This window comes from Macaca mulatta, chromosome 20 (genome assembly GCF_049350105.2).
Source record: "Macaca mulatta isolate MMU2019108-1 chromosome 20, T2T-MMU8v2.0, whole genome shotgun sequence".
NCBI lineage: Eukaryota > Metazoa > Chordata > Mammalia > Primates > Cercopithecidae > Macaca > Macaca mulatta.
The window spans coordinates 67,463,036-68,555,175 of NC_133425.1; the positions used below are offsets into that span (position 1 = coordinate 67,463,036).

The 1,092,140-nt window shown below is 43.1% G+C and overlaps 21 protein-coding genes, 9 long non-coding RNA genes, 4 other non-coding genes and 4 pseudogenes across 210 annotated transcripts; 18 read left to right on the forward strand and 20 right to left on the reverse strand.

The window, feature by feature from the left end:
* Positions 1-30,697: 30,697 nt before the first annotated feature.
* Positions 30,698-30,810, reverse strand: LOC114674554 (U6 spliceosomal RNA; annotated as a pseudogene).
* Positions 30,811-38,755: 7,945 nt separating this feature from the next.
* Positions 38,756-301,691, forward strand: PMFBP1 (polyamine modulated factor 1 binding protein 1). Of its 18 annotated transcripts, XM_077984485.1 has the most exons (32): positions 38,756-38,825; positions 62,935-63,001; positions 63,395-63,534; positions 97,332-97,427; positions 124,020-124,094; positions 124,682-124,870; positions 154,910-155,147; positions 161,781-161,854; positions 162,923-163,077; positions 166,164-166,260; positions 172,886-172,928; positions 221,213-221,324; positions 233,717-233,840; positions 251,287-251,439; positions 261,407-261,655; positions 265,348-265,569; positions 275,631-275,801; positions 276,816-276,926; positions 279,253-279,379; positions 279,467-279,624; positions 283,040-283,283; positions 285,314-285,503; positions 285,673-285,826; positions 287,139-287,306; positions 287,578-287,715; positions 292,132-292,296; positions 292,859-293,026; positions 293,333-293,500; positions 294,606-294,709; positions 295,237-295,311; positions 298,075-298,373; positions 301,252-301,586. In XM_077984485.1, exons 9-32 carry the CDS (start codon positions 163,025-163,027, stop codon positions 301,302-301,304), a joined length of 3,546 nt encoding a protein of 1,181 aa, XP_077840611.1. In that variant the 5' UTR covers positions 38,756-38,825; positions 62,935-63,001; positions 63,395-63,534; positions 97,332-97,427; positions 124,020-124,094; positions 124,682-124,870; positions 154,910-155,147; positions 161,781-161,854; positions 162,923-163,024; the 3' UTR covers positions 301,305-301,586. The 18 variants fall into 18 exon arrangements, 17 of the variants coding, with proteins under 17 accessions (XP_077840611.1, XP_077840615.1, XP_077840617.1 ...); XM_077984494.1 differs by lacking the exons at positions 38,756-38,825; positions 62,935-63,001; positions 63,395-63,534; ... (8 more) ...; positions 221,213-221,324; positions 301,252-301,586 and adding exons at positions 185,999-186,376; positions 241,909-242,035; positions 244,706-244,777; positions 298,904-299,160 and having other exon boundaries at positions 298,135-298,373; XM_077984498.1 differs by lacking the exons at positions 38,756-38,825; positions 62,935-63,001; positions 63,395-63,534; ... (9 more) ...; positions 265,348-265,569; positions 301,252-301,586 and adding exons at positions 186,075-186,376; positions 203,680-203,786; positions 241,909-242,035; positions 244,706-244,777; positions 298,904-299,160 and having other exon boundaries at positions 298,135-298,373.
* Positions 129,521-134,479, reverse strand: LOC144338370 (c-Myc-binding protein pseudogene; annotated as a pseudogene). Its single transcript, XR_013412399.1, has one exon. The product of XR_013412399.1 is annotated as a c-Myc-binding protein pseudogene (transcript).
* A 3,673-nt stretch (positions 301,692-305,364) lies between the features above and the next one.
* DHX38 (DEAH-box helicase 38) lies at positions 305,365-324,390 on the reverse strand. 8 transcript variants are annotated; one of them, XM_077983870.1, is made up of 28 exons: positions 324,349-324,390; positions 321,775-322,116; positions 321,245-321,432; positions 320,480-320,584; positions 319,464-319,611; positions 319,212-319,330; positions 318,977-319,053; positions 318,370-318,525; positions 317,662-317,823; positions 317,081-317,188; positions 316,661-316,773; positions 315,063-315,200; positions 314,486-314,672; positions 314,143-314,328; positions 313,648-313,788; positions 313,147-313,257; positions 312,936-313,052; positions 312,660-312,767; positions 312,170-312,282; positions 310,737-310,945; positions 310,486-310,640; positions 309,907-310,062; positions 309,683-309,817; positions 309,364-309,489; positions 308,778-308,873; positions 307,235-307,356; positions 305,740-305,856; positions 305,365-305,644 (listed from the first exon to the last, which is right to left on the reverse strand). In XM_077983870.1, the coding sequence occupies exons 2-27, from the start codon at positions 322,095-322,097 to the stop codon at positions 305,772-305,774; spliced, it is 3,684 nt and encodes a 1,227-aa protein (XP_077839996.1). In that variant the 5' UTR covers positions 322,098-322,116; positions 324,349-324,390; the 3' UTR covers positions 305,365-305,644; positions 305,740-305,771.
* Positions 313,461-315,936, forward strand: LOC144337695 (uncharacterized). The gene is made up of 2 exons (XR_013411126.1): positions 313,461-314,872; positions 315,205-315,936. It is a non-coding gene; the product is annotated as an uncharacterized LOC144337695 (long non-coding RNA).
* TXNL4B (thioredoxin like 4B) lies at positions 323,783-386,145 on the forward strand. Of its 23 annotated transcripts, XR_013410888.1 has the most exons (7): positions 324,578-324,868; positions 325,127-325,280; positions 326,619-326,783; positions 328,174-328,325; positions 358,256-358,392; positions 364,804-364,953; positions 370,922-371,577. XR_013410888.1 is itself a non-coding variant. In XM_077983764.1 (6 exons), the coding sequence occupies exons 3-6, from the start codon at positions 326,652-326,654 to the stop codon at positions 370,990-370,992; spliced, it is 492 nt and encodes a 163-aa protein (XP_077839890.1). In that variant the 5' UTR covers positions 323,783-324,045; positions 325,127-325,280; positions 326,619-326,651; the 3' UTR covers positions 370,993-373,667.
* On the reverse strand, positions 340,850-367,366 carry HP (haptoglobin). 3 transcript variants are annotated; one of them, XM_077983755.1, is made up of 6 exons: positions 366,047-367,366; positions 345,775-347,099; positions 343,919-344,001; positions 343,512-343,613; positions 342,718-342,792; positions 340,850-341,783 (listed from the first exon to the last, which is right to left on the reverse strand). In XM_077983755.1, the coding sequence occupies exons 2-6, from the start codon at positions 345,819-345,821 to the stop codon at positions 341,005-341,007; spliced, it is 1,086 nt and encodes a 361-aa protein (XP_077839881.1). In that variant the 5' UTR covers positions 345,822-347,099; positions 366,047-367,366; the 3' UTR covers positions 340,850-341,004. The 3 variants fall into 3 exon arrangements, with proteins under 3 accessions (XP_077839881.1, XP_077839880.1, NP_001247704.1); XM_077983754.1 differs by lacking the exon at positions 366,047-367,366 and having other exon boundaries at positions 343,919-344,557; positions 345,262-345,807; NM_001260775.1 differs by lacking the exon at positions 366,047-367,366 and having other exon boundaries at positions 340,874-341,783; positions 345,775-345,795.
* Positions 372,088-381,512, forward strand: LOC144337703 (uncharacterized). Its single transcript, XR_013411136.1, has 2 exons — positions 372,088-372,222; positions 380,784-381,512. It is a non-coding gene; the product is annotated as an uncharacterized LOC144337703 (long non-coding RNA).
* On the reverse strand, positions 374,201-389,769 carry DHODH (dihydroorotate dehydrogenase (quinone)). 3 transcript variants are annotated; one of them, XM_001104448.5, is made up of 9 exons: positions 389,728-389,769; positions 386,330-386,542; positions 383,919-384,118; positions 381,516-381,598; positions 377,395-377,582; positions 376,223-376,336; positions 375,380-375,533; positions 375,065-375,224; positions 374,201-374,561 (listed from the first exon to the last, which is right to left on the reverse strand). In XM_001104448.5, the coding sequence occupies exons 1-9, from the start codon at positions 389,746-389,748 to the stop codon at positions 374,507-374,509; spliced, it is 1,188 nt and encodes a 395-aa protein (XP_001104448.2). In that variant the 5' UTR covers positions 389,749-389,769; the 3' UTR covers positions 374,201-374,506. The 3 variants fall into 3 exon arrangements, with proteins under 3 accessions (XP_001104448.2, XP_077840664.1, XP_028696457.1); XM_077984538.1 differs by having other exon boundaries at positions 389,500-389,769; XM_028840624.2 differs by lacking the exon at positions 386,330-386,542.
* Positions 387,186-553,674, forward strand: ZNF821 (zinc finger protein 821). 29 transcript variants are annotated; one of them, XM_015126583.3, is made up of 9 exons: positions 527,112-527,252; positions 529,232-529,294; positions 531,064-531,181; positions 532,475-532,591; positions 545,482-545,607; positions 548,446-548,591; positions 549,253-549,357; positions 551,418-551,584; positions 552,687-553,674. In XM_015126583.3, the coding sequence occupies exons 4-9, from the start codon at positions 532,552-532,554 to the stop codon at positions 553,339-553,341; spliced, it is 1,239 nt and encodes a 412-aa protein (XP_014982069.3). In that variant the 5' UTR covers positions 527,112-527,252; positions 529,232-529,294; positions 531,064-531,181; positions 532,475-532,551; the 3' UTR covers positions 553,342-553,674.
* LOC709452 (coiled-coil domain-containing protein 25-like) lies at positions 391,297-392,459 on the forward strand. Of its 3 annotated transcripts, XM_077984563.1 has the most exons (3): positions 391,406-391,610; positions 391,764-391,937; positions 392,039-392,218. In XM_077984563.1, the coding sequence occupies exons 1-3, from the start codon at positions 391,541-391,543 to the stop codon at positions 392,074-392,076; spliced, it is 282 nt and encodes a 93-aa protein (XP_077840689.1). In that variant the 5' UTR covers positions 391,406-391,540; the 3' UTR covers positions 392,077-392,218. The 3 variants fall into 3 exon arrangements, with proteins under 3 accessions (XP_001097970.3, XP_077840689.1, XP_077840688.1); XM_001097970.5 differs by having other exon boundaries at positions 391,297-391,610; positions 391,764-392,459; XM_077984562.1 differs by having other exon boundaries at positions 391,406-391,568; positions 391,770-392,459.
* PKD1L3 (polycystin 1 like 3, transient receptor potential channel interacting) lies at positions 397,013-485,982 on the forward strand. The gene is given in 32 exon segments (XM_077984471.1): positions 397,013-397,307; positions 398,622-398,744; positions 403,700-403,816; positions 406,644-406,693; positions 410,656-410,901; positions 412,968-413,099; positions 414,856-415,032; positions 416,951-417,078; positions 417,173-417,299; positions 418,640-418,768; positions 419,543-419,774; positions 423,794-423,987; positions 428,766-428,996; positions 430,834-430,935; positions 431,529-431,707; positions 442,223-442,369; positions 451,379-451,575; positions 452,609-452,808; positions 453,963-454,143; positions 455,492-455,684; positions 455,785-456,019; positions 458,139-458,238; positions 458,769-458,909; positions 459,933-460,232; positions 460,235-460,329; positions 460,331-460,397; positions 475,379-475,506; positions 477,903-478,063; positions 479,307-479,517; positions 479,908-480,009; positions 483,322-483,453; positions 483,843-485,982. Coding segments are annotated over 32 exon segments (5,193 nt in total). The 3' UTR covers positions 483,984-485,982.
* Positions 455,247-479,687, reverse strand: LOC144337694 (uncharacterized). Its single transcript, XR_013411125.1, has 3 exons — positions 479,356-479,687; positions 458,060-458,189; positions 455,247-456,410 (listed from the first exon to the last, which is right to left on the reverse strand). It is a non-coding gene; the product is annotated as an uncharacterized LOC144337694 (long non-coding RNA).
* On the reverse strand, positions 484,516-518,153 carry IST1 (IST1 factor associated with ESCRT-III). 14 transcript variants are annotated; one of them, XM_077984559.1, is made up of 11 exons: positions 518,067-518,153; positions 497,733-497,835; positions 496,818-496,998; positions 496,300-496,387; positions 495,168-495,265; positions 492,493-492,576; positions 491,897-492,007; positions 490,690-490,884; positions 489,999-490,091; positions 488,574-488,622; positions 484,516-485,898 (listed from the first exon to the last, which is right to left on the reverse strand). In XM_077984559.1, exons 7-11 carry the CDS (start codon positions 492,002-492,004, stop codon positions 485,699-485,701), a joined length of 645 nt encoding a protein of 214 aa, XP_077840685.1. In that variant the 5' UTR covers positions 492,005-492,007; positions 492,493-492,576; positions 495,168-495,265; positions 496,300-496,387; positions 496,818-496,998; positions 497,733-497,835; positions 518,067-518,153; the 3' UTR covers positions 484,516-485,698. The 14 variants fall into 14 exon arrangements, with proteins under 14 accessions (XP_077840685.1, XP_077840686.1, XP_014982087.1 ...); XM_077984560.1 differs by lacking the exon at positions 518,067-518,153 and adding an exon at positions 517,406-517,912; XM_015126601.3 differs by lacking the exon at positions 495,168-495,265 and having other exon boundaries at positions 488,574-488,618.
* LOC144337697 (uncharacterized) lies at positions 514,931-516,527 on the reverse strand. Of its 2 annotated transcripts, none has more exons than XR_013411128.1 (3): positions 516,304-516,527; positions 515,774-516,167; positions 514,931-515,606 (listed from the first exon to the last, which is right to left on the reverse strand). It is a non-coding gene; the product is annotated as an uncharacterized LOC144337697 (long non-coding RNA). The 2 variants fall into 2 exon arrangements; XR_013411129.1 differs by having other exon boundaries at positions 514,933-515,606; positions 515,774-516,177; positions 516,304-516,515.
* Positions 519,251-522,953, reverse strand: LOC144337700 (uncharacterized). Its single transcript, XR_013411133.1, has 4 exons — positions 522,876-522,953; positions 522,693-522,785; positions 522,201-522,255; positions 519,251-519,381 (listed from the first exon to the last, which is right to left on the reverse strand). It is a non-coding gene; the product is annotated as an uncharacterized LOC144337700 (long non-coding RNA).
* On the reverse strand, positions 539,893-544,778 carry LOC144337709 (uncharacterized). Its single transcript, XR_013411142.1, has 2 exons — positions 542,955-544,778; positions 539,893-540,017 (listed from the first exon to the last, which is right to left on the reverse strand). It is a non-coding gene; the product is annotated as an uncharacterized LOC144337709 (long non-coding RNA).
* A 2,330-nt stretch (positions 553,675-556,004) lies between the features above and the next one.
* ATXN1L (ataxin 1 like) lies at positions 556,005-567,336 on the reverse strand. Of its 3 annotated transcripts, none has more exons than XM_015126591.3 (3): positions 567,206-567,336; positions 565,265-565,326; positions 556,010-563,737 (listed from the first exon to the last, which is right to left on the reverse strand). In XM_015126591.3, exon 3 carries the CDS (start codon positions 563,618-563,620, stop codon positions 561,551-561,553), a length of 2,070 nt encoding a protein of 689 aa, XP_014982077.3. In that variant the 5' UTR covers positions 563,621-563,737; positions 565,265-565,326; positions 567,206-567,336; the 3' UTR covers positions 556,010-561,550.
* On the reverse strand, positions 567,030-580,060 carry LOC100427596 (E3 ubiquitin-protein ligase TRIM13-like; annotated as a pseudogene).
* Positions 580,061-605,862: 25,802 nt separating this feature from the next.
* On the forward strand, positions 605,863-696,793 carry AP1G1 (adaptor related protein complex 1 subunit gamma 1). 5 transcript variants are annotated; one of them, XM_077984501.1, is made up of 24 exons: positions 605,863-606,165; positions 627,367-627,419; positions 632,763-632,966; positions 648,755-648,879; positions 650,431-650,572; positions 652,521-652,617; positions 654,075-654,151; positions 657,938-658,033; positions 658,881-658,961; positions 659,134-659,232; positions 662,467-662,522; positions 665,095-665,208; positions 667,941-668,081; positions 670,354-670,408; positions 674,344-674,466; positions 674,696-674,785; positions 675,995-676,122; positions 678,292-678,396; positions 679,366-679,507; positions 679,705-679,831; positions 686,591-686,698; positions 686,828-686,988; positions 691,019-691,117; positions 692,630-696,793. In XM_077984501.1, the coding sequence occupies exons 3-24, from the start codon at positions 632,766-632,768 to the stop codon at positions 692,729-692,731; spliced, it is 2,469 nt and encodes an 822-aa protein (XP_077840627.1). In that variant the 5' UTR covers positions 605,863-606,165; positions 627,367-627,419; positions 632,763-632,765; the 3' UTR covers positions 692,732-696,793. The 5 variants fall into 5 exon arrangements, with proteins under 5 accessions (XP_077840627.1, XP_077840628.1, XP_028697080.1 ...); XM_077984502.1 differs by having other exon boundaries at positions 627,371-627,419; XM_028841247.2 differs by lacking the exon at positions 627,367-627,419 and adding an exon at positions 655,643-655,651.
* Positions 606,115-645,972, forward strand: LOC144338327 (uncharacterized). Its single transcript, XM_077987055.1, is given in 3 exon segments — positions 606,115-606,165; positions 632,763-633,250; positions 644,520-645,972. A coding segment is annotated over 1 exon segment (402 nt). The 5' UTR covers positions 606,115-606,165; positions 632,763-633,250; positions 644,520-645,570.
* Positions 638,333-646,680, forward strand: LOC144337690 (uncharacterized). Its single transcript, XR_013411118.1, has 2 exons — positions 638,333-638,620; positions 646,506-646,680. It is a non-coding gene; the product is annotated as an uncharacterized LOC144337690 (long non-coding RNA).
* LOC114674514 (small nucleolar RNA SNORD71) lies at positions 665,534-665,619 on the forward strand. The gene has a single exon (XR_003725665.1). It is a non-coding gene; the product is annotated as a small nucleolar RNA SNORD71 (small nucleolar RNA).
* A 5,719-nt stretch (positions 696,794-702,512) lies between the features above and the next one.
* Positions 702,513-776,508, forward strand: PHLPP2 (PH domain and leucine rich repeat protein phosphatase 2). Of its 10 annotated transcripts, none has more exons than XM_077984478.1 (20): positions 702,989-703,105; positions 712,861-713,150; positions 721,727-721,786; positions 724,358-724,491; positions 734,041-734,231; positions 740,167-740,292; positions 742,890-743,044; positions 744,951-745,097; positions 745,495-745,725; positions 747,849-748,051; positions 752,283-752,343; positions 755,302-755,397; positions 757,060-757,215; positions 760,367-760,567; positions 765,622-765,784; positions 766,068-766,198; positions 767,309-767,419; positions 768,906-769,100; positions 771,154-771,385; positions 774,451-776,508. In XM_077984478.1, the coding sequence occupies exons 1-20, from the start codon at positions 703,007-703,009 to the stop codon at positions 775,603-775,605; spliced, it is 4,137 nt and encodes a 1,378-aa protein (XP_077840604.1). In that variant the 5' UTR covers positions 702,989-703,006; the 3' UTR covers positions 775,606-776,508. The 10 variants fall into 10 exon arrangements, with proteins under 10 accessions (XP_077840608.1, XP_077840604.1, XP_001105985.2 ...); XM_077984480.1 differs by lacking the exon at positions 702,989-703,105 and adding an exon at positions 703,791-703,923; XM_077984479.1 differs by lacking the exon at positions 702,989-703,105 and adding an exon at positions 710,208-710,478.
* On the forward strand, positions 727,936-728,070 carry LOC114674498 (small nucleolar RNA SNORA70). Its single transcript, XR_003725653.2, has one exon. It is a non-coding gene; the product is annotated as a small nucleolar RNA SNORA70 (small nucleolar RNA).
* Positions 758,160-758,263, reverse strand: LOC114674566 (U6 spliceosomal RNA). Its single transcript, XR_003725711.2, has one exon. It is a non-coding gene; the product is annotated as a U6 spliceosomal RNA (small nuclear RNA).
* Positions 776,509-782,800: 6,292 nt separating the features above from the next.
* Positions 782,801-798,244, reverse strand: MARVELD3 (MARVEL domain containing 3). Of its 4 annotated transcripts, none has more exons than XM_015126566.3 (3): positions 797,587-798,206; positions 794,819-794,946; positions 782,801-784,388 (listed from the first exon to the last, which is right to left on the reverse strand). In XM_015126566.3, exons 1-3 carry the CDS (start codon positions 798,051-798,053, stop codon positions 783,751-783,753), a joined length of 1,233 nt encoding a protein of 410 aa, XP_014982052.2. In that variant the 5' UTR covers positions 798,054-798,206; the 3' UTR covers positions 782,801-783,750. The 4 variants fall into 4 exon arrangements, with proteins under 4 accessions (XP_014982052.2, XP_077840668.1, XP_014982054.1 ...); XM_077984542.1 differs by having other exon boundaries at positions 797,750-798,122; XM_015126568.3 differs by lacking the exon at positions 782,801-784,388 and adding an exon at positions 788,585-790,554 and having other exon boundaries at positions 797,587-798,244.
* A 6,144-nt stretch (positions 798,245-804,388) lies between these two features.
* Positions 804,389-805,165, reverse strand: LOC144338230 (uncharacterized). Its single transcript, XR_013412194.1, has 2 exons — positions 804,889-805,165; positions 804,389-804,804 (listed from the first exon to the last, which is right to left on the reverse strand). It is a non-coding gene; the product is annotated as an uncharacterized LOC144338230 (long non-coding RNA).
* A 12,845-nt stretch (positions 805,166-818,010) lies between these two features.
* On the reverse strand, positions 818,011-819,061 carry LOC721192 (large ribosomal subunit protein uL18 pseudogene; annotated as a pseudogene). Its single transcript, XR_013411100.1, has one exon. The product of XR_013411100.1 is annotated as a large ribosomal subunit protein uL18 pseudogene (transcript).
* Positions 819,062-837,202: 18,141 nt separating this feature from the next.
* Positions 837,203-847,686, forward strand: TAT (tyrosine aminotransferase). 2 transcript variants are annotated; one of them, XM_015126559.3, is made up of 12 exons: positions 837,203-837,360; positions 837,944-838,190; positions 838,346-838,450; positions 840,721-840,788; positions 841,639-841,797; positions 842,003-842,141; positions 842,653-842,705; positions 843,791-843,943; positions 844,228-844,356; positions 844,683-844,766; positions 845,808-845,906; positions 846,330-847,686. In XM_015126559.3, the coding sequence occupies exons 2-12, from the start codon at positions 837,956-837,958 to the stop codon at positions 846,471-846,473; spliced, it is 1,368 nt and encodes a 455-aa protein (XP_014982045.1). In that variant the 5' UTR covers positions 837,203-837,360; positions 837,944-837,955; the 3' UTR covers positions 846,474-847,686. The 2 variants fall into 2 exon arrangements, with proteins under 2 accessions (XP_014982045.1, XP_001106194.1); XM_001106194.5 differs by having other exon boundaries at positions 837,228-837,360; positions 846,333-847,686.
* Positions 842,002-849,579, reverse strand: LOC144337685 (uncharacterized). 2 transcript variants are annotated; one of them, XR_013411101.1, is made up of 3 exons: positions 848,610-848,739; positions 848,330-848,477; positions 842,002-842,300 (listed from the first exon to the last, which is right to left on the reverse strand). XR_013411101.1 is itself a non-coding variant. In XM_077984564.1 (3 exons), the coding sequence occupies exons 1-3, from the start codon at positions 849,490-849,492 to the stop codon at positions 842,102-842,104; spliced, it is 513 nt and encodes a 170-aa protein (XP_077840690.1). In that variant the 5' UTR covers positions 849,493-849,579; the 3' UTR covers positions 842,002-842,101. The 2 variants fall into 2 exon arrangements, 1 of the variants encoding a protein (XP_077840690.1); XM_077984564.1 differs by lacking the exon at positions 848,610-848,739 and adding an exon at positions 849,327-849,579.
* Positions 849,504-927,169, forward strand: LOC144337693 (uncharacterized). Of its 2 annotated transcripts, XR_013411122.1 has the most exons (4): positions 849,504-849,557; positions 871,105-871,481; positions 883,329-883,387; positions 927,057-927,169. It is a non-coding gene; the product is annotated as an uncharacterized LOC144337693 (long non-coding RNA). The 2 variants fall into 2 exon arrangements; XR_013411121.1 differs by lacking the exons at positions 883,329-883,387; positions 927,057-927,169 and adding an exon at positions 892,126-892,219 and having other exon boundaries at positions 871,105-871,157.
* On the reverse strand, positions 877,662-892,572 carry CHST4 (carbohydrate sulfotransferase 4). Of its 8 annotated transcripts, none has more exons than XM_077984543.1 (2): positions 892,435-892,572; positions 877,662-881,028 (listed from the first exon to the last, which is right to left on the reverse strand). In XM_077984543.1, exon 2 carries the CDS (start codon positions 881,008-881,010, stop codon positions 879,844-879,846), a length of 1,167 nt encoding a protein of 388 aa, XP_077840669.1. In that variant the 5' UTR covers positions 881,011-881,028; positions 892,435-892,572; the 3' UTR covers positions 877,662-879,843. The 8 variants fall into 8 exon arrangements, with proteins under 8 accessions (XP_077840669.1, XP_077840675.1, XP_077840670.1 ...); XM_077984549.1 differs by having other exon boundaries at positions 877,662-880,962; positions 892,435-892,553; XM_077984544.1 differs by lacking the exon at positions 892,435-892,572 and adding an exon at positions 891,494-891,686.
* A 7,551-nt stretch (positions 927,170-934,720) lies between the features above and the next one.
* Positions 934,721-942,644, forward strand: ZNF19 (zinc finger protein 19). Of its 3 annotated transcripts, none has more exons than XM_028841168.2 (5): positions 934,721-934,770; positions 937,187-937,247; positions 938,315-938,536; positions 939,061-939,174; positions 941,125-942,644. In XM_028841168.2, exons 3-5 carry the CDS (start codon positions 938,413-938,415, stop codon positions 942,225-942,227), a joined length of 1,341 nt encoding a protein of 446 aa, XP_028697001.2. In that variant the 5' UTR covers positions 934,721-934,770; positions 937,187-937,247; positions 938,315-938,412; the 3' UTR covers positions 942,228-942,644. The 3 variants fall into 3 exon arrangements, with proteins under 3 accessions (XP_028697001.2, XP_028696999.2, XP_077840665.1); XM_028841166.2 differs by having other exon boundaries at positions 938,410-938,536; XM_077984539.1 differs by lacking the exon at positions 938,315-938,536.
* A 12,903-nt stretch (positions 942,645-955,547) lies between these two features.
* ZNF23 (zinc finger protein 23) lies at positions 955,548-970,255 on the forward strand. Of its 50 annotated transcripts, none has more exons than XM_077984519.1 (7): positions 955,548-956,134; positions 956,623-956,638; positions 960,967-961,031; positions 961,646-961,695; positions 963,635-963,761; positions 964,454-964,561; positions 967,958-970,255. In XM_077984519.1, exons 4-7 carry the CDS (start codon positions 961,675-961,677, stop codon positions 969,748-969,750), a joined length of 2,049 nt encoding a protein of 682 aa, XP_077840645.1. In that variant the 5' UTR covers positions 955,548-956,134; positions 956,623-956,638; positions 960,967-961,031; positions 961,646-961,674; the 3' UTR covers positions 969,751-970,255. The 50 variants fall into 50 exon arrangements, with proteins under 50 accessions (XP_077840645.1, XP_077840652.1, XP_077840640.1 ...); XM_077984526.1 differs by lacking the exon at positions 956,623-956,638 and having other exon boundaries at positions 955,548-955,585; positions 956,013-956,134; positions 960,967-961,157; positions 963,585-963,761; positions 964,454-964,570; XM_077984514.1 differs by lacking the exon at positions 956,623-956,638 and having other exon boundaries at positions 955,548-955,585; positions 956,013-956,134; positions 964,454-964,570.
* Positions 970,256-983,844: 13,589 nt separating this feature from the next.
* TLE7 (TLE family member 7) lies at positions 983,845-990,192 on the forward strand. The gene is made up of 10 exons (XM_028840905.2): positions 983,845-983,978; positions 986,722-987,131; positions 987,246-987,268; positions 987,415-987,473; positions 987,813-988,028; positions 988,135-988,376; positions 988,593-988,734; positions 988,881-989,034; positions 989,413-989,486; positions 989,798-990,192. Exons 2-10 carry the CDS (start codon positions 986,851-986,853, stop codon positions 989,900-989,902), a joined length of 1,296 nt encoding a protein of 431 aa, XP_028696738.1. The 5' UTR covers positions 983,845-983,978; positions 986,722-986,850; the 3' UTR covers positions 989,903-990,192.
* A 3,017-nt stretch (positions 990,193-993,209) lies between these two features.
* TRNAM-CAU (transfer RNA methionine (anticodon CAU)) lies at positions 993,210-993,282 on the reverse strand. Its single transcript has one exon. It is a non-coding gene; the product is annotated as a tRNA-Met (tRNA).
* Positions 993,283-1,010,040: 16,758 nt separating this feature from the next.
* Positions 1,010,041-1,042,484, reverse strand: CALB2 (calbindin 2). 2 transcript variants are annotated; one of them, XM_028840673.2, is made up of 11 exons: positions 1,042,321-1,042,484; positions 1,028,909-1,028,985; positions 1,026,300-1,026,389; positions 1,023,371-1,023,451; positions 1,018,152-1,018,208; positions 1,017,458-1,017,535; positions 1,016,880-1,016,935; positions 1,016,525-1,016,564; positions 1,015,446-1,015,499; positions 1,014,631-1,014,702; positions 1,010,041-1,010,726 (listed from the first exon to the last, which is right to left on the reverse strand). In XM_028840673.2, exons 1-11 carry the CDS (start codon positions 1,042,412-1,042,414, stop codon positions 1,010,610-1,010,612), a joined length of 816 nt encoding a protein of 271 aa, XP_028696506.1. In that variant the 5' UTR covers positions 1,042,415-1,042,484; the 3' UTR covers positions 1,010,041-1,010,609. The 2 variants fall into 2 exon arrangements, with proteins under 2 accessions (XP_028696506.1, XP_077840693.1); XM_077984567.1 differs by lacking the exons at positions 1,015,446-1,015,499; positions 1,016,525-1,016,564.
* Positions 1,042,485-1,092,140: the final 49,656 nt, after the last annotated feature.

Genomic DNA, 1,092,140 nt, shown 5'->3' on the forward strand with positions numbered 1-1,092,140 from the left:
TTGGAGCATGTGTTTACATCATGGCATTGAAAACAATTTTAAATTCAGTATTAGCCATTCCCATTCTTTTTTTTTTTTGAGACAGACTTTCACTCTGTCACCCAGGCTAGAGTGCAGTGGCACAAGCTCGGCTCACTGCAACCTCTGCCTCCTGGGTTCAAGCGATTTGCCTGCCTCAGCCTCTTGAGTAGCTGAGATTACAGGTGGGTGCCACCACACCTGACTATTTTGTATTTTTAGTGGAGACAGGGTTTCACCATGTTGCCCAGGCTGGTCTCAAACTCCTGACCTCAAGTGATCCACCCAACTCGGCCTCCCAAAGTGCTGGGATTACAGGCATGAGCCACTGCAACTGGCCGCCATTTCCATTCTTACCTTACTATGAATATAATTAAAGCCATTACATTGTATACTTTAAGTGGGTAGGTTGTATGGTATGTGAATTGTATTTCAATGAAGCCACTTTTTAAAAATTAGAGCCATGTGGCCAGGTGCGGTGGCTCACGCCTGTAATCCCAGCACTTTGGGAGGCTGAGGCGGGTGGATTACCTGAGGTCAGGAGTTCGAGACCAGCCTGGCCAACATGGTGAAACCCCATCTCTACTAAAATTACAAAAATTAACTGAGTGCAGTGGCACACACCTGTAATCCTAGCTACTTGGGAGACAGGCAGGAGAATGGCTTGAGCCTGGGAGGTGGAAGTTGCAGTAAGCCAAGATCATGCCACTGCACTCCAGCCTGACCGACAGAATGAGACTCTACCTCAAAATAAATAAATAAATAAATAAAAATAAGAGCCATGTAACAGTCTATTTCTATTTCTATTTACCATCTCATCCTTTGTGATATTATTTTATATGTAATGTATACATTAACCCAAAAGGTGACTGTTGTTATATTTCATTAGTCATTTTCTTCTGAAGATAAGAAAAAGTTTATAGTTATCCAAGTATTTACCATTTCATATTTTCTTCATTCTTTCTAAATAAATTTTCATCTAATTTTCCTCAACCTGAAGAATTTGTATTTCTTGTAGAACCATTCTGCTGATAACAGCCTCTTTCAGTTTTTTCTGAAAATATATTTATTTTGCTTTCATTTTTTAAAATGATTTTTTTCCTTGATAGAGATTGTAAGTTTGGCAGCTCCCGCTTCCCTCAGCACTTTAAAGATGTTCCATTATTTCTTCACCTCCATTGTTTCTGATGAGAAATCTGCAGTAATTTCTATAATTGTTCCCCTGTTTATAATGGGGCTATTTTTCCTCTGGATGCATTTCTCTTTTATTTATGTTTTCAACTGTTTGGTGAAAATGTGCCTGGTTCATCAGATCTTGTATCTGTAAATTTATGTCTTTCATAATTTAGGAAAAATTTGGTCATTTTTTCCTCAAATCTTTTATTATACTGCATTTTCACAGCTTTGAGTATACATTTAAATATAATTTAAACCACTTAAATATAGTCCCACAGAATACTGAGTCTTTCTAGTTTTTTTTTTTCAATATTGTTTCTCATCTTCAGATTGAATATTTTCTATTGATGTATCTTCAAGTTCACAGCTTCCTTTCTTTGGCTTTCTCTAACTTACTTTTGTTTCCATCCACTGTTTCTTCATGTGTTTAGCAGTTTTTAATTGTGCTATTGTGGAGGCTATGGCTATCTTTAAATACTGTTGATTTTGTTCTAGCAAGAAATTCAAGGGGCTGAGCTCAAAAATGAAACTCCTCCCTGAGCTAAACTCTTTGCTCATTTTTTTTTTGGCCTTCTAGCTGTTGTTTTTTTGCCAGGTCCTCTGCATATGCATTAATCAAGACCAGCCAAGGATTTGAGAGGGGTTATATGAAGATTTTGTACCTCCAGGCCCTCAGCTTTCTCCTGTCTGAGGTTTTCCCAAGATTTTCTAGCCATTCCATCAGCCCAAAATTTTTGCCTCTGAATCCTCAAATCAGGTAAGACTATAACTTTCTGCTTGAGTTCCAGCTGTTCCATGTGGTGTAGACTGACTGGAAAGAGCCTTCAAGTGAAAAGCCAGATGCAGAATCAATGCAATTCCCCTTCCAGTTTCTACCTGCTTTAAGTTGTCCCAGTGCCTTCAAGTAGTTGTTTTTATATTTTTCCCCAGAATTTATTGCTATCTATTGGAAGGTTAACATAATACAAGTCAATCTACCATCACCAAAAGTGTAATGGCATCATAATTTTAAAATTTGAATAACACTTTTGTACACAGAATGTTCCTTTTTCGTGACCTCTCGTTCTTGTCTCATGGATGCAATCAAAATGCTTTCTTATTTAACAATATTGATTATGGGTCTTACAAGATTATTTTTGGCTTCCTGTTCTCTTTTCCTTAATTTTTTTTTTCTTTATTCAGTTTTTTAGTGTATGAAGAGAGGAACTTTGTTTAGATATCTGGTCCTTGACTTTCCATTTGTATTTGAGGGTGAGGTACTAAAAAGACAATTGAAATCTTCTTGTGCATAAATGTGGATTGTTATCTGTTGAAATCAGTGTTAGACAGAATGACTAGTCATTTTATTAGGGATCTCCAAATGTCACTATTACTAAGTCTCTTATTTTATGTTGGTGTTATTTCAGAGAGGATTTTTCTAAGTTCCTGTCTTAAGATTATGAGTTTGGTTGTCAGCATTCTTGGAGCCACACTGGGGAAAGAAGCTAGCATGGTGATATGGTTTGGCTGTGTCCCCACCCAAATGTCATCTTGAATTGTAGGTCCCATAATTCCCACCTGTCGTGGGAGGGGCCTAGTGGGAGGTAACTGAATCATGGGGGCAGGCTTTTCCTATGCTATTACCATGATAGTTAATATGCCTCACGAGATCTAATGGTTTTATAAAGGGCAGAGACTAAGTCTAGAAAGTACTTCAAATCAGCCTCACGAGATCTGATGGTTTTATAAAGGGCAGAGACTAAGTCTAGAAAGTACTTCAAACTTATTCACCCTGGTACTATGGGCACACTTAGAGAAAATATGTGTATATGTATGCCCAGATTCAAAGATGTGAGCCTCGTCCATTGGTACATGAAGACCTGGCTGTGAGCCAAAGTCACAAGAAATGTGGGTAAGTACAGCTGAGCCTCTCCCATGCATTGACAGGTACTCACAGGCTCAGTGCTAAGCAGGCTTGCACTGGGTAGGTTTTCAGAAAAGAGCCATGCCCAATTTATTGTGGCTTATCCAGCAATGACCAAGAATTATGGCATCAGAGTATTTCAATAGTGACAACAAAGAACATTCTGGGGCTGCTGGGTTCTCTTTGTTTCAATAAGGGTGTCTTGTGCCAGTGACATTAGTAACAGCTATAAAGAATTCAACTCCTTGGTTGACTGGTCAGAGGATGCTTACCAGAACTGACCTTTTAAGTCTGAATAAGCATCCCTAGAGGTCTTGGAGCTGTCAGCAAAGCAAACATCCTGGGGAGAAAATAAAGGCATAGAGACATTTAATTTGAAAATTAAAAGGAATGTGACATTATTGTGTATCTTAGGCTGATGATAACAGATGTGTGTATACACATATAACAAACATTATATATGGACGGGAAAGTACTTGACAGTGATACCATATCAACAACTGTGTACTTAAAAATTGTGACTAAAGAGCACAGATACCAAGAAGAGACAAATTTTATCCATGAACAATCAGTCCCAGTAAAGATTCCTGAAGTTAACTTTGGATTTTGAAGAGGATGAAGCCTATGTATCTTTATAGATGAAAGAGGGAAGTGATATAAATTCTAGGCTACCAAGCCAAAAAAAAAAATCAGGTTGAATTTTATTTATTTAATAACAACTCTGAGACCTCTAGGGATGCTTATTCAGACTTAGAGGTCAGTTCTGGTAAGCATCCTCTGACCAGTCAACCAAGGAGTTGAATTCTTTACAGCTGTTACCAATGTCACAGGCAAATGATCATCAGCAGAAGTCTCCCCGCTGACCACTAGCCACACACACACCCTTTTTTAATGATCTCCCACTCAACACAGTAATGAAGATGTTCTTTAGGCAATGTTATGCCTTATGGCCTAAAAGCTTAGAAGGCAAGAAAAGTCCAACTTGAGAATAGCAAACATAGTGAGCAGCTGAAGTGGAATATCTTTTATGGAAATAAAGTCGTAGTTAATAAAACAGTAGTTCTAATGATGAAGTACCTTGAGTAATGAACTTACTGATTAATAGGCAGCCAGTAGGATACTTGAACTGAAGAATAATATTGTGCAAATATTCTCAAAGTTTAGTTGGTGTAGGAAAAGTCAGATGATGAGAATTTCCCAGCAATTCCTTGTGCAATCATCTACACATGAGATAGTTAAGGCCAAATGATACAGTCGGCTGTGTCCCCACCCAAATATCATCTTGAATTTTAGCTCCCATAATTCCCACATGTTGTGGAATGCACCGGGTGGGAGATAACTGAATCATGGGGAGGGTTTCTCCCGTACTGTTCTCGTGGTAGTGAATAAGTCTCAGGAGATCGGATGATTTTGTAAGCGGTTTCCCCTTTCACTTCGCTCATTCTCTTGCCTGCCACTGTGTAAGATGTGCCTTTTGCCTTTCGCCTTCCACCATGATTGTGAGGCCTCCCCAGCCATGTGGAACTGTGAGTCCATTAAACCTCTTTTTCTTTATAAAATGCCCAGTCTCAGGTATGTCTTTATCAACAGTGTGAAAACAGATTAATACACCAGAGATTTGGGAAGTAGAGGAATTGGAAGCTGGAAGTGGGAGTATGGTGGGACCAAAGTTGTTACAAAGAAGGGATTAGCAGAATTTTCAATTGTAGGTTAAAATAGAATTAGGGAAAAAAATGGTAAGACAGCTTTGAGCCTGGAAACACTCAAGATGTTGTCAATAGTGATGGGGAAATTTGTGAAGATGGCTCTTTGGGGAGATGGACTTGTTTTTAAATATGATGTTTCAAGAGTTGTGTGGCATTCAAACTGAAATGTTCTGTGGACAATGGTGGATAGAAGTATAATCGTAGATGGTCGTATGGTAGCCCAAACTTGATAACATCTGAAGCCATAAAACTTATCTAGATCCTCCAGAAGGGAGTATCAAAGGAGTAAGAAATTTGGAATTTAGCCTTGAAAGTGCGCAGTTATAGGAAATGAACTAGAGATGGACACATCAGAGGGAGTTGGAAGAAATTGTTGAATCTCCAAATTGTCATAAATCCACACAATCCATATAATAGACAATGTTATAAATTCATCTCAAAATCTACCAAAGGGGACCTCCAGTAAGCTATTAAGAACCTGAAGACACAGTGTTTTACTCAAGGCAAAGCAAGAGAAAAGACAAGTAACTGTGCTGGTTTACACTGAATTACATTGCAGGATTGTACAGGGCTTTCCCAGACAGTATCTTGACTTCTACAACAACTTACTGAAATGATTGTTACTATAGTCCTTGTACTGATGAGGAATGGAAAGAAGGTGTAATTGTCTAAATTTCTAAAAAATGAAAACAATGTGGAGAAACCACTGAATTTGGACAAGGAGGACATTTGAGAAAAGATTGAGTCTCTCAAATTTCACATTGTGATTGGAGAAAAATTCTTTCCACATAGGCCTTATTTTTTATTTCCTTTTTTTTTTTTTTTTTTTTTTAATGAGACAGAGTCTTACTCTGTCACCCAAGCTAGAGTGAATCTCGGTTCACTGCAACCTCCACTCACTGGGTTCAAGCAATTCTTGTGCTTCAGCCTTCTGGGTAGCTGGGACTACAGGCACCAGCCACCATACCTGGCTAATTTTCTGTATTTTCAGTAGAGATGGGGTTTCACCGTGTTGGCCAGGTTGGTCTCAAACTCCTGACCTCAAGTGATCCGCCCACCTCAGCCTCCCAAAGTGCTGGGATTACAGGCATAAGCCACCATGCCTGGCCAGCCGTATTTTAAAGATGAGAATTTCTGCACTCTTAAAAATCCTTGCTGATAGTAGAAGACTTTCTGTAGTTTGTCATGGAGCAGTCTCCCATGATTCATAGCAGTAATAAGCAAACCAAAGCATCTGTGCTGTTTCAATTCTGCCAAAGTGTATTATAAAAAATCAGGTTTGGTGGTGAATAAACTATCTTAATATTTTATTCAAAATTCATGTATGGGCTAGACGTGGTGGCTCACACCTGTAATCCCAGCACTTTGGGAGGCCAAGGCAGGCGAATTGCCTGAGCTCAGGAGTTCGCAAACAGCCTGGGCAACACGGTGAAACCCCACCTCTACTAAAATACAAAAATTAGCCAGGCGTGGCGGCGTGCGCCTGTAGTCTCAGCTACTCAGGAGGCTGAGGCAGGAGAATTGCTTGAACACATGAGGCGGAGGTTGCAGTGAGCCACAGTTGCGCCACTGCACTCCAGCCTGGGCGACAGAGCGAGACTCCATCTCAAAAAAAAAAAAAAAAAGTATGTGTTTAGCTAGAGATGTTTTATTTTGATATGACTTTATCCTTCTATATGTACTATTCTTGAGGAACATCTCTGTTTTTCCACAAACTACTAATTTAAATTGTAGATGGGGACTTTTTTGTAGAAAATAACAAGGGGGAAATATATTTATAAACATAATGAGGAAAATACAACTATCTACCTTTCATTGTATATTTAAAGATGCTCACAATAGCCTGTAATCATTCGTCTTCCTCTTTCTAAACCCTTCTTAACATTCTCTTCAATTCGTTGTCCTTCTCTTTCCCACTTAGAGCACTTTTTCTTCTCCCTCTCCCTCTCCTCCGTTTTCTTCTCCCTTTATCTCTCTGCCTCTCTCCCACTCCTCCTCGCTTCCCCCAACCCACACCTTTCTTTGTCTCTCTTCGTTTATGTAAATCTTCCCAAGGTGGATCTACTCTGTTAGCCTGGTCGAAGTGAATCATCAAAGAATAGCACATTAGACAATCTCCTCAGTATGTGGCCATAAGCAACCTCCATAGTGGGAAGATGAGATGTGGGCTAAGAGAGGCTTATTTTCTAAGCTGAACACAGCTTTTTACAGACCTAACAATTAAATCTTTTTCCTGCTGTAGGCACTAATATGTTTAAAGTATATGTGCATATCAATCCATTTCTTTGGTAGGACATTTCATGTAAAATTCATAATTTATTTGTGTACTCCTAGACAGTCGTACCATTCACTACTGGTCTGTCCAAAAATTATTTAAATCTGCCTTTTTACAGGTGTTTTATATATTTTCCGTTAGTTAAATGACTCTGGGAAACTACTTGTAAACATTGGAAATATAAGATACTCCCATGTGTTATTTATCCAGATTTGCCAGTTGTTTCATTTTGTAGGCCCCAAAGGCTCTAGTTCCCTGGATCCCAAACTGTGTACCAAGACACCCCTGAGCATTACAGCCAACTCATTGCAGGGGCTCTGCCGGATATTTTGAATTTTAGAGAGAAACACAGCGACATCTGTTGGGCATGACCTGAACTACCACTACTAAGTTGGGACTTCTTTTCTTTTAGCCCTAGAAAAGCCCTGAAAAAAAACCTATTGCAACACTAAGGGCCTCAAGAACTAAGTTTGGGAATCTCCTCTCTAAGCATTAAAATATCTTTGTATCAAATTATCACTACATATATTTTTTACACAATTGATCAAAATAACTTAATTACCCAAATTTTATAAGTAATTATTAAACAAATATAATTGTTTTATCAAAAGCAATTAAATTTTTAAAAACTTATTTTAATGCATCTCTATTAGTGAGATGCATAAAACTTGTTTCCCCAATTAGCTCATGTGCCTGTATGTCAATTTTACTGATTGACTGAATGAATTTTTTTAATTTATATTTTTGTTTTGCTGATGTAAGCCTTGAGAAGTCTGTTAGCATAAATAAATAGATGGAAATAGGAGGAGACATATTATAGCAGTGTCATCATTCTTTGAACTCAACTTTTGAGTAATATACCAAATATATAAGAAAAGAGTTGGGGAACTACCATACTTGTGGAAGAATGTATACTCTAGACTTGTGTTAACCAGTAGCCATTAGTCACCTGTGGCTATTTAAATTAATTAAAATGTTAAATTAAAATTCAGTTCCTCAGTTGCACCAGCCATATTTTAAGTGTTCAATAGCCATATTTAGCTAGCGTGTTTGACAGCACAGATAATAGAACATTTCTGTCATTGTAGAAAGCTCTATTGGATAGTGTTAGTCTAGACATTCTTCTTTTTTCTTTTTTTAGAGACAGGGTTTCTCCATGTTGGTCAGACTGGTCTCGAACTCCCGACCTCAGGTGATCTGCCCGCTTCAGCCTCGCAAAGTGCTGGGATTACAGGTGTGAGCCACCGCACCCAGCCAAAAAACCAGGGAGATTTTTTAATTTTTTTTTAGTATATATATATTTTTTTTTTTTTTTGAGACAGAGTTTTACTCTTGTAACCCAGGCTGGAGTGCAATGGAGCGATCTCAGCTTGCCATAACCTCTGCCTCCGGGGTTCAAGCGATTCTCCTGCCTCAGCCTCCCACATAGCTGGGATTACAGGCATGTGCCACCACGCCCGACTAATTTTTTGTATTTTTAGTAGAGATGGGCTTTCTCCATGTTGGTCAGGCTGGTCTTGGACTCCTGACCTCAGGTGATCCAGCCACCTTGGCCTCCCAAAGTGCTGAGATTACAGGTGTGAGCCACCGCACCCTGGTCTAGACATTAAAGACATCTTCTTTCTCAATACTTGCACCAATATTTTTAATTACTTTCATTTTTAGTACCCCAGAGATTTTCTACCCCAGAATAAATGCAGCATAGTTTTTTATTTTAGTATGCATGTTATCATACTGACATCTTTTTTAGTAATTTGCCTTTTTTACCCAACTTCATGTGTTCGAAATTCACTCATTGAGTATGTAGCTTTGTTCACTTGTTTTTGCTGTTGAATAGTATACCATTGTATGAATATCCTTTATCAATTTTCACACATGGATAGTATTTTTTCAGTTGTTTTTTGTTATTAAAACAAATGCTGCTGTGAAATTCTTGTTAGAATTCTTGTCTCCCATGGCCCATGTGCAGTTGTCTCTAGGGTATATAACTAGGAGTAGAATTTCTGGCTCATAGAATGTTTGCATCTTCAGCTTTACTGGATAATACCAATTTGTGCTTCAAAGTGGCTGTATTAATCCACACTCCCATCAGCAGTAGGTAAGAGTTCTGACTACTACATGTATTATTTCAAATTAGATTTGGTTGTGCTTGACAAAAACAAAGACATGAACAAATGAGTAACAGTAACTTCAACAAAAGTACAGTTTATTTCTCTTCATGTAGATAAAGTTCAGAGGTAAACAATTCAGTGCAATATGGTAGGTCCAAAATCGTTAAGGTTCAAGTTTCCTGTCTTGCTCTACCATCCTCAGGGCATGCTTTTTCACCTTAAAAGGTGAAATGCTACAAAATTGTCATTTTCTCCCTCCCCACACCCTCTCTTCCTCTCTCTCTCCATCCCCATCCCCACTCCCCTCCAATCCCTACTCCCATCTAAGAGTAATGTGGAAAGTTAGCAACATTATGCCCCTTTACCCCTGATACTTCAATATATATTTTCTAAGAATGGCCCACTCTCTTACATAACCAAAGTACAATTACCCAAATCAGGAAATTTGACATTATATAATACTATTATGCTTTAGCCCATATTCATATTTAGTCAGTTGTCCCAATAATGACCTCATAGCTATCCTCCCACCTACTCAGTCCAGGATCTAATCAATAGTTCAAATTGCTCCAAATTAAATTTAGCTGCCATATCTCTGTAGGCACATTTAATCTATAACATTTCCTCAGATCTTTTTCTTACTTGGCCTTGAAATTTAGGCTTGCATAATGTTTGCTCATAATTACATTTTGATTAGGCATGTGGGGAAGAAATAGCACAGAACTGATGACATGTCCTTCTCAGCCAACTGTATCAGAAGGCTCTTGATACTGGTTTGCTGTAATATTGGTGATGATAAGTTATATCACTTGGTTAAGGTGGTATCTGCTAGGGTCTTTCCACTCGATAAGTTACTGCTTTTCTCTTTCTAATTAATAGATAATGTATGAGTAGCTACTTTTGAGACTATGTGACTATTACATTTCTCATCAAACTTTTACCTATTAGTTTTAGCAACCTTTTTAAAGTATTATATGACACCACTATTCCTTTTCTGTTAGTTCACATTTTACTGTAAGGAAGCTGTTTCCCTTCTCCCTTATGTTTGTTTGTTTTCTTGTTTATATCAGTATGAGTTTACTGACACCAATTTTATTCTATAGGTTTTAATCTACTATTATTATTTTGATATATAAGCTGTTCCAAAATTCTCAAGTGGGAGCCCCTTTAAACTGTCTCTTATACTCTTTTGACATGTCCCCATCATTCTTTGAGCATTTCCTCATTTGCTGGAGCAAGATATTCTAGACTTACCTTATATTTCCCTGTACCGGTCTAAAATTAGCCTTTTCTCCATGGAGCCTAATTGCTTTTAGTAGACAGTGGCATTTTTAAACCAAAATCTGTGTACTAAATGTGCTCACTGATGTTGGTGTATCATTGCATCTATGCTCCCTCAACTGATAGAACTAGGAAATTTGTTTTTATAGTTCTAAAACACACATATTTTATATATACCTATATCTATATTTTTAATCATTATTTTAAAAGTGTTTATCTTGATAACTTTAATTCCACTTCAACATCATGGGTTAAATTCTAGTCTTCCCCCTTTCCATATTTGTAGCTCCTGTCTCTAACACCGAAGAAACCTGGTTTCCATTATTCTCAATGTGTTTATTCATTTGCTCAAGCCTAGACACAGAAGTTAGTTTGACATTATTCACTCAGATTATTACAAAAACCCAAGCCTACTAATTAGAATTTAATATTTCATAGTTCTTTTTTGAGATAAAATTCACATACAGCGAAATGTCCATTTCGATAAGTTTATTTTTTTCAAATATATCTATCCATGTAATGCATGTCCCTATTAAAGTATTGAACATCATTCAAGAAAGGTTTTTTTGAGAACCCTTTTTTACTTAGTCCTCCTAATACAATTTTCTGGTATATTTTTCACAATAGATTAGTTTTACCTGTTGTATAACTTTATGTAAATTGAATTATATAGTGTATGTGCTCTGTTGTGTCCAACTACTTTTGCTCAGCATAATGTCTGTGAGATCCATTTATGTTGTTTTGAGCGTCAGTAGTTTATTCTTCATTGCTGAGTAATATTTCATTGTATGAATATACCATGATTAATTTATTCATTCTCCCATTTGTGAATATTTGAGTTTCCATTTTGGACTGTTTTGAACAAAGCTATTGTGAATATTCTTGTACAAATCTTTTGTATGTAGGTTTTTATTTCTCTGGTAATTGCTGGACAAAGGGCAGGTGAATATCCAACTATATAAAAAACTATCAAAAAGTTTTCCAAAATAATTGTGCCGTCTTACACACCGACCAGCAATGGATAAGAGTTTGAATTGCTCCAAATCCACACCAACATTTAGTATTTTTAATTTTACCAATCTAGTGAGTATGTAGTGGTATCTTACAATTTAATTTTGCATTTCCTTGATCACTAATGACTTTAAGTACTTTTTCATGTGTTTAATGGTCATTTATATCTTTCTTTGTGATGTGTCAGTTCAAATCTTTAGCCCTTTTTAAAAATTGAGTGATTATTTTTAGTCATTGACTTGTGTTTTTTACAAGTCCTTTGTCAGATACATATTTTTCAAGTATTTTTTCTCTGATTCTGTAGCTTGCCTTTCCATCTTATCAATGGTGGGTTTTGTTGTATATTTTAATGATGTCTTTTTCTTCTTTTTGAGACAGGATCTCACTCTATCATCCAGGCTGGTGCAATAGTGGCACAATCATAATGAGTTTTTTTTTTTTTTTTTTAAGGAGATTAATGTTGCTTTTATTTTTTTTTTAATTTTTTTATTTTTTTTATTTTTATTTTTTATTTTATTTTACTTTTTTATTATTATTATACTTTAAGTTCTAGGGCACATGTGTATAACGTGCAGGTTTGTTACATATGTATACTTGTGCCATGTTGGTTTGCTGCACCCATCAACTCATCAGCACCCATCAACTCGTCATTTACATCAGGTATAACTCCCAATGCAATCCCTCCCCCCTCCCCCCATAATGAGGTTTTTGTTTTTTTGTTTTTTCGTTTTTTGACACAGAGTCTTTCTCCATCACCCAGGCTGGAGTGAAGTGCTGTGATCTCGGCTCACTGCAACCTCCGCTGTCCAGGTTCAAGTGATTCTCCTGCCTCAGCCTCCTGAGTAGCTGGGACTACAGGCGTGTACTACCACACCTGGCTAATTATTAATTTATTTTATTCCATTTTTGTTAGTAGAGACAAGATTTTATCATGTTGGCTAGGCTGGTCTCAAACTCCTGACCTCAAGTGATCTGCCCACCTTGGCCTCCCAAAGTGCTGGGATTATAGGTGTAAGCCACCATGCCCAGGCCTGAAGTCTTCTTTTATAACTATTGCTTTTTGTGTCCTAAGAAATATTTACATGCCCTCCCCATGCCCCAGCACACACACCTGTAAAGAGATTCTCCTGTGATTGTTTCTTAGACACTTGATAATTTTAGCTTTGTCTATAAATCAGTCCCTTCGAATAGCTCTTTTTAAAATATTTGTCCAGAATTTATCATTGTTATCTGCAGAATGGTTCGCCTGATAACAAAATCTACTTTACTAAAGCAAAGCCCTATGTCTTATCATTTTACACAGCAATGTTTATTTAGATATATCCATATCTAATATATTCCTTTTCTGATTGTTTGTGGTTTTGGCTGCCATTTCTTATTGCAGCACATACCTTCTTTCTGGGATCATTTACCTTCTTCCTGAGGTACAGCCCTTAAGAATTCTTCAGTGAGGGTCTGTTGCTCGTAAACTTTGTTTTTATCTGAAATGTGTTTATTTTAACCTCAGACTCTAAAGATAATTTTCTGGGAATACAATTATAGATTGTAAATTATTTCCTCTCAGTAATTTAAATATATTATATTCTAGTTTCCAGTTTTCATTGTTGCCATTGAGAAATCAGATATCAATGCTGTTTCTCTCATGGTGAATTGTCATTCTGTCTGACTGCTCTCAAGATTTTCTCATCATGTTTGGTGTTTTGAAGATTCACTCTGATGAGGTATGGTGTAATTGTGGATTTCTTTATATTTATCCTGCTTGAGATTATTATGCTTCCTGATTCTAATGACTCATGCATTCCAAAATTTCTTGAAAATTCACAGTAATTGTCTCCTTGAATACTGTCTCTTATTTTCTGTATTATCACTTCTTCTAAAGCTAAGAATATATTAGATTTTTTCATTGTCCCCTCCATGCATTATCATTTCTTTCACGTATTTTTCATCTCTGTGTTTCTGTATGCTTTATTCTGGCTAATTTCTTTAGTTTTATCTTCTAGTTCACTAATTCTCTCTTTGTCTATGTCAAATCTGATGTTTTAGTTATCTATTGAATTTTAAATTTTAATTATTTTTCATAAGCAATTTAGTTGAATCTTTATTTAAAAATCTGCCTGGTTATATTTTGTAGTCCCTTTTTTCTGGCTCATATTTCTATTCCCTCCTTGAATCTTTATACATGTTAAACATACTTATTTTATATTCTAAATTATGTGATCCAAATATTTGAAATACCGTGTTTCTTCATTAGATTTTTTCCCTGTTATTTCTGTTTGCTTTTGCTCATAGAATCTTGTTTACTCGTGGGCTTTTTATGACTTTTCTTTGTCTTTTCTATCGTAAGATCATGTAAACTTGAAAATCTGAGCAAATTCTATGAGTTCAGGGTTGAGGATGCATTTTCCTAGAATGGATTTGCATTTTTTTTCACTGCTGAGTGCCTAGAAAGAACTACGAACTGAGGATCACTTTAATTTCTAAGCTTGGATATTTTTTAACCTACATAGATGGCCTGATTTCAATCCCCATGCCAACCTGGCAACTAACCTGTGGTTATAAATTAGAGTGTTCATACATCCTGCTTTGCTCAAGACAGTCCTAGTTAATGCCCTTTGTCCTTATTATTAATAATGTCCTCTTCTACTGTCAGGAGAATCCTTGTTTGGATTATCAATTACATGTGCCCCTATTAAGAGTATTAGGAAGAGAGACTTTTTGCCTGTTCCAACCATACCCAAGACTGAACAGAATTTTTACTGTTTCTCCATTTGCAGGGCAGAATTTGTAGGTTACTCTTTCGGGGAAGGTGTATCTCTTCCAGAATCCTGATTTTAAGTTGGGGTTTGCATTCCAGCTACACAAATAAGATGCTTTAGGTTTCTGGGGAATTGGCAGTTGCCCTCAGGGCAGCCTCTGGCTTTAGCTTGTTTACCTCTCTGAATTCATGCTTCTGCTTAGTTCTTTGCCTCTAAGGATTTTCCTTTCTTTATTGTGAACTCAGCTATATATTTAAAAGGATGTTGTAAATCTTTTATCCAGAATGTTTAGTTGTTTGTTTGCAAGAAGATTTTTTTTCCTCCTAGAACAAAATTCCTGGACTCCTCATAAATACTGGCTTAGCGCATTTGGTATTGAAAGAGCCAAGTTTTCTAATGTTAAGTAGCCCAGAAGCTTCAAGGAGAAGGTTTTCTATTTGAAAACTCTCACTTGTCCCACTTTGTTGAAAAGAGATGAACAATTTTCTTGAAGGAAAAAAATATATTTTTATTTTTAAATGTTTTATTTTCTCCAGAAAGGAATGAGAGCATAAAGTATAATCACTTTTGTTTTTCTAATAAAATAAATAGACAAGCTCTAGCATGGGAGATAAAGATACTATGGCTATATGCATTTTATAGATGAGGAAACTGAGGCCAGAAAGGCTAAATAACTTACCCATGACCCACTATTAGTAAGTGATAACACTGGAACCCACACCCAGCTTTTCTCTGATACTCATGCCATTAACAACTACCTCATATGCCCTTTACACAATTATATGCATTCTTCTACCTTGTCAACATAAAATGTATGGTCATGGAGAGAGTACTGCTATATTTGTATCTACTAGAGCCTTCCTACTATTTTGCAGTATTGATACATATCTAAAAGCCTCTCAGTAAAGGGTATAAAGGATACACAAGGATAGGAAAAAAAAAAAAAGAATGTCAGCTCTGTTACAGATTATTAGTACTATGGGAGAAATTCTGTCCTTTTAATCCTAAATCATAAATGCTTCCCATTTCTCCATCCTTTTCCTCATTCTCTTTCATCTCTCTGGAAAACTCTTCCCTATATGTTTACTTGAAATTTTCTTGCTTATACTTTTAATACAGCTCGAATATTATGTCCACTTTTCAAAAATTTTCCAGGAATTCCATCCTGCACATAGACTTGTTCTGATAGATTAAATTCACTTATCTGTGTTCCTATAGCATTTTTAAATATTTTGTGATAACAATTATTAATTATGTTATGCTGAACCATATGAAATCACCATTTTTTTCTAGGTAAAAAAAAAATGGTTGAATGTCAGCAATGTCATATGGTTTGACCTGAATTTATTGTGTATATGTATACCCCACTAGATGTAAGGATGGGGCCATGTGTCATTTACCTTTCTTTGTTTCTTTAATTTAGTGTCTGGACATATACTCAAAATATGCTTGCTTAATTGAATGAATGCCCATAGTCTGCAGGCAATATTAAAAAATATTAAACTCTGACATCTACTGCATGGACATTAACCAGTCAAAAAAAGACATTGGAGTTTTTAGTGAACCCTAAATGGGGTTCTAACCAACATTTATTGCTTGAAACCTCTACAACAGTGACACCAAATATCACTCTGACCTTTAATGACAGGGAATCAGAATTTTCTGGAGTAACCAGTTCTGTCTTTGAGCACATCTCACTCTAAACAATTATTTCTTCCATTAGACATTACAGACTCTTTCTTAATTTACACAGAGCCTAATTACATACTGAAGGACCTTAGCATAGTCTGTTCTTCTAGATATTTGAATAGGGCCATCATATCTGCCCCTAAGTAATTTCTTCTAAAAATTGATATCCTTGTTTTCTTAAACTAATCCTTATTTTTTGTGATTAATATTCCCCCATTATTGTAGTAGTCTCTGTTTTTGCTTAGCTATGATGCTCAGAGCTGAGCTGTGTAGGATATACCAATTTAGGTTATGATTTGAAAGAATGTTGTCCGTGACAGTGGGATTACACTAAGGGATTTCCTGTGGCATAAAATGAGAGTATAAGCCCAATTCCAGGGAGCCATGCTCTAGGAAGAAAAGGCTAGGCAACTAACACTACACGTGTGGTCCTTAACCGTGGCTATGCACTAGAGCTACGTATAGAGCTTTTAAAAACCACAGATTCCTGAGCCTTATGCCAGGCCTACTGAACACAGCAATCTAGATATGGGAAACAGTATAAAGTAGTGGTTAAGAAAGAGTACATGCTCTGAGGCCAGACTACCTGGACTCAAATTCATACTCGTGATTTTATAAGTTGCTTAAATCCTCTGAGCTTTCTCATCTCTAAAAAGGCATAACAACCTTGAAGGGCTATTGTAAAGATTGAATCAGTTACCATAAGTAAAAAACCTAAAAACCACTTAGTACCTGTTAAGTTAATATTAACCATTATTATGACCTATGTGTATTTAAATATTTGCTGCTGATTTTCATGCATAGGCTGAGAAAGCACTGATATAGGACATCGTGTGACAGTATAGTCACCTCTGCCAGGAGGGACAGAGAGCAGGTGATCCTCATACCTTTCGTGAGCAAGAATTCCTCATTCCTAATTCTCTCCTTCCCCATCTGCTTATCGCCACAGGGAACTCACACAGGCTTCGGTTCTCAAGAGGCCATCAAAACATAACTGCTGTAGAGGCAATACCTTTCCTTCCCCTCACTATACTCACTGAATGTTCTGGATCAGTGCGTCTCACATCTTTGGATCTTATAAGCTACTTGGAAAAGTGAGTACACCAACAGATTTGCTGACACATGTTACCAAGCGAGAACGTTCAAAAATTATAATCAAATATAGTCATAAAAGATATTGTAACACGAAAAAAGTGGGAACAGTGTAATATCAGGATAAATAATAAGCCTACCATAATCAAGTTAAACATACAGCCTCTCTTTTTATATATGGCTATAGTTTGTTTAATTGCATATCTTTGTTTATTACAAATGGAAAAAATTTGTTGTAGTTAACATAATCACTTTCTTTGCCTAAACCTTCACTTGCAGTTATAATTATGGCATATGCACAGAAATCCTCCAAATTTGGTAAATGCTACCTGAATAGAAAAAAAAGGCCAGGCGCAGTGGCTCATGCCTGTAATCACAGCAATCTGGAAAGACCTCGAACACCTGAGGTCGGGAGTTCGAGACTGGCCTGACCAACATGGATAAACTCCATCTCTACTAAAAGTATAAAATTAGCTGGGCGTGGTGGCGCATGCCTGTAATCCCAGCTACTTAGGAGGCTGAGGCAGGAGAATTGCTTGAACTCCGGAGGTGGAGGTTGCAGTGAGCCAAGATTGCACCATTGCATTCCAGCCTGGGCAACAAGAGGCCGTCTCAAAAATAAAAATAAAAATAAAAGTGCCACTCTTGATTATAACTAAGTTTTGGCATATTTATGTTTCTGTGGCTTTATTTTTATTTACTAAGTTGAGTTCATTTTGATAGTCTCTTTTAGCAGAAATTTATGTACCCATATTTTAGAATTAAAAAATAAGATCTATTTTCCTATACAACTATTTTTTTGTTTTAGCTAATGAAAATTCTGCCAATTAGACACTAGAAAAATATCTGTCAGTAGTTAATGCTAATAGAGACACCAGAGCATTTGCTCCACTATTAATCTATGGATAATGGAAGGCCCATTTCTTAAGTACACACAGAAGAAAGAATAGAAAAAATACTGGCTATGACACCAAATGAATTGCCTTCCTCCCACACTACTGTGCCCTTGTAACCTAGGGCATGTAGAGCAGGCTGGCAGCCATCGCATTACAGATTTAAAAGTGATGGAATCTCTCGGTCCTGTAGCAGGTTGCCTGATGGATTGGTGGGTAATGTACTTGAAGAGTGCATTACCGAGCTCTGGACTAATGGCTACCTCTTGCCTATGGCCTTTATGGTAGATCATTCATTGTGCTGCCTCATCAGCTTCCTGCCAGTCTGTATCTGGCATGAGTACTGCCTGTTCCAAAGCTGATTAATACCCTGGGAATGAGTCCCACTGCAGGTCTCAGAGTGGATTACACAAGGAATGTTCTGGTGCTTGGGGGCAACATAACTTTTCTTTCATGAATAAAACAGAAAAAAATCTTTATATATTGTCAAAGTAGAGGTCTGCACAAATTATAAATTTTCTAAATTGCTGTTGATTACAGTCAGCATGTTAAAGGAATGATAACAGACATTAAATACCAGACTCTTTGATGCTTTAAGCAGCACAAGGTTTCTTCAGATTCAGTTTCCTGAAATTGTGTGTGTGAAATAAGAGCCAAGAAACAAAAGCAAATAACAGAAGACTACATGTAACTCAGGATTAAGTGCAGACTGTAACTCTAGGAGAAGTTGGAGGAGAAGGAAGTTGACAGTGACCAGAGATACAGGAACCATGGAGGAAATACAGGTTAAGCTGACTCTTAAAGGCTAGAATTGGGCAGGCAATGGAGAGGGTGGGTATGATAACTCAGAAAATAGCATGAGCAAAAGCATAAAAGTATTAAAGAGTATGATGTATTAATGGGCTAGATAGAAGAAAAGTCTGACTAGAGCAGAGAATGTGGGTTTGGAAGTAGACGTAGTTAAAAAATCAAGCACAGGCTGACGGGGCTTCTGATAGTGGGATAGACTAGCTCACCTAAAAGACAACCTGCTATAATGACCTAGAAATGGTACATATAACATAGAATATATTTCCTTTGGAATATATGGCTGACCTTCTAGAAAAATGAAAAAAATATATATACAGGGGTCAGAAATGACCTAGAAACTTATAATCAGAGTGATAAACACGTGTACCAAGTCTGTGGCTCACCCGAGATGTTGGACCTGATAAGAGACAGAGATTATTAGTCTTGGAAATCTGGAAGCTTGATTTAACACCCATGAGTGAACAGAGAATGAGACCTTGAGCTCACATAGGCCAAGAACTGAGCTACCACTTGCTTTTCACTCCCTCCTTATAAAACCAGCACCTTTAATCCTTGACTACACAGGGAAATGACAAGGAAGCTTGTCAGTCTTTCAGTGTTTAAAAAAGATGGTTTTTTCTTTAAATTGAGAGTAATAATGATCAGCTATATATGAGTTTGGGGAACGTATTATTTATAGGACCTGCATGGTTCGGGTAATTCTGTAGGCCAAAAAATAACATAAGAAGTTGTCATGGAACATTAAAACCCCTTGAAAGAACTAATACAAAATTCTTTGGAAGGACATTTTACAGATAAAACCCATTGAGGATTAGCTCTTTAGTCAATATTTTATAACACTAAAAGAAACAATCCATAATAAATGGCAATTACTAAACATAATAGCAGAATTAAGCTCCTCAAACAGCCAATAAAAGTTATCTAGAGATATATTAGAACAAATAGAGAGAGCTAATAGAAAGAGAATGACAATTTTTCAGAACAGATGAAAGCTGTGAGTCTTCAGATTCAGGTTACATAACAAAACCTGAGTGTAATAACCTACTCCAAGATACCTTATAGTGAAACTTCAGAATAGCAAAGACAAAAAGAAAACTTTTTAAGTGACCAGAGAATTTAAAAAGACATTAGTGAAAAAGGAATAATAAGATTTACAGCAGATTTCTCAGTAGCAACAACAGAAGTGAGAGGGCAATGGAGTAGTGGCTCCATTGAGGAAATTTGTTTTCCAATGAGGAAAAGAATTAAAACTGTCAACCTGAGATTCTATACTAAATTATTCAAGTGGGAGGATTGTAAACATTGTATTTCCAGACAAAACTGAGAGTTTTATGTACTTTCACTGGAAAAAAAATAATGTTCTTCAGAAAAAGAACTCAGAAGCAAGGCGGATAAGGGAAGGAGCAATGCTGAGCAAAGAAAATGACAAACATATAGGTAAATCTAAATAATTTTTAACTATATGAGACAATAATAAGAAGATGGAATCTTGCTCTGTTGCCTAGGCTGGTGTGCAGTGGAGTGATCTCAGCTCACTACAACCGCCTCTTCGGTTCAAGCTATTCTCCTACCTCAGCCTTCTGAGTAGCTGGGATTACAGATGCACACCACCATGCCCGGCTAATATTTGCATTTTTAGTAGAGACAGGTTTCGCCATGTTGGCCAGGCTGGTCTCAAACTCCTGACCTCAAGTGATCCACCTACCTTGGCCTCCCAAAGTGCTGGGATTACAGGCATTAGCCACCATGCCTGGCCAACAAAAAAGCATTTTTAAAAACACTTTAGCATAATTATTATAATATAATAGCTATATTATATTATATATTAGTATAATAGCTATATTATACTTTAGGAATGCAGTGGCATATACCATGTTCACAAATGGAAATGCTTAATATTGTAAAGATTTAATTTCTTCCAAAATTAACCAATAAATTCAATGAAATTTACATAAAAACCCATGGAAGTTGACAGATTTGCAGTAGATTATAATATCTGATAGGAATAGTGGCCTCCCATACATTTTCCATTTCATTGTTTCCAGGACTATTCTTGCATGTTTGTTTTTGCATATGAAATTTAGTATCAACTTATCTAATTCCATAAAATTGCTTGCTGATATCTTACTGGGATTACATTTAATTTATAAATCGACCTAGGGAGAAATGGCATTTCTGTAATGCTGAGTTGCCCTATCCAAGAATAAGTGATATATTTCCATTTGTTCTACTTTTTCCCAAAAGTCTCCTTTGGAGTCTTTGGGGGAGTGTTTTAACATTTTTTTCTATGAAGTTTTGCACATTTATTGTTAAACTTACTTATAAGCATTTAGTATTCTTTATTGATACTGTAAATGAGGCTTTCTCTACTATTATGTCTTCTGTTTATTATTTGTATATAAGGGCTATTGATTTTCTCTGCTAACTTTAAATCTTGTTACCTCACTGAACTCTTTTATTGTTTGATTTAGTTTTATTATTTATTTTTTCCGAGATTACCCAGGTATATACTATCATTATTTGCATATAGAAATAGTCTTACTTCTTTATTTATTCCTATGCCTCTAATTGACTTTTCTTGTCTAATTGCATTAGCTAATACCTCTAGTACAATGTTTAATATAATAAAGGTAGTGGTCTTCTTACTTTGTTCTCATCTTAGTGAAAATGTCTCTAGTATTTTCCCATCACAAAATAATGACTTTTAGATTAAGTATATAAGTTTTATCATGGTTACAATATATTCTATATTCAAGAATATATTCTCTATATTCTTGAGTGTTTTTCTAATGAATCGATGTTGAATTTTGTCAAAGCTTCCACAATCTCTGGAGGTAATCATATGATCTTTTACTTGCAAATATGGCATATGGTATTAATCGATTTCTTTTTATTGAATCAGCCTTGCATTTCTGTAATAAATCCCATTTGATCATGGAGTATTCTTTTCTTAATGTGGTTAATGTGGTGTTAGTTTTGGTTTGCTAATGTATAGTTTCAAATTTTTGCATCAGTATTCATTGGATATGGACACTGGACCACTTTTCTCTCTTTTTGTACTACACAGTTTAAGCACCTCTAATTCAAAAGTCCAGAATCTGAAATGCTCCAAAGTCTTGACTTTTTTGAGTACTAACATGATGCCACGAGAAGAAATCTCCACACTTACTTCATGTGACAGATCACAGTCAAAGTGCAGTGAAAACTTTGTTTCATACATAAAGTTATTTAAAGTGTTATATAAAATTACCTTCAGGCTATGTGTATTAGGTATATATAAAACATAAATGAATTTTATGTTTAGACTTGGGTTCCATCCCCAAGATATCTTATTGTGTATATTCAAACATTACAAAACCTGAAAAAAAACAAACCTGAAACACTTCTGGTCCTAAGCATTTTGGATAAGGGATACTCAACCTGTGTTTGTCTGGCTTAGATAAAAGGAATTAGAAAGTTTCCTTCCTTTTCAGTGCCTTGGAATAATTTACAGACCACTGGGATCTTATAAATATTTAAAGGTCTTTAAAGGATTTGTAGAATTCCTACGTGAAAACACGTGAGCTTGGTGATTTTCTGTGGGGTAGTTCCTTAAAAACATACTATTTCTTCTATGAATATTGGTCTGTTTTAGCTAATTCTACTATGTGTATCTAAGTAATTATTCATTTCATCTAAATTTTGAAATTTATTTGTATAGAGGTCTGCAAAATGGTCTCATAAGTTTTTATTTTAATTCCTTCTGTAATTGTTCATAGTACTTTCTTAGATCCTTCATATTTCTGTGGTATCAGTAGTAATGTCTCTTCTTTCATTCATAATTTTGAATCTTCTCTCTTCTTTAGTTACTCTTCTAAAGGCTTATCAGTTTTCATTCAAATCAATGCAATGGGATATAAACCAAAAATAAGAGTTAAAATGTATGAAAGAAGACAAAAGTATTAATTTTGGGAACGTCATTGTTTTCCTGAACTTCCTAAACAATTAGAACTAATAAGAAAGTGTACACTTATTAAAGTTAACAAAGTATACACTTACAGAGTCAACATACACAAAAATTAATAGTAATGATTATATTCATATGCGGTTCAAGAACAGGCAAAATTAATCTCTGGTGATACAACAACAGGTGCTCTGAGGGAGACTATTGCCTGAAAAGGAGTTAAAGAAAGTTTGGGGTAGCAGGGAATGGAGATGTTCTAAATCTTGATTACTGTGTTAAGTAATAGATGTATACTCTACATTTAAGATATGTGAATTTTACTACATGTAAATTGGAGTCATATATATGTAGGCTTTTAAGACTGATTTCTTTCACTTGACAATGTGTTTTTAAAGCTCTTCCATGTATTTTTGTACTTTAATAACTCATTTCTTTTTGTTGCTGAGTAATATTCCATATTGTAAATGTACCGTAGTTTCTGTGTCTATTCACACATTGAAAGACGTCTTGGTTGCTTCCAGCTTTTGACAGTTGTGCATAAAGCTTGCTATAAGCAGAAAAAAAATTATTTCATTATTATTTCAGAAAACAGCTCTTGGTTTTATTGATCTTTTATTCTATTGTTTTTCTGGTCTCTTTCATTTATTTCTTCTGTTATCTTTGTTATTTCCTTGCTTCTGCTGACTTTAGACCTAATTTGTTTTCTTTTCTAGTTTCTTGGGTATAACCATAGGTTGTTTATTGTGATCTTTCATTTTTCTTAATGTAGGCATTTATCATAATAAGCTTACCTCTCAAAACTGTTTTTGCTGCATACCATAAGTTTTGATAGTTAGGTTTCATTTTTGTTTGTCTCAACATACTTTTTGATTTCCCTTTTGATTTTTTCTTTGACCCTTTGATCGTGAGTGTGTGGTTTAATTTCCACATATTTGTAAATATTTCCATGTTACTCCTGTTTTTGATTTCCAATCATACCATTGGGGCTGGAAAAGAAACTTCATATGATTTCAATCTTAAAATTTTTAAGACTTGTAGCCCAACACATGACCTTCTTAGAGAGTGGTCAATGTGCACTTGAGAAGAATGTGTATTCTGTTGATCCTGGATGAAATGTTCTGTAAATGTTTATAAGGTCCTTTTGGTCTATAGTGTTATTCACATCAGCTGTTTCCTTATTGATTTTCTGTTCTATATATTATTGAAAGTGGGCTAAGTCCCCTACTATTGTGGTAACCTTGTCTCTTTCTCTCTTTATATATTTGCTTTATATATAAACAGTCCTTGATCTAAGATGGCTTAACTTACAATTTTTTGACTTTATGATTGGGTAAAAGTGATTCAGTAGAAACCATACTGTGAGTGCCTAAGTAAAAAACCAATCTGTTTTTTACGTTTTGTACAGTATTTAGTAAGTTACATGAGATATTCAATACTTTATTATAAAATAGGCTTTGTGTTAGATGTTTTTGCGTAATACAGCCTAATGTAAGTGTTCTGAGCACATTTAAGATAGGCTAGGCTAAGCTATGATGCTTGGTTAGTTAGATGCATTTTCAACTTGCCTTATTTTCAACTTGCCTTATTTTCAACTTATGTTGAACTTTATCAGCACACAACCCCATCATAAGTTGACAAGCATTTGTATTTACATACTCCAATGCTGGTTGCACCAAACCTTGCATTTCTGCTATAGACCCAGTAGGTAATTTGTGTCATCTTTTTATTTATTATTAGATGCAATTTGATTAAATTTTGTTTTGAATATTTACATCTACATCCATGAGGAATACTGGTTAGTAGTTTTCTTTTCTTCTAATGTCCTTCTCAGGTTTGTAATCCTTGTAATTTCCAAGGTAATCCTCATTTCATAGAGTGAGTTTGGAAGTGGTCTCTCCTCTTCAATTTTCTGAAAAGTTTATGTAGAATTAGTATTGCTTACTTAAATGTTTGATAAAATTCTCCAGTGAAGTAATTTGAACCTAGAGTTTTCTTTGGGGAAGACATTCAAATCAAATATGATCTCTTCAATAGGGCTTTTGAGTTCTGTATTTCTTCTTGAGGGAATTTTGCTAGTTTGTGTTTTTTTCAGGAATTTTTACATTTGACTTCAATTGTTGCATTTATGACTATAAAGTTTTTAAAAATTATATCCCCTTACTAGTCTTTTTATGTGGAATGTGTAGTGATGTTCCCTTTTACATTACTGATTTTGGTAGTTTGTGTTTTTTCTCTTTTCTTCCTGGTTAGCCTAGGTATACATTTATCAAGTTTATTGATCTCTTCAACTAACTGGCGTTTGGACTTTTCATTTTCTCTATTGTTTTTCTTTTCTCCTACTTCATTGAATTCTGCTCTGATTGCTGTCAGCTCTTTTCTTCTGTTCATATTGGGTCATATTTGCTACTTTTTTTCTTTTTTCTTAAGGAGTCTGAGGTCCTTAGTTTAAGACCTTTATTTTTTTCTAATATAAACATTTTATGCTATAAATTTTCTCCTAAGTACCACTTTAGAGATATTCCACAAGTTTAGATAAGTTATTCTTTCCTTTTTATCCAGTTCAAAATAATTCCTAATTTCCCTTTGGATTTTTTCGTTGATCCACATGTTTGTTTTTTTATAAGTGTGTTACTTACTGGATATGTGTGGACTATAATATGCATTATTAACTCATCAAAGTTGATCTTGAGTTATTATACTAATTCACATGTAAATTTAAAAGCTTTAATGTTGGCCGGGCATGGTGGCTCACGTCTGTAATCCCAGCACTTTAGGAGGCCGAGGTGGGCTGATCATGAGGTCAGGAGATTGACACCATCCTGGCCAACATGGTAAAACCCATCTCTACTAAAATACAAAAGAATTAGCCAGGTGTAGTGGTGCACGCCTGTAGTCCCAGCTACTCTGGAGACTGAGGCAGGGGAATCGCTTGAACCCGGGAAGCAGAGATTGCAGTGAGCCGAGATCGTGCCACTGTGCTCCAGCCTGGCAACAGAGCGAGACTCCGTCTAAAAATAAATAAATAAATAAGCTTTAATGTTATAATTTTATTTATCCCCTTCTATACCTGGTGCTATTTTGTTACATATTTTACTGTACTTTAAAACTATATGTGAAAGTATTATTTTTGCTTTCAAAAATCATTTTTCTATTAAAGGAAGTAGAAAAAAGCATTCTTTTCTATTTACCTGCTTTTTATTTTATTTATTTATCTTTACCATTTTCAGTGCTCTTCATTCCTTCCTATAGGTTGGAGTTTCTATTTAGTATCATTTTCTTTCAAGCTGAAAAACTTCTTTTAGCATTTCTTATACTGTAGGTTTGCTCTTAATAGATTGTCTCAGCTTTTGTTGATCTGAAAATATTTTTATTTTGCCTCCATTTTGAAAGCTCTTTTCACTGGCTATCAAATTCTAAATTGACAATTTTCTTCTGTTAGCACTTAAAAAATATAATTCCATCTTTTCCTGGTTTTCATTGTTTCTCAAGGAATCAACCATATTTCTTGTCATTGTTTCCTTTCTGGGACTTCAGTTACATATGTTGCTTTGTTCATTGTGGCTGTTTTTATTTTTTTTATTTTTTATTTGCCTCGGTTTGGATAATTTATCTTGGCCTATCTTCAAATTCCCTCATTCTTTCTCCTGCAGTGTCCAGTCTGCTGTTAAATACATCCAATATGTTTTTTATATCAGATATTTTATTTTTAGTTCTAGAATTTTCATTTGATTCTTTTTGAAATTTCAGTTTCTCTGTTGAAATTACCTTTCTGTTCATAAATTCTGCCCATTTTGTGCTCCAAACTTTTGAACATATTTATATTGACTTCAAAGTGCTGATTCGCTTATTATGCTATCTGAGGCATCAATCTGTTTGTGAATGCTTTTTTCTCTTGATTATGCATCACGTTTTCTTGCTTCTTTACATGAGTCATGATATTTTCTTATATGCCAAACATTGTGTATAGACAAAGCATGGGGAGACTTAAGCATGCTTTGCTTTGTTTTGTTTCAGTTTTCCCCCAAAAGGGTAAACTGTTTCTTACGTCTGGCATCTAAAATGAGAGGCGACAGAACTTAAACTTTTTGAGGGGTCAAGTTAATCTGTGAGTGAGCTACAGCCTTAATAAAAATTAATCTTACCTCTGATAGCTCAGTCCTTCATCTCCCAGGCTGCCTCCACTGAGAAACTAATCCCTCTTATTTTATCAGTATTTGAGCTTAGAGGAGGTTGGCCTGTAATTTCACCTATTTTCCATTCTTTGTATTTAGCTTCACTAGAGCTCTATGGCACTAGGTTCCAGGCACCCTAAGAGTGTAAAAGATTATTCAAATTCTTCAGTCTTTTAAGCCTGCCTTCACTGTTGCTTTCTCAGCAAAATTTGGGGTAGAGAAAGGATTATTATGCCAACTAAATTATTGGTATGTATGGGGCTCCTCCAGACTTTCAATCTGCCCCCGTCAGCCCTCACTATTGCTATTAGCTTGACTGATTACCTTTTGACTCCATATAGGATTTTTCTTTCTGCTTACCTTCGAAGGGTTCCTTTTTCTAGAAATGAGTTCATCAAAACGACTTTGCACCCACCAGTCTTTAAGAGTACCCTACATTACTATGATTTTTATTTTGTTTGTTTTCTCGTTACCACAGGGCAAAGGCCACCCGTGACTTTTTACAACCTAGATGTAAAAACTATGTGCATTCATTCTTATATGCATTTTATGGCTGACCTCAGAATCTCAGAGATCTACAAAAAAAAAGAGAAAGATTAAGAAACATAAGTGTAGGGCAATGAGTTACTGTTGAAGAACTTTAGGCAGAGTAATGACCTAGCTAGGTTTATGATTTAGGAAAATTCTACAGCAGCTGTATGGTTTCTGCATTGAAGCAGTGAGAGAATAGAGATAACTGTGAGATTTGTTATAAGTGATTGTTACAGTCTAGACTAAAGACAATAACCTTAACAAAATCTATTCTGGAAGAAAGTGAAAGAGAGAACCAGTTTGAGAAATTAAGATCTGTATCTATGGCAGAATGGAGATGCAGAAGAATGGAGATTATTAATGGGAAATAAGATTACAAGATTGTCTAAGGTCAGTTTATGAACTTGGCAGAAGGGTTTTAAAATTCTGTAGGTCTTGAGAATTTTTTATCAGAGAATTTTGAATATTAAAGTAGTGTTTTAAAAATACTAGCCTAGAAATGGCGAGGAGAATTGGTTACAGAGGAAAATAAATTTAAGAAAGGGAAACCCATCTGGGGAGTATGTTGGTATAAAACACAGGAGTTACTAAAGGCCTGAGCTAGAGAAGTATAGCAGAAATGGAGATGGAAGAACAATCATGATAAGCAATAATAATCTTAATAAGTTTATTCCTTTCCACATTATAAAGGGGCACATAATTACTAGTCAAAAAATTAACTTGAATCTGTTTCATCATATTCAAAGTTGGTATGCATCTTAGCATTTGGTACCATATTATTAAGTAATTACTCAATGTGCAATAGGAGAATAAAAGAAAAATAGCTGGGCGTGGTGGCTCGGGCCTGTAATCCCAGCACTTTGGGAGGCCGAGGCGGGCGGATCATGAGGTCAGGAGATGGTGACCATCCTGGCTAACACGGTGAAACCCCGTCTCTACTAAAAATACAAAAAATTAGCCCAGCGTGGTGTCAGGTGCCTGTAGTCCCAGCTACTTGGGAGGCTGAGGCAGGAGAATGGCGTGGACCCGGGAGGCAGATCTTGCAATGAGCCGAGATCGCGCCACTGCACTCCAGCTGGGCGACAGAGCGAGACTCCGTCTCAAAAAAAAAAAAAAAGAAAAAAAGAAAGAAAAATAAATCAGTTAAAATGATTGAAAACTTAATAGTATCTGGCTGCAATTAGAATCCAAACTACTAAATGAAGCCTCATAGATTCTGAAGCGTATTCCCTATTAAAAGCATTTTAAAGTGGGAACAGAATTATGCTTTCAATAATATAAAAGAATAGCGCAATTAAATACACAATTATAAAAGGTAAAGATTCTAATTCTGATTTTCAACTACTATGAGAATATTTTTCTAGATATAGTCACACATTTCTGTAAACAAAGGCTTTGTATGCAATCTGAAAGTGAATCCTGAACCATCCTGAATTAGAAAACAATGGGGCCTCTTCATCTTCCCTCTATGGCAAGGTTCAGCAAACTTTCTCTGTAAAAAGCTAGATAATAACAATTTTAGGCTTTGTGAGCATACATTCTGTGTCACAGCTACTCAACTCTGTTGTTATAGCATGAAAGTAGTCATAGACGATGTGAAATAATAAACCTGGCTGTGTTCCAATATAACTTTATTTAAACAAATAGGTAGTGGCCATTGTTTGTGAACCCCTGCTACACAGTATGTCTGTATGGGAGAGTCTTGGAGGCGTGACTCTTCCAGTATGGTCTAGAGAAGTGCTCTCGAATAGAAATGTAATGGAAGCCACATACAAATTTTAAATTTTCTAAAAGCTACCTTTAAAAAAAGGTGAAATTCATTTTAACAATATATTTTGTTTAACTCAATATATTCCAAATATTATATCAACATGTTGTCAACATTATAAATTTATTAATGAGATATTTTACTTTCTCTTATTCATAGTAAGTCTTTAAAACCTGATGTGCATCTTAAACTTACAGCACATCTCAAGTCACACCAGCCACATTTCCAGTGTTAAGTAGCCACATGTGGCCAATGGCTACCATATTAGAGAGTACAGCTCTGAACACTTCATTGCTCTCCCAGATTTGAATGCTTCTCCTATGGGCTGGAAATTACCCACTGGTAAGACCACTTCTCACCCAGCAAGGTGTTTCTGGTACCCTTTCTCTTCCCTGGGCTCATCTTCATCAGCCTTACCACTTGAAAATGCCCCAAGCAATGCTTCTCAATGTTTAATGTGCAGAGTACTCACCTGGGAATCTTGTTAAAATGCAGATTCTGGTTCTGTAGATAAAGGACAGAACCTGAGATTTTGCATACTTAAGAAGCTCCCAATGCTACTAGTCTAAGAACCATACTGAAAAAGCAAGGATTGAAAAGATCACTCCAAAGAAGATGACCATAACTGGAATTGATGGCCTACCCTCCTCTAAAAATCTATCAGGTCTAATCCCAAACTCGCTAAACATCCCTGTTAGGTCACCACCAGAAATAAAAGCTTCTAAGGCAGCACTGTGCAGTAGAAATATAATTTAAAATTTTCTAGTAGCCACATTTAAAATAGTTTTTAAAAAGTGAAATCAATTTTAGTAACATTTCTTTAAGTGAAAATATCAAAAACATTAAACAATTAATGTAAAAATTATTTATTTTTTAACTTCTATTTTAAGTTCAAGGGTACATGTACCGGATATGCAGGTTTGTTACGTAGGTCAACTTGTGTCACGGAGGTTGGTTGTACAGATGATTTCATCACCCAGGTATTAAGCCTAGCACCCATTAGTTATTTTTCCTGCTTCTCTCCCTCCTCCCACCCTCTACCATCCAGTAGGTCCCAGTGTGTGTTGTTCCCCTCTATGTGTCTGTGTGTTGTCATCATTTAGCGCCCACGTATATGTGAGAACATGTGATATTTTGATTTTCTGTGCGTTAGTTTGCTAGGGATAATGGCCTCCAGCTCCATCCACAACCCTGCAAAGGACCTGGTGTCATTCTTTTTTGTGACTGCAGAATATTCCAGGTGTCTATGTACCACATTTTCTTTATCCAGTCTATCATTGATGGGCATTTGGGTTGATTCCTTGTGTTTGCTACTGTGAATAGTGCTGCAATGAACATACACGTTCATGAGTCTTTATAATAGAACAATTTATAATCCTTTGGGTATATACCCAGTAATGGGATTGCTGGATCAAACAGTAGTCTTTAGGTCTTCGAAGAATCACCACACTGTCTTCCCCAATGGTTGAACTAATTTACACTCCTACCAACAGTGTAAAAGCATTCCTTTTTCTCCACAACCTTGCCAGCATCTGTTATTTTTTGACTTTTTAATAATAGCAAAAAATATGGAATTCTTCACAAATTTGTGTGTCATCCTTGCACAGGGGCCATGCTAATCATACGAATCTCTGTGTTCTTCCAATTTTAGCATATGTGCTGCTGAAGCAAGCACTGACAAATTATTAATAAGAAACTTTACATTCTTTTTTGTACTGCCTTCAAAATCCAATATATGTTTTAGAGTACCTCTTAATTTGGGTCAGATACATTTAAAGAGCTCAATAGGCACATATTTGCTAGTGACTATCATATTGGACAGTGCAGCTCTAAGGTCATCATCAGACCTGTGTGCTTATCCCTCTGTGGTTCGGTACATCTCCAAATCTGACCCAGTTTCTCATCTCTTCTTATTCTCCCAAATCCTTTTCCTATATTCTCTGGAACTCATGGTCTGTCATTAGAAAAAAAAAAAAATACTCCTCTATTATTAATCTCATGTCAAAAATGTTCCTTTCAACTTCTTGTTCTAACCCAAACCTGCTTATCCCTTAGCACCCTGCTTCTCGTTCTGCTCTGTTAAAAGTGGTGGCTGCCTCTTCTCACATATCTTCAGGATATTTATGTGGGATAGATGCCTTCCTTCTGCCTCACTGCCCTGTTCAGGCCCTTTCTCCTCCTTCTTCTCTCAAAAACCAAATCCTTTGAATCAGATGCCAATAGATTATGGTACCTGCTGTGTCTCCTTTGTTGTGGTCATTTGTTCAATCTCCTGGTTGAGCAATTTATGTAGTCAGCATTTGATCGATCCTATTCTTCTCCACCATCACACTTCTCAACATTCTTGGTGACTTCAGCATCTGCCTGATTCTTTTACCTCCTTACTTCCACTCATCTTTTCCTCTATCCGTTCTCAGATACCCACCACACCACATCCAAAATCTAGATTTAAGAATCCCATTTAAAAGTGTTTCTAGCTCACTCAAAGTTCAGAATTCATTTGCCAACAATTCTTCAGCCACATTGTACCTACCCATCAACTGATTCAACTTCATATTTCCTTCCTCATATCATCATTTCTTATGTCACCAATAATGAATCCCATGGTCCATCACTATAATTAACCTGATGTATATCCCCTTGTGCCTCTTTCCCTTATATGTGCTGTTAACCCTAAAGCTGATAAATCCAACATCTCACCTACTCTCATCCTTACGTGAACAGCTAAATGTGGTTAAGGAAAATATACAATCACACTGACTGGTCTCATTTAAAATTTTTACTACAAATCTTAAACATCCTTGGTATTACTCAGTCTTAGTTGATAACTTAATGTCTTATTTCATTGAGAAATTAGAAACCATCAAAAGAGAACCTATTCCTCCCACAACCAAATCTACCACCTATCATCTCTGCCTTCCCTGCAATTACAATGAATGGCATGTCCCTGCTCCTAAGGCCTGTGCCTTGACTTGGGAATTGGATTCCATCTCTTCCTCAAAGCCTTGGTCCCTGCAATTATATACTCTCTTACACATCATCCTTTTCCTTTTCTATTATAATTGTTCTTAATGGTACACAAACATGCTATGGTTGCTCCCAACGTAAACAAAGCCTTTATCTAAATAGAATCCTCCAACTAACACCCCATTTCTCTGCTCTCCTTTGTAACTCATCAATAGAGTTGTCTATACTTGCTGACTCCATTTTATTCACCACCATTTCCCACTTTGTCCTCCAATCAAGCTTTTGTTCTTGTTAATCCAATGGAACTCTATGGTCAAGGTGGCCAGTGACTTTCATCCAGCCAAATCAAATAACCAATTCTCAGTTCTTATTTTACTCAAAGTTTGGTGGCATTTTTTACAGCTCATTACTCCCTTCTTTTTCAAATCTCTGTTTTTGTTGTTTATGGTAGTTTCTGGTTATTCTCCTGTAACACAGGTCACTCCTTTTCTGTCTTCTTTGATGCCTCTTTTTCCTCTTCCTGGCCTCTACTTTCTGGAGTACCCCAAAGCAATCCTTAGGCCTTTTATCTGTCTAAACTCACTCTTACAGCGATACCATCCAGTTACATGGCTTGAAATGGTATCTATAAGCTTATGATAACAAAATATATGTTTATCTTCATTCCAGACTTCCTGTGAGCCTCACTCTGTCTACACTTGGATGTTTAATGGTCATCTCAAATTTAACCTGGTCAAACTGAAGCTTTTTATTTCATTTTCAATTTGCTCCCTCTTCTGTCTTCTGCCATTCAGTTAAAGGCTTACTATTCACTCTCTCATCTGATTCCTCTACAGACTGCAAAGCTCTATCTTCAAAATATATCCTGAATCCCTCTACTTCTTACCACCTCCACTGTTGCCATTTTAGTCTAAGGTACCATAATCCATAATCATCTCTTGCCCAGATTTCTGTGATAACTTCTTATGTGGTTTTCTTGCTTTCTTTCTGCTACCCCATCCCACCCTTCAGTTTAGTCTGATTGTAAGGTACACTTTAGGCAAAATTGTAAGGTACGTTTTGATTGCTTTCCTCATGGCTAGAATAAAATTCACACTCCTTGTCATGGCCTTTAAGTATCTACTTCTCTTGGGTACTGGGGTACTGCCTGTTTCCCCCACCACTCTCTCCCATGTTACTTTACTCCAGACACATTGGCTGTATTTAAAATTTTTGAATATGCCAAACTTGTTCTGGTCTCAAAGCCTTTACATTCTATGTGAAACATTCATCCCCCAGATCTTCACAGGGCTTGTTATTTTACATCATTAATGCCCCAGTTTGAATGTCAGTTCCTAAGTAATAGATCACCCTGTTTCAAATAATTCCCTTTAATAATCTCTACTCTTTTACATGGCTTAATTTTCCTTCATAGCACTTATAGCTACCTGAAGTTCTATTTTTAATTAACTGTTTACTTTTTATTTTTTTAATTATTCACTAGAAAGAAAGCTTTGTGAATGAAAGGACGTTGTACTACTCACTGCTGTGTCTCCTTCATCTAGAATACTACCTGGCACACAGTGAGTAGTGAGTAAATGAGTCTGAAACATTTCAGGAAATAGATCATGTAGTTGATGAAATCAGAATTAGTTGTTTGAATTGTCTTCTAAGCCTTCTAAGAACAAAAGGCTCTAGTACAAAGTAAGCCCTGCAATCTAGTCCATATCAGGAGCTTGCCCCAATGCTCATTAGTGGTTGGATGCAGAAATTCCCAATGATTCCTGCTAATCAGCTAATTTGCCTGTTTCCATCAATAGTTACTGGCTATTTGTTTCTGCTGCCCAGTCTTCACCTAACTTGCCTTACAAGAGCTTGCTTTTAAACTGAGAATTTCTTTGCTTGCTTTGCCATATCCTTGCTTGGCTTTTCTTTCTTTAACAAGCACAACAGCATGCTGCTGCATCTTCAAAGAGTGAATTAATTCTGTCCGCAAAAGGGTCAAGTGCTAGAAAGTGCATAGCCATGCAGTTTGCATGGCAGGATACAGAAGATATGATGCTAATAAGATTCTAAGATGAGAACAGCAGACTGTCTCTGGGGATTCAGATGAAGGGGTCTGTAAATTTTAAAAGAAATGGTCTCCGAAAACTAATGATGTCTGCTTTCCAATTCATTAATAATGTGGAGTGGGGAGATGGGAGTGAGATCCAGGCCATGCTTTGAAATATCAAAATGTAACGAGGAAGAAAACAGTAAGAGCCATCTCAATGGGGTCATAAAGCTGGGAGAAGGAGGCAAACCGTAAGAAGATGTGGTGGTGCTGTATGGAGGGGAGGGAATCAATCCACCCCATGTGTGTATATTTATGTGCATATAGTACCTTTATCTGTACACGAGTAGATAAAAAGTTCTGTTAGAAAAAAATACTGCAACATTGATAAGGCTTTTGCAATTTTCATATTTAAGGTGACTCAGAATATTTCAAGTATTGTAAAAACATGTCTAAGCTGTCTGCCTTTCCATATTTACAAACCCTGCCCTTCACCTCTTTGCATTGCATACAAGGAACTGAGTAATAAGAACCTCAGCCTTGTTTGTAGTTAATAGTGGAAGAAAAAACCTTCAGGCAAAGCCTAATGAACCAAGAGCAATTCTGAGCTCTCCTCTGTAATATCTGCCAAGGCAGTGTCTTTCCAAGGGCTGCCTGGACATATTGTGTGACCTTGCTGCTTTAAATCATTAAAATTTCCCATTACTGGAATGGTGTTTGCATGGAGGGGCTGTTGTGCAGATATTATGGCTGAGTTTCTCCCTGCTGCCTTCCGAGTTTGCTCTAATAGAAAATGCCTCTCTGCGTGAACAGTTCCCGCGAGCTGGGAGGTGTGCAGCAGCAGCAGAGTTTAGCTTTGGCTTTTATTTTGACAAAGCTATCACATTTTGCAGATTGAGGTTATGGTCTTTCCTTCTATCTCTGTATTTTATCTGCATGATATTTTCTGATCTCCCTTTTAAACCCCCATTAGTTACGATTGAGGCTCTAGGGTGGCAGCCTGCCTTGGAGCCATGATATCGTCAGCTTTTCTTATGAGCCACTAAATTGACTGACTGATTCAGTGGGGTTCAGTCATGTGGAACCTTTCCAAGGGGCCTAGACTCAGAAAGGAGACCCCTCTGTGCCAGATAGAGGCCTAGGGGGTTAGTGCAATCCCTAAGGGGCCAACAATTTTAAAAGCAAAAAGAAGTGCTGCCTCATTTTCCAGGGCCATTGGTTCTGTCGGCCACATCCTTCAGAGCTTCCTTCTTCCGCAGGTAGCCTGCTGCACCATGAAGCTATGGACGTTGAAGAAATTGGTGGCATTTCCTAATCCAGGCCGCAATCCCCAGCCCCGTTTTACCACCCTCCTAAGAAGCTGTTATACTTTCGTGCAACTCCGATCTTATGATTTTAGCAGAAAGTTTCACAATAACAAATGCTTTTGCCTAGAGGGAGTGGAAATATTTCAAAGTACTGGTTATACAGCTGTAAACTGTTTAGAACCAATTGAAAGGGGGAGAGATTCATTGGCTAGCTCTCCCAAGTCTCTAAACAAACCATGGCAGATTGAGAAGTTTTGAACCCAAAGCTAGTGCTCTAATTTCTAAAGCAAGATAGTGTGACCATTTCTTTTTCCACGGCTTTCCTATTTTCAGTGAGACAGTGAATTCTTCCTGATAAATGCTTCTGAAGCTGAGAGGATAGCACAACCACATGCCTCAAACACTTCACTTTGTTCACCTTCTCTTGAATGTGTGGGACGTGGCAGTCTAGAGTGGGGGCTGTCGGGAGAGGTGATTGTAGAGGTGAGGAATTTATTTCCCCAGGAAATCTCATTAGTGATGCAGTGCCTGTTTTTCATTGAGGTTTCTGCTCCTTAGCTTTGTTTTCAGCTGAGTAACCGAGCCTGAAAGCCGTCTGGTGACTCACAAAAGGTCACACTGAGAGTCGGGGGCACGGACCAGAGCACGCTGCCTACCTGTGATTGATGTGTATTAAAGCTGTCTTAAGCCACTCATAAACACAGCAAGAATCCTGTTCTCTTTTCATCAGTGCTCTTGACCAAGACTTGATTTACTGTTTTGAAATCAGCTGCTGCTTCAGTCCTCTACAATAGCTTCTTTAATAGCTTGTCATAACAGTTGATGACAATTTGGAAAAGCTCACATATTCAATATATTTTTTAAATTGACTTTGCACTATGCCAGGTACCAAGGCTTTATAAACAGTCTAATTGTTCCTTGAGTGTTTGCTGACCTAAAGGAAAGTGTTGATGAATCACACCCTCCTCTTCTATCTATGAGGGTATTGAGATGTGTATTCAATATTGTAGCAAATCACTGTTGAAAATTGATTCCATGTCCCTGAGGCTACTTACCTGAAAAGGTGAAACAGCAGAAGTACCTGCTAGAGAAGACTGACCAGCTCTGCTATTTCTGGATGAGATTGCTTTAAAGTTTGTAGGAGAAGGGATTGAAATTGGATCAGACAGTACAATTCTCATTCTGGTAAAGAATAATCATCATCATCTATAGCCACTGAGTGGGTTTTCTCAGTTTGATACTTATGGCTATGCTATAATGAAGTTTAAGATTCATGTCAATATGACTGAGACAGTAATTGTATAATCTTAGAAGAAATGTGTGCACAGAATATGTGACTTATCTGAAGTGCAACAACAATTAGATGTAAATATTTCTGATCAATTTGATTGTTACTTTTTGATGGCCTGCACAAGTTGAAGGGCTCCCTGACTTCCCAATAGCTGCTCTATACCTGTGTCCAGGAATGCCCCCGGAGTGATTTTCAGAACAGGTACAGCAGCCATTCAGAATGGATGCACCACTTGCACAGAACAGATGCTCCCCACAGCAGCCAGTGCCACTGTACCAAAACATCCAACTGAGTATCAACTCTGCTTCTTACTCCTCTCCATATGCACAAATCTAACCTATCCTTCCTTGGCATAAGTTGTACTTCCTTCATGAAACCTTTCTTATTCCATAGTCTCCTTTTTTTAAATTCTGAATTCCTACAACACAGCCTCTGCCTCCCAATTGTCCCTATATTGCTATTATTCTACTTTTTTATATTCATCATTGCAGGGTGTTGTGCACATGCAGACATTTCAGAAATATTTTTGAACATGGAATATTCTGGTGAAAATGCCCAGAGATGATGTTTGAAAGTGCTATGTTTGGTATAGGGCTCATTTGAATTTTTTTGTGTGTGCTTAAACTTGGTATCCAAGTTCTCCATTTTCTTTTAGAGGAGCCACCTGAACAAAAATTACATTTCAGCAAAGAACTGTAGCATCAGGACACTGTTACCAGTGTCTCTTTTATTGTAAACATTCTTTTCTCATATACTGTACTCTGCACATTTTCCAGATGAGAAACTGCTCCATTCTCTTTAATGTGGAGTGGAATTATGAGTGAGGTCTGCTACAGTAATGGAAGAGTTCAGTTTTCACCAGGTCCTATGGTGAGTTGTATAAATTATAGTTGATTCTGTATACTATAGGCCAGAGTTTCAGATTTGTGCAGCATGTAATTTCTCTTCAGAATAGCAAAAAATACATATTGAGATAAATTCACAGGAAGTTCCCCAGGGTTTGGCTTTTTTTGCTAAAAGGTTAATTTTATTATTTGAAACTGGGAATGTGGTTTTTTCTTCCATAAAAATGATATCAAGAGAGACAAGGTTTTAAGCCAGCCCTACTGTGAGTTATTCTCAAAGCCTCCAGCAAAGAAGGGGACCTGAACTCTGCCAAGAGGGTTTTAAAAAAGAAAGACAGAGATGGATCTTTGAGTAAGACTGTGAGGGGAGAGCCCTCAAAGCATTGGGTATTGTCCCCAGATGATGGCTAATGTATTTCTTTTGTAAAGCTGGAGTAGGGTGTCAGGGGTCTTGTAAAGCTAGTGTGAATAAGTGGGGAATTACCAGTTGCTTCTTGGAAACAGCTAGGATAAGCCATGTGTGACAGTAAAACAGACATCAGAACAGAATTAGAAGAGCTAGTTCTAGTCCTGGCTGTGCTACAAACTCTCTGGTTAACCTTGAGCATGTCACTGCACCTCTCTGGGCCTGTTTCCTCATCTACAAGTTGGAGGGTTTCACTATACAAGGCTCATTTCAGCTAGACATACTATGACAATCATCTTTGTTTGTTTGTTTGTTTGTTTGTTTGTTTGTTTTTTGAGACAGAGTCTCACTCTGTCACCCAGGCTGGAGTGCTATGGTGCAATCTCGGCTCACTGCAACTTCTGCCTCCTGGGTTCAAGCGATTATCCTGCCTCAGCCTCCTGAGTAGCTGGGACTACAGGCACCCGCCACCACGCCCAGCTATTGTCTTTTTTATAATGCCATCTCTACTAAATCTCTATTCTGTCCTCCTTTTCATGATGCCTCTGTATGTTCTTATATTTCTTTCATTCTGCTGAATCCAGCCACTCCTTCCACTCAACCCACTCACAGGCTAACAATAATAAAACAGAGAAGGGAAAGATACTTAAACACATACTGGTTATCACAGTATGTATTTTATTTACTATAAGTATGTCCATGTTACCTCTGTCTTAATCTGAAAGCCCCTGAGAAAAAAGACTATGTCTTCTTTTGTTTATTTCTATAACAGATTTTAAAGCACCTGATGGATTTGGAAAATATTTGATGAAGACAATGATGCTGACATTTCAAGTTAAAAGGTAGTATTCCTTTTTCTATTATTTTAATATTTCTGAATGCATAGCAGAATATTGCTTCTTGTACATACACTTATCGTTAATTTTTTGCTAGTGCTAATGGATACAATTGGTACAATTGTATGACACTGACAAAGCCACCTTGTGACTGTATTAATTTGGTTTGAGTTACATATAGTTTCACAGTGAATTGAAAACCTATTCAGTTATATGCCAGTATGTGCGTGTGATCATCTTCCCTTACAGAAATAAAGGTAGCATTCTTACTTCAAGTTGATTGTTCAGACTTTCTGTCCCTATTTACCCAAGACTAGTTTTTGTAGCTCAAATTTTAGCATTTTGTCAGGTAAGATTGCAGGTGGCAGGTGTCACCTAATATTTGGATGAATATTTTCAAAACTCAGTTTTTTCCTATAAACCCCTAAAGGATTATAGAACAACTTCCAAGCCTGTGCTTTCATGAGTAACTTAAGTTCTTAATTGCAGTATCATTGAATGTGAGAAGAATTGCAAGTAATATGCTAAAAAACTTTCAGATCTTTTCTTTTCTTTCACAGCAAAAGGATTATAGCCAATGACATGGCTAGTTACATTTCCCAGCCTTCTTCCCAGTTAATTACAACCACATGAGTAGGTTTTCTCCAGTATGAGTTGGCAGGATATATACCACTTCTGGGCTGGTCTTTTGAGAAATCAGGTGTGCCTTCTCCATACTTTTTCCTTCCACTGGCTAGAGAAAAATCATGTTCTTGTGTGTTTTTCTGCATTAGTGACAGTAAAAAAAAATATTTTCTCATATGCCTCTAGAACACCTCCTCCTTATATCTGGAACACATGACCATACCTAACTCCAAGAATATCTGGGAAATTGAGTATCTAGCTATTTCCACCTCTATGGTTGGAAGTGGGCAAGGGAGAAGGAGGTCAGAAATGGATAGCTAATAAACCATGTCTGCAATAATGACCTAAACACATAATGCAAGAATTTTGAAGCAAAACAAAATAAACACAATTTGGGTGGAGATAATTTAGAAAGTAGCAGAAAATAGTGAAGTAAACAAAAAGCCTGAAAGAACTAGCTAATAGCCATTAGAATAGCTAATAGAAAGAACTAACTGATAGCTAACAAAAAGCCTAAAAGAACTAGCTAATGACTATTAGCTTTTTCAGTGCCTCTTTTATTGTAAACTATGACTATTAGCTACTTCTTTAAAAGTCCAACCTAATTGACTTAATGACTATTAGCTAGTTCTTTAAAAGTCCAACCTAATTGTGAAAATTCTGGCAATTCTGACAAAGGAAAACAGAGTCACTAATAAACAACTTAAGGCAGCAGACATAAATGCAGACAAAGAGTTTTTTCCAAGTGTAAAAGAAAGCTAAGTATGCATTAATGCCAACAAATTTGGAAATCTAGAGTATAAGGTTGATTTTTCTAGAAAATGTAAATTATAAACATTGACTCAAGAAGAAGCAGAATACTATCATGGAAGAAATTTTTCAAATAGTCAAAGATGTAATCCTTAAAAAGCCTTGAAACTAGATGGTATTGTGGATAAACTATTTTAAAACTTAAAGAGATAATTCCTAGGATATATAAATTTTCCAGAATAGAAAAAGATAGAAACCTTCCCCATTGGCTGTATATGGCTATCATAATCTTGTTTATAAATTCATACAAATAATAAGGAACAACAGAATAAGCCAATTTATGAACATGTTTAAATTCTAAATATTAGCAAATTAAGTGCTGTTTTGAAAGAAAATAATGTGTTTCTAGCTGATACGAGATTTAAGATCTTGATTGATTAAAATTTTGTTTCTGGAATGCAAGGATAGTTTAACATTAGGAAATCTATTAATTTAATATATTACATTGCCAGACTAAAGTAGAAAACCAGACAGTCTTCTTAAAAGATGCCAAAGAACAGTTTGATAACACTTATTTCTAATTGAATGCAGTTTTTAAAATCTTTTAGTAAACTGAGAAAAGGAAAAAACAAACACCTTTATCCAATAAAGGTTTATGCTAGAAATCTACAATAAACATTATAATTAAAAGTATTTGGCAGAGATGGCTAGCTGTACTCCACTATGTGTTTCCCTGTTCTTCCTCAGTTATATGATGAATCCTGTTTTTAAAGCCAGGCTCCTGACACCTGGAATAAAAATTACATTTCTCAGTTTCCCTGGCCACCAGGTATAGCCACGTGATGAGGCTGGCTAAGTTTGACAAGTTAGCTATAAACAAAGTTATCAAGAATAACTTCAAGGGACTGTCCTTGTCAACAGAGATGAATTTCAAAAGCCCACTATATCAAGTTACAAAAGGCTACAGGCATAGTAATACCAACTGTATAGATGTTTAAAACATACAGCTTAATAAATATGACTTAAAGGTACACATAAAAATATAGAAAATGTTCATGAGAATGAAACACCAATATCAGAGGGAATGGGAAGGGAATGAGATGCGGTAGGGGCGTCTTAGCTTTATTTGTAACGTTTTATTTCCTTAAAGCTAACAAAAACAATAGCGAAGTGTTCCAAATCAACTGTGGCAAACAATTAACACCTAGCTGTTAATGTGTTTTTCTATGTGTATAAATGTTGCATAATTTAAAAATCTTTAGTTGTATAAAATAAAGACTTGAAACAAAAGGAAGTCAAAATAAAATATCAGAGGTTTCTTTGTTCTTCTCAAATTCCAGGATGATTGAACATATGTGAGCCTCAGGGCTTGGCCTAATCGCCTCCTCTCCAAGTAAAAAAAATGTCCCAAAGCAAAGGCTAAAGGTAATCACTTTGATATGTCATATCCCAGAGATCGTTCTGATGAAGGAATCAATTCAGATGCTCTGTAACTAGCAATAGATTATTAAATGACTACAATCAGAGTAAAACTACCCTTATATTTACTGCAGGGATTCTTTTGCTGAATTTGTCCACTAAAGGTAATAACAGCAGAAAATGAAATGTAATATAGCCCATTCATAAACAGCAACAAAAAGCATTAAATGCCTAAGAATAAACCTAACAAGAATTACACGAGACTATAAAAATTTACCAAAATGTATAAAAGGTAATCTAAATAAATGGAAAGATACTCTATCTATTCCCTAGATGGAAACACTCAATATTTCACCGGTATTAATTCTCCTCAACTTAATCTACACATTTAAACAAAATCCCATAAAGTGGAACCTGATAATCTAATTTTCAGATTCATCCAAAATAGGATATCCAGGAATACTTTTTAAAAGATAATGAGGAGATCCATATCAGAAATATAAATATATTATAAAGCTTTAATAATTGAAACAGCATGGTATGAACAGCAAAATAGAAAAATAGATGATTCAGAAACATTAATATATATAAAATTTTGATATAATATGTGGTATATTTGAAATCAGCAAAATGGGTAAGAAATGATATATATACAAATATTATGTATATGGTTAGACCCTAACTATAATGTTCACGAATATAAATTCCAAATTGATTACAGAGATAAACCTAAAGACAAAAAATTTACAAAACTATCAGAAGAGAAGAGAGGAATATTTCTCTATTTTATAGTAGGGAGGACCTTCTTAAGTTAAAAACAATACCCAGAAGTCATAAGTGAAGAAATGTATAGGTTGGATTTCACAAATGGTAACATGAGGTGGGAGAAGATATTTGCAACATGTATAACTGAAAAAGTGTTCATAACCACAACATGTGAAGAGGTCCTAAAAATCAGTAGAGAAAAATTCAATCAAAAATGATAAAAAGATAGAGACAAATACAGAATAATATTAAATAAGAAATAAAATGTTCAAGACTCATGTGAAAATATTCTTCATCTCATTAGTAATCAGACAGAAAGCAAATTGAAAAAAAGGAGTGAGATTTGCCAGTTGATTGGCCAGTACTTTAGATTGATAATTCTCAGTATTAGCAAGAACCTGAGGAAACAAGTACACTCTCATACACCCATTACCTATCTATTCCATTTTCACCCTTGTTCACTCCCGTCTTGCCACACTAGCCATCTTGCTAGTACACACTAGCTCTCTCTCCACCCTTATATACTTTGACTTGCTGTTTCCTCTACCTTGAATCCTCTTCCCTCAGATAGTGGGGTGGCTAACTCCAATACTTCCTCCAAGCTTTTTTTGGTATAATTTGTTACAAGTATAATACTTGTACCACCTAATTTAAATATGCAACCCACCCCGTTACTTCCAATACCTCTCAACCTGCTTTATTTTCTTCCACCATGTTAAATAGGTAGTAGGTAGGTAAGTAGCTGCTGAAAAAACATTTTTTGAAAGAATAAAAAAATATGCCACTGGTAAGAGTATAAATTGGTACAAATTTTCAGCACATTTTGCATTGAATTAAATGCTAAAAGAACTAAAATGTGATCCAGCAATGCGGCTACTAGGTATCTTTTCTTAACAAATATATTTGGTCTGGGCACAGTGGCTCCCCTCTGTAATCCCAGCATTTTGGGAGGCCTAGGTGGGAGGATTGCTTGAGGCCAGGAGTTTGAGACCAACCTGGGCAACAGAGTGAGACCTCTAGCTCTACAAAAAAAAATTTTTTAATTAGCTGAGCAAGATAGTGCATACCTGTAGTCCTATCTTCTCAGGAGGCTAGGTGTTAGGATTGCTTGAGCCCAGGAGTTCCACATTACGGTGAGCTATGATTGCACCATTGCACTCTAGCCTGGGTGACAGAGTAAGACCTTGTCTCTAAACAAATTAAGTAAAAATTAAAACATTCGTACACAAGGAGACATGTACAAAGATAAGCAAGTATGTTTTGTGTAATGTTATTTTGATAATAAAAAAGAAACAGCCTAAATATCCACCAATTTGGAAGAGGTTGAATTTAAATATTGTATATTTATGTGATACAATACTATGCAGATGTTATAAAAATAAGATGGGCTGTATGTACTTATATGGAAAGATATCTTATGTTGTAATGTTAAGTGGAAATTAAGTCACCAGAAAACATCTAAACTATAATTTTATTTATGGAAAAAACATACTATGCATGCATATGCATATTTATACACACATTTGTTTTTAGATATATAAACACATGCATACATATAAATAAATGGAAGTGCAAATTTAAGATGCACACCAAATTTTTAATAATTTATTAACTTCTCTGTGGAGAGTAGGAGTTTGGGTGTAGAGGAGCTGGTACAGGAGTGTATTCTATATATTTTCCTATTTCAGTCTTTTACAATGAGAATATACTCATGTATTACATTTTTAATTAAAAAATAGAATGTCTCCAAGGTTATCCTCTTCCAATGTCAGTCTCACTCATTTGTATCCTGAAATGCTCTCTTGGGTGGCAGTGAATGAGATGAAGTAATGGCCAGTATGCTGGAAATTGGGTTTAGAAGAGCATTGTGATAGGGAACATTAGTCAGCCACGTGTGCCCCCATAGAAAAAAAAGATTAAAAACCATGTTCCTGCCCCATTGTTTCATTTCCTCCTGCAGCATCTAGAAACAAAAGAAGCCTCATGTTGCCTTCACTGTGGTCACGATATGTCAAAGTACAGGAGGGGGATTTTTTTTTTCCCCAGCTTAGACACATTTCATGCCTACAGAATAGTTTATACCTACAAAATAGCTCTTTGTGCTGTATTCTGAGTAATTTTAAATAAATAAATGCTTCCCTGCCAGCATCAAATAGAGTGAAATAAATTGCAGGACTCAGGGTGTGTAAATGAGTATTCTGGCAGTCCCTTCTTTTAACTCATATATGTGGATCACAATATGTAAGATTATATATGGTACACTGACCTCACATTTGCAGGCATTTATAAACCTTTCCTAATGTGCATTTATTCTCAGTTCTTGTATTGTTTACTTGCAATTTATACACAAACTTATTTGTGCTAACACATGAGAACACACATGCACACCTTAACAAACACACTCACACAGCTAAATTGACTGTCTCACTCCCAGGCTTTTTCTGGGTAATCATTACATTGCTTGACCTTGCATCTATTTGTCATCAACATCCTTTTAATGACTACCTAGGGTTACAACTCACTGACCCATGGGCTAGTGACAACCTTTTGGGGCATCTCTGTTTAAATCAGATTCCTTTCTTTTCCTTCTCCTTTTCTTCTTGATTTGACAGGACAGAATTGAGTTGATAGGGTATGAGAAGGAGGAGAGTGATTTCCAGTTACATATATTAATAATGATAGAAATAATGAAAATAATGATAGTGATGACTAATGTTATTGAGCACTTACTGTTTGCAAAGCACAATTCTAGGCATTTTGTGCATCTAATTTAATTTATACAGTAACTGTACAAGCCAGGTGTTATCATTCTTATTACTGTGTCCAGTAGAGAAATTAAATAACTTGTTCGAAGTCACACAAGTAGTAACTGGCAGAGATGGGATGTGAGCGCAAGAACAACTATAATATGATAAAAAATCAGAAAGAATTGAAGGCCTGTGTGAATTCATTTTGGTTTTTGGTATTTTTAATTCATTCAATATTTTTAAATTACTAAAATAGTAATTGCTTATAACAAATGGAAACAATAAAATAACAAGTTGTATCCTGGCAAGACTGATCATCTACCTTTTTATTCATAACCCTGGTCATATCCCTCCACTACCATCTCCTCCTAATGAAACCAGGCTTCACAGTTGGGGTGTATCCTTCTGTGCATTTATTTTTATCCATACCAACATAAAGGTATGCATACACTTACATAGGGGTCTCATTTATTTGCATGTGTGTATGTGATAGCTATGTTTCCCAGAATTTCTCTCTCCAGAATTCCCTTCCCTGAATGGTTCTGGGCTAGGATTGGCCACAAAACAAATTTGCCTGAGATTTGAAAGGTAAAATAAAGCACCAGGTATGATTAGATTGGGAAGGTTGAAATAAGTTCAGGTGTTGTAGAAGCTTACACACATTGCGGATGTGCTGGCTCACCTGGTTGGCATCAGGTTGCATCTGGGCCCACAGATTCTCCAGCTGCCACAGGATTTCCTCTTCCAGCTTCTCCTACTCCTATTCAGGTTCTGCTCCATGACCAAGGGCATCAGCTTCTCCTGCAGGACACCCACATCATAAAAGCTGGAGGTTTGAAGGAAATAAAAGAGCTACCTAGGTTCCCACTTGACCTTATGGGTTCTAATATGTCCTTGGAATGGCATGTCATTTCCTGTCCATCTTTCCTTCCCAGCTGCCTGCCCTGGAGACGTTAGGCCTAATACCCAGTGCTAAAGCAACAGCTATACAGAAGCTGTTTAACTACCTTCCACCATTGCATAAGGTCAAGGCTCTATAATAAATTCCTTATTCTATATGACTCCTTGAATTCCTACTTCTCTGATCAAACCCTGACCAATACAGTGCGTTGGTGTCTTTTTATCCACTCAGAATCAAATTGTACATGTACTCTTCAACTTGTTTTCTTCACTGATATATTGTGCATATTCTTAGACATCAACAGATCTCTCTCCTTGCCCGCTTCCATTTCTCTATATATGCTTACACACATCACACTAAAATATAAATTTACTTTCATGGTATACATCATACATTCTAAGTTTGCTTTACAATTTATTATTTTTCTTTTTGTCCTTTCTACCCCAATTCCTGCCTTATGTCCCACACCCACCCTCTAGACAATTTGCATTAACAAACTTATGCATTCTTCTGAATTTTTCTTTATGTTCATGGATCCATATATTAACTATGAATGCAAGCTCTATTGCTTAAGTCAATTATACTTTACTTTCCCCACAAAGCTGAGCTACCAATTTTTTCACATGCTGAATTCTCACATATATTACAATCTATTTCTGAATTTTCTGTCATATAATCTATCTTATCTCATGCTGATACCATATTGATTTGATTACAAAAACTGTATATGTTCATACATACAGTAAATTAAGAATCCTCACACACATACATTGTTCTTTTTCATATCATAGGACATTTATTCTTACGTATAAATTTTAAGATAACAAAAACTTACTTTTTAAAAATTCTGTTAGGATCCTAATTGGAAATGCACTTTCTTTTACATTAATTTGGAGAATTAACATCTTATCATCTTTGATCTCCCTGTCCAAGAACATAAAATGCCTTTTCAATTACTTAGATCTTATTTTATGTCCTTCAGTAAGATTTTATACTTTTCTTCATATAATCCTATTCCCTTCTTTGTAACTTTATTCTTGTTATTTTATGGTTTTTGTCACTGTTGTGGAAAAAAATTCTATTATTTTCATTTTGTTTCTAGTTTCATATTGCTAAAATACAAAAAAAACATATTTTTTAAACATTTATCTTATATCCAGCCCTGTTAACCAATTATTTTACTGATTCTATTATTAAGGGTTTTAGTCAGGGAAGCAGAACAACTAATATCATGAAATAGGGTTTAATTGTAGAAAAAAGACCTTACATAATTGTGAGAGATGTTCGGAAGTAAGGATTCAAAATGGGGAGTTGGAGGATTAGAGAGAAGTCATTAACAAGCCCTCTTCAAGATATGTTCTTAGAAATCTGGTGCCAGAGAGAAAACATAAAGAGGACATGGCAGAAAAGTTTCTGGAAAGCTGGTACCTCTGCATAGTTCCCACTTGTGGAGCCATCAGTCAGGTAACTGGTGGAGGACCTGGGGCTACTTTTGGTCAGCAGATCTAGCAGTCGGGAAGTAGAGCTGGACATGGAGTGGGGAAAACAATGACAAATGAATTTACTGGCCACTTCTGCATCCATCCTTCATTGTATCTGACTAGGAAAATCTTCAAAGATAATGGCTGTTTTTGCTTCCCAAGTCTCATATGACCTCTGATTTTTGTCAATTCTTGCACAAAACCATGAAAGAAAAGATTTCTGAAAAACACAGTTCCCATTGTAACTTCATTAACATTAGAACAATCCAGCACACCTGTCTTTGTAGTTCTTTCCCATGCCTTTCCTGCAGTCACTAATAACACAATTATTAATAAATAATAAATATTTATTATTATTATAAGCTCCAAGACAACATTAAAGTAACAATTAGTATTAGTGACCCTTCCCAAATTGTTTCTGATTTTAATTGAAATGGTCTTAGGATTTTGTTAAGAATGAAATTTTCTTTTGGTTTCTGGAAATTGCCTTCATTATAGCTAAATGGATTCCTTGTACTTATTAAGAATAACTTTGGAATTGTATTAAATGCCTTTTCAACATCTACAGATGTAATAATTTTGGTAATGTAATGAATTATGTTGACAGATTTTCTAATATTGAAATACTCTTTCATTCCCGGAACAAACCCTTCCTGGTCTTACTGCATTATTATTGTGATACATTGCTGGATTCCATTTGTTAGAACATTATAACTTTTGTTTATGTATTCATAAATGAGTTTGCCCTTTTTAGCTTTATCTGTGTGCGTTGTAGAGTATGTTTCTGGGACACTTCACACTGAAGACTCAGTAATTTGAATAGATCATTTGCAGCATTAATAGGTGGCCAGCAGGATGGAGAAAGAAGAGGGGAATGTTCACTCTCACAACAGCTTTCCCATTGGTTGACCCCTGTGTCCTGAGATAAATTACTCACTGAACAACTGATCTGCAATTTCTCATGTCTTTCTCTTCAGCATGTTTATTGTTTCATTACATACTTATTAATGGGAAGGACCATCTGCTATGATGTTTTCATATAACAGATTTAATTAGTCATTCATTTAGTGCTGAGAAGATAGAGGAAAGTATTCAATATAAAATGCTCTTTTAAATGCTTTTTCCAAATTCAGTAAGAAACAAATACTATTTTCTGGTCAACCCTTGAACAAAATTAGTATTTAAACATGTTAAAAACATAACTTTGACTCCATGAAGACCTCACTAGGAATCCAAGTTTTTTTCATGTATGTCAACCACAGTGATTTCAATAAGTTCATATTAGGTTCATTCCATGAGTTTCATGTTATCACTCAATAAAAAATCAAATCTGCTTCACATGTTCTCTGAGCAGATTTGCTATTTGAATTACTAAAAGCAAGCAAGGATGTGTGTACATTTAAAATTTATGCAGTTTGCTGTGAGAGAAGAGAAAAAGGCTGCCTTAGTTCTTACTTGCCTTTGTAGGGGACAAGTAGATATAGGTTTGTGGGGCTAATTCCAGGCTTATGTTGGAAGAGCTCAGAAACAGCAAGGACGTTTAGGGGTCAAAGAATCCATAAAGGCAAATTGGTCTGTGCCTGCCTCAAGCTGGGGTGTTAATATTAGTAGACAGGATGCTGTAGAAATGTGAGGGAGAAAACTATAAAAAGTGATATTTAAATTGCTATGAAGCTCGAATTGAGCCCTTTTCCATTATTCCAGAATCATTACTAATATGAGGAAAGCAGAGAGAGACCCAAACCCAATGAAAAACCATAGGAAGCTACGGAACACATGAAAATCCCAGCTGGTGAATAAACTCTATCACGATGGCAAAACAGCGTGAGTGAAAATCTTTTAAACATGCTTCAGCTGCAGGAGCTAAATGTTGAGAAATTCAAGATTAAGATGATGCTTGAGAGAACTGAGGGGCACTCACGTTCACCCCTCTAGGAAAACCCTGCCTGTGCTCTACTGAGTCATACACCATTAGGGTGATAAGGCAAGCTCAGCTGTTAAAGACATGTCTTTCCTATAATGTATATATCAAACAACATGGCAGAGACGTTATGGCTCAGCTCCCTGAATCGAGTTATCTCTAAAATGAAGATTAGATATTAAATAGTTTTATTACTCTATTATTAGAGTTATAACAAATCTAAGTGCTAAATTCCTTTGAATATATTGTCCTTCATGCCAAGCTGGCAATACCATAAAGATAATAACTGAGGTAGAATATTTAACAAATATTTATTGATCACCTACTATGTGCGAAACTACAAAGATAAATCAGACTTGGTCTTGGACTTGCAGGAGTAAAACTTCATGTTCCATGAGGATAATAGATATACATAAATAACACCCACGCTGACTATAACATGGGTGTGTGTAGGGAGGAAGGTGAGGAAGAATGAATAAAAATGACAGTTGGGAAAAGATAGTTTATATAACATTCCAGTGTGGTCTTGGAGTTTTCATCCTGACTGGATTACTAACGAGCTGCGTGACCTTCAGCCAGTCTCTGTGCTTTCGTTTTCTCATCTGTAAAATGAAGCGGTTATTCTGTAATGATCTCTGAGGTCCCCCTTCAGAACAAAGACTCTTTAATTTTATTATCCTATTCACATAGGATAATAAATAAATACATATAATGTAAGAATATAACTGCTTTCAAAAATAAAATTTAAAAATTTTTTGCCATAAAACAGTTTTAGTAGCAGAGAATCTTACATACACTTTATAATGTATGTTTCTTCTTCCTGTAATAGGAACTGTCTATATCAAAACATTAGGAAGTCAAAAGGGAACATCTCTCAAAGTAGCATATTAGACTTTTGGGAAATAAATGTTAAAATATAGAAAAGTACAAAGAATAATACACCAATCACATTCTACACTAAAAAATAAAATATTACACATAAAGCTAAAGTCCTCATAACCACCATTCTTCTGTCCAGTTCTGCTCTCTTCAGTTCCCCGAGGCAACTACTAGATTTTGTTGTTGGGTTTTTGTTTTTGTTTTTGAGTTTTGCTCTTGTCATCCAGGCTGGAGTGCAATGGCGTGATCTAAGCTCACTGCAACCTCTTCCTTCCAAGTTCAAGCGATTCTCTTGCCTCAGCCTCCCAAGTAGCAGAGATTACAAGCGCCCACCACCATATCTGGCTGATTTTTGTATTCTTTTAGTAGAGACAGGGTTTCGCCATGTTGGCCAGGCTAGTCTCGCACTCCTGACCTCAGGTGATCCACCTGCCTCGGCCTCCCAAACTGCTGGGATTACAGGCATGAAGTACCATGCCCGACCTTAGAATTTGTTTCAATCTATGCCTCAAATTCATTTTTCTTTGTTTGTTTATTTGTTTGTTTTTGAGACGGAGTCTCCTTCTGTCACCCAGGCTGGAGTGCAGTGGCGCGATCTCAGCTCACTGCAAGCTCCGCCTCTCGGGGTCACGCCATTCTCCTGCCTCAGCCTCTCGGAGTCACTGGGACCACAGGCGCCTGCCACCACGCCTGGCTAATTTTTTTGTATTTTTAGTAGAGACGGGGTTTCCCCATGGTCTCAATCTCCTGACCTCGTGATCCGCCCACCTCGGCCTTCCAAAGTGCTGGGATTACAAGCGTGAGCGACCCCGCCCAGCCTCATTTTTCATATCTTAACATATATTTATAGGTACATACATAAGCAATACATAGATTACTTGGTATATATTAAAATATTATGTATCCTCTATTATTTTGCTTCTTGCTTTTAATGTTTAATATAATTTTTTTGGACTTACCCATCTGATAGTTTATTCTTTTTCATTGCAGTATAAAATTCAACATAATTTTCCCTTTTTGTGGATTTTTGGATTATTTTCTTTTTTTTATTATTATACTTTAAATTCTAGGGTACATGTGCACAATGTGCAGGTTTCTTACATATGTATACATTTACCATGTTGGTGTGCTGTACCCGTTAACTCGTCGTTTATATTAGGTATATCTGCTAATGCTATCCTTCCCCCCTTCCCCACCCCAAGACAGGCCCCAGTGTGTGATGTTCCCCACCCCGTGTCCAGGTGTTCTTATTGTTCAATTCCCACCTATGAGTGAGAACATGCAGTGTTTGGTTTTTCTGTCCTTGTGATAGTTTGCTCAGAATGATGGTTTCCCGCTTCATCCATGTCCCTACAAAGGACATGAACTCATCCTTTTTTGTGGCTACATAGTATTCCATGGTGTATATGTGCCACATTTTCTTAATCCAGTCTCTCATTAGTGGACATTTGGGTTGGTTCCAAGTCTTTGCTATTGTGAATGGTGCTGCAATAAACATACGTGTGCATGTGTCTTTATAGCAGCATAATTTATAATCCTTTGGGTATATGCCCACTAATGGGATAGCTGGGTCAAATGGTATTTCTGCCTCTACATCCTTGAGAAATCACTACACTGTCTTCCACAATAGTTGAACTAGTTTACAGTCCCACCAACAGTGTAAAAGCATTCCTATTTCTCCACATCCTCTCCAGCACCTGTTGTTTCCTGACTTTTTAATGATCACCATTCTAACTGGTGTGAGATAGTATCTCATGGTGGTTTTGATTTGAATTTCTCTGATGGCTAGTGATGAGCATTTTTTCATGTGTCTGTTGGCTGTATAAATGTCTTCTTTTGAGAAATGTCTGTTCATGTCCTTTGCCCACTTTTTGACGGGGTTTGATTTTTCCTTGTAAATTTGTTTAAGTTCTTGGTTCTGGATATTGGCCCTTTGTCAGTGGGTAGATTGTAAAATTTTTCTCCCATTCTGTAGGTTGCCTGTTCACTCTGATGAAAGTTTCTTTTGCTGTGCAGAAGCTCTTTAGTTTAATTAGATCCCATTTGTCAATTTTGGCTTTAGTTGCCATTGCTTTTGGTGTTGTAATCATGAAGGCCTTGCCCATGCTTATGTCCTGAACAGTATTGCCTAGGTTTTCTTCTAGGGTTTTTATGGTTTTAGGTCTAACATTTAAGTCTCTAATCCATCTTGAATTAATTTTTGTATAAGATGTAAGGAAGGGATCCAGTTTCAGCTTTCTACATATGGCTAGCCAGTTTTCCCAGTGCCATTTATTAAATAGGGAATCCTTTTCCCATTTCTTGTTTTTGTCAGGTTTGTCAAAGATCAGATGGCTGTAGACGTGTGGTATTATTTCTGAGGGCTCTGTTCTGTTCCATTGGTCTATATCTCTGTTTTGGTACCAGTAGCAAGCTGTTTTGGTTACTGTAGCCTTGTAGTATAGTTTGAAGGCAGGTAGTGTGATGCCTCCAGCTTTGTTCTTTTGGCTCAGGATTGTCTTGGCAATGCAGCCTCTTTTTTTGGTTCCATGTGAACTTTAAAGTAGTTTTTTTCCAATTCTGTGAAGAAAGTCATTGGTAGTTTGATGTGGATGGCATAGAATCTATAAATTACCTTGGGCAATATGGGCATTTTCACAATATTGATTGTTCCTATCCATGAGCATGGAGTGTTTGTTCATTTGTTTGTGTCCTCTTGTATTTTGTTGAGCAGTGGTTTGTAGTTCTCCTTGAAGAGGTCCCTCACATTCCTTGTGAGTTGTATTCCTAGGTATTTTATTCTCTTTGTGGCAATTGTGAATGGAAGTTCACTCATGATTTGGCTCTCTGTTTGTCTGTTGTTGGTGTATAGGGATGCTTATGATTTTTGCACATTGATTTTGTATCCTGAGACTTTGCTGAAGTTGTTTATCAGCTTAAGGAGCTTTTGGGCTGAAACAATGGGGCTTTCTAGATATACAGTCATCTCATCTGCAAACAGGGACAATTTGACTTCCTCTTTTCCTAATTGAATACCCTTTATTTCTTTCTCTTGCCTATTGCCCTGGCCAGAACTTCCAACACTATGTTGAATAGGAGTGGGGAGAGAGGGCATCCTTGTCTTGTGCTGGTTTTCAAAGGGAATGCTTCCAGTTTTTGCCCATTCAGTATGATATTGGCTGTGGGTTTGTCATAAATAGCTCTTATTATTTTGAGATATGTTCCATCAATACCTAGTTTATTGAGAGTTTTTAGCATGAAGGGCTGTTGAATTTTGTAGAAGGCCTTTTCTGCATCTATTGAGATAATCATGTGGTTTTTGTCATTTGTTCTGTTTATGTAATGGATTACGTTTATTGATTTGCGTATGTTGAACCACCCTTGCATCCCAGGGATGAAGCCAACTTGATCATGGTGGATAAGCTTTTTGATGTACTGCTGGATTCAGTTTGCCAGCATTTTATTGAGGATTTTTGCATCGATGTTCATCAGGGATATTGGTCTAAAATTCTCTTTTTTTGTTGTGTCTCTGCCAAGCTTTGGTATCAGGATGATGTTGGCCTCATAAAAGGAGTTAGGGACAATTCCCTCTTTTTCTATTGATTAGAACATTTTCAGAAGGACTGGTACCAGCTCCTCTTTGTACCTCTGGTAGAATTCGGCTGTGAATCCATCTGGTCCTGGACTTTTTTTGGTTAGTAGGCTATTAATTATTGCCTCAATTTCAGAGCCTGTTATTGGTCTATTCATGGATTCCACTTCTTCCTGATTTAGTCTTGGGAGGGTGTATGTGTCCAGGAATTTATCCATTTCTCCTAGATTTCTAGTTTATTTGCATAGAGGTGTTTATGGTATTCTCTGATGGTAGTTTGTATTTCTGTGGGATTGGTGGTGATATCCCTTTAACATTTTTTATTGTGTCTATTTGATTCTTCCCTCTTTTCTTCTTTATTAGTCTTGCTAGTGGTCTGTCAATTTTGTTGATCTTTTCAAAAAACCAGCTCCTGGATTCATTGATTTTTTGAAGGGCTTTTTGTGTCTCTATCTCCTTCAGTTCTGCTCTGATCTTAGTTATTTCTTGCCTTCTGCTAGCTTTTGAATGTGTTTGCTCTTGCTTCTCTAGTTCTTTTAATTGTGATGTTAGGGTGTCTATTTTAGATCTTTCCTGCTTTCTCTTGTGGACATTTAGTGCTATAAATTTCCTTCTACACACTGCTTTAAATGTGTCCCAGAGATTCTGGTATGTTGTGTCTTTATTCTCATTGGTTTCAAAGAACATCTTTATTTCTGCCTTCATTTCGTTATGTACCCAGTAGTCATTCAGGAGCAGTTTTTTCAGTTTCCATGTAGTTGAGTGGTTTTTAGTGGGTTTCTTAATCCTGAGTTCTAGTTTGATTGCACTGTGGTCTGAGAGACAGATTGTTATAATTTCTGTTCTTTTACATTTGCTGAGGAGCGCTTTACTTCCAACAATGTGGTCAATTTTGGAATAAGTATGATGTGGTGCTGAGAAGAATGTATATTTTGTTGATTTGGGGTGGAGAGTTCTGTAGACGTCTATTAGGTCACTTGGTGCAGAGCTGAGTTCAGTTGCTGGATATCCTTGTTAACTTTCTGTCTCATTGATCTGTCTGTTGTTGACAGTGGGGTGTTAAAGTCTCCCATTATTATTGTGTGGGAGTCTAAGTCTCTTTGTAGGTCTCTAAGGAGTTGCTTTATGAATCTGGGTGCTCCTGTATTGGGTGCATATATATTTAGGATAGTTAACTCTTCCTGATGAATTGATCCCTTTACCATTATGTAATGACCTTCTTTGTCTCTTTTGATCTTTGTTGGTTTAAAGTCTTTTTTATCAGAGACTAGGATTGCAACCCCTGCTTTTTTTTGTTTTGCATTTGCTTGGTAGATCTTCCTCCATCCCTTTATTTTGAGCCTATGTGTGTCCCTGCATGTGAGATGGGTCTTCTGAATACACCACACTGATGGGTCTTGACTCTTTATCCAATTTGCCAGTCTGTGTGTTTTAATTGGGGCATTTCACCCATTTACACTTAAGGTTAATATTGTGATGTGTGAATTTGATCCTGTCATGATGCTGTTAACTGGTTATTTTGCTCATTAGTTGATGCAGTTTCTTCCTAGCATTGATGGTCTTTACAATTTGGCATGTTTTTGCAGTGGCTGGTATCAGTTGTTCCTTTCCATGTTAAGTACTTCCTTCAGGAGCTCTTGTAAGGCAGGCCTGGTGGTGACAAAATCTCTCAGCATTTGCTTGTCTATAAAGGATTTTTTTTCTCCTTCACTTATGAAGCTTAGTTTGGCTGGATATGAAATTCTGTACTGAAATTTCTTTTCTTTAAGAAGGTTTGATATTGGCCCCCACTCTCTTCTGGCTTGTAGAGTTTCTGCCGAGAGATCCACTGTTAGTCTGATGGGCTGCCCTTTGTGGGTAACCCGACCTTTCTCTCTGGCTGCCCTTAACATTTTTTCCTTCATTTCAACTTTGGTGAATCTGTCAGTTATGTCTTGGAGTTCTTCTTCTCGAGGAGTATCTTTGTGGTGTTCTCTGTATTTCCTGAATTTTAATGTTGCCCTGCCTTGCTAGGTTGGAGAAGTTCTCCTGGATAATATCCTGCAGAGTATTTTCCAACTTGGTTCCATTCTCCCCATCACTTTCAGGTACCCCAATCAGACGTAGATTTGGTCTTTTCACACAGTCCCATATTTCTTGGAGGCTTTATTCATTTCTTTTTACTCTTTTTTTCTCTGAACCTCTCGCTTCATTTCATTCATTTGATCTTCAATCACTGATACCCTTTCTTCCACTTGATAAAATCGGCTACTGAAGCTTGTGCATGCATCACGTAGTTCTCGTGCCATGGTTTTCAGCTCCATCAGGTCACTTAAGGTCTTCTCTATGCTGTTTATTCTAGTTAGCCATTCATCTAATCTTTTTTCAAGGTTTTTAGCTTCTTTGCAATGGGTTCAAACATCCTCCTTTAGCTGGGAGAAGTTTGTTTTTACTGATCATCTGAAGCCTTCTTCTCTCAACTCATCTAAGTCATTCTCCTTCCAGCTTTGTTCTGTTGCTGGCGAGGAGCTGTTTTCCTTTGGAGGAGTAAAGGCGATCTGATTTTTAGAGTTTTCAGCTTTTCTACCCTGGTTTCTCCCCATCTTTGTGGTTTTATCTACCTTTGGTCTTTGATGATGGTGATGTACAGATGGGGTTTTGGTGTGGATGTCCTTTCTGTTTGTTAGTTTTCCTTGTAACAGTCAGAGCCCTCAGCTGCAGTTCTGTTGGAGTTTGCTGGAGGTCCACTCCAGACCCTGTTGCCCGGATATCACCACCAGAGGCTGCAGAACAGCAAATATTGCAGAACAGCAAATGTTGCTACCTGATCCTTCCTCTGGAAGCTTCATCTCAGAGGGGCACCTAGCTGTATGAGGTGTCAGTTGGCCCCTACTGGGAGGTGCCTCCCAGTTAGGCTACTCCGGGGTCAGCGACCCACTTGAGGAGGCAGTCTGTCCGTTCTCAGATCTCAAACTCCATGCTGGGAGAACCACTACTCTCTTCAAAGCTGTCAGACAGGGACGTTTAGGTCTACAGAAGTTTCTGCTGCCTTTTGTTCAGCTATGCCCTGCCCCCAGAGGTGGAGTCTACAGAGGCAGGCAGGCCTCCTTGAGCTGCAGTGGGCTCCACGCAGTTTGAGCTTCCCAGCACTTTGTTTACCTACTCAAGCCTCAGCAGTGGCGGACTCCCCTCCCTCAGCCTCACTGCCACTTTGCAGTTCAATCTCAGACTGCAGTGCTAGCAGTGAGCAAGGCTCCGTGGGCGTGGGCCCTCCGAGCCAGGTGCGGGATATATTCTCCTGGTATGCCGTTTGCTATGACCGTTGGAAAAGCACAGTATTAGGGTGTGAGTGTCCTAATTTTCCAACGGTCGTCTGTCACAGCTTCCCTTTGCTAGGAAAGGGAATTCCCCGACCTCTTTTGCTTCCTGAGTGAGGCGATGCCCTGCCCTGCTTCGGCTCATACTCCATGGGCTGCACCCACTGTCTGACAAGCCCCAGTGAGTTGAACCTAGTACCTCAGTTGGAAATACAGAAATCAGCCATCTTCTGCATTGCTCAAGCTGGGAGCTGTAGACTGGAGCTGTTCCTATTCAACCATCTTGGAACCTCCTCCCCATTATTATTTTTCCAGTGAAAATATTTTTTTGAATGTGCTTATTGGCCAAGCAGATTTACTTTTCAGTGAGCTGCTGCTTTGTTTCCTTTGCCAACACTTATGTTGTCAAATGTTTTAATTTTCAATTTTATGGTTTAATCTTATTTAAGAAAGCCTTCTTTACCTTGAAGCAACTGTAATAGTTTGAGTTTGTTTTTCCCTTTAGGTCATCAATCCAATATCTGAAAAATATTTTATGTGGGCACTGAGGTAAGGAGTCTATTTATATTTTTTTCTGTATGAACAGGCAGTTGTCTAAAACCACTTATTGAATAATCTGTTCTTTCACTCAAAAATTTGTGAGGTAGCTTCCTTCAAACACCAAGTTCCCACACATGCTTGGGTCTGTCTCTGGGCTCTTTATACTGATCTGTTGATCTAGCTGACTCTTCATTATATGTTTTTGGTTCCTTGAGTGATTGGCTATATTTAATAAAAGGAAACTAGTTCAATGAGTGTGTTCATTTCTAATACCTCAGCCCAAAGATTTTCCTCCACTGCCCTCTGGGTAGCCAAAGCCTCCTGGGAGCTACTGTGGGGAGATGTCCTCATGGAGTAGGCAAATGGTGGCAGAGCAAAGTGCAACACAGGCAGGTCGGCCACTCCCAAGGTGGCAAGGTGACCAGTTGGCAAGTTCAAGTTGAAGACTGGACAATTTGGTGACAAGATTCTGATTTAAGGAAGTTCTGGGCATTTGTCCTTGCCACTTCAGGATTGGATCCTTCTTTGACCTTTCCCTGGCATCTCCCAGCCAGTGACCCACACTCAGACCACTCTGCTATTTCAGGATATTTGGGATGGCCTCTCTTTCTCCCTTCCTTTTTAGTCTTCATTGCCTCCCTACCATGTCCCTTTTTACTCCTTTCTCCAAAAGTTCTCTTCTTTCACAATAGTCTTTGATGAATGGTTAGAAAGACAGACAGAAATAGAGACTTAGATAACCAGATCTTAACAACAGTAAAACTAATTTCTCCAGGGCAAGAAAGAACTTTCCAGGAACATAACTGCCTGAACTGCATTCCTTGAAAGGCAGGGAAAATATTTTAGCTCTTGCCAGCATCATGGTCATAGTAACTTCCAATTCACAAAAGAAAAAAAAAAACCTTAAATCCAACAACCAACTAATTTTCATATAAAAAGTAGGCCGATATCCATTTTCTGCTCCATGCAATTTAGAAAAATTCAGGATGTAGAATATGCTTTTTCCTTTGGACCTTTCTAACCTACAATGCTAATATAGGAAAAAAAATCACTTTTTCTTTTCAAAAGGAATTCCCTCTCCATGTACACCATTTATCCAAGTCCTTTCTAACTCTTAGAACTCACTTTTCTGAAAGAGAAAGTAACTTAATTGTCTCCCTTTGCATGCAACAATGCACTTCCTGGTGTCACTTTCAAGAGATTCCTAATTGTACTACCACATGGAACAAGGAAGTTAAAGTTGGGAAACCTCATAACAATTGTCAGATGATTGTGAAGACTAGCATCCCTGAACAGAGACTACATAGATCCAACCCCATGGCAACATCCAGAGTATAGATGGAAGGGTTCTTGCCTGGTCCCATGATGGTAAAGAGCTGGGCTCCAGGGCTGTAACGTATTTTGGACTTCTTGAAAGACAATCACAATTTAAAATTCAAGTACTATTATTAATTTCTCAGTTTCAATTATTTGATATACTTCATTAAAATATATTCATTTATTTTGTTTCTGTGTATTGTTGATTTTATACTACATGAAGATGTTGATTTACCAGCCTTGGATCTTTTTTCACTAATTACAAGATTATAGAATTATATTTTTACGGCCGGGCGCGGTGGCTCAAGCCTGTAATCCCAGCACTTTGGGAGGCCGAGACCGGCGGATCACGAGGTCAGGAGATCGAGACCATCCTGGCTAACCCAGTGAAACCCCGTCTCTACTAAAAAATACAAAAAACTAGCCGGGCGAGGCGGCGGGCACCTGTAGTCCCAGCTACTCGGGAGGCTGAGGCAGGAGAATGGCCTGAACCCGGGAGGCAGAGCTTGCAGTGAGCTGAGATCCGGCCACTGCACTCCAGCCTGGGCGACAGACTGAGACTCTGTCTCAAAAAAAAAAAAAAAAAAAGAATTATATTTTTACTTTCTTAAATTGAGAATTGGGAAGAGGATACTCTGAATAGTTTTTTAAAACAAACTTTTGATAGCTGGGCACAAAATTTGCCTTTCTCAGATATTTTCTGTTATTTTTAAAAACAGGTATACATAAGTAATTGTAAATATTTGTGCTTACTGATTTGAGTCCATTTACTCTCAACAGGTTTTTTTAAAAAATCACAAATGATGAAATCAAAGATATTTGAGTGAAAATAACATTCCCACTTCTCTCCTTATTTCAGAGGCATTCTCTGACTCAGCCCAGGGGGGCAATATCTGCCCTTCTCTGTTAGTTTTCCGGGGATCTCCTTTAAAAGAACTGTGGCAGAAGACATACAGTAGCCATCTTGTCTGATGGAAATTTTTATGATAAATGTGTTCCCATTGTTCTAGAATTAGAGCAGCATTATAATTTTATTTTACTGACCATTTTTTAGATCATTCTTGAATCTACCCTACTTTCTATCTTCTTTTTCTTATTATTTATCTTAATTGGCTTTCTCTAAAACTTATGAAGAAGTAACTTAGGCCGAGCGCGCTGGCTCACACCTGTAATCCCAGCACTTTGGGAGGCTGAGGCGGGCGGATCACCTGAGGTTGGGAGTTCAAGGCCACTCTAATCAACATGGAGAAACCCCATCTCTACTAAAAATACAAAAGTAGCCAGGCGTGGTGGCACATGCCTGTAATCCCAGCTACTTGGGAGGCTGAGACAGGAGAATCACTTGAACCCAGGAGGTGGAGGTTGCAGTAAGCCAAGATCACACCATTGCACTGCGGCCTGGGCAACAAGAGCAAAACTCCGTCTCAAAAAAAAAAAAAAAAAAAAAAAAAAAAAAAAAAAGAGTATCTTGAACTCAACAGGATGTACATACAACATAAAAAGTCATTTTAAAGGATTAGGGAAAAGACATTTTGAGACCTCTGTATATACTTTTTGTTTGGATTTCATTTAGCCCCAGACCATGTTTGATTTCTAACCTAAACCTAAATTTGTTTGTCCATTCGGTAAACATCTATTGGATTCTTGTTCAAGACACTGCTAAGCACTGTGTGTAACATTAAATGAACAAGTCATTGTCCCTACCTTTGTAGAACTTACCACCCATAGAGGAAGTAAAACATTATATTCTGGCTTTCATTATTTGTGTATCAGTTATCTAAAAGAAGCATTAACTAAGGAAGTTTCAAAAAATGAATAAAAAATTTCTAACTGGGAAAACAAGGAAAAGTGAAATTGGGGTACTTCTAAAAGCAGAAATGACAGAGCAAGAAATGGGATGAAAAAAGATAATGGCAAAATAGAAAGGAGGGTGTTTGGAAAAAAAGAGAATATAATAATTTAGAGGTTGAGTTCTGAGAGCAATAAATGTTTAAACCATTGGATGGACGTTCTTGAGCCCTTGTATTTAATTTGGAGTCAAGTGTAAATCCATAGAAGATTTTAACAGGGATGGCAGGTTGGAACTCTGTTTCAGGAAGATTGATTGGTAGTGTTGCTTAAGGTGGTATGGATGTGGTTTGGAGAACTTTTCGGGAGGCTTTACAATATTCTGTGTTTGAAGTAATGAAAGTTAGGCAAAAGGTAGCAGAACAGGGAAGACAGAGGTGATAAGGCCAAATGGGGACCAGTGCCAAGGTGGAAGAAGTAATAAAGTATAATCCAGTTGGATGGATGTTCAAATCCTGGATTTTAGTCCCAATTTAGTTATAATCTTGGGGTTACAAGTTTTCCTGGGGTCCACTTTTAACAAAGTTTGGTAGAACAAAGTGTCACCATAGAATGGCTGTTTTGTTGTCTGACAAAAATTTTTCTTCTTGATGAGAGTGAGGGGTGTTAAAAAGTATCTTCAGGGAAATGGAGCATGTTAGAGTATCTGATTCAAAGAGAAGCCTGGAGTAAGAACTGCTTTGAATCTTAATCTAGAACGAGATACATAACTTCTCTGAGTCTTTGTGTTTTTTCTGTCAAACAGAGATAATAATACCTACTTCAGGCCAGGCACAGTAGCTCACACCTGTAATACCAGCACTTTGGAAGGCCAAGGCGGGTAGATCACTGAAGCTTAGGAGTTCAAGACCAACCTGGGCAACATGGCAAAATCTCCATGAAAAATACAAAAAACTAGCCAGGCGTGGTGACATGCACCTGTAGTCCCAGCTACTTAGGAAGCTGAGACATGAGAATTGCTTGAACCCGGGAGGCGGAGGTTGCAGTGAGCTGAGATCACACCACTGCACTCTAGCCTGGGCAACAGAGCAAGACCCTGTCTCAAAACAAAACAAAACAAAACAAAAAACCCTACTTCATAAGTTCTTTGCAAGGATTCAAAAGTGTGTGGGCATGCACAAAATGTGGGGGAAGCATAAGATAACTAAATCATAATCCACTCTGAGAAGTCAGGATGTTGTGCCTAAAATAGAAAAAAATCAAGACTTTGTAAGACCAGCGTGTTATTCGGAAATACAGAGACAGATACTAGAAGAAACAGCTAAACTATTTGAAAGTAGTTGACTTTAGATAGTAGAAGTTGGAAGTAAGAAGAAATGGAACAAAGGACTACTATTTTCTGTTATAATTTATAGGATATTTTGACTTTCAAAAACATCTACTTAAAAATATTGATAAAAATGAAAATGAAATAAATAAATCATCAAAATTGCATTGAGACTAGGTGCAGTGGCTCATACCTGTGATCCCAGCACTTTGGGAGACCAAGGCGGGAGGATTGCTTGAGGCCAGGAGTTCAAGGTCATTCTGGGCAGCAGAGCAAGATCCCACCTGTATAAAAAAAGGGGAAAAAAAATTAGGTGTGGTGGCACATGCCTGTAGTGCTGGCTACTCAGGAGGCTAAAGTGGGAGGATCACTTTTACCCGGGAAGTTAAGGCTACCACGAGCTGTGATTGATCCACTGCACTCCAGCACGGGCAACAAATCGAGACCCTGTCTCAAAAAGAAAAGAAAAAAACATGCATTGAAACTGAAAAGGCCATTGACTGCTGCTACCTAATCATCATGGAAAATGATGTGTAATCAAATTACCTGAAGATTAAGTTGTAGAAAGGACTCAACATACAAACATTTAGCAAGGAGATACTGAGTAATGAAATAGCAAGCTTCGTATTTTTTAAACATTTTCTTTCTTCACCGACAATTTATATAATTTGTCAGTGAAATGCTGTGTTGTTTTGGTGAAATGCTATAATGTGTTTCAGTTGTCATTTTAACTCCTCTAAGTCTTAGGTTATTACAAAGTGGGAGTAATGATTTTACCTTTCTTATTAGGTTGTTGTGCGGATTAAATAAGATGATACATATGCAGTCTTTGACTCTGCCACACAAAAAGGGCTTGGTGAGTATTAGCTATTATTAATGTTTAATAATAATATAACATTAATATTATCAGACTGTTTTCAATATAAAATACATTTTTATATTTTCAACAAACAAAAATAATTTTTTGAATTTATAACCCATTGCTTTGGACAATGTCTGCGATTGTTAATTGAATTCATTTGCAGTTATTAATATTGACTGGTAGAATTCAATCATTATGGATGATGGTGACACCAAAGTAATAATTTCATGTGGTTTCAATGTAAAGTATTGATCTAATCATGTGACCAATACTGATAATAACCTATCATTATTAAGTACTGAATGGATATTTTAACCTGTATCTAATTGTGACAAATAATTTCTTCTTCCCTTTTATGTATGCGGGCCTCTTTTCTGTGTTTTCCAGGTTTTATAGAGAAGGCAAAGATTTTGAAGGCAGAGGAGACTATCATAGATATTCACAATGGCATCTCCCTAAAGGATTTGAAAGCTTTGCATCAACCAAAGGAAAAGCACCAGTGAGAGTCAAGATACAGTTCCAAACAGGTGCTACTTGTTATTCAAAAGATATCAAGGTCTTGTTCTTATGATGTGTTTAGATCAGTGCCGGAAATGATGAAGACAGAAAGACTGGAAGGAAGAACACAACAGTTTAGTGAGTAGTAAGTATTCTCAGTTAGATCAGGGGTCCCCAACCCTCAGGCCAAGGACCGGTACTGGTCTGTGGCCTGTTAAGAACAGGGCCACACAGCAGGAGGCGATCAGCAGGTGAGTGAGCATTACCACCTGAGCTCCACATCCTGTCAGATCAGCAGCAACATTAGATTCTCACAGGAGCACGAACCCTATTGCAAACTTTGCATACAAGGGATCTAGGTTGTGTGCTCCTTATGAGAATCTAATGCCTGATGATCTGAGGTAGAAGTTTCATCTCAAAATCACATTCCCCCTGACCCCTGGCATCCGGGGAAAAACTGTCTTCCACAAAACTGGTCCCTGGTGCCAAAAAGGTTGGGTACTGCTGAATTAAATCATAATATTTAATCCTGATAATAACTCTGAGGAAAGGTTTGTTCAGCCCAATAAACAGCAGGAATATGGGTCAAATCTAGGTTCACAGTTGATGCTCATTCTACAATACGTACTGCCTCTTATAACAGGTATCCTAATAAGTACCTTCCTGGAGAGTTTTGTTGCCATATGACTTTTGTGTAGTGTTGTTGTTTTTTTTAAACGGAGTCTTGCTCTGTCGCCCAAGATGGAGTGCAGTGGTGCGATCTCAGTTCACTGCAACCTCTGCCTCCTGGTTCCAGCAATTCTCCTGTCTCAGCCTCCTGAGTAGCTGGGATTACAGGCACATGCCACCATGCCTGGCTAATTTTGGTATTTTTGTTAGAGACTGGGTTTCATCATATTGACCAGACTGTTCTCAAACTTCTGACCTCATGCGATCTGCCCACCTCAGCCTCCCAAAGTGCTGGGATTACAGGCATGAGCCACTGCACCTGGCCTTTGTAGTTATTTTCTTAGGCCTGTCAGACGATCATCTGCATGCTTGTTATTTCCGAGCAAAGAACTAAGCTTAGGTGATTTTGCTCAGTTATTCTGTATCAGGGATAAGCAACTCTTTCTATAAAGGGATAAATAGTTGACGTTTTAAGCTTTGGGGACCATACAGTCTGTTGCAGCCACTCACTTATGACAGCCATAGACAATGTGTAAATGAATAGGTGAGCAAGGCTATGGTCCAATACAACTTTATTTACAGAAACAGACAGTAGCCATATTTGGCCCATGAGCTATAGTTTGGCCAATCCTTGTGATATATCAAAGACATTCATTTTTTACATATTTTAGTCTACATAGTTTCAGAGTACTCTGTCTCCTGTAATTCTTGAAACTCCCTAGTTCTATATCCTGCAGTAATTCCCCAGTGTCCTTCACCATAGAAACCTCCATGCTTTATTATAACAGAGCCTTGGAAACAAGGGTGTGAGGCAAGGACTTGTGCCCATCATGGTGAAATTTGCATCATTAGAAGAATGTTTGTAAAGGACTTTAGAGAAGTCCGAGTCAGTACCCCACTGCCTGCATCAGAGCTAGCCCTGTGGTAGAAATCTCATACAGAGGGTGGGCTCTAATTTCAGAGGATAAGAACCTGGCCTCCCACAGAGGTCTCAGTTGGAGCTATTGATTATATGGTAGAACAAGATGAGATTGACAGCACTTGAGCTACCAGTATCTAAATTGTCTTCAGGGAATTTTATGCCAGTCAGCTGGACCAATATACCCTGCCATGCTAGCAAGTGTCTTAGTTTAAAACCCTCCCCCGCTCCGCAGCTCTACCAAATTATTCATGTTCGCCTGATTTTCTTACTCTTCCATCTTTCCTGGCATTTTTTGTTTTATGTGTGTGTATGTGTGTAGCTGCTTTAGAGACATTCTGCCACCTTTCTGGACTTAGCTAGATCAGGGAGAGTAGGCAGGTTGTGATTGGAATCTTAATAACCTGTCAAAACTGAGCATTTAAATCCTGTTCATGTTATTTTCTGTCCTTCCCATGGAACACAGATAGCCAAGAAGACAAATAAGAGAGGCCCCTTGGTTTTCTTTTTTCCTTGTTTGTATGATCCTGAGGGTTTTGATGAACTGGCTTTTGCAAGTTACATTGTCATTGTTCAAGCCAGCTTCAGCTGATTGATTGGGCAAGGATCCAAGGCATCGAAAATCAAAACAAAACAAAAAAAGAAAATAAAAACTCAGATCAGATCAGCATACATCGTAACAATATAATCATTCAGCATCTCATCTGGTTACTTATAATAGGTTGTGCAGTGATATAAATGGAAATAATTTACTCTGGCCACTCTGTGTTACCGTTAAATCATTTATATGCTGTGAAAAGAATTGCAAACTGTTGAGACTCAAAGATCCCCTAACTGCATTCTCCCAATGAATTCTCCACCACCATCCCCAGTTCTATATCATATTTTAAACATTTTCTTAGGGTGTGAGCTTTATTATCCATGTTCAAATTCAGCAAGACTTACTTGTCCAGATAGATCACCATCAAGAAATACAGTAATGTGAAATTGAGCTACTTCTGACATTTTTATGGTTTGTGATATATGATATAACATGATATATGAAGCTCTTTGTAATAATTTTTAATTTTGAAATAGCTGATTCTTTGGGGATCATATAATACATAATTCCATGGATTTTAGTGATACCATGTATCTTTCAAGTATCATTTTAATTGAGCTCTGGTGCTTTTTGTCCTATCAACAGTGAATCAAACAGGAGCCTATCAAATCCTATTGGGTGACAAATCATAGAACAAGAAAATATTGGTTCATAAATTATGTCTGAAGATAAATAAGATTTAATCCTTGCCTTCAAGGAGCATAGGATTTAATATAGAGAGAAGACACAGAAAACTACAAAATAAAGTAAGAATGGTATAGGCTTTAATAAGAAACATGTCATGGGAGTTGGAGAGAGACAACGGGTAGTTATTATTACAGCAGCTACACTTACTGAGCTACATGTACTTGCTATATGCTGAGCACTATTTTTTATACCTACATGTATTCTTTTTAATTACTTAAAGATGCTATCTGTTGTACAGATGAAGAAAAGAGGTCCAGAGAAATGAAGTAACTTGGGCAAAATCTACATAGATTTAGATGGTAGACCTGGGTTCAATAAGCACTAATCTGATAATATGGGATATAGGAAGAGTGAGTTGAAAATGATTATAGTGTTTTGAGCTCCAATAAGTAGAATGAGGAAGTAGGGAGGAGAGTCTCAGGGGATTAGCCAGTATCTCTGGGCACTGGGCACACTGTATACATTTCTCTGTTCCCAGCCCTTATCACACCGTATCTGTAACTATTTGTTTATGGATCTCTCTTCATCATTAATTCTGAGCTCCATACACCTCATGATTTATATAAGCCCAGCACCCAGGACAGTATTCCAGGCATAGGTAAGGCTTCCATAAACACCCCTTTGGAATAAACTTTAAGCATATTAATATAGAAAGTACCCACTGATTAGCCAAAATATGGCTGTTTATGCAATTGGAAATATGCAGTGGACATTTTTGAATGTTAGTAGGTTGTAGAAGTAGATTTTGATTATCAGAAACAAAATTTGAAATCCTGAGAACAGATTAACATTTTGAAACAGGATTCAAAAATTGATATCTTTATTTAAAGGCTGATCAATAATGTCAGATACTTAAGACTGAGGGAGTTTCTAATGGTCTGCAAGAATACAGAGGATATTTGTGTTTTTTTAATTACTCACTTTCTTTTTTTTCAGATGAGGTCTTGCTATGTTGGCCAGGTTGGTCTTGAACTCCTGGCTTCAAGCAATCCTCCCACCTTGGCCTCCCAAAGTGCTGGGATTATAGGCATGAGGCACTATGCCCAGCCCCTAGTTATCCATTTTCTAACTGCTATTGTAAATTATATTTTAAAAGTATAAATGCTGTATTAATTAGAAGTTTTATTAGGCATTATATTAATTAGAAGGTTTACTAGGCATTAGCTTTTGTTTCCTTTAATAAATGTGTGTTTACTCCCCAGGGGAAAGGAAAACATTTCCATAAGCTAATCAGTTCGGATGACAATAATTAATACATTAAAATGAGCTAATCATAAACTAACTCATTCAAACCACTCTCATTTAATCACCCAATGTGGAATAAAAATTAAATTTACTTAAAATTTACTATTATAACTTTCATACCAACCACTATGTTACAATGCCAAATATTCTCCATTAAAGATCCCTATTTTTAATCTCTTAGCATTTCCTGTACACAATTCTTTTTAGACAAAAGCATTACATGTTTTGGATAGGTTCTGAAATCATTTGGGAGAAATTCAACAGAATGGCTGTTTAGCTTTTTATTTGCATTTGAAATATTTAAAATGTACTCATTATTCAGTCTTCCTTAATGTATTGAATTAAGAAAACTGGGCCGGGCACGGTGGCTCACGCCTGTAATCCCAGCACTTTGGGAGGCTGAAGCGGGCGGATCACAAAGTCAGAAGATCGAGACCACAGTGGTCAACATAGTGAAACCCTGTCTGTACTAAAGTACAAAAAGTTAGCCGGGCGTGGTGGCACACACCTGTAGTCCCAGATACTCTAAGAGGCTGAAGCAGGGGAATCGCTTGAAACAGGAAGGCAGAGGTTGCAGTGAGCCGAGATGGTGCCACTGTACTCCAGCCTGGCGACAGAGCAAGACTCTGTCTTAAAAAAGTAAAAATAAAAATAAGACAGTCGCAGTGGTTCACGCCTGTAATCCCAGCACTTTGGGAGGCCAAGGCGGGTGGATCACGAGGTCAGGAGTTCAAGACCAGCCTGGCCAAGATGGTAAAACCCCATCTCTACTAAAAATACAAAAATTAGCCTGGCGTGGTGGCAGGCGCCTGTACTCCCAGCTACTTGGGAGGCTGAGGTAGGAGAATTGCTTTAACCTGGAAGGCAGAGGTTGCCGTGAGCCAAGATCGTGCCACTGCACTCCAACCTGAGCAACAGGACAAGATTACACCTCAAAAAAAAGAAAAAGAAAACTGACTCCAAACATCCTTGCTGTATTATTTTGAAAATACAATTGTTTTGTTGCTGTTCTTTTTAAACAATCGCAAAAGGTCTCCTCTCCTTAAAGAGCTTTAAACTCAGACCATTGAAGAAAAAGAATAATCAAAGTTACTAACATTATCCAAACATTATTCTTATAATGTATCATAGGAATAAACAAAAGTAGGTTTTGTTAGGCAAGATAAGCCATATCTACTTAGTTATGAAATAACACAATTGACACACTATAAGAAATTGTCTCTTTCCATGGATTCTGGGGTGCACAGTTCTCAAATTCAGAACAGTAACCTTAGGATGATTATCTTTTAAAAATCTATTCTGCATTCAAACTAGAATAGTATCTTAATATCTATAGGTGGAAAATTTAAACTCACTAGATGTAATAAAATGTAGGTTTTGCACAGGCAAATAAATAATTAATGACATATAAGGCAGTAGTAAAAAATTCACACAGAATGACAAAGAAGTAAAATAAAAATGGTTAGGATAAAGAGGATATATTGTGAGGCCCCAAGCCACAGCTAAAAGTTGATCTTCAAGAAACAAATAGAAGGAATGAAATATGAAATAGAAGGAATATTTGAAACATGACATCTTGGAAATTTCCAGAATTCAAAAGTCAGCAGTCTTCATGTTTAAATTGTGTCTTGAATAGTGAGCAGGATAAATAAATATAAAATCACATCATATCACATTATAATGAATACCCATAAATACCATCATATAATGGTGTTTGGGAGAAAAAATAGCCAATTCAAAATTTTATACTCAGCTATACTAACATTCAAGGAGGAAGGCAAAAGTACAGATCCTTACTACACAACTAGAAAGGATTCAAGCATATAAGAAGCAAAGTCAGCCAGGCACAGTGGCTTACACCTGTGATCCTAGCACTTTGGGAAGCCAAGCTGGGAGAATCACTTGAGATCAGACATTCAAGGCCAGCCTGGGCAACATAGTGAGACCCCATCCCTAAAAAAAATAAAATTAACAGGATGTGGTGGTGCACACCTGTGGTTCTAGCTACTCGGGAGGCTGAGATAGTAGGATTGCTTGAGACTCAGAGGTTGGGGTTGCAGTGAGTTATGATTATTCCACTGCACTCCTGCCTGGGTGACAGAGCAAGACCCTGTCTCAAAAGAAAAAGGAAGGAAGACAGGAGGGAAGGGAAAGGGAAGGAAATGAGAAGGGGAGAAAGAAAGATAGAAATGTTAACCCAGAGGGAGGCGTGGGACATAAGAAAGTACAACAAGCATAAAAATTGATACATATCTAGTCACCAATCCTAAGAAATACACAGATATACAAGGAGGCATGAACAAGAAAGGCCACTGCAGCGTGTTTGTAATAGTAAAGCACTGGAAACATAAATCTCTATAATTAGGGAATACATTGCAGTATGTTCAGAGTCTGCAATGGGTGCAGCAGCTACATATGAACTAGATCTCTGTCTAGACTGCCCTTTCATTCTCTGTTCAGCAAAATTCTATTAAATCATTAAAACTCAACTAAAGTAAAAAAAAAAAATTGATACGTATGTTGTTAATTGCCAATTGTAGAAAGGTTTAGTGATTTTTTTGTTTTAAAAAAAGTTAATCCAAAAGTAAGAGAAAAATAAAATGGTAGAGGGTGTTATTTAATGTTTAATGGGCAATTAAAATGCACAAATATCCATGTGATATGTGAGAGGGAGAGATTTGTATCTAATAACTTAATGTTTTAGACTTTAGAAAATTTTATTTATAAATGAATATAGTTTTCAAACTTGAAATGGAAAACAATATGAAAATTTTTATCAATATGCAGATTAAAAAGGAAATAAAAGCAAAGTAAATAGAAAATGCAAAATAACGATTTAGAAATGAGTCAAGATATATCAGTAATTACAATACGTGTTCATTGAACATGTTGGATTCAGTAGGTTTCAATCAAGAAATAGTCTTGTATTCTTCCAACTAATCCCCTTCACACTTCTGTCTGATCTACTTCCTCTGAGACAGACCCCACAGGGTTTTTTGTGTGTGTGTCACTTTCAGGTATTAATAAACAGCCTTCATTTTCAGGTAGTAAAAAATCTAGTCCATTGTAAATCCAGTTTAAAGCTACTACCCTTCTCTACTCTCCTGCAGCTCAGTTCTGACCCAGACCTGGGAACTTCCAGTGGGGAAGGAGTCTCCTGGTTTGTCTTTTTGTGACTCCTCCCTGCTCTTACTCCACTTCCCTATTCTCTGGGCTGCCTTTAAAAGAAAATCTACGAAGCAAATATCAAAAGATTTAGATAGAAATGAAAATTAAAATTCTATATATTAAAATTCATGCACTGTAACCACATGGTACTGAAACATAAATGTATACCTTTAAATATATTTGTAAAGAATAAAAAAGATTGTAAAAAAGTAACATAAGTGTTTGACTCATGAAGCTAGAACAGAATAAATTGAAAAATGTAGGAGGAAAGAAATAATGGAGAAAAAAACAGAAATTGATAAAATTGAAAACAAAGAAATAATACAGAGGATCAACAAGTCAAAAACCAGTCTTTGATAAGACTAAAGAAGAAAAAAAAAGCATGTAGCCAGACGAATTAAGAACAGATATAAAAACAAGGATGAATAAAAAGTAGGATTAAAAATAGAACGGAGGTATAAATCTGTAGGTAATTTTTCAATCACTTATGAATATTATGAATAATTGTATGCCAATATATTCAAAAACATTTAAAATGGACTTTCTTTTTTTTTTTTTTTTTTTTTTTTTGAGACAGCGTCTCACTCTATTGCCTAGGCTGGAGTACAATGATGCAATCTCGGCTCACTGCAGCTTCTGCCTCCCAGGTTCAAGTGATTCTCCTGCCTTAGTCTCCCAAGTAGTTGGGATTACAGGCATGCACCACCACACCCAGCTAATTTTTTTTTTTTTTTTTTAAGTAAATACGGGGTTTCAACATGTTGGTCAGGCTGGTCTCAAACTCCTGACTTCGTGATCCGTCTGCCTCGGCCTCCCAAAGTGCTGGGTGTCTTGCAGGTCCCTGTGAAGAGACCACCAAACAGGCTTTGTGTGAGCCATAAAGCTTTTTAATCACCTGGGTGCAGGCAGGCTGAGTCTGAAAAGAGAGTCAGTGAAGGGAGATGGGGTGGGGCGGTTTTATAGGATTTGGGTAGGTAAAGGAAAATTACAGTCAAAGGGGGTTGTTCTCTGGTGTGCAGGGGTGGGGGGTCACAGGGTGCTCAGTGGGGGAGCTTTTGAGCCAGGATGAGCCAGGAAAAGGAATTTCACAAGGTAATGTCATCAGTTAAGGCAGGAACAGGCCATTTTCACTTCTTTTGTGGTGGAATGTCATCAGTTAAGGCAGGAACCGGCCATCTGGATGTGTACGTGCAGGTCATAGGGGATATGATGGCTTAGCTTTGGCTCAGAGAGGATTACAGGCATGAGCCACCACGCCCGGCCTAAAATGGACTTTGTCTTAAATTATAAAAATGATCCAGAAAGAAATAAAAATCTGAATAAATGAATAATCATTAAGAAAATTGAATTAGTAATCAACGAATCCATGTAAAAAGGACCAGAAATGACGATTTTACCACACATTTAAGGAAAATTAATTACTATTTTATATAAACTTGATTAGAAAATAGTAAAAAGAAAAAGCAAGATATACCAAATTTTTCTTATGGAGCAAGAATAATTTTGGTACTGATGGAAAGAACTGTAGAAGGAAGGACACTGTTAGACCAATTGCATTTTGATATATAGATTCAAATCCCAAGTAAAACACAAATCAGATTCAGATAGGCAAAGTAAGGTTTGTATTAGGAATGCAAGCATTGTTTAATATGTTGGTATTATTTATTATGTAAACAGAATAAACAATAAAAGTTATACAAGCATCAACATGATGCAAAGTATTAAATAAAAATAAAACCCATTCAAAAAAATTTTAATTTAGAAACTAGGAATTGAAGAAAATGTCATTAACCTGACAAACAGTATCTGTCAAAAATGGCAACAATCACCAAATAAAACAGTCTCCTTCCCTTCAAAAATATTCATCTCAGTAGGTGCAGAAGAAGTGTTTAACAAAACCCAACATTTGCTCATGATTTTTTAAAAAAGGCATGCTCAGCAAGTTAGGAATAGGAGGGAATGTCTTGTAATTAATAAAGGATATCAACGAAAACCTACAGCTAACATCATACTTAATAGTGAGAAGATCACTTTTAAGATCACTAACAAAGCAGCCCTTTAACATTGTACTGAGTGCTGGGTGTATTGTCTCCTGCCTGTAATCCTAGCACTTTGGGAAGCCCAGGCAGGCAGATCACCTGGGGTCGGGAGTTTGAGACCAGCCTGACCAACATGGAGAAACCCCATCTCTACTAAAAATACAAAATTAGCTGGGCGTGATGGCACATGCCTGTAATCCCAGCTACTAGGTAGGCTGAGGCAGGAGAATCGCTTGAACCTGGGAGGTGGAGGTTGCAGTGAGCTGCAATTGGCCATTGCACTCCAGCCTGGGCAACAGGAGCAAAACTCCATCTCAAAAAACAAAACAAAACAAACAAAAAAAAAAACACATTATACTGAAGGCACTAACCAGTGCAATAAGGCACAAATAGGAAATAACAGGCATGCAGAATGGAAAGAATGAAGTAAAATTTGTCTTTATTCACAGATGGCATAATAATGTTTATTGGAAATTCCAAATAATCTACAAAAAAAGGCTCCTAGAACGAATATGTGAGTTTAGCAAGTCTTATGTTACCAGGCCAATGTTATAAAAATCAATTGCATTTCTATATAGCAGCAGTAAACAAGTAGAAAATGAAATTTAAAAACAATAGCATCAGAAATCCTGAAATACTCAGAGGCAGTTCTAACAAAATATGTGCAAGATGTGTAGCCTGAAAATGTAAAACATTGCTAAGAAAAATTTAAATATATACAGATAAATTGAAAAATAATACCATATTTATGGACAGGAAGACTCAATATGGAAAAAAATATCAGTTTCCTAATTGGTCTAGAGACTCAGTGCAACTCTGATCTTCCAAATCTGAGTAGCTTTTTTCCCCACTATGAATTGTTAGGTTGTTTCTAAAATTTCTTTAGAAAAGCAAAGGACCAAAGGGGAAATACTTTTGAGAAATAGAACACAATTAGAGAACTCATACCATCTAATTTCTAGACTTAATAGAAAGCTACAGTAGTCAAGACATTCAAACTGGTATAAGAAAAGATCTGTAGATCAATGGAACAGGATAGAGAGTCCAAAAATCGATCCACACATATGGCCAATTTGACTTTTGACAAAGGTGCCAAGGCCATTCAATGGAGAAAGGATAGTTTTGCAACAAATGGAGCTGGAACGATTATACATACGTCTGCAAAGAAAAATAATCTCAGCCCTTAGTGCATTTGTATATAAAATTTCTTGGATTAGAAAAAGATTTTTAGGTAGAACACGGCACAAACCATAAAAGAAGAAATTGATAAATTGACTTTTATAAAAAACCTTGAAATGTTGCTTTTTAAAAGACATTGTAGAAAAATGAAATGATATGACAGAATGGAAAATATTTGCAAAATGTATTTCTGATAAAGGACTTATATCCAGACTATATTTTAAAATGTTCAAAAGTCAACAATTAAAGAAAAACTTAAAATGGGCAAGAATTGGAAAGACACTACCAAAAAAGATATAGTTGGTAAGTAAGTACATGAAAATATGCTCAGCAGCATCAGTTATTAGAGAGGTGTAAGTTAAAACCACAATGAAATACCATTATATGCCTATTAAAATATCTAAAATTAAAAATATTGATCGTAACAAGTGTTGGCAAGAATACAGAACAACCGAAACTCAAAGAAGGGATATTAGAAATCAGTGGGAGAATGACAGACAGTTAAATTAATTTGATGTACCAATTGGTAATCCATATGAAAAGAAAATTAGTTTTCTAACTAATTCACCAAAAAAAAAAAAAAGCTAGAGATTAAACACCCAGATATGAGGGATGGAGTAAGCGAAAGCATTAAGCTTCACAAAGAAAATATAGGAGAGTGTGGTAAGAAGGAACGTATTGACCAAAATGCCAAAAGCACAAACCAGAAAAGAAAATATTAATAAACTTGTCTACATTAAAACTTTTAAAATTTCCTATTCTACAAAAGACACCACAAACAAAATTCAAAGGTAAGAGATAGGTGAGGCAAGATATCTATAATATATACTATTGATGTATAGTTACAATATACATAAAGAATTTGTAGCCACAATATACACAAAGAATTTGTAGCCACAATGTATCCAAGATGCAATCAACTCTTATAAACAAATAAGGGAAAGATAAATATGCAATAAAAAAGTAAACAAAGGATAAGAATAGACATTTCACAGACTAGACTGAACAGAAGACTAGACTACAATGGCTGCATGAAAACATGTTTCGTTTCAACTAGTATCCCTAGAAATGCAAATTAAGAAAATAATGAAACACAATTTAATTTTTATTAAATGTGCAAAAAATTATAAATTTTGATAGTCACAAGTGTTGACAAGGTTGTGGCATTAATAAGAACTGGTGGGGTTATAAATTGGTAAAACTAGATGGAAAAGCCATCTTTCAATATCAAAATAGTTGAGGAGGATTTACATACTCTGATACAGTTTTGTCACATACAGAGATATATTTGGAATAGTGTTCTTAGTGGTGGACTTATTTGCATTTGGAGTGAGATAGTTCTTTATGTGTTACCACCCAATGCATTGAAGAACATTGAGCATCTCTGGTTCCCAGTATTAAAGCTGGTAGTACTACTGCCAGTAATTTGATAACCCATACAGTTTTTATACATTTCCAAGCACTTCCAAGTTTGGGAGGGGTCCAATACCCCACCTTACTTGACAATCACTACTCTATAATACCTTGTTCATATGCAAAAGGAAACATTTACAAGACTGTTTGTATCAACATTGCTTATAATGGTAAAACCTGGGGGAAAAAATAACAACTAAATGGCAGTAGAAGAATGGATTAAAAGCATGATTTATTTATATACTTAAAAACTTTAGCTACCATCATCAACACAAAAATGTTCACAGGTGCTAGCAATACCACCCCCCCTGCACCGCCACCACCACCAATGCGAATATGCTCATAGACACCAGCAGCTTCGTCCTCCACCTGACACCACTCCTCAGGTGAACACACACACAGACACCAGCATGCCTGTGCCTTCCAGCATCCCACATCCACCAACATCCTGTGCCGACCAGAGTCCTGCCCCCTGCTGCCACTACCACTGTGAGTGCAAGCATGGACACCAGCAACCCCACCCCTGCCAGTGCCCTGCTCCTGCCTTCTGCCACCACCACTGGCACAAGTGTGTGCAGGAGTGCTGCATCCCTACTCCCACCAGTACCCCATCCCAGCTGATGCACACACACCCCACTGTGTTGCCATGGCTGCTAGCATCCAAGTGACCATGGATCCTGCTGCCACCATCTTGACAAAGTGCTTTGGCCAGCACCACCCATTAAAGTGTAGTGACCAACAGATTGGGAACACCTCAGCCCCTCCAGCACAGCAGGTTCCTAATCTCAAGGGGCCAGAGAACAAAGCCAGGGGCCTGGTACCAGCCCCCCAAGAGTTACAGCACACAGTCCATGAGTAGTGAGCTGAGCCTTGGTCCCCTGAAATCTTCCACAAATGAAACCAGTTGACTCAACCCCCCCTTACTACAAGTAAACCCCCAAAGACATCAAAGAGGATAAGAGAAAAAAAAATCCAAATACAGTAACTTCAAAGATTGAAGGAATATCAGCCCACAAAGAATAAGTGAACCAGTGCAAGAACTCTGGTAATTCAAAAAGCCAGAGTATCTTCTTACCTCCAAATTACCATACTAATTCCCCAGTAATGGTTCTTAACCAGGATAAAATGATAGAAATGACAGAAACAGAATTCAGAATATGGATAGGAACAAAGAGCATCAAGATTCAGGAGAAAGTCAAAACCCAATCCAAGAAATCTAAGGAATACAATAAAACAATACAGGAGATGAAAGACAAAATGGCTATTTTAGGAAAGAACAAAACTGATCTGATACAACTGAAAAACTCACTTCAAGAATTTCATAAAACAATCACAAGTGTTAACAGCAGATCAACAAACCTGAGGAAAGAATCTCAGAGCTTGAAGACCAGTTCTCTGAAATAACTTAGACAAAAATAAAGAATAAAGAAGAATAAACAAAACCTCCGAGAAATATGGGATTCTCTAAAGAGACCTAATCTGTGACTCACTGGTTTTCCTGAAAGAGAGGGAGAGAAAGCAAGCAAGTTGGAAAAAATATTTGAGGATACCATCCATGAAAGTTTCCCCAGCTTCACTGGAGAGGCCAACATTCAAATTCAGGAAATGCAGAGAACCCCTGCATACTATACAAGACAGCCATCCCCAAGACACATAGTCATCAGATTCTCCAAGGTCAAAGTGAAAGAAAAAATGTGAAAGGCAGCTTGAGAGAAAGGGCAGATCACCTACAAAGGGAACCCCATCAGGCTAACAGCAGATCTTTCAGCAGAAACCTTACGAGCCAGAAGAGATTGGGGCCTATATTCAATGTTCTTAAAGAAATTCCAACCACAGATTTTATATCTAGCCAAATTAAGCTTCATAAGCAAAGGAGAAATAAGATCCTTTTCAGACAAGCAAATGCTAAAGAAATTTGTTGCCACCAAATCTGTCTTACAAGGGGCCCTTAAGGGATTGCTAAATAGGGAGAGGAACGACCATTACCAGTCATCATAAAAACACACTAAGTACATAGACCATTGACACTATAATGTGACCACTCAATCATATCTGCATAATAACCAGCTAACACCATGATAACAGGATTAAATCTGCACATATCAATATTAACCTTGAATGTAAACAGGCTAAAAGCCCCAATTAAAAGGCACAGAAGTGCAAATTGGATAAAGAAACAAGACCCAACTGTATGCTGTCTTCAAGAGACCCATCTAACATACAATGACATCCATCATCCATAGGCTCAAAATAAAGGGATGGAGAAAAATCTAGCTAAAAAACAGAAAAAAAGCAAGGGCTGCTATTCTAATTTTAGATAAAACATAACTTAAGAAAACAATGATCAGAAAAGACAAAGAAGAAAATTACATAACAGTAAAGAGTTCAACAAGAAGAGGTAACTATCCTAACTACATGCACTCAACAAAGGAGTACCCAGATTCTTAATCAAGTTCTTAGAGACCTATGAAGAGACTTAGATAACCATACAATAATAGTGGGTGATTTTAACACCCACCTCACAGGCAGATTATCGAGGTAGAAAACTATCAAAGATTTTTGGGACCTGATCTTGACACTTAACCAAATAGACCTAAAAGATATCTACAGAATTCTCTACCCCAAAACAACAGAGTATATATTCTTCTCATCTTTACGTGGCACATACTCTAAAATTGACCACACAATCATTCTTGGCAAACTCAAAAAAAAAAAAAATCATACCAACCACACTCTCAGACCACAGCACAATAAAAATAGAAATCAATATTTAAAAATCACTCAAAACCATACAATTACATGGAAATTAAATAAACAGCTTCTGAATGACTTTTGGGTAAACAATAAAATTAAGGCACAATCCAAGAAATTCTTTGAAACTAATGAGAACAAAGATACAACATGCCAGAATCTCTCTCTTTTTTTGATTATACTGTAAGCAACGTGCAGGCTTGATACATTGGTATACATGTGCCATGTTGGTTTGCTGCACCCATCAACTCATCATTTACATTAGGTATTTCTTCTAATGCTACCCCTCCCCCAGCCCACCACCCCTCAACAGGCCCTGGTGTGTGATGTTCCCCACCCTATGTCCAAGTGATCTCATTGTTCAATTCCCACCTATGAGTGAGAACATGCAGTGTTTGGTTTTCTGTTCTTGTGATAGTTTACTGAAAATGATGGTTTCCAGCTTCATTTATGTCCCTGCAAAGGATATGAACTCATCCTTTTTTATGGCTCTATATATTCCATGGCGTATATGTGCCACATTTTCTTAATCCAGTCTATCACTGATTGACATTTGGGTGGGTTCCAAGTCTTTGCTATTGTGAATAGTGCTGCAATAAACATACATATGCACGTGTCTTTATAGCAGCATGATTTATAATCCTTTGTGTATATACCCAGTAATGGAATTGCTGGGTAAAATGGTAATTCTAGTTCTAGATCCTTGAGGAATCGCCACACTGTCTTCCACAATGGTTGAATTAATTTACACTCCCATCAACAGTGTAAAAGCATTCCTATTTCTCCACATCCTCTCCAGCATCTGTTGTTTCCTGACTTTTTAATGATTGCTATTCTAATTGGCATGAGATGGTATCTCATTGTGGTTTTGATTTGCATTTCTCTAATGACCAGTGATGATGAGCATTTTTTCATGCATCTGTTGACTACAGAGATGTCTTCTTTTGAGAAGTGTCTGTTCATATCCTTTGCCCACTTTTTGATAGGGTTGTTTTTTCTTGTAAATTTGTTTGAGTTCCTTGTAGATTCTGAATATTAGCCCTTTGTCAGATGGGTAGATTGCAAAAATTTCCCCCCATTCTGTAGGTTGCCTTTTCACTCTGATGGTAGTTTCTTTTGCCATGCAGAAGCTCTTTAATTAGATTGCATTTGTCAATTTTGGCTTTAGTTGCCATCGCTTTTGGTGTTTTTGTCATGAAGTCCTTGCCCATGCCTATGTCCTGAATGATATTGCCTACGTTTTCTTCTAGGGTTTTTATAGTTTTAGGTCTAACATTTAAGTCTTTAATCCATCTTGAATTAATTTTTTATAAGATATAAGGAAGGGATCCAGTTTCAGCTTTCTACATATGGCTAGCCAGTTTTCCCAGCACCATTTATTAAATAGGAAATCCTTTCCCCATTTCTTGTTTTTGTCAGGTTTGTCAAAGACCAGAGGGTTGTAGATGTGTGGTGTTATTTCTGAGGCCTTTGTTCTGTTCCATTGGTCCATATATCTGTTTTGGTACTAGTACCATGCTGTTTTGGTTACTGTAGCCTTGTGGTATAGTTTGAAATCAGATAGTGTGATGCCTCCAGCTTTGTTCTTTTTGCTTGGGATTGTTTTGGCAATGCAGCCTCTTTTTTTGGTTCCATATGAGCTTTAAAGTAGTTTTTTTTCCCAATTCTGTGAAGAAAGTCATTGGTAGCTTGATGGGTATGGCATTGAATCTATAAATTACTTTAGACAGTATGGCCATTTTCATGATATTGATTCTTCCTATCCATGAGCATGGAATATTCTTCCATTTGTCTGTGTCCTCTTTTATTTCACTGAGCAGTAGTTTGTAGTTCTTCCTGAAGAGGTACTTCACATCCTTGTAAGTTGGATTCCTAGGTATTTTATTCTCTTCGAAGCAATCGTGAATGGGAGTTCACTCATGATTTGGCTCTCTGTTTGTCTCTTATTGATGTATAGGAATGCTTATGATTTTTGCACATAGACTTTGTATCCTGAGACTGCTGAAGTTGTTTGTCAGCTTAAGGAGCTTTTGGGCTAAGACTATGGGGTTTTCTAAATATACAATCATGTCATCTGCAACAGAGAAGATTTGACTTCCTCTTTTCCTAATTGAATACCCTTTATTTCTTTCTCTTGCCTATTGCCCTGGCCAGAACTTCCAACACTATGTTGAATAGGAGTGGAGAGAGAGGGCATCCTTGTCTTGTGCTAGTTTTCAAAGGGAATGCTTCCAGTTTTTGCCCATTCAGTATGATATTGGCTGTGGGTTTGTCATAAATAGCTCTTACTATTTTGAGATATGTTCCATCAATACCTAGTTTATTGAAAGTTTTTAGCATGAAAGGCTACAACTGTTGAATTCTGTCAAAGGCCTTTTCTGCATCTATTGAGAAAATCATATGGTTTTTGTTGTTGGTTCTGTTTATGTGATGGATTATGTTTATTGTTTTGCGTATATTGAACCACCCTTGCATCCCAGGGATGAAGCCGACTTGATCATGGTGGATAAGCTTTTTGATGTGCTGCTGGATTTGGTTTGCCAGTATTTTATTGAAGATTTTTACATTGATGTTCATCAGGGATATTGGTCTAAAATGCTCTTTTTTTGTTGTGTCTCTGCCAAGCTTTGGTATCAGGATGATGTTGGCCTCATAAAATGAGTTAGGGATGATTCCCTCTTTTTTTATTGATTGTAATAGTTTCAGAAGGACTGGTACCAGCTCCTCTTTCTAACTCTCATAGAATTTGGCTGTGAATCCATATGGTCCTGGGCTTTTTTTGGTTGGTAGGCTATTAATTATTGCCTCAATTTCAGAGCCTGTTATAGGTCTACCGAGAGATTTGACTTCTTCCTGGTTTAGTCTTGGGAGGGCATATGTGTCCAGGAATTTATCCATTTCTTCTAGATTTTCTAGTTTATTTGCATAGAGGTGTTTATGGTATTCTGTGATGGTAGTTTGTATTTCTGTGGGATTGGTGGTGATATCCCATTTATCATCTTTTATTGCATCTATTTGATTCTTCTTTCTTTTCTTCTTTATTAGTCTTGCTAGTAGTCTTTCAATTTTGTTGATCTTTTCAAAAAACCAGCTCCTGCATTCATTGATTTTTTGAAGGGTTTTTGGGGTCTCTAACTCTGTCAGTTCTGCTCTGATCTTAGTTATTTCTTGCCTTCTGCTAGCTTTTGAATTTGTTTTCCCTTGCTTCTCTAGTTGTTTTAATTGTGATGTTAGGGTGTCAATTTTAGATCTTTCCTGCTTTCTCTTGTGGGCGTTTAGTGCTATAAATTTCCCTCTACACACTGCTTTAAATGTGTCCCAGGGATTCTGGTATGTTGTGTCTTTGTTGTCGTCTGTTTCAAAGAACATCTTTATTTTTGCCTTAATTTCATTATTTACCCAGTAGTCATTCAGGAGCAAGTAGCTCAGCTTCCATGTAGTTATGTTGTTTTGAGTGATTTTCTTAATCCTGAGTTCTAATTTGATTGCACTGTGGTCTGAGAGACAGATTGTTATAATTTCTGTTCTTTTACATTTGCTGAGTAGTGCTTTACTTCCACCTATGTGGTCAATTTTGGAATAAGTGCAATGTAGTGCTGAGGCGAATGTATATTCTGTTGATTTGGGGTGGAGAGTTCTGTAGATGTCTATTAGGTCTGCTTGTTGCAGAGCTGAGTTCAGTTCCTGGGTATCCTTGTTAAATTTCTGTCTCTTTGATCTGTCTGATATTGAAAGTGGGGTGTTAAAGTCTTCCATTATTATTGTGTGGGAGTCTGAGTCTCTTTGTAGGTCTGTAAGGACTTGCTTTATGAATCTGGGTGCCTCCTGTATTGGGTGCATATATATTTAGGTTAGTTAGCTCTTCTTGTTGAATTGATCCCTTTACCATTATGTAATGGCCTTCTTTATCTCTTTTGATCTTTGTTGGTTTAAAGTCTTTTTTATCAGAGACTAGGATTGCAACCCCTGCATTTTTTTGCTTTCCATTTGATTAGTAGATCTTCCTCCATCCCTTTATTTTGAGCCTATGTATGTCTCTGCATGTGAGATGGGTCTCCTGAATACAGCACACTGATGAGTCTTGACTCTTTATCCAATTTGCCAGTCTGTGTGTTTTAATTGGGGCATTTCGCCCATTTACATTTAAGGTTAATATTGTGATGTGTGAATTTGATCCTGTCATTATGATGTTAGCTGGTTATTTTGCCCGTTAACAATGCAGTTTCTTCCTAGCATTGATAGTCTTTACAGTTTGGCATGTTTTTGCAGTGGCTGATACTGGTTGTTTCTTTCCATGTTATTGCTTCCTTCAGGAGCTCTTGTAAGGTAGGCCTGGTGGTGACAAAATCTCTCAGCATTTGCTTGTCTGTGAAGGATTTTATTTCTCCTTCACTTATGAAGCTTAGTTTGGCTGCATATGAAATTCTGGCCTGAAAATTCTTTTCTTTAAGAATGTTTAGTATTGGCCCCCACTCTCTTCTAGCTTGTAGGGTTTCTGCCGAGAGATCTGCTGTTAGTCTGATGGGCTGCCCTTTGTGGGTAACTTGACCTTTCTCTCTGGCTGCCCTCAACACTTTTTCCTTCATTTCAACTTTGGTGAATCTGACAATTATGTGTCTTGGGGTTGCTGTTCTCAAGGAGTATTTTTATGGTGTTCTCTGTATTTCCTGAATTTGAATGTTGGCCTGCCTTGCTAGGTTGGGGAAGTTCTCCTGGATAACATCCTGCAGAGTGTTTTCCAGCTTGGTTCCATTCTCCCCATCACTTTCAGGTACACCAATCAAACGTAGATTTGGTCTTCTCACATAGTCCCATATTTATTGGAGGCTTCATTCTTTTCTTTTTATTCTTTTTTCTGTAACCTTGTCTTCTGGCTTTATTTCATTAATTTTATCTTCAATTACTGATACCCTTTCTTCCACATGATTGAATCTGCTAATGAAGTTTGTGCATGCATCACAAAGTTCTCATGCCATGGTTTTCAGCTCCATCAGGTCATTTAAGATCTTCTGTACACTGTTTATTCAGTTAGTCATTCGTCTAATCTTTTTTCAAGGTTTTTAGCTTCCTTGCGATGGGTTTGAACATCCTCCTTTAACTGTGAGAAGTTTGTTATTACCAACCTTCTGAAGCCTAATTCTGTCAACTCATCAACGTCATTCTCCGTCCAGCTTTGTTCCGTTTCTGGCGAGGAGCTGCGATCCTTCAGAGAAGAGGTGCTCTGATTTTTCAAATTTTCAGCTTTTCTGCTCTGGTTTCTACCCATCTTTGTGGTTTTATCTACCTTTGGTCTTTCATGTTGGTGACCTACAGATGGGGTTTTGGTGTAGATGACCTTTTTGTCGATGTTGCTATTCCTTTCTGTTAGTTTTCATTCTAAGAGTCAGGTCCCTCAGCTGCAGGTCTGTTGGAGTTTGCTGGAGTTCCACTCCAGACCCTCTTTCACTGGGTATCACCAGCGGAGGCTGTAGAACAACAAATATTACAGAACAGCAAATATTTCTGCCTGATCCTTCCTCTGGAAGCTTCATCCCAGAGGGGCAGCCACCTATATGAGGTGTCTGCTGGCCCCTATTGGGAGGTGTCTCCAACTTGAGGAGGCAATCTGTCCGTTTTCAGAGCTCAAACACCATGCTGGGAGAACCACTGCTCTCTTCAGAGCTTTCAGATAGAGATATTTAAGTCTGCAGAAGTTGTCTGCTGCCTTTTGTTCAGCTATGCCCTGCCCAGAGAGGTGGTCTAGAGGCAGTAGGCCTTGTTGGGCTGTGGTGGGCTCTGCCCAGTTTGAGCTTCCTGGCTTCTTTGTTTACCTACTCAAGCCTCAGCAATGGCAGACACCCCTGCCTTAGCCAGGCTGCCACCTCGCAGATCGATCTCAGACTGCTGCACTAGCAGTGAGCGAGGCTCCATGGGTGTGGGACCCGCTGAGCCAGGCACAGGAAAGAATCACCTTGTCTGCCAGCTGATAAAACTTTGGGAAAACCGCAGTATTTGAGTGGGAGTGCCCCAATTTTCCAGATAGTCTGTCACGGCTTCCCTTGGGTAGGAAAGGGAAATCCCCTGACCCCTTGCGCTTCCCAGATGAGGCAACACCCGGCCCTGCTTCAGCTCACCCTCTGTGGGCTGCACCACTGTCCAACCAGTCCCAGTGAGATGAACCAGGTACCTCAGTTGGAAATGCAGAAATCACCTGTCTTCTGCGTTGATCATGCTGGGAGCTGCAGACTGGAGCTGTTCCTATTCGGCCATCTTGCCAGAATCTCTTATAGCACTAAATGCCCACATCAAAAAGTTAGAAAGATCTCCAATTAACAACATAGCATCATGTCTAGAAGAACTAGAAAAACAAGAACAAACCAACATTAAAGCTAACAAAAGACGAGAAATAACAAAAATCAGAGCTGAACTGAGGGAAATTGGGATGTGAAAAACCATACAAAAGATAAACAAACCCAGGAGTTTGTTTTTTGAAAGATCAAATATAATTGATAGACCACTATCTAGACTAGTAAAGAGATGAGATCCAGATAAACACAATCAGAAATGACAAAGGAGACATTAACACCCTACGGAAATTCAGAGAACCCTCAGAGACTATGAGGGTGCTATGAACACCTCTATGTGCACAAACTAGAAAACACAGAAGACATTGACAAATTCCATTTCTTCTCTGGAAGAAATTGATAAATTCCATTTCTACTATGGAAGAAATTCTATAAAACATAAAACCTCCCAAGATTGAGCCAGGAAAAAATTGAATCCCTGAATGGACAATAATGAGTTCTGAAGTTGAATCAGTAAGAAAAATCTTACCAACCAGAAAAAGCCTAGGACCAGACTAATTCACAGCTAAATTCTACCAGATGTTTAAAGAAAAGCTGGTACCAGTTCTACTGAAACTATTCCAAAAAATTGAGGAGGTATTTGATTGGGAGGTACCTCAATAGGGAGGTACTCCCCCCTAACTCATTCTATGAGGTATCATCATTTTGATACCAAAAACTGACAGAGATACACCAAAAAAAGATTAGGCCAATATCCTTGATGAACATAGATGCAAAAATCCTAAACAAAATACTAGCAAACCAAATTCAACAGCACATCAAAAAGCGAATCCACCATGATCCAGTAGGCTTTATCCCTGGGATGCAAAGTTGGTTCAATATACACAAATCAATAAGTGTGATTCATCTCATAGACAGAACCAAAAACAAAAAACCACATGATCATCTCAATAGACACATTACAGGCTTTTTAAAAAATTCAGGCTGGGTGCGGTGGCTCACGCCTGTAATCCCAGCACTTTGGGATGCTGAGGTGGGTGGATCACGAGGTCAGAAGATCGAGACCATCCTGGCTAACACGGTGAAACCCTGTCTATACTAAATATACCAAAAATTAGCCGGGCGAGGTGACGGGTGCCAGCTACTCGGGACGCTGAGGCAGGAGAATGGCGTGGACCCAGAAGGCGGAGCTTGCAGTGAGCCGAGATCACGCCACTGCACTCCAGCCTGGGCAACAGAGCGAGACTCTGTCTCAAAAAAAAAAAAAAAATTCAACATCCCTTCATTTTAAAAACCTTTAACAAACTAGGCATTGAAGCAACATACCTCAAAATAATAAGAGCCATCTATGACAAACCCACAGCCTGCATTATACTGAATGAGCAAAATCTAGAAGCATTTCCTTTGAGAACCAGAACAAGACAAGGATACCCACTCTCACCATTCCTATTTGAGATAGTACCAGAAGTCCTACCTAGAGAAATCAGGCAAGGGAAAGAAAAAAAAGGAATCTAAATAGGGAGAGAAGAAGTCAAACTATCTCTGTTTGCAGACAATATAATTCTATACCTAGAAAACCTCATACTCTTTGCCCAAAAGCTCCTAGATGTAATCAACAACTTCAGCAAAGTTTTAGGATACAAAATCAATGTACAGAAATCAGTAGCATTTCTATACATAAAATCCAAGCTGAAAGCCAAAACCCAAAGAATGCAATCCCATTCATAATAGTCGCAAAAAGAATAAAACACCTAGCAATACAACTAACCAGGGAGATAAAAGATATCTACAATGAAAATTACAAAACACTACTGGAATCAATAGCAAAGACATGGAATCAACCTAGATGCCCATCAACGATAGAATGGATAAAGAAAATGTGGTACATAGACACCATAGAATACTATGCAGCCATAAAATAGAATGAGATCATGGTCTTTGCAGCAACACGTATAAAACTAGAGGCCAGTATCCTAAGTGAACTAATGCAGGAACAGAAAACCAAATACTGCATATTCTCACCTATAAGTGGAAGCTAAACGTTGAGTTCACATGGACACAGAGTAGGAAACAACAGGCACTGGGATGTACTTGAGGGTAGAGAGTGGAAGGAGGATGAGGATTAAAAAACCATCTGTCACATACTATGCTTATTACCTGGGTGACAAAATAATCTGTACACAAAACCCCTGTGACTTGCAGTTTACCTATATGACAAACCTGTATATGTACCCCTGAACCTAAAAGTTAAAATAACAATCCAACAACAGCAACAAAGTGTTGCTACAAGTATCTGTGTAGATAAATCTCAGAAACATGTTGCATGAAAAAGCAAGTTGCAAATTCATATACTTATTGTATCCACTGTTAGTCAACTAATTTAAAATTTATGAAATGCATAATAGCCCTGTATATTATTTTTATATATATATATATGTGTACACATATGTGAGATACATGTAGTGTAAAAGCATAAAAACAGAACCTGAATAGTAGTGGTCACCAATGGAGAGGGAGGGAGAGATGAATAGGATCATGGAATGATGCCAGAGGGCTTCAACAGTACCTATAATGTGTTATTCATGTAAAAGAAAGGAATTAATGAAATAAGCCATAACATTAAGATTTTGTTAAAGCTCAGTGGGCTGCAATTTCCTTCCACTCCTCTGGTTGCCTTGAAGGGGTATTTTTACATACACACGCCTCATTTTTCACCACACCCCTTTGTTCTCCCTCTGACATAGAGAAAGTACCCTGATTAAGGCATTTGGAGAGGAACTGAGCATTCCCATCTTAGCCCCATTCTCCTCCTTTCTGGTGTCTTGCCTTCTGCAGATGGCTTGTGCTCTGGTCTGCTGTTGGCTACAAGGTGAGTGTAGTGTTGGAAACCCAGGAAAACTGTCCGGGTAGGTACAATTGCTTAATTCTGGGGTAAAGGGTTATGAAGCCAATTGTTGATCTGCACCCAAACCATGTTTTCCACACTTAGCAGAAATAAGTGGCTATTTAGATCTGCCTGTCTTTATCTCCCTTATTTGGTTTTTAGAACTTGGAAAGGAAGGTGTGTTATGTGTTGCTATGCATACTTAAGCCATATCCTCCAATACAGACTTTATTGGTTGATGCAATTTTGCTCTGTGTTCCCACCCAAATCTTCTGTTGAATTATAATCCCCATAATTCCCACATGACAAGGGTGGAACCAGGTGGAGTTAATTGAATCATGGAGGTGGTTAACCCATGCTGTTCTCATGATAATGACTGAGTCTCATAAGATTTGATGGTTTTATAAGTGTCTAGCATTTCCTCTGCTTGCAATTCTCCTTCTTCCCACATTGTGAAGAAGGTGCCTGGCTTCCCCTTCACCTTCTGCCATGATTGTAAATTTCCTGAGGCCTACCCTGCCATGCTGAACTGTAAGTCAATTAAACCACTTTAAAAAAAAAAAAATAAATTATCCAGTCTCAGGTATGTCTTTATTAGAAACATGAGAATGGACTAATACAGTGAATTGGTACCAAGGTAGTGAGGCACTGCTGTAAAGATACCTGAAAATGTGGAAGCGATCTTGGAACTGAGTAATAGGCAGAGGTTGGAACAGTTTGGAGGGCTCAGAAGAAGACAGGAAAATGTAGGAAAGTTTGGAGCTTTCTAGAGACTTGGAGGGCTCAGAAGACAGAAAGATTTGGGAAAGTTTGGAACTTTGATACTTATTGAATGGCTTTGACCAAAATGCTGATAGTGATATGGATAATGAAGTCCAGGCTGAGGTGGTCTCAGATGGAGGTGAGGAACTTATTGGGACCTGGAGTAAAGGTCATTCTTGCTATGCTTTAACAAAGAGACTGGCGGCATTTTGCCCCTGCCCTAGAGATCCGTGGAGCTTTAAACTTGAGAGAGATGATTTAGGGTAGCTGGCAGAAAAAATTTCTAAGAGGCAAGGCATTCAAGATGAAGCAGAGCATAAAAGTTTGGAAAATTTGTGGCCAGGCAATGATAGAAAATAAAAACCCATTTTCTGGGGATAAATTCAAGCTGACTACCCCTGCAGAAATTTGCATAAGTAACGAGGAGCTGAATGTTAATCACCAAGACAATGGGGAAAATGTCTCCAGGGCATGTCAGAGATCTTCATGGCAGTCTCTACCATCACAGGCCTGAGATCTAAGAGGGAAAAATGTTTTCATGGGCTGGGCCCACAGCCTCCCTGCTCTGTGCAGCCTCAGGACATGGTATCCTGCATCCCATCTGCTTCTGCTCCAGGCTGTGGCTAAAAGGGGCCAAGGTATAGCTCAGCCTTTGCTTCAGAGGGTGCAGGCCCCAAGCTTCCATGTGGTGTTGAGCCTGCAGGTGCAAAAAAGTCAAGAATGGAGGTTTGGGAACCTCCGCCTAGATTTCAGAGCATATATGGGAATGCCTGGATGTCCAGACAGAAGTTTGCTGCAGGAGTGGAGCCCTCATAGAGAACTTCTGCTGGGGCAGTGTGGAATGGAAATGTGGGTCAGAGCCACCCCCACCCCACAGACTCCCCACTGGGCCACTGCCTAGTGGAGCTGTGAGAAAATGGCCACCATCCTCCAGACCGCAGAATGGTAGATCCACCAACAGCTTGCACCATGCACCTGAAAAAGCCACAGACACTCAACACCAGCACGTGAAAGCAGCCGTGAGGTAGACTGTACCCTGCAAAGCCACAGGGATGGGGTTGCCCAAGGCCATGGAAGCCCACCTCTTGCATCAATGGGACCTGGATATGAGACATGGAGTCAAAAGAGATCATTTTGGAACTTTAAGGTTTAATGACTGCCCTATTGGATTTTGGACTTGCATGGGGCCTGTAGCCCCTTTGTTTTGGCTGATTTATCCTACTTGGAATGGGTATATATACCCCTTGCCTGTACTGATTGTATCTAGAAAGTAACTAACTTGCTTTTGATTTTACAGAGTCATAGGCAGAAGGGACTTGCCTTGTCTCAGCTGAGACTTTGGACTTGGACTTTTGGGTTAATGCTGGAATGAATTAAGATTTGGGGGTACTTTTGGAAAGGCATGATTGTGTTTTTGAATGTGAGAATATGAGATTTGGGAGGGGCCAAGGGCAGAATGATGTGGTTTGGCTCTGTGTCCCCACCTAAATCTCACTTTGAATTATAATCACCATAATCCCCACATGTCAAAGGGTGGTGGTCGACCAGGTGGAGGTAATTGAATCATGGGGGTGGTTTCCCCCATGCTGTTCTCGTGATAATGAATGAGTTCTCATGAGATCTGATGGTTTTATAAGTGTTTGGCATTTCCCCTGCTTGCACTTCTCCTTCTTGCCACCTTGTGAAGGTGTCTCTCTTCCCCTTTACCTTCCTCCGTGATTGCAAATTATTTCCTGAGGCCACCCCAGCCATGCTGAACTGTAAGTCAATTAAAACTCTTTCCCTTATAAATTACTCAGTCTTGAGTATGTCTTTATTAGCAGCATGAGAACAGACTAATACATTGGTTCTACAGTAGATTTTATTTCCATCTTCCTGACTTCTTTGTCTTTCTCAATTGAATCAGAACTTGGCTTAGGAGGATTTATTGGCCTGCTCAAACTTCAACAGTAAATACAAAGATGTTTGTTATGTTATCTTCTATATGTGTTTTGTAATGAAAAATATGTTTTAAAACACATATATAAAGATTATAAATAATTATGAATACATATATGTATGTGTATGTACATATCATATATGTAAAATATATGTATTTATGTATATATACATATTATATAAATGTATACTATTATGTGTAAATCTTTATACATATGCTGTGGATATATGTGTTTGTGTGTGTGCATATACACACCTCTAAATAGTTGACTTTTTGTGAGAAAAGTTTCTCACAATTACTTAAAAACAAGTAGTAATAGTTACTGGAGTAGAAGGACCTGGCTGAACAAGTGCCACTTTTAAAGCAAAGTCAGAAATTCCATGATGAGGAAATAAGCAACTTTGTTTTTTCTACTCACATCAAAAAAATAAAAAAAGCACTCTGGAAGCAAAATACCCATGTGTTGTGCCAACAAGGAATAACTTTGTATCATCTCCATTGGAAAATATAAATAAAATGGAAAATGGGTTTTATAGGTAAAGATTTTAGTTTTTTAATATATATCAGAATCATGAAGCATAAGAGTTAGTAAAACAGGTATGAAAAGAGATGCCTGGTTAAAATAACACTATCCTGGTTAAACCCACTGAACTTGTAATTCCTTCAAGTTTTCTAACTCCTTCCCTTCAATTCTCCTACTTTGTTCTTTTCCTTTTGAACACATTTCTATACTTTCAGGACAAGGGCTTGCCCTGCAGAAAAGAAAAAGCTGAGGTGAAATTAGAAGGTTTAATCAAAGCTTTTCTAGACAGCATGAACAATCAGCAAACATTGAATTGGACAAAATGAAATGCCATTTAAATGGAAACAGCCAGAGCTTGCAGTTTTCCCCAACAAAGAACATGATTCCAAAACTTACTGCCCTTTGTCTCTTGACCACATACATTTTCCAGCATTGAATGTGAGGGAAATTTGGGTTGCTGGCAGAAGGGAGGTTGTGTGAGGGATGGGGGCTGAGTAGGGAAGAGTCACACAACATTGCTTCCTGGTTGCTGCACAGAATGCAAGTCATTATTTTTCAGTGACAGTACCCAGAGACTATTTGAATTTGTAGAGGTTCTGCTCTCTGAGTCTTTTTTTTTTTTTTTTTTTTTTTTTTGGCACTGGTTTTCAGTTCTTAGAAATTGGCTCATACTTCAGCCTGTAGACACATCCCAATGTGTCATTTTTAACCACTATGGGAGAAACAAAATGTGCTTCTGACTTTGGAAAGGAGGTCAGAGAAGAAAGAGCATGTGTCAGAAGGACTTCTACTTCTAGATGAAAAAATAAGCATAAACTGGTTTCTTTCCCAGCAGGCTGGCATGTTATGTTATATTCTCAGCACTGTAGCTTTATTAATTATGACTCATGGATAAGCATTTGTCAATTAAAAAGGCTGAAATGTGATTGGTTAAGCTTGTCCAATTATATTGCTTCTACAATTGACTATTTTCAAATAACTACCCAAATTTTATAGCCACTAATTGGAAATGCAATAAGAATATATGAAATGTCAGATTATTTCAATAATAAGTCCACAAATTCTTTTTACAGAGCTAAATTTAAAAGAAGACATTAATATCTTTCCTTTTAGACTGTAATTCATTAAAATAGATAGTAATCTTTACTCCTGAAAAGATAGGATTTTGTGGTTTTGAGGGTTTTGTTTTGTTTTTGGTTTTGTTTTTGCTTAAATGAACTTAAACTCACATTTGCTCATTTCTCATTTAAATGTATTTTACACTTATCACCTTTATCAGAGTACAGCAGGAAACAGGGATTTATCTAAAAATAACGTAGTAAATGGACTAGATATAGATGTGTGGGCAGGGTTAAAGGAAGCAAGAAGAAATAGTGAGGTACCCAGAAACTAGCTACAGTGAAAGCCATCACCACCCATGCCTTAACCTGAAGGGACAAGGGGTGAAATGGTGTTTACCACAGCCCCTTGAAAGCTGAGCCATAGAAGAAAGGCTGTTAGATGAGAGCTTCAGCCATGGACAACCTGGCCCCTGTCACAGAAGCAGAACAAGGGCAAAACATGGATGAAGTAGGAGGAATAGACACCCACATTTCCTCCTACCCTTCCATCTCTTGCTGGTGCCTCCAGTGCATAAGGAAGTCCAGATGATGCAGTTAGTCAAGGTCAGCCTCCCAGACATGGAGCTACAGAAGAGCAAAAAGTGGTCTGGGAATATACAGAAAAACGAGCACACCATCCTTAGACTGTTACATCCATCCACCCACCCATTCACATTTCAGTTCATAACAGAGATCATTGTTAATATTATGTAAGAATATAATAAACATAAATCCCATTTCTCATTCATTCTAAACATTGCATTTCAGCTACACAGTACATCCCATCATCATACATTCTGGCCTCAACCTACTCTTCCCACATCACTCCTACTAACAATTTTGAACTTTATTCTCTAGGTAATAGACAGTAGAAGTCTTTAAAGAGATTTAGGGTTGCATTGTTGCTTGTTTGGTTAGGAAAATAAATCTGAAAGATGAAGTCAAGTGGGAAGACACTGGTGGCAGGGAGAGTGTTGCTGGCACTCAGCCTGGAGAGATGATGAATGTTTGGACAAAAATGGGGTCAGAGAGGAGAGAGCAGGGCGCCAGATTCAAGAGTTGCTGCTGGGATAGAGTCCTGTAGACTCTATCTTTGGTGACACATTTAAGATGATGAGACAGGGAAAGCAAAGAATCGAGAATGAAGTGGATGCTTCTAATTTTGGAAGCCAGATCCCTTGTGCCATTCATCAATATAAAGTAAATACAGAGGAGCTGCTTCTGGTGAGAGAAGATATTGAATTTAGTCATAGAAATGTTCAATTTGAGATGCCTGAAGGAAATCTGTGGAGGTTAGTTCAATGAGGAGAATTCTGGTCAAGATGAACTCTCTATGAGGTTCATCTTTTGAGTAGCCCCTCCCATACACACACAAACATTAAAAAAGCAACAATTGGATATAAAATGTAAGAGCTACATTTTTGTTTTTAAATGACATAAATACCCAAGAAGCCAAAAAATGAAACAAAAACTCAAATCAGTGAGTGCTGAGAGGGATTGAATCCACAGATCTGGAGAGTTCTAGGTATGGAAAGAGTGATGACTGGGAGGCCAGCCCGTAAGGATGATGGGGACCGGGTACTAAAATTGTTGTTCCTTGTGAGGATGGGAATGGGAAATAAGAGCCAAACTCTATTTCTGAAACCAGGGAGCAAGATGGGGAGTCCTCACAGCCCAAAAGGTGGCTGTACAAAGATCTGCTGCTAATTCTTGTCTGGGGCTTCAGGAGAGAGCAGACAGTCTCAGTACCAGAAAATAAACTAAATTTTCCACTGACTCAGTGATTAATATGGGGATGTCCCCAATGTAGGTAGTTTTGGATTTGGATCCCTGACGGGTTGCCTGAAGTCAACTACAAACCATCAGGAAGGTCTCCTCAAAAGACCCTGAAAACACAAATTCTGAAACACATCTATGCTAAGAAAAACAGACATAAAAATAGAATCAGAACATGAATTGATTCTGAATGCTACTGATTTAATAATCTGGATTGGTAAAGACTTTGAAATACCACCACATGCCCACTAAAATGACTAAGGCAACACTAAGAGTTGACAAAGGTCAAGCAACTGCTGAAAGGGTGTAAACTAGTTGACCACTTTGGAAAACTTTTTGGAAATATATACAAATGCTGAATATATGCATACCCTATAGCCTAGTAATTTCACTCATATACCTACCAGAAATGGAGTACCGTGTATGTGTATATGTATATATATATACACACACGAACGGCATTTACAAGAATGATCATAGCATCACTATTCATAAGAGTTGAAAACTGGAAGCAGTACAAATGTGCAACAACTGTAGAATGGATTTTTAAAATGTGATATATGTACTGTACAAAATGGAATATTGCACAGTAATGAGAAAAAATGAACTACAACTATATGCAACAACATGAATAAATCTCACAAGCATAATATTGAGTAAAAGACACATAATTGGAGTGAACATGAAAAGAAAAACATTATCTATTACATGAGTTACAATCTCCAAAAGATAAGGGCAGGGGCAGCAGAGAGCAATTTTCCAGAAGAAATATAATTGTTCTTGCTAATTCAAGATAATTTTCTTTTCCAAATTTTCTTACAGAGAACCCCGTGCAATATAGTAAATGATGTATAAATAACCATGAGCTATATGAGAGACATATGATAAGGCAATATTATAACATCTCATTTTCCACTGACGACCTGCCAAAAAAGCCCATTTCAGAAAAAGAATGGCTTTTATGGACTCTCAAAACAAGAATGTGAGATCATAGTAATGACAAAAGTCTACAGAATTTTCTTACAAAATCTAAAGTTTTTTAGTATTTCCATCTTACCTCAAACACAACACTACAACTATTAAGCATGATAACGTAATTTTCTGTGTATATCCAAAAAGTATATTCAACAGACAGTTAAGGGTAATGGGGGAATATCAGTAGATGTCCCTCTTCTACAGCTTGTTTCGTTTTACTTTTAAAACATAGAGAAGAGCACTAAATGGCCAAGGGTTAATTATATTTACATTTTATCCATTCCTGTGCCCAGCATGTTTCTTGTGCTCCATGCTGTCTCTCTGGGTTCACCATGCTGGATTGTCACAAATCATTCCTTAGAAGCAGGGTGTAGGCTGTAAAGTCAGTCCTAGGTTCAAATCTCCTCATCCTTTTATTGGCTGTGTGGCGTTGGACAAGTTACTTAATCTTTCTCATTAGATAGTTTTCTTCACTCTACAATGGGAATAGTACTACTTAACAAGGCTTTTGCCCACTGGCACATAGAAGGTTTTCCATTAGAGCCTGCATCACATTTTAAAATCTCATTAGCCTGCATCTCATTTTAGTATCTCATTGATTTTTTTTTCTTTGAGGAAAGATTTGATACTTTTTAAATTGATATAATCAATTCATGGAGAAGTCTTGTAACATGGTGAGTGATTAAACTGAGTAATACTGTCTAGGATTTTTTAAAATGAGGTGTTAAGAGGCTTGTTTTCTCATGTATCTTGTGTACTGATGCTGAGAGCAATTTCGTAAGAGAAATTTCAAAAATGCTTTAGCAGCGATTAGTGCTTGTGGTGTTATTGTATAATATCCTGAGGTGACTTCACCATGTGGTGTGTGAATTCTGATTTCTTTTTGTTTGTTTTGTTTTGAGACGGAGTCTCGCTCTGTCGCCCAGGCTGGAGTGCAGTGGCGCCGTCTCAGCTCACTGCAAGCTCCGCCTCCTGGGTTCACGCCATTCTCCTGCCACAGCCTCTCCGAGTAGCTGGGAATACAGGCGCCCGCCACCTCGCCCGGCTAATTTTTTGTATTTTTAGTAGAGACAGGGTTTCACCGTGTTAGCCTGGATGGTCTCAATCTCCTGACATTGTGATCCGCCCGCCTCAGCCTCCCAAAGTGCTGGGATTGCAGGCGTGAGCACCGCCCCTCGCCATAAATTCTGATTTCTTATTCTACATCGTATCTTTCCCACTATTTGTATATACCTTATAAGCACATAAGCATATTTATATATATCTTATAAGCATCCCACTTCTTTCTTTCTCTTGCCAAATATTTTTCCTAGTGAATTTCTGTTTGAGGTTGTACTTTTTTCCCCTAGCCCAGAAAAGCCACTATACTACTAAACCCAAGAGACAGAGATAGAGCAGCTTTGTGCTCCTAGACTCGGATTCGAAAAGTGTGGGTGGAGGAAAGGGAGGTCAGAAAATAGGTTGTTATTTCCATTGCTGGCAATTTAGATTCAGAGGCATTTCATCTGCAGTTCCCTCAAGTGTTGAATTGAATAAAAGTAGTAGCAGAAACAGTGAAAAGGGTGGTTGGGGGAGGGGCTGTGAACACTTCCAGCTAAATGCAAAGAGACAGGCAGCTTGTAAGCGTGCATCCTCAGCTTGGAATAAAAACCGCAAAAAGCTTGAGAGCCAGCCTTTATTGAAACAAGATGCTGCCATAGTGAAACAAAATACAGACTGAAATCCATCTACACGAGCAGAATAGTGTGATAACTTGTGTGTGCTCCAACGACCAGGGTGGGCTGTGTAGACGACCGTGTGAATGAAAGGAATAGAGCATTTGCATCCTGCCTAACGTGAATGATTTTATAATAGACATGTTTCACGTGCACCTTTACTAAGGATCAATGTGTCCACAAAGATTTACTCCATACATTACATTTGATTTAACCAGCATTCACATTTGCATTGAGCTAAGCACTACAAAATACAGATTGTGTACAGGAAGCTTGTTGTTTACAAAGACATGATATCCCAAATTTCCTGTTTAGCCATTTTAAGTCAGTTTCCCTTAGAAATATTGTTACACATTATGGTAAGCATCATAAACTAGCCCTCAATGTTCTTTTTAACAAGTAATATTCCTAAAGGATAAGACAAATACAGGGAAAATGAATAGAAAATAATGTAAAGGAAAACTAACAATTTAGGGGAAAAAATTGGATACTGATTTATTTATCCTGTTTGCTTGCAATACTGAGAAAATTAATGGTTTAATTAGGAAAATGAAGAAAAAGACAAAGATGTAAATGTATAAAGGACATTTTGATGTGTTTCAAGGGTTGTAGAAGTTTGTAATACTGATCCTTTATTGTACCTAAATTTACCTAAAAAAACAAGACTTTCTTTTTCATTGGTATAGATTTCAGAGTTATATAATAGATATTGATTAAGCTCCTTCTACACAAAAGGCACTGCATGATGTGCTATAAGAGAGATACAAGAACTGTTAAAGACAAGAAACCCTTCCTCAAGATGCTGACAGTTTGGTTGTGGAGATAAAATATACATGGTACGAAAGTGTATATAATCAATACCATGTACAGAAATATGGACTAACATAGAGACGTAATGTGGCTAATTGGGAGAAGCATGACCTCGAAGTCATACAGCCTTTGTTTTTAGTATAGACTCCACTGCCTAACTTGCTAAATAACCATGAATAGATTTCTTAATTTCTTGGAGCTTTGGTTTTCTTACCTGTGAAATGAGGATAGCAATATCTACCTTATGAAATTATTGTGAAGATTAAATAAACTAATATTAAATAGTTGACATGAGAGGTAAAAAGAATTGCTCTATGCTTCTTTTAGTTTGTATTTTTGTTTTTTAATCAGCACCTAAGCACTGTCTCTCTCTCTCTCTCTTTTTAGTAGAGATAAGGTCTTACCACATTGCCCAGGCTGGTCTCGAATTACTGGGCTCAAGAGAGCCTCCTTCCTTGGCCTCCCAAAGTGCTGGGATTACAGGTATGAGCCACCATGCCCAACCCTAATCCTTTCTGATAACTGGGAAATTCCTTTCCTCATAAGTCGTGTAGGAAACACCACTCAATTTCCAAGTCTGTTTCCAGCTCGACATGACCAATCAGCCCTTGTAACTATTAGCAATATTTTTATACTTCTGTCTTGATGTTTCAACTCTGGCTGGTACCAAATAGATTCCATAATAATAAAGGCTGAGGTTCTTTGTACATTTAACATTACTTTCTGTCTTCTTTTGCACATCTCCTTCCCTACCCCCAATATTCGTTAGCTATATATTTTAAATTCGTCTAGCGGTTGCCTTCATGATTTTAAATGACATATTTTTTAAAAACCTCTTCCTTGATTTCTTATCCTTTGAAAACCTTTTTAAAATATTATAGATCCATCCTGGCTAACACGGTGAAACCCCGTCTCTACTAAAAAAAAGTACAAAAACTAGCCGGGCGAGGTGGCAAGCGCCTGTAGTCCCAGCTACTCGGGAGGCTGAGCCAGGAGAATGGCGTAAACCCGGGAGGCGGAGCTTGCAGTGAGCAGAGATCCGGCCACCGCACTCCAGCCTGGGTGACAGAGCGAGACTCCGTCTCAAAAAAAAAAAAAAAAAAAAAAAAAAGTTACAGAAATAGTGCTCCACCTTTCACTTCTCTGCATCTGCCACCAAATTTTTGGTAGTTACATTATTTTTATTTTTTTCAATATTTATAACATTTATAATATTTTCTATATAAATCTTACATGCATTGTCCATAGGGTGATTCTAAAGACTCAGGACAAAATGCAGCTTTTAAAAAAACTTTTAAGTTGAGGGGTACATGTGCAGACTTTGGTATTTGATTTTCTGTTCCTACATTAGTTTGCTAAGGATAATGGCCTCCAGCTTCATCCATGTCCCTACAAAGGACATGATCTCATTCTTTTTTGTGGCTGCATAGTATTCCATGGTGTATATGTACTACATTTTCTTTATCCAATCTGTTACTGATGGGCATTTAGGTTGGTTCCAAGTCTTTGCTATTGTGAACAATGCTACAATGAACATACTCATGCATGTGTCTTTATAATAGAATGATTTGTAACCCTTTGGGTATATACCAGTAATGGAACTGCTGGAGCAAATGGTATTTCTGTCTTTAGGTCTTTGAGGAATTGCCACACTGTCTTCCACAATGGTTGAACTAATTTACACTCCCACCAACAGTGTAAAAGCATTCCTTTTTCTCCACAATCTTGTCAGCATCTGTTATTTTTTGACTTTTTAATAATAGGCATTCTGAGTGGTGTGAAATGGTATCTCATTGTGGTTTTGATTTGCATTTCTCTAATGATCAGTGATGCTGAGCTTTTTTTTCATCTGATTGTTGGCTGCATGTATGTCATCTTTTGAAAAGTGTCTGTTCATGTCCTTTGCCCACTTTTTAATGGGGTTGTTTGTTGTTTTTCTTGTAAATTTGTTTCAGTTCCTTATAGACACTGGATATTAAACCTTTTCAGACACATAGTTTACAAAAGTTTTCTCCCATTCTGTAGGCTGTTTACTCTGTTGGTAGTTTCCTTTGCATTGCAGAGGCTCTTTAGTTTAATCATATTCCATTTGTCAATTTTTGCTTTTGTGGCAATTGCTTTTGGCATCTTCGTCATGAAATCTTTGCCCATGCCAGTGTCCTGAAAGATATTGCCTGTGTTGTCTTCCAGGGTTTTTATCGTTTTGGGTTTTACATTCACGTATTTAATCCATCTTGAGTTTTTTTGTATATGGTATAAGGAAGGAGTCCAGTTTCAATATTCTTAAAATGCAACTTTTACATTATGATTGTGCAGTAACAATAGAACCATATCAGAATGATTGAACCCATAGAGAAACAAATGTAATCCTAGATCATTAAAAGGTTGCCATTTGAAGGAAAGTGCCCCAAGCCCCAAGATCTCTACTCAGTTCTCCTTAAATATCGTTCTAGCTTCCTTTACTTCTTTCACTTGGCCACCACTGTTTTTATATTCTATATAATCTTCTTTGGGTTATTTGTCATTTATTCAAAATAATCTACTTAAGTAATTTTCTATGTAAATAAGTGGATGATAAATTTTCTGAGCACTTATACATCCAAAATTGTGTTAATTCTTCACTCATATTTAATTGATAGTTTAATGTTATGTTACTGTCTAGGTCCAGGTCCATTTTGCCCAAGTGCAGTAAATCAATCAATGTGACATGGGTTTTGCAAAAGAGAAGAGATTTATTCATAAGGCCACCAAGTGAGGAGGCAGGAGAACATCTCTCAAATCTGCCTCTCTGGAGATAAGGCTTAGAGATGTTTATGGGTTAGGGAGGTGAGGTGGTGTAAGGCATGGGTAAAGGTGATTGGTGATGGGGAAAATGAAGTCACAGGTTCATTATATGCAAGTACAACTGGGTTCATAGCATTTTATAGGGCATATATACAGAAAATGGCAGCGTTAGCATGATCTGAGGGTGAAATATCTGATGTCAGAAGGCCACTTCTCAGGCACTTGCACAGGCCCAGTGGAAGAGTTCATGGTCTCAACTGGTTTGAACTAGACAGGAGCTGGGCCAAATTCCTTAAAAACAACTGAAGTAACCATTACCATGGTGACCTGTGAATGTTATCTATAAAGTAGCCAGTGAAGGCTAAGTTTCGGGATTCAGCAGTGAGATCTTCAGCCACTACCACACTCAGGTTCATGGAAATGAAAAAAAGATAACAAAAAGCAAACAACCAAAAGCAAGCAGGGTAGACAGACCTATTCAAATTCACCCCTTGGTTTCAAATATTGTACAGATTTTTCTTTTCTTCCTAAGAGCTTTGAAGGTATTGCTTCAAGGTCTACTAACATCCAGTATTGCCAGTGAAAAATTTGGCATCAGTTTGCTTTCTTCTCTATTATAAGTAACCTTTCCTCCTTCACTGAAAGCCGTTAGGATTTTCTGTTAACTCTGGAAGTTCTGAAATTTCATAAGGATATGTCTAGGTGTGAGCCATTTTTCACTTGTTCTCTTTGATATTCAGTAGTCCCTTCCAATACACAGGTACATGTCTTTTTAATCACTCAGGGAACGTGTTTTATTATAGCCCATTATATTTGTGATTGTCTGCTCTTCTCCATTATATTTATTTTCTCCTTTTGAGACTTCTGTTAAACATATGATAGAATTCCTGATTCTATCCTCCATGTATTTTGACTTTTGTGTTAAATTTTCTTTCTTTTTGTCTTTTTGTTCTACATTCTGGGAGATTTCCTTGACTTTATCTTCCAGTTCACCAATGCAGTATTCAGCTATGTCTATTTCATTAGTCAGCTCAACCACTGAGTTCTTTATTTTTGAAATTGTATTTTTAGTTTTCTGGAATTCCTTTTTGTTCTTTTAGTGTTTTGTTCTTATACTTTCTTGTCTTATTTAATAAGTACAGTAGCTTTTCAGATTCATATGAAGGTATGATTTAGAATTTATATAAATTTAATTCCTGTTTTCTCAAATAGCTCTGTTTCTCCCATGGTAAGGTCTTCTGTTTATAAATTTAGGGATTTCTCTGTTACTTTGTTGATTAACTTCAAATAGCTAATGTTCGTTTAATGTCTATGCATCGTATGAATCAGGATCATGGTTTCCTCTGTGATTAATATATTCATTTCCCTGGTAGGCCTTATCAGTGAAAAGAAGGACTGACTTCCAGTTGCAGGCAAGTGACTGAGTAGATTTTGACAGACAGGTGTGGAGCAGGAAGGCTGGCTGGGAACTTCAGTGATTATAAAAGTTAAGGAGACTTTCTGAAGGTAAAACATTTTTGCATCTACCATTCTTGGGTAGGATTGTCCTTTCTTTTTCTTTCTTCCCTCAAGGTCTTCCATGGAGGAAGGTCAGTCTTGCTCTTCTTCTCTTTTAGGCCCCAGCAGATTCCAAGAAGCCATCCCTAAGCAGACCAACCACTTTCTTCAGAGAGTAGATCTCAGGCTTTGACCAGAAAGCAAAAGAGCCTACTAACAAATGCTTGGTTTACTTAGGGAAAAGAAAAAAATCCCCCCAAGCTCAGATGCTATTTTTTCATAAGTCATTCAACTCCTGCTATTTGTAATTGTTCAAAAGATTCCCCGCTTATCTCTGAGGCCATGGAGCTATTGTTTACATGTTTGTTTGCCAATGTGAGCCTATCCACTGCGTGCCTGTCTGTCTTTCTGTCTGTCTATCTATCTATCTTACCTACTTACCTAGCTATCTTTTATCTATCTAACTCTATATATGTGCATGTATATGTATATACTATAGCTATTAGCTTTGTGTACCTTTTTATTATAAAATATTAATAAAACACATACAGAAAACTACATGGCACAAATGTATAGCTTAGTGAATTATTGTAAGGCAAACAACCTTAAAATCACCACCTTGATAAAGAAGTAGTACTCTACTAGCCACCTAGATGTCCCTCCCTGTTTCCCACCACAATTATAGTCCCCTTCCTCCCTCATGACTTTTGTAGTAGACATTTATATTTCTTTGTGTTTTGTCACCCAACTACATCTTTAGCTTCTACAGTTTAGTCTTCTCCACTTTTTACACTTGATATGTCATTGAAGTCTCTACAGTTTTCCTCTCCATTCCTTTTCTTTTCTTATAATTTATCTGTTAAAGAACCCAGGCTGCCTGACTTGTAGGATTCTCATAGTTTAAGTATTGACAGTTGCAGACTCATGATGAAGTTCAACATGTTCCTCTGTCCTCTGTATTTCTGCAATTTGGCAGCTAAATCCAGAGACTTGACCTCTGAAGGTTCCAACCGTTTGGCAAGACCATAGGTGAATTGTGTTCTTTCATCAGTAGGCATATAATAACTGGTTTTTTTTTCTTTTTAAATGTTGTAACAATTATTAATGCTCAATCCCTAGATCTGTTAATTCAGTCGGTATCACAAAATGGTGATATTATCAATCTATTTCAGTTCATATTTTAACTGAACAATTTTATAAAGAGGTGCTTCTCCTTGTCTATTATTTGGCTACCTAGTAGGACGATTTATATAAAAAGAGCAAAATAAATGCTTGATACTATCTGTGTTTTTACTCTGTTGTCAAGATAGTTAATTAGTTCCCTGTTGTCCTCAGAAAGTGACCAGTTGGTTGTTTTTAACATATATGTAATTATTAATTCATGGATTTAAACAGTTGATAGATTTCAAATCATTGCAATTCTTGAAGCTCAAAATATCTCATCTTTGCCTGTGAGACGAAATCTCTTCGTGTTTGTTCCTTAGTGTATTGAAATGACCCCAGTAGTCTCTGATAAGCTTCCATGCTATCTTGTATGTTAAGAAATGCAGACTTATCTTGTGTGTTTCCTGCCTCAAACCTAGAATCAGCTGCAGAAGAATGAAACTAGAACCCCACCTCTCACACTATACAAAAGTCAACTCAAAATAGAAAAAAGACCTATATGTAAGACCCTAAAAAATAAACTCTTAGAAAATAAATAGGAAAAGTGCTTAAGGACACTGGTCTGGGAAAATATTTTATGAATAATATTTCAAAAGCACAGGTATCAAAAGCAAAAACAAGTAAATGAGATTATGTCAAATTAAAAACCTTCTGCATAGCAAAGGAAACAATTAACAGAGTGAAAAGACAACTACACACTAGGAGGAAATATTTGCAAACTACTCATCTGACAGGAGATTAATATCCAGAATACATAAGAAACCTAAACATCTCAACAGCAAAAAAAAGAAAAAAAAAAAAAAGGGCCAAATGATCTAAACAGACATTTCTCAAGAGACATATAAATAGCCAAAAATATATGAAAAAATGCTTAACATCACTAATCATCAGAGAATTGCAAATCAAAACTACAGTGAGGTATCATCTCACCCATTAGGATTGTTATTATCAAAAAGTCAAAAAATAACAAATGCTGTCACGGATGCAGAGAAAAGGGAGCTCTTACACACTGTTGGTGGGAATGTAAACTAGTACAGCCACTCTGGAGAACAATAAAAAAGTTCCTTCAGAAACTACAAATAGAACTACCATGTGATCCCATGGAATCCCACTATTGCGCATTTATTTAGAGGAAAGGAAGTCATTATTCTGAAGATATATTTGTCCCCCATGTTTATTGCAGCATTATTCACAATAGCCAAGATGTGGAGTCAACCTGGGTATCCAACAAGAAATAAATGGATAAAGAAAATGTAGTATATATGCTATTATATATATATACTATTTTGCCGTAAAAAAAAATGAAATCTCATCATTTGCAACAACATAGATGGAACTGGAGGATATTATGTTAAGTGAAATAAGCCAGGAACAGAAAGTTAAACACCACATGTTCTCACTCATATGTTGAAGATAAAAAAACTTGTTCTTATAAAAAAGTGAAAGGTAGAACAGATGATACTAGAGGCTAGAAAGTGTAGGAAGAATGGAGAGATAGGGAGAGATTTATTAAAAGATACAAAATTACAACTAAATAAAAGGAATAAGTTCTAGTGTTCTATACCACTGTAGGATGACTATAGTTAACAATAGTATGTTATTTAGATAGCTAGAAGAAAGATATTGAACATTCCCAGCACAAAGAAATGATAAATATTTGAAGCAATAGATACACGAATTACCCTGATCTGATCACTATACATTATATACATCAAAACATTACTATGTACCCCATGCATATGTGAAATTAAAAATAACTTTTTAAATGGGAAAAAGAATGAAAAGAAAAAAAAAAAGGATATTTGATACAGTTTGGCTGTATCCCCACCCAAATCTCATCTTGAATTCCCACGTATTGTGGGAGGGACCCTGTGGGAAGTAATTGAATCATGGGGGCAGGTCTTTCTTGTGTTGTTCTCATGATAGTGAATGAGTCTTACAAGATCTGATAGTTTTAAAAAGGGGAGTTTCCCAGCACAAGCTCTCTCTTTGCCTGCTGCCACACATGTAAGATGTGACCTGCTCCTCCTTGCCTTCCACCATGATTGTAAGGCCTCCCCAGTCACGCAGAACTTTAAGTCCATTAAACCTCTTTCTTTTATAAATTGCCCAGTCTCAGATGTGTCTTTATCAGCAGCATGAAAACAGACTAGTACAATATTCCAACTTATTGTGTATGTTTCCTGCATTAGACCTGGAATCAACCATTTCTCTAAGAAGCTTCGATTTCTGTTAATAGAAAATAGTATTTCTAGACCACAATCTGGGCAGTAAAGATTCTTAATGCTAATGGATTGGTCGTTATTTCCAGGAGTTTTAAATGGATTGAACTATGAAATTTTATATATATATATGGATATTTTTAAATATAGCATTTATTTCCTATATTTATGTTTATAAATATCTAATTACATATACTTATGTTATTATATTTATTATATATATGTAGCCTATATTTCCCATGTAGTGAGATAAATACATCATAAGTATCATAAGTTCATATTGATATCTCCAATTCAAATTCAGGACTACGGGATTAATTTAAATGTTCTGTGTTGCACCTACATCTTTTTTCTTCCACACCAAGAGTTCTGGTTCTCAAGGACATATGGGATGATAAAATTAGAATATCCCATAATTACTCATTTACTTTATACCATGTTACATATATGAGTTTGAAATTATCCTTATTCTACCATCAAAAACCTTTTTTGATTACTAAAAACAGTTAAATATTTTTGGCATACGTTATCCTTATTTCTCTCTGCCCCTCCACTATTTTTTTTTTTTTTTTTTTTTTTGAGACGGAGTCTCGCTCTGTCGCCCAGACTGGAGTGCAGTGGCGCGATCTCGGCTCACTGCAAGCTCCGCCTCCCGGGTTCACGCCATTCTCCTGCCTCAGCCTCCGGAGTAGCTGGGACTACAGGCGCCCGCCACCACGCCCGGCTAATTTCTTTTTGTATATTTAGTAGAGACGGGGTTTCACCGTGTTAGCCAGGATGGTCTCGATCTCCTGACCTCGTGATCCGCCCGCCTCGGCCTCCCAAAGTGCTGGGATTACAGGCTTGAGCCACCGCGCCCGGCCGCCTCCACTATTTTTAATGGTTATACCATCTTTAGATTTTCAGATCACATAGGTATTATATACTATAAACTCTTTTTTTAATCCCCACTTAGTTCTACAAGTAACTATTTAATGTTTAATGCCTCTCTAGTAATTTTAGTCTAAAGTTTGTCCTCTAGTAGTTTCCTTAGGAAGAGCTTATGAGTACAATTTCTCTTCCCATCACCTCCACTGTTACTACCCTAATTCAAGCCATCATTATTTCTCTTTTGGTGCTGTAATACTCTCCTAACTGATGTCTGTTTCCAGTTTTGCCTCCCTGTGCTTTTCCCCCACATAGTGGCCAGAATTAGCCCTTTACAATGTCGACCAGAGAATATTCTCTCCTCAATATCTTCCAATGATTCCTCATCACTATTAGAATAAAATATAAGGTCTTACTTGGCCTGCATGGCCCAATACAATATACCCCCTGGCTACCTCTCTGATTCATTTTCTGCTACTCTTCTTACTGCCCTTCAGCCATGCCAGCCTCCTTGCTGTTCCTTAAATATACCAAGCACATTCCCATCTTTCAATTTAGGACTTGTGTTTTTTTTCAGCCAAGTATATTCCCCTGCCCCACAGATGTTCCCATGGCTCACTCTACTTCAAACAGGTCTGTGCTCAAACGTCACTTCCTCAGTGAAGCCTTCCTTGATTGCCCTGTCTTCAAAAAAAAAAAAAAAACTCCATCAGTCTCTCTCTTCTGATCTTGTTTTATTTTTCTTCATAGCACTCAATTGTTACTTGACATTATAATGTATGTCAATTTATTTATTTGCTCAAGTCTTTCTCTTCTACTGGAATATAAACTCTGGAAGGCAAGGACTTGATCTCTCTTGCTCACTGCCTTCTAAAGCACTGGGGACCCTAAAGAGAGAACATCCTCAAGGCCAAGAACAGCCTTAGGACAAAACAAACAAAAACATTACAGACATTAAAGGTTTCAAGGCAACACTTTGAAATATTTGTGGGGCTCTTCCACATAACCACATTTATCTCCAAACCCCTAAAATAAGGTAATTTGGGATTTTGTTGTTGTTATTTATACTTGGTTCCATTTTCTGAAATTTTCAGAAAAAAATTTCAAAAATCACAACAGTGGAAAAAAACATGTCTGAATTCCTTTCTAAGAATCTGTGTTTATTCTTAACTTTCCTAGGAAGTATGGGCACGTACTTCACTCCCACAACCTTAACTATTCAGTCCACAAAAAGAAAAACTTTCAGTGGTCCTAACACAAAGCCAAGTGTCTGTGGTGTGTCTTTGTGTTGATCACAGGATTTGTGAGGGTTTTTTTCCCCCATCTTTACTCGCTTGCCATCAAAGGAGGAACCAATTAAGCCAAATAATAATATTTAAAACCTGACAGCCCTTGGGAAGCTGAAATGAAAACCTATATTTACCATGTGGATGCTTTAGAGCCCATGTTCTTTGTGTGACCATAGATTCACCCCAGCTTGATGCCATGTGCATTACTGGTGCCTGGACACAGCAGAACTAATTATAGACAGAGCTCACATTTTCTGTGTCTGAATGTCACCCCTTGTATTTGTTGATGCAACTTAGAATCCCTCTTCCTGACCCATGCCATATGAGAACAAAAACAGAATAGCCTAGAACACAGTGAATAGTGTGGAATACTTAGCTTTCCCCTGTAACTGCGTACACAAAGCAAAAATGGTCTGAGAGGGGTTTTAACATGTGAAGTGTTTGTGCAGAGACCTAGGACTTCTGTGATTTGTACAGAAGAATTAAACAACAAAAGCAATTTAAAGAATTTGTGTATTTTGTTGCTATGACTTCTCCCTGTATTTTCTTCCTTCTTTGACTTTATCTCTTTTAGTATAAGAATAAAAATTTTCAGTCTTTTATAAAGGAAGAAAAAATACAGCTTTTAATATGGGCCAGATACTATGCATTGCTTTTATTAAATTAGTCAGAGATCACAGTATTTTTTCCTTGTATCACGCAGGAAAATGTACATGCATAGGACCTAGGGGTACATGAATATGTGCGTGAATATGTACATGCATAGGACTTAGAGGTACGTGAATATTTTCCTGCACACTCCATCATATGTGTTTATGCCTTAGCACAACCATTTGTGAAAGTTTGTGTGTGTGTGAATGTGGCTGTGTACAAAGGAAAGGGACTCCTGCTCCATTATTCCAAGCAATTAAACTCCAACAGCACAGGGATGAAGAGGGGGCCCTGATTTTCTTTTCCTTTGCAGTAATTGCCTCAGCATTCATCTTTGATCGGGAAGAGAAGAGGAGGAGAGTCCTGCAAGTTGACATCCCCGGTATAAATATATACATTTACATACACAGGGGCAGCGCAACTCTGGAGCTTTTTACTGACGTCTCTGACCTGAAACCATTGTAGCTCCATTGACACCTCATTTAATTGAACCCTTCCCTAGCAGTGCAGAAGCCAGAGACTTGAAAGGGGGAGGGAAGAGGAAGGATGGGTAATCAAGGCAGACTCTTCTGCCTGAATGTCTAGAAATGACAGAGAAGTAATTGCTTTTGAAAAGCAAAAAACCAGAAATAGCACAATTTGTTCTATTTAGCAAGATGCTAAAACAGCACAAAGATATGGGGATTTTGCCCCAAATATAGCAAAATCCCTACCCTGAGAATGAAATTGATTTGGATTTCTGTGCAAATAGGAATGAAATAGATTTTTTAAAAGAAGAAGAAAGAAAGAAAATACAATCCTAAAAAAAAATAAAAATCCAGAGGCTTTCGTGGTTCAAAATGGCCAGAGACAATAGTAAGATAATTCTGAGCCCAGAGCCACAGCACAGCCCCTTTTGTCAGCTTCAAATCAGTGAGCCAGAGGGTCGAATCAGTTTAACCTGCCTGTGTGACACATCACCCACCCGCCTGACCCAAGAGTGGCCTCATTTTTATGGATGCAGAAGCTCACGGTGTAATTCATTCCCCGGCACACCCCAGTCGTTCAATCTCCTGCCTTTGCCACAAAGCTACACTGCATATTCTCTGCCAGCTGAAGGGATGAGATATCAGTCAGCTTACTGCTTAATGCAGGAGTTACCCTGCCTTATAGCTGGAGAGTAATGTCCCTTGCACAGCATCAATCTGGGGGCCAAATCACCCATGCAAATTAGCGCATGTCCACAAACTGAGGGTCTTAAAGTAATCCTTCTGGACCTGGAGGAATCAGCAAGTTTAGGAAAAATAAAACCTAAAGGATGATCATTTGGTAATCTTTGCCTCCTTGTCATCAGCTCTTCATTCGTGATTTTTGGTTATATGTTAATGAGGACACTAGAGCAGGTGCACAGCAGACAGGTGCTTTACCCTTCCATTAGTGCATGGTAAAATGGCAAACAAACAAAAAAAATGGCATAATAACAATACATTACTAGTATATAGAATCTTTACAAAGTACTCACATACACTGTTAAATTTACATGGATCTCTCAACAACCACGTGTAGTAGCAGAAGCAGCCAATTTAAGACCCCACATACAGATCAGGAAACTGAGGCTCATATAGGCAAATACTTGCATAAGTCCCCACTGCTGACAAGCAGCAGAGCAGAGAGTCTAACGTACAGCAAGATGGGCCCCAGTTCTGTGCCTCATATTAGAGGGCTCTACTCTGGCCCCACTCAGACTCCATCTCATCCCTTCCCATTGTGTGGGGATTCCATGGGATCAGGGGGACAGGGAGCAGGGTGCCCACTCATCTCTTGCCATCCTCCCTTCCTCTAGACCACTTTCCACTCCTCAGGACTCTAGAAATTCAAGCGTGCCTGCAAGACCTGTACAGGACTCTTCCCTGGGTCCATCCTTTTGGTCTACAACACTAGGCCTGAGGGATATCCAAGGGGTGACTGTTTGCAGGACTGGGGAATGAATGAATTTTGGATGTGTAGGCAGAGTGCCCACACAGATCTGCATGAAATAATTCATAGTGAGAGACAAAGCCAGAGGTAGAAAGAGAAGGGGGATGGGTTGGAGTCTGGGACCTGTGAACTAAATACCCACACTGTCATGGTCTAAAGTCCAAGGGTTCCTAACTAGAATATGTGGTTTCTCAGGGTGTAATGAAGGTATGTATTTGTCAGAGTAAGAAGATACAACATTTTATATGTTTTTATGTAACCATTTGATTTGTAACTTTTAAATATTTAGATATATGGAATACAGACCTCCATTTGAGCTCCCACCTCAGGTTCTGTGACTGTTAACAGCAAGCTGGTTGAAGTGGCACTGGGGTACATGGTAGAGACGAGTGAAAATTTGGAAGAAATTACATAACCTACACTGACATAAATTTTCTTTAGCTATCCTTAAGGGGCCAAACAATTTATTGGCTTTTATAATGTAGCAGTTTCCCCAATAAGTCATTGAAGGCTAAGAACCAATATTCCTGATAGTTAAAGGTATTAATGATGAATCTGATGAGAAAGTAATAACGATTTTATGTTTTCTAAGTGTATTAGCACAAGCTGCTGGTTAATTACCCTGCCATGTTCCTAAATAATATTAAAGTGGCCCAAAAAAGTTAGTACCCTGGATTAAAGTGAAACATTTCTTCCAGGCAAATATGAATTCGTCTTCATCAGCAAGATCAGGCTTAAAACTCTGCTGCAGATTCATGACTAAGTTGATTAGCTGTCCATTTTCAGCAGGAGAATCCATTCTGAGAGAAGGCAGCCCAAAGCAGATGGGACAATGCTATGTATATGGCTCTCTGCAGCAGTTTACATCTGGCTTTTACAGAGATGCTCATGCTAACCTAAGGGACATGCCAACTCTCACCTCTTTGATGAAGTTCTGTCTCCTAATACTGAACTTTCATACCACTTTGTATCTCCATAGGGTGAAAATTGTGGTCTTTGTTCGCCAGTCATTTCTCTATCTCTTATCTTTCCTAATAGACTGTAGAGGTCTGGGACCCTACAACTTTCACTTTTGAATCCCCACAGGGTGAGGTGCATATAACAGGCATTCAATGAATATTTAGTGAATGAATAGACAGAGGATTTCTACTTTTGTCATTTTTTGTACTTTTTTTTGTTTCTTTTTTGCCACATTTTTATATGTTCTGCAGTATTCTTCATGGTACATCCATGATTTTTTACCAACCCCTGAAGAATGCCATTAAAAGCATAGACAAGGCTTTTCTTTTAGCTTTGGGAATAGCCATCGGCTAAAGATATTCCTATATGTGAACAGAGCAATTTTGTATTAGTTGGTGTAGAGACTGATTGTGTCCCCTACAAAACTCATATGTTGAAGCCCTAAGCCCCAATTTCATGATACTTGAAAATAGGGCATTTAGGAAGTAATCAGGAGTAGATGAAGTCATTTGGGTGGGACCCTCATTATAGGATTCATGTCCTTATAAAAAAAGATCTCAGAGAGCTTGCTCTCTCCTGAGGCACAGGCATGTACTGAGGAAAGACCACGTGAGGACTCGGTGGAGAAGGCGGCTGTCTGCAAACCAGGATGCCCTCACTGGGAACCAACCTTACTGAACTTTGATCTTGGACTTCTAGCCCCCAGAACTGTGAGAAAATCTCTGTTGTTTAAGCCACCTGGTTTATGGTATTTTGCTTATAGCAGCACGAGCAGACTAAGACAGTTGAGAATGCTTTTAGCAGAAAAAAACAGAAAACTTGACATCTGTTAGTTGAGTATGTAATAAAGACATTTAATTTCAGACAGTAAGATGTTAGAAGGTTGGTAGTTCCAGAGACTCAATATTATTATCAGAAACTCAAAACCTTTTCCTCCTTCTATCCTGTCATCTTCAGTATATTGGCTTTTTGTCCCTGTGCTTTTACTTTTGGTAATGCTGATGAAGCATCTAATCAGGAAGGGAAACAAGACATACACAAGGCCCGCCTCGTTTTTAGAAAGCAAACTATTTCCCAGTAAGTCAATAGACTTACCCATAAATATCATTGGCAGGGACTCTGTCACATGGTCACCTTAGCTTCAAGGAGCTAGAAAGGTAAGTATCAAACAAAGAGGCATAGATTGCCAAATGGTCCCAGGCCAATTGTCATCCATCCCCTGAGGCTGGACACATTACTGTTTGAACAAAATCAGAGTTTTGTTAGCAAAGAAGAAGAGCCATAATGGTTGTTGAATGACAAACAAATAGTGTCTGCCACCTCTTCTGTATGTTTAGTTTTAATATTATCAGTGGATATTTTACTCTCTGTCTTAGGCTATTTGGGCTGTTATAATGAGTTACCATAAACAGAGTAGCTTATAAACAACAGAAATTTATTTCTCAAAATTCTGGAGGCTGGGAAGTCCAAGATCAAAATGTCAGCAGATTCAGTATCTGGTGAAGGCACATTTCCTGGTTCGTAGGTGGTGCCTTCTCACTGTGTCTTCACATAGTGGAAGGGCAAGGCAGCTCTCTGGGGCCTCTTTTATTAGGTCACTAATCCCATTTGTGAGCGTTCCTCCCTCATGACCTAATCACCTCTCAAAGGCCCCAGCTCCCCACACCATAACGCTGCTAAGTTTTAGCTTGAGTTTTAGAGTGACACAAATATTCAGACCATAGCACTGTTGTCCCCAAACACTTCATCTTGAGATTATTCTAAATTAAAAGTTCACATTTCAGTAGAACCCCTGCTTTACCATGACAGACATATAGTTTGTCATACATAAAACCCACAAACTCAAGAAAAAAAGAAAGCATCCATGGAAATATATAAGTAACATTTTATAAATCATGATGGATTCTGGAAAAAGACTCCAGAGCTCCAAACAAGACCAGCTAAATCAGAATCTCTAGGAATGGGGCCCTACCATTGGTAAAGATTGCCTTGTGATTCTAACATGGAGCCAGGATTGAGAACTACTGCGAGAAGGATTTATAGAAAGCAAAGATACAAGTCATCTCTACTTTTAGCCTCTCTGGAAATCTTTTCCTGGCCCATGATAAATTTTGTCATTGTTTCTCAATGTTCATATTTGTTTACTCATTAAGATACTGCCTATGTGTGTACTGTGTGCATATAGCTCTGTGTGAGAGGCTGTGGATATTAAGGAGATTTTAAACAGCCTATATTTCAAGAATTTTCTGTTCTTTGGAGTAAATGAGTGAATTATTTCTATTTAAACAAGGTCATATTTATTAAATACCAAAATGAAAGATATTACAGGCTTTAGGAGGTCCCATGAAGGCCAAATAAATGTGGACTGGAACAGTTAGTTAAGGCCTCATATCTGTGTTAGAAAACTTTGGATAGGCAATGACAAAGGAAAGGCCATACTTGGAAATCACAACATGCTATTTCTAGTGTGTTTGGAATCTGGCTAACTCTATTGATTCTCTTGGGGAATGGAAGATAAGACTAGAAGTATTGAAGGAACTGATGGTTTGGGGGTTTTATTGACTTTCTAATTTTTAATTTGTGTGGGTACATAGTAGATGTATATATTTATGGGATATCTGGGCTGTTTTGATACAGGCATGAAATATAAAATAAGCATGTCATGGGGAATGGGGTATCCATCCCCTGAGGATTTATCCTTTGTGTTACAAACAATCCAGTCATACTCTTTAAGTTATTTTGGAACTGGTGTTTTGATGGTTTGATGTCACAGCTGAAGAAAATATCAAAGCAGGCCATTAGATCCTAAGTTTGCAGGAAAAAATTCAGTTTGTTGGGGCTAGGGAATGATAATTTGGAAATGTCCAGTAAGTAGTCAGAAATATAGGAGTATGCATGGGACAGAGGTGTGTTTGGGGCATAGAGATAATTGTAGAAGCTTTGCGGGTGGACACAGAGGTAGAAAACTGGAAGCTCAGTTCCCAGGACTTCTCCTAGCTCACCCCCTCCTTGGAGCCAACACTGGGCTTTGTATATACCATAATGTAAGCATTTGACACCACTGTAGTGCAATTATTCATCAGTCAACAAATATTTATTAATCACCTAATGTGTGCCAGGTATAGGTGATGTAGCAGCAAATGATATAAACAGGACCTAAATTTGGAGGGAGAGTAAGAAATAAGCATGTTCAGGAATGGATAAGTTCAATGAAAAAAATAAGAGAGGATAATGTTTAAGTGCATGGAGTTGGATGTGTCTCTGAGCTAGGGTGGTCAGGGGTCCTGAATGATGAGAAGGAAACAGCCATGTGAAGATCTGGGAACCAGCATTCCAAATAGGAGGACCAACATGTGCAAAGGCCCTGAGAAAGGAATGAGTTGGCACATTCAAGGCACAGAACAAAGGCTAGAGCATAGAGCCCAAGGGGGAGAACAGAAGGGCATTCACCCATTTCTGTATTGATTTATGTTTTACAAATATTCATGAAGGGACGACTCTTCTAGGTTTTAAGGTACAGCAGTGAGCAAGCAGAGTTTTTCCCACATGAAGACTGCGTAAGGTCAACTGCATAGACAGAGCCTTGAAGGCTCTAGTAAGGAATTTAGATTTTCTTATGGTTGCCATGGTAAGTCTCTGGAGGGTTTTTATTGTTGGAAACACATGACCCAGTTTGTGTTTTATTTTTTCCCCATCTACTTTTTGCCAGACCCTGAGGCCCTTCAATGAAGAGACTGTCTTGCTCACCTTTGAATCCCCCAACATCTGAGCAAAGGGCCTGTCCCTTGGTAGACACTTAATAAATATTTGTTGATTGAAAGAGCCTGTCATGAATGTCTGCACCCTGAGCCTGAGAAAACTGCTTCAAAAAGAGACACAAAAAGTTTTCAAAAAGTTAAACATAGGATTACCATGTGACCCAGAAATCCCCTTCCTTAGGTATATACCCCAAATAATTGAAAACAGGTTGACCAAATATGTGTACACTAATGTTCATAGCGGCACTATTTGCAATGGCCAAAAGGTGGAAGCAACCCAGATGCCCATCAATGGAATGAATGGGTAAACAAAATGTAGCACATCTGTTCAATGAACTGTTCAGCCATGAAAAAGAAAGAAGTCCCCACAAGCTTGTCCAATATGCAGCCTGCAGACCACATGCGGCCCAGGATGGCTTTGAATGTGGTCCAACACAAATGTGTGAACTTAAAACATTATGAGTTCTTTTGCAATTTTTTTTAGTTCATCAGCTATCGTTAGGGTTAGTGTATTTTGTGTGTGGGCCAAGACAATTCTTCTTTCAGTGTGGCCCAGGGAAGCCAAAATATTGGACACCCCTGTTATAATATGGATGAACCTCAAAAGAATCCAGACACCAAGGGTTGCATATGTATGATTCCATTTATATGAAATATGCAGAATAGGCAAATCCATAAAGACAGAAAGTAGATTAGTGGTTGCCAGTGTCTGGGGGGAGGAGGGAACAGAGAATGACTGCTTAATAGGTGCAAGGTCTCCTTTGAAGGATGATGAAATGTTTTGGAACTAGATAGAGGTAATAACTGGACAACATTGTGAATGTACTAATGCCCCTAAATTGTACATTAAAATAGTTAATTGTATCTTATGAGAATTTTACCTCAATAAGGGAAAGAGACAGATAGAAGTATCAGTCAATTTAAATCATGGGAGAAGTATAATTCCCATACTGGAGAAATTTGACAGAGAAAAAGAAGAGTGATATAGAAGGATAGCAAAATGGACCATTGGCTCAAGAGAAGGTTTTTTGGGGTAACAGGAAGACTTGTGTGTATTTGAAGGCAAAGAGGAAAGGTGTCAGACTGAGATCCTAGGAAACACACTGAGGTCTTTCCAGGTCTGAGAAGCTGAAGACTTCAACATAACCCTATATGAAGAGATTGGTCATTCACTCAGGTAAAGAATGCTGCAATTAGGATACTTCCAGGAGAAATGTAGTTGGGGGAGCATTAGAAGTGATCTAGTCCAGGCTCCCTACTCACTAGTGATGCAGTGAACTGACAACCCAGTGTTGGAAGTCAGGTCTCCAGACTTACTGGGCACAGCAACTGTGATGATTTTTACTTTACTAATAGTTTGGGATTATCCACAAAGGCCATTTGCTGTTAAACCTGTATTTTATCCTTCATTTTTTTTTTGTTTCTGAATTCAACAAATGTGCCTGGTGTGTGCTAGGAATTGAGAAGACGAATATGTTTGACTGGTGAGTTCCACTTACCCTAATTATAGCACAGGTGTCAATATGTCAGTAACTCCCAAAGCCCAATAGCCTGGTAATGTTGCCGAGAACTTCACTTGCCAAGGATTTATTCATCTTTCTGGGTCTGAGGTCTGATTAGCAAATGAAGTTTGATCTGTGTATACATGTGGTTATGGGTATGTCTATGTGTAAGAGCTATTTTTATAATATATTTATTTATTAAATAGAGAATATATCCTTCGAGTTCAAAAAGCAAAATACGAAAGGATCACAGTGAAAATCCTGTTTCTATCCACCTTGTTCCTTTTCCCAAAGGCAAAGCATGTTATGTTTTTGCGTACCCTTTTAGATATTCCATACATATATGAGCAAACATTAATACATGTGTATGCTCCTCTGTCCAATTTTACACAAACAGCACACTACACAACCTGTTCTACACCTTTTTGTTTTCATTTACAATGTATTATGTTCTTAGATATTAAGACCTTTCTTGACCCCTCCTGTCATCATTTTATTTTCCTACAATGGTTACAAAGAAAGAATTTCTGTTTAGGAGAATACTCAGTGTTTTCATAGCTTCATGATATCTCATTGTGTGGACACACAATTGTTTATGTAACCAGCATCCTACTGATGGCCATTTAGGTAGTTTCTAATCTTTTACGATTACAAAACTGCAATGAATAGCCTTCTACATGTGCCATTTCACATGTGTGCAGGCATATCTGTAGGATAAATTCATAGAACTGGACTTGCTAGATAAAAGGGTAGCTGCATGTAATTTTAGTGGGTCTTGGAAAATTTCATTCCATAGAGTTTGTGCCACTTTCCACTTCCACCATCAATGTATGAAACAAACCTATTTTACCACACCTTCACAAGTTCATTGTATTATCAGTAGTTTGGGGGTTTTGCAAATAGTATCTCAGTGTGGAGTTAATTTGTGTTTCTCTTACTGTGAGTGAGCTCGTTTACTTAATATGATTAAAAGTAATTTTATTTCTTTTCCTATGAACTATTTCCCTGTTTTCCGTTAGGTTATTAGACTTTTATATATTGATTTATAGGAGCTTCTTATCCATATGTTATAGAAATTAACCGTTTGTCTGTTATATGAATTATAAATTCTTCCCAGCTTGTCATTTTTCTGTTTACTTATGATGATTTTTTTCATATAGAAATTTGTTTTACTTTTATGATGATGAATTTATAAATCCTTATGTTTTGACTTCTGGGTTGTGTGTTATATTTAGAAAAGACTTCTCTCCAACAGTATTTTAAAGAATTCTCTCATGATTTCTTCTAGTAATTTTATGGGCCTATTTGTAATATTTTTATTTATCTGAATTTATTTTGGAACATTTGGCGCATTGTTGGATGTTGGCCCAGCACCATTTTGCCATCATCAAGTGAATGCCATTTGTATTTATTCATCTAGTACAATTTAAATCAAAATATTGCTGTCAATTTCCAAATGAAATAAATGTTGATTGAATTCCTACTATGTGTAAGGCATAATATCATGTTTTCTTTCTAATTTTTTTATTCAAGAATAAATGGAGACAGGATTTTAAGGCCAGAGAGCCAGAAACTTCCTCTAATAGGTTAAAAAAAAATATTTAGCAATAGTCTCTTCGTATTGGTAGGAACTGAATACAGCCATATTCAGTGAGAAAATAAGCTAGTCAAAACTGCAAGCAGAGAAAAGAAAACATAAGTGATTATTTATAGGTATGAGTTTTCCTCTGTAACCAGGGAAGGAAAATGAAATAGATAACAGGAGAGATTGTCAAAGACCACAATATCTGTGAACATATGATGCTACAATATGAAGATCATAGCTATGAACACTATGTAAATATTCACTTGAAATAGAGCTTGTGAAATGGAGCTCAAAACGGATTAGTACTAAGAGATTCTAAAATAAGTCATTATCTTTTAAGTATTCTTTCCTTTGGCATGAGAAAGACCATCATAAAGACTATAAACCTTAAATGCTATATTGAAACAATCCTAGTTATATGACTATTAATAGGAACCCTATGACTCAGCTATTGATGAACTGTTCCTCCAGCCTTCCTTTACCATGGCCTGGAACCAGTGGGTGCTCTTCTGCCTAAGAGCTATTATGCTTCTAGCTAGAATTTATCTGATTTTTGGAACATCATTGGAATCTATATCCTAGAAAAGTTTCTAAAGAAAACCAAGTTGTACCATTGCATGGATTCATAATGTGCATGTTTGTGTGATTCATCCATATAGAATGTTACAGAAATATTACTGGAAGGGGAGGAGACAGGGATAAGAGCCAGTGGTGGTATGAGTCAGAGGCAGGGGAGAGAACAAAATGCAAGGAGAAAATATATAGGATCCCTGTTCTTTTAAAGAACATACAGAAACTGAGGATGAACAGGAAGGTGATGTTTACAGTTTCATACTGCCCGTCTTTAGTGGGTTGAATAATGTCCCCCCAAAATTCTTGTCCACCCAGAATCTCAGAATGTGATCTTGTTTGCTCCTTGCAGATGTAATTAGTTAAGATGAGGTCATACTGGATGTGGATGGGTCCTAGAGCTGATTACTGGTATCCTTATAAGAAGAAGAAAGGACACACAGAGACTACAGTGATGTTGCCACAGGCCAAGCAATGCCAAGAATTTCAGGAGCCACCAGAAGATGGAAGAGGCAGGGAAAAATCCTCCCCTAAAGCCTTCAGAGAGAGCATAGCTCTGCCAACACCTTGATTTTGAACATCTAGCCTCCTAAACTGTAAGAAAACACATTTCTGTTGTTTTAAGCCATCCAGTTTGTGGTAATTTGTTATGACAACCCTAGGAAACAAATACACCACCCTACAGAAACGTCATATACCACCCTAAACAAAAGCCTTTCCTCTGTGTATCCTATCTGTCCTTTTCCCAGTGTGACATAAATGAAAATATCCTCGTAAGGTTAGTCTTTGGGCCTTCAGGTTTGCCAGGCCATATTGTGACCTGATACTCACTGGCTATAGTGCCATTAGCACTTTTTTAAATCTGTAAAATGCAGAGAATGCTACTTGTCTCTTTCATAAAGTTATTTTGAAAAAAGATGAGTTAATATATAGTAAAGTGCTTTTGAAAGTAGAAAATACTATATTGATGTAAATTTAATTATACATACTGCAACTTCGTAAATAGTAAGCTCAAATAGTTACTAGTCCAGACTTTTATTTTTATCAGTCGGATTTCACCCATAGTTACACATAAAAAATAATATTTATTCTGATTTCCTTACATAAATGGTCTATCTTGAGACAACAGGCCAAATACTTTCTTTCCAGGGCAGACCAATTAATAGTAAGTTTTCTTAGTCCTCAGGTGTCTCATTTCCTCTGTCTTAGAAGTCATGGATGTCAATGAAGATATGGAATTCACTTCTTCATTCTTATAAATATTGCTTAGTTTCCTTGTGCCTAGCACTGTGCTTGGTCACTGCGATCTACTGTTCAAAAGCAAGATCACATACAGGGTAAGGTGATGGGATCTGCCTCTGAGGTGCATAGTCTCTGAGAAGATGGTATTTGAGCAAACACCTAAAGGACAAGAGGTGGGGCAGACCTTGTTGAGTAGACCTTGACAAAGAGGTCGGATTTTAGTCAAAGTGCAATGGGAAGCCCTTGGAGGGTTTTGAGTGAGGGAGTGGCATTATCTGATTTCAATGGTAAAAGATGGAGCTGGCTGCTGTGGGGAGGACTGATTGTAAGTTGCAAAGTGGAGGCAGGAATGCCCATTAGCAGGCTTCTGGGGCATGCTATGATTGGTGGTGGCTTGGAACAGGATGATCTTGGGGTGGTGGGGTGTGAATAGCCCAGGACACATCTGAAGGAACAAGAAGCAGATCCTGTGGATAGGTGGGATGTTAGGGTGGGGAAGAAATAAGTGGGGCTCAGATAACCTGACCTTTTCATCAGCAGCCCTGATTGAAAGCAGCCCTACTGGATACACCAAGTTTTGCAAATCGTTGTTGTCTGAAGTATCTCTCTTCCTACCTGGTAAATCTGCATTCACTGCTAGAAGACAGATGAATGTGGTTGAACTCAGTTGCCTAATTTTGGCTGCTTAGAACAACTTGCTTTGAAACCATGCAAAGAAAGAAGTTCTCTATTAGCCCCTGCTCTTCTTAGGGCTCTGAATGACTTTGTCTCTATTTAAACCTGCTAAGGAAGGCTAAGGGCATTTATCCTATCCCTGGTTCTAACATAAGATGAGAATATTCGGGTCATTTCATTTTTCTGTATCTTTCATCCAAGAAGTGGGAATATTAGTGTCCACTCTGCAGAGGTTTTCTGACAATAAGATGAAATAACATGTGGTCAGGCAGATAGTTGAACTTCAATAAAAGATAATGATGATGGTGATGGTGATAAATGTCTCACAAGACAGAAGTGAGTGAAATTGACCTGATTCCAGCTGAGCTTGGAATCATCTAGTTCCATCTAAGTCTCTCCACTACCAAAAACCCTCACTACAACTTTAGCCTGGGTCCATAAAGAAATATGCTAGGATTTGGTTCATCCAGAGCACCAGCTCAGGCTGACTGGGTAACCTCTTGAGGTTAGTATATTACTTATTCTCAGTTATTTTGTGAGACATGGGAATAATTTTTGAAACAGTAACAAGGAAAAGTAGTTTCTGGTAAAATAACGAGACTTCCTTATTTTGAGCTTTCCTTTGATGCTTGCCACCTCCCTCCCATTATGGCTTTTTGTCCACCGTTGAAAAGGCCAGTGTCCTCAATTTGTGCCCAGCTGGAGAGAGAACATTGAGCTGAACAGTGCAAAGAAGCAAAGAAATCACACTGAGATGATATTTTCCTTTATGAGACATTTCAACAACCACAACAGAGAGAATATCTTATGAGCTGATCATCAGTTTTAAATATGGAAAATGTTTCTTGCTTTGGAGCCATCATTATGCCCTTATATATTTGATGTCACTGACAGAGCAAGCGAGAGATTTGTCCCATATAAATAACATATTTAACAGAAAGAGAGAAAAGAAAAAAGTATGATTGCTTCCTAAATCCTGATATCATACCAAGAGTCCCGCACATTTGGGAAGAAGTTGCATTCTTTTTGAGATGGGGGTCTCACTCTGTCACCCAGGCTGGAGTGCAGTGGCATGATCATAGCCCACAGCAATCTCCACCTCCTAGGCTCAAGCACTCCTCCCCTCTCAGCCTCCTGAGTAGGCAGGACTACAGAGGTACACCACCAAACCCAGCTAATTTTTGTATTTTTTTTTTTTTTAGAGATAGGGTCTCATTATGTTGCCTAGGCTGGTCTCAAATTCCTAGTCTCAAGTGATCCTCCCACCTTGGCCTCCCAAAGTGCTGGAGTTACAGGTGTGAGCCACCATGCCCGGTCTAAAGTTGCATTCTTGATCTGAATGCATGACTTTTATCTTCCTCTAGTTTATTCTCTTTTTTTCCTTCAAAATGCTTTGCTATTTTTGCATGACCCTTTCCTTTATGTCTTTAATCATTTTAAGCATACTTATTTGCAGTCTCTACCAGATTGTTCTATCACCTGAAGTTCTCAAAGGTATAAATCTGCTATTTACTTTATCTACATTCACTCTTGGTCTTTAGTTTTGTGATGTGTGGGTACATCCTCACCAGGGCTTTATTTACAGGAATTCTAGGTGCCCTTTGTGAAAGTGTGGCTCTCCAGAGCATTTTGAGTTTGCTCCTGCCAAATGCCACAGGGATATTCCTGGCCTGAGACTAAGTTTGATTTTAATTTTTCAGCTTAGAGGTTTCTCAACTTGGTAGATAGTAACTATAAATCCCCTTACCTTGTAAAGCATAGTCATAGATTCTCAAAGGACATTTGTTTCCTTCCTATGCACCATGAAAAGACAAGCACTGTTGTGATAATAGATGGATTTTTTTCCTCTTAGGCCATCTTTTTAAGGGTCTAGTTTTATGTGAGGATTCAGTTTCCCCTTGCTAGTTTTCGTGGACCCTTGTCCCCATGTGAATACTAAAACCTAATCCCTGTAGTCACTGAGTCTGGGCAGTTCTCCTCAAGGCAGATACACATCCCACAGCTTACTGATTTTGTTTCAGTTCCCTCTTTGTACCTGGCATTTGGGGAATTTTCTACTTGCAAGCTTAGCCCTACACTTAAAAGAATGTGTGTTCTATTTTATTCAAAATAACTTTCTGGTGGAAGGGTTCTTGAGTTATCCGGCCTACCCACCATATGGCTGGAAATGGAGCTAGCAATTCATTCTTCATGCTTGCAGCCAAAGAGACCTTTCTACAATACAAGATTTTGTTACCAACCTTGCATAAAACTCTTGAATGGCTTCCCAGTGATCTTAGGACAGACACTTAAATCTATAATCTATAAGGCCTTGAATGGATGGGTCCATACCTCTTTCTCTAGTCTCATGTTGCATCATATCCTTCTTATTCTCTGTGTTCTACTCATACTGGGGTTTTTTGGTTTCTGAACTGTACCTTACTCCTCCTTACCATATCAACTTCCCACGTTCTGTTCCTTCTTAGTGGAACACCCCTGTGTTCTCTCAGTATTCACCCTTCATATCTCAACATCATTGCATCGTGGCAGTTGTCTAGGTTGAGTTTCCTCTGGCTCATGTTTGTTGCCTCAGATACCTATTCTTTATTATACTTATCACAATTGTGTTTTTACTTTTATTTGTAGTTATTTTATTAATATCTCTTTCACCCACTGGGCTTCAGGCTCTGTGAAGGCAGGGGCCATATCTGTTTTTGCTTTGTATTTTTGTTAGTCAGTAAAAGTAATGTTAGCTTCTACACTCACACTAACATAAACAATCCTAAAATCTCAGCTGTTTAACAACATTAAAATTGGATTCCTTTCACCATAGTCCAAAGTGGGTCAGGGCAGTCTTTTCCAACTGGATCCCCAAAGACCCAGGTTGCACCCCATCTTCAGCATGTCACCATCAAGGGTCACATTGGAAGGGAGGAGAAGGAAGGGCCATGAGGAAGGTTTTTATAAGCCAGCCCAGGCATGCCTCTGTCTCACCTACATTCCATTGGCCAGAGCTCAGTCATAAGGCCCCATTGTAAAAGAGCTGGGAAATACAGATTATCTGTGAGCCTGGGAAGAAGAGGAGAAAATGGTTATTGGCAGGCACTCAAGTCTCTGCCACACTATCCTATTTTTAGCAAAGAGTAGTTCCTGGTAATAGGAAGTTATTGATAAGCACAAATTGAATGTATCAATGAATAGATGGCTGGCTGGTTGGTTGGGTAGTTCGGTGGATGGATGGTTTTGCTGTCAGTGAATGGCTCATGATTCATTTAGTCTGTAAGCTCTTTAAATATAATGACCACAATAACCATATATTTAAGTATAATGACCATATCTTAAGTATAATGACCATATCTTTTAAGTGTATTGACCATACCATGTTGTTCATTATGATATCCCACTGCTAGAGAAGTTTTTGGCATAAGTAGAAGCTCACACAGGAATGCATAATTACCACTGCTTGGGAGATTTCATGAAGGAGATGGAATGCTAGGGGATCTTTAAAGAAGTGTATGAAAAGAAATTAGGAGAGCAACTTAAGAAATAAATTTGTGAAGACATGGGATGGATAGGGGAAAAAGTAGAAAACATGATGAAAAGTTAGTGTGCCTATAGCCGAGAGTAAGAAAGGAGGGAATCAATGACAAGAATGAAGAACCTTAGAGAGGTAATATTTCACCTAGCTAGTGTCATTTGAACACCATGTCTGCTAAGTTGAAAATTCCTTCATTTTCTCTTTCGATGTATGATAGCCTTACACCTAGGAATAAAGTTGTCAGTGAAATAACATCTTTCCCTCTCCCTTCTTGACCCTTACTGATTGAAATGAGTACTATGTGCACAGTAAGTGTGTATTTGGATTGGCCAGAAGTTGGTACTGTGAAAGTCACTTTGCCCCTGACCATGCAGAATGGAAAACCACACTAGTTCCAGCCCCAGCTGTCAGGCCAGGATTTCGCCCTAGCCCTTTTCCAATCAATACATAGAAATGCCTGGTGCCATCGGGAGGGAGCTGCATTTTAAAAAAATGAATAAAGTAGGACAGCCAAAATCTTTACATTCTTTATGCTCTTCTCTGCAGCTTTCTGCCCAGGGATGGAGACTACTATGATAGCTGCAGATGGGCAGCCTGAAGGTGCCATCCTCCCCTGCCCTGAGAAGGGGATTGGGGATACAAAAGGTAGCCAGTCCTACAATACAGGCTTCCGAAATGCACCATCAGAGTTAGTGACAGGGGAGCCGCTCTACCTCTGGGGCTACAGCAGTGCAGGGAGCTTTAGTGGATCAATACTTTAGTCTTGTCATGCTAATTGCTCATTGGTTGACATTCATGATCCTTCCTTGCTCCCTCCCTATGTAAACTCTTTACAGCTGGAACAGCGAGATGCAAAAATCCCGAGCCTTCAAAGCCAGCTCCTGCAGAAGAGAGAGGGCCTAGCAGCTGAGGTATGGTGCTCCCCAATTTTCTTGCTCCCCTTAAAAGAGCTTCATGTGTGTCTGTATGTGGTGGTGGGATAGGGAGACGCACGAAGAAATGCCTCAGGAACTCTCCTGCGACATGTAAATGGTATTATCTTTTCAGAACAAAACAATGTCTCCTCCTCTTCCACCCCTGCCCCCCCCCCAAAAAAACCCCAGAAAACAAAAATATCCACCGGTTCTATAAGTTTGGTTGCAGCCCCTCTTCTGTTTTGGTGAATGTGTTGCCCTCCACCAGTTCACAATGAACACTTACCTGCACTGTCCTCTTTGCTCTCAGACTAGGGCATGTCAGACCAAGCTGCTGAGAGAGAGAGAGAGAGAGAATATGTGTGCGTGTATGATCACGCCTACCATATTGGCTTCCTGTCCCTGGAACATCAGGTTTTCTAGCTGGCTGAGCCTGTCCCTACACTCATTGTTGCCACTGAGACCATCCCAACTCCTACCCTGTATGCTCCAGGCCTGTGCTATGCAGGGTTTTGTTAAGCCGGTTAGTATTAATTGATTTTTTTTTTCCATTTTTTTCTTTCTTTCCCTGGGCGGGTCAATAGCTGGATGCTTCAGGAGCAGAGGATCTATCAACTGCAGACCAAGCATAGGGAGACGCAGGCAAACCTGGAACAGTAACCCAGCCAGCTCCAATTGCTCCCACAGTACTTGGTGGCCAGACAGTCAGCAGCAGAAAGCATGCCCCGGGCCATGAAGCGGGAAATCGACTCTGACTCGATCCTTGAGGTCAGGTAAGTTTCTTTACTTTTGGAAAGTAAGGCAAATGTTAACCAAGTCTTTATGTCTTGCTCAAGAGAGTCAGCAGCATCTGGGCCGATTTCAGTGAGTGAGCTAAAGATCAAAATTGGAATGCTCCAGCAGATCTGGAAGGATGGAGGGGTTGGGGGAAGGAATAGGGGCTTGCGGGATAGACAAGGGCTAACCAAACTCTGATCCTAAGGTGAGCCACTGCAGCCAAGCAGATGTCCTGTGTATCGATCCCTGCATCCTGTTATTGATTTCCTCTTGGGGCCAAGAATGGGGTGGACCCATGCAGGACAAGAGGGGAACTGACACCCTCCCAGAGGGCCAAGCAGCCTTAATCGGTGATAACAGTGTTAAGTGGTCAGCCTGGAGATGAGGTTTGCTTAGATCTATTGATCTGCATTCCCCTGGGATATGAATCCTTCTGAATTTGCTTCCATAGATATAAATATTTATAATTAAAATAGCCTAGGAGCTTTTTACAGGAACAGAGAGAGTGGCCCATCCCAGGATAAGGCTTGATACCGATCTCTTTCGTCTCCCTACTCCGGACACTCTTCTCACTGTCTTGCATCTGTTTATACATCTCTGTTCTCTGTTTTGAACCCTATTTTGCTCAGCCTCTGAGTGACAGGCACAATATCTCAGACTATCAGAGCTGGAAAAAATCCATTCTTTCTGAATGCAGCCTCCAGCTGAGGAGGGAGTGCCGATCCCCCCAGTCAAGGCTACACAGTTTCATGTGCATTCAGGAGCCTGGACTCAGAAAGGAATGGGCTATTTTGGGGGCAATGAGGGAAGACTTTTTGAGTTGTTGCTTTGTTTTTGCTTTGACTGGGGCATCCATTTGGATCCAGTAACAAACAAGCTTTGTAGCACAAACATGTTAGCCAATGCTAAGATCCTGTGTTGACTCACTTGTAGTATTACATCTGGGAGTACAACTTGAAGGGCCCCATACTCTTGTTTCTCAGCACCTCATAAATCTAAGCTCACGTGAAATGAACAGAGCATCCCTTCTTCAAGAGAATGGAAAAATAAAGGATGCTGAGGAACTGGTGGGGGCAGAGTCCTTGAAGACAGCTAGCAAGACTGAGACCACTGATCAGTGTTTCCCCCCTGAAAGGACAATCTTATAAAGAATTGGAACCATTAAGCTTTAATTTTTAGAAATTTGGACGCTAGGGAGAATGGTCTTTAGGGACTACTGTGGTGCCTAAACCCATCATCTGCTCTGGCCCCATGATACAAATCTGTTCACCCTGAATCGTTCATCTACTTGAATGTCCAGGATACAATATTTTCAGTTTGGGAACTTCTGACTGTTTTTCTCAGGTGTCTGCCTTGCTTCAATGCTTATATCTTGAACAGCGTGTCTTTATGTGTCTGTCTTCGGCAGGTTTCATTAATTTGTAATTTATGCCTACAAAATTGTTTAAGCACTTCTGGATCTTACACTGGTCAAGGGTGTGTGGTAGTGGGTGTGTGTGCACTCTACAGACTGTCGGGGAGAATCTACTGGGTTTTGCTTCTCCTGATTTAAAAATGTTTAGTCATTCTGATCCATATGTGTGAGTTTATAAGTGTGTGTCTCTGTATCTTGGTGCAAGTGTCTGTACTCGGGAAGCAGTGAACACGAGCAGTTTAGAATAGTGTTCCACATTTCTCTACCATTTGCGTTAACTGTGTCTTTCCCAAATGCATATTCAGCTTCATTGTTTTTCTTTTTGTTCAGAGGTGGTAGTTTTCAAACTCAAATCTAGCTCATTTGTCTCTTTTAGCACGTGATTGAGGATTAGGGACTATTCTAACTGGCAGTCAAGGGTCAGTATTTTGGACTCCATTTGGCTTAGATAATTTATATGGAATAAAAGTCTAACAGATATAATCACAATAGCCTTGGCTTAATAATTTTCCAAGCATACTTGAAGTTGAAAAACACTTCAAACTAAAAATGGAAGAATGTTCTAGTTAGTAAGTTATATGCTTCTGTAATAATGGAGAGAATTGGAATGCAGTTCTCTTTGTTTGATTTATATGGCAACACCAAGAATGTGAAACATGTGTTTTACTGTAGAAATAAACTTTCAACATTGACCTAGAGAATGGAAGACTCAGGTTGATACTTAAATCCTGCTCTGCCAAGTTATAATGAAAAGCATCTTAATAAGAACAGATATTTTTAGGAAGAAAAATCCTAAGATTTGTGTCTTTCTCCCATTATTTGCAATATTTGTCAACATTTGCTTGCATGATTCCTGTGAAGAACCAGCTTATTTGGAGAAAGTGATTTAAATTTTAGAATTGAGTGTACTCCACTAATTAAATGTGTATGTCCTTGTGATCTTAGTGCCACTAAATCTAAATAGCACATACATAAATTCACTGCTGTCTTATGCTACAGGTCATATTTGAAAGCTTGTTGCCAGCTATAAGAAAGTGATTTTATTATGGAGTTATCTAAGACTTAAGATAACACGTTTCATTGTCTACAGTCTTGTAAGAATTTAACTCTTATGTTATAGATATTTCATATGCTACATTTACATTTTATATTTTATACATATAGAGGTCTTTAAAATACTATGTCTAAAAGGTTTCCTCTTCAATATATTTTATAATACAAGGATAGAAGATTTCACTTTATTTCTATATTCAAAACATAAAATGTTATAATATTGATATTTCACCTTTATTTCCATATTAATAACATATGTATTATGTTTCAAACCTTTCTAAGCATCTTGACATACTCATTTGATCTTTAGAGCAAATTTACAAGATAAGTTAGAGCAGAAGTCATTATCTTCATTTTACCAATAATAAAACATGCACAAGGTGACACAGATATTAGTGTCAGACTTGAAGCTGTGGCCTGAAGCTAAGGACTCCTGGTCAAGTACTCTTTCCACAGCTACTGCTGCTTCTGTTAATGTTTGATAACTTTTTGGCATACTCTGTATTTCCAGCACCTATTATAACCATTACAATGCATGTAAGGCAAATGTTGGTTGCTCTTAGATGATCCTTAGCATTCTAACCACACAAGAAAAGGTAGCAAATAAGTATTTCAGGCATCTTTCTTGGGCTTTTATCACAGCACAACCTGCTGCAGAGTCTGATGTCATGATGGACCTTTATTGTCAGCTTCAGAAATTCTAGGTGAGCTATTAATATGCTTAATGAGTTTGCTCCCCAGCAACATGTTCCTGTGAAAACATGGGGAGTATATATTGCTCACTGTGTTTCACAAAACAGTTAGGTACATATTTTGTCTTCATGCCTATCAACATTTGCCTTAAAGACACATTATATGTAATTTGAAACATCCATGAAGCTTTTCCTCTTCCTGGAATAACTAGCACCCCTTCTTCAACCTCTTCCCCATTCAGGGGTTCTTGACCTTCACTGTGTTATGGACCCCACTGCCAATCTGCTATATACCTAAAGCCTATGTACCTTTCTTAGTATAATGCTTTTAAATACATAAAATAAAGAATAAAGCATGTAGAATTACAAAGAAAATCAATTTATATTGAAATTTAGCTATCAAAATATTAAAACCAAGTATAAACACCAATATTTGGTATGATAATATGTATAGTCTCTGTTAATACATTAATAAAGTCCAGTGGTGGTTCTACTACTATACTTTTAAAGCAGTGATGAGTGTAAGGGATATTTTGAAATATCTACAATATCTGATATGGATGAGATATGAAAATAGCTATGATTTCTATTGGTGATGTTGTCACCAGTATGTTAATATTACTGTAGTTTGTTTTCTACATTTATGTTTTTCACTTTTACATCCATTATATTTAATTTGATTCTTACAACAACCTTGTGAGGTAGGCAAGATGTGAAGTCGATATTTTATAGACAAAGCAGCTGAAGCATAGCAGGAGCTTAACTGATGGAATCCATTTTCTCTTCCATCAAGCATCTTCTTGTATATTGTCTTCATCCAAATCCTTGACAGAAATGCTGAAGAGGACCTCTGTAGGCTACACCGATCCTGAATTCTTAAATAGTTTAAATAGATTCAACTAACTGGTACAGCAGTTTAAGCAAGTCAGTTTCACCTAGAAGTGTGATTATCCAACCCACATGTTGCCATTCTGTTCAAAAAGGATGGCACAAAAGACAGTCACAGTCACCTGGCTTACTGACAGAAATATTAATATTAATCCAATGAGTAAAAAGCACATGAGGATTGGATGCCACAAAAAAAAATTTCGACCTGTATCTACCAAGAAACTGTCATACCAACTAAAGAAGCCAAGTCTCTCTCTCTTCCAAAACCCTCATGGGGCCATGTTTTATTATAACGGTTTGTCACAGGTCCTAACCCACACTGTATTTGATTATATACATGTCTCATAATTAAGTCATTCCTCTTTATCACACCCGGCACTTAGTCCATTGCTGCCCATGTAGGAGGCACTCAAATTGGTAAAAGAGAAATCTATTCAAGCGAATGTTCTTCCAATAGTATCTGGCCCCCCTCCAAAAGCAAACTTGTGACTAGAAGAGGTACCAGTCTTTGCCACATTCCTACTAACATGACTGATTTAAATGCCGTTATAATTGGCTTGGTCATAGTTTCCAACAGGTGCAAAGGCTTTTGCTAGTTAAACCAGTTTTCATTGGATCGTTTTGTTTTCTATGTGTGTTTTGACCAAAAACAAAGATGGGTTCTCTAACAACAGGGAGAGAATACATGAAATAGGAATACGTGTATAAAATGATGGTCTATCAATAAGGAAAATAAGTGATTAATAAAATAAAACATCTGACTGTAGGCCTACCCAAAGAAAGGAAAAAAGACTAACAAACAAGAATATAGTGCTTTACCATTTACGTATCTTTCACATACATTCTCATTTGACCCTCACAACAGCCCTGTGAGGTAAGCATCACGGATATTCTTTTCGTTAAACAGATGGAGACAGTAAATCTCAGAGCAGTTCACTAATATGCCCAAGGCTCTACAGTTAGTGAGTGATTTGTATTAACATCAGTCTTTGGCCTAAAAATTCAGCACCCAACTTCCCCTCATACTTGTCCCCACCTACTTCACAGGGATAATGAAGATAAAATGAATTCAGGCCTAGAAAAATACTTTGAGGGAAACAAGCGCTATATAATTATACCTACAAACTATGATTTTCCACAATATATGGCTCATTCCTCTTCTCATCCCAGCTTGTGTGTGAACCCAGAGTTGCATATTGCCTCTGTTCTATGCTCAGTAAGCAAATAAGGCAGGCAGGGGGTACAGTGTGATCCTGTTTAAAGTTACATAAATTACAATCAGGGTAACCGCTGTTATTAGGCAAATTGAAAAACAGCACAGAAAGGTCAGTGTGCAGCTAGGACCCACTAAAGCTCAGAGCAAAGCAATGCAAGATTATCAAACAAGGCATGATTGCATAGAAGGAAAATGTGGTATCAGAGTTCAAACTGGCACACACACACAATTATCTAAGGCAAAGTGGTGGCAAAGAAGAGTTATTTGTTCGATGTTACACAAACAAGAGCAGAAGATTCATGGGAACCCGTACAAAAGCATCTTGTGTCACACGGATCTCTCCAACTGCCTATAGGGAATGTACACAACTGCGTCACCTTCGAAGAATGACTGTACCTATGTTCATGTCCTGAACTACACCGAGGAATAGCTCCATGCTAAACTGCCTTGGCTAAAATACAACCAGTGCCGTCATTCCTAATCAGACTAGTGAACAGAATGGCTTTTAAGGTACGGAGTTACATGGCTGTGTTTAGTTTTTTTTCAGGATTTACTTTGGATTCTCCTGCTTTAAGACCCAAAGAAAGTTATATTGAGTTTTTATTGATGATTCTGTGTGTTTATAACAGAGTGTGATAGGTGAATTAAACATATTAAAAGAGTTCTATAGCATCCATTCAGAAAAGATTACACACTATACAAAGTATTCAAGTCATACAAAACCGTTTTTCCATGTCTTTTCAACTGGGAAGAATCCTATTCAGCACGCTTCTCCTCCTGAGGTGGTTCGTACTGAGCAAGCTGTGCTTTCAGTTTTTTTTTTTTTTTTTCTACAGTAGCTTTATATTTCTCTTTCATTTTGACCAGTTCTAGGTGAAGCAGCTCTATTTCTGGATTTTCTGGGGTAGCAGCTCCTAAGTGATGCTTTAAGAAATCCAAAGCACTGTTAGGTTTCTCTGGTTCTTCATACCAACACCTTGGTCAGTGTGTCCAGCACACCTGACTTCTCCAAGTACCTCCAGAACGGCTCATGCTTCAAGTTGGCAGCTTTGTAATGGGCCATAGTGACAGCGGCAGCAGCATAGCTGGCCAGTTTTCTACATTTGTAATAGAAGGAAATGGTAAACTGTAGTTCAATATTAATGAAAATAAAGGTGGATTTTTTTCCCATCTAACATTCATAAACACATTGAACCCTATCCTTGGCTATCAGTGGATGACAGGTTAAGAACCCCTACTCTAGCTAGTTCCTACTTATTTTCAAAACTATATCATTTCTTCTAAAGAACTTCACCAACCTGCCCCTAGACAGAGTTAGCTGCCACTCTTCTGTGTCCCAAGAGCACTCCACAACCTTTCCAGCCTAACACTTAGTACACCACTGGCTCTGCTTCAATGTGCTTGTTTGTCCCTCCTACAGGAGCACACATTCCTGAGGCATGGACCATGGCTTGTGAGGCTTTATATTACCACCATGTAGCCCAATATCTGGCATATAGCAGGGGCTCACTAGACATTAAAAGGGAGGAGAAAGTAAAATTCAAAGATAAGGGAGCCATAGATCATAGACTATGATCTTTAAAACAGAAAATTCAAGTTAGTAGCTTGAATGTTTCCTTGAGTCAACTTTCCTATCAACGAGATCTTCATATTTCAGGGAGTAGAGATGACTATGTGCACCTGTTCTACTTCCCTTTCAGCGCAGCTCTCAGTTTTCAGCCTCCTAAGGAATCACAGTCCCGTACTACCGATCTAATAATAATAATATCCCAATTTCAGACCTGTTTCTTTTAGGTTCTCATTAGTACAGATGAGGAAAAGGGGCAGCAGAGACATGAAGATAAAAGGCTTTCTTCACACCCTGAGCTATTTAGGGCTTTATCATTCAAATTTTCTTTATACTTTAAGTTCTGGGATACATGTGCAGAATATGCAGATTTGTTACATAGGTATACATGTACCATGGTGGTTTGCTGCACCTATCAACCTGTCATCTAGGTTATCATTCAAATATTAAAAGCCAGGAAAAATGATTTAATTTTAAGGCACATACATAATGTATATATTCTCCCTAGAACTCTGTGTATTTGAAAAAGATTGTTAATATTTCCTTAAAAAATAGAACACTAGTAATAAAACCCTCCTAAGTCCTCAGCACAGATGCTTTATGTAGAATAAACATAGATGCTTGTACACAGCAAGATACATTTTCAGACATAACTTCTTCCTATTAATGTCATATAAGCATTGGGACTTATTCATGCATATTCACTTAATTTTGTATGCGTCTCTTCTTTCCCAGTAATAAATACTTGCCATTCCTACCCAAATGAATGGACATTCACATATCAATGTGAGGCTGCATATTTCTTGGGTACAAGTTGATTTTTGCTCTACAATGAACGTGTTTATTATAGGAGGAAGAAGGTAGAGATCCACATGGAGATAAAATTGGAAAAAATTTATAACCATTTTTATTGTCTAATAGCGGTCTTCTATTCAGTGTTCTAATGTATGAGTACAGGTTGAACCAAGTCTTTAATTAGCATTTCAATGGCATTCAATAAACCCCTACAGACTATCCTATTGAAATATACTAGTCACCCTCACAAATTTAAGTTACTAAATTGAATCTGATTTAATATAAAGTTCTAAGATCTTGACTTGAATGAAGTTTATTTCACCTCATCATTTTATAAGGCACTGGCCCATTCTCACTGCATGTATTCTGTAAGCGGTATCTTATCAGGGTCTTTGGTAGGTAACCAAGGAGCAGATGCTAAAATATCCTTGTGGGCCTTGGTTCAGCATTCACCACCCTTTACCTACCAGGCAGCAAGTTGAAAAGCAATATTCTGTGTCCTCCTTCCCACTAACTTTCCTAAATGGAGTGTTGGTTGTACACAGAAGAAAAGCTGGACAATGATTATGATGACAGATGAGAAGTCACTTGCATTGGAACTGTGGGTCAAGGAACTGATCTCAAAGAATTAGTCTATATTTGAGCCTCTACATCTTTTGAAAGGAAACCTCACAGCACCTTAACTGTACTTAGGATTCTAAAGTTCCACAACTTATTGCGTGCTCTTTTACCTGTTACATACCTGCATCTCTGATTTTATCATTCTTTTCTTATGTTATATTATTCCTTTCATTCCTGCTCTCTCTCCTCTTTTGAAAACATCTTATATTTTGAATTAGCTATTACCCTAAATTTACTGATTTGGTATATAACATTTGAGCTCTTCAGAAAAAGAATCTACCCCAAACTAAAAGTTTAGAAGTATGTTTAGAAGGCAGGCAAATTGATCTAATACATATAGAGAAACATTTGCTAAGCTTTTTTGCAATTAAACATAGTCATTCATAGTGGATATATTAGTATTACAGCAATAATTTTATACTGATTACCACCCTTAATTTACATAATACTGTACACATCTTTCCCAGGCAGAAGGGGAAATAGGAGGCTGGAAAAAACAATTCAAACAAGCAGAACAGGAAAGACAGCTTAAATACTGTTTTATGGTTCATAACAAAACTTATTTTAAAAGAAAATAAGGCCTGGGAAAATGTTTTCAGAATCATGGCTTGAAGTAAAGAGATTGTATTAAAGCAATTTGCTTGCAAATTTAAGTCAGTAGACATTTTCAATAATCCACATTTTAAAGATTACTTGAAAACCTTAAATATTTTCTAAACAGAAAGAAAGGTGTTACCAGTAATTATCATCTGTTAAAATATAAACCCTGTGTCTAACAGTATAATGAATCAGATGTGAAGAGGGAAAAACTGAAAGGATGGAGAGGATAATAGAGCCAAGAGCAGGAGGCAGCTTTGGGGATGGATAAAGGACAAATCATTCCAGACAAATGTGATCACTCTTTTAAATCGCATTACAAGATTAATGGATGAAGGGAATGCACTAGAGGTAATATATATGGATTTTACTAAAGCATTTGATACACTACTCCATGAATTTCCACTTGCAAAATTAATTCAAATTGGGTAGAATATGTGCTATTGAAAATTGGCTCAAGGACCATAAACAAAGAGCAGTGACAAACATTGGTCCCTTATATTTAGGTGGGAGACAGTGTCCACTGCATTCGTGAGGACCCATGCCCACTTTGGCATCACACAACCACTTCACTGATGATCTGGAGGAAGGAAAATGAAAGTACAGAATTCACAAATCTTGACATGGGGCATCACACAACCACTTCACTGATGATCTGGAGGAAGGAAAATGAAAGTACAGAATTCACAAATCTTGACATGGGAAGTATCACAAACCAAGGCAGTTAGAGCACAAAAAGAGTTAATAAAAATAGAAAATAAAATTAAATATAAGCAACACTTAACCTCTTTTAATGACTAAAAGAAGAACAAAGAATTACTAGAAAAATTGTTACACATAATTTTCATTTTAATTGTTAAAACACTGATTGGGGAAAGTGCTCTTAAAGTCATGCTGTCAGCTGGGCACAGTGGCTCACGTCTGTAATCCCAGCACTTTGGAAGGCCGAGATAGGAGGATTGCTTGAGCCCAGGAGTTCAAGACCAGCCTGGACAATATGGCAAAACCCTGTCTCTACAAAAATATGAAAATTAGATGGACATGCTGGTGTGCACCTATAGCCCAGCCGCTTGGGAGGCTAAAGCAGGAGGATGGCTTAAGACTAGGAGGCAGAAGTTGCAGCAAGCCGAGATCATGACATTGCACTCCAGCTTGGGTGACAGAGTGAGACTCTGTTCCCCCACCCCCAAAAAAGTCATGCTGTCATTAAATAGGGTTGTTCTTCATTTAGTTAGAATCTGAGGCTGGGCATAGTGGCTCATGCCTGTAATCCCAGCACTTTGGGAGGCCTAGGCAAGAGGATTGCTTGAACACAGGAGTTTGAGACCAGCCTGGGCAACATAGCAGGAACCCCCATCTCTGCAAAAAAAAAAAAAAAATTTAATTAAAAAAAAAAAAAAAAAAGAGGCCTGGCGTGTTGGCTCACGCCTGTAATCCCAGCACTTTGGCAGGCCGAGGCAAGTGGATTACCTGAGGTTAGGAGTTTGAGACCAGCCTGACCAACATGGTGACACCCTGTCTCTACTAGAAATACAAAAAAAGCCAGATGTGGTGGCGGGCGCCTGTAATCCCAGCTACTCGGGAGGCTGAGGCAGGAGAATTGCTTGAACCTGGGAGGCTGAGGTTGCAGTGAACCAAGATCTTGCTACTGCACTCCAGCCTGGGCAACAGAGTAAGATTCCGTCTCAAAAAAAAAAATACATTGAAATGCTGTGCTCCTGTGTTGCTCCAAAATTTTAATTCATCCAAAGAAACTCATAGAAATGCTGAAGGAGCAAAGATAATTGATAAAGAATTCTTTTATAAATAAAAATTAAATAAATTTATAAAGAATTTATTTATAAATAAAGAATTCCTTCTTTATAAAGAAAGAATTTAATGTCTACTTAAGTGAGTAACTATTTAGGTATCAGTAATTTCCCCAAATATGTGACGAAAACAGGACAAATAATCATCTTAAGTGAATCTTGGCTTATTGTAGGAATCTTTCTGATGAAAAGTCTCCAAATACCATTTCGATAACTGCCAGGTCACACTTAATATTGTTTCGGATTTTTTTTGTTAGAATTATTGAAATTATGTAAAATTTAATTGTTTAGAAGCAGCATGAGCTCTTAAAAAGTGGATGGGTAAAATATGATTTTCCTTTTACAGAGAGCAGGATCTTATTTATAATCAAAGCCATTTCATATTCATCTCATCCATTCCTCATGACCACCTTGTGAGGGAGGTATCATTATCCCTGAATTATAGATGTGGAAACTGAGGCTCAGAGGGGACAAATCCTTACCCAAGACTATACCTTTAGTAATGTCAGAGTTACTAAACCCAAATTTTACAGACACCTAGTCTTGGAGTCTTTCCACTAAACAGAACTGTTTCTCATGTGTATGCCATGAAAGAGACTGTCTCAGAAGCCATGTGCCAGAGTCTGACCTTGACTTTAACTGTTCATTTTGTGCTGAATTAGATAATGTAATGGAAAGGGCCTAGCATAGAATCTGGGACAGAGAGGCGCTTAGTAATGTTCAGCTCATTTGCTTTTACCCTATTTACAATGTCTTCATTCAACAGTTATTAAGCACCTAAGAGGTGCTGGGCACTGCCCAGCAGGTCAATCATCTTAGCTCTTTTTAAGCTCAGGTGTCCTAAGTGAGACCTGAGGCCCCATGAGAGAAGACCCCTGTGTCTGCCTGTTCACTGCAGTGTCCTCAACACCTAGCACATACTCAGTGAAGACTTTCTGAGTTACAGAGAAAACATTTCACCTCATCCCTCCAAAGTTCTCGTGAGCTCTGGCCAGGCTAAAGCCTCATGTGCTCTCTTCATACAGCGTCAGATAAATGACCAGCAACTCCCTGCACCCACTAAATTCCTGGATGGGACCATTAGGAAGCTACTTGGCTTCACTTGTCAAGGTTTTGGGTTTGTTTTGTTTTGTCTTGTTTTGTTTTGTTCTTTCTTTTCTTTCACCAAAGCATCCCTGGGGCCTGATAACAAGTTAAGGGCCATGCTCAAGCACTTGATGGCTTTGCTAATGTAGGGGACGGGTCTTCTGCTTCCCCTGTGCCTATTCTTGAACCTCTCCGCAGAAAATTCTGTAGAGGAGCAGTAAGAGCGCATGACTTTGTAGCTTTTGAACCATCTTTCCTGCAAATTTGGAAGGAGACTAGAGTAGGGAAGGCCCAGATGATGGAAAAGCTTGGAGCTTCCTTAGTGACTAGGCCAAATCTAAGGACAGGTCATGGGGCATGTAGCTCAGGTAGTGATGCACAACATAGAGATTCCCCATTGCCAGAGAAAAGACCTGCCCGTAACACAAAAACAAATGTGTGCATTCTGCCTGGGAATATTTTACACCACAGATATTTCCACCCACAATTGAATTAGTCTTGTTATTTTCAAAAAATACTTTTGTCATTTCCAAACCTCTTCTGCATCAAGCTTATTGCAGTTGGGTGAGTGCACCTGACGTCTTCAGTGAAGTGTCAGGTGTAATTTAGCACTGGGAGATGAATTATGGGATTGCCCTTTAGGAAAAGGCTAGGAGCTCAGCCCTGCCTGTCAAATAGGTCCCTGCCTTAAAGTGAACTCTGCAGGTGAATGAATCAGTATTTGGCATATCAGCATTTCATTGAGCCTCCATGCTAATGTCTTTTTGAAATGAAACCGAGAAAGCTGTTAACCTCAGTTAGCTGGGTGTCCCCTCTGTGACCGGGATAAATCATCAATGTAGAGGCTGAGAACTCTGTTCTTACTGCTTTGGGGAATGAGAGCCGGGGCTGTGGGGAAGCTGACGGAAGGAGACTCCAAATCTCAGAAAACTAAATCAGGATTTTTATCTTCCTTAAAAGGCGAAATAAATATTACTTCTCCTTGCCTTGTGATTTAGCAGATCTAAAAGGATTTTGGAGAATTTTATTCCATTAGATAGCATATCCTTATTTATCCTTTTTTCCAAGCCTTTTGATCATATATATATATGCATATGTGTGTATATGTTCATATACATAAATACATAAATTCCTGGGATGTCTCACAACTGAAAACCTGGTCTTAACTGCCTGAGTAGTTATGGTCAGCCAACTAGAAATTCTCCACCATTTGTTTTTTGTTTTGTTTTGTTTTGTTGAGACGGAGTCTCTCTCTGTCACACAGCCTGGAGTGCAGTGATGCAATCTCAGCTCACTGCAACCTCTACCCCCTAGGTTCAAGAGATTCTTCTGCCTCAGCCTCCCCGGTAACTGAGATTACAGGCATGTCCCACCATGCCTGGCTAATTTTTGTATTTTTAGTAAAGATGGGGTTTCACCATGTTAGCCAGGCTGGTCTTGAACTCCTGACCTCAAGTGATCTGCCCACCTCGGCCTCCCAAAGTGCTGGGATTACAGGTGTGAGCCACTGTGCCCGGCCTCCACCACTTCTTGAATATTTTTCCAAAACTCGGTTTCAAACAACATCTACATGAAATCTTCACGTCAACCTTGTGAAGCAGGAGTCATTATTTCTGATCTTCCATCTGAAAACACTGGGGTGCAGAGAAGTTTCGGGAGTGGCCAAGCTCAAGGTCAAACCCAGAGCTTCTGCTTCAGTTGTCTGTTCCTCAGTCGGTAGCTGCTGTGCAACCATTGTGGCCAGATGCAATGCCAGGCACCAGAAATCTTTCCCCTAACAATCCAGTGCAAACAGAAGGTTTATGACCTGGGCTTGCAGGCTGTTTTTTGCCTTGAAGGCTGTGGACTACTTCTTCCTGCAGCTGTCCCAAAGGGAAGGCTATTTGATTACTACTTACGTCTTTAGCCTTTGGTATTTACAATCAGTTGTACAATTGCTATTTATAGCTCCAATGTGCATGTTATTCCCTTTTTTACTTTGCCTGCCTGAGCTTTCTGAACTGGAAAAGGAGTAGATGAATGAAGTTAGGGCCCATGATTTTGAGTGTTCAAGAGGAACACAGGGCAAGATGCTAGAAGGATTCTCAATTAGCAGGAAAACAAACTAGGTTAAGTAAGCTGCAAGGTTTTTAGAACAATTGAAGATTCATGATAAAATTTATTCTCTAAAACTTAAATCCCAGAAAAAAAATTGAAAAGCACAAATTATGAAGAGGGCCATAGATGGCCTGTAAGCATGTAAGTGTCATGCTTGGAAGAGGAGCTTTCTTGCTTGCTCCTTTTATTCTTTGGTTGGAGGGAGGAGCGATCAGAGTGGGGATGAAACTGGCTTGTAAGGACAGAGTTCAAACATTGATAGAATGCAAGACACAAAGGTTTGAGGACCAGTAGGAGGGTCCAACTGCATGATTTTACAGAGGTGAAAACTGAAGCTCAAAAATGTCGGCCAATTTGTCCAAGGCCACAAAGCTTGTTAAATTGAAGAATTAGGACATAAGTACAGATCTTCCGGTGCCAAGTCAGTGTTCTGTATGACATCTGAGGTGCTCTAATTGAGTTTCCTTCCTTTGTTGAAAGTCCCAAGTGGCAATTCCAAAGGAAAGAACATAAAATGACCATCCAGTGCTACTCAGTTTTGAAAGAATGCAACCTTTATTTCCAGGCCTGTTTTTCACTTTTGTTTACCCACACCCAGGTCCCACCCACCTACTCCCACAAAATCACATCCTCCACTAGCCTTCTGTTACCTCCCCGGAAAAATTTAACCATGTCTTCATTCACACTACATCTATAACTTTGAACATACCTCTATACTTCATTTATCCCTCATGTTGTAATTTATTTGTTCACAGGTCTCTTAAGATTCTAAATATTGTGTTCCTATAGATTGTGAATTTCATGAGAACCCATTCACCTTAGCGCTTCCCCATATCTAGGATTGTAATTGGAAAATGGCAGGAACCCCATAAAAGTTAGTTGAATTGAATACCATCTGCTCTCCAGCAAACTGAAGTGGTCAGGCAATTCTATCTGAGTTTCATATAATCTGGCAATGACAAAGATCTATTGTCTTGGGCTTCATGTTGAAGTTTGAAGGTTCATTATAGCTTCTTCTCATCCCCTTAGCCTGTTTAAGGGCTGATCAGGGCCAGGCACAGTGGCTCACACCTGTAATTCCAGCACTTTGGGGAAGTGAAGTGGGAAGATAATTCGAGCCCAGGAGTTTGAGTCTGCAGTGAGCTATGATTGCACCATGCATGTCAGCCTGGGTGACAAAACAAGACCTTGTCTGAAAAAAAAAAAAAAAAAAAAAAAACACTGATCAGAATAGAAAGAAATTTATAAGTGTTTTCTTGTGCTTGTGACTAACTGTACTTGTGCGAATAAAATTTGCAGTGATCTGGAGACCCTCGAAATGTACTTTCTCCTTGTGAATCCACTGAAATGGCATTACATTAGTTTTACTTCTTATTCTTTAATGACAGTGAATCAAAACTTCATGGCAACTTTGCACTCTTTTTATATTTCCAGAAGCAGATATGTAGACAGAGCCAGAAATCACTCCTCAAACAGCAGAGAGATATAAGGAAGTACAGCTATATGACTTCACCTTTAAAGGAGTTACACTGATTGTGGAAGATGGTTTTCTTGTGAACCCCCCAAAGGAAAATTCTGAATCCACCTAAAGGAAATTTCTGGGTTTTCCAACTTGAACATCAAAATTAAATGCAGGAGAATTTAATGTTTTGCATGCCCAAATATTCATTGGTTCCTCAGCATGTCAGTGGAATCAAATCAGAAGAGGTTCCCAATTAAACATTTTAAAAATGCATTCACACAAATCAAAACTACAATGAGATATCATCTCACCCCAGTTAAAATGGCTTATATCCAAAAGACAGGCAATAACACATGCTGGCAAGAATATGGAGGAAAGAGAACCCTCATACACTGTTAATGGGAATGTAAATTAGCACAACCACTATGGAAAACAGTTTGAAGTTTCCTCAAAAAGCTAAAAACAGAACTACCATACAACCCAGCAATCCCACTCCTAGGTATATATTCAAAAGAAAGGAAATCGGTGTATCAAAGATATCTGTACACCCATGTTTATGGCAGTCCTATTCACAATAGCCAGATTTGGAAGCAACCTGAGTGTCCATCAACAGACAAATGGAAAGAAAATGTGATACATATACACAATGGAGTACTAATCAGCCATAAAAAAGAACGAGATCCAGTCATTTGAAACATGGATGGAACTGAAGGTCATTACATTAAGTAAAATAAACCACGCACAAAAAGACAAACTTTGCATGTTCTCACTTGTTTGTGAGAGCTAAAAATTGAACAACTGAATTCATGGAGATAGAGACTAAAAGGATGATTACCAGAGGCTATGAAGGGTAGTGGGGAGGGTGGGAAAGAAGTGGGGATAGCTAATGGGTACGAACAAAATAGTTAGAAAGAATGAATAAGACCTAGTATTTGCTAGCACAACAGGGTGACTATAGTAAAAAATAATTGCACATTTTAAAATACCTTAAAGAATATAATTGGGTTGTTTGCAACACAAATGATGAATGCTTGAGGTGACAGATACCCCATTTACCCTGATGTGATTATTACACATTGCATGTCTGTATCAAAATATCTCATGTACTCCATGAGTATATATGCATACTATGTACCCACAACTTAAAAAAAATGTTTTTAATGCATTCACAATACATTAAGATTTTGGAAACTGGCTTGGTCTTTCTCTGTTCCATAACAGAAAAAGAAACTGCAATTCATTCACATTTCCACCACTGACAGGGAACTTACTTACAAAGTATTCCATGGAAATAGGAAATAGGGATAACATAATAACTTCAATCCACAAATAACTCCCAATCCAATGTTAGCTAATAATTCCAACGCCTACTCACCCTTCCATGTATCAGAGCTGCCTTAACGAAGAGAGAAGAGGTGACAGATTGAGCTGCATCTCCTCGGATTTCCTTGGCATCACTTGAACATGCAAGGGCCGAAAGAAAGGAAGGAAAGGTAGGAAGGAAAATAAGAGAAAATCCACAATTCATATAGAACCAGAATCACTGAGATTTGATTATATTCACAAGACTAATAACCATCACAGGTCTCTCACATTCACCAATGCGAGAGGAAAGTGAAAGTTCTCCTTCACTGACTCCTTTATAAGAAGATCTATGTTGAGAGGGAAATCTCATACTATTCTCTGCACTCTCCAAACAGTATATGCTGGGGAAATACTTCTCCCAGGGGAACTCTAAATTCCTTCTGATTTGGTTTTAGCTGAGGGGTTGCAATCAGTCTTCCCTAAGGATCCCTCAGGTGAAGGGGGCAAGAAGGAAAAGAAAACGGACTGACACTGTCAGATCTAGGTAGAAACCCAGGACCTGTAGAAATTTGGAGCTATTTTCACTTTCTCAGGTGGGCTTGACTAAGATCAGGCGTTGACGAACTACGGCACATAGACCAACTGCCTTTCTTTGTACATAAAGTTTTCCTGGAACCCATCCACACTCACCATTTACATATTATCTATGGCTGCTTCCACACTACAATAGCAGAGCTGAGTAATTGTGACAGAGATTTGGCTCATGAAATCTAAAATATTTACTATCTGACCCTTTATAGAAAAAGTCTGCTCACCTCTATTAAGATTATCAACTGGCCGAGTGAGGTGGCTCATGCCTGTAATCCCAGCACTTTTCGAGGCCGAGGTGGGCAGATCACGAGGTCAGGAGATTGAGACCATCCTGGCTAACATGGTGAAGCCCTGTCTCTACTAAAAATACAAAAAATTATCCGGGTGTGGTGACACATGCCTGTAGTCCCAGCTACTTGGGAGGCTGAGGCGGGAGAACTGCTGGAACCCAGGAGGTGGAGGTTGCAGTGAGCCAAGACTATGCCGCTGCACTCTAGCCTCGGTGACAGAGCAAGACTCTGTCTCAAAAAAAAAAAAATCATCAACCCTGAGCAAAGATAAGAAATGAGAAATCGGTATAAAAGCATAGACCACAATCAAGAGTTTGTTATAAACTATGTCTAGAGCCAACAATTATAATAGAATGTGACACATTTGTAATAAGTATAAATTTGTCTTTTCAACCAGGTGGGACTCCATTCGGCTGCAAGGAATAGAAACAACAATAGCAGGCTATAGCTGGGGGGTGGTGGTGTGTACCTGTAGTCCTATCTACACGGGAGGCTGAGGTGGGAGGATCACCAGAAGATCAAGTGCTAATGAGCTGAATCAACGATATACTGTCTATATCTTTCTACCTAGAAATGAGCACTTGATCTCCTAGTGATCCTCCCTCCTCAGCCTCCTGAGTAGCTAGGACTCCAGGTACACACCACTACACCCAGCTATAGCCTAGTGAGGTGGGAGGATCACTAGGAGGTCAAGGTTACAATGAGCTATGATTGTGCCACCGCACTCCAGCCTGGGTGACAGAGTGAGACCCAGTCTCTCAAAAAAAAAAAAGTGAGCTAAACAAATAGGCTTTATTTCCCTCAAATAAGTCTAGGTGGCATTGATTCAGTACTCAAAAATGTCATCAAAGAACCAAGCCTTTTCTATCTATGATGTCAGAGCCAAAGATGCTGAGATTCTTGACTTTTCCTTCATATTGGTTATACAATGAGTGCTATGGCATCAACCATGATGTGTGTGCCCAAAGAAGGAAAAAAGGTGAAGAAGGGAGAAAAATCATGCCCTCTGTGCCTATATCTTTCTACCTAGAAATGAGCAGCTTCCCCAGAAGTCCCATCCCACTGCTCTCGCAGACATCTGCTTATACCTCACAGCCAGATGGGTCCCAAAGCCACCCTCACTGCCCATGTTGCTGGGAAAGCAAGAATTTACCACCCCAGTCTCTATGTGGGAAGGCTGCAAAAGACAAGGGGTTAGGAATGGCTTTGGGCTAGCCAATCAGTAGTGTCTTCCATAGATAGTTTTTCTCATTTTAGGTATGTAGGCACAGAGGGTAGTATCTATGAATATTTATTAGGTGGCCAAATGTACAGGTGGTTCAGTTGATTATTTATTTTATTCCATATCAAAGCAGTTATGTCCGGACAGGAACTGCAAAACCTTTTCTACAAATACTTCCAAAGATCTCTCAAGAGAACATCGTTGAAACAGGGCAATCAGGTGGGAGAAAGAAATAAAGGTATTCAGTTAGGAAAAGAGGAAGTCAAATTGTCCCTGTTTGCAGATGACGTGACTGTATATTTAGAAAACCCCATTGTCTCAGCCCAAAATCTCCTTAAGCTGATAAGCAACTTCAGCAAAGTCTCAGGATACAAAATCAATGTGCAAAAATCACAAGCATTCTTATACACCAATAACAGACAAACAGAGAGCCAAATCATGAGTGAACTCCCATTCACAGTTGCTTCAAATAGAATAAAATACCTAGGAATCCAATTACGAGGGATGTGAAGGACCTCTTCAAGAAGAACTACAAACTACTGCTCAACAAAATAGAAGAGGACAGAAACAAATGGAAGAACATTCCATGCTCATGGATAGGAAGAAGCAATATCGTGAAAATGGCCATACTGCCCAAGGTAATTTATAGATTCAATGCCATCCCTATAAGCTACCAATGACTTTCTTCACAGAATTGGAAAAAACTACTTTAAAGTTCACATGGAACCAAAAAAGAGCCCGCATTGCCAAGACAATCCTGAGCCAAAAGAACAAAGCTGGAGGCATTACGCTACCTGACTTCAAACTATACTTACTACAAGGCTACAGTAACCAAAACAGCTTGCTACTGGTACCAAAACAGAGATATAGACCAATGGAACAGAACAGAGCCCTCAGAAATAATACCACACATCTACAACCATCTGATCTTTGACAAACCTGACAAAAACAAGAAATGGGAAAAGGATTCCCTATTTAATAAATGGTACTGGGAAAACTGGCTAGCCATATGTAGAAAGCTGAAACTGGATCCCTTCCTTACACCTTATACGAAAATTAATTAAAGATGGATTAGAGACTTAAATGTTAGACCTAAAACCATGAAAACCCTAGAAGAAAACCTAGGCAGTACCATTCAGGACATAGGCATGGGCAAGGACTTCATGTCTAAAACACCAAAAGCAATGGCAACAAAAGCCAAAATTGACAAATGGGATCTAATTAAACTAAAGAGCTTCTGCACAGCAAAAGAAACTACCATCAGAGTGAACAGGCAACCTACAGAATGGGAGAAAATTTTTTGCAATCTACTCATCTGACAAAGGGCTAATATCCAGAACTTACAAAGAACTCAAACAAATTTACAAGAAAAAAACAACCCAATCAAAAAGTGGGCAAAGGATATGAACAGGCACTTCTCAAAAGAAGACATTTATGCAGCCAACAGACACATGAAAAAACGCTCATCATGACTCACCATCAGAGAAATGCAAATCAAAACCACAATGCGATACCATCTCACACCAGTTAGAATGGCGATCACTAAAAAGTCAGGAAACAGCAGGTGCTGGAAAGGATGTGGAGAAATAGGAACACTTTTACACTGTTGGTGGGACTGTAAACTAGTTCAACCATCGTGGAAGACAGTGTGGCGATTCCTCAAGGATCTAGAACTAGAAATACCATTTGACCCAGCCATCCCATTACTGGGGATATACCCAAGGGATTATAAATCATGCTGCTATAAAGACATGCACATGTATGTTTATTGCAGCACTATTCACAATAGCAAAGACTTGGAACCCACCCAAATGTCCATCAGTGACAGACTGGATTAAGAAAATGTGGCACATATACACCATGGAATACTATGCAGCCATAAAAAAGGATGAGTTCATGACCTTTGTAGGGACATGGATGAAGCTGGAAACCATCATTCTCAGCAAACTATCGCGAGAACAGAAAACCAAACACTGCATGTTCTCACTCATAGGTGGGAATTGAACAGTGAGAACACTTGGACACAGGGTGGGGAACATCACACACTGGGGCCTGTCGTCGAGTGTGGGGATGGGAGAGGGATAGCATTAGGAGATATACCTAACGTAAATGATGAGTTAATGGGTGCAGCACACCAACATGGCACATGTATACATATGTAACAAACCTGCACATTGTGCACATGTACCCTAGAACTTAAAGATAATTTTAAAAATGTAAAAAAAAAAAAAAAAAGCCTCAGAATGAAACCTACCTTGCTGGCACCTTGATCTTGGATTTCCCAGCCTCCAGACTGTAAGAAATAAATCTCTCTTGTTGAAGCCAAAAAAAAAAAAAAGAGTTGGGGACCGGGCAGGTGGATGCTCTGGGTGAATGGCAGAGCTAAGATGCTCTCAAACACAGATGGTGCCTATCTGTTTGCTCACCAGATGGTTCTAATTGGATTGGCACAGGGTGGATTTATGGCTCATTTTAGGGACGGATTTTATCTTGGAATTTATGTTGAAGCTAAAAGTGTCCACACCATTTCCTTTAGTAATGTGAACCTACTCACTTGACGTTAAATATTAAACTAGTCTCCTTAAATAAACCAATAAAATAGTAAGATAAGGTCAGAATCTGTAGGTTGACTTAGTCTCATCTACCTATGAAATTACAAAATAATTTCTCCTTTTTATTTTTCTTAGTCTTACTACTCACAAAGCTATTGTATTTATGTTATTATTCAATTCGTCTTTATAATGGAGAACCTCAAGAGTTGAAGATTTGTAAGTTTGAAACATGTTATGTCAGTCCTCTTAGAGGGTTAATGCCATTGTTATAGCCATGTCAACTTCGTCTCTTTGTCTGTAAACTTTCTACTTGTGGCTGGATCTCACCTCCTAGTCAGACAGGTGGAGGACAGAAAGTAATCATAGCTTGACAGGGATTTTGTTTTAGCGGAAGTTTGTCTATGATTTTATTGGGATAATAATAAAATAGTAATAATAATAGTAAAAGGTTGCTTGTTCTTTCAGGGTTTCACAGGAAAACAGAGCAATTCACAAATTTACAACTGAGGGAATTTAATGCAGGGAATTACAGGGAGACACTGAGAAGCCAATGGGAATGGTGAGGTTAACAACAGCAGGAAGCCACTACCCTCACTAGGCTGAAGAGACAAAGCGAGGAAGTGGCGTTACCAGAGCCCAGAGGCCAGGGTCATCTCATAGAAACTGGAATCATGGAAGAAGGCCTGTGTGGGAGAGCTAGAGCTACAGAGGAGACACAGCTGGGGCTGGAGCCCTATCCCAAAACAGAGTGGGAGGCAGAGATGTGCCTAATTTCTCCCTCCCAAACTCCATTCTCCCTTCAGCTCCTTCCACTGCCTGAACCTATCTGGAAGCTAACTGACTGGTGAGCCTAGAAATACAGGCTTTCGGGGATCAGATCCCAGCCACACAGAGCATAACAGGGGAAAGTGGGGAATGGAGTTGAAAGCAAACAGGCTTAGAAACAATACAGAAGCTCTATTCCTCCTCTTACCCCACTGTAGGTGAAAACATACACTTTGGCCTCTAGTAATTATTAAGTTGTGCCTCTCAGCCATGTGTGGGTTTCTTTCTAGTTTTGGTTACGATGGTTATGTCAGCACATTAACAATCTTTATTGCATATCCAATGGATGATAAATATTACTAGACTCTGTAGGAAATAGAAAGAAATCGGAGACAACATCACTGACTATATGTCATTTACCCTTACACTTATAGTTACTTGGAGGTTTTCTAAAACAGGTAAATCCTAAAACAAGAGGTAAAAGGTTTCCTATAGAGTAGATAAGAAGAGCATTTTAGGTAGAGGAAGTACCCTAAGGAAGTGTGAAACACATTTTGCATGGCACACAAATATCCTTAACAGGAATACACAGTCTAGATGGGCTTGGGTGACAGAGAAGTCAGTGGAAAACTTTGGAGGTCCAACAGAGTACTTTAAATGTGATCACTAGGAAACACGGTAAACCTTCCATGTGAAAAATGATATTGAGCTCTGCTTGGTGCCAGATAGAGCACTAAGGAGCTATTGGGATAGACTAGTCAGGAGGTAGAGAGCAAGTGTCTGAATGTAAGGAGGGATCATAATGTGGTGGTTAAGAACACAGATTCTGAAGCAAATCTGTCTGGGGTCAAATCTCAGTTCTACCACTTACTAGATCCTTCTCTGGAGGACAAAGATGATAATAGTAAGCGCCCCTGCTTGTAGGGTTCCAAGCATTAACTCCATGCCTGAGACATGATAAATGTTAGCCATTGTTGAAATCATATTAGAGGACGAGCTTACCAAGGAAGGAAAAGAGAAAGAGTAAAATGCCCTTCAGGCAGCTCAGATGTATATTTGGAACTGTTTGTAATATAAATTGTAGTTGAAATCACTATGAATGCATAAACTCACTGCAAGACTGAATTCAGAGAAAGGAAAAACAGAGGATCCAGGACAGACAGGAGACAATAGAAAAGCAGTCAAGGAAATAATAAGGGAATTCTGTGGAACAGCATATTAAAACCTCAGAGAATAATAAAGTCATACAAAACAGTGGTCACTTGACAGGATATTGAAGCCCTGGATGAATGTCTTCTGTTCAGTTTGCTGAGTTGGTTTTCTGCTTACCATCATTTTTGCACGTTGCAGCATTTAAAATATCCCAATGTTGTATAATACAAATCCCAATGTTGTGTAAGTGCCTGTCATCAGTGACCATAAGTGATACATTTTTTAAATCATCCATAGGGAGTTGAGTGTACATCTTTAAATCTTCCAAGGAAGCTAATTTGGCAACAACAAGACCACAAGACTTTCTTGTAGGGTGCCAGAGCCACGTCGCTAGTACCAGTTTCCCTGCTTCTCACTGGAGCCTAAAAACAATAAGGAGAAGGAGTTCAGGAAATGAAGACATTACCAACAGCCACAAAGCACCCAGAATTGCTGCAAACGGTCTGGCGTTAGCCCAATACCAATTTTGGCTGAGGCTGTACATCTATATGACATGTCGTTATTGAGCCTGACGTTTGGCATGAACAGTGAAGTGCTGGCCTGAGAGTAGAGATAAGGAAAGGAGATGAGGAAGAGAGAGATGGGTGGACAGATTTGCTGTAGGGTTTTGTATGTTCAATTTCCACCACTGCTTAAAGAATAGGTGTGCAGAACTTCATTTGGTGGCAACTTAGAGAATGTGCCTTTCTGTGTTTCTCCTTTAATTAAAACCAGTAGGGTTGAAGTGCTTAGTAGTATGGAGGCCACTAGGGTTGTGGAAGGGGCTGTGATCTTACCAAGGGAATCAAAGAAGCTGGCTCTTGTGGGTCTTGTAGTGTGTCCTAGAAAGGCAGAGCCATTTCATTTATTTTTCTTAAGTGCCTTACAGTTCTTAGTCTCTATACATCACATGAGCCAACATTGAAGAGTTTGAAGAAAAGCCCCGTGGTTGATCAGTTTCTCTTATAACTAAAGTAACCATGTAATTTGTCCTCCAGGATTTTTATTGAAAGAGCATACAATGAATAGTTTTGCTGGGACAACAAGTATAAACTGGACCATCCCAGAATGATTAGAATATGTAATCATTGGCTGGGCGTGGTGGTTCATGCCTGTAACCCCAGCACTTTGGGAGGCCAAGGTGGGTGGATCACCTGAGGTCAGGGTTCGAGACCAGCCTGGCCAACATTGCAAAATCACGTCTCTACTAAAAATACAAAAAATTAGCCAGGTATGGTGGCACACACCTGTAATCACAGCTACTCAGAAGGCTGAGGCAGGAGAATGGCTTGAACCCAGGAGACAGAGGTTGCAGTGAGCCCAGATCATGCCATTGCACTCTGGCCTGGGTGACAGAGCAAGACTCCATCTCAAAAAAAAAATAAAAAAATTTTAAAAAGTAATCATCCTACTTATAACCCATTTCAAAACTTTTTAGTTCATATAGTAGAGTGATTAAGACAACAGACCCTGGAACCAGACTCACTAAAACCTCGGCTATGCTGGCAACTAGCTATGTGACCTTGACAAGTCACTTAACTCCCCTGAAATTCAGTACTGTCACTGGCAAAATAATTGTTCCTACATTTGAAGGTTATGGTTCTCAGTTAATATGGTTAATATGTGGACAGGCACTTATAGCAGTTCCTGGAAGATAGTGCAAGCTGAGTGTGTACTGTTCTTGTTATTTCACACACTGAAGAGTAAGTAACCTAATCTTACAAACCTGATGCCCAGCCTTCTTTTCCCATGACATGGCATGGAGGGGCATTCAGCAAATTATTTATATGCTGAATGAATAAATTAAAAGAAAGAAGGAAGAAAAGAACATGATTTTTATCCTTTACCTACATTTTTTCTTTATTATTTATTCTTTCACTACTTTTAGGCTACTTTGAAGGACAAGGAATAGACATTCATGCAAGAAGCCTTTCAAATGCCTGTTCTAATCTAGCCTTTACTGTGACCTGGGATCCCTTGTATTTTGAGCTTCCTCTGGAAGGAAGAGAGATGGATTTGAATTAAAGAGAAAATTAGGCCTATAACCATACTGGCCTCTCTTCATCATCTGCTTTTCCACCTGCACGCCTCTCCCAAGCTGGTAGACCTTGTTGTAGAAAGTTATGTCTTGTCAATTAAAATTAAATATGTCAGTTAGCACTATTGCTACCACCTCAATTAGGTCTGTTAGCAATTATTTTATTTACTCTCAATCATATTCCCCAAAGATATCATCTTTCCCATCCCTCAAGCTTGCAGCCCACTCACCCACACATCTCTCTCCCAAGTTGATCTGCTTTCTGCTTTACTGAGATGAGACTTTCCAACATGAACTTCAACTTCCTCCTTCCACATCCAAGTGATTTACAACCCATCCTATTATTTCCTTGCCCGTGCCAGAAAGGAAACTGCCCCATCTGCTTTACAAAACTAATTTGCTCCTTAATCGAAATCCATCCTTCTTCCTTCCAGAGCCCTGTTCCATCAGTTATCCCATTCTGTTTTGTTTTTTACAAGTCTTCCAAATTTCTAGTTTCTTCTCTTTAACATATTAATATACTTAAATATTTTCCTATCATAAAATGACAAGAACAACAAGAAGTTCATCTTTCTCCTTCTTTTCATTACCAAACCTGCCAAAAGAATAATCCATGAATATTAGCCTCTCTTACTCTTAATCATTTCTAAACCCTTTTAAAGTGACCTCTTATACCATTAATTTGAAATTGTCCTCTCCTAAATTGCTATTGACATTCTAATCCCTATATCTGATGACTTCTCCTGAGTCCTTGTCCTCCTCAATCTCTCTGCAGCATTTTATGTCATTGATCACCCTGTCCTTCATAAAACACATCCTTGGCTGCCTTGACTTGGATTGATCTTGGCTTCACTCTTGGAACTCTTAATTTACATTTGCCTCATCCTTCCGTCACATAGAGGTGCTCCCCCAGTGTTCAACTCTTCCATTGATGATCACTCAACTCTTGTGGTGATTGCAACCATTTCCAGGCCCTTGACTATGTCCTCAGTGCAGCTGGCTCCCAGATCTATATTTCTAACCCAACACATGCTGCAGGTCCACATTTCCAGCATTCTGCTGGACATAAACATTTACTAAAAACTAGACTTTTCTCCTCAACATATTCTCCCAAACCAACTCTACCCCCTGGGTTTCCTGTTTCCCATCTCCAGACTCAAAAGTAAAAATTATTTTTGTGCCTTCTTTACCTAATTAGTGTCCAGATTCTATCAACTCTACCTCCACCCCTGTCAAATCTATCACTTTCTTACTGTGAGCACTGCCACTGTCCAGCATGTCACCTCTTGTCTCAGATTTCACAGCAACCTGCCACCTGCTCCCACTTCTTCCAGTCTGTTCTTCCAGCACGTCCTGAATCTTCCATTATTCTCTCTCCTAATAGTGCTTTATATGCTACAGATAAAAGCCCCAAATGCCACCATCTGGACCCTTTTTTTTCTGAGACATAATCTCTATAATTGGTCTTTACACATACTGCTCTCCAGCCAATCCAAACTTCACCTTTCAGAATAAGTCCCACACTTCCTACCTTTGGGCCTCATCTTTTTCCCTCTTGCATTAGCTTCCTAAGGCTGCCATAGCAAAGCACCACAAATTGGGTGGTTTAAAGCAACAGAAAGGTAGCCTTGCCCAGTTCTGGAGGCTAGAAGTCCAAAATCAAGGTGTCAGCAGGGCCATCTTCTCTTTGAAGGCCCTAGGGAAAGAACCCTTCCTTCCCTCTTCTAACTTCTGGTGTTGCTGCAGCCCTAGGTGCTCCTTGGCTTGTGGATGCATCACTCCAGTCTCTGCCTCCATCTTGTCATGGCCTTCTTTCCTGGATATCTGTGTCCAAATTTCCCTTTTTTTAAATAAGGACACCAGCTCTAATCCAGTATGAGTTCATCTTAACTTGATTACATACATCTGCAGACTCAGTTCCCAAAGGGGGTCACACTCTGTATGCACTGAATGTTTGTGTCCCCATCAAAATTTTTAGGTTGAAATTCTAACCCCCAGTGCAATGGTATTAGGAAGTGGAGGTTTGGGGAGGTAATTAGATCATGAGAGTAGAACCCTCATGATAGAATTAGTGTCCTCATCAAAGACACCCTAGAGAACTCCTTGACCTCTTTCCACTTGTGAGGATACGAGAAGATGGTAGTCTGCAAATCAGAAGAATGCTCTCACCAGAACTTGATCATGCTGGTATCCTGATCTTGGACTTCCAGCCTCTAGAATTGTGAGAAATGAATTTCTAATGTTTATAAGCCACTCTGGCCATGGTATTGTCTTATAAGTGCACTTACAGAGTGTGGCTAAGACACACTTACAGATTCTGGTGGTTAGAACTTCAGCATATCTTTCTGGGGGACACAATTCAACCCCTAACACTTCTCTGCAGAGACCTCTCCCTCCACCCAGTTCCATAGGTCAAAATCCTTCCACTGCTCCAGAGTTTGGTTGATTTTGACCTCTCCCAAGAAGTTGCTTATTTGACCTCTCCCAAGAAGTTACTGAGATAACACAGTATTTTGCCCCTTTTTATAGTGCAGCTATTTCTATATATCTTCTTTGTGCTGCTAAATTCTAAACCCTTCCAGACATAGGACACATATATCACTTATCTTTGTATTCCCTCCCTCACCCCATGCCTAGCAGAGTACCTTTTACTCATGAACTTACCTGGTTAAATCAAATTAAAATAAATTTCCTTTTAGATATGAAATTTTGACCATTCCTATATTTTTGTCACTTAAAGTAATTTTTCACTTTCATCATTAAATCTAAATGTTGGCCAGACCCAAATAATTTCAATCTGGATTTACTTTTCATTGAAATGTTTCCACATTAATAACATATCTCTTTCCCCTTTTTTTGAAACTCTATAAATTGGTTTCTATAGGTCATTTTTCTATGCATCGATTTCTTCCTTAGATTATTTTGAAGTTAATATTGCAGGTGCCCTGAATTCTGTTGGAATCTAATCATCTAGCATTCAGAAGATATATCAAAGAGTGGTCCAGGGAGCCTGGCTTGGACCTTCAACTTCAGCCTTGCAGGTAGTATGCTGAGATTAAATAAGCATAGTCAAACACAGATTCCTTCAGGCCTAATTTTTATGTTTTAAATATGTAAGTAACTCTTTATTGTAGGGTGATCATAATTAATATGGTATCCCCAATCCTATATTAATTAATTTTTTATTCCTGCAGTTTTCAAGTTTGAAAAAAGATAGAATAACTAAATGCTTCGCTAGCTCACAGCATTATTGCTCAAGAGGAATAATGCTCTTGTACTTTAGAGTAGGTAACTATCCTAGTTTTTCATCTAGAGTTGCTGCATATGTATATTCGTGTGTGTGTGTGTGTGTGTGTGTGTGTGTGTGTGTGTGTTCATGGAATGGCTGGAATCTGTTTAATCTCCTAAATAGATTGAGCACATACACAGCAAGAGCATTCAGAATTTGGGCTTTTAGTCAAGGACATGATTCTCTTTCTAATGCATATTTGGGACTGACAGACAGAATTACTGAGGATCAGCAGTCATGGGGAGAAAAGGAAAAACAAGTGAAATGGTAGATTGAAATGGTGTTTAAGGGCCAATTTCACTGCATGTGCTCGCTCTACAGAAAGGGTCCTAGGGGCTGTGGGGAAATAGGTGGCCTGCGGGCTGTGAGCTAATACGGCACTGCTGCTGTTTGCATAGCTGTACAGCCCTAGGAGAGACCTGGGAAAGCTAGCTTGAATTCCAATGAATATTTACAATTACACTGCTCCGTAGCAGAATGCAATCACAGCGCTCCAGTCTACAGGTTTTATGCATCAAAAGAAAATGAGAGGAGAGCAGCAAAAATGGAGTTGCCTTTGGAGAGACTTACAAACACAGATCTCACTGCTTGTGGCAGAACTAAAATGCTTTCTTTCTGATAGGAGCAATTTATTCTTCAGGCACCTTCCTTGATAGTAGAAAGCACCTGACTGGGTTTTGAAGTAAGAAAGTCTTCAGTAGACGGTTTTTAATTCTGAGCAAGAGAAAGGCATGGAAGGAATTGTATTGCATAATTTCAATTTTGTTTTCTAACAGCAGACCCTTGAGAGCGGTGGGAAAATCCCTAAGCCTGTTCACAAACTCCTTCTTTCAGTTTGTGTTTTCATTCTGTTCTCACAGATTGTCATTGCTTCATTGGGTAGCCCTGGGAAAAGCTGCCACCATTTTGTATCTCCAGTTTAAAGCCTTTGGATAATTGATTACCAGTAAGGCATGCAATCCCCTTGCTCATTTTTTTTCTCATGAGCTGTTGATCCACACCAAAGATTCAGAGAGAGCTAGATGGGAAAAATTAGTCAGAGCCACTTGGACCCAGTGAGGCAATTCTTAACTTTTAGAGGTGCCAGAGTAGATGAAATGGAATGCTTTAAAAGGACTTGACCAGAATCTGGTTTTGGACTCAGCTGACTAATCTCCCTGACTATTAAGATTTATATTGGATTACTATCTGCTAGCAGCCTGGGTTGCTGCGCTAAGCAGAAGCCCTGTCTGCTACCCATCCGCACGTTTACCTATCATCAGTCCCTTTCCTCCTATCAAGATGTCCACCTGATGCCGCTGTCTCCCATCCACCTCCCTGCCTGCTGCCCTGTCCTACCACTAATCCACGCATCTTTTCACATATCTATATATCAACTTGCTTGTACATATCCAAGCTTGGAGCAGAGGCAGGCAGTAGTCAAGAACCTATATTTTTGTGACTAGGCATTGGCAGATCTGAGAATGCATTTTTCTTCTCTGATTATATCTTCTCAGATTCTCAGTGGATTATGGATGCAGCGGAAGTGTCAAACCAGGAGCTGGGAAAAGGGGAGGCTTTAGGTCCTCATGACCTCCATCAACTTTCTGCTCTTCTTTGTTGTACATGAATCATGTGTTCTCAGTCATACATAAGTGCTATGCAAGCACAACTTCAGGGCACTCCTCCTGCCAACTGGATCGCTGCCTCTAAGTCCCTTCTTCAAGGAAATTCGGTATCCACTAAAGTTATTTAGTAAGTGTTATGGTATGCAAAACACATATGGCCTATGAGTTTGCAATAAACGAGTAGATATTTGTTGTAAAAACCCATGGATGTGGTATTACTTAGTGCAGGACAAATAATCATCTTAAGCTAATGTGATTGCTTGTTCTTTACTCTTACAGTCAAAGAAGTATTACACTTAATCCCTAGTGATGCCAGGAGGCCAGGCATTTGTTCCAATATGGCTGCTACTGCTGAAAACATTTGAGTCTCGTCTTCTGGAAGTGCCCATTAAAAATTTTAAAGTAAAGGACTTCAATAGACATTTTTTCCAAAGATGATCTACAAATGGGGCTGGGCACAGTGGCTCATGCCTATAATCCCAGCACTTTGGGAGGCCAAGGTGGGTGGATTACTTGAGCCTAGGAGTTTGAGACCAGCCTGGGCAACATGGCAAAACTCCATCTCAATTAAAATTTTATAAATCTTTTAATAACAAAAAAGATATACAAATGGCTAACAAGCACATGAAAACAAGCTTAACATCATTAATCATTAGGGAAGTGCAAGTCAAAACCATGCAACACCACTTCACATCCAGTAGGATGGCCACATTTTTAAAACGAAAAACAATAGGTGTTTGTGAAGATATGGAGAAATCAGAACCCTCATACATTGCTGGTGTAATGTAAAATGGTGTAGCTACTGTGAAAAACAATTTGGTGGTTCTTAAAAAGGTAAACATAGAATCACCATATGCCCCAGCAATTCCACTCTTAGGTATATGCACAAAAGTATTGAAAACAGGTGCTCCAACAAGGACTTGTAACTGAATGTTCATATCAGAACTATTCACAATAACCAAAAGACATTTGGAGCAACCTATATGCCCTTCAACAGATGAATGGATGAACAAAATGTGGTACATACATACAATGAAATGTTGATTTTAAAAGGATTGCTACATGCTACAAAATTAATGTACCTTGAAACCATTCTGCTAAGAAGTTAGTCACAAAGTACCACCTATTATATAGTTCTGTTTATATGAAATATCTAGAATAGGCAAATCTATAGAAAGTAGATTAGTGGTTGCTTAGGGCTGGGTTGGGGAAAGAAGGGTTTGTGAAAAGTAGGGACATAATGGCTAAAGGATGTAGGGTTTCTTTCTGTGGTGATGAGAATATTTTTAAATTGCCTGTAGTAACGGTTACACATATCTGTGCCTATACTAAAAATCATTGAATTGTACACTTTAAATGGGTGGATTATATGGCATGTGAATTAATTTTCAATAAAGCTGTTTTATTTTTTAAAGCAGGTTGTAAACTGTACTTATAAAAAGTATTAACTCATTAGTTTATGGTCCTACCCAATATTTTTAAGTAACAAATAATATTATCCGCTTGTTGACTTACTTATTTTACAAGTTTGATCCCAAATGACCTTTAGCTATTTTTAGAAATCTACTTTGAAGTGGTAAATATTTGCCACCAATGATGATATTCACAATAAAGGGCAGAACTGCCCAGAGAAGAGTTCCCAAAATGTTTACTTGTATCTGTGAAATAAATTGGTCATCTCATGACTTCAGAAAGGGAACTCTCATTTGGAGCTAAATGTTCTGGTGTGTTAAAAAAAAAAAAAAAGTCACACTTCATCATATATCTGTGTATACTCTGGTATATACATGTAAGTGGTATACACATCTACATTTACACATCTAATTTAGTATACACATATAATAGGTAAATCTCCGTGTGTGTGTGGTCAGTCTTTGATTTGTAATAGGGCAAGTAGAAAGAAATGGAAGTGAGATTTTTTTTTTCTACGCTTTCAATGAATGTTTATTGGGCATTTAATAAAGGGTATAAAAATCATAAGACACATTTGTCAGGAAAACCCCTCATCCAATTAAATAGACGTAGTGCAGATTTTTGGTAAACTCCAGACTAGAGTTAGGGGCCAAATAATTCATTAGTGCTTAAGAGCAGAGAAAACTTTGTACGATAGTTGAGGCATGTGTTCCCCCGAAGAAATTCCCTGGCAAATATTTTTTAAAGCTTCTAAAAGGGCATTTGACCAGCAGAATATCCAAAGGTAGTATAACTAATTGTCTTGGCAAGAACTTATGTACAGTTGTTATTTACCTACAGAGAGGAATCCATCTTCAGTTCTTCCCATAGTTTCAAGCCCTCCAACAGTAAGTACCCAATAAATTTTATTAAAATGGTTCCTGTTGGCCCTCTCAGCTGATGACAACTGCATAATCATACAGCAGGAGAGGGTGTTATAGGTATTGGCTTCTTTGAAATACTGTACACTGTACCAATGAGCTATGGGTAAAAAGAGTCACTCGTGTATTTGTATAGAATTATTTTAGGTTTTTGTCATTTTTCCTTCTGCTAAAAATGTACTAAGTAAGTAAAGTCATAATAACTAGCTAACTAATTGCCTCCCCCACTGATGTCCAACTTCTGTAGCAACTGGGTTTGAGTGGAAACTTAGCCAGAAAATGATTTTTGTGAACTTAAGTGAAACTCTAATGATACCACCACATAAGAGAAAAACTGCTGCCATCATATAAAAAAAGTTAACGCAGAGCAGATTGATATCTAACAGAGGCCTTTTCAACCCTGCAGGCAATGGTGTTTTCAAAAGTTTGCAAGCTGACCATTCTATCTGGTATTGTTTGAATGTTCAGATGTGCCCCAGAAGGATAGATAACATTTTTTTTCTAACCTTGAAATAGACACTCAATGGAAATGGGAAATAATGAGATTTGCCTGTACATTTCTACTAATATATCAGTCCTCACTAATGGTTGATGTATCCAAGATTTCATTCCTTAGTCAACTTGAATCCCTAACAAACCACCTTCCACGACTATTAGTTTTATTGATGATATTTCAGCATTTATTGTTTTGGGGAAAAAAATAGTTATTTATTTATAGAGTTAAAAACTACTTGGATTCCTACCTCTGGGTAACTACTGGTCAGTCACATCGCCCTTCTATGTTTATGTGTACATTTATAAAATAGGTATAAAATGCACACAACTATACCTGGAGGAATATGGGAACCAACATCTGTTGCAAACATACCACATTTCGGACATTGTACTTGTTATTTTACAGACATGATTCTATTTGAATCCTCAAAATAATTGTGCCCAGTTAATGAGATTCCCATATTACAGACAACAAAATAGGAATTCAGAAAGTCACTCAACCTGTGACCTTTGGCAAATGATGGTACAAGGATTCAAACCTAAGTGGAAGGTCCGTATAATGTTTAAGGTCCTTGTAATTTTTAAGGTCTTGCATGCACACCCACTCCCTACACCTTATGTCTCGGATCTCAATTCCTATTATCTCCTCTCCTTCACTCTCCTCCAACCCTGCAAGCCTACTCCCACCTCAGGGCCTTTGCACTGGCTGTTCCTTCAGCCTGAAACCTCTACCCCCCATGTCTAAATGACTTATTCCCTCACCTTCTCGGGTCTTTGCTGCAATGTCACCTTCTTAGTGAGACTTCTGATCATCCTATTTAAAACCACAACCTACAACCCACTCCCCACTCCCAATCATTCTTACCCCAATCTGTTTTCTTTTCCTGTAGCATTTATCACCCTCTAATGCTATTTTTATTATCCGCTCCTCTTGCTAGAATGTATGCTCCACTAAGACATCAATTTTTGTCTGTTTTGTTATTGATATTTCTCAGCTACTAGAACTGTACCTAGCACATAGTATGGGGCCGTTAAGTGTTGACTGAATAAATGAAAGACTCAGTTGACTCCAAAGCTGTGCTCTTTACTCAATGGCCCCAGTAATGAGCTTCTAGAGATTTTCAATTTAAACATTATTAATCTGAATCTCTCCTGCTCTCTGACTTTCCCCTTTTACCAAGTAGTGGGAAGAAACCCTTCCCTCAACTACCTGGCTGGTGTTTATGTGATTGAGGGTCATGGTTAAGGATCAGACTATGCAGGATATTATTTGTCTCATATCCATGAGGGTCTCTGTTATGTGTAGAGCTTTGAGAAGATGACCAGGGGTTCTGTGTATACAAAAGCTAGATGTGACATGCTTCTAGTTACCTAGCAAGGGGATTGTCAGCTCTGCTAGCCATCCCACAAGCAGGGTGAGTGAAGCTCTGGTGCTGGCCAGCATGGACACTGGAGCTGCAGGGGAAGGCAAGGAGCTCATTCCTCCCCTGTCTTCTTAAAGCCTCCTAGGCCTGAAGACAAGGTCCATGCTGTACTTGGCATTTGCAGTCTTGGAGGATGCAAAATAACCCTGAGCTTGGATTATATTTCTAGATGGTTACAATTCAAAATTTCATAACCATCATCAGGCTTACTGGATTTTGTGCTTTGCTTTCACTGTTGGATATTTGTTGAAATTCAGTGTGGAACTAATTCATCTTTGAAAGCCATCTTAAACTTTGTAATAACCCATAAGCCTGTTGGAAGAAAGGCAATGATAGAAAAGAGGCTCTTGGCCAGGGGTGGTGGCTCACGCCTATAATCCCAGCACTTTGGGAGGCCAAGGCGGGCGAATCACGAGGTCAGGAGTTTGAGACCAGCCTAGCCAACATGGTGAAACCCCGTCTTTACTGAAAATACAAAAAATTATCTGGGCGTGGTGGTGGACGCCTGTAATCCCAGCTACTCGGGAGGCTGAGACAGGAGAATCACTTGAACCCGGGAAGCAGAGGTTGCAGTGAGCCGAGATGGCACCACTACACTCCATCCTGGGTGATGGAGTGAGACTCCGTCTCAAAAAAAGAAAAAGAAAAAACGTTCTTATCATTTCCTTGGTGTCATTCTTTGTAGGCCTGAAATGAACCCACTTTTTTTTTACTTTATTAAAAAATTTGTATTTTTGGTTGACTCACTGTATAATAAAGGAAAACTGTGTAATAAAGGAAACCCAATAAAGTGTTCAATACAAACATACATAAATGTGCAAACTATCTATCTCCTTTCAGGCTTTTTCAATGTGTACGTGTGTGCGCATATATACTAACAAGAAAAGTTGTTGAGGAAGTTGTTATTTCTGAATCATAGGATTCAGGGTATTTTTATTTTCTTTTTCAAAAATGTTTCCAAAATCCACCCTCCCATCTGCACAGTGATACTTTCTTTACCTGTCTGCATATTTTTCACACTTTTTGCAGTAAATGTGTATTACTTTGTAACCATGCAATTAATTTTCTCAGTAATGTTTATAATTTTTATATCATTTTCTTTGAAGATCTACAGAAAATTTTCCCTATATTCATTATGTTGCTTTGAGTCTATTTGCTTTTTCTGAATCCCTGCCATAAAACTAAAAGCAATGAAAGTGTTTTACTAATTAAAATTAAAAAACACTTTTTGATTTTTCATGCTAAAAAAATACATTTAAAAAATCATGAAACTATTTGTTCAATGATTTGTCAGGAAAGATTGGTAGTCTTCTCTATGACAGGATAGGACAATATTTATAAACCAACAACTTAAATGCAGACTTACCTTCTGCCTTTGGTTAATACTGTCCTGCCATTCCATATTGCCATCCATGATAATAGTGGGGAGCCATAAGATGGAATACTCCATAGTCATTGAGAAGAATGGGGTAAATCAGCACACTTAGTGGCTGGAAAAGATGCTCATGAAACACCCTTAAATAGAAGAAAAAGCTCAAATCAGGATTAAGTCTGCTCATATGTTCTTAAGAAATTGTTTTGTATATATATTTGTAAACAGACAGAAATCCAAAAGGACATATAGCAAATTACTCATAGTGATTATTGCTTAGGAGTAGAGTTGGCAAAGGTGTTGGTGTTTAAATTATTCTGTGTTTTTGAAATGTTAAAAATAAAATAAAATGATGTTCATATTTTAAATATGTTCATTTACTCCATTTTTCTAAGCATTCCTTTCTAAGATTCCAACAACTATTGACTGGTGCATGATATCTTTTTTTTTTTTTGAGATGGAGTCTCGCTGTGTCACCCAAGGCTGGAGTGGAGTGGTGTGATCTTGGCTCAGTGCAACCTCCACTTCCTAGGTTCAAGCGACTCTCTTGCCTGAGCCTCCTGAGTAGCTGGGACTCCAGGCACCCGCCACCATGCCTGGCTATTTTTTTTTTTTTTTTTTAAGTAGAGATGGGGTTTCACCATGTTAGCCAGGATGGTCTCAGTCTCCTGACCTCGTTGTTCGCCTGCCTCAGCCTCTCAAAGTGTTGGTATTACAGGTGTGAGACACTGCACCCAGCCTGATACATGATTTCTTTCCCCCAAACTCAGATATCAGATCAAGGTCACTGTTATCTTCCCAAGAACGTGCAAAGTGCTTGACATAGAGTAGGTGCCAGTAAATAATTATTGAATGAAAGAATAAACATATCAAAATGGTATCTACTTTCTAAAGGTTAAAAAAAAAACCTTAACAAATTTTTCTTTATAGTTTGAGAAAAAAATCTTGTTTCCTGGAGAGCTAATGAAAGGAAACACACATTCACATATACAATACTTTTTTTTTTCAAACTTTGGGGAATGGATCCATAGTAAATACTCCTCCCCATACATTCGCCTGCTTCATGTTTTTTTAATTTTCTAATATATTATCAAAAGTCCTGAGGTGACATCTAAACTTCTCTCCTCAACTTACAGGCAGAGAAAACAAAAGCTCAGCTGGAAGAGACTGAAATGGAGGCACCTACTTTCAAGCCCAGACTTTAAGAGAGGTAAACCACATACCTAATCCTTCCTAATAGATTCCAGAAAGAACATCGATGAAACTTCTCTTGATCTTTTTTTTTTTTTTCTTACACAAATTTAATACTTTGATCGCTTACAACCAAAAAGCAGTATTTAAAGAAACAGCACAGGCCACTTTTATTATATACAGCTCTGTTAGCAAGATACTACCTTGAGTAGCTGTTTAAAGGAATCAGACTTCAAAAGGTAATTGACCTAAATTCTTCTTCCTGCTCTGCACTCAGTGAGTCTTCCCCATGTGCAGCCCTCCCATGGATATCACACATGGAAGAGATACAGTGAGGTCCTGGGGAGCATGAGAATCTAGGTCACTGTGATTAAAACTAACTCAAACATTATTTTAATGGCTGTGTTTAGTTTGCTAAAAATTCTCAACTTCATTGGGTGCCTAAAAGCTGACAGCCCCACTTTAGAACAAACCAGAAGTTGATTTGTAGAGAAGAACACTCTAAAATGATCACACCTGTTCTGATCCCATCTGGTTGGGATATGCTGAAATGGAATTCTGTGTTGCTGCTTTCAAAGTATTTGTTTTGGTCTGAGTCATTAACAAAATTACAAAATACATCTCAAAGAAGAAACTGTGCTCTAGCCAGTTGTCCTATGAGTAGCCTAATGCTACCTCATTTCTTTTGTTCATCTCAAAGAGATTTTTTTTCTTTTGGCAGATACTCACTGATTCAGTCACATTATCTGGTAATTTTCCTATTCCAGGTCCATATCATTGCTTTGCCCCAATGATATAAAGTGTTTTAACTTGTACGTTTAAGCAATATCTCGTAGTCATATTCTTAGGATAATTGTGCAATTGGTTGAAGTTCTTTAGAATTTACTGGAACACTGATTTAAAGTTTTAAATGTCCAACAACACATTTCCTAGTTGTAGAAATCCTGTCAGCACCAACTAATCATTGTTCCAAACATCTTTGGAACAAAACAAAATCAACCGACATCTTTGGTACATGATCTTCCTGGAGTGTTTTTATGGCTTTCTCCCATTATTTTGGAAAATAATATTGTTGCTATCATTTTAGAACACTTCCAGAAGCCGACTTGGCCTTGAAGTTCTGACTCATTTATAAGACCATGTGTTACAAATCACAGCTTTCGGTTCGATACTTGGCAGACCAAGGCAGATGTTTGGCTGGAAAAATTGCTGTTACCTGAAGTTGTGTGTTAGCAGAGAAAGGTGTGCGAACCAAATTTCTAACTAATATTCATAATTCTGATGTGTGTCATCATATGAGCAAGTGTTCTCATTGTGTGTTCCCCAAACAAAACCATAGCCATTGCCCTTTAAATTCTAAAATTAAACAGGATAAAAATAAAGAGATATACATAAAATCTCTGATACATAAAAAGGGAAATGGCTGGGGAAAGGAAACAAAAATCAAGCTCTTTCTATCCTAAGATTATATGAATATGAGCAAAAACCCATATGAAGTCACTTAATAATGAGGTCAAGAATGCTGAATAATTTAACATACCCTTGGATCCTGATTTGTGATTGTCCAAAACTAATATTTCACAAGCCACATTGCACCTTGTCACTGAATCCTATTTCACCCTCAAGATAATGTCCAAGTATTAATGGACCCAATTTGGTGGAAATTACCTAATTGGCTGCAGTCACTTCAACTTGAATGTGACATTTTGGGCTGTTCTGTAGTCACAAGGATAAGTTAGAAGCTTGGGCAGCAGACTTGCTCTTTGTGATAATTGTAGCTGAAGCTTGTGTTATCACTGAAGCTTATTATTTTGCAAGTTGTACACTCAGCTTTTTGTAAAAATTGTACTCTAAGGAAAAATCCCTGAGGAGGCTGCTTTTCTCTCCTGGCTTTTCTAAAACCTCCAGATGAAAATGACCAAACAAAATGCTCTGTGATTGCATTTAAGCACACTTAACTACTTGCCACCTTATAAAATATCTTAGTATCATGCATTAGACAGAGATCCTTAAGTCTCTGTGTTCTTTACTTTGTGTGATTATTCAGTTAACTAAATTACTGCTAGCAAATGGCATTAATGAAGGGCATTCCTTGTATCCTGGGGAAATCGTGTACCTCTTCATCGGGCAGGTAAATGGGGAGTGAGAAGTCAGCTTCCTGCTCTCATGGTTGCCTGCCCCATTTTGTGTTAGAGCATTTTGCCTGTGAAAACAGTAAGCTCATTCCTGAACAGTAGGAGGGCATCCAACAGTGGGCATCTTTCTCTTGTTAGTAATACTTTGTATTTATAGTATATAGTGCTTTATAGTTCCAGAAGGGTATTCCTTCCCTCTCTCCCTCTCTTTCTTCCTTCCTTGTTTATTCAGAGTAAATAAGATGGTCCATGCCCTTTGCTAGGCACTGAAGATACAAAGAGAAATAAATATAGTCTCTGCCCTCAATAAGCTCCCTGGTTAAGAAGGGGAGAGAGAAGAATAACCAATCAATCATTATCTTATACAGTGAGCATTCTAACCATGTGTACTACGGAAAATGCTGAGAAGACAGGAAGCCTCACAGAGAAAGTAACCTTGTGGCCAGATTTTGAAAGGTGAACAGGTGTTTACAGCTGGAGAAAGAGGAGTAATGAGAGGGGACTGGGGAAGTGGTCACCTCAAGCAGAAGGGACAGCAGGTGTGAGGACATTAAGGCATGAAAAACGTGACTGAAATGGCAGGTGAGGCCAGATAACAAAGGACCTATATGCCTTGTCTAGGTGTCTGGAATTTGTCATATGGTGCTTTCATTTCAGCTGTTCCTCACAGTAACCTGAGGAGTCTGATGTTATCCAACAGCAAACCAGTGTCCTGAGAAATAGAGGACCTAGGCTGTAGTAGGGTTCTGCCACCTACCACCACTTGTCAACTTGAGGCAAGGGAAGTGGCAAGCCTGGGGAGTGAAAGGGATTTGTTGCACTGGAAGAAATAAAATTTAGCCTAACTTTAAATAAACGAAAGAATATTTCTCCCAGCATTTACAGCTCAAATATCTTCTGTTGGTCCCCATACCAGTAGGAGATTTGATCATCCTTTTGGAGAAAGTGAAGGGATTTTCCACCCAATTTGGGGGAAAAAGAAATCTTTAGATGTGGCCCTTTGTCTTAACCACCCATTGCTCTTGTTTTATGTGGCTGGAATCTCAGTCATACTTGTTTCCTTTCTGGTGCAATTATGGCAATTCTTCAAAGGTCCAGTAAAACCTGAAGAAGCGGGGAGAGGGGAGAAGAAGGAGAGGGGATGTATTTCCAAAAAACTGACCTATCCTTTATCCTTTAGTGTCAATTTTGGCAATCTTTGCATCTATATTCTTTTCTACACATTTACAACCCACTTACACATAATAGAGACTCTGGTCTCTAGCTACTGGAAATGAAGCTTTCCTCTTTTGTTTATTATCTCTCTTTTTTCTTGTCTGTGTCCATTTCAATATTAGAATAATCATTACCCCCTTAAAAGCTAAAATATCTGTGCAGGGTTTATTTTTTTATAAGTATTTTTCATTTGACTGAACCAATTTCATCAAAGGAGGTTAATGTGATCACTTTAATTTGCAAAATGTCTTCCTCTTTTTATTTCTTCTACATTTGATTTTGAGCACACGTTTAATTGTTTTTGACGGTTTGTGTTTCAGCCTCAGCTGGACATGCAGAATAGGCTCTAGACAGTCTCAGAATTTCATTATGACCAAGGAACCACTATTCTATAAACACTGAAAATTGGAAATTATCTCTAGAGCTGTTTGTTAACGAAGTCGAAAGCTAACCTTTAGGGCTCATTAAAATTCCACTGATGAAAACTCTTGTGCCGGTCGGTCTCTCTTTCAGGAATCTATCCCCATGTTACGAGTGCTGGTGTGCAGAAATCGGTCTGGGCCCTCCCCTTTGCCCTCCCCCTTTAATCTCTTGGTCTGGTTTAGGCAGAGATTTTTAAAGCTTATAGATTTCTCTTTCTCCCTACTCAGAGTATGTGTTGTGAATCCAAACAAACATGAGTAGGTCTCTGAATGTGTAACTGTGAGTGAGCCACGTGGACTGGCAGTCCTGCCGAATCTCCCTTCCTCCATCAATAAGGAACAGAGTTATTGATACTAGGGATAATTAAGAGGGGCAAAAAGAGGGGTACATTTTCTGTACCTGACAGTAGAAATAAACATGGTGGCAGGGGCAGTAAATGACAAATCTCCAGTTTACACCGGTATACAAGTACACTGCACAATTGATGGAATGCAATGAGTTGTTTTAATGAATCTATTTGCAAATGACAGTTAAAATACAGCCATTCTTTTCCAGAGATACCTGCATGGTGACAGTGGCCACTCTCCTGTCCTGCTGGCAGATGAAACCTCCCAAATCCTCCCAAAGTGCTGCAGCATCCACGTGCAGAAGGGTATTTGCATTCACTTGATGCCTCATTGTAAGGAAGGACACCATTGACAGCACATAGCATCACTATTATTATTGCTAAACAGATGGAAAATAATTGTTTATGGAATTTGTGTTTTAATCACATTAATGTCTTTGGCAGGGAGATCCACCTAAGTACACAATTCAAAGCCTGCCTTTGATCTGGGCCCCGTGGGGGCATTTTCCATGACTGATAAAATGTTCCTCTGAGTTCATAGGCAAATGATGAAAATGATAAAAAGAAAAAAATCAGGCACCAACCTCCCATTTGGATATTTTGTCTCCTTGGAGAATCACAAGCTCACCAGGCTTGCAGTCATGCTGATGATACAACACATCTCACCCTGTTATACCTACCCAGGCCTCAATATGAACGCCCTCATCTCTCTCCTCCCTCCTTTTCCAGTTCCCTCCTCCCCTTTGCGCACAAACACACACATGCTTGATGCAAGAATTCATGTGCTCTCTCTTTTCAAAGATTATTACTGCCTTTTTATATGGGCCAGTTTAGATACTTATAAAGTATTTGTCACTAATAGCCCTTACACATATTTTTCCCCTCTCATCCATTGCACATTTCTTGGTTAGCATTATATTGTGACAAGATAGAAATCAAAAGCCTTGCTTTTAATGAAAATGAACGTTCTAATTGTGAAAGTTTTTCTTCTAAATATTCTGCCATAAATCAGGCTGAATGCAGTGTAGTCAAGACCAAACCCTGAAAATTTGACAGTGTTCCCTCTTACCAAGACCCAAAGAACAGAAGCTAGTGTAGAAATTTTGATAGCCAGTGAAAAAGAAAAGGTTCTATAGATTTTTGGCTCAGAAGCACAATCCCCATCTTTTCTTCTCCTGAGAAGGTTGATTACATACTTTCTTTTCCTCTTAGAATACAGAGAACTAACGAGGTTTTAAATTCATAATGTATTTTTTTGTTTATTTGTTTGGTGGATTTTTCCCTCTCATTCTTTCTTCTCTGCAGAACACAACTAGTAAATGATTGGATCTTTGACAGAACAAAGGTATTTTTGATGGGCTCTGTAATCTAGTGCGCTAATGCGCCCAGTCCCCTCATTGTCTTGCTGTCTGATCCCATCCCTTCTGCCAGACAGTCACTGCAGGATGAGTCACTTTTAATGTCTGATAATCAAGGTGAATTTTCAAAAAGCTGCCATTTTGGAATTATGCACTATATCACGGTGTCAGGGAGGAGAAGAGAAAGAGGGATGAAGGGAAGGCTAAGATAGACACCTACTGCACATTGGGAGAACTGCAGGACACGACCAGCACTGTGCCAGACAAGATGTGTCCGGAGGGTCCAAGTCGATCAAGGCGTACATAATGAGAAGGAGACTATGTTAATTATAAATTAAAAATAACTTCTATGATAATGAAGATTATATGCACAGGAGGAAATGTCTTAGTTAAAACAGACTGGAGGGATGGAATTAAACACCAGCCATTTGGGGGTATGAATTCTGTACCTACTGAATATATTGTGGTCCATTAAATAACCTAATACAAACTTACATTTGAAAAAGAATAGAAGTGAACTGTGGCTGTCTCCACGGATGCTGTATTGTCTTCCATCCTTATTTAAAGCAACATCAGCGAAGGGATGTTACTTAGTAGATGAATATAGCCTTCCTTCAACTAGGGAGACTGGTTCTTTCTGGAATCATTTAAAGAACTGAACCCCCACCCCCATGAAGTAGAGAGGGAGATACTGGAAACCCTGGGTAAACAAAGGCCAATCAAATATTCTTGCAAGGCTTCGGCTGTTCAAATATATGGCAGTCAGTGTCTTCTCTAAGGTAATTAACTGAACCCACTGTTAGGTATGATGGCTTTGAAATTTTTTAAATTATTGGCATTGTATTAAATAGTAGGATAGCTAAAGGAAAATGATAAAATATGATAATAACTTGCTACTTTTGTTTATTATTCAGAGAAGTGAATACCTATAAATAGACCCAGGATGTTTTGACTAGGGAAATGCTGTCCTCATTACAGCTGAGAGATGCTGGAGCGATTTAAAGCCAAAGCTTCAAAGCTTTGTCCTGCTTTATAAAAGCCTGAAGGTTTTCATGGCTGTTTTCTGTGGTCGGTCAGAGCCTGCAGGTGCTTTATCTGTCCTGGAGGAGAGAAGAGAGACATTTCTGAGAGTGCTATTTTATAACCATGATGAGTACTTACATATTTCCTCCAACAGAGGTATTTAAATACCTACATATCTTCTTCAACACAAGTTATGTTTACAGATTATTACACTTTCATATTGTCTACCAAGGTTAACTAGTCCTGTCCTTAACCCCCTCCACCTTCACCTTTGCCACTATGTCTCTCTCTCTCTCTTGCACGCTCTCCCACTCTCTCTGTGTCTCTCTTGCACGGTCTCCCTCTCTCGCGCTCTCTCACACGCTCTCTCTCTCTCTCTCGCATATTCTCCCTCTCTCGCTCTGATACACACACACACACACACACACACAACCTAACACACAATTGCAAAATAAGCAAAGATAACATAGTTACTGTGTTACTACTGTCATATTTACATATAAAAAGATTCAAAATATAAATAATATTTGAGATGGAAGGGACCCTTAGAGATCCTTTGGCGCAGCCCTAATTGTACTGAGATAACAGAGAAGTGACTTGTCCTAGGACACTTAGCCGGAGAACAGCAGATGCCAGGCTGGCATGCTTTCTGCCACAGCATGCTATCTTCCTATTAAAAGAATTAAGCCTCTACAGCTTGGCTACACGATGATTCAAGCACAGATGTCACAATGAAAAAATAAAAACCTAAGGAAGAGATAAGAATCGTATGCACTTTCAACCATGATACAAAGGAATAAAATAGAATATGGTATGAAATTAAGGAAACCAAAATGCTAACGAACATCTATCTAACAAAATGATCTGTCTAGTCAGGAATTCTGTTAGAAGGCAGAATTGTCCTACTTTTAGTGGAGACATTTGGAATTAGCCAAGAAAGCAAGTGCTGCTTGCAAAAATCACAATGCTTTATTTCTCTCTATATATTTTCATCTGCAATATTAGAATAATTCAGTCATATTCAAGTATGTAGTCATTGAGATCCTGCCTAGGCTCTGTAAACTAGTGAAACAACTGAAACTAGAAAGAAACCAGCATTTCTTTTTATTCTTCCAGAATCTAGGTCTTTAGCAGGTACAGCCTCCTTGCTCTCTGCGCCAGAGTCTACCTGATATGACCTGTTAGGTATTTTTGCCTCTATAACTTGTATTTACCTCCTGATATGTCCTACCTCCTGTTGGACTAATCTCTAGCTGAAATGTTCTGTGCATTTTTATTAAAATACTTCCCTGGTGCTTAAGGAACCTGAGGTTCTGGGTAAGAAATCCCTAAACCCTCGAGTGTATCTCCTATTTTAATATTAAACCTTACGGATTTTCTTCATAAACACCTAATGACAACAGGAACATTCTTTTTTTTTTTTTTTTTTTTTTTTTTTTTTTTTTTTTGAGACAGAGACTCGCTCTGTCGCCAGGCTGTAGTGCAGTGTTGCAATCTTGGCTCACTGCAAGCTCCACCTCCTGGGTTCAAGTGATTCTTATGCCTTCTGAGTAGCTGGGATTACAGACACGTGCCACCACACCCAGCTAATTTTTATATTTTTACTAGACACAGGGTTTCACCATGTTGGCCAGGATGGTCTCGATCTCCTGACCTTGTGACCCGCCTGCCTTGGCCTCCCAAAGTGCTGGGATTACAGGCGTGAGCCACCGCGCCCAGTCAACAGGAACATTCTTGGAGACACAAGATGATAGTAATGATAAACCTGACATTATTGTAAACCAAATAGGACTTCTCAGTAGCTCTACTTTTCCTTCTAAAAAGTTTTAAAGAAAGGCCCACACTAAGAATTAAACAGTAAAAAAAAAAAAAAATGCATATAAATTGAGAATGTGTTTTATTTAGCATCGTGGAGAATTTTGGGGTAGATAAAGGAATGGATCAAAAGATTATGTATCATGTAAAAAGCCTTAACAAAATAAAAGATGGAGATGTGGTGGTCAACAGACAATGAAAGGGTTACAAAAGAACAAACGGTGATTCCTTCAAATCTCAAAACAAATGGCCTTTCATAGTCTTCCTGATCCTACTTTTTGCTTCTGAGGAAGAAAAAAATTGAAGAATATATGTGTGGCTGGTGGGGTAAACATGGAAACATGTTATCTTTGTTTTTACTTAGAGAGCCATCGGGAATCTTAATGGGATTTCAGTTTCAATGGTACTATTAGGAAAAAAAGTTTCTCAATCTCAGCACTAATAACATTTGGGGCTAGACAATTCTTGTTTTTTGTTTTTTTTGTTTTTTTTTCCTTACTTTTTGAAAAATCTCTTTCCGGTTTTGTTTTTTTTTTGTTTGTTTGTTTGTTTGTTTTTTTATTATGCAACACCCTCTTCATAGAATTGGCAGGATAATTATTTGCTGAGGGGAGGCAGAGGAGGGGCTGTCCTATGCATTTTAGAATGTTTAGCACCATCCCTGGCCTCTACCCACTACATGTCAGTAACACCCACCCCACCAAGTTGTGATAATTAAAATGTCTCTAGACATTGCTCCATGGGGAGCAAGAGCACCTCTGGTTGAAAACCACTAGACTAGAGTGAATGATCATTATTTTAGAAAATGGGCTTGGTTGTCTCATGTTTTGGAGACATTATCTATGCAATAAAGTCTCTGTTTCTGAAAATATGCTCAAAACATAGCAGGTACTTTATGGTTCCTGATATTGCCTGTGAATAGGCCCTTCCACAGAACTCTGAAAGCTCAAGACATATAATTAAGTCTAAAGGGAAGCATGTTTCAAAAAGAATGGAGCAATTGATTACTGACTATAGACTATAGACTATAAGGAGCTTATACAAATTTACAAGAAAAATTCCCATTAAAAAGTGGGCAAAGGACGTGAACAGACACTTTTCAAAAGAAGACATACATGCAGCCAACAATTACATGAAAAAAGTCAACATTGCTGATCATTAGAGAAATGCAAATCAAAACTACAATGAGATGCCATCTCACACTAGTGAGAATACCTGTTATTAAAAAGTCAAAAAATAACAGATGCTGGCAAGGTTGTGGAGAAAAAGGAACACTGTACCCTGCTGGTGGAAGTGTAAATTAGTTCAACCATTGTGAAAAGCAGTATGGCGACTCCTCAAAGAACTAAAAACAGAACCACCATTCAACTTTGCAATCCCATTACTAGGTATATACCCAAAGGAATATAAATCATTCTGTCACAAAGACACATGCACACATACGTTCATTGCAGCACTATCCACAATAGCAAAGACATGGAATCAACCTAAATGCCCATCAATGGTAGACTGGATAAAGAAAATGTGATACATATACACCATAGAATACTACGCAGCCATAAAAAAGAATGAGATTGTGTCCTTTGCAGGAACATGGATAGAGCTAGAGGCCATTATCTTCAGCAAACTAATGCAGGAACAGAAAACCAAATGCCACATATTCTCACTTATAAGTGGGATCTAAATGATGAGAACACATGGACACACAGAGGGGAACAGTAAAAACTGGGGCCTATTAGAGGACGGAGGGCGGGAGGAGGAAGAGGATCAGGAAAAACAACTAATGAGTACTAGGCTTAATACCTGGGTGACAAAATAATCTGTAAAACAAGTCCCCATAACACAAGTTTACCTATACAACAAACCTACACATGTACCTCTAAATTTAAAATGAATTTTTTAAAAAAAAGACACATAGAGTTGGCCAGGATCAAGTAGATACAAAACTAATGACATTTTTTAAGAGATTTGATGCCAAAAAAATTTTTTTTTGAAAGACATTGAAGACCTAAATAAGTGGAAAGACATCCCATGGTCATGGATTGGCAGACTTCATCTTGTTAAGATTTCAGCCCTCCTCCAAAGAGCCACCACCTAGAATGTTTTTTAATGTGACTATTTGAAAGAAAGATGGCCTGGAATCCCCAGACTTCTATGGAAAGCAGGCCAAGCCACAGTGGAAAGCATTTTTTTCAGTGCCCTTCTTTGATGTGGCCAAGGAGGGAAATGAGAAAAAATTACCTCCCTGAGCTATGGACAACAACAATATAGGAAGCTTCCCCCAGGGAGCAACCAGAACCAAATAACAGCTCCTCCTACCTCTAGGGGTCTCTTACCATGTCATCCCACAAAGAATGTAGAGTTGGCTGTGAATCAGTAACTGCTCAATGATTTTCCTTCTTTCTCTTTCTAAACGGGAGTGTTTATGGTAGTTACTCTGTCCCTCTCCCACCACATGTTGGGCATGTGGGAACAGGTAACTTGGCTTTTAGTTCACAAGTCTCTGGAGCAAGAGGAGTCACGTGAGATCCGGTGTTTTGAGTTTGTAATGTGATTGAATAAGACTTTGGGACTTCTTCAGAGAAGAGGTGAAAGTATTTTGCTTATAAAAGGGGGAAACAAATATTTATCACTAAAAGAGCCAAGTGTGGTAGATTTTATTACTCTTCTCAATTATTTGTTGCCCTTTCCCGTGAAAGTACTATACATATCACTCATTTTCATTTTATTTTCAGCACCTATCCATATGGGATGACTGTCTCTTTGACATCAAGCTTGGTAAGACTTTCTTTTGCCAATGAAATGTGGGTGTAAGCGAGGTGTACAACTTGCCAGCAGAAGCTTACACAGCCGTGTTATGGTTTGATCATTGTTTTTTGTTTTTTTGTTTTCCCCAAAGTGGGGGTTTCAGTCACTTTGTCCAACTGAAAACGTTTAGTGGGTACTGCCAAATTAGTTCAGAGATTACAGCAGAAGGAATGATGACCTTAATTTTTTTTTTTTTTTTGAGACAGAGTCTTACCCTGTCGCCCAGGCTAGAGTGCAGTGGCGCGATCTCAGCTCACTGCAAGCTCTCTCTCCCGGGTTCACGCCATTCTCCTGCCTCAGCCTCCTGAGTAGCTGGGACTACAGGTGCCCGCCATCATGCCCAGCTAATTTTCTGTATTTTTTTAGTAGAGACAGGGTTTCACCATGTTAGCCACGATGATCTCGATCTCGTGACCTCATGATCTGCACGGATGGCCTTAATCTTGATCATGTCTTGGATGTGAGGTTTTAAAAAATCAACCTTATTACTAAAGACATTTCTCAATTTTATCTTTTGCTGGTTGGAAATTAAAAATAGTTACTTTTTGCAATCTCACTTACAAGCTAGCAAGTTCCTTTGAGGACTGTCTTTTTTGTAGTACCTTTGTAAATGTAGCTAACAGAAACTAAGACAAACTAGTACCATTTTGTTTCCTGTCCTCTTCACTTAAGTTTACAAGTTCATTAAGTACATGATCTGCCTTTCTGGAAAAACTAGACTTAAACAATGCAACTTTTGAATTCAAAATCAGAGAAATAGCAGAATAAGCGTTTGACAAAATCTAATACCCATTCGTGATAAAAACAGTCAACAAACTAGGAATAGTAGAAAAATTCCTCAACCCAAAAAGCAGCATTTACAAAAACCCCAAAACTAATATCATATTTAGTGGTGAAAGACTAAATGCATTCCCCCTAAGATCAGGAACAGAGAAAACATCTACTCTCATCATTTCTATTCAACCTTGTATTAGAGATTTAGTGATGATAGTGAGGCAAGGAAACCAATTGAAAGCTTCTAGATTGGAAAGGAAGAAGGGATACTCACTTATTTTTAGATGGCATGATCTTGTATGTAGAAAATCTTAAGCAATCTAAAAGCAACTCTTGCAACTAGTGAACAAGTTCAGCAATGTTGCAGGATACAAGATAATAGGCAAAAAATCAATTGTATTTCTATACGGTAGCAATAAACAATCCAAAAATGAAATTAAGAAAACAATTCCATTTATAATAGTATTTTTTAAAACTTGGGAATAAATTTAATAAAAGAAGTTCAAGACTTGTAACTGAAAACTGCAAATCATTTTGAAAGAAATTAAAGACCTAAATAAATGGTCATGGATTGGAAGACAGCTGTCAAGATGGCAGTATTTCCCAAAATGATCTATAGATTCAACACAATCCCTATCAAAATCCCAGATGCTTGATTTCAGAAATTGATAAGCCGATACTAATATGCATACAGAAATGCAAAAAAAAAAAAAAAAAAAGAATGCCAAAACAATGATGAAAAATAGGATTGTTAGAGAACTCACACTTTCTTATTTCCAAACTACTACAAATCTATAGTAATTAAGACAGTGTGGTAACAGCATAAAGATAGAAAATAGTAGATAACTGAAATAGAATTGAGAATCCAGAAGTTTCCCCTTAGGTTATTATAGTCAACTGATTTTCAAAAGTTGTGGTATGACAATTCGATGAGGAAAGAATCGTCTGATAAACAAATGGGGCTGGAAAAACTAGATATTCACATGCAAAAGGTACACCATACACAAAAATTAACTCAAAATCAATCATAGACATAAATGTAAGAACTAAAACTACAAAAATCTCAGAAGAAAACATAGGAGCAAATCCTGACCCTGGATTTGGTTTCTTAGTTATGACACCAAAAGCATGAGCAACAAAAGAAAAATAGACAAATTGGACATCAAAATTAAAAACTGTTGTGCTTCAAAGTACACCACCAAGAAGGTGAAAGTACAACCCACAGAATGGGATAAAATATTTACAAATAATCTATCTGATAAATAACTTGTATCCAGAGTATATGAAGAAATATTACGACTCAACAATAAAAAGACAATTCAATTTTTTAATGGGCAAAGGATTTGAATAAAAATTTACCCAGTCCAAGATATCCAAGTGGTCAATAAGCACATAAAAACATGCTCAGGGCCGGGCACAGTGGCTCAAGCCTGTAATCCCAGCACTTTGGGAGGCCGAGACAGGCGGATCATGAGGTCAGGAGATCAAGACCATCCTGGCTAACACTGTGAAACCCCATCTCTACTAAAAATACAAAAAAATTAGCCGGGCGTGGTGGCAGGCGCCTGTAGTCCCAGCTACTCGGGAGGCTGAGGCAGGAGAATGGTGTAAACCCAGGAAGCTGAGCTTGCAGTGAGCTGAGATCCGGCCACTGCACTCCAGCCCGGGCGACAGAGCGAGACTCCATCTCAAAAAAAACAAACAAACAAAAAAAAAACATGCTCAGTATCATTAGTCATTAGGCAAATAAAAATCAAAACAACAAAGTTGTCAGTGGGTCAGTTCAGGTTCTTGACTTTGTGACACAAAAGAATTTGAGCCCAAGTTCAAAGTAAAGTAGGCAAAGAAGTTTATTGCAAAGCAAAAGTATACTCTTATAGCAGGCTGCTCAAGAATAAGACAGTCCCATGTGACACTGGGGAAATTCCCTTTATGGGAAGCTTATATAATTCGTAAGAGGGTGGGGTTGGGCGTTGCTGTTAAGCATGTTGCAGGTAGTCTCCTGGGTGCACATGCCAATTGCCGTACATGCTACATACATCACATGTCTCATTAGCATCTTAATTCTCCACCCAGGGGTGTGTTTTTTACTATTATAATGAGCATAGGTCAACTCAGGGACACTAATCATGAGTTTATGTGTTTGCATGAATTTGGGGATTGTCCCTTCTGCTCGTTGTCCTCCTTGTTGTAGGCTGTTTTAATCACAAGTCCCAGATAGTTTGTGCACCGTCGGATGATTTGTTCTCTCTATCTATTTGGCAAGTTTGTTCCCCTTTAAGGGAAGCTATGACAACAAATGCTGGTTAACATGTAGAGACTGGAACCTTCATACATTGCTGGTGGGATTCTAAAATGGTGCAGTCACTTTGGAAAACAGTGTAGCACTTTCTCAACATGTTAAATACATAATTACCAAATGACCGATAATTCCACTCCTAGGTTTAAAACCAGGAAAATTGAAAACATATGTCCACACAAGAACTTGTACAGGAAACCTCATAGCAAAATTATTTATAGTAGCCCAAAGTGGAAAAAGCCCAAATGTCACTCAACTAATGAATGAACAAAATATGGTATGTCCATACAATGGAATACTATTTGACCATCAAAAAGAATGAAATACTGATACCTATTAACAACATGGATAAGCCTTGAAAACATCATGCTAAGTGAAAGAAGCCAGACACAAAAGCCACATGTTGTATGTTTTGCATTATATGAAATGTTTAGCATAGGCATATCCATGGAGGTAGAAAATAAAGTAATGGTTGCCAGGGTCTGAGGGAAGGAGGGAATGAGGAATGACTGCCAATAGGTATATTGGTATATTTCTTTAGGGGTGATAAAAATATTCTAAAGTTAGATAGTGGTGATAGCTACACAGCTCTGTACATGTTGTGTACATGTACTACAAATCATTGAATACTTTAAAGAGTTGAATTCTGTGGCATGTGAATTATATCTCAATAAAGTTGTTATAAAAACAGAAATAGTGAAGGACAATAGTATTGGTAATTATTCTTATTAGTTACCAACCTATCACAAAGATGCTGTATTCCATTCAATCTGTTCAAAGCATTTATCTGTTGCATATTTGTTCAGAGGATCTAAATGTGTCCAAGCCCAACAAAGACGTAGGATGACCATCTCTTCTGAAGATTTAAGCCAAGTAGAGTTCATTCTTTTCATCAAGTATTATTTGCCTTTTTGTGGATCCCTCAGTACTCACTCAGAACGGTTATTTCTTAAAGACTTGATCCTGCTTGAATAAGAGCTTTACTAGGTGGTTTTGGGTTAGGGCTAGGGGTGTTGGTATGTGTACGTATAATTTTTGGTAGAAGGTAATTGTCCTAATGAAGAGTTTTTAACCTAATCCCTTATTATTGGGGGGTTCAAGTACATACTGGACTACAGGTAAATTAAACCTTAGTTTTCCCTTTAGCAACTTATAGAAATTATTTACCTTAACATTTTGAGAGTCACTTTACCAATATAAATGGCTTTGTAAGTTTTTGTTTGCTGACAATTCTGACAGTTAATCACTGTCTCATCTGTATATCAGTATCTTGTATAAATTCCTGTTTCTGCATATCTCCTACCATTTTGCAATCATTTATATACGTGTCTGCCTCTGACACCAGACTATAAAAATAGAGATAGTGTTTTATTAACTTTGCATCCTCAACACTTAGAACATATTCAATGCATGTTTGCTGACCAGAACTCCCACTTCCATAGAATTTGTTTTTCATTGCTTGAAGGCTATCTCCCTGAAGTCTTCACTCCTCTAACCTCTTCATGTCAGTTCTCTCAAATTAAAGTTTGATCTATAAATTAATACTTATCCTCTTCATGCACTATATCCATTTTCTTATTTCTAAAGTTACTACTAACCATTATTTCACCATTGGCTATAATGAGAAACAGTCCATGACAGTCATGTTAAATGTGTCTTCTAATGGGATTTCAAGCCACAGTATAAGGACACCTTATCTGTAAACAAGATTTTAAGTGGTAAGAAATAAATTTCTTTGTTCATTCTTTCTTTTGACTATCCCTGCTTTACCAACCTTTCTTAGCCTTTTTAACCTAAAACAATAGTGGGTCTGAGAAGCTGAGATCTTCTTTCTGATGTTTAAGCACAAGACTGTGCTTGTCTTTTCCAGAGAGAGACAGCTGCCCTTGTGTTTAGAATAAGGACAGCAAGAAGCCTGCATATAGCTTGTGCTTGACGGATATTTATTGTTCAGCAAAACCTGCCCTATCACTAGACTTGCTATCACTATGGCTATCAGCCTCTCAAATCAGACATCATGATAATTGATTGAGATCTGAAAGGCATGGAGGGACATTCTTTATAATTGATTGAAAAATCCGTCACTAAACAATACAGTGAACATTATAGTCACAGCTTATATATTCTCTAATGAGGGCTTTTAATCCACACAACCATTGTTTTTCTAGAGATTGACTTCGAGCTCACTAGTTTGATAGGTATTTTCTCATGAAATCATGTCAACTTGACCTGACCAGAGATTGAAGTTCTCCAAGACCCAAATAGCCAAAATGTTTCCATCTTTGAAGGAAAAATCCAAGAATATCAGATGACAAATTGGTGTCTTCTCAAAAGTATATCTTTGTGAGGAAAATTTTTCCCATCTATCTTTAATAAATGCTTTAACACAGTGCTATTCAAAGTGAGGTCCATGGACCAGTTTGTTACTGGTTTGTAATAAAATAAATATGAAAATTAAGAATGAACACTTAGAAAATTTTGCAGCAGCATGACAGAGTAATTATATATCTGGGCAATCCTCATCATTAAGTACAGGCCTTGTATTTTATATTTCTTTGATATTTTATATTTTAATATTAACTGTATTGTATTTTACAAAAATATTAGTCCATAATGTTTGGATATGTTTTAAAAACTGGCCTTTAGCACACACAGTTGGAGAAACACTAATCTAAACACCATGTCTCGTCTCTACTTGTTTCTAAAGCACCATGTCTCGTCTCTGCTTGTTTGCTAGTCTTATTTGCCTTATTCCAATTTTCAGGCTTCATCCCATTTTATACTCACTGCTATTTTCTCTAAACATGTAAAACTTCGGCTGTTTTCCCTTCTCTAACCTTCAGGCAGTGTATGTGTCAAAGGTTTGAGGCACTGGTAGCCTCCTCTAAAGCCTCTCATATTTGGGGGTTCATTGTGGTCATGAAACTGAAAGAGCCTCCTTTTAGAGACTGTAGTAATGTATTTGTCATTTTGAGGGGAGAAGAGTTTGTTCCTGTTGGTTGTGACTTTGGCTCCTGGAATTATCAAGCTATAATAGGCTTTCGTAAATGATCCTCCACCTGCCACGTTCACAAAGACCACGTGGCCCTCAAGACACTGGAGAAGTTCCCCTTAATCCTCTGTGCCCTTCCAGCACTACCCCCACATCATCTCTGCACAATCCAATCAATGTCACTTCTCCCTGAGTGTTATTTAAAGTGAACTGATATATCATTCATTGTTATATTTCATTTGATTCTCAAGCCAAGCAGTCAACCTGTCTCCAGGAGAACTATGTTTAACTGATTATGTCTTAACCTATGACATCATATTTTTTAAAGAACACGATTTGAAGACATTGATATCTATTGCCGTTTACAGCTCTTTTTCATCCAGATTGATTATATGCTTATGACAGGAATATGAGTGATGGAATGGAGGGAGCAAGACCAGAATCAGGGAGACCAGTTGGGAGGTCACTGCAGTAATCCAGGCAAGAAATAATGAGGAGCTGATTCAGGGTAGCAACAGTTGAGGAGGAGAAGGGATGGGTGTGAATGATATCTAGGTGTTGGAACATCAGGATTTTGTGACTAATTAGATGTGGGGGTGAGAAGAGGGAAGTGTTGATCGTGACTCCAAAGTTTTTGGCTTGGGGTAACACAAGCCAAATGATGATGATATGGGAAGTTACACAGGAAGAGCAAATTTGGACAGAAATAGTTGGGAGTGGGGATGGATCGAGCTTTGAGCATGCTGATTTTGCCATACCTGGACCATCTAGGCAGTTGGATAGATGAGTCAACTCAGGAGAAAGTTCTAGACTAGAGATTTGGATTTTTGAAGTCATGGACATATGAGTAATTAAAACCATAGGATTGAGTGTAATATTTTAAAGTGTCTTAGAGTCATCTCAATCTATTCAATTTCCCTTTAAATGTAAGATTTTTATAGTTGTGGTTTCTCTACCTTCCATGTGACAAAATGGGATAACCTGGTTATATCCTAATGGTTTGTGTATGAAAACTGTGGGATCTTATGAAAAGGGAAGCCAATCAGAGAGGTCAGTTTAAATACTTCCTAAACTTGGACCTCTGTTCTCCTAGTGCCTAGCTCTCCTCATTACCAGTTAGTAAAAACACACAAATGAATGTGTTAGGATTCTACGTGTGTTCACCCATTTGATTCAACTCAATCATCACATGATCCCCTAAGAGGTATTGTTAAACCCATTTACAGATGAGAAAATAGGTTCATAGAAATTACATGGATGGAAAGTGACTAAAGTCACCAACCTTCAGCAGTGTGTACCTCCAGCCCTCTGGTAATTTGTGCTGCTGGACAGCAACATTTTCTAGGGCCCTAGTTTGTACTAGTCACCCCAAGCACTGGTACCTCTGTTTACCTCAACCAAATCAGGCGCCACAAAAAAATAGCCAATTTTTATGGTTCAAAAATTGGCTTCTTTAGCTGCATTCCCAAACGCAAATAGCAAACACTAATGGACACAGGAGAGACAGTTGTCTTTCAAATGAATGTCTTATAATTTTTTGCCATAAATCTTACCAAGAGTGCATCAAGAAGCCTAGACAAAGGACATGAACAGACACTTCTCAAAAGAAGGCATGGGCCACAAGCATATGAAAAAATACTCAATGTAACTAATCATTAGGAAAAGGCACGTCAAAACCACAGTGAGATACCATCTCACACCAGTCAGAATGCCTATTATTAAAAAGTAAAAAACAAAACAAACAGATGTTGGCGAGTTTGTGGAGAAAAAAGAATGCTTAAGCACTGCCGTGGGAATGTAAATTAGTTCAGCCCTTGTGGAAAGCAGTTTGGCAATTTCTCAAAGAACTTAAAACAGAACTACCGTTCAACCCAGCAATCTCATTACTGGTTACATACCCAAAGGAATATAAATTGTTCTACCATAAAGACACATGCACACATATGTTCATCACAGCACTATTCACAATAGCAAAGATATGCAATCAACCTATATACCCATCCACAGTGGACTGGATTTTTAAAAGTGTGGCACATATATACCATGGAATACTATGCAGCCATAAATAAGAATGAGATCATATACTTTACAGCAACATGGATGGAGCTAGAGGCCATTATCCTAAGCAAACTAACACAGGAACAGAAAACCAAATACTGCACGTTCTCACTTATAAGTAAGAGCTAAATACTGAAAACACATGGACATAAAGAAGGGAACAACAGACACTGGGCTTACTTGAGGCTAAAGGGTGGGAAGAGAATGAGGATCAGAAACTACCTATGGGGTATTGTGCTTATTACGGGTGATGAAATAATCTCCACACCAAACCCCCATGCCACCCACTCTACTCATACAACAATCCTGCACATGTACCCTTGAACCTAAAATAAAGTTGGAAAGTTAAAAAAAAAAAGTATATATATATATATATGTATATATAAAATATACACGAAAAAATATTGTACTCATCTGTAGAGAAGTAAGGAAAAAAAATACAAGATAAAAAAAGAAGCCTAAAAATGGTCATCCTTTTGACCCACTAATCTGCTTCTGCAAAACTGTCCTAAAGAAATAATCAGAGAGGCACCCCAAATTTATTCATAAGTTTGTAGATTTAACGAATAGTTTTGGTGAGCATTTAGCAGTACCAGACGTTATGCTGGGGACTGGGAATACAGCTGTCAAAGAGATACAGTCTCTGTCCTGTAAGAGCTCACAGTTCAGCTCTGTGTTCCCCCACAGTGATAGAGAACTTGACCAGGTATCCTGGAAACAGGGGAGAAGAGTGTCTCAGCAGCCTGGAGCAGAGATGGCTTCCTGGGTGAAGTAATGTGCAGATGGAGTCCGTTGTAGGTGTTAGCCTTGGGAAGATGGGAGTTAAGGACATCCCAGGCAAAAGCAACAACATAACAAAATCATAAAAATAAACTGCATCGGGGTCTTTCAGGAACGAGCAGTTTGGATGTATCATACGCCATACTCAGAGCCTTCCTTTTACCCGGTAGGCCAAAGTTACTCCCAGTGTGTTCAGAGTAGCCTTAGCATTCCTCAGAAATGCTTCAGGGGCCTATGTCAACGACGGTGGAAGAAGGGCTGGGAATTGGTCCAGGCTCTGAACCCCACCCCTGCCACAACCCAAGTTGCCTGGGAAGTTTTCCTTAAGATGTTTAACAAGAGGCTTCCACTTCTGAAAAGAAAGTTTGAAAACCTTTGATGGGGAGCTACGGATAAGAATAAGCATAACAGATACACATTTCAGGTAGGTTACCGTGGTGGCTACAGGGAAGATATTTCACCTGGTGTTTAGGTGTTTACTTATAACTGGAAACAACCTAAATGTCCAATAATAAGAAAGTGATAAAATAATAACAATAAATAGCTACCATTTATCAAGCACTCACTGTGTGGGGGCACAATGCTAAGTACATATATAAGACACATCATTTAACCTTGATAGGAACCACATGTGGTGAATATTATCAATATTTTGCAGATGTGAGGACTGAGGCTTAATGAGAATAAGCAGCTGGTTTTGCGTCACCTAGCTGTTAGAGGGGTGGGGCTGGAATTCTATCCCTCGTCTCTCTGACTCTTAAGGGCATACTATTCTGCCTCCTGAGCAATGATAAATCCACATGGAATAATGTTATATGGCCCTTTGAAATCACATTTTCAAAGACTGTTTAATAATATGGGGAAATTTCAGTAGAATAATGTCAATTTTTTTAACTCAAGTACAAAAAAATATATGGAATCTCCCAATTTTATTAATCATGCCAAAATGTTAAAAATATTTATCACTAGGTGATGAACTGTAGGTAGTTTTAATTTTCTTTCTTACACTTTTCTTCCAAATGTTCTAGAATAAGCATGTGTCCCTTTAATCATTGGAACCATAACAAAAAGTTATAAAAAGGATTCAAGGTGAATTGCTGTCATCAGTCATTCTCACCCTAGACTCAAGAGGAAGGATCAGTTCTTTAACACATCTTTCAGAATAACAGTGCAGACTATCCTGTGTGCAAAATGTAAGGGAAATCAGCATGCTAATTATTAGCTATATAACCTTGAAGTTAACGTCTCTGAATCTCAGTTTCTTTTCCTATTAAATGAGGACATTAAGCTAAGTAGTCTTTACAATTCCTAAAAACACTAAATTTTATAGGTTTTTTTTTTAACTACAAATGAAATCAAGCAGAGGGGCATAAAGGAAATATATTAAATTCCTCTTGGTTTAGTTAAATTTTCATGAGCATTTAGGGAGGGTGGGTTTTTATTAGGTCTCAGCTATTTGGTAATATGGTAATATGCTCAGATGCATTTGACATCCAAGCCATGCCAGGTACTTTCATAAAATTTTTTCTCATCTCATCTTCACTAAAACCTTTTTAGGTGAGCATTATTATCCTCATTTTTGCTGATGGAGATCAAGGGGTTAAGAAACTTACAAAAGATCTCTCATGTTGTGGTGAGATTGAAATCCAAACGCTTCTTTGTGAATCTCTAGAATATTGTTAGTTCAGATGTGGAATTGTTGTTTGTTTATCATTTCAACCACTTTATGTACTGGTTACCAAATAAAATACAGTTTCTGCCCTCAAATATTTTTTGTTCTAAGACAGAGACAAAATTCTTACAAAGAAACAATTCTGAAATTAAAATTAAAAATGGTCTATAATGGGGACAAATGGAACCTCTTGGCAATGTGTCTGTATCCTTTAGTGAGAAGCAAATAAAAGGACATTATTATAAAACTGCAAATGGGGGCAGAAACAGTCACTTGTCATTAGTGTCAGGGTCATTTTAATGAAAATTAACCCCAGAAATGCTTGACTAAGCAGTGGAAGCCTACGCACCCCTTGGACCTTGACAGAACCAGGGCAGTTAAATCTTTCCTACCTGCACATGAGCTTAAGAGAATAAATCAGTCCAAAGCTACTGGCCATGCTAATTGCTCTAATTATTATCACTGGAAAGGCTAGATAATACCTAGGAGGTATTGAAAGATAAGCACAGCCCAGAATAATCTAGTAACCCAAGAATTCCCAGAGGAATACTCAAACACTGCTCACAAAGCCTGGGCCAGTCAGATTGGATGATAAAGCAGACAAATATGTAGCTTGACAGAGAGGATGGATTCTATAGCATAGGGTGTAGTCTTCAGCTGGGGTTGACCATATTCAGTGGGAATAAAGCGCTGTTAGAAAGAATTGGGTAGGGAATCTCAGAAAGTAGTGTTTGGTAGCTTAGAGATGCTTTGGCTTCTAAAGACTGTTGCTCTGTGTGTGTGTGTGTGTGTGTGTGTGTGTGTGTGCACGTGCGCATGCATGTGTGTGTGCGTGTACATGCACATGTGATGTCAGGAATAAGAACTAACCAATTTTTCATCTGCGACCTAGATTGATTTCTTCAAATGTGACTACACACCTAGCATCTATAGGCTATGTGAAAAGGATTATGTCTAAATAAGAGCTTCTAGGATTTTGTGAGGCTTTTTTTAATTATTATTATTATTATTAGAGACAGTCTCACTCTGTCACCCCAGCTGGAGTGGAGTGGCATGATCATAGCTTACTGTAACCTTGAACTCCCAGGTTCAAGTGATCCTCCCACCTCAGCCTCCTGAGTAGCTGAGACTATAGGCATGCACCACCACACTTGGCTAGTTTTTTGTTTTGTTTTCTTTTTGTAGAGACCCCGTATAAAGACATGGGGTCTCGCTATGTTACCCAGGCTGGTCTTCAATTTCTGGGCTCAAGTGATCCTCCCACCTTGGCCTTCCTAAGTGCTGGGATTATAGGCATAAGCCACTGTGCCAGGCAGGTGGGGGGTCTATTGACTTCTTAATTCCCCTGCTGTCCTGAGATAAAAGAGTGACCTAAGGTGGTAAGCTTGACCTCAGAGACTAAGTGAAACAGGCATCTCATGCATGACCAGCAGAATGTGCCTTCTGTGCATCATCTGGGGTGTGGGGAGAGCACATGGTTTCTCCTACTCAGACATTGCTTCTCTGATAGGCTCTTCTTTCAGGTGGTTAAAGAAGTAACTATTCTGAAGTGTTCTAGTTCTTTGAGGAATGCTGATGTATGGATAAAGTATGATGTAACACTGGACCAGAAGTTGGGGAGGTGGCCTCAGCTCCACCACTGACAGACAGGATGGATTCCGTAGCATAGGGTGTAGTCTTCAGCTGGGGTTGACCATATTCAGTGGGAATAAAGCACTGTTTTAATACACCAGTAAATTCATCTACAGGTACCATTAATTCTTCATTATTAAAGACAGAACTACATGCTTGTTTATTTAAGTAACTCAGAACAAAAAATATGTCAAAACACATAAATTCTATTGTTAGTAGAGTATGACTAAATTTAAGAAGCCCTTACCATGTGCAAAGTACAGATTCTGTGTGGGATACAAACAAGGCCTGTTTCATATCTTTAGGGATCCTGGAATCTCGGAAGATGACAGACCAGTGCATGTATTGCAACCAGTTGAGGTGTAAGAGACAATATGATAATTGCTATCAGCAAGTTCATTCAGTCACTCAACAAGTATTCACAGGCACTGTGTGAACTCTAAAAGCAAATTACTTCTCTCTGAGGCAGGCAAGGCAAGGTCACAGAAGCTTTATGGAACTGAGCATTTGGGCTGGTCTTTGAAGAGGAGGTTAAAATTTGTCAGGCAGAGCAGAAGGGAGGCAGGTGTGACAAAGGTCGTGTGGGAGTCAAAGGCATGGGAAAGTATAGGGTGTGCTTGGGAAATAGTGAGTAGTTGGGTTGGGCAAGAATCAAAAATGTGTAATTAGAAAAGGAGGAGATAGGGAGAGATACGCCTGAAAAGATCAATTGTGGCCAGATTCCAGGTGGTAACGTTGAGAAGCTCGAACTTTATTCCGTAGACATCAAAGTCTTGGGGCACAGAAGTCACGTGGTTTCATCTATGCTGTAAGACAGTCTGGCAGTCAACGGAGTAAAGGAGGAGAGACTGGAGGAGGGAAACTCAGGAAGAGGCTTTCGCAAGAGCTCAGACAAGAAAGAGCCAAACTAGGGTGGAGTGGGATGGAAAAGAGAGGTGGATATAGAAGACATGGAAGATGAAGAATCTACAGAACATGACACCGATGTGGACATGAGGCCAAGAAGAGGACAGAGTTGCTGATGAAACTTCTCAAGTGTGGCCATCAGCAGCCCAGCCCTGGACAAATTTTTGAAATAGGTTGGCTTTATTTTTTGTCGCTTCGGAGAGCTCAGTGCAGTACCTCTCTTCTGCAGACCAGGGTCGTGTCTGTTTACTTCCTTTCTACTGTCAAATCTGTCATCTGGAAAGAGTGTGAAATTCATCCTGAAGGTAAGAATTTACAATGCTATCCTTCCAGGCATTTGCCCTTCAATAGATCTCTGGCCTTTAAGGTATAGATAGGAACCTTTAAGAAGGAAATTTCTATTCTTAGCTAGTCATTTTCCAATGTGTTTCTCTTCATGTATTCGATTCCTTTCAGTATAAGCTTGAAGTTTCAGAAGGTAAGTCCTGTAGCCCCATCGTCTTGATAGGTTCCTGGTGCCTGTGACCATGCAGCAGCCCTCCTTTGTCATGTCTACTAGTGTTTGTCCTTTTCCTGTTCAGGGCACTCTACTCAGCAGCTCTAGCTTGTTGGTCCTTACTATGATTTGGGCAGGTGACCTGCTACCTAGGAAGTCTTTTATTCTTATGCTCCATATATTTCAAACTTTGCCTTGGTCCAGCGTAGTATTCAAAACACTGAATAATTTTACAGCCCAGCCGCTGACTTGTCATAAAGAATACTGAGAGCACTGACTGTAAACAACTGTTAGGGCCCTATCAGAACAGCCAGCTGAGTATCCACTTGGATATTGGCATCTTCTGGGTTACGACAGCCTTGCAATTAAGGATGAGCCAACAGACCTGTAATCGGGAACTACACCCAGTCTTTTAAAAACCAGATTAAAACAAAATGAAAAAATAAAATGCAATCCACTGCACTGTCACTGAATTTCCAAAGATTAGTAATGCCAGTCCACTAATACTGATCCACAACTGTCTCTTAGGCAAGGCAGGAAAGAGCCATGGAAATTCGGTGCTGTGACACACTCCCTCAGCTTTAACCTTTCTTCCTTGTGCAGGGTGGGATTTTTTTTTCCCCAGTGCCTTTGAGATGTCCTGGAGAACAGGAAGCAAAACTTCCCCCCAGTTCTTGCCCTGCTGTATCCCACTCCCCTGCACAACCCGGGGCAGCATATTCATGACCCAGTGAGGCTGTGTGTCATGACAAGCTGGCTAGTCTTTTATTAATACCCAAGATTATTCACTCCCCTTTTTATTTGAAAAAGCCAAATAATTTTAAATACCACCCATAAGACTGCAGCTGTCCCCAGAAATGGAATTCTGATTGAATTCCTACTGCTCCTTTAAGAGTCAACTTAAATGTCACCTTTAAATAATAACTGCTGACATTTACCCAGAGCTTACTCTGAGCCAGGCACTTTGCTAAGGACTTCTCATGGATTTCTCATTTCATCCTCAAAAAAGAAAAAAAAAATCCCTCCAAGGTAAGTACTAGTACTCTCCCCATTTTACAGATGTGGAAACTGAGAGGTTAAATAACTTACCCAACGTCTCATACTTGGTAAGTGGGAGAGTCAGCAGTCTGACATCTGGGTCCTCTGCACCGTTACATAGCAGGTATTTAGTAAATGACCTGAGGGACGGGCACAGTCTTTGTTTCCCTTTGTGCTGTGTTCTCTACAGTGGCCCTCACATTTGCAGTGACTTAACCAGCACCCATCTTCCCAAACCCAACAAGGCCACTGCCCTATTCCCCCAGACCTGATACCATGCTTGGTGTATTGCAAGCATGCAATAAAATATTTGTGGAAATAAGAGATAGAAGGAGGAAGGAGGGAGGAACAAAAAGCCTTTCTAGTTTGAGGCTTGGAAAATACAGTGACCCGAAATGAACTTTGGAATGAAAAGAAGCTGAGGGCTACACTGGTCTTAGGTTTAACATGCCAGGGATATGCCAGGTGAGTGCCTTTAACCCAGCTACTTGAGAAGCTGAGGAGGGAAGGTCCCTTGAGACCAGGAATTCGAGACCAGTCTGGGCAACATAGCAAGATCCAGACTCAAAAAAACCCAACCAACCAAACTAAAAAACCACCAGGATTGCAACCCCAACTCTGCCACTTACTGGCCGCACGACTCCCACGCATATTGCTTTACTTTGAGCCTCAGTTTCCACATCTTGTAAAATGGTTTTCTTTTTTGGAGTTATGAAAATTAAATGAGATGACACATGTACCTGAGCCCAGCAAAGTGCCTGCTACTCAATAACTGTTGTTAAGTGAGAGATAACAGGGAAAAGGTTGGCATATTTCACCTCATATAGAGGGACATGTAGTCATCACTAATATATAAAATATTGCAAGAGACCAGTAACTGTTTCGAGTGATTCCACCAAATGACTATATATGTCTAAACATTAAAGTATGACATATGAAGTATCATCAGGAACATCAATTTTATGTCTCAATGCCAGCTTTACTGAGATGCGTAACTGTTTATATTTATAATGCAAATGTATTGCACGATTCCTGGTCAGAAGAGTTTAAACGTCTGTTCTTTTCTCTCCCCCTTCCTCCCTCCCGAGAGTATGTACTCCTTCCCCACACTGTCCCTCCAGCACCCTTCATCTGCCTGTCACTTTTCAAAGACAAGCTCCTCAGAATGAAATCTCTGCTCTTTGTTTTCCTGGTTTCCATTTTGTATCCTAAAATATTCACTCCAAGTTCCGCCTGACAGACGTCCCTAATCTAATCTCCACGTCTGCTTTCTAATTTTCACAGTCAGGATAAAACAAATAGGTTGGAGTTAATTGCCGGAGCAGCGGGCCGGAGCGCTGAGCTGTGATTTATGAGCTGAGTGCAGGCGCTCTGCAACACATTTTTCTTAATTTATTTTTAATGAGTCTCTCAATTAATTTTCTTGGAAACATCTTAATGATGTTGGAGGCGGGTGTTAATGAGGTCTGCACCAGCTCCTAATTTTGCATATTTTAAAGTGCCTAATGTCATCATGCACCCTTTCTTTCCATTTTAAGAAGAGGTGTCGGGGGTGGCGGGGGGCGAGGATTATTGTTGAATGGAGAATTTTCACTCTTCATGCCTCAGTCTTTGCTTAACCTTTCAGACTTCATGGGCTTTTGGTGTTCTCAGCACAATCCCATGCCCCCTGCTCTCCTTCCCCACCCTTGCTCTCTCTAGGCTCGCTTAGGCTGAGAAGCTGCAGCAGGAAAGGGAGGGAAAGGGCACAATCCTCAAGAAACTGAGAGTTCTGGGGAGCAGTCAGTGGCCCTAGTGAAGATGTCCAGGCGGTACTTTTGCTAGGTTGATTGACCTTTCCCAAAGCAGACTGTGATTAGGGAAAAATGCAACTGGAAGAAACAACTCAAGGGATGTGTTCTTACCATCTGGCCATTTGTTCAGAGCCCTGGGTCCCCTCAATGTGTCTGCAGAGTCTGGGGCATCAGATCCACAGGACTGCAGCACTGTCCACCTTGCATCCTGCAAGGCCTGGAAAAAAATGCCCGAGTACCGTCTCTGAGCCCTGTCTCATACCTCCTGTCTCCACTAAGTCTTCATCATTCTTCATTCTGCATTTGCTACTTGGAGCTCATTTTTCTGATTAAATAGTCGTTAAATGTTTATATAGAAAATCAAGGAAATGCAAAATAATTTATGAATTAAGGGAAAACCAAGCTCTAATGCTTAAAGACAACCTCTATTCAAATTATGGTATGTTTCCTTCTAGATATTTTTTTCCTGTTCATGGGCTTTTGGTTTTTATTTTATGCATTTGTGATGATACCAAATGTCCTTTTTTCCATTTAACATTATAACATTAGATAACATACTTCCTGGCCGGGCGCGGTGGCTCAAGCCTGTAATCCCAGCACTTTGGGAGGCCGAGACGGGCGGATCACGAGGTCAGGAGATCGAGACCATCCTGGCTAACACGGTGAAACCCCGTCTCTACTAAAAAGTATAAAAAACTAGCCGGGCGAGGTGGCGAGCGCCTGTAGTCCCAGCTACTCGGGAGGCTGAGCCAGGAGAATGGCGTAAACCCGGGAGGCGGAGCTTGCAGTGAGCAGAGATCCGGCCACCGCACCCCAGCCTGGGTGACAGAGCGAGACTCCGTCTCAAAAAAAAAAAAAAAAAAAAAGATAACATACTTCCTTCAAACATCGCTTTTAATGGCTGTTTAATATTCCATCTAACAGATTTGTCATAATTTACTAAACCACTCCACTGTAGTTGGGCATCTAAGCTAATTCTCAAACTGTTATTGCAAATACTTTGTGATGAACATCTTTGTACCGAAGTCTTTTTTTAAAAAAAAATAGAAATTAGTTTCTTTGGAATAACCTGAGGAATTATCAATTTAAAGAGTTTAATTCTTTTCAAGACTCTTAATATATATTTCCAAGTTACTTTTCAAAGAGTTATGCCAGTTCATTTCCAACTGCCATACATGAGTGTATCTGTTTCTGCAATCTTGTGATAGTATGGAGAATTATACAAGTGTAAAAAATATTTGCTAAGCTGGCATTTTAAATGTATTTGTTTAATTTCTCCACAAGTCCCCTCTTTGGGTAATGTTTCAGTTAAACTGAAGGCTGCTTTTTCTAAAGAACTTTCTAGGCCATAAACCCTAACATGGCCAAGACCTGGATTCTTCTGGCGCATAGCAGAGTCTAAGCAAATGTGTATTATATTGACTTATCCACAAAACAGAAAATTGAGGACGTATCTCTCCTTTGGCTTCCCTGCTTTCCTCTGTGAAGGCTCTCTGCCTTCACTGCCTTTCTGCTGATAATTCCATACCTGTATCTCATCCCTCTTCTTTTTCTGGAATGCCAGCCTCAAATTTCATACCATCTGGGTGTCCTACCTCCACCTGGATCTGCCAATGACCTGTCCAGCTCAGCATTTCCAAAACTGAGTACACATCTCTTCATTCATGTTTTCTAGCTCCCATGGGCACCAGTCTTCTGCCGGGCCCCGTCCTCACAGGCCCCCAACACATGCACATTCAGTCAGTGAGCAAGTCCTATGGATATACCTGTCCACACCCTCCTGGGTGCCTCTTCCCTCCCATCCCTGCAGCCCTGCTTCAGACCCATCTCTCGCCCTACACTAGTGCAGAAGTAGTCCCCCCGCTGTCTTCTGCCTGCAGTCTTTCCCTATGCGCCTTAGCCCTTCACAGTACCGGGGCACTTTCTAACACCAGTAAAAAGCCCTACATCGATTCTCTCCTCCTTGAATAAAGAATACAGTTCACAAACCTCAATAATACATCATGGTGACTACAGTTCATAACAATATATTGTATATTTGAAAATTGCTGAGAGAGTCAATTTTAAGTGTTCTCACCACAAAACATAAGTATGTGAGGTAATGTATATGTTAAATAACTTGATTTAGCCACCCCTCAATGTATACATGTCTCAAGACATCATGCTATATACCATAAATTGATAGTTTTTACTTAATTTAAAATACTTAATTGCTTAGTTAATTAATTTTTTAAAAATCTACAGTATGTGATGAGGGGCTTTCATACCATTTGTCCCCTCGTGTATTACACATTTTTCAAACATTCCATGCCCTTTGTTGGGGTTACTTCCTAAGCCTGTGATGCCCTTTTACCCATACCCCATAGAACAGTTGCATGCAACCTTTTTCCTGGAGGTTTATTTACCACTGTGGTTTCAACACATCTGGAATATATTTTGCACATGGTAGATGCCTAGTGAACTTTAGCAAGTGAGCGTAGGGATAAGGCATCTGTAGAAATGTGTGTCTTTCAAAGCTGTTACCCACTGTACTTTCTGGAATGTTTTGCACACGAGGTTAGAAGCTGATATTTGAAATTTTAAAGAGCCTTTCAACTTGAGGATTAGATGTTTATATTTAAAATGTTTAAGTATTAGACTGGGTGCGGTGGCTCACGCCTGTAATCCCAGCACTTTGGGAGGCTGAGGCAGGTGGATCATTTGAGGTCAGGAGTTTGAGACCAGCTTGGCCAACATGGGAAGACCCCTGTCTCTACTAAAAATACAAAAATTAGCCGGCGTGGCGGCTGTAATCCCAGCTACTCAGGAGGCTGAGGTAGGAGACTTGCTTTAACCCAGGAGGTGGAAGCTGCAGTGAGCCAAAACAGCGCCACTGCACTTCAACCTGGACGACAGAGTGAGACTCAGTCTTAAAAATAAAAAAAAAAAAATTTAAGTATTAAGAATCCTTCAGCCGGGCGCGGTGGCTCAAGCCTGTAATCCCAGCACTTTGGGAGGCCGAGGCGGGCGGATCACGAGGTCAGGAGATCGAGACCATCCTGGCTAACACGGTGAAACCCCGTCTCTACTAAAAATACAAAAAGAAATTAGCCGGGCGTGGTGACGGGCGCCTGTAGTCCCAGCTACTCGGGAGGCTGAGGCAGGAGAATGGCGTGAACCCGGGAGGCGGAGCTTGCAGTGAGCCGAGATCGCGCCACTGCACTCCAGTCTGGGCGACAGAGCGAGACTCCGTCTCAAAAAAAAAAAAAAAAAGAATCCTTCAATCTGGGAAAAATAGTTTTTCAAGGCATTTCTGTTTTCTGGTAGATTCCATTGATTTTTTTGCTGGACATTTATTAATTTCCATTAAAGGATCTATTGAGTGTCTCCCACTAATTCCTTGTGCTTAGTGTAGGTATTATCAGAAGGTTCCCTGAGAAAAGAGCACAGATTTTAGCTTTAGGTGCTAATTGGTTCAAATAAGATTTTGTATCCAGATGCAGACCTAAATATCTAGTAGTCTTAGAGTTCAAACAGGATCTTTCAAGCATTATCTTAAAGCTAAAGGATTTTTTTTTTAAGCCTTCTGACCAGTAGCAACAATTCCATTACAACTGTGTGATTCTAGCCTTTGGCCCAAACATTTGTCAAATAAATTAATACACTACAAGTGAAACTCTAACATCAGAGGCATTGTTTTGGAGGTATTTTTAAGCCATGGATTTACACAGAGATCATCAATGGAAGAAAGCAAGATGGGAAGGCAAGGATAATATCAATGGTTTTACATATGAGGTTGAAAATAACTGGCTTTGGATCTGATACATAACATTACTATTATTTCTAGTATTGACCATTATGTTTTAGAATTTTTAAAATAGTATCATTAAATTCCTTGTTTTATTTTTAATTTTAAAATTTTCTAGCAAAGTATATTGTCATAATAGATTTTGCTGTGACAAATAACCTATTAAAGTCCTAATAGGTTTTGCTATAACAAATTTCAGAGACTTAACATGACAAAAGTTTATTTCTTGCTCACACCAAGTTTAAGGTAGACAATTTTAGTAGGATGGCACTTCCAGGCCTCTCCCTGGTGACCCAGGGATCCAGGCTCTGCTTTCTCCTATGGCAATCTTGGTGTCTTCTGCTGGATCCTCTGTGGTAGGCTAGCCAGTGAGTAGAGGAGAGTTTATGAAGGGCTATCCTGCAGACCTCAGGGGCCAGCTGTGGAAGTGGCATACTTCATCTTAGTGGTATGCCAGAGCTGACTCATTATAACTCTCAAGAGTCACTTGTTAAATTTTGCAAGCTAATTTTGAAGCACAGGCATTATTACAAATTAAATTATATAAGTATACCATTAAGTAAAAATAAATAAATAAATAACAAAGGTAATAGAGGTTGAATATCCCTTATCTGAAATGATTGGGACCAGAAGTGTTTCAGATTTCAGATTTTTTTCAGATTTTGGAATTTTTGCATATGCATCAGGAAATATCTTGAGGAGTGGGCCCAAGTCTAAACATGAATTTATTCCTTTATGTTTCATGTATACCATATACACATAGCCTGGACATAATTTTATATAATATTTTTAGTAATTTTGTGCATGAAACAAAGCTCATGTACGCTGAACTATCAGAAAGCAAAGGTGTCACTGTCTCAGCCACCCGTGTGGACAGTGTGCGGTTGTTTGGCATCATCATCATTCCTGACTCTGACTTCGTATGCTACTGATAAATAATTGTTGTCTTACATTCATGCACACACAAGTACTTGACAGTAAAAAGTAGGACGTACCATTAATTCTGTAAAAAAATAATGTGTTCAGAGTAACTAAGCAGCTTAGTAGCATCCCCAGAATACCCGCATCAGCTCTGAAACAACAGCAGCAACCAACAATGGCAGGCTTTCTGCCTCCACCTATGATGCTGTGTTTTGATTACAGGTTACCATGCAGCGTATTTTTTTTTTTTAGGTGAGAAGAAACATCAGAAGTAGTTAAGGAATCAGGAAATGTTTCCTATAGGGACGAGGAGGCATTCTGCTGACTTTTTGAAATGTTTCCTCCAGAGTCATCTGCCTCATTAACAAGGGTTTTTGTCTTAGAAGTTGCTCTTTGAGTTTATAAACTGACATGATTTCATGTTCTGTTATGAACATGTGCTGCTTTAAATGCTTCGGGAAGCCCATCACACATTTTCACCATGTTGTCTCTAAGCACTTTTTCTACAGTGTTAACAATATCATGTTGACTGGGCACAGTGGCTGAAGCCTGTAATCCCAGCACTTTGGGAGGCCAAGGCAGGTGGATCACCTGAGGTTAGGAGTTCGAGACCAGCCTGGCCAACATGGTGAAACTCCACCTCTACTAAACATATAAAAATTAGCCAAGTGTGGGGGTGCGCACCTGTAGTCCCAGCTACTGAGGAGGCTGAGGCTGGAGAACTGTTTGAACCCAGGAAGCAGAGGTTGCAGCTCAAATTGCACCACTGCATTCTAGCTTTGGTGACAGAGTGAGACTCCATCTCAGAAAAAAAAAAAAACCACAACAATGTCATCTTCAACATTGTGCACCTGTGTTTTAACTGCAACCCATCAAATGAGGTCAGGTGTGGAATTTTCTACTCATGGCATCATGTCTGTGCTCAAAAAGTTTCAGACTGTGGAGCATTTTGGATTTCACATTTTCAAATTAGGGATGCTCAACTTGTGACTATTCAAGCGTCATCATTTCCTATTTTACTACATTCGGCTATTATCTACACTTGAGATTATTTAGGCAACTTGTATGGATAAGCAGGAAATACTATATAGCAATAGCTACTGTGCATTTCTTCCTGACCCCATGTTTGGAGGCATCATGTTGATAGTTTGAAATTGACCATGGTGGGGATATTTATACCATGGAAACAGGCAAACACTATAAATCAGAGCTTGACTTATTGTTCTGTTGATTTTCTAGAGACTTTTGTTTTGTTTTGTTTTGTTTTGTTTTGTTTTTGAGACAAACTTTCACTCTTGTTGCCCAGGCTGATCTTGGCTCACTGCAACCTCCACCTCCCGGGTTCAAGCAATTCTGCCTCAGCCTCCCGAGTAGCTGGGATTACAGGCGCCTACCACCACACCCAGCTAATTTTTTGTATTTTTAGTAGAGACGGGGTTTCACCATGTTGGTCAGGCTGCTCTCGAACTCTTGACATCAGGTGATCCACCCGCCTTGGTTTCCCAAAGTGTTGGGATTACAGGCGTGAGCCACCGTACCTGGCTGGCCTAGAGACTTATAAAAGTTATGAAGTATTATTAATTCAGATTAACTAAAAGCATGTTGTGTCTGTAGCCATTACATTCCGAATAGCACAAAATATTGAGAGAATATCCTTACAGTATTTGAAAACTGTTAACTGATTCAGCAAAGAAGTTGCCCACATTACCGATGACGAAGTAAATTCTGATATACATAAAAATCAACAAAAGCATTCTGAGAGAATCAATCTGCTGTATGGAAATGACAACAGAGTATTGTGTATTTTAAAATGTAATTATAATATTAACTATAAAAACTTGCTATGCAACCCTTATATTAGCAAATTTATCATAAATTCAATACATATGCATATGTTTTTTTCTGGAGGGCCAATTGTTAAACTTTTACCAGCATATCCTTCCCTCTTCTTATGCTTCATTGGCCAGAATTCAATCATGTGGTTTCACCTAGATGCAAGGACTGGAGAGCAATTAGATCAGCTGTGTGTCCAAGAAGAAGAGAACCATCTATGGGACACACTCATCTCTCCCCAGGCAAGACAACTCAAAGTCCTATCCAGTCACTTCATTCCAGCTAAAAGTCCGGGATCTCTGGATGATGCAAAGACTCTTGTCTTTGTGACTATCATGTGACTCTTCTTGGCATGGCACCCAATGAACTAAATGAAGTTATATTTCCTCCCTTTCTCGCTTCACTACTACTTATACTGTAGTGAAGCAAGCTGCCTGCAATAATTGCAATTACAAATTCCCGCTCAGAAAAGGAATGAAAAGGGGGTACACTGAAGCCACTCACTCTTAACAAATGCTGGAATCCTATGGGGCAGATCTCTGCTTGTTTCTCTGGGCCTTTGTCATTTATGCTCTACTGGAAGCAGTAAGTTTTTTCAACCCTTTGACTCAGCAAATGTCTGGACTCTTGGTATTCCCATTTATTTCTGTTTACAAACCTGCTAATTCTCTCCTGAGTTTATCTCCTTAATAGCGTAGCAAAGGCTGCCAGTAAAAACCAACACACATTACTAATAGTCTGCTTTCTAGACTCCTCCTCTAGAGCTGCCAGCTAGAGAGGAGACCTTATATCTAGTGCGTTACCACAGGTGACAGTTTTACCACTGCATACTCTGGGCCTTTTCTTTCCAGCTACTGCTGATGGTGTCCTTGTCACTTACTGCCTGACCATTAAACCAATGCCACATATATTTGGTTTTTATTAGGGCATTGTTTCACTTCCATTTCTGTATTAATCAAATAGGATAGGCTAAGCTGTGATAACAAACTCTAGCAGCTTAACACAAGAAAATCATTTCTGCCTAATGGAAAGTTCATCCAGATTCTTGTCATAGGGCAACTCTCCTCTAAGTAATGATTCTGGGATGGAGGATTCTTCCACCCAGTAGTTCCATGTCCCCTGGGGCTTCCTCAGAGCCCTCAACACTCAACTGACCATCAAGCAAAGAAAGAGAAAGGAGGCCCAGGTGTACTTTAGGGGCCGGGCCTGGCAGGGGTATATCCCTCTTCCACCCCATGGGCCATTGGCCAGGACTCAGTCACATGTTCCCACTTACATGCAAGATAGCATATGTGCTTTGGTAGTGTAGAAAGAAGAGAAAGGAAGAAGAAGAGAAAGAAGAGAGAGATTGGTGAACAGTAGCATCTACATACAGCCAAAGAGGGTAAAGGTATTTAGTGTATTTATCCTCTTCCTGACAAAAAGATCTTAAAATACCTGAACTTCCCTCATGACTTCTTCCACCCATCTTCCCTGTTAGGATTTTCTAGTATTGTAGTTTCACCAACCTTTTGTATGAGCCAAATGAGGGTTTTTTGTTGTTGTTGAATGGGCGAGTGGTTAGTTTTTGTGTGTTTTTACAGTGAGTACTTACTTATTTAATCAACGCATTTCACCTGCTTTATTCACTGTTGCCTCCTCTGTCCTATTCTCTTCTGGTATAATTTGCCTTCTTGAAATTATTTCCTCTATTCATTCTTTCTGCAAGGGTCTAAGACAAGTAAACTCTTCATCTTTATATGTCTGGAAATGTCTTATACAACCTCACTTTTGAATTATAATTTAGTTGGGTATAAAATTCAAGGTTGTCAATTATTTTCCCTAAGAATTTTGAAGGTTGTTCTATTATCTTCTGATACGATTATCCTGACAAAAGTTAGCTGTCAGACTAATGACTTTTCTTTTGTAGACAATCTTGTTCCTCTCTCTCTCTCTCTCTCTCTCTCTCTGTCTCTCTCTGTCTCTCTCTGGAAGCATTTATTACCTTACCTTTCTCTGCTTCACTACACTGTGTCTAGGTCTGGATTTATTTCTCTTTATTTTGTCATGTTTGGGACTCTGTATGCTTCTTAAATTTAAGGGCTCATGTCCTCCTTCAGTTTTGGAACTTCTGTTTTCTCAAATATTGGTTCTTCTCCAATCTTGTTTTTCTTTCTCTGGAATTTCTATTAGACATGCATTGGCGGGTTACATTCTGGGATTTCTTATTACTTCTCTTTCACATTGTACATTTACCTCACTGTATAGTATTTTTTATTATTTCCTTTGGTCTCTCTTCCAGTTTGCTCATTCTCACTTCAGCCATGTCTAATCTCTTTCACCCACCACTGAAGGTATATCTCAGGACTGATGTTTATTTCTGGAATTTATATATTTTTCTCAATGTATTTTGGGACTTTCTTTTTTATGGTGTCCTAATCTTACCTTAAGTTTTTCATTCCTTTCATTATGTTTTTGAACCTTTTAGATACATTGCTAAAGTCCCTTTTATATTCCTCTAATTTCCATGAGGTCTTTGATATGATTTCTCCCTTTTGATGTACCTGCTGACATCTCTTATAATGTTGGATTTATTCCTGTGTTTTGTCACATTGTCAATTAGCCTATTTTGCTGGAAGTTATCTTTTGTGGGGTCCTACACATGCTCTGTATTGTGAATGTGTCTTTATTATGGATTTCCATCGTTATGCTGGGAACTCTACAGGATTCAAACATTCCAGATCAATTTTTATGACAGTTTCTAGACTCTGAATTTCCATAGAGCATGATTAGTAATAGAATTTGGCCCCACATAAATTAGGAATACTAATTTCTCATCATTCCTTCTACCCTGTGCCTGGAACAGGCAGCCCATCAGTGCTGCATCCTGAAGCTGACAGAGTTCTTCTGACTGCAACATCTTTTCACTGTTTGCAGAGAGACTCCTTCTAGATTCCTCTTAGCACCTATCCCCAGATGGATCAAATCCCGGGCCTTAAGGCACATATGGTTTCTGGTTACTTACGTGAGCCATATGACATCATGTGCTATGAACTATCTTTATTTCTGACTCCTAGAATGTTAATTTTCTTGATTTAAATTTTGCCTATATAATATTTAAATTTATATTTATTTTTGCATTTCTTTGTGTTTGCATATCAGTCTAGATGGTCAAGTTGACATCAAAGTAATATATGCAAAATTAGGTATTCAAATAGTATCAAAAACTTATAATGGGCCGGGCGTGGTGGCTCATGCCTGTAATCCCAGCACTTTGGGAGGCTGAGGCGGGCGGATCACGAGGTCAGGGGATCGAGACCATCCTCGCTAACACAGTGAAACCCTGTCTCTACTAAAAATACCAAAAATTAGCCAGGCGTGGTGGCGGGCGCCTGTGGTCCCAGCTACTCTGGAAGCTGAGGCAGGAGAATGGCGTGAACCCAGGAGGCAGAGCTTGCAGTGAGCAGAGATTGCATCACTGCACTCCAGCCTAGGAGACAAAGCGAGACTCCATCTCAAAAAAAAAAAAAAAAAAACTTATAATGAAAAACAAGAGACTCCTTTCTACCTGTCCCCCATGTACTGTCCTAGTTCTGCTCCACGAGGACAACCACTTTCAACTCTTTTAGCTGTTTCTTCTGATAGTTACCTCCACACTTAACACAGTGTATTTAAACTGGTCATTTTTTTTCAATGTTAGAAATTATTCAGTGACTGTGTATTATGATAAATGAGAACATAGTTATCTTATTCCACTGATCACTCCTTGTTTTGGTTATATACTCAATATTTATAACAGAATGATTATGTTAATACTGTTCACTATGGAGCCAAATAGTGAACTATGATTGCATTTTCTTTCCAGTGCAACTTTGGAATTTTCTGTAAGTTTCTATTTGCTGTTTATGGGTAAAATTTGCTACCTACTAATCCTTGATCTCTTCCCCAAAATATTCCATCATATCAGTTTTCGCTCAGCTTTTTTGTATTAGTTATCTTTCACTGTGTGGCAAATTGTCCTCAAAACTTTGCAACTTAAAACAATGAGCATTTATTATCTCACAATTTCTGTGGGAAAAGAATCAGACTTGGATTAGTGGGGTCCTCTAATTCAGGATGTCTCACAAGGATGCGATTAAGGTGTCAGCCAGGACTGTAGTCCTCTCAAGGTTCAACCAGGAGAAGATCTACTTCCAAGCCCACTCCAGTGATTGTTGGCAGGATTATTTCCTCACAGGCTTTGGCCAGGGCCCTCCCTTGGTTTCTTGTCACATGAGCCTCTCCACAGGGCAGCTCACAACCTGGCCACTGGCTTCATCAGAGCAAGCAAGTGAGAAAGCAAGATGGAAGCCAGAGTCTTTTTAAACCCTCATATTGGAAGGAACACCCCATCACTTTTATCATATTCTATGAATTAGAGCAAGTCACTAGGTCCAGCTCAAGAGGAGGGGATTATAGAAGAAAGGACTGCAGGGAGTCTGAGATGACTAGAAGTCTCTTTAGAAGATGCCTACCACAGCTTTTCCCCACCCCCCGGGGCTCTTGCTCTAATCTGGACCAGTTAATCTCCAGTGAGAGTTCCTTCACCACTTTCTTAGGTTGATGTCTGTTTCCTGGAACCCATGGTCTCCTTTCGTGGTTTACTCTCTCTCATTTTAGGAGAGCACATCTGTAGCAAGTGCTGTCAATTAAAGATACTGTGAAGATAAGTGTTCTAAGTCTTTCTGTGTCTGAAATGCCTTTATATTTATATTCCCTAACATTTGGATAGATATAAAATTCGAGGCCAAAAATTACTTTCTATCAGAATTTGTAAGGTGTTGCTCCATTTTCTTCTAGCATCAAATGCAACTATTAAGATGTCTGATTTTTCATTCCTCTGTAAGTGACCAGTTTTTATCCCCCCTGGAAACTTTCAGGATCTTTTCTTTAACCCAGATATTCTGAAATTTTACAGTGATATTATCGGTTAAAGGCTCAGTCTTCATTTATTGCGCTGGATACCCCATTCACCTTTTCAGCCTGAGATTCATGTCCTTACATTTTGGGAATTGTTCTTGTATATTTTCTTTGATAATTTCCTGTGTTCAGGAAATTTATCTCTTCTCTTCTCTTCTCTTTTTATGGAATTCCTATGAGTTGGATGTCGGACCTGCTAGAACAGGAGTAAGCAAGTTTTTTGGTAACGGGCCGGACGGTAAACGTTTTAGGTTTGGTGAGTCACATGTGGTCTATCACATCGTCTTTCTTTTTTTTTTTTTTTTTAATACAACCCATTACAAATTTTAAAAGCACTCACAGCTTAAAGAACATATAAAAACAGGCCACAGGCTGGATTTGGCACATGGACCATTCATTGCCAACCTCTTCTAGATAGGTTTATCCTCTATATATCTTACCTGTTCTCTCCTATTTTCTATTACATCTTGCTATAATTTCTGGGAGATTTTCTTGAGGGTGTGGTAGGCATCTTCTAAAGAGACTTCTAGTGTTCTCAGGCTCCCTGTAGTCCTTTCTTCAATAATCCCCTCTTGAGCTGGACCTAGTGACTTGCTTCTAATAAATAAAATATGATTAAAGTGATGGGGTGTTCCTTCCAATATGAGGGTTTAAAAAGGCTCTGGCTTCCATCCTGCTCTCTCACTTGCTTCCTGTTTTCTATTACATCTTGCTATAATTTCTGGGAGATTTTCTTGATGTTACCTTCCAACTATTTTACCACTGTTTTTTATTTTAGAAAATTTTTTTTGGATACAAGGTCTCACTATCTTGCCCAGACTGAAGTGCAGTGGCAGGATCTCAGCTCACTGCAACCTCTACCTCCCAGGCTCAAGCAATCCTCCCACTTCATCCTCTCTAGTAGTTGGGAATACAGGTGCACACCACCATGCCCAGCTAAGTTTTTTGTATTTTTTGTAGAAACAGGGTTTCACCACATTGCCTACACTGTTCTTGAACTCCTGAGCTCAAGCAATCTAACCACCTCAGCCTCCCAAATTGCTGGGATTACAGGCATGAGCCACTACGCCGGGCCCTAGAAATTCTGTTTTTAAATTCTAAGAATTCTTTCTTATTCTACAATTGTTCCCTTTGCATGACATCTTCTCAAATCTCTCTAAAGATTTGAATTAGAAGGGGTTTTTTTTTCTTTTTTAAGTTTATTTTCTGTTTCCCACATTATTTCTCTTTCTGTTTGTCTATTTTTGTTTCCTTTCATTCAGAAGCTTCCCTCAAAAATCCTTGCCTGTCACTATATTTAAATGTGACATTCTAAACAGGGGGCATTTTCTTTGGGAGTGGGAGCAGGGCTTGCCAACTAACAGGCTTCGCTTTAAGGTTATGAAGTAGAGAATGTTTGTATGGGAAAGTTTAGTCCCTAGGGCCATCTAGTTTATTCAGAGAAGAAACTTCTGGTTTTCTGCCTGAGGACAGATGCCTTACCTCTGGTGTTCTGTGCATTGAGACTGGGAGGTGGGAGGAAGGCCAGCTGTTCTGGTCACTGATTTTTATCCAAGCCCTTCAACCATATCACACTCACCACACACAGACTTAAGCCCCAAGCTCCAAGTCTAGTTTGTTTCATAAGACCTAAGTCCCTATGTTGCTATAGGGCTTGAAGAAGACAACTTCTCTGAAAGCACCTAGCACACCCTTAAGTGCAAAAGAATCTCTTTTCCTTCAGCTTCCCTTTACTAATCTGTCCTCTAAGGTGATAAAACCATCCCTTACCACCCTTCACCAACTGTTAAAGAACTTACCTAGCAAAGAATCCGCTTGGCAGGGGACTATTTCTAGCCCCTTCTGGCGTATGGTAGATCTTGGTAATCTTGGGCTACAGAAGAGTCGGCTACTGGATCATTTTAGTAAAGGTGGCCATGAGACTAACTTAACGTGTCATTTGCCCCGAGAACGAACCCCTGGCAAGCATCACTCTTACTGTACTAGGGAAGACTTCACCTCCTCAACACTCTATTTTGCTTTGAGTCAACCACTGGTGACCCAGTAGCCAAGGGAGTGAAATCGCCCCTGGTTTCCTCACAGCCTGTCAGTCTCTATTAAATCAGAGAAAGCTGAAAAATTGATTCTTTTTTGTCCCTGTCCAAATGTGGCAGCTGTTTAATTTCAATTAGCAAAGCTTGAAAAAGAATATTATGCCAGTAGTAATTAAAGCAGGAGGGGGTTCCTTGCTCACCTGCACTCATCCTCCTAATTGAGGATCTGAGGTGTCCCCCAGCAGGGCTGTGAAGTTTGGATTCTCGGGAATTCTGGTGCCTGGGGCTTTGATGTAGCTCTCTCTTCAAACAAGTGACAGGACAGGAAGCACAAGCCTCCAGGAAGGATTCATTTAACTTTTTAAAGTCTAAAAATTAGCTGTACAGATCAGACTTGTCTACACCAAAACGCCAACTTGTTCACTTCAAGCCCTTGCTTTTGCTCTCTACAAGTCATCTGTCTGCTTTCAAAGCTCCTCCTCCTCTCCTGCTGGGGAAGGCCAACTCCTTTCTCCTTTATCAAACAAGTATTTGTTCTGGTTGACACATTTGAATCTTTACCAACAAGTGAAGCAACCCCCTACCTGCAACTTCATAAGTTTCACTGCATCCATCATAGTCCCAGGAGGAAACAGAATTCACTCCTAATGGTACAGATGGATGGAATTTAAGGAAGGTGCTACTGACAGAGGAATGGACAGGGGTGTGAGAACAAGCAAGGAAAGCTGCCTAGAGACTAGCAACACCAGGAAGCTGTTACTACCCACAGGGTGAAAGGAACAATGGAAGGACCAGAGCCAGTGAGAGCCGGAGGAATGGCCCAGCAGCAGCTGCAGTCATAGAAGGATGTGAACTTCCCAGAGAGGCTGAAGCAGGGTAAGAACAGGGAAGACACGCCCTGCTGCCTTTCCATCTTCTGCATGTGCCTCCCATGGCCAACTAGGCAGGAGAGTTCATTGTCACTTCTTGTGTATGGGTCTTGTTTCCCAGCTTGTGTGTGGTCAACCTGAGGGTCAATATTATGTCTTATAGTTGTTCTGTATCCCATGTAGCTTAAACTAATACTGAGCACATGGTGCTTAACAAATGCTCTGGTTAGATTATTTGAGCATAATTTGTTATTATATTTTAGAAAAAATTGAGAAGATGTCTCCATATATTGTATTTTACATATATTATGATGACAATGTATATTTGAGAATATGATATACAGATATATTACATACAGATAATACATACATGGATTATATATAGATAATATCATATATACAGATATCTGTATACAAAATGATACATAGATAACTATATATGATAATAATATATAATTGAAAATATGTGTGCAGTATCCTTGTAAATTAATAAGTGGGTCTCAACTGAAAATATAGAGATGACCTTCTTTAAAATAAAAGTAAGAAAACAGTGAAGTCAGTGACAAATGACAGCTAATGGGCATGTTTGGCAGCAACTTACAAATCATGCAAAGCCAACCTACCTGGGATGCTTGGAGTAGAGATACAGGCATGCTATGCATGTGACTTTCTGGACACAAGTGCTATTTGAGGGCTATTTGTATGCTCTTCTTTAAGAGATTTAAGTGATGGAAGATATGGGGTTTCCAGGAAGAGGGCTCACCAGGGCTGAGTGCCCAGGCCCACTGGCCATGTGGGATCTGTCTAAGAGCAGAGTTGTGTGGAGGAAAGGGAGCCACACTGGTGAAACATGAAACTAGGATTATAGAAAACAGTTTGCAAGCTCAAAAAGGATTTCATCACTCTTTACACTTAACATTCTGCAGAGTCTCAAGCCCTCCATTGTGATCATTGCACTGATCAGATGGGGACCAATGCAAGGACATGTCACCGTGCCTCAGCCAACTCACCACCTGCTCCAGCTCACACAACTGCAGGTTCTCTGGCTTCTTTCTGACCCCTCTCGCACCAATGCCTGAAAGGTGTATTTCCGTGTATTTCTTTTAAGTAAACACTAAGGTGGTCAACACACTGAAACATCCATTGTTCTGCACCAATGTTGAAAAGCCACGAATCACACAGAAAAATTAACTTTGATGATATCTTTCTAAGAGGCATGCATCTTTATCCACAGCACACTTTAGATTATGAACTGGATTATTCCTTTGCCCCAGAGCCCTTCTGAGCCACCTGCTTCTGCCAACAGTTGGCATGCCTGCCAAAAATGCGAACTACTTTAAAGTTACCTTTGGGAAAATATCATTAGAATGGAAAATTATATATTCAATTTAATAACCTGGGGGAAGAGGAATGACAGAACAAATGTCCACATGGATTAGCATAAAAGCATCAAGTCAGAAGGTCTCTTTTACCATGTAAAGAAATGTTGAGTAACCCTGCTGCCCATTCAGATTAGTCTGTGACTTTTCTGCTTCTTTTGGCTGACAACATTCTCAATTGTGTGGTCTGTGTCTTCCTGCATCCTTTTCCCTACCACACATTTCTTCATTAGCCTTCAACAGCTAACTTCATGGCACTGTGGTGGTGAATTTTATGTGTCAGCTTGATTGGGCTACAGGGTGCCCAGACATTTGGCCACACATTATCTTGGATGTGTGTATGAGGATGTTTGTGGATGAGTTTACCATTTGAATTGGTGGACTGAGGAAAGCAGATTGTCCTCCCTAATGCGAGTGGGCCTCACCCTATCAGTTGAAGTCCAAAAATTCAGACCATAAAGGCCAAGAGGGAGCTTTTCGTGCCTGGCTGTCTGAACTGGGACATTGCCTCTTTCTGACCTTTGAATGTGAACTGAAACATTGGCTCTTCTTGGGTCTTAATTCCGCTAGCTTTTGGACTGAAATTTGTACTATGCTCAGGCATTTGGACTCTCACTGGAACTACACATTGGCTCTTCTGGGTCTCCTTCTTGCTGACTGTAGATCTTGGGACTTAGCATTCATATTCATGTGAGCCAATTTCTTATGATAAATTTCTTTATATATGTATATTTGTGTGTATATCAATATGCACACACACATGCGCGCGCATGTGCTCACACACACACACACACACACTCACGCCCTATTGGTTCTTTTTCTCTGGAGAACCTGGACTGTACTCTCAAATGTCACCAGTGGTCTTCCTTCCAGGCTCTATGAGAGGCTCTCCACATTCACCTTGTTGGTGCTGGAGTTACCTCTTAGTTCTCAGCCCTCCTCTCACAACCTCCTCTAATTCTCAATGCCGTAATTCCCATTTCTCTACTAAACCTCAAGCTTGAGTTATTATGTGTCCCAGCACAAGATCTCCTACTACCTATTAGCCTTGCAACTTAGTTCCCCTGTCTCTCCTAAAATTCAGTGGGTCTAAATCTTGTTTCTCTCAAAACCATTCCTTTTTCTTCTTAAGTCTGTTGCTTCTGGCTGAAAACCTCCATGTCTGCTTCTCCCACCCCAGGATCCAATTAATCACAAGCCCTGTGGCTTTTTCTTTCATTTCTGAGGGCATCCCCATCTTTTCTTTCCCTCTTCTTCAACCCTAGCCCAGCCTCCTCCTCACGTGCAGCAGCCTTCTCATTGGCCTCTCCATCTTCCATCTCCCTTCAACCTGCACTCTGCACTGTCAGCCTGATTGTAGCAGAACATTCGTACATCCCATTTGTCTCCACTTGAAAATCTCCAGTGACTCAGGGCCAAGCCCAGACTTCTTTACTGAGTCTCTAAGCCTCTCCACCATCTGACCCGCCATTCCAGCGTAGCTACCGAGACAAAATGGAGCTCCAGGCCATTGGAGCCACAGGGCTGCCTTCCTCAGAAAGCTTGTATTCCTTCCAACTGTGAAACATATAGTATGGGAAGGACTCATCTTTTCCAATTTAAAATCCCCTTTCTACAGGCATATTTTTAAAATTTTGAGATCACATGCACTCTGGGTGAAAACACGATTCACGTGAAGTTCACTATAAAGCTTTTAGGAAGGTAAGCATTTCCTAGCCTCCTTTGCTATTGTTACTTTTAGCTACTGTCATCATTGCCATGTTGAGTTCAGCTAAAAGCAGTGTGATAGGAAGCGATGATTAACAGTGTGGACTCTCAAACCAAACTACCTGGATTTGAATCCCAGCTATACCACATACAAGCAATATGGCCTTGGGCAAGTCAGTTGACCTCCTGGGGCCTTAGCTTCATCATCTGCAATATAGAAATAACAATAATCACACCCATGGACTGTTGTGAGTTTCCCAGAAAGTGGTTAGATCAATGTAAATGCACATTACAAAGGCCGTATGCATTTCAGCTATTATCGCATTGCTCCTGATGGTGAGCTACCAGCTGTATCAGAATTGACTCACCTGTGGAGCTGCCTTCCTGGAATGCTGATGTCATGGCCATGAGTGAGCATCCCAGTGTTCCTCCAAATCTTGGCTCACCTACAAAAGCTGTCAAGAGGTGCAGGTCACAGAGGCTCCCGACCACAATGTGCCTTTGGTTCTATTTGTCAAACATCCTATGAGGACTGTCACATACATTATCTCATTTCAACTTCTCACCAACCCATAAAATGAAACAGAGACTCAGAGAGACCTTGCCCAAGTCTCACAGCCAGAATGTGAGCCCAGATCTAACTGTACATTTAACTCATTCCTCTGCCTCTGTCCTGTCTCTGCCAGACCTTCCCAAGTCACTCTCGCTCACTTTCCCAAACCCCCAGCCCATTTCCCAATAGCAAGCAATTATCTAGTCAGGACATTCATTCATTTTCAGTGGGCCCTAAGTGAAGCAAAACAAAGCGGTGAGGTTTCTCTCTGGCTCTGTGTGTGTGTTTGTTGTATTTGGAGCTTCTACTTTCGTAGACAGTGACCCTAGAGCAGTAGAACAGGAAGAGACAGAGGCCCTCAGAGCACTTGATGCTTCTAGAATGTACCTGCTTACGTTATGCCAAGGGCATCAAGGGTGATGGGCTGTGCTGAATTCTGTGGATAAGAATATGAGTGCGCAGCAGAGTGGACCAAAGCGTAGTTGATGATCTCCAAGAACTCTATGAAAGAGATGACTATAAACAAAAGGGCCCTGCATGTGTGCTCTAGGAACCTCATGAAAGGAGGCCACTCTGCAGCCAGGTGACCATATATGTGCACTAAAAGTGTGTGCCATGCTCCGTCTTGGCATCATTATCCTAGTTCTGTCCTGGCATCATACCCTTTTGTATGTGTATGGAGAGCTAGCAAAGTGGCCAGGCCTGGGGTGTGTTGAAGTCACCCTACCCACAGCAGTCCAGGGTGCTCACAGGGGCTGTTTGCACTCTTGCTGTCCAGCTGCAATTGGACACACACATGTGGTGGCTGTAGGAGATGCCACAGAGCAGGACAAATGTCCTCATGAGAAACTCATTATGCTCTCCAAAAGGAGCTATCCATTCAGGGCCAATCGGTAGCAGGAGGCTGCTCGACACAAGGCCAACCACCCTTCTAGCAATGTGCTGCCTCATGCTGCCACAGCACCACACCAATACATCAGCACTTCGGAGTGCAAGCAGCAGGCTGATCACTTTTAGAAATTAGGGAAAAGAGTATTTGAGAGCTGCTCGTCCATTTTTAAAGCTTCCCCATGAAGCTTCCACATCTCTGTCTTTCTCCTGCACTGTAAGGCCCTGGTCCTGGGCCAGAAAGTCAGAGTCACAGCCTAGACACACTGAAGATGGCATCCAGAGTGTCCTGGCCTGTCATCCTGTCCATGGCAGAATGAGTAGTTAGTACATAGGGACTGTGTGCCCGCCAGGCTAGGATGCGATTTGATGGCGCACTCTCCAGTATGGCAGCCAGTAACCTCAGTGGCTGCTTGGATTTAAATTAATTAAAATTAAATAAAAGTTAAAATTCCATTCCTCAGCCATACTGGCCACATTTCAAATGCTCAATAGTCACCTGTGGTTAGGGGCTACCTCACTGGACAGATAGAACATCTCCATCATCACAGAAAGTTTTGTTGGGTGGTAGCAGCACCATCATTGGCACCAGTGCCATCATTTAAACTGGCATGAGGTCTTTGAAAGGCCAAAATCCACATGGAGGAAAATGAAAAATGATATATCAAGTCCTAGGTGGGGAGCACAGCTACCTGTACATGCTTTCCTCCACTCATTCATTTGTGTCAGGAATGTCATCGTATACCTGTATACATAAGGCACACCAGTGTTGACATACTCAGGACCTGCCAAAATGATCCAGACTGTGCTCCTGCTCTTAAAGGACTAACCATTTGGTTCAGGAGATAAGAAATATGCACAATGGCCAGGTGTGGTGGCTCAGGCCTGTAATCCCAGCACTTTGGGATGCCAAAGCAGGCAGATTGCTTGAGCCCAGGAGTTTCAGACCAGCCTGGGCAACATAGTAAAACCCTATCTTCACCAAAAAAAACTAGCAAGGTGTATTGGTGCACGCCCCATCTCTAAAAATAAAATAAAAGTATTCCCCACAACTCAAAAGGCTGAGGCAAGACAATCACTTGAGCCCAGGATGTTGAGGCTGCAGTGAGCCAAGATCCTGCCACTGCACTCCAGCCTGGGCAACAGAGCAAGACCCTGTCTCAAAAAAAAAAAAAAATGTGCACAAGTAACAGTAACACAAGAAGAAAGTGATCATTTCATCATAAGAGAAGTATGCTGAGTGCTCACAGAGTTCAGACAAGAAAAATCTGCTTCCAGCTCAGGAAAAGGAGTAGCTTTCAAAGGAGAAACATGGAAGTGGAAGAAAAACTATCCCAAGCAGCGGGAAGGACATGAGCATGGCACAGAGGCAGACAGGGTCCTCCCTGGCAGAATGGTGGCCCTCCTCCCGGAAACATCCAGCCTGAGGCTGAGGTAGGACCCCTGCTGACTGACGGATTACCTCAGTGCACCTTGCTCAGCAGTGGGGGATTAATGTCCTAGCCCAATTGCCCTCTGTTTTGATTAAGGGTCAGTCATAAGGAAGTCGTAGGGAATTCACTTTAGCAAGTGAAAGAGGGGTATTAAATGACTTACAAAATTACCAGGAGAGCTGAAGAAATAGACGCTAGATTGAGCTTTCAGGAGTGGCTTGGAACACCAGGGCACCGAGGAAACTGCTGCCTCGGTGGTGATCAGGAAGCCACCAAGATAAGGAAGTGGTATAATTAGAAAGTGGCCACCATCCGTACTTGCCACAGAAAACCCTAACACAATCGTGATGGTGCAGCCAGAGAAGCAGCAGCCCCAAAAACACGAGCTCTGACTCACTTCCCCTTCCACATTTCATCCGGGCACACCTGACTGGCAGAACTTAAATCACATCCAGAGCCCCAGGGAGAAACGCATCTGAAAAATAGAAAAGAATGTGGAAAACAATGGTTGCTGGTTTTCCAGACTCCAAAGTATGGGAAGGAACATTGGAAAAGTGGAAATCCATTTCACCTCCAACCTGTCACACCCTCCTACGTACCAGTGGTGGGGGATTAAGTGACCAGTCATACTCCAGGGTGATTAGAGCAACTTTCAAAGGTGAGAACCTGAAATGTTTTCTGCTAAAAGCAAAAATCAGGAGACAACGCTCATATAAATGCATTAACAAGAAAGAAAAGTGTGGAAAATATTTGAAGGAGACTGGGTGCCATTTAGAAACCCAAGGTTCCAGAACTGGGCAACCTCTTTGTTTCAATGCAGCCGCTGTGCTTCCTAGCTTTTCGCAAAGAACTGCAAGAATCAGCAGGTTTTACAACACCCTAGACAGCCACACACTGTAAGGACTGAGGGAGGCCACGGGTGGGGTGAATTTCCAAGTCTGAAAAATACCAGGGAAGCCAAAGAAACAGACACTAGCTTGAGCTTTCAGGAGTGACTCTGAACGTCGGCACCCAGCTCTTGGTTTTGTTTGTCATACCAGTCCCTGCTGAGGAAAGCAAACAGCAGGTAACTGTAGAACACACCTGTCTATAGCAGCTGTTTGATGTTAGTAGGCTTTGATTGTCAACCAAGCAATTTGCTTAGGATTTGGAAACAAAGGAAGGAGATTGTCAAAAGCCCGAGGAGCAGGTGACATGCAGCATGCCTATGTGCTCCCAGCAGTCAGGAGGAGGATGCGTGAGCAAGAGATTGGCACCAGAGCTAGTGCAGTTTGGGGAAGTGACAGCCTCCTACAGGGCAATAATGGGATCTCTGCAATAAAGTGCCAACTTCCTATCCCAATAAAATGTTGATGTCAGCAGAGACCACACTACACGCGAACGAGTCTAACCAGTGTCGGGGTGGGACCTAGGGAGGAAAATTGTTCAATTCTTAGTATGGTTAGAGAAAAACGTCAGGGCCAGGCACAGCGGTTCATGCCTGTAATCCCAGCACTTTGGGAGGCGAAGGAGGAAGCATGGCTTGAGCCCAGGAGTTCAAGACCAGCCTGGGCAACAGAGCAAGACCCCATCTCTAAAAATAAAATAAAATTTAAAAAAGAAATACATCAGTGAGGAGTCCATGAAGGATGCCAGCCAGAATGACTTATAGGTCATAGTGACTAATCTATAGTCTATTGTGATTGAGAAGTGAATCAACCCTGCTGATTCTCGCAGTTCTTTGGACACTGAGGAGTGTCTAAACCGAACTGCCCTTTAAGATCCAGCTCCAGTCCCAAGTCGAGTAATTCACTCACTGATTCATTCATTCAAGGGTCTCTACTCAGCACCTTTTGTGTACAAGATATACAATGAACCGTGCTAGTCATGGTGTCCACAGGGAGATGAATGAAAGTAATTTCTCTCTAATATGGTAGGACATGAATAAATAACTCTAGTACAAAGTAGCAAGTGAAATAAAGTAATGTGAAAATTCCAGGATAGGACAGTTACTTCAGTTTGGTGGAGGAAAATGAGAAGGATCTGGGAGGCCTTCCTGGAGGAGGAAGTGGTCTTGGTGAATGCCTCGTGGAATTTGTTGCTTTCAATATATCTGATCTTTTCATTTATATCTGACTTAAATAATGGGCTTTGAAAGTATTTTTTAATGAATCAAGATAATGTATATAAAGAAAGGTGTTTAACCATATAGTGGGTAATTAATCAATATTAGCCCTTTTCTGGGATGGAAATGGGCCCAGAGGGAAAGGTAAATGTTGTGGTTGAATATAAGTGGGAAATGCACTGCAGTGCCTTGAGCTACTTCAGTGTTAAAGGATTGGGATTGGCAGCTTTACTGGAGTTCTGTGTTATTTGTTTTGGAGCCAGGCCCTTCTGTAACCTGGGAAAGTGTTCCCCATCGTATTCTAGACAATTACTCTGAGCATCTCTGTTTGTTTCTAACTATGATATTCAGAAGAGGCATACAGGATTTTAACTGAATTGAAAACAAGATGTAATGTGGGAAGTATTGGAGATGTAATAACTGTTGGGAATGAGGGAATATATAATGAAAATGTGGACATAGTTCCTGTAACTTTTGCACCTTTCAAACTCCAATTGAAATTTAAATCAAAAATGCATTATTCTGAGGATAATTGTTCAGCATAAAATTATGAACTCAAATTAGTATCTCATCACCCTCTCAAAGGAAAGCCTGAGAACCAAGGACGTAGAACCAAATTTTAGCTTTCCCATCGGACCCCTCCAGGTCAGTGTTAAAGCATTGTTGGGGGAGGGGGGAAGAACTGGGAAAGCAATGGTGTGGTCACACATTATGCATCTGCACCAGTCTTGAGAGCTCTGCAAATCTGTCCCATAGGTGGGGTGGGGACGAGGAACTAATCAGGCTGTGAAACAATAAATGGGGAAACGCTGAGTAGACAATTGTCCAAGCAGAGAGCCATAACCAGGCTAAAGCACTCAGGGACCCCCCACGGCCAGTCTCTGTGGATGTCACCAGCAGCATACACAGCAAGCAACTCCCTTTCTCCCCTGGCAGCACTGGACCAGGGGTCCTAAGATCTAGATCTTGTCCTTACTCTGTGTGATTCTATTCTAGCCCCGACCTTTCTAGATCCAAATTGTCTCATCTTTAAAATGCACCTACCTACATCACAGGGTTGCCATGCAGTTGAAATAAGGTAATAGTTATGAAAGTACTTTGAAAAGCTGTAAGAATTGTAATAATGTTATTCCTTGACTGTAGATTAACGAACGTAATAAAATTGCTATTGCAGATATTAGCATAATAGCACAGATTGTCCTTCCCTTTAATGAAATTCATCAGGAATAAAATGCTCCTGCTTTTTCCTGACATTCTCTCACTGTCTTTCCTCTGTAGGAGGCCATGAGGCTCAGTGGTCTCCAGAAATGTACCTCTGTGTGTGGAAATGTTCCAGAAGGCCACTCTGTCTACAGGGCCATTGCTTCACTGCAGATTAGATGTCCTCCCAGAACCTTCCAGGGCACTAATGGCCTAAACAGCTCTGGTAAGAGGATCAGCAAGTATTTTAGACTAGTAAATGTGGAAATTCTGCTCCAGTATAAATCAAACCAATTTCGATTAGAAAATATACTCTGTTTCCTGAACAGCTGGACAGTTTACTCTGCCAGTTAAAGGACAGTGCTTCGCCCATCCTAGCCAGAGGGAGCTTGCGCTGGGTTGAAGTCCCTGATAGGAGTCAGAGGGCTGGCTCTACCTGAAGTCACCCTGCTCCCCTGCTCTGGGGACAGGTGACAATAGATTGAGCCTGTTTGGCAAAGGCTGCTCAGAGGCTCCATCCCAGCAGGGCGGGCACAGAGCCTTGTGTGCTACCCACAGCTTGCTGTGTAGTTTTCTCCCTCCAGATCCCAATGTCACACTCAAACTGCTGACATAAAATTCACCACAACGCTTCCCTTCATTTCCTCTCAGGCTGCTTTTCACTCCCAGGCTCCATGAAGATTTCCATAGTTACCAAGCTCTCTATGTAGAGTCAGCTCTGACCACCAGCAGCCCCATCCTAATTCCACGCTGCCATTCCCTCTCTTCTTGACTTCTCTCCACATTTCCTATTCCAGTGCAGCATTAGAACAATGGCTTGGTACTAGCTGAGTAAGTGATTTGCAACTACGTTTCCCCCTCCCACTAGAGGAACCAACCTGCTAAAGGAAGTCACTGCAGAAAATAACCCCCCCCCTTTTTTTTCTCTGAAAAGAGCTTTCCAATAATCTCCCTACCTTTTTTTTTTTTTTTTTTTTTGAGATGGAGTCTTGCTCTGTCTCCCAGGCTGGAGTACAGTGGCATGATCTTGGCTCACTGCAACCTCCACCTCCTGGGTTCAAGCGATTCTCCTGCCTCAGCCTCCCAAGTAGCTGGGACTACAGGCATGCACCACCATGCCAAGCTAATTTTTGTCTTTTTAGTAGAGACAGGGTTTCACCATGTTAGCCGGGCTGGTCTTGAACTACTGACCTCAGGCGATGCGCCTGCCTCGGCCTCCCAAAATGCTGGGATTACAGGTGTGAGCCACTGTGCCCGGCCACATTTTTAATTTTCCTTTTGCATGACCTTCAACATGGACTTTCTGAGAACTGGGCTCTGCATTGTCTTCATTTAGCTCTTCAAGCAGGTCTTTCGTCTTCTTAAAAGTGACATTCATAAAGCAGGGAGGTCAATGGAAGGCTAGGGCCATGCAAAGGCTGTCAGCCACGGAAGATGCTGCCCCCTGCCTCAGAACACAGGCGGACTGCTGACAACACCTGAACCGGCAGGGGAGAGGTGACCTTGGGTTGGAAACAAAGGGCTGAGCCCTGGAAGCATGCTTCCTAGTTCCCTGCAACAACACAGCCACTCACCCTAGGCAGCGCAAGAGCACAGAAAACAAAGCCTCATTTGGCATCTCTGATATCATCTTTGGAAGTGAATAAGACAAATAACTTAAAAGGTGCAGGGGAGATCGATGACGCTGCTAACTTGAGACTGTCCATATGAGAGGTTCTGATTTATCAGCCTTCATAGGAGCTGATAAGCTCTTGAAATGAGTGTTCTGTGATCGGCGGCCGTACCTCCTGGTAGTCTGTGTTGCTCTCCTGGTTGGGGTGGGTGGGGGTGGAGGGAATGTGACTGTGACAGGGACTGAAAATACACACTATGATTCCATCATTCACTGATCCACAGGCTTGCCTTATTATGATGGGGCTGTTAATTGTGTCATCTCCAGGTATAGCCCAAAACTGGTGGGAATTATATTTCAGCACAGGTTTGGGGTGGGGGGAGAAAAAACTACTGCTAAAAGTGGAGACCTGTCATTTTTTAATTGGTATTATTATGAAAGCTGTGTTGCTTGCATTAGCAGACGGAGTCAGAGAAACCGTGCAGCCATTCGGAAAGGAGGAGGGCAACTCTCCCCAGGGCAGGGAGATGTGCGGGATCCAGCAGGGAGAAGGAAGCTATTATTTAAAATAAGAATAAGAAAATAGAGCTGTAAAGTGGGTGAGTAGCCCTGCTGAATATTGGTGCTGAACAGTGTCTGAGAGCACTGGCTGGGACTGCCTGAGTAAGATTAAAATCTGCAGGGAAATTTTGTTCCTTAGCACTGGCAGAAATTAGGAATAAATTCAATTGCATTCTGCACAATAGCTGGAAGCGATTGAGGTTAAGTGGCCCCGCTCTCTGATGTGTTAGTATTACTGAGCACTCTCCGCTCACGTGACTCGGTGCGAGCTGCTCTTGGAACACGTCGCCATGGCAACTGATGATTTCTATTACAGTACATTCAAGTTCACATTCTAGGCCTGTCATACGCTTGGAAATTTCCAGTTAAAATATTTATTTATGAAAAAGGCGAAAAGAAAAGAAAAGCCACCCCCAGACTCTTTCAGGGATAGAAAACAAAAAGGTGCCCCCAACGAAGAATGATTTATCTGCCGACAAGAAGGGAATGCTGCGTTTTCACTCAGCTGTTGCCGCCAAACAAAACATGTGCCATGGGGTGGCCAACTTTGTCAGGGAGGTGACAAGTTGGAATCTCAGCTGCTGTGGTTCGGTGTGCAGATGTGATATCGCACTGGATGCAGAGTGACAGAAGTGGCCCTAAAAACCTGCAGAGCAGAGTCTCCATTTGACCCTCTGAGGCACATGGCTCCAATTTCAGCTTCTCGCTGAGGTTCTGCACTTCATCTTAGTCAATCCTCAGCAGGGAGAGAGCTGCACTCTCCCCTCAGCCACAAAGAAGGGGTGGAGGGAGCTCTCACTGGGTGGGTCAATATTCTGGGGTCCCTGGGGATTCCAAGGCTGACCCCAGTGGAGGAGGAGGGCAGACGGGGACATAACGTGGCAGACTGCTCTCTCGAGGAAGTCATAACCTTGTCCATGACAGAGTTCCATATGGCTTTCTCTGTACTCCTCCCAGACACTGCCCATGGAGCCCCAGGGACGCCCAGCCCTTTTAGGAAGACTACTATTTAAGTGTGTATATGCCCGCTGGCTTCTCCCTGGAGAAAGGCAGCCAAGGGTTAAACTAAACCTCTCCTGAGAAAGAAAGCATTATTTCTTCGCCATGCATGATGCAGGGAGGCTAACAAGGCCTCCTGGCTTCTCATACTCTTTTTCCCTTAGTCAAGCACATTAAATATGTTAATAAAAGATTCCCCAATGCTTTCTCTATCAGAAGCTTCCAGGTGGCTGCAATGACCATAGGTGCCCAATTACCTGGTGAGGGCGTCCCATGACTCACAGATGGTTCTTTTTCTGGCTATTAAAATCTCCGTGATCTTTTTTTGCATTGTGGCTTCTGTTGAGTCTGATAGGACTCATTCACTGGTTTGTAGCTGGAACCCACTTTGTACAGAGGGTCAGTGTTTCCTGGACTTGCTTGATCATAAGAGTCACTGGGCTGCTTGTTTAAAATGCGTATTCCCAAGGGGACCTCAGACCAACTGAGTCAGAGTCTCCAGGGCAGAGACCTGGGAATCTGTATTCTTATAATCAAGCAAATGTAAGTCACACTGCACTTGGATTGTGGAGCCTATCAGCAATATTAGAGCTATCTTTCAAAAATTATCTTGCTGACATACTCCTAATGTCTCTCTATAAGGCATTGGGCCAGGAGTCTTCTGGGAAATTCCTAACCATTATAGGTGCAGAATGGGACAAGAGATTGGGCAATATTAGAGTGGATTGATGGTTGTGGTCCTGAGATTCCCCAGTGGAGGCACGGATGAATTCAGTCTCGTTAATATGAATGTATTCTCTATGCAACCAAATAGTCATCCCCTATGTAAGAAAATAACTTCTTCAACTCAGATTAACCAATGTGCCTACCCAGCTGCTCCACAACAGGAGTGCTGTGCATGTAGAACAGATACCACTCTCTGGGGTGGGAATGAAATGCAGGGTTAGATTTTTAGTCCCACTCAGCAGCTTCACATATGAGGATTTACAAGACAGGTCTTATGTTTACTGATTGCTAACTGCACACGTCAGAGGTTGGGGGAGGCAGCATCAAAGATGGCAGTGTTAAAGAAAGAAACCCGGCCAGGGAAGTGCCTGTTCTGTACTACGGAGAAGACATCAAGCACAGAAGAAGCCCCCGTACCCGGTACTCTATTTGTCTAACACAAATGAATGTTGCCCGGACACACAACTCTTTGGAAGAATTCTAGATAAAGACTCTGGTGTCAATACCATTCGTATTGTTTTTTCTCCTGTATCTGGGAGCAGGAGGTGGGGTTGCTGAACTTTCAGTTGTTCTGTGGATCCAAAAGTGTGAGCATTCATGTAAGGTGGACTCAGGTGCACCTGGAGAAATTAGAGCAACCAGAGTTAGTTTCTGAATCAGTTCAAGAGTTTTTGAAAACTCCTCTCTCTCTCTCTCTCTCTCTCTCTCTCTCTCTCTCTGTCTCTCTCTGTCCGTCTGTCTCTCTCTGTCTGTCTGTGTCTCTCTCTCTCTCACACACACACACACAACATACACACACACACAACATACACACACACATTCTGTAAGCTCAGAGAGAGAGAGAGAGAGATTTAACACACTTACATGCTTTTCTAGAGTCCAGACTCATGGATACAGAAATGACTTTTTCAGATTCTGGAGTGGATTGCAGACCTGCGGGCCCTACTCAGCCAAGGAAAGGCAGGACCCCCAGCCCAGGATGGCCCTAGCCAAGCCTAGCTCAGGCTGCAGCCTTTGTGTGGGACAGCAGCATCACCTAGTGCTGCTGAGGTTTAAGTACAAGCTTTTCCCTGAGAGGGCTCCAATGTGATCAAACTGTAACAAGATCAATTAACCACATTAATGAATGAGAGTAGTAGTACATACAGCAATCCCAAACTGGAGACAACATCCAGGTCCGTTTTTTACTTAGCTTGGAATGTATTCAGTGACTCTGTAGCATTTGAGTTTTCCATAAAGTAACATAAAAGAGTGTATAGCTGGGCTCATGCAGGCAGGATGGATGGGGGAGGCAGGAGGGGTTAGCAAGGTTAAAGGGGGGCTGGGTTCTTGTGTCAGTTCAGGTCCTTCAAGAAGCAGATGCTGAGATGGCGTTAGAAGTGCAAGAGATTTAGTGAAAGATAAAGGGGAGAGGGAGCGGAAGCAGACAGGGAAAGCCATCAGACTTCAGTGCAGGTCTGACATCTGTGAAAAGGAGAGGGGGAAGGAAGGAAGATGAGGTAGGAGGAGACTCAGACTGCAGTGTGGCTCGGAGAACAGCTTGACCAGCCCAACAGGACAATCTGGTGCAAAGATCACCTATTGAGGAGTCCTGCACTGGCCAGAAAACATGGGCCCTGGTGCCATCGTTGCACCCAGTCATTGAGCGGAAGCTGCCCTGGAGACATTGACAACTGGAGGCTGTCCACTAAGTGCACTGCCTGGTGCAAGTTCTTTGTCAAGGGAGACCTGAACAGCAAGCCTTCACGGCTGCTGCAGACTGAAGGGAAGCTGTCTCAAATCACATATTTACCTGCAGATCCCCACATCCACGAACTGTCAAAAACAGAATGAAGGAACACTGTGGATTGATGCATCTAAACTGATGAGTGCAAAATCTAGCACTTGTTCTCATGCCATTAACTAATGTAAGCCAGAAAGAGGAACTCCTGAGCAGCCTTTATTAAGCATGGATTTTTATTTTTTATTTTTATTTTTTAATTTTTATTTTATTTTTTATTTTATTTTATGTTTTTGAGATGGAGTCTTGCTCTGTCACCCAGGCTGGAGTGCAGTGGCACAATCTCAGCTCACTGCAACCTCTGCCTCCCGGGTTCATGCCATTCTCCTGCCTCAGCCTCCTGCGTAGCTGGGACTACAGGTACCCGCCACCATGCCCGGCTAATTTTTTGTATCGTTAGTAGAGACGTGGTTTCACCATGTTAGCCAGGATGGTCTCAATCTCCTAACCTCGTGATCCGCCCGTCTCAGCCTCCCAAAGTGCTGGAATTACAGGTGTGAGCCACCACGCCCGGCCAAGTATGGATTTTTAAACAGCAAGTGGCCTGCCTTCTGAGGTGTGTTCTCTGCCCAGGAAACCAAGTTTAATGTCAACAACCTGGAACACCAACAGTGCCTTAGCTGCTTTGTCGAGGATGGATTTGGGTCTGAAAATGTCTATATCCTGCCCAAAGCATGAACAGTGACCTCACATCTCTACCAATTCTCTCCCTCCCATGAATGGTCTTTGATACTAGTGACCACAAGATACCACTGCCCAGATGATATGACCTGATCTCTGCATTTAAAAACATTAAGGAACTTGCTCAAGCTCAGAGATTTTCAGAAATCCAATTTGGGTGAATTAAGAAATGCAGATAGCACTACAGGCAAGGGCACAAAGTTTTCAAATAACAGTTAAGCCACAAAGGCCTAGGATGCCTTGAATAAAAAATGTAATGAACTACTTAACAAAGAATCTTGAAAAGATCTAAGGGTGGAAGAAAGCCCACTGCGGAAATAGAAAAAGGATGAGGAAGAGCCAAAAAAAGAAAGAAAGAAAAAAAAAAAAATATATATATATATATATATATATATAAAATGTGCAACTCTTTTTTTTTTTTTTTTTTTTTTTGAGACGGAGTCTCGCTGTGTCTCCCAGGCTGGAGTGCAGTGGCGTGATCTCGGCTCACTGCAAGCTCCGCCTCCCGGGTTCACGCCATTCTCCCGCCTCAGCCTCCCAAGTAGCTGGGACTACAGGCGCCCGCCACCACGCCCTGCTAGTTTTTTGTATTTTTAGTAGAGACGGGGTTTCACCATGTTAGCCAGGATGGTCTCGATCTCCTGACCTCGTGATCCACCCGCCTCGGCCTCCCAAAGTGCTGGGATTACAGGCTTGAGCCACCGCGCCCGGCCTAATGTGCAACTCTTTCTAAGGCTCATGGAGGAAAGAAAGATAAGAGCAGCCGCAGAGAAAGCAGAATGAGTTAACACCGCCAAAGGGTTCAGGGCAAGAAAAACCGGGCTGGGGAGGAGGAAGCCTGGCAATGAAGTGGCTGAACTAATAAATGAGAAGGGGAGTGAAATTCACAGTGACTCTGAGTGGCAGAGATACCAAGCTGCTCTTTTAAACTAGACTTTAACAAGAAACATAAAGAAAGGGAGCATAGATAATTAGGAACTAATTAAGACTTTTAAATATAGATGTTGAAATAAACCAGGTAAGGGAATACTTGAAAACATGGTACAATATGTAAATCAGCAGGTCCAGAGAATGCACATTCCCCAACCGTAAGAGAATTAGATAATGAACTTGCTGAACTACTGACCATTATTTTCAAACGCTTCAAGAGACCAGAGGACTATAAAATGAAAATATTTGACCAGTCTTTTACCAAATTTAAAAAAAAAAAAAAAGCAGGCTTGATAATTACCATACCTGCCACTATAGACTCTTCCCACCTCATGGGGAGGTTGTAATGACAAATGGAACTAGAAATATTAACCCACCCTGTGGAAAACACTGGGAGGTGTGCTTAGCTAGCAGTGGTATGTATGGGCCATACTGATAGACTGGAGCCGGGCACATATGATTGGGGTAATACAGATGTTTGAATTTTTGTTCAATAGAATGCATTTGGGGGTTGTATAATTGTATTTCTTTTTTTTTTTTCCACACTGATAGAAAGTCAGTTTGCATCCCCAGAGAGCACAGCAAGGGAGAAAAGGTCTTCATAGTAGGTATCAATCTATGATTTTAAATTTTCCATCCACAGATGCATAATGGAGTATAGCTCACATCAAAAATCTCCAAGCTTTCTCTTTAATAGACTAGTACAAGCTATTTTTCATTTTCATAAAATAATGCATTACTCTTCTAGAAAGACAAAAAATACAGATAAGCAATAATGATAATCACCTAAAATATTGTCCCTGTTTATACGATTTGGTGTTTTTGCATTCACAATTTTTTTCATATATATAAATTTATTTATTTGTTTATTTATTTATAGAGACAGAATCTCACTGTGTCACTCAGGCTGGAATGCAGTGGCACCATCATGGCTCACTGCAGCCTCAAACTCATGGGCTCAAGCAATCCTCCCACCTCAGCCTCTTGAGCAGGTAGGACTACAGGTGTGCATCATTCTACCGGGTAATTTTTTTTATTTTATTGTACAGACAGTCTCAGTCTGTTGCCCAGGCTGGTCTCGAACTCCTGGCCTCAAGTGATCTTCTCGCCGTAACCTCCCATAGTGCTGGGATTACAGGTGCAACCTACCATGCCTGGCCAGAAGTTATTTTTATAAAAATTAAAATGGTCCTCCATATAGGATGATCCATATAACTGTTGTTATTATATAATTGTTATGTATTATATAGCTGCTTTTTTCCCACTCACTATAACATGCACATTCTTTCATCATTTTAAATCACTGCATAGTTATTTAACCAATAACTTTTGGACATTTAGATTATGTCTTCTTTTTCTTTTTCTTTTTCTTTTGTTTTTTTTTGTTTGTTTGTTTGTTTTTTCAGACGGAGTCTCCCTCTGTCACCCAGGCTGGAGTACGGTGGCATGATCTCGGCTCACTGCAACTTCCGCCTCCTGGGTTCAAGTGATTCCCATGCCTCAGCCTCCCGAGTAGCTGGGACTATAGGCATGCACCACCACACCTGGCTAATTTTTTGTATTTTAGTAGAGACGGAGTTTCACCATGTTGGCCAGGATGGTCTCGATCTCCTGATCTGCCTGCCTCGGCCTCCCAAAGTTCTGGGATTACAGGCTTAAGTCACCACACCTGGCCCTGCAGTTAACATCCTTAAACAAACATCTTTGTATACTTATTTTCTTCTTCCCTTAGAATAAAATCCTGTAAGGGGTATTGCTTAGCCAATTGTATTTTTTTAAGGACTTTTGTTCCATCCATATTGCTAAATTACTTTCAAGAAAAAAAGGCAATTCACACTCTACAAACAGTACATGAAGCTGCCGGTTCCCTTCTATGTGCACCAACTAGATTTAATAAATTTTAAAATTTTAATAAAATTTAATACATTTAATAAAATTTTAAATTTCTCAGTACAATAACATATTTAGTATCCTCTAACAGTTGAATTGAGACCATTAGGTGAAACAAAACAGCTGAGAATGTGCGTATTTTCTAAAGTAACATGAAACTATTTGAGGGAATTCTGTCTCTCTCTCCTCTCAAACGTGTGTGTCTCTTCTTCCCTGTCTATTCTTCCCTCACTCCCTCCCTCCATCTCCCTCTCTCTCCTTCCCTCCCTCCTCTTAGGAGGATACATATGTGATATAAATATTTTTTAATCACAGATAAATAATAAACACAAAATTCAGGGGAGGGACAGGGGTCAGAGGAATGCCACAAGGAGAAACACTCAGAAGCCACATGTTGGTAATGTTTCAGCTCGCAGGGGATCACACACATGCATTTGATCATTCTGCTTCATGACTTATGTATATGCTGTAAGCATCTGAATGTATTAGCTACAGAGTGGGGATTATGCATTGCACACTCAGTAGTTAGCAAATTTCATTTTCCAATATGTAAAATCGTGTTCTCACGTCCCCAGAGTGGAAGCAGTTTTTCAGTGCTAAAACCAGGCCCAATACCTTACTAGCTGGGTGCCTGCCAGGACAGAGCCTCTCCAGAGGATTCCAGAATTCCCCAGAGAGGTGGCCATGCCCTCATACCTCAAGTGGAGAATTCCTCCCTACTGGATAACCAGGAATGGAGAAAAATGAACCAGAACATACAATAGATACAACTTCTCTGGGAATTACCTCAGGCTCAGGGCTATGACCTTACCCATTCTCATGTACTTTTCTAAAAATAGATCCCCAATTCTGGTAAACTGTTGAAGGAAAATAGCCTATTTTTAAAGGAGAGCTCCTAAATAGCTAAATCATTTTGCTTAAGCAATGAGCCAAGTCGCTTCTAATGAGGTTATAGCATTACTGGAAATAAGATATATATTTAAATAAATAGTCCATACATTGCTCCAATAAATCACTTGAAAAATATTCTCGAATGTACTAAATGTATTTTTAGTGGCATGTGCCTGACCTTTCTGGAAGAAGAAAGATAATGCTAGAACATTTTGAGAATAAACATTTATCCAAATTAGTAGGCAAGACACTAGTAAAATTGTTCTACATTTTTTTAACACCTTTAACTATACCCTATGCTTCAGAAACAATTTATTTTTCCCACCTTTAATAAACTACAGAATCTGTCTGTAAAGTAGCAGGAATACAGGAGCAGAAAGTTTTTTGATGACCCAGTGAGAAATCCTATAATGGCCCTATTACCTCAAGGCCTTGGGCAGGATGGATGCATGTATTTGCAACATTTCCTGAAATGACTTGCAGGCCATAAAATTTTCATTTTTTATGACTGTATTTCCAAGTGTTTTAAAATCAGTGCGATGTTCTTTTTTCATAATATTCACAATAAAAAATGTAAATAAGACCCATTTATTCATTCAACAAACACACTGAGAACCTTCTCTTTGCCTAGTACTCCATTAAGGAAGCGTAGGTCTTCCCCTCAAAGTCCTCACGATCTAAGGTCTCCTGTAAAGCTTCCTGTGTTAAACCTGCAACTGCACCTTTAATGTTATGCTTCACTGCCTGAAAGAGATAATAATTACATTGTGCCCCAAAGAGTATGTGCTCAGATTGAGGTGTGCCAGAGAGAAGTTCTGAGTCTCGATCTTCTTCATCCGGTCTGCCTCCCCAACCCCACTTCTCTCTCACCCCATCAACTCTCTGCTCTCGCGCCTGCCTCTGACCCTAAGCTAGGCTCACTCTCTTCCCTTCCATCCCATTTCACTCCCTCTCTATCTCTCCCTTTCCCTTTCTTTCCTCTCTCTCCCCTCTTCCCTTTATTATATCTATATTATGTCTTCTAGAAAGACATTCACACCACTCTCTCCTCCCATCAGTTCTTCATCAGTAAGTGTAACTGCAGTCCTCTGTTCTACCCACCCTGTGTTCACTAAGGTCAGCAGCAAAATCGCCTTTGCAAAGATTATGACAGTGAGAGAAATCAAGCATGGCTGAATCCATCTTGCCTCTAGCTTCATGGGCTGGCTGTCCACACTCATTCCTGGATATAGACCAAGCTAACCAGGGAGGAATTTTGTTTATGGTTGAACTTTGAAGCAATGATGATAATACTCTCTCCCTAAAACTAACCCCCTCCTTGCTCAGGGACTGAATAAAACTAACGAAAGGTCAGGAGATTAGGATTATGGGAGGAGCCTGAATTCTACTTAAAATGTAGGCATAGTTTCTATAATCCCTTACTGCTTAGGAGTCATGTAGCAAGAGGTCACAAGATTTGTGACTTCCCCAATTGTTCATATAGATAACGTTGCTAGCGTAGAACCTAAGATTGGTTTTTTGAGATGTTTTTCAGACTTTTTCAGTCTAGCAACTGCCTGCCTGCCTGCCAAGACCCATGACTCATGACTCAACCAGTCCCATGGCCCTCACCCAGAGGCAGACTCCGTGCACAAGGACCATTTTCTACACCCCTACGATTTTATCCTCAACTAATCAGCAGCATCCATTCCCTAGCCTCCTACCCACCAAATTATCCATTAAAAACCCTACCCTCTGAGTTATATGGAGACTGATTTAAGTAATAACTGTCTTCCATGTGATGAGCCTAGCATTAATTAAACTCTTTCTTTACTGCAATACCATGGTCTCAGTGAACTGGTCTTATCTTTGCAGCAGGTAGGAAGAACCCTTTGGTCTATTACAGCAGAGGCTCCTAATCTCCAAAAGAATGGCTTGGTTTTCCTCATCTTACTCGAACTTCTGTAGCAGCTGATACTGTGGACTCTGCCATAATTTATCTTCCTTCTCCCCTTTGGAGAGGCCCCTCCTCTGGTTTTCCTTCTGTGAGCTCCTTCTCAGCCCTCTTTGCCAGTTCTTTTTCTCTGCCCATTCCTCCAAGATTGGCACTCACACCCAAGCCAGCATCCCTTCTTATCCCACTGCTCTGACCACTGGATTTCTCCTTGTGGGCCACACGTGGTCACATATCAGTGCCCTTGAGCAAGCTTGTCCCTTTACCTGGAATGCTGTCCTTGATGTCCTCCTCTCACCTATTCCCCTTTTCTCTATCTGTCCAAATCCCATTCATCTTCCAGGGACTGGCTTAAAGGGACAGCAGCATGTGGTGGCTGAGGGCATGGACTCTGGAGCAAGATGGTGTGAGTTCAAGTCCTGGTTCTGCATTGATGAGCTGTGTAGCCTTGGGAACATTGCTTAACCTCTCTGTACATTAGTTTCCTCAACTATAGAATGAAAATAATAGTGTCAGCCTCTGGAGGTTATTGAGAGAATTAATGAGCTAATATTTGTAAAGTCCATAGAATGGTGCCTGGCACATCATAAGTACTATCTGTGTATTTGTTTAAAAAAAAAAAAAAAAAGTCAACACTAAAAGTACTTTCCAAATGCCCAAGCTTTTAATCATCCCCTACTGCCCGTTTGTCAACATGTGTTATACTTTTTAGATAAGTGCCTCCCCAGTGCACTCTGTGCTCCCTTGGTCAGGGACCCCGTCCTAGTTGCCTCTAAATCCTAGCCTGGCACAAGGCAGGTCTCCGCAAATGTCTGCTAAATAAGCAGGAGGTCATAACAGATGGGTTTTCCATGGCCGCTGAACTTAATAGCAAATTAGGGAGTATGGGCATAGAATTTCCTTGGGAACTATTTTGGCAGGGGTGGGGTTGGGGTAATGTTAGGCACCAGCGCTTTCCATTCCCACAACTTCTTCAGTCTGGTAAACTGATCAGCTGACAGGAGCCATAATCGTGCCAAGCCCAATTAATCCACACCAGAATGGCACACACTATACCTTTCTGTACCCCATCAGTTGAGTTTTATTTTCCATCCTTCATACCTGTTTCCTTCTCTGTGTGTACTTTATGAGCTTTATATTTAAAGCATGAAAAATCCAATAAAACAGGAAAACCACAATTCAACAGTGCTTTGTTCAAGAATATTCCTATTAAACAAGAAACTTTCCCAAGTAATGCGCTCAATCCACCCACCAGATGCCAGGGGGCAATAGGTGCTTAGGGAGAGGGTTAGGGAGCACGTAAGAGAGAAGAACGGTGCCCCTGGCCTTGGGAAGCTCTCAGTGCCATCTATGATTAGAATACACCATCCCCCTCCTAGGAAAGCATCTTTAGAAATCAAAGGTGTTCATAACCCACTAATGCATCTGTACCTTTAATTAGCCCAATCGAGCATATAACTCGGAAAAATAACCTCTTTTGCTCCTTTCAACTAATTTCTGAACACTTCATTTTCTAGTAAGCTTTCACTGCATAACAAGCAGTAATGAAATGACCAATATTAACCCATTGTTATATTAAACGAAATACGTCATTGGCTGATGGCATTCTATAGTCTTGGGGTTTGAAATGGGTTCTATCCTATGATGAAAACATTTGGTATTTGCCTAATGAGACCATTCTTGTACCTACAAAGGAAAAGAGACATTGTATTAAAACATTTCGTGTTAACGACAGCATGTTCAGCACTTTCTGCTCACAACCACATCTGTGGGTGAGGCAGGTTTCCCAATATTAAATGCTGTAGTTGGGCCCATATTCTTAGCAAGGTGTCTGATTGGCTACTCCCCAAATATAACTTAAATTGGCTTAAAATAGAACAATCACATGCTAACCCGGTAGCATTAGCAACTCTATTAACAGCCAATTTCACATCCACACCAGAGGGAGTAAAAGGTAATTTGCTCATTATCAACACCCTCCGGCAGTGGGAGGAAATGACTGTTCATCAAAAAGTATTTTCCAACATAACAATAGCAGTGCCCATATGTAAGCACCTCACTCTCCCTTCCCTTCCACGACTTGATCACTGAAGAACCACTACAGGAAAAGGACCTTGCAACATAAACAGGTTCGATAAAAGAAGTCTCACCACTCCCCCTCCAAAATCAGCCCTACCATCATCTCACCTTTACTCTTTAGGGTTACAAATGAAATGTTTGGCAAACCACCCTACAGGGTACGGGGTGGATTCCAATATAATATTAGATAATATCATGTAGACATTGTCTAGACCAAAAAATTCCCCATCCCTATGACTTGACCAGTACCCCAGACTGCTTTAACCCAATGACTTGAATGTGGACAGTTCTTGGAGCCCACTGTAACCAAATCTATAATCCGCCGACTCATCTAAGGATGGGAGATACTGGACCATTCAAAATTGTAGTATTGTCCTAATGATTATTTTAAATCTCATCCACTATCAGTCTTTATTTAGTAAATGTTTCTTCAGAAGTTAAGTTTCTTTGTTTGCTTTTATTTATTTATTTATTTATTTTGAGACGGAGTCTTACTCTGTCGCCCAACCTGGAGTACAGTGGCATGATCTTGGCTCATTGCAACCTCCACCTCCCAGGTTCAAGCAATTCTCCTGCCTCAGCCTCCCCAGTAGCTGGGATTACAGGCACATGCCACCACGCCCAGCTAACTTTTGTATTTTTAGTAGAGATGGGGTTTTGCCATGTTGGCCAGGCTTGTCTCGAACTCCTGACCTCAGGTGATCTGCCCACTGAGGCCTCCCAAAGTGCTGGGATTACAGATGTGAGCCACCGCGTCCAGCCTGTTTGCTTGCTTTTAATTGCTACTTAATAAACTTCTATAGATGTGTTTATATATTTGGATATAATATACTATTATGGTGACAAATTAAAGAAATAGATTTCACACCTATCACTCTGCTCAACTGCCTATTTTTTTTTTGAGACGGAGTCTCGCTCTGTCACCAGGGCTGGAGTGCAGTGGCTGGATCTCAGCTCACTGCAAGCTCCACCACCCGAGTTTAGGCCATTCTCCTGCCTCAGCCTCCCGAGTAGCTGGGACTATAGGCGCCCGCCACCTTGCCCGGCTAGTTTTTTCTATTTTTTAGTAGAGACGGGGTTTCACCGTGTTAGCCAGGTTGGTCTCGATCTCCTGACCTCGTGATCCGCCCGTCTCGGCCTCCCAAAGTGCTGGGATTACAAGCTTGAGCCACCGCACCCGGCCTCAACTGCCTATTTTTATTTGAGAAGAGTCATCTCCTAATTCCTGTCTAGCTTTCTAGGCCTTCTGCTGTGCTTCCTATCTCTGTCTATTCGATCTCCTACACACAGAGGTCAGGCTAATGTACATGAAGCAATTGTTGATGTGTCTCTCCCCAGCTCGAAAATCTTCAGGGCTCCCTGTTGCCTCTAGATAAATTTCAGACTCTGAATTCTAGCATCTACAGCTCTTCACATCCCAGCCTCTCCTTCTCTTCCAGCTTCAGCTTGAAAATTTCATTTCTCCTCAACTTAGAATATAGCCTATCTTCATCTGTCAGAATCAAAAGTAGGATCAAATGCAACTATCTCCATAAAATATTTCTTGACTATTTGAATAGAAGATGATCCACGGCACCTCTGAATAGCAGAAGACATTTGGAACATTCTGCAACTTCAAAGTAGATTACAGGGGGGCTTCTTCCAGAACTTGAAAATGAAAGAAAGGTTATTCTGGGAGAGATGAATCATACCCAGCGTCACCTTAGAGAGACAGGATAAATCTCAGATCTGCAAAATTTGACTGGACCAGAGTAGTGTATGTAAGAAAGAGCTTATCAATCTCATGATGCAGACAAGGGGGGAACATATAGTCCCAGAGGGAATGATGGGTGGACCCCTCCTCGCTCTGTCCAGGAGAGGGGGAGCTTCAGCCAACAGACTGATTTTATCAGCCCCAAGATCTTTGCTGTCTAAGATAGTTACAAGATGCTGTCCTAGTCAATTACAATTCAATATCAGATTATTTCGGTACCCCTTACTTCTGATTCTGTCACCCAAAACCCTCTTTGGCTTCTCATGTTGGTCTGCCTCTATAGAGAGTGTGTGCTGGTCATGTGGACTAAAAGTATTCCAGTTCCCATGACAGTGATCTCTTACTGTAAATTAGTTAATTTGGCTCTTCATTCTTTCAATAAATATTACTGATCATCTACTATGTGCCAGTTATTTCTCTACTTACTTCAGATAAGACGGTGAACAAAAATAATACAATCCCTTGATCTACGGACTTTGCAGTCTAGAGGGAGATACACACAAGTATGCCCACAATTCTTATATAATGTGAGGACTGCCCCGGTGGGGACATTCATATCGGGAAGGGAGCACATGCTTGGAGGAAGAACCCAGGCTTGGGGATTCAGAGAAGGCTTTGTAGAGGAAGTGATGTTTCCCTGAGTTCTGAAGAATCAGCTGGAGGTAACCCAAAGATGATGGGAGGAGAGAAATGGAATGATGCACATAGCCGTAGCACAAGCAGAATGGGCCAAGGACTGGGTGTGTGTCCAAGAAACTGAATATAGTTCAGTAGAGCTCTGGTGGAAAATGTAAAGAAGGGCAGGGAGGAGGGTCAGAAAACAGGACACAAGGCTGGGCGTGGTGGCTCATGCCTGTAATTCCAGCACTTTGGGAGGCCAAGCCAGATGGATCACTTGAGGTCAGGAGTTCAAACCAGCCTAGGCAACATGTTGAAACCCCTTATCTACTAAAAATACAAAAATTAGCCAAGCATTATGGCACACGGCCGTAGTCCCAGCTACTCGGGAAGCTGAGGCAGGAGAATCACTTGAACCTGGGAGGCAGAGTTGCAGTGAGCCGAGATTGCACCACTGCACCAGCCTGGGTGACAGAGCGAGACTCTGTCTCAAAAAAAAAAGAAAAAGAAAAAGAAAACAGGATGCAGATCAAGAAAGGCCTCTTAACCATTTAAGAGTCTGTACTTTACCTTGAGAGCAATGGATAATTATTAAAAGGCTTTAGGCAAGCAAATGACATGATCGTATCTCTAGTTGTTGGAGGAGTGGGCAGTAGTATTGGAGTTGAGGAGAAGAGGTCCAGTAGAAGATTAATTGGGAAAGTCCAATAGGCAGGACATGGTAAGTGATGGGATGAAGGGCCTGGGAGTTGAAGTGAGTGAGAGAGAGAGAAAGACAAAGAAGAATCAAGATGGTGCTTAGATTTCTGTGCTGGAACAAACGAAGTAGATGGCAGTTCCTTTCGTTGAGGCAGTATTTAGTGGTTAAGAACAAATTCCAGGCCGGGCGCGGTGGCTCAAGCCTGTAATCCCAGCACTTTGGGAGGCCGAGACGGGTGGATCACGAGGTCAGGAGATCGAGACCATCCTGGCTAACACGGTGAAACCCCGTCTCTACTAAAAAATACAAAAAACTAGCCGGGCGAGGTGGCGGGCGCCTGTAGTCCCAGCTACTTGGGAGGCTGAGGCAGGAGAATGGCGTGAACCCGGGAGGCGGAGCTTGCAGTGAGCTGAGATCTGGCCACCGCACTCCAACCTGGGCGACAGAGCGAGACTCTGTCTCAAAAAAAAAAAAAAAAAAAGAACAAATTCCAGAGTTGGGCTACTTGGGTTTGAATTCCTGCTTTACCACATACTACTCTGTGATCTTGGGCAAGTTTATTCACCTCTCTGTGCCTTGGTTTCTCATTTACAATAAAAATAACCACGGTACCTATATCATAGGGCTGTTACGCAGATTACGTAAGTTAATAGTGAAGTGCTCGGAATTGTGCCTGTCCTTCTCACACAATAAACGTTATGCAAGTTTGTTAAATACATTAAAAAGGTGATATCAGAGGAGAAGCAGGTTTGAAGTAGAGGCTTATGGATTTAGTGTTGGAGAGATTGAATTGCAGAAGCCTGTGGATCAGTGGAGCACACCTGTGTAGAAAGCAGTTTTTATCTACATCTGGAGCTCCAGATGGAGAGCTGTGTTGGAGATGTTATTGTAGGAACAATCTGCTATGGATGATAACTGAAATCTGACAAGAGAGAACAAGACCAGGGAGGATGTAGAGTGAGAATGGGAAGGACAAGACCAGGAAAACCAGGAAGAACCTGGGACCATTTCAGGAATGGCCAGAAGGAGAGAACTTGCCAAGGAAGTAAAGGAGCTGTCAGACGAGCAGGAGGAAATCTGGGAGAGAGTCTCAGAAACCAAGGACAGAAAGCGTTTCTAGAAGGAGAAAGTGCTTCTAGAAAATGTTTCTAGAGGTAGCCACTGATGTCAAGTTTGTCGGACACAATAAGGACCAAAAAAGACCCCCTGGAGTTGACAACCAAAACTTTGACCTTGACCATTTAGAGTTGCTGCCACCAGGGTAGGGGTGACAAGGTGAGTGTGGGGAAAGGGGGATAGAGGAAATATCAAGAGGCAGCAAATGCTAACAATTCATCCATGAAGATGAGAAGTGAGGGACAGAGAGGAGAGAGAAGACAGTGGCTGGAGGAGGGCAGGAGAGGATTTTTTCCCCCAGTATAATAGACGATTCTTACTCATAGGTAACTGCTGTTACGGGTTTAGTTGTGTAGCCCCCCCACCCCAATTCATACGTTAAAGTCCTGACCCCCCAGAACCTGAGAATGTGACCTTATTTGGAAATAGCATCATTGCAGATGTAATTAGTTAAGATGTGGGCAGCCTGGAATAGGGTGACACCAACATGACTGGTGTCCTTACAAAAGGGAAATTTGGAGACAGACATGCACATAGGGAGAACACCATGTCTAGATGAAGGCAGAGATGGGGATGATGAGTCTACAAGCCAAGGAGCACCAAAGATGGCCAGCAAACTGCCAGAAGCTAGCAGAGAGACCTGGAACCGATTCTCCGTCACAGCCCTTAGAAGGAACCAGCCCACCAGCATCTTGATCGTGGACTCCCAGCCTCCAGAGCCACCTAGAGTGTGGTATTTTGTTACAGTAGCTCTAGGCAATAACATGCCTGCAAATGAAACTTCCCGTTATTTACCTTATAAACTAAGATCCCACCAGGAAGCAGATGGCATGCTCAAGCTGAGTAATTTGTGGACTACTTCATAGAGGAACTAGGCATAAAGGTGTGGCCATGGTATAAGGAAGCTACAAGGTGGCATGCAGTGCCCAGGTGTAGTAAGGGTAGGCCTTGACCACCTCCAAGCCTCAGGGGCCAGGGGAGGGAGCAGACCTGAAATGGGGAGTGGAGAAGGCCCCAAGACCCTCTGGGGACCTGGCAGGGCAGAAGCTGATGACCGAGTCCCCTCTCCCACTGACCTTCCTGCTGATGTTCTGCACTGGTCAACCAAGCAGGGGCCAGAGAGCAGAGGGCAAGAGAACTGGTTGATGCAGCTCATGGGGTACAGAGTGGAGGGGAGAGAGGCAGAGAATATGTAAGGGGCAAAGGAAAACCCAGCCCAACTCCTTATCACATTTTGAAACCAACAGGACTGTTGCATATTCAAATGTTGAAATATGAACGTGCTAATAAGAAGAACCACTGGAGAGGGAGAGGCTACAGCACAAGTTAGCTCATTATAGGGCACCGGTATTTTTGGAGTTATACTTCTCATCGTACATTTCTGCTTCACCTGATGCATACTGGGTTCTCAGCACTTTTGAATTAACAAGGAAGCTCATATTTATAGTCTCTGTTTATCCTTTCATCTTTGGAAATAATCATTGAGAGAGACATTTCCTGCTATCCCCTAACCTCTTGGCCTTTTTTTTTTTTTTTTTTTTTTCCCGAGATGGAGTTTCACTCTGTTGCTCAGGCTGGAGTGCAGTGGCGTGATCTCAGCTCACTGTAACCTCTGCCTCCCGGGCTCAAGTGATTCTCGTGCCTCAGCCTGTCAAGTAGCTGGGATTACAGGTGTACACCACCATGCCTGGCTCGTTTTTTTTTGTTTGTTTTTTTTTGTTTTTTTTTTTTGAGACGGAGTCTCGCTCTGTAGCCCAGGCTGGAGTGCAGTGGCCGGATCTCAGCTCACTGCAAGCTCCGCCTCCCGGGTTCACGCCATTCTCCGGCCTCAGCCTCCCGAGTAGCTGGGACTACAGGCGCTGCCACCTCGCCCGGCTATTTTTTGTATTTCTTAGTAGAGACGGGGTTTCACCGTGTTAGCCAGGATGGTCTCGATCTGACCTCGTGATCCGCCCATCTCGGCCTCCCAAAGTGCTGGGATTACAGGCTTGAGCCACTGCGCCCGGCCCTGGCTCGTTTTTTGTATTTTTAGTAGAGATGGGGTTTCACTATGTCCAGGCTGGTCTTGAACTCGTGAGCTCAAAGCCATTCGCCCACCTTGGCCTCCCAAAGTGCTGGGATTACAGGTGTCAGCCACCTCTTGACTTTTGAAGTGACCGAGGTGCACCTCCCTTCTAGAATACCTGTGAGATATGCCAGTGACCAGGAGAATAGGTCTGGTCTAAACTATGGGCTTATACGAAGCAAAGTGACTCCGTGAGAAGCTTCTAAACCAAGCTTGTCTAATCCGCGGCCCATGGGCCACATGCGGCCCAAGACAGCTTGGAATGTGGCCCAACACAAATTCGTAAACTTTCTTAAAACATTATGTGATTTTTCTTGCAATTTTTTATTCTTTTTTTAGCTCATCAGCTCTCGTTAGTGTATTTTACGTGTGGCCCAAGACAATTCTTCTTCTTCCAATGTGGCCCAGGGAAGTCGAAAGATTGGACACCCCTGTAAACAGAAGTGTGAACACAGCACAATCGGTAAGAATCATTTCTTTTATCTGTGATTATAAACATTTATTTAACTAAACCTACTACAAAAGACTATATTATCTAAACTAGTACGTGTTGGCATGCTATCTTCTTATATGCCTCTATGCTAGATTCAGCCAATGTTTTGTTTTATAATGAATATAATCAATTCATTAAAGAAGTCAGCACTATAATCATTAATAAGAATAACAAGTCTTTTATAATGAAGGACAATGTTCACATATTCATAGCAGTTCACCTTTGAGTTTTGCAACCTGAATAATTTTTTAATCCCACAAGGAAGGGCTAGCTTCATGATAGTCTTTTGAGTCCCTGGATTGGGACTCAGTGTTTGAGTTGACTCTCAGATGTTTGAGAAGCGGTTAGCAATATAGGGAGAAAACTTATGAAGCAATGAGAAAAAGCCATAGATAGCTAAGAACTTTTTTAAAAGTAAAAATAAAAGAAGCAAGAGACAAAATGGAAAGGAAGTGTGCAGTACCCAAGCTGTCTTCCAATAAAATGCACTTCTGTGATTACCCATAATCCTTATTGAGTATTTGATTTAATTTAATTTAATTTTTTTTTTTTTTTTTTTTTTTTTTTGAGATGAAGTCTCACTCTGTCGCCCGGCTTGAGGGCAGTGGCTTAATCTCGGCCCACCGCAACCTCCACCACCTGAGTTTAAGTGATTCTCCTGCCTCAGCCTCCTGAGTATCTGGGATTACAGGCACACACCACCATGCCCAGCTAATTTTTGTATTTTTAGTAGAGACAGAGTTTCAGCGTGTTGGCCAGGATGGTCTCGATCTCTTGACCTCGTGATCCACCCACCTCAGCCTCCCGAAGTGCTGGGATTACAGGTGTGAGTCACCGCACCCAGAGAGTATTTAATTTTTTTTTTTAAGTCACGCCCAAATGCTGCAGTGCACAGGAATCTTTTCATTTCTTCCACTCACTTTGGGGACGGACATTCCCTTTGAAGGCTCCTGGTTACCAGGACCATGGGAGCACTGGGGTTTCCTCCCTCATTGCCACTTGTGCAGTTGATGTGCTCTTAGTTACAAAGCACCAGACTGCTGCTGCCTCAGTCAATCTGTTTAGCCAAAGGCCTCTGATTTGTTCACATTTACTACAACACATACAGAGGGCTGGAGAATTTTTTTTTTTTTTTTTTTTTTTACTATTGATCTGGTGCTTTAAGAGGGGAAAAAATCTCCTTGGCTGTCTAAACACTATCGATCCCTGCTTGGGAGTCGCAGCAGAAGTGTAGAAAGGGCGTGGATGAATTGAAATTTCATTTCCGACAACTTGTTCCTGTTATTTTTACCCTTTTGGACGGGGAGAAACACGTTGCTGCGGCTTCAGTCAATGTGGTCGATAGCTCCACTGAGAAACTCAACACGGCTCCTGCCAGAGGTTTGGCAATGAGACATGATGTTGGATTTAGAGCGTATGAAACTGAAGGATGCTTGTGAAAAGTATGAGGTCTTAACACCAGTGGAGGCAGAACAAGTAGCTCTGGGCTCACTACAATCTACAAGGGCTATGGCTTTGCAGAAAAGCAGGATTGTGGAGACTAACACCAGTCCCATGTAGGGAGGGCCCAGAGTAGGCACCAGAAGCTTCCCTGGCCTCTAAGTGCCTTGCTTCTTAGCTGGCTTTCTGCAGCAACCATGGGAGAGGTACCCTCTAGCAAAGCTACATTTCAGCCCTCAAAGAAGACCATGATGTTGAGCCCTTACAGGAGGTTGCTCATGTACTGTGCAGGAAAGGACCCATGTAGAAACTGGAGCTGCAGGCCTGTGGGGAACTAGTGGACAGACTGGGCATGCAAGGGTAGGTATCTGCAGCCAATGGCTTTGGGAAGTTCCCTCACCCCTTGAACACACCAAGTAGGAGATGTGGTTTGGTGCCAGCAACACCAGCTTTGTTCTTTTATTAGATGTTCAAAGAATACAGGAGAGAAGCAGGCTCCTTCTTCCTAATGGCAACATCTGGCATTTATGTAGCCAGGCACCTTTGATCCTTAAGGATCCCAAAGCACTTTACAAACTGCTGTAGTGCTAATGGCCATAGCAACGATAGTACAGTAAACATGGCCAGATATTCCCCGTACTGGTTCCCTTCTCTCGATTCCACAGTGTACACACAGTTTTTCCTTCTGGAAGGAAAGATTCCAATTTGGATCCGAAACATCTCTTTTGTTTGTCATTTTTTGCTAAGTTTGTTCAGGACTGCCTTTTTTTTTTTAACAAAAATACTTCACAATCATTTCTTAGTAAACAGTACTTCATTTACATTTTCAATTATCTTATAAGCCCATTTCTGCCCCTCATCCTCATCCCTCCCACTCTAGAGAAAGATGGAAATGTTCTTCTCTCTTGGGAATCAAGAATCTGCATTGCGGATGAGGTTGCAAATTCAGACACAATAAACAGAATTAAGAAAAACCGAGCTGGCGTTTGACAGAAATTGTAAAATGACACTCAGAAATGTTGCTCTTGTGGAAATTACTGATATTAAAATATAAATCAGTGTCTTGTGTTTCCCATAGCACCAGGGGCTCTATTAGGTTATGCAGTTTGATTGCTGAGCTGAACCTAAGAGACTTGGCAGTTCAGAGCTGAAGTTATCACCAAGCATTTAACCCTTCTCCTGCTGGAGAGCAGGCACCTCTGAGAATGCCAGTTGATAATATCGCCCCCAAAAGGCCTTGACTTTTTTGTTGAGCCCTTTGAAACCTGGGAGAAGATGGAGGAGGGCTGGGTTGGTGAGAACAGATAAAGGAATTTGGAAAATCTTTTCTTAAGCGTCTTGTTTCATAGTACCAGCCCAGGGTAACTCGAGAAGCAGAGTCTATGTTGGAGTTTATGCTGGAGAGGGCAAAGAAAAAATGCCCATTAAAAACGTCTAAATATTACCCCATTACATTATTTATTTAATCCCCATATCAACCCTGTAAGGTAGGTGTTATTGTTCCAGTTGTTTCCAAATGAGGAAACTGAGACTCAGAGAAGTTAACTTGAGTCAAAATGTGAGCCCTGACTCCATGAAGAAGTGGCTGAGGCAGGGAAAGTATAAGATGAACCTGGAGCATCTTGTACCCAAAAGGAAGGATGCGCTTAAGAATGGGTATTTTTGAAAGGGCCCAGGGACCAACCTGAAAGAGCTCCCATTGGCCAAAGCTGGAATGTTTGAGCAACAAAATAAATAACAGTATTAGATTATAGCCCATATAATAGATATCCATGAGTTCATAGTGATGTAAACAAAACATTATTTAAATGGGTGAAAAAGAGCAGTTCTTTCTTACAGAAGAATTCCAGTGAATAAATGTAAAAGAAATAAAGGAAAAAGAAGACCCCCATTAAAATCTACTGTAATAATTATTGCAAGTGAGATCCACCTTACTAAAGATAGCAGGTGACAGTTTAAAGAACAACAGGATATTTGTATACTCTCAAAGTATCTCCCTCAAGATATTTATTAATTATAATGGGGAAAAATAGTAACTTTATAGTAGATAAACCCAGTAGACACCAGCATAACCAAGTGACCAAGGCCGAGGTCATCAGGGATAAGATGGATATCATGTATCCCCCGACATGATACACTAAGAAGGTGTATATGATACACTTGCCCAAAATGCATAGCCTCAATCTCAGCACAGAGAAACATCGGGCACTTTGGGAAGCCGAAGCAGCCAGATCACTTGAGCTCAGGAGTTTGAGACCAGCCTTGGCAAAACCCTGTCTCTACAAAAAAATACAAAAATTAGCCAGGCATGGTGGTGAGTGCCTGTAGCCCCAACTACTTAGGAGGCTGAAGTGGGAGTATTGCTTGAGCCTGGGAAGTCCAGGTTGTGGTGAGCTGTGATTACACCACTGCACTCCAGCCTGGGCAACAAAGTAAGACCCTATCTCAAAAAGAAAAAGAAAAAAAAATCAGGCAAATTCAAATTAAGGGGCATTCTATGAAATAACTTTCCAGTACTGTTTAAAAGTGTCCAAGTCATGGAGGACAAGGAAAGACTGAGGAACTATCATAGATTAGTGGAGTCTAAAGACCTGAGGCAACTAAATGCAATGTGGAATACTGGATCAGATCCTAGAACAGAAAAAGGACATTAGTGAAAAAACTGGTGACATACTAACAAAGTACGTAGTTTTGTTCGTATTTTTGGACCCATGTTAATTTCTTAGTTTTTGATCATTGTATCATCATGTAAGATGTTAATACTGGGAAAACTAGGGAAAGGGTATACAGGAACTCTCTGTACTATTTTTGCAACTTTTCTGGAAATCTAAAATTATTTCAAAAAGGTCTGTGTGTTCCTGTTCTTTCACCAGAATACATCACTGCTACCTTTGGGGAGAGACAAGGCAAATCACAAACAACCATAATAAAGGCAGATCATTGTGTTAAAAGAGGTATAGGAAAAGGGCTGTAAGGGGGGAAGAGTACACACCTGGCAAGGCTGCTGTGAGGATTAGCTCTGTTATTTTATGTTCAGAACACTGCCTGGCATATAGTAGCTGCCATACAAGAGTTAATATGACATGTAGTTTAGGGAAGGTGAAAGAAATGGCAATTGGGTTGGGTCTTGAAGATGTGTGACTTTTGATAGGCAGAAAGAATATATCTCATAAAGAAAGAAAGAGCAACCAAATGGGAGAATTTGCTCCATGTCAGTCAATGATAATGGCAACAAAGATTAGGTGACTGTGTACTTCAAAATGGGAAATTTTCCAAAATGGCATGGGAGTAATGGTGGTGGCAGTGGGAGGGCTGAGATGTTCCTCTCTCCCTGACTCTGGCTCTTTCTACTCCATACGGCAAGTGGAGAAGGAGAAAGTGAAAACAAAGAACTGATGTCTCGAGAGAAAACCAAGGCAAGTCGAGGAAGGGAAGGGGCATTTGAGAAACCTATCTGTGGAATCACCAAAGAGCTGGTCCACGACGAAAAAAGGGTTCCAAAATGTAGAGTAAAAGCAACTTGTGGAGGTGCTAGAAATGGTGAGTGAGTTGTAGAGAGAGATCTCTGAGAGTAACTTAAATAAGGGTGTTTTGTCAGTGTCAGCTTGCATTAGATTCAGGTATATGAAACAGAAAAATTAAAAACAAAATTATGACTTAAGCAAGATAGATATTGCTCTTTCTATCCAGGGCTGACAATGGTGGTTTCATAGCATTAGGGCCTCATGTTCCAGATGGCTGCTGGAACACCACGCACTAAATCAGCATTGCAAGCCATTAAAAAGGCGGGAAGAACAAACAGCTGTGCACTACTTCTCTTTAAGAAGATTTCATGGACGTCCCCACAATACTTCCTTGTATGTCTCGTTGACCAAAACTTAGACACATAATCATACCTAGCTGCAAGAGAGGCTAGGAGATAGAGTCTTTTAGATGAGTGCCTGTGCATCCCAATAAAATGAGCATCTGTTACTAAGGAAAATAAAGAGTATGGATGAATATGGATGTTGGGACAGACAACAAACAGCCTCTGTGAAAGGTAGTAAAGGAGAGAGCCAGGGGGAGAGGTTTTCTTTTTTTTTTTTTTTTTTTTTTTTGAGACGGAGTCTGGCTCTGTCGCCCAGGCTGGAGTGCAGTGGCCGGATCTCAGCTCACTGCAAGCTCCGCCTCCCGGGTTCACACCATTCTCCGGCCTCAGCCTCCCGAGTAGCTGGGACTACAGGCGCTGCCACCTCGCGCGGCTATTTTTTGTATTTCTTAGTAGAGACGGGGTTTCACCGTGTTAGCCAGGATGGTCTCGATCTCCTGACCTCGTGATCCGCCCGCCTCGGCCTCCCAAAGTGCTGGGATTACAGGCCTGAGCCACCGCGCCCGGCCGGGGGAGAGGTTTTCATCTAGGACAGTGCGTCTCATAAATCCTGGATTCCTTCTCCTGCTCCTCCTGGCCCCTCATTTCTTCTGTCATCCAAAAGCCTCTTTCTGGGGGGACCCAATTAGCCCTACTTTCTCTCCAGAAGAACCTCAGTCCTGGAATTGGACTATGGCTCAGTCAGTGACATTGGTGTCAGGCTCCTATTCACTGTTACTCTGCAGAACCCCAAACCCTGGCAAAACCATCTCCAACATCATCTCCTCATACCTTCTCCCCCTACCGGTTATGCCCGACACTACCAGGGATTTTCTCCTTTACAACTGGGTTTGGATTCAAAAGGCAAACTCTCTTCATGCCAAAAAGCCTCTGCACATTGGCTGCAATCATACATTCTGGATAGAAATAATTTAGTATCCAATAAGCATCCCTGTGTGTTCATGGGGCTCACATATTTTTAAAAATACAGAAAATGTTGAGCACCCTCTCATCATTTCAATAATGAAGAGCTGTAAGATTCATCACACTTTTTTCATTGGTAAGAGGTAGAACATTGGAGAAAAAGCTAAAGCCCAGCATAAGTAAAGGAAAGACTTATGGCTTAGTATAGGTAAGCCTAAGTTAGTTTGTATTATCCCACAAAGATAGCTTTAATTTTCAACCAAAAAAACATCTTTCCTTGAAAACCCAGGAACATGTTTTAGATTAGGAAAAACAGACCATTGATATTCTTCCATCCCGGCCATGAAGTAAAAGGAATAGTCCGTGTTCCTTAGAGCAACAATGTCGCTGTAAGGCCAGGAGTCAACCATATACCCAAGCAGTTACCAGTTCCTTGGGGAGGGAGTCAAAATTAGCAATCTGTGATTATGGCATTTGTGTAACCTAATGTGGACAGGTGGTATGTGAAGTACTAACTGATGTGTTTCACATCCTGGCCTGCTCAGACTGCACTTCAAAGAACTTGTTCACTTGTACCCCTTTTCGATCCTCTCTCCAAAACTAAACAAACACCCTCTGAGTTAGGAAAGAGGAGGAATAGGATTATTAGAATGTAAGCAGGAGAATTAGACCCTGGTGACATCTATGAAATGGGGCAGAAGGGAGGGAAAACAATAGATTCCCAGATAGGTTTAGTAATTCAAGGGCAGAGGGACTTTTGATCAAAACCAGGAAAGTGAATATCATGTCCCCTTTCTCTCAATACCTTTCAAGGTATAATATAGAATGCTGATAGGACAGATCTAAAAGACGGTCTGAAACCACTCACATGGGGTGTGTGTGTGTGTATGTGTGGTGTGTGTGTGCATGTGTTTGTGTCTTCATGGGGAACAGGGAGGAACATCTTCAAAGGATGAGGAAGGGCCAGGCGACCCAAAAGCCCTTAGGATGAGGAAGACACAGGATATAAGGTGATATGGTTTGGCTTTGTCATCTTGAATTATAATCCCACAATCCCCTTGTGTTGTGACAGGGAGCTGGTGGGAGGTGACTGAATCATGGGGTGTTTTCCCCCATGCTGTTCTTGTGATAGTGAATGAGTTCTCATGAGATCTGATGGTTTTATAAGCGTCTGGCATTTCCCCTGCTGGCACTCATTCTCTCTCCTGCCGCGCCTTGTGAAGAAGTGCTGTCTGCCATGATTGTAAGTTTCCTGAGGCCTCCCCAGCCATGCAGAACTGTGAGTCAATTAAACTTCTTTCCAGTTTTGGGTATTTCCATATAGCAATGTGAGAACAGACTAATATTAATACATGTGGCCTACTGACCAGGACAATGACACCTCAGCATACTCTAGCTGGGAGAGATGCCCATGACCATGGACCAGAAGCTTCCCCTGGTGCCAGGATCCAAACTGGGACCTCAAAATCTTAGGCGGACTCTGGAGAGGCCTTAAAGAGGTTGAGGGAATCATGAACTGTGAGGGAATCATGAACTGATTCATTTTTAACCTGAAAGTCATGGTGCTTTCTCAGAAATAACTAAGATTATGTTTTCTGCCATTTGGTGAAAATGGGGCTTAACAAAAACACTGAGTAATAGAAATATGTATTTTCTCTTTTTGCACACCTAACTTGATGCTTGCTGCCTTAGTCACCCATTTGAGGTGTGGTGTTAGGTATTTCTTTGGAATCTGCAAGGTGCTCTGAGAGTGGACTGAGGGGAGGCACAAAACATCACTAGAAGCTCTGACCAAGTTTTTGTTTTCACTACAATCACTTTTTTTAGGCACAGCTGTCACCAAGAGAAGGCCTACTTTGAAAAGCAGATGGCAGGAGTTTTGAATACAAGAAAGGAGTTCCCGAGGCAGATGGCAGCAGACAAGGCATGAAGAAATGAAGGTCTCAACAGAGAGGCAAGAGGCGTCTTTGTAAGAACAAAGGTTTGAGAGGAGAGAGACATGAGCAAAGTCCTGGCTTCAGAGAGTCAGTAGCTAGGGATCTGGTAGAGAGTCCCTCCTTCTGGGATGAGCCTTTCCTCCACAAAGTATCTGTCCAGCCACACTCCTCAGTCAGACAGTACTGTGAAGGTTCCCATGAGCATTTCGTAAAGCCTGTGGGGCTCCCCCAAAGCACTCTTCCCTATCCATCTGGCAAACATTACTGTCAAATGCATCAAAAACTTATCATATAACACTTCCAGTTTTTTCATCATAAGCCCTTCCAAACTGCCCGCTGCTATTGTTAATGACTCAAGATTCTGACGTCTCCGTCATGCAACAAACTCCAGTTCTCTTTTTTTCTTCTTACCTTACTTAGTAAATTCAGTATATTTTCATGCAAATATTAGAACCTATGCCTTCTACTTTTTCTTCAAAATGCTCTTGGCTCTTGCAACTACAGCTGTGTAACTCCATAGTGGATGAAACCATCACAATCTAGAAAATAAGTTTTCTGTCTTTTGGACAAGATTTCATTTGATTTCAGAATCATCTCCTGACTATCCAGTGGGCTTGCCTGCAAAGAAGTATGATTCTCAAGGATACATTTGTTCCGTTACAACTTTTTGTATGATCCTTGGGCTGAGTTCATAGTTCCTCCTATAGAAAGATGTTCATCATGGTAGAGCACTGAATCAGTGAACTTGAAAGCTAGGAAAGACTTCTAAAGGCCATTTATTACAGCTTCCTAGTTTACAGAAGCAGAAATGAAGGTGCAGAGATATGAAGGCCTTTCCAAAGGCCACTCCTCCAGTGAGGTGCTGAACCAGGTTTAGAAGCTTGGTGGCCTAGAACCCTGTTTAGTGTTCTTTTATGCCATGCTATTTTTAATCTTCTTGCTTGACTAGTGTGGAAGTCATTTGTGATGTTCGCCAATACAGGCATACCTTGTGTTATTGCTCTTCACTTTACCGTGCTTCACAAATATTGCATTTTTAACGAATAGAAAGTTTGTAGCAATCCTGCATCATGCAAGTCTATTGGCGCCATTTTTCCAACAGCATGTGCTCCCTTGTGTCCACATCAGCATTTTTTAGCAATGAAGTATTTTTAATTAAGTTATGCACCTTGTTTTCTTAGACATAATAATATTGCACACTTAGTAGACCACAATATAGTGTAAACATAAGTTTTCTATGCGCCGAGAAACCAAGACGTTTGTGTGTCTTGCCTCATTGTGATATTTGCTTCATTTTGGTGGTCAGAAACCGAACCCACAATCTCTCTGACATATGCCTATATTTCTTTGGGGAAATACAGGAAGAAGTTAGGCATGGCCATGTGACTTGTTTTGGCTAATGAAATGTGAGCAGAAGCAAAGTGTTTCACTTCCACTTTAAGAACCAGCAGGTGATTCACCAAGTTCCCTTTCTGCTACCATGGCAACAGGCAACATACTAGATAATAGAAGTTCCACCAGCTGAGGACTACGAGGAGACTGAGGACGATGTGGAGCAGAGCCCCAGCTGACTCATAAAGGACATGTAGCAAGAGTAAAAAATAAACCTTCACGGTTGTAAGCCACTGAGACTTGGGGGTTGTTTGTTGCTACACCATCACCTAGCCTGTCCCCACCAGGTGAGCCTGAGCCACACCTCCATTCCCACGACACACCTCTGTGCATGAAGACTTCAGAGGGTACACAATGCAGGAAATCAGAATTCAGCTCCATAAAACATTCCAGATTCCACATATCACCAACATTCTTTCTTCCTCTTGGCTTATATTAGGGATAGGGGATGTGGTTTATTACAAAGGATGAGTATTTTAATAGCTTCTTATTCCTTGAGCTATTCTGCAGGTAAGTTCCTGGTGGAAATTCCTCTATTCTTAGGGTTAAAAACAGAATGAATGAGATAATTTTAATAAGCTCAGTGCATTATGACCTCAAATGCATCATCCTGTACTTACACACACACATACATGTGCAAAGACCTTTGGTTTCCTTGGAGGCTTTCTAGCTAGATAAGTCTCAGCACTTCACACGTTTCCTAACTTTATGAGCATCAACATTATAACAAGCTGATGCTTAAAAAACATCACATCATCAGATATTTCATATGAATAGTTACAAAATTAATGGAAGCTCCTCATAGAGTAGTAAGAGAGCCTCTGTGACCTTGGGTAAGTCACTTAGCCTCTCTGGGCCTCAGTTTCCTTGTCTATAAATGAGGATAGTAGTAGTCCCTGCCTCTCAGGGTTCATGTGAGAATGAAGTTGGGTCATGCACATCATGTCTGGTTCATAGTAAGTACATAATGTTAACTATATCTGAGCCATAGAGTACATAGAAATCCAAAAAGTAAACTCGATTCAGACTTTTTGCTTTCCAAGAAGGGTGAATTCAGAAACCGTTTGGTTCACCAAGTAGTGGTTTTCTGGAAAAGATGTAAAACCATGGTCCTACCATCTGGAGGTTTTAACACACTTTTGAAAACACAAACAGATGGGTAGGCAAGTTGGTATTGCTAACAGTTCGAGAAAATTTTCCAAACCTCTTGCTGAGGGCCTAGATCCAGCTGGGAAAATCTTTAAAGGGCAGGCTCATTTATACTTTTTCCATCTTAAATACTTGGACTTTTTCAGGTTTATAACAAAGCTCAGAAAATACTAAAGGTTAAAGGAGAACTGAGAGCTGCCAAGGAAATGAAAGATGAGGTAAGGCTCCTAACTCCTCTTCATACGTGGAGTTGAATATTCATTACAAGGGACTTTTTTTCATGTTTTATTATTCAAAATTCCAGTAATAAGCATCACAAAATATCATGGACAGAGGCGGGCAGCAGAGCATCGTGTTTAAGAGCCCAGACTCGAGCTGGGTGGGTCTGGGTCCATATCTATCAGCAGTATGATACTGAGTTTTTTGCCTACTTTAAGTTTCCTTTGCTTTATCTAGAAAATATGAATGATGATCACCTATTCTAAAGACTTGGTATGAGGATTAGCAAAGTTAGTGCATGTAGAAAGCACTTAATTGACATTAACTATTGTTGCTAACATTCTCTCTTTATCTGGAATGATATGAAAATGGAGTGTCTGACTAGTTTAATCTTTTGGTCAAACTGTGTTTATGGGGTCAGGCGCAGTGACTCAAACCTGTAATCCCAGCACTTTGGGAAGCCAAGGCAGGAGGATTGCTTGAGCCCCAGAGTTTAAGACCAGCCTGGGCAACACGGTAAGACCCCTGTCTCTACAAAAAAAAAAGATTAGCCAGGTGTGGTGGCATGCCCTTTTGGTCCCAGCCACTCAGGAGGCTGAGGCAAGTGGATCACTTGAGCCTGGGAGGTTGAAGCTGCAGTGAGCCGTGATCACACCAGTGCATTCCAGCTGGGGCGACAAAGACTCTGTCTCAAAAACAACAACAACAGCAACAAACTCTGTTTATGTATGCCCTACCTTGTTTCAGAAAGGACTTAAGGGGACTGTTTTGATGAGTAAAGGATTGTCCCATGTACCATATGCTTTTTAACAGACCTCCTACCAAGAGGTGAGCAGATTCTGAAACAGTCAGTCCACTCCTTTCCTGCTGCATTACTGGAGCCATACAGAACTTGATACCAGTTCTGTGGGGAACAAGGATCTGTATGGATTTTCTAGAAAGCTGTTTCTTCATTTAACTTATATCTTTGGATCTCCTTCAATGTGCCAGGCATTCATTGTTCTAGGAGCTGGGAATAAAGCAGTGAACAAAATAGACAAAGATCCCTACTCGTGGAGCTTACCTTCTTGGTAGAATAATTTCTCAAATGATATGATAGTGAAAAGTCTGTGAAAATTGCCCGGGTGCCAATAAAAATCAGCCCACGTTCCATAGGTGGCTGATCTCCACCATATGTCATGTGTATCCTACACTGTATACTTATGGGGTGTGCCAATTTTGTTTTTATGGCAAACACTAATCTAGCCTTCCATGATATGTGTCAGACAGTGTTCTAAGTACATTGTATTTACCAATGCATTTAATCATCACAACAACCTTAAGGAAACTATAATTATCTCTATTTTATACATAGGAAAATGTAGCCACAGAAGTTAAATAACTTGTTAATGAATACACAGCTGATAAGGGAAGCTCTCAGATATCTTTTTTAATTTGTTAATCTAAGTGTGTGTGTGTGTATGTGTGTATGTGTGTTTAGCCTTCTTACATTTCATAATGTTTTCTTTTTTTAATCTTTTTTATTATACTTTAAGTTCTGGGATACATGTGCAGAGTGTGCAGATTTGTTACATAGGTATACATCAATTTTTAAAGAATTTAGAACACCATAAAATACAGTCACTCTTCAGTATATGAACATAATTGGTTCTAAATGTTTGTTCACAGGCAAAACCTTGTATAAGTACCCATTCATTTCCATCATAAGTAATGTAAAAACTGTAATATTTCTATAAATGGAAAAGTCAACTGGTAATCAAGTCAGTAATATCAGTAATAGTGTTTAAAATCACTGCAGATAACTGTAAACTCTACTATTATACAAGTAAAATGTAAAAATTCCTGAATCAATGTTAGTTTTTAAGGTTTCGTGATTCTTAAGGCATGACTCTCACCATAAATTGAATGGTTGTGATATTAGTGGTGGTTAAACGTGGTTTCCCATTGATTATTGAAGATTTGTCCTTATCCTCAGACAAATAAGATAATATCCCAAAGATGATGACCTTTATCGTGTTATTGGTTGAATCCTAAATTACTCTGGATTTTCATGTTGAAATGCCAAATCCCTGGGAATGCTGCCATTTTGAATCTTTGCAATGTTCTTGGGCTCTGAAAATGCTACTGAATCACAAGCTTCAATTTAACATTAGCTTCACCCAAGAAAAAGCTTGAGACTGTCAATACTTGGAAACCTAGAGCAAAATGTCTTCACCTGTTTTGAAATATGTGTTTGAGATACCATGCTTTTTGACAAAAGACCTATTTAATCAATACAGAAAATTTGCTTCAGTAAATAACCTATTTTCCAATAGTTATCATGAATATGGTAGCCACTGCAGTATCAGCACTCATCATTTTGCCTGTGGGTTGATAGCTGCTGCTGCTGTCATATGTTTCAAAGCAGAGTGACCAGGTTCCAACCTTATATAAGAGAAACCAGGTAACTAAGTACATGACTTATGTAAATGAAAACTCACCTGGCAGCGGAGACTGGCAGTGGAGACTTGTAATTTCAGCCATTGTTAATGACTTCAGATCCAGGACAGGATCAGATGTGGTGCCTGAGGGTCAACATTATGACTCTCGGTTCATCTCATGCCCCAGTAATGGTTACAGAGCTATGATTGATGAAATGTCAGATTAAATCTATCCCTATTGCATGTTGATACTCAAAAGGCATCTGCCTGGGATTTAGCCTTCATAAAGTAGATAGGATTATAAATAGTTTACAGCTAATATCTGTGTGAGATACTGGCAAGAAATTAGGTTCACTGAGACCCCAGAAACATTGGCTTTTCTGGGGTTCTGAGGTGAGCACAGCCTTTTCTAATAACTCCCTATAATTAAAAATTGAGCATGGTTCTGGAAATCTCCTGATCACTCTCCCAGCATTTTTACTCCTTTTCTGATGCATCAAAACCTCTTTATAATTTGGTTTCCAGGAGTGAATGGTTAAGTTTTGCTTTCAAAAGTAAATTTCACTTGACATCCATCAAAACGTATTTGTTATTCAACTGGTTTAAGGAATGTTCAAAGAAAGATTATTTATTCCAAACCTTGTTTCATGAATGAAGACATTTTCTCAGAGACTCTGAGCCAATGCTAAATTGGCTACAAATTAGATGTACAAATTAGATGAGATCATCTACATTGAAGATCCAATTCTGAACTTCTGGTGGTGCAAAAGAATTGGGCTATCAGGCCTTCTACTCAGAGGACATCCAAAACTGGAGGGAGAAAGGATATTTTTATTGGCCTGAGAGAGAGCACTTAACTTTTAATTTAGAGAAACTCAAGTGTGTATCATTGGTATTTTGTTAGTGAGCCTTCAGTGTGCTAGTCTCCATGGGGAACAATATGCTGTCAGGGTTCCTGCCTTAAGACACATATATTCAGCACCAAGGCAAGAGTATAGGGTATTTGGCTCTCCTGTGGAGCAGGCATCTTGTTGTCACCTAAACTGCTCGTAGATGCCAAAGAAAGACAGTCCTGTGGCCAGAGTGAAGAGGTTCCTTAGGGTCCCACTTCCTGGAGAGGCTCCATACCCTATTCCCAGTGTGGTAACCACAGGAAAGGGATCCAAAGCACCAGAATCAAACTACCACTCTTTATCGAGTTAAGCATTTTGTTTCCAAGTTAGAAAACAGTGTCTGTACACCATTTTTTAAGGCCACTCTACACATATTCTCTTAAGAGAGTCCCTGGTAATTGTCTTAATGGTAATTACATGCTTGGGGCAGTTGACATCCACTGTTATTTTTCTGGAAGTGAGGAACGAAGGATGGGAGCAAGAGAGGAGGAGGGAGAGTTTTGAGATAATGAAATCCTTTTAATGACAGAGCCATGCCGTTAACCTAATTAAACTGTAAAGTGGTTAAAAAAAAATCCAGGTACTAAATGGAAATGAAGAAATAAATCAGCGGAGACAGCAGCAGTTCTGGGAAACCTTCTGAATTCCGAATACTCTGACATTGCAATGTCCGATTCTCGCCGTTGTCCTCCGGCCCCCTTCCGCTTTGTGTAGGGGTCCTTTAAACTGACCTGTCCAGTAAGGCTTGATTTACGATGCCCATATCAGGTCTCCAGTTCCTCTGAGAATGTGTGTTATGCAGCTCATATATTTCAAAAGACAAACCAGTCAGTCGGATATGATGGCAGAGCACCAGCTACAGGGTCAGGAAGAACGTGCTCTCCTGGCCCTACTGCTAACCAGATGTGAGACCTTGGGCACTGTGGCTTAGTTCCCTTCACTATTTCCATGCACCTATCCCCTGCCTACTGCGCACTTTTGCAGCTGTAACTCTCTTAGAAGAATTGTCTTGGCCGGGCGCAGTGGCTCAAGCCTGTAATCCCAGCACTTTGGGAGGCCGAGACGGGCGGATCACGAGGTCAGGAGATCGAGACCATCCTGGCTAACACAATGAAACCCCTTCTCCACTAAAAATACAAAAAAATTAGCCGGGCATGGTGGCGGCGCCTGTAGTCCCAGCTACTCGGGAGGCTGAGGCAGGAGAATGGCGGGAACCCGGGAGGCGGAGCTTGCAGTGAGCCGAGATGGTGCCACTGCACTCCAGCCTGGGCGACAGAGCGAGACTCCGCCTCAAAAAAAAAAAAAAAAAGAATTGTCTTTAGACTACTGAAGTCACTGCCTACAGGGGCAGAGAGCTGGAAGTTCTTAGTTGCTTGTAACCCATGGGATGGCCATTGGCCACTGACTGACTGATGCTGAGCTTGACAGCCCAGCTTTCACTGACACCAATCAGGACAGACTCTAAGGTGTAGCTCATATTCCAGAGTTTCCTGTATGAGCAGGCTAAAATTACTGCCCACAGGATTCTCTGAAAATGTACCTGTACTTGGTTTTTACCCCTTCCCTATCCTTCTTCCCCTTCTTCCATGCTGGTTTTTCTTGGGAGTGTTTCTTTGATAGATGCCATGAATCCTCACTTAAGAACCCTCTCGGTAATCTAACCTAAGAGATAGGTACTGTATTAGTCCATTTTCACACTGCTATAAAGAACTACTGGAGGCTGAGTAATTTATCAGGAAAAGAGGTTTAACTGATTCACAGGTCCACATAGCTGGGGAGGCCTTAGGAAACTTACAATCATAGCAGAAGGCAAAGGGGAAGCAAGGCACATCTTACATGGCAGCAGGAGAGAGACAGTGAGGGGAAGTGCCACACTTTTAAACTATCAGATCTTGTAAGAACTCACTCACTATTATAAGAACAGTGTGGGAGAAACCACCCCCATGACCCAATCACCTCCCACCAGGTCCCTCCCTCAACACGTGAGGATTACAATTTGAGATGAGATGTGGGTGGGGACACAGAGCCAAACCATGTACTTACCATGAAGGAACCAGCCTCAGTTCCTAGATTTAAAACTCAGCAGCAGTAACACCTGTGCTCATGAGCGTTGTAGAAAACCAGCACAGTGACAGACTGAAGCACTACACAGGTTCACACAGGACTTCTTCCTCATTCATTTTCACACCATTACCACCCACAACTCTGGGAGTGGAGGTGGCATCCTGGTGTGATAAAGCCCCACCCTCCTACAACAGCTCTGCACCCGCACCCCCACCCAAGTTACTATGCCCCACACACTCTGTTTATATCTCAATCACTACTTTCCATCCCCATCTAGCAACAATTAGCTAATTCTTTTCACTCATAATCAAAGACAGAACTTACGCCACCAGCCCAGGGATCTCACTTTGTTCCCATTGTGAATGCCTCTAAAGAAAAGCACTTTTGGGAGGCCGAGGTAGGCAGATCACGAGGTCACGAGATCGTGACCATCCTGGCTAACACGGTGAAACCCCGTCTCTACTGAAAATATAAAAAAAATTAGCCGGGAATGGTGGCGGGTGCCTGTAGTCACAGATACTCAGGAGGCTGAGGCAGGAGAATGGTGTGAACCCAGGAGGCGGAGCTTGCAGTGAGCAAAGATTGTGCCACTGCACTCCAGCCTGGGTGACAAAGCGAGACTCCGTCTCAAAAAAAAGAGAAAAGCACTGGGTTTATAGGTGAAGGAGATCTTTTGGTAGTCTAGTGGGTAGAAGAGAAAGGTAAGAGACTTCAGAATCCCATATCAAGCCCATCATGGATTCACTATACTTGTCTTGACAAGTTCATTTGACATCTCAATATGTTCATCAGTGGCAGAGCCATTAATATTTATAGACAGTCCACTAGGTGCCTAGAATTATTCTAGGCACTGACTTCCTCTTGAAAAACAGGGGAATTGTCTGTGGTGCACCCTCAGCAGTGTGGTGAAGATTAATTAATATAAATCAGTAATTGTCTGAATAATGCAGAGCGCTCAGACACCTGGCAATTGGAAACTGTGTAAACGTTACACAGGATGAGTAATAACAGCTAACGGTTGATGGACAAATTTCCAGCAAATTTCAAGTCTCTGTCAACCTGTTAAGTGAACGAAAGCAAGCACTTTCTTGATAGCTTATAATTGATGCTTTTGTTTTTCTGGCTGCCTAGGCGGGGGAGAGAGACAGAGAAGTGAGCAACCTGAACAGCAAGCTGTTAAGCCTGCAAGTTGACATCAAGAATCTGCACGATGTCTGCAAGAGACAGAGGAAGACCTTGCAGGACAATCAGCTCTGCATGGAGGAGGCAATGAACAGCAGCCACGTAAGGGACTTGGCAGCGGCCGCTCACCCCTGCTCCCTCAACTTCTACCTCTCTTCCCTTGGGCGGGGATAATAGAAAGTTCTTCCACTGTTCATTCAAGAGTACTTATTGAACAAGCAATGAGAGAGAATTAAGAGAATTAAACATGCACACCCCAACACACACACACACACGGAAAATGCCTTTCCTGCCTTCAGGATTTTTCCATCTATCTCCAAGGTCATGTACATCCTAGGCACAATGTTTTCCTTATCGGGCCTTTCACACCTGTGTTTACAACCCATTGCCCTGAAAATATCAGATCATAGTGATACAAGGGGAGCAGCATCTGCTATGGATCTCAGACAAACTTCTAAGTCAACCATGAAAATAAAAACCATCGCACCTGCTCCAAGATATCAGTGTGCATCGGGGTAGCAGAGGATCTTTATTGCTGCACCTGTGTCTTACTGCCTGTAAGCTTTTCTTCTGGATGCAGGAACCTGATAATAGGACAAGCTCAGTTTCTCAAGAGTTAATGCCTCTAGAAGCAACCTTCAAGCAATGTCAGATGAGGAGGTGGTAGATTCCATCTCCCACCTTCCTTTGTCCCTCGTCAGAGGTAACCCGAGGCATGCTGTCTCACAGACTTCCTCAATGCACCTGAGCCCAGTTGCTCACAGTGGTACCTGACTTGATGACACACCTTTTTTTTTTTAACCCAATGTTGTTGTTGTTGTTGTTGTTACATGAGTAAGTTCTTTAGCGGTGATTTGTGAGATTTTGGTGCACCCATCACCCAAGCAGTATACACTGAATCCAATTTGTAGTCTTTTATCCCTCACCACCCCCAAACTTTCCCCAGAGTCCCCAAAGTTCATTGTTTCACTCTTATGCTTTTGCATCCTCATAGCTTAGCTCCCACTTATAAGTGAGAACCTATGATGTTTGGTTTCCCATTCCTGAGTTACTTCACTTAGAATAATAGTCTCCAATTCCATCCAGGTCGCTGCAAATGCCATTAATTCATTTCTTTTTATGGCTGAGTCGTATTCCATTGTATATATATACCACATGCAAAAATATGGAACCAGCCAAATGCCCATCAATCAATGAGTGGACACACCTTTTATCTGCTTCCTTCCCTTCCTTCAGTTTCCCACTCCCCAGCCAGAGTTTACTAAGACCACCTCCCACAGCAACTACTACTTGACCCTCAGTTCCTTGTCACAGAGCCTGCTTTCAGGGGTGCCCAAGCCAAGACACTCAGTAGCACTGATCCTCGCATGTGTGAACATGCAGACCTCCTGGCATGAGCATCTTTCTTGAGACTGTGATTTTGGACTAATATTTATCTAGAGTCTAGGCTGTTCATCAGCTGAGGTAATTTCATTTCAGCCTGAGGTTTGCTTTCTTTGGAAGCTCTAAATCTAAGGCCTTTAAGTCAGTCTCTAAATTTATCCACACAAGCTGGGGAGCCAGCTGGGAGATATTTTCCCACAGCTCTCTAAACACTGGGTTTCCAAGAATTCTTTACTTGTGGTCTTCATTTCCATTTAGTGACTTGAGTTATTGGTAAACAGAAAGCAGGTCCTGGCTGCACAGACCTGTTGCTGGACACCCAAAGTTAGCCTCTGGGAGGCTGTGAAGCCGCCACCGTGTTCTTCACTGTTGGTGGTCAAGGATCTGGCCTCTTTTCATTGCGTCTATAAGAGTTCTCCCAGGACTTACCGCCTCACTATTGAAACCACAAATTGTTCCTCTGCAATGCCCTAGAAATACTACCAACAAAGCATTTCTACTTCATCTTCTAAGCATTGCTTTCCTCAGGAAGTTACAAATAGAGAAAAATCCACTGGTTTCCTAAATGGATCTCAGGAAGAAGATTATCATAATTTACTTCTTTCTAAATATTAACATTTTAGGATATTTTCACCATTGCTGTCATGAGTTTACTTATTCCCCCAGTGAGGAAAAGCCATCTGGCTTGTAAATGTACCTGGCAACTTGGAAGGAGAAAGGTATTAAATTGCATTTTATTATTCTAATTGCCCAGAAGAAGGTCTAACAGCTTGAAACAAGCTTTAAAGCGGGCTCTTTTTTCCCCTAGCACTTAGTGCAGAATTTAAATAGCAGACTACGCATACAAATACACAATTAGATGTAGACTTACACTCATCCGCCCAGAAAATCCCTTTAAGATCTGCCTTCCACATGGAAATGTAATATGGGAACAAAAGGGAAACCAAGACTTTCTGAAATTCTGACTACTCTCTAACAAGGAGCTGGGGAAACAAGCAGGAGGTCAGAGTTTACGACCACAATTATGCAAAAAGATTAAAATATTACATTAGATGTTATGTATAACAAAAGGAGTGGCAGGGAAGGGGTGAGTGATATGACCTTGCAAATCAAAACTACATTATGCTCCCAATCCCAGGAACAGAGCAGGAAATAGGGCGAAGCAAATGGGGTGGCTAAGGTGCAAAATTCATGGGCACAAGCTCTTCAGGTGCCAACCTGCATGTGCTCCACCCTGAGACTGAGTGCCTCCTTAAAATTTGCATCTCACTTGCCTCACCGTGTTCCTGGGCCTGCCCAGGAATCAAAAGAGAATCTCAATTAAAGTGAAAGGAGAAAAGAACAACAGAGATATCATAATAAAATGATCAAACCAGAAAAGAAAGGGCCTTTTGAGCAATTTTCCCAGGCTCCATTCTCTGATGGTGGCATAGGGTGCATGCCCTGATATTCAGTAGAGCTCAGATTGCCAAACTCATCTTTGAAATGTACAGAGGACACTATTTTTAGCATAAAACTATATAAGGCGAGTTTGATTCCTGTGGATAAAAGTCATTTGTTGAAGATGTAAAGTTAGTAGAATCTTGATGGGCATTATTACACAGTATCATTTTGAATCATTGGGAATGGAAAAAAAATATTTCACTGAATCTTCTAAATGCAATGTGAAATTCTGGATTGGATATTGGAACAGAGAAAACACATTAGTGGAAAAACTGGTGAAATCCAATAAAGTATAGTTCACAGTAATCTTCCAACATTAATTTCTTAGTTTAGACAAATGTACCCAGTTATTTAAGAAGTTTGCCTTAGGGAAAGCTGTATGAAGAACATATGGGAACTCTCTGGGCTACTTTTGCAATTTTTCTGTAAATCAAAAATTATTCTAAAATACTTTTTTTCAAGTGAATCTCAGGCAAGCAGAAGTCACTAGTGAGAAGAATGTCTACATCAGAAAGATGCATCCAAAATTCATGTCACTTAAACATACAGTTCTCTGCTCTACTAGTACAAGGAAGTACAAGAAATGCAATTTGTAGAAGACATAAAAAGTAACAGATAAGTCGGGGCGCGGTGGCTCACGCCTGTAATCCCAGCACTTTGGGAGGCTGAGGCGGGTGGATCACCTGAGGTCAGGAGTTCAAGACCAGCCTGGCCAACATGGCGAAACCCCATCTCTACTAAAAATGCAAAACTTAGCCAGGAATGGTAGCAGGCGCCTATAGTCCCAGCCACTCGGGAGGCTGAGGCAGGAGAATCGCTTGAATCCGGGGCACAGAGGTTGCAGTGAGCTGAGAGCATGCCACTTCACTCCAGCCTCAGCAACAGAGTGAGACTCCATCTCAAAAAAAAAAAAAAAAAAAAAAAAAAAAACAGCAGATAAACCTATCCAGTGACATAAGGCTAAACTAGAGTTTAAAGGAAATATCTCACTTACCTCAAAGTTAGGAAAAGAAGTTCATGACAATGACTGAAAAAGTAAGTTAGTCCTCATCTGTGCTAATGGTTGCTGCTGCTACCTCATGAACAAGGAGAAACTGATTCAAAAGCCAAATAATCTCTCATACAATTCAGCTGAAAGTTTGCAGACTTCCTATATTGTTCTATGGACCTCAACACCAAGAATACCTATCACAAATTTAATAGATCATGCTGTATCAAAAGGTCAAATATGAAGCACTTAGAATTTTTCAGCTATACAAATGTATTCTCTGGTTCTGCTGTGGCCCAGACAGTGTTAACTTCTTTTTTCTATTGTGGATTTTGGTCTCCTCCCCAGGAAATTAATTCAGTTTGATGTATCCAAGTCTTAAGTTTCTCAATAAAGAAAAAATCTCCATTAAAAAAAGATAGTGAGACTTTTTCATTCTTAAATGAAAAAAAAAAATCATTAGGGATTCGGTTATCAGAACAATGCCAACCTAGTCAGCGCAAACTAGAACAGGGAACAAAATGGTTAAAAAGTATTTTGAAAAGCCAGCTTTAGGCAAATCAGCAGGGCCTGATGACATACTTCGAAGAGTACTTAAGGAATTGGCAGGTGTTATTACATAGCTGCTAGTGATTATTTTTGAGAACTCAAAAGGATAAAGAAAGTCCCTGTAGACTGAAAAAGGGTAAATGAAGTGCTCATCTTTTTAAAAAGGGAAAAAGGACAATCCTGGTAATTATAGACCTGTCAGCTTAACTTCAGTACAAGGAAAATACAGAACTTAACATCAATCAATTAGCATCAACTTGAAAAGCACAAAGTATTGGGTGGAAACCAACGTGACTTTTCAAAAGGCAAATCATGCCAGGCCAATTAATTTCCTTCTGTGATCAAGTGGCCACATAGGCAAGGAAGGAGCAATAGCTATAATCTCTTTGACCACAAGTAGGGCTGAAAGGTTGACTAAATATGGGAACAGGTTCCTATGGACAGCCAGCAGTCCCCATCTTTTCAAGCAGCTGAGACCTGGATAGAAATCCAGCTGAGAAACCTGGTAGACCAGATGGCCTCCAGAATCACATCTCATTCCAGATGGTCATTTTAAGAACTAGTCTCACCTCTGTAAGAACTAGTCTTTCAACATGCTTATTTTCTTCAGATCTCAGTTTAAACGTCAAAGAAGACTCTAATAAAATATCTGCATCTTCATTAGAAAGAATGTTTAAAAAAAAAAAAAGACAAAGAAGCAATAGGAAATAAGTTGGTGCCTTTGTGACACTGCTCTTCAGCACATTTGTAAGTGAAGTGTAGGCTTAATCCATAGTGTGTCATTTTCTGTTCCTTTAGAATTTAGAAAAATAAACTTTTGAATGCATAAGGATAAATAAGTAGAAATTTAATAGGTCTCAAATAAGTCTAGGCATTTCTCCAAGTCTTTGAAATTTGATTCCTCTAAACCCATTGATATCTATAGTGTGCAAATGTTTAAAATTCCTATCCAAAGAACTCTAGTTTCTCTGCAGATAGAAGCAGTCCTTGGATCTTTATAACCAGGCAAATTAGGTTGGGTGCTATATTTGTCCTGTACTGGAAGAGTTGCATGAACTTTTATCATCTGGCTAGCCCATCATGTTGCCTCAGACCAAAATTAAACCCAGAAGATTCAAGATGACCTCTGGGGAAAATAAAGCATTGACATCTCACCAGTATCCATACCAGACTGCTAAGCTTTATACACAACATTTAGGAAAGATGTTTATTTCCCACAGGAAGCTTTAAGGCCAGAGAGCAATTCTAAACACACCTAAGTATAGATGGGTGTACCAGGTACGGGAGGGGAAGCCCTAAAGAGAGAGAGAGTTTGACTTCTTTTAAAAGAAGAGCGTTTCTCTCATTCTTCTGGGCAGTGAAGAAAAAATAGGGACATGGAAGGAAAGAGAAGCAAAGAATGAATATACAACGGGAGACCACGGTTAGTTTTCAGCAGGGTTATACACACTCAGCAGTGGACAGATGCTTAATAAAAAGCAAAATAAAAAGGATTTTGGCAAAATCTGATAAAGATTTTTTTGGAGACAGTATCTTGCTCTGTTGCCCAGGCTGGAGTGCAGTGGTGTGATCGTAGCTCACTGAAGCCTTGAACTCCAGAGCTCAAGTGATTCTCTCGCCTCAGCCTCTCAAGTAGCTGGGACTACAGGCACGTGCCAACATGCATGGCTAATTTTTTTATTTTTTATTTTTTGTAGTAATAGGGGTCTCGCTATGTTGCCCAGGCTGATCTTGAACTCCTCATCTCAAGCCATCCACCCACTTTGGCCTCCCAAAGTGCTGGGATTATAGGGGTGAGCCACCATGCCTGGCCTGATAAGAATTTTATTGGATATATACTAAAATAAGCCCTTCTGAATTAACCTTACCCCAGATGTTCACTCCTTTGCATTAATTCTGTCCATGTTAAGTACTTATTTGTGATCATGTTTTTTCCAGGTAGCTCCCCACCCTGTTAACTTACTATATAAGCAGGAGGACTCAGGCTCTTCAGAAGCCCCTGTATCCATGCATGTGCACGTACACACAGAGATGAGCACACCACACATGCTACTCCCAACTCTCTTCTCTCCACACCTCATTCACAGATGAGTTGTGAGACTAGCAGTGTTCTTATCTTGAAAAGAATGAAAGCCCTAAACAACAACATTTAATATAAATGCTGGCAATTATAGCTACACAAAGTAAATACAAAATTTAGCTTTGTTCAGCTTAGAAAAGAGGTCTCATCAACTTTCCCCTAGTCACATACACTGGATTCAGGCCAAGCATTCAGCGTGTCTTTGCCTAGGATTTCTTTTGCCTGGTGACCACAGTGGGTCCATTTTCTCTGTCTGTCTTCTTAATTCTGAGGCACTCAGGATGAGACACTTCCACTAGAGCTTGGAAAGCATCATTCGGATTGTACTGACACAATCAGCTATCATCTTTCTGGTTCTGGACTGGGTTGAGCCTCCTTTACCTTCTCTGTGCTGCCACCACCACTCTCAGTAGAGGTTTTTTGTCTTTCAGTTCCAGCTCTTACTGAATTAATCTCATTAAAATTCCATCTCCCCAGTTACTCAGACCAAAACCCTGGCATCATCTGTTATGGATGACCATCATGTCCCATCATCCAACCTGTAACCCAGCAGCAACTCCTGTGTCCTGTCATTTCAAGATACATCTAGAACCCAACCACTTCTCCCACCCTCCATTGCTACCGTCTTGGTCCACGCCGTCATCCTTTGCCTGGATTATTGCAGTAGCCTCGTACCTGGTCTTTCTGCTTCTGTCTTTGTCTGCCTAGAGTTGATTTCCGATAAACAGCCATTGTGTCCTTCATAAAAGCTCAGGGAGATCATGCTGCTCCTCTGCTCAGTACCCTCCAAAGGTCTTTCATCTCCCTGAAAGAAGGCAAAGTCTCGAGAATGGCTATACAGTCCTAAAGACCTCACCTTCTTTTCCTATCTCACTCCATCAGGTACAACTTTCCCCCTTACTGTCTCTGCTCCAGCCAGAAAAAAAAGTGGCTGCAACCCCTGGGGCTCCTCAAATATCACCAGGCATGCGTCCACCTCCAGGGCCATCTCTCCCTAGAGCATTCCAGATGCCTTCTTTTGCCTCCTTCAAGTTTTGGGTTAAATGTAGCTTCTCAATTTGGTCCTCCATGCAAACATTTAATTCAAAAATATAACCTCCTCCATCCTGGCATTCCTCATCCTCCTCCCGTTTCACTCTTCCCTACTGCGTTTTGTCCTTCTAATACACTACATATATACTTGCTTAGTTTTCTCTCTCCCCATATTAGATGCAAACTCCACAAAGTTGGGATTTGCCTGTTTTATATAATGCTATATCCCCATTACCTAGTGTAGTTCTTGATATAGTAGGTGTACCACATTATTTGCTGAGCACATTAATTAAATGAAAATATCATACTCACACAAAGGCTAGTATGGTTAATGTTCATAGCAGCAGTATTCATAATTGCCAAAAACTTAAATAACCCAAATATCCATCAACTGATGAACAGATAAACCAAATGAGACAGAGTCTCACTCTGTCACCCAGGCTGGAGTGCAGTGGCGTGATCTCAGCTCACTGCAAGCTCTGCCTCCCGGGTTCACGCCATTCTCCTGCCTCAGCCTCCTGAGTAGCTGGAACTACAGGCGCCTGCCACCACGCCCGGCTAATTTTTTTTGTATTTTTAGCAGGGACGGGGTTTCACTGTGTTAGCCAGGATGTTCTCAATCTCCTGACCTCGTGATCCACCTGCCTCGGCCTCCCAAAGTGCTGGGATTACAGGCATGAGCCACCACACCCGGCCTCAAATACTGATTCTTGCTGCAACGTGGACAAACCTCAAAAATATTACGCAGCCAGGCACAGTGACTCACACCTGTAATCCCAGCACTTTGGGAGGTCAAGGCGGGCAGATCACATGAGCTTAGGAGTTTGAGACCATCCTGGCCAGCATGGCAAAACCCCATCTCTACTAAAAATACAAAAATTAGCTGGGTGTGGTGGTGCATGCCTGTAATTCCAGCTACTCGGGAGACTGAGGCATGAGAATCGCTTGAACCAGGGAGGTGGAGGTTGCAGCGAGCCAAGATCACACCACTACACTCCAGCCCAGGTGACAGAGACTCTGTCTCAAAATAAAAAATAAAAAATATATATATATGCTAAATTAAAGAAGCCAAAAAATGACATATTATACAATTCCATGTGTGAAACATCTAGAAAAGGCGGAAAATCCATAGAGGCAGAAAGCAGATTTGTGGTTGCCTGGAGCTGGAGGAAGGAGCAGGAGTGACTGAAAATGGGCATGAGGAAATTTGGGGGGTTGATAGAAATGTTCTAAAACTGGATTGTAATGATGGTCACACAATTCTATAAGTTTATTACAAGTCATTGAATTGCACACTTAACAATGGTTGCATTTCATGATATGCAAAGTATACCTCAATAAATCTGTTTTCAAAAAGTTAATTTAAAAATTGGAAAGCCACTGTATTAGAAGTACTCTGTTAATGAGGCCAACGCCACAGGCTCAAACACTTGGAAGCCAATGAGATTGCTTGGACTCTATTTTCATTTCTTTCGTTCAATACATAGGTATGTATGAATCTATAATCTAGGCCCTATAAGAGCGGACATGGCCCTGCCCTCCAGGAGTTTATAATCTAATTAGAAGTTAAAATGCACAGAAATAATTACAGACAGAATACAGAATACCACATTAAGGACATGCTAGCAAAGTCTGTGGTACTGGTGCAAAGACAACTTTGCAGGGAAAAAACAGGAAGGAGAGCAGGATTTAAACAGAATCTTAAAGAATGAGTAGGAGGAGAATAAGCAGGGTTGGATGCTAAGGACTGCCCACAGGCTACCCTCTTTATCCACCTTTTCCTCACATGTCATTGTCATAAGGGATGCTGGAAAGTATAGGAAATATAGAAGCATCAGCAACACAGGGATGTGTCCTACCAGCAGAATACCTGATACAACATAGGTGCTTAGCCTGTGTCTATTGAGTGAATGAATGAATGAAGAATGAATGAATGAAAATGTAGGATAAGACTAGCAGCATTTCAGGTAGATTGTGGATTAGCAAGAAGAGATCACACACACACACACACACACACACACACACACACACAGAGTCAGCATCTACAAGGTCACATCTTCCTTCAGGAGAAGGAGACAGAGTCAGTGCCCAGATGTACCTGAACAATATCTCTGGCTCTCATTTTTCAGCATTTCAAAATCCCCAAGAACTCACCATTGACTCATTGCAATGCTCCTTTACCCAGGTGTTTTTAATACCAAGTTTAGTCCAAGAACCATGGCCAGAAATCCATTTCCTTCCAAGTCACTAGTGTTATCTTTATATGGGAAGGCAACACCTGAGCATATTATTACACATATCTCTCTAGGTCCTTTATGTGTATATTTTTTTCTTCTGACCTAAATAATAAGATTTTGGTGGATAGGAACCATTTTTTTTCTTCTATTGAATTCGTCTTACTGAGTGGGAATACTAAGTGATACGTTTCCTTGTGAATAGAGTGAAATGTTTAATAAGTTCTCTGTAGATGAAGAGATAAAAAGATGGATAGATGGATGTGAATGACTGAACAAATGAAAACAATCCTGGAATGAATATACATCCTGAGTGATGACCTTTTAAAGCCTTTTGTGTATATCCTGTCTCTATTGTAGAACAAGAAGCAAGCACAGGCATTAGCATTCGAGGAGTCAGAGATGGAATTTGGGTCCAGTAAACAGTGTCATCTGAGGCAACTCCAGCAACTGAAGAAAAAATTGCTGGCCCTTCAACAAGAACTGGAGTTTCGCACAGAGGAGTTGCAGACTTCTTACTGTTCTCTCCGCCAGTATCAGTCCATCCTAGAAAAGCAGACTTCTGACCTGGTTCTTCTGCATCATCACTGCAAACTGAAAGAAGATGAGGTATAGAAAGATTAACCATGGAAATACCCCACATTCTTAGCTACCTGCAGAAATCAGACCAAGCCCACTAGAAAGCAGATGTTGGACTTAGGAGAGCTTTGCAACATCTCAAGCAGGTTTTATAAACTTTCCCCTTTAATTCTTGATCTTTTTGAAGCTGAGCAGAAGGAAACTAAACTGAATGGTGTAACTGGGTGAGATCTCCAGTATTCATACATGTGGAATATGTGGAATGTGTGTGCAGGCATGTGTGTGTGTATGTGTGTGTGTGTGTGTGTGTATAAGCCCATCTTCTCCATTCTATTACCATTGCAATTTAAATGCAAAAGACTGTGGGTCTCTGAGGGTTATAAAAGAGGTATAAGGTCCATTAAATCCACCATTTTTAGAAAAATAAGGTCTTGATAATATATAAATTCCTGGCACCTGCACACTAGATAAGATAACCAGACGTTGACGTTGACTGGGAGTCAATCATTGAGAGTACCAGATAATTTTTTCAGACTGGAGTTTTAGATCATATAGACTTCACTTAAGTATATTCAGGGCATTAATTCCCATTCATGTTCCAGGGTGGTATTTTCTAAGCCAAAGAGTAGCATCCCTGCAGAATCCCAGGTAAATTCCAAGGACCCAAAGCTGCAGCACTAAAACCACTTGAGCAGTGATAGCACTAGCTGCAGTAAACCATGGGTTCTAAGTGATGGGACAGACATACTCTTCCATCCTGGGGTTTCCCCTGGCATTTTCTTTCTTTAGATTTAAAGATAAAATTTCAAGGAGTTAGGTTCTATTTGAAGGACAGAGAAGAAAAAAAATTTCAAAGAGTGTTTTGGATGGTGCTCTTGCTTAAGGACTAACTTTAAAGACTTTAGGAGCAACCTTAAAGACCATAAACTTTTTTAAAAGGGAATATTGTCACCTAGTGAAAATTTGCTGAAAAGAATTGAGAGTGGGAGGAACAGAGAAAGGTTATTCTAACCCTACAAATATAATCTGTGACTAAGCCTGTGCATACACACATAGTTTTAAAAAGACAGTGCAAGGCTGTGTTAAAACTTACTGGTTCAGTACAACTTAAAGAAAAGGGTCCAGCCTGGATCAAGCGACCCTGAATGAGTTAGGATTCTATTTAGCAGCATATAACAGAAAATGAATAAGCTAGTTTACTTCTGTGTCATATTTAAAAAGGTCAGAGACAGGTGGTCTGTTGCTGTTATGGCAACTGCATGTGTCATCAGGTCTAAGGGTCTATCCTTGGGTTCCATCATCATCAGCTCAGGGCTTCCATTCTCTAAGTCACCTGAGGTGCCTCCTGGAGCTCCAACCGTCACATCCTTTTTTTTTTTTTTTTTGAGACAAAGTCTCACTCTGTCGCCCAGGCTGAGGTGCATTGGCCCAATCTCGGCTCACTGCAACCTCTGCCTCCCGAGTTCAAGTGACTCTCCTGCCTCAGCCTCCTGAGTAGCTGGGATTACAGGCACGTGCCACCACGCCGGGCTAATTTTTGTATTTTTAGTAAAGATGGGGTTTCACCATGTTGGCCAGGCTGGTCTTGAACTCTTGACCTCGGGTGATCCACCCATCTTGGCCTCCCAAAGTGCTGGGATTACAGGCATGAGCCACCATACTCGGCCACATCCTTGTTCCAAATAATCCAGATAAATGGGCAGGGGACCAGGTGACAAGGGTGGAAAGGAAAGGCACACTCCCCTCCTTGTAAGGACACTTTCCGGAAGCCACAACACCTTCACTTAAATATCACTGGCCAGAATTAGTCACGCGGCAACAGCTACTTTCTAGGAAGCCTAGGAAATGTGGTGTTTTAGGAGGTGCGTTGCTGCCCCCAGTAGAGTCAAGGCTCAATTACTAAGGAAGAGCGGGAGAATAGATATGGGACTCAGCAAACAACACTCACTGTCAAAGATCCCAAACCGAGAAAGCACTGAGAAAATGATTTTAGACATTCTGCCAAGTTCCCCCAATGTCTTGTTGCACAGCCTCATCAAACTTCTGTCTAAGGTTGGGTTCACTCAACAGCAGACCCTAAAACAAGGATATAAATACAAGTAACTAATTCCGGAGGTGATTCTTGCAAGCACACGAGCAAGTGAGTCAAAGAAGGACCGGAAGCCCATAAAGAACATTGGTATTGAACAGACTGCTTGCTTGGTCCCTCTGGGGAACTCTGGCAGATAGTGTAGGACATGCCTCAGAGTGAACCCAACACACCCCAGTCACTGGTTGAGGGCTGCTCCTGAGGGTGTTGACTCCCCAGCGCTTCTAACCTACGCTGTCTTCCCTCTCTGGTTGAATGGGCTTCTGGTATCAGAGAAGCCCTCAGGCAGAGTTGAATATGCTTGCAGTGGGAATGGGGTTAGCTTGCAAAGAAATAGCAAGTGCCCAGGGGATATGGGCTGGCCACTGATAGCTTCGGTTACAAATATTTGGATATAAAATATTCCTCTCTTCTCCTCCTTACATAGTAGATACCTTACACAAAGTTATCCTTTCCTGAGAAGAATCTCAAATGACAGGCAGCAAGTATAATGAGCTTCAACTAATGGAACATGTTCTATCAGCATTCTGCATTGGATTATTTAAACTAATATAAAGTCATCCTTGATGACTCTTCTGCTGTTAACTCCTTCAACACATCAGATTCGAGTCATACGATTTAGCACACTCAACTACCTACAGCTGTTTATTCATTTTAACCCATATCTCCCCAAGATTGTGAAAGTTTTAAACTCTTTGAGGGGTGAGCATATGTCTAGTATGTATATATCCCCTCTGCCCTTAACACAATGCTCATGAGCTTTCAATAAATATCTGTCCGTTGGTTGACTAATTACTTGATGAGGAAGAAAATAAATCTAAATAAGGATTGTGCAAATCCCAGAGGAACTTTGGATCATGTTCCCCACCTATCTCTTGGGAACTTAGTGGACATCGCCCTGTGTGCAGGAGAAGGTCTACATTTTCTAAGTTCAACTTCTAGAGAATGCCTGGAAAGGAAAAACTACCAGCATTTCAAGCCCTTAAAAAAGACAGAGCTATAAAAATTCATTCCTCTTAGTCAACTAGCAAGTATTTACTGAGTTCCTACCACATGCTGGGCAGAATAGGAAATGGATATGGTCCCTGCCTTAAAGGAGCTTACCTCTAACTAGGCCATCTTTTTTTTTTTTTTTTTTTTTTTTTTTTTTTTTGAGACGGAGTCTGGCTCTGTCGTCCGGGCTGGAGTGCAGTGGCCGGATCTCAGCTCACTGCAAGCTCCGCCTCGCGGATTTACGCCATTCTCCTGCCTCAGCCTCCCGAGTAGCTGGGACTACAGGCACCCGCCACCTCGCCCGGCTAGTTTTTTGTATTTTTTAGTAGAGACGGGGTTTCACCGTGTTAGCCAGGATGGTCTCGATCTCCTGACCTCGTGATCCGCCCGTCTCGGCCTCCCAAAGTGCTGGGATTACAGGCTTGAGCCACCGCGCCCGGCCTAGGCCATCTTTTTTTATTTCCAATCATTAACATCTTGACATTACATACTGTAGCTTTTAGATCTGTGCAGCCTCTCTTCTGTTCATCTGGTCTTCTGGTTTAGATACAAGACTTCTCTGCAGGGAGTCTTACAACTGCATCCCTTCCTCATTACATGCTTCCATGGGCTCAATGTGGATTTATTCCTATACCTACAGGTGATTCTCTATGAGGAGGAAATGGGAAATCACAACGAGAACACAGGGGAGAAGCTCCATTTGGCACAGGAGCAACTCGCCTTGGCCGGGGACAAGATCGCCTCCCTAGAGAGGAGCTTAAGCCTCTACAGGGATAAATACCAGTCTTCCCTGAGCAACATCGAGTTACTAGAATACCAAGTGAAGATGTTGCAGGGGGAGCTCGGCGGGATCATGGGTCAGGTAGGACTTAAGCCAGGCCATTCAATCCAGGCAAGTGGACGTGCTCCCAGGTGGTCCCCTCAGACAGTCCCAGCCTCCTCCACTGGAAACCCAAACCTTAACCCAAACGTCATTTCCTGCCCTTGATTTTGTAGCCCTCAGGTTTTGAACCTCCAGCTTTCACATATGCTGTAAGATCACTTCTTCACAATTTTGAGGCTCTTTAATTAATATAAAGAGCCACCACTTCAAATAACGCCAAAAGAGAATTACCAAATAAGCTCCAGCCCCGCTGTTCCCTGTGGGGTTGGCTGAGCCTTTGCTGAGATTGCATCACAGCTCATCACCCTCTGCCCAACCCTGCTTCCTTCCTCTTCCTTTCACAGGTGTTAATAGCAACAGCTCTCCCTAACAATGTCCAATCTTTTGTTAGTTCTCATGGGGGTCCGGCAGGGGGCTCTGCTAGGCCACCGGACTCATGCAAACCACAACTTCAGGATCAAATAGGAGGAAAAAGCTATGAAACATGGGAAAGAAGAGTCAAAACACCTGGTTTGTTTCTTTTTCTTTTAACTGCTGTTTTTAATTACACAAGTAATACAATTATTATAGGCTTTCTAGACAGAAGTACAGAGATTAAATATGAAAGTCTGCCTTCAACCTCTGCCCCATCATTCTCCTCCTCTTCTTAGGTAATTACTTGAATCATATGTTGAGAATCCTCTTGGGGCTTGTGCTATATACAGTTACATATATAAATGGGTGGGAGGTTATTTTTACCTAAGTGGTTATCAAAGTGGTTTTAAAACTTACTTTCAAAATGCATTTTTTTTTTTTAAGACAGTGGTGCAGTCTCGGCTCACTGAGGCCTTCATCTCCCAGGTTCAAGTGATTCTCCTGACTCAGCCTCCAGAGTATCTGGGACTACAGTCACATGCCACCATGCGCAGCTAATTTTTGTATTTTTAGTAGAGACAGGGTTTTGCCATGTTAGCCAGGCTGGTCTCAAACTCCTGACCTCATGTGATCCACCCGCCTCAGCCTGCCAAAGTGCTAGGATTACAGGCATGAGCCACTGCACACAGCCTAAAATGCACATCTTAACAATTTATTTTACTTACTACCTTGTATTCTGTAGTAGGGATGTACTACTTATTGACTTGTTTTTTCCTCTCTTTACAAACAGGCTGTAATTAACTTCCTTATTTCTTTTGGATAATTCTTGAAGTGTGATTGCTGGGTCAAAGGATATGCTTAGTTTTATTGTTTAAAGATACTTCTAAATTGTATACCAAAAAGGTTCTACCAGTTTACACTTTTACCAACAATAATTAAGAGAGTGTATTTCCCCACTCCCATCCACACTGTGTGTTTTCATTCTTTTAAAGTTGTGCTAAATGCTGATGGGTATGGGGAAAACGTTGACTGGTTACAATTTTCATTTCCTTAGTTCTAATAGTTGCAGTTTGGGTTACCCAGGAAGCCAGCTCGAAGACAGAGTAGTGTGCAGGACATTTTTAGGGAGAGCTCTTGGTATTAACACCAGTGAAAGGAAGGAGAGGAAAGCAAGGTTGGGCAAAGAAAGAAGTTGAGCTGTGATGAAGTCTCTACAAAGGCCTCAGCCAACCCCACAGAGCTAGATGAACCTCAGAGCCTTGCTAAATTGAAGGGAAGGGAGCTGGCCTTTAAGCCTCCATGTCATCAACAGTTATGGGATGTGGGCCCCCCAGGGAGAGATGCGTGGCCTTGGGCAAAGCAGTTTTCTTCAGCCTACACAATCCCAATAAAGGGCAGTAAGTCCTACATTGCCAAAGGGGATCTGGAAAGCCCATCACAGTCTCCACCACACTTATGAAGTATTGAGCACTATTCATAAGCGTATTGGTCATATGGATTTCTGTTTCATGAATTACTTGTTAACTCATTTTTTACTGGGTTGTTAGTCTTTTTTTGCATTGGTTTATAGGAACTTCTTAATATATTACAGGTAATAATGCTTCATTACGTATGTGGCAAATACTTTCTCCCAGTCTGTAACTTTTCATTTTACTTTATTAGTGGTATTTTTCACCATACAGAAGATTTTAATTTTTATTGTTATTATACTTTAAGTTCTGGGGTACATGTGCACAACGTGCAGGTTTGTTACACAGGTAAACATGTGCCAGGCTGGCTTACTGCACCATCAACTTGTCGTTTACATTAGGTATTTCTCCTAATGCTATCCCTCCTCCAGCCCCCCACCCACCGACAGGCCCTGGTGTGTGATGTTCCCCGCCCTGTATCCATGTGTTCTCATTGTTCAACTCCCACTTATGAGTGAGAACATGCAGTGTTTGATTTTCTCCTCTTGTGATACTTTGCTGAGAATGATGGTTTCCAGTTTCATCCGTGTCCCTGCAAAGGACGTGAACTCATCCTTTTTTATGGCTGCATAGTATTCCATGGTGTATATGAGCCACATTTTCTTTATCCAGTCTACATTGATGGGCATTTGAGTTGGTTCCAAGACTTTGCTATTGTGAACAGTGTGGCAATAAACATATGTGTGCATGTCTCTTTATAGTAGAATTATTTATAATCCTTTGGATATATACCCAGTAATGGGATTGCTGGGTCAAATGGTATTTCTAGTTCTAGTTCCTTGAGGAATCGCCACACTGTCTTCCACAATGGTTGAACTAATTTACACTCCCACCAACAGTGTAAAAGCATTCCTATTACTCTGCATCCTCTCCAGCATCTGTTGTTTCCTGACTTTTTAATGATCACCATTCTAACTGGCATGAGATGGTATCTCATGGTGGTTTTGATTTGCATTTCTCTAATGACCAGTGATAATGAGCTCTTTTTCCTAAGTTTGTTGGCTGTATAAATGTCTTCTTTTGAGACGTGTCTGTTCATATCCTTTGCCCATTTTTTGATGGGGTTGTTTTTTTCTTGTAAATCTGCTTAAGTTCTTTGTAGATTCTGGATATTAGCCCTTTGTCAGATGGATAGCTTGCAAACATTTTCTCCCAATCTGTAGGTTGCCTGTACACTCCACTGATAGTTTCTTTTGCTGTGCAGAAGCACTTTAGTTTAATTAGATCCCATTTGTCTATTTTAGCTTTACTTGCCATTGCTTTTGGTGTTTTAGTCATGAAGTCTTTACCCATGCCTATGTCCTGAATGGTATTGCCTTGGATTTCTTCTAGGGTTTATATGGTTTTAGGTCTTACATTTAAGTCTTTAATTCATCCTGAGAGAGTTAATTTTTGTATAAGGTGTAAGGAAGGGATCCAGTTTCAGCTCTCTGCACATGGCTAGCCAGTTTTCCCAGCACCATTTATTAAATAGGGATTCCTTTCCCCATTGCTTGTTTTTGTCAGGTTTGTCAAAGATAGAGGATTGTATATGTGTGGTGTTATTTCTGAGGCCTCTGTTTTGTTCCATTGGTCTATATATCTGTTTTGGTACCAGTACCATGCTGTTTTGGTTGCTGTAGCTTTGTAGTGTAGTTTGAAGTCAGGTACCATGATGCCTCCAGCTTTGTTCTTTTTGTTTAGGATTGTCTTCGCTATGCAGGCTCTTTTTTGGTTCCATATAAAATTTAAAATCTAATTCTGTGAATAAACTCAGTGGTAGCTTGATGGGGATAGCATTGAATCTATAAATTTCTTTGGGCAGTATGGCCATTTTCACGATATTGATTCTTCCTATCCATGAGCATGGAATGTTCTTCCATTTGTTTGTGTCCTCTTTTATTTCCTTAACAGTGGTTTGTAGTTCTCCTTGAAGAGGTCCTTCACATTCCTTGTAAGTTGGATTCCTAGGTATTTTATTCTCTTTGTAGCAATTGTGAGTGGGAGTTCACTCATTATTTGGCTCTCTGTTTGTCTGTTATTGGTGTATAGGAATGCTTGTGATTTTTGCACATTGATTTTGTATCCTGAGATTTTGCTGAAGTTGCTTATCAGCTTAAGGAGATTTTGGGCTAAGACATTGAGGTTTTCTAAATATACCACCATGTCATCTGCAAACAGAGACAATTTGACTTCCTCTTTTCCTAATTGAATATCCTTTATTTCTTTCTCTTGCCTGATTGCCCTGGCCAGAACTTCCAATACTATATTGAATAGGAGTGGTGAGAGAGGGCATCCTTGTCTTGTGGCAAATTTCAAAGGGAATGCTTCCAGTTTTTGCCCATTCAGTATAATATTGGCTGTGGGTTTGTCATAAATAGCTCTTATTATTTTGAGATATGTTCCATCAATACCTAGTTTATTGAGAGTTTTTAGCTTGAAGGGCTGTTAAATTTTGTCGAAGGCCTTTTCTGCATCTATTGAGGTAATCATGTGGTTTTTGTCATTGGTTCTGTTTATGTGATGGATTACATTTATTGATTTGAATAATGAATTTGAGTTGGTTCAATAGTGTGTTGAACCACCGTTGCATCCCAGGGATGAAGCCGACTTGATCATGGTGGATAAGCTTTTTGATGTGCTACTGGATTCGGTTTGCCAGTATTTTATTGAGGATTTTTTCATCGATGTTCATCCGGGATATTGGTCTAAAATTCTGTTTTTTTGTTGTCTCTGCCAGGTTTTGGTATGAGGATGATGCTGGCCTCATAAAATGAGTTAGGGAGGATTCCCTCTTTTACTATTGATTGGAATAGTTTCAGAAGGAATGGTACCAGCTCCTCTTTGTACCTCTGGTAAAATTCAGCTATGAATCCATCTGGTCCTGAACTTATTTTTGTTGGCAGGCTATTAATTATTGCCTCAATTTTAGAACCTGTTATTGGTCTATTCAGAGATTCAACTTCTTCCTGATTTAGTCTTGGGAGGGTTTATGTGTCCAGGAATTTATCCATTTCTTCTAGATTTTCTAGTTTATTTGTATAGAGGTGTTTATAGTATTATCTGATGGTAGTTCGTATTTCTGTGGGATCGGTGGTGATATCCCCTTTATCATTTTTTATTGCATCTATTTAATTCTTCTCTCTTTTCTTCTTTATTAGTCTGGCTAGCGGTCTATGTATTTTGTTGATCTTTTCAAAAATCCAGCTCCTGGATTCATTGATTTTTTTAAGGGTTTTTTTGTGTCTCTTACCTCCTTCGGTTCTGCTCTGATCTTAGTTATTTCTTGTCTTCTGCTAACTTTTGAATTTGTTTGCTCTTACTTCTCTAGTTCTTTTAATTGTGATGTTAGGGCGTCGATTTTAGATCTTTCTTGCTTTCTCTTGTGGGATTTAGTGCTATAAATTTCCTTCTACACACTGCTTTAAATGTGTTCCAGAGATTCTGGTATGTTGTGTTTTTGTTCTCATTGGTTTTAAAGAACATCTTTATTTCTGCCTTCATTTCGTTACTTACCCAGTAGTCATTCAGGAGCAAGTTGTTCAGTTTCCATGTAGTTGTGCGGTTTAGAGTGAGTTTCTTAATCCTGAGTTCTAATTTGATTGCACTGTGGTCTAAGAGACAGTTTCTTGTGATTTCTGTTCTTTTACATTTGCTGAGGAGTGTTTTACTTCCAATTTTGTGGTCAATTTTAGAATAAGTGCGATGTGCTGAGAAGAAAGTATATTCTGTTGATTTGGGGTGGAGAGTTCTGTAGATGTCTATTAGGTCCACTTGGTGCAGAGTTGAGTTCAAGTCCTGGGTATCCTTGTTAATTTTCTGTCTCATTGATCTGTCTGATATTGACAGTGGAGGTATTAAAGTCTCCCAGTATTATTGTATGGGAGTCTAAGTCTCTCTTTGTAGGTCTCTAAGAACTTGCTTTATGAATCTGGGTGCTTCTCTCTTGGGTGCATATATATTTAGGATAGTTAGCTCTTCTTGTTGCATCGATCCCTTTACCATTATGTAATGCCAGAATATTTTAATTTTTATGGAGTTGAATCTGTCAGTCCTTTATAAATTCTAGGTTTTATATCTTGCTTAGAAAGGCCTTCACTGCCTTCAGGATTATAAAAGTTTATTGTGTATTTTCTTTAGCACTTTTATAATTTTGCATTTTTATGTTTTTATCTTTAGTCCATCTGGAATATATATTTTATATGTATAATGACATAAGGCTCTAATTTTATTGTTTAAATGGATATCCAGTAGTCCCAAAACCATTTATTGAACATCCCAGGCCTTCCACACTGGTTCAGGTACCAGCTCACAAACCGATTCTTCTGTACACGGGACCTTCTCTGGATTGTGTATTCTTTTTATCTTTCTGCCAGTTCCTGTGCCAGTGTCAGAGTTTTTTAGTGACTTTAACTGGTAGCTTGTTTTAATAGATCCTGAAGGTCTTCCTTCACTTTTCTACACTTTCCATTTTTTCTTGGCCATTTGTTTGTTTCTTCTCTTAATGAAATTTAGATTCATGTTGACTGACTTTCAAATTATGTATGAATTTGGGGGAAATTAGCATGCCCTATGGAATATAACATATTTCTACTTTTATGCAAGTTTTCTTGTGTATCCTTCAGTAAGATTTTGTACTTTTCTCTGTAGATCTCACATATTTCTTGCTATGTTTATTCCTAGACATATTTCAGTTGTTATTGGTTTTATAAATGGGATCTTTTATACATTTAATTTTATTAAATTATTTTTTTTTTTTTTTGAGATGGAGTTTCACTCTTGTTGCCCAGGCTGGAGTCCAATGGGACAATCTCAGCTCACTGCAACCTCTGCCTCCCACGTTCAAGCAATTCTCCTGCCTCAGACTCCCAAGTAGCTGGGATTACAAGCATGTGCCACCAGGCCCAGCTAATTTTGTATTTTTAGTAGAGACGGGTGTTTCTCCATGTTGGTCAGGCTGGCCTCGAACTCCTGACTTCAGGTGATCCGCCTACCTTGGCCTCCCAAAGTGCTGGGATTACAGGCGTAAGCCACCAGGCCCAGCCAATTTTTTTTGTTTCTGAGATGGAGTCTCACTCTGTCACCCAGTCTTGAGTGCAGTGAGGCAGTCTCTGCTCACTGCAACCTCCGCCTCCTGGGTTCAAGCAATTCTTCTGCCTCAGCCTTCTGACTAGCTGGGACTACAGGTACATGCCACCACGGACAAGTAATTTTTGTTATTTTTGCAGAGACAGAGTTTCACCATGTTGGCCAGGCGGGTCTTGAACTCCTGACCTCAAGTGATCTGCCCACCTCAGCCTCCCAAGGTACTGGGATTACAGGTGTGAGCCACCATGCCTGGCCTAATTGTATTATTACTGATACATAGGAAAACTTCTCTCTTATCCTGCTACCTTACTGAGCTCTCTTACCAGATTTTCACTTGACTGTCTTGGATTTTCCTAAATTGCTTTCCCTTTCAAAATTTACATAACTTGTTTTCCACCTTATCATATTGACCAGCACCTCTAGAGCAATGTGGAATTGTGTAGCCTCTTTGCCTTGCTCCTCAATTTAAAGGAAGTAATTCTTGTATTTCACTATTAAGTATAATGCCTGTTTTTGGCTTCTTTTCAATCTCCTTTCTCAAATTGCAAATATGACTCTCTATATTTAGCTTATCAAGAATTGTTATGAGGAATAAAGGATGAATTTTATCAGATATTTTTATTAGCATCTATCCTTCAAGGAAGCAGATTGCATGAATAGATTATCATATATAGTAACAATCTTTATGTTCCTGGAATAAACTCTACTTTATCATAACACATTATTAATAATTTTAATGAACTTTACTAAATTTATTAAAAGTTAATTTTTTTCATCCATTTTCAGAAATGAGATTAGTTTGATGGCTTAAATGTTTGTGCTTTCCTCACATATTGGTGTCTGGATTATGCCATCCTAATATAATGAGCTGGAAAGCTTTTTACCTCCTTTTAAATCTCTGGAACTGTTTATATAACATAGGAAATATCTATTTCTTTAGTATTACAAATAAACCCAACTGTTTCTCATTACTGTGCTCAGCATTCCCTTCACCTCTTCTCCATTCTTGCAGTTTTCCTTGTGCTGTAAATAATTCCTTCTTAATTCTTTCAGAAACAATTGTGGGTGGCACAATTTCTCAGTATTTCCATGTCTGAGCAAGGTTTATTTTGTCATCATCCTTGAATGCTAGTTTGGCTGTATATACAAACTTTCAAAAGCATCTTCCCTTAAGTCTTCGAAGATACTGCTGCATTTCCTTGTACCACCCAGTATTAGAGACGCATTGTTAGATATCAATGTGTTTCTCATTTTTCGTAGATTACCTGTTTTATCTCTTTGAACACTGGAGGTTTTTAGGCTCAGGGGGTTAAGCCACTCAACACTTCACTAACCCTTTTAGTCTGAAGATCGACATTTTTCTTCACATCAGAGAATATTTCTCCTATTCCTTCTAAATTAATTTCTATTTTTCATCTCATAGTATTAAGAAGATATTGGGAGCTGTAGATATCTTCTTCCTTGTTAGCTTTTCTGTTATGTTTTCCAGTCATTTGCCCCTATAGACTCTGTATTACCTACATGAACATTATTTACAGTCAGTTTTAGATTTCTGCCTGGCCTTTCTGCAGCTTGCTCACGGGGGGTTTTCATGCTCAGTGAACATGTAGTATTCCTAACTTTGCATGAAAAAGCCCGGTTAGGGAGACAAGTTTAATGGGGAAAGGATCGGCCATCCAAACTAGAATTTTTTTTTTTCACCATGTATATCAATTTACCCCCTTATAAATGCGAACCAATAAGAAGGCAGTAACCTTCATGCATGATTTCAAACGATCTAGGGAAAGACATTTTAAAAAAAACAAACAAACATGGTTCAAGGAAAATAGCCATACTCATATTGATGACAGTGTTAAGTGTTAATTTCTTTGAAGCACAATAGTACAAGATCCAATTTTAAACATGATCTGGGAGTCCTACTTCTATGAATTTAATGTACACAATTACCAGAATAAATACTCAAAGATTTATGTGCAAAAGTATTCATTTCAGCTTTGTTTCAGAAAAAACAATGTGGAAACAACCTATATTCTCATCAGTAGGAAACCAGATTCACACATTTAAAAGCAATTTAAAAGAACAAGATAGAAGCACATGTACTAGCATTGATAAATCTCTAACACATCTTGCTGAGTAAAAAAACATATTTTTTATGTTTTAAAACCCAACATAATTTATATTGTAGAGATTCATTTATATTATGTAAATATAGTATAAAGTTCTAGAATATGCACAGACTGTCATCTCTGGAAAGTAAAGAGATAATGAAATTAGAAGTGATGGTCGAAGAAAAATTCAGATCTGCCTGTAGTGTTACAATGTTTTAGAGAGACAATATAAATATAATTACCTGTGTAATTTGAAATTAGTTTTAAAAGAGGAGTAAGGTAGATCAATAAGTAACAATATGAAAACTATCTTAAATTAATTGTCAAGTGAAAACACAAAGTTTAAATACTGTATAGAAGACTCATTTGTCGGCCGGGTGTGGTAGCTCAGGCCTGTAATCCCAGCACTTTGGGAGACTGAGGCGGGTGAATCACCTGAGGTTAGCAGTTTGAGACCTGCCTGGCCAACATGGCGAAACCCCGTCTCTACTAAAAAATACAAAAAAAATTAGCCTGGCGTCGTGGCGTATCCCTTTAATTCCCACTACTTGGGAGGCTGAGGCAGGAGAATCGCTTGAACCCGGAAGGCTGAGGTTGCAGTGAGCCAGGATAGTGCCACTGAGCTCCAGCCTGGGTGACAGAGTGAGATTCCATCTCAAAAAAAAAAAAAAAAAGACTCATTTGTGTAAGAAAAAAAGTGAGAGTTATATGTGTATACGTATATGCATATACAAATATGCATAAAATATTCCTGAATGATATCCAAAAAGCTAGTAACATGGATTGTCATCAAGAAGGGGACCTGAGTCATAGTTAGGATGGAGGAAGACTTATCTTTCAGTGTCTTCTTTTGTGAACCATTTGGGCTTTTTACCATGTATATGCACTAGTTAATATTTTTTCTTTTGTTAAAGAAACCATGATTTCCATATATGAACATACACCTTTAGAATATAGGTCTAGAGATTTTCCGTGCTTGTGGAATTCTGAAGTAACTCACAAACTATAAACAAAACCAACCCATTATTTTTAAATCTCTCAGGAGCCTGAGAACAAGGGTGATCATTCAAAGGTACGAATATACACTGCTCCTTGCATGATTCAAGAGCATCAGGAGACCCTGAAACGACTGTCTGAGGTCTGGCAAAAGGTCTCTGAACAGGATGATCTCATTCAAGAACTTCGAAATAAGCTGGCCTGCAGTAATGCTTTGGTAAGTGCCTTCTTCTAGAAATGTCTCTGGGAGACCCTCAATCAAGACATGGGGAGAGAAAGGAGGGAAAAAGAGTCACCTAAATTAATCTTTTTCACCAAGAATCCTCAAATGTCTGATATATACTTGCCTTCCCACTTTGTTCATATTCTCCATGATAATGCTTCTCCCCATCTACGTAGTTTGAAATTCTAAAGAATCTTAAAATCTCTCACACAACAACCTAAATGCCCATCAGTCAGGAAATGGTTAAAGAGATTAAGAGAAATAATTAAAGAGATATCCCTATTGTGGAATAATATGCAGCCAGTAAAGACAACTAAGCACATCTGTAAGAGCTGCACGGAAGGAGCTTTGTGACTTATTGCCGAGAATAAGTTGCAGAATTCCATGTATAGTTCAGTCCTACTTTTGTTTTATCTCTAATGATAATACTAATATGTAAGTACAAACTGAATTTTCAATACTGTCCTCTCCCTTAGTGGAAGTAAGAGAGGGGGGAATAAGTGAAGAGGGGGTTTCACTTTTCCATGCTTGGGTTTTATTTGAATTATTTTCAACAAATTCAAAAAAGCATAAAATTAAAACCAAAATTTCATGTTTTTTTAATTTTTGAAAAAAGAAATTATACACACAGTCACACACTCCATAAGGAACTTCCTTCTTTAATTCTCAAACTTTGTATCCTGTCCTCTGATAGATTAGGTACATCTCTCCATCACAGCCCCTGAAGAACCTTCTTCTGCCTCATCAAATGGACCAAACAGAGGTTTAGGAGAGAGTGCAAGTGTGGGCATTGATGAACTTGAGACAGATCACATATGCCTTAGAAAACCTTGATGTCAGATGGGGAGCTTAACTCCTTCTCCCTACCTACCCCACAGGGAATGCCTGATGAATTGTATAATTCTGCAACAAACTTATGCCACAGAAAGGAACACTCTGAAATAATAATCATGGTAACAAGCATGTTTCATTGATCATCCGGCATAACCGATCTAAGCTTATTTGCAGGTTCTGGAGCGTGAAGAGGCTTTGATAAAACTACAAGCCGACTTTGCTTCCTATACAGCTACCCACAGATACCCTCCTAGCTCCTCAGAAGAGTGTGAAGACATCAAAAAGGTGGGAGAAATTTGCTGATCTGTGCCTACCGGGATCGGGCTGAGCTGGGTTTGATTCTGGGCTTTCCTACTTATTTTTTATTTTTATATGACTGTTTATATTTTATTTTATATCTGTGTGACCTTGGTTGGCCCTGCCACAAGGATACTGTGTATAATGTATACCAAACTCCAAAGACAGGCTGCATTCAGTTTTGGAATTGCACCTGTCTCTTAACCCACTTCTAACAGTACACCTAAACAAGAGAATACTTCTGTTGCCTTGCTAGTTTCAAAAGGACCATCCAGCCTCCTAGTGTCTGGCTGGAGTTGAAAAGTAGCTAATTTAGGAAAGATTATTAATCCAAATTTATTCCCCCTGGTTTTTTTTTTTTTTTTGAGAACTCTGTGTTTGCAAAATTCAAAGCAGTATCGAAAGTTGATTCTAATAATAAATAAGCAGTTAAACCATGTAAACAAATAGCAAGAATTGATTGGCCAGGTGTGGTGGCTCATGCCAGTAACCCCAGAACTTTGGGACGCCAAGGCGAGCAAATCACTTGAGGTCAGGAGTTTGAGACCCACCTGTCCAACTTCGTGAAACCCCATCTCTACTAAAAATACAAAAATTAGCCAGGTGTGGTGGCACATGCCTGTAGTCCCAGCTACCAGGGAGGCTAAGGCAGGAGAATCACTTGAACCCAGGAGGTCGAGGTTGCAGTGATCTGAGATCACACCACTGCACTCCAGTCTGGGCCACAGAATGAGACTCCATCTCAAAAAAAAAAAGATGAACCAGGAGTTAAAACATGGCCAGGTGTCCTCTTAGGTGAGGTCCTGTTAAGTCAGCTGTGACTGAACTTGGTACCTGGCAAAGCCAGCCACAGGAGGCCACGCTGGGCAGGTGCTGGCATGCCTGCATGCCCCAAGACTGATGCCGAAATAGGGGTGAAGTGGGGTGGCAGAGGGAATAAACAACACGTCAGCTCCCCAAGGGGTTCTCTATGGGGGAGGAGGAGACTGTCCTCTTTCCAGGACTTTCCAATCCCAGAAACTTGGTTGAACAAGGGATCAATATTGAACTTTGTAATTCTTCCTTGGACATCTGTCAATATTTATTTTAAAGATCAGTTACATGTTATTCACATCCTGACCTAGAGCAAAAATCTCATAAGACTCCATTTTTTTAATGATACAAACTTCCCCAAGAAGCAGAGTACACCTTCCCCCATCGTGCTGTGTTTCCTTTCCAAAGCCTTCATGCTTAGCAACGAGAGACCCACGCCAGCTTTTTCCAGCAGGCCTCTCCTCCCATTGGCCAGTGTGGCACAGTGTGGGGCTTTAAGTCCCTGCAGTGCCCACTCCTGGGTCCTCTCCCCAATATCCCTGATGCCCAGGCAACAAATTGCTCCTCCCCAGCCACATGCTCCTGCCTTCTTTTGGTGAGGAAGACAGTCCCCTCTCCTTCAGGGTAGAAGCCAAAGGCCTTGCAGAAGGGCCCCAAGCCCCACGTGATGTGACCACCAGCTCCTCACCCCTCCTCCAGCTCTCCCCATCGCCTGCTCCGTGCCAGCCGCGCTTGCCTCCTACATGTTCCCTCCACAGGCCTTGTCTCTGGCTAGTCTCCCTGCCTGAAAGCTCACCTCCAGCAAGTCTCAGCTGAGAGGCCATTTTTGCAGGGAGGCCAGCCTATTGTCCTACTTAAAATTACAACATGCGCCTCACCCACCCATGCCCTTCCATTCCCCTTCACTCTTCTGTTTCCCCCACAGCACTTACCAACTGTTAGCATTTTCTGTAAGTTACTACTTATTATGCTCTTCATCTCACCCACTAGGGCAGCTCTGCGGGGACAAGGATTTGTCTGTGTATTTTGCTCCACATTATTTGCTTTGAAAACATTAACAGAGTCATGCCCAGCACCCAGGACAGTGCCGGGCACACAGTAGATTCTCCATAAACAACTGTCTGTCTCAGGGAGGAAGGAATACAGGGATGGCTGCTTTTATGTGTATTCCGTGTGAGCCTGAGAAGTCTGCAGTATCCTTTTGTTTTATTCTGTTTTTAAAAAATATATAATTGAGATACAGTGGACAAATTCACCATTGGTTTTTAGTATATTCACAACATTGGGCAATCATCACCACTACCTAATTCCAGAACATTTGTGTCACCCCAGAAGAAACCCTATACCAGCAGTCACTCCACGTACCCATCCCCTGGCCCCCAGCGACCGTTACTCTGCTACTCTGTCCCTACCGACTGTTGTGTGTGGCCGCTGGGCATTTTAGAAAGCATTCTCCATTCTCTCTCATCTCCTCATCCTGCCCTGTTCTTCCGTCTGCCAGATACTGAAGCACTTGCAGGAGCAGAAAGACAGCCAGTGCCTGCATGTGGAGGAGTACCAGAACCTGGTGAAGGATCTGCGCATGGAACTAGAGGTCGTGTCGGAACAGAAGAAAAACATCATGAAGGGTAAACCAGGGCGGCAGGCTGTGGCAGGGGAGCCAGATGGAAGCCTAGCTCTCCCCTGAGCATTGACTCTGTCCCGCCCCATGGTAGACATGATGAAGCTGGAGCTGGACCTGCACCGACTGCGGGAGGAGACATCTGCCCACATTGAGAGGAAGGATAAGGACATCGCCATCCTGCAGTGCCGGCTGCAGGAGCTGCAGCTGGAGTTCACCGAGACCCAAAAGCTTGCTTTGAAGAAAGACAAGGTAAAATGAGGAACACTGGTTGGATTCCCAATGGGGCAGGTGTGAGGCCATGCCCTGGCAGGAACCAGTTCTGCCTTCACCCACCGTGATTGCTTTGGGAGCCTCAACATAAGCACAGTGAGATGGTGGCTATTCAGGCCCAGGTGCAATTCTAAGCACTTCTTTGGTATTTCTCATCATACATAATAAATGAATCTGATCATGCAGGGACCAAAACAGAGGCACTGACTTTTCCCAAGCCCCGCAAGGTAGCAAGAGCATTTGGGACACACTTACTTGCATCATTCCCTTATACTCTTTTTATGCTTGATAGTGGAAGGAAATGATATAAAATAATAGGTAGCCTTACTAAGAATTTCAAGTGAATTTCACTTTTAAAATTACAAATATCTGGCTGGGCATGGTAGCTCATGCCTGTAATCCCAGCACTTTAAGAGGCCGAGGTGGGGAGATCCCTTGAGCCCAGTTTGAGACCAGCCTGAGTAACATGATGAAACCCTGTCTCTACAAAAAAATGCAAAAATTATCTGGGCACGGTGGTGTGCACCTATAGTCCCAGTTACTTGGGAGGCTCAAGTCACAGGATCATGTGAGCCCCTTGAGCCCAGGAGGTGGAGGCTGCACTGAGTCGTGATCATGCACTCCAGCCTGGACCTAGAATGAGACCCTATCTCAAAACAAACAAACAAATTACAAATTACAAATAGTTTATGAATATGTAAATAGGCAGTTTGAAAATATTAATGGAGCTGTGCCCTAAAAGAACTGTTACTGCCAACATAAATCAAGTTCTTAGAAAAACCTAGAAATGGAACCAAGAACAGAAAGGTTGTGAAACCAATGCAAGCTTTTGTAAGCAGTACTATTCCGACTCTGAACTTCCGTCAGAGCTATTAAAAATAATCCAGCTGAGGGCTGGGTGCAGTGACCCACACTTGGAATCCCAGCACTTTGGGAGGCCGAGGCGGGTGGATCACTTGAGGTCAGGAGTTCAAGACCAGCCTGACCAACATGGTGAAAGCCCGTCTCTACTAAAACAAACAAACAAACAAACAAAAAAACCACAAAATTAGTTGGACATGGTGGTGCACAGCTGTAATCCCAGTTACTTGGGAGGCTGAGGCAGGAGAATGACGTGAAGCCGGGAGGGGAGGCTACAGTGAGCCAAGATTGCACCACTGCACTCCAGCCTGGGCAACAAGAGTGAACTCTGTCTCAAATAATAATAATCACCATCATCATCATCCAGTTGATAGACTGGCTGGTCAGGAAAACCTCCTGTTTCAAGGCACAGAGGAGATATGCTCATCAAAACAGAGGCATTTGGAGAGATGATGACAAGGCACAGAGTCTGGGTAAACAGCTTTGAGTCATTTGTATATTCACTCCACAAATATTTTTGAGCCCTGAGATATGCCAAGCACTGTCCTAGACACTAAGAGTATAATAAAACCTGCAACATGCCGCCTCTCATGGAGCTTGCACTCCTGTGTGGGGAGACAGCCAGTAAACAAAATTAATATATAATACTGATATACCCACGTCAGACACTGATAAATCCCTCCGACAGCTTGGTGGCGGTTTTACACAGAGTGATCAGGGAAGTCCTCTCTGATAAGGTGACATTGGGGCAGAGATTTGAACGAAGTGAGGGAGCCACCCAGGCAGAGGTCTGGCGGAAGAATATTCCAGGCAGAGGGAATAGCAAGTGCAAAGGCCCTGAGGTGGGGTCTGCTTGGAGTGTTCCAGGAGCTCAGCGGAAGCAGAGAGGGGTGGGGGTGGCAAGAGGTGAGGTCAGACAGGTAGCCTCGGACCAGACCATAGGGTGATTGTAAGGACTCCCTCCTTTTTCTAAGAGATGGAAGCCGGTGGAGGGTTTTGAGCTGAGGCAAAAGATCTGACTTGCACTTTTAAGATCCCCGCCTCTAGCTGGGCGCAGTGGCTCATGCCTGTGATCTCAGAACTTTGGGAGGCCAAGGCAGGAGGATCACTTGAGCCCAGGAGTCTGAAACCAGCCTGGGCAACATGGTGAGACCCCATCTCTGCAAAAAGAATGTTTAAACTAGCTAAGTGTGATGGCCACCCCTGTAGTCCCAGCTACTCAGGATGTTAGCGGTGGTAGTTATCCGTATGGGTCTATAGCAACCTCAGATCTTGCCTCCTTAGAAGAAAGAATTTGACTGAGGGACAGAAGGCAGAAGGAGAGACTGAGGTAAGTTTTAGAGCAGGCAGGAGTGAACTTTTTTAAAAGCCTTAGAGCATTAATGAAAGGAAAGAAAATACACTTGGAAGAGGGCCAAGCAGGTGACTTGAGAGACCGAATGCCGTTTGACCTCTTGACTTGGGGTTTTCTTACTGCAACCTCCCAGGTTCAAGCGATTCTCCTGCCTCAGCCTCCCAAGTAGTTGGGATTACAAGTACCCACCACCATGCCTGGCTGATATTTGTATTTTTAGTATGAGATGGGGTTTCACCGTGTTGGCCAGGCTGGTCTCTAACTCCTGACTTCAAGTGATCCACCTGCCTCGGCCTGCATATACTCCTGGGGTCCTGCATTACTTCTCACCATTCTCCTAACTCCTGAGACCTTACCCAGGAATCCGCTGCTCACCAGTTTCAGGTGTTTTCTATCTATTAGGAGCCTGCCTTTCCCTGGCACCAGCTGTGACCAATTATTACTTTAGAGTGACAATTAACAACCTCCTGACTATCACCTGATGGTCGCCCAACAACCCTGGTGTATGTGGCAGGGGAGCCCTCTCCTGCCCTGCTCACACCTGACTAGCTACCTGCTGTAAAGGGAGGCTGAGATGGGAGGATCGCTTGAGCCTAGGAGGTTATAGCTGCATTGAGCTATGGTCGTGCCACTGCACTCCAGCCTGAGCAACAGAATGAGACTGCCTCAAAAACTAAAACTAAACTAAGATAATAAAAGGCCAGGCATGGTGGCTCAGACCTGTAATCCCAACACTTCGGGAGGCTGAGGCAGGTGGATCACTTGAAGTCAGGAGTTTGAGACCAGCCTGGCCAACATGGTGAAACCCCATCTCTACTAAAAACACAAATATTAGCCAGGCGTGGTGGCGCATGCCTCTAATCCCAACTACTTGGGACGCTGAGGCAGAAAAATGGCTTGAACACGGGAGGCTGCAGTGAGCCAAGATCATGCCATTGCAGTCCAGCCTGGGTGACAGAGAGAGACTATGTCTCAAAAACAATAAGAATAAGAATAAAGACTCCCTCTCTCGACGGTGTGGAGAACAGCCTGAGGGGAACAGGAGTGGAGGCAGGGAGGTTCGCCCAGTGTCCAGACAGGGGATGCCAGTGACTTGGATGAGGGCTTGAGACAACCTCTCAGTGCCTTCATCCACCGCCGCTCAGAGCTTTCCCAGCATTTGCATTTTGCTTTCTTCAGTTCCTCCAAGAGAAAGATGAGATGCTGCATGAGCTGCAGAAGAAACTGACACAGGCTCAGAACAGCTTCCTGAAAAAGGAGAAGGAGCTGGAGAAGCAGCAGTGCATGGCCACAGAACTTGAAATGACGGTCAAGGAGGCTAAGCAGGACAAGTCCAAGGAGGTGGAATGCGAGGCCCTACAGGCTGAGGTCCAGAAGCTGAAGAACAGTCTCGAAGAAGCCAAGCAGCAGCAGAGGCTGGCTGGTGAGGCCCCCGCAGGTGCTGTCCCCACCACACTTTTCTGTGGGGCTAGAGCAGCCCTAGAGCAGCCACCTTCTCTCTCCCAGAGGCCACTTCCCTCGCCCCCTCCAGTGTCTCACTGCAGACCTTCTCAGGGCCTCATCCTACACCTCACAGCAGTGGCCACCACCCTCTTGTATTCCTTCACCCACTCCCAAGCTCACCTGCCCTCTGGAGTCACCCACCCACCATTCTCCCAGCAGTCTTGCCTGAAGACCCTGGGCCTTCCTGGCCACAGGGAGGCAGGGCTCTGTCCTTTGCACCACATTCCTCTCCATCTTCTCCAGGCCCTCATCACATAATTTGCTTCTTCCTTCCCTGGCTTTTTATTCCCTTTCTCCTTTTTGCCCCCAAATACATTCTGTTCTGTGCAGCTTGTACTGTGGATGATGTCCTTGTCCCTCCACAGAGCCTGCTTTCTCAGAGGTCACCAATAACTTCTTGCCTTAGGTACAGGGTTTCTCTGGGGGTGATGAAAATGTTCTGGAATCAGATATTGATGATGGTTGCATGACTTTGTGAGTATCCAAGAAAACCACTGAATTATATACTTTTAAAGGGTAAATTTGCCAGGCACGGTGGCTCATGCCTAGAATCCCAGCACTTTTGGAGGCCTAAGTGCGCAGATCACTTGAGCCCAGGAGTTCAAGATCAGTCTGGGCAATGTGGCAAAACTTTGTCTCTACAAAACACAGAAATTAGCCAGGCATGGTAGTGGGCACCTGTAGTTCCAGCTACTTGGGAGGCTGAGGTGGGAGGATCACTTGAGCCTGAGAGGTCAAGGTTGCAGTGAGCTGAGATTATGCCAGTGCACTCCAGACTGGGCAATGGAGTGAGACTCTGTCTCATAAAAAGTGGAGGGGGGATGCTAAATTTATATTACATGAATTACTTATCAATTTATAAGATAAGATCCAAGCTTGGCTTCCTTCTTTACCCTCCTTTAATGCTGTGTTCCTTGATGCTATTGGCTACTTATGCCTCAAATCTTGTTTCTCAGCTTTGGAGATATCACAGGTCCATCCTTCTACTACAAACCTCCCCATCGTTCTCTTTTCTCTCCTGCTTTGACTGTAGTCATCTAGAGACTCTCCCCTTCTTACTCATTCTTCAGTGAGCTCCCTCCTCTGTGTAGCTCCCTTTCTCAATACAGGTAACTCCAAAACTTCAAGCCCCAGCTCTAACTTTGTAACTGCCTTCCCCTCATACCCGGTGGAAGCAAAGGCATGGGCTAGAAGAATATTGCTGGAAGTTTTTCTCTATTCTAATGTGTTCCAATTTTCCTGAAGCAGTTTTTCTTTTATGTCAGATTCCTGCTCAAGAACCCGCTAAATCACATCTAAGCATTTCTCTTAGGCTTCCAAAGTCCTCCAAAGCCCCCGCTCATCCATCCACTTATTCAACTCTATCACCCACCATTCCTCCCCACTTCCCTTTCCAGTCAAACTGATGTCTTCTACCCTCCTCCCACACACCTTCCCCATTCTCCTCACCAGGCATCTGCTCTAACAATCTCCGCCCCTGGAATTCCCTTCCTCCCACTTCTTTTGCTACATCTCAGCTTCTGTTTCTCCACTCATCCATCTCCAAGCGCTCTGGCCCATGTGGATCTCTCTTCCTGAACCCGGTCAGTGTGAGTTTAACATGACAATGTTCTCCAGGACGGTGGGCCGGTAACCCTCCCTCAGGAGCCTCTAAACTCCAGGAGGGTCAGGATTTGTCCCCAGTGACAGAATGAGTTGCACATGAGTTACTGAGAAATTTCTACCAGTGTGTTTAAGTTTAGTCCAGAAGGTGTCCACAGCTGAGGGGTAGACAAAGACAGATAATTGAATAGGGCTCTTTAGGACTGATCGTGAAATGGAGAGAAATGAAGACAGACTGGGAATTGAAGTAGAGCACAAAATGAAAGGAGAAACTCTTCAGCCAGGCTGATAAGAGTGTGATCTTCATACACCCTCCCTTCTCACATGGCCATCTCCCCACTTCCGCAGCTCAGCAAGCAGCCCAGAGCAAAGAAGAGGCTGTGCTGGCAGGCTGTCACCTGGAGGACACCCAGAGGAAACTGCAGAACGGCCTCCTCCTGGACAAGCAGAAGGCAGACACCATCCAGGAACTACAGCAAGAACTTCAGAAGCTGCAGAAGGAGTCTTCGATGGCTGAGAAGGAACAAACCTGCAACAGGTGCCCAGGCTCACCTCCAGAGAGAGGTTCTGTCCCTCTTGAGCCAGCCGGGCCCTCTGTGGGCAGCTGCCCAGGCATGGGAAAGCAAGGACTTCCCATGGGGTCAGCTCTGCAATCTGCCCACATGGGCACTGAAGTCTGTCCTCCTGTGGCTGTTATTTTGCTTTAGAAAACGGGTGGAGGAGCTGTCATCAGAACTCTCTGAAGCCCTGAGGAAGCTTGAAAATTCAGACAAGGAAAAGAGGCAGCTTCAGAAGACAGTGGCTGAGCAGGATATGAAAATGAATGACATGCTCGATCGTATCAAGCTCATTCAGCACCAGGTGTGACGGGCAGGCAGACAGCCCATTCAAGTGCTTGCTCTGCTTAAGATAAAACACAGGCCAGGAGCAGTGGCTCACACCTGTAATCCCAGCTCTTTGGGAGGCCAAGGCAGGCAGATCACTTGAGCCCAGGTGTTCCAGACCAGCCTGGGCAACATAGCAAGACCCCACCTTACAAAAAAAAAAAATACAAACATTATCAGGGCATAATGGCACATGCCTGTAGTCCCAGCTACTTGGGAGGGTAAGGTGAGAGGATCCCTTAAGCCTGGTAGATTGAGGCTTCAATGAGCTATGATCTCACCACTGCACTACAGCCTAGGTGACAGAGTGAGACCCTGTCTCAAAAAAAAGGAAAAAGATTAAATATATCAGACATTATTTGGGAAGATGTCACTACCAATCCATGCAAATTAATTGACCAGAATTGTGTTAGTATGCTAAGCCAGCCTCTCAGCACCAGCTCCCATTACCAGTGAGAAGCATTTTCAATGGTTAACCTTAAAATTAATCAAACAACAATGTTGTTTTTTCTAGGATTCAAAAGCTATTCTTTTTTTTTTTTTTTTTTTTTTTTTTTTTTTTTTTTTGAGACGGAGTCTCGCTCTGGCACCCAGGCTGGAGTGCAGTGGCCGGATCTCAGCTCACTGCAAGCTCCGCCTCCCGGGTTCACGCCATTCTCCGGCCTCAGCCTCCCGAGTAGCTGGGACTACAGGCGCCCGCCACCTCGCCCGGCTAGTTTTTTGTATTTCTTAGTAGAGACGGGGTTTCACCGTGTTAGCCAGGATGGTCTCGATCTCCTGACCTCGTGATCCGCCCATCTCGGCCTCCCAAAGTGCTGGGATTACAGGCTTGAGCCACCGCGCCCGGCCTCAAAAGCTATTCTTATCAGTCAATTTATTTATTTTTTAAATAGCGTCCAGCAGCAGGAGATAATTGTCAGTCAATTTAAAGTCTTTGATCTCTGAATTACTCTTTTTATGCTCTTCTAAGATTTTTTAAACTTCATTCAAAAAGGTTTTTGATAAAGATTTGGAATCTTCCAAATCTTTGGGAAGAATTGATGAGAAAGTAGGAGAGAAAGCCGGTGCTTAGGAATTGGATCAATAAATAAAATAAATTGCTATATCTGACTGAACAAAGAAAAAATGTTGCAGACATTAGAGGAAACCTTTTATTTTACGTATGCTATATAACTAAGGAATTGTCTTCTTATTCATTCCAGCCATGCCCTGTGTGCAATTGTCTGTATTTTTCCCCAAAATATAATATAGTCTAAGACAGTCTTTCAGCTCAGTCTTTATTTTTTCAGCACAGGGAGCAAGAATCCACCAAATGCAAGTTAGAAGATGATCTTCAGGAGGCCACAAAGCTACTGGAGGACAAACGGGAGCAGTTGAAGAAGAGCAAAGACCGTGAGAAGCTGATGGAGGAAGAACTTGAAGCTCTGCGGCAGGAATTTAAAAAGAAAGACAAGACGGTGAGTGGGAGAATCCCAGGAGAGCTGGGTCAGGAATCCAGAGTGGGACATGACCCCAGCCGGACCTTGGGGGATGCAGAGGCAATGGATGCTCAGACCTTAGGAAAGACAGGAAGGACAGTGGGAAAGGCCAGCGAGGAGGGGAGTGAGAAGGCCTGAGCTCCCGCAGGGTGGAGATAGAGCTGGGGGAGAGGGAGGATGGAGTGGGGCTTTTATAGTTACCTGAGATTAACACCTCTTTGCTGTGCTTTATTCTTTAATGAGCGAACAGTTGAAAGAGAATTCCAGAAAGTTGGAGGAAGAAAATGAGAATCTCCGAGAAGAGTTACAGTGTTGTTCTACACAACTGGAATCCTCTGTCAACAAATACAACACCAGCCAACAGGTCATCCAAGACTTGAATAAAGAGGTGAGTAGACAGGAACCCCAAGGGAGTGAGGAACTTGAACCCTGTGACCCTTGACCTGAAATCTGTACCCACCTCTCCTCCACACAGAAATGCAGCTAACTGCTCAGCCAACTGTGGATCCTGGGCCACCTGCAGCTCCACTTCCCTCCTGGTTGGCACCTGGTTGCTGAGCCAGAGAAATGTTTCTTCCATATGTGGAAGATCTCATCTCTTATCTGGTGGAGCCCCCAAGCTATTTGGGCTTTGGCATCAAGTCTTCCAATGTTCTGTTTTAGACCAGAGTTGAATGAATCCATTTTGGGGGGCAATTTGCTAGGGAACACTTCCAAAACTTGTCACGAAGCACAAAAAGGAGATGAAAGGGGGGACAGTTATTTTTCATTACACAAGTAAAAATGACAGAAAGGAGTAAATAGCATCTGACATACGCTAAGCACTGTGCTTGAATTCAGTCATGATTTATTTATCATCCACTTAAGCTCTTTACATGGCTTCCATCTGCTCTACTGCCAACAAGAGAGACATGATAGAGGAAAGAAAGATGGAGGGCCAAAGTCACTGACCAGCAAGTGATGGGATGAACCACTATTTGAACCTGAATTATCCAGTTCTAACACCTCTTCCCTTTCTCCCTCATGATAAGCAGCCATCCTTTCTCCAGCTAAATCCTTTCCACCTTTCTGGGCAAGAGAAAAATATAATACCTTGGTAGATGGTCTCTTGGGCTACAAATGAAAGGCCAAGCAGCCCTTTCCTATTATTGACAGTAATTAATTTATAAAATACTGTGGAAATATTCTAGAATCAAAGAACCCCAGTATAACTGAGGAACTGAATTTGTAATTGTAATTAATGTTAAGCTTATTTAAATGTAAATAGCCTCATGTGGCTTGTGGCTACTATATTATACAGCACAGGCCTAAGGCACTGACTGTTCTCAGAGTTGTCCTCCAGAGATAATAATCTCTCCTTGAGTGTGATCCAGAGTTGAAGTCTGAGTCACTGAGATCCCTAAGGAACCTCCATGAATATATGGGATACTCAGATTCCTACGTGTTTAGTATGAACCTAGTGTCATATTTGCCAAAAGAAAGATAACCAAGTAAATGTGAAAGTAAAAACAATAATTTCAGATTACCTTTAATGAGAATCAGGAAGTTAAGGGATTTGTGTGTGTGTGTGTGTGTGTGTGTGTGTGTGTAAGCATCTTCAACTTTTAAAAACATCCTTCACATAGGAAAACTTAATTAATTGAAATGGCCATTAGAAAGAAGCTTTGATTATTTTTCTAGAATGCACTTCCTTTCATTAATATTCCATATTTTAATTTGAAAATTTTCCATTTGAAGCCAAGGCAATATACCTTTTCATATCTTGATATCTTTTTCATCTCTTTGATTCTAGAATATTTCTACAGTATTTTATAAATTAATTACTGTCAATAATAGGAAAGCTCATTTATTTTTTACATATTCAGTCTGTATTTGGACATTTTATTGAACTCACTTATAAGTTGTAATTGTTTTTTAGTTACTTCTCATGGATTTAAGTAGATGATTATATTATTTGCAAGCAACAACAGTTTTCTAATATCTCTTTGCAATATTTATATTTACTTAATTTTTCTTGCCTTATTGCATTGGACAGTACCTACAGTTTAATGTTCAACAGCAGCAGTGTTGGCAGACATTTTTTTCTGGATCTTAAAGGAATGCCTCTGTTTTAGTATGATGTTCCCTGTAGCCTTCTTGTTGCTGCCTTTAGCAGTTTTTTTTTCAGTTTCACATTACTAAGAGTTTTATTAATATGGATGCTGAATTTTATCAAATGCTTTTTAAAAAAAAATTATTGAGATGATTATATCAACCTTCTTAACCCACTTCCCATTTAAAAAGAAAAAAATTGGCCGGGCGCAGTGGCTCAAGCCTGTAATCCCAGCACTTTGGGAGGCCGAGGCAAGTGGATCACGAGGTCAGGAGATCGAGACCATCCTGGCTAACATGGTGAAACCCCGTCTCTACTAAAAATACAAAAAAAACTAGCCGGGCGTGGTGGCGGGCGCCTGTAGTCCCAGCTACTCAGAGGCTGAGGCAGGAGAATGGCGTGAACCTGGGAGGCGGAGCTTTCAGTGAGCCGAGATCGCGCCACTGCACTCCAGCCTGGGTGACACAGCACGAGACTCCGTCTCAAAAAAAAAAAAAAAAAGAAAGAAAGAAAAAAATTGCAGCTCACTGCTAGTGCAGTATTCTTGGGGCAAATGGGAAATGAGTTAAATAAATAATGTGGTGAATAAAATTAAGTAATTGATCCCGATTTTGGCCTACCCTTGCATTCCTAGTATGAGTCTTGATTGTGCATCGTGTCTCATTCTTTTAATATAACATTTGGCACATTCTAAGAAGTGAAATAAGATCAGTATGATTGGAATGCATTGATCAAGGGAGACGTTGGTATATAATGAGATTAGAAAGGAAGCAGGAACAGACATTATGGCCTCTGTTAAGAAATTTGGGGTTTTATTCTAAAAGCAACAGAAAGCCATTGATGGATTTCCTCAAAGGGACAGGGGAGGTGATTTGATCTAAGTTTGCAAAATATAACTTTGACTACTGTGTGGAAATGGATTGGAGGGAGTGGTAGGTATGGAAGTGAAGAGACCATTTAGGAAGCTATTTCTGTCCAGGCTAGAATTTCTGTCCAGTGAAGAAGGAAGGGAGCAAATTCAGGATGTGTTTTGGAGGTCTAGCTAGAATTCACCAGTCTAGCTAATGGAATGGATATGAGAGAAAGTGAGGAATCAGTGAAGACTTCATGAAATTCACCTATAAAACCATCTAGACCTAATACCATTGACAGCAGAGAGAGTAGGTCTTTTATTAGAACTTTTACTAGAACTTCTTGATTCTATAATTCACATATTTCTATATATAGATTTTTAGAATCTTTCTCCAAGCTAAACCACTCATGTTAGCAAAACTTTTTAAAGCTTCCATTTTAGCTTCTAGCTTCACTGTCATTTTTTTTCACCATCCTCAGTTTTAGTGTCTTACCTCTATACTGACATTTCTCATTCAGCCATCACTTATCAAGCACTGACAATGAATTATAGTTTCTCCAGTGATTCCTCTGGTTTACTGGGCAGACCCTGCTGACTCCATGGTTTTCAGAAGCCCCCAGAAAAGATGCACTTCTGTTTTCAGAAGACCAAATTATTTCATCTTTAGGAATAGTTTCACCACCAGGGCATGTAAAATACAGCGTCAGAAGTCCAATCTACCACTTTTCATCTCACTAATTCCCAGGGCCAAAGGTACTCAAAATTCTATCTGAAAAAGTAATAAACTTGAAACAGTGAACAGTTACTGGAGATAAAACAAGAAAACCCAAAAGAATGTGTTTCTGTGTTCATGGCCACTTTCAGATGCAGGTGTGCTAGAATACCAAAGAATACAAGTCAGGCATATGAATTTCTGCGGTCTCCCTCCAGCTTCCAGACTCAGAAGCAGATATCTGTCCTGTATTTAAAGTATATAAGGTGGCTAGTTTCTCTATGTGTCTATGACAATAACTCATAGTCGTATAGTAAAAGAAAGCCCTTTGTACATGTATCACCTCATTTGATCATCATAAAAACTCCATGAAACAAAATGATTTCAATTTGTGGAAGCAGAAACTGATGCTGGAGAAATAAGTAAATGATAGAACCTGGACCTCAACCCAGATTTTTCTGACTCCAGACTTCAACTTCCTTTTAACTATACCATGAATACTCATTACGAAGTTGAAAACAGACTTCAGTTTTTAAACACACTTCTACCAGAACTACATGTTCCCTAACATGTTGATCAATTGATCCCTAACTCCAAAAATGCAATATTTCACGTGACAGAACAATGACCATTTCTGAGCATTTCCTGAACCTCTGTCATGTGCCATGCCCTGAGTTACAGCAATGGGGAAACAGCAGGAAACAAAACACAGGCACAGTCCTGCTTTCATGGTACATCAAGTCTAGTGAATTACATCAGGAACTAAGTGAGTCATAAAACACAAAGGAAACGTTGTTATCATGTTCACTAACCTCAAATCGGATTCCAGGTCTTTATCAAAGACTGCAGAGTATGTGAAACGGACTTTTTTGTGTACTTGGTATATCATGCCCCAGCACAGCTGGTACTCCTGGTGTTTGAGGGAAATACTAACTAGAAAGGGAAATGTGGCCGGGGGTTGCAAAAGAGCCTGGAAAGACAGCTCTACCTTTTACAACAGTGAAGTGAAGATATGGGTGTTAACACGGACTCTGCAGGTTGTTGCAGACAGGAGAGAGTCTAGCTCTTGTTCATTTCCTATAGGCACAGAGAATGCCTCTATGACCCTGAGCTGGCACCTTGACAGTTCTGTTCTCCCTCCCTAAAGATAGCCCTTCAGAAGGAGTCCTTAATGAGCCTGCAGGCCCAGCTGGACAAAGCTCTGCAGAAGGAGAAGCACTATCTCCAGACCACCATCACCAAAGAAGCCTATGATGCATTATCCCGGAAGTCAGCCGCCTGCCAGGACGACCTGACCCAAGCCCTCGAGAAGGTGAGGCCACACCCTTTAGTCTCCAGGGCTGTTTTCAGGCAAGGAAATGTCAAGGTAGCGGGAGAGGCACAGGAGCCAATTTCCTGCCTATTGACTGTCACTGGGGCCATCTCAAACCCTTGTGTGGGCTGGGATGTCTGTGCAGAGAAGGCCTGCTTCCTCTTTGTGAGGCTTGGAGCTGGGTGGAGGGCGGAGGAAGAGGCCAAAGATCAAGGCCAAATCTGGCAAGCCTTTCTGCCCATGGGTGACTCGGGGGCAAGGTTTTCCCAAAGTATGGATTGTCAGGGAAATTCACGCCCCATCCTGTGCTGATCATGGCCGGCCCATCAATTCATGGGATTGGAAAGGGAAGAAATGGAGGGAGTGGGTAGGGAGGAGAAAGCAGGGTACAGAAAACCAACCACTGTCATTTCCCACCCCGCTCTGGGAGACTAAGCAATGTGACCATCTGTTTCACCCTGGGCAGAGGACAGGAAGGGACTGGAACCCTCCTCCATTCAGGACTCAGCAGAGAGGGCCAAAGGCTCTGATAGCCATTCGTCCTCTTTGTCTTTTCCGGAAGCTCAATCATGTGACCTCGGAGACAAAGAGCCTGCAGCGAAGCTTGACACAGACCCAAGAGAAGAAAGCTCAGCTGGAAGAGGAAATCATTGCTTATGAGGAAAGGATGAAAAAGCTCAATATGGAATTAAAAAAACTGCGTGGCTTCCACCAGGAGAGTGAGCTGGAGGTGAGGAGCTGCCCGGGGCTTGGGCTGCCTTCCTCGTAGGGGTCCACAAGGTCACCTCTTGCATCCAGAATTATTTAGCATGAAGCCGTTCCCTTGGGCTGATAGGTTCCTTCCACTTTCTTGGCTCCCTGAACTTCAGGCAGAGGCGGCAAAGATCGGAGCATGGGTGCCCTCTGCTGGCTGCTGGGAAGAAAATACCCCCAACACATCTCCCAAGGCCCAGGAAGCACCCTCCGGCCTTGTTGTGGGTCCTGGGGACAGGGAGGCCAGCTGGAGTCCCCCTCCTCACTTTGCTCTCCTGAGTAGGTGCACGCCTTCGACAAGAAGCTAGAGGAGATGAGCTGTCAGGTGCTGCAGTGGCAGAAGCAACACCAGAATGACCTCAAGATGCTGGCAGCCAAAGAGGAGCAGCTCAGGGAGTTCCAGGAGGAGATGGCCGCCCTGAAAGAGAACCTCCTTGAGGACGATAAGGAGGTGGGCATGCCTCAGCTTCTGCGTGCCTCCTCTCCACGCCTTCAGGCACATCCTGTGGCCACCCAAATGCCGGACAGCCCTTGGTGGGGGTGGGGGAGCCTGGGAGCAAAGGAAAGGTCACCCCCTCCATTTAGCACAAAGCAAGGGCCACAGCTGCTGGTTCAACCCACCTATGTTCTTGTGGCTTTGTTGATAGATACTGAGCAGAATGAAGGCCCCATTCTAGAGAAGAGACTGTCGGGTACACCAGCTACCCCTGACCTAGTCCACTGGGTACATCCTGACACTTTTGGCAGCCCTGGACCCTACAGTAGAATGGGCTAAGTGACCTTCTGGGCTTGTCCCAGGCCCACCTCCCTGAGCAGTGAAGTTCATGGCAGGAGGCCACAGGACAGCTCAGGTGGTCACTGGGCCTTTGCTCGAATTACTAAGAAGGCATCTTAGGCCAGGCACAGTGGTTCACACCTGCAATCCCTAGGTTTTGGGAGGCCAAGGCAGGAGGATTGTTTGAGTCCAGGAGTTTGAGCCCAGCCTGGGCAACATAGCAAGACCTCATCTCTACAATAAGTGTAAATGTTAGCTGGGCATGGTGGCCTATGCCTGTGGTGCCAGCTACTCGGCAGGCTGAGTGGGAGGATAGCTTGAGCCGGGGGGAAGTTAAGCTGCCATGAGCTGTGATCACACCACTGCACTCCAGCCTGAATGACAGGGCAAGACTGTCAAAAAAAAAAAAAAAAAAGAGAGAAAGAGAGAGAAAGAAGGCACCTCTTCCTCTTCCTCCAGGTGTTTTTCTTCCATCTGTTAGGAAATCGGCTTAGCATACTTCTTTTTTATGCCTTCACACTGGAAACCAGGATTCGAAATGTACGAATCTACTGTGTCTCTGCTATAAATGGTGCCTTCTCAGAAATGTCACCTTTGTGTGAGATGCCACCCACACAGCCAGAGGGGGAGGCCTGGTGGCAACTCCACAACTCTGGCCTCGGGTTGGACAGCAGAGTCGAGTTTTCTTTTCCCAGGAAGACAGAAGAGGCCTGACTCGGAAGGAGGGATGACAGGCCTGTGCTCCCACCTCTGACTGTCTCGTTTTCTTCTTCTACCCAAGCCCTGCTGCCTGTCCCAGCGGTCTGTACCCAAAGACACCTGTAGCCTCTACCGAGAGAACGATCAGATTATGACCAGCTTGGAGCAATGGGCGAAACAGCAGAAGTGAGTATGGGAGGAAAAAGGAAGGCAGGGTCCAAGGCCTGGACTGAGCCGAGGAGCCACACGGGTGCTAAAGATTAGTCACACACACACCTGCACTCCTGGAAAACAGATCCAGTCTCAGTCCACACCCAAGGGACGGGAATAAGATGGAGAGGAGGGCTCAACCCTTCAGGCAGGTCTGGAAAGCCCTGCTGACCTGGAAACAGCAGCGGCAAGGAGGAAGGAGTGCTTTGCTGTGGCTCCGATGTCCTCCTCCTGTCCCGGGATCCAGCTTCACTGCCTGGCCCTAACTCATTCCCTTGAACTCACCTGGGCTGACAGGGATTTTGCATAGGAGTTGAGTTCAGAGAGTCCACTGAATGCCCAGGTGCTAGGAAGGCCCCAACTCTGGGGACAGGGTGATGCATGGGGGGCCTGGGATGCAGCTGCCGTCTTGCTGAGAACCCAGCGTCCCATTCAGCCCGCTGCACCCTTGCTCACAGGAGGCTGGCAACTGGCCACTCTTTTCTCCTGTGATTTTATTACAGGGTCGCCAATGAGAAACTGGGAAACAAGCTCCGAGAGCAGGTGAAATACATCGCCAAGCTGAGTGGTGAAAAGGAGTAAGTCATCTTACACTACCCCAGCAGCTTCCTGGGAGCTGACTGGAAGGGTCAGCAGGGAGCCAGGGCTGGCTTTAGCCCTTGATAGGGGGATCAGCCCAGGAAAGTACTTCAGAAAGACCTCCAGGTCCCGAATCTGCATCTATGTCACCTTGGGCATATCACTTGATCTCTCAGAGCCTTAGTTCTCTCACCAAAAATCCAAAGGGAGTTTAGTAGTCTTTTTGTTCCTTCCTGCTCTCATGGTTCTCAGAGGTCAAGGGTGCTAAGCAGGGAACAGGCAGTGAAAGGCAGACTGGATTAGTTAGGGCAGGAGCTGAGCTGCTCTAACAGATCCCAAGTGAAGGAACAAACAAGGAACATCTCTTCGTGAAATCATCAGGTGAGCAGGCCAGGTTGGAGGAGCCCTTCTGTTCCACCTGTTCATCTGGGGGCCTCTGGTCTTGCTTCCCCTCATGGTCAAAGCTGGGTCCATTAAGAGGGAGGTATGCGAGGAGTGTTACCAGTTTGAGAATGGAGGTGAAGGTATGAAGATCTAAAACCGAGATTTTGGAGGTGGCAAAGTAACAACTAACAACAAGCCTTAGGACAGCGCTTCCCATCCTTTTCTCAGGGAACACTTAGAAAACGACAGTACCTTACATAACACCATGGATACTGTGCAGCTATCAAAAAGAATGAGATCATGTCTTTGTGGAAACATGGATGGAGCTAGAGGCTATTATCCTTAGCAAACTGACACAGGAATAGAAAACCAAATACCACATGTTCTCACTTGTAAGTGAGAGCTAAATGATGAGAATTTATGAACACAAAGAAGGAAACAACAGACACTGGGGTCTATCTGACAGGGGAGGGTAGGAGGAGGGAGAGGAGCAGAAAAGATAACTATTGGGTACTGGGCTTAATTCCTGGGTGAGGAAATAATCTGTACAACAAACTCCTGTGACATGAGCTTGCTGATGTAACATGTACCCTGAACCTAATAAAAGTGAAAATAAAATAAAAGTGAAAAAGAAAATGACCACAGTTTAGGATCACTTGAGGCTAGGAGTTTGAGACTATCCTGGGTGACAGCAAGGCCCTGCCTCTACAAAAAAAAATTAAGAATTAGCCTAGCCAGGCGTGGTGGTGCACACCTACAGTCCCAGCTAATTGGGAGGCTGGGGCGGGAGGATTACTTGAGCCCAAGAGATTGAGGCTGCAGTGACCTATATTCACACCACTGCACTCTGGCATGGGTGACAGAATGAGAACCCATCTCTAAAAAAGAAGGATAAAAATAACCACATCTGTTTGGCATACTTGTGACAAAGCTGACCAAGCAGTGGCTGCCCCAGAGCTTTGCCCCTAGGGCTGTGGGCATCTCCAAACACCTGGAATCCATTCGTGGCACCCCAGGTGGAAAGCCCTATTCTATGCTTTGGCCTTGGGTACATGGCAGAGTTGAAGAGAAGGCTAAGACCTTTGGAATAAGGAGGCCAAGGAATTGAGAAACCAGGACGTGGATGAACTGTATGGGATATTGAAGGCTTTCGAGATGCTGACAGGAGGGGGCCAGAGAGCCAGGGAAGGAGGGCACTGCTGAGACCCCCTCTCCAGACCCAGGGGCACTGGGAGTGAGGGGCTACTGGGCATGGGAAGAGGCATCCTCAAAGTTGGCCAGCTTTGTAGAGAGGAAAAGGGTAGAGCATATGCCCAGAGAAGAGGTTGAGGATGAATTCTCTACTTGATTTCCTCTAGGAAAGACCATGAAACTTTTTACTGGGGTGTAACTAAAAGAAAAGTTGTCAGACTCTGAAGGTAACAGATAACGTCAGTCTTTTTCTTCTGTTGTGCCAAGTCCAGGAAGTTCTTTTTTACAATGAACTCACTCTTGAGTTTTCCTGTTCTTATTTGAAAGAAAAGCATCTTTTAATGATAATAGTAGCTCAACTAATATATATTTTTGCTGTGTGTGAGGCACTATCTTAAGTGTTAACACGTATGAGCTCATTTCATCTTCATAAGACCTCCTGCGTTCAGTATAGTCATGATCCCCATTTATGGATGAGGAAAGAGAGGACCTGGGAAACTAAGTAACTTGCCCCTGGTCTCAAAACTAGTAAGTGGCAGAGTCACAATTCCAATGTGGGAAGTCTGGTTTCAGAGCCCACTTTCACCCACTGCCCTCAACATTCGTTTGGAGACACACAACAGTGATAATAAAAGTTGCCGTTTATTGAGGCATGGGGAATGTGCTAAATTATCTTTCCCCTCCTCTGCATGGCAGCCTCCATTTCCTCATCTGTAAAATGGGGATAAGTAACTTGCCCAAGTTCTTGACAGAGCTGGGATCTCCTGTGCTCCCGACTCTTCAGCAAAGGGAAGCAGAGAGAATGCGGGCTTTGGCATTGGTGCTGGGTGAGAATGTTTCCAAGGCATGGCCATGAGAACCCGAGGACACATGATCACAGTTGTCCCTAACAGCCTTCTGGTTCTTCAAGTCAAATTTCTGTCATTTATCAAACCAGATCCTCATATGAACCCCAGCAGTCAGGCCAGGCCTGACTGTCCCCGTCTGACAGATAAGAAAACAGGCCCAGAACTGGCAGAGTTGGGCAGGAGTACCAGCTCCTGGTCTACTCGGACCCCAGGCCTGGGCTTCTTGCACAGTACACATGTAGGCCTCCATTTCTACAGAGCACATGTAACAGCCCAGCTCTGAACAGACATGGGCGTCTGTGCTGTCTTCCCTGTGACACCTTTATCTGTCCTTTCTAGCAGGGAACCAAGCAGAGCCAGCAGCCCCAACACAACCCGTCCTTCCTCTCCTTCCCACAGCCACCTCCACAATGTAATGGTCCACCTGCAGCAGGAAAACAAGAAGCTGAAGAAGGAAATAGAAGATAAGAAGACGAAAGCTGAGAACACAAGGCTATGCACCAAAGCCCTAGGCCCGAGCAAAACAGAGTCCACACAGAGAGGGAAAGTGTGTGGCGCCTTGGGCTGGAAGGGGTTGCCCCAGGATGGGGGTCAAAGAATGGACCTCACCAAGTACATCGGGATGCCCCATTGCCCGGGTACGTCTGCCATTTGTCAATAAAATAAGTGTGTTTTTTTCTTTAAATCACTGGATTGAGAATTCAAGTAGGAAGAAGAAAATAGGCCTTTTGTGACCTCAAGTCGTTTTCTTAGCTACTTGGGACCAAAGATTGTTGTTTTCACATCTGTAAAGGGAGGAGGCAAATTAAGACCCCTTCTGATCTAAGAACATCTGAAGCATACCCAAGTGCCTCACATCTCAGACCTGTCCCTTCCCCTGACCCAGACCCGTTTTAGGGAATAGGAAGTAGAGGCATCTTCCTTCTACATCTGGAAACCCTGTAAGAGCACCCCAGCCACCTACCTAGCCTGGGTCCACAGCCACCTTTCCTGCCACCTGGAAACTCCATGTTACCCCAGAGGCAAGAGGTCACCTGCGGCAGTCACCAGGCAGAGCTGCCTGGCCATGCGGCCAGTCCTTGAGGAGTCACCTCAGTCACAATTAACGAGGTGATTCCTCAAGGAATCTCCTCAAATCAAAACTCTCATTTCCTCCCTGTTCCCTCAGGTTCCTCGTATTGCTAGAATCCACATCTAGCCATGAGCAGCATTTCCACGCGTGTTTCTTCCGAGGACAGTGAGTTCCCAGCCCTCCCTCTCTCTTGACCTGGATCAGCTCTTACGGGAATATATCACGGTCCCAGCCTATTTTGCAAGACACTAACGTTCGTTGAGTTTTGCCCACTTCCTGCCATGGAGTGAGCTTTAGAAGCATACGTCCATCTCCAGGCCCAAATATGAAATAAAGACATGAGCATGAGCACAGCGGTTGTGGTGAGCTCTTGGTGTCTTGCAGACATTTCTGCCCCGCAATCCCCCAGCAACATGTTCATCCTGTTTTCTCTGGATTTTAACAGATACTGGTCTCTTCCATATACGGGGAAGCCATAATCCCCAATGCAAGCTTCTGGATTCGTTTTTAAACGAACAAAAGTGATAAGTAGCACCTTTTTTATTTTCTTTCCATTACTATCTGAAACTTAAAAAGAAAAAGTCTAAGAACTCCAAAAAGGAAGTAATCCTGAGACCCCAAAGAAAGGAAGAGCAATAAGGGCTGTATTTTTCAAATGGGGGAGCAAGAGCACACCACCTGCCCCCTGCCCCTGGGCTCCACATTCCATTCCTTCTTCTAACAATTGTATTTTCCTCCCCAGCCACCTCAATACAAGTGAAATTCCATTATGACAAACTCCAAGGACAGCTAATATTTTATTCTGGTAGGATTTTGTTAAACTGAGTACATGTCTAGAATTTATATTTCTAGTCTATAGGAAGTGGAGACAACTCACTACTAGTGTAATATTAATATAAGAGAAAGAAATGAAAGATCTTACATTTCTGAGGGGGACAGTAAAAGTGAAGGAAGAAACCCACTGGTTAGCAATGATTCTTCGATATTCTTCCTGGGCCTAATAAAGGCCAAGAAAATTCACTGCTAAAAGGAACACTAACAAGTTATATAGGATGCCCCCGATAGAACTTGGGAAGGGCAGTTCCAGAAATGCAGTGTGAGCTAGGAGTGACAGGCATCTCTGGTAGTTTCTGTTACGATAGTTGTTGTCTGTTTAAGCTCTTTGAACTATGTTCCTTCATGTGGTTTAGAATGTGGGTTTATTTTCTAGAGAAAACAAAGATTGAAAAATCTAGTACTAATCTAGCCTGTGGCTTACTTTATTCAAACAAAAGTTCAATGCCATTAAAATCCCCAGCCTCATCTACTAAAAAGGGATTTTATCTCTATAATTTACCAAAATATTTCATATATTTTGGCCAAAATTACAATCTCTGGTTTCTTTTAATGTGGTACATCTTTCCCAAGTTATCTTTCACTTCCTGTGGAGTGATTACACCAGAGCAAAGCAGGTAGTCAGTTATGGAGAGCTAATTGGTGGCAGAGCCAGAAAAACATCAACATATTACCCAGCCATCTGACTTTGACAGCCCAGCCAGGCAGAAGACCTAGCTGAGTACAGGGGATGGACTTAGAGAAGTGCAGTTTCTCTAAAGATAGGAGGAAGGGCAGGGAAACTGAGTGTTGCCTGCCTATAATTTGTTAAGAAATAACCAAGGAATTGAGTTCCTAAAAAAGTAGTTCGAAGAGCTGATAATAAAAAGAAATGGTTACAACAACACTCTTTTATGAATTTTTTTTTAGAAAGCACTCAACAAATGAGGATTAGAAGGAAACTACCTCAGCATTATAAAACCACATATGAAAAACCCAGAACAAACATCATACTCAATGGTGAAAGACTAAAAGCTTTTCCTCTAAGATCAGGAATAAGGCAAGAACACCTACTTTGCCACATCTGTTCAGCATTGTACTGGCAGTTCTAGCCAGAGCAATTAGGCAAGAAAAAGAAATAAAAGGGATTCAAATTGGAAAGGAAGAAGTAAAATTATCTCTGTTCACAGATCTTATATGTAAAAAACCGTAAAGAATCTACAGACCACCTCCCCTCCCAAAAAAAGCCTGGTAGGGCTAATAATGAATTCAGCAAAGTAACAGGATACAAAGTCAACACACAAAAATGAACTGCAGGTTTATATAACAATTAATAATCTGAAAAGGAAATTATAAAAATAATTTCACTTCATTTATAATAGCATCAAAAATAAACAAATACTTGGGAATTAACCAAGGCAGTAAAAGACTTGTACAATGAAAACTGTAAAACATTACCGAGAGAAATTAAAGAAGACATAAACAGAAACACATCCCATGTTCATGGATTGAAAGACTTAATATTAAGATGTCAATATACATAAGGTGATCTACAGTTTCAATGTAATCTCTGTCAAAATCCCAATTATTATTATTATTATTATTTTTTTTTTTTTTTTTTTTTTTTGCAGAAATAGGAAAACTCAACCTAAAACTCACATGGAATCTTAAGGGATCCCAATAGCCAAAACAGTCTCAAAAAAGAAGAACAAAGCTGAAGAACTTACTGATTTCAAAACTTACTACAAACCTGCAGTAATCAAAATAGTGTGGTACTGCCACATAAATCAAAAGACAGACATACAAACCAGTGGAATAGACTAGGAAGAATCCCAGAAATAAACCCTCACATATATGGTCAAATAATTTTGACAAGGATGCTGAGACTATGAAATGGGGAAAGGATAGTTTTTTATTTTGTTTTCCAACAAATGGTGCTGGGAAAACAGAATATTTGCATGCAAAAGAATAAGGCTGTGCCCTTACCTAATACCATATACAAAAATTAACTCAAAATGAATCACAGACCTAAATGTAGCCACTAAAACTATAAAACTCATAGAAGAAAATATAGAACAAACCCTTCATGACATTGGATTTGGCAGTGATTTCCTGGGTATAACACCAAAGGCACAGGCACCAAAAGAAATAATAGACAAATTAGACATCATGAAACTTTAAAAATTTTGTGCATCAAAAGCAATACCAACAGAGTAAAAAGGCAACCCACAGAATAAGAGAAAATATTTCCAAATCATATCTCTGATGCTAATATCCAGAATATATAGAGAACTCCTAAAACTCAAGAAAACAAACGACCCGGTTTGAAAATGGGCGGAGCATATGCCGAAGAATGAAACTGGACCCCTATCTTTCACCATATACAAAAATCAACTCCAGATGGATTAAAGATTTAAATGCAAGACCTCAAACTATAGAAATCGTTACCGCCTATAATCCCAGCACTTTGGGAGGCCGAGGCGGGCAGATCACGAGGTCAGGAGATCAAGACCATCCTGGCTAACATGGTGAAACCCCGTCTCTACTAAAAAAATGAAAAAAAAATTAGCCGGGCATGGTGGCGGGTGCCTGTAGTCCCAGCTACTAGGGAGGCTGAGGCAGGAGAATGGCGTGAACCTGGGAGGCGGAGCTTTCATTGAGCCGAGATGGCGCCACTGCACTCCAGCCTGGTGACAGAGCAAGACTCCTACTCAAAAAAAAAAAAAAACGAAAAAGAAATCGTTATCAGGTCAGGTGTGGTGACTCACACCTGTAATCCCAGCACTTTGGGAGGCCGAGGCAGGCGGATCACGAGGTCAACAGATCGAGACCATCCTGGCCAACATAGTGAAACCCTGTCTCTACTAAAAATACAAAAGTTAGCTGGGCATGGTGGCGCTCATCTGTAGTCCCAGCTACTTGGGAGGCTGAGGCAGGAGAATCGCTTAAACCCAGGAGGCAGAGGTTGCAGCGAGCCGAGATCAAGCCACTGCACTCCAGCCTGGCAACAGACCAAGACTCCATCTCAAAAAAAAAAGAAATCGTTCTGGACATCCACCTCGGCCAAGAATTTTTGGCTAAGTCAGCAAAAACAATTGCAACAAAAACAAAAATTGGTAGGAGGGACGTAATAAACTAAAGAGCTTCTACACAGCAAAAGAAACTATCAGCAGAATAAACAACCTACAGAGTGGGAGAAAATAGTCACAAACTACACAGCTGACAAAGGCCTAATATCTAGAATCTACAAGGAACTTAAACAAATCAAGCAAAAAACAAATAACCCCATTAAAAATGGGCAAAGGACATGAACAGACACTTCTCAAAAGAAGACATACAACCAGCCAACGAAAATATGAAAAAATGCTCATCATCACTTATCATCAGAGAAATGCAAATCAAAACCACAATGAAATACTATTTCACACCAGTCAGAATGGCTATTACTAAAATGTCAAAAAATAACAGATGCTGGCAAGGCTGGTGAGAAAAGGCAATGCTTATATACTGCTGGTGAGAATGTAAATTAGTTCAGCCACTGTGAAAAAAGGTTTCAAGGTTTCTCAAATAACTTAAAACCGACCTACCATTTGACCCAGCAATCCCATGAGTAGGTGTATACCCAAAGGAAAATAAATCATTCTACCAAAAAGACACATGCACTCACGTGTTCATTGCTGCACTATTCACAATAGCAAAGACATGGAATCAACCTAGGTGCCCAGCAGTGGTGGACTGGATAAAGGAAATGTGGTACGTACACACCATGGGGTACTACGCAGCCATGGAAAAGAATGAAATCATGTCCCTTGCAACAACATGGATGCAGCTGGAGGCCATAATCCTAAGCTAATTCATGCAGGAACAGAAAATCAAATACCACCTCTTCTCACTTATAAGTGGGAGCTAAACATTGAGCACACAGGGACATAAATATAGAAACAATAAACACTGTGGACTACTTGGTTTGGGGGAGTAGAGAGAGGGAAATGGGTTGAAAAAATACCTGTTGGGAATTATGCTCACTACCTGGGTGATGGGAACCATACCCGAAACCTCCACATCACACAGTATACCCATATAACGAACCTGCACATGTACCCTCTGTATCTAAAATAAAAGTTGAAATTTAAAATTTAAAAAAAAGTTACTAATGCAAAAAAAAAATGGGAAGAGGACTTGAGACATTTCTCCAAAGAAGATAAACAAATGGCCAATAATAAGCACATGAAAAGATGCTCAATACCACTAATTATTAGGGAAATGCAAATCAAAACTGCAGTGAGATAGCAGCCATTAGGATGGCTACACTAAAAAAATACAGAAAATAACAAGTGTCGGCCAGACTCAGGAGTCCACTATGGGGCCATGGTGCTAGTTAGAGACCATGCTGTTGTCATAGGTATGCTTTTGTACCTCTAAAAAAAAATCAGTTGCCATCTGAAAAAAAGACAGAATCAGAATATTAAAGCTGGAAGGAACTTTAAGGAAGATCTGAATGGAAAGGGTCAGTAATTTAAAAAACTACTGGAAACACAAGAAGAGACAGAGCCTCGAGCAGAAGCTCCAGTACCGCGGCAGATTCAAGGGGAGCTGCTGCGGGCAGGGGACCCCTCCATTCCTCTTGTAGCGCCCACATGTACCAAGTATCCTTCACCAGGTGTTCCTTGCTTTTAAATAAGAAGGTTGAGTTGGACCCAATGTTTTAATAGCCTCTCTGACCTTTTTATCTAAGGGACTTAGTGAGTTTGTGACCAAGGTCACAGCTTATTAATAACTTAATTGGAACGTCAATGTTTTTCCTACTCCATTGCCTGAGTCTGTAAATAGGTCACACATCAGCCAACTTCTCCTAGTCCTCCAACCTAGGGCCTAGATTAGAAGGCTTCCTAGGCAAAGTGCTGGCAGCCCTCTCTTCACTACGGAGCCCTGAAAAGCCCATTTCCACCTGCATTCCCCCAAGGGGGCTAGAGGTAAGGAGAATGGAGGCAGAGGTGGTAGCTGGTGCTGGCTGGCAAAGCTAGGCCTCTGAGCTCACCCACAAAATTGACTTACATTTTAACATTTATTGAGTTATAACATGGAAATGCAAATCCCAGGAACAGAGGGAGAAAGGGGTCAGAACAGCACGGCAAGCCACACACCACAGGGCTCACGCCGGCACTGGCCTGGTATCAAGGTGCTTCTGAGCCCCAATCCTGTCTGTGACTCAACCCCAACACAGAACCTGCCAACCAGCACACCTGGCAGAAGCCCGGCCCGGAGGAATCACAGCATACAGACCATGGTTAGTGCAAAGGGCCAAACCCCCCAAAAGCCACCTCAGCAGACTTAAGAGACTGCTTAAAAAGAGAAAAGACTAGTGATTCTGGTGTAAGGGTCACCTTTTACATGAAAATGAATAAGCTACATTTTGCACTGTTTTTCAGTCAATGGACAACCGTTACCCTCTGCCATCCAGAGCAATCACATGGACCTCTTTCAAGCAGCCAAACCACGCCGGGGAAGGCTGGGGCGGACTCCTGCGCATCTCCCTCCCATGACCTGGCCATCAAGGCGGACCTGCCATTGCCCCCCAGTCTCAGGAGCAGCTGGGCACCCTCAGAGCTCGGCCTGCCTTGTGCATTAATAAGGGTGGATCCAGGACGACCCATGCAAGGGAAGTCAGGGCAGGCTTCTGCCCCCCTCCCCCACCTTTACTACATGATTTAAGGGGGTGAAGGAAAAAGTCAGACATGCAGTCATGTTTTACAAATAATAAATTTATTTCCAAATCCTGAATTATAACCAAATTACAATTCCCTTTAGGTCTTTTTTGCTGCTTTACACAAGGATTAAAAAAGACACAGCCACAACCAAGTCACACATACGCCAAGCGTCCTGGGTCAGTTTATTTGGATGCAATGGGTCCAGCCACCTCCCGGCAGCATCTCGGATGCTCTGCAGCCTGGCTCCTGCCATATCACACTCCTGCATGGAAGAACTCCACCTCCTCTGCCAGAGTCTAGTCCAGCAGGAACTGCCCTAGGGGGCCGTGATGTGCACAGATGAAAGTCCTCAGATGAAAGGGCTTTGTCCGCAGCCTCAGGGCTCCCGCCAGAGGGCTCAGGACCCAATACCTGCTGCCATCCTCTCTGGGGACAGCCTCAGCTCACAGACCAAAGCGGGCTGGCGTGCGGCGAGGGGTCATAGGCTCCCCTTGCTCTTTCCGGCCTGGAGTGTAGATCTTCGTAGACCTGGAGACACAGCAGGAGGGATCAGGAAACACCGTGCCCTCACCCCCAGCAGGGAGGGCAGGAGGATGCAGAGCCCCAGGACTTACTGTTCCTAACCCATGGTGGGAAGCTCTGGGGCCGAGGGATCTCCTCCCGGGCACATTCCCACTCCCCTGCCGCCCCCATGTTCGACTGGCGATGTAATCAAGGAAGCTCACTCATTCCGAAATGCTTTAGATCAGATTTTAACAACTCCTCCCACAGCCCCTAGGGGAGCTACAAAGGCAGCTTCCCTCCACCTCACTGCCGCCACTCCAACTGCACAGCAGCCTGCCTTTGTCCCCAATGCCTGGGAGGCAACTCTAAACCCTTGGAATTTCCCAAGTGACTGGAGTGTCTGCTATTCATGGGGCCCCTCAGCCCTCTTCTGAGAGATTATGCTAATGAGGTGACTCTTGGTGAGCCCCTTGAGTTTATCCAACAAGATGACTCAAGGCGGGCTGGCCTCTCGGCATGGGGTAGCACGGGTGCTCTGAGCCACGTGCTATCAGCCTCACCTCTGGAGAGGAGAGGGGACTCGAGGCTGAGCGCTACCACGTGACAATGATTCAGTCATTCGTGCCTAAGTACCTGAACCGAACCCCGATGATAAGAACTCCGGACACTGAAGTTCAGGTGAGCTTCCTGGCTGGCGATAACCTGTCATACTGTCATGCATCAGTGTGCCATGTGGGGACGTGTTCCTGAGGACGAACGAGGCTTCACATTTGAGACCCTCCCAGACCTTGTTCTATACATCTCTCCCTTTGGCTGCTTTAATTTGTACCTTTTTGGTATAATAAATCTATAATGGTAAGTACAGCACTCTCCGGAGTTCTGGAAGTCATTCTAGCAAATACTGAACCTGCAGGGGTCCACAGGGATCCCCAGATTTGTCGAGGGTTGGCTGGAAGTGAGGATGGTGTCCACACCTGCAGCTGGTATCTGAAGTGAGGGTGGTCTCACGGAGGACTGTGCCTGCGACCTGTCAAGTCTGGCCTAACTCCGGGGACCAGCACAGACACAGAAGCCCAAGGCGCACTTCTCCCCACTGCACTGTGGTTTCCAACCCTCTTGCTTGTGAGTAAAGCTGTGAGACCCACTCTGCTACTCCAGGCCACCTCAGGCCCTGAATCCCTGCCGATGACTGGGAGTTGCAGGCGTACAGTCGCCCCTTTAAAACTGTTGGGAACTCCTCCCACCTGTCCATGTGACCACCCAATGCACAAGCAACTTCTGTCACCAGTTCGCCTTCACACATGTACCTTCCCATAAATCCTGACCCTGCATCAGGGCCTGGTCTCTGGCAGCCTCCTGGGATGGGTGCCACCCCAGCCAGAGTCCCAAGGCTGGAGCTCACCTGACACTGCCCAGGGGGCTGCGCTTCTCCTGCTCCTGCCGCCGTGCTCGCAGCTGTTCCTCGGCCAGCGCCATCTCCTCCTCCATGGCAGAGGCTTCCTCTTTGGCCCGACGACGGTTCTCCTATCGAAGAGGGACAGACCCGGCTGAGCCTACTGGGGACCACTAAGGAAGGAGGCTTCGTCAGCACCCAAATCCCTGCAACAAACCAGGCGCTGCATCCACCAGCCCAGTGCTCCACATGGCTGCCTGCCCCAGTACCAAAGCTACCTTCTCTTCTACAGCTGAGGCCTGCTTTTTTCATTGACTCAAGATTGACTTAAAACACGGAACAATCAGTCCTAACTCAGTCATCCCCCAGTCCAGGAAGTACTTACATGTCCTTCTTTTTTGAAAAATCAAGTTCACAACTATGCCAGGAAGTACAGAAAAACAGGGAAGATGTTACCTGCTGGCTGGAACTGACAGGCATAAGATGCAGGAGAGCCTGGTGTCGGGAGAATGATGCTACGAAAGGGGTAAGCCGAAGCCCAGCACCATTTTGCAACCCTAAATATAGATCTAGGTGACGGCTATCGACAGACACTAAAACCTCAAGGAGATGGAGGAGCAGTGAAAACCTATCAGGGAAGGGGCAGGCTGCCACCACTGTGGCCCCTCATCCATCCTCCCAACAGCAAAGGTGGGGCCACCAGACCTCACACACCTCCTGAAGGCATCTAAGAGGAGGTTCAGAGCGCCACAGGCAGGCATCCCTGCCACACACAGCTGAGCCACGATCTCATAGAGCGACTGGACTCATCACCAGCTTACAGCAAGTGCATGAAACACAGGCACAGGTTGACACCACTGTGAGCAAGTGATGAGGCAAATACATCATACGGACTATCTGACAGGACAAACAACCTGGCGGCTCCAATACATCAATGTCATGGAAAAAGCGTGGGGTGGAGCCTGTTCTAGAATGAAACAGTTAACACACATAAGCAGTTGCAATGTCTGGATCCTAATTCAAGCCAATCGATCATAAGAAGTTATCTTTGAGACAAACAGAGAAATCCAAATGCGGACTGAAGACTTAGGTGACATTCAGTATTCATTTCTTTATGAGTGATAATGGCGCAGATGCTCTATTTAAAATTTTAAGTCCTTTTAGTCAGAGACACATACTCAAGTATTTATGGATGAATAATATGATATATGAGATAAGCTTTAAAATATTCCAGAAAAAAAATGGGTGTGTGTGGATGGGGGTAGGAATAGTGAAACTGAACAAATGTTGACAATTATAGAGGCACGGCATTGAATTCATGGTGGCCTGTTGTACTGTTTTTCCCACTTTTATGAATATTTGGACTTTTCAATAATGAGTTTTTTGGTTTTTGGAGTGGGTGGTGGGGAATCACAGACCAGCCTGCTAGATCGCAGCCTTTATGTCTGCAGAGAGAAGTAAGTGGGTTGGATGATCACAATTCTGCAATACCCAGTGGAAGGAACATTGACCCCACAAGCAAACAGCACCCTCGCGGAGCACAGAACCTCACCTGCCGTGACTTGCCCGCCTGTTTCACGCTGTAGAACATGGGGCCCAGCTCCGCCAGCCACTCCCCATCCACAGCGGTCACGCACTGCATGTACTCCTGTGGGCAGAAGGGCAGGGAGGCGAGGGTCACAGGAGGGCCAATGTCCCTCCCAGAGTGGTTCCATAATTAGGAGCCACATGGGAAGGGGCCAATCCCTGACTCTGCAAGGCTGAAACAAGGAAGGGAAAAACCCCAGATACTCCCATCCAAACTCCTCCACACCTGAGAAAATGCCCCCTAGTGTCTAAGAGAAAACGCCCAACCTCTCTGAAAATCCTGCTGATGACACCAAGAGGAGTTGCTCATCCCAAGCAGCAAGTGGGGAACGATCCTGCCCGCACAGCTGAGGTCACTGCAGTCTAGAGGTCAACCCTGTGCAGAGCCTCCCCAAGTCCCCAAATGAAAACTAACCTCACACACCCCGCAAAGCAACGCATGTGGCCTTAAGGCTCCCAGGCTAAAAGCTCATGCCAGAAGGCAGTGAAGGGTTTCAAAGCCTGGCCAGACAGGGGGCCTGCGTTATGCAAGTGCCTCGGAAAAGACTCACCTTGGTGGTCATGACCAACTCGTGATACACTATGTAATCCGGGGTGTAGCCCATTCCAAAAAGGGAGCTGGTGGGGTGCAAGTGGCAGGGCATCCCCGTGCGGATGTTCACGTACTCCCCGATTCCCTAGGGAGGAGACACAACAGGCAGCCATGCCAGGAAAACACCACCCATTTGGGCAGCTACCCCATCCCTTAACGCTGTCTTGACACGGCCTTTGGGGGAAGCCCAGCTCTGCAGAACCGCACCAGGAGAAAGGATGACTTTGCCCTCATACAGGTATCAGGCCGGGAGGGGCCCCCTGGGCTCCTGGGCTCACCTTGAGCTTGGCTGCTTGGTGGAAATAGGCAGCACAGATGCACTTCCTGACGATGTCCCAGTCAGTGCCACACGAGGCCAGGCTCATCCGCTGCTGCACCATGATGTCTTTGAGTTGAGCTCGCACCTCCCGGACCTAGGGCAGGACACCGAGATGCCAGGAGGGACCTCCTTCCCTCCTGACCCTCCCCTCATCCCAATATCCTGCTCATCCACCACCCCTACCTTCCGCATGGCCTTAGCATGGATGAAATGATCGTTACACCAGATGGTGGAGTAATTATTGTTCTTCCACTGCAGGTAGACATTCAGGTAGGTCAAATGATCGCTCTCAGGGACAGCGAACTTCTCCCGGATTTGATCACTCTCCTCCTCTCGACCCTAGGAAGGGAAAAAGAACCTTCACTCTAAGTACAGGGGGGTCCAGGCCCACTGAGCACATCCCAGAGGTTCTAACACTACCAACTACCCACACATAGAACTTCAAACATGTCAACAGGTTGCCCTGACAATTTGAGAAAAACAATTTTTACAAAGGTCTATTCTAAAACATGAGGGCGCAAGAGCAACCATACCAGAAGATAAAAAATGCTCTTGCAAATTTCCAAAGCATTTCCTGAGAACCACTGGCCCAGCCCTTCCTTTCCCCTACCCCAACCTGCTTAACCGAGAACAGCAAAATCATTCTTCAGAAACTTTGATTCCGCCCTCTGTTCCATTTCAGTTATACAGAGAGAAGCCATTCCCCTTTCCGACGCTTCCTCGAGCCCTCTGGGGAGAGAGGAGAGCCAGCCGCTGCCCCACCTTGGGCCTGTAGAAGATGGCCGGGACGGAGAGCATGGAGACGATGAGCAAGATCTCGGAACTGCAGCCCATGTCACAGGACACGATGAGCATCTTGGACAGGGCAGGGTCCAGCGGGAACTCCACCATCAGCCGCCCGGTAGAGGTCAGACCACCTAGGAGAGATGAGCAAACCCAGATATTTGATGGGACAGTAGAGAGAAGAGGGAAGTCAAGCGCCAGCACCCATGAGGCTCCTGGGGCCACTTCACCTGTGTTGTCCAGGGCCCCGAGGATCCAGAGCTGATACATGGAGTTGAGCATGTTGTCCTCCGGGGGCGGGTCCATGAAGTGGAACTGCAGCAGGTCCTGCACCCCAAGGGACTTGAGCAGCAGCACCACGTTGGCCAGGTTGGTCCTCTGGATCTCGGGCACTGTGGTGGTCAGGAGCTCATTCTTGTAGGCGCTCTGGGTGTAGAGCCTGCCGGGGAGAAGACCCCATCTTCTCACCACAAGGAAACCCCACGGCAAGCCAGTACAGATGGAATCCCACAGGGAGGGAGGACATTCTCATTTCTTCTCCCCACCCCCTACCTCAGTGAATCACTGACTTCCACCCATTCAAAACTCCAGCCTGCCAATTCAGCCCTTCTGGGGCCTCTTACCTGTTTCATTTCTCCTTTTTTTTCCAGACGAAGTCTGGCTCTATCGCCCAACCTCTGCCTCCCAGGTTCAGGCGATTCTCCTGCCTCTGCCTCCCGAGTAGCTGGGACTACAGGCACCCACCACGACGCCCAGTTGATTTTTGTATTTTTAGTAGAGATGGGGTTTCACCATATTGGCCAGGCTGGTCTTGAACTCCTGACCTTGTGATCTGCCCGCCTCGGCCTCCCAAAGTGCTAGGATTACAGGCATGAGCCACCGCGCCCAGCCATCTGTTTCATTTCTGGAACCAGTGTGCCTGGGACTAGAATCATGGCTGGGTTTTATTTTCTTTATATTTTTCTATAGTCACTAATGCTCTATAGTGAATACATTTTTTTTTTAATTGGAACAAAAAAGGGGCAGAGAGCCAGGCACAGTGGTTCACGCTTCTAATGCCAACACTTTGGGAGGCCAAGACAGGAGAATTGCTTTAAGCCAGAAGTTCACAATACCAGCCTGGGCAATATAGCAAGACCCCATCTCTACAAAATATGAAAAAAATTAGCCAGGTGTGGTGGTGCCTGCCTGCAATCTCAGCCACTTGGGAGGCTGAGGTGGGAGGCTCACTTGAGTGCAAGAGATCAAGGCTGCAGTGAGCCGTGATTGTACCACCACACTTCAGCCTGGGTGACAGAGCAAGACTCTGTCTCTAATTGGAAAAAAAAAAAGAAAGAAAAGAAAACGGGGAAAGAGAACAACAGAAATAAAGAACCAACGGCATCATTTGTCCAGACCTACCCTCTGAAGGGAGGCAGGCTGTAATTACTTGCAAGTCTACGTACATCCATGTAAGTTGGCCTCAGACCTCAGAGCTCCCTGGAAAGCCACTCCTTCCTTCCTCAGTAGCATAGGATGAAAGGACTAACAAGCGGCAGCCCTGCCAGCAGCTTCCAGCCTTGGGGACCAACTCTAGGGCCAGCATCCTGCCCGCCCCCGCCCAGGTTCCATGCTCAGCAACCCCGGCGCTGCCCCGGAAAGCAGGCTAGCACAGGGCTCCTACCTGAAACACTGACCTGGGCCCGTCCTGCCGGCTCGCCCTGACCGCTGATTGGCATTGGCCTGGCTAATGGGATAGATCTGCAGAGCATCCATGCCAATCCTGGGGTTGAAGACCTAGGAGGGGATGGCAAAGAGCTGACAAAGGACAGAGTGAAGGGAAAGTGGAGGTAGGCCTGAGACAAAGGCAAGCCCTGGTTGCTACACATGGCAGAGGAAGAGCTAGGAGCCTCTAGAAATGTTCTCATGAACACCTGAAGAAGTCTTCCCCACAAACACCAGCTCTGTGAGCTCTACTGTTAAATTATCTACCTCATCGAGGTAGACGAGTTAAATGAACCAAGCACAGTGAGTCAACGTGAGCCTCCTACCACCACCACCACTTCCACGCGCTCCCCGCATCCCAGGGCCAGAGCAAGGCCCTGGCTTCCCATCCCGCAGCTCAGTTAGCTTCTGGTGAAGACCCAGGCCCTGCCTCCCATGTCTTCTCTTACCTTTAATTTGCAATAACCAGAATCGATAACAAACATGATGCCATCAACAGTCAGAGACGTCTCGGCAATGTTGGTGGCAACAATGCACTTCCGAACGCCATCTGGAGCCTAGAGCAGGACATACAGGGAGGGAAAAATGAGTCCCTCGAGACAGGAAAGGCTTCACGAGGGGGAAAAGCCCACCTCCTAGCCCACCCCTTGCCAGGACAGTCACATCCCCTCTCGCTTCCTTTAGAGAACTCCAGAAGCCATTCCTGGACATTCCTGCTGTCACACCTTCTGGAAGATTTTGGCCTGGAGGTCAGAAGGCAGCTGAGAGTAGATGGGCAGCACGGCCAGGGCAGGTGCATTCTCCAGTTCCTCCAGATGCTCCACAATTTGGTCTGAGGTCACCTGAGAGCCCAGGGAGAAGCTGTGAGACACTGGAACCCTAACCTTTCATATGCAGGACACACCCACTCATCACAGTCGTGACCAAGGCACGTACCTCAATGTCCTCCTGGCCAGGCATGAAGATAAGGATGTCCCCAGGGGCCCCCGACAGGTGTACCTGCAAGGACTGCTTCACTGCAGCCTCCACGTAATCCTCCTGTGGGGTCTGCAACAGCAGTGGGGACACAGTCAGAGGGAGGTACTAGAAGCGCAGGCCAGGCATCCCTTGGGAGCCCTGTGGCCCAGGCACTGCTCTGGGCTGCAGCCATGGACTTTAAGTGTCACCTCCAGATGGGCCTGACTGCGAGGCCTCCACAAGAAGGCACAGTGCCTCCCTGGGCCCTGTACTTCAGCCCCAAAGAAACAATGAAACGAAACCTCACCCAGAGCAGAGTCCTTGGTCCCCCTGAGCCCCAGAGCTGCAGGCTGCCCCATTTGCCCCATGGTCCCCAAGAAATCTTCTCCAACCCAGTCCCCTACCCACCCTCCAGCCGGCTTCTCATCAAAGAACTGCATGGCACGGAAGGGTCAGTTCGTAACATGGTGGCCTCAATACCTTGCTGAAGAGAATGTCAACAGGGAAGGTACGGCCAGGGATGTGGAAGATGGGGACATTCCCAAAAAAGGCAGCAAACTTCTCTGCATCCATCGTGGCTGATGTGACGATGAGCTTCAGGTCTGAGCGCCGAGCCACCACCTGAGAGAAGAGGCGGCTCAGAGGCCTCCATGGTGGGGACCCTTGGCTCCTGCCCCAGTCCCATCAGCACCACCCCCGAGGAAACAGAAGCCAAAGCTGACGAACAGGCCTATTCGATTCTTACCAATCCTGAAGACTGAAGCAATGGAGCAACTGCCCAGAAAACCCCGAGTCACCCTCAGCAGGGCAAGAACAGCATAAACTACAACCCGAATGTGAACTCTGCAACCAGAGGCCTCAGGAAACTCCGGCCTGCCGGAGAACCCCTCAGCCCACCTGGAGCACCCCACTAGCTACTGGTGGTGCACCGGTCAACACCCCATGCGCAGAGACACCAAACCACACAGCCCTCACCTCCCGGAGCAGCCCGAAGAGCACGTCAGTGTTGAGGGAGCGCTCGTGGGCCTCGTCCATGATGATGGCACTGTAGTGATCCAGGTCGGCTTCCCGGAGGGACTCTCGGAGCAGGATCCCGTCAGTCATGTATTTGATCAAGGTGTTCTCTGAAGTGCAGTCTTCAAAGCGGATGGCATAGCCCACCTGGAGGTCAGAGAGATGGCTCAGACGCCCTGGCCACCGGCTCACCACCAGCACACCCCGTACTGGGGTCCGGGTCTTAGCAGATCACACCCTTTGGCACAAATGGGTGGAGGCTACCAGGGAATAACAACATGACTCAGCCCCCACGCCCACTCACCTCCTCACCAAGGTTTCCCCCCATCTCTTCACTGACTCTCTTGGCCACTGACATGGCAGCTACACGCCGGGGCTGGGTACACCCAATCATCCCGTAGTCCGTGTAACCATCTTCATGCAGGTACTGTGTCAGCTGAGTGGTCTTACCACTCCCTGTCTCCCCAACCACAATCACGATGCTGTTGTCTCTACAAGGACAAGGAGGCAAAGGACTTATCAGCCAAAGTGGAAGGCCAACGCCCAGCCTTCGAGAAGCCTCCGCTACCTCCTATTCCCGTGACTAGCTATCCAGGGAGCATGCCAGTTTAGAAGGGAGAATTTCACTGGGAAAACAGCCTCTTACTGGGATACCACCGGAAACGTCTGGAATATAGTGAGGTTTAAACAGGTGAGCTAAAACAAAATGGTGACATCCCGTTACTTTGTGCAGTGTACCCCAGGCATGAGGTCAGAGGAAAAAATTATTTCCCTTCTCCATTGGGTGCAATGCACAAAAGAAAAAGAGCTCCTGGGTAAACATGGGAGACCAAGGGCACCCCTGATTTGACACTAGATTCTTGGGCCCCGGGTGAAGTTACCTGATAATAGTGAGCAGCTCCTGCTGCACTGCAAAGATGGGCAGGTACTGCCTCTGCTCCAGGATGGACTTCTTCTTTGCAAATTCACTGCTGGCTTCGCTCTTTTTCTTCATGTGATCTGCAAACTTCTGCTCTGTCCTAGGAACACACAGCAGCCTAAAGACCCTGTATGGTGCCCCATGCTGTCCTTCCTGATTGGGTTACTGCCCTTCTTCCTACGCTCAGGAATGAGGACTTCGGCAAGAGTCTGAGACACCAAAGCAGCCAGGGAATCTGAGACAGTTCTCATCGGCCTCAGGACTGAAGCTGCTACGTGAGAATCCATCATCCACAACACACTCAACACCACAGGGTCCAACAGAGCTGAACACGGATCGGAGGAGTTACAGATTACCACGCTAGCAAACCCTCTAACCAAAACCGAGTGAGCAGAAGAGGAGTGGAAATCAATCCCCAGGTCACAAACTTTTAGAAAATACCCTCAGGCAATTTCAGCACAGCACCTAAAGGGCTAAAATAGCCACACAGGCCCTGTGAGGAGGTAAGGGTGCAGAGCACACGACATGGGTCAAACTTCCTCCCTCCTCTTGGCAGGACAGCAGGAAAGCATAGTCTGTATGGCTTTGTTTTCAAACAATTGTGAAAACAGCCCCACTCAACAGTAACCTGCAACCTCTACCGAAAGCTCTCAATGTCTGATATGTGAACACACCCAAGACGCAGAGCACTGTCACTTTCTCAAAGCTGCCTGGCAAAAAGACACCAGTTCGGTGCTCCAAACTGTCCACAGACTCCTCCCCAACCCCTTCCCCAGAGACTTCCTGTCTGATCTGCCGCCCCATGCTCTGCTGAGCTTCCTATTTCTAATTTCACCCAGTCCCTCCTGGTCACCCAATAACTAATACCTAAGGAATTAAGTTAACTAGAGATGAATAAGAGCTGATCAATAGTATCAACCTCTCATCTGGATATTTCACAGAGGAGTAGAGAGAATTATTAACTCAGATGACTGCTCAGTAGAACATGACGGCATTCGAAGGATGAGGATCTTGAGGGGCAGATGAGTCCAGCCACCTACCTGCCCAACGCAGGAATCCCAACTCAGCATCTGCTTAGATGCCTCTATGAACAGAGAAGTCACTGGCCAATAAGAAAACCCTTTCTATTTTGGAACCTCTTTTAAAAGCAGTTCTTATAGTGAACTGAAATCTAAGGGACTAAAACCCAGCGGCCCACAATGAACTCCTGGGAGGCATTTCAGCAGAGTGGCTCTGATATGGGACGGCCTGGGTCTGATCATGACTCCCTCACTGATGAGCTGGGCGACCTCAGACAAGTTACTTAACCTCCCTGGGCCTCCTTTCTCTCACAACACCAGTACCAGAGGAAGCAGTGGGGCAGCAGGAATCACATCTAGGAAAAGTGGAAGACAGTGAAGAGACCAGGATGGAGGGACCGGAGAGAGTGGAAGATGCAGACAGGCATCCTAAGAGTCTCCCACTCAGGAGCCACAAAGTCAATGAGTTCTGCCGCGACTGCTTGCACGGGACCCCCATCTTTGGAACAAGGCTGCTCCGCTGCTGGCACAGGCTGCCCACCTGTAGTCCACCTTCCCGTCCTCCGTCACAGCTTTATCTGGTTCTTCCTCCTTCTTGACGCCCATTATATCTCCCAGTTTGGTCCCAGCCAGTTCCCAGTGTTTGTGCTGAGCCTGAAAAGGAAAAAGGTCAGTCTGTTCCATCCTGCCACATGACTGGGGGCAATGGAAAATCAATCCCAGGGGACAGCAGGCTTCACCCTGCGGGTGGTAAACTCCTCCAGGGCGCTGGTGGCACTGACCACGCATTCCGAGCCTCAAGCCTCCAGCTCTCCCAACACCAGGCCCCGCAGCTGTCATGACTAAGGACTTGATAGAGGGGACTCCTACCTTCTATCTGTGGGCCTAATAAGACTTTTGAAAAGAAGAAAAAAGAAAAAAATACGCATAGACCTCCCAGCCCCGGTGACAAGAAACCAACCTTCTTGCGCTCCTTCTGCTCCCTGTGCTTCCGCACTGTTTGGCTGCCTTTCCGAGCAATGATGGCCAGGTCAGAAGTGGCGTCCTTCACTGGAACCACCGGCTCCGGCTGCAGCGGTGGGTAGAAAGAGCAATGCCCATTAAAATCAGCAGGAGTCCTGCCTGGGAAAGGGACTGCCATACTCTCATGGCACAGGACTATTTTTCCCCTTCTCTTTTTCCTGTCTCCACATCAGGCCTTTTTTTTTTTTATTTTGAGACAGAGTCTCGCTGTCACCCAGGCTGGAGTGCAGTGGTATGATCTCTGCTCGCTGCAGCTTCTGCCTCCCAGGTTCAAGCAATTCTCCAGCCTCAGCCTCCCAAGTAGCTGAAACTACAGGTGCCTGCCACCACGCCCAGCTAATTTTTGTACTTTTGAGACGGGTTTCACTATATTGCCCAGGCTAGTCTTGAACTCCTGGTCACCAATGATCCACCCACCTCAGCCTCCCAAAGTGCGGGGATGACAGGCATGAGTCACTGCACCTGGCCCACATCAGGTCTCTCTGAGCTGTCTTGTCCCTGGCCACAGAGGAGCCTCACCTGCTTGGTGAAGACAATGCGCCCATCCAGAAAGGGAGGCACCAGATTGTGCACCATCAGATGCACCTTGGCTGCATTGTCCTCTTCAAAATCCTCGTCCACCTCCAGCCGATGGACCACCCCACTGGTGAGCATGCGGTTTGTCTCCCAGCGCTCGTTATCCTGTGAGGACACAATGGGAACCATACTCAAATTTCCACCCCAAAGGTCGTCCTGAAAGGTTACGAGGTATCGACACATCAAGTCCTGACAGAAGGCCACTGGTGGCTGCAAAGATGTCACAGGCCTCTACCCACAGCTCCAAAGACAGAAGAGGAACTGATCCCAAATCACCTGCAGGACTTTGTTCTAAGAAGCAGCACCTTTCATCTAAATCAGAACCTCTAGATGGACACATGAATGGTAAGCACCCCTAGCCCACATCAGAGACACAAAGAACACAGACCACAGAGGCAGGTCCCAATGCACCTGCTCCCATCAACAGTACCTCCCCTCAAGGAAGTACTGCAAAAGAGAGAAGTATGAGCCAGGGCTGCCCTTAAGCTACTAAAAGGTTCATCACCCACTCCTCTTCCACCTCCAGAGGATCTGGTCCTCTCGGCAATCAGGGCACAAGCTGTGCTGCCCTCACTTGGGCATAACCTGCTGCTTCCCCACGTGCTCTACTGCCAGCTCTGAATCTGCTCCAACTTCTGCAGGCTGCCTCACCTCATTGATCTGTCTCCGCTGAGCTGAAATGCGCTTCTGCTTCTGTTTATGCAGGTGCTGCTCCCGCCTCCTCACATAGTCCTCAGAGGAGTAGGCCAGTGGGTTGTGGAACTCATCATAGCCCTCGTCCATCATGTACCAATCCCGATCGGCTTGCTGCAGGGCAGGAGGTGAAGCAAGGGAGTGAGGGACAGATCAAGTTTATGCACGAGACATGGCCAACAGAGGAGGGGACGTGTGGTAGGAAGTCACTACTGCAGTGGAGCTACCCTTGTGAGGGGTGCTGGAGAGGCCACCCTGCAGCCACGTGCTGTCTGGAGGAGAACCACAGTGGGAGACTACACAGGACTGGAGGGCAGCCCATCACAACAGCACTTCTTAGAGTTACCACATGGTGGCACCAACACATAACAGAAAAGTTAGGTCAGCCTACTGCAGTGAGTGACAGGGTTCACCCTGCCGCCTATGCCTCTGCAAAGAGACTCCAGGGCATCGGGGCTGAACAGGGCTCAGGTGCACCCTCATCAAAGCCCAGTCCTGCTAGAGGGTCACCCATTTACAGACGGCCACCAGCCTTGATCAGCCCCTCAGAGGTATAAAGTTTTACCCTCTGGTCATCCTCCCACTGCTGCCGCTCCTCCTCCGTGTCAAATGAAATTCCTTCTTCGCCTTCCTCGCGTCTTCCTGGAGGAGCACAGGGAGCAGGTCAGTCCACGCCCTGGCCTATCCCCAGAGGCCCCGGACAGATCTGCAGGGCCACGCAGCTCCAGAAGGGCAGCCCCTGCTCATCCTCGCTAGGGCGAGCAAGCCTGCTCTTCTGCCTCCTGCCCCCCAGGCCTTACCTCGACCTCTGGACAGACGTGGGGTGGACCCCAAGTGTCTTCTGTCATCGGCCCACTCATTGTATTTGTAGGAGGGAGTTGGCAGAGGCGTGTCATCCGAGTACTTGCCCCTCACAGACCTGGGAACAGCAGCACCAGCATCACAAAACTGTCACTGAGCTAAGCCACGTCCTACTGGCCGCCATCTGCTCTCCCTGCCGAGGCTCCTTACCGCCACCCAGCGAAACTGGGCTGCTCTGCCCGGAACATCACCTGTCTCGATCTCGAGTGGACAGCCGATGGCTCCGCTCAGAATCCCGATATGAAGGCGTCGGGGAGGGCGATTCCCACTGGGAGCGCCTTGAGGAGCCATAGCCACTGTCCTCTTCCTCCCAGGTAGACCTCGAAGGGGTGGCTGCATCTGGGTTCACAGAAGACACATCCACAGGAAACATCTCACTTAACCACGACATGGCTCTAGAACCAGTTGCCAAAAGTAAATTCCCCAAATTTACTTCTTTTACTATTTCTAAACCTTGCATGTATCTATAATGGGTAAGATCGGTTTTGACAGTTTTTTAAGATATCTCAATTTTTAGTGGTCCAGGATATATTTTTCTTTTTGTTTTTTTTGTTTTTTTTGAGAGGAAGTCTGGCTCTGTCACCCACGCTGGAGTACAGTGGTGTGATCTTGGTTCACTGCAACGTCAGCCTCCCGGTTCAAGTGATTCTCCTGCCTGAGCCTCCCAAATAGCTGGGATTATAGATGCCCGCCACCACCCCAGGCTAATTTTTGTACTTTCACTAGGAACGGGGTTTCACCATGTTGGCCAGGCTGGTCTCAAACTCCTGACCTCAAGTGATCTGCCTGCCTCAGCCTCCCAAAGTGCTGGGATTACAGGTATGAGCCACTGCACCTGGCCAATGGTCCAGTTTTCATTCTGTGTTTAGGACAACATTTTAAGGGATATTTACTTTATCTCTACAAACACACCCCTCTGGGATATAAATAGTTCTTTTTAATAAACCCTTCTACCTCCAGCTCCCTATTCTTTCCTGCCATTTGGAAAACTGGCCATTCAGCAAACCAGCCTCTCACCTTACAGGAACCATATCCACCCCAAGTGCAGAGCCGTGCCCACCTGACTCAGAACCAACTATCCCAAGATGTTCATGGTGGAATCGGGAATTCTGACTCAATGCCTCAGCAATCTCCCTGAAGACAAGAGTCACTCACTCTGCGTTTTATACACTGGAATCCTCACAAGCCACCAAAACAGTGAGTCTACCTTTAGGTCGATGTCGTGGGCTCTCAGGCTCATTTCTTCTGCTGCTACGCTCTGACCCTCCATCTCGCTCCGATCTGCTGCTGTGCCTACTTCTATCCCGGTCATCTATGAAGAGTCACACAAAGCTTAAAAACATGCACCCCATCCTAAGGTACACCCATCTTCACCCTAGAGAAAGGACATAGGCTGCCCACTCACTCACAGGTGCAACCTGCACTGCTCGAATGTGATCCGTAGACTCCTGAAACTCACCTATGCCCATTCTCCCAAGGGGGAAAAATAGTTACTGCCTAGAAAGTTTCACACCCACAGTAACAGTTATTTTCTAGCAAAAATTCAAAAAATAATAGTACAAGTTTACAGTAAATCTTTTTTTTTAATAGTTATAATTCTATCAGCTATAAAACTTAATACTGAGCAAAGACAGCATTGGATTTTTTTTGTCTAGCTTTGTTCCATAGCACTGTCCTTTCTCTATCACCAATACTATTAGAAACGCTGGTCTCTTGTACATATTTACCCATTATCTCCTTTATCATAATAAAACAAAGACCACACACTCAAGGAGAGCACCTATGTTACAGGCAACAGTTCTTTTCTTAAACTACTATTCCCAATCCCAACAGGGTCAAAACCACTCAGGCGGACATCATGCAAACAGGACTCCCTAACTAATGGGTGTTGCAAAGACTCCTGCAACAAGAAAAAGGCTGACACATTTATTCAAATGCTAATGGACAACAGGAAATGTGCTGGACAGTTTACCTCTGTCCCTCTTGCGGTCATAGTCTCGATCCCGCGATTTCTCCTTCTTCCAATCCTTTTCTTCTTTGGATGAGGCATAGACACCATGTTCGCGCCGCTCCCGCTCTCTCTGCCGACTGCGTTCCCAAAACTCTTCGCTCACACCACCTGGATGGGATGGAGTTTCTACCCGGGCAGATCGATAATGTCTGAAACAGGGAGAGCAACTGGTAAGGGCCCCTCTATAGGAAAAAAACTCTGCCCTAAAACCTTTGGCTGTCCAAACAAGTGATCTCTCCTTTTCCACTTTGTCTCCTTGGGACAGCAGGCTCACATATGGCAACAACCCAAGGCATTTCTAACCTCTACCATCTAGTCTTTAGTCACCTTTGTTTTTCCCCACAAACTCCTACCTACCTTCAATATTACAGAATCAAAATAAAATCATAAAGCTCTAAATCTCCAACAGGAAAACTGAGAGATAAACATGAGATGTTATTTTCCAGCCTCCATTTGCTTCTCTATGGGCTAACCCCTCCTGAGGCCTTTACCTGTCTTTCCGGATATTTCGGCCAGCCTGGTCACCGCCCTCTTCCTCGGCATCCTTCTGGTCATCCTTGCTCTCTTCCCAGTCCTTGTAGGAAGAGATTTTGGACTTCTTCTTGTCCTCCCCATCGTCCTTCTCCTCTCGCTCCCTCCGTTTCAGGGAAGCCAGCAAGTCCAGTCCCAGTAATGAAGGGCGGGGAGCAGGTGCCTTGAAGACATGCTGCTCGCTGGCCGCACTTTTGGTCTTGCAAATAAGACCGCCAACCTGAGAGTCCAGATCAGTGCCTTCCAATCGATGGATGGAGGCATCCTCACTGGTGTCCCCCATCACAGGATCTGGGATTTCTCTGGAAGGAAGGCAAACCATTTGGTACTGGAAAAGGCTCAGCTCTACCATATCCCAGAATAAATGCAGTTATGGTTATATTTAGGTGATTAACCTTTCCCATCTCCCCCTAAGACCAGGACTACTTTTGCTGCCTCTCTACAAGACCTTTCCATCAAGTCACTGACAATCTCCAAAGATCCTCCTATTCTAACCCCCAACAAACACCAAAATAGGTACACACACACACACACCCCATATATTCCTCCCCACCCCCGACAAGGATCCAAGAGGCAATAAAAGGCCTCACTAAGGGATACTTTCTAGAGCCTGATGTCATCTGTAACAGGGGTATAGGGAAAACACCACTAAATTTGAGTCAGAAACCTCAATTAGAAACCAGGCTCTTGATACTTTCTACCTGTATGATGGTAAGTAAATAACTTAATCTTTGTTTAACCATAATTTCATATCTATTAAATGGAAATAATTTTTACTTTATCTAATCCATGAAGCTATTGTGAGAATCAAACAAAAAGTGTATGTGAAACCATAAAGAGTAGCTCTTTATGGAACCATAAGAGTTAACATAAATGTAACTGCTACATTATATTATTTGCTATCTTGCTATATACTGTTGGTCCCTCACCCATTCTTTACATGAGTTCCACCTCCTCCTCTCTTTAAACAACAGGTACAGCAGCACGGAGATGGGGCAGAAGGCTACCATCCATGTTCTCCATACTTCAGTGGCTTTTCTTAGCCTAGCTGCGTTTTACAGAAAACAATTTACTCACAGCAGCCAAAATCAGTTTAATAACAATCCATGTTTACCAAAAATATTTATGAGAAATACTAGGTTAGGAAAAGGTGTTACTGAGAAGTATTTAAGTGGCTACAAGACTTCTGGCACTCAAGTTGGAACAAGCTTCTCTTTACCTCTCACTACACATCTGCCACTCATGAACATATACCAGTTCTGGGTGCTTGGATAATTCCTCTCATTCCAACAAGTTAGCAAAGCAAAGGAGGTGCCACCAGAATCCAGAATTTTTTACCAAACTCTAATTAAATGCACAGCTCTATAGAATACTGCCAAACAGACTGGACACATAATATTAATGCAGAAACAAGAGTTACATTTTGAAAATGCCATCAGGCAGAACAGAAAAAAGAAAGCTGCATATTGGTGACATCTGTACGTATGCGAGGAAATCCACACAAGAAAATAAAGATATACAGGCTCTGCTCAATAGTTGTCTAAACTAGGAAATGTACCCTGGACTGCCATTCTACACAGGTGAGAGAACACTGGATGTGTCGTTGACTGCTGTAGTTCAATGTCTAGCAAAATAAGCGTTTGATCAAGTTTAAAATGAATTAATTTAAACTTATTAAAGGAGAACAGAAACCCAAACATTTCTGGAGACAGCAAAGGAAGATTCCAGCAACACATGACAAGGAGGCAGCCAGACAGGACTTAACTAGCTGCTGAGAAGAACAAATAAGAGCTAAAGAGCAAGATTCTTGAGAAGAATTAATGGCAAAGAAACTACAAGGGGTACGAGAAAGCCAGGGAAGAAAGAACCTAGATTCACGCATTCAACAATTATTCACTGAGGGCGTTCCTGAGCCAATTGCTGTTCTCGGCGACAGCAACAGAGAAGACAAGACAAAAATCCCCGCCCACCTGAAGCTGACATTCTAGTAGAAGAGATCGCCCACCAGACTGCCTGGTATAAATAACACTGTGAGAGAGCAGAGGAAGACACAAGGAGTCCTACTCGGGCTGGGAGACAGTCTGGGGTGGGTTACAGCGGAGGCCTGGGAGAGGGAGCAAGGCCACTCCAGGCAGCATTACTGGATCTCGGCGAGGCCGCTCCAGGCAGCAGGATTTGACCAGAGCAAGGAGAAAGGCCAAAACGGGCAGGACGGGTGCAGCATCCCTGAGGTGAGTAAGGCAAGGTGGGTGACAGGGACGACAGAGGAACTCCCCAAACGGGCCCGGACCTAGGCAGGGAACCAATATCCGCCGCCTGGAGCCGCCATCATTATAGAAGAGCAGGCCAGGAAGGAAGAAGGGACTCTCACCTCACCAAGCGCGACTCTTGGGACCCTTCTGTCCCGGATTTTGGGGCGCCGGCGCTGCCACCCCTCGCTTAGACAGGCTCAAGGAGCCAAAATCCACACCTTGAAAGCGGCCATTATTGTCCCTTAATACCTTGCGCGGCCCCCTCTATCCGCCCAAAGCTACCATAGAGAGCAGTCTGGAACACGCCGATTCCTGGATCCAAGTGTGGAACGGAACGCCAACAGGCTCTCAAGGCCTCCTCTGGGGCTCTGATCAGAGACACTTCCGAGTCTCCTTGTGACCAATCACAGTCTAAAAGACGACATCCCGCCTCTAGTCTGAGGGCAGGAAAAGGAGGGGAAAAAGCTCGACCATCTTTAACACTGGCGGAGGTGACGCCTAGCTTCCGGTCAGAGCCGAGCAAGGTGGGCGGTGACTAGAAGCTCTTCTGTTTATTGGGCTGTTGAGCGGGGGCCGACCGACGACTGGGAGTTTGTTTTCTGTGCTTGTGCGTTTTCTATTCGGCTTCCTTCCCGTTAGCGGGGCCACAAGGGTTGCTAGGCAACAGGTCCTGGGTGACTTGGCCTTAGGGTTCTGCCCGGCTTGGGGCTGATGAAAGGAGCCGTCCGCGCCCGGGCTCTTCCGAGAAGGGGTTGCCGACAGTCACAAAGTGGAAGGGAGGGAGGCGGCGTGGACGAGTAAGGTAAGTGCTACGGTCCCTAGCGCGTGTGGGCCAGGAGCAGCGTAACACAGGTGACTTTAAATACATATATCGGATATTTTGGAAAATAGAGATGCGCGCCCCGCTGTAAATAAAAATCACCCGTGCCTTCATACGCAGAGGTGACCACTAATGGTGTTTGGGGATATTTATTTCCAGTTGTTTTTGTGGAATACATTGTAATAAGGTTTTGTACAAAAGTGAGTTCAAAGTTTTTTTCTTTTTTTGGTGTTTCTGCAGTTGTGGCGCGCGCCTCAGGTTCCAGCTACTCGGGAGGCTGAGGCGGGAGGATTGCTTGAGCCTGGGAAGTTGAAACCAACCTGGGCAACATAGCGAGACACCGTCTCAGGAAAAGAGAGGGAGAGAGGAAAGCAGTGGAGTTATTGGTCAAAGAGTATGTTCCCTTTCTTTCCAGAAAGATTTTGTGCCTGCATTCCTGTAGGGACTCCCTGTGTCTGCCCCTACATTCATACTCTTGCCATTATTGTGTGCCACTGTCTTGTTTAATTTTCGCCAATTCAGTGACTTTGTAAACATATCTTATAATTTACTAGTAAAGCTTAACTTTTCAAATGTATTTACTGTCCATTTGTACCTTTTCTTTTGGACTAGAAAGTTGGTGGCCTGTATTCTAGTCCTTGTCGTTGTAACAGGAAGTGCAACTGTAAGCAAGCTAGTTTGTAAAATGACGGGGTTGGATTAAGCCCCTTGTACCTCAGCATTTTATGATTTGTTTATGGAATTGTAGTTTTCACACACACTCTTAACTGATCTGTTTGCCATGTAATGAGGTGCACCTAGAATCTTTAAGCCAGGTTTTGTAATAATATAATGTACACAATAAACGACTGTTTAAAATGTGTAACAACACATGCAAGAAATAATATGCTGCCATGACAAAGAATATGGATGTGTTCTATATAGAGGTATGGGGCAATTTTCATAGGTTAGGTTTGAAATAATGAAAAGTGCAGAAGAGTAGATAAAGTGTGTGCGCTGAACATCTGCCACTGGTCCCTCCACAGCCATTCTTCATCCTCCTCTAGACTTCTCTGGGATGGGGAGGTTTGCCTGCCTCAACAGGCCCCTGCCCTCTGGTTCCAGTTGAAGTCAGCCAGTGGTTTCACGAGCAGAGGTCGGAGGGAGGGAGGAGAGTGGCTGCAACACTTAACAGCAGGCCACCCTCCTATACACTGTCCTCTCCACTCACCTCTTTTTGCCACACAATTCTTATAACTGCTTCCTCCCATGGCTCCTTCCTCCCATGGCCTAAGGATGGGTATAGCATCCCGGTGTTACTAGCCCCAAAGTAGTGTACTTTACCCTGTTGTTTTTCTACAACTGCCTTAATTAAACTGCTTTCAAATTACCAAAGTTTAGAGTGTCATCGCTTTCTTGCTGAAACATTGATAGAATAGGCTATCTTTTGGGGGGAGAGAGAGGGAGAGAAAAAATGTAGGAACACATATTTGTATTTTTTTGTGAATGCATAACAAAACTCTGAAAAATACATGAGAAACTAATGAAAGCACTTATCTGGCCCGGGGGAGGGAGCAATGAAAAAAGGGTACAAGGAGCAGGGACAAGGAGAGGGAAACTCCACAATATTACCTTTCTATGATGTTTCTTTTATACCATGTGAATGCATTAGCTACTCTGTGGATTAATTTTTTTTAATGAGGGCTCACACACTTAATCTAAACTATCTTTAAACTTTGCACCTTTATTTCAGGAGTGACAGGATTCACATTTGGGTTGTCTCAGGATGAGCTTCCTGCTGCCCAAGCTGACTAGCAAAAAGGAAGTAGACCAGGCGATCAAAAGTACTGCCGAGAAGGTGTTGGTTCTCAGGTTTGGAAGAGATGAAGATCCTGTCTGTCTGCAGCTAGATGATATTGTAAGTGACTGTCTAAGTGGTTTTTATTAATAATCTATATTCTTACTTCAGCATCTGAATAGTACATGAGAGGGAGTAGTCAGGGTTGGGTATATGGCTGCTCATTTAGTTCACTAAGAGCTGATTGTGTGCCTGCTCTGAGCCAAACCCCCAAATCTGTGTGTGCTGAATCTGTCTTGGATGTCCTTACCCACTAGAAGCTGTCAATGTTGTTTCACCAACAAGGCAATGGAAGAGCAAAAAACTATTAACAAGCATCTGTGAACACTATCTTTTCAGTGCTTACAATAGTAAGATAATAGTAGCCCCATTTGCCAGTGGGAGAAAAAATGCCAGAGAGGTCAAGTAACGTCCCACAGGCACAGATCCACTATATTGCAGAGCTGAGATTTGAACTCAGTTTTCTGTAGCTGCAAATAATCTGGTCTCGTGTGCTGCCTCCAGTATGTGCCTGATGCAGAGAGACCTAACCCAAAACTAAGACCTCTTAGCACCATTTCTACTGCTGCCATCCCGTGTAAGAGCTGAGCGTACAAATCCACATTTCCGTGGTTACAATGAGGGTGTGATGTGTTAGCCCTGGGGAAAAAAGGACCAGAGGATTCTACCCTCAGCCGTAGGGAGGAGGAAATACCACAGAAGTCGGTAATGTAGACACTGAAGCCACACTGCCAAAGTTCAAATCCCCGCCCTACTGCTTAGGAGCTGTATGACCTGGGGCAAATTACCTCCCTGTGCCTCAGTTTCCCTATCTATAAAATGAGGACTCTAGTAGCATATACCTTTTAAGAATGTTGTAAGGATTAAATGGGTTAACAAATGTTAAGCACTTAGGACAGTTACCACATAGTAATGTCATATAAGTGTCTGTTACTAATTATTATGATTTTCATTTCTGGGAGGATTGGGAGGAAGGAGACATTAGGGAATTTCAGTATCCATATTACATATTTCTAAGTTGTGTTGTTTTAAATGAGCATGGGTTACTTTTATAAAAACATTCAAAGAAGGAAATTAAAGGAAGAAATAGATTCACAGTTTTCCCCAAGGATTTCTACGGTTAGCTCTTACACAGGATGGCAGCAGTAGAAATGGCCAGAAGAGGTCTTAGTTCTGGGTTAGGTCTCTTTCTGCAATGAATAAACAAGAATACTCCCATGCTGACACCCTCCTAACCTCATGCAGTTTCCCAAGGTTCCTTCCTCACCCCGTCTGCAGGGAATGAGACTGTGGAGGATGGGGTTACCTTGTATCTAATGTGGGAGCCACAAGGGCTGCGTTGTTGGCCCAGGAGTTTTTTTCAAACAAAATACTCTGTTGTAGTAACAAGTTTCACAGAAGAAACATTAGCTGCCTCTCATATTGTAACTTTCGTCTCTCTCATTTGCAGCTTTCTAAGACCTCTTCTGACTTAAGTAAAATGGCTGCTATATACCTGGTAGATGTAGACCAAACTCCAGTTTATACACAGTATTTTGACATCAGTTATATTCCGTCTACTGTCTTTTTCTTCAATGGGCAGCATATGAAAGTGGATTATGGGTAAGTGCAGTTGATCTGAAGTTATTGCAACCTTGTAAGTTTCCTTTGGTAAGCAGTTTCAGTGGCTTGCCTATTTGCATGTGATGTTGACTCTGTGAGTCTTGTATCAGCACTGTTTCCTCAATTGATGCACTCTCTAATTTTTTATGCAAAGCCTTGCTACAAAATGACAGTGTTTCAGGTATGATTGTCAAATTTTATTTATTTTTTTAATTAAAAATATGGTGCATACACATGGTTTGTCAAATTTTAATTTCCAACTTAAGTATGAAGAAATAGTACAGTTTGCGAAGCACTACCATCCATGTCTATAAAATATAAAATAGCTATGTTAACTAAATCAAGAGCTCTTAAAATTTTCCCAGAAATTTCATTTGAAACAAAATACATAGTTGTTCTTAAACTTTTGGACTGGTTGGCCAGGCGCGGTGGCTCAAGCGTGTAATCCCAGCACTTTGGGAGGCCGAGACGGGTGGATCACGAGGTCAGGAGATCGAGACCATCCTGGCTAACACGGTGAAACCCTGTCTCTACTAAAAAATACACAAAACTAGCCGGGTGAGGTGGCGGGCGCCTGTAGTCCCAGCTACTCGGGAGGCTGAGGCAGGAGAATGGTGTGAACCCGGGAGGCGGAGCTTGCAGTGAGCTGAGATCCGGCCACTGCACTCTAGCCTGGGCGACAGAGCGAGACTCCATCTCAAAAAAAAAAAAAAAAAAACACTTTTGGACTGGTGAGTGGCATTTATAAAAGAAGCATTCCTTCCAGCAAACTAAGATGTGCTTCTCTCTTGCAAAGTTTCCTGCTTTTCGCCATTCAGAGAATTTTAAGTCATTTTTCAGCAAAGCCTGTCAAGAATAAGTAACATGAAGTCTTATTTAATGCCTTCCACTCCATCCAGTTACCATCTCAATACTTAATATTGATGATTGGATACATCCATGATTCTGACCATTTCTACTGTGGTTGAGGTGTCCACTTATCTAGATCTGTGTACCCTTTTTGTCTTTATTTGAAAGTGTGTGGGATATCTGTTTTAAAGTGCTTTAGGCTGGGCACAGTGGCTCACGCCTGTAATCCCAGCACTTTGGGAGGCTGAGGCAGGCGGATCATTTGAGGTCAGGAGTTCAAAACCAACCTGGCCAACATGGTGAAACCCCATCTCTACTAAAAATACAAAAATTAGCCGGGTGTTGCCAAGCGTGATTGGGCGCGGTGGCTTACACGTGTAATCCCAGTACTTTGGGAGGCCGAGGCAGGCGGATCACGAGGTCAGGAGATCGAGACCATCCTGGCTAACACACTGAAACCCTCTCTCTACTAAATATACAAAAAATTAGCTGGGCGCGGTGGCAGGTGCCTGTAGTTCCAGCTACTCTGGAGATTGAGGCAGGAGAATGGCGTGAACCCAGGAGGTGGAGCTTGCAGTGAGCCAAGATCGCACCACTGCACTGCAGCCTGGGCAACAGACTGAGACTCCGTCTCAAAAGAAGAAAAAAGTTAGCCAGGCATGATCGTGGGCGCCTGTAATCCCACCTACTCAGGAGGCTGAGGCAGGAGATTCTCTTGAGCCTGGGAGGTGGAAATTGCAGTGAGCAGAGATCACACCACTACACTCCAGCCTGGGGACAGCAAGACTCCATCTCAAAACAACAACAATAACAACAACAAAAAACACAAAATATTTTAAAGCTGTTTATTCTACTGGAACACAGTTGATGTAAGTATTAACTTGGGACAACGTTTTAAGGGGGCCAGTTCAACATTATGTATCAAATACTTTAAAGTGTTTACACTTTTTAACCCAGTAATTACACTTCCAGGACTTTAATATGATGTTGTAGATGCAGATTTAACAACTGAAAGAAATACATGTTAGCTAGAAAAAAGCATATTACTGAATAATTTGTATGACATAATTTCCAGTGTTGGGAAAAAAGAAGTATGTATCTGCATGTACACACACACACACACACACACACACACACACAATTGGAAGGATGTACACTGAAAAGTGACCTCTGGCCTCATCGGTGATTTTGTTTCTTTCTTTAAAATTTTTATAGTAACGTACCTGATGTTTGAGATACTTTTCTTAAAAAAATAATTTTTTAATACCTACTACTCAAAAGTATAAGCGACTAGAACTTAAAGGCCGTGAGTATTGAATGGGCTTTGCACGGTGCCCAGGCAAAAACAACAGCAAACACAGAAACACTGTACATTCCAACACTTGGTGATATGAGAAGTGATAAAAATAGATTTTGTGATTACGATAGATTTGAAGCTGAAGCTTTTCACGTGACAGCTTTCATGCTAGTGGCCCACAGCACTGGGTTTAGTCATTTACTAAATGGAAAAAAATGATTGAAAAAAATGTTGGGCTTTATGTCTGAAGTCTCATGGACAAGAAGAAAATAACAAAGCTGTTGTTCATTTTGTTTATCCTGAAAGTCTTCCACAAGTGATTATTCAAAGTTCTTAGAGCAGTTGTTTCTCTTCTATGGTGTCTAGATCTCCAGATCACACTAAGTTTGTGGGAAGCTTCAAAACCAAACAAGACTTCATAGATTTGATTGAAGTAATCTATCGAGGAGCAATGAGGGGGAAGCTTATTGTCCAAAGTCCTATTGATCCCAAGAATATTCCCAAATATGACCTTCTCTATCAAGACATTTAGTACATTAACTGATGTCAAAGATGAAGAAAAAGGCACATCTTGACAAGTACCTGAATGCAGCTGTGCTGTTTCTGAAGTCCTTTGGAAACGTGTCCCAGACGAGAAGAGGTTATACTTGCATGTAGAAAACCTGGCCCCTGAGGAGAAGACCCCGCTGGTTCTCTGATGACCTGGGATGCCTGTCTACTCCCTGCAAGCCTAGAGCAGCCAAGTCATTGGTGTTCATTTTCCCCACGGTGATTTTTGTAACTTCTCTTTCTAATGTTTTTCTTTATTCCTTTAATACAGAGTCCTCCAAAACATTGGCTAGTACAATTTGATTTAATCATGTTCATTTGATACACAAGTGAACTGGAAAGTCACTTCCCATAGAAGCAAAAGTACTTATTTTCTACCCTAGCTGGCTGCATGCCTGCACACACACATGCACACACTCTCACACACACACACCCCTTTGCCCATTTCTCCACTCATACATCCCTCATGCTTTCCCATCTCCAGTCTGTATTACTGTAGTTTCTCTTCAAATAAATAATTGAGCAGACAAGTTTTATTTTGGAGCCTTTTGGGTCTGACTTTTAAACATTGTCCTGGTTGGCTCTTTTTTTTTTTTCTTTTTTTTGAGATGCAGTTGCCCAGGCTGGAGTGCAGTGGTGCGATCTTGGCTCACTGCAAGCTCTGCCTCCTGGGTTCACACCATTCTCCTGCCTCAGCCTCCCGAGTAGCTGGGAATACAGGCACCTGCCACCGCGCCTGGCTAATTTTTTGTATATTTAGTAGAAATGGGGTTTCACGGTGTTAGCCAGGATGGTCATGATCTCCTGACCTCGTGATCTGCCCGCGTTAGCCTCCCAAGTGCTGGGATTACAGGCATGAGCCACTGTGCCTGGCCCATTTAATTATTTTTTATATTATAAAATTGAATATGAAAAATGAGAATTTGAACCTTCACTCTCCACCACTCTATTCAGGTAAAACAATGCATGAACCACCCTTAGCAGGAGCAGGTTTTTCCCAGAAGCTGCTGCCTCTTCCTGAGGCAGAAAATTGTATTACTAAAGCTCAAAACTGAAAGAGATGTCAGCATTGTTAGAAAGAAATGTCACCCTCATGGGATTTGCCTGTTTTAATAACTTTGTGAGGAATTCTGACTCTTCCGGGGCGCCTGGTGCAACCGTGGGCAAATTACTGTCCCTCTTTAAGGTTATTGAAACATTTATTAGAAGGAGAGGGCAGGCGCAGAGCTGGAGAACCATGGTCGAGGCAGCTTGTGATCTGCCTAGCAGCCGCTGACCTCCTCGCCAGCAGAAGCCCAGTCCTGTTCAGAGCAGCACTGTCACTGCATGTCCATCCCCCTTTGCCAGGGGTTCCATTCCACCCCTTTTCTGCAGGGAGAGGTGCCATGAGGCTTGCTTCTGGCTTATACAGGACAGAGGGAAGGCTGCTGGGCACTGCTTGTGTTCCTGCTGATAAAAGGAGGGAGTCACTCCAGGAATAAGACAAAACGAGAGGAGGAGGCCATCACCTCTGTCCTCTTCCATCGTACACTTCCTGCCTCTGGTTTAAGCATGATGCATGGAGCTACAACAGCCATTTTAGGCCCATGAGGTAAAACATCGACATGCTAAGAAGAACAAAAAGAGCCCGATCCCTGATGTTATTGAACTCCTGCGTGAACTCAGCCTGCCTCCCTCAGATTTCTGTGAAAGAATAAAATTTCTTTTTGCCTAAGTCACTGTTAGTCGGGTTTTCTATTCTTCAGCCCAGTTCACACAGTATTTGAGGTATGGTGAGCACTCAGCCCACCAGCCAAAACTCAGAACCTGCATGCGCAAAATTCTCGTGTCTTCTTCCTCCTGTTAGAAATAAGTTCTCGGTGCCGCAGAGGAAGAGCAGCACTCAGAAGAAAAGTTTCTCCAAGTTTACTTTGCAGAAGGGTGCTGCCTGCGCCTGTAGCAGTCACAAGAGCACATCTAACAAAGGAGAACAGAGGTGTTTAACCCTAACGCAGTTCCTGGTTCTTTGTCTTTCCCCCATTGGCTGGGGTTGGACCGCACAGTCTAGGCTGACCCCAATTGGCTGTGTGCTTGAATCTTTCTCAAAAGGCACAGGGTAAAGGTTACAGGTTAAGATTTGGAGCAAGGCAGTTTACAGCCTATGACAAGAAAGTTGGATCTTTGAAGAGGAACCTTTCTTTTATTCTGACAATTTCCCCCTTTTTGTTTTTATAATTCTTCTTCTTCGAATTATTACTTAGTAAGATTTGGCTTTGTTGCTCTTCTTGATTGTCTAGGTAAAAGTTTATCTGAATATGGAGGGGGAGTGACAGAGGAGGTTTTAGTGAGAGCCGTTTCTACGAGTCTTTGAACTAACCCACGAACACAGTGTGTGATGCAACAGCCTACAAGGATGAGTGCACTTGTAACAATTGCAAGGGAAGTGAGGATAGAGGCCATAAGTCCTTTCCATTTACCAAGCCATCTTTCCAGTAAACCTGTGAAGGGGTCATCTGTTCCAGAATTTTCAGCCAGCTCATTTGCTAGGGTGTTGAGGCCTTGTAGAGCCTTGGTAATGGTTCCATCAGGAACTGTGTTATTTGGGATCAAAGTGCAACATTGGGGTCTGATGATGACACAAACTCTGCCTTTTTCTGCTAATATCATGTCAAGAGCTATCCTGTTTTCCCAGGCCATTTGGCTGGTGGGACCAAATTGCTCCGCTATCCCGTTAATGGCATCTCTGGTATAAATAACAAATCGTTGTTGATTGTCACATGTATAATTTATCCAATCTACGTTTTTGTTTATAGTAGACCACCAAAGTAAGACTGACTAAAACCCAGCAGCTATTTGATTTCAAGCTTTAAATTCATTGGCTACTCCTTGTGGTACTCCAATTGCCTCTATATAGACGTGGGGGTCGAAAGACCCTTGAGCTTCTCTTTTTTCCCAAGAGGGTGACTTTTTGCCAGACTGATGAAATGCCAGGGTGATAGAGATGGCCAATTGGATTAGAGCACAAGTGACACTCCAGTTATTTGGCAGCGTACCCAGTAGAGGTCCTCCATAATACCACCGAACATCTGCTCGTGGATAGATGAGGGCAGTCTGATTGGTGAGCTATTGAAAAGGCTTGGATTCGCTGCATCCTGTTAGATTCCCGAAAAATGCCAAGTTTTCCCCCTGTTGCGAGAAACATGAGGTAAAATTGGCATGAGAGGCCAGGTACCGGATGGCCCTTGGGGGCTGACCCACAGAGCAGTCTTTGACTTTCAGGAAAAGCAGTGAGAGAGTGGTGCATGACTTACTACCCCAGGCTGGGGGATGCTGGAAGAGAGCTACCATACAGTCCATGCCCGGTTGGTTAGACCATCCAAACAGGAAAAGAACTATTTGGATTTCTGGCCTGCCTGTTGCACAGGTGTAATAGTCACTTTTATTTAAAGTGCACACTGAGTATTTGATCAATTTCAGTCAGGCATTTGTTTCTTGGTATCTGGTCTCAATAACCAGGGTGTGTTTTAGGTCTTTGACTTCCACTATGGCCACTTTAGTTTTGTCATTAGGTAATGGCAAGATAGTTGTTTGATTTGGAGGAGATCTTGGGGAAGGAAGGGGTGCTGGAGGGGTGACAAAACCAATCTGAAGGACCCTATGGGGTCTTTCCCAGTAACATCTGCCCCTGTACCATAAAAGCGACTTAGGGTGGGAATAGGGTTAGCGGAGATTGAAGTAGTAGTAGAAATATGCACCGGGTTACGTCAGGTGTTGGCAGTTAAAGGAGTTATTTCGTTTAGTAAAATGGATATAAGGTTTTAGGGAGGTACAGCCTGCTGGGGAAGTCCAGCCTTGGGACTGAGTGGTCTAGGGAATATCGTACCAGGAATGGTAGGGTAGCCAATTATAGGGAATCTTACAAGGATCAGATTGAGGGTGGGGTGAGTACCAAAGGCAAAGATACTTTTCCGAAGAGGCTAGTTGCCTTTAACTTGGTAGGTCTCCGCAAGGTATGGCTAGGCAAGCATCAAACTCAACAGCTTGAGGGGAGGCTGATTTGGTTACATTAATAATGAAATGCCCCTGGGCAATTAGGAGGAAGAAGAGACAAATTAGACCTTTTGAATGTTAATTTTGAGGGAGTTGGTCCTGGAGTGGTGGTCCATGATTCCATAAGGGGTGGGGTCCTTTTTACCCGAGTGTGATGAGTCCACCCCTGTTCAGCTGTTGGGACTGCTGTTTCAGGTGTTAGGAGTATTAGATAGCGTCCCTCCCATGATGGTTCCAGTTTTTCTTTCTCCAGCTTTTGATGAGCACATAATCCCCAGGATGATGTGGGTGTACTGGAAACTCTAGAGGTGGCGTTTGTGCTAAGAGGCCTTGGATCCTGAGGGAAGACAGGGTGGAAGACAGACAACATATATAGTTTTTAAGAAATTGATCTTTTGTTTCCAATGTGGGGATGTCAGTGGTGGAATTTAAGTATGGCAATCTGTAGAGCATTTCATAAGGGGACAGGCTGATATCTTTTCAAGGGGTGGTATGAATTCTTAGTACGGCGATAGGGAGGCAGTTCGTCCATGGCAGTCGGGTTTTGAAGATTAGTTTAGTTAGGTGATTTTTTTAGAGTTTGTTTCATTCTTTCTACTTTTCATAATGAGGGTGGGTGCCAGGGAGTATGGTATTCCCATTTTTTTTCTAGTGTCTGGGTTAATCCTTTAATGACCTGTACAGTAAAATGGGTTCCATTGTCTGAGTCAATGTTCTCTATTAATCTGAATCTGGGTATGATGTAGTCTCTTGTGATACCTTACCCTGTTTTAATATGAATTGACTGTCCCTTAGCTGAGAAAGCTGGACAGACTCCGTTTGGCTCCTTCATTTGCAAGACATCAAGGGCTCCTTACCCACCCGCTTCCTCAAGGATTTAACTTGTGCAAGAACTCCCAGCACATCAAAGAGTGCAATTAACTGATAAGGTATTGTGGCAAACTATATCCACAGTTCCCAGGAATTCGCCCAGTTGATAGTACCTATAGCCCCCGCGTTTGTGTCCGATAGATGGCATCCAAGGCCCTCGCACCTATCACCTTGTGATGGATTTAAAGCCCCTGCACCTGGAACTGTTTGTTTTCCTGTAACCATTTGTCTTTTTGCTTGTTTTACTTCTGTGAGATTGCTTCAGCTTGATTCCCGCTCCCCTTTCTAAACCAAAGTATAAAAAAAAATCTAGCCCCTTTTTCAGGGCCGAGAGAATTTTGAGCACTATCCGTCTCTCGGTCACCAGCTAATAAAGGACTCCTGAATTCATGTTGAAGTGTGGCGTTTCTCTATAACTCGCTCAGTTACAACACTATTGGTACTTTAACTACATTATTGTCAGTTGCACTTGGCAGGTGAATGGCTTCCACCCAGTGAGTGAGATGGTCCATTATAACTAACAAATATTTGAGGCAGCCTATTTGGGGCATTTCAGTATAGTCTCTTTGGACACTTTGGAATAGCCTTAGCCCAGGATTTCTTCCCCCAAAGGGTGGTTTTTTTAAAGTTTGTTTATTGGTTTTTCTGCGCACCATACAACTGTGTGACTTGCCTGGTAAGGGTATAAATCCCTATACACCTGTACGTTCTAAGGACTGCGTCACACATGGCTTGGGGACCCTAATGAATTCCTTGGTGAAGTTGTGCTAAGATTTCTCTCATTAGGGGCTTAGACAACATTTCTTTGTTACCTGGCAGTATCCATTTCACTTCTGAGTTTTCATTAGCCCCTATTTTCTTTAATTTTTATGTGGTTGGGAGAAGATGGGGGTTGCGGATGGGGAAGGGAGACAAGGGGTTAAATGAAAAATGGGTGCTTCTTGGGAAGCGAATCTCGAAAGAGGGACCTTTTTGGTGTCCTGGGACATAAACAATGACTGTATCCTCTGGTAGCTGAAGGTTTTCTAATACTTGCATGATTAACTCTTTGTGGACAAGGTTTTGGCCCTTGCTAGTAATAAGACCTCGTTCAGTCCAAATCTTCCCAAAGGTATGGGCCACTCCAAAAGCATATTTGGAATTGGTGTAAATATCCCTTCTCGATTCTGCAGATATTTTAAGGCTTGATTTAGTGCGAACAACTCACATGTTTAGTTAGACCAGTTACTGGGCAGTCTCCGTGATTCAACTTCTGTGAGAGTTTCTCCATCAACCACTGAGTAGCCGTTATGTTTTTTCTCTTCAATTACCCAGGAGGAGCCGTCAACAGAGAAATGGTGCCCTGTTTTTAAAGGGGTCTCACTTAGATCAGGCCTTACTTTAGTCTGATGATTGATTAAGTCTAAGCTTTTGTGCTCAGGGTCTCCGGCATTTGGATTTCCTGTCAGGAAGGTGGTGGGGTTGGCCAGCTGCAGTGGCTCATGCCTGTAATCCCAGCATTTTGGGAGGCCGAGGTGGGTGGATCACCTGAGGTCAGGAGTTCAAGACCAGCCTGACCAACATGGAGAAACCCCATCTCTACTAAAAATACAAAAAAATTAGCCAGGTGTGGTGGCACATGCCTGTAATCCCAGCTACTCGGTAGGCTGAGACAGGAGAATTCACTTGAACCCGGGAGGCAGAGGTCGTGGTGAGCCAAGTTGTGCCATTGTACTCTAGCCTGGGCAATAAGAGTGAAACTGTCTCAAAAAAAAAAAAAGGCCGGGCGCGGTGGCTCAAGCCTGTAATCCCAGCACTTTGGGAGGCCAAGACGGGCGGATCACGAGGTCAGGAGATCAAGACCATCCTGGCTAACACAGTGAAACCCCATCTCTACTAAAAAATACAAAAAACTAGCTGGGCGAGGTGGCGGGCGCCTGTAATCCCAGCTACTCGGGAGCCTGAGGCAGGAGAAGGGCGTAAACCCAGGAGGCGGAGCTTGCAGTGAGCTGAGATCCAGCCACTGCACCCCAGCCTGGGCGACAGAGCGAGACTCTGTCTCAAAAAAAAAAAAAAAAAGGAAGGTGGCAGGGTTGAGCTCATTGTCAGTGGTTAGGGTTAAATCACCTTTTTCTAATAGGATAGCTTCATATTTTAGGATTCTTGAATCCGTAAGCTATCTCCCTGCTTTTTGGCCAAGAATGGTTTTAACCTGATGGGGTGTGCTTACAATGAGACTTCCCCCAAAGGGTATTTTTCTACTTTCTTTTGTCAATAAAGCAGTTGCTGCTATAGATTAGATACATTCAGGTCACCCATGGGTTACTAGGTCAAGAATACTTGACAGAAAGGCTGCGGGCTGGCGATGGCCCCCATGCTTTTGAGTGAGTACTCCTATAGCTGCCCCCTTGCTTATATTAGCAAAAAGGTGAAATGGCTGTTCTAAGGATGGCAGAGCTAAGACAGGGGCAGTTATAAGTAGATGTTTTAGTTTCTCAACTTGCTGGACTTCTTGTGGAGTCCAAAGAAAGGGGTCGGGCCCTTCTTGGGTGAGTTTTAGATATAGAGGCTTTGTCTTTAAGGCATAAGAGTCAATCCACAGGCAACAATTTCCAACTAGCCCCAAGAATTTTCTAAGTTTTTGTTTTGTCTCAGGCAATGGCAAGGATATGATCCCTTGAATTTGTTCGGGCCGTATCTTCCGCTTCCCTTTGCTTGTTAAGTGCCCTGTGTATTTTACCTCGGGTTCTGCGAGCTGGAGTTTACTTTTTGGACCCATAACCGTTGTTTCCTTAGGAAATTTAGAATTGTGTTTACTTGGTCTTTGGTGCCTCCAGAAATGAGCAGGTCGTCCACATATTGGAGTAGACATAAGGATGATGAAAGAGTGAAATTCTCTAGGACTTGTTCCAAAATTTGACTGAATAGGTTTGGAGAGTCTGTAAACCCTTGGGGTAGAACTGTCCATCGGTACTGTTGCTTCCAACTGGAGTGAGGGTCCTCCCATTCGAAAGCAAATACGTCCCAGCTATCCTCAGCTAAGGGGCAAGCCCAGAAGTCATCCTTGAGGTCTATTACTGTGAACCACTGGTGGTCATGAGGGATCTGGCTGATAATGGTGTAAGGGTTAGGAATGACAGGGTGGGTGGTCTGGACTATTTGGTTAATGGCTCAAAGGTCTTGTAGTAGTCGATATGACCCGTCTGACTTTTTTATAGGCAGTATTAGAGTGTTGTAAGAGGACATACAGGGTTTAAGAAGTTCTTCCTGAAGGAGACCTTCGATTATAGGTTATAAACCTATTCTGCCTTTCAAGGGAATGGGGTACTGTTTTCTCTTTACAACTTCCCCAGGATTTCTTAATTTTACATGGATTGGAGAAACTTGTAATTTCCCCCAATTTCCTTCCTCTGACTATACATCAGAATGGATTTGGCTCTCCTGTAGGATTTAAAGTAAGTTTAAGGAAGTAGAGAATTTTCCTTGGTTAACATATAGACCTATACCTAATTTTATCAGTAAGTCCCTCCGGAACAGGTTTGTCCCTGCTTCTGGAATTAGCAGGAATTTGATGCTAGCTAATTAGTCCTGATACATGACTTTGCAGAAGCCCACAGGCTGAAGCCAGGAGGTGGTGCTGGGGAGGAAGGTAGAGAAGATGAGCGATCAAGAGAATGCCACAGCTTTTCTCTTACTGTTATTTTACCAGAAGCCACTTAATACAATCAGACAATTCTTTAAGAAAACTGGAGACTGCCTTCTTCTTCCAAGAAACTTGGTGCTAAAGAGAACTACAAGAGGAAAAGGTGTAACTGACTGTGTTCTGAGAGGCGTTTTTTAAGCGTTTGGTGTTTCCCGGTTTCTGGCTACTATCTCACAGGTTCTAGAATACAGGTCTTATTGGCCTACTAGCGCTAACCTGTTGAAGTTTATTGATGAATCTGCAGGGTGCCTGTGAGGAGAGCTTCAGAGAGATGGCCAGACCCTGGTGAAAGAGAGTGACATCAGTGTCGTTTTACACCCTGCAAAGGAGGGGCCGTATTTTGGCATAAGAAGGCGGCGCATTGGTGATTGGTGGTATTGAAGGCTTATAGCAAGAGAAAATTCCGTTAGAAGAACTTCTGTTTATCAAAGTTCCAGAACCTTTCTTCTGGGAGACCCTTGATAGCGTGACCTGCCATCAGGAGAGGAGGCTCAGCCAGCTTGCGTTTGATTCCTGGCGAAGGGTGGGTTTGTTCCAAGTAGGAAAAGCAGCTTGTACTGAGGCAGGGACTCTACCTCCCACTCTTTACAGAGTCCCGGAAGGTTATTGCTGATAGGGACATTACTCTGGCTCAAGTCCTTCATGGAAGAGACCAGGAACTGATGGCCAGGAAGCCTAAATTACTTAGCAAATGTTTGGGCCAAGCTGTGATTTGGACCCAGCACATCCAGAGATCATGCCTTTACATCATCGTCTTTTGTTTTCCAGAGTGCTGGTAGGTTAGATCCCAAACTCTGAAGTACTGTCTGTGTCAAAACACTTTCTCCCCATCCCACTTTGAACTGGCCTCTTCCTCACCAGGCCACGCCTTTTCTCCTAATTCACTTTGAAGAGGCAACAGGATACAGTGAAAAGAGCTCTGAGTTTGTATCAAACAGGGCTGGGTTCAAAGTTCTGCTTCATTGTTTCATGGCTATGTAACCTTAAGCAACTCACTTACCATCTCTGAGTCTCTGTTTCCTTCTCTGTAACACAAGGACAACAGTTGCCTTTCTGGGGCCTAGCATTCAATAGGCACTCAGTCAGTGAGCATGATTCCCTAAGGCGGAAGAGTTTGTATCACCTTCAGGATTTCCAATGGGTTTGGGGTGTTCTCTTCCATAATCCCAGTAGACTCTATACCTTCTGGCTACCTTGGACCATAAAGGAGTGAATAAAGAAGTCTCAAGACTGAACACAACACAGAAATGAGTCAAAAGAAAGCTCTTTATTGATTGACTCAGCAACGCAGGGCTGGCACCCATCAGCTCCAAACCACATCTTATCCCGTCCATTCCCGTCCACTTTGCCCTCTTCCAGGCTGGAATCTTGCTTTCAGGCAAGGGCCTCTGGCCAGCTTTGCATTAGTTCTCGGCTATGGTTTTCTGAACCCAGTCCTGGATGGAAGTCGCCTTCACATACACACCATACTCAGCCACACCACAGCTCTTATCAAAGCTTAGGATCCCAGCCGCATACCAGGTGTTCTTCTCCAGGTCATGAACGGCAAAGGCACTGCCCGCATCGCCATAGCAGGTGTCTTCCTGGTACTTAGACATGCCGGCACAGAAGGTGTGTTCATTCAGTATGGGCTGCACCCCTACAGGGCTCTTTGGTGTCTTCTTTTCGGGGACTGTGCTGCCTTCATAGTGCTTTATGCAATTGTATTGGTCAGCCACAGGCAGCATGACATACTTCAGATGGTCAGTAAATTTAAAATTGGCATTTCGCCCCCAGCCAGACACGTAACCCACACGCCCTACTTCTGCATAATCCTTTGAAGGTAGGCAGATGGGCATCACTCTCTCATTAACAGGCACCTTCTGTTTGAGTTTGATGAGCCCAATATCTACCTGGGAGTAGTTAGGGTGTAGAACCACCTTCTCAATCTCTACAAGCTGCTTTTTCCCCACATAGAGTGTTAAAGTAGGGGCAATGTCTTTCGCTGTTGCATTTTCTGAATGGTTCAGGAAGAGATTGTTAGCCGTGGTCAGCAGCCATTGTTCATTGATCAGCGTGGCCCCTGTGGTGAGATTATGGCGGGAAACCATCTTAGCCTGCCAGGGAAAGCTGCCTTTGGCATCCAGGTGTCCACCCAGGATCCGCTGCACTGCGTCTGCCGGATTCTTGGGCTTCCCACATACTGTCAAGGAGAGCAAGACACTCGTGAGTGGAAATGTGCAAGAGCCTTTCCATCTGAGAAAGAGGGGTAAAAGCATGGGCGGCTGTCACTGCTGCGTAAACTAGAAAGAATTAAATGCTTTGCCCTTACCGCCTGCTCATCTCATTCCCAATAGTTGCAGTTTTAAAATAATTCTGTTTTTTTAATTGTTTACATTACAAAAAGCTCTATTTCCCACTTTTCTAACAAAGGAAATGGGAAATACTGAGATTTTTGAGCCCTGGCTGGTGAACTGTATTATATTTAAACAATTATCCCAACAAAGGAATTTCCACAATTCCCTGAAATTCATTGAAAGGGCTAGGAGCTACAATAATTCATTATCTCTGAAGAAAGAGGAATCTAGAGCATCATTGACTGGAGCTCAGATTTTGTAGATAGTGCAGTTATTATGAGGCAGGTTGGCAGTTCCACACCAGTAAGAGCCGAAGAGACTGGGCCTTTGCCTCTGGTTCCGAGAAGGAAAGGAGAGAACAACAGCTCCTGCTAATAACGAGAAGCAGCAGTCCCAGCCCACGTCCAGCCTCCTTCTAGGCTTCCATGGATTAAGATTGTATGTTATCCCTTGACTTGTTCTCCCTGGAGCTTGCTTCTCTTTAGACCCAGGGCTCTCTAGCAGGTTCTCTGTATGCACAGGCTCTCCTGATCTGTGGGCAGTGTAGACAGTGGATTCAGCCAGTGCCCTTCAGGCCCCAATGATCAAGACCTTTAGACCCTTAGTGACCCTTAGGGAGTTACCACCTAACTGCTTAAGTCTCTCCCTGGCCAGCTGCGGTTCTCCCACATCCCTCCTCCTGGCTCTTGTGTGCTCAGAGGAAGCCGTACTGGAAGGCTGTGCCTCTAGGACGTTCCCACCCAGAAGTCTGACTGCACTGGTAAAGTGCTCAGCACCCACCTGCTTCACATTCAGGAAGTTTATCTCCAACAGCCTTATTTGTCCACTGCTTCTCATTGTTTAAGGTGTACACTCCTGAAACAAAAGGCAAGAAATGAGCCAAAGGCAAAGTCAAGTCTGCACCCAGAGCAGAGTGAGAAGGCATTTAAAGAGAAGAATTAAAAGGAAGAGGAAAAGGGGACAAATAGGAAGGGGAAAAGGAGAGAGAACATGAGGAGGAGGGAGAAAGTGCTGTGCTGGAAACTTAAGTGCGTGGACTCCATTACGCCCAGCAGAACACACTGTGGTCATGTTGGTCACAGCCAGGCAGCACACGGAGGGCTCGGGGTTCAAATCCTGACTGCGTCTTACAGGCTGCCTGAATTTGGGCAAGAGACTCAACCTGTCTGTGCCTCCGTTTCCTTATCAGCAAAGTGAGAACAATAACCTCTATTCAGAGGGATACTGTGAGGACTAAGTGAGTAAATAAATATGAAGCACTTAGAGCAGTGCCAGGACAGCAGGACTCACTAGGTGGGGGTGACCTATTGTCATCAGTGTTCCTCCTTTTCCCACATCTCCCGCTGGAGATGGAAATCTGACTCTGAGATAGGTAGGCTGCATGGCATGGCCTCCCCTTAACAAAACAGAAAACTTGAGGCTGACAAAAGTTCGTCTGCCCAAAGGGCCACAGCTACTGGCAACAAAAGGCTTATTAGAATCTAAATCTCCTGGCTCCAAGGAGAGCAATGAACTTTCTGGCGAATCACCCCAGCACCGCCCATAGGGCATAGAGACAGTTGTCCACGTCTTACCATCTCCTTCTGTGCGCAGCCTGTAGTAGTTCTTACACTGGTAGCGAACCGAGTGCTCCACGTAGCCATTTGCGATCATGGGAGGCTTTGGGCAGCCGTCATCTGCAAAGAGAGAGAAGCAAGAGAGTTTACTATTTGGAAATTGTTCCCAGTGAACCATGAAAAGTCAGATGAGTGGAAGCTGCTCTGCACATCAATCTCCTTCCACCCTGAATAGAAGCCAACGGAAGCACAAGCTCCCCTCATTTCTGGCAGGAACCCCAATGTTCTTCACGGTCCTGAAAGCCCAGAGGTCAAGATAAGAAGGGGCAGCTGGGTGTTCTCAGAGAGAGAGCGCAGACCCGAGAGGGTCAGAGGGGGATGCGGCGGCGCCCGGGATGCACGCTCCTACCCAACCAAAGACTGACCTGCGATATCCGTGACATCGTTGCCTGAGTCCACTGCAAAAAGCTGTCCCCAGAGCAGGAGGGCAACAACAGCTCCCAGAGCACTGCAGAGAGAAGACGGGAAGGAGTGGAAAGCTGGTCTCCTTGCTTCACAGCACATGCATGCATCCACACACACATGTGTGTACCCACACACACGCACACATGCCTACACACACACTCCTCCCACTTAGCAGCCAGAAAGAAAATCGATATATGGATGTGTTAGGACCAAGAAGTTACCCCCACCCCCGCAGACACATGCTTTAGCAGCTTCTGAGCGTGCCAAGCTTCCAGCAAGCTCTGTCTTGCTGGGAATTCTGCAGAAGCTTCAGAGAGGGATAGGAAGGCACGTGGGTGTGGGGCGAGTAGGGGCTCAGTTTCTGGCTGCATTCAGGAAAGTACATTGGCAGTAATAGAGGAGCCCTCCAGGAAAGAGAAACCTCCCTCAGGCACACCAAAGATACTGGTAATAAAATGTAGATAACTCAGAGATGGGAACTTAGGACTTTTTATGCTATTCCTCTACTTCTTGATATTTTCCATAATAAAAGTTTCCTTAAATACACAATTTTTTTTTTTTTTTTTTTTTTGAGATGGAGTCTTGCTCTGTCACCCAGGCTGGAGTGCAGTGGCATGATCTTGTCTCACTGCAAGCTCCGCCTCCCGAGTTCACACCATTCTCCTGCCTCAGCCTCCTGGGTAGCTGGGACTACAGGCACCTGCCACCATGCCCGGCTAATTTTTTGTAATTTTAGTACAGATGCGGTTTCACTGTGTTAGCCAGGAGGGTCTGATCTCCTGACCTTGTGAGTCACTGTGCCCGGCCTCCTTAAATATATACTTTTAAACATATGGTTATTTCTAGTATTTTATGATAGTTCATCTTTAGGAAATGGTATCTCAAACCCCAAAATGCCAGAAGGTTACCTGGAAGAGAACTGGTGTCCAAAAGCAGGACTGTGGCCATGGGCATTGACGCACAGGTGCCATCTGCCAGTTCACCATCTCGCTAACAGATGCTGACCATTCAGGCACTAATGCTTCTATTAAAATAGTTTCTAGGCCGGATGTGGTGGCTCATGCCTGTAATCCCAAAACCTTGGGAGGCCGAGGCAGCCAGATCACGAGATCAAGAAATCGAGATCATCCTGGCCAACATGGTGAAACCCCATCTCTACTAAAAATACAAAAATTAGGTGGACATAGTGGCGCACACCTGTAGTCCTAGCTACTCGGGAGGCTGAGGCAGGAGAATCACTTGAACACAGGAGGCAGAGGTTGCAGTGAGCCGAGATCGCACCACTGCACTCCAGCCTGGTGACAGAGCGAGAATCCTTAAAAAAAAAAAAAAAAAAAAAAATCTAGTCTTGTTATTTCAACATTTCAAAAAGTCTTTATAAGATCTAAGTGCCTTAATTAGTTGTATCCCAGGTACTAGTGTATATCCCAGGTACTAGTCAATTAATGTGTCATTCAAATATGTTACAATTAGTCTTTCTTATTATACATTTTTAAAGAGGAAAATATCTGCTAATTAATATACTCAGAATGCCAGGAAGCCTACCACAGGAGCTGATGACATCCCGTACAAAGACAAAAATGTAACCTCAAGGAAAAAGACACTCCTGAGAGTAAATCTCATCTCCTGGGAAAGACAGCACTGTCTTCTAGGGATGCAGAAAAGGAGAAGATTTAACACACTAAGCCCTTTAATTCACTATAATTTAGCCCATTTGCCCGTTTCTTTGTTCTATTTCTGCATCTCTACCAATGTACGCAAAGAAGACTGAAATAAAGAACCAGAGGAAAGGCAGGAGGGAAAGCTGTGGACCCACCTCATCTTGGTTGGTCTTGCCTCTGGAAGAGCAGTGCTGTGGGGCATCTGCTGGTCTTTTTATGCTGCCACCAGCTCACCTCTCCCCCTTCTCCATTTCGTAATTCCTGTATCTACATAACTTTGGCCCTGGTAAGGTCACTATCTTTTCCAGTAACAAAACCACAAACAATACCCCTGTTAAGAGCTGAGCTCTTGCTTCACACTTGATTTTCCTGTGGTGTTCTATTACAAACCCCAAAGAAACCTGGCACCTCTGTGACCCACGAACCTGCCAAAGTATTTCCCGAAATCAGCAACTGAGCACGACAGGGCAGCAGCAGGAGCCATCAGTCTCTTTATCTTGGAGGATTTTCACGCTGTAGAAGGCCTTACTTTGAGTTGTTTTAAACCCATTGTAGACATTTCTGCAACCTAGCTTAGATGGGGCTCTAAAGAAAGAATTCCCTTTTCACAGTAATTTTCTCCACCTTGTGTGTGGACATCTCCCTATTGCTTAAAAGCTCTCCAGCCTGAAATCAGTAAATGTGTTTATTGTGTCTTCCCTGATTGTTCTTTGCAAGAAATCACACAACTAGTTAAAGCTATAGTGTAGACCGACACAGACCATACTCAATGGCAGTGGTTCTTACGGTTTTATAGTCTGTTGATTAGCCTAAATAGGCAGATGAGACAAATCAGTATGTCTAAGTCAAATGTCTGCACCTGTGTGTATCCCAAGTACCAGTCAATTGAAATTTAGTAGCAACTCGATAAAAGGTTGATTTATTCGTTAAAAAGGGTTAGTGGTTCTTAAATTAGAGTGTACAAGAGAATTACTTTTGGATAATCATGGTGACACTGATGTAGTAGCAAAGTAACTAGAAACAAGACAAATGCCCATCAACAGGAGGGAAGGGTCAATACTGCGTTGTATGTGGATATAATGGAATATCATACAGCATAAAATGAATAAACTCTGCAAGAACATGGATAATCTTGTAAACATAATTTTTGAAAGAAAAGTGCAAGTTTCAGAAGATTACCTTCAGTATGATAGCAGTCTTCCAGACATCAAAACCAAGTAAAACTTGGCAATGGATTCTTAGATATGACACCAAAATCACAAGCAATCAAAGAAAAATTAGATAAATTGGGCTTCATTGGAATGAATGTTTGTGCATCAAAAGACATATTAAGAAAATGAAGACAGGTCAGGCGCAGTGGTTCACGCTTGTAATCCCAGCACTTTGGGAGGCTGAGGTGGGCGGATCACGAGGTCAGGAGTTTGAGACCAGTCTGACCAACATGATGAAACCCCATCTCTACTAAAAATACAAAAATTAGCTGGGCATGGTGGCGCATGCCTGCCTGTAATCCCAGCTACTCAGGAGGCTGAGGCAGGAGAATTGCTTGAACCCAGGAGGCAGAGGTTGCAGTGAGCCTAGATCGCACCACTGCACCCCAGCCTGGGTGACAGAGCAAGACTCTGTCTCAAAAAAAAAAAAAAAAAAAAAAAAAAAGTGAAGACAATCTACAGAATGGGAGAAAATATTTTCAAATTATATATCTGATAAAGGGTTATTATCCAGAGTGTTTCCTACTACAACAACAAAAAGACAAACAATTAAAGCATAGGGAAAGAATTTGAATAGACATTTCTCCAAAAAATATACATAAAGTGCCAAAAAGCACATAAAAAGATACTCAAGACTCAAGGCAGTGATTCACACCTATAATCCCAGCACCTTGGGAGACCGAGGCGGGTGGATCACCTGAGACCAGGAGTTCGAGACCAGTCTGATCAATATAAATACGGTGAAACCCCATCTCTACTAAAAATACAAAAATTAGCCAGGAGTGGTGGCATCCACTTGTAGTCCCGGCTACTACTTGGGAGGCTGAGACAGGAGAATTGCTTGAACCTGGGAGGCAGAGGTTGCAGTGAGCCAAGATTGCACCACTGCACTCCAGCCTGGGCAACAGAGCGAGACTCCATCTCAAAAAAAAAAAAAAAAAAAAGTCACTCAACACCATTGGAAAATGTCAATACAGAAATTTGCAAATCAAAACCACAATGAAACACCACTTCACAACCTACTAGGATGGCTACAAATCGTGTGTGTGTGTGTGTGTGTGTGTGTGTGTGTGAAATGTTGGCAAGGATGTGGAAGAGTTAGAACCCTGGTACATTACCTTACTAGTAAGAATGTAAAATGGTGCAGCTACTGTAGAAAACAGTTTTGTGGTTCCTCAAAAACTAAGCATAGAATTGCTATCTGACCCAGCAATTCCACTTCAAGGTATAAACCCGAAGAATTAAAAGCAGAGACTCGGAGACTTGTACACCAATGTTCATAACAGCATTTTCACAAAAGGTAGAAGCAATCCAAGCATCCATCCACAGATAAATGGATAAACCGTATTATATACATACAATGGAATATTATTCACGTATAAAAAGAAATGAAATTGATACATGCTACAACATGAATAAACCTTGAAAACATACTAAGAGAAAGAAGCCAGACACAAAGGGACAAATATTACTTGATTCCACTTATAATAAGGTATCTAGAATAGGCAAATGCATAGAAACAAAAGTAGATTCGACTTTACTTGGGGCTGGGAGAAGCAAGAAATGGGAAGTGATTGCTTAATGGGTACAGAGTTCCTGTTTGGGGTGATGAAAAAACTTTGGAAACTGATAGTGGTAATGGTTGCAGAACATTGCTAGTATAATAAATGCTGCCGAATTGTACACTTCAAAATGGTTAAAATCAGAAATTTTGTGTTATAAATATTTTAGCACAAAAAACTCAAGAAGTAAATAAGTAAATAAACTTATCTTTATTGGAGTAAAAGAAAGAAAGAAAGAAACAAGCAAGACTCAGCACTATGTTGCTCAGGCGTAGATATCAAAAGAGTCAAAACTGTGTTTTTAAATTTCTTGTTGGAATGGAAAACCCAAAATATAAAATGTTACATCTCATGGGGAGGTAAGAGGAAAGTATAAGAGGAAGACACTTAGGTAAATATAAATAAATTGTTAATGACCCAGCTTTTGGGCTGGGTAGTAGGTTCATTAACGTACATTATATTATTGTGCTTTATTTTTAATAAAACACATATATGCCCACACATATATGTCCCATATAATATTTTATAAGTATTAAATAAAATATTTTAAAATATGAAGGAGGGAGGGACTCATCCTAAGGACATAGTGAGAGGCCCCTTTTCCATGAATTGGATCCAGTAGGTCTGCATGGGGATGTGAGAATCTACATTTCAAGCGTCCATAACTTCCCACCCTTGCAGGTGCGAGGCAATAGACGGCAACTCTTCAGTCATAAGCAGGAGCTCATTTCTCCACCCCTGGAATCTGGGGTTGGCTCTGTGACTATGTTGAAATAGTAGCAGACGTAACAAGGATAGTCTTGAAATGTGCTTGTGAATTGGGGTTTGCCTGCTTTTACAACACCTGGAATCTGGGAGCTGCCCTGTGAATGAGCCCAAGTTATTCCTCCATTGCTGGAGAATGAAATGTCCCCATAGAGCAGAACCCAGGCATCCCACCTGACAGCCAGCCAGCCCCAGATTCCCAGAAGCCTTCCACAGGTGCATGAGTGAGCTCCTGCCAAGATCAGCTGAAACTGGTCCTGACCAAAACCACCTCCAGCTAAGCCCACATTGCTGACCCACAGAATCATAAGCTAAATAAAAGACGACTCTTCTAAGCTACAAAGCTTGGGGAAGACTCATTAGGTAGCAAATGTTAACCAGTAGAACCGGTGTATGGAATGATGGAAATAGCTGCTCTGACTGAATCTAGGGTGAAGATATTAGAATTCTGCTCCCTAGGTCCCTGGGTTCCTGCTGTCCTCTGTCACAGCTTGTCTTTACCTGTGCTTTGCCACCCAGTTTTTCCTTCAATGGCCAGAAGGAGGGAGCTACACCCTACGTTTTCCAAAGAGAACCTGCGCTGTAGACTGTAAAGGATTCCACTAAAACTGGAACACTTCTGTCCTATGGCATCCTCATGCCCTCCTCCCCCTCCCAGCTCATCCAGTCCATCATTCCTCCCCACAGAAACTGTCAAACCTCAGCCTTTCACAGTCCTCTCTCTAGAGTCTTGCAAATGTCACAGCCCCAGGCTTCTTTTTTCTTTTCTGTCTAGTTGCTGCTACTTTTCCACAGAGGGAAGAGATGGCCTCTATCTCTGCAGCTCTGTGGGTCCCCAGGGAAGTGGGGAGAACGCCGGTCCTATGAAATGGAGGGACTTCCTCCTCGGACTGGTGCCCTCCTAGGGTGTCTAAAATGAACCATTTCTCACCACTGCTGTAGAACAATTGTTTACTCACTAGGTGCATGAAAATTCACATTCTTCCTCTGAACATACCCTGAACTCTATTACTCTGACCCCTTGTCTTGGGCAACAGGGGAGCATTCACACACAGCCTTCCTGCCCTGGGCATCTTTCATTAACTTGAGAAACAGAATCCAGTCCCAAGGCTTCTCTCTTTCATTGGACAAGTCAAGATGAGAGATAGCAAGTCAGAAGACTCCACCAAGGAAAGCAGGAATGTATTTTCTTGGGAGAATAGAAAGAGCAGGAAAGCTTGAAATATTAATAGGCCAGGACAGCAGTTGACAGAGGAGCTTGAAGGGGAGAGTTTTGATTTTAGAAGGAAAAAATGATTTTTAAAAGTTCACTCTGCCAGCCAGGCACAGTGGTTCATGCCTATAATCCCAGTGCTTTGGGAGGCCAAGGCAGGTCGATTGCTCGAGCCCAGGAGTTGGAGACCACATGGAATAAAATGGGCAACATGGTAAAACTCTGTCTCTACAGAAAATACAAAAAATTATCCAAGCACAGTGGCACACACCTGTAGTCCCAGCTACTCTGGAGGCTGAGGGGGGAGAATTGCTTGTGCCTGGGAATTGACTGGAGGCTGGGGGGCGGGGGGAGAATTGCTTGCACCTGGGAATTGACTGGAGGCTGGGGGGGAGGATTGCTTGCGCCTGGGAATTGACTGGAGGCTGATGGGGGAGGATTGCTTGCGCCTGGGAATTGACTGGAGGCTGGGGGGGAGGATTGCTTGCACCTGGGAATTGACTGGAGGCTGAGGGGGGAGGATTGCTTGCGCCTGGGAATTGACTGGAGGCTGAGGGGGGAGGATTGCTTGTGCCTGGGAATTGACTGGAGGCTGGGGGGGAGGATTGCTTGCACCTGGGAATTGACTGGAGGCTGAGAGGGGAGGATTGCTTGCGTCTGGGAATTGAGGCTGTAGTGAGCTATGATCGTGCCACTGCACTTTAGCCTGGGCGACAGTGAGACTCGGTGTCAAAAAAACAAAAAGTTCACTCTGCCATTACAAAAGTCTTGAAATTTTGTAAACTACCAAAAAATTAAAAAAAATTTAAAAAATGTCTCCGATAATTTCACCACCTCAAGACAACCCATAGCCACTATTAACACTTTAGTGTTACTTCCCTCCACATTTTCTCTGTGCATACTTTTACATAATTTTGATCATTCTTTTGATAGAATTTTTTGGTCTACCCTTTTCACCTGTTAGAAATGCAAAATGCTTGTTCCCCGGTGCCATAAAGAAATAGGACTTGAACATAAATTTAATTCTCTCAGCAAGGCAATTTTTACTTTCTGCAGAAAGGGTGCCCATTGCACATGGAACAAAGGCAAGGAGGTAAAAAACATTTATATGTGACCCATCCGAACCCTGCTGCTGTGTCCTGATTCCGTTGGCTGGTACTGGACCTCACAGTCTAGGCAGCACCCGGTCGGCTAAAGGTTTAAAACTTTTTCTAAAGAGGTAATGGCAGAGGAAAACAAAGGAAAAGAGGAGGTTGCTTATGAAAAGACTTAGAAAAGTAATAACATTCTCAAATAAGGAAGGGGCGTAGGCTGCGAGCTGAGACATGCCTGTGACCATCTTGGTTAAAGTACAAGGACATAGAATGTATTTATTTTCTTATATTTAACAGCTACATAGGATAGGGCTTAACAAAGAGTTATTAGCACAAAGCAAGGAGGCTTGAAGGAAGTTAGTTTTTAAAAGAAACTATTATTTCTAACACTTGTGATTTATTCTTTAACAAGAAGGGAAATTTTGAAGAGAAACTTTTTACTTTCTACATCACCCAATGTTGTAGGCATTTTCCATGTTGCAGCAAACTCTTTAAAACATTTTAGGCTGGGTGCAGTGGCTCACGCCTGTAATCCCAGCACTTTGGGAGGCCGGGGCGGGCAGATCACAAGGTCAGGAGTTTGAGACCAGGCTAACCAACATGGTGAAACCACATCTCTACTAAAAATACAAAAATTAGCCAGGTGTGATGGTGTGCGCCTGTAATCCCAGCTACTCAGGAGGCTGAGGCAGGAGAATCGCTTGAACCTGGGGGACGGAGGTTGCAGTGAGCCAAGATCACGTCACTGCACTCCAGCCTGGGTGACAGAGCGAGACTCTGTCTCAAAAAAAAAAATCTTAAATGCTGTATTACACTCCTAACTTAAGGAGGTATCACATGTACTTTAATTTTGCTGTTATTAATAGCTTACATACACACAGGGAAGTGAGGTAGGGAGACCACACTCATTTTACTCCATATGGATGTACAGTTGATCCAGCATCATTTACTAAAAATACCAAATCTTAAGTGTCCATCTCAATGAATCTGTATCGTACGAAATATTTCTAGCACCACAGAAAACTACTTTGGGTTCCTCTCAGTCCGCACCCTTCCCCTACCAAAGTAACCACTGTCCTGACATCTGTCATGATGGAATACTTTTGCCTGGTCCTGAACTTCATATAAATAGAATCAAATAGTAGGCATTCTTGGTTCCTGGCTTGTTTTTTGCAACATAATGTCTGTGAGAATCATCCATGTTGTCACATTGGTTCCTTTTTTATTGCTGAGAAGTGTTCCATTGTGTGACTAAAGCACAATTGATTTATCCATTCTCCTGTAGATGGATATATGGATTAATTCCGTCTGGGGACTATTGTAAACCAAGCTGCTATGAACATTCTTGCATATATCGTTTGATGGTTACCTGCACTCATTTCTCTTGGATATGTACCTGGTTGTGTCATAGGATAGGCGTATGTCTAGCTTTAATAGATTCTGCCAGTTTTCCAATAAACTCTCCTATCTGCAGTATATCAAAGTTCCAGTTGCTCTGCATCCTTGCCAATACTTTTTAAGTTTTGCCATTCTGCATGTGTGTAGTAAAATATAATAATGGAGGCTGGGCGCGGTGGCTCAGCCTGTAATCCTGGCACTTTGGAAGGGCAAGGCAGGTGGATCACCTGAGGTCAGGAGTTCAAGACCAGCCTGGTCAACATGGTGAAACCCCGTCTCTACTAAAAATACACAAATTAGCCGGGTTTGGTGGCACGGGGCTGTAGTCCCAGTTACTCAGGAGACTAAGGCAAGAGAATCACTTGAACCTAGGGGGTGGAGGTTGCAGTGAGCCGAAATCGCACCACTGCACTCCAGCCTGGGTGAAAGAACAAAACTCCATCTCAAAAAATAAATAAAATAAATAAATAAGATTAATAATAATAATAATGGCTTTAATTTTGCATTTCTCCAATATCAAATGATGTAGAGCACGTTTTAGATTTGTGTTGGACCACATAGATATCGTCTTTACAGTATGTCTTCTCCTTGTAGATTTGTTGTCTTTTTCTAAAATATTCTGAATGCTAGTCTTTTTTTGGATAAATGTATTGTAAACATGTTCTCCCATTCCATGGTTTGTCTTTTAATTCTCTTAATCTCGTGTTTTGATGAACAGAAGTACAGAAGTTCTTAATCTTAAATAAGTCCTAATTTGTCCGTTTTTTAAATTTCATAGTTAGTGATTTCTGTGTTTTGATTAAGAAATGTTTGCACGGTTGTGACAATATTCTCCTATATGTTTTTCTAAAAGTGTATTGTTTTGCCTTTCAAGTCTAGGTTTGTGATCCATTTGGAATTAATGTTGGTATATGATATGAGAGAAAAGTTCATTTTTTCCATATAGACATGCAGTCGATCCAATATTATTTGCTAAAATGACCGTCCTTTGTCCCTGAATTGCAGTGGTATCTTTATTATAAATCAGGTGATTATGTATGTGTTAGCCTCCTCCTGAATCCTCTATTCTTTTCCACTAGTCTATGTGTCTAATCTGGAGCCATTGTGATACTGTCTTAATAATGTGTGAAAGGGAGCCGGGCGCAGTGGCTCACGCCTGTAATCCCAGCACTTTGGGAGGCCGAGGCAGGTGTATCACGAGGTCAGGAGATTGAGACCATTCTGGCCAACATGGTGAAACCCCGTCTGTACTGAAGTATAAAAAACTAGCCGGGCATGATGGCGGGCACCTGTAGTCCTGGCTACTCGGAGGCTGAGGCAGGGGAATCGCTTGAATCCGGGAGGCAGAGGTTGCAGTGAGCTGAGATCGTGCCACGGCACTCCAGCCTGGGTGACAGAACAAGACTCTGTCTCAAAAAAAAATAAAATTAAATTAATAATAATAATAATAATAATGTGCTAAAGGAAACTATCTTAAAGCCCCAGAATCACTAAGCTAAAGGGAAAAGTGAAGCAGAGAACTGCGTAGGGCAAAGCTGCCCCCATTCTATTCAAGGCCACCCCCCTGCTCACTGAGATAAATGCATATCCTTTTGCCTCTTTTGGAGAGGCTCATCAGAACCTCAAAAGAATGCAACCATTTGTCTCTTATCTGCCTACGACCTGGTAGCACCCCCCGTCCAGCTTTGAGAGTTGTCCCGCCTCTGCGGACAGAACCAAAGTTCATCTGACATATGTTGATGGATGTCTCAGGTCTCCCTAAAATGTATAAAACCAAAGTGTGCTCTGGCCGCCTTGGACACATAGCAGGACCTCCTGAGGTTGTGTTGGGTGTGCGTCCTCAACCTTGGCAAAATAAGCTTTCTACATTAACTGAGACCTGTCTCCAATTTTGGGGGTTCACAAATGGGAACCTTCTTTTGAGACAGGATATTCACAGTCCCCCAGGCAGGAGTGCAGAGGCACGATCTGCAGCCTCAGCCTCCTGGACTCCAACAGTCCTCCCACCTCAGCCTCACGGGTAACAGACTACAGGGATGCACGACCACGCACAGCCAATTTGTTGTTGTAGCTGTAGAGATGTAGTTTTGCCACGTTGCCCAGGCTGGACTTGAACTCTTGGGCTCAAGTGATCCACACAGCTCAGCTTCCTAAAGTGCTGGCATTACAGGCAAGAGCCTCCACACCTGGCCAAGAATGGGAACTTTATACTAAATCTTGCTCTCTGGTGTTATAAGTGTTCCAACTTTATTTTCTTTCAGAGTTTGTCTTGATTATTCTAGGTCTTTTCCATTTTATGTAAATTTTAAAATCGACTTTCCAATTCTCACAAAACGTCCTGCTGGGATTTTTATTGGGATTACATTGAATCTCCAGATCACTTTGGGGAGAGTTGACATCTTGACTCTGTTGAGTCTTTCGAGTAATGCACATAGCATGTCTCTTCATTTATTTAGGCTATCTTTAATTTTAATGCCTTGTTCATATTGATACAGACCTCTGGCACCTCTTTCATTAGATTTATTCTTAAGCATTTGATGTTTATGTTACTGTAAATGATACTTTATTTAATTGATTTAAATAGTGTGGGAATAAATACCTCAGTAGCCATGAAATGAGAACCCTGGATTTTCCCAGGAGTATACATGACCTTCAAACAGAATGGAGAGTGGAGTGTTGAATTCAGAACGGCACATGTTGTTCAGAATTGCAGTTTATCTTGATAAGAAAATTAAACAAAGACATTCACATGATTACACCTATTTCTAGAATTTCTCCCTTTTTTCACAGTCACCAGGACCAGGGGCTACAGGGTCCCGCGGTACCTGGAACATAGGCATTGCTTCCTAGTTGCACTCCCTTAGGGTCAGCAATTCTCTTCTCCAAAACTGAGCCATTGGCAGACACACATATTGATATTTCGTACCATACACATTGATATTTTAAACTTTGTAAAAGCTTCTTAAAAGTAGGATCAACCTTGACAGATTGTAAATGAGGAACTTCCAAGATCCAGGCTGCTAAATCAATTATCCTCAGACCAGCTTCCTATCAGCAAAGTCAACCAACCAAGGTGGAAAACCCATACAGCCTGTCAAAACTTCCAAAGAAATGCTGCCTTTCCCAGCATGAAACTAGTCAGATGTCAAAGGCATGAGGACATTAGTATGAGTGTAAAAACTGGCTCTATATTCAAAAGAATTCATATCAACCTTCCTCAATTTCTTCAACCTACTACATTTGTGGGATGGGACCCGGGAAACAAGGTAGGACCACGTTGGTGTTTTTTCATTCACCTTTATCTCTATACCCAGCAATGCCTGGCGTACAACAGAGGCTCAGTCCAGTTGGTTGAATCGAATGGGTGATAAACATAGCCTCTGCCTTCAAAGAGTTCAGAGTAGGGGCAGAAATAAAAACTGTAACACGAGTAAGTACTGCCTGTCTTGTCAGCTTCTGTCTGCAGTGGAGAAGATCCAGCCCTTAGAAGCATAAAAGCTGTCCGCAGAACCAGCCCTGCAGGTACTTTAGGAGAAAAGCCAGTCAACTTCTAGTAACAACAGGTAACATTGGGAGGGTCCTATGTGCCAGGCACTGTACTGTGTGCTTTCTGTGTATTTATTCATTTAATTCTTCAACAGCCCATAAGCACTGGGTCTTTTAATTATCTAACAACCCCATTTTTTTATAAGTGGGGCACAGAGAGGATGAGAAACTCGTTCAAGGTAACACAGCTAGTAAAGAGAGGAGGCAGGATTCAAACCCAGGCCAAGCCCTTGGCCACCCTGGGGTGCTACCTCTCCCACATGACGAACTACACAGAATTTTCAAGACTCCCTCACATGGGCTGGACACAGTGGCTCATACCTATAATCCCAGCACTTGGGAGGCCATGCTGGAGGATTGCTTGAGGCCAAGAGTTCAAGGTGAGCCTGGGCAATGTAGGGAGACCCATCTCTACACAAATAAAAAATAAAAAAATAAGAAGTTAGCCAGGCATAGTGGTATGCACCTGTAGTTCCAGCTACTCAGGGGACTGAGTGGGGAGGATCACTTGAGCCTGGGAGAGGCTGCAGTGAGCTCTGACTGTGCCACTGTACTCCAGCCTGGGCAACACAGCAAGACCCTGTCTCAAAAATAAAATAAAAAAGATTCCCTCACATAATCAGCATCAAGGGCTCACCATTAGAGTCGCTTTTAAGAGTCATCTGGAGACAGATCTTTCGCTGGGTTAAGGCATTTCTTACCTGGAAGGGATAGCAAACTTGCTAGCTAACCACATTAGCCAGGCTAAGGGTGTCAATTCTACGTGGCTATGGAAGCCCATTAAGAACCTTGTGTATCAGATTTAAGCCATGACTGAGGCAGTGATGCCCAGCAAAGAGGATAAAGAAGACCTTAAAGCATTGGCACCCAAGTCTGGAGAAGCCTGAGGCTGCAAAGAGTTGGAGGCTGTCTCCAAGCATGACCCCTGTGTTGGCCTTGGGGGCACTGGAGCAGACAGAAACCACGTGGGCCATGGCTGGAAAGCACATTAGGAAATAGGTCAAGGAAACTACCTGACAAAGCATTTGGGCAAGAGTGCCCTGGGTGCCAGCCAGATGCAGAGAGGAGTTGAACCATCCACCCTGGTCATAGGACAGATCTCTCCAGAAGAAATGGAATTTAAATGGAGCTCTGCTTTTGAGCAGTCAGTGCAAGAAATCAGGGACTTGCATAAACTTGCCACGCCCCCAAGCAAATCCCCTCTCCACTAAAGAGGCACTGGGCTTGTTGTAGGGTGTGATCCACTGGATGCTGGCAGGCTGTGTTTGTGCTTGTCTCTTCTGAGAGACTGAGAGATGCTGGAAAACTCAGCATCTCAGTGAATGACTGAAAGAATGAGGGAGTGAAAGAACATGAATGTGGACCAACCCTATACACATGCAGACATATGTATGTGTGTTTAGATATTTGTATATATGCGTTTCTATTTTTAAATGATTATTTCCGGGTCTCGGATAGAGGTGAAATTCTAACCTACTCAGAGTGATTTCTTTTAGGTTCCCAGACCTGGGATCCACATTTTTTGCTCTGCTGAGGTAGGAAGGTGTCACTAGATCCCTTAAGAACTGCAAATTAAACAACTGTGAGAATGGTTGAAGCTCAAAAGGCTGCTCAGCTTCTCAAATACCCAGTGACTGAAATAACTGGCCAGCTTCTCAAATAGCCAAGGCAGTGCCAAGGTTACTACTCAGGAGACTGTCTTCCACGTGCCTGGGGCAGACAGGAAGTGTTCTGACCCTCTGCCCACAGCTGTGTTCCTGTACCCACCAACTCAAGTGATTAACGGGGTGGCAGGTGGTGCAGCAGCCAGGTGACCTTCACACACTGGAACTCGTTTTGTTTCCTAGGGGACACTTTCCAGATGGGGTTTTCAGCACTCAGGAAACCTCTTCGTGGCCGGCAGGAATGCAAGAAGTGCAGTGTTCATCCATCTCCTCTCCTGAAGCCCTGCCCTTTGGAGCCTCGTCCTTGTATTGCTGCCAAGGTATTTCACAAATTCCAGATCATTCCCACACTGTTCCTGCACACACACCACTATCCCCTGTCCCCTGCTGTCCTCTTGCATGTGACAAGCCACAGTGACTTTATTTCCTACATTTCTAACCACAAGGTTCTTACAGAAATTTTCCCTGGCTGCCAAGACTCATTCAACATTATAGGTGGCCCAGACTAGAGGGTAGGTAACATTATTCTCTCAGAATGTTCTTATGGTGTGTTGGGACCAGAGATCTGCACCTGGAGGAAAGAGAAATCCTGAAACATGTTTTAGCCAAGTAGGAAGCACATAACATCTCTTCTAAGCAAATATAAAATGATAGTAGACCTCAATCTGGCTTATTAGCTAGGATTTAATTTGACTAAGTGACTTAACAGGGATTAAAGCACACAAGGTCCCAGCCTGAGCAACATAGTGAAACCCTATGTCTACAAAAAATACAAAAATTAGCCAGGTGTGGTGGCATACACCTGTAGTCCCAGATACTCTGGAGGCTGAGGTGGGAAGATCACTTGAGCCCAGGAGATTGAGGCTGAAATGAGCCATGATCATGCCAGTGTACTCCAGCCTAGGTGACAGAGCAAGTGAGACCTTGTCTAAAAAATATTTTTTAAATTTTTAATTAAAAAAACACACACACACAGATACACAAGGTTCTGTTTTCTCAAGTAAAAGGGGTGGGGAAGTAGGCAGACAGAGCTGGTATTGGCAGCAGCATTAAGCTCTTTCCAGCTTTTGCCTCCATCATCCTTGCAGGGTGACCCTGATCCTTAGGTCTAAAATAGATGCCAGAGCTCCAGCCATCATACCCGTATTCCAGGCAGCAGCAGACTTTCCAGAAACTTCACACAATACTTTCACATATATGTCATTGAATAGCACTTGGTCACAGGACCACACCCAACTATATTGGAACCCAGGAAATGTCTTTATGCTGGGAATCCAGAACATGGAACCACTGATATGGTTTGGCTGTGTCCTCACCCAAATCTCATCTTGAATTGTAGTTCCCATAATCCCCACGTGTCATGGAAGGGACCCAGTGGAAGGTAATTGAATCAGGGGGCAGTTACCCTCATCTGTTCTCATGATAGTGATTTCTCATGAGATCTGATGGTTTTATAAGGGGCTTTCCCCCGACCTTCACTCTGCACTTCTCGGTCTGCCACCATGTGAAGAAGGACATATTTGCTTCCCCTTCCACCATGATTGTAAGTTTCCTGAGAACTCCCCAGCTGTGCTGAACTGTGAGTCAATTTTCTTTCCTTTATAAATTACCCAGTCTTAGGTATGTCTTTATTAGCAGCATGAGAACAGACTAAAACAGCCATCTACAAGATAAGTGGCCTGATCTCATGAGAGGTTACTGTTCTAGATTAAAAGAAACTAGTAGGACATGGTGGCTCATGCCTGTAATCCCAGCACTTTGGGAGGCCAAGGTGGGCGGGTCACCTGAGATCAGGAGTTTGAGACTAGCCTGGCCAGCATGGTGAAACCCCATCTCTACTACAAATACAAAAAAAATTAGCTGGGTGTGGTGGCAGTCCCCTGTAATGCCAGCTACTCTGGAAGCTGAGGCAGGAGAATAGCTTGAACCTGGGAGGTGGAGGTTGCAGTGAGCAGAGATCGTGCTAATACATTCCAGCCTGGGCAACAGAGTGAGACTCCCTCTCACAAAAAATAAATAGGACGGGCACGGTGGCTTACACCTGTAATCCCAACACTCTGGGAGGCTGAGCGGGTGGATCACGAGGTCAGGAGATCGAGACTATCCTGGCTAACACAGTGTAACCCTGTCTCCACTAAAAAATACAAAAAATTAGCCAGGCGTAGTGGCGGGCTCCTGTAGTCCCAGCTACTTGGGAGGCTAAGGCAGGAGAATGGCGTGAACCCGGGAGGCGGAGCTTGCAGTGAGCCAAGATCGTGCCACTGCACTCCAGCACTGCAGCTTGGGCGACAGAGCGAGACTCCGTCTCAAAAAAATATAAAAATAAAATAAATAAATAAAATAAAATAAAGAAAGAAACTGAAGAGGCATATGGATGAGCCTTGATTGGATATGGAAGATATTTTGGATACAACAGGAGAAATTTGAACATGAACTCAGTGTTAGATGACATTAGCAAATCATGGTTAATTCTCTTATGTGTGATTATAGAATTATGGTTACATAGGAGCATGTACGTAGATAATGCAGGTTACAAAGTACTTAGGAGTGAATCAAAATACACAATAAAAATAGGCTAAAAGATTGGCAGAGCCAACAGGGAAAAGATAGTAAGAATTACTGAGTGTAGGTGGAAGGAGTATGGATATCCATTTCTTTCAGATTTTCTGTATATCTAAATTTTTTTTTTTTTTTTTTTTTTTTTTTGAGACAGAGTCTCACTCTGTCACCCGGGCTGGAGTGCAGTGGCGCAATCCTGGCTCACTGTAGCCTCTGCCTCACAGGTTCAAGTAGTTCTCCTGCCTCAGCCTCCTGAGTAGCTGGGACTACAGGCATGTGCCACCACGCTCGGCTGATATTTGTATTTTTAGTAGAGACAGGGTTTCCCCATGTTGCCTAGGCTGGTCTAGAACTCCTGGCCTCAAGTGATCTGCCCATCTTGGCCTCCCAAAGTGCTGGGATTACAGGCATGAGCCACCATGCCCAGCCTAAAATTCCTTATAATACAAATTATAGGAGGGTAATTATCTATTTGTGCTGACTGTTCCTCAGCTTTCTCATGTGAGGCTGATGGCCTTCTGGTGAAAATGAGTGAGGTTCCTGTCAGTATTCTGGAACCAGTCAACACAAAGGGTCTGAGGAGTGGGTTGAAGCCCATGGTCTCAGCCAGGATGGATCTTAGAGCTTGTGGATGTAGGGAGAGAAAACTGCCCTCCAGCCTCAGCTTCTCCGATAGTCTGTCATCACCCAGCACTGCTGCAAGGATCCACAAATCCCATCACCTATTTGAGATAACAACACAACAGAAGATAGAAAATGAATCTAAGACATCTTACGTAGTGGAGACATCAGTACTCTGTCAGGACATGACTGGGTGGAGCAGAACAAATGCCAGACTTGAGATTGGGAGAATTTGTTGCCCCCTCCACCATTTCTGCCCATATCACCTTGGAGCAGGTGCTTAATCTGTTTCCTCGACTGTAAAATGGGGATTGTAATTGCCACCCTCACCTGCTCCACAGAGCTGTCTGAGGCTTCAATAAGATAATGTGTGTGATTTCTGGTAAATGTGCAAGACCATTTGGAAGAAAACCTTGCTTGTCCCTGAACTACTGCTTCATCCTGTTAGGCTCGCATGCAATTATCCACAGACCCCAGAACCAGGTGAACTTTTTCAAAACCCTGCTTGTGGTGGTTGAAAAATATCTCCACAAATTATTGGACATTCCTCCCTTCAAAAGTGGAAGCCACCACATTTTTCTCACCAGCTTGCTTGGAAAAAAAGAAAACAAAAGTGGAAGCCATTCCCTTGAGTGGTGGGCTGGACAAAATGACTTGCTTCTAACACAGGGTTTCCAGAGAAGATATATGATACCCAATGAAATTTGAGTTCAGATAAACAACAAATAAATTTTAGAATAAGTATGTCCCAAATACTGCATGAGATAGACTTACACTAAAAGTGTATTCATTGTTTATCTCAAATTCAAATTTAACTGGGCATCGTTTTGTTTTAGTTTTGCTTAAACTAGCAACTCTATTCCAATGAGTAGAATGAGGCTGGGCACAGTAGCTCGTGCTTGTAATCCTAGCACTTAGGGAGGCCAAATCTGGAGGATCACTTGAACCCAGGAGTTCGAGACCAACCTGGGCAATATAGTGAAACCCAATCTCTACAAAAAAATACAAAACTTCGTGAGCCCTAGTGGCATGTACCTATAGTCCCAGCTACTCAGGAGGCTGAGGTGGGAGGACTGCTTGAGCCGTGGAAGTTGCAGTGAGCCGCGATCATGCCATTGCACTCCAGCCTGGGTGACAGAGCAAGACCCTGTCTCTATAAATAAAATAAGAATAGAATGAATGTGGCATAAGTAATGATGTGTGACTTCCAAGACTAGGTCATAAAGGCACTGTAGCTTTCACCTTGCTCCCTCTTAGCTTACTCACTCTGGAGGAGCTGGACGCCATGTTGTAAGGACACTCAAGCAGCCCTATGGAGAGGTTCACCTACACTTCCTGCCAACAGCTTGCATCAGGAGGAGATGCTCATACCCTGGGGGCGCCAGTTCTGTTGAATCCTAGCCTCATAGTTTAGGGAAGTTATTTAATCTCTCAAAGCACTTGTTTTATCTGTAACTATGGGTATACTAATATCTGTTTTCAGGACCTATTTGTGATCAGAAACATAAAAAACAATAGCTAACATTTATGAGAAATTTAGAATATGCTAAGCACTATTGTAAGCACTTCACATTTAATTCACATAGTAACCCGCTGAGATTGGTGCTGTCCTTATTCCCATTTTACACATTGGGAAACTGAGGCACACAAAATTTACATGATCACCCACACCTAATAAGTATATAATGTGACAGGCACATAATATGCATCCTTTTTTTTTTTTTTTTTTTTTTAAGAAAGAGACTTGCTCTTGTTGCCCAGGCTGGAGTGCAGTGGCCTAATCTCAGTTGACTGCAACCTCTGCCCCCTGGGTTCAAGCGATTCTCCTGCCTCAGCCTCTGAAGTAGCTGGGATTACAGGTGCGCGCCACTACATGCAGCTAATTTTTGTATATTTTGTAGAGATGGGGTTTCGCCATGTTGCCCAGGCTGGTCTCAAACTCCTGAGCTCAAGAAATCCTCCTGTCTCAGCCTCCCAAAGTGCTGGGATTACAGGCTTGAGCCACTGTGTCCAGCCTGCATCCTTTTACTTTTTATTTTTTTTTGAGACAGAGTCTTGCTCTGTTGCCAGGTTGGAGTGCAGTGGCACTATCTTGGCTCACTGCAACCTCCACCTCCCAGGTTCATATGATTCTCCTACCTCAGCCTCCTGAGTAGCTGGGACTACATGTAGGTACGCACCACCACACCTGGCTAAGTTTTGTATTTTTAGTAGAGATGGGGTTTCACCATGTTGCCCAGGCTGGTCTCAAACTCCTGGCCTCAAGTAATCTGCCCACCTTAGCCCCTCAAAGTGCTGGGATTACAGGTGTGAGCCACCATGCCCAGCCAATATTCATCCTTTTAGAAGTTGCTGTTGTGGCTGGGCACGCTGGCACATGCCTGTAATCCCAACACTTTGGGAGGCCGAGGTGGTGCATCACTTCAGGTCAGGAGTTCAAGACCAGCCTGACCAAGATGGTGAAACCCCGTCTCTACTAAAAATACAAAAAATTAGCCAGATGTGGTGGCAAGTGCCTGTAATCCTAGCTACTCTGGAGGCTGAGGCGGGAAAATCGCTGGAACCTGGGAGGCAGACGTTGCAGTGAGCTGAGATCGCACCATTGCCTGCACTCCAGCCTGGGAAACAGAGTGAGACTCCGTCTCAAAAAAAAAAAAAAAAAGTTGGCCGGGCGCGGTGGCTCAAGCCTGTAATCCCAGCACTTTGGGAGGCCGAGGCGGGCGGATCATGAGGTCAGGAGATCGAGACCATCCTGGGTAACATGGTGAAACCCCGTCTCTACTAAAAAAATACAAAAAAACTAGCCAGGCAAGGTGGCAGGCGCCTGTAGTCCCAGCTACTCGGGAGGCTGAGGCAGGAGAATGACGTGAACCCGGGAGGCGGAGCTTGCAGTGAGCTGAAATCCGGCCACTGCACTCCAGCCTGGGCGACAGAGCAAGACTCTGTCTCAAAAAAAAAAAGTTGCTGTTAGCATATCATCGAACCTGCCAAACCACTGTTTTTACAGTTGAGAAAACAGGGCCTCAGGGAGGTGAGGTAAATCTTACAAGGCTGACCCCAATGTCTATACTTCAATCCTATACCCAGTGAGTCTGGGGTCAATAGCACACCCCCGGGGGCCCTCCTGCCCCACCCCTGGATGGAATGGACCACTTTCCTGATATAGCCTTAAGTCCTCCACCAGTGCCCCTGGTTCATGGACATTACTAATCACTACCAAGGATTGGTATTGTCAAATTTTGCCCCCAGACAAGATCGACCTGAGAGATGCATCTAAATTAAACTATGCGCACAATTAGAACAAAGAGGAGTCTCGACTTCTCAAAAACACTCAGAGGCTTTCCTTTAATCAGCATTTTTGAAAGCTCCAAATGCAATTGGCAGTCTCTAAATTTTTAAAGGAGACTAACCGGAACAATTAACCATGTCTCCGAAAGCTTGAAAGACTCTCAGACCCTAAAACAGAGAGCCCTGTATCTCCCTGCTCCCCCACTTGGATTCCACCTCCATTTTTCCCATCTCTCCACCACTCTTTGCCTGGAACATTGCAGGGACCCTGAGGGTACCAGCAAAAGCCCTTTGAGCCCCTCCAGGCCTCCAAGATGGAAGACAACTGGGTGCCTTCCTCCTGAGTCTGACTTCCCACACAATTCCGGTCCTGAGTTCTGTTCAGCTAGATACTCTCACTCCTCCATGAAGTGGTGAGTTTTTCCTTGAGGCTTTCTCTCTCTCAGGAAGGGGGTAATCACTCTGGGGTTCTCCCCTGTGTGCACGTGGATAACTGTATGCCATTTCTAAAACTCTTTTGTGAGGTGGTTTTTCAGTGAACCTTCAGAAGGCAAAGGGGAAGCTTTCCCTTGGATCCTACAGTTTTGGTGCTGTGGGCAGGCTCACCAAAGCCACTCTGCTCTTCTAGAAGCCACAGTGAAGGGAACCCAGGGCTTGACAACGGGCAAAAGGGTGAGAATTCCTCAACAGTCAGGCTCCCAGCCTGTCTTCTTGTGAAACCCAGTTGAGCAGACAGGAAAAAATAACCGTTTATCTCCTCTACATAATCTCGATTAATGGGAGTGATATGGTTTGGCTCTGTGTCACCACAAAAATCTCACCTTGAATTGTAGTAATCCCCACGTCATGGGAGGGACCCGGTGGGAGGTAATTGAATCATGGAGGCAGGTTCTTCCCGTGCTGTTCTCCTGATAGTGAGTAAGTCTCACAAGATCTGATGGTTTTATAAAGGGGAGTTCCCCTGCACACGCTCTCTCTTGCCTGCCGCCATGTATGACATCCCTTTGCGCTTCCTTCATCTTCCACCATGATTGTGAGGCCTCCCCAGCCATGTGAAACTGTGAGTCCTTTAAATCTCTTTCCTTTACAAATCACCCAGTCTCGGGTATGTCTTTGTTAGCAGCAGAGAACTGACTAATTCAGGGAGAAAAGGATTTGTGTGACTAGTTTGGGGTATAGAACTCTGGTGTGCTTTTTGGTAGTTTTTGGTAATGAATATTTATTGTTTGATCCCGTTTCCTCACTGAAATAGTGTTTTCCTTCGTCTTCATCTTTCTGTGTCATTCTGTCACAAAGAGGGGTAGAACAGGAGCCTAAGCCCCTAGAAGCCCACTTACTCAAGCCAGCCCTGCAGACTGCTCAGTTTGTCGTTCCGATCAACATACTTTTTTGGAGGCAGGGTCTTGCTCTGCCACTCAGGCTGGAGGGCAGTGGCATAATCATGACTTACTGCAGCCTCAACCTCCAGGGCTCAAGCAGTCCCCTCACCTGAGCCTTCTGAGTAGCTGGGACTACAGGTGGTTGCCACCACACCTGGCCAGTTTTGAAATTTTTTATAGAGACAAGGTTTCTTTCCTGTCCCAATGAAAGTACACACATTAAAAAACAACAGGGTCTCACTGTGTTGCCCAGGTTGGTCCCGAACTCCTGGTGTTACCGGTTGAAGGTGTCCAGGTTCTTGGAGTCTTAAACAAAGAACTGGACAAAATGTGCAAGCAGAGCAAGGAAAGAATGAAACAACAAAGCAGAGATGTATTGAAAATGAAAGTACACTCCACAGGGTGGGAGCGGGCCGAGCACAGAGGCTCAAGAGCCCCGTTACAGAATGTTCTGGGGTTTCAATACCCTCTAGAGGTTTCCATTGATTACCTGGTGTATGTCCTATGTAAATGAAGAGGATGAAGTAAAGTTACAAAGTCATTTACTCAGTGTATGCCCTATGTAAATGGAGAGGGTATTTCCTGTCATCGCTGAAGTGTCTCCATTTGATTTAGTTCTAGGAAGTGAGCGTGAATCAGCCTTATGTTCCCTATCTCCAGACCCTATTCTTCTGCCTCACTGGGCTCAAGCAGTCCTCCCACCTTGGCCTCCCAAAGTGCTGGGATTACAGGCATGAGCTGCAGTGCCTGGCTTCAACACACATTTTGTTCTGAATATGTCAAGTTCTTGGAGGAGTTTGTCTTAAGAAGTCACTGTGGGGGCTGGGCGCAGTGGCTCACACCTGTAATCCCAGCACTTTGGGAGGCCGAGGCAGGCAGATCACGAGGTCAGGAGTTCGAGACCAGCCTGGCCAACATAGTGAAACCCTGTCTCTACTAAAAGTACAAAAAATTAGCTGAGTGTGGTGGCACGTGCCTGTAGTCCCAGCTACCTGGGAGGCTGAGGTAGGAGAAACGCTGGAACCTGGGAGGCGGCGGTTGCAGTGAGCCGAGATTACGCCACTGCACCGGGCGACAGAGCGAGACTCCATCTCAAAAAAAAAGAAAGAAAGAAAAGAAGTCGCTGTGGGGCTTCTCTCATCTCAACCCTTGTTGCCTGGTTAGTACTGGAGAAGTCAATTCCAGGAGGGTCTGCCCAGTGTCACAGATTGACAGGTCTGTGACTAGCAACCCCCCACAGACTTGTAGGTAGCTGGAGGCAGCATATGTACAAACACCATCATCCTGACCATCTGTGGCAACAAGAGTCTTTTGCCAACTTCGCCTATTCCTGGGAGTGAACTTTTTGCGTAGGGGGATATTTGGCATTACCTCTTCTCTACCCTTTCCAGGAAACACCTGTTCTTAACTGGTAAAAAAAAAAAAAAAAAAAAAAAAAAAAAAAAAAAAAATTACCCTACACCTGAAAATTACATTCTGGACTTTCCATAAAGAGGCTATTGGATTGTGAAATGAGTACACCATTGAAAATTCTAAATGTCAATGGCCAGAAAACAGATCCTTTAAATTACCCTCCTAAATTTTAAAAATATATTAGAGATCTCTCATCCTAAACAAATGCCTTCTTTGTATTTATAAAAAGATTAAGTTAAAATATAAAAACAATAGTTTCATGGCTAGCCTTAGAAATTCTCTTGACAAAATTAAAGAGCAAAAACATGATCTGAAACAAAGCTAAAATAATTTTTATGCTCAAACTGCCTGCTTTTGATCCCCTGTAGGATTTATAAAAAGCCCTGCACTCTATGGTCTAGTGGCTGAGATTCTGTGCTCTTGTGGCTGTAGCCCAGGTTCAATTCCCAGTCAGGGAAGTAATCCCATTTGTTTTAAATTGTTTGACTCCTGACCTTTTGTGGGTACCCATTTGTTATTGATCCTTTTTCCTTCCATGGACACTTAGGAGTGTCATGAATAGCCTTGGAAACTCTCTTGACAAAATTAAAGGGCAAAAATGTAACCTAAAACATGATTTGATTTCCTGTCTTTTTCCTTCTATGGGGCATATGGGGCATATGGGGCCTTTGGGCCTTTATGCATAGGTGCTCAGCTGAGAAGCTGAGATCCTAGAAAATATGGCCAGTTAGAAGAATAGGTTGTATTCCATTTGTGGCTAAAAAGACTTTTTATCTTTGAGCTGACTTTGGGGTCGTTCTGGATCTTGTGAGGACTGCTTTTTTCCACCTCTTGGAGATGCCTGGTTCATCTTTGACTAACCAAGTCATAACTTGGTTAAGGGTTATTGCTTTTGGTGAACTATCTGAAAAGGTACCTTTGGTTCAAAAGAAAAAAACAAGCTAACGAAAGTGTTTATAAAAGATAGGCCCTGAGGTAAAAAGAGACTTCCTAAGTCCAAGCATGGAAAAGGCTGCCTTCACCCAGTTAAAGGGCTCAATAATCTAATCAAGAAACAACCTAATTTAAAAAGACCAATCTAATTAGATTGGTCCCCAAACTATTTTCTGGAATTTAGCTGGCTATTTTGAAATTCTTTGTAAAATAAATGTATATATGTAAAAAAATCTCCATTTGTAAGGGCATCTGCATCCCCACACTTAAACCACCACAAACTTTCCAACAAGGAAGATGTCTTAAAGTTTACATAACAAACCTTACATTTGTTTAAGATACTTTTCCCGGAAAGCTTGTCTTGACTGGGCTTTTACGTACCCCTTTTTGTCTTGGCAAATAATGGTGTTTATATCTAAGTTCTGTGTCTTTGAAGTGTAAATTTTTACCAAAAAGTCCTGTCTTTGAAAGTACAAATTTCATGTTGCCTAGCTAAGAACTGCTTAGAGCTTGATAGTCTGTCTTCAGGGGGGAGAAAAACTATTTGAAAACTAGCAAATGAAGAATCTTGTAAAGCTATAAAATCTTCTTCTGTCTGTATGTTTGTATGTGTCACGTGTATGTGATATTTCACTACCAAAATAGACGAAAGAGCTCTAATTAGTTAGCTTAATGAAAAAGTAAGTGCTTAAATCAAAATACTTTATCAGAAAAATAGAAACTAACTCAAATGCTTTTTAGCTCATGTGACTCTAGTAATCTCTGGTAAATAAAATTAGTTTAAATTGTTGGCAAAATAAAATTAAACGTCTTCAGAATTGTCGGTATTAAATTTGACTCAGACTTACTGCCTGAATGTACTGGTCAGACGGGTTTAGGTGGTTTCTGTAGATGTTTTTGTTTCTGTTTGTTTTTGTTTTTGTTTTTTTGAGACGGAGTCTCACTCAGTCACCCAGACTGGAGTGCAGTGGTGCGATCTCAGCTCACCGCAACCTCCGACTCCCTGGTTCAAGCGGTTTTCCTGCCTCAGTCTCCCGAGTAGCTGGGACTCCAGGCACAGCTATATTTTTAGTAGAGATAGGGTTTCACCATGTTGGCCAGGATGGTCTGTATCTCCTGACCTCGTGATCCACCTGCCCCGGCCTCCCAAAGTGCTGGCATTACAGGTGTGAGCCACTGCGCCCAGCCTGTAGATGTTGTAAGGTCATAAAACTATTGCTTGTTTTGTCTGTGAGCTAAAGCTATGAGGGTTGGCTGTTGGGCTCCCCAAAGCCTTGGACATATCTTACTGTCAGCTTCCTTCCAGTTTTGAGCATCTGGATTCTAGGGTCTGGACAGGTTGGCCATGGTGGGACCTGGGGATACGTCCTCAGTTCCTGACCACCAGCTGTAAGGCAGAACCAAGCCCGATATGGCCCCAGCCTCCCTGGCCTAGCTTTGCCTCCTTGCCGTGCTGGGATGGGTTGGATTCTCCAGGCATTATCTTCACGACTCTGTCCTGTCCTGAGCACTATACCTGGTATGTAAATTTGGGACCCCAACAAGACCTGCCCTGCATAGCTGTCCTTGGGTGCCACATGGGCACCTGAGACCCAAGACAACAGAAAAAAAACATTAGGAAGGGTACCTGTGTCATCCTTTCAAATTATTAATTTAAAAATCTTAAAATCATGCTATGTTAAATAATAGGTAATCAGAGAATGTCTAAGTCACCTATATGGTATAGAAAACAATATATTTAGATCTGTTAATAAAAAATTGAGGAAGCAAAATGGTTTTCATCTACAAATACTGATATAAAATAATTCAACATCACTTCCTAAGTTTTCCACTAGAAATTAGGGCTACTAAGAGTTAAAATTATAGTTAATATATATAAGTAAAACTACTAGATATGCCTGTAATCCCAGCACTTTGGGAGGCCAAGGCAGGTGGATCACCTGAGGTCAGGAGTTTGAGACCAGCCTGACCAACATGGTGAAACCCCGTCTCTACTAAAAATGCAATAATTAGCCAGGCATGGTGGCCAGCACCTGTAATCCCAGCTACCCTGGAGGTTGAGGCAGGAGAATCACTGGGCTGGGCACAGTGGCTCATGCCTGTAATCCCAGCACTTTGAGGCAGAGGCGGGTGGATCATGAGGTCAGGAGATCGAGACCATCCTGGCTAACATGGTGAATCCCTGTCTCTACTAAAAAATACAACAAAAATTAGCCGGGCGTGGTGGTGTGCGTCTGTAGTCCCAGCTACTCAGGAGGCTGAGGCAGGAGAATGATGTGAACCGGGGAGACAGAGCTTGTAGTGAGCCGAGATTGCACCACTGCACTTCAGCCTGGGCGACAGAGCAAGACTCCGTCTTAAAAAAAAGGTATTGGCTACAGAACTTGACCCAGAAGCAGCCTATCAGAAAGTCAATGGGGAAATGGATTCTTTCAAAATACTGTGTATATGACCTGACGTATCTGCCCCTTTGAAGGAAGCTGGTGCACGTAGGAACCTCAGCCCTTTATGATACAGAGCTGAGCCTATGGTAGGAAAGAGGAGAGAAAAAGAGACAGAGAAATGCATGTGGCAATCACTCTGGCTGCAGCCCAAAGTAACTTGCTAAACCTCCATTTCTTTTCTCTCTCTGTTTTTTTTTTTTTTTTAAACCAAGGGAGAGCCATAATGCAAGCTATTCCTAGTGGAAAAGTTGAGAAGGAAGAACAGCTTGTTCCAGACCAGTGAAATTGAAATTCCCATGTGGAACAACATAAGAGGAAAGAGGCCCTCCCTGACAAAGTTGGACAGCCCTCTCTCATGGCAATTTGGCAATAACTATCAACATGTTCAGTGTGTATAACCTTTGCCCAAGCAATACCACTTCTGGGAATCTACAGAAATTCTACCAGAAGACCACAAAGATACATAAGCCCTGAGCACTGAAGCACTGTCTGATGTGAAACCTGAAAATATCCTTTGTGTTTACCCATAAGCAAACATTGATGCGTTTATGCCGTGAACAGGGCTGTTAGAGCAAGGCCGATCTGAGGGATGAATATTGAAGTATATCATTATGATGACACGTGAGAAGAGTAAGTCACAGAATAGGATTAGCTTACTGCTTATATTTAACTGATATGAAATTGCCAAGCAAAGACAATTATGCACTCCACAGAAAACACACGAGTAATGTAAATAACATTTGGAATTCTGCACACCCTTCTACCATCCTCAGTCCCAAAGGGAGACGCAGGCATCATCAATCTCCCGGGTCTCCCAGCACTGAGAGCTGCTCTGGGGTCTGAGTGTGGCTTCCAGCATTAAGAAAAATAGGTATCCTTGAGCTGGGTGCAGTGGCTCATGCCTGTAATCCCAGCTCTTTGGGAGGCCAAGGCGAGCAGATCGCCTGAGGTCAGAGTTTGAGACCAGCCTGGCCAACATGGTGAAACCCCGACTCTACTAAAAAATACAAAAATTAGCTAGGTGTGGTAGCAGGCACCTGTAATCCCAGCTACTTGAGAGGCTGAGGCAGGAGAATTGCTTGAACCCGGGAGACAGACGTTGCAGTGAGCCAAGTTTGTGCCATTGCACTCCAGCCTGGGCGACAGAGCAAGACTCTCAAAAAAAAAGAAAACAAAAGAAAAAAAAAAATAGGTATCCTTGCACCACATGGCACCTGAATGCAAAACAGCTCCTTACCCCAGTGCTCAAGCAGCCTCTTCCAGCTGTGCTGAGGCAGAATGTCAGTCTCTGAAGCTGGGCGCGGTGGCTCACACCTGTAATCCCAGCACTTTGGGAGGCCGAGGCAGGTGGAACAAGGGGTCAGGAGTTCGAGACCAGCCTGGCCAATATGGTGAAACCCCATCTCTACTAAAAATACAAAAATTAGCAGGGCGTGGTGGCACATGCCTGTAGTCCCAGCTACTCTGGAGGCTGAGGCAGAAGAATCCCTCGAACCCGGAAGCGGAGTTGGCAGTGAGCTGAGATCATACCCCTGCACTCCAGCCTGGGTGACAGAGCGAGACTCCGTCTCAAAAAAAGAAAAAAAGTCAGTCTCCCATGGAGAACCTTCCAAGGGCCGACTCTTCCCCCTTCTCCTCCACTCCTTCCCTTCCCTTTCCTGAATCGTTCAGTCCTAAAGCTATTAGGTGGGACAGAGCAAGGTAGATGCCTGTAACGTGGGGAAGGGAGGGCAGGTGACTCACAGAGAGCATCCAAGCCCAGAGAGAACGAGGAGGGTGTCCAGAGTGTGTGCGCTGGCACCTGACGTGGCGTGTCGGAGCCCAGGCTGATGAGGAAAGTGACCCCGCGGTGGACTGGCCAGCATGTGGCTCCTTTTGCCCATTCCCATTTCTCCTTCAGTGCACTGCTGTTCCTGGAGTAAGGAACGAATATGGAGAAGCATGAGGCAATGAGCCAACTTTTAGAGCAGCCAAGGCTTGGTCCATGGCAAAGCCATTCAGCACAACATGCTCTGTGAAAACACCGCCAGGCTTGAGCCCAGCCGAGCAGCCTCCACGCAGGAGACTGGACAATCAGCTGCCTCTCTGCCCGTTTCCTCATCTGTAAAGAGGAAACGTCAAGCCCTTGGCACAGCGTGCGGCCCACAGTCAGTGTTTGGTGGACATGAGCTGCCTTCATGGCAGCTGTCTTCAGGCCTCACAGGGTAGCTTTGAACAGGCAAAGCCAGAGGAGCTGGGGCTGTCTCCTCTGTTGCTGTCTCCTCTGTTGCTGTCTCCACAGTGGGAAATGGGCAGCTTGAAAACCTGATAGGAGCAACTTGGCTCTATCTATCAGAATGTGAAACATGCCAGCCCCTCAGCCCAGCTGTCACACTCCTTGGACCCTGCTCTGCACTGATGCCGGAACAAAGGCACAAGCACTTTCACAAGATGTTCACCGAGGCACCGACGGTGATAGGAAAATGCCGGAAGTTAGTGATGTGATCACCAACAGGGGACTGGCTAAATAGACCCCACTCAAAAGACCGAGGCCCAGCATGAACCATGCCCACATGAGAATAGTGAAGAAAGTCAACGGCAGAATCGTATTTGTAGGATGATGTCATTTGTATGAAAATGTAAAGTAACTATACAGAAAACAGTGTGCATTCCATCCATATATAGGTATAAAAAAAAATACAGCCACATATATGTCTGAGTGTATGTACAAAATGAGCATCTTCATGCAGGGGGAAAAGTCCAGGAGGATAGACAGAAAGGCATGTCTGCAGAGTGGGGTGAGGAGGAACAGGAATGTTTACACTTCAAGAGTGCTGTACCGTTTGGATTGCTAGTAAAGAATGCAGGTCAATTTTATAATCAAAAAACTAGTATCAGGATGCTTAGGAGATGCAGACTGAAACACTTAAGAGTAAGGCACCAATGACTCAACAACAATAAATACGTAATACATGTGAATATTTTATCCATGTTATAGAGGGAGGGAGGGAGGGAGAGAAATGGGAAAAATTTGTGTGTGTGTGTGTGTGTGACGGAGTCTCGCTCTGTCACCCAAGCTGGAGTGCACTGGTGCAATCTTGGCTCACTGCAACCTCCGCCTCCCAGGTTCAAGCGATTATCCTGCCTTGGCCTCCCCAGTAGCTGGGATTAAAAGTGCCTACCACAATGCCTGGCTAATTTTTTGTACTTTTTGTAGAAACAGGGTTTCACCATGGTGGCCTAGCTGGTCTCCAACTCCTGGCCTCAGGTAATCCGCCCACTCCGGCCTCCCAAAGTGCTGGGATTACAGGCATGAGCCACCATACCCCGCCCTTATGTTTGAAATATTTTTAAAAATAAAGTTTAAAACATTAAATAAATAAAAATAAAGATCAAATGAAAGACAGTCAAGTTCCTGGGAAGCCCACTGGAGATGCAGGTAGCAGAGGCCTGGAAGGACCTGCAGCGTCTGGGCAGGGCCTGTGGCAAACCAGAAAGGGCTAGCGTTGAAACCCAGGTTCTAAATGGCTTTATTTTTTCCATAACTTTTTCCCCCTAATATTCAATGTCCTTGCAAGACTGACGGATCCTAGGGTTTGAATCCACAAAGAATCACAAACACAGTTTATAGTCTGACCAAGGGACTGAAGAAAGCCTGCGGTTGATCCTGGTGACCCCTGACTGGCGTTTATGGTGCAGCTATGCCACGGCTGAGGGACATGGCTCAAGACAGAGTCCCTCCTCTCACAATCCAGCCATAAAGGCTTGCCTGAGTCCTTGGGAAGGTTCCAGATCAGGCTTCCCAACAGACGCTGTCCTCACCTCCGATGATCTGCTCCAATGGCATCTGTGACTCTGCCAAAGCCCTGTTCTCTGGAAAAAGAGCAAACAAAGCAATTTCAGCAAACAGTGGAGGACAGGCCCTGCTCTTACAGGAAGCCCACATTCACCCAGAAAGGCATCATCCCGGCCCACGCACATCTGGTTTCCTCTACACTCTTCACCCAGGGACACAGGGATGGTTCTACCCAGGTAGGAACAGAGCAGGAAGGAAAGTGCTTTTAAGTACTGACAGCTCCCAACATCGAACCAGTGTTGTTTAATTAATGGGAATGCTGACGGGAGTCCTTAGGCTCTTCTTCCTCGAGCAAATGTACAACTCCGCCGTAGAAACACCATTGCCTTGGAGGTTAATCCTCAGTTCTCCTTGGCACTGTTTGTCCTTCATCAAAAGAGTAACCCAGAGTTTCTCTCCCCTTTCAGAGTATACCCCTCAACTCCTTTTTGAATGAGTAAGAAACAGATCAACAGTATCTCCTTGACTTGAGTGATTCTGAATTAACCTCTGCCTAACTTCTATTTCAAGCCTCACTCACTTCAGAAGGGCCTCCAGCTCCCGCTTAACTCTGCCCACAACGGGTGGTCCCCAGAAGGTGAGGGCCGTGTACAGCTGCACCAGGGAGGCCCCTGCCCGGATCTTCTCCAGCGCGTCCTGCCCGCTGCTCACGCCACCAACCCCAATTATGGGAACTCGGCCTACAGAGAAGCACATGGTGACACTGTAAAGAAGGATATGGCTTCCGCCTCAGAGTCCCCCACAATCAAGGCAGATTAGGGAATGATGATTCCCATCAGGACCCAGGAGCCCAAGCCACACGCAGATCTGAAGACACAGATGCCGGAAGCCTTGCCTTGGGTGAGTGCATACATCTCCCGAATGGTTTGAGTTGATAAATCCCGGAGGGGCTTCCCACTCAGCCCTCCTGTTTCAGAGCGCAGGGCACCCTGGAGGCCAGCAGGGCGACTCACGGTGGTGTTCGTAACAATCAGCCCATCAATGCCCAACTGCAGTGTGAGATGGAGAAAAAGCCATGAGTCATGGCACCGAAGGACGCAGAGGCGCTCCTCTGGGGGTCAGAGGCAGCAGCCGGGCCAGGTACCCACACCTACAGCCCCCAAAGCAAGAGCTACACCAGACCTTACTACTCATCTTTTCCTCAACAAGTTTTAGAATGAGCCATAACGTGACAACAGCAGCCATCACACACTGACCACCCACAGCATTCCCCTAGGACATGGTCCAGTCCTTAAAACAACCCAATTATAGTGTCTTGTCTGAGGCCCTCAGGTAGTAAGTGGTGGAACCATGATTTGAACCCATGACGGCCAGGCTCAGGCTATTTCCACTACTCTCCTATGCCACAGAGACCCGCTGTCCAGACAGGCTGGAGAGAGGAGTGAGGGAAAGAATTTTGAGTCCCAGTCAAGACTGGCCAAGGACCCAGGCTCAAGCCTTAACCTTGCTGGATGCAGATGAGGAGAGAGAGTAAGAGGCATGAGAAAAACTCCTTCAAGCATTTATTCCAACATTCGCTTTTGCCCACAGGGTGAGTTACACCATGACAGACACCAAACCAGCCTTTAATACCAAGGAGAGGAAATCACAAAGGCCGCCATTCTGAGCTAACCCAGCTGGCCAAACAGCCTCTGCAGACCATGGGAGGCACACCCTGGGCCCAGGCCCCGACTCAAACCTCTTTGACCACACTGGCAATGTCCTCCTTGTCCTGGGCGGTGAGGTCAGGAGCGATCTTCACCAGCACTGCCGGCCTGTGCGCTCCCTGTAAGCCGTCCCTCTCCTGCAGCACCTAGGGCGACACACGGCCAAAGCTGGGGACCCTGCAGACTGCAGTCCCGCAGTGCAGCTGTGACCTACACTGCAGGTCAGTCGGTTTCCACAAAAGCAATCAGACTAAAGCAGGAACAATTTCTCCTTTTCAGGAAAGCCAGCCTCAGACACGTGAGGAGCACTAACGAGATGGATCCGAGTCCATTCTTTTAGGCCAAGGGATCCCCATGGACATTGGCTCATAGCTTAAGGGTGTTTCAGACTTTTCTTTTCTTTCTTTTTTTTTTTGAGACAAGGTTGCACTCTGTCACCCACACTGGAGTGTAGTAGCATGATCATGGCTCACTGTAGCCTGCACCTCCCTGGGCTCAGGCAATCCTTCCACTTCAGCCTCCAGAGTACCTGGGACTGCAGGTGTGCGCCGCCATGCCCAGCTAATTTCTGTATTTCTTGTAAGATGGGGTTTTGCCAAGTTGCCCAGGCTGGTCACAAACAAACTCCTGAGCGCAAGTGATCTGCCTGCCTCGGCCTCCAAGTAGCTGGGACTATAGGCTTGAGCCACTGTGCCTGGCTTAATTTTTAAATTTTTTGTAGAGACAGGGTCTTGCTCTTTTGCCCAGGCTGGTCTCAAACTCCTGGGCTATAAGTAATCCACCTGCCTCAGCCTCTCATAGTGCTGGGATTGTAGGCATGAGCCACCATGCCCAGCCTTTTTTAGACTTTCATTCCTAAAAGATAGCCAGGAAATATTACCACAAGTACTGGGTGAAGTCCTTCAGTTCACTCAGAGCTCTGGGTGCTAGGGTCAGAGTGACAAATGGGAGAGACGCGGTCTCTGCTCTTACAGACCTCGTGGTTTACAGCAGCAGGGACAGATAATTTGTCACTGTCACGTATAATCAGTGTCATGACAGGGGATCAGAGGGGACCCTGGGAAGGCATAGCCAGGGGTCCTACTGGTCCAGGTGCTAAGGACAGCTTCTGAGGGTGATGCTGAAGCTTTACCCTGGAGAATGAAGGGGAGCGGGTGGGGCAGGCTGGTGGGACGGGGCCTGGAGAAGGGGTGCAGTTGCCCACCTTGGTCAGCAGGCGGCGCAGCTCAGCCTTTCCTTGAAGGCTCCGCAGCCCGGCCGTGTTGGGGCTGGACACATTGACCACCAGGTAGTCGGCCAGCGGGCCCAGCACGCGCACCCCTTCTGCGTAGTCCTCCGCGGCGTCCACTGAGGTCTTGTTCTTCCCCAAGTTGACCCCCAGCGGCAGTCCATCTGCAAACGTCGCTGGTCAGGCCTGCAGCCCGCACACCATTTCCTGTGCCACTTTCTGAGGCTGTCCTTGACCAAACCACGGCGGACAGTTGGGCAGGTCTTCCCTCCAAACCTGACCTGCCCGACACCGGCTGACAGGTGCTCAGCTGCGGCCTGGGCCTGCCTACCAAAATCACTCACCGGCTTTGTCTAGCAAAGTCGGGGCAGCTACGAGGATGTTTTGCTGCATTTTGCCCTTTTTTTAAAAAAATTTTCATGGAAAATGGACAAATTAGTGCAAATACTTGTGGGGCAAAAGATGGGCCTCATAAATTGAATAAAACAGAACAGACAGAACTCAGTAGGCACGTCAGGCCGGCAACGCTCACCTCAAGGGATGCTTGTTGGCCTTGGCTCAGTTGACTGGATGTACAGTTGTGAAGAAAAAACAAAATGAAAGAATATGTATAAAATTCTGAAAAACAGGCCAGGTGAGGTGGCTCATGCCTATAATCCCAGCACTTTGGGTGGCCAAGGGTGGAGGATTGCTTGAGCCCAGGAATTCAAGACCAGTCTGGGCAACATGGTGAAACCCCATCTCTACAATTAAAAAACTCAGCTGGGCGCGGTGGTGCACACCTGTAGTCCCAGCTACTTACTCGTGAGGCTGAAGTAGGATTGAGGCTCCAGTGAACCGTGATCATGCCACTCACTCCAGCCTGAGCAGCAGAGCAAGACTGTCTCAAAATATATATATATTGGAAAATATATATATACTGGAAAATATTTTTTTTTTTTGAGATGGAGTCTCACTGTTGCCCAGGCTGGAATGTGGTGGCACAATCTTGGCTCACTGCAACCTCTGCCCCCTGAATTCAAGCAATTCTGCTGTCTCAGCCTCCTGAGTAGCTGGGATTACAGGCATGTGCCACCATGCCCAGCTAATTTTTGTATTTTTAGTAGAGATGGGGTTTCACCATGTTGGCCAAGATGATCATCTCCTGACCCCATGGTCCGCCCGTCTCGGCCTCCCAAAGTGCTGGGATTACAGATGTGAGCCACCGCACCTGGCCTAATTTTTGTATTTTTAGTAGAGAAGGGTTTTCACCCCTTCTCTGGTCTGGCTGGTCTCGAACCCCTGACCTCAAGTGACCCACCTGCCTCAGCCTCCCGGAGTGCTAGGATTACAGGCATGAGCCATCATGCCTGGCCAAATGTTTTCAATGATCATGCCTAAAATGTAGAGGTGTAATTGTTTTCTAACTTATAATTTTAGTTGTCTGAGGAAAGGGACTCTCCCTCATATAATAACTGAGGGGACCCTGTGTCTTCGGTGCTTCCCCGGACAGCCTGATTACTCCCCTAGCCTGGGCATCATTGTTAGCACCTGCCCTTTTTTACTCTCAAGAGGGTCTCAGTTTACATGTATGCAACGAGGTCAGCTTACTTAAAAATCCATGGGACTGACTATCAGTGGACTTGCATTTTGGACCTCCAGAAAAATACATTTTCAGAAACACACTATGTGTAAAAGAAAAGGGTTGTCTCTACTTGACTTCTCCTAAGATACTATCTTATCTGCATGAGGAGTGGTACATCAATGGCACAGGCTGTTTTTTCCATCTGAGAGTTGGGGAAAGACTTAGAACACCAAGTAGCTCACAAAATGGGTTGTCAGGCCAGAGAGGATCGAACAACATCTATTGTACTGCTCACCACCTTCTCACACCCCAATCACACTCTCGCATCATTAGCAAATGAGATAGTGTAGCTACTTTCCAGGGTGGGGACTGGAGGAGGGGATCAGAACCCACCCAATTAGAAGCCAGGCACAGCGGCTCATGCCTGTAATCCCAGCACTTTGGGAGGCTGAGGCGGGTGGATCAGTTGAGGTCAGGAGTTCAAGACCAGCCTGGCCAACATGGTGAAACCCTATCTCTACTAAAAATATAAAAATTAGTCGGGTGTGGTGGTGGGCGCCTATAATCTCAGCTACTCAGTAGGCTGAGAAAGGAGAATCACTTGAACCTGGGAGGTGGAGGCTGCTGTGAGCTGAGATCGCACCACTGTTGCCTGGGCAACAGAGAGAGACTCTGTCTCAAAAAAACAAAGAATCCAATTAGACAAAAGGTTTATCATAGGTCTCCAAGCTTCCCAGTCTAGCACCTATCAAGCCCAGATCATTTGTAAGCTTGAATTCTTTTCCACACAAGTAAACTGGCTTGAAGGAGAATATCACTTTCATGTAGCTAATGGATTAGGAGTCATCTGCCCAAACTGACAAGATTTGGGAGTTAGACAGAAATTACTGGATTACTCTGTCCCCAGAGGGCACCAAAGCTTTTGTCAACACATGTTCCTTGGCATGGTGCTAACAAGCTGCCATGAAGGCCTCTAAGCTGCTGGCAGACACATCCGTGCAGAGCCCTGCTGCAGTCTCTGCTTCACTCCATAGACCAGGAGGGCCACTGGAAGGGAGGGCTGGGTGAGGAAGAACAGGGGATAAGCCAGGAAACTGCACTGCAGACACCAAGAAGAAAAAGCAAACACGAAGGCAGGCAAGCATCACAAACCATGCAAGTCCTGTGATGACCTCCAAAGCTCCCCAGGTGGGCGGCTCTACAGTTCAGCGGGGTCTGCTTCCAGCGAAGCCAGGGGTTTCCAAAAGATAATTTCCTATTCCCCAATTCTGACACTGCTGAGTGCCTCAGCCCTTTCCACCTCACTTCCTGAAGTGAATCCCATATCCATTGGTTTCTTCATCCTGCTACCAGGACTATCTGGGACTAAGACATCCTGGAAGGAGTTTCAGAAGGACCCAAAGAAGACAGTGGTCGCTACTGAGCCGCAGCCCCCCACACACAATCCACGGGGTCCTGGGGCATCAGGGTCAGGACAACAGAGGGCTGTGACCATTAAGTGCATCCTGAGAGCGAGTGAGGCAGAGGCCACAGAGAACACCCGCATTGCCGGAGGCACCTTCAAAAATGCATGTTGTGGCCGGGCACGGTGGATCACACCTGTAATCCCAGCACTTTGGGAGGCCGAGGTGGGCAGATCACGAGGTCAGGAGATCGAGACCATCCTGGCTAACACAGTGAAACCTCACTTCTACTAAATATACAAAAAATTAGCCGGGCGTGGTGGCGGGCACCTATAGTCCCAGCTACTTGGGAGGCTGAAGCAGGAGAATGGCATGAACCTGGGAAGTGGAGCTTGCAGTGAGCTGAGATCGCACCACTGCACTCCAGCCTGGGAGAGACAGCGAGACTCCATTTAAAAAAAAAATGCGCATTGTTTTTGGTTTTTTAGAGAAATGGGATCTCACGATGTTGCCCAGGCTGGTCTTAAACTCCTGAGCTCAAGCGATCCTCCCACCTTGGGCACCCAAAGTATTGAGATTACAGGTGTGAACTGTGTCGAGCCAAAAATGAGCAGTTTCCAAAACAACTCATGAAGAATATTTTCCCAAATGCTAATATTAGTTATCCTTGAGTAGGGAGGAGTATCCATTTCTTGAACTTTCTTTCTTTACGCTTCTCTGTATTTACTGTCTTCTGTAATTAATGAACATTATTTACACAATAGACAATTAAAAAGGGAGGACAGAGTGGGCCACAGGAAGATGACGTTCAAGTCCTGCTCCCGCCCTCCCTGCCTGTGTGATCACAGCCCAGCCATTTCGCTTCACTTGCTTTCAGGCCTCCCTAGTTACGGTAACAGGTTACATAACGAGGCAGAGGCAAAGGGAGTATTTGCTAAATTGTGAAATCCAGTTAAACTCTTGGAGGCTGTGTGTGGGACCAGGAAAATCCCTCTAGGAGAGGTGCCCTGAGGTCCTCAGTGGTTTTTGCTATTGCTCAATCATGTTTATTTCACTAGAAATGTTCCCAGTGTTTCTCCCACGTTTCCTCCTAATAAATAAGAAAGGCCCTCTGACGCAACCCACTTTACCTTCTGTGAGCTTGGCCTGCTTCTGCTGTCTGGCGCGTAACCTGTGTTCCACCACCGAAAGCCCGTGACTGTTAAACCCATACCTGCAGAGCCACAAGCAGATGAGAGGGGCAGAGTGAGAGGGCACCACAGCCACTTCCTGTACACTTAGGACTTTTTAAAACAAGAGAAAAAAAAATCACAGTTCTTACACTTCCAGGGTCTAAAGACCCCTGGGGCTCCTAGAGAACTTGCCAGAACACCATCCAATACCCAGGGGAAAGATTAAAATTTGCAAATGCTCAGCCAACTAGCATTGGAAACAGCCCAGATGCAGCAGCAGCTGCCCCAGACCTGCTGGATCCCCACTCCTTACCCAGCCACTCTGAGAACTGCACGCTCACTTGCCACCTGCCTGGGCTCCCAAACAGCCTCCTGAAGCCCCTGCAGCCACTCTATCTCCCTATGCTTTCTGCCTGTGAAAATCACCTCTCTTCCTAGCTCAGAGCAAATGCTCCCTCTCCTGAACAAAGCTCCCAGCTGCAAAACATCCCTCATCCCCCTGGCCTTCATACAGAGCTTTGGACCTACCTTTCTCCTGGCTCGGGATAGACACATACATATGTGCTTAAGGTCCCATACTAGGTTACGATCTTCTTGAGGGCAAGCAACATCTCATACCTCTCTCATCCCTCTATCACTGTCACTAGACACTTCCCAAAGGCAGGGGCCTCATCCCTGTATCCCCAGCCCCACTGTGGGTGTTGACTTAGTGGCCAGTCCCCTTCCTCTTCCTCCTTGCCAGTGAAACCCACCTGCCCTGATACAGGGTAAAAATGCTAATGACTCCTTTCCCAGCCTTGCTGGCAAGTGAAGCAAAAGTGAGTGCCTGAGACACAAGTGAGGCCTACTGGAGCCTCTGAGAACATCCCTGCCCTTTTTCCTTTCTGCTCTTGAGCATCCGTGTAAGAACGTAATACTCGCAGCCGAGGTCACTCTCTGACAAGCAAAAAGGGAAGGCCCAAAGAAGTTGGACCACAGTCTCAACACTGCCCTAGTGCTCAACCAACCCTGGGCCTGCCCATTGCACCTGTTATGAGAAGAAAATAGTATCAAATGTGCCTGTTGTTTAAGCCACTTTGTTAGAGCCAAAAGCATCTATAATAGACACACTGGCACACATATTTGATGACTTAATAACTTCACCCATTCATTCAGCAAGTATTTACAGCACACTCACCACATGCCACGCAGCCAGGAGGCCACACACGCAGTGCTCAGAGCACGATCTCACACCCCTGCTCACCTATAGAATTCACCAAGTACCATCATCCCAGCACCTGCAGTTATCTGTAGCAGCTGAATGATAAGCAAATATATTTTGCCTGGCCAATTCTGAAGATATTGATCCCCACCTGCAATGCAGCAGAAAGATCGATAACTTGATCTCTAATGCTGCAGATTTTCCCTGAAACAAGCACAAGAAAGCAGGAAGCACGGCCAAGTAAATGTCGTACAGGTCCATCTCCCAGGAGGCCACCAGTGACCCCAAAGATGCCCATCGAAATCTCCCCAAGGAGGCTCTTCAAAATCCTCTTACCAAAAAGTAGGCACTTCTTCACCTTTTGGGTTTGCTGCAGTAAAAATTACCCAGGGATGACAAAGGGAAGAGCTTTATACAGTCTAGAAGGATTTCTCTTACTAAGAGCAGCTATGCATGTTGAATGTTACATTCTCCTGTTTGCTAAAGGCTGGGGCTGTGCTGGCCAATACACGTCTGCTGGCCACATGTGGCTACTGGCTGCTGGGAATGCAGTTGGTCCAAAGGGAGAGGTGCTGGAAGTAAAATGCACACTGGCTCTTAGACTTGGTACAGGCAAAAGAAGGTAAAAACAGCGAATTAATACTTTTTATGGTGTTTTAAACACATGTTTTTTTAAATACTTGTAACATTAAATATAACTAAATTATAATTTTAAGTAAGTATCAATTTCACTCATTCTGTTTACTGTGTTAATGTGGTCACTAGAGCACTTTAAATTACACATGGGCTCACATTACATTTCTCTTGGACAGTGTCGAGTAAGAGCACTGGAGAAACAGCATGGACAGAGCACAAACTCTCAAGTCCAGTAAGCCCAGGCCATGCCCAAGCTCTCCTGCTTATTATCTCCGTGACCGAAGCGGAGTTATTTGGCTCTACAAGCGTCCGTCTACACAACTGTTAAATGGACGTAACAAAGCCTGCTTTTCAAGATAGATGCCTGGGGCACATAGTAGATGCTGAACGGGGTTCCTGAACATTCTAAATGACAGAAGAATGTCCACATTATATGAGAGAAAAAAAACAGAGGCAGATCTTACATCTCTGAAAGCCCAGCTGGAAAGAGGGCATCCCCCATGAACTCTGGGCCGCTCACCTACCTGTTAATGACAGCTTGGTCCTCTGGGAGACGGAAGACTCTGGGTCTGGGGTTTCCTTCCTGAGGTTTTGGAGTCACACTTCCTATCTCAACAAAACCAAAGCCCATCTTATAAAGTCCGTCCACGGCTTCCCCATGCTTGTCAAATCCTGCAGCAATTCCTACTGGATTTCGGAATTTATGGCCCAGAACTCTCACTTCCTGGGAAGAGGAAGACAAAGTAAGAGGCATGCAAGGCTATCCCGGTGTTTCTCAAAGCATGGTTCCTGGCACGACTACACCAGAATGACCTGGGAAGCTTGTGAAACCTCAGATCCCAGGGCCCACCCCCAAGGTCAAAATCTTTGGGGGAGGAATGGAGCACTGGGGGAACCTATTTTTAACAGTGCTGGCTCTCCAGGGGACTGTGACACCTACTAGAGTTTGAAAACCACGGGGCTTTATTATTAGCAAGCCTGGGGGGAGAAATGGTGTTTCCACCATGGGTTGAACAGGAGACAAGCGCTGCCTTTCCCAGTTGTGGTTAAGGTTCATACCTTCTTATCAACTAGCCTTGGTGGGAGAGAGTAGCTCGCTGGTGTCAGGCCCTAGATAGTGCTTCCCTGAAACCAAGGCATGGTAAGCAGCAAACTCTTTAATCAGCTTAATAAACATCAGCTCCACCTGTGTCCCTCCTCATCCAGGCTGGTAAGAAGCCCCAGCCACGACCCCCAGCCTCCCACGGGGAACCCAAGGAAGGAAGGTGTTCAGCTGGGCAGAACTGACTGATGGGCTCCAGCGACCTTTCAGGAGACTAGCAAAGGCCTCCCAGGGTGAACACCGTGGGATCCCGGAAGCAGGGGCTAAGAGAGATGCTCCAAGAAAGAAGAACAACAAATGAAGGTGAGAATGCTCGCAGCACCTCAGGAGACTGGGAGGCAAGATGTGTGTGGCTGGACTAGGGGCCTTCCTCCAGGACTGCGGTTCTCAGCTCCGGCTGTACCACAGAGGCCCCTGGCAGCTTTCAGGTCCCACTCTCAGATGTGGCGGTGAAACTGGTCTGGCACCAGGCCAGGGCATCTGGATACTCCAAATGCAACCCCGGGGGATTCTAACATGCCTGACGTAGGTGAAGGGTGGAGAGTTAAACCAGGAAAGCTGTGAAATCATCAAGAGTCCTGGCTACCAGTTAAAAAGTTTGAGTCACATTCTAAATGAGCTACTGCAAGCGTGGGCACAGGCAGCGGTGTTTAGGACAACACCTCCGAGGTCAGGTTTGCCCGTCTCTGTCATCTGTGTTTACACAGACACAGCCTGCGCCCTCAGGCACACACTTCCTTCTAAATTCTCCTCATCTCTGCATCCCACTCATTATTCACTCCCATTCACTCCAGGGCTCTCAAACTAGCAGTCTGGGGTGAGGACGGTTTAACGGAGTGCTCTGTCTGAGCCTACAGTGCCTGTTACTGTGTGAGCATGGCGAGTCAGGGGAAATGACACATCTGCTCAGCACCATACAATCAGAGTGAAAAGGAGTCTAAGGTCGGAAGGGGAAATGCGGTGAAGGCCCCTTTAATTTGTAACAGTGACCCTTCCTCACCAGAGTTCTGAGGGCTTCTTGTTTGCATTTTCACACTCAAATCATTCCGATGTCCTCCCATTTGATAAGAAGCCTCTCAAAAGGAAACTGCCGAGACTTCCATGAGGAAGCAGCTTCTATGAGGATGGGGATTCTTCTATTCGGTTTGCTGCACTAAGCCCGGAAGGTTGCATGAAACAGAGGCCCTTAGCCTTCAGCTGACACTGGCCTCTACAGTTAGAGGCTGTATCTACACTTCTGCCTACACACCCTCTTCCGGCCCTAAAGGCTTTCCTGGGACTCTAGGCCAAAGATTTCAAGCATGTGGAGAGGGCCTGTGGGCTGAACATGCGGCTGAGTGAGGCTGGGACCCAACGCTCCTGTCTCGCACGGTGCTCAATGACTGGCAGTTTCCCCATTTAGCCGAGGGGAAGACTGAGCTACCTGCAACCTCAGCAAGGCAGGACAGCGGCCAAGGGGCAGGAAGCCAGTGTCAGACTCCGTGGGTTTGAATCCTGGTCCTGCTACCCGCTAGCTGTGTGACTGGAGTTCCTTTTTGTTATTCCTTACTCTGTTTCTTGGTTTCCTGATCCATGGCTGGGGATGGTAACAGATCAGCTCATGCAGTAGCTGGGAGGATCAAACAAGAACATCGCCTAACACAATCCCATATATGTAATAGATAATCATCATTGCTAATTACATGACACAAAAAAATAATGCTCAGACTGAATTCCAAATATCCACTGCTCACTTGAGGTTCTGGTGTTCAAAAAGATCAGTCCTGGCTGAGAAGTTTAGGGACTTCAGCCTTCACCTTTGTATTTAATGCACAGGGTATCCAGAACACCTACCAGCATGTCAGAGTCTTGAAATCTGGCCCGTGGAAGGAGCCCCAGGGAGGTGAAGCGAACGGCCAGTCTGTGGGCTGACTCCGGATCCAGCAGCCCCTGCAGAGCTGGCATCAGGTGTTCAGCATAGAAACGCTCATCTCCCGTGGCCATCAGGTAGGAGGCGAAGAGAAGTCCTCCACCCCCCAGGATGACCACAGCATCCCGGGCCCGCTTCTGCAAAAAAAGAGCCTATTGGGGGGCCCTCCAGGCCAGGCTGCAGCACCCTCCCTGAGCCCTTCACACCCAGGCACACAGAGGGCATAACGGCAGGTCACATGAAACAGACGCCCTTAGCCTTCTGCTAACACTGGCCTCTACAGTGAGAGGCTGTATTGACACTTCTGCCTACACACCTCTTCAGGTCCTACAGGCTTTCCTGGGACTCTCAGGCCAGAAATTTCAAGAGGCACCATACTGTCCTCTAGGGGGATTGTGGTGGACACTACTACTGGTTACAGTGACAGGGTAATGCTAATAGACGTGGTAGGCAGGAATCCGGAAAGTCAGACATCCTTCTCGGCTTGAGACTATCTGACATGAACTGCCCCATTTCCTGTGTGACTTTTGAACATCCTACTGACATTCATGTGCGTAAAAAATTATATGTTCATATTATCTGAGCCAAACTCTATTTTACCATATAAACTGTCTTTCTTGACTTCCTGGTCTCAAGCAATCCTCCCACCTTAGCCTCCCCAAATAACTGGGACCACAGGTACATGCCACCAAGCCCAGCCAATTTTTTGAAGAGATGGAGTCTCGCTATGTTGCCCAGGCTGGTCTAGAACTCTTGGGCTCAAGCAGTACTCCTGCCTTGGCCTCCCAAAGTGCTGGGATTACAGCATGAGCCACAGTGCCCAGTCTTCACATGGTTTTCACATACAGTACAAGTATCTTGTAAATTGAGGGACAACTATACAGTGTTGCATAGAACATTCCCAAGAATTGTTCATTTCAGAAAATCTCATCGGGAATGGTACAGTGCTTTGCTGCGGTGTTTGATAATGTAACACACCTGTGCACTTGCATTTCTAAGTAGAGGCTTAAACACAACTATCTCACTAGGGGAGTCAGCAATATTTACATACTGAAATACATGTAATTTTATTAATATAAACTACTTTTAAATTTTCTCCTTTATATTCCACTTAGGGTATTAATTATGCTGGCTTTCAAAAATTGCACATAGCTGGACTTGGTGACTCATGCTTGTAATCCCAGCACTTTGGGAGGCTGAAGTGGGAGGACTGCTTGAGCTCAGGAGTTTGAGACCAGCCTGGGCAACAGAGTGAGACCCCATCTCTACAAAATATAAAAAATTAGCCAGGCATGGTGGTGCATCTGTGGTCTCAGCTACTTGGGAGGCAGAAGTGGGCAGATCCCTTGAGACCAGGAGGTCCAAGCTGCAGCAAGCTGGGATCGTGCCACTGCACTCCACCTGCGCAATGGAGTGAAGACTCTCTCAAAAATGAGAGTATCCCAAAGTGTTGGGATTACAGGCGTGAGCTACCGCGCTCGGCCTGAGTCTCTTTTTAAAATAAATATATGGAGAGAGATGGGATCTCACTGTGTTGCCCAGGCTGGTCTAGAACCATTGGCCTCAAGGGATCTTCCCGCCTCAGGCTCCCAAAGTAGTGGGATTACAGGCGTGGGCTACCGCACCCAGCCATGTATACATATTTTGTATGTGTACAAAATATCTTTGTATACATACAAAGATATTATACATATATTCCATTTCAGGGGGTGTAAAATATAAAACAGAAGCTTCAGATCTTATTGGATCAAAAGTGGTTCACGATGCTTTTCTCTAATTATCACTGCCAGATGCTGAGTTATTCATTCATTAGTTCAGTCATTCATCAAATACTGATTGAGCAAAGATGGCAAAACAGATCTTGCCCCTACCATCATGGAGAGTGTGATCTTATGAAGCGACAGACAGAAATCAATGATCATGCAAATACATAGTCATGGCAACTGTGATGAAGGATAAAAAGTATATGGTAATGAAAGTATTCAACCTAATCTTAGAGGTAAGGAAAGGCTTCCTTAAGGAAATGACTTAAAGCTGATACTCAAGGGATAAACGAATTGTTGGGAGTCTCTTTGAACCTATTCTGGTTCAATTATTTTTAAAAAGTTAACCAGAAGGCAGTAGGGAGAGGAAAAAGTGTAAAGGCTCTCTCAGTAGCAGAAGAGAATGAGAAAGGGAGAAAGTTTGGAACAGAGGAGTGAGGGAAAGTAAGGCTTAAGACGAAACAGGAGAAATGAGCAGGAGTTTGGCCAAAATCAACATGTGGGTTTTGTTCCCTAAGCCAGGAAATGACATGATCAGATTTGCTTTTAAAGATCCTTCCAAACTGTTAAAGAGATGTAGATCAAGTATTCATTGGCTGGGTGCGGTAGCCCACGCCTGTAATCCTACTACTTTGGGAGCCTGAGGCGGGAAGATCCCTTGAGGCCAATAGTTCTAGACCAGCCTGGGCAACACAGTGAGATCCCATCTCTCTCCATATATTTATTTTAAAAAGAGACTCAGGCCGAGCGCGGTAGCTCACGCCTGTAATCCCAACACTTTGGGAGGCTTACGAGGTCAGGAGTAATCCCAACACTTTGGGAGGCTTACGAGGTCAGCCTGACCAAAATGGTGAAACCCCGTCTCTACTAAAAATATCAAAATTAGCCAGGCGTGGTGGCGCGCGCCTGTAATCCCAGCTACTCAGGAGGCCGAGGCAGGAGAATCGCTTGAACCCGCTAGGCGGAGTTTGCAGTGAGCCAAGATCGCTCCACTGCACTCCAGCCTGGGCGACAGAGCGAGACTCCGTCTCAAATGAATAAATAAAAAGAGACTCAAGGTTTTCATTGCCTCCCTTGGAGACTGCACGCCTCCACCCCCCAACCCCATGCCAATCAACAAATATTTGAACACCTACTACATACGGGGATACAACTAAGAACTTTTCACATAGAGCCCCTCGCCCTAACAAAACTTTACCTAAAAGGACTGGGACCATGTCCTACTCTAGTTTCATTCCCCATTGGATCCTGCACACAACGCTAGGCGGTCATGTGTTCACTAAGCACCCCTGTGCCAGGCTCAAAAACATGGCCCAGACGCAGACACTCACATCAGCACCCATCCAGACCTGCAGGCGCTGTCTGCTCACGCCTGACCGAGTCCACGTGCAAATGCACACGCGCGAGCATTTACAGGCGTCCCCGGAAACACGCACACGTCCCGGGGGGCCCACTCTCCCGGAGCCGCCTTCGGTCCATGCCTCGCCCGGCCTGACTCTCCGTTCTTGCCCGCCCGGACCCCCGGTTCCCGATACACACTGCTCACTCGCGAGACTCACTTTCAGGTGTCTCCACGCCATGCTCCTTCCGTCAATAAGCCCGCCCCTGTCTCCGTTCCATTGGAGAAGATGGCAGCGGCCCCTCCTATCTCCGCCCCTTAGCCGCCAGCCCACCAATCGCCGGGCAGAAGGGTTGAGCGGTCGCCTCCGCGCAGCGGGGAAGGCCCGGCATCACCCCAGGTTCTGGTTGGGTGCGCGTGCGCAGTAGCGGCGGCCACACCTCTTCCGCCCGCCCTGCTCACGGTCTGCCGCTTCGTCGCCGGCGGTTGGCAGAGAAGCTGCTGCGCGGGGTTTGTCCGTGGTACCGCAGCCTCGAATCCGAGAGTCCGCTAGGCGTCGAGGCTCTGTGAGGAAGACAGGTGTTGAGGTCGTGCCACACACCGGTGCCTTTCTGCCTTTCTGCCGGGGCCGCGTTGTGACTTTTGTGGGCCCCTTCCTGAAGTTGTTTTAGTGTAGACATCAAAACGCTGTGTTTCACACCAGAAATATTTGTACAGTTTTTATCACTTTAAAAAATGAATTTTACTGCTGTGTTGATATAAAGATGAATATGTGAATATATAAAGTTTTTCAACTTAAAAGTTGATTTTTCTTAAGGTTTTTTAAGGAAATTAAAACATTTTCTTGAGGCTCGGTGGCTCACGCCTGTAATCCCAGCACTTTGGGAGACCGAGGCAGGCGGATCACTTGAGGTCAGGAGTTCGAGACCTGGTCAACACCCAAAACCCCGTCTCCACTAAAAAAATAAAATAAAATACAAAAAATTAGCCGGGCGTAGTGGCGGGCGCCTGTAATCCCAGCTACTTGGGAGGCTGAGGCAGGAGAATCGCTTGAACCCAGGAGGTGGAGGTTGCAGTGAGCTGAGATCACACCACTGCACTCCAGCCTGGGCGACAACGCGAGACTCTGTCTCAAAAACAAAGAAAAACAACCAAAAAAAAACCCATTTTCTTGAGACCCTAAAAGTGTCAGAGGCCCTTCCCTGGCCCTGCACCTGTTATGCCTCCTGGGGAAAGTGTCCCTGGTTAAACCTTGGCATTCTGGTGCAACAGATGTGGAGGTGTTTTTTTAAATACTGTTTCTAATCAAGACCCTGAGTGTGCAGCCCTGTTGGAGTGTGGTTTACTGCGGGGATTTTTTTTTTTTTTTTAAGACAGAGTCTTGCTCTGTTGCCCAGGCTGGAGTGCAGTGGTGCAATCTCAGCTCACTAGGAGCTCCACCTCCCGGGTTCGCGCCATTGTCCTGCCTCAGCCTCCTGAGTAGCCCAGTTTGGTTCTGACCTCAATGCTCCCACTCAACTTTTGAGTCGTGGTGTGCGTCTAACTGAGTTGCTGAAGCAAGGACAGTGTTCTCCCATGGTTACTGAAGAACAAGTGGCTGTTATCTATGTGGGTGTAAAGGGGGTATCTTGATAAACTGGAGCCCAGCAAGATTACAAAATTTGAGAATGCTTTCTTGTCTCATGTTGTCAGCCAGCACTAAGCCCTGCTGGGCACTGTCAGGGCTGATGGAAAGATCTCGGAAGACTCAGATGCAAAGCTGACGGAGATTGTAACAAACTTCTTGGCTGGATTTGAAGCTTAAACTCCTATGGATTCACATCAAATATCAGTTCAGTTTTGTCATTGTTTGTTCTAGTAAATTAGGTTCATTTGTAAAAGGGTTACTCTCATACTCCTTATGTACAAAAATCACATTTAAAAGTTTCCGTAATGCATTAAAAAAAAAAAAGAGGAGAGTCCCGGGGACCAGGCGGCCGCGGCAGTTGAGCACAGCTGCTCCGTGCTGGAGTCCCTGCACCGCCGCCAGGATCATGGTGTTCTACTTCACCAGCAGCAGCGTTAATTCATCTGCCTGCACTATTTACACGGGAAAGGATAAATTGAAATAGAGACAGGGTTTCACCATTTTGGCCAGAATGGTCTGGATCTCCTGGCCTTGTGATCCACCCGCCTCAGCCTCCCAAAGTGCCGGGATTACAGGCGTGAGCCACCGCGCTTGCCCTTGAGTTTTATATCTCTCCTACTAACCCATAAATCATCATGAAGATCTGATTAAGCATGATTGGCCTCAATATATCTGGTTTCATGTGGCCAAACTCTCTTTGGCTCATGTGTACCTTCGGTTGCATAAGGGAGAGAATATAGAAGACATTCCAAAGGAAGTGCTGATAGACTGTGCCCACCTTGTGAAGGCCAATAGCATTCAAGGCTGCAAGATGAACAACGTTAATGTGGTATATATGCTGTGGTCTAATCTGAAGAAAACAGCTGACGTGGATGTGGGGCAGATAGTATTTCACAGGCAGAAGGATGTAAAAATTGTGACAATGGAGAAGAAAGTAAATGAGATCCTAAACCAATTAGAAAAAAGCAAAGTGGAGCGGTTCCCAGACCTAGCAGCAGAGAAAGAATGCAGAGATTGTGAAGAGAAGAATGAGAAAGAAGCCCAAATTCAGGAAATGAAAAAGAGAGAAAAAGAAAAAATGAAGAAGAGAAAAATGGATGAACTTAGGAGCTATTCATCACGAATGAAAGTTGAAAATATGTCTTCAAATCAGGATGGCAGTGATTTAGATGAATTCATATAAAAGGAGAAAAGGACCTTTGAAAGATGTGAATGTAGAGACAATTGCAGACCTTTTGGTTTCATCTGTGTTCTGAAATATAAAATACAACCAAAATTCTACCTTCATCCTACCCAGAAATGATTGATTTTGGAGTTTTAAAAAAATTTTACCTTTTTTGCTGACAGAAAAGGATCAGATACGTATAAAATAGTTGAACTTGACTGCATATAACTTAAAGTGAAAATGTTTTGGCTAGAACATGTCTTGGTACCTTGTGAAAGCCAGCTGCCCTTGTTCTCGAGATAGACTTTAAAACGAACTAACTCTGAAAAGTACTCCTGTTGCTGTGGGGTCTATCCCTGAAAACAGGTGTCTTGAAACACTTTTCATATTCTTAAAATAATCTTCACTTCTGTTAAGAAGAACATGTTGATGGGTAATTATGCGAATGTTTCCCTGTCCCTGATTTCCCGGTTAGAAAAAATGGTGTATGAGTTTTGAAAAAGAGATTTCCAGAAGATTGTTGGCTTCAGTATTCACGTTCCATCGTGTCATCTGGGTCTGTTAGTATAGTGACCCTGCGTGCAGCCTGTCCCAGCTTTTATGTCCTTGCTTCCTCTGAGCAGGGGACTCCATCTTAGTATCATCATATTTAAAGAAATCGATGGTGTTCATCAAGGTGGGGCCTGTAGCAGTTGTTGCCTGAGCACCAGGTCACCCAAGTCACCTATGCAACAACTTCTGGGCTCAGGAGTAATTTCTCAGCACTGAGGGTAAAATAGGAAGGAATGCTCTGTTGATCATTTGGGAGATGTAGGTTACCTGACTGGTGCCTTGGGATGCAGCATGAAGCAGAAGTCCATATTGCAATTATGATTTTAGAAGGAACTAAGCATTTCACCAGCCAGCCAAGTAAATACTTTCTTTACCTTGAAATCATATTTGAGTTGTAGCCCCAGAGTTCAATTTCTTATTGTAAATTCACTAACTTGCTGTGTAACATTACTTCTCACTTGAACCTCTCACTATCTGTTGTGATTCTGAGCAGAAGATGCCTTTTGATTGCAGTATGTCAGGCAACCCCCATAGAAGAAGACAAAATGAGGAGAAAGAGAACAAAGCCTGCAAGACCAGAGGCCTACAGACGGACATTTTACTCACACCCACAGCAGCAAGAATGACCTCCTGCAGCATATACTCCACCTGTAATAGCACTTCGGAACTGTGGGCAAAACCAAAAGGCTAGTGTTTCCATTTATGTTATGGGGTTGAACTGGAAAATTCCCTGAGGCATAATTCATTGGCCAAATTTTGAGAGGGTATAGAAGATGACTTTAGAAATGAGTGGTTTTGTGTATGTGTCTAATGATATTCAGCCTGACGTTCTGCAATTTTAAAAGTTAGAATAAAGTATCATTTTTTAATCTGGAGAAAAAGCTTGAAACACGTGTGGATGTATCGTGTATTTATTTTTGTACGTATATGAAGATGTTCAGAAGTTGAGGCTCTGTGAACTTTGAAAACAGAAGCATCCCACATCCAGATGATTCCATTGCCACACACTCTTGTAAGGGTGGACTACTCTGCCCAGAAAACTTCCAAATAAACTGCAACCCTTTATCCTGGCATTGGAAACACTCCCATTTTCTGGTTACAGTTCCCACTGCTGTTCCACCAAGTACCCCCTACACATACACACACACACACACACACACACGTATTTCTTTCTCTTTATCAATACCTTCCACTTTCCCACCTCTGTGCATTTATTCACATCGACTCCTCTGCTGAGATGTCCATTTCATCTGTCTAAATATTGCCATCTTTATGTGTTCATTCCAAAAGCTGGAAGTCATTTATTCCTTATCTGAACCTTCACAGCAGCACCTAAGCTGTCCCTCTAGGCTGGCACTTTTCACTGCCTATATTAATTACAATTACTATGCCTTTTCTTCCTTAATTGGACTTTTTGAAAGTGAGGATCATACTGTATTTATCTTTCATTTGATTACTGCAGTGTTTTGGTTTTTTTGGTTTTGGGGCTTTTTTTTGAGACAGAGTCTTGCTCTGTCGCCCAGGCTGGAGTGTGGTGGCTCTATCTCAGCTCACTGCAACCTCCGCCAACTGGTTCAAGTGATCCTACTGCCTCAGCCTCCTGAGTAGCTGGGATTACAGGCACGGGCCACCAAGCCCGGCTAATTTTTGTATTTTTAGTAGAGACGGGGTTTCACCATGTTGGCCAGGCTGGTCTTAAGCTCCTGACCTCAAGTGATCTGCCCACCTCAGCCTCCCAAAGCACTGGGATTACAGGCGTGAGCCACTGGCCTTGGCTGATTACTGCAGTGTTTTCCAAACAGGATGTATTCTTGCAGTCTGTGTTTTAGAGAATTTCATAAGGTTGGTGGCCACTCCTGTACTGATTTTTAGAGTAACATAAGCATCATTTGCACTATCTGGATAACCATCTTAACCCTGAAACCTGCCAAGTGGTTCAGTGCCCACATTTGCTTGAGTTTATGATCACTTTTTGGCACCAAGAAAGAACCAGCTGTAATCCACGGGGTGGGTATGCAACAGGTGGAGACCAAATGACCTGCTGTGTGAACAAAGGGTTTTTTTGTTGGGGTTTTTTTTTGTTTTTTTTTTAGTGAGTCAAATAAAGAAACGTGTTATCAGAACTGAATCCTCCCCATATCATAAAATAGCATGCATGCCAGATTCAAAGAAACCTGAGTAGTCGTAGGCCAGAACCCTGTTTGTCTGCTACTGAGCTTGGCAAAACATGGATCTCATTGGTTTTTAGTTTTGTTTGTATTTACTTTGTATTCATTCTTCCATTTAATATTGTTTGGTCTTTATGACTGTGTAAGAGCTTTAAGATAAAGTTCATGAACCAGGGACGGTGACTCACACCTGCAGTTTGAGAAGCCAAGGTGAGAGGATTGTTTGAGTCCAGGAGTTCAAGTGTGCACTGAACTATGATCACGCTACTGCCCTCCAGCCTGGGTGGCATAATGAGACCCCCATATCAAAAAAAAAAAAGAGTTTATGTCTAGTTCTGTTTGCACGTACTGAAGAGACAGAATACAGTAATTTAAATCAGTCCTGGCGGTAGCAGAGATGTAGGATGAACAAGTCGAGAGATTTAATGTACACCCTGAGGACTACAGGTAATAAAACCATGCAGTAGACAGGATTCATGCTGGATGAGATTTTAGCTGCTCTTGCCACAAAAACCAAAAAAAAAGTGGGTAACTAATGTGAGGTGTTGAATATGTTTGTTTTACTATAGTAACCTTCTTAAAATCTATATGTATCCCATAACATTATGCTGTGTGCCTTAAATATACACAATACAATTTACTTTTTTAAAAAATGAGGCCAGGTGCAGTGGCTCATGTCTATAATCCCAGCACTCTGGGAGGCCAAGGTGGGTGGATCACCTGAGGTTAGGAGTTTGAGACCAGTCTGACCAACATGGTGAAACTCCATCTCTACTAAAAATACAAAATTAGCCGGGTGTGGTGGCACATGCCTGTAATTCCAGCTACTTAGGAGGCTGAGGCAGGAGAATCGCTTGAACCCAGGAGGTGGAGGTTGCAATGAGCTGAGATGGCGCCATTGCACTCCAGCCTGGGCAGCAAGAGCAAAACTCTGTCTCAAAGAAAAAAAAAAAAAAAATCAATCCTAGAGGGTCTGCAAGAATGACTTTCTTTTTTTTTTTTTTTTTTTCTTAGACGGAGTCTCGCTGTGTCTCCCAGGCTGGAGTGCAGTGGCGTGATCTCGGCTCACTGCAAGCTCCGCCTCCCGGGTTCACGCCATTCTCCCGCCTCAGCCTCCCAAGTAGCTGAGACTACAGGCGCCCGCCACCACGCCCGGCTAGTTTTTTGTATTTTTAGTAGAGACGGGGTTTCACCATGTTAGCCAGGATAGTCTCGATCTCCTGACCTCGTGATCCACCCGCCTCGGCCTCCCAAAGTGCTGGGATTACAGGCTTGAGCCACCGCGCCCGGCCAAGAATGACTTTCTTTAAAAAATATATATATATATGGCTGAGTGTGGTGGCTCACACCTGTAATTCCCCAACTTTGGGAGGCCAAGGCGAGCAGTGTCTTGAGCCCAGCAATTCGAGACCACCCTGGGCAACATAGCAAGACACTATCTCTAAAAAAAAAAAAAAAAAAAAAAAAAGAGTTGGGCGTGGTGGTGCGCTCCTATAGTCCCAGCTACTCGAGAGGCTGAGGTGGGAGGATTGATCCCTTGAGCCTGGGAGGTCGAGGCTGCAGTGAGCTGAGATCATGCCACTGGACTCCAGCCTGGGCAACAGAATGAGACCCTGTCTCAGAAAAGAAAAAGCTACACTTATTAATTTTTAGCCACACTAACTTAGATGTTAGATATTCATGATCCTCTACCCAGTGCAGCTTAGACTCAGCTTTATCATCTATCTCTAGTTGCTAAAGTCATATTTGGTAGGTAGACACAGATGGTGGGGCCCCAGACACAAAGGGCCATTGCTTTATTGATCTCTGCTATTTGTTTTCAGCTTGTAGGAACTGCACCTGGGTCCTCAAAACAAAACCTTTTGTATCCTTGGTAAATTGTTCCCAACTCATAAAAGAAGAACACTAATAAGACAAGCCCATCAATATATATATTTAAAGGATCAGGCAGCTGCTAAACCCCCACACTTTTTCTTGCTACAATTCAGAGAATATGTTCTTCAAAGGAGGAAGCTGGCTTTGGTTATACATCAGAACAAGTATCATTCTAGGAAGTAAACTAAACAGCCCAGGGCCACATGGGCAAAATAATTGTTACCAGTTTAACAGATTTCACTGCAGCTTTGAGGAAGCAGAGAATTACTGTCATGGGCAGAGAGGATTCCTAGCTCGTATTTGGAACCAGGAAGTTGAAGATCTCATCCGGGACTTTCTGGAAGAACGAGAGAAGTGGTGGATTGGGCAAAATGTAATGCGGCTGAGAAAGCATCAAGGTGAAAACTACCCAGGTAAGACTCTAGGGTTTGGTGTTTATGAAGAAAACTTTCTTATATTTTATTCTGGGACAGAAAAAAAAAAAAAAAAAGAAAATCTTAATCTTTCTGCTTTTGTACACAAAAAAACCAATCACTTTACTTCATTACCATCTTTCCTCTGAAATATTTCCATTTTGTGCTACAGCCTTTGATTTGTCCGTGTAGCAAAAGTGATGCGATTTTTCCTAGAACCCATCTAAAGTTAACTTACCTAACCTTTCACTAAAAGAATTGTGCTAGGTTTGCCGGGCGCGGTGGCTCACGCCTGTAATCCCAGCACTTTGGGAGGCCGAGGCGGGCGGATCACAAGGTCAGGAAATCGAGACCTCGGTGAAACCCCGTCTCTACTAAAAATACAAAAAATTAGCCGGGCGCGGCGGCGGGCGCCTGTAGTCCCAGCTACTCAGGAGGCTGAGGCAGGAGAATGGCGGGAACCCGGGAGGCGGAGCTTGCAGTGAGCCGAGATCACGCCACTGCGCTCCAGCCTGGGCGACAGAGCAAGATTCTATCTCAAAAAAAAAAAAAAAAAAAAAAAAAAGACTCCGTCTCAAAAAAAAAAAAAAAATTGTGCTAGGTTCGAAAGACAGAAACCTTTGGTGGTCATTTTTTTCCTAATAAACATCTCTTCATTGTTCTGATCTCTAAGTTTTCTAACACAAAACTAAGAGGAAGATTATCTACCTATTGTCTTTCTTACAGTGTTTTCAAAGCTATGCACCATAATCTTGAAGTTTTAGAGACAAATCCAAGCCATTATTATATCATTCTCATCATCCTCATTAATGTGTAGGTAAAGTAATACTAAGCCTTGTCGTAAGGAACACATACAAAAAAATAAACTATAATGTATGGGAGGAAATTCTACATTTTTATCTGTTGGAAGCCAGCCAAATTTGGCTTTCATATTTACTTTTTAAAAATGCCTGGCGGGGCGGGTGCAGTGGCTCACGCCTGTAATCTGAGCACTTTGGAAGGCGGAGGTGGATGGATCACCTGAGGTCAAGAGTTCGAGACCAGCCTGGCCAACACGGTGAAACCCCCTCTCTACTAAAAATACAAAAATTAGCCAGGTGTGGTAGCGGATGCCTGTAATCCCAGCTACTTGGGAGGCTGAGGCAGGAGAATTACTGGAACCTGGGAGGCGGAGGTTGCAGTGAGCGGAGATGGCACCACTGCATTCCAGCCTGGGCGACAAAGTGAGAATCTGTGTTGAAAACAATAATAAAAAATAAATCTAAATGCCTGACTTTTGAGTATGAGGCTCACCTGGGTCTGATCTCCCCTCAGCAGATGTTGCAGCCCACGGGGCCCCAAAGCCCCCCAGCTGCACCTACCTGTCCAGAAACCTCAATCGGATCTTATCCAAAGAGGACAAGTGCTTCCTGAGACACTATTTCATTTGCCAGACTGGTAAGTCATAAAGTTACATGCTGCCAAAGACCCACATTTTAAAAACTGATTCTAAATAAGGAGTGCATGTGAGAGTATTGGTTAAATAATCTGTGAGTGGTAGACCATGGGATGATACAGAGCTATTGATTTTCATGATACTGATTAGCATGAGAAACTCATCTGGAGTGACTCCCTTATCCATCCCCACGGGAGTTGAAAGGGTTGCGCCTTGATGTTCTCCTCGTGTTTTGACTTGGGCAGAGTGTGGAAGAAATTGTATTGGTGACACCATTTTCCACATGCACACTCATAATTCAGTCAGCATTTGGGCTTCCGAGGGAAGGATGGGAAAGAGAAGGAGGAGAAAAGAATATGGCAGAGGAAGATGAGAAGGCGAAGGGTGACAGGACTGTTACCTGAGGTTCGCTTCTGCAGAAGTAGATCAGGATTAAGCTATGTGTGTATGTATGCATTTTTGTGTGTGTAGTTGTTGTATTTATTTATTTTTTCTAAGATGGAGTTTTGCTCTTGTCGCCCAGGCTGGAGTGCAATGGCGTAATCTTGGCTCACCGAAACCTCCGCCTCCTGGGTTCAAGCGATTCTCCTGCCTCAGCCTCCCGAGTAGCTGGGATTACAGGCATGTGCCATCATGCCTGGTTAATTTTGTATTTTTAGTAGAGATGGGGGTTTCTCCATGTTGGTCAGACTGGTCTCGAACTCCCAACCTCAGGTGATTTACCTGCCTCAGCCTCCCAAAGTGCTGGGATTACAGGTGTGAGCCACTGAGCCCAGCCTATTTATTTATTTTTTTATATGGAGATGGGGTCTTGTTATGTTGCCCAGGCTTGTCTCGAACTCCTGGACTCAAGCAATCCTCCCACCTCGGCCTCTCAAAGTGCTAGGATTACAGGAATAAGCCACTGTGCCCGGCCTTGGTGATTTCTTAAAAAAAAAAAAAAAAAAAAAAAAAAAAAAAAAAAAAAAAAAAAAAAAACTACCATACAACTGAGCAGTTGCTGGGCATTTATCGCAGAAAGAGAATACCTGTGCTCACATAAAAATATGTATATAGATGCTTATAGCAGCTTTACTCATAATAGAGCAAAACTGGAAACAATTCAGATGTCTGTCAACAGGTGAATGGTCCAGCCATGGCATTGGTTTCCACTGGTCCACACTGTTTCCACTGGTCCAAATGGTCCACACTGTTTCCACTCTCCCTGGTGACTCTGTCCCACTTCCCTCTCTCTACTCAGCCTCCAACACCTGGGAGCCTCCCTCAGTCTCATTCTCAGGTCAGGTGATAACCTTGCTTTCTAACTCAAGGAGAAAAAAAAAAAAAAAAAAAAAAAATCAAAGCAATTTGGAGTCCGTCCAAGGCTCGGACTGCCGAATCTAGCCACCTACCAGCACCTGTTCCTGTAGCGCGATAATGCCTTCTTTCATGCTGCTACAAACCTTCGTACTCCTACCCAAAGTGAATCCCTCTGATTGTTGAATTGGATTCCATGGAGTCCAATTCAGTAATAAAAAGAAACAAACTACTGATACACATAGCAATCTCCAGAGAATTATGCCAAGTGAACAAAGCCAATCTCAAAATGTTATGTACTCTATGGTGCCAGTTATTGAGCATTCTTGAAATGATAACATGATAGAAATGGAGAACAGATTAGTGGTTGTCAGGGTCTAAGAAGGGCATGGGGGCAGGAAGGAAGTAGGGATGGCTATAAAAGGGCAATGTGGGCCAGGCACAGTGACTCACGCCTGTAATCCCAGCACTTTGGGAGGCCAAGGTGGGTGGATCACGAGGTCAAGAAATCGAGACCATCCTGGCCACCATAGTGAAACCCCAGTCTCTACTAAAAATACAAAAATTAGCCAGGCATGGTGGTGCGCACCTGTAGTCCTAGGTACTCAGGAGGCTGAGGCAGGAGAATGGCTTGAACCCGGGAGTCAGAGGTTGCACTGAGCCAAGATTGCACCACTACACTGCACTCCAGCCTGGTGACAGAGTGAGACTCTATCTAAAAAAAAAAAAAAAAAGGGGGGGGTCAATGTGAGGGATTCTTATAGCAACTAAAAAAAAATTTTGACATGACTGTATCCGTGTCCATATCCTGTTGTTACCCTTGCAAGATGTTACCCTTGGAAACTGGATACAGGCATCTCTCTGCATTTTCTCTTACATCTGCATGTGAATATACAATTATCTCAAAATAATGTTACATTTTTTTAAAAAAAGAAAAATGCCCTGATGTAAGTATACATATCACTTACACAGTATTCTTGCCAAAAAAAAATATAGAGTAATGCAAATTAAAAACAAACTGAGATACCCTTTCCCATCTATCAGATTGGCATAAATCCACAAACTTAACAACATCTTCCGCTGGCAAGACCTTAGGAAAATAGGTACTCTCATAAACTGCTAGTGAGAATGCAGTAAGATAGCTCTATGAGTTTATAAATAAAGGAGAATTCAGCAATATCTAGCAAAATTACATATACATCTACCCTTGAACCAGTGTCCACTGCTAGGAAACTATCCCAAAGGCAAACCAGCAAAAGTACAAAAAGATGCACGCATAAGGCTATTCATTGTAGCTCTCTGTGATAGCAGAAAAGTAGGAATAATCCACATGCCCATTAAGAAGGAACTGGTTGTAAAAAGCAAATAACAACGATCTCCATATACTGCAGTGGGGTTATCTCTACGATGGATTTTTTTTTAGTGGAAAATAAAGGTGCAGAACATATATATTTGCCTATATACATACACGTACATATAAATATAACAGAAGGAGAAACAAAAACTAATGGAAATGGTTACCTATGGGAGAGAGAGAAAACAGGGCAGAAAGGATGGAGATGGAAATGAGACCTTTCAAAATGTACCTGGTTTTATAGTTCGGCATTGGAACTCTTTCAGTGTTTTCCATAATTATTGCTATGGTTTGAATGTGCCCCTTCCAAAACAGGTGTTGCCAATGTGATTGCATTAAGAGGTGGGGCTTTAAGAGGTGGGTTGGCCTACAGGGTTCCTCCCTCGTGAATGGGATTAGGTGTCCTTATAAAAGGAGCTGGCAGAAGGAGGGTTTCTCTTGCCCTCCCACCTTGTGAGGATGCGGCCCTCATCCAACTCTGAGTGCCTGTGCCTTCATCTTGGACGTCCAGCATGCAGAACTGTGAGAATTAGATTTCTGTCCTTGATAAATTACCCTGTTTGTGATATTCTATTATAGCAGCACAAAACAGACTAAAGCAATTATAAAACAATTTACGTCAACTTTTTTTTTTTTTTTTTTTGAGATGGAGTTTCGCTCTTGTTGCCCAGGCTGGAGTACAACGGCACAATCTTGGCTCACTGCGACCTCCACCTCCGGGGGTCAAGTGATTCTCCTGCCTCAGCCTCCCAAGTAGCTGGGGTTACAGGCACCCGGCTAATTTTTGTATCTTTAGTAGAGACGGGGGCGGTTTCACCATCCTGGCCAGGCTGGTCTAGAACTCCTGACCTCAGGTGATACACTCTCCTAGGCCTCCCAAAGTGCTGGGATTACAGGCGTGAGCCACCGCGCCTGGCCTGTCAACATGTTAAAAAGCAATCCCTAAAAGTAGGGAAAGAGAGGAGAGGAGAAGAATTGGAGCTAACAAGTTTGGACAGTTTTTAAGGTAATTTTGCTCGAGCAGGAAACAGCTGGGGCAATAGTTAATGAGGCCAATATAAGTTGTTGGGTTTTTTTTTAAGACAGAAAAAATAGCATGCAGGAATGATGTACTTAATCTGAGCTACCAAACAACTAGAGGGATTCACTTTGGGTAGGAGTAGGAAGATTTGTAGCAGCATGAGAGAAGGCATTGGCGCTCTACAGGTACAGGTGCTGGTAGGAGCTAGATTTGATGGTCAGAGTCGTGGAAGGACTCTAATTGTTCTGATATTCTCCTTGAGTTAGAAAGCAAGGTTATCACCTGACCTGAGAATGCGACTGAGGGAGGCTCCCAGGTGTTGGAGGTTGAGTAGAGAGAGGGAACTGGGAGTCACCTGGGAGAGTGGAAACAGTATGATTGCCAGGCAGTGTGAAGGCAGGCCACCCAAGCTTCATGATCGTGAATTTAAGCAGAGCCATAGTCATCGTGGTTATGATTTTTCTCTAGCCATGTCCAACAGCATGTGTGAGAAACTCTTGCTCGCTCATGTATGCAAGGAGGCATGTTCAAGAATGTTATTGCCAGCCGGGCGTGGTGGCTTACGCCTGTAATCCCAGCACTTTGGGAGGTCAAGGTGGGCAGATTACCTGAGGTCAGGAGTTCAAGACCAGCCTGGCCAACATGGTGAAACCTCGTTTCTACTAAAAATACAAAAATTAGCCAGACGTGGTGGCATGTGCTTGTAATCCCAGCTACTTGGGAGACTGAGGCAGGAGAATCACTTGAACCCGGGAGGTGGAGATTGCAGTGAGCCAAGATCGCGCCATTGCACTCCAGCCTGGGCAACAGAGCAAAAACTCCATCTCAAAAAAAGAATGTTATCACCCACCTTCTGAACTCTTTTATCTCTGCCAATGAGAGTTAACACAAAGAATATTACGCTTAGTACGGAATTTTCCATTTATGCTGGAGGTTGCAAACTTTTTTGGTGAAAAATCAGACCCTGGCGATGACCTTAAGCAGTAGATGTAAATAGCTCCACAAGCTTAGTGTTCCAACAATGGAACACTAGGCATAAATGGGTTAATGAACTTCTCAGTGTTGACCCAACTAGTGGACTTAATTTGAAATGTGGGACACCATAATGTGTTGTGAGCAGCCTCCACAGCAAAAGGGCTACTGCAGAATTCTTAGTGTCCTTAAAAAACTGGATAGGAATTTTTAATTTGTGTTTTCCTAATTATCACATAAGTGCGTGTAATGATGGTTTTATAGACTTGTAGCCATAACTATCACCTATAAATTGTGTATTGGCTTCCAAATAGATGGCGTTTTGGACAGAGATGCCCATTATGAAAGAAATGGAAATGATTCTCATTTGTACGAGAGACCCGAGAAGACAAAAAGAGGAGTTGGAATAGCAAGAGACAAAATGCCCCCAGGTAATGCATTCCTCCTCTAGTAACCTTAAAAATCCATGGAATCAGTTTCTGCTAAAGGAATGCACGAGACTGAATTAATGCTGAAATGTATTACAGCACGTGCCCAATATTCGTTGCATTCTATTCTGTCTGATCTTAATATGGCAATCTTTGCCTTCATTTTATATATGTGTTTTCTTGATACGCCCTTGGCCATCTTCTTTTCATATATTCCCAAATAAAAGACAAGGTTTTATTCCCAAAAAATTTTTCATCAACAGAGAGAAAGTCGTCTTAAAGTTCTTGCAAAGTCTTTCAAATCATGGTGTTAACACTTGTTTATTTAATTTTGAAAACCAAGTACTATTTGGAAAGGATACATTAGCCTGAAATGATAGCAATCAATATCAGTGGATGGCTGGTTATAGAGATCAACGGAAAGAAAGAAGTAAAACAGATCAATTTAAAGTGGATCTCGTGATCATTCCTCGGGGTATGACCTCACAGTGCAAGTGTTAGACGTCCTGGTCAACAAACCCTTTAAATATCACTTAGCAATTTAGAAAGTTTTATTTAGAGACATGAATATATATTTGAAGAATAAATGTAAAATCCAACTTTGCTCAATCCTTTGTAAAAGGGGACTTGTGAGTTGTAGGAAAATGTTTAGTGATAGCATTAGGTGGAAGTAAAGATGACATATTTTGGAAAACTGTTAAATCCAAAAGTTGTTCTGATGATAATTAATGCAATGATGTTAAAGATGCATTTGAAATGTTTAAGCTGTGTCATGAAATGTGAGTTTCGTGAGAGCAATGCTTCCAATATTACTTTACATAACATGTGGCTTAAATGTCGTAGTAAAACTAAATTACTGAATTAAATAGACATTTGACTATTTCACCTACATCCTTTAAGTTTATATTGTCAAGCTTGCCCCAGAAATGCTTTTTAAAATCTCCTCATTGGGAAAAATGCAGACTGCCTTATTGTGGGGCAATTTACCTAACAAGCAATATGCCTAATATTTATGTACATAGAGTCTTTTATAAAGTTTGTGGGCTGGATCTCCCCTCAGCAGATGTTGGCTCACACCTGTAATCCCAGCACTTTGGGAGGCTGAGTTGGAAGGACTGCTTGAGGCCTGGAGTTCGAGTCCAACTTGGGCAACATACTGGGTCTCTGTCTCTACAAAAACTTTTAAAAATAAAAATTAAAAAAATTAGGCAGGTTTGCCGATGGATGCCTGTAGTCTCAGCTACTTAGGAGGCTGAGGCAGGAGGATAGTTTAAACCCAGAGTTAGAGGCTGTTAGAGCCATAATCAAGTCACCGCACTCCAGGCAGCCTTTTTAAGTCTCTATCAGATTGTTTGTAAAAGTTTTTTGTAATTCAAAAATTTTCTTAGTGTGTATCTAGGTTACTTTTCACTCATTGTGCCTAGAACATGATGCTACATATACACATCTTTCTTGAATCAAGAATATCCTACATATGTATCACTTCTTTTTCATTTGTTCTGATTCTGTCCTTAAGAAATATCAGGTATCTATGTGCCGTATTGCTACTTCCTATCCTCTGTATCTTTCCTGTACTCTCTTTAAATGAAAAGAATGGTTTCATGTTGATCACCCTTTCTGTTGTTAGAGGAGGGCACCTTACATTTATCTTCCATATCAGGGACTAATTTTTCCACATCTGCTCAGTATTCCCTCCCAGGTGGATTTTAATTTTTCTGCAGTATTTTTTTTGTCATCTTGAAATCCTTTGATACGGTTATTTTTCTTTTAATGTACCTCATTCTGGCACATGTTAGCTTCAAATGGTTAATCCTTACGATTTTGTTTGGTTCCCTCTACCTTTCTCCATCATCACGGTGGCTGTGGTTGACTCGGTTTGTTGCCATGTCTTCTCACAAGACTTTCAGAATCAAGTGATTCCTGGCCAAGAAATAAAAGCAAAATCATCTGATTCCCCAGTGGATGATAAAATCACATACAAGTGATGTAATCAGGTACAACTCCAGGAGGAGACACTGGAGAAGAGGCATGCTGGGTCTGTAAGGAATTGCACGTTAAGATGGCACATGTATTTATGCTGTCTCAATCAAGGTCATCTCTGTATCAATCACTGTCACCTCACCATTTCAAAAACCATTTTATTGGCAAAATGGTTTTTCTCTTTGTTTCTATGCTCTTCACTCGTAAGCTGATGCAGTAATAAATATGTGAGACCTTTTATTTGGGGAAATAACCTTTTTCATTCCTATTAAGGATGTATTTACAGCTTTCTGAACTTTTTTTCTGGATTTTGCTGTTGATAATTTTCAGGGCTGTGCTTTTCTTGGAGTCCTCTGGATTCCATTCCCAGGTTCTTGAGTCATCATCATAGGTTCCCTTTTGTCTTTCCTTCCTTATCTTTATTTTTTTGGGGGGGGGGGCGGGGACGGTGTGGAATCTAGCTCTGTCACCCAGGCTAGAGTGCGGTGGCACGATCTTGGCTCACTGCAACCTCTGCCTCCCAGGTTCAAACAATTCTCCTGCCTCAGCCTCCCAAGTAGCTGGGATTATATGCACCTGCCACCACGCCAGCTAATTATTATGTTTTTAGTACAGACAGGATTTTACCACATTGGCCAGACTGGTCTCAAACTCCTGACCTCAAGGGATCTGCCTGCCTCATCCTCCCAAAGTGCTGGGATTACAGACATGAGTCACCATGCCCGGCCTTGGTTTTCTATGTAAAACAGTTTGCATTATTTTTTAGCCATGAATAAGAAGTCCTCAAGTAAAACAAATATTTCTGTCTTAGGCTTTTACTTGAACTTAGTCTGCTTTCTTTTTTCTATAGGACCTGGTGCTCTTTCAGCCACATGTCACCATCCTCTTCCTGCTCATCTCGTAAGTACTTCCCCTGACAACATACATTGTGAAATGTTGATCTCTTTGTCATACCTGGTAGATCTGGTCAGAGCTCTATCTTCTACAGTGTTCTGAATATAATTTTCTAATAAGGAAAATAAAGTACTTAAGTGCAGGAAAAAAATTGGGTTTAATAGGTGCTTCAAGGATTTGTTTTTATTTTTTATTTTTTTAATTTTTTTTGAGACAGGGTCTCACTCTGTCACCCAGGCTGGAGTGCAGTGGTGTGATCTTGGCTCACTGCAACCTCTACCTCCTGGGTTCAAGTAATTTTCCTGCCTCAGCCTCCCAAGTAGTTGGGATTACAGGCCTGTGCCACCACACCCAGCTAATTTTTGCATTTTTAGTAGAGACGGGGTTTTGCTATGTTGGCCAGGCTGGTCTCAAAATCCTGACCTCAAGCAATCCACCTGCCTCAGCCTCCCAAAGTCCTGGGATTACAGGTGCGAGCCACCATCTCCAAACTTGTTATAGGAATTTCTAAAGCCTATCTTTCTGGCTTTCATGCTAATGTAATTATCATGTATTTGTTGGTTGAGTGTTTATTCCCTGCTTTGTTCCAAAAAGGACTTGTGGCATCTTACAAAAACACAATGCAATAAAATGTAAACATCAAACAGAAAGGGAAAGGAAAATAAAGGTAGAAACTGTCTACACAATCTATAAAGTTTCACCTTCAAGAAATCTCTCAGCATTCTTGCCCTTGTGTCCTATGTAGAAACCCTTCAGTTGATGCCTAAACACTGATACGCAGTTGTTTGACTCAATGCTTACTGCAAAAATAAGTGTTTCTAACGGTATAAAAGAACAGTGGCCAGGCATGGTGGCTCACACCCATAATCCCAGCACTTTGGAAGGCCGACGCAGGCAGATCACCTGAGGTCCGGAGTTCGAGACCAGCCTGGCCAACATGGTGAAATCTCATCTTTACTAAAAATACAAAAATTAGCCAGGTGTGGTGGTGCATGCCTGTTATCCCAGCTACTCAGGAGGCCGAGGCAGGAGAATCGCTTGAACCCGGGAGGTGGAGGTTGCAGTGGGCCAAGATTGTGCCATTGTACTCCAGGTTGGGTGACAGAGTGAGACTCCGTCTCAAAAAAAAAAAAAAAAATCGGGATGAAGTAAAAAAATCCCTTACATCAGTATTCCCCAAGCTGTGTTCTGCAGAGCAACAACCACTAGCCCTTGAAATTGAAAGGGTTAAAAATATGCCACTCTGGTATATTGATGATTTCAGTTAAAGGCATTTGAAAAACAGCAGGTGCAAAAACAGCACTCTGACCTTGGTACTGTTTCTTAAAAACAGGAGATAAGGCCGGGCGCGGTGGCTCAAGCCTGTAATCCCAGCACTTTGGGAGGCCGAGACGGGCGGATCACGAGGTCAGGAGTTCGAGACCATCCTGGCTAACACGGTGAAACCCCGTCTCTACTAAAAAATACAAAAAACTAGCCGGGCGAGGTGGTGGGCGCCTGTAGTCCCGGCTACTCGGGAGGCTGAGGCAGGAGAATGGCGTAAAAACCCGGGAGGCGGAGCTTGCAGTGAGCTGAGATCCGGCCACTGCACTCCACCCTGGGAGACATAGCGAGACTCCGTCTCAAAAAAAAAAAAAAAAAAAAAAAAAAAGGAGATAAAATTCCCGTGTAGAATATGCAACACTCTTATCCTCCAGGAGCAGAAGTCAAGACCCGGAGAAATCTGCACAGACCTTGTTAAGATAACATTATCTTTTACGCCTCCCCACATAATTTTGCTTCTTCACAACTAACTGCTCTTTGTCCAAATCAGCACAGGAGAGACGGACTCTAACTTCTACTTCAGGTCTTCATTTTCTTATGAGGACTCCTGTGCCACGTAAAACTTGGACTCAGTGAATGTGTGTGCTTTTCTCCTATTTAACTTATGTCAGTTTAATTCTCAGGCCCAGCTGGAGCCCTGAGAGAATGGAGGTGGAGTTTTCCACCCCTATAATATGTTACCAGAAGAGAAGAAAACAAAGGCTTTTGACTATAGGACTTTACAGTCTTTCACAGGTCCCAAATCTAACCCCTTCTCACTGTTGTCACCACGATCACCACACGGTCCAAGTCACCATCTCCCATCTGAACTTTCACATTTGCCGGCTGGGTGCAGTGGCTTATGCCTGTAGTCCTCGCACTTTGAGAGGCCAAGGTGGGTAGACCACTTGAGGCCAGGATTTCGAGGCCAGCCAGGCCAACAGGGTGAAACCCCGTCTCTACTAAAAATATGAAAATTAGCAGGGTGTGATAGCGGGCGCCCATAATCTCAGTTACTCGGGAGGCCGAGACAGAAGAATTGCTTGAACCTGGGAGGTAGAGGTTGCGGTGAGCCAAGATCACACCACTGAACTCCAGCCTGGGTGACAGAAGAAGACACCATCTCAAAAAAAAAAAAAAAAAAGAAAAAATGAACGTTTACATTTTGCCTCCTACTGATCGGCTTCTACTCTTGCCCCTTTTTCTGACCCTTCTCAACAGAATGGTTGATCATTTAAAACACAGAAGGATCCGTTAAAACAGAAGTGAAATCATGCCACTGTTCTGCAAAGCCCTTTGTCTTCCTGCCTCATTAAAAGTAACATCTGCACCAGGCACGGTGGCTCATACCTGTAATCCCAGCACTTTGGGAGGCCAAGGCAGGTGAATCATTTAAGCTAGGAGTTCGAGACCAGCCTGGGCAACATAGTGAAATCCTGTCTGTAAAAAAGTGAAAAAAGGCTGGGCGCAGTGGCTCATGCCTGTAATCCCAGCACTTTGGGAGGCTGAGGCAGCAGATCTTTAAAGGTTAGGAGTTTGAGACCAGCCTGGGCAACGTGGTGAAACCCTGTCTCTACTAAAAATACAAAAATTATCCAGACGTGGTGGTGTATTCCTGTAGTCCCAGTCACTCAGGAGGCTGAGCCAGGAGAATTGCTTGAACCAGCGGGGAGGAGGCTGCAGTGAGCCGAGATGGCGCCACTGCACTCCAGCCTGGGTAACAGAGTGAGACTCCATCTCACAAAAAGGTAGCCAGGCATGGTGGTGTGTGCCTGTAGTCCCAGCTACTTGGGAGGCTGAGGCAGGAGGATCACTTGAATCCAGGAAGTCAAGGCTGCAGGGAGCCATGATTGTGCCAGTGCACTCCAGCCCAGAAAACAGAGTGACACCCAGTCTCAAGAAATTCTCTCCTTACCACTGAACACCCTCCATGATACCCACTTTCTCTCTGCTTAGCCTTATTTTCTTCTTCATAGCACTTATTTAATACATGACATAATATATCTTCCTGCCTCCACTGGTAACACAGGCTCAACAAGGGCAGGAACTTGTTTCCTTTTGCTCATTGCCATATTCAGTTCTCCAGAACATCCTCAGCGGCTTGTAGATGTGTAACAATTTGTTGAATGATTGACAATAAATACTCTAACACAAATCATTAATCTTAATATGCAGCTTTCTCAAAATTTCAAAATTCAAAATTTCAAAATTCTGAGCACAGAATTTTTTTTTTTTTTTTTTTTTTTTTTTTTGGGACGGAGTCGCGCTCTGTCGCCCAGGCTGGAGTGCAGTGGTGGGATCTCAGCTCACTGCAAGCTCCGCCTCCCGGGTTTACGCCATTCTCCTGCCTCAGCCTCCCGAGTAGCTGGGACTACAGGTGCCCGCCACCTTGCCTGGCTAGTTTTTTGTATTTTTTAGTAGAGACAGGGTTTCACCGGGTTAGCCAGGATGGTCTTGATCTCCTGACCTCGTGATCCGCCCATCTCGGCCTCCCAAAGTGCTGGGATTACAGGCATGAGCCACCATGCCCGGCCAGAATTTTTGAACAGAAATGCTTATTAGTATCTCATAGGACAGAGTTTCAGAGCATTTGGGGAAATGCTGCCTTAATTATTAAATGGTAAAATCAGATTCAGCCTTTTCCTTTACTTATTTTTATCTTTTAGTCCAAGACCCTGTGTCATCCCATCAGCCCGTTTCCTTCAGTACTACAAAATACAACATCACAGGTAACAGCCACATCTGAAGCCAGCAGCCAGCCTCTCCCTGTGATAACACAGCTCACCACGCCTGTGTCTGTCACACGTGCTGGGCAATCTGTGGCAGAAACAACTTCAAGCCCAAAGGAAGCAGCTCATGTGAATACCGTCACCTCTCATCTACAAGTGTCATTGCAGAATGCATCTGGTCAGGTAAACATGGGAAATTCAAGTCACAACTAGGTAGCCTTGTGACCCCAAAAAAGTACTTGGTTTACAATTTGCCTCCCTGCAGAACTGCACCTAAGAATGTCTGACAGATCAGCATATATGCCAATCCAAAGAAAAACTAAACAAGTCCGTGGAAACGGCCAATTTGACGGCACATACACTGCCCAACGTTTCCCTAATGATGCTATTTAATGGTCTTATAGTTAATGCTTCAGATGGGGAACAGGTTTTGTTCGCCTACCCTGCTTTTTCAGCAGCAGCAAACTTCTAGACAATTCCTCCTACTCACTGTCCTCTCTTTTTGCCTTGTTTCCTTCCTCCCAAAAACATAAGACAACAATGCAGCCAGACTCAGTGAGTCGCGCCTGTAATCCCAGGGTTTGGGAGGCCAAGGTGAGAGGATCACTTGAGCCCGGGAGTTTGAGACCAGCCTGGGTAACATAGTGAGACCTTGTCTCTACTAAAGTTCAAAAAAATTAGTTGGGCACAGTGACTCACGCCTGTAATCCCAGCACTTTGGGAGGCCGAAGTGGAGGATCACATAAGCCCAGGGGTTTGAGACCAGCTTAGGCAACGTTATGAGACCTTGTCTCTATTAAAATTCAAAAAAATTAGCCAGGTGTGGTGGTGTGTACCTGTAGTCCCAGCTACTTGTGGGGGCTGAGGCGGGAGGGTCGCTTGAGCCTGGAACGTCCAGACTGCCGTGAACCGTGATTCTGCCACTGTACTGTAGGCTGAGCAACAAAGCAAAACTCACCCAAAAAAAGGCAAAGCCCCTTTGACAGCAGTATTGACTGAAGAAAATAATCCTGCTTCCCCCACGCTTTTTTTTCCCCTAAATTCAAGCAAGCCCTGTTTATATGCAGTTGAACATTTCCCTGCTGAAACATAATCCTGTTCACTCTGGATCTGCCTGCAATGGTAATGGAAATTCGGTGTTAACTACTTGGGGGAGAAACTGACCTACAGGAGTTTAAGCAAAGAGTTGTTTTTTTGTTTTTTTTTTTTCTTAAATAGAAATCCTGAAGTATAGAATATCCAAAAGAATCTATAATAAATTATTAGAAATATTAAGAGAATTTAGCAATGTTCAGCATTTAATCGAGATTTCTTGAATGTGTGATTGAATTAGGCTGTGAGTGAGCTGCTCTCCAGAAATGCACCATGGGGTTGGCATTAACGGTGATCGCCTGAGGGTTGGACTTCAAGGACAAGTGCAGTGGCCGCTTAAGCTTTGGGACCGCGGCCACTTGCTCAGTTTGTTTCTTGGGAGAGGGAGGTTTTCTGCTTCCCACCTCCTGTTATGAGTCATTTTAAGTCATTATCTCTTGAATATGAATTCTTGTTTGTTTTTTGAGACAAATTCCCGCTCTGTTGCCCAGGCTGGAGTGCAGTGGCGCAATCTCGGCTCACTGCAACCTCCGCCTCCCGGGATCAAGAGATTCTCCTGCCTCCGCCCCCTGAGTAGCTGGGATTACAGGCGTCTATCACCACGCCTGGTTAATTTTTGTATTTTTAGTAGAGACAGGATTTTGCTATGTAGGCCGGGCTGCTCTTGAACTCCTGACCTCAAGTGATCTGCCTGCCTTGGCCTCCCAAAGTGCAGGGATTACAGGCATGAGCCACCACACCCAGCCTTGAATATGAACATTTGAATGGAGGTAAACACGCACAGAGGGAAACCTGAGAGGAAAACATACTTCTGAATAGAAAAGTTTGGTTTTGGCTTTTTGATTTCCAACTTTCCCTCATCTTTGCTCATGGCCTTAAGACTTAAAGTTACTGCTATAAATCTTATTTCCAGACTCATTTGCCCTTGGAGCAATCATTGTCTAAACTTGTTATTCATTTTCTCGATCGAATGGAAGTAGAAATAAATTCTGTCCACTCACAGAAAAGCTTCTGAAAGTAATCACTGTTTCAGAGAGCTGTGATTCATAGAGTTTATAATGTTATCCAAGGTCAACTTTGATTAAAACAATCTCCCCGACTACTACAGTACAGTAATCTTGTAGAAGTAATTTTGACAACTTCTTTGTTCCCGGTAGGTCATAGATGAGATAGCAGGAAACTTCAGCAGAGCAGTTCATGGTTTGCAAGCTCATAACAAACTACAGGAAGCTTGTGAGTTCCTCCAGAAACTAACAGCCTTAACCCCAAGATTTTTTAAGCCAGCTCAGGTAAGCGGAGGGTGACTGGGAGGGAAGAAGATAGGAGAGAGGGAAACATGGAAAACAGAAAAAGAATCTGAGGCTGGGTGCAGTGGCTCACGCCTGTAATCCCAGCACCGTGGAAGGTCGAGGCGGGTGGATCACATGAGGCCAGGAGTTCGAGACCTGACTGGGCAACATGGCAAAACCTGTCTCTACTGAAAAAAACAAAAATTAGCTGGGCTTGGTGGTGGGTGCCTGTAATCTCAGCTACTTGGGAGGCTGAGGCACAATAATTGCTTGGACCCAGGAGACAGAGGCAGTGAGCCAAGATCACGCCACTGCGCTCCAGCCTGGATGACTGAGAGACTGTGTCTCCAGAAAAAGAAAAGAAAAAGAGAATCTGGAGATTGTGCCTTATGCCAAGCTTAGCATTATAAAGACTATATTTAAATTTTAGCAAGCATATTTGTACCTTTAAATCTGGAAAGTTATGAATTAAATTGATCAGTAGTGACATTGTTGGATATACTGTGTTTATGTTCGTTTGTTCATTAATCAGCTTACTGCCTTGCTGATGTATTTGTTAGAAGTCTGGGCATTCAGTGGGACACGGTGGCTCCTACCTGTAATCCCAGCACCTTGGGAGGCTGAAGCAGGCAGATAGCTTGAGCCCAAGAGTTCAAAACCAGCCTGGGCAACATGGTGAAACCCCATCTCTACCAAAAATACAAAACTTAACCGGGAGTGGTGGTGTGCGCCTGTAGTTGCAGCTACTTGGGAGGTGAGATGGGAGGATGGTTTGAGCCCAGAAGGTGGAGATTGCAGCGAGCCAAGACTCTACCACTGCACTCCAGCCTAGGTGACAGAGCCACACTCTGTCTCAAGTTAAAAAGACAAAAAACTCAGCATTGGTCTTTTCTTCCTTCCTTTTTTTAGTCTGGTGGTGTTAATTGGATATTTGGTCTACTTACCACTCAAAAAGAATTATCAATTCGTCAAAATAACATGAAATATGAATCCTCCCTCATAGGTTATATATTCTCCTTCACTGTCAAATTGTAACTTTTTTAATAAAATGCATTTGAAATGTATAAAGAATATTAAGCTGCTAATAAGAAGTATGCAAATTTTAAGCAATCATGTGCTAGGTGTGTGGCTCATGCCTGTAACCCAACACGTTGGGAGGCCAAGACAGGAGGGTCTCTTGGGGCCAGGTGTTTGAGACCAGCCTGAGCAACATAGTGAGCCTCCTCCTCTACAAAAAAATTTTTAAAATTAGGCGTGGTGGTGCACACCTCTGTCCTAGCTACTGGGGAGGCTGAAGAAGGAGGATTGCTTGAGCCCAGGAGTTCAAGGCTGCAGTGAGCCATGATTGTACCACTGCACTCTGGCCTGGGCAACAGAGCAAGACCACATCTCTTACAATTTTAAAAAGCAATCATAGGCTGAGCATGGTGGCCCACACCTGTAATCCCAGCACTTTGGGAGGCCAAGATGGGAAGATCACCTGAGGTCAGGAGTTCGAGAGACCAGCTTGACCAACATGGAGAAACCCTGTCTCTGCTAAAAATACAAAATTAGCCAGGCGTGGTGGCTCATGCCTGTAGTCCCAGCTGCTCAGGAGGCTGAGGCAGAAGAATTGCTTGAACCCGGGAGGTGGAGGTTGCAGTGAGCCGATTGCATTCCAGCCTGGGCAACAGGAGTGAAACTCTGTCTTCAAAAATAAAAAGAAAAAAGAAAAAATCATAAACAAGGATGTATGTTTGCTTTCTAATACTCACAGGTTAATCTCATCAATTCCCTTATTTACCTGAGTGAGGAGTTACTCAGGATCCCATTTCTGAACAGCAGCAGTCTGGACTTCAAAGTTCCTGCGACTGTCTGCCCCTTTCATTCCTTCAACAATGTCACCAAAGCTGGAGAAGGAAGTTGGCTGGAATCCAAGAGTGATACTGAGCAGGTAGGTGCCAGATCTGCAGGTGGCCATATCTGCTTAGAAGCATTTTAATCTTGACAGGTCCAGGTATCACAGCCTCTCCCCAGACCTTTAAAGAGAATCTTGCTGAAGTATGTGCTGCAGAAAAACCACTCTGCCAAGCCTTCTCTGGGGTCTCCCTCCCCACCTACCAGTGAGCCAATACTCCCTAGTGCTGTAATCAAGTGAAAAGGACTTAGGGGCTGGACCCGGTGGCTAATGCCTGTAATCCCAACACTTTGGGAGGCCAAGGCAGGCAGATCACCTAAGGTCGGGAGTTCGAGACCAGCCTGGCCAACATGGCGAAACTGCATCTCTACTAAAAATACAAAAATTAGCCAGGCGTGGTGGCACATGCCTGTAATCCCAGCTATTCAGGAGGCTGAGGCAGGAGAATCACTTGAACCCAGGAGGCAGAGGTTGCAGTGAACCGAGATCGTGCCACTACACTCCAGCCTGGGCAACAGAGTGAGACTCCATCAAAAAAAAAAAAAAAGAATTTAGGAAAGTGTTGGCATAAGGCAAATACTCATAGGTTATGTTTGCTATTCACTTGAAAAGATGCTCAACTTTATTGGTCATTAGGGAAATGCAAGTCAAATCCAAAATGAGATGCCGCTTCACACCCAAAAAGACAGAAAATAACAAGTATTGGCAAGGATGCAGAGAACTTGCACCTATCCATTGTTCAATTGTAAAATGATGCAGCCGCTTTGGAAAACAATTTGGCAGTTGCTTAAAATGTAAAAAATAGAATTACCATGTAACCTAGCAATTCTACTCCTAGCGTCTACCCAAGAGAGTTGAAAACATATGTCCATACAAAAACTCGTACGCTCATCTTTGTAGCAGCATGGTTTAGTAGCTAGATAGCCAAAAAGTGGAGATAACCCACACATCTACGATCTGACAGATGGCTAAGTAGAATCTGGTCTGTTCATACAATGGAATATTATTCAGCAACATAAAGGGATGAAGTCCTGGTACGTGCTCCAACATGAGCTTTGAAAACATTATGCCAGGTGAAAGAAGCTGTCACAAAAGACTGTATGTTGTGATTCATTTATATGAAATGTCCTGAAGAGGTAAATCTATAGACACAGAAAGTAGACTCGTGGTTGCCTAGAGCTAGAGGGACTAGGGATGGGGAAATGGGGAGTGACTGCTAATGGGTACCAGGTTTATTTTATTTTGAGACAGAGTCTCGCTCTGTTGCCCAGGCTGGAGTGCTGTGGCGTGATCTGGGCTCACTGCAACCTCTGCCTCCCAGGTTCAAGCTATTCTCCCACCTCAGCCTCCTGAGTAGCTGAGACTATAGGCGCACGCCACCATGCCTGTCTAATTTTTTGTACTTTTAGTAGAGACAAGGTTTCACAATGTCGGCCAGGTAGGTCTCAAGTGATCCACCTGCCTTAGCCTCCCAAAGTGCTGGGATTACAGGTGTGAGCCACCGCACCCAGCCACCAGGGAGGTGGATCACCTGAGGTCAGGAGTATTTATTTTAGGGAGGATGAATCCTAAAATTAGATTGTGGTATTGGTTGCACAACGCTGTGAATATACTAAAAAACATTAAATTATATACTCTGAGTGGATGAAGTGTATGTGTGAAAGTTATCTCAATAAAGCTGTCATTTAAAAACTCTAGCATGAGCAGGTCTGGGGCAATTATATGATGGGGCAAAGGCATATTTCCTTGGCAGGCCCTCTTAGTTTGGTTCAAAGGACGGTAAGTCTTTAGCTAGGCTGCAGGTACTTTCTGTGAGAGTCCGAGGCCCTCTCTAAGGAATACCACCCTTCATTACGTCACTGTGAAAATTCCCTTTCCAGTCTTCTCCGAAACCGTTTACTAACATAAGACACTGAGGTTTTACAGGTCACACGCTGTCTTCCTCTCCATGCAGGTAGAAGACATCCTGGAAATGTCCTTGGCGGAGCTTGGGAATATCGGGGAAGCATTTCTAGAGCAGGACCAGTCTGCCGAGTCTTCAGTGACTTTGACCTCCTCCGTTGCTACTCTGCTGTTGAGCAGGTTAGTGAGAGGAAGGAACAGGGAGAGTTTCACGGTGTTTTTCACTTTCAGAGGACATACAAAAATTGACTTCCATTTTCACTTTTCTCATTAGACAAAACACATCCACCTTACCACTGAGCTCTTACACTCTGGGTCACCCAGCCCCTGTGAGACTGGGCTTTCCGTCGGCTTTGGCTTTGAAGGAGCTCTTGAATCAACACCCGGGAGTTAATGTCCAAGTGAGTGTGAAATTGATCGTGGTCAGAATGAAAGTGGGATCTGATGGCCATGGAGGCATTTGGGTGAAAGTAATGTACCATGAAATGTAAGCCTAACCAGATCAGATGAGAGAGTTGATGTGGCATTCGTTTTTATTTTACACTGGCAGGGATAGAGGCCTCTTAAAAGTGATCCACTGTAGAACTTGGGAGCATTAAGCAGATTTCTGGATTTAACTAAATTTCTGTTCCGTGATTTGGACTGATCTCAACTCTGCAGTTTGTTTTTTTTGTTGTTGTTGCTGTGTTGTTGTTGTTGTTGTTTTCGAGATGGAGTCTCAATCTGTCACCCAGGCTGGAGTGCAGTAGCGTGATCTCAGCTCACTGTAACCTCTACCTCCTGGGTTCAAGCAATTCCCCTCCCTCAGCCTCCCAAGTAGCTGGGATTACAGGCGCCCGCCACCACGCCTGGCTAATTTTTGTATAGAGACGGGGTTTCGCCACGTTGGCCAGACTGATCTCGAACTATGGACCTCAGGTGATTCGCCTGCCTAAGCCTCCCATAGTGCTGGGATTACAGGTGTGAGCCACCATGCCCGGCCTCTGCACTATTTACAAAAAGCTGGGACTATAGAAATAATTGTTGACTCAGTATACCAACCCAGTCATATCGGTATATTGTATTTCTTTCAGCAGTTACCTGACAAATAAAAGTAGCATTGTTGCCTTATCCTGAAGAGCAGAATAGTTACTTCCTAGTAAAGTAGAATCCTCTAGATATAAAGATTAAAAATAATTCTGAGGGTCCCAAGTATAATTCATCTTTAACTTACTATTTCTCATAGAGGCTGTAATGGGGAATGTTATTTCATTTGTGGTATTAGTAGGGGGCACATCCCAATGTTTACTTTAATATATGATATCTAGCTGGGCATGGTGGCTCAAGCCTGTAATCTCAACACTTGGGAGGCCAACGCGGGTGGATCACCTGAGGTCAGGAGTTTGAGGCCAGCCTGGCCAACATAGCGAAACCCTGTCTCTTCTAAAAATACAAAAATTAGCCAGGCGTGGTGGTATGCACCTGTAATCCCAGCTACTTGGGAGGCTGAGGCAGGAGAATTGCTTGAACATGGGAGGTGGAGGTTACAGTGAGCCAAGGTCACGCCACTGCACTCCAACCTGGTTTACAGAGCATGAGTTTCTCAAAAAAAAAAAAAATATATATATATATATATATAGGTGTGTGTGTGTGTGTAGGCACACACACGTATATACATATTATATATATGATATATCTTTCTATTGGAGTCATTTAAAAATATTTCACCAATGGATAAAACTGTACTTTTCCTTGTCTCTAGGTAACAGGACTAGCTTTCAATCCCTTCAAGGATTTGGACCACAGAAACGTTGTTGGAAGCATTGGAAGTGTGTTACTAAGCGCTAATCGCAAATTGCTCCAAGTCCATGATTTAGTGGAGGACATTGAGGTAGGAACTGATTCTTAGGGAATAAAATAGAAGAGAATGGGATATTCTGGAACAGGATCGAAGGATGCAACAACTTAAAGGGAATCATGTTAGACCGATGACTGTGCCATTGTTTTGTTATTAACATATTAGGAACTTTTACAAAGAGGTACACCTTACCCTTAGAAAAAGTGTTTTAGAGGGCCGGGTGCACTGACTTACGCCTGTAATCCCAGCACTTTGGGAGGCAGGCAGATCACTTGAGGTCAGGAGTTCAAGACCAGCCTGGTCGACATGATGAAACCCCGTCTCTACTAAAAATACAAAAATTAACCCAGTATGGTGGTGGGCGGCGGTTATCCCAGCTACTCTGAAGCCTGAGGCATAATAGCTTGAATCTGGGAGGTGAAGTTTGCAGTGAGCTGAGTTTGTGCCACTGCGCTCCAGCCTGGGTGACAGAGTAAGACTTAGTCTCAAAAATAATAAGAATAAGAAGTGTTTTAGGTCTTGGACTATGTACTTACCCTTAACCCCAGCAGTATTAGCTACTAACATCCAATGAAGAAGACCTGGCTGGGCACAGTGGCTCATGCCTATAATCCTAGCATTTTGGGAGACTGAAGCGGGAGGATTGCTTGAGACCAGGAGTTCAAGACCAACCTGGCCAACATAGCAAGACCCCATCTCAGAAAAAAGGAGGAAGACCTAGGAAGTTTCCTTACCTTATCAATATAAAGGATTTTGAAAGGCATCAGTGGATGGACCATTATAATGATTAACTGTCTCTTATTCTAGATCATGCTCTGGAGAAACGTTAGCATGGAAACCCATCCCACCAGCTTCAACATGAGCACAGATCAGCTTACAATCACAGTGAACATCACCTCCTTGGAGAAATCCCTGATAGTGAGCATAGATCCTGACAGTCCCCTTTTAATGACGCTCTACCTGGGGTTCCAGTATCAGCCTAACTGCACTCACTTCCACCTGAACATCACCCTTCCGAAGGATAAGGTGTGGCAAAAAGGTAAAACCCAATCAGCTGTCAGAAACTTACTTTGATTTTGTTTTGCCTAGGATGGAGTGCAGTGGCACCATCATTGTTCACTGCAGCCTCAAAATGTCAAGCTCAAGGGATCCTCCTGCCTTCGCCTCTTGAGTAGCTGGGACTACAAGTGCACACCACCACGTCTGGCTAATTTTTTTCTTTTAATTTTGTAGGCTGGGCACGGTGGCTCACGCCTGTAATCCCAGCACTTTGGGAGGCTGAGGCGGGTAGATCACGAGGTCAGGAGATCAAGACCCTCCTATCCTGGCTAACACGGTGAAATCCCGTCTTTACTAAAAATGCAAAAAAAATTAGCCAGGCGTGGTGGCAGGCACCTGTAGTCCTAGCTACTTGGGAGGCTGAGGCAAGAGAATGGCATGAACCCGGGAGGCGTTGCTTGCAGTGAGCTGAGATCGCGCCACTGTGCTCCAGCCTGGGTGAAAGAGCGAGACTCTGTCTCAAAAAAAAAAAAAAAATTTGTAGAGAAAGGGTCTTGCCATATTGCCCAGGCTGGTCTTGAACTCCTGGCCTCAAATATTCTTTGTGTCAGCCTCCCAGTGTGCTGGGATTACAGGCATGAGCTACTGTACCTGGCCACATTTTTTTTTTTTAATTTTTATTTTCAGATAATTGTAGATTCCCATGCAGTTATAAGAAATAACAGAGACAGGCCAAGCGCAGTGGCTCACACCTGTAATCCCAGCAATTTGGGAGGCCAAGGCGAGTGGATCACCTGAGGTCAGGAGTTTGAGACCATCCTGGCCAACATGGTGAAACTGTCTCTACTAAAAATACAAAAAATTAGCTGGGTGGGCATGGTCGCGGGCACCTTTAATCCCAGCTACTTGGGAGGCAGACGCAGAGTTGCTTAAACCTGAGAGGTGGAGGTTGCAGTGAGCAGAGATCACACCATTGCACTCCCACCTGGGCTGCAGAGCAAGACTTGGTCTCCAAAAAATAGACAGCCTAGGCTCTCAGTGGCTCCTGCCTGTAATCATACTGTAATCCTAGCACTTTGGGAGGCTGAGGTGGGTGGATCACCTGAGGTCAGGAGTTTGAGACTAGACTGACCAACATGGTAAAACCTCATCTCTACTAAAAACACAAAAATTACCTGGTCATGGTGGTGGGCACCTGTAATCCCAGCTACTTGGGAGGCTGAGGCACAAGAATCGCTTGAACCCGGGAGGCAGAGGTTGCAGTGAGCTGAGATTGTGCCACTGCACTCCCGCCTGGATGACAGAGACTCTGCCTCAAAAAAAAAAAAAAAAAAAAAAAAGGAACAGAGACAGCTTGTATACCTCTCATCCAGTTTCTCTGAATGGCAGCATCTTGCATAACTATAGTATATCACAACCAGAAAATAACATTAATACAATCACTGATTTTATTCCGATTTCACCAGGTTTACAAGCACATTTCTGTATGTGTGTGTGTATTGAGTTCTGTGTGGTTTTGCCACATGTGTAGACACATGTGACAATGAAATGCATTTTTTAAAAGATTGATTATGGGATGGATAAGGGTATGTACGTGAGGAAGCAGATTTAGTAAGATGTTAATTGTAGAATCTAGTTAATGGTTATATGGTTATTCCCTGTAAAATTCTGTCTGGGCCGGGCGCGGTGGCTCGAGCCTGTAATCCCAGCACTTTGGGAGGCCGAGATGGGCGGACCACGAGGTCAGGAGATCGAGACCATCCTGGCTAACACAGTGAAACCCCGTCTCTACTAAGAAATACAAAAAACTAGCCGGGCGAGGTGGCGGGCGCCTGTAGTCCCAGCTACTCGGGAGGCTGAGGCCGGAGAATGGCGTGAACCCGGGAGGCGGAGCTTGCAGTGAGCTGAGATCGGACCACGGCACTCCAGCCTGGGCTACAGAGCGAGACTCCGTCTCAAAAAAAAAAAAAAAAAAAATTCTGTCTGTATTGTTGAAGATTTTCATAATAAAATGTTGAGACCCACAGCAGAAGTAGCGTTCACAGCACCATGGGTTACGTGTACTTCACATTTATATATTACAGATGACTATGAAATATGTTGTATGTATTTCAACTTTATTTCTAATCTAAGATTTGAGGAAGATGGTCCTGATGATGTCTCAATAAGTCTTTGTATAAGACCAGAATGACTGTATTGTAGTTTAGAAAAGTTAAGAATTTCTGAGACATAACATTAAAGTTAAAAATGTCTAGCCTGGTGTAGTGGCTCACCCCTGTAATGCCAGCACTTCGAGAGGCCATGGCAGGAGGATCTCTTAAGCCCAGGAGTTTGAGACTAGCCTGGGCAACATAGCGAGACTCTGTCTCTATCAAAAAAAAAAAAAAAAATTTAGCCGGGCATGGTGGCGTGCATCTGTAGTCCTAGCTACTTGGGAGGTTGAGGCAAGAGGATCGCTTGAGCCAAGGAATTCAAACCTTCAGTGAGTTTTGACGGTACGACTGCACTCCAGCCTGGGTGACAGAGCAAGGCACTGTCTCTAAAAACTAAAAATTCCTGATAGATAGAAATAGTGCCCAGATACACTGGATCAAAAACATGCTCTGTGGGTATCGACTTTAAACATTTTACCGAAAAGTCTTAAGAGCTACACTTCTGTATTTCTTTTTACGTTGGGAAAAATCTGAATGGAGAAAGCATGCGACAGTCGACCACCTTCCATATTGAGAGGCTCTCGCATGGGCCCTGCTCACACAGGAACAATCACTTTTAAGTTCTTGCTTTTAGGCAAAGTCCCTGAGGCAGCCATGCTCACTACCGGGCTGCCCACTACAGAGTTTGCGTGAATTACCAACGGGCCCTTTCCCAGTTCCAGAGGGGTACTCAGTTTTGTTTTTGTTTGTTTTGAGACGGAGTCTCACTCCGTCGCCCGGGCTGGAATGCGGTGGCGCATTGCCGGCTCACTGCAGCCTCCGCCTCCTGGGTTCAAGCAATTCCCATCCCTCAGCCTCCCAAGCAGCTGGGACTGCAGGCACGTGCACCACCATGCCTGGCTAATTTTTTGTATTTTTAGTAGAGACATGGTTTTACCGTGTTGGCCAAGCTAGGTCTCGAACTCCTGGGCTCAAATAATCCTCCTGCCTTAACCTCCCAAAGTGCTTGGATTATAGGCATGAGCCACTGTGCCTGGCCAAGCACTCAGTTTCTCTTGCTGATCTTGGCAGTGATGTCATTGAGAGCTGGAAGGGACCTTCGAGAGCCTTTGTTTGACAGACAGGACTGTTTGAAAGATGAGAAAGCTTGAGGCCCAGAGAGACTGGGTGACTCGCCTTAGCCCCTACCAGCCAGCTTGTGACAGAGCCAGGCCCGACCTCAGGTCCCTGGCGTGCAGTCCTGGGCTTTGTTCCTGAAGTCACCCTGTTCCTATCTTTGCTTCACCCTGGGGTTTCATTCGTTACCTTAGTCTTCTATCTGCTAACTTAGGTGTGTGATCATTTCATTTTTCTAAACCTCATAATGCATTCTAAATCATTAGGTCTAAATGTTCATATGCCAAAATAATATAATTCTTTTTTTTGAGACAAAGTCTCACTCTGTTGCCCAGGCTAGAGTATTGTGCTGTGATTTCAGCTCACTGCAACTCCCACCTCCCAGGTTCAAGCAATTTTCCTGCCTCAGCCTCCTGAATAGCTGGGATTACAGGCTCACATCACCACACCCCACTAATTTTTGTATTTTTAGTACAGATGGGGTTTCACCACGTTCACCAGGCTGGTCTCGAACTTCTGACCTCAAGTGATCTGCCTGCCTTGGCTTCCCAAAGTGCTGGGATTATAGGCATGAGCCACCACACCCAGCCAAAAGGATATAGTTCTTTACTGGAACGGCAGTAATCCAGAGCCCGGGATTGTATCACTGGTCATTTTCTTTCCAATCATTTGTGACTCTAGGTTTATCATGGTCTCATTTACAAAATATTAATAGATGCTTTAGAAGAGAGGTTCTAATGGTGGTTTTGTTCTGTTCGCTATACAAGTAAGCACTCTTCTTTGTTCTAAGATGAGGAGTACACGTGGGTGCTGACTCCTGAGCATCTACAGCACGGGATTGGCACCTACTGTATAAGAGCTGTGCTGAGTGAGAGCCAGAAGGGTGCTCAGCAGACGCCCAGCTTGGTCTCGGTCATCACGGCCGTCACTCAGTGTTATTACTGGGAGAGCCACAACCAGACATGGAGCAGCAACGGATGCCAAGTAAGAAACTGAGCCGCTTCTTGGGTCTCTCTCCTGCTGTCGCCGCTGTTAAACCCAATGCATCTCATTTGGGGCAGCCCAGAAAGAAAACTAGGAGGTTTCAAATAACTCTGCCTTGGCCAAAGGAGGAGGAGGGTTATGTGTGGTGGGCAGGGCGAGTGTGGCTCTTCCAAGCAGGGGCAGCTTTGTGCTTTGTCTTTGTAATTTCTTTCTCAAACACAGTCCAGCGTGGATCTGACAATTGTGGATAAAATAAAACAGCATGTGGAAGCCATAAAATTCTATAAGTATTAAATATGTTGTGGGTGGGTAAAATGAAACCTCTTGCTAAACAAAAGAGGACTTTAGTAGCTCAAGAAATACGTTCTCAGATACTTGTACATTCCAGGCCAGGTGAGGACAGGTTGTCACTTTTGTAATGATCACCTTGTTCCTGGTGTCCAACTGCTTTAAACCAGCACTATTACGTTTGTACACTCGTGATTCTGTGAGATCCTGCCTGATGAAAGTCCTGGTTCGGTTGCTAAAATAATGTGGTATAAGGTCTTGCAGATCATGAAGTTGTTCTAGAAAGAGCTGAGAAAGTACCATCTAGATTGGGAAGAGGAGAGAGAATTGGTTTTTTGTTTTTTTTGTTTTTTTTTTTTGAGATGGGATCTCATTCTATCCCTCAGGCTGGAGTGCAGGGACGTGATCACGGCTTACTGCAGCCTCAACCTCCTGGGGTCAAAAGATCCTCCTGCCTCAGCCCCTCAAGTAGTGGGGACCACAGGCATTTGCCACTATGCCTGGCTAATGTTTTAGATTTTTGGACAGACAGGGTCTTGCCATGTTGCCCATGCTGGTCTTGAACTTCTGGGCTCAAGCAATCCTCCCACCTGCACTTTGGGAGGCCAGAAAGAGGATTATTATTATTAGTATTATTAGTATTATTATTTTAGATGGAGTTTCGCTCTCGTTGCCCAGGCTGGAGTGTGATGGCACGATCTCGGCTCACCACAACATCCACCCTGCTGGGCTCAAGCAATTCTCCTGCCTCAGCCTCCCCAGTAGCTGGGATTACAGGCATGCACCACCATGCCCAGCTAATTATTGTATTTTTTTTATTATACTTTAAGTTCTAGGGTGCATGTGCACAACGTGCAGATTTGTTACATATGTATACATGTGCCATGTTGGTGTGATGCACCCATTAACTTGTCATTTACATTAGGTATATCTCCTAATGCTATCCCTCCCCACTCCCCCCTCCCCACAATAGGCCCCGGTGTGTGATGTTCCCCTTCCTGTGTCCAAGTGATCTCATTGTTCAATTCCCACCTATGAGTGAGAACATGTGGTGTTTGGTTTTCTGTTCTTGTGATAGATTTATGGCTGCATAGTGTTCAATGGTGTATATGTGCCACATTTTCTTAATCCAGTCTGTCACTGATGGACATTTGGGTTGATTCCAAGTCTTTGCTATTGTGAATAGTGCCGCAATAAACATACGTGTGCATGTGTCTTTATAGCAGCATGATTTATAATCCTTTGGGTATATACCCAGTAATGGGATAGCTGGGTCAAATGGTATTTCTAGTTCTAGATCTTTGAGGAATCGCCACACTGTTTTCCACAATGGTTGAACTAGTTTACAGTCCCACCAACACTGTAAAAGTGTTCCTATTTCTCCACATCCTCTCCAGCACCTGTTGTTTCCTGATTTTTTAATGATTGCCATTCTAACTGGTGTGAGATGGTATCTCATTGTGGTTTTGATTTGCATTTCTCTGATGGCCAGCGATGAGCATTTTTTCATGTGTCTGTTGGCTGTATGAATGTCTTCTTTTGAGAAGTGTCTGCTCATATCCTTTGCCCACTTTTTGATGGGGTTGTTTGTTTTTTCCTTGTAAATTTGAGTTATTTGTAGGTTCTGGATATTAGCTCTTTGTCAGATAAGTAGATTGCAAAAATTTTCTCCCATTCTGTAGGTTGCCTGTTCACTCTGATGGTAGTTTCTTTTGCTGTGCAGAAACTCTTTAGTTTAATTAGATCCCATTTGTCAATTTTGGCTTTTGTTGCCATTGCTTTTGGTGTTTTAGACATGAAGTCCTTGCCCATGCCTATGTCCTGAATGGTATTACCTAGGTTTTCTTCTAGGGTTTTTATGGTTTTAGGTCTAACATTTAAGTCTCTAATCCATCTTGAATTAATTTTCGTATAAGGAGTAAGGAAAGGATCCAGTTTCAGCTTTCTACTTATGGCTAGTCAATTTTCCCAGCACCATTTATTAAATAGGGAATCCTTTTCCCATTTCTTGTTTTTGTCAGGTTTGTCAAAGATCAGATGGTTGTAGACATGTGGTATTATTTCTGAGGGCTCTGTTCTGTTCCATTGGTCTATATCTCTGTTTTGGTACCAGTAATATACTGTTTTTGTTACCGTAGCCTTGTAGTATAGTTTGAAGTGAGGTAGCATGATGCCTCCAGCTTTGTTCTTTTGGCTTAGGATTGTCTTGGCAATGCGGGGTCTTTTTTGGTTCCATATGAACTTTAAAGTAGTTTTTTCCAGTTCTGTGAAGAAAGTCATTGGTAGCTTAATGGGGATGGCATTGAATCTATAAATTACCTTGGGCAGTATGGCCATTTTCACAATATTGATTCTTCCTATCCATGAGCATAGTATATTCTTCCATTTGTTTGTGTCCTCTTTTATTTCACTGAGCAGTGGTTTGTACTTCTCCTTGAAGAGGTCCTTTACATCCCTTGTAAGTTGGATTCCTAGGTATTTTATTCTCTTTGAAGCAATTGTGAATGGGAGTTCATTCATGATTTGGCTCTCTGTTTGTCTGTTACTGGTGTATAAGAATGCTTGTGATTTTTGCACATTGATTTTGTATCCTGAGACTTTGCTGAAGTTGCTTATCAGCTTAAGGAGATTTTGGGCTGAGACCATGGGGTTTTCTAAATATACAATCATGTCATCTGAAAACAGGGACAATTAGTAGAGATGGGGTTTCTCCATGTTAGTCAGGCTGGTCTCAGACTCCCGACCTCAGGTGATCCGCCTGCCTTGGCCTCCTAGAGTGCTGGAATTACAGGCCTGAGAGAAAGAGGATTCTTAGGAAGGTATCTGCACCATTCATAAGCCTCAGGCAGTCATAGCTGGACAATGGCTATCAAGCAAATCTATAAATAGCTTGTTAAAATGTAGATTCTGAAGCAGTAGCTCTGGTCAAGCCTTTCTAACAAGCTCCCAGCTGTCCCAGTGCTGCTTGTCAGGCAAACCATACTTTGAGAAGAGTAGCTTGAGAGCTTCTCTCCTCTCTCAGCACACACCTGTTGATTGCAGAAGGCATTGGATATTTCCCACTTCCTTGAAGCTCTTTGAAGTGCTTGGACACCATGAAAGGAATTGACCTGCCCCAAGTACAGCACAAGAGTTCTTCCAAAGGTGGACTAGCTTGGGCCTCCAGGACTTAACCCTGTGCCATGGAAAGAAGTAGTCATAATGACAATACTGGAGGCTTCTCATCCATGAAACCAAACACAGAATTGGTAGCTTCCATGTAATCACCTATTGACATATTTTTAAATATGCAGAAATGTTCTAACATATGGAAAGTCATACGGAATAATAAAAAACATTGAATGCACATTCAGCTTTATCAAAGTTAGTATTTTTCTCTGCTTCAGGTTTTCTTAAATAATAAAACACTCAGGAATAATTAAAGCCCTCTGTGTATCCCCCTCTAGTCTCTCTCTCCTTCCTTCCCTTCCACCAAAGGGTAACTACTGGCCTGAATTTGAGGGGGGAATTCATTCTTTCAGCAAATATTTATTGAGTGTCTTCTACGTGCCATGCCCAAGTCTAGGAACTAGAGATACAGCAGTGAACAAGACAATATCCTCATGAACTGACATTCTGGAGAGGGAAAATGACAATGAATAGATAAATAAGTGTTTTGCATGCTTCTTAGGCTGTGTGCAAGTGGCATTATACTGTACATATCTCTTGTTTTATTCACTCAGCATTTATCCATGTTGATACATCTACCTCTAATTCATCCATTTTTTAAAATTTTATTTATTTGTTTTGGAGACAGTCTTGTTCTGTCACCCAGGGTGGAATGCACTGCTGTGGCCTCGGCTCACTGCAACCTCTGCCTCCCGGGTTCAAGCAATTCTCCTGCCTCAGCCTCCCAAGTAGCTGGGACTACAGGCGCCCATCACCACGCCTGGCTAATTTTTTATATTTTTAGTAGAGATGGGGTTTCACCATGTTGTCCAGGCTGGTCTCAAACTCCTAGCCTCAGGTGATCCACCTGCCTCAGCCTCTCAAAGTGCTGGAATTACAGATGTGAGCCTCCGCACCTGGCTAATTCATTCATTTTTAACTGCTGTATAGAATTCCATCAGTTTGCCTCTGCTTACTTATGTACCGTTAATTTGTATGTTCTGTTATTGAATATATAAGTTCTTTCCTATTTTTGATAATTATCAACAAGGGTGACAAAACATTCCTTTTCGCATATCTTTATACACATGTGCACAGTTCCCCTAGAACATATATACACTCAGAACTGGAATTGTAGGATTCAAAGAGTTTGTGCTTCTTCAGCTGTACTAGATGTTGCTAAATTGCTTTCCATATTGGTTATACTAATTTACGTCATCACCAGCGGTGAATGAGAGATCCAGGCACCTCTTTCCATCTCTAAATTGCTGGTGTTTGTTTTATGTCTGTCCCCTCCTTAGCAGTCTGTCCAACTAGAATCAGCGTCTTGATTCTAATTCCAGGTTGGGCCACAGAGCACAATTCTGAGGACACAGTGTCTCTGTAACCACCTGACCTTCTTTGCCAGCGACTTCTTTGTCGTGCCCAGGACCGTGAATGTTGAAGACACGGTTGAACTGTTCCTTCGCGTGACCAACAATCCTGTTGGGGTGTCACTGCTGGCTGGCCTTTTAGGATTCTATGTGATCACAGTTGTGTGGGCTTGGAAAAAGGATCAAGCAGATATGCAGAAGGTAACGAGAGTTTGAGTTCAACAGATTTGCCATGATGGTCTTGAGTAATTAAATAAGATGGGGGAAAAAAACACACCTTTGTCAAAGCCTGGTACTGGGAGGCATAGAAATTCAAGTGGAACTTTTCTTACGTTTATCTTCATGTCTACTGTCTGAAGACCTAAGAACCTTTTCTCTATTTTTGTTTCCTTTGGTTCCAAGATTGGACCCTTGTGGGACTCCTTCTAGGACAGGAATGAGCCAAAAGAAAATACTAGCCAGGTGCAGTGGCTCATGCCTGTAATTCCAACATTTTGGGAGGCCAGGGCAGGAGGATCACTTGAACTCAGGAGTTGAAGGCAAGCCTGGGCACCATAGCAAGACCTTGTCTCTATTAAAAATTAAAAACCATATGAGCCAGGCATGGTGGTGCATGCTTGTAGTTCCAGCCACTTGGGTAGCTGAGGTGGGAAGATCACTTGAGCCCAGAATCGTTGAGGCTGCAGTGAGCTATCGTGCCACTTTACTCCAGCCTGGGCAACAGAGACCCAGTCTCCAAAAAGGAAAACAAAAGACCTAGAGAGCTTAACTAAAGTCAAATGCAAGTTTATCTTACTTTATACATTGGATATGAAAGTTATATGTAAATTGGCCAGGTGCAGTGGCTCACACCTGTAATCCCAGCACTTTCAGAGGCCGAGGCAGGTGGATCACCTGAGGTCAGGAGTTCAAGACCAGCCTGGCCAACATGGTGAAACCCCATCTCTACTAAAAATACAAAAATTAGCCAGGTGTGGTGGCGCGAACCTGTAATCCCAGCTACTTGGGAGGCTGAGGCAGGAGAATCGCTTGAGCCTGGGAGGTTGCAGTGAGCCAAGATCATGCCACTGCACTCCAGCCTGACTGACAGAGTGAGACTCTGTCTCAAAAAAAAAAAAAAGTTACATATAAATCAAATTATAATTTAATGTAACTGACTGGGTGAGGTGGCTCACGCCTGTAATCCCAGCACTTTGGGAGGCCGAGGTGGGTGTATCACTTGAGTTCAAGAGTTCAAGACCAGCCTGGTCAACGTGGTGAAACCCCGTCTCTACTAAAAATCCAAAAATTAACCGGCCATGGTGGCGCATGTCTGTAGTCCCAGCCACTCAGGAGGCTGAGGTGGGAGGATCACTTGAACCTGGGAGGCGGAGGTTGCAGTGAGCCAAGAATACAACATTGCACTCCAGCCTGGGCAACATAGCAAGACTCCATCTCAAAAAATAAAAATGAAAATGTAACTATATACAAGAAACTTATATGGTATGTTTTTTAAAACAAAAATCTTTTGACAGCCCCTTCTTTCCATGTGTTTGTTCTTCCTATGTTTTCTTGCACTTGGAAATTCTAGAATACGCTAAGTGTTCATTTCTTGTTGCCCTGGGTGTAGGGTTGTCCGCGTTAGTAAACAAAAATACAGGCTACCTAGTTAAATTTGTATTTTAAATAAATAGTTCATCTTTAGTGTAAGCATGCCCCAAATTATTCATAGTTTATCTGAAATGCAAATTTAGCCGGGTATTCTCTGTTATCTGGTACCTAAGTGGGAGAGAGGTGCAAGGATTTAGAGGCTTAAGACCTGATTGGGTGATTCTATGACTATTTCACTTGAGAGATACAGGCCCTGGAGGTTCAGGCCTCATCCCCACTTTAGTGGCTTAGGTCTGCTCACGTGTCTGTCTGCTGCCCACACCTCAGCCCTGCTTTCTGTAGGGCTGCCACACCTGCCAGAGTGCATCCTCCTGCTCCTCAGTTGGAGGAGGTGGAAGCTATTCTACATGGAGGCCTAGTAAGTTGCTTGGTTCTGCTTTTCTTGCAGGTGAAGGTTACTGTCCTGGCTGATAATGACCCCAGCGGTCAGTTTCACTACCTTATTCAGGTCTACACCGGATATCGAAGAAGGGCTGCTACAACAGCTAAGGTTAATGAAATAAATGTTCTTCACTTGTTCTTGCTTTGTGTCTTCTGCCACATGAGACACATTCTGAGCTGGTGATATCCTGGCAACCAATAGCACTTTAAAAGCGATCAGAGATTGGTATTTTCTAGTTCTAAACTGTACATGCGGGCCATGCATGGGGGCTCACACCTGTAATCCCAACACTTTGGGAGGCCAAGATGGGGAGGTCACCTAAGGTCAGGAGTTTGAGACCAGCCTGGCCAACAAGGTGAAACCCCTTCTCTACTAAAAATACAGAAATTAGCTGAGCGTGATGGCCCATGCCTATAATCACAGCTACACAGGAGGTTGAGGCACAAGAATTGCTTCAACTCAGGAGGCAGAGGTTGCAGTGAGCCAAGATCACGCCACTGTACTCCAGCCTGGGTGACAGAGCAAGACTTCGTGTCAGAAAAAAAAAATACTATGTGTATGAAGAATTCTCTATGCTTGTCTAAGATCCGAAAGACTTGGTCTAAATACAGTTTTCTATGTCTTCATCTCTGTCCTTAGGGATAAACCCAAAGAATCGTGTTAAAATTCCCTCTGTTTTATCTTTCCCTGTTTCATGGTAGGTTGTCATCACCCTCTATGGATCAGAGGGACGGAGTGAGCCCCATCATCTCTGTGACCCCCAGAAGACAGTCTTTGAACGAGGGGGCCTGGATGTCTTCCTTCTCACCACTCGGTCCTCTTTAGGGGACCTGCACAGCCTTCGACTCTGGCATGACAATTCTGGCATCAGTCCCTCCTGGTGAGTACTTATGTCCTGTTGGCTGTTGCTGCTGCTTTGTGGATCCAAGAGAGAAGAAGGAAGATCACCACAATAAATCACAGTAAAGCTTTGAGCCCCAAATAGTAACAAACGACTATTAGATTTCAGTTTTAAAGCTATCTACAAAGAATAAGCCCTGGAAAGAAGTGTGAGAGATTAACAATATGATTTTTTTTGGGGATAGTAGAGTAATAGATGCTTTGTTTTCTCTAATTTTATTTTCATTAAATGTCATGATTGTGAACAGCAAATAACACCAATGAAATATTGCCTGAAAGTGCCACAAATTAAAAGTATTTGTAAATATGAAAAAAATATCCTTAAAGACTAACTTTAGTAAACAACTATCTACTGACAGTCAAACTTTGAGTCAAACTTAAGAGCTTAAGGACAGGGCGTAGCGGCTCACACCTGTAATCCTAATATTTTGGGAGGCCAAGGCAGGAGGATCACTTGAGGCCAGGAGTTTGAGAACAGCCTTAGCAACATAGGAAGACCCTGCCTCTACAAAAAAAAAAAAAATATATATTTGCCAGGCATGGTGGTGTGCACCTATAATCCCAGCTACTCAGGAGGCTGAAGTAGGAGGATCACTTGAGCCTTGGAGGTTGAAGCTCCAGCGAGTATATCTGCACCACTGCACGCCAGCCTGGGTAACAGCAAGACCCTGTCTCAGGGGGAAGGAAAAAAAAAGTCAAGATCTTAAGGAAGGAGAAAGGATAGAATTACTGTATGAGATGTGCCTGAGGAGTTAGAGAAATAACTAGACGATGATAAACTCCTTGAACCTAACATATGTTAAGTTCGAATGATTCAGCATCTTCCTTCAGCAGCACCCAGAATTAGGAGAGGTACTACAGAAAGTAGATGATGCAATTAATTAAGAACGAAGATTACTGGTTCCTTGGAGTTAGGAAAAAAGAGAAAAATAAAGTGGAGTCTTAAGGCTCAGGCACTCAATCTGTTGCTAAATGTTGCGCACCTGCAAAGAGCAAAATTTTGCCTAAATTTATTAGCAAAATACATTCTTCCCCCTAGGCTAGATACACCAGCCACTGGGCCAGTAGAGCCTAATAACTTTCTTGCTGCTTCCGTTCTGTTCCAGTATGCACAAATCAGCTTGTAAACCATCCTTCCAGTTTTATTTAAAAAGGTGAATAATGTATAGGAAGCACTTGAAAAGATGTTCAACGTGATTAGTCATCAATAAATGAAAATGGTAGAGCACTAGCCACCCATCAGAATGGCTTAAATTAAAAATTCTCACAAAAGACCGGGTGCAGTGGCTCACGCCTGTAATCCCAGCACTTTGGAAGGCCAAGGCGGGCAGATCACTTGAGGTCAGGAGTTCAAGACCAGCCTGACCAACATGGTGAAATCCTGTCTCTACTAAAAATACAAAAATTAGCCGGGTGTGGTGGCAAATGCCTGTAATCCCAACTACTGGGGAGGCTGAGGCAGGAGAATTGTTTGAACCTGGGAGGCGAAGATTGCAGTGAGCTGGGATGTTGCCACTGCACTCCAACCTGGCAACAGAGTGAGACTGTCACAAAACCAAGTTTAGAGAAGGATGGGGAGCAACTAAAACTCTCACAAACCCCTAGTGAGAGTGTAAAATGGTATGGCCACTCCAGAGAACAGCTTGCCAGTTTCTTGTGAAGTTAAACATACACTGACCATGTAACCCAGAAATCGCACTTACAGGTATTTACCCAAGATCAACAAAAACGTGTATCCACTGCAAGACCTGTACACATATGTTCATAGCAGCTTTATTAATAGCCCAAAACTCAAAACATCATAAATGTCTTTCGAATAAACAAATGTTAGTATATTCATTCAATGCAATACTACTCAACGAAAAGGAAACTATTGTTACATATAACTACATGGATGAATTTTTTAAAATTATGCTTAGTGAAAGAAGCTGTACATAAAGAATGTATAGGCCAGACACCGTGACTCACACCTCTCATCTCAGCACTTCGGGAGGCCAAGGTAGTTAGATCACTTGAGGTCAGGAGTTTGAGACCAGCCTGGGCAACATGGTGAAATTCTGTCTCTACAAAAAAATACAAATATTAGCTGGGAGTGGTGGCTCATGCCTATACTCCCAGCTACTTGGGGGGCTGAGGCGGGAGAATCACTTGAGCCCAAGAGGCGGAGGTTGCAGTGAGCCAACATCACACCACTACACTCCAGCCTGGGCAACAGAGCGAGACCCTGTCTCAAAAGAAAAAAAAAAATATATATATATATAGCATATGATTCCACACATGTGAAATTCCATAAAAGGCTAACTATTCTATAAAGATGGAGGACAGCAGATCATTGTTCTCCTAGGGCCAGGAGTGAGGGGGCAGGAGGTGACTGGAAGGAGGGATAGGGAACTTTTGGGGGTGATATTTTGATGTTGCTGGTGTATAAACGTTTGTCAAAATGCATTGAACTGGCCAGGCATGGTGGCTCATGCCTGTAATCCCAGCACTTTGGGAGGCCAGGGCGGGCGGATCACAAGGTCAGGAGATCGAAACCATCCTGGCTACAACATAGTGAAACCCCGTCTCTACTAAAAATACAAAAATTAGTCAGGCATGGTGGCTCATGCCTGTAGTCCCAGCTACTTGGGAGGCTGATGGAGAATCACTTGAACCTAGGAGGCGGAGGTTGCAATGAGCCAAGATCATGCCACTATACTCCAGCCTGTGTGACAGAGTGAGACTCCATCTCAAAAAAAAAAAAAAAAAAAAAAAATGGGCCGGGCGCGGTGGCTCACGCCTATAATCCCAGCACTTTGGGAGGCCGAGACGGGCGGATCACGAGGTCAGGAGATCGAGACCATCCTAGCTAACCCGGTGAAACCGCGTCTCTACTAAAAAAATACAAAAATCTAGCCGGGCGAGGTGGCGGGCGCCTATAGTCCCAGCTACTCAGGAGGCTGAGGCAGGAGAATGGCGTGAACCCGGGAGGCGGAGCTTGCAGTGAGCTGAGATCCGGCCACCGCACTCCAGCCTGGGTGACAGAGCGAGACTCCGTCTCAAAAAATAAAAAATAAAAAATAAAAATAAAAATGCATTGAACTGTGCATTTTAGGGGCACGTGTCATCAGGACCTCCTGAGGCTGTCACAGGTACACATCCTTAACCTAGGCAAAATAAACTTTCTAGATTGACTGGGACCTGTCTCAGATATTCAGGGTTCACATTTTGGTAACCATGAAGGGATTCTAAGTGGAGGTGCCCTATCCTTTGACAAATCTATCGGTGCTTGGTGCCAGCTTGAGCTACCTTTATGGCTCAAACCAATAGGACAATTTGCTGAGGCCTGGAAGCACCCCCTCCAGAGAATCCCTGATCGCCCCAAATTTGGTCGAGATCTAAAGTTTATTTTGCTGTACAACTCCTTTTTCTGGAGTTTGCTTGCTTCCAACAAGGAAAGCAAGTTTTCCTGCCTTCATGACGATGGGAGGCAGGTAACTGCTTTCTAGAGTTTGAGCTCACTTCTAACAGGGAAGGCAAATTTGAGTTTTTTCCTGCTTCTAGGGTAGTAGAGAGCAGTATTCAGCCTGAGACCTATCCCTAGGTAAGTAGCTGAATTAGAGTTTTGCCTTGGCTAAAGTTAAGATTAACAACCAGCTGGTCTTAATTTCTCCTGACCATTAGAGCACTCGGTGATCATAGTTTTGGGTTTTTGTTGTTGTTGTTTGTTCCAGTCTTTGTCCTGTCAGATTTGACCAACTCTACCTGACTTGGTCAAATCCAAATGAGAATTCCAAATTATGGGTATTGAATTGGTTAAAGTTCGTCACAGCTGCAAAAGAGGGAAAAAATGCATTGAACTGTACATTTTAAATGGGTACATTTTATCACGTATAAACTTTATACTACGATAAAGTTGATTAGAAAAAAAAAAGTGGCCAGGCACGATGACACATGCCTGTAATCCCAGCACTTTGGGAGGCCGAGGCAGGCGGATCATGAGGTCAGGAGTTCAAGACTAGCCTGGCCAACATAGTGGAACCCCATCTCTACTAAAGATGAAAATTAGCCAGGCGTGGTGTCACATGCCTATAATCCCAGCTACTTGGTGGCTGAGGCACAAGAATTGCTTGAACCCAGGAGGTGAAGGTTGCAGTGAGCCAAGATCACACCATTACACTCCAGCACTCCAGCTTGGGCAACAGGACGAGACTCTATCTCAAAAAAAAAAAAAAAAAGAGTATGCAGGCCAGGCACGGTGGCACACGCCTGTAATCCCAGCACTTTGGGAGGCTGAGGAGGGCAGACGGCTTGAGCCCAAGAGTTCAAGACCAGCCTGGGCAACATGGCCAAACCCCATTTCTGCAAAAAATACAAAATGTGTGTGTGTGTGTGTGTGTATATATATACACACATATATATACACATGTATATATGTCTATATATGTGTATATGTATATGTGCATATATGTATGTATATGTATATATGTGTGTATATGTGTATATATGTATGTGTATATATGTATATGTGTGTATATGTGTGTATGTGTATATATGTATATGTATATATGTATATATGTGTGTATATGTATATATGTGTATGTATATGTGTATATATATGTGTGTATATAGCACCAGGCATTATTGGGGGAACCATCCCCCAATATTTCTTTTTTTTTTTTTTTTTTTTTTTTTGAGACAGAGTCTCGCTCTGCCGCCCAGGCTGGAGTGCAGTGGCCGGATCTCAGCTCACTGCAAGCTCCGCCTCCCGGGTTCACGCCATTCTCCGGCCTCAGTCTCCCGAGTAGCTGGGACTACAGGCGCCCGCCACCTCGCCCGGCTATTTTTTGTATTTCTTAGTAGAGACGGGGTTTCACCGTGTTAGCCAGGATGGTCTCGATCTCCTGACCTCGTGATCCACCCGTCTCGGCCTCCCAAAGTGCTGGGATTACAGGCTTGAGCCACCGCGCCCGGCCTATCCCCCAATATTTCAACATAGGTTCTATTTTCCCTAAGTGTCGGCCAGTCTGAGAAATAAAGAGAAAGAGTACAAAGAGAGAAATTTTACACCTGGGCCTCTGGGGGGTGTCATCACATATTGGTAGGACCGTGATGGCGACCCCAAGCCACAGAATCATGAAGTTTTTATTAGGGATTTTTAAAGGGGAGGGGGTGTGCAAACAGGGAGTAAGTCACAAAGATCACATGCTTCAAAGGGCAATAAAGGTCACAAGGCAAGGCAAAATTAGAATTACTGATGAGGGCCTATGTCCCGTTGTGCACACATTGTCTTGATAAATATCTTAACAAGAAAAAGGGTTCAAGAGCAGACAACCGGTCTGACTAGAATTTACCAGGCTGGAATTTCCCCATCCTAGTAAGTATGAGGGTACTGCAGGAGGCAGGGCGTGTTTCACTCCTTATCTCAATCACATAAGACAGACACTCCCAGAGCAGTCGTCTATAGACCTACCCCCAGGAATACATTCCTTCCCCAGGGTCTCAATTATTAATATTCCTTGCTGGTAAAAGAATTCAGCGATATTTCTCCTACTCATCCATTTACAGGCTCTCTGCAAGAAGAAAAATATGGCTGTATTCTGCCCGACCCCGTAGGCAGTCAGACCTTATGGTTATCTTTCCTTGTTCCCTGAAAATCGCTGTTATTCTGTTCTTTCTCAGGGTGCACTGATTTCATATTGTTCAAACACACACGTTTTACAATTTATACAGTTAACGCAATTATCACTGTGTCGTGAGGTGTGACGTACATCCTCAGTTTACAAAGATGATTGGATTAAGAGATTAAAGACAGGCATAAGAAATTATAAGAGTATTGATTGGGGAAGTGATAAATGTCCATGAAATCTTCACAATTTATGTTCAGAGACTGCAGTAAAGACAGGTGTAAGAAATTATAAAAGTATTAATTTTGGGAACTGAGGTATGTCCATGAAATCTTCACAATTTATGTTCAGCGATTGCAGTAAAGACAGGTGTAAAAAATTATAGAAGTATTAATTTTGGGAACTGATAAATATCCGTGAAATCTTCACAATTTATGTTCTTCTGCCTCAGCTCCAGCTGGTTCCTATATTCGGGGTCCCTGACTTCCCACAACAGTCCATGGTGGCACATGCCTGTAGTCTGAGATACCCGGGAGGCTGAGGTGGGACAATCATTGAGCCCAGTGGTGGAGGCTGCAGTGCGATGAGTTTGTGCTACTGCACTGCACTCCAGCCTGGGCAACAGAGTGATACTCTGTCTCAAAAAAATAAAATAGACTGGTTGTGGTGGCTCACGCCTGTAATCCCAACACTTTGGGGGGCCAAGGAAGGTGGATCACAAGGTTAGGAGATCAAGACCATCCTGGCCAACATGGTGAAACCCCATCTCTACTAAAGAGTTAAAAAATTAGCTGGGTGTGGTGGCACGTGCCTGTAATCCCAGCTACTCCGGTGGCTGAGGCATGAGAATTGCTTGAACCTGGGAGGCAGAGGTTGCAGTGAGCCAAGATCGCACCATTGTTCTCCAGCACTCCAGCCTGGTTGACAGGGTGAGACTCTGTCTCAAAATATATGTGTGTGTATATATATATATTTTTTTATTTATATATGTATATATTTTACATACATATTTTATATATACACACACAGACACACACAGGCCAGTCATGGTGGCACACGCCTGTAATCCCAGCACTTTGGGAGGCTGAGGAGGGCAGATTGCTTGAGCCTGAGAGTTCAAGACCAGCCTGGGCAACATGGCAAAACCCCATTTATGCAAAAAATACAGAAATATATATAGCCGGGCATGGTGGCACACGCCTTTAGTCTGAGATAGCTGGGAGGCTGAGGTGGGATAATCATTGAGCCTGGTGGTGGAGGCTGCAGTGGGACATGTTCACGCTACTACACTCCAGCCTGTGCAACAGAGTGAGACTCTGTCTCAAAAAAATAAAATAGGCCGGGAGCAGTGGCTCATGCCGGTAATTACAGCATGCCAGAGGCAGGTGGATCACGAGGTCAGGAGATCAAGAGCATCCTGGCTAACATGGTGAAACCCCGTCTCTACTAAAAATACAAAAATTAGCTGGGTGTGGTGGTACATGTCTGTAGTCTCAACTACTCAGGAGATTGAGGCAGAATGGCTTGAACCCAGGAGGCGGAGGTTGCAGTGAGCCGAGATCGCGCCACTGCACTCTAGCCTGGGGACAGAGCGAGACTCCGTCTCAAAAAAAATGAAATAATAGAAAAGTATGTGTATAGGAAAAGGTCTAGAGTATAATAAGTTTTTTTTTTTAAAGACAGAGTCTTGCTCCGTCGCCCAAGTTGGAGTGCAGTGGTACGATCTCAGCTCACTGCAAGCTCCACCTCCCAGATTCATGCCATTCTCCTGCCTCAGCCTCCCAAGTAGCTGGGCCTGCAGGCGCCTGCCACCACGCCCGGCTAATTTTTTGTATTTTTAGTAGAGACGGGGTTTCACCGTGTTAGCCAGATGGTCTTGACCTTCTGACCTCGTGATGTGCCTGCCTTGGCCTCCCAAAGTGCTGAGATTACAGGCGTGAGCCATCACACCCGGCCAATAAATTATTATAGTTATCTCTAGGTAGCAGGATTATAAATTTTTAAAATGTTCTTCATTGTCCTTTAGATATTTTGAAAAAATTGAATGATGGATGTTATTTTATAATCATAGCAAAATAATTTTAAAATTTAACTCTTTTAGAGGAAGCACCCAAAGAAATTTACACCAATGTAATATTTTCTACTTTTCTCACAATTTCTTACCACTGGTTTATATCAGTCCTAATTCTATATGTAGTCTTTGATTATAATACTATTTTTTTTTTTTTTACCTCACGGTGATTTCATGCTCCTCAAGGATAAAGATACTGTCTTATTAATATTTTATTCTCAGCAGCTAGTACAGTGCCAAGATTATAGAGGAACTGAATAAATACTTGTTACAATTAATAATTATAATTAATATTGTAACAATAAGTATTCATTACAGTTAAATTCTCAGGATTATGTGTCACCTCTAGAGCTTCCTATCAGGTATTACGGCTCTTTTTTTGTTGTTTTGAGACAGGGTCTGGTGCTGTCACCCAGGCTGGGGTGCAGTGGTGCAATCTCGGTTCACTGCAACCTGTGCCTCCCAAGTTGAAGTGATTCTTGTGCCTCAGCCTCCTGAGTACTTGAGACTACAGGCGTGCGCCACTACACCCAGCTAATTTTTGTGTTTTTAGTAGAGAGGGTTTCACTGTGTTGGCCAGGCTGGTCTCAAACTCCTGGCCTCAAGCAATGCACCCACCTCAGTCTCCCAGAGTTTTGGGATTACAGGAGTGAGTCATTGCGCCCCACCCTTAAAGCTCTTTTGAAGGCATTCTCTGGTCACCATTTGATTTTCTTTTCATTTCTGTTTTTTTCATTGTTGTTTGAGGGAGGGTCCTACCCTGTTGCCCAGACTGGAGTGCACTGACATGATTATGGCTCACCACAGCTTTGACCTCCTGGGTTCAAATGATCCTCCCACCTCAGCCTCCCAAGGAGCTGGGACCTCAGGTACACGTCACCACACCCAGCTAATTTTTCTTATTTTTTCTTTTTTATAGAGATGAGGTCTCCCTGTGTTGCCCAGGCCAGTCTCAAACTCATGGGCTCTAGCGATCCTCCTACTTTGGCCTCCCGAAATGCTGGGATTGCAGGTGTGAACCACCGCACCTGGCCTGTTTTTATGTTTTTAATTGCAAACATTATATGTGCTTTAATGCAGAAAACTTGGAAAGCACAGAAAAGCAAAAGAATCAGCTCCCATAAAAAACACTGCCAGTCCTTTTTTTTTTTTTTTTTTTTTTTTTAGCAAATGACAATTTTTCCCATAATATTTCTGCTAATCATAGTGAATGTCTCAACTAGACTTTCCTAACACTCACTTTAGATTCTCTACTTTTTTTCTATTTGAAAGAATATAAGAGTAAAAGTTACGCTGGACACACAAAAAGCCTGGGAATAGTTTCTTACCAATCAGAAAATATTTTCTTCTTTATTTTGTTTTATTCTGCTTTTATTATACCTTGCTTTTATTTTCTTATGTTCCAAGACAAGGTCTGGCTCTGTCACCCAGGCTGGAGTGCAGTGGCATGATCACAGCTCACTGCATCCTCTGTCTCCCGGGCTCAAGTGATCCTCCCACCTCAGCCTCCTGAGTAGCTGGGACCACAGGCATGCACCATCATCCTTGGCTAATTTTTGTATTTTCTTTTAGTAGAAATGGGGTTTCACCACATTGCCCAGGCTAGTCTCAAATTCCTGAGCAGAAGCAATCCACCCATCTCGGCTCCCAAAGTGCTGGGATTACATGCATGAGTCAGCACCCCTTGCCCATACTTTGCTTTTAAGTGAAAGCTTTATATGTATAAAATGCACTCCCTGGTTGAATCAAATGCAACTTAATCACCTGTTGTTTTATAAACTGCTTCAATGAGACAGTCACCAGAAATACTTTAGGTTTAAAGGAGTCTATATTCCCAACACAGAAAATAACTTTCAACTAAAATTAAGATTTTGACAAGAGAAATTTAAGTGGTTTCATGACACTAAACACAGACCCTTGGGGAAAATAGCATCATTCCAGTAAAGGAGGAGGTTTGCTGACTAGTTGTGAGGTGAAATCAAATAGGTTGTATAATCAGGTGCCCCAGAGGACAAGTGTGTAAACGGCTGAAGGTAGTGGAGAAGTTAGTGATAAAACACTGTGGTTGGGAAAAGGATGGACTCTCAGGGCCTGTGGCTCTGTGAAGTGGAGATGAGACTAAGGAGAGTGAGAAGTCATTAATGTAAACATTAAAGACTACACCCCATTTATACCCCCGATGATGAAAGAGAGGCAGATGGGATATTTGAAAAGGTGGCAAACCACTGTCACATATGGGACAGAGAAAGGTTATAAAAAGTATATATACATACTGAGCTATTCATAGGTGAGAAAGGTTTGCAGTCTGATGTCTAGTATGTGAACTCCCTTAGAAGTTGGGAAGGGAAGGATAAGATCTACTCTCGTTTCTTTGTTTTTATTTTTCGAGACAGAGTCTCAGTCTGTCAACCAAGCTAGAATGCTGTGGTGCAATTTCAGCTCACTGCAGCCTTGACCTCCCGGGCTCAAACAATCCTTCCACCTCAGCCTCCCAAGTAGCTTAGGACTACAGGCACACACCACCACGCCCAGCTAATTTTTATATATTTTTGTAGAGATGGGATTTTGCCATGTCACCCAAGCTGTGCTCAAACACCTGCACTCAAGCAATCCGCCTGCGTCAGCCTCCCAAAGTGCTGAGATTACAGGCGCGTGCCACGATGTCTGGCCTCAACTTTCCTTTCTTTCTTTAGTTCTTGCCTTGCAATGAAACAGTTCATTTACTTGGACAGTTTACCAATGGTCCGAGATTACGTCTTACTACAAACAACTGGTTCGAGCCCACCTCCCTAATGTGATTATCTTCGTTTTACTACAGGTATGTCAGCCAGGTAATTGTCTGTGACATGGCAGTGAAGAGGAAGTGGCATTTCCTGTGCAATTGCTGGCTGGCTGTGGACCTCGGAGACTGTGAGCTTGACCGCGTCTTCATCCCAGTTTCAAAGAGACAGCTCTTTTCCTTTAGGTACTGTTGGAAAATTACTATTAACAGTGAACATTGATGTTCACTATTAATGGAATTGTTCACTGTTGAATTGTTTTTAATGCAAATTAACATTTTATTAATATTTTATTTCAAACATACATAAGCTTTACTGTTGTGGTTGTAAGTGGTGTAACCATTACCTTAAAAATCAGAAGGAAAACAAAAAGACATTTGCAGTATAAAAATTATAAATATTGCCCTTATTTTCTGAAACTGTTTACCTAGAGAATCATTTATAAATAATTTACTAAGATATCAAGGAATAAAACAATCACTCAGATCAACAGAATATAAAAAGGATGCCACTACTTCTATTTATGAGAACAAAATATAAAAATAAAGGGAAGTATGAGAGGGCTGTAGCCTTCAACTGATTTTCAAAGACACTAGTAAACTGGCCGGGCACCGTGGCTCACGCCTGCAATCCCTGCACTTTGGGAGGCCAAGGCAGGCAGATCACTTGAGGTCAGGAGTTCAAGACCAGCCTAGCCAATATGGCAAAACCCTGACTCTACTAAAAATACAACAATTAGCCAGGCATGGTGGTGTGCGCCTGTGATCCCAGCTACTCAGGAGGCTGCGGGAGGAGAATTGCTTGAACCTGGGAGGTGGAGGTTGCAGTGAACTGAGATTGCCACTGCACTCCAGCCTGGGCGACGGAGTGAAACTCCGTCTCAAAAAATACAAAGATGCAAGTAAACCAAAATAATTCAAGCAATGTGGTACTGGTGAATTCACAGACAGACCAGAACAGTATAATGTACGTATCGACTTCTGTATCTTTCTAGGTATCCATGTATCTTTCTATGTCTCCTGAATGCTAAAGATGAGAATATGCCTAAGAGAATATACCTCTGCTATCTGACATTCTTCTTATCTTCAGCTTTCTGGTTCAATATTAGGACTCTCGGCTTTTTCCTCATGGGAACAAGATGTCATTTTTCCTCATGGGAACAAGATGATTGCAAGAGGCCCAAACATCATGTCCTGGCCGGACATGGTGGCTCACGCCTGTAATCCCAGCACTTTGGGAGGCCGAAGTGGGCGAGTCACCTGAGGCCAGGAGTTTGAGACCAGCCTGGCCAACATAGCAAAACCCCATCTCTACCGAAAGTACGAAAATTAGCCAGACATGGTAGCATGAGACTGTAGTCCCAGCTACTTGGGAGGCTGAGTCAGAAGAGTGGCTTGAACCCGGGAAGTGGAAGTTGCAGTGAGCCAAGATAGAGCCACTGCGCTCCAGCCTCAGCAACAGAGAGAGACCCTGTCTCAAAACAACAACAAAACCAACCAACCAAACACCATGTCCTTACATTAAAATGCCTAAAGGCAAAAAACATGGAGCTGTTTCTTCTGAGACCGGACTCCTATCCCGATCTTGTGTGATTGAGTAGTTAGGTTGTCCAGAACAGCAAGAAATGTCTATTTCTTGATTAAGATCTGCTCCAATTACAATTGCTGTGTAACAAATTGCTCCCAAAACTGAGTGGATCAAAACAACCATTTTACTTTTCTCCTGGTTTTGTGGGTCAGAAATTCAGTAAGACCATGGCTGGGGAGTTTTCCCTCCCGCTCTTTCATCCTGGCTGGGTCTTTACTCATCTGTAGGTTCCTGTTAGATTTCCAAAAATTATTCGCTAACAAGGTCAGCAGGGGGCGCTGGCTGTCAACTGAGAGCTTATCTGTGGCTGTCAACAAAGCACCTAGGCATGGCTCCAGCCTCAGCAGAGTGGCATTTTTCATAGGGTGGCTGTCTCCCTCCAGAATGGGCAGTTCAACAGAACTAAGTAGGGGCTTCAGCCTTTTATGTCCTAACTTTGAAAATCAGATTCAAGGGGGAGGGCCGGGTATGGTGACTCACTCCAGTATTCCCAACACTTTGCGAGGCTGAGGTGGGCAGATCACCTGAGGTCAGAAGTTTGAGCTCAGCCTGGCCGACATGGTGAAACCCCTTATCCACCAAAAATACAAAAATTAGCCGTGCACAGTGGTGCATGCCTGTAGTCCCAGCTACTGGGGAGACTGAGGCAGGAAAATCACTTGAACCCGGGAGGTCGAGGCTGCAATAAGCTGAGATCGTGCCACTGCACTCCAGCCTGTGCAAAGGAGCAAAGATTCCATCTCAAAACAAATAAGTCTTGAAACTAAAAATCAGGGACTCTCAGCAAGCAAGAAGTGGGGAAAAAAAAAAAAAAAAAAAAAAAAAGTTCCTGTCTCCAAAACAAACAAGAAATATATATTTTAAATTGTGTGTTACTTATGTATAGGAGTAAACTGGCAGAAATTGTCTCAACTTTATGAAAACTTAAGGAGTAGTGAATACTATTTCCCCTCCCTAGACCCGATGCAGTTCGAGGTTTGTTTTGTTTTGTTTTGATTTTTGAGATAGGGTCTCACTGTGTTGCCCAAGCTGGTCCCAAACACCTAGGCTCAATCAGTCCTCCCACCTCACCTTCCTGAGTAGCTAGGATTACAGGCATACACCATTGCATCCAAAGTTCTAGTATTTTTAAAACATATGTAGGTATATTTATTCAAACATTTTTGTTGTTGAAATGTGATTTTTTATCTGTTTAATCTCTGTGTTTCCAATAGAGGAATGACTGTGAGTTTAATTCTCCTTCAGTTACGTAAGTTTTTACCATACAGACATATTTTATATGTCTATTGGATATTTATTAGGAGCATTTAAGTGCATGTTATTTCTTCTGGAGACATTGGGGTTTTTTTTTATTATATAGGTCTCCCTTTGATCCTGTTGACACTTTGTATCTTAAATTCCATTTTATATTAACTAAAGGAAGTTGACATACTGATATTATTTCTATTGTTTGTTCTTTTTACTTTCAGCCTTTTTTATGGTTTTGCTTAGAGTTATGTCTTGCAAGCAACATATAACTGGATATTTAAAAAACCAGATCTAATAATGTCTATCTTTTGATACATGACTTTACTATGTTTATATTAATTATGATTACTGATCTATTTGGACTTACTTTACCATATTATTTTGCATTATTTGTTATAATCCATTCTCTTTATCTACTTTCCACATTGTCAAATTGACAGGTTTTGTGGTTTTTTTTAAGGTTCTCTGCCTCTTGGTTGGTTGGTTGGTTGTTTTTTGAGATGCGGTCTTGCTCTGTCACCCAAGCTGGAGTGCTGTGGCATGATCACAGCTCACTGCAGTCTCAACCACGCTGGCCTCAGGTGATCCTCCCACCTCAGCTTCCTGAGTAGCTGGGACTACAGGTGTGTGCCACCACGCCTGGCTAATTTTAAAACTATTTTTTGTAGAAACAGGGTCTCACCGTGTTGCCCAGGCCAGTCTTGAATTCCTGGGCTCAAGTGATCTGCATGTCTTGGTCTCCCAAAGTGCTAGGATTACAGGTGTGAGCCACCATGCCTGACCACTTCTTGTATTTTTTAATCTTTGCTGGTTTAGAAATTATACAATGTATTTTTTCCTCTTTCTCCTCTTCTTTTTCCACTTCCTGCTTCTGTTCCTCCTTTTCCTCTTCTAATTCTTTTTATTGGTTACTTTTAATTTTTAACACGCTTTTTCTCTATATTAATTTTCTAAGAATGTTTCTTCTGCCGGAACATGACAAAGAATTAGCAATGCTTTAACCATTCTTTTTTTTTTTTTTTTTTTTTTTTTTTTTTTTTGAGACGGAGTCTCGCTCTGTCGCCCAGGCTGGAGTGCAGTGGCCGGATCTCAGCTCACTGCAAGCTCCGCCTCCCGGGTTCACGCCATTCTCCTGCCTCAGCCTCCCGAGTAGCTGGGACTACAGGCGCCCACCACCTCGCCCGGCTATTTTTTTGTATTTTTTTTTTTAGTAGAGACGGGGTTTCACCGTGTTAGCCAGGATGGTCTCGATCTCCTGACCTCGTGATCCACCCGTCTCGGCCTCCCAAAGTGCTGGGATTACAGGCTTGAGCCACCGCGCCCGGCCGCTTTAACCATTCTTGAGTAACCTCTCTCCCAATTCCCATGTTTTAAATTACTCTCTAGTGGTTTGGTTTTACCGTTATGTTTTTAGATGCACAAAAAAGGCTTTTCCTTTCATAATTCACAGTTAAATATATTAATAATGTAGTGATTTTTCTGTTTATTCTAGTTTTCTGTATTCTTTGCTTTTTGTTTGTTTGGTTGGTTGGTTGGTTTTTGAGACGGAGTTTCACTCTTGTTGCCCAGGCTGGAGTACAATGGCACTATCTCAGCTCTCTCAGCTCACCACAACTTCCGCCTCCCAGTTTCAAGTGATTCTCCTGCTTCAGCCCCCCAAGCAGCTGGGATTACAGACATGTGCCACCACACCCAGCTAATTTTGTATTTTTAGTAGAGATGGGGTTTCTCCATGTTGGTCAGGCTGGTCTTAAACTCCTGACCTCAGGTGATCCGCCCGCCTTGGCCTCCCAAAGTGCTGGGATTACAGGTGAGGTCCACCGCGCCCAGCTTAGTTTTCTGTATTCTTTTTGTGGCTTTTTTTTTTTTTTTTTTTTTAAGACGGGAGTCTTGCTCTGTCACCCAGGCTGGAGTGCAGTGGCGCAGTCTCAGCTTACTACAACCTCTGCTTCCCAGGTTCAAGCAATTCTCCTTTCTCAGCCTCCCAAGTAGCTGGGATAACAGGCATACGCTGCCACGCCTGGCTAATTTTTTGTATTTTAGTAGAGATGGGGTTTCACTCTGTTGCCCAGGCTAGTCTCAAACTCCTGCTGTCAGGCAGTCTGCACGCCTCACCCTCCCAAAGTGCTAAAATTACAGGCATGAGCCACCGTGCCCGGCTTTTTTTTTTTTTTTTTTTTGAGATGGAGTCTCGCTCTGTCGCCCAGGCTGGAGTGCAGTGACGTGATCTCATCTCACTGCAACCTCCGCCTCCTGTATTCAAGCGATTCTCCTGCCTCAGGCTCCTGAGTAGCTGGATTACAGGCACCCACCACCACGCCTGGCTAGTTTTTGTATTTTTAGTACAGATGGGGTTTCACCATGTTGGCCAGGCTGGTCTCGAACTCCCGACCTCAGGGTGATCTGCTCATCTCGGCCTCCCAAAGTGCTGGGATTACAGGCATGAGCTACCGCGTCCAGCCAGTTTTCTGTATTTCTTATCGTTACTCTGGGCTTTTTTCTTCTTGTTGAAGTAGCTCTTTTAATAGTTCTAATGAGAAGTGTGTGTCCATCTTTACTCTTAACTCATAGTTAGCTATTTAACTGGATAGAAATTTTTTGTTATTTTTCCCTTAACACGTTGAAGATTTTAATACATTGCCTTCTGCCTGTGGAGGAGTTCCTAAGCAGAAACACTGTGACAGCTATATGGCTGGCTGGTAACACTTCCGTTTGGCTTGCAAGAAGACAGTAAGCACAGGCGGATTTATTTTCTTAGTAGACTGACCCTTTAATAAAATGTCCTTTATCTCTAGTAATAATTCTTGTCTTGAAGTATATTTTGTCTTACATTATTAGTACAGCCACTCCAGCCCTTTTCTGATTGCTGTTGACATGGAATACCTTTTTCCATCTTCTTAGTCCAGTGGCGTGATCTTGGCTCACTGCAACCTCCCGGGTTCAAGCAATTCTCCTGCCTTAGCCTCCCGAGTAGCTAGGACTACAGGCACGTGCCACCATGCCTGGCTAATTTTTGTGTTTTTATTAGAGATGGGGTTTTGTCATGTTTGCCAGGCTGGTCTCGAACTCCTGCCCTCAAATGATCCTCCCACCTTGGTTCCCAAAGTGCTGGGATTACAGGCATGAGCTATCACTACCTGCCCATCCTTTTAATTTCAGTTCATTTGTGTCTTCATATCTAAATTATGTCTCTTGTTGACAGAATACAGCTGAATTAGGCATTTTTTTGGTCCATTCTGCCAATCTCTGTCTTTTAATTTGTGAGTTTAACCTATTTACATTTGATATAATTACTAATAAGGGGAGGTTTGTATCTGCCATGTTGCTATTTGTTTTCTGTCTGTACCGTATCTTTTTTGTTCCTCTGTTTCTTTATCACTGCCTTTTTTTTTTTTTATCTCCATCACAAATGGGGTTCAACAGTTACCCACACCTACTGGCATAGAATCTCCCAGTGGACATCACTGCCTTCTCTCTGTTAAATGGATATTTTCCAGTCTACCATGTTCTTTTGTCATATCTTTTACTATATCTTTTTAAATTATTTACTTTATGCCTCCCCTGGGGATTATAATTAAAATTCTAATTTATGACAACCTAGCTGGATTACTATCAACTTAATTTCAATAGTATACAAAAATTTCACTCTTATAGCTCAGTTCCCTTCCTGCTCCTTTGTGCTACTGTTGTCATACAAATTACATCTTCATGTATTGTGTGTCCATAACATAGATTCATAATCACTGCTGCATGTAGTTATTTTTTAAGGCAGAAATGGTGCAAGCTATATATTTATTTATGTTTATGTTTACACTATTTTTACAATTTTTAAAGTTATGGAAAAAACTATAACATTTACCATCTTAACATTTTTAAGCACTCAGTTCAGTAGTAGTATATGTATTCACGTTGTTGTGCAACAGAGCTCCAGAGCTTTTTCACCTTGCAAAACTGAAACTCTACACCCATTGAACAACTTCCTGTTTCCTCCGCCTTCCAACCCTTGGCAGCTATTCTGTTTCTATGCATTTGATTACTTCACATTCCTCATGTAAGCAGAACCATACAGTATTTGTCTTTCTGTGACTACCTTATTTCATTTATCATAATGTCCTCAAGGTTCATTCATGTTGTAGTACGTGTAAGAATTTCCTTCCTTTTTGGGCCAGGTGCAGTGGCTCACACCCATCATCTTAGCACTTTGGGAGGCCAGGGCAGGTGGATCACCAGAGGTCAGGAGTTCGAGACCAGCTTGGCCAACATGGTGAAACCCCAATCTCTACTAAAAATACAAAAATTAGCCAGGCATGGTTGTGGGTGCCTGTAATCCCAGCTACTTGGGTGGCTGACACAGGAGAATTGCTTGAACTTGGGAGGTGAAGGTTGCAGTGAGCCAAGATTGCGCCATTGCACTCCAGCCTAGGCAACAAGAGTGAAACTCCATCTCAAAAAAAAAAAAAATTATTCCTTTTTAAAGCTAAGTGATTGGCCAGGTGCAGTGGCTCACACCTGGAATCCCAGCACTTTGGGAGGTTGAGACAGGTGGATCACTCGAGCTCAGGAGTTCAGGACCAGGCTGGGCAACATGGCAAAACCCCATCTTTACAAAAAATACAAAAATTAGCCAGGTGTTATATTTAGTACATTCTCATGCTGCTATGGAGACATGCCTAAGACTGGGTAATTTATAAAGGAAAGATGTTTAATTGACTCACAGTTCAGCATGGCTTGGGAGGCCTCAGGAAACTTACAATCATGGCAGAAGGGGAAGTAAACACATCCTTCTTCACGTGGTGGCAGCAAGGAGAATGAGTGCCCAGTGAAGTGGGGAGCACCTTATAAAACCATCAGGTCTTGTGAGAACTCGCTCACTATCACAAGAACAGGATGGGGGAAACCAACCCCATGATTCAGTTATCTCCACCTGGTTCCTCCCATGACAGAGGAGAGGATTTTGGAAACTACAATTCAAGATGAGATTTGAGTGGGGATACAGCTAAACCCTATTAGATGTGGTGGTGTGTACCTGTGGTCCCAGCTACTTGGGAGGCTGAGGTGGGAGGATCACTTGAGTCAGGGGGATGGAGCTTACAGTGAGCTAAGATCTCACCACTGCACTCCACTCCAACCTGGGTGACCCAGCAAGACCCTGTCTCAAAAACAAACAAAAAACTAAACTAAATGATATTCCGTTGTGTGTGTGTGTTTATATACACCACTTTTTTTGTTTGTTTTTTAGATGGAGTCTCTGTAGCCCAGGCTAGAGTGCAGTGGTGCGATCTCGGCTCACTGCAACCTCTGCCTTCTGGGTCCCATTACATTAATTTCTTTTGGGCTGGATTATTATTTTCCCTCTCCCTCCCACTCCTCTCCCTAGCACTGCACCTCCACACACACATACCATCCCTCCCACCCCTTCCACCATAAACACCATCCCTGACTGGTTTTGCTACTGTTTTCATTCCACCCCTTCACATCTGTAGTCTAGAACTGGGCCTTATTATATGGAACTTCGGAGCTCCTATTTTTCAGTGAAATTAATGAAACTAGGAGTGTTGCAGATCTTGTCATGAGTCTTGGATCTCTTGACTCAGTTGCCGGTCATGAAGCTGTCCTTTTTTTCCTCACCTGCTTACTATAAATGTGTAGCCCTACAGAGGTGGTTTTGTTCTGACGTATCCTTTCATGAGCTCCAGCCTCAACCCTAGCTTCTAGCAGTGAAGTTGGTTTTGTCCCGCCCTTTCCTGCACCCAATGAAACATTTTGAGTTTCAGTCACCCTACAAAAGTCAAGCTCCCGCTTTTGTACTGCCTTCTTCCAGACCAGGAGCTCAGTACTCCTGTGGCTTCTACCTCCCTCTCACCACCCGGTTCTCTCATTCTGCTTCTCTTCCTCAGAAAGGTTTATTTTGTGTTTAAGCCCAGCAAAGTCTTTTTGGTTCTTTCTTTTTAGATATTATTTGTAGTGCCTCCATATTTGGCGTAGAGAAAGTGCTCAGACTATGAATTTACCAAACTATTTTGAGCAGTAGTTTGATGTAAACTTTTGAAGAGTAAAAGATGTATCAAAACTCTTATAAAGCTAAAACAACCATTTTTAATTTTAAACTCGCATACCGTATAAATTATCCTCAACAACCTTTTATCCTAAAATAACAAAAGAATCTTACATGGACACATTTGTGTGGTGGTAAAAGAATTCAAATAAAAGAATTACAATATCTGAAAGCTTATTCACAGAGGGGTTGAACAGAGGCTTGGGAGCTGTTACGTTGCTTGTTGCTGGGCAAATCACATCTTAAACTGGTGCACTTTCCGAAGAAAATCTCGTGTATTTCCTCTTCTAATTTCTCTTTTCAGACATCTGTTTTCCTCCATGATTGTCGAAAAGTTCACCCAGGATTATCTGTGGCTTTCAGTTGCAACTCGGCATCCCTGGAACCAGTTTACAAGGGTCCAACGGCTGTCTTGCTGCATGACACTGCTACTCTGCAACATGGTCATCAGTGTTATGTTCTGGAAGATAAACAGCACCACTGCCAAGAGAGATGAGCAATGTACGGATGAGCCCTGATGTGTGTTGTTTGTAGTAAGCAATCTTTTTTTTTTTTTTTGGCAGGGTCTCACTCTGTTACCCAGGCTTGGTCTGGAACTCCTGGCCTCAAGTGATCCTCCTGCCTCAGCCTCCTGAAATGCTGGGATTACAGGCATAAGTCACCATGCCTAGCCTACTATGTAATACTTTTACTGTATTCCATTCTCCTTACTTTCAGGGTTAGAAACAGAATCATGTTGTGTGATATGGTTTGGCTCTGTGTCCCCACCCAAATCTCACATCCACCTGTAATCCCCCTGTATTGGGGGAGGGACTTGCTGGGAGGTGACTGGATCATGGGGGCAGTTTCTCCTATGCTTTTCCCACGATAGTGAGTGAGTTCTCATGAGATCTGATGGTTTAATTGCTTGAACTGAACCACGGAGGCAGAGGTTGCAGTGAGCCGAGATTGCACCACTGCACTCCAGCATGGGTGACAAAGCAAAACTCCATCTCGGGGGGGATAAAAACAGTGCGTGGCAGCTCCCCTGTCACTCTTCTGCCGCCATGCAAGATGCCTTGCTTTGTAAGGCATGTGAAGTGTAATGCCACGTAAGGTGCTTTGTAGTGCTTTGTAATGCTTTGTGATGCCATGTAAGGTGTCTTGCTTCCTCTTCACCTTCTGCCATGATCGTAAGTTTCCGGAGGCCTCCCCAGCCATGACGAACTGTGAGTCAATTAAACCTCTTCTCTTTATAAATTACCCAGTCTCAGGTAGTTCTTTATAGCAATGTGAAAACAGACTAATACATTGTGCCTTCATTTTTCCTCCACTGCCCTGGCATTAGAATACTCTAACAAATGTTCTCGGTGTTCTCATTCATTAACAAATGAAGCAGTATTAGGAACACAACGTGGTCTTTACTGCCATGATAATTTTATCCCGCGATAAATGTAGTTAACTTCCTCAGTGAATAGTTAAACCTAGGAGAGGAATGGCTTTGCGATTATGTTAATTGTTGACAATAAAAGTTGACGTCACGCTTTTCTTTCAGTGGGTCCATTTGCTGTGGCCTGGTCTGAGCTGCTGATCAGCATCCACACTGCTGTCATCCTCTTCCCCATCAATCTTGTCATTGGGCGGCTCTTCCCGTTGATTGAGCCACAGGAGACTCTGCCCCTCTTTCCTCCCGTCCAGGCCTCCTGCCTCTCAGATGCTTCTGCTGAGCCTCTCTCTGCCACAATGGTAGTTGAGGTAAGTTTGATATCAAATTTTATTTTATATTTTATTTTATTGCTTGCTTATTTGTTTTGAGATAGGGTCTGGCTCTGTTGCACAGGCTGGAGAGTGCAGTGGTGCAACCTCAGCTCACTGTGATAGCTTCAAACTCCCGGGCTCAAGTGATCCTCCCACCTCAGCCTCCCAAGTAGCTGGAACTACAGGCATGTGACACCATGTCTGGCTTTTTTTTTTTTTTTTTTTTTGTAGAGACAGGGTTTTACCGTGTTGTCCAGGCTGGTCTCAAACCCTTGGGCTCAAGCCATCCTCCCACCTTGGCCTCCCAAAGTGCTGGGATTAGAGGCATAAGCCGCCACACCCAGCCAGTATCAAATTTTCAGATAAATTATATGCTCCCGGCCGGGCATGGTAGCTCACACCTGTAATCCCAGCACTTTGGGAGGCCGAGGTGGGCAGATCACGAGGTCAGGAGATCGAGACCATCCTGGCTAACACGGTGAAACCCCGTCTCTACTAAAAAGATAAAAAAAAAAAAAAAATTAGCCAGGTGTGGTGGCATGAGCCTGTAGTCCCAGCTACTCAGGAGGCTGAGCCAGGAGAATCGCTTGAACCCAGGAGGCAGAGGTTGCAGTGAGCCGAGATCGCACCACTGCACTCCAACCTGGTGACAGACCAAGACTGTCTCAAAAAAAAAAAAAAAAAAAAAAAAAAAAGACATGCTCCCCCCCCTTCCCCACGCAGTGGAAGAGAGCAGTGGGAAGAATCTCATGGGAGGCTGTCAGGGTCCTGTTACCTGTAATACATTTTTCCCAGTTCCTGTCCCCTGAGCTGTGATCAACCACACGCTTAGCTTTTACTCTTGATGATTAAGTATTCTGAGAACTAAATGGGAGTGCATGGGCACTACTCTGGCCTTGCTTTAGTCTTTGATGTTTGATCAAATTGTCTCTTTTTTCATTCTGTATTCTCTCATAAAACTGGTATTGAAGCTACGGTGAGCTGTGAGGTGACTGCTTTCTGAAAAATTCAAGGAACATGAAAAATTGCGGTTCTTCATGCTAAGCAAATCCCCTTCTGACTAAAGGAAACGGCCTTACCACCTGTAATTGCTACAAATGCTGGGTTAATGAAAAACAGGCTGATTTTTCTCATCTTGGTCCTACATGCAGGAATTAAAGGAAACTGTGAGATTCCTGCTCAGGAGAAATACATACCTACTCTCCAAGTGTGAGCAGCCGCCATGGAGTTCTTGTGACGTTACTAAGCTGGTGAAACTTTTATCCAGCCTCATATCATCTCACTTGGAGGGTCAAAGCTGTCATCAGCAGGCAGAGCGCCACTGGGCACGCGGTAAACTTCAGTAGATTTCAGTAGCAATCTTCCATCCGCCTCCACTCCCTTGCATGTCTCTTACTTTGTTACTCATTCATAACCGACAGGCCTGATACAACCTTCTGGTTGTTTTAATTTCCTTAAGCTTCTAATATAGGGTTGATAGCTTTGTTCCCGTTGATGATTTCTAGACAATCTATCTCTATCTGGTGATACAAAGTACAGGATTAAGTAAAAAACAGAAGCCAGGCATGGTGGCTCACGCCTGTAATCCCAGCACTTGGAGAGGCCAAGGTGGGCAGATTACCTGAAGTCAGGAGATCAGGGCCAGCCTGGCCAACATGGCAAAACCCTGTCTCTACTAAAAATAAATGAGCTGGGCGTGGGGGCGGGCGCCTGCAATCCCAGCTACTGGGGAGGCCGAGGCAGGAGAATTGCTTGAACCCAGGAGGCAGAGGTTGCAGTGAGCTGAGATCGGGCCACTACACTGCAGCCGGGGCAACATAGTCAGACTCCGTCTCGGAAAAAAAAAAAACACAGGTCGGGCAGGGTGGCTCACACGTGTAATCACAGCATTTTGGGAGGCCGAAGTGTGCAATCACCTGAGGTCAGGAGTTCAAAACCAGCCTGATGATGTGATGAAACCCTGTCTCTACTATAAATACAAAAATTAGCAGGGGGTGGTGGCACATGCCTGTAATCCCAGCTACTAGAGAGGCTGAGGCAGGAGAATCAGTTGAACCCGGGAGGTGGAGGTTGCAATGAACCAATACTGTGCCACTACACTCAGCCTGGGCGACAGAGCAAGACTCCATCTCAAAAAAAAAAAAAAAAAAAACCAGAAAAAATGTTTTCTGTATTAGACCCACATATCCTATCTGCTTTGTCGAAGACTGTTGAAACTTGTCATCCTTTTTCTTTTATGAGATGGTGAGATTATGAAATTTATGGATTCTCAAATACGATTTGAGTCTCCTGGGCACTTACTAGTATAGGTCACATGTACTGCCACTCTGGTGAAGAACTCAGTAAATAGGTTTTAAAAGTCTTTAGATCAAAGCTTAGAATTTTACAATTGCTACAAAATCACCGGCATCCTCAGAGAAGATGGTAGTACTGCAAGGGTTGGGTACAGTCCAGTCTCTGCTAGTGGGAAAATACAGCCTCAAATCAATTAATGAATTGTTCATCTCTACCACCAATTGCTCCTTATTGAAATCCACTTGTGATGGGAGCTGCGCTGACTCAGGCTGGTTGCCCTGGCACTCGGGGAGGCGAGGCTACACGTTCAAGGCCAACCTCGTCAGCACTGATTGAAAAAAAAAAAATCCACTTGTGAGAGCGTCAACTTGAAATCTATTTCCAGTCGTTCCTGAGAACCACCATCATTTCTGCCGTTACCTGCGTAGAGCCCTGCAGAGGCTGCAATCTCACTTAGGCACGCTGGGTCTCGCCCGGGGTCACCAGCCCTGTGACTTCCTAGATGCAGCCAGCCAACTTCAAACACTCCAGCAACTCTTGGAAACACATATTCTTCCCATGGAGCAAGAGCCATCCAGGTAATGCAGCACACCAAGCCTTCTTTATCCGCTGTCATCTTCCTCATCCTCTCTCTCAGCTGATGCATATGGGATTATTCCTTCAACTTTTGTGCTTCAGGGAAGTCACCAGTTTCGCCATCCTGAGCTCAGAAGAAGGGAAAAAGCCCATCTCTAATGGCCTGTCCAGATGGTTGACTGCAGTCTGCTGGCTCCTCTTAGGTCTGACTAGCCTGGCTTCAGCCTTTTTTACAGCACTTTATAGCTTGGAAATGAGCAAAGACCAAGCCACCAGCTGGATGATTTCAATTATTTTATCAGTGCTTCAAAACGTCTTCATCAGCCAGCCAGGAAAGGTATGCGCGGGACGGGAAGAACCACTGGAATTGCAGAAGTTAGGGACACTGAGGTCCCTGGGTGTCAAGTGGTTTTGACAGTGCAACATAACAAAAACCAAATAGGCAAACCAGGCTGGGTGCAGTGGCTCATGCATGTAATCCCAGCACTTTGGGACGCCAAGGCAGGCAGATTGCTTGAGTCCAGGTGTTTGAGACCAGCCTGGGCAACATGATGAAACTCCACGTCTACAAAAATTAGAAAAAATTAGCCAGGCATGGTGGTGTGCTCCTGTAGTTCCAGCTACTTGGGAGTCTAAGGTGGGAGGATGGCTTGGCCCAGAGGTTGAGGCTGCAGTAAGCCGTGATTGTGCCACTGCGTTCCAGCCTAGGTGACAGAGCAAGACCCTGTCTCAACAGTAAAAAACAAAAAGAAAAAGGCAAACTGACATTTGTTAGGGATACGTGAAATTCGTGACAGAAAAAACTAAGAAGTATGGCAGAAAAGGATTGAGGAGCGAAGAGGACAGAAACAAATCAACAACCCAAACCACTTTGAAAAAATAACAAAAAACTTAAAATGTTTTTAATTAAGAAAAACGTCAAACCCACACAAAAGTGTGAAGACTAGTATAATGCATTCTAAGTCCTACCACTCAGCTTCAACAATAACCATCTCATGGCCAATCTTGTTTCATCTGTTATTTAGGGAAACAATATCAGACTTCATATCACTTTATCCATTTCATGTATTTCAGACTTTATATTTCTAAAAGGTATGGACTGTTCCTTCTAAAACATAAATATAAAGGGACAGCCTGAGGGAATTTTGGGGGTGATGAAACTACTTGGTATCTTGACTGTAGTGGTGGATATACAACACTCATGGAATTATACACCAAAAAGCGAACTTTTTTTTAACTATATGTAAGTTAAGATATAAATTTTTTAAAGCAAAACCCGTGATTGCAGTGGCCAAAACACATGTAAGAAATTCAGCTTCGCTAGTCCAATAAAACTGTCATATTGCATTTTTGTTTTAATAATGGCAAAGAAAAATAATAATACACAGTAATGCCAAGGAAATGAACAGCCAGTCCTGGTTAAGGGAAGTCTGGCAATACATAGTGACAACTTGCAAATTCTCCATCCTTTTGCTAGAGAGGTTTCACATCTAAGGATCCATCTCCAGAAAATCCATAGTGGCCAGGAGCGGTGGCTCACGCTTGTAATCCTAGTACTTTGGGAGGCTAAGGCGGGCAGATCACTTGAGGTTGGGGTTTCAAGACTACCCTGGTCAACACGGTGAAACCCGGTCTCTATTAAGAATACAGAAACCCCAGGCCGGGTGTGGTGGCTCACGCCTGTAATCCTAGCACTTCGGGAGGCCGAGGTAGGCGGATTACCTGAGGTCGGGAGTTTGAGACCAGCCTGGCCAACATAGCGAAACCCTGTCTCTACTAAAAATACAAAAATTAGCCAGGTGTGGTGGTGAGTGCTGTAATCCCAGCTACTCAGGAGGCTGAGGCAGGGAGAATCACTTGAACCCGGGAGGCGGAAGTTGCAGTGAGCCGAGATCGTGCCATTGTACTCCAGCCTGGGCAGCAGAGCGAGACTCTGTCTCAAAAAATAATAATAAAATAAAATAAACTGCGTGTGGTATGCACCTGTAGTCCCAGCTACTTGGGAGGCTGAGGCAAGAGAATCGCTTGAACCCAGGAAGCCGAGGTTGCAGTGAGCCGAGATTGCATCACTGCATTCCAGCCTCGGTGACAGAGCGAGACTCCATCTCAAAAAAAAAAAAAAAAAAGTCTGGATTTTCATCAGAGGTCTTCCAAAGATACTGAGAGATGTTATTGAATAGACATCACAAATCATTTGACGGTATCAGCTTCTCCAGCCAACCAGATTAAGAACTATAAGCAAAAAATATGAATATTAACATTATTTAGAGTCTGATGGCCCTTCTCCTGGTCCCCATCATTGTGCAAAAATTAATGTGAAATTAGTTTTTCATTAACATGAAGAGCCAAATAATTGAAGTTTTTCATGAGTGCCCACCTCTCCCTTTACATGTGGTGTTATCTTCCTGGGTCTGTAACGTCTGCTCACGATGTTCTCCTGTGATTCTCCTGCCCAGGTGGTCTTCTTCACATTCTTACACTCACTGATGATGAGCAGGATGCCACGGCTTAACAAAGAGAAGGAACAACAAACAAAGAGGATCTTGGCACTCTTGGGTAACTCAAATAGTTCTAACAACTACCTAATTTTGAAAAAAGCAAATTAGATCAGTGGAACTCTGGCCACCTTGCCATACTTGATATCCCCCCTCCCCCACCTCCCCTAGCTGGGACCACAGGCATGTGCCACTATGCCTGGCTAATTTTTAATTTTTTTTGTAGAGGCAACGTCTCACTATGTTGACCAGGCTGGTCAACTCCTGGCCTCAAGCGATCCTGCTGCCTTGGCCTCCCAAAGTGCTAGAATTGAAAATACAGGCATGAGCCACTGTGTTCAGCCTAGTAACTCATTTTCACTGTATTGTACAAAAGTATCAGTCCTCAACTGATTGTAATTTTTTTAAAAACAGGTCCTTTATAATAGAGAGCTTAAGAGGCACTGTGTGGGCAGTTTTACATTTAAAATTTAAAAGGAAGTGCTTGTTTAACATTTAAAAGGAAGTGCGCACAGTAGATGCTCAGTGAATGGTGAGTGGCCGCTTAATGAAATATAACATTTCTTTGGTCTACATTTGAATTTTTGACAGCAAAATGTTCTTCGTCAGTACCAGGTTCAAGAGATAAGAACAACCCCGTCTATGTAGCCCCAGCTATGAATAGTCCAACTAAGCGTCCAGAAAGAACCTTGAAAAAGAAGAAACTCTTCAAGCTGACTGGAGATATTTTGGGTATGGAGAGGAAATGGCAACATATTAATAATACAGCACCTTTTCCAGAAGGGAAAGGAAGAGAGAGAATAAAATGGAAAGTAAAGAAGGGTTGAAAAGCTGTCTTTTAAAATCTTCACCTCATGAGATTTGGGATTCCAGTAAAGCAGGTGGGATGGTAACTGGACAGACCCCTGACCTTGGAGTCTAGAGGTTTCATTCTGTGCTAGAGTAAGTCAGTTTCTCTACCTGCAAAATTTAATAACACGATCTATGGAGGGAAAATGAAAATGCTTTGGCAAACGTCTATTCTGTAGGTGCTAGTTGACTGGCTTCAACACATCTAGTTCATTACTGGATTCCCTAGTCCAAAGAAGACAAATTATGTTTTTATCATGACTTTGCTGCTTGTAAACACAATCACATGAGTGAAACAGAGTGCATGCTTGGTCCTTAGAGCTGAACACCATATTTCTTGTGTGGGATTTTATGTATCTTTTTCTTTCTCTTTTTTTTTTTTTTTTTTTTTTTTGACACAGTCTCACTCTGTTGCCCAGGCTGGAGTGCAGTAGTGCAATGTCAGCTCACTGCATCCTGTGCCTCCTGGGTTCTAGTGATTCTCCTACCTGTGTCTCCTGGTTAGCTGGGATTACAGGCACACACCACCACGCCCAGCTCATTTTTGTATTTCTAGTAGATAGGGGTTTTCACTATGTTGGTCAGGCTGGTCTTGAACTCTTGACATTAGGTGATCTGCCCCTCTCAGCTTCCAAAGTGCTAGGACTACAGGTGTGAGCCACTGTGCCCGGCCACAGCCAATGTATCTTATTTTAAGTAAACTGTATGATTAGTGGCAGAATAATTCTGGGAAGGAAATGTCAATGTGTGTATTTATAATTATTAGACTGAACCATATGAAACTGCCAATTTTTGACTGGTTTTGACCTGCATAAGTCTATAGACTTAGGAAAAATGAAGAAAAAGACATAGAGGATTTCTAAGTTAACCACTCAACTATGACTTTTTTTTCCTCTTTTAAACTAGTACAAATCCTTTTCCTTACCCTGTTGATGACTGCAATCTGCTCTGTAAAGAACTCCAATAGATTTTACCTCCACCAAGCTATCAGGAAGACCTTTTCGCCCCGATTCTCGGAAATCAAACTTCTTCAGGATTTCTATCCCTGGGCCAATCACATCCTCCTTCCTAGCCTGTATGGGGATTACAGAGGTAAGAATGCAGTCCTGAAGCCCATTCATTGCAAATATGGGGTACAATTCATTTTCCAAATACCCTGTACCACGATCTATGAGAAAGTGGAGGAAGGTCAGCTGGTGTTTTCTGATATGGCCGTACCTGTGGGCATCCCAAGAGCTTGTTCCCTGGACTTCATCTAAGGAGGTTCAGTTACATCTGTTCACCCAGGCCCATGGGGCCGATTCCCCGCTGATGAGCTTCACAAAAGGCTGACAAGCAAGAATGACAGTGGATTCAGTTACATCATGAGAAGTAACTGGAGTGACCCCTAGGACTCAACCACACATAGCAGAGAAGGCTGTTCAGTAAGTGCAAAACCAGGAATGTGGGTTCATTGGAGGATCTCCACATGAGATGCTATTTTGGCCTGAGCCATCTTTCCCAAGTCTGTGAGGATGTCTGTGTGACTTTGCTTGCATGGGTATCCAGTTCAGCCCCACAAAATGCATTGAACTTCTCTAATATGCTTGGAACTGTCCTAGGAGCTAACAGTGAAAAGATGGACACGATACGGTTTGTGTCTTCAAGGAACGCCACCATGCAGAGGAGTTAGTATGCCTTGCTGTGGACAGTGATGAAGAAATGCTAAAGAATGACTTTCTCAGGGATCACATTTTTTTTTTTTTTTTTTTTTTTTGAGACAGTCTTACTCTGTCACGCAGGCCAGAGTGCAGTGGCACAATCCAGGCTCACTGAAACCTCCACCTCCCTGGTTGAAGCAATTCTCCTGCTTCAGCCTCTCTAGTAGCTAGGATTACAGGCATGCACTACCACATCTGGCTTTTTTTTTTTTTTTTTTTTTTTTGAGGCAGAGTTTTGCTCTCATTGCCCAGGCTGGAGTGCAATGGCATGATCTTGGCTCACTGCAACCTCCGCCTCCCGGGTTCCAGCGATTCTCCTGCCTCAGCTTCCTTTAGTAGAGATGGGGTTTCACCATGTTGGTCAGGCTGGTTTCAAATTCCTGACCTCAAGTGATCCACCCACCTCGGCCTCCCAAAGTGCTGGGATTACAGGTGAGAGCCACTGCATCTGCCAGGAACGTTTCATATTCAAAATTTTTCCACCAGTTACCAACACTGTCATTATTTAACTTTAGATCTTGTTAAGTAAGCTGCATTCTGGAAACTGTTAAATTCATTTATGTCAGGATTGGTGGCTTCCTGATGAGATTTGGATCACTTCCTAGGTTCCTGAAAAAGAATCTAAAATGCATTTTTATCTCAGCAAACATTTACAGTCCTAAAGGTGTGGTTAGTGTGTTTGAGAGAGTTTTTATAGATAATAACTCCTATTTATTGCATGTTGAATCTATTTAGTTCAATTTTTTTTTAATTTTACTTTTAGAATCAAGGTCTCAGTCTCCCACTCAGGCTAGAATGCAGTGACATAATCTCATCTCACTGCAGCCTTAAACTTGTGGGCTCAAGCAATTCCCCCACCTCAGCGTCCTGAGTAGCTGGGACTACAGGTGTGTGCCACCGTACCCAGTTAATTATTATTTTTTTTAGAGACAGGGTCTCACTATGTTGCCCAGACTGGTGTCCTTAGTTCAGTTTTAGGTGGTGACAGTTCTGGGTTCAGGGTACGTTCTTTTTCTTTTTTTTTTCCCCAAGACGGAGTTTCGCTCTTCCGCCCAGATTACAGCAAAGTGGCATGATCTCGTCTCACTGCAACCTCCATCCCCCGGGCTCAAGCGATTCTCCTCCCTCAGCCTCCTGAGTAGCTGGGATTATAGGCGCCCCACACCATGCCCAGCTAATTTTTTTTATTTTTAGTAGAGATGGGGTTTTGCTATATTGATCAGGCTGACCTCAGGTGATCCACCCGCCTCAGCCTCCCAGAGCGATGGAATTACAGGCATAAGCCACCGCACCTGGCCCACGGCACATTCTACTTGCAGTCTATAATTGTACCTTGTCCTGAACAAAATACTAAATCAAGGTGACTGGGCCAGGCACAGTGGCTTACGCCTGTGATGCTAATGCTTTTGGATACTGTAGCAGGGGTATCATTTGAAGCCAGTAGTTCAAGACCAGCCTGGGCAACATGGCAAGATCCCATCTCTACAAAAAAAAATTAGCCAGGCATGGTTGCACGTGACTGTAGTACCAGCTGCTTGGGAGTCTGAGGCAGGAGGATCATTTGAGCCCAGGAGTTTAAGGCTGCAGTGAGCCATGGTCTCACCACTACACCCTAGTCTGAGCAGAGCCAAGACCCCATCTCAAGAACAAAAATAGTGACTGGATCTCTGGCTGAGGTCTGCATCATCACGGCAGGCATGGTCTCTCTTGCACTGCTTGGCTCCTGTAGTATGTAGTGTCTTGGCTGGGCACAGTGGCTCATGCCCGTAATCCCAGCACTTTGGGAGGCTGAGGTGGGCAGATTGCTTGAACCCAGGAGTTCAAGACCAGCCTGGACAACATAGACCTCATATCTATTTTTTAAAAATATAAAAATTTTAGAAAGAATAGTTTTGCAAATCAGTAAAACATGAGTATGAAGAAAATCCAGCCAGGCACAGTGGCTCATGCCTGTAATCACAGCACTTTGGGAGGCCAAGGCTGGAGGATCACTTGAGCCCAGGAGTTCAAGATCAGCCTAGGCAACATGGTGCAACCCCATCTCTACAAAAAATATACAAATTAGCTGGGCATGGTAATGCAGACCTGTGGTCCCAGCTACTTGGGAGGCTGGGGTGGGAGAATTGCTTGAGCTGGGAGGCGGAGGTTGCAGTGAGCCAAGATCGCATCACTGCACTCCAGCCTGGGCGACAGAGTGAGACCCTGCATCAAAAAACCAAAAAAAGAAAATCCAAATGTACAACTAAAGGGTATATTGTGCAGCTCTTCCTTGTCCCCTAGATCCCCTTCTCTCCTTTCAAGAGACAGCTACAGTCCCAATTTATTATATATATTTATTATATATTCTTTCAAAGGTAATGACTGGGCGCAGTGGCTCCTGCCTGTAGTCTCAGCACTTTGGGAGGTGGAGGTGGGTGGATCACAGGGTCAGGAGTTCGAGACCAGCCTGGCCAACATGGTGAAACCCCATCTCTACTAAAAATACAAAAATTAGCCATCCATGGTGGCGGGCGCCTGTAATCCCAACTACTTGGGAGGCTGAGGCAGGAAACTCACTTGAACCGGAGAGGTGGAGGTTGCAGTGAGTCAAGATCACACCACACTGCACTCCAGCCAGGGCAACAGAGTGAGACTCTGTCTCAAAAAAAAAAAAAAAAACGATTTTGCTTTTTTCCCTTAACAGTTTATCTGGGGCTTGTTCTATCAGCACATATGAAGATGCCCCTATTATGTTTTATTCACTTACTGTATAGTATCCCACTGCATGGATGTACCATAATTTATATACCCAGCTCCCTACTGATAGGTCTTTAGATCATTTCCAGGCTTATTGTTAGCAAGACTATCATTAATATCCTTGTACATACTTAATTCCACAAAGGTGCAAATACATCAAAAGATAAATACCTTGGAAAAGACTGCTAGGTCAAAGTATATATACATTTTTAATTTAGAAAGAGATTGCCAAATTGTCCTAGTGTACCAATAAACACTGCTATTAGCAATATATGGCTGGTGCAGTGGGTCACATCTGTAATCCCAGCACTTTGGGAGGCCAAGGCAGGCAGATCACTTGAGTTCGAGACCAGCCTGGTCAACATAGTGAAACCCCGTCTCTACTAAAAAAAGAAAAAAAGCACACACACACAAATTAGCTTGGCCTGGTGGTGCATGCCTGTAGTCCTAGCTACTCAGGAGGTTGAGGGAGGAGAGTTGCTTGAACCTGGGAGGCAGAGGTTGCAGTGAGTCAAGATCTTCCCACTGTACTCCAGCCTGGGAGACAGAGCAAAACTCTGTCTCAAAAAAACAAAACAAAAAAAAACAAGAAGCAATATATGAGAGCACCTGCCCACATTCCCAAGAGACAGCCTGGTGAAAATTGGTGTTTTCAAACAATTCAAGTGTCCATGAAATATATGAAAGACTTTGTAACTGCACCCAGAGAAATGAAAGTTTAAACTAAGACATGCTTTTTCCCTTTTCATAGGGGCAATACTTGCCCATATGCTTTTGCCTTTCTTCACTCAATCCTCCCTATATTCTATTTTTAAGACATAAATCTGTTGCTTCATTGTTTAAAACCGCCCGGTGGATTCCCATCAAACTTGAAGTCCCAAGTCCTTTCCAAAGCTTACAAGGGCCTGCCTGGTTTGGCCCCCAGTTGCATCTGTTACTTCATCTCTTACTCCTCTTACCCTCGTTCACGCGACTTCAGCCACTCAAGCTTCTGTGCTTTCCTTAAATATGTCAAGCATGCTCTCACTCAGGGCCTTGGAACTTGCTGTTCTCCTTGTGACTGATTTCTGACTGTGTTAGGGCCTCTCCTATGCCATCTTCCCAGAGAAAGCTTCTCTAATGATCCTACCTAAGGTAACAGCGTTGCTCCCTCTCCAAATCACTCTTGATCCCCTTACTCTGCTTAATTTTTCTTCATAGCCCTTAGCATTACCTGAATATTATTTGATTATTGCCCATCTCTCTTGCTCCTCAAATATGGGCTGTCGGTGGCCTGGACTCTGTTACAGCCACTGCTATATTCTGGGTACCTAGGCGGGACCTGGTGCCTTTGAGCACTCAATACATACTGATAGAAAGAATGGATGAGTAAGCATCCGCCCATATTCTTTGGCTACTTTTTATCAGGCTGTGTGGTTTGTTTACCCGTTTTGTTTTGTAGGAGCTTTTTATCTATTAAGAATGTATATAGTTATAGATCTAGATCTTTATAGAGATATAGACTAAGAACCTATAAAGATTAATTTAGGGAATTAAGATTTTTATTATGTTCTCTTCCTCCCTGAGAGCATGGTGTGCTTTTCTGTTTTCATCTTCATTTGTAGCTCTCAGGAAGATTCAGAATTGCTCCCCATAGAATTTTTGCACATCTCTTGTTAGGTTTATTTTACCTTTTGTGTTACTATTATAAATGAGATGTTTTAGGACAGGTATGATACCTCATGCCTGTAATCCCAGCACTTTGGGAGGCCAAGATGGGCAGATCACCTGAGGTCAGAAGTTCCAGACTAGCCTGGCCAACATGGTGAAACCTCATATCTACTAAAAAAATTTTTTAAAAGTAGCTGGCTGGAACACCTGTAGTCCCTGCTACTCAGGAGGCTGAGGCAGGAGAATCACTTGAACCTGGGAGGCAGAGGTTACAGTGAGCCAAGATTGTACCACTGCACTCCAGCCTGGGCAACAGAGTGAGAGTCTGTCTCAACAAAAAATGTTTGATTTCTGTATACTATCTAAGTAAATATTGTGTGGCCATATGAACACTGTTGATTTCTTTGTTTATTTAGTATCCAGCCACCTTGCTGAATTCTTTTTGTAAGTACAATTGACCTTTGAACAACACAGGGCTTGGGGTGCTGGCCCCTGATGCAGATGAAAATTCATGTCTAACTTTTTTTTTTTTTTTTTTTTTTTGAGACGGAGTCTGGCTCTGTTGCCCAGGCTGGAGTGCAGTGGCCGGATCTCAGCTCACTGCAAGCTCTGCCTCCCCGGTTTACACCATTCTCCTGCCTCAGCCTCCCGAGTAGGTGGGACTACAGGCGCCTGCCATCACGCCCGGCTAGTTTTTGGTATTTTTTTAGTAGAGACGGGGTTTCACGATGTTAGCCAGCATGGTCTCGATCTCCTGACCTTGTGATCTGCCCGTCTCGGCCTCCCAAAGTGGTGGGATTATAGGCTTGAGCCACCGCACCCGGCCCATGTCTAACTTTTGACTCCTCAAAAACTTAACTACTAATAGCCTACTATTGACTGGAAGACGTACTGATAACATAACGGTTGATTAACACATATTTTATATGTTATGTGTGTTAGATACTGTATTCTTAAGCTAGATAAAAGAATATTAAGGAAATCATAAGGAAGATAAACTAATTTACTGTTCATTAAGTGGATCATGACAAAGGTCTTCATCCTCAGTCTTCACATTGAGTAGGCTGAGGAAGAGGAGAGGGGTTAGTCTTGGTGTCTCCGGGGTGGCAGAGGTGGGAGAAAATCTACTTGTAAGAGGACCCGTGCGGTTCAAACATGTGTTGTTCAATGGTCAGTTTTTCAGTCGATTCTCTTAATTCATCTAGATTAGACATATCATTTACAAATTGTGATAATTTCACTTTTTTATTTTTATATGTCTCATTATTACTTGAACTTTTTTTTTTTTAATATAAAGACCGTGTACACCTGTGTTGCCCAGGGTGGTCTTGAACTCCTGGCCTCAAGCCATCCTCCCGCCTTGGCCTCCTAAAGTGCTGGGATTACAGGTGTGATTTACCATATCCAGCCTTACTTCTTTGTCTTACCTAACAGCATTATCTAGAACGTCCAAAAACGTTTTTAAACCTAATGGTGAAAGTGTGCATTTTTTCTCGTTACTAACCTAATGTGGCACTTTTTACGTCGTTTCTTTTTTCTGCATTCTGGATGTGCTGGAAAAAAAGATTTTAAAAAATATATAAACAAAACTGTTTCTTTTACTTTTTCATTAGGATTTATTGCTGATGGGAACTCCTTTCTTTTGGGCAATGTTCTGCTGCGTCAGATTCGCATTGCTGATCCCGGATTCTTCCCAGCTGGAGTATCTCCCCGGGAGCAAGTGAAGCCACCTCACCAACATCAGGAGGATACAGAGAACTATGGGGTTAATTGGGGCCCCCTTGATACAAACATCACCAAATCAGATAGCATTTGGCATTATCAGAATCAGGAGACCCTGGGTGGTTCTCCCATTCAAGGGGAATTTGCCACTTACCCAGGAGGAGGATACGCTGTGAAACTTGGAAGAAACTCCAGTACTGCAGCCCGGTGAGTAAGCCTGGGCCCTGAGCAAGAGGACCAAAATATTTGCTTTTGGCCATTCATAGGACAAATAGGAATTTCAGACCCATTTGAGTAGTTTTGACAGCTACTATACTGTCTGTAACTCTTATGGATACTTTTATTTTAGACTTCTAAGGAAATACACCCTTTGGTTTAAAAATTCCTTACTGAACTTCAGACTACAGGTATGTTTTGGTTTGGCAATTTGCCAAAATTCATTTTGTAGCTGGAGAAATACCTATCATTTTCAATCCTAGCTGAAGTTAAATTCAAGTAACCATAGCTTGGACAAACTGTAATCTTAACATATAAAGGAAACCTTGCTGTTCATGAGCCAAAATACAGGAACCCGAAAGTTCAATGCCAAAATTAAATTTCCTGAGACTTACAGAGTGGTTTAGTATTCTGAGAATCTCTGTCATTACATGAGAAAAAGTCTAAATAAAAATAATTATCTCTTCATTTAAATGCAAGGAATTCATTATTCACAAACAACAATGCCAACTGAATAATGACATTTATATTCCTCCTACCTCCCAAAACTGAACAGCTGGTAGTCAAGAGTAGCATTTAATACTTCAAGTAGAAATACTTGTCATAGGCCGGGCGCGGTGGCTCAAGCCTGTAATCCCAGCACTTTGGGAGGCCGAGGCGGGCGGATCACAAGGTCAGGAGATCGAGACCACAGTGAAACCCCGTCTCTACTAAAAATACAAAAAATTAGCCGGGCGCGGTGGCGGGCGCCTGTAGTCCCAGCTACTCAGGAGGCTGAGGCAGGAGAATGGCGGGAACCCGGGAGGCGGAGCTTGCAGTGAGCCGAGATCGCGCCACTGCACTCCAGCCTGGGCAACAGCGTGAGACTCCGTCTCAAAAAAAAAAAAAAAAAAAAAAAAAAAAAGAAATACTTGTCATAGCATGAAATTCTACTTCAGACCTGAAATGCCAAGTATATTTTCCTGAATATTTAACCTTGTTGTGAATACTATTGTAAAAACTTTCATTTTTATGGTCTACTAAATTTAATACCAGTGAAAGTTTGGGCATTAGTAATCATAAAATATTTCATAGGAAAAGTAGATTGGGAAATGTAACATCTTACCTGGTATATGACAGTAATATTTGAAACATCAGGATATTTTCCCCCTTTGCAGTATTGGAGAAAACGGGCTGACCCTGTCCTCTGTTTACCCAGAGTTCTACAGCATCTTGAACAGAGGCATTGGCTAGACCAACGCACAAAAGGCCTCTTTGTGGAGTTTGTGGTCTTCAATGCTAATGTGAACCTATTCTGTGTTGTGATCCTGATGTTGGAGTCCAGTGATGTGGGTACGAAGGCCTCTCTCTCCTCTCCACTCTCTATGATCTTGTGCTTTGGGTTGGATGTTTGTCCCCTGTAAACCTCATGTTGAAATTCGATTCCCAGCATTGGAAGTGGAGCCTGATGGGAGGTGTTTGCGTCCTGGGAGGCAGATCCTTCATGGATAGATTGATGCCCTCCCTCAGGAGTAAGTGAGTTCTCATTCTATTAGTTCCCAAGAAAGCTGGTTGTTTAAAAAGAGCCTGGAATCTCCCCCACCCCTCTCTTGCTTCCTCTCGTTCCATGTGATCTCTGCACAGGCTGTCTCCCTTTCACCTTTGCCATGAGTGGCAGCAGCCTCAGGCCCTCACCAGATGCACACGCCCAATTTTGAACTTGCCAGCCATCAGAATTGTGAGCCAAAGAAACCTTTTTTCTTTATAAATTACTCAAGGCTTGGATACTCCTTTATAGCAATACAAAATGGACTAAGACACCTGAGTAGCTCAGGAGAAGTCCCAGTTTCTTTCTCTGTCTTATACCATTAATTTAAATATATTATTTTAATTAAAGTTATTATATTTAAATATAACTTTAAAAGTCAAATAGTTCAAGGGAAAAACAGGAGTCCTCAGTTCATCCCTACCTCATTCCTACTCCCCAAAGGCTACTTTCTGTTTTTTTAAACAAGATCTTTCAGAATTTAAAAATTATTAACATGGGCCGGGCATGGTGGCTCACGCCTATAATCTCAGCACTTTGGGAGGCTGAGACAGGTGGATCACCTGAGGTTAGGAGCTCGAGACCAGCCTGGCCAACATGGCGAAACCCCATCTCTACTGAAAATACAAAGAAATTAGCCGGGAGCGGTGGCAGGTGCCTATAATCCCAGCTACTCGGGAGGCTGAGGCAGGAGAATCGCTTGAACCCAGGAGGCAGAGGTTGCAGTGAGCTGAGATTGCACCATTGTACTCCAGCCTGGGCACCAAGAGTGAAACTCTGTCTCAAAAAAAAAAAAAAAAATTAACAAGATTATTGTCTATTTCACAAATTTTCAGTTTTAGGTGTTACCTGTTTCTGTTAGGATGAATTTTTTTTTTTTTTTTTTTTTGAGGCAGAGTGTCACTCAGTCTCCCAGGCTGGAGTGTAGTGGTGTGATCTCAGCTCACTGCCACCTCTACCTCCTGGGCTCAAGCCTTTCTCCTGCCTCAGCCTCCTGAGTAGCTGGGATTACAGGCGTCCACCACCACACCCAGCTAATTTTTGTATTTTCAGTAGAGATGGGGTTTCACCATGTTGGCCAGGCTGGTCTTGAACTCCTGGCCTCAAGTGATCCACCTGCCTCAACCTCCCAAAATGCTGGGATTACAGGCATGAGCCACCTCAGCCAGCCGGAGGTAGTTTTCTTACACCCAGATATATCTCAAACACATACACACCTTTGATCTTTTCTCATTCTCCCAACATAGTAATAAAATTTATTTAGTTTAATATTGAGCATTTCCATTATGTTTTTCAAAGATGAGACATTAGTATATTATGATTAGATTTCCTTTCTTATACATCCTTTTGTTTTCTCTAGAATATTACTTTTTTAAAAATTTGCTTGATTTTCTATGTATCTGTCACCGATTAATCTCCAAATTCTTCCTAAAAGTAGAAATCTCTCATTCTCTTAGAGCATCATGTAAACTATCATTTTATCTTCTTGGAGACACCTTCCCTGGAGCCCTCCTTCTTGGGTACAGTCTGGATTGATTGTTCTCTAAGCTGCTCTACGGCTCTCCAGGACTCTCCCTTCACCATTACCCTGGGATTATCTTTACCTCTCTCCTCTACTGAATTCCCTGTCTTCTGAATTCCCTGTCTTCTGGATTCCATGTCTTCCTTTCTTGGCTTACTTGCTCGTTTAGCTAGAGCACATGCTCTGGCACTTCCCGGAAGAGTACAAGGGAGGTAAATTTGTTGGAGACTTACATCTCCAAAAGTGTTTTTATTCTCCCATCACTTTAGATTCTAATTTATCTGTATATAATTTCTTTCTTGCAGGATTTTGGTTCATTTGTTAGTTCTGAGATGCAGTCTTGCTCTGTCACCCAGGCTGGAGTGCAGTGGCACCATCTCGGCTCACTGTACACTCTGCCTCCTGGGTTCAAGCAATTCTCCCTGCCTCAGCCTCCCAAGTAACTGGGATTACAGGTGCCCGCCACCATGCCTGGCTGATTTTTTTATTTTTACAATTTATGTATTTACATATTTTATGGGGTTTCACCATGTTGGCCAGGCTGGTCTTGAACTCCTGACCTCAAGTGATCTGCCCACCTTGGCCTCCCAAAGTGCTGGGATTACAGACATGAGCCACCATGCCCGGCCAGAGTTTTGAAAAGTGTAGCTCCATTGCTTTCTAGTTTTTCATGTTAGTGTTAAAAAGTATTATGCTGGCATTCTGATTCCCAGTCCCCAACCCCAAAAGTTTTTAGGTTTTTTTCTTTGTCCTCTGGGTTATGAAAGAATATCATAGAGGCCGGGCACGGTGGCTCATGCCTGTAATCTCAGCGCTTTGGGAGGCCGAGGTGGGTGGATCACGAGGTCTAGGAGTTCAAGACCAGCCTGGCCAATATGGTGACACCCTGTCTCTACTAAAAATACAAAAATTACCTGGGCATGGTGGCTTACGCCTGCAGTCCCAGCTACTTGGGAGGCTGAGGCAGAAGAATCACTTGAACCCAGGAAGTGGAGGTTGCAGTGAGCCCAGATGGTGCTATTGCACTCCAGCCTGGGTGACAGAGCGAGACTCCAACTCAAAAAAAAAAAAAAAAAAAAAAAAAGAATGTCATAGAATGTTCTATTATCTGGAAACGTGTCCTTAAGTTCTGAGAAATTTTCTTCATTTTTCTTTGTTAATTTCTTCTCCATTTTCTCTGTTCACTTTTTCTGATTTTCCAGCATTTTGACATTATAACTCCTGGAGTTCTGATTTTCTTATATTTTTGCTTCTGTTTTTCATCTTTTTTGTCTAATATCTGCAATATTACTTTAATTTTTATCTTCTAAACTATTTATTCTTTCTATAATATTTAATTTCCAAAATTGTTGTTCTCATGTTTTTTCCATAGTCTCTTATTGTTCTTTTATGGATGCAATATCCTCTTAACTCTGGTATATTACAGTGGGTTTTCTTTCCTTCTGATCCTTTACTGTCTCTAATTCTTCTGAACTCCTTTTTTGATTTGTTGTTTTTGATCTACAGTTTTCAACGTTAGAGATTCAAGCGCCTGGCCATCCTTTTAAAGAAAGGCAGGCTGGGTGCGGTGGCTCAAGCCTGTAATCCCAGCACTTTGGGAGGCCAAGGCAGGAAGATCACTTGAGCCCAGGAGTTCGAGACCAGCCTGGGCAACATGGTGAAACCTCATCTCTACCAAAAATATAAAAATTAGCCTGGCATGGTGGTCTCAGCTACTTGAGAGGCTGAGGTGGCAGAATGGTTTGATCCTGGGAGGTGGAAGTTGTAGTGAGCTGAGATCATACCCGTGTACTCCAGCCTGGGTGACAGCCAGACCCTGTATCCCGCCCCCCCACCACCAAAAAAAAGGGCAATAAAAAGCAAATAAATGCTAATTATAAGCTCTGTGCCTGGCTGGGTGCAGTGGCTCACGCCTGTAATCCCAGCACTTTGGGAGGCCGAGGCAGGCAGATCACCTGAAGTCAGGAGTTTGAGACTAGCCTGGCCAACATGGCAAAACCCCATGTCTACTAAAAATACAAAAATTAGCCAGGCGTGGTGGCGCATGCCTGTAATCCCAGCTACTCGGGAGGCTGAGACAGGAGAATTGCTTGAACCCAGGAGGCAGAGCTTGCAGTGAGCTGAGATCATACCACTGCACTCCAGCCTGGGTGACAGAGTGAGACTCCATCTCAAAAAAAAAGCTCTATGCCCATGCATAGAGCTTATCAACTAGTATCTAAGTCTCTCTTTTTAGGCAGTCAGTTTTTAAAGACCCTCCAAACTCCTACCTTGAGAGTATGAGCCTATTATACTTATCAGAGTGAGTTGAGGGAAGGGATCTGGGAAGTGTCTCACTATGCAGCATGTAAACTTTTCCTTTTCCAGTAAACCGTTACTGTCAGATGTAGCTGGTGCCCCCAAGTCCAGATTCTCTCATTCAGCATCACTAGGAAACAAACCTTTAGTTGTGGGGTGGTAGAAGGCAAGATGGGTAGCAAATGTCTGGTTGTGAATGGTGAGGGAGGAAATTTGGAATCTAGTTGTTGTTTATATATATTGACTTTCAGTTGATGCTATTTTCAGTTCCATCTGAACTTCTACCTTCAGAACTACCTGATGCCTGCAATTTCTGAGGCTTTTCAGGGTTTCGTGGTTAGAATGGGCTTGCTTCCAGGTTTCCTGTACAGTTGCCTTAGATTTCAGCTTTCTTGAACTTGCTAAGTCAATGTGATTCCTCTACTTCTCAGCTTCCAGCAGTTTGTTGCTCTCATCTGCCCTCCTTTTCTTCATCTATTGAAGTTTTTACTTTATCCTTTCACTTTCATTATAGTGGCATTTTGTAAGAGATTGGAGTTAAACTGGTCCATTCAGTTCCCCCACGTTCACAGGATGTCTGTCCTAATCCAACTTCTTCGCTTTCTTCTTTCTCCCAGAATTGGCTCACAAGTATCCTTCCATTTCCATCACATCTTTCTCCTAATCAGGAGTTTTTCTCCTCTCAGACCTGCAGAGTAGACCACTTCTCTTATGCTTGTTTCTAATGAAGCATAAAGGCTTCCTGAGGGTCTTCACGGGGTTTTTAGTTACTAACAAAATATAGACAGGGATTAAAATAAACATGGGAAAAGTTCCAGTCTTGAGAGCTTGCTAGGTGAAATAGGAATTCCTTTTGTTCTTAAATGTCTTTTTTACCTACAAGGGGTACATCTTAGTTCTAATGTCACAGCATCCTTAGGGTGTTGCTTTGCCAGCCAGAAAGCTCTGTGGCCTGCAGCACCTTCTGCCTGAGTGTTGCTTGCACCCACTGGCCTTGTTCTGCCCACTTGGCCTGGCAGCCTGTTCTCGGCTCCTGCTACTGGCCTGGATCCCACACCTGCCAAGAAAGAGCCAGGCACGGAGCAGTGAGGGATATATGGATGAGCAAGCACGGGGTCCAGCCACTGCCCACAGCCAGGCACACTGGCTGCTGCGGTGAGGTGGGAAGCTCTATGTGCTGGCACAGGTGCCGGCTCCCTGAAAGGCTGAAGCTGGACCAGACGTACTACACGTGGTTTCTGCTGCGGGTGCCTACATCTGAACGAGAGGAATGCCATGGTGCCCAGAATCTTGGAGATGCTGGGAACCACAGAGCCCCAAAGAGGGTGTCACAGCCCTGGCTCAGGGAGCCTGTAGGTCTGGACTCCCGCAAAGAGCCACAGCTCTTCTCTCCTTCTCGTTGCCTGCAGTGTGGCAAGCGAGGGGGTGTGTTTCAGCCCTGTTTGTGTTACAGCTCTTTTAGTCCCACCACTCGGCAGATCCCGAGTTCTTGTCCTACATCCGGGAAGAATGAGGTACACAGACAACTGGAGGGTGACAGAGGTGGAGAGGAGCTTCACTGAGTGACAAGACAGTTTTCAGGAGACCTGGAGTTGGTAGCTCCTATCGACAGGCAGGTCGTCCCATTGTTTGTGTAGCCCTCAGCGGAGAGACCTGGAATGGTAGCTCCTATCTGCAGGCAAGTCATCCTGCCATCTGCCCAAGTCTGGCTGAGTCTGGAGGTTTTATGGGCTTCAGAGGGGAGTAAGTGTGTGCTGATTGGTCCCTGGGCAGCCATGGGTGGGCCCAGAAAAACTGCCATAAGTTCTCATTCGAGTTGGTGAAACTGGCAGATTCCAGAACTGGCAGCCCAGCCCCCAGGCTTCAGGCCATCCCTGGCTTAAAGGTGGGGCTTTACTGGGGACCCGCCCCTTTCTGCCCAGGAGCCTGTCTGCCTCCTGCCACCATCCATGTCACCCATGGTGCCCAGGCTGTTTGTGCCAAGGGGCACCTGCAGGTCCATGCCAAGCTGCCCTCAGTGCCCCCTCACCCTCCCAGCCTCCCATCCTCCCATGCTCGTCTGTGTCCAAAGTTTGGAGAGGGCCGAGGCAGTAGGGGACTACTTGTCAGCACTGCCCCAAGGGCACACATATCCAGCTGGCTCATGACAGCGCCCAGGCTTGGCCAAAACTTTGCTCCAAAATTAGAGCAGGTGCTGGCAGTGCAGAGAGGCCATGCAGCAGAAGCAGGCACTTCTGAACCTGCAGGGGCAGGGGGTGCTTCCTGAGCCCCCAAGAGTGCAGGGATGCTCGGTTCTGCAGCTGTGGCTGGGCGGCTGCAGCTGCACCCAGGAGGGTGGGGCTCCCAACCTTCCACCTCAGAAGAGGGCAGGGTTCCCACCTGTTACTGGCTCCCACGGCTCAAGAGAGCACAACGCCCCGGCCACACCTCGCCCACTGCAGCCAGTGTCATGGCAGCAGCCACTCCAGACAGGGTGCTGCTGCCATCACTAATATTTTGAAGCTTTATGAAAGGTTTATATTCACAAGACCTTTCATGATTTTATAAATGTCAACATTTTCAATGTCCTTCCAGGTGAAGGCTGAAGCCTTTTAGTCTATCCTTATGTAAATGACTGAGTATCCATGGGATACCATTAGCACTCATGGGGTATCAGTGTTAAACTTCTCTCTGCAGCCATTCTGACATGGTTAGGGTAACATCTATAATAGCTGTTAAGCCACCAACACCTCCCTTCAAGGTAGGGTCAACAGCATATCTTTCCCACTACTGACTTCTGTAAAACCAGTATTTCTCCAATAGCCTTGCATACATTATCTCATTTAATATTCATGACAGCTCTAAAGGAAATACTAAGTGGAGCACTGAGACTCAGAAACATTTGATGATACAGGAAGAGTTGGGGTTATTCAAAGACAAAGTTTAACAAGAAGACGGCAAAAGTTTTAGACTCTTGACTCCAGGTGTTCTTTGTCATTCTCAGGTGCTTTCTTCACCTCTGTGAGACTGGAAAGCTTCACTTCCCTTCAGATGTCAAAGAAGGGCTTTGCCTGGTCTATCATCTCACAAGTCATCTATTATCTACTGGTCTGTTACTATGCCTTCAAACAGGTGAGTCAATAATGTTAGATGTCAGCCTGGGCAACATGGCAAAACCTCATCTTTACCAGACTACAAAAATGACCCAGGTGTGGTGGCATGCACCTGTGGTCCCAGCTGCTCGAGAGGCTGAGATGGGAGAATTGCTTGAGCCTGGGAGGCAGAGGTTGCAGTGAGCTAAGATCACGCCACTGCGCTTCAGCCTGGGTGACAGAGCAAGACCCTGTCTCAAAAATAATGATGATGATGATGGTATTAGATGTGAGAAATGAAGGTTGCCACATTTTATTTGGGAAGCTCTACAATGATGTGTTACTAGAGTTATGGCTATAATTTTGGTCCTTTTCAGAAACCTGAATTCAGTTAAAGGTTAACTGGTTTCCTACCAAATAGAGTGGCTCTTTCAATTTTCAGGAGCTAAAGAATTAAGTCTATAGAAATAGTACTTTTGGCCGGGCGCAGTGGCTCAAGCCTGTAATCCCAGCACTTTGGGAGGCCGAGACGGGCGGATCACGAGGTCAGGAGATCGAGACCATCCTGGCTAACATGGTGAAACCCCGTCTCTACTAAAAAAAATACAAAAAAAATCTAGCCGGGCGAGGTGGCGGGCGCCTGTAGTCCCAGCTACTCGGGAGGCTGAGGCAGGAGAATGGCGTGAACCCGGGAGGCAGAGCTTGCAGCGAGCTGAGATCCAGCCACTGTACTCCAGCCTGGGCGACAGAGCGAGACTCCATCTCAAAAAAAAAAAAAAAAAGAAATAGTACTTTTGTAGTTTTACTAGCCCTATATGAAGTAATACCAAGCAAGTATGATGAACAAAGAGCAAGCACTCAAAAATACAAATGATTGGCTCATGCCTGTAGTTCCCGCACTTTAGGAGGCCGAGGCAGGCGGATTACCTGAGGTCAGGAGTTTGAGACCAGCCTGGCCAACGTGGAGAAATGCAGTCTCTACTAAAAATATATAATTAGCTGGGTGTGGTGGCGCATGCCTGTAGTCCTAGCTACTCAGGAGACTGAGGCAGGAGAATCACTTGAACCCGGGAGGTGGAGGTTGCAGTGAGCTGAGATTGCACAATTATACTTCAGCCTGGGCAACAAGCAAAACTCCCTCTCAGAAAAAAAAAAAAAAAAGGCCGGGCGCGGTGGCTCAAGCCTGTAATCCCAGCACTTTGGGAGGCCGAGACGGGCGGATCACGAGGTCAGGAGATCGAGACCATCCTGGCTAACACAGTGAAACCCCGTCTCTACTAAAAATACAAAAACTTAGCCGGGCGAGGTGGCAGGCGCCTGTAGTCCCAGCTACTCGGGAGGCTGAGGCAGGAGAATGGCGTAAACCCAGGAGGCGGAGCTTGCAGTGAGCTGAGATCCAGCCACTGCACTCCAGCCTGGGTGACAGAGCGAGACTCCGTCTCAGAAAAAAAAAAAAAAGTGGCCAAGAACAGTGGCTCACGCCTTTAATCCCAGCACTTTAGTAGGCTGAGGTAGGTGGATCACCTGATGTCAAGAGTTCAAGACCAGCCTGGTCAATATGGTGAAACCTGTCTCTGCTAAAAATACAGAAATCAGCTGGGAGTGGTGGCGGGCTCCTATAGTCCCAACTACTCGGGAGGCTGAGGCAGGAGAATTGCTTGAACCTGTGAGGCAGAGGTTGCAGTGAACCAAGATGGCACCACTGCACTCCAGCCTGGGTGACAAGAGCAAAACTCCATCTCAAAAAAAAAAAAAGAAAAATACAGATGATTACACTCAGAAGAAAATATATTTATACCTTAAGCCAAACACAGTATTTTTTTCTTCATTCTCAGGCTCGATAACTAATTTAGAAACCTTTGCTGGGCATGGTGGCTCACGCCTGTAATCTTAGCACTTTGGGAGGCCGAGGTGGGCAGATCACTTGAAGCCAGGAGTTCGAGACTAGCCTGGGCAAAATGCCAAAACTCTATCTCTACAAAAAAAAAAAAACTTAGCTGGTCGTGGTGGCATGTGCCTGTGGTCCCTGCTACTTGGGAGGCTGAGGTAGGAGGATTGCTTGAGCCTGAGCCTGGGAAGTTGAGACTGCAGTGAGCTATGATCACACCACTGCACTCCAGCCAGGGCAACAGAGCGAGACCCTGTCTCAAAGAAAGAAACTTTTGTATTTATTTTTAAGTGACAGTTTATGATCTCCAAGAAAAAGAAGAAATGTATCCAATGGAAGTTGTATTCGAAGATAACTTTTCTGTAAGCAGCATTTCTGAAGACTACAGAGCTGAACTAAGACCATAGCCCATTTGTCCAAGTGAGATCTGATAAACGCCTGGCAGTGTGCTTTGCCCATAGACATCAGCTGCGTTCATCACGCTTGAGCAGGGAGAGACCTAGTTAATCTCTCAGACAAGCAACAGTGACTGTGCTGTCTATGTTTAGGGTTGTCGGCTGAAACGGCAGAAGTGGAGGTTTTTCACTGGGAGAAGAAACATTCTGGACACAAGTATAATCCTCATTAGCTTCATCATCCTGGGGCTTGACATGAAGAGTATTTCTCTACTTAGGAAAAACATGGCACGATACCACGATGACCGGGACAGGTGAGAGGAAGCCTGAGGGGCACAGCATATTCCTACCTCATGGCTGAAGTTTCCTGGTTATACACAAGTATTCTTTCACACTCCCCTTCCTTCACTGCCCTACCAGATCTGTATTTGCATAATATTAGAGTTAAAATAGAACATGGACTCATGTCCACAGCAGAGATAACAGTGAACTAGAAGCCATTTAACTGCTGGTCACATTGAAGAGCTCTTCTGTCTTCATTAGTGCTTAGGTATGTGCTTAAGGATAATGCATCTAAATTTCAGAAAGACCTGGAATTGGTCATTATTTTGTCCTCTGGTGAAGGCATAAAGCCTAACGCAGGACAAATAATCCTTTAAATAAAACCACAACACATAGTCCATCCTTTAAATGCAAAGGGAGCTGCTTTCTGGATAGGGATGTTCATCCATTCACTCATCCTTACTAAGAGATGTTTGCTGCCCCTTTGGGCACTTTCTCTGGTTTCTCCCATGGAGAGGAACATCTATGTTTCCCATGCCAAGTGTTGCCAAGTGGTGCTTTGCTAACCTTTGCATCAGTGGCCAACAGCCTGGGCAGTGACCTGTGTAACTGTTCCTGAGGCATTGTTTCAAGTAGGCCTTATGGAGAGCAGTTTTATGCAGGCACAGCGGATCTGTGCAGGGCACCAGTTGCTAGTGTCTGTGGGGCTCCTTCCGAGTAACCTGGTCGCTGCAACCTAAAATTATGAATGTATCTCTCACAAAACAAAGCCTAATTGCTGAGCAACACCCCTCACCTCTAGTCTACCATCCATCATTTTGTTCTAAGCTTTATTGCATCTATTACATCAATCCTGTACAGCAGAGAACACAGGATTCGTGTGCCACAGAAAGCAGACCAGCAACATGGCTCCTCTCTCTGGGCTGAGTTAATCTTTTGAGAGGAGAGATTTGGCTCAGAGCAGTGCAGGAGGCTAGTTTTGCTTCCCAGGATGAATTTGGAATAAAGAAATCAGCTAGACGTCACATGTTAAGGTTTCTTCGGCACAGCTCCCAGTGCAATCTGCAACGGGTAGACCACTTGAATAATCCGTGGCCTTCTGTTATTCCCATATCCACAACTCACAGGAGGCCACACTAGAAAGCAGTTCTCACATTAACAAGCATTTGACCTCACAGGACTCAGGGCTGCCGCGCTCAGCAGCAGGGACGCTGGGGAAACTGCGGCATAGGCGCATGCTTCCTGCTTAGTAACTGTCAGCTTTCCTTGGTGCAGGTTTATCAGCTTCCGCGAGGCAGTAAAAGTGAACTCTGCTGCGACTCACCTTGTGGGCTTCCTGGTTCTGCTGGCAACCGTTCAGTTATGGAACCTGCTGCGTCATAGCCCCAGGCTGCGGGTCATCAGCAGGACACTGAGCCGAGCCTGGGACGAGGTGGTGGGCTTTCTGCTGATCATCCTAATCCTGCTGACAGGCTATGCCGTTGCCGTAAGCCCCCACGTTGCTGTCTTTCCTCCGTGTGCTGTGGTCTTAGAACCGCATCGCTTCCCATAGAAACGGTCGCAACACAGAAACCCGAGGTGGTAGAGTAGGAAAGCCAGGTTTAGTTCTAGTTCCATACTTAACTGGTATGATTTAAACCCACACGTTTGTCTCTAAAATGGGGATAAAACTTAGCTCACATGGTAATATAAAGGTCAAATAAATTTCTATGAAAACACTATGTTATTACAAAGGAAGTTTATTCTTTTGGCATAATTTGGCCACAAGGAATTTCTTTCTGTTCCATTGGTTCTATGCTGGCCACATCGCCAGGCACCTCAGGACAGAAAGATGTGCGCTTGGCTTGTACTAACTGGCCTTTCTCCCTCTGTTCAGTTTAACCTGCTGTTTGGATGCAGCATCTCTGACTACCGGACATTTTTCAGCTCAGCAGTAACTGTTGTTGGTCTCCTGATCGGAATTTCTCACCAAGAGGAGGTAAAAATAATTTGTTTCCTCACAGAATTCTATTTAATATATTGAACAAGGAAAATTGGAGTCCTTAGGAAAACAGCCCCCTACTGTAGACTGCACACTGGAAAGGGGGAAAATTTCAGTCGTTTGCTCTTCTGCTTTAAGGTACTGCCTATGCACACAGCATTTACATGGCTGTTGCTTTCAGAAATCTGCCCTTTCCTAAGCACTCAGTCCCTCCTTCCTCACTTCTTGTGTCCTTAATCTTATTGGCAAAGGACACTGGGACGAAGCTTGTGCTCTTGTGCTTGGCCAGATTAACATGATTCTCTGCTTCTCAATGGCCCTTTGAAAGTGTATTAACAGTGTAAGGTAAGTTGGTTCAAGCCATGAGAGGCCAAGAAGGGGAGGACTGCTTGAGGCCAAGAATTTGAGACCAGCCTGGGGAACACAGTGAGACTCTGTCTCTACTAAAAACAAAAAATAAAAATTAGCCAGGTGTGGTGGCATGCACCTGTAGTCCTAGCCACTCAGGAGGCTGAGAGAGAATTCTGTGAGCCCAGGAGTTGGAGGCTACAGTGAGCCACGATCATGCCACTGCACTCCAGACCCTATGTCTATTAAAAAAAAAAAAAAAAAAAAAAGGCCAGGTCTGGTGGCTCACACCTGTAATCCCAATACTTTGGTAGGCTGAGGACAGCGGATCACTTTTGAGGTCAGGAGTTCAAGACCAGTCTGGCCAACATGGTGAAACCCCGTCTCTAATAAAAACACAAAAATTAGACAAGTGTGGTGGTACACGCCTATCATCCCAGCTGCTCAGGAGGCTGATGGAGGAGAATCACCTTAACCTGGGAGGCAGAGGTTGCAGTGAGCTGAGATTGTGCCACTGCACTCCAGCCTGGGCAAGAGAGTGAGACTGTGTCTCAAAAACAAAAAAAAGTGACACAATGGAAGTGACAAAGAATTAGGAAAAACCTGCCATTTAAGCAGTGAAAGTGGCAAGATTTTGATCATGGTTGGTCATTCTGATGATCTAGAATTCCAAAATTACTAATTAAAATAGGTAGGTTCAGTTTATAATGTTGTATCTGCAGGTTCCGCATCCACAGATTCAACCAACCCCAGAATGAAAATATTGGAAAAGTAACAATAAAAAATAACACACATCTTAAAATACAGGAAGAGAGTCAGGCGTGGTAGCATGTACCTGTAGTTCCAGTTACTTAGGAGGCCAAAGTGAAAAGATTGCTTGAGCTCAGGAGTGAGGCTGCAATGAGCCATGATTGTGCCACCACCCTCTGAGTGAGACTGTCTCCCACAGAAAGCCACAAACTGGTATAACAACTATTTTACGTAGCATGTACACTATATTAGGTACTAGAGGCAATCTAAAGATATTTCAAGTATAGGAGAGATGTATATAGGGTTTATGCAACTACTATGCCATTTTTAAAATGGAACTTTCTAGGCTGGGCACAGTGGCTCATGCCTGTAATCCCAGCACTCTGGAAGGCCAAAGGTGTGGCTGATCACTTGAGGTCAGGAGTTCAAGACCAACCTGGCCTACATGGTGAAACCCTGTCTCTACTAGAATACAAAAATTAGCCAGGCATGGTGGCAGGCACCTGTAATCCCAGCCACTCAGGAGGCTGAGTCAGGAGAATCGCTTGAACCTGGGAGGTGGAGGTTGCAGCGAGCCAAGATCACGCCACTGCACTCCAGCCTGGGTGACAGCTAGACCCTGTCTCAAAAAAAAAAAAAAAAGGTGAGTGGGGAAGACACTTTCTTAACCTGTAGGGAAGCTTGCAATAAACAAAAAATAATAACAGGCCAGGCGCGGTGGCTCACGCCTGTAATCCCAACACTTTGAGAGGCCGAGGCAGGTGGATTACGAAGTCAGGAGATCAAGACCATCCTGGCTAACATGGTGAAACCGCGTCTCTACTAAATATACAAAAAATTAGCTGGGCGTGGTGGCAGGTGCCTGTAATCCCAGCTACTCAGGAGGCTGGGAGCTTGCAGTGAGCTGACATCGTGCCACTGCACTCCAGCCTGGGAGACAGAACAAGACTCCGTCTCAAAAATAGTAATAATATAATAATAATAAAAACAAAGGACTTAAGCATCCTCAGATTTTGGTACCTGTGGGGGCCCTGGAACCAATCTCTCTCAGATACTGAGGGACAATTGTAACTGCTACTTTGGCGAACTAGGCTGTTCTGTTGTGGTCCCAGCTCCAATAACTAGGGGATGAGCCTTCGCCACTGGAGCACTTCATGTCCTAAAGCTGTGAAGGAAGTAATCAGAATAACAAACTTGTGCTAACACCTGCTTTTTGAAGAAAAAAGCAAACTTTTCTGCTTTGGATGTAATTGTACATAAAAATAGAGTAAACATAAAAATAAACAAAGAGTAAAAAACAAAAAATAAAAATAAAAAACATAAAAAAATAAAAAGAGTAAACAGAGTAAAATTGTACATAAACTAATTGGGGAAAAAAGTCTTGTAGCACAAACTGAGATTGCCCACATTATCTGGTTGACCTGAAATTGTTGTAAGTATTTTAAAATAGGTAACAGTTTGGTGCTTAAAAATATTTTGTCATATAGGAGATTGCCATCAGGGTGGTGTTTATTATAATCATCCCCTCTGTTGGGATATTTTTAAACAGTGCCTAGTGGCAACTATGAATAGGCCAATACCAAGGGAAAATAAATACCATTAGTTGAGAACATCTACATTTTTAAAATTTGTGTTATGGGAACCATTTTAGGAAGCCCAGAACTTGATATTTACTTATGCAGAAAAGTAAAGAAAGGCAGAACTCAATGTTTATACCTTTAAAAATGACAATGGAAAAAAAAAAGTACTATAAAGCCAGTTTTCTGTGGCCAACCTGTTAAACTTTTACTGGAATGCTCCTGTTTAGGGTTGTAGTTTCTTGATATGGCAGAGACAGTTTGCATTCTCACTTCTGGTAGCATTTATTCTTTCAATGTTTGTGACCCCCCTTTTAGATTCCATGATTAGATGTATTTTCTGGAATTGCCAAAATTCATGTGACATTTGAATCATTTCCAATTCCACTGCAACTCACCTGTTTTCTTGTGAAAGCCCTGTAGTCAACATTATCTTAACCTCCTTAAAATCAGTCATTGCTGCTCTTCTGTCCATTTAAAAGTATTTTCCTTCTTAATATCTTTGTGCCTCTCTCCCTGTTACCATTGGATAAGCTTTTCTTCTGAAAAGATCCCAAACGTTAGCATATAGCTTATGTTTGTAAAGTAGAAACTAAATTGTCAGTCACTGAAAGTGTTCTTATTGTTTTCCCAGGTTATCGATTTAGACCCAGTCCTGGGCACCTTTCTGATCCTCACCAGTGTCATCTTGATGGTACTTGTGGTAATTAATCTTTTTGTTTCTGCCATTCTCATGGCCTTTGGAAAAGAAAGAAAGTCGCTTAAGGTAGGTAACTAAAAGATAAACTAGCATGCTGTTGTATCACTGGGAAAGCTCCACTGTAACTGCCCCTAAGATTATGGGCTGACATAACTTACAATGCACAGTATCATATTCCCTTTATTAGTTTCAAAAGCTCTGCCAGCTATCTTCCTAGGAAACCCAATTTATAAGACTACATAATATTCTATAGCCACTGTCCTATAAACAGCTGGCTCTCAACCATTGATTAGTGGAAACACTCCAATGCCTGACTCTAAATTATCAAAGAAATGTATCTTTACTATACATTTACTAATTTTTAAAAAATCTTTGGTACTTTGGTACTTTTTTCACTCCAGTATTAGTAGTAATTTCAATTTTCTCCCTTTTCTCTTTTCGTCTTCAATACTCAGAAAGAAGTGGCACTAATAGATACGCTGCTACAGAAGCTCTCAAATTTGTTAGGAATCAGTCGGCCCCAAAAAACCTCATCTGAGCAAGCAGCCACGACAGCAATGGGCACTGACACTGAAGTTTTAGATGAACTACCTTAATCCTATTATCTCCTATTTGGCTATTTCCTAGCATATTACTACTTATCTTTGTATGGCATAGCTTTAAAATTATAATATACTTTGTTTTTAATTTTGTAAGTTAGGAATCAAAATCCCCTTGGTCCCAAGTCCTTACTTATGGATCTTGGCACTGTCAAGATAGGATTAACAGTGCAAGAATCTACGAGACAAACTAGCTCTGCTGCCAAGCAGCAAGTAACAGAACACTCATCACCCATGGCCCAGGATGGCTGTGGGAAATGAAGGAGTCAGAATTGAGCTCACTGCAACTTACTAAAAATAAACATCCAAGGATGAGGCATGGCAGATGTGGAGCCCTGCCACAGAGGAGGACAAAGCAAATTCAGATGCTATCTAGGCTATCTAAAACACAGATCAAAATGAGCCCTGCACTGCTCCAGGAATCCTGAAGGTAAGGGCTGGTTTACATGGATCACTTGGTTAAAATATTCTCCACTGAAATCCAGATTTATACTTCATCATCTGACCAAACAGTAAAGAAAGCAGGACACAGGATCTTTAACTTTATTAGCAGCTACTGAGCTACAGAATACAAACCAACTGAAAACATTAAAGGCTGCCTGAAGCAGGTATGTACAGGTATACTACACAGAAGCAAAAGCTGTATCATCCAATCCCAAAGCCACCCCTGTGGGGAAGGATGACCTTAGCTATGGGCCAAAGGAGTACAGAAGTTACAACATGAGAGTCCCATCCATCCAGGAAAGCAGTGAACAACTACAGCCGCATGGGCACCAAAAATTTATCTGAGATTAGTTTTAAAGGTTCCATGAATCAAAGTTTTCAAATGAAAACAGGTACCCCTCTTTTCCTGTAGACTTTCCAGCTCACTACCCAAAAGACTTGAGTACTTCTATTAAGGCAGCTGGAAGCCCACCCTAGACTTGAATGGCAACTTGTCCTTTCTCTGCCAGTAATGCAATCCAACAGAATATGCTACGGGGAAAACAATTTCCACAGTGCCGCCCTCTGGTACAAGGGGAACACAGCACTCAAAGCAAAAAGGCCACAGAGGGCTCCCTGAGAATCCAGTACATCTAAGCGAGGCCTTCAACTGTGGAGACAAACTTTGCAACTGGATCCCGGTGGGATGGTGCCCTGCGGCAAGGAGTAGTGTGTATGCCAGTGAGAGGGCCCAGCTTCCAGGAACAGTTACAATGGCGTCCTGAGTCACTTTCTCTCTCCCACTTGCATTCGAGAGTGAGAAAATACACACTGTGGCCTTGATTCTCACTCACAATCCCCCTGTACAGAGAGGTTTGTTTCTAAGTCTGGAACCTCAACACGAGGCTGGGATGCTTCACGACGTGCTCTCTCCCACTGTCCAGCCATCTTTGGTGGTCTCCCCACAGTGCTTCCCCATCCTCTCACGCTCCTGTGGAGGGACCACGGGACGGGCCAGGAGGAAACCTGGGATCACTCTGACAGGAAACGGACAAGCACAGCTGCCAGGAGTCAGCTGCTCCGGCCTCAGTCTCCAGTTGTTAGTCTCAAGATCAACAGAGAATTGGAAAGCAGCAGAATCTGGAGGAGCAGGAAGAGAGCCCAGAGGAGGAGTGTTGTGCTCAGTGACAGTTAACAGATGAAACGGAATTTCATGGAGATTCTTTGTTACAAGGAGAAATTGCTCAGTCTCAACTCCCAGAATGTGAAAGTTGCCTGGTTTAAGAGACCTATGTTTTCTTTTTCAGCTCTTCAAACCTCCGGGAAAGATCATCAAAGTCAATGTCTTCAGATGCTGAGGTGCTGGCACCAGCAGATGCAGTTGGTAGTGTGTCTGGCACAGATGGCAACTCTGGTAGGACAAAGTTGTCATAGTTATCCGCAGGTCTGGAAGGAAGCTTTGCAGAGGCTTCTGGCTTGGGTCCAGGACCTAATTAGGGCAAGGAGCACAATGTTACAAACACCAGAGAAATGACTCAGATCCCCTTTGGCAATAAAAATAAAATGATCAAAATACAGGAGAAAACCTTAGTTCAAGAACTTTTGAGTCTCGCTCCTGTCACCCAGGCTGGAGTACAGTGGTGTGATCTCAGCTCACTGCAACCTCTGCCTCCTGGGTTCAAGCGATTCTCCTGCCTCAGCCTCCTGAGTAGCTGGGATTACAGGCGCACATCACCACACCCAGCCAATTTTTTAGTAGAGGCGAGGCTTCACGATATTGGCCAGGCTGGTCTTGAACTCCTGATCTCAAGTGATCCACACACCTCAGCCTCCCAAAGTGCTGGGATTACAGGTGTTGAGCCACCACACCTGGCTAAAGAAATTTTATTTCTGAAGGCTAATAAACACTTGAATGACAGTTAACATCTACAGTTTCTAATTAGAGTTGAATCCTATCTGTTTTACTTTCCTGTGGTGAGAAAAAAGTTTAAGGGAAATCAAAGTGGGATACATGTGGCCACATCCACAGAGCAATCGACTGTTCCCTTTCATAAGGTCTGCTCCTTTACCAACCAAGTCCAAGGAGTGATAATAGGATTCTGCTAGAACAAACATTGCTTCCTTAAGAACCAACATTCTGCCTGTAATCCCAGCACTTTGGGAGGCCGAGGCGGGTGGATCACGAGGTCAGGAGATCGAGACTATCCTGGCTAACATGGTGAAACCCCGTCTCTACTAAAAATACAGAAAACTAGCCGGGCGTGGTGGCGGGCACCTGTAGTCTCAGCTACTTGGGAGGCTGAGGCGGGAGAATGGCGTGAACCCGGGAGGCGGAGCTTGCAGTGAGCCGAGATCACACCACTGCACTCCAGCCTGGGAGACACAGCGAGACTCAGTCTCAAAAAAAAAAAAAAAAAAAAGAACCAACATTCTTTTTTTAAAGGAATATAATGTCCAAGTTATTTGATATAATAGTCTGATCTGTATTTCTAGTCTTCTATTTAGTATTTCATATTAAGATAACCCCCTTCCCCCACCACCACACACACCTACTGTATGGTTTCTGTAAGTTCTAGAATCAGGAAAACTAAATTACAAAAAAATCAAAATAGTGCTCTGACTCTGGAGGGAAGGGCAGAGTTGACTGGAAAAAGGGAACTCTGAGGTAAGAGTAACATTGCATACCTTGACCAGAGAGTGGAATTTGTGTGTGTGTGTGTATACACTTAAAATCTATGGTTTTTTTTTTTTTTAATGTAAATTATATCTCCATAAGACAACTGTCTAATTTTATTTATTTATTTTTTGAGACAGAGTCTCACTCTTGCCCAGGCTGGAGTACAGTGGCACAATCTCAGCTCACTGCAACCTCGCCTCCCGGGTTAAAGTGATTCTTCTGCCTCAGTTTCCTGAGTAGCTGGGATTACAGGCACCCACCACCACGCCCAGCTAATTTGTGTATTTTTAGTAGAGACAGGGTTTCACCATGTTGGCCAGGCTGGTTTTGAAAACCTGACCTCAGATGATCCGCCCATCTCGGCCTCCCAAAGTGCTGGGATTACAGGTGTGAGCCACTGCGCCCGGCCCCTAATCTTCCCTCTGGTTTTTGCTGGTAGGTAGTATCTTAATTTTTGTTTTTTATGACAGGGCCTCACTTTGTCACCCGGGCACCCAGGCTGGAGTACAATGATAGCTCACTGTAACCTTGAACTCCTGGGCTTAAGAATGCCTCTTGAGTAGCTGTGACCACAGGTCCACACCACCAAGCTGGGTTTTTAAAAATTTTTTGTGGAAACAAGGATCTTGCCCAGGCTGGTCTCAAACTCCTGGCCTCAAGTGATCCTCCTGCCTCAGCTTCCCAAAGTGCTTGGATTACAAATGTGAATCACCATACCTGGCCAGTGCTTTTTTAATTGAGTACATAGCTACATGAACATGTTTGCTTTGTAAAATTCACTGAGCTGGCCAGGCACAGTGGCTCATGCCTGTAATCTCAGCACTTTGGAAGGCTGAGGCGGGCAGATCACGAGGTCAGGAGTTCAAAACCAGCCTGACCAACATGGTTAAACCCCGTAAACTAAAAATACAAAAATTAGCTGGATATGGTGGTGTGCACCTAGAATCCCAGCTGATACTCAGGAGGCTGAGGCAGAATAGCTTGAACCTGGGAGGCGGAGGTTGCAGAGAGTCAAGACTGCGCCAGTGCACTCCAGTCTGGGCAACAAAGCCAGATTCCATCTCAAAAAAGGGAAAAAAAAAAAAAACAACAACACTAAGCTATACACTTAGCATTTGTACTTACTTTCTCCTCAACATCTCTTTAATGCCCCAACTTAAAATTTGGTATTTTGAGGCACAATGGAAGTTGAAGCAGCAATAATATAAAGAAGTCAAGCATGACTAAAAAAAACCAGAAGGATGAAAAAGAATAGTGATACCACTGACAAAGAGGGAACATGGGAGCTTCTTTTGGGCTAGGGACAATCTTTTATCTTTGGAAGCAGGATATCCTGAGTTCTATTTTAGCATTTGGGAAGAGAACAGGGCATGTAGATAGAATTCCATGGACTTGGAAACAGTCTCTAAGGGAGGAACAATGAGAAAGGAGAAAACAGCAGAGGGTTCAGCATTGAGCCCTGAAGGTTTCTGATTGACACTACTCACCAACAATCTGTGCAGAAGAGAGATTCTTATCAGCATTAACGTCATCTACCTGAAACACACAGATTGTTACCAGAGGAAACAGCAATGGCATCACTGGAGAAAGTACTGGTATAAGCCCCTGTGTTTCCAAAAGCTAAGGTGGTCACCAAATACAACAGAGCCTGTTCCAAAGAAACTGCCCCTGCATTTCTTCCAATCAGGTAGACACCATGTTGAACTCCTTTGATTTTAATTGAGACAGGGTCTTGTTCTGTCACCCAGGCTGGAGTGCAGTGGTACAATCACAGCTCACCACAGCCTCCACTTCCTGGGCTCCAGCCATTGCCCCACCACAAACTCCCGCATAGCTGGGACCACAGGTGTGCAGCACTATGCCTGGCCAATTTTTGTATTTTGGGTAGAGACAGGGTTTCTCCATGTTGCCCAGGCTGGTCTCGAACGCCTGCCTAAGCCTCCCAAAGTGCTGGGATTATAGGCGCGAGCCACCACGCCCGGTCCCATGTTGAACTCTTAACTGCCAAGCAGAGAAAAAGAAAATCCTTACCACACTATGACAACTTTAATGATACTTTCACCTTTGGGCAAAGGGAAAGCATTCCTGAATATATCTGTAAGAACCAAGTCCTCAAATACTGGTGAAGATTTTCGACCTCATTCCTACAAACAGCTGTGGGTTATGCTCCGACGCATGCAAAACCAAAGCATAAGAAAAACTCAGGCCCAAGGTAGAACACATCAGCTACAGATGGGAACCAAATGAAAGAACAGAAAGCAAGCTCAGGAACAGGAAGATCTTCCTAGATGAGTAATTTACATAGCAAATGCCACACCTATTTGTTTCTCAGTAAAATACTAGATGGAGACAGGTCTCAAAAGGCCTACAGTAACTGAAGAAACAAGGCTGGTCAAAAACAAGTAACCTAAACCACCTACAGTTCGAGGTATTAGCTATTCATTAGCAAGTTTTAACTAGAATACTAAAATGTGAAATTAATGCTACTGGCCGACATGTAACTGGACATTTCTGATTATTCCTTTACATGTGTTGAGAACATATAAGACTAATATTTTAATAATTATGATACTTTAGCACCACAACTATATCAGCTCAATGTGAGTATCTGCCTAGTCAGTCAAAACAACTGGTTAAGTGCCCTCATAGAGCACTACAACTTTCTAAGAAATCTGTAGTTCCTTCCTGATTCCTGGCTTAATTGCAGACAAAGCATTGCCACCAATGATACTGCCATCACCACCATTCCCCACTTCCAGGGTAGTGTTATAAAGCAACATAAGAATCCCAAAGCAAAAAGGATGACAGTACTAGGAATTGATCAAAACTCTGCCTTCCCTGTGGTCATTATTTTGCTCCCTCTTCATGGCATTCACTCTCCTGTTGCTTATAAAACAGGCTCAGGCACTTACAGATTCGTACGATGGGGGAGTTGCTGGTATCTGAGGTGGATGAATATTGGGAAAGGCCTGAAAAGTCCCCATTGGCAATCCATTGAAATCTGACTGTAAGAGGAGAAAGGCAACATCAGAGACACTGTCTCCAGTTTGCAATCTTGAAGGTTTGAGTATTGGAAGGGAGAAATAAATACATGTATATTCCCATACTAAAAATATATATTCAAGATCCTTAAAAATGCCCAAAAAGACCACATGTGGTCAGGATTCCGGATTTATAAAGAGCTATAACCAAAGGCTATTTAATCAACTGCTTCAGTGTTTACAAGGGAAAACTCTAATGAGACTTTCTTTCTAGCAATGACCATCTTATCTACAAAGGTTTTTCTGCCTGATAATAATTGGTGGTTTATTCATTTGTGGAAAAAGCTACTAGTATGACTATAACAGATCCCAAAGATATTCAGTAAACCTATATGAAAAGTGTTTTTCTGGCACCATCTCTATAGATTTTCCTACAGCTGAACTAAAAGATCATCTTTGAATCCAATGATTTTTTCCCCACAAGATGACTGCCAGCTAATACCAAATGTTCTTACTGCTGACTGCTCCTGACAACCTACGATTCCTGAGTGTATTCACAGAGCCAGCTTGTCATCTTCTATAACATTTTCTAAAGCTCACACCCACACTTATGTATACTTACAGGTCCCTTTGGCAGTGGATATGAGAAAGGCGTATTTGCAGATGGCATGGGCATGGGCATTGGCACCGTTCCATCAGGTCCACCAACTGGTGCTATGAACCCACCACCCCCTCCTCTTCCAGGGCCTCCTTTCTTCACATCATCTGTGAATCCAACATCAATAAGATCTGTATCTACCCCAGGAGGAGCTTCTGCCTGAGACAAAAAGAGAAACCCATGTCATTAACACATGTCCAAGACCGGGTTCCCCAGAAAGCGGACTCAGATGGAGATTAGCATGAAGCAAGTTTACTGGAGTGCTTCTGGGATCAACACGTGTGAGGGAAAAGAAGGCAGAGTTAGGTGGAAGGAGAAGTTGGGCTGCAACACAGTCACAACAAAGGCCTCAGCCAATTAATTCCCCAATGACTTCTGCAGCTGGAATGGACCTGATGGTGTCTCCAACTGGGGGTAATAGGGATGTCTGAGCAGTACACACCAAAGCATCCACCAGACCCCACTGACCTTAACTGGTGGACGATTTTATTTTTTGAGATGGAGTCTCGCTGTCACCCAGGCTGGAGTGCAGTGGCGTGATTTCGGCTCACTGCCAAGCTCCTCCACCTCCCGGGTTCACACCATTCTCCTGCCTCAGCCTCCCGATTAGCTGGGACTACAGGTGCCCGCCACCACGCCCAGCTAATTTTTTCTATTTTTACTAGAGACAGGGGTTTCACCGTGTTAACCAGGATGGTCTCAATCTCCTGACCTCATGATCCACCCGCCTCAGCCTCCCAAAGTGCTGGGATTACAGGCGTGAGCCACTGTGCCTGGCCAACTGGTGGATGATTTTTTATCCCTGTATCCTCAGCTTTCTGTGCACTACCTGACACATGGTGGGTACCCAGTAAACGTTTCGGGAACTGTTTGGGCCTTGGGGCATTTCTTGCTATCTACAGGTGGTTTCTCAATTCTGAAGTTCACCAAAAAGTAGCAATAATAGTGCCATTTTACATTTGTATCAAGGTTTGGACCTTCTCAGTGTTGTTATTCATCTAATTAAGTTCCCTGTGAGATATGCAGGCACATTTATTGTCAAAAAGCTACTAACTGGACGAAGACTTAAACTCACACAAATTTAAGTTAATGCAAAGAATATGGATTTTTTTTTTCCAAAGAAGGTCATACCTACAAATTCATTTTTCTTTGTATTCTGGGATAAACTTACCATGACCACAGAGTCAGGTTCATAGGGTACATTGTAATTCTTCGCAATTTCAATCAGGTATCTCTCCACCAGGATTTTGGGTGGGGCTTCCACACTCAGCTTGTGCATTAGCTGTAAGTAAAAAGTAAGATGCATCTATACCAACCAGCCTAATCCTAACCTCACTATGCAAAGTTAGCTCCTCTCATTTTACAGGTAACATTCAGGAAAAAAAGGTTCAAAGCAGTTAAATTTTTTTCAGAGTCACAAGACATATCAGAGGACCCAAGTCTCTTCACATTCTCATTACACATGACCCAGATGCTGGTAAAAGACAATACTGCTGCCTTCCACAGTTCAATTCATCCACCACCCTCCCCACCTCACTTCCAACCTTCACAAATGACATGAGGCATACAAAGTGGGGAAGTGGAGTCAGCAATGACAGCAACCAGAGGAACTCAGCAGGTGTAAGGATTGGACCACACTGCCAGCCACACAGCTGAAATGTGAAACCCTATACTGAGCCATACAGTGGTACCCACTACAATTGCCACAGGCAATACAATAAACTGCTCCCACATACTGCTTTCATGTTTACCAACTATGTTCATTACCCTGTCATTCACAGTTCCAATCTGGTTGGTCCTACATAGCTTGCCATATTCCTTGCTATACTTGGCACAGAGCTGATCAGCAACCTAAAAAGAAAAAGGACAGTAAATAAAAATAGAGACCACTCCAACAGACTGCTCTACGCTTCTTCCTGGCAACAGTAAACATGTGTCTATTACAAGATTTCCAAAACACTGGAGTCTGCAAAACCTTAAGGGGTATGCATTAATCCACTATTTGTTCATCCATCCATCCATCCAATGAGCAGCACTCAAGTGCCAAACACTATCATGAGTGTTATACAATATAAATAAAAGGAACAAAACAGATACTGTTCCTACTCTTACAGTCGTACATTAATCAAATTGTACAAAGAAAAAAGTTTCCTTTTCAAAGTTTCCCTTCTTGTTAAAGAATAAATCATAAATGTTAGAAATGTTTCTTTTGAGGCCAAGTGCAGGGGCTCACGCCTGTAATTCCAGCACTTTGGGAGGCCGAGGCAGGCAGATCACAAGGTCAGGAGATTGAGACCATCCTGGCTAACATGATGAAACCCCATCTCTACTAAAAAGAAGAAATGTTTCTTTTAAAGACTAACTTCCTTCAAGCTTCCTTGCTTTGTGCTAATAACTCTTTGTTAACCCCTATCCCATGTAGCTATTAAATATAAGAAAATAAATACATTCTATGCCCTTGTACTTTAACCAAGATGCTCACAGGCATGTCTCAGCTCGCAGCCTATGCCCCTTACTTATTTGGGAATGTTACTACTTTTCTAAGTCTTCTCATAAGCAACTTCCTCTTTTCCTTTGTTCTCCCTTGCATATACCTATTTTTAAAAGTTTTAAAACCTTTAGCCAAATGGGTGCAGCCTAGACTGGGAGGTCCAGTTCCAGCCAATGGAATCAGGACACAGCAATAGGGTCCAGATGTGTAGGATATAAATATTTTTACCCCCTTTGTTCAGTGTGCTCTTGCTATTGTTCCATCTGCGAGAAGCACCCTTTCTGCAGAAAGTAAAAACTGCCTTGCTGAAAGAATTAAATTTATATTTGAGTGCTATTTCTTCGTGGCACCGTGGAACAAGCATTTCTAACAACACAGATAAAGGCACAACTGCAGCTACAATAAGTGATACCAAGTGAAGGTACAGCATGCTATCACCAGCTTCTAACAGCAGAATCAAATCTTATCAGAAAAGTCAGGTAAGGGTTCCTGAAGGAAGTCATGCTCTGCTGAGATTTAAAGGATGACTAAGGTCAGGCATGGGGGTTCATGCCTGTAATCCCAACACTTTGTGAGGCTGAGGTGGGTGGATCACTTGAGCTCAGGTGTTCAAGACCAGCCTGGGCAACATAGCAAAACCCTAGCCTCTATTTTTAAAAGACACAAAAATTAACTGGGCATGGTGGCATGCACCTGTTGTCTCAGCTACTCGGGGGGCTGAGGTGGGAGGAGGATCAGTTGAGCCCAGGAAGCCGAGGCTGCAATGAGGCAAGATCGTGCCACTGCACTCCAGCCTGGGTGACAAAGCAAGACCCTGTCTCAAATAATTAAATTAAAAATGACTAGGAGTTAACTAAATAGGGAAGGAAGAGCATTCTAGGAAAAGAAAACAGTGGTGCAAAGCCCTCTGGTGGAAAAAAACAAAGTCCTCAAGCCTGCAATCAGCCAGTGAGCCTCTAGTACAGAGGCCAAAGAGTGTGGTAGGAAACGAAGAACGGGAGGTGGGAGCCAGACAACGCAGGACCATGTAGGCTGTATAAGGGAGTTTTGTTTCTATCACAAGAGCAACAGAAAGCTACTGATGGGCTTTAAAGCAAGAGGTCATGACAGGATCAGAGCTGTGTTTTGGACAAAACCCTCAGGTGGTTCTGATAGAATAGTGAATAGATTAAAAGAAGCCAAAGTAGGAATAGGAAGAATATTCAAGAAGCTACTCTCGCTTTCCAGACAGGAAACGATAGTAGCATTGGACCAGAGCGGTCCCAACATTCCAGGAGCCCAGTAGGAGAGTTCTCACTGTTCAATATGAAGACTTTCAGTGGTACCTGGCACCTATGATTTAAATGGCATTTGTCTTTTATGGTTTTTGTTTTGGCTGGTTTATACTATACAGAGATTATTTTTATTCACATTAGTGTATCACTCTGTTTACGGCTTTTGAATTTTGTAACATTTAAGCCTTTTCCGAGATTAATTTTAAAGGAGTACAGAAGAGACCAAAAACGGCCGGGTGTGGTGGCTCATGCCTGTAATCCCAACACTTTGGGAGGCCGAGGCGGGCGGATCACAAGGTCAGGAATTCGATGATCAGTCTGGTCAACATGATGAAACCCCGTCTCCACTAAAAATACAAAAAATTAGCCGGGCGTGGTGGCAGGCACCTGTAATCCCAGCTACTTAGGAGGCTGAGGCAGGAGAATCGCTTGAACCCAGGAGGTAGAGGTTGCAGTGAGCCAAAATTGTACCACTGCACTCCAGGCAACAGTGTAAGACTCCGTCTCAAAAAAAAAAAAAAAATCTACATAATAATCAGTTGCCTCTATTGTCCCTCTTCTCTGCCCACAAAACTCAATGACTATCCCTGGCACCCTACTGGACTATCCGAGGTTTATTCTCTGGGGAGACTAAACTAAAGGGACTCGAGTCTACACACAGGAGACAACAGTGATACAACAGAAGAATTAAGTGTAAGTCTTCTATATATCAAATAGATTTTTGGCTTCCTTCTCCACTGGGCTCTCAGAAATGCTGGCAGCCAGCTTATACACTCTAGGCAGAAAATAGGAGGATTCTGGAGAAAACGACCAACTCAAGGAAAGATGACTAGTTCCTCACAGTCTGGAATTCCTCCAAATAAGAGCTTAGTCAGATCACTCAGCAATGAAGGCATCTGGCAATAAAAACCCACCCATGCACACAAGAAGGTCCAACCTCCTTTTTAGTGCCTCACTCTTAAATGTAAACCGACACCCAAGGACCACTAAATCTTTGGGAAAACTTCTACTATAAAACTAAGAAATACGAAAATTGAACTTGAGAGAAACAAACATGACAGAAGTTTAAAAATTAACTATAATTAATATCCTCAGAGACTCAGAAAACATTGTAGCCAAGAAACAAATGGAGTATGAAAAATATTCAGAGAATTTTCTAAAAAGAGCTCTTGAAAAAAACCTAGAAAACAAGGAAATCTCAGTAGATGGGTTGGGAGATAAGAATGAGACAATTCCTAGGAAATAAAACAGAAAGGCAAAGATGTAGAAAATAGAAAACAACACAACTGAATTTGTATCCTAGGAGTCAGTACCATATCCATGTTGTGATGTGCAATTTTCTGGTTAATGTCTATCTTTTCTGCTAGACTCTAAGCTACAGGAGTACGGCTGGTGCCATATTTTGCTCACCACTATCACCCCCAGCACTCACACAGCTCATACAATTTACTTAATAAATATTTGTGGAATTAATAAATAAAGCAAAAACATCTGTCACCTTAATGTTATTTTCACTTTACTTGTTTACAGTTGTATAAGAACTTTTCTATTTGCATAGTGTTAAATAACATTAAGACAAAACTCGAGAACATGAAACTTTGCTCCTTAAAAAAATTACTCAAGTTTGCAAAACGCTGTTCTATTCTACGATATAAGGCTGAAAAAGAGAAACACATTTACAAAACCTATTTCAAAAGCAACAAAGAAGGGTACAAAATATCTGGTCAAATCGGCAGAAGTAACTTATATTAACCAACCTTTCTAACAATATGAAAAGCTACAGACATCACTGAAACTACTTGTACTCACTATTTTCAACTCAGCCACTTCTGACTGGAGTCGAGGAGCAGCCCAGATCAATGTAGACACAGATTCAGCCAGACCAGAATCTAGTTCCCTAATCAAGGAAAAACATTAGTATTTTTTAAAACATTCTTTAAAACAAACCAACAAAATCCTAGCTTTTGTTTCATATACTTTATAGCCTCTGAAGCTATTTTGTGAATCTCACTAGATTCTCACAATAACTCTAGGCTTCTAGCCATTTTCGTGATCTTATTTTACTTTTGGAGAAACTTAAAACTATGGAACAAGCCCAAGGCCATGAAGTTGGAAAATGGTTGAGCCAAGATTCAAATTTAGGCTTCTCAGTTTCAGATTCTGTATTTTTTTTTTAACAGTTATCTACACTGAGATCAGGCCTTTAAGCAACTGTTAGGAAGCAGATCCTTGGGCATGTGAAATAGTCCCTTGATGCAGAAAGAGACCATATTATTCCTTTCTCAAATTCCAGAAGTCATTTAGGTCTTTGAATCAAAGTATCTTACTTCATAGACTGGATAAGGCCAAACCGAGCCAGCAGCAGGTCACAGTACAGCTCCAGGATCTCCATGGCCTCCACGAGGTAGTCTTCCCGGATAATGTGCTCAACACGGATCCGAGCTCGTTCATCTTTCCCAGCAGCCAGATAGTCAGCAATCTCCTTTCTCGCTTTCTGGGCCAGTTCCGCTAAGACACAAATCCCACTCCAATCTCACAGTAGAGCACTGGCATCTGGCCTACAGGCCAATCTCCCCCCAGCAAGAAGAACTGGGTGGTTTCTATTATATCCTAGCTCCTCTCCCTTAGCAAATCTAATCCCATCCCATCTACTGTAGAATTTGCTACTCTGTCTAGGTGAGAAAATATAGTTCATGTGGCTTGACATTTCCAACTTAGGAGTCAGGTGACCTAATTCCATAACAACAGAGTATGTCCCTTTCTCTGCAAAAAAGGCACTTAGTCTATTAGTCACAAAGGGCAGAAATGCATCCAAAGCTTAAAAGATATGATCCCAGGCCAGGTATGGTAGCTCATGCCTGTAATCCCAGCACTTTGGAAGGCCGAGGCAGACGGATGGCTTTGAGGTCATGAGTTCAAGACCAGCCTGGCCAACATGGTGAAATCCCGTCTCTACTAAAAACATGAAAATTAGCCAGGTGTGGTGGCACATGCCTGTAATCCCAGCTACTTGGGAGGCTGAGGCACAAGAATCACTTGAACCCTGGAGGTGGAGGCTGCAGTGAGCCGAGATCACACCACTGCACTCCATCCTGGGCGACAGAGTGAGACTGTGTCTCAACAAAAACAACAACAAAAAAAGATACGATCCCTAAGACTTCATAGTACTGGCCTCAAAGATCCACTACTGGGGTGCTAGTATCCAGTGATGTATTTTGGAGAAAAAAAGGTACACTACTCACTTTTTTTTTTCTCCAATAGTTTAAGGCGATTTATGACTAATCTCAAATTCACTCTTAAGCGCTCAGCTTTAAATCCAGAGCCCAGCATGCTGTGCTGTTCCTCCTAGAAACAGAAGAAGCACAATGACTATTTTCAAGTCAAAATTAGTTCAGGAACTAGAGCCTCTTAGGGGTGAATTATGTGAAACAAACCAGAGTGTTTTTCTAATACAGGAAAATGACATGCTCTAATTCACATTTTTTACAGATTGTTTTGGCTGTTGTAAAGAAAACTAATTGGGGAAGGATAATACTGGAAGCAGGAAGACCAATGGGAAGGCTATTATTATCATCCAGACAAGAGATGGTAATGGCTCAGACTAAGGTGGTTAGCAGTGTCAGGCAACTGGATTTGAAATCTACTTTGAAGGCACAGCTGAAAGAATTTGGTGACAGATGAAATTAATACCTAGATATTGGCAGGGGGTGGTGTGATAAAAAGATAAAAAAGCAGAAGGGCTCCCTGCTTCTCCCAAAAAAATCTCAACAGGGATGGCAATGGGGAAAGATGATCGAATTTAGACCCATAATTGAAAATATTCGCATCTTAACTCCCCAAATCCTGCCAACAAGTCTCAGTCTTTGGGGAAAAGCTAGTACCCAAGAAATATCATTGACATCTACTCATGTACAGAGTTACACAAAGGGGTGAAAAGTCCACGAAAAAACTGCCCTACAAAATTCTACAACAGAAGGCTCTTTACCAGGAATTTCACTGAATAGTAGAGTTACAGTCAAAACCACCCCTCCTCTACCCGCAAGACTTTAGGGTATACCATTGTGCATTGACCACTGTGCATTCTATTTCAGAACAGCACAATTTCTATTTCTCTCAATTTAAATTCTGGACTCAAACTTAAAAACATGTAATATCCAAACAAAAGATAGGTCAAACAAAGTAACTGAGGAACAGACAAATCAAAAGAGCACCAAAGAAAGAAAAAACAGTAGGAATAGTACTTGTCTACTAGTGAATTAACCACTAATAAAAAACATCAGATGGGTTTTCCTTTTGTAAAACTGCCCCCAAAAGTCTACCCTACATTTAAGAATTAACCTAAGTCCCAGGTTAAAATGGGGCTTTTATGTCATCAAGTATCTGGAATCCAGCAATTGAGTTATGTTCAATCCATGCAATAAGTATTTTCTGATTACCTGTATGTCAGATGTTGGCTTGATGCTGGAGATAAAAAGCATAAATTAAGTACAATCCTGGCCAGGTACGGTGGCTCACACCTGTAATCCCATCACTTTGGGAGGCCAAGGTGGGCAGATCATGAGGTCAGGAGATGGAGACCATCCTGGCCAACATGGTGAAAGCCCATCTCTACTAAAAATACAAAAAAAAAATTAGCTGGGCATGGTGATATACACCTGTAGTCCCAGTACTCGGGAGGCTGAGACAGGAGAACTGCTTGAACCCAGGAGGTGTAACAGTGAGCCAAAATCGTGCCACTGCATTCCAGCCTGGAAACAGAGCAAGACACTGTCTCCAAAAAAAGAAAGAAAGAAAAAAAAAAAGGTACAATCCCTGTCCTCAAAGGAACCTGTATTCTACTGGAAAAACAACAAACAAACAACAAAAACAATCCCAGCACTTTGGGAGGCCTAGGCGGGCGGATCACCTGATGTCGGGAGTTTGAGATCAGCCTGACCAACATGGAGAAACCCCGTCTCTACTAAAAATACAAAATTAGCTGGGTGTGATGGTGCATGCCTGTAATCCCAGCTACTCGGGAGGCTGAGGCAGGAGAATTGCTTTAACCCAGGAGGCAGAGTTTGCAGTGAACCGAGAACGCTCCATTGCACTCCAGCCTGGGCAACAAGAGTGAAATTCCGTCTCCAAAAACAAAAAGCTAAATAGTAGGGTGTGAGTGTGGTGGCTCATGCCTGTAATCCCAGCGCTTTGGGAGGCCAAGGTGGGAGGATTGCTTAAGCCTATGAGTTCAAGACCAGCCTAGGCAACATGGAGAAACCTCATCTTTACAAAAAAATACAAAAATTAGCCGGGCATGGTGGCATGCACCTGTGGTCCCAGCTACTCAGGAGGCTGAGCCAGGAGGACTGCTTGATTTCCAGAAGCAGAGGCTGTGGTGAGCCAAGATCACACCACAGTATTCCAGGCATGGTGAGAAAGCAAGACTCTGTCTCAAAAACAAACAAAAACCAAGAGCTAATTACATATAAAGGACTCCTATAACTCAACAACAACAACGTGATTAAAAAATGGGCAAAAAACTTGAAGACATTTCTCCAAAGATGATATACAAACAGCTAACAAGCATATCAAAAGTGCCAATATCATTAATCTCTAGAGAAAGGCAAAATGAAATCACAATGAGATACCACTTCACACCCATTAAGATGGCTACTATCAAAAAAAAGAAAATTTCAAGTACTGATCAGGCTGTGGAGAAAACGGAACCCTTGTGCACTGTTGGTGGGATTGTAAAATGGTACAACCATTATGGAAAAACAGTATGGCAGTTCCTCAAAAAATTAAAATTAAAAATGTAACTACCATATAATCTAGAAATCCCACTTCTGGTATATATCTAAAAGAACTGAAAGCAGAACTTCAAAGAGGTATTTGCATACCTATGTTCCCAGCAGCATTATTCACAATGGCCAACAGGTGGAGGCAACCCAAACGGCCACTGAGGGATGAATGGATAAACCAAATGTGGTCTACACATACAACAGAGCACTCATCAGCCTTAGAAAGGAAAGGAAATCCTACCCATCACACGCTATAGATGAACTTTGAGGACATCGTGGTAAGTGAAATAAGCCAGTCACAAAAAAAGAAATACTGTAAAATTCTACTTGTGTGAGATATCTAAAATTAGAGAAACAGAAAGTAGAATGGTGGTTGCCAGGGTCCAGGAGTAGGGGGAAATAGGGAACTGTTTCATGAGTACAGAGTTTCAGTTTTGGAAGATGAAAAGTTTATGGAGATCTGTTGCACAACTATGTGAGTACATACTACTGAACTCTACACTTAAAAATGGGTAAGTTGGCCGGGCGCGGTGGCTCACGCCTGTAATCCCAGCACTTTGGGAGGCCGAGGCGGGCGGATCACGAGGTCAGGACATCGAGACCATCCTGGCTAACACAGTGAAACCCCGTCTCTACTAAAGAATACAAAAAATTAGCCGGGCGTAGTGGCGAGTGCCTATAGTCTCAGCTGCTCGGGAGGCTGAGGCAGGAGAATGGCGTGAACCCAGGAGGTGGAGGTTGCAGTGAGCCGAGATTGTGCCACTGCACGCCAGCCTGGGCCACAGACCAAAACTCCGTCTCAAAAAAAAAAAAAAAAAAAAAAAAAAATGGGTAAGTTGGTAAATTCTGTCATGTTGCCATGTGTTTTTCACCACAGTTAAATTTTTTAATTCTCAAGAGCTAAAACAAAACTATTAACATATTGGGATAAACATAAAAGAATATTTTATAAAGGAGATAGAACAGACCTTTTTAAGAGACAAAAATTATTTTGTATGGAAAAATTACTTAAACTATAAAAAAAATTAAAAGGTAAGCAATATTTGGGGGGAAATCTGCAAAGGAGATTATTCTAAACTTGATCATGATGATGAGTGAGAAAACTGGTGCATTCTCAAACTCCTGCTGGAAATGTAAATTGCTACCACCTCTCAAGGTCACTCTTTCAAACTTCCAAGTTTAGCCGGGAGCAGTGGCTCATGCCTGTAATCACAACACTTTGGGAGGCAGAGACTTGAGCTCAGGAGACCAGCCTGGGCAACATGGTGAAACTCCAACTGTACCAAAACTACAAAAATTCGCCAAGGCATGGTGGTGAGCGCCTATAGTCCCAGCTACTTGGGAGGCAAGAGTGAGAAGATCACTGGAGCCTGGGTAGTTGAGGCTAAGGTAAGCCATGACTGTGCCACTGCACTCCAGCCTAGGCAAGACCCTGTCTCAAAAAAAAAAAAAAAAAAAAAAAAAAAAAAAAAACATCCAAGTTTAAATGTCTATCCTGAAGAACAGTTCACATTCACTTGTATATAGAGGGGAACGTACAATGACAAAATCATCTAAATTCCAACAATTAGAAACTGATTAAAACACATCTGTTTTATGGGATACATGGCAGTAGTTTTGTTTTTTGGCGGTTTTTTTATGGTTTCTGAGACGGAGTCTTCACTTTGTTGCCCAGGCTGGAGTGCGGTGGCGTGATCTTAGCTCACTGCAACCCCTGCCTCCCAAGTTCAAGCAATTCTCTTGCCTCAGTCTCCGGAGTGCCTGGGATTACAGGCATGAACCACCACACCCAGCTAATCTTTGTATAGCAATAGTTTTTTTTTATGTTTTTTTTTAAAAAAGGTAATGTAGCATTCTAAAACATTTTAGCACAAAGCAAGCACTCAGATAATAATTGCTGAAAAAATTAAAGGGAAGAGCTCCAAGATGTGTTACTTTTATTGTTCTGTTTTTGACTCTTAGAGTCTCACTCTCGCCCAGGCTGGAGTGCAGTGGTGCGATCACGGCTCACTGCAACCTCTGCCTTCTGGGTTCAAGCTATTCTCCTGCCTCAGCCTCCCACGTAACTGAGATTATAGGCACGCGCCACCATGCCTAGCTAATTTTTCGTATTTTTAGTAGAGATGGGGTTTCACCATGTTGGACATGCTGGTCTTGAACTCCTGACCTCAAGTGATCCACCCATCTCAGCCTCCCAATGTTTTTTTTTTTTGTTTTTAAATCAAGCTGAAAAGTAGCATACACATTATGATACTACTTTATACACGTATATAAATGCATGGAGAAGACGCCTATAAAAACAGGTATTAACATTTTAATGGTGTTAACTCTGGAAAGTAAAGCTAAAGGGAAGCCTCAGTATTTTCTCTTATATACTCCAAATTGATGAATATTTACAAAAATGTATTCACATATATTTAAGAATATTTCTATTAATACATAACCACCCTTGCCCTTATGAAGTACAGCAGTACCCCCTTATCCAAGGGTTACATTCCAAGACCCTAGTGGATGCCTGAAATTGCAGCTCATACCGAATCCTATACATAGTACCATGTTTTTCAATCTGATATCCAAGGGGGCTAAGTGACTAATGGGCAGGTACAATACACAGCGTGGATACGCTGGACAAACGGGTAATTCAAATCCCAGGTGGGATGAACAGGATGGCATGAGAGTTCATCAAACTACTTGGAATGACACACAATTTAAAATGTATGAACTGTTTATTTCTGCAATTTTCCATTTAATATTTTCAGACCACACTTGACCAAAGTAGCTGAAAGTCCAGACAATGAAAACATGGATAAGGGAGGACTGCTGTACATCAAGGCCTTTTATTATATAATCAAGATAACAAATCAACTCCCACACAATTTATTTTTATCACTCCTGAGTAGCTGGGACTACAGGCACATGCCACCCCACCCAGCTAATTTTTGTATTTTGAGTAGAGACAGGGTTTCACCATGTTGGCCAGGTGACTGAAATTAGAAGACACTAACCCAAAGAACATTATCCAACTTGCCGTTAAATTATTCAGTATACACTTGATTTATAAGGTAACTAGGTTTAAAAAGGTACAAAAAATATTCCTGAGTATTTCTCTATCATGGGTCCTACAAAGATCTTGCCCTTAGTAGACAATTACTCCAGCTTAAACATGGATACACCAAACTTGTCAAGTAAGCAGTTACATTTCTAAGAGAAGGATAACCTAAGGAGTTATTCTCAAGTTTTCATTTACTATTTTGTATAATCCTAGAAGTTAATGTGGTAACAAAGATAAGATTATACCTGTCAGATTGGCAAAAATTAGAAGTAGGCTTTCAAATAATGGCCGATATAAATGTACAAATTGATATGACCATTTTGGACACTAATTTGGCAGTATTTAATGAAAAGTATGCTTTAATGAAAGGTATCCATATACCTTAAGAACTTTAATGAAAGGTATCCATATACCCTAAGACACAGCAATCCCATTCCTGGACATACACCACCACAGAAATTTGTACACAGCACCATGAAGACACATGTATGCATTTTGTGGTAGTAAGGAAGCAGAAGAATGCTAAGTGTCCATTTCAAGAGGACAAATGAGGCCAAGTATGATGGTCCATGCCTATAATCCCAGCAGTTTGGGAGGTCCAGGCAGGAGATCGCTTGAGGCCGGAGTTCAAGACCAGCCTGGGCAACATGGCAAGACTCTCTCTACAGAATATTTAGAAATTAGCTGGGCGTGGGGGTGCATGCCTGTAGTCCTAGCTACTTGGGAGGGTGAGGTGGGAGGCTCACTCGCACCCAGGAAGTCAAGTCAAGGAGGCAACAAAGAGCTGTGTTCATGACACTGCACTCCAGCCTGGGTGACAGAGTGAGACCCTGTATCCAAAAAAAAAAAGACAGATAAAATGTGACAAAAACATGACAGAATACTATGCAGCAGACAAAATTAATTAAACAGCTGTACTTAGAGCAACATGGGTGGTCCTTAAAAATAGAAACAAAAAAATACAAGGAACAGGGTTCTAGGTTCAGTGTCTGTTTCACTGAATGAAGCTATAAAACCTGAACAGAATGCATTTAGCAGCTATCTGAGAACTATAAAAAATAAGAGCAGATGGACAAAGACGACCACAGTTTGAAGTACCAATAAACTGGGATCAAGTTTATCATTTTTCCCTCTGATGTTCCCCAGCCGGGATGCACAGCAGCCTGAAACCCAGAAATGAACATCAGCAGAGAGAAAGCGCATCAAGAGCTGTCTAGTCCTGGTTTGAGGAACTAGAAAGGAGACCCCTGGTATAGACAAAGAGTGGGTGAAATACCCACTGGGAAAATCTCAACTCACACAATCAACCTGAGACAACACCGATGTTGGAATTAACTGACAAAGACTTTAAAGCAGCTACTATAAAAATGCTGGCTGGGTGCGGTGGCTCACGCCTGTAATCCCAACACTGTGGGAGGCCAAGGCGGGCAGATCATCTGAGGTCAGGTGTTCGAGACCAGCCTGGCCAACGTAGTGAAACCCCTCCTTTACGAAAAATACAAAAATTAGCCAGGCAAGTTGGCACATGTCTGTAGTCCCAGCTACTCAAGGGGCTGATGCAGGAGAATTGCTTGAACTGGGGAGGCAGAGGTTGCAGTGAGCCGAGGTTGTGCCATTGCACTCCAGCCTGGGCAACACAGCAAGACTGTCTCAAAAAAAAGAAAAAAAAAAATGCTGCAACAAGGGAAATTTCTCTTAAATGGAAAGATTAAAAAGTAAAGACAGGCCAGGCGCAGTGGCTCATGCCTGTAATCCCAGCACTTTGGGAGGCCAAGGTAGGTGGATCATGAGGTCAGGAGTTCAAGACCAGCCTGGCCAACATGGCGAAACCCCGTCTCTACTCAAAATACAAAAATTAGCTAGGTGTGGTGGCGCATGCCTGTAGTCCCAGCTACTTAATAGGCTGAGGCAGAGAACTGCTTGACTCGGGGAGGTGGAGGTTGCAGTGGGCTGAGATCACACCACTGCACTCCAGCTGGGCGAGAGTGGGACTCCGTCTCAAAAAAAAAAAAAGAAAAAAAAAAGTAAAGACATAAAGAGGAAACAAATTAGAACTAATCCTTGCTTCTCAGGGGGCTGAGGCAGAAGGACTGCTTGAGCCTAGTTTAGCTGACTAGCCTGAGCAATATGGTAAGATCCTGTCTCAAAAAAAAAAAAATTAGAATAAAAAAATACAAACCAAAGAAGGAAACTGCATGGACTAAATACCAGAATGGGAAATGACAGAGAAAAGAGCCAGGGCACTTGTAGGTAAGTCAATAGAAAGTATCTAATCTGAAAAACAAGAGAGAAAAAAATTGAAAAAAGTGAACAAAGCCTTACAGATCTGTAGGACAACACCAAGGGGTCTTAATATCTTAATGACAGTTGGGTCATTAAATCCCATAAGGGGGCCGGGCGAGGTGGCTCACGCCTGTAATCCCAGCAGTTTGGGAGGCCAAGGCAGGCAGATCACAAGGTCAGGAGATTGAGACCACCCTGGCTAACAAGGTGAAATCCCGTTTCTATTAAAAATGCAAAAAATTAGCCGGGCACGGTGGCAGGCGCCTGTAGTCCCAGCTACTCGGGAAGCTAAGGCAGGAGAATGGCGTGAACCCGGGAGGCGGAGCTTGCAGTGAGCCGAGATTGTGCCACTGCACTCCAGCCTGGGCAACTGAGCGAGACTCCATCTCAAAAAAAAAAAAAAAAAAAAAATTTGCAGACCTGGTGGCTCAGGTCTGGTAATCTCAGCACTTTGGGAGGCCGAGTCAGGTGGAACGCCTGAGGTCAGGCCAACATGCTGAAACCCCGTCTCCACTAAAAAAAAAAAAAAAAAACACAAAAAATTAGCTGGGTGTGGTGGTGGGCGCCTGTAATCCTAGCTACTCAGGAGGCTGAGGCAGGAGAATCGCTTGAACCCGGGAGGTGGAGGCTGCAGTGAGCCAAGATCTGACCATTGCATTCCAGCCTGGTCAACAAGAGCAAAACTGTATCTCAAAAAAAAAAAAAAAAAAAAAGGCCAGCCTGTAATCCCAGCACTTTGGGAGGCTGAGGCAGGTGGATCACAAGGTCAGGAGATCAAGACTATCCTAGTTAACACAGTGAAACCCCGTCTCTACTAAAAATACAAAAAAATCAGCTGGGCATGGTGGCGCTCGCCTGCAGTCTCAGCTACTTGGGAGGCTGACGCAGAAGAACTGCTTGAACTCAGGAGGCAGAGTTGCAGTGAGCCAAGATGGCGCCACTGCACTCCAGTCTGGGTGACAGAGCAAGACTTCTCCAAAAAAAAAGAATTGCTAAGAAGTTTTTAATGCAGAAAGGATGTGATAACCAGAAGGAAACCCAGAATATTATAAAGCAAGAGTTACAGAAATGGCAAATATCTGGTTATAGATGGCTCTGCAAGTCTCTTAAAATATGTTTAACAATTAAAAACAAAACCAGTACTGTCTGATAGGGCTTTCAATGTATGTAAATGTAATATATAAGATAACCACAACATTATGGGATAAAGGGAAGAAGGGTAAAGAGATCATCTATAGAATAGTAAGGTTTTCGTGTTCCATGAGAGGTGGAAAAACATGGACTCTAAGTAGCCTATGAAAAGTTAAGTTCGGCTGGGTGCGGTGGCTCATGCCTGTAATCCCAGCACTTTGGGAGGCCAAGGCAGGTGGATTGCCTGAGGTCAGGAGTTCGAGAACAGCCTGGCTAACATGGTGAAACCCCATCTCCACTAAAAATACAAAAAATTAGCTGGGCATGGTGGTGGGCGCCTGTAATCCCAGCTACTCAGGAGGCTGAGGCAGGAGAATCACTTGAACCCAGGAGGTGGAGGCTGCAGTGAGCTGAGATGGTGCCATTGCACTCCAGCCTGGGCAACAAGAGTGAAACTCTGTCTCAAAAAAAAAAAAAAAAAAAAAAAGGAAGGAAGGAAGGAAGGAAGGAAGGAAAGAAAGAGAGAGAGAGAGAGAGAGAGAGAGAGAGAGAGAGAGAAAGAAAGAAAGAAAGAAAGAAAGAAAGAAAGAAAGAAAGAAAGAAAGAAAGAAAGAAAAGAAAACTTAAGTTCATCCATTGTAATCCCTAGAGCGATCACTAAAAAATACTATACAGCCGGGCGCGGTGGCTCATGCCTATAATTCCAGCACTTTGGGAGGGCAAGGCGGGTGGATCACGAGGTCAGGAGTTCGAGACCAGCCTGGCCAACATAGTAAAACCCCGTCTCTACTAAAAATATAAAACTTAGCCCGGTGTGGTGGCATGCACCTATAGTCCCAGCCATTTTGGAGGCTGAGGCGGGAGAATCGCTTGAACCCAGGAGGCGGAGGTGGCAGTGAGCTGAGACCACGCCACTACACTCCAGCCTGGGTGACACAGTGAGACTCCATCTCAAAAAAACAAACAAAACAAAAACACTATACAAAAAAAGCAAAAAAAAAACAAACAGATTTTAAACTGGAATTTTAAAATGTGTTCAAATAGCCCAAAAAGTAGGAAACAAAAACAAAAATGAGGACAGAAAACAAATAATAAAACATAAACCTAAACTCAAACATTCAAAAATTACATAATTAAATGAAAATGGTATAAACACAATTAAGACAGATATTGTGGCAATGAACCAAAAAATGATCCACTATATACTGTCAACAAGAAACTCACTTCAAATATAATGATGTAGGTAGTTTAAAAAGTAAAGTATAGGAAAGGTATATATGCAAACACTAATCAAAAGAAAGTTGGAAGCCAAGTATGGTGGCTCATGCCGTAATCCCAGCACTTTGGGAAGCTGATGTGCGAGGATTGCTGGAGCTCAGGAATTCAAGACCAGCCTAAGAGCAAGATCCCATCTCCACAATTAAAAATAAAAATTTGGGGGGAGGGGGAGGGATTGCATTGGGAGTTATAACTGATGTAAATGATGAGTTGATGGGTGCTGACGAGTTGATGGGTGCAGCACACCAACATGGCACAAATATACATATGTAACAAACCTGCACGTTATGCACATGTACCCTAGAACTTAAAGTATAATAATAATAAAAATAAATTGAAAAAAAATACAAAAACACAAAAAAACAAAAAATAAATAAATAAAAATAAAAATAAAAAAATAAAAAATATAAATTAGCGGCCGGGCGCGGAGGCTCATGCCTGTAATCCCAGCCCTTTGGGAGGCCAAGGCAAGCGCATCACGAGGTCAGGAGATGAAGACCATCCTGGCTAACATGGTGAAACCCCATCTCTACTAAAAATACATAAAGTTAGCCGGGCATGGTGGCGGGCACCTGTAGTCCCAGCTACTCAGGAGGCAGAGGCAGGAGAATGGCGTAAACCCGGGAGGCAGAGCTTGCAGTGAGCCGAGAACGCGCCACTGCACTCCAGCCTGGGCGACAGAGGGAGACTGTCTCAAAAAACAAAACAAAACAAAACAAAACAAAAAAAAATTAGCTGGACATGGTAGCATGTGCCTGTAGTCCCAGCTACTTGGGGGGACTGAGGTGGGAGAATCGCTAAAGCCCAGGAGGTCAAAGCTGCAGACAGCCATGTTTGTGCAAGTGCACTCCAGACTGGGCAACAAAGCAAGATCCTGTCTCAAAACAACAACAGGCTGGGCGCAGTGGCTCACGCCTGTAATCCCAGAACTTTGGGAGGCCGAGGCAGGTGGATCATTTAAGGTCAGGAGTTCGAGATCAGCCTGGTCAACATGACGAAACCCCATCTCTACTAAAAATACAAAATTAGCCAGGCTTGGTGGCATGAGCCTGTAATCCCAGCTACTTGGGAGGCTGAGGCAGGAGAATCGCTTGAGCCTGGGAGGCAGGGATTGCAGTGAGCCAAGACCACACCACTGCACTCAGCCTGGGCAACAAGAGCAAAACTCCGTCTCAAAACAACAACCACCACCAAACAAACAGAAAGTTGGAGGAGTTACATTAATATCAGACAGACTTCGGAGAAAGGAAAACCAGGGATACAGAAGGACATTACATAAGCATAAAAGGGTGAAGTCACCAGGAAAATACAACAATCCTAATTGTGAATGCACCCAACAACAGAGCTTCAAAAACACAAAGCAAAAACTATGACAGAGAGGAAAGGAGAAATAAACAAATCTAATTATAGTTAGAGGCTTCAACATACCTCCCACCGTAATTGATCAACCTAGTAGACAGAACACAAATAAGGACAGAGAACTGAACACCACCACCACCTGATGGCATCTCATTGACATTTACAGAACGTACACTGAACACAGCAGTGCACATGGAACATTCATGAATGCAGGACATACCTGGGGTCCTAAAACCAAACTTAACAAATTGAATAGGACCAGGCATGGTGGCTCTCATCTATAACTTCAGCTACTTGAGAGGCTGAGATAGAAGGATCATCAAGGGACCAGCCTGAGCAACACAGTAAGACCTCATCTCATATTAAGTTTTTTTAAAAAAAGAAAACAAAACCCAAATTAAACAGAACTGAAGTCATACCAAGAATACTGTAATGGAATTAGACTAGAAATCAACAGAAAATCTCAACATTTGGGAATTCAACAATATACTTCTAGATAAACTGCTTGGAGGTCAAAAAGAAAGCTTCAAGTGAAAAAAAAATTTTAAAGGTTTGTACTGAAAAAAACCCATATATATATGTATTTAACAAAAATTTGTGGGATGTAGCTAAGGCAGTGCTTAGAGAAAAATTTGTATCATTAAGGTTTTAATTAGAAAAGAAGAGGCCAGGCTCAGTGGTTCACACCTCTAATCCCAGCACTTTGGGAGGCCAAGGGGAGAGGATCACTTGAGGCCAGGAATTTGAGACCAGCCTGGACAACGTTGCAAGACCCCATTCTCTACAAAAAAACTAAAACATTAGCAGGGCTTGGTGGCACACACCTGGAGTCCCAGCTACTTGCAAGGCTGAGGCAGTGAGCACAAGAGTTTGAGGGTGCAGTGAGCTATGATCATGCCATTGTGCTCCTGGCTGGACAACAGAGCAAGACCCTGTCTCTCCAGAAGAAAAGTCTCAAATTGCTAATCTAAACTTCCACATTAAGGAACTAGAAAAAGAGCAAAATCAAACCAAAGTAAGCAAAAGCAAACAACAATAAGAAAGCAAAAATCAATGAAATTGAAGAAGAAATAGAGAAAAAAAAAAATCAGGGCAACTAAATGTTGATTCTTCAAAACTATTTTTTAAAAACTGACATACCTATATAACAAATTCACAAATAAAAGGAACATATAAATAAATTATCAGTATCAGGGATCAAAGGGTGAGTATCACTACAGATTCTAAAGACGTTTAAATGGGATATTATAACCAACATATATCTATAAATTCAACAATGAAATGAAATAAATCCCTCAGAAACTCAAATTTACTAAATTTGACACTGAGAAATAGAAAATATAGCCGCACTGTATCTATTACAAAAATTGAATCTAGGCCAGGTATGGTGGCTTATGCCTATAATCCCAGCACTTTGGGAAGCCGAGGCAGGCAGATGACTTGCGGTCAGGAGTTCGAACCCAGGCTGGCCAACATGGTGAAACCCCATCTCTACTAAAAATACAAAAATTAGCCAGGCGTGGTGGCAGGTATCTGTAATCCCAGCTACTCGGGAGGCCGAGACAGAAGAACTGCTTGAACCTAGGAGGTGGAGGTTGCAGTGAGCCGAGATCACACCACTACACTCCAGCCTGGGTGACAGAGCCAGACTTTGTCTCAAAAAAAAAAATAAATAAATTAAATCTAAAATTAAGAACCATTCCAAAAGAAAATCCAGGCCCAAGTGGCTTCTCTGGCAAATTATACCAAACATCTAAAGAAAATTAGTACCGGCCGGGCGCGGTGGCTCAAGCCTGTAATCCCAGCACTTTGGGAGGCCGAGACGGGCGGATCACTAGGTCAGGAGATCGAGACCATCCTGGCGAACACGGTGAAACCCCGTCTCTACTAAAAAATACAAAAAACTAGCCGGGCGAGGCGGCGGGGGCCTGTAGTCCCAGCTAGGGAGGCTGAGGCAGGAGAATGGCGTAAACCCGGGGCGCGGAGCTTGCAGTGAGCTGAGATCCAGCCACTGCACTCCAGCCCGGGCGACAGAGCCAGACTCCGTCTTAAAAAAAAAAAAAAAAAAAAAAGAAAAGAAAATTAGTACCAACATTACATGAACCTTCACACTTCTTGGGCTGGTATGAGAATTAAATGAAAATTTGTAAAGAAATTAGCACATTGTGTTATATGTACATAGTAAGCACCACGTAAACATTTGTTAAATAAATTCCAGTCAACGGACCCATATTTTAAAAAGTCTTAGCTCTTCATCTAAAGATTAGCTAGCCTTTCTGTGTGTTTTATGTTAAAATAAAATGTTTAAGGCATGCTTTATATATTTTTTCCCCGGTTTAACAACTTTGATTAATCTGTTTCAATCTCACTGCAAGACTTCAACTGTTTCTTACATGTCACTGTCACCCCCACACTGCCTAGCACAGTGTTTTGTACAAAGCTGTCACTCATGTATTATGTTAATTAGTAGAAAACTTAATTAAAAACCACATGCTTTTAAAAAATTCTACGAACTTACATAATCTAGTTTTGCTTTAGATTTAAGGAAAGAAAAGCAATTTGCTCAACTATTTTGGTAAATACTGAGGATTTTTCAACTCCTATTCAACAGATCCCCATCTTACAAAGAAACTAATCATTAAAGACAATGACAGTAAACCACAACAAAAGTAACAACTAAAGGATATATCCTAAATGATTACCAATACATTAAATAAATTAGACTAAAACTGAATTTAAAGCAAAAGACTAGGCTGGGCGCAGTGGCTCACACCTGTTATTCCAGCACTTTGGGAGGCTGAGGTGGGCGGGTCATGAGGTCAGGAGATCGAAACCATCCTGGCTAACACAGCGAAACCTCATCTCTACTAAAAATACAAAAAATTAGCCAGGCGTGGTGGTGGGCACCTGTAGTCCCAGCTACTTGGGAGGCTGAGGCAGGAGAATGGTGTGAACTCGGGAGGTGGAGCTTATAGTAAGCCAAGATTGTGCCACTGCACTCCAGCCTGGGCGACAGAGTGAGACTCCGTCTCAAAAAAAAAAAAAAAAGCAAAAGACTGACTTAATCACTATCTCAGAATTTGAACCTGTTTTCAAAGCTAAACATAACATAAACTTTGTTATCTTGTATGATTAGGAATATTAATTTTAGAGATAATAACCTAAAAGTTAATAAAATATTCTAGTCAACATTTACTATTTATAGATACATTAACAAACATATAAACCAATTTTTATACATATGTGATTATATACACATCACATACTAACACTGTACAGTAAGTAATCTAAAATTCTTTTTGGGATTCAGAGGTTACTCTAAAATCACCGTGTGCTTCAACATCTTTACTGTCATTCACTCACTCACCAAGTATTTGTTGAGTGCTATTCTATCAAGCACTGTGCTAAGCCACTGTCTACAATAGACATTCAAATGAGAGCTTCCCTAGCCTTCAAGGGGCTCACAACCAAATAGGTATAGCTGACATAAAAACAACCATAAGACAAGTAAGCAATTATAACATAAACCCCAAAAAATGGTTCTGAACTAGTGACAATACTAGTTCTCAGTATTCTGCTTATATACATAAATATACTTATCTTTATTAGTGTAACACCATTATTTTCATTAGTGTCACACATGCATCAGCAGCCCAATCCTTCACTTTACTTCAATTCTTAACACTGGCACAGCAAACCCATCTCGTTCCTCTTTTATCACTCAGCTTGCTGAGACTTTGGGAGCTAGACAGCCTCTGCATCCTGAATAAGCAAAGTAAAACCGTGGACTGAGTCCCTCCTCTTAGGATATTTGGGGGAGGAAAGGAATCAGAACTGCTGCCCAAAATAGTGAAGCTGCCCAGAGGTAGTGATCCTGAAAGCTGTATTCAAAGTAGTCGTAGCTAAAGGTAGCCAAAAAAAAAAAAAAAGACTTCCTAAGGGAGCAACTTCAGTGTTTGTAGCTCTAAAAGTATGAAGTGAGGAGGGGAGACAGCGGGGTCAAGAGTGGCTACAGACACTCCAATACGTACAAAAGCTTTTGGGTTTGAAATGTATGTGATCTTTTTCTTTTCTTTTCTTTTCTTTTTTTTGAGACCGAGTTCTGCTCTTGTTGCCCAGGCTGCAGTGCAATGGCGCGATTTCAGCTCACTGCAACCTCTGCCTCCCAGGTTCAAGTGATTCTCCTGCCTCAGCCTCCCAAGTAGCTAAATTTACAGGCGTCTGCCACCAGGCCTAGCTAATTTTTTCTATTTTTAGTAGAGATGGGGTTTCACCATGTTGGCCAGGCTGGTCTCAAACTCCTGACCACAGGTGATCCACCCGCCTTGGCCTCCCAGAGTGCTGGGATTACAAGTGTGAGCCACCACTCCTGGCCTGAGTGTTTTTTATGTTCTTATAAAAGAAGTAATTCAAACAAATTTAGGTATGACCACTGTATTACAGTTATGAAGATGTGACGTTAGAGTAGAAACAGACACAATGAGGTGCTAAGACACATCTCCAAGATAATACAGCCCAATTCCTTTATCTTTTTAAAAATTTTTATTAGTAGAGATGGGGCCTTGCTATGTTGCCCAGGCTGGTCTCCAACTCTTGGGCTCACCAATCCTCCCGCCTCAACCTCCCAAAGTGCTGGGATTACAGGTATGAGCCGCCACACCTGGTGGTCCAATTCCTTTAGAAGCATTACATGTACAAGTGGCAGAAAGTTTACTGTGTATTTTCACACTATAATCAAATCTTCACTGGCCAAACTAATTAAGACTGAAAATTTAATTTAAAAAAAAGACTGTAAGATCAATAGCATCATGTGTTTGTTATTCAGAAGAAAATAAAGCTTCAGAATTCAGAGACCATCAAAATTTTCTTGAAGGAGCTATAAATACTGAAATGCACAGGCATTATTACCAAAGTATCTTTATCTTGTTTCTCAATAAAATTGAGTTAAAAACATTACGGAAAATTCATTGGGACTTTTACCAAGAGTGTTTCCTTTTTTTTTTTTTTTTTGGGACAGCGGCTTGCTCTGCTGCCCAGGATGCAGTGCAGTGGTGTCATCTCAGCTCACTGCAATCTCCACCTCCCGGGTTCAAGCGATTCTCCTGCCTCAGCCTCCCAAGTAGCTGCGAGAAGAGGCACCCTGCTAATTTTTGTATTTTTAGTAGAGACGGGGTTTCGCCATGTTGACCAGTCTGGTCTCAAATGCCTGACCTCGTGATCCACCTGCCTCAGCCTCCCAAAGTGCTGGGATTACAGACTTGAGCCACCACTCCTGGCCTGAGTGTTTCCTTTTTTGTTGTTTTTTTAAAGACAGAGTCTCATTCTGTGGCCCAAGATGGATCCGCCTCCTGGGTTCAAGCAATTCTCCTGCCTCAGCGTCCCAAGTATTACAGGTGCCTGACACCATGCCCAACTAATTTTTATATTTATAGTAGAGGGAGGGTTTCACCATGTTGGCCAGGCTGGTCTTGAACTCCTAACCTCACATGATCTGCTCACCTCGGCCTCTCAAAGTGCTGGGATTACAGGCATGAGCCACAGTGCCCCGCCCCAAGAGTGTTTTTTTTTTTTTTTTTGAGAGAGAGTGAGTCTCGCCCTGTCACCCAGGCAGGAGTGCAATGGCACAATCTTGGCACACTGCAACCTCCACTTCCCGGGTTCAAATGATTCCCCTGCCTTGACTTCCCAAGTAGCTGGGATTACAGGTGCCCACCACTACACCTGACTAATTTTTTTGTATTTTTAGTAGAGAAGCGGTTTTACCATGTTGGCCAGGTTGGTCTCGAACTCCTTACCTCAAATGATCCGCCTGCCTCAGCCTCCCAAAGTGCTGGGACTGCAGGCGTGGGCCACGGTGCCTGGCCAAGAGTGTTTCTTAAGGCATATTTTTTACAAAGCTATACTCATGGACCGAGCAATATAGAATCCTCATCGTATCTTGTTACAGTCTAAAACCCTGTAGTATACTCTGTCTAATATTACATTCAGGAATAATTTTCTTCCTTTCTTTTTTTTTTTTTTTGAGCCGGATTCTCACTCTGTCACCCAGGCTGGAGAGCAGTGGCATGATCTCAGCTCACTGCAACTTCTGCCTTTCCGGTTCGAGCAAGCAATTCTCCTGCCTCAGCCTCTGGAGTAGCTGGGACTACAGGCCACACCAACACTCCAGGCTAATTTTTGTATTTTTAGTAGAGACTGGGTTTCACCATGTTGGCCAGACTGGTCTCAAACTCCTGACCTCAAGTGATCCACACACCTCAGCCTCCCAAAGTGCTGGGATTACAGGCGTGAGCCACCGCGCCCGGCCTCCACTCAGTAATAATTTTCTTATCAATTCTCCAAACTTTTGATATGTGTACCATATAAACAATGCTGAAATAAGTATTCATGGGCATATTACTTTTCCTGAATTTGGAATGACTAATTGTACTACTCTTTCTTTTTTCTAGTTTTATTGTAAAACCCTGGGACTTCATTCTGATTTTATGAGAACCAGAGCTTAAATCAAAAAAGCTAGAGACAGAGATTCTGGAGCTCCTAATAATTTAAAAGTCAGTGACATAGGAACAAAGAGAATGAAAAATTATTTGGACAAAATAATAACACTATTTTAAAAATAAGATATACAAAACTGGATGACTTTAAAATGTAACACTAACACTGGAGATTCAAAATACTTCTAATCCCAGCACTTTGGGAGGATCACTTGAGCCCATGAGTTCAAGACCAGCCTGGGCAACATTAAGAAACTCCATCTTGGCCGGGCGCGGTAGCTCACGCCTGCAATCCCAGCACTTTGGGAGGCTGAGGAGGGTGGATCACGAGGTCAGGAGATCGAGACCATCCTGGCTAACACGGTGAAACCCCGTCTCTACTAAAAATACAAAAAATTAGCCGGGCGTGGTGGTGGGCGCCTGTAGTCCCAGCTACTCAGGAGGCTAAGGCAGGAGAATGGTGTGAACCCGGGAGGCAGAACTTGCAGTGAGCCCAGATCGTGCCACTGCACTCCAGCCTGGGCGATTGAGCGAGACTCAGTCTCAAAAACATAAAAAATAAAAATAAAAAAAATAAACTCCATCTCTCCCCTCCCCACCTCGACCCAAAAAAAAAAAAAGCCAGGTGTGGGCCTGTAGTGTCAGCTACTACTCCCGAGACTGAGGCGGGAGGATCACTTGAGTCCTGGAGGTCAAGGCTGCAGGGAGTGCACTGCTGCACTCCAGCCTGGGAAATAAAGTGAGAACCCCCCGTTTCCAAAACAAAACAAAACAAAACAAAACAAAGGAAGTGTTTTAATTTCTTTCTTTTTTTTTTTTTTTTAAAGACAAGGTCCTCCAGACTGGAATGCAACGGCGCAATTACCGACTCACTGTAGCCTCCACCTCGCAGGCTCAAGCAATCCTCCTACCTCAGCCTCCCAAACTATAGATCCGGGCCTCAACGCCTGGCTATTTTTTTTACTTTTGTAGGGGTTTTGCTATGTTGCCCACGCTGGTCTCCAACTCCTAAGCTCAAGTGATCCTCCCATCTAGCCCTCCCCAAGTGCTGGGATTACAGGGCTGAGCCACCACATCTGGCCACTTTTATCTTCTAATGACTATTATCAAGTCCTCCTATCCCAGAAGTTCTTAGGAAGCAAATTTCCCACAAACTATTGACTTGTAGGTACAAAAGCCAAAAGGCTTCTACTGGGAAAGGAAAGGGAAATATATACATATATATTTCAACTATTATTTTGTTAAATTAGAAAATACAGACATAGGAGGGGTATAGATAAAACAAGATTAGGCAAGAGTTGATCGTGTTTGAAGCTGGATGAGGATTCACTGTACTCCTGTCTGCTTGAAATTTTCCATAATAGTTAAAATATTACGTATAATTTTAAAATTCAAGTTTCCCCTAAAGATCTGTTTAAGACCAGACTTTAAGTTTACTACGACAGAGAGTGAAGCTACTGTGTCTTTTGTAATTAAACCTACAGCTCCTGAGTCCCGACCCTCCTCAAAGTTTACGCTGTTGAGTTCCAAGAGCTCACCTCCAGCACCCCGAAAGAGGAGCGCCGACAAAAACAAACAGGAGAGGCGCAAGGATCCTCCCAAGATCTCTCACCACACAAGCAGGGATCCGAGAAAGCGGGCAGAGGCCGCTCCTTGCTTCAATGAAAGAAAATGTAATTTTCTCCGGCCAAAGTGGACCCAAGTCCGGCCCCCCAGCCCAGGAACAAGCCCAGGAAGCCACCCCGCCCACTGGAAGCGTCCGGGATTCAGGGGCATCTGCCTCTCGCAGCACTGGAGGCCCCGACCTTCCCGAAGTCTCTCCAGGCCAGAAAAGACGGGGTAGGGGTGTCGCCGAGGAGCCCTCGCCGAGGCCGCGGTATTTCCGCCCCAGGGAAGATACACCTCGGGGCAAGAGTACTACGGAAAGTTAAGCGGCTTCGGGTATCCAGGACTAGCGGCCTCCGAGCCGCTCGCGGTCCTGCCACGCCCACCCACCCAGGCATGGGCAGCCTCCTACGCCGCGGGCCCTCGAGGGCCTGACCCCCGGTCTGACCCCCACTCCCACGATCCTTCCCTTTCTCCTCAGCTGCCCCCTCCGAAGTCGTTTGAATCCCGGGCCCTAGCGCTAGAGACCGCTAAATCCGGAGCGCAAAGGGAAGAGGAAGAGGAGACCTCTGACGCCGAGGATGCCACACTCACCTAACCGAATCCTGCCGTGAATGCAGCAAACACCGACTTCAGAATCTGGGTTCAGCATCCAAAATGGCGGCTCCTCGGCCTGAGAGCAGCAAGCACGAGCGGAGGGATCCACGGGGCCGAGATAGCCACGCCCTCCTTTCTAGGGATTGGCTGCGCGATCGCCGCTGCCGGGACCCACGCGCTGACTCGGGGCACCTTCCCTTGGTTTCCTTTGGAGTTGGCGCGGCTGGGGACTACTTCCCGTGGCGGAGGCACGGGAGACGATGGCAGACGCGACACGCCGACTGAGTCAGCTGTTGGGCCGTGCCCTTAATTTCGCTCTGGGCGAGGTGAGGCCAGCAATGGCTGCTGGTTCTCGGACTCTGCGCTTATGGCCTCACCGCGCCCAGTGCCTTGGTTCCGGATTCTTCCATAACCTGCTCCCAGTACTGCCTCTGTGACGCCGGGAGTTGCTCCCTGAGATTTGTTGCCGCCCTTCGCTGGACTTTCGCCCTGGGTGGAGCGGCCGGGCGGGTTTCGAAGCCTGCGTATCCCTGACTCTTCACCCAGAGCCTCCGAGTCCCTCTACTGGCTTTTCGCGTTCCCCCGCCCCGCTTTTAAGCCGTCCGGTTGCCCTTTCAACCAGCATCGCTCCGGTCTGTGTGGTGTAATTTAGTAGTGTTCCCCCAGCACCACATTCTCTGGCGATTTCCCTAATTTATCTCGGTATTCAAAGAAAACTTTTTCTTTGGTTACCTTTCAACTTATCTCTACTTAAGTTTGGAAGGGGCCTTCCCAGCACTTTGAGAGGCGGGGCGGGAGGATCTCTTGAGCCCGGAAGTTGCAGACCAGCCAGGGCACCGTGGTGAGACCCCATTGCTTAAAAAAAAAAAAAAAAAAAAAAGTTAAAAATTAGGGAAGCAGCAATGCGCACCTGTGGTCCCAGCTACTCGGGAGGCTGAGGCAGGAAGATCGCTTGAGCCCAGAAGTTCGATGCTGCAGTAAACCGTGATCACGTCACAGTGCTCTAGTCTGGGCTACAGAAAAAAAAAAAAAAAAAGGCCAGGTGCGGTGGCTCACGCCTGTAATCTCAGCATTTTGGAAGGCCGAGGCAGGTGTATCACCTGAGGTTGGGAGTTCGAGACCAGCCTGGCCAACATGGAGACACCCCGTCTCTACTAAAAATACAAAATTACCCGTGGTGGCCGCATACCTGTAATCTCAGCTACTGCGGAGGCTGAGGCAGGAGAATCACTTGAACCCGGGAGGCGGAGGTTACAATGAGTCGAGATCGCGTGATTGCACTCCAGACTGGGCAAGAAGAGCGAAACTCCGTCTCAAAAAAAAAAAAAAAAAAAAAAAAAAAAAAAAAAAAAAAAAAAGGTGGGGGGAAGAAAAAGAAATGAGCCTCTAGAAGGAAGTCATTTGCTTCCTGCTGTAGAGGCTGCATCTGACTCTTGAACCGGGGCAGTCATATGACAAGTAGGAGCTAGCCGTTACCATAAGATGTTGATATGAATTTGGAAATACTGTATCTTTATAACCATTTGCAACATTTCAAGATAAAACCAGGTTCCATGCCGGGCGCGGTGGCACACGCCTGTAATCCCAGCACTAGGGGAGGCTGAGGCAGGTGGATCACCTGGGGTCAGGAGTTCAAGACTAGCCTGGCCAACATGGCGAAACCTCGTCTTTACTGAAAAAAAATACGAAAAAAAAAAAAAAATTAGCTGGGCGTGTTGGCAAACACCTGTAATCCCAGCTACTCCAGAGGCTGAGGCAGGAGAATCGCTTGAACCCAGGAGGCGGAGGTTGCAGTGAGCCGAGATCTCGCCATTGCAATCTAGCCTGCGCCATAGAGCAAGACTCGTCTCAAAAAAAAAAAAGTGCGGATATTTTTGGCTGGGCGTGGTGGCTTATGCCTGTAATCTCAGCACTTTGGGAGGCCGAGGCGGGTGGATTACCTGAGGTAAGAAGTTCGAGACCAGCCTGGCCAACATGGTGAAACTGTCTCTACTAAAAATACAAAAATTTGCTGGATGTGGTGGCAACACACGTGTAATCCCAGCTACTTGGGAGGCTGAGGCAGGAAAATCGCTTGAACCTGGGAGGCGAAGCTTTCAGTTATCTGAGATTCTGCCACTGCACTCCAGCCTGTGCAGCAGAGTGAGACCCTGTCTCAAAAAAAAAAAAAAAAGAAAAGAAAAACAAAAGTGGACCAGGCGTGGTGGCTCACGCCTGTAATCCTAGCACTTTGGGAGGCCAAGGTGGGGGAATCATCTGAGTTCGAGAGCAGCCTGGCCACATGGTGAAACCTCATCTCTACTAAAAATACAAAAAATTGGCTGGATGCGGTGGCTCATGCCTGTAATTCTAGCACTTTGGGAGGCCAAGCCGGGAAGATCATGAGGTCAGGAGATGGAGACGACCCTGGCTAACACAGTGAAACCCCGTCTCTACTAAAAATACAAAAAAAAAAAAAAAAAATTAGCTGGGCATTGTGGCTGGTGCCTATAGTCCCAGCTACTCAGGAGGCTGAGGCAGGAGAATGGCATGAACCCAGGAGGTAGAGATTGCAGTGAGCCAAGATTGCGCCACTGCACTCCAGCCTGGGTGACAGAGCCAGACTCCATCTAAAGAAAGAAAAAAAAAAAAGGCTGGGCACTGTGGCTCATAGCTGTAATCCCAGCACTTTGGGAGGCCGAGGTGGGTGAATCACTTGAGGTTAGGAGTTCGTTACCAACCTGGCCAACATGGTGAAACCCTGTCTCTACTAAAAATATAAAAAATTAGCAGGGCGTGGTGGCGGGCGCCCATAATCCCAGCTACTTGGAGGCTGAAGCAGGAGAATCGCTTGAACCCAGGAGGCAGAGGTTGCAGTGTGCCAAGATCATGCCATTGCACTTCAGCCTGGGTGACAGAGCAAGACTCTGTCTCAAAAAAAAAAAAAAAAAAAAGCCGGCGTGGTGACTCATGCCCGTAATTCCAGCTAATTGGGAGGCAGAGGCAAGAGAATCGCTTGAACCAGGGAGGCGGAGGTTGCAGTTAGCCAAGCGTACCACTGCATTCCAGCCTGGGCAACAGAGAAAGACTGTCTCAAAAAAAAATTTTTTTTGGCTGGGCGCAGTGGCTCACACCTGTAATCCCAGCACTTTGGAAGGCCGAGGTGGGTGGATCATGAGGTCAGGAGATAGAGATCATCCTGGTTAACATGGTGAAACCCCGTCTCTACTAAAAATACAAAAAATTAGCTGGGCGTGGTGGCAGGCTGTAGTCCCAGCTACTAGGGAGGCTGAGGCAGGAGAACGGAGTGAACCCGGGAGGCGGAGCTTGCAGTGAGCCGAGATCGTGCCCCTGCACTCCAGCCTGGGTGACAGAGCGAGACTCCATCTCAAAGACTAAAAAAAGGTAAGCTGATAGTATCATTGAGCCCCACCTAACTAAAAGTGACATATATCTTTTTTTTTTTTTTTTTGAGACGGAGTTTCGCTCTTTGTTGCCCAGACTGGAGTGCAATGGCGCTATCTCAGCTCACTGCAACCTCCGCCTCCCAGGTTCAAGAGATTCTCCTGTCTCAGCCTTCCAAGTACCAACTAGCTGGGATTACAGACATCCACCACCACGTCCAGCTAATTTTTTTTTTTTTTTTTTTTGAAATGGAGTCTCGCTCAGTCGCCCAAGGTGGAGTGCAGTGGCTCAATCTCGCTCACTGGAAGCTCTGCCTCCCGGGTTCAAGCGATTCTGCTGCCTCAGCCTCCTGAGTAGCTGCTACAGGCCTGCACCACCACGCCCCGCTATTTTTAGTAGAGATGAGGTTTCACAATGTTGGTCAGGCTAGTCTCAAACCCCTGACTTCGTGATCTGCCCGCCTCATCTTCCTAAAGTGCTGAGATTAAAGGCGTGAGCCACTGCGCTCGGCCGATTTTTTGTATTTTTAGTAGCGATGAGGTTTCACCATGTTGGCCAGGCTGGTTTCGAACTCCTGACCTCAACTGATCCACCCGCTTCAGCCTCCCAGGGTGCTAAGATGACGGGCGTGAGCCACCGCGCCCAGCCACCATGATTCCTTTCTTCGTTTAGAAAAGTTGCTTTCCACTCAGGGGTTGTGAAGATTTAGCGATCACCACCTGTGTCCTGGGCTTTAACAAAACCTACCTGTCTATTTAGATTCTGTAATACATCAAGCAGCCAATTATTCGAAACAGTATCTCTGAGGGAATAAAAAAACACAACATTATCTCTGTCCCTGGTTGAACAGACAAGTTTCATTCAGAAGCTAAACATACTCAAAAACAAACACTGTTTCCCTTGAAAATCCTGTTTTGCTGTTGGGACAAATGTTAACACATAACATTTCTTTGGTAACTAACCAGGTACTTTTTTTGTGTAAATGACTATAACTAGTAGCTGTAACTAAAACCAGATACAGTGTTGGAGCCCAATAAAATAAGAATCTATAACAGGCCTGCAAGCCCTAATCAGCCAGCCTGTTTTGTATACAGCCTCTCCAGCTAAGAATGATTTTTATATTGTTAAAAGGTTTAAAAGCAGCAAGGGGAGGAGCATGAATGTGTGACAGTGACTTTATGTTGCCCACAAATCCCAAAATATTTACTATGTGGTCCTTTATAGAAAAAGTTTGCTCACCTGTAATCCCAGCACTTTGGGAGGGCAAGGCAGTGAGATCACTTGAGGTCAGGAGTTTGAGACCAGCCTGGCCAACATTGTGAAAATCTGTCTCTATTAAAAAAAATACAAAAATTAGCCAGGTGTGGTGGTGCACTGTAATCCCAGCTACTCAGGAGGCTGAGGGAGGAGAATCGCTTGAACCTGGGAGGCAGAGGAGGCTGCAGTGAGCCGAGATTGTGCCACTGCACTCCAGCCTGGGAGACAGAGTGAGATCCTGTCTGGAAAAAAAAAAAAAAAGCAATGGAAAAAAGTTTGCTGACCTGCAATAAAAGTACTACACATTCTGTAAGAGAAAGAAGGGAAAGATGATGGGAATAGAGTTATTTCCTTTAACTATTAACATTCAGACTAAAGAGTATACAATGAAAGAAAAAAAGAAAAAGAAAAAAAATTTTTTAAAAAGAATATACAATGATATAGGAACTGCTCTGGACATCTTCCTAAAACCTAGGGGAAAAAAAAATCAAGATCACTTGTTAAAGAACCTATGAAACAAGTCTTCAGAGAACTTATCAATATAACTAATTAGGGCTATATACAAATATTAACTTATCTTTGTGGCATTTTACAGTTTACAAAGCACTTATAAGCACATTATCTCAATTTCAGGCTGACATTTCTGTGAAGCAGCTGCAGGTCAAAAATCATTTTTTTGTTTTTGTTATTCTTCTGCTTTGCCTGAGACAGGGTCTCACTCTGTTGTGCAGCGTGAAGTGCAGTGGTGCAATCATAGCTCACTGCAGCCATGATGTCGGGCCCAGGTGATCCTCCCACATCAGCCTCCTGAGTAGCTGGGACTACAGGCGCATGCCATGCAACCACACCTGGGTAATTTCTTGTATTTCTTTTGTAGAGATGGGGTTTTGCCATGCTGCCCAGGCTGGCATTATCAGGTCAGGTTTTTTGGGGTTTTTTTTTTTTTGTTCTTTTTTTTGAGACAGAGTCTCACTCTGTCTCCTAGGCTGCAATGCAATAGCACCATCTCAGATCACTGCAACCTCCACCTCCCAGGTTTAAGTGATTTTCCTGCCTTAGCCTTCCAGGTAGCTGGGATTACAGGCATGGGCCACCACACCCGGCTAATTTTTGTATTTTTGGTACAGGCAGCGTTTCACCATGTTGGCCAGGTTGGTCTTGGACTCCTGATCTCAAGTGATCCACGCACCTCAGCCTCCCAAAGTGCTGGGATTACAATAGGTGTGAGCCACCGCACCCGGCCATGATCAGTTTTTATAGGAGGAAAGTGAAGCTTAAAGTTGACCAATCTAAGGTCAACAGCTATAAATGCCAGGATCAGATCTTGAACCCAGACTTTGACACTCAACATCATATATTTTCTTTTCATTTATTTACTTTTTATTTTAAGACATAGTTTCACTCTTTCACCCAGGCTGGAGGGCAAGGGTATGATCACAGTTCCCTGCAGCCTCCAACTCCTGGGTTCCCTTCTCATCCTCCTAAGTAGCTTAGACTACAGGTACAGCCACCATGCCTGGCTAATTTTTTAAAAACATTTTTGTAAAGACAGGATCTCACTATGTTGCCCAGACTGGTCTCAAACTCCTGGCCTCAAGTGATTCTCTCACCTCAGCCTCCCAAAGGCATGAGCCACCTCGCTTGGCCTGATTATATACTTAATATATATATCCATGTTTCCGTAATAATTTCCATCCCTGTTTTACTTTCAATTTGTGTATATGGAGTTTATCAATACGTGAAAATAAAATGCATTAAATCACAGTTATTACTGTGATTTGGGTTCATATATAAGATCAAAAAAGTTTTCTAAATCAGGTTGTTTTCACATTTATCATCATTGTAATCATCTAGAAAACTTAATTTTTCCTTAGATGAACTCAAAGGCATGAAAACTTGTAACTCTAGATTCTAAATATAAACACAAAAGTTTAAACATTATCCTTTAAAATATCAGATTTTCGGCTGGGTGCAGTGGCTCACGCCTGTAATCCCAGCACTTTGGGAGGCTGAGGAGGGTGGATCACAAGGTCAGGAGTTCAAGACCAGCCTGGCCAAGATGGTGAAACCCCATCTCTACTAAAAATACAAAAAATTAGCTGGGCATGGTGGCGGGCGCTTGTAGTCCCACCTACTGGGAGGCAGAAGCAGGAGAATAGCATGAACCCAGGAGGCAGAGCTTGCAGTGAGCCAAGATGGGGCCACTGCACTCCAGCCTGGGCACACAGCAAGACTCCATCTCAAAAAAAAAAAAAAAAGTTGAACATAGAGTTACCATCATTTGACCAAGCAATTCCACTCTTAGATATATGTATGTACCCATGTGCATACATAATTTAAAGACATATGTTTTCACAAAAACTGTACACAAATGTTCGTAGTAGCATTATTCATCATAATCAAAAAGTAGACCCAAGCCAAATATCGTTCCACTAATGAATGGATAAATAAAATGTGGTATATTCATACAACAGAATATAATTCAGCCATAAAAAGGAATTAAGTACTGATGTATGCAACAACACGAATGAACCTTGAAAACCTATTAAGTGACAAAAGCCAGATACAAGAGGTCCCATATTGTATGATCAATCACATTTATATGAAATGTCCAGAATAGGCAAATCCATACAGACAGAAAGTAGATTTATGGTTGCCAGGAGCTGGGGGAAGGAAGAATGGGGAGTTACTGCTACTGGGTATGGGATTTCTTTTTGGGGTGATGAAAGTATTCTGGAATTAGATAGTAGTGATGTTGTCAACCTTGTGAATGTACCAAAACCCACTAAATTGTACACTTTAAAAGCATGAGTTTCATGGTCTGTGAATTATACCTTAATTTTAAAAAATTTAACATGAGGTTCTTAAAATCCTCCTACCTTTACTGTTGGAATATAGAGGGCTAACAAGGTCACTGTAGAAGACAACAAATATAAAATGGATTAGGAAGATATTTCAAGTGGAAAGTTAAATACTTGAAGTGGCAAAATGATGACATAACTGAGTAGATTGAGAAAGTAGAAAAAAAGTGAAGCTAAAAAAATATATATGGTTAATTAAAAGGTCTTCTAGATGTAGAATAAGTTTAGGTGAAAGCAGAGGAAAAATAAATTAATTCTTCTTTTTTTAAAGAGACAAGGGTTTCACTATGTGGCCCAAGCTGGCCTCAAACACCTGGGCTTAAGTCATCATACCATCTCAGCCTCTTGAGTAGCTGGGACTATAGGTGCCAGCCACTATGCCTAACTTAAACTAATTCTTTATTTAATAATTTTTTCATTATTTGGTTGTAACCCTGAGTCACAACATCTCTAAGACTTTTAGAGCACAGGAAAGTTATAAGAATAGCATTATTATGATCTCATTTTATTTGGAATTCAAGGAGATGGAACAAGCTGCCCAGCATTACATAATAACTTAATAATGCATCCAAGAAATTTCACTGGAGGCAAACTTTACCTGTTAGCTACTTTTCTGTTGAAAATGTCAATTAAGTCAGCTTTAAAGTGACATAATAAAGCCATACTTGTATCCCTCAGTCTAAACTGATCAAGAATTACTGTTAAATATAAAAGCCAGTGTGTATTCTAGGTTATCTTCTTACAAAACATAGTATAAAAACTTGCTTGTTGGATGATAATATTCCATTTTCTGTCTACTTGGAAACTAAGTTTTTAAATGAAATTAAAATGTTTCCTTGACCGAAGTTAAACAATAATAATTGCTATCTAAGTATCCCAATCACAATAAATAAATTAGTGAATGATGAATGAGCTATTTATCACAGAATTGTGAAGGACCAAGATCCCTCAATGTAGTCATTCTATTATATTGAACACAAGATGCAGACAATGACATCATCTCATAAAAGATTTTGGGGAAAGACAAGGTATAAGAATGTTCTATGAGGCCGGGCACGGTGGCTCAAGCCTGTAATCCCAGCACTTTGGGAGGCCGAGACGGACGGATCACGAGGTCAGGAGATCGAGACCATCCTGGCTAACCTGGTGAAACCCCGTCTCTACTAAAAAGTACAAAAAACTAGCCGGGTGAGGTGGTGGGCGCCTGTAGTCCCAGCTACTCGGGAGGCTGAGGCAGGAGAATGGCGTAAACCCGGGAGGCGGAGCTTGCAGTGAGCTGAGATCCGGCCACTGCACCCCAGCCTGGGCGACAGAGCGAGACTCCGTCTCAAAAAAAAAAAAAAAAAAAAGAATGTTCTATGAAAATACCAGGATTTGTCACTTTATCAGCAAATGTCAGCATCCTCATCAGCTCGCCTTTGTGGGGCCAGTAATCACGAAAAACATTTTGCATGACGCTTTTAGCCATTTGTTTTACTTAACTGGCACAACAACCCACTGAGAGTAGAGGCCAAGAATTATTGCATCATTATCCATTTGACATCTTCGGAAGCAGAGTCTCAGAACAAGGAAGTGACTTGCCCAAAGTCAACAGGCTGGTCGGTGGCAGAGCTGGGGCTCCAAGCCGGATCGCCTAATACCAGATCTCATCTTCTTTCCTCTGCATTCCCTACTTCTCCAGGTAAGCAATGTCAGGGCAGGCTCAGGCATTCTAGAAGAGAGGAAGAAAAGAAGGCAACAGGAACTAGGAGAGAGAAGGACATGGACAGGAGGAGGTGTTTGACTAGAAATGCGTCCAACCAGGCCGGGCACAGTGGCTTACGCCTGTAATCCCAGCACTTTGAGAGGCCGAGGCGAGCAGATCACCTGAGTCAGGAGTTCGAGACCAGCCTGGCCAACATGGTGAAACCCCCGTCTACTACAAATACAAAAATCAACTGGGCGTGGTGGTGCACGCCTGTAGTCCCAGCTACTCGCGGGGCCGAGGCAGGAGAATCGCTTTAACCTGGGAGGCGGAGGTTGCAGTGAGCCAAGATCGCGGCATTACACTGCAGCCTGGGTGACAGAGCGAGACCCTGTCTCAAAAAAAAAAAGCATCCAACGGCTCTCCATTGCCCCCAAACACCCCTCACATGACAACAGTGACACAAGTTTCCCTGCCCCTGGGTCAGCAGCCAATGTTTATCACTTGAGAATCATGTCAGAAAATTAAATGCTCAAAAGAAATCTCAAGATTTCCCAGCTCTGAGGTTCTGACAGCTGAACGTGGCCCCTCCCACCAAGGCCCGTGGTCACATTCAAAGCCTCGGGAGTCGAAGCCACTGCTACGCGTGGGGGAATGAGGCGAAGAGGGTTTGTGACGGTGGTGGGGATCCGGGCTAAGGTCGGGCTAAGGAGAGGGGGAGCCTGCGGCGGAGCTGTGGTTGGGGGATGTGGGTTTTGTGGCTGAACTCGATGGTGGGGTATGAAACCAGGATCGGGGCTGGGTAGGGTGGCGTTTACACGTCCAGGAAGGTCGGGGGGAGCTGAGAGGCTGAGACAGCCAGAGAAAGACCTGGGAATGGGCGAGGCAGGGGGTCCCGAAGTCCTGCTACGCGGCCGAGCCCCTCTGGGGCGCTCGGGATTGGGCGCTCCCCGGAGCCCCTCTCCTCAGGCCCCGCCCACAGCGCCGGGCGCGCGCCGAGCCGCGGGGAGGGGGATCTGGCCGGCGCGGGGGAAGGGGAGAGGAAGGCTCGTGCACGCGCATCACTGACTGCGGGTGCGCGAGCCGCGCGCTCCCGCCGCCCGCGTCGCCATCTTTTTCCCTCTGTCTGTCTGTCTGCCGTTGGCTTTGTCCGTCTGCAGCGCCGCCCCTCGGCTCCCCGCCACCGGCTCGGCCCGGAGCCCCTTCCGCTAGCTGGGGCCCAGTCCCTGAGCGCCCCGGCCCGGCTGGCTTGGGCTGCGGTCCCGGGTCCATTGTCCGGCGGTCCGTCTGTCCGGAGGCGGGGCCCAGGGACCCAGAGCGCAGCGCAGCGCCGAGGCGCCGGGTAAAAAGACCCCTGAGCCCTCCCTCCGGGTCCGGGCTGGGGATGCGGGCTCCTCGCCCCCTCGCGGCCGCCGGCTGTCGGTCCTTTTGTCTGCACTGGGGAGAGGGCCGGGGGCCAGCTCCGGCCTGGGGGGCAGCCCGAGCTCACCCTCCCCGCTCCCACCCCGATTCCTCCCTGGCCGCTCCTCCTGCTCTCCTCGGCGCTCTCGGGCGCGGGGCGCGGAGCGCGGGGCCGGGGGGCTTTTGCGCGGGCCTCAGGCACCCCGCCTCCTCGGGCCCTGGCGGGGACGGCCCCGGCGTCTGACAGCCTTGGGTGGAGCTGGGGGAGGGGAGGATGGGCGTGGGCGTGCAGACCGGGGGTTATCAGTCCCCGCGTCTGGGTCTCGCAGAAAAGCTTCTAAATTTAGATTTCAGAGATTGTGTTGTCTAAGGGTTTGTCTGAGCCGCCTCGGGAGACCTCCGGCTCTTGTCCGGCTCTTGTCTGGTAATTCCTGGGAATTTACCTGGGCTCGTGCTTGAAGAAACAGAGGGACCATCTCGGCTGATTAGACACACGCCCCAGACCCAACCCCAGGGGTCAGGTGAACAGCCAGGCGGCTAAGTGACCAGCTTTCTTGTCCTCTCCTTTTTGGCAGATACAGATCACTTGGATTCAGTCGAGTTTGCTTTGCTCCGTGGGAACTGCACCAGAGCTGGAGGTGGGAACGCACTCTCTTTTCATCAAGCTGGGATTTCACCCGTTTTTTTGGTTGCTAAAGTCTGTGGTGTGCACTAGACGCTGCAACCTAATACCTGTGGGAGAGCAGAGACAGTGTTCAGGGGAGACGTTGCACCTTCCCAAGGACTCTTAACCTTGCTGTGAAGACGGACAGAACTGCCTTCCTCTTAAAATGGAATCCCTTTAGACCTGAATCGCACCGTTTACCTATCTTCCCAGCACATGTTCAGGCAGCTATTTACATTTTTGGTTTGGTTTCAGATTTTAACTTGGAAATTGAGGCAGCGCTAAAAGTAAAATAGAATGAGTGACCTTTAGGGCTGTATGTCTGTGGGTTTTATTAGCTTTAACTGCCTATAAAACAATCATCTGGCCTCTTGAGATCTTGCTTTGTGGTCAAGAGTGTCCTTTCACAGCCATTTATTTATTTACTTATTTATTTTCAACAGCCCATGACCCTACAGGCCTGTTTTTGTGGGTGTTTTTGTTATTATTTTCATTTTGTTTTGTGGGAGGGGACTGTAATTGCTTATTTTTCTCGTAATCACTCAGGTGTGAAGTCCCATTGGGTACCATCTGGTCAGTTCCCCATTTGGCCACTAGGAGGATTATAAGATACAGGGGGCAGTGCTTATTTAAATATGCAGATACTCATCTCGGTCTTTTGACTTGCAGCTTTAGCATTGAAATGTTGCCTGATTCAAATTATTTGGCCTTCCTTCAGAAGGGACTTTATTACCTTTATCTTACAATTTCAATTTCTGATCTTGAAGGGAGAAAATAAAAAACTAGTCAAGATTCCGTTTTTCTCTTCTATAATAGAGTATCTATATATTTAGCCTCAATAGATTATCACATTAGAGGAGTATATTTTATTTTTTTAAAGTTTTTATTTATTTATCTTTTTTTTTTTTTGAGATAGAGTCTCGCTCTGTCGCCCAGGCTGGAGTGCAGTGGCGCGTTCTTGGCTCACTGCAACCTCCACCTCCCGGGTTCAAGCAATTCTCCTGCCTCAACCTCCTGAGTAGCTGAGATTACAGACATGTGTCACCATGCCCAGCTAGTTTTTGTATTTTTAGTAGAGACGGGGTTTCATCATGTTGGCCAGGCTGTTCTCAAACTCCCAACCTCAGGTGATCCACCCACTCGGCCTCCCAAAGTGCTGGGATTACAGGCGAGAGCCACCGCGTCTGGCAGTTATGTATCTTTTTTTGAGATGGAGTCTCACTTTGTCGCCCAAGCTGGAGTGTAGTGCCTCCATCCCAACTCACTGTGACCTCCCCTCCCCAGGTTCAAGCAATTCTCATGCCTTAGCTTCCTGAGTAGCTGGGATTTACAGGTATGCGCCACCACACCCGACTAATTTTTGTATTTTTAGTAGAGGTTTCACCATATCGGCCAGGCTGGTCTCAAACTCCTGGCCTCAAGTGATCTGCCTGCATTGGCTTCCCAAAGTGCTGGGATTACAGGTGTGAGCCATGGTGCCTGGCCATATTTTTTAAAATATTAATAGAGCCTGCATTTCGTTACCTTTCCACTTGGTGATTCCACACACATATAGGAAATCCAAAGTGTGATATTCATTCACTGCTTCTATGAATAAAACAACTACTTGATTAGAAAAAAATGTCATACACAAAACTTAGAGAACACACACTATCAGCACTCAGTATATTGCCCTCTAAATAGTTAAAATCGATTTTTATTGTGTACATTTAGAGTTTTGTTTTGTTTTGTTTTTAATTAAAGGTCTGGAAAAGAACTGTGTTTGATATGCAGATATGCTAGAAGACTGCCTGAAAGCTGCTTCCTTTGCCACTTCCTGTGGAGGCCTGTCTTTGCCATTTGCGGTTTCTTTCTTCTTTTGGTAAGGGGAGGCAGGATCTGATTATAGGTTTGAGGTTCTTCTAGCTACATAGAGGAGTTAGTTGGCATAACAGGAGGTGAGTCTTCATTAGCTGGAGTACAAAGTATAGCTAGCAGTAGTCTCCCATAACTCCTCTTAAGGCAATAAACTATGATTTTGTATTTGCTTATTCAGTGTGAGTATAACTCAAGAAGGCAGGAACTGAAAGAAAACTTAGAGTGTGGCCAGATCCATATTCCTGTCTTTGGTAGGAAAGACAATCCCTTTTTATTCTATGTCTTTATTTACTCTGTCTTTCTAAGAAAATGTCACAGCTATCAATACTAATCCATTTCGGATTCTCTAACAATGCTTAAGGCTGGGGCACTCTTTCTGTAGTTCATCAGGATCCTTCAGGCTTATGTATATATCCCCTCCTATATGGGGTGGGGAGCAGATGCACGTCTTGGCAGCATTTTTCATTTGGGGAACTTTTCTCTTTGTTCCTCCCACTGGTCTCTTCACTATCCAGAGGCTAGATTGAGAAGAGCCTCTAAAGTTATTAACTTTGACCGCCTCTCTGGAATGTATGAGGAGGGCCAGGTGATATTCCACACTGGGGTGTTGAATTAGTACTCATCAATGTGGATGGCATCTGTCTCTTCTGGTGAGATCCCATCTTCAACATTAGAAGTTTGATTTGCTTAGTGCCGTGTCACCCACAGTGCAGCATAGCATTGCACCTTTATCACCAGATAGAGGCTTTATGTCCCGTGCTGTTCTCATTTGCAGATGCCTCTTTGAGACATTTTCTGTTTCGCAGGGATGTGATGCCTTTGCTACCTCTAGGCAAGATAACATCATGAAAAATCCGCTGTTGTCGACTGCAGGGCTTGACTTCCAGTGGGCATGTGACATGAGAGCTGCCACCCTCTTTGGCTTCCTTTTGCTTCCTTTTGCAATTCATGGGGGTTATCCCCTTGAGCCCATAGTACTTCTAACTCTGGTTGCCTGAGTTTTGCTTCCTCTTTTATCCTGTGACCTTGATCGTGATCACTTAACAGTATTCTGGATTCCAAAGATGGATTTAGAGTATAATTCTCTAAATCCTCCGAGGGAGTCCCTCTTAAACTTTCTGGGACCTTGACATTAGGCTAGAGGTTTATTCATTTCTCTTTCTTTCATTAGTTCAATTATTTATAACTGGTGAGTTTTATATGCTCGGAAGCTGTTTTTTAAAGACATTTTATCCTTAAATTTTGTATTAGTGCTGGGGAAAATGACATGTGCTAACAATAACCTTTTTTATTGTAGGTTAGCATCTTGCAAGGAGGTAGTAACATATCCAGTCGTGAAACTGGGAAAGACCAGAACTCTTGCGTCAGGGAAACATGTCCCGTCGGAAACAGACAAATCCAAATAAAGTTCACTGTGAGTATCGGACTTTGTCTTCTGGAACCTGGGAATGCTGAGGGGTGGAATGGAAGAGTAACCTGAATTTAGGGGAGAGGCTCACACTGATTTGTGAAGAAGAAAAGGTTAAATGTAAAACACAGTTTGCTGAGCAGAAGAGAGAAAAAGAAAGAAAAAGGGTTAAAGATGTTGGATATGATGGATTTAAAGTGTGTCCGGTTGCTGGGGGAGGTGTTGAAAACCTATCTTAGGGGTATATGCACTTGATTTATCTTTAATATCACATTAACAAACAGTTATAAGATACCTACTCTGTGCAGATCCTTGTGCTAGATGTCAGGGCTATAAAACAATATAAGATCTATAAGACTGTATTGTAACTTCAGATATATAAATATGAATGATAGTATATGTTAAGTGCCAAACAGATGCTGCAGATTGTATGTACTAGAGAAGTTAGGAGGAAGGAAGTTAAGAGAGCCCTGTGGACTGAAGTAGCAAGGGGAATGCTTAATGGAAAAGCCTCTAGACCATGCGCCTGAGCTGGGCCTTAGAGGGTAGAAATGGATTTGAAAAAAAATTAAAAAACAAGAGGCAGGGAGAGGGAACATCAGGTAGGGAAAGTGAAGTGAGCAAAGACAGAAGCGGGAATCTACATGTTCAGAGGACAAGGAGACTTTATATGAAGCAGAGGTTTCATTTGTTCAAAACTCAGAAGATGTGAGCTTAGAGATGCTTAACTCTACACTGTGGAAGCCTGAATGCCAGGCTAAGTTCAAAGTTCATTCTGTAGTCTGTAGGGAGCTACTGAAGGTTTTTAAGCAGGGAGAGGGGAGTAACATTTAGAATGCAGCGTTTTGGTACTATGAAGCAATTTGTGGGATGGATCACAAGAGGGAGAGGCTAGTAACCAGAAGACCAAGTATACACTATTACCTTGTGTTGTTTTCAACAGTTTTACATGAATGTTTTTCTTTTCTTTCTTTTTTTTTTTTTTTTTTGAGACAGAGTCTCTGTCACCCAGGCTGTAGTGCAGCAGTGTGATCTCTGCAGCCTCCACCTCCTGAGTTCAAGCGATTCTCCTGCCGCAGCCTCTCGAGTAGCTGGGATTAAGGTGCTCACCACCATGCCCAGCTAATTTTTTTGTATTTTTAGTAGAGACAGGGTTTCACCATGTTGGCCAGGCTGGCCTTGAACTCCTGACCTCAGGTGATCTGGCCACCTCAGGCTCCCAAAGTGCTGGGATTACAGGTATGAGCCACTGCACCTGGTGCATATTTTATTTCAGTAATTGCATAGTGAACTTCTAGAAGGCAGAGACTATGTGCCATATGTGTTTCCTTATAAATCCTCTCTACTTTTAGCACTGCTCATGGAGGGTGTTCAAAAAGTGCCTTCTTAAATTGACATTAATATCTACACAGATTTGAGATAATTAGCCATTTTCCTATGATCTGGGAAGATAAGCATTCCAACCCAAATGTTCATTAAAAAGACAAATAGTGGCCAGGCACGGTGGCTCACGCCTGTAATCCCAGCACATTGGGAGACCGAGGTGGGCCATATCACCTGAGGTAAGGAGTTTGAGAGCAGCCTGGCCAACGTGGTGAAAAACCCATCTCCACTAAAAAGACAAAAAAAATTAACCAGGCATGGTGGCAGGCATCTGTAATCCCAGCCACTCTACTCAGGAGGCTGAGGCAGGAGAATCACTTGAACCTGGGAGGTGGGGGTTGCAGTAAGCCGAGATCATGTCACTGACTCCAGCCTGGGCAAACATGGTGAGACTCCATAAAAAAAAAAAAAGACAAATAGTTCCCTATTATTATGGAGTGATTGAGTAAAGTGCAGCAACATTTGAAGAGAATTCAGAGGTACAACAGATGAAAAGTTTGTAAAAAACAAACCTATATATGTGTGTGTGTATGTATATATAAAATATATATACTGTATATACTATATTATATATAGTGTATAATATGGTATATATATTTTTTATTTTTTTATAAAATATATATAATTTTTTTTTTGAGATGGGGTGTTGCTTTGTTGCCCAGGCTGGAGTGCAGTGGCGTGATCTCAGCTCACTCACTGCAACCTCGGCCTCCTGGGCTCAAGTGATCCTCCCACCTCAACCTCCCGAGTAGCTGGGACTACAGGTGCATGCCACCACGACCGGCTAAATATTTGTATATTTTGTAGAGATGGGGTTTCACCATGTTGCCCAGGCTGGTCTTGAACTCCTGAGCTCAAGTGATCTACCCACCTCAGCCTCCCAAAGTGCTGGGATTATAGGCATGAGCCACTGCAGCTGGCTAAAACCCTACATTGGAGAGGACAGATTAGTCAAGTAGTTGACAAGAGAACTAAAATTTATTCAAAACAAACTCTATAGGCTGGGTGCAGTGGCTTACCACTGTAATCCCAACACTTTGGGAGGCCGAGGCAGGAGGACTGCATGAGCCCAAGAGTTTGAGACCAGCCTGAGCAACATGGCAAAACCCCATTTTTACAAAAAAATACAAAAAAACTAGGCCTGGTGGCATACACCTGTAGTCCCAGCTACTCAGGAGGCTGAGGTGGGAGGATGGCTGGAGCCTGGGAGGTTGAGGCTGCAATAAGCCAAGATTATGCCACTGCACTCTAGTCTGGGTGACAGAGTGAGACCCCGTCTCAAAAAAACAAACAAAAAAACAAACAACAAAAAACAAACAACAACAACAAAAATCCAAAACACTATATCCCAGGCACTATGCACTTTATCTGAATCTTACTGGGTTACTTCAAAAGTAGAAGACAAAATAGTATGAACAGAGGAATTAAGAGGGTTTTGACATTTTATACATTAATGAGATTACAATAGCAAACCTCCATATACAAATCTTCTATTTAAGTCCTGGAAAAGTATAAAATGGAACCAGTTGGATGCTTCTAGGAGTATATTCTGGAATGCAGATGTGCAAGGCTACTTAATATACAGAGGAGTGGTTTAGGGAAGATTTAGAAATTGCTGCTAAAAAGCAAAATGCAGCGGGCTTGCACATGAGGATTGTCAAGGAAGATAAAATGAAGTATCTTTAGCCGAGCTCGGTGGCTTATGCCTGTAATCCCAACACTTGGGGAGGCCAATGCAGGACAACTTGAGGCCAGGAGTTCAAGTGCAGCCTGGGCAACAAGGCAAAACTCCATCTGTACCAAAAATACAAAAATTAGCTGGGCATGGTGGCACACACCTGTAGTGCCAGCTACTTAGGAGACAGAGGTGGGAGGATCGCTTGAACCCAAAAGGTTGAGGCTGAAGTGAGCTGAGATCATGCCACTGCACTCCAGCCTGGGCATCAGAGTGAGATCCTGTCTCCAAAAACAAAAAAAAGAAAAAGAGAAATAAAAAAAAATGAAGTATTTTAGCATAGGCCATCCATCCCAGGGGTTTAGGATTGTTTCTCCACTCTGGTTGATAAAAGACACAAGTGGTCAGGCACAGGTGGTGCATACCTGTAATTCCAGCACTTTGGGAGGCCAAGTCTGGTGGATCATGAGATCAAGAGTTTGAGGGCCGGGCGCGGTGGCTCAAGCCTGTAATCCCAGCACTTTGGGAGGCCGAGACGGGCGGATCACGAGGTCAGGAGATCGAGACCATCCTGGCTAATATGGTGAAACCCCGTCTCTACTAAAAATACAAAAAACTAGCCGGGCGAGGTGGCGGGCGCCTGTAGTCCCAGCTACTCGGGAGGCTGAGGCAGGAGAATGGTGGGAACCCGGGAGGCGGAGCTTGCAGTGAGCTGAGATCCGGCCACTGCACTCCAGCCTGGGCGACAAAGCGAGACTCCGTCTCAAAAAAAAAAAAAAAAAAAAAAGAGTTTGAGAACAGCCTGGCCAAGATGTTGAAACCCCATCTCTACTAAAAATACAAAAATTAGCTGGGTGCAGTGGCGGGTGCCTGTAATCCCAGCTACTTGGGAGGCTGAGGCAGGAGAATCGCTTGAACCCGGGAGGCGGAGGTTGCAATGATCCGAGATAGTGCCACTACACTCTAGCGTGGGCAACAGAGCAAGACCCTGTCTCAAATAAATAAATAAATAAATAAAATAAATAAATAAATAGACACAAATGTGACCCCAAGAAGGCATCTGGAAATGTACTCTTAATAGAGATGATAGGTTCACAAACAAGGCAAGTATAGGAGTTGGGTGTTCACCTACAAAGCCATCTGTCCAAGAGCCTGATTAAATTTGAGGAAAGTTGCTGGTGGGGTGATGGTGTGATTGTAGTAAGGCCAGGGGAGCCACTTCAGGCTTGTGTGGCCGATGTCCATGCCCACGTCGCATATATCCATCAGCTCCATCTCCCTGCACCATAGTCAAAGCCAAGATGAGCTAGTAATGGAGTTGAAAAATAGATGGAGGCCGGGCGTCGTAGCTCATGCTTGTAATCCCAGCACTTTGGGAGGCCAAGGTGGGCGGATCACCTGAGATCAGGAGTTTGAGACCACCCTGGCCAACATGGCGAAATCCTGTGTCTACTAAAAATATGAAAATTAGCACCGGGCGCAGTGGCTCACGCCTGTAATCTCAGCACTTCGGGAGGCCGAGGCAGGTGGATCACGAGGTCAGGAGATCGAGACCATCCTGGCTAACACGGTATAACCCTGTCTCTACTAAAAATACAAAAAAAAAAAAAAAAAAAAACCGGGCTTGGTGGCAGGCACCTGTAGTCCCAGCTACTCGGGAGACTGAGGCAGGAGAATGGCGTGAACCTGGGAGGTGGAGCTTGCAGTGAGCTGAGATTGCGCCACGGCGCTCCAGCCTGGGCCACAGAGCGAGACTCTGTCTCAAAAAGAAAAAAAAAGAAAAGAAAAAAAAATTAGCTGGGCATGGTGGGGCACACCTATAATCCCGGCTACTCGGGAGACTGACGCAGGAGAATCCCTGGAGCCTGGGAAGTGGAGGTTGCAGTGAGCCAAGATCACATCACTGAACTCCAGCCTGGGCGACGGAGCGAGACTCCATCTCAAAAAAAAGGGAAAAAAGGAAAAAAAAAGGAAAAACAGATGGAAAAACAGGCCATGGAGGTGGGGAGAATATCACACATCCACAATTGCAGAAATGAAGTTGCAGAGTCAAGTGAAAGAACATTGTTTTGCGGTGGAGTAGGTGGGACTTTGCAGGCTCTTCGGAGGTGGCCGTTACAAGGGCCTTTACTGTGGAGCTGTGAGCACAGATGTTCAGCTACAACTAAAGAGCAGACCCCTCGGGAGGGGCTGTTTTCAGTGACGCATTTGATCAGGGAGCCACGAAGTCTTCGCAGGTGATACACTAAGCTTGACTAAAGAAGAAAAGACACTGAGAATTGCTGGTTTCAGAGGACCTTCTATTTATTTGTTATTTGGGGACTGAAGCTGACCCTACTCTTTTCACAAAATCATCTTTTCATTGTGCATGACAAAGTGGCAAGTAGAAATACGTAATTTCATTTTCTGACCATGTGAGTCTCCTGTCACCTTGCAGTGAAATGGAACCAACTAAATATATTTAATTTAATGCTGCTTGTCTATTAAAAGTAAATGAAATGGGGCCTAGCATGGTGGCTCATACCTGTAATCCCAGCACTTTGGGAGGCCGAGGCAGGCACATCACTTGAGGTCAGGAATTCAAGACCAGCCTGGCCAACATGGCAAAACCCTGTCTCTACTAAAATCCAAAAAAATAGCTGGGCATGGTGGCACACGCCTGTAATCCTAGTTACTTGGGGGGCTGAGGCAGGAGGGTTGCTTGAACCCAGGAGGCAAAGGTTGCAGTGAGCTGAGATCACGCCACTGGACTCCAGCCTGGACGACAGAGTGAGACTTGGTCTCAAAAATAAATACACAAAATAAAGTAAGTGAAATGAACTCAAGGTCTGCAGGGCAGGAAAGTCTGCATTAAGCTTTGCTTAAATATCAAAGCTAATTGACATTTGATCAGAGTAATAGCTGAGCTTCATTAGATCTGCCTTCTGGGAAGACAAAGATTGTGTGGCATGAAACTAATAGGCCACCTAAAGGGATATATTAAGAACTCCCAGGCCGGACTCAGTGGCTCATGCCTGTAATCCCAGCACTTTGGGAGGCCAAGGTAGGTGGATCACCTGAGGTCAGGAGTTCAAGACCAGCCTGGCCAACATGGTGAAACCCCATCTCTACTAAAAAAATACAAAAATTAGGCCGGGCGCGGTGGCTCAAGCCTGTAATCCCAGCACTTTGGGAGGCCGAGACGGGCGGATCACGAGGTCAGGAGATCGAGACCATCCTGGCTGACACGGTGAAACCCCGTCTCTACTTTAAAAAATACAAAAAAAAACTAGCCAGGCGAGGTGGCGGCGCCTGTAGTCCCAGCTACTCGGGAGGCTGAGGCAGGAGAATGGCGTGAACCCAGGAGGCGGAGCTTGCAGTGAGCTGAGATCCGGCCACTGCACTCCAGCCTGGGCGGCAGAGCGAGACTCCGTCTCAAAAAAAAAAAAAAAAAATACAAAAATTAGCTGGGCATGGTTGCGGGTGCCTGTAATCCCAGCTACTCAGGAGGCTGAGGCAGGATAATCGCTTGGAACCAGGAAGTGGAGGTTGAGGTGAGCTGAGGTGACACCGTTGTAATCCAGCCTGGGCAACGAGCAAAACTCCATCTCGGAAAAAAAAAAAAAAAAAAAGAATTCCAGCCGGGCATGGTCGCTCACACCTGTAATCTCAGTACTTTGGGAGTCTGAGATGGGAGAATTGCTTGAGGACAGGAGTTTGAGACCAGCCTGGGCAACATAGTGGGACCTGATTTCTTCAAAAAAATTTTAAAATTAACCAGGCACAGTGCTCATGCCTGTAATCCCAATAGTTTAGGAGGTTGAGGTGGGAGGATTGTTTGAGCCTAGGAGTCCAAGGCTGCAGTGAGCTATGATTGGACCACTGCACTCTAGCCTGGGTGACAGAGCAAAACCCTGTCTCAAAATATATATATATATATATATATATTTTTTTTTTAAAGAATCCCACTACTGTAACCCAGCAACATTTGATGGATCCACATTAGAAGCCAGTGGGCAGCTACTTTGGTACTCACTGGGTTTTTATCAGGATTGTTTTTATGTCTAAATCACTGGCATGATCCTTTCCTCAGAAATATCTAGATAGACTCTTATATTTTGCCCAGTTCACTTCATTAATAGACTTGTTACAGAGCTTTTGGAATAAAAGCCCAAAATTGTTCTTAGTTACGGAAAAATTGCTGATGGGCTGAAATCTGTTTTAGATCTTCTCCCTTCCTCCTTCCCCATTTTACCCCTTCTGAGTACAGTTTTGTTTTTTGTTTTTTTTTTTGAGGTGGCATCCCGCTCAGTCACCCAGGCTGGAGTGCAGTGGCGTGATCTCGGCTCACTGCAACCTCCGCCTCCTGGGTTCAAGCGGTTTTCCTGCCTCAGCCTCCCAAGTAGCAGGGATTACTTTCGCTCGCCACTATGCCCAGCTAATTTTTTTATTTTTAGTAGAGACAGGGTTACGCCATGTTGGCCAGGGTGGTCTCAAAATCCTGATCTCAGGTGATCCACCTTGCCCAGCCCTTAGTACACATTTCTGTCAACTACTTGTAGAAAGGCTGAAAATATAGTCCCTTGCACACTTTCATTTAGTGTGTTTGAACTAACCAAACCACTAAGAAAATGAAAACTTCTTTTACTTGAGAGACTTTTGCTTTCAGATTGCAAAACACATGAGTGACTTAAACCTCTCAGCTTCAACTAAAAGCTTTACAAAGAGAAGGAGGAAGAAAAGCCTTTGAAGTCCTTTATCTTATAAAAAGCGCAACTTTGTGTTTTTTTGTTGTTGTTGTTCATTCTGTTAGCATCCTCGTGAACTAAATGGCTATGTTCCCCACCTGTGATAGCACTGTGGATTACAAAGACTGTCAGCTAGAAATGAAATCCTAAGCTCCTCACTCCCAATACTAGCTCATTTTTCCTGAACTGGATATCTGCTCTCTTTTTTTTTTTTTTTTTTTTTTTTTGAGACGGAGTCTCGCTCTGTCACCCAGGCTGGAGTGCAGTGGCGCGATCTCAGCTCACTGCAAGCTCCACCTCCTGAGTTCACACCATTCTCTTGCCTCAGCCTCCTGAGTAGCTGGGACTACAGGTGCCTGCCACCACGCTCGGCTAATTTTTTGTATTTTTTTAGTAGAGACAGGGTTTCACTATGTTAGCCAGGATGGTCCGATCTCCTGACATCGTGATCCACCCACCTTGGCCTCCCAAAGTACTGGGATTACAGACGTGAGCTACCATGCCCAGCCTATCTGCTCTCTTAAAGAATGTTCCAGCTGCTTTACTTAATTGTAGTCAGCTTGAAATAACATTTGTTTAACTGCACCAAGGACCCAAGAGAGAACTAAAATCTTTGCCTTTCTAATAACTTTCATATCATTCCTCTTATCTGTTCTCCAAACTTGCTTGCATGGCCTTGTTCTTATCTGGTCTGCAAAACCTTAACCAGGCCGGGCGCAATGGCTCTCTCCTGTAATCCCAGCACTTTGGGAGCCTAAGGCGGGTGGACCACCTTAGGTCGGGAGTTCGAGACCAGCCTGACCAATATGGATAAACCCTGTCTCTACTAAAAATACAAAATTAGCTGGGTGTGGTGGTGCTTGCCTGTAATCCTAGCTACTTGGGAAGCTGAGGCAGGAGAATCGCTTGAACTCAGGAGGCAGAGGTTGCAGTGAGCCGAGATTGCGCCATTGCACTCCAGCCTGGGTGACACAGCAAAACTCTGTTTCAATAAAAAGAAAAACCTGGCCGGGCGCGGTGGCTCAAGCCTGTAATCCCAGCACTTTGGGAGGCCGAGACGGGCGGATCATGAGGTCAGGAGATCGAGACCATCCTGGCTAATACGGTGAAACCCCGTCTCTACTAAAAAATACAAAAAACTAGCCGGGCGAAGTGGCAGGTGCCTGTAGTCCCAGCTACTCAGGAGGCTGAGGCAGGAGAATGGCGTGAACCCAAGAGGAGGAGCTTGCAGTGAGCTGAGATCCAGCCACTGCACTCCAGCCTGGGTGACAGAGCAAGACTCCGTCTCAAAAAAAAAAAAAAAAAAAAAAAAAAAGAAAAACCTTAACCAAATCGCAGACAAACAGCATTTTCTTGATTTTGTATCCAAAAAAGAAAAAAAAAAAAAGAGAGAGAGAGCACCTTGGTTTTTATTGTGGGAGCGTAGCTGACTCTTAGCTATTAATAGACAAATAAATACCCATATTAAATAAGATGGTTGCCCTACATTAATATCTAGGGACCAGAGGATTTTTTAAAACCTACTCCAAAGGTCTCAAGACAGAAGGGAATAATAATTCTAACATTATAAATATAGGCAGTTCTGTAACACTTCTTAATCACTAGTATCTCCATGGATCACATTATATGGCAGTTAACATGACATGCTTTTAGCAAGTCTCACTCCCTTCTCATGAAGGGATAATTCTGGAGAATTTTATTTGGAGATTAGGTAAATAGTAACTAGTGGAAGATAATTCACATATCTTTTCATATGAGGTCTGCTAAAATGGCTTCTTTTTTGTGGTTTTTATATATTTTGCTTTATGGTGATGTTTAAAATAGGAATAGTCCTGAGGAATAAAGTTCACCTTATTCTTTTTCCCAAGTCAGGAATAGACTAAAATATAAGAGCACAAGCTTTTCTTTCCCAAGTGCCAAAAAGGAATGACAGAATTAACTTATCCCGGTTATACCAGGTGAGATTGCCTAAGAGTCCTAGATAGGCAAGTTGTATTGAACAGACTCCTCTCTGTTCCATGAAAGCCTCAATATTTAGACAACATCAATAGAAGAAAATAAATTTTGAGCTCAAGTTGGAGACGAAACTGAATTACTGACTCATCTTGAAAGGTATATATCCTTTTAGATGTATTTTTACTAATCCAATGGTGAATCCAAGAAAGAGGATAGAATGTTTATTCTTAGTATGTTCTAAATCTAGCTGGTTTCTAAGTTTCTTTGGAGACCAGAAGTGTCACTGATGAGAAAGGTCTTCCCCTTGATAATTATATGCTAGTATATAACTTGTTCCTTAGTGCTTTGTCTTCCTATGGCTCCTAGGTCTGAAAACATGCACCTACCCCAAATAATTCAGTAACTATTCCAGTTGGCCCTTGGCCAGGCACAGTGGCTCATGCTTGTAATCCCAGCACTTTGGGAGGCCGAGGCGGGTGGATCACTTGAGGTCAGGAGTTCAAAACCAGCCTGGCCAACATGGTGAAACCCTATCTCTACTAAAAATACAAAAATTAGCCGGGCATGGTGGCACACACTTGTAATCCCTGCTACTCAGGAGGCTGAGGCAGGAGAATCGCTTGAACACAGGAGGTAGAGGCTGCAGTGAGCCAAGATCACGCCACTGCACTCCAGTCTGAGACTCTATCTCATTTAAAAGAAAAAAAAAAAAGAGAAAGTATCAATTGGCCCTGGTCTTGTTGCACTGTAACCAACACGGAGATATTAAGTATTTCACTTCTGCAAAGGGATGAGGAAGTACTCCCCACTGAATTCATTTTTTTGCTTTCTCTACCGAGTGATTTATATCCAATGTGTCATCTTGGATATTGTGAAGATGGACTTAAAACAGCTTATTTTTCCTTTCCTTGAGGGTAGGTAGCTAAGAGTACACTTTAACATGAACCATCTCCATTCCCAATCACAGTATGAGTCATAATAGCCATAATGTTAGTTACTTGAATCTAAGCATGGTAACTCATGACGTGATATCAGAACCATCATTTTTCCTTTGGTCATATACTGGCCCTGATAATATACTTTTGCTATTTGAGTTGTATGTATCAGTTTATCATGGTATGAAGGAAACACTAACAATAGGATCAGAGCCTTTCTCACACAGAGATAAGTGTTTGTTTTCAGCAAAACCATCTGAAGAAGCTTCTAAACTTCTAATTACATCTCTACTAGAAGGCGGTTAAGGAATATAGACATTAGGCCGGGCGCAGTGACTCACACCTGTAATTCCAACACTTTAGGAGGTTGAGGTAGGGGGTTCCCTTGAGAGCAGGAGTTGCAGACCAGCCTGGACAACACAGTGAGACCCTGTCTATACAAAAAATATATATATATTAGCCAGGCATGATGGTGCACACCTGTAGTCCCAGCTACTCTGAAAGCTGAGGTGGGAGGATTGCTTGAGACTGCGAGGTTGAGACTGGAGTAAGCTGTGATCACACCACTGCACTCTAGCCTGGGGGAGCGAATGAGACCCTGTCTCAAAAAGAAAAAAAAGGAAAAGGACATTAGAGTTAGATCTGTGTTTGAATACTTGGTTCCACTGTTAACCTTCGTTTTCTCCTAAGTATAGGTAGTAATATCTACCACATAGAGTTTTGCAGAGAATTTAGGTAAGGTGATAACTATAAAACACTTACCGTAGAGCCTGGAACTTGCAAGTGTCAAACTATTACTAATGTTTGGTAGTTGGTATATAATAGATGCCCAATGAATATTTGCTGAACGAATGACTAAGGGGATCACATGAAGCCTACTCCACATCAAGTCTTTCACTCCCCAAGGTCTAGGAGTGCAGGTCAGCTCACCATTTAGTTCCTCCCACATCATTGTATCTTATCTCAGAACCTGAGCCTGTGTACTTTCCCTCCTCTCTTCAGCAAGAAAGGGCCTGGCTATTGTCAGACATTTCACTAGGGCTTTTTATTATTCCCTCTTGCTGACTGGTGAATGGAGACTGTAGTTTCTACTCTGACTGAGATAATAGAAACCTCAAGAAACCCAACTCTGTTTTCTCCTTATGCCTGGTCTCCTGGAAATAAAAGGGCACTATACTAACTCTTCAGTAGCCACATGGATCCCAAGCAGAGGTCACGAGAAGTAAATGTAAAATCAAGGATCGGTTCGGGGCTTTGGGATACTACATTTAAAAAAAAAAAAAAAACTGGACTGGCTGGGTGCAGTGGCTCATGCCTGTGATCCCAGCACTTTGAGAGGCTGAGGTGGGCAGATCATGAGGTCAGGAGATTGAGACTATCCTGGCTAACACGGTGAAACCCCATCTCTACTAAAAAATAAAAAAAAATTAGCCAGGCATGGAGGTGGGCTCTGGCACTGCACTCCAGCCTGGGTGATAGAGTGAGACTCTGTCTCCAAAAAAAAAAAAAAAAAAAACTGGGCCAAGAAGACTACATGAATATTCTTTGTTGTAAATTAGTATGTTTCAGGAAGTTTGTTCTTCTGCAGAAGTGAGTTCATATCTATTCTTCTAGTCTACTAATCAACCGGTTGTTAATTTTCTCATGGCTAATTATGATAAACATTAGAAAGAAAGTCAAGGAAGAACTTCCAGAGTATGTTTTGGAAGGAGAGTGGATGAAAGATGGGGTTAGAGAGATTGTTATTTAGAAGGATGATTTGAAGCACTTGTTTATAGTCAGAGATAAGATACTGAGTCAAGACCATAATGCTAGTACATTAAGGTACAGAGACTTGGCCCAGATTTGTTGCCCTGTCTTTATCCCATCACTTTGCCCCTTCTTGCCTCTATCCTCCCAATCCTGATGGAAGGTTGTAAATGGATTTGACAGTCTGCAATTACATTTGTGAAGTAGCAAGTTGATCACCTTTTGAAAGGAGTCAAGACTAGGAGGATTTAAGAGGAGCAAGTGATGCTTTCTAGAGCATCTGGCTTACTGCCCAGGAAGAGCGGCTGCACCCAGAAGCTGTTGGAGGCAGCAAGCTGACTTGGAGATGAATGACTGCACCACAGGGTACCTGCCTGTCTCCTACCTTTGAATGGTCTGACCTTCCAACCAGCTTGCCTGGGGATATGCTGCCCAGCTGGTGGCCTGACTATTTTTCCTTGTGACCACCAGGGGATCAAGTATTTGCTGGGCTAGAAGAGCAAGCCCGCCAGGCGATGATGAAAACTGATTTTCCTGGAGACCTTGGCAGTCAGCGACAAGCTATCCAACAACTAAGAGATCAGGACTCCAGTAGCAGTGAGTTCTGCACCTTCTGGTAATGACTCAGGGCAATGGGAGAAGAATTATCAGAGTGTGTGTGCTCTGGGGATTGTGCATGGGGGTTGGGAGAAAGACATGAAAAAGGAGATATGTGGCTCCTCAGTGTCCCCAAAGGTGGTCTAAGGTGTGTGGGCATATGTTTATCCAGAAAAAGAGGACAGGTTTGGCATTTTATTTATATATATATCTAATTTTTTTTTTTTTTTGAGATGGAGTCTCGCTCTTGTTGCCCAGGCTGGAGTGCAATGGCGTGATCTCAGCTCACTGCAACCTCTGCCTCCCAGGTTCAAGCGATTCTCCTGCTTCAGCCTCCTGAGTAGCTGGGATTACAGGCACCCGCCACCACTCCCAGCTAACTTTGTATTTTTAGTAGAGACGGGTTTCTCCATGTTGGTCAGGCTGATCTCGAACTCCCGACCTCAGGTGATCCACTTGCCTCGGCCTCCCAAAGTGCTGGGATTACAGGCGTGAGCCACCGCGCCTGGCCAATGTGTATGTTTTTAGCTTATGGACTACAGTACTTGGCACAGTGCCACATGCAGATAGGTGTGTCAGTTGTGATAGGCAATGATATAGGAATAAATAGTGCTCTAGCAGTCCCTGGGTTAGGTCAAATGACAAGAAAAAAATCCCTGTCTCCTAGGATCTATGTATTTGTAATCAATAAAATATAAGGGTGGCATTAATGAAACCTTGCTTGAAGGCCCAGTTTTAATGTGAAACAAGAAGATTTGCTTAGTAATGAGGTTATGCAGTATATAAAATGCTAACATCAAGGTCTTCCCATACCAGTTCCCTCAGAAAATCCCTGTGGTTAAGACAGTAGCTGTTATAAGTTGAGCCTCATGGATTGTCTGTCTGTCCTGTGACCTGTCTGAACAAACACGTCTTGAGATGTGTTTTCCTAGGAAGATTTCAGCACTTTCCCCACTTCATCCATTTGATATAGGTTATTATTAGTATGAATTCAGAATGACTTTTCCAGTTTTTCATCACGTTTGAGGCTGGGTTGGGTGAAAACGGAGAGAGGACTCTGCAACCTTCTAGGAACTTTTTTCCACCCAAGCTAATAATTAATCAACATCAACAACATAAAATAATTTAGCAGTTAATTGCTCGGGCACAGAAAAATGAACCCAAACCTATGGAAGCCACCACTTTCTTGAGTAGCAGGTAGGAATTACAATATCTGCAAAAGTCTAATAGGTTTCCATTCTGAAGGATGTACTATCCCTCTAGACAGTACACATTTTTAAAAACATTTTCTAGTAGCGAGATATATTTGGATTATTGCAAAATTACAAAAATATGTTCAATACATCACTTTATATTATACTAAGTTTACAAGTATTTCAAATAAGCTGGTGAGAAAACATGGTGTGATCTAATCTGTGCCCATCCTTCATTATTGAGTTGGATTCAAATGAAAGGAACTTTGGGTTAGGGAATAAGACACACAAACCATAGCTCTTTCCAGGCCCCAAATCCAGTCCACCAATTGCCTGGAGTATCTAATAAGGACACATGTAACTACTAGCAGATGATTTGGTTAGACCTTCTCATGAAGAAAGGGAGTGTAACTAGTTTTGCCAAGGAAGAAGGGAAATATAAGGGGTGTTGCTCACATACTGGTGGATTTAGATATTATGCAAGGGGTAGTAGGAAGACAGGCAGCACTGTTAGCTAGGAAATCTGAGTCTCATGTGGACAGCCTGGTGAGACTCTGCCCTATATTTCTCTCTTGCTCACATCAGGCCCAGAAGTCCAGGATCCAGGTGGGGTTAAGATAGGGCTGGAGTGTGACAGCTTCCCTAGGCTTGGCTACCTCTTGTGATCTTCAAGGTACTAGCACTTTATTTGTTTCCCTTTCAGAAAGAACTACATTTGTTACTTGTTTTCCGGATCCTTTTTCATTTTCTATTTTATAAGTAATAGAGAAGAAAAATCAGCGCACATGTGGCTGGGGAATTCCCCATAGCCACATCCTACCCCTAAAACTAAAACTTAACTCAATTCCTATGTTAGTCACAATAAATTACATTTCATCCTAAAGAATGGCCCGTTCCTTCCACTTAATGCATGGAGTTACCCATCAGATAATCCAAATCATCAACAGAAACAGCGGATTTACGTAGTTCAGAATGCCGTGTTACAATAGTAGAGTAAGAACCGAGTGAGTCGGATACCACTGCAAAGTGCCTGAGGTTGGTTGCTGTGCTAATTTTTTCACTGTAATGAGCAGCCCTTTCCCTATAAAGTGACATCATTTCAAACTAATTTCCTGCTGCTTCTTTTGCTGGTAAGAGGGAAGAAAAACTCGATGTTTCTGTAAGTCTGCCTTGGGGTTTGCTGGGAAAGAAGAGATTAGTGGGGTTCAGAGTAGAACAGTATAGTGACACCATGGAGAAGTTGTGCAGGGGGCTCATGGCAAAATCAGTGGAAAGTGTTGGTAAGTCAGAGGTGGTGTACAGTGGGAATGAGCTCGGTGTAAGGTGCTTGGGGAGGTGTGATTTGAAGTGTGAGATATTTGAAAACCATGAGTCAGGAAGATTATTTTTATAATCATATTGAGGGCACAGTAACCATTTCCAATGCAGTTTTGCCTCACATCTTCCCTTTACGTGTATATGGCATAACAAATGACAGCTATAGCTGGTTTCCACTTGATATAATATGTACCCAACAACACTATATAAACTATATTATGGAAGATCTGAAAATGTTTTCTGTTATAACTGCCAACTGTAGGGTGGAGAGCAGCTCAGGATGTATTCATGCAAAAATCAGAACAAGTAACCAGTTTGTGTGTTCCAGGTGACAGTGAGGGTGATGAAGAGGAGACCACACAAGACGAAGTCTCTTCCCACACATCAGAGGAAGATGGAGGGGTGGTCAAAGTGGAGAAAGAGTTAGAAAATACACAACAGCCTGTTGGTGGGAACGAAGTGGTAGAGCACGAGGCAAGTGACAGTGGCTCCTGGGTCCAGGTCCAACAATGCCCTACCCTTCTGCCTACCCTTATGCTGCTCACCCCTGTGGCACAGTCTTTGCCTCTGATGGTCTCCTGGGCCTGCACAGGAGGCCTCTTCCTTCATGGCACCAGAACCCACACCTCAGACTCTCAGTTCTCACCACATTCAGCTTTCCTATTCCATCCATGAATCACTGCGCTTGTGCACAGCTCTCTTTCCTGCAGCTCCTCACATCTTTCTAGACAGGAGAGCTACTTTGATGAAGTAGAAAGCTGACTTCCCAAGGTGGACTCTTGAACGTGCTTGCAAATCTAAGTCAAGGTGTCACCTGGAGTGCCACCTTCTCACTAACTTGTTTCCTGAGGATTCCTGAAAGGAACATGACAGGAAAAACACTACCCCTGTCTGCAGAGTTTATCTTCAGGGAAAAAAATAGATTGACTCTCTCAGGCAATCCTGTGTCCTCATGGCTGAAAGCCATAATTCCCTTTCAACTATTACTTTTTCCTTCAGCCCACAATGGGAAACTAAGAATAACATGTGCCATCAGTCTGGGTTCCTTTTAACAGTATATCCTGTTTAAAAAGCTGGGGCAGGGAAGAGATGAGTCCTAATAGTCCTAATGAGTTGCCTATTTGTTGAATCACAGGTCACAGGGAATTTGAATTCTGACCCCTTGCTTGAACTCTGCCAGTGTCCCCTCTGCCAGCTAGACTGCGGGAGCCGGGAGCAGTTGATTGCTCATGTGTACCAGGTATGCATCGGGGAGCTATGTGCTCTGGAACACAAGTGTGGGCAGCTTGTCTGTAGCCCAGATCCCGGTTTGGCCTTTGTCTCTCTCTGGCTCCTGAAGGAGTCGTGGGTTGTCGCTTCCATTAAGATTCGTCTTAGGGAGGCTGGGCGCAGTGGCTCACGCCTGTAATCCCAGCACTTTGGGAAGCCGAGGCGGGTGGATCACTTGAAGTCAGGAGTTCAAGATCAGCCAACATGGCGAAACCCTATCTCTATCAAAAATACAAAAATTAGCCAGATGTGGTGGCATGCACCTGTAGTCCCAGCTACTCGGGAGGCTGAGGCAGGAGAATCGCTTGAACCCAGTAGGTGGAGGTCACAGTGAGCCAAGATCACACCATTACACTCCAGCCTGGGTGACAGAATTAGACTCTGTCTCAAAAAAAAAAAAAAAAATGCGGCCCAAAGCCAGGCGTGGTGGCTCACACCCAGAATCCCAGCGCTTTGAGAGGCTGAGGTGGGAAGGATTGCTTAACCTTAGGAATTCAAGACCAGCCTGGGCAACATAGCAAGACCCCAGCTCTACAAAAAATTTTTTAAAAATTAGCTGGGCATGGTGGCATGCACCTGTAGTACCAGTTACTTAGAAGACTGAGGTGGGAGGATAGCTTGAGCCTAGGAGGTTGAGGCTGCAGTGATCATGCTTCAGCTCGGGTGACAGAGTGAGACTGTATTGAAAAAGAAAAAAAAAAAAAAAAAAGATTCTGCTCCAAGCTTCCAGCATTTTAGAAAATACATGAGATATATTAGATAAACACGTTCTGGGTTTCCGGGCAGACGCACTGTGAAAATTAAGTGATTTTTTTTCTAAATTATTTAATGCATATTTTAAATGGTGAAATAGAAACGAATGTATACTAATAATGAGGGCTTTGTGTTAAAGAAAAGAAAATTAGTTAGCATGGGCCAGGCGCAGTGGCTCATGCCTGTAATCCCAGCACTTTGGGAGGCCAAGGTGGGCAGATCACTTGAGGTCAGGAGTTCAAGACCAGCCTGGTCAACATGGTGAAACCCTGTCTCTACTAAAATACAAAAAAATTAGCCAGCTGTGGTGGCACGCGCCTATAATCCCAGCTACTCAGGAAGCTGAGGCAGGAGAATGGCTTGAACCTGGGAGGCGGAGGCTGCAGTGAGCTGAGATTGTGCCACTGCACTCCAACCTGGGTGACATAACGAGATTCCGTCTAAAAAAAAAATTTTAACACAAATGGTATGTTAAAAATTGGTGTGAACCAGTATTTCTTCAGAAGACTATCTTCAGAAGATTGAGAAAGCAAGATATAAATACCTGTTGCATACCCGTATTCTAGGCCAGCTTCAAGATTTGGCCTTTCTTGTTCCTTTAACACGTATTTGTACCTGCACAGTGTGAGCCAGGGAGACAGAGAGAAATTATTCGAGACAGGAATTCCTCTCAGGCTCTGAAGAGGGCCCTGGTGCCCCACTGTTTCTTTTCTTTTTCTTTCTTTCTTTCTTTTTTTTTTTTTTTTGGAGACAGAGTTTCACTCTATTACCCAGGCTGGAGTGCAGTGGTATGATCTTGGCTCACTGCGAACTCCACCTCTCAGGTTCAAGCAATTCTCCTGCTTCAGCCTCCTGAGTAGCTGGGACAACAGGCGCCTGCCCCTACACCCGGCTAATTTTTGTATTTTTAGTAGAGATGGGTTTCACTATATTGGCCAGGCTGGTCTCGAACTCCGGACCTTGTGATCCACCTGCCTCGATCTCCTAAAGTGTTGAGATTACAGGCATGAGCCACCGTGCCTGGCCCCCACTGTTCCTTAAGTCAGCCACATGTCCCAGAATGTAGGCAGAGCTCAAGCTAATGAAATCTAAGCACTGGTTTAAATGGCCAGGGCCTCTAATGTAAGAGACTGACTTTTCTAGGGGCTAAACAGAATACTTGCAAGTTCCTTATTCTGAGACTAAAGAAAGGGGACATTTCCCAAAAGTCATTTCTAAGTGGGTGCAGATTGTCCTGGAGGTAGCACAAGACTGACAGATCAAGGCTCTGTTTTACAGCACACTGCAGCAGTGGTGAGCGCCAAGAGCTACATGTGTCCTGTCTGTGGCCGGGCCCTTAGCTCCCCGGGGTCATTGGGTCGCCACCTCTTAATCCACTCGGAGGACCAGCGTTCTAACTGTGCTGTGTGTGGAGCCCGGTTCACCAGCCATGCCACTTTTAACAGGTCAGCTGGGCACTTATCCCTGTTGTGCTGGGAGCAAATTACTGGGTGTGAGTTCTGCTTTCTGAAGTCAAAGCGAAGGCTAGGCATAGGTAATGCACAGGCAGCTGATGCATGCTCTTTGGAAGTACCAGTAAGAAGGCTAGGAAATGTGCCTATTCCACCACATACCCCAAAGGAAAGTGAATTCCCATTTCTTTTCCCATCAGAATATCTTCAACTAGAAAGCGATGTAGGCAGTTCCAAGAACACTCATGATAAAGCATGGAGAAAGAAGTTATAGGGTGGAGAGGACCCTGGCATGAGGACGCAGTCTCCTCCATGTCCTAGGAAGACTGGAACATTGTGTCCTTGTCCCGTTTGTCTAGTGTACAGTGCAGTGTCTGCCTTTGCATGCAGGCAGTGCACGGGAAGGAGGTGAGTTGGTGGTCTGCACCTTGCCTGAAGGAGGTCTCCACCTCCAGGAGCCTCCATTCCCACAGCAGGACTGCCCCTGCAAAGCTCTTATCAAAACCATTATTCTGACTTGAGTGAAAACGCCTAGGGTTTGTTTGATTTCTGGTGCGTTGCTGTGGCAGGTGGCTCAGTCATTAACTCCAGATGGGCTTTAAGAGTTGGTAGACACCCGGCCGGGTGCGGTGGCTCACGCCTGTAATCCCAGCACTTTGGGAGGCCTAGGCGGGTGGATCACAAGGTCAGGAGTTTGAGACCAGCCTGATCAATGTGATGAAACCCCATCTCTACTAAAAATACAAAAATTAGCCAGGCGTGGTAGCAGCCACCTGTAATCCCAGCTACTCAGAAGGCTGAGGCAGGAGAATGGCTTGAACATAGGAGGTGGAGGTTGCAGTGAGCCGAGGTTGTGCCATTGCACTCTAGCCTGGGTGACGGAGTGAGACTGTGTATCAAAAAAAAAATAGAGTTGGTAGACAACTCTTGAGCAAAGAGAAGGGATGGAGCAGTAGAAGAGGTCCACCAAGCATTCAAACTGACCCCTTGTGGTGAACGTGGAGCCACTGGCCTCATAGGAAAAGAATAAGGCAGGGCTGGAGTCCCAACTCTTGCTGGAAGGAAACACTAACCATCCAAAATATTTGCTTTCCAGTGAGAAACTTCCTGAAGTACTCAATATGGAATCCCTACCCACAGTCCACAATGAAGGCCCCTCTAGTGCTGAGGGAAAGGACATTGCCTTTAGTCCTCCAGTATACCCTGCTGGAATTCTGCTTGTGTGCAACAACTGTGCTGCCTACCGTAAACTGCTGGAAGCCCAGACTCCCAGTGTACGCAAGTGGGCCCTACGTCGACAGAATGAGCCTTTGGAAGTACGACTGCAGCGGCTGGAACGAGAGCGCACGGCCAAGAAGAGCCGGCGGGACAATGAGACCCCTGAGGAGCGGGAGGTGAGGCGCATGAGGGACCGTGAAGCCAAGCGCTTGCAGCGCATGCAGGAGACAGATGAGCAGCGGGCACGCCGGCTGCAGCGGGATCGGGAGGCCATGAGGCTGAAGCGGGCCAACGAAACCCCGGAAAAGCGGCAGGCCCGGCTCATCCGAGAGCGAGAGGCCAAGCGGCTCAAGAGGAGACTGGAGAAAATGGACATGATGTTGCGAGCTCAGTTTGGCCAGGACCCTTCTGCCATGGCAGCCTTAGCAGCTGAAATGAACTTCTTCCAGCTGCCTGTAAGTGGGGTGGAGTTGGACAGCCAACTTCTGGGCAAGATGGCCTTTGAAGAGCAGAACAGCAGCTCTCTGCACTGAACCACACCCTCCTGACTGCCCTCCTCCCCACCTACCCACCCACCCACCCACACTCACAGCCACGAGGACCAGTGCTGCTGCCACCCACGAGGCCCTGTCCTTGCTGCCAGAGGCAGGCCTGGGTTTGTTGCAGGTGGACCTGAACGGCCCTTGCATGTGGGAGCAGGATGACGGGGTCAGGAGGGACCTGGCCCAAGGCAGCTCTGGACAAGGGAGCAGGCAGTCCAGAGAACTGGCCTCCCCAGCCCACTGCGACAGGCCGTGCTTCTAGGACTGTGGGGCTCCTGTATGGCCCATGAAGTTGTGAGGTCAAATAAATTAATTTTATCTTTACTGCCCCTTTCTTGCTTTTCTCTCAATGTCATTCTAGCAAATGAAGTGATCTAGGAGAAACCTGGGTGGAAATTTTCAGACAGTGGCTTCTGGTGGCTTGCCCTTTTCTTAGGGAGGGTGCTCCTCAGCTTAGGCTGTCCAAGCAGAGGTCCTCATTTGGGTCTTTACAAGTTGCCAAGGAATTAGCATGACGCCAAAGAAAGAACCGATGTTGACTGTGATGCCTGTGGTCCCAAGGGCTATTTAAACCTAGCTTACCTTTTCCAAACTCAGAAGTCTCTCCTCATAACTGGTGTTTTCTAAAGACTATGCAATACCTTCAACTAGGTGTGCAGCTTTTCCCAGCAATACTGTTTGTTGAACATTTACAATTCTAGACAGTAGTCAGCTGCATCTAGGAATAGGCTCATAGAAATAGCTGCAATATTAAGGTCCACAGCACCAAGAAACTCATGTTTGCATTTTATTTATGTTTTATTTATTCACCAGAGGCAAGGCAGGAAAATAAGCTCACTGAAGAAAATCCAGAAGTAAGGTGGTAAGAGCTCAGGTCAATAGTGGTTAAGGCTAGGACAAAATGATTACTCTGGCAGGTTGTACGGCTGCCAGACCATGGAGGAGACAAGAGCTGAGGTCATTTCTAAAAAGTTTCTGTGATGGTGCGGAACAGGCACAGAACCTTCCTAGCCTGCACCAAAGGTTGTGTTCAGTTTAGATAATTATAGATCTTGAGGTCCAGAAGGAAGTGCCCTAGTTAAATTGTAGCCAGAAAAATAACTATGCCAGGAATGTGGACTTCTTCCAATATCTTAACAGGGAAACTTGGATTCCTCTCTGACCTCCATAGGTCCAAGGCTGTTTAAGTGTCAACTGACCCCCACCAAACTAGGATTTTTGTTTTTTGGGTTTTTCTGTTTGTTTTTGTGAGATGGAGTCTCGCTCTGTTGCCCAGGCTGGAGTGTAATGACGTGATCTTAGCTCACTGCAACCCCCGCCTCCCGAGTTCAAGTGATTCTCCTGCCTCAGCCTCCCGAGTAGCTGGGATTACAGGCACGTGCCACCACACCTGGCTACTTTCTGTATTTTTAGTAGAGACAGGGTTTCACCATGTTGGCCAGGCTGGTCTTGAACTTCTGACCACAGGTGATCCACCTGCCTTGGCCTCCCAAAGTGCTGGGATTACAGGCGTGAGCCACTGCGCCCTGCCTGGGGTTTGTTTTTTTGAGAAAGGGTATCACTACGTCACCTAGGCTGAAGTACAGTGGCAAGATCGTACCTCACCGTAACCTCTAACTCCTGGACTCAAGTGATCCTCCTGCCTCAGCCTCCCGAGTAGCTGGAACTACAGGTGTGCGCCACCATGCCCAGCTAACAAACTAGGGTTACTTTCACCAGGCAGGCTAAAATATTTGTCTTGAAAAATACATTTAAAAGAAAATACTTAGTTGACGTGCTTGTAATCAATCCCAGCTACTCGGGAGGCTGAGGACGAGAAGATGAGAATCACTTGAACCCGCAAGGTGGAGGCTGCAGTGAGCTGAGATTGTGCCACTGCACTCCAGCCTGTCAACACAGTGAGACTCTATCTCAAAAAACAAACAAACAAACAAACAAAAAACTACTTAACTGACCCAAATGCCTTTCTCTCAGAGCTCCATACTGGAGTCCTACTTGGGATGCTTTAAAATGACTTGAGTCCTCACTATGTGCCAAAGATGATTCTGAGCGCTTTACGTAGATGATCTCAATCTTCACAAGAAACTCTGAATTCATACCAACTCAGGAGTTGCATCTCTGGGTTCGGAAGTACCCTGCCACTTACTAGCTGTGTAACTTTGGGGAAGTAGTACTTAACCTCTATGTCTTGGCTTCCCCATCCACAAAATGGAAATAGTAGCAACAAATGCTTGTCCGTATAGAGAAAGCACTTAGGATATTTTGTAGCACATAATAAGTGTTCCATAAATGCCACTTACTAGTGGCAAGTTTTCTAAATTTTAGGCAGTAGCTATGATTGGGGCTGACTTATTCCAACAATTTCTGGCAGTATTCCTGAGTAAAGAATTGGGGAGAAGGCGAGCAGTGAAGGTGCCTACAGATTCTTGTGATTCCACTAGAATCTAAGTCTTCAGGTAGACTTCTGGGTCTCTGAAATCCACACCAACAGAGGGGAGAAACCATGCTTGAGGACAAGATCATGCCATCTGCCTTGAGCTCACCGCACAATATAGGCACCATTTGTGCTCCATTACAACTGCTCCCACAAAGGTTTCTATTCCCCACCCCATGGCCACCATCTAAGGCTGGGATAGGAAGAAGGCGCAAACACCAAAAGGAAAAGCTAGTAGTTTATATAGATAGATATATAGATATATAGATATTGATAGATATTGTGTTTACATAGTCCACAAGTTAAATGCAGGTATCCATAAGAAGAGCATTAACAATAAAAATACAATCTGTGTGTAGCCAAGTACAGAGACTTAAAATGGTAAAACAGCAAAAAGGATCTCACAAAAGTACAAATATACAGTACAAATTGATTTATTTAAAACAGTTACAAAAAAGCACAACAAAATAGAGATTATCCTTAGAATTATTAATGCTTTGTTAAAGATCAGGTAGGATTAGAGGGTAAGAAATGGTATTGGGTGGAGGGAGCACCTGACTAGTTCTAAGGCTTTAGATACAATGCAGTTGATTACATATTAATTCAGCCATTACATACTGGGGATAGTAGATGGGGGATCAGTAATTTATCTACAGGGAACTCCTACACAGATCCATCCAGACCTCCCCATTGCCATCCTTCTCCACTCCTTAGGACCCTAAAGCCACCTGGATGACAACATTCCCATCCTCCTTTCTCCACCCCATTCCCTATCCATATATTCTTCCCTCGCCTAAGGTGCTGTGCAAGCTGAGAGCAGTCTGCTCTCTGCAGCTGGATCATATACTGTTTTGGCTACAGGGATCCTGTGTGACTAAGAAGGTTGTAGGGGACAGCCTTATTTTAATACTTTAAGTTAGCCATGAGTACAGTCAGTCCCTCCCCCAACACAATCTAGATTCTCTTGAATGCAAGTATCAATCAAGTGAGGGATCAACCCTGCCTTCAGCAATACCAGCAATGCACTAACCACTCACAGCTCACAACTACGTGCAAACTCCCTGTCCAGGGGGTGGGTGTAAAACCACTGTCATCAGCTCACTCTCTCTCTCTCTGAAGAACCTCAGTCCCCATGACAGTCATAAAGACAAATAAATGCTTGCAAGTTTGACAATAGGTAAAGGCACATGGGCTGCTGCCACACACACTGCAGGCAGGAACCCAATTTGAGGCCATCTTCACTGCTGGGCATTTGCAGTGGAATGGCTTTGGGATCACAAAGACTTTGAGTTCGCAATCTACCAGGGGGGATCTAGGTTTAACTGGAGAACTAATAAAGAAACCTTTAGTGTGAAAAGTGCATTTATGACTATTGTTCCTGCTGGGGAGGCAGCAGGGCAAACTCCAACACCTCTCCTCCTTCCGCCCCAGGCACTGTGCATAGTCTGCAGCTAAGGAGAGAGTGCAGTCGACTCTAGCATCTCTGGGGCCAGTGTCATCATAGGCCCAGACCAGGGTTCTGGTCCAAAGATGGATCCTAGAGTTGAAAGAGCAACTGACAGCTGCAAAGACCCAGATGCTTATTTTATTATTGCATAATGTGGGAGACCTTCCCTACCCCAGGGAAGATGGAGGGTGAAGGCTTCCCAGCAAAGGGCAAACAGGTTCCTGATCAACATCCAACCTAATAAGGTTCAGCTCCTCAACTGTAGTGTACACTTTTGCCCATCTGGAAGGTACTGTAGCTTCAGTGTGGTTTAGTAAACTTAGCCTAGGAGGCCAAGATGTCTCCCTAAAACTTAGTCTCTGTCCTATTTACTTTTTTTATAAGACTGTGACCTAACTTCCCATGGCCAATTCAATCAACCAGTAAAGTAAAGTTGTCTTTACTCCAACGGACCCAGGCCTTTTCCCAGTCAATCCATGTCCAACCCTTCATCTCCAGTGTGATCACTCAACTCTTCAATATGCCTGCTTGCTGCAGGTTTAAACCACACCACCATCCTGTGCTTCCCCCTAAATCGCTCATGATGCCCACCAGTAAAAATAAAACTAAACCCCACTTGAGGTGCTATTTCAGCCAAACTTTAAACCCTCTTCAAACTCCAGAATCCACCTAACTGGAGCTGGACGAACTTCACTGGGATGCTGGCATGGGCCCCTAATGTGGTTCCCTTCATTTAGTTTTTAAAACAGGATACAAGATACCACAAAGGAAAGAAGTTAATACAACAGAAGACACCACTAGTAGAAACCTGCTTGTTTCTCCCTCAAGATAGTCAGACATTTGGAGCCAAAAGGCTCCCAACAGCACTGAAGCCATATCCCTTTGGATTCACCAGTCCACCAGCAGCATTTCATACCATCCCTATTCAACATGACTTTGCTATAAAATAATGTGGCCTAACACAGGTAAGAATGAACCGGACGCCTAGACTTAATCTACATGGCCAAAGACATGGAGGATAGGGAGCTGTAGAGGGCAGCAGGCAGGACAGTGAGCGGACAGCAGCAGTGGCAAAGCAGCGCAGAGCAAAGCCCTTGGTGGTATGACCAACTGGGACCAAGAATATAGAAGGATCAGCCCAGATGGGCTGAGGCCCCTCCCCTCAGGTACAAGCACTCAGCTCTGAACTCCTAGATCCCCTTCCCCCCATGCCACCTCTTCCTCATGTGTACTAATCTTGATAGGAATGATTCAAGACTTGGCTTATTATCCATCCATGACTGGGTTCCCCTATTCCCAAATTGGTATACACATTTTTATACAGTGCCAGACAGTCAGCAGTCCTCCTTTCTATTCCTAAGAGCTGGAAACGTCCTACTGCTGACAAGAGACAGGCTCTGGCCCTCGTCAACTGCTCATTCCTAAAAAGTTGACAACTTTCCACTAAAATACTCACTCTCTAAAAACTGCTCTCATGTCTCCTGCAAACTCAGGAAATTCCTATAAGGAAGAATGGACACACCACAGGTTAGTCATATTTTTCATGCCTGGAGGAAAAGACTAAACTAGAGGTTAAAGGCAAGGGGAAGGCCACAGCTCTGACCGAGATTTAGAGCACAGAGCTGCTTTTCCTGGGGACCATAGTTTATGAAAGATACCTTTGCAGCTCAGCAAAATCAAGTATTAATATGTTATATACGCATGGAACGATATTGTGATATTACAGGAGCTGCTGGTATTGCTTCACCAGCAAGAGACAGAACAGGAGCAGCAACAGAAAGGTCAGGGCCCAACCTGCCAGGGTCCTCAAGAATTTCTCTTTCCAGAATTCCGTGGAAGTTACCAGGTTGCAAAGTCACAAGTAGCCCAAGTGGAGCGTGATTTGATTTAAACTAATTGGTCTGTATCTGGTTAGATATAGGTTTGCCCCATAAGCAGAAAGCTCAGCTTGTGTCCTTGCAGACACTGCTTGAGCATCTTCTGTGTACATGTCACTAAATTCAGTTGATGAGCCTTCCTATGAGGAAGGATGCTTGTGAGAAACTTGTGCAAACAATGAACTCTAGGAATGAGTTGCTCATGAAACAGCCAGAGATGAGGCCTTCTCCCAAGGCTCTCATTTGAGGAGATTCCTCAAGACTCAACCCCACAGGCCCCCACTGTAGGAAACAAGCCAGAGAAAGCAGCATTCAGAGAATGGGGGACAGAGAAGGGGAAAGATATGATCCCAAATGCAGTACGAAGTTGGTGTCTGGTTCTGATACAAACCAGATACTGAAGCACTCGTGGTCAGGTCAGCAGCTTCCTTTGATGGACCCCCAAAAGCTGACTGACCAGGCAACTGCTTTCAAGGAATGAAAGAGTGTAGGGCTTGTAGCAAACAAGCCAGTTTCAGTCACTCTGTTCCCCCAGGAGAACAACCTTTAGCACCTGAACACTAAGAATGACTCCATTCTCAGAACTTCCCCTCCCCCCAGGAGGTAGGTAAGATTATTTATCCCCATTTGGCAGGTGGGGAGGAAGTGAAAGAGCCAGAGGTCACGAGACTTGCCGAAAGTCCTTGACAGAGCAGACATCAGACCTCAGAGGTTTGGACTCCTGATGCCAGGCCAGGTCTCGGCCAATCCAAGTACACCTTATAAAGGACATGCCAGGATCACAGCCTGGGAGAAGTCTAACCAGAGAGCTGGGTGGATAATACCCTGAGTTGCCTTCAAGAGTCTAAAGACCCCCAAAAAACAAACAAAAAAACTCACCCACCTGAAAGCTAGTGGGGGAGCCTAATTCCCAATACCCAATGGAACCCCACGGTCTGAGCTGATGCTAAAAGTTGTGAAGAAAATGTGGGATTAAGACATTGGCGGGGGCTGGGGGGGGGTGCAAATGCAACTAAGATTGAAAATACTTTTTGCAGAGGAATATACCACCACAAAATGACATCTATTCAGGTATTGAAATGTTATCAAGCCTATCCTAGAATCTTAGAGCTGGTGGTGGGAGGGGATGGATTGGAGACACCAGAATGCCGGGAGAAGCAGTGGAACAAGATGTGAGGGGCATATGGGACGTGTGAAAATGCTACGATGGGCACTGCCCAGCCATGCATTTGCCCTGGCCCAGGGCATAGTTCCCTTCTTCTTTCTCCACCAAGCTGTTTGGCAGTGGAAGTGGAGGGGACATGATTTTGAGATTTTAAAAATAGAGATTATAGCTGAAGGGGAAACCAGAGAGACCCCTACCCACCAAAAACTAGAGGTCTTGGTCAGAGTGGACAAAACCAACTTTGCAGACAAGGAAAGGCAGCGCAGCTACAAATGAGGCCCAGGTCACAACACCATGCAGAGGTCAGGGCAGCAGGAGGGTGGGGGCGGCGCAGGCACTTAGGCACAACACAGACAAAGGTGGGGGATCAGTGCCTGGGAAAAAAGGGTCTACTAATTCTTTCTAAAGTCACCATTACCAGCAAGATTCTGTGAGATTTCAAAGTGAGTCTGGCATGCTGAATTGGAGGAGCTTTGTTAGGTGAGCTACCTTTCCAGAGGCCCTGCCTAGAACCCAGTCAGCCTGGCTATCAAGTCTCTCTCCCAAAGTCCGCTGACTTAATCCCTGGCAAGGTAGTACTTCACTCTGAACCCTGAAGGGGCTCTCCCTCTGGGCCCCCGTGCTGCTAGAAGCCTTGTAGGCGGAATGGTGAGGAGAGATGGGGAAGAGCTATGAAGCAGAGGATCAAGCAGAGTCCTGTAGATCAGAGTGCTCCTCCCCTACACACTCAGCCACAGACATCTGGAACAAAATCACCCTTTAAAGTGCGCATCTCTCACAAGAAGGGTTCTGGGTGGGAACCCTCTTATTTCCAACCTTGGGGCCTCCTGCCCTTCCACCACAAAAAAGAAAAAAAACTTCTGACAGTTTAACTGCTACTATAAGCTGTGGATCATCATTTTTGGCTCTCTTTACTCCCTCCCTCTGCCATCTGCTCCCAAAGCCTGGACTTTCTCTTGCAGGAGCTAGGGATGGGGAGGAAAGAACAGGGAGGCCCTGATTTTGGAATGTTTCTTCTCCTGTGTGCACCCCCTTCCTTCCTTGCCCCAGGCCTGCTGCTCCCCATCACAACACCCTCTGGGGTTGTCCTGAAAGGACGCCATGGGGTAATGAGCAACAGATCCTGCCTTGGGAGGCTGACTTCATGCCTCCCCTTTCCCCCAAATCTCACTGCCAAGAAAGCCATTCCCTGCTCGGCGTGTGCAAATCCTCTGCCTGCTCACGGCGGCGAGGCAAGGCTCTGGGGTAAAGCCCCAGTCCTGGTCTGGGAAAGAGGTTCATTTTCCCGCATTGGAACGCCCTTCAATGGACAGCTTTACCTCCTGTGGAATGAAAGAGGGACGGAGCAGCGCAGCCCGTGCCTCCTCCCCTTGCATGCCGTATCTTTGGAAGCTCGGGGTTGGCCAGCAGGCCTGAGCACCAGGCTCAGGCTGGGAAGGCTCTACCACATGGGAGCCCTCTCCTGCCAGCTGGCTCTTCCCCTCACTGTCACATAGCTCTCTGGGTCCCAAGACGGTCCTCTCAGGCCTTGCTCGGGGGGGACCCAGCTGGCCTGGGGGAGCACAGCTGGCCTGAGAAACTGAGTTACTGTTCAAGCTCTGTAAACTGATAGAGATGCAGACATCTCCCACCTGTAGCCGATGGCAGGGCAGAGAGAAGAGTTGTGTCGTCCGCCCAGGGCTGCAAGAGGACCAACCCTGGCCATATACAAAGAAGGGGTGCTCAGGGGGCACCTCGATGCTCACTTTGCTCTGCTGCTCACCAACCACAAAATGTAGCATGACAAATCCAGGCCATTGGCTCTCCTGAATGTCCACGACCGTGCTAGAGTCAATCTTCAGCCCCCCACTCACTTCGGCACTGCGCACAAAATCCTGGGTCTGGAGGTCCTCCACCCGCTTCAGCTCTCCCGTAGCCAGCTGGATGATGGCGCCTTTCATGAAATGGGAAGGCAAGTGGGAGGAGGTAATAGGGGGCGGCGTTGGCTCTTTGTCTGGGAAGGTGGCTCTGGCCTGCACGTCCAGACTTGATGCTACCAGGATCTCCGAGCCCACAGGCAGCAGGCCTGAGTCAGCTCCAGTGGGCACCAGGTTGCCATTGGCTACAACCATTGCTTTGGGTAAAGGTCTATGTTTTACTGGTTCCTGATGGGACTGAGGGTAGAACCCACAGGCTTGATTTTTCTCTGCCAGCTCTGCAGGGTTCCTGGCTGACCCTCGCCCCTCACCCTGATGGTCGGGGGGATGATGGGATAGGTTGAGGGGGCTGGGTTCCTCTTTCCTCTGAGCTGCCACCACACGATAGTCCTGAGAAGCTAAAGCGCCAACCACTCGCTGGACCTCAAGGTCGGTGTCCGGGGTCCCCCGGTGTGCTGGTGCCGCTACCTCCACCTGTGGAGTCTGAGAACCTGAAAACAACTGTCCATCCACCACACATTCTACCACTGGCACCAGTCCCTGGCCTTCACCCTTGCTGTTGGGGGAGTCAAGGGCTTCACTTTCCCGTCTTACTAAATTTCGTTCTCGCGGTCTCTGTCCTCCATTTGCAGCAGCTGCTTCCAGAGCAGACTGGCTCTCCTGAGGGGTAAGAACTGGGCTGGCACCTGCTGGAGGGGTTTCATGCAAAGTATACCCAGCAGGTAGCCTGGACATCTGATAATAAATGGGCATCCGACCTGGAGCAAGGTCCAGCGGCTGAGTACTTGAATGATGTGGCAATTGCCCAGGTGGGGAGGTGGCAGAGGGAGCTTTGTTAAATGAGTGGGCTGGGGAGGGAGCCTGTGGGGGAGGAGTGGCTCCTTCTGCCAGAAGTGAGGCATATGGCACAAAGTGTGGAAGGTGAGAGGTGGCAAGGTTGGCAGAAGGAGACAGGAGGGGACTCGGTAGGAAATTAGGTGGCACAGCATAGGGAAGGCTATAAGGAGACCCAATGAACTGCAGTGAGGTGGATGGAAGCTGAGCATAGTGGATTGGGGGATAGTGGATGCCTGGATGTTGAATTAGTGAAGACGCTACATTAAACGTCGGGGGCAAGGGGCTCATATTCACCACAGACGGGAGGCCAGTTGGTGAGAAGGTGGCAGGTGGCACAGCCACCTTATACAGCATGCCATACTGGTCCACTGTCAGACCGGTGATGGCCTCAGCTCCATCACCCCCCAGGCTGACTCTGGTTCCTGCCTGGCTCTGCCCAGCCACCACAACCCCTCGGGACCATTCAGAAGCATCACTGGAGGGTGTGTGGTTAGCGGAGCAGCTGGTAGTTCTCCCCATATCCTCGCTGGTCACGGGGAGGTCTCGTTTCTTTGGTGGAAGGCATTCCTGACTCCTCTCATGAACAGGTTTCATATTGCTTTGTGGTGTTCCTGGAGCCTGGAAGGAGTCGGCTTGCTCCCTGGGGCATCAGAAGGGGCTTCTCTGTAGCTTCCCTGTACCCCTCTCTGCTTCTGGCTGGGGCGCCCACATCTGCTAGGGAACAAATCAGAGGCAAACAAAAGTAACCTAGGGATGAGCCAAGACAAAGGAAATAGAAAGAACTGCGCCATGAAGGAAGATGTAACAAAGGAGACTGTTAGAAAATAAGGAGGAAAGAGAAAGGGGCAGACAAGGAGGCTACCCCCAACTCATCCAGCCTGGGACATGAGAGAAACACAAGGCACAAAGAGCTATAGGGACAAGCATTCACCAATGCACAAATAACCTGTGGGCTCCACAAGCCCAGAGAGACCAACAGCTTCACAGTTAGTCATATGTCTCATGAGCCATGAGCACCTTGTCTTTTTTCTGCCTTCTTCCCAAAGGGGGCTTTGAACACATGGTCTTTCCTGCTTGCTCTTTTGGTGTGTTTTTTTTTTTTTTTTACACATGGAGTTTTGCTTTTGTTGCCCAGGCCAGAGTGCAATGGTGCAATCTCAGTTCACTGCAACCTCCGCCTCCCAGGTTCAAGGAATTCTGCCTCGGCCTCCCGAGTAGCTGGGACTACAGGCATGCACCACCATGCCCAGCTAACTTTATATTTTTAATAGAGATGGAGTTTCACATGTTGGCCAGGCTAGTCTTGAACTCTTGCCCTTGGGTGATCTGCCCGCCTCAGCCCCCCAAAGTGTTGGGATTATGGGTGTGAGCCACAGCGCCCAGCCTCCTGCTGGCTCTTTTTCTTAAGTTTCTCCTTTTGCTACCAAACATGAATGTGCCACCTTCTTTCCTGAACACATGACCTCATCCTTGCTTCCTTTCTGTAGCCTAATTTGGGTTATGATCTCACCTACTACTATCCCAAGCCTGGCTAAAAACTCTCTTCCTCCTTTGCCTCATATCATCCGTACCTCAAGGACCTAGGTGTCAAAATCTTCAGGTCTGCTTGTGTCTTTGTTTTTAAACTCTGCTCCCTAACCAGGTTATGAAAATTAACATCTTTGCCCCATGAAATAATACATTTTAACTCAGCCTCTATATAGTGAGAGTGATTAAACTAGTTTGCTGTCAACTTGTTTCTCCTCTTCACCAAAGAACAACAAAATTCTTCTGACCTTACGTACACTTCCGGTTCCCTAGTCTCAAAAGGCTTCTTTTCTTCTCAGTGATCACCTTCAATTTGCCTTCTCTATTCATTCCCTTTCTTTTTTCTTTGCGCTTTCTTTTACCAATAGCTCTTTCTCCACCGTAGGTCTGCTCCAGGCACCACTCCATAAAATTCTGGTTCCATTCCTCTAAACATGCCTGTTTTTTTCCCCATATCTGTATGATTCATAAGAAAGTTCTCTTTCCCCTTTCTCTTATTGTCACCTTTTACAAATGCTTCTGTCCATTGTTATAAAGCAACTTTTTGGTCTGAACACTTCAGTACACATGAACTTTGCTGCCTATTTCTTCCAACCAGGTTCCAGTTCTTTGGATCTGAAAAGAGCTTTCTATATTATATTCTGTTCTGTTTTTCCACTGTGACATCCCAGATATTTTCCTGAAACAAGGAATTCAAAGTGCCGCTATTACCTGAGTTTCCAGTGGTGCTTCTGAGCAGCTGTAGTAAGTGTCCTCCCGGCTGGCTCGGGAGCCTAGAAGATAGAAACAGGAATGGAGTAAGCAGCTGCCTGACCTCTGTAATTCCAAAGCATTACAGTATACACGTCCTTGCCTCATCTTCTTCCCCACAGGTAAATGGTACATCTACCCAGAGTGCCCAGGCAGTTGAACAGAAAGAAAAACATCTCTAGTGTTCCAACTTGTAAGAAGACATCCCTGAAAAAAAATTTTCATGTATCACATTTCATTGGTTTTCCTTAACATCATTTCCCTAACATCTACCTGTGCCTGTTCCCCAAAGGTTAAATTTGCTTCCAATCCAAATTTCAGATAAATGCAAATAAAAATGGAAGCTTTAACACTGTTCCCATATGAACAGTGGTAAGCAGGAAAAATCAACTCTATGGATTTCCCCTTTATTCTGGGCCTGTGAAAACATAAATGTGGTGTTATTTAAATGGAAAAAGCAGCACTAGAGGAAAAAGAACAATTATTTATGTTTCTGGGGCAGAAAAAGAGGTCAAGGGGGAGTCACGCAAGGGGAAGACTTATTAAGAGATTTTCAGGGTTAAAAAAAAATGAGCGTGTGTGTGTGTGTGTATGTAAAATTTTCTGAGGGACAGCTTTATACCAAGTGCTGAATCAGGTATGAAATAAACTGAAAATATTGCCTTGGTCCTCAGGTGGCTAACATTGGTGAAACAAAACTACCGCTAAACCATCAATATGTGAATCTACACTTGCCAGAAACGCAAAGCGTGAAAGAATGGAGCCTTAACCTCTGAAAACAGAGAATGTAGTACAGATGAGTGAGTGCTCCGAGAAACTGACTATCCTGTCCAAGTCCTATAGAACACGCCAAGCCTCAACCCAAACCAAATGCAACATCTCAAGATTGGCAAGGTGCAGGTGTACACAAAAGGTGGAAGGATAGGAAAACACAGTGGGAAGACAAATTCCTAATTCCACACACACATATTACACAGTGGCATAAATGATGCCTCTCTTCTCCACCAGCAGTTTGAGTAACTGAAAAGCAGTTTGCTTTCTTCTTCATTCCCAACAGAAACTGGGGTCACATCTTCAATCCCAAAATGATCCTTGCTTTCTGTAACGAAAACTTTAAAGAAAACCTGCCTCCAGGTCACCCAGAGTTTAGCAAACATAGGCTAGTAAAAGGACCGAAAGAGGCAAAAGGTCTGCAGAAAGGACAACAAAGAGCCAAGCCTGTGCGCCAGGTTCCCACAACGCAAAACACACTTAAGAATCCGAAACCTCAGCCTCTCGAGAACCTCACTGAAGATCTCCAAGGGAAAACGCAGCTTGTGACCCCAACCGAGCTAACAGGCTGTTAGGAGAGTTGCCAACGCTGCTAGCAGAGCCCGGAACCAAGCTCCTCATCACGCTTGGGTCGGAATCAAGGGGCTGAACCCAGGTGCAGACTCAAATTCTCTGCGGGCTAGAGGTGCGCCCGACAGAAAGGGAGAAGGAGAAGCCTGTCAGAGACTAGGGTTATGGCTCCCAGTGGTCCCGCAATCCTTGTGCCAACAAGGGTAGGACTCGAAATCGAGAGTTCTGCGTTTAGAGAGTAGGGGGTCCACCCTTCACCAAGGGGGCAGGGGCGAGGCCCTGCAGGCGACGCTTCCTTGTTTGGGGGCCCTTCCCGCCCCGCAGACTCGGACACCTTGGCTCTCAGGGACACAGCCTCCGGGGCGCCGGGGCCTGAGGCCGTCTTTCAGGCCAGGCTAGAGAGAAGCGCAAGGGGGTCTAGGTGCGGCCTCTCCCCTCCGTCTGTCCGCGGTTCATGGGCCCCGGCCCGGCGGAGCAACGGGCTCCTGAGGGCCACTTCCTCCGAAGCACGGAGCCCAGGCCTGCCTGGCCCCGGCGGCCACCACTTCCAGAAACACTCACCAGCCCATTTCACAGCGCTTCCCGGGATCCACCAGCTCGTCCCGGAGCCGCCGCAACCGCGGCCGCCGCCATCCCCGGCCCCGGAGCCGCCCCACACCCAGCGCCCCCCCAGCCGGGCGCCCAGAGATGGCGTCAAGCGCGTCCCGCCCCCGGCGCGGAGAGATTGCGTCGCGCCGGGGTGGGAGAGCAACGCCCAGGACTCCCCGGGAAGGGAGGGTGCCGCACTCCCATCGCGTTCGGCGTTCCCTCTGTTGGGTGAACAAACTCTTCTCCCTGGGACCGGGTCACGTGAATAGGTCTGGGCCTGGCCCCCTCAGCCTGACCCCATAATGACCCCGCAATCGTTCCACCTCAGTAAATTTTGGGGGTTCCCAAACAGCCCTGGGGCGTGGTCATCGGCGACCCCCCATTTCCTGGACTTCTTGTCCTGACTTGTGCAGCCTTTTCTGAGGAACTTCGGGGAACCCCGAGGTGACCTAGGCTCAGGAGAAAAGGAGATGCCTCTTGGGGACCCAGGTGGAGATAGGAAGTCTTTTTTTTTTTTTTTTTTTTTGAGACAGAGTTTCGCTCTTGTTGCCCAGGCTGGAGTGCAATGGCACAATCTGGGCTCACCCAACCTCCGCCTCCCAGGTTCAAGCAATTCTCCTACCTCAGCCTCCTGAGCAGCTGGGATTACAGGCATGCGCCACCACGCCCGGCTAATTTTTTGTGGGTTTCTCCATGTTGGTCAGGCTGGTCTTGAACTCCCGACCTCAGGTTATCTGCCCGCCTCGGCCTGCCAAAGTGCTGGGATTACAAGCGTGAGCCACCGTGCCAGGGCAATAGGAGCTCTCTAAGTGTTGAAAAGTGGCCCCCGAGGGAGGTAAGAGAGTGCACCCCACTCAGAATCTAGGGGAAGGTGACAAGGAGTGGAACACCTGAAAGTTTAGAGAGAGGCCGGAGTTTAGTACAGTGAGAAGCAGCTTGGTTTAGTGGAAAGAGGGCTTGACTACTCAGTGAAATATTAGGTCACCATTCATTACAAATTAACTAGTCAACTTCATAGTAACATGAACATCTGCTTAACTTAAGTGAAAACAAAAGTGAGCGCCAGTTGAATTTATGTTTGAATAACAACTGTGTTTCTTTTTGTTTTTAAAGTATAGGTTGGTGCAAAAGTAATTGCGGTTTTGGCCACCGAAATGAAGACTTTCAGTTTCTGCAAACTCTGTTCAATAAATAAAATCGAGCCGGGCGCGGTGGCTCACGCCTGTAATCCCAGCACTTTGGGAGGCCGAGGCGGGCGGATCTCGAGGTCGGGACATGGAGACCAGCCTGGCTAACACGGTGAAACCCCGTCTCTACTAAAAATACAGAAAATTAGCCGGGCATGGTGGCGAGCGGGAGTCCCAGCTACTCGGGAGGCTGAGGCAGGAGAATGGCGTGAACTCGGGAGGCGGAGCTTGCAGTGAGCCGAGATGGCACCACTGCACTCCAGCCTGGGCAATAGAGTGAGACTCCATCTCAAAAAAAAAAAAAAGATATATCATTGCAGTTTAGTGTGTGTGTACATATATATATATTTTTTAACCCTGTTGCCCAGGTTAGAGTGCAGTGGTGCCATCTTAGCTCACTGCCTCCTCAAATTCCAGGACTCAAGCAGTCCTCCCACCTCAGCCTCTGGGGTAGGTGCCATGATAGGCATGCACCACTATACCCAGCTAATTTTGTGAAATTTCTTGTAGAGACAAGGTCTTGCTATGTTGCCCAGGCTGGTCTTAGACTCCTGTGCTCAAGTGATCTTCCCTCCTCGGCCTCCCAAAGTGCTGAAATTTCAGGCATGAGCCTACCACACCCAGCCTGGGTTGTATGTATTTGTGTGTATCTGTACAGAAAAGGAGTAGAATACATAACTAATTAACATTGGATATTTTTGGGAAGGAAAGTGGAATTGGGTGGTGGACAAAAGGCAAAGAACTTATATTATTGTTTGAATATTTAGGAGAATATTATCTTAGAAATAAAAAAAGTAAGTTAAGATGCAGATACAATGCATGATCTCTAAGATTCTTTCTAGGGAAGCCTTAGACCTCAATTATGTTTTCTCACCTGGATGAGCACATAAGGCCATAAAAAATTATCAAGCACCACACACACACACACACACACACACACACACACACACCACAAATGGAAAAAAACATAGTGAAGTTACTGCTGTCATCTAAATCATCAGAGTGTTTTGCTTCATTAATATTAATATTGTTCATGACAGTCTCTTCTCTCAGTTTGGCCAAGAAGGAAGTCCTGTGGTCACTCAGTGTGTCCGTTTTAGCACTAACTGGCATTCTGGTTTCTAGTTCATTTCTTAGCTCACTAAACTGGCATTAAAATCGTCAAGATAGGAACCCTTGGACTATCCAAGCATATTCAAGGATAGCTAGTTTCTGCCAGATCAAGATACACACTCGGAGCTGGGTTTTCTTTTTTTTTTTTTTTTCTTTTTTTTTTTTTTGAGACGGAGTCTCGCTCTGTCGCCCAGGCTGGAGTGCAGTGGCCAGATCTCAGCTCACTGCAAGCTCCGCCTCCCGGGTTTATGCCATTCTCCTGTCTCAGCCTCCTGAGTAGCTGGGACTACAGACGCCCGCCACCTTGCCCGGCTAGTTTTTTGTATTTTTTAGTAGAGACGGGGTTTCACCGTGTTAGCCAGGATGGTCTCGATCTCCTGACCTCGTGATCCGCCCGTCTCGGCCTCCCAAAGTGCTGGGATTACAGGCTTGAGCCACTGCGCCCGGTGGAGCTGGGTTTTCTGTACAAATTTGAAAGAGTAGATACAGGTAGATGTAAGCAAAAAAAAGTTTTATGGCTACCAACCATTAACATAATGACGTATGTGATACAAAAGCATGTCCATTAAAATATAAAAAACAGGATGTTCTGATTGGTGAAACACAGGTGATTTCCGGGTTTGGCACTGCAGTCCCAAAAGGGTGGGTCATATCTCCGCTGTATCCCATTCCAGAACTCTTTACTACTCTGAGTAATCCTTTTTTCTTTGGTTGTATATCTTGATGGTAGAAAGCTCCATAGCAACAGTTTGACAGGTATATTAGTGATAAGTAAACTAATAAAGTTTTTAGATTTATGGCACAAAAATAACCAAAAGTTACCTAATTTATCCAAATATCTGTATTATTTTCTGGAATCTGGATAATGCCCCTATTTAAGCTATTTATAGTCAGTAAACCAGGCCAGGTATGATGGCTCACTCCTGTAATCCCAGCACTTTGGGAGGCCAAAGCAGGTGAATCACCTGAGGTCAGGAGTTCGAGACTAGCCTGGCCAACTTGGTGAAACCCCATCTCTACTAAAAATACAAAAATTAGCTGGGCATGGTAGCCCGTGCCTATAATCCCAGCTTCTTGAGAGGCTGAGGCAGGATAATCACTTGAACCGGGGGGCAAAGGTTGCGGTGAGCCAATATCACGCCACTGCAGTCCAGCCTAGGCAACAGAGTGAGACTCTGTCTCAAAACAAAAACAAAAACAAAAAACTGATAAAAGTAAAGGGTTTTTTGTTTTTGATGTGTTTTAGGTATTTGAGGTATTTGGAAAATGAAAAGTTAAACTTCAGTCTGTTTTGTCCACTTCTTCCCTTTCCCTGGATTCCTATTGAATTCCATTGTTGTATATAGATTGAATTTTTGTGATGGGAGAGCTTGAGCTGCTCTGTTGGAAGGAAAACAAAAATAAAACCCTGTTATGTGGGTTATTTTTCTCCCTGAGCAGTCAGGAGTTGCAAACCAGCTCTCTGTGTTATCTAGTTCTCACTGGTGATATTTCTTGTCCTGTAATACAGGGCGGGGAAACTCAGGAAACTACCCCAACTCTTTTTGACAATGCAGATCAAACCAGAGAGAAGCACTGGTAACCATGCGTGTCATAACAAGAGGAGTAGGTGGCGTCTTTCATACTGTCATGTCTTCCTGTTTGTATACTTGAGTATGTCAAGGTGTCATTTTAGGAAAGGAACTTTTATCTTTGGGTGCTAATTGTAGAGACAACAACAAACCAGCCAGGCGCGGTGGCTCACGCCTGTAATCCCAGCACTTTGTGAGGCCAGGGTAGGCGGATCACTTGAGGTCAGGAGTTCAAGACCAGCCTGGCCAACAGGGTGAAACCCTCTCTCTACTAAAAATACAAAAATTAGCCAGGCGTTGTGGCAGGTGCCTGAATCCCAGCTACTTGGGAGACTGAGGCAGGAGAATGGCTCGAACCCAGGAGGCACAGGTTGCAGTGAGCTGAGATTGTACCACTGCACTCCAGCCTGAGTGACAGAGTGAGACCCTGTTTCCAAAAAAAAAGAACAGCAAATCCCAAGTATACATTGAAATTATACTGATACTCTAGAAACATATCGGTGCCTAGTATTAGATTACTTTTTTTTTTTTTTGAGATGGAGTCTTACTCTGTCTCCCAGACTGGAGTGCAGTGGCACAATCTTGGCTCACTGCAACCTCCACCTTCCAGGTTCAGTTGACTCTCCTGCCTCAGCCTCCCGAGTAGCTGGAATTACAGGTGCCTGACACCACTCCCAGCTAAATTTTGTATTTTTTTTTTTTTTTTTTTGAGACAGAGTCTCGCTCTGTCGCCCAGGCTGGAGTGCAGTGGCCGCATCTCAGCTCACTGCAAGCTCCGCCTCCCGGGTCTACGCCATTCTCCTGCCTCAGCCTCCCGAGTAGCTGGGACTACAGGCGCCCGCCACCTCACCCGGCTAGTTTTTTGTATTTTTTTAGTAGAGACGGGGTTTCACCGTATTAGCCAGGCTGGTCTCGATCTCTTGACCTTGTGATCCGCCCGTCTCGGCCTCCCAAAGTGCTGGGATTACAGGCTTGAGCCACCGCGCCCGGCCTAAATTTTGTATTTTTAATAGAGACAGGGTTGTTGCCATGTTAGTCAGGCTGGTCTAGAACTCCTGACCTCAGGTGATCCCCGCCTCGGCCTCCAAAAGAGCTGAGATTACAGGGGTGAGCCACCGTGCCTGGCTTTAGATTACTTTTCAAAAGCTTTTCTAGATATCCAAATGGAGAGATAGGCAATTCTCAAGCTTCTGTTTTAGCTACTTCTCTGAACAATTCTGTGTCCTCATTTCCACATGCTTTTAATGTTGTATGACCTTGCTAGATTCCAAAAGGGATTTCCCTTGAAAGTTCATAATATTTTATTTAGAAGGAGGTCTTATAATTTCTCTGTAAGTGACTACTATTTCCTTTGGGAAGGGGGATCTCCATCTCTTGTATATTTCTTCAGACACTTGCCAGGGACTTTCGTTTTTGTCAGAAACTTCCTACAGAACTCTTTTTTTTTTTTTTTTTTTTTGAGACAGAGTCTCGCTTTGTGGCCCAGGCTGGAGTGCAGTGGCTGGATCTCAGCTCACTGCAAGCTCCGCCTCCTGGGCTTATGCCATTCTTCTGCCTCAGCCTCCCGAGTAGCTGGGACTACAGGTGCCCGCCACCTTGCCCGGCTAGTTTTTTGTATTTTTTAGTAGAGACAGGGTTTCACCGTGTTAGCCAGGATGGTCTCGATCTCCTGACTTCTTGATCCGGCCATCTCGGCCTCCCAAAGGGCTGGGATTACAGGCTTGAGCCACCGTGCCCGGCTCCTGCAGAACTCTTAAAGGTTACAGTAGAAAGACTGACCACTGGAATAAAGTGAAGGACAACTAACCCTTATTTGCACTGTAAGAGTCATATCTGAGGAACTGGTCTACAGAGAAGCAAGTGCATTCAGGCTATTGCTGAGTGGCCAGAAGTTCCCTACAGGAGGCTTGTTGAATGAATAAATTGGGTGTGGAAAAACTGGAGCCATTCGTAATGCTAATAACTTTCTCTGGGAAGCTTGCTCAGCAAGATGACGTGTGAGCTGTTGTGTCTTGTGATGAAATATTCAGCTTTACCTGCAAAGTTAACTTTGTAGTTAATTTGCAACTAGTTATAAATCGCCTATAACTCCTGGGAAAAATGTGAGTAAATACTCCAGGCAGCATGGCAAGCTGCCTCTCAGATCACTGCACAATCCTCTAGCTGATACATCACCTAAGACCTCACTTAGCAATTTTGGAATTTAAAGGAATGTTTCTGACTTGTGAGAATGTGGTAATAATTATGATAGTGATCAACTCATTTTAAATGTTTCCAAAGACTGGACGGGCACGGTGACTCGTGCCTGTAATCCCAGCACTTTGGAAGGCCAAGGCGGGCAGATCACTCGAGGCCAGGAGTTCGAAACCAGCCTGGCCAACATGGTGAGACCCTGTCTCTACTAAAAATACAAAAATTGGCCAGGCGCAGGGGCTCATGCCTGAAATTCGAGCACTTTGGGAGGTTGAGGCGGGTTGGGATCGCCTGAGGTCAGGAGTTTGAGACCAGCCTGGTCAATGTGGTGAAACCCCGTCTCTACTAAAAATACAAAACTTAGCCCGATGTGGCGGTGGGCACCTGTAATCTCAGCTACTCGGGTGGCTGAGGCAGGAGAATTGCTTGAACCCAGGAGGTGGAGGTTGCAGTGAGCCGACATCACGCCATTGCACTCCAGCCTGGATGACAAGAACGAAACTCTGTCTCAAAAAAAAAAAAAAAAAGAAAAATTAGCCAGGCGTGGTGGCAGACACCTGTAATCCCAGCTATTCCAGAGGCTAAGGCAGGAGAATCGCTTGAACCTGGGAGGCGGAGGTTGCAGTGAGCCGAGATTGTACCAGTGCACTTCAGCCTGGGTGACAGAGCGAGTGTCCATCTCAAAAAAAAAAAAAAAAGTTTGCAAAGTCTGTTCTGTATCTTGATCATATCAACATCGAGATCCTGGTTGTGATATGCAACTACACCTTTGGGGAAAGATAGGGGAAATGGTACTCCAGATTTCTCTGTATTGTTTCTTACAATGTGTGACTTACATGTGAATCTACAATTGTCTCAAAATAAAAAGTTTAAATTAAAAAAAGTTTCTGAAGGTTTAAATGTAAAACAATGTCCAGGATGGGCGTGGTGGCTCACGCCTGTAATACCAGCACTTTAGGAGGCCAAGGCCGGCGGATCACGAGGTCAGGAGTTCAAGACCAGCCTGACCAATGTGGCAAATCCCCATGTCTACTAAAAATACAAAAATTAGCCAGGTGTGGTGATGAGCACCAGTAATCCCAGCTACTCAGGAGGCTAAGGCAGGAGAATCTCTTGAACCCGGGAGGCGGAGGTCGCAGTGAGCTAAGATCTTACCACTGCACTCCAGCCTGGGCGACAGAGCAAGACTCCGTCTCAGGAAAAAAAAAAAAAAAAAAAAAAAGTCCAAATTACCAGACTTCTCTCCACAAAGGCAGAGAACTTCTATCTAGTCAGTCTTTTAAATTGTGCAACAGGGCCGGGCGCGGTGGCTCAAGCCTGTAATCCCAGCACTTTGGGAGGCCGAGACGGGCGGATCACAAGGTTAGGAGATCGAGACCATCCTGGCTAATACGGTGAAACCCCGTCTCTACTAAAAAATACAAAAAACTAGCTGGGTGAGGTGGCGGGCGCCTGTAGTCCCAGCTACTCGGGAGACTGAGGCAGGAGAATGGCGTAAACCCGGGAGGCGGAGCTTGCAGTGAGCTGAGATGCGGCCACTGCACTCCAGCCTGGGGACAGAGCAAGACTCCGTCTCAAAAAAAAAAAAAAAAAAAAAAAAAAAAATTGTGCAACAGCTATTGAGTTTGAGCCCTCTGGGCAAATTTCTCTGGAAGGGCTCCTTTACCTTTTTTCAAACATGCACACACAATGCTATTCCTTCCATCAGGTGACAGCTCAAGTCTGAGTACACCCATGAGCAGGGGTAGTGCTGCGTGTTGTTTTTCCTAAGTTCAATTTGTTTTCTGTTGCCTTTTGCTCTTTCCTCATTCCCATGGGTCACATGAGTCATTAACCCCTCAATAAACTAAAAAACTGATTATCTCTGCTTATGAGAAGGGTTCAGGTGAAATAAATATTGCATTATGTTAATTTTTTTTTTTTTTTTTTGAGGCGGAGTCTCACTCTGTCGCCCAGGCTGGAGTGCAGTGGCGCGATCTCGGCTCACTGCAAGCTCCGCCTCCCGGGTTCCCGCCATTCTCCTGCCTCAGCCTCCCGAGTAGCTGGGACTACAGGCGCGGCCACCACGCCCGGCTAATTTTTTTGTATTTTTAGTGGAGACGGGGTTTCATTGTGTTAGCCAGGATGGTCTCGATCTCCTGACCTCGTGATCCGCCCGTCTCGGCCTCCCAAAGTGCTGGGATTACAGGCTTGAGCCACCGCGCCCGGCCTGCATTATGTTAATTAATTGCAGTTCCCTGAGTCTACAGTTAACAGCCCTGTTGATTTATCATCATCTATTAGTAGAAACGTAGCTGTCGCTCAGACTTTCAAATTGATTTTTGGGCTTCTTTAGCCAGGTCTTAAAGATGTTTGTGCATTATTTAGACAATAAAGACCTAAGGAAAGTATCCAAAACACATGACATTTATGCAAACCCACTAGTATCCATTATTATGACCATGAACAATGAGGATGACATTGATGGTATAAACAGCCCTTGTAAATTTTAAACTGCAGGCCGGGCATGGTGGCTCACACCTGTAATCCCAGCACTTTGGGAGGCTGAGGCAGGCAGATCATTTGAGGTCAGGAGTTCGAGACCAGCCTGGCCAAAATGGAGAAACCCCATCTCTACTAAAAGTAGGAAAAAAAAAAAAGAATTAGGCATTGTGGTGCATGCCCGTAATCCCAGCTACTCTGGAGGCCGAGGCAGGAGGATCGCTTGAACCCAGGAGGCAGGGGCTGTGGTGAGCCAAGATCACACCACTGCAGCCTGGATGACAGAGTGAAACTGTCTCAAAAAATATATATATACATATATATTTTAAACTGCATGTGCACATGTTCTTTTATTTGATCCTGACAATCTGGGGACACATATTATCCAAATAAATATTACCCTCTTTTTACAAATGAAGAAATTTAAATGAAGCACCCTAGTGATTTGATATAAAACAAATTAGCCCTGTCTTACCGAAGTTTATTCCTTTTTTGAAAGGAGATAATAATCTTGAGCTATCTCACCAGAGTTCTATTTGTAACACAGTTCTGTTACCTGGGTACACAATAAATGTGTGCAGATATTGGTGTTGGTGTAACGGTGGCTCAGCATTTATCTGAAACAAATCTGGTATTACCATAATTTATTTTCCCTGAGCTGTCTAGTGGAAAGAACATTTTCCTACTTTGGACTTAGCCACGCTCCCTTTCAAGCACTGGGCCTTGTGTTTATCTCGGATCCAAATGTAGTCTCATGTCAGCATGTTTTGCAGTGACAGAGTAACTCTGTCTATTCATGATTAGATGGTAAACATCACCTGTTAGGGTATGGCGCACAGACAGCATATGTAATTTGGAGGCTCACAGGTTTTCTGGGCTTGTGAAAAGACCATTTCCTCAGGACTAAGTCATCAATTGATAACACAAAGTAGAAATACTTTTTTTTTTTGAGACGGAGTCTCGCTCTGCTGCCCAGGCTGGAGGTGCAATGGTGCGATCTCGGCTCACGTTGCAAGCTCTGCCTCCTTCTCATCTAACAGCATTCTCCTGCCTCAGCCTCCCGAGTAGCTGGGACTACAGGTGCCCGCCACGACACCTGGCTAATTTTTTTGTATTTTTTTAGTAGAGACAGGGTTTCACCATGTTAGCCAGGATGGTCTCGATCTCCTGACCTCATGATCTGCCCACCTTGGCCTCCCAAAGTTCTGGGATTACAGGCGTGAGTCACCACGTCTGGCCTATTTTCTTCTTCTTTTTTTTTTTTTTTTTTTGAGACGGAGTCTCGCTCTGTCACCCAGGCTGGAGTACAGTGACCGGATCTCAGCTCACTACAAGCTCCGCCTCCTGGGTTTACACCATTCTCCTACCTCAGCCTCCCGAATAGCTGGGACTACAGGCACCCGCCAGCTCGCCCGGCTAATTTTTTTGTATTTTTTAGTAGAGACAGGGTTTCACCGTGTTAGCCAGGATTGATTTTCTTCTTAATATAATTTTTTCTTTTCTTTTTTTTTTTTTTGAAACAGAGTTTTGGTTTATTGTGCAGGCTGGAGTGCGGTGGCATGATCATGGCAGCCTCGATCTCCTGGGCTTAGATGATCTTCCTGCCTCAGTCTGATGAGTAGCTGCGACCACAGGTATGTACCACCATGCCAGGCTAATTTTAAATTATTTGTAGACGGCCAGGCACGGTGGTTCACGCCTGTAATCCAAGCATTTTTGGAGGCCGAGACAGGCGGATTGCCTGAGGCCAGGAGTTCTGGCCAACATGGCAAAACCCTATCTCTACTAAAAATACAAAAACTAGCTGGGCATGGTGGCACACACCTGTCCCCGCAGCTGCTCGGGAGCCTCAGGCAGGAGAAATGCTTGAACCTAGGAGGCAGAGTCTCAAAATTTTGAGAGTGAGGCTCAAAAAATAAATAAACAGGCCAGACACGGTGTCATACACCTGTAATATCAGCTATTCGGGAAGGTGAGGCAGAAGAATCGCTTGAACCTGGGAGGCGGAGGTTGAACTGCAGCCAAGATTGCACCACTGCACTCCAGCCTGGGCAACAGAGTGATACTCCGTCTCAAAAAAACAAAACAAAACAAAACAAGAACAAGCTCCAGGGAATCTTGTTAATGAATGTGCCAATGTGTTGAGGCAAAGAACATGTATGCAGAACTACTAGTTTTATGTCCTCCCAGTGACTGGTATCAAAGTTCTTCATTAGGGAACTTGTGGGCAAATTAGAGGGAGGTAAAGGAGTTTTCTTGATTACCTCCCAGAATTCCTGCGTCTGTTGCAGCACATGACGGGTTCTGACACGACTTTGAAAGCTTCAGCAATGTTAAGGCCATTCATTGCTCCTGCAAGACGGTGTTGAGTTTGTTGATCTCTGGATCAGTGGTTTGCCTAACTTTAAGTTTCATTTTTTGAGGCTGCGTACAGTGGCTCATGCCTGTAATCCCAGCACTTTGGGAGGTGGAGGCGGGTGGGTCACCTGAGGTAAGGGGAGGCTGAGGCAGGAGAATTGCTTGAACCCGGGAGGTGGAGGTTGCAGTGAGCTAAGACTGTGCCATTGCACTCCAGACCGGGCAACAAGAGCAAAACTCCATCTCAAAAAAAAAAAAAAAAAGAAAAAAAAGTTTAATTTTTTATTTTTTGGATCCAATTCACTTGATTTAAATCTTTTTTTTTTTTTTTTTTTTAAAGACAGAGTCTCGTTCTGTCGCCCAGGCTGGAGTGCAGTGGCACAATCTCGGCTCACTGCAGCCTTCGCCTCCTGGGTTCAGGCGATCCTCCTCCCTCAGTCTCCCAAGTAGCTGGTAGTACAGGTGCATACCACTGTGCCTGGCTAATTTTTTTTTTTGAGATGGAGTCTCGTTCTGTTGCCCACGTTGGAGTGCAGTGGCGCCATCTCGGCTCACTGCAAGCTCTGCCTCCCGGGTTCACGCCATTCTCCCGCCTCAGCCTCCCGAGTAGCTGGTACTACAGGCTCCTGCCACCATGCCCGGCTAATTTTGTTTTTTGTATTTTTAGTAGAGACGAGGTTTCACCGTGTTTGCCAGGATGGTCTCAATCTCCTGACCTTGTGATCCACCCGCCTCGGCCTCCCAAAGTGCTGGGATTATAGGCGTGAGCCACCAAGCCTGACCTAATTTTTGTATTTTTAGTAGAGATGAGGTTTCGCCATGTTGGCCAGGCTGGTCTTGAACTCCTGACCTCAAGTGATCCACTTGCCTCGACCTCCCAAAGTGCTGGGATTGCAGGTGTGAGCCACTGCACCCGGCCTTTATTTCAATCTTTAATATTTTACTTAAATACTTTAATCAGTAACTTGCTAGTCTCCATGGTATTCAAGTGAGAAGGAACATCTCCCCAACGCCAGTTCTCAAAACTCTAGAACACGGATGCAAAGGCATAGCCATTTCTTTTCTGAGCATAAAGTTCTTCAATAGAGCAGAAGACAATGCTTGGTGTGGTTACCACCAGTAGCACAGATTCCACAGATTTGCTGTATGTCAGTCAGCCAGAGAATGCTGAGAGGTACTCGAGATGTCCTTTGCATACTGGCATTTTAGAAGAGATCTTGATCTTGTTACATTTTCCTCAAACCCTTCAGGGTGTGATTAACCTGCAGGCTATTGACTCCAGTTGCTGAAGTTTCCTGACAGCACCCCAGGGCACTTGACTGATTGGAGATCGTCTCCACAATGAATTCCGCACATTCTCCTTTAAAATACCTTGTATTAGAGTTCTCTTAGAGGGGAAGAACTAATAGTTTTTATATATGAGAGTTTATGAAGTATTAACTTACATGATCACAAGGTCCCACAATAGGCTGTCTGCAAGCTGAGGAGCAAGGAGAGCCAGTCAGGAGCAAGGAGAGCCAGTCCGAGTCCCAAAACTGAAAAACTTGGAGTCTGATGTTTGAGGGCAGGAAGCATCCAGCTTGGCAGAAAGATGTAGGCTGGGATGCTAGGCCCATGTCTCCTTTTCACGTTTTTGTGCCTGCTTTATATTCGCTGGCAGCTGATTAAACTGTGCCCACCAGATCAAGGGTGGGTCTGCCTTCCCCAGCCCACTGACTCAAATGTTAATCTCTTTTGGCAACACCCTCACAGACACACCCAGGATCTATACTTTGTATCCTTCAATTAAGTTGACTCTCAGTATTAACTATCATACGCCTTCTAAGCATTTTTTTCCCCGAAAGTTGTACAAGTAAAGCCAAAACTCAAGGATCATCAAACAGACTGTAACAAATTGGGCATATGAGATCTTTCAGCCCCTCCATCACATACTTTGTCCCCTGCCAACAGATGTATTCAGCAGGGTTACCATCTCCCAGGCAAAGCAATCACATTTATCTCCAGATCTAGACATAAGAATTGTGGTGTCTCTCCTTTCAGTCCCTATATATGTAACTATATGTAACATACACAAGTGTGTAGATACAGGTATATTAATATATAGGTTTATGTTTCAATTTTAGTTTTTAAAACTGATTTAACATTATATTGTGAAAGTCCTCCATGGGCTACTCTTGAAGCAAGGAAAAGAGGGAAACATAAGACCCCAAATTTCATAATGTTGCGCTTTCCTTAGGGAACTAGACTATTGTCTGGCTGAATCTGTATCTATACTAATCTGGCATTGTCAGTTGCATGTAGAGTTGCCTGAGTTTGACCAGTTCTTTTTTTTTTTTTTTTTTTTTGAGATGGAGTCTCGCTCTGTCGCCCAGGGTGGAGTGCAGTGATGTGATCTGGGCTCACTGCAAGCTCCGCCTTCCGGGTTCACGCCATTCTCCTGCCTCAGCCTCCTGAGTAGCTGGGACTACAGGCGCCTGCCACCATGCCTGGCTAATATTTTTGTATTTTTTTAGTAGAGACGGGGTTTCACTGTGTTAGTCAGGATGGTTTTGATCTGACCTCGTGATGCGCCTGCCTCGGCCTCCCAAAGTTCTAGGATTACAGGCATGAGCCACCGCGCCCAGCCGAGTTTGACCAGTTCTAACTCTGCACCATAATTGTTTTTTGTTTGTTTTTAGGCACAGTCTCACTCTGTCACCTAGACTGGAGTGCAGTAGTGTGATCTCGGCTCTCTGCAACCTCCGCCTTCCAGGCTCAAGTGATCCTCGCACCTCAGCCTCCCAAGTAGCTAGAACCACGGGTGCATGCCACCACGCCCTGCCAATTTTTGTAAAGACGGGGTTTTGTCATGTTGCCCAGGCTGGTCTCAAACTTCTGAGTTCAAGCGATCTGCCCACCTTGGCCTCCCAAAGAATTGGGATTATAGACCAAAGCCACCGTGCCTGGTGTGTCTGTGCCATAATTGTATATGAGGGTATTCCTAGTGTTACTTGTTTGGAATTGTAGGATTATTTGGGGAATTCTTTTTTCTCTTAAGGGATAACCAAAAAATATTTCCTTTTATTAGTCTTTTTAAAAAGTGAAAAAGAAATGCTTTATTATGGCAATGGTATAAAAACTAAGCTTTAACTAAAAACAAAACAAAACTTAAAAACTGAGTTTGTTTAGAATTAAAGGGTTTTTTGTTTATTTATTTATTTATTTTTTATTGACAAGTCTTGTTCTGTTTCCCAGGCTGGAGTGCAGTGGCATGATCTCGAGTCACTGCAGCTTCCACCTCCTGGGTTCAAGTGATCCTCTCACCTCAGCCTCCGAAGTAGCTGGGACTACAGACACACCACTACACTGGACTAATTTTTTGTAATTTTTGTAGAGATGGGGTTTTGCCATGTTGCCCAGGCTGGTCTTGAACTCCTGGGCTCAAGTGATCCACCCACCTCAGCCTCCCAAAGTTCTGGGATTATAGGTGTGAGCCACTGCACCTGGCCCCACTTGTTCTTCGTCTAAAACAAATTCATCATAACTGTATGAATCTTGCCTTTCTTTCTTTCTTGGTGATGGTTTGCTGCAGGTGTCTAATGAGCTGTGTGCCAAATACAGCCAAGAATATAATCAATGAGATTGGAATTGTCAGCTCTCAAGTAGTACTATTTCTGGAGACACATATTTTTTCTTCTCTTTTTTGTTTTTCTTTCTTTTTTTTTTTTTTGGAGACGAAGTCTCACTCTGTTGCCCAGGCTGGAGTGCAATGGCATAATCTCATCTCACTGCAACCTCTGCCCTCTGGGTTCAAGCAATTCTCCTGCCTCAGCCTCCAGAGTAGGTGAGATTATAGGCACTCGCTACCACGCCCGGCTAATTTTTTTGTATTTTTATTAGAGACGGGGTTTTACCATGTTGGCTATGCTGGTCTCAAACTCCTGACCTCAGGTGATCTACCTGCCTTGGCCTCCCAAAGTGCTAGGATTACAAGTATAAGCCACTACCACAGTGACACATATTTTTTCTAAATGAAGAAGTCTGGGAAAAGCTGAGTAACTTAGAACACATAATTTGGTGCAGATGGAAAGATGTATAGAAATAAGTTTTGCGGGGGGAGGGATTGCATTGGGAGTTATACCTGATGTAAATGACGAGTTGATGGGTGCTGACGAGTTGATGGGTGCAGCACACCAACACGGCACAAGTATACATATGTAACAAACCTGCATGTTATGCACATGTACCCTAGAACTTAAAGTATAATTTTAAAAAAAAAAGGAAAAAAAAAAGAAATAAGTTTTGTAATGGAGGCAAAGCAACTTGCATAAAGGTCTCAGGCTAGGGAATGAACTTTATAAAAAAGCTAATGCCGCCAGGCATGGTGGCTCATGCCTGTAATGCCAGCACTTTGGGATGCTGAGGTGGGAGGATCACTTAAGGTCAGGAGTTCAAGACCAGCATGGCCAACATGATGAAACCCCATCTCTATTAAAAATACAAAAAATTAGATGGACGTGGTGGTGGGCACCCGTAATCCCAGCTACTCAGGAGGCTAAGACAGTAAAATCACTTAAACCCGGGAGGCGCAGGTTGCAGTGAGCCAAGATCACACCATTGCACTCCAGCCTGGATGACAGAGTAAGACTCTCTCTCTCTCAAAAAAAAGTGAAAGTCAAGAAAACTGAGCTGATTTCTTTTTAAAGAAAGTACACATTGGCCGGGCATGGTGGCTCACGCCTGTAATCCCAGCATTTTGGGAGCCTGAGGCGGGTGGATTACGAGGTCAAGAGATCAAGACCACCCAGGCTAACATGGTGAAACCCCATCTCTACTAAAACTACAAAAATTTACCGGGCATGGTAGTGCATGCCTGTAATCCTAGCTACTTAGGAGACTGAGGCAGGAGAATCGCTTGAACCTGGGAGGTGGAGGTTGCAGTAAGCTGAAATCATACCGCTGTACTCCAACCTGGAGGACAGAGCAAGACTCCATCTCAGGGAAAAAAGAAAAAAGAAAAAAAGTAAAGTACACAGTTTCCTAAATATAACTGGCTTAGTAATATAAAGGAAGCTAATGAAATTTAGAAGTTTCATTGTTCAAACATCTGACATCATGACCACATTTACGTAATTCAAAACTGACATTCAGTGGAACACAGAGATCTGGCCACAGCAGTTGCTTCAGGCTGGTGGACATTTTTTGTCATTCAGGGTGTCCATTCTGATTGGCTAGTGCCATGTTGTACTGGTTCTTGAACATGTTGACTGTCACCCTTGACATAATTCAAATACTTATCACAGAATCAGAACTGTTGATTCAAAGTTTGGATTTTTTTTTTTTTTTTTTGAGACAGAGTCTGGCGCTGCAGCCCAGGCTGGAGTGCAGTGGTGTGATCTCAGCTCACTGCTGTATTTTTAGTAGAGACAGGGTCTCACCATGTTGCCCAGACTGGTCTTGAAATCCTGGCCTCAGGTGATCCACCCACCTTGGCCTCTCAAAGTGCTGGTATTACAGGCATGAGCCACCATGCCCGGCCTTTTCTTATATTCACTTTTTTCCTCATATTATGCTTGGTTTGAAGTTCTCTAACTCCAGAATAGGGCTCTCTTATACATTCACAAGCAAGGCCCCTTTTTGTTGCTAAATTATACATCATCTAAAAAAATTATACAGTAGTCCCTGCTTATCCGTGGGGAACACCACCAAGACCCCCATTGGATGCCTGAAACTACAGATCATACCGAACCTGAATAAGTTTCTGTACATGTTTATCACTCCCAAATTTAAGGCTTTTTCCATCGTAACTAAGCATTTATCACTCTCTACGGCCAAAAGTTTTGCAGTTTGTTTGAGCTGCGACAGCCAAACTAGCATGAATTTCTTTTTCCTTCTTCACAATTTCACAGATAGAAGATTCATTCTTGGCTGCGCACGGTGGCTGACACCTGTAACCCTAGCATTTTGGGAGGCCAGGCAGGTGGATCACTTGAGCCCAGGAGTTAGAGACCAGCCTGGGCAACATGGTGAAACCTAAACCCTGTCTCTACCAAAAAATAATTTTTAAAAAAATTAGCCAGCTGTGGTGGCACGTGCCTGTAGTCTCAGCTATTCGGGAGGCTGAGGTGGGAGGATACCTTAAGACTGGGAGGTAGAGGTTGCAGAAAGCCAAGATCCTGCCACTGAACTTCAGCCTGGGTGACAGTGAGACCCTGTCTCAAAAAAAAGAAAAAAAAAAAAAAAAAGAAGAAGAAGATTCATACTACCCATAGATCTTTGCTCTTTGCAACCTTACCATTTTTTTCTTTCCTTACACCTATTTTTTTTTCTTTTTTTTTTGAGACAGTTTTGCTCTTGTCGCCCAGGCTGGAGTGCAATGTCATGATCTCGGCTCACTGCAACCTCCACCTCCCAGGTTCAAGCAATTCTCCTGCCTCAGCCTCCCGAGTAGCTGGGATTACAGCATGTGCCACCACACCCAGCTAATTTTTGTAATTTTAGTAGAGATGAGATTTCATCATATGGGCCAGGATGGTCTTGATCCCCTGACCTTGTGATCCGCCCTCCTCGGCCTCCCAAAGTGCTGGGATTATAGGCGTGAACCACCATGTCTGGCCCATGGTGAGTACTTTTAAGATGGGAAAATTGACTTAAAGCTGAGGTTTTTATTGTGCACTGAAAGACTTTTTTTCTACTTAGTGATGTGGCTTCTAGAGTAGTTCTGGAAGAATTGTAAAGCAGGTAAAATTTGTACTTTTTCTCTGCCCACATACTATTCCTAACAGACCCTTATAAGTGGTTAACAATAGAGTAGAAAACAAAAAAACGAAAGTACCCAAAAGTGTTATATCCAGAAGGGTGTGAAACATTTTTAGTTATTTTCTCCCTGGTCCTCTACTAAAAATAGAAAAAAAAAAAAAAAAATTAGCGGGGCATGGTGGCGCATGCCTGTAATCCCAGCTACTTGGGAGGCTGAGGTAGGAGAATCGCTTGAACCTGGGAGGCAGAGGTTGTGGTGAGCTGAGATCACACCATTGCACTCCAGCCTGGGCAACAGGAGTGAAACTCCTTCTAAAAAAAAAAGAAAAAAAAGAAAGAAGAGTATGAGTTCAGGAGTGAAACGATCCATATTCAAATCCTTGCTCCACCATATATTAACCGTGAGACCTTAGGCAAGTGTCAACAACTCAGTTTTCCGGGTTGGGGATAATGGTATTTCCTAACTCATAAGTTTGTTGAGATGACTCAATTAGCTAATACACATAAAGAATTTAAATGCAATGTCTGGAACGTAACAAATGTAATCAAATTTTGCTTTTGCTTTTTGTCATTGTCATCATTATCATGGGAGGTGAATTAAGCCTCCAGAAGGTGGCCATGAACTGTCTTAGGACAAGAGAGATTTTCCCCTAATGCATCTCAAATCGTTTCATGTAGGGAGCTACTTGTTTTAGTGATTGATTAAGCTGTCTCTGGAGACTTCTTTATAAAGGATGGCTTCATACTTGGGTGCCAAACTTCTGCTTAGTGCAGGCATGAAGCAAAAAGTCTGTTCCATCTCCTGTGTTCCCACTGCTCTGCTTTCAGATTGCTGGATGTATCGTGTTGGATTCCAGAGAAGGGGCACATTTATCTTTGCTGATGATGGTTTCCTGATAGGGATTCTTTTTTTTTTTTTTTTTTTTTTTTTTTGAGACAGAGTCTTGCTCTGTCTTACTCCCAGGCTGGAGTGCAGTGGCGTGATCTCAGCTCACTGCAAGCTCTGCCTCTCGGGTTCACGCTATTCTCCTGCCTCAGTCTCCCGAGTAGCTGGGACTACAGGTGCCCGCCACCATGCCTGGCTAATTTTTTTCTGTATTTTTAGTAGAGACTGGGTTTCACCGTGTTAGCCAGGATGGTCTCGATCTCCTGACCTCGTGATCAGGCCTCCCTAAGTGCTGGGATTACAGGTGTGAGCCACCACGTCTGGCCCCTGATATGGACTCTTTACTCTTGTTCTCTTCCAAAGAGTTACATAGCTTATTGAAAAATGACACATTGTATACATTTAAACAATACAGAAAGGGACTTTAAAGAAGTAAAAGACATATGAAATGTCACTAGAGATGTGCTCAAGGGCTTAGTCTTTGGACCTCTTCCCAACTCTTTAGCTGACTTCATCCAACCTCATGTTTTACAATACCTTCTTTATGGTGGGGGCTTCCACATGTATAGCATTACCTAAGGCTTCTCAGTTTATATGAGCTCCAGGTTCATGTATCCTCCTGCCTTCTAGACATCTTCACTTGAGTGTTTTGTAGACATCTCCAACTTAACATGCCCCAGAGTGCTCTCACCCCTTCGAAAATATCTACTCATTCTACCATTAATGGTAATTCTATGCTAGGACAAAAATACTGATACCTTCCTTGACTCTTCCTTTTCTCTCAAACCCTACCCACCTAGGCTGGAGTGCAATGGTGCAATCTTGGCTCACTGCAACCTTTGCCTCCTGGGTTCAAGTGATTCTCGTGCCTCAGCCTCCCAAGTTGCAGGGATTACAGGCACACACCACCACGCCCAGCTGATTTTTAAATGTTTAGTAAAGACAGGGTTTCACCATGTTGGCCAGGCGGTCTTCAACTCCTGACTTCAAGTGATCCACCTGTCTCGGCCTCCCAAAGTGCTGGGGTTACAGGCGTGAGCCACTGCACCTGGCCTCCAGTGCGTTTTTATTTTTATTTTTTTGCTTTGAGATAGATTCTCGCTCTGTCACCCACGCTGGAGTACAGTGGCTCAATTTCAGATCACTGCAACCTCTGCCTCCCGGGTTCAAGCAATTCTCTGGCCTCAGCCTCCTGAGTAGCTAGGATTACAGGTGCCTGCCACCACACCCAGCTCATTTTTTATATTTTTGGTAGAGATGGGGGTTTCACTATGTTGTCCAGGCTGGTCTCGAACTCCTGACCTTAAGTGATCTACCCACCTCCACCTCCCAAAGTGCTGGCATTAGAGACGTGAGCCACCACGCTTGGCCAAATTTCACTTTGAATCACAGGCAAAGTCTTTCCCACAACTCATACCTTCCCTCCCCATCACTCTGACATCATTCCCCCCAACCTTCCTCCTTGCTTACTCTGCCTTAGCCACACTGGCCACTTTATGCTTCTTCAAATGCCCGAGAAGAGTCCAGCCTCAGGGCCTTTGTATCTCCTTCCGGTATTCTGTGTTCTCTAGATATCTGCCTGGTTCCTCCCTTACTTCCTGGAAGTCTATACTTAAATGTTCTCTTCTCTGTGAGGCCCTTCCTGGCTATATTCTCTAAAATGTCAACCTCCTCCCTCTTCTCTGCTATTTTTTTTCCCTCTGTAGCATTTATCTCTGTCTCACATCCTGCATAGTGATGGTGTTTATTATTTGTCTCCCCCACTAGAATGTCAGTTCCATGAGGGAAGGGACTTTTATCACGGTTGCATCCCCAGCCCTGTTCCTGTCTGTTCATTTTGTCAAATGAATGAATAAATCTGGAGTTTACCACTGCTAAAGTTTAATAAACTTTCTTGTAGACCTGTCTATGCGTATTTACATTTAGCTCTTAACGGTCTGTGTGCTAGTGTCTAACCTCATAGGTACTCAAAACATAGGCATAGAAAGAGAGAGAAGGAAGAAGCCTGTGGACTGGAAGGCCCAAAGTTTGCTTTTAACTCTCATTGACTAAACTATAAGCTTCATGAGGGCAGGAACCATGTCTCTTTGCTCACCATTTCTTCCCCGGTGATTCCAGGAATGTTTGGCATGTAGTAAGCATGCAGTAAACCAATGTATAAAAGATTCAGAACCTGGCCGGGCACGGTGGCTCACACCTGTAATCCCAGCACTTTGGGAGGCCAAGGTGGGCAGATCACCTGAGGTCAGGAGTTCGAGACCAGCCTGACTCCAACATGGAGAAACCCCGTCTCTATTAAAAATACAAAATTAGCCAGGCGTGGTGGTGCATGCCTGTAATCCCAGCTACTTGAGAGACTGAGGCAGGAGAATTGCTTGAACCCAGGAGGTGGAGGTTGTGGTGAGCCCAGATCGCGCCATTGCACTCCAGCCTGGGCAACAAGAGCAAAAAAAAAAAAAAAAAAAAAAAAAGAAAGAAAGAAAGAAGGAAAGAAAAAAAACATTGAGAACCTAGTGGAATTCTTACCCTCTTGTAAGGCTGAAGCCCCAGCAGACCTGGTCAGTATTGGATTTACCGATGATGCCAAGAAAGATGACCTCGGCAGAGGAGGTGGTACTGTAGTAAGAACTGGTGATCAAATCAGTGTCTCAACAATGTTTGCACCAGGACCCTTACATGTCATCTCCAGCCCTTTGTTGCTCTGTCCTTCCTCCTAAAAGACAGAGCAGTATGGATAAGGAAACAAAATCTGGAAGGAGACTACGGGTAGTGACAAAATACATTTTTTTTTTTTGAGATTGAGTCTTGCTCTGTCACCCAGGCTGGAGTGCAGTGGTGTGATCTCGGCTCACTACAACCTCTGCCTCCTGGGTTCAAGTGATCCTCCCACCTTAGCCTCCTAAGTAGCTAGGATTGCAGGTGCACTCCACCACACCCAGCTGATTTTTGTATTTTTTGTAACGATGGGGTTTCATCATGTTGGTCAGGTTGGTCTTGAACTTCTGACCTCAAGTGATCTGTCCGCCTCAGCCTCCCAAAGTTCTGGGATTACAGGAATGAGCCACTGCACCCAGCTACATTTTTTTTTTTTTTTTTTTTTGAGACAGGGTCTTACTCTGTTGCCCAGGCTGGAGTTCTATTGCATGTTCTTGGCTCACTCAAAGGCATGTTCTTTTTTTTTTTTTTTTTTTTTTGAGACGGAGTCTCGCGCTGTGTCACCCAGGCTGGAGTGCAGTGGCGCGATCTCGGCTCACTGCAAGCTCCGCCTCCCAGGTTCACGCCATTCTCCTGCCTCAGGCTCCGAGTAGCTGGGACTACAGGCGCCCGCCACCACTCCCAGCTAGTTTTTTGTATTTTTAGTAGAGACGGGGTTTCACCATGTTAGCCAGGATGGTCTCGATCTCCTGACCTCGTGATCCACCCGCCTCGGCCTCCCAAAGTGCTGGGATTACAGGCTTGAGCCACCGCGCCCGGCCTCAAAGGCATGTTCTAACCTCTGCCTTTCAGACTTAGGCAATCCTCTCATCTCAGTCTCCTGAGTAACTTGGACCACAGGTGCACACCGCCATGCCCAGCTAATTTAAAAATTTTTTGTAGAGATAAGGTCTCATTATGTTTCCCAGGCTGGTCTCTGAACTCTTGAGCTCAAGTGATCCTCCCTCCTTGGCCTCTCAAAGTGCTGGGATTACAAGTGTGAGCCACTGCATTCAGCCCAAAATACATTTCTTTCTTTTTTTTTTTTTTTTTTTTGAGATGGAGTCTCACTCTGTCACACAGGCTGGAGTGCAGCGGCGCGATCTCTGCTCACTGCAATCTCTACCTTCTGGGTTCAAGCAATTGTCCTGCCTCAGCCTCCCAAGCAGCTGAGACTACAGGCACGCCCAGCTAATTTTTGTATTTTAGTAGAGAGACAGGGTTTCACCATATTGGTCAGGCTGGTCTTGAACTCCTGATGTCAGGTGATCTGCCCCCCTTGGCCTCCTGAAGTGCTGGGATTACAGGCATGAGACACTGCACCCGGTCTGATCTTTGTAATGTTTTTAAGGATGGAGGGATATTTGCAATCATTTAGTTGATATGCAATGTATTTTTACGCTTAAATCATAAGAAAAGAAGGCTATAGTCTCTCAGCAACCTCTAAACAATAAAACAGTACAGACTGCAGAGAACATTTTTATGAACTGGACAAATTTGAAAGTCTTTTTTTTTTTTTTTTGAGACGGAGTCTCGCTCTGTCACCCAGGCTGGAGTGCAGTGGCCGGATCTCAGCTCACTGCAAGCTCCGCCTCCCAGGTTTACGCCATTCTCCTGCCTCAGCCTCCCGAGTAGCTGGGACTACAGGCGCCCGCCACCTTGCCCGGCTAGTTTTTTGTATTTTTTAGTAGAGACGGGGTTTCTTTTTTTTTTTTTTTTTTTTTTTTTTTTTTGAGACGGAGTCTTGCTCTGTAGCCCGGGCTGGAGTGCAGTGGCCGGATCTCAGCTCACTGCAAGCTCCGCCTCCCGGGTTTGCGCCATTCTCCTGCCTCAGCCTCCTGAGTAGCTGGGACTTCAGGGGCCCGCCACCTCGCCCGGCTAGTTTTTTGTATTTTTAGTAGAGACGGGGTTTCACCGTGTTAGCCAGGATGGTCGCGATCTCCTGACCTCGTGATCCGCCCGTAGAGACGGGGTTTCACGGTGTTAGCCAGGATGGTCTCGATCTCCTGACCTCGTGATCCGCCCGTCTCGGCCTCCCAAAGTGCTGGGATTACAGGCTTGAGCCGCGCCCGGCCTGAAAGTCTTAATGTACAGTGATTTAGACTCATGTTTTAGATTAGATATATTCAATTCATGTAATATGGAGAACAATTTACTTTTATGTTGAAAATAGTATTAAGTCTGGGCGCAGTGGATCATGCCTGTAATCCCAGCTCTTTGGGAGGCGGAGCCGGGCAGATCACCTGAGGTCAGGAGTTCAAGACCAGCCTGGTCAACATAGTGGAACCCATCGCTCCTAAAAATACAAAACTAGTCAGGCATGGTGGCACATACCTGTAATCCCAGTTACTCAGGAGGCTGAGGCAGGAGAATCATTTGAACCCAGGAGGTGGAGGTTGCATTGAGCTGAGATTGCATCATTGCACTCCAGCCTGGGCAACAAGAGCAAAATTGTCTCAAAAAAAAAAAAAAAAAAAAAAAGAAAAAGAAAAGAAAAAAAGAAAGAAAATAGTATTAAAAACTTTGGGTGGGTATGGTGGCTTATACCTATAATCTCAGCACTTTGGGATGCCAAGGCAAGAGAATCATTTGAGCCCAGGAGTTTGAGACCAGCCTGGGCAACATGGAAAAACTTCATTTCTATAAAATATAAAAACAAATAAGCTGGGCATGATGGTGTGTGCCTGTGGTCCCACCTACTGTGGTGTCTGAGGTGGGAGGATCCCTTGGACCCAAGGGGTCAAAGTTGTGGTGAGCCATGATCGCGTCACTGCACTCCAGCCTTGGTGACAGAGCAAGACTTTATCTCAATAAAAAAGAAAACCTCACAAAATTTGTATACATAAATCTGAAGAGGTCAAATAAATAAAAACTAAAGAGCTGTAGGCACTAATTTTCTTTACTTTTTATTCCTTCAGCATAAATATAACTTCTTTGATTATTTTGCTAGGCTTTTTTTTTTTTTTTTTTTTGGTTTTTACTTCAAAATTTTCCTCATTGCTTGCTAGACATTTCTGAGCCTGATGCTCTTTTTCTGAGACTTTATATTTCATACATAATCTAAGTCTGATTTTCTTGTTGAAATTATTTGTCTCAACCACATCTTGTATATTGCTCAACTTCTAGTCTTGAAATTTGAGTCTTTAAAAATAAAACAAAGGGCCGGGCGCGGTGGCTCAAGCCTGTAATCCCAGCACTTTGGGAGGCCGAGGCGGGCGGATCACAAGGTCAGGAGATCGAGACCACAGTGAAACCCCGTCTCTACTAAAAATACAAAAAATTAGCCGGGCGCGGTGGCGGGCGCCTGTAGTCCTAGCTACTCAGGAGGCTGAGGCAGGAGAATGGCGTGAACCCAGGAGGCGGAGCTTGCAGTGATCCGAGATCGCGCCACTGCACTCCAGCCTGGGCAACAGCGTGAGACTCCGTCTCAAAAAAAAAACAAAACAAAACAAAAAATAAAACAAAGAAAACCTTATTATGGAAAATTTTAGATACTGCATTTACAAAATTAGAGAGAATTACATATGAACTCCCATGTAGCTATCATTCAGTTTCAATAGTTATCAATATTCTGCTGCTCGGATAATGGCGTAAACCCGGGAGGCGGAGCTTGCAGTGAGCTGAGATCCGGCCACTGCACTCCAGCCTGGGCGACAGAGCGAGACTCCGTCTTCCAAAAAAAAAAAAAAAAAAAAAAAAAAAAATTCTGCTGCTCTTATTTCATCTATCTCTTCTTAACTTTTCTGGGGGAGAAAGCAGAGGAAGAATTTAAGCAAATGTCAGAAATTATATAATTGCAACTGTGAATACTTCATTACATATCTCTAACACATATCCTTTGTTTAACATAAAACAATGTCATTATTCTCATTGTAATGAAAAGAAGTCCTGGCCAGGCACAGTGGCTCACACCTGTAATCCCAACACCTTGGGAGGCCAAGGCAGATGGATCACGAGATCAGGAGTTTGAGACCAGCCTATCCAACATGGTGAAACCCCGTTTCTATTAAAAATACAAAAATTAGCTGGGTGTGGTGGTGCGTGCCTGTAATCCCAGCTACTCAGGAGGCTGGGGCAGGAGAATCGAAGTGGAGGTTTCAGTGAGCCGAGATCATGCCATTGCACTCCAGCCTGGGTGACAAGAGCGAGACTCCGTCTTGAAATAAATAAATAAAATAAAATATAAATAAAAGAAGTCCTTAATATCATGTAATATTCATCTATATTAAATTTATCCAACTGTCTCAAAAATGAATTATGCAGTTATTTTGTTGTAATCAAGATACAAAAGGATCCACATATTGTATTTAGTTGCTATGTCTCTGAGGTCTTTTAATCTTCAACACTTCCTTTTTACCCCATTGCTCCTTTTTCCCTCTCTATTTATTTATTGGAGAAAATGTCCTCTGATTTTTTTTTTTTTTTTTTTTTTTTTGAGATGGAGTTTTGGTCTTGTTGCCCAGGCTGGAGTGCAATGGCACGATCTTGGCTCACCGCAACCTCTGCCTCCTGGGTTCAAGCGATTTTCCTGCCTCAGCCTCTTGAGTAGCTGGGATTACAGGCATGTGCCACCACGCCTGGCTAATTTTGTATGTTTAGTAGAGACGGGGTTTCTCCATGTTGGTCAGGCTGGTCTCAAACTCCCGAGTTCAGGTGATCAGCCCGCCTCAGCCTCCCAAAGTGCTAGGATTACAGGCGTGAGCCACCGCGCCCGGCCGCCTCCTCTGATTTTATTAAACAAACATCTTTCACGAACAGCATCTCCAGGCTCAAAGATAAAACATTTCCTGGGTTCTTATATGAGGCTATAGGTGACAGAAGCAGCAAGACCTATGGTCACTGTAAGGCTAATTGTTAGAAAGCACTAAAAAACAAAACAAAACAAAACAAAACAAAACTTCACCCCAAACAGGGTGGGAGCGGTGGCTCACACCTGTAATCCCAGCACTTTGGGAGGCTGAGGCAGGCGGATCACGAGGACAGGAGATTGAGACCATCCTGGCTGACACGGTGAAACCCCGTCTCTACTAAAAATACAAAAACAAAATTAGCTGGGCGTGGTGGTGGGCGCCTGTGGTCCCAGCTACTCGGGAGGCTGAGGCGGGAGAATGGCGAACCTGGGAGGCTGAGCTTGCAGTGAGCCGAGATCACGCCACTGCACTCCAGAACCTCTGCCTCCTGGGTTCAAGCGATTCTCCTACCTCAGCCTCCCAAGTAGCTGGGATTACAGGTGTGTGCCACAACGCCTGGCTATTTTTTGTATTTTTAGTAGAACCGGGGTTTTGCATGTTGGCCAGGCTGGTCTGAACTCTTGGCCTCAAGTGATCCTCCCACACTGGCTTCTCAAATTGCTGGGATTACAGGTGTGAGCCACCGCACCTGGCCTCATTGAAGATATTTGAGTTGTTATAAGACTATTTATTTTGTCCAGGTACTGTTTCTCACGCATATAATCCCAGCACTTTGGGAAGTCAAGGAGAGATAATTGCTTGAGTCCAGGAGTTCATGACCAGCCTGGGCAATATGGTGAGACCCCATCTCTACAGAATAATTAAAAAACAAAAATAGCTGGGCATGGTGGTGCACACCTGTAGTCCTAGCTACTTAGGAGGTTAAGGTGGGAGGATGGCTTGATCCCAGGAGGTTCAGGCTGCAGTGAGCCATGATTATGGCATTGCATTCCAGTCTGGGCAATGAAGTGAGACTCCCTTTCAAGAAAAAAAGAAAAGAAAAAAATATATATATATATATTTCTTTTTTTTTTTTTTTTTTTTTTGAGATGGAGTCTCGCTCTGTCGCCCAGGCTGGAGTGCAGTGGCCGGATCTCAGCTCACTGCAAGCTCCGCCTCCCGGGTTTACGCCATTCTCCTGCCTCAGCCTCCCAAGTAGCTGGGACTACAGACGCCCGCCACCTCGCCCGGCTAGGTTTTTGTATTTTTTAGTAGAGATGGGGTTTCACCGTGTTAGCCAGGATGATCTCGATCTCCTGACCTCGTGATCCGCCCATCTAGGCCTCCCAAAGTGCTGGGATTACAGGCTTAAGCCACCGCGTCCAGCCCTATGTATATTTCTTTAGCACTTAGTATGTGCTCAACAAATATTAGTTTCCATTACTTCCTATATTCTAGTGGACTAAATGTTAGTGATTCTGTGAGACTGGAGAGGCCAGAAAAGAAGGCCAAATTATTATTATTTTTTGGTTTCTTGCATAACTAGCTTTTGTTTGTTTTTATTATTATTTTTTTGAGACAGGGTCTTACTCTGTCACCCAGGCTGGAGTGTAGTGGCTCAATCACTGCTCACTGCAGCCTTTATCTCCCCCAGCTCAGGTGATCCTCCCATCTCAGCCTCCTGAGTAGCTGGGACTACAGGCACACATCACCACACCTGGCTAATTTCTTTTTTTCTTTCTGTTTCCCTCCCTCCCTCCCTTCCTTCCTTCTTGTCTCTCTCTCTGTCTCTCTCTGTCTCTGTCTCTCTCTCTCTCTCTCTCTTTCTTCTTTTTTCTGAGACGGAATCTCGCTCTGTCTCCCAGGCTGGAATGCAATGACTCGCGATCTCCGCCCACTGCAAGTTCCGCCTCCCGGGTTCACACCATTCTCCTGCCTCGGCCTCCCAAGTAGCTGGGACTACAGCCGCCTGCCACCACGCCCAGCTAATTTTATGTATTTTTTAGTAGAGACGGGGTTTCACCGTGTTAGCCAGGATGGTGTCGATCTCCTGACCTCGTGATCTATCTGCCTCGGCCTCCCAAAGTGCTGGGATTACAAGCATGAGCCACCGTGCCCGGCCCCATTTTTCTTTTCAATATACTTTATTTTTAAGATTCATTTTAGGCTCATACCCAAAAGCCAAATTAATTTTTAGATGTAATTATTGGTTATGCAAAATTTTTAATTCAGAATTCTCTTTTATGTATCCCAGGAGTATACATTCCTCCTTTTGCATATGAGAAGGTGATACCTATAAACCAATGACTCTTTAAAAACTCGATTTGGGGTCAGGCGCGGTGGGTCATGCCTGTAATTCCAGCATTTTGGGAGGCCGAGGCGGGTGGATCACGAGGACAGGAGTTGGAGACCAGCCTGACCAACATGGTGAAACCCCCGTCTCTACTAAAAATACAAAAAAATTAGACAGGTGTGGTGGCGCACACCTGTAATCCCAGCTACTCAGGAGGCTGAGACAGGAGAACAGCTTGAACCCCGGAGGCGGAGGTTGCAGTGAGCCGAAATTGCACCACTGCTCTGCACTCCAGCCTGGCGACAGAGCGAGACTCCATCTCAAAACAAACAAACAAACAAACAAAAAACATCAGTTTCGTCTTGAAAGCTTCATTCTAAGATTTTCTACTCCTCATAAAAGACAAGTTTATTTAAAGAATATGGAGTTAGAGAGATCTTTAGGTCCAGGCCAGGGACCCACTTGCATAGCAAACTGCTTGCCTCTCCTTAGAAGTAAGATACCTCACTCTTGGCACCTACTTGGGTCCTGGACCATCAGCTGGCATGTGTGGACGGCTTGGCGAAGGAGTTTGTTGTTCCCTGAGCTGGGCACTAGGGACTGGCTGCCCCAGTTACTGCAGATGTCTTAACACTTCTTGGACGTCCCAGGCTAATTTTAAAGCAACTGATAGAACTGATTTTGGAAGAACAAGTTTAAAACTATGCAATTAAAGGAAAACAAAAACAATTTACTATAGATTTTTCTAGACAAATGATGGTGCCCATATTTATACATATTTTCGAGATGAGGTCTCACTGTGCTGTCCTAGCTAGTCTCAAACTTCTGGGTTCAAGCGTTTTTCCTGCCTCATCCTCCTGAGTAGCTGGCACTACATGTATGAGCCACTGCTCCTGGCTCAGTGGTGTCCATATTAAGGAAATAAAATTACTTGAGTAGAAGACAACGGATCAGAAATCCTGCTTTGTTTCTAGATGGTGCATTCTCTTCTAGTGACCTTAGTTTTGTCATTCCTCACGGGAGAATGGCACCATTTCCTCAATTTGCAATTTAAGTTGATTGCAGTCTCATACCTGGTAAAGTTTTTCCCTCCAAAGGTGCCAAAATAATACTGAATAATTTACAAGTCAAGAAAAACTACTCTACGAAAAAGAAAATATTGTGACATAAAGCATCTCAGGTGGCACTCTGGGCTGCCTTTTTTTTTTTTTTCTCTCTAAGATGGAGTCTCACTCTGTTGCCCAGGCTGGAGTGCAGTGATACAGTCTCGGATCACTGCAACCTCCACCTCCCGGGTTCATGTAATTCTCCTGGCTCAGCCTCTGGAGTAGCTGGGATTACTGCTGCCTGCCACCATGCCTGGCTAATTTTTGTATTTTTAGAAGAGACAGGGTTTCACCATGTGGGCCAGGTTGGTCTCGAACTCCTGACCTCAGGTGATCCACCTGCCTTGGCTTCCCAAAGTGCTGGAATTACAGACGTGAGCCACCATGCCTGGCCTAGGGCTGCCTCTTTTGAAAAAAATTTCTGAAACAAAGAAGCAGCTTGGCAGAAGCTAATGTCCCCTGGGCTTTGGTCTTTACTGTTTTACCTATAGCAGAGTTCCTAACGCTCTTGGTAAAAGGTCAAAGAGTGTGTGGAGTTGGCTGCTTGAATTTTAATTTTTACATCCTTTCTGGCTTTTGTCATAGGTGAAAGATGAATTCCTAAACTCTTTTTTTTTTTTTTTTTTTTTTTTTTTTTTTTTTTTTTGAGACGGAGTCTTGCTCTGTAGCCCGGGCTGGAGTGCAGTGGCCGGATCTCAGCTCACTGCAAGCTCTGCCTCCCGGGTTTACGCCATTCTCCTGCCTCAGCCTCCGGAGTAGCTGGGACCACAGGCGCCCGCCACCTCGCCCGGCTAGTTTTTTGTATTTTTAGTAGAGACGGGGTTTCACCGTGTTAGCCAGGATGGTCTCGATCTCCTGACCTCGTGATCCGCCCGTCTCGGCCTCCCAAAGTGCTGGGATTACAGGCTTGAGCCACCGCGCCCGGCCTGAATTCCTAAACTCTTGTCTCAGGCCAGCATACATTGTGATTAGGGACTGTACTTTAAAAGAATTGTGAAAATGCTTTTTGTGAAAATATTACATAAACAGCAGACAGGCTAATTTCTCTCTGACTTTCAGTCTTATTTATAGATTCGTGTGACTCAAAGGATAACAAAACAGGCCAGTGGAGCCGCCTCTTTGACTCACGTCACTGTATTTCTTACACGGCTGTGCCCCTCTTCACTCTCCTTTCTTGGTTGAGATCTCTGGCACGTGGAGAGGCAGGAAGGGTTCCTTGTGAAAGATGCTGACCGCATTTCTTCAGAGCTTTCCCCATCTGCTCTAAAGGTCATATGGGCTTCAACTGCTGATACTGACCGAAGCATTTAAGAAATTCACTGTTTCGGACGCAGTGGCTCAAGTCTGTAATCCTAGCACTTTGGGAGGCTGAGGCAAGCGGATCACGAGGTCAGGAGTTTGAGATCAGCCTGGCCAACATGATGAAACCCGTCTCTACTAAAAATACAAAAATTAGCTGAGCGCAGTGGCACACCCCTGTAGTCCTAGCTACTCAGGAGGCTGAGGAAGGAGAATTGTTTGAATCCGGGAGGCGGAGGTTGCAGTGAGCCAAGACTGTGCCGCTGCACTCCAGCCTGGCCGACAGAGCGAGACCCTGTCTCAAAAAAAAAAAAAAAAAGAAAGAAACTCACTGCATCCCTAAGCCCAAACAAGACAGTTCCCCTCTAGTACCCCAGATTCCACCAGATACCTTGTATTCCAAAAGCCTTCTTTCACTGCTCTGGCTCCCAGCGACCTCTCCTTTTTCTGCTCCTTCTGAACTAGGACTTCAGCGACCTCTCCGTTTTCTTCTCTTTCTGAACTAGGACTTATCTGCTGAATGATATCACTGGCTTATTTTATATTTGTGGATTTAAAAAAAAAATCTTGTTTTCCTCAATGAGATTGTAATTATCTGGAGGGTAGGGGCAGTCTCTTTTGTTAGGTCTATTACAAGATTCTGGTGCACCCAGGACAGCGTGGCATAGGAGAAATAATCAGGTAGCCTGTTTGAATGATTACTGTATGGGTTAGAAGACGAATCCAGAGTTGGAAGCACTAGATTTGAATCTGGTCTCTACTACATGAAGGTGTGACTGATCATTTAATCTCTCCTCTCCTCTCCTCCTTTCCCCCCTCCCCTCCCCTCCCCTTCTCCTTTTCTTTCTCTCTCTCTCTTTTTTTTTTTTTTTGAGACGGAGTCTCGCTCTGTCACCCAGGCTGGAGTGCAGTGGCCAGATCTCAGCTCACTGCAAGCTCCACCACCCAGGTTCACGTCATTCTCCTGCCTCAGCCTCCTCAGTAGCTGGGACTACAGGCGCCCGCCACCTCGCCCTGCTAGTTTTTTGTATTTTGTAGTAGAGACGGGGTTTCACCGTGTTAGCCAGGATGGTCTCAATCTCCCGACCTCGTGATCTGCGCGTCTCGGCCTCCCAAAGTGCTGGGATTACAGGCGTGAGCCACCACGCCCAGCCTCTCTTTTTTTTTTATATATATTTTTTGAGACAGAGTTCCGTTCTGTCACTCAGACTGGAGTGCAGTGGTGCAATTATGGCTCACTGCAGTCTTACCTTCTGGTGTCAAAAAATCCTGCCTTAGCCTCCAGAGTAGCTGGGACTACAGGCACATGCCACGATGTCCAACTAATTAAATTTTTTTTCTTTTCTTTTTTTTTTTTTTGAGACAAGAGTCTCACTCTATCGCCTAGGATGGAGTGCAGTGGCGCAATCTTGGCTCACTGCAACCTCTGTCTCACGGGTTCAAGCAATTCTTCTACCTCAGCCTCCTGACTAGCTGGGATTACAAGTGCATGCCATCACGCCCGGCTAATGTTTGTATTTTTAGTAGAGACGAGGTTTCACCATGTCAGCCAGGCTGGTCTCAAACTCTTGACCTCAGGTGATCCACCTGTCTTGGCCTCCCAAAGTGCTGGGATTACAAGTGTGAGCCACCGTGCCTGGCCTAATTAAATTTTTTTCTTTTTCTTTTTTTGTAGAGACAGGGTCTCACTATGTTACCCAGGCTGGTCTCAAACTCCTGGGCTCAAGTGATCCTCCTGCCTTGGCCTCCCATAGTGCTGAGATTACAGGTAGCCTCTGTTTTCTTATCTCTAAATTAAGGATAATAATATTTATCCTAAGTAATCTAATATTTATTGTGTCCTTACTATGTGACAGTCACTTTTCTTTTTTTTGGAGATGGAGTCTTGCTCTGCCGCCCAGGCTGGAGTGCAGTGGCCGGATCTCGGCTCATTGCAAGCTCCGCCTCCCAGGTTCACGCCATTCTCCTGCCTCAGCCTCCCGAGTAGCTGGGACTACAGGCGCCCGCCACCTTGCCCGGCTAGGTTTTTGTATTTTTTTTTAAGTAGAGACGGGATTTCACCGTGTTAGCCAGGATGGTCTCGATCTCCTGACCTCGTGATCCGCCCGCCTCGGCCTCCCAAAGTGCTGGGATTACAGGCTTGAGCCACTGCGCCCGGCCGACAGTCACTTTTTTAAGTGCTTTAAGTGTGTCAGCTCATTTAATTATCATGCCACCCCTAAGATGCCAATGCTAGTATAAGCCTCATTTTTCAGATGGGAGCACTGGGTTCAGAAGTGTTCAGAGATGTTAAGTAACTTGTTGCAGGTCACATAGTAAAGAAAGGAAGAGCAGGGTTTTAAGCCCAGGTAGTCTAGCCCCAGTAACTTATACTCTTAACTACTGTGCTATAATGCCTGTGTGGTTTACAAATTCATGGTGTATGAGGAGCAAATGAATGGATGTATATGAAAATACTCTTTTATTTTCTTTTTTTTGAGACAGAGTCTTACTCTGTTGCCCAGGCTGGAGGGCAGTGGTGCGACTCTGGTTCACTGCAACCTCTGCCTCGCGGGTTCAAGTGACTCTCCTGCCTCAGCCTCCCGAGTAGCTGGGATTACAGGTGCATGCCACCACACCTGGCTAATTTTTGTATTTTTAGTAGAGATGAGGTTTCACCATGTTGGTCAGGCTTGTCTCGAACTCCTGACCTGAAGTGATGCACCCGCCTTGGCCTCCCAAAGTGCTGGGATTACAGGCATGAGCCACTGTGCCCAGCCTGAAAATACTTTTGTAAATGTAAGACATACTGTACTACTGTTATTTATAAAGGGCAGTCAGTAAATGCTTTAGTTGAATTATGAGGCGGCACAAAAATTTCAATATTTACATTCTTATGATGCTTTAGGCTTTTCAAAGTGCTTTCATGTAGCTGATCCCTTCTGGATAACAAGCCACTCTAAATCCATTTTGGAACAGGCAAGACATAAATAAATATTGGCAAGCTGAGTAAACAGGCTTAGAGATGTTTAACACCTTGCTCTGGGCAAAAAGTGAATCAAACCTAGCCAAGACTGGCATCTAAGTGGTCTGACTCCTAGCCAGTATTTCTTCAGTTTTATTTTTTGTTGTTGCTCTTTGTTAAATTGTTGTTATTAGTGCTATTCATTTATTTTAGAGATGGAGTCTCGTTCGGTTGCCTAGGCTGCAGTGCAGTGGTGTGATCTCGGTTCACTGGGACCTCTGTGATTTTCAAGTGATTTTCCTGCCCTAGCCTCCCGAGTAGCTGGGATTACAGGTGCGCGCCACCACACCTGGCTAATTTTTGTGTTTTTAATAGAGATGGGGTTTTGCCATGTTGGGAAGGCTGGTATTGAACTCCTGACCTCAGGTGATCTGTCGGCCTTGGTCTCCCAAAGTAATCACGATGGGATTACATGTGTAAGCCACTGTGCCTGGCCTATTCTTGTTAAATTGAAGCAGTTCTCAATAGTAAACAAAACCATAAAAATAATAATATTTGGCCAAGCACAGTGGCTCATGCCTGTAATTCCAGCACTTGGGGAGGGTGAGGTGGGAGGATCACTTGAGCCCAAGAATTCCAGACCAGCTTGGGTAACATAGCAAAACCCCGTCTCTACAGAAAAGAAATACAAAAAAAAATTTAAAAAAATTAGGTGGGCATGTTGGTATGCACCTGTAGTCCCAGCTGCTCAGGAGCCTGAGGTGGCTCAATATACACTTTTGCAAGCTCATTTTATAACATTGTTTTAGAACATTTCTTTTTTTTTTTTTTTTTTTTTTTTTGAGACGGAGTCTTGCTCTGTCGCCCAGGCTGGAGTGCAGTGGCTGGATCTCAGCTCACTGCAAGCTCCGCCTCCCGGGTTTACGCCATTCTCCTGCCTCAGCCTCCCGAGTAGCTGGGACTACAGGCGCCCGCCACCTCGCCCGGCTAGTTTTTTTTTTGTATTTTTAGTAGAGACGGGGTTTCACCATGTTAGCCAGGATGGTCTCGATCTCCTGACCTTGTGATCCGCCCGTCTCGGCCTCCCAAAGTGCTGGGATTACAGGCTTGAGCCACCGCGCCCGGCCTGAACATTTCTTTTTAAAGTCTGCCATACTATAATAATAAAGTTTTCATTTTACTGGTAACATAGTATTCCCTTTTATTGATGTGCTGTAATTTATTTATCTGGAATTAGGGGTTATGTTTGAGAAGACCGGGAATAAGCCTTCCTAGACGTAAATCACTAGCTGTGGAAACCAAAGATCCCAAGATAATGTGACTATGCTACATACTGGGGCAATTGCTTTTATTTATTTATTTTATTCATTCATTTAAAAGATGAAGAGGTAGGGTGTGGTAGCTCATGCCTGTAATCTCAGTCCTTGGGAGGCGGAGGCAGGTGGATCACCTGAGGCCAGGAGTTCGAGAGCAGCCTGACCAACATGGAGAAACCCTGTCTCTGCTAAAAAATACAAAATTAGCATGGTGTGGTGGCGCATGCCTGTAATCCCAGCTACTCGGGAGGCTGAGGCAGGAGAATCGCTTGAACCCGGGAGGCTGAGGCTACAGTGAGCCGAGATTGCGCCATTGCACTCCAGCTTGGGCGAGAAGAGTGAAATTCTGTCTCAAAAATAAAAGTAAAATAAATAAATAAATAAAAGATGGGGTCTCACTATGTTGGCCTGGGCTGTTCTCAAACTCCTGGGATCAAGTGATCCTCCCACCTTGGCCTCCCAAAGTGCTAGGATTACAGGCGTGAGTCACTGTGCCCAGCCGGGGCAATTGCTTTTAATTTTAGTTGCATGGAAGAAGGGTTTGGTACTAAGATAAATGGGCTGGGCATGGTGGCTCACGCCTGTAATCCCAGCACTTTGGGAGGCTGAGGTGGGTAGGTCATGAGGTCAAGAGATCAAGACCAGCCTGGCCAACATGGTGAAACCCTGTCTCTACTGAAAACACAAAATACAAAAAAATACGCGAGAATCACTTGAATCAGGAGGTGGAGGTTGCAGTGAGCTGAGATCGCGTCACTGCACTCCAGCCTGGCGACAGAGCAAGACTCCACCTCAAAAACAAAAACAACAACAAAAAAAGGGAAATGTAAGTAAAAAAAATACTGAAAAATAGTTTATTTTTTAATGTTTAAAACTCTTTAACGCTCTGCACTTGGCATGGTAGCAAAAAAGCTCTTTCTTCCTTAGGTAGCTGGCTTAATTTTTCTTTTGTGGTTCACAATGATGTACATTTAAATTTGACCTCTAAGCAATTTTTGTGGTGTTCCAAACGGAATACTTTAGCTAACTCTACTTTGCAGCCTGCAAACTTCTTATGTGGAAACCCCAAACTAAGTTTGGCCTGTGTTCCCTACATACCTCAGAGGAAATTGTGTTTTGGCTTCGTTCCACTATTTACTAGCCTTGTAGTCCAGGGTTGCACCGTACAGTAGCAGCGTGGCAGAGGATCTGAATTCCGTAAACATTCTGTTCTTTAAACCACTCGTTGGTGGCTGACTCCACCCTGAGAGTGTAGGTGTGTGTGTAGGTGGGTGGGTAGGTAGGGGTGGTGGAAGTTGGTGGTACCCTATGCTAATTTATAAAATGGCACTCTGACCTGGCGCGGTGGCTCATGCCTGCAATCCCAGCACTTTGGGAGGCCGAGGTGGGCGAATCACCCGAGGTCAGGAGTTCGAGACCAGCCTGGCTAACATGGTGAAACCTCATTTCTACTAAAAATACAAAAAATTATCTGGGCATGGTGGCGCATACCTGTGTAGTCCCAGCTACTTGGAAGGCTGAGGCAGGACAATCGCTTGAACCCAGGAGGCGGAGGCTACAGTGAGCCGAGATCACATCATTACACTCCAGCTTGGGCAACAAGAGGAAACTCTGTCTCAAAAAAAAAAAAAAAAAAAAAAAAAAAAAGGCCGGGCACGGTGCCTCACGCCTGTAATCCCAGCACTTTGGGAGGCCGAGGTGGGTGGATCATGAGGTCAGGAGATCGAGACCACCTTGGCTAACACGGTGAAACCCCATCTCTACTAAAAATACAAAAAATAGTCGGGCACGGTAGCGGGGACCTGTAGTCCCAGCTATTCGGGAGGCTCAGGCAGGAAAATGGCGGGAACCCGGGAGGCGGAGCTTGTAGCGAGCCAAGATCCGGCCACTGCACTCCAGCCTGGGCGACAGAGTGAGACTCCGCCTCAAAAAAAAAAAAAAAAAAAAAAAAAAAGGCACTCTTTAACAGAACCCCAGTGGAAGAGGGGAGAGGATGTGTCTTTTAGCCAAGTCAGTTTCTTGGAGCCTGTTTCTCCTTATTTGTAAAGCTAAGTTACTTATGTTTGACTAGCCTGACTCAGGAGGTTGTCCAGAGGATCAGATTAGATTACACACATGAAAGTGCCTCATGAACAATGTGATATCAATATTTAATAATAAAAATGATAATTATTATCGCACCCATGGCCTCATTTCTTTCCAGCCACTTGGCATGCCCCCGTAGTTCAGGGACAAAATTGTACAGATGGGCCTGCTTGGTTCAACTTTTTTCGTGTGTTTTTGAGACAGGGTCTCACTCTGTCGCCCAGGCTTGGCTAACTGCAACCCCTGCCTCCGGGGTTCAAGCGACTCTCCTGCCTCAGCCTTCCAAGTAGCTGGGTTTACAAGTGCCCACCACCATGCCTGGCTAATTTTGTATTTTTAGTAGAGATGGAGTTTCACCATGTTGGCCAGGCTGGTCTCGACCTTCCGACCTTGGGAGATCCGCCCGCCTCAGCCTCCCAAAGTGCTGGGATTACAGGCGCGAGCCATTGCGCCGGCCTACTTAGAGCAATTTTTGTAAAGTATTTTGAATCCGTGCATGAAAATGACTAAGGAAAAAGGTGCAACCTTCTCTCTATGACACCCAGGTCCTAAACTCAAGATTTGTGGTTAGTTCTGGGCAGGCTGGTGGCTCACACCTGTCATCTCCACACTTTGGGAGCCCGAGGCAGGCGGATCACCTGAGGTCAGGAGTTCAAGACCAGCCTGGCCAACATAGCGAAACGCTCTCTGTATTAAAAATGCAAATATTAGCCGGCTGCGGTGGTGGGAGCCTGTAATCCCAGCTACTTGGGAGGCTGAAGCACGAGAAATTGCTTGACCCCGGGAGGCAAAGGTTGCAGTGAGCCGGGATGCCGCACCTGCACTCCAGCCTGGGCAACAGAGCGAGACTGTCTAAAAAAAAAAAAAAAAAAAAAAAAAAAAAAAAAAAAAATTGTGCAGTTGGTTCTGTTCTGTTTGGCACCCAGCCTGGTGCTGTGTTGTATTGTACTTTGTTGCCAATCTAGCGGAAGGATTTTGGTCTAGGTAGGTCACCTTTACTTTAAACAGGCCAAGGTATCAGGCCCCCTTTACGTTCACACGGAAAAGACTCGCGTCATATGTTAGTAATTATTTATCAGGTTAGGAACTGTCTGGTTAGACTTTCTTTGGCCCTGGTCATTAATTCATGGAGTCATAGACCGAAAGCCCATTCCGTAAGGGTTTCAGCTAACATGAGTCCAAGTCTTCTTTCTACATACGAGGAAACGGAATCCCTGGAGTTTAAGTGACTTGAGCTGTGCATGAACCGCGGTACTGGGCGTGGAATCCATTCTTGTGAGTCATCCTCTTAACTCTTCGTAAAATATGTTGCAAAGACACCATAAAACCATAGAATACCACCTGGAGCATGCTCCTTCAGTTAAAAAGAAAGCAAAAATCTTACAGGAGACAGCAAAGAGTTTGGGATGCCCGTGGATGAACACCATTTCATCTCTGCTATCTTCTCCGCCCCCACCTGCCTCGCCTGCTCCCACTTCCTGGACTACCTGACCTAGCTCCGCCTCCTCCAGGTGGCCCCACCGCTTCCTGGTAGCCCAGCCCCTCCCCCGCCTCCCGCCAAGCGGAACCAATGTCTGTCCGCTCTGGGGTCGGCCGGATCTTTCTCGCTCAGACTCTTCGCAGCGGTGACTCGGCAGCAGCGTCTCGCGTCATCAGTGACAGCCCTGACCCTTGCTACGCTTTGCGTCGCTCTGCCAGAAGCAGTCGCCTCCTCCTTGGCAAATAGTCCTCGGCAGGGTCCGAGTTCTTGGTTAATCCGAGAGGAGAGGCACGAGAAGTTGCAGTGCAGGGACACGGAAGCGACTAGACGAGGAGGCCAGGGATCGAAGTTTCCTCAATAGTGTGTGAAGTTAGTTAAAAACTCTCTTCTTCCTTAGGATCCCTCCGCCTGCAGTAGCAGTGGTGAGGCCGAGGGAGCCGCCATTTTGGATGTTCGGTTCCTGCTGCCACTGCTGCCGCCGCCCCCGGAGCTGCTGGTTTCATTCGAGGTTTCGGGCCGGTGAGTGTCACTGGCGGCACTTAGAGCATATTGCTGCTTTTGCCCCGCCGCTGGCGCGGGCGCTCGACCGGAAGCTTCCTTTCAGTTTCAGGGGTCCGGTCCCAGGCTGTGGGTGTTGAGAAGAGAGGACAGAGAGGCTGGGCCAGGAGGGGCCGGGAGCCCCAGGGGCTGCTCCGACTTCTGGAGGGCCGACCCCGAGGCCTCGGACCGGGAGGTTCCGCGCGCAGCGGTGTTCCGGGTAGTGGCGTTGCCCCGCGGGTACGGGCCTCCTTGAACCTTTGACTTTCTCAGGCTGCGATCTTTGAGGGCTCATTCAGGGAGCCTGGGGTTTAGCGCGGCTGGCCCCACCCCCGCGTGTCTTCTCTGAGCCACGTACCAGCGTTCTTGTGTCTTGTACCCGTGTCAGGTCTCTCAGATAACTCTCAGCATTTCCAAATGCCCAGTTAATCGCTGCCTGCCCCTGCAGTGCCGTCCTGTCGGAACCAGACATCGGCCTCGCCTCTCTCTAACCTTCCAACCAACTTCTTTCCCAATTTTCCGCGCGCGCGTGTGTGTGTGTGTGTTTGTTGTTGTTTTGTTTTTTTCAGCCTACCTGCGAGTGTACTGTTTACCCTTTTCTCAGCTCCTGGGCCTGCGGACGTCAGCGTCTAATAATTCTCCCGGGCTTCCTGATTGCCTGAAAGAGTCGGGACGATTCAGTTGATTGTTTCCCGGTTAGGAGACTTGGTGTAGGAGATCCATCGAAACACTCGCTCAGAGTGTGCTTCAGCAGTAATGTTTATGAGGCAGATTAAATGGCTTTTGGGAGGCGGGAGCTGTCAAATGTTTTCTCATTTGTGGATTCCCTTCCTGTGCTGAACACTTAGCTTTTTGGTACTCACTGACACTTGTGTGGTGTTTTTTTTTTTTTTTATCCTCCCCTATTACATATCCCTGAGCATGGAAATCTGTCCATGGAGAAAAATATTAATCTGAGGTAGGTAGAAAGGAGAGTTGGGCTGCTTTATTCGTTAACCGAGGAGAGGAGTTAGTGCTTTCTTAGTGACCTTAACTTTGAGGTGTTTGTACAGTAATGATCTTTGCTGACTGATTGTAAAAAATACTTGTAATGACTTCATGTATTGGGTTTTTCTGGGGATAGTTGAATTTTAAATATTCACTTCCACCCTTCCCTAGAATACTTGTCAAATACCTAAGTTGTCATACAGCCTAACTTTCAAGTTTGAAAAATATGAACCCTCTAAGTACTAGTAATCTAGTCACTTTTATTCTAAAAGCATGTTTGCAGTCTAGCATGCTTGAATGAAAAGTATTTCTTTGTTTTAATTTTTATTATTATTATTATTTTTTGAGACGGAGTCTGGCTCTGTCTCCAGGCTGGAGTGCAGTGGCACGGTCTCGGCTCACTGCAACCTTCGACTCACTGCAACCTACGCCTCCTGGATTCAAGCAATTCTCCTGCCTCAACCTCCCAAGTAGCTGGGACTACAGGTGCACGCTGCCACGCCCGGCTAATTTTTTTTTGTTGTTGTATTTTAGTAGAGATGGGTTTCACCATGTTGCCCAGGCTGATCTCGAACTCCTGAGCTCAGGCAATCCGCCCACCTTGGCTTCCCAAAGTGCTAGGATTACAGGCGTGAGCCACGGTGCCTGGCGAATAAAAAGTATTTCACAGTAATTCACTGATACATTTCCTACGTTTCAAGTTAGGCGAGTGTGATTGAATCACCCTTATTTCATCTCAGCCTGGGTTTTTACATCTGCAAAAGAGAAGTTAACTTATTTGAGATCACAGTCTAGTGGATGAAATTTAAATTTATAACTTGAACTGAGTCAAGCTTTTTAATACTGCTAAGCCACATATATAGATGCATTATTCTTATCAGGTTATTGAAATGAGATTGTAGATAAATTCCTGTATAGGTCATATGATGTCTCAGGAGAAAACAGTATTTTCAGTGTAAATACTCAGTGATCTTGTTGCTTGTTTTAAGGAGATTTTTCAAAAACATGTTAGTTACTATTAGATATGTGAGTTCTGTATCACCCTGAAGCTATGTAATTTTCTCTTTTGGTTTAAAGGAACTGTCAAACACTGAACACCTATGTAATGATCGCTCATTTACTAAGTATGCCCTTGCAGTTACTACTGAAATGTGCCATTTCTGACTTAGACTTTTCAAGTAAGGTGTTAGCAGAGCTATCACATAGATGTTAGTTAACTCAGTGTTTTTCATGCTTTAATATGTTGGTATTTAAATGTCATTCAGGCGGGTGCTCTGTGGCTCATGTTTGTAATCCCAACACTTTGGGAAGTGGAAGGTGGATCCCTTGAGCCCAGGAGTTAGAGGCCAGCCTGGGCAACATAGTGAGACTCTGTCTCTACCAAAATATTTTAAAATATTAAACTTTTAAAAATTCATTCTTAGATAGTTTGCATTCACTGGGGGAAGGGTCCTTTTGCCTTAACAAATTCCTAGCAAAGTGTTGTTTAGTGCACCATTGATCAGTGCATATTTGAATATCTGCTTTGTGTTTAGGAAACCTCCGTTTCTTTTGGGAGCAGTTGCTTATTCTTTGGTCTGACCTCTGTCATTGTTAGCAGTTCTAGATTTGAGGGCAGATTTTAGAGTGAAACTATAAAGTACAGAAATTGCCAGGAATGCCTTGGTGATATTTCACCCCAGTGTTTATTTTAAAAAGGAGTTTTAAAAATCAGTGGTATGCAAACCAAAACCAACTTCTTTATGATTTATAAAAACTCTTATTTCTTATTATTTTTATTGTTTGAACAGGGTCTCACTCTGTTGCCCAGGCTGGAGTGCAGTGGTCTCTGCTCACTGCAGCCTGGACCTCCTGGGCTCAAGCAATCCTCCTGCCTCAGCTCTCCACATAGCTGGGACTACAGGCGTGTTCCACCACGCAGGGCTAATTTTTGTATTTTTTGTATTGATAGTATTTTGTCATGTTGCGCAGGCTGGGCTCAAGCAATCCTCTTGCCTTGGCCTCCCAAACAAAGTGCTGGGATTACAGGTGTGAGCCACCTCACCTGGCCAAAACTCTTTAATTTATACAAATTTAAAAAATTGAATGAGTATTTTCCAAGAGATTATTTTTAATTTAAAAAGTTGAATTGGCAACCTACATACCAAAACACATTTTCCACAATGCTTAATCCCCTTATTTGCATTTGACGAGGATTTTAAAATTTTGTGTATATAGCAGGACTTAATTGCTATCAAAACTTTAAAACTCTTACTTAGAGCTTCAGAAAATTAAAAAATACTATTTTAAGTGCTTGTAATTTAGTCTATCCTTGCTTCATGAATTGTTTTCAGTTCTTGTTGTTTTGTTTTGTTTTTTGAGACAAAGTCTTGCTCTGTCTCCCAGCCTGGAGTACAGTGGCTGGATCTCGGCTCACTGTGCAACCTCCACCTCCTGGATTCCAGTGATTTCTGCTGCTTCAGCCTCCCAAGTAGCTGGGGTTACAAGCGTACGCCACCATGCCCAGCTGATTTTTGTATTTTTAGTGGAGGTGGGGTTTCACCATGTTGGCTAGGCTGGTCTCGAACTCCTGACCTCAAGTGATGCACCCACCTTGGCTTCCCAAAGTACTGGGATTATAGGTGGGAGCCGCTGTGCCCAGTCTGTTTTCAGTTCTTGATTTTGGCTTTCTTTATTCTCTGTTGCTTTTACTCAGTTTCTAATGCAGAATAGTGTTGAAAGTAGCAAACAATTTTTTTTCCAACTCCTCTCAGCTTATAACTAACAAGCAATTTTATTTTTATTGATTTATTGATTGAGACGGGTTCTCACTGTTTCACCCAGGCTGGAGTGCAGTGGTACAATCTCAGCTCACTGCAGCCTCGACCTCCTCCCAGGTTCAAGTGATCCTCTCACTTCAGCCTCCTAAGTAGCTGGGACTGTAGGCCGCTGGATTTATTATTATTTTTTTGTATAGACGGGGTTTCGCCACATTCCCCAGGCTGGTTTCGAATTCCTGGGCTCAGGAGGTCCTCCCACCTCTGCCTCACAAAGTGCTGGTATTAAAGGTGTGAGCCACCATGCCTTGCCCACAAGCAATTTTAAACTTAAGAGAGTAGGCTGGTGCAGTGGCTCATGCCTGTAATCCCAGCACTTTGGGAGGCCGAGGCAGGCGGATCACTTGAGGTCAGGAGTTTGATACCAGCCTAGTCAACATGATGAAATCCCATCTCGACTAAAAATAAAAAAGTTAGCCAGGCATGGTGGTGTGCATCTGCATTCCCAGCTACGTGGGAGGCTGAGGCAGGAGGATTGCTTGAACTGGGAGGTGGAGGTTGCAGTGAGCTAAGATCGTGCCACTGCACTCCAGCCTGGGTGACAGATGGAGGCTCTGTCTCCAAAAAAAAAAAAAAGAAAAAAAAATTAAGATAGCCTATAGGTTTATATAATCTTTTGTATTTCTTGGCTTACAGGTTTTGAAATTATCTTTGTTGGCCGGGTGGCTCACGCCTGTAATCCCAGCACTTTGGGAGGCCGAGGTGGGTGGATCATGAGGTCAGGAGATGGAGACCATCCTGGCCATCATGGTGAAACCCCATCTCTACTAAAAAATACAAAAATTAGCTGAGCATGATGGTGCATGCCTATAGTCCCAGCTACTCGGGAGCCTGAGGCAGGAGAATCACTTGAACCCGGGAAGTGGAGGTTGCAGTGAGCTAAGATCGTGCCACTGCACTCCAGCCTGGGGACGGAGCAAGACTCCGGCTCCAAAAAAAAAAAAAAAAAAAAAAAAAAAAATCTTTGTCTAAGTGTAGTAGCATTTTTCCAGTTGCCTTTTTGTATAGAAAATTTTATTTCAATGAGGTCAAGAAAGAGAAAAGAGAAAAAAAGAGTTGTCTTTTTTTTTTTGAGACGGAGTCCCCCTCTGTTGCGCAGGCTGGAGTGCTGCACTGGAGCGATCCCCGCTCACTGCAACCTCTGCCCCCGGGTTCAAGCAATTCTCCTGCCTCAGCCTCCCAAGTAGTTGGGACTACAGGTATGCGCCACCATGCCTGGCTAATTTTTGTGTTTTTAGTAGAGACGAGTCTCACTCTGTCGGCCAGGCTGATCTCGAATTCCTGGGCTCAAGTGATCCACCAGCCTTGGCCTCCCAAAGTGCTGGGATTACAGGTGTGAGTGCGGTGTCATTTTTACTTTAAAGATGTACATGTGAAGTTTTTTCTTCACTGACAAAGTAACACAATACACTTAATATGGCATGAGTTTTGGTTGCTGAAGAAACTGGTTAAAGTTTGAAGGGTCCAGAAGTAGGAGAAAAAAAATACTTGACAAATGTGTTGAGTCAGCATTAACACTTTAGCATAAAAGGGCAAGGTTTAGGATGAGATGATTGAAATGAAAAATGCTTTTTTTCACTAGGTACTCGGAAATTTTCCTTTAAAAAAAGCCTACTCAGACCATTGGAGAAATTTGATTAGTAAATTATAAATGTTGTTGGCAAGAAATTAAGTAGGTTTAGAAGGAAGAAGGCAGTTTTTTAAAAGATGAGGAAAAAATACATGTGATTTTTGTAACTTATAAATAATTAAAAACATCTTATTTTTTATTTACTTTTTTGAGACAGGGTCTCACTCTGTCACCCAGGCTGGAGTGCAGTGGTGCCATCTTGGCTTACTACAGCCACCACCTCCCGGATTCCTGCAATTCTCATGCCTCAGCCTCCCTAGTAGCTGGGACTGCAGGCATCTGCCACCACACCTGGCTAATTTTTGTATTTTTAGTAGAGACGGGGTTTTGTCACGTTGGCCAGGCTGGTCTCGAACTCCTGACCTCAGGTGATTCACTTGCTTCAGCCTTGCAAAGTGCTGGGATTATAGGCATGAGCCCCTGAACCTGGCTGAAATATTTTAAATATTTGAAAGATATGTAAAGATGTTACACGTTTTCTAAACCTAAAAATAAACTTCACTGGCCAGGCCTGGTGTCTCATGTCTGTAATCCCAGCACTTTGGGAGGCCAAGTCGGAAGGATCACTTGAGGACAGGAGTTCAAAACCAGCCTGGAAAACACAGTGGAACCCTGGCTCTACAAATTTTTTTTTTTTTCTTGAGACAGAATCTCCCTTGGTCACCCAGGCTGGAGTGCAGTGGTGCGATCTCGGCTCACCTCAACCTCCGCCTCCTGGGTTCAAGCGATTCTCCTGCCTCAGCCTCTGAAGTAGCTAGTATTACAGGTGCCCGCCACCATGCCCAGTTAATTTTTGTACTTTTAGTAGAGATGGGGTTTCACCATATTGGCCAGGCTGGTCTTGAACTCCTGACCTCGGGTGATCCACCCTCCTTGGCATCCCAAAGTGCCGGGATTACAGGCATGAGCCACCGTGCCTGGCCCCAAATTTTTTAAAGTAGCTGGATGTGGTGTCTTTGCCAGTAGCCTTAGCTGCTTGGGAGGCTGAGGCAGGAGGATCACTTGAACCCAGGAGTTCAGGGCTGCAGTGAGCTAGGACTGTGCCATTGCACTCCAGCATGGGTGACAGAGATAGACTATCTCAAAAAAAAAAAAAAGTAAAAAACACTTCTTTTTCTTCTTTTTATGACTGAACAATTTCTCAACAGTGAGGTTTAGTTAAATAGGTTCACTAACTTGAGCTGTAAAAACGCTAATGGACCTCCTTTTGCTTTGTGTTGTACAACTGTATAATCATTTATATAAGTTAGCTCTTTCAACCAAATGCACATTGAGTATCCCTTATCTGAAATGCTTGAGACCAGAAGTGTTTCATATTTTGGAATTTTTTGGATTTTGGAATATTTGCATTACACCAGTTGTACATCCCTAATCCTAAAATCCAAAATCTGGAACACTTGAAGAGCATTTCTTTTTTTTTTTTTTTTTTTTTTGAGACGGAGTCTCACCCTGTTGCCCAGGCTGGAGTGCCGTGGCGCCATCTCGGCTCACTGCAAGCTCCGCCTCCCGGGTTCATGCCATGCTCCTGCCTCAGCCTCCTGAGTAGCTGGCACTACAGGTGCCCGCCACCACGCCTGGCTAATTTTTTGTATTTTCAGTAGAGACGGGGTTTCACTGTGTTAGCCAGGATGGTCGCGATCTCCTGACCTCGTGATCCGTCTGCCTTGGCCTCCCAAAGTGCTGCGATTACAGGTGTGAGCCACCGTGCCCGGCCTTGAAGAGCATTTCTTCAAGCATCATGTCAACAATAAAAAAATGTCAGGTTTTGGAGCATTTCAGATTTTGGATTAGGGATGTTTACCCTATAGTGTTACATCATCTATTCTATGACAGTCGTAATTACCCAAAATTTTAACAGATTATCAATGAATATGCTTCAATATTTCAGTGCTTAGTTAAGTACTGTATATACTCATGTAAATGTACATATGTAGAATTTTTTTGTTTTTACTAAGGAGAGATCCTATTATTTATATTACTCTATAACACGCTTTTTTTTTTTTTAAACATGTCATGGTCAGTAAATATAATTTTTTTTCTTGTTTTGTTTTGTTTTTTGAGACAGAGTCTTACCCTGTCGCCTAGGTGGAGGCAACCTCTACCTCCTGGGTTTAGCGATTCTCCTGCCTCAGCCTTCAGAGTAACTGGGATTACAAGCACCTGCCACCACACCCAGATAGTTTTTGTATTTTTAGTAGAGATGAGGTTTTGCCATGTTGGCCAGGCTGGTCTCAAACTCCTGACCTCAAGTGATCTGCCTGCTTTGGTCTCCCAAAGTGCTGGGATTACAGGCATGAGCCATCACGCCCGGCCAATATAATTCTTTTTTGTTTTGGTTTTTTTTGAGACGGAGTTTTGCTCTTGTTGCCCAGGCTGGAGTGCAATGGTGTGATCTCAGCTCACTGCAACCTCCGCCTCCCAGGTTCAAGTGATTCTACCGCCTCAGCCTCCCTAGTAGTTGGGATTATAGTCATGTGCCACCATGCCCCGCTAATTTTGTATTTTTAGTAGAGACATGGTTTGTCCATGTTGGTCAGGCTGGTCTTGAACTCCTGACCTCACATGATCCGCCTGCCTCGGCCTTCCAAAGTGCTGAGATTACAGGCGTGAGCCACTGCGCCTGGCCAATATAATCTTTATTATTATTTTTTAAAATAAGAGATGAGATTTTGCTGTGTTGCTCAGGCTGGTCTTAAACTCCTGGGCTCGACCAGTCTGCCTGCATCGGCCTCCCAAAGTGTTGGGATTACAGGCGTGAACTACCGCACCCAGCCACTATAATTCTTTATTATTATTATTATTATTATTGTTGTTGCTGTTGTTGTTTTAAGATGGAACTTCGCTCTGTTGCCCAGGCTGGAGTGCAGTGGCATGATCTCGGCTCACTGCATACTCCGCCTCCCAGGTTCGCGCCGTTCTCCTGCATCAGCCTCCCGAGTAGCTGGGACTACAGGCACCTGCCACCACGCCTGGCTAATTTTTTGTACTTTTAGTGGAGACGGGGTTTCACCATGTTAGCCTCATGATCCGCCTGCCTCGGCCTCCCAAAGTGCTAGTATTATGGGCATAAGCTGCCGCACCCGGCCTATTATTTTTTTTAAGAGGAGATGAGATATTGCTGTATTGCTCAGGCTGGTCTCGAACTCCTGGACTTGAGCAGTCTGCCTGCCATGGCCTCCCAAAGTGCTGAGATTACAGATGTGAGCCACTGCACTCAGCCCACAGTAAATATAATTCTATCTTGTTCTTTTAAATAGTCCTATTGTGTCTTGTAGCATGGATGTACCATAATTTATTGTTATTTTCCTGTGAACATTTAGATCATTTCTAGATTTTTGCCACTTAACAAAGTGCTACAATAAATATCCTTGTACATGCCACCTTATTTGCTGATGCTTTTATTTCTGTAGCATCTCCAAAGTAGGAATTCTGGGTTAACAGAGAAATATATTTTAAATATTTTTATTTCTAGATTACTCTCTAAATAGGTTACCATAATTTTCATCCCAAGTAGCTTCTTCATATCATCAAACCACTGGGCGTAAATACATAGTTTAATTTTTACTAGTCTGCTAGATGATAAATGGGTCATGCAGTTTGTCTTAATTTTAACTTCCCTGTTACTGGGGCTAGCCTTATTTGGTATGTGTAATGGCCACTGGATTTCCTTTATTTAGAATTGTCTGCTCATGTCCTTGGTTCATTTTTCTTTCTTTCTTTTTTTTCTTCTTGTAGGAGCATTTATGGAATATTAATTCTTTTTATATGGCATGTGTATTTTTCTTGTCTTTCATTTATCCTTTTTTTTTTTTTTTCTGGGAGACGGAGTTTTGCCCTTGTTGCCCAGGCTGGAGTGGTGTGATCTCAGCTCACTGCAACCTCCGCCTCCTGGGTTCAAGCGATTCTCCTGCCTCAGCCTCCTGGGTAGCTAAGATTACAGGCGCTCGCCACCATACCTGGCTAATTTTTGTACTTTTAGTAGAGATGGAGTTTTGCCATGTTGACCAGGCTGGTCTCAAACTCCTGACCTCAAGTGATCTGCCCGCCTTGGTCTTCCAAAGTGCTGGGATTACAGGCGGGAGCCACTGTACCTGCCCTCATTTATCTTTTAACCTTATTTGTTTCACAGACATTTTCAGGTAATTATATATATATTCCGCTTTTCCTCTTTGGTTTCTGAAACTGTCTTAGAAGAGTCCATTCCAGCTGGGTGCAGTGGCTCACGCCTCTAAATCCCAGCACTTTGGGAGGCCGAAGCTGGCGGATCACAAGGTTAGGAGATTGAGATCATCCTGGCTAACACGGTGAAACACTGTGTTTACTTAAAATACAGAAAAACTAGGTGAGCGTGGTGGCATGCGCCACTGGGAGGCTAAGGCAGGAGAATTGCTTGAATCTGGGAGGCAGTGCAGTGAACTGAGATCGCGCCACTGCATTCCAGCCAGTGGGACAGAGCGAGACTCCGTCTCAAAAAAAATTTGTTTATTTTATTTTCTTGTAGACATGGTCTCAGTGTGTTGCCCAGGCTGGTTTCTAACTCATGGCCTCAAGTGATCCTTCCACCTTGGCCTCTAAAGTATTGGGTTTACTGGCGTGAGCCACCGCACCCGGCCTTAACAGTTTTTGATGATAATTTGTGTGTGTCTATTTGTTCAAGTTTGTTTTAGGTCTTTCAACAGATGTTTTATAGATTTTATATTTTTTTCATATAGTTCCTATACCTTTCTTACTAAATTTATTCCTATGTATTTTATTTTTATACTATTGTCAATGGGACTGTTTATCCTCCATTTCTAACTAGTTAATATCAGATACATTAATTAAAAGTAAATATTATACCATCTTTAATTTTCTGTGGACAACTCCCTCACTCTCCTTGTACATCCAGAGTTAATAGAACTTGGATTCATGAAGAATATGCTAGGGAAAATTTGTCATCTTAGTACTATATTAAGTAACTGTTTTTTTTTTTTTTTTTTTTTTTTGAGATGGATTCTTGCTCTGTCGCCCAGGCTGGAGTGCAGTGGCACGATCTCAGCTCACTGTAACCCCTGCCTCTCGGGTTCAAGTGATTCTCCTGCCTCAGCCTCCTGAGTAACTGGGGTCACAGGTGTGCGCCACCACGCCCGGCTAATTTTTGTATCTTTAGTAGAGATGGGGTTTCACCAGGCTGGTCAGCCTGGTCTTGAACTCCTGACCTCGTGATCTGCCTGCCTCAGCCTCCCAAAGTGCTGGGATTACAGGGGTGAGCCACCCCACCTGGCTATATTAAGTAACTTTCTAATGTTTCTGCTTGTCATCCTAGGGAAGAGTACCCTTAGATACATTTTTCTGGAATGAAGGACACCTTACTAACTTCGAAAGTTTACAGTTGCTTTATTTATACGTTTTTGTTAATTTGTTTGATTTTTTTCAAAGCAAGTTTTATTCCAAGTTTTACATGCCCATTACTTGAAAGATAGCAGACTATATATAGAAGTTAAAAAGGCATCTATATTTACATCAGATAACCTCCTTCAACATTAATTATACCCTTTGGGTGATGTTTTTAAGCCAAATTTTTGTTTTGAGAATTTGAAGATACTTCTTGAATTGAGAGTACTTTAGTATGGTTTTGCTAATAAGATTACGGTTGGGAGAGTGAAATTTTTAAAAATTTCATTAGTGTCAGATGTTTGCTTTGTTTAGCTATCATTGTTTACTGGCCTTTATTGCTTTTCGTGCATATATACACACACACACACATATATATATATATAAAGTTTTTTTAAGAGTCAGGGTCTTACTGTGTTGCCTAGACTGGTCTTGAACTCCTGGGCTCAAGCAATCTGCCCTCCTCGACCTCCCAGAGTGCTGGGATTACAGGCCTGAGCCACTGCGCCCAGTCTGCTTTTTATGCATCTCAGTGCTGTTGAATTGTTAGTAGGCATGTTTGCATTTACAGGCATTTTGCTTTTTAGATCTCAGTTCTTGTGAATTCTGGTTATGGATAATTAAGCATAAAAGATTCCTGTAATTACTGTGACAATTTAGGGAGAATTGAACTTAAGTCCTCTTAGAGGGATGCCAGCTGGCTGCCTAGACAGGGTGGGGTGGTATCTCAATGTGATCATACGTTCCACAGCCTATTCTTTAGCCTTGAAGATCCAGAAATTCCATTTTAGTAGTTCATCTCCTAGGGGTGATTGAGACCAATCAAACACACTGATTTGTAAGTTATAATAATACTTTAGTATTGTAATTCACAAGGAGGGGATATGCTTTTCTCCTGAATTACCTGTGTCTGCATTCTACAGGACACTATTCCTTGTATGGAAGTACTTGGGAGTTGAGGCACTTAAGGAAGCATTTAATAATCAGAAAGTTGCACTGTGAGTCTGAAATCAGAGCATATGAAGTTGGTCTTGAGTGCTTCATCATTTTAGGCCATGGTGAAACCTGATTAAAGAGTTATGCTTGTCTTACAATGGTGTTTGCCTCTCTAATGACCAGAATACTTATCCCCAGATTTATTTCATTTTATTATTATTAGTTTTGAGACAGTCTCACTCTGCAACCCAGGCTGGAGTACAGTGATTCGATCTCAGCTCACTGCAACCCCTGTCCCCTGGGCTCAAGTGATCCTCCCACATCAGCCTCCCGAATAGCTGGGACTACAGACGCATGCGCCACCACGCCCAACTAATTTTTGTATTTTTAGTGGAGACTGGGTGTCGTTGTGTTGCTCAGGCCAGTCTTGAACTCCTGGACTTGAGCAGTCTACCTGCCTCAGCTTCCCGAAGTGCTGGGATGACAGGCGTGAGCTACCACGCCTGTAATCTGGCCTGTCCCCAGATTTAATCTCTCCTGTTCAGTGAAGTTCTCACTCTGGTCTTTTCCATTTATTCACTCTGTAGACCATTTCCCTTCTGTGAACACATTTCTTCGTATAGGGGAAATAGGTGTGCACCCCTCAAAAGAAAGAAAAGCACAAAAACACAGGCAGTGAGAAAACCAGCTAGGCTAGACCAGTGTAATCATAGCCAGAATATCTAAGATGTATTGTAAAGTAAAAGTCTGATTGAAGCATAATACAATCAGTTGATTTGGTTTAAGCTTTCCTAGTGTCACATTCTAGTCATAGTATTTTGCAAGTTGTAAATGCGTTAAAGCAACTCAGATACACATATGAAATAAAAATCTGAAATAGGGGTTCTGTATGGCACATAATATAAAAATACAGGCCATCTGGAGAATGCAAGAGGGAAAGCATGGTAACTTCTTTGGAGGGTTTTGCCTGATGTTAACTTACATCCCTTGAACATTCTCAGTCATACTTAAAGTCTGTGACTGACACGGTAGTCAGTGGTGAAGTTAATTGAAGTCTCATTTATTTGCTTGAGTCTTTTCTCATTGTTTAGCCAGAAAGACTTCTTCAAGTACAATCTTTGTTGGTTAGGAAAATAGGTGATTTTCATGGTGAAAAATTAAATTTTAGAATTTTGTTTTTAGATTTAGAGCTCAAATAACCTGAGATCTATTAGGGGAAGACAGACCACATAGCTGCAGGAGCTCCAACTTTTTGGTTGTGTCCTTGACGGTTGGCTATCAGTAGCTGAAAGTGCACAATGAGCATTGTGAGTTCTGAAGCAGGGAGAATGTTATCTGGGCAGGGTAGAACAGAGAACTGGGTTGAGTTCTGACAGCCTTTTTCCATAGCTGTTGGTGAGCAGCCAGTACACCTTTATTTTGTGTGCTTTGAAAAGGACAATTTAGGCCGGGCGCGGTGGCTCAAGCCTGTAATCCCAGCACTTTGGGAGGCCGAGGCAGGTGGATCACAAGGTCAGGAGATCGAGACTATCCTGGCTAACATGGTGAAACCCCGTCTCTACTAAAAATACAAAAAACTAGCCGGGCGTGGTGGCGGGCGCCTGTAGTCTCAGCTACTTGGGAGGCTGAGGCGGGAGAATGGCGTGAACCCGGGAGGCGGAGCTTGCAGTGAGCCGAGATCACGCCACTGCACTCCAGCCTGGGAGACACAGCGAGACTCCGTGTCAAAAAAAAAAAAAAAAAAGAAAAAAAAAAAAGAAAAGGACAATTTAACTTTTTTATTTTTTTTTATTTTTTTTAATTATTATTTTTTTTTTTTGTTGAGACGGAGTCTCGCTCTGTCGCCCAGGCTGGAGTGCTGTGGCTGGATCTCAGCTCACTGCAAGCTCCGCCTCCCGGGTTTACGCCATTCTCCTGCCTCAGCCTCCCAAGCAGCTGGGACTACAGGCGCCCGCCACCTCGCCCGGCTAGTTTTTTTTGTATGTTTTTAGTAGAGACGGGGTTTCAATGTGTTTGCCAGGATGGTCTTGATCTCCTGACCTCGTGATCCGCCCATCTCGGCCTCCCAAAGTGCTGGGATTACAGGCTTGAGCCACCGCGCCCAGCCGACAATTTAACTTTTTTAGAAGATACTTTAGCATTTAGGATTTAATAAATACAGTATTTATCAAGTTTGTATTCTTATAGGAGGATACAAGAGTGAACAAGGCAAATGAGGATCTAGCCTTAGGGAGCTTGTATTTAGTGGGAAAAATGGTTTTTCAAAGTTTAAAAAAGAAAAAAGTACTTCTCATGGCCTGAGAATGGTATTGCTGTATGAGAAAAATCTTTATCCTTAAAGGGATTTGTGGAGATGTTGGAAAATAGCCATCTTCCCCATCTTAGCCATAAATTTTGGGGAGAATTGAAACACGCACACATTATTTTTTCTTCTTCTGTTTAAATTTTTTTTTTCCTTTAGTTTGTTTATAATTTTGATTCCTTGGGCATGTAAAGTAATCTTATTTAGTTTAAGCTTCAGAACCCAATTTTGCTTAACCATTTTGGGTAGAAATTTTTCTAAAATGAATTTTATGTTTCCTTTTTTCCTCTGTTTTTGTCATTATTTATCATATAACTGTTAATGAACACTGAAACACGTTAATCTATAATCCGTGTCCCTTAAGTCAGACTTTTAGTATTTTTGTGTTCCCTTTCCATCCTTGTTTTAAGAGATGTTTTTATTATTTGCTTTAAAAAAACAGGACAGGGCTGGGCGCGATGGCTCAAGCCTGTAATCCCAGCACTTTGGGAGGCCGAGACGGGCGGATCACGAGGTCAGGAGATCGAGACCATCCTGGCTAACACGGTGAAACCCCATCTCTACAAAAAAAATAAAAAAATCTAGCCGGGCGAGGTGGTGGGCACCTGTAGTCCCAGCTACTCGGGAGGCTGAGGCAGGAGAATGGCGTAAACCCGGGAGGCGGAGCTTGCAGTGAGCTGAGATCTGGCCTCTGCACTCCAGCCTGGGCAACAGAGCGAGACTCCGTCTCAAAAAAAAAAAAAAAACAGGACAAAGAGGGACACTTTATTTTGTTAGAGTGTACAAGCCATAATGATATAAAATATGGAACACTTAAGCGTAGAATGAAACCATTGACATACTAAATGTAAGTGGTTATATATAAATGGAGAAATTGAGAGAAACACAATCATAGTGGTAGAGTTTAACACACCTTTCTCTGTCTTTGATGGGTCAGGTAGTTAGTAAGGGCAGATGGTGTCTGAACTTTAAAATTTTTAGAACTTGGTTATAATACAGATATAATTTTGTATTCACGTTTTTTTCCCCTATGCATTGAATGTTAAATGTTAATCTTATTTTAACCACTTCTTGGAGAATCAAGGTCTTTTTGTAAAACCACATTATGGGCCAAGTGTGGTTGCTCACGCCTGTAATCCCAGGACTTTGGGAGGCCAAGGGGGACGGATCACTTGAGCTCAGGAGTTTGAGACCAGCCTGGGCAACATAATAAAACCTCATCTCTACAAAAGATAAAAAAAATAGCCTGGTGTGGTGGCTTGCGCCTATAGCCACAACTACTTGGGGAGCTGAGATGGGAGGATCACTTGAACCAAGGAGGCAGAGATTGCAGTGAGCCGAGATCCCGCCACTGCACTCCAGCCTGGATGGCACAGTGAGACCCTGTCCCAAAAAGAAAGCAAAGAACAACAACAAAAACTACATTGTGGTACTATTTATAATTTATTGGTGCTCTTAGGACCTTAGTGGGAGTTGGCTACTTTTTGGATACACACTAAGTAGCTCCAGACTGTTTTAAAAATGCTTGTTTCTGCTGTATATAGGTTTTTATTTATTTGTTTGTTTTTGTTACTGCTTTTGTTTGTTACCTTGGTGTTGGGTGACATTTTAACTATCATAAGTGTCCTTTTCTAAAGCAGTTTCTATCTCCTGGGTCCACCCTCCTCCCCTCTTTCCCTTACAGTTTCCTGATTTGTAGCTTCTATTCCAGAACAGGCTGAATGAGGACCTCTATTTGGAGTAAAGTAGATGTTTTAGTGTGTTGATGTGTCAGTCTCTATATTGGCTGCTTGAGATAATAAAAATGTGTTTTTGGATTCTCAGCTATGTTCTGTATAGTTTCATTACTGTGTTAAGCACTTTTTAAAAAAAGGTTAGAGTTTATTATTGTTATTTCTTTTGTTTGTTTGCTTTTTGTGTTTTTGAGACAGGCTCTTGTGCCATTGCCCAGGCTGGAGTACAGTAGCCCGATCTCAGCTCACTGCAGCCTCACTCCTAGGCCCAGGTCATCCTCCCACCTCAGCCTCCCAAGTAGCTGGGACCACAGGTGCATGCATGCCACCATGCCTGGTTCATTTTGTTGATGTTTTGTAGAGACAGGGTTTTGGCATGTCGCCCAGGCTATTATTGAACTCTTGGGCTCAAGCGATCTGCTCGCGTCTGTCTCCCAAAGTGCTGTGATTACAGGTGTGAGCCACTGTGCCCAGCCTCACTTGTAATACTTGTAATTCTTTTTTTTTTTTTTTTTTTTTGACAGAGTCTCGCTCTGTCGCCCAGGCTGGAGGGCAGTGGTGTGATCTTGGCTCACTGCAATCTCCACTTCCCGGGTTAAAACGATTCTCCTGCCTCAGCCTCTGTAGTAGCTGGGATCACAGGCGTGTGCCACCATGCCTGGCTATTTTTTGTATCTTTAGTAGAGATAGGGTTTTGCCATGTTGGCCAGGCTGGTCTCGAACTCTTGACCTCAGGTGATCCACCCCCCGCCCCATGCTCCCAAAGTGCTAGGATTACAGGTGTGAACCACTGTACCCGGCCTCCTCACTTGTAATTCTTTAACTTCCTGTTACTTCCAATGCTTGGTTCCTGTCGTGTGCCTCCTTCCTTTCAGTGCTTTGGCCAAAATAAGGACTCACATTTCTTTGTTTTTCAGGGTTGGAAAAGGCTGATATTTTCAGAATAGACTTTCTTATATATCTAGGGGTGGAAATAAGTAAAAGTTCCTGAAGATTTGTCCTTGCCCTTCTCCACATATGTGAAGCGTTGTCTTCTCTTTCAGTCTGATTTTACCAGTTTAGAATGCCAAAAGGGACATAGCTTAACAGGTGGCTTTTTTAACCTGCCTGTGTTTGGAGGGCGCCGTCTTTCAACCTGCCATACAGAAACTCCTGTCTAGACATCTTGACACCTTTATGGTTCGGATTAATAGAACCTTTTCTAGCCTTCCATGTCCCATAGTTCCCGTCTCTATTTTACTGACTCCGAAAATGACTTCATCTTTGAGGGAGACTACCTTCAGCCATCCCTTTTATAAGAGTTTAGTGTTGGCCTGGCGCGGTGGCTCACACCTGTAACCCCAGCACTTTGGGAAGCCAAGGCGGGTGGATCACCTGAAGTCAGGAGTTCGAGACCAACCTGACCATGTAACATGGTGAAATCCCCTCTCTACTAAAAATACAAAAATTAGCCAAGGATGGTGGCGCATGCCTGTAATACCAGCTACTCGGGAGGCTGAGGTGGGAGAAGTGCTTGAACCCAGGAGATGGAGGTTGCAGTGAGTGAGATCGTGCCATTGCACTCCAGCCTGGGCAACAAGCGAAACTGTCAAAAAAAAAAAAAAAAAAAAAAAAAAAAAAGAGTTCAGTGTTAGCTTTTATAGGCCCAGCCGTATGACCATATCTTAATACATCCATTACACACAACTTTTTTTTTTTTTTGAGACTGGGTCTCTGTCACCCAGGATGCAGTGTCACAACTTACTGCAGCCTCAACCTCCAGGCCTCAGGCTATCCTCCTGCCTCAGTCTCCCAAGTGGCTGGGATAGTAGTCGTGTGCCACTATGTTCGGCTAACTTTTTTTTATTATTTGTAAAGACAGAGTTTCCCTTTGTTGCTCAGACTATATACAACATTCTTCACAAGATTTTACAATAATGTTTTGTTACTAGAGTGGTTAAATATGCCTTTAAGCAGGTTAGAACAATTAGTGATTTTCTCAGGTATATGTTCTATAACTGATCAAATAGGTCTTAATTGTTTAGCTCAAGGCCTTTTTTGTTTACTTTAAAATAAACTCTTTAAAGTTAACATATGGTAAAATTGACTCTTCTGGTTTGCTGTTTTATAGTTCTCTGAGGATTTTGTTTTTGTTTTTTTGTTAATTTTTTTTTTTGTTTTTTGTTTCTTTTTTTTTTTTTTTTTTGAGACAGAGTCTCGCTCTGCCTCCCAGGCTGGAGTGCAGTGGCCAGATCTCAGCTCACTGCAAGCTCCGCCTCCCGGGTTCACGCCATTTTCCTGCCTCAGCCTCCCGAGTAGCTGGGACTACAGGCGCCCGCCACCGCGCCCGGCTAGTTTTTTGTATTTTTTAGTAGAGACGGGGTTTCACTGTGTTAGCCAGGATGGTCTCGATCTCCTGACCTCGTGATCCGCCCGTCTCGGCCTCCCAAAGTGCTGGGATTACAGGCTTGAGCCACTACGCCCGGCCTGTTTTTTGTTTCTTTGAGACAGTCTTGCTCTTGCTCTGTTGCCCAGGCTGGATTGCAGTGGTGTGATCTTGGCTCACTGCAGTCTTGCCTTCCAGGCTCAGGCAATCCTCCTGCTTCAGTATCCCAAGTAGCTGAGACTACAGGTGTGTGCCACCACGCCCATCTAATTTTTGTATTTTTTTGTAGAGACAGTTTTTTGCTATGTTGCCCAAAATGATCTTGAACTCCTGGGCTCAAGCAATCTGCCCACCTTGGGCTCCCAAAGTGCTGGGATTACAGTCATGAGCCGTCATGCCTGGCCTGGTTCTGTGAGTTTTAATTCATGTATAGGTTTATGTAAACATCACCACAATTAGGATATAGTTTATTGTCTCAGAAAAATTCTTACTGTCCCTTTTTAGCTATCCCCCAACTCTTAACTACTGGCAACCACTGATCTGTTCTCCATTGCTATAATTTTATCTTTTCAAGAATATCATATAAATGGAATCACTCAATACGTAACCATTTGAGACTTTATTTCAGCATAATGCTTAGAACTGAGTATGTTATGGTGTGTAGTAATAGTTTACTCCTTTTTATTGCTACATAGTATTCCATTTTATAGATTTACCACATTTTGTTACAGTTTTTGGCAATTATGAACAGAACTTCTCTAAACAGTTTATGTACAGTTTGTGTGAACATAAACTTTCATTTCTCTAGGGTAACTTCCGATTACTGGGACATATGCTATGTGTATGTTTTAGTCCATAATCAGCTGCCAAACAGTCTTCTAGGGTGGCATTATCATTTTGCATCCACACCGGGAATGTTTGAGAGTTCCAGTTGCTCTGCATCCTCCCAACATTTGATATTTAGCCAGTCTAATAGGTGTCAAGAGATTCTTATTTTGATATTAATTTGCATTTTTCTAATGCCTAATATAGTTGAGTATCTTTTCTTTTTCTTTTTTTCTTTTGTGGTGTTGTCTTGCTCTTTCACCCAGGCTAGAATGAAGTGGCACGATCTCGGCTGACTGCAACTTCTGCCCCAAGGATTCAAGTGATTCTCCTGCCTCAGCCTCCCGAGTAGCTGGGATTAATAGGTGCCTGCTACCATGCTTGGCTAATTTTTGTATTTTTAGTAGAGACAGGGTTTCACCATGTTGGTCAGGCTGGTCTCAAACTCCTGACCTCAGATGATCCACCTGCCTTGGCCTCCCAAAGTGCTGGGATTACAGGCATGAGCCACTGCGCCTGGCCTTTAATTTTTGTGTTTTTAAAATTTATTTATTTTTGAGACAGAGTCTCGTTCTGTTGCCCAGGCTGGAGTGCATCTCGGCTTACTGCATCCTCCACCTCATGGGTTCAAGTGATTCAAGCAATTCTCATGCCTCACCTCCTAAGTAGCTGGGACTGCAGGCATGCGCCACCACACTCAGCTAATTTTTGTATTTTTAGTAGAGACAGGGTTTTACCGTGTTGGCCAGACTGGTCTCGAACCCTTGGCCTCAAGAGGTCTGCCCGCCTCGGTCTTCCAAACTGCTGGGATTACAGGCGTGAGCCACTGTGCCTGGTGTAATTTTTGTGTTTTTGGTAGAGACTGGGTTTTGCCTTGTTGCCTAGGCTGGTCTTGAACTCCTGAACTCAAACGATCTGCCCACCTCGGCCTCCGAAAGTGCTTGGGTTACACAGACATGAGCTGCTGCTCCTGGCCGTGTTCTGTTCTTGTTGGTTGGGGTATTCTATAAATGATAGTTTTGTTAGTTAATGTTAGATACATTTAGTTGATGCTGGTCTTCAGGTCTTCGTATTCTTGCTGATACTCTGTCTACTAGTTCTGTCGATTATAGAGGGAGGCATGTTGAAGTCTTCTAACTATAATTCGGTATTTGTTTATTTTTCCTTTTATATCTATTTTTGTTTTATGTATTTTTAGCTCTATTGTTACATACATTCACAACGAGGATTTGTTGTTGTTTTTGGTGAATTCTCTCATCAATCAGTGGGTGGATAGAGAAGAGAAAGGAGAGTGACTTGTCCCATGTTATTGGGATTAAGCTCCATTGATCAGAGAAAAGAGGTCTCCTTCTCCAGTTTTTAGTGTCTACCTGTCTGTCACTGTTATTGCTGTTCTGCTACAGCCATGGGTATTGCAGTATTGCCTAGGGGTGGGGTGGGGGGATGGAAGTGGTTGGGGGAATAAAGGTCCAAGCAGAGAACTTCTGTTGTCCTTGATCTTTCTTTTCCTGCTCCTTGTACCAGAAATGTTTTTTTCTTTGAGCTCTTTCTCTCTGCACCCAGTGAGTACTTCTTGGTTTTGGGCTGCTGTTGGGTTCCAGCTTGACAGCAATACTAGAGGAAAAATGATGATTTTTTTTCTCCAGCCCACTTTCTGTTACTTACTTTTCAGAGTCCTCAGGAAGCTGTGGCATACATTTTGTCTAGGATTTATAGTTGCATCCAAAGGGAGAGACAAGGTGGAGTGTGCATGTTCCATCTTTCCTAGAACCAGAACTTTGATCTTAAAATGTTTTTTCAGTGCTTAATTTTTTTCTTTTTTTGAGACGGAGTCTCTGTCGTCCAGGCTGGAGTGTAGTGGCATGATCTCTGCTCACTGTAACCTCCGCCTCCCGGATTCAGGCACTTCTCCTTCCTCAGCCTCCCGAGTAGCTGGGATCACAGGCACGTGCCACCACGCTTGGCAAATTTTTGCATTTTTAGTAGAGATGGGGTTTTGTTAACCAGGCTGGTCTCGAGTTTCTGACCTCAAATGATCCGCCCACCTCGGCCTCCCAAAGTGAGCATGAGCCACCGTGCCTAGCCTCAATGCTTGCTTCTTTACTGTATGTTAACTTTTGTTTTTCATCCATGCCTATTTAAGGTATTTTCTGGTGATAAATCAAATAGTAGTAAGCTATCAAAATTCAAAGAAAAAATTACTGCTTTTCTCTAAGCTAGAAGCAGCCTATTATTGGAAGAAGAGGACTGAATTGGGGCGTCACCAAAGGTGAGTCAGGCCAGTAACTAACTCTGTGACCTTGTACAAAGTAGTTAAAGCCTGTATCCTCAATTTCCTCCATAAAAAGCTAGTGCCAAGAACTGTATTTCTGTGATTCTGTGAGTGATAGCTGGGAATTTACTCTAGATAACTTGTTTTTCTCTCAGCTGGCTTAAAACTCTTATGATTGTTTTCTCATTTGTCTACATGTTTTAGGTCTAGATTTAAGCTTTTTTCCAATGGTCTTTTCGTTTAGTTCGTAGGATCATTGAGGCCTCGGTAGAGCAAAGTTATTTTCTTCTTCTTTTTTTTCTGAGATGGAGTTTCGCTCTTGTTGCCCAGGCTGGAGTGCAATGGTGTGATCTTGGCTCACCGCAGCCTCCGCCTTCCGAGTTCAAGTGATTCTTCTGCCTCATCCTCCCGAGTAGCTGAGATTATAGGCATGCGCCACCACTCCTGGCTCATTTTGTGTTTTTAGTAGAGACGGGGTTTCTCCATGTTGGTCATGGTGGTCTCGAACTCCCGACCTCAGGTGATCTGCCTGCCTTGGCCTCCCAAAGTGCTGGGATTACAGGCGTGAGCCACTGCGCCTGGCCTGTATTAGGCCATTCTTGCACTGCTATAAAGGAATACCTCAGACTGGGTAACTTCTAAGAAAAGAGATTTACTTGGCTTATGGTTCTTCAGGCTTTACAGGAAGCATAGTGCCGGCATCTGTTTCTGGGGAGGCCTCTTCTTTACTCTTGGCAGAAGGCAAAGCGGACACAGGCACTTCACGTGGCGAAAGCAGGAGCAAGAGAGAGAGAGTTGAGGGGGGGAGATGGTGCCACATACTTCATATGAACTCAGAGTGAGAGGTCACTTATTGACAAGGTGATGGCTTATGGTGCCACAAACGTTTAAATGACCATGTCTCATGTGAACTCAGAGTGAGAGCTTGCTTATCAATGAGGGAATGGGCCAAGCCATTCATGAGGGATCCCACCCCAATGATCCAAACATTTCCCACCAGGCCCCACGTCCAGCATTGGGGATTACAATTCAACATGAAATACGGGCAGGAGCAAGTATCCCAACTGTATCACTGTCTCCTCTCTCTTTCCTCAGTATTTTTTTTTTTTCCTTGAGTATTTTAAAACCCAAGCAATCATATAATTTCCTCTGTAAACGTATTGTACATTTTTATAATGTTGGGAGAACTTCAGCCTTGGAGTTTTAAGACCTGGTCAGGTGTTAGGTTAGTTCTGTCCCTTATTACCTTTGTGATCTTGAGGAAGTTGCATAATTGCTTTGAAATGAAGTTTCTTCATGGGAAAAATGGGGATAATGATCTCTACTCTTTTTTTTTTTTTTAAACGGAGCCTTGCTCTGTCAGCCGGGCTGGAGTGCAGTGGCGTGATCTCCGCTCACTGCAACCCCCACCTCCTGGGTTCAAGCAGTTCTGCTTCAGCCTCTCGAGTAGCTGGGAGTAGAGGCGCATGCCACCACGCCCAGCTAACTGTTTTTGTATGTTTAGTAGAGATGGGGTTTCACCATGTGGGCCAGGCTGGCCTTGAACTCCTGACCTCAAGTGATCCACCCACCTCGGCCTCCCAAAGTGCTGGGATTACAGGTGTGAGCCACCGCACTCGGCCAGTGATCTCTACTCTTAACTTCAAGATAGTCTGAAGGAACAAATGAGATAATAAATGTAAAAGTATTTTATAAACTTCAAACGCTAGACCTTTGAGTATTTTTATTAAAAAGTAACAGAAACAACACTATTCAGATAGCTTTATATAGTAGTTTAAGACACACAACCTTAAAGGAGACAGTATGGCTCCTCTTGGAGGAGCATATCAGTACCTAGGGAGTTTTTCTAAATCCATAATGCGCTAATCTCTACTTTGAGGATTAATGTTATACTGACTGGGATGTCCTCCTGGTGTGTTGGGTTAGAAAAACATTGAGAATCATTGACTTAAGGATTCTACAGGTAATAAGTACTGAAAAGGATCGTAATGATATCTTCATCAATTTTACTATCGTTTAAAATGTTCTTAGTCAACATTGTTGACTACACATGATACACAGTGATGTGTTTTTTGTTTGTTTGTTTGTTTTTTAATTGGGAACAGAGTCTTGTTCTGTCACCCAGGCTGGAGTGCCGTGGCACGGTCTCAGCTCACTGTCAGCCTCTGCCGCCGGGTTCAAGCGATTCTCGTGCCTCAGCCTCTTGGAGTATCTGGGATTACGGATGTGCGCCAGCACGCCCAGCTATTTTTTTATTTTTTTAAAATTTTTAGTAGAGACGGGGGTTTCACCATGTTGGCCAGGCTGGTCTCGAACTCCTGACCTTGGGTGATCCACCAGCCTCGGCCTCCCAAAGTGCTGGGATTACAGGCGTGAGCCACTGCGCCCAGCCACACAGTGATGTTTTTTCCATCACTGTGGATTAGCTTTGTCCTAGAATTTCACGTAAATGGAATCATATAATATGTACTATATTGTGCCTGCTGCCTTTGCTTAGCAGAATGTTAGCTTAGAATGTGTTTGAGACTCTTTTATGTTGTGTATAACTGGTTCTATTTTATTCTAATAAATATTCCATTATATGGATATACCATCATCCATTCACCTGTTTATGGACATTTGGATTGTTTTCAGTTTTTGGCAGTTATAAATTAAATTTCTGTGAACATTTTATGTACAAGTTTTGGTGAAGATACGTATTTTCATTACTTATGGGTAAATACTTAGGTAAACATTGAGTAGATTTGCTGAATTATATGCTAAGTGTATGTTTAACATCATAAAAATCTGCCAAACTGTTTTCTAAAGTAGTTGAACCATTTTTATTCCCGTGGGCACTTTATGAAAGTTCAGTTGTGCTATATCATTGCCAAGTCTTGGTATGGCAAGTCTTTAATTGTAGCCGTTTTTGTGGTATCTCATTATGGTTTTCTTCTTTTTTTTTTTGTAACTGCAGTGATCTGTCATCATGGTTTTAATTTGGTTTTCCCTGCTAACTAATGATATTAAGCATCTTTTCATGTACTTACAACCAGTCGTATGTTTTTTCGAGAAGTGTTTGTTCTATTATTTTAGCCTTTTTTTGTTTACCCACTTTTTTTTTTTTTTGAGACGGAGTTTCGCTCTTCTTGTTCAGGCTGGAGTGCAATGGTGCGATCTCGGCTCACCACAACCTCTGCCTCCCGGGGTGCAAGCGATTCTCCTGCCTCAGCCTCCAGAGTAGCTGGGATTACAGGCATGCGCCACCATACCTGGCTAATTTTTTGTATTTTTAGTAGAGACAGGGTTTCTCCATGTTGGTCAGGCTGGTCTTGAACTCCCGATCTCAGGTGATCCACCAGCCTCGACCTCCCAAAGTGCTGGGATTACTGTCGTGAGCCACCATGCCCAGCCTTTTTACCCACTTTCTAATTAAGATTGTCTTATTATTGAGTTGTAAAAGTTACATACCCTGAATGCAAGTCCTTTGACAGATATGTATATTGAATATTTCTCCCTTTCTGTAGCTTGCCCTTTCTTCCTTTCTCCTTCCTTCCTTCCTTCCTTCCTTCCTTCCTTCCTTCCTTCCTTCCTTCTTTTTCTTTTTTCTTTCTTTCTCTTTCTCTCTCTCTCTCTCTCTTCCCCCCCTTCTTTCCTCCTTTCCTTCCTCACTCACTGCAACCTCTACCTCCCAGGTTCAAGCGATTCTCCTGCCTCAGCCTCCCAAGTAGCTGGGATTACAGTCATGTGCCACCACACCTGGCTAGTTTTATATTTTTAGGAGAGACAGGTTTTCATCATGTTGGCCAGGCTGGTTTCAAACTTCTGACCTCAGGTGATCCTCCTGGCTCAGCCTGCTAAAGTGCTGGCATTACAGGCATGAGCCACTGTGCCCAGCTGGTGTGCCTTATTTTCATAATGATGTCTTTTGAAGAGCAAAAATTTTAGACTTTGATAGAGTCCAGTTATCAAGTTTTTCTTTTATACTTCATGGTTGTGTGTGAAGTCTCTCTGTTTAACCTGTTTGCAAAGATTTTCCTCTGTGTTTTCTTCTGGAAGATTTTTAGTTTTAGCTTTAACTTTTAGGTTTGTGATCCATTTTTAGTTAATTTTTGTGTATTGTGTGCGGTTAGGATTGAGGTTAATTTTTTTGCCCCATGGAGAGATATAGTTGCCAGCACCATTCATTGAAAGACTATCTTGCTCCTATTGAATAACTCTGGTCTCTTTGTTAAAAATCACTTGTGCATATTTGTATGGGTTTATTCCTCAACTTTTAGTTTTGTTTCAGTCTATTCTTTTTTTTTTTTTTTTGAAACGGAGTTTCACTCTTGTTGCGTAGGCTGGAGTGCAATGGTGCGATCTTGGCTCACTGCAACCTCCACCTCCCGGATTCAGGCGATTCTCCTGAGTAGCTGGGATTACAGGCATGTGCCACCATGGCTGGCTAATTTTGTATTTTTAGTAGAGATGGGGTTTCTCCATGTTGGCCAGGCTGGTCTCAAACTCCTGACCTCAGGTGATCCACCCGCCTCGGCCTCCCAAAATGCTGGGATTATAGGCGTGAGCCACCGTGCCTGGCCTGCTTCAGTGTATTCTTAAATTCAGTTAGTTCCACATTTCCCTGATTACTATAGCTTTGTAGTAATTATTGAAATTAGATGGTGCACATTCTGTTTTTTGTTGTTGTTGTTTTTTGTTTGTTAATTATTTAGGCTGTTTTATGTCCTTTGTTAACTTTTTTTTTTTACTTTTAAAAGATATTCATGGCACTAATAGCCTTATTTTCTGTGATTAGTTTATTTTTTCCTCATCACATTTTCAAAGTATATGCAGTGTACTGAGATGATTACAGTTTGTCGAATGTGTTTTAATCTGACAATTGGTCTTCTCAATCTCTCATATTTTGTTGAGTTGAGCTATGATTGTGACCATATTTATTTTTGTTGAGCTATGTTGTATTTAACAGCAGTTGAACAGAAAATATCTATCTTTTTTAAGGTTAGGCATAGACCTTTCCTTATTACTTTAAGGATTGAGTAAAGATTTGAGTTGTATTAGTTTCTGAGATATTTTGATATTAGTGATGGACTTTACATATTTAGTGTATTTTTTGTCTTATTTTGCTTAATGTAATACTTAACCATTTTTGTTTGTAGCCTTTCCAGAAATGTACAGAGTTGAGAGGTCTGTATGTAATAGCTTTGCTGAAGCTTAGCAAGCTGTGTTTAGCTTAGCTGAGCTGGATTTGGGAAGTCTTGAATTCTTAAAAACGAGTCAGAAGTTTAAATGTGAAGTTGTGTGAATAGTTTTGGTAGTAAAAAATGTGAATATCTCTATTTAATGTCTTTGCATATCCAGAGGATGCCAGCCCCCATCAGATTGCGGGAGCTGATCCGGACCATCCGGACAGCCCGAACCCAAGCTGAAGAACGAGAAATGATCCAGAAAGAATGTGCTGCAATCCGGTCATCTTTTAGAGAAGAAGACAATACATACCGATGTCGGAATGTGGCAAAATTACTGTATATGCACATGCTGGGCTACCCTGCTCACTTTGGACAGGTAGGCTGGGCTGAGACTACATGTAGCAAGGGTATTCTTTGACACTGTTGCTCAGGGATTGTCCATCTTTTTCTGGTGGGGAGGTGCTTTTGATAGCCTTGTAGTCTGATTTTTGTGGAACTGAGGGTAAGATTGAGAGAACAAGCTGCAGATCCAGAAAGGCATGATACTGCCATCAATTATCCTTTCCATTGGGAGTCTGATTATGCGGATGAGAGAATGTTTTGATGGTGACAGCCAGCTTGCTTAAAGATTGACCAGGATTATGTGATTGTTCAGCCAGAGTGCCTGGACTATAATGAATATTTAAGAAAATGTTTCTTGCTGGGCATGGTGGCTTGTGCCTGTAATCCCAGCTACTTGGGACACTGAAGTGGGAGAATCACTTGAGACCAGGAGTTTGAGATCAGCCTGGGCAACATAGTGAGACCCTGCTCTTAAAAAAAAAAAAAAGAAAAAAGCCTGGTGTAATAGAGCATGCCTTTAGTCCCAGCTGCTCAGGAAGCTAAATCAAGAGGATTTCGAGTTTCGAGGCCTCAGTGAGCTGTGATTGCACCACTGTGCTCCAGCCTGGGCAACAAAGTAAAATCCCATTTCTTTCTTTCTTTTTTTTTTTTTTTTTTTTTTTTTTTAAAAAAAAGGCTTGCTAGGCCGGGCGCGGTGGCTCAAGCCTGTAATCCCAGCACTTTGGGAGGCCGAGACGGGCGGATCACGAGGTCAGGAGATCGAGACCATCCTGGCGAACACGGTGAAACCCCGTCTCTACTAAAAAATACAAAAAACTAGCCGGGCGAGGCGGCGGGCGCCTGTAGTCCTAGCTACTCGGGAGGCTGAGGCAGGATAATGGCGTAAACCCGGGGGGCGGAGCTTGCAGTGAGCTGAGATCCGGCCACTGCACTCTAGCCCGGGCGACAGAGCCAGACTCCGTCTCAAAAAAAAAAAAAAAAAAAAAAAAAAAGGCTTGCTAAACGTCGTCTTAATTATTTTCTCTGGGCACAATGTTATGTGGAGAAGTTCACAGTATTTTTTTTTTTTTTTTGAGATGGAGTTGTTTCGCTCTTTTTGCCCAGACTGGAGTGCAACGGCACGATCTCAGCTCACTGCAACCTCCGCCTCCCGGGTTCAAGTGATTCTCCTGCCTCAGCCTCCCGAGTAGCTGGAATTACAGGCACGTGCCACCGCGCCTGGCTAATTTTGTATTTTTAGTAGAGACGGGGTTTCTCCATGTTGGTCAGGCTGGTCTTGACCTCCCAGCCTCAGGTGATCCACCTACCTCGGCCTCCCAAAGTGCTGGGATTACAGGCGTGAGCCACCGCGCCCGGCCCACAATATGTTTTTAAGGAAATTAGGTGGTTGCCAATTGGTGGCGTCTATTTTGTTCTAATTACTTTGTGCCTTGATTGCTATAACTTGAGCAGATCTGGCTGCTGATTGTCTCCCATGCACAAATGGTTACTATTTAATATGTCCAGTGTGGGTTTTGAGAATGATAGTCTCAATGATAAGTCCTTTCTTCTTTCCATGTTTGTATTGTCATAAGTGGAGTTTAGTCACGGAAAAGGAAATAGTTATTTTTTATTTCATATTAATGCTATTAAATTTTATTTTAATAATTTAAGAATTGTATTATATGCTAAATAGTCTCTCTAAGGAACAGACTGCAAAACTGAGAGAAAGAATGTGCAACACTATCAGGAAAGATAGCCAGCAGCTTATTTTCTGTTTAGGTCAGTAATTTCAGTGGAAGGAGATCTCCTGCCCCCAAGTTAAAACAAAAAAGTACTGGATTTAATGTTACCAGACTGACTTGGGTTTTGTGCTCATCTTCGGGTTTGGAGTGGGGTCAACATCTTTAGAAATATATGATCGACAGTCGGAGTCCATTAGTTTCCCAAAGAAAAATTGATGTGTTAGTATCAGAGGAAAGGGGACTGGATCAAAAGAAAAGGGGCCAGGCAGAAGCAACTGCCGGTTCATCAATATATTCACGTATTTGGTTTGGGACAGAATTAGTGTCATAATAGTATTCTTCTCTTTCACAGGAATTGTTTGTAAAATATAATACATTCTTTGAAATATATTTCATATTTCATTCATACAGTGTTAGAAGTAGAATTAAACCCTGAAGCTCTGATGTTTCAATTATAAGCTTTATCACATCAAAAATTGATCCAGGTGGTTATCCATATAGTACGTGTCATAGTATAAAGCAAATTGATGCCCATGTGTTCTTGTTGATTGATTTTACGTATTAGGTTAGATTTACAGAAATCTGATATATTAGAAATTGGGCTATAAAAAAGTCTAGTGAGGGGGAAGACTCTTAATTCCTCAGCGATAACCATTATTAACATTTTGTAAGCAGTACATTTATATATTACCGATTAAGTTTTTTTTTTTTTTTTTTGAGACGGAGTCTCACGCTGTTGCCCAGGCTGGAGTGCAGTGGCGCGATCTCGGCTCACTGCAAGCTCCGCCTCCCGGGTTCCCGCCATTCTCCTGCCTCAGCCTCCCGAGTAGCTGGGACTACAGGCGCCCGCCACCGCGCCCGGCTAATTTTTTGTATTTTTAGTAGAGACGGGGTTTCACCGTGGTCTCGATCTCCTGACCTTGTGATCCGCCCGCCTCGGCCTCCCAAAGTGCTGGGATTACAGGCTTGAGCCACCGCGCCCGGCCACCGATTAAGTTCTTTAAGAGCATATTCTTTCTTTTTTTGGAGGCAGGGTCTTGCTCTATGGCCCAGTCTGTGGCTCTCTGATGGCTCACTGTAGCCTCAACCTCTCCTCCTACCTCAGCCTCTCGAGTCACTGGTACTGCAGGTGTGTGGCACCACACCTAGCTAATTTTATTTTTTGAGATGGAGTCTCGCTCTGTCACCCAGGCTGGAGTCCAGTGGCGTGATCTCAGCTCACTTCAACCTCCTCCTACCGGATTCGAAAGATTCTTCTGCCTCAGCCTCCCAGTAGCTGGGAATACAGGCATGTGCCACCACACCTGGCTGATTTTTGTATTTTTTGTAGACATGGAGCATTACCATATTGGCCAGGCTGGTCTCGAATTTGTGACCTCCTTATCTGTCTGTCTCGGCCTCCTAAAGTGCTGGGATTATAGGCGTGAGCCACCACGCCAGCCCCAGCTAATTTTTTTTTTTTTTTTTTTTTTTGAGACGGAGTCTCGCTCTGTCCCCAGGCTGGATTGCAGTGGCGGGATCTCTGCTCACTGCAAGCTCCGTCTCACAGGTTCACGCCGTTCTCCTGCCTCAGCCTCCCGAGTAGCTGGGACTACAGGCGCCCGCCACCACGCCCGGCTAATTTTTTGTATTTTTCAGTAGAGACGGGGTTTCACAGTGTTAGCCAGGATGGTCTCGATCTCCTGACCTCATGATCCGCCCGCCTCGGCCTCCCAAAGTGCTGGGATTACAGGCGTGAGCCACTGTGCCCGGCTCCCCAGCTAATTTTTTGAGACAGAGTCTCACTCTGTTGCCCAGGCTGGAGTGTACAGTGGACACCACAGGCTTACTTTCTACTCAGCTCACTGCAGCCTCGACCTTCTGGGAACCACACTAGGCTAATTTTTGATTTTTTTGTAGACACAGGTCTTTGCTGTGTTGCTCAGGCTGATTTTGAACTCCTGTGCATAAGCAATCCACGTGTCTTGGCATCTCAAAGTACTGAGATTATAGGTGTGCACTACCATGCTTGGCCAGCTAATTAAAAAAAAAAAAAATTTGGGCTGGGCGTGGTGGCTCACGCCTATAAACCTAGCACTTTGGGAGACCGAGGTGGGCGGATCACGAGGTCAAGAGATTGAGACTATCCTGGTCAACATGGTGAAACCCCGTCTCTACTAAAAATACAAAAATTAGCTGGGCATGGTGGTACGCACCTATAGTCCCAGTTACTCGGGTGGCTGAGGCAGGAGAACCGCTTGAACCCGGGAGGTGGAGGTTGCAGTGAGCTGAGATTGTGCCACTGCACTCCAGCCCGGCGACAGAGTAAGACTCATTCTCAAAAAAATAAAAAAAAAAAGAATTGTAGAGTAAGGATTCTGCCACATTGCCCTGGCTGGTGTTAAACTCCTGGGCTCAAGTGGTCCTCGGGCCTCAACCTCCCAAAGTGCTGTGATTATAGGTGTGAGCCACAGTCCCGTTACTAAGGGCAAATTCTTGAATTTGGAATCAGAGTAGATATAAGATTTTGGGAGATACTTCATTTTGTAAAAAAATCTCTATATATTTTCTAAAATTCATTTCTTTAATGTGTTTAAATAGAATGTGCTTTTAAGGTTAGGTGGCATTTTGGGGTATTTGGGGACTTAATTATTTGATAAAATATTTAATTCTTAGGTAGAAAGTGTAAATGCTCAAGAAAACTGCTAAAATTTTATCATAAAATATTTTTCTGAATGGGACTAGGAATCATAATTTTAATTTCTTGTTCTGTTTCCTCTGTTTAAATGAGTCACCATCTTGTTCATATCAGTAGTTTGGTACCCCACCCGTTGGAATTACCTTTATAATACGCCTGTGAAAGGTTCATATCTAGGTTTTGTCACCTGCATGTATGAATCACAGTGCTGTTTTCATCTAGTGTATAATAACAGCCACTTTTTGTTTTTTTTTTTTTTGAGATGGAGTCTTGCTGTGTTGCCCAGGCTGGACTGCAGTGGTGTGATCTCGGCTCACTGCAAGCTCCACCTCCCGGGTTCACGCCATTCTCCTTCCTCAGCCTCCCTGGTAGCTGGGACTACTGGCGCCCACCACCATGCCCGGCTAATTTTTTTGTGTTTTTAGTAGAGACGGGTTTCACCGTGTTAGCCAGGATGGTCTGGATCTCCTGACCTTGTGATCTGCCCACCTTGGCCTCCCAAAGTGCTGGGATTACAGGCGTAAGTCACCACGCCCAGCCCACTTTTTTTTTTTTTTTTGAGACAGAGTTTAACTTTTGTCCCCCAGGCTGGAGTGCAATGGTGCAATCTTGGCTCACTGCATCCTCTGCCTCCCAGGTTCAACTTATTCTCGTGCCTCAGCCTCCTGAGTAGCTGGGATTACAGGCGCCTGCCACCATGCCTGGCTAATATTTGTATTTTTAGTAGAGACGGGGTTTTACCATGTTGGCCAGGCTGGTCTCAAACTCCTGACTTCAGGTGATCCACCTGCCTTGGCCTCCCAAAGTGCTGGGATTACAGGCATGAGCCACCACGCCCAGCCTGCAGCCACTCTTTAATTGCATTTTATTTGTTAGATGCAGTGTTTATTTTGGTAACCAGTAGCTGCATGTAGCTATTGACCTCTTGGAATGTGGCTGTTTCAGCTCAGGTGAATCCTAAAGGAAAATAAGGTTTTTTTTGGGTACTTGATTTAGTTATTGGAAAACTTTTTTTTTTTTTTTTTTTTTTTGAGATGTGGTCTTGCTTTGTTGCCCAGGCTGAAGTACAGTGGCACGATCTCGGCTCATTGCAACCTTCACTACCCAGGTTCAAGCGATTCTCCTGTCAGCCTCCTGAGTAGCTGTGCTACAGGCACCTGCCACCACACTAGCTAATTTTTGTATTTTTGGTAGAGACGGGGTTTCACCATGTTGGCCAGGCTAGTCTTGAACTCCTGACCTCAAGTGATCTACCCGTCTCAGCCTCCCAAAGTGCTGGGATTACAGGTGTGAGCCACCGCACCTAGCCTAGTTATTTATTTATTTATTTTTTTTGAGGCAGAGTCTTCACTCTGTCACCCAGGCTGGATTGCAGTGGCGGGATCTCGGCTCACTGCAAGTTCCGCCTCCCGGATTCGCGCCATTCTCCTGCCTCAGCCTCCGAAGTAGCTGGGACTACAGGCGCCCGCCACCGCGCCCGGCTAATTTTTTTGTATTTTAGTAGAGACGGAGTTTCACCTTGTTAGCCAGGATGGTCTCGATCTCCTGACCTCGTGATCCGCCCGCCTCGGCCTCCCAAAGTGCAGGGATTACAGGCGTGAGCCACCGCGCCCGGCCCCTAGCCTAGTTATTATTGGAAGACTTTTAAATATGTTTTAAACAACTTGGGTATGTGAGTCTACTTTATAAATAGTAAATTTTATGAACTCTAAATACAGTTCAGCTATTTCTTTTTTTTTGTTTTTAGTTCAGCTATTTCTGATGAAAATGTACAAATTGAGATGTGCTGTAAGTGTAAAGTACATACTTTTTTTGAAACTTTAGTGGAAAAGCAAGTGTAAAATGCCTAATTATACTTTTTGTGTTGATCATATGTTGAAATGATATTTTAGATATATTGATTAAAGAATATTATTAAAACTAATTTTACCTTTTTAAAAATTTTTACTGCAGTATCTAATATGATGCTGATAAAAATAAAACATAAGCCACATTAGAAATTTAAAAATTTCTAGTAGCTATATTTTATAAGTCTTAAGTTTTACAGTAAAACTTAAGGGGTAGGGTAGGATGGACACAGTGACGTATGCCTGTAATCCCGGCACTTTGGGAGGCCAAGGTGGGGGGATCACCTGAAGTCAGGAGTTTGATACCATCCTGGCCAACATGGGGAAACTCCATCTCTACTAAAAATACAAAAATTAGCCAGGCGTGGTGGTGGGCGGCTGTAATCCCAGCTACTCGGGAGGCTGAGGCAGGAGAATTGCTTGAACCTGGAAGGTGGAGGTTGCAGTGAGCCAAGATCATACTATTGCACTCCAGTCTAGGTGACAGAGCAAGACTCTGTCTCAAAAAAAACAAAAACAAAAACTTAGCCCTTCCTTGCTGTACAAAGGATTTGAGATGGCATAAACTCCCAGCATCTACATTAAAGAGAAAAAAATAGTAGAAATTGAGAGTTGGAAAAAGGAAGCATTTAGAGCATAAGGCCTGTGTAGTTGCTGTTGGCGTGACAGCTAAGGCAAGAAAAGAGACAGTCACCTGTTAGGTCGTTGTTATTGCCAAGATGGAAGAGCAAAACTGCAGAGAACCAGACTGCCTGGATGTGACTTCTGGCTTTGAGCACGATCTTTAACCTTTCTGTGTCTCAGTTTCCTCATCTGTAAAATGGGGACAGTCTTAATGCCTACTTTGTAGTGTTGTTATGAAGAGTAAGATAGTAAGTGTTAGACACATTTTGTATATAGAAAGCCTCAAATGTTATGCATTTTACCATTTCCTAAAGGACAGCAATGTTTTTTGAAGCACTGAATTCTAAGAGATTTCTTTATATGGACCTTTGGTCTAGGAGTCTCTTAATAATGTAAGAGATAGTATCCTCAGCATTTTTATAACAAAAGTGGTCATAGATTTCCTGTAGTGTGTGTAACCTTTTTCCGTGTGTGGGTTAAGCACAACCCAGAAATACTAATGAATTATCTAAAGAAGTAGGTAGATTGCAGGATTAGAAAACTGGTGGCTCGGGGCCAGATTCTTCCACAGATGTGTTCTTTCTTTGTCTTGTATTTAAAATGGTTTCTGCCAGAATGTAAAAACAAAAAAGAATTTCCATAGGAATCTGGATTCCTAATTTCTCTTAGAAAAATAATAAGATTTGTGAGATGGAAATCTCCGTTTCCACATGTCAGTAGTATGCTGCTTCCAGGCTGGGCCTGATTCTGTTTTTCCCCAGTTCCAACCTTGCTTGCTATACCCAATTACCTGTGTAGGATATTCTTCCCTTCCATCTGTGTAGCATAGGACTGCACTTCTTTAGATTCTCTAAATTTTGCAATGTTCTCCATAAATTCTTATACATCTTTTAAAAAAATTTTTTAAAAATTTCCCTTAAAACACAGGATTTTTAAGTCTTACACGTCTTTGGAGAAATATATTTGTAGGTTCTTAAGAGCTCTTGTTCCTGTTGCAAATAGTATCCTTTAAAATTTTAAGGCCAGGCTTGGTGACTCAAGCCTGTAATTCCAGCACTTTGGGAGGCTGAGACGGGCGGATCACGAGGTCAGGAGATCGAGACCATCCTGGCTAACACGGTGAAACCCCGTCTCTACTGAAAAAAAATACAAAAAACTAGCTGGGAGAGGTGGTGGGCGCCTGTAGTCCCAGCTACTCGGGAGGCTGAGGCAGGAGAATGGTGTGAACTCGGGAGGCGGAGCTTGCAGTGAGCCCAGATCTGGCCACTGTACTCCAGCCTGGGTGACAGAGCGAGACTCCGTCTCAAAAAAAAAAAAAAAAAAATTTACATAATTATGTTTTAGATCTATAGTGATACAATTGATTTTTTAAAATATTTATCTACTTTGCCACATTATTGAACTTGGTTTTAAGAGTCTCTGTAGACGTCATTGTTTCCATGTAGTCAGTACTACTATTGTCTGCAAACAATGGCAGTTCTGTTTTTTTCCTTTGACATCCTTATACATTTTCTTATTTTCTTATTACACTGTACAGGTAGTACATTATTGCAAATAAGTGATGATAATAGCCACTCTTGTTAAAGCTGTAAACAAATGCTGTACAGTAATATGTGGTTAATTCATATAGGGTTTAGTAGACACGCTTTTTCACATTAAGGAATTTTTTCTTAAAAAAAAGTGCTTAAACTGGTACTATGCCTTGAAAAGCCTCAGAATTAATAACCAGACCCATAGCAATGAGCTATCCTTGTGGTCTCCAAATACTATTTTCAGCCCATTTGAAAGATGGCTGATCCCAAATCCAGGGTAAGAAAATGTACAAAATAACGATGTTACTATGCCAGAAAGCAGGGAAGACTGCAAAGATCATGTCAAAAGGTTTCAGTAGTCACCAGAAGAGGCTGTCATACCCCCAAAAGAGATACTTTGAACATTAGTAAGAAGTATAATCGCCTGGGCATGATGGCTCACGCCTGTAATCCCAGCACTTTGGGAGGCCGAGGCGGGCAGATCACAAGGTCAGGAGTTCGATAACATCCTGGCCAACATGGTGAAACCCCGCCTCTACTAAAGATACAAAAAATATAATAATTAACCGGGCATGGTGGCAGGTGCCTGTTAATCCCAGCTACTCAGGAGGCTGAGGCAGGAGAATCGCTTGAACCTGGGAGGTGGAGGAGGTTGCAGTGAGCTGAGACTGTGCCACTGCACTCCAGCCTGGGCAACAGAGTGAGACTCCATCTCAAAAAAAAAAGAATAATGATGGTAGGCGGGGTGCGGTGACTAACACCTGTAATCTCAGTCTTTTATGAGGCTGAGGCAGGCAGATTGCTTGAGCTCAGGAGTTCGAGACCAGCCTGACCAACATGGTGAAACCCCATCTCTACTAAAAATACAAAAATTAGTCAGGCATGGTGGCAGATACCTGTAATCCCAGGTATTCTAGAGGCTGAGACTTGAGAATTGCTTGTACCTGGGAGGCGGAGGTTGTAGTGAGGCGAGATCGCACCACTGCACTCTGTCCCTGGTTGGCAGTGAGACTCTGTCAATAAAAAAAGGATAATAATTGTAATTGATTGAAATAAACATTTATATTACCTTTCCTTAGCAATAGTATGGCCTTTCTTCTATATAGAGAAGTTTCTTCTTAGAGCTATAGTCCAACTAATAAATTAAGGAAAGAATTCGAATATAATGATTTTGTAACTCATGATGATCATCAGTGCTGCTAAAGTCACAAAAGAGAGACAACTACCAGAAATAATTATATGCCTCCTGATGAAAGTTCATACCACTGGCTCTAAGTGGTGCATATTTGCAAAATGAGATCACAACAGAACAAAGCAAAACCTGAAAAATCTGAATTTGATCAATCCTCCTTAGGTATATAACCCAGATAAACTGTCCGGTATAGAAAAAGTACTTAAGCTGGTACTATGCTGGGGTACTACCCCCCAGGTAGATAAATTGTCCAGTATACAAAGACATGTATGTATAAGAGTATTCATTTCAGCAGTGTTTCTAATAGTAAAACATTGCAAACAATCTCTTTGTCCTCAGATAATAGGTAAGTTTATGTTCAAAAGTGGGATACTATGTAGCAATGAGTTTTAACTGAATTGGAACATCTTGTCTTGATGTGAGTAATACTCAAAGCTGTTGAGCGAAAAGAGCAGGAATACAGTTTGATATTTATTTAAAGTTTAAAACATTTAAAACCACCTGTCTCTCCATGTGCAGTAAGAATATATGGCATGGCAGTCATGAGCAGCAGTTTGGGGTTTTGATTACTTCTGGGATTGAGAAATGAGATTGAGGCCCAGTACACAGAGGGCTTCAGTTGAATCTGTAATGTTAAAAACTTTAAAATAAATAGGGTGAAATGTTAAGATTTGATAAAGCCGCTTGGTGGGTCAGTGACTGTTAAGTGAGTTTTATGTATTTTGAGTGGAATATTTCATCATTTTCTCAAAAGAAAAAATTGGATTCACTAGGAATGTCAGGTTTTTGTTTTTTTGTTTTTTTGTCAGAAGAATGAAAACACAGACTCTATATAGATTTTATGTTGCCAGGCCTACCTAGTGGTAGTGCAGTTATAACAAGCTTGCTTTTCAAAAATGGTGATTTTAGATGTGTGTGTGTAAACCAGGCAGTTATTTCTGAATATTAAAAAGAAATAGATTGGGTATGGTGGCTCATGCCTATAACCCTAGCACTGTGGGTGGGCGGATCACTTGAAGCCAGGAGTTTGAGACCAGCCTGGTTAACATGGCAAAACCCCATCAATAATAAAAACACAAAAATTAGCTGGGGTTGGTGGCACGCATCTGTAGTCCCAGCTACCTGGGAGGTTGAGGCACGAGAACTGCTTGAACGCGAGAGTCAGAGGAGGTTGCATTGAGCTGAGATAGCACCACTGCACTCCAGCCTGGGTGACAGAGTGAGACTGTCCCTCCTACCCCCCAAAAAAGAGAGTCATCTAGAAAAATTTTGTAAAAATTAAATTGTTGATGTCTACGTCAAATTTACTCCATCATAATATCGGCAGGGGTGGGGCAGGGGCGGTGACCCATAGTTTTCAAAACTCTCCTACCTGTTCTGACCAGTTAAGTTTGGGAACCACTTCTTCAGGCACTGTATTTGTTACAAAGGGAGCTGCAAACTTCAATCTCTTAGGCTTGTTGCTAATCTCTGACTAGAATGCTTCTGCTGTGAAGTAAAAGTTTTCCGTTAATTGTGTGGAGTGTGGATATAAAAGCTGGACTGTTTACTCTGGTCTTAAAGTGTCTGCTACAGTTGTGGTTAGATATGTTTCAGGTGGGTTTTTCAAGTAGCTTTAAGTGGAGTAGTAGTACTCCACTGAAATATTTGAGATTGTTACCTAAGGGGCAGATGCATGTAATTGATTACTTTTTTCTTTCTGTTCTTTTTTTTTTTTTTTGAGATGGAGTCTCGCTGTGTCCCCCAAGCTGGAGTGCAGTGGCGCGATCTCGGCTCACTGCGAGCTTCGCCTCCCGGGTTCACGCCATTCTCCTGCCTCAGCCTCCTGAGTAGCTGGGACTACAGGAGCCCACTACCGCGCCCGGCTAATTTTTTGTATTTTTTTTTAGTAGGGACGGGGTTTCACCGTGGTCTCGATCTCCTGACCTTGTGATCCGCCCGTCTCGGCCTTCCAAAGTGCTGGGATTACAGGCGTGAGCCACCGTGCCCAGCTTTTCCTTCTGTTCTTTAACTCATGCAACAGTGTGGAGTTTTGCTTTTGGAGATTTGGAGATTTGGAGATTGCTGTGGAAAAATGGATGCCCTCCTTTTGCGTGCATCTCCCCCATTGTACTTTTTTCCCCTAACCTTTATCTTTCTTTTTCAACATTTGAAAACTGATAACATTTTTTTTGAGACGGAGTCTCGCTTTGTCGCCCTGGCTGGAGGGCAGTGGTACGATCTCAGCTCACTGCAACCTCTGCCTCCCGGTTTCAAGTGATTCTCCTTCCTCAGCCTCCCAGGTAGCTGGAATTACAGGCGCACACCGCCACGCCTGGCTAATTTTTTGTATTTTAGTAGAGACAAGGTTTCACCGTGTTGCCCAGGCTGGTCTAGAACTCCTGAGCTCAGGCAATCCACCTGCCTTGGCCTCCCAAAGTGCTAGGATTACAGGTGTGAGCCACTGTGCCCGGCCTTGATAACATTCTTAAAGATTAAACATGGTATATTCTCAGCACTGTTGCTGGCCACTTAAGTATAAAGTGTGATCAGAGTTAATCCATCACTGGAGTGTATATATCAGATGCTATTTCCAGTCATATAACCTTACGTTTTCCCTTAGATTTGTCACCTTCAAAAAGCAAATGCTTGTTTTTGAAGCAGAGTCCCTGTATAAATGGGGGAATATTGAAATAATGCTTGCCCCTTTAACTTTTAGTTTTTCTTTTTGCTGTTTAGGTTTTAGGTAAGGGTTTTTTTTTGTTTTTTTGCTTGTTTTTTTTGTTGGTTGTTTTGTGTTTCCCCCTCTTCTCTATGCCTGCTGCACACAGAGAGAGGGTGCAAAGTTTAGGTATGTCTTAAACACATGTCACAAAAAACAACAGCTTGTATTCATCAGTCACTGATGACTTAGTGTGTCTATCTTAAAACTTGACCCGACTGAGCAGCCACTGCTGCTGCTGCCACAATGCCAGGTTCCAGCCTCAGTCACCCTCCACTGTCCAGGGCCCGTCTGTCTTGGTCCTGGGACCCTAGCTCCCTGCCAACCCCAGTCCCAACACCATGTTGGAGAAAAGTGTGGAGGCAGTGGCTGAATTGGGCACCAAGGACATGAAGGAGAAGGTGGAGGAGAAGGCAAGCCAGAAAGAGTGAAAGAAGGAAGTGGTGGAGGAGGAGGAGAACGGGCCCAAAGAGGAAGATGATGATGATGAAGGGCCCGAGCTTAAGAGAGCTGCTGAAGAAGAGGATGAACCGGATCCATAGCAGCAGAAGACAGAATGGGGCATTGGCATGAGCCCCTGCCACAACAGGCTGGGGATGGGAGGCCTCTCTGGGCCTGGAGGTTGGGTGGGAGCAGACAAGTCCAGCCACTCTTCACCTGGCTCCCTGCTCTGGGCCCTGCACCAGAGCCCCCACCCTCTTCTTTCTACCCAGCTTTCTCATTTCCACCTCTCCAGACACTGACCCCTCCATCCTCACTCTGCCATTGTTCCACCTCCTCACCTGCTCCATCTGAGCTCCCCAGCTGGCCCCAGTTGCTCCTGTCTCTTTGTTTTCTTCTTGCCTCCCTCCTGCCTAACCTCTGCATCCCTAGCCTCATGTCCTGCCCCATCCCTATCAGCTGCCTGGGATCTCCCTCAGATTCCCTCCTTTCAGACAGCGCCAGTCTGGGGGTGGGACCAAACCCCACAGCTGCCCCCCTCCCCTCCCTTTCTTGTATAGTTTTTTTTAAAATTATAAACAGAGTTTGGCTCTTTTGCCTAGACTGGAGTACAGTGGCACGATCTCAGCTCACTTCAACCTCTGCCTTCCAATTTCAAATGATTCTCCTGCCTCAGCCTCCCAAGTAGCTGGGATTACAGGCACCCACCACCACACCTGGCTGATTTTTGTATTTTTAGTAGAAACGGGGTTTCACCATGTTGGCCAGGCTGGTCTCGAACTCCTAATCTCAGGTGATCCACCCGCCTCGGCCTCCCAAAGTGCTGGCATTACAGGCATGAGCCACTGCTACCAGCTGCCTTTTTTGTATAGTTTAATAAAGAAATGGTCATCCTTAAAAAACAAACAAAAAACACTTGACCCTAAAACCACAAAGTAGTATTAATGCCTAAGAGTATGTCCTATTCCTAATAAAATGTTTTTGGATAATTCATTTGTGCAATGCTTGGAGTTTGTCAGAAGTAGGATTGAATGAGTATGATGAAAACTCTGATATCTGATTCTTGGAACATTTGCTTTCACTACTAAAATATTTACAGAATTATGAAATGAGAAGCTTGAAAAACCAGTTTGAAAAAGAGTAAGATTTGTTTGATAATATTTTAGCTTCTGATTTTCTCATTCATCTTAGTAAATTTTCTGTTTACATTGTAAAGATGACTTTCATCAACTTCTGTTTCAGAAATTGCTTTTTAAATTTTAATTGAATATGAAGAAGAAAGGGAAAGTTTGTTACTTACATAATCTTTTCAATTTCACAAGGCATTTATGTTTTCCTTTTTGATCCTGGTTATTTTCCTTGGAGACTTCTTTGAAATGCTTGTGATCGTATTCAGCTAACTTTAGATGTTTTTAGTGCAGGTACATTGAGAAAGCAATTTTTAAATAGCTTGAAACAACTCTGTGGAACTGTTTCACTTTCCTCAATTTCACTTTCGAATTTAGTAGATAAATTCGTAATGGAAAGTAGTCTCACATGATTTTAACTTCCTGTTACACAGGTCTCCATTTGAGCCCCTTTCCTTGGGATGTATGATTCTAAAGGGGATCATGGTTTTTAAAACTCTTCTTTGTTAGTCTGTCTTGTGTTCGCCCTTTGAATACTGCTTTAGAGGTAATGTTTTGGCCTTTTCCATGTTTGTCAAGATGGAGTGATAAAGTATGTCAGTGATTTTGAAGGTGTTTCAAGAAAGGCCAGGTAGAGGGACAAACTAATTTACAAGAACTCTTAAGCCGTAGGAAGCTATTTCTATCAATGATGTAAAGAAGAAATCATGTAAATCATTTTAGCTTAATTCCACTACTGAGTTTTCCTGTTTTTTGTTTTTTCTGGATTAGATTCCTAAACCCTTGCCCTCTCCCATAGTACTTGGATCAAGCTCTAAATGTACTTGATTCACATACTTTCCACATTATATTAAACTTAGTTATTGCCTCTCTTTTTTAAAATTAATTATACATTCCTTATGGTTAGAATGGGTTGGTGTATTTCCAGTTATTAAGTTTTTTAATTCCCAAAATGGAACCATACCTTAAACACACGCTAGGTGCTCATTTAATGTAACTTGGAGATTAAGAATTTGATTTGTTAATCTCTTATTATAATACTTCTAGTTTATGTTTGTGTGAATCTGCAAAACTAATGTAAAACTGAGAGATTATTTGAATGGCAAGTATCATGGGGCTTTGCTAAAATGATCTGTTTTTGAACTTGATTTCTATTAAGATATGCAAAGGTCTTAAATCTTTGCCTTCTAAAAAGATGTAGGTAGTTTGGCCAGGCATGGTGGCTCATGCCTGTAATCCCAGCACTTTGGGAGGCTGAGGCGGGCGGATCATCTGTGGTCAGCAGTTCGTGACCAGCCTGGCCAACATGTTGAAACCCTGTCTGTTCTAAAAATACAAAAAGAAAAATTACCTGGGTGTGGTGGTGAAGGCGTGTAGTCCCAGCTACTTGGGAGGCTGAGGCAGGAGAATCGCTTGAACCCAGGAGGTGGAGGTTGCAGTGAACTGGGATCGCACCATTGTACTCTAGCCTGGGCTACAAGAGCAAAACCCTGTCTCAAAAAAAAAAAAAAAAGAAAAAGAAAAAGCCAGGCGCAGGCATGGTGGCTCACGGCTGTAATCCCGGCACTTTGGGAGGCCGAGGCAGGTGGATCAGCAGAGCTCAGGTGTTCGAGACCAGCCTGACCAACATGGTGAAACCCTGTCTCTGCTAAACATAGAAAAATTAGCCAGGTGTGGTGGCTAATTCCTGTAATCCCAGCTACTCGGGAGGCTGAGGCAGGAGAATGGCTTGAACCTGGGAGGCTGAGGTTGCAGTGAGCTGAGATCGTGCCATTGCACTCCAGCCTGGGCAACCAGAGTGAAACTCCATCTCAAAAAAAAGAAAAGAGTTAGGTAGTTTGATGAAACACGTTTGTACTTTAGCCAACTGGGGACTCTGGGTTAAAAACATTGCTTTTCTGGATTATGGTAACAAGTTTTTAATTTCTTTCTTTTTTTTTTTTTTCCTTTTTTGCAGTTGGAGTGCCTCAAGCTTATTGCCTCTCAAAAATTTACAGACAAACGCATTGGCTATTTAGGGGCAATGCTGCTGTTAGATGAAAGACAAGATGTCCATCTTCTCATGACCAACTGTATCAAGAAGTAAGTCTTACTTTTCTTTCTTCTAACAACTATTAAATACTTTGTTCTTTTTTGTATTTTCTTTGAGATGGAGTCTAGCTCTTTTGCCCAGGCTGGAGTGAAGTGGCTTACCCAGGCTGGAGTGAAGTGGTGTGATCTTGGCTCACTGCATCCTCCTCTGCTGCCACCACCCTCTCCCGCTCCCCGCCCCGACCTGGGAAGTGATTCTCCTGCCTCAGCCTCCTGAGTAGCTGGGATTATAGGTGCCTGCCACCACGCTTGGCTAATTTTTGTATTTTTAGTAGAGACGGGGTTTTGCCATGTTGGCCAGGCTGGTCTTGAACTCCTCACCTCAGATTATCCACCCGCCTCGGCTTCCCAAAGTACTAGGATTACAGGCTTGGGCCACTGCGCCTCACCTACTTGGTCTTTTAAGTCTTTTTTGTAATATAATATCAAGAACTTCTATTTACTGAGTTTATATTTACTTTCCAGAGTATATTTGAATTGCTCTTAGTTCAGTAGTTTATACGTAAAGAGATTAAGCAAAAGGTTAAAATTTGTGTAGGAGGCTGGGTGCGGTGGCTCATGCCTGTAATCCTAGCACTTTGGGAGGCCGAGACGGGCAGATCACGAGGTCAGGAGTTCAAGACCAGCCTGGCCAATGTGGTGAAACCCTGTCTCTACTAAAAATACAAAATACAAAACTAACTGGACATAGTGGCACGCTCCTGTAGTCCCAGCTACTCGGGAGGCTGAGGCAGAAGAATCTCTTGAACCTGGGTAGCTACTCAGCCTCCCGAGTAGTTGGGATTATAGGTGCCCGCCACCACGCTTAGCCAATTTTTACAGTTTTAGTGGAGATGAGGTTTCACCATGTTGGCCAGGCTGGTCTCGAACTCTTGACTTCAGGTTATCCGCCTGCCTTGGCCTCCCAAAGTGCTAGGATTATAGGTGTGAGCTCCCCCCCACCACCCACCAAGTTTGCTGAGTTTTCTTTTTTTTTTGAGACAGAGTCTCGGTCTGTCGCCCAGGCTGGAGTGCAGTGGCGCAATCTCGGCTCACTGCAAGCTCCGCCTCCCGGGTTCACGCCATTCTCCTGCCTCAGCCTCCTGAGTAGCTGGGACTACAGGTGCCTGCCACCGCGCCCGGCTAATTTTTTCTATTTTTAGTAGAGACGGGGTTTCACCATGGTCTCGATCTCCTGACCTTGTGATCCACCTGCCTCGGCCTCCCAAAGTGCTGGGATTACAGGCGTGAGCCACCGCGCCCGGCGTTTGCTGAGTTTTCTAAAGTGTGTGTCTTTGACATCCAGTAGATAATATGTTTTTCAACTTCTACTGCTTTGGTACCTGAAAACATTGGCTTGTAAGCCTGGTCAGTCTGTTTACTGTATTGATAATATGTAATAAAGTTGGGATAAACATTTTCTGCAATAAATAATTTTATTAATTGTTTTTGTTGATTGGAGAAATCTTGAGTTATTCTGCACTAGTTTGAAATTGTGAAGCTGCTTCTTGGGGAGCACCAGGCAGAACATGCTTGTTCCTACCTTCTTCTTTTCTTTTGCAGTGATCTTAATCATAGCACGCAATTCGTCCAGGGGTTAGCACTTTGTACCCTCGGCTGCATGGGCTCCTCAGAGATGTGCAGAGATCTTGCAGGAGAGGTAGAGAAGCTCCTGAAAACCTCCAACTCTTACTTAAGAAAAAAGGTAACTCTTAATGAACCAAATGTCTGTTTGGATTAGGGAGTATTATGGAGATCAGAAGGCAGATTACTAATTTTTGAAAGATCTGATGATAATGTCATTTTTTCTGTGCAGTAAATTTATTTTACATGATTTTATATTAACCTTAATTCCTCTTTTTTTAAGGAAATGATTTATAAACAAACAAATGTCACTGGATATATCTTAGGTGGCATACCAAATTCCTAAGTTATCTGATTCTAAACAGTATTACACAAGGTGATTATGAACAGATTTTTATGAATTTACTTTTGTCCTAATAATTAGTGCCCATATCTTTGTATTAGTGCCTTTGTATCTCTGGAAGGGCAGTTCCATTGGTACCTAGATAATTATTAGGGAGCGATGTAGAACCCACTTTCCGAATGAATTAGTAATAGAAGAGAATTATTCTTCTATCTGATTTTATTTGTTGATATAAACATTTTATTGAGTTTTTAAAAATTGCTTGAACCCTACAACCTTTGAAAATGAAGTGTATGGAATTTAGAAGTCCAAGAAATGAACATAAACTGTGATCCGTTTGGCATTTACTGTGCCTCTCTATTAATGGTGTGGGAAAGAGGCATTGAAAGGGCCAAACCATTTCCCAGGATGATATGCAGTTAATGATGGCTGCAAACAAAGTTAAATTATTTTTTTTAATTTGTAAGCTGGTCCTTTTTCTTAAAGAATATGTGAGTTACTCTTGTTCAGAAAACTCATTATCATATTAAAATGAAACGTACCTTCAGGTTAGAAAAAAAAAATATTTTTCCTCCCAAATATAACATGGGTGGAATTAGTAGAAATTTTTTTTGTTAATACATCTAACTTTTATGGTATTTGACTCAAACATTTAGTAGTTATAGTTACTTTGCGGAATATGCAAAATCAATGTTTAAATGTACTTTTATTTTCCAGTGAACAAGCTAGTAAGACCATCTTTAGTAGAGACTAAGTATTTTTCACATGATTTTCTTGATGTCAGCAGAGTCATTTGAGGGCCACATAGATATTATTAAACATAACAGTAGATTTATAGCATTTACAGTATATATCTTTCAGTTGTGTAATGTTTTTTAGCCTGTTAGTCATCTCACTCAGAGGTATGATTATCACAGATTGAGATCCTTACCTATTTTTACTTCCTCAAAACTCCACATAAGTTATGTTTAACTTGTTTGATAAATTCATATTAATCATACATAGTCTAATGTAGAAAATTTTTGCCTACTTGTCTAGGCAAAAGGGAGAGGTGAGCCAGAAGATCTCTTTAATATAATAGTATAAACTGGAAATCCCCAACCAGTTAATAAATACTTTTCTCTCCTCTTAATTTTTTTTTTTTTTTTTTTTTTGAGACGGAGTCTTGCTCTGTTGCCCAGGCTGCAGTGCAGTGGCGCGATCTCGGCTCACTGCAAGCTCCGCCTCCTGGGTTCACGCCATTCTCCTGCTTCAGCCTCACCAGCAGCTGGAGTACAGGTACATGCCACCATGCCCAGCAAGTATTTTTAATTTTATTTTTAGTAGAGATGGGGTTTCACCGTGTCAGGCAGGATGGTCTCGATCTCTTTTACCTTGTGATCCGCCCGCCCCGGCCTCCCAAAGTGCTGGGATTACAGGTGTGAGCCACCACGCCTGGCCTCCTCTTAATTTTTTTTTAAATAGAGGCAGGTTCTTAATGTGTTGCCCAGGCTGTTCTTAAACTCCTGGGCTCAAGTGATTCTCCTGCCTTGGGCTCCCAAAGTGCTGGAATTATAGGAGTGGGCCATCACCGTGACCAGCCGTAAATCTAATATCTAACCTCTTCTTTATTTTTCTAGTGGATGAACAAGTTGGTGAGATTTTTGTGTTGGTGGTTTTTTTGTAAGATTGGTTGCCCTGGCATAATTGAAATAAACCTTTTGTTCTTTTATTGTTTTTTTTATAGGCAGCACTATGTGCTGTTCATGTCATCAGGAAAGTTCCTGAACTTATGGAGATGTTTTTACCAGCAACAAAAAATTTATTGAATGAGAAGAACCATGGTAATGTAATTTGGATGCATTCATGAAGTACTGAGGGAGAAAGGGAAAGAGAAAAGGCTTGAGGCTGTGTTAGTCCTGTGTCTCTCAGTACAGTGGAGTCACCTTTCTGCTGTGCCTTAGACCCTTTTCCAGGAAGGTCTGGTCTGACAAACCTTTCTACTCACATATCCTAGCTTTATATTAGAGATTGATTCTTTCATAGTAAACTTATCTTTCATCTCTGGTCCGCTTTTACTATATTAAAAAATTAAGTTATTAATATCTAGTGTAATATACAAATGAGCCTACCCATAATTTTCATGTGTAAAATCCTTTGATTTCTTGCCTATTTTACAGTAAAAGAAAAAATTTCATTATCATGTGGTAGGAGTGTAAGATTTGTGCGTCTGGGCGTAGTAGTTCATGCCTATAATCCCAGCAGTTTGGGAGGCCAAGGTGGGCAGATCACTTGAGCTCAGGACCAGCCTGGGCAACAAAGTCAGAACCCATCTCTGCAAAAAATATGAAAATTAGCTGGATGTGGTGGCACATGCCTGTGGTCCCAGCTACTTAGGAGGCTGAAGTGTGAGGATGGCTTGTGCCTGGGAGGCAGAAGTTGCAGTGAGCCAAGATTGTACCACTGCACTCTAGCCTGGGCTACAGAGCCAGACCCTGCCTGACTCAAAAACTGTGAAAATTCTTTTGGGTTATTTCTGACAGAAGCTTGTATTAGGTACTCAGAATCTTTATATAAAACAGAGGAGTTAAATGGAATGTGGCTGTTCTTTTCCCAAACATTTTATCCTTATTTGAAGTCAGTGAAGGAAGTTTTTGAATAGAGAAAATTCGTGTGTCTTAAATGCTCAGAGAAAAAATTGTGTGGTGTATTTAATTTGACAAATTCAGTGCTGTGCCCAGAATGCTCCAAATATACTTGTTGAACAACTGAATTACTTAGAGCACATATTTATTACTTAGTGAAAAGAAAAGCATTGTGAGATTGTTTTTACTGACTCTGGAGCAAGTAAATTTACTTTGTCATCCACAGTTAATCTCAGAGTTTTGATACGTTTTATCTGGAAATTTAAAATCTTACTAAGATTTTTGCCTCTTGAATTATCTGTTAGAACTCAGATAATAGCTGATTAAGTATAGAACAGATGATACCTAGCTTACATTGTATGTTTTTATGGATATTCTCAGATGGAGAGACACATGTATTGGTCGTCACTTTTTAATAATTATTTTGGTCACATAATTATTGAAAACATTCGGATTTTACTGACTTGGCCAGTTTTAAATCAGGCATCTATTAAGTTCCTCCTTTGTATTCACTTCAATGCTTAGATTCTTTAGGGGATTAAAAAGCAAAAGTAGCAACTATCCTTTTGGAATTGACCTTCAGGAACTCAAAGCCCTGTTCTATAAAATTGAATAATAGGCCTCATTTTTAGTTTTCCTTTGATCTTTTCTTTCAGGTGTCCTCCACACATCTGTAGTCCTCCTCACAGAAATGTGTGAGCGAAGCCCAGACATGCTTGCGCATTTCAGAAAGGTAGGTGCCATTCTCTATGCCTAAGCCTTTGTTGATTGAAAAATGATTTTCCTGAAAAGTACATGATTTTCTTACTTATTTATTTTTTTGAAAGCAAGCTATGGATCTGAATAAGGGTTTTAACTAGCCCTGCTGTGCAGTTGGGCTGGAAGCCAGATTTAGGCATATAAGTAAGAGCTGGCACTAGTATTGTGTTTTTCTTTTCAGGATAGAAGTTTTCTCTCATTGTTGGCAGACACACGAATCTCACGTGTTTTATCTGCTGTTTTCACATTTTGAGTCAGGAAACATAATCTGAGGTCAAATTAAAACTAGGAGTTTTGTGTGTGTGTGTGTGTGTGTGTGTTTTTGTTTTTGTTTTTGTTTTTTTGAGAGGGAGTTTTGCTCTTACTGCCCAGGCTGGAGTACAGTGGCACGATCTCGGCTCACTGTACCCTCCGCCTCCTGGGTTCAAGCGATTCTCCTGTCTCAGCCTCCCGTGTAGCTGAGATTACAGGCATGCGCCACCATGCCCATCTAATTTTTGTATTTTTAGGAGAGACGGGGTTTCACCATGTTGGCCAGGCTGGTCTTGAACTCCTGACCTCAGGTGATCAGCCCGCCTCAGCCTCCTAAAGTGCTGGGATTACAGGTGTGAGCCACTGCTCCTGGCCTGTTTTTTTTTTTTTTTTTTTTTTTTTTTTAAGACAGGAATTTCTTTTCTATTTTTTTAAGGTTAAAACTAAAAGTTTTTTTTATTGCTTTTCCCCTACTCTTCATTTTAGGCCATTGACTCCTGTGATGGAAGTCCTGGCTATCTTAAGTACCCCCTTCTCTCTCTCCCTCTTTTTTTTTTTTTTTTTTTTTTTTTTTTTTTTTTTTTTTGAGGCAGAGTCTCGCTGTGTCACCCAGGCTGGGGTGCAGTGGTGCAATCTCGGCTCACTGCAACCTCTGCCTCCTGGGTTCAAGTGATTCTCCTCCCTCAGCCTCCCGAGTAGCTGGGACTACAGGTGCCCACCACCACGCGCAGCTAATTTTGTTTCGTATTTTTAGTAGAGACGGGGTTTCACCATGTTAGCCAGGCTGGTTTCGAACTCTTGACCTCAGGTGATCCACCCGCCTCAGCCTCCCAAAGTGCTGGGATTACAGGCGTGAGCCACTGCGCCCGGCCTATTTTTTTTTTTTTTTAACTAGTATTTTAAAGTGGACATTTCTATTTCTCCACTTAATTTTAGAAGACAGTAGTAAGGAGCACTCAGAGGAAGACTGTTCTTTGGGTAGTTACATGCATTGAACTTCTTTTATAGGATGCTGGTCATTCCATAAATAGGACTCGCTTTGTACTTTAGATCTAGTAAGGCTCTAACAGGAGTTCTTTTTTGGCTTTTTTTCCCTTAGATGTTCATGTCTTGATTAAATTATTGTAATATAGTATGAGACCCGTATCTGTCCCTAATGCTTGCTTTGTATGTTTTGTTCCTGTTGTCTGTTTGGAATCCTGCTGTATGTTAGAATGAAAAGGTAAGAATTAACCCTCTTTTAGATGGTGCATGCTGGCATTAGGTCCTTAGTAGCTTTTGTGTATCCATCCACAAATGTGGCTTTTAAAATATACTAATGCTGAAGCTGTGCTTAATACTGTGAGTTATTGTTCTAGCATTTTTGGCTAACTTCCTAGTCTAGTTTTTGTTTTGTCACTTAAACTCCTGACTCCAAAGTCAGCCTTGGATTTCAGTTGCAGCCTTTCCTGAATTGTAAACCTTCTTCTCTGCCTTTTCTTTATCTTTACTTGAGAAACTTCGAGCAGTTTTCCAGTGCCTTTGGTGATGGCAATTCCAGATCAGTCTGGAGCTTTGACACAAAATGCTACTGCTTTTTGAAGTAGATATTTTAGAACAGTATGTGGGTAACCTCATACTTTAAAAAGCTCTCTGTGTACTGCTGAGCTTTCAGTTCAGACTTAGAGCTTTTATTTCTCCCTTACCTGTACTTACTCTTACATAGAAGTTTTGAAATATTAAAAGGATTTTGAGGTGGAGTAGTGGGCACCAACTGATTTTCATGGCTGCAGCCTTTCCCTATGTCATCTTATTTTGTTTGTCCTGTTGTCAGTTTTAATAACTTGCATTTTTGTCTGAAAAATGAAACTGGGTTCCAAGAATTGTATGCTGAACATTCAGACATTTGTGCTCTGTGTCCCAGGGTAATCTTATGTGATGTGCTGGCCTTTTGGCAGTGGATAAAACAATTTCTGAATTTAGTAGCCCAAGGAAAAATGACTTTTCCAAGAAATAAACCAGATAAAAAATAACTTGGGTTATATGTAGTACAAAAAAGCAGACCATTGGGAAGTGTGCAAAATAAGCTTGGTAACTACTTGGTCTTCATTTTATTATAAAAATATTGATTTAAAGTGGTTTTAAAAGGTATATTACTATCTCTAATATAATTTTGCCCATAGTTGACAGATGTAATGAATTTACAGATCTCCATGGCTTAGATTTGTCTTATTTGGAGTTGTCCAAATTAGACTTTGTTTAGGTGACTTATAAGAATTAATTCCGAACTGTTATGGCTCACTTTATTTAAATTCATACATACTGTGTTTTCTTGTATTTAGAAGTGGCCTTAATGTTTTGAATGCTTTGAGTGCATGCGTTGGATATAGCTTGGCTTTTCATCTCAGTCTTGATCCTCTTTTAGGCTTGAGGAGTAGGGAAGGGACAGAGTCTAACTACAGTGAGAAAAAATAATTGAGTTGCAGCAGAGTTGTAGCTAAAATTGCCTGCAAAAGAGATGCAATGCAGTTCACTTTGCACACTTTTTAACTTAATTTTTGGTCATTAAAGTTGTTTATATAGCTAAAAATTGAGTTTTTAGTTGGAAACGTAAAAAGTTCCTGTTGTGGCAAACCTTCTGTTTTAATATCAAGTAATTGATCAACAGAAATGAAATGAGTGCCAATATTTAAAACATCTTTGGCTTGACAATAAAATTGCCTTTACAATGTGTTAGGACTCTTAATGGATAAAGTAAAGGAAGGACAGGAAGGAAATTCCTGGTTATAAGGAATGTATAGTCTCATTGAAAAGATAAGAAAACAGACCACAAAGCTGTATATGTAAATAAGTCCTGAAATTTAAAAAAATTGTATCATATGAGTTAAGAATAGGAAGAGGAAATTATTCATGGCCTTGATATCTCTTAAGATGAAAGATGTAATTTTTTCATGTGTCTTTTCCATTTGATTACCGTATTACTGTTGTCAGCTTTGGTATTCCCTGTTGTTTGTTGGAAAAGGGTATAACTCTTCTATCTTAAGAGAAGAGTTTTTTTTCTCTATTTGAGGTTGTATGTTCTAAAGCTATAATGTTAATAAGATCACCAGTTGTATTTTGGTGTGATGACATGTTATATGCAAATGTTTGAATGGATGAAAACTGAACATGTTTTTGCCACCTAGGCATGTCAAGTTCTGCAGAAGTAGAAATGCAGTACGCCCCACAGGCATCTGTTTTACCTGGTTCCCATAGGCTTTCTGACCCAGTATTATTTGTAATATCTTCACATATAACTCTGGCATAAAAAAGTCTGGTTTGGTTTTATCCAGATAAAATACATACTTCTTCTTGAATATTGGCCTAATTTACTCCTAAGTTTATCAAACATCTACAGTATGCTAGTATATTAAATCACTAGAATTTGCTGGGACTCGGACCCTTACACCCTTTTTCTAAACCAAAGGACCTGCTTATTCATGAGACATTCTTCAATATTCACTGTTTTTTGATGCATCTTTCTCTGCAGCTTGTGCCCCAATTAGTTCGTATTTTAAAGAACCTCATCATGTCCGGATATTCACCAGAACATGATGTTTCTGGTATCAGTGACCCCTTTTTGCAGGTGAGGTTGAAAGAATGTTTTAAATAAATGTTATATGAATTTAATATCTTTTAAGTAGACCATTTCCTTCCTCTTAAAGTTTGTGTTGAGTAGAAATTTGGTAATTGATTAATTATATTAATGAATAGTGACACAATTCTGTATTAGATTATGAGGATACAATTACAAGTTTGTTCTTTTTTTTTTTTTTGAGACAAGGTCTTGCTCTGTCACTTAGGCTGGAGTGCAGTGGCACAATCTTGCCTCACTGCAGCCTTGACCTCCCAGGGTCAAGTGATCCTCCCAAGTAACTGGGATTTCAGGTGCTCGCCACCGTGCCTGGCTCATTTTGTATATTTCGTAGAGACAGGGTTTTGCCATGTTGCCCAGGCTGGTCTCAAACTCCTGGACTCACGCAACCTGTCCACCTCAGCCTCTCAAGGTACTGGGATTACAGGCAAGAGCCACTGTGTCCCACTTAAAATTACAGTTTTAATAGTCAAAATCATTTACTATTTTTTACTATAGTAAAAAATACTATAGTATTACTATAATTATAGTAAATAATTATAATTACTATAATTATTTACTATAGCTCTGCAGGTGGTAGTATGTGGTAGTATCCTTTAGCTGTGGAGTACTGAAGTGTGGGTTGTCTTATAATAACTTTATTAGATGTAGAAGCATTTATAGCTTCTCTAAAGAAATGTTTTCAATTCTTCTGTTTGATGTTTGACCATTTCTGATATGAATAAATGGTTCCAAATGAAGTTCTAAGACTTCATTTAGTCATTTGAATTTCATACCAAGATGAGATTTCTTTGTGTGAGACATAATTTGTTGACACCTCTCATATTTTGCACATTAGGTACGCATTTTGCGGTTATTAAGAATTTTAGGACGAAATGATGATGATTCAAGTGAAGCTATGAATGATATATTAGCACAGGTGAGTAGACCAAACTTAAATATTTATTTTAGTTTCGCAGGGAGTAGAATGATTATGGTTATATGGAGCAGTTTTTATTTGTGTTTCCTCATTCATAGCTGTAATTACAAAATGCCTCTTGTTACCTGTGGATTTTTATCACTTACGTACTGCCCTCAATATGTCTTTTCAGGTTGCCACTAATACTGAGACTAGTAAAAATGTAGGAAATGCTATTCTTTATGAAACGGTTTTGACTATCATGGATATTAAGTCAGAAAGTGGATTGCGAGTAAGTCGTTTTAAATCTTTTCTTCCCCCCTAAATGTTTCATTTAGAATGGTTGACTTGGACTGGAGTACTTCAGAGTTGTATTCCATTTGGAACTCAACTTTAAGAAAGAATGATGCAAAATGTGGAATGCTTGATTTTTGGTATCTGAAATACCATTTCTTCCCGCTGAAGGCTTAACATTGATTATAATAAACTTTGGGAGATCTTAGATGTAGCAGTATAGTGAATATATTTGTCTTATCATTGTTGATGTTAACCTTGATCATTTGGTTGAGATGGTGTCTGCTGGGTCTTTCCACTGTAAAGTCATTATTTTTTCCTTTGTAATGAAAAATATTTTGGCAGATATTTTGAGACTATGTAAACATCCTATCCTCAGATTTTTACCTATCAGTTTTAGTATCCACCAGAGAATCTTGCCCACAACAATTATTAAGATGGTATTCTAATGACAAATTTTCCATTTCCCTCATTTTTTTTCTTATTAAATAATTGGAATTCTTCTATAGAGAGGAGTTGTCCCTTCTTCTTCATGAATTTGTTCATTTTGTCATTTATTAATATTAGAACTGTTAGCCCATAGCCTTGTAAAAAACAAATGTACTAGAGTATAATATTTGTGTACAGTTCTTTTTGTCTTTAGCATTATAGTATCTAGTCAGATAACCAAAGTAATTTAGGTTAAGTCCTTTTCCTCTCCCCACCTTTCAAACAGAATGGTAACATAGCATATATATTGTTCTGCACCGTACTTTGTTCACCTAACATTATCTTGGAGCCAGTTCCAAATTCATGTATAGAGATAAGTCTTGTTCTTTTTTTCTTAATTGTGATAAAATATATATAACACAAAATTTACCATTTTCAGCATTTTTAAGTGAACAGTTAGTACACTCATCTTGTTGTGTAACCAGTACTATAGTTTATCTCCAGAACTTTTTTGCCTTAAAGTTTATATCCATTAAACAATAACTCTCCATGCTATAACTACCTCTAGTCCCTGGCAACCACCATTCTACTTCTGTCTATGAATTTGACTACTCTCAGGTACCTCTGAAGAAATATAAGGAAAAAACCCAAAATGTTTTTTCTACTCTTTACTGTCTACCCTCACAGAGTCATTCAACACTTCACTTCTTTTTTGTTTTGTTTTAGGGGCAGGGTCTCTCTCGGTTGTTCAGGCTGATCTTGAACTCCTGGCCTCAAGCAATCCTCCCACCTCAACCTCCCGAGTAATGTGAGCCATCATGTCCAGCTCCAACATTTCACTTCTGACACCATATGTGTTGGGGCTATTTCCCTATACATCAGGCGGTTTTCTGGTGGATACCAGCTGGGTATCCTCTAATTGAATTCAATTCTGACACTTGTCTCCCTGGAGATAAGGTGTCACATCCCGCTGGGTGCGGGCCCGTAATCCCAACACTTTGGGAGGCTGAGGAGAGTGGATCACAAGTTCAGGAGATTGAGACCATCCTTGCTAACACAGTGAAACCCCGTCTCTACTAAAAAAAAAAAATACAAAAAAATTAGCCGGGCGTGGTGGCAGGTGCCAGCTACTAGAGAGGCTGAGGCAGGAGAATGGCATGAACCTGGGAGGCGGAGATTACAGTGAGCCAAGATCGCGCCACTGCGTTCCACTGGGCAACAGAGCGCGACTCCGTCTCAAAAAAAAAAAAAAAAAAAAAAAGGTATCACATCCTACAGTTAGAGGGCTCAGTCCCACAAGACTGACCCCCCCACCCCAACTTCAGATGCCACTCCCAAGCTCAGGTTGTGACCTGTGCTTCTGACCAACCAGCTGTAAGTCAGGGTTCCCACAACCCCCTCCTCAGGTTTAGTTAGTTTGCTAGAGTGGCTCACAGAACTCAGGGAAACATTTCACTTATGCTTGTTGGTTTGTTATAAAGGATATAGATGAACAGCCAGATGGAAGAGATATATAGGGCAAGGCATGTGGGAAGGGGTTGGAAGCTTCCATACCCTCTCCAGATGTGCCGCCCTCCAGGAAGCTCCACATATTCAGCTATCTGGAATCTCCTCTGAACCCTGTCCATTTCAGATTCTTGGAGGCTTCATTATGCAGGCATGATTGATTAAATCATCGGTGATCAGTTTAACCTTCAGCATCTCTCCCCTCCCCAAGGTCGGGGGATGGGACTGAAAGTTCCAACCTTTTAATATCATGGTTGTTCCCCTGGCAACTAGTCTCCATTCTGAGGCTATCTTAGGAGCCCATTGAGAGTCATATCATTAGAACTAAAGATGCTGTCACACGGAAATTCCAAGGGATTTAGGATTTGTATGCCAGGAAACAGGGACAAAAACCAAGTATATATTTCATCATATCACAGTACCTCATATAAGTGGAATCATACAGTTTTTATCCTTTTGATAAGCGTATTATTTAACATAATGTCTTCAAGGTTGAACCATGTGTCAGAATGCATTCTGTCTTAATGGCTGCATGACATTCCATTGCATGGGTGTGCCATAGTATAATTAGCAAATTTGCTATTAACGGAGTTTTAGGGTATCTCCTATCATTTGCAGTTATCAGTAGTGCCACAGTAGACTTTTGTCTATATGTACAGTTGTTTGTCAGATCAATTCCTAAAAGTGAAATTGATAAAACAGAGAATATACTTTCACTTTAAATATAGTTATTTCCAGATTTCCCTCTAAAGAGGCTGTACTAATAATTATTCTTCCACTAACAAAACACTGTCAAAACATTAAAATGACCTTCCAGCACTTACCTTTAGTGTATGATTTTAAGAGTTTGCCTTTGGATTTTTTCCTTTTTTTTTTTTTTGAGACGGAGTCTTGCTCTGTTGCCCTGGCTGGAGTACAGTGGTACAATCTTGGCTTACTGCAACCTCCGCCTGCCGGGTTCAAGTGATTCTCCTGCCTCAGCCTCCTGAGTAGCTGGGATTACAAGCATACACCACCATGCCCAGCTAATTTTTGTATTTTTAGTAGAGACAGGGTTTCACCATGTTGGTCAGGCTGGTCTTGAACTCCTCACCTTGTGATCTACCGGCCTCGGCCTCCCAGAGTTCTGGGATTACAGGCGTGAGCCGCCATGCCCGGCTCCAGTTTGTTTTTTTTTTTTTTTTTGGTTGACTAGCAGTCTGTGAAGCACCAGAGGCCAGAAAGTTATCCTTTAAACACAGGAAACAATATAAAACTTTAATTTTCCTAAATTTTGACCTATGCTATTTCTCTTTAGGTCCTAGCCATAAATATCCTGGGTCGTTTCTTATTGAACAATGACAAGAATATTAGGTAAGTCAACTGAAATATGTCTTTTATCTTGGGTATTGTAAGCCCAGTATTTTAAGAGTGATTTTGCTCAAGATTACACATGTATTGAGTCACATATCTAGAACTTATAGCTCAGAATTTTTATGTTTTTCTGGTCTTAACACTACTGTTTTGTAAAGACTTGAGGATTTGTCTCATGGCATAGAGTCCTATTTGTTCTGTAAATCGGGAGTCAGCAGAATTTTTCTGTAAAGGGTCAGATGGTAAGTATTTTAGACTTTATGGGCCATGGAGTCTTTGGTAACTACTTACCTCTGCCCCTTAGCATGAAATTAGCCATAGACAATATGTCAATGATGAGTGTGGCTGTGTTGAATAAAATTGATTTACATCAAACTTGGGAACTAGTATGAAAAAAATATTTTGATACACAAAAACAGCAGACAGCTGGATTTTACAGGTAGGCTATAGTTTGTTGACTGACCCCTCCTCTAAATTAAGAAAAATGTAACATTTCAGGTAGCAAATCTGGAATGTCTTTGTGAACTCCAGCTAGTTTTAGCTAGTTTTTTAGGTAAATGAATTGATCAGTATTATCTTTTATTTTGGTATTTTCCTGTATGTAGTACGTATTCCTGCTTACCTGTTTTTCTAATCAGGAGAAGTTTTTCTTATATTAAACATGAAAAGATGTGGCAGCTAGGTGCAGTAGCTCACACCTGTAATGCCAACACTTTGGGAGGCAGAGATGGGTAGATCATGAGCCCATGAGTTCGAGACCAGCCTGGGCAAGATGGCAAACCCTATCTCTACAGAAAAATACAAAAATGAGCCAGGTGGCTTGGTGGTGTGCACCTGTAGTCCCAGCTACTCTGGAGGCTGAGGTGGGAGGATCACCTGAACCCAGGAGGTTGAAGCTGCAGTGAGCCGTGATCATGGCACTGCATTCCAGTCTAGGTGACAGAATGAGACCCTGTTTTTGTTTTTTTTTTTCTCTCTTGAGACAGAGTTTTGCTCTTGTTGCCCAGGCTGGAGTGCAGTGGCGCAATCTTGGCTCACTGCAACGTCCGCCCCCCGAGTTCAAGTAATTCTTTTGTCTCAGTCTCCCAAGTAGCTGGGTTTACAGGCGCACATCACCACGTCCCGCTAGTTTTTTGTATTTTTAGTAGAGACGGGGTTTCACCATGTTGGCTGGGCTGGTCTCTAACTCCTAACCTCAGGTAATCCACCTGCCTCGTCCTCCTGAAGTGCTGGGATTACAGGCAGTGAGCCACTGCACCTGGCTGAGACCCTGTTTCAAAAAAAAAAAAAAAAAAAAAGATGTGGAAATAATTATTGTGGCATCCTGAATTATCTTCCCCTTCTAAAGAACACTTGGATTGCCAGGCGCGGTGGCTCACACCTGTAATACTAAGTAGCACTTTGGTAGGCTAAGGTAGTAGGAACGCTTGAGCCCAAGAGTTTGAGACCAGCCTGGGCAACATAGCGGGGGACTCCATCTCTATTAAAAAATAAATACATGAGTAAAATTTTAAACCTTAACATACTAAGTTAAACACGTGGATTTTAAACTCAAATTTTTATAGAGGCAGTTTTGGTACCAGTATCATAAAAGCAGAGAAAACTCAAATGGTAAAATTAAAATTGCATTATGGGGCAAAGGCAGCCTTAAAAGGCATATTATATGCTCTCTTTGTTTTACTATTTGGAAAACTTTAAAAGAATTGAGTCAATCACTTCTATTTATTTTATATTTAATTTAATTTAATTAATTTTTTTTTTTGAGACAGAATCTCGCTCTGTTGCTTAGGCTCACTTAGATCGTGCAGTGGCATGATCTCGGCTCACTGCAAGCTCTGCCTGCTGAGTAGCTGGGACTACAGGCGCATGCCACCACGCCCGGCTAATTTTTTGTATTTTTAGTAGAGACGGGATTTCACCGTGTTAGCTAGGGTGGTCCTAATCTCCTGACCTCGTGATCCGCCTGCCTTAGCCTCCCAAAGTGCTGGGATTATAGGCTTGAGCCACTGCGCCCAGCCCCAATTTTATTTTTTTTGAGACAGAGTCTTGCTCTGTCGCCCAGGCTGGGGTGCAATGGCGTGATCTCAGCCCACTGCAACCTCAGCCTCCCATGTTCAAGCAATTCTCATGCCTCAGCCCCCCAAGTAGCTGGGACTACAGGCACCTGACCCATGTGCCCGGCTAATTTTTATATTTTTAGTAGAGATAGGGTTTCACCATGTTGGCCAGGCTGGTCTTGAACTCCTGACCTCAGGTATCCGCCCGCCTTGGCCTCCCACAGTGCTGGGATTACGGGTGTGAACCACCATGCCCAGCCTACTTTTAGAAATTTAAATGGACTTGACCATGAATGCAAATCTAAAATCCAGAGCTTCTCCTGGTTGCCGTTATTTTAGATTATGGTATCGCTTATACCTTTGAAATGTTACTTTTATGCTCACTAACTTTCTTTTAAATATTTAAAAATGTGTGCTTTCTCTTATCCATTAGACGTCTTTCTATTATTTAAACAGAGAAAAACTATCCCGAATTTTACATTTTAACTGTGTTATTTTGCAACTGTTTCATCTAGATACGTGGCTCTGACATCTTTGTTGAAGACTGTACAGACAGATCATAATGCAGTACAGAGGCACAGAAGCACAATTGTGGACTGTCTTAAAGATTTGGATGTCTCAATAAAACGGTAACAAACTGAGAGCCTTTCTCAGTCTAGTGCTTTTGGTAAATTGAGTGACAGATTATTGATAGTTCTGTGCCCCTGCCATGTGATACTTTGTAATAGTTTTCAGAGCAAGAGTGTTGACATTTGTGTATTTAGTCATTGTGTTCATAGATGGACTCTGCTGAGTGAATCCTTTTTTAGAAAGGATTGGCAGGGAGAAGTTTAGGTTATTAAGGAGGCCAATAAGAATACTTAAGTGCACACTGAAGTTGTCCTTGGCTCTTTGATAAGTATAACAGGCACAGAGTATCTTGGCAAAAGTTTACCTAAGGGAGGTACTGTGCTTTGTGTGTTGGAGGATGAAAGTACGGAGTGATCCATCGGCTAAGTGTCTTATCACAATGCTGACACTCAAACTGCTGACAGCACACGTTTTTCACAGTACTTACTCCCCAGGATCCTGAAGGCAGCGTGTTTCTTAGAACAGTGTATCCTGAAATGACTGTTAGGCAGCAGATAGCACTCTCAAAAAGCATAAATCCCTTCCCTTAATGGAGTAATTCTACTGGATCTCTTCTTAGAACTCTAGGTGTTTGTAGAACCTAGCTAAAGTTGGCCTCTGAACTTTTGGTTGTATGTTCAAATCTAGAACAAAGTATATTTAAAGCGATCTCTGAAACCATTCAGTCAACAAACATTTATTGATGCTGAGTTCCTTTGATTTACACAGAACAGGTACAAATTAAAGGTGCTAAGTACTTGAGCAATCTATAGATAAGACCTAAACTTAATAACACCAACTTTTATGTAGCACTTTGCAAAAGATTTTTTAAGTACCCTCTCAGTGGGTTCTCAGAGCAAGCCAATGAGAGAGCCTAAGCAACTACTTCTATCCCTAATTAACAGGTTAGTTAAAATTCAGTCCCACAGGGATCAAATGACTTAACCTAAACCTTAATCCTTATAAGGGGCAGTCCTGGGAATAGATGGTACCCTTCTGACTCTTTTTGTGTTGTTTCTTTCTAGCTCATTACTGGGTTGTGAATTTCAAAAGAAGTGAAACCTGTGTCTCTTTGACAGGATATATAATAGTAAGAGCTTAGACTCTGGAGCCAGACTGCCTCATTTCATATTCTGACTCTGCCTTTGATAGACTAGGTCAAATTACTTAAACTTTCAGTGCCTCAATTGCCTCATAAGTAAAATGCAGATAGAAGGGCAACCACTTCATAGGGTTATGCAGGATAAATTGAATTAATATATGTAAATTACATAAGCACCCTGTAAGTTATTATATCTAAGGATTGAATTTTTGCTACTTATATGTTAGCCTAGCTAAGATGAAAGTATCCGCTACTTGTTAATTTTTTATTTTTTTTGGAGACGGAGTCTTGGTCTGTTGCTCAGGCTGGAGTGTGGTGGCGCGAACTTAGCTCACGGCAACTTCCGTCTTCTGAGTTCAAGCGATTCTCCTGTCTCAGCCTCTTAAGTACCTGGAATTACAGGCGCCTGCCACCACACCCAGCTGATTTTTATATTTTTAGTAGAGACGGGGTTTTGCCATGTTGGCCAGGTTGGTCTTGAACTCCTGACCTCAGGTGATCTGCCCGCCTTGGCCTCCCAAAGTGCTGGGATTACAGGCGCGAGCCACTGTGCCCAGCCTAAGTTGTTACTTTTGAAAGTCAGTGTACATACAGTGTTTGATATTATTGACCAAGTATGGAAAGATGCATATAGTAACCTTACAACTTTTACATGTTAAACATTCCTATTTTTCACTTCATTGCCAACTTTGAATAGGCAGTTACAGAAACTCTTATTTGTCCTCATAGCACATGCCATTTTTTTTCCTTCTCATGGCCCTCATTTTCCCTTTGAAATTTTTTTTTTTTTTTTTGAGACAGAGTCTCGCTCTGTTGCCCAGGCTGGAGTCCCTTGCCTCACTGCAATCTCTGTATTCCGGGTTCAAGCAGTTCTCCTACCTCGGCCTCCCTAGTAGCTGGGACTACAGGCACCCACCACCATGCCTGGCTAATTTTTGTATTTTTAGTACGTAAGTGGTTTCACCATTTTGGCCATGCTGGTCTCAAGCTCCTGACCTCAGGTGATTCGCCCACCTTGGCCTCCCAAAGTGGTGAGAAAACAGGTGTGAGCCACTGTGCTCGGCCTTGAATTCAGTTTTTAGTCTGAATTTCTGCATACCTTTTGATGGAAACTATGTTACATCATCTTTGGACAGAGTAGGGTGTAATAAAAGTAAAATATGGTGACTTCACATGTCACATTTTTAAGGAATGAGGCAGATAGGTATTATTATTGGGTAATACATTTGTTGCCCCTCTTTTTGAGACTCTTAGGTATTCTAACTTCCATATTTGTAGAACAGCCTGTTGAACCCAAACTGCATGTTTGGAGTTTAGTGGTATATCTCATAGGGACTTTTGAGGAAAAATATTGCATGAAGATTCAAAATATCAAAACTAACTTTGATTACATAAAAATACATCTCCTTGGTATTTCATAGGGACTTTTGAGGAAAAATATTGCATGAAGATTCAAAATATCAAAACTAACTTTGATTACATAAAAATACATCTCCTTGGTTATTTTGTGTGCAAAGATTGGGATCACAAGATTGTGCAAGGACGTTAGCACATCTGGCAGTGCTTGGTGTTCACAGAGTGCATACCTGGGTCTTTGTTTCATTTCCACTATAAATTTTGTAACTGTTTTTAATTTTTCCCTTCTGCAAGGCGTGCAATGGAATTGAGTTTTGCCCTGGTAAATGGGAATAATATCCGAGGCATGATGAAAGAATTACTTTATTTTCTGGATTCCTGTGAGCCAGAATTTAAAGCAGATTGTGCATCTGGAATCTTTCTTGCTGCAGAAAAGTAAGATTTAATTTTTACCTTTATTGGTAAAGTCTGCTTGGAACTTTTGGAAGTGTCTTTAAAACATGGGGAGGGGGCTGGGTACGGTGGCACACACCTGTGGTCAGCAGTTTGGGAGGCCGAGGCAGGCGGATCACGAAGTCAGGAGTTTGAGACCAGCCTGGCCAACGTGGTGAAATGCTGTCTCCATTAAAAATACGAACATTTGTTGGGCCTGGTGGCGCGCACCTGTAGTCCCAGCTTCCCAGGAGGCTGAGGCAAGAGAATCACTTGAACCTGGGAGGCAGAGGTTGCAGTGAGCCGAGATTATGCCACTGCACTCCAGCCTAGGTGACAGAGCAAGACTCCATCTCAAAAACAAAACAAGGCCGGGCGCGGTGGCTCAAGCCTGTAATCCCAGCACTTTGGGAGGCCGAGACGGGCGGATCACGAGGTCAGGAGATCAAGACCATCCTGGCTAACACGGTGAAACCCCATCTCTACTAAAAAATACAAAAAACTAGCCGGGCGAGGTGGCGGGCGCCTGTAGTCCCAGCTACTCGGGAGGCTGAGGCAGGAGAATGGCATAAACTTGGGCGGCGGAGCTTGCAGTGAGCTGAGATCCGGCCACTGCACTCCAGCTTGGGCGACAGAGCGAGACTCCGTCTCAAAAAAGAAAAAAAAAAAACCCAACAACAACAACAAAAAATGGGGAAACGACTGTAAATATGTTTAAAACACATAACATTTATTTCAAGCTCTCAGCTGAGACCAAAAAAATTTTACACTTTTATGAAATCTTCTCATTTTTCTGTTCTTTAACCTCTCATCTCTGATGCTGTTTTTTGTTTTGTTTTGGTTTATTTGTTTTGGTTTATTTGTTTTGGTATTTTTTTTTTGAGACAGGGTCTCACTTTGTCACCTAGGCTGGAGTGCAGTGGCACAATCTCCCAGCTCGCTTCAACCTTGACCTCGCCAGGTTCAGGGGATCCTCCTGCCTCAGCCCCCCAGGTAGCTGGGACTACAGGTGTACGCCACCACACCCTGCTAATTTCTGTTTTTTTGTTTTTTTGGTTTTTTTTTTTTTGTAGAGATGGGGTTTCACTATGTTGTCCAGGCTGGTCTCGAACTCCTGGACTCAGGCGATCCGCCTGCCTCAGCCTCCCAAAGTGCTAGGATTATAAGCGTCAGCCACCACACCTGGCCTATAGTGCTGTTTTAATAAAGGGAATAGAAAAGTTACAACATCTGAATTGCTGCTCTATGCAGAATTTTGAGGAAGTACCTTATGATTTTAGCAGTATAGCTATTCTTTCTCTTCTTTCCACTCTGAATTTAAGGAAACAAGTTTTTAGTTCTAATGTTGTTGTCTTGGTCTGAAAACAGTTCGTTTTTTTCTTTGTTCTTTATCCTCTCCTGCCCTGACTGAATAATCATTTTCTCTGAAACTGAAAACAAATCTCATTTCTCAGCTTAGCAACTCTTATTGCGATCTTATGGGAAACATCTGAGTTTGACTACATACTCTCTTTTTTTTTTTTCTTTTTTTTTTTAATTTTAGAAATGGGGTCTTGCTCTGTAAGCCATGCTGGAGGGCAGTGGGCCAGTCATAGCTTACTGCAGCCTGGACTTCTGGGCTTAAGCCATCCTTCTGCCTCAGCCTCCTGAGTAGCTGGGACTATAGGCGCAAATCATCATGTGCCACTAATTTTTTAATTTTTATTTTGTAGAGATGGGGTCTTGCTGTGTTGCCCAGGTTTGTCTGGAACTCCTAGCCTCAAGCACTCCTTCCTCCTTGGCCTCCCAAAGTACTGGGATTATAGGCATGAGCCACTGAAGTCAGTTGACTGTATACCATTTTATCACTCTCTAAAATGGCATTTGTTGCTAGATTTGAAGTTGAAATGTTTCCACATATGTTCACTTATCCAGGGAACCTAGAAAAGACTGTAGGACAGGATTTTCTTTTCTTTCTTTTTTTCTACAGTGAGCTGGCTCACTGTAGCCTCAACTTCCCAGGCACAGGCAATCCTCCCACCTCAGCCTCCCAGAGTAGCTGAACTACCGGCACCCACCACCACACCCAGCTAATTTTTGTATTTTTTGGTGAGACAGAGTTTCACCATGTTGCCCAGGCTCATCTCGAACTCCTGAGCTCAAGCGATCTCCCACCTCGGCCTCCCAAAATGCTGGGATCACAGGTGTGAGTCACCCTGCTAGGGCAGGTTTTTCTAGTCACTGAAAACAGTATATTTTGCTGGTTCCAATTGTCCCTTTCCATTGTTTTTTTCAGGTATGCACCTTCCAAACGATGGCATATAGACACAATTATGCGTGTTTTGACAACGGTAAGTACTTTTTTTCAGACAGCACATACAGAGTGCTGGGATATACTAATAAATGTGGCATACAAATCCTTTGTTATCGTGAGGTTTATGTTCTAGTCAGGGAGGTAAGAAATTCACAAGTAAATAGGTAACATTAAAGTCAGTTAAGAATAAATGCCATGAAGAAAAACCTAAAGCAGCATGGAGGAATATAATGATGGCAGGATAAGGTGGGATATAGGGCAACTGGCCAAGTGTTTTAGATTAGAGTAGTCAGGGAGGTCTCTCAGAGGAGAAAACAGCATAACATTTGAGTAGAGACCTTAGAGACATGAGGTACGAGCCATGCAGAGATCTTGAGGAATAGTGTACCATACAGAGGGAACACTAAGTGCAAAGACCCGAGGTAGGAGCAAGCATGGCTTGCTTGGAGAGCAACAGAAAGGCAAGTAAAACTGTAAAGTGAGAGAGGCAGAGAATGGTAGGAAGGATGTCAGAGACATAAGCAGGGGCCAGACTATGTAGGCCTCATGGGAGCTTGCATTTTATTTTGAATATGTTAGGAAGCCATTGCAGGGTTTTGAATGGCTAAAGTTACTCAGGATTTGAAATCCTGTTTTGGGTGGGATCCTTTCTTTGGCATTCTTGCAGAAATTTGGGGTTTCTGTGTTTATTATTCAATTAGTAGGCAAGGATTAGGTATTTAAGAGTAAAAATGCAAGTGCAGTGACATGTAAGAAAAAACCATTTCCATCTAATTAAGTCACTACAAGTAGATACTGTAAAGGAAAAGTCACAAATTTAACCATGTTAAAATTAAAAACTTGAATAACAAAAAGGGGAACAGTCTACAGATTTAAAAGGCAAATAAGGCCTGGCGCGGTGGCTCAAGCCCGTAATCCCAGCACTTTGGGAGGCTGAGATGGGCGGATCACGAGGTCAGGAGATCGAGACCATCCTGGCTAACACGGTGAAACCCCATCTCTACTAAAAATACAAAAAACTAGCCGGGCGTGGTGGCGGGCGCCTGTAGTCCCAGCTACTCGGGAGGCTGAGGCAGGAGAATGGCGTGAACCCGGGAGGCGGAGCTTGCAGTGAGCTGAGATCGCACCAGTGCCCTCCAGCCTGGGTGACATAGCGAGTCTCCGTCTCAAAAAAAAAAGTAAATAAATAAATAAAAAATTTAAAAAAAGGCAAATTAACAACTGGGGAAAAAGTGAGGTATCATTTTTTCACATTTCATAATTTTTAATCTAATTCCCAGTATTAGAAAATAGAGAAACAGGCAGTATTCTTCACTTTATGGGAGTGTAGGATGATGCCATCTTTTTACTGTGCAGTTTGGTAGTATGTAGGAAAAACCTTAAATTATACCCTTTGATTAATTAATTCAATTTTTAGGACTTTAGCCTGAAAAAATAATAGGACAAGTACACAAAAATGTGTACGTAAAAGTATTCATCCTAATCTTGTTTATAGTAGGAGAAAATTTGTTGACATATGAAATTATGACTTATATGTATTTGTTGCTGTGGAATTCTCTGGGGTGTACTCACGTTTTAGTTTACTTACAATGAATTAACTTGGTAAAAGGTTAAAAGTTAATAAATTAGATTAACAAGGGGAAAAATTATAATCTAACAAAATGTAATGAACATGATGAAGAATCAGGACATATTTTCCTAGTTTTCACGAGGCTCAAAAGAAGGGAGAAGGCCGGGCGCGGTGGCTCAAGCCTGTAATCCCAGCACTTTGGGAGGCCGAGACGGGCGGATCACAAGGTCAGGAGATCGAGACCATCCTGGCTAACATGGTGAAACCCCGTCTCTACTAAAAATACAAAAAAGTAGCCGGGCGAGGTGGCGGGCGCCTGTAGTCCCAGCTACTCGGGAGGCTGAGGCAGGAGAATGGCGTAAACCCGGGAGGCGGAGCTTGCAGTGAGCTGAGATCCGGCCACTGCACTCCAGCCTGGGCGACAGAGCGAGACTCCGTCTCAAAAAAAAAAAAAAAAAAAAAAGAAGGGAGAAATGGTCACTCCTGAAGGAAAGTGTTTATAAGAATTCAAAAGCTTTTTTAATATGCCCCTGATTTTATTTTTCTAATTGACTTGTGTTCTCTTATTATGATCATGTGATTTGTTTTCTTTAGTCTGTTATGTGCTGGGTTACATTGATATTTGAATGCCTAACCAGCCTTACATACCTGGGATACATCGTCAGAGTGTATATTTTTTTTTATATATTTGTTGGGTTTGATTTGCCAATATTTTGTTATTTTTATATCTATATTCATGAGAGAGATTGGCCTATAGTTTTCTCTTATAAAGTTGTTTTTGACTCGTGTTATTTAGAAGTATTTTCTTTTAATCTCCAAATATTTTGGCATATTTTTGCAGCTGTCTTTGTGTTGCAGATTTCTAGTTTAATTCTGTGTGGTCTAAGAACATATTTTGTATGATTTATGTTCTTTGAAATTTGTTAAGATATTTTTTATGACCCAGAAGGTGGTCTTTCTTGGTTCATTGTTAAGTTTGAGAAAAATGTGTATTCTGCTGCTGTTGAATGAAGCAGTCTTATTATACATGCCCATTAGATCACCCTGATGCTTTCTTGTATTTAATGCACTCTGCTTTAGGGAAGGATGTAAATAAGCTATACTGCAAATTACCTGCTTTTTAGCTTCTCACCTTTCCTTTTGACCATTTTCCCAAAATTCTTCCTCTTTGTGTTTCTTAACCGTAGTGGTCTGATAAAACCGTGATCACCTAGCTGTTTTTTGTTTGTTTGTTTGTTTTTTCCTTTCCAAAATACACATGGTTAGGACTGGTCTCAGTCTTATAAATTAAATCTGTTGTTCTATTTAGGAATGGGAGATTGACCAAGGTTGGGTGATAAAGTTTTAAACCTTTACATCATCATCATCATCATCAGTAGTAGTAGTAGTAGTAGTAGTAGTAGTAGTAGTAGTAGTAGTGATGGAGTCTTGTTGTGTGGCCCAGGCTTGTGTCAAACTCCTGGCCTCAAGCAGTCCTCTTGCTTCAGCCTCCCAAAGTGCTGGGATTACAGGTGTGAGCCACTGTGCCCAGCCTTGCTTTTAATTTGGACAAAGAGAAAATTTTTAAAAATAAAATTTAGGCCGGGCGCGGTGGCTCAAGCCTGTAATCCCAGCACTTTGGGAGGCCGAGATGGGTGGATCACGAGGTCAGGAGATCGAGACCATCCTGGCGAACACCGTGAAACCCCGTCTCTACTAAAAAATACAAAAAACTAGCCGGGCGAGGTGGCAGGCGCCTGTAGTCCCAGCTACTCGGGAGGCTGAGGCAGGAGAATGACGTAAACCTGGGAGGCGGAGCTTGCAGTGAGCTGAGATCCGGCCACTGCACTCCAGCCCGGGCTACAGAGCGAGACTCTGTCTCAAAAAAAAAAAAATAAATAAAATAAAATTTAAAAATTTAACATATTTAAGTAAGACTTTGAAGTTTGAGCTGTTATGAACCTGAGAATTGGAACCAAATTTATCTTTGAGGGTGTTTTGTAGAATTCTTCTTTTAAAAGCAACAATAATAGCTGGGCACAGTGGCACACGCCTGTAATCCCAGCACTTTGGGAGGCCAAGGCAGGTAGATCATCTGAGGTCAGGAGTTCGAGACCAGCCTGACCAACATGGTGAAACCCCATCTCTACTAAAAATAGAAAAATTCGCCAGGCATGGTGGTGTGCACCTGTAGTCCCAGCTATTTGGGAGGCTGAGGCATGAGAATCACTTGAACCTGGGAGGTGGAGGTTGCAGTGAGCCAAGATCGCGCTTTTGTACTCCAGCCTGGGTGACAGAGCGAGACTCTGTCTCAAAAAAAGAAAGAAAGAAAGAAAAAAGAAACACACAGTAATAATAATAGCTAAACTTGTTATCATCACTGCTGTGTGTTTCTAGGGGTAATTGTCTGCATTTCCTTTTAGGCAGGAAGTTATGTTCGTGATGATGCAGTCCCCAATTTAATCCAGTTAATAACTAACAGTGTGGAGATGCATGCCTATACTGTCCAGCGCCTGTACAAAGCAATTCTTGGTGATTATTCTCAAGTAAGTACTTCATTCAGCTATTTTAGCTAAGGGATAATTTTACTCTCAAATTTTCTGGTATATTTTTCTTCTTTTTTTTTCCCCTCCTCTCTCCCCTTTGGTATGTCTTTATTTCTAATACTCTAGATATGCACAGTTTTGATCTTTATTATGAGATGACCTATTATTTGCATTAAATGACTTTGGAAAAATTGAAGTCCTTGAGAAATGTTGACTTTTCTTTTCACAGCAACCTTTGGTACAAGTGGCTGCATGGTGTATAGGTGAATATGGTGATCTTCTTGTATCTGGCCAGTGTGAAGAGGAAGAGCCTATTCAGGTACTCCTTGTCACTCTTGGTTAAGTGGGGGAAAATAGTGGTTTTGGTTATAGGAGAGTAGTGTTTAATGGGGAGTTGAGGTTGATTCCTTGAAAACTTTTTAGGCCAGGTGTGGTGGCTCATGCCCATAATCCCAGCACTTTGGGAGGCTGAGATGGAAGCATTGCTTGAGCCCAGGAGTTTGAGACCAGCCTGGGCAACATGGTGAAACTCTGTCTCTACAAAAGACACAAATATTAGCCAGGTATGATGGTATCTAGTCCTAGCTACTCAGGAGTGAGACCCTGTCTCAAAATATTTAAAAAAATATCCAACTTTTCAAAGAATCGAACTAGAATTATATTGGAAAACCTGCCAATTTTTGAAACGGAACTTATTGAGCCATTGTGAGATTTTTTTTTTTTTTTTTTTTTTTTTTTTTTTTTAAAAGACAGAGTCTCACTCTGTCACCCAAGCTGGAGTTCCGTGGCAGGATCACAACTCACTGCAGCCTTAATCTCCTGGGTTTCAAGCGATCTTCCCACCTCAGCCTCCTGAGTAGCTGGTACTATAGGCATTCACCACCATGCCTGGCTGATTCTACTTTTTATAGAGACAGGATTTCACCATGTTGCCCAGGCTGGTCTTGAACACCTGGACTCAAGCAGTCTGCCTGCCTTGGCCTCTCAAAGTGTTGAGATTAACAGACGTGAGCTACTTTGCCTGGCCCTATTGTAAGATTTTAAAACCACTTTAGACCCAACTCTCTGTCCTAGTGGACTGAATTAATTGTTTCTCTTACCTTCTGGCTGATAAACAGGAAGAAATGAGACATGTGTCTATGTTCTTATTGGCACACTGGCTTTAAAAGGGAAAATTTTAAAATTGCCCTTTTAAAAGGCAACAGCACTTAAACTCTGTATGTTTTTCTTTTCTTCTTCTGTTTCTGCCACTTGAAGTTCTAATATTGCTTCTTAGCCCCAATGGTCATTTTTCACTCTTTTTACCCTCACCTGCTCTAGTTGATAGAACCAGAGCACTTTTTTTACCCCCACCTACTCTGTTAATAGAACAGCTTGGACAGTTACCCTAGTAAAGCACATGTTGAGTTAGAGGGTTTTGTAATGGTAGGATTGTCTTTCTGGCTGCATCCACTGACTTAATACCAGATTTAGATGCTTAATCATGCTACTCATTCTTCATTGTCTTCTTTTTCCTCCTCCTCCTCAGGTAACAGAGGATGAAGTATTGGATATTTTAGAAAGTGTCCTAATCTCTAATATGTCCACCTCTGTGACACGAGGTTATGCCCTCACTGCCATTATGAAGCTTTCTACTCGATTCACTTGTACTGTAAAGTGAGTATTGAAGAAACACAGGGTGAACAGGTTTTGTAATTAAAAACAAAACAACAAAAAAAACTTGACATCCTGGAAATTTTCAAGCATAACAAAAGTAGAGGGAATAATAACACAAATTTGCATTACTTATTTCTCAACAGTCACAATGATCAATTAATAGTTAATCTTTATTCATCAGCACTTTGTTCCCTCTCATTCTTTTACTCCCTTGTGGATTATTTTGAAGCAAAAAAGTTAGGGAGTTTTGTTTGTTTGTTTGTTTGTTTGTTTGTTGAGACAGGGTCTCGCTCTCTTACCCAGGATGGAGTGCAGTGGTGCCATCATAGTTTACTGCAACCTTGAACTCCTGGGCTTAAGGGGTCTTCCTGTCTCAGCCTCCCGAGGAGCTGGGACTACAGGTGCACACAATTGTGCCTGGCTAATTTTTAAATTTTTTTTTTTTTTTTTTTTTTTTTTGAGACAGAGTCTCGCTCTGTCACCCAGGCTGGAGCGCAGTGGCCGGATCTCGGCTCACTGCAAGCTCTGCCTGCCTCCCGGGTTTACGCCATTCTCCTGCCTCAGCCTCCCGAGTAGCTGGGACTACAGGTGCCCGCCACCTCGCCCGGCTAGTTTTTTGTATTTTTCTTTTTAGTAGAGACGGGGTTTCACCATGTTAGCCAGGATGGTCTCGATCTCCTGACCTCGTGATCCGCCCGTCTCGGCCTCCCAAAGTGCTGGGATTACAGGCTTGAGCCACCGCGCCCGGCCAATTTTTTTGTAGAGAAAAAATTTTTAAATGTTTTTGTTTGTTGCCCAGGCTGGTCTTGAACTCTTAGGCTCAAGCGATTCTCCTGCCCTGGCCTCCCAAAGTGCGGGGATTACAGATGTGACCCACTCCACCTGGCCTAAAAGTTATGTTTTTAGAATGAGATTTCTAATACCTTTTTTTTTCTTTTTAAGTTGAGAATCTACTTCCCCACATAAAGGTTTTGGTTTATTTGTATTTTATATTTCATTTTGTTTGATGACAGTTTGCTCTGTTGCCCAGGCTGGAATGCAGTGGCATACGATCTCGACTCACTGCAACCTCCACCTCCAGGGTTCTAGCAATTCTCCTGCCTTAGCCTCCCGAGTAGCTGGGATTACAGGTGCGCACCACCACGCCTGGCTAATTTTTGTATTTTTTGGTGGAGATGGGGTTTCACCATTTTGGCCAGACTGGTCTCGAACTCCTGACCTTGTAATCTGGCCAAGGTTTTGGTTTTTTTTTTTTTTTTTTTTTGAGACGGAGTCTCGCTCTGTCGCCCAGGCTGGAGTGCAGTGGCCGGATCTCAGCTCACTGCAAGCTCTGCCTCCCGGGTTCACGCCATTCTCCTGCCTCAGCCTCCCGAGTAGCTGGGACTACAGGCGCCCGCCACCTTGCCCAGCTAGTTTTTTGTATTTCTTAATAGAGACGGGGTTTCACCGTGTTAGCCAGGATGGTTTCGATCTCCTGACCTCGTGATCCGCCCATCTCGGCCTGCCAAAGTGCTGGGATTAGGTTTTGGTTTTTTATATTTTGACATGTCTTAATAGGAATACAATCATGAATGTTTTGGTGATTAAATATTTTAATTCTTCTCTTTGCTATTTTGAATAAAGTAGATTCTCAGGTCAGTTTCCCATATTTAAGGCAAACTTAGTTCTTGTAGTCTTTCTGTTTTACTTTTAAATGTGAAGTCTTATAAAAAATGGTATTGAATTACTTTTAAAATTCTGAACTGGAAGAATGTGGGGTCAACATTTTGATGCTCTGACCCTTTTATAGATTAAAAATTATTTTAAAATTATCAAAGAAGAGAATGAACAGTACAGATTTTTTTTGTGGCAAAGTAATAGTTGGTACTTTTGTCTAGCAAAGTTTAGGGAGTGGCATATATATATGTTTTTTCCACACCATCATTGCTGCAGAATGGGGGCGGCATGTTTAATGGACAAAAATCTAGTGTTGCAATGAGAATAGTATCATGTGAATGTCAGATAAATGGATGAAAATGAAGTGTTTTGTTTTTGAAAAATTATATAAATTAAGAAAAGATGAGTATTTCAGTATTATAACCAGAAAATTCTGGCTTATTAAACATTATCTCTGCTTATTTGTGAATTTTCTTTTGGTTATTTGATTTTGTTTGTCATTTTATCCTATAGCCGAATTAAGAAAGTGGTTTCCATCTATGGAAGCAGCATTGATGTGGAACTCCAGCAGAGGGCAGTAGAATATAATGCACTTTTCAAGAAATATGACCACATGAGGTGAGTGAAAGAAACTAAGTAATGCGTGTATATCTTAGTATCCTGGCTAAATTGTCATGGTAATTCATAAAGAAGATTCATTCCTTGTGCTTTATTAATTGGTCCTCATATCCCTATTTAGTTCTAATTGCTTGACTGCTTCTGTTTTGTCCGTCTTCTGTTCTTCCTAGTCTCTAAAGAAATAAATTAACTCCCTTCTTTCATTCCACCTCCAACCCTTACATTTTTTTGGTATGTAAATTTTGCTTTATTTTCTATTTTATTTAGTTAAGAAGCGGGAGGCCGGGTGTGGTGGCTCACGCCTGTAATTCCAGCACTTTGGGAGGCCAACGTGGGCAGATCACGAGGTCAAGAGATTGAGACTGTCCTGGCTAACATGGTGAAACCCCATCTCTACTAAAAATACAAAAAAATTAGTTGGGCGTGGTGGCGCACGCCTGTAGTCCCAGCTACTCGGGAGGCTGAGGCAGCAGAATCATTTGAACCTGGGAAGTGGATGTTGCAATGAGCCAAGATCATGCCACTGCACTCCAGCCTGACGACAGAGTGAGACTCTGTCTCAAAAAAAAAATAGGAGTTGTATTTTTTCAAGACAAATAATCTCATTCAAATTCCATTACTGTTAACATTTTAGTGTTTGTCATCTTGTTTTCTTCTATTATGCAGTATCTTCTTGACTGTTAATACCTATGGATTTACCTTTCTTTCATCTCAATCTCCCTACCACTGAAATATATGCTTTGGGATTTAGCTGGACAGTCTGTTTATTCAAGATTTTTTTGTCTGCCCTTAATCCAGCCAGGAATTTAGGTCATGTATTCTTGTAATCTACCTTCTATTTTAGTGTGTGTGTTGGATGGGGAGGGGAGATGGAGCTCCATGCTTGGGCTCAACATAGTTAATGGTGATTATTTTGGGTGGGGAATCTAGGTTAACTGCCTAGAATTTAACCACTTCAGATTCTTCTAGGTCTGCTCTACTTGAGAGAATGCCTGTCATGGAAAAAGTGACCACAAATGGCCCTACTGAGATTGTGCAGACAAATGGAGAGACAGAACCAGCTCCACTAGAGACCAAACCGCCACCCTCTGGGCCACAGCCCACCAGCCAGGTAGCCAGCCTTTCACTTGCTCATCTGGGGCTTCTTATGATTTTATAGTCCCTTATAGCTTGTCTCTTAGCTGAGTCCTTTTAATGTTCCTGGGTTGGTTGATGATTTCCTTCCTTACTTTTACATATTGAAAGAGCTTTGCTTTAGATGTAAACTAGACAAATAATAATGAATTGAGGTGTTGTTACCTTGTTTAGGCCAATGATTTATTGGATTTGTTGGGAGGAAATGACATAACACCTGTTATTCCAACTGCACCTACAAGCAAACCATCTTCTGCTGGTGGAGAACTTCTTGATTTGCTGGGAGACATCAACCTTACAGGTGAGGCCAGTCTGGAGCTATTTAATACCTGGGAAAAGATAGAGGCCTTGGGGAAAAACTAGACTGAACCCAGACTTTCCAGCATGTGAATCATTTGAAGATGGGAGAGGCTAAATGAGAAGCAAGAATCAAATCTTCACAATATCCGGGTTATACGTTGTCATGCTAATGCTCTTAAGATAATTTATAGGGATTTCTTAAAGGCAAACTTCTAATTTGGGGTGAATAAATTATTCATAGTTTTTTAAGATAGAAACTACTTTCCCTGGCCGGGCACAGTGGCTCACGCCTGTAATCCCAGCACTTCGGGAGGCCGAGGCAGGCAGATCACCTGAGGTCAGGAGTTCCAGACCAGCCTGGCCAACATGGTGAAAGCTGTCTTTATTAAAAATACAACAATTAGCCGGGTGAGTTGGTGCATACCTATAATCCCAGCTACTCTGGAGGTTGAGGCAGGAGAATTGCTTGAACCTGAGAGATGGAGGTTGCAGTAAGCCGAGATTGCACCACTGTGTACTGCAGCCTGGGTGACAGAGCAAGACTCTGTCTCCAAAAAAAAAAACTACTTTCCCTTTCAAGCTCAAAAAATATATCCTATATCACCTTTGCTTTTAGTGTCCCAAGACATGACTTCTTCTTGGTGTCTTCCCACTCATGGTTAGTTTTCAGTAGCTGTGACCATTTGTGGAGAGATGTTAACCTACTGCCTACCTTTTATCTTACTTCCCTTCCACACTTTCTGTAATTAAAGCAACTGAAGGAGCAATCACTCATAATATTGAAACATAACTTTTCATTTGGGAATATTTTTTCTTTTGTTCATATATAACATTCATTTGTAATCGACATGTTCAGCAATATGATAAACCCGAGTCCAATACAACTTTTTTTTTATTTTTAGTTTGAGATGGAGTCTTGCTCTGTTGCGCAGGCTGGAGTGCAGTGGTGCGATCTTGGCTCACTGCAAATTCCACCTCCTGGGTTCAAGCGATTCTCCTGCCTCAGCCTCCTGAGTAGCTGGGATCACAGGCGCGCACCACCGTGCCCTCCCTAATTTTCGTATTTTTAGTAGCAATGGGGTTTCTCCATCTTGGTCAGGCTGTTCCCGAACTCCTGACCTCATGATCCACCTGCCTCGGCCTCCCAAAGTGCTGGAATTACCGACGTGAGCCACTTTGCTCGGCCTTTTTATATTTTGAGACAATCTCACTCTGTCAGCTAGACTGAAGTGCAGTGGCGTGATAGCTCACTGCAGCCTCTGCCACCCGGGTTCAAGCAGTTCTCCTGCCTTAGCCTCCTGAATAGCTGGGATTACAGGTGCCTGCTACTGCGCCTGGCTAATTTTTGTAGTTTTAGTAGAGACAGGGTTTCACCATCTAGGCCAGGCTGGTCCCAACCTCGTGGTCCACCCGCCTCAGCCTCCCAAAGTGCTGGGATTACAGGCGTGAGCCACCATGCCCAGCCCACAACTTCTGTCCTAAATTGCAGTGTAAAGTATAGCTGAAAGGTTAAAGTGCCTTTTTTTTTGTTTTTGTTTTTGTTTTTTGGAGACAGAGTCTTACTCTGTCAGCAAGGCTGGAGTGCAGTACAGTGGCACGATCTCGGCTCACTTCAAACTCTGCCTCCTGGGTTCAAGCAAACCTCCTTCCTCAGCCTCCTGAGTAACTGGGATTATAGGTGAATGCCACCACGCCCGGCTACTTTTTTGTATTTTTAGTAGAGACGGGGTTTTGCAGTCTTCTTTAAAAGGATAATGGAGAGTTAAAGCGTACCTGACCTTGAGTAAAAAATAGACATAGGATAATAAGTTGAATGGTTAGCTAAGCTCATTCCCATAGGCTGATTTTTTTTTTTTTTTTTTTTTGGAGACGGAGTCTTGCTCTGTCGCCCAGGCTAGAGTGCAGTGGCCAGATCTCAGCTCACTGCAAGCTCCGCCTCCTGGGTTTATGCCATTCTCCTGCCTCAGCCTCCCGAGTAGCTGGGACTACAGGTGCCCACCACCACGCCCGGCTAGTTTTTTGTATTTTTTTAGTAGAGACGGGGTTTCGCCATGTTAGCCAGGATGGTCTCAATCTCCTGACCTCATGATCCGCCCGTCTCGGCCTCCCAAAGTCCTGGGATTACAGGCTGGAGCCACCACACCCGGCCCTGATTTTTTTTTTCCCTAATACAGTGGAGTCACAGAGTATAGGATTTATATCTGTGTCTTAACAAAATTTCAAAGTGTTACTTGTCATGTACTTATGAATCATTTATAAATGGTCAATTTCAAATCCTCAAATGCCAAAGCTATACTGGATAACTGGCAAAGAAAAAACAACCTCATAGTTAAACCATAGCATATACTTCACCAAACATGTTAGTATTTCCATGTTAGTATATAGCCTTCATAATTATAATTTTAGGTGACTAATACTTTATCAACAAGTTTGCACTATTGTTTACTCAGTTCCTTAGTATTGGGTAGTTTGGTTTTTTTTTTTAAAAAAACAGAGCCTGGCTCTGTTGCCCAGGCTGGAGTACAGCAGTACAATCTCAGCTCACTGCAGTCTCTGCCTCCCGGGTTCAAGTGATTCTCCTGCCTCAGCCTCCCAAGTAGCTGGGATTTATTTATAGGAACGTGCCACCATGCCCAGCTAATTTTTGTATTTTTTTTAGTAGAGATGGGGTTTGCCCGTTGGCCAGGCTGGTCTTGAACTCGTGACCTCAGATGATCCGCCTGCATTGGCCTCCCAAAGTGCTGGGATTACAGGCATGACTCACCGCGCCTGGCCAGTATGGGGTATTTTGTTTCTAGATTTTTCTTACCTAGCGGCCTCAACAAATATTACATCAATTTGTTCTTATGTTGGATTAATTTCGTAGACTAAGTGACTTAGTCCTTCTGAATCTGGTTAAAATTAGGATGATTAATACTTACTGCATAAAGTATTTGTGAGGCCCATTGACCTATTCAGTGCATGATACATAGTAGTCACTTGGTAAATATTAGTTTACCTTTTCCTCAATTTATATGTTTAACTGCATAGTCATAAGCATTGTATATTATTATTATTATTATTATTTTTTTTTTTTTTTTTGAGACAGAGTCTCGCTTAGTCGCCCAGGCTGGAGTGCAATGGCGCGATCTCGGCTCACTGCAAGCTCCGCCTCCCGGGTTCACGCCATTCTCCTGCCTCAGCCTCCCGAGTAGCTGGGACTACAGGCGCCCGCCGCCTCGCCCGGCTAATTTTTTGCATTTTTAGTAGAGACGGGGTTTCACCGTGTTAGCCAGGATGGTCTCGATCTCCTGACCTCGTGATCCGCCTGCCTCGGCCTCCCAAAGTGCTGGGATTACAGGCGTGAGCCACCGCGCCCGGCCGTATATTATTATTTTTAAAAGCCCTATTGGGTGAAAATTTGGTCTTATGTTTTATTTTTATTATTATTTTTTAAATTTTGTAGCCCTCTGCCGGAGTTGGCCAGCAGGGAGGGACCCTATTATTTTTTGATCACAGGGAATGTTTATTCACATATTTGTATTATAGATGAGGTTCCTTTCTGAACATTCTCCTTGTATCCTTAACTCATTTATTGTGGAGTCTTTTCTTTTTGTTCCTACTTTCTTGTTTTCCTAGTGTTATATGTTAAAGCAGAATGATAAAATATTAAAAAGTCTGGGTTTTCTTTCCTTATTCATAATGTGTTTTAAAGATGTTTTTCCACTTTTTACATTAAATTTAAAAATTTTGAATTCTAGATCTCTTAATTTATCATTACAGTTTTACACCATTATATAGAAATTTAAGTCAGTAGAAACTCAGAAGTAGATTTAGCATGTGTTTTAAAAGGATTTGGAGCAGTTTCTGCTTTTCTCCCGAACTACCTTGCTATACTTTTACAGGACCAAAAAAGGTGAAAATTTGAGGTAGTTGGGGACCTATATGCTGCCTGTATATCTTGAGTAGCCTCTGATTTTCCATGAGAACACATTTCTAAAATAGTTTTGAAAATGGGAATTGGGGAAAATTTTCTCGATTAGATTTTTTAGACTAGGAGAACCATAGGAGTATTTGTTTGTCTACTTCATTGGTAATCTGCTGGACTGCACAAATGGTGTTTGCATTTATTTTAGCTTCTTGTGCGTGCTTAGCCATCTGCATTTCTATTTTCTTTGCTAATTTTTAGTATGTCATTTACTTTTTTTTTGTTTTTGAGACAGTGTCTTGCTCTGTCACCCAGGCTGGAGTGCAATGGCGTGATCTCAGCTCACTGCACCCTTCACCTCCCAGGTTCAAGCCATTCTCCTGCCTCAGCCTCCCGAGTGGCTGGGACTACACGCGCGTGCCACCACACCCGGCTAATTTTTGTATTTTTAGTAGAGACGCTATGTTGGCCAGGCTGGTCTCAAACTCCTGACCTGATTACAGGCATGAGCCACCACGCCCAGCCTGTCATTTACTTTTCTAGTGTTCTTTAGTATCTTTTTTCCCCCTCATTCTTGCTGTCAGTTTCTTAAAAAAAAAAGATGATATTCTAGCCTTCCTTTATTTCATTGTGTTAATGCTTTTGTAAATGGCATATTTTCAGTTAATTTCACAAGTAGTTTGAAATCTATTTAAATATAAAATACATTCTGGCTGGGCGTGGTGGCTCAAGCCTGTAATCCCAGCACTTTGGGAGGCCGAGACGGGCGGATCATGAAGTCAGGAGATTGAGACCATCCTGGCTAACATGGTGAAACCCCGTCTCTACTAAAAAGAATACAAAAAACTAGCCGGACGAGGTGGCGGGTGCCTGTAGTCCCAGCTACTCGGGAGGCTGAGGCAGGAGAATGGCGTGAACCCGGGAGGCGGAGCTTGCAGTGAGCCCAGATAGCGCCACTGCACTCCAGCCTGGGCGACAGAGCGAGACTCCGTCTCAAAAAAAAAAAAAAAAAAAAAAAATATATATATATATATATATATATATATATATAAAAATACATTCTCTTACTTTTACTGTATTTTCTTATGCTGCTGCTTCGAATCTTGATTTCCCCCATGTTCTATGAATTATCTTCTATTGTGTGATTGTCAAGTTGTTCTTACTTGGAAAGATTAAATAAGAATGGTAATCTATTTCTTTTTCCCACCCCACTTTATACCACCCCTCACAGAGGGGTGTGTGTGTGTGTGTGTGTGTGTGTGTGTGTGTTAAAATTTGTTATACAGCATTTAACATCTACAAAATTCAATGAGTGTTTTGATCTACCTAGTTTGTAAAATAAAATATTAAGAGGGTTGATGTTCGTTGTGTATTTCCCTCTCATCCCATTTCTTTTTGATTCCAGAGGTAACTACTGTCTATCCTAAAGTAATGTTTAACATTGGTGTTTGCCATTCCTGTGCATTTCTTGATATAGTACATAGTATTGTTTTGCCAGTTTTTATCTTTTTAGACATGGTATCCAACTGAATGTGTTCTTTTCTGCACCTTTTTTTGCTAAACATTGTAATTGTGAGAATGAGTTATGAATAATCCATGTTAAGTGTATTTCTAGGGAACTCACTTTTTACTGTTGTACATGTGTAGTATTTTAGTATATCAATATATCAGTTTATTTATTCATTATCAAGATGATATTTTGGTTGTTTACAGTATTTCACCATTAGAAGTGTTCCTGCTATAAATGCTTTTGGATGTATCTCCTAGTGAACACATGCAAGAATTAATTAAAAGCATTCCTAAGAAGGGGTAATGGGTTCTCAACTGGGGAAGATTGTGCCCTCCAGAGGTTGGCAGTGTCAAAAGATATTTTTGGTTGTTACAACTGGGAGGATGCTACTGTCTAATGCATAAAAGCCCAGGGATGCTACTTAATATCCTACAATAAACAAGGCAGCCCCCTACAACAAAGAATTAGGAAGCCTAAAAGCTGTTACTGTCAAGGTTGAGAAACCTCAGTTTAAGGATATACTGATGTTCAGCTCTACTGCTGCCAAATTACTCTTTAGATTGGTTGTGCCAGTTTACCTTCCTATAGCAGAGCTTAAAATTTCCCATTGTTCCATGTTCTTGCCAACATCTGGAATTATCAGGTATCGAAATTTTCACCATTCTGATAGACATGAGGTAGTATCTCACTATAATTTTAAATTCCACTTCCATCATTACTGGTAAAATTGAGCATATTTTTGTAAGATTCCCTTTTCATTCAGGTTTCCTTTTTTGTGACTTGCTTGTTTTTATATTTTGACACTTTTAAATTGGCTTATCCATTTCTTATTGGTTTATAGAAGACAGTATCATTTGGATACTTATAGCAAACGTTTTCTCACGTCTGTGGGCTCTCTCTCTTTACCTTTTTTTTTTTTTTTTTTGGTGACAGGGTCTTGCTGTGTCCCCCAGGCTGGAGTACAGTGGTACAATCACAGCTTACTGCAGCCTCAACTTTTCCGGCTCCAGTGATCCTCCCACTGCAGTCTCTCAAGTAGCTGGGACTACAGGCGCACACCACCATGCCCGGCTAATTTTTGTATTTATTTATTTTTTTTGTAGAGACAGGGTCTTGCCATGTTGCTCAGACTGTACTTTTTCTTACAGTATTTTTTAATAAACAGAAGTTGCTGTTTTAAAGTACTTGAGTTTTTAGTTCTTTCTCTTTGTGGTCTGTGCTTTTTGCATCTTGTTTAAGGAATCTTTTCCTCAACCTGAGATTGAAGTAATTTTCCCTATAATTTCTTGATAAGCTTTGTCATGCTCTCTAAGGTTAACTTTCCATTGAAATATTTCCTTTAGGTGCTCCAGCTGCTGCTCCTGCCCCTGCCTCAGTCCCACAGATATCCCAGCCCCCCTTCTTGTTGGATGGGCTTTCATCACAGCCTCTCTTCAATGATATTGCTGCAGGTACGATGACTGTTGTTACCATCATTACATGGAGCACTGAGTAATGAGGTGGTTATTAAGAAAAAGAAGTAATAATTCTGCAAGCGTTAGGCTGACTACAATAAGACTTATCACCCTGTACTTTCTCAGGCATCCCCTCCATCACAGCATACAGTAAGAATGGCTTGAAGATAGAATTCACCTTTGAACGGTCGAATACCAACCCCAGTGTAACAGTGATAACGATACAGGCCTCCAACAGCACAGAGCTAGATATGACGGACTTTGTTTTCCAAGCTGCAGTACCAAAGGTACTACAATGTGTTCTTTAGATGTTTCCTTTGATTAAAGATTGGCTGATTTTTTTTTCATGTGTTTGGTAAAGGATATGTTTTAATTTTTACAGACTTAATTCAAACTAACAATAAGTTACCTATGGTTCATGGAAGCATATCATTTTTAGTGAATAATTTTTACTAGGTTACAAGTATTCTGATGGTTAGTATTGTAGGATAAAGAAAAACAATTCTAATACTAGTGAGAGCAGAATTCTACGAGGTGATCAGTTAATGCTCAGGGCATTGAGGATAGGTTAGGCTTTAGTAATACAGTGTTAAAGGCCTAAAAACGTAAAATCTGGCATAGGATGAAAGTAAAGTAAGATGAGAGACTTTGTCTATCTGGTATTATCTTCTAGTCAACCAGATCAGAATTGAAATTTTTTGTGTCTTGATACATAAGTGAGAGAAACATTCCTCCTTCATTAACATCCAATTTATTATAGATATAGTAACTGTTCTTGTGAATCAAAGTTTGGTTTACACCAAATTTTAGTTTAAGGATATTTATGTTCATTTCTCAGTAGTGAAAAGTCTTGAAGCCGGGTGCAGTGCCTCACGGCTGTAATCCCAGTACTTTGGGAGGCTGAGGCAGGCAGATCACTTGAGATCGGGAGTTTGAGAACCTGGCCGTGGTGAAACTCTTGTCTCTACTAAGAGTACAAAAAAAAAATTAGCCGGGCATGGTGGCGGGTTCCTCTAATCCTAACTACTCGGGAGGCTGATGAAGCAGGAGAATCGCTGGAACCCAGGAGGCTGAGGATGCAGTGAGGTGAGATTATTATGCCACTGCACTCCAGCCTAGGTGACAGAGCGAGACTCCATCTCAAAAGAAACAAAGAATTCTGAATAAAGAAAAGTTGAGAATGAGGAGTGGGTAGTTTTTCTTGAAAAGATGAGACAGTAAGTATTTTAGGCTGCTATCTGGTCTTTATTGGTACTCAGTTCTTCTCTTATAGTACAGAAACAGCTGTAGATGACATATAAATGAATGAACATAGTTCTGTTCCAATAAAATGTTATTTGCAAAATCAAATGTTGGGCCAGTCTTGGCCAATGGGCCATAGTTTGCCAACCACTGGTTTAGACTGTGCTAACCTAATCTTGGCAGTGGCATGTGAAATACGGCATTTAGACATTCTGACAACACACTTTTGGAAACTGAGGATGTTTTGTTTGTGGGTACTGCTAATTTGCAGTCTTTTTTTATTTTTTCCCCATCCTTTGACTCTCATGCAACCTTCTTTGCTTACACTTTGTAGAAGTCAGAATAATTTAGATGTTTAAGAAGCAGTTAGCTGGACACGGTGGCTCACACCTGTAATCCCAGCAATTTGGGAGGCTGAGGAGGGTGGATTGCTTGAACTCAGGAGTTTGAGACCAGCCTGGGCAACATGGTGAAACCCCATCTCTACCAAAAATACGAAAAATTAGCCAGGCGCGATGGTGTATGCCTGTGGTCTCAGCTACTCAGGAGGCTGAGGTGGCAGAATCACTTGAATCCAGGAGGTGGAAGTGGCAGTGAGCCAAGATCGTGCCACTGCACTTTAGCCTGGGTGATAGAGTGAGACCCTGTCAAAAAAAAAGAAGAAAAAAAAAGGGGGAGCAGTAGTGTCAAGTGGAAAGACCACTAATGAACTCTAGAGCCATTCTGTTTAGATTTCAATACTAGTTGTATGACATGAAGAAGTCACTGAACCTCCATGCCTTGGTGTCTTCATTTGCAAAGAGGGTGGTGATAAAGATAGCCACTTCCTAAGGTTGCTTAAAGGAATAAACAAGTTTTTTGAATTAGGCACTGTTTGAAGCACTTTTCATCTGTTCAGTGCTCAGTATATTTACGTTCTGCAACTTAAGTTTTATACTTGTTACTTTAGGCTGCTGCTCCAGTGACTTATCACCTCTGCTATTAAACCATGACCTTATTTTTGGTGGTGTACTGTATAGTGCAGCATGATAATGTATTTTCAACTTAAAATATCATATTTTATAGGTTCTACTATGTACTATTTTTGTGTTTTAATGTTTCTGAAATTGGGGTACATTTTAAAATTGATATCTTGTCATAATTCAATGGGCAGCATGTTTTCTATCTCAGTGGTACATAAAATAATGGTGTGAATTACAATTGATGGTATCTTAACATTTAATGAAATGTAGTAATGAATAATATTTTAGCTTACATAATTTAATGTGGCAGTAGAATTATGAATAAGACCCAATATTTTTATAATTTTATATGTGTATATATATAATTTTTTTTTCCTTTTTTCTTTTTTTTGAGATGAAGTCTTGCTCTGTCACCCAGGCTGGAGTGCAGTGGCCGGATCTCAGCTCACTGCAAGCTCCGCCTCCCGGGTTTACGCCATTCTCCTGCCTCAGCCTCCCGAGTAGCTGGGACTACAGGCGCCCACCACCTCGCCTGGCTAGTTTTTTTGTATTTTTTAGTAGAGACAGGGTTTCACCGGGTTAGCCAGGATGGTCTCGATCTCCTGACCTTGTGATCCGCCCGTCTCGGCCTCCCAAAGTCCTGAGATTACAGGCTTGAGCCACTGCGCCCAGCCTTTTTTTTTTTTTTTTTTTTTTTTTTTTTTTTTTTGAGATGGAGTCTCACTCTGTCACCCAGGCAACCTCCGCCTCCTGGGTTCAAGCAAATCTCTTGCCTCAGCCTCCTGAGTAGCTGGGATTACAGGCAGGCGCCACCATACCCGGCTAATTTTTGTATTTTTAGTAGAGATGTGGTTTCGCCATGTTGACCAGACTAATCTAGATCTCCTGACCTCAGGTGATCTGCCTGCCTCGGCCTTCCAAAGTGCTGGGAATACCGTGCCCAGCCCCCAGTGTAATATATCTGTACGTTGAGAGTGAATCTTCACTCTTATAACTTTTGGCCCTAGAGAAGACTAGTGTCTCTCTCTCTGTCTCTTAAATATTTTAAAAGTTTAATCTACTTTTAGGAAAGATTTTCAAATTCTAGTTTATAGAATAGCTACATAGTACAGTATGGTTTACCTAGCTTGCCCTATATAGCACTTTTTTTTTTTTTTTTTTGAGACGGAGTCTTGCTTGTTGCCCAGGCTGGAGTGCAGTGGCATAATCTTGGCTCACTACAATATCCGCCTCCTGGGTTCAGGCGATTCTCCTGCCTCAGCCTCCCAAGTAGCTGGGACTACAGGCATGTGCCACCATGCTCAGCTAATTTTTATATTTTTAGTACAGACGGGGTTTCACTGTGTTGGCCAGGCTGGTCTCGAACTCCTGATCTCGTTATCCACCAGCCTTGACCTCCCAAAGTGCTGGGATTACAGGCGTGAGCCACCGTGCCCGGCCAGCACTTTCATCTCTTATTTCTATAAGTAAGCAAATAAACCCTACCAGCATTCAACAAAGTAATAGTGTTTGGCTTATCTAGGTCTTTTGCTGTATAGGCTGGTTCTGCAAGTCTTTCCTTTCCTCTGTCATGTGGAGAGGAGGCTCTGACACATTCTAGATTATGCAGGCTTTAAAAAACAAAAGTTCAAGTCTCTGGGTCCCAGTCATCCAATCACACAAAAGTTTAAAAGCTCATAGTTGGTGACCCGTATGTTGGTTTGCTATTTTTGGAAAGCTTTTCTTTTGGTTTCTTTCTGCCGGTTTTTTAAGCCAAAAGCACCCATATTTTACTTGCATAGTTGAACAGTTACCATTAAGTGAAGTTGCCAGAACAAGAATTGGTCAGCTTCTGAAAAGAGGTAGGCTAAAATTCCTTCTGCCAGAAAGGAGAATGTGGTTTATTGCTAGTGGTCATGATCAAAGAACTGAACAGTGGATTTTTACAAATACCACAGTGAGTCAGTTCACGTGCTGTGAATTCCTGATATCTAGAAAACAAGTAGTAGGCAAAACTTAGTAGTAGTGAAATCTGTTACATGACCCATCATCTGGCTGTCTAAATGTTTTTTGATATCTCTGACCTAGCATTGTGTGTTTCTTTTTCTGAAGAGTGCCCTTTGTTCCCCCCTAGACATTCCAGCTGCAGCTTTTGTCTCCTAGCAGCAGCATTGTCCCAGCATTTAACACGGGGACCATCACACAAGTCATTAAAGTTCTGAACCCTCAGAAGGTGAGTAGCACATTTGTAGCCAGTATCTGAGCTGAAGTATAAGCATATTTCCTGAAATAAAATTCTGCTTTGTTTCTTTTTTCTGACTCATAGTTAGAGAAGAGATCAATGAAAATGCCTGGTCTAACTTCCTTGCTCTTTTGTAAATAACAAATGGAACCCAGAGCCATCGGGTGGCTTAGTGGCATCTTATTAAAATGCAGCTTCAAAAAAAGCTAGATTAAAGGTCTAGTTTTGGGGGGTAGGGGAGAAGCTTAGACATTTTAATTTATACACAAGTTGAAATCTGAGGTAAGAGCATTTGTTGAAACCAAATATCTACATTTACTGCTACAGTTATTAAGAATGAATAGCAAAAATGGAGGCATTTTAAATGAAGCAGCCAAATGAAAAATAGCTTTAGAAACTGAAATTAAGCAATATTTTTATTATCTCAAAGAAATAAACTCACCTTAATAGTAATCAGTTGGTTTTCAGTTTTTGAAAATGGTTCAGAGAATTTCTTTAATAGAGCTCTACTAGTTGCTCATAAATAACAGTATACTTTCCTTCTCTTGTAACACTTGCCCTTCCTCTGCTATTCACTATATTTTGAGCATCTGCCTCTATAGTACAAGCACAAATTCCTTTGACCATCTGAGAGTAAAACATTTCTTAGTGCATTTGTATTTGAAATCTGCCACATAAAGTAAAAAGTACCTAATTGAGTTCTCTTAAAACTACTGCTGTTACCTGTGAGTTAAGTCATTTTTAAACATTTTATGCCTTAGGAACAAAAGGCATATTCACATTTACTGTAGGTTTTTCAGACAAAGCAACAGTATATCTGAATGGAGAGCATACGATGAGTATATGTTCATCTCATTTTTTAAGAGACTTGTATACAAGGTTTGAATCTTTTTGAAAAGGACTCAGCAAAATGTTATGTGGAAAATGCTCCACAGTGGCTCACGCCTGTATTCCCAGCACTGTAGGAGGCTGAGGCGGCTGTATCACCTGAGGTCAGGAGTTCGAGACCAGTCTGGCCAACATGGTGAAACCCCGTCTCTACTAAAAATAAAAATATTAGCTTGGCGTGGTGGCAGGCGCCTGTAATCCCAGCTACTCTGGAGGCTGAGGCAGGAGAATTGCTTGAATTCGGGAGGCAGGGGTTGCAGTGAGCCAAGATCATGCCACTACACTGCAGCTTGGGCAATAAGAGCAAAACCCTGTTTCCAAAAGAAAAGAAAAATGTTCCTGAGGGGTTCTGTCCTTTTAATGCAGTTCAAGGATTAAAGCTAACCACGTGTTCTGGAGATGCGCTTTCTCTACTTGGTGGCATGATGTTGTTAGCTTCTTGACTGAAGCCTAGAGTACTGGGTGTTTTTTGTTGTTGTTTGCCTGTGTGTCATTCTTAACAGACAGCTTTACTTCAAGTTTTGACCTCTAAGATTAAAAGTCTATTTGTGGACTGGACAGATGCTGGAGATTTTATCTCAATATATAATTTGCACTTCTCTTTTCCCCTTATAGCAACAGCTGCGAATGCGGATCAAGCTCACATATAATCACAAGGGCTCAGCAATGCAAGATCTAGCAGAGGTGAACAACTTTCCCCCTCAGTCCTGGCAATGAGGGTTTGGCACCATTCTCATTCTTATCCCACTCAATCAAAGGAACTCTGGGAAGGCGGTTGTGATTGCTGGCAAGTCCCCCCAACTGTACCACGGGCATGAGGAGCTGAAGAGAACTGCTGAGGAGGATTTTCCTAAAGTTACTGCTGACCTTGAAGCATTGTTAAAGACTAATGTCCTCTCCTCCACTGTTGAGGCTGGCTGCTTCTGGAGGCTACTTTGCACTCTTCCTCTTCTTCTCCTTTTTCCGCACTGCTCCACCCCTCCCACATTTACAGCCAGAATCAACATTCCCTGGGCCCCTGAGGAAATAAGCAGCTGGTCTGGAGGAGAGGACTGCAATCCATGGCGAAAAACACTCACTTTGTCTCTGCAGCAAAGAGTTGCCCCTTCTTTCTACTGTTGTTTCTCTGTGGACTGGGCAAGGTGGGGTATTTATTCCTCACTAGCTGGGTTACCATCTTCAGGCGCTTTCAACATCTGGTATTTGGAATGGAAATGTAATAATGGACATTAGGGAGCCCTGCCTTTTTCTACTGGTTCCCCCAATGTTTGAAAGAGGCATTAGGCTCCTGGTAGCCTATTCTGTGCATTGCTGTATACACACAGACACACACATGTATGTTTGTTATCAAGAACTGGTCAGACCTTGCGAGTTTTTGTAAACACTGGACAGATGGAGTTAAAAAGAGCTTTTGTTGAGATTTGGCATGAAGGATATGGTGCTCTATTTGTAATAGAAACTTCCAAGGCTCTTCCAGCTCCCCTTTCGCTCCATTCTTTAGCTGTAGTCATGAATAGTTTCCATGATATTCAAAACTGATTCCCTTTAAAGTACAAAATGGTCACCTTCTAAAAGATATATTCATAGTTATTAATGACCCTGTTCCCACCGCAAATTTTAAAGTGCTCCTAAACCCATAACTTGCCTGTTTGAACTATGGTAATGGGTGGAAGAGGAGTTCACCAGTTTTAAAGATCAGACTCTGTATCAAAAGTACCTTTGCCCTTAGGAAGAGTGAGTATTGGAGTCATCTATTACTCCAAACCTCCCTTTTTATTTCCTGAGCCTGGCTTGGACCTTGGCATTCCGTTTGAATTCCTTCTAACTGGAACATTTGTGTTGTATCTGTAACACTGGCACTGAAATAAAGACCACACGGTTAAAGAAATCTTTCCTATATTGTACTTTATGGTGTTGGAGTGAAGCCTTGTAGCTTCCATACCCCTATGTCAGAGGAGGTCTTACGGACACCATAGGGTAGGAATAACCTTTCGTCAGTCTGAGAAATTGGTCTCTTTTAAAAGACAAATCTCATGAGTATCCACATCAAAGACTTGAGCTTTTTAAACTAGTGAGAGTGCCAAGTGCTTTTAAGAAAGGACCCATGTGTTATCAAACTTTGAAATTGAGTAGCTGGAGTGAAGTAGAGGTGACTTTCTCTGTGGTACACGTTGAATGTACTATGTACGTTCAAGTATTCAGGCGCCGTGTCTTATATACTGAAGAAAGAAAAAGTGAGGCCCACCTTGCACTTAACAATGTTTGCAATTGTTACTGTATTGAATACAGTATAATGACTACTATGGCTTCAATCTTAAACCTGGAAACAAATATCCTTTTTTTTCCTCTTCATTTCACCAAGCCTTTACTTAAAATCTTCAGTATCTTGTCAAATCTAGCTCTGTATCAGATGCTGGACTATTCCTAACATTTGACAAACTGGAGTTGAACTAAAGGCTCCACAGGGGAAAGTTCCTGGTCTTATTAGGATGTATGAGCAAGATCTGCTAAAACTTACTCCAGTGGGTAAATGGTTGACCGAGTCAAGAACAGGATATTAATCTCCTGCATAGTTTTCAGTAATGTAAGTGTGGACTAGTGCATATTTCAGACAACTGCTCTGCCTGTGCAATGAAAAATAGCCTTTAAGGGTTTCTTTGCAGACTGATTTCATTGGATGGATACTTAATGCTGTGAAACATGATAGGATTAACATAATGTTGGTGGATTTCTTGAATAGAATTTGTCTTAACATTCCTCTTTGTGTAGAGGCTTTATTTTCTCTCTTATATTTGTAGCTAACCAGCTCAGGTTTTTTTATTTGAACTGGGTTGAATTTCTGAAGAAATCTGTTCAAGACCATGCTATAAGACACTGTCAGCTAATGGAGCTGGGAAGGGTCTACTCTGCTGACAAAGCATTTCCTTGGGTGATCATAGTTTTGAGGTAGAGTTTATGATCATTCATAGCTTTGTCTAGAAGGAGTAAAATATCATGGCCTTAACACAAAGGGTGCTGCGTAGAATATGAATTGATTTTGGAATCTGAACACAAGCACCATACTGAAGGACAAGCAGCCAAATAACTGCCTAGGATACTGATGGTTGTGAAGACTGTTTCAAATGATTGGATCTTTGAAAGCTTCAGCGTGCCTTAGTTTCTAGGATCAGAATTAGTTTTCCTCTCACTTGGCCTTGCAGCTAAATGGAGAAATGTTTCAATTTCTGTGAATACTTGCACATTTCAATAATTCCTTTCCCGAGTATAACCACTCAAGGGGGAGCAAATTGGGATGGATTTACAGCTTCAGAGGCATTGTGAGGAAGGAGCATTTTCCAAGGCTGTTTTAATAACCCTGGGGTGATAAGCAGTGAGCCCTCACACACTTACTTTGACAATTTCACATGCACTTGTACCTCATTATTTCCTTTTTCAAGAGTCGATTTATTCTAGTCTCTGCCCCATCCCGGGGAATCCTAAGGGAGAATTAATTCATCTAAGTAATCTCAAAAAACTGTAGGAAGGGTGCTTTCCCAGAGAAGCTTCTCCCATAGTGCTTTGGTGCTGTTTCCTTGAGGTGGTTTGGACAGTCATGGAAGTTTTAGGCTGTGCATAGTGATCATCTGTTAATTTTAAGGTCTTTCTCATTTAAACATTCCTCAGTGTAACATTTGGGAGGGGATTCTTTCCTCTTGCTGGTTTAAAGGTGTGATTCGTACTCCTTGTTTGTCCCATTCATATATGAAAATAGACTTTTAAAACTGTCCAACACTAATGATTTCTATAACATGCTTCCCATTTTTTTTATGTCGTAGAAGAGATTGGAAGTTAGGGAGTACTGCTTTCAAGGTTCAACTTCATTGTCTTCTGCATTGGAAAATATTTGGGCCATGAGAACTAGGGGAAAGGAGTTTGAATGTGTATATTTTTTTCTAGTGAATGTATTTTAACCACAGTGTCCTAAACTGAGAAAGCTAGAGAGGAAAAAGTGGGTGTTCATGAACTTTGCGGTTGGGAGAGTGGTTTTACATGTCTGTGTATTCATGACTTTGGGAGTGGGGAGGATCATTGGAGAGAGAATTGCACAGAAAGTCCTGAAGTTTAAAACACTTTTGACCAGCTTTGGCTCGGGAGAGGGGGGCTGCGTATAGAACTGGAAGTGAATAACTTTTTCAAGCAATAGCAGTGAGTGGGTCCCATTGACAGGGTTCCAGGACCTGGAACACTTTAACAGAAGGAAATGCTGAAGCAGCTTGCACAGTTGCTTTACAAACTTCCAAGACGCTGATTCTGGCTTCAAGATGGAGCATTGGAGTTGGTTTTTTGTTTTTTGTTTTTTTTTCTTCCTCAAAGAACCTGCGGTTGCGCTTTGTGTGTTTTGTTTTTGTTTTTGGTTTCTATTTGGGGGCCCCATGGGAAAGAGCTTCTGAGCTCTTTCCTTTATGAACTCCCACTGTGTTCCTATAAAGTCCCTTTTCTTTCATAGTGTTGTAAGTTACATTTTCATTATGCCCCATCACATCTTCTTTACTGTAAAAATATTAAGAAGCTGTTTCCAAGTGGGACAGCTAATGAAGCTCTAATTATTGCAGACATATTTTTGAGATGTAAAAAAAAAATTTAAAATTAAATGATAAGTCTTAGAGGCGAGTGAGGAATAAAATGGATGTAAACATTTACATGGGATGCATTAGAATTCTGCTGTGTGTATTGTCTTTTGGTTGAAACAAATTATGAACAGTGACTAATAATAAAAAGTCAATACTCAATGATTTAAAATTTGCTTCCTTGCTTCTTACAATTGGATTAGAAGACTTAGATGAATTCTTATTCCAGAGGTTGAGCTAAACTTACTGACTTGTTAGTATTCCTTTTACACATAAGTCTCACCAAGAGACGAATTTGAAACACTTCAAAACTTGTGGTAGTTGGGCACGGTGGCTCACGCCTGTGATCCCAGCAGTTTGGGAGGCCGAGGCCGGTGGATCACCTGAGGTTGGGAGTTCGAGACCAGCCTGACCAACATGGAGAAACCCTGTCTCTAGTAAAAATACAAAGTTAGCTGGGCGTGGCGGCGCATGCCTGTAATCCCAGCTACTCGGGAGGCTGAGGCAGGAGAATTGCTTGAACTTGGGAGGTGGAGGCTACGATAAGTTGAGATCATGCCATTGCACTTTAGCCTGGGGTGACGAGTGAAACTTGGTCTCAAAAACAACAACAACAACAAAAAACTTGTGTTATAGACAGTGAAAAAGTCCTAAGTGCAATTGGACATTTTAACTATAATATGATTAATTTCATGCTTAATCTTCTATGCAGGTGAACTCTCAAGGCAGAGAAATAAAGATGAAATGTATATTAAGGGTGGTTTGGGTTTTATTTATAAGCTGTTTTTTGTAAATTGTTCATGTGTATCTGTGACTGGGCAGAGGAAGGCTTGACCAGTCAAAATGAGCTATATTTCATGGTCTTTTATATGAACTATGTATTTTGTATATATTAATTTCTGTAGGGATGTGGTCTTGCTGTGTTGCCTAGGCTGGTCCTGAACTCTTGGCCTCAAGCAATCTTCCTGCCTCGACCTCCCAAAGTGCTGGGATTATAGGCGTGAGCCACTGCACCTGTCTTATGAACTCGTTTTGTTTTTTTAAGACAGAGTCTCGCTGTGTCACCCAGCTGGAGTGCAGTGGTGCGATCACTGAACACTTCAGCCTTGACCTCCCTGGTTCAAGCAATCCTCCCACCTCAGCCGTTCTAGTAGCTGGGACTACTGGCATGCACCACCATGCCTGGCTAATTTTTGTATTTTTTTTTCCTTTGGTAGAGACAGGGTCTCACTATATTGCCCAAGCTGGTCTGAAACTCCTGGGCTCAAGTGATCCACTAGCCTTTCGGCCTCCCAGAGTTAGGGGATTACACGCATGAGTCATCGTGCCTGGCTGCCAGCTCTGTTTTTTGGAGGTTGGAAGCTTTAGATTTTCTGTTACTCTGATGATCCCTGACAGTCCCTTGATTGAGAAGTGGGGAGGGTGTGATAGTCCCGATTGAAAAGGAAGGGTGTAGGCCCTGGCAGTTATCTAGTTTATGCAGAAGTGCCCTTTGGTACTGTTTGATAAGCAACATTTCTATGATCTTATGTATGAGTTAGTTAAAATTCATAGTTGTTTCTAATATTAAATTTAGTTAGCACCTTCATGTAATATAGAGGAAAATATAAAAGCTACAATAGAAAAGTTTAGCTAATAATAGACATTTATTTAACAATACAACAAATAAGCTGGGTGCAGTGGCTCAGGCCTATAATCCCAGCACTTTGGGAGGCTGAGGCAGGTGAATCACAAAGTCAGGAGTTCGAGACCAGCCTGGCCAACGTGGTGAAACCCCATCTCTACTAAAAATACAAAAAATTGGCCGGGCGTAGTGGCGGGCGCCTGTAATCTCAGCTACTCGGGAGGCTGAGGCAGGAGAATAACTTGAACCTGGGATGCGGAGGTTGCAGTGAGCCGAGATCACTCCACTGCACGCCAGCCTGGGCAACAGAACGAGACTCCGTCTCAAAACAACAACAACAACAACAAAACAATACAACAAATAGTATTCAGATTTGAATTTCAATTCAGAAGCAAAAAAAAAAAAATTTTATCATTTTTAAGGGTTTTCTATCCTATATCCTCTCCCCAGTTCAATTGTCCCCATATTTGAAAAATACCAAAATGTTCACGGAAAAAAATTTCTCCAAACTTTGAAGCTAGGTAAATACTGCCTGTTTATTTGGAACCAAAATTAGGAATATCCAAATCTGCTCAACCTATTGGTAGAATAACAGGATTTAGGTCCAAAGATGACTGTGGATCACTGGAGAAGGTACTAGATATAAATAAGTAAATATAAGTCTTTTATGGTTCCTCTCCCAACATCTGATAGGAATAAGCTTTCCTTCTCCAGACTTCCCATTTTGTAGTGAAGATCTGGAAAAGCTCCTGGCATAAAGAATGTGTGTGCGTGTGTACATACCAGAGAGATGGAGAGGGGAAGCACAGCTGCTATAGGAAGGAGACAGAAAGGAGAGATCCTGATGACTTCTCTGTCTCTTGGCTTGATCTAAACAGTGATTTTTGTAATGATGAACCTGCAGTGAGGGCAGATGAATTTTCGCATAAAAAAAATCCCAGAGGAATTTATTTTTAGGGTTAGTCTCAGCTGTTTACCATTTCCAGAAATTGTAGTTACATAACCCTTGGCATACATAATACACACTGCCTTGAACTGGGGGAGAACATCACTATGTGACCTTTGAAACAAAGTATAAAATGTTAATGGCACTACATGATTTGAAAAAAATCAACTGGTTGTCACTACTGAATTGGATCTTAAATCATGGGAACCATTAAAGGTAGTTACAGCATAAATTAGCCCCTGAAACTTTTGGGTGGATGGGGTTTTTTTTTTTTTTTTTTTTTCACGTTTTCCCTTTTGAAAGAGGGACTACTGTTGCCAGAATGAAGAAGTAAATAACAATGCTTTTGCTCACTATTCCTTGAATTAAACAATTATTCACCACTGCTGTTCCCCAGCATGAGCTTCAATTTTAGTTCTGGAACAAGATCTTTCCCTTTTGTGTAGTCAGTCAATAAAGAGCTTCTACTCATGAAATCTGGAAAACATAATGTATAATGCTTCAAGAAACAGGCTCTTACAGCCAGGTGTGGCTCACACCTGTAATCCCAGCACTTTGGGAGGCTGAAGTGGGCGGATGGCTTGAGCTCAGAAGTTCGAGACCAGCTTGGACAATATGGTGAAGCCCCATCTCTACAAAAAATGCAAAAATTAGCCAAGCGTAGGTGGTGCTCACCTGTGGTCCCAGCTACTGGGAGGCTGAGGTGGGAGGATCACCTGAGCCCATGGAGGTTGAACCTGCAGTGAGCTATGATTGTGCCCATACTGTACTCCAGCCTGAGCAACAAAGCGAGACTCTGTCTCAAAAATAAAAAAAATACGGCCGGGCGTGGTGGCTCAAGCCTGTAATCCCAGCACTTTGGGAGGCCGAGACGGGCGGATCACGAGGTCAGGAGATCGAGACCATCCTGGCTAACACGGTGAAACCCCATCTCTACTAAAAAAATACAAAAAACTAGCCGGGCGTGGTGGCGGGCACCTGTAGTCCCAGCTACTCCGGAGGCTGAGGCAGGAGAATGGCGTGAACCCGGGAGGCGGAGCTTGCAGTGAGTGGAGATCGTGCCAGTGCACTCCAGCCTGGGCAACAGAGCGAGACTCCATCTCAAAAAAAAAAAAAAATATATATATATATATATATATTATATATATATATATATATATAAAGGCTTTTTAGAAACCCTTTTTTTTTTTCTTGAGATGGAGTCTCCCTCTGTCACCCAGACTGCAGTGCAGTGGCACGATATCTTGGTTCACTGCAACCTCGATCTCCCAGGTTCAAGTGATTCGCCTGCCCAGCCTCCTGAGTAGCTGGGCCTACGTGCTTGCGCCCCCACACCGCCTAATTTTTGTATTTTCAGTAGAGACGGGGTTTGCCATGTTGGCCAGGCTGGGTTCAAACTTCTGACCTCAGGTGATCTGTCTTCCTTGGCCTCCCGAAGCGCTGGAATTACAGGCATGAGCCACTGCGCCCAGCCAGAAACACTTGTTCTAAACCACATTTCTTTCTTATCACTGCTTGTCTGCCCTTGGTAAAACTTGCTTCTGTCTCCATATTGGTGCCTATTCGTTATATACCAGTTTTCCTGTTGGGAGAAATTACCCAGTAAGCACTGAAATGGGAATCCAACTACTTTGAGTACCTTTCTTGAACATAATTTCAAGGTGGAAGGAAAATCCAGGAGGTGGATGACCTAAGAGTTTTCTCCCCCCTTAAACCAGGCTCACAGTGACAAGTTGTTTTTAATGCATTAACATGAGACCAAGAAATGAAGATTACTGGAGATTGGAAGTTTGGTATATACAAAGCTAACTCGTGAAGGGAGAAAGTAGGTCAGAAAGGGGTCGGAACCTGCAAGAGCTAAATTTGGTCCTGGCATTTAAAATTATCTCCAAATAGATACATATCTCAGATGGGGGACACAGACTGCCCTGCTAAATCTAAAAGTCTTGTACTAAGCCTGCAATTAAAGTATTCTAGACATATAGTTAGTCTGAATGAGGCAAACTGAAGCAATGGATAATAGGTGAATTTTTTTTTTTTTTTCCTTTTGAGACAGGGTTTCGCTTTGTCGCCCAGGTTGGAGTGCAGTGGCGCGATCGGCTCACTGCAACCTCCGCCTCTCGGGTTCAAGCGATTGTCCTGCCTCCGCCTCCCAAGTGGCTGGGATTACAGGGGTGCGCCACCCTGCCCAGCTCATTTTTTGGTATTTTTGGTAGAGAAGGGGTTTCGCTATGTTGGTCAGGCTGGTCTCAAACTCCTGGCCTCAAGTAATCTGCCTGCATTGCCTTCCTAAAGTACTAGGATTATAGTTCTTCAAAAGCGAAGAAATTACTATTTTTTTTGCTGTCTAATTTCTTACACGTTACTTGAAGATTCAACAACCTGTGTACGAGGTGAAGCCCTAAAAATCCGCAAGTCTAGAAGCCTTCCTAGAAAAATTTAGGAGGAATTCACAGAGTACTTTCCGAGAAACCGATTGGATCTTCAATTTAGAATTTCAGAATTGGCCGGGCGCGGTGGCTCAAGCCTGTAATCCCAGCACTTTGGGAGGCCGAGACGGGCGGATCATGAGGTCAGGAGATCGAGACCATCCTGGCTAACACGGTGAAACCCCGTCTCTACTAAAAATACAAGAAAATTAGCCGGGCGAGGTGGCGGGCGCCTGTAGTCCCAGCTACTCGGGAGGCTGAGGCAGGAGAATGGCGTGAACCCGGGGGAGCGGAGCTTGCAGTGAGCCGAGATCGCGCCACTGCACTCCAGCCTGGGGCACAGAGCAAGACTCCGCGTCAAAAAAAAAAAAAAAAAAAAAAAAAAAAAAAAAAAAAGAATTTCAGAATTATAATGGCTGTTATGAATCCCCACTATACGTTAGGCACTTTGCATGCACTAAATCTTCATAACTACTTGGCAGATTTTAACCTCTGTCTCACAGCTTAAGAACGAAAGGCTTAGATCAAGTAACTTGCACGGGGGTATAGAGCTAAAGAAGGGCAGAGTGGAGATCTGGAATCAGGTTGGCTGACTCCAAATTTGGTTCATTGGCCACAAAACTACCATCACTGAAAGAACGAAAAGAAAAATACAAAACAAACAACGAAAAGGAAAAGAAAATGTTACCTTTTAAAAGTTTTTTTTCTGAATCAGCCTTGCAAATAAATCATAAAAAGGCTCACAGACCATATTACTGCTTGAAGCAGAGCTCCAGGAGGAGGAAAGGGAATTAAAACATGGTTGGGAGGTGACCTGACGTTTTGTACGAGGTTGGGTTGAATTTGCTTAAGAAGGTCCCACGCATCTCTGATAAGGAAGAGAAAAGGCCTTGTCAAGGTGAGTATTCTCAACAGTTCGTTCAACGGCTTGGCAAGTGAGGGAAGTTACAAGAGCCACCCTGGGCGGAGGGCAGCGTCCTGTCACAATTGACAGGTGCCGGCGCCACCTGCTTCTTCCTCCTGCGGGTTTCTTAGAGGGCGGGGAAAGCAGCAAATAACCCTCCTTGTGCTCTAGTCCTCCAAGCCTAGGGCGGCGGGCAGTGGAGGCCCCGCGCCCTGCGGTGGCGCCACGTTATGCCACGCGGGCGGCGGCTGGGATGCGGCTTGGCGGCGCCCGGGCCACTTGGCGCCCGCAGCTACGCAAGTCCAGCGGGGCTGCGGAAGGGGCGGGTCCGGCATGGCTGCGGGAGGGGCGGGGCTGGCGAGCCGCCGGAGGGGCGGAGCCGGCGGGCCGCGGGGGGCGGGGACGCCGGCTGCTCGCGCGCGCCGCCGAGGTTCCGCACGCCGTCGCGCGGGCCCGGCGTCCCTGTGCAGCCTGGGCCGCCGATGGGGGAGGTGGAGCCGGGGCCTGCGGGCCCGCTGGAGCCCCCAGAGCCGCCCGAAGCGCCGGCGAGCCGCCGGCCAGGAGGGATCCGGGTCCTGAAGGTGAGGCGGGCGGACGGACGAGCGAGCCGGCGAGCGGGCAGGCGGACTAGGGAGGGAACGAGAGAGGGTAGAGGCCGCTGCCGCTGCCGCCGCCGCCCCCTCCCCGCGCGGTGGCTGAGGCAGCCGGCGACCCCCGCCCGACGTCAGTCAGTCGGCCGACCCACACCCGGCTGGGGACGCCGAGGCCTCCACGCCGCGCCCCCGTCCATGCCTCGGCCGCCTCGGTCGCCTCGGTCCTCCGCTGCTGCCCATCCCTGGCCGCGCGCCGCCCGCCTCGCAGGCCCACGCTTTCGGGCTGCCGGCAGCCGCCGCCCACCCGGACCCTTTGCCGCCCCCGCCTGCCTCACCGGGCTCGGGGCCCGGAGGCCGGCTCCTGGCACAGGAGCAGGGCTGGAAGTACGCAGGGCTTTCTCCTCTCCTGGACACCTGAAGACATCACCCCAGCGGGAGGATGGCGGCGGCGATTGGCCGGCGCCGCGGAGGGCTCGGGGCCGCGCCGGGTGGAGCCGGCTCCTCTGCCCTCGGGGCTCGCTACGCGAGGTGCCGGCCGGGAAGGAGGACCCGCCCCGCTTGGAGAGAGAATTCCCGCTGGAGCTGCGTCGCGGGGACTCGCTGGGCGTGATGCGGAAGGGAGGAGGGGCTGGGCCGAAAGGGGCATTCCTGCTCGCGGCAGCGGGGCCCACTCCCCAGGGAGACGGAATGGGGGAGCCGTTATGCAACAGGCAGCTAGCGGGGCTTCTTGGCAGGAACTGGGGGAGTGGGAGGATATGAAAACAGATGCAGGCAAGAGGGGAGTGGAACCTTGAAGGTGATGACAAGTAAGTTTAAATACGAAGGAATGCACAAGGTGGGGTGGCGATAGTGGGGAGGAGAAGATGGTAAAAGGGAGGGGTTGTGGGAGGCTGACTGGGTGGAGTTTTTTACTAGCATTTGACAGAGTTGCAGAGAAATTTTTCTGTAGGTCAAATATGTAAACTAGATGTCCTTACGCAGGTGGAATGGAATTCCTTCTAGAGTTCTACATGAGGAATTCAGGATATGAAACTTGCCCAGTAGAAGGATGGAAAGGACAGAAAATTTAGATTTGATGTGTTTCAAAAATATATTGCAAAACAATGAAAACGTATGATGTTAAAAATACATTAAGTAGTAGTTTATTGGGATTGAGGTTGAGCAGTATTTCCATGTTATGAAAGTTGTTAGTACGATGTCACAAAGGTGGGAACACGGAAAAACAATAATAGAACCTGGTGAATCCATGGAAAACCATAAACTGTAAAATTTAAAACATTTTTTGTGCTACTGCCTCTCAACATTTTTTTTCTTTTATTTATTTATTTATTTTTTTGAGACACCTCACTCTGTCACCCTGGCTGGAGTGCAGTGACTTGATCTCTGCAATCTCTGCCTCCAGGGTTCAAGCGATTTTCCTGCCTCAACCTCCTGAGTAGTTGGGATTACGGGTGCCTGCCACCACATCCTGCTGATTTTTTTGTATTTTTAGTAGAGACAGGGTTTTGCTTTGTTTCCCAGGCTGGTCTTGAACTCCTGATCTCCAGTGATCCGCCCGCCTTGGCCTCCCAAAGTGCTGGGATTACAGGCATGAGCCACCGCGCTCGGCCTCATACAGAAGTTTTCTTAAGTAGCTGAGTGGTTGAATTTTGTGCCAAGTGATGCTGGAAAAGAAGTAGTACAGTAGAAGACTCTGAATTGGAAAGAGTCGTCTCCCACCCATTTTTCTCCGAAGACCCTTCAGAAACTTCGTTCTTTTTTGTAACTCTTTTATACCTCATACCAAATCATGAACATCATTATTGTCAAATAATACAGATATTCGTCAAAAGACTAATATAACTAAGCCAGTCTAAGCCAGACTAGATCCAGTTCCGTCTATCCTGGGATACTGGAAAATTGCCTTCAAAATGTGCCCCCAGATTGATTTAGTGAATTGGTGGACCATAGGTTTGTAAGTTTTCCAGATGTTTCCTACAATTTGGGGTTTATGGTTTTTTTTAGTAATGATTAACTGTTTTTTACTCAGCTTATAGAAGATATGAAGTTACAACTAATGTCGGTGTGTGCCATGAGATTCATTTTTTTTTTCAAGAATAGTTTCGGGTGTTTAGCAAAGTATGTATAAACAATTAATGCCAAAAAATAAACTTAAAAAGATGTTTTTTAGAGACATAGCCTTATTGTGTAGCACAGGCTACCCAATAGTTCAGTGGTGTGATCACAGCTCACTGCAGGCTCAAACTCCTGAGCTCAAGTACCTCAGCCTCCCAAGTAGTTACGACTATAGGCACATGCTTGGCTAATTTTGATTTTTATTTTTGTACAAATGGGGTCTTGCTATGTTAGTCTCAAACTCCTGGCCTCAAGTGATCCTCTTAACGTTGGGCTCTCAAAGCACTGGAATTACAGGCATGAGCCACTGCACCCAGCCCAAAACGTTATTATTGTTATTATTTTTTTGAGGCAGAGCCTCTCTTGCCCAGGCTAGAATGCAATGGCGCGATCATGGCTCACTGCAGCTTCTGCCTCGTGGGCTCAAGTGATCCTTTTTCCTCAGCTTCCTGAGTAGCTGGGATCACAGGCACAATTTTTTTTTTTGAAGTAGAGATGCGGTCTCACCTTGTTGCCTAGGCTGGCCTTGAACTCCTGGTCTCAAAGGCTCTCTCACCTCGGCATCCCAAAGTGCTGGGATTACAGGCATGAGCCACCGCACGCTGCCCCAAAACATTTTTAAAGCACTGACATATTCTTCCTCTATCTCATCCCACCCCTCCGCACCCCTTTCACAATATTTCATAGTGTGTATATTCCCAGATATAATAAGTCTATATTGTTTTACAGTTTCAAATGCAGAAACATCTTCTACCTAAGAGTATTTAACATTTTTTTTTCTTTTGTTTTTTTTTTTTTTTTTTTTGAGATGGAGTTTCACTCTTGTTGCCTAGGCTGGAGTGCAATGGCACGATCTTGGCTCACCGCCTCCCAGGTTCAAGCAAGTCTCCTGCCTCAGCCTCCCGAGTTGCTGGGATTACAGGCATGTGCCACTATGCCCGTCTAATTTTGTATTTTTAGTAGAGACAGGATTTCTCCGTGTTGGTCAGGCTGGTGTCAAAGTCCCGGCCTCGGATGATCCACCCGCCTCAGTCTCTCAAAGTGCTGGGATTAAAGGCGTGAGCCACTGCACCCGGCCATATTTCACATTCTTACAGAACTAACTGAATATGGAGAGTTACTTTACCAGACCCTGTTTATACCATGTATATTTTTTTATTGTCTGTGAATGTGTAATAGTATATCACCTTTGGACTGATCATTGCCCTCATAGATCACGTTTATTTTTAGAGTTAAAAGTATAAAACTGGGCTGGGAACAGGGGCTCACATCTGTAATCTCAACACTTTGGGAGGCCGAGGCAGGTGGATCACTCGAGGCCAGGAGTTTGAGACCAGCCCGGCCAACGTAGTGAAACCCATAGTGAAACATAGTGAAAAAAATATATATTGTTTTAAAAATTAGCTAGGTATGGTGGTACACCCCTGTAAGCTACTCAGGAGGCTGAGGCAGGAGAATGGCTTGAACCTGGGTGGCGGAGACACTGTCTCAAAACAAACAAACAAAAGTATAAAACTGAAGCAGTGGGTACTTAATTAATGGTTTACCCTCAAGACTTTTGCTTTCTAGAAAGATTTTTTTTTTTTTTCTGAGACAGAGTCTTGCTCTGTTGCCCATGCTGGAGTGCAGTGGCGCAGTCTCAGCTCACTGCAAGCTCCGCCTCCCAGTTTCATGCCATTCTCCTTCCTCAGCCTCCCGAGTAGCTGGGACTACAGGCGCCTGCCACCACGCCCAGCTAAGTTTTTGTATTTTTAGCAGAGATGGGGTTTCACTGTGTTAGCTAGGATGGTCTCAATTTGACCTCGTGATCCACTCGCCTCAGCCTCCCAAAGTGCTGGGATTACAGGCGTGAGTCACTGTGCCCGGCCTTTTTTTTTTTTTTTTTTTTTTAAGACGAAGTCTCCCTCTGTCACCCAGGCCGGAGTGCAGTGGCATGATCTTGGCTCACTGCAGTCTCCACCTCCTGTGTTCAAGCGATTCTGCTGCCTCAGCCTCCAGAGTAGCTGGGATTACAGGCACGTGTGCCACCACGCCCGGTTAATTCTCTTGTATTTTTAATAGAGACGGGGTTTCACTATGTTGGCCAGGCTGGTCTTGAACTCCTGACCTCAGGTGATCCCGCCCGCCTCAGCCTCCCAAAGTGCTGGGATTACAGGCATGAGCCACTGCACCCGGCTAGAAAGATCTTTAAATCTTAAATACGCTCTTTGTATACTTGTTGGATGTGAGAGGTGATTGTAATTGTGTTCCCTTTTAAATAAATTTGTGATAACAGTTCTATAAGAGTGAGGGGAAAATAGTTCTCTCAACCTAGCAATTCCAGTAGAATGGTGATTCTAAAAGTTGAAAGCACCTCAGAGGACAGTGTCATCTGCAGTCCTGGCTGCTAGGAAGGTTTTTCCAGCAGTTTACTGATATGTTAAGCAGTGGAGCAAGACATTCTTGAGAAGAAGGAAACACTAGGCAATTCAGCAGTGGCTCATAATAGCTAAACAGTCCATCTAGATTGTTGCTATAAGCCTTTGCTTTGCTTAATATCCAGGCCTTTTAAGTGCCCGTTGGTCAGGTTTAAGAGAATGATATCTACTGAAATTGTAACTTAGCAGTTTATCTTCTTAGGGTGGAGTATATCATGTAGACAGGAGATAGATCCTTTGAGGTAAATGATGACCAACAGCATGTATATTTTGTTGTTGTTTTAATCTTTATTTTATTTCATTTTAATTTTTTTAGAGACGCAGTTTCACTCTGTTGCCTAGGCTGGTCTTGAACCCCTGGCCTCAAGTGATCCTCCCGCCTTGGCCTCCTGAAGTGCTGGGATTGCAGGCATGTGGGGTTTTTTTTGTTATTTTTGTTCTGGTTTTTTTTTTTTTTTTTTTTTTTTTTTTTTTGAGATAGAGTCTTGTACTGTCGCCCAGGCTGGATTGCAGTGGCGTGATCTAGGCTCACTGTAACCTCCACCTCCCAGGTTCAAGTGATTTCTGTGCCTCAGCCTCCCAAGTATTTGGGATTACAGGCACCTGCCACCATGCCCAGCTAATTTTTGTGTATTTTTAGTAGAGACGGGGTTTCACTATGTTGATCAGGCTGGTCTCGAACTCCTGACCTCGTAATCTGCCTGTGTTGGCCTCCCAAAGTGCTGGGATTGCAGGCATGAGCCACTGTGCCCAGCCACATGTATGTTTTGATAATGTAAAGTTCCTTACGGAATTTATAATCTAGGGTAAATATTTATGTGCTAAAAATTACTGTTAAAAATCATCACAGGGCCAGGCGTGATGGCTCATGCTTGTAATCCCAGCACTTTGGGAGGCCAGGGTGGGTGGATCACGAGGTCAGGAGATTGAGACCATCCTGGCTAGTACGGTGAAACCCTGTCTCCACTAAAAAAACAAAAACTTAGCCAGGTGTGGTGGTGGGCGCCTGTAGTCCCAGCTACTCGGGAGGCTGAGGCAGGAGAATGGTGTGAACCCAGGAGGCAGAGCTTGCTGTGAGCCAAGATTGCGCCACTGCACTTCAGCCTGAGCAACAGAATGAGACTCCATCTCAAAAAAAAAAAAAAATTTCTCACAGAAGAAAAATCAGGCCTGGTGTGGTGGCTCGTGCTTGTAATCCCAGCACTTTGGGAGGCTGAAGCAGGAAGATTGCTTGAGTCCAGAAGTTCAAGACCAGCCTGGGCAACATAGCAAGACCCCATTTTTTTGTATTAAAAAAATACAAAAAATTAGCTGGGTGTGGTGGCATGTGCCTGTAGTCCCAGCTACTCTGGAGGCTAAGGCTTTAGTATCACTTGAGATCAGGAGTTCGAAGCTGCAGTGGGCTATGATCACGCCACTGTAGTCCAGGCTGGGTGACAGAGGGAGACCTCATTTCAAAACAAACAAACAAAACTTCCTGGGGTCTTCCTTGACTTTTCTAAGATTTAGAAGGTCAGTGGACCATTATTTGACCTTAGAAAGTTTTTCTTTTCTTTTTTTTTTTTTTTTTGAGACGGAGTCTTGCTCTGTCGCCCAGGCTGGAGTGCAGTGGAGCCATCTCAGCTCACTACAAGCCTCGCCTCCCTGGTTCACGCCATTCTCCTGCATCAGCCTCCTGAGTAGCTGGGACTACAGGCGCCTGCTACCACGCCCGGCTGATTTTTTTTGTATTTTTAGTAGAGACAGGGTTTCACCGTGTTAGCCAGGATGACGTCGATCTCCTGACCTCGTGATCTGCCTTCCTCAGCTTCCCAAAGTGCTGGGATTACAGGTGTCAGCCGCCGTGCCCAGCAACCTTGGAAAGTTTTCTGAAGAAGACTTTTTTGTTGATTATGTGGAACAGTGTCTGCTTATTCTTTCTTCTCCACTGAGTACAGAATGCAGAGCTTCGTATAAATATTGCTGTACTATATGGAATACTGTTTTCAGATGGTCCAGTTAATCTTTCCAAAATATTAAAAAATGAGGAATATTTAAAATTTAGCAGTATTTACCTGCTAAATATTTAACTATTAGCAATATTTGAGTAGTGGTTAAAATTATTTAGTAGTTCAAATACGATAGTGCCTATGTTTACGCAGTGAGCACTTGAATGCCCTTTCATTCAGAGATGTTCAGCTTCGAGAAAATGCATTTGATGAGAAAACTAGTTCTCACTTGTAGCAGGGGTTTATCCTACTTCTCTAAAGTTAGAATCGGTAATCCTCATGGTTTTGAATAGCAATGCTTGAATCCCCAAGATCTGCAAAACAGTCAGTTTTCCTGAGTTCGTCTGCATTTAAACAATAAAGCCATTCTTACTCTGGTTTTTCTTTCTTCCCACATAGAAATACCTGCTAACTTTTCATTCCTCCGTCTCCGCCATCTTTAGAAATGTATTACCTTCAAATATTTAATCTTAATAATTATAAAAATAATATTTGCTGTATTTATAGGTATTTCTATTTTCCAGTGAGGAATACTACTAAAAGTATTTTATTTACTCCCATTCACTTTGCAGCTGCTGCAAATATGTAGGGTTCTCCATAGAAATGGGGATGTTTTCCCCCCCAAGTTTGTTCAGCTTCTTGCCAGAGCTAATTGGATTAAAGTACAGATTGGGAATAAATTTCTGTGATGTCAACTGAGTTCTGCAAACACTCCTGTGTCACCCAGGTGTTGACATGCTAGAAGTGGAGAAGAGGAAGAAAAATAAATAAATAAAACCCATTGTCATAGATGTGGTATTAGAGGTGTACTCAAGGTGAAGAAGTTCTTAATTCTGTCTAGGTAATTCGTTAATTCTATCTAGTAAAAATGTCTGGTAGTCATTAATTCCGTCTAGGGAGAATGAGGATAGGAGATATGGAAGGCTCCATAGAGAAGGTGATGCCTGAGTAGGATTTTGAAGAACAACTTGTCATATGGATGAGGTGCAAGATGAAGAAGGATATTTCAGACAAGCCACAGAATTGTGGTGTACTTGGTGTGTCTGGAGAGCTGCAAGTAGTTGGATGTGATTGAAACATGGAGTAAAGGGCAGTAGTAGGGAATGAAGCTGGAGAGGTGCAGCTGTGGAATTGTCAGTGGAAATTTCTTTTTTATCAAAAAGAACAGACATAGCCCATCATAAAAATAGAGCAGGCAAATGTTGATCTTTAGAAACTTGTTATATTACCTGTAGAAATTGTTTTTGCTTTGAGATAACTTTGCAATATATGAATTTCACATACTTAAATTATCAAATGCGACATTAATTTGTTTTGTTTTAAACAGTGCAAGAATAGAAAGTATATTTGTGCAGTATTGTGCCGACATTGCGCTTGGCTTATTTGGGATGTAAAGCAAAGGGTTAGGACCCTGGAGAAACACACATTTTCATAAGGAGACATGTACAAAAATGTTTATTGCTTAATTGTTTCTAGCAGTGAAAAATTGGAAGCAAACTAAATGCTGTCAGCAGGAGAGTGGAGAAAGTTTGGTGTATTTGTATAAGGGAATATTATTCAAATGAATGAACTGGGTATATTAACACAGTTGTATCTCTAAAGCAATATTGAACTAAATAAAATTACAGGGTGAAGCATAAATATTGTTAAGGATTAGATGAAGTTTAAATTAGATAAGACAATACTATGTATGGTTTATAGATAAAAGTTTTTTTTTTTTTTTTTTTTTGAGATGGAGTCTCACTGTCACCCACACTGGAGTGCAGTGGCACAATCTCGGCTCACTGCAACCTCCTGGGTTCAAGTGATTCTCCTACCTCAGCCTCCCAAGTAGCTGGGATTACAGGCACGTGCCACCACACTCAGCTAATGGCTAATTTTTTTTCTTTTTTTTTTTTTTTTCTTTCATTTTTAGTAGAGACAGGGCTTCACCATGTTGGCCAAGCTGGTCTTGAATTCCTGACCTTAAATGATTCACTCACCTGGGCCTCCTAAAGTGCTGGGATTACACGTGTGAACCACCTTGCCCAGCCTAACATTTCTCTTTTTTGAGATGGATGGAGTCTTGCTCTGTCACCCAGGCTGGAGTACCGTGGCACTATCTTGGCCCACTGAAACCTCTGCCTTCCAGGTTCAAGCAGTCTTCCCACCTCAGCCTCCCAGGTAGTTAGGATTACAGACGTGTGTCACCACGGCTGGCTAATTTTTTTGTATTTTTTAGTAGAGATAGGGTTTCACCATGTTGGCCAGGCTGGTCTCGAATTCCTGACCTCAAGTGATCCACCCGCCTTGGCCTCCCAAAGTGCTGGGATTACAGATATAAGCCACTGTGCCCAGGCAAAATACTAAAATTTCTATTTTTGAGAGACAAGGTCTCGCTGTGTCACCCAGATAGGATTGCAGTGGCACAATCACAGCTCACTGCAACCTCAACCTCCCAGGCTTAATCTGTCCTCCACCTCAGCCTCCCAAGTAGCTGGGACTACAGGCATGTGCCACCATGCCTGGCTAATATAAAAAAAAATTTGTAGAGATGGGATGTCGCTGTCTTACCCAGGCTAGTCTTGAACTCCTGGCCTCAAGCAGTCCTCTCATCTTGTCCTCCCAAAGTGCTGGGTTTACAGGCCTGAGCCACTGCAACCCACTGTTTTGTTATTCTTTTTTTTTGTTTTGTTTTTTGTTTTTTGTTTTTTGAGACGGAGTCTCGCTCTGTAGCCCAGGCTGGAGTGCAGTGGCGCGATCTCGGCTCACTGCAAGCTCCGCCTCCTGGGTTTACGCCATTCTCCTGCCTCAGCCTCCTGAGTAGCTGGGACTACAGGCGCCCGCCACCGCCCCCGGCTAATTTTTTGTATTTTTAGTAGAGACGGGGTTTCACCGTGGTCTCGATCTCCTGACCTTGTGATCCGCCCGCCTCGGCCTCCCAAAGTGCTGGGATTACAGGCGTGAGCCACCGCGCCCGGCCATGTTTTGTTATTCTTGACACGTTTTGAAAAACACAAGAGAGGGTCAAAGAAGATGATGGATGGAAACACAGCAGTAAAGAAAATTAAGTTATCTGAGTTAATAATGAATGAGCATGACAGCTGTAAAGTGCGCCAAAAAGGAGGGGATACATGAACAGAGTGTTGGGGAATATAAAGTAGAGAGAGGTGGGGTGAGGACTGAAATGTCTAATTCAGTCAGATGTTCTAGCTAACGATTTCTTTCTCTTGATATTTTTTAGAGAAATATGAAACGCAATGGGAGCAGAAATTGTTTGAATAGGAGAAGTAGGTTTGGTTCTCGAGAAAGAGACTGGCTAAGAGAAGATGTAAAGAGAGGCTGTGTTTACCTTTATGGAGCAGACAGTACCACTGCCACTACAACCACCACCACCTCCTCTTCCTCTTCCTCCTCCTCCTCTTCCTCTGACTTACATCTCGTCCTTTGCACTGTAGAGACACCAGCATCAGAAATATGTGCTGGAGAGGGAAGAGAAAGTCTTTATTTACAGCTTCATGGAGACCTGGTCAGGTGAGGTCTCAGTTTTATCACTGTAATTCTACTGTAATATAAACAGTGTTTCTGCTTAGAACTGGACTTTAGGATTTTAATTCTGCCAGAACTAGTGTTGATTACAGACTCACTGGGCGTCAAGATTTGTCCTTGGAAGGCTGACTTTATGAATCTTGAATTTAAAAACTACTGACCAAGGAAAATTTGAGAGTTCTTTGATTTGGAATACACCATAGGTCAGATATCTAAATTTAAAAATAAGTATTTTAAAAGTTAAATTTCTTTGGCTGGGCACGGTGGCTCATGCCTGTAATCCCAGCACTTGGGGAGGCTGAGGTGAGTGTATCACTTGAGGTCAGGAGTTCGAGACCAGCCTGGTCAACATGGCGAAACCCTGCCACTACTAAAAATATAAAAATTAGTCAGGCATGGTGGTGCACACCTGTAATCCCAGCTAGTCAGGAGGCTGAGACATGAGAATCTCTTGAACCTGGGAGACCGAGGTTGTGTTGAGCCGAGATTGTGTCACTGCACTCCAGCCTGGGTGACAGAGCAAGACTCTGTCTCAAAAAAAAAAAAAACAAAACAAAACAGTTGTTTTTTTTGAAAAGTGTAAATAGAATGAAATTTTAAAAAGGATATAGAGTGAGATGTACTTTTCTGTCCCCCATTCCCCAACTACCCAGGCCTGTTTTTGAAGATAGTTATTACCAGCTTCTCACGCATGCTAGGAGTATTCTGTTTAATTATAAGCGTATATGTGCCCATGCATGAGTATGTCTCTCTACATGTATTATAAATTTTAAAACTCTGGTGCTGTGTGCAACACATTATTGACTTAGTATCTTTTAGATATCTTTCCATGTTAATATTTGTATAGTTGTCATTTATTTAATGGCTGCAATAGTGTTCAATTTTGAGTCTACTATAATTTTAGCCAATCTTCTATTAATGGACATTCAGGTTGTTACCAGTTCTTTGCTACTACAAGAAGTGCTGCAATGAGTATCCATGTACCTGTGGTATCTCTCATATGTGAGAGTCTGTATGATAAACTCCTGGAAGTGGAACAGCTGGGTCAAAGGATATGCACATTTTTAATTTTCATAGTTACTGTTAAATTCCTCTTCATAGAGGTTATATTTCCATCAGAAATATAAAAGTATATCTGTTTCCCCCTTACTTTCACAAAAACATGTTAGTATTAAATTTTATATATAAATAGAGACATACACATGCATGAGCTCAGACTTGCTCGTAAATAGAAATGATTGTTAACAGTTTTAAAATTAGAGAATCATAAAGTCAGCATTCCGGGCCAAGTGACTTAGATTTCTGCAAATGTGATAGGAATTTTGTTGTTTTGTTATTTTAATTTTCATTTATCTTAATGAGCATATTTTCATGGGTTTAAAAGCCATTTGTGTCTTGAAAAATTTTTATATAAATGTGAAGGAACTATTTTTATAACAGTCTTATACTATGCATGTGAACTCTTTGATTCAGCTTTTTAAAGAAAATCACTGTTAGTTCTTTGAATTATATGTCAAATAAGAGCTCTTTAAATGCCTGACCATGATTTTTCTCTCCTCCCCATTTCCTGTCATTAAAAAAATGTCTTGAAACAGAATTCAAAGCTGTGGATTTAATACTGTTGAAAGTGAAAAGGAAGCTCCCACTTACACCTTAGAAGTGTGGTAATAATAGTAACACCTTTAGCTGAGCTAAAATTGGATGTCATTTTTAAAGTCTAAACTGAAATCTACTATGTGTTCTTTTTAGGATTTGGACTAATTCCTGAAAAAGTAGATTAGCATTTGAATGTTTTCCTTGTTCACCAGTTAACTACATTTGCTAAAACCATTTGTAAAACGAAAGGATCAGACTGGGTGATCCTTAGGCTTTTCTAAATCTTAACACTGACTCTGATCTAATTTTATCAGGTGGAAAGCCTTGACCTAGATTATATCTGGTAGTGATTATATTCTGTTTTATATCCTGTCTACTTAGTGGATCGTCTTAATTTCTTTCTTTTTTTTTTTTTTTTGAGACGAAGTTTCACTCTTGTGGCCCAGGCTGGAGTGCAGTGGTGTGATCTCGGCTCACTGCAACCTCTACCTCCCAGATTCAAGTGATTCTCCTGCCTCAGCCTCCCAAGTTGCTGGGATTACAGGCATGAACCGCCATACTTGGCTAATTTTTTGTATTTTTAGTAGAGATGGGGTTTCTCCATGTTGGGCAGCCTGGTCTCGAACTCCTGACCTCAGGTGATCTACCCGCCTCGGCTTCCCAAAGTGCTGGGATTACAGGCGTGAGCCACTGTGCCCGACTGGATCATCTTAATTTCATGGTGTCATTAGAAATTCTTTAGACACCAGTTTTAATAGTTACAGAATATTCCTCTGTATGGATACACTATAAGTTGAGACATAATATGCAATAATGGTTTAGAGGTTGGATTCTGGAATCAGAGTGTGTGGGTTCAAATCCTGGCTTCGACAGTTACTATACAGGTTATATATAATGCTCTGTGCTTCAGTGTAGTAATCTGTAAAATGGAAGATGGTAATATTTACATTATTGAGTTATGAGGATTAAATTAATTATACGTGATATGAAGATTAAATGAATTAATACTTGTAGTGCTGCTTAAACTGTCCACCTGTGGGGCTTGTTCACATACAGATTCTGTTTCAGTAGGTTTAGGTGGGGCCTGAGAATGTACATTTCAATTAAGCTCCTAAGAGATGTGCTGTACTTCAAATAGCAAGGAAGTAAAGTACTTCGATTAATGTCTGGCACCTAACAAGTGCTCAATAAATATTACCTATTTCAGTTGTTTGAAATCATGCAACTCTTGGAAGTGGTGTTGCTTTGACTAAACTATTGCCCATAAATTGTCACCCTGCTGATTTCCCTAGGCTAGGTCCTGGAAATGGGATTACTGGGATTAAAATTACCCCACATTTTCTCTGAGTTATTCATTACTACTTTTTTTTTTTTTCCAACCATGAGTTATCACTCAAATATAACTTAAGATTATTACTAATTTATAGAATTTTAGCGCTTGAAGAAACCTTAGAGACCATCTGCTGGTGAAACTAAATCTACCCTACAATCGTCCCACCTTGCCATTTGGAAATATGTGTGGGAACAGGGTTTTTGGGTTGTCATAACTGCTGGGCAGAATTACAGAATTTAGGTGGCAAGGGCCAGAGAGTCTTATTGAAATGTGTGTGTGCCAGGTGCAGTGGCTCAAGTCTGTAATCCTAGCACTTAGGGAGGCCGAGGCAGGAGGATCGCTTGGGCTCAGGAGTTCTAGACCAGCCTGGGCAACATGGTGAAACCCTGTTGCTACCAAAAATATTAATACAAAAAATTAGCCAGGCATGGTGATGCACACTTGTGGTTCCAGTGCACGCAGTACTTGGGAGGCTGAGGTAGGAGAATCGCTTGAGCCTGGGAGGCGGAGGTTGCAGTGAGCCAAGATTGCATCACTGCATTCCAGCCTGGGCAACAGAGAGATCCTGTCTCAGAAAAAAAAAGAAAAAGAAAAATGTGTATCGGACAACACTGTACAGCCAAGGATTTTCCTGCCCCAAAAGTCAGAAACTTCCCCATTAGGAAACACTGAGGCCATTTCCCTTTGTTTAATAAATGTGAAAATAGACTCAGAGGGTTCAGGTTGAAAGCACATTCCTGCAGCTGGCTGGTGATAAATTGGTCTTGTCTCTCAATATGCTGCTGCTTACAATTAAAATATTTGGCTTGACTTTTCTATTGAACTGTTTTGAGTGATAAAAATGACTCACTAGTGAAGCTTAGTGTAATCATTGCCTCCTGTCTGAGAAGTTGTTAAGATCATTTGTGATAACATGGATTGCCCTTTGGCTGATGGTCATATACTTTTATTCTTAGTCATCAAAATAACCAAGTTTTTCTTTTTTTAATTTTTATTTTTTCATTTATCAGATGAGAAGAGAAACTAAGATTTCTGAATAGTCAGTAGCTATCTTTTAAAATTATTTTAGAACCAATAGGGTGTGTATAACAGAAAATAGCGCCCTTGGGATTTGGGGTGCTGAGTTCTGATTCCCGTTTGCTGAGTCACTAAAATTTTGTTTGCCATATTTTGAAATTATAAAGGTGGAATGAAAAATTCTGTTTTAGGATATGTACTGAACTGATTACCACTGAATGGGGAAAAGGAGTTTTTTTCCCTACATATTTTTGTACTATTTAAAAATTTTTAAAGAGTACTTTATATGTTACAAAATTGGAATATAGGTAAATAATTTATTTTGAAACATTTTTTATACATTTTAAAACTTCCAAAATCAGCATATATATTAGAGTTGATGGTAGGTTACAGTTTAATTGCCAGAATTTTTTTAAATTTATTTTTCTGTTTTAAAAAATATAGAGATTGAATCATGCTATGTTGTCCAGGCTGGAGTACTGTGGCTAGTCACAGGCCCTATCATAACACTCAACAGCCTTGAACTCCTGGGCTCAAGTGATTCTCCTGTCTCAGCCTCCTGAGTAGCTGGGACTACAGGGTCACGCTACTGCACCTGGCTAGATTTTTCTCTTTTTTTTGTTTTTTGAGATGGAGTCTCACTCTGTTGTCCAACCTGGAGTGTAGTGACACAATCTCAGCTCACTGCAACCTCTGCCTCCTGGGTTCAAGTGATTCTCCTGCCTCAGCCTGCCGAGTAGCTGGGACTACAGGCACGCACCATCACGCCCAGCTAATTTTTGTATTTTTAGTAGAGATGGGGTTTCACCGTGTTGGCCAGGATGGTCTTGATCTCTTTGTCAAGCGCGTCTGTGTGAAGAGACCACCAAACAGGCTTTGTGTGAGCAATAAAGCTTTTTAATCACCTGGGTGCAGGTGGGCTGAGTCCAAAAAAGGAGTCAGCAAAGGGAGATAGGGGTGGGGCAGTTTTATAGGATTTGGGTGGGTAGTGGAAAATTACAGTCAAAGGGGGTTTTTCTCTTGTGGGCAGGGGTGGGGTTTACAAGATGCTCAGTGAGGGAGCTTCAGAGACTCATTACCCACGAGAAGGAATTTCACAAGGTAATGTCATTAGTTAAGGCAGGAGCCGGCATTTTCACTTCTTTTGTGGTTCTTCAGTTGCCTCAGGCCATCTGGATGTATATGGGCAGGCTTGGACTCAGAGGCCTGACATTCTGGTCTTCTTATATTAATAAGAAACACAAAACAAAATAGTGGTGGGGTATTGGGGTGGCAGAAATTTTTGGGGGTGGTATTGTAGCAGGATGAGCCGTGGACAAAACCCCTCAGACACTGAGGTAGTGAAGGGAATGGCTTTAATCAGCTGGGTGCATTGGCAGGCTAACGTCTTAAAATCCGAGCTCATCAGGTGCTCAACTTCTGTCCCTTTTAAGGGCTCACAACTGGAAGGGGGTCCCTGTGAGAGGGTCATGATCGATTGAGCAAGCCAGGGAGTATGTGACAGGGGCTGCAAGCACTGGTAGTCAGAGTGAAACAGAACAGAATGGGAGGTTTCACGGTGTCTTTACATACAATGTCTAGAATCTGTAGATAACATGAGTTGCTAGGTCAGGGATGGAATTTTAACTACCAGGCTTAGGTCAGGCAGGCCCAGGCCTGGTTTCCAGTCTGGTTCCTAGGCGCCGGGCTACCTGCCTTTAGTTTTGCTTCTCTTTCCTTTTCTGAGTATAAAACAACATAAAACAATATGAGAGGGGCTCTCTCTTCCCTCAGTATGGAGAGATAATGGGCGATGTTTCTCAGGGCTGCTTTGAGCGGGATTGGGGCGGCGTGGACACCTTAAAGAAAGGCTTTGACCTCGGTGACCTCGGGATTCGCCCACCGCTGCCTCCCAAAGTGCTGGTATTACAGGTGTGAGCCACTGTGCCCTGCTGATTTTTCTTTCTTAATGGTTATTCTGACACCAGCTGGCTTGCTGTAATACAATTCTGACACTGACTGCCAGAGTTAGTGCAGACTTCACAAGTTAAAGGGCAAGGTCCCCAACAAGACTGCCCTTCAGACTCCAGCTGCACTTCTGACCAACTGTCTACAAAGAAGAACTTGGCAGAATTCAGGAAGGTGCTATACTTACAATTACAGTTTTAGCTGGATGCAAATCAGCACCAGCCAACTGAAGAGACACATAGGGTGAGGTCTAGAAGAGTCCCAAATATGGAACTTTGTGCCCTCTCCCAGTGTAATCAAGGCCTGTCACCCTCCTACCATATTGAGCAGTTCATCAACTAGAAAGCTCCACTGAGCTTCAGTACAATATTTTTATTCGGGATTCTTTATGAACGCATGATTGGTTGAATCTTTGACCTCATGATTCAACTCAATCTCCAGCCCCCTGTGCTTCCTCACCCAGGTCAGGGTGGCTCAGAGCCCCAACCCTCTAATCACACGGTGGTTGGTCTTTTCTGGTGACCAGCCCCTGTCCTGAGTCTTCTCATCTCTTAGCATAAATTGAGGGGTGATCCAAGGGGCTCATGAATAACAAAGACACTCCTGTTATTTAGGAAATGCTAAGGATTACAGTCTTCTACCAGGCACCAGGGACAAAGACCAGCTGTATTCTTTATTATTCAGCAGTGGTGCGTAAAAAATATTGTATCTTAAATCATGATATATGGGACTTATCGAAATAATGGTAATTTTAAAACGTAACTCTTTTAGGTTTCTTGGTGTGAATAAGTTAACACATAAAGTGGTTTGAGCTCTCTTCTGTTTAAATTATTTTAACTATATATAAAATAATTTGGTTTGCCTAAAAAGAACCTAGGTTTTATGAAACCGACACAGGTTCCTACCCTGATATCATTATGTACTAGTTGTGTGACTCTGAATCTTATTTTTCTTATTTGCAAAATATACATAGTTTTGTAATGAACACTTTCAGCAAAACTAATATACATAGTTTTGTACTAATTAAACACTTTCAGTTTTGTACTAATTAAACACTTTCAGGTATGAAATAAACATTCATCGAAATATCCCTATTGTTTCTATTTGTATTATCTATATTATTGATTTTAACATTTGCAGATTTTACCTTTATAGGTAAAGGATTATAGGCAGTCAAGGATTGAGTTTTAATCTGAATTTGATGTAGAACATAGTACTGTTCTTTGTTAGGGTCTTTGATTCGATGTGTTTGATTTTAAAAGTGTAAGGTTTGGCGCCCCCCACTATTAACTAAAACTCTTGTGAAATGATACTTGGAATGAAATTTACTCTTCTCTTCTTACATATATCTTAACTACAGGGACTGCTTAGAATAAATAATACAGAATGATACTACTCTTGGCTAAGAGGTATAATCTGCTGTTAACAGCATTGCTGTGTCCATTGGCTGGTTTGGAGAGAAATTACCATATGCACCTATATTCAAATTTACATGTACTGTAGTAGCTCTTACAAGCATTTGAAGCAAACCAGAGCTGTTACTCCAAAACTATTGTCTCCTTAAAGCAGTAGTAGAAGTAATTCAGTTGCTGAATAGAACTTTTTGTTGCCAGCATTACTTTCTCTCACACCTGTTTTGCAGTATATAATTTCCCTTTGATTGGTGAGAGATTTAACAAATAGCTAATTACCAGACTCTTAAACTTTTGGAACTTTGAAACACAAAATTGAACTGTAAGCACATTATAGCATTTCCCTCCCCAATACTGTCTGCTTTTTTCAGCAGATGAGTTTAATGAGTAAATGGAATTAGTCCTTCATTTTACTTGTTTTTGTACTTCTTGAAATACTACTCGTTTACTTAGAAGAAAGAAAATACTTTCTTAGGGTAGATATGTATAAGGAGGTCCGGGTGCGGTGGCTCATGCCTGTAATCCCAGCACTTTGGGAGGCCAAGGCAGGCAGATCACGAGGTCAGGGGTTTGAGACCAGCCTGGCCAATATGATGAAACCCTGTCCCTACTAAAAATACAAAAATTAGCCAGACATGGTGGCGTGGGCCTGTAGTCCCAGCTACTTGGGAAGCTGAGGCAGAAGAATTGCTTGAACCCGGGAGGCGGAGGTTGCAGTGAGCCAAGATTGCACCACTGCACTCCAGCCTGGGCAACAGAGTGAGACTCCAGCTCAAAAAAAAGAAAAAGAAAAAAAAAAAAAAAAAGACATGTAAAAGGAGGGTTTCCAAAATCTACAGAGCCTTTTTAGGTCAGGACATTTGGTCGTCTGAAATATGTCAGAATTAGGATGCTTCCATTTCTCTCAGTTTTCTAAAGAGAAATAGAAAAATAGAGCACACGAGATTTAGCCTGAAAGTGTAATTATTTGTTGGGCCTGAATATGTGATCATTATATGGAATGATAGTGTTTAAATACATTGAACTGTAGGGGTCAGGTAGAATTTGTATTATATTAGGAAGGTATCTTAAGATACTTCATAGACCCTTGATTTCTGAGATGCTCTAAAGATCATCTGGCCCAGTTTGATTCTCACAGGTGTTTCTTCTAAAATATCTGTGACAGATGGCTCTCCAGGTCTCTCTGAGCAGTTTTGAGAGGCAGTTCGTTTCATGGTTGATCATCTCTAATCGTTAAAATTCTTCCTCATATGTAGCTTAAATCTACGAATGCACCTTCTCATTGTTCCGAGTCCCATTCTTTGGAGCAGTACAGAGTAAGTCCAATCCGCCTCAACATTTGAAGATCTGTCTCTTTATATCCTTACTCTCCTTGTCTTCAAGTTAATCCTCCCATCAGTTTATTCATATTGTGTGGTTAGTTGACCTGTCTCCAGGATGCAGTTTATGAAAAGTCCTCCTTAAAACATATCTTTCTCAGAAGAATCCCGTCATTGTGCTGGGAAAATGCCTAACGTTGTCATAGACAATGAATTTTGTAAATTTTGGTTTTTGTTTGGCTAGGGATTAATTGTAATTGATGTCTACATAATCTGAAAAGTTTATTTCCCATTTCTCTTTCATTCAGTCTTTATTGGTCATTACAGGCTTTTGGTCTTTGATCATTCCCCATGTAGCAGTTCATTCTGAGTTTATTTGATAGTTTCTGGAAGCTAAAATACTGAACTGAGCAGTCAGGAGAGGCCAGGTGGTGGTTTTATTTTTGTCTTTTTTGTACATCAGTATGATTTCTGTTCCTAAATTATCGTTTTGTTACAGTTGTTTATGTTCAGCTTTGTAGTTGTTCAGCTTGTTGCCAACAGCATTTTCTAATTCTTCAGCTACAAAATGCAGACATTGTTCATATCTTTTTGTCATGATGGGAAATGCATCATGTTTCTTGTAGTTATTAATAATATAATTCTTAAGTTTTCTTTTCATTTTTTTTTTTTTTTGAGATGGAATCTCACTCTGTTGCCCAGGCTGGAGTGCAGTGGTGCGATCTCGACTCACTGCAAGCTCTGCCTCCTGGGTTCACGTCATTCTCCTGCCTCAGCCTCCCGAGTAGCTGGGACTACAGGCGCCCGTCACCACACCCGGCTAGTTTTTTGTATTTCTGGTAGAGATGGGTTTTCTTTTTTGTTTGTTTTTTTGAGACAGAGTCTCTGTCTGTCGCCCAGGCTGAAGTGCAGTGGCGCAATCTCCACTCACTGCAAGCTCCGCCTCCCGGGTTCATGCCATTCTCCTGCCTCAGCCTCCAGTGTGGCTGGGACTACAGGCACCCGCCACCACACCCGGCTAATTTTTTTTTTGTATTTTTAGTAGAGGCAGGGTTTCACCATGTTAGCCAGGATGGTCTCGATCTCCTGACCTCGTGATCCACCCGTCTCAGCCTCCCAAAGTGCTGGAATTATAGGTGTGAGCCACTGCGCCCAGCCAGAGATGGGTTTTCACCGTGTTAACCAGGATGGTCTTGATCTCCTGACCTCGTGATCCTCCCACCTCAGCCTCCCAAAGTGCTGGGATTACAGGCGTGAGCCACCGCGCCCAGCTATTCTTAAGTTTTCTAAACAGAGTTCTTTAAATGTTCTTTTAGACCTTTTGAACACATACGGACTTTCCTATGCTTGCTTTTGGTGGTTGTTTGAGATGGGAGAAATATTCTATTTTTATTCTAACTAAAATTGTTAGTCTTAAAAGTTTTTAGAATAATAATTGTCAACATCTTATTGAACACTTACTACATATGAGATCTTTTGCTAAGCACTTTTCATACTATATAGTATCTTGTTGTAAGTATATAAATAAATTTAAACATCTTATAAGTTAGGTATTGTTATTCCCATGATAATGATGAGGATTTAAAACAGTGAGAGTGAATAACTTGTACTGGGGCATGCAGTTGGTAAGTGGCAGGACTAAGACTTGAACCCAGGCAGTTGACTGTTGGAGCCCGTATATTTAGCCACTGTATTTATAACTGGTTTCTGGTAAAAGCATTATAAAACAGCTGTCTTGCTACTATGACTGTTATAGCCCCTTGTATCAAAATACACGTTGATCACTTTTAAAAAAAAATTTAATATTTTTCAGTATTTTAAGTCTGTAATTTAAAATACAGTGTTACCAGAGGCCACAAGTGATTGCAGGACATTCTGGTTTTACCTTAGCTTTCAATTAGGACCATGTAGTAGAATGATTTTTAGGGAGTTATTTTAAGGCGAATAAATAAATGGAAATTCTCAATTTTAATTTCTAATTTGGTAAATATCAGTAGATATAACACATGTAAACAGAAACTCTTTGTGATCCCCAAAGTATAAAGGGGTCCTGACACCAAAAACTTACACTTGTTTAGATTAGTTGTATCATAGAATATTAAAGAAAATCTTGACCTAGGAATAAAAATCAAGACCAGATTTTGTATATTGAGTTACTACTTAGCCATGAAAAGGAATGAAATCATGTCTTTGCAGCAACATGGATGGACCTGGGAGTCATTATCTTCAGTGAAATAACTCAGAAACAGAAAGTCAAATACTACCTGTTCTCTCTTACAAGTGGAAGCTAAATAATAGAGTGTGGGGTAATAGGCATTGGAAAAGCAGAAGGGTGTGAGGGTGGGATGGGGATGAAGGATGAGAAATTACTTAATGAATACAATATACATGATTCGGGTGAGGATTACAGTAAAAGCCCAGACTTCACTACTAAGCAGTATATTCACATAATAGAATAGCATTTGTACCTCTGAAATATATACAAATAAAAATAAAAATATTAAAAAATTAAATGAACCATTTTTATTACTTACCAAATATATGTATTTTTTTGAATTGTGTAATCAGGAGACTGGAACCTACTGAACGACCTCTTCAGATCGTTTATGATTACTTATCCAGGCTGGGATTTGATGATCTTGTGCGCATACAGGAGGAGGCTACAAATCCTGACCTCGGCTGTATGATTCGATTTTATGGTGGTAAGAATTTATCAGTGGCTTTGTATGTTAACTACTTTTAAGTTGATCATTTGTGCCTCTATCTGCCGTCAGCTTTTTAAAAGTATTTTATCAAAATCGAGTTTTAAGCCAATTAACTAACGTAGTTAACACCAACCAAACAATAATAAAAACCAAGAGTTCAAGGATAAGGGAACACTTTAAAAATATCTTCTCTTTTTATTTTTACTTATTTTGCACTTGTATTTTGCTAACTTACTAGCATGATTTTATACCTTTGCCAGAATCTTGACTGGATCATGCTTTAGTAAATGATTTTTTCAAGCTCCTGGTAAAGCCTGTAAACTTCTGGATAGCTCAAAAATGTTGAGAGTAAGTAGTTATTATCATATATGACTTGACGTTGATGAATATACCTGTCAAATTTGTATATTGGTGAATTTAGTGGGGTTTAAATCTAGGATTTTTGACTTCTGAGAAAAATATTTTAAGATGAATTTGAAGAACACAACCCATCTATCACTGTAATACTTAGTTAAAAAAACAAAAACTTGGAACACAACAATTTTCTTATTTGATTGTGGTTGAACCCTAGTTCTGCATTATGGTAGCCCTCCCTTGTCCATGGGGATTATATTCCAAGATCTTTAGTGGACAACTGAAATCACAGATGGTACTGAACTCTATATATACTATGTGTTTTCCTGTATACACATACTTGTGGTAAAGTTTAATTGATAAATTAGGGTAAAGTAAGAGATTGACAATGTTTAATAATAATATAATTATAGCATTATACTGTAATAAAAGTTAGTGAATAGTCTGTCTCTCAAAATATCTTGTCCTATACTTACCTATTTTCAGACCATGATTGACTGCAGATAACTGAAACTTTGGAAAGCAAGACCACAGGTGGCGAGGGGGCTACTGTGTATATTTTTGTTCTAGAGTGAAAGTTGAACTTTTCTTTTACATGCAGTTAAATTGCACAGTGGTTGGCTCTGATGCCCCTACTTTTCCTACCACCACCTGATAAATTATAGCATATGCAGGATCTTAATATACTATACCCTTAAGAGGATATTTCCAGTAGAGTCTAAAAGAGTACCAGTTTGTAGTACTTAAATTTTGAGGGGTCTTTCCAAAAGTAAGCTCTGTTGATGTAGAAAAGCTGGTATAGTTTGAGTGAGAAAATTAAGTTTGGGATGAAACTTAATAATCTTTGAAAATAGGCAATAATGCACCTGGTACCAAAAACAGAATTTGGATAGATCGATAGATGAATTAGTTATCTGTTGGCTCTGTAACAAATTGCCTCAAAACTTAGGACTTAAAATGGTATAATAAATACTTAATAATTATGTAGTTTTTTGTGGGCCAGAAATCTAGGAGCAGTTTAGCTGGAGGGATAGTCCTGGCTTGGGTTTCATGAGATTTTAGTCATCTGAAGGCTTGAGTGGGGCTGGAAGATTCACTTTCAGCATAGTTCACTCACCAGCTGCTGGTAGGAGGCCTCAGTTCCCTCTTCTGTGGATCTTTCCATAGGGCTTCCTAGGTGTCTGAGGCAGGAGAATGGCGTCAACCCAGGAGGTGGAGCTTGCAGTTAGCCGAGATCGCACCACTGCACTCCAGCCTGGGCGACAGAGTGAGACTCTGTCACAAAAAAAAAGAAAAGAAATGAGTCACTAAACACAGCCCATACTATAGAGAGAGGAATTAGCTCCAGTGTTTGAAAGGAGGAGTGTCAAAGAATTTGTGGGTCTGTTTTTTTTTTTTTTTTTTTTTGAGACAGGGTCTTACCCAGTTGCCTAGGCTGTATGTAGTGCAATGGTTGCCATCATGGCTCACTGTAGCCTCAACCTCCCAGGCCCAAATGATTCTCCCACCTCAGCCTCCCAAGTAGCTGGAACTACATGCACACACCACTGCACCTGGCTAATTTTTGTATTTTTTGTAGAACTGAGGTCTCGCCATGTTCCCCAGGCTGGTCTCAAACTCCTCGGCTCAAGTGATCCTCCTACCTTGGCCCCCTAAAGTGCTGGGATTACAGGCATGAGCCATCATGAGCAGCTAGATCTATAATAAAACTGATGCAGGATTTTTTCTTGACGCCTTTATGGGACTTGTGACAGTGGTGCCCCATTTACTCAGCCCACCCTGTTCATCCCTTGTGGGAAGGGAATGTGCAGGTGAATGAGTGTGGGAACTGGCTAGCTGATTGGACACTGGTGGGAACAAACTGTGTTCATTGGGTTCTGTTGTACTCCACCCTTTGTGGGATGTAGCACATAGAAGAGTGAGTGCAGGAACTGGCTGTCTGCTTTAGCACCAGCAGGAATAGATTCTTTGCAGGCTTGCGGCAGCGTCCAGGTGGGGGTGTCTGTGATCCCAAGGCCCCAGAGGACATGTTATAATGCTCTCTTAGCTCCGTCATCTGCAGACAGCAGTGTGTTATCAGCTCAGTGTTCCTTTTGCCTTGTTGCATAGGGCGGCTGCTGTCCACCAGCGAGGGCAAAGAGCCAGTGTGACAGTCTTTTTGAATACCAGCACTTGGTGTGTCTCGAATTCTTGTCTGGTGCCCAAGAGGAATGAGGTCATGCGGACAAATTGAAGGATGGTGAATGCGGAGAATTTTATTGAATGAGAACTGCTCTCAGTGAAGAGTGGAGCTGGAAAGGGGATGGGAAGGGCAGGTCGCTCTCCCCTGAAGCTTCTGTCTTCTGAAGTCAAGTCGCCTCTCCCTGATGTCCGGCTGCTTGTCTTCTCTGCTGGCTGAGTCTGGGGTCTTTATAGGCACAGGATGGGAGATGCTGTAGGTAGTTTTGGAAAAGGCAACATTTGATTGGTAAAAAGACATTATTCAGAAAGAACTATTCGGGAGAGAGCAGACAAATAGGGATGGGAATTCTCACTTTGGGCCACAAGTTTCAGGCTTTTCAGCTTGCAGGTGGGGTTTTGCTGGGGACCCGCCTCTGTCTGCCTGGAATTTCTCTGCTTCCTGCCTCTATCAAAACTATCATAGAAAATATGCTTCCCTCTCACCTTTTTCCTCCAACCACCCAGTTCCTGAAACCAGACACAACTATTGTTAACCGAAGGAAAGAGTTGAAGTATTCTCTTTGAAGTAAATAGCTTAGTAATCAGCTTTAAATATTTTATGTGTAGAATTGTTGGTGCATTATCTTAGTTGGATTATAGTGTTAATAAGGTCAAGGTCATAAGGGCCTGAGTGCAAACCAGTTAATGTTGTGTTCTCTGGTTATAAAAGGACACTGGGTAGTGTCCAGTCAGCCATTATGCAAATGCCAGTTATCAGTCTTGCTGGAGAGGGAGTGCTAGGGGAAAAGTGAGTGGAATGACTCAGTTCAAATTCATGATGTAAAAGCTGTGGAAATAACATTTCACTAAAGTCAGGTTGAGTAGGTAGCATGATTAATCATGGGATTAAGAGAACATATAAATCCTCTGCAGCCAATTAAGCCGACTGTGTTCCTTTCCTCATGGGGGCTCAGTGTGCAATGGCTGCACACAGTAGCTTCCTTAGTAGTGTACTCAGCCTGTTTCTTGTATGGGTTGCTCTAAGGGACCTTAGAGACAGGCCTTTCAGATGGATGTTCATGTCTCTGACTTTGCACTATCCCCAGTCTAGGCTCCAAACAGGTATGCGAGGTGCCTTTGGAAAGCCCCAGGGCACTGTGGCCGGGGTTCACATTGGCCAAATTATCATGTCCATTTGCACCAAGATGCAGAACAAGGAGCTTGTGTTGAGGCCCTATGCAGGGCCAAGTTGAAGTTCCCTGGCCGCCAGAAGATCCACATCTCTAAGAAGTGGGGCTTTACCAAGTTCAGTGCAGATGAATTTGAAGACATGGTGGCTGAGAAGCAGCTCATCCCAGATGGCTGTGGGGTCAATTACATCCCCAGCAGTGGCCCTCTGGACAACTGGCGGCGGGCCCTGCACTCGTGAGGGCTTCTACTGTGCTGCCCCCTCTTAATGCTCGCCAATGAATCCTACTTCCTGTTCACCTTAAAAAAAAAAAAGAGAGAGAGAGAAAGAGCAAACCCCTTACTTGTGTTGGAGAAAGTGGCATACAGAGTGTGTGATTTGTTAGGGAAGTAGCTCTGGGACTGTATAGCTCAGGTAGCACAACTCTGTGCCTGAACATTTCTCTGTGTACTACATTCTCTGCACACATTGTTTAAAACAGCTTTGTCAAAAGGGCATAAATACAAACATCAGAAGCCAGATGCAAAATAATTACATCGTATGTTTCCATTCATTTAAAGTTCAGAAAACGGGCTAAACACAGCCATATTGTTTTGAAATGTGTGGCAATACTATTCTTTATCAAAATCTGTTCTTTCATAATAACAAAATTGTAGTGGGGCATATAACTGCCTGGCTACAGCCCATTTTGCAGCCTCTCTTGCGGTTAGATGTGTACATGTAACAAAGTTTTCTTCCATGGTATGGAGTGGACTTGATGTGCGCCACTTCTGCCTGTGCACACAAACCCCCAGTGTGTGCTTCTCGGGGCTCTAGTGCTCTTTTCCGCTCTGGTGGGCTAGGATGGCAATAATCAGAGCAATAATTGAAGTCAAGTGTGGAAAATTGCAGACCCTGAGTTACTTTAAAAAAAAATTTTTATTTATTTATTTTTTGAGACAGAGTCTTGCTCTGTCGCCCAGGCTTGAGTACTGTGGTGCCATCTTGGCTCACTGCAACCTCCGCCTCTCAGACTGAAGCAGTTCTCCTGACTCAGCCTCCTAAGTGACTGGGATTACAGGAACCCACCACCACAGCTGGCTAATTTTTGTATTTTTAGTAGAGACAGGGTTTCACCATGTTGTCCAGGTCTCAAATTCCTGACCTCAAGTCATCCGCCTTCCTTGGCCTCCCAGAGAGCTGGGATTACAGGTGTGAGCCACTGTGCCTGGCCAGAACCTGAGTTTTTGAATGACAGTGTTGACCCCTGGTAAAACAGAATGCTCACTTGAATGAATTAAATTCCCGTTGCTTGAGCCATTATATTCTGTTTGCTACAGCCATAGTTAATACAGGACATATACAAAAGCGGCAAAAATAACAAGAGAGCCAGGAAATTATTATAAAAGTCAAGGGAGTGACTGAGGAGTGCAGGGAAGAGGACATGATTCTTACAAGTAGAATTTTTTGTTTTTTTTTGTTTTTTTTGAGATGGAGTCTCACTGTGGCCCAGGCTGGAGTACAGCGTTGCCCAGGCTGGGTGCAGTCTCGGCTCGCTGCAGCCTCTGCCTCCTGGGTTCAAGCAATTCTCGTGCCTCAGCCTCTCAGGTAACTGGGACTACAGGTGCCCACCACCATGCCTGGCTAATTTCTGTGTTTTTTAGTAGAGACGGGATTTCACCATGTTGGTCAGGCTGATCTCGAACTCCTAACCTCAGGTGATCCACCCACCTCGGCCTCCTAAAGTGCTAGAATTATAGGTGTGAGCCACTGCGCCCCGCCACATTTAAAATTTTGACTCAGCATTCCTAAATTGCACAAATAGGTGTTACTAGTGTATACTTGATTTGGTAGAATTTGAGAGTACTTATTTCCCTACACCTTTGACAACGTCAGGTACCATTGTTAATCTTTGTCCCAATTGCAAAAATACTATCTCATGTTACTATGCATATTTAAAGCTTCTTTGTTAAAATATAGAAGGAACGTGGTAGAAAAACATTCCACCACCCTAATACAATTACTTTTATGATTGCGTATTTTCTTAGTCTTATTTTATATGTATATTTTATATTTTTATTCATATATTTTTGCTTTTCAAACATTTGGTTTTTAACTACACAAGTGTAATATGAATATGGTGTCATTATCTGTGGTGTTTTAATTTGTTATAATTACCTCCTAAGTCCATTAACTGCTCTATAGATAACCACCGTCAATTTGGTGCATACCTGTTCAGAATTTTCCAACTTGATTATTCCTATATAGTATATATTCATAGAACCATTTGGATTTTGTTTATATAAGTGGTATTATTTGGTATTGATCTTCGTGCTTTTTTCACCCAAGAGTTTGTCTTGGAGATCTTAACTTGTCAGCATTTGCAGAACCATCTTCTGTATGCATTTCTTTTTTCTTTTTTTTGTTTTTTTGAGACAGAGTCTCACTCTTGTTGCCCGGGCTGGAGTGCAGTGGCATGACCTCGGCTCACTGCCACCTCTGCCCCCCGGGTTCAAGTGATTCTCCCCCCTCAGCCTCCCAGGTAGCTGGGATTACAGGTGGCTTGCCACCACACCCAGCTAATTTTTGTATTTTTAGTAGAGGTGGGGTTTCACCATGTTGGCCAGGCTGGTCTTGAACTCCTGACCTCAGGTGATCTGACGGCCTCGGCTTCCCAAAGTGCTGGGATTACAGGCGTGAGCCACTGTGCACGGCCCTGTATACATTTCTTTAAGGAGCATAGTATTGAACATCATGTATGCATTATAGTCTGTGTAACCATCACCTTAGTGATAGATATTTACTTTGTTTCCAGTTTTGGATGGTTAAAACAGCCATGTTAGTAAAATTACTTCTTTGTACGCCTGCGTTCCTTCAGAGTGATCTCTAAGTGTGAAATTATTGGGTGATAGGTTACTCACATTTAAAATATTAATAGTTACTACTGCAGAACACTTTTATATCCTGTCAGTATAACAGAGTACCCCTTTGCCTCCAATATCACCTTTCAATATTATTAGGCTTTAAAATTTTTACTAATCTAATAGGTAAAATGATGGTCTCTTTGTTTAAATTTCTTTTTCCCTGATTGCTAGTGTGGTTTAGAATTATTTCATGTTTTCATTGGATCTTTCGGTTTCTTTGAATTACTCATTGATATTTTTGTACATGTTTCTGTTTCTCTTTTTTCATATTGATTTAAATGACTTCTACGTGTATTCTGAATATATATCCTTTGGGTACTGTATTTGCGACTCAATTTTTTCCAGCCTGTAACTTTTATTTATTGCTTTTTATAGTGCATATGTTTAAAATTTTTCTTTAGTCATTATTTAGTCAATTTATTTATTTATTTATTTACTTATTTTTTCAGACGGAGTCTGGCTCTGTCGCCCAGGCTGGAGTGCAGTGGCCGGATCTCAGCTCACTGCAAGCTCCGCCTCCCAGGTTCCCGCCATTCTCCTGCCTCAGCCTCCCGAGTACCTGGGACTACAGGCACCACCACCACGCCCGGCTAGTTTTTTGTATTTTTTAGTAGAGACGGGGTTTCACCGTGTTAGCCAGGATGGTCTCGATCTCCTGACCTTGTGATCCGCCCGTCTCGGCCTCCCAAAGTGCTGGGATTACAGGCTTGAGCCACCGTGCCCGGCCTATTTATTTAATTTTTGAGATGGAGTCTTGCTCTGTTGCCCAGGTTGGAATGCAATGGTATGATCTCGGTTCAGTGCAACCTCCGACTCCTGGGTTCAAGCGATTCTCCTGCCTCAGCCTCCTGAGTAGCTGGGATTACAGGCGCATGCCACCACACCTGGCTAATTTTTATATTTTTAGTAGAGATGGGGTAGCACCATGTTGGTCAGGCTGGTCTCGAACTTCTGACCTCGTGATCTGCCCACCTCAGCCTTACAAAGTGCTGGAATTACAGGCAGGAGCCACCGCTCCCAGGCAGGCATGTTGAATTTTAAGTGATGGTAAACTTAAATGGCAGTTGGAGATATCTGGATAGTTGGAAATGTGGAACTAGAGCTTAGGAATATACATCTGGGAGAACCAAACTCTCTGAGGAAGGTGGAATTTAGAATACAGTCAGCCGTCCATATCCACAATGGATCAAAAATATTAAAAAAAAAAAAAAAGCTAAAAAAAGACTAGCATAACAACTATTTACTTAACATTTACATTGTTTTAGATATTATAAGTAATGTAGAGATGATTCAAAGTATACAGGATGTTGTGTGCAGGTTATATGCAAATACCGTTTCATTTTATGTAAGAGACCATAGCATCTGTGGATTTTGGTATCCTTGAGGGGGGGTCCTGGAATCAATCACTTGCCAATACCAAGGAATGACTGTATAGATGAAAGGATTGGCCTAGAATAGAAGGAGAAATGCTTATTCCGTATGGTGTATTAATATACAAAGTTTTATTGAATAATACAATTTTAAGGCTGAAGTAATCTAACTCATTTCCTCATATTATACATGAGAAACACATGGTTAAATAGGCAAAGTGATACCTAAGCTTATATAAACAATTATGTGACAATATCAGGAGTACAACCCAGTCTTTCCGACTTCTGGGTTACTGTTTGGACCACCTGATACTACTGTTCCTGCTCATTTCTGTGCAGTTAGTTTTTTTTTTTTTTTTTTTTTTTTTTTTGAGACAGAGTCTTGCTCTGTCGCCCAGGCCGCAGTGCAGTGGCGCAATCTCAGCTCACTGCAAGTTCCACCTCCCGGGTTCACGCCATTCTTCTGCCTCAGCCTCCCAAGTAGCTGGGACTATAGGCGCCCGCCACTACACCCGGCTAGCTTTTTGTATTTTTAGTAGAGACGGGGGGGGGGGGTGGTTTCACCATGTTGGCCAGGATGGTCTCGATCTCCTGACCTCGTGATCCGCCCGCCTTGGCCTCCCAAAGTGCTGGGATTACAGGCTTGAGCCACCGCGTCTGGCTTTTTTTTTTTTTTTTTTAAAGACAGGGTCTTGCTATGATGCCCACGTTGGCCTTGAACTCCTGGGCTCAAATAGTCTTCCTGTCTCAGCCTCCAGAGTAACTGGGACTACAGGTGCACACTTCTTTTAAAAATAGTGCTCTTACCAAAAACTTCACGTCTTTTCTGTTTTAATGTGCTGTTTTGTTCACTGTATCTCAGTCATATGAAGGCCTCTGATGGGAAGTAGAATTTCCACCACCATGATCAGAATAGTTGATTGAAGTATCAACCATAAGCTTTTCCATATTAGTGGCAGAGAGATGGAAGATTATGTACAAAATTAGAGTACTCCTGTAGTTACTAATATATTCCTTCTACAGTAGACTGATAACAATAGTGGTTGTCATTTATTCCATGTTCTTTTTGTACCTAAAACTGTGGTTAGTATTTTATACTCATTATCTTACTTAGTTTTTATAAGAATTCCCAGAAGGTAGGTTGTGTTAAGATTTAAACTATATAAATGAGTAAAGTAAAGCTTAATGAGAATAAATAGTTCAAGGAAACAAAGTGACAGAACCAGCGTTCATGTTCAAGTATATCTGACTCCAGAGTTCATGATCTTAACCACTCTACCATACTGCCTTTCTCTAGGTACATAGGAGATATAGGTGTTGGAAGAAGGGTTAATTTAACAATAGCATCCAAAGTAAAATTTTGCTTCGTAGACCAAAACTCACAGGTACTCCTACTGTATATAATTAAGTGATGGATAATATGTGAGGACTAGATCTAATTTTGTCATAACTATATTGCTTGGTTACTTATATCTATGAACAAGGTTGCTGAGTGTTGACACATATTTTTCCCTTTCTGTATTCTTATACTACTTTAATGGTGGATTCTGAAATATTGTTTCCTTTTCAGAAAAACCATGCCACATGGATCATTTGGATCGAATCCTACTGTCTGGCATCTATAATGTACGCAAGGGAAAGACCCAGCTGCATAAGTGGGCTGAGCGCCTAGTTGTCCTCTGTGGTACTTGCCTTATCGTCTCCTCAGTGAAGGACTGTCAAACTGGAAAGATGCACATTTTGCCTCTGGTTGGTGGAAAGGTAAGACTCATAAAGTTAAATTATTTTTCATTTGATCATCTTAATTAAGAAAATATCACATACGCTTTTCATAGCTTTTATTCATATCTTTTCAAAGAAGCCAGTATGGGCATTATTAAAGATGATATCAGAGACTCCGAGAGGTTCAGAGGCTATTATGCCCCAAATCCTGTTGCAGAACCATCTGTTCTAGACGTCCCCACCTCCACTGCTAGGCACTAGATTCTGGGACTGACAATAGCCAGAGTCAACAGTGGATGCTACCATTAGAAGTTGCCTTTGGAAATTAGAAGTAGCTTCCGGCATCTGTCACCAAATAGATTCTTTCTGGTTTTTTTTTTTTTTTTTTTTTTTTTTTTTTTTACCCCAATTAAATTAAAACTTAGAGTCTGAGGTAGTCATAAGATGTGATCCAGCAGCCAGGGAGCCATGCCATTTCTTCCGTCTGTCCTAGAGGAGTCTCCATCCCAGGAAAGGAGTTCACTTGTTAGTCAAACAGAATGAATGACAAATGACCATAAACAGATATACCAATATTTATAGAAGGTATGTATATATGATTTTACTCTGTTTTGAGTCTTGAATGTCATAAACCAATCTGAGTTCAGGAGGACTTCCAGACAAAATTACCTCATGAATTCACACTTTGTATCAGGCATCCAATCTGATCCAAATACACAGCAATATAGGTAGAACACATGTATTAAAAAGATAAATAAGCTGGGCGTGGTGGCTTGTGCCTGTAATCCCAGCTACTCAGGAGGCTGAAGTGGGAGGATCACTTGAGGCCAGCAGTTTGAAACCAGCCTGAGCAACATTAGCAAGACCCTGTCTTGGCTGGGCACAGTGGCTCATGCCTGTATTCCTGGCACTTTCGGAGTCCTTAGGTGGGTGAATCACTGAGGTCAGGAGTTCAAAACCAGCCTGGCCAACATGGTGAAACCCCGTCTCTACTAAAAATAATCTTACAAAATTAGGTGGGCGTGGTGATGGGTGCCTGTAATCCCAGCTACTTGGGAGGCTGAGGTAGGAGAATCACTCAAACCTGGGAGGTGGAAGTTGCAGTGAGCCAAGATCATGCCATTGCACCCCAGCCTGGCAAACAGAGCAAGACTTCGTCTCAAAAAAAAAAAAAAAAAATTAGGTGTGGTGGTGCGGCGCCTGAAGTCTCAACTGCTTGGGATGCTGAGGTGGGAGGATGGCTTGACCCCAGGAGTTCAAGTTGCAGTGAGCTATGATCATGCTACTGTATCCTAGCCTTATGTAACAGAGTGAGACCCTGTCTCTTAAAAAAAATTAAAAAAAAAAAAAAAAGAATGAATGAATGAATGAAAAGACTTAACTGAGCTTAGAAATACAGAATAGAAACGTAAAATGATCTGAAGGTCTGAGTCTGTGGGCCTTCTGGGCTCTGGGTCTGAAAGATTGTGGCAGCCCAGGAATTCGGCTCCTATAAGTATTTAGGTCTAATAGTTTGCTGTTCATAATGGGGGTCCTGGGTTAGGCTTATGGCGTAAAGCCAGGCTGATTGGTATTTTTTGTTTCTGTAAGAAAGCTAAAACAAAAACTGCCATTAAGCACTGACTGGAACCAAGGCTTATTTGTAGCTGTGGTCCTAAAGAGGTGGGAGAATCCAGTTATATGGCCTGTGACCAGGAAAATGAATGAAATCCCCACTAGTTTAATGAATGAATGTAACTCCAGTATCACCTATGGGGCAAGAACCCACCACTGTCAGTATGAGGTCTTGGGGGCTGAAGAACAAAGTGAAGAAAGTAAGTAGAGTTGTTTGAGAGGGAATGAGTGAATGAGGACAAGGTTGGGGATTGGTGGAGATGAAGCAGCAGATAGGGTAAGAGAGAAAATGAACCTACCATTCAAGTGAACCTGAAACGTAAACTGCCTCTCACACACATCAAAAAAACAAAAAAGAAACCCACAGAGAAATTTAATACTAGGGAGGATTTCCACAACCTCAACCATCAGAAGATAAACTCACTTCAGATTGAAATGAAAATAAATGAACATCCTGAAAAAACTTGAAAATAAGTGTGTTTAGAATTTTCTAAGAGAGAATGGAAGAACAAAAATGGAAAACAAATTCAGAAATCAGAACGTCTGCCTATGAAAAAGCCAAGTAGAATATTGGAAATAAAAATACAGTTACTAAAATTTAAAACTTAAGTGATTAAACTCTAGATCAGGCAAAGAATTGATGAAGAGTAATTTTGTCTATTCTGTTTGCTAGTACAATTTTGTTCAGGGTAGCAGCATGCCTAGGATCAAAAACTAAATCTTCCAACCCCTCTTGTAGCTACTGAGATATACACAGAAGTTTCCTGGAAGGACTTTTGGAAAAGCTCTTTAAAATGGATAGACTTTTAAAGAGCTTGACCTTTAAAGGTCATAAAGGGATGGCTTGACCCTTTGCCAGTCCCTCAGTGTCAGAGGTGGAGCAGTCATACGATGACTGTGAGTTGGCAAGCATATGTCAACTATGGCATTTGAGGAAGAAGCAGCCTGGGTCCTTGCTGGCATATGGAGCCGTTAGCCTAGTCCTGGCCTGACACCTCTATTTTTTTAAGCCACTGTTTAGTAGCTGAATGTAATTAACTGATGTACGAAAGAATTTCACAGATAAAAAAATAATAAAAGAACCTTTGAGAAAGGCTCTGGTATACATCTTACAGGAGTTCTAGAGAAGAGAGAGGAAGAAAAAAGAGAAGTAATATATCTGAAACAATAATAGCTGAAAATTTTCTAGAAGTGAAGACAAACATGAGTGTTTAGATGTGGCAGTGTGTTATTAAGTGAAGTGTGATTCACTCTTGGGATAAGAGGATAGAAGCATCAAATAATCTTAAAATTTATTAGAAAAATTAGAAAAATTTAACAATAGCCACTAAAATTAGAGGAGGAAAAGAGAATATGGAAAACTTTGTAACACTAAAATAAGGCAAGAAGAATTGAGAAAAATAGCATGTTAAATTATCACAAATTATAATGATAGTAATAAATCCGAATATATCAGTAATCACAATGATTGTGATAGTCAGATGTTATTTTAAATACTATTTGCTGTTCATAAGAGACATAATTAAAACTTACTCTTAGAAGGTTGAAGGTGAAATGATGAAAGAATATATACTCGTCAAATAGCAATCAAAAGAAAATTGGTGTGGTTATATTAATAGCATATGAAACATTTATATGAAAGTTTATGTGCAACAAAGGATTTGTATTCAGAATATATAAGGGGCTTTTGCAACTAAGTAACAAAAAGACAAACCCAGTAAAAAACTGGGCAAGAGATTTGGAGAGACCCGTCATCAAAGCAGATATACACAGGTAACAAACACATGAAAAGATCTTCAACCTCATTTGTCATTAGGGAAATGCAAATAAAAATCACAGTGTGATACTGCACACCACTAGAATGACTAAAATTAAAAGACTGATGAATAACAAGTTTGGCAAAGATGCGGAGCAACTGGAACATTTATACATCATGGTAGGAATGAAGTTACTTTGGAAAACAGTTTATTCATTTTTTGTAAAATTAAACGTATGCTTTTCAAATGACCCTGCAATTCTATTTCTAGTTTTTTATCCAAAGTAAATGAACATATGTTCTTACAAAGACTTGTACATGAATGTTCATAGCAGCTTTATAATGGCCAAAAACTAGAAACAACTTAAATGTTCATTGACTTGTGAATTGATAAACAATTGTGATATATCTATACCAGGAAATACTGCTAAGCAAAAAAAAAAAAAAAAGGAAAGAACTGCTGATACAGGAACAAGGATAAATCTTGAAAGTATAATTCTGAGTGAAAGAAGCCAGATACAAAAGTCTATTTATTGAATTATTTGATTTATATGAAATTCTGAAAAAGGCAAAAAATTGTAGTGTTAGAAAACAGATCAGTGGTTGCCAGGGCATGGTGGGGAGGGGGCTGACTATATAAGAACACAGAGGGAAGTTTGGGGGCCATGGGGTTGCACACTGTATTTATTCATTTATAAAAACTCATGAAATTGGTTATTTATAATCAGTGAATTAAAAAAAAATCAAGGCCAGGCGTGGCACAGTGGCTGACACCTGTAATCCTAGCACTTTGGGAGGCTCAGGCAGGAGAATTACTTGAGTCCAGGAGTTGAAGACCAGCCTGGGCAACATAAGTGGGATTCTGTCTCTACCAAAAAATGAAAAATTAGCCAGGAACGGTGGCAACACTTGTAGTCCTAGCTACTGCGGAAGCTAAGGCAGGAGGATCACTTGAACCTGTAAACTTGAGGCTGCATTGAGCCATGATCACGCCATTGTACTCCAGCCTGGGTGAAGCATGACCTGTCTCAAAAAAATAAAAACCAGTGAATTTTATTTTAGGTTGTACCTCAATAAAGCTAATGCCCAGAAAGACTTTTTTGTGTGTGTGTTTGAGACAGAGTCTCGCTGTGTCACCCAGGCTGGAGTACAGTGGCACGATCTCGGTTCACTGCAACCTCCGCCTCCCGGGTTCAAGCAGTTCTCCTGCTTCAGCCTCCCAAGTAGCTGGGCCAAAAGGACTTTAATGCAAAAAGCATTAGTAGGGATAAAGAGACTCATTACAAAATGATAAAAGGAACATTTCACCATGAATATTTAATAATTCCAAAGTTATACATATGTAAATATAATATCAACGTCTGTAATACAGAGATTAAAATAATTACTCAGGGAAGTTGACAAATTATAGTGAGATTTACAGATCTTTCTCAGTGTTTGACATTATATGATTCTCTGTACTTTTCTGTGTCAAGCATTCCAAAATATTTAAAAGATTATGCTAAAACAATCAGTATCTATTCATTTCAATAATATTCTTTATTTTGACACAGACTCATTCAGTTGCAATGATTTGTTACTAATGAAAAATGGTTATGTTGTATCACAATTTAATATTGTGAAAAGTATTTAATTTTAATTAATCTTTTTAATATCCTCTTTTCTCGAAGTATTTTGTTTCTGCCGCTTGGTTCAATCTTTAGTTGGCAAAGAAACGTAATGTAAGTTTCCATCTGATTTGCCAAGCTATGACATAACAAGTGAGATACCAGACAAAAAGATGTAAGTGGTTCCATAACTATAAAAAGACTGCTTCCTCATCAAAGCTATATAGGTTGAGTTGTTGGGATTTGGGGGAGAATTTCTTTTTTTTTTTGAGATGCAGTCTCGCACTGTCGCCCAGGCTGGTATGCAGTGGCACATTCTTGGCTTGCTGCAACCTCCACCTCCTGGGTTCAAGCGATTCTCCTGCCTCAGCCTCCTGAGTAGCTAGAATTATAGGAGCCCGCAACCACACCTGGCTAAGTTTTTGTATTTTTAGTAGAAACGGGGTTTCACTGTGTTGACCAGGCTGCTCTCGAACTCCTGACCTCGTGATCCCCCCCGCCTCAGCCTTCCAAAGTGCTGGGATTACAGATGTGAGCCACCACGCCTGGCTGATAATTTCTTTAAGGAGCTGTTTTTGTGTTGTGAATTCCTGCCACCACTCCAAATAGGAATGGGGGAGGTTTTTGCCTCTTTTCTCAAGCCTAGTAAAAGAGATTTGAATTGGACTGAAGAGGACTTGGTAAGAGTTCCATGCAGTAAGGGGGACATAGCGGACTGGTATCCTGCTTCCTGACCACCAAGTCCTAAGGACGAGAGGTCCTACCCAGCTGCTGGTGATAGAGCAAAAGCACAGCTAATGTGTTGGGATCATTGTGTACTCCTTGGGTGTGTTCATGTGTGACCCATTGGCAGATGGAGGGGGACAAGTGGGGAGAGAGAAAAAATAAAAAATAACTATTTAAAAATATTCAGTTGTTTGTCTTTTGATTGCTTTTTGCTTTTTGACTATGATTTTTTTTTTTAGTGGTTCTGGTTTTCTCCCCTCCTCTTCTTCAGATAGAAGAAGTGAAGCGACGGCAGTACTCCCTTGCTTTCAGCTCGGCGGGAGCCCAAGCTCAGACCTATCATGTCAGCTTCGAGACTTTGGCTGAGTACCAGCGATGGCAACGGCAAGCATCCAAGGTGAAAAGTGGTAGGATGTTCTGATGTGTAGATAAGAATAGAGAACCCCAGGCCGGGCGCAGTGGCTCATGTCTGTAATCCCAGCACTTTGGGAGGCTGAGACGGACGGATCACCTGAGGTCAGGAGTTCGAGACCAGCCTGATCAACATGGTGAAACCCTGTCTCTACTAAAACACAAAAAATTAGCCAGGCGTGGTGGCGTGCACCTGTAGTCCCAGCTACTTGGAAGGCTGAGGCAGGAGAATAGTTTGAACCTGGGAGGCGGAGGTTGCAGTGAGCTGATGTCGCGCCACAGCATTCTAGCCTGTGACAGAGCAAGACTCCATCTCAACAAAAAAAAAAAAAAAAAAAAAATAGAGTACCCCAAGAGAAATGTATTTTGAAACTGATGGCCAGGTGCAGTGGCTCATGCATGTAATCCCAGCACTTTGGGAGGCTGAGGCAGGCGGATCACCTGAGTTCGGGAGTTCGAGACCAGCCTGACCAACATGGAGAAATCCCATCTCTACTAAAAATACAAAATTAGCCGGGCGTGGTGGTGCATACCTGTAATTCCAGCTACTCGGGAGGCTGAGGCAGGAGAATCGCTTGAACCCAGGAGGCGGAGGTTGCAGTCAGCCAGGATTGTGCCATTGCACTCCAGCCTGGGAAACAAGAGCAAAAGTCCGTCTCAAAAAAAAGAAACTGAACTTATTCCCAAGATGGCAAATTATAATGATAGCAAATTATAATTTTTAATTTCCTTTCTAGGCCTTTCCTAAGTATGTAGTGAGTAAAATCATGGAATTCCACCAGATCTTTAACTTATTTATATATGCATAGTACAAAATGCTGTCAAAAATGTTTGCAGGTGCATTTTCCTCTGTACTATCTCTGGGAGGTAGGGCCTTAGAAGGAATTAAGACACAAAGAGATTTGACCCTTGAAGGAATTGAGATACAATGAGATTTAAATGACCTTCCCTCGACCGTAGTAGTCAGTGATAGATGGATGCATTCCATAACTTGTGTCCCAGTGCTTCTCGTTCTGCGTATGTTCAGAACAGCCTTGGTGAACCACTTCAAATGTGCAGTTATTGATGATGGGACAGTGACCTCTAATGCCGTCACAAACCATTATTCCTATATGCCAAGGATAATTAGTCTTTCAACTTCAACATCATTTCTGCTCTTTAGCCTTTAAAGAGCAATAAAGTGTATTGTGATTTCCAAATTCTCTTTTTCTTCTAGCTGTCTTTGCAGGATTTTGTATAAGGGATTGTTATAGTATAAGGACATACCATCAAAACATGAATGACTTCTCTTTTTTTTTTTGGAGATGGAGTCTTACTGTCACCCAGGCTGGAATACAGTGGTGCAGTCTTGGCTCACTGCAACCTTTGTTTCTCGCGTTCAAGCAGGTCTCCTGCCTCAGCCTCTGGAGTAGCTGGGATTACAGGTGTGTACCATCACGCCCAGCTAATCTTTGTATTTTTAGTAGAGACAGAGTTTCACCATGTTGACCAGGCTGGTCTCGAACTCCTGACCTCACATGATCTGCCCACCTTGGCCTCCCAAAGTGCTGGGATTATGGTGTGAGCCACCACGCCCAGCCATGAATGACTTTTCTAGTGATATATTGTTTCTTTTTTTAGATCAATTTTTATAACCCATATTATATTGGCATACTGTTATAGAACTATGAAGCTTGTTTTGATTTTATTATTTTATAGTTATATTGTGTTGGCTATAAAATCTGCTCTGAATAAAACTGGTCCCAGTTTTAAGTAGCTATTCTACTGCCCTTTTAAAGAGAAGTTAATTTTTTTTAGTGTCTTTTGCGTGTTTAGCAGTGTGCTATGTGCTTGGTTATTTACTTTTATCCTCAAAGCAGTTGAAGAAACCTCTGATAAGTAGCAGAGCTAGTGTGGCTACAAAAGGCCATGTCTTTTCATATCACACTGCCTCTTAAAGTTTTGTCCAGTTATTTCGAATCATTTTAAGATAACTCCTTGCAGCCGAGCGCTGTGAATCAGGCCTATAATCCCAGCACCGTGGGAGGCCGAAGTGGGTGGATTAACTGAGGTCAGGAGTTCAAGACCAGCCTGGCCAACATGGTGAAACCGTCTCTACTAAAAATAAAAAAATTAGCCTGGCCTGGTGGCACATGCCTGTAATCACCGCTGCTTGGGAGGCTGAGGCAGGAGAATTGCTTGAGCCCAGGAGATGGAGGATGCAGTAAGCCGAGATCATGCCACTGTACTCCAGCCTGGCTGACAGAGCAAGACTCGTATCTCAAACAAACAAACAAACAAACAAGAAGATTACTTCCTGCATGAAGTGTTAACTTTCCATCTTTAATGATACGTGTTTTTCTTTTTTTACCTTGTACTTATGGAGACTTTATAACTTGTACCCTTGTTTTTCAAGTAGCTTATGGTTTTAGGAAAAAGTAAAAATTAACTGGTATTTATAAATGAATAATTGGATCTTATTGCCTTTTTATTTTTTCCTGTCTTTTTAATTAGTGTCTTTTTGTGTAAATGCCATTCCATTCTTTGCTGGGTGATAGACATCCAGTACTAGCTCAGAAAGCTCTTCTCTTTGACGTTATTCAGGTGGTGTCTCAGCGAATCAGTACCGTGGATCTCTCGTGTTACAGCCTCGAGGAGGTTCCTGAGCATCTCTTCTATAGTCAAGATATTACCTACCTCAACTTGCGACACAACTTCATGCAGTTAGAAAGACCTGGAGGCCTCGACACACTCTACAAGTATGTGGAGAATGGGTTTCCAGACCTGTTAAAACCAACTCATAATCAGGATCTTATGACTTCTACCTGCTGCCATTGGATGTATATTCTAAAATTTCCCCTCCCTTTTCAAGAGGAAGTAAAAATTTTTATTCATGGAGTTCTCCTACCTGCCCTTTTCCCCCATAAAACAGAAGATTGATGTAAATGTTCTGTGAGCTTCTGTTGATCTGGGTGATCTTTTCATGTAAATCATTGACACTGATGCGTGATCTGCCTCCAAGTTACATCAAGAGATTTCGTATATGGGAAATTTTTGAATTAGAAGTATAAAATTTAAATAACGTAAAGGAGATAGGCCTAATTATAAGAATTTCACTCTGAGAGATGAAGCTGTATCTTCCCTTTGTACCTTCCACTGCCAACTCTTAAGCCTTTAGTCAGCTGTGATGCTTCTCTCTTCTAATACGGGAACCATTTTAGCCCTACAGTACTATGACCTACTTGTTATTCCATCTCCTTTATTAAAATATATACCCCATTCCCACCCTCCACTCATCCCACCTCACTCCTCCACTTAAAAATGGACGCAGTGAATAAATATGTGTTGTAAGTAATTGTCTGGGCTTCTGGAGGAGAAGGTAGAAATAGGAAATTAAAGCATTCAAAGTGATTTAAATTAGATGGTGACTAAAAAGATAATATACATTAAAATTACATATTTTACATCCTTCCTTAATAGCTAATAATTCTAGAGTAATATCCAGAAAATATTGTGTTTTGTTATCTCATCTGATAATTGTTTTAGAAAGTTTTTCAAGTGTAAGCCTCTACTTAGTAATGAGGTAGTTATTTTAATAATATTGGCTTGTAAAAATGAAAACAAGCAGTAATTTTAAGGAAGTTGGTTTCTAGCATTTCTTTGTGAGTTGCTATGAAAAAGAAGTAGTCCAGTTTGAGGGCTGGATCATAAATTCTGAATTTAAAGCACCAAGCCAAAGGAATAATTAGCAGTCACGGTTAGGTCATCTGAAAATCACAAGTTGAAAATTTGACAAAGAGAAGCATTAGAGTGAGGTATCTAGAAGCAGGTGATTCATATGTAGAAGCAATTGCTTGATCATCATCATGGAGAACATCTCAGCCTTACCATCTTGCACTTGTATAATAACAAAACATCCTACTCCCTAGTGGAATTACCAGAGTCTCTCATAAAAAGTTCTTACTAATGAAACCTTTAACATCTTAATTATAATACAATGGATATCAAGAAGAAACCCAAGAGATCCATTTTATAACAATGCCATCTCTGGGTAAGACAATATAGATACTTCTACTTCCATGAACAAAATAGAAGCACTAAAAGTTACTATTTTGTGTATCAGGTCACATAATGGTAAAATGCTGTCACATTCATTATTTTCAAGCTCTAACTGGTTTATTCATTTTATGTGACATTTGAGCCAACATAATTTCAGTATGAAAAAAGAAGTTGCTTATTAAAAATGGGATTTGATCTACATATTTGTTAGCTGTTGCTCTATGAGTTGATTAATTCTTGCAAGGCTTTTGTGTATTACATGTAGAAATTTAATGAAAAATTTCAAGCATATCAAGTATGATGAAATACAAAAGAATTATACCAGCATGAGCTGTTCTTCAAGATTGTCTACCTTTTTAAAGAGAAAAGAGAGCTCCTGTAATGCTAGACCTGGTTTCCTTCATCACATGGACTGTGCATTAGTCATCTTGGTGTCCTCTGTCCCCACTCAATGTTTGATGTGTAGCGAGTGCTCAATAAGTATTTTTGGAATAAATTCTATTATAGACATTTAAAATGGATTATCAAAGGCCATTGATGTCCCTCGTAAAGATATAGTAATAGATGTATTGAAATGCAGTATCCATTTTTGCCTTTGCTCTTTAGATTTTCTCAGCTGAAGGGCCTGAACTTGTCCCATAATAAACTTGGGTTGTTTCCTATATTATTATGTGAGATCTCTACCCTGACTGAGCTCAACCTTTCCTGTAATGGATTTCGTGACCTACCAAGTCAAATTGGCAATCTGCTAAAGTAAGTAACTTTTACTAGATTCATCTTTTCCCTTGCAGGATAAGGAATTTGCCTGGGGTTTGGAATGAAGGTAGTACTGTGAGCTCTTGCAGTGAAATAAATCATGTACTTACTAGGATTCTAGTCAGCAGCAGTTTTTGACATCATAGATCTACCTGCCTGTAGCAGGGACTGATCCCTCAGCTTCAACAGCAGAGGTCTTAACTCTTTTAATGTTGGGGTGACCATTTGTGTAAGTTATGTGTAAGTCATCTATTAAGTCTGTATAGATGGAGAGTTAGGACACTACTATTTTTGGATTGATAATTAGTGACATAAATCAGAATCCGTAACTCTGATTCTATGCATTCCAGTGAAACCTTCCATAAAGTAGACTTGTTTTGTTTTCTTCCTGTAGTCTTCAAACCCTCTGTCTTGATGGCAACTTTCTGACTACTTTACCTGAAGAACTGGGAAATCTACAACAGCTTTCCTCTTTGGGAATTTCGTTCAACAACTTTAGTCAAATTCCTGAGGTTTATGAGAAACTCACTATGTTAGATAAAGTGGTTATGGCAGGAAATTGCCTGGAAGTCCTGAACTTAGGGGTGCTGAATAGGATGAACCATATCAAGCATGTGGATTTAAGGTAAGGTTATTCTTTACCGCAGCTTCCTTTAAATTGACTCTGTTGGACCTTTATGTCTTCTCTTTATGAAGATTTGTTTAAGACATTAGGGTTTTTAAAATTTTGTTGTCGTTGTTTTGAGACAAGGTCTCACTTTGTCACTCAGGCTAGAATACAGTGGCACGATCTCAGCCCACTGCAGTCTTGACCTCCTGTTCTCAGGCGATTCTCCCACCTCAGCCTTCCAAGTAGTTGGGACTTCAGGTGCGCACCACTAGGCCTGGCTGATTTTTTTTCTATTTTTAGTAGAGACAAGGTTTCACCATGTTGTGCAGGCTGGTCTCAAATTCCTGGACTCGAGCAGTCCACCCACCTCAGCCTCCCAAAGTGCTGGGATTACAGGTGTGAGCTGCCATGCCTGGCCCGTAACATTAGGTGTTTTGAACAGTATAGAAATGTGTATTTTCAAAGGTATAGTAAGACTTTAGTTATCATTCAGTAGCAGAGAGATTCAGGATCATGTAGTTGTACCATGTGATAGAGACTATCAAATTGCCTTGGACAGAGGTTGTTTTTGCTCACCTTCCCATCAATGTATATTTTTTATTTTTTAAATTTTTTGTAGAGATGGAGTCTCACTGTGTTGCCCAAGCTGGTCTTGAACTCCCTGGCTCAAGTAATCCTCCTGCCTTGGCCTCCTAAAGTGTTGGGATTACAGGTGTAAGCCACTGTGCCCAACCCCTCCAACATTGTAGGAGAATTCCCATTTTCTCATATCTTTGTCAGTGTTGGATTTTAGCATTTCTTTTTCTTTATCATCAGTCTAGTAGATTGAAACAAGTATTTCATTGTTTTAATCAACATTTATTTACAGAGCAGTGAGGTTGAACATCTTTTTATATGTATATTAGTAGTTTGTAGATTTCCATAAATGACATTTTTCTGTTGAGTCATTAGGTTTCTTCTTGATATCCATTGTATTACAATTAAAATGTTAAAGGTTTCATTACTAAGAACCTTTTATGAGGGTTTTATTTTCTAGTCATAACCTTTTCCTAATTGAAGCTGGTAAAAAGACACCTATTGGGTGTTCTGTAATTTACAGTAAACCATTGATGTACCTTGTAAAGACAGTAACAGAGAGTTTTTGTTTTTGTTTTTTTAACCACACTGGAGACTTGAGAGATTTATAGAAATACAGGAAAGTGAGAACAGACCTGCATAAATTAAATCATATACTTGTACAGAAAAGAACTCAGAGGTCATTTTGTATAATTTACCTTTGAACTCTTCGGTATATGTGTGTGTGTGTATATATATGTGTGTGTGTATATGTATATATACATACACAGATTATTTCCTTGTCAATTAATTTTATGTGAACCTTAGCACTAGAGATAGAGCAGGCATAGCAATAGGAGGAAGTATGGTTCTATCCTTATACTCTGGACATGGTACTGTTGTGACTGTTTTGCTACTGTCTCACTCAAAAGGTTGTGTTCATCTTCCTGTTCCTTTGTCCTACTTAGTGCCCACCTGACCTTATTAGGTGTTTGGATATAAGTGTTTAACTTGTTCAGGATATGGCCTCTTTTTTCCTTCTCTTTATTAGTTTGTATATGTATTTGCCAATCTGGATTGTCTGACTTAGCTGTACCTTGAGTTATTCATCAACTGTAGTTATTTATATAGTATCTTGCAAAATGAGGCAAGTAGTGAAATTCTTAAATTGTTTAGGAAACAGAGAAAGGGAGCTGGGCATGGTGGCTCACACCTGTAATCCCAGCATTTTGGGAGGCCGAGGTGGGCAGATCATCTGAGGGTAGGAGTTCAAGCCTGGCCAACATGGTAAAACCCCATCCCTGCTAAAAATACAAAAAATTAGCTGGGCATGGTGGGGGTGCCTCTAATCCCAGCAACTTGGGTGGCTGAGGCAGGAGAATCACTTGAACCCGGGAGGCGGAGGTTGCAGTGAACCAAGATCACGCCATCGCACTCCAACCTGGGCAACACAGCGAAACTCCGTCTCAAAACAAAAAGAAAAGGAAACGGAGAAAGGGATCATGCCTGTCCTATTTTTTATTCTGGTAAGCACATTTAATAGACTCTTGTTTCTGATTATTTTCTTGTTTCTGCATATTAAGGATGAACCATTTGAAAACCATGGTTATTGAAAATCTGGAGGGAAATAAACACATCACCCACGTGGATCTGCGGGACAACCGACTGACTGACTTGGATCTTAGCTCCTTATGCAGCTTGGAACAGCTGCATTGTGAGCGGAACCAGCTGAGGGAGCTAACACTCAGTGGCTTCTCCCTTCGGACCCTCTATGCCAGTTCCAACAGTGAGTTTTCTATCCAGCCTTTTGTTTTTTCTCTTTCAGCTGTTGTCAGTGCTTTCTAAGAACAGTGGCATCTGTGGTGTTCCTCAGCCACTCTGCAGGATGGGGTTTGTGGCTCATTGAGGCAAAACTTTATCTTTTCACTTTGCTGTCAATACTTAAGTGGTTGCAGTGTGCATAAAAAGACATGGCAGGTTACTTTGAGCTTTACTAATTGAGCATAATAAGAGGCATTCCACAGAGTAGTGGTGGTGGGGAGGTGGGCAAGCATGTTCAAAACAGAGCATCAATAATGGTCTAAAACGGGTTGGCAAACTATACCCCAGGACTGCATCTGGCCTGCCACCTCTTTTTGTATGGCCCATAAGGAATGGTTTTTACATTTTTCTAATGGCTGGGTTAAAAAAAAAGTCAAAAGGAGAATTTTGTGACTGAGCATGGGGGCTCACGCCTGTAATCCCAGCACTTTGGGAGGCCGAGGTGGGCTGATCACCTGAACTCATGAGTTTGAGATTAGCCTGGGCAACATGGCGAAACCCCATCTCTGCAAAAAATACAAAAATTAGCCAGCATGGTGGCACACCTATGCTCCTAGCTACTCGGGAGGCTGGGGTGGGAGGATCACTTGAACCTGGAAGGCAGATGTTACAGTGAGCTGAGATCATGCCATGTGTGTTCTCATTAGAGAACTGGGTGAGACTTGTGAGACCCCATCTCAAAAAAAGAAAGAAGAATAATTTTGTGACATGTGAAAATTACTATGAAATTCAAGTTTCTATGTTTCTAAATGAAGTTTTACTGGAATGCAGCCACAGTGGTTTGTTTGCATATTATTTATACATTCTTGCTCTTGTGCTACAGCGGCAGAGTTGAATAGTAGTAAGAGAGACTGTCATATGGTCCACAAAGCCTAAAATGTTTACTGTTCAGCCTTTTACAGAACAAGTTTGCCAATTCGTGATTTAAAAGCTTGTGTAGCCTCAGTGCTAGAATGAGAAGCCCCTGATTTCAATAGTGATTTGCCCTAAGAATATTTTTCAATGAAAAGGTCCTCATATTTGTTGAGGCCATTCTTTTTATGGAAAGTTCTTTACCATTCTTTACTTTCATTATGTGTTTAAGGAAGGAAAGGAAAATAGGTTAAATTTTACTGTCAGAAAAAGTGCAAATTTAAATAACGTTTTATACTCATCAAATTTTTTTAAAAAAAGGTAATTCTGAGTGTTTCCGGAGGTGAGGAGAAGCATCTTTCTGAGCACTCACACACTGCCAGTGAGAGGTGACTGGTAAAACCACCCCAGAAAGCAACGTGACAGTGTTAGAGATGTCGAGACCCACACATACCATATTCTAGAAGTTCCCTGCTTGGGATATATCCCAGAGACACTCACATGTGCAAAGGAGATATATACCAGATTGTTTATCACTTTTTGTGAGCACGAAAAAGTAGAATTTTGAGATGGAGTCTAGCTCTGTTGCCCAGGCTGGAGTGCAGTTGCCTGATCTTGGCTCACTGCAACCTCTGCCGCCCAGTTTCACGTGATTCTCTTCTCTTAGCCTCCTGAGTAGCTGGGATTACAGGAGTGTGCCACCATGCCCATCTAATTCTTATATTTTTAGTAGAGACACAGTTTCACCATATTGGCCATGCTGTTCTTGAACTCTTAACCTCCAGTTAGCTGCCCACCTCAGCCTCCCAAAGGGTTGGGATTACAGGCGTGAGCCATTGCACCTGGCCTAAAAGTAGGATTTTTAATAGGAAAATGGGTAAATCAGTAGTGATATATTTATGCAATAGAATATTGCACAGCAATGGAAATGAATGTACTAAAGCCTTGTATGGTAATATGGATAAATTGCAAACTTTTTTTTGAGCAAGGAAAAGTACATAATTAAATGTATGTTGTGATAGTTATATCAAAATTTAAAACACAGAAATACTGTTTTCTTAGCTAAAAGTATGCCATTAGTATGAAAGAATACATAAGAGTGATGAAAACCATATTCAGGATGATGTTTACCTCTTGGTATGTGTGGTATTTTAATTATTTAAAAAAAAAAAGTCTGGGCTGGGCACGGTGGCTCACGCCTGTAATCCCAGCACTTTGGGAGGCCGAGGTGGACGGATCACCTGAGATCAGGAGTTCGAGACCAGCCTGGCTAACATGGTGAAACCCTGTCTCTACTAAAAATAGAAAAGATTAGCCAGGCGTGATGGCGCGTGCCTGTAATACCAGCTACTTGGGAGGCTGAGGCAGGAGAACTGCTTGAACCTGGGAGGTGGAGGTTGCAGTGAGCCAAGATTGCACCACTGCACTCCAGCCTGGGCAACAAGAGCAAAGCTCAGTCTCAAAAAAGAAAAAAAAAAAGGTCTACAGCATATAAAGCAGAATGTAGATTTGTTAAAAGCTATATGATAGGTGAAAGAGGGTTCATTATTTTATTCTCTTTATTTTTCTGTATCTGTAAACTAGATTATACAGATAAAAGTTGAGGACTTCTATTTGCATTGCCTTTTATTATGTTATAGAAGCTTCAAATTATAGCTTAGATTAATTGCTTGGTCAGAAGAGTGTTAAAACTGGTGAGTGTTGACTTACGCTGTTTATAGATGCCTGACATTGTAGTAAGTCCTAGCCGTGGAGATTTTTGTTATCAGGCCCATCCCTATCCTTAATGTGTCTAAAGAGTCTGAATTCCAGGCCGGGCGCGGTGGCTCAAGCCTGTAATCCCAGCACTTTGGGAGGCTGAGACGGGCAGATCACGAGGTCAGGAGATCGAGACCATCCTGGCTAACATGGTGAAACCCCGTCTCTACTAAAAAAATACAAAAAACTAGGCGGTCGCCTGTAGTCCCAGCTACTCCGGAGGCTGAGGCAGCGTAAACCCAGGAGGCGGAGCTTGCAGTGAGCTGAGATCCAGCCACTGCACTCCAGCCCAGGCAACAGAGTGAGTTTCCGTCTCAAAAAAAAAAAAAAAAAGAAAAAAAAGAGTCTGAATTCCTGGCCTTACTGGAAAAGACCTCATCAACAGGCATGCAGTCCTAAATATTTACTCTTTGTAAATATTTAAGTATTGACAAATAAATTAAGTATTTTAATAGTATTTAAATACTTAAATACATAAAAACTTGCAGTTTTGATGCCTCAAAGTCAAGAACTCTGCTTTACAGAAAGAAATTATCTAAATGTGATCAGTTAATATAGGGAAAGCACTGAACTTGACTAGTCATCAGGGATATGCAAATTGAAACCCCTATGTGGCACCACTACACACCTACCAGAATGACTAGAATGGACTAAAAATCCCAGGGGCAGCTGTTGGAGTGTAAATTGGTATAACCGCTTTGGAATACTGTTCAGTAGTATCTCCTAAGGTGAACAGAAACATACCCTCTACCTAGCAGTGCCTCTTCTAGGCTTGTGCTCAAAATAAGGACTTATATTAGTTCACAAAAGACATGGACAAATATTTTCATAGAAGTACTATTCATAGTAACTGCAAACTGGAAAAGACTTACATGTCCATCAACTCTAAAATGGGCAAATAAATTGTGGCATATTCACATAAAATAATTTTATACAGGTATGAGAATGAATGAACTATAATTATATGCAACTGTATAAACAAATCCTGTAAACATACTGTGGAGTGAATGAAGCCAGAGAAGTAAATTATACATACTGTGTGCATATATTTATGTAGATAGACAGAAGTAATTATACCTACTGCTTGCATATATTTATGTAGACAGGCAAAAGTAATTTGGTACTTGGTCAGGATGATGTTACCCTTGAGGGGCAGTGACTGGAAGGGGAAACATGGGGCAGTTTCTGGGGAACTGGTAATGTTCTGTTTCTTGATGCAGGTGTTGGTTCCATTAGTGTGCTCAGTTTGTGAAAATTTACTGAATTGTTGCACTTTTCTGTATTTATGTTATACTTCAATTAAAAGTTAAAATATTTCCTGTTAACGTTTAACTACTGCTTAACCTTGTATAAAGGCAGTGCAGTACATAGGATTCTTCAATTAGCTGTTACATTTGTTTTTCAAGACAAATTGGGATCAAACAGTTAGTCAAAGTGAGTTTTCAGTAGTTTTTGTCTTTAACTCATTTTAGTAGAAGACATCAGTTTTCTTTCTGGTGATTTCACTAAGCTACTTTTCCCTTGTCAGCTCTCAGTTACTTTCTTTTTTAGAGGATGTCACTAACACCTGTTTGTTTATGGATTAGGGCTGACAGCAGTGAACGTCTATCCAGTACCCAGCCTGCTCACTTCCTTGGATCTCTCCCGGTGAGTGTCGCTGATGAGGGTGGTACTTGTGTCTTACCATTTAAGAGATACATGTGGATTCTTTGGCAGTTTTGATGTACAAGAAGTCTTAAGTATTTTGAAATATTTGGATAACCTGGAAAAAGGAGAAAGGATGAGTGGATCAATAAGTTTAATAGCCTTACTGTATAAAGGAAGGATTCTCTTGAAATAGTAAGGTGTCTATGAATTACTCTTTCTTAAAGACTATAGATGTAGAATGAGATGCAAACAAAGAAGACCTGTTATCTTCATGGCACTGATTCCTGTTTTGTCAGTTGGACTTAGATAATTCTTGATTTTTAGATAATGGATTTTTGTTTGTTTTTGGTTTTGGTTTTGGTTTTTTGAGACGGAGTCTCACTCTGTTGCCCAGGCTGGAGTGCAGTGGCATGATCTCGGCTCACTGCAAGCTTCGCCTCCCTGGTTCACGCCATACTCCTGCCTCAGCCTCCCAAGTAGCTGGGACTGCAGGCGCCCACCACCACACCCTGCTAATTTTTTCTATTTTTAGTAGAGACGGGGTTTCACCACGTTAGCCAGGATGGTCTTGATCTCCTGACCTCGTGATCCGCCCGCCTCGGCCTCCCAAAGTGCTGGGATTACAGGCGTGAGCCACTGCACCTGGCCAGATAGTGGGTTTTTAAAATACTATTTATTTATTTTGTACTCCTATAACTCATATTGGTCTTATTTTTGAAGGGATATTAATTATATTCAGGATTTTATTACTCCTCTCAGTGGCCAGAAACAAACATAAATGAGATTTGTTTTTCTTTTATTCATTTTTAACAACTGTTGGGCATTCTGGGTTCAGTGGTTGAGTTTTGCAGTCTAGTGGCAAGATGAACAATCAAACAAGCAGTGACAGGGCAGCATCCTAAGTGCTGTGAGTACAGGATGCCCAGAGCAGATCAAAGGGGCAGTGGGCAGGGTCCTATGTGGTCAGGGCTGTTGTGAAGACTCGGTGAGGTGATAGATGCAGAATGCATGGGATAGTACCTGATGTGTAGTCACCCCAAGAAATACTAGCTGTTGTAACCAGGTTTCTTTTTGTTGATTTCATTACTTTATCATTATAATTTTGAGCTAATGTTTTAGACTCCATTTCTTTCTGCTTATCTTCCCAGCAAAACCCCAGCATGGATCAGTACTAAAATTTTACCTTTTCCATTGAGCTTGATCGTTGCCAAAGAAAATCACATCCAAGTAGACACCACTGCAAACTCAAAATTTCCAACCTTATCTGGAGCTTATTGGTTCTTTCTCTTGCCAGCTCCTTCCAGTGTCCTCAGCATCTACCTCCCTCAGTGTCCCCCTCCCCAGTCTCCTCCATACTGGAACTTAGCTTCCCACTTGATTGGGAAAATAGAGACCATTGTGGGTGGTTTCCCTCAGCTTCTGAACACCCACCTTGCTTGAATTTATATAGATGCATTTCATTCTCAGCTTCTCTCCCCTGTTCATGACCAGTCTAGCTGTCTGTGCCTGTGACTCCTCCACTCCCACTGCCCTGGACCTTGCTTTGTTCGTACTCATTGTCCTCCTCCCTCCCCTTCCCCTCCTCTCGTGTGTGTGTGTGTGTGTGTGTGTGTGTGTGTGTGTGTGTGTGTGTGTGTTTTCAGCCTCTTTTTTCTTACTCTGTACACACACTTTCTCTCTTCTGTCATAACAAAGTTCCCTTTACCTCACAACCCCCCAGCTATTGTCTTAGTTCCTTTCTTCCCCCTTTTGTCCAAATTTCTCAAGAATTGTGTGCATTTGTTGGCTTAGTTTCTTCAGTCCCCATCTGCTTATCCCTCTAACAATTCAGTTTAGTTCTGCTCTTATTGGAACTTTTCTGTATTGACACAGTTAATCTTGCTCTCTTTTCTCCAAACATGCTTTTTCCTTGACTAGCTAATACAGTCTGATTTTTTTCATGTCACTTTGACCATGTTTCTTTTGCGTACCCTTCTTCCTCAGCTAGCCCTTTAAGGTTGATTATCCCCAGGGTTCTGTCCTTGGTCCGCTATACTCCATTGGACGCGACCTCATTTACTCCAGTTATTTCAGCTACACTCACATCTCCAGCCCAGGCCCTCTCCTCCGGGTGCTCCAGCATCACCAAGCTGCGTGTTATTCCCCATACACATCATGTGTTTCTTCTCTTGCCTCTATGCTCTAGCTCATATTGCCACCCAGTGCTTGTAATGTGCTCCTCACCTCAGGCTATTGTATAACACCTTCATATTCTAACCCACATATTTCTTAGAGAGCTTGTTTTGATCCATTTTAGGTAAAGGGTTTCCTTCACTAAGGTATAGCAATATGTGTGTTTCTCTTACGTAGTGCTACTTCATTCTGCCTCATTTTATCACTCGATAAACCCATAGATATCTTGAGGCCTAGAGAAGCTGTCACATCTGAAAAAAATTCTCTTTACTGATTATCTGCATAGTGCTCTACTGATTATTTGAGCTCACGTTCTAAATGGTTTGAAACTTTTCCCCCACTAGTTATCTGTTGCCTTTACTGTCTCACTTTTATTCGTTCTGTTCATTTTCCCTGGAATTTGCTTCTTTTCTTACCCAGTCATTACCTGTGGAAGTCTTAAGTCATCTTTGAAGGTTTGTTAATATAATTCCTTATCTTTCGCCTCATCCCATCCCATCACAAGTGTGCTTTTTTATTGCAGAAAGCCTTTTTATCTTCTTTGAGCATACAGCATGATTGATCCAGTATTATACATTTTCAAGTACTTGTCTCTCCTCTCCCTTCTAAGTCAACAGCATTCATTGAGCACCTACTATATTCCAGGTAATGTACCAAGGGATGCCTTGGAGACAGTATCCATGCCCTCAAGGGCTCACAGGCTGGTTAATGGATACATTACAATCTAGTGAAATGAGTTCCACTTGTCATCTTAAATGTTGCCATTTAATTGTTTATTTTCTGCAGAAACCTGCTAGAGTGTGTCCCTGACTGGGCCTGTGAAGCGAAGAAGATAGAAGTATTAGATGTGAGCTATAATCTTCTCACAGAGGTTCCCATAAGGTATGTGTGCCTGAATGCATATATTACGTATATACGTATGTATGTACTAACATTTACGTGTGTGTGTATTTAATTTTTTTTCTAGATTTGGGTTGCCTTTTATTCAGTGAGTGTTGAGTACCTGTTGAGCATGAGGCAGTGTGATGTGCTGTAAGGAACATAGTAAAGGCTAAAACATGGGCTTGGCTTGCAGGGAACTTAATGAGAAGATAGTGTAACATATGTGGATAACTGTGATGAAATAAATATACTAAGAGTTGCTGCCATAGGTTGGTGACATGATAGTAACAATAGTTAATTTTTTTAGGATGAGCTATTATAAGCTGAGCAATGTTGTAAGAACATCACTTTTATGATCTTACCTAATCCTTTAAAAACCTTATTATATATTTAATAGGTACTCTTATCTTCATCTTAGAAATGAGGAAAGTAAAGCTTAGAGCAGTTAGGTAACTTGTTGAAGGTTGCACTTAACCAGGAAGTGATGGGAGCTGGCATTTGAAGGTAGTCTTTCTTTTTGGGAGGCAGGGGTGGGGGACAGAGACAGGGTCTCATTCTGTCACCCAGGCTGGAGTGCAGTGGCACAATCACTGCTCACTGCAGCATCAACCTGCTGGGCTCAGGTGATTCTCTGGCCTCAGCGCCTCCCTCCCAATAGCTGGGACTATGGGTGCACACCACCACACCCAGGTAATTTTTGTATTTTTAGTCGAGACAGGGCTTTGCCATGTTGGCCACACTGGTCTCAAACTCCTGGTCTCAAGCGATGGGCCCATCTCAGCCTCCCAAAGTGCTGGGATTACAGGCATGAGCCACCACACCTGGCCTTGGATGTAGTCACTTTTACTGCAGAGCCTTCACTCTTCATCACTACACTGTATAAATTAAGTGGAGAAAATCAGAATAAATTTGAATGATTAGGGAATGTTTCATGGAGAAGATGGCATTTGAATTGACCCTTACCAGATGATGGGATTTTTTTCTAAGTGGTGGGAGAAAGAGAGTGGCGCTTGGTGAAGGGGGCAGGGAATGATATATTCAAAAGCACTGAGGTATAAAATATATGGTTATTACCTATGGAGTCTTTAAAATTAAACTACAGGCATTTAACATAGTAAATATGAACATAATCTTTGGAGTCAAAACTTAATTCAAGTCCAGACTTTACTATTTACTATGCAGTGTGAAATCTTAGGCAAATCAAAGTTACCAAACCTTTCTGAATGAACTTCATTTTAATGAACTTCATTGTTAAGTGGCTTAGCACGTTTTAAGTACTCAATAAATAGTAGTTTTTATTGTAGTGAAATGTTATGAATTTATTCACAAGATGTGTTAATATACTGAATTTTTGGTGCTGCTTAGACTTAAAATCTAAATTGATTTATTCTAAAATTTGCCTTTTTAGTTTAGATCTTCTCTGTGCTGTTTGCCTTTATTAATTCACCTTTTCTCAGAATGACCTTAATGACTTCCTGGTGGGTGGTAGGTAAACATATGGTCATAGCTGCTTTCTTGGCTCAGGCACTTGTCAGTGAGTATACGGTCTAAGAGAATATGTTTCTGTAAGTTAACTGAGTTCAGTTAAATGGGCCAGGACAGCCTCAGAAAGAATGAGTTAACTAAGTTTTTTATTTGTTTGTTTGTATGTTTCCCCCCTAGAATTCTGAGTAGCTTGAGTCTTAGAAAACTGATGCTAGGACACAATCACGTGCAAAACCTCCCAACACTGGTAGAGCACATCCCCCTCGAAGTGTTGGATCTTCAGCATAATGCACTCACGAGGCTGCCAGACACCCTCTTCTCCAAGGCCTTAAAGTAAGTACCATAGGATTTTTTTTGGAAGAGCAGAATCATTGGCTGAACAGACTACAGTAACTTATCATTGAAGTGACCTTTGGAACTGTATTTACAGAGAGTTTACCTATAGTCCAACTATGGGTGGAGACTTATTTGCAATTTTTTGCAATTTGCAATGAAACAAAATATGACAGTGTTTTATGAGGCAGCAATTCCTAGTTGAAATAACTGTCAAATCCTTAAAGTGGTTTCTGTGTTGTAAACAATTTCAGAAAGGTTGAGAAAATTCAGGCTTTCATCTCTGAAAATGAATACAGTTATGATATTTAAAGATAAATAACATTCTGCTGTGGCTTCTTTGGGCAATTTAGAGCTTTTGCATTGGAGAGAAAAGGACATACCACTAAAATTAATTTGGTTTTTACTTCTAGCTTTACCAGACTGCCTTTGAATATGTGCAAGCTTTTTGGGTACTTTTTGAAAACTGTATTTACAGGGGATGTCCTTCCAAAAGATGTCATTTGCCTTCTCACTATAAATTAACAAATAGATGACATGTTAGGCCTGTAATCAGGTTTACCTAATGTGTACATCACCTTTAAGTGAAAGCTAGTTTTGTGGGGTTTGTTTGTTTTTGTGGGTTTTTTTTTTTTTTTAGAGACATGATTTCACTCTGTCACTTGGGCCGGAGTGCAGTGGTGCAATCATAGCTCACTGCAGCCTTGACCTCCTGGGTCTAAGTGATCCTTCCTCCTTAGCCTTCTAAGTAGTTGGGACCACAGTCATGCACCACCACACCTGGCTAATTTTATTTTTTGTAGAGACAGGGTTTCACCATTTTGTTCAAGCGGGTCTCAAACTCCTAGACTCAAGTGATCTGCCTGCCTTGGCCTCTCAAAGTGTTGGGATTAACAGGCATGAGCCACTGCATCCAACCTGAAAACTGGTTTTTTGTTTTTTTTTCAAATATGGAATGGTTCACAAATTTGCCTGTTATTCTTGCTCAGAGTCCTTGCTAATCTCTATATCGTTCCAGTTTTAGTATATGTGCTGCCAAAGCGAGCACTGAAAACTGGTTTTTAATTATATTTTTCTACAATATGGAGAAGGCAATATTGTCTTCAATTTAGAAATGGAGAAAACAGAGATGAACAGTAGTAAATGAACAGGAGACGTAAAAAACTGTTCAGCCCACGGTTGTCTGGCTTGTTCTCTCTTTAGCAGCTTATACATCTCTTAATGTATAATACAGTTGGTTGCATATTCTTCAGAATAAAATCTTTGGAAATTCTAAAAAGTATTTAAAGGAAATTTTCTTTATGTAACATTTATATGGAGTCTTGATGCAGTTGTTAATCTACAAATGTTTGTTAGCAATGCATAATGCTGCATTTGGTCCTCATGATAGTCTGAATAAAATTAGTCTACAACCTTAGAATCTGTAGTGAGTAACTTAGCTGTAGTGAACTGTCAGTGGTATTTATTTAATGCTAACTCTGGACAGAGCTTTGTTGAGACCACAACACAAGCAGACACACAGTACCCACCATTAGCTTAAAAGCTAATTCGTTATGTAAAACTTATATTTCAATATAAAAAGTGAATTAGGGATTATGGATCATACAACATGAAGAAGACCTGAGAACACACAAGTTTAATAATAATAGCTGCCTTTTATTGAGAATGTTCTGGACTGGGCGCGGTGGCTCACACCTGTAATCCCAGCACTTTGGGAGGCTGAGGCAGGCGGATCATGAGGTCAGGAGATTGAGACCATCCTGGCTAACACGGTGAAACCCCGTCTTTACTAAAAATACAAAAATTCAGCTGCGCGTGGTGGCGGGCGCCTGTAGTCCCAGCTGCTCGGGAGGCTGAGGCAGGGGAATGGCGTGAACCTGGGAGGCGGAGCTTGTAGTGAGCCGAGATCGCGCCACTGTACTCCAGCCTGGGTGACAGAGTGAGACTCCATCTCAAAAAAAAAAAAAAAAAAAAAAAGAGAATGTTCTGTATATACCAAATACTATGTTAGGCAAATTTTTAAATTATTCCATGTTTTGTCTATTAGATTGGCAAAGATTAAAATGGATTTGTAATATTCAGTGTTGACAGTTGACAAATGTGTGACAAACTGGCATTCTTTTTTTTTTTTTTTTTTTTGAGACGGAGTCTCGCTCTGTCACTGGGGCTGGAGCGCAGTGGCCGGATCTCAGCTCACTGCAAGCTCCGCCTCCCTGGTTTACGCCATTCTCCTGCCTCAGCCTCCTGTGTAGCTGGGACTACAGGCGCCCGCCACCTCGCCCGGCTAGTTTTTTGTATTTTTTTAGTAGAGATGGGGTTTCACCGTGTTCGCCAGGATGGTCTCGATTTCCTGACCTCGTGATCCGCCCGTCTCGGCCTCCCAAAGTGCTGGGATTACAGGCTTGAGCCACCGCGCCCGGCCCAAACTGGCATTCTTAATAGTCTTCTTGTGGAAGTATAATTTCTTTTTTTTTTTTTTTTTTTTTTTTTTGAGACATAGTCTAGCTCGGTCACCAGGCTGGAGTGCAGTGGTGTGATCTCGGCTCACTGCAACCTCCGCCTCCTGGGTTCAAGCAATTCTCCTGCCTCAGCCTCCTGAGTAGCTGGGACTACAGGAGCACTCCACCACACCCCAGCTAATTTTTATATATATATATTTTTTTTTTTTTAGTAGAGACAGGGTTTCACCATGTTGGCCAAGATGGTGTTGATCTCTTGACCTTGTGATCCACCCACCTTGGCCTCCCAAAGTGTTGAGATTATAGGCGTGAGCCACCGGGCCCGGCCCAGACAAAAGTTTTTCTAAATGGTGTATTTGTAGTTCAGAAATATGTGAACATGATATTCAGCAACATCCTTTCAGTAGGCAGTTTGGCAGTAAAAGATGAAGTTAGGTTTGAATCAGGCACTCCAGAAGCCTGGGAAAACAACCAGGCTTGTACTTTTTTCTCTCTACTTGGTTTGCATGAATTGAGTAAAAGGAACTTTGGGTTGAATAGGATCAATTAGAGAAAAACCACTTGGAGAATGTTTTTTTTTTTTTTCCATTTGGGAGCTTGGAATGGCAGCATTCCATACTGAGGTGACATGATGGTTTCTATATAGGAAGGCAACAAATAAAGGAGGTGATGATCTGTGTGTGTTCTGTCAGTCTCAGATACTTGAATGCATCTGCAAATAGTCTGGAGTCTTTACCATCCGCCTGCACTGGCGAGGAGAGTTTGAGTATGTTGCAGCTGCTTTATCTGACCAACAATCTCCTGACGGATCAGTGCATACCTGTCCTGGTGGGGCACCCGCACCTGCGAATCTTGCACCTTGCAAACAATCAGTTACAGACCTTTCCTGCAAGGTAAAATGAATGCAGACTTTGTTCATTTCAAATACACAACGTTAATTCTACATTTGTCAGAAAAAATATAGCCATCTGACTATGACTCTTTGTTTACGTTGACTGACTTACAGATGCTATGATTTTACTAGTTGAGTGGCAAAATCTCATCTTAATAGTTAGTACCCTGTTGCTAAAATATGTTTTATTTTTAGTTGTGACTACTTAATTATGGTCTAATACTCAATCTAGAAAAGTACAGGCTTATGAAACACATTCTGAAGACAATTTTTTCTTTTCTCTTGTCAGCATTGTTTTATAAAATACTATTATTTATTCATAGTACAAAAATGGAATGCTTACTGTATGTCAAATATTGTGTAACAGTTACAGTCTCTGTCCTCTAGGCATGTACAGTCAAATTGGGGAAATAAGTGGATAGGCAGTTGCAGTGCAGTCTAAGAAAGGTAGGGTGTTTGGCTGGGAGTGGTGGCTCATGCCTGTAATCCCAACACTTTGGGAAACCAAGGCGGGCGGATCACAGGTTCGTGAGTTTGAGACCAGCCAGGGCAATATGGTGAAACCCGTCTCTACTAAAAATACAAAAAAATTAGCCATATGTGGTGGCAGATGCCTGTAATCACAGCTACTCAGGAGGCTGAGGCAGGAGAATTGCTTGAACCCTGGAGGCGGAGGTTGCAGTGAGCCAAGATGGTGCCACTGCACTCCAGCCTGGGCGACAAAGTGAGACTCTGTCTCAAAAAATTACTAAATAAATAAAATAAATAGAAAGGCAGGGTGTTGAAGAAGATATGCACACATTGCCAGTCACGTTGCACAGAGCCTGGGGATGAGGTTAGGCTCCCTGAAGGAAGAGATGAATAGTAGTTAGCCAGGCTACACCTATAAGAACACGTAAGAAAGTTGTTTAATGCTGTCAAAGTTTGAGACAGTGTCAGTGGATAAGTAAATACCTTTCAAAATACATTTGGTTAAAACAGCAACTTTAGAACTTTTTTTTTTTTTAAGAGAGGGGATCTCATTACGTTGTCCAGGCTGGTCTCGAACTCCTGGGCTGAAGTGATTCTCCTACCTCTGCCTCTCAAATACCTGAGACTGCAGACGCATGCCACCATGACCAGCTAAAACTTGGAAAATTTAACACCAGAAAAATCTATGCCATGAAAGTAGTCATTAAAAATAATATTTTCTTTTTTTTTTTTTTTTTTTGAGATGGAATCTCTCTCTCTTGCCCAGGCTGGAGTGCAGTGGCCGGATCTCAGCTCACTGCAAGCTCCGCCTCCCGGGTCTACGCCATTCTCCTGCCTCAGCCTCCTGAGTAGCTGGGACTACAGGCACCCGCCACCTCGCCCGGCTATTTTTTTGTATTTTTTCGTAGAGACGGGGTTTCACCGTGTTAGCCAGGATGGTCTCGATCTCCTGACCTCGTGATCCGCCCGTCTCGGCCTCCCAAAGTGCTGGGATTACAGGCTTGAGCCACCGCACCCGGCCAAAAATAATATTTTCAAAAACTAAGAACATGGGGCAATGACATTTGATATTAATAATTTTTGATGAAATTATATGTATGTAAAGTATAAAATTTTAATTTTTATGAACATTTACCATTTACAAAGTGAGATAGAGCTTAAGAAAATACACAGGAGAAACTTGATTGCAGTTCGAGTGATTCTCCTGCCTCAACCTTCCAAGGAGATGGGACTACAGGCATGCACCGCCACACCCAACTACTTTTTTTTTTTTTGAGATGGAGTCTTGCTCTGTTGGCCAGCTGGAGTGCTGTGGTGCGGTCTCGGCTCACTGCAACCTTTGCCTCCCAGGTTCAAGTGATTCTCCTGCCTCAGCCTCCCAAGTAGCTGGGATTACAGGCATGTGCCACCACACCCAGCTAATTTTTTGTATTTTTGTAGAGACAAGGTTCCACCATGTTGACCAGGCTGGTCTCAAACTCTTGACCTTGTGATCCGTCTGCCTTGTCCTCTCAATGTACTGGGATTACAGGTGTGAGCCACTGCGTCCAGCCCATACCTGACTAATTTTTTAAACAAAAACTTGTAGAGGCTGGGTGTAGCAGCTTACGCCTGTAATCCCAGAACTTTGGCAGGGCGAGGCAGGCGGATCACGAGGTCAAAAGATCAAGACCAGCCTGGCCAACATGGTGAAACCCTGTATCTACTAAAAATATGAAAATTAGCCAGGCGTTGTGGTGGGCGCCTGTAATCCCAGCCACTCAGAAGGCTGAGGCAGGAGAATCACTTGAACCCAGGAGGCAGAGGTTGCAGTGAGCTGAGATCGTACCACTGCAACTCCAGCCTGGCAACGGAGCAAGACTCCATCTCAAAAAAACAAAACAAAACTTGTAGAGGTGGGGGGGTCTCGGTATGTCCAGGCTGGTCTTGAACTCCCGGCCTCAAGTGATCATCTCACCTTAGCCTACCAAAATGTTGGGATTATAGGTGTGAGCCACTGTGCCTGGTCAGCCTCCTTGAAAAAATTCAAACAATAGCTTTTTACTTTTTGTTTTTATTTTTTTTAGTGACTTCTAAAATGAATGCAGAATCTTAATTTCAGGGTGTGGTAGATCTCTTGAAATGTTACCAGATTAACCTAATTGACCTCAAATATGTTCATATAAAGTGAAAATAATGGACCACTGACATATTAGTTTATGAAGCTGTTGGATGATACATAATTAGCTGCATAATGCTGTAAAACTATGAATCTCACCTAATTTGATGACACTTTTATTGTTGGAGGGGTCAAAAGCAGGTTGATATAAAACTTATATCAAAGAAAATGAAAAAAAGTTAGTAATAAAGACAAGAATTAGGCTGGGCACGATGGCTCATGCCTGTAATCCCAGCACTTTGGGAAGCTGAGGTGGGTGGATCACTTGAGATCAGGAATTTAAGACCAGCTTAGGCAACATGGTGAAACCCGTCTCTACTAAAAATACAAAAATTAACCGAGTGTGGTGGCGGCGTGTGTCTGCCTGTAATCCCAGCTACTCAGGAGGCCAAGGCATCAGAATTGCTTGAACCTGGGAGGTGGAGGTTGCAGTGAGTGAGATCGTGCCATTGTATTCCAGCCTGGGCAACAGAGCGGGACTCCATCTCAAAAAAAAAAAAAAAAAAAAAAAAAAAGACAAGAATTAACATCACAAAAAATAGAGTAATCTAAATATATATAATAAAACAGTGGAATTTAGGAACAACATATTTTTAAAAATGAGTGTTCTCTACTAAATAGCAAATCCACTATCAGTTCATTTCCTGAGCAGTGTTATAATTGTATAGGCCCAATACGAATCTTGTTTGTTTCCTTTGAACTATTTTCAGAATCTAGCACAGTTCTGGGTACTGAGTAAGAAACTGAGTGAGGAGGCTGCATTTCTATTTACAAGTCAGAAAAATCCAGGCAGGATAAGGGAAAACAACGTGAGATTTGGACATGGGAACACTTTAAAAATATATTGTTAAGTAAAAGAAAGTCATAAATACAATGTATATAATATAGTACCTTTTTTTGTTTTTGTTTTTGAGACAGAGTCTTGTGTCGCTCAGGCTGGTGTGCAGTGGTGCAGCAATAACTCATTGCATCCTTAAACTCCTGGGCTCAAGCAATTCACCTGCCTTAGCCTCTGAAAGTACTGGAATTACAGGTGTGAGCCACCACACCTACCTGGCCTATAATACCATTTTTTAATTTGAAAAGTATAGTTTCATTCCTTAAGAAAGACAAGAATACTATCTACCAAAATGTTATCAGAGATTATCTTTGGCAGTAGCATTAAAAGATGTTTTTTCCTGTTTGTCTCTATTTTTCAGTTTTTTTCAGTGAGTATATATTATTATCAGAAAAAATAATTATAATTTACAAAGCTTAGTCATTTAAAAATATGAAATTTCTAGGAGTAGAAATTATTTACGATGTATGAAAAAGGCAAGATACAAAATTTATGTAAAAACAAATATTTGGTAGGAAATTCAGCAAAATGATAAAAGTAATTCTTTCAGATTGCTGGTATTGGCAATTTCTTTTCTTTATTTTGCAGATGTTCTCTCCATGTTAACAGCAGTTGATTATTTTTATAATTTTTAAACCAATAAATCAAAATAAATTAGAATACTTTGTAATAACCTAAAGGTGTTAGTCTTACTTAAGGTATTTTGCTTACCATGTAGAAAGCTTTGCTCAGTCATGGAACAGTGTGAATCACTTGCCTCACAGCACAGTGCTGTGTATATAATAAGAACTTGATAAATGTTTAGTGGAGATGAGTTAATGTCATGAATGGGTAAGTGTAGAGATTTAAAACTGAAAAGAATCTTAGCGATGGGCTGGGCGTGGTGGCTCACACCTATAATCCCAGCACTTTGGGAGGCTGAGGTGGGCAGATCACCTGAGGTCGGGAGTTCGAGACCAGCCTGGCCAACATAGAGAAACCCCGTTTCTACTAAAAATACAAAATCAGCCAGGCGTGGTGGCGCATACCTGTAATCCCAGCTATTCGGGAGGCTGAGGCAGGAGAATTGCTTGAATCCGGGAGGCAGAGGTTGCGATGAGCCAAAATCAGACCATTGCACTCCAAACTGGGCAAGAAGAGTGAAACTCCGTCTCAAAAAAATAAAAAAAGAATCTTAGTGATGATTTAGTACAACCTCATGTTTTACAGCTGAGGGTATTGAAGACTGCTGACATTGACTTACTTAGCATTTTGCTGCTAAATACTAAGTGGTATAGCAAGCAACAAAACTAACCCCCAATTTGAGGCCACTCCTTTTCCAGCCACTTTCTGTACATTAGGTAACAGGAAGATGTTCCTGCCCACAAGATCCAACAGCCCTTGAAACACACTGAGGGAGATCAGGCTTAGTTATAGCAGGAGTAGTTACCTTCTTGAGCCGTTGCCTTTCCTGGTATTCCTGGTATCAGTTTCATTTCTCACCAGTCATCTGGCAGTGGACCGTGTCGGCCTTCTGTACTCTGAATAGCACTTCCTTGGCAGCTGCTCAGTCTTGGTGCATTCTAGTATTCTAGTGTTTCTTTTTCAGCAAACTAAATAAATTGGAGCAATTGGAGGAACTGAACCTAAGTGGCAACAAGCTTAAAACCATTCCCACAACCATAGCAAACTGCAAAAGGCTGCACACCCTTGTTGCACACTCCAACAACATCAGCATTTTCCCAGAAATACTGCAGTTGCCTCAGATCCAGGTACTTCGGTGTGCTGGAATGATGTCCTTATTGGGGGAAACGGCAGGAGAGTGAATGAGGTTATTCTTTTATAAAGAAGAAAGGAGTGTGAATGAGATCATTCTCATAAGGAAAAATATTATTGTCTTCTCATGTATTCTGGTTTGGGACCAGAGTGTATGTAATGAATTCCTGGGAAGAAATTAAGTTCCTCTTTGGGGATATAGTAAGAGATTGGACACTTGGGAGTAAAGAACTAAGTCTCTATGATGTATTTTCTTTTGATTTCTCTATTTTTTCTTAGTTTGTAGACCTAAGTTGCAATGACTTGACAGAAATCCTGATTCCAGAGGCTTTGCCTGCTACATTACAAGACCTTGACCTGACTGGAAATACAAATCTGGTTCTGGAACACAAGACACTGGACATATTTAGGTAGGAAAAAATTTGAAATGGAATCTCTATGTGCTCTTAGGCCCACCAGCCATGTGTAAGTCTTTCTTAGTACTATGGAGATCTCTATTAATGAAAGGAACAGAATGAATTTAGGCCATAAAGCCCCTAGGTTCTCTTCTTTGATTAAGTTATGAATAGATGTTGTATCCAGTAGTCAATCTGTTTATATTAGGACTACTCCATGGCTACTACCCACCCACATACTGAATATTTTCACAACAGGCATAGATGTTTTAGGTGGCACAGATTATATAACATCTAAGAGACAATGCAAGTTCATCCATTGTACCAAGACTTCATTGTATCAAAATACTTAACATAAATAGATGGTTGGCTAAAACTTGGAAATCTTTGTTGTGCTTAGTTTTTGATTGAAACTCCTACCCCTTTGATCCTCTTACCCCTTTCCTTTCTCTCCCCTCCTTCTTTGCCAGTAGTTAAGCATACTATTTTCATCAGTCTTTCTGGAAATGAATCTTAGGCTGTCCATAGATTATTTTATTAAAAGATATATTACTGTTGGCCGGGTGCAGTGGCTCACGCCTGTAATTCCAGCACTTTGGGAGGCCGAGGTGGGCAGATCACTTGAGGTCAGGAGTTCGAGACCAGCCTGCCCAATATGTTGAAACCCCATCTCTACTAAAAGTACGGAAATTAGCTGGTTGTTGTGGCAGGCACCTGTAATCCCAGCTACTCGGGAGACTGAGGCAGGAGAATCGTTTGAACCCAGGAAACAAAGGTTGCAGTGAGCCGATATTGCGCCACTGCACTCCAGCCTGGGCAACAGAGGGAGACTCTGTCTCAAAAAAACAAAAGAATAAGGAAATACAAAAGTTAGCCGGGCACGGTGGCATGCACCTGTAATCTCAGCTGCTCAGGAGGCTGAAGCAGGAAAATTGCTTGAACCCGGGAAGCAGAAGTTGCAGTGAGACGAGGTCACGCCACTGCACTCCAGCCTCTGTGACAAGAGGGAGACTCCGTCTCCAAAAATAAAATAAAATAAAATAAAATAGAATAATACTATTGTTGGGATAGTTTTTTGTAAAATACAGAAGAATATATGGTTTAATCTTCCTTCACCTCCCACAGCCATATCACAACTCTGAAAATTGATCAGAAACCTTTGCCAACCACAGATTCTACAGTTACATCAACTTTCTGGAGCCATGGACTGGCTGAGATGGCAGGGCAGAGAAATAAGTGAGTATATTGGCCGTGGAGACTGAGAAAGAAAAAAGGCAGCCCCTGGCGTCTGAGAACTGGCCTGATGCTCATAATAGCTAGGCCATGTTGTTCTGTTGTACATAAACAAATCATAGAACATCAGTGTCAGATAAGATCCCTTTGAGATCATGATAAAGTTTTAAGACAAAAACAACACAAATGTGCAGTCAACAGAATACCAAACACCCTCTTTCATGGCTAAGATGGGTAGATGCTACTTTCTTTACCAGTTACAGCTTTATCCTCCTGCTAATTTTCCTTCCCTATAGATAAGATTTATACCCAGCCATAGAATGGCCCCACTTTCTGATGACACCCAGTCTAGTATGATCCTCTTCCTTAGACCTTCCCCAAAGTGACCGAACCAAAGTCCAAACCCTGTAGTGGGTTCTTTTTAGCACCCCTTACCTGTATACCCCAAGGTTCCATGGGGTGCACTCTCATTTGCTATAAGGAGTAATAAACTCAACTTTTTCAACCTTAGGTGTGCTCTGGTGGTCTTTGGCTGATGGGCCTTGACAAAAGTAATCCTTAGTCACTACTAAGAGCAAGTGTTTTATCTTACCAGCCTTTGGCAGCATTGCAAAGCTAATATGTACTGCCCATGAATGCGGCTGTTTTCCCTTTCCTTAGGGCATTAGCTTTTTCAGATGTAGCTTAATTATGTCTAGGGACTTTTCTTATGTGTAGATTACGATTTGCTTCTGGTCTTCACCACCTTTAGTTAATACTTATGTTTTTTGTTTTTTGTTTTTTTTTTTTTGAGACGGAGTCTCGCTGTGTCTCCAGACTGGAGTGCAGTGGCACGATCTCGGCTCACTGCAAGCTCCACCTCCCAGGTTCACGCCATTCTCCTGCCTCAGCCTCCCGAGTAGCTGGGACTACAGGCGCCCACCACCACGCCCAACTAATTTTTTCTATTTTTAGTAGAGACGGAGTTTCACCGTGTTAGCCAGGATGGTCTGGATCTCCTGACCTCGTGATCCACCCGCCTCGGCCTCCCAAAGTGCTGGGATTACAGACGTGAGCCACCGCGCCCAGCCAATACTTATGTTTTAAAAGAATGCTCCCGGCCAGGCACAGTGGCTCACGCCTGTAATCCCAGCACTTTGGGAGGCCGAGGTGGGCAGATCATAAGGTCAGGAGATCGAGACCATCCTGGGTAACACGGTGAAACCCCATTTCTACTAAAAATACAAAAAAATTAGGTGGGCGTGGTGGCTGGTGCCTGTAGTCCCAACTACTCAGGAGGCTGAGGCAGGAGAATGGCATGAACCTGGGAGGTAGAGCTTGTAGTGAGCCAAGATTGTGCCACTGCACTCCAGTCTGGGCGACAGTACCAGACTCCCTCTCAAAAAAAAAAAAATCTCAAAAAAAAAAAAAAAAAAAGAATGCTCCCTGAAGAATAATATTTTACCAGTAACTTTTTTTGTTGATTGTGTTTCTCATGTTTCTGTTGTAGGCTGTGTGTCTCAGCGCTTGCTATGGATAACTTTGCAGAGGGGGTGGGAGCTGTGTATGGCATGTTTGATGGGGACCGAAATGAGGAGCTCCCACGCCTGCTGCAGTGTACGATGGCAGATGTGCTTTTAGAAGAGGTACAGCAGTCGACTAATGACACAGTTTTCATGGCTAACACCTTCTTGGTATCTCACAGGTAAGCAGGTGGGTTGAAAAATCCCTAACTCAGTTCTACATTTGGAAAGTATGTCTTTCTAAACCAAAAGGTCAGGGTCTAAATTAGGGTCTAAATTATGGATACAGGATCAAGGAAAGAACTCACGTTGTTGTCTTCTATGATCATTCTCTATATGAGCATGGAGTGTGGGGACTTTGGCTCTTTCAAAAGTCCGTGGGGTCATCTGTTTTCTCTGTTGAATCCAAAGGCTGCTGAGGATCTGGGAAGCCCAAAATTTATGTGCAAAAGGTTGTGTGTGTATATATATGTGGTTGTACATTTTGAGGAGGAAGGTGGTCAGCTTTCATAAGATTGTCCAAGGAGTCAGTGACCTACGAAAGAGTTAACCAAATACTTATGAGATTCATAGGTTTAGAATACCTCTTTCTGGGGTTTTACCGAACTCATCTTCTAAGTAAAGTCTAAGCCACTTAAAGGCAAAAACCCTATACAGATGCTCCTCAACTTCGAATAGGGTTACATCCTGATAAACCCATCATAATTTGAAAATGTGATAAGTAGAAACTACATTTAATACACCTAACTTACCAAACATCATGGCTTCACTTAGCCTACGTTAAATGTGCTTGGAATGCTTACCCATTAGCTTATAGTTGGGCAAAATCATGTGGTGACACAGGGTACTGTATTGGTTGTTTACCCTTGTGATCAAGTGGCTGACTGGGAGCTATGGCTTGCTACCTCTGCCCAGCATCATGAGAGAATGTCGTACCACGTGTCACTAGCCCAGGAAAAGATCAAAATACAAATTACAGTTTCTACTTAATGCATGCAGTATTGCTTTTGCACCATCATGAAGTCAAAAAGTCTTAAGTTGAACCATCGTAAGTCGAGGATATCTGTATAACCTAACTGTAATGGAGTATTTGCATATCAGGTGGACAGATAAAGGATATAAACAACTGAGAGGTTGGTTGTAAACTTGTATAATCCAGGTTGAAATGGAACAGCTTGGAGCTTGAACTAGTTTTTTTTTTTTCTTTTTTGAGACGGAATCTTGCTCTGTCCCCCAGGCTGGAGTGCAGTGGCGCAACCTCGGCTCACTGCAAGCTCCGCCTCCCGGGTTCACGCCATTCTCCTGCCTCAGCCTCCCGAGTAGCTGGGGCTACAGGCACCTGCCACCACGTCCAGCTAATTTTTTGCATTTTTAGTAGAGACGGGGTTTCACCATGTTAGCCAGGATGGGCTCTAACTAGTTTTATCTGTCATAACAAAAGCGAAGTGTTAGGAAGGAGTCTGTTTTTCAGTAGTATAATTGAACTAGAAACTTTGCAAAATAAAGGGTTTAGGAAAGGGAACTCAATTTATGAAGCAACTCTTGAGCCAGGAACTGTAGCAAGTATTTTTCATGCTATATATTTTATCAGAGAAATTTCTTGGAGAAATCGCTTGCTGAGGGTCTGTAGCCAGAAAATGGCAGAGCTGGGATTTGAAACTAGGTCTTTTGCTAGTGTCTGTTCCTCATTAACATTGTTTCCAAGTACATATGCGTGGATGCCCTGCATATGGGGGAAATGCAAGAATCATGGTCCTTCCCTCGAGGAACTTAGAACCTAAGTGAGTGGTTCTCAAAGTGTTGTTCTAGGACCAGCAGCCTCAGAATCACCAGAAATTTCTTGGAATGCAGTTTGCTGGGCCAGTCTCTTACCCACTGATTCAGAAACTCTGGGGCTAGGGCCCAGCAGTCCCTGTTCTGACAAGCCCTCAGGGGATTCTGATATGCTCAAGTTTGAGAGCCCCTGAATGAGGAAGTCTTTGATCAGACACAAAAGCTGTGGAGAAAGATGCAAAAGGTAGATTCTCTCCCTTTCGTAAACCTTTTCCTCAGCTGAGAATGGAGGCAGAACTGTCTTCACCACCATCAGCCACAGCAAGTCTGCAGTTAGGTGGATAAGGGTCAGGCTGGTTCTCGATCACATGGCAAAAAAAAAAAAAAAAAGATGTATGTGCAGGACCACCACTTTCCTCTAAAACTAGCCACCACGTCTTCTTTTTCTTTCTTTCTGAACAGGAAATTAGGAATGGCTGGCCAGAAGTTGGGCTCCTCCGCTCTCCTGTGCTACATTCGCCCTGACACTGCCGATCCAGCAAGTAGCTTTAGCTTGACTGTAGCCAATGTTGGCACGTGTCAAGCAATCCTGTGCCGAGGTGGGAAGCCAGTGCCCCTCTCTAAAGTCTTCAGCCTGGAGCAGGACCCAGAGGAGGCGCAAAGGGTGAAGGACCAAAAAGCCATCATCACAGAGGTGTGTTCCGCTCCCTGCCAGTCACTTCTGCTCCCCAGATCCAGTGGAGGCTGCTTTGTGTATAGGTGATGAAGGCCCATTTTCTTCCTATCACGTCCTGTAAATTGTATCCAATCCAGATAAAAGTTCAATTCAGATGGTTTCAGCTATAGTCCTAGAAGAAAATCTGATCGGTGACTAGCACAGAGAAGAAGCAAAGTGAATTAGAAATACAAAATCCTGATTTGTCGTCCTGTATATTGATAGCTAGCTTGTAAAATGGATGTTAAATGTCCCCTTAGCTAATTTCCAGCTCATCTGGTTTGTTATTCCAAATAGAAGAAAGAGTTCTCTAGTTTGACATCTCCATTCTGAAATGCAAAGTTTCAAAATGTTCTGTGTTTATACTCTATGTGGTGTAGTATGCGCTGGTGTTCTGTTTTGATAATGAAACATCAGTATTTCTACTGTTTTTTAGCTTTTCTCCTTTTTTAGAAATTAACATTTTGCTCTCAGAGAAACTTTAGCAATTACTTGTGAACATTGTTTATCACAAAGTGGAATTCCGTTCAGATCTTTTGAGAACTGTAAATTGGATTGTTTGTTTCTGTATTGTTGAGTTTTAAGAGTCTTTGTAGGCCCGGCTCGGTGGCTCATACCTGTAATCTCAGCACTTTGGGAGTCCAAGGTGGGCAGATCACATGAGGTCAGGAGTTTGAGACCAGCCTGACCAACATGGAGAAGCCCTGTCGCTACTGAAAATACAAAAAAAAAAAAAAAAAAAAAAAAAAGCCAGGCGTGGTGGCGCATGCCTGCAATCCCAGCTACTCGGGAGGCTGAGGCAGGAGAATTGCTTGAACCTGGGAGGTGGAGGTTGCGGTGAGCCGAGATTGCACCACTGCATTCCAGCCTGGGTGACAAGAGCAAAACTCCGTCTCAAAAAAAAAAAAAAAGAAAAAAAAATCTTTGTATATTTTGGAAACAAGTTCTTTATCAGATACATGTTTTGCAAATATTTTTTCCCAGTCTGGGGCTTGTCTTTCCATTCTTTTAACAGTGTTTTTTTGCAGAGCTTTTAGTTTTAATGAAGGCCCACTTGTCGGTTTTTGTCTCATGGATCGTGCTTGTGGTGTTGTATCTAAAACTCATGGCCAAACCCAAGGTCACCTAGATTTTCTTCTATGTTATCTTCTAGAAGTTTAGTTTTGTGTTTTACATTTTGGTCCACGGTCTGTTTTGAGTTAATTTTTGTGAAAAGTGTAAGCTCCCTGTCTATATTGGTGTTTTGCATGTAGGTGTCCACTTGTTCCAGCACCATTTGTTGAAAAGACAAATAGTCAAAAGACTATTTGTATGACCTTTGCTCTTTTTTCAGAGATCAGTTGACTGTATTTGTGTGGGTCCATTTCTGGACTATTCTGTCAGAATTCTGTATTAAAGTTCATCTAAGGAAACAAAAATCAAAAACCATCATTATTAAGTGATTGATACTATTAGGATTCTGGAAATACGAGACATTAGTTTTGGGAAGCTCAGTCAAAACAAATGAAAGATAAAAGATAGTATTTTAACTTTTTCATTATTTTTAGAGACAAAGTCTTGCTGTGTTACCCAGTTTGTACTTGAACTCCTGGATTAAGTGATCTTTCTGCTTTAGCTTCCTGAGTAGCTGGGACTATAGGCACATGCCACTGCGCCTGGCTTCAGATAACTTTTTGTTTGACTTGTCTTTTTATAGAATTTGGATAATGTTTATTCTTTTTTTTTTTTTTTTTTTTTTTTTTTTTTGAGGCAGAGCTTCATTCTTGTTGCTTAGGCTGCAGTGCAATGGCATTATCTTGGCTCACCGCAATCTCTGCCTCCCGGGTTCAAGTGAGTCTCCTGCCTTGGCCTCCCGAGTAGCTGGGACTGTAGGCGCCTATGCGCCACTACGCCTGGCTAATTTTGTGTTTTTAGTAGAGACAGGGTTTCTCCATGTTGGTCAGTCTGGTCTTGAACTCCCATCTCAGATGATCTGCCCACCTCAGCCTCCCAAAGTGCTGGGATTACAAGCATGAGCCACCGCACCTGGCCAATGTTTAGATTTTTCTTAGGGGATTGTACACAAGTAGGAAGTATTTTTATAAATGTTATTTTAACCACAAACATTTATTGTTTGTCCATTATTTGCCAAGCACCATACCTTTATTATTTTACTTAATCTTAACAGTAACTCCCATGAATTGGTGGGCCCTAGCCCCAGAGTTTCTGATTCAGTGGGTGGTTGTTAAACTCCCATTTTCATTTTTCAGATGAAGAAAGTACAGTTTAGAGTTTATGACAAATTCTGACAGATAAGGTCAGGTCTTCTCCCAGAGGGTAACTGCAACTATGAAATTAATTTATTGATGACTTTAGAGTTTTGTTTTGTATTTTTTTCTTTTCTTGAAATCAATACTACAAAGTGTCTGACTTGTGAGCATTCCCAGCCTGCAAGCAGGGTTGCTCTGTTTCCTCTAAGTTTGGAATTACAGAGATTTTGATTTGATCAGCTGTTTATTCTTGGTGCAGTCCCCAGAGCATAGGTCAATGATGCTGCACGTCTCAGACTCTCCCTTTTTAGGCTGAATAACCTTAGAGATTATTCGATGCCTTAACTACCAAGATTGTCTTTACCATTGGTATCTTTTCAGTCCCAGCTAATATCCCTTTAAGTGAAAAATCACTTTTAGTGACCTTTCTGTTTCATCCTCTCTGAGAGTACTAGTGACAGAGAATTAATGATAGTTCTGCTTGTTGTTTTTCTATCATGTTTCTCTATTTATAGATGTACTGAGGCCTGTTTTTCATGTTAAAGCAAACGTCTTTTGGGATGGTGGTGCCTTTTAGTTACCTATTTTTACTTGACTCTATAATAACCATATAGTATTTTGTCTTTTAAGACTTCTCTACATTTATTTCTGTGCATCCACTTAAAATTACACTAATCCATAGGAAAAATCATACACAGTTTTATTGTAGATCCCTAAGCACTGTGATCTAGAAAGATACCAAGTTGCCTATCATTGTTGCTTGTTTCTCAGAATTTGTGTCCTGCTCTTCTCTAGGACAACAAAGTGAATGGGGTAACCTGCTGTACCCGGATGCTGGGCTGTACATACCTCTACCCTTGGATCCTCCCCAAGCCCCACATATCTTCCACTCCACTGACCATTCAAGATGAGTTGCTGATTCTGGGAAACAAAGCATTGTGGGAACACTTGTCCTACACAGAAGCTGTCAATGCTGTACGTCATGTACAAGACCCATTAGCAGCTGCTAAGAAGCTGTGCACATTAGCACAGAGCTATGGCTGTCAGGACAACGTAGGGGCGATGGTGGTTTATTTGAATATTGGTGAGGAAGGCTGCACTTGTGAAATGAATGGGCTCACCCTCCCAGGTCCTGTGGGATTTGCTTCAACCACCAGTATCAAGGATGCCCCTAAGCCAGCCACTCCATCCTCTAGCAGTGGGATTGCCTCTGAGTTCAGCAGTGAGATGTCCACCTCAGAGGTGAGCAGTGAAGTGGGGTCCACTGCTTCTGATGAGCATAATGCTGGGGGCCTGGACACTGCCTTGCTTCCGAGGCCAGAGCGGCGCTGCAGCCTCCACCCAACACCCACCTCTGGGCTGTTTCAGCGCCAGCCTTCTTGTGCTACCTTCTCCAGTAACCAGTCTGACAACGGCCTGGACAGTGATGATGACCAGCCCGTTGAGGGGGTCATAACCAACGGCAGCAAGGTAGAGGTAGAAGTAGACATCCACTGCTGCAGGGGGAGGGATCTGGAGAACTCACCCCCTCTCAGAGAGAGTTCTCCTACCCCGTGTTCTGAGGAACATGCTAGAGGGTCGTGTTTTGGGATCCGAAGACAGAACAGTGTGAATAGTGGCATAGTCCTGCCAATGAGCAAGGACAGGATGGAGTTACAGAAGTCTCCCTCCACCTCCTGCCTCTATGGGAAGAAACTCTCCAATGGCTCTATTGTGCCCCTAGAGGACAGCCTCAACCTCATTGAAGTGGCCACAGAAGTGCCCAAGAGGAAAACTGGCTATTTTGCTGCCCCCACTCAGATGGAACCAGAGGATCAGTTTGTTGTACCTCGTGACCTGGAAGAAGAAGTGAAGGAACAAATGAAGCAGCACCAGGACAGCCGGCTCGAGCCTGAGCCCCACGAAGAGGATCGGACCGAGCCTCCGGAGGAGTTTGACACAGCACTGTGACCACCCCACTGGGCACGGTGTGGGAGGAGGCTGTGCAGGGTTGGGGTAGGAACCTGCCAGAGGCATTCTGCCTCTACATTTCTTTTTGTTGGTTTTGGTTTTTTTTTGTTTGTTTGTTTTTGTTTTTTTTTGAGATGGAGTCTCGCTTGGTTGCTCAGGCTGGAGTGCAATAGTGCAATCTAGGGTCACTGTGACCTCCGCCCCTGGGTTCAAGCCATTCTCCTGTCTCAGCCTCCCGAGTAGCTGGGATTACAGGCACCTGCCATCATGCCCAGCTAATTTTTTTTTTTTTTTTTGTATTTTTTTAGAGATGGGGTTTCACCATGTTGGCCAGGCTGGTGTTGAACTCCTGACCTCAGGTGATCCACCCTCCTTGGCCTCCCAAAGTGCTGGGATTACAGGCACGAGCCACCGCACCCAGCCCTGCCTCTACATTTCTAAACCATAGCTGTGTGGGGTTGAACTTGGAGCCAAAAAGAGTGAGAGCCATCAGTGGCTGGCTCTGGATAAACTAGTAGCCACCATCAGTGTTAAGTTTGATATTTAACCTGCATTGGAATTCCCAGGGGTACTGGGAAGAAAGCAGCTGTTCTGTGTCAGTCCTACCACCTGCCATTAACCCTTTCTCTCCTAGGATCATTTTGAGAATTTGCCTGCCTGGGCAGGAAAGGGACTATTTATGTGGAGGAAAAAAGTGAAGATCGATTCTCTTTACTAATTGCTGCTGATGGATCTCTGTGATAGAGAAATCACCTTATCTCAGACTAATGGGGTGTGATGTGACTAGTCACATGGCTTTTCATTCTTCTCTACGAGAATACAGCCTATCAAAATGATGTCTGTTGGAAATGTAGAACCAATCAAACATAATTTATGTATGTAATGTAATAAGAGCACTTTTCATTGACTGTGAACCTTTTATTTTTGAATCTGCACTCGAGCCAATCTTCTTAGAGGCAGCCCGGCACCTTCATCCATAGGCAGAGAGAGAATTGGGTGTTGGAGCCTTATCCAAGGGTATAGGAAGGACCCTGTGAAGTTGATTTAACTGTTGGATGTCAGACTGTGAAAGCTCCTGAAAAACTTGGGGTAATAGGATCTTCTTTTGGGGATGAAAATGGGGAAGGAGTGAGGACCAAGACTACTTCTCCCTAGATCAGAAAAAGAGAATTACCCCTTGACACATATGATACCTGCTAGGTATTTCCCAAGGAAATTGAGAGATTGGCCTCTTTCCTTGGCACGTGGAGGAATTGGCAGGCAGCTTCCTAAGGGGGAGGGTCAAGGCTGACCCTGCTTGCATCCATGTGACCTTAAGTTATGGCAGATGACTCTGAAATGGACTGAGGCCAATGAGAACAGATGAATGGAGCGCTCAGGTTAGACTTGTTCCTTCTCCTATGCTGGAGGAGAGGGATGGTTCTCTAGAATATTGGAAATGAGTTGAGGGCTTGCCTCTTGAATGTTGAACAGTGTACTCTTCTGAAAACTGCATACTCTATGTGGTTTTCGAATACTGGGCTCAATACTAACATAAGAAAGACACTTCATTGAGAAATTCTTTTTTTTTTTTTTTTTTTTTTTTTTTTTTTTTTTTTTTTTTTTGAGACGGAGTCTCGCTCTGTCGCCCAGGCTGGAGTGCAGTGGCGCGATCTCGGCTCACTGCAAGCTCCGCCTCCCGGGTTCCCGCCATTCTCCTGCCTCAGCCTCCTGAGTACCTGGGACTACAGGCGCCCGCCACCGCGCCCGGCTCATTTTTTGTATTTTTAGTAGAGACGGGGTTTCACTGTGGTCTCGATCTCCTGACCTTGTGATCCGCCCGCCTCGGCCTCCCAAAGTGCTGGGAGAAATTCTTAAGCTTACAGAAAACCTGTATTTTTTGCACATTCCACATAACCCTAGCAAAATGCAGTTTCTTCATATTTCTGTCACTTTTTCCACTTGAAGATTTGCCTAGGAAAATTCCTATTCTCACAAAATGTTGGCATTGCTTGATTTTACCCAATGGGGAATGTGCTTTGAAGTTTTGGAACACTTCTACAATTAAAAATAGAGTAGAGCCATTTTTTATTTGTTTCATCAGAAACAATACATTAAAGAGAGGGTTAAATATAAATATATTTTCGTGTGTATTTTTGGGAAGTTTTTGTTCAAAGCAATAGTCAAAAACCAGATGACCTGTCCATAATAATTGTGTGTCTTCATCTTCTCAGAGGCCCCGTGCCCATATGCACGTGTCATTGGGGTACACTCTTGGGGGATTTGGTACACTCTAACAGATGTCCAGTGTTCAACCCCTCGAGAATCTGAACTTGATTCCCCAAATTGTCAAACTACTGGTCAGCTATTGAAAAATTTTAGAACTCAGGTCTTCGATTTGAAGTAGGGAACATAGTGGTTCACGCAGAGTTTAGGTGCTATTAGAAAGATGGGAACAAGAGTGTTTTGCCACCTTATTTTTATATGGGAATTTTTTTTTTTAATGAAGAAAAATGAAAATGAAATAACCCAGGATGATAGTGATGAATGATGTAAAACATCTTACTCAGACGGCAGAACCTTCAGGCTGTAGAATAGTGATGTCCAAAAATTAAAGTTATTTTGGGAATACACCACTTTAATAGTATAGTCTCATAAAAATTATTATTTATGGTGAACCCCTTTCTTGTCTGCTATTCGTTTCCCACCCTACTTACTGGAACCCCCTCAAATCCCAGTTCTGAAATCACCTTACCAAAAGTAAATGTATTTACTTTTTAGTCAGCAGAACTCTGTAATTCCAAATGTTCTTCTGTGTGCTAGAATTATTTTCAGGAACCATTAGGTTGTATTGAAAATCTTTATTATAGGCAGTACCAAAACTGATTATTCTTTTTTGCAGTCTCCTTTAATTCATGTCCTTTTGTAGTTGCTCTGTATTAAAACAGAGGGTAAAAAGGCCATAGCCCATTATGAAAAATATAATACAAAACTCTTTGACCTCTGAGGTAATTTACAGACACTGTGTTTTCTAAACAGGCTGTCGGTGAAAGCCAGTATCTGCTTCCAGGTGAATGTAATCTACTTCCGAGTACTTTACCCAGAGGATGTGTTCCCCGGGTGGGCAGAGTACAGTTGATCTCTAGCATAGAGATTCTGGCCTCTGCATGTTCTCAGGTCTCTGTGTGTACCTCCCATTGAATAGAGAAGCTTAAGATAATTTCTGAGAGAAGAACACTGCTGATTATGGGAGCAGTTTAGGAGTCCATGGAAAAAAGAAAAATACATGTGTCTTGGCAGCCACCGTATATTTTTATTCAAATGGATTGGAAGGATATTTGAAAATTTGAATGTGGGTATGACGTAAAGCTACAGTGCACTATAAAGTCAAGTCATTGAATTACCACTCCTGATACAGGGCTTTATTGTACTACTGTGAAGTGTATGTGTGCAATACATTGGTGAGTTCATTTACTGGTGTACGGAAGAGCCAGCAGGAGCAGTGTGGTCATTGCTGGGTGCTATTACAGGTGCTTGTAGTGAGTGCTTCTTTCCAGGAGATGGAGCCAGTTGGGTGTGGCAGATCTACTGAATATCAAATGATGCTCTTCTTCCCATTTAGACCTTTAGCGAAAGCTGGTACTTGGAAACCACAGGCTCACCTTCTCTGTCTATCCAATAATTATTAATGAAGAGACCTCCATAAGGGAGCAGCTGGCTGTTATCGATAAATGTACCAATTATTAAATTAGTCTCCAAGCCATTCAGTGATGTCTTCAGCGTCACTATAGAACTGTCTTGTGTCACTTTTTACTTCCTTCTGGGTGGAGGCTTTCAGACTCCCAATCATGAAGGCAAGTTAATCTTTCTCTCCAGTTAGTGACTTTTGCCCCATAGTTGGGTAAGCACTTCCTAGATTGAGAAAAAGCAGCTACAGTCAATCCTACTCTGTTTCCCTCATTTGGTGATCAGTCAGTCACACATAAGCTCCTTGTATTCTAAATTTCATGCACTTCTCCCAGATGCTATAGGGTTTTCTCTCACTGTTGCCAATGGATGTCATCCAGACAGTGGGCTCATATCTTATGGTTTTGTGCAATCACTGTTGTATTGTAGTCCTAAGACTCATTATAGTGTATTTTTGATATTTTTGAAATGTGTTAAATTTTTTAATTCAATAATATGAGCCAGAGCATGTTGCAGCAAATCTATTGTTTGTAAAATAACAATAACAATAATAAATAAAATAAAGTGGAATCTCTTTTTCATGGCTTTGTTTTAAAATGGAGTGCTTGTTATTTCATAAATATTTTAGCATGAAGCTATAATTTTCTCTCCTAACTTGTTTGTAGAATTGGGTTCTTAACCAAAAGCACCTGCAGGATTTTCCTGGGGAAGATAAGTGAGAACAAGCACATTAAACCACATTCCATGACACTGCAAAGCTATGAGTTAAGGCAAGAATAAATATTTTTGATCAGCTTTTAAGCTGAAATGGCAATACAGATTTTTACTTCATGAAACACTATGTTTTGCCTTGGTTTACGTGCTTACAGAAATCACAGAGCCAGGAAAAAGGAAAAAAATCAGGAAACACTGTCCTTATTGACATGCAGGTTATTAGCTGACTACCAGAAACTAAATTGTAAACAATCCACAGCTCCATCTAAATGACAGCTGGTGACATCGTGGAAAAGCCGGTCATCATGTTTTTAATGACAGCTTTGGTGTAAGAAGGAACTTCAGAGTCTTGGCTCATGAGCTACTTAGAATCCAGTTAAGCCTCTATAAACTGTTGCTCGCTTACCCTGACTCCCGTGGGTGTCTCCCATAATCTCTGGACTTTGAAGCAAGAATAGCTGCCTCTCAACTGATTGATTGATAGGTTGAGTCAGGGTCTTGCTCTGTTGCCCAGGCTGGAGTGCAGTGGTGTGATCTTTGGCTCATTGCAACCTCTACCTCCCATGCTAATGCGATCCTCCCACCTTAGCCTCGTGAGTAGCCAGGGCCATAGGCAAGCACCATCACACACAGCTCATTTGTAATTTTTGTAGAGACATGGTTTTGCCATGTTGCCCAGGCTGCTCTCGAACCTCTGGGCTCAAGAGATCTGCCTGCCTTGGCTTCCCAAGGTGCTGGGATTACAGGCATGAGCCACTGCACACTGCCTGCTACCTCTCATTTTAAATAAAAGTCAAGATAAAGTCATTTATAGGTTTCCTCTTCATCTACCAGAAGGAACTTTATTTATTTTTTGAGACAGAATCTTGCTCTGTCACCCAGGCTGGAAGTGCAGTGGCGTGATCTTGGCTCAGTGCAACCTCTGCCTCCCAAGTTCAAGCTATTCTGCCTCAGCCTCCCAAGTAGCTGGGACTAGCACTGCCATGCCTGGCTAATTTTTTGTAGTTTTAGTAGAGACAGGGTTTCACTGTGTTACCCAGGTGGGTGTCGAACTCCTGAGCTCAGGCAATCTGCCCTCCTCGGCCTCCCAAAGTGCTGAGATTACAGGCATGAGCTACCGCGCCTGACCGTTTATTTTTTTTGAGTCGGAATCTCGCTCTGTCATCCAGGCTGGAGTGCAATTGCGTGATTCCAGCTCACTGCAACCTCTGCCTCCTAGGTTCAAGCGATTCTCCTGCCTCAGTCTCCCAAGTAGGTGGGATTACAGGCATGCACCACCACACCTGGCTAATTTTGTATTTTTAGTAGAGACGGGGTTTCACCATGTTGGCCAGACTGGTCTCTGACCTCAGGTGATCCACCCGCCTCGGCCTCCCAAAGTGCTGGGATTACAGGCGTGAGCCACCACACCTGGCCAGAAGGAACATTTTAAACACTTGGTTCAACAACCATTTATTGAGCACCTTCAACATGCTTTTATACCTCAGTTCCACCAGACACACACCTCCCTCAGCCAGCATGGCAGAAATGAATCAATGTCATGCGATATAAATTCCCTCGTACACCAAAGGCCACAAGAGTATGTCAGTCACTCAGAACACCTTCCAGTGTGTGATTCAGTGGGCCTGAGTTTTGCCTCTGCTACTTAAAAGTTTTGTGACTTCAGGCAGTTACTTAACCTCTCTAAGGCTGTTTTTCTCATTAAATGTTAATATCTTTTATCAAAGGGCTTGTTTATCATGATACTGTACATACCACCTAACCTTGAACCTTGTCTCCTCATCTGTAAAGTGTGAACAGTACACCTTGGCCTGACTGACAAGCAGTAGTAAGAGAAGGTTTGCTAAAGCATGGTGAACGTTATAAAGCCGTAAGAAGTGGGAGTGTTGTTGTTACAGTGATGGCTCCATTCCCTTGAGAGGAGCTGCCTTCTGGAGCAGTACTGGAGTTGGACCTGGGCACAAGGTTGGGGTCAAATAGGCCAAAGTCTCCATTTTATCAAGCACAGGACCCAGACGTGGGCGAGGATCTAACAAGGACGTATTTCAGGGAATACATGCTAGGTGAGACTAGTGGCTGGGCTTGGTGGTATTTCTCTGGAGGGTAGGTGGAGAGTGGGTCGCTTGATTCTGGCTGCAGTTATACTTCTCCTCTACCACTCAGTGAAAATTGTGTGGGACTTAGCCACTGTCTTGGGCTAAGGGTGATGGAGTGGAGACACTTTTCTGTGTTTTTATTTTTTTATTTTTTTTTTTGAGACAGAGTCTCACTCTGTCACCCAGGCTGGAGTGCAGTGGCGCGATCTCGGCCCACTGCAACCACTGCCTCCCAGGTTCAAGCAATTCTCTGCCTCAGCCTCCCGAGTAGCTGGGATTACAGGTGCCTGCCACCAGGCTGGCTAATTTTTTTGTATTATTTGTAGAGACAGGGTTTCACCATTTTGGCCAGGTTGGTCTTGAACTCTTGACCTCATGATCCACCTGCCTTGGCCTCCCAAAGTGCTGAGATTACAGGCGTGAGCCACCGTGCCCGGCCAAGGCACCGCAACTTTTAACCTAGCAATGTAGATATCCAGTTGATTATTTTCCAAGCTTTATTTTTATAAAAGTACAATCTAGATCTTTTCCGCTTAGGTAGGAGGCTTAGCTTCAATCCTTTGTCCTGAACAGGTTCCATAAGAATTCACTAGTAAAGAGCAAGAGGACAATTAGAAAAAAGAACATAACGAGAATGTATATTTCTAGTTGCATGTGATTTGAACTAATATATTTGGGACTAGCTGTAAAGTATAAGAATAGGTATAAAACACGCAAGATTAAAATTACTAAAAGAACTTTATTTTTAAGATTCAGTGTTAGTGATCTGTTAGATTATGAGAGCAGTCCAGGGTAATAAGATTACTAGCTACCTTTGAAGGCCTACTCTATGGAGCACTGTCAGGAAATGCAGAAATGAAAAAGCCTCTAGTATGCCTTCATGGTCTAATAAAATCAACTGTCCTATCTTCTTTGTTGTCATCATCGTTGTTTTTGAGAAAGAGCCTCGCTCTGTTGCCCCGGCTGGAGTGCAGTGACGTGGAGTAGAGTTTGCTCACTGCAACCTCTGCCTCCCAGGTTCAAGTGATTCTTGTGGCTTAGCCTCCTGAGTAGCTGGGATTACAGGTGTTTGCCATCAAGCCCAGCTGATTTTTTTTTTTTTTTTTTTTTTTTGAGACAGAGTCTCGCTCTTGCTGCCCAGGCTGGATTGCAATGGTCTTGGCTTACTGCAACCTCTGCCTCCCGGGTTTAAGAGATTCTCCTGCCTCAGCCTCCAGAGTAGCTGGCATTACAGGCGTCCACCACCATGCCCAGCTAATTTTTGTATTTTTAGTAGAGATGGGGTTTCACCATGTTTGCCAGGCTGGTTTCAAACTCCTAACCTCAGGTGATCCACCTGCTTTGGCCTCCTAAAGTGCTGGGATTACAGGCGTGAACCACCACACCCAGCAATTTTTTGTATTTTTAGTGGAGACAGGGGTTCGCTATGTGGGCCAGGCTGGACTCAATCTGCTGACCTCAAGTGATCCGCCCACCGCAGCCTCCCAAAGTGCTGGGATTACAGGCGTGAGCCACCGCGCCCAGCCTCAATTCTTTTACTTTGCCGCAGTCCAAAGAGAGCATTTGTAAAGTCAAGTGTGTGAAAACCATAGTTGTCTAATGTGGGGTTTTAAAAGACCTGTCTTTTTAAGAGAAACAATGTGGGTTCACACTTAGGTCCTGGAAGATCTCAAACTGTTCCAGACCACAGGTATTCCGGTGCCTCACTGTAACTTCCGGGCTGTTCTCGTCTGCTTTTGTAGCGCTTCTGTTCTCGGTAGCTACGCAGGGCCAGCACCACGCTGGCGCCGTACATGATCACCAGAAGACAAGCAAAGGTGGCTGCTGCTCCGTCGGTGCCTGCCAGCTGGCAGTTCATCCAGGTGAGACCCCTGCGGGCATAGAGCCTCTCTCTTGTTTTGCAAGTGTCGGTGCTATTGATCTGCAGAGCCACGTGGAGGTAAACACCAATGCCTGTGCAGTAGCCCACGGCCGCTAGGAGGCTGAAGGCGGCCTCCGTGAGGAGCCACTTCCCTGACAACATTGTTAGACTCTTGGCTCCTTGGAGTAAGACGCCCATGGTGAGGACCCCCAACCCCAGAGAAACAGCCACGCCACCATATATCAGGGGCGACCGGAGGATTGTGTACTGCTGGTCCAGCTGCCGAACCTGCTCTAGCTCAGTGCCCTCGAACGGTGAGTAGTAGTTGTTCCCAAAGCCACCGCCACTGGAAAAGCTGGCACTGAATCCGGCAAGGACAAAGTAGGAGGCCACGATGCATATGAGAACCATCCCATTCAAGACCACCTCCACTATCTGCACCACACCTAGGAGAAGAGAGATTCGGGCTTTAACACTGACATTACGCAGCCTGGCCAAGCCAGAGACATACCACAGGCCACCTGATTTTAAGGACGTGGTTGATTCAATGTCAACATTTTTTTTTTTTTTTTTTTTTTTGAGACAGGGTGTTACCCTGTCACCCAGGCTGGAGTGCAATGGTGTGATCTCGGCTCACTGCAACCTTCACCTCCTGGCTTCAAGCGATTCTCCTGCCTCAGCCCCCTGAGTAGCTGGAACTACAGGCACATGCCACCATGCCCGGCTAATTTTTGTATTTTTAGTAGAGACAGGGTTTCACCATGTTGGCCAGGCTGGTCTCGAACTCCTGACCTCAAGTGATCCGCCTGCCTTGGCCTTCCAAAGTCCTGGGATTATAGGCGTAAACCACCTCACCCAGCCTCAACGTCAGTACATTTAATTTGCTTTTCGTTTTTTTGTTTTGTTTTTAATCTATGTTTGAAAAATCGAAGTACCACTCTGAAAAAATTGGGAGCAGTTTCTTAAAAAATGAAGTTTCTTTAAAAACTTACCATGTGGGCCGGGCGCGGTGGCTCAAGCCTGTAATCCCAGCACTTTGGGAGGCCGAGGCAGGCGGATCACAAGGTCAGGAGATCGAGACCACAGTGAAACCCCGTCTCTACTAAAAATACAAAAAATTAGCCGGGCGCGGTGGCGGGCGCCTGTAGTCCCAGCTACTCAGGAGGCTGAGGCAGGAGAATGGCAGGAACCCGGGAGGCGGAGCTTGCAGTGAGCCGAGATCGCGCCACTACACTCCAGCCTGGGCAACAGCGTGAGACTCCGTCTCAAAAAAAAAAAAAAAAAAAAAACTTACCATGTGACCCTGCGTTTATACTAAAGAAATGAAAACTTATGTCCACACAAAGACGTGGACATAAATATTCATTGTAGCTTTATTTATAATAGCCAAATATTGGAAACAACCCCAATGCCCTTCAGTGGGTGACTGGTTACACAAATGGGTACACCCATACCATGGGCTACCCTACTCAGCGATAAAAAGGAATGAACTCTTAGGCTGGGTGCCGTGACTCACGCCTGTAATCCCAGCACTTTGGGAGGCCGAGGCGGGCGGATCACTTGAGGTCAGGATTTGGAGACCAGCCATGCCAACATGGTGAAACCCCATCTCTACTAAACATACAAAAATTAGCTGGGTGTGGTGGCAGGTGCCTGTAATCCCACCCACCCGGGAGGCTGAGGCAGGAGAATCACCTGAACCCAGGAGGGGGAGGTTGCGGTGAGCCAAGATCGTGCCATTGCACTCCAGCCTGGGACGACAAGAACGAGACTCTGCTCAAAGTTACATACCGTGTGATTTTGTGTATGTAACAGTCTCAAAAGGACAAAATTATAAAGAAGCCCAGATTGGTGATCAACAGGGGATAGGAATGAGTAGGGATGGGGGAGGGAGGAAGAAGATGGGAGTGACTATGAAGAGTTAGCACAGGGATGTCCAGGGTGAGGGAACAGTTCTGGATGTCGTCGTGATGCCGCTCACAGAAATCTGCACATGAGATAAAACTGCTTAGAACTAGGAAGACATACAAATGTGTGCAGATAAAAGGGGGAAATCTAAATGAGCTCTGTAGATTGCTACTTTCCTGGTCTTGATATTGTACTAGTTATGCAACATATTATCATTAGAGAAAAGTGAGTTAAGGGTACACAGGAGTACTCTGCACTGTTTTTGTGACTTCTTGCAAATCTATATTTCCAAATTAAAAGTTTCTAAAAAATTGAAATGACATAAGGTATAAACTGAGAAATTTCACTCATACCCAGTCTCTTGTCTATTGCCAACTGCTTTCATTGGTTTCTAATATAATTGTCCAGTGTTCCTTTATGCAAATAAAAAGCATGTTTAAATCTGCATTTCATTCCCTTCCCTGCATTTTTGCACAAAAGTAAGTGTACCACGTACACTGTTCTGCGTCTTGATTTTTTCATTTCCTATATCCTCCAGATGTTTTCAGATCAGTTCCTACAAGAGGAGCTACATTTTGTTAAGTGGCCTTCGACTTCGTTGTATGGATGGATTCATCTATTCAACGAGGACCTTACTGACAGATACTTGGACTGAAAGGAACCCACAAATGGCACGAGGCAGAGGAAGCCAACAGGCCAACAGACTGAAGATCCTCTTGTCCGAGGTGAGCTTTTATTTGTTACTGACAGAGACCTCAAACCCTTCTTAGGTGTCCTTCTGGGAGAGGGTCTCCTGCCGTTCCCTTGGCGTTCAGGGATGAGCATGAAGAGAAAAACAAATGAACGGAGAGCAGGACCACCAGGTCCAAGTCCCCACTTTTTACTGCCTTGTCATCTTGGCCAAACCATTCAGTCCTTCTAAGCCTCAGACAATCTGACAAATGAAGCTAAGCCTGCCAATCTTCACCCACAGGGATGTGGGGAGGCTCAAATGAAAGCAACTGTGTGATACGTCGGTGTTGTGTGGGAAGTTAACAACAAAAAAAGCAAGTATGTGAAAATACTCTAAAAATAAAATATTATACAAATGGATGGTGACGCTACTCAGCAATGTTTCCAAAATGGAAGGGGATTGGTGTGAAACATAAGAAAGAATGGGATAAATGTAAGAAGAGTGTGGCTTCCCAGAAATCAGGACAACCCTTAACACACTAGGGGGTACCATGATGTTTATAATCACAGCAGTGAAAGACTCTAAAGTACTTAGGCAACAGCTACTCAGCTTGCTAATCCTATCTCCTGCTGGGCCCACACGAATTCCTAGCGGTCCACAGGGACATAGCAGTTGAGGGCTCTGATAGTTGAGAAGCTACATTCCTCTAATTTAAAACTGAAAATAACATCAGACTAAAACTGTCCACTCATCACTCAGGCACGGTAAGCTACTGGTTTTCATACACTCTCCCTACAGCAGAGCAAGTGACTTGACCCAGACATCATTCTAATTCATGGGGGTTAGTGGAGCCAACACCTTTCTCTCCCCTGGTTTTCCTTCTGCATGGACGTTAACATTTCACCCCCTGAAGGGAAACAGAAATACTCTACTAAAAATGCGGAAGAGTGGGACGTTTACCTCTGGGATGGACTCGCAACCCAGGCAGCATCTATCTCTTAGGCTACAAGGGAATAAATCTAGATCTTGCCAACCATCCATTGACTGCACCTATTGACAGGAATAATGGTCTTCTGCCATTATTTGTGTTGGGACTGTTGAAGGAATATGGCCAGGGAATATTATCCCAGGTTCCAGTCAGGGTTGGCCTGGCTTAGCTATCAATATCAAGCAGGCTAAAGTATTTCCAAGCATGCTATTAGTGCAGAAAGACACACAGGGCAGGGGAAGGGGAAAAGGGTGGTGAGCAGAGCTAGCAGTAGTTTATGGTGGGCTGGGACAAGTCTCTGGAAAGACAGCAGAGGGTTTGGTAGAGGGAAGCAGAGATCCTGAAACAACATGAGATCTTTGTTGTAAATAACGTCTTTCTGGGTCTGGCATGGTGGCTCACGCCTATAATCCCGGCACTTTGGGAGGCTGAGGTGGGTGGATCACTTGAGCCCAGGAGTTCGAGATGAGCCTGGGCAACATGGTGAAACCCCATCTCTTCTAAAAATAAACAAATTAGCCAGGCAGTGTCATGGGCCTGTAGTTCCAGCGACTTGGAAGCTAAGGTGGGAGGATAGTTTAAGCCCAGGAGGCAGAGGTTGCAGTAAGCCGAGATCCCGCCACTGCACTCCGGCCTGGTTGACAGAGCCAGATCCTGTCTCAAAATTAAGAAATCAAAAAAAATAAGAAAAGGCTTTCTGGGTGAGGCTGTTTTTGTGGCTGATCATTTAATAATCTGCTTAACTGTATACCTATACCTGCCTTTGAACTTTAAATGTGGTCCTGAAAAAAACTGAGAGCAAATCAACTTTTTTACTTTTTATTTTTCTAAAATTAATACATGTGCAGTCAAGCCATGCATAAATGAAAAGTCTCCTTCTCTTCAAAAGCAAAACTGTTAATACTTTCTGATGTTATTCTTGAAGAAATTTTCCAATCATATACAAGCATATATATATATATATATATATTTCCTTTTCTAAACCCAAACGGAACTCACCTTTTAAATGTGACAAATGGTCTGTGTTTAAGAGAATATGATAAATGTATTGTAAAGAGGACATCAACTCCAAATTAAAATTCTTTGGATTTTTTATTGGATTCACATAAAGCAAAGAACTTATTCACTGGACTGAGAATAGATTGTGATGTTCCATAAGTCATAATTTAATGTGCAATAAGAACCCATGAAGTTGGCCAAAAGTAACACTCTTCTGTTGGGAAAGGTTTTACATTCTTTTATTCTGGATGGATCCTGAATTCTAGATGTTGGGTTTAATGCTTCACACAATGGCACATTTACAAGAGGTACAAAACACTTATTGAGCTTTCAGGGCCACTGTGAGGGGCTTGCAGAATATCCTCTTTGCAACCCAGAGAATTAATCTGATTCCTCTTTCCTCAGCCCACGCCTACCTCCAACTTAAATTTTACATGAGTAGTTTCCCAAGAGTCCCCACCCCCTCCATTTGCAGAATTAAGGAAGTGGAAGGACTGGAGAGTTCAGTGTGCAAAAACGTGTGGGCTCATCTGCTTGAGACAGCTGTGTTTAGAAAAATTCAGGCTGAAGTGTGGTCTCATGTCTATGTAGCTCTCCATGGACTTTTTTTTTTTCCCCTGGTATTTTGGCAATAAGGTCTTGGTCTGTTGCTCAGGCTAGAGTGTAGTGGCACAATCATAGTGCACTGCAAACTTGAACTCCTGAGTTCAAGCAATCCTCCTACCTCAGGCTCCGAAAGCTCTGGGATTACAGGTATGAGCCACTGTGCCTGGGAACTTTGAAGATAAGGTTCATCAAACTCTCTTGGTGACCTCCTTTTGCTGAATGAAGAGGTGCACTCTGTTGTAGCACGTGCCTTTTCCGTGTGGCTCTTGGGCTCCAGGTTTTTGCTTTTTTTTTTTTTTTTTTTGAGACGGAGTCTCGCTCTGTTGCCCAGGCTGGAGTGCAGTGGTGCGATCTCGGCTCACTGCAAGCTCCGCCTCCCGGATTCAAGCGATTCTCCTGCCTCAGCCTCCCAAGTAGCTGGGATTACAGGCGCCCACCACCACGCCTCACTAATTTGTTTTCTATTTTAGTAGAGGCGGGGTCTCACCATGTTGGTCAAGCTGGTCTCGAACTCCTGACCTCAAGTGATCTCCACCCACCTCAGCCTCCCAAAGTCCTGGGATTACAGATGTGAGCCACTGAGGCCGGCCAATTTTTTGCTTTTTGAAAAATAATTTTGGTTGTTCCCTCACTCACAGAGGACTCAGAAGCCAGGGTCTGTTGCATCCATGAACACCGCTCCATGCGACTGGAAGCTCCGCCCACCACACCAACGCTGGCTCGCTGCTTTTCCGGCATTGGAAAGTTCCACAACGAGGGATTCTTGGGAAAGACAGTGGCTCAGACTAACTTCCACCACCACATCTGGCAGAGTGTTTTAGAAACCCTTACAACTCAAACATTTCTGCTGGCTTCTCTTTTAGCTTCCTGACTTTTCGGTAACCCTTTATGGCCAGGACAGCCCCCAGGGCAAAGACCACAATGCCCAGGGCAGCAAAGATTCCAGCTCCTACATCTGCCCCGTGGAAACTGCAGCTGAAACCACCGTAGCCTTTGCTTTGGTACAGTGCCTGCCTCTCTTCACACACAGGAGAGGCGTAGGCAGCAGAGAGGTAGTGGAAGTAGAAGTACAAGGCCGGGATGTACCCTCCTGAGATAAGCACGTCCAATAAGCCTTCAGTCACCAGCAACAGCGGACAATGCCACGGGACTCGCAGGACACCCATAGCAATGAAGAGGCAGCAGAGGGCCATGAGGGCTCCACTGCAGGCCATTGCCGCAGTGACCGTGGGCAGCTTTAGCTGGTAAAACTGGACATCCAGCTGCTGGGCTTTCTCCCCGTCAGCACCATCAAAGCCACTGTAAGCCCCTCCGAACTGGTAGTAGTAAATGCCCCCTAAGCTGGTGATGCCCGTGTAGCCCCCTGTGGAACTGTAAGACACAGAGCTGCAGGCCAGGATCAGCAAGTTCAGGAGAACCTCCAGCATTTGGCAGCAGGCTGCAAAAAAAGGGTGTTACCATTTTTGAGTGATGCTGTTTGGCACTAGGAGACTCTTCCACCTGAGGCCCACCTTCCGCACAGGGCTCAGACCCCTGTAGGCTTCTGCCCCTGAGGAAGGCCCGAGGCCAAAGCAGCACGATTAAAACTAGAGGGTAGCAGGGAACTGTGGTCTCCAGAAATGGTGCCAGAAATACTATGGACTCAGAGGGGTGACTCTCAAAAGAGCAAAGCAGTCTGCCCTGAGAGAGGGACAGGAGGATGGTGGGAGAGATCAGGCCAGTGAGCAGAAACAAAGCCATCCTGGATGGAAGGGCAAGAACATGCCACCTCGCACCACCAGAAAGATGAAACGAGGCCGGGCGTGGTGGCTCATGCCTATAATCCCAGCACATTGGGAAGCCAAGGTGGGGGAGGATTGCTTGAGCCCAGGAGTTTGAGACCAACCTGGGCAACATAGTGATACCCCATCTCTTATTAAAAAAAAAGACTGGGTGCGGTGGCTCACGCCTATAATCCCAGCACTTTGGGAGGCCAAGGCAGGTGGATCATTTGAGGTCAGGAGTTTGAGACCAGCCTGGCCAACATGGTGACACCCCATCTTTACTAAAAAATACAAACATTAGCCAGGCGTGGTGGTAAGCACCTGTAGTCCCAGCTACTTGGGAGGCTGAGGTAGGAGAATCGCCTGAACCTGGGAGGTGGAGGTTATAGTGAGCTGAGATCGTGCCACTGCACACTAGCCTGGGCAACACTCTGTCTCAAAAAACAAAAACAACAACACAAAAACTAAACAAGTTATCTCTTTTTTTTTGAGACAAGGTCTCACTCTGTCGCCTAGGCTGGAGTACAGTGGCACGATCACGGCTCACTACAGCCTTCACCTCCTAGACTCAAGCAATCGTCCTGCCTCAGCCTCCCACATAGCTAGGACTACAAGTGCATGCTGCTGGGCCTGATTTTTGTATTTTTTCGTGGCATAGGTCTTGGTGTGTTGCCTAGGCTGGTCTTGAATTCCTGGCTTCAGGCGATCCTCCTGCCTTGGCCTCCCAAAGTACTGGGATTACAGGTGTGAGCCACTGTGCTGGTCATTATCTCCTCTTTATATATGTTTGTGGTGAATACAATTTGTAAGGGGAAAGTTCTCCAAGTCTGAAGAAAATCACAGAGCTTAAAAAATATAATAATTCAGAAAAAAAGCATGGAAGTTATATATCAAAATGTAGACTGTGGTTCATGTATTATAAATAAGAAAAATTGGCCAGGCGCGATGGCTCACGCCTGTAATCCCAACACTTTGGGAGGCAGAGGCAGGCAGATCACCTGAGGTCAGGAGTTCGAGACCAGCCTGGCCAACATGGTGAAACTGTGTCTCTACCAAAAATACAAAAATTAGCCAGGTATGGTGGTGCATGCCTGTAATCTCAGCTACTCAGGAGGCTGAGGCGGAAGAATCTCTTGAACCCAGGAGGCGGAGGTTGCAGTGAGCTGAGATTGCACCACTGTATTCCAGCCTGGGTGACAGAGTGAGACTCTGTCTCAAAAAAAAGAAACAGAAAAAATTAAGTTAATTAAACCCTTAGTGCTTACTGAATTAAAAAAAAATTTTTGTTTTACTGTTCTTAGACTTTAACTCATAAGTATGTCTTAAAGTTTAATGCTGTTTTATTTAGTTCCCTAAAGAGTGTATCTGGGCTGTGATATTTTCCCAGAGCTGGATTTTTCCTGGGCCCTTGGCTTCTTTATCTTGGAAAATGAAAACTGGCTGCTTTCCTTAAAATCAACCTTAGTGAAATATAACTTATATTCAACAAAGCGATCTACATTAAGCATACAGCTTGATGAGTTTTGACAAATGTATGTACTACGTAACCATAATCAAGACACAGAACATTCTCATTAGCCCAGAAATTTCCCTAGTGATGCTTTGTAGTCAATCCCTTACTTTCCTTGTCAGCAAACCACTGATCTGCCGTCTCTCGTTAGAATCTAGTTCTGCCTTTTCTAGAATATCATATACATGGAATCATACAGTTATGTGCTTTTGTGTGTGTGGCTTCTTTTGCTCAACATATAAGCTGGGTGCTTCTGAGCTGGAAATTGTACATGCTGCCAACACCGGCCTGTCAACATCCCCCTGATGTTTGATAACCAGATTTTATGCCTGGTTCCAGTTGGTCTATTCATGAAACCAAGCTACACATTGTCTCACTGAAATGATGATGCTCTCTCAAGTGTGATCTTTATACTGTAGAATTTTCCCCCAGAATGCAAACAACATTATTGTTTTCTTTTTTTATACTCTGTCATCATTTTATTTATGAAAGTTATACAGCCAGGCGCGATGGCTCATGCCTGTAATCCTAACAGTTTGGGAGGCCGAGGTGGGCGGATCACGAGGTCAGGAGTTCAAGACTGGCCTGGCCAACATGGTGAAACCCCTTCTCTACTAAAAATACAACATTTAGCTGGGCATGGTGGCACATGCTACCTTCTAGCTACTTGGGAGGCTGAGGCAGGAGAATTGCTTGAACTGGGACCTGGAAGGCAGAGGTTGCAGTGAGCCGAGATCATGCCACTGTACTCCAACCTGGGCTACAGAGCTATACTCTGTCTCAAAAAAAAAAAAAAAAAAGATAGTTATACTTACTTATAACAACAAAAAAAGAAAATGTGGACTTAAGAAAACATGCAATGTAACAATTGCCTATAATAACAACCAATTAAAAAAATCACTGTGAATATATTTTTTCCTGAACTTTATTCGTATATTCATAATTTTTGTTGTTTGCTCTTAATAAGAACACAGTCCTCTGGGTATCTTACTGTACTTCTCTGAAGCTTAGGAGCTGTTGACAGAATTACAGGCCATGAGGTTGTGCCAATATCTGCAACTAGAGTAATGATCCTTGTACGTGCATCGCCCTTTCCTCAAAGTTCCTATAATCCTATAATCATATGCATCTTTGGAATCACCCTGAGATTACACTGTCAGGTATGAGCTCCATGAGTTCTCTCCCTTGGGCTGGAACGTTTTCTCCCTTAGTCATAGTAAACCTAGAAACATTTCTCACCAAATCACGTGAACTGTAAGCTCTCACCCAGACAAACCAGATTTTCTTCATTGCTGGCAAGGCCAAGACCGCTAGAATGGAGAACCTGGGGACGCCACATTTGGGGTGGATATATGATAGGATGGAAGTGTTTTTCAGACTGTGGGTCCTAAATAAGTATGGTTTTTAAAAAACGATTTTGTTTTTAATGAATGGGATAGAAAATATCAGAGTACTTGGTAGATAATAGGGTCAGTATGGTTTCACAACATTTTTGTTTCTGTGTGTGTGTGAACTCACTCTTAATGTAAAAAAATATATATTTAACAACCTTGTAAATATATTATGTGTGTATATATATATATACACACATATATATATATTTTAATTTTTAAATTAATTTTTTTGAGATGGAGTCTCACTCTGTCACCCAGGCTGGAGTGCAGTGACATGATTTCTGCTCACTGCAACCTCCTCCTCCCAGGTTCAAGCAATTCTCCTCCTCACCACGTTAGCCCGGCTGGTCTCGAAGCCCTGACCTCAAGTGATCCACCCACTTTGACCTCCCAGAGTGTTGGGATTACAGGCGTGAGCCACTACGCCAGCCTTTTTTCCTTTTTGTTTTCTTAAACTAGAGATGGGGTATTGCTATGTTGCCCAGGTTGGTCTCAAACTTGTGGGCTCAAGAGATCTTCCTTCCTGGGCCTTCCAAAGTGCTGGGATTACAGGCATAAGCCACCGTGACTGGCCTGTCAATAAAGTTAAAAAGCCACTGATCAAGTGTTGGGAGTCAGATCTTCAAGGAGAACAGGTGCTGCAACTTGGCTGCCCACGCCAGGTGATTTTCCCTCTCTGTTAATTCAGCCGCCTCGCCAGAAGATACCTCCTCTGACAGCTGGCAGCTCATAGCCAGTTCCACCTACAGGCCTCTGCACTTCCACCTGGAGCCTGAAAGCTGCAAACATGGCTGCTTGCCTCTGCAAACCCAGGGCACGTTTAAGGAGAAACACAGGAAATCTAGCAGCACTTTTGAGACGTTCTACTTTTTTTTTTTTTTTTTTTAAAGAAAACAAGAACCTCACAAGTACAGAAATGAAGATGCTAGGAACCCACAAGGGAATGTGCTTAAATTTTTGCTTCACCAGCTCAGACCATCCCTTCCAGAACCACCAGTGACAGTAAATGATTGAACAGCCTGCAAAACAGCTCACCTCTCCCAGTGCACAAGTATTTGCATTTATGGCATTCCAGGAGTCCTTCTGCCTCTGACTGGTAATATTCCACCTCCTCTCGTCCAGGCCTGGGGGTCGAGGGTAGATATCTCCCGGAAGGGGGTTCACTATAACCAAAAAGCATACGCGGCCATTAGGAAGTCTCTCATTCAATAGTGTTCATGATTAGAACCTTTGACTCCTTGTGCTGGGCCCAAACATTAAAGACTATGCAGAACAGAAATAGAATTTGTCCCAGTATTTTAAACTCCAGAGAATTCTCTGGTTTAGTGGCCCCACAGGACATCCGAATACTTGGCCCAACTCTGCTAACTAACCACGTGACAGATGCTGTGATCCGTACCCCTTAGCACTATCTTTGATGGTTTGTCTGCCCCTGGGAGCTGTCTAACCAGGTAGCTGGGAGCTGCCTTCCTGTGAGTGCCAGTTCTCAGTTCAGCATGCACCAGGACTCTTCAAAAGCAGTTTGCATTCACATGACTCCGATGCCCATCACATTATTTCTTCCCCTGCCAACCCTAGCATTTTCTGTCCCTTCTCTCCTCGCTTTATGCAGCACATCCTAGGCTTTGTCTGAGATTCAACAGGGGGCTGCATTCTACTTGCTGGGCTCCCACAGTCTTTCTAGAACATCATGTCTCTCTTAGGTTTGAAATTTTAAAAACTTTTAGCATGCACAGGAGGCCCCTGTTCATCTCTGTACACTAACAACCTTGGGCTCACAGACCCAGCTATAGCGAACTATCCTCTTCCCCTCAAAAGATGACCGCTTTCCCATGCCTGTGGGGTACTACAGAAGCTATTCTGCTTGGGACACCTTTCCTCTTTCTCCCCAGTCTTGCTTTTTTTCTTTTTTTTTTTGAGATGGAGTCTCACTCTGTCACCCAGGCTGGAGTGCAGTGTAGCAATCTCAGCTCACTACAACCTCCACCTCCCGAGTTCAAGCAGTCCTCCCACCTCCGCCTCCCGAGTAGCTGGGATTACAGGCATGTTCCACTGCTCTCGGCTAATTTTTTTGTATGTTTAGTAGAGATGGGGTTTCACAATGTTGGCCAGGCTGGTCTCGCTCGAACTCCTTACCTTCAATGATCGACCCGCCTCGGCCTCCCAAAGTGCTGGAATTACAGCCTTGAGCCACCACGTCCGCCTCGCACACTGGTTTTTAAAGAAACCTAAAAATGCAACTCTGAATTCTCCCAGGTCCTGCAGTTGCAGTGCAATGGGCTTTAGTCAGGGAAACAACAGCCGTTTCCCTGGGCGCAGCTTTGACTGTATCTGGGCGCACCCTTTGTCATGCTAGTTGGTTTTAGATAATGTAACATAAACTCAGGATAGGAGCTCTCTCGCTGTGTGGACATAGCAGGGAGAGAGACTGGGCTCAGCCTCCAAGTCCTCAGGAGAGGGGAGCCTGACTCCTCCCCAGAGAAGAGGCCGGGTGTCAAAAATCAGAAAACCAGAAGCAGTCGTCACCCCAACCTGTCTCCTGTTGGAGCCAGCAGTGGCAATATCGCGTCTGCTCACGGTTCACCGTGGGGGGCACATTATCTGCGTATTCAATGGATGGAAAAAAACACCAGGTCCCTAGGAGGGGGTGTGGGGCCCAGGTCCCCTCTTGTCTTCCCTTCCACCCCCACCTTCCCCTAGCTCACAGAGTCTTCCAGTACACCCTGAACCTTTCTCCTTACAAGGGGCTTACGGGAATTCTGTGCGAGGAAGAATTCTGTACAAAATTTTTTTATTAGGAGGGTGGGGTCTCAAGCAGCCGTGGGATTCGAATGACGCTGCCTAGAGAGACCTCACTGGCAAAAGGGAAAACAAACCTGTACCCTTCAGTGGGGGAATTTTACGTAGACTTAATTCTTTGGTTAAAAATGTAGCGTCTCCCGCCTGTTTTTTTTTTTTTTTTTTTTTTTTTTTTTTTTTTTGAGAGGGAGTCTCGCTTTGTCGCCCATGTTGTAGTGCAGTGGTAGGATCTTGGCTCACTGCAACCTCCGCCTCCTGGGTTCACGCGATTCTCCCGCCTCAGCCTCCCAAGTAGCTGGGACTACAGGCAGCCGCCACTAGGCCCGGCTAAGTTTTTGTATTTTTGGTCAAGACGGGGTTTCACCATGTTGGCCAGGCTGGTCTCGAACTCCTGGCCTCAGGTGATCCGCCCGCCTCGGCCTCCCAAAGTGTTGGGATTACAGGCGTGAGCCACCGCGCCGGCCCACCTGTTTTTGAAGGCCCATGTTCCTGGGAGGGGTAACATATTAAACTATTAACTCTTCATTGGGCTTCCCAAGTGGGCGGCCCGGCCACAGGTAAGGGGACTTTGGAGTCGGGAAGGGCTGGCTCTGGAACACGGGACAAGGGTCTGAACCCCAAGGCGCAGTCCTGTGACCATGCGGGGCGGGCCGGGGAGGAGCCTGGGGTGAACCCCACCCGCCTGGTCTCCTCCCACCCCTCCCTCTCCGGTCCCGGGCCTCTCTTTCTCTTCTCCAGGCCCTCCAGTCCGGCCACTGCTCACACGGGGCGGGGTGGGGGGGGGGGGCGGTTTGCTTTATTAATTGGGTTCAGGCCACAAGAAAGGGGAACCCTAAAGTTTTCCTTCCCTGCCAGGTCGCCTCTGAGAGCGCAGAAGGGAGAAACGGCATTTGTTCCTTTAAACGGGCTCCTAGAACGAGAACCCGGGGACGCCAGGGCCTTGTGGCCGGCCTGGGCCGCAGGTGTCCCCGGCGCGGAGGTCGCAGCGCCCCGGCCCCTCTCACCTTTCGGGTCCGCGGTACCCGGGGCCCCCCTTCCTCTGCGTCTGCGGCGGCTCCGGGGCTTCCCAGGGCGCGTGCCCAGGAGGCGCGGCTGAGTCCCAGGTCGGTCCCAGGGCTCCGTCCCGCGTCCGGCTTTGGCGCGGCTTTTCCCAAACTCCGTGTTCACCTGCGCGAGGGCCCGCGTCCCTGTGTCTGTCCCTGCGGGGGCCTCGGTCCGGGTCTCTCTTCCTCTCCCTCTCCCGGTCCCGATCCCGGTTCCGGTCCCTCTCCTGGTCCCTCTCCTGGTCTCTCTCCCGGTCCCGGTCCCGGTCCCTTCGCCGGTTCCCGTCGCTGCTTTGCTCCCTGCGTGTGTCCCCGGGTCGGTCCCGCTGTCGATGGTGGGCGCGGTCTCGGTCCGGGTGGTGGCGCCGTCCCGGGTCCCGCTCTCTCGGCCGGGCCCGGGGCTCGCGAGCCCCCGACGGATCTTCCATGGCCGGGTTCCGTGTTCCCGCCCCGGAGCGACCCGAGGGCAACAACCAACAAGTTTCCTGGGCAGGTGGCCAAACCAGGGGGCGGGGCGGGCACTCACCTGTGCGCGTGCGCGCTAGTCCGGGAGCGCACCTGAGCACGGGCGCGGTCGGGGGCGCCCTGAGCGCGGCTGGGGCCAGGGCAGGAGGGGTGCCTGTGTGCTGGGTGGGGGCTGGGGTGCTGCTGCTGGAAACCCGGGCGGGGCGACCCACAGCCGCGGCTTTTTGTCCCGAAGTAACCCTTTGGTGACCCCACAAGGTGGACGGCCTAGGGGAGCCAACTGTGGCCACCTCCCCTGGCTCAACTTACACAGTAACTTGGATTTACCTTCCCAGAACGTACCCATCCTCTCACTCACTCAGCCAGCCATCCATTCATTCACCCACTACCATTCATTCACCCACTACCCGCTCATCCACTCACCCACCCATCCACCCACTCACCCACCCATCCACCATCCATCCATCCATCCACCCACCCACTCACCCACCCATCCAAGCATCCACCCATCCATCCACCCATCTATCCACCTATCCACCTACTCATCCACCCATCCAACCATCCACCCATCCATCCACCTATCCATCCACCCACCCACCCACCCTCCATCCATCCATTCATCCACCCATCCACCCACTCACCCACCCATCCACCCACCCACCCACTCACCTGCCCATCCATCCACCCACTCACTCACCCATTCACCCACTCACCCACCCATCCACTCTCACCCACCCTTCCACCATCCATCCTCCCACCCATTCACTCATCCAGCCATCCACCCCCATCCACCATTCATCTACCCACCCACTCACCCACCCATCTACCAACTCACCCATCCATCTACCCATTCACCCATCCAACCACCATTCATCCACTCACCCATTCATCCATCCATCCACACACTCATTCACCCATCTACCCATCCATCCATCTAGCCACTCACCTACCCACACATCCACTCCACTCACCCACCATCCACCTCTCCCTCCACCCATCCACTGTCCCTCTTTCTCCCTTCTTCTCCTGTTTTCCTTATACCACCTATGTTGTAAGGGGCTTGCAGCCAGTTCATCTATTACAATAGTCCTGGGCTTACAAATAGCCCTGTTTTTTAAAAATGGGGACTTACACAAAACTGGCAGCTTTTAATTCTGCCAAGTAAGGATATTACAAAATACATATAATTGCCATCTGGTATTAATTCTTTCAGCAAATATGTATGAGCACCTGCTTTAGCAGGTACTGGAGATATAGTGTAAACTTTGCTTGCAGGGCGATTCCATTCTAGGGTTTCAGGAAATGGAAAACAGGTAATAAACAAAGAAATAAGACAGTGTCTAAAGTTTAATGGGCAGGGCAGGTTTCCTTATATAGACCTGGGAATATGTCATTTGAATTGAGTTCTGGATGACAAGAAGGCTGAGAAAATGTCCCAGAAAGAGAGAAGGTTGAGGAACGCAGGAGCTGGACAAGGAGGTCCCTGGGAGTAGAATTGGTGGGCACGAAATGAGGCTGGAGAAGTGGACCAGGCAGATGCTGTAGGCGACGACAGTGTGCGTTTCTATTCTAAACAATGGGAGAACATTGAAGATTTTGAGGGGAGAGTAACCTTTTCTGACTGATATTTTTGAAAGACCACTCTGGCTTCTGTGAGGAGGATGGATGATGGGGGCCCAGAGTAGAGGGAAGAGATGAGTTATGAAGCTGCTGAAGGAGTCCAGGTGAGGGTGACGATGGCCATGGAGACAGTGACAAGTGGACAGGTCCTGGTTGTAGTTTTGGGGAAGAATTTACAGTATGGATCGGATGTGGGGGAATGAGGGGAAGGGAGTGACCAGGTTGATGGTGGGGTTTTTTACTGAGACAAGGGAGACTGGATAGAACCAGGTTTCTGGGGACATTAGAGAGTTCCATTTTGAACACGCTAAATTTGAGATGGCTATCATTCATCCAAGTATAGATGTCTAGTTGCAGTTGAATATATGAGTCTGAAATATGGGGAGAGGGTTGGGCTGGAGATGCTCCATGGGAGTAGAGAAAGAGAGAAAGTAGAATGGAAAAGAGACCTTGGGCAGAGCCCCCAGGGAATTCTAACTTTTAGAGCTAAGACTCAAGAGGATTAAGAAGTAATGAGAGTAGATGGGAAACCAAGAGGGTGGGGGTGACCAGACATCAACCTCCAACCCACAGAAGTGCTGCTACGAGCCCTGAGCCTTTCTTCCCAGAGTGGAGAGGATGGGGCCAAATTCTAGGACCTTCCACAATCTCTATTGAGCAAAGTTCTGTTCTGAGCCCGGGACAACTATGGATGCAGAGGAAGCCTGGTGAACAAGCAGACACAGGATGGTTTGTGGAACGGCATAGCCATTCCTCTCTTATACCTCCCTTCTTGACCTCTGCAGACCTCTTTCAGAATAAACAAACCCTCAAACCAGCTTGCCTTTTTTTTTTTTTTTTTTTTTTTGAGACAGAATGTTACTCTGTCGCCCAGGCTGGAGTGCAGTGGCACCATCTCGGCTCACTGCAACCTCCGCTTCCTGGGTTGAAGTGATTCTCCTGCCTCAGCCACCTGAGTAGTTGGGATTACAGGCGCGCGCCACCACGCCCAGCTAATTTTTGTATTTTTAGTAGAGACAGGGTTTCACCATGTTGGTCAGGCTGGTCTCGAACTCCTGACCTCATGATCCGCCCACCTCGGCCTCCCAAAGTGCTGGAATTACAGGCATGAGCCACCATGCCCAGCCCCAGCTTGCCTTTTAGTTTCATTTCTCTTTGTTTTGTATCTTTATACGCAAATTATTATCATTTTGCCACATTTATTCCATCTCTCTCTATATGGATGTAAACTTTAAAAAATGAAACATTTGTGCTAAATTCCAGACACATGGCTCTCCCCCTAAATACTTCAACATGTTTTTCCAAAGAATAACTTCCTCCTACACAGCCAGATTACAGTGAGCACAATCCAGAAATTTAGCATTGATATAATATTATCAAATATATCCTCTATAACCCAATTCCCTTATTATTCCAATAATGTCCTTTATATATACTCTCTCCCCACTTAAAATCCAAGGATTCAATTAAGGATTATTCATGATATGTGAATAATGCATTGTCACGACATCATCATCATGTCTGTTTAGTCTCCTTTAAGTCTCCTTCAATAAGTTTCCTAACTTTTTTTCTCTTTCACGAAAGCACTGATTTTTTTTTTTTTTTTTTTTTTTGAGACAGAGTCTCACTCTGTTGCCAGGCTAGAGTGCAGTGGTGCGATCTCAGCTCACTGCAGCCACTGCCTCCTAGGTTCAAGCAATTATCTGCCTCAGCCTCCCAAGTAGCTGGGACTACAGGCGTGTACCACCATGCCCAGCTAATTTTTGTATTTTTAGTAGAGACCAGGTTTCATCACGTGGGCCAGGCTGGTCTTGAACTCCTGACCTCATGATCCACTGCCCTCTGCCTCCCAAAGTGCTGGGATTACAGGTGTGAGTCACTGTGCCGGCCTGCTTAGGTAATCTCTAAGAAGGTTGAGGCTTTCTCTACAGCTATCCTCTCCTTCTGATCCCTCACCAGAACTGCCCTTTACAGTATGTTTATGGCAATATAGGATTTTTCTAGTGTGCTCTTCCAAACTCTTCTAACCTCTGGCCACTACCTAGTTCCAAAGCTGCTCCCACATTTTTAGGTATTTGTTACAGCAGCACCCCACTTCTCCTACCAATTTCTGTTCAGTCCATTTGGGCTGCTATAACAAAATACCATAGACTGGATAATTTGTAAAGACAGAAATTTATTTCTCATAGTTCTGGAGACTAGGAAATCCAAGATCAAGATGCTAGCAGCTTTGGTGTCTGATGAGGGCCTGTTCCTCATAGATGATGGCTTCTAAGTGTCCTCACATGGTAAAAGGAGCAAGGAAGCTCCCTTCAACCTCTTTTTTTTTTTTTTTTTTTTTTTTTTGAGACGGAGTCTCGCTCTGTCGCCCAGGCTGGAGTGCAGTGGCGCAATCTCGGCTCACTGCAAGCTCCACCTCCCGGGTTCACGCCATTCTCCCGCCTCAGCCTCCGAGTAGCTGGGACTACAGGCGCCCGCCACCACGCCCGGCTAGTTTTTTTTTTTTGTATTTTTAGTAGAGACGGGGTTTCACCATGTTAGCCAGGATGGTCTCGATCTCCTGACCTCGTGATCCACCCGCCTCGGCCTCCCAAAGTGCTGGGATTACAGGCTTGAGCCACCGCGCCTGGCCCCTTCAACCTCTTTTATAAGGACACGGATTCCATTCATGAAGGCAGAGTCCTTATTACTTCATCGCTTTCCCCAAGGCTCTGTCTCTTGATACTATCACATTGGGTATTGGGTTCCAACATATGAATTTTGGGGAACACTGACATTCAGACCATAGTATACCCTTTCCAAGTCAGGTGGCCCTCTGTTGGGTGGCAGGCAACCCCAGAGAAGGAACAGCTGTGACTTGCTGTCAGTCAGTGTCATCGTGGCTGGGGGATGGGTATATCAGAAGGCAAAGGGGATCCAGAGCCCCTCTCAACAAATGATCATTGCAATGATTTCCTTGTGAATTGTTCTAGGGTTTGATTCACATAAATACAAGCAGAACAAATCTATATACACTTCTTCCCGATTCACACAAAAGCTAGTATAGTTTTCTCTGTTTTCTGCCTTGCTTTTTTCATGTAATTTTCTGAAGATCTTTTCATATTGGTAAATAAAAAAGTTCCTCATTCTTTTTTTTCAAGCTGCATAGTGCCCTGCTGTATGAATATATCATAATGTATTTAATCAGTCCTCTCTTGATAGACATTTGGATTATTTCTAATCTTTTGCTACTATAAAGCTGTATGAATGACCTTGTATGTTATTTTGCATTCTCACATGTACATCTGTGGTGTAAATCTCCAAAAGTTTAATGTCTTAAAAGTGACCTAGCCATCCAAAGGTGGGAGAATCACTTGAATCCGGGAGGCGGAGGTTGCAGTGAGCTGAGATCGCGCCATTTCACTCCAGCCTGGGAGACACAGCAAAACTCTGTCTCAAAAACAAAAAAAAGAGCCTGGTGTATTGTATCTGTAGCCTCAGTGGTGATCATGGCAGGGCTTGGAATGGAGTGAGTCTTTAATGAAATGGTGAAGGGACCAGTGGTTAATGTCTAAAAAGTAACCTAGACATTAACCTTTTTTTTTTTTTTTTTTTTTTTTTTTTTTTTTTTTTTTTTTGAGACTGAGTCTCACTCTATTGCTCAGGCTGGAGTGCAGTGGTGTGATCTCGGCTCACCGCAACCTCCACCTTGGGGTTCAAGTGGTTCTCCTGCCTCATCCTCCCGAGTAGCTGGGACTACAGGCACCTGCCACCACACCTGGCTAATTTTTATATTTTTAGTAGAGACAGAGTTTTGCCATGTTGGCCAGGCTAGTCTTGAACTCCTGACCTCAAGTTATCCACCCACCTCAGCCTCCCAAGACATTAAACTTTTGATAGCTTGCCAAATGTCCTCCACAGGAATTATATAGATTTGTATTCCCAACAGTTATACATGAGAGTGTCTATTTCCCCACAACTTCATCAACAGCATGTACTACCAAAATTTTGTTTTTTTCCCCCTAAACTAAACGTCCTTTAAAATCTAGGTGGAGGTAGCCATCGCCCCACAGCTCTTGCACTCACATTGGTGGAAATGTGATTAAAATCACCTTCCCAGTGATTTTAAGAACTGTTTTTTTCTGATTATAAAAATAATACACAGGCTAGGCTTGGTGGCTCACACCTGTAATCCCAGCATTTTGGGAGGCTGAGGCAGGAGGATTGCTTGAGCCCAGTAGTTCAAAACCAGCCTGGGCAGCATAGGGAGACCCCTATCTCTACAAAAAACACAAAAATTAGCTGGGTGTGGTGGTGCGTGCCTGCAGTCCCAGCTACTTGGGAGGCTGGGGTGAGAGTCTCGCTCTCTATCCCAGGCTAGAGTGCAGTGGCCCAGTCTCGGCTCACTGCAACCTCTGCCTCTCGGGTTCAAGCGATTCTCCTGCCTCAGCCTCCCAAGTAGGTGGGATTACAGGCGCGTGCCACCACGCCTGGGATAGACAGCAAGACTCCCATCTAAAAAAAAAAAAAAAAAAAAAGAAAGAAAGAAACTCTCATATAGATATAAAATGAACATGTTCAAGATTTTCTTTAACTCAATGATCATTGAAGAAATCAAGCAGATATTATAATAGGTTCAAAAAAGAATATGAAGAACAGACCCATTTGTAGACCAGGAATAATGAAATAAATGTGCAAATGGAGGCAAATTTGTTTTGTTTTATTTTGTTTTTGTTTTTACAGAGGGAAAGCAAAATCAATTGACTTTCTACTAGACAGAACATAATATGCATGTTTATAGACAAGAATTTTTTTTGCATTGCGACCAATTAGCTATTTGTAAAATAGCTCAGAGTCAATGAAACACTAGAGTCAGATACCCTGGAGGAGTGTGCTCTAGACAATGAAGTTTTTCACTGAAGTTCAAGTGGAAAGGCATTAGTTTTCTTCCAACTGGAAAGGTGAGCTGTTAAATGGTCTGGGAGCTTTGGGGTTTGGGAAAATCTGGGTTTGAGGCTAGTCCGGAGGAGAAGTAGCGCCTCCCGATGGTTCTGATTCCGCAGGCTGGGAACGGAGCCCGGGCATCTGTGTTTTCGAATAGCTTCACGAGGCACCCTAATTAAGAACCGGTGTGTTAATTTAGCACTCAATATTCCATCCTAAAGGAGAGTCTAATGTAGGAATAATCCAAATACTTACCTAAGTTTTTCTTTAAGCAAATAAACATCTCTATTGGCTTTGGGTACAGGCAATGGCATTTGGGGACACAGAGTTGACTTTTTCCATTTGGTTTCTTTGAGTGGTTTCTTTCAGCCTTCGCTTATGAGGGAGGCAGTCCTTAGCTATGTGGGTCAAGGGGGAAATCCTCGCACAGTCTCCGCGAGATCTTCTGATTCTCTTTCCCACTCAGCACATCCTGTGCTTGCTGTCAGACCCTAGACTCAAGCTCTGGCGACAGAGGGGACTTCGGGCTGGGTTAGTTCCTACGCAGGCGCTCTAGGTGGGAGAGCGAGCCTGCAGGTGGCGCAGAGCTGGCCAGCAGGGGGCAGCACAGGCTCAGGCTGGAGGCGCGGGAGCCCATACGATACAGTCTTCCTCAGTTTTGAGAATCCCCTCCCCCGACTCAGCCGGGGTGACCAGAGTTCTCTCATCCAGCTGTGAAACAACGCCTGGAGTTCAGTATTTAGGTTTACTAAATAGGTTCATTACTTCGTGAACTTCGCATAATACATAGGTGAGACTGAGCTAGGGAAGTTACTCACCCTCCCTCTGCCCCAAATGCAACCCTCTCGCTTGCAAAATGGGGATAATTGTACCTACCTCATAGGCTTAAATAAATAATATGCATAACACACTGGCACAGTGCCTAACATATATTTATACTACACATGTATTCGCTATTCTTTTATTTAAACATTTTTTTTTTTTTAGAGACGGAGGTCTTGCTATATTGCCCAGGCTGGTCTTGAACTCCTGGGCTCTAGCCATCTTCCTGCCTCAGCCTCCAAAGTCCTGGGATGACAGGTGTGAGCCCCCACGCCTGGCCTGTATTAGCTATTGTTATTGCATTGCTATTGCACTGTGGATGCCATTGTGATGCAAGGAAGAGAAATAAGATAGTTGTGCTGGCAGAGAGCTCACAGCCTCATGAGAGAGGCAGCTAAGTAAATTCTTTGTGACACTGGGAAGAAAAAGATGAGCATGAGGTGGGGGCAGGATATGGAGGCAGAAGTAAACAAAAGTCTTTGGGAGGCTGAGGCAGGCGGATCACCTGAGGTCAGGAGTTCGAGACCAGCCTGGCCAACATGGAGAAACCCTGTCTCTATTAAAAATATAAAAATTAGCTGGGTGTGGTGGTGTGTTCCTGTGGTCGCAGCTACTCAGGAGGCTGAGTCAGGAGAATTGCTTGAACACAGGAGGTGGAGGTTGCAGTGAGCTGAGATGGCGCCACTGTACTCCAGCCTGGGCAACAGAGCAAGACTCTGTCTCAAAAAAAAAAAAAAAAAAGACAAAGGAGTGAAGGGAGAGCCTTCATCCTCTGAAGGGTCGCTGAAAATTAACTGACAAAAGGCAGATTTATAGGAGAAATAGAAATTTATTAATGTGTAGGAGAGTCTTACAAAATATAAGATCTCAAAGAAAGGGAACAGAGTTGGATGCTTTTTTTTTTTTTGAGATGGAGTCTCCCTGTCACCCAGCCTGGAGTGCAGTGGTGCGATCTTGGCTCACTGCAACCTCCGCCTCCCAGGTTCAAGCAATTCCCCTGCCTCAGCCTCTGAGTAACTGGGACTACAGGTGTGCGCCACCACACCTGACTAATTTTTGTATTTTTAGTAGAGACCGGTTTTCACCGTGTTGGCCAGGCTGATCTCAAACTCCTGACCTCAAGTGATCCACCCACCTTGGCCTCCCAAAGTGCTGGGATTACAGGTGTGAGCCACCGCACCTGGGCTGGGTTGGATGTTTTTATACCATCTTGAGGTTACAGGAAGAATAGGGGCTTGGACTCTGGCAAAACAGGTTGTGGGAGAGGGAAAGGAGGACTGGCTAGCGAAGGTGGTCTTGTTATGTAGCTAAAACTTCACAGGTAACCACTCTCAGACAGAATAGATATGAATGTTTCTTTCAAACCTTTATTTTTTATTTTTTATTTTTTTTTTGTAGAGATGGGGGGGGGTCTCACTATGTTGCCCAGGCTGGTCTCGAACTCATGGGCTCAAGTGATCTGCAAGCCTCGGCCTCCCACACACCCAACCCCTTTCAAACCTTTAAAGGTGTTAGACACTTACTTAACCTTCCCTAGATTTGGACAAAGGAGGGCTTCAGAGGAAGCCTGGCTGCATCAAGGCAGATTTTCTCTATAGATAAAATCTCTCCCACAAAAGACAGCTTTTCAGCTATTCTTGTATTTCCAGTTCTTCTGAATAGCCAGCTTGAAATGTATCAAAGAAGTCTATTTTGGAACAAAATATTTTTGTTTCCTTTAGTGGCTTCCAGGAGAAAGAGTGCTTAAGGAGAGTTTTTAGGAATCAGTAAGACAGTAATCTTTCCTTTTTTTTTTGAGATGGAGTCTTGCTCCATTGCCCAGGCTGGAATACAGTGGCATGATCTTAGCTCACTGCAACCTCTGCCTCCCGGGTTCAAGCAATTCTCCTGCCTCAGCCCCCTGAGTAGCTGAGATTACAGGCATGTGTCACCACGCCCAGCTAATTTTTGTATTTTTAGTAGAAATGGGGTTTCACCATGTTGGCCAGGCTGGTCTCCACTCCTGATCTCAAGTGATCCACCCACCTTGGCCTCCCAAAGAACTGGGATTACAGGCATGAGCCACCACTCCCAGCCCTGTAATCCTTACGTTTGATTTCACAAGGGAAAAAGTAAAGGGGAGCAAGGGAAGAACTAAAGGAAAAAAGGCAGAAGAGGGAGGCAGGGTCAGATTATAAAAAGCCTGGAAAGCCAGCAGTTAGTCATTTCTCCTACTCTTCTCACCCAAGACACAGTCTGACTCCTTCCTGGGAACCTGAAAATGATCTGTCTAAGGTCATTGACAACTTCCAAACACAAATGACACATTTCAATCTTGAACTTACTCAACTTCTCTGTAATAAAAACATTATAACTACCAGTATCTGACATTCATTGAGCGCCTGACATTCACCGAGTATTTTGAGCATCTGTAGTTCACTGAGTATTTATTTGACCATCAGTGACTCATTATTCTCAGGCAACGAGTCACTGATCATGTATTCTCTCTGGGTCTGTGGTCTCCAAGCAGGTGCTCACAACCTCTCACTGTGGTGAAGGGAAAAAATCCGAGACCTCTCTTTAGTCTGTAAATATCTTTTTGGGAATCTCTTTTTCTGTATCTGATTTATAATATAAATAATATGTTAGTACAGCAGTTCATAGATATAATTTATAAATACATGTATTCATGTTGGGATTAGGTTTGAGAGTAGAGGCTGTACGGAGCCACCAGAGATGGCTTTTAATTAGAGAAGTACCTCAGTCAAATTTGTTATAAAAATAACATTCCAGGCCAGGCACGGTGGCTCACACCTGTAATCCCAGCAATTTGGGAGGCTGAGGAGGGTGGATTGCTTGAACTCAGGAGTTTGAGATCAGCCTGGTCAACATGGTGAAACCCCATCTCTACTAAAAATACAAAAATTAGCCGGGTGTGGTGGTGTGCACCTGTAGTCCCAGCTACTCGGGAGGCTGAGGCAGGAGAATCGCTTGAATCCGGGAGGCAGAGGTTACAGTGAGCCTAGATGGTGCCATTGCACTCCAGCCTGGGTGACAGAGCAAGCCTCTGTCTCAAAACAAACAAACAAACAAACAAACAAAAAACCAAAAAACATTCCAGGCTAAGCATGGTGGCTCATGTCTGTAACCACAACACTTTGGGAGGAAGAAGCAGGAGGATTGCTGGAGACCAGCCTGGGCTACATAGGCAGACCCCCATCTGTTAAAAAAAAAAAATGTTAGCTGGGTGTGGTGGTGTGTGTCTGTAGTCTCAGCTACTTGGGAGGCTGAGGTGGGAGGATTATTTGAACCCAGGATGTCGAGGCTGCAATGAGTCATGACTGCACCACTTCACTCCAGTCTGGGTGACAGAGTGAGACTCTGTCTCAAAAAAGAAAAATAAAAAATAAATAACATTCCAAAATATTCTGGAGGGAGAGCAGGTCCCAGCTGAGGCCTTGGGAGGGAGAAAAAGTGAACGTGAGAGATATTAAGAAGGGTAATTGCATAAGCAAGAAGGAGCAGGTGATCAATATTGAATGAGAACAATAAGTCAATAATGAACTACAAATGCTGAAAATATTCTCTACCACACTGTGGATCAGAAATTCAAGAGTGGCTTGACTGTGGGTCTGTGAGTCTCCCTCGATGTTACAGCCAAGAGGTTGTCAGGGACTGTAGTCATTTAGGCTTTAACGGGGCTTATTCTGTGGAAGGGCTGTGTATGCAAAGCAACCCCCAACCACAGAAGGAGCCAAGAAACTAAAGAACAAGGCAGGTGAATCCAGTTTGTCAGTAGAGGATGAATTATTGGGGAATTTACAGGTGGAAGTGTGGTCTTGGATGGCAGCAAGACAGGTAGATCACTGCACTGTTACTTCCCAGAGGGCTTATACACCAGAGGGAAGGGGTGCATATGCCTGACGTGTAGACGCAATTAAAGAAATTAAAGGCAGCCCTCCAGAGCAGGCAAGAATGCTACGTGTGTCACAGCCTATAATTTGCGCAATAACATCAAGGTTGCTTTGGCTTAAAGGCAGGATTTATGGTGAGTACATATTCTTACATAAAGGGCAATAAACAACGTTGGAATCAGGAGGCACTCCTGGGGCCTGGGGTTAATCAGAAGTCAGCATGGTGGATTAGCATCCAAGATGGAGACACTTGAGTCTTCACAGGGCTTGAGGATCTGCTCCAAAGCTGGCTTGCCCAAGGTGAGCCTCTCCACAGGGCTGCTGTGGTGTCAGCAAAATATGGCCGCTGACTTTTTCCAGAACAAGAGAGCCAAGAGACCAATATGGAAACTCAATGCCTTTTTTAAAAAAAAAATTTTTTTTGAGATGGAGTTTTTGCTTTCCCAGGCAGTGGTGCAACCTTGACTCATTGCAACCTCTGCCTCCCAGGTTCAAGTGATTCTCCTGCCTCAGCCTCCTGAGTAGTTGGGATTACAGGTGTGCACCATCACGTCTGGCTAATTTTGTATTTTTAGTAGAGATGGGGATTTGCCATATTGGCCAGGCTGGTCTCGAACTCCTGGCCTCAAGTGATCCACCTGCCTTGGCCTCCCCAATTTCTGGGATTATGGGTGTGAGCCACTGCACCCAGGCTGCAATGCCTTTTTTGACTTTTACCTTGGAAGCCCCATGCTATTAGCTCCACAGTATTCTATTGGTCACAGAAGCCAGCCCTGGAATGTGGGAAGATCACGACAAGGCCAAAATCACAGAGGGCAAGGATCGTAGGGACTGTCTTGGAGACTGGTTATCCCACATGGGAATTATAGCTTTTTTTGTTTTTTTTTTTTTTTTGAGATGGAGTTTTGCTCTTGTTACCTAGGTTGGAGTGCAATGGCATGATTTTGGCTCCCTGCAACCTCTGCATCCCAGTTTCAAGCGATTCTCCTGCCTCAGCCTCCCCGGTAGCTGGGATTATAGGCACCTGCCACCACGTCCAGCTAATTTTTGTATTTTTAATAGAGATGGAGTTTCACCATGTTGGCAAGGTTGGTCTTGAACTCTTGACCTCAGATGATCCACCAGCCTCAGTCTCCCAAAGTGCTGGGATCACAGGAGTGAGCCATCATGCCTGGCCTTTTATTTTTTTAATGAGATGAAGTTGATGTTGTGCTATGTTGCCCAGGTTAGTCTCAAGCAGTTCTCCTGCCTCAGCCTCCTGAGTAGTTGGGATCACAGGCACATGCCACTGCACCCAGCTTTATTACTCTTCTTTTGAGATATGATATCCTTAAGAATTTCCCCAGGTTGTGAAGACCTTTTCAGAGCATCCCCTGTTTTCAGAAAAGGTCGATACAATCATGTATATATTAACTTTGTTCATTTTTTTAAACAGAGTCTCACTCTGTTGCCCAGGCTGGAGTGCAATGGTGGAATCTTTGCTTACTGCAACCTCCGCCTCCTAGGTTCAAGCGATTCTCCTGTCTCAGCCTCCCGAGTAGCTGGGATTACAGGTGCACACCACCACACCTGGCTAATTTTTGTATTTTTAACAGAGATGGCATTTTGCCATGTTGGTCAGGCTGGTCTCAAACTCCTGACCTCAAGCAATCCATCCACCTCAGCTTCCCAAAGAGCTGGGGTTACAGGAGTGAGCCACTGCACCTGGCCTTATTAATTTTAAAAGTAATGTAATAATGTAAAAAATAACCCCTCCCCTAACTATATACTAGTTTCATTTTTGCATATCTTATAAAGGCTTTGTCTGCAAAAATATTTACATGTTTTATTTTATTTTATTATTTTTAAATTTTCCTTTAAGTTCTGGGATACAATTGCAGAATATGCAGGTTTGTTACATGGGTATACATGTGCCATGGTGGTTTGCTGCACCCATCAACCCATCATCTAGGTTTTAAGCTCTGCATGCAGTAGGTATTTGTCCTAATGTTCTCCCTCCCCTTCCCCCCGACACCCCAACAGGCTCTGCTGTGTGATCTTTCCCTCCCTGTGTCCATGAGTTCTCACTGTTCAACTCTCACTCATGAGTGAGAACATATGGAGTTTGGTTTTCTGTTCCTGTGTTAGTTTGCTGAGAATGATGGCTTCCAGTTTCATCCATGTCCCTGCAAAGGACATGAACTCATTATTTTTTTATGGCTGCATAGTATTCCATTTTATATGTTTTATATTGTTGTAACGTGCATGACATTTTGCAGTATGATGATGAGATTGAGGCCATGATCTCTGGAGCCAGATTGCCTGTGTTCAGGGCTTGATTTTGCCACTTATTATCTATGTGACCATGAGAAAGTAACAACCTTGCTTTGCCTCAATTTCTTTATCAGTAAAATGCGGATAATAATATCTCATAGGGTGTTGTGCAAATTAAATGAGTTAACATATTTAAAGCATTTAAAACACTGCCTGCTACTTAGAAAGGGCCGAATATGAGTTTGCTGCAATTATAATTTCTCTTAGCGTTATGTCATAAAACACTGTTATGGGTTGACTTGTGTCTTTCCCCCAAAAATATATGTTGAAGTCTTAACCCGCACTGCCTCAGAGTGTGACCTTATTTGGAGGTAGGGTCTTTTTAGAGGTAATCAAGTTAAAATGAATTCATTACGGTGGGCTAATCCAATATGACCGGTGTCCTTACAAGAAGGGAAATTTGGACACAGAGACACATAGAAGGAAGATGAGGTGAAGACTCCCAGGGAGAAGATAGCCCCTTACAAGCCAAAAAGAGAGGCCTGGAACACATCATTTTCTCAAAGCCCCGAGAAGAAGCCAACCCTATCAACCTCTTGATTTCACACTTGTAGCCTCCAGAACTGTGAGACAATACATTTTTGTTATTTAAGCCACCTAGTTCATACTACTTTCCTACAGCAGTACTAGCAAACAAATATACACACTTTTTTTTTTTTTTTTTTTTTTTTTTTTGAGGCAGAGTCTTGCTCTGTTGCTCAGGCTGGAGTGCAGTGGCATGATCTCGGCTCACTGCAATCTCTGCCTACCAGGTTTACGCCATTCTTCTGCCTCAGCCTCCTGAGTAGCTGGGACTACAGGCACCTGCCACCGCGCCTGGCTAATTTTTTTGTTTTTTTTTTTAGTAGAGACGAGATTTCACTGCATTAGCCAGGATGGTCTCTATCTCCTGACCTCATGATCCGCCCGTCTTGGCCTCTCAAAGTGCTAGGATTACAGGTGTGAGCCACCGCGCCTGGCCTATGCACGCTTTCTCATGATAGTATATAGTCTTGATAATTGTTATTATGGCTGGGTGCAGTGGCTCATGCTTGTGATCCCAGAGGTTTGGGAGGCTGAGGTGGGAGGATCACTTGAGGAGTTTGAGATCAGCCTGGGCAATATAGCAAGACCCCATCTCTACAAAAACAACAACAAATTAGCTGATTGTGGTGGCATGTCCCTGTAGTCCTAGCTACTTGGGGAAGCTGAGGTGGGGGGAAATCACTTGAGCCCAGGAGGTCGAGGCTGTAGTGAGCTATGATCATGCGCTCTAGCCTGGGTGAGAGAGTGAGACCCTGTCTCTTAAAAAATTTTTTAAAAAATATATAATTGTGATTATAATGGATACCTGCACCTTTGAATTGATGTTATCACAATTTGCTTAGCTGTTCCCAAATTGTGGGCATTTAGAAAATTTTCAGTGTTTCAATATTAGCACTCATGCAGAAATAAACATATTAGTAATGACAAGGGCAGCTGGTAGTGCTGGAGATGGCTTGCACTGGTTCACAAGAACTGCTTGTATATTTCTCCAACTCAGCATTCAGTGACAGCATATTGGCAGCTTGAAATCAGCCATGGTGGAATATTTATGCCAAAGAAATTGCAAACATTGTAAATCAGGGACTTACCACCATGAGAACCAGTTGTTAAATATTCATCCGCACACCACTGATTGCAACCAATGTATATTGTTTACTAAGAGATTACTGTGTGCTGGGCTTTACGAACTGTTTTTTGTTTGTTTGTTTGTTTGTTTTGTTTTGTTTTTGAGAACGAGTTTCACTCGTTACCCAGGCTGGAGTGCAATGGCGTAATCTTGGCTCACTGCAACCCCTGCCTCCTGGGTTCAAGCCATTCTCCTGCCTCAGCCTCCCGAGCAGCTGGGATTACAGGCATGTGCCACCACGGCCTGCTAATTTTGTATTTTTAGTAGAGATGGGGTTTCTCCATGTTGGTCAGGCTGGTCTTGAACTCCCGACCTCAGGTGATCCTCCTGCCTTGGCCTCCCAAGGTGCTGGGATTACAGGCATGAGCCACCGTGACCGGCCTTCTATGCACTGATCTTTACTGCATTATCTTACATATTTCTCAAAAACTCTGTGAAATAGGAAGATGATGATGATTATTATTATTACTATTTCGAGAGCAAGAGGGATCTTGCCATTTTGCCAAAGCTTATCTTGAACTCTTGGGCTCAAGCAGTTTTCCTGCCTCAGCCTCCTGAGTAGCTAGGATTACGGGCACACTCCACCATGCCCAGCTCAAAGTAGGAAAATGATTTTCTTCATTTTGCGGGTGAGGAAGTGGAAGTTAAGTAACTCATCCAAGGTTACACAGTTGGCTTAAGTGGCAGATACTGGATTCAAAATCTGGGTTTCTCTAATACTGAAGTCCAGGATTTTAAACACTACAGACCAAAGATTTATTTCCACCTCACTTAGCTATTTTTTTAGGGTACATTCTCAAGAGTAAAATTCTTGGACCAAAGAATAGAGATCTTTCTTTTCTTTTCTTTTTTTTTTTTTTTTAAGACATTGTCTTGCTCTATTGCCCAGGTTGGAATGCAGTGGCACTATCTCGGCTCACTGCAAGCTCCGCCTCCTTGGTTCATGCCATTCTCCTGCCTCAGCCTCCCGAGTAGCTGGAACTCCAGGCGCCCACCACCACACCAGGCTAATAGTTTGTATTTTTAGTACAGATGAGGTTTCACCGTGTTAGCCAGGATGGTCTCTATCTCTTGCCTCGTGATCCGCCCGCCTCGGCCTCCCAACGTGCTGGGATTACAGGCGTGAGCCACTGCACCTGGCTGAGATCTTTTTGTGTCTCAATGTGTTTTGCCACTTTGTTTTTCCAAACAAAGGGAACTGTTGTGGCCTACGTCTGAAACATAGCCATAGCAAATTGGAGTCCTGTGTAATTATTTGTCTCTCTTCTGGGCCCCTCCATGGTTTCAGGACTGCACAGTGCCCTCTGAACATCGTTTTGTTTACTATCATAGCACCAGTGATGAAGTCCTGGAGGTGCTGGAGAAAACTGCAGTTCTCTAGACCTTAAGAGGTCAGTGATGACACGTGTACAGTCCTTGCCAAGGAATGGCACCTGCATCAGCTCATCTGTGGGCCCGGGCTACCTTCTGCACGCTGACGTCCCCTGTGTGCCCTGTCCTGCTCTCAAGCCCCGCCTCCCCGAGTCGTACCCTGGTGTTGGTGATTCCCAACTTCGGTTTCACAATCTCCCAAGGAAGGCGGATGAAAGAAAGAAGTAGGTTAGGACCAAGAAGGGTGGAACTCTGGAACTCTGACTCTAAGAGCCAGTTTCCAGTAAAATCTGGACACAAACAAAGCGTGCTGCTCACCACGTTGAGACTTCTCTGTTCAACATCCATCATTTCCTTCTCTGGGAATGCATGTCACCCCCCAGCAGGCTGCAGTCTCTACCTCTACATCCCCTATCCCCCAGAATTTGCTCCAAGTTAACTTTTACACAGAGGAACAAGTGATCTGTTTCTTTTTTTCTGTTTCTGAATTTTTTTTATTTTCTTTTTTAAATTTAGAGACAGGGTCTTGCTCCATGGCCGAGGCTGGAGTGCAGCAGTATGATCATAGCTCACTGCAGCCTCAAACTCTCGGGCTCAAGCCATCCTCCCACCTTGGCCTCCCAAGGCGCTAGGTCTATCTACAGGTGCTAATTTTTAAATTTTTCTTGTATTTATTTATGATTTTTTTTTTTTTTTTGAGTCAGCCTCACTCAGGCTGGAGTGCAGAGGCGTGATCTCAGCTCACTGCAACCTCTGCCTCCCAGGTTCAAGTGATTCTCCTGCCTCAGCCTCTGGAGTAGCTGGGACTATAGGTGTGTGCCACCACACCCAGCTTATTTTTGTATTTTTTTGTAGAGACGGGGTTTCACCGTGTTAGCCAGGCTGGAGCAAAAAGTTTTTTTTTTTTTTTTTTTTTTTGAGGCGGAGTTTTGCTCTGTTGCCCAGGCTGAAGGGCAGTGGCGAGATCTTGGCTCACTGAAAGCTCCGCCTCCCGGGTTCACGCCATTCCTCCTGCCTCAGCCTCCCGAGTAGCTGGGATTCCAGGTGCCCGCCACCACCCCTGGCTAATTTTTTTGTATTTTTAGGAGAGATGGGGTTTCACCGTGTTAGCCAGGATGGGTCTGGATCTGCTGACCTCGTGATCCGCCTGCCTCGGCCTCCCAAAGTGCTGGGATTACAGGCGTGAGCCACTGCGCCCGGCCTGGAGTAAAAAGTTTTAAGCAATGATGAGGGAGAGAAATGTGACATGATCAGAAAATACTTTGGAATGATATTACTCTGGCTGCAATATATGGAGAACAGATTAGGATGAGGGAAGATTACCGAGGAGGCGATTACAAATTGTTCTGCCAAGAGGTGATGGTGATGTAGCTAGGGCTAGGAGGAGATGAAGAAATAAGGAGAAGGAAATGGATTCCAGAGATATTTAGGAAGTAATTTTTTTTGTTTATTTTGTTTATTTTTAAATTTTTCCAAAAGTTATTGGGGTTCAGGTGGTATTTGGTTACATGAATGAGTTCTTTAGTGGTGATTTGTGAGATTTTGTGCACCTATCACCCATGTGTACATTGCACCATATTTGCAGTTTTTTATTCCTTGCTCCCCTTCCACTCTTCCCCCCAAGTCCCCAAAGTCCATTGTATCATTCTTATGCCTTTGTGTCCTCAGAGCTTGGCTCCCACATATCAGTGAGAACGTATGATATTTGGTTTTCCATTCCCGAGTTACATCACTTAGAATAATAGTCTCCAATCTCATCCATGTCACTGCAAGTGCTGTTAATTCATTCCTTTTTATGGCTATGTACTATTCCATCTATATATATACCACAGTTTCTTTATCTAGTCATTGATTGACGGGCATTTGGGATGGTTCCACGATTTTGCAATTGTGAATTGTGCTGCTATAAACATGCGTGTGCAAGTATCTTTTTCGAATAATGACTTCTTTTCCTTTGGGTAGATACCCGGTAGTGGGATTGCTGGATCAAATGGTAGTTCTACTTTTAGTTTTTAAAGGAATCTCCACACTGTTTCCATAGAGGCTGTACTAGTTTACCTTCCCACCAGCAGGGTAGAAGTGTTCCTGGTTCACCACATCCACGCCAACACCTACTGTGTTATGATTTTTTGATTATGGCCATTCTTGTGGGAATAAGGTGGTATCACATTGTGGTTTTGATTTGCATTTCCCTGATTATTAGTGACATTAAGCATTTTTTCATATATCTGTTGGCCATGTGGATATCTTCTTTTGAGAATTGCCTATTCATGTCCTTAGCCCACTTTTTGATGGGATTGTTTGATTTTTTTCTTACTGATTTGTTTAAGTTGGTTGTAGATTCTGGATATTAGTCTTTTGTCAGATGTACAGATTGTGAAGATTTTCTCTCACTCTGTGGGTTGTCTGTTTACTATGCTGACTGTTCCTTTTGCCTTGCAAAAACTTTTTGGTTCAATTAGGTCCTAGCTGTTATGTTTGTTTTTATTGCATTTGCTTTTGGGTTTTTGGTCATGAAATCCTTGCCTAAGCCAATGTCTAGAAGGAGTTTTCCAGTTTTACCTCGTAGAATTTTTATAGTTTCAGGTCATAGGTTTAAGTCCTGAATCTATCTCGAGTTGATTTTTGTATAAGGTGAGAGATGAAGATCCAGTTTTATTCTCCTATATGTGGCTGGCCAATTATCCCAGCACCATTTGTTGAAAAGGGTGCCCTTTCCCCACTTTATGTTTTTGTTTGTTTTGCAAAGATCAGTTGGCTGTAAGTATTTGGGTTTATTTCTGGGTTCTCTATTCTATTCCATTGGTCTGTGTGCCTATTTTTATACCAGTAGCATGCTGTTTTGGTGACTATGGCCTTATAATATAGTTTGAAATCAGGTGGTGTGATGCCTCCAGATTTGTTCTTCTTGCTTAGTCTTGCTTTGGCTATGTGGGCTCTTTTTTCGTTCCATATGAATTTTAGAATTTTTTTTCTAATTCTGTGAAGAATGATGGTGATATTCTGATGGGGATTGCGTTGAATTTGTAGATTGCTTTTGGCAGTGTGGTCATTTTCACAATATTGAGTCTACCCATCCATGAGCATGGGATGTGTTTCTGTTTGTTTGTGTTGTCTATGATTTCTTTCGGCAGTGTTTTGTAGTTTTCTTTGTGGAGGTCTTTCGACTCCTTTGTTAGGTATATTCCTAAGGTTTTTAAAAAAATATTTTTAAATTTTTATTTATTTATTTGCAGCTATTGTAAAAGGGGTTCAGTTCTTGATTTGACTCTCTGCTTGGTCGCTGTTGGTGTATAGAAGAGCTACTGATTTGTGTACATTAATCTTGTATCCGGAAACTTTGCTGAATTCTTTTTTTTTTTTTTTTTTTTTTTAGTTTCTGTCTGTAAGTTTATTATCTTTATCTGAAAAATCACCATAGAAAATTGTTTGGTTTAGCTCTCAGCAGCCCGCTCCTGAGCTCTGAGGAAGCTTGCCTTCTTTTGAGCTACCCAATCCTTCTTCTGAGCAAGGGACATTTTGGGACGGTTCCACCTCTTCTTTTTAACTTCTTTCTTGGGCTTCTTTTCATAGACTGGATTCTCTCGTATAGCAGCATGAGCTTTCTTATACATCTCCTCCATGTCTGGAGTTACACTGTTCTTTATGTATTGAGAGAACTGTTTCTTGTAAGCATCTTCATCTTCTTCCATTAAGTAGCGCATGTAATCTGCAACATTCTGGCCCATGATGTGCTTCCGGTGTACTTCTGCATTAAATTCCTTGCTTTCAGAATCATAACCGGGGAATCGTTTGGTACTGTGAGGGATAGACAAGCCTCCATCCACAGCTCCCTTCAGGGCGCCAAAAACTTTATTGCCAGTGGTAGTTCTGGCAAGGCCTGCATCCAAATAGCAGGTAAAGGCACCTGGCTGACCATCAATGCTTTCCACATTGTATTCATCGCCAGTTACCTCCACTTGGCCTTCATAGGTCTTGTCCATGCCAAACCTATTGAGAAGCCTGCGGGCCAGCAGCAGGCCAGTACAATATGCTGCAGCATAGTTTGTCAGGCCAACCTTCACACCGTATTTTGGCAGTTCGTGTGCATATGCTGCGCAGACTATCATATCCCCCTCTATACGGGTATAAGCAATCTGACAAATGATATCTCTGTTTGTTACACGAACTATCATCCTGTATTTGGGTGTGTTGTATTTATTTTTATCCTGTATCACCAAGCATTTCCGAGCATAGTAATCAGTTTTACCCTCTCGTCGTCTTCTAAATTTCACTTGGTATCTCTTAAAGTAGGCCTTATTCTTAACAACTTTAACAAACCCCATCCTGCGGAACAGAGACCAGCGTCCGCGGGTCGACAGAGACCTGCAGGCCCAGCGGTGCTAGAGGGGGGGGAAAAGGCGCTGAATTCTTTTATTAGTTCTAGGAGCTTTCTGGAGGAGTCCTTAGGGTTTTCAAGGTAAACAATCATATTATCAGCAAACAGTGAGTTTGACTTCCTCTTTGCTGATTTGAATGCCCTTTATTTCTTCCTCTTATCTGATTGCTCTGGCTAGGACTTCCAGTACTATGTTGGAGAGGAATGGTGAGAGTGGACATCCTTGTCTTGTTCCAGTTCTCAGAGGGAATGCTTTCAACTTTCCCCATTCAATATTATGTTGGTTGTGGGTTTGTCATAGATGGCTTTTATTATATTTTGTGTGCTGATTTTGCTGAGCCTTTTAATCATAAAGATATGCTGGATTTTGTAGAATCCTTTTTCTGCATCTATTGAGATAATCATGTGATTTTTGTTTCTTAATTCTGTTTATGTGGTGTATCACATTTATTGACTTGCATATGTTAAACCATCTCTCCATCCCTGGCATGAAACCCACTTGATCATGGTGGATTATCTTTTTGATATGTTGTTGGGATTCAGCTAGTATTTTGCTACGGATTTTAGCATCTATGTTCATCAAGGATATCAGTCTGTAGTTTTCTTTTTTGGTTATGTCCTTTCCTGGTTTTGGTATTAGGGTGATGCTGGCATCATAGAATGAATTAGGGAGTGTTCCTTCCTTCTCTGTCTTGTGGAATAGTGTTAAAAAGGATTGGTACCAATTCTTCTTTGAATGTATGGTAGAATTCTGCTGTGAATCCATCTGGTCCTGGACTTTTTTGTGTTCGTAATTTTAAAATTACCATTTCAATCTTGCTTCTTATTATTGGTCTGTTCAGGGTATCTAATTCTTCCTGATTTAAGCTAGGAGCGTTGTATTTTTCCAAGAATTTATCCATCTCTTCTAGGTTTTCTAGTTTATGTGTGTAAAGGTGTTCATAGTAGCTGTGAATGATCTTTTGTATTTCAGTGATGTCAGTTATAACATCTCCTGTTTCATTTCTTAGTGAGGTTATTTGGATTTTCTCTCTCCTTTTCTTGGTTAATCTTGCTAATGGTCTATCAATTTTATTTATCTTCAAAGAACCAGCTTTTTGTTTCATTTATCTTTTGTATTTTTTTTTTTTTTTGGTTTCAATTTCATTTGGTTCTGCTTTGATCTTGGTTATCTCCTTTCTTCTGCTGGGTTTGTGTTTGGTTTGTTCTTGGTTCTCTAGTTCCTTGAGGTGTGACCTTAGATTGTCTGTACTCTTTCAGACCTTTTTTTTTTTTTTTTTTTTTGAGACAGGATCTCACTCTGTTGCCCAGGCTGGAGTGCAGTGGTGTGATGTCAGCTCAATGCAAACTTCACCTCTTGGGTTCAAGCAATTCTTGTGCCTCAGCCTCCCAAGTAGCTGAGATTACAGGCGCATGTCACCATGCCCAGCTAATTTTTGTATTTTTAGTAGAGACAGAGTTTCACCTTGTTGGCCAGGTTGGTCTTGAACTACTGACCTTAGATGATCTGCCTGCCTCGGCCTCCCAATGTGCTGGGGTTGCAGGGCTTGAGCCACTATGCCCGGCCTCTTTCAGGCTTTTTGATGTAGGTATTTAGGGATATGAACTTTCCTCTTAGCACTGCCTTTGCTGTATCCCAGAGGTTTTGATAGATTGTGTCATTATTGTCATTCAGTTAGAATAATTTTTAAATTTCCATCTTGATTTTGTTTTTGACCAGTGCTCATTCAGGAGCAGGTTATTTAATTTCCATGTATTTGCATGGTTTTGAAGGTTCCTTTTGGAGTTGATTTCCAGTTTTATTCCACTGTGGTCTAAGAGAGTGCTTGATAAAATTTCAATTTTCTTAAATTTATTGAGGCTTGTTTTATGGCCTATCATATGGTCTATCTTGGAGAAAGTTTCATATGCTGTTGAGTAGAATGTGTATTCTGCAGTTGTTGGATGAAATGTTCTGTATATATCTGTTAAGTTCATTTGTTCCATGGTATACTTGAAATCTGTTTCTTTATTGACTTTCTGTCTTGATGACATGTCTAGTGTTGTCAGTGGAGTATTTTTTTTTTTTTTTTTTTGAGATGAAATTTCACTCTTGTTGCCCAGGCTGGAGTGCAATGGCGCAATCTTAGCTCACAGCAACCTCTGCCTCCTGAGGTTCAAGTGATTCTCCTGCCTCAGCCTCCTGAGTAGCTGGGATTACGGGCATGCACCACCATGCCTGGCTAAGTTTTTGTATTTTTAGTAGAGATGGGGTTTCTCCATGTTGGTCAGGCTGGTCTTGAACTCCCAACCTCAGGTGATCCCCCTGCCTCAGCCTCCCAAAATGTTGGGATTACAGACATGAGCCACTGCACCCTGCCTCTAGTAATTGTTTTATAAATTTGGGAGCTCTAGTGTTAGGTGCATATATGTTGAGGATTGTGATATTTTCTTGTTGGACAAGGCCTTTTACCATTATATATGGTTCCTCTTTGTCTCTTTTAACTGCTGCTGCTTTAAAGTTCATTTTGTCTGATATAAGAATAGCTACCTCTGCTCGCTTTTGGGGTCCATTTATGTGAAATGTCTTTTTCCACTCCTTTAAGTTTATGTGAGTCCTTACGTCTTAGGTGAATCTCCTGAAGGCAGGAGATAGTTGGTTGGTGAGTTCTTATTCATTGTGCGGTTCTGTATCTTTTGAGTGGAGCATTTAGGCCATTTACATTCAATGGTAGTATTGAAATGTGAGGTATCATGCATTTTGTTGCCTGTGTACTTTGGTTTTGTTTTTTGTTTTTGCTTCTTTTCTTTTTTTTTTTTTTTTGAGACAGAGTCTCACTCTGTCACCCAGGCTGGAGTGCAGTGTTGGGATCTCAGCTCATTGCAACCTCTGCCTCCCGGGTTCAAGTGATTCTCCTGCCTCAGCCTCCCAAGAAGCTGGGATTACAGGCACCCACCACTATGCCTGGCTAATTTTTGTATTTTTAGTAGATATGGGGTTTCACCATGTTGGCCAGGCTGGTATCGAACTCCTGACCTCAGGTGATACACCTGCCTTGGCCTCCTAAAGTGTTGGGATTACAGGCATGAGCCACCTTGCCTGGCCCTTATTTATCTTTTTTTTTTTTTTTTTTCTGTTTTAAAGAAAGGAAATAGGAGTTCCTGGGAGACCCCAGAATAGCCAGCATTCTTATTTCTTATAGTTATTGATTGTTGCTCTGACATCAGGCAATATTACATCACCATCTCTGCACTTTCTGTGGGCTTTTGTACAAGGAACTTTGCAGGATCAATCGTTGGTCATTGTTGTTGGTTCTTCCGTCACCCTCTTGCATCCCTGGGTGGCCCCTAGTTCTTCCCCATCTCATTTACAGGGATTTAGCTTTACTTTGGCCACCTGATTCTCATTTGTGGAGGGAGTGGGGGTGAGGGGGATGAATAGATTCATCCCTGTGGCACACGCAATAAGGTGCAACACTAAACTCATCGAGCTCGACATTTCCCAATATTTGCTCTGGCAGAGGTAGGGAGCTAAAGCTGATCTTTTGTTCCAGGGGACCAAAAACTATTTTGTAAAGAGAGGGGAGCAAATACACCCAGCCTTAGGTTGAGAGGGCAGGAGGTTTGGAGGGCAGTACGACCAGTGTTCCTTTGCTTGTCCACTTGGCAAACTGTAATTCCTCCTTCAAGTTTCAACTCAAGGGTAGACACAGTCCCTTCTCTTCCCCCAGGTTCATCCTGAACCTCCTACAGACCTCCATGGTGAAAATAATTTGTTTACTGGCCTCTCACCTCTGTATTGGGAATGCCTTATCTACCTATCCCCAGCAACTAGCACAACGCTTTTCACATCAAGGGCACTCAGTAAATGTCAATAAAACAAAAACCAACCAGGGAAGGTTGACTTGGTTTTACTTTTGCCTCTTGATATTCACCAGCCAGAAAACAAAAAAGCCTAATCAACTGGGGGGGCTGAAGGGAGGTCACTTTGGTCACAAAAGTTAATAATTTTTGTTGCTTTATTGATTTCTTAAATGCCACTTAAGTACTGTACCAATAGAGAGAGAGAGAGGGAGGGAGGAAGACACACACACACACACACACACACACACACACACAGAGAGAGAGAGAGAGAGAAGAAAAAAGATCACCTCCAAAAAACAAAAGAAAACAAAACAAAGCAAAAACCTGGTTGAGAAAGATGCCACTGAATCTCAGTCCCATATCTGACCCTTCAAAGTAATTTTGCAGAAAGAGGTGGAATGACATCAGTTGGAGGGTGTCTTATTGGTCCTTGCAGGTAACTATCCTTTGGGAACAAAATCTATTCTGTATTAGGAGGACAGCAGCTTGGTATGGTTTTGCCATTAGGAGTCTCCCAATTGAGGAATGTTTGCAAGCACCATAAACCAGAACCAATTTAGGGGACACAAAAATCCCTGTCCTCATCACCAATGCAATGTAAACTCAACTGGATTGCTCACCCCTGGAGCCCATTCTCCATATTTCATTGCCAGAAAGATCTCAAACTTCACACTCCTCCTTTAAACCTTCAGAGGGATTTACCTTGTACTTGGAGTAAAATCTAAACTATCCAGAAGACTCCCCCACCACCATTCTACCATATTCCCCCCAAATCTCCAAGCTTGGCCACACCAGCCTTTTGGGTCCCATTTCACAGGGAAGCTGAGGACTGTTACAGCAGAGGAATAATCTCCGCTCAGTCTTTGACTTCCAAAAAGGATTCTTGAAATCCATTTTAGAAGTAATAGTTGTAAAAGTCAGAGCTTTTGATTCTCTTCACTTTAGAAAAGGAAAGAAAAAAGGCTTTTGGCAAATCAAATGAAGGAAAGTTCATAGTTTACATGCAATGGATTGAAAAGACGGCTCAGATGAAAAAGCAGAACAACCCTTCCCTAAGCAGGGGATTACAACGGGGACATGGGAGGAGGCAGAGTGGCTGGGAACTCTGTTGCTCTCAGAGTCCTCCTGCCATCCTCCTGCAGATGACTTCCCACTTTAGAGACCAAATTTGGAGACTCATTGAACTGCCCTGTGTAGACAACCACTGTCCAACAGCCAGTGACATTCACTAAGCTCAGGATACAGAAAGTGGGCCCAGAACATGGGATGGAGAGGAGGGAGGAGAAAGGGAAGTTGTCTAAGCTTGGATGGGAGAAGCCCAGGCCCAGCACTCAGTGCGGTGGGGGGGATGGGGATAGATGAAAGCCAGTTGGCCCCAGATAATTTCCTCCCAAGTTGTGACAGTCTATGATTGCCCAATTCACCCTTGTTAAACCTGATTAAGAGAAATCCTATCTAGCAGTCAACTGGTCCAAAACTAATTTCTAGAACAAGACTGAAACCAGTGCGGTGGCTCAAGCCTGTAATCCCAGCACTTTGGGAGGCTGAGGCAAGAGGACTGCTTGAGGTCAGGAGTTTGAGACCAGCCTGGGAAACATAGTGAGATCCCATCTCTACCATAAATAAATAAATAAATAAATAAATAAATAAATAAATAAATAAGCCAGGCACAATGGGACATGCTGTAGTCCCAGCTACTCAGGAGGTTGAGGTGGGAGGATTGCTTCCTAGCAGTTCAAGTCTACAGTGAGCCATGATTGTGCAATTGCACTCCAGCCCGGGAAACAGGGTGAGTCCCTGTCTCTAGCAAAAAAAAAAAAATAATAAAATAAAATAAAATAAAAATAAATAAATAAAAATAAAGAGTGGGATATTAAATAATTAACTAATAGCTTTCAAATTCCTCTTATAGAACCCATCAGGGGCTGAAATCATTGTTCTTTGAAACCATCTGTCCATAGGACTCTCAGAGAAGGGCCAGGAAAATGGCTAGATTTGAAGATCCTTTGGTGAGATGAGTGTGTGTGAAATCCCTGTGCTGGGAGGAGTGCAGAGCCCTGGTTCTGTGCAGATGCGAGCAGAAGGACAGCCCTCATCTGCATCTGTGTTTGATCCCACAAGTCTGAGCCCAACTCCCACAGAGCAGGGTGACCCTGCTGACCCACTCTGTTAACAGCACATGTCTACTATGGATTTTATTATTTTAGTTTCTGAGTGGGGCAGACACACTCTCCCATCCCTTCATGTCCAGAGGCATTCATAGGTGACTAGTTGACATCTATACAACTGGGGACATGAAAACAAATTTTTCTGTGTTGAACCAATAGCCCTTGTTCATCCTCTTGGAAGAAAGACAAAGCACTTTCTCTCTGATGTCATGCCTGCCACATTCTGCTTTGCTTACCCCAGCCCCCTTGGCTGGTTGTGCCCTGAGCACGCCAAGCGCAGTCCCACCCCAAGGCATTTGCCCCTGCCATTCCCTCTGCCTGGGGCGTTGTTGGCCCAGTCATCCACAGGAATCAAACTCATCGCCCATTAACCGTCACTACCTTAGGGGACCATTCTAGTGATCATACACAAAATACTACCCTTTCTAACCCCACATCTTGCTTTATTTTTCTTTATGGCATTGGTGCCTTCTAACACCTGTTTCTCTGTTTATCACTTCTCTCTCCCAACAAGAATGTCAGCTTCATGAAAGTAGGGCTTGGTTTGGTTCTTTCATTGCGGTATCTCCCGCATTCAGGACAGAGCCTGGCTCATAAACACTTACTGAATGAGTGTATTAACGAAACATGGTTGCAGGACTCTTGCCATGGAAGAGCTTTAAGTGACAAGTAGGCACAGTGTCCCACCTCTCCTGTCCCACCTCTCCAGGTTTGACTTGGTTGAAACCTGAATCCTCTTATTTGACTTGGTTCACTCTTATCCCATCTCATTCTTTTTCATTCTCTCCCTACCAGTCCTCCCACGAAACATATGTACTCATCTTCTCCAATCCTGGAGATCCCCTTGTGTCTCATCTTTGTTTTGCCCATGGTATTGTGGGAACTCGATGTTCCCAGACTTGGGTAATTCAACTGTCATTTGGCCCCATCAATGGTACTCTCCCTTCTGCAGATTCTGGAAGTGAATCTGGATAAAGTTTGCTGAGTTGCATCACTCTGGCACTTGTTTCCAGGCAGAATAGAGAAGGAGTGGTCTTGAGGCCTCCCTGCGGGATGGTCATGACAAACCCTTTTACCTTTGGAGCATTCTATGCTTCTTGGCTGACAGAATTATTCGGAACTACAGACCATGGGAATCTACTCAGGCCTCTCTACAGCATAGACGCTAAGCTCAGTTCCTGTCTTGTATGGAAAGCAGACCTTGTATTACCCACCAAAGCAAAGAATAGGGAATGCTTCAATATACTGTGCTACCCCAAGATACTCTTCCTCATGAAAAGCCCTGTCTTGTGCTCAGAGCTCTCACTGCAGGGGGAAATGTAGGCCTGAGTAAAAGGCCAAAGGATGGAACTCCCAAGGCCAGGGATCCCAAATAGGTCAGCAAGAGAGAGAAAGGTTTTATATTTCATGTCATTATTTAAACCATATTTTTGGTTGATTGCTCAGAAATCAGGCTTGAGGAGAAAATAATCTCTTTCTTTCCCTTTGTACATATATTATAGCCACATCTATATATCTTCCTCTTATTTACAGAACTAGTTAGATGTTTACAAGAGGAACTGGGCTCCATTTTGGGTACCAACATGCATGAAATTTTTCCAGGAAGGACAACGAATAATATACAAGGGCCGACCAATTATGGGACCTTGGAGGAAGCTACAAAAAATTGATTTGTTTAGCCTGGAAGAGAAAAAACAAACGATGCTTTCTTGAGAGTATAGGTAATTCAATATGTAGCAGGATGCTACCTCTGCTCTTGAAAGTAGCTTGTGAAAAGTCTTGAGATTTAAACACTGAGGTTCTGTGTTTAAAAGAGGGTGAATAGAGACCCATGTATGCAGGATGACCTAAAGCTGATGGCTTTTCAGGATTATCCCAATCTCTATTACTCATAGGAGCCTGTGATCCAGGTGAGAAGTGAGGGGTGAGATTTTGGTTTCCAGACATTTTTGGTTGTGGTTTGGGGTTGTGGTTATGGGGTCCCAGAAGGAAACAGATGTTGTGCACAAACTAGGCAATTTGAAAGGAAATTAATAAAGGAAACATATGCAAAGATGTTCTGGCATAAAGTAATTTACTTTTGATGTCTTGTACTTCTGAATATTGACTGGGAATATTTGAGTGAATCTCACTTGGGATTTCTCATGCAGTTGCAGCCATCTTGGTCTGGTGTCATCTGAAGGCTCACATGGGCTGGACATCCAAGGTAGCTTCCTCACTTACCTGTCTGGTACTTCACTGCTTCTCTCTGTGTTCTCTCTCACCAGCAGAGAAAACTAGATTTCTTACATGGATGCTCAGGGTGCCAAGAGCAGGAAGCAGAAGTTGGCATGGTAACGAGCCTATCTCTGGAACTGTCACAGCGCCACCTCCCCCAACTTCCATTGATCAAAGTAGCCACAGATATATCTATATGTCTGTTTGGCTATATGGCTTGAATCTGAGAGAGCCAGATTCAAGAGGGTAGAGAAATAAACTCTACATCTCAATGGAGACCTGGCAAGGTTGCATTGCTGAAGAGCATGTGGGATGGGAGTGTTGCTGCGGTTATTTTTGGAGACTAAAGTGAATCAATTACTGCATGCATCTGATAGAAAAATCAGCAATGGTTTCTGTAAAGGTGATCTTTTGGTGTTCCTGTGTGTTTGTTTTTAGCTATTGCCACTGTTTGGCTGTATTTTGTTTGTGGGCTAGATATGGGGTTGAGAAGGAAGACACGCTGTGACACCAGATAGTCAACTAGGAAATGAACTACATTTCCATTAGCTGGTGAACAGATGAACAAAATGTGGCATAGTCCATGTGAATAATGGAATATTATTCATCCACAAAAAGGAATGAAGTGCTGGTACATGTCATAACATGGGCGATCCTTGACGACATTATGCTAAGTGAAGTCAGATACAAAAGACCATATATTATGTGATTCCATTTTTATGAAGTGTCTGGTATAGACAGATCCATAGAGGTGAAAGGTAGATTAGTGATTGCCAAGGGCTGGAACAGAGAGAAATGGGAGTAACTGCTGATGGGATAGGGCATGGGGTTTCCTTCTGGGATGACAACAATGTTCTGAAATTGGATAGTGGTGATGGTTGTATCATTTTGTGAATATAATAAAAGCCACTGAATTATACTCTTGAAGATGATTAATTTTATGGTATGTGAATTATACTTCAATTAAGAAAAACACAATCAACAATGTGTTACTACAAAAATAACAGGACATAGTGATCCAGAGGTAGGCTGATAGGTTGGACCATGGTTTGGACTCTAGATTATTCTGAATGTCAGAATGGCAAAAATGCAGAACAATTTCCCAGGAACCTAAGTGTATTTTCTTGGTGGGTTCCTCTGTGAGTATAAATGACACCCTTTCTTGATGAACGGTAAGAACTAGAGTGGGATTCAGGTTTTAACCATTCTAAGTGAAGGAACACTAAGTTCCAACTAAATGAAAATGACTGAGTTAATGGCCATGGTTTAAATGGTTATGCAAAGAACAAAACAAACAGGATGATGTTATTTGCTGAGCTTCATGAGAAAGTGGCCCGCAAGCATTTCAATCAGCAAACAGATGAAGATTCTATTTTTTTTTTAACCTTTAGAGTGCTGATGTGGAATGAGTGGCTGTAACTTTAAAAACTTAACTGGTCTTTCCAGAACCCATGAGAAAAATATCAGACAAACCCAAATTCAAGAATATTCTATACCAAAAATGCCAAGGTCATGAAAAACAAGGTCCTTGAAACTGTCACAGACCAGAGGGGGCTAAGGAGACATGACCACCAAATATAATGTGATATCCCAGATGGGATCTTGGAACAGAGAAAGGATGTTAGTAGGAGAAACTAGTGAGATCTGAATAAAGTGTGGAGTTTAGTTAATATTAATGGGCCAATGTTTGTTTCTTAGTTGTGACTAAGAATTTACCATGGTAAATATAATATGTTTAAACAGGGAGAAACTAGGTGAGAGGTATGTGGGAACTCTACTATCTTTGCAGCTTTTCTGAAAATCTCTCTCTCTCTCTTTTTTTTTTTTTTTTTGAGTCAGAGTTTCACTCCATTGCCCAGGCTGAAGTGCAGTGGCATGATCTCAACTCACTGCAACCTCTGCCTCCCAGGTTGAAGTGATTCTCCTGCCTCAACCTCCAGTATGGCTGGGATTACAGGCATGTGCTACCACGCTCAGCTAATTTTTGCATTTTTAGTAGAGACAGGGTTGTTGCTCAGGCTGGTCTCAAATTTCTGACCTCAGGTGATCCGCCTATCTTGTCTTCCCAAAGTGCTGAGATTACAGGTGTCAGCCACCACCTGGCTGTGAAAATCTTTAAATAAATAGTTTCACTAAAAAAAAGAAAGCTCAACCAGGCTCACCTCTCTATTCTGACAGCCTTCTCCCTGTCTAGCTTACGGGGTATGTGTATGTTTGAGAGAGAGAGAGAATGAGAAAGAGAGAATGACATGAGATAATTGAGGTAATGAATGGGAGATCAAACCACAAAGCCCTGTATAAATGTAAGGCATTATACATTATCAAAGTCCAATCTGGTCTCCTAATCCCTCCTAAATTCTTCACCCCACCATCTACAAATACAACAAATATGCAAAGACTTTGGTTTCTCTTCAATTACCACTTCTTCCACCGTTTTTCCCCCTCTGGATTATGTACTGTAATTCATTGCCAACTGGCTAACGAGTATTGAACACGGCTTCTGTAAAGTGCTGGGCCAGACATGAAGGAGGATGTTGAAAGTATTAGGAACGTCTCCACTGTGCACTTCCTCACATAACATACAGTCGGCTAGGGGAAGTCGAACACGTACATTCTCTGTACCCAACAGTTGAGTGATAACTAATGATAATTCAGGGTGCAAAGATACAAAATAATTAATAAAGATGAGCAATAAAAGGTCGGAGAGTAGTCCATGCTCAATCCACATAGTTAATTCACTATTTTCTTAAGGCTTTCCCAGTTGGCTCTGTCTTCATGTTTTCTCTTCTTATATTCCTTAGAGAAGAAAAGACTATGCTTCTTAACTTACTTTGTCCTCTAAAGAGAGGCAGCCTTATGTAGTGAGCTCTGGAGCCAGATTATGAAGCTTGAACTCCAACTCGCCACCAATTACCAATGTGACTTAGCTTTCATTTGTAAAGTGGGAATGAAACAGGTTCTACTTCTAGGACTGATGTGAAGATTACATGACTTGATTCAGGTTCAAGATGCCAGATAGGGCTAGGGGTGGGATAGGTGCCCAATCTGCATAGGTGGAGAAAAGAAAGGGTGTGGGAAACAGGTTTGTAAAAATGAGGGCCCTGGGATTTCAGGCGACTATTCAAAAGCAAGTTTACAAAAATTTTTATAGTCTTAGGAAAATGTTCACAATATATTGTAAAATGAAAACCATGGAATAAAAAACTGTATATCTAGAAAAAAGTAGAATTTCAAGATGTTAATTGTGGGTAAAATGGTTACCAGTGGTTATCTCTGGGTGATGGTGTTATTTCACAAATACTTTTCTATCAGAAAGTAGAAAGGTGGTTGTGAAGGGCTAAGGGGAAATTGAAGGGGGAATTCGTGCTTAATGTGTGTAGAGTTTCAGTTTCACAAGATGAAAGAGTTCTGGAGATCTGTTGTGCAACAATGTGAATAAACTAAACTGTACATTTAAAAATGTTTAAGTTGGCTGGGCATACTGGCTTATGCCTGTAATCCCGGTACTTTGGAAGGCTGACGTGGGAGGATCACTTGAGGCCAGGAGCTCAAGACCAGCCTGAACAACATAGTGAGATCCCATCTCTATGATAAAATAAAAAATTGGCAGGGGGTGGTGGTGTGCATCTGTAGTCCTAGCTGCTCTGGAGGCTGGGGTATGAGGATCACTTGTGCCCAGGAGTTTGAGGCTGCAGTGAGCTATGATCACACCACTGCACTCCAGCCTGGGCAACAGAGCCAGGCCCTGCCTCTTAAAAAAGTTAAGATGGTAAATTTAATGTTAAGTTTTATTTTATTTATTTATTTATTTATTTATTACCACAATTAAAAATTTTTAAATACAAAATGGCAAACAACAGTTTTACACTTAAGACAAAAAAAAAGGCCAGGTGCGGTGGCTCACGCCAGTAATCCCAGCACTTTGAGAGGCTGAGGTGGGTGGATCACCTGAGGTCAGGAGTTCGAGACCAACCTGGCCAACATGGTGAAACCCTGTCTCTACTAAAAATACAAAAAATTAGCCGAGAATTGTGGCGGGCACCTGTAATCCCAGCTACTTGGGAGGCTGAGGCAGGAGAAACGCTTGAACCTGGGAGGCGGAGGTTGCAGTGAGCCGAGATTGTGCCATTGCACTTCAGTCTGGGCCACAAGAATGAAACTTTGTCTAAAAAAAAACAACAACAGTAGCGAGTGCTTCTACAATTTACTGGGTCCTGACTTCGCTGTAAAGTTTATCTGGCATCAGGAAAGCTTCCCAGGTACACTTGGGTCCTCTCATGTTCTTTCTGTCTGCTTTTTTTTTTTTTTTTGAGACAGAGTCTCGCTCTGTGGCCCAGGCTGGAGTGCAGTGGCATGATCTTGGTTCACTGCAACCTCCGCCTCCCAGGTTCACACCATTCTCCTGCCTCAGCCTCCAGGTGGGACTATAGGAGCCCGCCACCACGCCCGGCTAATTTTTTTATTTTATTTTTTTTAGTAGAGACGGGGTTTCACCGTGTTAGCCAGGATGGTCTTGGTCTCCTGACCTTGTATTCCGCCCGCCTCAGCCTCCCAAAGTGCTGGGATTACAGGCGTGAGCCACTGCGCCCGGCCCTTCTGTCTGCTTTCTACTAAGGGAAAACATTAGCTGCAGAAGAGCGCGTGACTAAAGCTCGTTTGCCTTGTCTGTTTCCCCCTCTGATTTAGGTTTCGTTGTCAGCTGCCAAATCCGAGGCGAGGGTGTGTCCATGGTGATAACTTCTGGTACAGCAGCCCTTGTCCCCATCACACACCCCTTGGCCCTGCAGATTCTGCGTCAGTGGCACTATTTGCAGGACAACCTGCCAAAATTTTGTGCTGGTTGTTGTTCTTTGATCTGTAAACCCGAGTCTCAGCCAGTTAGGTTGACACAGAGGAGACTGGGCCAGTGATCTCAAAGCAGCTGTCTTGTTGCTTTGCAGTGGCTTCCTAGGCCAAAGTCCTACCTATGAAAAAGATGAGTCCCCCTGTAGACAGACGGGTGAGGGACATGAACAGACAATTCACAAAATGGCAAGAGCAAAGAAACATGAAACATGACCACCCTCGCTAAAATAGAGGGGATGGAGTTAACAGAAATAACAGCAGCACTTGGATACCATTTTTCCTCCATCAATCAATTTGGTAAAGGTTTTTTTTTAAAGAAAATAACTCCCAGGGTTTGCAAACAATTACTGTTAGAAAGGTAAATGGCCTTTCTTAAAGCAACGTGGCTGTGTGTATGAAGAATGTTCATTCTGGAATACAATATTCTGGAATAGCATATGCCAGAAACAGATTCAAGAAGATATAGGAATTTAGTACAAAGTGACATTTTAAGTAAAGAATAAGACAGATTTCCTTTTCTGACTATACTGAAGACAGGATAACCTAGATAATCTTCAGTTACAAAAATATTTAGACATAGTTGATAAAATATAACAAAACGCCTGAGGTCCCAAGATAAAAAGGGAAGACCCCAGGGGTCACAACCTGTAAGGGAATAATCTAAGTCTCCTGGTCTAATGTCCAGTTGGAGACAGGTCACCAATCTTACAGGCTGTGTGAATGTGGGAGAGGCAGTTGGATCTGAGTCTTCTTGAAAATCTGAACCTTGAGGCCAGGTACGGTGGCTCACGCCTGCAATCCCAGCACTTTGGGAGGCCGAGGCAGGAGGATCACTTGATGTCAGGAGTTCAAGACCAGCCTGGCCAATATGGTGAAACCCTATCTCTACTAAAAATACAAAAATTAGCTGGGTGTGGTGGTGTGTGCCTGTAATCCCAGCTACTCGGGAGGCTGAGGCAGGAGAATCGCTTGAATCCGGGAGGTAGAGGTTGCAGTGAGCTGAGATAGCGCCATTGCACTCCAGCCTGGGTGAGGAGGGTGAGACTCCCTCTCAAAAAAAAAGAAAAGAAAATCTGAACCTTGAGTGACAGAAATTAGTCATAGTAGCCTTCTCGCATTGAGAAAAATCTGATCCTTGCTTGATCTAACTCTTCTAAAGACCAATGGTCTCAACCTCTGACAAAGATTCTCTGATTGACCAGACTTTTGTCAGGCTTCTGGATCTTCTTCTAAGCCCATCTGCCCTTCCTTGCGAGATCCTGAGTCATTATGGCAAGATTTCCCAACCTGCATATCTGACCGGGTTCCTCATTCTTCGCTGTCACCCAGGGGATGTTTGATCACCATGACCTGTCTTCAGCAGGACGACACTGACACTGGCCTTCTATGTCAGTTTAGCAGAATCCCCCTTATTCCTGATGATTCCTCTTACTTTTTCCATCCTTGGCTATAAATCCACACTTGCCATCACTATATTTGGAGTTGAATCCAATCTTTCTTCCCCACTGGAAAATCCATTGCAGTGGGCCATCTAGCTATTGGAATGGTCCTGAATAAAGGCTGCCTTATCATGCTTTAACAAGTGTTATTGAATAATTTTTTTAACACCTCTGAGTCTCTGTCCACCTGGAGAACCACTACAGTAACACTCAGTGGGGTACCTGTGTCATCTCTAAAGCACAGTATATTGTCATGACAGATAGTCTGAACTCCAAGAGGTTGTTCTTTTGTCTTTGTATAGTCCGTCATTGATCAATTTGGCAGCAGGTCTATCAATATTTGGAATGTGACTCCACATCTAGGAAACTATCCCTCAAATAACAGGATATGCATAAAAGTTCTCTATCAATCATAAATGTACAAGGACATTCGATATGCCTTTATTTATTTATTTATTTTTTGATACGGAATCTGGCTCTGTCGCCCAGGCTGGAGTGCAGTGGTGCGATCTCAGCTCACTGCAAGCTCCGCCCCCTGGATTCACGCCATTCTCCTGCCTCAGCCTCCCGAGTAGCTGGGACTAGAGTAGCTGGGACTACAGGCGCCCGCTACCACACCCGGCTAATGTTTTGTATTTTTAGTAGAGACGGGGTTTCATCGTGTTAGCCAGGATGGTCTTGGTCTCCTGACCTCGTGATCCGCCTGCCTCAGCCTCCGAAAGTGCTGGGATTACAAGCGTGAGCCACTGCGCCCGGCCTTATTTGTAATAGGAAAAAATATTGGAAGCTGTCCCATGTCTGATGAGAGTAAACACTATGCAGACATTAAAAAGAATGAAGTTGATCTCTCTGTATGAAAATGGAAAAACTGTTCACACAACGCATTATTTACTTATTTTTATTTTTTATTTTTTGAGACGGAGTCTCACTCTGTCTCCCAGGCTGGAGTGCAGTGGCACGATCTTGGCTCACCACAACCTCTACCTCCTGGGTTCAAATGATTCTCCTTCTTCAGCCTCCCGAGTAGCTGGGATTACAAGTGCACACCACTGTGCCCAGCTAATTTTTGTATTTTTAGTAGAGATGGGGTTTCGCCATGTTGGCCAGGTTGGTCTTGAACTCCTGACCTCAGGTGATCTGCCTGCCTTGGCCTCCAAAGTGCTGGGGTTACAGGCATGAGCCACCACTCCTGGCCCACACATTATTAAGATTTTTAAAAAAGCAAGCTACAGAACAGCCCTGCCCAATAGACAGAATGCAAGCCACACAGTGACTTCAAATTTCCTAATAGAAATATTTTAAGACATAAAAATAAATAGGTGAAATTAATTTTAAGAATGTATTATATTTTACTCAGTACACCTAATATATATATATATATATATATATATATATATTTTTTTTTTTCCCCTGAGGCAAGGTCTCATTCTGTCACCCAGGCTGGAGTACAATGGCATGATCACAGCTCTCTGCAGCCTTGACCTCCTGGGCTCAGGTGATCCTCCTACCTCAGCCTCCCAAGTAGCTGGGACTACAGGTGCATTCCACCATGCCTGGCTAGTTTTTGTATTTTTTTGTACAGACGGGGTTTCGCTATGTTGCCCAAGCTGGTCTTGAACTCCTTAGCTCAAGCGATCCATCCGCCTTGGCCTCCTAAAGGGCTGGGATTACCAAAGGTGTGAGCCACCACACCCAGCCCCAAAATATTCTTTAAACATGTAATCATATAAAATTATTATGAGATATTTAATACTCTTTTTTTATACTAAGTCTTCGAAACCTGATGTGTATTTTACAACAACACATGATTTTTTTTTTTTTTGAAACAGAGTCTCGCTCTGTTGCCCAGGCTGGGGTGCAGTGGCATGATCTCGGCTCACTGCAAGCTCCGCCTCCCGGGTTCACGCCATTCTCCTGCCTCAGCCTCCCGAGTAGCTGGGACTACAGGCGCCCGCCACCATGCCCGGCTAATTTTTTGTATTTTTAGCAGAGACGGGGTTTCACCGTGTTAGCCAGGATGGTCTCTATCTCCTGACCTCGTGATTCACCCGCCTCGGCCTCCCAAAGTGCTGGGATTAGAGGCGTAAGCCACTGCGCCCAGCCACAACAACACATCTTAATTCAGACCAGCCACATTTCAAGTATTCGACAGCCACTTATGACTAGTAGCTACGATATTAGACAGTGCAACTATAGACCACTTTTAGTCTCTATTTTTTTAGCAACTCCCAAACCAGCTATATATGTATTGTAATAAACATAGAAAACATTTGGAAGGATACACAAGAAATGACTAGAAATGCTTTTTTATATGAAATGGGAATGCAGGGAGGGAAGGTGATCAAGGTTTAATTCATGTATATCTCTATTTGAATTTATTATATAAGGATATATCATATTTACTAAAAACATAAAAGAGAAAATGCTTATTCTTTTCAACAAAGTCCATGTATAGAAATCTGTCTTAAGGAAATAATAAAATATGTAAACTAACATTTATGACAAGGATGCTGTTGGCCCAAGATGTGAATAATTTTTTCTAGTGTATCCATGCTATAGACGGTACCGGCCATTACTGTATAAGAAAAACATAGCGTACCTAGGGTTCAGTACTACCCATGGTTTCAGACATCCATAATTTCAGGCATGCACTGGAGGTCTTGGAGTGAGCTCCCTGTGGATAAGGGGGGACTACTATATTCAACCCCACTGGAGGCGTGACTCCCTGAAAAGTGGATGGAGAAGAACAAACTGATGTGAAAAATCTTTGTCTTCCAACAAATATACAGATAGGATCTGAACCTGGGGAGACCACTGAGCCTTCTCCTAACCCTTCAGTGGGTGGTCTTTTCCATCTGCTCACAGGAATGTTGAGATTTTGGCTGTGGACCTTGTGTTTTGCTTAGCAAATTTGTTTTGTGTAGATCGCACCTGACATTTTAAATTCTTCCAATAACCATAGGAGGTAAGTGAAGAATTCACGCGCAGTGCAAGGATAAAACTGCACAGGTTTCCGCTGCCTTGGAAACCCTGTGCTTTTCAGATATTCATTGAATGGAACTTAAGTGCCCAATTTGTTCTGATTGGAGCAAAACTTTGTGGATTGACAAGGAGGGGTGTCCAAGATGTAGGAAGTGAAAAAAAAATGTTGCCAAACAAGGTGTAGAGCAGGATCCTATCTGTGTTTTGAAATCTATAAAATTATGTATCTATGCACCTATATCTAATGTATCTATCTCTGAATGGAGAGAAAGAGCCTGACCATTACCACCCTCTACTCCTGGGAGTGAGAATGAAGTGTACAGGGAGCAGGTGCAAGGAAGAATGCTTACTTCTTACTTTATATATTTCTGTACTGTTAAAATTTTAACAGGCTGTTTTTTAACAATAAAAAAAATTTAATAAAAGCTATCAGCTGTAATAAGAACTACCTTCTGACAGTAGATATTCTGAAATCATCTCACCAAGTACCCAGAAAGAGTTAACACAGGAGAATTCCAGATGTTTGAAGTGAGGACAAATTCCTGCTTTGAGGGTGAGAGGTGGGCTTAGGGATAAGAGGCAATGAGGAGGGGAGAGGAGGAAAGAAGCTGAGGGGAGGGCTGGCTGCTGAGCTCTCATTCCCAACCAATGGCATGAAAGTTTCAGGCTCAACGCCCGTTTGTGGAGACTATTTCAGGAGTCAGGATTTGCATCTGAGTTCATTGCCACTGTAACCTGTCAAAGAAGAGCTAAGGGAGCTTTCAGGGTTTGCTTCTTGGAGGCTGCTTTCTCCTTTACTTGGAAGGTAAAAATCTCAAGCCCAAGCTGATCAGGCAGTGGTGACTGATTGGGCTGTTCACTTTTTTCTTTTTGGTGTATTGATTTCTTTTTCCAACTAGGGCTGTAGGATCCTTATGGGATAAGGTTTTACTTTTACTAACAATGATATTTACATGGAACTTCTAACAAGATGGAGTGGTTCTTCCTGGTTCTCTGTAGATAACAAGAAGCATTAGGTAGATTTTCTTGGATAGGCTCGCATGGAAAGGAGGGAGCACCTATTCTTTGATTGATGAACAATTTTCATGTTATTCCTTCTTGGTTTCTCATAGAGCATGGCTAAGCTTTGACAGGAATTACAGATGCATGTAGCAAATCCTACTTAAGTATGATGGGTTCTTGCTTTATTTTCCATCTCAGTAAAAAGTCTTAAAACTCCCCTCATTCATAGTAAAGCTACTTTATGAGAGAAAGTAGAAAAAAAAAAAAAGAGAGAGTTTGGAAAGACACTTTTAGTGAAGTCACCCCAATGTTTAGGTCCAAATGTAGCTCCTCTCTCTCCCAGTGCTATGTTTTCAACATCACAGGGACCTTCTTTCCCCTCGCAGGCTTCGCTAGTGATGGACCCATACGTGATTCAGATGAGCAGCAAAGGCAACCTCCCCTCAATTCTGGATGTGCATGTCAACGTTGGTGGGAGAAGCTCTGTGCCGGGAAAAATGAAAGGCAGGAATACCAGGTGGTCCGTGAGGCCCTCAGACATGGCCAACAAAACTTTCAACCCCATCCGAGCCATTGTGGACAACATGAAGGTGAAACCAAATCCAAACAAAACCATGATTTCTCTGTCCATTGGTGAGTTGGGGGACACTAATGAGGGGCTGTCATTGTCCCCCTCTACTCTCATGTTAACAGGCTGGTTGGAGAGGATGGGAGTTGGGGGTGAGTCTAAGTACTGAACATGGGAGAATAACCTCTTGGCTCCTTTTGTTTTTTCCTCCCATAAAAAGGGGACCCTACTGTGTTTGGAAACCTGCCTACAGACCCTGAAGTTACCCAGGCAATGAAAGATGCCCTGGACTCGGGCAAATATAATGGCTATGCCCCATCCATCGGTAAGCCCCTCCTGACACTCCATACCTGGTGGCTGCCAAATCTTTAGTGCTATAATAACGGGACCAAATGTCTAGTAATTCTCTTCACTTTCCTGATGCATAATTCCTAAGGAGAGGCTAAGATTACATGGCCCTTTGGATTTGGGAAAGGGGTCTTGGAATGCTTAAATACAAGGCATCAAGGTCCAACTTCTTTCCTGGCTTTCTTTAGCATATGGGCACTTCCCCTCTAGGCTCCCAAACATACTTATTTGTCAAGTAAAGTGCCTGTCCTATCATTACTAATTCTAATTTGAAGGCCTTGAGTCTGGCAGGAGCTTCGTGTTTGCTGAGCTTCTAGGTCCTAAATGGATTTACTTATTGCCCTATGTACATAGCTCCTTTGCTTCATTTCTGCTTCTCTGTGTATTGAAAGCCTATTTTCATTATGGTCCTGAGCACACTGAAATGCAATTGTTACTATTTAAGACTAAAGAGGTTAAACAAACAAATAAACAAACACCCAAGAACAACAAAAAATGGGCTCTCAAACTGAAGGATAGAAGGTTGTTTCTGATAGATTGAAATTACTCCTTTTTAGGTTTACTTCTCTCCATCTATTAAAAATTTCTACCCTGAATATTTTGGTAAAGTACATGCTTCCTTGACTTTCAATGTTGAACATTTTTTTTCCTTATGTGTACATAGAAACACATTCTTAATGCAGAATAAAACTCCAGTTTCATGATAAAATCAAATTTTAAAAACACTTTAAAGAGTTATATCGGGGACTTCGTGGTTTTTCGGTTGATTACTTACATTATATAAAGTTTCATACAATAAGAATAAAAACAAAATCAAGACCAAAAGTTAAGTTGTAAGAAAAGTTTCTAATGACTTTAATATTCAAAGTATTAGGAAACTGGTTTAACCTGAAAAACCAAAACCAAATCTCCATTTGACAAATGTTCAAAGGTTCTGAATATTTCATTTCAAAGGAGATACAGGTGTTAATATATATCTAAAAACGTGTTCTTCCTCATTAGTAATTAAGGAAGTGCTGATTTGTATAATTTTGAGAGATCCATCTGTACCTATTAAATTAGTAAACATTATGAAATAGTGCCTCTAGCCTTGCTAACTTGTCTTTTTGAATATAAATTTTGCAAAATATTAGGATGGGCATGAAACTGCTGATACTTCAAGCTTGTGAGCCAACATTTGGAAATATTGTACAAAAATAATTTGAAATAAAAATTTGTACAAAATACTGATAGGAATATTACATAACATAAAAAACTTAAAATGGACCACATGAATTGAATGCATTGATTACAACTTCTTTTTTTTTTTTTTTTTTTTGCTCTTGTTGCCCAGGCGGAGTGCAGTAGCGCGATCTCGGCTCACTGCAGCCTCCGCCTCCTGGGTTCAAGCGATTCTCCTGCCTCAGCCTCCTGAATAGCTCGGATTACAGGCACGCACCACTATGCCCAGCTAATTTTTGTAATTTTAGTAGAGATGGGGTTTCTCCATGTTGGTCAGACTGGTCTCAATCTCCTGGCCTCAGGTGATCCACCCACCTCGGCCCCCCAAAGTGCTGGGATTACAGGCATGAACCACCGCACCCAGTGATTACAACTTCTTAAAAAATACAGTCTGTAAAAAAGATTTAGGAATAATAGAAATCCTTATTTTACACAGAAAAAAACATAATCACAGAAATAAGATGGTGCAGAGTATTTGGGGAGCTCTTCCTTGTTATCATTTATAAATTTGTGCTTATACTAAAATTGTGAAACATAAAATGTGAAGTGAATCTCCTTTATCCACAGTGGCTGAGAGCTGAACTAAATAGAATGCCCTATGAGCAGGGGCAGAGGCAGCCTGAAGCCCATGCTGGACCTCCAGGGCATGGCTGTCAGTTCAGGGATGAAAGCTTCATCTTCTGGCCAGGCACAGTGGCTCACCCCTGTAATCGCAGCACTTTCAGGAGGCTGAGGTGGGAGAAGCCCCTGAGCCCAGGAGTTTGAAATCAGCCTGGGCAACAGAGGGAGATTCTGTCTCTACAAAAAAAAAAAAAAAAAAAAAAAAATTCAAAAATTAGCTGAGTGTGGGGGTGCACAACTATAGTCCCAGCTACTCAGGAGGCTGAGGTGGGAGGATCCCTTGAGCCCAGGAATTTGAGGCTGCAGTGAGCTATGGCTGTGCCACTGCACTCCAAGCCTGGGTGACAGAGTGAGACACAGTCTCTAAAAACCAAAAAAGCTCCACTTTCCACTCTTTTCTTTCAGGCTTCCTGTCTAGTCGGGAGGAGATTGCTTCTTATTACCACTGTCCCGAGGCACCCCTAGAAGCTAAGGTGAGCCTTATACAAAACACCAGCTCTGAAGCAATTTAGGATAAACTATCCCCTCTTTTCCTAGTTTCTGTTCCACAAGAAGTACAGGTGTCAGAGGGGGAAAAGCTGAGAATAATTTCCCTTTAGCAATTTGAAGACTTCTCATAGAGTTGGGGTCACTAATCAGTGATTACAGTTAATGTCATTACAGTGTGAGAATGACCATCCCATACAACTTAATGTGGTGTCTGTCTCAAGGAGGCTGAAAGGATCCAGAGAGCACCTATATTTGATTGTCTGTAAAAGATCATTTGAGAATAACTCATAAACACCAAAAAATTATTTAAAAAAATTTTACCAATAGGATATTTAAAAAAATAATTGTAGCTTTTCTCATTTACTGTAAGGTCATTTAGAGAGAAAGATAGAAGTACCAGGACATACTGAATTGATGGTAGTGCCAAGTTTAAATGATGTCCTTCCCTCTATAGTCTACTGTGTGGGGTCAGCATTTTCTAACACAATATGTGTCTGTCCCTGTATGTCAGACAAGAGCCAGACTTCAAATCTCTGGCCAAAAGTAAATAAATAACCAGGCGAAAAAGGTCCAAGGCCAGCATGCTCTCTCATGGAAGTCTGCTGAGTCACAGCCAACCTGTCCTTTTTAAAGTGATTTGTTTAAGTGGCCAACATTTCAACAATAGTTATCAACATATATAAATTTCTTTTGGTTTTGGCTTAGTACATTTCCTACTACTTACAACTTGTTAAAGGAAGTTCACAATTGCTCCCAATTCACCCACCTGACAACTTCTTTTCTCCTGTTGCTGTTGGAATCCCTAATGAAATTAACCTTTTATTTGCTTCACAGGATGTCATTCTGACAAGTGGCTGCAGTCAAGCTATTGAAATGTGTCTAGCTGTGTTGGCCAACCCAGGGCAAAACATCCTGGTTCCAAGACCTGGTTTCTCTCTCTACAGGACTCTGGCTGAATCTATGGGAATTGAGGTCAAACTCTACAATTTGTTGGTAAATGACTTTTTAATCTTAGACTCAAATGCTCAGTTACTACCCTGTAAAAAATATATGACCATTACTTCAGCAGAGGAAGGTCTCAAAGTGGTGGTTGAAGCCAGAGACAGACTTTATTGCTTACATGGGACCCTTGAGATAAGTGAGGATTCCCCCTAAATGTTTCCGAATCATCTTAGTCTCATCCTTTCTTTCTCTTCAGCCAGAGAAGTCTTGGGAAATTGACCTGAAACAACTGGAATCTCTGATTGATGAAAAGACAGCTTGTCTCATTGTCAATAATCCATCAAACCCCTGTGGGTCAGTGTTCAGCAAACGTCATCTTCAGAAGATTCTGGCAGGTATGTCCAGCAGACTTCACAGAGGACGAGGTGGGGACAGAATCCTTCAGCTGTTGTGTGAAATGACAAAAACCAGTCAAGTTCCAAGCCTGGGGTGGAGGTGGGGAGCTCCACTGACGTCGCTCATCAATGCTGTGCGATAGGAGTGGTAGGGCTTGCCTAAATGAAGAAATACTTGTCTGTTTATCACTCCCAGGACAAAAATAAATAATACTTGCCTCTTCATCACTCCCATCATGTTGAAGATAGGGTCTGAAATATCTAGTTACTTAAATGGCGAATTCAGGCTCTGCACTCTGGAAGAGTATGTTAAGAATTTACAGTTCTTAAATAGGAAGACAAAACACACAGACGTCAAATGCAAAGCACACTTTGTGCTTTTTGTCCTCCTCTTTAAGAATGGTAACTTCTTAATATTACGGGATAGGGAAATTACATGATACTATGTGACTATTACATGATAAAGCAATTCACATTAAAACTGATTTCAGCATGTTTCTTTTATTTTTAGTGGCTGCACGGCAGTGTGTCCCCATCTTAGCTGATGAGATCTATGGAGACATGGTGAGTCTTGATCAGGATATATCACTACAATAATCTCAAATTATTTTATGAAAACTTTAGAAGTGGAATAATCGGAAGCAGCTCCTAATTGTTTCATTACAGCAAATCGGTATCCCTGCACTTTTTTTTTTTTTTTTTTTTTGAGGCGGAGTCTTGCTCTGTCGCCCAGGCTGGAGTGCAGTGGCGCGATCTCGGCTCACTGCAAGCTCCGCCTCCCGGGTTCCCGCCATTCTCCTGCCTCAGCCTCCCGAGTAGCTGGGACTACAGGCGCCGCCACCACGCCCGGCTAATTTTTTTGTATTTTTAGTGGAGACGGGGTTTCATTGTGTTAGCCAGGATGGTCTCGATCTCCTGACCTCGTGATCCGCCCGTCTCGGCCTCCCAAAGTGCTGGGATTACAGGCTTGAGCCACGGCGCCCGGCCCCCTGCACTTTTAACAAATATACAGACCCACAACTCCTTAGCCAGTTTTCTGAAACCCAAAGAACTTTGGAAATCCAAACATTCTTGGAATTCATTTGGTTGCAAAACCTGATTTGACCTGATATTTGTAAATTTTTATTTTTCCCACTTATGGATCTATATATTTGTTAAGAGTGTGGGGAAATTGGCAGAAATGTCAATATTCTTGATTCAGGTTACTATCCTAGACAGCTCTGGGAGTGTTACATAACATATGGTAAATGTGCTACGTGGCCTTTCTAAAGCCCAAACCATTCTGGATTATGAAACATACCTGGCCCCAGGAATTTCAGATAAGAGATTGTGGACTCATATTTTAAATCTCTAACTCCTATAGACAGGAATTTCATAGAGTCAGCTTCATGGAGTTGTAAATATTACTGGGTTAGGTTCAGTTTCCTTATTTTAGGCTTCCTTTAATCCAGTCCAGATACCAAATTAAATGTCTTTGTGTAGTCCCCTTTGAAGCCTCTTGCAATCCCAGTCATGCTTCAGGGTCGGGATGATCCCATTAATCCAAGGACCTGTCCCTAGTGATAGAAGAAAACGGGTGGGAGGCATGGGATCTGGGATTGCAGTGAGAAGAAGACAAGAAAACAACCACAACAAGTACTTCTTCTCAGGTGTTTTCGGATTGCAAATATGAACCACTGGCCACCCTCAGCACCGATGTCCCCATCCTGTCCTGTGGAGGGCTGGCCAAGCGCTGGCTGGTTCCTGGCTGGAGGTTGGGCTGGATCCTCATTCATGACCGAAGAGACATTTTTGGCAATGAGGTAAGAACAATATGGTGAAAGAGTATGTGTAATTTAGGGTATATATTTACTTTGTGAGCACAGTGGAGACAAGGGAGGCTTTCTTCTTTTTTTTCTCCTTGTCAGTCACACAGCAGGTGTGTGGCAGAGCTGGGCTATGAACCCAGACGGTCTGATCTAAGAACGCCACTAGACACCATCACTTCCCAATATTAAAAATCTGATAGAAAGGTCAGAACAAGAAATCCTAAGACAGAGATGCTTAAGAAAAGCTAAACAACATGTTTCTTGTGTCTGTCTTTTAGATCCGAGATGGGCTGGCAAAGCTGAGTCAGCGCATCTTGGGACCCTGTACCATTGTCCAGGGAGCTCTGAAAAGCATCCTACGTCGCACCCCGGAAGAGTTTTACCACAACACTCTGAGCTTCCTCAAGGTAAGGGCAGCTCCTGCCCTCCACTTTGGGAGTTTGGGAGTCAGAGAATGCCACCTGTGGAATTAGGAATAATTGGTTCTCCTTTCTGGAGCCACGTTCCAATATTAAGAGATGGCATCGGTGTAAGCATCCACCCACGTGTTTCTCACTTCCGGCCATTCTCTCTGCCCCTGGTGAAAAGCTTCAAGTGATAGAGCTTTTTCTTTTTCACTCCTTATGCCAGAACATCACACCTACATTCTCAGTCTTCAACGAGGGGTCTGTTTTTAATGACTTGTCTCTTACTTAAATTTTGAGCCTTGATTTCTCCTTGCCTCCTCTTGTAGTCCAGTGCTGATCTCTGTTATGGGGCATTGGCTGCCATTCCTGGACTCCGGCCAGTCCGCCCTTCTGGGGCCATGTACCTCATGGTGAGTATGTGGGTGGCAGGCCCTAGATCTATGCATGTTGTAAGGCAAAGGGCAGTCATTCAGCAGAATTGCCACTGTGCAGGGTACAAAGACAACCAGCCAGCCTCCTGGGCCAGGCAGTTTAGGAGTTGTCTTATTCTGAATTGTCCCACTGAGGTAATTTAGCCTCTATCAGTTCTCATAAAACTCTTTAAATGACGGAATTAGGCAGGGCATGGTGGCTCATGCCTGCAATCCCAGCACTTTGGGAGGCCAAGATGGACGGATCACTTGAGCACAGGAGTTAGAGACCAGCCTGGGCAGCATGGTGAAACCCTGTTGTCTCTACAAGAAATAAAAAACATTAGCTGGGCGTGGTGGCACACTGCTGTAGTCCCAGCTCCTCAGGAGGCTTGAGATGGAAGAATCACTTGAGCCTGGGAGGTCGAGGCTGTAGTGAGCCCTGATCGTGCCACTGCACTCCAGTCTGGGAGACAGAGTGAGACCCCATCTGAAAAGATGAGGAAAAAAAAAGATTTATTTCTTCAGTACAGAGAATCATTTTATATACGTAGATATAGGGAAGATTTAAGACACAAAAAAGAGGCTTTTTATACCATTGTAATTCTCAACTGGGAGTGATACTGGTTCCCTAAGGGTATCTGGGAATACACGGGAATTTTGTTTGTTTACAGAATGACTAGGGCTGCCATTTTGTGGGTCAGGGATGTTAAATATCCTGCAAGGGGTGGGCTAGTCTCATGCCATAAAGAATTGCTTGGCCCTAATGCCAATAGTGTCTCTTTTGAGACATACTAGCATTCTATTTCCAGCTTTTATTTATCAGCGTCTGGGAAGGAACTCTTTAATAAATTATTAATAAAAATATATCCTCTCTTCCCTGAGAAAAATTCCGTAAGTATTAGCCCTCTTATTTAGCAGGGATCAGTAGTACAGTTCCAAGACATCTTTTAAAGTAGCCCCTATCTTAATTTCTGGCATAGGAAATTGGCCTGTTCTCCCTCCTTCTGATAAGTTGGCCTCTCCCTCCTGTTGGTATAGGTTGGAATTGAGATGGAACATTTCCCAGAATTTGAGAACGATGTGGAGTTCACGGAGCGGTTAGTTGCTGAGCAGTCTGTCCACTGCCTCCCAGCAACGGTGGGTGCTTGTGTCTCTCAGCACATTCTCAACAGTTTCAAGAGCCCCAGGAGCAAGCTCTGAGCTGGTTTTTAGTCTGATCTTTTCTCCTCCAACAAAATATCTTCTCATTTGAAAAGATTCAAACTGATGTGTCTCATGGAGCCTATTTAAAATTTGCTTCTCCCCCCGATCATAATTCCATCCATATTGGGAAGAAAAGTTGTAAACAAACGTTCTAGGTGAGAGGAAATTGAGCCTGTCCCACAAGTCCTTTTAAGATGAATGAACTCAGTTGCTGACTTAGCATTCCAGTGATGGGAACTGAATGAACTGATGGCCCTGATGAAATGGTACCACTTCTTGTGGATCAGGGTCCTGACCATTTTAGGGTCGTCCAGTACCAGATTCAATTGCTCTGAAAGTAACAGGCTTTTCTTTTAGCAGTGCTTCGAGTACCCGAATTTCATCCGAGTGGTCATCACAGTCCCCAAGGTGATGATGCTGGAGGCGTGCAGCCGGATCCAGGAGTTCTGTGAGCAGCACTACCACTGTGCTGAAGGCAGCCAGGAGGAGTGTGATAAATAGGCCTGCATCCATTCTCCTGAGGATGTGTCCCATCTGGGGAGGGCTGGACTAGGCCTTGCGGCTCCTCAGGGACTCAGGTGGCCCTACTGGAGAGGGGCCTCAGATGCACCATGTCAAGAGTTTAAGATTGTTCCTGCTTTTCCCCAAGTATGATCACATCCCAGATTCTCCCTTGCTCTGCGCTGCTGGAGTGACTCACTAATTCATTAATCTGCTTCCCTGTCGTAAGATTTCCTCCTTTTTTTCTTGAAAGTACCAGGTGAACAAAGTTTACCAGAAAGCAGTTGAGACAAGAAAATAAGAGCTCAGGATGAGGGAAAAGAAAAAGATTGAGAGAACTTATGCCCCCAACCATTTCCTCAGACTCTAAGAAAGAACACACTCTCTCCAGGCAGGTCTGAAGGTCAACGCTCTTATTGCCTCACTTCAGGTATACCTCACTTTATGCAACAGAATTACAACCGGAAAGAAGTTGGGGACACATGTATTTGGTTAATTACATTTTAAACACATTAGGAAACGTTGCTATTTTAACTTTTTATTGATTTTGGGGGGGAGTAAAGAATTGTGATGCAAATGAATATCCTTTAATTGATTGACTTCCTAAATTTAGATTTGTGTGCATCAGGCTTTCTTTTTTTTCTTTTTTTGGAGACAGAGTCTTGCTCTGTCACCCAGGCTGGAGTGCAGTGGCGCGATCTCTGCTCACTGCAAGCTCCGCCTCCCGGGTTCAAGCGATTCTCCTGCCTCCACCTCCCGAGTTGCTGGGACTACAGGCGTGTGCCACTATGCCCAGCTAATTTTTGTATTTTTAGTAGAGACAAGGTTTTACTATGTTAGCCAGGCTGGTCTCAAACTCCTGACCTCAGGCAATCTGCCCGCCTGGGTCTCCCAAAGTGCTAGGATTACAGGCATGAGCCACCACGCCTAGCCGCATCAGGCTTTCTTAAAGTGACAGCACATCTGTACTAGAGCAAGCAGGAATCAGAGACCTTCCAGAAATACTACTGTGTAAGGGCGAGAAATATCTTCACTTGTCATTGTTATATGATTATTACTTTTGCTGTAATGTTAATATTGATTTATTAATATATATTATATTATCTTTTCGTACATTTTCTAAGAAACATTTATATTGAGGAGATCTTTTATTTTGCCGAGGGCATAAATTATTGTTTTTCTTTTTTTTTTTAATAAACTTTACTAAGTATGACTCTTCTGTGATGTGTTTTTTTCTCCTCTGTTTGGGAATTTCTAATCCCAGGCATTGCTCAGTCTCATTGTTTCATTACCTATGAGGTTTCATTTACTTCTTGGTAAATGTACTGGCTTTTGGAGTTAAGAAACACAATTCCTAACACATTTTATTTGGGAGCTCAACTTCTGGCTTCCTACTTACAAACAAGGCAAACTAAGAAGCAGTAAGTTATAACCTCTGGCCTTTGTCTTTAATTTTCAACTTTTTGGATCCCTAATCTCGGGTCCCAAGTTACTACCCTTGCCTAGATCCACTAACCACTCACTAGGTCACAAAGTTGATGCCTCTGGCTTGACCCCACGAATGAGAAGTGTCCTATTTTTTTTTTTTTTTTGCAAATCTTTGTAGGCACAGTTGCCTGTTTAATTATTTTCCTCAGTCCTTCCCTTAGAGTAGGGAGCCTTAAGTTACCTTTCAAGGTTGGGGGTTAGGAATCTATCACAACCAGTCTAGAGATTTCTCACCAAGGGAAATTTTCCTTATCTAAAAGAGGAACTTCAGGTCTCAACCCTGCCAATTAATGTCCTTCACAAAAATAAACAGCATATGTTCCCTTTCAATTGAAGTTTGAGTTCACTGAGCTCACAGCAAAATTCACCTTTTAATTTTCTTCAGCAAATCCAAAATGAATATACAAAGGATGAGATGAGATAAAGATTTCAGTTTCCCGTATGTCACCGCTGCCAATTTTCCAAAAAAGCTAGGCTCCTCTTTTCCTGTTCCTCCATCCAAGCTCCCAAAGATCTCTAACCAGAAATAAACAGGAAGACTCCGTGATTTACAAAAGACGTTTTAGCTTCACACGTACAGAAACTTCTACCCAGCATTACAGAATTCTACTGAGACTTCTTAAATTCCTGAGTTTCCTTGGCATGTACAATTTGATAAGGGAGCCAATGGCTCTTCAAACATTTAAAAAGAACACATGCACACTGGGCAATTTCAAACGATACAAACAAACGCAACTGTCCTTTCTCATTCCTGTCCTTCAGTCACCCACTTTCTTCTCCCCTGAGGAAATCAGTTATCAGTTGCTGGTCATACTTTGCGATTATCCTGTGCCTATGTGAGAGAGAGAGAGAGAGTGTGTGTGTGTGTGTGTGTGTGTGTGTGTACGCACTTTTCCTTTTTTCAAATCAACTATTACTCAACTTTGTAATTCTGCGCGCTATGGGGGTCAAAGGAGGGATGGCATTGCTGGGGTGTCCCCCACGTCCCGGGTGTCTCTAGATAAAAAAGGAACTACCGGGCGGCGTCTGCTCCCCACACAAGCTTAAAATTCCCGAGAGTCAACTGCCAGTTGCTTTGGGTGGTGGCGTCAGAGTGTCTTCAGATAACACGAAGAATGCATGTAAAGATCGGAGACGGCCGGGCGCGGTGGCTCATGCCTGTAATCCCAGCACTTTGGGAGGCCGAGGCGGGCTGATCACTTAGAAGGCTAAGGCAGGAGAATCGCTTGAACACGGGAGGCAGATCCGAGTGAACCGAGATCGCGCCACTGCACTCCAGCCTGGGTGACAGAGAGGGACTCTGTCTCAAAAAAAAAAAAAAAAAAAAAAAAGGTCGGAGAGGAGGGCTCTCAGCTGCGAATTCACCTTTTCTTTCTGTGACCGAGACCCGCCTACAGGGTAACTGGAGAGTATCAACACGGGGTGATACCAAACGCCTCACAGCAGCCCCCGGCCGACATCGGCATACCGGCGACCTGCGGCTGCGCAGGCGCGGATGCGTGTTTAGGGGCTCGCGCTGCTCAGTGTGCATGCGCCGTCGCTAGGCAACAGGGCACTGCTCCGGGCGCCGGCGTAGAATTTGAGCTGCGGGCGAAGGTTAGTGCCTTTATTCCGCCCCTACTTTCTCTTAGGATGTTACATTTTGTTCCCTTTTTCAGCCTGTCTACCCTGGTCACACCCTGCTTCGAGTTTCTTTTCCTCCTTTGCCCCCGGTTTGGGCTCTGACTGGTGGAATTGTTCTAGGAAGTTGACGAAACATCCTCGGCTTTGTAATCATCTGTTAACCTCTCCCAGCTCTAGATCAGAACCAGCAACTTCCATGAGTTGTGACGCAGAGCAGAAAATCCTTTTAGCTGGTGTTAGTTTCCAATGGTATAGACCCCTGGAACTTTTCTCCAAAGAATCGTAGCCCTCACCGTCCGCAGTGCCTGACATTAGGATCTCTACTCAGCCAGAAAAATAAATCCACCCCCGTGCTCTTGTCAAAGACAAAGCAGGACAGTGAAGTCGTTAGGACAGGTTTTAACCAGTAATATACTAATGGAATAGGGAAGAGTCCAGCACGAACTGAACTGAACTTTGATTTGTACAAATGTTACTCAGACTTTAAAGGAAAAATGGGGGAATAGGGAGTGGGAGAGGAATGAGAGGGCGCTCAGAAGAGTGAGGGAAGTGAAACATTACAAAAAGTGCGAAGTGCGGGTTAGTCCGCGTGAAACCCATCTGGGTTTGTTAAATGGTGTTTCTGGAAGTTAGGCTCTTACCCTCCCACAGAGGCTGGGAGACAGGGACCATATCTTAAGGTGTAGGCTGGAACAATAAATTCCTTTGGCAGCCTGAGTTTTTTCAGGCAGGCCCTTTAAAGCGGGGCTGGAGTCATCCTAGAGATGCTACCTTGAACTGTTAGAGACTGTGTTAGAGTTTTGTTCAAGTCTGTTGAGGCCTAGTCCACAAATGGCTGAGGAGACTGGCTAGAGTTTGGTCAAGGAGAGAATTTTTGTTACTCCGCATATTCTGCACATTACTCTGCATGAAGTGTTGTATTTTACGTACCCTAAAGTCTGAATTATTGCGTATGTTGGAAAAGAACTGAATTCTCAGTACGTATTATTTGTATCCTTATTTATTTTAAACAATTTAGGTTTATTTACAAACAAGTTTCATATAATATTATAGAACTGGCAAATACAGATGCTCTCTATAGGCCAAATTGTTTCATAGCACCTTCCAAAGAGTCAGTCAGTCATTTGCTAACATTAAGGTTGAAGTATAGGAGGTGATGCCCAATTCCTCAAAGAAAACAATAAACAGACAATAGCACATCTGTGTCTTAATTTTTGTGTGTTTCAAATGTAGAAAAGAATTCTTGGTCGTTAACTCATTTGATAGCCTAAATTTAATGTATGTTTACATTATACCATATTTAAAAAGTAAAGCTGTGGGAGTGTTCCCTTTGGCAGTGCATCTGCTAAAACTGGAGCAATACAGAGAAGATTAGCATGGTACTAGCAAACCAAATTCAACAGTATGTTACAAGCATTGTACACCGTCACCAAGTGGAATTTATTACTGAGGTGCAACATATAAGAATCAATCAATATAATATGCCACATTAACAGAATAAAGGACAAAAACCACATGATCATCTCAACTGATATAGAAAAGTTAGTTGACAAGATTTGACACATTTTCATGATGGAAACACTCAACAAACTAGAAACAGAAGGAATCTACCTCAAGATAATAATAAAGGCCATCTATGAAAAGCTTATATCAGCCAGGCATGTGGCTCACGCCTATAATCCCAACACTTTGGGAGGCCGAGGTGGGTGGATCACCAGAGGTCAGGAGTTCAAGACCAGCCTGGCCAACATGGCAAAACCCCATCTCTACTAAAAAAAAAAAAATTAGCCAGGCGTGGTGGCACATGCTTGGAGTCCCAGCTACTCGGGAGGCTGAGGCAGGAGAATTGCTTGAACCCGGTAGGGAGAGGCTGTAGTGAGCTGAGATTGTGTCACTGCACTCCAGCCTAGGTGACAGAGCAAGACTCCATTTCAAAAGAAAGAAAGAAAAGAAGGAAGGAAGGAAGAAAGGAAGGAAGGAAGGAAAAGAAAAGCTTATATTGAGCTTCATACTCAATGGTGAAATACTAAAATCTTTTGTTCTAAGGTCAGGAAAAAAGCATGGATGCCCACTTTCACCACTTTAATTCAACATAGTATTGGAAGTAGTGGCCAGAACAATTAGACAAGAAAAAGAAATAAAAGGCATTCAAATTGGAAAGGAAGAAGTAAAATTATCTTTGTTCACAGATGACATTATCTTATATGTAGAAAACCTTAAAGATTCCACAAAAACTGTTAGAACTAATAACCAAGTTCAGCAAAGTTGTAGATTACAAAATTGATATGAAAAAGTCAGTTGCTTTTCTATACACTAACAATGAACAATACAAAAAGAAAATTAAGAAAACAATTCCATTTACGATAGCATCGAAAAGAATAAAATACTTAGGAATAAACCTAACCAAGGAGGTAAATGACTCGTATAATCAGCTGGGCGCGGTCGCTCATGCCTGTAATCCCAGCACTTTGGGAGGACAAGGCGGGTGGATCACGATGTCAGGAGTTCGAGACCAGCCTGGCCAACATGGTGAATACCTATCTCTACTAAGAATATAAGAATTAGGTGGGCGTGGTGGTGCACACCTGTAATCCTAGCTACTCAGGAGGCTGAGGCAGGAGAATTGCTTGAACCCATGAAGCAGAGGCTGCAGTGAGCTGTGATCATGCCACTGCACTCCAGCCTGGGCAACAGAGTGAGACTGTGTCTCAGGGAAAAAAAACCAAAAACGATTTGTACAGTCAAAACTACAAAACATTGCTGAAAGAAACTAAAGGAGACACAAATAAATGAGAAGACATCCCATGCTCATGGATTGCAGTACTTAATGCTGTGAAGATATTCATGCTACCCAAAGTGATCAATAGATTTCAATACAATCCATATCAAAATCCCAATAGTATTTTTTTTTTTTCAAAATAGAAAAAAAATCACCCTAAAATTCATACAAAATCTCAAGGGACCCTGAATAACCAAAAAAAATTTGAAAAGGAAGAATAAAATTGAAGGAGTCACACTTCCTGATTTCAAAAGATATTACAAAACCACAGTAATCAGAACAGTGTGGTACTGGCATAAAAACAGATAAATGGGCAAATGAAGTAGAATAGCCAAGAAATAAACCCTTGTATATATGGTCAAATGATCTTTGACAATGGTGCCAAGATGACTGAATGGGGAAAGAACAGTGTCTTCAATAAATGGTTTTGAGAAAACTAGATATCCATATGCAAAAGAAGCTGGGCCCTTATATTACACCATATATAAAAACTCAAACTAGACTAAAGACCTAAATGTAATACCCCAAACTATAAAACTCCTAGAAGAAAACATGGGAGGAAAGCTTCCTGATACTGGATTTGGCAATGATTTCTTGGATATCACACCAAAAGCATAGGTAACAAAAGCAAAAATGGACAAATGGAACTTAAAAACTTTTGCGCATCAGAAAACATAATCAAAATGAAAAGGCATTTTCTTCTCCCTGTGGAATGGGCAAAAATATTTTAATATTATATATCTGATGAGGCATTAACATTCAGAATATATAAAGAACTCCTGCAACTCAACAACAAAAAAGTCAAATGACCCAATTTAAAAAGGGACTTGAATAGGCATTTCTCCAAAGAAGATACACAGATGGCCAACAAGCCTATGAAAATATGCCCAACATCACTAACCATTAGAGAAATTCATACCAAAACCACACTGAGATATCACCTCAGGATAATAGGATGGCCATTATTTTTTTAAAAACACCAAAACCCAGAAAATAGCAACTGTTGATGAGGGGATATCACCTCAGGATAATAGGATGGCCATTATTTTTTTAAAAACACCAAAACCCAGAAAATAGCAACTGTTGATGAGGATGTGGAGCAACTGGATCCTTTTGCATTGGTGGTAGGATTGCAAAATGGTGCAGCCACTATAGAAAATAGTATGGCAGGCGAGACGCAGTGGCTCATGCCTGTAATTCCAGCACTTTGGGAGGTCAAGGCGGGCAGATCACCTGAGTTGGGAGTTCGAGACCAGCCTGACCAACATGGAGAAACCCTGTCTCTACTTAAAAAACAAACAAACAAACAAAAACAGCTGGTAGCACATGCCTGTAATCACAGCTACTTGGGAGGGTAAGGCAGGAGAATCGCTTGAACCCGGGAGGTGGAGGTTGTGGTGAGCCGAGATTGCAGCATTGCACTTCAGCCTGGGCAATAAGAGTGAAACTCCATAAAAAAAAAAAAAAAAAAAAGGAAAGAAAATAGTATGGCAGTTCCTCGAAAACTGCCAGACTACCGTATGATTCAGCAATACCACTTTTGGTTATATATCCAAGAGAATTGAAAGCAGAGTCTCAAAGAGATATTTAAGAGATATTTGTGCTATCATGTTCATAGCAGCACTATTCACAGTATCCAAGAAATGGAAGCAACCAAAGTGTCTACTGAGGGATGAATGGATAAACAAAATGTGGTATATACATATAATAGCATATTATTTAGACCTTTAAAAAGGAAGAAAATCCTGTTACATGCTACAACATGGATGAACCTTGAGGACATAATGTTAAGTGAAACAAGCCAGTCACAAAAAGACACATACTGTATGATTCCATTTATATGAGTTATCTAAAATAGTCAAATTCATAGAAACAGAAAATAGAATGATAGAAACTAGGGTCTGTGGGGAGGAGTAAGTGAGTTGTTTAATAGGTAGGGAGTTTCAGATTTGCAAGATGGAAAAGTTCTGGAGATCTATTTCACAAAATGTGAATATGTTTTACTGAACGGTACACTTACTATGGTTTAGGTGGTAAACTTTTTATGTGTTTCTAAAAGTCACAATAAAAAAAACCCCATAAACCCACGTAAGCTCCATGATGACAATAGTTTTTTGTCTGTTTTATTTTCTTCTATATGATTGGTGTTTAGAACAGCATCTGGGACAGGGTGGCCTCTCAGTACATATTTGATGAATGAATGAATGAGAAAGTACAAAGACTAATGTGTTGCCATTACTTTTTATCCTCTTGTTAAGTGAATTACAGCAAGGGAAAGTTAAGTTTAACTGAAGATATTATTAGCATAGATGAAAGACACAGAGACAAAGGCATTTAGAAATATCACTTTCAGAGAGGAGAAAGGAAAGTTGATAAACACTTGAAAAGTTGTTCAACATCATTAGCCATTAGGGAAATGCAAATCAAAACCATGAGATACTTCTTCACACTTATAAGATGGCTATAATAGAAAAGTCAGACAATAATGAGTGTTGGGAAGAATATGGAGAAATTGAAATCCTCATACACTACTGGTGGGAATGTAGAATAGTGTAGCCGCTTTGGAAAACAATTTGGCATCTCCTCAAAAGGTTAAAAAATATAGTTACTATATGACCCTCAATTCTACTCCTAGAGAAAAGAAAACAAGAGAAAAGAGAACATATGTTTTATAAAAACTTTTACACAGCTGGGCATGGTATTGTGTGTCTATAATACCAGCTATTCGGGTGGCGGAGGCAGGAGGATTGGTTGAGCCCAGGAGTTTGGGACCGGTCTGGACAACATAGGAAGACGCTGTCACACACATAAAAATCTTTACAAAGCCAGGTGTGGTAGCTCATGCCTGTAGTTCCTGCTACTTGGGAGACTGAAGTGTGAAGATCACTTGAGCTCAGGATTTTGAGGCTGCAGTGAGCTGTGTTAGCACCACTGTACTCCAGCCTGGGTTACAGAGCCAGACCCTATCTCTTAAAAAAAAAGTCCAAAAAGCTTTCACATAAATGTCCATAGCCATATTATTTATAACAGCCAGAAAAAAAAATGGAAACAACCCAAATGTTGGATAAATAAAATGTGATGCATCTATACAATGGAATATCATACGGGAGTGAAAAAGAGTGAAATACTGATTCATGCTACTATAGTACATGAAATAATCTTGAAAATGTTAGTAATCAAAAATACTATGTATTGTGTGATTCCATTTATATAAATGTCAGAATAGGCAAACTCATTGTATTGCTCCATTCTTGCACTGCTATAAAAAACTACCCGAGACTGGGTAATTTATAAGGAAAAGAGGTTTAACAGTGCTAAGAGTTCTGTGGGCTGTACAAGCCTCTCCTTTTGAGGAGACCTCAGGAAACTTACAATAATGGCAGAAGGTGAAGGGGAAGCAGGTACATATTCACTTGGCCAGCAGGAGGCAGAGGAAGGCACTACACGCTTTTAAATGAGCAGATCTTGGGAGAACTCTATCACAAGAACAGCAAGGGGGAAGTCCACTTTCAAGATTCAATCACCTCCCACCAGGCCCCTCCTCCAACATTGGGAATTACAATTCAACATGAGATTTGGCTGGGGACACAGAGCAAAACCATATTATTCTGGCCCTGGACCCTCCCAGATCTCATGTATTTCTCACATTGCAAAATACAATCTCTCCTTCTTAACAGCCCCCTAAAGTCTTAAATCATTTCAGCATTAACTTAGAAGTCCTCAGTCCAAAGTCTCATCTGAGACAAGGCAAGTCCCTTCCACCTATGAGCCTGTAAAATAAAAAACAAGTTAATTACTTCCAAGATACAATAAGGGTATAGGCATTGGGTAAATACTCCCTTTCCAAAAGGGAGAATGGCCAAAACAAAGGGGCTACTGGTCCCATGCAAATTCAAAACCCAGCAGGGCAGTCATTAAATCTTAAAGCTCCAAAATTATCTCCTTTGACTTCATGTCTCACCTCCAGGCCACATTGATGCAAAGGGTGGGCTCCCAAGGCCTTGGGCAGCTCTGCCTCTGTGGCTCTGCAGGGTACAGCTGTTGTGGCTGCTTTCAGAGGCTGGAGTTGAGTGCCTTCAGCTTTTCCAGGTGCATGGTGCAAGCTGTCAGTGGATCTACCATTCTGTGGTCTGGAGGACGGTGGCCCTCTTCTCATAGCTCCTGTAGGCAGTGCCCCAGTGAGGACTCTGTGTGGGGGCTCCAACCCCACATTTCCCTTCAGCAGTCCCCTAGTAGAGGTTCTCCATGAGGGCTCTGCCCCTGCAGCAGATTTCTGCCTGGATATCTAGGCATCATCATACATCCTCTGAAATCTAGGCAGAGGCTCCCAGGCTTCAACTCTTGCCCTCTGTGCACCTGAAGGCATAACATCACATGGAAGCAACCAAGGTTTTTGGCTTGCACCCTCTGGAGCAGTGGCCTAAGACATATCTGGGGCTATTTTAGCCATGGCTGGAGCTGGAGCAGCTGGGGCACAGGGCACCATGTCCCAAGGCTGCACGGAGCAGTGGGGCCCTGGGCCCAATCCATGAAACCATTTTTCCCTCCTAGGCCTCTAGGCCTGTAATGGGAGGGGCTGCCATGAAGGTCCCCGAAATGCCTTGGAGACATTTTCACCATTGTCTTGGCTATTAACTTTCAGCTTCTCTTTACTTATGCAAATTTCTACAGCCAGCTTGAATTCCTCCCCAGATAATGGGTTTTTCTTTTCTACCACATGGCTGGGTTACAAATTTTCCAAACTTTTACACTCTGCTTCCTTTTTAAATATAAGTTCCAATTTCAGATAATCTCTTTGTGCATGCATATGAGTTATGCTGTTAGCAGCAGCCAGGCTATATCTTGGAACACTTTGCTGCATAGAAATTTCTTCTGCCAGATACCCTAACTCATTTCTCTCAAGTTCAAAGTTCAACAGGTCCCTGGAGCAGGGGCACAATGCCGCCAGTCTCTTTGCTAAAGCATAGTAAGAGTAATCTTTACTCCAGTTCCCAATAAGTTCTGCGAAAGAAAAATACACTTTGGGGCCCCAAAATCACTAAGCTAAAGGGAAAAGTCAAGCTGAGAACTGCTTATGGCAAACCTGCCTTTCATTGCATTCAAAGTCATCCTTATGCACACTGAGATAAATGCATATTTGATTGCCTCCTTTGGAAAGGCTAATCAGAAACTCAAAAGAATGCAATCACTTGTCTCTCACCTACCTGTGACTTGGAAGCCCCCTCCCTGCTTGAGTTGTCCTGCCTTTTCAGACAGAACCAATGCTTATCTTACATATATTGATTGATGTCTCATGTCTCACGTCTTCCTAAAATGTGTAAAACCAAGCTATCCCCCAATGACTTTGGGCACATGTTGTCAGGACCTCCTGAGGCTGTTCATGGGTGTGTGCCCTCAACATTGGCAAAATAAACTTTCTAAATTTACTGAGACCTGTCTCAGATATTAGGGCTTCACAGTTTCTCATCTTCATCTGAGACCTCCTCAGCCTGGACTTCACTGTCCATATCACCATCAGCATTTTGGTCACAATGATTCAACAAGTCTCTAGGAAGTTCCAAACTTTCTCCCATCTTCCTTTCTTCTTCTGAGCCCTCCAAACTTTTCCAACCTCTGCCTGTTACTCAGTTGCAAAGTTGCTCACACATTTTCAGGTGTCTTTATAGTAATGCCCCTCTTCTATGGTACCAATGTTTTGTATTAGTGCATTCTCACAATGCTATGAAGAACTACCTGAGACTGGTTAATTTATAAGGAAAAGAGGTTTAATTGTGCTCATAGTTTTGCAGGCTGTATAGTTTTCTGCTTATGCAGAGGTCTCAGGAAACTTACAACATGGCAGAAGGTGAAGGGGAAGCAGGCATATCTTCACATGGCCAGTGGGAGTAGGAGGAGGTTCTACACACTTTTAAACAAGCAGAGCTTGGGAGAATTCTATCACAAGAACAGCAAGGGGGAAATCCACCCCCATGATTTAATCACCTCTCAACAGGCCCGTCCTTCAACACTGGGAATTACAATTCGACATGAGATTTGGGTGGGGACACAGAGCCAAATCATATTACTTATAGAGACAGAAAATAGATTAGTTACTTCTAGAGCTAGGGGTGAGGCCATATGTGGGAGATGGAGAGATATGGCTAGTGGGTACAGAGTTTCTTTTTGGAGTGATGAATGTATTCTAAAATTGATAATGGTGATGATTACACAACTCTAAAGAAAGTAAAAACCATTGAATTATACAATTTAAGTGGGTTGAGTTGTGTGGTATGTAGATCATATCTCATTAATACTGTTTTTTGGTGTGTGAAAAAAAGATATAAAGGAGTCAGACTTTAGGAAGATCAACTCAAATATCTGTGCAGCATTTAAAGGATTTTTAGGTTTTTAAAGAAAATAAAAAGCAGGTAAGATTGCCAGTTTGTATCTATCTGTTCATGGTGGAAAATGGTAACTTTTTATCATGTTCATCCTAGTCACAAACATTGTGATGTTACTTCATACATACTCATTCTAAAAGGCAGAGATAAACTTCATTTTTTTAAAGATAAGGAGTGAACACTTACAGGAATTACTTAGTTTGGGGACTAGAACTAGATGGGGTGACCTCATCATTGTTGTTTCATCTAAGGGTACAAAGTACTTATTTTTCCTGACTCTGGTATTTCATAATGGAAGCAGGGCAAAGTGTCAGTTGGGCTTCTACACTGGGAGCAATAAGAAATTTCTAGAAAAACATCTGAGATGTTTCTGTAAATAGCAGAATTAGCATGTGTGCTAAACTAGTGGTTTTTACACTTTTTTTGTTCATGTGTTCCCTAAAATAATTTAGAATTCTTGACTGTGAAAATTCAAGCATATATAAAAGTAGAAGCAGTAGTATAATTAGCACCAATATACCCGTCACTCAGATTTAATGACTCTCAAGATATTGTCATTTTTGTTCCTTCCTTCTTTTTCTTGTTTTCTTTGCCAAAAGATTGTAAAGCAAATCCTGGACATCATGTTAGTTCTCCCCATACGCCTCAGTACACATCTCTAAACACATCATTTCTTAACCACAGTGCCACATCATATCAAATAGTAAGATATTTTTGGTTGCCTCCAAAATGTCTACTTATAGTTGGTTTATTTGGATCAGGATCCAAACAAAGTTTAAGCATTACTTTTTAGTTTTATGTCTTAAGCTTAAATATCTCTTACTCTAGAGAAGGCCCCTGTTTTTTTCTCTTCTTTTCATACCATTGACTTGTTCAGGAATGGCTGTCTTATAGAATGTTCTACATTCTGGATGTGTTTGTTTGCTTCCTTGTGGTGTCATTTAACTTGTTCATTTAACTAGAGCATGCATTTTTCAACAGAGATGATATTGGATATTTACTAGAAAATTACCTTCTTTTTTTGTTGTTGTTGAAACAGGGTCTTGCTCTGTTGCCCAGGCTGGAGTGCAATGACATGATTACAATCACAGCTCACTGCAGCCTTGACCTCCTGGGCTCAAGTAATCTTTCTACCTCAGCCTTCCCAGTGGCTGGGACCATAGGCACATGCCACCATACCCACCTAATCTGTGTATTTTTTGCAGAGATGGGGTCTCACTATGTTGCCCAGACTGGTCTCCTGGGCTCAAGTGATCCTTCTGCTTTGGCATCCCAAAGTGCCAGGATAATTTTTTTTCTTCATCTTGTATTTCTGTTTTATGTTTTACCCCAGTTTTATGTTAACGTTATCCTTATCTTTGAAAGTATTTTATTGATCATACTTCTTTGCCACAAAATTACTGACTAATATGGCAGGTTGCTAGATGTTCCCCAATGCCTTTCTCTCCTTCTTTTGTAGTATTAAAACTGCTGATGGGGCTGGGCGTGGTGGCTCACACCTGTAATCCCAGCACTTTGGGAGGCCGAGGCAGGCAGATCACCTGAAGTCAGGAGTTTGAGACCAACCTGGCCAACATGGTGAAATCCCGTCTCTACTAAAAATATAAAAATTAGCCAGGTGTGGTGGCAGGTGCCTGTAATCCCAGATCCTGGGGAGGCTGAGGCAGGAGAATTGCTTGAACCCGGGAGGGAGGTTTCAGTGAGCTGAGGTCGCACCATCGCACTCCAGCCTGGGGAACAAGAGCAAGACTTCATCTCAAAAAACAAACAAACAAAATAAAACAACAACATCAAAACAAAACAAAAAACTGCTGATGGAATGGATCAGGATCACTTTTCAGTGAATTTGTCAACTTTGGGGTTTCCAGACCATACAGGTAGGTTACATTTGAGCACTAAACCCATGTAAAGGAATGCCTATGCTTACAAACTGTCATGAGAGAGTTTTCTTTTTTTCTTCCCAGGGGCCAGAAAAAGAAATATTTCTTTATAATCCATCTTGTTACTCAACCTTAACATTTGGAAGGGCTTGGCTTTGTGGAGAGGTCTAAATTTTAAATTCCTGCCTTACATGGGTCTAAGTCCTCCTCCGCTAGTGTTAAACCTTAAACCCATGATTACTGAGAGAGTACGAGCATAAGCATACTCTTATTTTCCAAATTTTCAGGCCTCTCTTTGTTTTTGCTTCTTTGGGGAATTCCCTTACTCTCTTGCAAGCGTGGATCTGAATTTGAAAATACGTTTGTTAGATTTTATCCATAATATCTAGATGTTTTGAAGCCCAAACATTTTCATATGATCTTTCTTGTGATGTTGCTTTGGAAGTCTCCATACTTCTCTTATATCCCTCCTTCTGTTCTCCTCTGCCCAAAATATTTGTTCCATAGCAGGTACAATTATCTGCCATTATCAAACTGTTTACTTCTTTGCCTTAAGTGTAACTTGGCTCTTCCCCTAAAATCACTGTTCACTGTTTGTCCTTTTTTTTTTTTTGAGACAGAGTCTTGCTCTGTCGCCAGGCTGGAGTGCAATGTTACCATCTTGGCTCAGGGCAACCTCTGCCCTCAAGTAATTCTCTTGCCTCAGCCTCCCAAGTAGCTGGGATTACAGGCATGTGCCACCACACCCAGCTAAGTTTTGTATTTTTAGTAGAGATGGGGTTTCACCATGTTGGCCAGGATGGTCTGGATCTCCTGACCTCGTGATCCGCCCACCTCGGCCTCCCAGAGTTTTGGCATGACAGGCATGAGCCACCGTGCCCGGCCAACTCACTGTTTGAAATAGCTTTTTTCCCCACATAGTCCAGACTCTAACTTACTGTCTTTTTTCATATCTGTACTCCCCTAGACTCACACAATCACCAGCTTCCTTTAAAACATGTGCTGAATTACTTTATATCCTTTCTGTGCACACTCCCTTATTTATTTAGGGCCTGATATGTGGGAAATTTCAACATCTCTGTGGATGGCCTCACCCACACTCTAACCTCAAGGCCTCTTGCTTATTCCAGACATGAGGAGCTATGCAATCTACTCCACGATGGCCACCCACTCCCAAAGCCACACCTGTGTTCCTTGTCATCACCTGAACTAGACTATTTTAGAATTTGTAATCCCGGACATATAATTTACTAACCGCAAGCTACTCACCCTCCAACCGACTCACAATCTGACACCAGCACATTATTCAGCCGTTTAATCTCTTCAAACATTTCCCAAGTCCATTAACTCCCTTGCATTGTTCCACTTCTTTTTTTCCCCATGGTGCTATACTCTGCCCACATTCCTGCCAGCAACCTTAACTTCTTAGCTTCCTTATCATTCCACAGCATCTACTGTGCATAGCCTCTACGTGGGATTAATCTGATCTTGAACCTTCTCAATTTCTATACTTAAAGTAAAAATAAAGGTAAATGGGTGCCACTGGTACACGGTCTCTGGCCTCGCTAGGGTCTCAGGACTGTTTTGGTAATCCAGACACTGGACCAGTGCTTCCTTGAGTTGAAGATGGCAGGCCCATAGAATGAGAGGAGCCTGGGTGCTTCAATTAATGCTCAGAGAAGAGCTATTTACTGACCATGTTGGTCTTCATTTGAGCAAGAAAAAAACTTCAATTGTGTTTGAGCCATCATTTGGTATCTGTTTGTTGCAACAATTACCATTACTTTAATGAATACAATGAGATAACGTTAATTTTCATCAGCAATAAGAGGAAATGTTATTTTATTTATTTAGTTTTTTTTAGATGGGGTTTCACTCTTGTTGCCCAGGCTGGATTGCAATGGCACAATCTTAGCTCACTACAACCTCTGCCTCCTGGGTTCAAGTGATTCTCCTGCCTCAGCCTCCCGAGTAGCTGGGATTATAGGCATGTGTCACCACGCCCAGCTAATTTTGTATTTTTAGTAGAGAGGGGGTTTCACCATGTTGGTCAGGCTGGTCTTGAACTCCTGACCTCAGGTGATCTGCCTACCTCGGCCTCCCAAAGTGCTGGGATTACAGGTGTGAGCCACTGAGCCTGGCTGAGAAAATATTATTTTAAACCAGCAATATAAAATTTAATTTATTTCTTTCTTTTATTTTTCAGGCAGGGTCTCACCCTCTCGCCCTGGCTGGTCTCGAACTCCTGGCCTCAAGTTATCCTCCTGCCTCAGCCTCCCTAAGTGCTGGGATTACAGGCGTGTGCCACCACACCTGGCCTAGGAAATGTCCTTTCATTTTTGCTTCTCATCTCCCTGGTCCTACCTGCCTTATCCCCTATAGGGCTCACTAGTTTTAGTTTCTCATGTATTCTTCAGAGTTTCTCTATGAGTATATAAGCAACTTTGAGTATAGTTTTATTCTCCCTTAAAACAAAAGATAGCATGTAATCCCAATTTTATACTTTTCTTTTATTTCTCCTTTTCCTTCTCCTTCCTCTTCCTCTTTCTTTTCCTCCTTCTTCCGCTCTTCCTCTTCCTCCTCCTTCTCTTTCTTCTTTGCCTTGCTCTGTTGCCCAGGTTGGAGTGCGATGGTATGATCATAGCTCGCCGCAGCCTTGAACTCCTGGGTCAAGTGACTCTCCTGCCTGAGCCTCCCAAGTATCTGAGACTACAGGCATGTGCCACCATGCTCAGCTAATGTTTTTAATTTTTTTTTTTTTTTGACGGAGTCTTGCTCTGTTGCCCGGGCTGGAGTACAGTGGCGTGACCTCGGCTCACTGCAAGCTCCTCCTCCTGGGTTCACACCATTCTCCTGCCTCAGCCTCCCGAGTAGCTGGGACTACAGGTGCCCGCCACCACGTCCGGCTAATTTTTTGTATTTTTAGTAGAGACAGGGTTTCACCGTGTTAGCCAGGATGGTCTTGATCTCTTGACCTCGTGATCCACCCGCCTCAGCTTCCCAAAGTGCTGGGATTACAGGCGTGAGCCACTGCGCCCTGCCTTGTTGTTTTTAAATTTTTTAATAAAAATGAGGTCTTGCTGTGTTGCCTCAGCTACTTTCAAACTCCTGGCCTCAAGCAATCCTCCTGCCTAGGCTTCCCAAAGAGCTGGGATTACAGGTGTGAGCTGCCATGCCCAGCTTGCCTTTTTGTCTTTAACAAAATATATTGGGGAATTGGGGAGTTTTCCATATTTACACACAGAAATTTCTCTCTCTGTCCAGCTGCACAATATTACAGTATGGTTATACCATAATTTTTGCCAATCACTAAGAGATTGGTTGATAAGATAATTGCTTAATAAAGAAATTAGGGTATACTTTGTTTCGTAGCTTTGGGGGAACAGAAGCCCAAGGGAAGAGCAGCTTGCCCAAGAAGCAGTAGCAACAGACACGTGCCTGGAGGGAGCATGATAGCATCTGCCACGTGGAGGAGAGCATGAGCCATTCTCCAGCACTAGAGAAGATGGCATTGCAGCCAGCAGGAATGTGGCATCATTCTAAAAGCAGTGAGAATGACACTATTGCTGTCTCCGAGTTCACCACTTCCCTCTCAGGCCTGCACTCAACCCCTCTACTGCTTATTTCCAGTGTTTCTGCATTAACTACCACCTTCTTTTTAAGAACCAATGAATCTCAGACATTCCCATGGCCCAAACTCTCCCTTTCCGACACCATCTTAACCGTGCTTCAGTAAACATGAGTTGTCAACTCTCAAATGTGTGTCTCTAGTCTAGACTTCCCTTCTGAACTTTAGACTTGCACATCCAACTGCCTTCTCCCATCTGCACTTAGAGGTCGCTAAAGTTTTACCAATTCATCATTTCCACGCTCCCTCCAGGCACCTGTCTGTTGCCACTGCTTCCTGGGCAACATGATTCCTTAGGATTTTCTACACATAAGACTATGTTATCTGAAAATAGAGATCATTTTACTTGTTCTTTCCAATCTGGATGCCTTTTATTTCTTGCCCAATTTCCCTGGATAGAATCTCTGGTATGATATTGACTATAAAGATGAGAGTAGGCGTCCTTGTCTTATTTTTGATCTTGGGGTAAAACATTCATTCTTTCATCGTTAAGTATGATGTTAGCTGTAGGTTTTTCATAGATGCCCTTTATCAGTTTGAGGAAGTTCTATTGTTGATTTTTAAATAATGAAAGGTTGTTAGATTTTGTCAAGTGTTTTTCTGCCTCTATTGAGATGGTCAAGTGGTTTTTATCCTTTATTCTATTAACATAGTGTGTTATGTTAATTGATTTTACAATGTAAAACCAATCTTACATTTCTGGACAATTCCCAGGTGAAAATGGTGTATAATTCTTTTTACATGTTACTGGATTCCATTGACTAGTATTTTGTTGCTTTTACATCCATAGTCATAAGATATATTGGTATGTAGTTTTTTGTATAATATGTTTGTCTGGTTTTTGTATCAAGGTAACATTGACTTCTAGAATGAATTGGGAAATGTGTAATATTTTTCTGTGTTTTGGAAGAGTTTGAGAGGATTTGTAGAAATTATTTAAATATTTGTTAGAATTCACCAGCAAAGTCATCTGGGCTTGGGCTATTCTTTATGAGGGTGTTTTATTTTATTTTATTTTTTTAGACAGAGTCTTGGTCTGTCACCTGGCTGGAGTGCAGTGGTGCAGTCTCGGCTCACTGCAACCTCCGCCTCCGGGGTTCAAGCAATTCTCCTGCCCTAGCCTCCTAAGTAGCTGGGACTACAGCTGCGCACCACCACACTCAGCCAATTTTTGTATTTTTAGTAGAGACAGGGCTTCTCCATGTTGGCCAGGATGGTCTCCATCTCTTGACCTTGTGATCTGCCTGCCTTGGCCTCCCACAGTGCTGGGATTACAGGCGAGAAGTTTTAAATTACTAATTTAATCTCTTTACTTGTTATAGGTGTTTTCAGATTTTCTATTTCTTCTTGAGTTAGTTTTGGTAGTTTGTATCTTTCTAGGAATGTGTCCATTTCATCTAAGTTATCTAACTGGTTGTTTTTAGTATTCCCTGATCATTCTTTTTTATTTTTGTAAGGTCAGTAATAATGTCCCTCTTTCATTTCTGATTTTAGTAATTAATCTGTTTTCTTTTATTGGTCATCTAGCTAAAACTGTCAATTTTGTTGATCTTTTCAAAGAACCAGATTTGGTTAGACTTTTTTTTTTTTTCTCTCTCCCCCTTCTCACTCTCTATTTCCTTTATTTCTGCTCTAATTTTTATTGTTTCTTTCTCTCTCGCTCTCTCTCTTTTTTTTTTTTTTATGAGATAGGGTCTTGTTCTGTTGCCCAGGCTGGAGTGCAGTGGTGCAATCATGGCTCACTGCATCCTCGACCTCCCAGGCTCAAGTGATCCTCCCACTTCAGCTTCCTGTGACTGCAGGTACACACCACCATAGGCACTAATTAAAATTTTTTTTTTTTTTTTTTTTTTTTTTTTTTTTTTTTTTTTAGAGATGGGTTCTCACTATGTTGCCCAGGCTGGTCTCAAACTCCTGAGCTCAGGTGATCCTCTTGCTTTAGTCTTCCAAAGTTCTGGATTATAGGCATGAGCCACCATGCCTGGCCTATTGTTTCTTTCTTCTTGCTCTGGGTTTAGTTTGATTTTCTTTTCTTGTTTTCAAGGTGGAAGTTTAGTTTATTGATTTGAGATTTTTCTTCCTTTTTTAACATTGACATTTATAGCTAAATACTTCCCTTTAAGCACTATTTTAGCTCTATCTCATAAGTTTTGGTATGTTGTATCTTCACTTTCATTCATTCTTTTAAAAATATTTTCTATCTCTTTATTGATAATATTTGTTGGATGAGACATTGTCAACATACCTTCCTTTAATTTTTTAAGCATGGTGTCCTTTAGTTCTTTGAACATATTTACAGTAGAGGCTTTGAAGTATTTGTTAAGTCCAACATCTGGGCTCCTCAAAGGCATTCTGTTGCCTGATTTCCCCCTTTTTTTTGGGTCACACTTTTCTATGTCTTTACAAATCTCATTATTTTTGTTGAAAATTATGCATTTCAGATAAGTTTTATAGATTCTGGATATTAATCCCCCTCTCACCTGGGGCCCGTTATTTGCTTTTTTATTTCTTTAGTGACTTGGCTGGAACAGATTATTGAAATCCATTTCCCTCATAGTGTAATGTTGCTCCTTAGACAGTGAAGCCTTGGCCATGCACATAGTCCCTCTGATGAGCTGAGATGACTGGAGTTTTAGCAGGGTTCTCTTTAATTATGTCTTCTCTGGTTCCCTGTTAAGCTTCTTTCTGGGCTGACTTTATTGGTAACATATCCAGCTGTTAGCCGCCAATAACTGCTAGCTGGTTGCTCTATTTTTTTTTTTCTTTCTTTTTTTTTTTTACAATGTCTAGGGCATAAATTGCTCCATCACCTGATTCAACTAGTCAGGTCCCTTTGCTGGGGCAGTCTTTGAGGCTTGCTTCGAGCCCAGGAGGGCTCTGCTTAGCTGTCTCTTTCCCTGGTTCTCTGTTAAACTTCTAGCTGGTCTACCATTTTATTTGTTGCTAGTAGTTTAATGGAGCTAAGAGCCTCCTCCTAATTGTTTACCACAAAAATCTCCACTGTTTTTGACAGCACACTTAGGCATGAACTTCCTCACATTTTCCTCTAAGTAAAGTAGTGAGTCCTTTTCATTTCATTTCATTTCATTTCATTTCATTTCATTTCATTTCATTTCATTCATTTCATTCATTTCATTTCAGACAGAGTCTTGCTCTGTCGCCCAAGCTGGAGTGCAGTGGCATGACCTCGGATCACGGCAACCTCCCATCTCCTGGGTTCAAGTGATTCTCTTGGATCACCCTTCCGAGTAGCTGGGATTACAGGCGTGTGCCACCATGCCTGGCTAATTTTGTATTTTTAGTAGAGGCGGGATTTTGCCATGTTAGCCAGGCTGTCTCAAACTCCTGGCCTCAGGTGACCCGCTTCCATCGGCCTCCCAAAGTGCTGGGATTACAGACATGAGCCACTGCACCTGGCTCAGTAAGTCCTTTTAGAAAAAGCCTCTGAATTTTTTATTCTTATGGCCTTCTCTCTCCCTGGACAGAATCTCTACCACTACCTCAGAGTAGGGGTCCACTTCTTCTGAAATGATACACCTGCCTTGCTCCACAAGTGGAGCCTTGGATTTGGATGGTAGCCCGTAGTCTTTCTAGCCTGCTCCTCCTGGCATAAAACCTATGAGTGAGCTGGTGTGGAGGTAATTGAGACACAATTTTCTGAGTCTTCTGTGCCTGGGAATAGCTTCTGCCATACAAGAGGGGACTGGCTTTTGGAAGGAAACCCCAATTGAATCCCCTACCTCAACTTCCGAATAGTAAAAGAGTTTCTGAATAGTAATGGAAGGTGAAGTATGCTGAAAGAAAAGAGATGAGAGACCAGTTAGGAGGCTCTTGTAGAAGTTCAAGAGAGATTTGAGGTTTCTTTGGATTTGAGGTTGAATTAACACTGTAGCAGTAGAGATGGTTAGAAGTGGTCTGATTCAGGGTGTATTTTGAAAGTTGAGCTCACAGGACTTGCTGATGGATAGAATGTAGAAGGTGAGAGAAAAGATCAAAGATGACTATTCTCCCAAGCCATTCCTTTAACCATACTTGGCCATTATGAGAGTGGAGAAAGAAAACAAGCCAGAAACTTTCTTCTTGGAGATTTGGCTAAAAACCAGGTTGTAAAGCAATCAGTCAGCAAGTATTTGCCAAATGCTTGCAGGTGGCAATCGATTCGTTCATAAGCTTCACCCTATGAACACATGTGTTGCCAGAAAGGGGTCCTGATCCAGACCCTAAGAGAGTATTCTTGGACCTCATGCAAGAAAGAATTCAGGGAGAGTCCATAGAGCAAAGTAAAAGCTAGTTTATTAAGAAAGTAAAGGAATAAAAGAAGGGCTACTCCATAGGCAGAAGAGTGGCATGGGCTGCTCAACTGAGTATACTTGTAGTTATTTCTTAATCATATGCTAAACAAGGGGTGGATTATTCACAAGTGTTGTGGGAAAGGGGCAGGCAATTCTTGGAACTGAGGGTTCCTCTTACCTTTAGACCATACAGGGCAACTTCCAGACATTGCCATGGCATTTGTAAACTGTCATGATGCTGGTTGGAGTGTCTTTTAGCATGCTAATACATTATAATTCATGTATAATGAGCAGTGAGGATGATCAGAGGCCACTTTCGTCACCATCTTGGTTTTGGTGGATTTTGGCCGGCTTCTTCACCACATCGTGTTTTATCAGCAGGGCCTTTGTGACCTGTATCTTGTGCTGACCTCCTATCACATCCTGTGACTAAGAATGCCTAACCTCCTGGGAATGCAGCCCTAGGTCTCAGCCCTATTTTGTCCAGCCCCTATTAAAGATGGAGTCACTCTGGTTCAAACACCTCTGACACATGCAACTCTTCAGAAAACCAGCCATCATTTTGAGCCTCTCTTGCCACAATAATATTACTATAAAAAATACAAGTCAACTTCACTTTTTGAGCCTCTGCTTTGCCCACCGCCTCACTTGTGCTAACCTACTCGATCCAGCACTTTTGAGCTGTTGGCTTTAAAATTCAGCTTCCCTTGTTTCTCTTAAAGAGGAAACTTTTAAATGGTGGCTCTGTCTTACCTGGATCTGTAAGGATATCACTGTGTTTCCCAGAGTAAAAGCTTCTGTTATTGGCTGAATATGCCCTTTTCCCCCCAAATACTATATAAAGGATGAGCCCTTTACATATAATGCAGATAGAATCAAAGTCTTCATTCACTAAGCAAACATTTATTGAGTGCCTACTATGTGCCAGGTATTGTGCTAGGCATTGATTATACCATAGTAAATAAGATAGTCTTTTCCCTCAGAGAGTTCAAAGAACATGCAAATTGAATGGTTTTATAACAGTGTTATATTATATAAACTATGATTATGTAAATCGTATAGGCTTCCAACACGGAGTGGGGAGGCAAGGCAGGCAAGACTTTCAGAGATGTTGAAACATGGAGGATCAAAAATATTAGCCAGAAAAGTTGGGAGTGGGACAAAGTAGGGTACTCTACGTAGGAGAAATAGCATGATCTAAAATCCAGAGGAAGATGTGTATATGGTAACTTGGTAGATCTATGGATATGAGTTGGGTAGAAAGTAGAGTCTAAGAAGGAGGGATAAGAGAGGGAGACAAGGGTCAGATCATGAATGTAGCTTTCTAAATGACATTAAGCAATTTAGACTTTCTGAATTTTTAATACAGTGTAGATACTGGATTGATGTTGGCAGTTTGGAAGCAGGATGACAGTCAGTGGTTCAGGGAAGAGGTGATGGTGGCAGGAACAAGGCAGGGAGGAGGAGGTGAAGGGAAAAGAGAAGCAGATGAACTTAAATGCTGACCAGGTAGAATCAACAGTTCTTGGTGAATGACTAGGGGAAGAAGTCAAGGGTAAAGTCCAGGTTTTGGACTTGGCAAAAAGTTGGAAGGTGGGAAAGAGACCCAGGAAGGGTGAGGAAGCTTGGCATGGTCTGGTCTGGAGGAGGGGAAAATCATGAATGCAGTGTTTGGACACTGAATCTGAGGGTCTTTTGAGATATGAAATCAGTGATAGGATATACAGATCTGGAACTTAGAGAAACCTGAGCTGGGGATATACATTTGCAAGTCATCCACATGTAAGTGGTGTTCAAAATCATGGGGATGGATGAGATTGTCTAAAGGGAAAGCCTACAGTGAAAAAAGAAGAGGCTCTTCTATGCCTGGGCCTTGAGGAACTCCAACACTGAATAGCTGTGTAGAAGAGGATATGCTATAAAACACTGAGAAGTGTCCAGAGAAGTGGAAGAAAAATTGGGATACAGTGTTTTAAGGAGAAAATGGTCAATAAGGTTAATTGTTGCTGAGAGTTCAGGTGAAATGAGAATTGGAAAATATCTGTTGGAGTGAGTGAGCACCATGGAATTTAATTTTATTGTTTCCTGGAGCTGGTTCAGGGGACAGAAGGGAGCAAAATCCAGATTGGAATGGGTTGAGGAGGAAGTGGAAGGTGAGAAAATAAGGCCCATGAATGCAGACAACACTTTAGGGCAGTTTGGCCATGAAGGTGAAGAGAGAGAGGCTAGTAACTGGATCAAGATATGGGAACGAGGGTGGGGGCAGGGTGGGGGGGTTTCAAGAAGGAAGATCATTAGGTTAAAAAAGCCAAAGAGAAGGATTTAGTGGAAGAGAAGTTCAGCAGAGAAGAAGCGAATAATAAAAATGTTCAGTTCCTGAGAAGGTGGGAGAGGATGGAATGCAAAGCCGTGATGGTGGGACTGGCCGCCAACAGCATATGGAACATCTGTACCATAATGTGGTAGAAGAGGGAAGACGGGCTATGAAGGGAATTTATATGTTTGGCATTGGAGAGTTGAGAAGTTCCTGTCTGATGACTTTTTTTTTCCCCTCTGGGAAGGAGCAGAAGAAATGTGGTCAGGAGATGAGGAATGAGATGATCCATAAACTGAGGTAGGTGATCATAAGTTCCACATGAAGTAAGCTTCCCTTGCATGTGGGTCTCTGTATTCAGCATTTGCCTTGCTGGAGCTTAAGAGAAGACAGGGCGTTAGGTCCATCCAGGGTTATGATTGCTGGAAACAATTCAGCATTTCCCAAACGAGTCTTTCTCAAAATACTCTCCTGACAGATTGTAATAGGTATGTTGAGAAAACAAAAAATGTTCCCTGGTCAAAGTTTGGGAGAATCACTCTATTCTCTATTCTCTCTCTCTCTCTCTCTCTCTCTCTCTCTCTCTCTCTGCTTCTTTATTTCTATTTGATGGAGTCGTGCTCTGCCACCAGGCTGGAGTGCAGTGGCCAATCTCAGCTCACTGCAACCTCTGCCTCCCAGGTTCAAGCGATTCCCCTGCCTCAGCCTCCCAAATAGCTGGGACTACAGGCGCGTGCCACCATGCCCAACTAATTTTTGTATTTTTAGTAGAGACAGGGTTTCACCATGTTGGCCAGGATGGTCTCAATCTCTTGACCTCGTGATCCACCTGCCTCGGCCTCCCAAACTGCTGGGATTGCAGGCGTGAGCCACCGCGCCCGGCCACTCTACTCCTTACTTAATGTAACTCCAGTTAAATTTAATATAATCAAGTTTTTCAAGTTTATTTGCATCCAGATTGCTTTGTGTGTGCTGCATCTGTAAAGGCCTCATAGCTTTGTTTACGATACATCATAAAAGAACCAGGGGCCTTTTTTCCTTTGAACATCATCAGCACGTAACCATCGAAATCCACATTGATTTAGGGCAGAGCAAGAGCTAAGGCCTGAAAGATGCCTCAGTCTTTTTTTTTTTGAAATAGAGTCTCGCTCTGTCCTTCAGGCTGGAGTGCAGTGGTGTGATCTCCACTCACTGCAACCTCCGCCTCCCGGATTCAAGCGATTCTCCTGCCTCTGTCTCCTGAGTAGCTGGGATTACAGATGCCTGCTACCATGCCCGGCTAATTTTTGTATTTTTAGTAGAGAGAGCGTTTCATCATGTTGGCCAGGCTGGTCTTGAACTCCTGACCTCAAGTGATCCACCTGCCTTGGCCTCCCAAAGTGCTGGGATTACAGGTATGAGCCACTGCGCTGGCCGGTACCTCATTCTTCATGAAGAGCAGCTTCATGTGTTTACTGCATGTACGTTTCTGTCATTAAAACACAAACAATAAACTAGCCTCCTTATTGTCCTTTTAGGTTCATAAGAAGCCCGCTTGAAAACTGGTCAGGGGGCAGGCACAGTGGCTCATGCCTGTAATCCCAGCACTTTGGAGGACTGAAGCAGGAGGATCACTTGAGCTCAGGAGTTCGAGACCAGACTGGGCAATATAGGGAGACTCCCCCATCTCTACAAAAAAGAAGAAGAAGAAAAAAAAGAAAACTAGCCAGGAAAGCAAGCCAATGCCCATCCCACACGGTTAGGTTGAGGGTTGGGGATGGGGAGAGGACACTAGTCAGAGTTACTTGTATTGTTATTATTTTTTTTATTATTGAGAGAGAGTCTCCTGCTGTCATCCAGGCTGGAATACAGTGGTATGATCCCAGCTCACTGCAAACTCTGCCTCCCAGTTTCAAGCGATTCTTCTGCTTCAACCTCCCGAATAGCTGGGATTACAGGTGCCTGCCACCGTGCCCTGCTAATTTTTGTATTTTTAGTAGAGATGGAATTTCGCCATGTTGGCCAGGCTGGTCTCGAACTTCTGATCTTAAGTGTTTCACCTGTGTCAGCCTCCCAAAGTGCTGGGATTACCAGCATGAGCCACCGCACCTGGCCACTTGGGTTATTTTTTTACTACTGCAACTAACTGACGTTGTCATAGGTCTTTACGGTTTGAAAATTGCTCTTCTATGTGTGACTTACTTAATCACAATTAATTATTGTTGAGCAAGGAACATAGTTGGGGGTTTGATGAATGAAAAGGTATGTTGAGAAAAAAAGAGAGGGGCTGGGGAAGGAGCTGAAAATATTAGGGACAGTGGATTCAATCATACATTCTCAAGGGAAGTGACCATGGAGTGGTAAAAGTTGGTTCTTGGGCAGGGGGCAAAAACCCTTAGATATTACAATGGTTTGTAGTCCTTCAAAGGGCCACAATACATAAACAAATCGACAGTATATTTGTTTTGTTTTGTTTTGTATTGAGACAGGGTCTCACTGTGTTGCCCAGGCTGGAATGCAGTGACACAATCACGGATCACTGCAGCCTCGACCTCCCAGGCTCAAGAGATCCTCCCACCTTGGTCTCCTGAGTAGCTGGGACTACAGGTGTGCACTAACACTCCTAGCTAATTTTTGTATTTTTTTGTAGAGACAGGGTCTCACTGTATTGCCCAGGCTAGTCTTGAACTCCTGAGCTCAAGCAACCCACCTGCCTCAGCCTTCCAAAGTGCTGGGATTATAGGTGTGAGCCACCGCGGGGCCCAATGGTATATTTGTGATATTAAAATTTTGTATGGGGCGGTGGTGGCGATTAGGAAAACAATGTCTGCAAGGCTTGCTGGAGTGGTGATTGGGGATGATAATGAGGGAGAAAAAAAAAAAAAAAGGTTGAGAAACACTAGTCTCAAGCCTGCAGTGTCTACAGAGCTTTTTGGCATTCATGAATGGTGTCTCTGTTCCCAGTCACTTATACATGTTTGTCTAGCACATTTGCTTCAGGCTTCATTCATCCTGCCCATTTTCCCTGAGGCCCTAAATGATCACGTTTTGCTTCTTTCAACCCTTTCCTCTTCTGGCCACAGGTGCCTGAATTAGGGTGGACATGAGCCATGACTAGTTAAGGCACAGCAAGTGACTGGTCCCAGGAAGGCTGACTGCACCTCACTTCCTCTCCTCAGTCTTTTCTTGGTTCACCTTGTGTGATGCAGCTCTGTGGTTTTGTAATAGCTACTCTACTACTCTCCTCTTGAGATGGTTACCAATGGAGTGGGTATCAAAAAGCCCTGGTTATATCTCCCCAGTCAGGACATTTGGGCTGGTGGCACATCCATTTGAATGAGGTTGGATGAGATGAAAGGGAAATCCATTTGAGTCATCAGCTCTTTATCCTTATCCCTGGTTGGTGTAGAGTGGGGGTTTTCAACAACTGCACGATTGACATTTTGGAACAAATAATTCTTTGTTATAGGAAACTGTCGTGTGCTTTGTAGGATGTTTATTTAACAGCATCCCAGGCCCCTACACAGTAGATGCCAGTAACACCGAATCCCCCGCTCTCCAGTTGTGACAATCAAAAATGTCTACAGATAAATAGATAAAATTATTGTCAATTAAAAATAAAATATAGTCGGGCTTAGTGGCTCATGCCTGTAATCCCAGCACTTTGGGAGGCTGAGGAGGGTGGATTGCTTGAGGACAGGAGTTCAAGACCAGCCTGGCCAATATGGCAAGACCCCGTCCCTACTAAAAATACAAAAATTAGCCAGGTGTGGTGGTGCACACCTGTAGTCCCAGCAACTCAGGAGGCTGAGGCAGGGGAATTGCTTGAACCCGAGAGGCGGAGGTTGCAGTGAGCCGAGATCACATCATTGCCCTCCAGCCTGGGTGACAGAGTGAGACTCCATCTCAAAAATAATAAATAATAATAATAATAATAATAATAATAAAATAAAAAAGTCTCCAGACATTGTCAGGTGTTCCCTGTGGGACAAAATTGCCTCCAGTTGAGAACCACTGTTGTAGGTAGAGAACCTAGAAGATCAGGAAGTATAAATCTCATCATTTCAGTATGATCAGAAATGCCATAGAGGGGTTCAGATCAGAAATGGGAGAAAAGCATTGTAACTATGATAGTCACAGCTAATGCTGAGTGAGTGCTCGCTAAGGATGTTCCACACATTGACTCATTAGCCCTCCCAGCAACTCCAAGGAGTTGTCCTGCTGTTATTCCACCCATTCTATACTTGAGGGATTTAAGACATGGGGATGTTGAGGGAGCTTGCCTGAGATCACCTAGCTGGTAATAGCGGAGTCACCCAGGCAGCACGGTTCCAGTGCCCAAGTGCTCGCAAGTGCATAACCTCTCCTCTTACTATCACGGTTCTACTTCCTTATCCTCCAGGGGGCGCAGCACAGTACCAAGCACACAATAGGTTCTCATTAGACTCATTGATTCTGTCCATATTGACTTTGACATCTCCTGGGGCACTCTGTTCCCAGATCTCTGCATGGCAAAAGCTCTCTTACTTGGAGGGGCTCTCTGCTGCAATCTCACTTTCTCTGCGAAGAGGTCTCCTATTGCCTCTGTAGAATAGCACCCTCCTTCACTGCCAAGCCCCTTCTCTTTATTTTTCTTCATAGTACTTAGCATCTGACATATATTTTTTGTTCTCTTGCCCCCAACAGACTAAAATGTCTGTTGTATGAAAGGAGAGGCTTTGCCTGTTGTGTTTGCTGCCGTATCCACAGCACCTAGAAGATTCCTAGGCATATAGTAGATACCCATTAGTTGTGTGAAAAAAATGAAAACATCCCTTAGCTGAGTGCTGTATTCAAATTTCCTTACTCTGGTTATTGGTTACACTTTTCCTTGTCACTGCATTGAAAAAAACAAAGCAAAACAAAACAAAACAAAAAACACAAAAAAACCTTTCTCTGAATGACCAGGGACCTTTATCCAGAAGTGGGGCATAACCCTTGACACGAGGGGCAGTGTGTTGGGGACCCTCAACTAATGCCTATCAGAGGTCTATTGTTAACTGGACTAGGTCACTCAGAGTTCATTTTTACTTTTGCTTTGTTGGTCTGTGAAAGTTATTCAACAGAGTCATGATAATGTACATAGTTAATGAAGTCAGTTTATATTTAGCTTGGGTATAAATCACATAGTAAATTATAAATGATATTTTGAGAAACATATTACAGACAATTCAATGGCAGATTTTTGCATAAAAATTAGCAGACATTGATTTTCTCTCTCTCCATAACCACTATTCATAAGCTGAAAAAATGTAGTTTTAATGAAAGTGTATTAAAAACTTAGCAACTGCTCTCATTCTATAGAACATGAAGTCACAGCTGGGCATGGTGGCTCATGCCTGTAATCCCAGCATTTTGGGAGGCCAAGGCAGGCGGATCACCTGAGGTCAGGAGTTCAAGACCAGCCTGACCAACATGGCGAAACCTCGTTTGTACTAAAAAATACAAAAATTAGTCAGGCATGGTGGCGGATGCATGTAATCCCAGCTACTCGAGAGGCTGAGGCAGGGAGAATTGCTTGAACCCAGGAGGCAGAGGTTGCAGTGAGCAGAGATCATGCCACAGGACTCTAACCTGGGTGACAGAGCGAGACTCCATCTCAAAAAACAAACAGAAAGAAAGAAAATGAAGCCACATAGTAACTACAGATAGAAACAGAGTTAAGTTACTGTTGACACCCCTTTGCCTAAAACCTATTCCCCTTTCACCATCCAGATAATTACTTATAAATTTTGAGACCTCCACTCCCCGACTCCCAATTACAAACAGTAGGAGTTGGAGGAGTTGCCTAGTTTGGCATTTTGTAAAGAAATCTGTTGCTGCATTGCAATTAGGCAATTCAGGCTGTTATGGTTACATTAGACTTGAGAGAGGCTCATTCCCTAAACCCTAAAAATTAGCTTTGAGAAATTTGATCAATTCACCCCTAATCTGGGTTTAAACCCATGTACAGACTCTATGCAGCTAGACAGGCTGAGGTAGAAACACCTTTCTGTTGTTGGGGGTTGGGGATGGGACAGATGTCTCTGAATTAGGAAGGATGTCTTGCAGAACACCATCCTGTATGCTTGTCACCAGTTCTCATGTCCCCAGACGCCTCATATCTCACAATTGTTGCCACTCTCACCACTGAATCCCAGTTCCAGCCTCCTGAACACTTCAACAAGACACTGTGCCATTGTTCACTGCAGTCTTGTTCAACACTGGGTCAGGCTTTTAAGATTATATAGCTTTTTTTTTTTAGGCAGTCTCGTTCTGTCACCCAGGCTAGAGTGCTGAGGCGCTGTCTCAGCTCACTGCAACCTTCGCCTCCTGGGTTCAAGCAATTCTCCTGCCTCTGCATTCCGAGCAGCTGGGATTACAGGTGTGCACCACCACACCTGGCTAATTTTTTGTATTTTTAGTAGAGACATGGTTTGTCCATGTTGGCCAGGCTGGTCTCAAATTCCTGACTTCAAGTGATCTGCCCACCTTGGCCTCCCAAAGTGCTGGAATTATAGGCATGAGCCACCACACCCAGCCTATATAGCATGATTTTATATTATGCACTCTATGCTATATAAAAATGCCATGATATTATATATTCTTTAAACTTTTTGGCCTAGGAGGATGAGGTTGAATGAGGGATTAGATGATACACATATAAAAATGAATTTAGACCAGAGTTGTCCAATCAAACTTTTGCAATGGTGGACATTATATCTATGCTGCCCAATGTAGTAGCCACTAGCCTCACGTGGCTACTGGGTCCTTGAAAGGTGGCTAGTATGACTGAGGAGCTAAAAATTTATTTTTAATTAACTTAAATCTAAACAACTATTGGTGGCTAGTGGCTACTCTATCAGAGAGCACAGATATTTTCTTCAAGGGTGTGGCTCTTAGATTCTGGACCTCATTGGATATCTCAGACTTGGAATGCAGGCAATTTAAAGCTGTTCTAAAGTGGATCTTGAATAACTCTGAGACTTCTGTGTGGCTAGTCTCTTTTCTTGTATCAGGATGGGGTGATCTTTTTGGAGAAGGACAAGCAGGCATCACATAGGGATGGCTCATAAAGAGGTTGCTAACTTTAAAACAATTCAGACAGAGACCAGACTTTCAGAAGGGAAATCAGAGGTAGTTGAGTCTACCACTGTCTCTTTCCTCACTGGCCTTCTTCGCTGTGTTCACACCGTCATCTGCTGTTCTGGTTTTATTTTTAATGCTGGGAAATTTTACTCTGACATTGTTTAGGGGGTAAACATTTGCCTTGTAGAGGCAAGCATTTGCCTGGGAGATCCTAGGCTCTTAGGAGTTTTTAAAGATTTGGACATTAGAATAAATTAGCTTCTTTAAAGCCACATGTAAATTAACTTCAAGAGACCCAGCTGGGAAAAGTAGCTACTGAAGTATCTGAGGCAGTGGAGAAGCTCAATCACTACTCGGCCGAATGGAGTGCAAGAGTTCTGACCCGACATCCAGGACGCTTTATGAAGCTCGTCAAAAGGTGGCAACAAAAAGAAAGAGAAAATGACACAATCTCTCAGACTTGGACAAAGTGAGATATTTAAAAAGTCAGGACTCAGAGGTCCACGGAATTCCAGACATATAGGGAGCTTCTTTCTATTCTTTCCAACACACGGACATCACCCGTGTCAAGAGCAAGTGGCATACATACTCTGCGTTTGTGGAAGAGTCACCTTTCTTGGAGCAAGAAGGCGAACAGTGTTGCTGCCTGGTGCAAGGTGCGCTAGTGCCAGGCTAGCCATGGAAGAGTCACCAGAACTCCAGCCCCCATACTGGGGGATTCTGATTCTAGCAGATTTGAGGCAGTGCCTGGCAATCTGCATTTTTTAACAGGTGAGATTCTATTGTAAAACTAGATCTGGGGGCTCCTGCCAAGATTGGTAGTAACAACTTTTCTTATTGGGAGAAGTGGCCAGGAGGAGCTAAATAGCACCAGTCATACTAGAACTGAGGTCCTCTGGCTGAGGGATCAGAGTAAAAAAACTCTCTGCCCAGACCCTAGGTGACACATATGGCATTATCACAACTTATACCTCACACAAGAAAGAAAGGGCTTAGCTGCTGATTGTCTCTTTTCCACCAGTTCTTGAGAGGGCATAGACTTAGTTCATCATCTGAAACCAAACATTATCTTAGCAATTTTCCATATAAATGGGTGATAGATAATAGCAAAGGTGTTTAAAAAAACCAATAAAGATGATTACATCTATTCTTAGCTTAGGATCCCATAAGAATGAACATTTACTGCTAATAATTAACAAGCATAAAAAGGGACATTCTAAACAATCTTATTTTGGAATTTTAGTATTAACAGATGGCAGCTTCACAGGTCAAAGTCTCCTATGTGATAGGAAAATGCAGAGGGGAAGTGATATTCAAATGCAGCCCAGGCACCCTGTGAACTTAAGAGCTTGCTCTTTTGTGCAGAGATTTTGTTTCATATTTCTGATTACCGATAGCTGTGATGATCAAGCTCACAAGTAGGCATCCAACCTTGTTCCCACTTCCTTCCTTGAATCCACTGGCAACTCCGAGGGCTCAGAATTTGCATCTCTGTGGAAAATGCTGGTGAGCTCTTTGGTGAAAGATCCATTCCCCATTGGGCAAGATGTGGACAGGGAGGTTTATGGATCAATTCCACTGATACCGTGTCATGCTTAATAGGGCTCCAGGCCACAAAGTCTCTGAAGTCTGCCCAGACAGGAAGATCAAGAAAAGAAGAAGAGCAATACCCTGTTTCACTGGTGGGATATGCTGCTCACATAAGGTTCCCGAGTCTGTTTTCTAGACACAAGCATGGACACAAAAATCCTTCTGCTTGAGCATGTGTGGGCATAACTCACACTCAGTGTGATACCCACAGACATGTAGTTAAGGCTCAGAGATGTAGGCAAGGCTCAGAATCATTCAGAGAAAGTGACTGAGGCTGACACCAGGTGGAGGCAAAGCCTTCTCAACCCTCTTAGTGGTTTTGCTCAGGGACAGTCCATGTAGACAGAAGATCCAGCAACAGGTTTCTCTGTTCTTGTTCAGATCTGACGTGGCGGTAGCCCAGCAAATTCATGGCATCGCCACAGGCTTTCTGAAGTCGAGAAACCTTTTCATAGGGCAAAGACCAGCGCCAAGCCTGGGAGACATTTAGGGCATCCCTGGCATTTGTTTGGAAGGCATGGTCACCCATGCCCTTGCCTCGGGTGATGTTATGCACCCAGGTCTGAAGATGGGGCAAGAATTCCAACCCCACGAATTCATACATTCGGGAGGTCTGGGCCACAGGGGCTCGGACCAGGTCCTCATAGCGCACGAGCAGGTAGCGTTCCTGCAGGGCCTTGGGCAAGGACTGGATGGTCTTGTAGATCTCCAGGTGGCTTTGGCAGATGACCTGCATCACATAGTAGGGTTGGTCCTCCTCCTTGAGTTTGTGCTCATGCTGCCCCATCACAATGCGACTGTCAATCATGAGATCTCCCTTTGTGCGTTCTCGGGAACGGAACACAGCCCGGGGGTCCCGGACCAGGTGCACGATGTGCAGGTTGAGGGAAGGGTCTTTCAGCAGCGGGTAGAGGGACTGCAGGTTGAAGAAGCGCACCTCCTTGAGCACCACGTGGCTGTAGGAGTGGCAGGCCTTCTCCACCACCTCAAAGGGCTGTTGACTGCACAGGAGCCTGCAGTGAGCCTGGGGGATGATTTCTTCTCGTGGGATGATGTCACAGGCAGGTGCAGAACACAGGGCCCGGCTGTTCTCCCACTGGAAGAGGCTGGACTGTCTCCGGGGACCAGGTTCCATGTAGGCATCAAAGACGCTCATGTCACACAAGAACACGGCCCGTATCAGATCCCGCACCGCCATGTGAAGCGTCCAGGCGGTGCTCTGCTTGAAGGTCATCCACACATGCCAGGCAGGCTCCATCAGGTAGAAGACATCTGGGTGCTGCCCAAAAAGCTGCCCCACAAAAGAGGAGCCAGAGCGCCAGGAAGACAGAACCAGCACGTGCACGTGCATGCGCTTGGGCTGTGCCTTCATAGACAGGGAGCTGATGTTGTGGCTGTTCATATAGAAGAATAGAGCCAAGATGGCCATCTGGAAAACCAGAAATAGCAGGAGCTTCATTTTTTTAGGCAGTAGCATTGTGCTGAAGTGGCAGACCTTTAAGGAACAAATAGAAAGGGTGGAGTTGGGCTGCTGTTTTACTGTTTGCCTTCTATTCCCCTTCTGGCCAAAGCCACCTGCTCTCTGACCCTCCACCAAGGAGCAACATGGGAAGCCAGAGGATTCCTGCCAACAGTGGCGCCAATTCCTCTCCACATCATTTCCTGTCCTTTACACTTAGTGTGTTGATACATTCTCCTTCAGGGTCTTTAATTCCTCCTTCCTGGTCTTTCTAAACCAAGCCGCCTTGCCCATTGGTTTACCAAAAATATCTGAACTGAGCCATATTTAATCAACATAAGGAAATGGCTCCATCATGGTGCCCTGCCGACAAGGATGTCTTCAGACAGGCCATGTAGGGGAGGCTTCACCTCAGTCTAACTCAAGTCTTGGTTGAATGCCTTGTGATTCCTGCAGAAACAGAGGGAGATAAGCCACCTAGTGGAGAACTGCCTCGAGGCCACTGCTTACTCATCCCTCCATCATAAGGGAGACTGCAGCCAAGACTGTGTCTCATCTCCCTCCCTCACTGCAATTAAGCACAGGACTTTCCACTCCAGTCCCTCAAAGGATAGGGCTGCAGGCTGTACAACTGCTTGGCTTTAGTTGGAATTGTCTCCTCAAAGGCAGAGCCAGGTGCTCATGGTGCCTGTCACCTATTTATCTGCTAGCTGGTGTTCTGCCATCAGTGTGCAGTGAAAAGTCTACTTCCAGCACCTGACCTCACGTGCCCATTTCTCACCCTGCCCTAGATAGCAAATCCTTCTGATTTGGTGTCATCCCGTGGGACCAAGGCCATGGGGAGTTGATCCAATGTTGACCTTGTATCTGTGTAGGTAATAAACTGTCTGACTCTATTTGAGCTGAATTAGGGTTATTTGAGCTATTAGAGTCTCCTTACCTGCCAACTCTAAGAAAGCATGGCAAGCCAACCTAAGTGCCACAGATCTCAGAGCTGTGTCACTCTCACCGGTGATACTTGTGACCCATGACTCCCACATTGCTGCTTGAGGCATGCTTGATTACGTGGGACAGCCTACTCAGGGCAGCTCAGTAGAGTTGGGCAAGCGTGTATCACACAACCCTAGGGAGTGCCATCCCATCAAGAATTTAGATATTTATTTTCAAAATGTTTTTTTTGTAGGTGACAGTAAAGTATCTTGGTCCAACAAAATAAATATATTAAGGCTAGGCGCAGTGGCTCATGCCTGTAATCCCAGCACTTTGGGAAACTGAGCTGGGCAGATCACTTGAGGTCAGGAGTTTGAGACCAGCCTGGCCAACATGGCAAAACCCTGTCTCTACCAAAAATACAAAAATTAGCTGGGTGTGTTGGCGCATGCCTATAGTCCCAGCTACTTGAGAGGCTGAGGCAGGAGAATCGTTTGAACCTGGGAGACAGAGGTTGCAGTGAGCTGAGATCACGCCACTGCACTCCAGCCTGGGTGAAAGGCTGAGACTCCATCTCCAAAAAAACCCACAAATAAAACAAAACAAAAAAAAAATAAGTATATTAAGATGGTTTTCCTGTTGATAGACAGTAAATATCTAGAGAAAGGAGTCTCACTTTGTGATTCGTACGAAGTCTCATACTGACTGAAGGCAACATTTTGCCATCAGGGCTTGCTTTGTGTGAAAGGACCGCGGTTCCCAGTGCTATGCTAGAATGTTATTCCAAGGGAGATTTTAACCTCCTTCCCACATGACTTTGTCATTCTGGGTGACCTTCTGACATAAATAACTATTGGGAGAGAGAATAGCTATTGCACATAGTAAAATATTCATAGTAGTAGTAAGGCATTCATTTGTATATCACCATATACACAAGAAATTCTCCCTTCTGGCTTTAGTAAAAAATAGAGGCTAGATTTCCAGATGGTAACTGGGGCTGGGTTTGGGGGTCAGCTATTTTTGTGGTAGCAGGTCTTATACCATTTTTTTAAAAAGTTTTTATTTATTTATTTATTTATGGCAGAGATGAGGTCTTGAAATGTTGCTCATGGCTGAGCACAGTGGCTCATACCTGTAGTCCCAAGTGTGAGCCACCACGCCTGGGCCAAAATCTTTTTGTTTTGACACTTTTGGAGGCCGAGGCAGGTGGATCACATGAGGTCAGGAGTTCCAAGACCAACCTGGCCAACATGGTGAAACCCTGTCTCTGCTAAAAATACAAAAATTAGCTGGACATGGTGGCTGGTGCCTGTAATCCCAGCTACTTGGGAGGCTGAGGTAGGAGAATCACTTGAATCCGAAAGGCGGAGATTGCAGTGAGCCGAGATTGTGCCATTGTACTCCAGCCTGGGCAACAAGAGCAAAACTCTGTCTCAAAAAAGAAAAAAATAAAAATGTTGCTCAGGCTGATCTTGAATTCTTGGCCTCAAACAATATTCCTGCCTCAGCCTCCCAAAGTTCTAGGATTACAGGCATGAGCCACCATGCTCAGCCTAAAAAGTTTTTAATAGGTAATAGTCACATGATTCGAATTGTTTTGAAAAGTATCTACAGACTTGGAATTTAAAGCAAGTGTTTTCTCAGATTCTGTATACAGGAGGGAGAAAAGTGCCTGCCAGCCTGCAGCCCAGCCTGACACACCCCAGGCTTTTAACGTATGTCACTGCGGAGGGGAAATCTTTTTTTTTTTGAGACGGGGTCTTGCTCTGTCGCCAGGCTGAAGTGCAGTGGCGTGATCTTGGCTCACTGCAACCTGCTGCTCCCGGGTTCAAGTGATTCCCCTGCCTCAGCCTCCTGAGTAGCTGGGACTATAGGCTCGCGCCACCAGGCTCGGCTAATTTTTGTATGTTAGTAGAGACGGGGTTTCACCATGTTGACCAGGATGGTCTTGATCTCCTGACCTTGTGATCCGCCCGCCTCAGCCTCCCAAAGTGCTGGGATTACAGGCGTGAGCCACCGCGCCCAGCCAGGAGGGGAAATCTTATGAGAAGCACTTGTGCCTGTGAGAGAGGCCTGTAGTCAGAAATTAGGAACTTCTAGAGCTATTTGTCAACATGGGTAGTGACATATCTTTAAAGGGGTCATAGTATTTTTCCAGAGGAAAGAAAACCTAAGAATTTTACTAGCTGACAAATCAGTCCTTTCTTCTTTACGTACTGACAGCTGCTATTTATCTGCTAGCTGGTGTTTTGTCATCAGGGTACAGTGAAACGTCTACTTCCAGCACCTGACCTCACCTGCCCATTTCTCATCTTGCCCCAGATAGCAACTAAGTTTGTTTGTTGTTGTGGTTTTTTTTTTTTTTTTTTTGAGACAGAGACTTGCTGTGTTGCCCAGGCTGGAGTGCTGTGGTGTGATCTCGGTTTGCTGAAACCTCCGCCTCCTGGGTTCAAGCGATTCTCCTGCCTCAGCCTCATAAGTAGGTGGGACCACAGGCACACACCACCACGCCCAGCTAATTTTCGTATTTTTAGTAGAAACGAGGTTTTGCCATGTTAACCAGGCTGGTCTCGAACTCCTGACCTCAAGTGGTCTGCCTGCCTCGGCCTTCCAAAGTGCTGGGATTATACAGGTGTGAGCCACTGTGTCTGGCCTAAGTTCATTTTTAATGTGTCTTTTCAGTTGCTTTATGTGTACACAAGAACATTCAAATGTGTATGTGTTCTTAATTTTTTTCCTCTTTAAAATGTAAAAAAAAAAAAAAAAAAATTCAAGTTATCTGTTCTGTGCTGCCCTTCATTTTTAATTGTCAATATGTCTTAGGGAGCATTCCAGGGCAGCTTGTAAAGCAGTTCCTCGTTCCTTGTTGCTTCGAAGAAGTATTATATGGATTAACCACAGTTTATTTAATCAGTTTCCTCATTGATGGGCTTACAAGTTGTTTCCAGTCTTTTGCCATTTCAAATGCTTCAGTGATGACCTTTATGTTCACACACCATCACACATGTATGTAAGATCACACATGTATGTAAGATCACACATGTATGAAGGCAGCCTTCATACTGATCAGAAACTATTATCTATGTCCAGGGCTCCAGAGACCTGCGAGAGTGGATTTTAGGAGAGAAACTGGGCAGCCACAAAGGAGACTCTTGGCCCTTATAGCTTTCTTCCTGAAGGGAGAGCATGCCTTGCCAGTTCGTGGGTTTTCCTTGGAAGTCCCCTGAACCTTCTGGGAAGTATGAAATGACTCAAGCCAAACCTTGGGTGGCAATAGCAGAAAAACCCCTTTTCTTGCATTCATAATAACAGTGCTTTTCCTCTGGATGTGCCAAAAAGATCCAATGAGGATCATCTCACCTTCATGCCTGAAAATCACTTGCTATATGCCAGGAAAATGTCAATGAGTGGTAATTCCTGCCCTGTAGTCTTAGCCCTGTAGATTAGAACAGGACCGGCTAGGCTGGGCGTGGCGGCTCACATCTGTAATCCCAGCACTTTGGGAGGCCTAGGTGGGTAGATCACGAGGTCAGGAGATCGAGACTATCCTGGCTAACACAGTGAAACCCTGTCTCTACTAAACATCCAAAAAATTAGCTAGGTGTGGTGGCAGGCACCTGTAGTCCCAGCTACTCAGGAGGCTGAGGCAGGAGAATGGCATGAACCAGGGAGGCAGAGCTTGCAGTGAGCCAAGATCGTACCACTGCACTTCAACATGGGTTACAGAGCAAGACTCCATCTCAAAGAAAAAAAAAAAAAAAAAGAACAGAACCAGCTAGGATGTGCTCCTAGTTCTTAAAACTTGAGTGCAAGAGGAAAATGATTAGAAACTAGGCTATTATTGATCATGGTCCAAGGATGTCCTTCCTCCCCGCAAAGACTGAAGAGGTGACTTTAGCAAGAGACTTCTCCTAAGGGCAATGTGAGTACGAGAAAAAGTTTGGAACAAAAATAGGAAGCAATGGAGCAAAACCAAAAGGAGAGGAAAATGAGAAGAACTTAAGCTGTATACACTTATAAGGAAATGGTGATAGAATTTTATAAGCAGGGCTTATAATTAGGAAAAAGCTAACATTTCCTAGGGATTAGGAGAATAGACCTTTCAAAGCGACACCCTCCCTTCCTCCATCCAACTTGGGGCCAGTTCTGAGTCCTGTGCGGGGGCTTGATGGCTATGGGCCCTCCTTGCCTGCCAACTGCTGCTGGCCTGAAGCCCGTTTCCTCCCCAAGCTGGAGCTGGGCCTTCTAACTGTCCCCAGTTGTTCTCAGGTGTTAGTTGTCCACGGTTCTGAGGCACTCCCGTGGAAATCCTCTGATTTATTTTTCTTTCCGTGAGCACTTGCCCTGGCTAGAAAGCGTAGCTTTTGTGAAGCAAGTTCCATCCCTTGTCACTGAGCCTCAAGACACATCAGGATCTAGACGACACATGATGGGCTGGCCGGAGAGCCAGGGGATACTTTAGGATGTGTCTTGGGCAAAACTCGTTTCTGAAGACTGTAATGAGCAACAGAGGCAGATGCTCCTGGGCCCGGGCAGAAGCGAGGTGATGCGAGTCAGGGCGCTTCATGGAAGGGGACTCTTCAATAGTGTCCTCGAATCCCACTCTCCCATTGCCAGAATTCCCAGCTGTTCGTCTCTAGGGTGGCCTTTGACGTCGACCTTTCTATTCTGTCTCTCAGCATCTCCCCATCACCCACGGCTGCCCAAAACTACCTTTTTCATTTTTTTTTTAAATTACTATTTTTTTTGAGATGGAGTCTCACTCTGTCAGTGATCTCAGCTCACTGAAACCTCTGCCTCCTGGGTTCAAGTGATTCTCGTCCCTCAGCCTCCCAGGTGACTGGGATTACAGGCGCCCGCCACCATGCCCAGCTAATTTTTGTGTTTTTAGTAGAGACAAGGTTTCGCCATGTTGGCCAGGCTGGTCTCAAACTCCTAACCTCAAGTGATCCACCAGCCTCAGCCTCCCAAAGTGCTGGGATTACAGGTGTGAGCCACCACGCCTGGGCCAAAATCTTTTTGTTTTCCTTTTTTTTTAGAGTCAGGGTCTCACTCTGTCGCCCAGGATGGAGTACAGTGGTGTGATCATAGCTCATTGCAGCCTTGAACTCCTGGCCTCAAGTGATTCTCGATCCTCCTGTCTCAGCCTCCCCAGTAGCTGGGATCACAGGTGTGTCCAATCACACCCAGATAATTTTTTTATTTTTCACTAGAGACTGGACCTCGCTATATTGCCCAGGCTGTTGTCAAACTCCTGGCCTCAAGCCACCTTCCAGCCTTGGCCTCCCAAAGTGCTGGGATTACAGGTGTGAGCCACTGCACCTGGCCAAAAGTATCTTTTTAAAGCACAAGTCTATCAACTTCCCTCTTAAAAATCCTTCAATAAATTTCCAGTGTATATGGGATTAAATAAACATCCCCACGCTTTGCACCTGGGGTCCTTCATGGCCTAGTCTTGATTTCGCATCACTCCTCTCTGTTTTAGTGCCTTAGGCTCCCGACTTTCAGTTCTTCCCAACTTGCCTTGTGATTTAAAAGCCCTGAGATTTTTGCAGGACAGCCACTGTTCCTTCAAGAATCTGACCACAGCCTGCCTTCTCCCTGAAAGAAATTCTGTCTCTTCCTCCTGAGATTTTTTTGTTTTAATTTTATTTTTTAGACAGAGTCTTGCTCTGTCACCCAGGCTGGAGTGCAGTGGCACCATCTTGGCTCACCACAACCTCCGCCTCCTGGGTTCAAGTGATTCTCCTGCCTCAGCCTCCCGAGTAGCTGGGATTATAGCCATGCCCAGCTAATTTTTGTATTTCTAGTGGAAACGGGGATTTGCCATGTTGGTCAGGCTGGTCTTGAACTCCTGATCTCAGGTGATCCTCCCGCCTGGGCCTGCCAAAGTCCCGGGACCACAGGTGTGAACCACCGCAACCGGCCCCCTCTTGAGATTAATTTGTTTCCCAGACCTTCTGTTAGCAGCCTTCCATCTTGACAATAAAAGGCTGTATGAGTGCCTCTCTTTTCTCTGGGCCGCTATAGCTTAAGGGAAAGGCTGTATCTTATCTTACAGGTAAATAACAGTTCTACAAATGATCAGGGCTCGGCTTATTAAACACTTGCTAAATAAATGAGTAAGTGAGTAAATAGATGAGCGTGGGCTCAATCTCCTGATCAAGATCGCGCCACTGCACTCTAGCCTGGGCGACAGAGCGAAACTCCGTATCAAAAAAAAAAAAAAAAAAAAAAAAAAAAGCCACACAGCAATTGCTAGAAAGCAGAAAACCAAAGGAGCTCCTTTAAGAGAATGAAACGTAAGTATCCGTTTCTGAAATGCACACAGGACACTCTTCAGCATCACTGACTAAAATTTAGGCAATTGAATGGAGCAGTGAGCACATAACCCATGCCGTCTCAGTTACTTGGACCAAGCTACTAATAAAGTCAGAGGCGTGGGTTGGATGCAATATGGCACAGTAACCCTCAGTCCAAAAAACAGTTACTATACCAAGCATTAATTAAAACCAGGAGGGAAATTATTTTTCTCTCCCTGTATGAAAATTAGTTTTAGAAAACATTTAAAATATAAAAACCGCATTGCTGGGTGACAGGCTACCTTGCTGGAATCAGCTCAGTTACTAGGCTGACAAAGCAAAAGCAAAAAACAAAGCAAAACAAAAAACAAAACAAAACCCAACCTCAGCACATTCCATCATCACCACCCCAAAAAATTAATTTAAAAACATGTTGCCCCAATGATGGGTGAGCGGTATCATCTTAAAACACAAAGGACAGCCATTTCTGAGGAGTCAAGAGAACCTCAGGATCTTGAAAACACCACCAAAGAGGTGGTGAGAAGGGAGAATCTATGTTTGGCACAGGAACCACGAAGGTGCCGGATGGGTGACCTCAAGCAGCAGCTGATTAGAGAGAGCTGAATTATAGATGTCCCCCAAATCGGTACCATGTAGCTTTGTAGAGACAAAATGGGAAATTCTGAGGCGGGGCAGGAAACCAGACAGATATTAATTTAAGAAGTCTGGATTCCAGTCACTGGATACATTCCTAATTTACACTTCCCATGAAATTATGCCCCTTACAAGTAGAAATTAGATACAGCAGAAGATACCTTGAGCAAAGAGAGAGGGAATGGGGTTGGACTGGGGAAACTGGCATCCTCACGAATAGCCTGAAGACCTGGGAAACCTCTGGATATAGGCACCTGGGTAAAGGGTGTCCATATAACAAACTCTCCCTAGACAGTGTCAGGAGGATTGGACCTGGGTCCCGCCAGGGCTGTGCCACTAGTGCCAAGGACAGTGCATGGCACATAGTAGGTGCTCAAGGAACATCTATCAACAAATGACAAGTGAACATATATTGTGCAGTGTTTTTTTTTTACTATATGAGACCCAGAAAGGAAGATTGAGCAAGATACTATAAACCAAAAATAAAATTCTAAGTTCCCCCAACCATCTGAAAGGACTTCCTCCTCAGCCAGGACTTTTTTTTTTTCTGACATGGATTCTTGCTCTGTTGTCCAGGCTGGAGTGCAGTGGCATGATCTCGGCTCACTGCAACCTCGACTCCCCAGGTTCAAGCGATTCTCCTGCCTCAGCCTCCCGAGTAATTGGGATTATAGGCACGTGCCCATGTAATCCCATGCCTGGCTAATTTTTTGTATTTTTAGTAGAGACGGGGTTTCACCATGTTGGCCAGGCAGGTCTCGAACTCCTGACCTCAAGTGATCCACTGCCCCAGTCTCCTAATAGTGCTGGGATTACACCCGTGAGCCACTGTGCTCAGCCAGGGTTCTTTTTAAAATTTAACTTGAGAGACTGTTTCAGGCCATGACAAGAAGTGGGGGTCTGACATGCCTCATTATACCTCTCCAGCATTAACACCAACACAGACCTTAAGTCTGATAAGAAACATTTTACAACCTATTCTCTCTGAAGCCTACTACCTGAAGGTTTCCTCTGCAAATAAGAACTTGGGTCTCCACAATCCGTTATCTTAACCCAGATATTCCTTTCTATTGATCTCAGGTCCTTAGATAAACTCAACCAACTGTCAACTAGAAAAATTTTAAATCTACCTATAAGCTGGAACCTCCCACCCATACTTTTTTTCTTTCTTTCTTTTTTTTTTTTTGAGATGGAGTTTTGCTCTTGTTGCCCAGGCTAGAGTGTAATGGCAGGATCTCAGCTCACTGTGGACTCCACCTCCCGGGTTCAAGCGATTCTCCTGCCTCCACCTCCCGAGTAGCTGGCAGTACAGGTGACTGCTACCATGCCCGGCTAATTTTTTTTGGTATTTTTCGTACAGACGGGGTTTCGCCCTGTTGGCCAGGCTAGTCTTGAACTCCCGGCCTCAGGTGATCCACCTGCCTCAGCTTCCCAAAGTGCTGGGATTATAGGTGCGAGCCACCGCACCTGGCCAGATGTATTTCTTAAATGTATTTGATTGAAGTCTCATGTCTCCCTAAAGTGTATAAAACCAAGCTGCACCCTGACCACCTTGGATACATGTTCTCAGGACCTCCTGAGGGCTGTGTCACGGGCCATGGTCACTCATATTTGGCTCAGAATAAATCTCTTCAAATATGTCACAGAGTCTGACTCTTCATCGACAATATTACATTTATTTTACACATAGAAAAGTATTTCAGTTCCAATTAGAAGTTTCAAACTTGTCCAAGGCCATGCAAGATAGACGTATCTTCTACCTTAGCTGATATGCTGGCACCATAACTTAATCATATTGCACATGGGCGTGGTGTTCCACATTTTTAAAGCCCTTTTAGCTGCAATTATGATAATGATCCAGTTAGATATTTTAGACAGTGATGAGCCATTTCCTCATTTTTCAGAATAAATTAAATTTTAATTGGCTCATCCGGGATAATAGCCCTTTCTGGATCAGAACCCAGGTTTTGGGGGTCCCAGGGCTGAGAGTTTTCAATGGTCACACTATCCCTCACCTGAGCTAGAGAAAACCTACAGTTCCTTACACCTCCTGCCTTCCACTCCCCAGCAGAAAACAGAGGAGAAGCTGCGGGAAGTACAGAAATGTGAGCTCCAAAGCCGGGATCTGAACTAGTTTGTTGCACCAGGGGAGCATCTACAAAATATACATCAGAACAGCCTGACCTGCTTTCTGGGCTCTTTTGGACCCATTTAGGGATAGAGCTGGTGGGGCTCGGGGCTGCTGGTGAGCAGCTTGTGTTTTAGTTTGCCCAGAAAATTCCCCAGGTGATCTGATTTATCCCCTCTACGCAAACCGCCTTCGCCACTGTAATCTCCAGCTTAGCTGCCAGAGGTTATCTGTTACTCTTGCTCAAGCAGCTCTGGGATAATGGCTCTGCATTGGAGTCATACACAGAAATTCTCTCCTTACCTTGTGGCTTGGGCTTCCCTGCTGCTTTTGAGAGGCTCACTGCTAGCCGGGCCGTGCGCTTTTCTCCTCTGACTCACCAACTCCCCTCTTGGCTTCCTCCTCCTACTTGCTTTTGCATAACCGTCCCTACTCAGAGCACATTTCACTGTCCTCTCCCTTCTGCCAAAAACAAAAAAGGACCCACCTTGCAAGATGGGCTTGAGAAAGCACTCGCTCCCAGGAAGCTGTGAAAGTAACAGCTTTAACACTGGTGAGACCCGAGGGGTGGGGAGACTGCTTGAGGTGGGCTGGGAGAAGCAAAGGAGGAAGCATTTTCCCCCAGACTGGAGGCATCCTGGAATGTTGACTCCTGAAAGGCAACTGTGAAGGTCAACTCCCTTGGGGGAGAGTAGGGAGGGGGGGAAAAAAGGGAAAGAAAGAGGGAGAGAGACCCAGGGAGAGCTAGTAGATGAGGCTGATAGGGAAATTTCTTGACACTTACAACCGGACAGGCTACAAAATCTCAAACCTGATTCCTAGACCTTATCTCCGAGGAGAAAATGTGAAAGTTATTTCTTGCATTGCACCTGCCTGCTCACTCCACTCTGGGTCTAGGGAGGTAACATTTCTCAGCCTCTGTGTCGTATTCAATATCTTCACCCTTTCTACAAGAGGTAATAAATATTTTCTGGGAGGACATAGATGTACTGGCTTGGTGGTACAGGAGAAAAAAAATCCCATTTAAGAAAAAAAGAAACAAGTTATTAAAGATTACAACTTCTCCCTTGCTGTGTGCCCTTGGCCAATCACATATCTACTCTGTGCTACTTTACACAGTTGTCATGAGTCTGAAACAATGGATGCCCATGAATGAACGTGAATTGTGGTGGAGAATGGAAGCCTCAGACTTTCAAGTCCAAGATCTTGCTGGGCAAGTCATACCACCTCTTTGAGCCCTAGAATATTATCAGTGTTAAATAAGGGTAACAATATCTATCTTACAGTATTGTTGTGAATGTTAGGATTAATGCATGAAGCTCCTAACACAATATTATGACAATATAAGAGTTAAAAAGTGGTTGTTATTATCGAATAATAATGCCTCCCCACCCCCGCACAACTCAGCTGCCAGTTCCTTTTCCAGACCTTGGAAGAGAGAGAGCAGGCAGGGATGTGTGAGCTCGGGGATGATCGTTGCCGATTTCCATCAGCTGAGTCCACTAAGCACGAATGACAAGAACCTGTGGTGCTTGCCTTGAATTGATTTCAATTGTGTGGCTCTTCCTCCCTTCCTGTTTCTCTCTGGCAGAGAGAAGAGAAATTTCTCTTCCTCCAATGAAGGACTTTGGGCAGAGGTGTAACTGGAAGCGCTGGAACTGGGCAGTTGGTAGTTTTGCTTTTATGGACAAAGAGATGATTCAGGTGCTGGCACGACAGAGCGAGTTGGCACAAGGCTTTATCACGCATACTCAGAATAGTATGTAATACATGAAGTTTATTTCTGGAATTTTTCCATTTAATATTTTCAAATCGTGGTTGATGATGAGTAGCTAAAACTGGGAAGCAAAACCGTGGATAAAGGGGGACTCCTGTAGTTTTACCCCAGCCCTTTCTAACGTTCTTTTCATGTTTTTTCAGAGCCTTCCTAAATACAGTGAGGTCACTCAAATACACCATAACCCCAAGTAATTCAGATCACCTGCCATCTTTCCCTTGCTAGGAATTCATGCTGGTAGAATACCATCAGCCAAAGAAAGGCATCATCTGGTCACTAGTATACGGTGGTGACCAGCATATTCAGATACTGGACTTCCAAGGGCCTACCACATTCCACAGCACTGGGAAGAAATTTGAATGTTGGTGTCTGATATCCAGGCCTTCCTGTGGAAGTCCTGCAGTCCACGTCTCTAAGGCAGCACTGTCCAATAGCAGTCTCTGTGATGATGGAAATGTTCCATATCTGCACTATACAGTAGCCACTGCCCACCTGAAACGTGCCTAGTGCTACCATATTGGATCATGCAGTCAAGTAAGAGATCTAATCTTTTTCTTTTTGAGTTTCCAAAATCTGATAACAGATATAGACCTCTGTAGAAAAATGTACAGTTGCTCATAGTAGAAAAATGTACAGTTGCTCATTTACAAACACAAAATCATATGCAATGCCAAGGAATCCCAAGTTTAAAATCCCTACAAAAGGCTGTGTGTACTTGAAGTGATTTAGACAATTATCTCCTGGGGACCACTATTCAGCAGAGTGGCTGTTCTCATCTTTGCCCTTGGAAGTTTACCATCTTTACTGTCTGGGGACCCACCTGAGTGGTGAAGAGGCCTGGGGTCAGCTACTGACCTAGACTCTGATTTTCTCAGGGGTCAAAAGGATCTTTCTGCTGATTATACTACCTACTTCTGCTACCTTACCCTGACCATCACTCCAAATGAGAATGCAGTTTCTTCACTTCCACACTTACCCACATATCTTTTCTGTCCCTATTGACACTAAAAGGACAGTGATGCTTCCTTGAGTTTCTTTTCATGTAGGGGCTCTAGCATTCCTCATTTTTTTACTCTGAGCATCAGCCTGCAATGCAGATATCCGGGCCTGAAACGGTTGAGGAACATGTCACTCCCTACGTTGGTCACCAGCCCTGTTTTGCTTACCAAAGCCAGTGTCAGGCCTGAGTAGGTCACTGGCTAAGTGGCTGAGTTTAGAGAATAGATTCTGGAGGGCTTGGTAGTTTGGCTAAGTTTCTGAAGGCTGTAGAGACTGGATCTTAGCATCATAGGGAGCCAGCACCTTTGGAAGAAGTGTCTGCAAGCCAGGAAGGAAATCTTGGTTGCTGTAAATCCTATTATCAAATGGGTAATTGCTTTCAGTAGAACTTGCTTCCTTGAACTGGGCCCTGGTGGTGGACATCTGTGTAGGAAATCCGCCAGCAATAGGATGTCCCTTATCTGTGTTAGAAATATTTATTTCAACAGTGGGAGAATAAATTGGACTAGAATAGATCAAGATTAGCAGAAAAATGAACAGAGTTTTAAGTTTTTCACTGGTTCTTGCTTTCTTGTTGCTCCTTTGTAAAGAAGAGAGGATAGGAAAATAGGAAATAATGAGCCAGGAGTTCCTAGTAAAGTTCAGGCATCCCTTGTATGTCTTTAATGGTTCAGGAACATAACATTGCTGCATAATTGTGGCTTTATCTGGAATCAGTCTCCTGAAATTCTATCTCTGGTCTTCCAAAAACTGTCAGAGACGGCTTCAGGTGACCCGTGATGATTTAGTCAAGGAGTTTCTGGAGAGGAAATCTGGGGAGACTATCAGTGTGTCTTCCGGTGGACTGTCACCTCATGTATCACATTGATCACCAATGTCTGTCTAAAGGTAATATAGCCTTTAAATAGCTGTCAAATTTGCCCTCCTTTTTATGTCAACAGCCACTGTCTTCAGTCTGCCTTTCCATTTTTTGTTTGTTGCTTGAATTTCTGCCAACAGCCTCTCACTTTTTCCCATATCTCCAATCTTACCCCCTCCAGCCTTCCCACTCTACCCTGCAGCTAGAGTGATCTTTCCTAGGATGGATCGGATCCCCAGCATTTCCCTGATGAAAATGGTGCAAGGGAGCTCATTAGAGACACAGTACAAATTCCTCGAGATGCTTAGTTAGGCACCTTTTAAGAGTTGGTGTCTCTCGGCCGGGTGTGGTGGCTCACGCCTGTAATCCTAGCACTTTGGGAGGCCGAGGAGGGCAGATCACCTGACGTCGGGAGTTCGAGACCAGCCTGGCCAACATGGCGAAACTGCGTCTCTACTAAAAATACAAAAGTTAGCTGGGCATGGTGGCATACACCTGTAATCCCAGCTACTCAGGAGGCTGAGGCAGGAGAATAACTTTAACTCGGGGAATGGAGGTTGCAGGTAGGTGGGTAGATGATGTGCTGGGAATTTGTAGAAATTCCCTTTTTATTGCTTTTATTTTCCTAGTGAGTGAGGGGATAAGGTTGTCAGCTGAGTCTGAGGATGGGGAAGGAGTTATGGAAGCTTGAAGAGAGAGAGGAAGATATGGAATGGCAATCTATGAGAATACGTCAGTGACTGTGCTAGGGTAATGAAGTAAGATAGACGAGTGAAGCTGAAGGCCAGTGGTCATAAACTTAAAGTGAAAGCAGATAGCAGAGGTGTGTAGTTTTTCCAACCAAGTTCGGCTACTACTTCTTGTGTGGGGATAGGTGGAGAGTTAGATTTGAGTGAGACCTCCGCGTTTCTGGAAAAGTACAATGAAGTATTAGAGAGGCAAAGGAGCCTAGGGGATATTCAAGGGCATAATTATAATAATGAACCATGGACTCTAAGCTGGTTAAGAGGAGAAAGAAGGACAGAAAGTTTATAGCTGAGCTAAGTTGGAGGGCAAGTTGCGTGGGAGTGAGGAGGTCAAGGATTTGAGACATCAGGGCTTTGAAAGTATCATCTCTAAGGATATTGAGTTCACGTAGAATTGTCCCAGGAGTAGAGTTGGAGAGTGGCAGGGGTCATATGACTGTAATGAGGGCAGTATAGTCTGGTTAATATCAGAGTCAAAGCTGGAAAGGTTTAAGAAGGAGGGAGCCAGAATAATCTGGAAGCAGCAATGAAGAACAAGAACACCTATTCCACTGTGGAGTGTAAGAGAGAAACAGACACCATCTGAGAGGACTGCAGAGAAAGCAGTGTCTTCAAAGGAGACCTAGTTTCCTTTAGAGCAAGAAAGTGAAGAGGAAATGAAGAGACTTTGAGAAAAGATGGATTTTGTGGATCCCAACAATGAATTATTGAGGGTGTCAGGGGATGGGGAGGGTGGGAAATGGGGTTAGAAAATGAGATGTTTGGAGCCATTTGGGATTTGGGATGAAATGCAAAGGATCCTGGGCTACTTGTGTGACTGGCATAAATCAGAATAAAGGAAATAATAACAGATAATGATGGCCTCCAGGAAGATAGTGGTGGCCAAACTGAAAACTTGGGGAAGGGCAGTGTGAAGAACCTGCCGGGAGAGGCTAGGGTGCTCCCTCTTTACTCTTGGCAATGGTGATGTGGAGGCCAGGGTAGAGGTGTTGTTGAAACTCTAGACATTGAGAAACCACATTACCACTTCTCCAAACAATGCAAAGCATCTGGAGTCAGCTTGGTTGAAGGAACAAGAGTTTTGGGCCAGGCACAGTGGCTCATGCCTATAATCCCAGCACTTTAGGAGGCCAAGGCGGGTGGATCACCTGAGGTCGGGAGTTCGAGACCAGCCTGACCAACATGGAGAAACCCCATCTCTACTAAAAATACAAAATTAGCCGGGTGTGGTGGTGCATGCCTGTAATCCCAGCTACTCAGGAAACTGAGGCAGGAGAATTGCTTGAACCTGGGAGGCGGAAGCTGTGGTGAGCCGAGGTCACGCCATTGAACTCTAGCCTGGGCAACAAGAGTGAAACTCAGTCTCAGAGAAAAAAAAAAAAAGAGTTTTGAGGGAGAAAGAGGAGATAGATCATGGAGCACTGAGGGAGTAGGTAGTTCTCCAGGGGATATCACAGGAGTTCCTGGGTGTTGACCTGTGTGACATGAAATCATGTAGTCATACAGTTGGGGCGGATACAGTGGCTCAAGAATACCATCGGGTGACTTATTTCTATGGACCATCAACTTCATGCTTATTGCCTCATGGCCAGGAGACAGCTGTGCACATCTAGGGCTCACATCTACATTCCAGACAGGAAACTGCAGAAAGGTTAATAGCTGCAGGGCGTATGCATCACATAAAGTAAAGATGTGAAAGCACTTCAATCTCCAAAGCTCTTGGTTCATGTGGGTTGCTCTGCTTAAAGCGCCCTCTCTCCTTTATGGCCTGGCTAACTTGCATCTTCTCTTTCAAGATTCAACTCAAGTCAGCATCACCTTCTCTGGGAAACCGTTCCTTATGTCCCTAGGCTGAGTTAGGCGCCCTGGTCTGTGTGTGGCAGATTGCCATGATGACCTCCATTCTCCCATCTTTTTATCTATGCCCTATGATGTATAACTCTGCCTGGAGTCTCAGCTATGCCACTCGCTTTGATGGTTGGGATTTTTCTTTTTTTAGATGAAGTCTTGCTTCTTTACCCAGGCTGGAGTGCAATGGTGCGATCTCGGCTCACTGCAACCTCCGCCTCCAGGGTTCAAACAATTCTCCTGCCTCAGCCTCCTTAGTAGCTGGGATTATAGGCATGTGCCACCACGCCCGGCTAATTTTTGTATTTTTAGTACAGACAGGGTTTCACTAAGTTGGACAGGCTGGTCTTAAACTCCTGACCTCAAGTGATCCGCCTGCCTAGGCCTCCCAAAGTGCTGAGATTACAGGCATGAGCTACCACGTCTGGCCTGTTGGGATGTTTTTAAGCAGAGGCTTAAAAGTAACTTGTGCAGTTGGATGTGTTCTTGCTCTTGTGTCTAAGTCACTGCCATGAGATCATGCCTGCTGGGTGAAAAGCATGGGAAGCACATCCAAATTACCACAGTTGTCCTAGCTGAGGCCATCCTAGATCAGCCAATGGCAGCTAACCACCAGACACTTCAGTGAACCCAAGCCAAATCAGCAGAACCTCCTAAGCGACCACCCTAGATGCATGAGAAATGAGATTTTTATTGTATACCACTGAAGTTTCATGGCTGGTTGTTACTCTGCATTCTGGTAGCCTTAGATAATTGTTGGAGAGTCCCTTCAGCATAGCTGTGTCACAAGCCTTAGCCATGTCTGTCTTCCCAACTCATGTTGGGAGAGAATCACCTTTTATCTGTGTATATCACCTCTTGTCTGTGTATATCTAGCACTCAGCACAATGCTTGACCCATAGAAGGCGCTTGGTGAAAGTCTGGGAAAGGAAGGAATGAATGAGCCTTTGTTCAACCTTAAAAAAGGAAACTTTTTTTTTTTTTTTTTCTTTTTGAGACAGAGTCTCACTCTGTCACCCAGGCTGGAGTGCAACGGCATGATCTCAGGTCACTGCAACCTCTCTCTACCTCCTGGGTTCAAGCAATTCTCGTGCCTCAGCCTCTCGAGTAACTGGGATTACAGGCATGTACCACCATGCCCAGCTGTTTTTCTTTTTTTTTTTTTTTGAGATGGAGTCTTGCTCTGTCATCCAGGTTGGAGTGCAGTGGCGTGATCTTCGCTCACTGCAACCTCCGCTTCCCGGGTTCAAGCGATTCTCCTGTCTCAGCCTCCTGAGTAGCTGGGACTACAGGCGCCTGTCCCTATGCCTGGCTAATTTTTCTATTTTTAGTAGAGACTGGGTTTCACCATATTGGTCAGGCTGGTCTTGAACTCCTGACCTCAGGTGATCCACCCACTTTGGCCTCCCAAAGTGCTGGGATTACAGGCATGAGCCACCGTGCCCGGCCTAATTTTTGTATTTTTAATACAAACAAGGTTTTGCCATGATGCCCAGGCTCATCTCAAACTCCTGACCTCAAGTGATCTGCCCACCTTGGCCTCTCAAAGTGCTGGGACTACAGGCGTGAGCCACTGCACCTGGCCGGAAAAGAAAACAAAACAAAACATGAAACTGCAGAAAGGTTAATAGCTGCAGGGCATATGCATCACATAAAGATGTGAAAGCACTTCAATCTCCAAAGCTCTTGGTTCATGTGGGCCACCGCGCCTGGCCTTTATTTTTCATTTTTAAGACAGTCTCATTCTGTTATACAGGCTGGAGTGCAGTGGTGCAATCACAGTTCACTATCACCTTGACCGCCCGAGCTCAAGCGATCCTCCCACCTCAACCTCCCAAATAGCTGGGACTATGTGTTTTTATTTTTTGTCGAGACAAAGTCTCACTCTGTTGCCCAGGCTGGTTTTGATCTTCTGGGCTCAAGTGATCTTCACGTCTTGGCCTCCTAAAGTGTTGGGATTATAGGTGTAAGCCACCGCATCTGGTTGCTTTCAACCTTTGAGCAAGGGAATGACATAATGAAGTGTTGGGTCAATCTAGCTGCTAGATTCTAGCAGTATGGTGGAATGGTTTTTGCAGAAACATGTTGAACGTCATATCAAATAATTTAATGCCAAAATACTATTATGCAGATGTACCCATTTATTTAAAAATCACGTATCTCTTAAAGTCTAGATTGATGCGAGGATGCAAATGAACAAGAAATCATTTTAAGATCATAAGGTTTGCTCTTCTCTTCCTGACAGTCATCTAGTTTGTGGCCTATTGTGAGTCCATGAATTACTTGTTTTTTTTCCGGGTATTGGGTTGTCCTCATTTTCCTTTGTTGTGCCTTTGATACTCTCCCTTGGGTCCTGTTGGTCTAGTTCCTTGAAAAAATAATTATAGTCAGGGGTAGAGGTCAGAAGTAAGAATGAATGAGACTCCATGAAGCCAAAACTAGAATCAACATTGGGATAAACTGTTCTAAGCTCCTTTTCCAAGAACACAGTTCACCCGAGTTATTATAGCATTTACCTTTTGGGTGTGAGGATATTATTTTGCCTTTGAAGTGTGTTTTATAATCCACTGATTGGACACGTTGCTATATTGCTGTCACTATTTCTTTTTATTCAAGAGGAACTTAGAGTTAGGAAGGATAAATAACTTTGTCCAAATTATTTTGTTATGTTAGTCACAGAAGCGTGTCTTTTCATACTCCATGCCTCTCTAAGACCTGCTGTTTCTTCTAGAATGTTCTCTTCCCCACCTGACTCTTATGCCACCTGCCAAAAATTCAGCCTTCCAAACCCTGTTCAGACATGCCTTTCCTGCGTAACCTTCCCTTCTCCCCGTGCCAGTTCTTTCTTCCTGCCCCCCAAAGTAAATTGTGCAAACCTCTGTAATGATGCACATGCGTTTAATAGGGGTCTTCCCGTTTGTGCTCCTAGTACCAGCATCTAGTACACAGTAGGTGCTTAATTAATGTCGGATACAAGGGGAGAGAATCTAAAGGCAAAGAGGAAAATTTTAAACTCTTCCAAAATCTAAGCAAAAGGTAAAAGAGGCAGCACCTAAAACCAGTACCTCTTGGATTAATTTTTTTCTTTAAGATGTTGGGGAAGGAGGCTTCTCAGTCCTCCCGCAGCCATCAGGGGGTCGTTGTGGGGTCGCTTTCCCGGCTTCACCTCAGGGGCTCCCACGCGATCTCCGCAGCCTCCCTGGCACCTTACCAGGGCGTGATCTCTCCCAACACCTCCCCGCAGCCCCTGTGCTCTACACAGTGCACATGCGCTGTGCGCCTTGTTGCGTTTCACACGCTGATGCACCCTCTTCTTTATTCCTCTTTGTCCTTTTCTCACATTTCCTCGCCCAGGAACTTTATTTTCACCCTTAGAGGACATCTGCCTTTCTGGCCACATCCTCCACCCAGCGCCTCCCTGGAGAGCTGGCAGAGCCCCACTGCGGCGCTGGGAGGGGGCTTCTGAACCCTGGGCTGCGCTTTCTCTTGGCACGAGGCGTTTTCCTTCCAACTTCTCTAATGGTCAATCGGGCAGTGAGGACTCAAGGAACGTGAGCACAATTTGGTTAGGGGGCGAGGAGGAGGCCTACCCTGGCAGGCAGGCCGGCTTTTCCAGCTACTTCTAGCTCCTTGCAGACAAACCACTGGTCCCCCAGGCTTAGGGCTGAATCCTGTATGTGGATAGTCCTGGGGTCTCACGCACAACCCATGCCAGAAGAATGTTTTTATTTTCTTATTTTTGCTCACTTGTATTTTTTGGGGGGCGAGGGGGTAGGGTCGTGCTCTGTTGCCCAGGCTGTAGTGCAGTGGTGTTGTCATAGCTCACTGCAACCTTGAACTTCTGGGCTCATGTGATTTTCTTGCCTCAGCCTCCCAAGTAGCTGAGCCTACAGGTGTGCACCACCACTGGAAAGAAGATTCTAGAAGAAACACGTGCCCCCCCCCCCTTTTTTTTTTTTTTTTTTTTTTTTGGAGAGATATAGTAGTCTTGCTATGTTTGCCCAGGCTGGTCACTCCTGTATTTTCTAATTTTTAAAAGTGCACATGTATTTCTTATGTGATAAAAACCCTTAAATGCAAAAATATCTTCTTTGGTAGTAGGGATCCTTTGTGCAGCAGACTTGGCGGAAATCTCAAATATTTGTTGAAAGCGCATAAAAGAAAGTGTGCATCAACTTTATCTCGAATCCTGCCTCTTCTGAAGTTGTAACTCAGATGCAGCCTTCTCATAAAACATTTCCTTATATCCTCAATTACATGGGCCTACAAAGCCTTATCTGATCTGGCCACGCCCAGCCCATCCCTCACTTACCGGCTCACCTCCTGCTGTTTCTCATTCCTGAGGCTCTGAAACCTTGGCCTGTTCCTCCCGGTTGTTCCTGGCACACTGGAGAAAATTGATTAATATTTGTTGAATGAGTGAATGAATGTGACCTCTTCCTGGTTTGTATCATTCGGACAAAATCTGTTCTGTTCTATAGTTAGGTATTTGTCCTGTGTCCCCTACTGTTAAGCAACTCGAGCCCTCTTACACCCTGTGATATGACCCACGCGGTGCCTGGCACAATGCTTGGTATGTAGTAATAACAAATATTAACAATAACAGTAGGAAGAGTTGTTACTTGAGTGATTACTAGGGGCCAAGTACTGTATTAAACATTTATAAGTATTACCCCATTTATATATTTAATGAGCATGAAGATACCCAGATTATAGGAACGCATACAGCCATAAACGTAGACTTCTGTTCTTAGTGCTGCTTTACAGTGGAGGAAGCTGAGGCTTAGAGAAGTTAAGTAGCTCACCCAAGGTCACATTGCTAAGACGTGGCATTACAGGAAAATGCAATCCTAAATTATTATCAGATCCATAGTTTTCAAAGTGTGGTCCAGAAACCACTGGGGTCCTCAAGACCCTTTCAGGAGGTCTGTAGGTGCAAAATCATTTTCTTAATCATGGCAGGACATTGTTTGCCGTCTTCATTCTCGTGTGTGTGTATGGTGGTTTTCCCGACGCTATGTGTCATGTGATATAAAATCACCTTGAACGCAGAAGCAGAAAGGAGAATCCAGCTGTCTTCTATTAAGGCAGACATTAGATTTTCAAAAATGTAAAATAATGCTAATCATTCCGCTTAATTTTTAAAAGATAAAATATAGTTATTTTTAATAAAAGCATTTATGTCAACATGTAATATGTTCATAATTGTCATTTTTCAATAAATTAATAAATATTTAAAAATTGTCAGTTTTGATTTCCAATGTGGTAAGTATCTATAGAGAGGAGCCCATATAAACAAAAACACTATAGGATTCTCAGTATCTTTCCAAGTATTAAGAGGCCCTGAGACCAAAATGCTTGAGAATAGATGTATTAGATAATATTTGTTTCCTCACAGCTCTAAAATTTAAAGGTTCTCAACTCCTGGGGCAGTTTAGATAATTTGTAACTGGTCTAAATTCTCAATCTGCAGATCAGCTTGGAAAAGAGGGGTAGCCCTGGGGTCTGTCTCCATGCCAGGTCCTGAGTGGTCTTGGCTACTTGGATTTATTCTGGTCTTAACTCCTCTGTGAACTTCTGGAAACTCCCATTCCTGTCTTGGGCTCACACATAGCTCCCGAGTAGACTCATTATTTCATTCCTTTGTGCCCCATATCCCCCATTCTCTTTTATGCTTATGTGACAAGTCAGATTTTACCTTGATCCTGGAATAGACCTTTCTCCTAACTTTCTATACTGTCTTACAGAACAAAGGTTTTTTGTTTTTGTTTTTCCAATATCCAAACACTTTCTGGATTCTGGATAAGCCCTGAATGGCTTATTTCCTGTTGCCATGGTATGTATAGAATTATAACATATCTTACGTTCTAAATTATTTCTCATTGATTACCTCTGGGAAAAGGAACTGGGTGGCAGGAGAAAAGAGGTAGGAGGAAATCTTACCTCTTTCGTAAAGCTTTTGTATTACAGAAATTAAATTTAAAATTTTGTTCCAAGCAAAGCAAAAACAACAAACAACAACAAAAAAAACCATACACAAATATCTCCTGAAGGCCAGGCGCGGTGGCTCACACCTGTAATCGCAGCACTTTGGGAGTCCGAGACGGGTGGATCACGAGGTCAGGAGATCGAGACCATCCTGGCTAACACGGTGAAACCCCGTCTCTACTAAGAAATACAAAAAACTAGCCGGGCTAGGTGGCGGGCACCTGTAGTCCCAGCTACTCGGGAGGCTGAGGCCAGAGAATGGCATGAACCTGGGAGGCGGAGCTTGCAGTGAGCTGAGATCCGGCCACTGCACTCCAGCCTGGGTGACAGAGCGAGACTCCGTCTCAAAAAAAAAAAAAAAAAAAAAAAAAAAAAATCTCCTGAAATGTGATTATGTCTGGAACTTCCTTGTTTGGTGGGGCACTCCTTTCAGGATAGGATCATTTTACAGGGTGGATTCAGAAGTACAAAGCATGTCACAGGTCACTGGACTGTGAAGAAGGAGGTGCCGTTTAAAATGGAGACTGCCTTTGGGAACTTCAGGTTTTGGGGTTTTTTTCCCGCTTCAGACATCTGAATCATAGTTTCCTGGAATAAACTAAGAATATGAATTGGCCTCTCTTTATGAACATTATTTTAAAAAGTCTTCGCCCAGGCGCAGTGGCTCACGCCTGTAATCCTAGCATTTTGGGAGGCCGAGGCAGGCAGATTGTCGGAGCTCAGGAGTTCAAGACCAGCCTGGGCAACCATCTCTACTAAAATAGAAAAAATTATCTGAGTGTGGTGGTGTGTAACCGTAGTCCCAGCTACTCAGGAGGCTGAGGCACGAGGATTGCTTGAACCCGTAAGAGTGAGGTTGCAGTGAGCCGAGATCGTGCCTCTGCACTCCAACCTGGGCAACAGAGTGTTTAAAAAAAAACAAGTTTATGTGGTATAAATTTAGATATACAATTGCTTCTTGGCCTTTTGGCTAACATCAAGTGTAAACTTAGATATAAACAGTACTATATATTACATATAATCTACATACTGAATCTACTTTATACTTTTTATTTATTTGTTGGTGTTTAATTTAATCAGTGATTTCTTCAGGTTTTGCTTTTATTGTTTTCTCCGTATTTTCCTGTGCTGATGCATTTGGAGAAAGCAGGTAAATGCAGGTTCTATTCCCAGCCAGGTCACCTATTTGCTGTGTGATCTTTGGCAAGTGTCACCATGGGTCTCCATGACCCATACCTGTTGCACAAAGGTGAGACTTGCCTTTGAGGGACATTTGAGAGGGAAACAGAAGATCCAGGCAGCAAAGTCATTCAGAAAGGCAAAAGTGCTATTCAAAACCTAAGTAGTACTGCTAACTCTTCTTCATGCTGAGGACTAAACTCTGATTTTTAAATCTTGCCCAAATTCCTATCTAAGAGTTCTGAGAATCATGCTCTACAAACCATAAATTCTCATCAGATGGGTTTTATTTAACTTTATATATCATGACTTACTTTCCAATCTGATTGTGGCATAACATTATGTGACAAAGAAGAAAGTCAAAATATTTTACCCCAAAACTCGTTTCTTTGCCATGTTTTGAAATGGTCCTGCAAAGCTGTCCTTTGTGGGGGAAAATGTGCATCTAAAGAATCTCTATTAACATAGTTAGATCTTTTTCTTCCAGATCCTCCCAATCTTGAAGAGATTAAGTAAGAGTCTAGCACCTTTTAAAGGTCTGAATAGGAAACAATTTGTCATCTATTGTCTCTAAGGGCAGCCACTATAAGACTTCAAAAGAACCTTGGTCTCCACAATCTTTTATCTTAACCTGAACATTTTCTTTCTATTGATCCCAGGTCTTTAGACAAACTCAACCAATTGTCGATCAGAAAATGTTTAAATATACCTTTAGCCTGGAAGCTTCCCACCTCTCAACCCGCTTTGAGTTGTCCTGCCTTTCTGAACCAAACCAATGTATTTCTTAAATGTATTTGATTGATGTCTCATGCCTCCCTAAAATATATAAAACCAAGCTGCACCCCAATCACCTTGGGCACATGTTCTCAGGACCTCCTGAGGGCTGTGTCATGGGCCGCGGTCACTCATATTTGGCTCAGAATAAATCTCTTCAAATATTTTACAGAGTTTTGACTCTTTGTGTTGACAAAGCTTAATTCTCGAAATACCTTGAGAAAAAAACAGGAAACTAGATATTGATTCCAATTTCAGATTAGCACAGTAAGACATTAAGGAGTGTTCTCCAAGTTTCAAAGCAAGTCAGTAACGGTTGAGACTGCTGTTATCTGCCTTTTTCCAGTCTTTTGAGGAAATATTCTCAAAGCAAGGGGTCAGCAGTCAGGGGTCTTCAAAGTGGGAAGAGCAGAGTGGAAAGTTCTAAGGGACTCCAGTTTTAGATCCTCAGCTTCATGTGTGGTCTTCTGGGAATGGCCCTGGTTGCTTGTGCAGATGCTCCTTTCCCAAGTGCCTCCTGTAATCTGTTCTCTTGCTTTGCAAAAGGAGTGCATACCCTTACCCTGCCCTGAATTGCCCCTGGGAGGCAACAACTCTGGGGCACCAAACAAAGGGACACTTTCAAATATGGACTTCTGAAAAGGCTCCTTTAATAATCAAAGGGGAAGGGGGGAAAACTTGCCTACCATTTACCTTCCATTGTCTTGTACATTTTCCTATTGGGAGGAATTGGCCTGCAAGTGGATATTCTGAATTGAATATTGTGGAGTAGGAATAGTGGAATAGAAGTTATTTCACCTCTTCTGAGAGAGGTTCCAAGATGGCCGAATAGGAACAGTTCCAGTCTACAGCTCCCAGCTTGAGCAATGCAGAAGATAGGTGATTTCTGCATTTCCAACTTAGGTACTGGGTTCATCTCACTGGGGCTAGTCAGATCGTGGGTGCAGCCCACAGAGTGTAAGCCGAAGCAGGGCAGGGCATCTCTTCACCCCAGAAGTGCAAGGGGTTGGGGAGTTCCCTTTCCTAGCCAAGGGAAGCCATGACAGACGGTACCTGGAAAATCAGGACACTCCCACCCTAATACTGCACTTTTCCAACAATCTTAGCAAATGGCATACCAGGAGATTATATCCCATGCCTGGCTCAGAGGGTCCCATGCCCACGGAGCCTTGTTCACTGCTAGCACGGCAGTCTGAGATCAAACTGCAAGGTGGCAGTGAGGCTGGGGGAGGGGTGTCCACCATTGCTGAGGCTTGAGTAGGTAAACAAAGTGGCTGGGAAGCTCGAACTGGGGGAGCTCACTGCAGCTCAAGGAGGCCTGCCTGCCTCTGTAGACTCCACCTCTAGGGGCAGGGCATAGCTGAACAAAAGGCAGCAGAAACTTCTGCAGACTTAAATGTCCTTGTCTGACAGCTTTGAAGAGAGTAGTGGTTCTCCCAGCATGGAGTTTGAGATCTGAAATGGACAGACTGCCTCCTCAAGTGGGTCCCTGACCCCTGACTAGCCTAACTGGGAGACACCTCCCAGTAGGGGCCAACTAAAACCTCATACAGCTGGATGCCTCTCTGAGACGAAGCTTCCAGAGGAAGGATCAGGCAGCAACATTTGCTGTTCTGCAATATTTGCTGCTCTGCAACCTCCCTCCACTGGTGATACCCAGGCAAACAGGGTCTGGAATGGACCTCCAGCAAACTCCAACATACCTGCAGCTGAGGGTCCTGACTGTTAGAAGGGAAACTAACAAACAGAAAGGACATCCACACCAAAACCCCATCTGTATGTCACCATGATCAAAGACCAAAGGTAGATAAAACCACAAAGATGGGAAGAAACTAGAGCAGAAAAGCTGAAAATTCTAAAAATCAGAGCGCCTTTTCTCCTCCAAAGGAACGCAGCTTCTTGCTAGCAACAGAACAAAGCTGGATGGAAAATGACTTTGACGAGTTGAGAGAAGGCTTCAGACAATCAGTAATAACAAACTTCTCCGAGCTAAAGGAGGATGTTTGGACCCACCGCAAAGAAGCTAAAAACCTTGAAAAGAGGTTAGACGAATGGCTAACTAGAATAAACAGCATAGAGAAGGCCTTAAATGACCTGATGCAGCTGAAAACCATGGCATGAGAACTACGTGACTCATGTACAAGCTTCAGTAGCTGATTCGATCAAGTGGAAGAAAGAGTATCAGTGACTGAAGATCAACTGAATGAAATGAAGTGAGAAGAAAAGTTTAGAGAAAAAATAGTAAAAAGAAACAAACAAAGCTTCCAAGAAATATGGGACTCTGTGAAAAGACCAAATCTGTGTTTGATTGGTGTACCTGAAAGTGATGGGGAGAATGGAACCAAGTTGGAAAATACTCTTCAGGATATTATTCAGGAGAACTTCCCCAACCTAGCAAGGCAGCCCAACATTCAAATTCAGGAAATACAGAGAACACCACAAAGATACTCCTTGAGAAGAGCAACTCCAAGACACATAATTGTCAGATTCACCAAAGTTGAAATGAAGGAAAAAATATTAAGGGTAGCCAGAGAGAAAGGTCGGGTTACCCACAAAGGGAAGCCCATCAGACTAACAGTGGATCTCTCAGCAGAAACTCTACAAGCCAGAAGAGAGTGGGGGCCAATATTCAACATTCTTAAAGAAAAGAATTTTCAACACAGAATTTCATATCCAGCCAAACTAAGCCTCATAAGTGAAGGAGAAATAAAATCCTTTACAGACAAGAAAATGCTGAGAGATTTTTGTCACCACCAGGCCTGCCTTACAAGAGCTCCTGAAGGAAGCAGTAAACATGGAAAGGAACAACTGGTACCAGCCACTGCAAAAACATGCCAAATTGTAAAGACCATCAATGCTAGGAAGAAACTAATGAGCAAAGTAACCAGCTAACATCATAATGACAGGATCAAATTCGCACATAACAATATTAAACTTAAATGTAAATGGGCTAAATGCTCCAATTAAAAGACTCAGACTGGCAAATTGGATAGAGTCAGGACCCATCAGTGTGCTGTATTCAGGAGACCCATCTCACGTGCAGAGACACACATAGGCTCAAAATAAAGGGATGGAGGAAGATCTACCAAGCAAATGGAAAACAAAAAAAAGCAGGGGTTGCAATCCTAGTCTCTGATGAAACAGACTTTAAATCAACAAAGGTCAAAAGAGACAAAGAAGGCCATTACATAATGGTAAAGGGATCAATTCAACAAGAAGAGCTAATTATCCTAAATATATATGCACCTAACACAGGAGCACCCAGATTCATAAAGCAAGTCCTTAGAGACCTACAAAGAGACTTAGACTCCTGTACAGTAATAATGGGAGACTCTAACATCCCACTGTCAACATTAGACAGATCAATGAGACAGAAAGTTAACAAGGATATCCAGGAATTGAACTCAGCTCTGCACCAAGTGGACCTAATAGAACTCTCCACCCCAAATCAACAGAATATACATTCTTCTCAGCACCACATCACACTTATTCTAAAATTGACCACATAGTTGGAAGTAAAGCACTCCTCAGCAAATGTAAAAGAATGGAAATTATAACAAACTGTCTCTCAGATCACAGTGCAATCAAACTAGAACTCAGGATTAAGAAACTCACTCTTCGTGGCAATAAGATACCAGATTATAAACAGGACCTAATGCTGTGCCAGGCAAGGGTTAAGTTATGCACTCCTACACTTAAAAAATCAACTATGTTCTAACTGACACAAGGTTTTTCTTTTTCTCTGGCAGTTAAACAAGCACTGGCCTCAAGATAAGCAATGTTAAAATAATCTGCAGCTCATCTACCACCAGGCACCAACTTACTGAGTCCACCTATTCCACAAGCCATAACTACAGCTTTGATTGGACAAGAGGCTGATTTTAGTAACTTTCTCCAGCTAAGAGATCACAGACCATGGACTGGTTCTGGCTGGTTTACAGAGGTTGTGCACTTGAGGGCCTTTATGTCCCAGCTTCACCTTTTTATGTAACTGTAATAAATTTAAATGTTAAGTCGCCACCCCAAGGTGAACATGGGTCATAAGTTACATGCATGTTTGTTCAGTATGCATGCATTAGGATCACCTTCATGAATATCCATAGTTCCTCCAGTAACCTGTCGAATATATGTAATTGGCCAACCCACTCAGCTCAAATTTCTGCCTTACTCCTCCCTCCCTCAAAATGCCTGCTTCTGGGCTTTGACAAAGGCTACATTCCCCAGCCTGTTAGGATGCAGGCTGTAACCCTTTATAAGAAATAAAGTCTCCTTTCCAAATTTGGAGATCTTATGATTTTTCAGTTAATACAGGAAAGATTAAAATAATGTAGCTCTTGCTGGATGCAGTGGCTCACACCTGTAATCCCAGCACTAATCAGTCAGTCTTATGATCTCGATCTTAATATTAATGCTGGTCAGTTGTGAATAAACTACAAAAGGGAGGGGATATAATGGGGCATGTCTGACCTCTTGTCCCATCATGGCAGGGAACTCAGTTTTTAAGATTTCTCTGGGGTCCCCCTGGACAAGAGAGGGTCTGTTCAGTGATTGGGGAGTGATATAGTTTGGATGTTTGTCCCCTCCAAATCTCATGTCAAAATGTGATTCCTAATGTTGAAGGATGGGGCCTGGGGGAGGTGTTCGGGTCATAGGGGCTGATCCCTCATGAGTGGTTTGGTGCTGTCCTTTCCATAGTGAGTGAGTTCTCATGAGATCTGGTTGTTTAAGAGTGTGGCACCTCCCCTCTCTCTCTTGCTTCCAGTCTCACCATGTGATATACCTGCTCCTGCTTCACCTTTCACCATGATCATAAACTTCCTGAGGCCTCACCAGAAGTTGAGCAGATGCCAGCACCATGCTTCCTGTACAGCCTGCAGCACTGTGAGCTAATTAAACCTCTTATTATTTATAAATTACCCAGTCTTAGGCATTCCTTTATAGCAACACAAGAATGGCCTAATACAGGGGGCTTAGAATTTTTTTTAGTTTAAATTCCTCCTACTTTTATTTTTTATTTTTATTTTTTTGAGACAAGGTCTCACTCTGTTGTTCAGGCTAGAGTGCAGTGGCGTGATTTCAGCTTACTGCAGCCTTGACCTTCTGAGCTCCAGTGATCCTCCCACCTCAGCCCCCCAAGTAGCTGGGACTAGAGGTGCACGTCAGCTCATCTGTAAGCTCTTCTTTTAGTAATGTATCTTACAAGATGTGTTCCATAATTTATTTCTCAGTAATTTTAATAGTATTCCTCAATAATGCCTATTAACACTTTGCTATAGTTCGTTTTCCCTCCAAATCTCATGTTGAAATTTGATCCCCAGTGTTGGAGGTGGGATCTAATAAGAGGTGTTTGGGTCTCGAGGGCAGATCTCTCACGAATAGCTTAGTGCCATCCTCAGAGAAACGACTGAGTTTCTCAACCTCTGGATTTCTGCAAGAGCTGGTTGTTAAAAAGAGTCTGGTATTTCCCTCTCTTTTCTCTTGCTTCCTTTCTTGTCATGTGATCTCTGCACATGCCAGCTTTCTTTTGCTTTCTGCCATGACTGGAAGCAGCCTGAAGCCCTCACCAGATGCAGATGCTGGCATCCTGCTTCTTGTCCAGCCTGCAGAACTGTGAGCCAAACAAACCTCTTTTCTTTGTCAATTACCTGGCCTCAGGTATTCCTTTAGAGCAACACAAACAGACTAAGACACACATTTATTTGAATTTTAAAAGTCAGTGCCGGGTGCAGTGGCTCATGCCTGTAATCCCAGGACTTTGGGAGGCCAAGGTGGGCGGATCACCTGAGGTCGGGAGTTCGCAACCAGCCTGACCAACATGGAGAAACCCCATTTTTACTAAAGCTACAAAATTAGCCGGGCGTGGTGGCGCATGCCTGTAATCCCAGCTACTCAGGAGGTTGAGGCAGGAGGAGGCGAGGTTGTGGCGAGCTGAGATCATGCCATTGCACTCCAGCCTGGGCAACTAGAGTGAAACTCCATCTCAAAAAAAAAAAAAAATTTCAGAGAGAAATTAACTCTGATTATTTTATTGGTTTGAAAATGAGGATCAGAGTGTCCAATTAGGTTATATGCTGGGTATTTTTCATAGGTGAAATGAAATAGATTTCCAAGGCTTTTTAACAAGAATGTATTTAAAATATGGGATGAGATAAAAATATTTTTATTGAAAAAATATTAAATTGGTGATGGTGGTTAGATATAAATATTTTGATTTTCCAAGATTTTTTGAGGATTATCAGGTTAAACAAGATCTATCTTAAGTGAAAGAATAATAGCAGGCTGATGCACTGTAATCTTAGTGCTTTGGGAGACTGAGGTGGGAAGATTGCTTGAGGCTAGGAGCTCAAGGCGAGCATGGACAACATAGTAAGACCCCCATCTCTACAAAAATAAAAATAAAACAATTTAATGGGGCGTGTTGGTGCATGCCTGTAGCCCTGGCTACTTGGGAGGCTGAGGCAGGAGAATCACTTGAGCTCAGGAGTTCAAGGCTACAGTGAGCTGTGATTACACCACTGCCCTGCGCTACAGCCTGGGTGATACATAAGACCTTGTCTCAAAAAAAAAAAAATAACTGGTATAATTAACTATAATTACCTGTCTCAAAATTAATAATTAATAAGTCTAATTGATAAAATAATTCTCAAAATTAATAATATAATAATGATAATTTCTGAAGTTGAGTATACTAGTTTCTAAAAATTAAGAAAGTGGTGACTCTAACAACTAGGGAACAAATTCTTTTGCAGGTTTCCATTTACTGACTTTCAAGAAAATTGAAGGAGGATCTCTATTTCATAATGATGGATCCAGGTCATATCATTGATAGCTGCTGAAACCATTAGATGAAAAGCTAATAACACTGAACCCACTGCACACACCACGTGGGAAGGATTCTTGCCAAAGTATAAAATCTGAATCTGACCAAGCCTTGAGATCTAAAGATCAATTTTCAGGAAATTCAGGGGCCAGAAGAGCATGTTAAACAGTAAGCCAAGGAGATGCAAAGAGACTTAAGAGAAATATCAGCCAAATGCAATTTGTGGGCCCTGTTAGAGTCTTGAGTTAAAAAACCAACACTAAAAAAGAAAAGAAAAGAAAGAGAAGAAAAACCAACATTAAAATCTAAACCAAACCAAAACAAAAATATGTGTGAGACAATTAGGGGAAATTTGCACGTTGGATGGATATTGAATGACTTGCATTTCTTAGGTGTACTGGTTTATAGTTATGTTTTCAAAACATCCTTATTTTTAAGAGATATACATAAAGTATTTACAGATGAAGTAAAGGTATGTAACCTGGGATTTGCTTCAAAACAGTTCAGCAGTGATGAAGTGGCGTGTGGTGGAGAGGAGATGGGAAAGGTAGAGATGAAACAAGATTGGCCATGGGTTGATGATAACGTTGTTGACTCTAGTGATGGGCACATAGGGATTCTTTTTATTCTTCCACATTTGTGTAAACTTGAGCTTGTCAATATAAAAATTAAAGAATAAATAAAAACAAGCCTAAAAAACAAATTAATGCATTGAAAGAATACCTAATCTAGCCATGAGCTGATAGATCACTAAAGATACATTTCTGAGGAGGGGTGTGGTGGCTCAGGCCCATAATCCCAGTGCTTTGGTAGGTGGAGGTGGGAGAGTCACTTGAGGCTAGGAGTTGGAGACCAACCTGGGTGAGACCCCTGTTTCTACAAAAAACTTTTAAAAATTAGCCAGGTGTGGTGGTGTGTGCCTGTAGTCCCAGCTACTTGGGAGGCTGAGATGGGAGAATCGCTTGAGCCCAGGAGTCTGAGGTTACAGTGAGCACCACGGCACTCCAGCCTGGGTGACAGAAGGAGAGACTCTGTCTTAAAAAAAAGAGATAATTTTTTTAATGATTAACAACTGTGTGATTTGGGACATAAAACTCAAAAGGATTGAGTGACTGACACTGACATCTCAAAACTCTCCATTTCCATCTTCTTGTTTGTGTAGACACTGCTTATATTTCTAGAAACAAAATTTAAAAATAGAGTTTATGCTGAACTCTCATTCTAGCGTAATACTTATCCACAAATGTGTAAACAAACAGAAAAAAAGCCCCACCCAACCCATTAAAACATCTGTATTTTAACAAATTTTTTATTTTTGTGTTTAATAATTATTTATGTTATTTATCTAATACCAATAATAATAACCAATCCAGAATAAGTTTCCACTATTTGAAGACTCTGGTGTCAGTAGAGTTTTTAAAGGTTTCTAATTTAAATTATATAGATATTTTATATATGATAAGATAATTGGGAGAAGACTTTCAAACCTAAAAAATTATACAAGGTTGAAAGTTTGTGGAGTGGTGTAATGGAAACATAATTTCAAGGAGGAAAAGGAATGATATAAAATGACAGTTAAAGAAAAGATTGTTCATATACTTTTTAAAATAGGCAATCAAGTCTGAAATTAATAGTGCATTAAGATTGTGTGGCTATATTTAAAAGAATGATGCAACAGTTTTATTTTAAATTAAATCCTTTGCAACTATTTATACTTACATTTGAAAATATTAAATATTAGCTAAAAACACATGGGGGATCTGGGTTTATTTTCTTTTATGGATTTTTAAAATTGACTAAAATTCATATAACAAAATTAACCATTAACTATTTCAAAGATTACAATTCAGTGACATTTAGTACATCCACAGTGTTGTACAACCATGATCTCTTATTTCTGAGACATTTTCATCACCTCAAAAGGAAACTCTGTACCCCTGAAGCAGTTACTCTCCATTCTGTCACACCTCCCGCACCCCGCAACTGCTTGTTTGTTTTCTGTCTTTATAGATTTATTTGTTCTGAACGTTTTGTATAGGTGAAATCATGCAGCATGTGGCCCTTTCTGTCTGGCTTCTTTTGCTTAGCATGTTTCAGTACTTCATTCCTTCTTATGACTGAATAATATTCAATTGTATGAATACACCACATTGTATTTGCTCATCAGTTGATGGACATTTGGGCTGTTTCCATCTTTTCGCTATTGAGACTGGTGCTGCTGCAACAAACATTCCTCTACAAGGTGTTTGTTTGAATACCTGTTTTCAGTTCTTTTGGGTACAGAGTATTCCCCCTTTCTGCTATTTCAGTTATTCTTGGTCATCCATGGCCTGAAAATATTAAACAGAAAATTTCAGAAGTAAACAATTTCTAGGTTTTCAATTGCATGTCACTCTGAGTGGTGTGATGCAGCCTCTCCCTGTCCCACTCTGTCCTGCCTGGGACATGAGTCACATCTTTGTTCAGCGTATCCACACTGTCGATGCTACCCATCTGTAAGTTACTTGGTAGCTGTTTTAGATATCAGATCGACTTCATCACATTGCAGAGCTTGTATTCAAGTAACCCTTATTTAATGGGCCCAAAATGCAAGAGTAGTGATGCTGGCATATTATTATTGTTCTATTTTATCATTGTTGTTAATCTCTTACTGTGCCTAATTTATAATTAAACCTTATTATAGGTATGTATGTATAGGAAAAAAACATGGTGTACTATGCACGATTTGGTACTATGCACGATTCCACGTATTCACTGCGGGTCTTAGAACCTGTCCCCTGAGGATAACGGGGGGCTACTATATACTTAGCAGTGGAATTGCTGGTAATTTTATGCTTAACTTTTTGAGGAACCACCAAACTTTCCCACAGCGATTGCACTGTTTTACGTTTCCACCAGTGATGCACAAGGGTTCCAATTTCCCCACATTCTCCACAACTCTTGTTATTTTCCATTTTAATTATGGCTGACCTAGTGGGTGTGAAATAGTATTTCTCTCTTTTTTTTTTTTTTTTTTCTGAGACAGAGACTTGCTCTGTTGCCAGGCTGGAGTGCAGTGGTGCGATCTTGGCTCACTGTAAACTCCACTCCCCGGTTCAAGCGATTCCCTTGCCTCAGCCTCTGGGCAGCTGGGATTACAGGTGCCCACCACCACGCCCAGCTATTTTTTTTTCTTCTATTTTTAGTAGAGATGGGGTTTCATCATGTTGTCTAGACTGGTCTCGAACTCCTGACCTCAGGGAAGCCGCCCACCTTGGCCTCCCAAAGTGCTGGGATTACAGGCGTGAGTCACCGCGCCCAGCCTCTGTTTTGGTTTTGATTTGCATTTCCCTAATGACTAATGACATTGAGCATCTTTTCATGTGTTTGATGGCCATGACTACCTAAACTAAATTTTTAATGAAACTGTTTTAATTGGTATGAAAGCAAAAAAAGGTTGCAGACCATGGCTTATAAGTGAGAACATGCGGCATTTGGTTTTCTGTTCCTGTGTTAATCTGCTTAGGATAATGGCCTCCAGCTCTATCCATGTTGCTGCAAAAGACATGATCTCATTCCTTTTTATGGCTGTGTAGTATTCCATGGTATAGATGAACCACATTTTCTTTATCCTGTACAATGAAATTTGAATGCCAAAGTGAGTCCCTTGCACACAGTGAATGTTTCCCATACTGGTTTGCTGGTTTGTCATGACAACCAGAAGGGACCTTCTATCCTTGCAGATATTCTTTAGTGAGAGTTCACTGGGAAAGACACTTCTATGTCAGGCTGGAGGAAAGTGAGGGAACCAGGAAGCATGTGGGCAAATGGATTTGTGGCTGGCCAAAGAGTTGTGAAAGTAAGAAAGGAGAGTCTCCAGACTCTAGGAAAGCAGGGAACACTGTGAGTGGCAATCTCCCCAGGTGCATTGCTAGATCACTGGATAGCATCCTATTCCTATATCCCTACGTGCTCCCTAACACGGAATCTGGTGTATAGTAGGTACAGGTGTCTGTTGAATCATGTTGGTCACTGTTGATCTCTGTCCCGTGATGGCTCTGTCGACTCCCCCTTGTCTCCTTGATAGGAATTAAGAAGTAGACATCTTGGGTGCTGCTCCTACTCTGCCCTCATCCCTGCCCATCTCAGTCTGACATCCTCCATGTTTCCCCATGAGTTCCTATCAGTGTGTCCCTTGGATCACTAGTTTTAGTTCTAAATAGCCCCGATACTTTTGATCATTATTTCTAGAAATCCTCTTCTTCCTTGTCATTTCTATTATGTTTGTGCTACCTATAGGCATGGCTGTGTTTGGGATCCTAGAATCACACCCAGTCCTCTGTGGTAAAGAAGAAATTGTGAGATTATGGCTTTTTTTTTTTTTTTTTTTTTTTTTTTGCTGATAGACCTTTACCACAGATGTTTTGTAGATTTATCTAGGGTTATTCACTGCCTCTAAGGCTCCTCTGCAGAGGGTATAAGTCTGCTTGATAGCGTTTTGAGAGCCAGGTGGGAGAATGGGGCTGGGGCAGTGGAAAGGCCTTGTGATGTTTGTCTGTTCAGCATGCACACTTTTAATCATCTCCTTGTTTTAAATCCACTGTCTCCATCTGGCCCTCTGCTGGTTTTTTCCCCAGAGAGTAAAGCTCCTGTATTGCACGGTTTGGGAGGAGAGGTCTCTGGCCTTTGTAGGTGGAAATGAGATCGGCGGGTCCAGTTGATCCTTATACATCTGTCACATGGCTCGCCTCTGCCTTGTGAAGTCTCTGATGCCCGATCCCTGAGCCTTTCCACTGGGTGAATCAGCTTGCTTCCTGGTTATCACCCAAACTGTGTGAACATCTCTCATCTGCATTTGTCTCCTTTCTCACTCTCTTGTCCTTGTGAATCTGCATCCTTTTCGTCCTTTAAGTGTCATGTTATGGGGCTCAGGAAATGCCCGTGTTCATTCCACTCATATCTAATATGCAACTATTCCTTAAAATCAAGTCTATGCAATGTAATATTCTTCAGTTGTTATAGGAATAACATATATCTACATGTCTGGACATGCTAAGTGGGTAATATAGAGTGTTAAGTGAAAAAAGCAAGTTGTAGGTTGGCTTGTATAATATGATACTATTTGCATTTCAAATTTTAAATATTATCTATAAATACACATGTATATACATATAGTGTGTATATATATACATATATAGAGAGTAACATATATTTTCCTAGCATTATCTGAGATAATATAAATGTCAAAGTACATGTGGAGAGCTAGTGGAATATTTTCATGTAGCCAAAATATTTAAATATTTCATGTAGCCTGGACTGGGCCAGGCGTGGTGGCTCATGCCTGTAATCCCAGCACTTTGGGAGGCTGAGGTGGGAGGATCACTTAAGGCCAGGAGTTTGGGACTAGCCTGGGCAATACGGTGAAACCCTGGCTCTACAAAAAAATTAAAAAATTAGCCAGGTAAGGTGGCATGCACCTGTAGTCCCAGCTACTTGCAAGGCTGAGACAGAGGACTGCTTTAGCCCAGCACGTCAAGGCTGCAGTCAGCGGTATTGGTGCCACTGCATTCTCCAGCCTGGTCAATAGAGTCTCTCTCTCTCTCTCTCTCTCTCTCTCTCTATATATATATATATATATATATGAGACTGATTTAAAAGGCTAGCCATTCTGGTGAATGTAAAATTAACTCTGAGGGTCATGCAGCCTGGGAGCATCATTCACATTGTGTTCTATATGCCTGGTTCCCCCTAGAGTTTCACAACTGCAGTGGCCCTTCCTGGGAGGTCCCCAGTGGGAGAAGCTGTCATTCTGTGAAACGTTAGGGAGTGTTCATTTGCAAAGGAGTTGCTTCTCCCACATGTAATTCCGAGTCACCTGTGCCCCAGGATGTGTGTGTTTCACTGTGGTTAATGATCCTCTTGAGCTATGCCAGGGAGGCCAACTCACAAGGTGAATAATGACAGCTAGACTTCTATTTACAGAGATGCCAATTCTAGCACGTTGTGGGAAACCTAGATTTTCTCATGAAAGCAACTAGCTCTTCCTTCCTCCAACCACCCTCACCTCCCAAACAAACAACTCCCATATCAAACAAGAAGAAATGGAAAATTTTCAGTTCAAGCTCAATGGCACGAGGTTGAGAGGAATTTAGCCACATAATTGAATTTTCTCTAGGAACAGGTCTCTAGCAGTGGTTCTCAAGCTTTACTGCATAGTATAATCACCTGGGGAGGTTTCAAAAATCCCATGCCCAGGCCGAATGCATATGGAGAGTTGTATCTTTGGACAGGGTTTCTCCATGTTGGCACTATAGACATTTGGGAACAGATAATTCTTTGCTATAGGAGCTCTCCTGTGCACTGTGGGTTGTTGAACTGCACCCTTGGGCTCTATCCACTAGATGCCAGTAGCACACTTACCTAGTTGTACTGACCAAAAGACATATCCATGTATTTCTAGTAGTGGGGCAAATCACCTAGTTGAGAATAACTATTTTGTGGGGTGGGTCCCAGGCACTGTATTTTTTAAAAAAACTTCCTAGGTGATCCCAATATGCAGGCAAGTTTGAGAACCAGTGCTCTGATGGATTTTTCCCTTCAGAAGCGTAGCCTGGTGGTAAGTCCCAGACATTTTGGAGTACGTTTTTATAAACTGTGATATAATATTGATTCAGTAAGAACGGATATATTCTGAGCCAGATGAGTGGATCCACTCATCCTATCTAGTAGACATCTGTTTCTTTCCATCAAGGGCAGTATGGAAAACAAACAGGCTGTGAACAACTTGATGAGCCAGATGAAGGGTGTCATGAGCCAGATGAGCTTATAGAAGACAGAGAACCTTTACAGCGAACAAGGTATGCAAACTAATGAAAGGTCTAAGCAACACTAGAAAACCACAGGGGGTACGTTATTGGTGACAAGATAATGTCTATCACTGACTGGAGGTCCTTTGTGGATCAAAGTCTTCTGCTAGAGAATCTATTTACATGTCATCAAATAAGAAGGAATCTAAGCTAATAATAATAGTAGTAGTAATAATAAATAGGGCTGATGTAAAGAACACGCATGTCAATACTTCTGAAACATGCTTTAACCTTAACTGTTGTATATAAGCACTTATGTAATTTGAGTGCTTCTCAGTCTCACTGTGGCAGGAATTGTAGATGGGCTCACGCAAACCCCCCCTTTCCATCTTCTTACTACTATGGAAGCAAGAAAGTAAAAAAACTTCCCTTCCAGATTCTTCTGCTGTTAGGAGCAGCCATGTGACATAATTTTGGCCAGGAAGAATGTAAGCTCTATGAGGACCAGGGTTTTTTTATTTTTTCTATTTTGTTCTCTGCTGGGCAAAACTCATCACATTGTACACTCTAAACATCTCTGGTCTATTGTACATTAATTTTAAACCCAATAATGTACAAAATTAAAGAGCAATTGTTAAGAAAATCCAAAGGCAAATTACAAATTGGAAGGAAACATTTTCTTGGCCCTGAAGGAAGTTGAGGTAAGGATCCTGAGGCACTGAGACCCTGTGCTTAAATTTCAGGTGAATTGCAGAGCTAGCTGAAATTTATCCTGCTGACACTAGATGTCACCATTGTGCTATGTAAATGTAGCTGCTGTTCAGAGTGCTGTTTAATATTCAGGATAGAGTCAGGCTCTTCAAATGGTTGAAGATTGTTAATTTTTATTCCCTCTTGATGCCAGAATATGGACTGGTTCAAAAATGATGACACTAATAATGATGGAGGAGAGCAAAGATCACCTGGTGGCCATCAAGCAGACCATGCGGAGGCAAAACTCCTTGTCTGAGGAATTAGGAAGTAATTAGACTTCCCTATTATCTAAAGCTGGCATCTGGTACCAGACTTCTTCCCCCTAAATTTATAAGTAACCAGGAGTTCTATACATCTCCGAAATCCATGCACATTGAAACTCTAGCACCTAATGTGGTCCAAATTACCCTTAAGCTCCTGCTTTAAGGTCCATAAATACCCCTAAGGAAAATCCACCAGCACGCTCAGTCCTGTCTTGCTGAAGTGCCCCACTGCACTCTTCTGCAGTGCTCTTCTATCTAATAAAACTTTCCTTTTCAAATCTATACTGTAAATTCTTTTTTATCACCTGTAAGCCAATCACTTTCCTTTGCCGGGGCTCTGATACCTCGCCTGGCAGGGATCAGAGAAGTTTGTACAAGGAGCAACAAATAAGATAATTCTACCCAGTGTGAGACCACATTTACATTATTAAAGCAAATAAATATGCAAAAAAGATTCAAGCTATGTTGGAAAAGACCTAAAATTAAATATTTGAGATGAAGTAGGCCGGCCGCGATGGGTCACACCTGTAATCCCAGCACTTTGGGAGGCCGAGGCAGGTGGATCACGAGATCAGGAGTTCGAGACCAGCTTGACCAACATGGTGAAATGCTCCCTCTACTAAAAATACAAAAATTAGCCAGGCACGGTGGTGGGCGCCTGTAATGCCAGCTACTTGGGAGGTTGACACAGGAAAATCACTTGAACCCAGGAGGCAGAGGTTGCAGTGAGCTGAAATCGTAGCACTTCACTCCAGCCTGGGTGACAGAGTGAGACTCAGTCTCAAAAAAAAAAAAAAAAAAAAAGATGAAGTAGGGCATAACATTGCAAATCACTAACTAGATGCAAACTTTGGGTGTGCTTGGGGAGAAGAGAAGAGGGAAGAGAAAGATCTCAGGAATGAACAAAGAAGCTTAAGGGAAAAGTAGCTCAGAACACCACCAATGACAATCAAGTAAAATAAGAAAAAGTATGAGGATGGTTAATTACTACTTCAAGGTAACAGGCTTGGGAGGGAGAAACAGATTAAAATGGCATGTTGAAATTCTGAATGAAGTTGCTAAGACACTTGAACAAAAACACAGTAAATTCACAGAATTGCAGAACTTTGTGTGCAGAGTGAAAAGATGGGAAGAGAACAGTGCTAGCACACTGCATTGGGCTGTTCTTGCCTTGCTATAAAGAAATACCTGAGACTGGGTAATTTATACAGAAAAGAGGTTTAATTGGCTCATGGTTCTGCAGGCTGTACAGGAAGCATGATGCTGGCATCTGCTCAACTTCTGGGGAGGCCTCAGGAAACTTAAAATTATGGCAGAAGGTGAAGGGGGAGCAGGCACATCACATGGAAGGAACAGGAGCAAGAGCAAGAGACAGAGTGAGGAGGAGCCATATCCTTTTAAACAACCGGATCTCAGGAAGACTCACTCACTATGGCAAGGACAGCACCAAGGGGATAGTGCTAAATCATTCATGAGAACTCCACCCCTATGATCCAGTCACCTCCCACCAGGCCCCACCCCCACCACTGGGGATTACATTTCAACATGAGATTTGGGCAGGGACAAGTATCCAAACTATACCAAACACCATCTTTAGAAAACAAGGCACTGGAGCCCAAACTCCACACATGCTAACTCTCCATGAACTGCCAATATGTTCAAGGAGCCACTCACTCTCTCACTTGCAGGTCTAGCATCCAAATCTGCACATGATAGGGATCTTCCACAAGACAGGAGCATGAAAAAGAAATGTAAGAGATAAAAAACAAGAACATATAAAAATAAAAGCTAATGTACTTAGCTCAGAACAAAGAACTAAAAACCAAGGTGTCACTTTAGTCTGAAACTTTTTTTTTCTTTTTTGATGGAGTTTTGCTCTGTTGCCCAGGCTGGGGTACAGTGACGTGATCTTGGCTTACTGCAACATTCACCTCCTGGGTTCAAGCCACTCTCCTGCCTCAGCCTCCTGAGTAACTGGGACTACAGGCGCACACCACCATGTCCAGCTAATTTTTATATTTTTTATTAGAGATGGGGTTTCACCATGTTGGCCAGATTAGCCTTGAACTCCTGACCTTAGGTGATCCGCCCGTCTCGGCCTCCCCGAGTGTTGGGATTATGGGCATGAGCCACTGTGCCCAGCTGGTCTGAAACTTGTAGGACAAAGATATGTAATGAAATCTCTGCAAGTGAGCTGACCAAAGGCCCTTCCTCCTGTTTGGTGTTGATTAGATTCCAGAAGATTTTTTTGGGGGGTTGTTAGATTCCTGTAGCTCATTTTCATTTTATTTCACCTTACTATATGAATGTTCTCTGTGAGTAGGCCAAATCCTGAGGATAAATTATTTCAAAGGATCATCTTGGAATCAGAAGAAAACTATTTGGTAAATTTCTGTTATAATACACTTAATCTGATTCCAGTGCTGAAGGGCCTAGTCTAGGGTTTTCAACTCTAACTTTTTTGTTTGTTTGTTTTTTTGAGAGACAGAGTCTCGCTCTGTTGCCCAGGGTGGAGTGCAGTGGTGTGATCTCAGCTTACTGCAAACTACACCTCCCAGGTTCAAGAAATTCTCCTGCCTCAGCTTCCCAAGTAACTGGTACTACAGGCGTATGCCACTTGGCCCAGCTAATTTTTGTATTTTTAGTGGAGATGGTGTTTCACTATATGTTGGCCAGGCTGGTCTCAAACTCCTGACCTCAGGTGATTGGCCTGCCTCGGCCTCTCAAATCAAATCTTACTTTTTAATAGAGGCTTTTACTGGTATAAGCAGAAGAAAGAGAAAACAATTTTTCTAATACTGTTTGATTTCATTTTTTTACATTTAAGCCTACCGTGATAATTTATTTAGCTGTTAAAAAGTCTTAGTTTTTCATAAACTTCCATAATTTTATAAAACTTACAGTTATCTTCCAAAGTTAATTTGGAAATTAATTTTACACCCCAGAATGCTATTTCCAAGTGAATTAGCATCTTAGGTGGTGGTTAAGTCCCTACGTGGAAATGAAAATCAGTTTTTCCATAATGGAGCAATTTTGTTATATGTATATGTCAGTGCAACAAAACAATTACAATATTAGCAAATACCAAGTAAAAAGTTTCTTCCATTTCATTCTCTTTATTAAGACAGCAGGTATAATGCAAGAGAAATTAATTACAATATAATGCAAGTTCTATACATGTAAATATTTTTTGTCTATTTTATTCACTGCTTTATCCCCAGAACCATACTTGGCACATAACCAGTAAAATCTTGATAAATATTTGATGAATAGATAGCCATTGGAGAATTAGGAGTTTATTGAAGATGTTATGGAGGAGGCCTCCTGGGAATGTCTAAGGGCTTTAAAACTTGATCTCTTAAACTATGGTCAATAATAACAAAATACAGAGAAAGCCAAAGGTTGGTTAATGGATACAAAAGGAGAACTAGATAGCAGGACTGAGTTCTATCTTTCTAAAGCATAACAGAGTGATTATAATTAACAACAATTTATTGTATATCAAATAGCTAGAAGAGTGGATTTTTAATGTTCCCAGCACAAAGAAATGATAAATGTTTGAGGTGATGGATATACTAATTACCTGGATTTGATCATTACATAGTGTATATATGTATTGAAATATGACACAGTATCCCATAGGTATGTACAGTTATTATATACTAATTAAAACTAATAACAAAAGCAAAAATATAGTTTTCCATTCCACATTCAAGTTTTATCTCTAGTTCGTCTACCATAATTACCCATTACCAAGGTCTTTTTTTTTTTAATCCAACACATTTAATGAAGAGGCAGAGAGGGAGACTGAGTTTTCTGAGAATATTTAGTAAATATTGAAAAAGAGAAAAGGGAGAACAAAGATGTTTAAGAAGAGTGTGCGAGGAGCCACTAGAGTTGGACTTGAATAAAATAAAATCAAGCTCCTGGATCAAACTACCAACTCATACTAAGCTTGGTGGGGAACAAGGCAAGATGTTAAATAACACCACAGCCAAACACAGAATGGGAGAAATTCTGTAGGACAAATAACCCAGTGTCTTCAAAGAACAAATGTCATTTTTAAAAGGAGGACAAATTGTTATATATACTTAAGAGACTTAAGAGACATATTGCTAAATGAAGTATGATGGCCTTGTTTGGATCATGATTAGAAAGAGCACCTGTAGACTGGGCTAGGTGGCTCACACCTGTAATCCCAATACTTTGGGAGGCCGAGGTGGATGGATCTTTTGAGGTCAGGAGTTTGAGACCAGCCTGACCAATGTGATAAAACCCTGTCTCTACTAAAAAAATACAAAACCATTAACTGGGCGTGGTGGTGCATGCCTGTAATCCCAGTTACTTGGGAGGCTGAGGCAGGAGAATTGCTTGAACCAAGGAGGCTGAAGTCACAGTGAACCAAGATCGTGCCATTGCACTGCAGCCTGGGGAACAACAGCAAAACCCTGTCTCAAAAACAAACAAACAGACAAAACAAAAACAAAAACAAATCCACCATAACAAAAAACAAACAAAAAATCCACCTGTATAAAGACATTTTTGAGACAATCAGAGAAAATTGAATATGGCTGGGTATTAGGAGGTATTAACAAGTCTTAATATAATTGTATTATCTTTATTCCCTTATCTTTATCTCCTAGAGAAACACAGTGAAGTACTGACAGTAGAAATGATATGATGTCTGAGATCAACTCCAGCAAAACAGATAAACAATAACAGCAAAAGTGTGTGTACGCATGTTTACGTGTGTGTTTGTAGGAGCAGATGCAATGAGATGGGCACCACTGTTGAAGTTGGTGATGATGGATGGGCACCAGTGGGTCCATTATACTACTTTACAGTGTAACTTTTAAAAATCTAAAATTAAAAGTTTAAAAAGTATGGGCCAGGCACGGTAGCTCACGCCTGTAATCCCAGCACTTTGGGAGGCTGAGGTGGGTGGATCACCTGAGGTCAGGAGTTCGAGACTAGCCTGGCCAACATGATGAAACCCTATCTCTACTAAAAATACAAAAATTAGTTGGGTGTGGTGGCGGGTGCCTGTAATCCCAGCTACTTGGGAGGCTGAGGCAGGAGAATCTCTTGTACTCAAGAGGTGGAGCTTGCAGTGCTGAGATCGTGCCACTGCACTCCAGCCTGGGTAACAAGAGTGAAACTCTGTCACAAAAAATTTTTTTTTTTAAATAGTAAGGAAAACAGAAAGAAAAAAACTCCAGGCAACTCTAAAATAATAAGAATGCACACAGAACCATATTTAAATATATATATTTTAAACGTGGGCATGTGTATATTTGTGAGAAAGGGACAGAAGTGTGGCCTCAGAATTTCCAGTTGTGAAAGGTCAAAGAACATAGGCAAGAGGAGCAAGAGGAAGGACGGCTGATTACATCTCCCAGAAGTTTCCACTAGGTGGTACTGTTGTGGTCCTTATTTTATTAAAACTCTGCTGGTTTGACACAGTTGAACTCCCATTCCATAAAACCCTACTTCTGTGTCTTACAAGATTCTACGATCTCCTGGTTCTCCTCTCTTAATTTGAACCTATGTCATGAGAGGGTTCCTCTTCCTGTTTCCTCGTAAAATGTCATTGCTTTCTAGGGTTCCTTCCTTAACCCACTGCTTTCGTCCGTGGTGCTTAAACACTAAAGTGTGTCATAATCATCTGGGGTACATATGAAAAATACAGAAACTTAGGCCCCTATTCTATTTAAATGAACCATCTGGGCCTTTGAAATTGTAACCGAAGGCAGGTCTGGTCGCTTGTTGCTTGCAGAATCCAATAACAAGAGCGAGGAATGATAGAAAGAAAGTGACATTATTTACCAAAACTTGCAGTGGGGAAGTGGCCGGATTCACATCCAAAGTAACCACTTCAAATTTTAGGCTGAGGACAAGGGCTTAAAAAGGGGAACTTGGAATGGGAGGCATGTGAGAAGGATAATGAGTACAAGGTCTGCGTGTCTTGTTCCAGTGGCTAACTTGAGCGGTGGTCCACTTGGAGTGTGGGCTGGTATCATCTCAACAATGGCCAGGTTGTTGACTAACTGCCTTGAATTTCTGGAATTTCGCCTCTAGGTCCCTATGCTTGGTGTGTTTCAAGATTAGCCCCTGGAATTCCTAAGTAATCACATAATTAGATACCAGCATATAGTTAGATAAATGTGCATGTTGTAAGGAAATGTATGGTGAGAAAGCGAGGGATGTGGTGTTTCAAAGAAAGTAAATTTCAAGGCTATATTTTAAGACTAAGGAGAAGAAAACAATGATACATGCAGTAAGCTTCAAGGTTATATCTTCTTTATTTTTTGAGACGGAGTCTCACTCTGTCGCCCAGGCTGGAGTGCAGTGGCGCGATCTTGGCTAACTGCAAGCTCCACCTCCTGGGTTCATGCTATTCTCCTGCCTCAGCCTCCCGAGTAGCGGAAACTACAGGTGCCTGCCACCATGCCTGGCTAATTATTTTTTATTTTTAGTAGAGACAGAGTTTCACCTGTTAGCCAGGATGGTCTCTATCTCCTGACCTTGTGATCCGCCGGCCTCAGCCTCCCAAAGTGCTTGGATTACAGACGTGAGCCACTGCGCCTGGCCAAGGTTATATCTTGAGACTAGGGAAAAAACAGAAAAAAGAAAAAAAGGTTTTAAAATGCATTTTCAGGCTAGGCTGTTTGGTTACAAATTCTCTGTTGGCTTGGTGTGATCCCATCTGGTCTTACATCTTTATCCACCCATATCACTACCTCTGCCCTACACTTTCCCCTGGGCCTCAGACGATATGTCCAACTAGATGTGTTTCCATGCAGACACCAAAAATTCATTATTGCTTGTCCACCTCTCCCTTTGAAACCTCATCATCTACTCAGTTATCCCAGGCAGAACCCAGTGTAATTTTAGCCTTCCTCCTCTGACTCACCAAATAATTAGAGTTACAATTCTGATAATGGTTTATATTAATTGAGTTTGATGTAGAACAAGTGTACTCTCACATGCTGCTAGTAAAGGGGAAATTGGTACAAGCTGAAAACCTGCATCTGACACAGAGACTTAAGAGATATATCGTTAAATGAAGCATGAGGACCTTGTTTAGGTCATGATTAAAATAAACCACCGGTAAAAATATATTTTTGAGACAGTTAGGGCAAATGGATTAGAGGATATTAAGAATTGGGTATTAGCTGGGCATGGTGTATTAGAGGATATTAAGAATTGTTATTAGCTGGGCATGGTGGCTCATGCCTATGATCCCAGCACTTTGGGAGGCTGAGGCAAGGGATCGCTTGAGCCCAGGAGTTCAAGACCAGCCTGGGCAACATAGCAAGGCCCCATCTCTAAAACATTAAAAAAGGAAAAAAAGTATTAATAATAATAAAGTTGTGTTATATTTTTGCTTATACCACCTGGTCTGGTGTCAGTTATTGACTGAGGCGAAATGTGTGATATCCAATGACTCAGCAAATTCACTTATAGGTATGTTTAAGAAAGATAAGAGCTCATAATTATCTTATCTTTAAGAAAGATAAGATAATTCACTTATAGGTATGTTTAAGAAAGATAAGAGCTTATGTTTAAGAAAGATAAGAGCTTACCAGACGTGTGAAAATTTTTATTGCAATTATTCATAAATAATCTTCAAGGTTATCCATAAGAGCCAAAAAGTAAAAAAAAAACTAAATGTCCATCACAGTAGATTTTTTTGGGTAAAAAAAATGTGGTTTATTTAACAATGAACCATTAAACAATGATAAAAATGAATGAACTATAGTTATGTCCAATAAATGAATCTCAAAGATATTATATTAGATGAAAGAAACAAGCTGCATGGTTCTATTACAATGTGATTCCATTTATACAAAATTTAAAAACAGGTAAAGCTAAGGTTATGGAGGTCAGAAGAGCGATTATTTTGGGGAGGCTATCAACTAGGAAGGGGTATAGGAGAGAAGTTTCTGGGGTGCTGGGGATATTCTTTATCTTAATCTGGTTGGAGTTACATATATAAATATTCATCAAGTTGTACACTTGAGATTTGTACTCTTTACTGAACTTAAATTATACCTCATCTGGGCACAGTGGCACGTGCCTATATTCCCAGCTATTTGAGAGGCTGATTGGGGAGAATCACTTGAGTTCATAAGTGCAAATCCAGCCTGGGCAACATGGAGAGATCCCTACTCTAAAAAATAAAAATAAACCTCAATAAAAATGAAACAATCAATTAATTAGAAATGTAGTAAATGTTTACAATAAGTTAGACATGAAAATAAGTTATTTTCATATGTTGTTTAATCCTCTCAACAGCCTACAAAGTAAGTATTAATATTGTACTTATTTTATAGGTGAGAAAATTGAAGGCACAGAGAATCTAGGTAGCTTGCCCCAAATCACAGTTAATCAATGGAGGCTTGGAAACATTAGTTTGACTTAACATTTTTCAACTTCTTCTTCACTATGAGACATAGAACTACGTATCTGAGGCAGTGATAGAGTGCTTATGTGTGTATACTGAGGCCGAACTATCATGGTTTGAATTCTGGCTCTGCCACATAGGAGCTGTGCATGACTTTGAGCACGTTATTTAATCTTTCTGTGTTCAATTTCCTCATCTGTAAAATGGGAATGGTATCATCATATAAGGTTCTTTGGCCCTTATTTCAGAATTTGATGATTTTTCCTCTTACAGTTACTGTTGCTCTTCTCTCTCTCTTTCTTCCTGAAGGGACTGAGGTCAGACAGCTTGTGTCCATGGTATGAGAGCATAGAAAGGCATATTGGGACTTGGAATACCATCTAGTATATTGTTCTGGAAAGCCAGTTTGACATGGTGGAAAGAATCCAGGGTTTAAGTCTTAAGTCTGCTACCTATGATATGCTGTGGCCTTACTGAAACTCTTTGAGTCTTGATTTTCTCTTACTCATGATTCATTCTGCATTGAGTGCCTATATTATCTGCCTCACTCTCCCTTATAGTAAGGGAGTATAATCATTTATGTCCAACTCTTTATTCATCAAAAAATGCTTATTGATCATGAACTGTGTTATAAACACTATTCTAGAAACTCGGGATACAGTCATGGCCAAGATAGAAAAGCCTCTTTCTTGAGGAGTTTACACGCTGCAGAAAGCCTGAGGGTTGCTCGTGAAGACCTGGGTCATGGTCCCATTTGTCCAGACTTGTGTTATGGAAGTCCCAACCAAACAACAAGTCCAGCTCGTCATCCCCTCATCCTGGAAGTCGTCAGCTCATGATGAGCTAGCCATTTTGGCACTCTGATCTCCTAAGAACCAACCCTGAACTGCCACCAGGCTTTGCTTATACTATCTGGTCTGGTAGTAACAAGTGTACAGATGCCCAAACCCACTGAGGTTTATAACCATTTTCAAATGTTTTAATTAAAAAGGTTGAGCACTGGATTAACTCCAGAGCCAATTCAGGCTCAATTCCTAAGCTATTAATAATCACTAATATCTAGTGAGTGTAATAATTACTAATATCTAGTGAGTGTTTAGTATGTACTAGACACTGTACTGATTTACATGTACTAACATCTAATCCTCACAACGATCCCGGGAATAAATATTATTATTATCCTAATTTTAGAAATAAGGAAATAGTGACACTTACAGGTTAAGTAATGTACCAAAGGTCACAGAGTGGTCCTTTGGCCTTTGAAACAAAGCATCCTGATGCCAGGCTGTGCTCCTTACCAATGTGTCATACTGTTGTAAAGGAGATGGGACTGAGAAACTCTAAGTCCCCTGTTTGTTTTGTAATTCTGTGACAGTGATCACAAACCTTTTGACAGTCCAGCAAAATTCTGGCCAGAGTTCTCTTTTGTGGACCCAGAAAGCCATAGGCACTAACACTGTAGAGCTATCTCTCTTACCAAGCTTGGGATAGCATATGCCCTGTGCTTTTGGCATTTTCTTTTTCATTTAGAGGGCAAGGAGGGCAAGGGTCTGAGGAGTCTTGAATGTTGACTTGGACTCCAGGGGTAGTGGCAAACCATTGGAGGTTACAGCGCATAGAATTAAAGACACCCAGAATGGTATAATCTGACTGGTTCATTTTACAGAAAACAAAAGCTGCTCACAGACACAAGAATCTTCCTCAATGGCCTGTGAGTGGCAGAGCTTGTGAAAGGAAGTTGATTCACTGCGAGTGAACCAGAACTCAGGAAGACCAGTAAGTATCTAGGAAACAACACCACCATCTAGGCCTGTGGTGACGGCGGTATTATCATGAATTCCTTCCTGACAGTCAAATGCTTCCGGGCAGAGGCGATAGTTTTCCTGACCCACCCAAATGGATAATGACCCAGGCGTGATGTTCTTCAGGAGAGAAAAAAGTGTGTACGAGGAAAGGAAGGGGATGTCTCCCAATCGTAAACACCGAGATGCGGACAAGTTGCACCTTAGAAAGAGCAGCCGTGCGCATGACGCACTTCCGGCCTCCAAGCGACCCACGCTGGTGACGCTTTTGGCTCCTAGCGCCTCTGGCTAGTAGTGCACTTCTGGCCTCTGTTTTGAGTACGCGCTCAAAGGGGCCAAGGTGCAAGGACTCACGGTTCGGCGGAGCTTGGGTTGGGAGTGAGACAGCATAGCAGTCCAGACTGGTCCCTTGAGCATAGCTCAAACGAGGGGACGGGGAAGGGCGTCACTGTACAACTGTGGCTGTGTGGGACCTGGGTTTGCTTCTTGGAGGCTGTACAGCTGCAAGCTTTACTGCGTACACACTGGAGCTGCAGAAAGAAGCCCCCAAGGATGGGAGGATGACAGAAATGTCTGCAGATGGCACTGGAGCCAACTAAGAGATGGCCCCACTCTTAGTTGGGGACGGCTTAAGTCTTTAACCAAGGCTGTTACAGTGTCCGTTTCTTTTGAAGAGGCAGATTTGGAGACCTGTGTACAAACAAATATCATTGTCTCGTAGTCTTTTTTATGTTTTTGTTTGTTTTGTTTTGTTTTTGAGACCAAGTCTTGCTCTTGTCACCCAGGCTGGAGTGCAATGGCACCATCTCTGCTCACTGCAACCTCCGCCTCCCGGGTTCAAGTGATTCTCCTGCCTCAGCCTCCCGAGTAGCTGGAATTACAGGCGCCTGCCACCACACCCGGCATAAGCCACCGGGCCCGTCTAATTTTTTGTATTTTTAGTAGAGATGGGGTTTCACCATGGTAGCCAGGATGGTCTCGATCTCCTGACCTTGTGATCTGCCCACCTCGGCCTCCCAAAGTGCTGGGATTAGAGGCGTGAGCCACCGTGCCCGGCCACAAGATACTCTTTAGAAGGGAATCTCTCAACACTTAAAAAAATCTAAGCAATAGGCCGGGCGCGGTGGCTCATGCCTGTAATCCCACCGGCTGGGCGTGGTGGCGGGTGCCTGTAGTCCCTGCTACTCGGGAGGCTGAGGCAGGAGAATGGCATGAACCCAGGAGGCAGAGCTTGCAGTGAGCCGAGATCACGCCACTGCACTCCAGCCTGGGCAACAGAGCGAGACTCCGTCTCAAAAAAAAAAAAAAAAAAAAAAATGCCATAATCATATACCATACTCTGGGTGTCATGATGTGATAATACTCATAGCTTCAGTTAAAGATAGTGTAAGAGTTAGAGGGAGAGCTGGATAGTTAGGCTGTGAGGTAACCAGAAAGAAAAGTGGTTCCCATTGGAATCTAAGGAATGGTCGAAGCTTGAAAGTAATTATGTTTGATGGTAGAGACTGTGACAGACATGAGTATGAGTATTGTATTAGTTCGTTATCACAGTGCTATACAGACATACCTGAGACTGGGTAATTTATGGAGAAAAGAGGTTTAATTGGCTAACAGTTCCACGGGCTGTACAGGAGGCATGGCTGGGGAGGCCTCAGGATACTTACAATCATGGTGGAAAACAAAGGGGAAGTAGGCACAATCTTCACATGGCCACCAGGAGAGAAATAGCAAAGGAGGAAATGCAACACACTTCAAAACAACCAGTTCACATGAGAACTCACTATCATGAGAACAGCAAGGGGGAAATCCGCCCCCATGATCCAATCACCTACCACTATCCTCCTCCCCCAACACTGAAGATCATAATTCAGCATGAGATTTGCCTGGGGACATAGTGCCAAAACATATCAAGTATACATTTCCTTAGAGGTGATATATTGGCTGGGGAGATATGTTGATGTGAATTAGCTATTATTTTTTTTTTTTTTTTTTTTTTTTTTTTTTTTTTTTTTTTGAGACGGAGTCTCGCTCTGCCGCCCAGGCTGGAGCTCAGTGGCCGGATCTCAGCTCACTGCAAGCTCCGCCTCCTGGGTTCACGCCATTCTCCTGCCTCAGCCTCCCGAGTAGCTGGGACTACAGGCGCCCACCACCTCACCCGGCTAGTTTTTTTTGTATTTTTTAGTAGAGACGGGGTTTCACCGTGTTAGCCAGGATGGTCTCGATCTCCTGACCTCGTGATCCGCCCGTCTCGGCCTCCCAAAGTGCTGGGATTACAGGCTTGAGCCACCGTGCCCGGCCGTGAATTAGCTATTATTATTAATAATCTTGAAAACTCTCTGGGAGACTTTCTAGACAAATGAGAGTGGAAATTTTCTTCCTTCCCACTCCCTGAAAAACAAAAACAAGTTATTCCCAACTCTTTTTGTTTTTTATTTTAGTGTTCTCATCTTCTGCCCAAGAATATATTCAATTCTTCACCAAGTAAACACACAGGTTCCCATGTTTCTAAAGCCTAATAAAATTAACAATAAAAACTTGTTTTTGTTTTATATCCAGACTTAGTAGTCATTTATGTAATGTAAATATCCAGAATAGGCAAATTTATAAAGTAAGAAAGTGGTTGTCTAGAATTGGGGGAAGAAGAGAGGTGTGTACATGTGTGTCTGTTAATTTTCTATTGCTGCTGTAACAAATTGCCATTAGTGGCTTAAAACAACACTAATTTATCTGTTTTGGAGGTCAGAAATCCAAAGTGGGTCTCACTGGTATAAATTCAGGATTTAGCCTAAGGAGAGAATGTTTCCTTGCCTTTTTCATCTTCTGGAGGCCATCCACTTTCCTTGACCCTTGGCCCCTTCCTCCATCTTCAGAGCCAGTGAAGTTGGGCCAAGTCCTTCCTGTGCTGTCATCTTTGTGGTTCTCTTTCAATTCCCTCTTTCACATTCAAGAACTCTTACGATTACTCTGGACCCACCTGAATAATCCAAGATAATCATTTTTTTTTAAGACAGGGTCTCGCTTTGATGCCCAGGCTGGAGTGAAGTGGCTCAATCAAGGCTCACTGCAGTCTTGACCTCCCAGGCTCAAGTGATCCTCCCAACTCAGCTAGTAGCTGGGACTGCAGGCATGTGCCCACACCTGGTCAATTTTTGTTCCTTTTTGGATTTTTTTTTTTTTTTTTTGGTAGAGACAAGGTTTTGTCATGTTGCCCAGGCTGGTTTGAACTCCCAGGCTCAAGTGATCTGCCCACCTGGGCCTCCCACAGTGCTGGGATTACAGATGTGAGCCACTGTTCCTAGCCCCAAGATAATCTTAAAGTTGGCTGACTAGCAACTTTAATTCCACCTGCACCTCAATTTCCCTTTGTCATGTAACCTAACATACTCACAGGTTCTAGAGATCAGGACATAGACATTTTTGAGGAGAACAAAACGCCATTCTGCTTACCAGAGGGAAAGTGAACAGTGACTGCTGATGGTTATGCGGTATCCTTTGGGGAGATGAAAGTGTCCTGAAATGGATTGTGGTGATGCTTGCACAAGTCTGTGAACATACTGAAACCTACTTCATTTTATACTCTGCATGGATGAATTGTATGGTGTGTGAATTAAATGTTAATAAGGCAGGTGTGTGTGTTCAGTATTTCTAAAACTAAATTCTTTCCCTTTCTTGTCTGAAACCAGCTCCTCTTCTTCAATTCCTGATCTCAGCTAATGGCACCTTCATCTATCAGGTAATCCAAAATTCATGGCCATCACAAATTTCTCTGGCTGCCTTGTATTCAGTCATTTAAAAAAATGTCCACCGTTTTCACTTCCTAAATAGTTACTTAATATATCCCTCTTCAGACCTGGTCTTTCTTTCTTTCTTTTTTTTTTGGAGATGGAGTTTCGCTCTTATCGCCCAGGCTGGAGTGCAATGGCGCAATCTCAGCTCACTGCAACCTCCACCTCCCTGCAACCTCCACCTCCCAGGTTCAAGCAATTCTCCTGGCTCAGCCTCCCAAGTAGCTGGGATTACAAGCGCCCACCATTACGCCCGGCTAATTTTTGTATTTTTAGTAGAGGCGGGATTTCACCACGTTGACCAGGCTGGTCTCAAACTCCTGACCTCAGGTGATCTGCTGGCCTTGGCCTCCCAAAGTGCTGGGACTACAGGCTGAGCCACCGTGCCCGGCCCACTGACCTGGTCTTTCTTAACGTGTCTGGGTCTTTACCTCTAAGGAGGGCAGCTTTTTTGTCCAACTTCCCTTTGGCAATCTGATGACACCTTCAAAACCAATGAAAATACAATTAAACAGTTTTTTAGAATTTGTGATACAGAAATGTAAGTGCATCTTTACCAATGTGATGAAATGAAATGACAAGACTTAAAGGTGGGCCTCTAACAACAAGAATAATTTCAAATTAGTGACGAGAATAGCCATATTCTGAGATCTGCATCAACTGTAATGTGATATGAAAATATCTGTGATTTCTATCGGTGACAGTCACATGTGCGGCCGATACTACTGTAGTTTGTTGCCAACATATAACAGAAGAAAATGCTAAATTTCGGTTAGAGATTAGCGAAAACAATGATATACTTTCTTTCCTATTCAAGGTCTCTGAGGATCCCCGGGGGTGAAACTCCTCCTGGGGGGTAAAAGCACACAACCACTGAGAAGAGCGCTGCGGCATCCTAGAGAGGACGCGTGTGAGGCTGGGTGCAAGGCAAACGTAGTGACGCACTTCCGTTCACGGACCGCTTTCTGTTTTTCCTGAGGTGAGTGTTGGGATTTGTCGCCCAGGAGTCCTTGTTAGGCTCAGGCACTTCACCTGTAGAGAAGGCAGTCGGCTTCGTCCCTGATGCCTCAGTGGAGGGAGACAGGGCGGCCCCTCCAGGTCCCGGCAGCGGAGGCTGCTCGCGGCCCGTCCCGGTCTCCATCTGATGCCTTCGCTCCCCCTCGCCCGCGTCGGCGCCTTGGGAAATGTAGGCTGTGGATATGGGTGGCTGGATTGAAGGGATGCCTGTGTTCTCGACGCCGTCCAAACCCATCTGCTCATTGGGCCACAGCTGCTTGCTGAGCAGCAATGTGCCAGTTGCTGCTCTAGATTCCGGGGATGCAGCGGTGAATGAGGCAGGGCGTGGGCCCCGCCCCCAGGAAGCTTTCCGCCCAATGGGAAAGTCATATATTAATCAAATCTGGTCATTTCACTCCACCTGCCCGTGACTTAGTGCATGTAGATCGAAGACCAAGTTCTTGACTTGCGCAAAGCGTGGCTTTGTCCCTTGTGACTTCTTCAGCAACATCTAGCAGCACACTCTCCCTTGACTGCTACTACAGTCTTCTTGATCCTTGACTTCTAGAACATGATTTTGCGTATGCTGTTATTTTGTAAAGATTTCCTTCATACCTTAGTTAATTTATATTCTTAAGCTTTCCCATCCAGGTTAGTTTCCCCTGGCAGTGATAAGTTGTGAACTTAAAAGTTATTTGAGATAATCTTGATTAATGTGTGTTTCCTTTAGACTAAGCTCTGTGCGGGACGGGGTTGTGCCCCTTCTCTCTACTTCATCTCGTGTGTCACACGTGGCCTTGTATGAAATATGTATGAGATAAATATTTGTTGAATGAAGAAAGCACAAATCAATATATAATTTCAAACTGGGTTAAGTGGCATATAGGAAAAGGAATACGGCATGAGTGGAGCGTTTAACAAGGGCACCTGACCTGGTCTGTAGAGAGATCATGATGCGAAGATGAAGGGTGGCTAGATTACTGGAGAGAATGGCAGGCGGAGAATCTCAGTTACAATGGTTCTGAGGTTGGAGAAGAGTAGTTCATACAGAAGAAACAGCAGGTATGAAGGTCTTGAGTTAGCATAGAGGAAACAAGGCCATTGTAACTAAACTAAGGGAAAAGAGGAGGGTAGTACAAGATGAGGCTCACAGAAAACAGCATCATGCATTGAGTCCCTGTAGGGAAGATAATGGCTTTTTATAGAATATTGCTGTTTAGAATACAAAGTGTCTGTAAGAGATGATATAGTTAAAACAATAACCCAGATGTCTTAGTGTGTTGAGGTGGCCCTTCAGGGTCCTTTGGTAATCAGTTTCTGGTTTTCACAGCCCTTGAATGGGGCAGTGAACAAAAAAGATGCCTGCTCCAGGTCCAAGTAAAGGAAGACTTACTCTGAGATTTTTTTCCTGAATTTTCTTGGCTATTCTTGTCTATTATTTTATATTAACCTTAAAATCATTTTGCCAGCTTCTAAAAGCATTCCTGTTAGGATTACTATTGGACAGAATTTAGTATAGTTATTAAAGACATGACTTGATGGGGTGTGGTGCCTCATGCCTGTAATCCCATCACTTTGGGAGACTGAGGTGGGCGGATCGCTTGAGGCTGGTAGTTTGAGGACTAGCCTGGGCAACATGATGAAACCCCATCTCTACTAAAATTACAAAAATGAGCCAGGTGTGGCAGCACATGCTTGTAATCCCAGCTACTTGGGAGGCTGAGGTAGGAGAATTGCTTGAACCCGGGAAGCAGTGGTTACAGTGAGCTGAGATCGCGCCATTGCACTCTAGCCCAGGTGACAGCAAGACTCTTGTCTCAAAAAACAAACAAAGAAACAAACAAAAACATGACCTTTGAAGCCTGGTAGATCTAGTGTGGGATCTGAGTTCATCCATTCACCAGCTGAGTGATCTTGGTAGAAGAAATTATTCTGTTAGCCTTGTCTTCTCATTTGGGAAAAATTAAAGGTTCAAAAGATTGTTGTGAGGACTAAATAAGAGAATATGTATTTTTCATCCAAAAACATGATACTTGCTGTTTTTAACCTTTTATGTTCTCAGTCAAATTAATTTTAAAAATAGAGGTCTGAGATTCTTCTTGTTAGGTTTTGCTCTGAGTTTATTGGTGTCTTTTGCTTGTTCTGCTCTTCATTTAGCTTGGTGTTGGTGAGGACATGCTCTGGTGTCCTAGGACAAGTTATTTATTCTTTCAAAATCTTTTTCCTCAGAATTAAAAACCTCATGGTATGATGTGGATTAAAAAGTACATATTTATACACCACTTACCCTGTGAGCATTTAGTAAGTGATTGCTGCTTGTTATTGGCAGATTTATTGCTTTAAAGAGAGCATTTTACTGGGCTGAGCTCACTGTTGGTTCTCTCTGTTTCTTCCTTCAGCCTTTGCCTGCTAGAGGGAGCCCAGGTCATGGCAGCCATACCTCTGAAAACTCGACACCAGGTGAGCAGTGGATTCCTGAGGTCAGCTTTATGGAGGTCTGATTTGAAGGAAATGAGGGGTGGTGGGAGGTGGATAAAGGTGATTCTGGCAAGTCTTAGGGCCAAAACAGTAGGAAAACCCCTGAGCCCAGGAGTTTGAGACCAGCCTGGGGAACGTGGCAAAACCCTGTCTCTACAGAAAATACAAAGATTAGCCAGGCATGGTGGTGTGTACCTATAGTCCCAGCTACTCAGGAGGCTGAGGCGGGAGGATCACCTGAGCTGGGAGGTCGAGGCTGCAGTGAGCTGAGATTGTGCCACTGCACTCCAACCTGGGTGACAGAGTGAGACACTGTCAAAAACCCTATTCTTTTCTGTTCAAAAAAGAACAACAAAAAAAAAAGAGAGAGAGAGAGAGAACCGAAACCAAAAGAAAAAAAACCCAAGAAGCATGAGGCTTGGTTGGCAGAAGCTGTTACAGATTGTCTTGGAGCTATAAAGATGAGCTAAAAGAGCTACCCAGCAGCAGTTTAATTCTAGAAGCATCATTTTCTAGGAAAAGCCATCGAGGAGCAGAGTGGATTGTGCCAGGAGAGTCTGAGCTCCCTCTACAGGATGCTCTTCAGCACAGGCAGCGCAGCCCTTTATACAAGAATCGAATGGGAGTTGGATGAGATAGGCCCATCAGTGCAAACCATGACTCTGTGCTTGTTTCATGGGCATAAGGTTTGGGGCAGGGTGAACACATGTGGGAACAGATAGATTGGCTGGGAATAGGGAGTACCTAATAGGAACAGATGGGTTCTGTGATACCATTTGAAGCAAATTGTCCACTTGTAGGTACAACACTAAAAGACTGAAAATATTTACTAAATCAAAGAGATTTTTGCCCTAGGAAGGTTAACTAATAAGAGACTTTTTTCCTAGGGTTTAACAAATGTTAAATAACATTTTATGACAGTAAATTTTATATCCTAATGGAAGCTTTTCTGGTAGTGAGAGAAGTTCCAGATTTTTCATTGTAAAAATAGTCATATAATGGTCTAATATCCAGTTCTTTCACCTTTTCTCATTACCCATTCCTCACAGGACTTTCCCTCAAGCCCCTACCTGTCCCCTCTGCCCCACAGTCTGGCCCGGAGCCAGAGGATTGGCTCTGTGGCAGCAGGAACCTGTTGTTTTAGGAGATGGTGACCTTCGAGGATGTGGCTGTGCACTTCACCAAGACAGAATGGACTGGACTTTCCCCTGCCCAGAGGGCCCTGTACAGAAGTGTGATGTTGGAGAATATTGGGAACCTGACTGCTTTGGGTAGGGCCATTTTCCTCCTAGGACTCAGATCTGTACTTTTCCAGTTTCCTTCCTTCTTTTACAGCCTGGGAGGAGGGGTGTGGAGTGGAGAGGAGAGGTTGTCTCTTGTGTCCTCCACTGAGTGACTGCAGAGCTGAGGCTCAGTGACCAACTTCAAAGATTGCTGGGTAGGGAGAGGTCTTGGGTCACTTTGGTCTCTCAATGAAGGGAATTACTGTCCCCTGATAAGAGTATGTCCCATCTTCCATGGGGCTTCCAAGGTAGTAGTTGTTGTCTGGGGAAGGGCATGTCCCCTTCCCTGTGTTTGCTTATACCTTGTGGATCTCACTGACTTACTTATCCTTGAGTGTTTTTTTTAGGAAGAAGTAACAAATGCTCAGTTTCCTCTTGATCAGAATCTCTTTGGCCTTCTCCAGTTGAGAACCCTCTTCTATGAGTCTTATTCTTACTGAGACTCCTGGGATTTTCCTTCTTTTGACACAGCAGATACAGGGCTGAAAAGTACCATTTTCTTCTGTTTTCAGGGTACCCAGTTCCCAAACCTGCACTGATCTCACTTCTGGAGGGAGGGGATATGGCTTGGGGCCTGGAAGCACAGGATGATCCCCCGGCAGAGAGGACCAAAAACATCTGTAAAGGTAGGTGAGGCAGATTTAGAACCAACAACTGTAGAGTTTTATGGAGCACTATATTTTAAAATGAACCATGCTGGGCAGGATTTAAATAAAATAGATGATTTCACCTAATAGGTAAAATATGAAACCTTTTCCACCAATCTTAACTCTTAACAACATGTAATCACTCAGTATGTCTCATCTGCAATCCTTGAATCCGTTGCTCCTTTCTGAGTTTCAACATTGCCTACCTTAGTTGTCCTCCTTGGTTGGGATGGATTTATTCAGGAGCAGTGTTTGAGCAACTTGCCATGTACCGAACTTTGTTTAAGAAGTTCTGGAAGATACAAGTTATGGAGACAGATGTAAAAAGTGAAAAAGAAAAGTATTAAGTGCTATTGGGAATGGGATGGAGAATGTGAAGGTAAAATGGGCCAGATCTTCCCAAAAGTTGGCCATAAATGGGGAGAGTTGCGTCATATAACACTAGGAAGTCATGGCATGGGAGGAGCTTTTTGAATTCATAGGAATTCAGAGCTGAGCACAGAGTGTGAGGTTCCTTTAGAATAGGCAAGTGGATAACTAGAGCAGGCCATTGAGAAGGTGGGTGGAGAGTCTGAGATAAAAGACAGGTCTGAAAGGGTACTCTAACACAGCTAGGTTGAAATGACCCCCAGGAAGAAAAAAGGAAGGCTGAATCTTAACCATTAAGGGATATTTAATTTCAGTGAGAGAAGAAAGAGAAAGTAGACAGTCAAATAGTCTGATGGGGGCCACCAAGAGCAAATAGTGAGATTGAAGGCAGAGGCAGGAGTTTCAGAGCAGGTGGTTTGCAGAGAGCAAGTAACATGGAAAATGGTGAAGCTGGCACAGCACTTCAGCCTCTTATTCTAAGAATCTGAAAAAGAATCATCAAGACAATTGAGAACCTGGTGGTCTGTTCTCACATGCTTCCTCTCTCTGGTGATGATTCTTTTTCAGACTCTTGATTACCATGTTTACTTCAATCTCAGATTACTCCTCTCCCAACATTCTCCTTCGGGGTTCCCTTACTTACACTCATACGATGAACTTGATTAACCATCACATGAGTCCCAGGTAACCCAAATTAATGTTAAAACCAAGCCCAACATTTCATATAAAATAGATTGACTTTAACTCATTCAAAATGTCATCCAATCTTTACGAACACAAATGCCATTTTATGGGCTGTTTGTCTCCTTTTTGCTGATAGGAGAAAGAATACTATCAGTCTAGGTGTGTCTAAGTAAACTGTTCATCCCTTTTCAAATAGTCTAGGATGGTAGTTTCTCTGCATGTTTGAGTTTCAGCAGTTTTAGGGCATTTCCTCATCGTATGTAGTCCATCTGTGGGTCTGCAGTTAAGAACCTCTGGACTAGGTAATCTTACAACATATTAAGAATAATGCTCTCTAAGCACTTCTATGTTTTTCTTTTTCTCTGTCTTGCCACAACCCAGTGTCCTTAATGTTCAATGTCTTAAGTCTTTTGGGACATCTGCAGGGTGTGAGTTTTTAAAAAGAAAAACAATTCATCCTTTGCCTTTGCTTTCTGATTGATGCTGTTCTGTTTCACTTTCTGATGCTGAGTATTGCCAGCCCCAACGTCACTACTTGTTCTTAAGACCTGTGCCTTCGGCATTTTGTAGGCTGTAAGTAGCATCAATTCAAAAGATATTAGATCATGCCAGGGACAACCAGAAGTCATTCAAATATTAGAGTGGAAAAGCTTAGGAAGGAGTCTCATGTGTGATGTGTCCACTGATACTCCGTTCCACCTCGATGTTCTCTGCCTGTGTGATATTTGGCACTTTCATTTTAACAGCCTTTTCTTCCCAGCGTGCTGATGTGAAAGTTGAAATGATCTCTTTTAAAGCCTTACCATTTTCAATGCTCTATTGTTTCTAGCATAGTTCTCAGGTGGCATTATTTGTGTTTTCTATCTCTTATGTCAGATGTTGAGACCAACATTGACAGTGAGTCCACATTAATCCAGGGAATTTCTGAAGAAAGAGATGGGATGATGTCACGTGGTCAGCTGAAGAGTGGCCCTCAGAGAACTGACTTCCCAGAAACATGTAATGTGAAAAAGCACCAGAACATCCCCACAGTGAAAAATACCCGAGGAAAGGTTCCAAGAATCCCCTGTGCAAGGAAACCTTTCATATGTGAAGAGTGTGGGAAATCCTTCAGCTACTTTTCTTACTATGCTAGACACCAAAGAATCCACACTGGGGAGAAACCTTTTGAGTGTAGTGAGTGTGGAAAAGCCTTTAATGGCAATTCTTCATTAATTCGGCATCAGAGGATTCACACTGGAGAGAAACCCTATCAGTGTGAGGAGTGTGGGCGAGCCTTTAATGATAATGCAAATCTGATCAGGCATCAGAGAATCCACAGTGGGGACAGACCCTATTACTGTACAGAGTGTGGAAATAGTTTCACCAGTAGTTCCGAGTTTGTTATACATCAGAGAATCCACACTGGGGAGAAACCCTATGAGTGTAATGAGTGTGGCAAAGCTTTTGTTGGTAATTCACCCCTACTTCGGCATCAGAAAATCCACACTGGAGAGAAACCCTATGAGTGTAATGAGTGTGGCAAAAGCTTTGGAAGGACTTCCCATCTAAGCCAACATCAGCGTATTCACACAGGGGAAAAGCCTTATTCTTGTAAAGTATGTGGACAAGCCTTCAATTTTCATACAAAACTAACTCGACACCAGAGAATTCACAGTGAGGAGAAACCCTTTGGCTGTGTAGATTGTGGAAAAGCCTTCAGTGCTCAGGAACAATTAAAAAGGCATCTGAGAATTCATGCTCAGGAGTCTTCCTATGTATGTGATGAGTGTGGAAAAGCCTTCACTAGCAAAAGAAATCTTCATCAGCATCAAAGAATCCATACTGGAGAGAAACCCTATGAGTGTAGTAAGTACGAGAAGGCCTTTGGAACTTCTTCCCAGCTAGGTCTTCTTGAGCATGTCCACTCTGGAGAGAAGCCTGTGCTGGACATTTGTCGTTTTGGCCTCCCAGAATTTTTTACCCCCTTTTACTGGTAATAGTACACTCCAGTGAAATGTACTGAGTGGATTCCATCTTCTACTCAGGAATGGAATGTGTGACACAGGCCTGACTCAGCCTCTGATCCATCCCTCAAGCCACAGTTACTGATGCAGATGTCAGTAGATGGTCCAGTTAGAGTCCCAGGATTGCAAGAGCTAATAGGAAGAAATATTCTCTGTACCCCCACACCCCCATTGGTTTTAACGCTGAGAAGAACTCCTAGACTCTCACAGAGGCTGAGAATGAAGTCCTCACAGCAAAAAAGCCATCTGAGAATTGGAGAGCAGTCAAAGACTGAAGATAATGTTTGAACAGCCACATTAAACCATGCCTGAAGCTAAAAATACATACGGGTTTTTGAATTGCAGCAGCCAATAAATTCCATTTTCATTTGTTTGGTTTTGGCTTTGGCACGTTTGAGTTAGGTTTTCTTCCTTTGGAACAGAATTTTGACTTAAACAGTGTTGTCAGTGTAGCAGTTGTTTGAAGTCTTCAGGGATAACATACCCGATGGAGAAATGTTTTGTGTGTATGATATGTGGGAAAGTCTTTAGTTATAGTCATGGCAGCTCCTAAACCCCATGATTGTGATGAGATTGGGAAGCCCATTGTAACACTGGAGAGCCCAGGTTATATCAGACACCACCAGTAGATAGAAGTTCTAACAACTTGAGCTCTGTAACAAAAATCTCATTGTACTACAAAATTATGTCTGCACCAGTGACTCCATTCTCAGGAAGAGTCTTAACTGGGAAACTAAAAGCTTTCACTCTTAAAGCTTTCATTTTCTGTTTATTCAGTTTTTTATTTGGAATGGATGCTACTCTAGGCCTTAAACTGGGAAATGCCAGGCTATTGTAGCTATTATAGCTTGGCATTTGCCATCTTAATTCCTAGGACAGCATGCCCACTTTGCCCTTTGCCCTGGCTAGGGAGCCAAGGAAATGCCACGGTTCTCGGTCATAAGACACACTGCAGAGATCTCTCAGTAGGAAAACAGCTGGCCCTTTGGTGATGAATGTAAACTGCACCCTTTTTTTCTCACATGTGCCCTTCTGCTGCCAGCCAGTGTTGGAATCTCCCTACCCAATTCCAGACTTACTTACTTACTCAGTCTAGCACCTGGGTGGCTTCACCACCTCTTCCTTACTTGTCAGCAGATGGATGAGCAGTTGTATCATGTGCTTGGGTTGACCAATGAATGATAGACTTGGGGAATTAAGTAAACACTTTTTAATTGAAGTATAACACAAACACAAAAATGCATGAGTCAGCCAGGCGCGGTGGCTCACACCTGTAATCCCAGCACTTTGGGAGGCTGGGGTGGGCGATTCATGAGGTCAAGAGATGGAGACCATCCTGGCCAACAGGGTGAAACCCCGTCTCTACTAAAAATACAAGAATTAGCTGGGCGTGGGGGTGCGTGCCTGTAGTCCCAGCTACTCGGGAGGCTGGGGCAGGCAAATCGCTTGAACCTGGGAGGCGGAGGTTGTAGTAAGCCGAGATTATGCCACTGCACTCCAGCCTGGCGACAAAATGAGACCCCTTCTCAAAAAATAAAATAAAACCGTGAGTCATGGTTGTACAACTTGAATTTTTACAAAGAACATAGCCTTATACTCGCCAAGATAAATTAATAGAACACAGCACCTTACAAGTCTCCCTGTACCTTATTATAGTCCGTACAGAACCTCTACCCTGACTTCTATCACCAGAAATTATTTTGCCTGTTTTTGTTCTTTTGTGTCAATGGAATCATCAGTACAGATTCATTCTCATTGCTATGTAGTATTCCATTACATTAATATACCACAATTTATTGCTTATTGTTGGTGGGCATTTGGGTTATTTCTAGGGGGATCTTTTTGAAGGCAGAAAATCTGAAAGCCACTCAGAAAAAAAAACCGGTTAAAGTAACCATGGTTAGGGACTGCTTCAAATGGTGCTGCATCAACCCAGCTGCCCTGTAGTAAATAACAGCAGATATATATATATATATATATATATATATATATATATATATATATATATCTTTTTTTGGCACTTAACATGTGACAGAGACTTTCCTAGTCACTACACACATTTACTCAATATGATAACTTTATGAAGAGTGTGCTATAATTAGCTCCATGTTACAGCTGAGAAGACATTAATTAGGTTTCCTAAGGACACAGTAGTGGAGTAGGTATTCAAACACAGGCAGTCTGGTTTCAGAACTCATGTTCTAGCTGTTGTGCAGTATGGCCCTATAGAAGTTGTATGTAAAGTATGTGACACTGTGTCTTGGTAAAGGAAGAGAGATTGTTGGAAGAAACAGATGTGGTCCTTAGGGGTGGAGGCGAATATTAGGATCAAGTCAAGATGGGGAGGCTGCATTTGGTTTCACACAATGGGAGGTGGAGAATTGGCATCAGAGAGGAAATGATAGGTTGAGATAGAATCATAAAATATGTCCAGTACAAACTGTCCCACTAGAGTTGTCATTGAGGGAGGTAGCATGCCTCTAGTGGGGAGAGGATCTGGTTCTTAGCACTGCCTCCCTGTCTTATTGGCTGTGTACCTCTCAGCACCGTCTGAAAATGGATGTCTTCATATCATGTACCTGAACCAGAGAGCTGGCTCCGCTGAGGTCCAAGTGAGCTTTGTACCTGCCGCCCCAACCACCCCACTTCAGCTTTGAGGTATAGGGATAGCTAAGTGAGGTTTGTTTCCTTTTCTCTGTTCTTCACTACTGAGTAGTTAGCTCCCTTGGACCCTGACCCCAGTGCCACTGTCAGGAAGCCCCCTCGAATTGAGTAACTGTCCTTGTATCAGTTATGATTAATGTATTAGTTTGCTTTGGCTTAACAGAAATCGATTCTGACAGTTCTAGAGGCTAGAAGTCTGAACACAATTTCCCTGGGCAGAAGCAGTTTGTCAGCAAAGCTACACTCCCTCAGAAGGCTCTGGGGCAGAATCTGGTCTTTCTTTAATCTGCTGGTGGCTGCCGGCATTCCTTAGTGGCAACATCACTCCAGTCTCTGCTGTCTTCACATCACCTTCTTTGTGTCCAGTCTCCCTGGTCTCTCTCTCATAAAGGCATTTGTGATAGCATTTAGGACTCATCCAAATAGTCCAGGATAATTCCTTATCTTAGGACCCTTAATTTAGTGACACCTGCAAGAACTTTGCCATTTAGGGCAACATTCACAGGTTCCAGAAATCAGGACCTGCTATCTTTGGATGGCTGTTACTCAGCCCACCACCGTCACTGAGGTTCATCTGTATATATCAGAAAACCCCTAAACAAGACACCCTAATACAAGATAGAATTTTTCTCAGGAGTCTCGAGATAGCCCAGGGCAGCTAAGGGAGTTCTACAATGTTAGTGGGGACTGAATCTCCTTCCAAAGTACTACTTGGCCATCCTCAATGGGGCCATTATCCTCAAGGTCCAAGGTGGCTGCTAGAACTCCAACCATCAAGGGCTTGTTCCAGACAGTAGAGGAAGGGGAAGAAGAGCATGCCACTTTGCCTTAAAGAAGACTTTCTGTAAGTACCACAGAACACTTCCAGTTAAATGTTTATTTCAAGAACTTAGTCACATGACTATACCTGGCTCCCAAGGACACTACATCCTTCAGTTGAGTGGCAGTGTACTACATCAAATAACTTCGAGACTTTGTTTAGGAGGAGGAAGGAGAACAAGTGTTTGAGTGGGTAGCTAGCAGCCTCTGCCATGGCGCATGACTGCCATCGAATTCTACATGTCTAAAAGCTTTGGATAAGGAAAAAAAATTGGTGTACAGCTGGCTGTGCTATTTGAATTTCAGTGTGCATAACAACTCTAGGATAGGTGCTATATTTATCCCCAGTTTACAGGTTGGGAACAGTGAAATCCAGCAGATTGATGGGAGAACAGAGCAGATGCCTCTGAGATGCACGCCCATCACTTTGGCACACCTCTTGCTTTTGCTGTAGCTGTGGTGAACAGTTGTATGTGAACTTAGATCTCCCCTTGCACTGCTCAGACACTCCACATGCCTTCTGACATTCTGCCTCAGGCACTTTTCCAGAGCTCACTCAACTAGGAAGCACAGCCTGTGAATACATAGGGCAAGTTAGCAATCCCAGAAAAACCCTTAATGATGCTGGACAAGAGCTTCAGGATAAAGGTTCCAGTTTCCCACCTTTCAAGTGGACAATTAGAGGAGGAATTCTTTATTCTTTTCTGGAGGTCCCAGTGCTCATAGCATCAACCTTTAGAACACTTTATATTGTCATTTCCTCCTATCCTGTCTCACTCCTTGGGCTCTTTTAGTCCTGCTTCCTGGGATCATCTCCTGAATAAATGTGCATTCGAGTCCTTGTCTCAAGCCCTGCCTTCAGGGAAACCCAAACTAAAGGAGTGAGACAGAACTTTCAGGCAATAAGAATGTGTCTTATATTCCAGTAGTGAATATTAGTCTACTCAACTGAAATTCTTTAGATGTTAGAGGATGGCCCAGATGAGCTTTTTTTGTGATGAAATCTCATTCTGTTTTCAGTGGTGGCTGCACATTTCTGATTTCTACTTCAAAGAAGCTTCCTCTCAGAGCAACTATGCTGTGGGGCACAAAGTCTATCTGTGTGTCACTGAAGTGCATAATCTTAGATAGACTAAGTTGTTTAAATAACTGTAGCTCTGTGTGGCCAGGAGTTAAAATATGGTAAATATCACAGTTATCAACTTGTAAGGAGGACCTGGCAATGAATGTCCCTCAGATTATCAACTAAAACAAGCACTTGGAGCCATGCAGATAAAATAATCCTTAGAAGTGTGCCACATACAATAAATGATTTTATTAATTACTCACATTTTTTTCTTTTTTCTTTTTTTTTGACACAGGGTCTTGCTCTACCACCCAGGCTGGAGTGCAGTGGCACGATCATGGCTCACTGCAGACTTGACCTCCCAGGCTCAAGTGATCCTCGTACCTCAGCCTCCCTAGTAGCTGGGACTACAGGCATGTGCCACCACACCCAGCTTTTATATATATATATATATATATATATTTTTTTTTTTTTTTTTTTTTTTGAGATGGGGTCTCACTTGTCACCCAGGCTGGAGTGCAGTGGCATGATCTCGGCTCACTGCAACCTCTGTCTCCGGGGTTCAAGCGATTCTTCTGCCTCAGCCTCCTGAGTAGCTGGGACTACAGGCAAGTGCCACCAAGTGCCTGGCTAATTTTTGTATTTTTAGTAGAGATGGGGTTTTACCATATGGGCCAGGCTGGTCTCGAACTCCTGACCTTGTGATCCGCCCACCTTGGCCTCCCAAAGTGCTGGGATTACAGGCATAAGCCACAGTGCCCAGCAGTTTATGTATTTTTTGTAGAGACAGGGTTTCACTATGTTGCCCAGGCTGATCTAGAACTCCTGAGACCAAGCAATCCTCCCACCTTGGCTTCCCAAAGTGCTGGAATTACAGACATGGGTCACTGTGCCTGGCAACAATTATTTGGTGACTTCTGTGTGCTAAGCAACATGCTAGATGATAGCACATGATGACAGAACATGTTACTGATGAACAACATGGAACTTCTCTCCAGTTCCTGGTGCTACTGCCCTGTTCTGAGCCACCAACATTTCTTTCCTAGACTACCACAATTGCTCATTAAGGAGCCTCCCCACTTCTGCTCTTGAATCTTTCTAATCTGTCTGCCAGTCAGCAGCCAGAGTGTGCTTTTTAAAATATGAAACATAGCATGCTTTTCTTAAAACATTTCAGTGGGTTTCCATTGACCGTGGAATAAAATCCGAACTCTTTAACATGGCCTGCAAAGCTGTAATGACATCGTGGCGTAGCACTTCATCCCTCTTCTCTCCCCATGATGTGTCAAGCTTTGTTTTTTTTTTTCTTTCTTTTTCTCCCCCACTGAAGGGCCTACACATGTTATTCCTCCTGCCCGGAATGCTGTCTCTTTGATTATGTGCCCAGATATTTCATTCTTATCTTTCAGGTCTCAGCCCAAGATCACTTCCTCAGGTCTTTCCTTACCTCCAAGTTAAAATGGTATTCCCTTCATATTATCTCCTAAACACCTTGCTCTTTACCTCCCTCACACAAATGAAAGTTTACAGTAATATATTTATCCAGGTGTGGATTTACTTAAAACTTGTGTCCCCCACTACACTCTATGTTCTACAAAGACTGTAACATGTAAGCTTTGTTTTTCTTCATCTACAAAATAGATATAATACCTTTTGGATCTTCTTCAGTATGGATGTGAAGAAAGCATTACATAATAAACATAAATGTGTCTAATAATAAGGTGCAATTCCGATGAAAGATGTCTTTGGGCCAGGCATGATGGCACATGTCTATAATCCTAGCACTTTGGGAGACTAAAATGGTTGGATCACTTGAGGCCAGGAGTTCCAAACCAGCCAACGCAGCATAGCGAGACCCCATCTCTACAAAAAAGAGAAAAGAAAAATGTTTTCATGGCTCAGAACACCTGAATGCAAGCTAACTCACTAGGAAAGGAGTATAAGGTAGTTGAATAAAGCAATTGGGACACACGAAGTTTCAAATTTTATTGCATTTTTATTATGTTCAAATAGTGTTGAGGTAATTTATTGTTAACAACAAGAACAATACATAGTTCCTTGTCTTTTAAATCTTTCAGGCCGGGCGTGGTGGCTCAAGCCTGTAATCCCAGCACTTTGGGAGGCCGAGACCGGCGGATCACAGGTCAGGAGATCGAGACCATCCTTGCTAACATGGTGAAACCCCGTCTCTACTAAAAAATACAAAAAACTAGCCGGGCGAGGTGGCGGCCGCCTGTAGTCCCAGCTACTCGGGAGGCTGAGGCAGGAGAATGGCGTGAACCCGAAAGGTGGAGCTTGCAGTGAGCCGAGATCCGGTCACTGCACTCCAGCCTGGGCGACAGAGCGAGACTCCGTCTCAAAATAAATAAATAAATTAATTAAATCTTTCAAATACAAATAATTTATGTTTACAAAAATTTTTACGATGTAAGAAAGCTTCCCAAAAGAGCCTCTCTTAGCCATTTGGGTCCACAATAAATTCTCATCCTTGGAATCTCTGGATTTTGAGGCAGAGTGATAGAGAAGACAAGTAGAAACTGAGGCACTGGGTGATATATGTCAGGTTCTGACCAAATGAGTTCAAAGAAAGGAATAGGGTGAGATTAAGTATCTGGATATCAGGCTTAAAATATAGCCAGCAGGGGAGGCCGGGCGTGGTGGCTAATGCCTGTAATCTCAGCACTTTGGGAGGCCGAGGCGGGTGGGTCACCTGAGGTCAGGAGTTCGAGACCAGCCTGACCGATATGGTAAAAACCCACCTCTAGTAAATGTACAAAAATCAGCCAGGCGTAGTGGCGGGCGCCTGTAATCCCAGCTACTCGGGAGGCTGAGGCCAGAGAATCGCTTGAACCCGGGAGGTGGAGGTTGCAGTGAGCTGAGATCGTGCACTGCACTCCAGACTGGGTGACAAGAACAAGACTCCTTCTTAAAAAAATAAAAATATATATAGTAAGAGGGGACCAACACACCAGGTTGGAGGACAATGGTTCTGAGGCCAGCCCCAGAACCTTGGAGAGCTCCACAGACACCGTACTGAGTCGTAGCTAGCACCTTGGACAGCACCACGGTTTTTCTGTTTTCTACTGCTGTCCTTTGTACCTGGATGACACTATAAACACACGTTGCAGTGGTCACGGTTAATTTCCTGGGACTTTCGACTCCTGTGTACCTGGCAATTGTAATCCTCTAAAATCAGCAGTCTTTTAGAAGATTCTTTATGACACAGTGGGGGTTGAGATTCTTTCTCTTCCTTCTAGGAACTTCAGCATCAGAGCTGATAATTGGACCAACTCCCTTGGGAGGTCTATGGGATTGGTACCTAGTATCATTGTGTTATTCTGGAGGCCAACGTCCTTCAAGTTGGGGGAAAATGTGTAATACCTGGTTGTACTATGTAAGGAAGAATGCTCAGGGCCCTTCCTAGGGACATATAAGCAAACTATCAGGCAATACACGTGAGAAAGATGGTATGTTGTATTGATTTGGAGATAGGGCTTGATTCTTTTTCACACTCTCTCCTCACTTGTTAATCCCAACCTGTTAACCTATTTTCAGAAACATACAATGGATTGGATCTGCTTTCTCTGGTAAAAAGCTTCTGAACTTCATTGTTGTTAGCAAGTTTCTTTGAGGTTATGCACAAAAAACTTTGAAGGAGTTTGGCACTGTAGGTCTTTCTCCTAGTTATAATATGTCATATTTACAAACTTATGCATTACTAACGTCCTTATTGACAAATAAAAAAGTGTAATCAGGTCCACAAATAATTTAGAGGAGGGGAAAAGTTAACATTAATTGAGCAACTACTGAATCCCAGTCCCTGTTGTATGTACTTTAAGTAAAAAAATATATGTAGTATTTACAGCAACTGTGCACTATTATCTCATTTTTCAGATGAATCAATGGAATTTCAGAAAAGCTAAGTGGTTGTCCAAGGTCTCATAGCTAGTAGGTGAAGAAATCAGGACTTCTTAGTCCTGTACATTTATTTTAAATTTTCTCTGTGTTTCTTTTTGAATAGTTTCTATTGCTATGTCTTCAAATTCACTCATCTTTTTTCTATAATGTCTAATCTGCTGTTAATCCCATCCAATGTATTTTTATTGCACATTATAGGTTTTCATCTTTAGAAGTTTGATTTGGGTCTTTTTTATATCTTTCATTTCTCCACCAAACTTTTAGATGTATCAGATGTGGTTGTAATAACTTTTAAATGTCATTGGCTATGAGTTCTGTTGTGACTATTTCAGAAGTCTCTCAGGATTAGTTTTTAATGTAATTTCTTGAATTGTAAGTTACTGGTCCAAGTAGGTAGTATTAATTTAAACTCTATACTTAATGATGCAAACTATGATTATAAATTTTTAGAAGACATTTCTATTACCACTTCAAAGCTTAGGCAAGGATCACAAGATTCTTTGTTATCTCTCTTTGTTCATGAGATTTAAAAAAAAATTATCCTTTCATGAGTCCAGGCATTTGGATGAGTATATGTGTGTGAGAAAAGTCTCTGTTCCTATTCCTTGTTCCTATAATATGCCTCCTGCATATTATAATTCTTTCTCAGATATCAAGACTTACAACTCTTCACCATTCCCACTCCTGTTGGCCAAAGCATCAGCTGAGCTCTTCAGTCCAAACCAACCCCTCTGGTTTTAGTTTCTTGTTTGGTTTTGGTACCTGGGTACACTTTCCTGTGAGTTAAGTATTTAAAATCATGTTGAGTGTTATATCTTATTCTAAATTTCTAGATTCTAGTTTATATTATTTGCTACATTGCCCTCAATAGAATTCTGCCTAATAATATTTATTGTCTTAAACTTATTGTTGTGAGATACTAATATAGCTTTGCCATTTTTCCTTTAATTTAATACTTGTCAGATATATCTATTTTCCATTCTTTGACTTTCAATACTTGTGCATTCCTAAGTTTCAGTAGTACCTTATAAGAATCTTCCTTCCTTTCTTCCTTCTCTTTCCTTGTCTTTTCTTTCTTTTCTTTCTTTCTTCTCTTCTCTTCTCTTTCTCTCTCTCTCTCTTTTTCTTTCTTTTTTTGACACAGTCTCACTCTGTTGCCCAGGCTGGAGTGCAGTGGCATGATCTTGGCTCACTGCAATCTCCGCCTCTTGGATTCAAGCAATTCTCCTGCCCCAGCTTCCCCAATAGCTGGGATTACAGGTGTGTGCCACCACGCTGGGCTAATTTTTGTATTTTTAGTAAAGACAAGGTTTCACCATGTTGGCCAGGCTGGTCTCGAACTCCTGAGCTCAGTTGATCCACCTGTCTTGGCTTCCCAAAGTGCTGGGATTATAGGCATGAGCCACTGTGCCCAGCCACTTCTAATATTTTTTCTACGTAAACTTTAGAATCATTTTCACAAGTTTTAAAACAAATCCTATAGGGGTCTTATTTAGTATAACGTTGGACTTATGGATTAAATAAAGAAAACTATCCTTCTTACTGAAGGATTACCTGTGCCTTTCCATTTACACAAGGGGTTTTCATTGGTTTAGTCCCCAAATGTTTAAAATTTTCTTGATCTATGTCTTATACATTTATTCGTAAACTTATTCCTATATATGTTTGGTTGCTTTGAGAATAAGACCTCACCCTACCCTAGTACATTTCTCCACATAGATTAAATGATTTGTTCACAGAACTCACAACGTCAATAAGTAAGTAAAAATTTTATAGCATGAAAACAGCCTTGAACTCCTGGAATGAACATCAACCAGCCTGTTGTTTTGCCACAGTTTTAACAAGAAGAAGCAGGCAAAGCCATCTTTACTCTGTCCCATTAAAACTGGAAACAACAAGAAAGATTTTTCCTTTTTTGAGACAGAGGTTTGCTCTTGTTGCCTGGGCTGGGGTGCAATGGTGCAATCTCAGCCCACCACAACCTCCGCCTCCTGGGTTCAAATGATTCTCCCGCCTCAGCCTCCCGAGTAGCTGGGAATACAGGCATGCGCCACCACGCCCAGCTAATTTTGCATTTTTAGTAGAGACAGAGTTTCTCCATGTTAGTCAGGCTGGTCTCGAACTCCCAACCTCAGGTGATTCCCCCCACCTCAGCCTCCCAAAGTGCTGGGATTACAGGTGTGAGCCACCACGCCCTACCAACAAAAAAGATTTTTTAACATGAGAAGATTGTCAGCTTTCCCTGGTGGTCAGAGAGGAAGGGCTTTGGGGAGGTCTTGGGGCTGTAGGACAAAGGGTGCAGGAGAAGAAGCCTTAGAGCTGTGCAGGAGGAAACTGATACTACATGGCTGCAGGCCTGGTGTGGAAATGAATTTCTAGAATGCTGTGGTTGAAGAGCCAGCTTAATTTTTTAACTGTTGTGTTGTGTGACTTTTCCATCCTTTCTCATTCTAGGGGTATTAGTTAGACTATGGGCTTGGAAATTAATTTGAAGAACCCAAATAAATGTGGTTTAAATTTGATAAAAGTTTATTTCTCTCTCATGTATCATCAGAAAATAAGCCATCTGGGGCTGATATAGCAGCTCTGTGACTCCTCCTTTTGGTTGCTCTGTCATCCCCAGCAGCCATACCCTTATTCACATGGTCCAAAATGCTCTGATGCTCTCCCTTGTCAACATTCCACCGGGTCGATGAAGGTTTGGGGCCAGGGAGGGCATGTCCCTTGTCTTTAAGGACACAGCATCACATTTTCTTACGTTTGCCAGAAGTTGGTCACATGGACACACTTTGCTTTAAAGAATGCTGGAAATGTGTGCTTCTTCCCTGACCTCTTACGTTCCTTGTTAGAAATTCTGTAACCATATAAGAATGGAAGAACAGGGGTTGACAGATGAGAACTGATCTCTATCTCTCCAGACCTACCGTAGAGCTTTTGAAACTTGGTTTGTGCATTATTATCTCATTTTTCTGGTATGTCTGAAGTAGAGTAGGAGTTTTGTGGTTATTTAGAGAGCTTTATGTTCTCATCTGTAAAATTATGCAATGGGTTTGTGATGCAAACATTTGGGGCCAGCATTTATGTGATCTGCTGATTCCTTCCTATTTCTTTCAACAAGTCCTCACTCCTGATTTCTGACCCTAGAAAGACGTGAAAACCAGAAATTATTGACAAGAGCAACGTAATCCCCAGCTATTACTCTGCCCAGTCATTTTCTTAATGAGCTCATTTTGGAAAACAGTGAAGATCAGGGTCAGGGCAAGGCAGAGAAGGGCACCTGCCCATGGTCACTGTCATGGTCCAAGGCATAAGACATATACTACCCTTGGGGACACACAAAGTAGGCTTCTGCCTAAGAGTTAGGGCTGGAGCCTTTGGACCATTGTCAACAACAAATGTTTATTGCTCTCCTTCTTTCTGCCAGGTTATTCTCTAGCTGAGGATGATGATGTTGAACAAGATAGACATAGTGTCTGTTCCCTGAAGCCACCAGAGAAGACAGACATATAAATAAGCTATAACCTTAAATAAGTACACAATGCTGTGATGGCACATAAATGAGTGTCCTGCCTTATTCTGGATGATCAGGGAAGGCTTGCTTCCCATGCAAAATTGGATTTGAGCTCACACTTCCAGTAACAGTCAAGATGGAGGGTAGGAATGGGAAGGGAAGGGCATTCTAGATTTAGAGAGCAGCATTTTTAGCATGCAGGGCTGAAGTGGAGTCAGGGAATGAATGGGAGTGATAAGAGGCCACAGAGGCAAGCGGGGGCCAAATACCAGTCTCCCAGTGCAGCAGCGTTGGATGGTGTTGGTACCCAGTGCTGGAAGGAAGAAAAGCCTACATTACCAGGGTTGGGGGGGTGTGAGGGGGTGGGGAATTTAAGGGTCGTTCAATCCAGTGGCTTTTAGTACTGTCTGCCTTCCCCCAGAGCTCATTTTGGAATTTTATGGTAGGTATTTTGTTATATTTGGTGTCAGTGGTAACATTGCTGCTAGCGTTGTGGATGGGAGCCAGGATCCTGCAATGTACAGGACAGTCCTGCCCATTGAAAAAAATGTTCACACTTTCAAATGTCTTGAACATTCAGGTAGGTGAAAATTCTGTGTCTAAATTATCTGAATCTAAACCTGTTTTCTGGATAAACATGTATTTTTGCACAGTTTTAACATACACTGATGTTCCAGGAATGTAATTATTGTATAATCAAGAGACGATTGTCCTGTGTTTCATTCAGAACTTCACCAAAACGTGTTTGCCACTTTGGATCACAATTTTGTGATTTTTGAAACAATGTAAGTCACAGCTTTGTGGCTGTGGCATTCAGACAACGTCTATGTGTAAAGGCGACCACCTCATTAGGTCTCCTGCAGCAGCCAAGACCAAACACATTGAAGTATGTGACAGATGACGTTCCTCTTTTTTTTTCTATTTCATTACACTTAAGGCATAACATTACTTTTTAATATGTAGGTGTGTATGTTATGTATGATTTTCTAGGCCATTATGTATGAGTATCAGGTCAGGAGAATAAGATGGACATTACAAACTATTTGTTAGCAAAAGGGGGCAGTGGGTGTGAGTGACAGCGCGCCATCCACTGGTCCAGTTCCAAGACTCCCACACGTGGCCGCACCTGCAGTTTCACCTCCCCGGGCTGGGTCCCTGCTTGGCTCTAATTCTTACCTGCCCCATTCCCCAGGGGTAACAGTCCGCGTGGGCCAGACCCGAGCTAGCCGCCCGGGATCCGGTCACAGCTGGCCGGGCGTGACCACCGCCGAGGCGGAGAGACCTTGCTCCTAGAGAGGCTCGGCCGCCTGGTGACGCACATCCGGCAGCGCCGGGGAGCAGCCCGCTGCGGAGGTGAGTGCAGGGCTCCGGGCGCCGTGGGCCGTGCCCTGTCCCACAGGCTCTGGGTCTGGCTGAGACGCACTCCCACCCTGGGTGCAGCTGGGTCTCCAGTGGCCTACGCTGCCAGGAGGCCCAGGCTGGGAGAGGGAGCAGGGCGGCGGCCCGGGGTGCTCTTCCGCGCTCCTCAACTCCAGCTTTGGTCTTTGTGGCTCAGTAGGTTGCGCCCATTTGAAGGGGAAACCCGTGTTGCTGTCCCAGCCACGAGGCCCCGAGCATTTAGCACTTGATCAGCTGGGGGAAGATGTGTCGGTGCAGCTAAAGGGTGGAATATATGTGGGCATGAAGCGGCCCGAGGTGATACCACAAGTCGTTTGACATGTTGAGGTCTGGCAGGAACATTAACCTATGTGCATCCCAAGTATGGACCGTGTGCTCCCAGGCTCCTGACATAGGGTCAAGAATTAGGGCCGCGTGGGAGCGCAGAGCCCCTCCCAGTCACCCGGCAGCAGAAGCCCGGCTTTTGGAGGACACTGTCTCCTGGAGCAGTGTCGGCCCTAAAAGGTAACAGCCCTACTTCTCTCGGCTCTGGGGTGACAATGACCTGGGAATGACTTCTACAACGTAATTACGAGTTCACTCAGTTTTAGAATGTATTTAATAGTTTCAGAATCGCTAATTCACACCCCCATGAAAAGCAAATTTACTACCTAAAGTACAGTACTTGAATACAGGTCTTTTTGTCTTTAATCTTATGGTGTTTAGTCAAAATAATGTTTTCCAAAGTTGCTTACCCCTTTTCTTTCCTACCACTTAGGTGTGGTTATGTTCATTGTAGTATAGTTAGGCACATTGGCTGTTCTTTGTATTACATTTTGGGTCCTCACTTTCACCCTATCCTTGCTGGTTTATATATTTATTTAAAAAATATATTTATATGTTATATATAGTAATAAAAAGCATCCATGAACATACCACTCAATTAAGAAAGAGATGATTGCCAGTACTGTTGAATTTATCAATGTGTTCCTCCTCCTCAACCCAACTCCCAGCCTTCAACCCCTAGAGGTAACAGTTATCTTGAATTTTGTGTTAATTGTAGCCCTATTATTTTAAAAAATAAGTACATATGCATGTATCTGTAAGCAATGTACTTAATTTTTTTTTTTTTGAGCTTCATATAAATGACACCATTGTGTGTATAAGTCATCTGGGACTCTCATAATTCAATGTTAAGTTCCCAAATTCTTTCTGTGTGTAGCTTCTGGGTAATGTTCCATTGTAAAAACTGTATGAAAATTTATTGGTGTATTTTCAGTGAACATGTGGGTTGTTTTCAGTGTTTTGTTATTAAAATGTGCTGATAACATTTTTGTACATACCTCCTATGTATGAGAGTTTCTCTAGGATGTAAATTTTTAAAATTAGGCACAAATGTTGAATTATGTTAAACACCTTTGGTATCTGTTTTGTTTTTTGTTTTTTTTTTTGAGACAGAGTCTCACTCATCGCCCAGGCTGGAGTGCAGTGGCGTGATCTCGGCTCACTGCAAGTTCCGCCTCCCGGGTTCACACCATTCTCCTGCCTCAGCCTCCAGAGTAGCTGGGACTACAGGCGCCCACCACCACGCCCGGCTAATTTTTTGTATTTTTAGTAGAGATGGGGTTTCACCGTGTTAGCCAGGATGGTCTCGATCTCCTGACCTCGTGATTCGCCCTCCTTGGCCTCCCAAAGTGCTGGGATTACAGGCGTGAGCCACCGTGCCTGGCCTGGTATCTGTTGAGATGGACAGTGTGTTTATCTTTCTTTGATTTATTAATGTGAAAAATATACTAATTAATATCCTAACGTTGAGGTTTGTTTATCTTCGTGGGATAATCCTACTCACTCATGATGTATTTAATGAACTACTGGAGTCTATTCCTTGATAGAATTTTTGCATTAGAATTCATAAATGAGACTAGTCTATAGTTTTGTATCAGTATTGTGCTGGCACCATAAAAAGAATTGGGAAACTTACTTTGCTGTGCTCTGCTGCGGTTTACATAGTGTTAGAATTACTCATTTCCGAAACATTGAAAGGATTCGCTCATGACACATCTGAGCTCAGTGTTTTGTGAGAGTTAGTTCTTCACTGGCCATCTTGGTTTAATTAGGTAAAAGTAATCAAGGATTATGTAGAAAATCTGTATAATGTCATAACAGGAAGAAACCTGGAATCGTATTTTAAAAAAACTTTCCCCTTGGGAGGGAGCCAAGAGACCAAAGAATGCCTTGGACAAGTCCAGCTTGGCAAGTAGATGAGTTTATCAGGACTTACATACTTACTCCTGGATGGCAGCAGGACAGCTTTAGAGACCTGTGCTGCCCCTCGTCTCTAAGTACTTTTAAGAGAATTTTCTGGCTCTCTGTCTACTGCATTTAAACGATGAGACTTTTCTTGGTAGGTTCTCAATACTTTCTAGGATGTTTACGTTCTTGCAGACACCTGCTCCTCTGCTGAGCCCCATGGTCTTGACTCACTGCCTGGCCTTCAAGGTTCAGGCAGCGGGTATACACCCTTGACTAGCTGAGTGGGGTATCTATCGCACACTACATATGTAACTGGTAGAGTTGGTTTATCTAAAAATAGAGTTGTATATTCTCCCATCACAGAATAAGTTTTCTCTTTAAACACCAGGTAATATATATTTTTAAAGGGACACGAGTCATAAAAAAATCCTGAAAAATGTGTAAAGTAGAAGTTGGTAGATTGAATTATATAACCAGCATGCAATAAAGCCAGAACTTATAAACAGAAGAAATTAGCAACAGCAAATGATCCTAAGCAATTACTAGGTCAGAGACAAAACAGAATTGCTGACTGACTATAAAACAGTAATTAGAACATGAAATATAAAAACGTCTGGAATGTGGCAAATAGTGTATCCTGAGGAAAATTTGTGGCCTTGTAGGCTTTAATTGCCAAACAGGAAAGAATGAAAATAAATGAATAAGTCAATAGGAAAAAAGCCTTTTGTAGTCTAAGCTTCCCCAAAAGCAGAACTTGGAACAAAGATTTGTATGTAGGAGTTTATTTAGGAATGTGGTCGCAGGGGCAGAGTGAAAGACAAGGGGAGTGAAACAGAGATGGGAGAACTGGTACGAGGATGCATTGGTATGCTCGGCCCTCAACAGGCTCTGCCTTGCAGGGCCTTTGAGGAGCCTTGGAGTCTTAAGGCCGCCCCGCTGGGGGATCGACGGGGAAAACATTTATCCATTGGTTTCTCTCCGCCATTGGTCAAGGGGGTCCCACAGGTGTTTACGCATCTGCACTTCAGGGCCTAGCAGGTGTCCACAGGTGTCCCACATAGGACACCAGAGAAGCCCCAGGGCAGGAACCAGGTATAGGTGATGTAGGTGCTTGTGAAGGTTCCGGTAGGTTGCAGCTTCACAAAGCTGACTAAGGCCTCTGTAGAACTGGACTAAGGATGAGATAAGAGGATTGGAGTGGTGCTTACACTGCCCCTTACAGAGTTGAAGGAAGAAACTAAGACAGCAGAATTAGTGAATTTAAAACAAATACAAGAAAGTAGTGTTGCTCAGCTAGAAAAGCTGGTTCTTTGAAAACAAAAGGAAACCACATTAAAATAAGTAAACCACTGGTCAGCCTAACTGTATTAGTCTGCTTGGGCTGCCATAACAAAATACCATAGACTGGGTGGCTTCACCAACATACTTACTTCTCACAGTCCTGGAGACTGGAAGTCCAGGATCAAGGTGCCAGCTGATTTTGGCTCCTGCCAGGGCTGTCTTCCTGGCTCATAGATAGTAGCCCTCTCATTGTGTCCTCACATGGGGGAGGTAGGGGGTGAGTGGGTACGTGGGCTCTGGGTCTCTTCTTCTTCTTGTAAAGGCACCAGCCCTATTGGACCTCATTTAACCTTAGGACCTTTAGTCCCACCCTTAGGACCTCATTTATCCTTATTACATCCTCACAGGCCCCGTCTCCAAGTACAGTCACTTGTCTCATGAAGCTAGAGCTTCAACATATGAATTTGGCAGGGACATAAATGTTTAGTCTCTAACTCTAACCCTGGGAAAAAGGTCTAGAAAGCACATATATTCAAAAGAAGAAGTGGGAAAAGCAAACTAGCTCTGGATATGGAGGAAATGGAAATGCAACTCTGTACTTGTAAAGTTGAAATCCTGGAAGAAATGGATGATACTTTTTAGGAAAATGTAATTTCAAGAATGACTTTAAGGGCAGTAGAAGTCAGAAAATCACCAGTCCATGTGTTTTTGAATACAGTGAACAAGAGGTGCTGGGTCACGGGACTGGCTGCTACAGTGATCTCTCTCAGGAGCTGAGGCAGAAGTGCAGGCCTTGGCTCATTCACTATCAGAAGACTGGAAAATACGGGAAACAGCCTGGTCCCTTACTTCCAGCTCAGCTTCCTAAGGACAGCCTGTGCTGTCCTGAGGAGGACTGACCTCCCAAGACCTCTCCAGAGGTGTTAGGATTCTTGAAGACATTCAGAGCTCTGAGGAAATGGGGCAGGATACTGGGGGCAGCTTTCCTCTTCTCCAGGTGCTGCCTCCCTGAGGCTTGACTCCCCAGACCTGTGTACTGGGGCTGCAGCCCAGCCAGCCCAGCTTTTCCTGCTGTGATACTGAAGATGATACTTGTTTTGAGAAAGAGAAATAAGTCAAAGATCTTGGTATTGTCCTATTTCTTGAACTGAATTGTTGATACATGACTCTTTGCTTTATTTTTAGGTTCTGCCTACATTTTATTGTATTTATTTTTATTTTTTATTTTTTTGAGACAGTGTCTCACTCTCATCACCCAGGCTGGAGTGCAGTGGTGTGATCTTGGCTCACTGCAGCCTTGACCTCCTGGGCTCAAGTGATCCTCCTACCTCATACTCCCGAATAGCTGGGACCACGGGCACGTGCCACCACTCCTGGCTAATTTTTGTATTTTTTGTAGAGACAGAGTTTTGCCACGTGTCCAGGCTGGTCTTGAACTGAGCTCAATTGATCCACCCGCCTTGGCCTCTCAAAGTGTTGGGATTATAGGCACGAGCCACCGTGCCCAGCAGGTTTTATATGCACTCTTCTTATTATTATTTTTAAATTTTTGTTTATTTTTTAATTTTATATATACACTCTTCTGTGTGTGTGATATGTATCAGAATTGTAAAGTCCTAGGGTTCCTGGCAGTGAATTTCAGTGTCATAGCCTGGAGTCCTAGGCACTGAGCCAGTGAACAGATCACTCCCTTCTTGGGCAGCTCCTGTTCACACTCTTATTTGGATGCAAGCTGCCTGTGTCTTGCATTTTCTGTGAGGGGCTGTGTTGCTCTGGTAGGGGTGGCTTGCCTCACACTTGTTTCTCGTTGTGTTTCTCCTTAGCTCCAGTCCTTCTCTGAGAGGGGGACCAGGGGATGGCAGCCATGCACCTGACAGCCTGGTCCCAGGTGAGCTGTTGGTCCTTCAGCTCTTCTTCTGGGCAGTTTCAGATTGAAAAACATTGAGAAGGGGAGCTGGTGAGCCTCGGGATGACAGCTGCTTCCACCTGCTGGACTGCAACTTACGGGAAAGAGGTGTTGTGCGGGGTGGGTGGCAAAGACCAGGACAGTAGCGAGTGGAGGCAGCGAGAGAGTGAGCAGGAGAGCAGGAGGGTGGTGGTCTTCTGCACACTGAGGGTCTCTGCTCCTCTCTACAGGAGCACCCCCAGCATAGGGCTCTGGGTGAGTGGGGACATGGAAGCTGCCCCTGTGGGATGTTCTGTGCCGGAGTGTGAGTGGAGGACAGTCACAGAGGATTGGACTATCTGTGGTGGGGATGTAGGGAAGAGGAATAGCAGGACCTGATCAGAGAAGGATGGCTGTGCCTCTTAATTCAGGGATAAGAGAAGGTCACAGGGAGTGGAGTCAAGGGAGGGGAAAGAGAGTCACATGGGATGAAATGTCTCATTGTCCTTGTGAAGCTTTCAAAGCTTAGCATGCAGACTTTAGGTATCTGAGAAGAACTTTCCACCCTGTCCTGCAGAAAAATAAACCTGCAAACCAAATTTTCCATACACTTTCAGGGACTTCACGGATCCCCTGAAGCTCATCCATGGACTTCCATGGACTACAGGTTGGGAACAATCATAGCCACAGTCACACTAGTTGTATTGTTGGAGGCTTACTATGCTCCAGGCGACATGCTAAGCCCTTTGTATGGCCATTTGCTCCTGACAGCCGCCCTCTGTGATAAGTGCTGTGTTGTACTCTTTCCACCTAAAAAGAAAAGGCAAAAGGGGAGTAGAGTAACTTGCCCAGGATCACAGAGTTATTAAGTGATTCAGAACTGCTCAGCCATAAGGCAGCTGTGGAACCAGTGATGTTAACTTGGTCAGGTTTGTGATGTGTATGGAATAACTGGTAAGGAAGATTCAAAAACACGGTGACCACAAAGAAGAATCCCACTGGTCCCGTGACATGGGCTTCATCAAGGAAAGCCATCATTAAAGAGGGATCCGATTCAAGTAATGCTTAAGAGAAAAATCACGGCCCGGTGCGGTGGCCCGCGCCTGTAATCCCAGCGCTTTGCGAGGCTGAGACGGGTGGATCACTTGAGGTTAGGAGTTCAAGACCAGCCTAGCCAACATAGTGAAACGCTGTCTCTGCTAAAAATAGAAAAATTAGCTGGGTGTGGTGGTGCATGCCTATAGTCCCAGCTACTCAGGAGGCTGAGGCAGGAGAATCGCTTGAGCCTGGGAGGCAGAGATTGCAGTGAGCTGAGGTCACGCCACTGCACTTCAGCCTGGGTGACAGAGTGAGACTCCATCTCAAAGAAAAAAAAAAAATCTTTCAGACATAGAGAGTCAAAGGATTCATGATAATAAGGAAGGCGGGAAGTCAAGAACAATTTCCAGGTTTCTGGCTGGGGTTTCTTGTATGGATGATTCTGACCCCATCTGAGGTGTAATTTCAGAAGGAAGTGCCAACTTACTGGGGTTGTGGTGGCAGCACACAGTGAAGACATTATATTTTGTGCACAGAAGTTACTTGTTGAAGGTCACACAAAGAAGACTCACAGAAACACCTAGAGGTTGGACTAGAATTGCTGTTGGGTGGAGGTCAGTAGACTCCAGGAAGACACATCCTGGCAGAGAACAGTTGAGCAGCACATCCCTGCCAGTGAGTCCCTGTGGTTGTTAGAGCAGGTTGAGGTGGGCAGAGGGTGAGCCTGCCAGAGGCTGCAGCTGCCCAGGAGGGGTGGTTGGGCCTGAGAACGACACGCAGCATCCCTGAGTGGTGAAGCTTGTGCCAACCACATAGCTTAGTGATGCAAAGGGAGAGTAGCCGGCCAGTGGGAAGGCTGATCTCCCTGCTTTCCCAAATGTTCTTGGAGACAGTGAAGCTTTCGGAGAAGCTGGAAAGGATGAGACTTGAATAGGAGAGGGAAAGGAAAATTCTGGCTTTCCAGGAAGACCCCGCAGCCTGGGCAGCATGGAGCATCCGTGGCTGGAGGTGCTCAAGCAGAGGCTGCACAGCCCCTTGTTAGGGGGTGTGTGAGGGGAATCCGGTGGGGCTGAATGAGACAGAAGCCGTGGCTGATCTTTGGGGGTGGCTTGAGCTGTGAGGATGAAGGCGATGGGTGGGTAGCGGAACAGGGCTGAGGTTAGGCGCAGGGGAGCCAAGACCTCAGGGGAGTGGTGTGGGAACTGCTGGTGTATCTGCCCCGAGTTTGCCGAGAGGGAGCAGCTTATCTAAAAGAGTGGAGTTGGCTTTAGAGAATTTGCTTATAGAAATTTTTTTTCTTTCAGCCTGTCTTATGTTACTTCTTATTTGTGTGAAAAATGGCATGAGGTTTCCCTGCTGTGGGAGAAGTTGGATACTCTGTAGTTTACTTTCTCGATTAGTTTACTTTCTCGATACTTTCTCGATGTTTTTTCTGAGATGTTTCCCTTGTTGTTAATGTTTTGTGCTCTCACAAGCACCCTCCCCAAGCCCTTATACTGCCCTCTGCCCCTCACTTAGGGCCTGAGCCATGGAATTGGCCCTAGGGCAGCAGGAACCTGTTGTTTCAGAAGTTGGTGACCTTTGAGGACGTGGCTGTGTACTTCACCCAGGCGGAATGGGATGGTCTGTCCCCTGCACAGAGGACCCTGTACAGGGATGTGATGCTGGAGAATTATGGGAATGTGGCCTCCCTGGGTAAGTCCTCTCTCTCCTGGGAATCTGGACTCTGCCAATTGGGGTTTCTGGCTTGCTTCTCCCTTACAGGTTACTGGGGGGATCTCTGGTAATCCTTTACTGAGTGAGAACCCCAGAGCTGTTCCTAATTTCCTAGACTAAGAGGTTACTGGCAGGGGCAAACACCAAGCTTTTTGTAGGCCTATATAGGACTTTGCTTGGAACTGGTATGTACTGTTGATCCAACACATGAAAGCTATATTTTGGAAACACTGGAATCCAGTGACTTCCTGTTCCAGAGTGGCATCTTCAGTTCCCCCCTCATCTTACCTATCTTGAATCTTTTCAAGGATCTCAGTGTACTCTGGATATTTCAGGCCAAGGTCGAAAAGTGGTATCCCTTTGGGCAGAATCTCCCTGCTTGCCCTGCATGAGGTCTCCTAGGCCTACAGTCTGGGCCCTTCCCAGGCGCTCCCACACTTTCCCAAGCCTTCACTCCCAACCCCCACACTTGCCTCCCAAAGCCTTAGACGTCTCCAAGGTCTCTGTAGTCCTTCCTAAGCTCCACAGTACTTTCCTATAGTCCTGAGGCTTGGGACCTCCTGGGGTTCTTACCTTCTCTCCCCACTGCTGAGACAATCTGAGAAGAGGCTTAGGAATTTATCTGTGGGAGATTATTCATCTGTCTCTCCTATTTACCTCTCCCAAACCAGGATTTCCACTTCTCAAACCTGCTGTGATCTCACAACTGGAGGGAGGAGGTGAGCTGGGGGGCCCATCTCCACTGGCTGCAGGAACAGGCCTCTGGGGCCTCCGGACTGGTAAGGAAGGTACATATTTCCCATTCTGTTGGAATTTAGCACTTTAGGCATAAAGCCAACTTCAGCAACATATAAGCATACTATGTTTATTGGCCGGTCATACAGAGTAAAGTTTAAGTACATTTTGATGATTCATAGAGATAGGTAGTCCTTATCTGTCTTCAAAGTTTGTTGTGTCTAATTCCAAGAACAGATCTTTTTTCAGACCCTTCATTCAGACTCTTTTCAGTTCTTAATTTTGGAATCCTGCCTTTCTCAGACAAAATTAATGGACTCAGTAATTTGGGGGTTCCTTGGCATTTCTAAGCATTGTTCACATAGTGTGGGGGATACAGAATTAACAGCCTTTTCACACAGACAGAAGTGGTTAAAAGCACAGTCTTTAGAGGAGACTTTTCTGAAGTCCAGTCCCAACTGTGTTGCTTCCTAATTTGTGTGACTTTGAGTGGGTTATTTGAGTGTTCTCATCTCTGAAAATGGGTTAATAATAAAAGAAGGTAATAGTACTAGTCTTGTGGGTTGAGGATTAAATGAGATAACACATATCAAGTGCCTAGCTTATAGTGCATGCTCAGTTCAATATTTTTATTTTGGTGTTGGGGAAGACAGCTGTACACAGAGAAGGTAATGTGGAAGGGAGGAAGTGCTCTTGATTTTTGCTTCTTAAATGTGAATGTGTAAATGAATCCTGAGGTCTTACAGATATGCAGTAAGTGTGGAGTCTGCATTTCTATGAAGTTCCCTAGTGATGTGGCGATGCCAGTACTTCTGGTTACCAGACCACACTTGAAGGAGCAGGGCTCCAATTGGTGCCAACAGAGTAGCTGCCAAATGACTTCTCATTCCCCCGAGGTCACCTGTTATTTCTTGCATTTAGGGTCTGTGAGATTCTCTTGCATTTTTCAGTGAGTCTTCACTTTTCTTAGATGGTTTCTGTGGGTTTTTATTCCCTTTGATCATTCTATCAGATGATACCTGACCAAGGAAGGCATGCTTTGGAGATGGAGAGTTTGCCATATAATGGGCTTGACAAATACAGGAAAAAAAGTGATATTGTGAGGTCCTTAATCAAAGGACCCTGTATTTTGTCCTGTAGGCAGCTGACTGTCCTGAAGTCTTTGACTTTTCCAGGAAGCCCATCATGATCCTAGCTGGGGATAGAAACATTAATGTAGTCAATGTGTGTGGGTTAATTGGGATGAGGAATCAAACAGGCTCTAGGCAGGCAGAAGGGAGGGCAAAGGGCATGAGGCCCATGGCAGCAGTGTTGACTTCTTTTTAAAAATCTTCAGAAGCCCACTCAGTGATACCTGTTTAAGACTCGTTTGCTGGAACTGTGTCAAATGGCCATCCTCACTGCAAGAGAGGAAAATGAAAACAAGGAGAGATATTTCACCTATGATATTGAGAATAATTAAATTATATTCAGTGTTGGTGAGAATGCAGCAAAACAGGAGTAGACTTCTGGAGAGGATGACTAGACATCTGATAGAATAGATGTCTTAGTCAGTTTGGGCTACGATAACAGACTGCCATAGATCGGATGGCTTATAAACAACAGAAATTTATTTCATACAGTTCTAGAGGCTAAGAAGTCCAAGATCAAGGTGCAGGCAGGTTCCTTCTGGCAAGGGCCTGCTTCCTGGCTAATAGACAGCCATCTTCTCACAGTATCCTCACATGGTGGCAAGAAAGGGAGCTCTCTGGGATCTTTTTTAAGGTCGTTAATCCCATTCATGAGGGTTCTGCCATAGCCCAACCTCCTAATACAATCACATCAGGGGTTAGGATTTCAGAGTATGCATTTGTGGGGAGGACAAACATTCAGTCTATAGCAACAGATGAGTATTATTTTTTTAGTTGGGAAGAGACCAATATTATTTAGAAAGTGCTTGCTGGGGAATCCAGGCAATTGGAGGGGCTTATTGAGAGCAATTATGAAATATTGGGGCAGGAGGCATATTACGTATGGTTGAGGAGTGATGAAAGATGAAAAAATATGAGGCAGCATTTTGGGACTCAGCTTTTGAGAAAGTTGGAAACAAATGCAGAGATCAGTAGTTCTAGTTGTAAAGACTATTGGTATTATGAAAAGACTTTTAGGGTATGATCAAGTTTAGGATTGGAGGAAGAAGTGAAAGGAAAAGGCAAGGTTAATGCAGTATTAACCTTGGAGGAATAGGAAGAAATGGGATGAAATGGCCCTTAAATAGAGCCTGTCTAAAGTAGAAATGAAGTTGAAGGAGGAATTTTGGAAAGCCCACAGTTAACATTCTAAGGAAAGAAACAAAATTATTTCCATTTTGCTCCCTGGTGCTGCTGACTTTTGTCATCCCCCAAGTTGCCACATCCTGTTGGATCCTGTGCCTTTTCCTTCTTCAGCATTTTCTTTTTTTTTTTTTTTTTTTTTTTTTTTTTAGGTAAGGACTGAGTGCCATAGGAACAACTAAGAAGAAACTGCAGGGTGTAGAAAAGCATGGTGTGATTAAAGAATGCTGATCTGGTGGATAAGACCTAGAATTTTATTCCACTGCTGTCACTGTTTTTTTTTTTGTTTTTTTTTTTTGTGGGGGGATGGAGTCTCGCTCGCTCTGTCGCCCAAACTGGAGTGCAATGGCATGAACTTGGCTCTCTGCAACCTCTGTCTCCTGGGTTCGAGCAATTCTCCTGCCTCAGCCTCCTGAGTAGCTGGGACTATAGGTGTGTGCCACCATGCCCGGCTAATTTTTTGTGTTTTAGTAGAGACAGGGTTTCACTGTGTTGCCCAGGCTGGTTGCAAACTCCCAAGCTCAGGCAATCCGCCTGCCTCAGCCTCCCAAAGTGTTGGGATTACAGGCGTGAGCTACCGCACCCAGCTGTCACTTTTAACCTTCATGTGATTGGTTATGTTCTCTACAGTGGCCTTGCTTTAGGCACAGTGAGACTGGTGATTTTTTTTTTTTTTTAATCATTACTTTCATTGCTTTATAATATTGACACCGACTCAACGATACAGAAAGTGTATAAAGTGGGGAAGCAAGTCCACCAAACTTCCTATGCTAGTTTGTTTAGTTTCTTATGGATTCTTCTAGAAGTTTTCTAGATATGTACAAGTATATATATCTGCCTTTTATATTTTTCTTTACACAGATGAAAATCTATTCTATATACCGGTTTTTCAACTTGTATTTTCATTTGATTGTATCTTTGATGTCTTTTTATGTCAGCATGTATGGATTTATTGCATTCTTTTACTAGTTACATATTAGTTATTCCACCTTACGGAGAAACCCTAGGTTTTTTGAACTAGTCTGATGATTTTAAGGAGCCCCCGATTATTATGGTCTTTTATAGCACAGTTCTCTTCTTTTTTCTAACATGGTTCTTACATGACATTTTATGTTTTGTTTTTTATAGTAGATATTCAGACTGACAATGATTTGACAAAGGAAATGTATGAAGGAAAAGAGAATGTATCATTTGAACTTCAAAGGGACTTTTCCCAGGAAACAGACTTTTCAGAAGCCTGTCTTCTAGAGAAACAACAGGAAGTCTACTCAACAGGAAATACAAAGAAGGAGAAGAGCAACAGCATTGATGGAACAGTGAAAGATGAGACAAGCCCCATGGAGGAGTGTTTTTTTAGTCAAAGTTCTAACTCATATCAGTGTCATACCATTAGGGGAGAGCAGCCCTCTGGGTGTACAGGATTGGGGAAAGCCATCAGCTTTGATACAAAACTCGTTAAGCATGAAATAATTAATTCTGAGGAAAGACCTTTCAAATGTGAAGAATTAGTGGAGCCCTTTAGGTGTGACTCTCAACTTAATCAACATCAAGAAAACAACACTGAGGAAAAGGCTTATCAGTGTTCGGAGTGTGGCAAAGCTTTCAGCATTAACGAGAAATTAATTTGGCATCGAAGACTTCACAGTGGGGAGAAACCCTTCAAATGTGTGGAGTGTGGGAAAAGCTTCAGCTACAGTTCCCATTATATCACACATCAGACAATCCACAGTGGGGAGAAGCCCTATCAGTGTAAGGTGTGTGGGAAGGCCTTCAGTGTTAATGGAAGTCTAAGTAGGCATCAGAGAATCCATACGGGAGAAAAGCCCTATCAGTGCAAGGAGTGTGGAAATGGCTTCAGCTGTAGTTCTGCATATATTACACATCAGAGAGTCCACACTGGGGAGAAACCTTACGAGTGTAATGACTGTGGGAAAGCTTTCAATGTTAATGCAAAATTAATTCAGCATCAGAGAATCCACACTGGAGAGAAGCCTTATGAATGTAATGAATGTGGAAAAGGCTTCAGGTGCAGCTCCCAGCTTAGGCAGCATCAGAGCATCCACACAGGAGAAAAGCCCTATCAGTGTAAAGAGTGTGGAAAAGGCTTCAATAATAATACAAAACTCATTCAGCATCAGAGAATCCACACAGGTGAGAAACCCTATGAATGCACTGAATGTGGAAAAGCCTTCAGTGTCAAAGGGAAGTTAATCCAACACCAGAGAATTCACACAGGCGAGAAACCCTATGAGTGTAATGAATGTGGGAAAGCCTTCAGGTGTAACTCCCAATTTCGGCAGCATCTGAGAATTCACACTGGGGAGAAGCCCTATGAGTGTAATGAGTGTGGAAAGGCCTTCAGCGTTAATGGGAAACTAATGCGGCATCAGAGAATTCACACTGGGGAGAAACCTTTTGAATGTAATGAATGTGGGAGATGCTTTACTTCTAAAAGAAACCTACTTGATCATCACCGAATCCATACTGGAGAAAAGCCCTATCAATGTAAGGAATGTGGGAAAGCCTTCAGTATCAATGCCAAACTAACTAGGCATCAGAGGATACATACTGGGGAGAAACCTTTCAAATGTATGGAATGTGAGAAAGCGTTCAGCTGTAGTTCTAACTACATTGTGCATCAGAGAATTCACACTGGAGAGAAACCCTTTCAGTGTAAGGAGTGTGGAAAAGCCTTCCATGTTAATGCCCATTTAATTCGGCATCAGAGAAGCCACACTGGGGAGAAACCCTTCAGATGTGTGGAATGTGGCAAAGGCTTCAGCTTTAGTTCTGACTACATTATACATCAGACAGTCCACACTTGGAAGAAACCCTATATGTGTAGTGTGTGTGGGAAAGCATTCAGGTTTAGCTTCCAGCTCAGTCAGCATCAGAGTGTCCATAGTGAAGGAAAATCCTAATAATGAGAAAGATGTAGAAAACTCTCAAGATTAATGCCAAAATGGATCAAGTATCATCAGATTCACCCATTGAAAAACCCCCAAGAGGGAAAGAGTATGGCAGAGTCTTCATATGGAAACAGTTTTTATTCTGTTCAATTTTTAATCAGGAAAGGATGACCACTTAAAGAGAAACATCCAAGAATAAATAGCTTTGTTTTGTACTAACAGGAATTAGAAAATATAATGAAGGAAAAGATTTCATTCCCAGCAGCATCAAGAAAAGTAGATTTTCTAGAAATAAACAGTTATGGAAGACTTGTATGGAGAAATTTAAGTCTTCACTGAGAGCCACTTTAGAAAGGAAATTTGAATAAATGGAGAGAGAGAGAAGCCTTGTTGTTGGATAGGAAAACCCATACTAAAGATACTCTACCTGCATTAATTTATTTGTTTAATTTTTGACAACAAGCATGTATTACTTTTGAAAAGATGAAAAATAAAGATTTATTTAAAAAAGGAAAAAGATATGAGTACATTTTTAATTTTCATGTATTGAGAAAACCTTTCTAAGCATTAGATGAAAGTCAGAAACTAGCCACAGGGTATGTACTGATAAAGTGACTACTGAAAACTAAATATTCATATATGTTTTTGTTTTAAAATTTAAAAGATAAAGCACAAAATGTGGAAATAGTTTTGTAAAATTTGTGATATAAAAGTATAGTATTTGGGCATGGTGGCTCAGATCTGTAATCTCAGTGCTTTGGGAGTCTGAGATGGGAAGATTGCTTGAGGCCATGAGTTCCAGATCTGTATGGGCAACATAGCAAGATCCCATCACTACAAAAAATAAAAAAAGTTAGCCAGGCATGGTGGTGTGTGCCTGCAGTCCTTGCTGCTTGGGAGGCTGAGGCAGGAGGATCACCTGAATCCAGGAATTCAAGGCTGCAGTGAGCTATGACCACCACTGCACTACAGCCTGGGTGGCAGTAAGACTCTGTCTCTTAAAACATTAATATCTAAAGATAAGTAATTTAGACACTGATACAAACAGGCAGCTTTTAAACAGATATTAAAAAAATGACTTAAAGTAAGAAGAGAGACTCAGTCTTGGTAGTACTCTAAGGAGTGAAAATTAGTAAGTTTTTTGCATATTACATTGTTATATATGCATACATGGAATACTATGCAGCTGTCAAAAATGACATTTACTATAGATGCCCTTTATGTAAGTATAAAATGTAGTCAACAAGATAGCATGTTACAGCATTTATATTTTGTAATAACTGGAACTCTTGCATAAACACATGGCTTTTCAGGTCCTGAAGGAAGGTGGCTGCCTTGGATTCCCAGTCTCATTGATGGTTTTCAAGGTGTCTGATGAAAATCTTGGAAGCCTCAAGATACTCTTGAGAAGGGAATCTCTCAACACTTAAAAAAAAAATCTAAGCAATAGGCTGGGCGCAGTGGCTCACACCTGTAATCCCAGCACTTTGGGAGGCCGAGGTGGGTGGATCACGAGCTCAGGAGATTGAGATCATCCTGGCCAACATGGTGAAACCCTGTCTCTACTAAAAATACAAAAATTAGCCGGGCATGGTGTTGTATGCCTGTAGTCCCAGCTACTCAGGAGACTGAGGCAGGAGAATCACTTGAACCCAGGAGGCGGAGGCTGCAGTGAGCCAAGATCGTGCCACTGCACTCCAGCCTGGGTGACAAGAGCGAGACTCTGTCTCAAAAAAAAAAAAAAAAAAAAAAAATTCTAAGCAATAATAGGAGCAGGCAAGCTAATTCTCAGGAAGCCGAAGAACAGCAGACCCAATAGTAAGTAGTAAGAAAGGGACCAGAAAACACAGGCAAGAAAAGGACAAGATAACTTCTGCCATCCCCCAAGTGCCACACACCCTCTCCTCACCATGCCCACCTGTGAGCTCTGTAAGGCGTATGCTGTCTCTGGCCCCCAGGCTACTTAGAACAGAAGCTAGTCTACATTTAGTTTAGAATGAGGTTCAAAACCACTGGAGGTTTTCTGAATGTGGGACAGTTATTTAAGATAATTGGACTGGGAGCATCACTGTTCCTTCAGATCCTCATGTTCCAGGTCTTCTGACATGCCACAGATAAAAACAGGAGAAAAGCAATCGCTAGTAAATGAGACTTAACCATCACCAGCAAACTCCAAATCCTCATAAGCATCCCTGCAGGCCCAGAGATACTCAAATGTCCTCAAAGTCAGATAGATGAATGAGGCTGCTCAGAGTGATAAGAAGGAGTAGTCAGGGTGGAGAATTGAAGAGTGCATGTCCTACCTAAAGAAGGCAGCCTCTACTCAGCTGTAGCAAATTCTGGATAGGCAGCAAAGCAATTCCAGTAATGTCAAATATTGAGTCTTTAAGAAGTTAGAAATCAGATTTTTAAAAATCTGAAATCTCTCTGTGTCCCTCTTTTTGCATGTTAAGATGAGGATTTATTGTCCCAGAATCCTTGAACAATTTTTAGTAAAAGTCCATTTCTAGGTGATGGTTTTCTTCAATAAATCCTACAGCAGAATCTATTTGTGGACACCAGGACAGTGTAACAGTATGGAGAAAATAGGGTCATCACCTGTTACTGGTAGTAAAGAAAAACTGCTTTTCACAAGACCTTTGATACCAAATGTGTTGGTTTTTCACACGATTCTCCAATTCTCTGCAGACACCAACTGGGTGTCCTACAGTTTTAACAACTGACACTTCCAGAGTTAGTGAAGACACCACAGGTTAAGGGCTCAGTTCCACATGACTGCCCCGCACTTCAGACACAAGTTATAAGTAGAGGGTCCCCAGGTTACCCATGCTTCTGTGTGACATGGCTACAAATTGGGGAAGAGGTTGGCCTCATGACCCCCTCTTCCAGTTCAGTAATTTGCTAAAACAGTGCACAGAACTCAGGAAAACACGTTACGATTACCATTTTGTTGTAAAGGATACAAATGAACAGCCAGATGAAGAAGTACTTAGGGTGAGGACTGGTGGTCGGGTTATCTTCTCAATCAGACAAATGACGTCGTCCCACCCTGAAGTTTGCTGTAAGTTTGCTCTGAGTTCACAGGGCTGTGAAAGGGCGGGGCCCCAATCAGAGGTAGTCAAACTGAATTTTATCCCTGGGAGAGTCCGAGGACAGCTGGGGGAGAAATGCGTAGAAAATGTATAATATATAATTTTAAAAGCAACATAATCATCATTTTGCCCATTTCCAAGTTTTGGATATCTTTTTTTTTTTTTTCACACAGATGAGAAAACTGAGGTCTGAAGTGTCTTCACATCTCTGGGCCTCCATTTGATCATCTGTAAAACGGGGTAATAGAGAACCTGCCTCCCAGATATGGTTGTGAGGCCTGAATTACTTGCTGCCGGGAAAGGCTCAGCCAGAGCCTGGCCCAGAGGTGGTGAAGGGGGTGGTGGTTTGAGTGCGTGCACATCTGATGTACAGTCATGCACAGATGCACACATGCAGGAGGCCCCCAAATCCTTCTCCCATGGGCACAAGCAAGATGCACACACAGACCCTCCCATAGACACACCACACAGTGTACCCCGCAGACCTCCACATACACAGACACACATGGACACACATGGACCCCCACATAGACACACACAGTGCACCTTGCAGACCCCACATCTACAGATACATATAGATCACAGATACCCATGCACACATAGGCACACGCACAAGGACACACACAGACCCCCCCAACATACATACACAGACACACATGCACACACATAGACATACAGATCCCCCCCATAGACACACACACAGAGACCCCTCCCACACCCATAGACACACATAAGACGCACATGCACACATGACACAGACCCCTCATACACAGACACACACACATGGAGTACCCTGCAGACCCCCCATCCGCAGACACACCTAGTGGTACACATGGTACACCCTGCAGGCCACACCCTCACACAGACAGTCCTGCACCAGCTCTCTGCAGCTCGAGGGCTGGTGTCGGCCAGGAGTGCTGCCTTGAGTATTTCAAAGGAGCCATTCGTATCCGAAAGGTTGTCACGTGGCACGGGACGTTGGTAGAGTGTCCTAGGGATGCCATCGTGTAAGTCTGCTCCACCCCAGGCATCCTGGGAGCTGGGCATGGGAGGAGGCAGCCCCTGGAGCCCCCAGACCACACCTTGGGGAGAGGGGAGAGCAGGATTCTTCTTCCCTCTTCCCTTTGACCAGCCAGCCCTGTTCCTCTGGGATGTTCTAGACCACGCACTGAGACCCTGGAGGGACCTGGCCACGGGGTCCAAGTCCTGGATTTACATTTTGAGAAACTGAGGCCCAGAGATGGATGGGATGACCCCTTGGTCATGCAGCAAACCAGGGGCTGATAGGGTCTCTCACCGGGGCCAGAGGAGAATTCAGAAGGCCAGGGCTCACCCCAGCCTTTCCAGCTGATGGACAGCCTCTGCAGGTCTCTGAGACATGACAGTCCGTAGAGAGGGACAAGCAGTCCTGCAGCCCTGGCTTCCCGCAGGGTCCACAGTTTCTTTGCAGTGGCAGGATCAAGGCTCGGACTCATGGAGGATTGAGAATCCCAGAGGACATAACCTGATATCTCAGATCTGCCATCGATGTCCCATGTGACCCTGGGCCTCAGGCTCCTGGTCAGTGCAGGGTGGGGTTGGTCCTAGGACTCTGATGGTTTCTCCCTCTCCGTAGACTGGTTACTATCCAGGGCAGGTCATCTGCTCAGACCCCAACGACCAGAGGGTGAAGAAGGCAGTCAGACACCTGCAAAGCCTCGTGAAGTCACGTGACCCCAGCACCCAGGAGACCTTGTAGCTTTGGTGTTCACCACACCAGTCTTGAGCCATGTGGGTGCAGTGGAGGCCTTAGCAGGACAGCAAGAAACCTGAGCACAGGAGACTCCAGTACCCCGCACAATAGCACTTCTGCTTGTCTTAACTGGAGCCCTGGGCCCGGAAGGGGGAGGATTAAAGTCTTTCTCCTTCAGTCGGGATCTGCATGTTCTGTCCCTGCAGTGCAAGGTACACACACCCACCTCGGCCTGTCACGTTGGAAGGGACGTCAGAGAACACCTGGGCCTGCTCTGGCCAGGTCAGGAGAGGAAATGGAAGCTCAAAGGAAAACATGGCTGTCCTGTCTCAAGGCACCCGCAGGTAGAGGGGAGAGCCTGGTGAGAGGCCTAAGCAGGGCGTCCATGTGCTGAGGAGCAGAGCTCCTGTGTCATCTGCACAGCCTCCCGGAGGCCTGGGGGTCCTCTCTCTGCAGGGGCTGGGGGTTCTGGGAAGAGGCTTCTGGATTCTCTCCTGTTCTCTCTGTCTCTGAAATCTCCACTCCTGCACATCTGTTATCTTCTGGCCTGGAGAGGATGAGGACATCCTCGGACACATTCCATTGCACTCCATTCCATTCCAGCACTGTCCGCAGGCCCCGTCCACAGGCCAGGGCTTGACCACCGGCTGGGGAACCCTACATAGGCCAACCTTGGCCTTCTCCTGGGGAACGGCCCAGCCTGGGGGAAGGCGGGGATCCTGTAGCCCCTTTCCCTAGCTCGCAGGCCCGGAGACTCACTACAGACCAGGTGGTCCTTAGCACATCCTGTACCGGCCAGGGTCTCAGAGGCCTTCCCTACACGGTCTGGGCCACCTCTGCTCGCTTTCCGGCTTTCTCCTCCTCCTGGATCTCCCATTGTGCCGCCAGTTCCCCAAGTGGCTCCAGTGTTCCTGAGGCGTGGCCCCCACCCCCTACCAGCCACCGAAATCCCACCCACCCTCGGCTCAAGCCCAGCCTCCAGGAAGCCTTCCCGACTGCCCTGCGGCACCGAGCCTGTGTCCTCTGGTTGCCCCGAGGGACCCCAGCGCCCCCGCCACGGTAAGGGGCTGTTCTGCCGTGGATCCCCGCGCGTCTGCTGGTCCCCACCCCGCCATCGGCCCGCAGCCCCGCGGCCCACGTGCTCCCAGGCTGGGGCCTCCCGCAGAGGTGCTGGCGCCGGCGAGGCCGGCTGGAGTTGGAGACTGCGCGTGAGCGCCCGAGGGCCCGTCTGCCCTTGCGTCGGTCGTGGGCCCGCGCTTCTGACCCTGGGCCTCCGCTCCGGCCTCGGTGTGGAAGGGGGCAGGGGAGCGGGGCCCTGCGTCCGGAGGTCTGCGCCCTGCGCGGTGGGTGGAGAAGCCAAAAGGAGTCTTTGCTGCCCCCGGCCCTTGGTGCCCCCTGGCGGCCGGCGCGCTCGCTGCACCCCTGCCCGCTTTCCGGGAGCGCGGGAGGAAAATCCAAGAACTAGGCCCTGGGGCGCCGGCCAGGCGAGGGCTCGACCCCGTCCGACCCGGAGGAGTAGCCCTATCACAGCTGCCCACGGCCGGAGTCCTGGGGTAGCGGGGCCGAGCTCCTGGTGGGAAGCTTCCCGTGGATCCTCCGGGCGTGGGGGCATGGGGGTCTGTGGGAGGCGGAGATGACCTCGGAGACCCTGGCGTAGGAAGCCTGGCCACGCACGCCGCGCCCTGCAGGCCAGAATCCCAAGGACGCTCTGTGCGGTTAGTGCAGCCATTGCAACGCGGTGGCGCACGCCTGTGATCCCAGCACTGTGGGAGGCCGAGACGGGAAGATTGCTTGGGAACAGGAGTTCAAGACCAGCTTCAGCACAGTGAGACCCTTGTCTCTACCAACAGCAACAAAAAGTACCCTTTTCTTACAAAACAAATCGAGTGAAATCCTGCTCCGAGGCCCACATTGTAGAGTTGCTGTCGAGGACTGTGGGGGAGGCGGAAAGTTGCCGGCGGGCTCCTGAGAGTGACTGAGCAGGGGGCTTTGGTAACAGGTCCCTGGGGAGATAAGAGATGGACCCAGGACAGAAATCAGAATGCAGGACTTGGAATGCAAGCTCCCCATGGCAGGGACGGGACGCGAGGTGGGTGGGAAGAGCAATGCACGATGCGGGAGACGCCACCGTGCTTGTGGGAAGGGCAAGGCCACCATACTTGGCAAGGAATGCGGAGTTGGGGCTCCCCGTGACAGGGAGGGAGGAGATGGGAGGAAGCGTCAGGGACTAGGGGAGCAGCGAGGAGGGGCCAGGCCATGCATTACCTCTCCAGGTGCCCGCCAGAGGGCGCGCCAGCCCTCAAATAAAGATCTGGAGGCTCACAGTCGCAGTTCTGCCCAGATGATCCCATCTCTGGCCTTTGTGTTGGCCCACTAGGTGCTGGGGCCCCACCCGCCATTTGACTGCAGCTGCCCATAGCCTCCGGGCTGGGGCACCTGCAGCTGAGTGGCTCTTCTAGGGGAGCAAAGGGAAGAAAACCACCAGCTAAACTGCCTGGAGTTTGCTGGCTAAAGGGGAAGAAGGAAAAACGCTGTTGGGATTTGCAGGACCCGTAACTCATGACCCTATGTCTGGTTTGGGGTCTTTCTTGTAAAATACACTTAACATGAAATTTAACATTTTAGCTTTTTTTTTTTTCCCCCGAGGCAGAGTCTCGCCCTGTTGCCCAGGCTGGAGTGCAATGGCCTGATCTCGGCTCACTGCAACCTCCACCTCCTGGGTTCAAGTGATTCTCCTGCCTCAGCCTCCCGAGTAGCTGGGATTACAGGTGCCCACCACCACGCCCAGCTCATCTTAGCTATGTTAAAGTGTACAATTCAGTGGCATTAGGTACATCACAATGTTGCACAACCATCACCACCCTCTAGTTTCAGAACTTTTTTGTCACCCCAAAAGGAATTTCAGACCCATTAAGCAGTGGCGTCCCATTCCCCTTTGCCAGCCCCTGGCAACCATTCACCTGCTTTCTATCTCTAAGGATTGGCCCTTTCTGGATATTTCATGTAGATAGAATCATGCAGTATTGGCCTTTTGTGTCTAGCTTATTTCACATAGCGTAATATTTTCAGGTTCACCCTTGTGGTAGCGTGTATCAGAGCTTCATTCTGTTTGATGGCTGAGTAATGCTCCATTGTATGGTTACACCACATTTTGTTGATCCATTCTTCAGTTGGTGGACACTTGGGTGGTTTCTTTTTGGCTATTGTGAATAATGCTTCTGTGAACACTGGTGTACAAGAAATGTTTAAGTCCCTGTTTTCCATTTTTGGGGCATATACTTATGAGTGGAGCTGCTGGGTCAGATGTTTAACTCTGAGGAGCTACCAAACTGTTTTTCACCATGGCTGCCCTGTGGCATTCCTATCAGCAACGTAGGAGGTTCCACTTTCCCGACATTCTCACGGAAATTTGTGATTTTCTGTGGTTTTGGTGGCTGTCATCGCCATCCTGGGGTGTGTGAAGTCATCTATTGCATGTGGCTTTGATGTGCATTTCCTGGATGACTGGTGATGTGCAGCATCTTTCTTTTAGCTGGGTCCCAGCCTCTAGTCTTGTTCCCTCCCCCCCAGTCGATCCATAGAAGAACAGGCCGAGTCCCCCTTCTGAAACCCAACTCTGATTATGTCTCCCCAGCTCAGAACCACCCCCAAATGCCTTCCAACTCTCTCTGGAAAGGAGGACACATTCCTGCCCACCCTGCCTCCAAAACACATACCCTCTGTGCTCCAGCCCCTAGAAAATTCTCCTAACTGGTAAAATCCAATCCTTTGCCTCTGCCCTTCTGTCTGCCTGGAACATTCTCCTATGCTCTTTGCTACCCCCGCTTCCCCCGCTGAGTCCTTCCATCCTTCCGACCTTACCTACTCCCTATCACCTTTCACTTCCAGGTTATGTGACTTTCTCTGGGCTCACATACCCTGCCCCTCTACAGCCCTCCGCCACCATGTCACTTTCCACTCTAACTTGTAATCTCCAGTTCAATGGTCAGTTTCCCTTCAAAGAGGGAATTCCACACGGGTTATGGTCAGCACTGTGGGCCCGGCCTCGTCTCCTCAGTGCCCAGCACAGCAGGGTCAGTAAGACTGTGCCAACTGACCACGGGAATGGAAAGGTGGTGGGGAAGGGGCACAGGTGTGTTTGATTACTATCATCAGCCCTGTTTGCTTTCTCTGCGTGGAATCCACTCTACCCTGATTCTGACAGTTTTGGTCAAGGGGGTCCCACCTGTTGCCCACATACACCTGAATTTCAGCTATGGCACATCCTGAGCTCAAGCTGGGTCCCTCTATCCACGGCTGAGGGACAGCAGGATGCACTCTCTCTCCATCCAGTTATTTCTAAAGCACCAATTGCCTTTAACTTGCCTCTGGGTTTAAGAACCACGGCTCTCTGACTCTTGCAACTCCTCAGGCTGTCCCCATTTTCACTTTTTTTTTTTTTTTTTTTGAGACGGAGTCTCACCCTGTCACCAGGCTGGAGTGCAGTGGTGCGGTCTCGGCTCATGGCAACGTCCGTCTCCCTGGTTCGAGCGATTCTCCTGCCTCAGCCTCCGGAGTAGCTGGGATTACAAAAAAAATTAGTTGCGTGGTGCCCAACACCACGCAGCTTATTTTTGTATTTTTAGTAGAGATGGAGTTTCACCATGTTGGTCAGGCTAGTCTCCAACTCCCGGCCTCAAGTGATCTGCCCACCTTGGCCTCCCAAAGTGCTGGGATTACAGGCATAAGCCACTGTGCCGGGCTGCCATTTTCACTTTTATTCAAATGTGTCAGTTGAGTCCGCTACCCCCATGTTCCCCAACCCCACTTCCATGTCTTCTCAGCATCTGACACTTCCATTCTTAGCAGTGTATAGTGTCTGGTCCAAGAGTGTACAGAAGCCGCCCTGTCCAGATTGTTGAAGGCAAATGGCTCAGTTCCTTCCGCTCCTCTCCCTGCAGCCTGTAGAGGGCCATGTGGGGTTGTGGAGGCCTGGGCTCAAACCCTAACTCCACCACTTCCTTGCTGTGTGGCCTTGAGCAAATTACTTCAACTCTGTGCACCTCAGTCTGCTTAAATGTAAGCTTCCCTCCCAGGACAGCTATGAGAGTAGACTACGAGAATTCAGACAAGGCCTGCCAACCGTGATCCAGACCCGATGCCCCTTCTAGAAATATCTTCTAGGAGCTGCCCTCGCTCACTATAAGGGCCTTCTCACCAGCCTCACTTTACTTTTTCTCCTCTGAAGCCCCAGAGAATTGCCAACCCTTAGTGAGCATTTACTTTTTAAGAATAAATTTTACTTTTCATTGTACCTTGTCTAAGAATTGAGCATTTACTTGAAATCCGGCACAGTCAAAGGCCTTATTAACCTCTGGGTCTGACTACAGCTTCAGGAAGGATCTAATCTTGTCAACACCATTTCACAGATGAGAAAACTGAGGCAGCGGCTGGTAATCCATCGAAGCTCATACTGCTTGGAGGTGGCAGGCCTGGGGTTCTCACCACCATGCGTGCTGCCTCTGCTTAGGCCCAGGATGCTGTCCTGTGTCCTTTGTTTTCCCTGCAATCTATTTCAGATATTGCCAATGTCCTGAATTTCATAGACATAAATATGAAAGGTAAAATAATGAAGCTTCAGGAGGAAAACCAAGGAGCATATAGCTTCATGATGTTGGGATCTGCAAACGTTTCCCAAATAAGACTCAAGAATTCACCTTAAAAGAGAAACAGTAGAATTAAAATTAAGAATTTTTTTTCAGTTTTTTTTTCACATGTGCGGAATGTGCAGGTTTGTGACATGGGTATACATGTGCCATGGTGGTTTGCTGCACTTAGCAACCCGTCATCTAGGTTTTAAGCCCTGCATACATTAGGTATTTGTCGTAATGCTCTCTCTCCCCTTGCTCCCCACCCACTGACAGGCCCCAGTGTGTGATGTTCCCCTTCCTGTGTCCATGTGTTCTCATTGTTCAACTCCCACTTATGAGTGAGAACATGCAGCGTTTGGTTTTCTGTTCCTGTTAGTGTACTGAGAATGCTGGCTTCTAGCTGCATCCATGTCCCTGCAAAGGACATGAACTCGTTTTTTTATGGCTGCAAAATTAAGAATAATTATTCATCCAAAGACACCATTAAAAGGCAAACCACACACTGGCAGGAGATCATTGTCACACGAGTGTCTGGTGAAGGATTCGCACTCAGAATAAAGAACCCCTGTGTTAAGGCTCGCTCATAAACACACATTTTTAAAAAGTCCTACAGGCCCGGATTTGTAGCCTAGCTTGCTCTTCTGCCCATTTAGGGAGATCTTGGACAAGTCTCTTTGAGGGACTGAGCCCTCTAGTTAATGATCCCATTTCCAAATTTGGGGATAAGACCCGTGCTTTGTGTGCCTCACTGTTGTGTTTCTTATGAGAATGAAAAAAGAGAGAACGCACCAAAAATGGATCACGTGTCAGGATGGGGATTTATGTGTATGTGGCCCCCTCGTCCCTACTCTCAAATCGGAGCTCCTCAAGGACTTGGGCTGGGCCTTAGCCCAATGTCTGGTCCCTGGTACCTGGCACGAGCCTGGCCCAGAGTGCATGGAAACATACATGTGACCCATGTCATGAATCATACATGTGACCCATGAGTGGGCAACGAACAGTATTCCTGTATGAGGGAAGCACATGAGCAAAGCATGAGTGTGGAAATGTACAGTTCAGTCCATTGGGAATGAGCTTTGGTGGACACAGAGTACAAGCCGGGGACGAGTGGATGGGGATGGATCTTCCATACCAGGCTCAGGAGTTGGGATTATTGGTAGAGGAACCCTGGCTTACCAGGCCTCTGGTTTAATAAAACATGACTAAAGTGACTCCATCTTGAAGTGAGCAGCTTAATGCTTATGGTCTGAAAATAGCCACATCCAAAGCTGACCACCAATTATAATTACAGAAAATTTATAGCCATGGAGAGCATCTCCCACTAAGCCTGCAGAATGTCCAGGTGTCCTAAGAACACAGCCCACTTTAATTAAGAGTAATGTAAACAAGTGTGTTTAGGTTGAAGGGTTAATGGTCACTGATAGCACCAATAGCCCTTACCTTTAGCGAGCACATCTGCACGTTCCAAGTTTAATTACAGCTCCTCATGGTTTCTTTTCTTTTCTTTACTTTTTTTTTTTTGAGATGGAGTCTCGTTCTGTCACCCAGGCTGGAGTGGAGTGGCACAATGTTGCTTCAGTGCTCCGCCTCCTGGGCTCAGGTGATTCTCCTGCCTCAGCCTCCCGAGTAGCTGGGATTACAGGCATGCCACCATGCCTGGCTAATTTTGTATTTTTACTAGACACAGGTTTCACCATGTTGGCCAGGCTGGTCTCGAACTCGTGACCTCAGGTGATCCACCTGCCTCGGCCTCCCAAAGTGCTGGGATTACAGGCGTGAACCGCTGTGTCCGGCCACTCCTTAGGTTATAAGTAGAGACACTAACAAAAGATGGTGTGTTCTTCCTCCTGCTTTCTGAGGATGCTCCACTCTACAACAGAGTGGTTTCTAATAAATTTCCTTCTTTCATACTGCGCTCTGTGACCTGCCTTTAATTCCTTCCTGCATGAGATCCAAGAACTCTTGGGGTCTGGATCAGGACCATCTTTTTCCAGCAACATTATCTTGACGGCAATAGGCAGCCACAGATGTTCTGGGGATAAGGGGTGTGTAAGTGAGGTGGAGGGGAGAAGAGGGAGATGGAGAGCTTTGGAAATTGGAGATCAGGGTTAGTAAAAGATTCCTCTGTAAGTAGCAGCCATCTCAGGACTTCTTCAAAAGAAGGAAGCCAATGAATGAGAAAGAAGCCAGAGGAGAGGAGAGAGTAGATTCAGTGGGGGAAAAGGGGTGATCAGGGAATGGAGGCAAAAACAAGGAGTGGAGGAGGAAAGGGGTCCAGCTTCATCACCTCTTCCTCTCCTTCCAGAAAGGGACCGTCAGACTAAAGGGTTCCCGCAGTGCCTCTCAGATGTGGGTCCCCAGCCTGGTGGCAGCAGCAGCAGCATCACCAACAGCATCGGGAACTTGTTAGAAACACAGTCTCGGGCCCCACCCCATGCCTACTGAATCAAAATCCCTTCCCTTCCCTCCCTTCCCCTCCCCTCCCCTCTCCTTGCCTCTCCTTCCCTTCCCTTCCCTTCCTTCCTTCTTCTTTCTTTCTTCCTTTCCTTCTCTCTCTCCTCCCTCCCTCCCTTTCTTTTCTTTTTCTTTCTCTTTTTTTTTTGAGACAGAGTCTCACTCTGTCACTCAGGCTGGAATGCAGTGGTGCAATCTCAGCTCACTGCAGCCTCCACCTCCCAGATTCAAGTAATTCTTGTGCCTCAGCCTCCCAAGTAGCTGGAATTACGGGCACTCACCATCATGCCCAGCTAATTTTTGTATTTCTAATAGAGACTGGGTTTCACCATGTTGGCCAGGCTGGTCTCAAACTTCTGACCTCAGGTAATCCACATGCCTCAGCTTCCCAAAGTGCTGGGATTACAGGTGTGCACCACCATACCCAGTTAATTTTTGTATGTTTAGTATAGACGGGGTTTCACCATGTTGGACGGACTGGTTCTGACCTCAAGTGATCTGCCCACCTCAGCCTCCCAAAGTGCTGGGATTACAGGTGTGAGGCACCGTGCCCAGCCCTGAATCAGAACTTCTGGGAATGGGTCCACCACACTTAACAAGGCCTGCAGGGGATTTGATGTGTGCTGCAATGTAAGAACCACTGGCTGAGACAGCCACGAAAAAGAGAGGGTTCCTCAGTCTTTGCTTTCAGGGACACTGGTAAAAGATGGGAGGCCCAAAGCCAGGCAAGTTGGGGCCAGATCAGGGGAGGAAGAGGAAAGTGGCCCCATGTCCCTCCCACAATCACCCACTATTGCCTTCAGGCCAAGATTAGCCTTCTCAGGCAAAGGAGATTCACCTGGAGCTGAGAATCTGACTCTTGGCTCTGGCGAACAGCTCAACTCAACTCCCCATCTTTGCACAGACACTGGCTCTTGTAGGGTGGTTTGAATCCAGTCCAAAGACGTATCCCCCTAAAAATGCCTCCCTCTATCTTGCCTTCTGCCATGAAAATACTTGGTGGATCCCTGTCTTACTACCCCCAATTCAAGAACTCACAGGTTAACTTGAGATACCACCAACAGCAGCTTGGCTCAGCTGGGTTGGTTGTGTGACCACACCTGGTGATTGATTGACAGCCTTTCAGGGCCAGGATACCTGACTGAGGTTCTGACCCAGGGGTGGATGATCCATTAGGCCCGCGTTTAAAAGCAGCAGCACCGCGGGATAGGGGCAGCACCTGGGTGTGGAAGGGAGGGTCTGGGGCTGGGAGAGGGGTGGGAATTCTTATGCCTGCTGGGTCTCAGCTTGGCTGACTTCCCATGTCTAGGGTTTGACCTTCTTCCTTCAGAGGTGAGTTTCCTGCCATGGGGGTTTGGGTGAGCCCCCAGCACCAGCATTTTGGGGGCTTTGAAAAGAGAGTTGTCTGGTAAGGGGGTAGGGATCTCTGTGTTCCTAGCTCTGGGAGAGAGAAGAGAAGGGAATCGGTGATATTGACTCTTCTTCCTGCTCTTTCTAGAAAGCCTTGTTTTATTCTTAGGGTGAAATTCTGGCGAATTTGGAGTCTGAAGCCCTGGTTAAATAGCTTCACTGCTTTTAAGCTTTATGTAGCCTGCAAAAGGGGGTCTGAGCAGTGGTGGTCTCTGCTGGGAGTTTCTCTGCTCTATACTCAGTCCTGGTGTCTCCAATTAGAGGAGCCTGATGCCAGTCAGGCAGAGTGTGTTAAATTGTTTAAACAACTAAGAATCAGGAGGATCAACATTTGGGGCAAGATGAGAAAGCCTCCAGATCCAACCATTTTTAACATAGGTTTGAATATCCAGAAATGCAGAAAAGGTACTGAGTTACGCAGTGACAGATCTCCCTCCCATGCTTCTTTCCTATTTGCCAATTTCCATCTCTGAAAGGCAACCACTGTTTCTCATTTCTTATGTACAAAGATGAATTTAATTTCCATTTTTCTTTTACATAAAAGTTGCACCTTTGGCACATTTTACTGAACCTTGCAGTTTTCACCCACTTATTAATACACCTTGGAATATTCCATATCAATGTATGTGTCCTTGTTATTTTATTTTATTTTATTTATTTTGAGACAGAGTCTCACCCTGCCACCCAGGATGGAGTGCAGTGGCGCAATCTCGGCTCACTGCAACCTCCGCCTCCCGGGTTCAAGCAATTCTTCTGCCTCAGCCTCCTGAGTAGCTGGGATTACAGGTGTGTGGCACCACAACCAGCATATTTTTGTAGTTTTAATAGAGACGGAGTTTCACCTTATTGGTCAGGCTGGTCTCGAACTCCTGACCTCATGATCTGCCTGCCTCAGCCTCCCAAAGTGCTGGGATTACAGGCGTGAGCTACTGTGCCCAGCCGTGTCCTTGTTATTTTTAATAGCTGCATACTATTCTACCATATGACTATACTCTAACTTACTGCACCAGTCCCCTCCCATGGCCATTTGGGCTTTGGCCAGTCATCTGCCAAATCCCTGGCTGGAATGCAGTGGTGCAATCTTGGCTCTGCAAAGGTTATAACAAACAAACAATGTTCCAACATTGTCAGAAACAATGCTGCTGCTCTCCAGCTGGTACATCTATTATTTTGCATATATCCAAGTGCACCTCTAGGGTACATTTTTCGAAGTGGAAGTACTAGGTTAAAGGTCACTGCATTGGTAATAATGGTGGATATTGCCTTCCTTCTAATAGGGAGGTAGGAAAGGAGGTGGTTTAGAGCTATGCAGGACAGGGTTCGAACCTCCTCTCTCTGTTTTCTCGCAGTTTGATCATGGACCCAATGCTCTCTGAGCTCCAGTTTTAAAAAATCTATAAAATGGGGCCCATATAGTTGTGAGCATAAAATGAGATCAGCTATGTAAAGCATTTAATTCAGGGCCAAACACACAGAGAAGTAAAACTCTCCCCTGCATCTTCCCAAGGGCAGGCAGCCTGCGCCCCCCACCCCCGCCCCGTACTTGCCATAGAGTTTATGGGTGTTTGAGAGGCAGCTATTGAGCCTGGCGGTCAAACTGGTGGTTCTCAGTGGAAGATCCTTTCCCCGCCCATTGTCTTGTCCCATCCCTAAGGCTCCTGATATGCTCTGTTCCTAGAACCCTGGGTGTCTTCAGGGCCTTCCTAGGGCTGGCTGTTGGTCAGGAGCCTTCCTGAAGGGAGGGTGTTTGGTCTGCTTAAATCTTCAAAGCTCTGGTCCCTGACACAGGCCTCAAATAAGTGTACTACCTTCCACTGATTGTTTACTGCTAGCCTTGCACAATGCCGAGTGTTCTACTTGAGTGATTGTAGCCAGTTCTCAGAATTATCCCATAGTGTAGGAAATAGTAATCACCTCCAAGCCAACTTCATCATTAGATAGCCTTGCCCCGTCCAAGTAGGACACCTTATATTCTCATGGTCTCTTGGGGTTTCCTCCAACCCCTCTAGGAGGTGAGAGACACATGGTGTGTGTGGAGTTTCCTGTTGCCTTATATTTTATTTAGCTTAGGCATGAGCCCTCACTGGAAATATGTACAGCCCGATGAAAAGGTGAGTTTGATTTTTTTGAGACAGAGTCTTGCTTTGTTGCCCAGGCTGGAGTGCAGTGGTGCGATCTCACCTCAGTGCAACCTCTGCCTCCTGGGTTCAAATGACTCTCCTGCTTCAGCCTCCCAAGTAGCTGGGATTATAGGCATGTGCCACCCGGCCGGCTAATTTTTGTATTTTTAGTAGAGATGGGGTTTCACAATGTTGGCGAAGCTGGTCTCAAACTCCTGACCTTGTGATCTGCCTGCCTCGGCCTCCCAAAAAGCTGGGATTACAGGCGTGAGCCCCCATGCCCAGCCAGTGAGTTTGGTTTTTAAATGACCAGAAATGCAGTCCATGTGCATGAAAGGAAAAACACAATGCCTGGCACTAACATCTCAAAGTGCCTATGTGACAGTTTCACCCTTAACGTCATTGCCGCCAACACCTAATAGAAAAAGTTAGTTGGCAACCAGTCTTGTGAATCTTTTCATCAAAGGAGCCATTCTCTGCCCCTTCTAAAGAGACCCTACAGAGTACATGTGCATAGCTGCCTCTCCTTTTTTTTCACCTTACAGGGGATCAGGACACATTGGGAACCCGGGATCTGTTTGGCGGGTCTCTTTCTCAAGACCTAGAACCAGGTGGTCCAGGCACCTCACTGATCTAAGAACGTGAGTGGCGAGAAGGAAGAGGCACCGTTCAGAATGCTCGGGGCTGATGGTGAGCCAGAGGAGAGGAGGGATGTACCAGAAAGCTCTGGCGTTTCCTCTCAGCGTGAGCCACAAGTGCAGCACCAACTGGGCAGTCTGTATGGAGTGCCCTGGCAGCCCCCGGGCCCCCCAATACAGCACAGCCCTGCTGATCAAGAGACAAGCGCGGTGACCCAGCAGCAGTGGCACCTCCAGGGCCTGGGTAGATCTGAGCTCCAGGCCGCTGGGCTCCCTGAGGCACAACTAGGAGAAGCAGCAGAGTCCAGCCCAAGCAGGTCTTGCTTGAACACGGCTGGGTGGGGATGGCCAACTGGCCTGGGGAAAGGGGATCCCAGCAGGAAGCTCTGTGGCTCACGCTCTGTCTCCCTCCCTCTCTCTGTGTGTCGTAGCTTCCTGCTGGGTTCTGAGGTTGGTGAGTACCAGTCATGGTGGTGCATGTGGTCGCCCAAGCTGGGCCCCAGATGGGGGACTGGGAACGGGGGCCTGGTGTCAACAGTGCGGCCTTCTCCCTGAAGCGTGGGACTCTGTGAGCAGGTGGGCATTGCTCTTTCCCTACAGGCCAGCCTTACTCTTCTTCCCCTCCCAGTGAAGAAGTCCTGTCATTGCTCAGAGCAATTGTAAGTGTCTCATTTTGTTTTGTACTCAGGATCTTTCCTTTCCCACCTACCCCCAATCAAGAAACCATGTGTCTGCACTTCCACTCTCTCTCCCATAGGTAGGGGGGTGTCCTGGGCTTCTGCTGCTTTTGAGCTATGTTCCCTGTTCCCCCATCCTGCGAAGTAGGTGTTCAGCTCACAGTGTCATTTCTTTAAGAGCTGTGACCCTGGGAACCAGGGGTTGGGTGGGTGAATGGGTGGATGGGTGGGTGGTTAAGAATCTAGCTGGAAGACAGGGGTAGGCTGTCCTATTAATGATAGCAGGTCAAGGCCACTGCTACCCACCCTCTCCTTGCCCAGCCCCCCATTCCAGATGAAGTTGTGGTCAGGCAGAAGAGGGCCCCACACGGCTCCTGGAAGGTTGGCACACTCCTCCATGGAAAGAGGGTCTACGCTGTGGCCATCAGCGGCTCAACCCACCACGTGTACACATGTGGCTCCGGCTACATCAGGGTGTGGGATGAGAGTGCGCTGCAGGCGGGAGACAAGGCCCCTCAGGCCCAGCTGGATTTGCAGGTGAGGGGGGTCCAAAGCAGGACTCAGGGAACTCTGACAGGGCCTCTGATTTGAGACCCAGGGTCAGTGCCCTGAGGGGATACCAGTGTGTGAACCCTTCCTACAGGATCCCCAGGACTGTGTTGTCACCTGCAAGCTGTTCCCTGATGAGCAGAGCCTGATCACAGGGGGTGCATCCCAGGCTGTGACTCTCTGGGACCTGGCACCCACCCCCCAGGTCAGGGCACGGCTGACCTCAACGGGCCCCACGTGCTATTCTCTGGCTGTCTCCTCTGATGCCCATATCTGTTTGGCTTGTTTCCATGGATTTGTTGAGATTTGGGATTTGCAGAACCAAATCTTGATCAGGTATGAGCTCCCTCCAGAGCCACTCGGGTGTACCTGGGGGAGGGCTTGCCAGTGAGGCTCACTCTTCCTGTCTTTGCATTAGGGCTCTTGGCATTAGGGCTGGGCGAGTCAGTGTAGAGGATATATCTGGGGTAGTCCTAGGGGCTTCCTGACCCTGAAACTTCCCGGGGGCCCAAACCACTCAGTGACCCTCTGCGTTGTTTTTCCACCCACCAGGAAGCACGAAGTTCCTGTATACGGGTCCCGATGTGTGGACATCACTGGCAATATATTCTGGACAGGAGGTGAAGACACCACCCTGTATTCCTGGGACCTGAGGAACTACCAGAGGCTGCACCAACACGACTTACAGAATGAGGTGCCTGGCTGGCCACCACTGGCAGAATGCTACCTGCAGTGGAGTCATGCATGGAGGCAGGGGTGGGAGTGTGAGCTTGAGAGGTGGGCACAAAGCATGGTGTTGGCAACTTTGAGTGCTGACCTCAAACCTGCTTCCACAAACAGATCCTCAGCATTACCCATGACCCCGGAGAAGAATGGGTATTGGCGGGCTTGAGAACAAGTGATATCGCATTCCTTCACACTCGTCGGAATGAGCAGTTTAAGGCTGTCATGAAAAAATACACCCGCCACCACAGCCTCAAGTTTGCCTCCTGTGGTGAGTAAGAAGCCAGGTGACACCTCTGGGTGTCCGATTGTGAACTTGCTGTCGTCTCTTCTTTCTCTATTCACCCCCCTTTCCTTTTCTGGCTCCCTCCGTAATGGGAGATCCTGCACAGAACGATAGCCCGAAGACGCAGGCAGACTGCAGAGGCATGAACCCGATCCGATGGTTCTGTTGTTCTGTGATAGCCATGATCCTGCGTGTGGTAGGAGGGTGGGGGCAGATAAGGGAATGGCTTGGGTTGTGTGTCTGATTTTCATAGATAGGGAAACTGAGGCAGAGAAAGACTTGCCCTTAGTCTGGTTGGGGACAGTGCTGGAACTAGAATGCAGGATTGGTCTCTGGCCTCTCATCTGTTTGTTCCTTCACCAGGGAGCTATTTTGTGACCGCGATAGATACGCGCCTCAGTGGCTTGGAGGCACCTTCTCTACAAAAGTTGTTTCAGGTACTGAACACAGAGAGATGCCTGAACCCAGGCACTCAGAGCTTATAGCTCCAGGTCCCAGTTGGTTGGATTCCAGTGGGTGTTGGAAAACACCTCTGAGATGGCACCCAGGGCCATTTTACAGAGTAGAGGAAAGAGGACTTCAGATCCTATGAACTCCCAAGTCACCTTGAGCCCTGAGACCTGGCCCTGTCCTCCACCTGAGCCTTAGGTCTACACTGAGCCTTGAAACAGCCCTAAATGAAGCCTCCATGTCTGGCCCAATCTTTGCCCCAAGTGTGATCCCTTTTTTGGCCCTTCCATCCATCTAGATAGAGGAGTCTTCAGGTATCCTGTGCTGTGATGTATCCTCTGACAACCAGTATCTGGTCATGGGCTCCAAGAGCAGTGCCATCGTCTACCAGCTCTTGTATTAAAGGTGGCATGGCATGGTCCTGCCAGTGAAGACCCAGTCTTTGGGCTGGTGTGGCTGTGAGGATGGCTTCAGGGTGCTGGACACCTCTAACACCTGCCATCCCCTCTGCTTTAGCTTGGGTGGCAGGTCATTCCTCCCCTCCAATACCCCGCTTTCAGCCCACACTCCCAGACTTTAATCAGATGGCTTGGAGCTTTTTCCTTTGTTATCTTTCTACTACTGATTTCTGGGTTTTGGTGGGAAACTTGAGATCCCTTTGCAATGAATAAAATAGCAAAGCAGAAAGCAAAATGGCCTGGATATGTGTCCCTTTCTTTCAAGTCACAAACTCATTGTGATGGATTGCTTATGCCTTCAGCAAATTCCAGGGTGGGGAAGGAATTTTAGACCAGACTTAATTTTGTTTGTAAACTTTTTTTTTTTTTTTTTTAAGTGGGGAATTTTTGGAATCTTAAAGCTCAAGAAATGTAAGACTACGTACCAACTTTCAGACTGTGATAGATAGACCAACAATGCTCAACTCTTGACTCAGGTAAAACTCCTAGAGCTGGTCTAGCCATGTTCTGAGGACAGGTTCCCTTTTTGTGCCTAACTTCAATGACGGAGAAGCTCCTTGCTTCATGCTACTTCACTTTATTTGACTTTTTAAAAGTCTTGATGCTAATTCTGGTGTTTGGTGCTAATCAAAGCTACCTAGCTCACTGTTTCAGGACAGTTTCCTCATGTTTGAAAATGTGACAGTGTAGTAGTATAGCTGGGCTTCACTGGGCTGGAAAGGCCCCAGCTCCTGGAAAAAAAGCCATAAGGCCTGCTTTTCTAGTCTTCTTCCATCAGCGTCCTCTTTTTGGCTTGGTGTTTGTATAGCTGAGACTGCCAGCTGCCCACTGAAGTTCATGGCTTAGAGTTTTCCCTGGGAGGAAGCTGCAATGCCAAGGGCCAAGTTTGCCATCCTTTGCAACATGTAGGTGTTGTCAGGAACTGAGTTTTTGCCAGTGGATCATGAGTGAATAATATGTGTCAGCTTTGGGCTAGGCCTAAAGAAGTAGGACTGTTCCCTCCAGGGTCTTGTTCCACTTCTACCAGCTCAAGGCAAATGATGTGGAGGCCCCAGGGCATTGCAGAAACACAGGATGCTTCTAGGATAGAAGTGCATGAGTCAGACATCGAGATAAGCTGTTCACTTTGGACTATTGCATGGAAGAAAACAAACCCAAAGGAGGTATCACTTGCCATCTGTTAGGATGGCTAGAGTAAAAAAGACAGTAAGAAGTGTTGACAAGGATGTGGAGAGATTGGAATCCTCATGTATTGCTGGTGGGACTGGAAAATGTTGCAGTCACTTTGAAAATGTTTGGAAGTTCTTCAAAATGCTTAACATAGAGTTACCATATGATTCAGTAATTCCACTCCTATGCCCAAGAGAATTAAAAATAAAGACATACAAGTTGGGAGGGTAATAATTGGGAGTGGGAATACAAGAATTTTAAAATGCTTTCTGGAAATAAGATAAGAGTCCTAATAGCAGTGTTGATAAATCAAGGAGTAGCATTGTAATCTCTAGGTTAATTGCTAAAAGAATATTAAACAAGTGTACAGCTTCCAAGCAAAGAGGGAAAATATTGGAATAATATATAATAATAATCCAAAAAAAGAGGAAAAAGGAAAAAAGGAACAAAGAAGAACCTGAAAAGGAAAAGCTTACTGAAATAATAGATTTAAATCCAAATATAGCAGTAATTACATTAAATGTAAGTGGTTTAAATGTTCCTATTAATCTGTAGAGATCATATAACAATTTTAAAAAATCACAACTGTGTTTGAAAGATACATTAAAACATAAGGGCACAGAAAGTACAGCATAATGAAGATACTTTGCACAAATCGAAGAAAGTTGATGTTAATATTAGACAATATAAAACAAAAAATATTTGAGATAAAGGTGAACATTTCATAAGTGTTCAGTTCAGGTTCAATTCATCAGGAAGCACAATTATTTTATTTTTATGTAGTTGTTATTGTAGCCTCAAAATACAAAAAGAAAAATCAACAAATTAAGACAAATTTGTATCTCACAGTGACCAGCAGTTCAAATAGACAAAAAATTTATAAGGGTACAGAAGCTTTGAATAACATGATTAGAAAACTTAGAACAAGGCCTACAACCACTACAGAATACACCCCCACCCCTCCCACACACACAGCATTTACAAACGACCATATACCTGAGCCATAAATTTCAAAGGATTTAAGTTTTACAGAATATATTATTTGACCACAATGCAATTAAGATATAAATAATAAAAACGTAACTAGAATTTTTCTATTTTGGAAATTAATTAATATACTTCTAAATAACTAATAGAGAATAAACTACAAAATAATTAGAAGGTATTGTAATGAAACATACAGAAGGATTCAGCTAGAGATAGAATCAGAGCTTGTCATTTAACCCACGCCCCATCCCCCTCTCCTGGATCTCTTGAGGCTGGGCGCTGACTGCCTGGGTCTTCCTGGCTCTTGGAAGCTGGGTCTGCAGCGAGGGTGGAGACAAGGCCTTTCTCCTAGCCGAGGAAGGTCGGGGGAAAAAGAGATTGGAAGCGGTCTAGGAGACTGTGATTTTCACAGATGTTGCCAGAGGAATTGACTCAATTTAGCTTTCAGCAACGCTTGGTGTCCATTTGCCTACATTCACGCCAACAGTGTGTGTTTTCTCATTTGTGGAGGGTTTTGTTTTGTTTTGTCTTTAAACCCCGGCTGGATTGCAGTGGTGTGATGATAGCTCACTGCCGCTTTGACCTAAGGGATCCTCCCACCTCAGAGGTGCTGGGACTAGAGGTACTTGCCACCACGTCTGGCTATTTTTTAAATTTTTTTCATTTTTATTTTTTGTAGAAACAGGGTCCCATTATGTTGCCCAGGCTGGTCTCTAAATTCCTGGGCTTAAGCTGTTCTCCCATCTTGGCTTTCCAAAGTGTTGGGATTACAGATGTGAGCCAATGCACCTGGCCCCATTTGTGAATTTTAATTCCTGGGAGAGGGGACAATAGCCGTTCCTGTGGCTGTGATCTGAGTTTCTTTTGTTATGAGCGAGATTGACTCATTTGCGAGTTTACATAACAATATATTTACACCGCCCTGTAGCTCAGTACCCTGCTTCTGTACACCTGGCTCTCGGGTGGTGACTCATCCTTACCCTCTGGTACCTGACTGGCACACCTACTCTTTTCCCGTGGTCCAAAGTGCTTTGCTTCTAGAACCTTCTAGCTGCTTCTAAGCATCTTTGCTGCCATCGTACACAGCAAAACAGCTGCCCTCTCTGAGGCTCGAACTCAGGACCTTCAGATTATGAGACTGACGCGCTGCCCACTGCGCTAAGAGGGCGGCCTTTACCTGCGTAAGGTTTCTACCTTCTATAATAAAACGCCTGCAGCCCCTTGCACTCACAGAGTCGCCCCTGCAAGGTCGGCCTCTGCAGGGAGCAGCCCCTGGTCTCACCCTGGGCTTGTGCGCACACCTGGGGACACGTGGGTGGGAAGGTAGCTCTTGCAGCCACGGAGCGGCCTGGGCTCAGGGAACGAGCCCCGCGCAGGGAAGAAAGCTGCCTGCCGGTCGCAGCTTCGTGGGGACTAGGACCCGAGACACCACAGCTCACCGAGAGGCAGTGAGGCCCAGCGGTGTGTATGGGATACCCGGCGGGCAGACTCTGGGCACGGCCAGGTGGGGACAAGCTCCGAGGTGTGACCAGGCCGGGGTGCAGGGGAAGCGGAGGACGAGCGCCTGGGTCTGGTGCAAGCGGCGGGGGTGGTGAGGACTGGCGAGCATGGGAGAGGAGGCTGCAAGGGGTGACCCCAGTAGGGGTCTTCAGTCTCCAGGGCGACGGCCGCTTGATTGGGCTGGAGAGGGGCTCGCGTGGCTGCCAAATGCAGGGTCCCAGGGTGGACTGAGGCTGGAGCGTGCGACGTCAGCCGCGGTTGGCGTCAGGGGCGACCCCGGAGCAAGGGGTGGGTAGGGCCCTGGGGAGCAGGAGGGCATGGCAGACGGGCAGGAGGGCGGAGAAGGGGTATGGGGTGTGAAATCTCCAAGCCCAGGCCCTGAAGTCGGGGTGGGGCGAGGTGGAAGCAGGGAGGGAAGGTTCCAGAAGATTCTTGGACGTGAATTCAGTCGGCAAATGGAGGGAAGAAGTTATGGTTGCCTTGGACTTGCCGATTCTTTTTTTTTTTTTTTTTTTTTTTTGCATCCCGCGCTTTTCTTTTTCTCTCTTATTTTTCAAATACTCTTGCTTCCTGGTTACACATAGGGGCCTCTCATTTTGAAGGGCAGCAGAGTCGCACTGCTCCCTCAGAGCAGGGCTCTCCAATTTATTGTCACATGAAAAGATGACAGGAATAAAGGGTGCGGGGAGGGATGGGCGAGTGGATAGGTGGGTGGAGGGAACTCTCCCCATCTCAAGATTCCCTCCTCACTCTTTCAGGGAAATTACTGGCTCAGGGAGTCTTTACCCCATCCCATTGCCCAAAAACCATCCTGGGTAAGATGACGACGTTGAACTTGCCGGCTTACTCATTCTCTAAGCCCTTGTGACATTTTTGCTTGTTTTCACCAGATAACCAATCATATATTTCAATACCTGATAGGACTAGTCTCTTCTACCCCCAACCCCCAACGCACACACCTGCTCTTCTGTTCGGGTTTCGGTGCTCCTTTGGGAACTGGTTTCGGGTGATTTCTTGCACAGTGGTCACTCTGATTCTTCCTTCTCTGATCTCCTAGGGCACGTGGTGACTAGCACATCCCAGGGTTTGAGGGGGTTCTCAGTTGTTCTCTGTGTGTCAGTCCTATCTTCTCCATTAGGGTGGGACCTCTGCAATCCACAGACAGGATCTGAGCCACCACTGGGCGGGCCACATTCCACGTGCCCAGAGGTATGGGGAAAGGGGGGCTCTGGATCCCACCCTCAAGTTGCCCTCTGCTGGTGTCTCCATTCCAGGTTCAGCGCAGGAGGGAGAGTGTGAAGGGAGGAAAGCACTGCCCGGAGTCTATGTCCTGGGTGTGGTTCTCTATGCCACCAGCCAGCCTTGAATTTGGGGCTCCCCTCCTGTTCATCTTGGGGTCATACACACACTGCCCTGGGGAGCGGATGGACAGGCAGCATCCCCAGTAGGGGTGGTTCCCAGGTGCTCTGAAAAGCTGCTCAGCCAGAGAAGCTATAGAGGGAAGGAATGTAGTTAGTTCTAGCAATCCCTTTAAACACATTTTTCAAGATGTCAGTGCTCCTAACCTTGAGTGGCTTCCCCCAGCCTTTGGGGAAATATTCCACAGGGCCCTGCAAGGACAAGGCCAGCCCATACTCTCCCACCCGGATGAAACAGGCCATGCACTTCCACGGACCCGTGCAAACCTTCCTGCCATCCTCCCACTTACCCAGTTCTACTCCAGCATTCGTGGTCCACAAAACCCTTCCTTCTGGGTTCCCCTTGCCACAGTGGCCTAGAACTAGCAGGGAATGTTCTTTCTCTGCTACTTCTTTGTGCCTTTCCTCTTTCCCTGAGCTGACTTCTCTTTCATAGGGGCAGAGGCTGGTATGGAGTTTTCTGAATCCCTTGCAGCATGTATGCAGGAAGAAGGTTTTGCGTATTGATTTGTGAAATGTCGAGATTGTAGACAGTTCTATGTAGGAAGCAGAGATCTGAGCGTTCAGTGTTAGGGGTGGGTGTGTGAGGCTGGGTGTGTGGTGAGAACAGGAGACATGGACAATGCCGGGGGCAGGGGTGGCTGTGAGATGAGGCTGGCATGATCAACGGGGAGGGGGGAAGCAGTGGAAGATTGGAAGGAGTCGGCCATTGGAGCAGCCCCAGGACTTTGGTGCGCAGGGAGGGAGGAGTGGAGGGGAGGCAGCAGCACCAAAGACCAGTGAGAAAGGCACCGGCCATGCCTTCTCTGTCTCCCCAGGCATTTCTTACTGTCTTCTTTATGCCTGAAACCGTTCACCTTTCACACTCAGCTCAGAGATGATCCCAACTGTGAGGAGACCCCTCACTTCTTTGGCTGACATTTGTGTGTTTGTTTTTAGACAGAGTCTTGCTTTGTTGTCCAGGATGGAGTGCAGTGGCATGATCTCAGCTCACTACAACCTCCGCCTCCCGGGTTCAAGTGGTTCTTGTGCCTCAGCCTCCTGAGGAGCTGGGATTACAGGCATGTGCTACCACCCCCGGCTAATTTTTGTATTTTTAGTAGAGATGGGGTTTCACCACATTGGCCACGCTGGTCTCAAAGTCCTGACCTCAAGTGGTCTTCCCACCTTGGCCTCCCAAAGTGCTGGGATTAGAGGTGGCCCTTGTGCCTGTCTTTGGCTGGCATTTGGTCCTTTCCCTGGCCTATCCCAGCTCTCTGCTCACCAGATTGTGCATCTGAGCCATCCAAGAAGTCATAACTTTTGTGAGGATAGACAGTGCCATCCACTCAGGTTTTGTCTCTACTGTATCCATCCCAGTGTCTCTGACATGGAAAGCCATCTCTCTCTAGGTGGTTTTTTTTTTTTTTTGGTTTGAGAGACAGGCTCTCAAGCTCTGTCACCCAGGCTGGAGTGCAGCAGGGTAATCACTGTTCACAGCAGGCTTCAACTCCTGGCCTTAAGCAATCCTCAGTCTTGAAATCCTGGCCTCAAGCAGTCCTCAGCCTTGAACTCCTGGCCTCAAGCAATCCTCCTGCCTCAGTCTCTGGAGTAGTTGGAACTACAGGTGTACACCACCACACCTGGGTAGTTAAAAACAATTTTTTTTTTTTTTTTTGTAGAGACAGGGGGTCTCAAAGTGCTGAGATTACAGGCATGAGCCATGGCACTCGACCCTTTCTTTCTTCTTTTTTGTTAGGGACTTCCTGGAACTTGAATCTATAGGTCTTGAGACAGTCAATAATTTCAGTTATGCAGTGAGAGGAAAAATTCCCTTGTGTATACAGGGCCCCTGATATGACTTCACCAACAGGGTCCTGAAGATTCCACAGTGGGGCGCTAGTAAGAGAGGAGCGCAATGCAGTGGCTCACGCCTGTAGTCCCAGCACTTTGGGAGACCAAGGCAGGAGGATTGCTTGAGCCCAAGAGTTTGAGACCAGCCTGGGCAACAAAGTGAAACCCCCATCTCTACAAAAAAAAAAAAAAAAAAGATTAGCTGGGTGTGGTGTCATGCACGATGCACGTGTCATCCCAGCTACTTGGGAGGCTGAGGCAGGAGGATCACTTGTGCCCAGGAGTTTGAGGCAGCAGTGAGCTAAGATCATGCCACTGCACTCGTGCTTGAGTGACAGAGACCCTGTTTCAAAAAATAAAGGCTGGGCGCGGTGGCTCATACCTGTAATCCCAGCACTTTGGGAGGCCGAGGCGGGCAGCTCACCTGAGGTCAGGAGTTCGAGATCAGTCTGGCCCACATGGTGAAACCCGTCTCTACTAAAAGTACAGAGGAATTAGCTGGATGTGGTGGCACGTGCCTGTAATCCCAGCTACTCAGGAGGCCGAGGCGGGAGAATCACTTGAACCCAGGAGGCGGAGGTTGCAGTGAGCCGAGATGGTGCCACTGCACTCTAGCCTGGGCGATAAAATAAAATAATAAAATAAAGTAAATAAAAAAGAAGAAGAAAGGAGAACCTCCTGGGGCAGGTCACTAAATCCACCACCACGCAGAGTGAAGCTGCCCAGGGCCTCTGGTTGGGCTGTCTGCAATTTCCGGCCCTTCCTCCAGGGGGAAGCCTTGCATTGCATCTTACACCCCAAGATATGACCGTGGATGCAAAGGGCGCTGCGTAGGAGACCTGGACTGGCTGTGTGACTTTGAGAATGTCTCTTCCCTCTCTGGGCTTGTTTCTTCTCTATGAAATGATGGGGTTAGTCCTGGAAACAACTGTGCGCAGTTGCTGGAGTGATCTATTCATCCCCAGGTCTGCCATGCTTGGCTGTGAGACCTTCGACAAGTATCTTAACCTCTCTGCTCCCATAAAATGGTGATCATACCTGAATCTATTTCATGGGCTGCTGAAGGGAGGTTATATTATAGAGTGGACAGAAGGTGCCTAGCACGGGAAGGCAGTGGCTGATTACTGATTGTCACTGATCACTGACTTGCGGCCACTTAGAGCTGGAGGATCTCTCCTGGCCTGGCTGAGCCCTCTCTCCTCACCACCTGGTATGGAGTGGGTCCAGTTATTCTCAAGACCCTCTGCTATGAAGTAGGAGCGGCTTCCAGAGCTGCCAGATTTCAGGCCCGTTATATTCCCCTGGTTCCCACTGGGATAACTGAGGAATGCCTGCTACTCACCCACAAAAAAGGATTTATTTACAGTGTAATTAATTCATCATACATTTCTTTTCTTTGAAGTGAACATAACCTCAAGATTTTATTGTCTTCATAATAAAACAAAAGATAAATTTAGAACTGAATCACTTGGCCTTTTCTCTTCTTATCTCCTCCCAGTTCAAGATGCTGGCATGTCCTCATAGCCAGCATTGTCTTAGATCTGCAGCTGGGCTCAGCGCTCAAGCCTTGGCACCATCTCCTTTGTAGTTTTAGCCTTTTTCTGGAAAATCAGCTTACAGAAATCAATGGCGTTGATATACACAAACAATACTTAGGTTAGAGGACTTAAGAAAAGCCCATGTATAATAGCAACAAAGAAGATTAAATAGAGATAAACTTAAATGTGCAAAATCTATAAAAGGAAAATTTTACAACACTTCTGGAAGACACAAAAGCGTGTGGAGTGGGAAGACATCCCTTGTTTTTGGCTATCACAACTCATGATCAAGATGCCCATTCCCTCCAAGTTGATTTATAAATTGAATGCCATTCTTATAAAAATACTAACAAGCTTTGTTTCATGGAGTTGGTAAGTTGATACTAAAGTTTCTATGGAAAATAAACATGCTGGAATAGCCAGGGAAAAACTGACACAAAGTGGGGGCCTAGCCCTATGGGCTATTAAAACAAACTATAAAGCCTCTGTAATTAGAACAGTGTGGCATTGGCCACATGAACAGGCAGACAGACCAATGGAATAGGAAAGAAAGTACAGAATAGACCTAAGTACAAATGGGAATTTAGTATACGATAAAGGTGGCATGTCAAATCTCAGAGGCAGTGATGGACTTTTTATATTTATTTATTTATATTTTTTATTTATTGAGGTGGAGTCTCACTCTGCCACCCAGGCTGGAGTGCATTGGCGCGATCTCGGCTCACTGTAACCTCCACCTGCTGGGCTTAAGCAATTCTCATGCCTCAGCCTCCTGAGTACTTAGCCCAAGATTGCCGCTCTGCTTCCTGTCATGATGCCACGTTCCCCGCGCATACACAGCATCCTTGCCCTTCTTGTTCTGTGCCACTTTGTGGGGTTGGTGCTTGCCACACTTCTTACAGCTCTGTCCTGGGGAACTGCAGCTGCAGCAGGGCGGAGGATCAGGGGGCTGTTGTTCTGTGGGAGGGAGGGCGGAAGCCTCTGGTGCAGAGGGTGAGTTAGCACACTCCACAGTGCATGGTAGGCCATGATCAGGGGGTCTCTGTGAGGTCCCCCTCTTGTTTTATTGCCTTTGAATGAGATTTCTCACTCCTAGGCCTCCCTCTCCCACTGCAGGCATCATTCTGCTTTGTCTTGGGTGCCTTTAGAAAAATGCTCTAACAAAGCACTGTGGCTGTTTTGTGTGTAGGCACTTTTAATTCACATAGATGGTATCATCCTGCCATTTCTTCTCCTCCTTCCTTTCTCAATCAATGCTACGTTTTAAGGTATGACCTTCCTTTCTACGGTCTTAAAACTTACTGAGATTTCCCAAAGAGCTTCTGTTTATGTGGGCTAATGCTATTGATGTTTACTGCATTAGAAATGGAAAGAAGACACTTAAAAGAATTTGTCTGAAAATAGCAGTGATGGACTCATTGCACGTTAATGTAAGTAACATTTTGGCATTATTATGAAAATTGTTTTGACCTTGTAGAATTCATGTGCTAGTTAAGTGTCAGTTTGTTTTAGAATGTGAAAGGGCACCGTGAAGGACAAAATTTGGAAAGTGAATTTTATTCATGTTGTTTTATAATACCTGATTCTGGAAAGAAAGTATGAAATGTATTACATTTTAGTAAAATCTGCCCTAGTTTCATGAGTTTGCCTCCTTGGTTGCTGATGGATACCACTGCCTAGAACAGGAAAGGTTGTTCTGGATAGCAAAGATTCTGTGTCATACCAGAATACTTGATAGTGTTTTATGTTTAATTTGTAATGCCCTAGAATAGGGCACAACAAAAAGTCCTCACTCATGAACAAGCTGTATGTATGCTTCTTTCTTTATTTTACTTATTTATTTTGCAATTCATGTGTGCATAGGCTTTTTAAGAAATTGAGATCTTGTTTGCCTTTTTAAAGAGTACAGGTCAATGGTTTTTAGGATATTGTTAGGCTTTGCAAACACCACCACCATTTACTTCTAGAACATTACAGAAGGAAAGCCCATGCTCATTAGCACACGCTTCCTGTTACTCTCTCGCTACCCCTAACCCCTTGACAGTCCCTGATCTACTTTCTGTTTCTATGGATTTTCCCATTCTGGCCATTTTGTAGAAATGGAATTGTACAATACGTGGCCTTTTATGTCTGGCTTCTTTCACTTAGCGTAATGCTTTCAAGGTCCATCCATGTTGGAGCATGTATCAGGGCTTTGTTCCGCTTAGGGCTGATTGACACTCCATTGTATGGGTATACCACATTGTGTTTCTCCAGTCATCAGGTGATAAGCATTTGGATTGCTCCCACTTTTAACTATCATGAGTGATGCTAGGAACATTTGTGTGCGAGTTTTTATGGGGATGTATGTCTCTTCAATACTCTTGGGTCTGTTTATTTTTAAATGCTTTCTTATCACTTAATTGAGTCGCCAAAGATTGTTTCTCAGCCACCCATGAGCATGTGTTAATCAAGCATCTAAATCTCTGACAACTCTTTAGATGTTACCCTGCGAAATTAGACAGGGAAAAAAAATGAAAAGGAATTTTCGGGAGATCTTTTACACCTACAATAATTTCCCAGAGGAGCCTTGGAAAATTGCAGAGATTTGTTCTTCCACCTTATAAAAAGAAAGACGCTAGGTTTGTTTGATTGTGTTCCTATTATAAGATTTACATGAGAAGAATTGTCAGATTGGAAGAGATGCTCAGCCTTCCCCAGGTTAAAGTTATATAGACAAAATGTTATTAATGAATTATTAAATATTTTAGAATATGTGTGTTTTATGGGAAGTCCCTGGCGATTTGTCAATGCCCTCGCTGCCCAGAACTTCACCCTCAGGAAAAACACAGATCCAGACTGTTGTGAAGCAGTTTAAAAGAATTCGTTTGAAAATAGCAGTGATGGGCCCATTGCATGGTAACATAAGTAACATTTTGGCATTATTATGAAAATTGTTTCAACCTCACAGCATTCCTGTCCTAATTGTCAGTTTGTTTTAGAATATGAAAGGGCATGGTGAAGGACAAAATTTGGAAAGTGAATTTTATTGATGTTGTTTTATTATACCTGATTTTGGAAAGAAACTATGAAATGTATTACATTTTAGTAAAATCTGCTCTGGTTTCATGAGCTTGCCTCCTTGGTTACTGATGGATACGACCTAAGAGAGAAGTTTACTCTCCTCCATTCTGACATTATTGGTTATGGTAATAAACTAACCACAGCTGTGAAGTCTCTGTCATCTACAGGTTGTGTTTGTTTTTCTCTGATGCTTGCTTGAAGGTTCTGCTCTAAACTACAGGCTGCAGTTGGTGTCATCAACGACAAAGAACAGTTTTAGAGCCGGTGGTAAATGATTGGACCAGATACTTCCAATTGTCTGCATTTTATAGACTCGTGAGCACAGGCGTCTGAACTGACATCACTTAAGCAGCTCTCAGATTATAACAGTGGACTGAGTCAGGATTTCTAAGACTCTTTTTTAATCCACAAGCAGATGACTTCATGAAAGCAGAGAATGCGGATCCAAGATCCAGTGGAACAAGAATTTATTTCATGGGACTGCATGAGGTGCTGTGGGAATTTCATCGTAGTTATTTCTTTAAACTCTTGTTAATGTTATTTCAATGTTCTATCTTCAGGCTCTAAGAGGAAACCTTTTCTCTTCTTTGGCTCCCTGTAACCCATCACAATTTAGTGGACTCTACTTTTATATACTGCAATACGACATTTTAAAATGAGACTTGGCTCTGGCTGGTGTGCAGGGGTATCTCATTGTGGTTTTAATTTGCATTTCCCTAGTGGCTAATGATGTTCATCGTATTTTATGTGTTTGTTTGCCACTTGTTTATCTTCTTCATCAAAGGGTTAGGAAGTAAGATTCTTTTTTTTTCTTTTCTTTCTTTCTTTTCTTTCTTTCTTTCTTTTTTTTTTTTTTTGAGACAGAGTCTCGCTCTATTGCCCAGGCTGGAGTGTAGTGGCATGATCTCAGCTCACTGCAGCCTCTGCCTCCCAGGCTCAAGTGATCCTCCTGTTTCAGCCTCCTGAGTAGCTGGGACTACAGGGACGAGGCACCACACCCGGCTAATTTTTTGTATTTTTAGTAGAGACAGGATTTCACCATGTTGGCCAGGCTGGTCTCGAACTCCTGACCTCGGGTGATCCACTGCCTTGGACTCCCAAAGTGCTGGGATTACAGGTGTGAGCCACGGTGCATGGCCTAGGAAGTAAGATTCTGAAGGACACTTTGACGCTATCTGTACCAAGCTCCCCATTCTACAGATGGGGGACTTGAGATCCGAAAAGAGATGTCTGGCCATTTTCCCACAGCCCACTGTGGTCTCTGAGTGGAAACTAAGGACAGATGTGGGGAGGACGGAGCACACTGAGCCAGGCCTCTGGGCAGTCTCTGGAGCCCCCATCTGCCCCACTGTGGGATTGGTATGTGCAGGTCAGCTCAGCACAGCTGCTCCTTGGCATACAGTTCAGAGGATTCACGCTCGCTAAGCAGGAAAGAGCGTACCTGGTAGGCACCTTGTCTAAAGGACTTCCAAACGTGGAAGTACCTGAGTTCCTGTGAGCCCTGGGGCAGCCACAGAACATACACCCAGAAGTCGAGGCAGCATCTTCTGATCCGGAGGTCAGAAGTCCAAACTGGATCTCACTTGGCTGAAATCAAGGTCTTGGCAGGGCTGTGTTCCTTCCCGAGGCTCCAGGGCAGAGTCTCCTTCCCTGCCTTTCCCAGCTTCTAGACACCACCTCTTCCATCTTCAAAGCCTGTTATGGCCAGTGGAGGGTTTCTTCCATCGTGTCACTCTGACCCTGACAATTCTGCCTCCTTCCCTCACACAGAAGGGCCCCTGTGATTACATTGGCCCACCCAAACAAGCCAGGATAACCCCCTATTTTACAGTCATCTTATTAGCAACCTTAATTCCCTTTTGCCATGTGAGATCACATATTCACCACGCCCCGGGATTAGGACACAGCTTTGGTGGGGATTATTCAGCCCTCCACAGCTTGTTTGGCCCCTGAGACTTGACTGTTCTGAGGAGGAGAGGGGTACTCGGTGAGGAGGAGCCCTGAAAGGGGCAGGTACCCCTAGGTGTGTGGGTTCAGTGGATGTAGGCAGGAAGAGCAATACATGAGTCAGCAATCCCTTGTGGGCTTCTACTGGCGGAGCCGCCAAAACCTGTCTCACATGGTCAACGTCCTATGGAGAAAAATATGATGGGGGAGGTTGTAGAGTGTAGGGGGTGGTGGAAGACTGCAGCCTAATCAGGTTTCAACGAGAGAGGTGACATTTGAGCCAAGCCTGGAAGGGGAAAAGGAGCCACGCTGCAGGCTGGGGAAAGAGTAAAGTCCAAAGACCCAGCAGGCCTGCAGGGCCCTTCATGAGCTGGTCCTGGCTACCCTTTGAGTTTTATTTCTTGCTTCTCCCTCTGAGCTTCCTCTGGGTTGAGCAGCTTGCAGTTGCCTGACATGAGCCAGGCCACCTCTGGCCTTGGTGCCACTGTTGATGCTATTTTTTTTTCCTGCTTGTATTAGTCTGTTCTCACGCTGCTAGTAAAGACATACCTGAGAGACTGGGTAATTTATAATAGAAAGAGGTTTAATTGACTCACAGTTTATCGTGGCTGGGGAGGCCTCAGGAAACTTACGATCATGGCGGAAGGGGAAGCAAACCTGTCCTTCTTCACATGGCAGAATCAAGGAGAAGTGCTGAGCAAAAGGGGAAAAAGCCCCTTATAAAACATCAGATCTTGTGAGAACTCCCTATCATGAGAACAGCATGAGGGTGACCGCTCCCATGATTCAGTTCCCTCCCGCTGGGTCCCTCCCACGACACATGGGGATTACAGGAACCACAATTCAAGATGAGATTTGGGTGGCAACATAGCCAAACCGTATCACTGCCTGAGATGGTTTTCTTTGCTTTTACCCCTTCTCCCGACCAAATCCTACATTACTTCCAGGTCTCTGTTTATTCATCACCTTGTCCAGACTTCAGTCCTACTCCAAATCTAGGTGAGGGGTCTCTTCCTGGGCTTTCTTTGGACCCACTAGTATCATCACACTGCGTTTCTGGTTTCCTCTTCTCAGTCTTTAAGCTTCCAGCAGCCAGAGATTGTCGCCTTCACTACTGTGTCCCTAGCATCTAGCCTGGGGCCTAGATCATAGCAGATGTTCAATAAATATCTGAGGTGAATGAACACTCTCTACTATTTATTCAGCCCCTGCACTGAAAAGTACAGCCACTGTGAACACGAGACATGGGATCGAACTACCTCTGGTTGCATTCTTACTCTACCACTGACTTGCTGTGTTACTTTAGGTAAGTTGCTTTGCTGATCTGTGCCACTGTTTCTATAAAGAGAAGACAATAGTAGTACCTTTCCCACAGGGCTGGTATGAGGATCAAGCTAGCCAACCCCAGGAATATGCTTAGGAGAGAACCCGACACAGGGTATGTGACCCCAAAACCTGTTCTAAAGGTATCACTGTGTATTGGTCTCTTAATATTTTGTGTGTATGCTTTTACCTGCTCAACTTTTAGCCATCAATTACCCTGAAACAAAACAAAACAGGGTATGAAGTCAAGGTCCAAAATACTTTGATCATCAGAAGAGCAGCCCTGTTGGGGAGTCCATGGTTCTCTGTGCTGGGCCATTTTCTATTTCCTGAGCAGTTTTCCTGATAGGACACTTGGAGACACCTTCACCCCACATGTTCTTCCTGGCTTTAGCTAGGAACGACATCTCGCCACTATACCTTCATAACAAGAGTCCCTGCCTATATGTGTGTGTGGCTCCTGACCCAAAGCCCACCCGAAAATGTAATGGCCACTCCCTCTCCGGTCTGTCTTCTCCATCAGATCTAGTCAGTGCCGTGCTCAGCACCCAGGCCACTTTAAGGAACACACAAAAACGTCCTAATTTCTTTTTAAAAGCTGAGGAAAGATGACATCTTAGGTTGAATAAAATGTTTTAGCACAGAATATCAACATATTCATCCTTATACCAATTCAGTCATGCAGTATATTTTACAATACTTTTTATGGAGAAAGGTGTTCACCAAAGCAAAATTGCCCAGGGCCCACAAGAGTCAAAACACAGCCCCGTTCCCTCTGTTTCTCTCTTCACCCTTACCCAGAACTAGAATAAGGAGGGCTGAGAAGTTTCTAATTTGTTATGACTCCAACAGGACACAAATATGCCTTGGGAAGAAGGGTTTCTTCTGGATGAAGTTTCAGTCTCACTGTATGTATCACGCCCAATCCCGTGCCCCCTCCACATCCACCATCAGTCCTGAGTGGTCTGCCAGACCCCTTGTTGGCTACTTGTGTACCTGTGCACACATTGACATATGCATCCCGGGCCCTCTTGCAGGTTCATTTACGTACATGCGCATGTATTGACATATGCATCTGGTCCTTTCTTGCAGGTTCACTTACATACATGCCAACATGTTGACATAGGCATCCTGTTCCCTCCTGCAGGTTCACTTACATACATGTCCACGTGTTGACATATGCACCCATCTTCCATATGCATCCAACATCCCTTCCCCCGAGTTTTCAAGTTCTAACATGTGAATTCCTATTGTCTTGCCCTTTCCTCCTTCAATCCTTTCCTACTGTTAGCGGGCCAAGAGTGAAGAAGACCTGGACTCTGGTGCTTGAGCTAAACGTGTGGCATTCTCTGCACAGCTCTTTCCTTCTGGGTGGTCTTGTGATCTGGGGAGAGATACTTAAACTTTATGGCCTCGATTCTTTTCATTTGTAAAATGGGGATTTGTTGGGTGACCACTGTTCCCTGCTGGGGACTGGATCACTCATCTACTCTTTGAAATTCCCATCCCCTGTACCACATGTCTGATTCTAAGAGGATCACCCCACCTGCTGGCCATGGGTGATTGGTCGGAGGTGAACATGTGACCAAAGGTGGGTCAATTAGAGCTCCTCCTCCGTGGCATTTTGAACTAGAACTAAGGGAAGAGAAACAGTCCTTTGCCAGATGTGTAGCTTGGAGCCAATGAATTCATGTGACAAATATTTATTGAGCACCTACTGTGTGCTTGGCATCGTTCTAGATGGTGGGGATATAGCCAGCTAAGGTCATGTTTCCTGCCATATGGAAGACATCAGTTTGAGAAAATAAAGCCATCAGTTACAGCAAAGCAGAAACAAGAGAGAGAAGAGTCGTGGCAGTATGTGAGTTCCCAGCTCAGGTTGTCCAGGAGGCCCTTCCAGACATATGAGATAGTCCAGCTTCTATCCACTAATTCTCTGTTTTGCCTGAGCCAGTTGCACCTGGATTTCTGTCACTTTCCAAAGGCCTGACTACTGCAAAGGTAACATTCTGACTAGCTCATGTCCCGAGGTTCTTGGAGTTGTTATTATTTTATCATTCCCTAAAGGGTTTCTAAAGTTCACCCACCCTCTTTCCCTGATGGTGGAGTCACTCATTCATTCATTTGTGCACTCTTGTGGCCATGTACTGCTCAAAAAATACAGGCCCCACCTCTAGGAGTTCCCATTATCTTTTTGGAGGACTTGGATAAGGAGACAACTAGGCTTTGAAATCTCAGCCCTCATACATCTCAGCAGTATCTGATACCTTTGATCACTTACCTCATTTTTCAGACACCACTTTTCACTTGTCTTTCAGGAAACCATATCCTCCTGGTTTCTCTCTGCCTGCCTGGCCATGCCCTTTTCCCTTCCAGAGCTCTCACTATGGGAGGACCCAGAGATCCTATCTCAGACGTCCTTTCTAGTATCTCCTGGGGGAATCTCATGCCATTCCCACCACCTTACAACCCATCTTTGCACCGATGTTTTACAAATTCATATTTCTAGCCCTGACATCTTCCAGAACTTCAGGTTCACATATTCAGTGCCAACTGGTGTCTCTAGCTTCTGAGTATGTTGGGTGTGTCCTCACTGACCCTCTTCATCACTCCCCACCCTTCCCTGCTTGTTTTCTGTCCTTGAGGCTGGCCTGTGTGGACTCCATTAGTAGGCTCCTTGCCCTCTGGCTTCAGGCAATGTGGAACCCTAGAAGGAGATGGGAAGGAAGCAGGGAGGAGGGGGCATGTGTTTGCTCCATAAGGGCTAACCTGGGCTTGGCTGTGTGCTTGAACAGAACGTGTGATATTCCCTGGATGACTCTTCCTTTCTGGGTTCCTCTCATTCCTTTGGGCCTAAGTGTAGTGACAGCAACTTCCCTGTCACTAGTCCCTGGTTCACCACTATCCCTTATGAGTCCCTTATATTTCACCCACATGTATATAAAAGCTGTTTGTGAACAAATCCTCCTTGAGTATGATTGGAAGGTGAAGTCTGTTTCCTATGGGGATCTACGCTGAATTAGTAACTGGTACTGGAGATGGCCCTAGGAAACAGGATCTGGATATTCTGGGGTTGGGTTGATAAATCACTCAAGAAAGACAGGGATGGCCTCTTTGTCAGAGGGAAAGAGAACATGGATTCTTCATCACAGGTGGTGTCATCACAAATCCTCAAATGACTACTGGTAGGGACAGGGAAAATAGGTGGGTAGAGGGTAAAGCACTGAGGTTTCAAATGGTGCTTCAAATGGTTGTGGTACTTAGTTCCTATGGCAACCAAAAGGAATTTAAAGATTGTGGGGTCATCTGGATCATTCTTGTGGCTCTAGAGAGTACACATAAGGAAAAATATTATTTTTTGAAACAGGGTCTCACTCTGTCACCCAGGCTGAGTACAATGGCGTGATCTTGACTCACTGCAGTGCCTCGACCTCCCAGGTCAAGCAATCCTCCCACTCTCAGCCTCCCGAGTAGCTGGGAGCACATTTGCATGCCATCATGCCCAGCTGATTTTTTGTATATTTTGTAGGGATGGGGTTTCACTGTGTTGCCCAGGCTGTTCTCGAACTCCTGAGCTCAAGCCCTCCACCTGCCTTGGTCTCCCAAAGTGCTGGGATTACAGATGTGAGCCACCTTGACCAACTGAGAATTTTTAAAACTACAAATATACAATTAAGAGCATACATGAAGATTAAGAAGACCTCTAGGATGACCTGGAAGGAGTTCTTCATCTCCTGTGGTCCAAGGGCAGATATGGCTGAACTGACAAGGGCTGCAAGTTTGCAGAGGCAAAGCTCCTACCCCAAGGTAAGGATGCCAGTGGGGGAAGTGTGGGGCCCTGAGACATGAGGGAGGCAAATAAATTTGAGTCCCTAATTTCCCCTGACCCCATCCCCTAATGTCTTTGAGCCTTAGTTTCTTTATCTGAAAATAGTATCCATCTTGTAGGACTGTTGTGGGATTAAATGAGGTAGTGTTGTTAAAATATGTCTTGTAGACAATCAATATGTGACAGCATGAAAAAAAAAATCAGTCATCTCTCTATTCTAGGATCTAAGAGCTCTGTGGACCCAAGCTGGCCCTACACCAAGAGGCATGGGATCGGGTGTTGGGTAACTTGCACTTCGAGGAGGAGAAGTTAAGTTCTGGTGGTCTAGAGCTTCTGGCTGGAGGTCCTTCCTGCTTGGTGGAAATCACCTAGTCCCAGTGGTAGGGACCCCATTGGTATAAAGTGGATCCAATCTGCTGGAGTCATACCCTGGCTCTGCCCCAACTGGCCAGGGTTCGTTACTAAACCTTTTTATTTATATATTGACTTACTTATCTATTTTTTTAAATTACTTTTTGAGACAGAGTCTCAGTCTGTTGCCCAGGCTGCAGGGCAGTGGTGCAATCTTGGCTCACTGCAACCTCTGCCTCCCAGGTTCAAGTGATTCTCATGCCTCAGCCTCCCAGGTAGCTGGGATTACAAGTGTGCACCACCACATCTGGCTAATTTTTTTTTTTTTCTTTTGAGACAGAGTCTCACTCTGTTGCCCAGGCTGGAGCGCAGTGGCATGATCTCGGCTCGCTGCAAGCTCCGCCTCCCGGGTTCACGCTATTCTCCTGCCTCAGCCTCCTGAGTAGCTGGGACTACAGGCACCTGCCACCACGCCCGGCTAATTTTTTGTATTTTTAGTAGAGACGGGGTTTCACTGTGTTAGCCAGGATGGTCTCCATCGCCTGACCTTGTGATCCGCCCGCCTCAGCCTCCCAAAGTGCTGGGATTACAGGTGTGAGCCACCACACCCGGCCTAATTTTTGTATTTTTAGTAGAGATGGAGATTCACCATGTTGGCCAAACTGGTCTTGAACTCTTGACCTCAGGTGATTCGCCCACCTTGGCCGCCCAAAGTGTTGGGATTACAGGCATGAACCACCACGCCAGGCCCAAAACCTTTTTAATCTTCAGTTTTCTTGCCTGGACAGTGGAGACAATCACAGCACCTCTCTCAAAGGATTAAGAAAGATACTCCAGGTCAACTGTTGAGCACAATACTAATACCACCCGTAGTAAGACTTCCATGAACTTGTAAGCTATGTTATAATCTCAGAGATACAGAAACAAACATGAAACAAAGAAGTGACTCAGGTTGGTGAAGAGACAGGCAATGAATGGTGAGTGAAAGCCCTAGAGTCTTGAGGGTCCTATGCCCCACTTAGGTGGGTCCCATTACCCTCCTCCACCCATGTGAGAATAGGCCTTCCCTTTGTCAAGCAGAGCTGCTAGCTGCAGAGAGAAGCTGACCACGAGACAGGACTGGGTAAGCTTCCACAGCAGAACCTTTCCATTTTATTGTCTGTAAACTCTTCTTTGGTAAACAAGAAACCCAAAGAGAAAAGGAGCACGCCAAGTAAAAAGGCAAGGAAAGGGCGGGTGCCCTCCACACACAGGCGTTCTGAGAGGACAGCTACACCATTAGCAAGGTGGCGGATGGAACCTGGAAGTTTGGGGTGGGTGGTGGCATGGGGGACTGGCAGAGGGGAGCGAGAGGGAAGAGTCCACTCTGTTGGACATAGAAGCCTAAATCACACAGCGAGGGAGCTCATGCATCACAGCGAAGAGAATTAGGGATCCTCCACCCATGTCCATCACCTTCCGTGTGTGTGATCCACTGAGGCAGAGTAGTCTGCCTGGGCAGGGGTGGGTGCAGGGGGCTCAGGATGGCCCCCCAGCAGCCCATCCTCCATCTCTCCTTTCCTGCTCTGCAGGCAGGTGTGTGCAGGCTGCAGGGGTGGGGGTGGGGCGCTCATGGTCTCTGGGTCTGGGTAGAGGCATCAGGGCAGCAGGAGCAGGGTTTGGGGGAGGTGGAGAAGCAGCCCCCATCCCCACTTTACATGGGGGGCTCGCTGCAGAGCACAATCTCCAGGTCCTTGCGGTACAGCTTCCCTGCCTCTGCCAAGGACATGACGCTCTTTCTGTAGTTGGTGAGCTGTTGAATATTCATTTCCTAGGAGATACAGGGAGAGGGTAAGAGCAGGTTCAGGGGATGGCCCCGACCCAAGGAGCCCACATCCACATTCACAAAAGCCTGCAACTTTCCCTCATCTCATCCCAGGATAAGTGGCTTAGATGAATGCAAAGCACAGATTTTGGAGTTAGACAGACGGAGGTTAAAGCCTCTCGTTCACTAACTGGCTGCACTGCTTTGGGGAAGGTAGTCAACCTTCCTGAGACTCAGCTGCCTCACCTGTAAAATGGGTACACTAAAAGTTCATGCCTCATTGAGGTGTTGCGATGATTCTATGAGGGAATGAATATAAGCCACATCAGCAAGCACTTGAAAAATAAAAGGTAGTTATTGTGACAGTCATGATCTACATATAACTTGTATATATTCCTCGACCTCATTGGGCCTTTGTTAACTCAAGGCCAATCTGGCTCCCTGCTGGTGATGAAGAGAATGCCAGGAAAGCTCCCTGGTCTTGCCTTCCAGCCTCCTGGAGTACTCTTTCCTAAGTCTCATCTATTTAAGCAAGGAATTCTTTTTTTTTTTTTTTTGAGACAGAGTCTTCCTCTGTAGCCCAGACTGGAGCGAAGTGACGCGATCTTGGCTCACTGCAACCTCTGCCTCCCAGGTTCAAGAGATTCTCCTGCCTCAGCCTCCCGAGTAGCTGGGATTACAGGCACCTGCCACCATGCCCAGCTAATGTTTCCATTTTCTTTTCTTTTCTTTTCTTTTCTTTTTTTTTTTGTTTTGTTTTGTTTTTTTTTTAGTGGAGATGAGATTTCGCCATGTTGGCCAGGCTAGTTTCAAACTCCTGACCTCGGGAGATCCTCCCGCCTCCACCTCCCAAAGTGCTATGATTACAGGTGTGAACCACTGCACCCAGCCACTATTTAAGCGACAAATTCTAAATCCCAGCTTCTCCAACAATAAAGCTTGCTAGCCTCCTTCTTGTTCACTGGCTTCTTGTGGTGTTTAGTGGCCAATGAGACAGGTGAACCATGAACATATGCCCATTGTCTCATATAAATGGAGACCCATATTAAATACCAACACCTGATATACCTGATGTTAAATCCATGCTTTACAATCATTGCTTCGGATACAAATAACCAATGGGTCTGAAATATAGCAAGGTCATCATCAACACTGGAAAATCACGTAAACAACCTTTTCTTTCTTTCCTTCTTTACTTCTCCTCCCCCACTCCGTCCCTTTTTATTTACTTTTTTATTTATTTATTTTTTTTTTCAGACAAGGTCTTCCTGTTGTCACCCAGGCTGGAATGCAATGCTGTGATCACAGCTCACCACATCCTTGACTTCCTGGGCTCAAGTGATCCTTTTGCCTCAGCCTCCCAAGCAGCTAGGACTATAGGTGGGTGCCACTACACCCAGTTCTTCTTACTTTTATTCTTTTGTACTGAAAATGTTGGCAGATACTTAATTTTTTTTCCCTTCTAGGCTGATGGGTCATTATCTCCATCCTGCTAATAAGAAAAGTGAGGTACAGTCATGCTCATGAATATCTGTAATCTAATCATGAGCCCTGAAGTCTAATGATTCACTGTGCACTATTCTGTCACCTCTTTCTCAGGGCTTGAAGGCCAGTCTTTTTTTCCCATTGTGCCAGGACTTCTCTTTTTATGCCATTAATTTCTGGTTTGAAAACCCGAGGGCACTTTGCAAGCATGTCTAGCTTTGAGAGGCATTTTCCCTAAGTTGTGATGTTCTTGGAAATGTCACGTAACACTGGTGTGCACCTGAGATATCTGCCACTTAATCAGGAGCCAAGGAAGGGACCTCATCTATCAACCCCAAGCTTGGGACAACTTCCACAGTGAACTGTGACAGCGAGAGACTTAGCAGCATGGCAGGAGGGGTTGCTTTACTTCCTGTAAGTTTCACTTAAACCTGGGGAAGGCTCTAGCAAGTTGCCACGGCCTCAGGAGTGCTAAGAACTACTGAAGTTCAATCCCATCAGCTTGTCCCCTCCAGGTGCCTCAAACATTAATCTGCTCAGAAACGCTTATCACACTCCATGCAGGCACCATCCAAATGGAATGCGTGCATCTATGTGGGTTTACAAAAAAGGGCCCTTCCTTTCCAGCACAGGTGCTGTGATTTAGAGTCATGCAGCTGTCCGTTTCTACTCATTGACTCTCTCAATCCTCAGGCGCCAAATCTGAAACTTGGTACAGGTGGAAGGCTCTCAGGTAAATAGCTTTGTTAATATTGTTGCTCTCTGACCCTCAGAGTGGCTTCTGAATCCCAACAGCAGAATCTTTTGTTTCCATACCTGGAGTCAAGCTGTGCAGCACCACAAGCTGTCCTTTGTGTGAACCAAGGAAGAGCTTAGTGAGTTGATGACCAGGAAATTCAGGTCACTCTGAGATTTAATGCATGTCTTCAGGGTTTATCCACCTCACGTATAAGGCAGAGTCTCATGAAGACAAACTACGCCTCATTCATACAATTACACGTAAAGATATTTTCCACTATGGTGCCCAACGTTCCTTGGATACATCAGGGCACACACATAATTTTCTCCTAGAATTTAGTGCCAAGAAAAAGGTTGGCCGAGTTCAAACACCTGGTGAGTGCTTCCTTCTTCCCGGGAAGTATTTGCTTCCTTATCATTTATTTTCTGCCTTTTTCAAGAGTAATTGTAGGTAACATTTAAATAAAAAAGATGAAACAAATGAAGGATGATATTTAAGACAAAGAGATCAGAAAGCACTTGGAAAGAGAAATAAACAGACTCAGAGGCTGCAGATAATTTTTTCCTGAAATTGAGCATTAAAGTTAGCTCTTGCTTGTCAGCCAAGGTGGTGAGACAACTCAAGGAATTGTGGAGCTTTCATTATCTAATTAAAGAAAGCAGCAAAACCATTTGCTCAGAGAAAGACATTTTCCGGGTGGTGAAGGAAGACAGGTGCAAAGTTTTGGCTCCTGGCTGCTGTTCCACCTGACTCCTCCACCCAGGGACCAAACTGAGCCCACTGGGAGGGTCTCCCAGGGTATTCCCAGGAGGCAACATCAGGCAAAATAATGGAGTTCACTTCTTTGCCTTTTCTTTGAGAGGAACAAACTCTTCAGTAGCTCCTTTTAACCCCTCCCCCAGCTCCTGATTCTGCAGTTCATCAATCCAGACTAGCCCTTCCCCTCTCACTGGCCCCTGTCTTCCAAAATCTCTCTCTCGGTGGAAAGTGTTTTTTTGGTTGGCAATCAGGCTAACACTTTCACACATCAACACTGTCATGGCCTCACAGCAGCATCCCCCACAACCGTCAGCAGATGGGTGCAACCCAAGCATCCACAGAGGAGAATGGGTAAACAAAATGTGGTATATTTATACGATGCAGCATTATTCAGCTTTAAAAAGGAAGGGAATTCTGACACATGCCACAACATGGATCAGCCTGCAAGGACATTATGCAAAGTGAAATAGGCACAGAAAGATTATACGAGTTTCTTTACATGAGGTACCTAGAGCAGTCAAATTTACAGAGGCAGAAAGTAGAGTGGTTGGCAGGAGATGGGGGACAGGGGAATGAAGAGTTATTTTTTAATGGGTACAGGTTTTGGCATTACAGGATGAGAAGGTGGCCATGCATGTGCAATATTATGAATGTGTTCAGTGCCACTGGACTGTACACTAAAAATGTGAAGATGGTAAGCTTTCTGTCCTGTGCTTTTTGCTGCAATTAAATTTTAAAGAGAAACATCAATTAATCAACCAACCAGAAATTAAAAAACCTAAAGCAAACCCACAGAATGGCTATTGCCTTGCTGTGGCAGATCAGAGGGGAGCAGAGAGCAGAACCAGGCACCTCTCCCCTCTTCTCCCGCAGAAGCCTCTCCCGCGCCCTGGGGACGGTGGCCAGGCCTCAGGCCCAGCTGCTCACCTTTTTGTTTTTCTCATACAGATCCTTCAAAAGGGCATCCAGCTCATGCTCGTCAATGTAGCCGCTTCCGTCCTGGGGATGGGAGCAGAGTCAACCCAGAGTTCTAAAGCCTGAGCCCCTACTGTCCCGACCCATTGCAGGGATGTCTAAGAGTCTAGCCTCTCCATTACTCTGTGCAAAATGGGGTGTTCAGATCGTGTAACGACAAAATAATGCGTCCCTTCTGCCTTGACCAGTCATGGCAGGAAGGTGGCAGTGGGCGCAAGCTTTGGGTAGCCTTTCATTGTGGTGCTTTTCATCTGCATTGAAAATATAAGTGAGGTTCAAGAAGCATGTGGTTAACTCCCTGAGTCCGGGGGCTATTTAAAGTTTACCTCCAATACTTTGGTTATGAAGAAGACCACTGGAGTCATGTGGGCAGGGGACAGCCAAGGAAGGGGTGGGTATGGAGGTCATCCAACTTCCAACTTCCCAGAGAAAGACCTGGCCCTGGGCAGAATTGTGATCTGGCACCAGGGCAGTTTTGAGTGTCTCTTCCCTTTGGCTCCTGACAGCGTGGTAACACCCTAGTTCTAAGGACAGTCCTCTTCTCCCAACGATCCTTGGCTGCATTCTGCAGAAACCAACCCCTTGGGCTCCATAGGCCACCAGTGGAGAATGACATTTGCCTTCTAATACAGCAGAAGATGCGGCAGGAAGAAACCACACGGCCCGGGCAGCCCCTGGAAGGCTGTCTCTTCCCGTGGATGCAGCTGAGCCTTCTGGCCGGGCTGATGGGCTTATGATTTTCCCTCCCATGCCGACTCCCCCCTTACCTTGTCGTAAAACGTGAAGATCGCATTAAACTCCTCTGAGGTCAGCTTCATGCCCTGCAAGAACCAGGGTATTAAAGACAGAAGCAGAAGTGCAGTGGTGTGTGTGTTTATGTGTGTGGTGTGTGTGTCATGTGTGTGGTATGGTGTGTGTGTAGTGTTTGTGGTGTGCGTGTGGTCTGTGTATATGTGTGATGTGTGGTGTGTGATGTGTGGTGTGGTGTCTATAATTGTGTGGTGTGTGTCTGTGGTGTGTGTGATGTGTGTGTGTTGTGTGTGTTGTGTGGTGTGTGTGTTTGTAATGTGTGTGGTGTGTATGTGGTGTGTGGTCTCTGTGTGGTGTGTGCATGAGGTGTTTGTGTATGTGTGTGGTGTGTAATGTTTGTATGTGTGTGTGGTGTGTGGTCTGTGTGTTGTGTGTATGTGGTACATGGTCTGTGTGTGTTGTGTGTGTGATGTGTATGTGGTATGTGTGGTAAGTGGTCTGTGTGTGTTGTGTGTGTAGTATGTGGTGTGTGTGGTGTGTGGTCTCCGTGTGATGTGTGCGTGAGGTGTCTGTATATGTGTGTGCTGTGTGGTCTGTGTGTGTTGTGTATGTGTTGTGTGGTCTGGGTGTTGTGTGTGTGTCATATATAGTCTGTGTGTGGTGTGTGTGGTGTGTGGTCTCTGTGTGCTGTGTGATGTGTCTGTGTATGTGTGTGGTGTGTGTGTGTGATGTGTATGTTGTGTGTGTGGTGTGTGTGGTGTGTGCTGTGATGTGTATTGTGTCGGTGTGGTGTGTGGTGTGTGGTCTCTGTGTGCTGTGTGATGTGTCTGTGTATGTGTGTGGTGTGTGTGTGTGATGTGTATGTTGTGTGTGTGTTCTGCGTGTGTGTGGTCTGTTGTATGTTGTGTGTGGTGTGTTTTGTGTGTGTGTGGTGTGTAGTCTGTGTGTGTGATCTGTGTGTGTTGTATGTGTGGTGTGTTTTGTGTGTGTGTGGTGTGTGTGTAGTGTGTAGTGTGTGGTGCATTGGGGGAAGGAGGGTGCAGGGCCAGGCTCAGAGGGATGAGGGAAGGGGGAAGGAAGGAAAGCAAAGTTTTACCTGAAATTTAAGCAGGAAGTTTTCCTGGACAGGCAAGAGTCTGGGGAGAAAATGTTAGAGCAGAGGTGAGGAGACTGCACAGGCAAGGGCAAGCGGGAGAGGGGAAGGCAGAGGCAGTGCCTGCAGTTACAGAAATGATTTCTGAGCACTTCATACATAATAAGGAATCAGGGGGAAGGTCAAAAATGAGGGAGACAGACAAGGTGAGGTGTCGACGGTCACAATTCTATCTCGCTTTGTCTTGAGCTTCTTGACACCCGCACCTGTCACTTTCCCACCAATGGATCTCAGCGATGGATCGTAGCACAGGAATGACCTGTGGGAGTCAGTATCACCCCGGGGGTGAGGTGCTTACCGGGACATCTCTGAGAGGCCCAATTTGCCATCCCCGTTCAAGTCAAACATCCGTAGCTGTTGGGGACAGAAAGAGGTGCCTGGGTTATTTGCTGTGAATTTCTCTGACCTGACATCCCCTTCTACTGGAGAGGACAGCAAGGAGGACAGGTAGCACCTGCTCATGCTTGCTCTGAGGTCCCTGGGGGCCAAGGACCAACATGGCCTAAATCAGTCACGGGGGTCCCATGGGGGGATCACAGGGACCCGTTCACTGCTCATCTTTCCCCTCCTCAGGGACAGGGGCTGCTGGGGCACAGCAGGCCGGCACTAAAGGCCCACTCTCTCCAAGATCATCCTCTCCTGGAGCTGCAGAGGTTGCCATGGAGACAGACGCTCACATTGGCCCATGAGTCAGCTCACACCCAGGACCTCAAAGGGTATGTGAAGCCACGAACTAGCATCCCTTTTTGCCAGCTGCCACTGTGAATCACTTCCCCTGGGCCTGAAGAATCTTCAGAGACCCTGCACACCAGAGCCCCAGTGGCTTGGGGCCCAAGTCCTGCACCCTGGGGGAGAGGGACACTTCTGTCCACTCACTATGGTTTGGGTGTATTCCTGGAGCTTGGGCTCGTCGTACGGCCGGTTTGCCTTCTTCAGCAGGTCTGACAGGAATCCCTGCAACACAAAAGGTCTCTTTAGTACTCCTGACTCATGCATTCAGTCCCTCATTCATTTCCTTACTTGCTCATTCAGACAGTCTCTCAATGTGTGTGTGTGTGTGTGTGTGTGTGTGTGTGTGTGTGTGTGTTTTCAGGTCTACCAGTTCTATGACTCAGGGCCCTCATAATTCTTAACTCTTGGGGAGTGACTTCAAAGGCTTTACTAGCTGGTGGTGCAACCCTGCCCCACAGAGTAGGTGCTAGAGATTGGCTCTGCCTCCTCGGAGCCCAGTATATGGAGCTAAGCAGTGCCTGGGGAATCACTGGCTAATAGTCAGAGGAATTTGGCAGTGGACGTAGGAGCCAGAGGCCAATCTTCTGGAATTGCCTGGAGGACACCTGTTCTGAGCACGGAGGTGCAGAAGAGCTGGGTTTGGTTGAACTCTACAGCCTGGCGGCTCTATGTAACCGATTTCCCGACTTCTCTGAACAAGTTCAACAATTCAGTGCCAGGTCTGAGTATTCCTAAGCAGCCCGCAAACCCATGCCCCTCATCCAACATCTCCTCCCTCCCCAGGTACCTTAAGCCCACCGCCACTCTGGCCTCCCACCCTCCCCAAGGCCCATCCTACCTTGAGCTCATTGGCTTCGATGTAGCCACTCCTGTCTGTGTCGTACTTCCGCCAAGCCTGCAACAATGGGAATGTCAAACTCCTTGCAAAGACGTATCAAAATCTACCTGCCTGCCTTCCATTCCCCTTTAATGGGCCAGCCAGGGTCTTGATCTTCAAGAATATCGGAAGGGGACGGAGACATGGAGATGATGTAGCCCAGACCCTTCAAGGTCACAGAGAAGGAAATGAGGGGAAGTATCTTGACGGTGATCTCATGAGCGCCTGAGCCAGAACCACGCGGCTAAGCTGTTTCCAAATTCCTGACCATAGAAAGTGGGATGTAATCAATGCTTGTTGCTTCAGGCTGCTAAGTTTTAGGGGTAGTTTATTACACAGCAATAAGTAACTCATTCAATGGTCCTGTATACAACTGCTGTGACATCTCTGCCTTTTACCAAGTCATCTGGTGGAGACGAGGGAGAGCCACAGGAGGGGCAGTGGTGCAGGGGAGGGGACTGCCCACATCTGTGGCAAAGATGCCTGGAGAACCATGTTCCCCTAAATCTTTGGTCTGTTTGGCGCCACATATTACTAAGATTTTTTCCCCTCCCTCCCTCCCTCCCTCCCTCCCTCCCTCCCTCCCTTCCTTCCTTCCTTCCTTTTTCTTTCTTCCTTCCCTCTTTCCCACCTTCCCTTCTTTCTTTCTTTCTTTCTTTCTTTCTTTCTTTCTTTCTTTCTTTCTTTCTTTCTTTCTTTCTTTCTTTCTTTCTTTCTTTCTTTCTCTTTCTTTCTTTCTTTTTCTTTCTTTCTTTCTTTTCTTTCTTTCTTTCTTTTCTTTTCTTTTTCTTTCTTTCTTTTTTTCTTTCTCCCCCCCTCCTCCTCCCCCTCTCCTCCTCCTCCTCCTCCTCCTCCTCCTCCTACTCCTTCTTCTTCTTGTTCTTCTTCTTCTTGTTCTTCCTCTTCCTTTTTGAGACAGGGTCTCACTCTGTTACCCAGGCTATGGTGCAGTGGCATCCAGAGCTTACTGGAGCCTCTACCTCCCAAACTCAAGTGATCCTCCCAGCTTAACCTCCCAAGTGCTTGGGACTACAGGCGTGCACCACCACACCCAGCTAATTTTTTATGTTTTTGTAGAGATGGGGTCTCACTATGTTGCCCAGACTGATCTCCAGACTCCTGAGTTCAAGTGATCCTCCTACCTCAGCTTCCCATAGTGTTGAGATTACAGGCATGAGCCACCATGCCTGGCTCCTAGATTCTCTTTCAAGTTTTGTTCCCCTGACTTTTCTTCCCTTCTCCCCCAGCTCCAAACTGCACACCTGAAGACCAGCAACACTTGATTTTCTGAGAGTCAGTAACCACTAATCCTTCTCCTACAGCTTATCCCCCGCCTCCCCCACTTCTCCACCGCATGTGCCCCTTTTATTGTCAGGAGTGTTAGAGTTTATGGACATTTAGAGTTTAGTTATATTTTACAGAAAAGGTATCTTTTTAAACATCAGCAAACAAGGTTATGTAATTTTTATGGTGACAGGGCTCAGAAATTTTGGTCCTGAATTTTTTTTTTTTTTTTGTTACAAGACAGGAGCATATCCCAAGAAAAGGGTAGATTTGTACTACATGCAACTCAGGTCGATGGTATTTGATTACAAGAGTGTCTTTTCCCTGCAGAAAAATGCCTCAGACTCTTTGAAATACTCCTTCCCATGGCCAGAAAGTCTGCCCTTGAAAAGGTACTAAAAGATATGTGAGGATTTCCAAATATGACTTCACCAACAACCCTCAGGCACTTGGTGCATCAGAGTTTAGTTGGTCTAAGTTGAGTCTTTACTGAGAAGAGGAAGACGCCCCCTCCAAGTTGCCTAAAAGGGCAATAACCTGAAGGAAGCCCCCCAGTCCCTGCACAGAGCAAAGCACCAGTGGCTGCTTTTCCAAGCCATCTTGCCAGCGGGTCCACTCCCGACCATGCACCCCCACAGGATGCCAGCTCTGGGCTCCCCCGCCTGCCTTCTCTCCCCATCCAGCACTTTGCTCATCATCATCAGTGTGTCCTTTCTCTTCTCATTCAAGGAAAAGAGTTCAAGAGACTTGGGCTTTGTGAAATCTCAAAGAAATCCTGAGGCATCCTTAAAATTAGAAGTTGTGCTGAGTGCTGGGATGGGAGCTACCTGAGAGCACAAGCCTTTCAGGGCTACCGAGGGACCATTTCAGGCTTCCGGCTGGTAAAAATGGAACAAATGGAACAGACCCCAGGAGGGGACAGTGGGATGGTACTGTGGGAGGGTGGGGTCCCAGAAACCTTGGCAGGCATGTCTCCTCTGCAGTTACGCTGGGGCTTAGAAGGACAAATGCATGTAAGAATATGAAATCCTGAGGCTGGGCGCGGTGGCTCACGCCTGTAATCCCAGCACTTTGGGAGACCGAGATTGGCAGATCACCTGAGGTCGGGAGTTTGAGACCAGCCTGACCAGCATGGAGAAACCCCGTCTCTACTAAAAATACAAAATTAGCCGGGTATGGTGGTGCATGCCTGTAATCCCAGCTACTCTGGAGGCTGAGGCAGAAGAATCACGTGAACCCAGGAGGTGGAAGTTGCGGTGAGCCAAGATTACACCATTGCACTCCAGCCTGTGCAACAAGAGCGAAACTCCGTCTCAAAAAAAGAAAAGAAAGAAAGAAAAAGAAAGAAAGAAAGAAAGAAAGAAAGAAAGAAAGAAAGAAAGAAAGAAATCCTGTCAGCTGCACAGAGAGAAGCCACTAATGATTTTGAGAAAGAGAAAGAGAAAAGGGTCCGGGGAAATGCTTTTAGCTCCTCTGTGAGCGTCCCTGCCCCCCTACAAGCTGCCCCATCCCTGTTTCCAGACCAGAGGTGGAATAGAGGCCAGTTTTTGGCTGTCTCTCTATCAGGAAAGGAGTCAGGCATGATGCTCCCTTTTCTATAGTTGGAAAACTTGATACAAAAGCAACACCCTGACAAGTTATAAGGATGCACAGAACTTTTTTTCTCCCAGGCAGGCTAGCGAAGGACTGAGAACAGAAGCCAGAATGTCAATTATCAGCTTGTGGAATCTTGCCATCTTGAAAAAACTGGAGAAAAATCTTTTAAAGCACCATAAAATTAAATCCATCTCTGATGCTCAGGCAAGCTGTCACTTAAAAAATGACTCTTCCACCCTGAGAACTGGTTCTTTCTGTCTGCCTGCCCAGGAGGGGAGCTTGCTGCAAGCGAGTTTCTGGGCCAGCTTTCCAGTTGTTACAGGCAGTGGATCATGGAGAGGGGATTACCGGTGGCTGGAAATGGATTTAACCCCGATGAATAGCAAAGAGAGTCACGTTGAAGGCCAGTCATTATTTATCAGAGCAGGCAGTTCGTGAGGTGAGTATGGGTTGAATCTCACTCTGAGGGATGCACATACTGAAGAGTTAGAGTGCAAAGTACCAGAAAGAGAGCAAGAAATAATTGGCAGTTTGCTGGACATCAGGATTAGTAATATATTTGGTTGAACCACATAGAATGTCCACATTTTGTAAGTAAAAAAATCGTTAAATATCAGCAATTTCATATGGTTCCATTTATCAGGTGAATATTACTCAAGATAAATGAGTTTGAACATCATATTTTACATGAATATCTTAAGGAAATTATATTGCTAAGAGGGGAATGCTAATTTTGTTTATTTATTTATTTATTTATTTATTTATTTATTTATTTATGAGACAGAGTCTTTGTCACCCAGGCTGGAGTGCAGTGGCACGATCTCGGCTCACTGCAACCTCTGCCTGCCTGGTTCAAGTGATTCTCCTGTCTCAGCCTCCTGAGTAGCTGGGATTACAGGCGTGCACCACCATCCCCAGCTAATTTTTGTATTTGTTGTAAAGATGGGGTTTTTCCAAGTTGCCCAGGCTGGACACAAACTCCTGACCTCAAGTTATTCACCTGCCTTGGCCTCCTGAAGTACTGGGATGACAGGCATGGGGCACAGTGCCCAGCCAGGAATGCTAATTTTAAAAAGAAAAACCGAAACCTTATCATAGTCAAAGATGAACCATGAACGATACCAGAAACTGGAATCCTCACTGGATTTTTCTAGCTATAGAATTGTACATAAGTCCCTCTTTCCCAAGCCTGCTTCTTGGAACTCTGACTTGGAGAGACACGTTATTATTGAGTGGCATGAGATCCTGGAGCCAAACTGAGTGGCACAGTTTTCTTTATTGCTTGATTTCTCAGAGCCTGTAATATGCAAATGACCACAACAAATCCCCAAACGAGAGATGCATGTATACAGTATTTCTCAAGCGTACTTGACCCAAGCTTACTTCTCATCTTACTCCCTACATTTTAATGTGCACACGCATCATCTGGGAATCTTGTTAAAATGGAGCTTCTGATTCACTGAGTCAGGGAGTCTGTCTGCCTTTTATTTTTTTGTTTTTTCTTTGAGATAGGGTCTTGCTCTGTGGCCCAGCCTGGAGGGCAGTGGTGTGATCTTCAGCCTCGAACTCCTGCTCTTCCTGCCTTAGCCTTCCTGAGAAGCTGGGACTACAGGTGTGCACCACCATATCCCACTAAGTTTTTTATCTTTTTTTTTTTTTAATCCTGTTCACTATGGTAGCTTTTTATTTTTGTAGAGACAAGGTCTCACTATGTTGCCCAGGCTGGTCTTGAACCCCTGGCCTCAAAAGATCCTCCTGCCTTAGCCTCCTTGAGTAGGGATTACAGGCCTTTCTCCCTTTCTTTCTTTTTTTGAGATGGAGTCTCTCTCTGTCACCCAGGCTGACAGTGCAGTTGTGCAATCTCAGCTCACTGCAACCTCTGCCTCCCAAGTTCAAGTGATTCTCCTGCCTCAGCCTCCTGAATAGCTGGAATTACAGGTGCCTGCCACCACGCCAGGCTAACGTTTTTGTATTTTGGTAGAGATGGGGTTTTGCTATGTTGGCCAGGCTGGTCTCAAACTCCTGACCTCAGGTGATCCGCCTGCCTCAGCCTCCCAAAGGCTGTAATCACGCCTGGGATTACAGGCGTGAGCCACCATTCCTGGCCCCTTTCTCCTTTTCTAACAGGCACCCAGGTGATACTGATGCTGCTGGTCCACAGACCATATTTTGAGTAGCAGAGTTCTAAGGGGTTTAGCATCTCCCAGGGACCATTACCAGGCAGGAGGGTGGGCCTGGCTCTGAACACAGGAGGAAGGCAGGTCCCAATGCTTAGAAAGAAGATGATGCGTTGGCCTCACCTCCATAAACTCGGCGCTGGAGCCCACGTGCTGCCTGAAGCACAGAAGGAAGTTCTCTTCAGTTGGCAGGATCTGCGCCAGCTGTGAAGATACAGAGAGTGACACTAACATTACGGAGGGACTTGCCAGCGAGCAGAGCAGACTTTCCCCTAAGAAGGATGGAAAGGACCAGTGGCGAGGCAGTGTGGGAATTGCATTTTGCTTCCTTCTCTGAGAACGGGTGCTGGCAGTCCTTCAAAGGGAAAGAAGGATGTTCAGAGAGGTGCTTTGAGTCACCCCAACCTTAGGGGATGAGCAATTGGAGGGGGAAAAAGTGGTGCTACTTTAAAGTGCAAGCACCCAGACTCAAACGAATACTTAATAGATGATTCCATGTATGTACAATTTTGAAAAATGAGAACTAATCTAAGTAGATGGGTGGTTGCCTGGGGTAAGAGGGCCTGCACCAGGCTAGAGGAACATTTTGGGGGTGGTAATAGAAAGGCTATATCTTCATTGGGGTGGCGATTTCATGGCCTAAAATCTAAACTCAAGGAATTTTACACTTCAAATTGATGCAGTTATTGTATATAAATTGATACTACAACAATTTGATTTTTTAAAAATGCAGGTACCCTCTTGCAGTAAGCACTGCTGGCTGCCCACCCAACCGGCCTTGCCTGCTTCTTTGCTCCTGGAATGCTTGTGTCATAGGCCAATCCTGATGAGTCTACATTGGTGAAGTGTGAGCCCCCATTCTTGCCAGTGATTGGCTTACAAGTAGGCACGTGCCCCAGTTTTGACCAATGAAATGTCGGGGAAGGGCTGCTGTGGGTACTTCTGGGAACATTTCCTTGCACTTAAGAAGGGCCCTTTCTGCAGCTGGACAGTGATTGCATATGGATGTATGTGGATGTAAGTAGTTGGATGTGGTTGTACGTGGGTGCATGTGGTTGTATGTGGGTACATGTGGGTGCATGTGGATATATGTGGTTGTATGTGGGTACATGTGGATGTATGTGGGTGTGTGTGATTGTATGTGGATGCATGTGGTTGAATGTGGATGCATGTGGGTGTATGTGGTTGTATGTGGATGCATGTGGTTGAATGTGGATGTATGTGGGTGTATGTGGTTGCATGTGGATGTATGCAGGTGTATATGATTGTATGTGGATGTGTGTGGGTGCATGTGGATGTATGTGGGTGTATATGGATGTGGTTGTGTGTGGTTGTATGTGGATGCATGTGGTTGAATGTGGATGTATGTGGGTGTATGTGGATGTATGTGGGTGTATGTGGATGTGATGCCTATGGCTGTGCTACGGTGGCCATCTTGTTAACAACCTGAGGATGAAGGTATTTTGAGGGCAGAGAACAGAACCAAGAGAACTGCAGGGAGCAGAGCAGGAGCCCTGGCTTCCACCTGGAACCAACCCCACCCCTGGCCTTTCTTTTAGAAGCCTCTCATGGTAAGCTATGGCCCTCAGGCCAAGTATGGCCCAGAAGTTGTTTGTAAAGTTTTATAAGACGTGGCCACACCCACTCATTGACATAACACCCGTGGCTGCTTTTGTGCTATAGTGGCAGAGCTGAAGAGCTGTGGCAGAGACTGGATGGCCCACAAACCCTAACACACTTACCTTAATCTGTATTTTTAGAGAAAAAGTCTGCCAACCCTTGGTTTAAGCCCTCTTATATCAGCATGGGCATCTACAGTGGCCACTCTTGGTGCCTCTCCCTGCTCCTCTGTAACTAGGCTGGTGGCCACCCCTCAGCTGCCATGAAGTCAGACTGCTAACAGCTCACCCCTGCCCCTACGCGAGAACTGCCCTCAGTCAGACCAGAGCTGCCCTGCTGGGGAAGTTCCACAGGTCTCCTCCTTGCCCAAAGAGGGGCAGCCTGCATCCAAATGACTGATTGACACAGGGGTACAACAGATCAGCCCCCTTGCCTCAAGGTGGGACCCACTCTGTGGCACAGTCCACACTCTGGAGTCCCTGTAAGCCTAGCCAAGGCAAGGCTCCAGTTGAGGTCACATCCTTGCACAGCACCATCCCCTGCCCTTTGCTGCTGCCCTTCTCTAGAGAGTTCTGCCTCAGTAAGCCACTTCCACTCAAATCTCTGTCTCAGGCACCCAACCTAAGGTAGCATCCCAACAATATACCCTGGGTGGAGCTCTGCCCTAATGCCTGTACCACCATCATCATTATTTATTTATTTATTTATTTATTTATATGGTTTGTAAAGACGGGGTCTTGTTATACTGCCCAGGCTGGTCTCAAACTCCTGGCCTCAAGGGTCCTCCGCCTCGGTCTCCCAAAGTGCTGGGATTATAGACATGGCCCACAGAGTCCAGCCAGCACTCTTGAGCCCTTGACCGTGGTCACTGATTATCAGAGGTGTTTAACATGCACCTGTATATGAGTATGTGTGACTGTATGTGTGTATGTGTATATATGTGTGCATATATGAATGTATATATGTATATATGGATACATGTAAATTGTTATATGCAAATAATATGTTTATATATGTAAATTACTGATGTGAATTATAAATGTATAGATTATATGTGTATGAATATGTATGTAACTTTTAAAAATTATCCTTTGGATATCTTTAGGTGGGGCATGGAGTCTCTTGTTCACCTGTCTTCAGCCTCCCTAGCGTCTTCAGCTAGGCTTGCCACTTGGTTACAATACCTGTTGGCCCCTGTGGGCATTTAAGGTCTTCACCCCTGTTTTTGGTCATTGTTTGTCACTTCCTCCTTCCTTGGGTGACACACAAGAAAAGCCCCTGCTATTCTCTTTGGTCAGCCCAAGTGCTGGGGGTGCCGGAGCTTTGAGGCCCCCACCTCACTCCAATTCTCAGCAGGATGCTTATGCCTGGGAGAGGCACAGGGGCCCAGGCCCCCTCCCACACAGCTCTTAACCAGCGAGGCAGGGCTCACCTCTGCCATCTCGATTTTCCCATCCGAGTTTTTATCATACTTCTGCATGAACTCCTTCATCTTTTCTCCAAAGTTGTCACTTTTTGACATCTGTGGAAAGACAAAGGGGGCTGATTTTTGCTGCTGTAGCTCATGTGAACCATGATCTCAGAGCAGCAGGCTTGGAAATCATTTCCATCCTGGATAAGTGGGTGCAGCACCAGGTTCTGCTGATGCTCTGATTGATCCCAGCTGTGTTGTTTTCCTTTCCAGGTCCCCTCCAAATCAAGTCATCTCTTCTTCAAGGCTCAGTCATACAAATTTCAAAGGACACGTGGCCATGCTCCCTACCACGTAATCAAACATGCCCTGCTGCCTTTGAGATGAATTAAGCTACAACTCTATAGGAAGGGTTTGGACTTGTTCCCATCACTCAGATGTGAGAACTAAGGCCTCAACACTTTACTGAAGCAGCTTGTAATCAAACTGAACTTCATCCAGTGCCCCATAATAGGTTAGCACTTCATTATAGCAAGGTGGATTGCTCATTTTCTTCTTTAAAGACTAACTGGCAATTCCACACTATTTTCACTCCTGATTTTCATGTCAGGAGGAACACGAGGAGGAGGTCATCCTGTAGCCGAAGGGTGATTTAAATAGTCCACCCAATTATTCTGACTACGAGAAAGCAAAGAACTTAAAACATTCCTTCAGGCCCACAGCTGCCTATCTTAAATATAGACTTGAAGCTCTCGAACCTTCCCCTGATTTGAGATAGTGCTGATTAATTATTTGCATTAAGGAGCTCTTCCTTCTCCCTAATCGATGATGAGCCCATCTGGCATGGCTGATGCTCCTGTGTCACTCAGCTGATGACATCCACATGAATTGTGTGCGCCCCAGGATTGGGCCAAGGGAAATCCTATCACTTATGAGAGTCTCCTGAATCCCTCTGATTGCTTTTTACTTTTGGAATTAGTATCAATTTGTCAATATTTATTCATTTATCAATATTTATTTATATTTACAAAAGTACATAGTCTGATCCCAGGCACTTGTCACAAATGTGGCCATCTTTTTTGAGTTTACAGTAGCTCCTGTGAAGTTCGTAGCCCTTCCATTTGACACACTAATGGAGGTCGAGATGACTTCTCTAGAGGACACCCAGGGAGTATAGCCAGAATTTGAACTCATGGCTTTTGCTTCCAAGGCCCATATTCTTTCTACCATATAACAGCTGCTCTGAGAACCAGTCCTGGATGACATCAGTTGGGATTGTTGACAGACTTGAAAATTACCCCGATGACATCTGAGGAAGGGAATGACTAAGAGAAGGATTTTAGATGCAAAGCACTTCATAAAAACACATTTCTCCAACTAGCCCATGATCCCAGAGTCAGTTCTGAAGCCCATGCTTTCCGTGATCCAGGCTTCATTATCCTAGGAGTTGACGGGAGAACTGTTGATAAACAAACCCATGAATTGCCTCCAACGCTTTAAGCCCGTCACTTTGACCTCCTTCTCATTGGGGCATTCTGCCGAGCTTTGAACCAGGAGCTCACTGGCAGATTTGTGACTCATCTCCCAAACTGCTCCCTGAAGAGCTGCAAATAAACAGTGGATTGGCCAACAGACACGCAGCAGGGGACAGTAGAGATACCTCCAGAGGACCCGAGGGAGTTGATGGGAGGGTGTGGGGCTGACTCCATGTACTCCAGAACCAGACACGGGAATCACAGCAGACTAGTTCCAATCACCTGAGCTTTGCAATATTTCACATACCTCCCCCAAAAGCCTTTAGCAAACTCAGTCGTGCCATGTTGGCACCAGGGAAAGGAACATTCCTGTCACTAAGGGGCTGAGATGTGATCTGGAGTCACTTTGGGCAGGCTTAGAAGGTTGTGACACCACCACGAATGAGGCCAGCCAGTGCCGTGTGGTTCAGATACTGGCTGAGAGCAATCCTTAATTTTCCTCTAGTTCCTTGCTGGGGATTCTAGCCTATGTTGCTGTGGAACAGTGGTTCTCTTCTGAGGACGAATCTGTCCCCAATCTCCCACCAAGGGGACATGTGGCAATGTTTGGAGACATTTTTGATTGTCACAGCTTGAAGGAGGATGATAGTGGCATCTCACAGGTAGATCCAGGGATGCTACTAAACTCCTACAATGCACAGGGCAGCTGCCACAACAAATTATTCAGCCTCAAATGCCAACAGTGCCAAGGTTGAGAAACTCCGGTCTAGAATCAGGGCACTTGAAACCTCCTAGGCATCCAATCTGGAATCGTGACCCCTAAGCACCTTAGAGCAGCTATGGACTCTGTCCCTAGGGAAAAAAATACTGCATATATATTAATATATGCATACACAGACATAAAGCTTTGCAGCTTTGCAGGAGGGTTCATCAACCCCTGGTGTCCATTCATGAATAGCCCCCAATTCCAGACACCCAAGGATATTGAGATAGGGTACTCTTAGGTGATAGCCTATTTTTTTATCCTTACAAATAAAATGCTGTGTCAAGACCAGCGATATGAGGCCTGTTTATGGCATACATAACTGGGACAGAGCGTGCTCAAAGGCATAGGTCAGGAAAATCCCAAACAATGGGAGACAGGGCTGGGCTTACCATGCCAGAGCCTTTTCTTGCCTTCTCCAGCTCTTGGAAGAAGTTTTCTAGCTCTTTACCTTCAATATACCCATTTCCTGGAAAGAGAGAGAGAAAAAATCAATCTCAGCGCTAAATAGTAAGGGGAGCATGGGGTGGGCATGCCAGGGGCTTCGTGGAGAATGTCTTCTCCCAGCTGGCCCACAGGCAGGTGTCTAGGCCAGTGGAGCTACGGGTGTGGGTCCAGCCCCCAGGACATTTGCACCTAGAGATCCAAGATGAACAACATACATTTAGCAGCTAGAAAATACTGGGAGGAACTAGCACAGTGTCCGAGAGGACAGAGGAGAGCAGAAGCTGGCAGCTTCTGTATCTGTCCCTAAAGTCTGAGCAAGCACTAGGTGGCGGAGGTGTGACAGGTCGTCAGCAAGTGGTGGGCTCTGGTCAGAACCAGAACGGGGTCCCTGGGGTTCAGAAGGTGTAGTGGGTTGGAGTGCTCCCCCAGAATGGGACCTTATTTGGAAATAGGGTCATTGCAGATGTCATTAGTTAAGATGAGTCATACTAGATTGGGATGGGCCCTAAATCCAGTGGTTGGTGTCCTTATAGGAAGGCCTTGTGGAGACACAGAGACCCCGGAAGACCACGTGAAGATGGAGGCAGAGGCCAGTGTGATGTGGGTTCAAGCCAAGGAACGCTGTGGGCTGCCAGCAACTACTAGAAGCCAGGAGGGAGGCAGGGAGCAGATTTGCCCTCAGAGTTCTAGCAGAGCCTGTCGACGCCTTGATTTCACACTTCTAGCCTCTGGAAATGCGAGAGAATACATTTCTGTTGTGTTAAGTCACCCAGTTTGTGGTGCCTTGCTATGACAGTCCTAGCAAACAAAAACAGAAGGGCCCAGAAAAAAGAGAACCACAGGGCATCTGTCCTATGGGATATCACCTCCCACCCCCCACCCCACCTGACACTTGGTCACAGGGATCAAGGATAGGAGAGGCATCCCACGTGGTAATGAAGAGAGGAGGCTCTGAGGTCTGTGGATGCAGATTTAAAGGCTAGTTCTGCTGTACTTAACAACAGTGTGACTTTGAGACTGTTATTGAACTCATCTCATCTGCAAAGTGGGTTATTATAATTAAACAGGATTTTGTATGGAAAGCCCGTCCTCTAGTCATTATGAGTGCAGCATAAATGTTGTTACTGAGTTCCATTACTAGAACCCGTGTCTAACGTGGGAATGAATCTGTGGGAAGAGTGCAGTGATCAGAACCAGGTCTCGAGGTCACAGCCTGACTTGCGAGATCACATAAGTAGTGGGAGGTCCTTTAGATTCTCACGCCTTCAGCCTGGGTGGTCTAGAGACCAGGACTGAGCTGAATGCATAGTCAAGGTCACTGGTCAGTGCTGTGCTTGGGAAGGAGGCATTTGTGGGTGGGAAATCAGGCAGGGCTCAGGCAATGCCTCCTAGACGTTGCTGCGGCAAATAATCTCCTGGGGATTTTTTCCTTTTTTTTTGAGACAGGGTCTTGCTGTGTTGCCAGGCTAGAGTTCAGTGCTATTCATAAGTGTGATCATAGCACACCACAGCCCCAAACTCCTGGGCTCCAGTGATCCTGCCTCAGCCTCCCAAGTAGCTGGGACTACAGGTACCTGGCATCCAGGGATCTTTAAAAAATATGGATATCTGGCCCCCACCTCTAGACTTTCTGATGCAGTTTGTTTGGGGTGTGAACTAAGCACCATGATTTCTTTTTTTTTTTACACTCCCAGGTGATTTCCTGTGTAGCAAAGTTTGAAAACCACTGACCTAAAGTCAAGTTCCAAATTTGATCTAAAGCCATTGAGGAAGATTCCCGTAGAGCAGATTCAACTCGAATGGGAAGGGAGGTGGTAGCTTTCACCAAGGGCAAATGGAATTACAAACGCAACAGAGAAAATAAAGGATCATTTACCCTGGCCACTGTGAGGGGTTGTGAGGGGAGGCTTTTCCCAGCCTCTCCTCCTAGGGTCCCCTGAGAATTTAAATTCTGAATAAACTTAGAGGCACTCTCTACTGAAGAATATGCCACAATAAATATTGTATGGCAAGAATCACATGAGGTAAATTATGTATTTTTGTCTGCAGGGAAAAGACGTGATTGTAATGGGCTTGCAGAGTGAGACTTGAGTTCCCTTTTATCCTAGAATGGGGTGGTTATCTTCCTTCTAGGATGTTTGTAAAGCTTCTTAGGAGAACTGGAATTTCAGAAGAGCGTGGTTCCTGTGAGGCCGGCTAAAGTAGGGGAGTGAGGGAGAGGGAGATGGGCTTTCTGGGCAAAAAGACATTCATCTAGTTGATGATACTCTGAGTTGGAAGAATGAGGAATTTTTCTCTTCCTGGTCACTCCCTGCAGCGATCTGGCTGTTCTCATATCGCTGAGGTGCAATTTCTTCTCGACTGAGAAGGCAAAGTCACATTCTTCTCCTTGGAGGCTTTGTAGAGTCAGACGGGGAGGTGGAAAGCTGAGCTCAGCCCTGGGTGCATCTGCAGCTTCCAGAAGCCCGAGGCTAGGGCAGGAGGTGGGGGCTCAGAGCTGGCACCCTGAATGCGTGGCACGGTTCAGCGAAGCAGAGACCACAGGAGCCACGGCTGGGCAGACACAGGAGCGAGTATGTGTCTGTTTCCTAAGTGTGTCAGGAGGTGGCTAAAAGGAACTGGGTTGGGGAAGCCCACAGAGCAGCATGGTATGTTTCCAAGAGCTGCCTCCACTTAGCTCTGAACAGGGTCCCTCATTCCTCTGTGGAGCCCTGTTTTGCACCAGGTCCTCGATGTTCTGCCGTTTCTTCTCTGGCCCCCTCACCTACCATTTAGGGGGTCGGCAGAGTGACTGGCCTTTCTTGCTGAGGCACCGACACCTGGTTCTTCTCCTCCCTCTGTCGTACCCAGATCAGAGGACACCACCTCTGTGAACCTCAATTTCTTCTCCTATGAAACGGGGACAACGATAGCACCCTCCTCATGCGGCTGCCGTGAAGATGAAAGAGGATAATAATACACTTGCCGCGCTGGCCTGCAGCAAGCCTCAAACGTGCGGGCAGACATTGCCATTATGGCCGCTGTTTGTGCCTCCCGCCCATGCTGCAAACACCTTGACCCTGGGCTGCTTTCTTTAGGTTGGAAAGATTTAGGGGCGCAGAGGGAGGCTAGAGCAGGCAAGGCTAGCACCGAGCCCCACTCCACTGAACGCTCTGAACCCAAAGAAAAAAAGTACAGATCTCTAGGGGCCACCTTTTCCTTGGAGTTTTTCTGGGACCTAGAAAGAGTAAGTATTTATTTTTACTCCATCTTTTTTTCTAGAAAGGTTTGAAGGAGGTTTAACAACCTCAAGAAACTCAGACAATCAGCCAGTGCCTCGCCCAGCAGGAAAGTTCTGAAGGTCAATGGAATGTCTGTAACTTTTCGAAGCGATTTTGCCCTCTTGCTTTGCTCCAGCAGATAATCTGAGCCCTCACTATGGGTAAGGTGTCCGTGGGTTGCTGTGGGGGAAATGAACCCACACACAGTGTTTCCAGACACACGGGCATGGCAGAGTAGAATCCTTTTCTGCGGACAGAAGACACTGAGGCACACGACAGAGAAGGCAAGCAACTTGCTCCGGACCACACAGCCAGGGAGGACCAGAACGGAAGTGTCCTCATTCCTGATCCTGGCTTAATTCACTGATTCATTCATTTGAGGAATTTTTTTGTTTTGTTTTTTTAGACAGGGTCTGCTCTGTCACTCAGGTTGGAGTGAAGTGGCTGGATCATGGCTCACTGCAGCCTGAATGTCCTGCGTTCAAGCCATGCTCCCACCTCAGCCTCCCAGGTAGCTGGGACAACAGGCACATGCCTGACTAATTTTGTTTGTTTGTTTGTTTGTTTTTGGTAGAGACAGGGTTTTGCCATGTTGCCCAGGCTGGTCTTTAACTACTGAGCTCAAGCGATCCACCTGTCTTGGCCTCCCAAAGTGCTGGGATTACAGGCGTGAGCCACCGTGCCTGGCCCATTGGAGGAAGCTTTGTTGAGCATCTGCACTGTGTAGGCACTGGAGGTGCAAAGGCTAGCTAGGTCCTGCCATGGGGGGGCTTATGCTCTAATGGGGTGTGGGTGGGGCAGGGGACAGACAATAAGCAAGGATATGAATTTAAACATGGTGTTTCCAGTGTCGAGAGCAATGAAGGAATGATGGTGTCACACAGTAGATATCGACTTCCAGGGCTTCTTGGAAAGGACGAGCAGGGGAGACCTCCCAAGAAACCTCAGCCTCCGGGAAGGGGGTAGAGAAAGGAAGGAGGAAAACTGGAGGCAGGGAAAGAGGTCCAGTAGCTAGTAGCTAGAAGGGCAGCCCTGTGGAGAGAAGCCACTTCCCTGAATTCAGCTTGAGCAGCACAGGCAGCAGGAGGTTTCCGGGGCAGGAGGAACCCCCCTCCCCATACTAGGAATTCCACCACCTCCCTCTGGGCACCTCAACGAAAGGACAGAAATGTGGTTCAATGCTATGAGCCTTGATGTTTTTGAACTGAGCCACAGTTCCACCTCGTGCCTGGTGCTCAGGGAGCTATCACCAAGGTTTAGATGTGGGCCCATTCCCCATGAGCACCAGGGGTCAGCCTGGGAGAGGGAGGCAGACAGGCAGCTGATGGCAGACAGTGAGGAGCAGAGGAGAGACTGGCAGGCGGCACTGCAGGGCCCAGAAGGGACACTCCACACCCAGCCCTCCATTGTGGATGGAAAATGGCCTTCACTGCTCTGGCTTCCCTCAAAGCAACTCCCCATCCATCGCCAGGAGGCCCTTATCACTGGAGGCTCGGGTAGAGGAGAGGCTGGTGGACACCCTTCTAGGAGGACGTCGGCACTGGATGAATGGTCTGCTGTTTCTATGACCCTCTTGCAGCCGGTGGGGTGACTGGTCACCAAGCAAGGCTCATGCGGATGGGCAGCGATAAAGATGTGGTTACCGTGGCAACCGTCACTTCTAACCTGTTGTCAAACCACGTCCTGTGAACACGAGGGAGCAGAACTGAGGTGAGACCAAGGGACCCTGCCTCCTTCCTTACTCTACTCTTGCTACCATTCTTCATCACCACCGTGCCTTGGTTTCCCCCAATTTAAAGTGAGACAATACTTCTTTACCTTTCACCTGGCCACAGACACTTGGGAAGCCATGCCTGGAGGAGGCTTCACCCCTCAGTGAAAAGAGACCTCAGCGAGGCCTTGTTCTCCATGAGCCTTGTACGTTCAGATTTCCTAGGAGTTGAACAGGTAAGAGGTACCTGAGTAAGTGGTAGAATATTAATAATTCTACCACCTGCTCTATGACTGTCCATGTGATGTTGGGCAAGTCAATCTCTCCGAGCCTCAGTTTCTTTATCTCTAAAATGGACGTAACTATTTATGCCCTCTCTACTTTACAGAGTTATGGTGAGAGCTGTACAAGGTAATGTTGTGGAAGCACTCTGGAAAATGTAAAATCTCACATAAATGGAAGGAACAAATATTGCCTTCCATTTATACTCTCTCCTCTTAAGTTCCTCTAAATCAGTTTATAGATGAAAACCCGTTAACCTGAAGAGTTCCAGCACCACTGCTTTCCTTAGAATACTGGTTCTCAAGCCAGGTATGGTGGCTTACGTCTGTAATCCCACCACTTTGGGAGACTGAGGTGGGTGGATTGCTTGAGGCCAGGAGTTCAAGACCAGCCTGGCCAACATGGCGAAACCCCATCTCTACTGAAAATACAAAAATCAGCTGGATGTGGTGGTGTGTGTGCCTGTAATCCCAGCTACTTGTGAGGTTGTGGCACGAGAATTGCTTGAACCCAGGAGGCGGAGGTTGCAGTGAGCTGAGATTGTGCCACTGCACTCCAGCCTGGGTGACAAAGCAAGACACTCTCAGAAAAAAAAAAAAAAAAAAAAAAAAAAAAAAGCCAGGTGCGGTGGCTCATGCCTGTAATTCCAGCACTTTGGGAGGCCGAGGCGGGTGGATCACGAGGTCAGGAGATTGAGACCATCCTGGCTAACACGGTGAAACCCCGATTCTACTAAAAATACAAGAAAATTAGCCAGGCATAGTGGTGGGCGCCTGTAGTCCCAGCTACTCGGGAAGCTGAGGCAGGAGAATGGCATGAACCTGGGAGGCGGAGCTTGCAGTGAGCCGAGATCGCACCACTGCATTCCAGCCTGGGCGACAGAGCCAGACTCCGTCTCAAAAAAAAAAAAAAAAAAGAAAGAGAGAGAGAAAGAAAGAAAGAAAAAATACTGGTTCCCAATTGAGGCTGTGTATTAGGATCACCTGGGAAGATCTGACAACAACACTGTTGCCTTGGCCCCATCCCCAGAATTTCTCATTTAATGGATAAGGGGGAAGGGGGTGTTTTCAAAGCTCTGCAGGTGATTCTAAAGCTCAGAACAGTCAAGGTTCGGAACTGCTTCAGAGCAGCATGTCTCAAACTTTAGGGTATATAAAAAGTACCCAGGGATCTTATTAAAGTGGAGATTCTAATTTAGTAGGATTGGAGCATAAGGGCGTGCTGTTCAAAATGCAGTCTGTGGACCAGTAGCGTTGGAACTACCTGGGCGCTTGTTAGGAATGCAGAATCCCAGGCCCACCTTAGACCTACTGAATCTCTTTCTCTGGGGGGTGGTGCCCAGCAGTCTATTGATCACACTGTGATTCATCAATATGCTAAAATCTGAGAAGCAATGGCTCAGTGGTTTTCAAATTTTGGTCTAGGCCAGACACATCAGTGTCACCTGGGGGCTTCTTAGAAATGCAAATTCTAAGGACTGACCCAGGACCTACAGAATCTGAGTCCCTGGGGATGGGGCCCAGAAGCCTGTGTTCTAACCAGCCCTCCAGCACACTCAAGATTTTGCATCCAGTTGCTTCTAGTGCACCAGCCTGTGTAGCACTCCGCGGTCCATAGATTAGCGAGGTCAAAGGAGGGAAGGTTCGCACCTTCCGAATTTCGTCGTTAAGTTGCACCAGAAGGCATCCAGGAGGCCAGGCCACTTGTTGGTCTATCTGGAATTCAAATTTACCGAAGGGGAACAGTCCTTTAACCTCCATCTGGACCACCCTCTGGGACAGTCAAATCCTACCCTTTGGGGTAAGAAATTGGCTTCCCTAGGCTCTGCCCCAGTATTAATCTGGCTTCGCATGCTGCGCATCCTTCACAAAGAGCTTTCCGCTTCCCACCTCATCTGTTCTTTAACAACCTGCCTGGTAAGCAGTTATCAACCCCATCTTAGAAAGGAGGAATCAGAGGGGGAAGGAGATTCAGCCATAGCTGACAGAGGTCCTGGCCTCCTTCTGTTTGTCCCAGGGACAATGTCTGTCCATATCTGCATTTGTCCTGGCTTCTCACTCTCGCTCTCTCTGTCTCTCTTTCTCTCTCTCTCTCTCTCACACACACAGACACACACACACACACACACACACACACACACACACACACACACACACGCTTCTTCCAGTGGCTTCTGGAAAAAAGAATAAGCCCCAGAGTGAAGAGCTACCAGCTACCAGCTGAATGCTTGGGCACTTGAATTTCAATGTTTCTGGGCTGTGCTGCTTTGGACCAGTGGCTCTGGAGCTGGGCTGGGTCCCCTGAACCTGTGGACATCTGGCAGCCTAATGCTGGGCTGAGTCCCAGGCATGAGGGAGGCCAGAAGGATAGGGCAGATTGGGTGAGAGGGGAGATAGTGGAGAGCCAACAAGGACAGGGGGAGGGCTGAAGCCAGAGGCCCCAGATGGGCCAGCTTGGCAAAGGAGGGCCTGTGATGCAATCCGCCGGCGGGCTGGGGCTGGAGAGGGACTGTTCTTGAAGAGCCTCAGGCCTGTTCTATTAATTCTGGCTCCCTTGGTGTTGGAATTAATTTCCCTGAGGGGTCTCCTTAGCCCTGGAAACCTCCCCCAGGGGCTTGGCTGGTAAAGCTGCTGAAGTCTGGAGGGGAAGATACAAGCTGAGCAGGGCAGGGACAGCTGGCCGGGCCGGGCTGGTAGCTGCCCTGGCAATGCGGGGTTGGCGTCTTGTTTGTGAAATGGGTCCCTTAGGCGGCCTCCCCCGGGAGCCCCAGCTCTTCACAGACCAGCTGCTCCCCGCTGCCGGCTGGTGCAATCAGAGTCAGAAGCAGAGCCATAGTGGGCAAGAGCCCACTTGGAGGTTCCCAGCGTAGAGCTGGTGCGCGTGGACACTGTTAGTGAACTGGGGGGTTGGGGGTGGGAGCAAAGGGAGGGGTGGGGGACATTTTCCAGGGCCTACCCCAGATGGCTCAAGCAGCTGTTCCCTGAGAACCTCATATCCTGACATCACGCCACGCCCAACTGAGAGGTATACAGACCCCTAGAGGTTCACTAACAGGGTTCAGAGAAAGCTCTCCTCTGACAACTTTCATCTCGGTTCCCAGTGTCAGACCCTGTTGATTTTAATGGGCCAAGACCCAATCGTTTTGATAAATCCTACGATTACCTTATAAACATCATAGGTATGCTGCATGGTAACTGTTGTGTCATTTATATAAACACTGAATATACGTCACGTATTTTGTGACCCTATTTCAACGTGTCTTTCGTTTTGGTACTGCAGGACCCCTCATGCAGCCGCCCGAGGCCAGTTGCCCAGGTTTCCATCCATCTCTGAGAGGTGCTGCTGTTGTGAATTTCCTCCCCATTCCCGAAACCAGGGACAAACAAATGAGCAGTGGCCCGTGCTCTGGAAGAGCCTGCCTGGGCCCTGCAGTCTGGCCCTGAGTGGTCCTCAGTGTTGTGTGGGCTTAGAGATGACTTCCACCAGGCCACTGGGTTTCAGAGGGCGAGGATGGGAGCCTGGGCAGAGCCATCCTCAGCCTCTTGTGGCTTCTATTGTTATTTTCAAAACCCTCGGGGTCCACATAGATAAGGAGCAGGACTCAGTCCCTGTGAGAGGCTTTGAGCACCCGCTGAGTCAGCTGGGCCACTTGGAGGTGAATAGGAGCCCAGAAGAGTCTAGACAGATCCCCCCACCTGGAGACATATACATATTTCTTACAAGGGAAGAAAAGATGTCTATCACATTGTTTTCTTCTTATATCTTTATTTATTTAGTTAGTTATTTTTTTAAAGATAGGGTCTGGCTCTGTTGCCCAGGCTGGAGTGCAGTGGTGCGATCATAGCTCACTGCAGCCTTGGACTTCCTGGGCCCAAGCCATCTTCCTGCCTCAGCCTCCCAAGTAGCTGGGACTACAGGCGTGCACCACCACACCTGGCTAATTTTTAAATTTTTAGTAGAGCGGAGGGTTGGGGGGGTCTCACTGTGTTGCGCAAGCTGGTCTTGAACTTCCGGCTTCAAGTGATCCTCCTGCCTCGGCCTCCCAACGTGCTGGATTATAGGCCTGAGCCACTGTGCCTGGCCTCCCTTCTTATATCTTTATTGTTTTGCTGACTACACAGAAAACAGATACTCTTGTAAAATTTTCAAGTGCTACAGAAATTAACTTAGAAAGTAAAAGAAAATCCCCTTTCATGTGGCTCATCCACTCTTCAGAGAGAACCGCTATTATTCAGTCATATTTTTCTAAATATCCTGCAACATACATACGTCATTCATAATAAAAATGGGCTTATATCATAATAGTGTTCTGCTACAGTTTTAAACAATATCTTAGTAATACATCTTGGACATTTTTCCATGTCACTACAAAAGCTTCACTTTGCCCTATCATACTCCATCATAGAGATGACCATATTTATTTTTCTGTCCCCCAGTGAAGCACATACCCCCATGCCCATTGAAATTGTTAGTAATTCCAAAGAAGACTGTAATAGACATGCTTGTTTGTATAACTTTTTGCGCACATATGAGTATATCTATGTAGGCTAGATTCTTGGAAGGGAGTAGGATGTTCAACTTGGACCCATGAATGTCCGCTTGCCCCTGGAAGAGAACTCATCTTATCTCTACACTCTTAGTTGCTTTCAAAGGGGTAGCAAAAGCTAAGGCACTTCTCTCTGGAGCTACAACTTTGCTGCTTGCAGATGGTCAGTAAAATAGGAGCCTGCTGGCCTGTCTAATCAGAACCACAAATAAAGGACAGTGTGAACTCTGAACTGGGCATCCCTCAGCCATCTGGGTCCTTTAGAGGGGGAAAGTTTCTGATACAGAAGCGATCAGGAAGCAACAGGGCAATGGGCTCAGATACATAAGGCCCTGTCGGGGCCACTCAGAGCACGGAGGTGATGTGTGAAGAGCCCTAGACCCCACTAGGGTCATTGGGTGGGTTGGCTGTGATCTTCCCTACCTCAGCCTTTCAGAGACAATGTTGGAACCCTCCCAAATGCATGCCCTTGGCTGACTGCTGAGGCAGAGTTGGTGGAATGGTATTGTGGACTAGGAGACCAGATTTCTGGTTTCCCCTTCACCTCTTCCTGCTTTGCTGTGTGATCTTGTGAAAAGAATTTTGCCTCTTTGAGTCCTAGTTTCTCACCCTCCAAACACACACGTCTTCCTTTCTCTACCACAAGGCTAATAAGAATTTTGAAAATAATCCAGCTCTTAAGGGTGATGGTAGCTTTTTCCATTTTGAAATGGGCTAAGGGTCCTCCTGCCCCCATCCTCCCTCTCGTTGGGATTCAGCTGCCTCCTAAGATCTCTTCGTCTTTGTTTACTACCAGCCAGCATCCAGAAGGGGTGGGGAGGTGGTTCCCACTCTCGGGGCTGTGGTTAATTGGGCTCCAGCGAGCTCACTCCAGGGACCTGGAGAGCTGCAAGGGAGAGTTCTCTCAGGCGTTTTTAAGATTGTGAGTGGTGGGGGGCACTCTTAGAATTGGGGAGAAACCTCATGTTGAAAACGGAAACCAGAATTGGTAGGAGAGAGGCCTAAATAGGGCTGGGAGCACCTCAAGCAGTGTGGTGTTGGGCTCATCTGCAGACTTTGGGTGTTCAGGAGGGGAGGAAGGTCACCCAAAGCCTAATTCTGGATCCTTTTGTGGAATTCCAACTTGGCTGTATACATATTTTCCTAAGTCACCTCTCTCTCATCTCTGGTATTTTAATCCTCATTGCCTTCCTTCTCTGTCGGGTCCATGGCCCTTCCTTGGGACTCCCTTGAGGCTGTGATGCAGACATGGCAGCGGGAGCCTGATAGACAAGGAAGATGCAAGCATCGAGCTCCCCCTTCAACCCGGAGCAGGAGGGAGCCAGAGGCACAATGACTGTGGGAAGCTTTGAAGATCTTGGGTTGGGTGGTAGCTTAACTACACTCTAGCCAAGCCAAGGACCCCATTTTGGGATCCATGAAACTGCCCATCACCCCCAAGGGTGGGTTGGGGGCTTTTCTTTGGGGGAATGGGAGGGAGACGTGTACCTATCATCATGGAAAAAAACCCTCTTCCAAACCAAGCAGGTGTCCAGGAACCAGAGTGGGGGAATAAACGCTGGCCAGGAACCAGTCCCACCAGTAACTTGTTCCATGACCTCAGAAAAATCAACCCCTGTGTCTATTTCCCCATCTGTATAAGGGGAGTCATGGTCTGCCCGGCAGCCTCACAGCTTGAGAAGGTGGAATTGTGCTTAAGTACAATGTCTCAGATAAACGTAAAGATCTGCATGGTTATAGACAGTGCTCTTGGTTGTCCCTCTGAGAATGGGGGAAAGTAGAACTGTAGAGTCCTCTGTTTATAGCTGACTCATCTACCAGGAAGCCAGTGGTGTAACCTTGGCTGCTTGGTAACTTTCCTTGAATCATGCAAGTCTCTGGTGCAGATAAACTGGCAGGAGCCTCCTTAGGGAACGTGCATGTCATCTGGAATACTAAAAGGCTGCACTTCTCTTAGGAGAGCCCTTTGTACCACGGGAATTTTATGGCAGGAGCTGGGGATTAGAAATACAACCCCTCCTTAGCCCCATTTTACAGATTTAACAATCTACCCACCTCCGTCAGTAATTCATAGGCAGATCACAGTCCTAACGCAGGTATTCAAATGCCTAGTCCCCTACCCCTTCAGCTTTCTCAGTTGGCTCCAAGGAAACAAAATTTCACCCATTAGCATCCCCAGACATTAACCCCTGCCTCCCCATAGCACTCTGGACAGAGGATCTCTGTTCAGCCACCTCCACACCCTGCCAAGGCAAGGAAGGGAGGAGGGAAGAATGGAGTGAGGCACACCTGACGCCCCTCTGTTTTCCATCCTCCTTGCTCTCAGACCCCAGGATAAACTCCCTGAGCCACCACTCTGTCACCCCACACAGATCTGGGACAGGGGCCTGAATGACAGGTGTCAGAGCCCACAGGACTGAGCCTGGCCTCCTGGGGGGCTGTGCAGTGCAGTGGTTAAGAACTTGTGTTCTGGAGACAGCATCTGTCTTAGCCTTTCCCGTTGGCCTCCCTTTGGGGTCAGCCCCTCCAGGAGCCATTAGCTACCCCAGGGGAGGGTAGCTGCAGACACCACAAAATGTCTGAGATGCCAGGACATTTTGAATGCTCATCTTAGCCAGGTCTGTGCGTACAGAGGGACATCAGATCACTTATTTTTTCAGAGTGACAGAAACAGAGTCTCTAGTGATATCAAAAGCCTCTAAAGGGGGACCACCCTTTATGCCTGAGTCAGACCACCACAGACTCTCGGAATCCCAGTGCTGGGGGCTACCTCCAAAGGTCATCCTGTCCGGCCCTTGCTTTTTGGGGGAGTCAGTGTCAAGACCACGCAGAACAGAGGGTTGGTCACTGAGGCACTTAGGGTGGTGCCTCCCCCTACCCAGAGATGAAGTCACCAAGAGCACCAAGGATTATTACTATGAGGGAACAGGTCTGGGACTGGCACCCCAACGCTGTCCCCACCACACCCACTGCTGCTGTGTTAGGAAACCCACATGCCCATGGCGGCTGGAAAATGGACAAAGGAAGCCTGGGGGGTGCTCAGGGTCCCCAATGCCATTTTATACTCCTGCTCCCAGCCAATCAAGCTGGGGAGGCCAAGTTTCCCTTCAGGATCCCCTAATTTATCCCAGCCTCCAGCAGTGTAAGGGGGCTAACCTGACATTCAACAAAACGGGAAGAGGAGGAAAGAAATGAGTGGGCTTCTGAGACCTGTGGCTGGAGCAGCTGAAGGCAGGGGAGGTCGGGGAGATGGCAGGGGGAACCTGGAGGCCTTCCCAGCCCAGGCCACCTCTCTGAGAAAGCTCCCACTTGCTCAGAATAAAGCTGCAAATGCGGGTGGGCTCTGGGTCATCTATGTTAGGGAAGAAAGTTACTGACAGTTGTGCCCAGAGCAGCCGGATGTCTCCCAAACTCGGGAACCCTACCCCAACAGGCTCTGCGACCAGGCCACCTCCTAAGGGCAAACGTACACCTGCCCGCATTCAGCGCCGCCCCCTGCCCCCTTCACCGCAGGTCCCCTGGGTGCCAATGGGCACAGAAGTTGGGAGCTTTACTAACCGTCTGCGTCAAAGTGCTTCCAGATTTCCAGGAACTGGGACGCCGTCAGCTCGGCCAGGTGCAGGTAAGGGGGCTGCTGCTGCGGGCCAGCCATGGCGAACCGCTCAGAGACCTCAGCCTGCACCGCTCCCGCTCCGCGCCGGCTGGGCTCTGGCACTCGCGCTGGGGCTGTGCGCCACGCTGCCCTTATATACGCTCTGGAGCCTGCGCCCGCGCCCGGATGCCAGCAGGGGGCGCGCTCGCTCAGGGAATCCGGCCGGGGCGCGGCGCGGCGAGGGCGGCGGCACGAGAGGCTGGGCCCGGACTCGTAGGGGGGCCCTTACCTCTGCGCTGAGACCCCTCGGCACCGGGCCAGGGACACCCGGAGGATTTTCGGTGAAAAAGAGGGAGAGGCTGCCCTTGCCTTCCCTCCCGATCGTCTTGAATACATCCACCACTTCTTATTGCTGGTAGTAGCAATAATAACAGTAACAACACTAATAGTGATACACAAATTTGACAAATATTTAGCACTCGGGCTTCGGAGTTCACTAGGTCTCTGTCGTGCCTCCTCTCTCCTGATCCTTCCACAGCAGGAAGAGCAGGGACCACTTTTCTGATGAGGTATTTGTGACTTGAGATGATTAAGTGACTGGCCCAGCAAATTAGTGGCAGGGCTAGAATTTGAACTCAGCACTCTGTCCACGTCGCACCTGGCTCCTTCATGGGGCCCGGTCTTGCAGAGCAGCCAAGAGTTCTCAAGGCTTTAGTGGGGAGCAGCTAGAATCAGCAGTGCCCTGGGAGGATTCCGATGGAAGTGGCGTGGGGGTGGGGGTGGGGGGCTACCGCTGTCTGTTTGGGTCCAGGTATATCCGTCCCCTTGGAGCCTCCCTCCACCCCTGGTACCTGCCTCACCCTGGCCGTGCTCTGGGGGGCTTTTAGACATTTGGCCAGGGGATGGCAGAACTAGATCAACCCGTACCAGGTCTTAACCACGCCCACCTAGGGACAGCGTGGGAATGTGCCTGCTCCAGTGGGCAGAGAACAACGTCCAACTCTATCTTGGGGATGTTCTGAGCTGGTCTCAGAGAAAATAGACGCAGCTACTGAGCGCACACCCTGAGGGCAGCAGACAGGACTCCCCAGCAGGGAGCTGGTTCCCCTCCCCATTCTCTCCTGTGGTCTGAGCCCTTGGGGGTCTGTCCTGGCCTTGTGGTAAGGTAAGACACCTTACCCACAGAGTGACAGCATCATCCCTCCTTTCTCCCCTCTCCTGCCACGGAGCGACTGAGACATGAATTGACGCTCATTAACATGCGCTAATAAGTGTTAGCTGAACCACCTTCCAAGAGGAGAGTGAAAGGGAAGGAGGTAAGTGAGAATGAAAAGGAGGTCGCTGCGGGACAGGGGAACCCAGGAGGAGACAGAGAGGGGGTTGTCCCTTGGAGAGAGGGCCAAGCCCAGAGAGAGTCTCAAAAGGGCAACAGAGAATGCAGGTTCCAAAACCACTTGTTCTTTGCCTAGGTTGAATGTGTTTAGAGTTTCTTGCAGCAACAGACTAGGAGGGAGAAGTCATCAAAAACTAGCTTTAGAGGTTCCCACGCACCTTGCTGAGAGATTCACAAAAGCCCCTAGGGAGGCAGGATGGCTCAGTGGTTAAGAGTAGACCCTCAAGAATCAAGCTGCTTGGGTGCGAATCCCAGAATCAGCTGTGTGACCTTGAGCAAATTACATAACCTATCTCTGCCTCAGTTTTTCTCTTCTGCAAAATGGGCATGTGGGCATATGCCTCTTAGAATTGTTGGCCAGGTTCGGTGGCTCATGCCTGTAATCCCAGCACTTTGGGAGGCTGAGGCGGGCAGATCACGAGGTTAAGAGATTGAGACCATCCTGGCCAAAATGGTGAAACCCCGTCTCTACTAAAAAAAACCAAACAACAAAAAACAAAAAACAAAAAAACAAAGTTAGCCAGGCGTGGTGGTGCATGCCTGTAATCCCAGCTGCTTGGGAGGCTGAGGCAGGAGAATTGCTTGAACCTGGGGGGCAGAGAGATTGCAGTGAGCCGAGATCGTGCCACTGCACTCCAGCCTGGGCAACAGAGCGAGACTCTGTCTCAAATAATAATAATAATAATAATAATAATAATAATAATAATAATAATAAAATTGTTCTGAGGATTAAATGAGTTAGGGCTCCTGCTGCCCTTCATGGAGCCAGTGATCAGTGGTTGGCTTGGCAAGAAATTTCTCAGTCAGCATCCCCTCCCCTGCGGTAGCTAATGGCTCCTGGAGGGGCTGACTCCAAAGGGAGGCCAACGGGAAAGGCTAAGACAGATATTGTCTCTAGAACACAAGTTCTTAACCACTGCGCTGCGCAGCCCCCCGGGGGCCAGGCTCAGCCCTGTGGGCTCTGACACCTGTCATTCAGGCCTCTGTCCTAGATCTGTGTTGGGTGAGAGCTCATCCCTGCTTCTCCAAGAAGCAAAGCCAGTGTCTCCATGCTACTTTGGTTTTCCTGGTGAGGAGTCAAGAGTGAAGCTCCTACTTCCTGCTTTCCAGAGCTGTTGAGATCAGGGGGACATGGTACTGGGTATGACGGTAGGGTGGCCACAGCGACCTTTAAACTCTCTACTGGGACAGTCTTGCATCGTTCATTTCAGATGCACAGTTGATCTGTTTCTGGGAGGCCCATTCCTGGAGGACTGAGGAGCCCAGGCTGGTGCCTTTGTGCTTTATCTCCAAGTTGAGTCCTGCAGAAACAGCCACATGTAGCAGTTATAAGATCCTGCCCTGGAGTCAGATAGATATGGGCTCAAAATACTCTTGCTGGTTGTGAGGCCTTGGGCAAAGCTATTTAACCTCCTTGAACCTTAGTAAAAATCAAGGTAATTAGTCTCACAAAGTCAGTGTAAGGACCAAAAAGAATGTAATCAAGGGGTTAGCTAGCAAGAAGCCCAGCAGCTGGAAGTGCTTAATTAACAGGTAGGTATTCTTACCAATGCGAGGATGTGAGGAGGGATTTTTCTTGTTGTTCTGAAATGGTGGCACTTAGGTCACATCTGGAATCGTAGGAATCAGACACCTTGTGTCTTCCTGGCTTGCTCAGCCTGCCCGCCACCAGCCACCAAGACCAGGGATTATCAGGGGAGATGTCTGGGTGCCAGAGAGAGGAGCATTGGCCTTCGGGGAGTGCAGCCTTTGTGGCTGTCCTGAAGTCGTCTTGTTGGAGGAACCCCCAGAAATCCTCTCCAGGTTGTGGGGGATTTCTGCAGTAAGGAGAAACTGGAGATGCCCCCTGGCTCCAGAGTGGGCTGGGGCGAGCAGTATTCTGGAGTTTGGCCCACATATGAAGATGGACTGGCGCTTGCTTCTGACTCAGAGCTGTCCGAAGGCCTATGAAAGCAGCCTAGACTGCCCTGTCCTGCGTCTAGAAAGAAGATGGGAGCTACCATGGTTCTCGGCAGCCCTTGGGGGTTGCTGCGGCTCCTGGGAAAGGTGCATATAGTTTAAAGTGGGGGGGGGGGCCGAAGCCAGATACCTGCTGGTGTTTATGATGTCCTCAGTGTTTAGGAAGCTAGAGCGGAGCTGAAGACTGCTCCAAAAAACCTTCACTCCACTATGCACAGGCCCTCAAACTCCTCAGAGACCAGCAGCGGGAGCCAGAGCCTGGGATGCTCCTACAACCCACAAGGGACCAGAGAGGTAGGAAGATCTCCCGCCCCTCATTTCTCCTTGCAGCTCCCTCTGCCCTACCAGAAGGGGATTGTCTTGGAGCCAGCCACCCCTTCTCTCCAGGCTCAGCTCCAGACCCAAGCCCCTTGTCCAGTTTGCAATGGGAAAGGAGAAGAACTTTGCATTGAAGAAGAGACTGGAGTCTTCGTTGAACTGGTCCAAGTTTCAATAACCGAATGTGTGAGGAGAAACATGGACTCAGGTAAGAAATCATTCAGGGATAGGAAAGAGAGGTTCGATGAGCATATTTTAAAGCAGTGACGGTAAAGACAGAACACTTTTATGAGCACATCTCCATGAATTGAGGCTCTTGTAAGTAATTTCAGATGTCTAGGGTTCTGCTTCCCTTCCAGGACTTCCTCTCAAGTTTTATTATGATAATGATAATGATGATGATGACGACAATGATGGCGATAACCATGAGGATACCTTTAAATGCCTTGACAGAGGGTTTTGATGTGTCTTGCTGTGTTTGGTCATCACAACTACCCTATCAGATGTGCAATGCAATAGTTTGACCCATTCTAAAGATAGAGAAATCAAGGCTCAGAGAGATTAATACCCAACCAAGACCTGGGAGGGATGGGGTGTCAATAACACTTTGTCCCTTCAGTTTCCATGGTATATGAAGTCTTTGTGGACCAGGTGCCAAGCTCCTGGGCACTATGTATAAAGTTCTTCCCGGACCCTGGTCACTGGAGCCACAGGACCCCTCCAAGTGTTAAGGAGTAATGCCAGGCCCACTGTTTCCAGGATGCCCCCCAGTTCTCTGATGGCTGGTTTTTTCCTCCCTTCACCAGAAGGGCAAATTGGGGACCACCTTCACTTTTGCATCCCCAGCCCACCAGCTCATCCTGAGTGCCGTAATCTGACACCAAGGACTGGCAGGGAGACTTGGTCAACTGTCCCTCTGCCCCAGGACCCTAGAATCATTCCCTCAAGAAGGGAGGGAGACCTGGTGACTGAAGTGGTGAGATGTCGGAGGAAAAATGACAAACAACTTTCCAGCCAGGATCCACTGGGCTTCGGTAATTGGCTGAGCTCCTCAGAGCACCTGGTGTTGCTTTGGAGCACTTCAAAGGGAAAAAGAAGAAGCCTGACCTGGTACCTCACCATGCCTAGAACTGTTTCTTCCAGATACTGCTTCCTTGGTTTTTATAATGGTCAGGCCTGGCTACCGGAGTGCTGGAGAGCTGGCCTTGCTTCCCAGAAAGGAGGATGAAAGGGATGCAGGAGCCCAGCAGTTTCCATGGAAACGGACTGAGGTGGTGGAGAAAATAGAGAAACCAGAGGAACCCAGAGGTGGAAGCAGAACTTTTGAATAACCCCGTCTGAAGCTTGAGATCTACGGACAGCTCCCTCTGTGCAAAGGATGTGGGTCGCCAGGATAGCAACAGGAGGTGAAATAGCAGTAGCTGGGGGCTGTGGGGTGATCCTCCCTCCGCAAGCAGGACACAGGGGCTGAGGGCTCAGGCTCCAGAATTCCACAGGCCCCTTTCAGCTCCTGGATCTGCTGTGTATCGGCAGCTCTGCTATGTGTTGGTTTTGTAACCCTGGGTAAAATGTCGACCCTCTCTGAGCTTGTATTTCCTCGTTGGTAAAATGGGGATAACCCTAGTAACTGCCTCAAAGCCTTTGTGAGCATTAAGACAGGTAATGCATGTTAAGAGTGATGCAAGGCCTGGAACAAAATAAGCATTCAAATGTTATTACAGGGGAGAAAACCGAAGGCAAGCGATGGCGAGTTTAATCCAAATGAGTGCAATCCATCTCCACCCTGGCCAAAGCAACTGGTTCAGGGATAGGCAATGAGACATCATATCTCAGAATGCAAAGGAGCTACTGGGACCCCCTCTCTATTTGCAGACAGTCTGATGTGAAGCTGTGAGGTATGGAATCATTGCAGCTATCTTGACACCATGAATGCAGAGCCTGGGGTGAGGGAAATGGGAGAGGGCACAGAGTAGACACTGAGGATGAAGCCAATGTTTCAAAAGACAGAGCAGAGAGACTGCAAGAAATCAGGTCACAAGTGACATCATTTGAACTGCTGGATCAAGCTGAGCCTGAAGTACCTTTGGACTTCTCAGTTGCACAAGTCAATATATACCTTTTAGTGTTCAAGCCCATTTATGGTAGGTTTTCTTTCATTTGCAACCAAAAAGGCCTGACTGATAATCCATGAAGAGGACAGTTGTCCTTGTGGAAGCTGGAAACAGGAAACCTTTTGGAACCAAACTTCTCTCTCCCTCTTTCTCTTAGAGCACAGGGCCACTCTTTCACAGATTGTCTGTGTGTGCTCTGTGCCTCTATTTTCTTCTCTCCCTCCCAGCAGGCATCCTTACAACCTTGTCTTTTACAGTCACCAGCTACAACTTGTCCCCAAGACTCTTCTACCTTCCATTTCCCCTGACAATCTTGCCCCTGTTTCCATATTCCAGACTCCTGAGAAAAGAATCTGGTTGGTCTAGCTTATCTTTTCATGTGAAGCCATTCAAATCATTGGCTGCTGTCCTGCCTTGCAAGGCCACCTAGGGTTGGGCACCCATCTCTTAGTCCAATCAGCTGTGGCTGGGGACAAGTCTCAGAAGGGCGGTGGGCAGCACCGAGAGGGGCCTATTTCCCTTAGGGACACCTATGGGCATGGTGGAATTAACTGACACCTCTAGTGTTGGGTGCTCAACACAGAAAACTCAAACAAGTTGTGGAACATGTTTGCTTTAACATTGGGTAAAAAAACATTCGGACGAACGAATTCAAATATAAAAGGGAGAATCTGGGGGAAGAGTGTCATCTAAAACAGGGGTTGGCAAACTTTTTTTGTAATGGGCCAGATAGGAATTTTTTTGGGGGGGTGTTTCGTGGGCCTTAGGTTCTCAGTCTCAACTACTCAACCCTGGTATTATAGTGTAAAAGCAGGTAGGTAATATGTAAACAGAGGAATATGACTCTGTTCCAATAATACTTTTAGTAATAATAATAATTTTAAAAAATGTGGTGGGCCTAATTTGGCCTGTGGGACATAGTTTAGTGACCCTCATCTAGTAAATGAATTCTAGGTTCTCTCTAACCCTAATGAAACCTATGTAGAAGGATTGTTGTAATGATTCCATAAAATAATCTATGCAAATTACTTAGCACAGTGATTGGCACAGGGTCAATGGTGTTGGCTGTTTTTGTTCTCTTTTTTGTCCAGTGGGCTCTCGGAATAACTGGGTTCCAGATCCACCAACATGCTTGATTAATCTAGAAGAGTCCCTTCATCTTCTCTGAGTTGAGCTGGAAGCTGATCACATCCCTCCGGATGGTGAGATGGGATTTCTAAGGAAAGGAGTTGCAGGAGGAAGAGAAAGGTGCAGGCAAGGAGGACAAAAGGAAATGTAGCGTGCATGAGTCCAGATCCACAGGGCATCCGTGTGAGGCAGGCTTGGCTCTGCCTGGGGGCCTGGCAGGGAGCTCTGGGCTTGATTTGCAAACAAATCTGCTCTATTTCCTGCCAGAACAGGACTTCCAGGTGGCCAGGAATTTGGACTCTTTTACCAAGAATGGGAAAAGTGTCCCTAGGGGGTCAGTGTCCCACTTCCAGGATTCCCCAGAATGCAGCAGGGATGTGAGAATGAGATGCTCAAAGATAAGGGCTGCATTTCATTCACTCATGAATTCGTTACAAATGTTATTCATTCATGCTGTGGAAAAAATATTGATTAGCCAGCTACTTTGTGCCAGGCACTGTACTAGGGCCTAGGGATTCAGTGGTTCGCAAAACAGAAATGGTTCCTCCCTTCAGGAGTTTAAAGTCCAGTGGGGGAGACAGACGTTGATCAAACCACACAACACACATATAAGTGAAAACAGAGTGAGTATCAGGGAGCGACCTTATCTAGCATGGGTAGGAGGCCATCCTGAGAGGGAACTAACCCGGAGGAGGGAGGAGGTGAGCATTCCTGGATTTAAACCCCATGCACCAAGACTCCATGCTGGCGGAGCTGTAAGAAAGCCAGAGGGATGGGAGAGCAGCGGGACAAAGGGGTGCATGGTGGAGGTGACCCGGGAGAGGCTGGCAGGGCGAGACCCTAGAGCACTGGGAGGTATCAAAGGGCTTTCTGCCAGCAACAAACATAACCAGGATTATGGTCTCCCTCTGGCTCCTGTGTAGCGGGTGACTAGAAAGGAGGCTAAGTGGATACAGGGAAACCTGTCAGGTGACTCCTGCGACCGCCCGGGAAAGAAGGCTGTACCCGGGCCTCCAGAGGGGCAGTGGTCATGGAGCAAAGTAGTCAGGAACTATGTAGGCAGAAAATAGGATCTGACCATGAGTTGGATATGGACGGTGAGGAAGAAAGAGATTCACTCTTGGTATTGGCACCTGAGAGAAAAGCAGACACTAACTGAGATGGGGGGTGCTGGCAGAGGACTAGATTTGAGAAGGATACACTCTGCATTTGTTGGAAGTGTTGTTTGAGTTGTCTTTGAATCAATCTATTGTGGACAAATGTTTGTATCCCTTCAAAATTCAGATGTTGAAAGCCTAACCCCTGATACAATGGTATTCAGAGTGGGGTCTTTGGGGCATGATTAGATCATGAGGGTGGAGCCTTCATGAATAGGCTTAAGGCCCTTATAAAAAGAGGAAGAGGCCGGGTGTGGTGACTCATGCCTGTAATCCTAGCACTTTGGGAGGCAGAGGTGGGCAGATCACAAGGTCTGGAGTTCAAGACCAGCCTGGCCAACATGGTGAAACCCCATCTCTACTAAAAATACAAAAATTAGCTGGGCTTGGTGGCGGGCGCCTATAGTCCCAGCTACTCAGGAGGCTGAGGCATGAGAATCACTTAAACCGGGGAGGCGATGGTTACAGTGAGCCACTGCCCTCAAACCTGGCCACAGAGCTAGACTCCGTCTCAAAAAAAAAAAAAAAAAAAAAAAGGAAGAGACCCAGGATCTCTTTCTGTGCCCTCTGGCATATGAGGATACAAGAAGATGGTCATCTGCAAACTAGGAAGTGGGTATTCACCAGACACTGGATCTGCTGGCACCTTGAACCTGGACTTCCCAGCCTCCAAAATTGAGGGAAATAAGTTTGTGTTGTTTAAGCTACCCAGCGTATGGTATATTTGTTATAGAAGTCTGAGCTGACTACAACATCATCTAAGGGAAGGCATAGACAAGGTAGGGCGATTTAGGGACCCAGAATTTGGAGGAGAGGTCTGGGCTAGAGAGGTAAATTTGGGAACCCCTGGGTGTTGAAACTGCACTGGGCCTGGCCTTACACACTTGGCTGGTGTGTACCTCGGGGGTCCTCCGGCGCTGTCTCCAAGCCTGTTTCCCACTGCTCCCATGCCCAGTAGCCACTCAGGGCAGAGGCAATGGTTCCAAGGTTGAAGGTGTCCGTGACTTTGCTCTTCAAGTTTCAGATCCACGAGTCTCACTAAAAGAGAAGGTAGTTCCTTCTAAGATGGACATGTTGGCTAGAACCATAAATGGGTAAGTTTAAGATATTTCTTCACCCCATTCCCCCCTTCCCTTGAAGAAGATCAGATCAATTACACGAAAACAAATGAACGATATTTTCTTTGCACATCTATCGGAGAGAATCTGTGACCCTATTGTGCTCAGTCTTATTTGTCTCCCTGGCTAGAATGGAGGTAGGGCCTTGTCTACCTTGTCTGTTTTGCTCATCACTTTTCTTCTCAGCTTGCAACATCATTCATGGGCCATATGCACTCAAGGGATCATTGTTTTGTTTGTTTTGTTTTTGTTTGTTTGTTTTTGTTTCGTTTTGTTTTTTGAGATGGAGTCTTGCTTTGTTGCCAGGCTAGAGTGCAGTGATGCGATCTTGGCTCACTGCAACCTCCGCCTCCTGGGTTCAAGTGATCCTCTTGCCTCAGCCTCCCAAGTAGCTGGGAGGTTTGTGCCACTATGCCCAGCTAATTTTTTGTATTTTTAGTAGGGATGGGGTTTCACCATGTTGGCCAGGATGGTCCTGATCTCTTGACCTCGTGATCCGTCCACCTCGGCCTCCCACAGCACTGGGATTGCAGGCATGAGCCACTGCGCCCAACCAGGATAATTGTTGAATGAATGAAAGACTGAATGAAGATCAGAGGAGTGGAAAAGGATGTTTCTGTGTATAGAGTCAAGACCCCTCTGGAAGCTCTAGAAATGACCCCTTGCATGCACTGGGACAGCTCAGCTCCTGGCAAGCAAGTGCCAGGCAGCAAGCCCACTTGGGCTGCTGTCCTGAAGGCAGCTGCTCGCCCTGCTAGGGGACGCGGCACCGTCTGGTCAGGAGGAGCTGCCTGCCTCATAGCTGCTCCCTGAGTTGCCTTCCTGAGCACGTCAGTGGGAATCCCCTCACAGGCAGGCCACAGGAGGGGGCAAGTGGTGAGCAGGCCGAGGCCGGAAGAAGCCAAACTAGGGTGCTTCCTGGAGTCTGCAGATCAGCTGTCATTGTCGATGGTCTGATACAAGAGCCAGAAGCCTGGGTGCAGCCCAGCCCACCAGGTAGAAGATCAAGAGGGAAGAGAGGAAGACGGAGGTGGAGGGTAGGAAAGAGAAAGGCATGTGATTTTCGAGGGATTGCAGAGCCAGTTAGTGATACCTGGGCCTCCTGGGTCTCCCACTCATAGTAGATGCCAATGGCACCTGCCAAGATCCCCTCTGACAATCGTGCACCATTCCCCGGCTGCTGTGGGTGTTGGGTGCCAAGGCTCAGACCTGGACCATTCTCTGGAGAATTGTCACCTTGCACAGAGGTGCTCCTCCCACCCCAACCATGGGACAATCCATAGCCAATGACTGATATATAAGAGGTATAGAGGCTGGGTGCCTTGCCTTGAGGTGGGAAAGCCCTGCAGTACCATTCATGCCCCAGAGCTCCCCATGGGATCCAGCTGGGGCCAGACTTCAGCAGAACCTGCACCTCCACTTCTTCCTTGCCCAGCCTTCTCCTCTGGCTCTTTACATGCTTTAGAGCCCTTCTGTGATAACACACCTGCACAAGCCTTCTCCAACAGACACAAGACATGCTCTCAGGCTACAATTTGTCTCTCACTACTTGTTGAAGCCCCAACCCTTTGTTTAGGACCCAAGTTTCTGAAGCTTCCAGAAACGTGCATTTTCACATACAGGCAGGTACCCCTACATCTCTCCATATCAGTGGCGTGCCAACAAAGCATTCTCACACCACCCTTTATCCACGGTATGAATTTGGACTAACACTTTGACTTCTCAGAGTTTCTATTTCTGCATCCAAAGACCTGGAATCCTAATACAATCTTGCAGAGTGGCTGTGAGACAGGGAGAGGCGAGGGCACCTGGTGACAAAGAACCTGGCTTTAGAGTCACACAGACCCGCCCAGCTCTGTGACCTTGGGTGTTGTGAGCTTCTCTGGCCTCCGTTTTCTCATCCATGAAATGAAGTTAATAGTAGCACTGGAGCCGTAGGTGCCTGAGCGCACTAGTTGCATGCAAAGCACTTCACACGGAGCCTGGCCCACTTAGTGAATACGAGCCAGAGAGCTTAGCTCTCACCCAGCACAGACTAAGTACTCAGTAACAAGTGAGTATTGTTATTTTTATTAATGGGAATGATATGTGTAAAGTCAGGTGGTAATAATGACAATAAATACCCTTTGGATTCGTGAGAGGTGCCTGAAGAGTGTCCCGAAAGTGTGGCAGATGGACCTGATGAGGCCTGATGCATGGGATGTGGGCTGGGGAGTGGCAGGCAGACGGAGCCCACCTGGGCTCACTTCTCAGTCAACTGGCGTGAACCCTGCAGCCACTGTTCTGTGGCAGCCCGCCGCCGGTGGCTCACCTGCACGCCAGCCATTTGTCTCCCTGTCATCACCTCCACACTTGAAAGCAGATCCTCAGGGATCATGGACAAAGCACACAGAACAAGGAGCCACTTTTTTTCCCTCTAGGCCTGGAGAAAGGGAGGCGAGGATGGCACCCAGCAAAGAAAGACTGAGGGCTTGTCCTTGGGGAGAGGGCATCTCAACACGATGGGAAAGGGGTCAGGGCTCACAGGCAGATCCAGCCACCTCGTGTGTGTGTGTGTGTGTGTGTGTGTGTGTGTGTGTGGTCTGCAAGCTAAGAATGGCTTTTGCATTTGTAAATGGCTGGAAAAAATCAAAAGAGGAATAATACTTTGTGAACATTATATGACATCCAAATTGCAGTGTCCATAAATAAAGTTGTTTTGGAACACAGCCGCCCTCATCCCTTTGCTTATTGTTTCTGGCCACTTTTGTGCTACAATGGCAGGGCTGAGTGGTTGTGACAAACTCTATGGCCTGCAAAGCTGAAAGCATTCGCTATCTGGCCATTTTCAGATGAAGTTTGCTGACTCCTGACTAAGAGCATTGGGCTGACCAAGATTGGGTGGAAAGGAAAGTCACATCCCTCCTGCCTACAGTCCCCTCTCTCCCCACCCCTGCCAAAAATGCCATCCCTTTTCAGTAAGCTTTCTTCTCAGATCATTGGTATTTTCTTAACACCTGGCTGATGCAGAGGGAAGGATCTGATTAATAAATTCACACTAAGGTGTTGGTGACTTCATGTATTGCACCCTCCTTCTCCCAGGAGGTTGGACTATAGGAATAAATCTTTCAGTGGTGGCATTTGAGGAACTGTGAAACGTGTCTGATTGTACATGTGTGCATGCACATGTGCAACACACACACACACACACACACACACAGATTTGTAATTATAAAGGGTGGACGCTTAGATGATTCAGGGCCCAGGACTGAAGGAAATAGAGAAATAGATTCTTTGGGGGATGAACCATCTGGGAATGGGTAGTATGCACACCACATTATTGACTCCCAGAACCTCTAAGGGCAGGTTAGAAAAGGTGCCTCCCTTCTTGATGTGAACTCTAAGCTTCTGTGGCCCGGGCATGGGAGCTCGTGTCCATAATCCCAGCACTTTGGAAGGCCGAGGCAAGAGCATCCCTTGAGGGCAGGAGTTAAAGACCAGCCTAGGCAACATAGCAAGACTTCAACTTTACACAAAATGCTTTTTAAATGAACTAGGCATGGTGGTGCACACCCACAGTCACAGCCACTCAGGAGGCTAAGACAGAGGATCGCTTGAGCCCAGGGGTTCGAGGCTGCAGTGAGCTATGATTGTGCCACTGCACTCCAACCTGGGCAACAGAATGAGACCCTGTCTCTAAAAAAAAAAAAAAATCAAAAACCAAAAAAACCAAATAGGGTGATGAGTACACATAAAGGCAAACTTTACCACTATGCAATATATCCATGTATCCCTAAATCCATAAAAATGCACAATTAAAAAAATAACAAATAAATCAACCTCTAGTACAAGTGTCCTTTGATAGCACTGGGAGGTCTGGGAATCTGTGAACAAGTCATGACAATGGGGGTACTGTTCCCCCAAGGAGGTGGCCAGGAGGCCAGCACCCCTTGGCTTGGCCCAGAGGACAGGTGACAGCTGGCTTTGTGCCCTTGCTGGCCTTGATGCTCGCTGTGCGGGCCTTTGGTGCCCTGGGTGCCAGCTGCTTGCCTTTCCCCAGCGGTGCACCTTTGTCCTCTTCCCTCTGCTGCCTGCATCTGAAGGTCAGTCACAGCCGGAGAGCGGGGCCTGGTCGGCCTGGCTACCGCTGTTCAGCATCGCACAGACTGCGGCATCAGCCGTTCTTCCTACAGGGCTTAATTGGCTGGACAGCTGCAGTAGGCTCTCACTCCAGCCTGCCACCTCCAGCCTCTGTTCTCTAAATTGTGCTCTCAACCAAAACCAGGACGAGCATTCCAAAATGCCAGCCTCACTGCAGAACTCCTCGTTTAGAATCTTCATTGGCTTTCCATCCCCGAGGGTATACTCTCTTCCTGCCCGGCCTCATCTCCCCTTACCACCCCTCTCAGTCTTCACTCCACCTACGCCGAACTCCTCGAGGCTGCTGGAATGTGTCCGTTGTTCCCCACCGCCTAGCTTTTGTGTTGCTGTGACCTGTGTTGGAAAAAGCTCTTTCCCCAACTTGGCAACTCCCACCCCTCTTTCAAGATTCCCCAGAGCCTCCTTCTCTGACCTCCCTGATAGGATGACTGACGAGGGCTCTGTTAGAAGTTCCTGCTAGTTACATGCTAGATTCCCTATGACCCCTGTGTTCCCCAAACTCAGTGCACGACCAGCTTCCAGACACATCCAGCTTCCTCTCAGTGAGTGCTTTCTGTGGGGTTGGTGCTGGGCTGAGTACTTTGTCTGTGTAATCTCATTTCATTCTCAGCTGCAAAGTGGCCTCAGATACTTCCCACCCCTAAGGTTGTGGCAAGGAGTAAACATGGAAATGTATGTTGGCCCAAGGCCTCGTCCCTGTAAAAGCGTTCTGAATTGGAGCAGTTATTAACAGCTGAGGCCAACCCATGAGAGCTCTGCCCGGATCCCCTGCATTCCCCGTTACACATTCTGGGCCTCCCCGCTGAGCTTCTGTGGCTTTTGCTCCTCCCAGCTCACACCTGCTGCCTCTTCAGGGCCTGCCTGAGTCGATTCACCTGTCCGGGACGCAGAAGGTCTCCCACAGGAGCAGGCTGGGGCAGGACGTTGCCTGACATCACACCGTTGGTGGTCTCTTTTCCTTCACTGTCCTGCTTCTCTTGCTTTCTCCTTGGCTTCTCCTGGTCGCACTTGCTTGGTAAGTCGTTTATACCCAAATTCTTATCTCAAGCTCTGCTTCTGAGGGTCTGAGCTAAGGCAGGGTTGGCAAACTTCTTTGGTAAAGGGCCAGATAATATTCTAGACCTGGCACTGTGGCTCACATCTGTAATCCCCGGACTTTGGGAGGCCAAGGCGGGCAGATCGCTTCAGCCCAGGAGTTTGAGACCAGCCTGGGCAACATGGCAAAACTGTCTCTACTAAAAAATACAAAAATTAGCTGGGTGTTTTGGCACATGTCTGTAATCCCAGCTACTTGGGAGGCTGAGGCTGACCTCTTAAGCCCAAGAGGTCAAGGCTGCAGTGAGTCATGAATGTGCCCTGCACTCTAGGCTGGGCAACAGCATGAGACCCTCAATCTCTCTCTCTCTGTCTCTCTCTCTCTCTCTCCTCTCTCACTCTCTCCATACACACACACACAAACATTTACGTGTGTGTATATATATATTCTAGGCTTTGTGGGCCATGTAGTCTCTGTCACAACTACTCAACTCTGTAGCACAGAAGCAGCCATAGGCAATATGTAAATGAATCTGCATGACTGTGTTCCAATAAAACTTTATTTATAGAAACAAGAGGTGGGCCGGATTGAGTCTGAGGGCCATAGTTTGTTGACCTTTGACTGAAGACAACACCCCTGGAAGCTTAGTGCTCTAAAGGTGAAATACCCCACGCAAGGTCACACACTGGTGAGCAGCAGGGCCAGCAGATTGGCTCTGAAGCTCCTCTGCTGAAATGCCCCCTGCAGCAGGGGTTTAGTACGCTCTGGTCAGTGAGTGGCTCCAGGTGTCTTCAAGGATGAAAGAAACAATGCTGCAGGTGAGAAAGTTCTGACTGGCTTAATTAGAAGGAAGGGTAGCAAATATATGACGGGGTGAACGCATCTTCCCCTAAAGCTCTGGGTGATTTCCACTAAATTATTAAATGGTTCATTTGCCTTCCTAGAGCACTGGGTGGACTGAGAAGAACTCCTGGAATCCTTTATGAAACCACATGTGTTGGAAAGATTTTAAAAATAGCACCAGGCCCTTTGACAAGTCTAGCGCTAATTACCCTGAAGCTCTGGCACCCCTGCTGATGTGCCACCGAAGCTTCTGCTGCGATCCTGCACCCTCCCAAACCCCAGCTTTGTATCGTGAAGTCCTTGTTGAGAAGGGAGGTGAGGCTACCAGTATGTCCTAAATTTTCCTGCTCTGGCCAGGGACCTGCCTCATTATAGGGGTCTCCAACCTGAGTGGGACTTTAATGGTAATGTGCAGAACCTCATTTTCTGCACACAGTGGAGTGTAGGATGGGGATGTAGAGCAGCTCAGGTCCCCTGTGCCCAGTGGCCGGCCAACCTGGAAAGCTTTCTGGTGAACTGTGTGTGTGCACGTGTGTGTGTGTGTGTGTGTGCCTATGTGCCTGCAAACTTTTTCTTTGCAAAAATCATTTTTTTTTTTTTGAGACAGATTCTTGCTCTGTCACCCAGGCTGGAATGCAGTGACGTGATCATGGCTCACTGCAGCCTCAACCACCCAGGCTCAAACAATCCTCCTGCCTCAGCCTCCCAAGTAGCTGGGATTACAGGCATTTGCCACCATGCCTAGCTAAGTTTTTCATATTTTCTGTAGAGAGGGGGTTTTGCCATGTTGCCCAGGCTGGGCAAAAATAATTTATATTCATTGTAGTAAATATTGCTAAGCAAAACCAAGACACACCACCCACAACCCCACTCCTTGGGTTAGCCATTATTAACATTTTGGTTTATTTTTTTCCAGTCTTTTGCCTCTGCATACATTTACATATTATTTATTACAAAAAACGAGATTCTACTATATGTATTGCTTAGTTTCAGTGATATATTTTGACCATCTTTCCTTGTCGTTGCACACTCTTCTACAATGTCTTTAAAAATGACCAGGCATGATTCATCTTTTGCATGCGTGTATTATAACTTTATTTTCCAGTTGCCTATTATTAAGGAGAAGCTGTTGTCTAGTCATTTTGCTATTACAAAGTAGCTAAATCTTTGTTCAAGTTCTTGATGATCTTCTTACATTTTTAGGTGTGGAGTTGCTGGGATTTAGGGGAACTTTGGGGGAGGTTGGAATCTTATTACTCTGTTTTAAATTATCCATAGCTCCTTGGCACAGACACGCTAAAGAAATAATTAGAGGCACATGATTAAAGATTGAGTGGCTAGGTTTGAATCCCAGCTCTGCCTGGCAAAGGTTTGGGACCCTGGGCATATTCCTTAACCTTGGTTTCTTCATCTGTAATGTGGGAACAACAGTATCCCACTCTGTCGTGTTGCTATAAGGTTGATGTGACTGCCTGGTCCCCCTCCTACCTGGTCCTCCAGCTCTCACCTTGTCCCTGCTCCCCAGCCTCACTGATGGAACATGGCAGTAGCTTGTCTGCCACAGGAACTTTGCACTTGCTGTTCCCACAGTGTGACACCTTCTTCCTCCAGATTCCGCGTGGCTCTCTCCCTCCCCTCACCCAGGTCTCAGCTCAGATGATCCCCTTTGGACCCTCTTCCCTTGCCATCATTCTCTGTTACTTTACTGAGTTTTATTTTTCTTAGACTGCTTATAACCTCTTGTCATCTTACATATCTATTTGGTTTTGTCTATCCTCCCCCTTCCCAAGAATATAAGTTCCTCGAGGACAAGGAGTTTATTTTTTTCTAGGGCCATGTCACCAGTATCTGAATTATATTGCCTGTTGCATAGAAGGTGCTCAAACATGACTTTAATTTTTTTCCCTGGAGCTACTAAATACTAAATATCTGCTTCGTTTTCTCTGTACCTATTGCTAATACTTTCCACACTCATAAAGACTCTATCAGTATAATTTCCTACAATGTTAAATTTGGTAGTTGGATTCTCCCCCTCCATCCCCATCCAGAGACCGCTGTTAAAGGAGAAGTTTAGTTACTCTCTAAGCTGGCTACAAAGCCATCATTCTCTGATTTTTTTCTTTCTCTTTTTCTTCTTTTGAGAAAGGGTCTTGCTCTGTTGCCCAGGCTGGAGAGTAGTGGCATGATCTCAGCTCATTGCAGCCTCCGCATCCTGGGTTCAAACGATTCTCATGTCTCAGCCTCCTGAGTAGCTGGGATTACAGGCGAGCACCACCATGCCCGGCTAATAGTGACGGGGTTTTGCCAGTTTTGAGATGAGGTCTCAAACTCCTGGACTCAAGTGATCCACCCATCTTGGCCTGCCAAAGTGCTAGGATTACAGGCATGAGCCACTGTGCCCGGCCCTAACTTTCTTTCTTTCTTTTTTTTTTTTTTTTTTTTTGAGACAGAGTCTCATTCTGTCACCCAGGCTGGAGTACAGTGGTGCAATCATGGCTCACTGCAGCCTCAACCTCCTAGGCTCAAGTGATCCTCCCACCTCAACCTCCCGAGTAGCTGGGACCACAGGCATGCACCACTATGCCTGGCTAATTTTTAATTTTTTGTAGACGCAGGGTTTTACCATGTTGCCCAGGCTATCTTCAAACTTCTGGGCTCAAGCAGTCCTTCCCATTTCAGCCTCCCAAATTGCTGGGATTAAAGGTGTTAGCCACTATGCCCATCCTCAAACATAATTTCAGAAATGAATGGATTTTGCACAGTGCCACTCCTGGGTTCATGTGCAATAAACTGTTATTCACCCTCTAGAAGGGTTGGATGGAATGATCTGGAAGTTGCCACGGCATGATCCTGTAGATTTAGGCAGCAGAGATGCTCTGAGCAGACAGAAGGTGGGAGAGGGGGGACGTCCTGTTTGATTGCTTCTCCAGCTCGTGGTTGAACAGGCAGTGGGGGACTGTGGCCACGTTGCCCCCCCCTTTACCCTCTTAGCTCCTTTCTTCTTGAGGATACTACCCTTCTCCCTCAAAACACAGAACCTCCTCTTAGCTAGTCCTCAACTAATCTCTTCCTGGGCTGTTCCACTTTAAATAGAAGCCAGGCAACCAAATGCCTGCAGAGAAGCAAGGGACCTTCCTTTTTCTGTCCGTACATTTTTCTTGAACTGCAATTCTTCTTGTCTTTGCCTTCATCATTCATTGTGAGCCAGTGACTGAGCTACTCTTTTTTTTTTTTTCTGAGACGGAGTCTTGCTCTGTTGCCCAGGCTGGAGTGCAATGGCGCAGTCTCGGCTCACTGCAACCTCTGCCTCCTGGGTTCAAGTGATTCTCCTGCCTCAGCCTCCTGAGTAGCTGTGATTTCAGGCGTGAGCCACCACTAATTAACCTGGCTAATTTTTGTGTTTTTAGTTGAGACGGGTTTTTACCATGTTGGTCAGGCTGGTCTTGAACTCTTTACCTGGTTATCTGGCTCCCTCGACCTCCAAAGTGCTGGGATTACAGAAGTGAGCCACCATGCCCGGCCGACTGAGCTAGTCTTGAGGTGCCTTGGATGGAATGCTCTTCCCCCTGTTGGGCTTTTTCATATGTGTCTTTGCCTGGGGCCCTTTCATCCTTCCTATGCGCTCCCCACATCATCCCAGCTACACCAGCTCAGCCCTCAAGACTCAGGTTTCACCTGGAAAATACCTTTGACCCCATGCCTGGGCAGGTGCCTCTGCAGTCCCCACAAGTCTGCTGTCATGGTTTTTATTTTCTTCTTATTATTATTTAAATCACACTGGGTTGCCATTCTCTGCTTTTTTATCAACTTCCTCATCAAAATTGCCTTGGTGACCACAGGAACACAGCATTATTCACCATTTAACCTCAGTACCTTGCTCAACACAGAGAAGGTGCTTGATGTTATCTAGTGAATGAATGGATGATGATGACATAGGCCTTACAAGTGTCAGCGGGAACACATTCTGGGTGGGATGCCTGTTCACAGTGCATTGGTGCCAGGACCTGGAGTCTCTCCCTCTCAGACCAGGTGCTCTCCATGGTTTCTGGATAAAGCATCCTTTGTGTCTGGTGGAGTGACATCCTCTGCTTGGCGACCAGACCCCGTCAGATTCAAATGTTTTCAGCCACTTTCTATAAATGGGAATGTTTTGATTGGACAGCAGCTGCCATGGTAACTGGTTGATTTTTAGAATGTGGGGACTGGGGACAGATTGGAGACCAGGTATCTTTGAAGAGGCTCTTTTTGAATTATTCTGGTGTTTAGAAACTCATCAATGAGAACTGACTTTGCACAAGTGCTCCATGATGCCAACGCTCGGTGCTTTCCTCTCTCTGGACAGGGGTCTGAAGTGCTTTCGTGGGTCATATTTGTGATATTTCCAGCTTATCCTCTTGATCCCAGGTTGTTTGAGGCTCAGATGAGGCAGGCTGAGATTTTCTTTGGTATACCAAGGTGATAAGATTGGCAAGGAGGTACAGAAAAACAAGGAGAGGAAGGTCACTTTCACCTTTAATATTTTGCTCCAAACATCCAAATGACCCTCCAGACTCCCCATCTGGAGCTTTACTAAGTGGCAGGACAATGCTTTTGAAGCCCTAACTAATGTTATTTCCCCAGTGGAATTTATTTTCCCTATTCAGAGTGTATGGCTATGTGGTCAACATTTCTGCAGCACATACAGCTGTGCATACCCATACTGCTGTTCAGGTCGTGCACTGAATAAGTCCACCCAGGCTTTGTGCACAATATTCCCTGGAATTGCACAACATGGTAGCCCTGGTAAGGGATGTAGTAACAAAGCAAAAGGGTGATGCTTCCAAAATTTTGCATACAAAATCCTGGCCTTAGGGGGAACAAAAGGAACTGGTAGCATAGATTATTGGTAACATTATTATTATTGTTATCATTATGCCATCTGCTAACAGATATAAATATAAATAACATGTAATTAAAAGGATGAGAGATATTGGCTAATTAAGAACAAGGATACTTTAGCCCAGTCTACATAAAGATTCCTTGGGCTGTAGAAAGGAGAAGCAACAAGTGTATAGAAGTTAGTGGTTCACTGAGAAGATGATCCTGCATCTTTGCTCCCGGGGTCAAATCCAGGTTAGGGCAGGTGGATATGGCAAAAATCCTCAGGTCAGTTTATGGAATGTAAGAGTCACAGCAACTCATTTCCCATTTCTGAGTGGAGCTCCAGAAAAAGAAAGGGTTGTATAGTAAATCCAATCTAAACAGCCAGGGCCTCTGAGGGTGTAGCCCCGTGGGATGACTTCAGTGCTATGGATATGGCATCAGAGCTGGCCAGGGATCTGTGGAAACTGAACGACCCCATGGCCAGAATGAGCCATGACTTAGCAGCAGCCTTCTGTGAGACCCAGCAGTGAGGGTGGATGAGGTGATGGCTGAATCAGATCTCCCTCTATCCCCACCCCTCAATGCTCCTGGGAACTTAGAAGCATATGTGGGGAAGTGGGGTTGGGGGTCATCATTTTGGCCAAGATTTGGCGTCTGTTTTCTGGTGCATTGAGAAATCAGAACAGATTAAATTGTAGTAAAGAAAAATATGGTCATGTTTCTTGCCGTCCTGAGTCTTGGATGCAAGATTTGCTCCCACAACAACAAGCTGCTTTGACATTCTCCAGAAGAGGCCTGCTTGGGTGTCACTGGCTTAAACAAGTGATTTGTCCACCAGACTGCTGCTCAGAATCACCTGGGAAGCTTTGCCAAAACAGGTGCTTGGCCCTGCTTCAGACGTAGAGCATCAGAGTATCTGCAGTTGGGGCTGCCCTGTGATAGCTATTGGATAGATCAGTGCCTGCAAAGTAGCTGGTCGGAATCTTGGCTGAATTTGCTCTGTGCTTTTGTGAAATTTTTTTCCTCTTTTCCTCTTTCCTTATCCATTAAATGGGTAAATCCTATCTCTTTTTGTAAATGACTCTGAACACTCAGAAATTATTCAGAGGAAAGATCTTAAAAGAAACAGCAATGCTGTTCACTTAAAAGCATTTCATGATTACTGTTTAAAAGCAGAAATCTTTCTTTGCCATTTGGAAATGCATTCTTTTTATTTATATTTTTATATTTTATTTATATTTATTATATGTTACTTATATTTATATCTGTTAGCAGATGATATAATAACAATAATAATAATTTTTGAAAAACTAGTTATCTATCAGGAGAGGGAAGGAACAGGTGGAGGGAACAGGGACAGAGGCTAGACTTCTTGGAATGTACCCTTTTTTTTTTTTTTTTTGAGATGGAGTCTGACTCTGTTGCCCAGGTTGGAGGGCAATGGTATGATCTCGGCTCACTGCAACCTCCGCCTCCTGGGTTCAAGCGATTCTCCTGCCTCAGCCACCTGAGTAGCTGGGATTACAGGTGTGCACCACCACACCCAGCTAATTTTTGTATTTTAGTAGAGATGAGGTTTCAACATGTTGGTGAGGTTGGTCTTGAACTCCTGACCTCAGGTGATCCACCTGCCTCAGCCGCCCAAAGTCCTGGGATTACAGGAGTGAGCCACTGCGCCTGGCCTGGAATGTACCTTTTCTGCAAATTTGACTTCCATGATTACAAAACATAATTAAAAATGAAAATAACAATCCCTGAACCCCAAAAGAAATGTGAAACAAGCAAACCTAATTGTGTGTCCAGTTGGAGGCACACAAACAAAGATAATTTCAAATGACTTTTAAAACACAGTAATTTAACTGTGCATATGAAGTGAAATACATTCTGAGGACAAAAGAACTAAAAATCAACTATTGTCAAGTAAAAATATCATTAGAAATAATATTAATATTATTATTCTAAGATTATTTCGGCCAGGCGAGGTGGCTTACGCCTGTAATCCCAGCACTCTGGGAGGCCGAGGCGGGCAGATCATGAGGTCAGGAGATCGAGACCATCCTGGCTAACATAGTGAAACCCCGTCTCTACTAAAAAATACAAAAAATTAGCCTGGTGTAGTGGCGGGCGCCTGTAGTCCCAGCTACTTGGGAGGCTGAGGTAGGAAAATGGCCGTGAACCTGGGAGGCGGAGCTTGCAGTGAGCCGAGATCGTGCCACTGCACTCCAGCCTGGGTGACAGAGCAAGACTCCATCTCAAAAAAAAAAAAAAAAAAAGACTATTTCACACACACAGATATATAGTAAAATGAAGCAAGTAGATAATGATGTAATTAGAAACCAAGATTTTCAGCATAAAAGAGTTGCAAATATAAAATTAAAGAGTTCAAGTAAAAGTTCTGTAATTTAAATTTTGAATTAGAAATATCTGTTTAAACTTACACTGTAGCTTCTATTTTAAACACACACACACAAACACATATATACACACAGTTTAACGTATTTCCTACTTCTGTAAACCCAAGAAGTCCTAGAAGCCGTGACCAACTCTATAGCGATGAGAAATCCAGAATCCAGTTTATAGTCTCCAAATACCATTTCCCACAAAAGTAGGATGTTTGAACAAAATGCAATGTGTGGACTTCATTTTGGACTTGATTTGAATACAACTATATAGAAACACTTATAAAATGATGGAGAAAAATTGAAGGCCAATTTGATATTTGATGAAATTAAGGAATTATGAGAATTGTATTTTGGCTATGTTCTTAAAATGATACATTATATTTTTAAGATATATACTGACATATTCACAAATGACACATCTTGGATTTATTTCAAAATAATTTAGTAGGACCCATTAAAAAATGGGCAAAAGACATGAACAGACTCTTCTCAAAAGAAGACATACAAGCCACCAACAAACATGAAAAAATACTTCACATCACTAATCATCAGAGAAATGAAAATCAGAACCACAATAAGATACCCTATCACACCAATCAGAATAGCTATTATAACAAAGTCAAAAAAAGAAAAAAACGAAACCCCACAGATGTTTGTGAGGCTGTCACAGTGGAAAGCAGTTCAAAGATTTCTCAAATGACTTAAAATAGAACTACCATTCAGTCCAGCAGTCCCTTATTGGATATGTATCCAAAAGAAACAAATCATTCTACTAAAAAGACACATGCACTCACTGCAATGTTCTTTGCAGTACTGCTCACAATAGCAAAGACATGGAATCAACCTAGGTGCCCATCAATGGCAGACTGAGTGAAGAAAATGTGGCACATATACACCATGGAATACTACACAGCCATAAAAAAGAATGAAATCATGTCCTTTACAGCAACATGGATGGAGCTGGAGGCCACTATCCTAAGCAAATTAATGCAGGGGCTGAAAATCAAATACTGCGTGTTCTCACTCATAAGTGGGAGGTAAGCATTGGGTGCTCATGCTTAAAGATGGCAACAGTAGATACTGGCGACTCAAAAATGGGGGAGGGAAAAGTACAGGGTTGAAAAACTGTTGGGTACTATGCTCAGTACCTGGGTGATGAGATCATTTCTACCCTAAACTTCAGCATGGTGCATTAAACCCATACATGCACATGCACCCCCTGAATCTAAAATAAAAGTTGAAAAATAATAATCCAGTAGGAATGGGGAAACATTGTGTGGGTGTGTAGGAGAAAAAAGGATGGAATGTGTTGATCATTGTTGAGGTTACATGGGGGTTCATTATATTATTCTCTGTAATTTGATGTATGTTTGAAATTTCCATAAAAAAAAATATTCGAGTAGAAAGACAAGAAAAGGAGGAGAAGGAAGAGAGGGAGGAAGAGAAGAAAGTGGGGAGTGCATTTTGTAGACCTTCAAGTTGAAAGCATTTTGGGTTGTCCACCAAGAAAGAAGGCAGGCAGCTCCAAGGAGCTGAGCCACTTCCCTCTGCACCAAAGGTCATAGTGCCCCCTGGGCAGAGAAACCCATGATTGGTGAGGTAGGTAGTGATTCAGAAAATGTGACAGTGAATTGAATAATCCACTTACAGGCAGCTGGCTGAGCTGGCCTGGTGGAAGGCAAGCTGTCCCAAGCAGGAAATGGGGGCCAGCTATGGGCCCTGACCCCTCTTTTCTCTGGCCATGACATTTGAAGGAAACAAATTCTAGTTTTAAGGTGGACTGGTCCTGCTTAGAAGGTAACAGTTGGGAAGGTGTCAACTGAGTCAGGTTGAGGAGGTCCTTGTGTGATTCCAGGTTTAAAATATTTTACAACATTAATGAATTTTTTTATATTGGAAAATAACATTCTTAAAAAACATAATGTTGAGAGAAAGGCGTCAGACCCAACAGAACACAGACTATATTATTCCATTTATATAATATTCAAAATGAGCAGAATTAACCTACATTTTTTCGAGATACATGATTAGATGGTGATTTTAAAGGAAGACAAGGTCATGACGACTTGGCGGTGAGGAGAACAGTTATCTTTACGTGGGAGGGAGCTGTGATCAGACAGGGCTCCTGGGGTGCTGATATAGATGATGGTTCCATGGGGTTTATTCTATGGTATATTAAGCTATAAATTTATGCTTTATGCTTGCTTTCTAAATGTGGTATATTTCACAATATAAATATAAAGTAATATACCTTGCTTGCAGAAAATTAGGGAAGAATACAAAATAGTACAAAATACAAAATAGAAAATCGTTCCCTATGATCGCTCCACCTGAAATTAACCACTGTTGACATGTTGGTATGAATCATTTTGTAAGGAGTTGGGCTTGGTGATTAAGGAGATGGACTTTGGAGTTTAACAGACACAGGCAATGTTCAAATCCTGGCACTGCCTCTTACTAAATGTGAGAATGTGGGCAAGTTGATGCAGTTCTTGTCTGCAAAATCAGGATAATAACAATACTTGTTTTAAAGGGTTGTCGTGGGGATAAAAAGAACTAATGAATGAAGAACACCCAGAATGCAATACATCTTCAATCAGTGTTAACCATTTTTAACTCACTGAAATCTTTTTAAAAACGTATATGTACTATATATATGAAATCTCTTTATTATATATGTATAGATATTTATAGTCTATATATTTTTATGAAACTGTGATTGTAGTTCTTAGCAATTATGACTTGAAACCATTTTTTTTTAAAGTAATGATCCCTTATTGAACTTCTAAGAGGTACAATTCTACGTGATAATGCCTGAATAATCTGGTACAACATCCAAAGCTGTCTGTAACTCATGCTACTCCATCTTACTCCAAAATTGATTATTTCCCTGCGCTGGTGCTTTGTCTGGTCTCCTTACCTCTTTTTGCTAGTTGAAATTCTTTTTTTCTAATTATCAATGATGCTGAGCTTTTTTTCATATGTTTGTTGGCTGCATGAATGTCTTCTTTTGAGAAGTGTCTGTTCATGTCCTTTGGCCATTTTTTAATGGGGTTGTTTTTTTCTTGCAAATGTGTTTAAGTTCCTTGTAGACTCTGGATATTAGACCTTTGTCAGATGGATAGATGGCAAAAATTTTCTCCCATTCTGTAGGTTGTATTTTTACTCTGATGATAGTTTATTTTGCTTTGCAGAAGCTCTTTAGTTTAATCAGATCCCATTTGTCAATTTTTGCTTTTGTTGCAATTGCTTTTGGCGTTTTTGTCATGAAACCTTTGCCCATGCCTATGTCCTAAATGGTATTGTCTAGATTTTCTTCTAGGGTTTTTATAGTTTTGGTTTTTACATTTTAGTCTTTAATCCATCTTGAGTTAATTTTTATATAAGGTGTAAGGAAGGGCTTCAGTTTCAGTTTTCTGCATGTGGTTAGCCAGTTCCCAGCACCATTTATTAAATAGGAAATTATTTCCACATTGCTTGTTTTTGTCAGGTTTGTTAACGGTCAGTTGGTTGTAGGTGTGTGGTCTAACTTCCAAGTTCTCTATTCTGTTCCATTGGTCTATACGTCTGTTTTTGTACCAGTACCACACTGTTTTGGTTATAGAATAGTTTGAAGTCAGGTAGCGTGATGCCTCCAGCTTTGTTCTTTTCGTTTAGGATTGTCTTGGCTGTATGGGTTCTTTTTTGGTTCCATATGAATTTTAAAATAGTTTTTTTCTAATTCTGTGAAGAATGTCAATGGTAGTTTAATGGGAATAGCGTTGAATCTATAAATTACTTTGGGCAATATGGACATTTTCATGATATTGATACTTCCTATCTATGAGCATGGAATGCTTTTCCATTTGTTTGTGTCCTGTCTGATTTCCTTGAACAATGGTTTATAGTTCTCCTTGAAGAGGTCCTTTGCTTCCCTTGTTAGCTGTATTCCTAGGTATTTTATTCTCTTTGTAGCAATTGTGAACAGGAGTTCATTCATGATTTGGCGCTCTGCACGCCTGTTGTTGCTGTACTGATCATTAGAGAAATACAAATCAAAACCACAATGAGATACCACCTCATGCCAGTCAGAATGGCGATTATTAAAAAGTCAAGAAACAACAGATGCTGGTGAGGTTGTAGAGAAAAAGGAACACTTTTACACTGTTGGTTGGAGTGTAAATTACTTCAACCATTTTGGAAGACAGTGTGGCAATTTCTCAAAGATCTAGAAACAGAAACACCGTTTGACCCAGCAATCCCATTACTGGATATATACCCCAAGGAATATAATAATTCTGTTATAAAGAACCATGCGCATGTGTGTTCATTGTATCATTATTCACAATAGCAAAGACATGGAATCAATCCAAATGCCCATCAGTGATAGACAGGATAAAGAAAATGTGGTATATATATACCATAGAATACTATGTAGCCATAAAAAGGAATGAGATCCTGTCCTTTGCAGAAACATGGATGAAGCTGGAAGCTGTTATCTTCAGCAGACTAACATAGGAACAGAAAACTAAACACTGCATGTTCTCACTTGTAAGTGGGAGCTGAAGGATGAGAACACATGGACACATGCCGGGGAAACAACACACACTGGGGCCTGTCAGGGGAGTCGGGGGAGGGAGAGCATCAGGAAGAATAGCTAATGGATTCTGGGCTTAATACCCAGGTGATGGGTTGATCTGTGCAGTAAACCACCATGGCACTCTCTTACCTAGGTAACAAACCCGTACATCTTGCACATGTAATCCGGAACTTAAACTAAAAGTTGATGAAAAAATTAGAAAAATTCTGTGAGAATCAATTGGCTATGTTAAAAGTACTACATATTTTTTAAAAGAAATTCTTTTTTTAAAAAACCCAAAGTTTCCCACACTATTAATTATTATTATTATTGTGATAAATACAGTTAACGTAAGATCAATCTTCTAGTATATGTTAACTATAGACACTGCTGGATAGTAGGTCCCTTGGACTTCTTAATCTTGTATAATTGAAACTTTGTGCCCTTAGACTAATATCTCATTTCCTCCTCCTCCTATCCCCTGGTAATCACTATTTTTTACTCTCTGTTTCCATGAGTTTGACTATTTTGGATTGATCATATAAGTGGTTGTCCATCATGTAAGTATTTGCCCTTCTATTTTTGGCTTATTTCACTTAGCATAATGCCCTCCAGGTTCATCCATGTTTTCCCAAACGGCAGAATTTCCTTCTTTTTAAGGCTGAGTGATACTGCATTTTCTTTATCCATTCATCTGTCATTGGACATTTAGGTTGTTTCCACACCTTTGCTATTGTGAATAATGCCACGGTGAAAATGGGAGTGCAGATCTCTTCAACATTCTGATTTTATTTTCTTTGGATATATGACCAGAAGTAGGATTTCTCAATCATATGGTAGTTCTGGTTTTAATATTTGAGGAAAACCCATATTGTTTCTTGTAGTGACTGCACCAATTTACATTCCCATAGACTGTGTACAAGGGTTCTCTTTTCTGCACAGCCTCACCAATATTTGTTATTTGTTTGTTTTGATGATAGCCATCCTAACAAGTGTGATACCATAGTTCATTGCAATTTTGATTTGCATTCCCTGATGATTAGTGGTATTGTGCACCTTTTCATACATCTATTGGCTTTTTGTTTATCTTCTTTGGAGAAATGTCTATTCAGTTTCTTCGTTAACTTTTTAATTGAGTTCTTTGTTTTGTTTTTTGCTGTTGAGTTGAAGGAGTTATATGTTTTGAGTATTAGCCCTTTGTCAGATACACAGTATGCAAGTATTTTTGCCCATTTTGTAGGTTGCCTTTTCATTTTGTTGATTGTTTGCTTTGGTGTGCAGAGCTTTTGGTTTGATGTAATCCCACCTTTCTATATTTGCATTTGTTGTCTGTACTTCTTGTCATATCCAAGAAATTATTACTAAGGCCAAAATCAGGCATATTTCCCTCTGTGTTTTTCTTCTAGAAGTTTTAAGGTTTCATGTCTTACATTTAAGTGTTTAATCCATTTTGAGTTGATTGTTGTGTATAGTGTAAGATAAGGGTTCAATTTCATTCTTTTGTATGTTGATAACCAGTTTTCCCAGCATCACTTATTGAAGAGACTAACATTTCCCCATTGTGTGTTCTTGGCACCCTTGTCAAAGATGTGTTAACCACATAAGCATGGGTTTATTTCTGGGCTCTCTATTCTATTCCATTGGTCGATATGTCTGTTTTTATGCCAGTGCCATGTTGTTTTGATTATTGTAGGTTTGTAATATTTTTTGAAACCAGAAAGTATGATGCCTCCAGCTTTGTTCTTTTTCTCAAAATTGCTTTGGCTATTTGGGGTCTTTTGTGGTTTCATATAAATTTAAGAATTGCTTTTTCTATTTCTACAAACATGTCAGTGGGATTTTGGTAGGGATTACATTGAATCTATAAGTAACTTTGGATAGTATGACCACTTTAACATTATTAACTCATTAACTCTTCCAATTCATGAACATGGGATATCTTTAATTTCTCTCATTAGTGTTTTATAGCTTTAAGGGTACAAGTCTTTTACTTTCTTGATTAAGTTATTCCTATTTTATTCTTTCTGGTACTATTGTAATTGGAATTATTTTCTTATTTTCATTTTGTATAATTTGTTGTTAGTGTTTAGAAACACGACTGATTTTTGTATGTTGATTTTATATCCTGTAACTTTGCTGAATTTGTTTCTAATGATTTTTTATATCCTGCAACTTTGCTTAATTAGTTCTAACAATTTTTATGAAGTCTTTTTAGGGTTTTCTACATATAAGATCATGACATTTGCAAACAGGGATAGTTTTACTTCTTCCTTTTGATTTGGATGACTTTTTTTTTCTTGCCTAATTGCTCTGCCTAGCATGTCGAGTACCATGTTGAATGGAAGTGGTGAAAGTAGCATCCTTGTCATGTTCCAGATCTTAGGGGAAAAGCTCTCAGTCTTTCACCATATGATGTTAGCTATAGATTGTTCATATACGAATATATATTGTGTTGAGATAAGTTCCTTCTGTATCTAATTTACTGACAATTTTTATTGTAAATTATGTGTTGAATTTTGTCAAAAGCTCTTTCTGCATCAATAATCATGGGGTTTTATCTCTCCTTTGTTAATGTTGTATATCACACTGGTTGATTTGCATATGTTGAAGCATCCTTGCATCCTAGGAATAAATCCCACTTAGTTGTGGTATATGATCCTTTTAATGTATTGTTAAATTTGGTTTGCTAATATTTTGCTGAAGATTTTTGCATCCATATTCATCAGAGATATTGATCTATAGTTTTTGGGTTTTTTTTTTTCTGTTGTGCCTATGGCTTTGATATCAGATGACACTGGCCTTATAACAAGTTTGGAAGTGTTCTCATGCTGATGGAAATTCTAATCATTGTTTAAGACCTAGTCCCCAAAATAAAACCCTCCATGAAATTCTCCTTGGTTCTTCCAGTTGGGATAGGAGAGAGTACTTCTCTACTTGAAGATTTCTGTGTTATAAAACCTTAGCAGAGAAGCTAACACAACCTTCTGCCTCCAAGGCGTGGGTGGAACCTTAATCAATATTTACCAGTAATGATGATGAACACGTTTCCAAACTTGCCTCCCACTGATTTGAAAGCCATTAGTAATGAGTCTCAGCTCAGGGCTCAGGCTGGGAATTACCTACTAGGCACTAGGCCTCTGAACAGAATTTTAAACAGTTGAAGTTAGTAAGACTTCTTCCTGCCATATAAAAGCTGGAAACAATACAGATTTAAACATATAATGGTTTATTCTCTCATGTAGAAAAAGTCCAGAGGTGATTGGTCCATGCCTGGTAATGGAGGCTGTAGGCTGTCATCAGGCAGAAATCCTTTCTCTCTGCTTTGCTACCTCCAGTGCATGGCCATCCTGAGTCACCTCTTAGTCTAATATGGCTTCTGGTGCACCAGCCAGTGGATATCCATGCCAGGCTGTAGGCCTGGTCATAAAGGGGGAAAAAAGGGAGAAATGACTTCCTTTTCAAAGAGTTTTTGCAAAAGCTCCATAAACACTTCTAGTTACATCTTGTTTTGACCACAACATAGTCACCTGGCCATACCTAGATTCAACAGAATCTGGGAAATATTGCTGCTTAAATACAACCGGCATCCTTTTATAAAGGAGGAAGGTGAGAATGGTTGTTGGCATAGCAACAAGCAGTCCTTGCCATAGCTGGAAGGCTCTGATGACAGGCAGTGTTACCGGCATGACTCTCACCTGTAAAAGGAATTGTATACAACGGGCATTTTTGGGGGTGACTGTGGGGTGAGGTGGGGAGCATCAAGATCACAATCACATAGAAAACACCTGGAGCCCTGGAAAGTGGCCTGCCTGCACTGCAGGGTGTCCTTGGACCTCCTATATCTTGCTCTGGAGTGTCTTTCTTTGGATCCTCCTCCAAGGGTCTTTCCTAACCCCAGCTCCAAAATGTGGTAGACTGATTTCCAGAAGGCTTCAGAGTCTTTTCAGTCCTTCATACTTTTCAAAGCACTTTACACACATGGTTCTGTTTTATTCTTATGAAAGCCCCATTTAATAGTAATAGGTGGTGTTTCCTGATCTTGCTAGAAGCCATTCAAGTACTAAACACTTCTACGTGCCTCATCTTGAGTCATTTTCACAATGACCCTGAGAGGCCAGAATTGCTGGAAGCCCATTTTTCAGATGAAGGAATGGAGGCTCAGAGAGGTGATGTGACTTGCCTGAGGTCACACAGGACATAGGTGGGAGTTGAACCCAGTTCTACTTGATTCTGAAGCTCCAGTTCCTTAGCCATAAGGCGAGAGTGGTTCTTATTTCCATTTGACAATTGAGAAAAAGAGCCTAGGGCGTTTAAGTGTAAAAGGTTATAAACAAGTGGATGATGATGTCCACATGAGGACCCAGTTCTCAGCCCTCTCACCACTGAGCTGCCCGGCCTCATTGCCCAGGACCTCTGAGCACACGTACATGCACCAGTCCATGCCAGGCATGCAGCCCAGATTACCTTTAGATCCTTGCCCCCTCCATACCGTTTCCAACCTAGAAGCATCCAGGCTAATCAAGATCAAAGCAGGATTTGTGAGGTGTCTGGGAGAGGCTGCAGATTTAGCGGCAGGAAGGGAAAAGCATCTTTTGATTTGTGACCTGAACCCCTCTGATCTGAAAATCAATAGGAGTAAATTGGTTAGACCCAGGGAGGCCTTTCCCTGCTGTGCCCTGCTGCAATAGCCCTTGAACGTGCTGGTGTCCTGCTGTTCCCGGCTGCAGTAGCTCTTGAACTTGCCACTGTCCTCGCATTGTGACTCCCTCCAGGATGGCCCCTGCAGCGGCCCCTGTGGAAAAGCAGCATCAGATGAAGTTATTATTCTGCCAGGGCCAGACAAGTGTTTTTTTTTTTTTTTTTTTTTTTTCTGGTTCCAGCCCATGATGTGACTTTGATAGCTCTTCTTTACTGTTTGTCAGGGGCAGCTGTCCTGGAGTCTCAGTTGCAGAAGAAAGGCCTGGATTTAATAAGTTTTTATAGCAAATGCCAACTGGACCTATCAAAGCTGCCTGGAGACCCCACTGGGCATGCCATGGGCCTCTTTCAAGACTCCTCAGCTCTGTTCAAGAGCTGAGCACTGCAGGCATTTCAGATGCATGGACTGCTAGAGTGAAACACAGCCCAGGAACTTGTCTCTCCTGTCAATCACTCTGGGCAGAAATTACCAGGGGGGCACTCATTGGCCTCCTAAGTAGTTTCAGGAGCACCCAGGATCGTTAGACCCAAAGCTGGAAGGGAACGTTATCATCATCTTGTTCACTCCTGGATCTCCAGGCTGAACCATGGTAAACCAGACCTACAGGGAATATTTTCCAGTTGTAAATAATTTGGTAGAGGGCCTTGTACCCTGCCTCAGTGCTGGCACACCCTAGGTACTCTATGAATAAACATTGATTGAATGAATATATGAATAAATTGTCTCTGTAACTAATAACTTTAGAGCCGGGAAGTTCTTCAGGGAACTCTGAGAACTCACATTTAATCATCAGCTGTACAAGAGTTTAGAAAAGTGTGAGCTCAAAAAACTAGCACCTAGGTGTTCCTAGCACTGTGCCTCCTGAGCACCGACCTATTACTCCATCCCTGCCCCATCATAGGTGGGTTTCATGGGCTCTGGCTGCTGTAGCAGGATGGTCAAGCCTTAGCATCTGACAGATCTAGGTTGAAATCCAGATTTTGCCACGTGTTAGCTACTTGACCTTAGGCAAACATCTTTTGGAACTCACTTTTTCTCATTAGTAGAATGAGGCAGCAATTTTATCTAACCCTTGGGCTGTTTACAGGTTGCCCGAGGTAACACATGTGAAGAGTGTCTGTCACCTGGTAAAGAGATCACAGTAATGGTTACTGTGACATCACCGTGACAGCAGGTCCCTGGATCACTCTTTTCTGTCCACTCCCACCCCTGCATCCAGTCAGGTTCTCCCTTCTACAATATAGACCTCACCTTTTCCCATTTTGCCAAGGCCAGAATTGTACTTGTGGAGCTTCACTAAGAAAAGAAAGATTGATAAACCTTCTATTACTCAAAACACTTATTTTCCTTAAAAAATTCAGGAAATAAACATTCACCTGCCATATGTTGGATTGGCTGGCTTAGCTTACCTGATGTACAGTCCTAAAACATTTCTATTTCATCATACTTGCCTCAGGATCCTTAATAATACTGATTTATTATTGACAGATTGACTTATTATTTATTATATATTTATGGTGACCCAGGCTTGGGGAATGCAGTGCTGGGTTAAACAGATAATAAATAGTTAAATATTTGGAACACCAGAAGGTTGTCAATGCCCTACAGCCAAAGAGCAATGGGATTTTACCTGTAATTGAGTGAAGCTGCCTTTACTGGATCTTGGCAGTGAAAGAGAATGTATGCTGGGGAGCTGCATTATCCAGATCTCCTTAGTTTTTACCTAGTGTTCCTTTTTCATTCTAGGATCTCATCCAGGATACCATTTTCCATTAGTCCTCACGTCTCCTTAGGGTCTTCTTGGCTGTGACCGTTTCTCAGATTTTCCTTGTCTTTGATGACCTTGACAGTTTTGAGGAGTGCCAATCAGCTATTTTATAGAATATCTTTTAGTGAGAGGTTAGGAAGAAATAATGATAGGATTTGGAGTTGTGTTGGGTGATTTGGGGGATGATTCAAGGAAGTGGTTCTTTGCTCCAGATTGGATGCTTCCAGGAAGCAGAAGTCATTCTGCATCTGGTTATCTGTATTAGTTTCCAACTGCTGCCATAGTGAATCATCATAAAGCTAGTAGCTTAGAATAGCAAAAAATTATCTTACAGTTCTGGAGGAAGAAGTCCAAAATCAGTTTCATTGGGTTAAAAATGAAGGTGCCAGCAGGTCTGGTTCCTCTCCCCTGGAGGCTCCAGGGGAGAACCTGTCTTCTTGCCATTCCCAGCTCTGGATGCCACGTGCATTCCTTGGCTTATGGCATCTTCCTTAATCTTCAAAGCCAGCAGCATGGTGTCGACATATCTCCTTCACTGACTCCAACCCAACCGTCTTCCTCTTACAAGAGCCATTGTGATTACATTGGGCCCGCCGGGATAATTGAGAATAATCTCCCCTTCTAAAAATCTTCGACTTGGTCATATCTGCAAATCCCCTTTTGCTATATAAAGTGACATGTTCACAAGTTCTTGGGATTAGGATGTGAACATCTCTGGAGGGGCACTCTTCTGCTTATCACAGTACCTCAACAATTCTCATCTAGAAGGCAAAGCGAACAGAGCAAGGCCAAATCTACCATTGGTGAAGCAGCAGCAGTCACTCCTATTAGCAAAATATCAGGATGTTTGATCGCTGCTATGTTCTGGACAATGCTCATGTTTTTGTCTATGCTCAAACATGATTATGGAGTGGTCTTGTTTTTGTTTTGATCCATCATGGTCACAGAAGGGTCTTGTCTGATCTTGTTCTGTGAAGTTGTTTATGTTCAACAGGAGAACACCCCAGCCTAGCTGAAGGTATCAGGCAAGCTCTTCACTGTCAGGGACTGCTTTTTCTTTGTCACGATGATAAATTCTATGAAGAACAGTAGGACAGTTTGAGGGGGATGGGTCATACTGTGGTGGAGTGTTCTCTTATTTTACAGGCACAATCAGGAAAGGCCTCAGTGGTGAAGTTGACAATTGAAGGATATGAAGGAAGAGGCTATGTGATCATCCGGGGAGAAAGAATTTCAGGCAGAGAGATCATAAGGTGGAAAGCCCTGAGATGGGAGTATGTTTGAATGTTGGGCACTGGGTGTAGAAAAGATAATGCAGCCAAAGATGACTCCAAAAGTTTTGACCTGAGCAAATGGAAGAATGGAGTTCCCATTTATTGAGATGGAAAAGACTGCATTTTATTCATTTTATTGTAGAAGGAGTTTAATTTTTTATAACCTTTTGGTTTTAGGAAAGTTTTAGATTTACAGAAACATTGTGACAGTAATACAGAGTTTCCATATATCTCACACTCAATTTCCCCTATTCTTAACATATATTAGTATGCATTTGTCACAGTTAGTGAACCAGTATCGATGGACTATTAATAACTGAAGTCCATATATCATCCAGATGCCCTTAGTTTTTACCGAGTGTTCCTTTTTCATTCTAGGATCCCATCCAGGATACCATATTCCATTAGTCATCACGTCACCTTAGGCTCCTCTTGGCTGTGACCGTTTCTCGAACTTTCCTGGTCTTTGATGACCTTGACAGTTTTGAAGAGTGCCAATCAGCTCTTTTGTAGAATATCCCTGAATTAGGATTTGTCCAGTGTTTTTTTTTTTTTAATTTTTTTTTAATCATGATTAGACTGGTGTTATGGGTTTTTGGGAGAAAGACCCCAGAGACATGGTGTCCTTCTCATCACATCATATCAAGGGTGCATAGTGTCAACGTGACTTACCATGTTGGTGTTGACCTTAAGCATCTGGATAAGGTAGTATTTTTCAGGTTTTTCTACTGTAACGTTACAGTTTTAACCCCTTTCCATGCTGTACTCTTTGAAAGGAAGTCCTTATGCAAAGCCTACACTTAAGGAATGTAGATACTCTACCTCCTTGGCGGAGGAGTGTCTACATACATTATCTGGAATTCTTCTGCATTCATCTGGTCTCCTCCATTTACTTACTTATTTAATCATTTATATCAGTATGGACTCATAGACTTTTATTTTATACCTTGGGTTATAGTCCAATACTACTTTATTTCATTGCTCAAATTGTTACAGCTTTGACCATTGGGAGCTCTTTCCTTTGACTCCTAGGTGTTTTTCTGTTTGTTTGTTTGTTTTTGTTTTTGCTTTCGTTTTTTTGAGATGGGGGTCTCACTCTGTTGCCCAGGCTGGAGTGCAGTAGCATGATCTTGGCTCATTGCAACCTCGACCTCCCAGGCTCAAGTGATCCTCATGCCTTAGCCTTCTGAGTATCTATGACTACAGATGCATGCCATCACACCTGGCTAATTTTTGTACTTTTTTTTTTTTTTTTTTTTTTTGTAGAGACAGATCTTGCTATGTTGCCCAGGTTGGTCTCAAACTCCTGGACTTAAGTGATTCTCCCACCTCAGCCTCCCAAAGAGCTGGGATTGCAGATGGGACCCACCGTGCCCAGCCTTGAGGTCTTTTTGACATACCACCTGTGTGTGTTTGTGTGTGTGTGTGTGTATGTGTGTAGCACTTCCATACTTTCTGGCACTAGAATATGCTCCAGGCTGATCTTTTTTATTTTCTGCCTCAGCCCTAGAATCAGCCATTTCTTTAAGGAACCCTGGTTCCTTTTATTGGAGAATGATACTTGAAACCAGGGTACAGGGTACAGATGCCAGGTTTTCCCTTATTGCTACTGGGATGCTATTGTTTCTAATCCAAGAGTTCCATTTTGGTAATATTAAGCTAAACTCTCTCATTTTACATGCAAGTAGATATATATACACAAGTGGCAGTTCTATAGAGAGGGCTGGAGTTCAGGGGAGGGTCTGGGCTGGAGATAAACATTTGAGAGTCATCATAATGAAAATGGCAATAAAGTCATAAGACTGGATGCAATTTTCTAGTAATTAGAAAACAATTATCAATTGCAAGATGACGAGTGAGCAAAGAAGGTTCAGGAGTGGCCAGTGAGATAAGGTGAGTGGAGTCCAGGAGGCAAGTGATGAAAGATCTTCAGGAAAGAGAGAGAGAGAGATCATCTGTGTCTATGATCAAGTGAAATGATAACTGAGAATTGATCAGTGGATTATGTCATGGGAACATCTGTGATAATCCTAACCAGATCTCCTTTAGGGAAGTAGTAGAGATAAAAGCCTGACAGCTTCAAATGAGAATGGCAAGGGAGGATCTGGAGACACTGAGTTTGAATAACTTTTATTTGGAGAAGTTTCGTGCTAAAAAAGAGCAAAGAAATGGGGTGGTATCTGGAAAGGGATATGGACCAAGAGATGGATTTTTAATTTATATATATATATATTTTTAAAACAGGAGCTATTGCAATGTGTTTTATTCTTATGTGAGTAATCCAGTGGAGAATAAAAAAACTGATGTTTCAGTAAAAAGAGGTGACAATAATTACAATGTGTTTTAAGATGTTACTATTTGCCTTCACTCTGCTAAGTACTTTATATGAATCATCTCATTAAATACCCACACAAATTCTGCAAGGCAAGCATTATCCCACTTTAAATATTAGAAAACTGAGGCCCAGAGAGGTAAAACAACGTAGCCAAGTTCAAACAGAACCAAGATTCAAATCCAGAATGTTCTAACAGCGATGTCCATGGTCTTAGCCAATGTGCTCTTAAAAAAAAAATCTTTGGGGAACTCTCTTTTCTTTTTCCTTCATTTGCTTCTTTCCTCTTCAGGAAAAAGAGTCTTTAGGACAGTGGATATAGCATGGGGTAATAACCCTTTCTTTGGCTGGGCTTTGGGGCCCCTGTACTTCTCCAGAGCCACACTAACAATGCAGTGGTGTCTGAGGACTTTGAAGCATTCCACATGTTCCCCTCTCCAATGAAGGACCCAAGATCTTTTTATCTACCTCCTTCTCCCTCCTTCCCATGTGTCCCCTCTCCATTCATCTATTCCAGAAGTATGTTAAGCACCTGATATGTGTGAGATGCTGGGGATATAATGGAAAGTAAAATAGACAAAGAGGTATATACACAAGTGGCAGGTCTATGCTTGCCCTCATGAAACTTACATTTCCACGTTGAGTATGTTTGGACAGATGTGGCCAATTCCACGATGGGAAGTAACAGTTACCTTTCACCATTCTCTGGTCTCAGGCTGGTAATACAAGGAAGGCAAAGAGGTTGGTCACAGCACAACAGAGGTAGGTGGGGTCTGTGGCCACCTGGAAAGTACGTGGCCCACCCAAAGGGGATAGTCATTTCTCAAATCGAGCTGACAGTGGTCCTGAGCCCAGTGTTGCCAGGTATTTACATTTTGTCACAAGAAGATGGAGATTAACACTTTCATGTGAGAACTCCTAATTTTAAGATTTGGACAATTTATTTTAATAAATCCTCTCCTGCCTGCCATTCCACACTTCTTCTATGGGTCTGATCCAATCTGTGGACTGTCAGTTTACAATTTCTGCTGTATAGCACTTCACTTGGTTAGATAAAGCGTGACAGTTCCCATTTAACATCTTGTTGCTTTTTGGTCTGTTAAACAAATTCAAGATTGGAACTTTAGTCCTAATATCACCCTTAAAAATAATTTCTCTGAAATATGCCTTTTGCCTAGTAAGATGACTGAAGTGTGCATAATGAATGTATGTGTAAACTTACATTCAGCCACGTGAATGTTCCTTTCATTTTTAAAGCTATCTGGCTTATGAAAACTCAAAGGAATTTATTATAGGAAACCCCTTTGGTATTTTGGAGTCTACTTTTACATGAACAATAGAAGCAAAGGAATAGGAAACACAACTCAGAAATTTGGAACTGGGACACACATAGTCTTTCATGTCTAGGTCACTGAATGGAATCCAGCCCAAGGCAAAATTGTCTAAGCATGCAAGCATCAACAGCTGCTCAGCAGACCATGTGCAAAGGACTTAGGATCTCAGTTTGCTGTCATCATTGAGTTTTCTATACCATGCTGTGGCTGTGCTTAGGTGCTGCCCTTCATAACAATTATGTGAATACTGCTAGCATTGTCATCCCTGTTTAGTGGATGTAGAGACAGAGGCAGAGAGAGAAAAGGGGAGACTATTTTGGAAGGCCTGAGAAGAAGCCAAGATTCAAGTCCTCATCCTGAGTTTAGATTCTTTGTCTACCATGTGCTATATAGTGTTTCTTAAATATTAGGTGTTCTTAAGCTGCTGGAATGACTCTTACTATATCTTTGTACCACCTGCACTCTTATTTACATAATTTTTTAAAATGCACCCACATTTTCACTCAAATAATGTGTTTTATAAGGAAAATGGCCAGTGCAATGGTTCATGCCTGTAATCCCAGCACTCTGGAAGGCCAAGGTGGGCAGATCACTTGAGGTCAGGATTTCAAGACCAGCCTGGCCAACATGGATAAAACCTGTCTCTACTAAAAATACAAAAATGAGCCATGCATGGTGGCATATGTCTGTAGTTCCAGCTACTTGGGAGGCTGAGGCATGAGAATCGCTTAAGCCCCAGAGGTGGAGGTTGCAGTGAGCCGAGATCGTGCCACTGCACTCCAGCCTGGGTGACGGAGTGAGACTCTGTCTCAAAAAAAAAAAAAAAAAAAAAAAAAGGCTAGGTGCAGTGGCTCATGCTTGTAATCTCAGCATTTTGGGAGGCCAAGGTGGGCAGATCACAAAGTCAGGAGTTCAAGACCAGCCTGACCAACATGGTGAAACCACATCTCTACTAAAACTACAAAAATTAGCTGAGCATGGTGGCACATGCCTGTAATCCCAGCTACTCAGGAAGCTGAGGCAGGAGAATCACTTGAACCTGAAAGGCAGAGGTTGCAGTGAGCTGAGATCATGCCATTGCACTCCAGCCTGGGTGACAGAGCGAGACTCTGTCTCCAAAAAAAAAAAAAAAAGAAAAAGAAAAAGAAAAAGAAAATTTATTTCATTACCATTAATCAAAAGCCAATATTACTTGCCATAAACAGGAGGTAACAAAAAAGTGTGATAATGTCACATCATTATTATCATTTTATCAATATTTATGTATGTATTAATTACACTTGTCTTGCAGGTCATTAGCAGAATACATTAGGCTAAATCCTTCTGTGAGGAAAGAAGAGTATGCCCAGCTCTGGATTATCCATAGGTGGCAGGTCAGATTTACCATTCTCCTATGTCTTTTTCTGGGGAACTGTCAGTTCATTAATTTATTCATTGACTCAACATTATTTAAATCTCTATTCTGAGCCTGGCAAAGGTCCCCATACCTGTGATTCCTTCTAAGTGAGATTATTTCTGTGGGTCACGAATGCTGGGGTGTTTTGGCCTGGGTTTTTGTTGTGCTTCTTTGGCTGCAAACTGGGCTTATCTTTAGCCAAGACACCAGCACAGTCACACCAGATCTATGGCTGACACCTGTTCTAATTGCTTAGTGCATCTGGTTCAGATGGAATAGTTTTTCAATATTTTGAATACCCCTCTTAGTAGCAGGCAATAGAAACAGATTCAAATTAATTTAAGCACAGGGGAATTCAATGGGAGGAACTGAGAGCTCACAGATTTTTTTTTTTTTTTGGAAGGCTGAAGGACCAGGCTGGGGACAGGGCAGAACTAAGGCCAATCTGGAGAGCAACAGTGCTGGAGTCCTCAGCTGATTAGAACATGGATGCTGGTCAGGAATGGACCCCACCAGGATTAGTCTCTTTGACCCTCTGCTCATGAATAAAATTCTAGGGAAGGAGGATCTGACTGCTGAAGGCTGTGGTCACAAGGATGCACCTTGAGTGGCAAAAGGAAAGACCTGAGTGCTTGTATCCCAAAGAGAAGAGGCACATTTTCAAAGGAAACAGCAGTGTTTTTAGAAGAGAGAAGTGGATGCTGAGTGGTGAAAAGGCAACACATATCCAAATACGTTGCCTTTTCAGATGTGGGAGAGAAAAATGTAGGTCCCTTGCTAATTAGTAGAGTAATTGTGGGATGGAAAGATGAGTTTTGCCATAAATAATCATTGAAAAATGTTGGCAATTTTTATGCTCTAACCATTTATGAGAAAGAAGTGTCTTTTTCTCTCAGTCATTACATATGTCCTTATAACACAATTATACTAACTAGGCTTGTATATTTAATGAGGAGGATCATTGTAACTGGAATGAAAGATTCTCATTTTGCCTTTGTTCAACTCTGAGCTTAGTATAGGGAAAACACATACATACACACACAAACACACACACACACACACACGCAGGAGAGATTTAATGAACAGGATATTTTTCTCTGAGTCCCAGCCCTCCTCTCATTGAGTAACTTGTGAGATCTTTGGTGAGATACTTTCTAGGAGCCTTTTCTGAAGTCGGAGACCAAGACATACTTCCCAGTATGTGTCTTGGGTTGATAGTTACACAGATTGATGTTCTAAGGCAGAAGGTGACTCTGTCGGCTGGCCGTGGTGGCTCACACCTGTAAGCCCAGCACTTTGGGAGGCTGAGGTGGGCGGATCATGTGGTCAGAAGTTCAAGACCAGTATGACCAACACGGTGAAACCCCATCTCTACTAAAAATACAAAAATTAGCCAGGTGTAGTGGTGGGCACCTGTAATCCCAACTACTCAGGAAGCTGAGGCAGGAGAATCGCTTGAACCTGGGAGGCAGAGGTTGCAGTGAGCCAAGATCATGCCATTACACTCCAGTCTGGGTGACAGAATGAGACTCTGTCTCAAAGAAAAAAAAAGGTGACTCTGTAGAGGCCTCTTCAATTCATAAGCAGTCTTATTGATGCCCAACAGTGAGCCAACTTCTAGTGAAAATTCCCTAATTTGTAAATTTTGTGGAGAAAAATATTTCAGTTTATTCGTTAGCATCAAGTAGATCAAGTCCCAGATGTCTGACTGAAGTTTTGACTCAGGTGTTTGATATTTGGGGTACTAGCCCAAGCTCCCCAGAGATGTAGTTTGCTGGGCCATTGGGACTGCTTTATTTACTGTGGCTAGACCAGGAGAAATGACATATACAACTTTAATCAGAGGCAGAGACCAAATAGTCCAGCCAGAAATAGTTTGAGAATGGATTTTTCTAGAGAAAAGTGATCTAATGGATCAGTGGTCTCCCAACTTTTGGCTTCACTGAACACACACACACACACACACACACACACACACACACACCCCAAACAGAAACAGGAAAAAACAGAACAAGACAATAGGTTCATCAAACAATACTTACCCTGACTATGTGCAAATACCCTATGCATTTTTATTTCATTCTTTCCTTCTTTATTTTAATACTAAAGTGCTGTGACCAGCACTTAGTATAGGCCCACAGTTTTAAAAACACTGATATAGCCGGGCACGGTGGCTCACACCTGTAATCCCAGCACTATGGGAGTCCAAGGAGGGCGGATCACAAGGTCAGGAGATCGAGACCATCCTGGCTAACACGGTGAAACTCCTTCTCTACTAAAAATACAAAAAAATTAGCTGGGCGTGGTGGCGGGCGCCTGTGGTCCCAGCTACTCGGGAGGCTGAGGCAGGAGAATCACTTGAACCTGGGAGGCGGAGCTTGCAGTGAGCCAAGATCGCGCCACTGCACTCCACCCTGGGCGACAGAGTGCGACTCCGTCTCAAACAAAACAAAACAAAACAAAAACAAACAAACAAAACCGCTGATATAGACGGTCTAATTTTGAAGCCAGCACCACCTGCCCTTATTTGCAATTAATGGAGCTGTCCACAGTGCTGATTTCTGCCCACTAAATTGACTTGGTACATAAGAAAAAAAAAATCCTAAGACCTTTTGAGAAAGATACACTTTTATACTCAGATTTTTCTTTTGCCCATCCTAGAATATGTTCTCTGTCTACAGTGCTGGATATATCAGTGCAGAATTGTGTGCAAGTGTGTGACTTGCTAGCAGTCAGCCACTGTCCCATGCACTTTGCATATAGTATCTCTTTTAATTCTTATGATCACCTCATTCATAAGCGGTACAAGGTCAGCTGGGCATTGCAATATTTTACAATCCAGACAACTGGCATGAACCAAATGGTCCCCTTTTTCTTTTATAACAATGTGTTTACTTCTTCTCATCCTCCATCTGAGCAGAGGCTCAGCTCTCCATGATTCCTTGACTTCTAATCCTCATTGTTGGCCAGTCACCCACTCACCCTCATTTTCCAGATGAGTAATCTGATGCTTAAGGATATTGTATAACTTGCTTGAGATTACAGTTACATAGAGTGGAGTGGAAATTTAAGTCCAGACCTCTTCTGACTTCAAACATTTTTAGTGAAATCTTCTCCTTAAGATTTGTAGGTATGCAGGGTGAATAATTTAGATCAGTACCAGTGCACAGTATTTACTTTTGACAGACGGTCTTAGTTTTCTGTCCAAATAACAGTACTCACCCCAGGGCCCAGAGCTGCTGGTGGATTGTCACAGTGCACAACTGCACATGATGCTCAGTGTGGGTGACTGGCCAACACTGATGACTGAGCCTTGCCGATGGACAAAAACACATTCCTCTGAACTCCAAGCACCCTGCCATCTGGAGAAATGCTTCCCTTATGTTTTGGAGGATTGCTAAACACAGCAGACCCTCCATAGCCGCAAATGTACCTTCCACATGCCTATATGTTGATTTAGAGCAAATTCAGCCAACTAGAACACAGCCAATTCAAGAAAGCAGGAAGAGAGCACATGTGTTCAAAGCGCACCTATATTTGCAATCCCCATAAATACACTCTCTAGCTTAAACCAGAGAGTTTAATATAGCTACTTAAATGGTCAATGTTATACCAGTGCAAGCTTTCTCAAGGTCAGCTGGACATTGCAATATTTTACAATCCAGACAACTGACACGAACCAAATGATCCCTTTCTTCTTTTATAACAACGTGTTTACTTCTTCTCATCCTCCATCTGACATTTATGGAGTACCTGGTCAGATGAACAAACAAAAATAAGACAAGGCTCATCTACTATTGAAGCCGATGCAATCTCCTTCCTTCCAGAACTGCTTATTATGGAACTTTGCGTATTGCCTGAGGCTTTAACTTTTTCTTTCTGTTCTTTTCTTCTGTTTCTGCAAACTCCTCCTTGCTCTCCTTGGGGATAAACACAAATTAATGTGTGTATTGGAAGTCAGCACATGGTGACATCAAGATTTTAAGGAAGCCAGTTTTCTCTGTGTAGAAATGAGAGGCTCAGCTCTCCATGATTCCTTGACTTCTAATCAAACATGCTAATTAGAACCCCATAAACAAGCCAAGGCTCAGAAGAGGGTAGTTTCAAACAGGGTATGTGTGGAAAGCTATTTTGAACTCCACTAACACTGTGGGTTAATACTTCTTACCATTTTTTCCCATCAAAAAATACTATTCTGCTCGTTCAACCTGCATTCTCTTAACTACTATACAAGATAATAATCTCTACTTTTTTTCCTGAAACTATTTTACCATCATCTTTATCATGGTTGACAAGTAACACATAATTTTGGTGTTCAATTGATACTCTATGAGAGTAGGTATTGATATCTGTCCTGATCACCCTTTGACCTTTTATGGTAGGTGTTGAATACATGTTTGTTGAATTCATTAATGAAAAAACAATGTGGGTAAGTATCTAAGTGATACTCATAGTGCAAATATTTTCAATAAATTCCAGATTCATCTAGAAACCTTTCATTGTTCCTGGGTGGTATATGATGGAACATTCTTGAGAGAAAATACTTATGGGAACTCTGAGAGTCAACAAACATGTCTGGATTTGGGGCAAAGTTCACATCAGCCAGTTAGTTGATCACAAACATCTTTTCTGATAATGCCTTATGCTTGTGATGAGATGTGATCACAGAGCTATAAAGAAGTGAGAAAGTTAAACCTAAGAGAGACTTGTGAAATATTACAGTGAGATAAATTTTGGGGACATTTGGATAAAATGTATCTTTTTTCAGTTACATGGAAGATGACTACAACCTTGTTCTCAGATCTGGTAAATATTATAAATAGCATGTCCTAGGATTCCACAATCCAGACCTTTCTCTCATCTCTCTGTTGGCTTAGGACCCCAAAATGCCCTAAGATTATTGGAATTTAGAGCTAGAAAGAAATTTCAATATCACTGTATCCAAGTTACTGTGTTTCATAAATGAGTCTTGAGCCAATAAATTCCTTCATTTATTCATTACTTCAACATCGATGTATTGAAGATCTCTTAGATGCCAGGCGCTGAACTCATGGACTGCAATATCACAACTAAAAAGGTTCTCCTAACCACACTCTTTGCTCTTATGTAGTTTGCGTTCTGGTAGAACGACACAGAAGAGAAAACTAGTCAATAAATAAATGAGTAACATAGTTTCAGATAATGGTGAATACTGTGGAGAAGATAAAGCAAGGGATGGACACAAGAATAAGGGAATACAACTTAACAAGGAATGATATCTGAATTGAGCTCTGAATGACAATAAGGAGCCAGGCTTGGAGAGTTCAAGAAGGATTTTCTGGCTGCTTCTCTGGCAAATACCACAAGGGGGGAATAAGTTGCTAAATTCAAATCAGAAAGCTGGTTTGCCTGGATCATAGTGAGGAATGGGGAGGAGAGAGACACAGTGGCTGTGTCAGGTATAGGTAGTGGTTGTGTCAGGTGTAGCTCTGTAAGTCAGGCCAAGGGTTTTGGGTTTCATTCTTTGTGCAATGGGAAACCACTGGAAAGCTTTAAGTAGGGAAGTAAAGTGATATATTTATTTTTAAAAGATTACTCTAGCTGTCCAAGCAGAAACTAGTCCATTGGGGTTGGCATGGGAGAAGTATAGGCAAGAGGCTATGCTATGATCCAAATAAGAGCTAAATCCTCAATCGTATAGTGACTTACTGGCAGATCCTAGGGTAAAAATTCAGGTTTCCTCCAACAACAAATGAATTCAGTAGAGTTAAAATATTACATAAAAGAGTAGTTAATATTTATTATGTGCTTAGTGTTTGCCAGGTCCTTTATAGGCATCACTTTAATTGACTGCTTTCTAAGCACCATTTTATTTAATATTTGTCATAATTATCTGAGGTGGATTCTAGTCTTTCTATTTTACAGATGAGGAAACTGAAGCCTCAAGAATTTAAGTATGTTTCCCACGTTTACACAGATAGCAAGTGACAGAGTGGCAGGGTGGGGGCTAGAACCTAGGCTGGCCCAAAACCCATAAGTCTCAAAGACCAGTGTCACTAGTTGTAGTGAGAGGCAGATAGTAGAGTGGTCCTGCAGGTAGGTATTGGGGCCAGAAAGCCTACATTCAAATCTCAGCTCTCTTGCTTATGAACCCTGTGATCTTGGGTGAATCACTTCATTAACTTCTCATTGCCTTTATTTCCTCACCTATAAACTAGGAAGAAGAAGAATAGATTATGCTTCATAGACTTATTGATTTAACATATACACAGAGTTTAGAATGGTGTTTGGCACATAAGAAGCATTTAGCAAATACTGTCAGTGTTATTTAGTCACACCATGTGAATGTGAGCCACATTTTAGACTATAATACAAAGAAGGCTCCTCCTTTCGTCTTCTGGGTAACTGAAATGCTCAGCCCAGACCAGGGGCTCAAGAGATGTTTGTTTGAAGTTATTGTTTTCTTGAAGCCAGATGAACTTCTTACTTATTTGGATTCCAGGTGAGCTGGGAGGAAGTACTCAAGTGATCCATCTCTGCTAGTGTTCCCTAGTTTTGGGTTTGTCCCCCTTGGAAGCTCTGCTTTGCTAGGGGGCAACTGAGTATCTGCCACAGTTTCATCCTCAGAACAAGAGCAGGGGAAAGAGACCATCTAGGAGGGAGTGTGTCCTGGCGATCGGGCTTCACGTCAGGTGGTGGTTAGGGAAGTTGTTCAGAGAGGTCCCTCCTCAGGCATAAAAACAAAGAGAAAGATATTAAAGGCTTTCATTTTCAGGCAATATTTCAGGGAGAACCAGACACTCTAGATTCAGAACCAAGACAAAGATCCAATGACCTAACGAGATTCTAGAACTTTTGTAACGTGGTTTCAAGGTGTGCTACATTGCATCCTCTCCCCTCCCCATGTTCCCATGGTGATTAGTATTATAATAAAACTCGGGAAAGAAATATGACCCCTGAGCTTTGTCTTTGCAAAGGATGGAAAAACGGGGAAGCTGGGTCCCATGTCACAGCCACAGTTTATAGAATGGATATGGCAGCAGTGCCTGAAAAAAAGGGAAAACGCTGATTCTCTGGCTCCCTGGGGCAAAAGATAAAAGCAAGTGGGGGAGGGGGAGTTTCATTGAACTTAGGGCTAGTAAGTGGCTTTGAGACTGGGCAGGCAGAAGTCCTCATAGGTTCCTTGGTACATGTGTGGTCTAAAAGACCACCAGCCTCTCACCCTCTTGCAGCCTCTGCTGGTCTCCCAAACCCAAGTTCATTATTTCAACCGGCTGTCGGCTCTGTGCTTTTACACATAATGGTCAGCAGGGGGCAGTGTAGCCAACATATTACTTGTGAGTGAGGGGCTGTCTGCTTTTCACAGGAGGGTCTGGGGAAAAAGTTTATGCAACCTAAAACTGCGCGTAACTGTGCAGGCTCTGAGTAGAAGACACCACCCTTTCCCTTTCTTGCCTCCAGGATTCTACTCTTCCCTCTTTCACTCTTGTCTCTTGTTCTATTTTGCTTCCTTGCTGTCTCTCTTCAGCCGCCTACCTTTTATCTGTGCAAAGCATGCTCACACCCACTGCCTTCTTGGGTCCTCCCAGATATTCTGTGAGAGATGGGGCCAGGTTAAATATCAAATATTTTGCTGATGAAGAAACAGAGACCAAGAGAGGTGCCTGGTCCCTAGCCCCTGTTCTTTTTTCCCATACACTTAGGGGACGTGAAAGCCAACAGCACAGGCATACGTTGTTTTTAATTGCAGAGAAGGCTCTTCTACCCCCCAGGGGCACTGCACACACACGCTGGAATTAGAGCAAGAGCTGCCAAAGTAATAAATTGAGAAGGGGCTTGTTAGAGGCACAGACTCTGGGGTACTGTCAATTTCATCAGGCCCTCCACGGAAAGGATGAAAAGTCAAAGGACTATATAGCCTTTGAAGACACACTTGGGACAAGGACAAGGTGGGAGGAGATCTTTCTTTGTGCTTGTTAAGAAAAGATGTCACCAGTACTCCTGGATCAGGGCTCGGTGGTTGGACTGAGCCAGCGAAAGCTAAGACTACATCCTCCATACAGGAGGATGGGAGTGTGAAACTGTGAGTACCTTTCTCCATCTCTTTAAACCTTGGTTTCCTCTCATAGGAGGGGTGATTGTAACAGGGTTGATCTCACAGAGCAGTTTTGATGGAGTGCTGCGCATACTCTGCATTCAATCAATATTGCCGTTAGTATCAAAATAAGATATTGACTGTTTTCATAGCTACTCTGTGTGAAAGTTTGATTATATTGATGGCCTTAGTTAATGCCTGCTTGTAGTTACTCTTTGTTATGGCACTTTCTAGTCTCTGCCCACTCTGAGTCCAGGCTGGATTTGGGTCTTGCTTTGGCCAAAGGGACTCTGTGATAGTTTCAAGCCTGGCCTCCAGGATCCTTGAACTCTTCTGTTCTCTCTTGCTTGCTCTTGAAGCATTGCCGCCACTGTATGGAAAAGCCCGGGCTAGCCTAGTGGAGGATGACAATGACATAGGGCAGAGTGAGTCCAGTTTCCTAACTGAGGTTATTATTGGATCAGGCTCAGACACTGGACTTCCAATCATGTGGGAGAGCCTAGCTAACATCAGCAGAACTGCCTACCTGACCACAGCTGACCCCAGGTACATGAGTAGGTCCACCTGCCACCAGAAGAACTTCTCAGCTGACCCTGACTGACTTGGGAAGAATCATAAATACTTATTGTTTGATGCCACTTAGTTTTGAGAGAGTCTGTTTCACGGCAATAGCTAATGATCCACTAAAAGTTTTACATAGCTTCATTGAAGGAGGAGGGAAATGCTGGGTAGGACTATCTGAAAAGTGACCAACGTGTTAGCTATATTGCTAAATACTTAAGGCAGTAGTGGTATTTGTAAAGTCTCAAGTTTAATGATAGATGCATCATGATTCAGAGTAAACACTGGAATAAGACAGACCTGATTCCAAATGCCTGCTCCACCTTTGGCCAAATTTTGGAACTGCTGTATGCCTTGATCTCCTCTTCTGCAAAGTGGGGATAATAATAGTTGGTGGGAGGAATTGTGGTGGGAATTACATGGGATAATCTATGTAGAGTGTTTAGCATGGTGCCTGGCACATAGTGAGCACTCTATAAATGTTAAGCATTTTGATTAATAGTGATGAATTAAATCTTCAAAGAACACCTCTACGCAGCACCATGTGTTTGCTGCAGATCCAGTTGATAATCCAGGACAGAATTTTGCAATTAATACATTTAAAGCTTTGAAAAAAGAAGAATTACAATTACATATATATTGTATATGTGTGTGTGTATATATATATATTTGCTTCTTTAAAAAAGTAACATATATGTTACTATATATATATTCCAACATATATACATTTCCTTCTTTCTTTAATTAAAAAAGTAATGTATACTATATACCTTAATCCAAAATTTCTCCTACAGCAAAAATGCTGATTCAAAACAATTTAAATTGTGAGTTATGACTTATAATTATGAAAATCGAACTCCACTTCATTGCATTGAGGTCAACTTTATTTTCTGAGAAAAAAAAAACGTGCACACTGTGCTCTTCTGTTAGATGACAGCATAAATCTCTTCGGGTTGTGAGTGGTAATGATTTACCTTACATTTTGTTGAACAAGGAAGCAGAGCAATTATCCACAATATCTCAGGTGAGAAAAAAATCATCTGACTAGGTAGCTGTTGTATAAAGGTTTAACTCATCAGGAGATCTCAAAAGGAAACTAGACTTAGGTTTAATTCAAATTCAGGGTGATACTTCAAGGAACAATTCCTTACCAGCTTTCAGATTGTACATGGTGTTTATTCCTAATGGAGAGGAGAAACTGGGGAGCAGATAGGAGTAATGGAGAAATTCTCCTAGTTTACAGAGGAATGCTGTGTCAACTCCTTGTTCCTGGACAGAATTACGCTGTGCGAGCACTCACTGATTTTGTTGATTCTCAGTTA

Coding starts and splice junctions, on each gene's coding strand:
- LOC709452 (XM_001097970.5), top strand. CDS start 391,541: ATGGTGTTCTACTTCACCAGCAGCAGCGTTAATTCATCTGCCTGCACT. Junction 391,611..391,763: donor TTACACGGGAAAGGATAAAT/TGAAATAGAGAC, acceptor ACTAACCCATAA/ATCATCATGAAGATCTGATT.
- DHX38 (XM_015126590.3), bottom strand. CDS start 322,097: ATGGGGGACACCAGTGAGGATGCCTCCATCCATCGATTGGAAGGCACT. Junction 316,774..317,080: donor AGCAGAAGGAGCGCAAGAAG/GTTGGTTTCTTG, acceptor TTTCCTTTTCAG/GCTCAGCACAAACACTGGGA. Junction 307,357..308,777: donor AGGCGGGCAAGTCACGGCAG/GTGAGGTTCTGT, acceptor CCTCTTCGATAG/GAGAACCGTCGTCGGGCCAA.
- IST1 (XM_015126600.3), bottom strand. CDS start 497,820: ATGCTGGGCTCTGGATTTAAAGCTGAGCGCTTAAGAGTGAATTTGAGA. Junction 488,623..489,998: donor CTCCCCCATCGTACGAATCT/GTAAGTGCCTGA, acceptor TGTGTGTTTCAG/GTAGATGACGTTAATGCTGA. Junction 485,899..488,573: donor CTCTTCTGCACAGATTGTTG/GTGAGTAGTGTC, acceptor TGCCCTAATTAG/GTCCTGGACCCAAGCCAGAA.
- PHLPP2 (XM_077984478.1), top strand. CDS start 703,007: ATGGGGGAGGTGGAGCCGGGGCCTGCGGGCCCGCTGGAGCCCCCAGAG. Junction 745,726..747,848: donor ATCAAGCATGTGGATTTAAG/GTAAGGTTATTC, acceptor CTGCATATTAAG/GATGAACCATTTGAAAACCA. Junction 771,386..774,450: donor AAAAAGCCATCATCACAGAG/GTGTGTTCCGCT, acceptor GCTCTTCTCTAG/GACAACAAAGTGAATGGGGT.
- DHODH (XM_077984538.1), bottom strand. CDS start 389,748: ATGGCGTGGAGACACCTGAAAGTGAGTCTCGCGAGTGAGCAGTGTGTA. Junction 376,337..377,394: donor TGCGCCGCCTGCTGACCAAG/GTGGGCAACTGC, acceptor GTGTCGCCCTAG/GTGCTGCAGGAGAGGGACGG. Junction 375,534..376,222: donor TTGCCAGTGTGGTCAAAGAG/GTTTGAGTCGGG, acceptor CTCACACTGCAG/TTGGGCATTGATGGGCTGAT.
- MARVELD3 (XM_015126566.3), bottom strand. CDS start 798,053: ATGGAAGATCCGTCGGGGGCTCGCGAGCCCCGGGCCCGGCCGAGAGAG. Junction 794,947..797,586: donor GGGTACCGCGGACCCGAAAG/GTGAGAGGGGCC, acceptor TTTTGGTTATAG/TGAACCCCCTTCCGGGAGAT. Junction 784,389..794,818: donor ATACTTGTGCACTGGGAGAG/GTGAGCTGTTTT, acceptor CTCTTCTCCTAG/GTGTGGTGCAGATAGTGGAG.
- PMFBP1 (XM_077984485.1), top strand. CDS start 163,025: ATGTTTGGCTGGAAAAATTGCTGTTACCTGAAGTTGTGTGTTAGCAGA. Junction 293,027..293,332: donor ACCAGGAGAGTGAGCTGGAG/GTGAGGAGCTGC, acceptor TCTCCTGAGTAG/GTGCACGCCTTCGACAAGAA. Junction 298,374..301,251: donor CGGGATGCCCCATTGCCCGG/GTACGTCTGCCA, acceptor TTTTTTTTGCAG/AAATAGGAAAACTCAACCTA.
- AP1G1 (XM_028841247.2), top strand. CDS start 632,766: ATGCCAGCCCCCATCAGATTGCGGGAGCTGATCCGGACCATCCGGACA. Junction 648,880..650,430: donor ATGACCAACTGTATCAAGAA/GTAAGTCTTACT, acceptor TTTCTTTTGCAG/TGATCTTAATCATAGCACGC. Junction 679,508..679,704: donor GGCCACAGCCCACCAGCCAG/GTAGCCAGCCTT, acceptor TACCTTGTTTAG/GCCAATGATTTATTGGATTT.
- HP (XM_077983754.1), bottom strand. CDS start 344,057: ATGTGCTGTGAAGCAAGGAGACCAGCTTTCCACTCCTTCCCGTCTTCT. Junction 343,614..343,918: donor CGATGTCACGGATATCGCAG/GTCAGTCTTTGG, acceptor CTCTCTTTGCAG/ATGACGGCTGCCCAAAGCCT. Junction 341,784..342,717: donor ACTTCCTGAATGTGAAGCAG/GTGGGTGCTGAG, acceptor TCTCCTTGACAG/TATGTGGGAAGCCCAAGAAT.
- TAT (XM_015126559.3), top strand. CDS start 837,956: ATGGACCCATACGTGATTCAGATGAGCAGCAAAGGCAACCTCCCCTCA. Junction 840,789..841,638: donor AGGCACCCCTAGAAGCTAAG/GTGAGCCTTATA, acceptor TTTGCTTCACAG/GATGTCATTCTGACAAGTGG. Junction 843,944..844,227: donor GAGACATTTTTGGCAATGAG/GTAAGAACAATA, acceptor TCTGTCTTTTAG/ATCCGAGATGGGCTGGCAAA.
- CHST4 (XM_077984543.1), bottom strand. CDS start 881,010: ATGCTACTGCCTAAAAAAATGAAGCTCCTGCTATTTCTGGTTTTCCAG.
- CALB2 (XM_028840673.2), bottom strand. CDS start 1,042,414: ATGGCTGGCCCGCAGCAGCAGCCCCCTTACCTGCACCTGGCCGAGCTG. Junction 1,026,390..1,028,908: donor CAAGAAAAGGCTCTGGCATG/GTAAGCCCAGCC, acceptor GTCTTTCCACAG/ATGTCAAAAAGTGACAACTT. Junction 1,016,565..1,016,879: donor GGCCTCTCAGAGATGTCCCG/GTAAGCACCTCA, acceptor TTTTCTCCCCAG/ACTCTTGCCTGTCCAGGAAA.
- TLE7 (XM_028840905.2), top strand. CDS start 986,851: ATGCTCGGGGCTGATGGTGAGCCAGAGGAGAGGAGGGATGTACCAGAA. Junction 988,029..988,134: donor AGGCCCAGCTGGATTTGCAG/GTGAGGGGGGTC, acceptor CCCTTCCTACAG/GATCCCCAGGACTGTGTTGT. Junction 989,487..989,797: donor CTCTACAAAAGTTGTTTCAG/GTACTGAACACA, acceptor CCATCCATCTAG/ATAGAGGAGTCTTCAGGTAT.
- ZNF23 (XM_015126541.3), top strand. CDS start 961,113: ATGACAGCTGCTTCCACCTGCTGGACTGCAACTTACGGGAAAGAG. Junction 961,158..963,634: donor CTGCAACTTACGGGAAAGAG/GTGTTGTGCGGG, acceptor CTGTTGTTTCAG/AAGTTGGTGACCTTTGAGGA. Junction 963,762..964,453: donor TGGGAATGTGGCCTCCCTGG/GTAAGTCCTCTC, acceptor CTCCCAAACCAG/GATTTCCACTTCTCAAACCT.
- ZNF821 (XM_015126583.3), top strand. CDS start 532,552: ATGTCCCGTCGGAAACAGACAAATCCAAATAAAGTTCACT. Junction 548,592..549,252: donor ACGAAGTGGTAGAGCACGAG/GCAAGTGACAGT, acceptor GTTGAATCACAG/GTCACAGGGAATTTGAATTC. Junction 551,585..552,686: donor AGCCATGCCACTTTTAACAG/GTCAGCTGGGCA, acceptor TTTGCTTTCCAG/TGAGAAACTTCCTGAAGTAC.
- ATXN1L (XM_015126591.3), bottom strand. CDS start 563,620: ATGAAACCTGTTCATGAGAGGAGTCAGGAATGCCTTCCACCAAAGAAA.
- ZNF19 (XM_028841166.2), top strand. CDS start 937,215: ATGGCAGCCATACCTCTGAAAACTCGACACCAG. Junction 938,537..939,060: donor TGGGAACCTGACTGCTTTGG/GTAGGGCCATTT, acceptor TTCTGTTTTCAG/GGTACCCAGTTCCCAAACCT. Junction 939,175..941,124: donor GACCAAAAACATCTGTAAAG/GTAGGTGAGGCA, acceptor CTCTTATGTCAG/ATGTTGAGACCAACATTGAC.
- TXNL4B (XM_015126569.3), top strand. CDS start 326,652: ATGAGCTTCCTGCTGCCCAAGCTGACTAGCAAAAAGGAAGTAGACCAG. Junction 326,784..328,173: donor GTCTGCAGCTAGATGATATT/GTAAGTGACTGT, acceptor TCTCATTTGCAG/CTTTCTAAGACCTCTTCTGA. Junction 328,326..358,255: donor CATATGAAAGTGGATTATGG/GTAAGTGCAGTT, acceptor TTTGTTTCCTAG/GGGACACTTTCCAGATGGGG.
- LOC144337685 (XM_077984564.1), bottom strand. CDS start 849,492: ATGCACACTGAGCAGCGCGAGCCCCTAAACACGCATCCGCGCCTGCGC. Junction 848,478..849,326: donor CTCGGTCACAGAAAGAAAAG/GTGAATTCGCAG, acceptor ATTTCTGGTTAG/AGATCTTTGGGAGCTTGGAT. Junction 842,301..848,329: donor TTGCTGAAGAAAATTAAAAG/GTGAATTTTGCT, acceptor TTCTTCATTTAG/GCAAGCCCTACCACTCCTAT.